The following is a 1153433-nucleotide window of genomic DNA, read 5'->3' as shown; positions in this document are numbered from 1 at the left end:
ACAATCTGTGGCCATGTGGTGAATCCAGGGGCAGAGGGGGGCAAGTCGTAGAGGCGTTGGGGACGCAGGAGCGTCGGAAAGGAATGGCAGACCCTGATACCTAGAGGGTGAAGCTGGGCAGAACCCGAAAGGTGACTAACACACACTGGGGGCTAGAAAGGCAAGTCATGTGTTGATTTTAAAGCAAACAACTGTGGCGTCTTCCTATCCCTGTCCCCGTAAGGTTGCATTAGACTGCACCAGCTCATGCAAAGAGATGCCTCTGGTTTCCAGGCATCGTTCTGCCTTCTCTTTAAACACCTATCCGTTGTTACTGAGGCTGCCTTAACCAGACAGAGCATCTAAGTTTTCCAGCTGCTTCCCCTGACCTTAATCCTCACTGCCTCATCAAAACCAACCCAACCACTGACAGACCACTCTACAGCCTAACCCAACGGGAACTGTACCATTGAGGTTGCCCAAATTTCACACCTTGCATGATCATCATATTTACATGTGAATGGAACCTGGAGGCAAGGTCTTTAGCATGTAATCAGGATTAGATTAGAGTGGGGCTGGCATTAGAGGCTACTAGGGCTGGTAACATGCTCTGTGTCTCTATGTGTACCCAATGCAGCCTGGAAACGCTGTCCCCATCAGCACGAGGCCTCTTCACATGCTGAGCAGAGCTCCATGGACCTCTCTACTGGCTAACAAACCACCCAGTCTGTGGTACTCAGACCAACAAATAACACAGAAACTCCCCAGTCTTTATCCTCTGTAACTTTTTTTTTTATTATTGCAAAGTCAGATATACAGAGAGGAGGAGAGACAGAGAGGAAGATTTTCCATCCATTAACTAACTCCCCATGCGGTCTCAATGGCCGGAGCTCAGCCAACCCAAAGCCAGGAACCCGGAGCCTCCTCTGTGTCTCCCAAAGCTTTGGGCCCATCCCAAAGGCAGGGTCCCAAGGCTTTGGGCCACCCTTAACTGCTTTCCCAAGACACAGGGAAAGAACTGGATAGGAAGTGGGGCTGCTGGGATTGGAACTGGGGTCCATAGGGGATCCCAGTGGGCGCAAGGTGAGGATTTTAGCTGTGAGGCTACCATGCTGGGCCCCATCCTCTATAACTTTGGAATGGCCAGTCCCCTTCTCTCTTTTCCCACTTCCAGGATCCTCATTCCCAGCACTTGGGACATTTGGTTCCTCCCTCTTTCTCTATTGTCAACAATCCTTCCATCGCTCAATGAGCGCACGTTGAGGTCACTTGCAGCTTGTCCTGATCATGGGTCACCTTGTCTTCTCACACCAAGCTCACGCTCTAAGAGATTTGTCTGTCCTGCTCAGAAAAGGTAAAGCAACCATGGGGCTCCAATGGGAGACAGACAGCCCCTACCCCTTGAGAGAAGCCCATCATGTGACAGCAAAGTGGACTGTAAAGCCAGGAAGTTCCAGCAGGGAACAAGGGGATCATTGACATCTCCAGGCAAACCCACTAAGGCCTTACTCAAAAATGGCCTTACTCTTACATCTGCTAAGCCTACACAGGTTAGCCAAAAGCTAATATAAAAGCTGGATATTTGGTATAGTAGACAGAATATCCAAGATGCAAAAGAACCACCCCCAACCATCAAATCTGAGTGTCCTAGGAAGCAGTTGTTGAAGGTCAGCAGCATGGGACATGAAAGAAGCCACCAGAACAGTCGGCTAGAGTGAGCAGTATTAGGTTCAGCTAACACACTGCAGGGAGCAGCTGCCAAGCAGGATGGCCCAAAGCTGGCTGCTGCTGCAGCACCACAGACAGCAATCCAAGAAGCATATTGCAGGATCTTCTCCAACAATGTGAGTTTCTTCAATGACCCTAGAGCTTTTCTCAGGCAAATGGTTTGTATTTCTGGGCAGAGCTGGTGAGCCTGCCTTGCCCTTAGCTTTGAGACATCCCAGTATCATGGATCAACCCCAGATGTGCAGAAAACCAATCACTGACATGGGGTGATGGGCAAAAGGAGGCATTTATTTGCAAAGCACAGAACAAGGAGCAGGGCAGCTACTACTTAGTTCCTGGGCTCCCCCAAGGGAATAAAGGCAGTGAGTCTTACAGTCCAAAGTAGAGGGGTGAGATGTGTTATGTCCAGTGTGTGCTCAGGGTCCTGGTTGGTCTATGGTGCTCCTGGCCTTCTGTGATTGGCTGGCAGTTCTGTGTTCTTTAGGGTGGAGAAGCAGCCTGGGGTTCCACGCAGGTGTCCCTCTTGGAGACACTTTGAGACAATATTGACCATCAGCATGTTAATTATTCGAGAACTTCACTGCACCAATTCCGCACATCTACTCAATGAGTCACTTTTAATAAGTGGTTAATCCCAAAAGGAGAGGCAAGAACATCTTGCGCATTAGGGTGGAGGCTGCTGGGTCCCAGTCATACCTCGCCTCTGCTTTAGGGACCCAGATACAGGAAGTTCAGTTTCAGCTATCATAAAAATGTTTTAATTGCAAATTTGCTCAAAATTAATGAAAAGTCTGAGCAAAGAAATAGAAGATGCAACAAGAAAGGTTAAGAGCAACTGCATAGTGCAGAGGTCTCTCTATCTCAGTTAAACTAAGATATTATGTTAGTAGATTGTTGTAAGTCACATAAGTATACTCTGTTCCTCAGCACAGTCACTAATACCTACAGAGATACGCTGAGCAACACTCTAGAGAAATCACAATGAAATCTTAAAAGTACGCAAGTAATTCTCAGGAAGTCCAGAAACGTCAACTGGAGCAATGAGAAGCAGACAAGCAAATAAGAACAGAAGCAGACTAAAGCACTATGGGACCATTAGTTACTCAAAATGTAAATGCTCTAAATACAGGAACTAGCAGCCTGGATTTTAAAAAATTACTCTGATAACAGGCTGCTTCTCAACAATTCACCTCCAATTGACATACATGGTCTGAAAGCACAATATTGGAAAAAATAAGCCATGTAAACCTTAGTATTAAAAAAAAATCAGGGTGGGTCTCAGGACGGGGCGTCTCATGCCTGGATCCCGGACAGCCGCCATGGGCACAGCCGCCATGTGCTGAGCTGTCCCCGGGCGGCCAGTGCGCCATTTGGTGCCAGGCTCTGCCTGCTGGCCGCCCGGCTGGGGAGCTCTGGGGATTTGGTTCTTTGAGTTGCTGCTTAATTCGCTCCAGGTTGAACCCATTGTGCTTCTTGGACCTGAAACAGGCAGTAACTCTTCCTTAGCAAAACTTTCAGTCACTAATAATTCTGAGCACCAAATAGCAGTCATGCAGAAGCTAGGGCTTGGGGCCTGTCCTGCAAAAGTAGCTCCAACAGTTGGCCAATGTGTCAACTGGTAATAGAACAGAGTAGATTAGGCACGACTGAACAAACCTTAGCCCACAAGTAAAACTAGAAACCAGGAGGGAGCAGAGGTCTTGCCGAGCTAGGTTCTTGTACCTGCTGGTCTGTTGGAGCCAGGGACGCTAAGCCACAGTGTCTAAGGCAGAGGTCGGGACAGGTGAGGAGCTGTGCCAAGCTGAGTCAGAGCATCCATTGGCAGGCAAGTGATCTATGGCTGGGAACAGACCCAGTTGGGGAGCAAAGGGGACAACCCTAGCTGGGCTGAGGTTCCCACCAAGAGGCACATGGCCTGGAAGGGGAGCTGCGTTCTGATCTGGAAACAGTTGTAGTCTCCCTTGGCACAAGTGTGGACTGGGATTGGATGCACCGAACCGGGCCGGACCCCGACTCCCCCTGGTGTTCTGGAGGACCAGGGCAGATGTGGGATGGACCAGGCAGGGTCTCAAACCCCTACTGAGCCATGTGTGAGCCATATGTGGGTATAGACAAACCATGGCTGGGCTGGAACATCCAACAGCAAGAACCAGATTGGGTGGAAGGCCAGACAGGAAAAGCCACAGTTCCTGTTATTACAGGAGGTGGACTGAGTAGGGTTGGCTCATGGACCCACTGGTAAGCGTGAAACCTGGCATTGGGAGAGGTTCTGATGGAGGAGCCTGGGCAACTCCTCTGGCAGGACACAGACCTGGCAGGTAAACGCAAGAAACATGATAGGAAACAGCCCAGAAAAGGCCATGGAAAGCTACCCACTGGCATACAATTGGCTGACGTGGGGGCAAGACCAGGCTGAATCTGTCCACATCATCCACTGGCAAATCCAGGCACCAGTGTGGGTCGACCTAGGGTTGGTCGCAACAAAGACTAGTGCACATTATGGAATGCTGAGGTGAGGTGGCCTGTACCGGAAGGGACCGCAGCGCCCTACCAGCCTGAGAACAAGAAAGGAAGTGGGCAGAGCCGGCAGGGGAATAAGGGGGGGTTCCTTTGCAGGACAGCTACTTCCGCAGGAGAGCATGGGCTGGGATGGGGGCAGACCAGACTAGGCAGAGCTACCACACCTATGGGCTTCGTGCGGACCAGATCAGGGAAAAGCCGGGCTGGGTGGATTATTCCTACTGGTGCAAACAAAATTAAAGTGGGCGAGGGTTGTTTGGGCTTAGATGCAGCATCAACTGGAATCTGGGAGTGGGAGAGGCCTGGGAGGGAAATAGTGGGCTCATCCCTCTTGGGTTACCACTTCCACAGGACATAAAACTAAGATAACTAAGATAGCGGCTGGGGTGGAATGGGGTGTGGGACAGACTGGATTACTGCTACACTTACTGGCAAACCAGGGTAGGGGGTGGGCCTGGTGGGGGTTATTGTGGGTTGCTCCAACCTAGGCTGCAGCTCCCGCTGGTTTATGTGAGGGCCAAGTATGTGCTGGGCAGAACTAGGCTGGACTGCAACACCCATTGGTTCCAGTGGAAGTCTGGAGTGAAAACAGAACCAACCCAGCAACTGCAACCACCAGCTGATTGGAGTGATGGACGGTGCCGGGCCCTGTACTTGTTAGCACATACAAGAAGTTTCTTTGGAGATCTTCCTAATCTAAATGCTGGACTCAGAACCCTAACGAAGAAAAGAGAGAAGACAGAACGGGTCAACCAACCATCTCAGCTATGATGGACTATGTCAATCAGTGGATTTTTCAAAGCCCTCATAGTGCTTGGAGTGGCAAGATTGACAACGATTCATAACTGTTGCAATATCAAAACCACTTGAGCAAGAACCTCAGCGCATGCCCTACATCCGGGATCTGGGGAGGGTGGGAAAATGGGTGGGCCTTCTCCCTTAAATAACCCCCTTTAAACATGAAGGTAACAATATGGAAAACATACTAGTATTATCCACTTTCATGTAGCCCTTGAACCTTCTTACCCTAATTAACTATGTAAAGAATGTCAAAATAAAATTTTATAAAAATTAAAAAAAAAAAAATCAGAACGGGTTGTATTAGTCTCAGATGAAGTTGACTTCAGAGCAAGTAACATTCCAAAAAGACAAAAAGGGAAATTATATAATGCTTCAGGGACCAGTCCCCAAAAATGCTATAACAATGTTAAATGGTGATGCACCTCACAATCAGATTTCAAAACACAGGAAACAAAAATGGAAAGAACTGATGGCAGAGAATACACATTGATAGCTGAAAGCATAGTGTTCTCTCAGCAACTGATAGGTCTGTTGGACATAAATTAACAAGAATAACGAAAATCTGAACAGCATAATCAACAACTATTTAATTAGCATATCCAGAACTCTCCATCAAATAATAGCAGAACCCACTTTTTTTCCCCCTAGTATGCCAGGTTTTAAAATGTTCTGATCCCAGAATGTGATCTCCGGTCATCACGAAACCAAACCAAAAATCATCAACTAAAACAACTAAACAAGTGTAAATTAAACAACATATATAAATAACCTGTGCATCAAAGGAGGAAGTCAAGGAGCCAGTACAATGGTGCAGCTTGTTAAGCTGTTGCTGCAATGCCAGCATCTCACGAAAGCACAAGTTCAAGTTGCAGCTGTTCCACTTCCAATCCAGCTGCCTGCTAACACACCCGGGAAGGCAACAGAACATGGTTCAAACACTTGGGCCCCTGTCGCCCATGAGGAAGATGTGGATGCAGTTCCCTAATCTGGCTTCAGCCTGGACCAGCTCTGGCCATTACAGCCATTTGGGGAGTTGAGCCATCAAATGAAAGATCTCTCTCGCTTTCTGTTTCTCTCTCTCTTTCTCTAATTCAGTCTTTCTTTAAAAAAAAAAAAAAAGATTTTTTTTTTTATTGGAAAGGAGGATATACAGAGAGGAGGAGAGACAGAGAAGATCTTCCATCCATTGACTCACTCCCCAAGCGGCTGCAACAGCTGGAGCTGAGCCAATACAAACCCTGGAGCCAGCAATTTCCTCCAGGTCTCCCAGCAGGTGCAGGGTCCCAGGTCTTTGGGCCATGCTCAACTGGTTTCCCAGGCCACAGGCAGGGAGCTGGATGGGAAGTGGGGCCGCCAGGATTAGAACCGGCACCCATATGGGATCCCAGCACATGCAAGGCGAGGACCTTAACCACTACGCCATCGTGCCGGGGCCTAGTTCAGTCTTTCAAATAAAATGAAATCTTTTAAGAAAGGAGGTCAAGAAGAACCTTTAAAAATCCACAGAACTGAATGAAAATGCAAACACAGTCTATCCAAAGTGCAAAAATGTGAGAAAATTTATGGGAATAGCCACTACTTCAAAAAAAGAGTAAGGCATGCAAATTAATACTTTAGATTTTGACTGTATGAAGAGCAAAATAAATCCAATGCAAGCCAAGGAAATGAAACAATAGGAGAGTAGAAATCGATGAAATTTATAATATGTTAACAAGAGAAACTATAATAAGAAGATGAAAATTGGTTCTTCAAAAATAGTAATCAGCATTGTTAATCCCCTAGCAAGAGTGACAAAAAAGAAAATGACAGACATAAATCACAGAAATGAAATGGACTGTATCACTACAGATCCTGCAGCCATTGCAAAGATAATAAGGCAACATAATGAAAAACATTAAACCCATGTATTTGACAATTTAGAGGAAATGGATTAATTCTGTGAAAACTTCAAACTATCAAGTCAGCCGAAATTACACAATCAGAATAACCCTACAACCATTAAAGAAAATGACTTTACAATTGGAAAACATCCAAAACAAAATCTCTAGGCCCATATTGATTTTTTTTATGGTTTTCTTTATTTGAAAGGTAGAATAACAAAGAAAAAAATGATACAGAGATAGAGGGAGAGAGAAAAAGGAGATCTTCCTCCACCTGTTTGTTCACTCCCCAAATGGCCACGGCAGCTAGGTTATAGCCAGGGGCCAGAACTTCATCTGGTTTCCCATTTGGGTGACAGGGTCCCAATGTTTGGGCCGTCTTCTGCTGCTCTCCCAGGTGTGTTAACGGAGAACTGGAATGTAAGGGGAGCAGGTAGGACTGAAACAAGCACTCTGATATGGGATGCCACATGTTGTGGGTAGGTAGGTGCTTAACCCACTGCACCACAATGCCGACTCCCAACTCACATGGTTTTACTAGAGAATTATGCCAAACATTGAAAGAACTAACACCCATCTTACACTGTCTGCCCCAAGCACTGTAACAGGAAGAGACACTGCCAACTCCTCTGACGAAGCCTGAGCTACCCAAATGTGAAAACCGGGAAAAGTACAATGAAAGCTGCAGGCCAGCAGTCTTTGTAAAGTGAGCTGTGAAAGCCCTCTGGATGGGGCCAGTGTTGGGATATAGCTGGCCAAGTGAAACCAGCATCCCACATGGGTCCTGGTTCCTCTGTCCAGCTCTCTGCTGGAAGATGGTCTAACTACTGGGGCCCTGCCCCCATGCGAGAGATCCGGATGAAGTTCCTGGCTCTGCTCCGGCCATTCAACCACGTGAGGAGAGAAGCAGCAGGTGAAAGACCTCACACACACTCTCTCTCTTTTTCAAATAATAAGCAAATCTTTCAAAAAAAGAGAACTATCTCAAGACAGTCACAGACCTTGGAGTGTGCAAGCAGAATTATATATCATGCACAAGTGGGATTTTTTTCCAGATATGAAGTTTGGTTCAACATTTACAACATCAGATGATCTTGGGTGTCTCGTGAACGGGCTAAAGTAGAAATAGCAAGTAGAAATAGACTTTTTTAAAAAATTAATGAAATCTGGGCCTGGTGTGGTGGCCTAGCAGCTAAAGTCCTCGCCTTGAACGTGCCAGGATCCCATATGGGTGCCGGTTCTAATCCCGGCAGCTCCACTTCCCATCCAGCTCCCTGCTTGTGGCCTGGGAAAGCAGTCGAGCATGGCCCAAAGCCTTGGGACCCTGCTGGGAGACCTGGAAGAAGTTCCTGGTTCCCGGCTTTGGATCAGCAAAGCACTGGCCGTTATGATCAGTTGGTGAGTGAGTCATCGTGCGGAAGATCTTCCTCTCTGTCTCTCCTCCTCTCTATATATCTAACTCTGCAATAAAAATAAAATAAATCTTTTTTTAATTAATGACATTAACACCAATCACAATAAAAATTGTGACAATTTAGGAATAGAAGATAATCACCTTAACTTGTCAAATAAGATCCACCTCCCCTGAAAACCAAGAGTCCCTACTTCCTATAGTGGAAGCACCACTGAGCTTAGGAGTATGGTAACATTCTTTCTTATCACTCTTATTCAACACTAGAATGTGTACCCGCCAAAACAGGCAAAAAGAAGAAATCAAAATCATACATGGTGGACAAGAAAATATGAAATTGTCACTATTTGCAGATATGATTGCCTATAGAAAACTCCCATTTTTATATGAGAAAAATTCTAAAATGAATAAGTGAGCTCAATAATGGCATGTCATAGGACACAAGATCAATGGAAATTATTTGTATTCCCAAGCACAAACTATACGATGTGAAAACTGTAATGAAAAAACACAATACAGTACCATTTATAATCACCCAAAGGAAACAAAACACTCAGATGTGCATCTAACAAAACATGCATGGGATCTCTAAGCTGAAATTCATACAATGTTGATGAAAGCAGCTTTCGAAGGGACTTAAACAAATGGGGAGATTTGCTGTATTTGTGGACTAGAAGACTTAATATCAAATGCTGTCAACTCTTCCTCAGTGGATCCTCAATGGATCAGTACGCTTAAAACAATTAGTGTAAAAATCCCAGCAAGGTTTTCTGTAGGTAGAGAAAATATTAGTCTAAAATTTATAAGGCAATGCACAGCCCTGAAAGAAGTAAAAACAACCCTGGCAAAGGATAAAGTAGCAGCAATCGCTGTCCTCATTATGAAACACTGTCTACAGCTACGGTAATCAAGATTGTATTGTACTGACAAGGGATAGCCCAAGATCAATGGAACAAACCTGGATTCAGAAATAGATCCACACAAATAGGTCCACCTGATGTCTGGCAACGTCAACAGGTGAGTCAACAGAAACCTTGCCTTTTCAACAGATGAACAATCGGAACCGTAGGCCAAAATTAGCCACCTCACTTTATATTGGGTACAAAATAACCTCAAAATAGATACTTGGCTTAAATAAGAAAGGAAAGCTACCAAACTTCTGTGAAAAAAAAAAAGTAAACACAATCTTCAAAAAGTAAGACTACGGAAAGAGTTCTTAGACTTGACACAAAAGGCATGATCTAAGAAAGGAAAAATTGCAAATTGGTCCTCACCTGTTACGGCCGGCTGCGTCAGTAGCGAGGGACAGGAGGGACACGGCGAGGGTCCGAGGGATTGAGGTACCGACAGGAGACCAGGGATGGTGGAAGTCTCTCTCCGAATCCTCTCTGAGGCTTCCCTTTATTGCCTTCTCTCTTGACCTTTCACCTGCTTCTTATTTACTCTTTACCCCACCCTCTCATTAGCCCAGATTGGATACAGCTGAGAGCAGGTGCTTCTAGCCCCAAGCCCACTCCCTGCAGTGCTCGGCTTAACCAGTGCAAGTCGACTCCTTAGCCCACAACACTCACCAAAATTTAAAATTTCTATTTTGCAAATGCTCATGTTGGTGGATTAAAAATCCAACCTACAAACTGGGAGAGAAGCTTTGCAAATCATATATTCACAAATAACTCGCATCTAAAATACATAATGAATATACAAATCCCAATAGTAAATACCAAATTATCTCACTAGAAAAAAAGCAAAAGACACACACAGACATTTCTCCAAGGAAGCTGTACAGATGGTAAATATGCATGTGAAAAGATGTTCAACATCAGTAACCACCAGAGAAAATCAGAATAAAACCACAATGAGATAATACCATACACATATCATACTGATGAAAATTCAGGAAAAATAAATTGATAATACCAAAAGTGGACAGAAGCTTCCAGGGGTGAAGGCATCATCTCTCACATTCCTGAATGAGATTTAAAGTGGTACAGCCACTCTAGGAAACATTTTAACAGTTATTGTCATTGCTGTTGTTGGATGAAACTAAGCATGGCACAAATATATGACCCAGCCATTTTACTCTCATTTTCTATTCCAGAGAAATGGAAATTTATGCTCACACAAAAACCTCTGAGGGAATGTCCATAGCAGCTTCACTTCTTATTATATATTACTATTTTATTACATAAAAAAGAACTTGCCCAGATTCATAAAATAAACAAGCATGTATACACCATGCTGTGGAATACATATTCCACAACAATATATAGGAAGCAATGCGAACTCATCGATCCAACAAAATGGTGACTCTCCAGTGACTTAGGCTAAATTCAAAAAAGTTAATGTTAACAGGTTCTGTGCTATATGATTTCATTGATGTAACATTTGTGAAATGGCGAATTTCACATAGGGAGGGCAGATGATTAAAGGGATTAAAGACAGGGCTGGGAGGGTGCAGGAAGTAGGTAGGTGTGATTATAGAAGGGTTTCATGAGGGACTGTTGTGATGTAAAATTCTTTAGTATGTTGGCCGTGGTGGATGCATGAATCCATGCGTGTGATCTACAGGGCTCAAAACACACACCACACTGCGCACACACACACACACATTTAAGGAAAAGTTGGGGAAGCTGAATAAATCAATGAATTGCTTCAACATCCTAGTTGTGATATGGTACTGTAGTTTTGCAAGAGACCAGTCAAACACATCTACTTTGGCTTCTGATTTCTTCCTTACACCATACCAACCATGAGATGCTTCCAAGCAAAGATTCCCCACCACATCTGAGGCTTCCCACCTAGCAGCTGATGACATCCCCTGATGAAGCAGGCACGGAAGAGTAGCAGGATGTTTATCGTCGGGTCCTTGGCAGAGAGTCAGTGATTTGGTACAGCTTGTCCTTGACCCTTAATGAGGTCACACTTTAGTAAACTTTCCAGAAATTGAAAATATCTTAGTTGCAAAATACACATCTTATACCTAACCTAGCAAGCAGCGTAGCTTAATGTGCAAACAGCGTAGTGACTGCGCACTGTAGCACGGCAGTTGCTTTTACAGGTCTGACTGGGAGCTGCAGCCGCCACCGCCCAGCGTCGAGAGAGGATCACACTGTGTATTGTTAGCCTAGGAAACAATAAAAATCTAAAATCTGAAGAGTGGTTCCGCTTGAATGCATATCGCCTTTGCACATCAGAAAGTCAAAACACTGCCACGTCTCAACAAGATAAGTCAGAGAGGTCTGTGTTTATCTTCCCCAGGACGTTCTGTCAGGTGCAGACACATTGACGTAGACTCTGTACGGATTCTGCAGGTGACGCACAGACACATCACACAACTACAAAGCTGCCTTGTGACTACGGCACCCCCAGAGTCCTGAGTGACGGTTCTCATGGCAACCATCAGAGAGCCACTTGACATGTGTACTTGTAAAATCACTGGACATGACTCAGATCTGCAGTCCAACTTCCGTTAGCTAAGCACACGTCTTGCTCTTATTTATCTTTTAATTATCAACCACATGGTGACTATCATCTGAAAAAAAAAAAAGAATGCAATTAGCATAAAAGGGTTCTATAGTGAACCCATCTATAACTCTAGAGGAAAAATAAATGCATTCAATTGAATTAAATAAAATGTTGTATCTTTTCTAATACAAGAGGTACTAAGCTAGTATTTGTAGGGAAAAACAAAGATGACTCAATAGTGCCAGTCCTAAGCAAATGATTGGGTAGTAAGAGCTATTTGTGAGAACTCACAAGATGTCTTGGGACCTTGGAAGAGACTATTTCCTGGCTGGTACCTAGCCCGAGAGGCTTATTAACAAAGTGTCACGAGCTACAAAGGTTAAGAGCCTCCTCATCCAATCAGCAGCTAGTCTGAATCCACTCAGTAGCCGCTTATCTTGGGCCAAGTCTTCACTGTTAGCACAGGAAAATGTTATCAAGCACTCAAGGCTGGTGTGGGTGTGGGGAACACTAGGTAATGTATGTGACCTACTTAGCCCAGAGCCTGGTACATAGTAAGTTTCATAAATGCTGGCTCCTATTGAAGCTGATCAGATTTTAAGAAACAGTGAAGAGGTGAAGCCTGTTCTTAACTGATCTTAGTTCTGTGACGTTTATAGGCTCCTGTGCAGATGCTGGTGAGGCTGGGAGATGGACCAGAGAAGGCCTGTACTCTCTTGCCAGCCATTTGCTGTTGTTGTTGCAACATAATAGCTGAGGTGCAATAGTTTGCAAAGAAAAGAGACTTGTTTTGGAGCTGGAAGAGCATAACTGTAGCATCTGCTATGTGCTGGTGAAGACTCTACAGCCGATGGTGCCACAATGGCAGGCACACCATACAGTAGCAAGTATTACATGAAGGGGAGGGATTTGGAGGAGATGCCAGGCTTCTTTGTAACTCCCAATCTCTCAGGAGCTATTTCAGTCCCTCAGATCTGCAATAGCCCCTCCTGAGATGATGCACCATGACCCAATTGCCACCCACTAGACTGCACCTCTTAAAGGTTATACCACCTCAATGCCACCACACTGGGACCAAGCCTACAGCACACAGCCACCTAACCCAGAAGGCCACAGGGAGCCCCTGTCAAGCCTCAGGGTATTCGCGGAAACTTTCACGAAACAGGTTTTATTTGCACTTTGGGCAGCTTCTGTACTAACCCTGGACACACATGATGCAGGTTGAGCCTGCATGGGGCCTCGGTTAATCCCGCGGTGTTCATCTTCTTCCTGCTAGTGCCCTGTGATTCTTCCCAGGACATCTGTGGTCTCAGGAGAGAACTGGGGATCCATCGTGACCACAGCCTCTTGCGTGCGCATGCTCAGACAGCTTGCTGAGTGCTCACGACTTTCTCTGGGTGTGAGAACAATGTCATTTCTTATCTCAAGGATTGATCCCCCATTTCCTGCCATGGTAGGGTGGGGAGTCTGGGAACCAGAGATTACATCTTGTACCTCAAAGCATCTTTTTTTTTTCTGCCTGTTTTGAGTCTGCTTTGTGGGGTTCTGTCATACAGAAATGTACCTTTCTCAGACTCCCGCGCCTTCTCCATCCCCTGCAGTCCCTAGATCTGGCCCTGGAACTAGGCAGCACTGGAAGCATCCACTGGCTGTTACATTGTCTTTAGCACAGACAGCTAAGGAGGGACTTAGACTATGAGGCTGGCACTGGGGAGAGTTAAAGTCCTAGGAAGTTTTGTGCAAACCCAGTAAGAATGAATTTTTTTCAGGTGTAATGAAGGAGTAGAAAGGCACATCCTAGGGTTAGTTTCTTGGTTGAAACTGTTAGGCGGGAGGCTTGGCTGAGGGTAAGAGGTCTGAGTTTCCCAAAAGCCTATCCATCCCTGGGGTGCATGGGCAGTAACTGCAGGCAAGTGTGGAGAAAATATAGCTTGAGTTTTGCAATCTGAAATCAAGAAAGGGGCTAAAGCTGGGTAAGCGACAGAAAAAGAAGGGATAAGTACCCAGGTGAATCAGAGAGTGATCTGACAAACAACATGTGTAGGGCCTGGCATAATGGTTTGATTGGCTAATCCTCCATTTCCAAGCACTGATATCCCATAAAGGTGCCAGTTCATATCCTGGCTGCTCTACTTCCTGCCCAGCTCCCTGCTTATGGACTGTGAAAGCAGCAGAGGATGGTCCAAAGCTTTGGGACCCTGCACCTGCATGGGAGACCCAGAAGAAGCTCCCAGTTCCTGGCTTTAGATCTGCTCAGCTCCAACCACTGTGGCCACTTGAGTAGTAAACCAGCAGATGGAAAATCTTTGTCTTTCCTCTCTGTAAATCTGCCTTTCCGGTAAAAATAAATAAATCTTTTAAAAAGAACGTGGAGCCTGTGGGCAGAGAAGGGATGCCCTTTCTGTCCCAGAAAAGGTTGCAGCCTATTGCAAAGCATTCAGTCAGGCAGTCTCTGAGCCAAACCCACTGTGAGCCTTGGACTTCACTCTCTAGGACCAACCTAACAGGAGAGCTTGGAGTCCCATCCCACCCCAAGCGACTAACCCATCGACATGAGAGCATTCCTTCCCAAGACACTGAGCTCAAGATCTTAAACATTTCCTGCAGGCTTGAAGGGAGAATCCTGCTGGAGACATAGTATTCTACCTTCCCCACTAGACTAAGTCCCTGTGTCCAGAGAACCTACTGCTGAAAGTTGCTGCTAGAACCTCAACATGTAAGTGAGGGCTTTTATGCAGTTACTGTAACCAGAGACCTGACACTGAGCTATGGATAAAGAAAAGAGGTTCATTTGACTTGCAATTCTGACAACTGGAAAAATCCAAATAGTTTATCATAACACAGCAAGAATCATCCAAGAGAGAGCAGATTCAGGATTCTGGGCGGGACCAGACTCCATCTCTCCCAGTAGCCCACCCCAGCAATAACTCATCCACTCCTGTGAAGCCCAGTCCAATCCGGAATACCAGCATTAACCCCGCCCAAGGAGGGTGCCTCACAACCTAACCAACCCAACAGAGACCAAAGTTCCAAACTTCCAGGACAGAAACACTTCTAGGGACAAGCTATGTCCAAACACAGCAAGACTGTAACCTGGACACAGGTTAGGTAAGATTGCCCTCCATCCACTCCAAAGAGTCTCTGGGAGCAGACTTCCCAGCATTCACTTCTTCTGTGGCTCTCATCCTCCAGGAAACCACCATAGTCCAGGAGGCAAGTTCCCCAGTTCGTGGGACACTGCTGCTCTTCCTCAATCTGTAGTGGAACAGCCACCCACCAGTTGGCATTTCAGTCTAAACCCATTTCTGGATCCTTATCTAATTAGGACAAGTACAAACTAGATGATGGAATATTCGCCTGCCCTCTCATTACAAAGGCCAAAGCCACAATTGGAGGATTTAAAGAAAACAAAGTGAGACCTGAAGGTGGCCAGGAGGGTGAAGGTGCAGGAAACTGGGTTATAGAAGAGACTGCCCAGGGCTCAGTGCGGTAGCCTAGTGGTTAAAGTCCTCGGCTTGCATACCCAGAAGTCCATAACAGCACCAGTTCATGTCCTGGTTGCCCCACTTTCCTCCCAGATCCCTGCTTGATGCCTGGAAAAGCAGTAGAGGATGGCTCAAAGCCTTGGGACCCTGCACCCACTTGGGAGCCCTGGAAGAGCTCATGGTTCCTGATTTCAGATCAGCACAGCTCCAACTGTTGCAGCCACTTGGGGAGTGAGTCAATGGATGGACGATCTTCCTTTCTGTCTCTCCTCCTTATTTATTTATTTATAAAAACGAAATAAATCTTTTTTAAAAGATTTATCTATTTTAATAGAAAGTCAGATATACAGAGAGGAGGAAAGATCTTCCGTACGTTGATTTACTCCCCAAGTAGCCACAACAGCCAGAGCTGAGCTGATCTGAAGCCAGGAGCCGGGAACCTATTCCAGGTCTCCCATGTGGGTGCTGGGTGCCAAGGCTTTGAGCCATCCTCTACTGCTTTCCCAGGCCACAAGCAGGGAGCTGAATGGGAAGCCGGGGTGCTGGATTAGAACCAGTGCCCATATGGAATCCCATCACTTTGAAGGTAAGGACTTTAGCCACTAGGCTACTATACTGGGCCCAAAGTAGATAAATCTTAAAAGAGAGAGAGAGAAGAGACGGCCCATAAAGTTGGCCAGGGAAGAGACCAAGGAGACCAAGATGCAGAAGTGCCAACAGGTGGATTTGGGAGTGTTGGTGCAAGGCACGGGACAGCAGGTGGCCACTGGGGATAGAGAAGAAGATGTTAGTGCCGGCTTAATGGATCCCCAGGAACATGAAGCTGCAGGTGTGGAAGACTCACGCTTAGAATGTGAGGCAAGGCAGGCAGCCACTCAGCCCAGTGGATCTGTGAATCTACTCCAGCCTTGTGGGATTCAGCATGGTCAACGGCAGTGAACTCACCCACCCCTGAGTACCCTCATGCCTTGAACTTGGTGGAGCTCCATGCTCATTGGCAGTTCTGGGAAAGGATCTCACTAGAGGCAAAGGAATGAACTACATAAACCTCCAATATCCCCTGTGCCCCTGCTACATAAAGTTGTGATTCATCAACTTATTCTTCATTAGGCTCCCAGCAACTTGCACAGCAGCGTGTCCGCAGCCAGAGGATGAGCCGTCACACCAGGGCATCCTGTTGCCCCATGCAACTTGCTGCATCTCCAGTCCCGTCTTCACTCAAAGCCTCACCCTGTGTGAGGTTTTTACAGAGGTTTCTTGCTTGCTTGGAGACTGCACCCTCACACCTGGCCTCCTGCAGTGAGTCTGCCAGCTGCTGCCCCAGCTTGGGAAGCCCCAGGCCTCAAAGAAGTCAAACTTCCTCTCCCTCCAAGTTTGCACGGGTGACACACTGACCTACTAGTCAGCAAGGTTCAGCGGAACTCAACACCCTTACAAGTCAAAGCACCCCTCCCCCACAGATCTATGATTCTCAGAGCCCGTGACAGCCGACACGAGGGGAACAGCCTTGCCGATAAAAATCTAACGCACCAAGGTGTTCCTAGCTGCGAGGTTGGCTCTGTTGAATTGCACAAACATCATTCATCATAAGAGATATGACAAATGCATCTTTATTTTTTTTTCTCCCAGTTTACGGCTTCTGTATTCTCTCTTGTATGTCCAGGAGGTTTACTTCCTCTTATCCTATTTTCACTTTTAAATAAAAACAAATTGGCTCATTTACCCTGAAACTCTCAGCTGGATAAACTGAAAAACCTGTGTGTGTGTGTGTGTGTGTGATTTGTTTTGTCTCAATTTGAGGTGCTTGAATTGAATAAATCATTACAAAAAGAGAGAGAATGAAAAGAAGAAGAAGAAAGAAATTTCCAGAATGTCTTCAATCATCTTCACATAGCAGAGCCTGAAATTGCACAGGGAAAAAGCTCGTTGATAAAACATTCATCAAAGGCAAAATCCAAATGAATGCAGTGGTCTGTTGCTTGCAAATGCTACGGCGAGGTGTGTTATTTGTGCTGTCATGGAGAGCTGCCATTTGTTGTGAAATTACCTTCTCCTGCCTGTGTTAACAGATTTCAAGGTGGGAGACAGCTGCCAGGGGGGAAAGGGTTTGATCCCATTCCAAAATGGGAGGAGGCATGATTTAAAAAATGGGGAACACAGGGTGGGCGTTTGGGTCAGGGAGTGGTGCCTATTGATGGAGGGGAGCAATCCCCATGGGCCAGGAAAGAAGGCAGGAAAGGGGTACCCTGTCTTTTGCTCCAGCAGGGGTGTCAAAGGCAGGTGCCTGATGAGGGAGAGCCCTCTATTTCTTGGCTGAATCTTGCCTTCCCTCTTTTTAATGCAGTGTTTCTTTCCAGTTACACAAGAAGTGCACAGACATCTGACACAGAAAGGCAGAGCGACCGTTGGCTTAACCAGCAATGCCGATCCCAGGCCTTGACCTTTGTGTGTGTTTTCCAGAACTCCCCATGCACTGCCTGTCGGGCACTGAGTCTCTGCAGACAGTCCCACGCCGCTGAACAACTGAGAGCCGTTCCGAGAACCGTGTGGTTGGGGGCGGTTTCCTCAGTGTGTGAATCTCATCAAGAACACTTACACACATGCAGGTGGCATGGAGCCATCACCTGTTGGGGGACCCTTGATAGAATCAGGAGACTCAGGAGACACCAGAGGCTGCTGCTGGGGTAACTCTGCGGACTGATACTCAAGGAACCCACTCCTAGACACTGGCAAAGAGCAAACAAAAAACCAGTGACGAGCAGCCATATCACCAACAAGCATTGTGTACATGTGTGTGCTACGGATGTGCAGGGGTATGCTCACACACACACAGGAGTAGCACGTTGTGCGGTGATGTCACAACGGCTTTATCACTAGGCAACAGGAATCTCCCAGCTCTGCTGCGGTCTGATGGGGCACCCCCGTGGGACTTGCAGCCCCTCCTTGCTGCACCTGGTCCTAGCATCGTGGAGCTCAGTGGCTTCTGGGGGTGGTGTCTGCAGCCTCTGTCAGCATGGGTCGCCTCTCTCCAAAAACTCTGTGTGCCCTTGGTTTCCAGGCCTCCGCCTCTCTGGGTTTTCTCCCTCCCTCCCTCCGCACAGGCCCATCCTCACCTCCCACGCAGGGTCCTCCCCACAGGTGACCTGTAACGGGTGAGAGTCCCTGGCTCCACGCAGGACCACGTCCCTCCCCCTGTTGATTCTTCCAGTTCTGCATAATATTCAGAAGATGCAGACTCTGATACATTCCTCCCGCTCAAAGCTGAACCATCAACTCCACCTGGAGGCCCTGTGCTCTGGGTGAGGTTGTGAGGGAGACATGTGCCACCATTTCTCAATCATGTAGACAGCTTCCAAGCCCCAGTCTGCTCTTCTGGACGCTGGGCCTAAGATCTGGCCCATGGGCCCAGTGCAGTAGCCTAGCAGCTAAAGTCCTCACCTTGTACGTGCCAGATCTCATATGGGGGCCAGTTCTAATCCCAGCAACCCCACTTCCCATCCAGCTTCCTGCTGGTAGACAGGGAAAGCAGTGGAGACTGGCCCAAAGACCTAGGACCTGTACCTGTCTGCTGGCTTCGTATTGGCTCAGCTCCACCTGTTGCGGCTGCTTGAGGAGTAAATCAACTGACAGAAGACCTTCCTGTCTGTCTCTCTTCCTCTCTGCACATCTGACTTTCCAATAAAAAAAAATTTTTTTTTAAAGATTTATTTTTATTATTTTTTCATTGGAAAGGCGGATATACAGAGAGGAGAGACAGAGAGGAAGATCTTCCGTCCGATGATTCACTCCCCAAGTGAGCCACAACGGGCCGATACTATGCCGATCCGAAGCCAGGAGCCTCTTCCGGGTCTCCCACATGGGTGCAGGTTCCCAAAGCCTTGGGCCGTCCTCCACTGCTTTCCCAGGCCACAGGCAGGGAGCTGGAAGGGAAGCAGGGCTGCCGGGATTAGAACCGGCGCCCATATGGAATCCCGGGCGTGCAAGGCGAGGACCTTTAACCACTTGCGCCACCGCGCCGGGCCCACCAATAAAAAAATTTTTTAAAAATCTGACCACCTCCAAATGGCCCATGAGAAATACCTCAGAATTGACTGGCAGCAGAAAACAGTCTATTCGAGAGTTAGTTATTTTTATTGGAAAGGCAGATATACAGAGAGAAGGGGAGACAAAGAGAAAGATCTGCCATCTGCTGGTTCATTCCTCAGATGGCTGTAATGACCAAACCAGGAGCCTGGAGCCCTTTGCAGGTTTCCCACATGGGTGCAGGGTTCCAAGGTTTTGCACCATCCTCCACTGCTTTCCCAGGCCACAAGCAGGGAGCTGGATGGGAAATGGAGCCAGCAGTACACAAACCAGCACCCTTATGGAATGTCGGCGCTTGCAGACAGAGGACTAGCCAACTAAGCCATTGCACTAGCCTCTGTTTTTTTTGTTTTTTTGTTTTTTTTGTTTTTTATGACCTCCCAGTTTCTCTGCCTCTTGGTCCCATCCTAGTGCTTGGGTACAAACAGAAAGAAGACAGGGAACTGTAACGTAAGACCATGGGGCCCCGCGTGATAGCATACCAGTTAAAGTCATCGCTTTGAACACCCCGGGATCCCATATGGGCGCTGGTTCTAATTCTGGCAGCCCCGCTTCCCATCCAGCTCCCTGCCTGTGGCCTGGGAAGGCAGTGAAGGACGGAACAAAGCTTTGGGACCCTGTACCCATGTGGGAGACCCGGAAGAGGCTCCTGGCTTCGGATTGGCTCAGCTTCCGCTGTTATGACCATTTGGGAGTGAACCATCAGATGGAAGATCTTCCTCTCTGTATTTCTGCCTTTCCAATTAAAAAAAAAACCTTTAAAAAATAATGAAGACTATGATAAGGTTGGTGAGAGCAACCATAAACTCTCTATCTTTTTAGAGATTTATTTATGTGAATGGCAGTTACAGAGAGAGGGAGAGGCAGGGTTTTTCTGCGCACTGATTCACTCCCCACATGGCTGCAGTGGCTGAGAAAACAGAAACCTGGAACTCCATCCTGCTGTCTTGGGGCAGCTGATTCGAATCTGCACCTACAGTGGATTAACCCACTGTACCACAACGCCAGTTGCACCAGGAGCTCTTTAAGATGTGAAAAGTGTCTGCAAACTCCCCAGAGGAGGAAGGCAGGAGTCCCTGCGCCTTGCTGCTGCTGGAGGAGGTGTTCCCTGCATGGCTGTCACCAGGCACACACACATGCTGCAGCAATGAAGTCTCTTCCCGCAGCAGGAAGGACCCTGCTGCCCAGAGTCGGGGAGAGCCAGCTGCAGTTCCCCACAGACCTTTGGCCAGTAGGTCCCTGTCCCTCCCCTGCAGGAACAGAGCATGCTCACTGGCCAGTAGGTCCCTGACCCACCCCTGCAGGAGCAGGGCATGCTCACTGGCCAGTAGGTCCCTGACCCACCCCCGCAGGAGCAGGGCATGCTCACTGGCCAGTAGGTCCCTGACCCACCCCCGCAGGAGCAGGGCATGCTCACTGGCTGAGGTCCCCAACCCACCCCTGCAGAAGCAGAGCATGCTCACTGGCTGACCTAGCACAAGGTCTTGCTCATCCACCTTCCCTGCTAGGTACTCTGGGATCTGAGCACTGTTGAGTCCTGGCTTTTGCCTAGAACTTGGAGTATGGGTGACTTCTATTTTTTTTTTTTTTTAAGTTTTATTTAGGCAGCATTATGGAGAGAGGAAGAAAATCTTCCATTTGTTGAGTTCACTCTCCCAAATGGTTGCAAAGGCTGGGGCTCAGCCAGGCTAAAACCAGGAGCCAGGAGCTTCATCAGATGTCCCACATGGGTGCAGGGGCCCAAACACTTGGGGTACGAAAGCTCTTGATGATGACTAGGATAGAGTGTCCCGCTCCGAAAGTTTCCAAGAATGATTACAAGCTGTGCCGGGAGGACCACTATAGCTTGATCATTGTCATATTGGAAGGCTTTTTGGTGACTTAGAAATGTGAAGAAGGGGACTGGTGCAGTAGTGTAACAGTCTAATCCTCTACCTGCAGCACCAGCATTCCATCTGGGTGCTGCTTCATGTCCTGGCTGCTCCACTCCCATTGTATCTCCTTGTTTGTGGCCTGGAGAATCAGTGGAGGATGGCTCAGGTCCTTTCCTCCTTGTACTCAGGAGGGAGGCCTGGAGGAAGCGTGTGACGTCAGATCGGCTCAGCTTTAGCCATTGAGACCATTTGTGAAGCAAACCAGCCAGATCATGATCCACCCCCTCTCCTTCCTTCTGTAAATCTGCCTTGCAAAAGTGAGTGATAGAGGAATGTGAAGACAGATGAACCGGGCCTCATCTCAGTTTGGTCATGGGTTTCCTGGAGTCTTCTGTTTTTCCACCATGACAATGACACTTAAGTGCATTTCCAGAGTGTTCTAGGCATCTGTTCTCAGCACGGAGCACACAGCTCCTATCCTGTCATTTTGGAATCTGTGTGCTTCCGTGGTTGCCTGGTTACTGGAAGAGAGGGGAGAGCTCTGTGCACAGGAGAGCTGGAACGAGGCTGCCCCGGAGCGACGGAAGGTGGACTGCAGAGTAATGGAGCTGCCAGGAGCCTTTTGTTCAACAAGCTTATACAGAGACTGCAGCCCCTCTACAAGATGGCCCCTGCGGAGATAGTTGCTGCTACTGTAAGTCAACATCGATGGACACATGGGACTCCCAGGGGGCCATCATAGCCAGTGGCATTGATCCCTGCTTTGGACAAGAATGAGAAATACCTGAACTGTTTCCAGCCTTTGCCCTGGCTATGAATATTGACAAAATCCTCCTACTCTGGGGCCATGGAACCGAGCTGAAGATAGACCTCACCTGAGAGGAGGAGGAAGCTACCATGCCAAGCTCACCTGCCACAGCCAGAGTCTGGAGTCCTTCTCTCATCACACCAACATCTGTGAATCAGTTCTAGCTGTTCATTAAGAGCCATATCAACAAAGGCCCCAAAAGATTGAGTGACAACAGCCAGGCAGAGCACCCCAGAATTCCAAATCACCTTTGTTGCCTGCCTCTTCCCCTTGCCAAGTTCCAGCATAATGTTGATGCCCCACAGGTATGTGGTGACCATCTGAGTAAAGGGCTGAGTGAGCAGGAAGTTGGCCAGCAGAGAAGTCTCAGGCTCAGTCCTGATGGTTAGGCATCCTGCTTCTGCCACTTAGGAGAAACTGATCTAGGTCTCTACCTCTTGCAGGTCTTGGTTTTTCTGATCTGCACAGCAGGAAAGCACAGACTTAGATCAGTGATAAAGTAACGGAGTGCTAAGTACGGAGTCCCTCACAGAATGCATGTTCAGATAAGTAGGGTGGCGGTCCCAAAAAGAGCCATTAGTTGTCTTGAAGTAATTACTAACAGCACTCAGCTTCACATTCCAAAGTGTCCCCATATGAGTGACCAGTTATTCCATGTGATAGTGATGACGACAGTCACAATGACAATGATGCTGGGGATGATGATGATGAGCAGGGACAGGGGACCAGGCAGGGACATGGAGGGGTCCTTGCACACGTTTGAGCTCCATCTATGAGCTCCGATGCCAAAGGCATCTTCCCTCTAAGCTGATTCACCTTCATTCATGGTGGGCTCATCACATACACAGCAGATGCGTGGAGAGGGACTCTGTACAGGGGCTGTTTGGCCCCATAGGCTTTCTGTCTGTGAGGAGACTTGGGTCCCACTGGAGACACGATACATTAGTCAGTTGCGAGCAACAGGAAGCAGGTAAGACAGTCAGAAGCAAGGATGAGCAGGGATCACCCCCACCAGCGAGCTGGTGCACCAGTGTATGCAAATTCATTTTCCTGGAAATGTAATGGGCTGCAGGAAAACTCTCAAGATAACTCAGCAACTGTCTTCCATCAACTGGTCTCCATCAAAGACTTTCCTTTGTCCTTCACCAAGGGAATCTTTGTGCTGACATCAGAGATGATAAAAAAAGGCAGGTGTGCATAGAACAGAACCACTTAATAAGCTAGAGGCATCAGCCATCATTGGTTGAGCTGTAATTAAACACAGCACACAGTGAACCTGTAAGGTCGGAACTGATATTGCTGTTTCAAAGGTGGAGAAATTGGGAACTGGAAAGTTGAGGCCATTGCTGTGAGGTCACCAAGCTGGGAAGGAGTTGTAGGGACTTGGATGGGGTCTCTTTAATCCATGGTAGTTGAAGCTCAGTCAAGCTCCCTGAATGCAGGAAGTCAGGTGCCACAGCACTCAGGGCCAGAAGGATCCCAGAAGCCTAGACTGGGATTGCTGCATCTTAACAAACCCTCTCCCACAGAGCAAGCTGCAGAGTCAGTTGTGAAAAGAACAAGAACAAGAACAAGAACCCCCACCAAGGGAAGCCCCATCTACAAAATGCAAACCAATGGGAGACGCAGGACCCCCTGAGCGCTGGCTGTGCAGACCTCCATCACAGACTCCATGCAGTCCACACTCACTCATCCAACAAACTCCACGTTACTTGATCACTGAGAGGTGGAATTTCATGCTTACTTATTACATCTTCTAATCCTCCCAGGAAACCCAGGAGCTAAGTGTATCAGAAAACTTGGCCAGCTTCATTGCATCCACAGGAGTCAGAGTCTGGAAGTTTCCAGAAGGTAGAATGTACTCTAACTCACGGTAGTGGTGGAATCTCTCTGAGCAGACAGACAAACATTACTTGTTTCCTACTGCTCGCAAGTGACTGGTGCATCATGTCTCCAGTGGTAGCCTCGGAGTGGTGACAGGGTGGCTCCCTGGTTTCTGAGTCCTGAGAAAGAAGGAAAAATTTTGCACTGTTTGTTTCCTTGTGAGTGGCGTGTGGGGTTTCAGAGGGGTCCCAGAGCACCCAGCCCCCTTTGTGCTCGACAGCAAGTGCATCAAGGGAAAGCTGTAAAACTACGGCCCGCCTGTGCTTCCACAAGAGCTGTGCTCCTCCCAAAAGTAGGTCAGGAGCTCCTGAGAAACTAACAGCCTCTGGTTTTGATTTTTCCATCTTGAAGTTCAAAGAACACGAATAAGTTCATTGGAAGAAAAACACATTGATTGATGTTGTTAAGAAAAAAAATCTGAAACATGCTTGGCATGAAGGGAATTGAAAAATCGAAGACAGGGAAACCCCAGTTGTGACCCAGCAAAAGTTCTCCCATTGCTTGATCCCACTCTGGGATGGAGCAGATGCAAGCCCAGATGCCAACATCCTTACAAGCTGGTCCTCTGTGCCACCACCCTTCACCCAATGCCAGATAGGATGAACTCCATCATTAAAGCTGTCTGTCCAAGGCTAGTGGTACAGCACACGAAGCTGCAGCCTGTGATGGCAGCACCCCACATGTGAGTGCCAGTTCCCTATTAATGCATCCAGAGGAGCAACAGAAGATGGCCCGAGCCCTGGGTCCCTGCCACTTACATCCTGGCAGCTGGCTTTGGCCTGGCTCCGCCCTGGTCACTCATTGCAGGCATTTGGGGGGGGGGGGTGACTGTGTGGATGAAAGCAGTGTGTGTGTGTGTGTGTGTGTGTGTGTATAAAACTCTACCTTTCAAGGAAATAAATCTTTGTAAAAGACTGCCTTCCCATGTGACTCACAAGGACACTTCATGATGTCAGTGAGCACCAGAAGTCATCTAGAACATTGCTCAAGTTTTTTACCTTGCTTTACAAGGGGGTTCCAGCTGGGGAGGGGGAAGGTGTCACATTTCCAACAAACACACAATGTGAATGTGAGGCATGCAGACAATGAGGTCTTTAGGAACCATGCTATCCTACTTATTTTGCACTTTTGGCGGAGGTGAGCCCAGGTCCCCAAGAAGCAGGGTCAGGACTAGATGACTAGTGGCTGAATGAATGAATGAACAAGCTGGGTCTTCCAACTCCAGCCTGACAGAGCTCAACTGGGAGGTACTGGAGAACGAGGTTAGGAGGGAATTCTACTCTGCCTCTTAACAACTTCAGGGGCACCTAATGGTGCCCTTCTACTTTCTTTAGACCATGGCACCTGATTGTCCGCTGAAATGCCATGTCTTTTCCACACTCAGTTCATCTGATTTGAGTGGATCTTCCTTCAGCTCCACTGGGCACATGGCCAAACCTGAAAAAAAAAATCACAGAATCAAATGAAGAACTTCCCATGCTTCAGATTCTGGAAGTAAAGGACTCCTACATTAGAAAATGATTTGATCCAAATAAGTCCAGATGACAACATTCATGATAAACCTTCTCGATCGCCTTTAGTCTTGTTCTTTGTGGTGCAGGTCACATTGTCCTCAGACCCTGGAGAGCATTTATACAGATGGCTAACTGGGAATAAATGCCAATAAAGCTTGAGCTGGAACAGCTGCCTTTTCACTTGACTACCGAACTCTGCTTAGCTACAGTAAGATGTGTTCCAACACTTCAAAGAGCAGCCAGTATTGTGGCACATCATGTTAGTCTGCTGACTACAACACTAACACCCATGTGGGGTTGGTTTGAGTCCTGGCTGCTCGACTTCTAATTCAGCTTCCTGTGAATGCATATGGGAAATCAGCAGCAGATGGCCAAAGTACTTGGCACTCTGACAACCATGTGTGGGAGCCAAATGGAGTTCTTCACTCTTCACTTTGGTCTAGCCCGGCCCTAACTGTTGAGGTCACTTAGGCAATAAAGCAGAAAACAGGTTTCTCTCTCTCTCTCTCTCTCTCTCTCTCTCTCACACACACACACACACTATGGACGTCACCTCGGGAGAGAATCAGCAGATAGAAAAACTTTCTATCTGTCCACTTTTCTGAAACCCTGTCTTTCAACAAAGTTTGCAAAGAATCAGAGTGAAATTTGTAAGGCTCTGAGGTGCTTCCCTTCAAACATCTAGATTTATGTTAAGTAAATACAAGAAGCCCTATCCACAATTTGGCCATCTTAGTGACTCAGAAGACGTCCTTGGAGTCCATGGCTTTTTTTTTTTTTTTTTTACCTGGGAATCCCTACATTTCTGACTGTTGTCCATGCACTTGGCTGGGGGGCCAATGTCCTCCCAGCTGACACAGTTGTCGTTGGCTCAGTGTGGTCTGCAAGGCCCTGATACCACGAGGTGATGGTAGCAAGTGCAATTCTCTCTGCAGACTTGCCAAGGTTGGGCCACTCCTTCGGATAGAGACCAGCGCAGTACCAGGCACAACAGGTCTACCAAAAGCAGGTTTGTTCACCCACAGGCCATATGAGTTGAAAGGCTAGCACTACGCAAGTGCCATCTGACTTGGGGCTGCGATGCTCTGGCACATCCTGGGCTGGACAGTATTGGGTTTGAAGTATGGGAAGGGAGTACAGGGTCCTCAGAAGGCCTCGCCTCTTGGTAGTCACGAGTCTAAGGCCTCTACAGAGAAACATTCAAACCTAACAAGCTTCAGGCAGCAGAAGATACACGAGAAACAGCTCTCATCCCTTGGGAGCATTTCAGAAGCAGAACCGGATCCCATTCTATTTTTATATTTATTTATTTTTAATGGAAAGGCAGACTTACAGAAAGAAGGAGATATAAAGATCTTCCATTCACTGGTTCACTCCCCAAGTGGCCACAACAGGAGACAGGAGCTTCTTCTGGGTACCAAAGCTTTGGGCCGTCCTTCACTGCTTTCCCAGGCCACAAGCAGGGAGCTGGATGGGAAGTGGAGCAGCTGGAACAGGAACTGACACACACATGGGATCCCGACACATGAGAGGCGAGAATTTAGCCCCTGAACCTCTGACAGGTTTCAGGAACCCATTTGTCTCTGTAGATTGATACTGACTGAAACCCAAAGGTGAGGCAACTGGAACAGCTCCTGGAAATTTCTCCTCCTCCTTTGATCTCTCTGGAAACTGTTTTGCTATGAGTGGTAGTCTGCATTTGAAATGAGGATGGGGCGCCAGGGTCCGTCTCAGCTCAATTATTGACAAAAGCCCAGATCCTTTGCAGTCCAGTCATGGGTGAATGCCTGAAGGACAGAAAAAGAGAAAGCTGGTATCACTCTCCCAGTGGAGAGTGGAGCGTGAAAGCCAGAGGGACAGGCAGAGGGACGCATGCGGTGGGAAGGGAAAACACACTTTCCAATTGCTCCCTGTAGTCACAGGCACCTCACACAGCTGCCTTTGCTTCAGTGACTCCTGCCCTGCCCAGCTGAGCCTGAGAAAGACGAACCCCCTGGCTGTAGGACAGGGGTGGTGCTACAGCCAGCTGCCGTCCCCTGCTAGATCTAAGCCACAGTGACCAGGGTTGTAAGCACAGGAGGCTCCTGATGCTGGCAGAAATATTCTCACTTTAATTTACTTATGATCCAAAGAAAATCAAGTATTACAACACACACAAAATCCTGAGCCAGGCTTGGGTTTATATTTCTAATTTACTCCAATACAGTCACCAAATACACATGATTATGTATAAGGACCAAGACTGTGCCCTCCACAGACAAGGACAGGCATCGCTAGCTGCAGGGGCAGCAGGCATCGCTAGCAGGCTGTTGTCCCCAGGAGGACAGTCCTTCCCCATGCCCACAGGTGGACCTCCCAGCAGCAGCCCCTCCCTCACTGCTTCTCTGCCTCCATCTTTGCCCTGGCTCACAAGGGCTGGGCTCCCGGCCGGTGCCCCTGCAGGAGGCAGAACATGGGTATGGCCTGGGGGATAGGAAGGCGAGCAGATGGGGGAGTCGGGGAGATGAAATGCAAAACCCTGTGTGGTCCGAGACAAGTCACTGTCCCTTTGGACCTCTGGACACCACTGTTCTAGGCACTAGGAGTCAAAGAGCCCACAGGTCGGGACAGGCTGGAGTGGGGGACATCCCCTGACTCTGACATCCACCATTTTGGCACCCAGCTTGCTGGCTGTGGGATGAAGGCCTTCTCTGCTACCTCCACCTGCCTCATACTGTTCCAGCTGGTCTGGCCCCAAACAGGAGCTGGTCTCAGCTGTCCTAGGCTTCTCTTACTTTACAGTCAAGCAGCAGGTAAAGGCTTGACCAGCACAGTTGGTGGTCCTCCTAGGATGAGGACAGGAGGAGGAATTCTCCCCACCTATACTACACCATCTCTGGCATAGGTGCCTGGAGAGCAAAGGTTCTGATTGGTGAGGACTTGTTTAGCACGGATCCCCATTGGAAGAAGCTTACATAGTGCAGGTTCTGACTGATGTGTACTGATTGGTGGGAACCTATACTGTGCCAGTTTTTGATTGGTGGGAATTTGTGGCAGGTGATGATCCACGGAAGCTCATGTGTAAGTTCTGGTTAGTGGCTGCCTGTACAGTGCAGGTTTTGATTGGTGGGTGCTTGATTTGTACAGGTTCTGATTGGTGGGAGCTTGAGCTGTGCAGGTTCTGGGACTAGGTTCAGCATCCCCTTTGCCTGTGGAGGCACTTCTTCTTGGGTAGCACAAGGAGAGATGGCAATTCAGAGAGGTTAGGTGACCCACCCAGCAAGGAGCAGGATTCAGACTGGCAAACGAGCCCCGCTGACCCCTTTCCCCCGGAAGGACAGATCAGGCAGGCTTACAGGAAAGCAGTGTCCGCAGAGGGATGGGGAGTACCGAGCTTATAGTTTAGTTACCTGCGGCGAAGAAAACGCCCACCACGTCCTCGGGTGGTTAGGCTCCTGCGGCCACAAACTTTCCCAGCAATATGGGGCATGCAGGCATCGGGTCGCCGGGGGGGGCGCAGGGAGGGCCAGCGGCCACCTAGCAGATCGAGCCATCATGAAGCCGCAGCTGCCTGCGCCTTGTCCCCCTTGCTGGCCTGGACGACGGCGCCCTCCCGCGGCCTGACGTTGGCCGAACCCGGCCGGGGCCGGGCGCTGCTGGGTGCAGGAGCCCTGGTCCCCCAAACCCTCGCCCGATGCGGAGCAAGGAAACGCGATCCTGTTTCTCTGTGAGTATTCGCAGAATGTAATTTTGTTCCTGTAAAAGAATTTTTTCTTTTGAATTTTCAAATTCTATATGAACATTTTTTCTACATACATTTTTAAAATATACTACTTACAGATATGGGTGGAAAGAATGCCATTCCGAAAAGTGTGTGGGAAAGATGAGATTAAGGACAGGGATGGTAGAAAATGACATTTTGGTAGACGCTTTCAGATTTCATCCAGCTTGACATAAGAAAAAGAAGCAAAAAGCACTGAGAAAAGTTTTCAGAGAAAACTGTTGTTTTCAGCTGCTGTCTTTGGAGCTGTTCTGGCATTACCAAACAATCCTTCCATAGAGTGAGTAATGATGTGGCCTCCTGTTGCCCACTGTCCACTTGCAAAACAACCTGCAGGTGCCCTTCGCTTCAAACCTTTTTTCATTTAGAGAAAACTTTTACAAAGTTTTCCTTACTAGAGGTGTGCACAGACAAGGTCATAGGAAATGGTCAAATATGTTTATTCTGCTGCAAAATAAAAGGGGGGGGGAAGAAATCTTGAAGCCTGCATATACCTGATTTGATTTGTGTGTGTGTGTGTGGTGAAATTATTTTAAAGATGTATTTATTCACTCCTTTATTTATATTTGAAAGACAGTGTTGGGCCCGGCGTGATGGCGCAGTGGTTAAGGTCCTCGCCTTGCACGCCCGGGGATCCCATATGGGCGCCGGTTCTAATCCCGGCAGCCCCACTTCCTATCCAGCTCCCTGCCTGTGGCCCGGGAAAGCAGTCGAGGACTTTTTTTTTTTTTCATTTTTTAAAAAAATGGGTTTTTTGTTTTGTTTTGTTTTTTATTGGAAAGGCAGATATGCAGAGAGAAGGAGAGACAGAGAGGAAGATCTTCCTTCTGCTGCTTTACTCCAAAAGTGGCTGCAATGGCCAGAGCTAAGCTGATCCAAAGCCAGGAGCTTTTTCCGGGTCTCTCACGTGGGTGCAGGATCCTAAGGCTTGGCCCAAAGCTTTGGGACCCTGCACCCACGTGGGAGACCCGGAAGAGGCTCCTGGCTTCGGATTGGCACAGCACCGGCCGTTGCGCTCACTTGGGGAGTGAATCATCGGATGGAAGACATTCCTCTCTGTCTCTCCTCTCTGTATATCCGCCTTTCCAATGAAAATAAAATAAATCTTAAAAAAAAAAAAAAAAGAAAGACAGTGTTACAGAGAAAGAAGGAGAGACAGAGATCTCTCATCTGCTGGTTCACTCCCCCAAAATCAGTGCAAGAGCTGAGCCTGTAGGAAGCTGGGATCCAGGTCTCCCATGTGGATGCAGAGGCCCGAGGACTTGACTGATCCTTTGCTTTCCCAGGCCGTCATAAGGAAGCTGGAGCCGAAGCAGAGCAGCTGGGGCTCAAACTAGCACACCTATGTGGAATGTCTGTCCAGCAGGTAGAGGCTTAACTGGCTATGCCAGAACTCCAACCCGAGTGAATTATCTTTTTTCCTACGAGCTATTTGAGATGCCTTTGTACATTCTAAGGGAATTCCGTCCCTTAGTGCTGGATCCTGAGGACTCAGCGCCCACCTCTGTGGTCCTGCCTGAGCCAACCCCATTCAGCAAAGGGGCTGAGTGCTCCTGAGGTCCCGGCAGGGTCTCAGTTTTACTGTCACCATGGTGGGGGAAATGGTGTCTCCCAGAAGAACCCGTCTCAGAAGGATTGGAGACCCTCCAATCAGAAGTAGGAGACACCCACTGTCTCAGCTCAGGGAGAGAGTGTACCTGCTTTCGGTCCAAGGCTCAAGCCCAAGGCCTTCTGTGTCACCCAGCCATGTGCTTGCAAACACCATGACATTGATCCCTGCCGTGACCCCCTGGGGAAGCTGCCCTCAGGTAACCCTGGCCAGGATGCTGGGCTGGGACCAGCCTGAATTCCTTGCACCTGCCTCAGCAGGCCACCCATAGGCCTTCCTCAGACCCAGCTCACCCTGCTTCCACCGCTTCCTGAGAGAGATCAGGGCTTCAAGAAGTCAGGGTCACTATAGTTCCACTCATTGCATGAAAACTTGAAAGTCTAAGCTATGGTGGCTGTCCAGATCTTATGAAGAAACCCCACAGACTCAGGGTCAGCATGAATATTATTACACTGATGTGGGAATGAATAAAGGACATGCAGCCAAGTAAACTTAGGAAAGTAACAAGTTTAAATGGACAAAAATAACAACAAAAAAAGATGACATGTAACAAAGTGTTGTTATTATCCTTCATAAGCAAAGAGCAATTGCAAATCAACAAATATAACAAGCAGCTATTCTGATAATGATGGGTAGAGAATATACTTTTCTTCAGAAGACACACAAACCTCTGCCAAGGCTTCTAGGCCAGTTTTCAGAGCTGAGTTCTTAACTAGAACAACCCTGGACCAGATTCAAGCATGCAGTAAATGTCTTACTCACCCTTACACTTCAAAACTCCCTGAGAGTCAACCTCTTGCAGAAAGTCATCAGGTGCCGGCCCGTGCACCTTTCCAGAACTTGTATCTCCCGTCTTCCTGCCTGATGTGGTTTTTATCTCCACCAGACCTGGAAACTCAGCCAGGGTAGCATCCCCAGTGCTAGCACATTCTTGGCACACAGTAGTCACTCAGCAGATGCATACACAGTTACACAGTGCCCCTGAGCCAAAATTCCACCTGATTCATCATGACACCTCGCAGTGACAATCTCCATGGCAGCCCCAACAAAAATCAGCATGTCTGCTGTGCCTGCATATATTCCCCTTTGTTCCAGAAAAAAAGCCTTCTACGGGCCAGCTGTGCACAGAAGACTCCAGAGTGAGTGGGTCAGTACCTGTCCTTGGGGGAGCTGGCGGGCCAGGAACACCCCCTGCTGCTCACCTGTGCAGTCAGTGTCGGCACCAGGCCAGGAAGCAGCCGAGGGAAACGGGCTCCATGATGGGAAGTCACAGGCAGAGGGCGGCCATCAGGGGAGGTGGGGACTCCATCGGCTGCAGCTGCCTCCTAACCACAACCTGGGTAGCCTTCGGTGTGGCTCTAACTCGGACAGGTTTCAGGATATGGTCCCAGCTTTACTGCTGGCTTCAACAAGCATCCCTGTGACATCAATGCCAGCAGTCTCCGCCCCTGCCTCCAACCTGCCTTCAATTTCCATTTCTTCCACTCTCCAACTGAGTTCAAGAGAAGTGATTCCTGAATGGACAACCATATAGGAGGCTAACCAAAATGATAGCAGTGTTGCATCTATGTATGGGCAGTTGACTGCAGGATAAAATTCACTTTACAGATGTGCATATATACATATATATGTTAAAAGATGTATTTATTTTTATTTGAAAGAAAAATGAGGAGAAGGAGAAAGAGAAAGATTTTTTCATCTGCTGCGTCACTTCCCAAGTGGCTACAATAGCCAGAGCTGAGCTGATGTGAAGCCAGGAGTCAGGAGATTCTTTCTTGTTCCCTACATGATGGCAGGGTCCCAAGGCTTTGGGCCATCCTCAACTGCCTTCCCAGGCCACAAGCAGGGAGCCTGATGGGAAGTGATACTTACAACAGGAACATGAACCAGTGGCCATATGGAATCCCAGTGCTTGCAAACAGAACTCTGAGCCATCACTCTGGGCCCATGCACTGGTTTAAAATCAGAAAAATGTAAGTCATTTTCCTTTTTTCAGAAAAGTGAGTCCTACCTTTCAAACGCTTCCTATCCAGCCACCACCCTGAACTGTTAAATGCCCTTGATTCCTTGGAAACATACATCATGTTGTGCAGGCAGTTGGAAAGCAACCTTCTGAGCTCCAGGGGGAACTGCATGGTGCTCACATTCCTCTGGAGTGACACCACGTGTTTAACTACCTCTAAAAGGCTACTGGACCCCAACAGCAACGAGAGCAACGGCTCACAAAACACAATGCCGAAAAGGCAAGCCGTGAAAGCAGCGGCAGGCAGCAGAGGTCTCAGGCTTTCCGTGTCACGGCTCCCAGCGCGCTGCATGCCTGGGAGAGACTGCCAGGGCTCCCCTGTACAGTAAATGTAATTACACTTTAATGGCATTCATCTCATTCTGTCACTTTTTCCATGCCTCCTATTTTTAACCAGCACAACGAGAACATTTGTCCTCTGATTCACTGTTGAGTTTTTAGGCCAGGAGCTGGGCTTTTAAAAATCACAGTGCCCTTAATCCTCGTGCTGATTTTTTTTTTTTAAATGAAATAACAGCCTATAATTAAAACAATGGAGCACAGGCAACCTCTGTGGGATAAGAATAGCAACTCAGCTCTGAGTCGGGGTAATGAGATTTATCAGTGACTGTGCCCGACAGCCAGGCTCTGATCTTGGCATGGTGGCCTTAGGAGTCACTTCAAAAGCCCCCTGTTGCAGCCCACGTGAAAGGGGGCATTGATGCCCAGAGCTCTTTGAGTTGGGCCCAGCTGCAGGGAAAACAAAGCCAACCTGAGCCTTTGGCTCCTCTAGAATAACCTTGCTGTAGCAGTTCTACCCACTCCTGCAACACACAGGGGACTGTCAATCTGATGGGACAGTGGAGGCCTCCCTGTGATCCGTGCACTGACAGCCTCTAGCAGCAGGATGCCAGAAGAGTAACAATACAGCCCCAGTCATTGGTCCCTACCAGCATCTTGGGTCTTTCTTGCATGATGGAAAAGCAGATTTTGCCCACTGGTCCTGATCCGTAGCATTTGTAAGCACAGGGTCATAGGCCATGGGGCTGCAGGTTAAGTTGCTTACTTGCAGTGCCAACAGCCCACAAAAGAGCAACACTTCATGCTCTGGCTATTTCACTCCCAATCCAGCTCCCTACTAATGTCCCTAGGAGAGAAGAGGAAAATGGTTCGTGGGTTCGGGCCCTTGTCACACCTGCAGGAGGCAGGATGGAGTTCCAGGTACCTAGCTTAGGTCTAGCCCTGTCCTGGCCAAACCAGCAGGTAGACAATCTCTGTCTCTCCCTATCTCTATAACTCCACCTTTTAAATAAGTTAATTTTTTTTTTTTGAGAAAGAAAAAGAATTTGCGAGAATAATGAAGGGGTGGTTGTTTATGCCAACAGGTTGCGGTAGATGTTTGGACAGCAAGAATGAGTGGAACTCCAAAGCTCTGACACTTACCATGTCCTAAGCAAAACAAAACAAAAAAAAATATTTTTCCTAATTTTTTTCTTCTTCTTTTTTTTTCAAAGATTTATTTTTATTATTTTTTCATTGGAAAGGCGGATATACAGAGAGGAGAGACAGAGAGGAAGATCTTCCATCCGATGATTCACTCCCCAAGTGAGCCACAACGGGCCGATACTATGCCGATCCGAAGCCAGGAGACTCTTACAGGTCTCCCACATGGGTGCAGGTTCCCAAAGCTTTGGGCCGTCCTCGACTGCTTTCCCGGGCCACAGGCAGGGAGCTGGAAGGGAAGCGGGGCTGCCGGGATAGAACCGGCGCCCATATAGGATCCCAGGCGTGCAAGGCGAGGACCTTTAACCACTTGCGCCACCGCGCCGGGCCCATTTTTCCTAATTTTTAAAAAGATTTATTTACTTTGAAAATCAGAGTTATGGAGATAGAGGCCAAGATACCGGGAGAGAGATGGGGAGGAGGGGAGGGGTGGGGAGAGATCCGCTGCTTCACCCCCAGATGCCTGCAATGCTCCGACAGACTCAGGTCCTAGCCATGAGATTCACCCCAATCCCCCACATGGGTTCAGGAACAGAAGCTCTTGGGCCATCTGCTGCTTTTCCAGGCACATTAGCAGGAAGCCGGAAGTGGAACAACCAGAACACGAACTGGCGCCTACATGGGTGCCGATATCCTAGGCGGCAGTTCATTCACATCCTATGCCACAGTGCACGCTCCAGGATACAAATATCAATTAGTATTCCAATTACTGTAACCGTTTTGGTAAGAATGCAGAGATCCACTCGAGTATCGTCTATATTTTTCAGTTGAGGAAACCAAGCTCAGTAACTGAACTCAATAACTGCTGCCAAGTCACACAGCTACTAAGTGGCAAAGATGGCATCATGCAGCTACAGAATGTGTGCTGCTCAGCAGGTTCTCAGCTTCCGCTTACCTCTGTCCAGCTTCTACCGCCCTGACCCCACCTCCTGCCTCCTGCCTCCTAGACCCACTCAGCAGCCTTGGTGATTTTCTGCCTTGCCTGGCCACCTGTGATTGGATGCTCCAGGGCAACCCATCTCATTTGCATACCTTGAGAGCCATCTAATACATGGGGCCTGCTGTCTAGAAAAAGGGCAGGGTTATTAAGCTGCCTCCTGATGACTTCTGGTCCTGACCTAATTTCTTGCAGACCCCAGGCAGGGGCTAATTTACATGGCTGCAACCGTGTGTGCAGCCAAAGATGGCTTCCTCAGTGCAAGCCCCGGCTTAGCAGGCACTTTGCTTTGGGGCCCACGGAGCTCTCCTGTGCTCATTCAGCAGGCCTGCTGTCACCGAAAGAGGACAACTCCTGACCTTGGCCTTCAAGGGTTTGCAGGAGCTCTTGGGGGCTAGATCTCTGCTTTGGTGCATCTGTATCCACCCCCACTAGCACAAGCTGATCAACAAAGGAGAATGTCTGGAGGCCTCCTGGCAGAAATTCTCTCCTTCACTTCACTTTTAATTTTGGAAAGTGTTTCTTAGAGCTTGGGGTTTGAGAGAGTGGAGTCAAACCATGATTGGAGGGCATTGGAGTGTGCAAAAATTCCTTCGAAGTCTCCTCTGTTCTAAGTGCCCATTGCAAATTGGGTACTCCTTTCTTTCCAAACGAAAGCCTGAATAGCAATGGTGCAGCTTCTTACCCACCTACTGTGCTGCTTGCCTAAGAGACAAACTCATTAAGAGAAATTATCACTAACACAGGGCCTTCTGACTTTGCTTTCCTCCCTGTCTCCTCCCTTTCTTCCTTTTGCTCCCCCCCCTCCTTTTTTTTTTAGTTACGTACTTACTGAGTTTAGGGTAAGAAGGCAGTGAATGAAAGTGGATATTAGGCAAGTACTGGCCAAGATGGCCTTTATTTGCTATAAGGTCCACAGTCACAAAATCATTGGCAGCACATCCTAAATGGCTCTGAGTTCATTTTCATGAGATCCCCTCCCCTAGCCAGCTAAAAAATACTTTATGTATTTATGTGAGAAACGCAGAGCACGCGCACCTCCCAGCTGCAGGTTCACTCCCCAAGTATTCAGGAACCCAGGGGGGTGTTCCCAGTCACTTGAGCCATCTTTGCCACTTCCCAAGGTCTACACTGGCGGGAAGGCGGGATCAGGTGGCAGAGTCTGGAATGGAAAGCAAGCCACAGTCCAATGCAAGACACAGTTGATCTTAACCTCACAACCACAGGCCCACTGGAGAGCGGGTGGGAATACGCTAAGCAGAGTAGCAGCAGCACAGTCCCCAGAGGGAAGTTAGGAAAGTTGGAACAAGAAGCCCTGGAGTCCACAAGTTCTTCTTTCTCACACCCTGCACCTGTCTGGTCCTAGTTTTATTCTGTCTCCTAGTGATTGTAACACAAAGGGGAAAACACAACGTGAGCCTCGCACCCTGGTGATGGGCACCTGGCTGTTTCTAGATGTGCGCTGAGCTTATTCTAGAAGAGTTTGCATCTTAGGCATCTTAGGATGCCTGAGCTGCTGAGAACAAGTGGCCTGCCGCTGCTCCGAACCCCTCTTTGCGCAGTTGTCACGGGTGTGTCTGTTGAGAGAGTTGACGAACACCTGTATTGAATCCATCCTGCACAACTGAACCCCTCCCCGACACACACCTCAGAATTCCTCTCACAGCAAAGATGCCAAAAATGTAACAGATCATCTAGAAAGAGTCCCAAGTATCGACATCCTATGAAAGCTGTGACATGAGAAAAAATAGATTCTGTTGTACAGGGGGATTGTGTAGTGCCGGAAATAGGAAAGGGAAGATTGGTATGAAGTTCCCCCAAGTAAGGGATACATGAGAACTGGTGAGATGAGCCCGGGTTTGTGTCCTGGTGTGGATGACGACTTATGGGGCTGGATGCAACAGCGAGAGTGGAAGAAATGATGTTTGATATAAGACAAGCTCCGAATGACGCAATCAGAGTGGCTGACGGAGACCACAAGCACTGAGATCCCGGCACATTCAAGGCAAGGACTTTAACCGCTATGCTATCGCACTGGACCCAGGGACAGTCTTAATTGGAGCCCTTTCCAGCTTGTTGGAAACCTAGATATTGTCACAGAATCCTAGATCTTGTCATTGTTGACAAGTATTTCTTTGGGGGCTTCTGTGTTGCGTGCAAGCCAGCAAGGAGCTGTGGGGTGGAGGCGGTCTGCGTTGCTTCTGCTCCCATAAGATTCTTCCACAAATTATGCTGGCAGACACATTTAAGAATAACTGGGGCATGGGAGATGCAGTTTCTAACTGTGAGTACTAGACCAAACAACCATGAGCAAATCTTCCATGATGCCAAAACATTAGGGATTTCAAAAATAGTAACGGCAGTGACGACAAAGATGACGAAGACAATGACAGTGCCGACAATGCAACATCAATGAACTCTTTTAAGAGCTTCAGAATCTTAGCTCGTCTAATTCTCCCAGCAGCTATAGCAGTGACATCTTTCCCATGGAAGAGGCGTCAGGAAAGGAAGCACGCAGTAATGGCATCAGGAGACGCTCACTTACACACTGCTGAGAAGGAGGCAGCGCCTGTCCTAGGAAAGTTTGTCCTCCAGAGGCTGTGTGGAGTTACTACCACCTTGCAGGGACTGGTTCGACAGAGGGACAATCTCCTTTGTTAACTAAGAAGGATTTGAGTCTCAGGGATGGATCTGTTACCTCCAACACAGATCCAGAATCCATTGCAAACCAGCACACCAATTTAGTAGTCGATTCACATACACTCCCATTGGTTCATGGTGCAGCTCTGCCATTGTGTACCAAAGCCAGAAGAAATATTGGGATAGTTTCTCTTATTGAAATAGATAGGGTCTAAACCAGTTCATTTTTAAAAACTTATTTATTTTTATTGGAATGGCAGAAATACAGAGAGGAGACACAGAGAGGAAGATCTTCCGTCCGATGGTTCACTCCCCAAGTGACCGCAACAGCTGGAGCTAAGCCAATCCGAAGCCAGGAGCCAGGAACTTCTTTCTCTGAGTCTCCCACGCAAGTGCAGGTTCCCAAGGCTTTGGGCCATCCTTGACTGCTTTTCCGGGCCACAGGCAGGGAGCTGGATGGGAAGCAGGGCTGCCAGGATTAGAACTGGCACCCATATGGGATCCTGGTGCGTGCAAGGCAAGGACCTTAACCACTGCGCTATCATGTCAGGCCCATGGTCCAACAAGTTCATTAGCTTTTATGTCCTAAAAACTTTTCTGGCTGCTTAAAAAACAGATGGAAATGAAAAGAATGCATTTTAATGACTTAGTCATGTGATGTGTCTGTGCATTTTGTGTAGTCTAATAAGACACCCCACCCCCTTGCTTGCTGTTTGAGCTAATTCCTGAGCTGTGCCTGGCTTTTATGATACAGTTCACCAAAAAAAAAATCCAGCCCCAGAAGGATGAGCCCATACAAAAGCAAGCTGCACAAGCTGTCGACCACGTGCGGCTTGTAGATCTCATGGTGTTTGGCAGATACACGGGATGGCAGTATTTCTTCTTGGATATTTAGAATAATACTTATTTATGAATAATACTTATTTTAATACTTGCATGCCTTAGCATAATTTGGAACTACAACATTAACTTCTTCTAAGAAACAGAACTGTTCTTCTTCCGTAAATACAGCTGCCAAGTGTCCTCCCAGCCCCTGGATTGACTGACTGTACTCCCAACACGACAGGGACACCGACTAGGAAGCAGGCGAGTCATTGGATGCAGAGTAAGCAAAGTGAGCCGGGACTGTCAATCCTGCCTTGACTGGTGACGGCAAGTTAAACAGCGTGCGAGTGTGCACGTGTGTGTGTGTGCTGTGTGCCTGCCGTGTTTGCACACTACACTTTCATCTACAAAGGACTAGTTTGCTAATGATTCAACTTTCTGTTAACCAAAACTTTATGCTTTTAACATATATGCATATTTTTTGAAAATTAAAAGAATTGTTATAGTCTCAGAGAAAGATGCCACCCCCCCAAAAAATAACTAATTGAAACTTCCTTTTTTCTTAAAAAAAAAAAACTGCACTGATTCTTATGGGCAATCAAGGAATAATCACTGTTTTTCCTACTAGGACGTTGATATTACCAACATCTTAAATACTGATAAGTAGATAAAGACATTGAATGATTTGGCTTCCAAATTGAAAGCTAAAAATGTCAATTTACAATAAGCCAATACACTTTCACCCACAGTGGGATAAAATGACACGATTTCAATGCTTCTATGTATTCTTGCTTGATTTTTAAGGCCTCTGGAGTCAGGTTGCATGGAAGGGTAGTGGCTGGCAAGCGGCAGTGGTGGTGAAATTGTCAACATGCGCCACCTTCTGGTGGGATCAAGGAAGCATCAGCACCAATGCTGGCAGAGCCTTCCCTGGAGTGGGAAGGGTATTTCAGGAATGAGTTAACCAGCTGATCTCACTCCCATTTCCATTTATAAGCAAAGAATATCTGCAAGGATTATTTGGAATCCTCTAGAAGAAATGGTCTCTTCTCCCCCATTTATTTATACAATCAGTTCTTCGCCAGTATGGATTCACAGATATTCAAGGTGCGCCTTAGGTTATAATCCAGTATTTTTACTGCTCACATGGTTTCAGAATCAGTTGCTGAGGTCAGTTGGCTCCTGTGTCCCCTCCACAACTTCCCGTTGTGGTGGTTTTCACTTCTTTGCACCCTAAGACATCGCAGCTCATCTTGGGTATTTCCTTTTCCAGTTTTCCTTGCCCTCCTCTGCTACACCTGTACGGGGCTCTGGCTGTAGGCAGCTGCTTCACCCATCACACCACAGTGCCCATCCCCTGTGAACGTTGAGCCATTATTCACGGCTCTCCCAGATACATCAGCAGGAAGCTGGATTGGAAGTGGAGCAGTCAGAACTTGAACCTGTTCTTGGGTGAGGATACCCACATTGCTGGTAGTGGTGGCATAACCTGCTGTGCCATCATGCCAGCCCCTTGGTACCAGTTTGCTGAAGTCTTTCTGCAGGCCCAGGCAGTGACTTTGCCGATCTGCAGGCTGGGGCTGAGAACGTGAAGAGGGCCAGTCAGGCAGTGAAACAGGTGGGGAACGACCCGTGTGAGCCCACCGTGCATGCAATGAGTCAGCCACATGCCCTGTCAACACGTATTTCCTCTTCCACCAGGAAATCAGAACCCATCACATTTGTAACCCATACTGTTGTAACATAGGAGGAATCAGCTGGAAGGAGGATGGAGGGGGAATCCCTGAACGTATGGAACTGCGTCATGAAAAACAAAGGGCTACCTAGCACTCTGTGACCTCTTCCTGCCAGCACCGAAAGCCAGTACGCAGGTCTCTGCCTCCCCATTTACCTGTTTCTATTCCGCTGTGGAACAGGACAATCCCACCACTAATGCATCACATCCCATGACCTGTGCCATCCCTGAACTCCGCTGGAAAGAACAGCAAGTTTTAACTAACCTGTAGAAACATGTGGGTCCAGCACGTTCCAAATCACAATCCTAACTTTAGGATACAGATGCTTCTTTCTGTTCCTAAGTAAAACAAGTGCTTGGATCCCAGGCACTGTGCAGAGTTTGTGAGCCAAGGCCATCGGCACCTATGTCTTCTCTGTGCTCCAACTAAGGGCCTCATTTTGTTGCGGGAACAGAGTGATGGGGCACAACGAGTGTAGCTAGAACTAGATTGTGCAGCGGCTCCCAGCAGAACAGCAGTCAAGTCCCCATGAGCCCAGCCGTGTCTTCGGCGCGCACACTTAGACCCGCAAGCAAGTACAGCGTCCAACTTTCCAGCCTTCCTCTTCCCTAGCACCACAAGTCATCAGCCACCAACAGAAAGCTCCAGAAGGCTGCTGGCTCTCCCACCCAGCTCACGAGTGGCAGAACTGAACCAGCTTATGCCAACTGTCTGAGATGTCCTGAGACACCCTTCAGGGGAAGCCCTGGCTGTATGTTTTTATCAGCTGGTTCTGATGCATGGTAAGAAAGCAAGCAGCACCGAGAGACGCTGCTGCTGGATACTGGCGAAATGGGCACCAGCCACTGTAAACCAGTCCGAGCAGAAACAAAAGCGACCACGTATGTGGAAAGAATTCTGTGCCGAGTCCTTCAGCATCAAGCGCTACATCAGCCAACACGAACACTAGGGAATCTGTCAACCTGACAAGAAGCAGTACATGGAGTCACGCTTGTCCACAAAACATCTTGATGTGTTTTAATCACTGAGACAGTTTATGTGCGTGCTTCCACCTTGCTTATTTCCAAAAAATAATTTAATGAGGCCTTTGTATAGTAATGACGTGAGGCAATCTCCCCGATAGTCAAGGTATTAATGATTTAACCAGAAAAGCATTTAACCAGACACAAAGCAGGAAATCAAAATCCTTCTTTCGATAAAATGTTTCACAAAAACATTGTTTATTTCTTCTAAAGAGGGCAAATGTTTTTCTCTTTTCCTTGGAATCTCTATTTCAACTGAATTAATCATCTTATTGCTTTATTTACTTATTTTTATTGCAAAGTCAGATATAGAGAGAGGAGAAGAGACGGGAAGGAAGATATTCCATCCTCTGATTCACTCCCCAAGTGACCGCAACAGCTAGTACTGTGCCGATCCGAAGCCAGGAGCTTCTTCCAGGACTTCCACACAGGTTCAGAGTGCCAGGGCTTTGGGTCATACTTGACTGCTTTCTCAGGCCACAAGCAGGGAGCTGGATGGGAAGTGGGGCCGCTGGGATTAGAACTGGCACCCATATGGGATCCCAGTGTGTGTAATATGAGGACTTTAGTCGCTAGGCTACCACGCCGGGTCCCTGTTGCTTTATTTATGAAACACAACTGAACACAGAGCGGGTGGGGTGATGCAATGGGTTAAGCCTGCGAGCAAGTCCCAGATGCTCTGCTTCCAACTCAGCTTCCTGCTAATGTACCTGCGAAAGCAGAGGAGGACAGCCCAAATACACAGGCCTCTGCCACCCACATGCAAGATCAAGATGGCATTCGAGGCTCCTGGCTTCAGTACAGCCCAGTTATGGCCACTTAAGCAGTGAACCAGAAGATGGAGGAACTCGTTCTCTGCCTTACAAGTCAATAAATAAACCATTTAAAAAAAACAAACAATGCAACTGTAAAATGCAGTGCATAACCTTTCCAAAGTATAATTTATTTACTTTCCAAAAAAACTCCACATATCCATTTTTATATAGTTACATGTCGAAACATAATGAATAATTTTAGGGCTTTCTTAAATGTGAGAAAAAAATACAGGCATCTGCCATACAAACAGTAGGCTTTAATCTTTAAAAAAAAAGAAATGTCATTATTTTAAAAATACAGTTTTCCAAAAAATATATGTAGTTCCAATAATTTATTACAATTTGCGGCAGTGACTATGTGTGAAAGGTGGGAGATCTGAAATATAATATAAAAGGCTAACAAACAAAAAGATTCACTCTTTGTTAGAAAGAAAATATCCAATGTGTCCTGTCCAGAAGTGCAGCGTCTCAGTCACTCTCCGAATCGCTGTCCCTCTTGGTGGAGACAGAGCACCTCATGGAGGACAGTAGCAAGTCTTGGACTGGCTTCCTGGGGTTCTCCTCCAGGTCCGTCTCGATGGCCCCAGACTCAGCCAGTTTCCACTCCAACTCTAGGGGACCAAGGAAAGGCAAGTCACATGCAAGCAGAAAATACTACCTCGAAATTTCATGTCAACTTTTGTCCCGAGAAGAGAGGGGGGACGGAGTTAACACCTTATGGAGCTTCTAATCACTGTTTCAGAAGATCAAGTAAAGTAAGACATGAACTTGAACCTATATACAGACATTAAATGTAAATAAGCTCGTCTTCCAGTGATGACAGCTCCTCAGCTCAGATGATTTCTTAGAAAAGAAATCGGCATGGGGCATTTACTGAAGTAAGATCCACCCTCCTGCAGACATTCTGGTCACAACACCTAAGTTTAGCTAACCAAAGGAAATTCTTCAGCTTCAACTTTGCCATCTAGGAGGGTCAAAGGACAAACGTATGCAGATGCCCTGGATACGACAGTCGTCCCAAGTAATAATAAGAGCAAAGACCCAGAGACTAGTGGAGCAGGGCTCCGTTTGTCTGTCTGCACTCCCTCCTACCCTATGAACCTTACGTAGCCTGAGACTCTGTGCGGCAGAACTAAGGGGCTCTCAAGGGATCCCAAAACCAAAGGCTCGTGCTCACTTCGGCAGCATTATACTAACACTGGAACAAAACAAAAGGCTTGCAGAGACGCTCTGCCAGTCAGACACTTCCCAGGAAATCTGATGACCAAGAGGACTGAAGTCACATCAATTTAAAGTACTCCAAGACAGAGAGGAGAGGTGGTTACCAGGGATCAAGGCAACAGGACAGGGATTTGTCCAATACAAACTTTCAGATGACGGCATGCTGCTCACAGACCCCCTGGGAAATGCATAAACCGAGGTAGCTCCAAGACAGAACAGACCTGCCCAAAGGCCCCGAGCTCATGACGAAGCCTGCCTGTCACCACACCTCGCTCCTAGCCAAGCCCCTCCCACAATGGACCTGACAGTGAACAGGACCACGTGATAAGGCACTGCTGATCCATGCCCCCTACACCCTCAACCAAGGAGCACGACTGCACCTTACTTTCCAAGTCAGACAAGTTCCCAGGTCAGAAAGCAGTGTCACCAAAGCAAAGCACAAAGACGAGCCTCTGTGCTCTTCTGCACTGTGACTGCTAGACACTAGTAAACCTGTGACAGTGGAGTGCTATTTACAGCACTTCTCCTTCCCCCGCCCCCACCCCGAAACAAGGGGAAACAGAATGCGAAAACTGTGATCACTAATCCTTAATCCCACTATGATGTTAATGGCATCTAAAATTAAAAACAAATTTAAAATAAATAAGTTTAAAAAAAAATGCCCGATGCCACTGATAAAATAGACAGCGGCCACCATGGTTACAGGCAAAAATAAACAAGATTTAAATTTCAAAGCTATTAAGGTACTGAACTGAGAAAATGTTTCTAGAAAAAAACACATACACATCTTCAACAAGTGCATGGAAAAAAAGTATTAAGAAAAACCCATGAGGAGTCCCCAAAAATATTTTGCATCAAAATAAAATTTTCTTTTAATTTCATTATACCATGAACTTTCTCAACTATCCTCAAATACAGTTGATGTGAACCAAGAATGAATGCTAGGATCTTAAGCTACATTGAACAAACATTCAGCTGCAGGGACAAACACAACGTGCTGGGCGTTAATGCTAAGCACATCTACCTGGCTGTACCACTCTGACTAGCCAGTCAGCCACATGGCAGCACACAGGGGACCCTGGCACGGTCCCGGGGAACACACACCTCTGCAACAGACACCCCTCCCCAGCTCTGACACACCCGGTGCGGCTCCCAGGGCCCTCACCGTCTCTCGTCAGGTTCATGCCACCAAACACCAGAGGCCCAATGAACTGAGCCTTGATGTCGCCTTCCCAGTAAACAAACACTGTGGGCAGATTCCGGTCCGGGTAATTGGGTATGCAGGTTGTTGAAATGGCTTTGATAAATTTCACATCAGGAAACTTCCTGGCAAGTTCACTCAAGTACTGATTTATCAGGGCACAGAGGGGAATCCTGTAACATGGAAACAGAATATAGAGGCCACTGGGATTTTGCTACCAGCTAAGAGGAATCAGCATTTTAAAAAACTTCCTGGCATATCCAAGTGAAATAGAAAACTTAAAATCCAAAGTCCAATTTAATAAGATAGCCTCAACATCAAAGGCAACTGCTACCTCCTTCTTTGAGGTCGAATGATTCAGAATGTGTGGAATGGGCCAGAATGTACTTCCTGTTTTAAGGAAATGCCCAACCAAGCCCTGAGCTCCAGAGCTTACGAGCAGAGCAGGGCAGAGAGGAGCACTGGAGGCCCTCCACACCGAGTGCCTGGCAGGCGAGCCCTGCCCATCTGCAGGAGCCGTGGATGACACAGGCTTGGGAGTGCTCCAGTCCCTCTGGAGGGATACATAACCCAGGAATTCCCTCTCAACGAAAGGGAATCAAGGCATCGTATTAGTCAGACATTAATTTGGGAGTCTTAAGATAAACACTAGGCATTCAAGCTTGAATAAACAACAGAAACACTTAACACTAACAACAAACAAGCTTGATATCATTTGAACACATACATCAAAATTCATGTTCTAAAACACAAAACACAAAAAACGATCCACTCACCCTTGCTTATAGAGGTGCAAGATTACCCACAAGCCCTCACCAGCTTTGGTAACTTCTTGAACGTAATCTTCTCCTGAAATCTCCAAAACTTCTCCAAATCTTTTCTTTTTTTGAGTTGCTCTCCACTCAGCCAGTCTTTGCTGCCTGAATGACAGGGAAGAGAGACCACCTCAACACAGACACACGCGCATGCGCACACGCCTTCCAGAGAGCAGTGACTGCAAAGATCTAGGCTTCATGACTTCCAACTTGTAGAGAGTTGTATTACTGTTGCTTAATTGTGGTCCTTCCCAAACTTCCCCTCAGCAGAAAAGGAATCTTTCAAAAAAGAATTATTGATGTGAAGGCAAAGTTAACAGATTTATCCTTTGGTTCACTCCCCAAATAGCCACAATGGCAGGGACGGGGCCAGGCTGAAGCCAGGAGCCTGGTTCTCTATCTGGGTCTCCTACATGGGCAGCAGAGCCCAAACATTGGGATGGGCCATCTTCTGCTGCTTTCCCAAGCACAACAGCGGGGAGCTGAGTTGCAGTGGAAGAACCAGGACTCTAACTAGCACTCGTATAGAACGCCAGCATTACAGGTGATGGTTCAACTCACCGTGCCACAACACCAGCCCTCAGAAAAACACTTTTTCAACAGACACACATTTTATTACCATGCAAAAGAAAAAACCATACATTTCCTCGGAGTGGCACTAACCTGTACATTTCAATAGCACGTTCATCCTCTTCATTAAATTCATCTTCATTTTCTTCCAGTTCTTCCAGCGTCATGGCTTCATACGTTTTCACTGAATTCAGTTATGTTGGTCAAGGCAAAGAAAGTAAAGATGAACAAGTGTGATTTGGGATTTTCCCCTTCACTTTTCTCCCTAAAGTTGTGCACATGATACCAGGAGACCCCAGCTCTCCGAAACAAAGATCACTTCAAGTATTACCCGGCAAATAAGAAGAAGAAAAGCCTGTGTCAATACCTCCAGCCTGGAGCATCTCAGCTCCGCACGATGAGAACATGGGCGGGCTGTTTCCCGGCTTTACAACACCAGAGTGGCATATGCCTCAAGTCACTGGGTCTGATCCAGGCGCACACACCCTGCTGGCCAGGTCTACCAACAATCCTACTATCCCAGGAGCTCAAGGCTGCTGGCAGGAAGGTTAGTCAAGAGATGATGAGCCTGTACTTCCTGCTCATTGCTTTCCTTGTAACCAACTGCTACGTAACCAGCATCTCATTTTTACAGTCACAGAGTCTCACTCTCTGACCACAAATCAGGCTTGTGCTCTGCCCCCAGCAACACTCTCGGATCAAAGTCAACTCCCATTTGCATTCTGACCAGAGGCAGCATCTGCCACGAGCCACCATGGACACCTTTGGCTCCCAGGAAGCCCCTTCTCCTGCTTCACAGCTGTGCTCCCCTACAACACTGCAGAAAAGACCCCTTCAGGGTTCAGTCATCCGATTCCTCTCCTTCCCCTCTACCTTGGTGGCCAACCACATGGAACCTTGTGGCAGCAGGCTTACAGCTCCAGCGGTCACACCCCCAAGTCCAGCCTTCACAAACACACCGGCCTGACTGCTCCCCACCTTAACAGGTCCCAAACAGAAACCCCATCTTCCTTCAAATGTGCTGCTCTCCAAGCCTGCCTCATCTCAGCTGGGGACAAAATCACAGCGGCACACACTCACCCTGTCGTGCTGCCGTGATTTGCACAAGACTTGCCTTCTAAATTCACGCATTCAGCATTCTTGCTGTCTAAATCCCAAACTCATAATTATAGCACCAAGAGGGTTGAAATTTAATCCAGTTATGGCATGTAGAAGGTAGGTCTGGTGGAGAGTCCTGTAGTTCATGCAAGATGATTGGCTGTAAAAGCCAAGGTGGACTCTGGGGCCCGGCGCAGTGGCGCAAGTGGTTAAGGTCCTCGCCTAGCACGCCCGGGATCCCATATGGGCGCCGGTTCTAATCCCGGCAGCCCCGCTTCCCTTCCAGCTCCCTGCCTGTGGCCTGGGAAAGCAGTCGAGGACGGCCCAAAGCTTTGGGACCCTGCACCCGCGTGGGAGACCCGGAAGAGGCTCCTGGCTTCGGATCGGCAAAGTATCGGCCCGTTGCGCTCACTTGGGGAGTGAATCATCGGACGGAAGATCTTCCTCTCTGTCTCTCCTCTCTGTATATCCGCCTTTCCAATCAAAAAATAATAAAAATAAATCTTTTAAAAAAAAAAAAAAAGCCAAGGTGGACTCAAGCACTCTGCTTCCTGGCTGGCTGGGGGACTGTTTTCTATATTCGCTCTCCTTGCTCCAACACCAGCACCAACATTAGAGGCCAAACCAATATGGTCCCCAATCTTGAACTTAAACTTCCAAAATAACCTAAACAAACAGAGCTGAGTGAAGCATCTCCCAGGTGACCAGAAGCTCTCTAATCGTTCCTTAGGTCCATCAGCAAACCCCACTGGTCCGACCTCCAATTACATCCAGATGTGGCCACTACTTGCCATTCCCACCTGCACATCATTCCAAACTAATGCAACCTATCACCCCAACCAGCTGCACTGCTGCTGTTTCCAGAACAGTCCTCCAATTCCTGCTGTGTACCCATCCCACCCCCAAAGTCCACAGTCAGTTAAGCAGCAACAGCACAATGCTGCCAGAGTGAAGGGGCTGGTGTTGTGGCACAGTGGGTTAGACCATCACCTGCATCCCAATGCGTGCCCACTCAAGTCCCAACTGCTCCATTTCTGATCCAGCTGATGTGCCTGGGAAAGCAGCAGGGAGTGCCCAAGCTCTTGGGACCCTGCACCCACATGTGAGGCTGAGGCGGAGTTCTAGGTTCTTGGCTTCAGCATGGTCAGCCTCAGTTGCTACCACCATTTGGGAAATGAAAAGGCAGATGGAAGAGCTCAAGCTCTTTAAACTGCCTTTCAAATAAATAAACCTTCTTTAAAAAATTAATTAATTAATAAGCCTCCAAAAGCTTCCTGTATCATGAGGCATACTCACAGCAAAACAGAATGGCCTCCTCGTGGAGTCTTCTGCAGCCAGACCCGCTTTTCAACCTGCTCACCTAACCCGTCAGGTCCTCACTCAGCTGTCTTTTATAGCCCACACTTCCTTCAGGTCTTCTGACCTATTCACATCCTTTCAGGTCCTTATACCAGCGCCATCTTCTCAGGCCCTCTCTGTGTAGACTTGTGCCTACTTCTGCTCCAACTCCCTCAAATGCCTTTCCCTTATTTGTTTACCACCTGTCTTTGCCACTGTGATGTCAGTTCCAGCAGGACATAGAATTCAGTCTGGCTTCTGCACAAGTAAGCCTTGGTGCCCAGAGCAGCACCTGACTCCCAGTCATCGTTCACTTGGCATTTGCTGGACACTTTCTAATCAGTCCTTCCCTGAATCAGCTCTACCGTGTCCATAGGAGACAAAAGGACGAGTCCCTATGGTCAACAGTTGTTAAACTTTGCATGTATCAAAAGTCCTTTTTTTCCCCTTTATTTTTTTTGTTTTAATTTCTATTGGAAACGCAGATTTATACGCAAAAGGGAGACAGATTTTCCATCCATTGATTCACTCCCCAAATGGCCGCAATGGCTGGTTGCAGCCAAGTTGATCCAGGAGCCAGGAGACTCTAGAGGGTCTCCCTCATGGGTACAGGGTCCCAAGGCCTTGGGCTATCCTCCACCACTCTCCCAGCTATAAGCAGGAAGCTGGATGAGAAGTCAAGCAGCCAGAAGTGAACTGGCACCCTAGGATGCCTTGAAGGTGGAAGATAAACTTGCTGGGCCCAGCACCGGCCCCTAAAAGTCCTGTAAGACACTTGTTTAAAAGGCAGATTGCTGGGCCTCACCTGAAGATTCTGACCAGGCAGGGTCAGGGAATGCTTTCAGGAGGCATCTGAGAGCTGAGGAAAACCCCCTCTCGGAACTCACATGCTGCAAACACCTTGTGCCTCCCCAGATCAAACCACTTCAACACTCTGGAGCAAAACACAGATGAAGAACGACCCCAGGAGAATACACAACCTCTGAACACGTTCCGTGACATTACCAGCAGAGCCACCATCACAAAGACTCAGAAGAAATACTTCCTGCAGCATCAGGTGACACGGGCAGAGCCTCAGGGGCCAGAAAGGTGATGACCAGGGACGTCCTGTGACTCACGCCAGGTCCTGCAACGCAGCCTGTGTCCTGACTCTCCCTCAGAGGAGCGCCATGGAGGAGCTGGAGGCCTGAGAACTGTCTCCAAGCCCAGACACAGCTCACACAGCGTGAGCTCACTCACCCGCTGACTGCTGGAGTCTGCGTGCCTCCTCCTCTTCCGCCGCCTCTTCCAGTTCCTTCAGACTCTCCTTTGGGGGCAGGATGCCCTTTTTGCGTAAGATGTCATTCCACTCGGTGTCTGCGTTAGGGTCCTAGGACAGCAGAACCAAGGCTACCATGATTGCAAAGACATGAACCAAGGGCAAGGTGACAGGCAACACAAATCAAGCAAGTGTTCAAAGCCCCACAGCCCCAGTTGTCCAATCCCTGTCTAGTTCTGCCCTCTGTTCCCTCCCCATGTGGGGCAGCTGATCTTGGGGCAAACATCAGGATCTGATCTGTGAGCTGGCACCAGTGCAGATGCCAAGGCTCTGACCTGGCTTGTCTGGGACAGCCTGACTCTTTGTCTCTCAAATAAAGAAAAGTAAATTTAAAAGATGCAAGCAACAGGGAAGTATCCTGAATGGAAGTCACCTTCCTTATAGCCCAGAGGAGGAGCCAGGCAATGAACCAGTAACACACACAGTCTTCAAAAGTTCACAGAAAAATGTATACTACGAAAAAACAGGCATGGGTTACAAAATATGTATCTTTTACAAACATTCGTGTGTCTATTTATTCATTTTTTTTTAAAGGCAGACCAAAAGCAGGGTGGGGGGAGGGAGGAAGGAAAAGAGAGGGAGATCTTCCACCCGCTGGTTCACTCCCAAAGGGCCAGGACTGGTCCAGGTGGAAGCCGAAAGCCCAGAATCCCAGCTGAGTCTTCCACACAGGTGAAAGCCACTGGAGTACTCAGGTCATCTTCCACTGCCTTCTCACCTGTAGAGCAGAAAAGCAGATTCTAGGCAGTCAGGTGTCCAACAGGGAATGCTGACAGGCAGGAAGCTGACACCTGCTGTGCCACAACACTGATACTTAAGTCTGGACTTTTTCCATGAACATCTTGCAGTACACTTGTAGGAACTATACCTACTTATCTTTCTAGAACAAACCTGGCAAACTCAGTAACAGAAAGCTGATTTAGAATGGGGGCGGGGGGCTGCATTTCACAGGCCAGGGCCAGGATCTCCAGGGAAACAGAGCCGAGGCTCACAGGGGAGGGTTAGGGAGGTTTAGCAGCCAGTGCAAGCAGGAGAATCTGAGCAGGCTGCCAGAATTTTCCAAAGGCCAAACTGCAGAACAGAGAACCGAGAGCAGGCGCTGAGACACCACCTGGGGAGGCGGAGCCGCTAACAGCTCGTGTCTATTAAACACTAAGGTGGGAGCACTCTGCCAGAGCCTGTGTGCGCATCTACTCAATCTTCTCAAACCTAATGGGACGGGGGAAGCTGTCTGGAAGTTGGCCAAGCTACCACGGATCAACCCTTCGGATAGAGACCCTGGCTGCCCAAGCACCATCTCAGACTGGGTCTTAAAAAGGAAGCCGGAGAGTAGGGTGGAGGGTGCCCCAGGACAACCCGGCGCCAGTCCACCTGCTTGAGAAGCAGAGCCAGGAATCCTGTGGTCGAGCAGATCAGGCGAGGCCTGAAGAAGTGACATTTGAAAGCAGGGACCTGAAGGCCAATAGGCCAATGAAGGCCAGGGCAGCCCTTGAACTTACTGCAGACGTTGTCCCGCATGTGGGAGACACCTGTTTGTGCATCTCCCCGCCCATGCCAACTCCATGTCTCATCCTCCGGGGCAGCTGACACTACGGCAACACAAGTCCTGCTCCCAGGCAGAGGATCCAACTGTGTCACAGATTTCCACTCCCAGGAGCCCACCACTTCCCGGGCGTCTTCATTCATTTCTCTTGGACTGCGGTCAAATCCCGCTGGCAAATTCCAATCACAAAAAGCACCAAATTGGGGGCTTTGGAATTGACTCATTTAAGGAGGAGGTTAATGCTGCCTGGCAGTACCCTGGCTGGAACCCGAGGACCTACAAGGGACCGCGCCCCTATTTGAGCACCAGTATGTAGGGGAGTTGCTAATGCACTGAGCCAGGGACCCAAACTACAACCCTGTTGTACGGGATGGAACCTCCCGGGACTCAACTTCCAAATCCTGACAATGGGTTCCTGACACACCTGCTCTAGGCTGTGGCTAGGTGGGATCCGCCAAGTCCTTCATAAGCCCTGGCGAGGACCCACCCTAAATGACAAGCACCCCTTCCCCGGGGCCGGGAGCGGGGTCACCCAGCCTCTGCGAGCCGCTGGGACACCCTGGCCGCCCAGCCCGACGCCCGGAAACGACCGGGGGTCGCGGGCACGGAACACGCTCCCCGGCTTACCTGCATCGTGTCCCGGAGCGCTCCGGCCTCTTCCGCCGCGCGGTCCCGCCCCACTTAGCTCCTCGCGCGCACGCGCGTCCGACTTCGGTCCCGCCCCCCCAAGAGCGAGCTGGGCGGAGCCTCGGGAGGAGCGGAGACCGAGTCTGCGCGCGCATTTTTTCAGAACTCTTTACGCATGCGCAAGGCCGGCTCCGCCTGCCCTGCGTCAGTCCCCGGCGCCAGTCTGTGGTTCTGCCTTATTAGGTTCGGTCCCCGGAGGAGGCGTGTCTGGCTGCAGGCGGTGGCGCGGCCCTTTAGTGACCTTGGGATCCCGTAGGGGCGCAGGTTCGTATCCTAGCTACTCCACTTCCCATCCAGCTCCCTGCTTGTGGTCTGGGAAAGCAGTCGAGGATGGCCCAAAGCCTTAGGACCCTGCACCCGTGTGGGAGTCCCAAGAGAAGTTCCTGGCTCCTGGCTTCAATCAGCTCAGCTGTGGTGATTGCGTCCACTTGGGGAGTGAATCAGTGGACAGATGATCTTTCTGTCTCTCTCTCCCCTCTCTCTCAATCTACAAAGTTCATTATAGTTCGTTCCTAAGTATGTAAAAGTCGACCTGTTTTATCAGAGCATTTCTGAAATCATCCTTTTCATAATGATATTTTAAATTATCAGCACTTACCACAAATGGTTTCTGAAAACAGATCAAACATGCCCTACGTGGACAGGCTCTGGGGCATGCCCAACTGGGCCAGACTCCAGCATGCACTGGTGCTCCTGGGAGCCCGGGTGGGTGTAGGACAGGTTGGGCTACCTTTCCGCTCCCACTGGGCCACGTGAAAGCAACATCAGAGCGTGGACTAGGTGTGAATGTAACACCCAACAGTAAGAACCAGATTGGATATGGGCCAGTTGGGCAAGGCTACTATCCCTGCTAAGACAGGAGGTGGACTGAACCAGCTTGGACCAAGGACCCACCAGTGTGCGCAAGATCTGCCACTGAGCAGAGACCCAGTGGAGGAGGTTGGGGAACTCCTGTGTCAGGGCACAGTTCCTGCAGTTGAGTGCAAGAACCAAAGCAAGGAACAGCCCAGAGCAGACCAGGTTACAAACCCCCAGCATATGTGTGGGTCAGGTATGAGGGTGAGCCAGACTGAGCCAGTTCATAACACCCACTGGCAGATCTGAGAACCAGGATGGAATGCAGGACGGGCTGGGTCTGGCCACACCACCTGCCAGTTCACATTAGTGCCGGGACTGGGGGCTGATCAAGCCAGTCTGGGCAGCAGCTCCAACCAGCATTAGCTGGAATAGGAGCTGACCGGGCCAGGCCAGACTACAGCACCTGCCGGCACCAGACTAGGTCACAGCACCTGCCAACACACATGAGACTGGGATGGGAGAGGGGGTAGTTGAGCCTGGTAGGGGAGTAGTGAGGATGCCAATGCTGGGCCACTGCCATGCTGGCAAGCTTGAGAGCTGAAACTGGGGACTGACTGTGCTGGGCAGGGCTACAACACCTGTTGGCCTACATGGGAACCAGGTGAAGAGGAGAGCCAGCTGGGGTGATTGATTGTATCCATAGGAACAGGCATGAACCAGAATACGGCAATCTGGTTGCACTTCACCACAGCATCAACTGACAAATACTGGGACTGGGGCAAGTCCTGTTAAGCTAGATTGCAGAATAACCTTGAGAGTACAAGATCCAAGGTGGGGAGTGGGTTCAGTGGAAGGGTTGTGGGAACCTCTCTGATGGGCTGCAACTCCCACAGGAGAGCATGAGAACCAGGACTGGAGGTGGGCCTGGCTGGACAGGCCATGGCACCCACTGGCAAGAATGTCGGCTGAAAGATATAGTCAGATGGGATAAGTTAGGCTTCAATGCCCAATGATGTATATGTGATCCCAATGGAATGTGGAATAGACAGGACCAGTCCACTGCACCTGCTGGCAAGCATAGAAACCATTGCGGGAGCTACTGGGGGTCGCTGTGGGCTGCAGCTCCCCCTGGTGTACGTGAGGGCCAAGCCTCTGGTTGGCAGGGTTAGGCTAGGCTACAGCATCTATTGATTTGCTGAGGATGGAGGGCAAAACAAATTGATCAACTACCCCAGTGAAACTTGACAGCAAATTTCTGGGCAATTTTATGAGTTGTTAGAGAACGTAATGTCTCAAAGATTTTCTGTACAAAAAACATGTTTTCTGTAGAGAAAAAAAAAATCTGTACATATTGACAGTCTCTCCCATATACAGGAAAAAGAAAAAAATGTGTAAACAGGGGTCTTACCCACTACCCCTGATCCTCAACCCTTCCTACCCTATCAACTATGTAAAAAGAAAAAAAGATAGATATGCCCTAGAATTGTGAAATCGACGACTCTTCCCGGAGTTAACAAATTTCATGAGTTCTTAAAGGACATAATGTCTTGCCTCCTCTCAAAAATTTTTTGTATAGAACCCAACACAAACATTCTGGAGAGAATTTATACATGGGATTAGATTTCTTTCACATGATATTAGTAAGCACAGTTGTGTCAAAAGATCTCTAGAGAAAAACATATGGTTATGCAGAATGTCCAACCTTTTACATCCTAATGATGATGAGGTTATTCAAGTGGTGGCTCAAATGATTTATACTAATTTGTTGCCACAATTTGGATCTCGTGAGAGCATACAAAATTATATCACCAGTGGTTGTAGAATGGTTTCAACTTCTAAGGAAAATGACTGACAGTTAGTTCCAACCCTCTCTGGAGACTGAGGTCCATTTCAGTATGCTGCATAAGCTGAGGCTGATGTAGAAAATATTCTTAAAGGTATCATGAACATTACAGATTGCTCAGCATGAGCCCAGACAGGCTCGCCAACCGCCTTCTCACATGATACAAGAAACTGCTGTGCAATTTATATCAAAGCTTTTATCTATGTTTTCAAACATGGATTAAGAAACAAGCCTCTAGATGCTGAAATACAAAACATAACCTTGAAAATTATAAACTCATTCCAAGAACATATACACAAAAAGCAGACTCAAGTTGTACTGCAAGCCAAAGAATCACCAACTGTATCTTCAGAAGAAGGGGTAACCACTGAAAAAATAGTCACTTCAGTTTATGACAATGTTTTCTTTACTGTATAAATTTTATTTTTGATACTTTTTACATATTTGATTACAATGCGAAGGGTCAAGGGCTTTAGGAAAATGGGTGTGACCATTGTTTTGACATTCTCTTTTTCTTCCTGTATCTAGGGGTAGGGAAGGGATAAGGGGAGAAGCCACAGCCAGCCTCCCAACCATCCCAGGTCCCCGATGTGGGGCATGCTCTGAGGGTCCTGCTCAAGAGGTTTTGATAATTCAACAGTTCTGAATTGCTGCCGATCTTGCCACTCCAAGCATGAGGAAATCTCTCCAGAATACACCAGCTGATACAGTCCACCTTAGAATCTCTGTTTCCCCAGATTTTCACTGCCAAGTCTTGGCTGAGGAAGATGATTGATTCATTCTGTCCTCCGTCCTCTGCCGTGGTACCAGGTGTCCTTTGCAGACTGCAGTGTACTGCCATATCCTCCATGTGCACCTGGCAATGCTGTCTGCTGCTCTGTTGCAGCCACTGAGGAGTCCCAGCTGTGACACATGCATTCCATGGTCAGACCATGGAATCTGCAATTCTCTCCATGGCTGGGGTTCTAAGTCCAGCTATTCAGTTTGGGGGATCCCAGACCTGGTTCTTGTGTATGCTTGCTAATATAGGGTCTGGCACAGTCTGTTGCCCCAGTCAGCTTATGCACATGCTGATGGTTGCAATTGCTGGGTCAGTTCTGTTTCCAGCCCCGTCTTCTACGCAAACTGATGGGTGTTGGAGCCCAGACCCGATCCTGCCCACCACACACTGGGTCCCCACGCAAACCAATGGGAGCTGCAGCCTAGTCGGAGCAACCTTCAATCAACTCCACTAGGTCCACCTTCTGTCTTGGTGCCCATGCTTGCCAGTATGTACAGCATACTGGTCCTGTCTGTCCCACGTCCCATTCAGCTCTCATGCATGTCAATGGGCATTGAATCCTAGTTCAACCCAACCAACCTCACTATCCAGCCCACACTATCTGTTTAGTCATGCCTGCCCCAGTCCTGGTTCTCATGCTGGCTCTCAAGAAGGTGGTGCCCACTATTTCCCTACTGGGTCTACTCCCAGTCCCAGATCTTACACTCTCCAAGTGGTTCTGCAGTTTAGCTTAACAGTTTTTCCCCCTGTGCCAGCATCTGCCAGCTGATGTTGCGGCAAAGCCCAACCAACTGTCATCCTCTCTGACTTATGCATGTATGGTAGGTACACTCTGCCCAACCTGGCTTGTCCCTGATCCAGCTTACATGCAAGCCAACAGGTGTAGCCCTACCCAGCCTGGTCTGCCCCCAATCCCAAATCTCACGCTCGTTAGTGGAAATACTGGCCCAACAGGGGATCCGGTTCACACCCTCTCCCTCTGGTTCTCATGTGTGCTGGTTGGGTGCTGCAGCCAAGTCTGACATGACCCACCTCATCTTGGCATTTGCCAGTGGGTGCTGTAGTCTAGTTCGGCCCAGCCAGCCCCCAGTTCCAGCTCACACTGGTGTGAACTACAGCCTAACCAACCCACCCAGCCCCCAGTCCTGAACTGTGTGAACTGGCTGGTATTGTGGCCTGACCTGGCATAACCCACACACCATTGTGGCTCTTGGATTTACCAGTCGGTGATGTGAACTGACCCAGCCTGGCTTGCCCTAGGCCTGAGCCAAAGATAAGCCCCTGGGTACCATATCCTGGCTTGGTCTGATCTGGGCTGCTCCCTTTCTTGGGTCTTAGGCTGACCTGCAGGGACTGTGTCCCAACAGAGGAGTTGCCAAGTTCCTTCATCGGAACCTCTCCCAAAGCCAGATCTCACACACACTGGTAGGTCCATGGGCCAGGCCTCCTTAGTCAACCTTCTGTCCTAGCCAGAATAGTGACCTTTCCTGTCTGGCCCCCACCCATTCTGGTTCTTATTGTTGGGTGCTACAGCCCAGCCAAGCCAGGTTCATACCCAGACACAGCTCACACTTGGCTCAGCTGGGACAGAGACATAGCCCAGTCCATCCTATACCCTTCTTGGTTCTCACGAAATCCAATGGGTGCTGGAGTCTAACCCAGTCTTGCACACCCTAGACCCAGTCCACACCTGTGCCTTAGGGAGGCTGCATCCATATCCGAGCAGACTGCATTCCTCACTCTGGCCTCTGTGCTCACCAGTGGGACCCACAACCAACACAGGGCATCCTTTGGCTCCCCAGCCAGGCCTGATCCGAGCCAGAGATCTCATGCATGCCAGTAGTTGTTCTGACCCAGCTTGGCACAGCTTCTCCCCTTGTTCCTTGCCTTTGGATGCTGCAGCCTGGCCTGGCCCAGAAGGCCTCCAGTCCCAATTCTCACTGGTGGGTGCTGTAACCTGGCCCTACTCAGTCTGCTCTCATCTCTGACTCATGCAAACCAGTAGCTGTGGCAGCCTAGCCTGGCTTGACCTGCACTCTGTCCTAGTTTCTGCACTTGTCAATGGGCTATGGTTTGCTTGGCCCCACCCAATCTGTCCTCTTCCAAAACTAACTCATACACTTACCAATGGAGCTATCCTGACCAGCCTGCCCAACTCTCAGACCTGAACCACATGCTCATCAGTGGGAGCTATGACCCACTAGGGGAGTTTCTCAGGTTCCCGCACTCAGGCCACTCCCAGACCCAGATCTCACACATGCCAGCAGGTGCTTGGCCCTTACCCAACGTGTCCTGCCCCATCTATTTGTCCCAGCCTTGTATGAGCTGGTGCGGCCCAGCCCACCCCACACCCTATTTTAGGTTGCTTGTGTGGATACTGTAACCTGGACCTGCCCTGCCTATTCCAAGTCCCATACCAGTGAGCATCTTTGAGCTCCATGGTCACACCTAGCTCAGCCCCTCACTGTCCCAACTCTTAAGCTAACCAGTGTGACTTGTAGTTTTATAGGATTGGGCCCACATATCCCCCACAGAATCCAACCCCAGACCTGGTTCTCTTGCATGCTGGTTGGTGTCATGGCCCAGTCTAATGTTACCCATCCCCTGAGCTGACACTCACTGACAGGTGCTGGGATCTAGCCCTGCCGGATAGGCCTCCAACCATAGCTTGCATGTGTGCTGGTGTGTCGTGGTCAGCCATGCTAATACGCTCAACCCAGGTCTTCCATGTGGGCTGGTGCATCAGTCTGACCGTAAAGATCTTCAGGTCTCTCCCCTCCAGGTTTCAATCCCCACTCTTACCTGCAAGTACAGTTGCCCTGTCATTGGTTGTCCCTCAGGAGTCATTCCTCACCTACACGTACCACGGCCTTATCCATGAATGTTTGTAGGCAGTATTTTCATACCCCCAAGACCCTAGAGCTTGTCGCTGGGCAGCCAGAGCACCAACCAGTGCCGAGTTTCGTCTGCTGACCACACACAAGCCCAGGACCCTCCTCCTGCTTACCAGTGGTGGATAGGGAGCTAGGATCCTGAGCAGGAAGCCTGGGCCATCATGGGTGCACCCAGCCACAGCTACATGGCTGGGGGACCCAGACACCTGCACCGCTGCTCAGACTTACTTAGACTCTGCCCACCAACTTGGTAGCGGTGGGCAGAGCCATGGTTCTGGGCATGCCCACAGCTATCTGAGTTTGTTCCCCAGCATGATCAATGTGGAGAGAGGAGGTTCTCAAACCTTAGGCTTGGATAAACCCAGGACTCTTCCCCCTGTTTAGCAGCATTGGATGGGGAGCTAGTATCCCCAGCAGGGAGCCTGGGCCAGCACGGGTACCCACAGCCATGTGCTGGGAGACTGAGTCACCCATGCCACTGCTCCATGATGACATTGTTTTAAGGCACTCTGGCTCAAATATTTCAGTGTATACAGATTTAATGAATAAAAGCAATGTCCTTTCTGATATAGTAGTATTTTATTAGTGAAGGAATTTTCAATTCAGAGTTTCACCTTCAAGCAGAAGTTGTAACAGCTTCAGAATCGGTTCTAGAAGCTCACGCATCCCATTTTACCATGAGACCACTTAGGGATACCAGTGCGTTATGTTTGTGCTTAGCTGCTGATTCTAGCTGTGCTGTCAAATGTGAACAGCACATCAACAGTGACTTCCTATCCCCACCATCCTCCTTCTGTTCAGGTTCTATACTTGTTCCTTCCAAATTAGAAACAAGCACGCCCAGACATTGGAGCTTTTCATCCATCCCCAGTAGTTCCTGTGTGTTATTTGAGTGAGTAGGCAACACATATCATAAAAGGGGTTCTCCTATTGGTGGAGAGCTTAGGAACAGTGGTTCCACTTTGTCATGTACTGGCTCCCTGCTATGTCTTTCCAGTTTATGTGGCAAGAATGACTTAAGCAGCCCTCTTACTTACCTCATTGTGGGACATTTGCCCTGGCACCACTTGCAGACACTACGTGCTTCGGTGCTTCATTTCTTTGTGAAGTTAGCTTCCAAGTTTTGGATGAAAAGTCTAAGTCCTCCCTCTTCCGGTGGCGGTCTCTGTCGCACTTTGTATCAGCTTTCAAGTCCCTGTTCAGGGACTCCACTTGTCCCTGTCTGGCAGCGATGGACTTGGTGCACGGAGCCGACAATGCTATACGTGGACTGCTGAGTGATGGTCAGTAGCCCAGCCTAGGTTATCTTTTCCCTTGCCTGATAGTGTCCTTTGAGGAACACACTTTTTAATTCTGGTGATATCCGCCTTATGGACATTAGGTGTACAGTTGGTGTCTACTTTTTCTATGATTATGTTTTACTTATGTCTATATTCAAAGTAAAAAAAAATACTCTCTTATTTTCTCCTAAGAGTTTTGTGACTTTCTTACATTTAGATCTATGGCCCATGTTCAATTACTTTTATGCATTGTATGAATTTATTTTTTAATTTTTATTGGAAGGTCAGATATACAGAGAGGAGGAGAGACAGAGAGAATGATTTTCCATCCACTGGTTCACTCCCCAAGTAGCCCCAATAGTGGAAGCTGAGCCAATCCGCAGCCAGGAGCCTCTTCTGGGTCACCTGCATGGGTACAGGGTACCAGGGCTTTGGGCCATCCCTGACTGCTTTCCCTGGACACAAGCAGGGAGCTGGATGACAAGTGGGGCTGCCTGGATAAGAACCAGCGCCAATATGAGAGCATGGCGCTTACAAGGTGAGGACTTTAGCCGCTAGGCTACTGTGCTGGGCCCAGTTCTTTTTTTTTTTTTTCCATAGGTGGATATTCAGTTGTCCCAGTACTGTTTTTCAAAATAACTATCTCCCCGTACCCATTGAATCATCTTGTCGCTCTAGAAAAAGCCAATTATTCATAAACATGAGAACTTATGTCTGGATTATCAATCCTACACATTTATTCCTATTCTAGTATTGCAGTGTCTTGAAAGATCAGCTGGAATAGGACTATAGGCTCAAAGGAATTTAATAACATCAAAAGAACAAAGCATCTGGGGCAGGCACATTCAATGGTGAGTGAAGGAAAAAGGCATCCACATGGCACTGTTGAGGGAATTTGACGTATAACAAACATGGCAGCAACCTTGTTTCTTGTCCCGTGCAAAAGAATTTTTATGCAGACAACTCTAGTTTGCGAAGCACGGCTTATTTAGGAAGGAAAAAAGGCTCCTGTCCCAGTGGCAGGAGGGGACTCAAGGGGAGGAAAGACCTGAGGAGATCCAAGAAAGGAAGAGTAAGAGCTCCTGCTGTAGTGGCAGGAGGAGGATCCAGGGGGAAACAATGGAGATGGTGCCTCTTCCACACCGTCTCAGGGGAGTAATGACTCCCCTTTGAATGCAAAGGACAAAAAGAAGGAAAAAGGGGGAAAAACTACAGGCAACACTGTAGCACCTAGTCCAGAATCAAAGCCATCAGAAGGGTGGGACTTCCTGCTCCCGTTCTGATGAGAAGCTGAGAACTCAGGTACCATCTCTGACCATCCTGCAGGGATGGTTAGCGCGGGCCAAGTCTCCTTGCTTTTGTTATGACATGGGAATTGATAAGTTGGTTCTGTTCTTTGCTTCTTCTTCAATGGGAGAAGGTGCTCTTAAGAGGGTAAGAAATGGGGAGAAGCCCAATTTTATACTTTAAAACGTAACTTCACCACGACTGGAGACTCTAACTGCTCTTACAGCATTTGACTCCTCACAACACTGCTAGGTTAAACTGCAGTTTGGGACCCCCACATCCCATATAAAAACCTGTTCAAGTCCTGGCTGCTCCGCTTTCAAGCTGATTCCCATCTAATATATGAGAAAAAACAATGGGAGGTGGCTCCGATGGCTCAGGTGTTGGATTTCCACATGGTTCACCCAGATGGAATTCTAGATTCCTGAGTTCCACCGACTCTAGCCATTGTGGCCATTTGGACAGTGAACCAGTGAATGGAAGGTTTCTCTCCCTTTCTCACTTTGCCTTTCAAATAGATAAATCTTGCAAACATTTAAGAAAGAAAGTATATTAATTCTCTACCACCTCTTGCAAAAAGTAGAAGCAGAAAGCATACTTTCTAACTCAGTCTATGAGGCAACCAAAACTTTCAGGCCCCAAATCAGATATGGACGTTTTAGGAAATGAAAACTCCTGCAGATACAATAATTATCAAGAAAACTGTAGAGGAGGTAATCCAACAATATATTGATGTGTAAACTTGAAAACAAAATGGAGTAAACATGGCGTTTTGCTAACTGCAATACTTTTCACTTTATAGCTTCTGCTTTGCTTGCTTAGCTAAGAAACTGTGATCTTGGCAAAGAAAACCAAGGCCCAAGCCTGGTTATCCCACAGATGGCTCCAAGGCTGGAGTCTGATTAGCTTAATTACTGCACCGGAGAGGTGGGGAATGTGTGGCTCCCTCACCTTACAAGCGGTTATAAATTGGGCTCTTTAAAGCTATTGTAAACCGCCCCATAAAAATCCTGTGAATGTGCTGTTCAGGACAATACTTAGGGTAAGGGGTGTCAGTCCCAGCAGGTCTGTTGATTGCTTTGCCTCTCGTTGTTACAAAACTTTGTTGTATGCCAAACTGGGCCACAGCACTCAACCAGCACAACCCCGGGTGGGGCTAGGGGGTAGGTATCGACCCATTAGCGGGGCTGCAGGGAGATCTGCTGGACCACCACTCCCACTAGTGAGTGTAACAGTTGGGATTGGGGGCAGACCAGGCCTGGCAGGGCTACAATACCTGTTGGCTTGCATGTAAGCTGGATCAGGGACAAGCCAGGTTGGGCAGAGTGTACCTACCATACATGCATAAGTCAGAGAGGATGACAGTTGGTTGGGCTTTGCCGCAACATCAGCTGGCAGATGCTGGCACAGGGGGAAACACTGTCAAGCTAAACTGCAGAACCACTTGGAGAGTGTAAGATCCGGGACTGGGAGTAGACCCAGTAGGGAAATAGTGGGCACCACCTTCTTGAGAGCCAGCATGAGAACCAGGACTGGAGCAGGTGTGGCTAGAAAGATAGTGGCCCCTGCCAGCACATGTGTGGGCTGGATAGTGAGGTTGGTTGGGTTGAACTAGGATTCAATGCTCACTGACATGCATGAGAGCTGAATGGGATGTAGGACAGACTGAATAAGTCTGTGGTACATTCTGGCAAGCAAGGGAACCAGAGTAGGGGCAGGCCTGGTGGGGGTTATGGGGAGTTGCTTCAACTAGGCTGCAGCTCCCACTGGCTCATGTGAAGGACCAGTGTGTGGTGGGCAGGATCAGGTTGGACTGCAGACCCATTCATTTGTGTAGAAGACACAGCTGAAGACAGAACTGACCCAGCAATTGCAACCATCAGCATGTGCATAAACTGACTGGAGCAATAGATTGTGCCAGACCCTATATTAACAAACATACACGAGAACTAGGTCTGGGATCACCTCAGATGAAGTTTCTCAGGTGAAGATCCAACCAAATGAATAGCTGGACTTAGAACCCCAGCCACAGAGAGAATTGCAGATTCCATGGTCTGACCATGGAATGCATGTGTCACAGCTGGGACTCCTCAGTGGCTGCAACAGAGCAGCAGACAGCATTGCCATGTGCACATGGAGGATATGGCAGTACACTGCAGTCTGCAAAGGACACCTGGTACCACGGCAGAGGACAGAGGACAGAACGAATCAATCATCTTCCTCAGCCAAGACTTGGCAGTGAAAATCTGGGGAAACAGAGATTCTAAGGTGGACTGTATCAGCTGGTGTATTCTGGAGAGATTTCCTCATGCTTGGAGTGGCAAGATCGGCAGCAATTCAGAACTATTGAATTATCAAAACCTCTTGAGCAGGACCCTCAGAGCATGCCCCACATTGGGGACCTGAGGTGGTATCGGGTAGCTGTCCTCCTTCCAGGGAACAGAAGCATTTGGAAGGCTGGATATGGCTTTTCCCTTTATTTCCTCCCTTCCCGCAGATACAGGAAGGAAAAGAAGAGAATGTCAAAATTATGGTCTCACCCACTTCCCTGTAACCCTTGACCCTTATTACCCTAATTAAACATGTAAAAATCATCAAAAAAGATTAAAATAACTTAATTAAAAATTATTTTTTAAAAAACTTTGTTGTGGGCCTGGCGCAGTGGCGCAGTGGTTAAGGTCCTCACCTTGCACGCCCGGGATCCCATATGGGCACCAGTTCTATCCCAGCAGCCCCGCTTCCCTTCCAGCTCCCTGCCTGTGGCCCGGGAGAGCAGTCGAGGACGGCCCAAAGCTTTGGGACCCTGCACCCGTGTGGGAGACCCGGAAGAGGCTCCTGGCTTCGGATCGGCATAGCATCGGCCGTTGCGCTCACTTGGGGAGTGAATCATCGGACGGAAGATCTTCCTCTCTGCCTCTCCTCTCTGTATATCCGCCTTTCCAATAAAAAAAATAATAAAAATAAATCTTAAAAAAAAAAAAACTTTGTTGTGACTGTCACTGGTGAATGTACCAATCTATTTCAGCAATCAAGTGGATGCAACAAAATGATTACCAAGTAGGATTTGTTCCAGGGATGCGTATGTGGCACAACATCTAAAACTTGACACAGTCCATCACATTAACAGGCTAAAGAGGAAATACTGTATAGTTTGTATCAATAGAAACAGAAACGCCTTTGATAAAATCCAATACCACACACTGAAAAAAAAAAAGAAAATAAGGATAAAAAAATTAGTCTCATTTACACCAGCCCATTGCACATCTGCAATCTCCCTAAGGCGAGATTTGGACCGTTTTCCCAATTACCCTCGTCGGCAGCTTCTCACTGCCCTTTGCGTGGGTACAAGCTGTTTAATGACCCAATGAGTTCCCATGAGGGACACCCCAACCTAAATCTGTGATCCCCGCTTTCTTGGTTTCTGCAACCCTACAATCCTATTGTCTTGCCCATCCTTTTTGCGGTGCCTCCGTTGCATGGGAACTCTCCTTTGCTGCAGAGCACACATGGAAGGGTCTCTGGGCCATCAAGCTGCCAGAACCCTGCCACCTAAACTCAAGAAGGCAGTCGTCTCTTCACAGGCTTGCCCTTCGCACAGCGGCTCTCCACTCCACCAGACCCCACACCACTCTGGGGACTCGCGTCATATTCTCCTATGTTTTTCTTACTACCTAAAATGGAATGTGTAGCAACGAAGTTAAACCAAACAACTTTTTATAAATCAACAAGTGTTAACTATTATTGGAAAGTTAGATATACAGAGAGGAGAAGAGACAGAGAGGAAGATCTTCCATCCTCTGATTCACTCCCCAAGAGACCGCAATGGCTGGAGCTGACCTGATCTGAAGCCAGGAGACAGGAGCTTCTTCCAGGTCTCCCACGCAGGTGCAAGGTCCTAAGGCTTTGGGCCGTCCTTGATTGCTTTCCCAGGACACAAGCAGGGAGCCGGGTGGGAAGCAGGGATGCCGGGATTAGAACCGGCTCCCATATGAGATCTGACGCATACAAGGTGAGGACTTTAGCTGCTAGGCTACTGCGCCAGAGCCAAATAATAATCTATTTTCAATGTGTATGTCCTCTACCTCAACTGCATAACCAAGAGATAAATTATACTGATTTCTAACAAAATGCTCTTTTTAAGAATTTCTCACACTTGCTAAATAGTTATAGTTCTCTATAGAAAAGTAAGATTACTGTGAATTCAACTGATACTGATGTAGACACATATTGTATGTTGCCTTGGCAACTGAAATGTCAGACACAGTAATTTCACTTTCTAAAATGGTGAAAAACTTGGTAATATTTTGAGTAATTATTTTCTCTCGCTACAAAAGAAAGCTACTTTCCTAGAAAATATAATAGGTTTGTAGGAATCATCAGCTCAAACTAAGCAAAATCCAAGCCTTAATGTAGGCAAGTTTTTTAGCTACACAAACGTCGTGTACCTGTGGGCCATCAAACTCGTGCATGCCAGCCGTGCGCGTCTCAGTCACTGCAGAAACCAAAGGTCCTCATTCATTGCCATGTTGTCCTTTCCCTCTTGCCAAGCTCTCTTGGAGATGATCCTTGTCAAGCTGATACACTCAAGTTCAACCTCATTAATCCTAAGATCAATGGAGGAAGCATTTCTTAAAATTAAAAAAAAAAAATACTAAGTCTGGAGTTTTCCAAAGCAGATGATTTTTATCTTATGAGCTCAAAAATCCACACAATGTTTAATCTCCCCTTTTATGAGTTCTCTGGTCGCTTGGTTTTGGAAAAGGATTACATGGATCTCCTAAAGTTTTATGTCTTGGGGGGGGGCCTTGGTACACAGTATAGCAATGAAGGTGGTGGAAATTTGGGAAAGGGAGGCTGTTAGGAGATCCTGTATCCACTGGGCACTGCCCTTAGAGAAAATGAAGGTCTCTCTCATGGGCCTGTGTGTGTCTGTGTGTGTGTGTGTGTGTGTGTGTGGCCTGCCCGCCTCTGTGAGTCTCCATGTGAGGTTCACCGCGGCAGCCTCCTTGTGCACTTGACCATCCAATCCCTGCTGAGAACTCTCACCAGGTTTGAGCCTGAATGCCTTGTTCTCAGCTGCCGGAGGCCTGCTTGCTCTGTGCACTTTGAATTTTCTCTTTGGGTCATGGGCTGCATAAGAATTCTATGGCTTTGTTCTTTCGCCATTAAATAGTGGCCTTTTCAAGTATCTTCACCCTTCCCCTTTACAGATTGCTCAAGCCACAATGCACATTTCACTTGAGAACAAGTTGTTACACAAGCCTTGAACCATTCGCCAGCTGCCTTTCCCTGCTGCCTTCCACAGGGAGTTCCTCACCCAACCCGAGCTGATGTGGTGTCCTTGGTTCTTCAGGATGTGAGTCAAGTGAACTTTATAAAATTAGCTTGCTTCAAGTATTTCATTATAGTAATGAAAGATGGATTAATAAACTGTTATATACCAGGAGACAGCTTTGTAAAGTCAACTGCTAAACAATAGTCAGGACTTGCCTTGAGAATTAAATATGGAAAAGCTCACTTTGTTGCTTTGCTTGATTACTTGCTCATTTACCACTCCCCCCATTTTAAAAAAGATTTATTTTTATTGGAAAGTTAAATCTACAGAGAGAAGAGACAGAGAGGATGATCTTCCATCCACTGGTTGGAAGCATCGGGTCATAATGGCTGGAGCTGAGCCCATCCGAAGCCAGGAGCCAGGAGCTTCTTCTGGGTCTCCCACGTGGGTGCAGAGTCCCAAGGCTTTGGGTCATCCTCTATTGCTTCTCCAGGTCCCAAGTAGGGAACTGGATAGAAAGTGAATCAGCTGGGACATGAACCAGCAACCATATGGGATTCCAGCGCATGCAAGGCAAGGATTTTAACCACTAGGCTATGGTGCCAGGCCTTGTTCGTTTATCCTCATCCTAAACTATACTATGAGGCTACAAAAACTACAAAAACTCTGCAAGAACTCCACCACTGCGATCACGGTCACCACCACCAGTGCTGGTGCCACTGTTGGGATTCCTAGAAGAATCACCAGGAGTCAGACGTCAACCAGAGTGTTTATTCAAGCATGCCCGTGTCTCCAAAGAAGAGGAAAGACCCCAAGCTTCCAAACTTTAGGGTTTTTATACAAAAATCAGCCAGTCAGAGGGTTAGTTTTCAGTATTCTACATTTGTATGGGATCTTACACTATTGGTTAATTCAAAAGGTAGATGGGGGCTTCCTATCGGGGTGATGGGACAAGTGTCATGTAGGCAGGACGATCCCCCTCAGAGTACCTGGACAAATGTCCCTAGATTGTCAGGCCTGGGGTCACACAATCGCTTAGCAGAACAGGACAGAAGTTACAGCAGCAGGAATACAGCAATTAGCACTGAGCAGGGGCAAATGGTTAAGATTTCAGACGGTAGATTTCTCACTGAAGCTTTGTAAGTGTGTCCAGGTTATTCACTGGAAGGATAACTTATACTGTTGGGGAAGCTGGGACATAGGTCTTCAGCTTAACAGATGGACTTAAGGGTAATGACCATTTGTTCCTCTTGGGGCTATGATTGGTTGGATTATAATTGATTGGATTGCTATATGGACTTGTGATTTGCTATTTTTAGTGCATTCTATTATCACTAAGCTTGGTTAATAGACTCCTTAATAAACCTTAGACATGTCTGGTGTGTTCTCACTCGCACCCTGTAACAAGGCAAACCTGCATCATTCGAGGAAACAGCAGGCCCAAAGGTCACCAAGGGTGAGGAGACAGTATTCTTCAGCCATGAGAAGCACTGGAGACAGACAGGGGAGGAATGTCTGTTCAGCACAAAGCTCAAGTTTTTAAAGGTTAAGGAAGGGGAGGGCAGGAGGGCATCTTCAGGCAGTCTCCCTGCCCAATAATGACATGGTGGGCCACTAGCTAGAAAGCCCTTCACTCTAACCAGCTCCCAAAGTATCCGTCACCATGGAGGGATGGCCTGTGGTCAGCAACATCGCAGGTAAAGCTGTATATTTCATCCAGAGACACCATCTCTGTACCAGCCTCCCTTTCAGGCCAGCTCCCCTCTCTGTACAGCCAGGTAATTGGAGTCACCAGGATGTCTCCCCAGTTTCACACTTCCTTTATGATGTCTCTTCCAGTACTCCATGTGAAGAGATAGATGGTTCTGGACCTTACATGCACATGACCAACTTTTGGATTTGGGTAACAGCAGAACTTTCCTGGGTGCATCTAGACTTGAAACTCCAGTGAACATGTATGTAAGACCTTAGAAACAGTTTTTGTTAGCTGGCACTGTAACCTTGAAGGCCACTGTCTACTGGAGCCCTGGCCTTACCATAGACCCTTACTTAGCTCCTGCTAGCAGCCAGAGTCCCCAGTGAGCAGAGGGAGGGAAAGAATACAGGATTAGAAGCAGGTCAGACTATACATCCTGTCTTGTTTCTCAAGGCCTCGCTAGACAATCTTAACCAGTTTTCATGCATGTTCCTGCCTAAGCCTCTCCACTAATTCCATACAACAAAAGGCCAGGATAGTGTCCCAGGAAATTGGGGCTGAGTAGAAGCATCCCCAGTTCTGTGCCAAAGTCAAATGAACACTCCAACCAAGAATGGCTGGAATGCAGAGTCCACACAGAAGGTCCATGATGATCCATTCGTCACCACAGAGGCACCCCAAAGAAGCTCCTCAAGACCAACCCTCAGAGACTACATATTCCAATGAGCTTCAGGAGGAACTCAAGCCATCATTTTGGGTAAGTAACCCCTCCCTCCATTCCTGTGTCTTTCACCCAAATGTACATTTTTTTTTTCTAACCAAACCATTAAGTTTCTTTTGCAGGGCTAGGAGCCTGCCATTCCTCCCCCAATATTTAACAAAAGGGAGGTATGTGAGAGTGATTCCAACATCCCATGCTGGACCCTGACACCACTTCCTGCTTCCCCTTTCCCACAGCTTGCGAAATTTGTGCTGTTCCGGTTATGCACGACCAATGAGATATAAAACTTCATGTCATACCTGAGAACTTCACCCACCATCCTCTCCCAATTCCCCTCCCCTTAACACTTTCCTCAGCTCCCAATCTCTCACTCTTGCCAGCAGTCCTCGATTCTCATCTCCTACCTAGGGATGGCTTGCTGCACCAGCCTCTACAGTCTCCTGACCTCACTCTTTTTAGTGGACAGTAGCTTGGTGTCCAACCTGCATGGCCGCACCATGCAGCCTATGTGGTAGTCATTCCTGAGTCCATCCTAGAGGCCAATTGCCTCCCCACTCTCCCATCTGGCAGGAGAGGGGATTTCTTACCACCAAAGGAATGCCCATCACCAATGCCTCACTCACTAACTCCTCCTGCCCAACGTTTTCCACTGTTTCTCCCCAAAGAGTCCTTAAGCTTAGGTTGCCTACTCACCAGCTGCATGGACATGATGTGATCTGACCCCAACTTGGACAGGTCCTTCTCCCCTCTGGGAGCATAAGTCTTAGGGTGGTAAGCAAGGGTAAAAGCCGAAGTAGGGAGGGTCACTTTGTAGTGTCCAAGAAGCATGAAAGTGATTTGATGTGGAGTTAGAAGGGTGAAGGAGAGGGGTTATCCAATTTAATACTGGTTTCTTTTCAAGAACTTAGTAAATGTTGTGGTTATGTGGAAAAATTATTTTACTTTGGCATGGATATCAACCAGATGAGAATTGATTTCACCCATGTGCTCACCCGCGAAAGCTTCTCTGAGAACACATGGACTGCTATCTTCTAGACCTGGCTGCTACCACACCATCAGACCTCAATGCCTCTCCACCCATGCTCACTCCAACCTCAGTGGACCAGACCTCACTTGGTGACCCTGACCATGACAGTGGCTGCCAAACTCCTTCATCATACTTCCTGGAATCCTTGACCTACCAACTCTCCCAACTACCTCACTCCTTTCTTACTCCTCTTCCTGACAACAGGTAACCCCTTTCTCTTCATTTCAGCTGGATTTGCTCCATTAGGGTATTGGAACCCATGGCAATGTCAAGGGCATGTGTCTAACCTGCCTCTCGACAAATGTTATTATTCCCAAAGAGCTTTGTGGCACTGGGAAACCCAGTATCGTGCCACAGTGCTATGCAGGGCTATATCACAAGGTGTACAGGATCTCCAGGGCCAATTCTCTGTTGGCCAGCTCCTGCTCTATCTCTCAACATGGTTCAATGTAATTGTCTTACCTCCAGAACCAATTCCTCTTTCATGTCATTTTCTTTTATTTCAGTCAACTGGTATGAATTTTCGATCAGGTGCCCCAACTAATGCTGCTTTTTTGGTCAGAAGCTAAGCAGGAAATTTCAAACTGCCAGGATCCTGAGAGCCAGACAGTCTTCATTCCAACTTTGGTAGGCGTGTCAGTTGCGACCTTCCTACTGGCAGTAGGCCGAAGTGCAGGAGCTCTGGGTCACACCATCATCAAGGTCAACAAGCTCCAAGCTTGCCTCAATCAGGCAATAGAAGACTCAGACTGGTCCCTGGCAATACTACAGCGACAAATCACCTTGCTGGCTGAAGTGGCACTCCAGAATCGAAAAGCCCTGGATCTCGTGACCACAAGCAAAGGGGGAACCTGTGTCTTCCTACAGGAACAGTATTGCTGTTATGTTAACGAATCTGGCATAGTAGAAACTGGGATGAAAATCTTCAGTCAATAAGGGATTGACTCCATAATTGGTAAAATATGGGCAAAAATTCAGGTTTTAACATCTGGGAATCCCTCCTTCTCCCCTCCCCCCCGCCGCCCCAGTAACCTGACGCTTGCCTATACTAACCCCATTAATAGTTATAGGCCTTTTATTAACATTTGCCCCTTGTTTTCTAAGGTTCGCCAAAGAAAAGATCCACGAAGCCTCAGGCTTCACTCTCAACTGTTACTCCACCCCTACATTCTGTTGCCCACAGAGCCCTCTCCAGGCCACAATTAGGGACTACAACCCTCTCCAGCAGTAAGTAGCCAGAATGAGGTTGTCACCCCTTTTCCTATTACCAAGAGTCCGGAATGATGGCTGCCCAGGGCATTGGAGGTGAGGGGCTGGATCTGCTTCAGACCCAGCATATCTCCCAGGCTTTAGCCCAGAACAGGAGGGACCACAAGAACCAGTTACATCACCGGCCTGGTGGGATTCCAGCCAACCAATGGCACATCTGAAAGGACATTCCTTACATAACTGGGTCATAGACTGCCCCTTTGCCAGCACACATGTGTAGAGGAGTATAAAACTCCTGGACACGTATCTCAGCTGCCCTTTTTGCCTGCATCTTCCTTCCACTCTGCGTGAGGGGGGCCCAGGACCAGATATTCCAATAAAGCTTCTGTTACAAGTATGGACAACTTGCTGATATTATTCCACCAACGGGCCGGCGGTCAGTGGTCATTGATGGTTACCACGGTTGCATAAAGTGGGTGGACACCACAGTCACCTCAGTCAGAGATCTAAGAGCATGCCCCGAAGGCAGCCAAGGCCACATATGAGCCAATGATGGACAAAGGCCAACATTCCCTGTCCTATCAGAGCCCAAGTAGGGATGATGCCAGCACCCATGTCAGAGGGGGTATAAAACCTTTGTATGGGCTACCCAGCTTGTCTTTCCCACTTGTGGTCCTCTCCTCTCCTGTTCATTCCTCCACCACATGGGAAAGGCCCAGGAATGGACTTCTCTTTGCATAATAAAGGCCTGTTTGTACTTGGCTGGTATTTTCTTTCTTGGGTGGTCAGCAGATCTAACAGTGATTGGCTAAAAGACACGTCTATCCCTCATATTGTTAGAGTGTGGGTAAAATGCTTTTGTTGGGCAGTGTGAGGTTCCTTTGTGTAGAGAAAACTGCTACTTTGCTAGGCCAGGAGGCCCTGGAGCTTGCGAGGATTCTGCTTTAGTGATAAATCTGTTCTTTGCTGACCTGCAACTTTGTGAACTCAGGTGCAGGGGGGCAAGGGCACAATTCTTCTGTGGTCCCAGGAATAGGAGGAAGATAAGGGTGTGAGAATGGGATGAACCATACAGATAATGGGTATGGGAACAGAACAGGCTGCCTGTGCCTGAAGGCCATAAAAATGAACATGTCTAAGGTTGTTACTTTTGATGTATTTCCCAGCCCAAAAAGACCTATATAAGCTTCTGTCTTGGGCTGTTCTGGGTCTGACTGCCCGGTTTGGTTGGCCTGTGTGCCCCAAGTGCGGTCTGGCCCTAGCATGCTGGTGCAATAAACTCTGTTTGCTGTTTGCATTACCAGTGAGACTCTTTGTCATTCTCTGGGGGTTGACTAACTCACACCCTGATGTCCATCGGTTTTATCCTGGACTCTAACAATGTCAGAGATCAAGTTTCACACACAGACAGGGCTGGAAACTGTACCTTAGGTCAATGGGCAGGTAAGTTCTAAGACAGGCCTACCAGGTAGCAGGCAGAGACCCAGGGGCAATTGCCTACTAACGTGTCTTGACATGTGATGACAAGTGTTGTAGGGTTTTCGACCCAGAATATGGCAGCATCCTCAATTCTTGTCTGGCATGAAAGAAGAATTTTCATGCGGACACAGTTTAGTTTTAAAACAAGATTTATTAGAAAAGCTGAGAAGAGAGGTTCCTGTCCTAGAGATGGGGATGGTGTCTTTTAAAAGTTTACCTCAAAGGAGTTTCTCCATAAACAAAGTAAAATTCCTGGTTTCCATGGTACCTGGCTTGGGACAAAAGGCCCAAAAAGGTGTTAGACACTATCTCCTTGGACTGGCGCTTTAGGTGGGGAACTGTTATGTTAATGCCACCCTAGCTTCTTGGGGAAGCATGTTCTCAATATGTTAAATATGCACTTGTCTCTTGGAAGAAGCATGCTCTGGTCAATTTAAGACATGGTGGAGAAAATACAATTTCACATTTGAGAAAAAAAATGACTTGGGGACCCAGAATACCCTAACTGCCTATTACCCAGTCTAATTCCTCTCTCACAAAGACTTCCCCTCTTGCATGTTCATTACCCCTATCTTTAAAAAAAAATACCCTTGTTCAGGGTGCTATGGTTTTGGTTACAGTTTTCCATGGTTTCCTATTTGAGGAGAATGAGTTACTTTATGTAATAACAAGTACTTCTGGTGGTGTAAGGATTTATGTGAATATTCCACCCTGGACCCTGCACCACTTCCTCTTCCTCACAGCTCACGAAATTCTTGCCAGTCCAGCCTCCTACCGATTAGATGTAACCTGGCATTTCACCTGAGAATCCCACCCCTAATCTTCCAGCCCCTTCCCCAACTCCACCCACTGACCAATCATCCTTAGGCAATCACCTGTGACAGTCTCAGGCACCAATCCCCTGAGGCCTGCCCTCAATCCCTTCCAATCCCTGCCCCCACACCTTGCGGGCTCACTTGAATGGCATAAAGGCCCCGAGTGGCTCTGTGTCCTTCTTCTCATTCCAGTCTACCCCCAACTTCTTCCTCCCCTTCCTCCTTGCCTTCCCACCACCTAGTCCTGTTCCTGCCCCGCTGGAATAAACCTCCTAAGATACCTCGTTGCGTCTGCTGTTTTTGGCTCAGGGTAAAGAACTAGGCTGCGGGAATTAGCTGCAACTAGAACTCTAACTTTTTAAAATAATAGGTGGAGTTTCTGATTTCTTCTCACCAAGAATCAGACCCAAATTTTGATGGATAACGTAAGCAGAGGAGTCAATCAATCAATCAATCAATAAAAGATGATAACAGAGATAACTGTGTAGGCCAGGACAGGGATAATCCACAGGTGTCACATCTTCTGACGTCTAGGAGTTGGTTGTGTGAACATGGGCATTTATCAGTGTAAGGGGTGACTTGGACATCTATCCTAAAGGCCCCCTCCATTTTGGATTTGCTACCGTTTTAAATATCTGCTTTCCCCTATATGGGCTTAAGATTTGGCCACCTCTCTGGTTCAAATTTACACTTATTTCCACTGTAACTTTGTAACCCTGTTCCCACTGATCTGTTGTAATCCCAAGGTGCTGTTACCTGACAGTCCCACTCACCAATCCCTTGCAGCTCCTCCCCTACCAATGCCCTGAGGCTCCAACAGTCCCATCCACCAATCTCTTACGGCCCCATGATGCTCATTTCTGGCACAAGAAAAGGAATGCTCCAGAATGCATCTTTCCTCCATTGCATGCTGCCCTCTTCCCCTGCCCTGCCCTTCACCATCCTCCTTCATCTTGCCCCCCCCTCCTCTTTCCTGGCAGCCACACCAATGAAGGATATATCCCCCCACCAATAACGGCCGAGGCACCCCCCCACCATAGGCTTCCTTGTCAAGGAGGGTTTATAAAGCCCCTTGCCCGTCTCTTCCGCACTCTTCTTCCTCTGCAGCTCACTCTTTCATGTCTGTCTTTGTGCTGCCTGGGGAAGGGAAGCCCATGACCGTGGGTCCCTGAAATAAAGGCCATCTAAATCCTTTCCATATATTCAGCTGAGTTATTCTTTCCCTGATGGTTGGTGAATCTACCATTTTGGCCAGCAGCGAATCTAACAGCTACGTTTTGTCCAAGTCTTGTTTTCTCAGCTGTTAGAGAGCAAGAACAGAGCTACCTTTAAAACTTTCCAACTGTGTAAACTTGCATATAGTCTTTAAATTATGATTATTTTCTTTCCCTGTGAATATTTTAAAAATCTGTCTACCACACAGAGCTGCTGTGAGAATCTAGTGAGACTACATCATTGGGACGTGATGAAGTTCTTAGTGAAAAGGTCATGCGTGCCAAGTGAACCTAGCTAATTTGGATTCCAGGAGAGCAATCACAGCTTATTTGCAGAATCTTCTGTAGCAGTGATTGTTAATTTTTATGTGCATCCAAGTCCTCTTTCTGGGATAAATTTGCTGAAATAAGCCAAATACTAGACACAGCAAGGCAGCCAGGAAGTCCTTTATTCCAGCAGGATAGGGATAGGAGTGGAGGAATCGGGGAGGGAGAGAGAAGAGAAAAGGGGCCATCTCTTGCCATGGAGGCAGGAGAGTAGTTGTGGTCTCACAGCCTGACGGTCCCGCCAGAATTCCGCCATCCCTTCCGGTTACCTCCGGTTACCGTGGTAGCCATCAGTAACTATTACCTGTCAATACTGAAATGGGGAGGATTCACTCTCAATAAAGAATGAGAAGAGGGCCCAGTGCGATACAGTAGCAGTTAAATTCCTCGCCTTGAATGTGCTGTGATCCCATATGGGCACCGGTTCTAATTCCAGCAGCTCCACTTCCCATCCAGCTCCCTGCCTGAGGCCTGGAAATGCCGTCGAGGACGGCCCATGCACTTGTGTAGGAGACCCGGAGGAACCTCCCGACTCCTGGCTCCTGGTTTCAGATTGGCTCAGCTCCAGCTGATGCGGCCACTTGGGGGGTGAAGCATCAGACGGAAGTTCTTCCCCTCTGTCTTTCCTCTTCTCTGTATATCCACCTTTCCAATAAAATAAATATGTTTTTAAAAAGTAAGCATTAAAAAAAGAATGAGAAGAAACTCTTGAGTGGAACCCCTGTCACAGACTACCTCAGTGGTTCTACCATGGTTTAGATATGGATTTAACATGAGCCCTAAGGTTTGTTGGGACCTCATCCTCAGTGTACTGATGTTAAAAGGTCTGGCTCCTTTAAGAGGTGTGTTCCCTGCCCAGCTCCCCTCACTTCCTACGTCCTCAGTCTGTGGCTACCAGGCTCTCAGCTAGGCTTATTGCAGTGTGTACAGAAAAGCAGGGTTTGTTTAGAGCAAAGCTAAAATGCAAGTTTGAGAATGAAGGCAAACCAGAAAGAGAATGTACAAGCATCTCCAATGGGGAAAAGACTCCAAGGAAAACATTCCACAAAGCAAATAATGTTCCCGTCGCCCTATAACCAGAGGCACAGTGTTGAATATCCAAGATGCAGCAGAGTCTGGGGAGAAGGGCTCAAGCACCACTGGCTTTTGTGCTCTTTGTTTGAAATACCAGGATTGAACCGGGGTCAAGTCCACAGTGGCAGTGGTTGTGACCCCGCAGTAATTCACCAGGAGGACACTTCTTGCTGACATTTTGGATATCTCTAGCTAGCACTTGGTTCTACCTTTGAAATGCTGATAGCCTGTGCTACGCCAGAAGGATGAGGGAATAGCTTGGGGTTGCAGGGCTAGATGGGGCACAGAGAGAGGAACGAAGGGGGAGGGAGCACAGAACGGAACCTGTCACACAGGCCAGGCCATACTGACATCTGGGCCAGCTGCAATCTGTTGTGTTGTGGGCTAAGGAGTTGATTAGCGCTCGTTGGGCTGGGCAGGAACTGGGTTTGCAGCTAAAAACACCTAGACTAGTTGGACTCTTCCGTATCCAATATCCTGGCTAAATTAAGACGGGGATGGGGAAAGAATATATAAGGAGAGATGAAGGATCAATAAACAGACTTTGCAGAGACTTCTACCATCACTGGTCTGTTGGTGCTTCATCACCAGACCCTCTCCCTGTCCACATTACTGGCTCTGCAGTCAGAGCACTGTTGGCCCTAGTTTTTAGGTTGTAGATCACCAGGAGCTGTCAATTAGTGGCCCTGATGTGTCAGTGGGGAGCTGCCCAGTAGAGTTGGGCTGGGCCCGTGGAACCTCAGCTCCCTTCCCTGGTGACCTCCATTCCCACATCAACCTCATCTTGCTCTTGTTAGCACCCGTTGTGGTCACATCTGCTGTGACATCACCCATGGGAGCCCTCCCCAGCCTGAATCAATGGGTCTACTTTCAACTGCCAAAGCTAAATAAAATCATTTTCTGTAGAAAGCACGCAGCCTCAGGTTTTTCACTGTAGCAAGGAAAAACTGGCAAACACAGGTTTTCAAACCATGTTGAGAATGAGAACAAGTCTTTGGGTCCATGTTCAGCCACTGCCGTGCCCAATGTTCCCTGCCATTCAAATTGCTTAATGCCAATACCCAATCCTTTGGCCAAGAGGCAGGTGTTGGCTTTCTTTCTCACCTCCCCCCAACACATTGGCACAGCACCCTTCTGTTCATTCAATGCTCAGACTATTTCTGTTTTATAGATGAAGCAACAGTAGATCAGATCAAAATACAACCCAAGTCACTAACCTATTAGACAAGCATTCAAAGCCAAGCCCTACCTGCCGATCCGTCACACTGCAGTTGACACAACACCAGAGGGCACAGACTTATTTCCCTGATTCTCATGCGTTTCAAAAAGTTACGATTTTCCTAACATTGATAGAATAGGCTAGCAAACACCAATGTCAAGTTGCACAAAATTCTCTGACATAACACCTTCTCCGAAACATCACCTTAATCCTTTTTTTTTTTTTTGCCTCTTATCTTTGGTAGCTGAGTGACTGTGTAAGCAAAATCTTGGGAGGAATTTTGATGCAAATGTGTCCCTCAAGATCTCTCAGTCTCCTAGGGCTGATTTGAACTTTCCTCCAGGCTAGTGCCACTTTTCAATTGCTTGAAAAGTGGAAGCGATACAGAGACTTGCTTCCAGCAATTACACAGTAGTGATGTAGCATCTGCTTGCCAGATTACTGCAGCTGTCTGGAAATGCCACTTGTGTGGGCAACAAAGCCCACACTGTGCCCTGACACTTCCAAGTAGCAATCGGAATGGAGAACGATGACACACAATGTCATCATTCAAGCTATGGCCAACCACAAGGGAAGGTTGGGCTAACATGAGGACTCTCCCCACATGAGGAACCAACCCTGTGACAAACACTTTTGTCTTCCAAACAGAAGTAGAAAATAGCTTGACCCTACCTGGACATTTTTCTCAAGGAACTGATACCTTCAGAAATACCTTCCAGTTGGGCCTGGCATGATGGCGCAGTGGTTAAGGTCCTTGCCTTGCACGCCCGGGATCCCATATCGGCGCCAGTTCTAATCCCGGTGGCCCCGCACGAGACTGGAAGAGGCTCCTGGCTTCGGACCGTTGCACTCACTTGGGGAGTGAATCATTGGACGGAAGATCTTCCTCTCTTTATATCCACCTTTCCAATAAGAAAAATAAATACCTTCCAGTATTATTAAGTGATTAACATTTAAATCAGATAATAATAAAAAGTTGTTGCAAAGGTGGAAACTCTTTTTGTGTGTGAAGCACAAATGACTGTCATGGGCCTTCTGTGTATCCCGAATCTGAGATGCCAATATTTTAGAGGAAGAAAACTTTTTTTTTAAAGATTTATTTTATTTTTATCGGAAAGGCAGATATACAGAGAGGAGAGACAGAGAGGAAGATCTTCCGTCAATGATTCGCTCCCCAAATGACCGCAATGGCCCATGCTATGCCGATCCGAAGCCAGGAGCCTCTTCCGGGTCTCCCACGCGGGTGCAGGGTCCCAAAGCTTTGGGCCATCCTCGACTGCTCTCCCGGGCCACAGGCAGGGAGCTGAATGGGAAGTGGGGCCACCGGGATTAGAACTGGCGCCCATATGGGATCCCGGGCGTGCAAGGCGAGGACCTTAACCACTGCACCACCGCGCCAGGCCCAAAGAAAACTTTTATTCTACAATTTCCCATTGAAATTTAACCTGTACATTTTTTTTCTCTGATATATGCTACTTATCCAGCTCACAGTCTCCAGATATAAAGAATTTTATTCAGAGGTAAAAGGGTTTCTCTGGAGCTGGGAGCTGAGCCCCCCTCAGTGGCTAGCACCCCTTACCCGTTGTGCCCCCATCGAGTTCCATCCCTCAGGAAGCAATTTCATGTGTCACTTTTTATTTGCTCAAAATATTCAGAGCAGTGCTGTCCCATGGAACTTTCTATCATGCTATAGACAGTCCATGTCTGTGATATTTTACACACTAGCTGAAATCACTGAGGGCTAGTGTGCCTGAAGAAATAATTTCCTTATTTTCTGTAATTTAAAATCCAGTTAAAACTGGCATATGTAGCAAGCAGTTACTAAACTATATACAAATTTGTAACTAGCCATGGCCCTCTACGAGTGGTAAGCATGGGAAGAAGAAGAGGACAGGAAAGCTTCCTATATGTGGTAGATTTCTAAGAAAGATCTTCAAAAAAGTTATGGGAATGGGCCTAAGGAAAAACCATGCATGGATTAAAAATAAATGTTTGCACCCAAAATACTTTTTTTAAAAATCTCATTCTCCATGAATACATTGAAGTAAACTAGAAGAGGGAGCCATTGACTTCCAAGTACAGATTATGAGAGCACTAACAAACACTTGGGGATTGTGTGGCTGCCTCTGTGGGTTGGGTTTTCCCAGCATGCACTTAGCCCAGAGTCTAGTGTGGCACAGGTTCCTATGAGTTTCAGTCACAGCATTAACTAATGCTAGGGTGTCTGGTGGGGCTGATTTTATATAACAACTGGTCCAGTGGCTTTGTAACTAACATCCGGGGCCTATGCCATGGGTTGGCAGAGTGGGCTGGGGATGGAGAGGCCAGCATAGAAGTTCACACATCTGCAACATGTGGTCACCAGTGTAAGCATTTGTGGCAGGGAAGACTGAGGACTCACTGGAGGGTGAGGGCAGGAACTAAGGAGGAAGGGGATTCATTTTTCCCCCCTCTCATTGTATTTGTTTTGTTTTGCTGGACTTATTCCAAGCCCATAAGTTTTTGTTACTTTCTTCTGGAAAACCTTTTTCTTCTGTGGCACCTCCTCCTCTGGCTCAGGGTTAATGCGACTATGGGCGCTGTAGGTACAGCAGTGCCTCTTGGCGGCCTTGTCCACCTAGATGTGTTCAATGACCCGAGAATTGACTTCCAAACCCTTCAGCTCAGCATTACTCTCTTCATTCTTCACATGCCCAACAGACACTCAGCACTCTTTTTGGGCCAATGACCCTGCGTCCAACTCCAGTGCTTGGCCTGGGCACAGTGATCAGTACCGATGGAACGACACACACTCCTTTAATGAGACATCTGCCAGATGCTTGGTGGCAGTGTGGATGTACATGCCCTGATGGCCTGGGCGTCTTTAAAGTGGACGTGCAGAATTGAGCTTCTGGACTTGAACGACTTCGTGGGTTCTCAGGGTCCAGCAAGTGGTGAACCATCTCAGCACCAGGTTACCTGGAAAGAAGGAGCCCCTTCCAGGAAGAGGCACCATTAATTGCTCAAGTGTTCTGAATGAGAGGTTTAACATTTGAGATAATTAGGCAAACTGTTTCCCCAGTACAAAGCCATACTCATTGCAAATCTTTACAGCAAATCATGCTTGTGGCTCTGCTTTACGTTTACATCAAACAATGGACATTTACTCAAGCATCTCTTTGCGTTTCTTCTGGCATTTGTGAAGGAAGTGTGTTTATTCACCTTTGTGAAGGAACAAAGTGCTGCTTGGATTCATCACATCAAAAGTCAAATCTTTCCTCGGTATTCATTTAAGACAGGATTTTTTATTTTGCTATGATGTCCCAACCCCCAATATTCTGACATTTCATATCTGTATGACTCAAAACAATAAATTTAGTTTTTTCTCCTTAGGGATTAAGATAAAAACCACCATATATTAAATAAATGTACATTGCCTTTGACTTCTCTTCTTTTGAGTTCATGAATGCAAGGGAGCGAGAGCTGAGAGGCCTCCCCTTTCCATCCTGCCCCGGGCCTCACTGGAGGCAGTGCAGGGCCTGGAACTAGGTGCCATGACAATCCTCCCCCGAGCTCTGTGATGGGCACCCCAGCAGCATTTCCCCAGGTGGCTGTGCCAGAACAGAGGGCTGGAAGCTGGGGAGGGCTGGCGCTTGGGAAGCATCCTTGGGGTGGGGGGTGGGGGCCCAAGGAGGCAGATGGCGGATCATCACCGATGCAGTGACAGTGCAGCTTTTTCTGTGGTGTCCTTGGCCGGAGATGTTTGAGCAATCAATGAAACGGATCAGGAATGGCCAAACATACAACCAAACTCAGCGTGGGGCCTCCCTTGTGGCTGTTCTGTCTCAGTTTATAGTACCTTTTAAGATTTAAGATCTGAATATCTAAGGGAAAAATAGCAAGCATTTAGTGCTTTCATCTTTGCATAATAAACTGTCTAGTCAAATTGGCAGCTAGTTGACTTAAACGTTTCTGTATTCCTTCGCTTTAGACATCTGATGAATTGTATTCTGAAGAATAAACTAAGCAATCAGCAGAACAGATGAGGAGCTTATGTCTTTTATATATATATGGTCAGATATACAGGGAGTAGGAGACAGAGAGAGGAAGATCTTTCATCCGATGATTTACTCTGCAAGTGACTGCAATGGCCGGAGCTGAGCTGATCTGAAGCCAGGAGCCAGGAGCCAAGAGCTTCCTCTGGGTCTCCCATGCAGCTGCAAGATCCCAAGGCTTTGGGCCATCCTCAACTGCTTTCCCAGGCAATAAACAGAGAGCTGGATGGGAAGGGAAGTGGAGCTGCCAGGATTAGAACCAGAGCCCTATTGTGATCCTGGTGTATACAAGGTGAAGACTAGCCACTAGGCTACTACACTGGGCCAATATATTTTTTAAGTATCAAAAAACCTAGCATTCTTAAATATGCAGTATTATTTCAATTTTGAATTTTTTAATTTTCAAGAAACATTTGGAGAAAGGGATGGAAAGAACAATCTCCCATCTGCTGGTTCATTCTGCAAATACCTGCAATGGCCAAGGTTGAACCACATCAAAGCCTGGGACCTGGAACTGCTTCCAGGTCTCCCACAACATGTGAGGGCCCAGGGACCTGGGCCATAGTCCTGCTTTCCCAGGGGTATTACCAGGGGACTAAGTCAAGTTGGAGCAACTGGGACTGTAGCCAGCAAAACGGTATCTGCATGGGATACTGGCATTGCAAGCTTGTAGCTCCACCCACTATGGCAAAACATCAGCCCCTTCAGCTATTCAAAGACTAAAATCTAATTCATTCAAGCCTCGAGTCCCAACCTTTAGAATAAAAAGATGCTCTTCTGCTTCTCACCACAAGTTACCCATGGAAAAAACTCTCCCTAGAATTTCTTATTATGGAGATGAATTGCCCTTTTGTCATCCTGGCCCATCACAACATTTTTTTTAATAAAAAAATTTTGTTTATATTAAGAGAACAATTTTCATGGATTTCATATATACAGTTTTTTTTTAAAAAAAGATTTATTTTTATTGGAAAGTCAGATATACAGAGAGGAGGAGAGACAGAGGAAGATCTTCCATCCGATGATTCACTCCCCAAATGACCGCAATGGCTGGAACTGAGCCAATCCAAAGCCAGGAGCCAGGAGCTCTTCCAGGTCTTCCATGCACGTGCAGGATCCCAAGGATTTGGGCTGACCTCAACTGCTTTCCCAGGCCACAGGCAGGGAGCAGGATGGGAAATGGGGTTGCCAAGATTAGAACTGGCAACCATGTGGGATCCTGGCGCATGCAAGGTGAGAACTTTAACCACTACTCTATCGTGCTGGGCCCCATACATACAGTTTTAAGAACATAATGATGCATCCTATCTTCCCTCTCTGCTTTGCTTTCATTCTTCCCTATTTTTTTAAAAAAATTTTGCAATAGCATACTTTTATAATCACAAATGTAATACTCCACTAAATAAAAAACACAGCAAACACAAAGCAGAAAAAAAAATCACCGTTTAATAGCATAGACAATAATCAAATCTGAAAATGTCAGTTTCATTCATATATATTACATTTGTTGAACCCTTTGCATTTTTAACCACAAATAAAGGAAAACATGATAGCTATTTTTTCGTGAGTGCCATAGTTCCCTAAGCATAATAATCTCCAATTGTATTCATTTTGTTGCAAAAGATAGGATTTCATGACTCAATTGTATTTCATTATGCATACATACAATTCCTCTAATCGTCTGTTGATGGACACTTGGGTTCATTATATACCTTAGCTAGTGTGAATTGAGCTACAGTGAACATGGGAGTACAAGTAACCTTTTCCTATGCTGATTTAATATTTTTCGGGTACACTCCTAAGAGAGGGATGATTGGGTTGCACGGAAAAGCTATTTTCAGATTTCTGAGCAATCTCCTTACTCTCTTCCATGATGATTATACTGTTACCTCCCCATCAACAGTATCATAGGAGCCCACACATCATTACCCAGCCCCACATCCTTGCCTGCCTTTGTTACTTTTTGATTTTTGGATGATGGCCCACTTGCTGGGGGAAGATGAAACATCGTTGTGAGTTTTATGTGCATTTTCCTGATAGTGATCTTGGGCACATCTTTTCGTGTGTCAACTGACCGCTTGCCTTGCAACCTTGGAAAAACACCTGTTCTTTTCTTAACCCATGTTTAACTAGATTCTTTTATTGTTGTTGAGGTTTCAAACTCCTTAAATATTCTGGGTATTAATCCTTTAGCCTATGTATACTTAAGGAAGCTTGCAAATATTTCCTCCCCTGCTGTTGGTAGCTTCTTTGCGGAGGGTTTCTCTAACTGTGCAGAGGAGTGTTAGTTTGTTGTAACCCCATTTATCCATTTTTATCACTTTTTTTTGCCTCTGCTTTTGGGATTTTATACAAAAAGTCCTTACCTATCTCAATGACTTGCAATGTTTCTCCTGTGTTTTTATCTAGTAATTTAATAGTTTCAGGTCTTAGGTTTAGATCCTTGCTGCACTCTGAACTGGTTTCTGTATAAGATGAAAGGAAGGGTCCTATTCCATACTTCTTCATGCAAAGATCCAATTTTTCCAACACCATTTGTTGAAAAGACTGTCCTTTCTCCGGGGAGTGAATTAGCTCATTTGTCAAAGACTAGTTGGTTGCAGTTGCCTGGTTTAATTTTTGAGGACTCTAATCTGTTCCATCAGTCTACATGTCTGTCCTTGTGCTAGTCCCAAAAAGTTTTGATTTATAACTACCCTGCAGTATGACTTGGAATCTAGTATTGCGATGCATCCAGCTTTATTTTTATTGTTCAAGACTGTGTAAGTTATTGGGGGTCTCCTATTATTTCATTCAAATTTTTCTTGTGTAACCCTGACCCACCTTGAACCTACTGATGAGTTTGTTTTAGAAGATGGGAGGTATGGAAGCTAGAAAGGACACCAAGGTATAGGTGCCATACCCAATGCTGATCCTGTGCCCTGGTATAATCTTTTCTCTGACAGATTTAAGTTGTCCTTCTCTCACACACGTCATGATCCTCTTGATCAGGGATCTTCAAGAGCTCCATGGGGACCTGCAAGTTCTGGTTTTACAGTTCTCGAGTGGAGCCTAACTCCAGGTAAGGCCAATACTGCTGCTCTCTGGATCACCCTGTGTGGAAAGGTAAGTGGCTCGTGGCCCTGGCTGCACACTAGGACCATCAGGACAGGCTAAGGGTCTATGAGCCATCCCTTGGTATCCCCAGGGGATAACACAGCCCTTGTATAAAACCTATATATATATCCTCCTGTTCACGTTAGATCATCTCTAGATGAGTTCATCCTGGCTAATAACTGCACATTCTACTTCTGTAGATTTCAGTGAAGTACTTGGTAAGTGGCAAATGCAAGTTTTACTTTTAGGATGCTTCTGGGATTATTTTCTTGAATAGTTCATCCATGGTTGGTTGAATTCTTGGACACAATGTCTGATAGAGAAGCCTGACTATACAATGTCTGCAGTATCTCCAGGGATTCTGATTGCTTGGGTGTGGGGAAACCTGCCATTGTTACTTTTAAGACTTCTCAGGTGTTACCCATGAGCAACCAGGCTCGAGTGTCCCAATCTAGAGCCGAGCAACTTCCTCCAGGGCAAGGTTGTCCCCTAGTCATGCCAACTGGAAAGTCTCACACAAGAAGACTCAGGGACTTGTTTCTGAGACTTTGGCCTCTCTTAGGTTGATCAGCAACTGAATAATTAAGTTTTGAATATACATGCATGTTTACCATACACCTACACATTTATAGCACATGCATACATAGCTATTTAACACATATTTGCAACATGTTTACATATATGAAGTTTATACATAACACGTATAACACCTGCAATATACATGAACAAGCCTCTAGTTAACATCAATTTATGACATACATATATGTGGCATATGCATTTATCTGTTCTTCAAAACAAAACCCGCAAAATAATATTTTGTTTCCTGTTGTACATATCATGATTATATTAACAATTGCATGTTTACAGCTGGATGTGTGGTGTGATAGGAAGGAGGCTGAACCCAAAGTCAGAAGAGTTCTACCCCTTTCTGGATTTTAGCTGCTTTACAGTGAAGATTCAAGGAGACCTTAAGACCTTTGCAGGTCTGAAAAGGCCATGGGTATCTAACATACACAGGATTAACCCTCAGCAGGGCTATGAAGGAAGTCATCTGTCCTTGCACCCCAAATAACCATTGTTTTTTGTGTTTTTTTTTTCATTAGGACAGAGCATCTCTGGGGCCAGTGCTGTGGCATACCAGGTTAAGTGTTTCCCCGCATCCCGTGTGGGCACGGGATGTTTGTGAGTCCCACTGCCCTACTTGTGGCCCAGTTTCTTACAAATGCACCTGAGAAAGCAGCAGAAGTTGGCCGAGTATTTGGCCTCCTTGGAGTCCATGTTAGTCCAGCTGAAGCTCCTGGCTCCTGGCTTTGACCTGGCCCAGCTGCAGCCATTGTGGGAGTGAGCTAGGTGTGAAAGATCCCTGTCTTTCTCTGTGTGTTTGCCTTTCTCTCTGTAACTCAGCTTTTCAAAAGAGAGAAACAAATATTAAAAATAAAACAAAAAAAGTGAACAGCGGTCTTACAGTGGGGTCTCTGGGGTAGCAGCACCAGCATCGTCTTAGAGCTTGTCATAGATGCAGATTCTCAGGCCCCACCCTAGCCCTACTGAGTCGGGCTTTCTCGGGTGCCACTCAGCAACCCAAATATTACCCAGCTGACTGATACAGCATCATGTTGGACAATTACTGATATGAAAGGTAGATGCCCCTGATAGTGCCTCCTCCCAGTCCCATCCCCTTACCCCATCTCCCTTACCCCCACCCCTGTCCAGCTTTGTAAAGGGCACACGGGCCCCCCGATTCAGAGAAAGCAAATCATCAGGAGCAGATGGCACCAAGTGACTCATCTGTGGGACCAAGAGGAGATATTAACAGCCAGAGCCATTAACCTGTGAGGCCCGTCTAGTCCGAGGACAAACCCAGGCAAGCTAACACTCCAATATGCAGTCTCCGAGAAGACGAGCCCTACAGATGTCCAGAGAGGCTTCAAAGGGGCTTGCCACTAAGCACTTCTCTGTCTTCCTCTCTAGAACTTTCTTTGGGGTTCACTGCAGGAGCCTCAAGGGCTGGAGGGTGGGGGAGCTTTTACAGGTGACCTGCCGCAGGCCACAGCAGCAGCCTTGTGCAGGTGACCCAAAGACCAACAGCACTATGGTCATCTGCTTAGAAATGCTGATTCCTAGGCCCTACCAGAGGACTCCAGCCAGCAACAGCGCCTCAGGAAGCCCCTGGTGGGCCTCTAGGCCTTGCTTACCCTCCCTTCTCACCTACACTCACAACAAGACTTGATCCACTTTCTCTCAAGTGGAAGTTGCTTGATCATCATCAGCCTGACAAAAACACCAAAGCTTCTTCCGTGCCAGGCACCGTGTGCTTGTACCTAATCCCCACAGCAGTCTGCGGCGCTGCTGTTAGTCCGCTCCACAGATGACAACATCGAGGTGCTAACACATTCAGTCACTTGCTGCAGGTCGTGGACGTGGCCACGGTACAGAGCATGGCTCCATAGTTGGTGCCTAAGCTCAACCCTACACTTATTTCCAGTTCTTGTGGGCTTTTTTGTTGTTGTTGTTTTGTTTTTGTTTGTTTTTACATGTTAAAGGATTGAATCAGTCAATTTTCACAACATGTACATATGCCCAGGACTGGGGGTGGACCCGGCCGGACAGACAGCAGTACTCAACAGCATTAGGTTTGGGCTGGATAGTGGGGTTGGTTAGGCTGAGCTAGGCTACAGCACCCATTTGGTGTGTACAAAAGCCGAATGGGATGCAGGACAGACTGGACCAGTCTGCTGCACTTACCGGCATGTGCAGGAAAGAGGGCTGGGGGGAAGGCTTGGGGGAGGGTTATTGGAAGTTGCTAGGATTGGGCTGCACTTTCTGCTGGGATACGTGAAGGATGAGTATGTGGTGGGCAGGGTTGGGCTTGGCCACAGCATCCATTGTTTTTCGTATGAGATGGGGTCAGAGACAGAACTGACTGAGTAACTGCAACCAATCCTGGGTGTGTAGGCTGACATAGGTGACAGACTGAGCCAGACCCCGTATTGGCAAGCACATACGAGCCAGTTTTAGGGTCACCTCAGATGAGGTTTCTTTGGGGATCTGCCCAACTGAACCACTGAACTCAGAACCCCAGACATGGGGAGAGTTGGTCTGACCATGGAATGCATGTGTCAGAACTGAGCCTCCTCAGTGACTTAGATGGAGCAATGGGTGGCATGCCCTGATGCACATAGAGAATATGGCAGTCCACTGGGGCCTGCAGTGGACATTTAGTACCACAGCAGAGGATGGAGGACAGAACAAATAGACAACTACCCAAGTTAAGCATTGACAGCAAGTATCTGAGCGAATGGAGACTGTGAGGTGTACTATGTCAGCCAAAAGACCATGGAAGGATTTCCCCATCATTGGATCAGTGAGATCAACAGCATTTCGGAACTATCAAAACCACTTAAGCAGAACCCTTGAAGCATACTCCACATCGGGGACTCTGGGATGACATTGGGTGGCCCTTCTCCATCCCTGGGTACTAGTATGGTTAGGCTGCTGGGTGCAGCTTCTTCCCTTCTCTACCCCTTTCTCCCAGATATGGGAAGAAGAAAAAGAATATTGGAAATAACGATTTCATCCATTTTTTCCTAATCCTTGTCCCTTCCCACCCTAATCAGTGGTCTACACAGGCATGCATCCTGTAAATATCATCAAAAATTTAAAAAAAAGTGGGGGCATCTGGATATACTAAGAGAATGGCTCCTTCAAGCTCAGCCCAGCTGCTGTGTCTTTGGGCAAGCTGCTTGTCCTCTCTGAGCTCCCATCTGTATCAGTTAATAAATACAGATGGAAATGAGGGTGTCCGGAGGTGCTGGGCTCCTGGCTGATGACTGAGTTGGCTCAGGGAGGAGTCGGGGTGCATGGAGGACCAGCTCAAGATGAGTCTTGTCTCAGCCAGGGCAGCGAAGGCAGAGTAGGCGCCTCATAAACCTCTGTCGAGATGAGGGTCCAGGGTTCCCCAGGATGGAAGGATTTTGGTAGCCAGGCTGTTTTGTCCTCCCTCACCTATTCTCCAGCCTCCCCAAGCAGCCCTGGCAGGGACCCTTGGGGACAGGCCAAGTAGCCTGAAAGGGGAATAAGTACACACTGGAATTAGCAGCTGGGTGCCCTGGGGGGGTGTTGAGGGGGGAAATCCCACTCCCTGTATTTAGACAGGAGGGAGTGACTCTGTGCAGCGTGCTGGGTACGGGCTGTTGGGTAAGCATCTTGCCAGAATCCTCATCCCACTTGGATGAGATTCAGAACAGATTTTATTCAGTCCTAGAGATTTCGACTGGAGAGGGGTTTGTAGCAGCAAGACCCTACCACATTACCAACTACCCACTGCTGTCCCATGTTAATGAATGGGGTTTCCAAACGTTGTACTCATCTGAGCCCACTTTGCCTCTCCTCTACTCCCAAACCTGAGGCCCAAGGAGGGAGTGCTTCTTGCTGAGATCACAACAATTCTGAGAACTTAGGCAGTGAGGGCTGAGGTTGAAGAGTCTGGCCTCACCATGTGTGGAGTGGAGGGACATTGTTTAGTTAATCAATGGACACAGAGAACTGAGTCTGCTGGAGTCAGGGACTTGCTGCAGTCTCCCCAGCTATCAAAGGTTGCTGGACCAGTCTGGGTCTGTAGGGATGTGAGGGAGCCCCAGGCCCTTCTTGGGGCTGGGAGTCCTGCTTTCCTAGCAGTGGTTCCCTGGAGTAGTTGATTCTGACTGTTGTATCAGCCTGAGCTGGGTTCAGAGCCCCACTGCCACTGGCAGGCTCCATGACCCTGAGTGTGACATTGACTGCCGAAGGCCTGAGTGCTTTAGCTCAGGGATGGACCTGCAGGAATGCCTGTTAAATGGAGTTGTGGGGAGGTTTAGAGGCAGATGGGGCAACTCAAGTAGGACTGAACAGAGCAGCGGGGAAAAGCTGCTGCCACCCTACCCGGCTCTGCATCAGGAAGGCTCAGGGTTACAACAGGAAGCCCAACTAGACTCCCAAATTTGAGTTTAGACAGAAATAACTTTTGTCATAAAACCTCATCCCACACCAATGGTGCTTACTGATGGATATGTCTACTATAGATCACATTTCAGAGGCCATGGGCTCTGGTTGCTTCTCTCATGTCTCCTCTACCCTGTGTCATCTTCCGCAGGTGTCCGTGATGGGAACATGCCCTGTGCGCAGCTGTTGAATTTCATGCGCCATAATATCATTGTCACTGCCTTTGTCATGGTGCTATCTTAACTTTTATGTTGATCCTACTGCATTGTTGATCTCATGCATCAGAAGACGGCAACCATTGTGAGTGACTAGCAGTGCACACACTTAACCTGATCTTCCTGGATTTAGGAGGAGGGCTGGACTCCAAGGCATGACCTGGGTCCTAGGTGCTGTCGGGGTGACTGTGTTGCACAGTGAATTCCTTGGGCTGACTGGATTTGGGCCACCCATGTCCATCAGGCTACTGAAAGAGGAGACCCTGTCACCTCTGTTGCAAAGATGGGAAAACAGCCATAGGCTTGTAGAGAAGAGAAATAGATTGTGACAACAGGTGGGAAGGGATGCAAATGGGGCTGATATTCAGCTGAGTTCCACGGAGGAGACGTTCTGGTTGTTGAAGTCTTAAGGAGAGTTCTACTGGTCATGACCCACAGCCACTTCAAAAACTATTCCCACCAACTTCTCCCTGATCCTGCACTTGAAGGTTTAACAGCTAGGGCACAGTGATGGCCTTCAGAGGCCAGGCTCCAGCAGTGGGCATTTTGACCAGCAGAGTCTATGCATGTGCACCCTTGTTCCGTGCTTGATTAACCCTCTGGATGACAGGGCTCAAGCATGGAACTGTGTGAGCAGACACTAGGATTCAGTTAACTCACAGGCGTGTGCGCATGCGTCACTGCCTTTTGGAATCCTGTGGCTCATGGTGCATCATTGGGCACCTATCACAGAGGAAGAGCAGCTCCCACACACCCGCTCACTGTGTCTTGTGCTCAGTGTGTCTCCAGAGAAAGGGGACCTGGAGGGCATGTGTGATGAGGGACAATGTGTCTCCCTTTGTATCTAGGTTCTCCAATCAGCCATCATGAAGAGCCCTGCTTTCCCTAAATGCCAGGAGTTCTGTAAGGTTCCTGGGACTGGAAACCCACTGAGGGTTAGAGATGACATGATTGTGAGTTCCTGAAAGTAAGCATGGCTCCCTTCCACTTGGTTCATCTTTTGGCTGGGCTATTTCCCCTCTATCCCCAAAATTGAAGCTTTGCATGGCCTGAGTTAGTTGTGAGAAACTGTACACGAGATATCCCAGTTTCTCAATGCTTCCAACTAGAAGCAGGGACATGGCGTAGGCCAAGCCTTCCTGATGGCAGGTGGAATCTCACCTCCTCTGCACCTGCACCATGAACTCCAGCCATCAACCGCACCTGGAGAGCCACTAAGAGGGTTCCTATCTAGGTATCTGAGCAAACTAATTTTCTGTGGTTTGTTTCAGAATCCCAGCAAACATGACATACAATATCATTTTCCTTAGTGGCCAAACATTATTGCAGAAATTTCAAGAGAAAAACACTCAGCAACTCTTTGTAATTCAGATAATAAGGAGTCATCAACCAGCCCAAACTGTGAGCTGCCGTGTGGGGATATGTCCATAAGGACATCATGAGGAGGCAGTTGGAATTCTGGCTGCAAGGTGTGCTTGCTTAAACACCATTGGTTCACCCATCCCCACACCCTTCAAATGCTTGCCCCGGCCAAAGCTAGGCAAAGCTTCCCACGTGCACGTGGTGGCTAGCATCAGGGATCCGGGCATGAGACGCCCCGTCCTAGGACCCACCCACAGCTGAGAGGCTGCAGGAAGTTTAAACCCCCAGGCACAGATGGTGCCCTGCACGCAACTTCTGCTTTACAGAGGCAGCACAGAGCCAGGGGTCTCTCTTGAGTCCCTGTCATGCCCCTCACCTTTGCAATGATGATAAACCCTCCTTGCTGAGTGTGACATCACTGCCCTCTGTGTTCCAGGTATTCTGGAGTTCAAGACTCTTGAGCTTGAACTTGTGTTCACTTTGTGTTGGACAGAGCGCTGCGAAAATGTCGTGTATTCTGTTACAGTGCTTAGTGTTTTTGATGCTGTGGCGAGGAGTGGAGCCTCGCCCCATCAGTGTGATGGAAGGTATGGCCATCTTGCAACCAAGGAGCAGAGACTCTCTGTGATCCTGAATCACTGGCAGAGACACTGCTGAGGGGGGAACACAGGCTTTCCCTCTACCTGCCTTTTCTACCCCTCACAATTGCCAGTAGGGATTTAGTGCATGGGAGAAGGCAGGAACTTCAACTGATTTCCTAACTTGAAGCTTTCTCAATATCTGGAGACAGAAGATGCTAGCATACATAGTCATTTAACTTTTACTATCAAAGTTTTCTAAAGAGAGCGAGCGAGCAAGAGAGAGCATGAATGAATATCTGATAGGCTGGTTCCCTGCCAGGATGGCTGTGACAAAGAGGGCTGGGTTAAGCTGAAGCTAGGTGTCAGGAGCTTCTTCCTGGTCTCCCACATGGATAGCAGGTGCTGAAAAGTTACGGCCGCAGTGGGTGGCAGAGAAGGCATTGAATGTGTGTGTATAAGTACAGGGTTCAGTGCTGCTCATAGTTTTAGACATCTGCTGGCTTTTGGTGCCTTGTGATAAGGCAGAAGCAGTGTATGGCACAGCCGGTGAGTGGATCCCTTAAGCTGCTTGTATTTCCTCCCCAGCTTCTGATGGTGACTTTTTTCAACTCAGAAAAGTGAGGATAAAGGTTTTGCCAAATTTACTTTGGTAAATTCCCTTGGCTAGAGGTGAAGAGTCATCTGCTAATGCCTGGTTACATGCCAAGCAGCTCCTGGCTCATAGCCATTCAGTCATTTAACTTTTATTATCAAAGTTTTCTAATGACAGCGAGCGAGAGAGAGCATGAATGCTATCCGATAGGCTGGTTTCCTGTATGTAATTGACTAGGAGAAGGTATTTGCAAATCACCTATCTGATCAGGGCCTGAGGTGGGCTCAATCGGGGAGTACTGTGGAATGGGAGCCGTAGTTTCTTTTGGGGGTGATCAAGAAATTGTGGGGGGAAAAGTGATATTTAAAGAACACTGGATATTCCTAAAGTTCTGGAGTGGTACATTTAAAAATACTTAAAATGCAAATTTTATTGTAAATATCTATCACAATAAAAATTAAAATAACTTTACAAAGAAATCATATTTAGCAGAGAGCTGTATCATTTCTTCAGGTCCTCTTAGAGCACTATAGGAACTTACAAAATACATCAGTTCTACATTACTGACTTTAACATGCCTTTGTCTCATTTAAGATGAACTAATTGAGTACTCATTATTGAGGAATGCATTTGAAGTACTGCTGGCTGAAGAAGCCACTACGAGAGGCAAATCACTGATACAAATTGATAAAGGTAAGTATACGTCAGTACATGTATAAGTACTCATAACTTTATAGGCTCCATATTTGTTCTCATCTTTGCCTTCTTTAAACAAGCCTTTGTGGGGCAAAGGCAGACAGTGTGAGGTCTCTGTCTAACCTTCTACCCCCCATATGGAGTCTGTGGTCTGAAGTGTAACCATGCTTGTATTTGGGGGTGACCACTGACATGAGGGGCCACGCAGGTCCTGGCCCTCTGGACTCTGTTCCGGGGATCAGAGTTAAAGTGGAATTCATTGTTCCCTGGCAGCACAAACCTTGGGTGACAGCCTAAATTTCTATTCTGTACAGTCTGTCCTTCCATGTGCCTGATGTGTTGTGGGAGAGTAGGAGAGTGGGAGAGTCGTCAGGGCCCCATTCTATGGATAAGACAAAACCCCAAGTGTCCTGCCCTGAGACAGGACAAACGGAGGCCATGACTGTGTCCCAGAGCAGTCTCCTGGTACTGAATACAAGGAGTGCTAGGGGAGCGATGACAGCTGTTGCATCACTTGAGGCAGGGGAAGGAGCCTGACTGGTCCTTTGTATAAGATATTCATTTCAGGGCAGGGGCAGCAGAGCCAGGCTTATATTACTCAGAAGGCTGTAAGCCAAATGTTATCACCACTGTCCGTTTGAGTCTGCAGTAGGACTTTTTCACCTCCTGTAGTTTCTCACTTTGATTCTTCCACATGGTTTCTGGCAGCTTCTTTCTGCTGCTCTATTGCCTGCCAGTGGCTTAATAAATTGACTTCCCTAAAGGAAGCCAGTTCTTTGGTCAAGAGCACTTGCAGAAGCAGCAGGTGAGCCATGAGGTGCTGGTGTTTCACTTTCTGCTGTGAGCCATACTCATGGGCTGCCCTGGCAAACTTGGGCTGGGTGGTGGGTAGCAGCCAGGGTCTGTGTGGCTGGCTGCCTCTCTCATGTCTCCTCTACCCTGTGTCATCTTCTGTAGGTGACCGCAGTGAAGACACACCCTGGATTCAACTCACCAACATCGTGTGTCAGAACATCATTGTTTGGATAACTGTCATGGGTGCCAGCCTAACTATCATGATGATGATGCTATTCTTATTGAACTCATATATCAGGAGGTGGCAACCATTGTGAGTGGCTCCCAGCACCCACACGTAACCTCTTCCCACCACCCTGATCTTCCTGGATTTAGGAGGAGGGCTGGACTCCCTTCACTACCAGGCCGTGTGTTTGTGGGCCATTTGTGGGTCTGGACACCGAGGCATGACCTGGGTCCTAGGTGCTGTCGGGGTGACTGTGTTGCACAGTGAATTCCTTGGGCTGACTGGATTTGGGCCACCCATGTCCATCAGGCTACTGAAAGAGGAGACCCTGTCACCTCTGTTGCAAAGATGGGAAAACAGCCATAGGCTTGTAGAGAAGAGAAATAGATTGTGACAACAGGTGGGAAGGGATGCAAATGGGGCTGATATTCAGCTGAGTTCCACGGAGGAGACGTTCTGGTTGTTGAAGTCTTAAGGAGAGTTCTACTGGTCATGACCCACAGCCACTTCAAAAACTATTCCCACCAACTTCTCCCTGATCCTGCACTTGAAGGTTTAACAGCTAGGGCACAGTGATGGCCTTCAGAGGCCAGGCTCCAGCAGTGGGCATTTTGACCAGCAGAGTCTATGCATGTGCACCCTTGTTCCGTGCTTGATTAACCCTCTGGATGACAGGGCTCAAGCATGGAACTGTGTGAGCAGACACTAGGATTCAGTTAACTCACAGGCGTGTGCGCATGCGTCACTGCCTTTTGGAATCCTGTGGCTCATGGTGCATCATTGGGCACCTATCACAGAGGAAGAGCAGCTCCCACACACCCGCTCACTGTGTCTTGTGCTCAGTGTGTCTCCAGAGAATGGGGACCTGGAGGGCGTGTGTGATGAGGGACCAGGTGTCTCCCTTTGTATCTAGGTTCTCCAATCAGCCATCATGAAGAGCCCTGCTTTCCCTAAATGCCAGGAGTTCTGTAAGGTTCCTGGGACTGGAAACCCACTGAGGGTTAGAGATGACATGATTGTGAGTTCCTGAAAGTAAGCATGGCTCCCTTCCACTTGGTTCATCTTTTGGCTGGGCTATTTCCCCTCTATCCCCAAAATTGAAGCTTTGCATGGCCTGAGTTAGTTGTGAGAAACTGTACACGAGATATCCCAGTTTCTCAATGCTTCCAACTAGAAGCAGGGACATGGCGTAGGCCAAGCCTTCCTGATGGCAGGTGGAATCTCACCTCCTCTGCACCTGCACCATGAACTCCAGCCATCAACCGCACCTGGAGAGCCACTAAGAGGGTTCCTATCTAGGTATCTGAGCAAACTAATTTTCTGTGGTTTGTTTCAGAATCCCAGCAAACATGACATACAATATCATTTTCCTTAGTGGCCAAACATTATTGCAGAAATTTCAAGAGAAAAACACTCAGCAACTCTTTTGGTTAAGAGAAGCTGCTGACAAGTAATTCAGATAATAAGGAGTCATCAACCAGCCCAAACTGTGAGCTGCCGTGTGGGGATATGTCCATAAGGACATCATGAGGAGGCAGTTGGAATTCTGGCTGCAAGGTGTGCTTGCTTAAACACCATTGGTTCACCCATCCCCACACCCTTCAAATGCTTGCCCCGGCCAAAGCTAGGCAAAGCTTCCCACGTGCACGTGGTGGCTAGCATCAGGGATCCGGGCATGAGACGCCCCGTCCTAGGACCCACCCACAGCTGAGAGGCTGCAGGAAGTTTAAACCCCCAGGCACAGATGGTGCCCTGCACGCAACTTCTGCTTTACAGAGGCAGCACAGAGCCAGGGGTCTCTCTTGAGTCCCTGTCATGCCCCTCACCTTTGCAATGATGATAAACCCTCCTTGCTGAGTGTGACATCACTGCCCTCTGTGTTCCAGGTATTCTGGAGTTCAAGACTCTTGAGCTTGAACTTGTGTTCACTTTGTGTTGGACAGAGCGCTGCGAAAATGTCGTGTATTCTGTTACAGTGCTTAGTGTTTTTGATGCTGTGGCGAGGAGTGGAGCCTCGCCCCATCAGTGTGATGGAAGGTATGGCCATCTTGCAACCAAGGAGCAGAGACTCTCTGTGATCCTGAATCACTGGCAGAGACACTGCTGAGGGGGGAACACAGGCTTTCCCTCTACCTGCCTTTTCTACCCCTCACAATTGCCAGTAGGGATTTAGTGCATGGGAGAAGGCAGGAACTTCAACTGATTTCCTAACTTGAAGCTTTCTCAATATCTGGAGACAGAAGATGCTAGCATACAGTCATTTAACTTTTACTATCAAAGTTTTCTAAAGAGAGCGAGCGAGCAAGAGAGAGCATGAATGAATATCTGATAGGCTGGTTCCCTGCCAGGATGGCTGTGACAAAGAGGGCTGGGTTAAGCTGAAGCTAGGTGTCAGGAGCTTCTTCCTGGTCTCCCACATGGATAGCAGGTGCTGAAAAGTTACGGCCGCAGTGGGTGGCAGAGAAGGCATTGAATGTGTGTGTATAAGTACAGGGTTCAGTGCTGCTCATAGTTTTAGACATCTGCTGGCTTTTGGTGCCTTGTGATAAGGCAGAAGCAGTGTATGGCACAGCCGGTGAGTGGATCCCTTAAGCTGCTTGTATTTCCTCCCCAGCTTCTGATGGTGACTTTTTTCAACTCAGAAAAGTGAGGATAAAGGTTTTGCCAAATTTACTTTGGTAAATTCCCTTGGCTAGAGGTGAAGAGTCATCTGCTAATGCCTGGTTACATGCCAAGCAGCTCCTGGCTCATAGCCATTCAGTCATTTAACTTTTATTATCAAAGTTTTCTAATGACAGCGAGCGAGAGAGAGCATGAATGCTATCCGATAGGCTGGTTTCCTGTATGTAATTGACTAGGAGAAGGTATTTGCAAATCACCTATCTGATCAGGGCCTGAGGTGGGCTCAATCGGGGAGTACTGTGGAATGGGAGCCATAGTTTCTTTTGGGGGTGATCAAGAAATTGTGGGGGGAAAAGTGATATTTAAAGAACACTGGATATTCCTAAAGTTCTGGAGTGGTACATTTAAAAATACTTAAAATGCAAATTTTATTGTAAATATCTATCACAATAAAAATTAAAATAACTTTACAAAGAAATCATATTTAGCAGAGAGCTGTATCATTTCTTCAGGTCCTCTTAGAGCACTATAGGAACTTACAAAATACATCAGTTCTACATTACTGACTTTAACATGCCTTTGTCTCATTTAAGATGAACTAATTGAGTACTCATTATTGAGGAATGCATTTGAAGTACTGCTGGCTGAAGAAGCCACTACGAGAGGCAAATCACTGATACAAATTGATAAAGGTAAGTATACGTCAGTACATGTATAAGTACTCATAACTTTATAGGCTCCATATTTGTTCTCATCTTTGCCTTCTTTAAACAAGCCTTTGTGGGGCAAAGGCAGACAGTGTGAGGTCTCTGTCTAACCTTCTACCCCCCATATGGAGTCTGTGGTCTGAAGTGTAACCATGCTTGTATTTGGGGGTGACCACTGACATGAGGGGCCACGCAGGTCCTGGCCCTCTGGACTCTGTTCCGGGGATCAGAGTTAAAGTGGAATTCATTGTTCCCTGGCAGCACAAACCTTGGGTGACAGCCTAAATTTCTATTCTGTACAGTCTGTCCTTCCATGTGCCTGATGTGTTGTGGGAGAGTAGGAGAGTGGGAGAGTCGTCAGGGCCCCATTCTATGGATAAGACAAAACCCCAAGTGTCCTGCCCTGAGACAGGACAAACGGAGGCCATGACTGTGTCCCAGAGCAGTCTCCTGGTACTGAATACAAGGAGTGCTAGGGGAGCGATGACAGCTGTTGCATCACTTGAGGCAGGGGAAGGAGCCTGACTGGTCCTTTGTATAAGATATTCATTTCAGGGCAGGGGCAGCAGAGCCAGGCTTATATTACTCAGAAGGCTGTAAGCCAAATGTTATCACCACTGTCCGTTTGAGTCTGCAGTAGGACTTTTTCACCTCCTGTAGTTTCTCACTTTGATTCTTCCACATGGTTTCTGGCAGCTTCTTTCTGCTGCTCTATTGCCTGCCAGTGGCTTAATAAATTGACTTCCCTAAAGGAAGCCAGTTCTTTGGTCAAGAGCACTTGCAGAAGCAGCAGGTGAGCCATGAGGTGCTGGTGTTTCACTTTCTGCTGTGAGCCATACTCATGGGCTGCCCTGGCAAACTTGGGCTGGGTGGTGGGTAGCAGCCAGGGTCTGTGTGGCTGGCTGCCTCTCTCATGTCTCCTCTACCCTGTGTCATCTTCTGTAGGTGACCGCAGTGAAGACACACCCTGGATTCAACTCACCAACATCGTGTGTCAGAACATCATTGTTTGGATAACTGTCATGGGTGCCAGCCTAACTATCATGATGATGATGCTATTCTTATTGAACTCATATATCAGGAGGTGGCAACCATTGTGAGTGGCTCCCAGCACCCACACGTAACCTCTTCCCACCACCCTGATCTTCCTGGATTTAGGAGGAGGGCTGGACTCCCTTCACTACCAGGCCGTGTGTTTGTGGGCCATTTGTGGGTCTGGACACCGAGGCATGACCTGGGTCCTAGGTGCTGTCGGGGTGACTGTGTTGCACAGTGAATTCCTTGGGCTGACTGGATTTGGGCCACCCATGTCCATCAGGCTACTGAAAGAGGAGACCCTGTCACCTCTGTTGCAAAGATGGGAAAACAGCCATAGGCTTGTAGAGAAGAGAAATAGATTGTGACAACAGGTGGGAAGGGATGCAAATGGGGCTGATATTCAGCTGAGTTCCACGGAGGAGACGTTCTGGTTGTTGAAGTCTTAAGGAGAGTTCTACTGGTCATGACCCACAGCCACTTCAAAAACTATTCCCACCAACTTCTCCCTGATCCTGCACTTGAAGGTTTAACAGCTAGGGCACAGTGATGGCCTTCAGAGGCCAGGCTCCAGCAGTGGGCATTTTGACCAGCAGAGTCTATGCATGTGCACCCTTGTTCCGTGCTTGATTAACCCTCTGGATGACAGGGCTCAAGCATGGAACTGTGTGAGCAGACACTAGGATTCAGTTAACTCACAGGCGTGTGCGCATGCGTCACTGCCTTTTGGAATCCTGTGGCTCATGGTGCATCATTGGGCACCTATCACAGAGGAAGAGCAGCTCCCACACACCCGCTCACTGTGTCTTGTGCTCAGTGTGTCTCCAGAGAATGGGGACCTGGAGGGCGTGTGTGATGAGGGACCAGGTGTCTCCCTTTGTATCTAGGTTCTCCAGTTGGCCATCAAGAAGGGCCCAGCTTTCCCTAAATGCCAGTAGTTCTTCAAGGTCCCTGGGACTGGTAACCCATTGAGGGTTCGAGATGACATGTTTGTAAGTTCCTGAAAGTAACAGGGAGGGTTCCATGGTGTAATGGTTAGCACTCTAGACTCTTAAAATAAGCATGGCTTCCTTTCACTTGGTTCATCTTTTGGATGAGCTATTTCCACTCCATGCCCAATAGTGAAGCTTTGCATGGCCTGAGTTACTCGTGAGAAAGTCTACCTCAGAAAGGGATAGCACAGTGGCTCAATGTTGAACACTTGAAGCAGGAATATGATGCAGGCCAAGCCTTCCTGATGACAGGTGGAATCTCACCTCCTCTGCAACTGCACCATGAACTCCAGCCCTTGACCGCACCTGGAGAGCCACTAAGAGGGTTCTTGTCTAGGTATCTGAGCAAACATATTTTCTGTGGTTTGTTTCAGATTCCCAGCAAACATGACATACAATATCATTTTCCTTAGTGGCCAAACATTATTGCAGAAATTTCAAGATTAAAAAAAACCTCAGCAACTATTTTGGTTAAGAGAAGCTGCTGACAAGTAATTCAGATAGTAAGAGTCATCAACCAGCCCAAACTGTGAGCTGCCATGTGGGGATATGTCCATAAGGACATCATGAAGAGGCAGTTGGAATTCTGGCTGCAAGGTGTGCTTGCTTAAACACCATTGGTTCACCCATCCCCACACCCCTCAAATGCTTGCCCCGGCCAAAGCTAGGAGCCCAGAGCTCAAACCGAGTCTCCAGTGTGAGTGGTAGGACCCCAAATACTTGAGCCATCACTGCTGCCTTCCGGGGTGTGCACAGATGGGAAGTTGAGCCAGGACTCAAGCCAGCTACTCTAATATGGAATGCAGGTGTTCCAAGTGGAGATTTAACTGCTGCACCAGATGCCTGTCCCACTGCTTCCAGTTCTACCATTAGATTGCTAGAGCCATGACTGGAAGCAGCTGAGAACCTGCATCATATATTGGATCTGAATCACTGATTCAGCTCATCGACAGTCTCCTGGGAAACTTTGCTTTCTGTCTCTCAATGTGTGGCTGCCTGACCAGCATGGTTTTCGAGAGGCCATTCCATCCACGTGTGAAGTCATCTGCTTTAGCGTGAAGGGAGCATGAAGAGCAGGGATATCCCTGACCATGTCCCATTGCTGCATTTTATTAGGTGTGAAGTGAGGTCTTGTTCAGAAGCCAGGCTGTATGGAACACTCTGATGAGCAGGGTGAGGCATTCTCTGAGAACCTGGGAGATAGTTTAGGCAGAAGGGTGGTGTGTGGGAAAAGCAATTCCTACCCAGTGTCTGTCTCAGCAAGAGCAGTTTTACCACTCCTACGATGTGCCAGTGCTTGAAAACATGCCATTTTAATTGAAAAAATAGGGGTTAGGAGATGCGCATCACTTGTGCAGGTGGGAGGGGCAGGGCTGGGACTGGATGGGTGCTAATGGATGTGTTGTCTGCATGTGGGAGTCCTCTGGGAGCCCTTTCCTGCCATGCTCCAGGCCTCACTGGAACCTCCTAGGCAGCACACAGGGCCCAGGCTTCCAGTGAGCCAGCACATGGCCTTCTGGGTGAGATCAGCTGCCCCCTGTAACCTGTGGGTACCAAAGAGTGGGGATGCACACACAGTGTTGGGGAGCACCTACTTAATGGGTTTGCCATTCCCTTGCCGCTTTCTAACCTGCCCATGGAATAAACATGTCACTTGTCTGCATGGTTCCACAGCACCTGGCCAGGGCACTGGTCCCTGGCAAGAGAAAGTAGGTGCAGGCCAGTTTCCGGTGAGGCCTTGGGGGCTCCCACTGTCCTACTTCCCGCATCCAAGACCAAACCCTGCCTTTCTCCTTTTTGGGTGCAGGAGCTGTGGTCACTGTGGTCAGCTGTGACAGCCCTGCTGCTGCTGGCCTGGGCTCCCAGTGCCAGCTCCACTATGCCACCAGCACCCTTACCCCACTGAGCCCCAACCCCTGCTGGAGCAGGAACTTTGGAGCCCCATTCAAAACTGCCTTGTGCCTTCCTCCCCTGAGCTGGTAGCCTGTGATTTTTCCTAGAACACAGCACTTTGTGATTCTGACATAGACTTCAAACAGCCCCCTTTCCTGTCTTTACAACAAGGAAATAGGTGGAGTCTCAGAGACACCTGCTGGCAGGGACACCTCAGACACCAGGCCTTCTGGTAGCAGCCCCCTGCCCTGTTTAGGCTCCACACACAAGCAGCCACTCACTTGGATGTCAGGGCCTTCTGCCCAGGTCCTGCCACCATAACCATCTCCGGAGCGAGTCAAGAGGTGGGGAAGAGTCTCCCCCACTTTCCCCAGGGCGAGCAACCTTGGCAGGACGTGACTTTCTCTCGCCTGCCCTGCATGGGTGCATGTGTGTGTGGGCCGAGGTGCCCATGTCTTTCTCAGGAAGGTCTTGGCTTCTAGGACCCTGATTCTTCAACTAGCTGGTCTCCACACAGATGCTGCAGGTGGCCTGTTCACCTTGGCCTCCATCTGCTCAGCCCATCTGCTCAGTCATAGCCAAATGCAACAGCACCTGGCCACTCTCTCTGGCTGGTTTGTGTCTCATGGAGGACAGCCCCTTGAGGCAAGGCTGTACTGTAGGCTTTCTTAGGTTCTTGCCTTTTACTTAAAAAGCATTTTAAGCACAGGCACTAGCATGGCAAACAAGTGGTAAGAAATAGAAACTAAGATGGAGAAACAGAGAAAAGGGAGTAAGGGATGGAGATTGATACTTTGTGTCCTAAGGGAAAGAAATTGCTACCTTTTTCCTGAGTCTGCCTGCAGGAAACAAGTGGGGGAGGAGAGGAGCTAAAGAGAGTGAAGAGCTCAACCAAACAGCCCCCCACCCCGAAATGGCCAAAGGGCCAAAAGGACGAGCCCCTCCTTGCATGGGCTTGAGAAGGGGGTGGCCAATCACAGTGCAACCCTGCCCCTCCCCGCCCAGGTCCCAGGGAAAGATGGGTAAGCACTAACTGACAAACTGACAAACTGACAAACTGTCAAACTGAGTCATTGGTGGGTAAAAAATATTACACGGTAGAGGGTGGGGGAGGAGTGTGGCTTCCAGACTCATGACCCTGAACTAGCTACCTGCCTAAACCACATCGTTAAGAGAAGGATGGAGAGCTGCCAGGAGGGTCTGTGGGGCCTGGACAAGTGGTGTCTGACTGAAGAAGAGAGCAGATGTGGCCGGAACGGTCATGAGGGAAGCATCGCCCTTCCAGAGGGGTCAGTGGGACACACAGTTGCCTGTTCTGTCCCTGACCTCCTGCTGGACCCTGTCAGGGCTGCCTCTGAGCCTTGCAGAAACAGAGAAACTTCTAGAAGTACGAAAGTATGCCAGGTCCCCAGGCCCTGAACACCAGAGCAGCTCACGAGGGCTGTGAACTTGAGCAATAAAAATGCTATAGTCTAGGTTTTCTCAGGTTCTTGCATTTGATTTAAAAGCAATCTAATCACAGATATTAATGTGACAAAAAACAAGTGGTAAAGCACAAAGGAAAGGGGGTGAGGGGGAGATGTTGTGTCCTAAGGGAAATAAACTGTGACCTTTTTCTGAGTCTGCCTGCAGGAAACAAAGGAGAGCTGAGGGGGTGCAGATGGCAAGAGGGCTGAGAGGCAGGAACCTCTCTTTGCACCGGCTTTTAGCTGGCGTGAGAGGGCCATGGTGAATCACAGTGCAGCCCTGTCCTCTCCCTTCCCCTCAAGTCTCAGGCACTGACAAACTGACGTATGGGTGGGTGGAAGATTCAACACATGTGAAAGAAGCGTAGCTTTCAGACTTGTGATCCTACACTAGCTGCCTGCCTAGACCTGTTAGAGTCCGGGCTAAAGCCCCCGGATGTCAGGGTGCGAGCTAGTCAACCCCCAGAGAACGACAAAGAGTCTCACTGGTAATGCAAACAGCAAACACAGTTTATTGCACCAGCATGCTAGGGCCAGACCGCACTTGGGGCACACAGGCCAGCCAAGCAGGGCAGTCAGACCCCGAACAGCCCAAGACAGAAGCTTATATAGGCCTTTTTGGGCTGGGAAATACATCAAAAGTAACAACCTTAGACATGTTCATTTTTATGGCCTTCAGGCATAGGCAGCCTGTTCTGTTCCCATACCCATTATCTGTATGGTTCATCCCATTCTCACACCCTTATCTTCCTCCTGTTCCTGGGACCACAGAAGAATTGTGCCCTTGCCCCCCTGCACCTGGGTTCACAAAGTTGCAGGTCAGCAAAGAACAGATTTATCACTAAAGCAGAATCCTCCCAAGCTCCAGGGCCTCCTGGCCTAGCAAAGTAGCAGTTTTCTCTACACAAAGGAACCTCACACTGCCCAACAATAGCATTTTACCCACACTCTAATATTCCCCCCTTGTTTTATACTGAGGAATCTTTCTCAGTGCAAGGTAGTTGTTGAAACTGTTGTTAGAGGATTAGCAATTGGACGGTCCTTTACAAATTTTATACAAGACATTTGGCTCCTTATATTTCCAAATAGAGGACTGGACCCCAATTGCTTTTAGGGAAAAGGGATGTTGTCATCTACTCTTGGCTATTTCCTATTGAGAAGGGGGCGCTGTGTTGAGTAACAGTAGCAGTAGGGGGTCCATCTAGCAGTTCTTGATCATATGCCAGCCAACTTACAGGCTACTGGGAGCCACTGTATGCTAAGCTCCTCCTACTAATAAGACTCTCTAGATCCTTAAGTCACTAGCTTTTAATATAACTCTGAATATTCAGGTCCCGCATGGGAAGTCAGTACACAGTGACTCTAGTGAATTTAATAAATTAGCACTCTTGTGTGTGACGTCAGTAATCACCTGAGGCTCCTGACACACGATGCTTTGGCTGTGGAAGCTTCTTGAATCCACACCAACCCCACGAGGCATTAGACAAGGCTACACACAAAATGGAAGTTCTCCTCTCCATTGAGAGAAGAGCACAACCATCTTTGATGGCTGCTTCTTTGCACTGGGGCGTGGACCACTGAGGCTTTTCACGGAGCGACACTCTTGCAGCAGTGTCTTGGGCTTTCCACACCTGATGCGCTTGCTCTCTTGCTGGCTCTCTTGTCAGACTAGAATGCCTTTTGGGCTGATTCTGAGGCCACTGAGTGCTACTCAAGATTCTCAGTCTATGAGTCTACTGTAAAAACCGTTTCCCCTATGGGAGCATTTTAACATTTTCTGATATCTGAATTATCGTTGAACACTCTTATACATATCTGAATAAACAATAACTATAGTTTATTACTAAACTTTAGCTTAAATGGATACAATTGGTCTGCTGAAATCTAAAAAACAAAGTATTCATGTTTCAAATTATCAAACATTAAGAAAATAGAGACATCTATATTTCAGATAGCACTGTAAAACTACTTGTAGGACTTTACACACTTCTGTATTTTTTAGACCGAAGTGCCTAACCATCACAACTGATAACTCTACAACCAGATGGTCACTTAGGGATCAGGAAGGATGGTTTGAGGAATTCACATATCAACAATCAGTTTGTTCATCCAGCAGGTGCCTTTTCTTTGTCTGTTAGTTTCTGTTCCTCGACCTGGGGGGGGGGGGGAAGCATCTTTCAACCATTTCTGCAGCCTTCCTGGACTGTAACCAATTTTGGCTCCCCACTGGCAAGGTTTTCTAAAGTCATCTTTGCCCTATACAATTCTCTTTGCCAACCAAAAGATGTAATCTTTGACAAATATTCTTATGACTTTGAGACTCCTAGGGGCCCATATAGGAATCTCAAAAATCACAAGAGTCAGGTTGACTGAAACAGTAACAGATTAGATAAAATGACCACACAAATATCAATAATAGAGCTTATTGAAGCTGGATAGACAATTGACAAAGTTATCAATTTGTTTCCATTAACAATCCTCAAAACTCGAGACTTCCATTGTCAGGTATTTAGGAGCACTTCCATAGATGTACACTTTAAAGGTATTTTGCAAACAGATATCAGTTCAAATGTCAGTAATACTTAAACAACGCTGTAACAATATCTCAAAAATTACAATCAGTTCCTTGTAAAACTTGCAAGATTCATTTCTCAAATTTTATGACTTTCTCACCTCTTTTTTTAATATGCTTAAACTTTCAACTATTTTGTCCTAGCTTTTCTTAGCCATATTCTTGTAGGACAAAATATTTTTACCACCACAGCAATGCTCTTCTTTAATAATTTTCCTTTTATAATCTTCTCACCAAGAACATATTCTCAGGCTTGTAACCATTCTTTATTTGACAATTCTTCAGATCTATATTTTGAAACAAACTTTGAAAACCTTAAAACAAGGCATTTTAAAACACAAACCCGCTTCAGAACCAGAAGTGGTTACCTCTTTCCAGCTGATTTTGGAACTTTCCTCTTATTAAATGAAGGCAGAGACAAGGTCAAGGTTTTAAAGTCCCAAATTCCTCAAAGGCTAGGCTCCAAACATGCCCCTCCTTTTCTTGGGCTGATAGGCCTGGTGCATCTTTTTGTCCTCTGTTTTATTGAAGTCAAGGGTACTGAAGAACTTCTGACAAGGGATTAAACTTCAATTTCAATTCTGTTGCTTTAAAAAAGGTTAAATACTTAGAAGACTGTACACAATACAGACAATTTTACCACACATCCTTTAAAAACTCATTATCTTCTTGTAAGGCAAAATCTTACAAACAATACTTCTTTATAAATAAGAACAGAGATAATTTATAACCTGTGATTAAAAATATTTTGACCAATAGACATAAACACCAATATGCATGCTCTGTAACCATGTAAATATCCATCACTTCATAGAACATATGAAGCAACTAATTTCACATAATTTCATAACATTGTGAGATTATAATCCAGATTGTTTCAAACAGCAACTAAATTGTCCAAATTTTGTCTCTTTCCTTGAGAGTGCCATGGATCCTATAGAATTCCCAAAGTCAGGAGAACTGAGCATGCCAAAAAGTAGGCCAGATCTGATCTGCTAGAAACCAGTGTTTACTTTTAACACCAAAAAGTAGTCAAGAACACTACAAAACACTGAGAGCTCATTACTGAAGTCAGTTGCCATAACACAAAAACTCTGATGAACCAGCACATGAACCCATCACCAATATCAGTAAAATACATCGCAAAAGAAACAAAGGATTCCACACTTCTAGTCAGAAGCAGAGACCACCCAAGAAAAGGGACCAAAATCTCTCAGGCTAGAAAGAGTTAAATTAACTGAAGAGTTTGCTCCCAGCCAGGTCCTGCTGCCTAGAAGCCACGCCTTGGCCAACCGGCAACACTCAGAAGTAGTGGGAGCCTTAACAGCCATCGAATTCAAGCCTAAAATAAAAACAGGGCTACAAGACAAGGACACATAACACACCTCCAGTTTAGGCCCGCAAATACACAAATTCTCACAGCAAGCCAACTTTCACTAGGACCGGTCCACCTTATGCACTTTTCCACACACTCACCATTTCTCCAGATCTGGATCTTTAGAAGTGCCCTGACAGCATCCACTTGGACTGCAGATGATCAACAAGCTCGAAAACTTTCTCAAGGAAGTAATCCTGCTCCTGCCCTGCAGGTCATTTCTACCTTACTTACTCTGGATGGCCAAGTCCCGCCGAGGTCACTGGGAGCCTTGCTCACTCCCCTGAAGCCTCGTGCCTGGAGCCTTGCTTGCTCTCCTGAAGCCTCTCTGGCTGCCCTGGAGCTTCCTTGCTCCTCTCTGGGGTGATCAAGTCCCGCTGCAGTACCTGGAGCTTCCTTGCTCCTCTCTGGGGTGATCAAGTCCTGCTGCAGTACCTGGAGCTTCCTTGCTCCCCTGGAGCCTCTCGCTCCAACCTCAGGTCTAACCCGAGCCCTCGAGGAATACTTAACTCTGATGCCAGTCTACTGTTTGGTCGCTCTAAAAGGGGGTCGACAATCTCACTGGGTCCTCCAAATGTTAGAGTCCAGGCTAAAGCCCCCGGATGTCAGGGTGCGAGCTAGTCAACCCCCAGAGAACGACAAAGAGTCTCACTGGTAATGCAAACAGCAAACACAGTTTATTGCACCAGCATGCTAGGGCCAGACCGCACTTGGGGCACACAGGCCAGCCAAGCAGGGCAGTCAGACCCCGAACAGCCCAAGACAGAAGCTTATATAGGTCTTTTTGGGCTGGGAAATACATCAAAAGTAACAACCTTAGACATGTTCATTTTTATGGCCTTCAGGCATAGGCAGCCTGTTCTGTTCCCATACCCATTATCTGTATGGTTCATCCCATTCTCACACCCTTATCTTCCTCCTGTTCCTGGGACCACAGAAGAATTGTGCCCTTGCCCCCCTGCACCTGGGTTCACAAAGTTGCAGGTCAGCAAAGAACAGATTTATCACTAAAGCAGAATCCTCCCAAGCTCCAGGGCCTCCTGGCCTAGCAAAGTAGCAGTTTTCTCTACACAAAGGAACCTCACACTGCCCAACAATAGCATTTTACTCACACACTAACAGACCATATCAAAATGATTGCCATGCTGGGGCCCAGTGGTGGCCTAGGTTTCCTGTGCAAGAGATGAGGTTAAGAAGAGAGGGTGAGTATCAGGGATGAAGGCAAACTGGGTAGGGCTAGGCTGCAGCACCCACCAGCAAGAGTTGGGACTGGGTGCAGGCTGGGCCAGGCTAAGCTGAAGCATCCAATGGTCAAGTCTAACACATGGTGGGTTATGCTGGGTTGGGTCAGAGCAACAACTGGCACGTGCAAGATCTGCGGCTGGGAACAGACCTGGTTGGAGTACTAAGGGGATGCCCTGACTGGGTTGTGATCCCCACAGGTGAGTGTGAGAGCTAGATTAGGGATGGTGATCTGGGTCGGATATGACTGAAGTATCTTTCAGCATAGGTATGGACTGGGCTTTGGGGTGTGCCAGACTAGGCTAGACTCCAGCATCTGCTGGTGCTTGTGAGTCAGGGTGAGTGTAGGACAGGCTGAGCTAAGTGTCAGCACCCGCTCAACTACATGAGAGTTGAGTCTGGGGGTGTAGACCAGGTGTGGCTGGATTGCAGTACCCAACAGTAAGAACTGTAACAGGTGTGGGCTGGTCAGGCAAGGCCACTATTCCTGCCAGGACAGGAAGTGGGCAAAGTCAACCTGGGCCAATGACTCACCAGTGTGTGTAAGATCTGCCATTGGAAGGAGACCTAATAGAGGACCTTGGAGAACTCAGCCAGGAAACAGTCCCTGCAGATAAACACAAGAACCAAGGTTGGGAGCAGTCCAGACCAGACCAGATTACAGCACCTGCCAGCGTATATGTGGGTCAGATCTGGGGACAAGCCAGGCTGGACCAGTTCATAGCACCCACTGGCAGATGTAAGAACCAAGGATGGGGCACAGGCCAGGCCAGGTTGGGCCAGAACACCAGCCAGTTCACAATAGTGCTGCGACTGTGGGCTGGCTGGGGTTGGGCTGGGTGACAGCACTCATTAGCAGGAGCTGTAACTGAGGGCAGACATGGCTTGACCAGGTATAAATAGCTGCTGGCAAATGCCAAGGTGAGGCAAGACTTACCAGACTTGGGGTGGGTAGAGGGTGAGCCCACTAGAGGGCAGCGAAGAGTCCCCTGCTGGGCCACTGCTCCTGCTGGTGACCATGAGTACTGGGACCAGGAGCTGACCAGGCCAGGCAGGGCTACAACATCCATTGGTCTACATGTGAACAGGTTTCTGAGTGGGGGGAGCCAGGCTGGGCTAATTAACTATATCCACTGCATGGATGAGCCAGAGTAAGTGCAGGCTGCTTGGGCTTTACACAGCATCAGCTGGCAAAGGCTAGGACTGGGGACAAGTCCTATCAAGCTACACTTCAGGATCTCCCCCGGGGGCCTGAGACTCTTTCTGGGAAGAGAGCGAAGAAGTGAGTTCTTGTGTGTGGTGAGACTCTGCATGATCAAACTCATTTTGCATCAAACTCTCATCAACAAGGGATCAGAGAGGAGTGTTGCCCTTCTTCCTGGCAATGTGACTGCTGTTTTTCTGTGGTGAGCTCCTGTTGTGTTAAGTGAGTGAACTCCTCTCCCAAGTGCTAGCATCTCTTGAAACTGATCTGGGAATATAGATGATATGAATGGAATGTAGAGTGACACTTTTCCAAGGCGTAGCCCATTTAACCTGACCAGGAAGTCAAAGTCTGTTCCCTAACAAAAGAAAAAAGCTTGGGCAAGAGAGTATGCAGTTGTAGCAGGCTGAGGTTCTTTCTGTATTGCCAGCATCCCATATAGAGGCACCACTTCATGTCCAGACTACTCCGTTTGCCATCCCAATTCCTGCCCGAGGCATGGGAAATCAAAAGAGGCTGGCAGAAGTCTTTGGGACCTGACGTCCATGTAGTAAACCTAGAAAAAGCTGCTGATTCCTAACACTGGGTCAACTCATCTGTGGTCCTTGAGGCCATCTGGGGAGTGAAACAGCTGAAAAAACTCTGTCTCTCCTTTTCTGTCTAAATTTGACATTGCAAAGAAAGTGATGAGGGGGAAGCACTGTCACGCAGATGTCGGTAATGGCTTCTTCACAGCTGATTGCATTTTCCACAAATGTAAATGCATAGATTCCTCAGTGATGAAAAGGATGAAGCTCTGCATACACTCTTTAGTGACTAACTTTGCCTATAGGTGACTAATCACCTGCTGTTTGCCTACTGTTCCTGCAGCAGTGCAAGCAAAATTGATTTCTCTAAGTATTGTTTCTCTAAGTATTAGTGTTGGAAAAAAATTAAGCAAACACAGTTGGTTGGGACACAACAGAAGCAGTCTCAGCTTGGAACTGTTGGTTTGCTCCCATCAACCTGTACCTCCAATGAGGTATCTGGGGAGCCCTCCGTGGGGCAACTTTTATCTGTCTGGGTGACATTTTCAGTAAATTTCAGTGCAAAACACATTCATCAGCTACAGATCAGAGATGAGAATTTTCCATTTTCCTCTTGGGAACCTGACCATTGACATTTCAGTGGTCTATTTGTGCACGAATTGTGTTGAGGGAGTGAAGCCCTGTTGACACTCAAGTGTCAACAGCCCTGGACAATAACATAGGAATATTTGAACGAGATGGAGTGTGTGTAGGTATATTAAAGCATGCATAGGGTGTGGTAGTCTCGATTATTTCAGACAACTGCAGGGGTTCGTGCTGGGTGAATACGGGGGAAGCACTGTTCTGCAGATCTGTGAGTGGCTTCATCACAGCTGGCTCTATTTCCCCACAGATGCCCAAAAGCAATATTCCTCCCATTTGGACAATGCGGATGGACGTTTTGCCGATGTCTTTGGTAAGTCCTCTTGGCTCTAGGTGAAGAGTCCCCTGCATATCCATGGCTGTTTGCCAAGGGACTTTTCCTGCTTTGTTGAGGCCAGGGTCTGGTTTGAGGCCAGAAGCTGTTCTTCAGAGTCCCAAGAAATCAGCCCAGACTCAGGAGTGGAGAGACTACTCTGAGGTGTGCCAGGTCGGGACTCTGGGTTTGTTCCCTTCCAGCTGCACCCCCACCGAGGTCTCAGGGGGCATGGAGCCCTGAGTGACTGACTGACAGGGAGGTGTCATGACTGGTGGAGGATGCATGCAGGCTTCTCATGCAGGTGCCACAGCTGACCCTGCAGCAGCTGCCAGTTAGGAGGCAGCAAGAATTATTGCCTTACAGGTGACCCTGATGTCCCTGAATTCTGAACCACATCTGTCAAGACAGCGATTGCTTCTGAATATTTGAGTTGAGTTCAGAGTTTCTGAGGATTTTATCTTACCAAAACACACAAGATACCACCTACTTTTACAGTAGTATTGAAGAATGTAGAGAGAAATTAAATTTAGAAATAAGAAGTATATTGGTCTTTGCTTTCTGTACTTCGCTTGCTGAGAATAGCTGAATAGGATGTCTTTGGTAAATAATTAGGTTCAATTGGGATTCAGGATACAAAATTCAACAGTGGCCCTGACATAAGTATCTCAGGAGCAATCAAGGTAAAAGTGAGGAGCCGAAAAGTCCCTGACTTCTTGGAGGAGGCTCCAAAGGTCTGAGAAAAGCAAACTCAAGGAAAATTGTGACAAGGAACTAAAAGAAACAGCAGTCTTATGATGTAATGGTCAGGAAAAAACAGCCCCTAACTTTATTGTTTTATGATTCTATTTGTATCCATTAGTAAACTATTTTTCAAAATGCTGTGTAAGTGATTTTGGCCTATAAAAGACAGGTGATGTAGTGGGTTGGGACGGATGTGCCACCCTCCTGTGTGAGGAACTGGCCTCCGTCCCAGCGCGCTGGCATCTGAATAAATCCTCCTGCTTTTGCATCAAGCCTGGTCTTCGTTGATCATTGGGGAGACGCACCTTCTCTAGAGTTGGTAAGGCTGTCCTCACTTCGCGCAGCCTTACACTATAGCATTGGGAAAGTACTGAACTTAGTGCTTACGTCTTGTATACATTTTCAGGAACTTGTACATAAAGGCTTATCTGAGAGAGGATAGTTAATATGAAATGGTCAAAAAATTGGTGAAAGTACACGTATTATGCAGAGCAGGCCTAGATTTTACGTTTTTGTGACGCCACAAATTCCTTTTAAATACTTCTTTGCATGGACTTCTTGTTGGTATTTTTAATATTGATTGAATTATTTGATAGGTTGGAATACAAAGTGAGTGAGAGAGACAGGGAGAGCAAGGTTCCATTTGCTAGATCCATACCAGAGGGCATCAGTCAATAAGGCAGTCCTGGCATCACCCCAGAGCTTCATCCAGGTCTCCCACGGGGGTGCAGAGGCTCAAGCCTATTTGTAGAATGAATCAGCAGATGCAAGATCTCTCTCATTCTCTCTCTCTCTGAAAAATGCCTTTCAAATAAAGAGAAAACAATGAAACAGGCAGCCCATCCGCTTTTCTTTCCTAGTAGACTTATAAACACTTTAAGGGGAGGATGTCGTGAACCATGTTCTTCTCCTTCTTGCACGTGCCATTCATAGGGCCCAGAAACCCATACCGGAGACTTGCTAAATAACAAAGGACAATTATGCTGTTTGGTTAAAAAATACTTGAGAAAGATAGAAAGAAAAATACCTCCATCTATTGCTACACTGCAAATGGGCACAACAGCTAAGGCTGGCCAGGCCAAAGCTTGGAACTCAATCTGGGTCTCCTCCAAGGTGACATGGACCCAACTACCTGAGCCATCACCTGCTGCCTCCAAGGATGAGCAGCAGCAGGAGGCTGGTATTGGGAGCAGAGCCAGGACAGGAGCCCAGGACTCCAATATGGTTTGCAGGAGTCCCAGTGACATATTCACCATTAGGCCCTGCCGTTTTGTCAATGGGAAAACATAAATAAGCATGAGTGTGGACACATCTACATTAAAGAGAGATTATTGCATCTGGGGAACTATTGGAGAAATTCATCTGAATTGGACACCTATTTCCAAAAACAGCCCAGCTCAGAGTGGACAGAGATCTACTAAAGCAAACTGAAGAAGATTCCTCTCCCAAAATGATGTCAGAGAGCAGAAGCTCATATCACTTTCTACCTGTATCACTGTTGAAAAGAAAAGAGGGCATGCATGAGGTGAGAGGAATTCCAACAGATAATTCTGTGCTCTGAATTATCCCTCCTCCTGGTGTGCCAGCTGTGTCCTCAGGCAAGCCATTTTGCAACCCATCAGTGGAGCCTGGCCCATGTGACCCTCACGGATAGCTGCTGCTCTGCCATTACATCAACCTACAGGGAGCACTTCTGGTAAGTCTTCAGCCCCTGCATTCCTTGGGGCTCTAACTTAAGCCTGGTTTCCACCTGTGCTCACCTTCATGGGTTCACTCCCCTTTGGGGGACCATCCTCTGGATCAACACAGAAGAGAGCCCTGCCATCTCCCCGCTCTCTCTGTTGGTGTTTCTTCAGCAGTAGTCCTTTCCCTGGGACCTCTCCACCCACTCTCTGTGTACTCAGCAACTATCTCTTCCCAGACTCCTATTCCCAACGTCTACGTGTGGCTTCTGTCCCTTCAGCCCTGAGTTCTGGGATCTCCTCCTCAGGCTGGCTGACACCTGGCAGGCCTGCCCTTCCCCACTGTCAAATGACATCCTAGTCCTCAAGGGCTGCACTTGCATTCATGCCTTAGCACAATCCATCAGTCCCTTTTCCTTGAATGCTTCCCTCTCTTGGGAGATAAATTGCAAATTGCAGCTCATCATTTAACACTTTGAGTAATGTGGCTGTGCCTCAGGTCATCAGAGTGCCCCCAGAGTGTGGGGTGATCATCACAGCCTATGAGCCTCTGGAACACTTTAGGCACACCTTCATGTGGGATGACAATGAGAGAGGAGTTAGAGTGGGTAGTAGGCAGTTAGGGTATTCTGGGTCCCCGAGTAAAAGAGAATTTCCCCACCATGTCTTGAACTCACCAGAGCACATCTCTTCCAAGGGATAGGGGTGCTATTGGCATATCAATTCCCCACCAGAAGTATCGGCCATTACCTCCGGCCACTGTGGGAAGGCCTCAGGCCGATCTCTTTATCATTGAAAGGAGAGCAGGAAGAAGTAATACACATCTGCCTAAGGCCTGGAATGTCCTATGTCTGGCACCTCTGTGGCCTTTTGTCCCAAGGCCAGGTACCATGGAAACTAGGAATTTTCTTTGTTCATGGAGAAACATCTTTGAGGGAAACTTTAAAAGGTGCATTCCCCACCATTAATACGGGTTTTGCTTATTCTTCTCCTGCCACTATGGCAGAAGACTAGGGTTTTGCTTCTTGTCCTCCTGCCACTATGGCAGGAGGTAAGGGTTTTTCTATCTCAAAACCCCCTCCCGTCGCTAGGACGGGAGTCTTCTTTTCTCAGCCTTTCTAATAAATCCTGCTTTAAAACTAAACTGTGTCCGCATGAAAATTCTTCTTTCCTGCGAGACAAGAATTTGAGGTTGCTGCCATACTCGGAGTCAAAATTCCTGCAACAACAACACTGAAGAACTGTTGCCATCTTGCAGGGTTTGATTCTAGGAATGGATGGATGGCAGGTGCTTGGAGTGTGTTGAATGATTACAGAACAGATGAATACATTGTGTGGAAAAATTGTTTATCTAGCTTTTCATAGAAATAATAAATAAATAAATAATTTACTTATTTATTTTGAAATCAAGTCAGAATTACAGAAAGAGAAGCAAAGAGAAACTGGGTGAGACAGAGAGAGAGACACAGAGAGAGAGACAGAGACAGAAGATAATCCATTTACTAGTTCACTTGCTAGGTAGCTGCAATAACCAGAGAAGGGTCAGGCTGAATTCAGGATCCAGGAGCTTCATCCAGCTCTCCCATGTGAGTACAAATGCTTGAACCATGGGGCCATCTCCTTCTGAGATTCCCAGACCATTAGAAGGGAGATGGATCAGAAGTGGAGCAGCTTGGACACAAACTAGTGCTTGTATGGGAGGCTGGCATTGTAGGAGATGGCTTTATCCCCTGTGCCACAACACTAGTCCCTTGTATTCATCTTTTGTGATACTTGTTTGTTCAAACTTCATTTCTTTTTTTTTTTAAAGATTTATTTTTATTATTTTTTTATTGGAAAGGCGGATATACAGAGAGGAGAGACTTAGAGGAAGATCTTCCGTCCGATGATACACTCCCCAAGTGAGCGCAACGGGCCGATACTATGCCAATCTGAAGCCAGGAGCCTCTTCCGGGTCTCCCACGTGGGTGCAGGTTCCCAAAGCTTTGGGCCATCCTCGACTGCTTTCCCAGGCCACAGGCAGGGAGCTGGAAGGGAAGCGGGGCTGCCGGGATTAGAACCGGCGCCCATATGGGATCCTGGGTGTGCAAGGCGAGGACCTTTAACCACTTGCGCCACCACGCCGGGCCCTCAAACTTCATTTCTTAAAATAATATTTGAGACACAAAGAGAAAGAGGCAAAAGGGGGCAGGAAGTTGGCACAGTGTTGGAAATGCTGCTTGGGATATTATGTGCATCTCCTTCCAGAGAACCAGCAGGGTTCAAGTCCTGGCTCTGCTGCCAATTGCAGCTTCCTGCCAGTGCACTCCCTGGAGGCAGCAGGTGTTGGGTCTGAAAGTAAGAAAACTTAGTTGCCTTTCCTTTTCCCTTAGAGAGTCTCCCTGGAGGAAGAAGCTGTGGCTCTCTTGTCCTACTCCCATTTTGCTCACTCAGATTTCATGTTCATTCACAACCACCTCATTAGCTCTTCTGAGCAAACTGGGACTCCTCCTCCTCTGTGTGGTTTGCTATCTTCTCTCTAATACCCATTTGCTGTTAGGATATGGAGGCCAGCAGAGGCTCTGGAGTCAGAGAGACACCAGTTCAAAAGACCCTGCATCCTCTGGCTATGTAACTTGAGTAACTTGACCTCTCCCAACCCCCAATTCTCCCTTCATAGGGAAGTTACAAGGAGGGAACAACAATGGCTGTAGTGTTTGTAGCACACACTGGGTGATCAATAAATGATAATCGCATGAAGTTGGGGCTATAAATGAATAAAGTAATTGAAAGTGTTATCCATGCAGACCCCTGTTATGGCCTGGGGGCTAAATGTGCTGGGATCCCATATGGGCACCAGTTCTAATCCCAGCAGCCTTACTTCCGTTTCAGCTCCCTGCTGTGGCCTTGGAAAGCAGTCAAGGAAGGCCCAAAGCCTTGGGATCCTGCACCTGTGTAGAAGACCTGGAAGAAGTTCCTGGTTCCTGGATTCGGATCATTGTAGCTCTGGCTGTTGTGGTCACTTGGGGAGTGAATCATTGGATGAAAGATCTTCCTCTCTGTCTCTCTTCCTCTGTACATCTGCCTTTCCAATAAAAAAAAATAAATAAAAATTTTTAAAAAATGAACTTTATTAAAAAAAACATGTCTACTCCTGGCTGACCTTTTTCAGAATCAGCCATTACTCACCTGAGACTGGGGAAGGAATAGGATCAACGTGCTCAGGCTTCTCTCGAGCAGGCAGGCCCATCACTAGGACACTATTCCAAGCACTCCAGGAAAGAGTTAAGAGGCCAACTCACCAGGAGTGGGCACATGCCATAGCTAATGGCTCCCCAGGGCAGGACTTGTGGGAGGAGGAGGAAGATGGTGTATAGGAGGAGGAGAAAGATGGGGTGGCAGGCCCTGAGCTGGTCCTGGGCACACATTGCAGGGCCAGAGGCTGAGTTGTTGCATTGCCTGAAGCATCCCTATTTATTTATTTATTGCCTAGCAGGGTCCTCTGGGAGGATTGTGAAAAGTGTCAGAAACGTGGAACCTGAACACATACAAAGAAGCAAGTGCAATGAGTTCCTCAAATGAGGGCCAACTCTGGAAATGTGGAGACAAACAGGTGCAACAAGGAGTGTGTTGCACTTGAATTATGGCCACTGTAATCCCGTGTGTGGTCCTACACTGGCAGGTAGCCTGCAAGCCTCAATTTCTCCTTCTGAAAAGCAGACATGTCCTAGCACCCTCCAGTTGTTGGTGCAGATCAAGTGAGGTAAGGTTTCTGGAAGCAATCTATTCAGCCAAATGGGCAATTGTGCAGAGGGTATTATTCTCAGCTGTGCTTATGGCTGGATCTTCCTCTTTATATTGAATTTTACAACCTGGGTCCCTGTGCAATAGCATAGTGGTTAAAGTCCTCACCCGGAACACATGCTGGGATCCCATATGGGCGCCAGTCCTAATCCCAGCAGCCCTACTTCCCATCCACCTCCGTTTGCTGTCAGGGAAAGCAGTGGAGGAAGGCCCAAAGCTTTGGGACCCTGAGACCATGTGGGAGGCCTGGAAGAGCTCCTGGCTTCGGATTGGCTCAATTCCAGCCATTGCGGTCACTTGGGGAGTGAACCGTCAGACAGAAGATCTTCCTCTCTCCTTCTCCTCCACTCTGTACATCTGAGTTTCCAATAAAGATAAGTACATATTTTTAAAAATTCACAACCTGCTTATTAAAATGAACTCACCAACATATGCTTGAAATATTTAAAATGGCATGTGTCTCCCAAGACTGCTAAGGAGATGGGAAAGAAACCCGTTTCCATCGTCAATATCCCCTTTTGACAACTGGAAGCCACAATCAAAGGGCCCAATCTCCTTAGGGATTCATCTAAAGGAAGTCAAGATTCAAGTGCTCATCTTCATGTGGAAGCCGCCACTGGCTTACTGGGGCGGGCAGCAGCCTTGCACTCAGCACCCGGAAAGGGCCCCGGGCCGCTTCCCCCATGTTCCCTGGGGGACACAGGCCAGCTGCGGCTGTCCCCCCTGGGCTGGAGAACCAGTCGGGGATCATCCACCAGTTCCTCAGGAGAGCAGCCCGCTGAGGAGAAGGTGTCCGCGGCCTAGCTCAAGGCCCGGCTAAGGGCCAGGGGCTCTGGCCGCACTTGATGTGGGCCGACATCCCACACGCAGGGAACATGCCTCAGTGTCCTCCTCTGCGACATGGGCCTGCACACTGGGGGCCCAGAGCGAGCACAGCTCCAGGAACCCTAAGTAGGTTATGGAAGCCCAGGACACAGGCGGCCCGGCTCCAGGATGCACATGCCCGCCCGCCCGCCGGACACGCCCCACCCACGCAAGTCCGCGGGTGCGTCATGGCGGCAGCGGGGTGGTGTCACGTGGGGTCAGCCGTGCTGCGTGCTGCGTGCAGGCCCAGGGCTGTGTGGCGCAGAGTTGGGGGCTGCTTGCTGATGCTGTTGGGGCTCAGGGCAGTGTGGAGGCCTGAGGCGGGAGCTGCCCGCTGCCCTGGTGCCCGCAGAGCCCCTAGGGCTGCCCTGCCGCCCTTGCCCACTAGCTGGCCTCATCCCCTGAGGGGCCCGCGCTCCCACCCACCCTCTCAGGCCGCTTCCCGCAGAAGCCTTCTGGGTGGAGGAGTCCTGGGCGCTGGCCTTGACTGAAGCCCAGGCGGTAGGGTCCCCAACTCCGTGTTACAGGTGAGGAAACTGAGGCTGGGGAAGGTCGGGGTCACGTGGTGTCGGGCAGGTGTCTCAAGCCTGGTGGCCTGGCCATTCTCTCAGGCATTGATAAACTCCTTGGTGCAGAGTGTGTGTGTTGTAGTGTGCGTTCCTCGTTGCAGTGTGTATGTGTGTGTGTGTGTGTTGTAGTGTGTGTATGGGGGGAGGGTAATGTGTTTGTGTGTCTTTGGGGAGGAGGGTAGTGAGTGTGTGGTGTGTTGGTGTATCTGTGTGGGTGTATGTGTGTTGTAGTGTGTGTTTCTTGCTGCAGTGTGTGTGTTTGGGGGGGGGGAGGGGAGTGTGTGTGTGTGTGTGTGTGGTAGCGTCAGCCAGGCCCTTTCCTGGCACTGGGGAGGCTGGCCTTGTGTGGGTGGGGCTTCTTTGGAGCCCTTGGAGAAATGGTTTGTGTTGTGGTCGAGTTGGCATTTTGTTTTCCTTTCATGTGCCCTCATGGAATACCACAGTGACTGTTTTTCTCTGCAGAAAGGTATCCTGTCCCCAGCCCCTTGGCCTGTGTGATGGATCCAGTTTATAACACTGGAGGCTGTTTTACTTTCTTCCTGGCTAAAACCTCATCTGCTTCCATCCCTCAGATCGCCAGCAGAGGCTTGTTGGCCAGAGCCAGCGCCCTTGCTAGCATTCTCAGGTTATTAAGTGTTTGTGTAAAAGAATAGATCTAAAATGTAGTGCTAGAAATAAGGCATCTTGACAGAGCCAGAGCTGTATCAATACGGCTCAGGCAGGATTCTGAGTTCATCTTGGCACTTTTGACATCAGGTCTCTAGAAAGCATTTGGGATCATTATTTGGCCTCACAACTCTACTTTAAGACAAAGATTATATTTTGCTTCTAGCCAGGATTGGGGGTGGGGAGGACTGAGTACAGGAAAGTGAGGTGACTTTGTGGTACTGTGCTGTGGAGTGGGGGATGGAAGCTGAGTGTTAAAGGTTGTGGGCTTGGGTTGCTGGTATTTGGGGTTGTAGGGTGGGGGTGTGCGGGGCGGATGCCTTAGGTAGATGGAGCTGCGTTGCAGAGGAGCCGGGGGCCAGGCTCCAAGGTCATGGCAGTCCTTATTGAGTGGTTGGAGTGTGGAGATCATCATGGCAAGAGGCAGAAAGGAAAAGGAGGATTTGAGTGTTAAGTCTGCCTTTGTGTTTGACGGCTGGCACAGCACCTGCACACAGCACAGGCAGCACATCAGATGGACCACAGTCCTCATGTGCCACTGATTTGAGGAATTGTTGTTTGTTCACATGTTAACAGCTCTGAAGTTGTGCCATGTTCCACCTGTGATGGCGTCTTTGTGCCATCATTTACTCTGCGAACATCTTGGCTTTGTCTGTGACATGGAAAGTGATGCCACAGAAAGTGGCAGGGTCTTAGCAACTGATGAAGTCGGGTAGCCAGCTGCCGCTGTGGTCTGGTGATTGTTAAGTTTCAGGGTTGGAGATTTGGGCAGAGAAGATGACCATTGTCAGTTGGTACTACTGCTGCTTCTTTCTGTCACTTTAACAATGTGTTTTCATGGCATGTGAGGGAGCTTGGCCAAGCATGGAAACAACAGGTACCTGAGTGAGGAAGAAGAAAAGGCTGGTGAATGTGTCTCCTTCCCCAGAAAAATTGGAATGCAGCACACCCGCTGGTAGATCCAGCTCTCGCTGAAACATACTCTGTCAACAGGCAGACCTGGTTACCGACTAAATGGGCAGCCCTGACCCCTGAGCTTTAAGAGCAGCTGGCCTCAATACACCTGCTGGCACTGAGGTCTAGGTTCTGACATCTGCTGGATTTTCAGGGATCCCTGGCTCTGTCCCATGGTAGCACTGTCCCATTTACAGCACTGTTAGTGTTGTAAACCAGCTCTAGGGCAGAGACCCTAACTGTCTCCACCATGGTTTTCCCACACTCAGCACAGTTCCTGACTCAAGGGACATGCCACATTGGAGTTTGTAGAGCAAAGCTGCATTGGGGAGTCTGGGTGAAGTTCTCTTCTAGATGCCTCCGTCAGAAGTCTTCATCTGATAGGAATCAGGTTGTAGGTCAAGGTTCAAGACCCTAATCCTTTGTATTGTATGGCTGGTTTTCTCATTATTTTTAAGATTTAATTAAGTTTGTTTAATTTGAAAAGTAGAGTTGCAGAGAGAGGTTGAGACACAGTCCTATCTGCTGGTTCATTCTCAAAATGGCCACAGTGAGCAGAAATTGGGTAGGTCAAGGCCCGGAATTTCTTCACAGTGTCCCACGTGGGTGCAAGAGCCCAAGAACTTGGGCCATCCTCTGCTTCTTTCCCAAGCACATTATCAGGGAAGTGGATTGGAAGTGGAGCAGCTGGAGCTCAAGCTGGTACCATATTGAGATTGTGTTACCTTAGGCAGGAGCTTAACCTACTGCACCGTGGCACCAGTCCCAGGTTTTCTCATTTCTAACATTTGGCTTGCAGGGAACTTCTGGGACTTGGTTCACTTATAAACTAGAAGCTGCCTGTAAATGGAGCCAGTTGGTTGCTTTGCTTCCAGTTGAGTCTTGAGAATGTGGTATGGAAGCGTAATACCATGTTATGTGGCAGGTTGTCTGTGCCAGGCTCTGTGTTTAAACAGGTGGACAGGTGCCTTAGCCTAGGCAAAGTCATAAAGCTGCAAGAGGATGTTCTGGAAACACAAGGCCAAAGTCTGCCTTTTGTTTTGCCTCCAGGGAAGGTGTGGGTTGGAGGATAGGGGTCCCTCGGGATCTGCTGAGCTTGGCCCCTGCTGCCATTCCACCACTCCAACTGACCTCACTGAGTCCTCCTAGAATTAGATGCCTTGAGCGTGCAAAGCATCCTTGTACAGCTTGCTGCTCAGGTTGTATGTGTTTCTCTTTAAGTAGAGGCCAGGTGCTGTCATGGCTGGGGCTGTGCACATGAAAACCAGGAGGCTGCAGTTCCATTCAGGTCTCCCACATGGGTGGCAGGAGTCCAGGTCATTAGGCCATTTTCTGCTGCTTTCCCAGGTACAGGGAGCTACCTAGGAAGAGGTGCGTGAGTGTAGCTCCAGTTGTCTTTAAATTTATCTATTTAGTTATTTTTCTATTTTTCATATGGATTTAAATTACTCCTTACTGCATTTTCATTTCAGTCTTGAAGGACTTGCTTTAGTATTTCTAGTAAGACTAATTTGTGAGCAGCACATTTTCTGGTTTTGTCTGTGTGAGTGTTCCTTAATTTCTGCACCTTTTTTGGAGACTTTATTTGTTGGATATGGTGTTATCAGGGATAGACTTTTTCTTTGAAGGGTTTGGATATTTCACCCCCTGCCTTCTGTGCTCCCTGGCTTTGGATGAGAATTTGGTTGCTAATCGTGCAGCTGCCTCATGTGAAGAGTTGCTCCTGTCTTCCTGCTTTGAAGAGTCTCTGGGGCAAGCATTGTGGCCCAGCCAGTTAGGGTGCTGCTGGGGGTGCCTACATCCTGCAGCAGAGTGCCTGGGATCAAGATCTGCCTCTGCTTCCAATTCAACTTGTTGCTAATGTGTCTGTGCGGCCAAAAATGGCAGCTCAAGTGCTTGGGCCCGTGGCATCTGTGTGGGAGACTGAGATGGAGTGCCGGACTCCTGGCCTCAACCTGGTTTAGTCCTGGCCATTGGGCTGTTGCAGGCATTTGTGGAATGAAGCAGGGATTGGGTGATCTCTGTCTGCCTTGAAAATAATCAGTAGGTGAGTAAATAAAGGTAGAACAACAGTACATAACAGTATTTGTTGTAGGGACAGTATTGTGGTACAGTGAGTTCAGCCATCACTCATAGTTGCCAGTATTCCATATTAGAATGCAGGTCCAAGTTCCCATCATTCCAGTTCCAGTTCAGTTCTCTGCTATGTAGCTGGAAAAGCAACAAAGGATGAACCAAGTGCTTGGGCCCTTGCACCAGTGTGGGAGACTAATTGAAGTTCCAGACACCTAGCTTTGGCCTGGTGTAACCCTGGGTATTATGTCCATTTGTAAATGTAAAAATTTCTGTTTCTTCCCCTGTCTGTTGCTCACCTTTCTAATAAATAAATTGAATCTTTAAAATATATATATATATATATATATTATTAATTACATTTCATTATGTGACACAGTTTCATAGGCTCTGTGGATCCCCTGTCCCTCCCCATACCCTTCCCCCATGGTGGATTCCTCCACCTTGTTTCTGTATTATATTTCAAATTCAGTCAAGATTCTTCCATTGCAAGAGTATACCAAGCATAGAGTGCAGCATCTTATCGTCCAGGTAAATTCAACAGTTTCTTGGGGAGACCATCTCTGGTCTGAAGGCAGAGCTGGCAGACTATCTTCCCAATCAACTTAGAGGCACAACATCACATCAACGACAATTTACAACATTATGCAATTCAATGACATGTATTGAGTAACCAGTATGTTAAAAAAAAATGCAAGTTCTTAACCACATGCTGTGACTACTTCATTGACATTTCAATTTTAGTTTATACACAGAACCAGCTGGCTATACACCTTAAAATGGCTATAGGGTCAGCTGTCTCATGTCTATTTTCATTTTCGTATTTAGCAGTTTATAGTGTTGAAGCATAATTTTGCTGAACTTGGTATATTTTAGGATTGTGTAAACTGGGTTATAACTCTAACAAGGCATATGTCAACAGTTGAGGTGCAGAAGAGTTTTAGAGGGGTGTGCAGAGAAATCTTCAATACCTTAGTGAGGAGTAATTCATCTTTGTGTCCTACCTAGTAAGGTATGTGTGAGTCCATGCTGACCATTTCCTGTGTGCTTCTAAGCTTTCCTTGTTGTTCTCTGCCTATCCTAATTTGTGTGTGTGTGTGTGTGTGTGTGTGTGTGTGTGTGTGTGTGTGTGTGTGTGTGCGTGTGTGTGTGTGTTTGGGTGGTCTCTGGAGCAACCCTGATGGTCATTGCAAGAGAGGGTGGGGATCCAAAGTTGAAACTAAGTAAGGACCAGAGAAAGCTCCTTTAGTCTCGAAGGAAGTTTACTATTCTGTTTCTGTGGACCGCTCAGAAATAAAGTGAAGCTTAAGAATAAACAAATAGGGACTGATATTGTGGCATTGTAGCATAGTGGGTAGAGCTGCCACAAACAACACTGGTGTGTCATGTGGACACTGGTTCATGTCCCAGCTATTCCACTTCTGATCCAGCTCCTGGCTAATGTGCCTGGGAAAGGCGGTGGAAGATGACCCATGTCCTTGGGGCCCTGCACTCATGTGGTACCCTGGATGAAACTCCTGGCTGCAGGCTTTGGCCTGGTGCAGCCCTGGCCAGTGGAGAATGAACCAGTGGATGGGTAATATCTCTCGGTGACTCTGTAACTATCTCTCTACAAATGAGCCAGGAGCCTGGAGCCAGGAGCTTCTTCCGGGTCCCCCAAACGGGTGCAGGGGCCCAAGGCTTTGGGCTGTCCTCTACTGATTTCCCAGGCCACAAGCAAGGAGCTGGATGGGAAGCAGGGCTGCTGGGATCAGAACTGGCACCCATATGGGATCCTGGTGTGTGCAAGGCGAGGACATTAACTGCTAGGCTACCGCACTGGGCCCTAAATTAGCCATTTCTTCTTGTTGTTCTTGGGGGAAGGGGAGAGACAAAAACAGTCATGACATTCCACAGGTCCCAGTACCCAGGGATGAGGAACCGCCACCTTATATCATCAGACCCTGGAAGGCAGCAGTGATGGCTCAAAAACTGGATTCCTGCCACCCATCTGGGAGACATGGATCGTGTTTCCAGGTGCTGGCTTTGGTCCCTGTGAGCATTTGGGGAGTGAACAGAGGCTAGGAGCTCTCTGCTAGTGACAGTGCCTGCCTCTGCTTCTCAAATTCCTCTGTACAAGTGTTTTTCATCAAAACGATGAAAAAGGAAGAGGTGAGTATCTGGTGCAGCAGTAGAGATGTTGTTTGGGATGACTGCATCCCATCACAGAGTGCCTTGGTTTAAATCCTGGCTCTCACTGTAGCCCCTCCCTGTTGGCATCCCATAGTGGCTCAAGTACTTGTGTCCATGCCTCCCAGCAGGGAGACTTGCCCTGAGTTCTGGGCTGCTGGCGTAAGCTTTGTCAGTCGTGGTTGTTTCAGGCATTTGTAGAGGAAAGTAATGAATGGAAAGTTTCTTTCTCTCTAGTTTTTCATAATACTGATACAAAAGTAATTTGAACAATTTTGAAATGGTAATGCATATTTGAATGAATTGGGAAGTTTTTTCTTTTGTCTTTCATTCTCTTCCTTCCTTCCTTCTCCAAGTCTGCCATGCAAGAATGTAGAGTCCCAAGGCCCTGGGCCTTCCTCTGCTGCCTTCCTAGGCCACAAGCAGGGAGCTGGATGAGAAATGGAGCAGCTGGGACACAAATTGGCACCCACATGGGATGCTGGTGCTTGGAAGTGGAGGGTTAGCAGTTGAGCCATCACTCCATGTCCAGGAAGTATTTTTCAAGGCTCAGTTTTCCAGCTGTGTTCATGTGGAGTTGGCAATGTTTCCTTCATTGTTGATCGAGTTTGCAAGTGAAGCCATCTGAGCTTTGAGTTTTCTTTGTGGGAAGATTATTACCCATAGCTTCAATTTGTGTAACATTAGATACAGAGATATTTGCACAGTCTTTTCTAAAATCAGCTTATTTATCTTATGTCTGTTATGAAATTTTTTTTTTCCTTTTTTCTTAATTTAATTCATTTGGCAGATGGCCTCAACGGCCAGGGCTGGAGCAGGCAGGAGCCAGGAGCTTCATCCTGTTTTTTCACATGCATGCTGGGTGCCCAATCATATGGACTATTCTCTGCTGCTTTCCCGGTTGTACCAACAGGAAGCTGGGTTGGAAATGGAGCAGCCAGGTTGCAGAATAGTGACCTTGTGGGTGCTGGAGTTGGAACTGCTGGCTTCTCACGTTAGGCACTATGCCAGCCCCTGTTCAGATTTTCTCACTTGCTGAATTTATTGATAGAAAGTTGTTCCTGGTACACCCTACTTTCCTAGTTATGTTTTTACTATGGATACTGATCTGATCGTCAGCCTCTCATTCCTGATGTTAGTAATGTGTGTCTTGCTAGAAATTTTTATACTTTATTGATTTTTTCCAAGTTAGCACTTTTTGGGTTCATTGATTTGTATTGCCTCCAGTGATTTCTATGTTTTTTTTAAAAAGATTTCTTTATTTATTTTATTGGAAAGGCAGATATACAGAGAGGAGGAGTGACAGATAAGATAGGAAGATCTTCAATCCAATGGTTCACTCCCCATGTGGCCAAAACGGCTGGAGCTGATCCAAAACGAGGAGCCAGGAGCTCTTCCAGGTCTCCCACGCAGGTGCAGGGTCCCAAAGCTTTGGGCCATCCTCCACTGCTTTCCCATGTACAAGCAGGGAGCTGGATGGGAAGCATGGCCGCTGGTATTAGAACCAGCGCCCATAGGGGATCCTGGCACATGCAAGGCAAGGACTTTAACCGCTACACTATCGCACCGGACCTGATTTTTATGTTTTTACAGAGTCGTAATAATAACAAAGATGCAGGAAACTACTCTGGAGACATATGAGGCCTGCAAGGCTAAAAATTATTTTAAATTATGTAGCAATCTGAATGACTAAAATATCTTATGAATGATTCTTCATAGAAAGAGCCTTAAATGAGAGTCACTGCTTGGAAGTAGATGCTTCTCTCTCATGCGTAGATGCTTAACGTGGCAGGGAGGGCTGTGTGCCTGAGAAGTTAGCGGGGTGTGCACCTGCAGTCCAAGGCTAGCCTCCTCCCCAGGTTCTGGTTGCTACTAAGCCCCAGTCTGTGGAAAGTCTCCCTCATATGAGCTCCCAGTGGCTTCATCTCCAGGCAGCGTCTTGCTTTGCCTTGGCTTCCCAGCCTCCCTCCTAAGTCTTCTCCACTGCTGGGTGCTTCCTCTCTTCCAAGAAGAACTGGTGCCAGCCTTAGGAATCCCAAAGTGGAGACTGGAGACCACACTGGGCCACCCTGCTTCTGCTTTACAGAGGCAGCAGAGAGCCAGGGGTCTCTCCTGGGTCCCTGTCCTGCCCCTCCCCTTTGCAGTGGTAATGAACCCCACCCGCTGAGTGTGACTTCACTGCCCTCTGTGTTCCAGGTATTCTGGAGTTCAAGACTCTTGAGCTTGAACTTGTGTTCACTTTGTGTTGGACAGAGCGCAGTGAAAATGCGGCATATTCTGACACACTACGTGGTGTTTTTGATGCTGTGGCGAGGAGTGGAGCCTCGCCCCATCAGTGTGATGGAAGGTATGGCCATCTTGCAACCAAGGAGCAGAGACTCTCTGTGATCCTGAATCACTGGCAGAGACACTGCTGAGGGGGGAACACAGGCTTTCCCTCTACCTGCCTTTTCTACCCCTCACAATTGCCAGTAGGGATTTAGTGCATGGGAGAAGGCAGGAACTTCAATCGATTTCCAAGCTTGAAGCTTTCTCAATATCTGGAGACAGAAGATGCTAGCATACATAGTCATTTAACTTTTATTATCAAAGTCTTCTAAAGAGGGCGAGAGAGAGAGAGCATGAATGACTATCTGATAGGCTGGTTCCTTGCCAGGATGGCTGTGACAAAGAGGGCTGGGTTAAGCTGAAGCTAGGTGTCAGGAGCTTCTTCCTGGTCTCCGACATGGATAGCAGGTGCTGAAAAGTTATGGCCGCAGTGGGTGGCAGAGAAGGCATTGAATGTGTGTGTATAAGTACAGGGTTCAGTGCTGCTCATAGTTTTAGACATCTGGCTTTTGGTGCCTTGTGATAAGGCAGAAGCAGTGTATGGCACAACTAGTGAATGGATCCCTTAAGGTGCTTGCATTTCCTCCACAGTTTCTGATGGTGAATTTTCTTCAACTCAGAAAAGTGAGGATGAAGGTTTTGCCAAAGACTTTGGTAAATTCCCTTGGCTAGAGGTGAAGAGTCATCTGCTAATGCCTGGTTACATGCCAAGCAGCTCCTGGCTCCTGACTGTATTGAATCACTCTGGGCACTGCAGGCATTTGGGGAAAAAAACAGTGGATGGGGAGAACTTTCTTCTGTCTCTCCTTCTGAAACCTACAACTCTTACTTTCCAGTAAAATGGATAAATGTTTAAAGAAAAAAGGAGGGGAATGCAGATTGGGGAGTGGCTTCATCATAGCTGGTTGCTTTTTCCCACAGATATTAAAAATACATTTTCATCAGTGATGAAAAACCAGGATGAAAGTTTGGCTAAGGATGTTGGTAAGTACCTTTGGAAACAGGTGAACTGTCACCTGCTAATCACTGCTCTTTTCCAAGGGACCTGTTCTGGCTATGTTAAGAGGATAATTTGATTTACATCAGAATGGCTGAAGAGGGGTCAGAGAGGAGAACTTGTCATGGATGCATTTAGTTGAGTCTTTTAAAAAAATAGATTTATTCATTTATTTGAGAAGCAGATGGCATATATAGACAGTGAGAGGGAGAGATATAGTTCAAGAGAGAGGGAGCAGGAGGGAGGGATGAATAGAGGGAGAGAGAGAGATTGAAATTGATTTTCCAAGTGTTGGGTCTCTTCCAGAGGGTGGAATGGTGATTGGTGTGCCAGAGTGAACTGGAGCTGCATCTAGGTGCCCAGTGCTAGTTCAGGGACCCAAGGTTTAGAGACAAGATGGATAAGACAGACATTAGATGTATGCTGAAAGTATGGGATTGAGGACTATGCATGCTTTGAAGGGAGTCTGCTGTGGCTGGCTCCTGTGCATCAGGGAGGAAGCGTTGTCCTACAGAAGTGTTAAGGGGCTTCCTCACACACAGTTGGTTGTTCTTGCCCACAAGTCCAAATGATACATATTCCTCAATGATGAAAAGTGAGGATGATGGTTTTACTAAAGACTTTGGTAAGTATCGTTGGCTATAGGTGAAGAGTCACCTGCTAATCTCTGGCTGTTGCCAAGGGACCTGTTCCTGCTGCATTGAGAGCAGAATTTGCTATGAGGCCAAAACTTGTTCCTCTAAGTTTGAGTGTCTTAAGAACGGAAGCCAAATACAGAAAGCTGTCACAGGTCAGGATCTTGGGTTTGTACCCTTCCACCAAGGCCCCCACAGGGGGCTCAGTCATGACGGGACATTGAGCCTTGATTGCCTGACTTGCTGGTGTCCACTCCGACAGAGGATACATGCAGGGTTCTCTTGCAAGGGCCCAGGTGCCCTTGCAGTAGCTACTATGTAGGACACAACAGGAATTGTCATGTTTGCAAGTGACCTTGGTGTTTTCCTTTTCTTAAATGATTCATTGATTTTTTTTGTTGGAAAGGCAGATACAATTTATGGAGACAAGGTGAGGCAGAGGGGCAGATCTTGCATTCCCTGGTTTACTGAATGGGACAAGAACTGGAGCTGAGGCAACCTGAAACAAGATCCAGGGGTTTTTCATGGGTCTCCCCCATGGGTTGAGGGTGCCAAGGGGATGGGGCATTCTCTCCTGCTGTTCTGCAGATCTGGGGAGTGGCTTCATCACAGCTGGCTCTATTTCCCCACAGATGCCCAAAAGCAATATTCCTCCCATTTGGACAATGCGGATGGACGTTTTGCTGATGTCTTTGGTAAGTTCCCCTGGCTCTAGGTGAAGAGTCCCCTGCATATCCACGGCTGTTTGCCAAGGGACTTTTCCTGCTTTGTTGAGGCCAGGGTCTGGTTTGAGGCCAGAAGCTCTTCAGAGTCCCAAGAAATCAGCCCAGACTCAGGAGTGGAGAGACTACTCTGAGGTGTGCCAGGTCGGGACTCTGGGTTTGTTCCCTTCCAGCTGCACCCCCACCGAGGTCTCAGGGGGCATGGAGCCCTGAGTGACTGACTGACGGGGAGGTGTCATGACTGGTGGAGGATGCATGCAGGCTTCTCATGCAGGTGCCCCATCTGGCCTTGTGCTCCTCCTTGTGCACCTGCCGGTTAGGAGGCAAAAAGTGTTGTACTTGCAGGTGACCCTGATGTCCCTGAATCTTGCCCTACATGTATTAGAACAGTGAATGCTTATATATATATATAGAAATGAGAGTTGGGTTCAGGGTTTCAAAGGATCTTGTCATACCTCAACCTCCCCAGGGAACCACCACTTTGTCAGTTTCATAGCACTGGGGGTACCACTGATCTTGGCTGCTTCTGTTTGGACATTTTCAGGAAAGAGTAGATCAAAGCATATCAAGGTAGAAGTCAGAGACAACAAATTACCATTTTCTTTAGTGAACTTGATTTATTTTCTTGTGTTTCTATTTCAAATGAAGGAAAAATTTTTAAAAGATTTATTTATTTTTATTGGAAAGTCAGATATACAGAGAGGAGGAGAGAGAGAGGAAAGGAAGATTTTTCCATCTGCTGCTCCACTCGCCAAGTGTCTGCAATGGCCGGAACTGAGCCGATCCAAAGCCAGGAGCCAGGGGATTCTTCCAGGTCTCACATGTGGATGCACAGTCCCAAGGCTTTGGACCATCCTTGACTGCTTTTCCAGGCCACAAGCAGGGAGCTGGATGGGACGTGGGACCACCAGATTGGAACCAGCTCCCATATGGGATTCCACTGCGTTGAAAGCGAGGCCTTTACTCACTAGGCTACCATCCCATGCCCTTTACATGAAAGAAAACTTTAACATAGCAGCTCAAAAAACTTGGTGGAAGAATGATTGTGCAGAGCAAGCACAGACTTAATTTTTTTTTCTGGACTAAATATGAATGCCTCCTTTAATTTTGCTTTCCAGAAGCTTTTTGATTTATTTATGTGAAAGACAGGGCTAAGAGTGAATGAGTGAGTGACAGGCATATCTCTGTTCCATTTGCTGGATCCTTCCTTGATGGCTAGTCACCAAGATGTTCTTGACATAATGCCGGAGCTTCATCCATTCTCCCACTTGGGTGCAGAGGCTCAAGCACCTGGGTTTCCTTCTGCTGCTTTCCCAGGTTCATTAGCAGGGTACTGAGTTGGAAGCAGAGCAGCCAGGACTTGATCCAGTGCCGAGATGGGATTGTGACACTGGTCATTGGGTGGTTTACCCACTTTCCCACAGTGTCAGCTTATAAGGACAGCTTTACCCTGTGGGTAGGCACATGTTGTGGAGTGTTGTGTTCAGGTACCTTCCTGCTCTGTGTCCCTCTGTGATGGCTTGAGGCTGGGGAGAAGGTCACAGGTTGTTTAGATGACCTTGCTATGGGATATCCGTGGTATGCAGCAGCCCCTGAATGACTGTGTCGGGACTTCCCAATGATGTTTATAGTTCTTGGAGCTAGTGTCCTCAAGAGGTGAGTAGCAGTATCCTGCATGCCATTTGCCTGGGTGCTGGGCCTCTTGGGGATGCTTTGAGCCTAGGTCATTGCTGAAGGGTGCTGATGACACTACCCACCTGTGTGGACATGTATGAGTTTGGGAACCCAGCAACTCCTGTGATCAACCAAAGTAAGAACTTAGCTTCCCAGGCAGACCAGATCACTCCCCACTGAGGTTTGTTCCACCGTGTGCCTGTGCCCTGAGCAACATGGGCCTGGCTAGTGTCTTTCCTCTCCTTTGTTCCTCAGCCCTTGCTGCACTGGTCTGCATGCCTGTGTGGGTGGGTGTGTCTGGTGATGCTTACATGTAGGCTTCTGGTCCTGCCCTGTGTCTCAGGGCTGCAGAGAAGGCCTGGTCTCACTAGGCCCTGAGTCCCCCAGCACCTCATAGAGTGAGTGCCTGTGCAGAGGCAGAGCTTAGTCAAGCCTGATGTATGAATGACAGAATTCATACTCCCAGCCTAAAGGCATGGTGACCTTCAGGAACTTAGGCTTGCTTCTTCCATCAAGTGTCTAGGATCATCTCAGCAAGGCCAAATCCCTGTGTTCCTGGTGCCTGTGCCAGCTAACAATGGACTTGGCTGCAGTTCCTGAAAACCTGTCAGTGGATCTCAGTGCCTTTGAAGGGGCTTTGTCCTAGCCACATGAGGACAGAGGCTGTGGCTTTGCTGTCATATTTGACTTGATGGTCAGTTTCTCTAAGATGTTCAGGGTCTCTTCTGGTGCTTGTATCTGTTGATCATCCAATGGCTTCTGCATCTCCAGATGTCACCCCTGCTTTCCAAGCATGGTGAAGAGGAGAGGAGGGGGTAGGGATACAGCATCAGATTTCCTTTCTTTTATATTCAGAGCAGCACCAGTGTCCCTGATTACCAGGGGTCATCTGGCTGGCCCATGGCTCTGTTCAGACTGCTAAGGAGAATGGTAGAGGAAGTGTGCATCTCTCCTTGAGTGGCCCTTGCAGCTGGAAGCTCAGTTAGATATGGCAGTGTTGGCAGTTGCTGGTGATGAGTGCTCACAGAATTGGTGGAGGACACCTCTGGTTTTTGTCTGGTTAGGAATGTGTTTCCCTCAGAAGTCTTTTTTATTCTCTGCCTACCTAGTTCAAGTGGTGTGGTACTTGCCCTGAGTGGAAGCCTGCTGATGTTTACTAGCTGGCTTGGGCTATTGCTAGAGGAAGATGGTGATGAGTGGTTCCAGACATGTTGCTTCCAGAATGCTCCTCATCTGGCTGTCTTCAATATGCCTCTAGGTTTTGATTTATTTAATGTTCACAAAAGTGACAGGAAACCATACCCACCACAAACAGTGAGGGAAGCAGAAGTCAGAGAGGAAGTTTGGGTTTAGGTCTGTGTGCCACAGTTTCAGGAGCTCTTGCTGTGAAAAGCTTCCTGGGAAAGGCACTAACATTTCAAAGGAAAGAAAGGAATGTGTGAACAGGGATGAAGCCAGTCTTAGAGATGTGGGTTAGGATGACCACAGGAACAGAGGGGAAGAAGACAGTGGTACTGAGAGCCACAAGGATTCGGGGGAAAATTCCAGCCCCGTGTCATGTTTCCCACCCAGGATCTCTTGAGCAATCTCAATATTTCTGATGAGGCCAGTAGCAGGAACTTCCCTACCCAAGACTGAGTGTGCTAGAGTTTAACCTCCTGTAGGTTTCAAGTCTGCATCATGTCTTCATGTGTTTGTGGATCATTTTAGGAACTGATGTAGCAAACTGAATGTATCCCGCCTTGTTGAGGTTTGACATGCCATTGTTTGTTTCCCTAGATGATATTCTATCGCAAGTATCTAATGAGCCAAGTGAAACTTCTTTTGAAGAAGTAAAACCGACAGACTTATCGTCTTTGGTGGAAAACATGAAGGAAGGCAAGTATATGCTGGGAACACGCAAAATGCACCTATTTCTATAGGCTTGTATTTGGTGTGAAGTGTGCTACTCTGTCACATTCGACTTGTTGACCACATCCCAGTGGGGTGAAATTCAAACTCGAGCTGTGAAAGAATTTCCCATATCCTCCCTCTTGCTAACCTTATGAAATCATGATCTCAAGTGGAAGCGCATATTTATGAACATTGATGAACTCAGATGTTCATAGTCCAGGAGTCTGATTTGCGATTGGGTTCAGTTTCTTCTAGCATGAGCTGTGAGTGAGGTGATAGCTTTCTGTGTAGTGGCTGTTTCAAGCAAATTATCCATGTGTGCACTCGTCACTGTTGCTGAGGTGGGGAGACAGAGCCTTCCCACATCCCACCCCATTGTCCCACTCCTGCTCTAGCTTCTGTAAGATATGTAGCCAGAGCACTGGGAGACAAAGGATGGGAAGCAGCAGCAGCAGGTGACTGCATATGTAAACAGATAGGTGGTGGGGCAGGGATGATATTTGGTCTAGTGATGAAGATGCCATTTAGGATGCTCTTGTCTCACACTGGAGTGCCTGGGTTCCATGCTCCACTCCTGACTCCAGCTTGCTGCTAATGCACACACTGGGAGGCAAGGCACTGGTGGCTTAATAGGTACCACAGTGCCAGACCCATAAATACATTTTTAAAGTTTTGCTTCATTCCAACACCATATAACAGAGAAAGCCTTATGCAAACACATGTGCATGGGGAAGAAAATTGGAAACAGGCAGGTTCTTGTTAGGATACAGGCATGTGTCCTGTGTTGGAATTGTGAGCATGTATGTAATTTTACGCTTCAAGACCCTGCTGATGTCTTTCTTAAGTCACTTGGTTAGGAGAGAAGAATTTGACTATGCCAGTGTGATAGCTTGGCCTTTTCCCCGTTGGATTTCCTTCCTTTGCTTAATATGCTAGTGAACATTCCATTAACAGAATGCTTACAGTGTTAAATATGTCTGTCTGCAGTGATTCACCAATGCCTTATTCCTGGGGAACTATGTGTTTGTCACTTATCAAATGCAAGTAATTCTTGAAATCATTTGCTATCAAGCAGACACACCTTTGTACCAATTTTCCCGTTGGGGTCACACTGTCCTATGCACAGATTACTGAATTGCTGAGTGTGTTGTCTGCTGGGAAGGCATGGGAAAGATGAAGGTTGTGACTGGTTGTGTATTGGAGTTCTTGCAGACACTTTGTGAATGCTATGTGGGTGCAGATCAACCACACACTGTTCCTCTCAAAAACACCATGGGGACAAACATCAAAGAGAACAGGTGCAGGTCCAGTGAAAGATTTAACCACAGCTGAGGTTTCTTTCTCATAGATACTTCTCAGTCAAAAGGCTCTGACTTTATATCAAGTTCCATTATGAATGATAACAACGTCTTGGTTGAGTTAGTTGGTAAGTAACCCCTGAATGTGAAACCTTGAGGCTGTATTTAGAGAGCCATGCGCTTGTCAGGAGTTATTTCCCAGACAACCTGTACCTGCTGCATTCCCAGCGGTGCCAAGCACTTCTTCTTGACCCTAGAATCTATCCTTCAAGTGTAAGAATCCCAAGAAATTATGCAAAATATGGGAGACATGAAGGTGGAAAGGGCCCTGCTTCTCACCCCAAGTTCCAAGTAGGGGAGCAGGATCACCACCCCCTGGGGGGGGGGCTGAACTCTTCCTGGGAAGAGAGTGAAGAAGTGAGTTCTTGTGTGTGGTGAGACTCTGCATGATGATTTTAACTCATTCCTGGTGACTCTATGCTGTGACCATTCATCCACCCCAAACCTGTCAATGACATTTTAAAGGACACAAAGATTAGATGGGCCATGGTGGGGGTGAGATGCTCTAGAATTGTATTCCTTTATGAAAACTGTCATGACCACAGTGGGGGTGGGGTGCTGGAAGGTGGGAAGAAGGCTGTGTGATGGCACAATTGGCTAATCCTCCCCCTGTACGTGCTGCAGTACCACATGAGTGCCAGCCTGTGTCCCAGCTACTTACTTTCCATCCAGTTCCCTGTTTGTGGCCTGGGAAGGCAGCAGAGGATGGCCCAAAACCTTGGAATCACACATGCATGTGGGAGTCCCTGGGGAAGCTGCTGGCTCATGGCTGCAGATTGGCTCCATACCAGCCCCTTGGGGGAGTGAACCAGCAGATGAAAAATCTTTCTGTCTCTCCTTCTCTCCGTAAATCTGCCTTCTGAATTAAGATAAATTATAAATCTTAAGTAAAAGAAAGAAAACTGCCATTGAATTGGCAAGAATACCTTTTAACTAACCTGGAAAATGGTAGTCTACTAAGGACACTTTTCTCAAGGTGAGCTCATTTTGGTACATTTTGAAGGCGTACTTTGGTGCATTTCAGCACTTCATATTTGGCTACCATTCTGCAGCCCTGAGTCCTGGAAGCTGAGTAGCTGGCGGTTCACATTCCTGTTGAAGTTGGCTGGTGCCAATGTGGCCAAACCTGCACTGTTTGTTTTGTGTGCTGCTTTGAATCACTGCGAGGCTGGTACTGGGCCTGGCCATTGTTTAAGGCCTTAGGATTGACCAAGCTAGCAGGCAGTTCTTTGGAGGAAATTGAGACAATATTTTCAGTTTTCTCTTTTTGAGAATACTCTCAAAGAGTTTCAGAAAAGCTTTGTCAGGTTACTGACTAGTTTCACAAATACTAAAGCTTTGCAGGAACAGTTTGAAAAATTCACTCCACTCCCTAATGAGCAAAAATCAACAATAAATGAGTAGTGAGAGGGTTAGATTTTTTAGAAAGATATTTTAAAATTTATTTGTACTGGTAAGTCAGATATACAGAGAGGAGAGACAGAGAGGAAGATCTTCTGCCCACCGATGATTCACTCCCCAAGTGGCCATAATGGCTGGAGCTGAGCCAATCCAAAGGCAGGAACCAGCATCTTCTTTTGGGTCTCCCACTCGGGTGCAGGGTCCCAAGGCTTTGGACCATCCTTGACTGCTTTCCTAGGCCACAAGCAGGGAGCTGGATGGGAAGTGGGACCTCCAGGAGTAGAATTGGGGCTCATATGGGATCCTGGCACATGCAAGGCAAAGGCTTTAGCCACTATGCTACCATGCCAGACCCAAGGACTTCAAAATTTTTAGTGTTACCAAAATACAATTGTCTGGATGTCCATAAACTAGAAAGAGATGGAAGAACAAGATGGCATGGTTCATAAACTTCCTTTTGCAGGGAATCTGACAGAACCCTCATGAGCAAGCTGGAGCATTAGCCAGAGATAGGGTGACCTCCTTTGGGGCTCCATGGAGAGAGAACTTAAGTTAAATAAAATGAGAATATCAATAAAGCGGTCAGAATTTGTGAAAAAGAACCAACTATAACTAAAGTGAGAAACTCACTCAAGGCTTTCATCAGCTGACTTGAAAAGAAAAAGCACAGGATCAGTAAACCTGAAGATAATATGTGGAAATTATCCTGTGAGAGAATGGAAAGGAAGGAAATAAAAAAGAACATGAGGAACTTGTGGGAACAGGTGCTTCATCTAGATCTCCCCCATGGGTGGCAGGAGCCCTTTTAGTTGGACCCACCTCCACTGCTTTTGTCAGGCCATTAACAGGGAGCTGGATGGAAAAGGAGCAGCTGGCACATCAGCCAAAGTCCATATGGGATGCTGGCATCGCAGGCCACAGCTTAATCCATTATGCTACAATGCTCCTTATATAGATGAATCTAAAGGCCACTGTTTTTGTAGTTTTGGTTTGATCTGTAACCTCTCTCTTTCCTATGTAAATTGAAACGTAAACGGGTGAAAAAAAATTATCTATGAACATCAAAGTTTTAAAATGTGTTGCATGATAGTATTATGAAGTGTATGTAAATAGGGACTGAGTAGAGAATTGGTGTGCTATTTGAATTAACTGATACTATTCAAACTGGATTGCTTCAGGTTTAAGATAAAGTGTTTAAGTTCAAGTTTAAATTAGGTTTGTCTTAATTACTTTATGGAGTACCCAGAGAAGTCACTAAGAAAGTAACCTTAAAAACCATAATGTGGGCCCAGTGGTGTGGACTAGCAGCTAAAGTCCTCGCCTTGAACATCCCGGGATCCCATATGGGTGCATGTTCTAACCCCGGCAGCTCCACTTCCCATCCAGCTCCCAGCTTGTGACCTGGAAAAGCAGTCGAGGTGGCCCAAAGACCCTGCACCCATTTGGGAGACCCGGAAGAGCTCCCGGTTCCTGCCTTCGGCTCAGCGTAACACCGGCTGTTGCAGTCACTTCGGGAGTGATGTTTTTTCTGTCTCTCCTCCTCTATATGTGTGTCTGACTTTGTAATAGAAATGGATGAATCTAAGAAAAAAAAAAAAGAATCCATGTTTATTCAGTTTACAAGATTCACTTGTGTATTGGACAAAAAGAGGTTCAAAAAGGTGGAAAAAAATGTAATTCAGGAAAATAATAGATGAGAAGGAGCAGAGGCAACTAGGTTTTATATAATACCATTTATAAGAGACAAAGATTTGGAGATTTCTCTACCTGCTTCCTTTTTAAAAAGATTATTCATTTGAAAGGCAGAGTGAGAGAGTGAATGACAGAAAGAGAATCTCCTTCCATCCACTGGTTCACTCCCCAAATGGCTGCAGTGGCCAGAGCTGGGCCAGGCTGAAGCCAGGAGCCAGGAACTCCATCCTGACCTCCCACTTGGGTGGCAGGGGTCCTCTCTGCTCTCCTAGGCTCATTGGCATGGAGCTGGATTAGGAATGGAACAGTCAGGACTCAAACCCATGCTTTGTTTTTATTTATTTTTGCTTTTTTTTTTTTAAATTTGAGGGTTTCTGGGAGAGAGAGAGAGAGCTCTTTCATCTACTGGTTCACTCTCCAAATGGCCACAGTGGCCAGAGCTGGACTGCTGTACAACCGGGAGCCTGGAGCTTCTGAGTCATCCAGGTGGATGCAAAAGAACTTGGACTTTTCTCCTCTGCTTTCCATGCCACAAGAAGGGAGCTAGGGGCCAGCATGATGGCCTGGCGGCTAATTCCTTGCCTTGCAACTGCTGGCATCCCATGAGGGTGAATCCTCTCTTGAGCCCTCGTTCAAAACTTTCAGCTTGATGTACATGGAGGGTCTAGACTTAGGAGCTAGCACTCTTAGGCTCCTAGAAGAAAATTAGACAATATTGATGGTCTTCAGGTGAGGCATTGGCATCTTAAATGTGATCCCCAAAGCACAGGCAGAGGAGACTAATTAGATCAGTGAACATGCTCTAAGTGAAGAGCGTTGGTGCACCAGAGGCATGGATGTAATTGACTGGGAGAAGGCATTTGCAGATCACCTGTCTGATCAGGGCCTGGGGTGGGCTGAATGGGGGAGTACTGCGCAACGGGAGCCTTAGTTTCTGTTGGGGGTGCTCAAGAAATTGTGGGGGAAAATGTGATATTCAAACCATACTGTGAATATTCCTAAAGTTCTTGAGTCGTACATCTAAAAATACTTCAAATGCAAATTTTGTTATGCATGTCTACCACAACACAACATAAAAAGTAAAGAGTTTGGAAAGCAATAACGAAAGCAGTCATATTTAGCAGAGAGCTGTATCATTTCTTCAGGTCCTCTTAAACTCGCTATTTTAGGAGCTTAATTACAAAATATATGAATTCTGCATTGCTGATTTAAGCATGCCTTTGTCTCATTTAAGATGAAATTCTGAAGCAGACATCATTCAATAATTCCTCTGAGGTACCACCTGAAGAAGCCACTACAATAGGCAAATCAATTACAAAGAGAGATGTAAATGAAGGTAAGTGTATGTCAGTAGACATGTAAGTTCACTTAAAAAAATATTTATCTTTATTGGAAAGTCAGATTTACAGAGAGTGGGAGAGACAGACAGGAAGGTCTTATGTCTGCTGATTGACTCCCCAAGAGAACGCCATGACCTGAGCTGAGCTGATCCAAAACCAGGAGCCTCTCTGGGTCTCCCATGTGGGGTGCAGGGTCCCAAGGCTTTGGGCATTCTCTACTGCTTTCCCAGGCCACAAGCTGGGAGCTGGATGGGAAGCATGGCTGCCAGGATTAGACCTGGTACTCATATGGGATCCCGGGATGTGCAAGGCGAGCACTTCAGCCACTAGTCTACTACACCAGGCCCATGTGCACATTTTTATTAGGCTCTGTATTTGCTATTAGCTTTACCTTCTTGAAACAAGCTTTTGTGAGACAAAGGTAGACAATGTGAGGTCTCTGACTAAACTTCTATCCACAACATGGAGTCTGCGGTCTGAAGTATAATCACGCCTGTATTCTAGTATGACCTTTGATATGAGGGGCCAGACAGGTCCTGCCATTGTGGATGTTGTTTAGGGGATTAGATTTGAAATGGAGTTTATCATTGCTGGCAGCGCAAACCCTGGGTGAAATTCTTTTTTAAAAATATTTATTTTATTAATTTTTATAAGTTTTTTAAAATTTTTTAAGATTTATTTATTGGAAAGTCAGATATACAGAGAGGAGGAGAGACAGAGAGGAAGATCTTCCGTCCGATGATTCACTCCCCAGGTGACCGCAACGGCCGGCACTGCCCTGATCCGAAGCCAGGAGCCAGGAACCTCCTCCAGGTCTCCCCCATGGGTGCAGGGTCCCAAAGCCTTGGGCCATCCTCAACTGCCTTCCCAGGCCACAAGCAGGGAGCTAGATGGGAAGTGGAGCCTCCGGGACCAGAACTGATGCCCACATGGAATCCTGGCACATTCAAGGCAAGGACTTTAGTCGCTAGGCCACACTGCCAGGCCCCATTTTATTATTTTTAGTAATGTTACTTAATTGATTAGGGTACAAAGAGTCAAGGGCTACAGGAAAGTGGGTAATACCATTGTTTCCACACTAATATCATCATTCCTTTTCCCTGTGTATGGGGTCAGGGGAGATACAAAGGGAGAAGCCCCACCCAGCCTCCCACCCATCCCTGGTCCCAGATGTGAGACACACTCCAAGGGTCCTGCTCAAGCAGTTTTGATAATTCAACAGTTCTGAATTGCTGCCACTCTCGCTGTTGCAAACGCGATGAAATCTATTCAGAATCCACTGGCTGACATAGTCTCTTCCTGGTTGGGGTTCTGAGATCAGCAGTTCAGTTGGAGTGATCTCCAAAGAAACTTTGTCTGAGGTGATCCCAGATGGGTGACATTCTAACTCTATTCCATCCACTCTGTCCTTCCATGTGCCTGATGTGTTGTGGGAGAGTAGGGGAGCGGGAGAGTCCTCAGGGCCCCATTCAGTGGATAAGACAGAACCCCAAGTGTCCTGCCCTGAGCACACAGACAGACAGGACGAATGAAGGTCGTGACTGTGTCCCAGAGCAGTCTCCTAGTACTGAATAACAGGAGTGCTGGGGGGACTGGGGGAACTGGGGGAACTGGGAGAACGACAGATCACCTGAGGCTGGGGAATGAGCCTGGCTGGGTGTTGTGCGTATAGATGTGCATTCATTCCAGTGCCCAATGCCGTTTCCCACCACATCTGCCCTGGAAGCTGCAGGCAGGGGAAGGTGTCCATCTACTCCACAGACTTAACTCTCAGACACATGTTTCTGAAACTCAAATCGACTTCTCTATTGACATTCTGACTTCAGAAACATATGTGCTAAAGGAAATCTCCCCTCCCCCGCCTCACCCCTTGTCTTACCCAAGGAGCTCGTGTGGCTTGCGGGTCTCCTGATGCCAACAACTCTTTCCTCAGCACTGTGGACAAAATCCCTGATTACCAGTAAATGCAAATGGCTAACCTTGGAACTGGGAATCCCTAAGTGACGGTTCTTGTGTCTCTTGCCTGAGTTCAGAAACCCAATGAGAGCCTAGGGCAGGTGTCTGGCAGATGGGGTCTCAGGCTCCCTTATAAATACTTGACTGTGGGAACTTTGGCTCCAGTTGAGCAGAGAGCCCAGCACTGGGGAGGCTAAGAATCCCTGTAATACCCCTGAGGTCATACTTGTGCAAGATGTGCAGGATAACGGGGTAAAAAGAACAAGCTGTTGTTCTCCCAACTCACCCAGGAAACCCTTCTGCCCCTGACGTGAGGGGCTGAGCACTCTTCTGAGTGTCACCCCTGAGTGTGAGGAAGCAGGGGAAATCTCTGTGCCCAGGAGGATTATGGGAAGGTTGACTCTGGCTCATGAGTAAAGACCTGCCTTGCTGCTTTCACTGTGGTGGAAGCAAAATGGCTTGAGTCCAAGGTGAGCAGCTACCACCCCAGGAAGCATCTTTTGCAAGAAAAAAATAAAAGAATAAAGCAGGACAAACATGTCACTGTGCACACTTCCTGGAGGGAGAAGAGATGATGATTGTTTCTCTAGAGCAGCACGTGGCATGGGACCATCTCACTCCACAGTTCGTGTTCCTCCATTTGTCTGTGATGTGGCTCCCGCCTGACTTGGCACCATTTATGTAGACGCTCATCTTGGTTGTAGTGATCTGAGAGGCCTCCTCTAAAATATACTACATGTTCCTACTTAATTTTTTTTCAATCTTAAAGAGTTACAGAACACAAGAGAGACAGAGATCTTTCATGTGCTGGTTCATACCCCAAATGGTCAGTGTAAAGCTAGGAACTTCCTCAGGCTCTCCCATATGGGTGGTTGAGGGCTCAAACACTCGAATCTTGTTTGGTTGTTTTTCCCAGCTTATTAGCAGGCAGCTGGATCAGAAGTGGAGTAACCAGGATACAAACTGACACCTATATGGGATGCTGGCACTGCAGAAGGCAGCCTTGACCTGGAGTGCCACAACATGGACCCCTTAAGTATTGTTTGAAAAGATTTGTTTGAGGGCCTGGTGCAGTGGCCTAGCAGCTAAAGTCCTTGCTTTGCACATGCTGGGATCCCATATGTGCGCCAGTTCTAATCTCGGCAGCACCACTTCCCATCCAGCTCTCTGCTTGTGGCCTGGGAAAGCAGTCGAGAATGGGCCCAGAGCCTTGGGACCCTGTACCCGAGTGGGAGACCCTGAAGAGGTTCCTGGCTTCTGGCTTTGTATGGCTCAGCTCCCGGCTTTGGATCGGTGTAGCTCTGGCCATTGCAGCCACTTGGAGAGTGAATCACTGGACAGAAGATCTTTCTCTTTGTCCCTCCTCCTGTCTATATATATCTGACTTTGCAATAAAAATAAATAAAATCTTTTTTAGAAATTAAGAAAAAGATTTATTTGGAAGGCAGAGTATTTTATTCTTATTTTGTTAAAATTTTATTCCTGATGATGCTTACATAGTTGAGGAGGACACATACCTATGTGGACCACTGATTTGGGTGGGACTGGGAGAGAAATAGGGGAAAATGGGTGAGACAACTGTTTCAAATTTTTTTCTTCTTCCTGTATCTGGGGGAAGGAAGGAGAGAAGGGAAGAGAGTGGTTCCCAGCGGCCTAATCATATCAGTACCCTGGGATGCAGGACAGCCACTGATGTCATGCCAGGGTCCCTGATGTGTTTCCTGTTGTGAGGGCACTGCTTAAGTTGTTTCAATAGTTCTGAGATGCTGTTGATTTCATTGCTCCAAGGTTGAGGAAATCCTTCCAAGGTCCATTGACTGACACAGTCAAACTTGGAGTTTCCATTTGCCCAGATATTTGCTTTCAATGCTTGGTGGAGAAAGTTGTCCAATTTGTTCTGCCCTCCATCCTCTGCTATGGTATGTCCTGCTATGGATGTCCTCTGTGGGCCTCCGTGAGCTGCCATGTGCCCCATGTACACCTGACATGAATCCACTACACTGGTTTCAACAACCAAGGAGGGCCATTTCTGACACATGGTACTCCATAGCCAGACCACAGATCCTGTGATTTTTTGTGGTTGGAGTTGAGAGTCCAGTGGTCCAACTGGGGGAGTCCTCAAAGAAACCTTACCAGAGGTGACCCCAGACCCGACTCCTACGTGTGCCACCAGTGAGGGGTTCAGCTTGTCACCTACATCATATTAGCCAGTAGCTAAAGCTATTCTTTGTCTCTGGGGCCTCCAGTCTGAGTTGGGACACCCGGCAATGAGGTGTTATTCATCTCTACATAAAGGTCCATATCCATACTCATCCCCTAAGAGCATAAAACCAAAAGCTATGATGGCAGAAAGACTTGGTTTTCTCCTTGAGCACAAAGTGAAATCCTCTTGCTTCATATAGGATGAATTTGTTCCAGGAGGAGGGGGTGTGCATGATCGATGACTTGGGTTGAGTCTGTTTTGTGAAACAACAGGGATATTTGCTTACGTGCTTCTGTGCTCACTCTTGTAAAGGGCTGTTGCATCTTTCGTAGTTTGCTTTCTAAAGCTGCAGTGTTTGGAAATCAGTCAGTGTATCTGAGAACCTGACCATCATGGTATGTTCCTTACCACAGGGAAAAAACTCCAAAGGGTGGATGCTTGCAACCTCTTCATTGCTGGTTTTGAGTCTCCAGATCTGCTTCTGATTTTGACTTCCTGTTAATTTGTATCCTGGAAATCAGCAGGTGCTGGCTCAGGTTGCTGGGTTCCTGCCCCCATGTAGGAAACCTGGACTGAGTGCCTGGGTCCTGGCATTAGCCTGGCCCAGGGCCAGTTCTTATAGATAGTTAAGGTGTGAACTTGAGAGTGAAGTCTCTCTTTTGTCTCTGCCTTTCAAATAAATTTTTAAAAATTAACAAATGGTTATAATCACAACTCATCACATGTAATAGAAGTTCTTCAAATTCTCCAAAGATACTTAGGTAAAGAAAACTTTTGACCTTCCTGATGACAGTATATATAGTGACTATGAAAACAAGAGGGTTAATTTTGTTGTGTAGACAGGAGGAGAGTAAATGTGTGTTCAAGGATCAAATCTAGTTGTTTAAAGCTCTGTGCAGGAGCAAGGCAAGCCCACATCTCTATGCACTGACTCCACACTAGCCAGAAGATTCTGTCTGTGGCTGTCACCATCCTGACTGGTTTGACAAGTTGGTCTTTTCCGCGTGAAATGATTATGAGTCACCTTAAATGGGTGTTTTCTGTCTTTTTAAGTCCAATTAGATAAGGAACAAGTCTCCTTTTCCCAAGGAAAGATTAGAACTTCATCCAGCTATCAACACATAAACCAGTTAAAATGGCAGCGCTGGGATTCAAATGCCTGTTACTCTGACCCCATCTTTCTTCAACTGAATCATCCACAAACCCACATGGAGTCTTTTAGGTTTTATTATCAAAATGCCAAAAAGGACAGTGAGTAAGGGAGGGGAGAGAGTGAGTGGGAAGGGGAGAGAATGGGATCTAGGAGCAGACAAGGAGATCTTTCATCCACAGATTCACTCCCCAAATGCTCACAATAGTAGCAAGGGGTAAACCTGGCAGAATGTAGATGGTATTTAAACTCTCCAAAGTTCTGACTTCCAACTTTGAGTTTAGACAAAAATAACTTTCACCATAAGAACTCACCTCAGACCAGTGGTGCTTAATGTTAGATGTGTCTTATGTTTTGTAGATCATGTTTCAGAGGCGATTGACACCAGAGAATCCTCTTTGTACCTCAGAGATGTACAGGGCTCTGCGGCAAGCACGACGGAAACAGCAGTTAGCCGAGGTGAGACTCTCCAGCGTGGACCAGGGAGAGCCGTAAGCGCCCGGACTTGAACATGCATGTGGGGAGATGGAAGGCACACCTCTAATTTACCTTCAAAAGCGGATGATTTGTGGCTAAAATTAAAATCATTCTTGCCATTATCCCTCCACGTCCTGTTTCTCTGATTCCCTTTTCCTGTCAGTCTCGTTTAAAATGGTGATGAGGAGGACAAGACTTAGACATTCCTGATGTCAGCTGGCATCTTTTTCCTTTGAGCTCCAGCTAAGATCCCAAGCCCACCCTTGGTGGCTGCGACCCTCCTGCTGCTAGAACCTGGCACCATCACTGCCTTTTCACCTCCTGTTGGCACTGATGAGATCTGCTCGCACACTCCACCCCCAACCTGCACACATGTGGCTGAGTCTGTAACCATAGGGTTTGCTGTGGCTGGGAGAAAGGAGGAGGGGCGGCAGAGCCAGGCTTATATCACTCAGAAGGCTGGCAGCCAAGTGTTTATCTCCATTGTCCTTACAAGTCTGCAATAGGACGTTCTCACCTCCTCTAGTCTCTCACTTCAGTTCTCCCACATGGTTTCTGGCAGCTTCTTTCTGCTGCTCTATTGCCTGCCAGTGGCTTAAAAAATTCACTTCCCTAAAGGAAGCCAGTTCTTTGGTCAAGAGCACTTGCAGAAGCAGTAGGTGGGTCATGAGGTACTGGTGTTTGCCTGTCTGCTGTGAGCCAAACTCATGGGCTGCCCTGGCAGACTCGGGCTGGGCGGTGGGTAGCAGCCAGGGTCTGTGTGGCTGGCTGCCTCTCTCATGTCTTGTCTACTCTGTGTCATCTTCCGCAGGTGTCCGTGGTGGGAACATGCCCTGTGCGCAGCTGTTAAATTTCATGCGCCACAACATCGTTGTCACCGCTTTTGTCGTGGGTGCTATCTTAATGTCTTTGGTGATTCTGCTGCTTTGGTTCATCTCATGCATCAGAAGACGGCAACCATTGTGAGTGGCTCCCAGCACACACACTCACCCTGATCTTCCTGGATTTAGAAGAAGGGCTGGACTCCCTTCAAAACCAGGCTGTGTGTTTGTGGGCCATTTGTGGGTCTGGACCCCGAGGCATGACCTGGGTCCTAGGTGCTGTCGGGGTGACTGTGTTATACACTGAGGCCTTGGGCTGACTGGATTTGGGCCACCCATGTCCATCAGGCTACTGAAAGAGGAGACCCTGTCACCTCTGTTGCAAAGATGGGAAAACAGCCATAGGCTTGTCGAGAAGAGAAATGGATTGTGACAACAGGTGGGAAGGGATGCAAATGGGGCTGATATTCAGCTGAGTCCCATGGGAGGGGATGTTCCTGGTTGTTGGAGTCTTAAGGAGAGTTCTACTGGTCATGACACACAGTCACTTCAAAAACTATTCCCACCAACTTCTCCCTGATCCTGCACTTGAAGGTTTAACAGCTAGGGCAGTGATGGCCTTCAGAGGCCAGGCTCCAGCAGTGAGCATTTTGACCAGCAGAGTCTATGCATGTGCACCCTTGTTCAGTGCTTGATTAACCCTCTGGATGACAGGGCTCAAGCATGGAACTGTGTGAGCAGACACTAGGATTCAGTTAGCTCACAGGCGTGTGCGCATGCGTCACTGCCTTTTGGAATCCTGTGGCTCATGGTGCATCATTGGGCACCTATCACAGAGGAGGAGCAGCTCCCACACACCTGCTCACTGTGTCTTGTGCTCAGTGTGTCTCCAGAGAAAGGGGACCTGGAGGGCATGTGTGATGAGGGACAAGGTGTCTCCCTTTCAGGCTGTGTTGTTCCAGTTGCCTAGCAAGAAAGGCCCTGCTTTCCCTAATTGCTAGGAGCTCTCCAAGGTTCCCGGAACTGGTACCCACTAAGGATTCAAGATGATATGTTTTAGAGTGCCTGAAACTAAGCATGGTCTCTTTTCACTTGGTTCATCTTTTGGATGGGCTATTGCCCTTCTGCCATGCCCCAGATCGAAGCTGTGCATGGCCTTAGTTTGTCATGGGAAAGTATATCCCCGAAAGAGATATTTCAGCGACTCAGTGCTGCCCAGGAGGAGCAGGGATGCGATACAGGCCAAGCCTTCCTAATAGCAGATGGAATCCTTGCCCCTCCCTTAAGCCCCAAGAACACTAGTCCATCTACCCACCTGGAGAGTTGTTGAGGGTTCCTGCGTAAGTAGCTGAGCGACCTTATCTTTTGTGGTTTGTTTCAGATATCCTCCAGCAAATGTCACCTATAATATATTTATAATGGGAGAAAAAACATGGTGGCAGAAGAATTCTGAGAAATATCTCAGCAAGTTATGTGGAAAGGCGAAGTCGCTGCATTGCAATTCCTGTATCTAACAAAGATGCTGGAGAGGCAGCCAGCCAAGACAGCAGTCTACAGTGTGGGACTATGCTCCATCCAGATCATACAGAGGCAGTCCTACTTCTGACCTCAAGGTGTCCTTGGTAAACACCTTTATCCTGTCCCAGTCCTCAATGGACTAAGAAAACATACTGCATCATAGGATGCTTATGGTGACCTGAGTGTCATGCTTAGTACAGAAGACCATTTTCCCAAAAACCTGATTTTCTGTTACTCATTAATTCAGTTAGTAAAGCATTTGCTAATAAATTCAGGCTATCATTGGATAATTATTCATTGAACACCTAACTAAGATAATAATATCCAAATGCAACAAAGGAACCAAAGATGTTATCTTGCATGGTTCTGCCCCAAGCAGGATTGCAGTCTGGGGTGGCATGAGGGCCTGGCCACACTCAGTATGTTTTCTGGGACGTGGGAATACATAAAGTATGATACAGAGTTGCTACTCAGTTTATGGAGCTCCGTTTGCAGTTAGGCTTTCGTAAAGTTCTATAGCAGAATCAGGCACTTAAAATCAGTGTTTAAAAATTTCCCACCCATGTTTTCTTTGAGTAAGAAGTTGGTGTCCCTGCAATCTGCAGCCATCTTCTTTGTTCAGATTCTCACTTCTAGGCTGCTGAACAGAAACTAAATTCATAGAGGAGACTTCTGTCTTCGTCACAGCATCAGCTCTACACTTCAGAGACTCATTCTCTCTTCCAGGTCAACATGGTCCGCTGACTTGAAATTTCTTTCCATTTTTTTCTGTCTCTGTTAAGATTATTGTGGGAGTGTTTGGTAGCATAAACCCTTGAACATTTTCTCTGCTGGGCATGAGGACAGCTAAAGCTGTTATCATCATCTGATTCTACAGATACTAACATGGGCTCTCAGTGTTTGTTTCTGTGATTGTTGATTTTGCATATTGGAGTTCCATCTCCCATCAGTGGCTGTGTTACAGTGCTCTGTCTTTGGTAATGATCCTTTAGTGTCTGTTTTTCTCTGTGTATCTATTGTCCTGAGAACCTGCCCTGTGTGATAGTGCAGGCTGGTCAGGCAAGTCAGAGAGCTGTGGCAGGCCATCAGTGAGGACAGGCTGGGCTCTCCAACACAAGCTACCAGGCACATGTGAAATTTTCTTCTCCTGGAAGGTCCCCACAGCTGTGCTCCTAAGGCCTATTGATTGATCGAATTAGGCCTACCCAGGTTATTTGGGATACTCTCCTTTACTTGAAGTAACTGAATATAGAAGAACTGTGTAAGAGGCATAGAGACAAAATTCCCATCTGCTGGTTCACTCTCCAAATGCCACCCATGGTTGGGACTGGACCAGGCTGAAACTTGGAGCCAAGAATTCCATCTAACTCTGCCTCATGGATGGCAGCAGCCCAATCCCTTGAGCCATCACCACCATCTCCCAGGGACTGCATCTGCAGCATTTGGAGGCAGGTCCTGAACCCAGGTCCTCAGATGTGGGCTGTGAGTGCCTTAACTAGTAGTCTGAATGCCTGAGCCTTGACTCTAGACTCATCATATCTATAAAATGGCTGCACAGCTGTACCTAGGGTTGATAGTTGAATGAACAGTTGGAGGTTCTAGGCCTCCCAACGTACCCTTCAGTTCCTCACTCATACACATTTCCCTAGGGCATCCTTAACCCTCCAGTGAGCACATACCTCTGCCTAACATGATGCAGCCATTCCTCACACACCTGAAAATACACTCACACGCTCCCCAGAAGAGATGCAACATCATAGGATACTCCTTCCCTCTGATATCCAGGGGATTGCCTCAGATCCCAGCAGGTGGTGATACTGAGAGTAACCCTAAGACATCTTCTGTATTCCAGACAATTTGATTCCTAGCTCCTTTGTCTTGTAGCAGCCCAAGTTTGCACTGGGTAATGCCAGGACCACACGTCCATCCTTGGCCTGTTCATTCAAAGAGCTGAGATGCTCCAAGTGGCCAGGTGGCATTCTCAACTAGTTCTGGGGAATTAGGGTGTCTCTTGGTGGAAGCAGACCTCCTTTGGTAACCAAGTCCTTTAGAATGTGGGGTCCTGGGGGCTGGGAGCAAATAATTTCTAGAGGTCACAGTCAATAGAATCACCTCCATTTCTTCCTTTTAAATAAATTTAATATTTCTGTTTTCTTGGAAAGATGAGAGAGAGAGAAAGGAAGTGAGATCTTTCATCCATAGGGTTCACCCACCCCTGCACCCCTCAAATGCTTGCAATATCCAGGGCTGGGCCAGGCCAAAGACAGGAACCTGAAGGTGAAACTAGGTCTCTAATGTGAGTGGTAGGAACCCAAATACCTTTCTGGATCAGAACAGTGCACCCTTTCATGTGGGAGATCAGACCTGGGTTAGTTAGCATTGACGACACCAGTGTCACACACAAAAGCTAGGGCCGGGGCCCTGCCTGGCAGGGCTAGTTCACAGGACCTGCTAGTGAGTTTTAGGGAAGGAGGTAGGCCACATTAGGCTGGGCCTAACTGACATGCGGGAGAGCTGGGACTAGGGAAGATTCTGTGGGAGATTTGTGGACTTAACCTCTATGGGACTGCAATGCCTGCTAGTTTGTGTGAGAGCTGGGGACAGTGATGGGATGAGCTAGGCATGACCATGGAACCCTCTGACACAGAGACTGGGGTTGGACCAGGTTGGGCTGATGCAGCTGCAGCACATGCAGAAACACCAAATAATTGGATGTGGTGTGGGCTAGGCCACAACTTCCACTAGCTCATGCAAAGGCCAAGACAGAGGGTCAGACTATGCTGGGTAGGGATGTAACATCTGCTGGTACATATGAAAGCTGGTGGGGGAACTTGGGAAACTCCCATGGTGGGAGATCGAAAGAAATCACCCGACACTTGAGGGAGTCTCCAAGGTGCTTTATTCCGATCTTCCGTTGTGTCCGTTAACTCCGTTGTGACCGATATGACCGCTATGACTGTTACACTCCAGTTGCTCCCCCGCCAAGCCCCCCGCTTATCTGTCAGACCTGACCAATCAACTTAAAGATAACCAAGGCACACCAATCAGGGCAAAGGGCCAATCACAGGGCAGGAAATGGTCAGTGCCCCCAACAGCTCCCCCTTCTTTTTATTATTAAGCAAGGGACCGTGCCTGTCTTAGGTGTTCCAAGTTCGGGCTCCCCTTACCTGTCATGGGCTAACCACGTGGCTAGGAACGTGGCACCTGTCTTAGGTTGGTGAAGCCAATTCGGATTCTTACCTGACTCTGGCTACTGGTCCAGCATGCCTAGCCAGACTTCTGGGGATTCTCTGTTGTGAAGGGCAAGCACAGCTTGCACTAGCAGCTGCTGCTACTGCTGTTGACGCTGTGCTCAAGGATGAAGCATCCACAGACTCCAAAGAATGATAATTAATAAGATAAGGCCCAGGGCTACTATACCGGCCCATTGGTGTGCAAAGGAAAGATCCTTTAGTATCCAATTTGTCCATTGCTTTACTATGGCAATCTCTACTTTTGTGCTATTTATGGCTATAATTTGGGATCTTAGTTCCTAAGTCAAATTATCAAATCGTATGGACCAACTTCCACTAAGGGATAGCATAGCAGATAACTCTCTGGACAAATTCAATGCTCTGAACCATTGGTGACAATAGAGGGAGTGACACACATTCCAGGTAGACTAAGCACACAAGAGGTCCCCATATGATGGAAATAAGTTGTGGAATGCGTACCAGCACCGCAGTGCCAGAGCCATTCCAAGACTGGTTAAGGGCTCACTTAACTACAGAGCAATTCAAAAGGGTAACATTAGCACTCATGGAAAAAATAAACATAAATGGAGCTCGTACATATACATAAATAGCATTATAGATAACATCACAACTGCAATTAACTTTAACATTTTCTTCCCATATTCTCGAACTATTACTACTATAATTACAATTTCTTATCACTACCTTATCAATAAATGCAAAAGCTGATATATCTGAACACCTACCCCTACTAGTGCAAAGTACCCAGGCATTCCAAGACTTAGCAGAAACAGATTGAACAAGGTTACCACATGTATAGTTATACCCCACAAAGGCAGAATTTGAACAGGTAGGAAATAAATTGGTCACAGCAATTTCAGGTGCTATTCTTCTAGGAGTCACAGTACTTTGACAGCAGTCCATTCTGGGGGCCATTTCCAAGGCCCTAGACAGTGAGTCAATATTTGCTGCACCCCTTTTATGGTGCAGTTTTAGCTGGAGATTCTGGCTGTCTCCTCTTGGTATCTGAATGAACATCAGGCTGGTCAGCATCCACCACGTCCACAGGTTCATCTTGCTCTGGCTTTCTTATCACTCGCGTCAAACGTTCTGGCACCCACACAGGTCCGTCAGAATCCTGCGGAAAAACAGAAACAGCTCCTCGCGTCCGTCGTAAGACAGGATGCGGGCCCATCCATTGTTTTGTTAAAACATCCTTCCACATCACCCAATCTTTGCAGGGGCCTTCGCCAACAGCGTGGCGTTCGGCAGCAGAATGGCCATCCAAATCCAGAATCAAAAAATTAAAAATATAAGTAACTAAAGCCAATTGATGTTTAGGACTACTGGGATATAGGGTGGCTCCTACTCCCCCTTTTTGTTTTATTAATAATGCTTTGAGAGTTGCATGGGCACGCTCTACCACAGCCTGGCCCGTAGGATTATATGGGATGCCAGTGGAGTGTTTAATAGCAAATTCAGAACAAAACTTATCAAATGCTTTGGCTGTATAGGCAGGTCCATTATCAGTCTTATAACACTGGGGGACTCCCCAGGCTGCAAAAGCCTGAAGGCAATGAGATATAACATCTTGAACCTTTCCCCTGTATGAGCTGAGGCATAAAGAACCCCAGAGCAGGTATCAATTGAGACATGAACAAAAGAAAGGCAACCAAAACTGGGAACATGGGTAACATCCATCTGCCATATATGATTAGGCACAAGACCACGGGGATTAACCCCAAAGCAAGGCTGGGATAAAAATGAGACACAATTTTGGCATTGTCTAATAATACAAAAATATGGTTGGATCCAATTAGTATACCCCAATACCTGCTGGAAATCATTAAGCGTCTTTAAACCATCTATTCTGATTTTTTTTTTTTTTTTTTGCGTTTCCATAAGACTTTCTCACCTTCCTGTATACGTCCTCTGAATTTATCAGTGCCACCTGTCAGGTAAGACTTAATCAATGTCCAGATCCTGACCCTTCCTGGAGGAAGGGGATCCTGCTGTTCTGCCCTAGCTAAATCTTTGCTTAAATGTTCCCATTGTGGCAGGATCAAAAAACCCTCCTCCAGAAACCACAGCGCGATCCTCTGCACCGTTTGCAAAAACAACAGTACCATCAGCAGTTTGTACAATAAAGGCTGCATGCGCGCTGAAGAAGTTAAATTGCCCATATTTCTAACACCTCTGATCACTGCTTACCTGCAAACTTGACCAATCATCTGACTGATCATTAACCACGAACTTGAATGAGCTTGCTAAACCGCGAACCTGAATGGTCGTTAAATAGCGAACCTGAATGGGCGGTAAACCCTACCCTAAATGGCGGTAAACTGCGACCCTGAATGGCGGCAAACAGCAATCCTGAATGGCAGTAAACACAATCGTGAATGGGCGGTAAACACGATCGTGAGTGAGCGGTAAACAGGACCGTGAGTGAACCTGAATGAATCTGAATGGCCGCTAGACCCCAGCTTTAATGGTCGCTACCCCGCAAACTTGACTCCTCACCAGACCCCAGCTTTAATGGTCGCTACCCCGCGAACTTGACTAACGACTCGTCGCTAACCCACGAACTTGACTAACTTGACTCGTCGCTAACCCACGAACTTGACGTGCACATCCCCACTATCAGCGGCTCCCTGAGGTAACCTGAAACCTCAGCTTAAATGGGCCCCTCCCACCCCCACCCCCCCACCCCCCCCCCGCTGCTGCGGCTTCTTGAGCAAAAAGCTCAGTTGTAAACCAATTCCCCCACTATAAGCGGCTCCCTGAGCGATCTGCTCAGCTTACCTTTCTGGCGTTCACCAGCTGACTTCTATCCAATTCACAGCACCAGTTATCTTCTATACGAGTCACGGTACCAGATATCTTCTATCCGAGTCACAGCACCAATTATCTTCTATCCGAATCACAGCACCAGATATCTTCTATCCAAGCCACGGCACCAGATATCAGGGGGTCCTCCCGTCCTGTGAAAGAAATCACCCAACACTTGAGAGAGTCTCCAAGGTGCTTTATTCCGATCTTCCGTTGTGTCCGTTAACTCCATTGTGACCGATATGACCGCTATGACCGTTACACTCCAGCTGCTCCCCCGCCAAGCCCCCGCTTATCTGTCAGACCTGACCAATCAACTTAAAGATAACCAAGGCACACCAATCAGGGCAAAGGGCCAATCACAGGGCAGGAAATGGTCAGTGCCCCCAACAGGAGATAGCTCCTGCTAGTGAGTATGTGACTCAGGCCTGGGTGTTGGTCAGGCTGGACAAGGCAGCTCCACCCGTTGACAAGTATGTGGATTGATTTAGGAGGTAGGGATTTGAATGGACCAGGCAAGGTTGGGCCCAACCTTGTCAGATTGGCACATGCAGGAGTCAGGCTGGAATGTGGATCATAATGAGCGAGGCTTTCATGCCTACTGATTTTCATGAGGCAGGGATGGGGCAGACTGGGCAGGGCTAGGCTGTAGCACCCACCAGTGAGAGTTGGGACATGGGGTAGGCCAGAACAAACCAGGCTGCAGCATCTGATGGCAAAGGCCTAGACAGGGGATGTACTGTGCTGGGAGTAGGCGTGTTCAGGGAGCTAAGGGGATGCCCCACTGCGTTGTGGTTCCCACTGATGTGCGTGAGAGCCAGAATGGGGGGCAGTGATCTGGGCTGGACATGACTGTAATTCCCTTGGCATGGGTGTGGGCTGGGTCTGGGGTGTGCCAGACTGGGCTAGACTTCAGCACCCATTGGTGCTCATGAGTTAGGGTGGGCGTAAGATAATCTAGGCTCAGTCTCTGCCTCCACTGCACCACAGGAGAGCTGTGTCTGGGCATGGACTGAGCATGTCTGGGCTATAGCACCAACAAGACCTGAAAAGGGTGTGATCAGGCGAGGCCACTGGTTCCTGCCAGGACAAGAGGTAGAGCAAGTCAGGCTGGGCCAAGGACACACCAGTGGGCACGAGATCTGCAACTGGAATATGACTTGATAGATAGAGGAGCATGGGAACCCCTCTGTTAGGATCAGTTCCTGCAGTGAGTAAAAGAAGCAAGGTTGGGAGCAGCTCAGCCCATGTTAGGCCAGGCTGCAGTATCTGCCATCATGAGCTGGGACTGGGGGCAGGCTGGACTGCGCACAGCTAAAGCACCCATCTGTGAGGCAGCAGGTGATGGCCCAAATACTTGAGTTCTTGCCAGCCATGAGAGTCCCACATAGAGGTCCAGTCTCCTGGATGTGTTTGGGTGTTTGGATAGTGAATCAGCAGATGAAACAATTCTCTGTCTTTTCACCTTTCAAAATAATAAATGAAAATATAGAAATCTGGTGAAATGTATGGCTTCTATGACCACCATTGAAATGATGGGCCAACTGTTTATTTTTAGAAAAGTTTATTTATTTTATTTTTACTGGAAAGGCAGATTTAAAGAGAGGAGAGACAGATAAGAAGATGTTCCGTCCAGTAATTCATTCCCCAAGTAGCCACAACAACTGGAGTCATGGCAATCCGAAGCCAGGAGCCAGGAACCTCTTCTGGGTCTCCCAAGCGGGTGCAGAATCCCAAGGCTTTGGGCCATCCTCAACTGCTTTCCCAGGCAACAAGCAGGAAGCTGGATGGGAAGCAGGGCTGCCAAGTTTAGAACCAGGACCTATGTGGGATCCCGGGCGCACATGCAAGGTGAGGACATGTGGGACCCCCAACTATTTTATTTTTACGTAAAGATTTATATTTTTTTAAATTGAAAGTGCAGATTTACAGAGAGGAGAGACAGAGAAAGAGCTTTCACCCACTGGTTCACTCCCCAAATTGCTCTAATGGCCAGAGCTGAGCCAATCTGAAACCAAGAGCCAAGAGCTTCTTCTGAGTCACAAACTTGGGTGTGGGGTCCCAAGGTTTCGAGCCATCCTCCACTGCTTTCCCAGGTGCTTTAGCAGGGAGCTGGATGGGAAGTGGAGCAACTGGCATAGAAACTGATGTCCAAATGGGATCCTAGTGCTTTCAGGCATGGATTAGCCAACGGAGCCATCATACCGGCCTGCTATTGTCATTTGTTTTGTTTGCTTCACATACTATATCATGGAATTCTTTCCAGATCAACACATGCACATCTAACTTTGTATTTGCTGATTAATATTGCCTATTGTGAGTGTACCCCAAGTTATCCAGCAGTTTTCTTTGATGAATATTCAGATGATTTTTGTTTTTTGCCCCTCGAGCACTGCAGCCTTATACTTTGGAGCTTTGGGTGTGTGTGTGTGTGTGTGTGTGTGTGTGTGTGTAATGTGCCTCAATAGATTCTGCCCTTGCTGTTTTTTTGGAGCAATTCATACTTTGGCCAGTAGATGGTGCAAGTGTCAGCCCCCAACTCCAAGGCTGAAGACATTGTCTCCCTGGAAGTTTGCCTGCCCACTGGATGAATGAAAACAGAAGCTGTTAGCATTTACATCTTCAGTTCCCTGACCCCTTGGGAAGCTGAGCATCTTTGCAGATGTTTATTGGTCATTTGCATTTCCTTGGGAATATGAAATGCTGGCCTCAGGCAAACTCCTGAGAAAAGTGGTTCTGTTCTGTCTCATGATCATTTTCTTCTGGGCATGATGGGGCAGGCCTTTGGTGCAGCAGTTTGAACCTGCTGGAAATGCCCACATCCCTTGTTGGAGTGCCTGGGTTCAAGTCCCAGCTTTGCCTCTGATTCCAGCTTCCCTTACATGTGCACCTGGGAGGCAGTAGAGATATGTCAAGCTAGTTGAGTCCTCCACCCACACGGGGAGATAGGAAGTGAATTCCCAAGTCTGGGAACTGACGATTGCAGGCATTTGGAGAGTGAAGCAGCAGATTTTTGGAGAGTGTCTATGTCTCCCCTATCTGTCTGAAAATAGGGTGGCTTCTTTAGTGTAGTTAGTAAATAAAATACCACTGGGGGCAGGCATGACAGGGTAGCAGGTATAGTCTCTGCTTTCGATGATGACATCCCATCTGGGCACTGGTTCATGTCTTGGCTGTTTCACTTCCAATACAGCTCCCTGCCAATGGTCTGAGAAGAGCATGAGGAGATGTTCTAAAGTGTCTAGGCCCACGCCACACACGTTGGAGACTTGGATGAAGTTCTTGGCTTTGGCCTGGCCCTGCCCTGGCTGTTGCAGTCATCTAGGAATTGACCCAGAGCTGGAAGATATTTATCTCTGTCTCGCCATCTATCACTCTTTCAAATAAATTAGTATTAAAAACAAGGCACCACTGGACACCGGTATGCCATACAGGAGTGTATGGATTCAAGTCCCAGTTCCACTTCTGAGTCTAAAATCCTGCTATCATGCACCCGATAGGCAGCATGTGATAACACCTGTACTTGGGTCCACGTCATCCATTGACTTCCCAGGTCTTGCTTTGGCCTGGCCTAGCTTTGGCTGTTTTGCAAGCATTTAGAGAATAGTAAGATGAAAGTAGCTTGTCTGTTCTCCCTGCCACCTCACATGTGTGTATACTATTGTGTCTCTCTGCTTTCCAAATAAATACTAAATTTTAAGATTGTATTAGGCAGGCATAACACCCACCTCTCAGGACACCATGAGAACTAAATGAGACACTTGCAAAGCCCTCAGGACAACACTCCATACATTTCAAGCACTCAGTAAATGTTCATTTAGAAGCCATCTCTTGTTGTATTCATACTGCCTTCTATTTGCCCGAGAAACTCTGTGTCGTCAGATCCTTACCTCTGTGCAAGGACCTGGGCCTTCAAAAAGGGGGCCACTGTATTCCTTCTGCTTCATAAGCTATTTTCAGTCTGTTTCAATTATGTGAATGAATCATTCAAAATCAACACTTTTTAAGTGAATCTATTTGAAAATCAGAGTTACAGAGAAAGACAGGGAGAGAGAGCAAGCAAACAAGATCTATACAATGGCTCACTTGCCAGATGGTCACAAGAGCCAGGGATGGACCAGGTCAAAGCTAAGAACTTAATGCATGTCTGCCATGTTGTGTTGGGGGTTTGACACTCTGGGCCAATTTCCACTGTTTTTCATGAGCTCATTACCAGGGAAGTGGATCAGGAATAGAGTAGTATGGATTAGAACCAGCATCCATGTGGGAAGTCAACATCATTGGCAGTAGTTTTATGCCCTCTGTCACAAGGTCAGCTTCCATATAAGCATTTCTATATTGGCTAATCGCATTCTTATTTGGAGAAACTGCTTCTCTCATTGGTTTACAGGGACTTTTTGAATAAGAGGGAGATTACACTGCGTCTTTTCCAGGGGCCAAGATTGTTATTCTTTTTAAAAAAAGATTTATTATTTTTATTTTGATTGGAATGTCAGATCTACAGAGAGGAGAGACAAAGAGGAAGATCTTTCATCCAGTGATTCTTTCCCTAAATGACCTCAATGGCCGGTGTTGCTCTGATCCGAAGCCAGGATCCAGGAATCTCTTCCAGGTCTCCCACATGGGTGTAGGGTCCCAATGCTTTGGGCCATCCTCAACTGCTTTCCCACACCACAAGCAGGGAGCTGGACGGGAAGTGGAGCTGCTGGGATTAGAACCAGTGCCCATATGGGATTCTGGGGCAGACATTAGCTGCTAGGCCACGAAGCCAGGCCCCATTTTTCAAGAGTTACTAAAATGTGATTTCTGTCTTGAATCTATTGAAAGAAACAGGAAGGGAAGACAGGCATGTGACAGAGTCGTTAAGTCTCACCTGGCACACCTGTATTCTTTACCATGGGGACAGGTCCAATCCTGGCTGCTCTGCTTGTCATTTCAGCTTCCTGTTAATGCACACCCTGGGACACATCAGGTCTTGCTCAAGGACTTGGGTCCCTGCCACCTGTACGAGACCAAGATTGGGCTTCAGGCTCCTGGCTCTGACCTGGCCCAGCCCTGGCTATTGCAGACAATTAGGAAGTGAACTCGCAGAAAGAAGAGCAGTTGCTTTTTGTCTCTCTGTCACTCTGCCTTTTAAATAACATGAAAATAAAATGTTAAAAAAAAAAAGTGGAAGGGGCTGGGCAGAGTCCATACACACAAGGTCAAAGTAATGGGGCCCCAAAAGGATTTAGTCTGCATTACTGTTACCTAACATGTAACTCTGACTTCTCCTAGGCCACAGAGGCTGTGAGCACTTAGGAAGGTCCTGGGCTGGTTTGTAATTACAGAGACTAGGGCGGTGGGTGTGTCTGGCCCCCAGGCCTGCTGGGGTCCCTTCAGACCAGTGTCTTTCTTCCACAATTGGAAGCCTGAGGAGTCTGAGGCTGAGTAGCTGAACCTCTGAGGGCCTGCTGGGTACTGGGAGGTCAGAGCAAGCCCAGCTTTTCTATGCTGATGCTATAAATCCAAAATGGGTCACTGGGAACTGCCGCCAGCAGGAGCCAGGCAGCAGGGGAGGCTCCAAGTGGCCTGAGGAGGCTGTTCTGGAAAAACAGTTTTTATTTGAAGAAGCAGGATCTGATGAAAGACAGCAGAGGACACTCACTTTGGAAATTACACCCAGTGTCCCAAGACCTCTCCCTGACCCACTAACTTGTACTGTACTGCAGGACCCATTGATCCCTCCTTGAGATCCATCTGGTAAATCCTAACATTCCTCTCTCCCCCAACAGCCACTCTTTTCTTTCCCTTCCCACTCACTCCTCTTACAGCTCTCTTCTCTGCCTGCTGGGTTGTCCATGGGATTCCTTCTTCTTAAGTCAGGGCCCAAGTAAACTACATGAACAGTCAGGGGGATGCTGTCTATGCAGGTGTATGTAGGGTTGACAAGGCCACAAAGGACAGTGAGGACCAGGGCAGGGCACAAGTGCCAAAACATGCCAGCCTTTCTTTCCTGCCACCCTTCCAGTTTCCATCAGTGACCCCAGCTGGCAACCAATGGATGAGGGAGTCCCTTGATGCAGGCCACTGAGAGCAGGCAGAAGGGTAGTGAATGTAGAGGGACAAATAGGGAATGAATAAGAAGAGTCTAACAAGAGTCTTAACCTGGTATAATAACCTATTTTTTTAAGATTTATTTTATTTTTTATTTGAAATGTAGAATTACAGAGAGAAGAAGAGACACACAAAGAGAGAGCTTCCATTGGTTTATTCCCCAAAAGGCTTTAATGGCCAGAGCTGAGCCCATCCAAAACTTGGAGCTTCTTCCAGGTCTCTCACAGGGGTGTGGGGTCCTGAGGCAAGGACTTGAGCTGTTCTCTGCTGCTTTCCCAGGCTATCAGCAGGGAAATGGATCAGAAGTAGAGCAGCCAAGGCATGAATCAGTGCTCACATTGGGCACTGGTGCCATGAGCTGAGGTTTAGCTACTACTGGCACCATCCTCAACAATCAATGGCCTAACTTTAAGAACTGGCACACTGGGCCCGGGACGGTGGCACAGTGGTTAAGGTCCTCTCCTTGCACACCCGGGATCCCATATGGGCGCTGGTTCTATCCCAGCAGCCCCGCTTCCCTTCCAGCTCCCCACCTGTGGCCCGGGAAAGCAGTCAAGGACTGCCCAAAGCTTTGGGACCCTGCACCCGCGTGGGAGACCCGGAAGAGGCTCCTGGCTTCGGATCAGCATAGCATTGGCCGTTGCGCTCACTTGGGGAGTGAATCATCGGACGGAAGATCTTCCTCTCTGTCTCTCCTCTCTGTATGTCTCCCTTTCCAATAAACAAAAAATAAATCTTTAAAAAACAAAACAAAAAAAAAGAACTGGCATACTGAGTTCTGTGCTCCCTGCCACACTGGTACCCGACACTAAATGCACTCAGCCATTTTTCTCTTGCGTCTTTACTCCTAGGATGCTGAATGAATCCATCTGTATTTGTTGCTACAAGAAAACCCCTGAGGTTGGATAATTTGTGAAGAAAACAGGCTTATTCAGGTTACAGTTCTAGAGGGCAGAGAGCATGGTGTCAGCCTCTGCACACAGGAGTCAGGTTTAGATGGGTCCCTGAAGTGAGTACGGCTTGCTTACACACCAGAGTGCTGAATTCCAAGCTTCTCTTCACTGTGGCAATTGCACCATCATCCAGCATTCTTCTCTTCCCATTCACTTCCAGGCTGCCTAGAAGATCCCCATCAGCCACCCCACCTTGCCTTGTGTTAACCTCTTCATCAACTGCTCACAACTGCTCTCGCCCTGTCCTACGACCCACTCCTAGCATGCCCCCCCCCCCAATTCTATCACTCGAATTTCTTACCTTCCTCTTGGCTGAACCCCAGTCAAGATGTATACACAAAGCTTGTTAGAGTTATCATCCTCATGATAGTAAAAGATGGGAAAACCCAACTGTTCAACAATGGATGAGTTTTGTTTATCCAAACCAAATCAAATGTGGAATGGCTGTACCATGGAATATAATTCAGTCATAGAAATGAAGGAGCTATTGCTAAATGCCACACCTTGAATGAACCTTAAAAACATGATGCTGAGTTGAGGAAGCCAGATACAAAGAACATAGGTGGTAAAATTCTACTTACATATAATATTCAGTGTTGAATTGAAAAAAAAAGCTAGAAAGTTGATTAGTAATTTTTAGTGGCTGAGGGAAAAGAGGAGAGAGGAGTGACTGCTAATGGGAACTGGGATTTTCCTGGAGAATATTTTGAAATTGGATGGTGGTAATGACTGCAAAACTGGTCCATGTACAAAAACAAAACAAAAAAAGACCTTTGCATTGTGTACTCCAAAAGTGTGACTATCGTGGAATATTACTATATATTTTTTTTTGACATTTTTGGAGTGGCCTTGTGTTACAGCAGGTTAAGCTGTTGCCTGTGTCCCTGGCAGCCCTTTTGAGCTCTTAAAATTTGAGTCCGGCTGCTTTACGTTTGATTGAACTGCTTGCTAACAGCCTGGAAAAACAGTAGAAGATGGCCCAAGTACTTGGGTCCCTGCCACCCACATGCAAGACTCTGATGAGACTTCAGGGTCCTAGCTTTGGTCTAGGTCAGTCCCAGCAGTTGTGCTATTTCTGGAGTGAGTCAGCAGATGCAGGATCTCTCTCTGTCTCTGTCTCTCTCTCTGAAAACTGCCTTTCAAATCAATAGAAAACAGGAGTGAGACAGGCAGGCCCATGCCCTTTTCTTTCCTAGTAGGTTATAAACACTTTAAGGGGAGGATTACTTTTTCTTTTCTTTTTAATTGATTACATTGCATCATGTGACACAGTTTTATAGGTGCTGGGATTCCCCCCTCATCTTCCCAGCCTCCCACCCTCCCATGGTGGATTCCTCTATCTTGTTGCTGTATTATATTTCAAAATCTGTCGAGATTGTTTCATTGCAAGAGTATACCAAGCATAGTGTCCAGCATCTTATTGTCCAGATAAGTTCAACGGTTTCTTCGGGAGACTGCTGGGGTCCGTGCAGTAGGTGTGGATGACATGAAGGTGTGAAGAGAACAGCTCCCTGCTTGGCAGGGCCTGGGGAGCTTCCAGCTGTTTGGCACGGCCCGGTGATTTCTCTCTGACCACCTTGACGCAGTCTCACCCCCTGTTTGCATGGACACTCAAGCACCCCACTAAGAATTCTGTAATCTATTGAGGCATTGTTTGCCCCTGTGAGATGGCTTTGGCAACTACTGTGAGCTTAAGAGTTAATGTTATTGATAATGTCTTAGTGAGTTGGCCTTTAACTGTGCACAGGAGTACAATTAAACCCATGCCATTTCTGGACACCTGATTGTGTGCCTACCCATTGCCCTGAAATCGGGCCCAGACATAGCATGCCTTCTGGGAAACGGCTTAACAAGAATTTTACAAACTAATGGAAACGATGGGAGTATGAGCTGAAACTGCTATGGCAAAAATATAGTTGCTGTGACCTTAAAGGTTACCCTGTCCTTGCAACTCTTTAGAGCATAGAAAATGTAGCTGCTTTAGCCACTTTCATAATCTTTTAACTAGAGGAAATATAGGATGATTCTATTAACATCACAGAGATATACTTTTGATTATTGTTTGATTGCTTATGAGGTTGTAGAGCCTGCAGTTGTAGGGGGATTTAATGTTTGAAACTTTTTGTCTTAGATCCTTATATTTTTTCTCTTTTGATGTATTTCTCCCATTATGTGATAGATAAAGTTGTGAAAATAAAATGTAGTAGGAATGTTTTACTAATTAGTAGGTAACCATCTGTGCCTTGGCCTTGGAGTTCTGGCTGTCACCTAGTGGCCACTTCTGAAGAATGAATAACGGCTTGCTTTAAAGAAACTGATTAGAGTAACTTACAGAATTATCTTTAAGAGACCTGGTTGAGCATGAAGTAAAAATTAATTCAACATCTGTGCATGCTGTCTTAGTTCTACAGTTAAAGATAAAAAATCAAATGTTTGTGCAGAGACTTGTGATGTGTCTAAGTAAATAAAAAGGACAGCTTCTTCTTGAGCAAGGAAGCAGCAAAAACGCAACAAGCAACAAGTGTCTGTGTCTTTCTTTATCGCCGACTCCATGCACCCTTCCCGAGCTCCGAACTCAGCTGGAGCTGGACTCCGGCAGGAGACCATCTCTGGTCTGAAGGTAGAGCCAACAGAGTATCATCCCAATCAATTAAAAGCCACAACATTACATCAGTAACAATTTATAATGTAATGGAATTAGTTGACATGGTATTGAGTAACCAACATGTTAAAAGAGAAAAAAAAAAGAGTGCAAGTACTGAACCACATTCTGTGACTTCTACATTGAATTTCAATTATTAGTTTATATACAACTGGGTTCTATACACCTTAAAATGGCTATAGGGTACTATTCAGCTGTCTCATGTCTATTTTCATTTTAGTATTTACCAGCTTATAGCGTTGAAGCATGATTTTGCAGAACCTGGCTGTTTTTCGGGTAGTTTAACTCTATAACTTTAACAAGACATATGTCAACAGTTTAGGTGAACAGTTTTAGAGGGGTGTGCAGAGAAATCTTCAATACCCTAGTGAGGAGTAACTAATCTTTGTGTCCCACCCAGTGAGTTAAAAGTGCATCCCCACTGCCCGTTTCCTGTCTGTTTCTAAGCTTTGCTTGCTGTTTTCTATCTATTCTAGTTTTTTGTTTGTTTGTTTGTTACTTTGTTTTGAGGGGTTTCTGGAGCAATCCTGATGGTCATTAAGAGAGAGGGTGGGGACGCAAAGTTGGAACCAGGAAAGGACCGGAGAAAGCTCCTCTCCCTAGTCCCGAAGGAAGTTTACTGTTCTTCTGTTTTTGCAGACTGCTCAGTGCTCCTGGTTGTCATTCCGATGACCTTGGATCCTGCAAGGCAGGATTTGGGCTTCTTAAATCTCATGTGGAGATCGAAATGGAGGTGGGTGACCTCAGAGTTCTAGGCCTCCGAAGGCACTCCACAGGGAGGATTTCATGGAACATGCTCCTCTCCTTATTGCAAGTGCCTTTCATGGGGTCCAGAACCCTATAGTGGAGACTTGTTAAATTCCAAAGGACAATTATGCTGTTTGGTTAAAAAATATTTGAGAAAGATAGAAAGAAAAATACCTCCATCTATTGCTACACTGCAAATGGGCACAACAGCTAAGGCTGGCCAGGCCAAAGCTTGGAACTCAATCTGGGTCTCCTCCACGGTGACATGGACCCAACTACCTGAGCCATCACCTGCTGCCTCCCAGGATGAGCAGCAGCAGGAGGCTGGTATTGGGAGCAGAGCCAGGACAGGAGCCCGGGACTCCAATATGGTTTGCAGGAGTCCCAGTGACATCTTCACCATTAGGTCACATGCCCAGCCCTGCCATTTTGTCAATGGGAAAACATAAATAAGCATGTGGACACATCTACATTAAAGAGAGATTATTGCATCTGGGGAACTATTGGAGAAATTCATCTGAATTGGACACCTATTTCCAACCACAGTCCAGCTCAGAGTGGACAGAGATCTACTAAAGCAAACTGAAGAAGATTCTCCTCCCAAAATGATGTCAGAGAGCAGAAGCTCATATCACTTTCTACCTGTATCACTGTTGAAAAGAAAAGAGGGCATGCATGAGGTGAGAGGAATTCCAACAGATAATTCTGTGCTCTGAATTATCCTTCCTCCTGGTGTGCCAGCTGTGTCCTCAGGCAAGCCATTCTGCAACCCATCAGTGGAGCCTGGTCCATGTGACCCTCACAGATAGTTGCTGCTTTGCCATTACATCAACCTACAGGGAGCACTTCTGGTAAGTCTTCAGCCCCTGCATTCCTTGGGGCTCTAACTTAAGCCTGGTTTCCACCTGTGCTCACCTTCATGGGTTCACTCCCCTTTGGGGGACCATCCTCTGGATCAACACAGAAGAGAGCCCTGCCATCTCCCCGCTCTCTCTGTTGGTGTTTCTTCAGCAGTAGTCCTTTCCCTAAGAACTCTCCACCCACTCTCCTGTGTACTCAGCAACTATCTCTTCCCAGACTCCTATTCCCAACGTCTACGTGTGGCTTCTGTCCCTTCAGCCCTGAGTTCTGGGATCTCCTCCTCAGGCTGGCTGACACCTGGCAGGCCTGCCCTTCCCCACTGTCAAATGACATCCTAGTCCTCAAGGGCTGCACTTGCATTCATGCCTTAGCACAATCCATCAGTCCCTTTTCCTTGAATGCTTCCCTCTCTTGGGAGATAAATTGCAAATTCCAACTCATCATTTAACACTTTGAGTAATGTGGCTGTGCCTCAGGTCATCAGAGTGCCCCCAGAGTGTGGGGTGATCATCACAGCCTATGAGCCTCTGGAACACTTTAGGCACACCTTCATGTGGGATGACAACACTGAAGAACTGTTGCCATCTTGCAGGGTTTGATTCTAGGAACGGATGGATGGCGGGTGCTTGGAGTGTGTTGAATGATTACAGAACAGATGAATACATTGTGTGGAAAAATTGTTTATCTAGCTTTTCATAGAAATAATAAATAAATAATTTACTTACTTATTTTGAAATCAAGTCAGAATTACAGAAAGAGAAGCAAAGAGAAACTGGGTGAGACACAGAGAGAGACACAGAGAGAGAGACAGAAAATAATCCATTTACTAGTTCACTTGGTAGGTAGCTGCAATAACCAGAGAAGGGTCAGGCTGAATTCAGGATCCAGGAGCTTCATCCAGCTCTCCCGTGTGAGTACAAGTGCTTGAACCATTGGGCCATCTCCTTCTGAGATTCCCAGACCATTAGAAGGGAGATGGATCAGAAGTAGAGCAACTTGGACACAAACTAGTGCTTGTATGGGATGCTGGCATTGTAGGAGATGGCTTTATCCCCTGTGCCACAACACTAGTCCCTTGTATTTAGCTTTTGTGATACTTGTTTGTTCAAACTTCATTTCTTAAAATAATATTTGAGACACAAAGAGAAAGAGGCAAAAGGGGGCAGGAAGTTGGCACAGTGTTGGAAATGCTGCTTGGGATATTATGTGCATCTCCTACCAGAGAACCAGCAGGTTCAAGTCCTGGCTCTGCTACCAATTGCAGCTTCCTGCCAGTGCACTCCCTGGAGGCAGCAGGTGTTGGGTCTGAAAGTAAGAAAACTTAGTTGCCTTTCCTTTTCCCTTAGAGAGTCTCCCTGGAGGAAGAAGCTGTGGCTCTCTTGTCCTACTCCCATTTTGCTCACTCAGATTTAGTGTTCATTCACAACCACCTCATTAGCTCTTCTGAGCAAACTGGGACTCCTCCTCCTCTGTGTGGTTTGCTATCTTCTCTCTAATAGCCCATTTGCTGTTAGGATATGGAGGCCAGCAGAGGCTCTGGAGTCAGAGACACCAGTTCAAAAGACCCTGCATCCTCTGGCTATGTAACTTGAGTAACTTGACCCACCCAACCCCCAATTCTCCCTTCATAGGGAAGTTACAAGGAGGGAACAACAATGGCTGTAGTGTTTGTAGCACACACTGGGTGATCAATAAATGATAATCGCATGAAGTTGGGGCTATAAATGAATAAAGTAATTGAAAGTGTTATCCATGCAGACCCCTGTTGTGGCCTGGGGGCTAAATGTGTTGGGATCCCATATGGGCACCAGTTCTAATCCCAGCAGCCCTACTTCCCTTGCAGCTCCCTGCTGTGGCCTTGGAAAGCAGTCAAGGAAGGCCCAAAGCCTTGGGATCCTGCACCTGTGTAGAAGACCTGGAAGAAGTTCCTGGTTCCTGGATTCGGACCATTGTAGCTCTGGCTGTTGTGGTCACTTGGGGAGTGAATCATTGGATGAAAGATTTTCCTCTCTGTCTCTCTTCCTTTGTACATCTGCCTTTCCAATAAAAAAAATAAGAAAAATTTTTTAAAAATGAACTTTATTAAAAAAAACATGTCTACTCCTGGCTGACCTTTTTCAGAATCAGCCATTACTCACCTGAGACTGGGGAAGGAATAAGATCAACGTGCTCAGGCTTCTCTCGGGCAGGCAGGCCCATCACTAGGACACTATTCAAAGCTCTCCAGGAAAGAGTTAAGAGGCCAACTCACCAGGAGTGGGCACACGCCATAGCTAATGGTTCCCCAGGGCAGGACTTGTGGGAGGAGGAGGAAGATGGTGTATAGAGGGGGAGAAAGATGGGGTGGCAGGTCCTGAGCTGGTCCTGGGCACACATTGCAGGGCCAGAGGCTGAGTTGTTGCATTGCCTGAAGCATCCCTATTTATTTATTTATTGCCTAGCAGGGTCCTCTGGGAGGAATGTGAAAAGTGTCAGAAACGTGGAACCTGAACACATACAAAGAAGCAAGTGCAATGAGTTCCTCAAATGAGGGCCAACTCTGGAAATGTGGAGACAGACAGGTGCAACAAGGAGTGTGTTGCACTTGAATTATGGCCACTGTAATCCAGTGTGTGGTTCCACACCGGAGGGTAGCCTGCAAGCCTCAATTTCTCCTTCTGAAAAGCAGACATGTCCTAGCACCCTCCAGTTGTTGGTGCAGATCAAGTGAGGTAAGGTTTCTGGAAGCAATCTATTCAGCCAATCGGGCAATTGTGCAGAGGGTATTATTCTCAACTGTGCTTATGGCTGGATCTTCCTCTTTATATTGAATTTTACAACCTGGGTTCCTGTGCAATAGCATAGTGGTTAAAATCCTCGCTTTGAACATACCGGGATCCAATATGAGCGCTGGTTCTAATCGCAGCAGCCCTGCTTCCCATCCAGCTCCCTGCTTGTGGTGTGGGAAAGCTGTGGAGGATGGACCAAAGCTTTGGGACCCTGAGACCATGTGGGAGGCCTGGAAGAGCTCCTGGCTTCGGATTGGCTCAGCTCCAGCCATTGCAGTCACTTGGGGAGTGAACCGTCAGACAGAAGATCTTCCTCTCTCTTTCTCCTCCACTCTGTACATCTGAATTTCCAATAAAGACAAGTATATATTTTTAAAAATTCACATCCTGCTTATTAAAATGAACTCACCAACATATGCTTGAAATATTTAAAACGGCACGTGTCTCCCAAGACTGGTAAGGAGATGGGAAAGAAACCCGTTTCCATCGTCAATATCCCCTTTTGACAACTGGAAGCCACAATCAAAGGGCCCAATCTCCTTAGGGATTCATCTAAAGGAAGTCAAGATTCAAGTGCTCATCTTCATGTGGAAGCCGCCACTGGCTTACTGGGGCGGGCAGCAGCCTTGCACTCAGCACCCGGAAAGGGCCCCGGGCCGCTTCCCCCATGTTCCCTGGGGGACACAGGCCAGCTGCGGCTGTCCCCCCTGGGCTGGAGAACCAGTGGGGGATCATCCACCAGTTCCTCAGGAGAGCAGCCCGCTGAGGAGAAGGTGTCCGCGGCCTAGCTCAAGGCCCGGCTAAGGGCCAGGGGCTCTGGCCGCACTTGATGTGGGCCGACATCCCACACGCAGGGAACATGCCTCAGTGTCCTCCTCTGCGACATGGGCCTGCACACTGGGGGCCCAGAGCGAGCACAGCTCCAGGAACCCTAAGTAGGTTATGGAAGCCCAGGACACAGGCGGCCCGGCTCCAGGATGCGCATGCCCGCCTGCTGGACACGCCCCACCCACGCACGTCCGAGGGTGCGTCATGGCGGCAGCGGGGGTGGTGTCACGTGGGGTCAGCCGTGCTGCGTGCTGCGTGCTGCGTGCAGGCCCTGGGCCGTGAGGCAGAGAGTTGGGGGCTGCTTGCTGATGCTGTTGGGGCTCAGGGCGGTGTGGAGGCCTGAGGCGGGAGCTGCCCGCTGCCCTGGTGCCCGCAGAGCCCCTAGGGCTGCCCTGCCGCTCTTGCCCACTAGCTGGCCTCATCCCCTGAGGGGCCCGCGCTCCCACCCACCCTCTCAGGCCGCTTCCCGCAGAAGCCTTCTGGGTGGAGGAGTCCTGGGCGCTGGCTTTGACTGAAGCCCAGGCGGTAGGGTCCCCAGTTCCGTGTTACAGGTGAGGAAACTGAGGCTGGGGAAGGTCGGGGTCACGTGGTGTCGGGCGGGTGTCGCAAGCCTGGTGGCCTGGCCACTCGCTTGGGCTTTGATAAACTCCTTGGTGCAGAGTGTGTGTGTTGTAGTGTGCGTTCCTCGTTGCAGTGTGTATGTGTGTGTATGGGGGGAGGGTAGTGAGTGTGTGGTGTGTTGGTGTATATGTGTGGGTGTATGTGTGTTGTAGTGTGTGTTACTTGCTGCAGTGTGTGTGTTTGGGGGGGAGGGTATTGTGTGTGTGTGTGTGTGTGTGTGTGTGTGTGTGTGTGTGTGTGTGTGTTGTAGTGTCAGCCAGGCCCTTTCCTGGCACTGGGGAGGCTGGCCTTGTGTGGGTGGGGCTTCTTCGGAGTCCTTGGAGAAATGGTTTGTGTTGTGGTCGAGTTGGCATTTTGTTTTCCTTTCATGTGCCCTCATGGAATACCACAGTGACTGTTTTTCTCTGCAGAAAGGTATCCTGTCCCCAGCCCCTTGGCCTGTGTGATGGATCCAGTTTATAACACTGGAGGCTGTTTTACTTTCTTCCTGGCTAAAACCTCATCTGCTTCCATCCCTCAGATCGCCAGCAGAGGCTTGCTGGCCAGAGCCAGCGCCCTTGCTAGCATTCCCAGGCTATTAAGTGTTTGTGTAAAAGAATAGATCTAAAATGTAGTGCTAGAAATAAGGCATCTTGACAGAGCCAGAGCTGTATCAATACGGTTCAGGCAGGATTCTGAGTTCTTCTTGGCACTTTTGACATCAGGTCTCTAAAAAGCATTTGGGATCATTATTTGGCCTCACAACTCTAAGACAAAGATTTTATTTTGCTTCTAGCCAGGATTGGGGGTGGGGAGGACTGAGAACAGGAAAGTGAGGTGATGTTGTGGTACTGTACTGTGGAGTGGGGATGAGAGCTGAGTGGTGAAGGTTGTGGGCTTGGGTTGCTGGGATTTAGGGGGCAGGTGGGGTGGGAGAGGATGCCTTAGGTAGATGGAGCTGCATTGGAGAGTAGCCGGGGGCCAGGCTCCAAGGTCATGGCAGTCCTTATTGAGTGGTTGGAGTGTGGAGATCATCAGGGCAAGAGGCAGAAAGGAAAAGGAGGATTTGAGTGTTAAGTCTGCCTTTGTGTTTGACGGCTGGCACAGCACCTGGCACACAGCACAGGCAGCACATCAGATGGACCACAGTCCTCATGTGCCACTGATTTGAGGAATTGTTGTTTGTTCACATGTTAACAGCTCTGAAGTTGTGCCATGTTCCACCTGTGATGGCGTCTTTGTGCCATCATTTACTCTGCGAACGTCTTGGCTTTGTCTGTGACATGGAAAGTCATGCCACAGAAAGTGGCAGGGTCTTAGCAACTGATGAAGTCAGGCAGCCAGCTGCCGCTGTGGTCTGGTGATTGTTAAGTTTCAGGGTTGGAGATTTGGGCAGAGAAGATGACCATTGTCAGTTGGTACTACTGCTGCTTCTTTCTGTCACTTTAACAATGTGTTTTCACGGCATATGAGGGAGCTTTGCAAAGCATGGAAATAACAGGTACCTGAGTGAGGAAGAAGAAAAAGCTGGTGGATGTGTCTCCTTCCCCAGAAAAATTGGAATGCAGCACACCCGCTGGTAGATCCAGCTCTCACTGAAACATACTCTGTCAACAGGCAGACCTGGTTACCGACTAAATGGGCAGCCCTGACCCCTGAGCTTTAAGAGCAGCTGGCCTCAATACACCTGCTGGCACTGAGGTCTAGGTTCTGACATCTGCTGGATTTTTAGGGATCCCTGGCTCTGTCCCATGGTAGCACTGTCCCATTTATAGCACTGCTAGTGTTATAAACCAGCTCTAGGGCAGAGACCCTAACTGCCTCAACCATGGTTTTCCCACACTCAGCACAGTTCCTGACTCAAGGGACATGCCACATTGGAGTTTGTAGAGCAGAGCTGCATTGGGGAGTCTGGGTGAAGTTCTCTTCTAGATGCCTCCATCAGAAGTCTTCATCTGATAGGAATCAGGTTGTAGGTCAAGGTTCAAGATCCTAATCCTTTGTATTGTATGGCTGGTTTTCTCATTATTTTTAAGATTTAATTAAGTTTGTTTAATTTGAAAAGTAGAGTTGCAGAGAGAGGTTGAGACACAGTCCTATCTGCTGGTTCATTCTCAAAATGGCCACAGTGAGCAGAAATTGGGTAGGTCAAGGCCCAGAATTTCTTCACAGTGTCCCACGTGGGTGCAAGAGCCCAAGAACTTGAGCCATCCTCTGCTTCTTTCCCAAGCACATTATCAGGGAAGTGGATTGGAAGTGGAGCAGCTGGAGCTCAAGCTGGTACCATATTGAGATTGTGTTACCTTAGGCAGGAGCTTAACCTACTGCACCGTGGCACCAGTCCCAGGTTTTCTCATTTCTAACCTTTGGCTTGCAGGGAACTTCTGGGACTTGGTTCACTTATAAACTAGAAGCTGCCTGTAAATGGAGCCAGTTGGTTGCCTTGCTTCCAGTTGAGTCTTGAGAATGTGGTATGGAAGCATAATACCATGTTATGTGGCAGGTTGTCTGTGCCAGGCTCTGTGTTTAAACAGGTGGACAGGTGCCTTAGCCTAGGCAAAGTCGTAAAGCTGCAAGAGGATGTTCTGGAAACACAAGGCCAAAGTCTGCCTTTTGTTTTGCCTCCAGGGAAGGTGTGGGTTGGAGGATGGGGTCCCTCGGGATCTGCTGAGATTGGTCCCTGCTGCCATTCCACCACTCCAACTGACCTGAGTCCTCCTAGAATTAGATGCCTTGAGCGTGCAAAGCATCCTTGTACAGCCTGCTGCTCAGGTTGTATGTGTTTCTCTTTAGGTAGAGGCCAGGTGCTGTCATGGCTGGGGCTGTGCACATGAAAACCAGGAGGCTGCAGTTCCATTCAGGTCTCCCACATGGGTGGCAGGAGTCCAGGTCATTAGGCCATTTTATGCTGCTTTCCCAGACACAGGGAGCTCCCTAGGAAGAGGTGCATGAGTGTAGCTCCAGTTGTGTTTAAATTTATCTATTTAGTTATTTTTCTATTTTTCATATGGATTTAAATTACTCCTTACTGCATTTTCATTTCAGTCTTGAAGGACTTGCTTTAGTATTTCTAGTAAGACTAATTTGTGAGCAGCACATTTTCTGGTTTTGTCTGTGTGAGTGTTCCTTAATTTCTGCACCTTTTTTGGAGACTGTATTGGATATGGTGTTATCAGGGACAGACTTTTTCTTTGAAGGGTTTGGATATTTCACCCCCTGCCTTCTGTGCTCCCTGGCTTTGGATGAGAATTTGGTTGCTAATCGTGCAGCTGCCTCATGTGAAGAGTTGCTTCTGTCTTCCTGCTTTGAAGAGTCTCTGGGGCAAGCATTGTGGCCCAGCCAGTTAGGGTGCTGCTGGGGGTGCCTACATCCTGCAGCAGAGTGCCTGGGATCAAGATCTGCCTCTGCTTCCAATTCAACTTGTTGCTAATGTGCCTGTGCGGCCAAAAAGGGCAGCTCAAGTGCTTGGGCCCGTGCCATCTGTGTGGGAGACTGAGATGGAGTGCCGGACTCCTGGCCTCAACTTGGCTTAGTCCTGGCCATTGGGCTGTTGCAGGCATTTGTGGAATGAAGCAGGGATTGGGTGATCTCTGTCTGCCTTGAAAATAATCAGTAGGTAAGTAAATAAAGGTAGAACAACAGTACATAACAGTATTTGTTGTAGGGACAGTGTTCAGTGTACAGTGAGTTCAGCCATCACTTGCAGTTAGCAGTATCCCATATTAGAATGCAGGTCCGAGTTCCCATCATTCCAGTTCCAGTTCAGTTCTCTGCTATGTAGCTGGAAAAGCAACAGGATGAACCAAGTGCTTGGGCCCTTGCACCAGTGTGGGAGACTAATTGAAGTTCCAGACATCTAGCTTTGGCCTGGTGTAACCCTGGGTATTATATCCATTTGTAAATGTAAAAATTTCTGTTTCTTCCCCTGTCTGTTGCTCACCTTTCTAATAAATAAAGTGAATCTTTTTAAATATGTATATATATTTTATTAATTACATTTCATTATGTGACACAGTTTCATAGGCTCTGTGGATCCCCTGTCCCTCCCCATACCCTTCCCCCATGGTGGATTCCTCCACCTTGTTTCTGTATTATATTTCAAATTCAGTCAAGATTCTTCCATTGCAAGAGTATACCAAGCATAGAGTGCAGCATCTTATCGTCCAGGTAAATTCAACAGTTTCTTGGGGAGACCATCTCTGGTCTGAAGGCAGAGCTGGCAGACTATCTTCCCAATCAACTTAGAGGCACAACATCACATCAACGACAATTTACAACATTATGCAATTCATTGACATGTATTGAGTAACCAGTATATTAAAAAAAAAAAATGCAAGTTCTTAACCACATGCTGTGACTACTTCATTGACATTTCAATTTTAGTTTATACACAGAACCAGCTGGCTATACACCTTAAAATGGCTATAGGGTACTATTCAGCTGTCTCATGTCTATTTTCATTTTAGTATTTAGCAGTTTATAGTGTTGAAGCATAATTTTGCTGAACTTGGTATATTTTAGGATTGTGTAAACTGGGTTATAACTCTAACAAGGCATATGTCAACAGTTGAGGTGCAGAAGAGTTTTAGAGGGGTGTGCAGAGAAATCTTTAATACCTTAGTGAGGAGTAATTAATCTTTGTGTCCTACCTAGTAAGGTATGTGTGAGTCCATGCTGACCATTTCCTGTGCGCTTCTAAGCTTTCCTTGTTGTTCTCTGCCTATCCTAATTTGTGTGTGTGTGTGTGTGTGTGTGTGTGTGTGTGTGTGTGTGTGTGTGTTTGGGTGGTCTCTGGAGCAACCCTGACGGTCATTGCAAGAGAGGGTGGGGATCCAAAGTTAGAACTAAGTAAGGACCAGAGAAAGCTCCTTTAGTCTCGAAGGAAGTTTACTATTCTGTTTCTGTGGACCGCTCAGAAATAAAGTGAAGCTTAAGAATAAACAAATAGGGACTGATATTGTGGCATTGTAGCATAGTGGGTAGAGCTGCCACAAACAACACTGGTGTGTCATGTGGTCACTGGTTCATGTCCCAGCTATTCCACTTCTGATCCAGCTCCTGGCTAATGTGCCTGGGAAAGGCAGTGGAAGATGACCCATGTCCTTGGGGCCCTGCACTCATGTGGTACCCTGGATGAAACTCCTGGCTGCAGGCTTTGGCCTGGTGCAGCCCTGGCCAGTGGAGAATGAACCAGTGGATGGGTAATATCTCTCTGTGACTCTGTAACTATCTCTCTACAAATGTGCCTTTCACATAAATAAATAAATCTTTAAAAATAAACATTTTAAAAAAATTTAAAACCCCAGTATGTGTTTTTCAAAGGGGAAACTTCATTCTATCTTCTAGCAGTTTGATTACAATGCATCTAGTTATGAATCTCTTGGAACTCATTTCAGTTGGAGTTCACGGAGCTTCTTGGAAGGGTAAGTTAGTATTTTCATCCTTATACCTATCTTGTTTCCTTCTGGGAAACAACACTGTCCAGCAGGTAAAAGCAACCTCGCATAGTGGGTAAAAACAACACCATTAACAGCGGGTAAAAGCAACCTTGTGTGGCAGGTAAAACAACACCGGGACAGCGGGCAGACGACACAGGACCCCGTAGCTTCTGTGACTGCTGCTGATTTTGGTCTTAGACTCCTTTTTGTGCACCTTCCAGACAAAGGTGGCAGTCCACCAACTGTTTCTCGCAGGCAAGGCACATCTCCTCCCAGACCTTGGCCAGAGATCCAGGGATGGAGTTATGACTGGTGGTGTTTATCTCGAGGCACAGACATTCTGCATTCCGCGCCCCGGTCAGCTGGCCAGGCTTCCAGAGCTCAGAAGGAAGCAGGTCACAGCTCAGTCATCATGCCCTTACTTAGGATAAGGGTGCTTGGGCCTGGACCTCATGCAAGCCTATCTCAATCTTATTATCCTCACATGTGGGGTTGGGCATCTTAAGTGATAGGCCAAGTGGCTGCCTCTGTAGTAGCTTTGTTTGTAATGTTCAATTGTTCTCTTTTAAAAAAAAAAATGTTTGCTTGATTTATTTGAAAGGCAGAGTGACAGAGAGAGGGAGAGCTGGAGACAAGAATATTTTATCTGCTGCTTCACTCCCCAGATGACCACAGTGGACAGCGCTGGCCCAGGCCAAACTAGGAGACATTTGTATCTCCCACTTGCCTCTTGGGGCCGGAGCATTTGGGCCATCTTCTGCTGCTTGCCCAGGCGCATTAGCAGGGAGTTAAGTTGAAAGTGGAGCAGTTGGTACTCAACAGGTGTCCATATGGGATGCTGATGCTACAGGAGTCAGCTTAAGCCATCATGCAGCAGCACGAGCCAATAGAATGCTCTCTAAATAAAATAAATCAGAACAGGTGCTGGCAGCAATGTATCCTCTCACAATCTTTTCAACGTATATTGCTATTCTTTTTTTAATTTTCTTTTTTCATAATGATTACATGGTTGTTCAGGGTGGGAAGAATTGAAGTTTAAGGAAAATTGGGTTAACTCATTGCTTCCAAATTTGCTGTTTCTTTTTTTTTTTTTTAATTTAGATTCTTTTTATCAGAAAGTCATATATACAGAGAGGAGAGACAGACAGGAACATCATCTGTCTGTTGATCACTTTCAAGCAGTTATAACGGCTGGAGCAGAAACCAATCCAAAGCCAGGAGCCAGGAGCCTGGAGCCAGGAGCTTCTTCCGGGTCTCCCAAATGGGTGCAGGGGCCCAAGGCTTTGGGCTGTCCTCTACTGATTTCCCAGGCCACAGGCTGGAAACTGGATGGGAAGCAGGGCTGCTGGGATCAGAACTGGCACCCATATGGGATCCTGGCGTGTGCAAGGCGAGGACATTAGCTGCTAGGCTACCGCACTGGGTCCTAAATTTGCTATTTCTTCTTGTTGTTCTTGGGGGAAGGGGAGAGACAAAAACAGTCATGACATTCCACAGGTCCCAGTACCCAGGGATGAGGAACCACCACCTTATATCATCAGACCCTGGAAGGCAGCAGTGATGGCTCAAAAACTGGATTCCTGCCACCCATCTGGGAGACATGGATTGTGTTTCCAGGTGCTGGCTTTGGTCCCTGTGAGCATTTGGGGAGTGAACAGAGGCTAGGAGCTCTCTGCTAGTGACAGTGCCTGCCTCTGCTTCTCAAATTCCTCTGTACAAGTGTTTTTCATCAAAACAATGAAAAAGGAAGAGGTGAGTATCTGGTGCAGCGGTAGAGATGTTGTTTGGGATGACTGCATCCCATCACAGAGTGCCTTGGTTTAAATCCTGGCTCTCACTGTAGCCCCTCCCTGTTGGCATCCCATAGTGGCTCAAGTACTTGTGTCCATGCCTCCCACCAGGGAGACGTGCCCTGCGTTCTGGGCTGCTGGCGTAAGCTTTGTCAGTCGTGGTTGTTTCAGGCATTTGTAGAGGAAAGTAATGAATGGAAAGTTTCTTTCTCTCTAGTTTTTCATAATACTGATACAAAAGTAATTTGAACAATTTTGAAATGGTAATGCATATTTGAATGAATTGGGAAGTTTTTTCTTTTGTCTTTCATTCTCTTCCTTCCTTCCTTCTCCAAGTCTGCCATGCAAGAATGTAGAGTCCCAAGGCCCTGGGCCTTCCTCTGCTGCCTTCCTAGGCCACAAGCAGGGAGCTGGATGAGAAATGGAGCAGCTGGGACACAAATTGGCACCCACATGGGATGCTGGTGCTTGAAGGGGAGGATTAGCAGTTGAGCCATCACTCCATGTCCAGGAAGCATTTTTCAAGGCTCAGTTTTCCAGCTGTGTTCATGTGGAGTTGGCAATGTTTCCTTCATTGTTGATCGAGTTTGCAAGTGAAGCCATCTGAGCTTTGAGTTTTCTTTGTGGGAAGATTATTACCCATAGTTTCAATTTGTGTAACATGAGATACAGAGATATTTGCACAGTCTTTTCTAAAATCAGCTTATTTATCTTATGTCTGTCATGAAACTTATCTTTTTTCCTTTTTCCTTAATTTAATTCATTTGGCAGATGGCCTCAACGGCCAGGGCTGGAGCAGGCAGGAGCCAGGAGCTTCATCCTGTTTTTTCACATGCATGCTGGGTGCCCAATCATATGGACTATTCTCTGCTGCTTTCCCGGTTGTACCAACAGGAAGCTGGGTTGGAAATGGAGCAGCCAGGTTGCAAACTAGTGACCTTGTGGGTGCTGGAGTTGGAACTGCTGGCTTCTCACGTTAGGCACTATGCCAGCCCCTGTTCAGTTTTTCTCCCTTGCTGAATTTATTGATAGAAAGTTGTTCCTGGTACACCCTACTTTCCTAGTTATGTTTTTACTATGGATACTGATCTGATCGTCAGCCTCTCATTCCTGATGTTAGTAATGTGTGTCTTGCTAGAAATTTTTATACTTTATTGATTTTTTCCAAGTTAGCAGTTTTTGGGTTCATTGATTTGTATTGCCTCCAGTGATTTCTATGGTTTTTTTTTAAAAAGATTTCTTTATTTATTTTATTGGACAGGCGGATATACAGAGAGGAGGAGAGACAGATAAGATAGGAAGATCTTCAATCCAATGGTTCACTCCCCAAGTGGCCAAAACGGCTGGAGCTGATCCAAAACCAGGAGCCAGGAGCTCTTCCAGGTCTCCCACGAGGGTGCAGGGTCCCAAAGCTTTGGGCCATCCTCCACTGCTTTCCCATGTACAAGCAGGGAGCTGGATGGGAAGCATGGCCGCTGGTATTAGAACCAGCGCCCATAGGGGATCCTGGCACATGCAAGGCAAGGACTTTAACCGCTACACTATCGCACCAGACCTGACTTTTATGTTTTTACAGAGTCGTAATAATAACAAAGATGCAGGAAACTACTCTGGTGATATGTGAGGCCTGCAAGGCTAAAAATTATTTTAAATTATGTAGCAATCTGAATGACTAAAATATCTTATGAATGATTCTTCATAGAAAGAGCCTTAAATGAGAGTCACTGCTTGGAAGTAGATGCTTCTGTCTCATGCGTAGATGCTTAACGTGGCAGGGAGGGCTGTGTGCCTGAGAAGTTAGCGGGGTGTGCACCTGCAGTCCAGGGCTAGCCTCCTCCCCAGGTTCTGGTTGCTACTAAGCCCCAGTCTGTGGAAAGTCTCCCTCATATGAGCTCCCAGTGGCTTCATCTCCAGGCAGCATCTTGCTTTGCCTTGGCTTCTGAGCCTCCCTCCTAAGTCTTCTCCACTGCTGGGTGCTTCCTCTCTTCCAAGAGGAACTGGTGCCAGCCTTAGCAAACCCAAAGTGGAGACTGGAGACCACACTGGGCCACCCTGCTTCTGCTTTACAGAGGCAGCAGAGAGCCAGGGGTCTCTCCTGGGTCCCTGTCCTGCCCCTCCCCTTTGCAGTGGTAATGAACCCCACCTGCTGAGTGTGACTTCACTGCCCTCTGTGTTCCAGGTATTCTGGAGTTCAAGACTCTTGAGCTTGAACTTGTGTTCACTTTGTGTTGGACAGAGCGCAGGGAAAATGCGGCATTTTCTGTTACAGAGCTTAGCATTGTTGATGCTGTGGCGAGGAGTGGAGCCTCGCCCCATCAGTGTGATGGAAGGTATGGCCATCTTGCAACCAAGGAGCGGAGACTCTCTGTGATCCTGAATCACTGGCAGAGACACTGCTGAGGGGGGAACACAGGCTTTCCCCCTACCTGCCTTTTCTACACCTCACAATTGCCAGTAGGGATTTAGTGCATGGGAGAAGGCAGGAACTTCAATCGATTTCCTAGCTTGAAGCTTTCTCAATATCTGGAGCCAGAAGATGCTAGCATACATAGTCATTTAACTTTTATTATCAAAGTCTTTTAAAGAGAGCGAGAGAGAGAGAGAGAGCATGAATGACTATCTGATAGGCTGGTTCCCTGCCAGGATGGCTGTGACAAAGAGGGCTGGGTTAGGCTGAATATAGGTGTCAGGAGCTGAGTGTATTGTCTGCTGGGAAGGTAGTGACTGGTTGTGTATTGGAGTTCTTGCAGACACTTTGTGAACGCTATGTGAGTGCAGATCAACCACACACTATTCCTCTCAAAAACACCATGGGGACAAACATCAAAGAGAACAGGTGCAGGTCCAGTGAAAGATTTAACCACAGCTGAGGTTTCTTTCTCATAGATACTTCTCAGTCAAAAGGCTCTGACTTTATATCAAGTTCCATTATGAATGATAACATTTTGGTTGAGTTAGTTGGTCAACTGAATGTGAAACCTTGAGGCTGTATTTAGAGAGCCATGTGCTTGTCAGGAGTTATTTCCCAGACAACCTGTACCTGCTCCATTCCCAGCGATGCCAAGCACTTCTTCTTGACCCTAGAATCTATCCTTCAAGTGTAAGAATCCCAAGAAATTATGCAAAATATGGGAGACATGAAGGTGGAAGGACCTTGTTCCTCACCCCAAGTTCCAAGTAGGGGAGCAGGATCACCCCCAGGGGTCTGAACTCTTCCTGGGAAGAGAGTGAAGAAGTGAGTTCTTGTGTGTGGTGAGACTCTATATGTTGATTTTGAAAGCATTCCTGGTATTCATGTGCAGAAATGAGGGTGAATCCTCTCTTGAGCCCACGTACAAAACTTTCAGCTTGATGTACATGGAGGGTCTAGACTTAGGAGCTAGCACTCTTAGGCTCCTAGAAGAAAATTAGACAATATTGATGGTCTTCAGGTGAGGCATTGGCATCTTAAATGTGATCCCCAAAGCTCAGGCAGAGGAGACTAATTAGATCAGTGAACATGCTCTAAGTGAAGAGCGTTGGTGCACCAGAGGCATGGATGTAATTGACTGGGAGAAGGCATTTGCAGATCACCTGTCTGATCAGGGCCTGGGGTGGGCTGAATGGGGGAGTATTGCGCAACGGGAGCCGTAGTTTCTGTTGGGGTTGATCATGAAATTGTGGGGGAAAAAGTGATATTTAAACCATACTGTGAATATTCCTAAAGTTCTTGAGTGGTACATTTAAAAATACTTCAAATGCAAGTTTTATTATAAATATCTATCAATAAAATTAAAATAACTTTACAAAGCGATTTTCTTTAGCAGAGAGCTGTATCATTTCTTCAGGTCCTCTTAGAGTACCATAGCAAGTTAATAACAAAGTATATCAATTCTACATTACTGACTTTAACATGCCTTTGTCTCATTTAAGATGAACTCATTGAATATACATTATTCAAGAATCCCTTTGAGATACTACTGGCTGAAGAAGCCACTAAAACAGGCAAATTAATGATAGAAATAAATAAAGGTAACTATATGTCAGTACATGTATAAGTGCTCATAACTTTACAGGCTCCATGTTTGTTCTCATCTTTGCCTTCTTTAAATAAGCTTTTGGGGGCAAAGGCAGACAACTGAGGTCTCTGTCTAACCTTCTACCCCCCCCCCCATATGGAGTCTGTGGTCTGAAGTATAACTGTGCCTGTGTTTTGGGGTCACCCCTGACATGAGGGGCCACGCAGGTCCTGACCCTGTGGATCTGTTCCGGGATCAGATTTAAATTGGAATTCATTGTACCCTGGCAGCAAAAACCTTAGGTGACAGCCTAAATTCCTATTCTGTACACTGGTTTTGATAGTTCACCAGTTAAGAATCGCTGCCTGTCTTGCCTCTCCAAGCACTATGAGGTCGTTGAAGAATCCACTGAATGACATAGTCCATCATTGAGTCTCCGTTTGCCTAGTATTTCACTGCCAACATATAGCTGAGGTGGTTGTTTGACCTTTTCTGTCTTCTCTCCTTACTTGGTTAGGGTTCTGAGTCCAGCATTTTTTGTTTGTTTGTTTTTTTATTTTATAAGTATCTGTATCATATCATTTATTTTTTGTTTGTTTTTTTGTTTTTCACATTTTATTATTATTGCAATCATTTTATGATACAGTTCATTATTCCCTTATACCCTCCCCAATTCCCTCCACCCCTCCCCCAGTTCCTCCATATCATCTCTAACACATAGCTCTTCATACTCAGTGATATGTTCATCATTGCGGGCATGGACAATGGAAGAAAGTCCAGAATCCTATTGTCAAAATATAATATAAACAGTTTCACTGTAAGTCCATCTTTGTCTGGAAACAGAAATGCATACCACACTGCATCCTCACATCTGGTTATTAGTCTCCATTACATAACTACTGTACATTCCCTTAAATGAAAAGTCATGATACAAAATCAACAATAGAAAGAAAAATAGAAATTCACAATGCCATGAAGTTAAATGACATGTTACTAGATATTACAGTCTCCATTACACAACTACTATACCTTCCCTTAAATGAAGAGCCACAAAACAAAATCAACGTCTGAGAGAAAAAAGAAATTAAAACCAAGAATTTTTTTAAAGATTTTTTTTTATTATTTTTTTTATTGGAAAGGCAGATATACAGAGAGGAGAGACAGAGAGGAAGATCTTCCGTCCAATGATTCACTCCCCAAGTGAGCACAACAGCCGATGCTATGCCGATCCGAAGCCAGGAGCCTCTTCTGGGTCTCCCACACGGGTGCAGGGTCTCAAAGCTTTGGGCAGTCCTCGACTGCTCTCCCAGGCCACAGGCAGGGAGCTGGAAGGGAAGCAGGGCTGCCGGGATAGAACCGGTGCCCATATGGGATCCCGGGCGTGCAAGGCGAGGACCTTAACCACTTGCGCAACTGCGCCGGGCCCAACACCAAGAATTTAAACAACATGCTATTAAATGTCCAACGTGTAGCTGAAGAAGTGAAAATCAAGAACCTTCTTGAAGAAAATGATGCCACTGTATGATCTATGAGTCACTGAATGATCCAATCAGAACAAAGTGTCCCGAAGAGATGAAACCAACAGAAAACAACAAAACCCATGTGATAGTCTCCGCTGATCTTTGTAGGAGTATGTCTCCTCCAGACAATAAACAGATGGGTTTTGTTTTTTAGTCCAGTCTACTAATCTATGATGTTTGATTGAGCTTAAACAATTTACATTCAGAGTTAAATATACATAGGTGGTACTTGGGTCCTGTCGTTTTAGGAATGGGTTGTTCATTGGTTAGGCTTCTGTTGTCATTCTACTGGGATGTTCTTCCCATTTGCCTTTCGTTTTTGTAGGTGCTATTCCTCTTCTCCGTCAAAAGAACATCTTGAAGTATCATTTGTAGGACAGGTTTGGAAGAGGCAAATTCTTTTAGCTTTTCTTTACTCTGGAAGAATTTTATTTCATTTTCAAAGGTGAAAGAAAGCTTTGCTGGGTATGTTATTCTAGGCCGACAATTTTTTTCTTTTATTCATATTTTTTCATGAAAAATTTTTTTCATATTCTTTTCTGGAATATGTCACTCCATTCTCTTCTTGCCTGTAGAGTTTCCTGTGAGAGATCTCCTGTGAGCTTAATTGGCATTCCTTTATATGTCAATTGATGTTTTTCACGTGCACATTTAAGGATCTTTTCCTTATGTTCAATTGAAGAGAGTTTGATAATCATATGTCTTGGTGAAGATCGCTTTTGATCAAGCCTGTTAGGAGTTCTGTGTCCCTCCTGTATCTTGTTTCCCAATTTTTTCTCCAGATTAGGGAAATTTTCCTTTATTATTTCATTAAATACATTTGCAAACCCAGTTTCTCTTTCTGCACGTTCTGGGACTCCAATAACTTTTATATTTGGTCTCTTAATAGTGTCTTTCAATTCTTGAATACTTTTTTTGGCCTGATCCAGCTCTGCTTCCAGCTTTTTGTTTGCTTCCCCCTGGTGACAGGAGATATCTGCCAATTCTGAGATTTTTTCTTCTGCTTGCTTCATTCTATTTTGGAGACTCTCCACTGTACTTGTAATTTGCTCTACTGTGTTCTTAATTTCTGATATACCAGCCTTGATTTGCTTTACTGCTTCCTTAAATTCTTTGAACTCTTGCATGAGCTTCTCATTTTTGACCAGAATCTTCAAAATGAGTCTTATGGATTCTGTGTCCCCCATTTTCTCGATGTCTTCCTCAGTTAACTCTGAGGTTGGCATAGGGTTTTGCTCCTTTGCAGGGGAATGCTCAGTAATATTCATTGTGCCTTTATCTCTTCTTTTGCTCTTGATCATTGTACTTTTGGTTAGCAGAGTCTTCTCCTTGGGGGCAGGTTTCTAAGCTGTGTCACCCACAGGTCTACAATGCGATTTTACTTATTGCAGTTGGCACACAACTTTTTGCTTGCTGCCACTTGTGCCACAACCTCTAGCAAGTTCCAGATCTGGGTTCTTATGTCAGATATCCACCGTGGTCTCCACAGCCCCAGCTCTTGGCTCACCACATTCCACCCCCTGTGATACAGTGCTGAGGCTGCACTGTTGTCTCTGCAACCTTTCTCCCACTCCCGGTTGGAATGGGTTAGAGGATTAGAGAGACACCAGGTGTCCTATCTAGTTAGGTTGTTGGTGGCGCTGATCTTGGCGGAACCTTTTGGACATTAGGTCTGGGTGCCACACGGATCTATTTTGACCGGTACAATGTCACAGTCGTTATTATTTACATGTGAGACCTCAGCAAGCTCTCGCGAGCTCAGCACATGCGCAGTTCTCTCTTGTCTCCTTCAGTCCCAAAGCTATTGCCACAGTGCACAAAATGGCGCCCAACGTGCTACCACAACAGTTCTTGATCTGCTGGCTGTCAAATCCGAGGGCTACCCAGACATGCCCCGGATGGAACCTGTAGAATGCCACGTCGTTGCAGTTCGCCAAATCAGAAATGAGCACGCTCCCTGCTCAGAGCATGCTCAGTCCTTTCCCTTGCCCTTTTCTCCTTACGCAAAATGGTGCCCAATTCAGCTCTAGGGGGCTGACTGGGCTATGAAATTCACTCTGTTCTCACACTGCCTGAGATTTGCTGCTCTGTCTCTGCTCCTGGTCAAATCAAATGGACCAGCAGGATGGACAGTACTTTGTCTGGGTTCACCTCCCAATCTCCCAGTGAAAGTCCCTTCCCACCTGGTTGCTGGTGGAGTTCTGGCTGCTGTTGGAGTTCAGATCGCCGTGCTGGAGTATCGTTCACTGCAACACCACACTGCTGTGCCGGCTGCTTTCCTGTGTCTGTCAGTCTCCAGGTACCCCTCTGCTGTTGTTCTGTCCTTTCCTATTTCCTGAAATATGTCCTCTCTGCTTCATCCTGATTAAATGTTTCTCCGTCTGATTAAACATGTCCTTACCCTATTCTGCCATCTTGATTCTCCTGAGTCCAGCATTTTGATTGGGGAAATCTCCAAAGAAACTTTGAGGTGTTCTCGGAGGAGACCCTTGTATGTACTAGCAGGTATGGGCCCGGCATAGTACAACTCCCTGATCAGCTGGTGGTTGCGATCGCTGGGTTGGTTTTATTTTCAGCCCCGACTTCCACTGGAACCAATGGGTGTTGCAGTCCAGCCTGGTGCTGCCCAGCACATTCTCGGGCCTCGCATAACCAAGTGGGAGCTGCAGCTTACTTGGAGCAACCCACAATAACCCCACCAGGCCTGCCCTCTACCCTGGTTTGCCAGTATGTGTAGCAGTATTCCAGTCTGACCCACACCCCATTTCACCCCAGCCCCTGTCCTGGTTTTCATGCCCTCCTGTAGAAGTGGTAACCCAAGAGGGATGAGCCCATTATTTCCCTCCCAGGCCTCTCACTCTCCCGGATTATGCACTCTCCAGATAGTTCTGTGATTTGACTTGACAGAACTAGCCCCCAGTGCCAGCTTCTTCCAGCTGAAGCAGCATTCAGTGGTAAAGGCTAACACATGGTGGGTTATGCTGAGTTGGGTCAGAGCAACCACTGGCATGTGCAAGATCTACGGCTGGGAACAGACCTGGTTGGGTCTGTTCTAAGAGGATGCCCCGGCTGGAGTGAGTGTGAGAGCCAGATTAGGGATGGTGATCTGGGTTGGATATGACTGAAGTATCTTTCAGCATAGGTATGGACTGGGCTTTGGGGTGTGTCAGACTAGGCTAGACTCCAGCATCTGCTGGTGCTTGTGAGTCAGGGTGAGTGTAGGACAGGCTGAGCTAAGTGTCAGCACCCGCTCAACTACATGAGAGTTGAGTCTGGGGGTGTAGACCAGGTGTGGCTGGATTGCAGTACCCAACAGTAAGAACTGTAACAGGTGTGGGCTGGTCAGGCAAGGCCACTATTCCTGCCAGGACAGGAAGTGGGCAAAGTCAACCTGGGCCAAGGACTCACCAGTGTGTGTAAGATCTGCCACTGGAAGGAGACCTAATAGAGGAGCTTGGAGAACTCAGCCAGGAAACAGTCCCTGCAGGTAAACACAAGAACCAAGGTTTGGAGCAGTCCAGACCAGACCAGATTACAGCACCTGCCAGCATATATGTGGGTCAGATCTGGGGACAAGCCAGGCTGGACCAGTTCATAGCACCCACTGGCAGATGTAAGAACCAAGGATGGGGCACAGGCCAGGCCAGGTTGGGCCAGAACACCAGCCAGTTCACAATAGTGCTGGGACTGTGGGCTGGCTGAGGTTGGGCTGGGTGACAGCACTCACTAGCATGAGCTGTAACTGAGGGCAGACATGGCTTGACCAGGTATAAATAGCTGCAGGCGAATGCCAAGGTGAGGCAAGACTTGCCAGACTTGGGGTGGGTAGAGGGTGAGCCCACTAGAGGGCAGCGAAGAGTCCCCTGCTGGGCCACTGCTCCTGCTGGTGACCATGAGTACTGGGACCAGGAGCTGACCAGGCCAGGCAGGGCTACAACATCCATTGGTCTACATGTGAACAGGTTTCGGGGGCTTGGAGGGGGTGCCAGGCTGGGCTAAGTGACTCTATCCATTGCATGAATGAGCCAGAGTAAGTGCAGGCTGCTTGGGCTTTGCCACAGCATCAGCTGGCAAAGGCTAGGACTGGGGACAAGTCCTATCAAGCTACACTGCAGAACTACCTGGAGAGTGCAAGATCTGGTCCTGGGATCAGGTCTTGGAGGGAAACTGTGGGCACCTCTCTGATGGGCTGCCGCTCCCACTGCATAATCAGTTTGATTTTACTGTGCTTTCAAAGTTGCCTGTAGCCTTACTGAATAATTTGATTTTAGACTTCATCAACTTCTAGTTTAGAAGTATAGGTGTCTGAACAAACTTCAGAAGCATGTATTTATCTGTAGTTCTGATTTTGAGAGAAAAATATGACATGATTGGAATACATTTTTTTCTTTGAAGATTCATTTTGTTTGAAAACCGAGAGAGATCCAGAGACATCCATCTTCCATCTGCTAGTTCACTCCCCCAATACCCACGTTAGATAAGACTGAGGACAAAGCCAGGTCAGTCACTCCATTCTGATCTCCCATATGGGTGACTGTGGTTCAGCGATTGCTTGGTCCATGTTCCACTGGTCCCAGACACATTATCAGGTAATTGGATTGACGGCCAAGTGTTTGGGAGTTGAGCTGATGCTCTGATGTGGGATGCTGGTGTCAGGTGCTGGCCTAACCCACTGCCACATGTCACCAGCCCTTGGAAAGGCTTTCTAATCCCAGCATTGCCTATTGGCAATTTATGGTGGCCAAATACTGTTCTGACCCCAAGCACTCTCCACAATACATCTTCTGAAAGATGGAGTAGCTCCAAAGCTCTTCAGGCATCTACCTGCAGCTGTGTCCCATTCCACCTGCCCATCCATCCACCTCTGTCTGGTCCCTGCAGTAACACAAGGCCTGTTCCTGGGCTGACTCTGCTGCAGTGCGCATTCTCCTGACTGGGGAAAGACCCACACACATTCTGTGCAGGGTTTCCTAGGAACATTTTGAGCTCAATTCTCACTTCCAGTAAGACCAGAGATGCCCTCAATCCAAAGAGAGATGGATGAAGGGGATGGAGAAGCAGCAAGAACTGCAAAGTGCACCTTGTCCAACAAAGCAGGTAAGCAGCAGGAGGTCCCAGTGGCAGACCCATCAGACTTCCTCTCTTCTTAACTCTTGTGTTTTAAGAGATGTGGGCCACTATTTGACGCTGTCCTTTTATTGTGACGTTCGGTCTTTGATGCCAGCTCCTGTGCCAGAGCTGCTAAAGGCATTGTAAATTTTTGAGTAATGAGAACATCTGACTCAGAGTTCCCACATCTCTTGTCATTTCCTGGATGATCAGAGCATCTTTGACTCTCAGGAGGTAATTCTTGTCGCTTCCTGCGTCCTCTTGAAATGAACTCCTGGGGAACCAACCACGCGGTTTAGAGGGTCAGAACTCTCTCCCCCAGGGAAGAGGAAAAGGGCTGAGCATTTGAGTTATTGTGGCTGAAAGCATGATGAATCATGCCTGCTTCATGTGGTCTCTCGATTCACAGGGCTCCTAATCTTCTCCAGATGGCCCATGTCCGCTTATGTCCACCAGGAGGCAGCAGAGCAAATCCTCATGAGGAGGCCTGTTTTTTTCTTTTCTCTTAGCCACACCCATGGGGACCTGAAGATCAAGAATTGTGCCCAGTCCTTTCGCTCCCCCTACAGGCGTGGTAGGGGCAGCCGGGCCGAGGGACCAGTGACAGAAAGCAGCGGAGCGGCATGCGGGATTGGACTGCGCACTCTGCTGGAGAATTTTCTGAGAGGAAACTTATTCCTCAGAAAGACATTTGAAGTAAGCTTCAGGATGGTGAAAAAAGAGCCCCCGAGTATCTCAAAGGACTTTGAAGAGTTACAGAGGAAGTTGTTTTTGCTGGCGGAGTCCATCAAGAATAACTCAAAGGTGGTGTCCTTCATGAAGTCTCCAGTGGCTCAGTACTTGGACAGTCATCCTTTCCTGACACTCACCTTGCTAGTATTCATTGTTATGTCAGCCCTTCCTGTTGGGTTCTTCCTCTTCTTCGTGGTGTTGACCTTCTTAGCTGCTCTTGTGGGAGTCATATTACTGGAAGGACTGGTCATCTCCGTGGGTGGCCTCTCACTGCTCTGTGTCCTCTGTGGCTTGGGCTTCGTGTCGTTCATTGTGTCAGGGGCAGCCATAATGTCCTACGTGATGATTTCCAGCCTCATTGGGTTCTGGTTTTCTCCCAGGTAAATATATGTCAATGAAATACTTTATCATAATTTTCAAACTATTTATTTTATTTGTTTGTAAAATAGTGAAACGAACAGACAAGAGATCTCCTGTCCACCACTTTCTTCCCTAAATGTCCAACCAGAGCTGGCCCAGGCTCAAGTTGGGAGCCAGAAACAAGCTAGGTATCCTACGTGATTAGCAGGGACCCAAGAACTTGGTGTTACTTGCTGCCTTCTTGGGCATATGTAAGTAAGAAGCTGGAGTCCAGAGCAGAGCCAGGATTTGAACCAAGGCACTCTGATAAAAGAGATGCAGGCATTTTAAGTAACATCTTTGCCATTATGCCAAATGCCTACCCCATGGGGGAGTTTTCACAAATAATCCCCTAAGCCTCCCACTCCCTTCAATGTCTTGAAGCAAAATTGTAAGTGGCAGATATTTCTGATAGTTCTTCATAATGTCAGACATTAAATGGGACTTTACATGGACTATCAAGCAAACTATTGCTGTCATCATCTATCACACATACACAACTCATTTCATAGCCATAGCAATTCCATGAAGTTGTTATTATTGATTCCTTCAGAAAGATGGCCATTTAACTTCCAAAAGTCAACTTAACATGTTTTTACTATGGTTACTATAGAGAAAAATGTGAAGGTTCCTTAAGAAATTAAAAACAGGAGCCGTTCCTTCCGGCGCGAACCATGCCGGATTCCCAGCCACAGCCTCCGCCGCTTGCGGCGGAGGCAGGGACGCCGGCATCCCCCTAGCCAGGGGGCAACTAAGCCCCCTCGCGAGTAAGTACCCGCGAGGGCTGGCGAGGGAGCTGGGGTTCAAAACCTGGCTCCCCTCTACCCCCGTCAGCTTTGGGCTGACGGCAGGGTAGGCTGGGCGGTTCGAATGTCCGGGCAGGGGCGGGGTTAAACTCCCATTGGGGGTGGCGCCCCATGGGAGCCGTTCCTTCCGGCGCGAACCATGCCGGATTCCCAGCCACAGCCTCCGCCGCTTGCGGCGGAGGCAGGGACGCCGGCATCCCCCTAGCCAGGGGGCAACTAAGCCCCCTCGCGAGTAAGTACCCGCGAGGGCTGGCGAGGGAGCTGGGGTTCAAAACCTGGCTCCCCTCTACCCCCGTCAGCTTTGGGCTGACGGCAGGGTAGGCTGGGCGGTTCGAATGTCCGGGCAGGGGCGGGGTTAAACTCCCATTGGGGGTGGCGCCCCATGGGAGCCGTTCCTTCCGGCGCGAACCATGCCGGATTCCCAGCCACAGCCTCCGCCGCTTGCGGCGGAGGCAGGGACGCCGGCATCCCCCTAGCCAGGGGGCAACTAAGCCCCCTCGCGAGTAAGTACCCGCGAGGGCTGGCGAGGGAGCTGGGGTTCAAAACCTGGCTCCCCTCTACCCCCGTCAGCTTTGGGCTGACGGCAGGGTAGGCTGGGCGGTTCGAATGTCCGGGCAGGGGCGGGGTTAAACTCCCATTGGGGGTGGCGCCCCATGGGAGCCGTTCCTTCCGGCGCGAACCATGCCGGATTCCCAGCCACAGCCTCCGCCGCTTGCGGCGGAGGCAGGGACGCCGGCATCCCCCTAGCCAGGGGGCAACTAAGCCCCCTCGCGAGTAAGTACCCGCGAGGGCTGGCGAGGGAGCTGGGGTTCAAAACCTGGCTCCCCTCTACCCCCGTCAGCTTTGGGCTGACGGCAGGGTAGGCTGGGCGGTTCGAATGTCCGGGCAGGGGCGGGGTTAAACTCCCATTGGGGGTGGCGCCCCATGGGAGCCGTTCCTTCCGGCGCGAACCATGCCGGATTCCCAGCCACAGCCTCCGCCGCTTGCGGCGGAGGCAGGGACGCCGGCATCCCCCTAGCCAGGGGGCAACTAAGCCCCCTCGCGAGTAAGTACCCGCGAGGGCTGGCGAGGGAGCTGGGGTTCAAAACCTGGCTCCCCTCTACCCCCGTCAGCTTTGGGCTGACGGCAGGGTAGGCTGGGCGGTTCGAATGTCCGGGCAGGGGCGGGGTTAAACTCCCATTGGGGGTGGCGCCCCATGGGAGCCGTTCCTTCCGGCGCGAACCATGCCGGATTCCCAGCCACAGCCTCCGCCGCTTGCGGCGGAGGCAGGGACGCCGGCATCCCCCTAGCCAGGGGGCAACTAAGCCCCCTCGCGAGTAAGTACCCGCGAGGGCTGGCGAGGGAGCTGGGGTTCAAAACCTGGCTCCCCTCTACCCCCGTCAGCTTTGGGCTGACGGCAGGGTAGGCTGGGCGGTTCGAATGTCCGGGCAGGGGCGGGGTTAAACTCCCATTGGGGGTGGCGCCCCATGGGAGCCGTTCCTTCCGGCGCGAACCATGCCGGATTCCCAGCCACAGCCTCCGCCGCTTGCGGCGGAGGCAGGGACGCCGGCATCCCCCTAGCCAGGGGGCAACTAAGCCCCCTCGCGAGTAAGTACCCGCGAGGGCTGGCGAGGGAGCTGGGGTTCAAAACCTGGCTCCCCTCTACCCCCGTCAGCTTTGGGCTGACGGCAGGGTAGGCTGGGCGGTTCGAATGTCCGGGCAGGGGCGGGGTTAAACTCCCATTGGGGGTGGCGCCCCATGGGAGCCGTTCCTTCCGGCGCGAACCATGCCGGATTCCCAGCCACAGCCTCCGCCGCTTGCGGCGGAGGCAGGGACGCCGGCATCCCCCTAGCCAGGGGGCAACTAAGCCCCCTCGCGAGTAAGTACCCGCGAGGGCTGGCGAGGGAGCTGGGGTTCAAAACCTGGCTCCCCTCTACCCCCGTCAGCTTTGGGCTGACGGCAGGGTAGGCTGGGCGGTTCGAATGTCCGGGCAGGGGCGGGGTTAAACTCCCATTGGGGGTGGCGCCCCATGGGAGCCGTTCCTTCCGGCGCGAACCATGCCGGATTCCCAGCCACAGCCTCCGCCGCTTGCGGCGGAGGCAGGGACGCCGGCATCCCCCTAGCCAGGGGGCAACTAAGCCCCCTCGCGAGTAAGTACCCGCGAGGGCTGGCGAGGGAGCTGGGGTTCAAAACCTGGCTCCCCTCTACCCCCGTCAGCTTTGGGCTGACGGCAGGGTAGGCTGGGCGGTTCGAATGTCCGGGCAGGGGCGGGGTTAAACTCCCATTGGGGGTGGCGCCCCATGGGAGCCGTTCCTTCCGGCGCGAACCATGCCGGATTCCCAGCCACAGCCTCCGCCGCTTGCGGCGGAGGCAGGGACGCCGGCATCCCCCTAGCCAGGGGGCAACTAAGCCCCCTCGCGAGTAAGTACCCGCGAGGGCTGGCGAGGGAGCTGGGGTTCAAAACCTGGCTCCCCTCTACCCCCGTCAGCTTTGGGCTGACGGCAGGGTAGGCTGGGCGGTTCGAATGTCCGGGCAGGGGCGGGGTTAAACTCCCATTGGGGGTGGCGCCCCATGGGAGCCGTTCCTTCCGGCGCGAACCATGCCGGATTCCCAGCCACAGCCTCCGCCGCTTGCGGCGGAGGCAGGGACGCCGGCATCCCCCTAGCCAGGGGGCAACTAAGCCCCCTCGCGAGTAAGTACCCGCGAGGGCTGGCGAGGGAGCTGGGGTTCAAAACCTGGCTCCCCTCTACCCCCGTCAGCTTTGGGCTGACGGCAGGGTAGGCTGGGCGGTTCGAATGTCCGGGCAGGGGCGGGGTTAAACTCCCATTGGGGGTGGCGCCCCATGGGAGCCGTTCCTTCCGGCGCGAACCATGCCGGATTCCCAGCCACAGCCTCCGCCGCTTGCGGCGGAGGCAGGGACGCCGGCATCCCCCTAGCCAGGGGGCAACTAAGCCCCCTCGCGAGTAAGTACCCGCGAGGGCTGGCGAGGGAGCTGGGGTTCAAAACCTGGCTCCCCTCTACCCCCGTCAGCTTTGGGCTGACGGCAGGGTAGGCTGGGCGGTTCGAATGTCCGGGCAGGGGCGGGGTTAAACTCCCATTGGGGGTGGCGCCCCATGGGAGCCGTTCCTTCCGGCGCGAACCATGCCGGATTCCCAGCCACAGCCTCCGCCGCTTGCGGCGGAGGCAGGGACGCCGGCATCCCCCTAGCCAGGGGGCAACTAAGCCCCCTCGCGAGTAAGTACCCGCGAGGGCTGGCGAGGGAGCTGGGGTTCAAAACCTGGCTCCCCTCTACCCCCGTCAGCTTTGGGCTGACGGCAGGGTAGGCTGGGCGGTTCGAATGTCCGGGCAGGGGCGGGGTTAAACTCCCATTGGGGGTGGCGCCCCATGGGAGCCGTTCCTTCCGGCGCGAACCATGCCGGATTCCCAGCCACAGCCTCCGCCGCTTGCGGCGGAGGCAGGGACGCCGGCATCCCCCTAGCCAGGGGGCAACTAAGCCCCCTCGCGAGTAAGTACCCGCGAGGGCTGGCGAGGGAGCTGGGGTTCAAAACCTGGCTCCCCTCTACCCCCGTCAGCTTTGGGCTGACGGCAGGGTAGGCTGGGCGGTTCGAATGTCCGGGCAGGGGCGGGGTTAAACTCCCATTGGGGGTGGCGCCCCATGGGAGCCGTTCCTTCCGGCGCGAACCATGCCGGATTCCCAGCCACAGCCTCCGCCGCTTGCGGCGGAGGCAGGGACGCCGGCATCCCCCTAGCCAGGGGGCAACTAAGCCCCCTCGCGAGTAAGTACCCGCGAGGGCTGGCGAGGGAGCTGGGGTTCAAAACCTGGCTCCCCTCTACCCCCGTCAGCTTTGGGCTGACGGCAGGGTAGGCTGGGCGGTTCGAATGTCCGGGCAGGGGCGGGGTTAAACTCCCATTGGGGGTGGCGCCCCATGGGAGCCGTTCCTTCCGGCGCGAACCATGCCGGATTCCCAGCCACAGCCTCCGCCGCTTGCGGCGGAGGCAGGGACGCCGGCATCCCCCTAGCCAGGGGGCAACTAAGCCCCCTCGCGAGTAAGTACCCGCGAGGGCTGGCGAGGGAGCTGGGGTTCAAAACCTGGCTCCCCTCTACCCCCGTCAGCTTTGGGCTGACGGCAGGGTAGGCTGGGCGGTTCGAATGTCCGGGCAGGGGCGGGGTTAAACTCCCATTGGGGGTGGCGCCCCATGGGAGCCGTTCCTTCCGGCGCGAACCATGCCGGATTCCCAGCCACAGCCTCCGCCGCTTGCGGCGGAGGCAGGGACGCCGGCATCCCCCTAGCCAGGGGGCAACTAAGCCCCCTCGCGAGTAAGTACCCGCGAGGGCTGGCGAGGGAGCTGGGGTTCAAAACCTGGCTCCCCTCTACCCCCGTCAGCTTTGGGCTGACGGCAGGGTAGGCTGGGCGGTTCGAATGTCCGGGCAGGGGCGGGGTTAAACTCCCATTGGGGGTGGCGCCCCATGGGAGCCGTTCCTTCCGGCGCGAACCATGCCGGATTCCCAGCCACAGCCTCCGCCGCTTGCGGCGGAGGCAGGGACGCCGGCATCCCCCTAGCCAGGGGGCAACTAAGCCCCCTCGCGAGTAAGTACCCGCGAGGGCTGGCGAGGGAGCTGGGGTTCAAAACCTGGCTCCCCTCTACCCCCGTCAGCTTTGGGCTGACGGCAGGGTAGGCTGGGCGGTTCGAATGTCCGGGCAGGGGCGGGGTTAAACTCCCATTGGGGGTGGCGCCCCATGGGAGCCGTTCCTTCCGGCGCGAACCATGCCGGATTCCCAGCCACAGCCTCCGCCGCTTGCGGCGGAGGCAGGGACGCCGGCATCCCCCTAGCCAGGGGGCAACTAAGCCCCCTCGCGAGTAAGTACCCGCGAGGGCTGGCGAGGGAGCTGGGGTTCAAAACCTGGCTCCCCTCTACCCCCGTCAGCTTTGGGCTGACGGCAGGGTAGGCTGGGCGGTTCGAATGTCCGGGCAGGGGCGGGGTTAAACTCCCATTGGGGGTGGCGCCCCATGGGAGCCGTTCCTTCCGGCGCGAACCATGCCGGATTCCCAGCCACAGCCTCCGCCGCTTGCGGCGGAGGCAGGGACGCCGGCATCCCCCTAGCCAGGGGGCAACTAAGCCCCCTCGCGAGTAAGTACCCGCGAGGGCTGGCGAGGGAGCTGGGGTTCAAAACCTGGCTCCCCTCTACCCCCGTCAGCTTTGGGCTGACGGCAGGGTAGGCTGGGCGGTTCGAATGTCCGGGCAGGGGCGGGGTTAAACTCCCATTGGGGGTGGCGCCCCATGGGAGCCGTTCCTTCCGGCGCGAACCATGCCGGATTCCCAGCCACAGCCTCCGCCGCTTGCGGCGGAGGCAGGGACGCCGGCATCCCCCTAGCCAGGGGGCAACTAAGCCCCCTCGCGAGTAAGTACCCGCGAGGGCTGGCGAGGGAGCTGGGGTTCAAAACCTGGCTCCCCTCTACCCCCGTCAGCTTTGGGCTGACGGCAGGGTAGGCTGGGCGGTTCGAATGTCCGGGCAGGGGCGGGGTTAAACTCCCATTGGGGGTGGCGCCCCATGGGAGCCGTTCCTTCCGGCGCGAACCATGCCGGATTCCCAGCCACAGCTTCCGCCGCTTGCGGCGGAGGCAGGGACGCCGGCATCCCCCTAGCCAGGGGGCAACTAAGCCCCCTCGCGAGTAAGTACCCGCGAGGGCTGGCGAGGGAGCTGGGGTTCAAAACCTGGCTCCCCTCTACCCCCGTCAGCTTTGGGCTGACGGCAGGGTAGGCTGGGCGGTTCGAATGTCCGGGCAGGGGCGGGGTTAAACTCCCATTGGGGGTGGCGCTTCATGGGAATGACCCTTCCGGTTGAGAGGCGGGGGCAGAGACCCAGGCCTTGGGCGGCCAGTGCACCAAGTGGTGCCAGGCTCTGCCTGCTGGCCGCCCAGCGGCGAGCTCTGGGGTTTTGAGGATATGAAATAGGTGCTCTGGGACACCCAAAAGTAAGACCAGCGGTAGTGTAGGTGAGACACTAATTTCTGGTGATTCCCAGGAATCGGGACATGAAACCTTAATGAAAGTGCGGGACTGAGAGATGAATGTTCGGACTAAGCAAACCTTAGCCCACTAGTATGACTGGAACACAGGGTGCAACACAGGACATGCCCGGCTTGGATTTGGCTCCAACTGGTTCACATTAAGCACAAAGTTGAGCCACAGAGTCTAAGGCAGAGGTCATGACAGGTGGACGGGGCTGCGGCAGGGTCTGGATACAGCTATCCTCTCCCTTGGCACAAATGTGGATTGGGAAAAGAGGTACCGGGCCGGGCCAGACACTAACACGTTCTGGTGCTCTGGAGTACCAGGGTGGATGTGGGGCGGACTAGGCTAGGTCCCAACCTCAACTTAGCCATGTACAAGCCATATGGGGGCATGGATGACCATGGCCAAGCTGCAACACTCTACAGCAAGAACCAGAACGGGATGATGGCCAGTTAGGAAAGACCACTGTTCCTACAAGGACAAGAGGCGAACTGGCACATGGACCCACTGACATGCGCGAAACCTGGCACATGGAGGGGTTCTGATGGAGGAGCCCAGGCAACTCCTCTGGCAAGACACAGACCCTGCAGGTCAGCACAAGGAACTTGCAAGGCAACAGCCAAGAGGTCATTGAAAGTGTCCCACTGGCATGCATTTGGCTTGGGTCGGGGGCAGACCAGGCTGAATCTGTTCATGTCATCCACTGGTAAATCTGACCGCCAGAACAGAATGTGGGTCGAACCAGGTCCGGTCGTAACAAAAGTAACACGCAGGCTGGAATGCCAAGGTGAGGTAGCCTGAGCCGGATGCAGCCGCAGCACCCAACCAACACAAGTGAGAACCAGGAAGGGAGGCGGCAGAGCTGACAGGAGAAAAAGGGGAGGCTCCCTAGCTGAACAGCAAGTTACACTGAGGAGCGGGAGCTGGGTGGGGGGTAGACTAGACCAGGCAGGGACACAGCGCCTGTGCACCTCATGGGGACCAGATTGGGTGATAACCAGGCTAGGCTGACCAATCCCATTGGAGTAAGCTACAACCAGAGTTGGTGAGGGTTGTCGGGCTTAGTTGTAGCAACAGAAGGGTAACGGGGACAGACTGGGCTAGTATGCCATATATACTGGCAAGCCAGGGTAGGAGGTGGGCCTGGTTGAGGCTACTGTGGGCCGCCCTGACTGGGCTGCAACTCCTACTAGTTCGTGCGAGGGACAAATGCGTCCAGGGTGGAACCAGGCGGGACTGTAAGAAGACACGGGTGGAGACAGAACCGGCCCAGCAACTGCAGCCGCCAGCTGTCCGGGGCAGTGGACTGTGACGGACCCTATGCTACTAAAACAGCAGGAATCTGGACTGGGAATACCTCAAAATTTCTTCGAGGATCTTCCCATTCGAGACACCGGACTCGGAGTCCTAACCAGGGAAAGACAGGACAAATCAAGCAACAACCTCAGCCATCTGATGGCAGCAGAGACTGGGCAAATGGAGACCCTAGACGGGACTGTGTCAATCAACGAACTCTTCAATGACCACATCATGATTGGGGTGGCGAGACAGGCAACGACCCATGGATAGTGAACTATTGGAACTACTTGATCGAGTATCTCGAAGCGCACCCCACTCCCGGGACTTGGGGTGGGCGGGAGATTGGGTGGGGCTTCTTCCTCTATATCCCCCTTTAGACCTTGACCCTTTTTTACCCCAATTAAATTTGTAAGGATTGTCAAAATTAAATAAAAAAATAAAAAAAATAAAAAAATAAAAAAAAAAAAAAAATAAATAAAAAAAAAAAAAAAAATAAAAAAATAAAAAATAAAAAAAAAAAAAGAAATTAAAAACAGAACTACCGTAGGACCCCACAATCCCACTACTGGGGATATATATATATATATATCCAAAAGAAATTAAATCATATTATCAAAGAGGAAAAAAAAAAAAAAAAAAAAAAAAAAAAAAAAGAAATGTGCCCAGAGCAGGGATGATAAAATGGAGAAGCTTCCATGCTCTGTAAACCAAAAAGAGGAGGGTGACCATGCGCAGTGGACCAGGCACAGGGACCAGGAGCTCAGCACAGTGGGATCCTGCATGACTATCACCAAGGGTCCTCTCTCAGGCAGTCTAATTTGGGATGATCAAGTTCTTGGTCATGTTCAACATAACACAGCCCCTGTTGCCTTTATGGGTTTCTATTATGACAGTACTGTGCATGATATTAGACAACAATTGTTATGAGGCCCATCTGATGAAATAACATGTTATGTATTCTGTACTTTGCAGTCTTGTTATGTAGTTCGTACTCTTTTTAGAACAAAACAAGCGCTGTTGTGCATTGAAGGCCAAGAATATGTGAACACTTTAACGTAAGAAGCCATGGTTCTCCATGCTTTGTTCAACTGGCATGCTGTCGGCACATGGTTACATGGTCCCTCCAAAGGAGTCCGCTGTTAGCAGCCTTAAAAGGCCACCTAGAGCCCGGCATGATAGCCTAGTGGCTAAAGTCCTCGCCTTTCATGCACTAGGATTACATATGGACGCTGGTTCTAATCCTGGCTGCTCTATTCCTCATCCAGCTCCCTGCTTGTTGCCTGCAAAAGCAGTAGGGAACGACCCAAAGCCTTGGGACACTGCACCCACGTGGGAGAACCAGAAGAATCTCCTGGTTCCTGGCTTCAGATCAGCTCAGCTCCGCTTGCTGTGGCTGCTTGGGGAGTGAACCAGTGGATGGAAGGTATTTCTTCCTGTATCTCCTTCTCTCCTTAAAAAAAAAAAAAAAAAAGGCCACCTGGACTCATGTCCCCAATTCTCAGGAGCTAACATCATTCTGCTTGCTCACAGTATCTTAGTGGCTGCTTTTTTGACCACTGACTTAATGGGGTTGGGGTGTCTGTCTGACACCTGGTTCTTAAAGCTGTTTCAAATACGTGATGTCTCCCAGTAATCACACAAAAGTAGGTAGTTTTTTTTTTTTAAAAGATTTATTTTTATTATTTTTTTCATTGGAAAAGCGGATATACAGAGAGGAGAGACAGAGAGGAAGATCTTCCGTCCAATGATTCACTCCCCAAGTGAGCGCAACGGGCCGATACTATGCCGATCCGAAGCCAGGAGCCTCTTCTGGGTCTCCCACACGGGTGCAGGGTCCCAAAGCTTTGGGCCATCCTCGACTGCCTTCCCGGGCCACAGGCAGGGAGCTGGAAGGGAAGCAGGGCTGCCGGGATTAGAACCGGCGCCCATATGGGATCCCAGGCGTGCAAGGCAAGGACCTTAACCACTTGCGCCACTGCGCCGGGCCCAAAAGTAGGTAGTTTAAAGGTATTGATGTCTTGCTCCACTTTGTTGCTATAACAAAAATCTTGGAACCAGGGACCTGGCACAGTAGCCTCTAATGGGTGTCGATTTGTATCCTGGCAGCCCTGCTTCCCATGCAGCTCCCTACCTGTGGCCTGGGAAAGCAGTCAAGGATGGCCCAAAGCCTTGTGATTCTGTACCTGCATGGGAGACCCAGAAGAGATTCCAGGTCCTGGCTTCAGACTGACTCAGCATCAGCCATTGTGGTCACTTGGGGAGTAAATCCACAGACGGAAGATCTTGCTCTTTGCCTCTCCTCCTCTCTGTATATCTGGCTTTCCAATAAAAATAATAATTTTTTTTAAAAAATCTTGGAACCAGATAACTTATACAAAATAGGTATTTATTTATTATATGATTGGAGGGATTGGCCAGGCCAATTACACAGCACTGGCCTCTGGCAAGGGCCTTCTGGCTGCATGAAAACAGGGCAGAGGCCATCCCATGGAACGACAGAGCAGGTGTGCTAATTCGACTTTCCTGTACATCTAATGATGTCAGCCTGGGCATCCCAGTCCTTACAATATCTAATGCCAATTATGCCCAAAGAATCCATCCCCCAATACTACTGAGATGTGTTTTTAGAGATGAGGCATCCAGGACAGAAGCTTTTGGGGAACACATTCAAACCTCATTAATTGGGTTCCTCACATTGTTTCACAGGTGAGGAGAAAGAGGGGAGGGAGGTAGTAGGAGCAATATCGAAGTCTTCAGAAACCCAGGCCGGGCTATGCTTACCATTGATTTTGTCTTTGAAGTTCACTGTGAAATCTGTTATTGGCGTCACATTTATATAATGATGGAGACAGGAATTGTCTGGGCTTTTTGAGAAATAGAATTCACTTTGTAATAAGGAACATAGGCTCCTTTGTGATGTCAAATAGTTTTACTCCCACAAGCCTCACGAGTGCTTGATATTCCATTATTGAGCCAGGAGAAGTGAGCACAAAGGTTTTGCTGTAGCTTAAAATATCTCGATGAGTCATGCAGGAAGGTGGGAAGGAAGGTAGAGCTTCAGAAATTGTTACTGCAGGCTTGGATCTTGGTGCTTTCAGCTGCCAGTCCCCAGCACTGCTCTCCTTGTTAACCAACTTCCCCAGACTGCCAAGGTTTGCATTCCTCATAGTCAGAATGACCAATGTGGATTCTGATTGCACTCCTGGCCACGGTGGTCATGGGCTAAGGGGAGGTGAACAGGGGATTGGTTCTGGAAGCCCAAGAATGAGAGGTGAAATAAAATCTTCAAGTTCAAAAGAAGTGACTTGTTGGAGACAGCAACCTGACCTGGATTCACTAAGACTGATTTAATTCTTGTAAGACTATCTAGTTAAATGTCTGCTGCCAAGCAGATAAGCAGGTTGGCCCCTGAGGCATGCCAAGCAGGGACTGGCAGCAGGCTGCCTAGCTGTCCTCTGGGTGGCCAGGTAATACATTCTGGGGGCCAGGATTGAGCCAGGCTTGACCTGCCCTGCCTGATGCACTCCTGGAAGACTGTGGTGGAGAGACTGGTATAGAAGGAAGGGCTGCTGGCCCTCAGGGAATCGTGTAGAAAGGATACTTACCCCATACCTTGTAGGAACTCATTGGTGTGCATTTTCCTGAGCAGGGCTGGGACCAAGCTGCGCAATACTGGTAGGACAAGTGGTCAAGGTCACAACCTGTTGGTCGTTAGGGAAAGAGTATCTCCTTTCATTTTCTATGAACATCCTGGTACCCACCTGCACAGCGGAGGCTCTCGGAGGGAGGGATGATGTTATTCCGCAGTCAGGCTGTCTTCTGATCACATGGCACCTCCTAATCTGTGCAAGGGAGCATGTCTCGGGCTGAATCACGTCCCTTTAAAATGCCTGTGTTGAAGTCCCCAGTATCTCAAAATGTAACCTTATTTGGAGACAAGATCTAAAAAGCAGTAATGAAGGTCAAATGAAGTGGTTGGGGAGGCCCAGTCGGTACAGTGGGGTCCTTGTTAGAAAAGTGTGAGCCCAGGCACAAGTTTAGGAGAGAGCCCTCAAAGGGATCCAGCCCTACTGACCTTGCCACCTTAGCCTCCTAGCCCCCAGCATGGTAAGAAAATGGAATTCTCTTTCTGAAGCCCCACAGACTGCAAGATTTTGCTTTGTCAGGTTTGGCAGACAGATCCTGCAGACATGAGCCTTAGATGATAACGGTAAGCTTTGGAGCCAGACAGAACTGGGACAAATTAGCAGATCTAGAAATCCATGGAGATCTGCCCAGTAAGAGATGATAAAAGGACAGTGAGAGGGAACACCATTCAAGTCTGAATTGGCATAAGGCAGCTTGCATTTCCATTCCCCCACTGTGTTTAGGCTGTGCCTCCTGACCCCACACCTAGCTCCCACCTGTTTGATCTAAGACAGGTGGGATGCTGAGTCTGGTAGGCACTCCTTGCAATTTGGTGGTGTAGTGCAGATGTCTCTGCTGAGGTCGTGGTGTCAAGGATTGGACTGTACACAGCTAGAGGAAGACAGTAAATGCTTGCCTGGTGTTTAGCCTCCCTTGCAGGGAGGTCTCCCCCGACTCTTCTCTTGGTTGCTTTGAAATCTATCCCCTGCCATGAGGACTCACTCGATCTTTTGAATCAGTGATTTGCAAACATGTGAGGAAGCAGTTCCACTGGCCTTGGCTTAAGTAATTGCATCACATGTAGAAAGGACTTGGAACTTGAGATAGCCTCCTCTGTGCTGCTTGGTGGAGTACCTGTCCCTGAACATGACTAAACCTTGAATCCTTTGTTATAAGCCACAAAACTTTATCCTTGACATTTAGGATACAGCTCGTGGCTACAGATATGTGACAGTCTTTGTAGATAGAGTAACTTTAAGAACAAGCCACTGTTTCTTCACCATTACACCTTGGTAACGTGTGTAAGGGTATGTGCATGTGTGTACTTTTATGCTGTATTATTTAATGAGCTGAACTTTCTAAAGTCTGTATTGCAAATTTTGCAAGTTCATTTTCTCAGCACTTTGTACACAGTCTTTCTTTATCAGAAGTTTAGTTTTCTTTGAGCTGTTTATTTACTTCTTTTATTTGTTTGAAGGCCACGCACACAGAGAAAGAGAGTGACAGAGACAGATAAAAAGAGGTCTTCCATCTGCTGATTCACTCCTCAAGTGCCTGCAGCAGCTGGGGTTGGAGCCAGGTGGAAGACAGCAGCTGGGAACCCAGTCTGCTCTCCCATTGGGATAACAGGAGCATCAGTACTCAAGACATCCCTTGCTGCCTCCACAGGCACATCTAAGCAGAAAGCTGGAGTTGGAAATGGAACTGGGACTTGAACCCAAGAACTCTGGTTTGGAATGTCTGTGCCTCTAGTGGCCTCGTAACCTGTGCACTGAACAGCCATTCCAACTAGATTACTCTGGACAATCTTTTCTCTTTCATTCTGTTTTGTGCCACTCGAATCTTGAATTTCATACCCTTCTTCCTGTTGGTTTCATCTTATTTCATTGTGGTCATAGTTGTCTGAGAATGGAGATGCACATTGTGCAAGGTAAGCTTCCCGTGTGAACGTCTGCCAGAGCCTGACCTCTGCCTGCTCGCAGCTCTCTTTCCCATGCTTTATTTTGGAGAGGTGCTCCCATTGCCTTAAAGTTCACCAAGCTCTTTCCTTGGAATGCTGGCCAATTCTTAATCCTATTGATGTATCTGATATTTGAGATGTTACGCTCTTTAATTTTCTGAATTTGATTGTAGCCCTTGTTTTATGTACTCCTGGTCTGTCCATGCTTCTGCTTATCAAGTTCAATCTTCTCTCCTTCATAGTGTCTTTTTGTCTGTTTATTATCCCTTCCCAAACACAGAGTTTAGAAAGATAACACTAAACCAATGGATCCATTCTGCAATCCCAAATAAAAATTGAATAAATTGAGTGAGGCTGAACCCTCCTCAGAGCTGATTAACATAGAACTCTGTGGCTGCTCAGGAGGCAGGCGCAGACAGGAGCCTGAGTATTAGAATGTTCCAGCAGCCACACAAATATTTGCCAGGCAGCGAACATTGACTTTCTGTTGGAACCTTCCTTGATGTCATTACAACAACCTTGTTTGCTGGGTCTTTGTATTCTCACACTTCACTAAACTGTGTGTATGATGGATTGTCTTCCAGAGGTATTGGTTTTTCAGGGGCTTTCTTCTCCCAATCAGTCTAGGAATGGGGATGAGACATTGTCCATCTCCGGAAGAAACAAGAACCTAAAGGCATTTACCTAGCTGAAATATCAACATAAGAACACTGCCTGAGACACCCAAGGGGCATGCAGGCTCTGGCAAGATTATGTTGAAGCAGCAACACCTGAGTTCCTTCTGCCTCTTTCCTTTGTACAGAAATCAAGCCTGGTAAGATCATACTGTGGCTTTGACAATGCTGCCCACTGTTGTCTGTCAGGAGGCACAGTTTTAGCAAGTGGTCAGTGATTGATGGAAATCTTTGGTTTTCATTTTTTTTCCTATGTTATTGTCTAGCCAGAATGAGATGGTGAAGATGTACATCCATGTCCATGCACAGAGCCCCTGTGTGAAAACTTGCTGGGATTTAATAGGAACTTGGTGGTCCATTGTTCAAGACCTTACAGAGTAAGATGCAGAGTAGGAGGGGCGTTCAGGGGTCATGCCTGATCTATTCAGCCACAGGAATGGCAGCATAACCTTTGTAGCCACAATAGAAGCGACTGGAAAGGCTATTCCCAAACTGCTTACTCAGATACTCAGGATTCTAGAGAATTTCCAAACAATTCTTCAGATTCTTGGCAGATCTTCTCATTCTTTCAGAGAACAATCCAAGGAATGTTCTAGAATGGAATTTCTTTGCTTGATTTGTTTTCCTTCACCTGCAATTCTCTTAACAGACATGGGCTGTTCACTCTGGCACTTGCGGAAGCTACACATATCCAGTCCTTCTTGCAGTCATGGGGCCTCAAGTCACTCTGCTTAAACTCACTCTCTCTTTCTTCTTCTGGGGAGTCTGGTCATAGGATCTCACTTCTGTCTGGCCTCCAGTTTCAGTGGACAGCCATCACAATCCATCAGGTCAGGGTGGGGCAGGGGTATTCTGGCTTTGCCTGTGGAGCACCTACCAGTCCTCAACAGGCTTTTGCACCAACAGCATCCTCTTCTTCCTACACGTCACAGCCTATGATTATGCTAAAAGAATTCTTTCCCTTTCTGTAATGGGCCACCTCCCTGAACCTCCATCACATTACAGGACATTACAGGACTGTGAATAACTGACTCTATCTTAATCTGCTGGTGACCCGAATTCTTACCCTCTTGAGCAAGATCTGGGAGAAAAACAAGTCCTGTATGTAATGGCCCACGACTCATATTTATTCTAATTAAAGGACTGTTTCTGGCTGTAACCCTGACCCTGATTACACTGCTTATGGCTTCCACAAGTGCTATCTATACCCTTATCTGATTAACAGCATCATTTTTTAAAATTGCTTCATCTGGCTTTTCTTATCACTCAGAATGTACTTTGAGCATTTAAATACCCTTCACTTGGGAGGCTCAGGGTGGTAGTTTATCAGCATCTTGTGCAACTGTCATCCCGGCTGCCCTGACTGGTAAATAAAGACACCTGAGCTTCTAAAAGTCTGCCCCCGACTCATTTCTGGGGTAGATTTGGTCAACCTGCAACGCTTCCTTTATATTGAGAACTGTGTTGGTCAGTTCATTGCCTACCAAGACTTTCCTTCTAACTCTAAGGCAACAGGGCTAATCATTACACATGATTGCCCAACTATGGACCACATTCCCAGAGTGTGGTTCTACTGCTGGGTCTCTCTGTGCAAAGGAAGTACTGTTTCTTAGGCTCAAGTCTGGTCTTAAGATGCTGTGCACGCACAATATCAGAGTGGAGCACAGGCTGGTGGTAATACAGCTTTGATCAAACATCAGGGAATGGGGCAATGATTATGAAGTCCTACACATCTGAATGGGTCAAAGAACAGAGCAGCTCTGGGGCCAGCATCTGCCACATCCGGTTAAGCTTCTGTCTGATGTGCTGGCATCGGTTGGAGTCCCAGCTCCCTGCTAATGTGCCTGGGAAAGCAGTGGAGGATGGCCCACATACTTCAGCTCCTGCACTCCTGTGAGAAACCCAAATGGAACTCTAAGACTATGCTAGGCTTTGGCCTGGCACAGTCTCAACCACTGCGGCCAGCTGGGGGAATGAAACTAGTGGATGGAAGATCCTCTCTCCTCCTTCTTGCTTTATAACTCTGCCTTTCAGATAAATAATTTTTTATAAAAAAACAGAAATAATAGAATGGTTCTGCTAGTCTGGCTTATCCATGTGCAGACACAAAGACAAGCAAGAAAAAGATATTTGTGGTTTTTTTGGTTTTTAAAGATTTATCTACTTTTTTGGGAAAGACAGATTTCCAGAGAGAAGGAGATACAGAAAGGTGTCCCATCTGCTGATTCACTCCCCAAGTGGCCCAACTGCCAGAGCTGAGCTGATATGAAGCCAGGAGCCTGACCCTTCATGTTCTCCCACACAGGTGTAGGGTTCCAAGGCTTTGGGCCACCCTCTACTGCTTTCACAGGCCACAAGCAGAGCGTTAGATGGAAAGTGGAACAGCCAGGAAATGAACTGGCACCTGTATGGGATCCTACTAAGTGCAAGGTAAGGATTTAGCCACTAGGCCATTGTGCTGGGCCCACGATATTTGCTCTTTAAACCACAGTATTGTTGGGTCTTTTATCCTAAGTAATATATGTTACATTACCAAAATGTCCCTATTTTTTCAGAGAATTAGAAGGGAACCTATCTCCTGCTTTAAAAATGCATTTTACAAAACTGTCCATCATTTCAGTGCCAGTTAAGCACTAAATTACTTCTTTCCACAAATGCTTTTCACTCTCCACCCACCTGAGGTCTGATTGCAACATCTGCAGCCACCTGTTCTCCCTGCCAGCTGCCCTGGACAGCAGAATCCTCGCAGCTGCCACACACTGAAAACTTCTTCTCCTGGGATTCACTTTATTACAGCCATTTTCTCAATTTCATTTCACCAACCTCTGGAAGACAATACTAACAGAAATTCATTAAGTCCTACTGCCTTTCCTTCAGGGCTTCTATTGATTGTGGTTTAATCTCTTGAGGCAAATGAATGGGCCTAATACGAAACTGAAAAGTCAGGAGTTAGCAAAGGAATAAGAGAATATTGGGTAAAAAATAAAACTGTCCACAACTGGAATTTTTGCAACTCTCAGAATGGATTGGTTCAACTTACAGTTTCTTTCTTTTTTATTTTCTTTCTTTCCTTCATAAGACTTATTTATTTATGTATTTATTTAGAAAGACAGAGTGATAGAGAGGAAGCAAAAAAGAAAAAAAAAAAAAAAGATCCTCTATCCACTTCTTAAATGGCCTCAGTGGTCTGGATTGGTCTAGTCTGAAAGCCAGGAACCCAGAACTCCAGGTCTCCCGTTTGGGTGCAGGACCCAAGCACTTGGGCAAATTTCTACTTTTCTAGGTACATTTATGCAGAGCTGAGATCAGAAATGAAATAGCCAGGGCTTGAATTATTGCTCTGATGTGGTATGCTTCCACAAGTTAACCCCTGTGCCAAAACACTGGCCCCTGCTTTGTTTTATTAGCTTACAAAGATAAATATTTCCTGAAAATTCTGTGATAGTCTATGTCAATCAGTGGATTCTTCAAAGACCTCATAGTGCTTGGAGTGGCAAGATTGGCAGTGATTCATAACTGTTGAAATATCAAAACCACTTGAGCAAGAACCTCAGACCATACCCTACATCCGGGACCTGGGGAGGGTGGGAAATTGGGTGGGCCTTCTCCCTTAATACCCCCCTTTAAACATGAAGGAAACAATATGGAAAAAAATAATAGTCTTACCAAAAAAAGAAAAAGATAAATATTTCCTGAAAATAAGGAAGCTAGACTATCTAATGGATAGGAGAATCATCTAGAATGTTAAGCAATATAAGGAGGATTCTTTCCTAACCTGTTCCAATTCTGCTACCCATTCAGATTACTTCTCTCCCCAGATCAGTAATGCTCAATCAGGTGTTACTTGGTAAACACTTGCTTCCCTGGGTCTTGTATAGGGTACATCACTGCTACCTTAAGGAGGCAAGAACTGACTCACTAGGGACTGTTTGTGATTTTGTGTCTCCCTCAACTATATCCCCTCTTCCCAGCCCGTTGCTATACCCAGCCCCGTAATAATAGTGTGTCCCTAGGAGACAGCCCGGATGGCAGAGAGTTAGACACTGAAGGGAGCAGAGCCTGGGCTTGCTGACAGGTGTTGCACAAGTATTCAATTTCTGTGAATCTCATTCCCAAGGATGATACTCCCACGGCATCTGAGACTGACTTACCACCTCCATGTGTCCTGCATCCAGACCACAGTCAGACAGTCATACACAACTGATCCATGTAGACCCTCTCTATATCATCCTATCTTTTCCTGTCACTCCAGAGCAGAAAGGACCACCTGGAGCAGAACCCATAATGTAAAAGTGTTAGCAGACACAAGATGGGAGTTTCCTAAGCCATGCCTGGGATGGCGGGGTGTTTTCAAGGCCAACATGGATCAGAGGTCGGTCTGCTTGTGGCATCACCCCATGAGCAGCCACAAGCAGAAGTTGCTCAGAGCAAAGCTTTATTAGCATGTGACAAGCACTGGAGTCAATACGAAAGTAGAATTCTCTAAAGAAACTGCCCCCTGAGAAGCAGTTGGCCAGGGCCTGCAAGGCAAGGGGGAGAGGAGTGTTCAGCATGCAGTGAAGAGGAAGGAAGAAACATCTTGGTGCTCCAGCAACACACCTCTTCCCATACCGTGTGTCCCCAGCTCTGATTCAGACTGATTCCTGGCTGCCGGCTTGGCCCCCAGTGAGCACAAAGTTGCAAGTTGAGCTTTTCTAGAACATCCTCTGTCCCACAAGCTCAAGGAAGTCACCTGTTTCAGATTCTCTGCGCAATTCCTGTGCTCCTCTCTTGCCTAAATCCTAACCCTTGGCTACATGATGTCCTGTCTGGCATTTCACTCTTCCTTTTCAGTTTTTTTTTAAAGATATATCTATACAGATATACAGAGAGCAGGAGAGACAGAGAGGAAGATCTTCCGTCCGATGATTCACTCCAGTAGTGACTGCAATGACCAGAGCTGCGCTAATCCGAAGCCAGGAGCCAGAAACTTCCTCCAGAACTCCCATGTGGGGTGCACGGTCACAAGGTTTTGGGCTGTTCTTGACTGCCTTTCCAGGCCACAAGCAGGGAATTGGATGGGAAACAGGGCTGCTGGGATTAGAACCGGCACCCAAATGGGAAACCAATGCATTCAAGGCAAGGACTTTAGACACTATGCCATTGGGCCCTCTTTTCAATTTTTAAAGGATGTATTTACTTATTTGAAAGTCAGAGTTGGGGGTGGGGGAGAGACAGAGAGAGAGAGGAAGAAATAGCAAAAGCTTCCATTCACTGACTCATTCTCCAAATGGTCACAGCAAGCAGACCTGGACCAGGCCAAAGCCAGGAGCCAGTAATTTCCTCCAGGTCTCCCATGAGAGTAATAGAGGCCTGACCATTTGCGCCATCTTGCACTGCCTTTCTAGGCCATTAGCAGAGCTGGTTTAGAAATGGAACGGCTGGGATGTGACTATAAGTAGTGCTGGCATCACAAGAGACAGTTTTATCCACTGTCCCCACAATGACAGCCACTTAACTGCTAGTCCTTGAGGAATGCAGGAAAAAGCCATTATTCTATAACTACTTCCTGCTGAATGGAGCTTGAGTGTCCCCTACACTAGAGAAGTAAAACAACTTTCTCCCAATTTATAGGGTAACCCAGGGCTGTTCAGCGGGACATCTGTATTCCCCTAGCCCTGTCAAACTTCTGGCAGCTGAAAGGAATTTGGTTTGTCCTGTGCCCTCCCCTTCCAGGGACAGCTTGTACATGTCCGTCTGTATTTTTCCTCCTGTATGCAGTATGCACACTCAGCAAGCCCTAAGTCAGATAGTCACCTGTTATTGGTCCCGTAATGTAAGTGGGTTCTCACCTAAGACAGCTTCTCTTCCCAGGTTACCTGGAGCAGACAGGCTAGCAAGGGTCCCTAAAACTGCCTGCTTGCACATCTGTTTTATGATCCTTTGCATCTTCTGCAACATTGCATTTGTTGAAACCTAAAGGCAACGGAAAGAGATTGGTCTCAGGACCCGCAGCCAATTTCTACAACTTCCTCCAGGTGTCTGGGGCACTGTGGGATATGAAGCAGGTATTCAGAGCTGCCTGACTTCCCCTGAGCTGCAGCCCTGAGTTGGAGTCCTGGTCCCGTTCCTAATTCCAGCTTTCTAATAACATGCACTCTGGGAGGCAGTGGGTGATGGCTTCAAATGCCAGCTGTTCCAGGCATTCGGAGACTGAAACAGGAGATGGGCAATCTCTGGCTCTTTCTCCATCTTAAATAAATAATATTTAATCTTATTATTTTAAAAGTATATCAAACTTCTCCCCAAGACTTGTAAGAAATGTGTGGTTTTAATCTGCTTTTGGTCTGTCTGTCTGTCTATCTATCTGTACGACTAAATAGTATAGTGAATATATAGCAAGAGAAGGATCTTTATGTATTGTTCATGGAAAGCAAATTTATATTTGTTCTGAGTAACCACTGGATGGCCTCCTCAGCTCCACCGTTGCTTTGCTATTCATTCCTGAAAAAAGAAAAGGAAAATCTACTGCTTAGATCAAATCACGCTCAGAATCAAGATGAGCCCCATGGGCGTGTTATTATGCACCATACTTTACAATTATACCTCAATTTGACATGCCATAAACGCACAGAGTGCTTTCCCTGTAATCAGTACTTGTAAGATTTGTTTTTGCTGTAACTAATTAGCCCATTGAGTCTGTGTAACTGCTGTGGCCGTAGGGAATGCCCTCCCTTTGTACTTCTGGGTAGCTCTGTCTCTTAGCACAGGGACAGCTTCCTCATATACCTGGCGCTGTTAAGGCCAGCAGGCCTAGGGCTGCACACAGCAGCAGGACTGCAGCCCACATCCCTGGGACCACATCCTTGTGGGATACAGAGCAGGCCCACAGCTGCCCTAGGTGCATCATTGACTTGCTCTTCCTAGGGCCCAAAGGTTGGCTCCCCAGATTTCAGTTCTCAGTACTGGTAGTGAAAGACAGCTCACTCTTCTGGACCTCGGATCTTAGCAATGACTTGTGTGTCCCCTACTGAGGAGGAGCAGATATGGCCTGCAGCCCTCCTGCCAGAGGGTTTTGGGGTCCAGAGATCCTGGACCCTCAGGTTCAGCAGCATAGACTCATGCTTGCCCACAAGTCTGTCCATCAGCAGAAATGCCTGCCACTCCTCTCTACATGCCCAGAAGAGCATCCTCCTGTCCTTGGTCCTGATGGACCCTTCTCTCTTAAGGCTGAGAATTACCACTGAAGCACAGAATGGAGTAATTCCCACTGTCATTCACTAGTCCACCATGGGGTCCTGGCAGGGCTTATTCTGCAGTGACTTTGTCGCTGAGATGGATGCAGTGAAGCAGAATTAGAAGACAGAAAGGGGGTTGGCATGATAGCACAGCTGGTGAAGCAGGTACTTGTGACTTTAACATTTCATATCCTACCACCAGTTCAAGTCCCAGCTGCTCCACTTCCCATCCAGCTCCCAGATAATGCACCTGCATCTCAGCCACCCCTGCGGGAGTTTCAGGTGGAGTCCCTGGATCCTGGCTTTGGCCTGAACTAAAACCAGCCATTGCAGCCATTTGTGGAGAGAGCCAGTAGATGGAAGATTCTCATTCTCTCTATCTCTATCTATCTATCTATCTATCTCTATCTCCACTCCCCTCCCTTCTCCCCTCTCTCACCCTCATTTTGCTCTTCAAATAAATAAATCAAAAGAAAGAAGGAATGAAGGGAACGTGCTATACCCTGTACAGGAAAAATGGTCATCTCTAGGTGGCAGCCTGATCCTGCAACATAAAAACATAAACCATTATGTAACCAGGTTGCATCAAGGGTCCCTCAAAAATGGATGTAGGGACAATTTTCAAAAGAGGTAGCTCCAGAAGCAGGCATTTGGAGCAACTGTTAAAATATCCCTTGGTCCACCTGCATCTCTTCTTGGAGGAGTCCTGGCTCCACTTCCAATCCAGCTTCTTGCTAATGTGTGCTCTGTAAGGCAACAGGTGATGCCTGAAGCACTTGGGTCCTTGACACCCACACAAGAGACCTGGATGGAGTTCTAGGTTCCTGGCTCTGGCCTGGCCCAGTGCTTGCTACTAAGAGTATTTGAGAGTGAATGGATGAACAGCCTCTCATTGTCTCTCTGTTCCTCTATTTGTATCTTCTTGCCTTTGAAATAAAATGGAAATGGATGTATCATTAAAAAAAAAAAAGTTGGTACTAGACCAGCAAGATCAGCCATGCCTGGGAACTTGTTGGAAATGCAGTTCACCAGCTCTCCAGGCTCTTGGACTCTCTGAGGGTAAAGTGGGGGCAATTCTGATGCACTATTTTAAGTGTGTGAACCACTGGTATGTAGGGTTCATATCATGGGCAATGCCTCTCCCTGATTCTGAGCATTGAATGTGGGCCCCTAAAGCAGACACAACAAATCAGCAAGAGCAGATGGCCCATGTGGTTCAAATGTGAGCCTGGAAATGACTATAGTCAGCCCACTATTCCTACAGGTCTGCATTCACAGATTGTGCCAACCAGGAATCAAAAATATTCAGGATAAAATATCAGGTCTGTATTAAACATGCCATGCACAGACATTTTGTCCTTGATATCATTCCCTATACAATAAGGCATACTGACTATTTACACAGAATTTACAGAGTATTGGCTATTACAAACCAACTATGTCATTTTATGGAAGAACACTGAAAGATGGCTGTATAACAGCTAGGAGCATTGTCCATGATTCCTTTCTGCCCCAGGACAAGCCCAAGGAAGCTAAACTTGAACACTCAGTTTCAGAGATGTTCAAGTTTCACTGGTGAAAACACTTTTTCCTAGAAGAGGTTAGGGGGAGCTGCACAATGGCCTGGCTCCAAACACTGCCCTGTCCTTTTTAGAGCTTTCTTCAGGGTTGGTTCTTGACAGAACTCACATACTTTTTTGGTAAAGCCTATTGCAGCAGCTCCCGAGACCTGGAGAGGTAAAGGGGGTGAAAGGAGGCACATATTAGTTCAACAGGAACCACGTGCATGACATTGCCATTGTCCTGCAGGATTCTCCCCCTCACTCAAAGGTAGTCAGAAGTCAGCTACAGAATGGCAATGCCTGTTGGGAGAGAACTCCTGACCCTGTAACTAATCACACATTTCTGCTTAGAAAGAAAGCTGTATTTTTCTGTACTAAATTCCCGTTGGGTCCAGGACTGTTAAATTTGCCCCCCTCTCAAATGAACCCCTTTTTAGTCGAATTTTCACAGCAAAGCTGTCTCACTTTCTCCAGTTTTTTCCTTGCCTGATGGTCAGGCACAAGGATGGAGTCACCCAAAAGTGTGTAGACAGCAGGGGCTCGGTTAACAACTGCCTGAGGTGAGGTTGGCCAGTCCGATGTCCTGGGATGAGCGGCTTCCTAGAGGACGGGATTCTCAGAGTTACAACTAGGAATGTTTTGGACAAAGCAGATTGAGATGGTCAGCCTCCCTGGGCTTATGTTGGACAAAAGAACTTTTATTTTTACTACTATGTGCAACCCAACCTTGATTAATATTCTGAACAGGTCATTTCTACACTTATCCAAAAAAAAAGAAAACTTTCAAAAGGAAAAAGTTGGGACCAATATTGTGGTCCCAGTGGATTAAACCTGCCTGTGGTGTCCGCATCCCATAACCCATATTGGAGTGCTGGTTTCTTTCTTTCTTTTTTTCAAAATTTTATTTATTTCTTCTCTTATGAAAGGTTAGATATACAGAAAGAAGGAGAGACAGAGAGGAAGATTTTCCATTCTCTGATTCACTCCCCAAATGGCCACAACAGCCAGATCTGAACTGAACCAAAACCAGGAGCCTGGAGCTTCTTCTGGGTCTCCCATGTGGTACAGGTTCCCAATGCTTTAGGTTGTCCTTGACTGCTTTCTCAGGCCACAAACAGGGAGCTAAACGGGAAGTGGGGCCGCTGGGACACAAACTGGTAGTCATGTGGGATCCTGGCGTGTGCAAGATGAGGACTTTAGCCACTAGGCTACCACACTGGGCCTGAGTGCTGGTTAAGTACTGGCTGCTCCACTTCTGATCTAGTTCTCTGTTCATGGACTTGGGAAATCAATAGAGGATGGCCTAAGTGCTTGGGCCCCTGCCGCCCATGTGGGAGATCAGGACAGTGTGAACTCCTGCCTTTAGCCCAGCCCTTCCCAGTCCATTGTGGCTATTTGGAGAATGAACTAGAGGATGGAAGATTCTCTCTCTCTCTCTCTCTCTCTCTCTCTCTCTCTTCCTTTCAAGTAAAATTTAAAAATTATAAAAAGCAAAGAGGGAAAAGCTCTGTGATATGAACACAGAACCAAGGGCAAATTTCAAACACAGAGGAAATATCAGGGTAAGTGGAAAAAAACAGCACAAAAGAAACACAGAATTTACTAATGAAAGCGAAAAAGAAAGGAATAGGGTCTGGCTGCGCCTGGCTCCCTTCCTTGGGCCCTTGAGGTACCTTTTGGGTTCCAATGGAGGTGACAGAGGCTTAGAAAGTCAAGGAAACTGCAAATTCAAAGGACCAGAAGTTCTGTTCAGAGCCCTCCTCCCCAGGTAGAGCCTGAGATGTAGCAGAAAAGCAAGGAAGCCCCAGAGCAACAGCACTGCTGAGCTGTGATTACATGAACAAGGAGCAACACAAAAATGTGGCATAAGACCAATGGTACATACCAGCTGCGAGAATGTGCTCATCCTCCCATTGGCGAGCTTGGTGGCCAGGAAGGTACATGGGAGCAAACTAGAACAAAGAGGTGCTGGGAGGCTCCCAGGGACACCACACATCCACTGAGAGCAATATTTTGAGAGTCCAGGCCTACGCATTTCCTTTGGCTTACTTCCAAATGGATTTCGTTTGTCAGGATAGAATCCATTTCCCAGGCTGTGCTTCAAATTTGACGTGTTCAATAAAAGATCACTTGCCTTGATGGGTTGCAATTCTGACACAAGGCCTAGAAAGAGTCCCTTGGGACACATCAGACACTACTCTGCATTAACCCTCAGCTCAGTGTCCTTCTAGAAAGGATCAGTTCTGTGCAGTTCCCCTGGTCTACCTTCCCCTGATGCAGGTGTTTTCCTGTCCTCTGTGACTGCTACACAGGCACAATGTGCTGCTCATTTTGTATCAGCTCCTCGTGCATCTTCCGCAGTGCTTTGATGTGTAGTAAACGTCAACTTGTGTCCCAGACAGTTCTCAGTTCTCTTCTCCCCGTCATTGCTCCTGCCTTTTCAGTGCCTCTGATCCTTGTTGGTAATATATGAATCCTTATCAGGTCCTTATACCTACACCTGCAGTGTTGACTTTGCCTCTTAGGGATTTGTGTGCATGCGCTGAGTATTTGCTATTTTAAGGATCCTTTTAATGACTTAGAAAGTCTGAGTTATATAAATGATTGGCTTACTAATAACAGGATTTCAGTGACTGTGACAAAGCATGCAAATTTAAAAGACCTTTCCAGTATTCCTTCAATCATACGCCATAGAAATCCACCCACACAAACTGCTCCCAAGGGTAATTCAACTTCATAATAAGGAAGTTAATGGTGACAATTGTTATTCCTATTCTACATACTCATATATATACATACACATATACATACATATATACATATATACATACATGTGTGTATACACATATATACATATATATACACATATATATGTGTGTATATGACTTCAACATTTTTCCCACCAAAATCAACTTTTCATTTCATTTTTCACATTGTACTCAATGTGACAATTACAGAAGATGGATTCCTATTGAGTAAATGCTATCTTAAATATCCCAGCACTTTTAAACATTTAAAAAGCAGAAAGTCTCAAGAAATAACATCAGGCCAGTGTTGTGGCGTAGTTAGCTAAGCTGCCTACAGTGCTGGATTCCCATGTAAGTGCTGGTTCAAGTCCCAGCTACTCTGCTTCTGATCCAGCTTCCAACCCACCTGTCTAGGAAAGCACCAGAAGATAGCCCATGCCCTCGAGCTCCTACACCACATGGGAGACCTGGAAGACATTTCTGGCTTCTGGTTTTAGTCTGGCCAATCCCTGCTATTGTAGCCATTTAGGGGATTTTACCAGTGGATGGAAGGTTGTCTGTCTGTCTCTTTCTCTCTCTCTCCCTTTCAAAGAAATAAAATAAATCTTAAAAAAAAGAAAGAATGTCAAAAAGCACAGACTTTACTTGGTTCTTCTTGTTCAATCATATGTAAAACAAAAATCAATTTCTTATTTGGTTTCCTTTTGTGTTCTCAAACAGGGACTGGGAGAATCTTGCAATTCCAGGGAAAAACATGTGAGCATGTGCTACCCAGAGGGTGTCTGCACATGCCTGCAGGTGTTGGATAAAGGGCACAGGAGGGAAGAGGACTCCCTTCACGGGAAGAGGACTAAGACAAACTATTGACCCAAGCTTTAACCAGATGTGTTGGCCCTTGGGTTCTGGAGTGGTCAAACAAGAACTAGACAAGAGACAGTTGATAATAATACCTACTGTCACTTGCTCTAAACATGAGAATTGTATTTAAAATAGTATTGGGCAGAATGATATTCACTTCTGTAGATATCTGGGCTATCCTGGAAAGAGAATTGCAGAGTAAGTTATACAGCTTTTTACTGAGTTTTTTGATGTAAGATACACCATGGACCTTGCTGAGTTTGCCCAAATTTTATCAAATAAAATGATCATCTAAAAACGTAATCTTTTACCAAGTTTTAGGGAGAAGCAGGAATCGACACTCTCATGTAGAGAAGCAAAACTCTCCTCTAACTTTCCGGATCAGCAGCATCAATGTTGCCACACAGCAGAGTAAGTCACCCGTTTTAATCCTGGTATTCCGTGTTGGAGCAACAGTGCCAGCCCCAAATTCTGATCCAGCTCTGCGCTAATGTGCCTGGGAATGCAGTAGGGGATGGCTCAATACTTGGGCTCCTGTTGTCCAATGCTGCTAATAGCAAAGGCTCTGGGGAAATGAATTATTTCCTTCTATGTTCATTCTTCCTAAATCAACTGAAAACATTTTCTAGTGTTTCAGTTCCTGATCTTCTTCCCAATATCCTTTCACAGTAGTGTGTGTGTGTGTGTGTGTGTGTGTGTTCATGAAGTTATTGGGTAAGCAATTTTTTTGCACCATGTTCTTAACCTCATAATTTATTTTCAGATCAAAACATAATGAGAAATCTTAAAATGATTTTCTTGGTAGAGGCATTTATGACTAAAGAAAAGGCTTTGCAAAGACATAAAACGCTTTGTGCATTTGGGGAAGAGTAAGAGATTCAAAGTGGATGTAGCAGAGGGTTGGAGAGGTGAGGGATGGAAAGCGGACAGACATCAAGGGGAAAACTTACAGGCAATGCTAAAAGTCCTTTTTGCATTCTTTACTAAATCAGTGTTGACTTTATACACATTGAAATCCAACTTTTGGGCCCAGTGTGGTAGCCTAGTGGCTAAATACTCACCTTAACACGTGCCTGAATCCTATGTGGGCGTTGATTCATGTCCCAGCAGCCCTGCTTCCCATCCGGCTCATTGCTTGTGGCCTAGGAAAGCAGTGGAGAACGGCTCAAAGCCTTGGGACCCTACACCATGTGAGAGACCCAGAGGAAGCTCTTGGCTTCAGATCGGCTCTGCTCCAGCTGCTGTGGCAACTTGGGGGGTGAACCATCAGATGGAAGATCTTCCTCTCGGTCTCTCTTCCTCTCTGTATATCTGACTTTCCAATGAAAATGAAATCTTAAAGAAAAAAGAAAGAAATCTTCCTTTTGTATAGTGGCTGTTAGGTATTTTACATGAGATCTATTATTCTAGAGAATTGCTAGATAATACTGTATGTCAATTTGCAATGTTCTGCATGATATGGCATAATGTGACATATATAATTCATGTAATTATATACGCATGGAGTAGTTCCCACTTTGTGTCAGGAATACATTCAAAGACCCGTGGTGGGTGCCTGAGACCGTCAACAGCACTGAACTCTGTATATACTACTTTTTATATGCACACATATCTATGATGAAGTTGAATTCATAAATTAGCCACAGAAAAAAGTAATAAGAATAACTATTCCTAAAATAGAAAAACTGTTAAAAATATACTTTAGTAAAATTTCTGCCATCACTATTCTCATGTTTGGGGGGCTTGAACATGGCACTACATGACAGTTCATCTGATAACTGAGACAGCTACCAAGTAACTAATGAACGTGTAGCATGTGCAGGCTTGACACAATGGACAGAAAGATGATTCACATCTTGGGTGGGATCAAGCAGAATGGAGAAAGGTTTCTTCATGATACCCAGAATGCCATACAGGATTACACTGACGAATTACTTCTTTCAAAAAATTTCCTTTTAGTATTTTCAAACTGTGGTTAGCTATAGGAAGCCACAGAAAGCAAAATCTCAAAGAGGAACTGCCATGTGTTATTGTCACAATTACAAAACACACACGAACTATCAATATTTTATGGGAATTTATATTTAAGAGAGTTGTTTGATATTTCTGAAATTATATTCCCACACAGAGAAGGTAAGAAGGGGATGTATGTATTATATATATGAATTGTGTAAACAAACATAATGTTACAACTGTTGTATATCAAATGTTTGTACCCTGGGTTGGATAGAAAGAGCTGCCCACCACCTCAGACAATATGCCAGCTGCTAAAAAGACATAATGAAAAGCATTAAGTATAAATTCCCTAGTTAAATGAATCTTATTACAACATATTTAAGATTCTGAAATTGACCCATTTATGAACGTTGCATTATCATTTTACATATTGGCAGTGACATTAAACACAACTCTCATGATGCTTTAGATGAAGACAAGAAAATGACAAAACAGTTAGATTTTGCTATAGCCAAAAACCTGATCTTAAAATAGTCTTATGTGAACATCATTATCCACCTGGTATCCTCAAGGTTCAGGTAAAATAAAAATCTCACATTACCAAACAATAACATACCTCAAGCTTCCTAGTGCCCAGGCCATCTGAAGGGCAAGCTAAAGGATGAGGAAACCCTGTGGTAAGAAATGATAAGCCTATCAGTTACCAGAGAAGCAGTCATAACATTTACTTTTAAATCTTTACCATAAAAAGCAGAGATTGTATTAAAGCAATCAGCCTTCAAAACAAATCAATCATACAAAAGAGATCAAGTATGGTCAATTTTATTGAGAGGACTTAGAACACGCACACACACACACACACACGTACTTATCACTAGCCGTTCTGAGATTTGTACTCAAAATATTTTAAAACAATATGCCTTTTAATTCACCAGAGGTCTTCAGGATGGAAACTAGCAATGCAGAAAGTTGAGGGAAATCTGCATGACACCATAGTTTGTATCTTGTTGGGATATATAGGGATGGAATGTCAGGAATAGTGTCAGGATCACCCTGAACTAACCTTCCAGAAACACAGGTCCCTATTTGTCCACTGCAGTATACCTTTTTTGTGGGTTCTGGGGACAACTGCCACCAGCATGCAGCTGTTAGGTTTGCCCAGTTTTAATGACCACCTCCTCTCATTTATGTGGTTGTTTAAAGGAATAATAGCTAGTACTGTAGTTGTAAAAATTAACTGAATAGGTCAAAACAAACAAGATAAAAGGAAGCACTTGAATACAAAGCCCTGAACTTATATCCCAAAAACGTAGAAAAGAGAATATTTAGTTCAAGAGTAATTTATACATATATATGCATATAGATGTGTGTATATGATTATGTGACTGGGTATTTGTTCCCTGCCATTTCTTAATGAACCAGAAGAAGTTAAAACAGTCTTACACTACATTTGAATATTAGTGCCTAAATCCTGAACTGTATGTACAATTTGAAGTGATAGTATACAAAATAGTGCTCAAGTAACTAAATACACTTTGCTTTTGGAACAGAAATACTCTGAAGTGTATGTTAACTGCCTTCAACTATTTTGAAAACTTTCATAATTAAGTGATATTATTCTTATGTGTATACACAAAGAACAGATTTCAGTTACATGTGATCAGACTTCAGCTTAGTGCAAAGAAATTTTCTGATGATGGAACTCATTCAGTAATGTAAACAGATGCTATAATAATTTAGCAAGAGGTTCTGTGATAATACAATGATTAAAACCATAGCACTCTATCCTTGGATAATATAAAATGACATCAGGAAAAGGGGGGTATATGTGAACCTGTAGACACATATAAAGGCAGTAACAATGCTACAAATGCGTAATTATAAGTAGAACTGTGCTGTAGCCCAGAAAAGGCAGCAATTGGCTGTCTCTTGGAGTCACTGAAAATAATTAAATAAAATCTGGATTTTCTGCAGGGAGACTTAACCAGATGCTCTGTGTGGGTCCTTACACTGCCCAGATTTTACTATTACACCACAGGACATGCCTACACAAACATACCATTTTTATTTTTATTTTTCATGATACAGTTCCATAGGCTCAAAGATTTCCCCTTCCCTTCCACTATTTTCCCCCATATTGTTACAATAATATAGTCCTTCAGCAACAGTCACAAGTTCATCATTCTGCTATTTAGTTGTATCATGACATTGTAGATCTAGACAATGGGAGAAAGTCTAGCATCCTATTGTCAAGGTATATTTAACTGTTTCATTGGGAATCCATCTTTTATCCGGGAGTGGAGATACATAACTGCACTGTTTTCTTATTAAATATAAAATATAATGGAGAAATCCAAAATTTTGAAAAAGTATATGTCTTCCACTGCAGCTTTTCTATCATCACACACTATCCTGAATTCTACCAGGAGTTTGGGGAAATGAAGTACTCAGCCTGTCCCTGTTTCCTACACACGCATAGGTTCTCTGTGTGTGATAAGGAAAGCCCTTGCTCGGTCAGCACTGTGGACAGCTCCCTGGCCTCTTGGAACTAAGGGATCCTGTACTCACCTCCCTGCCAACCTCCAACTGCTCATCATTCCCAGTCTTGAAGACCACCTGTTTTCAGAATCCAGGGAACACAACCAATCAAAAGGAGGTGGGAGGGGTGAGAATCTTCCCCCAATTCATATTGAGGATGAGTCTCACCCTTCACAGTTTGTTCTCCCCACTCCATCCCAGGAGTGCTGGGGGCAAGCACTGTTTAAAAGATAGTGTCACTGAGGGAATGATGCCAGAAAGTGGAAGGGTGGAAATGGAGTGGCGAGGGATCACCTTGAAGAATCAAAGTTGGCCGCAGTCTTCCTTGGAGCTCAGTCAGACCAGGTGGGGTCTGCTGAGGGCCCCTTACCTAAGGATGGAATCGGTAGCACACAGAGGCAGGAGATGGTCAAGATGGAAGGCAAGTAGAGAAGAGGTTTCATTGTCAGAACCTGGCTTCTCTTTAGTGGTGCAGATGAGTGCTAGTCGTGTGCTTCAGGTCAGTGGGCAGAAGCTGCTCCACCGGGCTTCTACCACCCGGGCGGAGAAGGTACCTTTAGGAACGTGGCTCTGGAGCCCGTTGGCTGCGCAGGAGGACCCCCGCTTTCTCATAAATGTCATGCTGGGCCTTTACTTGTAGAATAATGTCTGTCTGGTATAGATATTGTTGGAAGTCATTTTTTCAAACTAGCAATAAAAGAAGAAAGGAGAAAGTCATAATTGTTATTCCATAGTGGTTTGAGAAACATTTCTGAGTCAAGAAAGGCTTTTTCTTTTCCTCTTTTTTTTAAATCATAGAACTTGACATACATTCATACACTCTTACAATATGAAGTCTTGTTCTCCAAGAAGCTTTTTATTTCCCACCAAGGACGAAGGATGTTTTGTAAGTCTGAAAGCAAGAAAATTTTAGAGTCTTGGATATAATATTGCAAATGGACCAAAGTTCAATTAGGGTTCTTTTTTTTTTTCTTCATTCTTTTTAAGATTATGGTTAGCTTTGTCCACATACTCTTCTATGTGCACATTAAGTCAAAGGGCTGGAAAACATGATGATATCATTGTCTGATAATAATGCAAATAGAGTTAACTCCTACTGATCTACATGGAATACGTTTAGGCATATCACATAGAGTAGTTCATGTGATTCTCACAGAGAACCTGGGAGGACTGCATTAATATGTGACTGTATTGGGGAGGTTAAGGACCTTCTTAAGCTTGCCTAGGACAAGAGCAGGGTCTGGGAACAAATATATCTTAGCCCACTCAGTTCTGTTAGAGTGTGAGACTATCAGTTGATAAATTTTTTCTAAACAAGATCTTCCTTGACCTTAGATATAAGAAGAAAGAATGAAGTCCTTTCTTGTAAAAGGATAATATACAAAGTGTATATAGATCTTTAGTCATTTTTTTCATTAAGTCTATTTTTAATTTTCATTTTCTTGAAGGCTAGGAAGTCACTAATGCTTACAGTGTACTTTATCAATGCTTTTTTTTTTACCATTTCCTAGAATTTACTTGTTAATTCTTTACCTAGTTAATATTATATATCTTTAAAAAGAATGAACTATTGGGGCCCTGCGCGGTGGCGCAAGTGGTTAAGGTCCTCACCTTGCACGCCCGGGATCCCATATGGGCACCGGTTCTATCCCGGCAGCCCCGCTTCCCATCCAGCTCCCCACCTGTGGCCGAGGAAAGCAGTTGAGGACGGCTCAAAGCTTTGGGACCCTGCACCCGTGTGGGAGACCCGGAGGAGGCTCCTGGCTTCAGATCGGCATAGCATTGGCCGTTGTACTCACTTGGGGAGTGAATCATCGGACGGAAGATCTTCCTCTCTGTCTCTCCTCTCTGTATATCCACCTTTCCAATAAAAAAAAATAAAAAAAAAAATCTAAAAAAAGAATGAACTATTTGAGAATAATTTGGGGTCAAAATAAATTTAACATTTGCTCTCCCCCATCTCCAATTCATCATAGAATGGGAATGATGGCTACTTTTTAAAAAAAGATTTGCTTATTTTTGTTGCAAAGTCAGATATATACAGAGAGGAGGAGGAGAGACAGAGAGAAATATCTTCCATACAGTAATTTACTCCCCAAGTGACTGCAACGGCCAGTGCTGCACTGATCTGAAGCCAGGAGCCCAGATCCTCTTCCATGTGTGTGCAAGATCCCAAGGCTTTGGGCCGTCCTCGACTGCTTTCCCAGGCCACAAACAGGAAGCTGGATGGAAAGTGGGCAGTTGGGATTAAAACTGGAGCCCATATGAGATCCTGGCATGTTCAAGGTGAGAACTTTAGCCACTAGGCTACCATGCCGGGCCCCTATGGCTACTTTTATGATCATCAAATTTTGCTTACTTCCTTGGGTCATCCAAAAATTGAGATTCTATTTATTGCAATATTTTTTCATCTTAGTTGAGGAGAGAATATCATGATATCTTCAAGTACCAGACAGAGACTTTGCTATCTGTGTTAAGCATACCTAATACCAAACAGCATGTCTATACTGCATAAAAGAGAAAGACAATGAATGTATGCTTTCTGGACACAAACTCCTCATCTATGTAGTGTTAAACACAGTTACTTGCAAACATTTCAGATACACAGCATGCATAATAGCAAAGGGCTGTGGCAGTTCTGTTAAGCGGCAATGAACAGGTACTGCTGGAACATCCATTCTGCACCTACCAGTGAATTGGTGTTTGTGGGTTTTTTTAGATAAACTTGTGTGATAACTTTGATTGCATCAAACTTAGGTTTCCTTTGCATATTTTGCTCTTGTTATTTCTCAAATAAGATAAAAATTAAAATGTTATTTTCATGCTAATTTAGAAATGGGATAAAGGGGGAAAATCATTAAAAATTTAATCTGCTGTTACTATTCACCAACAGTGTTTTACACTGAATTGCATCACTCCCCCCCACCCCTTGCAGTTCATACAGTGAGGTCCTGCACTCCAATTGGCTAATCTGGAGAAAGGGCCTTTGAGGAGGTGATCAAGGTTAAATGAGGTCATAGGGCGGGCATCAGTTCAACAGGACAGTGTCCTTGTAAGAAGAGGAAGGGAGGCCAGAGATCTCTCTGCAGGTGCCTGAAGAAAGGCCTTATGGGACACGGCATGAGAGCAAGCCACCTGTGTGCAAGCTAGGGTGAGACGCCTCGCCAGTAATCAATCTTGCTGGCACTTTGACCTTGCAATCTCTAGAGCTGGAGAAAACAAACTTTTATTTTTAAGCTATGTAGTCTGTGGTATTTTGTTGTGGTAGTCCAATGTAAAGATTTCATAAACTCTGAGACTCCTTTCTAAGTATATGAGTTAAAACTAAAAGATCAGGATTTACATGCATTAAAAAAATCAGCCCCTTTTATTTCATTACATCTATTTTCTCAGAGTTTTTGATTTGTTAGGCATTACTGAAAGGTTGTAAGCAGGAAATTTGTCAGTGCCACACCAATTTAACAAGACATAACATTTTTTAAATAATGGAACTCACCAGGTGGGATTCCTAAGCCATTAGAAGCAAGCATATGCCAGAGAACTACACTATTTATTTATTTTCATTGGAAAGTCAGATTTTTACAAAGAGAAGGAAAGAAAGATCCTCTATCACTGGTTCACTCTCCAAGTGCTCACAACAGCTGGAGCTGAGCCAATCTAAAGCCAGGAGCTCCCTCCAGGTCTCCCATGTGGATACAGGGTGCTGAGGCTTTGGGCCGTCCTCTACTGCCTTTCCAGGCCACTACGAGGGAGTTGGAAGGGAAGTGGAGCAGTCAGGACACAGCTGGCAGACATATGGGATCTGAGCGCAAGCAAGGCTAGGGCTTTAGCCACTAGGCTACCGTGTTAGACATATCATAGGCTTACTTTGGTTTTTTTTTTATTCAAAACAATTTTTTTTTGTTTTTACTTTGAATTTTTGAATTATGTGGTACAATTTTGTATATACTGGGATGCCCCTCAAACTCCCACCCCCTGACAGATTTTCCCCATTTTACTACAATGGTATAGTCCTTCATAAGGAATCACAATTCCATCAGTCTTTTACTTAAATGTACCCCAATATTGCTGGGACAATGTCAGACAGTCCAGAATCCCATTGTCTACACATGTCCAACAGTTTCATTGGGAATCCATTTTTCGTCTGAAAGCAAGGACGCATGTTGCATTATACCCCCATATCTGGATATGATAGACCCCAGTACTCCATCACCATACACATATCCATAATTGAGAAGCCATGAAACAAGGTCAGCAACTGGTCTGAGTTAGAACAACCGCAACAACAACAATAACAATGACAGCAACAAATTATAGCACTATAAAAAAACGCAACACGGGCCCGGCGCGGTGGCGCAAGTGGTTAAAGGTCCTCGCCTTGCACGCCCGGGATCCCATATGGGCACCGGTTCTAATCCCGGCAGCCCCGCTTCCCTTCCAGCTCCCTGCCTGTGGCCTGGGAAAGCAGTCGAGGATGGCCCAAAGCTTTGGGAACCTGCACCCGCGTGGGAGACCCAGAAGAGGCTCCTGGCTTAGGATCGGCATAGTATCAGCCCGTTGCGCTCACTTGGGGAGTGAATCATCGGATGGAAGATCTTCCTCTCTGTCTCTCCTCTCTGTATATCTGCCTTTCCAATAAAAAAATAATAAAAATAAATCTAAAAAAAAAAAACGCAACACTTTGTAACCAACACATGGGTGACAAAAAGGAAACACAGAAGTCTCTTGGGAAAAATGATGCCACCGTGTAATCCATAAGCCAGCAATGACAAGAGAAAAAAAAAGTATTTGGAATAAATAAAACTGAAATTAAAAAATCAAAATACATGGGATGCAGCCCCCCTCAAAAAAAAAAAAACACCAGTATGGATCGGATTATTAAAGTTACACTTTCCGTGCTGGTTCTCTTATATAAGAGAGAATATATGGTATTTATTCTTTGTGTAATTGACTCATTTCACTGAACATAATGGTCTCTAGTTTGGACCACCTAGTTTTAAATAGTATAATTTCATTCTTCTTAATAGCTGAATAATATTCCATGGAGATTAAATTCCATGGGGATTAAATTCCATGACAGATTAATAGCATACCCAAAATTTAATAGTATGGTTTTATAATTTAAACAACAGTGTCCCCTAAAAACTTTGTTTCATTTTTTGAATTTTTATTTATTAGAGAGGCAAGGATACATACAAACAAAGAGAAAGAAAGAGGGAAAGTGTGTGTAAATTTCCACCTATTGGATACTTCACCAAATGCCTATAACAGCCAGAGCCTGGCCAGGCTGAATCTAGGAGTCTGGAACTCAACCTAGGTCCAGAAACTGAATCCAGGCACTGACTCAGACTTGGGCGTCTTCAGTGGTAAACACCTGTGCCCTCATCGGAAACTTCATCCTCAACGTAACAGTGTGAAGAGATGTGGCCTTTGGGAGGCAGTTGATTCATGGGATTAGCATCCTTATGAAAGATTTGGTATTATGCAAATGATGTAAATCTTCTAAGTACACACATATGGCAAAAGTTAAAACCCCAAGGTCTTAAGTTGATGGTACTAAGAGTGAGAACTTTACCCAACTACGATGTTTAGGAGGCAAGCCTAGGGGAAGATCTTTAGGTTACTAACAGCATGCCCTAGCAGGTAATTCTCAGAAGAGGGTTCTTAGGAAAGCCTGAGAGTTGGGCCCAACCCCTTGACTCTCTGCTTCCTGGCTCAGCAAGTGACCCCTCCTCTGCATACATTCCCCTGCTCACAGCCTTCATCCAATGCCAAATCCAGGCAAGCAGCTGACGTTGGACTGTGAACCTCCAAAACCATGAGCTGAAACAAACCTCCTTGCACAGGTACTTTGTCTTGAGCACTTGGTTGTAGTGATAGCAAGCTGACAAAGCCCTGCCCTGTGAGGATGCAGCGATCTTCCATTTTGGGGGATACAATGGTTCCCCCACCTTCATCTTGGGTTTCAGTCTCCGGTAAATAAAATACACATTTCTGTTCCTTGTGAATTATCCAGTCATTAACACATTTTGTTATGGGAGCACAAATAGACTCAGGTGCATAGGTAACTCCTGCCCAAGGAAAAAATAAAAATCTCAAAGGAATGGCTGAAATACCATCATCAGCTAAAACAACAAAAGGGGAATGGGGTAACAGAGTGGTGTCCAGGAAAAGAACTAAGCACAACGGCTGAAGTTGTTAGGTACCTTTTCCACTGATAAAGGTCTCTGGTGATTTAACCTCATTCTCTCCCAGTGGGGACAGAGAAGTCACCCTTACAAATAGACACTTCCTTTGGAGACACAGACTTCTCTTACAAAAGGATGACTTCTGTCTGTTTTCAAAGCTTCTCCTTTATCTGTTGCTTCCCAAAATAATCAACTCAAAAATAAATCTTATGCCACAGAAGCACATTTCAGAATGGCATATTCTGGTCCGACAGTCACATTTCCGGGTGGCATATTCTGAGTTCCATGAGCATCTCTCTATATAGCAGGGATTCTCAGATGGGTTTATTTCAGAGACCAGTTGTCAAATACACAAAAGTTGCTTAGTGGCAAAATAAAAAAAGAACACCAGCCTCCGCCACTGGTGGAACACTGTCCCCACCCACCCGAACACCTTTCCTCTCTCCCTCCACCTTCTGTGCCTGCGTTCTGTGCTATGTCCTGGCTTTGGCAACTGCTTTAATGTGAAGCTAGTTTTTGTAAAGGATGTGTTCTGTTTATTTTAAAGGCAGGGAGAGAGGGATAGAGAGAGTTTCCATCCCCTGGTTCACTCCTCACATGGCCTCAATGGTTTTGGCTGGGCTGGGATCCTGGAATGTGTCTCTCACTTGACGGCAGAGACCCAAGCACTTGCACTGATTCCCCCTGCTTCCCCAGGTGTGGTAGTAGGAAGCTGGCCCCAGTGAAACAACTGGGACTTGAACCAGTGCTTTGATATGAGGCTCTGATATTGTAGACAGCAGCCTAGTTTGCTTTATCATAACACTGGCCCCAGTACAGAGATCTTTGGCGATAATAAAGGACAGGACAGCTATAAGATCAGAGGAGAACCAGGTTGTGCTAGAAGATGATACTCATGAACGCATGAATCACATGGATTTACCCAGTTTATAATTTCCCAAGTCAGTATTAATGCAGTTGGTCCTATATAGCCATGAGTTCTGCATCGACAACCATAACCTGACAGGGATAGATACGAAATACTTGAGGAAAAACTGTATTTATATTCAACATGTACAGATTTTTTTCCTTGTTAGTTTCTGTACAATGTAACAACTACTTATGCAGCATTGAAGTATATTAGGTGTTATAAGTTATTTAGAGGAGGTTTGAAGTACACAGTAGGATGTGAAAATGTTACAAGCAAACCCCTTTTCAAGAAGGAACTTGATCATCCTGGGATTTTGGAATTCTTGGGGGCCCTACAACTAATCTCTGATAGATACTGAAGAATGCCAGTTGCTCGTTGGTCTCCAACTCCTAAAGCACCTTTGTTAGCTCATTTCTGATCACACCAAGCTGAAAGCCATCAAAATAAACTCCCCTCCTACCTGCCTCCATGCTATCCGTTGTCAGTGGAGAAGAGGCTGGAGGGAGGCTAGAGGGAGGCTAGAAGACAGAAAGGAGAAATGAGCCATTTTTCTTTGTACTCTGCGAAGCCCCAAGTGGACGCAGCACTCCTGGGTCCCAGCTCCCAGCAGCGTCTGCTCACGTGTCCTCAGACTCACCACACACCACCGTGTGATTGGTGTGTGCTCCTGCCTCTCTGGAGAGAAGTGGAGACAGTCACTGAAACAGCAGCCTTGGGAGAGACCTCGTTAGTCTCAATGACCAAGCAAACATGATCCCTGAATGTTATTTTTCAGTGTTTTCCTCCAGCCAAGGGTGGTTGGGGCTTTCTTTACTGCTAGATCCTGAGTAATGTTCCTTTTCACAGGTTGGACATTCATTCTCCTTACAAGATGATTTCTTTGCCATTTTACTCAGGTAGAACTGATACACAGAAAAAAGTATAGGTCAACACTTTACAACAAGTTGATCAAGTTTCACATAAGGATACACACGCAGTGGCACAAGGGAAAATTCCCTGTGCCTTTTGAAGATTTGGAGAAATGGACTGAGATGGATGAACAGACGATTTGTGAGCCTGTGTGGGGGAAATCACAGCAAGGTTCAGATACTTGGATACCGGTCTTCACAGGGCAGATGCTGTTGGGGACAGTAGGCAGTTTCAAGAGGGAGGGTGAATAATCTCTCTCTCTCTCTCTCTCTCTCTCTCTCTCTCTCTCTCAGGAATGAGGAGACCAAGAGAACTGACCATAGTTTATACCTGATTCTCACTGGAAAAATGAATGGACCTGGGTGACAGGCAAAGCTTGTGACGAAGTTCATCCAGATGTCCTCCCTCCTGGAATGTGAGTGGTAGGATGTGGGGAGACTAAAGGCAATGGATTCCTTTTGTTTCCTTTTTTTTAAAAAAAAAAAAAGATTTATTTGATAGGCAGAGTTACAGAGAAAGAAAAAGAGAGAGAGAGAATCTTCTACCTTCTGATTCGCTCCCCAGATAGTAGCAACCACCAGGGCTGGGCCAGGCCAAAGCTAGAAGCCTGGGTCTCCAGCATGGGTGGCAGGGGCACAGGTAGTTGGACCATCTCCTGTACCTTTCCATGTCATTAGCAGGGAGACAGATCAGAAACGGAGCAGCCAGAACTTCCAACTGGAGCCCATGTGGGATGCAGGAATTGCAGGAGACAGTTTAATTGGCTACACCACAACTTGGATCCCAGTGCAGCTGTTTTTCTTTTTGGCAGGCCAACATGCAGGCTGATAAGGGAATATTAAAATTTCTTTCAGCACCTGGTTCTCTCCAAGGACCTTTGTTTTAAAATAACCAGAATAGCTGTTTGCCGTGTTTTGAGGTATTGCTTTATGAACCCCAATACCATCATCGCAATGACAACAATGAACATTTCCAACCCCTTTAAAAGTTTCTTCTTTTCCTCTGTAATCTCCCTGATAAAATAGTACAGTTACAAATTAGCTTCTTGGATTGCAACCCACACTGCAACAGACAGCCTCTGGCTGTCCTGCTTACTACTCCACTGAGAGCATAAGGCAACAGTCACCCCAACTGACAAGGGATCACCCCTTCAGGTTTACTCTCTCGGACTATAGTCTGTTTTAGCAGTAGTAAGCTCCCACCTGTTCTTCCTCCTCCTGGTGTCCATCTAATCTGTATCTGCTTAGTCTGTCATAGCTGTTGAATTCTTTTACCACCCCAACACTAGCTCAGTTGGTTGTCTACACATATATACATTTATGCACACACACACACACACAAATCTGATCTTTAAAAATATACACAAGTCTTTTTTTCTAGATTTATTTTTTTATTTTTATTGGAAAGGCAGATATACAGATAGACAGCGAGGAAGATCTTCCGCCCGATGATTCACTCCCCAAGTGACCACAACGGCCAATGCTATGCCAATCTGAAGCCAGGAGCCTTTTCTGGGTCTCCCACGCGGGTGCAGGGTCCCAAAGCCTTGGGCCGTCGTTGACTGCTTTCCTGGGCCACAAGCAGGGAGCTGGATGGGAAGCGGGGCTGCTGGGACTAGAACCGGCGCCCATATGGGATCCCGGGCGTGCAAGGCGAGGACCTTAACCACTGCGCCATCGTGCCGGGCCCACAAGTCTTAAAAAAAAAAAAGACTACCAGACTGGGACCAGCACAATAGCTCAACTAACTAATTCTCCACTTGCAAGCACCAGACTCCTATATGAGCATCATTTTTTGTCCCAGCTACTCCACTTCTCATCTAGCTCCCTGATTGTGGCCTTTTGGGGAAAGCAACAGAGAATGACCCAAAGCCTTGGGATGCTGCACCTGCATCAGAGACCCAAAAGAAGTTCTTGGCTCTTGATTTGGGGTTGGCTCATCTCCAGCCACTACAGCCATTTGGGAAATGAGTCAGCAGATGGGAGATCTTTCTTTGTGTCTTTCCTTCTCTCTGTAATCTGCTTTTCCAATAAAATGAATGCATATTTTTAAAAAAATAATCCACAACAGAATCACCAAGGACATGCCTTTGCGAACCCTGCATGGATTTCAGGGAACAATCTGAGGCTGGAAGTGGAGAGAAGGTAAGCTTCTCCTGAGGAATTTGAGATTGACTAGTTTCTGCAGGGCGGCATGTTGCTGTGGACAGCAATTCCAGAGGGGCTGGTGCATGGGCCCTTCTGCATGTGTGAATGTGTCCATGAACACATTTAGAAAAAATCAGCAGCATCACTAGATGCCGTTTCTTGTACATTTCAGAGCTTCAGCAGTGACTCCCTCCACATTTTCTTGCTCACCCACCACAACCACCCACCCACTCTCAGGATATTTCTCTGTAGCCTCCAGATTGATGCTTATAAAACTTCTGGCATTTCCATGATGAAGCAGAGTCCTGGGCTCCGTGGTGGACTTGGAATAAAATCTCTGGGTGGACATCCCAGGAATCCTCATTGTAACTTGCACATCTGCATTATAGATCAAGCTATGACAGGAAATTGCTCTAATCTGAGTTTGAGAATCAAAGTGTACAGCATCTGGGACCACAGCTTAAGAATCTCAATTCAAGAGGTTAGTTCAGTATTACCGCAAGCTAATTCTTTATCCTGCAGCACTGGCATCCCATATGGGTGCAGGTTTGCGTCCTAGCTGCTCTATTTCCAATCGAGCTCCAATCTTACGGCCTGGGAAGGCAGTAGAGGACGGCCCAAAGTCATAGATATCTACACCCACATGGGAAGCCCAGAAGAACCTCCTGGCTCCTGGCTTCAAAGCAGTTCAGCTCTGTTCATTGGGTCCTTTGGGGAGTGAACCAGCATTTGCAAGACCTTCTGTAACTCTCCTTCTCCATAAAATCTTTCAACTAAGAATAAATCTTTTTTTAAAAAAAATCTCAATTCAAGAAAAACCAGGCAAGTTCTTTTGTTTGCTCAATAACATCTCCTCAGCCTTCTTGGAATCCTTCTGTCTCTGTTTCTTGCCAGCAAGTACCCAGTCTCTCCCCATCTCCTGTGGGTGTTGAGGATAAAAAAAGAGATTGCACCTTGGACCTGGAGAAACACATGAAGAAGCAAAGTGCCAACAGATCAATCACAGGTGACTCCCTGGAAGCCTCTAAAAGGTCCGGAGTGACCTGGCCAGGCCTTGTTCTGTCTAGGCTCTGTCATCTACATGACTGGAACACAATCATCTGATCACCGGTGCCCGTGTGGAATCCTGATGCATGCAAGGCAAGGATTTAGTTTCTAGGCCATCATGCCAGGCCTTATGCCTATTTCTGTGCTTCAATATTGTTTCTTACAGGAGATCACAAGGTTTTTGCAATCCTAATTACTCAGGTATAATATCTGAGACCACTATTTTTGTCAGAAAGCACATATCCTAATTCCAAATCCACATCATACATGAAGCACTTGTCTGAAAAGACTCAGCACTGTCTTAGGAAATGGCCTGTTACACAATGGGAAATGAAGGGACTTTACTTTCACACTAGCCTGTGGAGCATCCAGACTGTTACTTCCTTTGACCATCTGAAATCCAAAAATCAAAAATCAAGATGACCAATACTTGAAGTTGTCTATTTCACACAGATGACTTAATTAGCTATTGCATTCATAGAGAGGAGCTGAGGTTTTAGGGTCTCTGGTGTAGGAGAAATTTCACCACTGGAAATGACTGGCCCTTGGAAGGTGGAGAGAAGACAGCAGAAAACTTGAATACCTTGAGACTCAGAAGACTGACATGATGTTGGGTTCTGTTTTGTTTTGTTTTGTTTCGTTTTTAAAGTAGGATATACAGAGAGGAGGAGAGAGAGGAATATCTTCTGTCCGATGATTCACTCCATAAGTGAGCACAACGGCCGGTGCTGTGCCAATCGGAAGCCAGGAGCCAGGAACTTCCTCCAAGTCTCCCACACAGGTGCAGGGTTCCAAGGCTTTGGGCCATCCTTGAATGCTTTCCCAGGCCACAAGCAGGGAGCTGGATGGGAAGTGGAGCTGCCAGGATTAGAACCGGTACCCATATGGGATCATGGCGCGTTCAAGGTAAGGATTTTAGCCATTAGGCCATGCCGCCGGGCCCTGTTTTGTTTTGTTTTACTAGGTACTGGAGAATCCAGCAACCCAGAAAATCAATTGGTTTCTCACCACCACCCTCCAAAAAGTCCAGTTATTTTAAATATGTAAGTGTGTTTGAACATTTGAAAATTATTCACTGTTATCCAGGACTCAAATAGGCTAAAGAAGAAACACCATATGATTAGATTAATCAAGGTATTAACATGCTTGACAAAAGCCAACACCCATTCTCAACTGAAAAAAAAAAAAAAAACCCTCCCAGGAATTGAGCATTTTGTGTAGTCCTTATGATGCCCACGTCCCACATTGAAGTGTCCAGGTTCTGTGCCCTCTCTGGCTCCCAACTCCAGCTTCCCGCCAACACAGACACTGCGAAGCAATGGTGATGGCTCAAGCAGTTTGTCCCCTGCCACCCAAAGAGAGACCCGGATTGAGTTGTCAATGCCTGGCTCCCACCCTGGCCCAGCACCAACCACTGTGGGCACTTGAGGAATGAACCAGTGGGTAGGAACTCTTTTTGTCTCTCACTGACCCCCTCTGTTTTCTCTGTCTCTCTATATTCCTCCATGCAAATGAATAATTAAACTTTTTTTTAAAAAAAAATATAGGGATAGTGAGACCTTCTTCAACTTACACAAGAATATCTACCAAAAACTTATAGATAACATTGTACCGGGTAATGAGAAGCTGAATGATTTCCCTCTAAAATCAAGACTCAGCCAAGGGATGTCTCTTTTCACTACTCTTATTTATTCTTGCTGTAACTTCTAGCCAGTGCAGCAGGCAGAAGAATCATAGCAAGAATAAGAAGTGAAAATCATGCATACAGATTAGGAAAGAAGAAAAAAACAACATCTCCCTTGTTTTCCAATGTTGTAACTGAATGAAAAATCTGAAAGAAGGTTCTTGGAATGGATAAGTTCAGAAAAGAGCAGAACATAAATACACAAAATGGCATTTTCTATTTTCCAAATAAAAAATACAGCATAACTTAAAAATTGCTCAAAAATTAGATGCTTAGGTAGGTATAAATTTGACAAAATACATGCAAGATTCATATGCTGAAATGCTGGAAGATCTCTATTTCTCTTCATCCACTCTTCCAACTCCGTCTTTCCAATAAATAAATCTTTTTAAAATTGTATGTCTGAAAGTACAAAGTGTTGCTAAAGGAAATCAAAGATGTCCTAAGTGAAAAGATATATTTTGCTTGTGGGTTAGAAGACTCAACATAGCAAACATGTCAGTCATCTGCCAGTTGATTTGCAGGTTGAACACAATCCCCATCAAAGCTGGAGAAAGAGAATACTGACATTCTATTGCAAGATGAACTACAGTCACTAAAACGATTGTGTTAAAAGAGAATTAAAATGAGACCTGTCTACCCAATTAATTTTTATTCATCTAATTCAGCTGCAATAATCAAAAATGTGTGGCACCAGCAGAGATAGACATGGGAAACAGTGGAGCAAGGGACCAGAAGCAGGTTCACACATAGATCCCCAACTCTTTTTTAACAATGATGCAAAAAAAAGTCTTACGGAGCAAAATCTTTCAACGAACAGGTGCTGAAGAAATTGGGTACTCAAAAGCAAAGCAGTGATTCTCAATCTAAACCTTCCACCTTATACAAATGTTAATTTAGAATGGATCATGGATTTAAGTGTGAGATACAAACCTAGAGAACAGTTAAGGAAGAAAGATGTCGTGGTCTAGGGCTAGGCAAAAGAGTCTTATATTTGGAATAACAAGCAAGTAAAAAATTGATACACTGGATTTTACCAACATTGAAGACTTTTGTTCTGTTGAACCCCTACCAAAAGGCAAATTAAGAGACCAGAAGAAAATACTTGTAATCTATGGATCTGTCAAAGGATTAATATCTAACATCTGAAGAATTCTCAAAATTCAACCACAAAAGAAGTCAGACCAGAAAATGAGTAAAAGACAACAAGATAATGTAGAGGCCAATTATAAGCACACAAAAAGTGTTTGATATTTAGCTGTGAAAAAAAAATGTATTTCTGGACAAGTAGTATATTGTGTGAAGGCTGGCATCTCATAATTATTGTGTTAGGTGTGTTGTAATGGTATTGTCTTAGGTGTGTGTGGACTATATCTAGAGGAATTAGACAAAGATCCTACCCTCAGGGACTTTCAAATCCACAAGAGTAGGAGAGAGCAGGTGCAGGAGGAAGTGAGAATGGGCAAAGTTGAGCCTGCAAATGAGGTTATAAAATGGAGAGAGGAGTTCTCTGGAAGTATAAGTTAGAAATGTACAGAGTAGGTTAAGCTGTCACTCAGGGTGCTGGCATCCCATATATGGGCATGGGTTCAAGTCCTAACTTCTCCATTCCTCTCTAGCCTCCTGCTAATGTGCTTGGGAAAACAGTAGAAGGTGGCCCAAGTGCATGGGCCCATACGACCCAAGTGGGACACCCAGAGGAAACTCTGGGCTCCCAGCTTTGGCCTGGCACAGTCTCAGCCATATAGCCATTTGGGGAGTGAGCCAGCCAATGAAAGATTTCTTCCTGTGTTTTTCCCTGTCTTTCAAATAACTCTGCCTTTCAAATAATTAAAACTATGTTGTTGTCTATGGCCATCCCACCCTGAACATGCCTGATCTTGGAGGCTAAGTAGGGTCTGGCCTGGTTAGTACTTGGATGGGAGACAAATAAATAAAACTTTAAATTAAAAAAAAATGAAATATACTCTGTGTCTAAAGTAGCATGATATATTTAGGTCATGCATAAAAAGCATTTCCTTTGATAACTTTATTTCATGGAAACTAAAGGGCCCGTCCACTCTCAGGATGACATTGTAAACTTTGAGAAGAGAGATGTCAGTTGCTGATTCCAATGCTGTGATAGCTGATCAATTGTAGAAACTGGAGCTAACAGAGGAAAGCCAAGAAAAAAGGAAACCAGAGAGGATAGGTCATGGGTGGGGCAGCGGTGTTTGTGCCAAGGCAACTTACTAAGATGCTCGGCCGTAGTTTGCTTTTCTGCGTGGCTACAGGGGGCTTGCGTGAGGCTTAAAGTAGAGCTACTGCCATGCACACTTGAAGATCATGCTAAGAGTCAGACGCAACTGCAGCCTGTAAATGGCGCCACAGATCTGCTGGTCCCCTTGGCATTCGACAGCAGCCTGCTCCATGCTGGGAGGCAGCAGAGATAGCCGCAGCAGTTTTTATCCCTGCTACCTGGCTCTGTGGGAGACCCAGCCTGAGTCCCCAGCTCATGACTTTGGTCACCTGTTAGGGGCATTAGGAAAAAAAGACAATGGCTCTCTCTCTCTCTCTCTATCTCTCCCCCTCTGCCCCTGCCGCCTCCCGTCTCTCTGTCTCTCCCTCCCTTTCAAAGAAATTAAATACTTTTTAAAAAATAAAAAAAAAGGAGAAATTCACCAGAACAACAGAACACATCAACATTTTAAATTTAGAACTTTGTTATTTTCTTGTTCCTTTTATGTCTTTTGGTCTTTTCTTTAAATGTCACGAAGAAGTTTTTAGAAATGCAGTTAAGGAGCAAGAAAATAACAAGCAAAACCTTAAGCCTTTCACTCATCCAACCATGATTAGCATTCGGCTGATTAGCATCTTTATATTCCATGCCTACGTACAACACAAGGTAATTACAAAAGAATCAAGCACATTCAAGCAGGTATTATTCAGTAAATAAGCTATGCTGAATACATGGTGCAAAGCAGTTTATAAAAGAGCTGCCACAATTGCTTCCATGACCTAACAACTGTTCCTCTTGTCCTTCCTGGGTCACTTGAAAAGCTCGGATTCTGTCCTCACTTCTCAGTCTCTTTCCTTCCTGCAAGTGGAACTAAAGCCAGAAGCCATTAGGTGGTCCCACAAGTTTCACATTTGTGTATGGTTCCAAGTAGCATAATTTGGGCAGCTCTTTTTGAATTGTGATACAGTTTCCACACATATTGAGATCATACAAAAGAAGGTGTTCACAATGTATTTTTGTAAAGATTTTTTTAAATTTTTATTACAAAGTCAGATATACAGAGAAGAGGAGAGACAGAGAGGAAGAGCCTCCGTCCGATGATTCACTCCCCAAGCGACCACAACGGCCGGTACTGCGCTGATCCGAAGCCGGGAACCAGTAACCTCTTCCAGATCTCCCGCAAGAGAGCAGGGTCCCAAAGCCTTGGGCCGTCCTCCACTGCTTTCCCAGGCCACAAGCAGGGAGCTGGATGGAAAGTGGGGCTTCCGGGACTAGAACCAGCGCCCATATGGGATCCCGGCACATTCAAGGTGAGGACTTTAGCCACTAGGCCACGCTGCCAGGTCCCACAATGTATTTTTTTTTCTTAAGATTTATTTTTATTTTTATCAGAAAGGCGGATATACAGAGAGGAGAGACAGAGAGGAAGATCTTCCGTCCGATGATTCACTCCCCAAGTGACCACAACGGCCAATGCTGTACTGATCCGAAGCCAGGAGCCTCTTCCGGGTCTCCCTCGCGGCTGCAGGGTCCCAAAGCTTTGGGCCGTTCTTGACTGCTTTCCTGGGCCACAGGCAGGGAGCTGGATGGGAAACAGGGCCACCGGGATAGAACCAGTGCTCATATGGGATCCCTATGCATTCAAGGCGAGGACTCTAGCCGCTGTGCCACGCCACTGGACCATTGAAAATCTTTAGTTTAATATGCTTTGTGTAATTCCTTACTTTGTAAGGTTCTTTTACAGCAAATCTTCTGTGATCCTGTGTTCAGAAAATATAATTATCTTTTTAATTTTTTAAGAAGTGAAAATACTTAAGATTGATTCTGTTAGCAAATTCCAAGCACATGAACACAGTATTTCTAACGGCAGTCAACTTTAGTCATCAGGCTACCCATTAGACTTTATCTTACTTCACTCAAGTTTTGTGTCATTGGCCCACTTTGTTGTTCTTGAATTCCTTATTACAAAATAACTCTTCAAAGTGCACGCATATGGCAAAAGTTAAAACCCCAAGGTCTTAAGTTGATGGTACTAAGAGTGAGAACTTTACCCAACTACGATGTTTAGGAGGCAAGCCTAGGGGGAGATCTTTAGGTTACTAACAGCATGCCCTAGCAGGTAATTCTCAGAAGAGGGTTCTTAGGAAAGCCTGAGAGTTGGGCCCAACCCTTTGACTCTCTGCTTCCTGGCTCAGCAAGTGACCCCTCCTCTGCATACATTCCCCTGCTCACAGCCTTCATCCAATGCCAGATCCAGGCAAGCAGCTGACGTTGGACTGTGAACCTCCAAAAACATGAGCTGAAACAAACCTTCTTGCATAGGTACTCTGTCATGAGCACTTGGTTGTAGTGATAGAAAGCTGACAGAGCTCTGCCCTGTGAGGATGCAGCAATCCTCCAGATTCTCACTAAGGTGCACTCTGAAAGGCAGCAGTGATGGCTCAAGCACTCACATTCCTGCTGCCCATGTGGAAGACCTGGATTGCAATTCTGGTCTTGATCCTGGCTTTCGCCTGGCCCAGCCCAGCTGTTGTGGGCCGTTGAAGAGTAAACCAGTGGCTGTAGGTAGACCATTGTGCCTCTATCTCTCTTTATTTGTTTCTAAAATAAAGTAAAAAGATGGCATGATGTCTTTCTATGTCATGGAATGGGAATCAGCAGCAGTTTTTCTCTATCATTCTCTGAGCTTGTATTACCTAAATAAGAAAACTTCATCATGCTTCAGTTTTTAATAGAATGATAAGCAACACTGGGATGGATGCCCTTACACTTCAAATCTTCAGACATGCAAATGGTTATTCCTTTACAGCAAGCCCTTGGTGCCCTTGATATGGAACTGTTGGGTCAAGGGATATGCAAAATATTAAGGCCTCAGAAACAAATTTCTGATTTCCAACCTTAGGACAGCCTCTAGCTCTTTCCTAAAATTTTGGTGCTATAATTAACTGGTCCAATTTTCACTTCTGGTTGTGCCATGAGTCAAGGCATGTGTGTATCAGAAGATGAAATTCATCTTTCAGGGTCACCACACACAATAACACGATTCAGAATTATGGAGGCAAAAACACCACCAGTCCCACATCCCCTTATAAATCATCCTAATATGCCTCCTTTCCATAATGCCAGCATAGAGTCTCCTGGGCCTGCCTTGTCTCTCAGGGCAGGAGTTCCAGGGCTCAACCTTGACTCTGGAGGTTCCACCTTGAGAAGACAAGAAAGAAGCACTTTACTTGCCTCTGTATCTCTGGGGACACTGCCTATTTTTCCTAACAAAGTTATTTTTGAAAACACAACTGATTTTAGATGCAGTTGCTATGAAAATAAAGTTTACATATATCTATGATTGTAATTGTCTTTATAACACAGTGTTTTGGCTATAATGTATAGCATCTTCATTTTCGAGAAAATTCAAATACTTTGACTTTTACTTATAAGGAGAAAAGATAGACACGGTCTCTTTTTTTTTTTTAAGATTTATTTATTTATTGGAAAGTCAGATATACAGAGAGGAAGAGAGACAGAGAGAGAGGAAGATCTTCCGTCCGATGATTCATTCCCCAAGTGACTGTAACGGCTGATGCCATGCCCATCCGAGGCCAGGAGCCAGGAACTTCTTCCAGGTATCCCATGCGGGTGCAGGGTCCCAAAGCTTTGGGCCGTCCTCCACTGCTTTCCCAGGCCACAAGCAGGGAGCTGGATGGGAAGTGGAGCTGCTGGGATTAGAACCGGTGCCCATATGGGATCCCAGCGCGTTCAAGGCGAGGACTTTAGCCACTAGGCCACGCTGCCAGGCCCAACACGGTCACTTCTTCATTTGCCCCACCATAGGAAGTGAAGAATACATAACACTTCATGATTTCTGTTTTTAAAGGAGTTAGAGGAGCTGTTACAGACTGAGCTCTTAGTTCCCCAGACTCTTGATGATCCTGAAACTCCCAACCCTCCGTGAGCAGTTAATGGGTTAATGGTGTGGGTTGGTAGGATAGGCACAGGATAGGTCTAATTACGGCAGCTAGGAGGCAGGTACAGTCAAAGGGCTTTGGGTTACCGGAAGGTAGTTCCTGATCTTGCAGGTTGGTTGTCACAGAAGGAGGATTATTGAAGCCAACTTTGGCACAGTTCTGTTTCCTGACTTGCCATGAGATTGTTTCAGCACATCTGCTCCACCATTGTCAACCTTCACCTACCTCATCCTGAACTGGGAACCTCCAGCAAGCTGAAATAAGACTTCTCCTTGCCAAGTATCTTCTCTTGGGCATTTTTAAGTAATGAAAAGCTAATTAATACAGATGCTGTTTCTCAGACACTTGATAAAGGAGGGAGGAACCAAAATATACTCTCCAAGTTAAAACCCCTCAAAGACTCCATGCTGAAAAAGATTTAATTATATATATTATGATAAACATTTATTTGTGAAACTATATGAATATGGTTTTGATGGTTGCAAAAATCACACTGCCTACTCCAAAACTCCCCAAGACAAAAGGAAATAAACCCCATCTGGACACTGATAGAGAAAAATCAGCCAAATTCAACAGAATAAATGTTGAGTTAGGAACTTCTTTATATACCAAAAGTTAAGAGGAACAGCAAAAGAAATATTTAGAAGGAATTGTGTAACTTTAAATGCAGATTTTAGAAAAGCAGGGGGGCAACATTACAACACAATGAGTTAAACCACTGCCTATAATGTGGGCATGCCGCATCTTAGTCCTAGGGCAAGTCCCTATGTTGCACTTCCATTCCAGCTCCTTGCTAATGCTCTTGGAAGACCAGAGGACGGTGACTCATGTACTTGAACCCCTGCCACCTACATCGGAGACCTGGGCATAGCTCTAGGCCTCTGATTCCTGCCTTGTCCAGCCCCAGCCATAACCAGGGAAGGCATTTGATTTGGCTTAGTAAAAAAGCTGCTACTTGGAACTCATGCACAGCATATTGGATCACTTGAATCCTCACTCTGTGTCTGAAACCAACTCCCTGCTAATGGGTACCATGGCAAGCAGCAGATGATGGCTCAAGTACTTGGGTGCCTGCTACCCAAGTAGGAGACTCAGTTGGAGTTTCTGTTTCCTGGCTTTGTCTTGCCAGCCCAGAATGTCACAGGCATCTGGGGAGCGTATCAACAGGATGGGAAGATCTTGGGCTCTTCCCTTTGCATTTTATATAAGCAGATAAATGAAACTTTTAAAAAAGTACTATGAAGTAGGCATAGTATTGGGAATATTTTTCCAATTTTTGCTATTTGCTATTCAATCCTCCTGTTGTTTTACATGGTGGTTTTGAAGAACTGTATTTTCTTTGTGACCCACTAAAAGATTGTTATGCACAGTTTAAAACAATTTTCTACATACAGTGGGTACTCTATAAATGCTTGCTATTATTATTTACTTGCATATGGATTTCAAACACCCTTGCAGTACCTTGCATGTAGCAGCCACTTGATAAATGTCTGTGAGTGAATTCATGTGGTTGTCAGTGGCTTAAATTCGAGTGGTTCCAACAGAGGACAGGGAGCAGCATGCTCTCGTAAGGCATGCTCTACCTTCCTCGACTGTCACCAGGAAGTAAGGTGCTACCTAGGTCCACAATCGTGTCTTAGAACTTTAGAAAAAAATTTGCAGGCACCAGAAGGCAGTAAGGGCTCTAACACGGTTGTAATTGCCTGCACAGTGGCAAACTTTCTCATTCAGAACTGGCATCTGTTCGTCCCCTGTCACCTCAGTTAAGTAAATGACTTTAGTGGCTCCATGTGTGGGTGAATTTGACCTTGAATTTGGATTGCCAAATTCCATTAAGAAGCAAAAGTCTTACAGCTGCAATGCATCTTTGAAGCAGTGTCTTTGGGTGTGCAAGGCAAAGACAGAGTTACTTTCAGATCCTCCTGGACATAGAATTTCCAAAAAGTAGAAGAGGTTTTCATTTCCAGGATCCATTTGGTGGTAGTCTATCATAATGCATGGGCTACTCTGTCTAAAGCCTTCAGTTGGCTTTGAAAACAGGAGCTTTTGAACATCCAGTAATGAGCATTCCAATTAAGAGTGGAAAGGAGTCAGAGAAATCTCTCTAATTCAAATGGAAAATCCAGATAAAAGACGCTAGTATTCTGTGTGCTGCAGAACCACTCAGTCCCATGACCCAGACCCTGTGCTGGGATTCCTAATGACACTTTGTTTCCATAACACTGTGCATTTCTGCCAGGCAGTCAGAGCACATTTTAGACTCTGAAAACAAAGAGAACTTAAGCTAAACTCTGAGTCTGTCCTGGAAAAGAAAGGGTGTGCTTACTTTTTTCACTGAACAAAATGAAAAGAAAAGAAAGGTTAGTACAATGAATGCAGTGTTCTACTCTGTGCCCATAAAGCTGTTGTTACCTGAACCTAGGATGTGCAGTCAGTGGCTCCCAAAGACTGGGGATAACCGGGATTTGATGCTTGATTAGACCCATGTCCCCAAACTTGGCTATTCATGGGAATCATCTAGGAAGCTTTTTGAAATCAAGGACTCCAGGCTTCACCTAGGCCTAGTTGAGTAAGACTAGGACAAAGGCCAATTGCACTTTTCTTTACACAGGCCACCTGGCTCCTGAGGGGGAGGGTGTCGGAAGAACCCATGTACCACATTTGCAGCTCAGTTACTATGAAGCAGGGACTTGGATGGTAAAGAAAACCGCACATGCGTGATAAGCATCCACCTTCCTACTTGATGTAGCACTTTCCTAATAAACACTCTAAAACAACCTTTAGCAAGAAAGCAGCAGGTCTTCTGTTATTCCTGGATGCTTCCAGTCCATTCATGCTCTGTTATTAATGAGTCCTCTCCAAGAGGGAGACATTTTTTCCGTGCTGCATGAACTCAGTATGAAAACGCAGATGGGACCATTTTTCAAAGTGCCACTCTAGTACTATGTTTCTTTATTACAAGACATGGTCCTGCTTTTGCAATCTGAGCAACATAACCTATTTGAAAAGGTAAAAAAAAAAGTAGCAACTTTATTTTCCTCACTATTCTCCTTATCACAAATTCAGAGGCATTAAAAATAGACCCTGTTTTCCATGATTAGAGAGAAAATGGATGGGTAGCTAAATATCTAACTATATGTAATATTCAGAAAAGCAACTCACTGGTTTCTTATTTCTTCCCCTTGCTTTTCCTTTGCAGACAAGTGTTTTCTAGGCTTTCCCTTCTGCACTGTATTGCTTGTGTTTCAGCACCAAAGCCCAGTTATTCAAGTTGATTCCCCTCAGGGACTCTGCACAATTCTGGTCTGGCTTCCGGAGCATAATAGGCTATTAGAGTTGGAATGGAACACAGCAGACCTTCAAAAGCACAGTCTGATTTCATCTTAGAAAATGGAGACCTAGAAGTTCAATGGCTTACCAGTGTCTACAACAAAGCCAGAATGAAATTCTCCTCTCCTGGGGGAAGCTGAACCTTCTTCTCCTGGGTCATTCTGTTCCTACTAAGTGAGCAGGTATGTGGCAGGATATGAGTCGGGGTTTTAAAGGGAACTAGAGTCAGATGCAGGAGGGTAAACTTCAAAACATTCCTGGGAAATGGAATTGAAAGGTGTGTTTCTTTTTAGTGCAAAAAATAATTCTGAAATCCAGCCTGTTTTTTTCAAAACACATATTTTTCCGTGACCTTTTAGAAGACTTTGTGTGTGTGTGTGTGTAGATATAGAGAAATAGTAGGTAGATATGTTGTCAGAATTAACCAACACAGTGCCTGGTGCTGCAGTTCAATTGGCTAATCCTCCCCTTCCAAGTGCCGGCATCCTACATAGGCACAAGTTCATGTCCCAGCTGCTCTACTTCCCACCCAGCTCCCTGCTTGTGGCCTGGGAAAGCAGTGGAGGACAGCCCAAAGCCTTGGGACCCTGCACCCAAAGATGTCGAACCAGCACTCTAATATTCCCAGGATGTCCGTGTTGCAAGCTGCAAATTAACATGCTGTGCCGCCATCCTGGCCCCATAGAACCTTCTTTATGGAAACAATCTGGTGACTTGATATTTATCAACTAGGACAGAAACAAGGACTGGGGATTTCTAACAATTTATTTCACTGAAATGCCCATATAGAAGATTCCTGACCAGGGAGACAGCAGCTTAGCCCAGGCAAGACTCCAACCTGTTGTTTGGGAAGCACTGTGTAATTCTGAGTACCCAAAGAGATAGTAGGGTGCCAGTGCCCTTAGGCCCCAAAGAAGTTAGTTTTATTTACCATTGCTTTGGTAGGAGCACAGCAAGTGTTTTTCTAGACAGTAAAGAAGAGAACTAGCATCTTGGCCTTATGACAGAAAAGAATGTTTTTATAACTGTGGCTCCTTTAAAAGGATCTTAGAGACCACACTAGGGGGTTCCCAGATCACATTGGAGAACCACAATTTTAGTTAAAACCATCTACCTGCTACTCATACTAATTACCAAAATTTTCCTGGAAGTTCACTTATACAAAGAAAAAGAGGAGCTAGGATCATGACCTTAGATGTTGATACAGAAGCCTCTGGGAGGAACGTTATCCTTTAATATATATTTTTTTAATATTTATTTACTTATTGGAAAGTCAGATATACAGAGAGGAGAGACAGAGAGGAAGATCTTCTGTCCGATGATTCACTCCCCAAGTGAGAGCAACGGCCAATGCCATGCCGATCCGAAGCCAGGAGCCTCTTCCGGGTCTCCCACACGGGTACAGGGTCCCAAGGCTTTGGGCCGTCCTTGATGGCTTTCCCAGGCCACAAACAGGGAGCTGGGTGGGAAGTAGAGCTGCTGGGATTAGAACCGGCGCCCATATGGGATCCCGGCACGATCAAGGCAAGGACTTTAGCCACTAGGCCACACCACCGGGCCCTATGCTTTAATATTTTAAACAGCAGGCCCAGCACAGTGGCTCAATAGGCTAATCTCCACCTGTAGGCACTGGCATCCCATATAGGCACTGGTTCACGTCCCAGCTGCCTGCCAGTGGCCTGGGAAAGCAATACAGGATGAGACAAGAGCAGAATTCCCAGTGGACCTCACAAATAGTCCATTCCTGATAAGGAAATTAACAAAGGACCCCCCCCCAAAAAAAAAAACTCAAAAGATCAATTCCTTGGAAGCTTGATGAAAAGTGTGCCTGTGTATATATACAAAGCTTTTCATTTGTTAGCGAAATAGACATAATTATATAAACATGTAGGTTAAGTTAAAACAAGTTAACCTTGTCCTTGGCCATAAAACTGCAATATTTTGGGGTAATGATCTCCCTCCCAAACTCGAAAATCTTAAAACTGCACCCATTTCTGCAGGGTAAAAAGTCAGAACTCCCACAGTTATCCTTTGTTAATCTGCAATATCCTAAGAACAGAATTACACCCCGAAAACAAGTACTTGAGGTTAAGAACCCATGGAGCCCTTGGGGGAAGAGAAAATCTTGCTTTCACTTCGGCGGTGGGCATGTTAGAAAACGCTAATTTGCACCCGAACTCCATTACTTTGGCCTTGTTCCAAGTTTGGGATATGTTTTGTCCCCCAAAACATTATCTGGATGCAGCCTGCGCGGGCTGTGTCTCCGCAATTTCCCGAGAGGAAGCGTGTTTGCAGGGCCAGGCAGGGTGGCTCCGGGGATTCGCGTTAGAGGGGGACAGGTCCTCTCCGGGGGTCCCCTCCGACCACGCCCCCAGGTCGCCTCCCGGGCGGCGCGCGCACAGGCTCGGGAGCGAGGACGCGCGCGCGCGAGGCCGGGGCGTTGGGGCGCGCACGGCCGGGCCGGAGCGCGGCGGCCGCGTGGGGCGGCGGCGGCCTCACCCCCCAGAGCCGGCTCCAACGCCCGGCTTCCTCCTTCCGGCGCCGCCGCCACTCTCCGGGGCCGCGGCGCAGGGGCCGGCGGCGGCACGGAGGCCTCGGGCGGGGCGGGCCTCCCGTGGTCGGGAGGCCGCGGGGAGCCGAGCGCTGCGCCCGCAGGCCCAGCGAGGCCGACGTGGGAGGAGTCCGAGCGCCGGCCGCGCGGAGGGTGAGCTCCGGGATCCGCAGCCGGTGGGGTGGGAGTGGGGTGCCTCTGGCCCCGGGACCGCCGGCTCCCACACCGTGGGGCAGATGGAAACCGGGAGAGAACCGGTTTTTCCTAGCGAGCCACCTCCGGGTGGGAATCGCAGCTAGCGTCTCTGTCCTTAATTATGCAATAAGGCAGCATCTTGCTGCGGGAAGCCGCGGTCGGCGGGATTCCTGCTGCTTGGGCGCTTGGTCATTTACTTCTGGCCATCTGGACCGGGAATTTGCATTTATCATTGGGAGCGGAAAGCGAAGGCAAAGGTTCTATTTGGGTCCGAGGAACGCGCCGAGATGAGGGTGGTGGGTTAGGGGACATCTGGGGCGAAGGAGCCTGTGCCACATTCCCCCAAGTGCGGAATGGGCGGGAAGGGCAAGAAATACTAGACCCCAGATGGACAAGGCTGCGGAGCGCCTGAGCCGCCCCCTCCCACCCCTATTTTGCTCGGTTGAGGGGCCTGTCAGAAGTTGGAGGCTAATGCATAAATTTTCTGCGCTTCCTGGCTCGTGGAGTCGGAGCCGGTTTTCCAGACTTGTCCTCTTTGTTTTTCCTAGTCGGCTGCTGCAGGCGGGACAAGGGCTGGGCTGCATGGAAAGCACGGCAGCCAGGTTCTGGTGAGCTAAGTATAAAGGCTTTCTCTGTCTGGGGCTTGGGGCCATCCTTCTGGGTGCTTGGAACTGCCAGCCCGAGAACGGCACAGACAGCCTTGAAATTGGACGGCTCCGTTTGCAGCTCCAGCTCGCTGACCCTCAGCCACGTACTTACTACTGCGCCCTTTTCAACACTGGCTTCTTTTTAAGACAGGAAAGAGGGAGATGGTAATTAGGGCATGGCCCATCTTGGCTCAGAATTGGAATCCCATCGTTTTTCCTGTGGATTCTGAGTAATAGAATCTCCAAAGAAATACCTGAGAGGAAGAAGAGTCTTGCCTTCCTCACGTGAAAAATCAGTGGAGCAAGAAGCCGAACAAAGGAAAGAATTAGGGAGCCTTCTGGGCAGGTGTGCAGTTGTGTTCAGATGCTCTTCCAGTGTTGGAGTGGGGGCGAGCCAGACCTGGGAATAGCAGAAAGGTGAACCTTACATCTTGCAGAAACCAGGTCTGCTGCTGCTGCTTTTTTGTTTTGTTTTAAATGTCTCCAGATCTGGAACAATCTGGATGCACATATGATAGCATGAAGGGGCAGTTGTGCAGCCTGCGTAGCATGAACTGACCTCTAATGCTAACACGGGATGGAAGCAGGGTTGGGAATACCTGCTAGGCTGTGCTGTTGTGTCCCGGGCAGCTTGGCGTGTTCTGTGGTCAGTGAGCTGCACGTCTGTTCTGTGAAGTCTGTGATCTCTCTATTTCATGAGTTTGGCTTGTTGCCGGGTGTTTATTCATTTGGTGACATTTGTCCAGACTTTGCCAGTTGCTGCACCTTCAAGGGGTGCAGAGCCCTGGGGACGGGTTGCATTGGAAGCCCTTATAGACTCCTTTGGGAGGCCTTTGCCTAGTGTGAAAAGTAGGAAAGGACTAGAAGAGCAATTTGCTGCACATGCATTTCTTTAGTTCCATGAAGTCTCTCAGGCTCTTGCTACATTTACAGAACTCGTTGATTTACTAAGAAGTCTACCTTGGAGAGACTTGCTATGCAAACTATAATTGGGTAACCAGATTGGCCAGCTCTTTGCCAAGTATAAACCAGGCTGTGTGAAGCAAGCTGATCTTATAACTTTTGATGATGCTTGTTGCTTTTTTTTCTCTCTTGTCCTATACAGCGACAAGTGGAACCAAGAAACTCCAGAGTAACACAGCAAGGCAATGTGACCCCGACCTGCGAAGGTACAAAAAGGAGAACTCGGCAGGTATTTGAGATCCAGGCCATTCAGTGATCTTACTGCCTCCTTTCTTGCTTGTGTCATAAAAGAGATTTCAGGAAATCCAAAACTCTAGGAGTAGGATTCGGTATGCATCCACGTAGAGGTGTTTCCTTCGATATTCTTGTAGGAGCACACCCTCGGGCAGGATGAGGTGAGGCGGTGCCCGTGGAGGCCCTGCCTGGCGGTGAGCCCGTGCAGGTGTTTTCTGTATGTTGTGTTTACTCCCCCAGACTGCCTTAGCCACTGGGGTCTTCCTCACTGCACAGAGGCGGGAGGGTTTGCATTCTGCTAGCTAAGCGTGAGCAGTCGTTCGGAGGCTGTGTATGACAGGGACAGTAGCAGAGACGACAGAGGACATGTCTGAGGAACTATGCAGGAAGGACACTGTCACTTCTCGAATTATGGGATCCACACGATGGTCTTTTTCTGGGAGGAGGGAGAAAGAGAGAAAGAGCGAGAGAGAGAGAGCTGTGTCCCCTGTTAAATGAATGAGTGACTTCTGGAAAAAGGCCTTGAAAGTGAGTATGATGGATGTGTGGACTGCAGGACTTTCCAAAACGTTTATGAACAAGTGATGTGCACCTGCAGGTGGGGCATGGCTGGTGGGAGAATCACTTTATGAGTCTAGCGGCGTGTTGCTTTTGTTGAATGTTACTGGCAGCTGAGCAACATGAATTTCCCAGCTTCTTAGTGGAGAGGAAAGGGGATTTGCATCAAAAGCTGGTGCCAGTACTCTCCCCATTGTTCATTGCAAGCGTGTCTCCTGTATGCTGCTTTTATTTGAGGGTGGGAATGGGATGATGGCATGATTCAAGAGTCTTTAGGTTTGACTATGTCCTTGTTTCCTGGACCCTCCTTTCCCCATAATTAACTCCTCAGTTTTCTCTTGCTGGTTTTCAAAAGAGCCCAGGCCTCTGGCTTGCTGTCTGATCCTACATCTTGATATGGGGAAACTGAGGATGGATGTGGCCCCGCTGGGAGCTGGGTGTGGAGGCCTCTGGTCATGGTGTGTACCATGACCAGCGGGGCTGCAGGCACATGGGACTTGCCACACCACTGGCTACAAGGGCTACTCTGCCAGTCATCTTGGCTCATGGAACAGAGAGAAGGTGATTACAGCAAGTGTCAGGCTTTGTAAAGACCATTGTCACCTGGCTGTAGGGAGAGCTGTGACCTTCAGCTGCACCCTAGAGAAAGGACCATTAACATCAGGCCCCTGACAGAGAGAACCTTGGTGCAGCCATCTGGGACAGCAGGCAAACTGTGTGGGAACTTTTATGTTCAAGAACAAGGTTTATGAACAAGGTTTAGTCCTTAAAAAGTTGGGCTTGCCATACTGTCTTGTTAAAAAAAAAATGGAGAGGGGACAAAGGATCATGGCTTTTTCCCCCAAGGTCAAACAAGCCCTCCTCCTACAGAGTCCAGTTGCCCATAGCTGGGAGACTCACAGGGTGAAATGGGAGCTGTAGAGAAGGGGCTAGGGTCTCATGAAACCCCTGGAAGCTGTTTATCCAGAACACATGTTGTTCAGAGCATCTGTCGATTCTCACTGACCACATACATTTTTGCTGCCAGTTTTGCTTCTTAAATTGGAAGGAGACCATGGTAGAAGATAGCCATTGTGCTGGCTGCCTGGTCTTTGCATTTGAATGGGATCCTAGGGAGTCCCACCAGCAAGAAAATCTGCAGCTGCCAGAGTTTATGTGGTTGTGGTGGGGTGTTCTCAGAGCCCAGAGCATTGCTCTGTTGCCCCAAAGCTCCCAGATGATCATGGTGGACAGCCAGGGCTCAGAAGCACAGCCACAGCTCTGGGTATTAGGTGAGACATGCCTTCTGATTCACAGGGTGGGCAGCCTCAAAGCAGTCCCGTCTCTGTGAGCAGGATGTGCCACTCTGCAGGCCTTGCCCAAGCCCCACGGATCCCGAGACTGAGGAGGGGGGCAAAGGTATTAGTACGGGTCTCTGGGTTTACGTGTGACCCTTGGAATACTTCCTTTTCGGAGTGAGCATTGGAACAGCACTGAAGCCTGCACTTGGGGATCCCTCGTCATCCAGGCCTGGCTGCACTTTCAAACACAGCTTCCTGTTAGTAATGCACCCTGGGAAACAGCAGGTGTTTTAAGTCCTTGCGTCTACAGGACCCAGGTGGAAGACGGGGTCTGAGTTCTAGGCTCATGTCTTTGGTGTGGGCCAGGCCCAGCTATCACTCAGGAAGGGGGCCAGTGGATGGGAGGTCTTTCTTGGTCTCTGTGCCTTTGAAATAAATAAGAAATTTAGCAACAATGTTCCCTGTTCCATGAATGAAAATGACCTGAGACTGAGCAGGACACCTGCTCTTTGCATCTTTCATAATGCTGCCATACAAGTTGTTGGAAAACTTAGATCACAGTGTCCCCCTTCTGTGTAAAATGCTCTTGTGGGTTTCCAGGGCTTGCGGGGGAAAGACTAAGTTCTGCTAGCGGGTCCCAAGCTGTCTGGGCTGCACGTGCTGTCACCTTGCCCTAGAATTGCCTGCAAGGCCCTCCTAGGCTACTTGGGGACCTGCTTCCCTGGCCCAGAACCTTCCTCTCCTTAGGCACCCATCCATACTGCTCCTGGCCACTCCACCTGGTCCCCCCTGCTGTGTTTGTGACTCAACAGCGGCCTGTCCTTTCATTCCCACCATTTCTGAAGGATTCTTTGATTCATGTGGGTCTCTGGTTATAGACTGTATGCCTGTAAGGGACAGAAACTCGTGTGTGTGTGTGTGTGTGTGTGTTTGTATGAAATAGAGACAGATTTGGCCTTGTTCCTACGTCCCTATGTCTGCAGCACTTAACGTACTGGATGAGTGAGTATAGCTGGTCACTATGCACTTGATTGAGGAATATCTTTCTGGTTCTTTTGTCCTTACTTACATTTACATGTAAGTAGACACCTGCTTGTGTCTGAAGGTCATGCGTTGTAAACCGTAGAGGTCATTGCCACTCTCTGGATAGCAGCAGCTTTTGGTTCTTTCACCTAAGACACGACTTGGAGAACAAGTTCTTTATGTCTGAATTTTTCACCAGGGTACCTTGACAGTTTTCCACTCTAATTTGAATTTTCTCACCATAGACAAAGGGAGGAGATACTTAACTGTTACTTCTGCTGCAGTGTTTCCCTGCAAGCCTTGGGCAACCTCTCCTGCCTTCCCCACCCTTTACCTGGGTGGGGAATGGGGACCTATTGCTGCTGCTGTGGGATATGCTGGCTGAGGCTGCAAAACTGCAGCCTCCACCCGGGAGGCCTGGGGGAGAGTTTCCAGCAAGTCCAACCAAGCCAGGCAAGTGGAGGGGCAGGTGTTACAAGTGTTTGTAACTCAGCCATCCCTTGGTGTCCATGGGGAAATTGTGCCAGAATCCAGGGACGCTCAATCATGTAAAATGGCCCGGTGTTCACCGGAACCTGTGCATCGCCTCCCTCATGCGGTAAAGCCTCTTGGATTCCTAGTAATGCTTCATGCTGTGCTGTGGAAGCAGTTGTTACGTTGTTGTATCCTTTAGGGAGTAGAGAAAGACGGCTGGAGCTACTCAGTATAGTCTTGCAGTTCTTCAGGGTATTTTCTAAGATCAAAAAGTGAACCTCCAGACAGGGAATGGGGACTGTGTTATTTTCTGAATATCACGTTTTAATTTATTTTCAAAATTAAGTAAGAGCTAACAAAGACAATGCTATATTTACTGAATATTCAAATACTGACTTTGTCAACTCACTGCAGTCTTTGTCAGCTAGCGACATATCTGCCATCCTTTCCCATACTTTATAAAATGCTAAACTGTAGTTAGCTGTAGAGGGGCAGAAAAAGGTAACCTGCAGAAATAAAAACACTAGGGTCCATGTATGTGGGTAGCATTTTCCGTATCTCACCAGGTTTTATGATATAAAGCATACATATTGCAAAAAGTTTTTAAATATATTTATTTTTATTTGAAAGGCAGAATTACAGAAGGAGAGACAGAGAGTAAGAGATCTTCTACCCACTGGCTCACTTCCCAAATGTCTGCAGTGGCTGAAGCTGGGTTAGTGTAAAACTAGGCATCTGGCATTCGCCCAGGTCCCCCATGTGGGTACAGGAGCCCAGGGACTTGGGCCAGCTGCTGCTTTCCCAGGCCTTTAGTTGGGGGCTACATCAGAAGTGGAGCAGTCAGGACATAGACTGGCACCCATATAGGATGCCATTTTGCAGACAGGACTAGCTGGCTATGCCACAACATGGGTGCTATAAAGGTTTTTTAGAGATACAAAGGTATGAAGTATATATTTTAAAATCCCTGTTCTGTGCATTATATATATATGTCTGTGTTGGCATGTGTACATGGTCACATACAGTCACACACAATACTGTGCTGAAACTTGCCTTTTTTGTTTACTGCTGCATTTCTGCATTGTAAGATCTGTACTATTGCCTTACCTTTCAGTTTAGCATTTTATTTGAAATTTAAAAAGGTGATCTCTGTGGTCTCTAACGTGATTTCTAACTCCCTGATCCTTGTAATTGTAAATTGCATTCAGAGGCATGCGTGTGCTGTACGTTATAAAATACAGCCTTATTTTCAAGTAATACTGAAATCCCAGTAGCTTCTGGTTATTTCCTAATCTCCAGTAATGGGTATTAACTATGTAGCCTCTCTTGTGTGGAGTATGGAGAAATATTTTGAGGCCATAAGGGTGCTTTAAAAAGTTTGGAAACCTTTCTGCAGTCTCTTCTGGCCATCCAGAGTTTTCCTTGGTGGCGTCATTCAGCAGGTAATGATGGTCTGCTCCCGTGTGCCAGGTGCCACCCTGGCCTTGGCATACGGATCAGCACCTGCTCATATTCCGCAGGGGAAGCAGTGAACAGTAAGCATGGTCGGGCCGAGCTAGGCCAGTATAGGGCAGCAACCAAGGTCAAGGGTTGGGGATCTGTCCCCCAACAGGATGTGGGGTCATGGGCAGGCGACACCTGTGCTCCAGGCACTGGGAGAGGCGTGCGGCTGATGCTGTTGTCCGTTCTCCAGAGAGCAGTTGGCAGGCGCTAGGGGGGTGCAAGTGAAGGCTTCCGGATCTACAGCACCCCCCTCCGCCCCCGCCAGAATTGCCAGTGTGTGTGTGTGTGTCCTGGGGACCTCCCCAAGGGCGGGAGGCCACAGGCAATCTGTGAAAGGGGCAAGTACCTCACACCTCATAGACAGCCTTTCTCCCATCCCTGTGCAGTGGCCCGGCGGGGAGAGGGGCACTCTAGATGTCTTAGTTGAGTTCACAGTGATCACACTGCACATTGAAATTTTCAGGAAATTAAATTCTCATCCTGAAGAATGTGTTGGGGGATAGATTGTGAGTTCTGTGGTTGTTGAGGAGGCATCCGACAGACTGCCCAGAGAGCATACAACACCCCAGTGGCTGTGCAGGTAGGTGCTTTGTCCTCACAGATGAGAACATTGGGGGCCCCTGGCTGGGGAGCAGCTGTGAGCTCTGGGCTTCCTATGAGAATGCAGGGCAGGCTGAGCAGGAGCCTGTGGCTCTCCCTTTTCACCTGCCCAGATGAGCCACCTGGCTTGCTGTTGGGCACCTCAGGTGCTCTTTGTTTGCTGGTCAAACCCTGTTCAGCGTCTCCCTGCTTCACCTCAAGGTGAGCTCAGTGAATGGCTTCTAATTAGACCATACTGGAAAGTATCTAAAGCCCTCTAGAGCTGCTCCTGATCCTGCTTAGAGAGACTTAGAGTAGACCAGAAGGTCATGCTGATGCCGAGGGGCTCATCGGCTTCGGCTCCTGCTGCCAGCCAAGCAAGTGCACGTCCTTATACCCACATTGCCTCATGCAGTCCCTGAGGCCACCTGGGGGAGGAGGCCCTGCCCTCAGAGATGGCACCCTGAGACTTAGAACTGGCAGAGGCTTGCTGCTTCCCAGGGCTTGCAAGCCACTCAGCAGGGTTTGAACCAAGGCCAGGCTTGTGCAGCTGGTCCTGAGATCCCCGTTGAGGAGTGGTGGGGCAGAAGGAGGCAGCAGGATGGCTGGTTTCAGGCAGAGAGAGGAGAGCTTGGCGTATCTCTTGTGGGCACTGTTGGGAGATAACTGCAGGACAAGCGACTGAATTTGCATTTCAGAAAACAACAGATTTTATAGCATAAACATGTCCCGTGCAACATTTGTGATATGCTCACGGGAAAATAATTATTTCTTATTTACCTGAGATTTTCTTCTTGTTTGTTTGATCTGACAAGTATCCTGAAGGACCCAGGAAAACACCCTGGTGGGCCCGCTGCTGACCACCTGCTTCCAGGACCCCCTCTCCCCACCTCCATAGTGTTAGCTCAGCCCAGACAGGAGGAGTCAGGAGACAGATCTATGCAGTCACCTCTCAACCTGGGCTGCAGGAACAAAGATGTTATCTTCTTGTTGCTGCCACTCTATTAGAGTGATGAATATAGGGCTCAATAATGTAATGAGACCCTTGGGGTTATTAAATATGATCTTTCAGGGGTTGGTATTGCAGCAAAGCAGGTTAGGCTGCCGCTTGTCATGCCAGCATCCCATATGGGTGCCCGTTTGTGAGTCCCAGCTACTCTCCTTCCAATCCAGCTCCCTACCAATGCACTTGGGAGAGCAGCAGAAGATGGCCCTAGTATTGGAGCCCCTGCCACGCACATGAGAGATTAATTGGAATTCTGAATTCCTGGCTTCAGGCCGGCCCATACCCATAACGACCCATAACGGCCGTTTGACGAAGGAACCAGCAGATGGAGGATACTGTCCCCTCCCCTCTGCCCCCCACCATCACCCAGTGAGTATGAACTTTTAAAAGCCAAGTCAACCAACACTTGATATTTGCACAAGGACATTTAAAACAATTTGTTGAGAAATGAAGTTAAAAGATAAGTTGGGGATGAGCACTTGGCTTAACACGTAGACCCCTTGTCAGGGTGCTGGCATTCTTGGCCCGGTGCCTGGGCCCAAGAGCCCCCTGTGCTCCTGCTGCTCGCTTCCTGCCAGTGCAGACACTGGGAGGCAGAACTGGCTCATGCAGTGGGATTCCAGTTGTTCCCAGGGAGGCCTGGATTGAATACCTGGCTCCCAGCTTCGGCTTCACCTAGCCGCAGCTGTTGCAGTGATCTGGGGAGGATGCTGGTGGATAGGTGCCCTCTCAATTAAAATAAAAAGAAAGCTTTCCTGATATACAAGCATTCTGAGGTTGTCTGTATTCCTGCCTGTGCTGTTACTGAAATCACCTGTCTTGTTAGTTGCTTTTTGCCTCGCTGACTTCCTTGCGCACATCAGAAGCATCTCTCCTGTGTTTTCCAGGAAGATCCGTGGAAAGGGCTGACGTTGGACAACATGCACCAGCAGTGGCTTCTATTGGCTGCTTGCTTTTGGGTGATCTTCATGTTCATGGTGGCCAGCAAGTTCATCACCTTGACCTTTAAAGACCCAGACGGTAGGTAGCACATTGTTCCTCGGTGCAGGCTGGGATGGCTGCTCTCCCAGGAGGGCCACCCGCTGTGTGTGGCCTCCAGAACCTGCAAGTCACAGAAGTGAATGAGGAGAGGAGGAAATGGGGCTGAGGGTTCTTCCCCTGGAGGGCAGCTGAGGCAAGCCCTGAAGGGGCTACACAGGGGAGCCCCAGCAGACCAGGTGGCTTCCAGGAGAGGGGCCTTCATAGCTGCAGATCCTTCCCAGCTGGGAGCTGGGGCCTTGGGTGAGTACCGCAGGGCTGTGTGCCTCATGGCCATCCTGTCACTAGTGGCACTTAGGAGGCATCGGCTGGAAGTGCATGGACACTCCTGGCACCCCCAGCAACCCCTCCCAGGGGCCACTGACACACACTGGAGAGCTCCAGTGTGATCCCAGATGAGCTGAGGGAGGCCCATGCCACACACCTTCTTGCCTTGTGTGGAAGAGTAGGGTGGGCACAGGTTGCAGGCACATTAGGGGTGCCCTGCAGTGAGCTTCAGGTGGTGACTCACCCTGGAGGAGTGCTGGGATGGTGACGAAGGGCTCATCTTCACTGAGGAGAAAGACTGTGGAATCTGCACAACTCTGGCGGGGTGGGGGGGGGGGTGATTAAGCAGGTTATACTTGCTTAATCCCAGATGCATTACGGAGCACCACAGTGCATCCAGGGGACAGGAGCTCTGCTAGAAGAGCAGGTTGCATCTGGTGGGGCCGGAATTTGAGATGATGATCACAGGACATGGATTGGGCCATTTCTGTAGTGGCTTCAGCATAGTCCCCTGCCCCAGGAGACTGGCCAGCCCCTCATTGCACCTAAGAGTGACTCTCTTCCCAGCAGGGCCACCCAAGACCCCTAACACCTCCCACGGCTGGAGCCCAGGTGAATTAGGGCCTTGAGAAGGAGTCCCAGTTGAGAATCTGCAGTGCTGCAGAGCTGGTAGAAAGAAGCAAGACTGCGAGCAGACCTTGCTGAGTGTCCCCTCTGGGGAAAGGCGGAGGCAGGCGTGAAACGGCAGGTCACCAGGTTTTGTGGTGGACCGGTTGGTTTCAGAAGTGGGAGGGTGATTGTGGCAAGGTTTCCGTCAGCGGGAATTGCTTGAGCTGTTATCTGGAGGAATTGACTTTGGAGAACAACTCATTTCTCAGCTCAAACCTCAGTGGTGTCTCATGCATGAGGCATCAGCACAATTCATGGTGGAAACTTTCCAGCAAAGGGCAGAAGCTGAGAGGGTTTTTTGAAGGAGAGTAAATATAAAGGAGACTGGAAGGGAAGAGCTGTGAGAAAAGGCAGATGGTTCAAGGATGTTCAGCCTGGGGGAGGGAACTGCCATCACACATAGTTCTGCTAACTGGACACAGCCGGGACGGACAAGCTCACAGCCACCACCCACGCCCGGACTCGTTCAGGACAAGGGATTTTGCCAGTCCTGAACATGTGTGGAGTTTTTTTGTTTTTGTTTGTTTACCTTTTCATTATTTTCTGAACCCTATGGTGTAATAGTCAATTACATGGCATGTCAATGTTCATCCTGAGTTTTCTGGAGGTGACTGATGGGCGTGGCTTGTGTGCAGATTCCACACCCTTGTACACAACAGATCTGAGCAGCCAGACTTTGCATCCCCAGGGGAGGTGGGGGCATCCTGGCCACTGAACTGTGACAATGTGAAAGTGCTGGGAGGTGGTTCCTCTGACTGCCGGGCTTTGTGGCCATGGTGCCCCTTCTGATTGTTCAGAGCCTGTGCACGGTTGGCCCTGGTGAGGATGCCTTAACCCCACAGCATTGGTGGCCTTGGAGAGTAAGGGATTGGACACTGAACGAGGTATGTGGGAAGCTAGGACATGATGACAGCTTTCAGAAAAGCCAGGCAGTCCATGACCTAGCACCTTTAGACGTTTTGCACCAGGCCGTTAGCATAACAATTCCTGTGATAGAACAAAGCCAAGACATTAGGATGCTACCTGGGTACCCCTGGAGGGTGAAGCTCCTCCTTATGGAGGCTGCAGCTTGCTCTGACAGGCAGCAGAGATAAGGACCCAACACGTGATTGTCTGCAAACCAACGGAAAAAGAGACCCAGACCTGCGCCGTGCGGTCAGCTTCATCTGAATGTAATTGAGTCAGGAAAGGGGCAAGTTGCAATATCAGGAAGTGTTAAGATTATGAAGTTGTCAAAGCCAGCGGAGATGGCTATTGGGCACATGCCTGGTGGCAGGGGAATGTCCCCCATCCCTGAAACCCAGTCCATGCCACCCCCTGAGCTTGCCGTGGACTAGGTTGTGTCTCAGAGCTAGTTAGGATTCAGGATTCTCCATCTAAAAGGTGATTAAGGAAGGTGAGGCTTCTCAGTGTTAGGATGCTGGGGGAGGCTGACCCCAATGCCTCCTCCGATTTGCCCATTCACGGTATCCATTGTCTCAGTACCAAGGGTTGGGGGTGGGCACAGCTCTCGCACACAGTGCTCGTCTGGGCTGTACTCTGCCTCAGGCAGGAAAAAGGAGCCCAGGTTTGCATGGGATCCAGAAAGCTGTTCAGCAGAGAGATTGCATGGGGATCCAAGAGCTCTACAGGCAGAGGGTAGGGAGGACACAGCATGCTGAGAGGAGGCCATTGTGATGCTGACCAGCCCAGCCTCCTCTTCCCAGAGAAGTGGGTTTTCTTTTAGAAAGAGAAATGAAAAATGTCTTTTGTGTAATGGGGTGAGGGGTTCTGTGCGCATATATACTTTGATTTGATATCTGCTCCTCTTGGGTATGTAATAGGCTCTGTGAAATTTTAGCAGTCAGCCTTTTGTTGTTTCTCTAGAAAACTGGAGGTGCTCGGCAAAGCTGCCTCCCAGGTCTGTTACTGTAAACGGCTGTGTGGGACCAGCACTGTGGGAAGCTGCTGCAGCGTGATCTTGACACCCATTGCTTTTTGGACTGAGGTGGAAATGCCAGTCTGGCTGCCAGTGAACTCTGCTTAAATCGAGCTTCCCATTTCCAGAGCGTGGTGGTGTCATATGCACTTCTAAGAAGTAACACTAAGCGTTCCTGTGCTCCCCTGACCCAGTGTCCCCATGGGTGACACCGTGCAGAATCATGGGGCAGGTGCACTGCAGGATGCTGGCCCTGGTCCAGTCAACACAGGACATCTTCATCATCAAAGGCACCAGCTGTGCCCTTGGCACTCACGAATCTTGTCACTTCAAGACCTTTATGTATTTAGCACATGACCTTTTAGGATTGGCTTTTTCTGTACTTATTGCAGGAGATCCATGTGCTGTGGGGCCAGCACAGATGATCTACTCGCCTTGATGGCTGTGTTGTATTCCGTGGGATGGACATACCAGTGTCTGTTGACCATTCACCTGGAGCAGGGCACCCAGGCTGTTGGCAGTTGGGGGCTATTATGTAGGAAGCTTCTAGGGGGAATAAACCCTGCACAGATTTTTGCATGGATGTAAATGTTCATGTCTGTGGCTCCCGTGTCTGGAGGTGTGGTTGTCAGAGTCTGTGGCAGTGCCATGCTTGGATTCTGGACAGTTTCCAAATGTTTTCCAGAGTCTCCGTGACTTTACCTTTGCACTAGCAGCATCTGAGCCATCAGGTGGCTCCACACTGCTAACTGTGGCTGTTAGGATGGGTGCACGGTAATATTTCACTGTGTGTATGTGTGTTTAAGGTTTTTGTGGTTAATTATTTAAAGAAGGCATGACAGAAAGGGAGAGCCAAAGAAAGAAGTCTCCCATATGCTGGTCAATTCTCCTGATAGCCACAGTAGCCAAGACTAGACTGGGCCAAGGCCAGCAGCCTGGAACTCCATCCAGGACTCTCCATTGTGTTCCCAGGTCGGTTAACAGAGGGCTGAGGCACAAACAGGGCAGCTGGGCCTGGAACCAGCAGCATTACTGATTCCTGCCATTGTGAGTGATGGCTTACTGCACAGAGCTGCAACTCTGGCCCCTCTCATTGTGTTGTTAATTTGCTCTGGTCTCGTGGCTGGTGATGGAGAAGCCCCTTTTGTGTGTTCCCCGACCACTCTAAGATCCTCTTTGCAGGAGAGGCTGCCATGTCTGTGTTCTGACTGGCTTCCTTGGCGTTCTCATTTGAATTCTGAGGACTCTTGGTGTCAGATAGCTGCCGGGGCTCCTCCAGGGTGTGTAAATACTTCCTCCCAATCTGTAGCTCATGTTTTTCTGCTCTCCAAAGAGGCTTCACAGACAAGTTAACTTGATAATTCAGTTTACCAGTTCTTCCGAAGATCTTACGAAGTTTCCTGTTTTCCATTTGTGTCTGTGGTCCCCTCTGAGTCTGTGTGTCAGCCAGGTGTGAGGTTTTAGAGAAAGGCTCATTGTGTTTGGTCTCGAAATGCCCAGCCACCCCATAACCCATTTGTGGCAGTAACTTGTCCCCACCGCCTGAGTTGCTGCTGCACTTGTGTCAGAGCTGGTCAGTGTCTCTGGGTGCGTCCACCCCGGGTCCTCTGTTCCTGTCACCCTTCCACGGCCTGTTCTCTCTCAAAGAGACACTTCAACCTCTCGGTCCTGCAGGGTACAGTGCCAAGCAGGAGTTCCTGTTCCTGACCACCGTGCCAGAAGTGGGAAAGCTGTCAGGAGAGAAGCACTTGACTGAGGAATTAAAGGTGAGCACCCGTTGGGCAGTCCTGCCTGCTGACAAGGAAACAGTCTTCCTTGGTGAGCCCCCTGTGGCGACCCCCATCCCGTGGGAGCAGCCACACCCCTCCTCAGTACACATACATACACACTTACCTGCAGTGGCTTCAACACGCAGGTGGAGTGAGCATCCCTGAGCCTGAAACCTGACATGGTCCTAAATCCAAAACTTCTGATACACTGTAAGTATAAAATTCCACACCGTGAGGTTTTGTTCCATGCACAAAATTAATCAAGGTATTGTATACCAGAGTGGGCATTTAACCTGGTCATGAAGACACCCTTGTACCTGAATTGATGACCTGGCTATAGCTTCCTGTCAAGGCATGTTCTGCAAGGCAACGGGAATAGTTCCTGACACCCACCTAGGAGATCTGGCTCAGGCCCTGGCCCAGGCCCAGCTATTACAGCCTTTGGGAAGTGAACCAACAATGCTGCTTCTGTATCTTAAAAATATAAACAAATCCCCACATGTTTTTCAGCAAGAGAGAAGAGCAAATTCTGTGGCTCTCTTTTTGTGTATCCTGGCTTTTAATATTTAAGTGGAAAAAAGTAGAAAAGACTATCGTTAAAATGACATTCTGTATTTCCCAAGAGAAAAAAAAAAAAACAGAAAAAGATGCTTTTTCATTAAGATAGAAGGGCAGTTTTTTCCCGTTGTATTTAATGCTTGAGTTCAAAGAAAAGCAAAATTTCAATATTTTGAAGTGATGGAAAATTTTCTGCATTTTTTTTTAATTTTCATTTGAGAGAAAGGTCCCATCTACTGATTTCTTCCCCAGATACCCTTAAAGGCTAGGGCCAGTGCCAGGAGCCAGGAGCGCCATCCAGGTTTCCCATGAGGAACCAGTACCTTCCAGAATCTTCACTGACGGGAAGCCGGAGTGAGGAGCTGGTGTTGAACCCCAGCGCTCCCCCAGGCTGGGGCACAGGCACCACACCTACCCCTTGCCCCCTTTCGTGCAGTTTCTAAGGAGAACGTGCTCATGCATGTGATCGGTGACCGGGGTTAGGTTGGGAGTCTTGAAAAGTCAGAGCAGATTGACAGGAAGACTGAGAGACACTCCTGGGACATGAGCAAGCGAGAGTTGGCAGCCATGTGCCCAGTGATGTTCCCCAAGGTCCCGTGGAAGGGCGGAGGGTGAGGGCAGCAGGACTGGGCTGAAGGCGGGGTGGAGGCCAGGCTCCGGAGGACCTGCCCTCACTTCCTCCACATCAGGAAGTAGCCTTTAAAATCCCCAGTACAGCCTTCCCCCACCAGGGGACCACAAGGGTTCTTGCAAGTCCACGAAGGGAGAACAGGGAGTCTGACTGTAGGGTAGGAACCTCTCTCAGCCCAGCATTTCCCAGCATCCTGTTCTAGTATGTTCTAGAAGGCCATGTCTTCCATTTTGTAGCAGACCCATTCGTTGGGAGGTCAGGATATTGGAGCTGGTCTATAAACACATCATCGGTAAGCCTAGTACCTATAAAAAAACATACTTGACAAAGAGCACAGCTCTCGATGTTTGGCACTGTTTCGATGCTTTTTAGGAAATCTTGCCCTACACCTGAGTGTCTGGATTCAAGTCCTGGTTTGCTCCCAGTTTCAGCTTCCTGATGCTGAGCCTGGGAAGCAGCAGGTGGTGGCTCAAGTAGCTGAGTTCTGCTGTGTACATAGAAGACTTCAGTGCCCTGCTAGGCTCCTGGCTTAGGTCTGGTCCAGCCCCAGCTATTGTAGGCAATTAGGGAAGACATCAGGAGAGGGGGCTCTTTCCCCTCCCCCGTCAGTCTTACCTCTGGCTTTTAAATAAATAAGGAGGTGTCCAGGACATTTTAGTCCATGTGGTAGATTTAATTTGGAGGAATCATCTGCTTTGGGGTGTTCTGTATAGCTTGAGGGGAAAAAATAGAAGTAGCAGCAGAAATGAAAAGGCTGAGAAACACAACCCCAGCTGGAGCTGTGGAGGAAATCTTTCAGAGGTGCCTGGAGTTTGTCATGTCTGGGCCGACACCACTGCCATGACCCCTGAGCGTCCCCTGGCTCGCCCTCCCCTCCATGCACATTTGCGATGCGAGTGTGCACAACCACAGGCATGCACAGTGCCATGCATGCTGCTCCACTGAGGCTTCCCCAGGTGTGTTTGTCAGCTTGAGATCGAGCGGCCCCAGCTGTTGGTGGTGGCAGACTGTGTGCAGAGGGGGAAAGGAAGTACATGGGCTTATGTCATCAAGCCCCATTCTCTGCTAAATTACCTTCCAAAGGCACGCAGTGACCTCAGGGCCTCCCCCTGGTAGCATAATTAGGTCAAATATGAACATAAGACTGTAGGGTTTAGCTGCGTGAGTTTGGGAGCCAAGACCTATTCAAATCCTGACCTCAGGTATCTGTACAGACCTCTGCAGCCGCCTCCAGGTACAGTCAGGACTCAGTGAGAAGCTGTAGAAGCAAAGATGCCACCCCCCAGCAGGGGAGTTGCGTTTTGAGCATTAACCAAGGGCTTCTTGTGCTTCCCTTGTGCTTCCCTGTTCTCTGTGGGTCTCAAGCCAACCAGAGGAACTTGAGCTTTTTTTTTTTTTATTGTGCTTTTTCTGGGGAACATTTTTATTTATTTTTGAACGAGAGAATGATAGGGAGAGAAAGAGATGTGGCACCTGATGATTCATGCTCCAAATGCCCATAGTGACCAGCAACGAGGAACTTCATCTACGTATCCCACTTGGGTAGCAGGAGCCTAAGCATTTGGGCCATCATCTACAGCTTTTCCAGGTGCCTTGGCAGGGAGCTGAATCTGAAGCAGAGCAGCTAGGGCTCAGTTCGGTGCTCCAATATGGGATGGTGGTGTTGCAAACATCGGTTTAAACTGCTGGGCCTCAACAGGTGACCTCCCCCACTTTTTTTCTTTTAAGGGAGAGCAAAACGTCCCTGGGTGGTGGCAAGGCGAAGGCCAGCCGGGGCAGCTCCTATTCAGAGTTGGTCCCGTCTCCTGCTCATGGTCCCTTGTCCTTCGCAGCCAACTGGGAACATGCTTGCAGCTGGTCAGCACGTTCAACCCCTGGTCCACCTGCAGCGCCTGGAGCTCATCAGAAACACGTGTAGGGACGAGGCGCTGAGGAACCTCTCGCACACGGCCATCTCCAAGTTCGTTCTGGACCGCATATTTGTCTGCGACAAGCACAAGATCCTCTTCTGCCAGACCCCCAAAGTGGGCAACACCCAGTGGAAGAAAGTGTTGATTGTTCTCAATGGTGGGTGGGGCCCCGTGAGCACCTGTCTGGGATGGCAGAGCTCTGCTTGGGGGAGGCTCTCAGTGTCCACTTAGGCAGGGGAAGGGGATGGCAGGGTCCCAAGGAGGGGGTTCTCCCAAAAGGGCTGCTGATGACTTCTTTCGCAGTCCTCTGTGGCATCCATGCCTGGTCAGTGCTGTTCTTTGTGAGTTTGGTACAGTATGGCTTATTCAGACTTTCATTCTAGCCAAGGTTAAGGTCTCCTGGGTTTCCCTGGTGGAATCTCCCACTCAGGCAGCTGGCCCCTGTCCCAGCCCTCAGCCCTTTGTTTGCTGTGTCTGGACCGACCTCCTACCAAGGCACCTCCTGTGCAGTGAGCAAGGTCCTTGCTGGGGCGGGGAGCCCTGCCACACAGGCCTAAGCTGCAGCTACATGTTCTTTACCACTTGGGTGGGAAGAAGCTGCACCCTACTTGATGCTTGGTGTCTGTGCTCAGAGGATTTCACTTGCTTCAGGATAGCTGAGGTTTGTGCAGGAGAAAACCAGATGCTGGACAGGTGATGTCATCCAGTACACTTTCAGTTACTTGCTGTTCTGTTCGACACCCCTGTGTCTTTGCTTCAGTTCCAGTTGGTCTTCGTAAATCCAAGGGAATGGTAGACTCCATCTGTTCAATTCAGGTCCTAAAGTGACATTATTCCAAGCAGTAGCAGTGGCACTCGCAGGTCCAGAAGAGGCTTGGAGATGCTATGGACACTCCTAGGGCTGCTCTCAGTATCTCTTGTCACTGTGACTACCAGTGGACCTCATCCCCGGCTGGGGGAGGAAGAGAAAATGTTCAGGCTCATCCTCAGGGGTGTGTGTGGTGTGTTCTGGTAGTGTGCTGGGTTTTGGAATCAGAGCAAGGTTACAAATCAATTTGACAACAACAGGAGTATGCACACGAAGGCTCCCAAGTGGGGAACATCATCTTTTTAACAAATGGGAGGTGCCAGCACCCAAAGGGCAGGGTGAAGAGGGGACCAGGCTTGCTGGGCCACATCCTGCAGGTGCACATGGTCCCGTGTCTGTTTTTAGCTGGCTAAGGACAGGTGCAGGTCAAGGCAGCTGGTTCTTTTGTCCACCTGTGCTCATATCACTGTTCTGTCATCCACAGCCACCCATGGCCCACAGCACAGAAATTCTGGACAAGGGCTTAAGTATGTGAGGGGAGGAATGAATAAGATGAGGCTGTGGCCGCTGCTTGGATGGTACCCACCTGGACCCTGAGCTTAACATAATTACAGGATTAGTATGCAGTCAGATGCTAAGGTTGCACAGGCTTAGCTAAAACATCCTCAGCAAAACGTGATTTCCGTTTGAGAAAAGAATGAAAATCCTGCCTAGTCACTAGGCCCACGTTCCATTCAGCTGCTTGTCATGGTTCCCATAACTGAGGTCAGACTCGACATCAAACACTTTGCCAGTTGTCAAGCTGGGTGCTTGCTAGGTTTCCCAAGGACTCGTATGGTGCAAATGGGATGATGCTGAAGCACTCAGCTTGGGGCTGCCACAAGGATCTTCGCAGTGGTGTTGGCAGAATTTGCACTGCGTTCCCCATTGCTGTTGCTCTGGATTCACTGGGATTAGAGATTGTGTTGGTGTGCAGCCCAGTTGAGGTGCACCACCAACAGTTGACATTGTCCATATACCAGCCCTGTTCTACCCTTTTGCTCCCTGTTGTCATCTTTCCTCTAGCTGGCCCCTGTCCTAGCAAGGGCTCTCCTTTATGCTGTCCTCCTGGCCACAGCAGCAATTGCAGTTCAGAGGCCTAAGCTTGGGTGGTGGGTGTGGACCTGTGGTGTGTACTTTGGTGAGCACAGGGGCTGGGCAGGGGGGTTGCTGGGCACCTTGCCTCAGGGAGCATGCCAGGGTACCAAATCTGCTTTCTCTTTTGCTTCACCACTGTTGGCCAGGAGCCTTCCCTTCCATTGACGAGATCCCTGAGAACGTGGTTCACGACCATGAGAAGAATGGCCTCCTACGCCTCTCCTCCTTCAGCGATGCGGAAATCCAGAAGCGGTAAGAGCCACTCCTTGGGGCAGAGAAGCGGCTTTCCAGAAGCCCTCCAAGATGTTCTATAGCCGCCTGGCTCCGGTCTCTGCTGCCTCTTGGCCCACTTGGCTTCAAGGACCGTTAACATTGGTTTGTGTTGATGAGCACTGTGTTATTGATCCAGTACATTCTCCCTTCTCCTTCCTCCTTCTCTGACTCCTCCTCCTCCTTTTTTTTTTTCTTAAGATTTACTTATTTATTTGAAAGGCAGACTGACAGGGAAACTTCATCTGCTTGTTCACTTCCCAAATGGCTGCTGCAGCCATTGCTTGGCCAGGCCAGAGTCAGAAGAAGCCTGGATCACCATCGGCGTCTCCCACAGGAGTAGCAGGGACAAACTATTCGGGCCATCCCTTTCTGCTCCCCAGGCGTGTTAACGTGGATGGGGCTGGATGCGAAGCTGAGAGGCTGGATGTGGCATGTGGGCGTCATGAACAGTGGCTTAACCCACTGCACCAGAGCACTGCAGCCAGCACGTGGACATTCTCTAGTCATCATGAGTGTTTTGAGTCATGTCCCTGTCTTCCCTTTACGTGGATTTTGACAACAGTTAGGTAGTCTTTAGCGCAGAAGTGAGTGCCAGTCTGCTGGGCTTTAGTTTTGTTCCGGTGGACAGAGTCCTCACTGTGCATGCTCTTTTCTTAAAGAAGGGAACGTGGGTTGCAAGGATACCCTTCTGAGTGTTTCACACTCTACCCAGGCCCTATGCCTGCTGTTTGGGGAGCTGCCCAAACAGTGGTGGTACACGGTGTACCCTGCGCAGGCAGGGCAGGGTGACAGGCCTCCCTGATGGCAGCACTTGTGGAACCCTTGGCCAATAGAGGAGCCATGCAGGGGTCGGTCCCATGGGCCCCATGTAAAGGAGTGGGCATACAGGAGCAGCAGACTCCGCCAGGCCCTCGTCTGCCATGCAGACACTTGCCTTCCCTTGCCTTCAGCCCTACTCAGTTCAGTGTTCTCACCAAGCACAAACCCAATCAGAAATGCTTCTGGTTTGGAATTGTTTTTTCCTGATCCACAGGGCTTTGGGGAGTTCCAGAAAAGCACGCAGAATAGTCGGTGGCCCTTAGCACGCTGTCAGGACAGTATCATCAGCGTCATTCTGATCAACACTGTCGCTACTCCCAGCCTTCCTGCCAGACCGCTGCTCTGCTGCAGCCTCTCCCAGCAGCCCCGCCAGGCCAGCTCCTGCCAGCTGCTGCCTGGAGCCTCACCCTACCTTACCTCTCGGTTCTCTCCCTACCATTTTTTCCTTCCCCTAGCAATTGCAAAGTATATTTTTAAAAATAATTCTTTTTTAAAAAATTACATTTCTTTGAAATGCAAAGTGACAGGGAGAAATAGAGGAGAAAGAGATCTTGCATCCCCTAACTCACTCTTCAGATGCTCACAATAGCCAGGACTGGGCCGGGCAACGGCCCAAGCACTCGGGCTGCTGCATCTGCTGCTGCCTTGCCCAGCACAGCAGCAAGGAGCCAGACCTGAAGCAGAACAGCAGGGAATTGAGCTAGCACTCTGATAGGGGTGCCAACATCATAGGCTGCAGCTTAACCCACTGTACTGTAGTGCCAGCCCCAAAGACAGTTCCTTAAGGTAACTTAGGCTTCATTTACTTCCAACGTGGAGTTCCTGCTCCTACAGTTTTCTGCCTAGAAATAAAACTTTTTATCATTCTTGGAAGTTTAGTTACTCAAGTGAAATATACAGACGAAACAGATGCCTTCATGACTAGGCAAGTCCCATGGCCGTGGACAGTTGAGATATCCCAGCTGTGCTTGCTCATCTGCAGAGTGGGTCATTAATACTTGAACACACAGAATCTTGGAGAGGATCAGCAAGATGCTCAGAGTGCACTGGCTATGGGGCTGGGCCCTGGGGAGGGTTGGGCCGGGGGAGGCTGGGTTAGGGGAGGGCTGGGCCTGGGGGAGGGCAGGGCTGGGCCAGCAGGTGAAGCAGCTGCTATAATCCTTTTTTCCCCCCTCCCCACTCAGGCTTGGAGTCAGACTGATCTCTCTGTCTCGTTTTGATTTTTTTTCCCCCTTAGACTTAAAACATACTTCAAGTTTTTTATTGTCAGAGACCCCTTTGAAAGACTCATATCTGCCTTTAAGGATAAATTTGTCCACAATCCACGATTCGAACCTTGGTACAGGCATGAGATTGCCCCTGGCATCATCAAAAAGTACCGGAAGAACCGGACAGAGACCCGGGGCATCCAGTTCGAAGATTTCGTACGCTACCTGGGCGATCCGAACCACAGGTGGCTGGACCTCCAGTTTGGGGACCGCATCATTCACTGGGTGACCTACGTGGAGCTGTGCGCACCCTGCGAGATAAAGTACAGCGTGGTGGGGCACCATGAGACCCTGGAGGAGGATGCACCATACATCCTGAAAGAGGCTGGCATCGACCACCTGGTGTCCTATCCCACCATCCCTCCGGGCATCACCGCCTATAACAGGACCAAGGTGGAGCACTACTTCCTGGGCATCAGCAAGCGCGACATCCGGCGCTTGTATGCACGATTTGAAGGGGACTTCAAGCTCTTTGGGTATCAGAAACCAGAGTTTTTGCTCAACTAGTGTCTGGGTCTTGGGGGCTCGGATAGCTTCTTGAGGCCAGGGGCTGCTAGCAGGCTGGGTACCCAAGTGCAGAACTCACCCTTCCCACACTATAGCCAGGCCTGGTCCCGTGAGCGCCCTGGCAGACGATGGACACTCGGCCCTTGCCACTTGTTTGGGACATAAAGTATGCTGAGGATCCACCCCACCCCTGCCAGTGTCATCAGGATGCTACCAGACCCTGCTGTCCTTGGAAGGGAGGGAAAACCAAACGCTTACACTCTGAGAGAGCCAGCGGGAGGGAACATGGCCCGATGCAGGCAGTATGTGACCTGGCTCTCCGGGGCCTTGCACATCATCAGTGGATTGCAGAGGATGGTGTAGGAGCCACGGGACTGCAGGCCCAGCAGAGATGAAGGCAGGATTTAGTCTGCCTCTAGAAATGGTGCCTCTGCCTGGCATCCTGGCAGTGCTGTCAGCTTGAGGCTCTGGGAGACCATCCCTGTGACATTGAGCGACAGGCAGAGGGCAGTTTCCAGCCAACCACTTAACCTAGCTCAGCAGCAGGATGTGACTTCAGAAAGTGAGGGGCAGTGAAGGTACCTTCCAACTGGGAAGGGGAACGTGTTCGGGAACTGCTAGAGTTGCCAGGCCCTGGCGCTCAGGCCGCTGTGCACTTGGACAGCATTTTGCCCATCCTGTCTGCACACCTTGACTTTCCCCAGTCGGTGGGGAGGGAGCAGACCTGCACCCATCTCCAGGGGCCTTCCCTGCAACCAGGGATGAGCAGGGACAATTTATGCCCCATCCCACAACTCAGTGCCATTCACTCATCTCATTGTCCCGTCATCTCAGCAAAATGTTCGCTACCAGACCTATTTCTGAAAATGCCACTCTGCAGGACTCAATGGCCAGAAGTTGGGTCATCAGGTTCACCAGCAATAAAATCCTGGGCCCAAAAAAAAGCCTCCAGCAATGTCTCCCAGGCATCAACATAGGCCACAGCAGCCAGTGTGATGCCAGGGGCCAGGGGAGGCTGATGGGCACGGCTGCCCAGAGATGAGCCCTGGTGCTCATGTCTGCCCACACCCTGCCCACTTGCCCAGCATTTCTTAAAGGCAGCCTCAGCTTTTCCTCCCTTCCAACAGCTTGCTGACCTTGTCAGTGTGAAAGTGAAATAAAAGTAGGAATTTGTGCCAAACTTACATGTGGTATGGTCCCAGGAGAAGGTGTCTGGAAGTCTCAGTGTCCCACCTCCAACCCTTCACCCAAGGCCCAATGATGGACTGATACATTCAGGCTGCCCAGACCACAGGAGGGAGCTATAAAGTGGTTAGCAGTCTCGGGAATACCATTACAGACCCAGGAGCTGACAGTCATGACCTCTCCTGGTTGAAAAGTAGCAATGTGACTGACGTGTGTGAATTTCTGGCCTTGAAGTCAGTCCTAATTAAAATAATGTTTTCTCTCAGAGATTGAATATTGACTTCTTGGGTGTTGGTTTTAGATCATTTTCCTAATATTTTTGCCAAAAAAAAAAGAGAGCTTGCTACTGAAAGTACCACCTGCACATCTTTACTTGTCCAGATCAAGGTCACGTCCACTGGCCCTGGAGAACAGCATCTCCGGGTGGTGCAGCACCTTCCTCCACTGAGGGCTTCTGAGTTGACAAAATCTGTTCTCCTCCTTCTTGGCCTGAAAGTAGGCGAGCCCCCCTTCTGGTGGTGTGTCTGCCAGTACAGCCCATTTCTGAAGCTGGCTTATGCTGGGAGCAATGGTGGGTGAGGTCTATGGGCCATGCCTTCACAAGTCTCTGTGTCCCCTGGCTGGTCAGCCACACTCTGGGTTTCTTTCATCGGAACAGGCCGTTCACTCTTGTATTGTCATATGGATAACCCGAGATAGGCCCATGTTTTACTGTGCAGAAGATTTTGGCACTACATCTGAGTACCAATCCATGTCCTAACTGCCTGATTTCTGATCCAGCTTGGAGCTGATGGCCTGGGAAAGCAGCAGAGGATGGGCCAAGTGCACAGTGCTTTCTGCTGCCTTAAACTTGGTAGCTTTTTCTGCAGCTTTGGAGCACCTGCCACACTCTGCCTCTCTTCCCCCTCCTGGCAGAATCCTGTTGGACAGACTCCAAACATCCTTTGTCATGACTGACAAACCAAACAAAATCCCCAAGCCAGTACGTCAGCTCAGTCGCTGTGACTTGCAGTTATCAGAATGTAGTGTGACTTTGGGCAGATAGGATCTTTTTTTTTTTTTTATTTTTAAAAGATTTATTTCTATTGGAAAGTCAGATATACAGAGAGGAAGGTCTGTCCACTGATGCAATGGCCGGAGCTGAGTCTATCCAAAGCCAGAAGCCAGGAATGTCTTCTGGGTCTCCCACAAGGGTGCAGGGTCCAAAGCTTTGGGCCATTCTCCATTGCTTTCCCAGGCCATAAGGATGGAGCTGGATGGGAAACAGGGCTACCAGAACACAAACCAGTACCCATACGGGATCCTGACACATGCAAGGTAAGGACTTTAGCTGCTAGGCTACCGCACCAGGCCCAAAAGTCAGTTTATTTTGATATGAATTCTCACACATAAAGTTGAAGTTCATACATAGTTTTTTCTTTTCCTCTTCTTTTTTTTAAGATTTACTTATTTTTAATGAAAGGGCAGATATGCAGAAAGAAGGAGAGACAGAGAGTTCTGTCCGATGATTCACTCCCCAAGTGACTGCAATGGCCAGAGCTGAGCTGATCCAAAGCCAGGAGCCAGGAGCCTCCTCCAGGTCTCCCACGTGGGTGCAGGGTCCCACGCCTTTGGGCCGTCCTTGACTGCTTTCCCAGGCCACAGGCAAGGAGCTGGATGGGAAGCGGGGATGCCAGGATTAGAACTGGCACCGAAATGGGATCCTGGCGCATTCAAGGTGAGGACTTTATCCACTACACTATTGCACTGGACCCATGCATAGTTTTCAGGATGCATTTTCTTTGAACAATTTTTAAGAACTCATATGCATTAATTTTTATGCAACAAAATTATCTTTTAATTCCATTTCATAGACATTTTGAAGTGCCCAAGTGTAGTTTTTCAGTTTGATCTTCATGTTGCGCGTTAACATGTACTTCCTTTTGCTGCTGACTAGTACTTCATCCTATGAATAGACTGCATTTTCTTCACCCATTCACCCTTGGGTGCATATTGGAATGTTCTCCGGTGTTTGGTGCTTGTGTATAATGCTCTCGGGAGCACTTGCATGTCTGTGTGGATGTTGTCCTTTCTCTTGTGTAGATTAGGCACAGAATTACTGAGTCACAGTAGGGCTTTTGTTTCCTTGGAAAGAAAATGGATGCTGCTGCCTCGAGCAAACGTATTTATTTTTTATCTTCATTTTACTGGAAACGGAGGGAGATGCAGAGACAGAGATGTTCTGTTAGTCCACTCCCCAAATGCCTGCAACATCCAGGATGGTCCGGCTCAGAGGCAGGAGCTGGGGACTGTCCGGGCCTCCCCTGTGGGTGACAGGGACGCAGGTACTCGAGCATGACCTGCTGCTGCCACGGTGCACAGTAGCAGGACACTGAGCCAGGAGTCCAACCCAGTCACTTCGATGTGGGATGAGGCATTCCAACGAAGTATTAGCTTCCATGCCTCATTCTCCCCTTTTGAGGAAGATTCAAAAAGGCAAAACTGCACCCCACGCCCATGTTACAAGTAGAATAAAAGAATTTGGCCAATTACACTGAGAAATCATCTGGAGACAGGAAGTAATAGCCAAAAAATGTTTCTAGTCTTCACTTAGTGGGCAATGATGACATAAACTCTGGACTTCCATGTCAGGGGCCGCCTGGGGGAATGGTGTGAACACCGTCACTCAGGCCAGCAGGGCATGGTGCACCCTGACAGCCAACATGCAAAGGAGCAAAGAGTGGTGCATTTCCTCCATTGCACAAATGCAGGAAGACCCGCGAGTCATTCCCATCGAGTACCTGGTGCTGCACAAGTCCAGCATTGCTGTTACTGCTAAACCTGGAAACGTGCCCACTTTGAATAAATCAGAAGTGGTCATTGAATTATAAGGTTTCCAAAATATCATACCTTTATTGTATTTTGTATACTAAGAAGACTAATAGTATGGCAGATGTGAGAATACCCGCTTTCCAGCTGTGTAGAACTTTGGACCACTGGTTCTACATTAGCTGTTCTGCCTTTTGCCTCTAGAGGACGCTGTTTCCTGCATTAGCTCTTGCTACACCCGGGTTCTCCCTTTAGGAAACCTATTAAGGTTTTTCTGGGAGTTGCCGGGCCCATGACTTCCAGGGTCAGATTCTGCTAAAAATCAAATGAAGCAGAAAATAGATCCAGTCCACAAAGAAACTACCAAAACTCTGAGAACTGTGGAAATGGAAATGTGCTCATCTTTATCTGTTCACAAGCTCTGAAAACAGCACAGAGCATCCCTTCTTAGAAGGTAATTCCCGGAAAGAGGCTGTACACTGAAGGATGTTGGTGCTGACAGTGGCAGGTTTTAGATCTGGAATCCCTTGCTTCGGTGTGATTTCACTGTGACAGGTAACCACCTGCTGGAGATGACCCCCAAACAGTTGTTCCACAAGGATTTCCTGTGAGTCCAAAGCAGCCATTCTGTAGGTGCAAGCTGTCCTCGTGTGAAGCAGAGCCACAACAGTGTCACGGAGTGTCCCCTGAATGGACTGGAATGCATTCCCAGAGCTTGGCGGGACTTCCAGAAGCAGTCTGTCTGGAATTGCGTACTCATGAGCATCAGGGAAACACCACCCCAGGGTTTTGCATGTGGTATTTGTGAGCTGTTTTTCTATGCAACAGTTGTTCTAAGTTGCAAGTCAGTTAATTCTTTTGTAGAAAGCTTTTCCTGTTTCATAAGAATGTAAGAAATATTAAGATTTGTATCAAAAGCTTTATGTACGTACAAGGATGCAAGCATTTTCTTTTTTTAAGATTTACTTAACTTTTATTGGAAAGTCAGATATACAGAGAGGAGGAGAGACAGATCTTCTGTCCGATGATTCACTCCCCAAGTGACTGCAATGGCCAGTGCTATGCTGATCCAAAGCCAGGATCCAGGAACTTCTTCCAGGTCTCCCACGTGGGTGCAGGGTCCCAAGGCTTTGGGCCATCCTTGACTGCTTTCCCAGGCCACAAGCAGGGAGCTGGATGGGAAGTGGAGCTGCCGGGATTAGAACTGGCACCGAAATGGGATCCCGGCACATTCAAGGTGAGGACTTTAGCCGCTAGGCCATACTGCTGGGCCCGAAGCAAGCATTTTCAATGAGCTTTCTAAGAACCCTTCACATGTGTGGATTTAAACTTTTTTTTTTTTTTTTGCACAATCTTAATTTCAATTCTATTTTTCCATGAATTTTTTGAAGCATCTTTCATGCATATAATGTAGGAAAATTTTCTGAAGCCCTCAGCATCAGTCTCCACTCTTGGCACAGAAAAGAACTGTGGGCTGTTCCTTCTTCAAAAGCTTAGTGCTAGCCACATGGATGGCATTCTTACTACCTGTGCTATGACATGCACAGTGGGCACCGTGTTGATATGTGCTACTACACAGAGAAGCTCCAGCCTCCTGCTGGCCTTGGCTGTGTGCATGCAAGGGCAGATGGTTGCTTAAAATACCTATGGGGACATACGTCCCTGTGAACACAGCACCAAGGAATGCCTTGGTGGTCACAGCTCTCTAACGGCATGCAGGACAAAAATCTGAGAAATAGCTACTGCTTGGTGCAGACAGATCTGCGAATGTTACATAGAAGTGGGTAGGATTGCTTTATAGCTGCAATTTTTATGCTGATTCTAGATGATTCTGGGGAAGAAAACTAGCATCTAGGTACTTAAGAGCTGCATATTTAAGCACCTCTTGGTAAAGAAAACTTGCTGGGACATATGGAAAGACTCTGTTGAGAGAGGTTTCCATGGTTACACTGTATGTGTTCAGGCTTGGGCAGCTCCCAAGGGGGTGAAAGACCACAGGGCTTTTGTTCAATCAATAGCCTCATTACTACTCAGCCAATGACTCCATTAGCTCCCACAGCAACATGTTCCGAGCTAGTGAATGACTGATGGTGACTTCACACAGAAATTCACACCAACTCCTGTACTTTATACACCTGTATTGTGAACGTATCAGATGTTTCCCACAGTTTATTTTCTAACCTTGTAAAGCCTATGCCATGATTTAAAATGCCATGGCAGACATTTAACATTACGGTGAAGACACCATTGAGAGGCTCATGTCCCATACCTGCCTGGTATCCAGTTTTGGCTTCTAACTCCAGTTTCCCGCCAGTACATACCCTGGGAGAGAATGGTGATGGCTCAAGTGGTTGGGCTTCTGCCATCCAAATGGGAGAACTGAATTGAGTTATGGACTCCTGGCCCTGGCCTGGTCCAGCTCTGAATGTTCAGACAATTGGGAAATTTACCAACAGCTGGAAGATTCTCTTGTTCTTTTTCCCTCTCTATCCAGTAAATAAATGGTAATAATTTATTTTAAGAGTTAAAAGCTGTCTTCCAAGGGCCGATACACAAATGCAGTAACGTTAACTGCAGGGAGCCTTCCTCTGTCATTCAGTTTTGGGACTTAGAGAACCCTCATTTGGGGTCCCGCATGTGCTTTCGGCCTAATTGTTACCTAAGTGCTGTGATGAGAAGGATGAACAAACCCTCCTTGTACACCTGAGAGCTGGCACCTTAACTCTCTGATTACTACAAAAGCTTCCGTATTCAAAATACCTCACTTTTGTTCTTTCACTGTCTTGGGAAATGATCGATTATTCTGCCCCGTGTACTCCTTAGGTTTTTCAACAGAAATACTGATGTCGGGTCCCATCTGGGATGTTCTACTGTGCATGATATTTCCTCAAATTTTAGCATTTAGGAGATGATACAGGTTAAACATGTACTTATGATGAGAAAGGTCCCAAAAGCTTTAGTAGATTACTAAAACTACAGAATTCCACCATGGGAGTAGAATACTTTGGCTTTATTCTTTGAGAGCAGTGAGTCTTCCTCCTTCCCCCTACGACACTGTAAGCAAGGAACTGAACAGTAGCTACTCAACGTGTGATCAGGGAACCTCAAACCTCACGACGAATGACACACAATTAAGAATTCCCAGACAGTTCAGTTAAGCAACACAACAAAGCAGAAATGCAGTAAAATTATTGAGTGAGTAACAAATATCTTTATATAAGAGCACATCAATAGTGATGCCAGAAAGTGCCACTGATCAGAAATTATGGGTAATCCTTGAAAAATAGAGTGCTATATTTTTTCTTTCGATACAATCTTGGAGTTGTACATCTCGTTATCTAGTTCTAAAGTTCTTAAATCTACATTGAAATTCCTTTTAGACATATTTTCATACCTTTTTAACAAAGTTTAAGTGCTAGAATTTTGTGTTTTATTTTCTCGTTCATTTTTTTCAATGACTACCAAAACCCTGTGACTTATAAATCTGGACTGGGGCATAAGAGTTTTTGAAATTTTGTAGAAATTTCTTGAGTAGATTAGGAATTTTTCAAATTTTGCATATATTTGAAAAGTAGCTCTTTTGTGAAAAGAATTTTATAGATTTAGTGAGGCATTTCACATACGACAAATTTACCAATTTAAACTACACAAGTTCAATGATTTAATCTATTCATAGATGCGTGTACTCTTCTAGCGTCAATTTTATTATTTCTAAAAACTTTTTTTAAAAGATTTTTTTTAATTGAAAAGTCAGATATACAGAGAGGAGGAGAGAAAAAGAGGAAGATCTTCCATCTGCTGGTTCACTCCCCAGGTGGCCACAACGGCTGGAGCTGAGCTGATCCAAAGCCAGGAGCCAGGAGCTTCTTCCTGGTCTCCCACATGGGTGCCTTGGGCCATTTTCTACTGCTTTCCCAAGCTACAGGCAAGGAGCTAAATGGGAAGTGGTACAAACTGGCGCCCAAGGCGAGGACTTTAGCCACTCCTCCTACCAGGCTGTAACCACGGGCAAGAGACACTGCGCCCGAACTCAGCTTGAAGAAGCCATAGAGAACAACACCCTTTTTCCTTTATATATTACAAAAGGGAGCGATGTAAGGAGTTATTTCAACATGCCAGCCTGAACCCTGCGCCATTTCCTGCTCCTCACAGCTCACGAAATTCGTGTCAGTCCACCTGTCCACCAATCAGCTGTAAACCAGCATTTCACCTGAGAATCCCACCCCCCAATCTCCCAGCCCCTTCCCCAACCTCGCCCACTGACCAATCATCCTTAGGCAATCACTGTGACAGTCTCAGGCACCAATCCCCTGGGGGCCTGCCCTTAGTCCCTCCCAATCCCCGCCCACACCGCTCCCAGGTGAGGCTCTGCTCTCTCTTCTCCTTCCGGCCTACCTTCCCCTCCCCCTTCTCTGTTTCTCATATCCTACCGCCTGCTTCTCGTTCCTGCCCTTCTAGAATAAACCTTCTGAAGTGGCTCGCTGCGTCTGGTGTCTTCAGCTCACGGAAAAAGGTCTAGACTGCGGGAATTAGCTGCGGTAACAACGTAAGAACTTGAAGTGTTTTAAATAACTAACAGATGGGACCACAAGGGATTGGTGGATAGGGGTGTCGGGGACAGAAATTAGGCGTGGAACTAAACAGCCCAAAACTCACAGAAATGAAACTAACACTTAAGGGAACCAAAACCTGAGAGAAACCTAAACTTCAAGGAACCGAAACCTTAGGAAGCAACTACTTCAAGTGGCAGCAGATCTGAAATGATTGGGGCGGCTGTTGAAGTTGACCCCTCACGCCCGGGGCAGTGAGGCCAGACCCACCTGATGCTAACTCAGGCCCCTCTGTCAGACGAGAGCTCTATGGAGGAAACCTTGTAAAACTTGGCGAATGTGCGCAGGATTTAAATTCATCCTCGCTCCTGCACGAAAGGAGCACCCTCCCGCAGAACCTGTGAGGAAACATTTTAAACAATTCTGCGACTGCTTCCTCATCAAGGACCCAAATTCTCAAAACCTTCCTCCTCTCAGCTTCATGTTCTCCGATAAAATTTGAGTTTCCAAAACGTCCCGACATTCAGAGCTGCGCTCAGAGTCCCCTCCTGCTGAGAGGTTCCTTCAGAGCTTGCCTCGGGAGCCCCAGTCACGGAGGAGGTTGTCCTGAAGCAGAGCTAGGGATGCCAGCCCCTGGAGAGGACCGGCACGGAAAGGGAGCAGGTCAGGCATCCCTAGCTCGGATTCAGGCAATCACCCGTGGTGCTAGGTGGCAGCTGGCGGCCGGCCGCCCACGCCGCGCAGGGTGGGATTGCGCCCGGGGTGGCTGTGGAGGTTGGCCGCCCTGGCAGCGGCTGCGCTTCCCACCGCCCGGCTCTCCGCAGCCAAGCATCCTTCCTCCCCTGGCAATGAGCCCAGAACTGCCACCTCTCCCGGCTGTCACTGCGGATAACCCTTGGTCCCGACCCTGGCCTGTGCCTCGTGCTTGACTTTCCCTTCTCATTGGGCAGGAAAACTCGGGTAGCTGAGGCGCTAAATATGCAGAACGCGGCACCTTGTGCTGGGGATGTGGTTTGAGGCTTGCCTCTGGGGCTTCAGCCAGGAAGGGAAATAAAGAACCTCCACCCTGCCTGGCTCCATCCTGTCTGTCCTAAAGACTGTCTTGTTTCTGTGGAGTATCTAGCTTCTTACACCGACTATGGTGTGTGTATTATTTATTTATCTTTCCTCTCACCCAACCAACCGCAGTAGCTGGTTCATTACAAAGACCCGTAAATGCCAAATTTTTGGCACCTGTGATAAGGAAAAAAAGCAAAAACAGGAAGGAAAAGTGGTAGGAATGAAGCAGAAGCATTAATTGCAGGAATTACAGTATTATAAAAGAGTGTCGGGTCTACATACAAAGGATGATTTTAAGAAAATTGGGAACTATCAAAATTGATTCTGAAGTAGAGCAATCACCTAAGAGAAGTTAGAATAATGTGCAGGGCTTTCCTCTTGCTAACAAAAGACACTAAGATCGAGCAAGTTTCCATAAAGGCTATATTCTGTCTCATGAGATAACGAATGTGGGCAGATTTACGTCTGTAAGATTAGTATAAACTTGATATTACAATCATAAAACTCACAGGAAAAATTATAGACTAGTTTTAAATATGCAGTTCAATTTATGTATGTACCTAGTTACACTTCTTAGTATGTTTAGTCCAGACGAATAGAAGAGTTCGAGTCAAGAGCACTTGTCCTAAGACTGTAAGGATAATTCAGTCGTAGCCTCAGCTTCCATTTATAATCACTGCAAATTGGAGGATGTATGAGACATATAACCTCTTAGATGCTGAAAGAACATTCTAAATCAACACTGATTTATTAATAAGCCACTGTGAAAACAAGGAATAGAACTGACAGAACTTGGCATTCTTTTTCAGAAATTTAAACATACAGTCTGTTTAAACATTAAACCATTAGAAAATAAAAGGAAATCACCCATGGTCAGTACTCTTGCAGTATTACAGCAAAAGCAAATGAGGGTACAGACTATTAACGATGAAAGACTGAAACCTAACTGTGTATAATTATTGCTGAGAAAATTCAGGAGCCTGGGTCAAGCGTGAAGTCTCGATTGGTTAATCCTTCCCCTGCAAACACAAGACCTCATGTGAGTTCTGGTTCATGCAATGGCTGTTCCACTTCCCATCCAGCACCCTGTTTGTGGCCTGGGAAAGCAGTAGAGGATGGCCCAAGGCCTCGGAACCCTGAACTGGTGTGGGAAACCTACGGGAATCTCCTGGCTTCAAATCGGCTCAACCTTTAGCCATTGTGACCATCTGGGGAGTGAATCAGCAGATGGAAGTTTTTTTTTTTATCTCTACCCCTTTTTCTTTCTATAAATCTGCCTTTTCAATAAAATAAATCTTAGAAAAGAAAGGAAATCCAGGAACCTACATTGGCTGACTGAACTAGTAAGAAACAAAATGTGAATATAGTATATCTATTCTTGCACATTCATAGTGCATGCTTATTTCCCATGCTTAATTCATACTTCCAGTAGCATTTCTCTAAATTTCCAGAAATTCCAAAGGAACATTGCACATTTTTAAAAGTATTGAACTGTGGCAGCTGGCGCAATGTCTCAGTTGGCTAATTCTCCCCTGCAAGCGCTGACATCCCATATGGGCACCGACTCATGTTCCGGCTACTACTCCACTTCCCATCCAACTCCCTGCTTGTGGCTTGGGAAAGCAGTGGAAGACGGCCCAAAGCCTTGGGACCCTGCACCCGCGTGGGAGACCTGGAGGAAGTTCAGATCGGCTCTGCTCTGGCCATTGTGACCATTTGGGGAGTAAGCCAGCAGGTGGAAGATCTTTGTCTCTCCTCTCTGTAAATCTGCCTTTCCAATAATAATAAATACGTTTTAAATAAAGAAATGTATTGGACTGGGCAGTTGAGGCCTTTGGCCTAATCTTTTAATTGGAAATGAGTAATCTACAGATGTACTTTTATTTCACATTGGGTATAGTTACATAAAGGGAAATATGAGAAGAAAGTGGTAGAATTCTATAATGTTTTTCACACAGTGAAAATGTTCAGCTTAAAATCATTTTCTTGTTTACTGATACCAGCAATTCACAGTTCCTACATGCATTGTCAAAGATGAAATAAAATCTCATTATACATCATAATGAATAGATAAGCACGTTTAATTTATTTTGGTGATAGGAAAGATTAGCTTGGAAACCTCGTTAAAGTAAATGTTATCATCCCCCAAACAGAATTCCACTTGTCTCATTTGAAAACCTGTATTACAAAACATGTGCCAGATAGACAAGATTGGAATGTCAATCAAAAATATGTGCAGACTTGTTGTCTCTCTTGTTTTACAAATACCTGCCCAATGTCCTGCAGTTTTCTTCTTGACTTATAAAGCCTAACATATTTACTCTCATCTCTCTTCTAGCTTGTTATCCACATCAAACAGTGTCAGTGTTCCATGACCAAGATTAAGAATTCTAATTTTATTTTTTGGCTACTACTCTCCCTTTCGTCTTATGCTTGTCATATTTCATCTTTATTGCGCCTATGTGGCAATATTATGCTTATCATTAGTCACTTCTTACTGTGCCCAAATGTAATGTCTTCTTGCATGAACAATTTTCTGTATATTTGCTCAGTTACTTATACAAGCAAAGGAGGCGTACTAACATTAGGAAGGGACCAAGTAGGTAGTTAAAGAGAAAAATCAAGGCCAAGTGTTTTTATCAAATTGAATATGTGTGTTAGGTTCGAGAGACGAGGAGGCATCTGAGATTATTTGCTAATTTGCTTTCCTGCCACTTTTCTATGCCACCCTGCTGAGTCAGTAGTCACTCAGGACAGATCCTGGCTTTTGTAAAGCTGGACTTCAGTGTGTAGTATCATTGGAGTAATTGTCGGGATCTCTTTTAGTGGAGAAATCCTATTTCCCTTAAGAAAATATATCGTGGATCTAAGTATGAGGTAAATCAGCATCCATGCATTTAGGTAGAAATGCCAATTGTATTTTCTGCTAGTTTTGCTCTTTTTTGGCAATTGAGCTGTTTATTTGAAAGGCAAGTGGTAACACATACACAGAGGTACCTTCCATCTGCTGGCTCACCCTGATTTGCTGGGCCAGAATGAAGGCAGGAGCTAGAGACTCGGTTTGGGTTTCCCACATAGATGGCAAGGGACTCAAGTGTGTGGCCATCACCTACTGCCTCCCAGGCTCTTTAGCAGGAAATTGAACAAGAAGTGTGGCGTAGCCAGGTCTTGAACCAAGCTGAGTACTCCCTGTAGCACCATGCCAACCCCTTCCATGAACTTATTAAGCTTGAATTTCCCTGTGTACTTTCATGAAAGTTACTTTTCTTTAGAAAATACCTAATTGCACAGGTTGAGTACTCCTTTATCTAAAATGCCTGAGACCAAGTGTTTCAGACTGTGAGATATTTGCACAGACTTCCCCAGTCCAGCATTCCTCATCTGAAAATCAGAAATTCTCAAAAATTTTGAACCTGTTGAGTGCTGTGTTGGCACTCTAAGAGTTTCAGAGTTTGGAGAAGTTGGGATTTTAAACTAGGGATGATTGAGCAGGAGGCAGGTATTTGGTCTTTCAGTTGAACCTCTGGTTGAAATACTGGTATCCCATATCAGAATATCTGAATTTGAGTGCCCTATATGGCTTCTGATTCCAGCCGCTTCTAGGGTAGAATCTGGGCAACAGCAGGTGATGGCTTGATGGGGTCTCCACCACCCGCCTGCAAGTCCATGGTCGAGTTCCTGAATCAGAGTCTGGCCCAGCTCCGGTGATTGTGAGTCTTCGAGAGTTCATTTACCTGCTCTCTCTCTCTTTAAAAAAACAAAAATAAAATCCACAGTTGCTTAATTTATTGTTGGAGATTGCATTGTAAGTTGTATATGCACAGGAATAGTCAATGGCAATCTATTTTTCTTAGTGTATTTTCCAGTGTTGTTAACTTTTTCTGTTTTTCCTAGCAAGGCTTATAAAATAAGCTTACTAAAGTACTAAACCCTATTGTAATGGGATGAAATAATTATTTAGGCTCATTTTTCTAATTTATTATTTTTTTTAAAAAAAGATTTATTTTTATTATTTTTTTTTATTGGAAAGGCGGATATACAGAGAGGAGAGACAGAGAGGAAGATCTTCCGTCCAATGATTCACTCCCCAAGTGAGCGCAATGGCCGATACTATGCCGATCCAAAGCCAGGAGCCTCTTTCGGGTCTCCCACACGGGTGCAGGGTCCCAAGGCTTTGGGCCGTCCTCGACTGCTTTCCCGGGCCACAGGCAGGGAGCTGGAAGGGAGGCGGGGCTGCTGGGATAGAAGCGGTGCCCATATGGGATCCCGGGCGTGCAAGGCGAGGACCTTAACCACCTGCGCCACCGCGCCGGGCCCTATTATTATTTTTTTAATGACTTGGCAATGATTTAGTTTGGAATACAGCCATTATGTATTTCTATCTCTGTCGCTCTTGTCTTTCAGCTCCTGATGATTCTGCGTCATTGCTACGGTGAGCAGAACTGGATTTAACTGTGAAGAACTTAGGCCGATGCCGCTTGTCACAGTGAACCTCTCCTGACTAAGGTATTTGTATTAAAAGGTTTGGAGATCACGAATGTACATTTGTGGAGTTCTCTTACTAAAGAAGACAATTATGACTAGATCTATAAAGAGTCTATTTTCCCCCTAAATATGTAGTCTGTTCAGCAGTACACTTCATTCCAAACCACACATGACTCAGACCAAGTTTACAATTGAGTTAAGAAAAATAAACTTAGACTACTCTTGATAGGTAGTTTAGGTGAATAATAGGCACCATACATTTATGAATTATGAACGAAGAGAAAATATTTAAAATCACAGTTCAGATAGAAGATCAGACAATGATTATGTCGGCCGCTGAGCCCCAATATCCTCATTGGTATCCCAGTGGTATTCATGAAGGCTAAAATGTGTATTTTGAACTAATATTTGTCTCTGCTTGGGTTGGAAAGGTCTGATTTTCTCCAGTGACAAAAATGAACTTTGCTACTCAATAATAATAGCATAACATTTGACTTACGTTTGAGAAGGGAATGGTGTCGTAGTATATCGGGTTCAACCACGGCCTGCAATGCCAGCAGCCTAAATGGGCACTGGCTCATGTCCCAGCTGCACCCAAGGATGGCTTGAGTGCTTGGGCCCCACACCCAGCTGGCCAGCCAGCCTTGCAGCCACTTGGGGGAGTAAACCAGTCCGTGGACAGTCCCTCTTGGTCTCTCCTTCCCTCCCTCCCTCTCTCTAACTTTCAATAAGTGCACCTGTAAAGAAAACAGCAAAGAATTTTGAGAAACCACAGAATTAGATTAGCTTTGTCAAGAATCACTGTATTGTAAAGCTCTATAAATATTTTTATAAATGGTAAGAAATGGGTCATGAGTTTAACAACTATGACATTTTCTATTATTCAATGAAGAATTATTCTATTGTTACGTTACTTCTTATGTTTGTCTTAGAAACATTGAAGAAACAATAACTAGACAAGCTGGGTGTTACCTCCTCTCCTTCCATTTTCTGCTCTTTTCTTCTTTCCCTTATAACCTCACTAAAATCCTACATAACAAACATTTTTCGATGAGATTGAGTGTGACCTTGGACTTGGAGAAGAACCCAATAATGGGAGCAAATGTGTATTGGACAAGGCCCAGAAATTCACTTTGTTATTTGTGTTTTTTCACTTAAAAAAATCTGTTCCAATATTTTTTCCCATATTTAATTTCCCATATTTAATTTCTTTTTAAATTTATTTTTTAACTATCCACTTATTTATTTTTAGATTTAAAAAAAAAGTATGGGGCCCGGCGCGGTGGCGCAAGTGGTTAAAGGTCCTTGCCTTGCACGCCCGGGATCCCATATGGGCGCCGGTTCTAATCCCGGCAGCCCCGCTTCCCTTCCAGCTCCCTGCCTGTGGCCTGGGAAAGCAGTGGAGCACGGCCCAAGGCTTTGGGAACCTGCATCCGCGTGGGAGACCCGGAAGAGGCTCCTGGCTTTGGATCGGCATAGTATCGACCGTTGGGCGCACTTGGGGAGTGAATCATTGGACGGAAGATCTTCCTCTCTGTCTCTCCTCTCTGTATATCCGCCTTTCCAATGAAAAAAATAATAAAAACAAATCTTTAAAAAAAAAAAAGAAAGTATGTATTTGAAAGGCATAGTGTCAGAAGGAGAAACAGTGAGAAAGGTTTTCCATCCATCAGGGCTGAGAGAGGATGACGTGTGGAGCCACAAACTCCGTCTTGCTCTCCCATGTGGGCGGCAGAAATCCAAGCACTTGGGCCGTCTTTCACTGTCCGTCCCCCCCCCTCATAAGCATTCATCAGCAGAAACCAGATCAGAAACAAAGCAGTGAGACCTAGGCCTGTGTTCTGATATGGGATCCAGTGTCATCTGAACCCACTGCATCCCAGTGCCAGCCCTGTTTTAGCTCTCATATAAAAATGGCCTAAATTATCTCATTCAGCGTGATGTTTTACAATGTGTTCATTATGGAATGCCTAAATCAAGCTAACCAGCCTACACATTATCTCACATGCTTAGCATGTTCGTAGTGAAAACACAATCTATTCTCTTAACAGTTTTCAAGTCTATAGTATGCTGTTGTTAACTTGGCTCACCAAGTTGCACAGCAGATGTCTTGAATTTCTTCCTCCTGTGTAACTGAAGTCTTGTATCCTTTGTCTAATATCTCTCCCCTGCCCCCTCAATTTCCATCAGTGATGACAAACCTTTCTTATCTGCCAGTAGATTTGCATCATCCTCTGAAGCCAGCTGGTTCTCCACAATGTTGTTCTTTGAGCTGAAACCTTAGCAGTGTGTCTCTGACAAATGATAGACTGCATTCCCACCAAACCTCATGACACACTGTGACTGTTAGGGAGGCAATAAAAGGAAGTTAGTATTTGAGATTGTGGTTGTAAGCTTCAGAAATGGTTACAAATCTGCACTCTGTGGATATAAGCCTTGTGGAATTGGCAAGGGATAGAAACACATTCCAAAATCTGTTATTGTCACCAAGGGTTAGGGAAGAAGTGATGTCGGGAGGTAAGTTTGGGGAAGGGGAAGGAAGTTGGTGGCCTAGGGGAACGTCAGTTGGCCAAGTGTGATTGAGATGACCTGGCAGCACATGGAGGTTGCTGTTAAGGGACTGACGCAGTGTGTCCTGTACACATTAAATGACAGTGCCAAGCCGTCAGCTGTAGCTAATCTTTATAGACGATGATTTCGAGCCTTTGGAGTAACTGGAGACAGGTCTGTACCAGCATTTATTTGCCCTTCTATAGAAATATAGACAGGTACATGATCGCTTTGATTTTAACCAAACAGGAAACTTTATAGTTTAAAATTATTTCAATCTGATTCACTGAACTGATAGCCTATGGTATCAAAATGTAAATATTGATTGTGATTGTATGTACATGTGTGAAAAATACTAGATTGAAGTTCTTTGTGCATGCAAGGTAGTTGTATCAACCCCAGAACTTTTGAGGATCAGGAAATGTAGAAGCTATTGAAAGTTGGGACTCTAGAGTCCTGACTTGGATAAGGGTACTTCAGAAATGCCACAGAAAAGCAAATTAAAAGATGCATTTATTTTGGTGCAAGCATTTGAAATCTATCCACGCAAGGGGTCTTTAAGAAGATCATGAAAAATGACTGTTATGGAAAAAATATATAGATTTTTAGAATACTTCTGCATCAAAGTTAGCATGTCTCTTAATTCCATTTTCCACGAACCTCTTGAAGCATCTTTTAACTTTCAGTGAAAAGGCCTCCAAATTATGTGAGTCACGTTCCAAAAAAACTGTATCAAGGCTTGTGAGAAGAAGAAAATTAGAACTTCAACGGTTCTTCATTGAGTTCCCTAGATGACTCTTACGGTCTCAAGTACATTATATCAGGCCTTTCAGGGAGCTCAGGAATGAACGTGATGTTCTATTGTCTAAAATATTCATCTTGTTTTTGAAGTGGACGCTTCAGCAGAGAGCTGGAGATGCATGATGTCATGAGCAGGTAGCGAAGGCTAAGGAAGATGTTGGTGCTTTTGGGTAGGAACTGATAACCATCATCATATCTGTTTTATTTAAAACAAAGTGAGGGGCCCAGTACAATAGTCTACTGGCTAAATCCTCACCTTACAGGTAACAGGATCCCATATGGGCACCAGTGAGTATCCCAGCTATAATTCCCTTCCAACTCCCTGTCTGTGGCCTGGGAAAGCATTGGAGGATGACCCAAAGCCTTTGGATCCTGCACCCATGTGCGAGACCTGGAAGAAGCTCCTGGCTCCTGGCTTCTGATTGACTTGGCTCTGGCCATTGCTGCCACTTGGGGAGTGAAGCAGCAGACAGATATTTCTCTCTGTCTTTCCTTCTCTCTGACTTTCCAATAAAACTTTTAAATAAATAAAAAAATAAGAAAAAGTGAGGAAGGCAGGTAGGATAGGGATCTAAAAATAGACCTTGACATTTGGCCCCTGTTGGTTACCAGGGCATTGGGCATTTTAATTATAATACTGTAGATAAGAAACCCAGAAATCAAGGATAAAAACTGGAATGTATGCATTCTGTTTTATGTCTCAAACAGCCCAATAAAGGTAACATTTTAATTAACATTAAATGAAGTTGTAATTAAAGAATTGCAGAAAAATATTGTATCTTTAATAACAAAAAGACTGAAACATGGAAAGTCTAAAGATGATGATTACAAATGCTTGAATCCAAAAATTGCTAGACAGGCTCAGCAACAAGTTATGCATGTCTAAAAAGTGGAATTACAAATAGATTCCCAGAACGAGAAATTATTCAAGTCAAAGAACAGATTTTTATAAAAACGAAAGAAGTTTCTGAAACTTGTGGGACAATGTGAAATGATACACTATACTTGCAATTGGAACTCCAGAAGAAGGAAAAAAAAAAAGGGCCAAGAAAAAAAAAATGAAGTGATGTTTTGTGTTTGATAAATTCAAGGACATCAGTTAAAACCTCAGGCTCTTTCTGCACTGGGGAGAATTAAAGTGATCCCCTAGGAGTTCCTCTGCTGCCTTGCTTAAATCCTAAATGTGACTCAGAGAAGGAAGAAGCACAGAAGGCAGGATTCCTATCACACCTCTTTTTTTTTTTTCTTTTAGATTTTATTCATTTATTGGAAAGTCAGATATACAGAGAGGAGGAGAGACAGAGAGGAAGATCTTCTGTCCGATGATTCACTCCCCAAGTGACCGCAACGGCCAGTGCTATGCTGATCTGAAGCCAGGATCCAGGAACTTTCTCCAGGTCTCCCATGCAGGTGCAGGGTCCCAAGGCTTTGGGCCGTCCTTGACTGCTTTCCCAAGGCCACAAGCAGGGAGCTGGATGGGAAGTGGAGCTGCCGGGATTAGAACTGGTGCCCATATGGGATCCTGGCGCGTTCAAGGTGAGGACTTTAGCTGCTAGGCCACCGTGCTGGACCCAGCATCAGACTTTTTTTTTTCTAAAGATTTATTTATTTTTATTACAAAGTCAGTTTTTTAAAAATTAATTTTTGACAATCTTCATATAATTAGGGTAAAAAGGTTCAAGTGCTACAGGAAGATGGGCAGGACAATTTGTTCCGTATTGTTTCCTTAATATATCTGATGTAAAAGGGGATTTTAAGGGAGAAGCCCCACCAAGTCTCCCACCCATCCCAGGTCCCGGATGTGGGGCATGCTCCGAGGTTCTTGCTCAAGTGCTTTTGCTAATTGAACAGTTATGAATTGCTGCCAGTCTTGCCATTCCAAGCACGATGAGGTCATTGAAGAATCCACTGATTGACATAGTCCATCATAGAGTCTCCGTTTGCCCACTATTTCGCTGCCAACATACAGCTGAGGTGGTTGACTTGTTCTGTCCTCTGTCTTTTGATGGTTAGGGTTCTGAGTCTGGAAGCTCGATTGGGGGATCCCCAAAGAAACTTAGCATCAGACTTTTTAAACACAGGCAGTCATGTAGGCATTAGAATGAGGGTTTGAGGAATTTACATTTCAACAGCAAGAGTCTCCTAATACACAATCTGTTCCTCTAACAGGTTCCTTTCCTCAGGCTGTAATTCCTGTTCCCCTGGCTCGGGGAGGAGCACCTCTTTGATCTACTATCTAAACCTGAGGAGTAGGGGCTTTCTTGCCCGTTCCTTTCCTAACCCTAACCTTGGGCCTTCCCAGTGGAATTGCAGCTAGCCCTGGCTCCACACTGGGAAGGAGTCCCACTGTCCTCTCTTTATAATCAGTTGTTTTCCTACAGATCTATCCAGTTCTCCCTACAGTTGTCTGACCTTTCCTTAACATTGCCATTGACCAAGGGTTTTGTTTTGTTTTGTTTTGTTTTCATGTCAGTGTTTACTTATTTTAATACTGTTTATTGTCAACATCTGCATGCATTGACCTGTAGTTTTACTGTCTGCAGCAAAATAACTCCATAAACTAATCAGGGCTGGCCTTTGGCCTAGCAGCGGGGACCCCAGCATGGCACACTGGGCTGAAGCCCGAGCTCTGGCTGCTGATGCCTGCTCCCTGCTCAGCCCGGGGGATGCAGGGGTGGGCTGGGGGATTCGGTTGTTGCGTCCTACACGGGGACCTACATTGATTTCCTGGCTCTTTGTAGGCATTTCAAAAGTCAACCAGGAAAAAGGAGTTCTTTGTCTCTCCCAAAAATAAAAATTAGGAAAAATATATTTCTAAGAGAAAATGAATCCGTTTTTTTTCCTCCTACATTTACCTACTTTAGATAGCTTTGCCTTAAGTCACTGTTGGAGCAAACATGCTTTTCTCTTTGGACAGGGTTTCTGGAGTTTCCTCTGCTAGATGTGTTTGAGTGTATTCCAGTATACCCCAAATTTCTGCATCCATAAACAACCATTGAAGGGGCTGAAATTTATCTTCCCTGCGTTCACATCAGCAGGTGTTTATTTTCAGCCTTTAAAAAAAATGTAGTTCAGGTCCGGCACAATAGCCTATTGGCCAAAGTCCTCACCTTGTATTCCTGGAATCCCATATGGGTGTCGGTTCATGTCCTAGTGGCCACACTTCCCATCCAGCTCCCTGCTTGTGGCCCAGGAAAGCAGTTGAGGATGACTTAAAGCCTTGGGACCCAGCACACTCGTGGTAGACCAGGATGAGGCTCTTGGCTTCAGCTCAGCTCAGCTCTGGCCTTTGTGGCCACTTGGGGAGTGAATCATCAGACAGAAGATCTTCCTCTCTGTGTCTCGTCCTTTTTCTATATCTGACTTTTCAATAAAAATAAATAAATCTCTAAAAAAATGTGGTTCACTAAAATACCTAGGTCCATTTTCTGTAGTGAGAAATAATGTTTTTATTCTTTGTGTGTGTATGTGTGTGATTGATTAGTCTTTAATAATCCTGTTCCGTTGTCATCGTTCCAACTTGTAAAAAGCACTGCTAAAGCTAGAGGCTGTTGTTCGGTTACACCTGCCAACTCTCTTCCACCTGGAGATTTCCTAAGAGTCTTGAAACATCTCTCAATGGATCCTTACAGCAGCACTCTTTTCTTGTCATCAGAAAATCAACCCTGAATCAAAAGAAGTTAAGCACATTCACAAAGACCCTTGGACAGGTGTATCTTGAGGCTTCTTGGGTCTTGCATATTCTTCTCTGGTACTTTTTCACATGTTTATTTCTGCCTCCAGTGTTTCATGGCAGCCCCAACTGTTACCCACAAAGCCAACAACAGGGTTAACTTGTTGGTGCTGAAGCACGGGCCCATCCCAGCAGGTCGGGGGAGGCCTGTCAGAGCCGCGCTGAAGATGCCACAGAGCTCACGGGTGGGGACGCACTCAGCGCGCCACAGCAAGAGGAGATGTGGGCAGTTCTTTACGTTGATGTGTCACTCCTTTCTGCTTTCCTCAAGGTCCTTCAGTTCTGTGGAGGCCACGCGATTTGGCACAAGCATCCGAGGGACAGACAGCAGGCCCAGCTGGCCATCGTGGCCCCCACCTCACAGCATTTGCCCATTGTTCAGGATTGTTACCCTTCACTTCTGCTTGTTTCAACTCTATTTTTTTTTTAAGATTTATTTATTTTTATTGGAAAGGCAGATATATAGAGAGGAGGAGAGACAGAGGAAGTTCTTCTGTCCAATGGTTCACTCCCCAAGCGGCCTCAATGACTAGAGCGGAGGCAATCTGAAGCCAGGAGCCCAGAGCTTCCTCCAGGTCTCCCACACAGATGCAGGGTCCCAAGTTCTTGGGCCATCCTCGACTGCTTTCTCAGGCCACAGGCAGGGAGCTAGATGGGAAGCAGGGCCACTGGGATTAGAACTGGCGCATTCAAGGCGAGGACTTTAACCACTAGGCTATTGCGCTGGGCCCTTGTTTCAATTCTTACTGGAAGACTCTATTTCACCTGCAAATAAAACTGTCCTCCAGGGGCAATCACAGCTTCGAGTGATACTTCAAGGGGATGTTTTATCTAACAGGTGTATAAGAATCAGAGGGAAGCTGTCATGCTTGTATTTCATCATTGGTAAGACTACTATGGGAAGGTAAAAGAGGCTAAAATGATTAAAACCTCAACTCTGATTTCAAAATTGCTGGAATTTTTAAAAATTTCTGATCAGATCATGGTAATGATTTTTTTTTCAGTGTTCTCATAGTATCATCTGAATTTTTTATTATTATTATTAGAAAATCAGCTATAGAGAGAGAAGGAAAGACAGAGAGGAAGGTCTTCCATCTGCTGATTTACTCCCTAAGTAACCGCAATGGCTGGAACTGAGCTGATCTAAAACCAGGAGCCAGGAGTCTCTTCCAGGTCTCCCCTGCAGGTGCAGGGTCCCAGGGGTTTGGGCCGTCCTCGACTGCTTTCCCAGGCCACAAACAGGGAGCTGGATGGGAAGCAGGGCAGCTGGGATTAAAACCAATACCCATATGGGAACCTGGTGCTTTCAAGGCGAGGACTTTAGCTACTAGGCTATTGTGCTAGGCCCATATCATCTGAATTTTTAAGGTAAATGTCCTAAACTTGTTTTAAAGCATCTTTTTTTTTCTTCTTTGCATTTTTTGGTTTGGTAATGTATGAGATATTTTTCTCAGTTTCAGTATGAAACTGGGCCAAATTCCTCTAACATTGTGCTATTAGGTTACTTAGATGTATTCCTCATGACCAACTGGGGTCCCTCAGTCTGTGAGTTGAAACTTTTGGACATGTCAGTGGAAATAATGATTTGATTAAAGATCGAAAGAGATCTTAGCATGCCTCCACAGAAACAAAAGCACCAGGGGACTTGAAGTGGTCTGGGCTTGGAGAAAGGAAAGCAGAGAGAGCATCTGAACGGAAGATATGTGATCTCATTTACAGGTGGCTCCAGAAATTCATGGGAACTAGGCTGAAGAGCTCCACTGGGTGTTGAGCTGGGAATTAAGACACCTGTGTCCCACAGAGTGCCGGGTTTCCATACTCCGCTCTGGCTCCGGCTCTGGCTCCGGCTTCCGGATGATGCAGAGCCTGGCAGGCAGTAAGAGTAGCTTAAGGAGTTGTATTCCGGCCATGCACGTGGGAGACCTGGATTGTGTGCCTGGCTCATGGCTTTGACACAGCCTGACGCCAGCCATGTGGACCCTGGGGAGCGACCTAGCAAAGCCCTTACTTTCCATCTTTCTCCCTGTCTCTGTTGTTCTGCTTATAAGAAAGGAGGAGAAGGAGATTATGCAAGTTATTTGCAGATGTTAAAACAATTAACGAATTTTAAAATCAATGTATAGTTTTTCATAATGCACATTTTTGTGAACTTTTATGATGACTTCTCTTATTCATGCATTTCAAATTTGGGGGGGGGCACCGAAATAAACTTCTAATTCCATTTCCTAGAAAGTTTTAAAAGTGCTTCATAAGTATGGTGTTCACCCACTCCATCTCCCTACAAAATTATCCTGTATTTTACCATAAAAATTTTGAAGTTTGTAAGCCTGCAATTCAGACAGATTATAAAGGAAGAGTATCAGCTCTTGGCCTCCCCTACCCCCACAGAGATTGAGTTATAATGATACTTTCCTCCCCCAATATTCTAAGACGGCTGACAGCATGATTTTTTTCTTATGCCATAACATCTTTAATATGCAGGATTCTTTTTCTACTTGAGTAGAATCCAGCTGAGAAATCTGATGTGCTTAGAAATACTTGTTCCTCCTTTTATATTTTAAACTGGATGCACACACTGAAGAGGGTAAGAAAGCACTAGAAAGTGTCTGTCCTTGCAGCAGCACCCAGCTCTGCACCACATGGAGGATGCCCTGATCCGAGCAACCCTGGAAATGTCCCCAGGGAAGGTCTGCAGGCTCCATTGTCCTGGAGCTGTGCGACCCCATGGGATGGAAGGTGACCACAGTCAATCTACCTATTTCTCATTTCTATATAGTAGTTTGAAATTAATAATGTAATGAGTGTCACAGCTATAAGAATATAGAACATTCTAGAAGAGTAAATCCTGCAAGGACTTCATGCATAAACTAACAGGAAAAGTAGGTATGATTTAAACTTTTAGTCATACTTACCATCCAGATGAATTATTACAAATACCATTTTCCTGGATAGGCAACAGTCCTTCCCTGCATGGTGCATTACATTTACACAACAAAATGTTCCCCTCAGAGGGGATAATACTGTATGTTGTTTTTCAGATGTTAAATGTTTATTCTAGAAGTTTTATTTTTTTAGATGTTGATTCCTCACCTCAAAAGAACATAAGCTCTGAGACAGGAGAAAGCCCAGAGCTATTGATTGATGTAACTGACTTGAGTGTGCCCTCTGCACACTCAAGAATGTGGAAAAAGAATCCCTAAAACTCTTAAAATCTCAGCCTTTTGAAGTTCATACCTCAACATCAAGGGCTTTTACTATCAAGGAAAATATAGACAAGGGCAAGTCAGAGACGTTAATGGAAAATAGAATTAAACGGGCACAAAATGTTTTAAAACATGTATAATTTTTTTCATAACACATTTTCTGTGAACTTTTGAAGACTCCACAAATACCTGGTAACCGCTGATTTGTCGTCTAGAAATCTGGTAAGATACAATGAAAATCAGCTTCTAAAACAAACGGACTATTTGTGAATCCTTTGTATGTACTTCTTGCTTAAAACACAGATTTTTTTTTGGGGGGGGTGGGGGGGTTGCTTCTCGAACCCATTACTGCACCCTGTGGACATATGTTTTATCTGAAGTCTAGTTTCTGAAACAATGAGGTAACTTTTTATCCCCTCTAGATGCTCATTTCATATCTGGCTTCACAACTACCACTTGGTTGGTGAAGCCAGGTTCTCCAAAGATGCAACTTTTTACCATCTCTTGGGTTGATCAGACAATATAAAAGGAAGGCTTAGAAACAGAAAAGGTTAATTTTTGAAACAATTTTCAAACATGGATTATGGTTGCAATAGATTGAAAGTTGTTAACATTACTGAGTCTTTGTAATAATATTAATGTAAATTGGTGACACACAGGCCAAGAATTCTCCCCTTTACCTTATCTCCATAATTTTGCATAGGATCAGAATTCCTACTGCTTGTGAATTAATTTAGTGCCCTTACCAGTTGTCAGTTGTTACAATACTTGTTCTGAAATCAAAACCACTAACACTTAAGTTGCATGGAGCATGATTTAGTGATATGTAACCAAAATATAAGCTTTTAAGTCTATTTACATAAGATATGAGAAATCCAGTTAAACAACATGTAATAGCTGCAGCTCTCTGATTAATTTCACAAACACTGGATCTATGTCAACTCTATCGGGGTTGGGTTTTATTGGTACCACTAACTTTGCAGGAAACAAGTTGTATACCCTCTTCTGAAGGTTTTGGGTGGCTTCTTTTGCTACATTGAAACTGAGTGTCTGTCTTTGTTACTTCTTAGTGATATATTCATTTGGTGTATTTCAAGTGTGATGAAGTTGGGTCTGTAAAGACAATTATACAGTAAAGTGTGTGTGTGTGTGTGTGAAGACTTATCTGAAAGAATTATAGAAAAAGAGGGACAGACAGAGAGAGGGAGATTTCCTATCTGCTGGCTCACTCCCCACTTGGCTGTAGTGGCCAGCGCTGGACCAGGCTGAAGCAGGAACAGGGAGCTGCTTCTGAGTTCCCTAAATGGGTGGCAGGGGTCCAAGTACTTGGGTCATCTTCTGCTTTCTCCAGGCCATTAGCAGGGAGCTGGATATGAAGAGAAGCAATTAGGACACAAACCAGTGCCCATATGGGATGCCCTAAGAGGGCCATTTTCCCAACTATGCCACAAAGGCGGCCCTGGAATTCTTTTTTTTTTTTTTTTTTAAATACTGATATGGTGGGGCTAGTGCCATGGGCTAGCAGACTTCCATCTCAGACTTGGAATATCAGTAGTGATTCTTTCTATTTTTTCCATTAGTATTTCTCTTCTCTTTCCTGTCCATGCTGTGGGTCTTGATTGAACATCTAGATGTCCTGGGCCTAGAGCTCCCTCCTCCTCTCTCGGGTTGAATGTCTGCTCCCACCCTTTGCTTGCAACAGAGGGGCTGCCCTGTCCCATCGCAGGCTGCAGCACCTCCCTGCTGGGCTGCCCAGGCCCCTTCCCTGCCCTCTTCATTAGTAGCTTTTGGGCGGGGAAGTTTGGACCCTTAGTATGTATGCCTTATAAGCTATCGTTGGACATGTTTTTATTATAATTGTTGGCAAGCAGAAATTTTAATATAACTGTTCTGGCTGAAGAATTAATATTCTTATATTTGTCAGATGAACTGTCTGATAAGAAGAGAATTTTATTGAAGAAATGACAGAACAGTCTAAGTGCTCTTGTTTTATATGCCTGGTCTTGTGTTCTGAGGAAAGAACCAGATTTGTACTAACTTCAGTGTTACTGTGTGTGTGTGTGTGTGTGTGTGTGTGTGTGTAGCTAAGAGGTTTCTTGGTCAGTAAATGGAAAAATGTTAGTTGCAAAATATCTGTGGGAATTTGACAAGACACTCAGGTCAGCAATAGACTTCCTCAGTGGTCCTTTGACATTCTTAACACAGAGTTGAACCATGCTTAAAGGTTTTTGTTTTGTTTTATTTTTGTTTAATAAAGAAGAGAATTGAGATGGGCCAATGTTGGCTGTTTTGGTGACCTCCCTTTGGTTTCTAAGTTACTATCTGTCTTTGTTCTGCAGTCTGACCAGAGATGCGCCCGTCTTGGTGTGTGGTGTGGCCTTCCCTGCAGTTTCCTATCCAATACACGTGGCTTATGTTAAGAGGCATGGAAACTGGCACCCAGCGCTTTGGCCTGTGATTATCTGCTAAGCATGCAGGATAAGGACAATCTGTACCTGCAGGGTCCCCGTGAATTGTGTACTTTGTCATTTTGCCCGAGCAACAATTTATAAAGGACGATGCTCTCCAGGGCTCACTGAGTGCACATTCCACGGTATCTGCAGCTAGCAGCATCCCTTCCTTCTCTACTCATCTCCCCTGTCTTCCTTTCCAACATCACACTTGCTAATCTTTTGTCCTGCTCTAACTGCAGCTCATGATTCCATACCTCATGCTTTCCTCTGCCTGCAATGCTCTTGTGGTTCATCTATATACAAACAGAGTAATGAAGAATTCCAACTTCTAAGTTCTGGAAAAATGGCTATATCCCCCAGGATGGTTTTCTATATCTCCACAGCCATAACATCTTCAGCCTTGTGAAAACTCACAACGGTTTTAACTTTTACTTCTCATTGCATGCCATTTCTCTACGCTGGGAGGTGGGGACTCTGGTAGAGTAGTTGTTGCAGGTCTGTTGGCAACACACCTTTTTGGGCTGATCTGGAAACTCACATTCCTTCTCATCCCTTAGGGCTTTGGGCCCTGTGATGCCTTGGCCACGTTTGATTTCTCACTGGTGGTAGAGGTGTAGATGCTCACAAAGGACCCTGAAGGAAAAAGACTTCTTACACCTGAGGCAAGGGAGACTTGGAAATGTAATCTGCTCACATGCCCAGGCAAAAGGTGAGAAGGCGGGTTTTAGGGCCACTCAACACTTTCTACCATAAATACCTAGGGAAAAACTCTTTAAAGTATACATATAGGCTCTTTACGGATAAAAAAAATTGCGAGCCCTTTTGGAAGATATTCAGGAAACTCTAAATAAATGGGGGAAAAAATACCATGTTCATGGAAACAAACACTTAACATCGTGGAAATGCCCAAAGTAATTCCAGAAAAAAAAAATCCAAGAGAATGTTTTCATGAATTTGTTCAAGCTGATGTTATAATCAGTGTAGTAAAATGAAAGACAAAAACCAGATGATTTTGAAGAATAATTTGAGCCAATGAGACTACAGTCTTGTAGTATCAATCTTATAGGCTATGTTAGACTAATGAAACAGAATATAGGCATTAGAAAGAGAATTGAGATATATGCATATATGCACACTTAATTTTTTAATGTGAGAAAACACAAGACACTCAGTAAATGATACCAGGATATTATTAAATTAGTAGGTAGTCCAAATTTAGGGGAAAATCTTTACCTTATAACATATTTATGTTACTAATGTAAAATGTGAAAAGCAAATTTATAAAATGTTTAAAAGGAAATACTGGGAATTATCTATAAATAGAAATGAGGAAAGTTTTTTTTGTATCTAAGATGTTGAAAGTACGTAGTATGGAAAGAGATTAATAAATTAATAAAATATGTAAAAATTTGATTCATCAAAAGTGAGTGAAAAAAAATTCCACTTCCAGTGAGAAAACAGGACACTGAAAATAGTATTATTCTCACCCGAATAACAAGAAGGACCCAGATAAGCTACAGAAAATGTGTTTCTTGAACCCATAAGCCATTGGGTGAAGAGGAAAAGCCAGCTCCCTCTGGGGAAGCAGTATGCGAGAGAAAGAGACACATAACTATGTTGAAGAGTTGGGCTGATTTTGTAAGAAAAAATCCATAAGGATCTCCTGGAGGCTATAGGAGAGTCTGGATGCCCTGGGTGCTGCACAAGGGGGTTTGCAGCTCCCGCGGGCTCTCGTCCACAGGCAGATGCTCCTAGGTAAGAGGCCGTGCAACTGAGCAGGCTGATGGGGCTGGCATTGGGAGGTTGGTGACCCCTGGACTACAAGTCCTCTGTTGAAAGGGCATCAACTGGGTGCTGCACCTTGTATGCCAAGGCTGTGGGGGAGACCATCCTGTGAGATAACCAGGAAAAGAGAGTTTGACTGGTTAATCCAGGTAGAATTATGCAGCAGACATTTAGCCAGACAGGCTTGTGACTTGCCATCCATCACCCATCTTCAGTTTGGGAGACATCAGTGAATTTTTTCATCCAAGGACTTTGGAATCAGACAGCCTTGGATTCAAATCTTGTCTTTTACTGCTTTGATTTATTTCTCTAACACGTGTGTGTGTGTGTGTGTGTGTGTGTGTGTGTGTGTGTGTGTGTGTGTGTGTGTGTGTGTTGGGTTGTTTTAGTACGTGGCCAGTAGTAATGAGGCATGAAAAATATCACTGGGATGCAGAAGACAGTCCTGAGTGTAGATAAGAGCTCCAAGCAGAGCTCTTGAATGAGAAGGAATGTGGCCAAGGATGCCCCATTCTGGGTAACCCTGAATGTAGGAGGTACGGAGACAACGGGGGGCTGGGAAGGCTGACATGTTTAGAGCTGTGGAGGGCGTTGGTTTAGGGAAGGTGGCTGCAGCCTGCTCTGTACAGCACTGAACTCGGTGAGGAGAGTACTGCCGGCGGAGGAGTCCAGCATCAGGGGCAGGAGAGTCGGTGCTTGATGGGCAGGAGCAGGAGGAAAAGCAGGACAGAGTCTGTGAGTGGTAGACTCTGTGTATCCCAGAGTACCAGCTTTTCAGAGCAATTGAGACAGCAATGTTGTCTCCACCCACAGCCGCCATCACGGTGTGTTTGGCATTTATTCTTAGATATAACAACCTTGCTGGTTACCATATGTTTGTTGTTATTCCTTTAAAGCCCTAAACCTCAAAGTGTGCCTGTGGCCTACTGTGTCTGTCTGGGTTTGAAACCAAGCTCTGTTACCAGTTGCAGCTTCCTGACATGGCACACCCTGCGGGTTGGCAGGTGATAACTCAACTTGGGTCTCCACCACCCAAGTGGGAGATCCAGCAAAATGATCTTTTTCTCTCTGTCTTTCGAAACAATTAATTATTCTAAAAAGGATATCAGTTACATCGGATTAGGGGCCATCCTAACACCTCAATTTTAAAACTAACTAAATCGTCGATCAATGAAACAGAATCCAAAATGCTATGGGGGAGCATCATGGCCATTTCTGTTAACTGTCCTTTCAGGATTTCGGAGTCTGACTGCGTGCTGGAGATGAAAGATGTGTAAGCTCCTGATGGCAGCTCAGTGGTGGATGCGGTTCAGCATCAGTCAGTCCAGAGTATGACGCCACTGTCATGGAGATGGCTATAACACGGTGGACACTAAATACCTGGAAGATGAAAAGGTAAGACTTGTTTTACTGGTGTAATTGATAAAGACCAACCCCTTGATACTATGGGAAACTTTCTTCTCAACTTTCCTTGCTGGTTAGCTTCTTCACTGGATGGAGAATGTGGACTGTGTTGTCCTTTGGGAGTGCATAGACCTGCCTGCTGCACACTGCGCCTCTGAGCCACTGCCTCATGTTCGAGCCCAGGACTGGACGTTTGTTCTGTGGAGGATTGGGTCATGCGCACAGCCAGCCCAATCAGTGGGGATTGACAGCTGGTTTTAATTGCATCTGTTTTGAACATGGACAGACTCTTCTTTGTCATATTTCCCTGTACAAGATAAGTTGGAGTAAGTAGCATAAATAATGCAGAGAAGTCTTCACACATGCAACAGGATGCAGATTTGGGGATCTGAGAGGTCTCAGTCTGCACAGTACTGAGGGATGTGTATACTCCCTGTGTCATAGTCATTCATGGTCTTCAGTATGACTTCTCAGCTCTGCCTTTGTGGGGCACAAGCAGCTGCAAACACTCCTCACCTACAAGCAAATGAGCATGACCGGCTTCCAGCAAATGCCATTTCCAAAAGCAAGGTCCAATCCCTGTTCTAGGTTTTGATAAGAGTTCAGAAAGAGGCAGAAGTGAATTAAAGTATCTTCCAAAGCCAGGTAGAAAAGGCTTGAATCTCTGACCCCTGAGAAATTATTTATTGTTCTCACAAAGATAACAGGACATATAATTGAACAAATAAACAAGATGTTTTGAAGAGCTTCTGAAAAAAAATACTCATACGAGGATATCTACAGCAATCTTGCTTATTAGCCCCAGACTGAAAATAGGGGTTGAATACCCAGTGGTTGGGATTGCAAAGCAAAGTGTGTCTATACAATGGAATCCTGCTTGGCCATAAAAGTAAATGGACTGCAGCTAATGCACAAGACAGAGTGAATGAACCTCACAGACATGCTGCCTGAGGGAAGCCAGATACACAGGAAATCTATGCCATATGGTCCATATACATGCTTCCAGGAAGAGACAAAGCTAGAGTGCAGTGGTGGAGTCCACTGTGGTTGGAGGACATACTTTGTAATTGACCAGATGGGGGCTGAGGACTCTTGGTGATGATGGAAGTACTGTCATGTGTTGGGTGGTTAGACCGAAGTGCACCGAAGTTTGCAGCGGACAAAGTTCTGTGAGCTAGACAATTCACATGGTGCGTTGTGGATGTGGCAGTTATACTGCAGCAATAAAGAGAAAGAAATCCTTAGAATTATTACGTCCCTCTTTTTCACATTTGGACATGTGTAAATGAGCACGTACAACCTCTTTGTCACCCTAGATGTCACACTGGGGACAGTGATGTGTGTTCATGAGAATGGAGTCACATGGAGAGCACCAGCTCTGCCTCTCCCTCAGCTGAGAGCAGGCCAGAGGAGAGGAGCAGTGAACCAAGCTCTGAGGTCCCAAGCTGCGTGTGCCAGTTCTCAGCTCTCCTGGGACGGCCTTATAGTGAATCTGATGAGTCTATTGACAATTGTGGATGTGACAGTAGTCTGTGTATTTGTGTTTAAATGGGGGCTTTAATGGCTATTTAACATGAAATGCTTTTAGGTTTTCTTTGTAATGAAAATCCACTGGGCTGGTATTGTGGTGTATCAGGCTAAGCCTCCGCCTGCAACTCCAGCATCCCATATGGGCACCGGTTCAAGCCCCAGCTGCTTCTCTTCCAATTCAGCTACCTAGTAATATGCTTTGGAATGCAGTAGAAGATGCCCCAAGTGTTTGGGCTCCTGCCCCCACACAGGAGACCCAGAAGAAGCTCAGGACTCTTGCTTCAGCCTGGACTAGCCCTGGCCACTGTGGGCATTCGAAGAGTGAACTTGCAGATGGAAAATCTCTTTCTCTGTGTCTCTCCTCTCTCTGTAACTCTGCCTTTCAAATAAATAAAAAGTAAATTAAAAAAAATCCACCACCACGTATGAATTCCTAACTTGTATAAATCAAATCGAGTTGAGGTCCTGTGCATTACAATATGTATAATTCTTTGGTTTTCTATATTTCTGGTAGATACTGCAATTTTATAATCAGGACCTTAATGGTTTAGTCCCATTTCACAGATGGGAAAACTGTCTTACTGAGGCTGTGAGCCTGGGTTACATGCATATAAAATAAAGGCAGAACAAACCCAGGTCCCTGACTTGCCATTGTCTGCTCAACTACTGCAGCATTTTTCCTAAGCAGGGCAGAGATGTGGTTAACCATGCCTGTTATGGCAGCAAGGCAGTTCCCTGAAGCCAAGCACGGTGTGCCTCAGGTGCAGTGGCCCGTCAGCAGGCACTGTGGAGTGCAGAGCAGCTCTCATGTGTCTTTGGCAATACAGTTTGGTGTTATGGAATACAGTTTCAAATGTCCAATCAGCTGACCTAGTTATGGTGGTTCCAGGAAACTCCTGAGGAAATAATCCCTACCCCCTTCAACAGCATACCAAAACTTTGGCTTCAGTATTATAGTACGGCATGATTTTTAAAAATGCAAAAACTTGGACATTCTAACTATATTTTACATAAATGGTTAAACAAATGGTGTATTTCAAATATGTAATTGCATTGTGCCATTGAAGATGATTCCTAACGTGGAACCTATACTTATACCATAGCATTAAGAAATCAGAGAGCAGTTGCTGGATCTCAGCAGGGTGGAGTCAGGGGTGAGTGCAGGCAGGTTGGGATGCCCGTGTTGGAGTGCCAGCCCCAGTCCAAGTCCAGCCACGTGATACTGCAGACCCTGGTAGGAAGCTCGTGACTCAGTGGACTCTCTGCCACACACTTGGGAGACCTGAATTGAGTTCCAGGCATACAAGCTAGCAGGCAGTGCTAGCTAGCAGGCAGTGCTCTGCCCCTCTCTCTGCCTCTCAAAATAAGCAAACAGGCAAAACTTCTGCCTCAAGCATATGTCATTTTTGAGACAGTGGTGAATCACTTCAGGTGTAAATGCCACGGATCCGCTCGAAGACGTGGCCACCTGCACGTCACCACTTGTGGCTAACATGGCTGTCTTCTTGACCAGACAGAAAGTTCAGAATATGAATTGCTCACTACTTTGCATGACTCTGTTCACCAACAGTCTGTTACCTGGTTTGCTTCTCTCCAGGACTGCAAAGGAAAAAAAAAACAGATTTTATGTCACTTTGGATTAATGCCAGGCAGGGAGCCCGAGCTTCAGGTAAATTTGCCTTTCTGATCACACAGTTACAGCTGGGACAGAGCATCCCTCTAGAACATCTGGCATCCTGATGCTGCCTGTGTCCCACCGTGATTGCTGGGGAGCATGCACATTTCACACCAACACCATTGTCCACTGTAGCGGCCCATGCCCTTTGGAGCAAAGCCATGCATACTTTCTCATGGGAGAAGAAGGTCATTGCTAATTAAAGTCAGTGCATTCTGCATGGCTCCCAGCTTTTATGCATTTGCTTTTCTCACCAACATTGTAAGACTTTAAATAATAATTTTGTCACATTGGCCCAAACACTTCATGTTTTGCACATCATGCCACCTTGTGCCTTATTCACAGATGTGGAGTAAGGGAAGACAAATGTCCACAATTCTTGTGAAATTGGGATTCTTATTCCTATCCTTTGTGTCCTGCAGACCCATCATTCAAGCTCTTTCTGGTGTTTCCTCAAGTGCTTTCTTTAAAAAGCACTTTCTTCTCTCTTTCTTAAGATTTATATATATTGGAGGTGTACCATGGCGTTGCAAGCTAAGCCTCTGTGGTGCCAGCAGCTTATCTAGTTACCAATTCTAGTCCTAAATGTTCCGCTTCTGACCCAGCTCCTGTTAATGGCCTGGAAGGCAGCGGGGGAGAGATCAGTCCCTTAGGCACCTGTACCTCTGCAGGAGATCAATCTGGAAGAAGTTCCTGGCTCCTGGCTTCAGACCAGCCCAGCTCTGGCCATTGTGTCTATTTGGGGAGTGAACCAGTAAATGGAAGATCTCTTTATTTTTCTCCTTCTCTCTCTCTGTAATTCTGCCTTTCAAGTAAAAATAAGTGAATATTTATAAAGAGTGATTTTATTTGAAAGCGTTACAGAGGTGGAGGGAAGAAGAGAGAGAGATGTATCATCCTGCTGCTTCACTCATCAGAGGACAGTAGCAGCCAGGGGTGGGCCACACGGAAGTGAGAACTCTCATCTGGGTCTCCTGCATGAGTGACAAAGGTCCAAGCCTTGGGCCATCTTCTGCTGCTTTTCCAGGCCATTAGCAGGGAACTGGATTGGAAGTGGAGCAGCCAGGACATAAGCTGGTATCCATGTAGGCTGCCGCTGTCACAGACAACAGCTTTACCCCTGAGCCACAGTCCCCACGCATGACGATGGTTCCTTACACAGTGAGTGGGATGCAGGCGTGGTGGCTATTTATAAGCACAAGTGACTCCTCTCTTCCACATGCAAAGGAGAGAGCTCATGTGAAGCTGGTCTAGAACAATGACTGAGAGTTTGTGGCTCCTCCCATTGTACATGGGCATGCACCTGTCCTAGGAAATGGGTGGAGAAATAGGACCAGCCCCCAAAAGGTATTGGATACAAAGAAATATCTTCTGTGTCTTTTACCACTGTTTATAAATCTTTATTTCTTGTCTCCTAAGAGTTCCATCTTTTACCTGCCTCTTGAGTTCTGTTTTTTTATTTTTTTTCCAAACTTGGTGGTGGGAAGGAGGGGTACTTTGAGTGCCAAAACATATTCTCCAAGTTCTTCCTGTTCTCTTCTCTTAGTGTAAGAGCTTAGAATAACCGCTTGATTTTGCTTCTGTATATTGCTTTCTGCTGAGCAAGAGTAGAGCCATGTTAGAATAAATATAGAAAAGTTATTTTGTGAAACAAGTAAAAGTTTCAGTTTCCCAGACATGAACAAGGCAGCTACAGGAATGGAGGAGATAAGGTAGCAAGGCCGATGCAGCAAGGCCAACACAAGAATGTGATGGATAAGAAAGGGAGGCATAACAGTCTGAGAAAGTGCAGACTGTTATGCCAAGCCAAGGGAGCCCTGGCGCTGTCTAATCTTAAAGTAAAATGCTAGCTGTTATGCAAAGTTTGTGGTTTTGTCCTTTAAAAAGGTGCTTTAACCTGCTTGAGGTGCGCAGACTCTAGGATGTCTCCAGAGACTCTGTCGCCCATTCACGAATGATCAATACAAATCCTCATGCTTTTTACAGCCTCTGCTTTGTGACTTGTCTTGCCAAACAGGGTGGCTCCCCTTCCACGGGGTTGGACTCTCCCCGAGTCTAACATTAGAAGCCCTCTGTCTGCCTGATACACTAACTTGGGCTCAGAAAGCGAGGTGACTGCACTAACTCACTTTAGGGGATGAATCATCTCCTCCCGTGAAGCTTTTTGCTTGTTGACCCAAATCACTCTCTGTCAGCTTCCTGTTACCGTTGCAACAGATTGTCACATATGTTGTGACTGAAAACAGCACAAGTTTATTACCTGGCAGTTTTGTAGGCCAGAAGCCTGATGTGGTCTTGGCAGGCTCTGAGGGGGTGATGGCTGAGTGTGTTTCTTCCTGGAGGCTTCAGGGGACAACCTGTTCCCTTCCATGTGCCAACCTCACCCACTCCTACAGCCCATTCCTTAGCCTGTGGCCCCCTTCCTCCATCTTCACAGCCAGTAACATCACACAACATGGACCGTTAGCCACTTAGTCACATATCCTTCTGACTCATGATTGAACCACAGCCACCTGCAGGCATTTACCTGGATCACAGGTTTAAATAAAGTTGATTGTATGTACATGTGCATAGATATTTTGCATCAAATGATTTGTATACACATTCTTACGGGTATAAATTCATAATCACCATATACAATGCTGTGTATTTGTTTCATACATATAGACATATACTATAGACTTTATTATGTATTAAAACTTGTACACACACTTGTATTTTTAGTAATATTATGCTTCATATTAGCATACTCAAACTTATGAAACCATAGCATAGGACATCAGAAAGTGGAGGTAAAAATTATAGTCTTCTCTTTTGCCTGGTCTCCACTCTTAATTGAAGACTGAGAGGAATAAAAGCAACCAATGGAAGATGTAAAGTTTTAAAAGCTTCTTCTTATTTTTTGAATCTTCCCCCTTTTACATGTATAAGTTAACTCTCTCTTCTGCGGCCTGAAGGAATTGTGAAATAGCCCTAAACCAGAAGTGCTGGTGTTTAATTCTTGTTCACTTCTCTGTTGGTTAAACATAAAACCATCCTGGGGAGCCAGTGGTGTGTCGGGCACTCATCCTGTGTCTTCCTTTCTTTTCTTTTGCAGAGTGACCCTGGTGGCCCTGCCTGGTCCTGGTGGACCGTGGGAATGCATGGCTCAGCTGACCACCCTTAGCATGACTTCCCTGCCATTTGACAAACATCAGTGATCATCACACGTAAGACGGGTAGTTGCCAGAAGCTGGTTAATGCCAGGGAGAGAAGTCATTGATTTCCTGATTCCGTCAAGGCTTCCCTGTACCTGTAGGAGTGCCAGGCATGGATGAGTAACCAACCGGTTCCCTGTGCTTTATAAAATGCTAGTTGGCTAGGTTATTGAATGGAGCACTTAACCAAGGGAAGAGTCTGTGCCTGGTGCAGTCTGACCTGTGCAAGATTAGTCTGAGATCTGAACATCGCCTATGGCTGGAAAACAACCTAAAAAACTTCTGGAAGCAGAGACTTTGAGAAGGCAATTCACGGAGCGCACAGGACACCAGCAGTGGTTTCTGTGTTGTTTGAATTCACAAGAAAGTTAGGACTCCCTTCTCAGCAGGCTTGGGTGGCTAGACAGTAAGGAACAACTGTGTGTTTGTCTAGAAAGAAAAATACATGTTTTAGGGTATAGGTTAAGAAGTCCGTTTCATGATAGAAAATGTTGATATTCTATCAGTCTACCAATTATTGTATTAAGAAGACTTTATGATTTCATCATTAATTTGTAGTATAGTTGTAACTAAATGCAGTTTCTAATGTCAGTAACTAACATGCAGCTTCATCATGGAAGTTAAATTTAATTGCATAACTTGATGATAGATAAGAAATTTTCAGATTATGTACTTGAGAGGGAGAAAGAGCAAAAGAACACGCCCCAGCTGTGTGATGCAGGCACCTCATGTGGATGACAGGAACCCAGTACTTGGGCCTCCATGGCTGCCTCCCATGAACAAGGAGCTGGATGCAGGAACTGGAGCCAGGCTGGTGCACCGGCACGGCTGGTGGAGGAGTGATGTGGTCAGCCACAGGCTTACCTGCTGGGTCAAGTGTCTACCCCTCAAAAGAAATTCACAGCTCCTCTCAAATGTGGCCTCAAGCCAAGCGGTTTTTGAGCGATACTATTAATTCGTGCCTTACCAAAAGTATTCAACTGCCTTCTAAGCTGGCCATCTAAAAAGAAACAAACTGCACCTCTTATGATTCTAATCTTGAGCAGCATTGTCCATTTTCTGTCTTGGTTCTGTGTGCTGAGGCCCGTGTCTGCGGGCTGCAATGGCTGGAGGTGTCCACACACCACAGTGTGGTCACAGCCTCTCCGGGAGCTCTCCTGAAGGGACCTGTCTTTGCTCAGTTTCCTGTAACATGTGGAAGCTTTAGCTTTCTCATCCTCACTTTTAAAACGTCAGAGTGCCTGTAGTTCTCGGAACCCAGACTGTTCACTATTCTCTGCCGATTGTTCTTATGTAAAAAGCTGCACACGAGTAACGATGTGGAGGATGATACAGGTCTTTGCTTTTTGATGGGAGAGGAAATTGGCTCTGATCGCTCTGTGCTGTCTGCACAGCAGCACCCCTCCCTCCACAGATGGCAGGGTACAAGCATGCTGGTACTCTCCCTCTGTCTCAGGATGTAGAACCAGGGTCATGCTGTCCTACTTCCACGTGACAAAGGAAGCCGCCTTCTAAACTTCAAGAAACACAAACTTGGGTTCAGCAAACCCAGTTGAGGAAGGACAGCGTGCTTCGTCCTGCCCCCAGCCTTTCTGTCCTTTCCCACTGTTTCTCAGAAAGTGACGTAATTTCCTGTTCAAAGTCAGGGCATTCCAGTTTGATTTTGTTGAAAGTGTTCCCACACAAACACTCCAGTTCCATCAGGAGAAAAGCAGACACAGGTACTGCAGTGCGGGGGAGTTGGCTTCCTTCTCCAATGCCGTACCCGCTGGTATTTTTACACTCCTTCTTAAGGAGCTTGACTCATGATTTCCCTCCGGCTTGTCTGTGGTGCAGCTGAGACTCTGAAAACCCGTGATATTTTTACTGAAGCCATAATAGCAGCACAGGACACCAGGGGTGGAGGGATCTTTTTGTTAAAAGCACAAAGCTTGCTTTTTCCCAAATATAGTTATGGGGTAGGTTAATGAGGACCCCTCTCCTGCCCTGTAACATGGGTGAGTGGCAGCAAAGGAACCCTTCTGTGCCAGTACCGTCCTTACTTGAAGCCCTTCAGTTTGCCAAAGTGTGACCACATGGAAGCTCCCCCTGAGCTGGAAGGAGGCGCTGGGCCAGCCGCCACCCAGGGAGAAACCAGCCTCAACTAGTTGCTGAGTGTCACCTTCTCTCTGTTGGACTGAAATGTTTTTCAGAACATTCATGGTTGTATCCTAGAAGGGCTTGTCACCCTGCTAACTCCTTACCTTCTGTTCATCTTGGCATTCACCTCTTAACTGCTGCATCCTTATAAAATCACTTTTTTAGAGGATGTTCTGCTGTTAGGCGGGCTTCGATATTAGAATATTGAAATATAAAAAAGTAGACAAGAAACTAATTGCCAACATTGCACTTGGTCAACCCGGGGACCTTAGGTTGGATTTGCACCTATTGTGTTAACTCATAAAGGTGACCTAGTGATGACACAGAGAAAGGATTCTTGTTAAATTAATAGATGTGCCTTATGTTTTACATTGTCTGCTCCAGCCTCCGTGAGACCATCTCTGAGACAAGGGGTGATGGTAACTATTGACAGCTTCTGAGTAAATCAACACAGTACACAGTGCTGAGACACTGTTTGGAAGGCAGGAGTGTGCCTGCCGAAATAGCAAGACCCAAATGTGTGGAAAGACAGACAGAATAATTCTTGGTTCCTGGCATGGTGGCCTAGTGGCTAAATCCTTGCCTTAAATCCAGCTGATCTGTGTCCCAGCTGCTCCACTTCCCATCCAGCTCCCTGCTTGCGGCCTGGGAAAACAGTGGAGGACAGCTTAAAGCCTTGGGACCCTGCACTCATGTAGGAGACCTGGAGGAAGCTCCTAACTTCAGATTGGCTCAGCTCTGGTCACTGTGACTACTTGGGAAATGAATCAGCAGATAGAAGATCTTCCTCTCTGACTCTCTAAATCTGCCTTTCCAATTAAAAAAAAAAAGTCTTCCCAACAACAACAAAAAAGAATAAGTAAATTATCCACAGATCCACGCTAGGTCTTCCAGAGATGGAAAGTGGCCCTCTGGTGACCATCTTGAGCAGTTAGTTCTGTTTTCCCATGAATCTGCATGCCTGAACAAAGAGAAATGGCCGGTTTCCTTCCAGATGGTCTAACAGCTATTGTAAGGGACATCATTGTGTCGTGCCAAGGTTCTTGCTGATTTTAAATCCAGTGACATTATGTGAGCTGTCACTCCTACCTTAGTTCAGATCTCAATTGTCTGTCACGTAGAAACATAGTATGCCTTGTGCAGTTGCTGTTGGCGGTGGCTGTGCTCGTGGTGGTGCTGGTTGGAGCACCACTGTCAGTGAGCTTTGAGAAGCAAAGTATGGTAACATTGACAACATCAAGGATAATTTTCCATTCTTCCTTCAGTGCTTCAGGATGTGTTCTTGTTGGAAACAGTTAAATGTTGGCATGAATGGAACCCTTTCCTGGCCTTTTGGCATGGTTGTTCCCCAGATCCTGTGGGTACTCTGAACTTCCCCGTGGTTTCTCTTTTGCTAAAGCCATCTACTGATGCTGCTCCATGAGGGAAAGGGCCAAAATGGCAGAGTGAGGGAAGAAGAAGAGAAAGGATAAGACATATATGGTGACAGAAGTCTTGATCCAAACCTTGGGGAAGCTGTCCATGTCTTAGCATAACAGCTGCTGCTGAGCAGAGATTTCCTGGGTCAGCTTTCCCTTAAAGTCTTCAACAGGTGTCCCATTGCAAGCATCAAGAAGGGTCTTTGAAGTTCGGAAGGTTTTTGTTGTTGTTTTGTAGTTTGGACAGTGAGAAGAGCTTAGGAAGCTTCTACCCAGAGAGTTCCAAAGACATTTTTTTTTTTCCCTCTGATTTTGTTTCTGAAAGGTCCAGTGTCTGCACTGTAGAGTAAGAGGTCTGGTTGTCACCGTTGGGGGGTCATGAAGTGTGAAAAGCTTCTTTTACCCAATGGATCCAGGAGGCATGCTGTCCTCTGTCCCGAAGGGTAGAGACCTTCCGGTAATTATCTCATGCAATTTCTGTCTTCCAGTAGGAGTGGATCTGATTGCCACTAAAGCCAACAGGGACACTGTTGCGAACCCATGGACTCCGTGATCCTCAGTCTGAGGGCAGCAGGAACCACTGTGATGCTACCATGTTTGCAGGGTCGTGTTTAATTGCATTGTGATTTTGCTAGGAAAATGGATTTCTCTATCACTGGAGATTTTTCCTGGGATGCTCTGTAAAGGAGGTATGACTTCTAATTCCTTAGTTAGAGCATCAGCCTTCCCGCACGCTGAAGCAGAAAGCATTCCGCCTGTTACAAGTACAGATGCCTCAATGAGAATGGCAACTGAAGGAAAAGCATCTGTAAGCTTTCACATGGCCCCTCAGGTGATGAAAGTACACCATCTGAAGTTTTTGTTGTCTTCCCAGTTTTTTTTTGGATTTGGCAAACCAAACATTATATGTAAGCCATTTTAGCCACTTTAGGATCATCAGCTCATGAATTCTTTTTCTCATAATTTGGGTTATCTTGCCTGTGTCAGGTGAATTGTAGAGTGCAGAGCTGTTAGGACTCAGGAATGACCGGAGAGCTGTGTCTCCTTCCTGAGTCCGTTCTCAACAGGAATTCACATCCTTTCATATCAACCTTTCTGAACCAAGGTTTCTGTACTGTTTATTGAACAGAACACCCTAAACAAGTTGACTTGGACTAGTTTTATGGAATTCACTCAAATTGCCTAAGCATTTCAATACTAGCTGACTTGGCATGGGGATCTGCTATGGCTTTCCCTTCATTGCCCAAGATCAGTTTTACAGATGAGGATTCAGTCTTTAATGTTTTTAATGTTTTATTGACTTATTTTGAGAGAGTTAAAGAGAGATCTTCCATCTGCTGGTTCATTCCCAGACAGCTGCAGTGGCCAGGACTGGGGTAGGCCAAAGCCAGGGCCAGGACCTTCATCTGGGTCTCCCCTATGGGTGGCAGGGACCCAAACATTTGAGCCATCCTCCACTGCTTTTTCCAGGCCATTATCAGGGATCTGGGTTGAAATTAGGGCAACTGGGATATGAAGCAGCATCTACATGTGATGTTGGCAAGACAAGCTGCGGCTTTATCTGCTATGTCAGAATACTGGCCCCAAGATTCATTCTTAATTTGTGATAGAAACAAGTTAGCAGAAAGGAGCTCATCCACTTGAAATCTGTTTGTATTTTAAGATTTATTTTATTGTTTTTATAGCAAAGTCAGATATACAGAAGGAGAGATAGAGAGGAAGATCTTCTGTCTGATGATTCACTCCTCAGGTGACTGCAACAGTCAGAGCTGTGCCAATCTGAAGCCAGGAACCTCTTTCAGATCTTCCATGCAGGTGCAGGATTTCAAAGCTTTGGGCCATCCTCTACTGCTTTCCCAGGCCACAAGCAGGGAGCTGGATGGGAAGCAGGGCCACTGGGATTAGAATCAGTACCCATATGGGATCCTAGCACATGCAAGATGAGGACTTTAGCTGCTAGGCTGTCATACTGGGTCCCGAAACCTGCTTTTTTATTTTTGTGTGAAAAGCAGAGTTGCTGTGGAAGGGAGAGAGAGAAAGAGAGAGCAATCTCACATCTACGTGTTCCCTCCCCCAAATGGCTACAAAGCCCAGAGCCAGGGTGGTCCAAAGCCAAGAGTCAGGAGCTCCTTCTGGGTTTCTCACATGGGTGCAGGGGCCCAAGAACTTGAGCCATCTTCCTTTGCCTTTTTTCAGGCCATAAGCAGGTAGCTGGATTGGGAAGTGGGGCAGCTAGCATACAACCCAGTGCCCATATGGGATACCAGTGCAGGCAGGGAGAGGCTCAGCCTGTTATACACTGCACCAGCCCCTGAAATCTGTTTTTGATGGAGGTTTTACCAGAAATGAGAAACTCTCTCAGTTTTCATAACATAATGAGATCACTAGCAACATCAGAAGCATATGTGTTTCTGTATAAATATTTTCCAAATTGTCTTTAGCTACATGACAAGCTTGGGTAAGAGCGTAAAGCCTTGTAGGTTGAGTTGACTTAAACTGGAGGAGAGTTTCTCTCTCCATGAATTCCTTTAGGTGATAATAGCTTTCTCTGCCTAATATTTATTCTCTGGTTTTCTACCATGATCTCCATCCACAAAAACGGTCAACTCGGGATTACCCCATGGCATATTCCATGCATCGGCATGAGAAATCACTACATCTGATACTACACTCAACAGTCACGAGCCTCACCATTCCTGACAAATATAGCACACTAGCAAGGCCAGAGAAGTTGCAGGGTTTTTTGTTTTAGATTTATTTTATTATTGGAAAGGCAGATATACAGAAAGGAGGAGAGACAGAGAGGGAGATCTTCCATCCAATGAATCACTCCCCAAGTGACCACAATGGCCGGTGCTGCTCCAATCCGAAGCCAGGAGCCCAGATCCTCTTCCGGGTCTCCCATGCTGGTGCAGGGTCCCAGGGCTTTGAGTCGTCCTCGACTGCTTTCCCAGGCCACAAACAGTGAGCTGGATAGGAAGCAGGGCTGCTGGAATTAGAACCTGTGCCCATATGGGATCCTGGGTATGCAAGGTGAGGACTTTAGCTGCTAGGCTACCACACCAGGCCCTGTTGCAGTTTTTAGATGCAAATTAGATTCAAAAGAAGAGTCTCCTGAAATGTTCATCTACCTTCTGAAAGATGCTGAGTTTGACTAGAATTCCAGTGTATGGAACCTGCCAAAAAGCTTTGTTCCGCATTGTTCCCTAAAATTCACATGATACACCTCCGATTTGACTGTCGCTGCCCCTGGTTTCAGTTGATTGAGATAAGCTTTAGCTGCTGAGTCCATTTGTGGAAAATAATATGCAGTAGACCTGTATTTTTCCCCATGTTCCTGGAGAGCTGCTTCTGATGTCTGAGCGTTACATTCGTGAACAACCACTTGTTAGGTAGTCCAGTCTACCTTGAATGTGAAAGAGTGGCTGTTGGAGGAACAGTTTCACTTGGTCAACAGAGTGTTTGTCCTTTTGCTTACAGGGTAATAGCTTCAATACTGCTTTCTTGGAGAGTGTGTACAGTGGTGAAGCTATGAGAAGTGTGGCATCCATGATCTGCAGCCTCCAGCGAGTCCAAGAAAACTTCCCAACGAAAGCCAGAAGGTGAGGGAAATGTTTGCATAGTTTTTCTCCTCTCAGATCAGAAGGAAATCCCTTCAGCTGTCAGGCTTTACCCTGAATATAGGAAACTTTGCTCTGAAAAACTGTAGCTTTTCCACCAAAACTTTGAGCTCGCCATGCACGGTTGTTGTAAGAGGTGTTCCAGTTCAGCACACTACTTGATTGGAAATAACAGGAAGTTGTTTTGCCAAGTGCTGTTGCTGAGTCTGGCAAAAATTCAGTGGGCTTCAGGAAACCTGGTATATTCATGTCCCAGTGCGTACACTGTTGATTCTTCCAAGGTGTTAGTCAAACAGACTGTGGCTTGCTCACTCGCTGCTGTGCTGAGCAGAGCTGAGCAGAGGCCTCTTGCTGGGGGCCGTTTGGAGTCGGTGGGCACATTATACAGTGCGTTGTTAGGATGAGATCTCCAGGAAATCGATGAGCATGTTGTGTTCACATATGACTTCTTCATGCTGTGCTGCAGGATTGGTACAAAGAATTGTAAAGCACTGCTTAACTAAATCTGCTACCGTTGAGCAGAGTTCTTGCGTTGTTTTAGGTTTCCCTGGATTTGGGAGTTGATCAGGGTTTGTATAGTCTCTGCATTCTTAAACCTTCCTGTGGCAGTGGAAGCAGCAGCCCATAAACATCCAAGTCTTTGAGAAATTACATGCCTGAGTGTCCACCACGTTAAGTCTTTGCTTTTGAGTAGAGCGTGCCCTTCTAGCCTCGCATCACACTGAAAATGGCCCAACTGTCGTGGGATAGTAGATACTCCTTATGCCTGATTCAAAGCCCCTGTGGATTTGTTCAAGTGAGGTTTGTGTTAGAATAGACGGCCCCAGCATCACCAGGATCAGGCACTGGTCCTGACTTTGTCCCTGTTCACTCAAACAGAATCCAGGCAACATCTCTCAGAACCCAGTCAATGTTGCTGGGTCTATCGAGGACGCCCTCTGGTGGGAACACCAAGGAAAGAGCTCTGTTGACTTTAAGAGTGAACAAGTCCTAGTTGTTTGCAATAAAGGACTGGACTGGCCGGTAGCCAGCTCCCCATGCTCTGCCCTTAGAGCCGTGGTTTAAGCGGAACTCCTGTTGCTTCAGGATCCCTGTGGCTGCTGCACCGCCTTGTTAGCCACTGAGGTTGCCTCCTGTTCCGTGTCCTTGCAGAATGTTCAGCTACAGCCACCAAGTACAACTATCTTTTTACTTTTCGATCCCTGTTTAGGTTTCTCAGTTAAACTGCTGAATTTGCAACAAAGCCATTTTTTAAGTTAATGCCATCTTAGTCTTTGTTTAAAAAAAATGATATTCCTTGATGTGTCTGGCACGATAGCCCAATGGCTAAAATCCTCACCTTGCATGTACCAGGATTCCATATGGGCATCAGTTTGTGCCCTAGCTGCTCCACTTGCCTTCCAGCTCCCTGCTTGTGGCCTGGGAAAGCAGTCGAGGATGGCCCAAAGCGTTGGGACCCTGTACCCACGCAGGAGTTCCTGGCTCCTGAATTTAGATTGTCTTAGCTCCAGCTGTTGCGACCACTTGGGGAGTGAACCAACAGGTAGAAGATCTTTCTTTATCTCTTGCTCTCTCTAAATCTGCCTTTCCAATAAAAACAAATCTTTAAAAAGATTCCTTGATGTATTATGAGCCCAGAGCACTTCATATTTTTTCTAAGTGAGCTCTTTAGCCAGAAACTAATCAAAGCCCGCCCCCTTTGCCTACATGATTGTATAATGGAGTGACCGGTGCAAGAACTGTTGGATTGAGATCACAAGGTATGTAGCCGTTTCCCCAGCTCGCCTTGGTCTCCCCGCTCAAAGATGTCTTGGAAAGACATTTGATGCACCCAGGTTCTTTCATTTCTGCTGTTACCCGTGTGTGGCAATATGCAGTGAATACATAAAACACTGTGGTCCCAGGGTATCTAAGTTCTTTGGCAAGTTTTTGAGGATTTTTCTGGGAAATCTCTTGCAATGGAGGTAAGCTCTGCCTTGATCGTGGAGCCCCAGGTTCCCATGCGGTCCAGGTGCCCTCGCAAGCAGGTTGATTAATGGAGGACAAGGTGTAGGGGACAAGTGGCCTTTTGACCTCCAAGAGGGGGGAGCCTTGGACTAGGCTGGTTGAGGAGGATCAATTAGCCAGCATCTCTACAGAAGCCACTTCTGGGTCCTGGGCATCCCACCTCTTGGCATCTACCTGCACCTGTTACAGCCAGGGCCAGGGGGAGGGGAGGGAACCAAAGCTTTCCCAAGGTCTCCTTGGAGTGCCCCCCACCCTGGTTCCAAGGCACTTTAAGTGGAAGTTGGGGGCCATCTGTCACCAGGCATGGCACACGGCATGGCACATGGCACAGCTTTGCTAACTGCTTGTTCCAGTCTTGAGCCACTTTGGATCAAGTAAAGCTTATTTCAGCTTTAAAAAAAAAACATATCTGCACAGCTGAAAGACACAGAGATCTTTCTGTCTTTTGATCACACCTCAAATGGCCATAGCCACCATGGCGGGCCAGGCTTAAGCCAGGAGCTACAGTCACATCGTCCACTGTGGGTGGCAGGGATCTAAGCACTGGGGCCGTCTTGTGCTGCCTTCTGAGGCACATTAAATCATGGAGCTGGAGCAGCTGGGACTTGAATCAGCCCTCCACCATGCTGCCACTCCAGGAAGAGGGTATTTCTGAACAACACAAAATGTTTAAAAACCTCAGGTGCAGTCTGACCCCTCGCTTGACCCCAGAGTGGTGGTGGGAACCATCAAGCTATTAGCAAACCTGAGTCTGGTCTGATTTGGTCCCCAGGGTCCTTCTGGAACCTACTGATAAAGCACCCTATGGCAACATTTTCAGTGGTACATACTCTAAACTGACTTAACTTGCTATTCTAGAATCAAAATGATCATCCGCCCCAACCCATGGCAGGTTCAGTTTATTGTCAGAACCCGGGAAGTGTCGCAGGAACAAAAAAAGGCACCCCACCCGCAAAGTGAGGCAGACAGCTGATTGGTTACAACTCCCATCGGTCTCACTTGAACAGGGTTTGGCTAGATTGTGACTGGCTGTGGCTCAGCTACGGGTTACAAGAGTAGTTTGCAGGCTGCTGGCACGTGGAGTTAGGTTGCTGTTCACTGTACAGGGAACAGGTTGAGGCCAACTGGATTTTATACTGCTCCACAAGACCAGCACTGGAGTGGAAAATCCGGCCCCATTCTGTGGCTCTCCCCACTTTGGACAGGGGTTATAATAAAGTCAAGTCTGCGGAGTGTGGGGTCTGCTCTAGACTCAGGTTTTCTCTGCCAGCTGCATAGCCTGTATTACAGCCTCTGGCAGAACTGAAGGAGTTGGGGACAGTGGAGTAGACTGTGAGGAACTGGGTGCCAATATCAGGGAGGGAGCAGGGAGGGAGCAGCAGGGAGGGCTCGGGTGAGGCTGCTGCAAGTGCCGTGGTAGGAAAGTTTCTGTCTCTGGCAGAGAATGCCTTTTTCTCTGTCCCCGTTCATTCATTTTCCTGCCTGGAACTCGGAAGTGATGGATGGGGCTGTGGCCAACACACTGTGGCCAGAACGCATAAATTGCGTCTTTTGAGATCATACTGAAGCGCTGCAGATTCAGGAGACAGATTTGGGATGTGGCATAGTGCCACGGGGCTTCCCCAGCAGCCCTGGTGAGCGCCAATTCCTTGCATTAAGTTCCCAGGATACTTCAGCAGCAGTCATAAGCAGTCCCTCACTGACTCACCTATAGTGTGGCTCTGTGAGCCTGATTTAGGCAACCCCTATGGGCCCTTCAGTCCCAACAGGGCAGCCCCTTCCCCACTTCCTGATCAAAGCTGAGTTCCCTTGGGCTCACCTGCGTCTCACCTTCATCTTACTTGCAACAGCCAGAGGGGGCACAAGTGAACCCTCAGGCCCCTGCACCTGGAGAGGGGACACACTCAGCCAACTTTGTGTACTCCAGTACCCCACTCCGCCCCATCAAAGGGCTGGGAGAAAACTCACCTCGTGCGATACCAGTCCACCCTTCCCAGGTCGGAATGGGCCCTTGCCTCTCCTTTCCAATGGCAGCATGAAAGCAAAGCTTCTGAAGGCCAGACACACCTGCTAGTTTCAATAATGAAGCCTCCAGCCTGTGGCTACACTGGGCAGCGGCCACACGGGGTCGCTGCACCCCCAGGAACGAAGGGACGAGGGCTCCTCTGCAAAGCCACAGTGCAGAGAACGCCTGCCTGCGCTGTGAGCAGTGCAGTTAGTGCGGTGTTTGATCCAGAAAGCGAGTCTTCCAGGGAATACCAGGGAAATGTTGATGGAAAAATGTAGTTAATAGGTAAGCATCGTTGGTGCAGATACTTTGCAATCCACAGCTGTGTGGTTGCATCCATGCCTATGAGGGTTTTTAAACTTTCCGAAACGTGTGCTGGGGTCTCTGCAGTGGGAGTGGATGACACAAAGGTGTGAAGAGAACAGCTCCCCTGTTGTCAAGGCCGTGAGGAGCTTCCCGCTGTATGGCAAGGCCTGGCTGGATGTCTCTCCAACCACTTGGACGCAGTTTTACCCCCTTGGCACGGGCACTCAACCACCCCGCTAAGAATTCTGTAATCTATTGAGGCATTGTTTGCCCTGTGAGACGGCTTTTTGCAAACGATGTGAGCTTGGGAGTCAATGTTTCTGATAATGTCTTGGTGAGCGGGCCTTTGACAGCTTACGCACAGGAGTACAATCAAGTCCATGCCATTTCTGGACACTTTATTGTGTGCCTAACTATTGCCCCGCAACCTGGCCCAGACATGTAGCACACTTCTGGAAAAAAGCTTGATAAGAATCCTAAAAATGAATGAAAGTGATGGGGGTACAAGCTAAAATTGCTATGTCAATAAATATAGGTACTGTGTGACCTTAAAGGTTAACCTGTCCTTGCAACTCTTTGGAGCATAGAAAATGTATCTGTTTTAGCCACTTTTATAATTTTTTTTTGCCTGGAGGAATTATAGGGTGCTTTTGCTAATATCATAGAGATATGCTTTTAATTATTATTTAACTGTTTATGGGTTTGCAGAGCCTTCAGTTGTAGGGGGATTTAATGTTTGAAACTTTTTGTCTTAGATCTTTATGTGTTTTTTTTCCTTGTGATGTATTTCTCCCATTAAGTGATAGATAAATTGTAGAAACAGAAATGTAGTGGGAATGTATTACTGATTAGTAGGTAATCGCAGGTGCCTTGGCCTTGGAGTCCTGGCTGTCATCTAATGGCTACTATTAAAGAATGAATAATGGTTTGCTTTGAAGAAACTGACTATAGTAACTTACAGAATTACCTTTAAGAGCACCTGGTTGACCATGAGGTAAAAAATTAATAGAACATCTGTGCATACCAGCTTGGTCATGAAGTTAAGAACAATCACACGTGTGTGCAGAAGTTTGTGGTGTGTCTGAGTAAATAAAAAGGACAGCTTCTTGAGCTGTTGGCAAGGGCACCAAGTGGCAGTGCCCGTGTGTCTTTTTGCTGACTCCACACACCCTTCTTGAGCTGGAGCCGGCCACCAGCAAACATGGAGTTTCCTTGGACCCTTGAACTCCATGTCTGCCTAGAAGCAGAGCAAGCAAGCCTCCCTCGTTCCTAGAGGATATAGACTTCTTGTGGTCCCTGTCTCCACCTGCACCCACAGCACAGCTGGCTGAACACAGGCAGGTTTGCGAGCTTGACCGTAACCTCATTCAAGCCCTCTCAGGCCACAGCCATCCTGAGGGCTCCAACGCTTTGGGTCAAGGATGCCTGCACCTGGGGCTGACTAACAGAATCCAGGGGAGGCGGCGGGAGGCCCGAACCACACGGCCTTAACCCACAGCGGGTTCACACCATCTGCAACTTTATTCCATCCTGGCAGCAATCCAGGGACTGGGGCAGGTTAAGATCAGTGATGTCAGGGAATGCACAGCCAGTTGTCCTGGGTGGAGGCTGAGCCACAAGGCTCTGGCGAGGACCTCTGCCCGCACAGCCACAGCTGTGCACTTCTGACACAGGCACAGGCAATGGGCATCCAGTCCCATGCAAAGCTCAGGAGGACAGAAACCAGCTTCCCGAGAGCAAGCTGCATCCTTTCCAGGACAGCTGCTCTGCCCGCTCACAAATGCTGCTTCTCATTTCTCTGTCTTGTCCCACACTTGTATCAAGCTGGTGGCCAGGTGGCTCGCTTGGCACTCCATCTCAGCTGCTTGTGGAGGCTCCCAAGCAGAGCCCCTGCGTGTCCATCACAGCAAGACATGGCCAGGTGCAGGTGAGCAAGTGAGCACACCTGTGGGAGTTGCTGGAGCGCTGCAAGTCTGCCTGAGTCCATCAGAGAGAGGGTCCGGCACGGCTGCTGGGAAGTCACCCTGCATCAGGGCTGCAGCCGTACGTGCAAGTCACGCCCCCCCCTTTTTATTAATTACATTGCATTATGTGACACAGTTTTATAGGCACTGGGATTCCCCTCACCTCTCCCCAACTCCCCACCCCCCCCGCCCATGGTAGATTCCTCCACCTTGTTGCATTACCACAGTTCAAATTCAGTTGGGATTCCTTCATTGCAAGCATCTACCAAGCATAAAGTCCAGCATCTTATTGTCCAGATAAGTTCAACGGTTTCTTCGGGAGACTATCTCTGGTCTGAAGGTAGAGCCGGCAGAGTATCATCCCGATCAATTAAAAGCACCGACATTACATCAGTAACAATTTATAACGTTATGGAATTAGTTGACATGGTATTGAGTAACAATATGTTAAAAGAGGAAAAAAAAAGAATGCAAGTTCCGAACCACATCTTGTGACTTCTACATTGACAGTTCAGTTATTAATTTATATACAACTGGGTTCTATACACCTTAAAATAGCTATAGATTACTATTCAGCTGTCTCATGTCTATTTTCAGTTTAGTATTTAGCAGTTTATAGCATTGAAGCATGATTTTGCTGAACCTGGGCGTTTTTCGGGTAGTCTAACTCTATAACTCTAACAAGACATATGTCAACAGTTTAGGTGAACAGTTTTAGGAGGGGTGTGTAGAGAAATCTTCAATACCCTAGTGAGGAGTAACTAATCTTTGTGTCCCACCCACTGAGGTATAAGTGCATCCCCGCTGACCATTTCCTGTCTGTTTCTAAGCTTTCCTTGTTGTTCTCTATCTATTCTACGTTGTTTGTTTGTTTGTTTGTTTGTTTTGAGGGGTTTCTGGAGCGATCCTGATGGTCATTACGAGAGAGGGTGGGGACCAGGAAAGGACCGGAGAAAGCTCCTCTCCCTAGTCCTGAAGGAAGTTTACTGTTCTGTTTCTGCGGACCGCTCGGTGCTCCTGGTTGTCGTTCCAATGACCTTGGATCCTGCAAGGCAGGATTTGGGCTTCTTCCATCCCATGTGGTAGATTCAAATGGGGGTGGGTGACCTCAGAGTTCTTGGCCTCTGAAGGCACTCCAATTCCCCGTGGTCTCCTTGGCAGTTGGGTTGTTGTCTATGAGTTACCAGTTATGATCCTGATACTTCCTGTCTGCCTCACACCTTCTAGGGTGATGTAAGATTTATCTGCTCTCCCTCCCCATTTCCGAGTAGCATAGGGCCTTACAAGTATATTAGGTTTTACAATTCTTTGATGTATATCATAAGCAGTCTGACTCATATTGATTGTTGGTTCATTGGTTACTTCACAATATCTTACTGCATGAGATACAGGCTGTTTGGGGTTGAAATAATATTACTGTTTTTCGGATTGACATAATTTCGTGACAGCCACATCAACAACAACAACATCATCATCAACGAATTATATCACCCTGAAAATATAACGTGCCCCTGAGTAACCAACACATGCGAAGTCACACCCTTTAAATGAGCTGAAACACATCAGGACACTTGCTCCCAGGTGTCCTTGCAACTTCCCCAGATGCCAAGGGGTGTCTAGGGCAGAATAAAGAGGAAAAGTGATAACTTTTAACTACATTGATATATATCATATGCAAGAAAACCATATGATAGTATATGTATTGTTGTAATATATACTATATTAAACATAATTATACAGTAATATTCCTTATATAGTGTATTATATATCAGGTAATAGGTAACATGTCTTTTATATATGTGTGCAGGTAGGGGAATTTCAGAAGATTCTTGGAAACATGAAAAGATAAGCTTCTTCTGATGCAAATTTGGAAAGCTCTATATCCTTTTTATTTTTTAAAAAAGAGTTATTCATTTTTTATTGGAAAGGCAGATTTACGGAGAGGAGATAGAGAGAGCAGGATCCTCCATCCTCTGGTTCACTCCTCAAATGGCTGCAAGAGCTGGAGCTGAGCTGACCCAAAGCCAGGACCAGGAACTTCTTCCCTGTCTCCCATGTGGGTGCAGGGTCTCAAGGACTTGATCCATACTCCACTGCTTCCCCAGGCCACAAGCAGAGAGCTTGATGGGAAGGAGAGCAGCCAGGACACAAACCAGTGTGCATGTAGGATGCTGGCACTTGCAGGTGGAGGAATAGCCTGTTGAGCCACCGCAGCCCCCCAGCTCATACAAACCCCATCATCTGTGTGCTTGTCTAAAAAGAGTCTTTTGCTCATTTTAGGAAAGCCTTAGGAAACGCTGAAACTAATAACATCTTTTCTGTTCGCGAAGGATGGCTGTCCCCAAGGTAATTTTTTTTTTCTTCTAACCTCCTCTCTCAGCAGCATCCAACGCTAGCAGCCTCATCCATGCCTCTCCAAAACTTTTCTCAAACTTGCTCACTTTGGGAACATCTCCCATCTGGGCACCTGCCCTAAGCCTGGGGCTGAGGAGGGACTCCTTCTCCTGCCCCAGCCCCTTCTCTCCTCCTTGCACTCGGCTTCCCTGACAGTGCCACCCCTGCACACCCTTGGGTGGGGCACCCCAGGGATGGGGCATTCCTTGCATAAACCATGACCTGTAAGAAGAGAGACAAGCGGGCCCGGCGCGTTGGCGCAGTGGTTAAGGTCCTCGCCTTGCACGCCCGGAATCCCATATGGGTGCCAGTTCTATCCCAGCAGCCCGGTTTCCCTTCCAACTCCCTGCCTGTGGCCCCGGGAAAGCAGTAGAGGTCGGCCCAAGGCTTTGGGACCCTGCACCCACACGGGAGACCCTGAAGAGGCTCCTGGCTTCAGATCGGCATAGCATCGGCCGTTGCACTCACTTGGGGAGTGAATCATTGGATGGAAGATCTTCCTCTGTGTCTCTCCTCTCTGTATATCCGCCTTTCCAATAAAATAATAATAATAAATAAATCTTTAAAAAAAAAAGAAGAGAGACAAGGGCCCTCCATTTCCAGACCCTGTTTACAGCCCACGGCCGCTCACCTACCAAGGTTGCTGGGGTCTTGTTCCCTGGTTTGGTTTGCCTGTTTTTGGCTCTGATACAAGCAAGTCATTTCAAATGCTCAGCTCATAAGACTTCAGATTAGAGAGCAGGCAGGTGAATTGGACTCCGCATCCCTGGTGTCAACATGGAACTTTAAAGTCCCCTGATCCAGAAGGAGCAGGATTTAGGGAAGACATGTGCTTTGTGGGGGAGGGCTGCCAGCCCCCTGGCGTGTCTGACTTACATGTGCACAGAAGTAGATTTTGTTCTCGGTTTTTCATCCAGATTCAATTCTCCCTTCTTAGATACGAAAGGTATAATGCAATAAAAGAAAATAAGCCACACGGGCGCAGAAGTGATTTTGAGCTTAAACCAGAGCCTTAGGCAAACCCTGCTCTCACCCCTCATTCTTTTATCCTGCTCTGAATTTCTACCCCACCCCTCAACCCCCAGCTGCTCTCGACACAGCTCTAAGCATGCTACCAAGCTACCAATGCTGGCACCTGGGGTCCCAGGGACAGCCCTGAGCCCCGTGCCTGGGCTCCCTGGGAGGTGGCCCTACAGGTGTCCGAGGGGTGCATCGCTAGGGTGCTGCTAGGGATCAAAGCTACATGGTAATTTGTCCCCTCCACGGCTCATCCCTGGCACAGCCTCCAAGGACCTGTGTTGGGTTGTGTTATGTGTCGACTTGGCCAGCAGGTACCCAGACATTTCGCTTGATGTTATTCTGGGTGTATCTGTGAGAGCATTTCTGGAAGAGATGAGCACATAAAGCAGTAGACAGGGTCAAGCACATAGTGATGGGTGCCTCCAATTGGCAGAAGGAATTAAAGCCCAAAGAGACCCAAGAGTGACCTTCCTTCAACGGACGCCTCGCTTTTTTGTGTTTCTACAGCACCTGCCTGCCTTTGGCCTTGACCTCAGACAGTGGGTCTACAGACTGTGGACTTGCCAGCCCCCACTATTAGAGGGAGCCAAGTCCTTGCAGATACGCTCGCAGACACCATGCTGAGTCTGGGCCTCCAGAGCATCCTGATGCAGTGCCAGTCCTTGAGGGCACTCCATGAGCAGCGAGTAACAAAGGCACGGCTGACCTTCAGCCCTTCACTCCTTCTGATCACCCACCACCACCATCACCATGGAGGGCCGTGGGAAGAGGTACAGGCTCAGAGGCAGAGACGGGGATGGGGCCAAGTGTCGGCAAGGGGAGGGAATAGACCGGAAGTCTAGAGCGGTCCGGGGAGGCCTTCTCTGCCTACCGGAAAGGAGTGTGGGAAAGGGGAGAGAGAAAAGGGCCTGGGGCGTGGAAATTTGCTACTGTCAACTCCACAGAGAGGGTAAATCCTGAAGGCTGGGAGGCAGAGGAAGTCAAGGCGAAAGAAGGGCCTGATTTGTAACAGAAGCAAAAGACTTGACATTCCAGACAGAGGGAGCTCCAAGACTGGGGAGAGAGTGGGGAAGTCAGGAAGGTTGGCTTCAGGGGAAGTCGGGATGGTAACAGCCACGTGGGTCCCTGGGGTCCTTCTGCAGAGGCAGGAAGGGCATGGCACAGCCAGGCACACACATGTATCTCCTGGGCAAAGGGGCTGAGGAGAAGGGTCGGCTCCTGTCACTCCCCGACCCCCTTTCAACCCCCTCCCCTACACTCACACACTCCACCTTGGGCCCCAGTCAGTGTGCACCTGTGGTGGGTGGGACTTCAGCAGCCACTCACCTGGGCAAGCAGCAGCCTTCCATGATCGAGGATGATGTTTGTAGTGGCTTTCTCCGGCAGCGTCGTGCTTCTTCACGCCTGTACAACAGCGTGCTTCTCACTGCCAGCTCCCAGAGCCACAGCCCCACCACCGCTGGAACAACCAGGTACGGAGGCAGCCTGCTTGGCTTGGGGTTCTTTGGGGTCTTTGTGTTTGAAAGCCTTGCTTCTTTGGTAACTATTTGGATCCTTTTTAAAGGTCATGGAAGGATCTGTGTAGTTTTCCATCCTGTTTTTCAATAACTTTTACAACTACTCACCAATAGGAGAATATTGTCTTTAACAATTAACTGTGCCAGCCACATGTGTAAGTCATGAGGGAATCTGGTAAACCTGTTGCACAACGTGATGAGACACAGGTGAAATTGATCTTAGCAATAGCTCTAGCACACCTAAAATGCTAGCCTTTCAACAAGGAACCCTGCAAAAATCACTGTTGGACCACATCATTTGTTTTTCCGTCTTGGAACTCTGGGTTTTGGCATCAGCATCCACCTCGATTTAAATTTACCGCACATCCACAAAATCCCCATGCAGCTGGCAGGCACTGTGCTATTCAATCAGGGATTGTATTTGCTCATTTTCACAGTGTGTTTACTTTTGTGTATTTGAAGTGCAGAACGACAGAGAGAGAAAGAGAGAGAGAGATCTTCCATCTGCTCATCTGCTGTTTCACGACCCAAATGGCCAGCAGCACTGGCCAGGCCAGAGCCAGCAGTTCCACCTAGGTTTCCTAGCTCCTTGAGCCAACACCTGCTGCCTCCCAGGGCTTGTGTTTGCAGGAAGCTGGAGGCAGGAGCCCAGCTGGGACTCTGTCCTAGGCACTTGTAGATAGATGAGGGTGTCCCTAGCGGCAGTAACTCACTGCACCCCAATGCCCACCCTTTCTTCAAGCTTTTTAGTAAGACTTTGTCCAGCCAGTGGACCACTTATGTGCCCTTTGGCATGAAACATTAGTAACACACTGACATCTTTCCTGAGGGAAGAGATTCTCTACTGGAGAAGCACAACCCAAATGCAGCCTGCCAAAGGCAAGGCAGAGATGCTGAGGCCAGCGAGCTGGCTCAGTGTAGCTGCAAGCAGCGGAACGGTGGAGGCGGGGGCAGGGCAGAGGCTGCTCACGCATGAGCTTCTGGGTTCACCATGCACCCAGCACCTGACCTCATTTGGGTGAAGAAACACTTCCTAAAGCCGGCACTGGCAGCAGCGCCACCTAGAATCCTCACTTCTCAGAACCTGGCGCTGGCAGAGTCCAACTCAGTCCCCAATACTGGTGGGTCCCTGAAGACCCTGACCATGGGACCAGGCACACAGGTGCAGTGGAAGCTTGGATGCCAGAACCCACTGTATGCCTGCGCAGGGAGGCAGGCCATACAGGGTAAAGTCAGGAGGGTTCCAGAGGCAGGTCTGCAGTCAGCATCCTTGGTGATAGGCGCAGTCACCATGACGGCATTGTCAGTCCAGGGTTGGACTTGCAGTCACCTGGGCAAGCATCCTGGCAGAAGTGTTTTGGGTGCAAGGCTGTGGCTCAGTCAGCTTCCAGGGTCTGACTGGGCCATTCCAGCTGAGTGTGTACCTGGGCCACCCCCTGGGGAGTTAGTTTTTCAGTCTGTTGGTTCAGGTTTGACATGAGTGCCTGTGCAGCAGCAGCACCTGCCTGCTCTTCTTTAGGCCTAACAGCGAGACAGGACCCCATGGGTTCCCCTCCCCTGCCTGCCCAGGACTCAGCATGGTGCCATGTGCTCTAGCTCAGACCTCCAGGGAATGGGCTGGGGTGTCCATCCGGTGGCCTGATCAGGCTCACACGGCCTCCATCACGGGCTCTCCTTCCTGCTGTGATGCAGCCTGGGAAAGGGCGGTGGGTGGCAGTGTGTCCCTGGAGGTGGACAGTCAGGTCTTCCCAGGCAGGGTGCTATTCCATGTAGCCAGGTCTGTGCCCAGCTCCAGATCCCTTTGTCTCTCCCTGGCCTGCTCCCATGTCATCCGCCTCTTGAACCAGCCTGAGCAGCAGTGTACACCTTCAGGGTTGGTATCATGTGGCCTGAGTAGTTGTGGACACTTATAAGACCTTGCCAACATTTGTGCGGAGCAATTACTGACATGCCCAGTGGGATGGGTCGGCTGTAGGCTCTGTGGCATGCACCTGCCCTGGTGCAGGAAAGAGATGTTGCGGTGTCATCTTTAAATGGGAGTGAGGAAGGCATGTGCTTCCCCCAAGGAGGTACCCAGGAGAGCTGGGAACTGCCCGCTGACAGCAGGGGGTGTTGCTCAGCCAATGCCTCAGCCACCGGCTCCTTTCACTGGAAATGATATGGAGGCTTTTAGCACAAGTGACTGATTTTTCTTCTCATTCTCTTTCTTTTTAAAGATTTGTCTATTTATTGAAAGTCAGTGTAACAGAGAGAGAAGATGAGCTAGAGAGAGATTAATATTTCCCATCTTCTGGTCCACTCCTCCAAAGGCTACAACAACCAGGACTAGGCCAAAGCAAGCAGCTTCTTCCAGGTCTCCCACATGGGTGCAGGGGCCCAAGCACTTGGGCCATCTTCTGTTGCTTTCCCAGGCCCATTAACAGGATGCTGGATGAGAAGTGGAGCAGTCAGACATGAACCAGTGAGGATATGGGATGCTGACTTTGCAGGTGGTAGCTCAGCCTGATAAAACACAACACTGGCCCCATAGTTTTTTTCAGTTGCACCAATATTAACCTCATCTTTGAAGTCTGTTTTTCTGTGGCTTTTTGAAATGGTCCTGTATGTCCCCGAGCCTTGCTCTGTGCTACCTCTCTGCCAAGGGAGGAGGGAACTCAGTGTAGGCTTGTGAGGGGGTCCTGGCGGGGGGGATAGGCCAAGGTGCTTCAGAGTGAAGGGTTGGGCCAGATGTGGACAGAGGTGGTGATCAACACCTGAAGCCCCTGAATGGTGGTCGCCCATCCCAGCACCTCTCCTACCTGCCTTCCTCCTGGCTCTTGCAGAACTAGAGGAGGTAGACCTGATGCTTCCCTACGGGGAGGAGCTGGTCCAGCCAGGCCCAGGGTCAGGTGATCATCTCCAAGTCACATGGCCATTGCTGTTGTCCAGATGGAGACCCTTTGGGGAACTTGTTGTCATGAAACTGAGACACAAGGTGTCACCTGGGAGGGTCCCAGCAAACAGGGTCACCTTGCGATGGTATACCTGGGCCCACAGAGCATGTTCCAACTGCAGCCTGGAAAGGTCCTCCCTCATACAGTGTGCTTGTAAGGGATTTCAGGGTGCATAGGGTCACTTAGGGAAAGTGCTCTGAGTCCAGAGGACAGCACTGAGGAGAATGTCTCAAGGAACTCAGGGATGAGGGTGGCACCTCACCTGCCATCACGTGGCCACCATGCACATGGAATACCCCATGGATTTGAAACATACAAAAGCCAAATGTGAAGACCTGGGCAGACACTGACCAAAGGAGACGAGTATATGGATGGCAAATTAGCCAAGGAATTGAACAGCCTGTGTCATTGAGAACATACCAAGTAAAAGAGCAATGAGTTACACCCTCCACCACACACGGCTACAAGGAGAGCTGACATCAGAACAGGGAGCCTTGGAACCCAGAGAGGGCATGGAGTTCTCCCTCACTGCTGCTGGGGACGCGGAGCATAATGACCAGGGTGGTGGTTTCCTGTAAAAGTGGACAAAGCCCTCCCATCTGCTCTGGCAATCATACTCCTTGCTGGCTATCCACAAGCTGCAGGTGGAGTTGCTGAAACTCAGAGGCCACCAAGATGTGTGCTGGGGAGGGGGAGATAAATAGATGGTGGTAGGTGCCAACACTGTGGTTGGCATTTAGTGCTAAGAAGAAAAAAGGTATCATGTTACTCAAATACACGGAGGAACTGTAGAGACATATTACTAAGTGAAGAAAAAAGCCAATTGCAGTGATGTAATATTCTGGGGAAGGTAAAACTATAGAGATGATTTAAGAAAAAAAAAAAAAAACAGTGGTTGTCCAGTGTTAGGGGCAAGAGGATGAACAGGTAATGGAGGGGAAGGGGAAAGTAGCGAAACTGCTCCAAGACGCTGCGATGCCACATGCATACATGGCGTTATCTGGTTGAGACCATTGAATGCCCACCATGATTCCAGTGCTGAAGCTTAAGGCACACCACAGGCTTTGGTGCTAGTAGTAGGTGGGTGTAGGGCCGACAGTTGCCACCAACACACTGATGTCTTGAGCAGTGTTGGTTCTGGGGACTGGTGTACGGGAAAGCTCTGTGCTTTCCCTCCATTTTGCTGGAACTTCACTCAGCTCTTTAAAAAAAAAAATCTATTAAAAGCATATACGAAAAAAAAAAAGTGGCCTTGGAGGAAAGACCTCAGCCCCAAACTTTCCCTGAAGAAGGGACTTTCTCATGTGTGAAGGGGCCACACACTCTTGGGGTCGTCGTTTGAGTCAGTCCAACAAGAAAACCCAAAGTCTACCGCAATCACTAGAACAACACAGAACAAAAACAGCCTGCTGGCTGTTTTTCTTCTTTCCACCAGAGTGAGTCTTTGAGGATTTGCAGTGGGTCCCAGGTCACAGCAGGCACCCACAACTCTCACTTCCCCTTCTGCTCACCAAGAAACCACGTGTCTGGGGCCCCAAGGAGCCACACCTGCACCCAGAGCCCTCTCTGCTTGCTCAGCCTCAACATCAAGTCCCCTCCAAGGGGAGAGAAAGGAACCTTGTTCAAAAACTTTCCGTGTCCCTGAGAGAAGCAGTAGGTCCCAGTCCGGGCATCAACTCCAAAATGCAACTGGGTGTGTGGGCAGCTGGAGGAAGAGTCTGCCTTCTGCTGTGACTTGGTCACAGAGGCCATTCAGGGATGCAGGGCCTGGGGGTCCTCACCACCCAGTCCTGTTGCTAATACAGAGGAGAGCAGACCCCACAGACACCATGACGAAGGCCAAAGTCTGCCCACCTGGTTGTTTTAGTCATGGGGTCAAGGTCGTGTGCCCCAGGTGCCCAAGCCCTGCTTGGGAGCTCTGAGCAGGACCACACTGCGATGTGACTGCCACCATGTCTGGGATGCTTTCGGGGGCACCTGCCTCTGCTTACCTGGGGCAGCCCACGAACTTGCTTTGCCACTGAAGAAGAAATGGACTAGTGTACGTGTGAGATGAGAAAGTAGCTAAAGATGGCCAGGAGCTAAGTTGGTGATTTGCAAGCTTTGGAGTTATTGTTGATGATGGCAGAAAAGGGAAATATTTGTTTTGTGCTGCACCCAGGCTCTCAGGAGGCAGAGAGAGAGCTCTGTTCTTGTGGGGGCTTAGACTGGAGGTATTGGTCAGCAGGTTCAAGGTGGGGTGAGGAAGGAAACAGCTCCCAGGGCTTGTGTCTAAGGAAGTAGGATATCTGAGGAGGACCTGGGCTGATCTGTGCGCGCACACACACACACACACACACACACACACACACACACAATTGTTCACATATCCTCACATGCTCCATTCACACCTCACACTCACACAGCCTGTTCTCATATGGAAAGACACATTCAACATGCATGGCCACTCCCATGTACATGTTAATTCAGACACACTCCCATAGGTGCACTCCCACTGCCAAGTTCACCAGCATCACCTGCTCCTGTTCACACACAGTAAGTCACTTGCACTGTTACATGTGTGTACTCTTATACATGCTCAGACATACATATTCATTCTCTCTCTCTCTCTCTCTCTCTCTCACACACACACACACTTTGAACAAACTGTCCTGGTCCCAGGAACCAGAGGTCCCCTCAGTGTGTTGGTCTCCTCTACCTCGGCCTGTATCCTGAGCCGACTGTTGATACCTTGGAGAGTCAGTGCTCTCCTGTCTTTTACTCCAGATGCTGAGAGAAGGACTGAGCTCCAAGAAGGGTTGAAATGCTGCTAAGAGACTTAGACTGCAGCCACTAGTGGGTAGGAAGAGTACTTAGAGGCTGCTGCAAGGACACCAGTGCCCACAATGAAAGTGTGTGTGTGCATCACCTTATGTGATAAATAACTATGATGTTCCTCAGAGCCCTGGAGGGTTGAAGCCCCGTGAACTCATACCGTGATGCATGACACACCACCTGCCATGAGGCAGGTGACACTCAGGGAACTCCCAGGGTCCCTTGAGTGCAGCCAGGGCTAAGGACCAGTAAGTCCAGCACAGGGTTTGCTGCGCAAACTTCGCAGCACAGCATAACACATATTCCCCGGCTCTAACCAAGCACTTCAGCAAGAGCTTCGCTTCTAGTGCTGTTCTTCAGTAAAAGGAACCAGGGTTCCTTGCACCAACTCTGGATTCTAGCGTTGAGGCAGGAAAGATGCAAGGAGAGCCTAAGGCACCTGGTAGGCCCAGAGAGCAAACAACATGAACGGGAATATGTCAGGCAGTCATGGGAACCAACTGAAAGCTCTCAGGAACCCAAACCAGGAGAATTTGGGCCATGAAAATAAGCGACCAAAGTGCTGGATCAGAACCCATTGTGTAACACAAATATCCATGCATCATGCTGGTATGAAGAATACAAGAAACTTTAAAGAAATTCTTTTTTTAATCCCCCTATTCCCTTCTCTCTCACACCAGTGATGTCAGAATGGGAGCTGGGGTGACAGCCAGGCATCAGGGCATCAGAAAGCTCCCGCAGCCAAGGAGAGGGCTCAGACCAGGCTCTGCTCCCATAACGCATCTCCAGAGTGCCAGTGGCTTAGAAACAGGTACTCCTCTCCTTCCAGCTATTCAAACACTCTGGGGACGCTGGCTGATGAGGCAACTGCTGACCCTGGGGTTGCTACTCTGGGCCTGGAGACAGAGGGTGAGAGAGCTCCAAGGGGCTCCCGCCAGGAATGACAGGTTTTGGAGGGACTCTTCGGCCAGCATCAGTCACCTGATCCTCCAAGGCAGAGGACACTGATGGCTGTGGCAGGTGAGAAGCAGAAGTGAGAAGGAAGAACCGACGGTGGAAAGTGGTTCTTTCCACAGCATTGACTTATACCCGGACCCTGCTGTCCACCTCGGTGCTGGAGTCCAGTGGCCTGGCATGTTTCCTGTGCCCATCTCTGACTTAGTTCTCTGTCTTGAAGAGTAGAGATGGGGTTGCCCTCCCAGAGGCTGGAGTCCCTTGGGCTGTGCCTGGCCCACTGGCTGTGAAGTCTTGCCACCCAACAGCAAGTGGGATCTGTCTCTCTCACTCTCTATTGAATTAATTAATTCCAAGACAAAGGCAAATGGGGTCTGAGAATGCTTTAAGAACCAGGAGTTCAGAATTGTGTCTTCTAAACCTTCCATAATGAGGAGACACACTCTTCGTTGGAACTAAGCACAGATATCAAGGGAAGTGACAGGATTCCAGTCAAGTGTGGATTTCCACTTGTTCTCTGTTGACTCAGTTCGTAAAAATAAACATTTCTCCTTTAGATTGGAAGCATTTGTAAGTTTAGAAAATATCCTGTGAGACAAAATGTAAAGAAGAGAACAAAAGCCAAAAAATTCAGACATTGGGTCTATCGGCGTCTCTTTGTGTCCTGGAGGAGGAGGGTGAGGGAAGGGCTGAAGGCCTTGTCCCTGTTCACGTCACTCAGGGGGCGAGGTCTGAGCCCCCTGGCCTCTCAGGCTCAGTGCAAAATAGAAAATGCAGGGTCCGGGGACAGGGGTTTGGCCAAAAGGTGTGATCTGTCCCTCCTAGTGTTTGTCCCGCCTTTGCCTCCAGGTGGCACTGTGGAGCTACCATTCTACTTTACAGCTGTGACAGCCAGGCGACCTCACTGTCTTTTGGGATTCAGTCTTCCAGCTCAGCCCAGTTCCACACAGCCTTCCAGAAGGAGACAGTAATAGGCAAGCCCTATATCTCCTCCAGGCTGGGATGTCATTCACAGCTTAAAGTTTAGATTTTCTTCTTTTTGAAGTAGAATAATTTATAATTTATACTCTGTGGAGTGCTTGTGTGCAGTTCATGCCTAGCCAGTGTTTGCTTTTCTCTTTACTCCTCACATTTTCTTCTTTTCTCTTTTTAGAAAGATCTATCCATCTGTTTTTGTAATTTTCCAGAGCCACAGACAGGGAGTGACACAGAGAGATCTTCCATCTGCTGGTTCACTCCGCAGATGGCTGTGGGGAGCTTCATCCTGGTCCCCCATGTCGGTGAAGGGGCACAAGCAGGTGAATCAGCTTCCTCTGCCTTTCTCAGGTCACCAGCAGGGAGCTGGATGGGAAGCGGAGCAGTTGAGACATGAACCAGCCACTCAGGTGGGAAGCCAGCACTGCAGGCAGAGGACTAGTCTTTTGAGCCACAGACTTGCTAAAGGAGTATTTCTAGAGCTCACCACAAATTGTGATGCTGAAGGAAAGCAAGTGTCGTCAGATATCAAGGGAGATACTTAGTCACCCCCAAGATGGAGAGGCACTGCTGGAAGCGTTCCTCGGCTGCCCACAGGGGGACAGGGGGCGGGGGAGAGAGGCGAGGTGCACGTACCGCCATGCAAGCACAGGCCTGAACTTTTCCTTAACACTCTACCTCAGCAACACCGCCATGACATCCTTCCTTTTGACTGATGTGGGCTCCCACACATGGAAGGGAAAGAGGGTTGGCAGATAAGTCGAGATCTCCTTGCAGAAATTCCTACAAGAGGCAAGAGAACAAGGGGATAGGGGAGATGACAGGAGAATCTGGGTGGGTGTGCTCATGGTAGATTCAGCCGGTACTGTCATTCTTGACTAAGGATAAGGAGTGGGAAGGGCGGTGAGGTGCTGAGGACGCAGCCCTCCATTCTTGGCACTAGGAGGCGCTCTGGACCCAGGAGCACTTGGTTGCTGCCAGGCCCAAAGGGGGCATCTTGCTCCCAGTGGAGGGAAGGCGAGGTGCAAGGCCTGCGAATCCCAGGCCTGGCTTGCATCTTTAAAGGTGTGATGCCAGTCGTGTCCCTGAAGTTGCACAAAGCGCTTGGGTTCTTCTGTGGAGTTCACACTGTCTCCCCGGAGTGTTTGCCCTGGTCAAGATTTATAGGAACTGCTCGGGTGGGGCTGTAATGGATTCCGGTACATACTCCGTATTTTCTAGCGTGCCACTTGATCTCACCAGCCGATTTATGAAACCACAGTATTTATGACACATCACCCATGTTTTATTAAATTCGATTATATTACGAGAGAGAAGTGGCAGCTCCCCGAGCTGGGTAGGACCGAGTCCTGGGGCTGCCAGAGCGTGACCCCGACACCTTGCCAGGGCTTCAACTCTGCCCAGTGACCTTCTCTTGTTATGCAGACAACAGCGCTGCCCCCACCCCCTCCCCACCTGAACAGGCAGGTGGTGACTGAGTGGTATTCTTAACACAAGGGGCCCTCTAACCATCTTATCAGCTGCGAGGGGGCGCCCAGCTCCCGACCCTGTCTGCCGCCCTCACTGTATCAGGAGCCGCACAGTGGGTATGGAATACAGTCTTCGGGCTTGCCTTGGCAGCCCCCAGCCAACCTGGCCCCCCGTGCTGGGAAACTGGAGAAGCTTGGCTTCAAACAGAGGCAAGGCGGCAGCAGTGGTCCTGGGAATCAGATGGGCCCAGCTCTCTCTGATCTCTGGGAGCCTGTAAGCAGGGGGTCCCAGCAGCTGGAGAAACCCTACCCCAGCACGGCTCGGGCTTCTTTTCTTTTCCTGGATGAGATTTATAGGGTAGGGTTTAATCTTACCATGGCCAGACATTCCCAGGGGGGCTCCTGGGCACATAGGTGTCCCGGGCCCCTCTACTCTCCAAGAGTTCACTTGGAGATGGGTCTGTAGATAAAGCTGGCTGAATTCCCCGGGAAAAGAGAGCTTGTGTGAGCTGCGCAGGCCACTTCCCACGACTGGAAGGATTGTGTTAGCCTCCCAGAGGAAGTGGGGGGCACAGAGACCAACCCCTAATCCTGCATGTTGAGGTTTTTCTGTCTGCCCTAGGGAGGGGCAGGGCTGGGCTGAACAGTCAACCTAGAGTTTGGATTCTTGGGTCTCAGTGTCCTTACCTGTCAGAGACATCCACCACCCTTCCTAGGGTTTTTGTGAAATCTGAGAGGACCCTCTACCCCCCCCCCCCCCCCCCCCCCCCCCCCCCCCCCGCTAAAAGCTGATAGCTCAAGAGAGAAGCCAAGAGAAGTTGATTTTGTGGCCAAAAGCAATGTGAAATTCATGTGCCCTTCCCCCGCATTGTGTGCCTTTTCCCCACCCTTTGGAAGCGCCCTCATCATGAATATTAAGCACGCTCTCTGGCAGACAGAAAGCCTGATCAGTGGGAGTGTTCATTGCCAGGTCACTCCGCCCATTCATTTCAACCACAGAGCAAGCGGCTCTCCTGCCCAATTCAGGTTATTAGTGATAAGCGGACAGTGTCACCGCATACTGGGGCCATCCCAGAAACAAGTGCACGTTGGAGGAGATGCCGTCTCATGCAGGTCCATATCATGATGCAGGCTGGTAGAGGGTGTGGCATGGTGGGAAGTGCCCAAAGCCTGCCCGCTGCCACTGGGAGGTAGCGGCATTTTGCATGCCATAAGAACATACCTGGTCTATCATGGATGCCCTTGATCTTCCTGGCCGTGCAGTGTCAGCTCCCAGACAGTACTGCTGATTGAGTAGCCACCGGCTGCTCCTGTCAGCCCTCTGAGCAGGAACCCAGGACGCTAACGACGTCCCCAGGGAGGAGCCGCAGTCTGAGCGTCTGCAGATGGCCTTGCTTGGCCCGGCGTTGCAAAGGATTCTTCAGCGGAGTGACAGCTTCACTAAAAAGACAAAACAGGATGGACGCGCATGTCTGCGAGCCACAGTGGAATAAGACACATTTTCCAGCAGTTTCCCCAAATTCCTTTCTATGGATCCTCTGCTTTATTTTGGAAGGTGTTGGATGTTGCTAGGGAAATGTTTGCAGTCCATTGTAACTTGGTACCCCAAGAGAGTGTGAGATCAGGCCTGAACCCCTCTCTAGGTCGGCAAGCAGAGGGCCTGGGGGTGGAGGAGCCCCTGAGACAGGGCCTGGGCTGTGAGAAGGATGCTTGCATGTCCTTGACTTTGTCACTGAGTGTATATTTGCTTTGTGCAAAGCTGGATCCAGGAGGCCCAGCCCTCAGGAATTCTGTTCAAGTCTGGATTCTGACTATTTCAGCTCCTCAGGTGCTCCTCCAACTTGCCCCCCTCAGCAGCTTGTCCTAGGGGTGCAACACACAGAAGGGGGCACCTGTCGTGAACATCCCTCAGTGAAAGAAGAGCTATGATTCCTGGTAGACATTCTCTCTGCTTAGCCGGACCCCCAGCCCTTCTGGAGAAATGGAGAGATTCCGTGTTGCCTAGGGCATGACGCCAGAGCAAATGTTACCATCTGAGTCAAAAGTGCTAAACAAGAAATGACAGACTCTATTGTAGCCTTCCCATCTGGCCAGTAACGTCCTCAGGGAAGGCTGATCGTGGGTGGACCCTGGTCCTGCCAGTGCCCTCGGAGAACCCAGCAGTGACTGGCCTGCTGAGTTTGCCCTGAGCTGTCTGAAATGAGGTTAGTCAATGTGCCCATTCAGTGACCACAGCCCCCTGGATAGGAAGGTAGCCCTGTTGTATTCTCTTTCTAGAAGTAATTTTCTCCATCCTGTAGGATCCTTTCCCATGCGCAGTGCTGAGTGTAGTAGTGTGAGGGCCAGGTTGAGTAAAGGAATGAATGAACATGATATGCAATGCTTGTGCCATGTGAGTTCTGCACAAAGAAACACCCAGCGTCACCTGGGAGTGTGTGTCCTGTTGGGTGTTAGGTGCCGTCCCTGCTGATAACGCAGGAGCACAGGGCTCTGTTGAGTCACCAGAGGGCGCCGTCTTGGGTAGGGCTGCCGCGAAGCTGGGAGTGTTTTCCTGGCCCTCACATGGAATATGATCCTTGAACAAAGAGCATCTTGGTTTGATTCCCTGCGTTTAAAGACCAGGTTCTGCAGGCACGTTTTGTTGTTGTTTTTGTTCACTTCTTTAAAAGTTGTATTTATTTTTATTGGAAAGGCAAATATACAGAGAGAAGGAGAAACAGAGAGGAAGATCTTCTGTCTGTTGGTTCACTCCCTGAGTGACCACAACAGCCAGTGCTGCGCCAATCCAAAACCAGGAACCGGGAGCCTCTTCCAGATCTCCCACACAGGTGCAGGATCCCAAGGTCTTGGGCCATCCTCTGCTGCTTTCCCAGGCCACAAGCAGGGAGCTGGATGGGAAGTAGAACAGCCAGGATATCAACTGGTGCCCATATGGTATTCCAGCATGTGCAAGTTAAGGACTTTAACCATTGGGCTACCACACCAGGTCCCCAGGCATGTTTTTTTTATTTTAAGTATAAAAATATGCAAAATGACTAAGTGAAAAAGGCCATTTTTTTCAGATGCATAGATATTATTTTTTTCAACTGTGAATGAAATAGAGCACTAACTCAGGGTGGCAAGCAAGCGGTGTGTGTTTGGTTATGGTCCAACATTTGGAGCCTTGAGTTCTGAATGTGCTTCAAGGAGAAACTGCTGTTTGCATTCAAACTCATGATGTGTTGCGATCAGACAACACACGTCTCCTGTGGGCCACCAAAGGGTGCTTGCCATAGAAGCTGAGGGCAAGGTCACAGATGGCTGTGGCCCTGTTGGGGGGAGGCCCAAGCCCCCAGCTCTGCCCCTACTGCAAGAGGAGAAACAGCCTTACCCCCCTTGACCTGTCGTGGGCATATAGCATATAGTAGGACTTCAAAACGACCTTCCAAGCTAGCTGCCCAAGGGCTCCTGGAGCAAAGCAACATGAACTGGGCTGCAGACACGGTCGGAGGTATTGGCTGTGAGGGAAGGAGATATTCTCAACCTTCCTCTTTGATTTCACGCTCACACAGTGTTCTCCTAGACATGTATCTTATACAAATTCCACTCCCTCCACCCCCCCCAGCCATTTTTCTTTTTCTTTCTTTTTTTTTTAAAGATTTATTTTTATTATGTTTTTATTGGAAAGGCGGATATACAGAGAGGAGAGACAGAGAGGAAGATCTTCCGTCCAATGATTCACTCCCTAAGTGAGCACAACGGCCGATACTATGCCGATCCGAAGCCAGGAGCCTCTTCCGGGTCTCCCATGCGGGTGCAGGGTCCCAAAGCTTTGGGCCGTCCTTGACTGCTTTCCCGGGCCACAGGCAGGGAGCTGGAAGGGAAGCGGGGCTGCCGGGATTAGAACCGGTGCCCATATGGGATTCCGGGCGTGCAAGGCGAGGACCTTAACCACTGCGCCACCGTGCTGGGCCCCAGCCATTTTTCTAAATGAAGATATCAGTCATGTTGGGCAGGGGCCCAGCCTACCCTAGTTCATCGCATCTTAAGTGATGGCAGCTGCAGGGACCGCGTTTCCAAATGTGGTCATGCTGTGGAGTCCTGGGGGATCTGGAGGGAGGGGAACACATCTCTGTGTGTATCAGCCATGCAGCACTCAGCCTATGCTACTTGACTTAGGTGAGTGAGAGAACACCCTGCCCCTACCTCTTCCCACCCTCCCAACCCAGCCAGCCCTCCTGCCCCCCGCTCCTTTTCTCCCAAGGCTTTCCCCAGTATTCCCCTATGGGTGTCTGAGCCCATTTGGAGACATATCCCTTAACATTTAGAGATGGCTTGCTCTCCAGGAATCTGCCCCGTGGAGTGCAGCCATACTCAGGAGAGGTAGCCATGAACTGGTTGCAATGAACTCTTCAGGGATTCTTTACTGCCAAACTCTAATGAGCGTGGGATCTTCCTAAACTAGCACATCCCATCTTTACCCTCAAAACTATCAGAGAGAGCCAGGTGCTGATAGGCAAACCCAGAGCCCCCGTCAGCTGCTGTAAGACTTGAGTGTCAGGAGGTGGGATGCAGCTGACATGCTGGGGTTTCTGGGGACCAGGAACTCAATTCATTTTTTTCTCCATTTGTAAAGACAAACACAACACGTGGATAGCAGGAACACAATTACATGGGCCAACACCTTCCACCACCCAGGAAATTGGAGTCAAGCACCCAAACTGGTATCCAACCCAGCTACTGTCGTATAAGACATGGACACCTCAGGCCATGCACCTGCCCCTCTTGCTTTATTCAAATGGATGTGATGGTGAACTCCTGCTTTGGGCAGGCCCAGCTTTCCACCCATTGCTCTCAGTGTATCAGTGTTGTATAGCTACACAGGTGGAAGCACTGGGAGACACATCTGGAAATTTCCAAAGGCAGCAATGTCAAAAGGAGAGGCAGCAGCAGACCTGAGTCTTGAATCCTGACGTGTTACTTGCTGGCTGGCTGGCTGTGAACAACTCACCTACCACCCTGTCTTCCGTGTGCTGATCATTTTGGTGCCCAGTGGTGGGGTTGTTAACAGCATAGGGTAGCATAGGGTGTCCACAAAATATGAGGGATCTTCATCTGGTTCAGGGAAAAGTATATCATGAAAAAATATTTATAAGCATTTCAAAAAGATCTTGCACACAAATAAGCTTTTGATTTAGTTTCCCATAAATATTTGGAAGTCATGCTGTCCTTGGTCATGACTTGGACATGGCCCCATATCCCCTGCGACCCTTTGCCGAGGTCTGTGTGGCTCAGTGTGGTTGGGGGTACTTCCTGAGCAGCCAGGGAGGCCATAGGCAGGAGGGGGAAGTGAGGCTAATGGGAGCTGCACCCACCTGGCCTGGCTCAATGGCCCCATTGTGGAGCCAGCCCTCTGGGGCAGCCTGCAGTGCCCAGCTCTCCTACTGTGACTTTATCCTCACCTAGGCTTGCTTTTCACAGTACTGTGACTCACACCTCCAGATCTCATGGTTGATCAAAAAAAAAAAACTTGTCTGATAGGAAGATCGATGGAGAGTGCCCATCTGCTGGTTGGCTTCCCAGATGCCTACAAAGGTTAGGTTAAAACCAGGAACCAAGGGCATAACCCAGATCTCCCTTGTATGCAGCGGGACGCAGCAACTGAAGCCATCAGTGCTTGAGTCAGGAGGCAGAGGTACTGAAGCCAGGCACTGCCAAGTGAAGGCAAGCCTCCTGACTGACTTCTTAACCAGGAGATTAACACCTGCCCACACCTCTCCCCCCACTGAGTATTTCATGTTTGTTCTCTCTCAACTCACTATGCCACCATCATTCATCCAAATACAATTACCGTTCTCTCTTCCTGACTTATTTTTCTCTCTTCAGTAGAGATGGGCAAGCAAAACCCTTCCCATGTTAAGCTGAAAATGAGTTTTTACTCTCTTCCTGCCTGTCAATACATACACAAATGGGAAGTGACCCCCATTTTGAGCAGAAACTGAAAGGCCAGTCTGAGACAAGTTCACACCCAACCTGTCAGAGCAGAGGTGATGCCTTTGAGACTGGAGTCGCCAGCACGCACCTGCATCAGGCCAGCTGATGTTGGGCAACCAAAGCCGAACTCAGAACGGAGATGCTTTCTGCATGGACGCAGCAGGAACAATAGTGCTGGGATAAGAGTGCTGGTGCATGAGTTGGCTCCTTCAGAAGGCATCTTTGGTCTAGCCTGTTGGGGGCTCTCCTCCATCAGAAAGTAGAGCAGCCTGTTCAACCTTGGCTGAGGCTCATGAGGTCACAGGTGTGGCACCCAAGCTTCAGCAGCTCTTCAAGAACAGTTCCTGGGCCCACTGCAGTGGCCTAGCAGCTAAAGTCCTTGCCTTGAATGTTCTGGGATCCCATATGGGTGCCAGTTCTAATCCTGGCAGTTTCATTTCCCATCCAGCTCCCTGCTTGTGGCCTGGGAAAGCAGTCGAGGACAGCCCAAAGCCTTGGGACCCTGCACCCACATGGGAGACCTGGAGGAAGTTCCTGGCTCCTGGTTTGGATCGGCTCTGGATCGGCCATTGTGGTCACTTGGGGAGTGAATGATTGGATGGAAGATCTTCCTCTCTGTCTCTCTTCCTCTCTGTATATCTGACTTTGCAATAAAAATAAATAAATCTTTAAAAAAAAAAAAGAACAGCTCCCACTTTAGGTTCATCTATCCCACCTCTGTTGAGCCACCTCCCCTGCCCAACACGGGCCACAAGTCAGTTGCCCCCCGCAGTTCCCATCCAGGTATGGTGGAACCCGTGGCAATAAGAAGGAAGGCTTTGACTGCATCCTGGTGTGTTCGGAGCTGCCCCGTACCCAGATTCCTCGACAACTTGGCCCACCTCCCTGCAGCCCTCTCTGCTTCAACCTTGTCTAATGATGCCTGGAAAAGAGCCAGTTCCAGAATTGGCGACAAACCCAAGTTGTCCAGGTGGCCATGAGACCACCCCAAAGGCAGGGCGAGCCTCCACCCCGGACTGCAACTGCTCATAAAACGTGATCTATGTTCTCTTGGCCACACATTCCTCATATTACTATGTCACCAGCCACACTGGAGGCTCTGCCTGATGGGAGGCAAAACCATGTGTGTCCTTGTGGACTCAGCAACTATAATTTTTTTTTAAGAAAGAAAAATGCTCCCATTTGTGGTGCTACATATTTCTTTAATTTCTGGGGATTAGCTTTGGAGGGCCATGGCGCTTTACCTAGTATTAAGCCTAAATGTCATTAGACCTACTTAAGCTAAGAGTCACGCTTGAAAAGTGTGACTAACATAAGTCGTTCAACCCCTTTCTACAAGAAGGAACTATGCAAAGCTCATTAACTTCTCAGGCTCTCATTCTGGAATTAATGGCTGGTTTTTATGTCCCCTCAGAACCCACCAGCTCTCTTTAGGAGCCATTCCTAAAAATCAGAGCTTTATTGTCACTTTTGAGCACATTTGCTCTATGACATCTTCTATAGAGGGAAAAATTCTTTTTCTTAAATATTCAGAGCATCAGCATAATGTACACTTAAGCATGAAGGGAATTTTTTTAAAAAGGTTTATTTATTTATTTGGAAGTTGGGGTTACAGAGAGAGGGAAAGAGATAGAGATTTTATACCTACTGGCTCACTCCCCAGATGGTCACGATGACCGGTGCTGAGCCATGCCAAGGCCAGAAGCCAAGAGCTTCACTGGGGTCTCCCACATGGGTGACTGGGGCTCAAGCACTTGGTTATCAGCTGGGAGCTGATCAGAAGTGGACATGAACTGGCACCCATATAGGCAGGTGCTATTGTAGGTGGAGGGAAAACTTCTTGATGGGTGTGATGGATGGAAGAGAGGTGGTGTGACAAAGGGCTGGCAAGATGAAGAGGAAAAAGTAATATCCAGACAAGCTGGGACAGTTCAGCCCAGAGAGACCCTGGTGAGTGACTGATTCATTTAAGTTCTCTCTATTGTTTTGTTTGTTTGTTTGTTTTTGTTTTAGATTTATTTTATTTTTATTGGAAAGGTGGATATACAGAGAGGAGAGACACAGAGGAAGATCTTCCATCTGATGATTCACTCCCCAAGGGAGCGCAATGGCCGGTCCTGTGCTGATCCAAACCAGGAGCCTCTTCTGGGTCTCCCACGTGGGTGCAGGGTCCCAAAGCTTTGGGCTGTCCTTGACTGCTTTCCTGGGCCACAGGCAGGGAGCTGGATGGGAAGTGGGGCCGCCGGGATAGAACCGGTGCCCATGTGGGATCCTGGGCGTGCAAGGCGAGGACCTTAACCTCTGCGCCACTGTGCCAGGCCCAATTCTCTCTTGTTAAGGTTTTAGAGGAGGAAGAAGGAAAAAAATCACTCATTGCTTAACATCAGCAGGGATTAAGGCAAGCGCCATGTATCATAACTGTGGTGGTACACATAAAAGCCTACACATGTTATGTGCCATAGAAAACACACACACACGTACACAACAGTAAAACTGAGGCAATTCAAGATTAGTGGATTTTTGGTTCCAGCTGATGTCTTAGTTGTGGTATGTGCTGTTGTGCACAATGCAATATTACCGGAGGAGAATGTGGGTGAAGGTCTGTGTATTACTCAGAATGTGAATCTGCTGTTTCTAAATTCTGCTTTGAGAGTTAGTTCCCGGAAACTCACCTCTTTGAGTAAACTTAGGCTGGATGCTGTGTGCAGGTGCACGTGTGAGCCTCACACCCAGCACCTGTGACTGACCATGTGGTTCTCTGGAACTTAGCCCCAAGCCATCCTGGATTTCAGCTGTGGGTGGTGAGATGCTTGGTGGAAGCCCTCTCTGTCATGCTTCTTGTAAAAGCATTGCTTCCAGGCCTCCATGCAGCTGCCCCTTCCTCAGAGGAGAGGATGGCTGCACATGGCTCTTCGTGTAACTACTGCTTTTCTGTTTGGTTGTTTTCTTTAAAGTGGGAGAAAGGGAGGCATGTGGTAGAAAATCAGATAGTTCCATGTGTTAATACCTATTAGCAGATATTAACTGTTGTAGCTTAGTAGTTGCTAATAATTCTTCTGAGTTCAAAAATTAAACACCAAACTTCAAGCAGGATAAACTTAATTGTGTGTAGTACCAGGGCAGAAGGATGGCAGTAGGGGAATGAAGTGAAATATTTATGTAGTTTATATGTAATTAAAAACAGCTCAGCCTAAGGATTATCAGGAGAGAGACATGACTAAACCTTTGAAAAGAAAAATAATAACATTGAATCCTCCGTTTTTGTGCCAAAGTCAAGATTCTCCAGCTATCTCAAGGAAATAGATGGGTGCCTTTTGCTCCCTGTGTAGCTAAGCTTACATCAAACCATGGCCAAGTTACTTTTGCAGTTGCGTTCACCACATGTCTTCAAGTCCATGAAATTCTCACTGAGCGTAGTCTTAATCAATCTATGGTGTTCAGTAGAACCAGCACATCACTGTTCCTTTAACCATCACACATATAAGTTATTTACCTGCCTGCTTTTTTAATATCCATGGTATTGATTGTGCTTTTATATAATACTCCCAGGAGAATTGCTAGATGAAAAGGAAGGACATCTTTTTATTTATTCATTACTTTTTTATTATTATCATTTTATGATACAGTTCCAGAGACCTTGGGATTTCCCTCCCCCTTCTGAAGTCCCCTCCCCACACACAAACACACTGACTTTCCCTTTATTATTGCCGTAGTTCAGTTTTTCATTAGCAGACATATGTCCATCATTGTGGGCATGGACAATGGCAGAGTCCAGCGTCCTATTGTCAAGACATAGTTAGCAGTTTCATTGGGAGTCCATCTTTGTCTGGAAGCAGAGATGCATACTGCATTGTATCCTCACATCTGGATATGATAGTCTCCATTACACAGTTAATACACATCCACTTAAATGAAAAGCCACAAACCAAAATCAACAACAGGAAGAAAAATAGAAAATTTACAACACCATTAAGTTAAACAACATGCTAATGAATGACTAATGTGTCACTGAAGAAATGAAAATGAAAATCAAGAACCTCCTTGAAGAAAATGATGCTACTGTATGATCTATGAGTCATTGAAGAATTTAATGAGAAACTACTAAAAAAACATCAAAATCCATGAGATATAGTTTCTGCTGATCTTTGTTGGCGAGATATGTCTCTTTGTAAAGATTTATTTTTATTATTTTGTTATTGGAAAGGCGGATGTACAGAGAGGAGAGACAGAGAGGAAGATTTTCCATCCGATGATTCACTCCCCAAGGGAGCGCAACGGGTCGATACTACGCCAATCCGAAGCCAGGAGCCTCTTCCTGGTCTCCCGTGCGGGTGCAGGTTCCCAAAGCTTTGGGCCGTCCTCGGCTGCTTTCCCAGGCCACAAGCAGGGAGCTGGAAGGGAAGCAGGGCTGCTGGGATTAGAACCGGCGCCCATATGGGATCCCGGGCGTGCAAGGCGAGGACCTTTAACCACTTGCGCCACCGCGCTGGGCCCGAGATATGTCTCTTATAGGCAACAAATAGATGGGTTTTGTTTTGTAATCCAGTCTACTAATCTGTGATATTTGATTGATGAGTTTAAGCCATTTACATTGAGGGTTAATACAAATAGGTGGTGATTTGGTCCTGTCATTTCAGCAATGGGTTGTTCATTGATTTTGTCTTCTGTTGGATGTTCATCACATTTGCCTCCCACGCAGGTGCAGGGTCCCAAGGTCTGGGCCGTCCTCAACTGCTTTCCCAGGCCACAAGCAAGGAGCTAGATGGGAAGTGAGCTGCCAGGATTAGAACTGGCGCCCATATGAGATCCCAGAAGGTTCAAGGCGAGGACTTTAGCTGTTAGGCCATGGTACCGCCAGGCCATGATGGGCCCCAAGAGAACATATTTAAGTATCCATTGTAGCACAGGTTTGAAAGAGGCACATTGTTTTAACTTTTCTTTACTGTGGAAGAATTTTATTTTGTTTTCAAAGAAAAGGAAAGTTTTGCTGGGTATATTATCCTGGGCTGACAATTTTTTGCTTTTAGAATCTGGAATATGTTGCTCCATTCACTTCTTCCCTGTAGAGTTTCCTATGAGAGGTCTCCTGTGAGTTTAATGGCATTCCTTTATGTAAGTGGATTCTTTTCACATGCACATTTAAGGCTCTTTTCCTTATGCTTGGTTGAGGAGAGCTTGATTATCATGTATGGTGGTGAAGATCGCTATTGGTCAACTCTGTTGGGAGTTCTGTGTTTCTCAATTCTTTCTCTAGTTTAAGGAAATTTTACCTTATTATTTTATTAAACACATTTTTAAACCCAGCTTCTCTTTCTGCACCTTCTGCGACTCCCATTATCTTATATTTGGCCTCTTAATAGTGTCTTTCAATTCTTGAATACTTTTTTTTTTTAGCTTGATCCAGCTCTGCTTCCATCTTTTTGTTTGTTTTTCCATGGTGACAGGAAATATCTTCTAATTTTGAGATTCTTTCTTCTGCCTCCTTCATTTTATTTTGGAGACTCTCCACTGTCCACTGTGCTTTTTTTTTTTTAAAGATTTATTTATTTATTGGAAAGTCAGATATACAGAGAGGAGGAGAGACAGAGAGGAAGATCTTCCATCAGATGATTCACTCCCCAAGTGACCGCAATGGCCAATGCTATGCCAATCCAAAGCCAGGACCCAGGAACTTCTTCCGGGTCTCCCACGCAGGTGCAGGGTCCCAAGGTCTGGGCCGTCCTCAACTGCTTTCCCAGGCCACAAACAAGGAGCTAGATGGGAAGTGAGCTGCCAGGATTAGAACTGGCGCCCATATGAGATCCCAGAAGGTTCAAGGCGAGGACTTTAGCTGTTAGGCCATGGTACCGCCAGGCCTCCACTGTGCTTTTAATTTGCTCCACTGTATTCTTCATTTCTGATATATCAGCTTTCAGTTAATTCATTTCCAGTGTGACTTATTCCTTAAATTCCCTGAATGCCTGCTGTATGTGCTTCTTGTTGATAAGAAGTTTTATAACAAGTATTTTGAATTCTGTATCCCCCATTCTCTCAATGTCTTCCCCAGTGAACTCTGACGTTGCCAAAGGTGTTTGCTTGCTCCTTTTAGAGGGGAGTCTTCAGTAATATTCATTGTGCCCCTTTCTCTTCATTTGCTCTAAGTCATTGTACTTCTGGTTAGCAGAGTCTTCTTCTTGGAGCACGTTTCTAAGCTGTGTCACCCACAGGTCTACAGTTTGATTTTACTTATTATGGTTGGTACACCCAGCTGTGCCACACCCTCCAGCATTTCTGTGTCTGGGTTTGTATGTTAGACTTCCACAATGGTCTCCGTATTCTCAGCTCCTGGCTTACTACTCTCCATCTCCCGTGATATCATGCTGAGGCTGCACTGTTGTCTGTACAACCTTCCTCCCACTTCCAGTTTGAGCAGTTGCCAGGATTAGGGAGACACCAGGAGTTCTATATAGCTATGTGGTTGGTGGTGCTGATCTTGCTGGAACCTGTTGACCATTAGGTCTGAGGGCCACATGGATGTATTTTGACCCATATGATGCCTGAGTCAGTATTATTTTCCTGTGGGACCAGTGCAATGCAATGAGCTCAGTGAGTTCTAGCTGAGCTCAGTGCATGCACAGCTCACTGTTGTCCCTGCTGTCTTAAATTATTTGCCACAGTGTAAGAAATGGCACCTGATGTGCCACCACTAGAGTTGTTGATCTGCTGGCCATCAAGTCTGATGGCTACTGGGACCTATCTTGGGTGGAACCTGTAGGAGTAAAGATATCAAAGAGACCACAGCTTACTGTCATCCTGGACAAAGTGGAGAAGAAATGTGAGGATCTTGCAGCCAGGTGTCAACTCTGAAAGACCCTGGCACAGTGGGGGTGGTATGGGCATCATTGCTTACAGCCCTCTGGAGACCCAGAGCTGTCCAGGACAGAAGAACAAGAGCCCTCTCGCGTGTTTTTCCTGGTGTCTGATAATTTCTGAGAAGCCAAGCAGTGTCACCCAGACTTCTCAAGTGTTGTAGAAGGACTGCAACCATCTCTATTAACACCTGCCATGCTTTGTGTTGGGTTGCGAAATGGTGAGAATTTTATTTCATCACAGTTTTACTTCTTCATAAGCCCTTAATGTAGTTCAACTGGTTCAGGGAGTCAAACTTTCACAGGAAAAGTTCTAGATGCTGTGTAAAAGCAGCATCTAGTCAGGAAAGGAAGGTGGGCGAAGGGAGGAGGGAAGGAGGATGGGCAGGAGAATAGGCCCAGGGGAATAGGGATAGCAGGGCCTGGGACAGCATGGTTGGTGTAACCTTGGTACTCGTGAAGTGTGTGCTCCATCTCCACTGCTATTTGTTTTAAACTTCAAGTAGTCTTTCCTGTACCTTGAGGAAAGTTCAAAGGAAAATGAATACAATGAAAAACTGGTACAGATTCAAAATTAATTTATACCAAAAATAAACCTTTTAGAAAATTAATTCTTTTTTTTTAAAGATTTTTATTTTTATTATTTTTTTATTGGAAAGGCGGATATACAGAGAGGAGAGACAGAGAGGAAGATCTTCCGTCTGATGATTCACTCCCCAAGTGAGCGCAACGGGCCGATACTATGCCAATCTGAAGCCAGGAGCCTCTTCTGGGTCTCCCACGCGGGTGCAGGGTCCCAAAGCTTTGGGCGGTCCTCGACTGCTTTCCCGGGCCACAGGCAGGGAGCTGGATGGGAAGCGGAGCTGCCGGGATTAGAACCGGCGCCCATATGGGATCCCGGGCGTGCAAGGTGAGGACCTTAACCACTTGCGCCACCGCGCTGGGCCCGAAAATTAATTCTTTTACTTGCAAGCCAGAGAGTCAAAAAGAGATCAATGGACAAAAACCTTCCATCTACTGACTTACTCTCCAAATTTCTTCAGTGGCTGGATTTCTGTAATGTAGCTGGATTGAGTCCCACATGCATGGCAAGAATTCAATTGTTTGAGCCATCACCTGCTACCTTCTAGGGTGCATTTTGGCAGGAAGCTGGGAGCAAGAGCTGGAGCCGGGAATCAAACCCAGGTACACTGATACAAAACACGGTTTCTTAACCATTACACTGCATGATTGCTCCCAAGAATCTGTACTGTTCATGGTAACTTAATTCTTTTAAGGACCTTTTAGTCAAAGAGAAATGGGTTTGGGGGAGCATGTTGTGGCACTGTACGTTAAACCACCACCCGTGGCATTAGCATCCCACGAGTACCAGTTCAATTCTCAATTATTCCAATTCTGGATCCTACTAATGCACCTGTGATGGCAACAGAAAATGGCTAAAGTGGTTGGGTTCCTGCCAACCACGTGGAATACCCAGATGGAGTTTCAGGCTCCTGGCTTCAGCCTGGGCCACTCCTGGCCGGGTCCTGACCCTAACAGTTGTTTAGGGAGTGAATCAGCAATGGCACATCTCTCTCCATCTCTCACTGTCTTTATAACTGTGTCTTTCAAATAAATAAATTGTCAATTTTAATAAAAATATATTTAAGAGCTGAGTAGACCTGTAACAAGCAGAGATGGAATTAATGACCAAAAATCCATCCATGAAGAAAAGCTCTAACCCAAAATTTCACTGATAAGTTCTCCAAAACAATTGAGGAAAAATCAATGCCAATTCATTACAAATTCTTGCAAAAGGCAGAAAAGGAGGAAACATTTCCAGACTTATTCTATGAGTTCATTATAAACCCAATACTTAGACCAAAGATATAATAAGAATAGTATAAACCAATAGCTCTTGTGAATACAGAAGCAAACATTTTCTAAACAATAGCAAACCAAATCCAGCACTATATATAAAGGATTATAAACCATGACCAAGCGGGGTATATGATTTAGGGTTCTCCAGAGAAACAACGAATAAGCAAATATATAAGTACACGTCTACAAGTTTATGGAACATGGAATTGAAAGACAAGCTTATTTTGAAGCCCATGTGTATGAAGGGTCTTAAATGTATGAAAATGCACACTGTAAAAAGCTAGGTGCAAATTTTAAAACATGCATCAAAATAAACTTGTTTTTAATTCCATACTTGTGTACACTTTTTTGGAGTAGCCTATGGATAGATAACATCCATGTACTATAAGGATTGGCTTGTATGATTATGGAGGCCAAGAAGTTCAAACCCAGGAGAGTCAGTGGAATGGCTCCAGATCAAGTTCAAGTGTAAGGAGACAGACATTCGAGCTGAAAGACAGCAAGGAGGCAGAAATGTAGATGTCTATCTTTTTATCCTCAAGTCTTAAGTGAGGTGTACCCACTCTGTGGAGGGAAACCTGCCTTATTCACTCAGCTAATTCATGCCAATCTCATACAGGAACACTCCCATAGGCATGCTTAAAAGCAAGGATGAGATCAAATACCTGGGCACCCCATGAGCTAGCCAAACTGACACATATAACTAGCCATTGTATGGGGCTTATCCTAAAGAATAGGCAGTTGATTTACCTCCAATATTTGTCATATATTATATTAAACAGGCTGAAAACAAAACCACACGATTGTGTCAACAGAGAGGGAAAATCCAACCTTGGTAAAAACACTCAGTGAGTTAGAAATAGGAGGATACTTCCTCGACCACATGAGGGACATCCCTGAAAAACAGCTCCAACATCGTCCTTCGGGCAGAAAGACAAAGCTTTCCCCTCGAGGTCAGGGACATGGCAAGGATGTCTGCTTCCATATGCCATGGCAGAGGTTCTCATCAGGGATGTCAGATGAGGAAAGAAAAGGGTCTGCATTGGAAAGGAACAAGTCAAACCTCTTTGCAGTGGCATGGTCTCATTTCCAATAATGACCTGTTAGAGCTGGATGAGGACCACTCTATTAGGACATCAGTTATTTCTGTGTGCTTGCAAGAAACAGTTGAAAAATTAAGCCAAGAACACTATTCCATGTAGACTAATGTGGAAAGAGTTTGTTCACTTCTCTAGAGATGTCAAGTGCCCTTTAACATGGCACAACAATCCCTCAAAATTGTAAAGAAACTTGTATTAGCTAAAAACTGAAGGGTTAAAGCATGATGAATATTTCCTGTTGTTAAACACTTATTTATCTGAAAGAGTTAGAGACAGGAAGAGAGAGACTGTTTCATCCTCTGGTTTACTCCCTGGGTGGTTATAATAGCCAGGGCTATGCCAGGCTGAATCTAGGAGCCAAGAAGTCTCTTACATGTCTCCCACATGGGTGGCAGCCCTCCTCTGCTGCTTTCCCAGGCACATTAGCAGGGAACTGATCAGAAGTAGAACAGCCAGGACTCGAACCAGTGCCTAAAAGCGGTGCTGGCTTTGCAAATGGCAGCTCTCTGTGCTTTACCACAGCACCAGCCTCCTACACTACTTGAATAAATTCGACATCAGTATGGTTAGTATCAGCATTTTTTGCTGCCCACATTCCCCAAAGTCACATGTGGAGAGCATGTAATTGCCAAGCTGTGAGTCTGTGTTTAAGACTTTTCTGACTTTGCAGGTCCCTATTGCAGCTTCTGACACATGAATTTAGGCATGTTTCAGAACTGGCCTTTGCTGGAAGGCAGTGCTTTAACTGAATTATTGTAAATCCTAGGAGAAATTCTAGCACTAGGGCTGCTCATATTAACAGGCTCCTTGGTAGAGTGAAAATGGGTCAGAAATTTTTAAAAAGATAAATATTCTTACATTTCCATATTATACACGATGTAGGTCAATTGCCTACCTAAGGGCTTGGTTGATATTGAAGCTAAAAGAATCCTGTCTTTCTGTTACACACAGTGTGAGTATGGGTAACCGAGCAGGTGCTGTTGTTTGGTGTATGGCTTAAGGTTTAGTGAGTGACCTGGGATGCAAAGGAAGGGGTCAGGCACTCTGTGAGAAGCACAAGCCCCAGAAGGCACTAGAGGACAACGACAGGGCCTCCAAGGTGAGATGCTTTGATGGAAGAGAAGCCTTCAGACTTGGATGAACACATACTCCACCCCTCTCCCACGAGCCCTTGGGCATCCTTGCTTCTGCTCTGACAGCCAGAGGCTGTCCTCAGGCCCAGGAGTAGGAATGCAGTGCACCTGAAGAGGTACAAAATGAGCTGGGAGTACCACTGGGGTATGAAGTGAACAGCGTGCCCCGCTGGCCATGCGATTTAGAACCTTGGCACCTGTCTGCACACAGTGGATTCCCCATACTGGTTAGGACCTTCTGTGAGGATACCTAACGGGGTGGAAGGAGGTTTTCCTTATATCTGCTTATTCATTATTCCTGTGACCTTGGGGTTTCCTGCCCGTTTTTATGAACACATTGACATGAGAGAACAGCCCTTGTGGTAAACAGAGATGTCAGTGATTATACTTTTACTGAGATATCGTGGTACATTTCAACAAACACCTTCAAAGAATCAAAAAGGCATAGAAAAGAACAAACATAGGAAGTGGTCTTGGCCATTCAACTTCATTTCTGCAGGCCCCAGTACCTTCATCGGCAACCTAGAAGAAGTGAGACAACATCCAGAAGACACTCTAAGAACCCTCCTCTGCTCAGAGCACCCTGGAGTATGAGAATGTCAGAGGGAGATGGCCAACCCTTGTGCTCAGGCTTTGTGTGATAACGGCAAGGTCTCTGTGTCCAGGCAGGACCATGCAATGCCCTGGTTGCTAGCAGAGAACTTCCCTGATGCCTGTTCCAAGAGGAATGCCTCGTTCACCGGGCCTGGCTGATCCTTCGTGGTTCCCTCTACAGCCCAGATTTCAAAAAGAATGTTTTTAATCCTTGTGTGCATCTCTGGAGTCGGATGAGCTTGCCTTCAGTCTGTACTGCCAACTGCAGGAGGTTGTTGAGAAATGTATTTTAGTTCTTGAGTATCTCTCAGTATCTTTATTGGTAAAACAGGAATAATGACTTTGTAGGTTCTGCTTCATGGCTTAGCTGCAGTGATTAAATGGAAGATTTTTAAGCAGAGGGTCTGGCACAGAGAAATTTCTTCAATAGACATTAGTCTTAATAGTGATCCTAGAAGGACCTGCAGTACTACAACTGGCATGCCTGGGCCGTGGCTTTGCATGAAGATCACCCCCTTCAAATGTTTGTCTGCCCATTGAAAGGACAGCCACTTGGGTCCATCTGTGTGACTGCAGAGGCAGAAAAGGTGGCAGAGAAAGGCTATTGACTTCCCCAGCCCAGGATTCACCGTGCACATGAAGAGGTTACAACAGAGGAGAGCTGGATCACTCTGAGCATTGTGGGGGATACTGTAGAGGGCCACCCAGATCCTCTTTGGCAAAGGGGAGCTCACTCCCTTCAAATGCTTGAGGTGCTGCTGGAGGATGGCCATGAGCCATCAGTCTTCTTCAGGGGTTACAGACCAGTGTGGGGATTGAAGCCCCAGGTCCTGCCACTCACCTGGCTTGGGACACCTCCGAGGGGCCATCCCTGCTCCAGAGCTCCCAGCAGGGTTGGCTGAAGGCTGCTTCAGGATTACAGTGCAGTCTAGCATTTCATCCTGCGCCATCCTGCTCCCCTTCCCCCCCACACCCTTCTTCACTTCCTGCCTTGACCCTCTCCTTCTGTCCCTCCCCCACTTTGCTTTGTTGCTCCTGGGAGCCTAGAGATGAGCTCACAGGATCCCCAGTGATGGTGAGGTGACTAACGCTGAGAAAGGAGTTGACTGGAGTGGGAAAGTGGTACATGGCCATCTGAGTATCCTGAGGCTGTGCTGCTTGGTCTGTTTCACAGGGTGTGGACTAGCTGATTCCTAAGTGCTGCTGTTTATAGACAAGGGCAGCCATCACTTGGGATGTCACCAAATAATTAGCCTCAAGCAGGGCTGGCTCAATGAAAGGCTTTATTGTGACAAGTGAGGGAGATGATGGGAATGTACAGCTCTTCTGGGACACAGTTTTTCAGGATCTTCATAGCAAGGCTTAGTGGTACCCAAGATGTAGGAAAGGAGGCCAGGGTGAGGCACATTCTGCATACATTGTATGGTCAGAAGGTGGACTCCCATTGATTTCATGTAGCTTTCCTTGTTGCTGGTGGTCATGGTCCTCTCTGAGAGCAGGGCTGTAAGATAAGCTTTCCTGGAACATCGCCTGACACACAAGCTCGAAGTGAGTCATTTGCTTTACATTCTCTGACTGTGTTCCTGTGTTCCTGCCTTGCCTAAATTCAACACTCAATGTCAAAAACCTCCCCAAATCCCTACCCCTGGGACATTTCATTGCTCACTCCTGAGGGGCAAGGGAGGAGGAAAATCCTCCTGTAGCTACTTTCTGTGAAGTGGGGGATGCTGGCACCCAGTTACGAGGTGGGAGTCTTAAGTCACCAGGATCATTTAAAAGAGGCTGTCAGCAACATGTGGAGACATTTAGATGCATCCTGACCAGCGTTGCTTTCTTTTGAAGATGTTTTAGAACTGATATCAGGTCACGAGAGCTTTGGCTACACGGAATCAGGTAGATCCAGAAGCATTCTTCACTCAGGTATGATGAACATGAAGAATCACATCCTATATAATTTAAGCAAAGGCTAAGAGGTTAGTAGAGCTAAGTGGAGTTCCATCCAGATGGGTCTTAACAGATCCTGGGGAGAGCTCAGTTGCCAAGCCTTTATATAGACCAAAGTCTCTCAGTTCATACAAGGGAAGCTTCCCCTTGCTGGGTGAGTGTGGGTCCACATTTGTATATGATTGTGGCTAGTCACTACCTGTCCAAGTTGTGTTATGTGTTTCATTGTCTTCTTGGTTTCTGTGTCTGGGCTGGACAAGGGGCCAGCCATACTGGCAAAGGGTCTCCCATACAGGAACTCAATAGGGCTAAGACCTAATTTTCCTTCATGGGCTGTTCTAACTACTGGTTAAGTTGGTGGGTAAGAACTGTAACCCATTGTCATGAGTTTCCTGGCAAAGCTTAGTTTAGGTTACCTTTAGGGTCTGATTCTTCCTGTCTTTGGAAACACATGGGGTCTGCAGGCATGTAATGGCTAACTTATCCCTAAACACGCGAGGGCCTTGCAGCCAACGCCCTTGAAGCAAAAGTTGACTTGTCATCACTCTCCTCAGTCTCAGGCAGATCAAATCAGAGGATCATGTAACTCAGCTAGCCTTTAGCAGCTTCCCCTGCCTTTCCAGCTTAGCAAGGGAAGGTTTCAGCCTCAGGAGATTTCAGTGCCCTGAATGATAGGCATCCCAAAGAAGCCGTTCTACCCATCTCTTCCAGCCAAGGGACCCTTCATCTGTTCAGCATTGTCAGGTGGGGGTATGGGAAACCTGTTCTACATGTTATTTTCTTGGCATTATTTTGTTATTTTCTCTATCAGTTTCCTCATTCCTAGGGTTCTGATGGTAACCAGTTGGGCAGTTTCTCTTCCCCACATTGGGTGGAACAATGGTCATACCTTCACAATGTCCCAGGAGTAGGTTCTGGAGTGTCCATCTCCGAGACAGTGGTCTTTTTAAGCCCCTCTCATTGGCTTCCCATGCCTCAGTCTGGGATGGGAGGACTTAGGCTTAAGCTCAGAAATGGGCAATGAGGGTGTCAGAGGTGAAGCTTCCCTGCAGGGCGGCCCATTGAGCAGCAGCATCAGCCACGTCCTTCCCTCTTGTTAGCCATGCTCTTCTCTCTTGTTACTACAGATTACCCTTATGGTGTCCTAGAGGCACCCAGCAGACATGGCCTTAGATTATTCTACAGCATGAAGATTTTATTGCCATATTTCATTTCTCTGTGGTTTGCGTTTGGAACCCTGTAAGCAGCAGGAGCACTGCTGGGATCAGTGTAGACTGGTGAAGTCACCCACATTGCGGGTTCCAGTGTTCTCTCCAGGGCTGCTACTCCTGTCTTTTGTGCAGACATCTCTGGAGAGAGACTTATAGCATCAACAGTGCCAGGTAAAGGCACAGCTACCATACCTCAGCTTCCACTGACCACTGACCATAAAATTGCATTGCTTCTGCATTCAATGGAGATTCTTTCCCACCTGAGTCCACCAGCTTTGTCATTTAGAGCAGCCATGTGGGTGGAGCCCCTGAACCTCTGGCAGACTCAGAGTAGCTGCTGGGTTTTTTTAACTGCTAACGTAGCTAGCAGCAATATTTGATGCTGTGGCATCTGGCCTTAACCATTCGTGTCTATTGGTTTCCAGAACATTTGCTACATGTTGTTCAGGAGTTGTCCCCTACCTAGCTTTTCTACTCCTTCAATCAGCAAACTGGTGGTTTCAATCACCTGCATGCAGACGGGTTGGACGTCTTTGGAAATACTGCATCCAACCATTGAGAAAAATAGCCATCAGTCATTTCAAAATGGCCCCAACAATTCATCTGCTAAGTCTGCTGCTGGGCCTCATTCTTGCTTACCTTCCACACTGGTGTTTACACAGCCTTGACCTCGGCTCAGGCCCCTGACTGCACTTTTAGCAAGTCCCTGGATCACCCTCCCAACCTCTAAGGTGGGGGGGACAAACCTGCCTTCGACAGCAAACCCTGTGATCTCCACACCAGCTACAGGCACAAGCCAAGGAAATTCTGTGACCTCATCTGAGGTCACTGTGGTATTTGCCTGATGCTTTTCTGAGGTTAAGGAAGACCACATGGAAATTTATCTTTCACAAATGCAGCTGCCACATCAGTGTCAAAACCCAGCACCCAACCCCTTCTTGCTCCCCAATGTGCTGTCTTTCCCTCATGAAAGTTTGGTCACCACAGGTTTCCATGGTTTTGCTTTTCCTATTTGCAGTTCTGTCAGCTACTTCAAAGAGATTGTATTTTTGAAGAGATTATCTACCTTGGTTGTATTGAAAAAAAAAAATAAGGACCAGAGATTATTTCTAACACCCAATTGTAATGACCAAGGGGTACTGATTCCCATCCCCAAAAAAGCCAAAACCTCATTTATTTGAACAGAAACTTTGGGAAAGCAACTGCATTTGTTGAGTTAGTGATTCACCTCTAACCTAAGCCCCACAAAACAAATATAAAGCATATCTGGAAAAAGTCAGTTCTCAGCTTTACAGGTTTTTTCATCAAAACATGAGTAAAGAGTCCAACCTTGCACCCAAACACACTTTCTCTCCAGCTCTCTCTGGCTTCAGAGAGAGTAGAGTTAGGGCCAGACCACGCACATGCTTCAGTGCACACTGCCCAGGCTCAGTACCACTTGGCTTGTTTATAAATCACCTCACATCATGGGACTTATATGAGCTGGAAGCTGCTCCCACATGCAGGACTGAACAAGTAGCCCAATAGGATGAGCTATATTGCGGTATAGAGTGTGAGGCAGCCACGGTGGGGAGAGAAGAGAAGCCATTGACATGGTATCACCAGACACAAAGGGTCAGTTCATTGGGGTTTCACCAAATAGCCAACTTTGGTGAAAGCAGCTTAGAGAAAAGCTGTATTTACTTGTGTTAAGGAGACAGCAGAGGAAGTGTAGTACCCCCAAAAAAACTGGGTCTCTGAGAAGCAGTTTGCCAGGTGCTTTATTGGTAAAGGTTCAGAAGTGCCCAGTATGTAAGAAAAGGGGAGAAGGCGGGTCCCTCTGCTAGGCAACACCCACCTGTTCAATGGGCAGACTCAGACTGGTTTCTTGTAGCACCCTCTAGGTACAATAGAGCAAGGTATGTCTCGGAAAATTGTCTGCAAAACAAGCTCAGGCAGTCAACTGTTTCAAATTCTCTGCTGGTGTTTCTGTAGCTCCTGCCTGCCAAGTTCTTCTGGCTTACAAAGGTGCTCACCAGCTGGATAGAGAAATAACAGTACTAGGTTGGAAGAACCATGCTGCAAAAGTGTAGACTGGAGGTGGACAGTGAGTGGGAGGGAGGCAGGATGGCTTTCCCTAGAAGTGGTTCCTAACCTTGGCTATAGAGTAGGTTTGTCTGAGCAACCTAAATCAAGTGCCAAGGCCTGAGTCCTTTAGGCAGCTGTCTCCAGACTTTGGGGTCCACTGTGTCATGGATACAAGGCCCCAAAGCAGGGCTTCCTCCTCTCTGAGGTGTGAACAGTGTGCAACTGTTTCAGACACTTCCATGTACATGGTTTGCTGAGATCAGACAAGTTGACAGAGAGGAGGGACTTGAGCCAAGACCTGAAACGGGGAATTGTCATGAGCAGCAGAGCCCCTGGCTGGGCTTATTCCAGTTTCTATTCCTCCATATGACATAAAAGTAGATGTGAAAGCAGAACTTAATTTTTAAAGGCAAAGGGATAGTGCACATGCAAGAACAAAGGACAGATAAGGAAGAGAATGTGTGGAGAAAAACACAAAATACCTACCGTCACCAAGATTCAGGCCATATTTTTTTCATTATCAGGAAGTATAGGCGATGGCGTTTGGTGTGAAGTCTAATTGAATATTCTTGAGAGGGTAGAATTGGGGGAATGGCTTGAGTTCCACCCATTTTAGTGCCCTATTTTGGAAATCTTAGAATTATCCTGGTATCAGGTGCATAATGAGAGTGGGGGTTCTTCTCATGGTAATTTTGTAATGAAGCTCACTGCAGAAACACATGTTATAGCTATGTTGCCTATTTCCTGGTTCCAGCTGTGCAGTGTTGTGTAATTTGGGTCTTCACCTAGAAGCAGTAGGCCAAGGAAGATAGATTTGGAAAGGGAGATTTACGGTGGTGCACAGAAAGTGGTTCTGGGTGCTGCAGAACAGGCTGTCATGTACTCTTGGTATCTGTCCTATGGGGCCAGCTGCAGATGCTGCACCAGCTAGCCAAGAGCCAGGTCTTCTGCATGGGCTGCCTGGATCTGTCCTGCAGTAGAATGTGCCACTCCATGGGTCTCCCAGGGCTATCAAATCTCAGCTCCTTGTGCTGACATTACCTGCCTACACTCAACTCTCAGAGATTGTCATTCCCTAATATTAATGGGAGGTTGAGGGAGGATGGTACTCCTGCTGGTATTCCTTCATGCTGCATCGGAGCATCCTCCCTGCCCAACCAGGGGACATAGATGTACTGTAGGCTGTGGAACTAGTGGTCTGCCACCAGTCTTTGGCAAAGGCTGGGAGAGCTGTATTTCCATCATTTTGGAATGTAACTGTTGAATTCTGAAAGAGACCAGTTGGACAGGAAGAGTATATTTGGTCAGAGAAGGAACAAGGGTAGGAACCATGTCAGAAGGGCTAGAGTGCTTCTGACTACTTCCCAGATGTTGGAAGCTCACAGATTACCAAAATAATGGAAGCACTTGGCTTGTTTATAAATCCTTTTGCTATCTCTTCCCATGAGCACAGCATTGTTAATGTGCCTGATTTCTTTAGTCATTGCACATATTCCTCCTTGACCTGTCAGTAAGTATACAAGTCGGTTGTCCATGACCATTTTAGTTAGGGGATTCACATATTTGTACAGTCGCGACTGTCATTGCAGACATGGACAATGTCAGAGTCCAGCATCCTATTGTCAAGATATAGTAAACAGTTTAATTATAAGTCCATCTTTGTCTGGAAGTAGAGATGCATACTGCATTGTATCCTCACATCTGGATATGATAGTCTCCATTACACAGTTACTATACATCCCCTTAAATGAAAAGCCACAAAACAAAATCAACTACAGGAAGAAAAATAGAAATTTACAATGCCATGAAGTTAAACTAAATGCTGAAAGATAGAATAGTCTCCATTACATAGTTACTGTACACCCCCTTAAATGAAAAGCCACAAACCAAAATCAACAACAGGAAGAAAAATAGAAAATTTAAAACATCATGAAGTTAAATAACATGCTAATGAATGACTAATGTGTCACTGAAGAAATGAAAATGAAAATCAAGAACCTCCTTGAAGAAAATGATACTACTGTATGACCTATGAGTCATTGAATGATTTGATCAGAAGAAACTGTTTTGAAGAGATGAAACTAACAAAAACAATAAAATCAAAATCCATGAGATACAGTTTCCACTGATCTTTGTTGGTTAGATATGTCTCTTATAGGCAACAAATAGATGGGTTTTGTTTTGTAATCCAGTTTACTACTCTGTGATGTTTGATTGATGAGTTTAAGCCGTTTACATTCAGGGTTAATACAAATAGGTGGTGATTTGGTCCTGTCATTTCAGCAATGGGTTGTTCATGAAAGTAATCTTCTGTTGTTATTTTACTGGGTTGTTCTTTGCCTTTTGCCTTTGGTTTTGGTGGGAGCTATTCCTCTTCTCCATCAAGAGAACATCTTTAAGTATCATTTGTAGGGCAGGTTTGGAAGAGGCAAATTCTTTTAACTTTTCTTTACTGTGGAAGAATTTTATTTCATTTTCAAAGACAAAGGGGTTTTGCTGGATACATTATCCTGGGCTGACAATTTTTTGCTTTTAGAATCTGGAGTATGTCACTCCATTCTATTCTTGCCTGTGAGAGGTCTCCTGTGAGTTTAATTGGTATTCCTTTGTCAGTTGATTTTTTTTCCACATGCACGTTTAAGGCTCTTTTCCTTATGTTCAATTGGAGAGAGCTTGATTATCATGTGTGGTGGTGAAGATCACTTTTGGTCAACCCTGTTGGGAGTTCTGCGCTCCTTCTGGATGTTGTTTCCCAATTCTTTCTTTTGACCTGTATGATGCCCAAGTCTGTATTATTTTCCTGTGGGACCAGTGCAATGCAATGAGCTCAGTGAGTTCTAGCTTGGCTCAGTGCATGCACAGCTCACTGTTGTCTTAAATTATTTGCCATAGTGTAAGAAATGGCACGTGATGTGCCACCACTAGAGTTGTTGATCTGCTGGCCATCAAGTCTGATGGCTACTGGGACCTATCTTGGGTGGAACCTGTAGGATGCTACATTGTTGCAGTTTGCTGAGTCAGACATGGGTTCACTCCCAGCTCAGTGTATGCAATCCTGTCCATAGCCTTTGCCTGTTTAAACAAGATGGCACCTAAATTGGCTTTAGTGCTTTGAACTGGATGCTGTTCTTGTACTCTCCATCTGGGACCTGCCACTCTGTCTCTGCTCCTGGTCAAATCAAACAGACCAGCATATGGGCAATTTTTTGTCTGGGTTCATCTCTTGAGCTCCCAGTGAACTTCCCGTCCCACTTTGTTGCTGGTGGAGTTTGGTTCAGTGGAGTTCAGGTCAACGTTCGCTGAATGCTGCTGGGTTATCAGACACTGCAATATCACAGCATTGTTGGTGCTGCTCTCCTGTATCTGTCAGTCTCCAGGTGCTTCTCTGCTGTTGTTCTTTCCGCTCTTGTTTCCTGGAATGTGTCCTCTCTGCTTTACATTGGCTTATGTTTTTTCTTATGTTTAAATGTGTCCTCACCCTACTCTGCCATCTTGATTCTCTATCTTGATCCTTTCACTGTCACCATGTTAGCATGGTCCACCTGCCATTCATCACCAGGATTGGTTCCTCCCTTTTGCACATGAGTTAATAGGGAAGTGGTAGGATGTGGCCACCAGCAGAGAGTAAAGGATGGTGCTACATCCCTAAAGTATTTTCTAGGCTTTTCCCTGTAAAGACATGAGAGATTCTCATCAGGGAATCTCTCCCCAGATGGTTGGAGTCACGGGTTTCCTTGACCATCCTAATTAGGGTCTATTAATGGTACTTTCATAGCTCCTATAGTATACTAGCTGGGCAGCTGAACTTCCATGGAGTCAGCATAAGCTTGTGCCTTGTCACAAATATACTGCTGCTTCTCTGGGGTACACAATGTCCACAGGTCACACCTGGTTGAGTTTAATTTGAAAGACTTCAGTATACTTGGTAACATCTTCTGAAAAGTTCCCTAGGTTTTGTTTCACATTGTCCTCCATCAGTAATGGTGGGAGGAACATGTACTCTCATTTCCATTTGTAACTTTTCTCAGGCACCAGGGCTTACATGTATTTGACTGCTAGCAAGCCCCTCCACAGGTGACTTCTGTTGGATGAACCTCTGGTGAAGGGGAGCAGGACCTATTGTAGGGGTGGAGGCTGTGGATCAGTGGGAAGCAGAAAAAATGATGTCTGAGGGAGAGGGTTCTGGTGCTGGGGAATACTGAACTCAGGATGGCAGAGCATCGGGCGGTGGAGGAGCACCAAATCCCCTCTCTCTTGATTTCTCTGGCAGGACCAGGACATAACAGAACCTGCAACTCCTTCCAACAGTGGGGCTTAGAAAGAGTGCCAGAAAGGCCTGGCCGTCTTTGCTGTGTCTTACAGAAAAATCAAGTTGGAAGACAGTACTAAAGTTGAGTGTCCCATCGGGTGACCAGGTCACTCTTTGTGTTATGACAAAATAGCATTGCAAAAGAAAATAAGCTCTTTCTTGTTTATAACTTCCAGCACAAGAGTTTCTCAATTTCTCAGTAGGCAGCCTAGGGGTGAGTTCATGAAAATGGATGAAAAGTTACCCTTGGTGAAAAAGCCTGTGTGTTACCTAGGAGAGGAAATGAAGGCAGAGCTGTTGGAGAACCCTGTGTCACACTCAAGCATTTTACTTGAACCCTGGGTCCGCTAGTGCATAGGTGTCCTTGAATCTGGGGCTTTAGTAAGGATTGGTCACAGCAAACTTTAGGCCTTACTTGTCACATTTCAATGAAACAGCAGTCTGCTTGGTGCTCCAGATCCAGCCAGTGTAGAATCCCCTTCTGTTGGAGAATGTGGAGGAGCTCTTGACTGGAATATTCCTTGAGGATCCCATCAGTCATATCACAGTACCACCTCAAGGCCCTTTATCATCCCAACAGGGGATGACAACATTGTCACAAATAGTGAAGAAAACAGAGCCCTGAAGTAATGTTGTAAAGGTTGTATTGGTGCAAAAGTCAGAAAGAGACAGGGGTCAGTCAGATCTTATCTGCATGTGGACCAAACATCTCAGTGAATATAATGACAAAACATGTAATGGGACATTCATCCCCAAAAAGGTTTGAGTGCCTAGCCAGATTGTGATAGCAAATAGAAGATCCTCCAGGCTTAGGAGCAAGTCCCCACTACCCTTTCAAACCCCCACAGAGGATCTGAAAATGTCTGATCTGTGTGGTGTTGGCTCTTGACCTTTTCACCTCCAAAGTCACAGGAGGGACTGGCTGTGGTTAGGTGATGGAGAGTTCGTCGGCAGTGGGGCAGAACAGAAGAGCAGTGCACAAAGAACCAAGATCCTCAAGCAGAAGGGAAGTCAGAGTCGGGCAAAACTCACCAGTCAATGTTTGGGTGGGCTTCCAACTCCTACTCTAAGCTGCTGGCTGGTGCACCACTAATGTGAGCAATGGGATCCCCACTACACTAATTCCAGACTCTCCCACACATGAATGAATTCAAGGTGTGCGTCAAGCAGGATTTATTAAAAGGCAACAGGATAGTGCATACTCAAGAACAAAGAGAAAGAGGAAAACAAAGAGAAAAATACAAAACACACATACACAAAGCCCCCAGCAAGGTTTAATCTTCCCATTAATACTATTGGGAATTGTTAGTGAGTGTCATCTGAGTGCAGATTAATTGAATATTCCTGAGAGAATGAAGTTTGGGACAAGGCTTGAGTAGAATCTATTTCTTTGCTCTTTCTTTGTAAATATCAAATCTCATAGTGCACTGGACCATGATAGGGGTAGAAGTTCCCCCACCATGGTCATTTTATTGTAATGACATTATAATGACATAAAGTAAGACTGCATCTTGCAGCCATGTTGGATTTTTCCAGCTGGTACTGGTTCTAAGTTAGCAAGATTGTGGAACAGGTAGTTTCTGCTGCACGAAAAGGATGGAAGAGTGTTGCTTGGTGGTGCGTGGAAGGTTGGTTTGGGCACAGGAAGTCAAGGAGAAGGTTCAAGTGACAGGGGGTTGGGATGATGCAGGTAGGGTTGTCATGTGAACTGGGCTGTCACACAGGGCTCTGGACACAACTGACACTTTGGGTCATCCGGGCTGTCAAACCCGTTAGCTCCTCTGGCTAACAACACCTCGCCATATCAGTATGACAAGGCTGTCTCCCTTCCAGAGAATTCCAGCCCCCTCCCTGGGTTGCATGGTCATCCGAGCTAGCCATACTGCCATTACCCTACTTCTTGCAGGAGAAACAGCAAGTTAGTCAACCCACAGAAATAGGCAGAAATCAACCCAAGTCTTGGGAGCTTATTTCATGGGAGGAGACCTCTCAAATAAGTGATACAAACTGATAAACAAAGCTTTCAGCTTTATCATATACTAGTGATACATTAATCCTTTATATGCTATGTATAGAACATTATTCATTAGATGTCCATAATATTAAGCATATGTAATTTTATGTCACAGTACATGGTACTCACTGCATTCAGCTTATATTGTTAGAGGAGCCCTTTCCGATGGATCCTACAAAATTCCAAACTCAGCAGCCTCAGTACTATGGCCTGGTTGTGGCTTATCCCCTTAAGGAGCTTCGTCTTTGATGTGTTGATGCTGAGAGCTGGTGTGGGACATCTGAGGAGTGGCCCAGTGGGAGTCCTCAGGCCAACTGAAGGTGTGTGCTTGAAAGAGAGTAGGGCTGTTTATTACAACCTTTGGTGGTTCTCTTGAAAGGGTTTTACAAAGCCTGAACCTGGCCCTGACTAGCCAGCCCTCTGGCTTCTTAGATCAAAATGTGATCATTTGCTCCTGCACCTGCTCCTGCCATTGCCATCTCCCGTTATGTGACAGAGCCGAGAGGACTCCAAAGGGTTGAGCTGATGCCAGCACCATACCCTTAAACCTCTGACTCTGTGCTCTCAGGTACCCTTTTTTTGGCATAAGCAGCCTGCCTCAGGCATTTTGTTACAGTGTATGGAGCTGACTGCTATTATTAGCTTCAGGACATACCGATCCCCTGGAAGGAGTAACATGACACCCCTTCTTAGGTTAGGTGATTTGCCCATAGTCTTAGGGCCAGTAAGGGGTAGAACTGGTGCTGGAATCCATATCTAATTCTGTGGCTTCTCAGTTACTACTGGAAACCCTACAGTATCAATCCTATTTGGGTGGGGGGTCATTAAAATGTTCTTTTAATATTTTCTTAGTTGCAAAAAGGGGACAAATGCCACATATTTCGTATGAACAATTTAAGAGCCAAATGATACATCCTCACCCTACCCTCACTTCTTACTTGAATCCTGATCCCTCCATGGAAACCAGACATCCCCGAGTCCTTAAGAAGAGCATCTGTTTCCCTGGCTTGGTACAACCCAATCAGCATCTCCCAGGGAGGATGGCAAAGGGAATCTCCCACAGTGCACCAGGGCACCCATAGAAAGTACTCCCAGGCATATGTGAAACTTTGCAAGGAGAAGCTTCAGGCTGGCTCATGTCTGCCTCTAGCCTGTGCATTTATGGGCTGGCCCTACTGGGGTTTAAAACCTAAATTCTGGAACTAAGTTCTTTTAGGAAAGCAGGAAACCAAAGAAGATGGCACTGTGGGCAGAGGGAAGCCCAAACTCTGCCTGATAAGCCTGTTGGCTGCTAGTGAGGAAACAGGGCACTTGGGGCAGAGACTGGGGCAAAATCTAAACCAGTCCAAGTGAATGAGCGCCCACCCCGCCTCACTCAGCGTTTCAGCTTTTTCATACTCTCTGTGTCCTTGCACGCGGAGGCTCCTGCTCAGAGTCCCTGGATCAGCACTCACTTCCACACCACAGCCAGCCTTCAGTCAAGACTGCTTACTTCTTTTGTCCCAGATTTCCCTCCCACACAAGGTGGTTGTGGTGATTAGAGAGAAAATAAGCAAGAGGTTGGACACAGATTAAGGCCCCAGTAACCCACAGCAAGACTCACAACTGGTTTTGTAGAAAATGTCATTTCATTTTGAATGAAGGAGTGATCCTGCTTACTGTCACTGTGATATAGACACAGAGGGCTTCGGGACCGAGGGAGGGGTTTTGCCTTACCTCCTAGCCTGCAGGTGGTTGAGTCTAGAAAGCTTGGCCGATTGGCTGGGAGGTAGTACTGCACGTGCTCAGAGCCAGTGCCTGGGAGTGACTTTGCCCACGGAGAACCTGCCCAGCAGCAAGGCTGAGCTACTGGTTCTCAGCTAGGAATACCTGCTAGCATGGCTCAGCTGGGATACATGTTTCCCATGCCAAGCCACACTGGGAAAATCACAGTGAGGTCTTGGAAAACTTTTGTTGTGAAAATGAAAGGATTCTTTTTGGCACCTCATTACCAGCTGTACTGATGAGAGGTGCAGGAGCAAGCCAGGAGGGCTGGCATCCAGACCTGGCTCTACTGCTTGCCAAGTGTGTGACCTGGAAGTGGCATTTCCCTCTTTGAAGTCCAAGAGCCCTCCTCATTAGCAAAGTAGACAGATAGCCTGGATGGCCTCCAGGCCACTCATGCACTTTATTGTACTGTTGCAAGAGTCCATGAAAATGTATCTAATAAACTAACTTTGGCTTCATCGTTGAGCAGTACAGTAAGTGAATGGCCCAGTCAAATTAGCCAGGAATTCATAGCTGAAACATGAAAAGTTTAGTGCAGTTCTATACATATCAGGATATTTAAGAAAAGATTGACAACAGTTTAGCTCTGAAACTCTTGAGTTCCTATAGCCCCGTTTATATCCAAGGCTCCGACACCCCCACTACTGCATTGCCACTTCATTTGCAGGTTTACTCCCCAAATGCCTGCAATGGCCACAGCTGGGCTGGGCCAAAAGAGGGATCTAGGAACTAAACCCAGGCTATCCATATGGCTGACAAGAACTGGATCACCCAAGCCATCCCTGTTGCTTTCCAGGATCTGCATTGACAGGAAACAGGACTCAGCAGCCAGAGCTGGGACTTGAACCCAGGTACTCTAGATACAGCATGTGTTTAACAGCTAGACTCAACACCCACCCCAAATGCTTATGTCCTTGTTCAGAACACTCTTATCACAATGATCTAAATGCCTTTCCACACTGTAGGGAGCCAACGCTCTTTGGAGCAATGTCTAATTCCAGGGTTAGGCAGGAAAGTCCAGATGCAACTGGATCATCTTACAAGGCCATGCATTTTAAGAAAGCATTCACACCATGAGGAGCATGTGTTCAAAGGACGTGGGAGGCAGAAACCAGCTTGAAAGGGCCCTCACTGCAAATCTGGGATAATTTAAGCATCAAAATCAATGATGATAGCTAAGTATTTTAACTCATTAAAATAATAAAAAATCATACCCACTGTGAGGAGATGCAGTCATTTCTGTCAATTTTGTTGTCTGCAGAATGGGCCTTGGGCCGGAAATATTTCTTTGTTGGGAGATAAAGGGCCCTCCCACCTGTTCTGGGCTCATCACTTCTATGGGAATATCCTTCTCTTACAGATTCAATACAGATTCTCCTGGTTTTGCATGAGTGCATTTATCACTGGCCCTCAGGCACCCATCCAGCTTCCTGTATGTCAGATCCTATGGGCAAGGAGTCAGGGTTCATGTCACTCCACTGCAATCCAAAGTAGGGTACATACAGTCACACTGCCTCAGTTACCATGGACGAGACCTTCTGGCCATAGGGAACAGTGCAACACAAGATGGGCTAGGTCTCCTGGGCATTCACTGTCTTCTTGCTGTAGGTAAACACTGAAGTGCTTGAGCCAGATGTGCTTGATGAATTTTCCCAGAGACCTGGAATTCCACACTGGTGTCTTTCTATGAGGTCTTTTCAACATTAGTTGCACTCACATTATATTCCATCTTGCAGCATAGCCTGACTACCCAGCAAACAACAAAAGACTCACAACCACACAGGTAGAAGGAAAGTGGCAGCTGGTCATGCTAAAGCTGAATCAGGATGAAGGATTTAAAGTCACCATTTTTCAACCATCATGGGGAAAATCAATGTGGGCAGGAGCCATCCATCTTAAATAATGGGTTGTGAGGGCTCAGTGCAGTAGCCAAGTGGCTGAAGGTCTCACCTCGCATGTGCCAGGATCCCATATGGGCACCAGTTTGTGTCCCAGCTGCTCCACTTCCCATCCAGCTCCCTGCTTGTGGCCTGGGAAAGCAGTCGAGGTTGGCCCTCCTAGGCCTTGGGACCCTGCATCAGTGTGTGGGAGACCCATAAGAGATTCCTGTCTCCTTGCTTAGGATCGGCGCAGCACCAACCATTGTGGTCACTTGGGGAGTGAATCAGTGGATGGATCTTCCTCTCTATCTCTCCTCCTCTCTGTATATCTGACTTTCCAATAAAAACATAAAATAAATCTTAAAAAAAAGAGATAACAGTCTGTGACTTCAAAATTCTAGAGGGAAAATTGGGCAATGTGACAGATGAGAAACCTGGTTGACACTATCTTCCCCAGAGTTTATATAAGTCAAGCAGGCACAAGCTGACATCAAGTATGAATGTATTGAGAAGGGTGATAGCCACATTGCTTCCTGGGCTTGGACATTTTATGTGAGTGACACCTGAAGTGCTCTTGAGTATCCTACCTACAGGTGTGCTTGCCTTGTCTCCCATTCAAGTACTAACCAGGCCCGACCCTGCTTAGCTTCCGAGATCAGGCATGTTCAGGGTGGTGTGGCCGTAAACGACAACCACAGGTGTGCTTTCCTTGTGTGATGCTCCTTCCTCCTGGGAAGGCAGGAACCAAGACTTCCTGCTTATCCACACATTGTGGCAAATGAACATCTCTGGCCCATGCACATCATTCCAGGAGCACCTTGTGTAAGATTCTGGCTGAGGTCTCTCAATCCCTTATTGGCTGAAGAAGCAAGCTGCCATGTTGCATCCCAAGCTAGTGTTGGGAGGGCAGGAGAGTTACTTTCAAAAGCTAAAGGGAGCCTCAAGCAGGTAACCCACAGGAAACCAAAGCCCTCAGCCCCCCAGATGTCAGGGACTAAAGTCAGTCAAAAAAGGCTGATTGTTCCCCAGGCTAGCCTCAAAGGTGACCATGACCTGGCCAACACTTTGTGGAAGGGCTGAATGCCCCATATGTAGAGAACTCAGTGAAACCATGGTCAGACTCTCGACCCACAGGAACCATGGGATAATAACTAGGTGTTGCTTTGAGCTGCTGGGCTTGTGGCAATGCAATATGCAGTAATAGCAAATGAGTGCAAATGTATTCTGTGCAAGAATTTCCTTATTCAGGGAGAGTGATTCCAGAAACATGCAGAAAATTGTCATAGCTACTACTTACCTTGAAAAGTCTCAGAAAAAATATAATGAAACTATGATATATTTTATGGAAAGATGAGGACACTTCAAACTATGGAAAAATGAACTTAGAGGTATTGATTTTGGAGCAAAACAATTTTGCAATTTCTGGGTAGTCTTTTCAGACTATGCATTTCCATGAACTTTTTAAAGATGCTTCTTAAAGCTTGTGTGGCAAGATGCTGTCACTTTGTGAATCTAAATGTTGCATGGGAGTAATTGCTGTAAATTTTCTGCATTTGAAATTACCAGTAAAAAGCTATCTTAAAAAGCAAAGCTCACTGTCAGCCACATGACAGGTTTTGGTCCTGAGCCCATGCTCTGATTTGGTCCCATTTCTTCCTATGGGAGGTGAGAGACCTGTGCAGCATCCATAGCTCATGCCCCTTGGTCACACCCTGACAATGCTCATCCACAGCCTGGCTCTGTGAATAACAGACACACTCACAATTCCAATGATTCACTTCGTATGTGGATTGTTGTTTCACTTAGATTTGGAAAAAAAGTGCCTTGATTTTTTTTAATCATTTCCTCTTTTTTCTTACTCTTTTATGTTATTCCTAAACTGTCTGCTAACATTTTGAACGTAAGTTTGCCCTTGACTACCATTCATCGTGTGTTGAAGGGGAGGGAGCCGAAAGCTCATTGGAGGCATTTTGGTGAAATGGGATGGCCCCATTGTTCACGATGTTCCCCAGAGAAGAAAGAGTGCATTTGTTATGTTTCAATGCATGTGTTCTATGAAGAGTCAGCTTGGTTCTGCAGGAATTGGGCTCCTTGATGTGGCACTCTGTAATTGTAGTGACAGTTCTACCATTTATTAATTCCGGTCCCCCAGGAAAAGCCACCCAGCCAGGCAAGCTTAGCACTGAACCCAAACCATCCTCAGTGTTTGACACAAACTGTGCCCTTGAGGTTCTCTCCAAGCCAATCTGATCTAAAGGCCACATTTACATGATGATGATGATGATGATGATGATGATGATGATACTAGAGAAGGTCACATGAAGCAGCTGGGAAGCTGAAGGTGAAAGCCGAAGCCCCTTGTGAACAGGATCCAGGCAGAGGGGCCTGGAGCCCAGACGTGGTATCCCCTGACCATGTATTACAGGGAGCGTAGAGCTTTCTCTCACTATAACTTCATAATAACTTCAAAAAGGATGGTGGCCAGGAGTTTATGGAAATGAGTTTCCATGGGATTCATTATACCATGTTGTGCTCAATATCCTCTTTGTTAGAAATAGAATGAGGTGGCTGTGTTGTGTTAGGTGACAGCAGGCAGAGCTGGCCAGGACGACGTGGCCTCCTCTCACCCTGTTTTTGGGTAGTACCTTGCTGACCCCACTGCACTTCTGAGTCCAGGATCCGGGGCCTCGGGAGTCTCCACTGCAGTGGTCATGCCTTTTAACCCAGCGTGAGCCAATGGCCGATGCTGCTGTTCTCGTGCAAAGAATTCCTTTCTTCTCCACGCTGCAGTTTCCTGTTCACTTTGAGCACACGGCAGGCTGGTCTTTTCTTCTCTGGGACAGATGATGGCATTGTAGCACTTCTGTGGCGACAATACCGGCAGCCTCGTTCCTGGTTTAATGGAATCAGACAAGCTAGAAGAACCAAGCTTTGGGGTTTGGCTTGTCATGTCCTGGATGAAACAGATGAACACTGTCATCTGTACATTTCTTTAAAGGGAGACATGAAATCCTTGCATTTATACTAAAAAAAAAAATGTGCCTGCCTCACAGATAGGAAGGCTTGAACTCTGTACCCTGAACATGTCCAAAAGACCTTTTTCTAATTCTAGAATCAGCGATCTCAGGAGAGAAGTTTTCCATCTGTCTCCTTCCGATGCTGAACTGTTAGTACAGTTCATTATTTATTACATCTCTCGCTGCATGTTCTAGCCATGATTTTCTTTTATGTTGGGTATTAAGAATTCAGTCGCTGTAAATATAGGGCTGGCATCCGCTCCTGCAGGCTGATGTTTCAAGCAGCTTCTTTTGGGGGGCAGGAAGAGGGGCAGGGAACTTTATCATTATTCCCAAATTGCTTTCCTTCTCATCCAAGACCTATTATTGACACGTGCTATTCACACTTAATGCTACCAGTTATCCTATACATGTGCCTAATGCCAAGTGCCCCTTTCCACAACCAGGAGCCCTGCAAGTGTGTGGGGCCCTGGGCATGTTTGTTTCCAAAAGGCAGGGAGATGACATGAGGGCATGTCCACATTTCCATGCACAATTCAGATTCCAAATGTCTCCCTGGTTCCCCTAGGGCAGATGGTACTGTGGTGATGATGTGTTAATCAGAGCGAAACTGCCCAGGCCCATGTGGGCTACGGAGCTGGGCTTCAGACCCTAACTCGCCCCAATTTCCATCAGAGCTGGCTCTTGCAGTCTCCAGCCTGGGACCTCCCACTGGCTGATGCTATGAAGCAAATCCTGCCCTCCCTGCCTGGCAAGGGCACAGTGACAGGAGGGCAGAGCTGCCCAAGGCAGCCACACACACACACACACACACACACACACAGGCTGGGATCTGGAAGAAGGCCTAGCGTGGTCATTGGCACAGCAAGCCATTGTTCTTTCTTCCCTGCCACCTGCTGGGTGTTATTCACACCCCTGGCTGCCTGTGACCTGGCATCCTGCTAACAGGGGCTCAGGCACCTTGAAAAAGAACAGTTATTTTATTGCACCAGAGTCAGACTATTTTATACCCCACATGTCGTTGATGAAAAAATGTAGGATACAGACAGGGAAAGAACCGTGTTGTTTGCACTGTCATGAAAATATCACTTTTGTCAATGAAAACATTATCTCGGTTATCCCACAAGGAAGGCATTGCTTTCAGCAGCGACTGTAAATGCCGTGTCACCAGGCAGGATGGCATAGAAAATGCTAGTTTCCAAGTTATCTCTCCTCAGTTGTTCATTTGGTGTTTCCGTTCAGAGTAAACAGACTTATCTTGCCTGTCTTACAACTCTTCAAAGTAACAAAGACGTTATTAAGATAAAAATCTTTATTCAATTCCATCTTGTGTGATATTAGCACTCACAATTCACACAATTAGTAATGTTTTCTCAGTTATGAAGAAAGATGATGACTGCCTTTAAGCTAAATTACCTTTATCATGGTGGCACATGAAGGGAACTGCAAATATTTATCCATGTGTGTTAATTCTTCTTTAGTTTTAATGCTGCTTTTAACGACCAAATTAACCAATGGATTTTATTAAAGGGAATGTTAGCATCGAAGAGAACATTTGATACTGCATCCCATCTGCTTATATTTACAGAATTTTGATGGTTTCTTTTACTCTTTTGTTCCTTTTTTAATTAAGAGGAAACACGTGGAAAATGGAGCATTTGGGCCTAATTGTAGCAGGAATTTGGGATCATCAGGACAGTGTTGTCATTCATTTAGGTTGTCAGCACTGGGACTGAAGGGCCCATGTCATACATCAGAAACATACTCCATGACACCTTGCAAAGGCTCTGTAGTAAAACTGACGTGGTGACCTTGGGATCATTGCCACGAACTTTCAACTCTCAAAGAGAAATCACACTGTGAAAACAAATTCTATCTTGGTGAAACCAAGCAATTCTTTTTTTACAGTGTAACACATGCAACTTGCTGTGCTGAGGGTAGAATGTGAGTGCAGGCAGTAGCTTGAAGGTCAGGACAGGCACCTTCCACAGCCATGTGCGGACCTTGCTTCTCTGGGATCCCAGAACTGTCTGGGAGTTTATGCTGGATGGGCCCAGGGGAGGGGTATCTGTACAGATGGGAAAGACTACAATAAAGACATTCTGGCTTGGAGGGTTTGGCCGAGCCCTCCTTGACCTAAGCTTTCTGGACTTCTCTTGCCCAAATAGAAACAACCAAGTGTAGTATTGCCATCAGTGGAAATTAATGTACCCATGGATACCCAGTGGTACCCATTGGTAATCAGAAGGACAGACTTGTTAACCTAGGGTAATTTGAATTTGACTTATTCTCTCTCTCTCTCTCTTTTTTTTTTTTTTACTTTTCTTTAAGGTTTATTTTATTTATTTAAAATCAGAGTTACAGAGAGGAGAGGCACACACACACAGAGGTAAAGGTCCACTGGCTGGCTCATTCCCCAAATGGCCACAATAACCAGGACAGGGACAGGCTGAAGCTAGGAGGTACATCCGGATCTCTCACATGGGTACTGTGGTCAAAGGACTCAGACCATCTTCTGCTACAGGGAGCTGGATGGGAAGTGAAGCTGCTAGGATTCAAACTGGCACCCATTTGAGATGCCAACAGGCAGGCAGCTGCTTAGTTATACCACAATGCAGGCTTCTTCTTAGTTTATTTTTGACATATCTATTTATTTATTTGAAACACAGGACTACAAAGGTAATTAAAACAGCAGAGAGAGAGAGGGAGAGAGAAAGGAAGGGAAGAGGAAGGGAGGAAGAAAGAGACATTTTTGTTGTTGTTGTTTTTAAGATTGATTTATTTTCATTGGAAAAGCAGATTTACAGAGAGAAGTAGAGACAAAGATCTTCTGTCTGCTGGTTCATTCCCCAAATGGCTACAATGGCCAGAGCTGAAATAATCTGAAGCCAGGAGCCAGGAGCCTCTTCCAGGTCTCTCACACAGGTACAAGATCTCAAGGATTTAGGCCATCCTCTATTGCTTTCCCAGGCACAAGCAGGGAGCTGGATGGGAAGTGGGTTAACCCACTATGGGCATAGCAGAGCCTCTAAAAGTCACATGCTTATGGTAAACTTCTGCTGGGGGAAATGATGGTGAATGTGTGTTATGCCTTAGTTAGCAGTGAACAGAGCAGTGTGCATTTCCTGTTGTGGTTATTACATGCCCTTTGTTGAAAAACTGTGGACCAGGTCACTTGGGCCCTTCTAATCTTTGTACTGACATTCGTATGATATTCATGTTTTTGAACAAGTCATGGGATCTTTCTAAGCCTCAGTTCCTCACTGTAAATTGGGGGCAAATACTTACTTAAATGTGTGAAGAGTAACAAATGTTCTCTTAATGCCCGGAGTCTTTTAAAGAAAAAGTGAGAAAATGACTGAAAATGTTTTTAAGTACAGGAATCCCATTTTCTGGGAAGAGGTTGTGTTCCTGAAACTGGATAATACCAACTCCCTATACATATTAAATTTTTCCCTTTATAAGAAGTAGGAGTTACTTCAATGCCATTCCTTGTGATATCGCAAGTATGACTTCGGTACCTAAAACAAACACTAACTGACTAATGGGAGGCTAGCAAATGTTATTTGGTTATGCTAGACAAAGCAGTGACTCATGCACAGGCCAGGATGAAGTGGGGTGGAGTGGGTTAGTATGAGATTTCTTCACACTACTCAGAACAATGCACAAGTTAAAACTTATGAATTTTTTATTTCTGGAATTTTCCATTTAATGTTTTTGGACCACAGTTGACACTGGGTGACAGAAACCACAGAATTCAAAACCATGGGTAACTACTGTAGTTGAAAACCCAACCCAGCCCAGCCTATCATTATAATTTTTTAAAATTGAAATCTGAGGGCTTTTTTATTCCTTCTAAGCCAAAAAGATCTGAATGTATTACTGAAAAATAGATTAGAAAATGCCTGTGGCAGAAAGGAAATCATTTCCAGTTCCAGAAATACCAAAAAGGCCATCTCTGAAAATTCAGCTGTGGCTTGGGTACTCAGGGCATTTATAATCTTACATACATGAAAACAGCCAAAGGATGTTCTGTCAAATTGGTAATAAATAATTTGATTCCAGTGCATATAGGCCAAGATTCAAGCAGCACCTCCCTACTTGAAGTAGCCATGTAATCATTTCTAGCAGGTGATGGCAGCCATCTGAACACTGGGATTAGATTGGGAAGCCTCACAAAATTGAACAGCAGTCTTAAATGTCCACAGAATGCACGCAGAGTCTTCCATCCCTTACTAAAACCAGCACCTCGTGGCTGTGGAAGACATGGGATCCAGATGCTGGCAACATACTCCTACTCACTATAAACGTGGTGCTCAAGGGACATGCTCACTCCGTGAGATGGTATTTGGGCATCAACATCTTCAGCTACAGGACATGGCTTATCAGCAGTAAATCTGACCTAGAGGGAGGGAAGGGGAGAGTAACTCAACTAGAGCAAGCAATCTGCATTCCTCATTTCTGAAGATAAATTCTCCGGGGTTTTCATCTTGTAATCAGGCACTTGCCAAATACACAGAAATCCCATTTTCTATTGCTACAGAGTATGTGGTCTCCTTACTTGGATATGTCCTGTTTTCTAGGAAGTAGAGATGCTTTAGAATTACATTTTAAGTAGGAAAAAAAAATCAGTCTCCAAATAATTAGTGAATATAACCAGATTATTTGCAATCAACATATACTTAATGCCTTATTACCCTAATGAATGTTATTGTAAGTGATGATAAAATTGGCAGAAAGAGTTGTGCTGAGGGATGATAAAATTGGCATTATTAAGTGATGAAAACCTTTACCTTCCACTTATCTCCTCCCCCCATCTCTAATCTACTCAAATTCATCCCTAATGAGAGAACATAGAGGAACCATTTATGACTTGGGCTGATGGGAAAAATATTCACAGCTTTTATCTGCAGCCATGACCAGAGCAGCTGCCTCCAGCCTCCGAGGGAAGGCACCAGACAGACATTAGGCACCCCTGCCTCCTGCTGTTGCTGTTCTTGCTCTGTTTTTGCCCATTGTGCGTTTCTCTTTATCCCTAATCTGAGGTTTGGCTATCACCCTGTGCCTCCCAGGCTTTGTGTCAGAGAAAGAATCATACGTGAAATGAACAAGGAACAGGGGATTCTTGGCCTCAGTGTGGGAACAAGTGACAGCTGAGAGGTCCCTCTGCTTATGCATGTCACTCATGCTGGCCTCTCGGTGTGTGCTAGATGCACATTGGGGAAGGGAACAAATAACTAAGCAAGCCTGAGGATTTCTAAGTTGGCTACAGCCAACCTTGGCCTGCCCACTAACAGCTCTGATGACATCCTCAGGCCAGGATGGGTAAGGGGTGATGGGGTAGATGCCAACAGAATGTTTTTATGATGAAACAAAGAGGTCACCAGGTGAGGGTGTGTGGGTGAGCGTTTGGTCTATTGGTCCAAGTCACAGTGCTCTTTAAAAGAAAAAAAAAATGATATGTTTGTTAGCGTTTACCCCACTGCAGCACACACTGGGTGAGCAGACGGGCATCTTCCATTTGTTCCAGCACCTCAGCACCAAGGACAAGGGCTGCAGGCTTGTGTCCTGTGCTTCGCTGAATGAGGATGCACAGGATGGTTCCTATCACTCCTGTTTGAAAAGAAGAAATGAAGACATCAATTGGCCCTTTCTGCTAAACCTTCTCTTACCAGTAACCCTCTTGCTGCCCCAGTTACCTCTGTCAAGGGACTGCCATGTGGGGGCTCACTCCCATGGCTCACCACATTACATTATTTAGCAAATCCTGCCCTTTCTGGTTCCCAGTGCTTCTTGCATTCTCTCTACCATGACCAAGACCTGGCCCTCTGGCCGAGGTGGCCACTGCAGCCTCCTCAGTGGTCTCCCTGTCCCTCATTGCATCTTCCAGCCTGGGGTCAGATTTGCTTTGTTCAAGTCCACCTGGAATTATGTCCTATGTATCTAGCAGCCTGCAGAAGTGCTCCACTGACTGTGAACTGAAGTACAAGCTTCATGTCCTGACCATAGAGCCCAAGGTCACTTTCTGAGCCTTGTTCTTTCTGAGTACATGGCATTTTTAAAAATTGTCACTTAGTTGAAAGAGTGAGAGAGAGAGAGCATTTCTACTTAGTGGTTCACTCCCCAGATGGCCACAGCAGCTCTGGTTAGGCTGAGCCCAAGCCCAGCCCAGAGCCTAGAACTCAATACAGGTCTTCCAGGTGTAGCAAGGACCCTAGCTCTTAAGCCATCATCTGCTGCCTCCCGAGGGGCATATTTGTAGGACACTGGATTAGAATTAGAGTCAAAACTTGAATTCAGGACCTCTGATAGAGGATATAGGTGTCCCTGATGGCCTCTAAACACTTATGGGGCCCAGCGCAGTGGCCTAGCGGCTTAAGTTCTCGCCTTGTATGCGCCAGGATCCCACATGGGCACAGGTTCTTTTTTTTTTTAAGATTTATTTTTATTATTTTTTTATTGGAAAAGCGGATATACAGAAGAAGATCTTCCATCCGATCATTCACTCCCCAAGTGAGCACAACGGCCAATGCTATGCCGATCTGAAGCCAGGAGCCTCTTCCGGGTCTCCCATGCGGGTGCAGGTTCCCAAAGCTTTGGGCCGTCCTCAACTGCCTTCCCGGGCCACAGGAGGGGAGCTGGAAGGGAAGCGGGGCTGCCGGGATAGAACCGGCACCCATATGGGATTCTGGGCGTGCAAGGCGAGGACCTTAACCACTTGCGCCACCGCGCCGGGCCCGGGCACAGGTTCTAATTCCAGCAGCCCCACTTCCCATCCAGCTCCCTGCTTGTGGCCTGGGAAAGCAGTGGAGGACAGCCCAAAGCCTTGGGACCCTGCACCCACATGGGAGACCTAGAAGAGGCTCCTGGCTTTGGATTGGCTCAGCTCCAGCCATTGCAGTCACTTGGGGAGTGAATCATCAGACAGAAGATCTTCCTCTCTGTCTCTCCTCCTCTCTGTATATCTGCCTTTCCAATAAATAAATAAATAAATAAATAAATAAATAAAAACACTTATGGTGAATGACATTTTGAAGGAGCTTCTGTGATATTTTGATATGGCTGTTTTTATATGCAGGTTTTATTATTATTCAGATATGGGGAAGCCAAGAGAGCTGGAGCTGACAGCCATTAAAATGAGAGGTTGTTACAGTATTCAAGATGGAGAACAGGTATCCCATGCAGGGTCCAGCAGGATGTAGAAGTAATGAGTGGGAAATATGGGCAAGGGCTCTGGCTGGAAGCAGGGTGGGCAGGCCTAGGGTGGAGTGGTTGTAGTCATTTCAGCAGGGTCTGGGCTGGAGGGGCTGCCCCTAGTAGCCTGAACCTGGGGAGCCTGGGTGTAGGGTGTCCCAGAGAGCAAGAGTGGGATAAAAGGGAATGTGGCAGGCTTGACATTTGCTGTCCCTGGAAATTGACATCCCTGGAGGGGCAGTCTCTCTAGGGTCCCCAGCATCCTCCAGCTGTCAAACATCAGGAAGCACAGAAAGTAAAAATATGGTTTGTACAGTGGTTGAAAAAAAAATTCCCTCCACTAATCAGACTTACATTAAATAATGGCTAAGCTATCCCTGCCTGCCTCTGGTTAGCCTCTCCCCTGCCCACTCCTAAGGCTACTCCAAAGCAGACTTCTCCCGGGATTCTCACCTCCAGTGCCAGACTTAGCCTTAATTTGCTTGAAAGTGCATGACACTGATGGGAAATGAGACGTGGGCTTTTTATGTCTGCTCCCCAGGGAGCTGCTGATCCTCACATTTAGATGGGCCCTGTGCCTCCGTCTCAGCCCTGACGGCCGCTTCTGTGTCTGAAAGCCTGTTGTGGTCCATTTCCCTTAAATTGGCTATTAAGCATCAAACCCAGTCATCTGTTTGGCGAGGTGGTTGCCATTCGCCAATTCATAACGCTTAAAATAGTCATCACGCACTGTTTTGTTAATTTTTAATAGGCTCTGTCTGTGTGATGGGGTGCTGGTTCCAGAGTGCAGACGTTCAGCTCAGCTTCCTGATTATTTAAGAACTTGGCCACGCCCCCAAAGGCTTTTTTTTTTTTCCATCTCATAGACTTTTATTCCAGCTTCAGGATAACATAAATTCCACCTGATTACTCACTTCCCTGTTTGGTTCATGCTTAGTCATTAATCAATTTTATTAAAAATGATGACTAATCCAGCTTGCCATTACATGTAAAAGCAATTACGTTTGGTATTTGTTCGAGGAAAACCCTGAAAAGTCATGTATTTCCATTTTTCCCCAGAAAATGCATAGATTAGGAAGAAAAAGATGTGAGTGGCCATTGTTATTTTTTGTATTTTCCTCAATATTTCACCTTAAAACGTGTTTAACCTTATCTCTGCTATTTTATTTAAATATCATATATGCACATACATACACAGGAGTATGCATGTATACTCATGTAAATTTATTTAAGTATCAGATATATACATTTCATGTGTAACTGTCCACATGTGTAAATATGCACATACATGTAAGTATACATGCATGACATAAACTATATACATATGGGCATAAGAACCCATGACACTTAAATGAAACTTAAATGTTTTTGTTATTATATGACCTCATGTTTTTGAAAGTCAGAGTTACACAGAGAGAGATCTGCTTCACCCCCCCCAAAAAGCCATAATGACCAGGGCCAGGCCCAGATCAGCAGTCAGGAACGCCATCAATCTCCTATGTGGGTGGTAGCGGTCCAGACACCTGTTCCTGTGATTGCTGCTTTCCCAGGTTCCTTAGCAGGAAGGTGGATTTCAGGAGGCATAGCCAGGGCTTGAACTGGTGCTCATACGGGATACTGGCATCACTGTGCCACAAGCCCCAAGTTTCCTTTATGCCGGAGAAATAAAAAAAAAAACAAAACTCTCAAAAGCCTAAACTTGATGTCTGCCATTCATTACGGTGGTTTTTTTTGCACTCCATGGATTTCTGACATATGCATAGATGGCATGTATGTGTTAGCAGAAAGGTCCTCCAGCTTTGGGTCGCTAATTGTACATGGAAAGCAGTGAATTCCATTGGCAAAAAAATCACTGCACAAAACACCTAGGACTAACTAAGGTGCGATTTGTTGTTACTGGACACCATCAGGGAGGATCAGAGCTTGCCTGAGTAGATGATAACCATTTCAGACACTGTGCTAAATGCTTTACTGAGATTATTCTCACTCTCACCTAATCCTTAGAATAAGCCTGTGAGATAGGACTCTGATGATCACCACTTGACAGATAAGAAAACCGAGCTGAGGCTTGGAGAGCCTGGCCACTTTCCCAGGTCACTGAGCTCTCCCAACTCTAGCTGGTCCAGGCTGCATCTGCCAGGCCGCCTCTCTCACCACACTGAGCTGCCACCCTGCAGGATTTTGACCATCCCCCCGGAGACTGTAAATTCTCTTTCAGAAGATGCAGGTGAGCTTTTGTCAGTGCACCAGGGCTGGGCTCATGGCAGCACTTGGTAGAAGAAGACCCTGGCTCTGACCTGAGGAGTCTGCTGGGTGGGCAAACCTGGCTTGACGGCAGCTCCCTCTGCTGCATATTTGCCAACTCGCCCAACCTCTTGGAGACCCTGCTTTGTCATCTCTAAAGATAGGGACAGAATCTGCTTCCTGGGACAGTTGTGAAGATAAGCGAGAAAATTCTTGTGAAAGTGTTTTGTAAACTGTAATTCATGCAAACACAAGCAAGTAAGCAACTTCCAGTTTAATCAAGACTTATGCCTAGGCCCAGGGACCCCCTCTATTTGCCTAGCTCCTGGCATCCTGTTGTCTCAGGAACCCGGAGGTCTGATTCATGTGGCAAAGGTTCCCTGAAAATGCTGAGAATCAAGTGGACATATTAGGAAATCCAAGTCAGTGTACTCCTCCAAGTAGAGTTAATTCTGCTGACCTTAATCTTTGAGGTTGCAGGGACCAGAATCCCTAACTTTAACCATCACTGGCTTCACGCTGGGTACTTCCAATGAGAAAGAATTTGCAACCACATGAGGCAAGTGATGTTTTGATCTCATAACAGGTGAGGCAGTCAAGTACACAGAGACTGGAATCAGCGGAGAGGGCTCTCGCAAGGTCAAGGGACAGGAAATAGGCGAGAGCAAAGCTACATTCTGGGGTGGTCTGATCGCAGAACCCCAACCCTGATCACTGAATGACAGATCACCAGACTCTGCTCATTAAAGGCTGGAGAAGTTCTGTAAGGCTGGCTGAGCCGTGTGTCTCCACCCCTGGATGCCCAGTCCTGCAGGGGATGGAATGCCCTAAGCACAGGCATTTACTTTGTGATTAAAATGTCCATAGCTCAAGTCCTGAATCCATTCCTATTCCAACTTCCTGCTAATGAGGACCCTGGGGACAGCAGTAATGGTCTGAGGATCTGGGGTTGTGCCACCCCTACGGGAGACCTGGATTGAGTTCCTGGCTTTGGCCCTGGCTGGGAGCTGTGTTAGGTGTTTAGGGAGTGGACCAGTAGGTAGGAGCGTCTCTCTGAGCAAAAATAAACAGACAAATCTTCCTCTAAATCCCAATCTGCTCTTCACACATCTCAGTGGGCCAGAGGGAAACGCCGCTCTGCCTCTAGCTTCCCCTGATGAAGGATTGATTACATCCATGGCCAAGCTCTGTAAATTTGATGTCCTTGAGCTATTGTATGTACCATTTCCATGCATTCCACCCAGTGGCTTTTAGCCCATTTACCAAGTTGTGCAGCCATCACCTTTATCCACCAGTTCCAAAACATTTCCTTTACTACCAAAGCTGAGGTGGGGAAGGTGTGAGGAGTACACTTCCAAGCCGCCCTGTGCCATCCCAGCCTCCGCCACTGCTTCCAGACTTTTCCCTATGGAGCATCTTGTATCTTCTGCTGATGGATTCGAGTGGGGGATAGTGGGGAGGGGGTCACATCTAACCCCACCTTGGGGCAGAGAATGTGTGTGCTCATGATGGGTGGGGTTCCTGAAAAGAGCAAGCCTGAGGCTGGTAGGAACATGTCAGCTATAAAGCCAGCTGCCCCTCAAGTCCAAGGACAGAGAAGTTCTCAGCTGACACATTCCTGGCACGAGCAGTTTATAAGTCTGAAAGGAGCTCCTGAACCCCACCCCCAGAAATTTCTAAAACATAGTATGCCTCACTCAGAGCTCTACCTTGTGTTACAGAAAACACGATGTTACCTATAGCCATTGTAAACCATGCATGAAGCAAGCAGCATTTTCCTGTTGGCTCTGTGATTGTCTCCACAGCAGTGGTGACTATTCCAGTCTCTGGGTCTCTCACGGTATCTGTCTGGGTTGGATAACAGCATGAAGCAGGCGAGGAAGGGAGAGGGCATGGAAGAGGAGGTTCCAGCTTACTGGAACCACAGCCAGGCCCAGGGCCAAGCTGGACCCCATCTCCTTGTTCCTCCCAACTCTCTCCTCTCCTGCAGTCAGATGCACATTAACAAATTTCACCTCTGGTACATTTCAAGCATTTCTGAGCTGCCTCACAGAAAAGTTACTGGGAAGAACATCTCTGTTCATGAAAGCAGGGTACACCTGTACGCTCCTGGGCCAGGCTGGTACTGTGTTGAGAATTCCCTTATGTTGTGATTGCTTAATGGACAATCTGCCCTGCTGGGAATGGCAGCAGATATAGTTATTGACAGGGGGAAAAAAGGATACACTTTCTGAGACACATTTGGCAGAGTAAGTCCAGCTTCTTACAAGAAAAGAATGTAATGAATTTTTCTCTATTTTTAGTCTCGCATAAATCCCTTTAATGGGTTTGAGCGCAAAACTCCATATTTGTCTTGGATTGAGTTAGACCTACAGGAGAAGTTGGGAGGACAGTGTGTTTGTCCAAGGCTATGTATCAAGGCTCCCTGTGTGGGGGTGGAGGTTTGCAGGACCCTGGGTGTCTCGGCAAGCCCAAAACTACAACCCTCAAACTGTGCAGGAATAGGAAGAAAATGACTGGCTCTCAGTTATCCTGGGAGCAGGCCAGAGGGGGACAATATGTCCACTGACAGCCAGAGGACAACAGTGTTGCTGTCTCATCATGGTAGGCAGGAAGGGACAGTTTTGAGTTTAGCTTTTAGGGTACTTCGATGAAGGCCCACGTGAGATTGGGTGGTGCTGGAAACTATGTTGAACTGAAAGAGGAAAAAACCAGTTGTAGCTCTGAGGCCACTGTCTAAGCCTGTTTACTTGAGCATTTAATTAAAAAAAAAAGATTATTTTATTTTTATCTGAAAGGCAGAGTTAGAGGGAGAGGGTTCTTTTTCTATCTGCTGGGTCTCTACCCAAATGGTTTTAACAGCTGGAGCTGGGATTGCCCAAAGCCAGGAAATTCTTCTGGGTTTCCCACATGGAAACAGGGGCCCAAGGTTTTGGGCCATTCTCTGCTGCTTTCCCAGGCCATTAGCAGGGAGATAGATGGGAAGTGGAGTAGCCAGGATGCGAACCGGCATTCATATGGGATGCCAGCAATGCAGAGACTTAGCCTACTAAGCCATGGCACCAGCCCTGAGCCTTTAATTCTTTTAAAGTCATCACACAAGTAGGCATCTGAGAGTCCGTATTCCACCATGGGGCTCTGACCAGCTTCGTGTAGAATGGGAGAGGTGGGTCAAGTAGTAACAGTCAGAGCAGTAACCAAGTGAATAGCACAAACAAAGGAGAGCCAAGCCACAGCCAGACCTAGAGCTGTGCATGTGGCTGGGTCTAGAGGAAAGCAGAACCATTGGATGCTGGAAAAAGTGACCAGGAAAGGGCAGGACCCTAGACTCCTGAGGTCAAGGTCTTGCAGGGAGAACCATGAGCAGCCATGGAAGTGGCTGGAATCCAGAAGAATGATGCATGTGCAGAGGTGGGAAGGAAGGAACCCACAGACCCTCCTCCCTTTGCTCTTACTCTTAGAGTGGCCATGGTTCGGGAGTGCCACTGCTGCAACCTAGCCACAGGGTAGCAGATTTGGAATAGGATGAAGGCAATAAAGCTCCAGTTCTCAGTTTCCCTGAGGTCTGCCCAGCCCTCTTGCCCTGTGCTGTCTTGAGTGAATAACCAGTGGTTGAACTGTCCTGGCCCTCAGAGGTTCAGAGTTGCCAACAAGGAAATGTGCCCACCACCCAGTTTCCCTAACATCCACCCAACCACTGCTGTGAGCACAGCAAATGCTCCCCTCACTACTGGTCAGCAGCCCAGTCTTTTCCAACTTCTTCCTTTCCAGGACGCAAACCAGATTATACCCTTGCATCCCCATTGAGCAGCCAGTAGGTAGGAGAGTAGGACTCTACCTTCCTCTGCCATAAAGGACCTGCACCACATTGCCTCCTATCCGACCCTCAGTGAGCAAGTCAGGCAGGGATGTTCTGGAGAAACCAAGCCACAGCAGAGTGCAGCCACTTCTCTGAGTCCAAAGACCAGTACTCTGCACAGAACCCTCAACCCCATCACTGTTGGATACTCCATGGCTCGACCTTCACAAATGGGACTTGAAAAGCTTATTGGGGGTAATTTTAAATACATCCCATACCCTTCATGTTATATATATAAAAATATAAATATATATATATTATATTTTATTTATATATTTTAAATATATAACTATATATAAAATATATATGCCAAAAATGACAATATAGAGAGCTTATCCTCCACACTGAAAACTTACACCAATAGAGACTTGGAAGTCTATCCATTTGCAAGGTCACAATACTTTGGTATAGGCTTTTGTTAAAGCCTTTCAAAAGGACCTTTGCTGCCTTTAAATTCTTCTCCTGGCCCGTTGTGTATACGTGTTTGTGTCTGTGTGCTAAGAACACATCCTGAGATCTACCTTCTTAACAAATACTGAAGTACACAGCACCTGTTATCAACTCATGCTATACAGCAGGTATCAGGATTTATTTTCTGCACTGGAAGTGTTAATAGTGCCCTCTCTCTCCTTGAAATAATCATCAAGTGTGCCTCCTGACTCGGCCATTTGCCTGGGAAGCTACCCAGGGCCTGAGCTGTAGATGTTTACTGGAAAGATAGCAAAAGACACAATTCTTGCCTTGGTTCCAATTCTCAGCCGGATGTCTTAGTCCGTGTAGAGTAAATATAGGCTTTGAGATTTCTTAAATGACATAAATCACAGTCAGGAATTTGCTTTAAACCTGCAGTCTGAATAATAACATCTGAGTCCCTCTCCATCAATCATTATGTTCATTCCTTTAAGGGCAGAAAGTGATCCCTTAGTGTTCTCCCTGGAGTGGGTGGAGGAACCAACTTCTTACCAATGTTCCTTCTCTGGTATGAGTAAATGAAAGCCTCAACCCACCCAGATCTCAATTTTGAAGAATTTTACCATTGGAGAAAAGGATATTTCTGTAATTTTCCATTGAAGTCAGAGCTTCAGGGAAATCCAAATTGATCACAAAAAGTGTTTTCCCGCCTTCCCTGTAATACTACAAGCAGCATATGCCACAGGCTCCATTGTCAATGCCTGAATGCCAGTGATTGAACTTGCTAATTGGAAAGCAAAACAATTCCCCCCACCCCACCGGGCAACTGCTGAGGACTTTTGATTTTTATTCCCAAGGCCAATTGTTAGGTGGAGATTCTCTGCCCGAGTGAGTGATTTACGAGGAGTAGCTGGCTCAGCAAACACATGTACATGGTTTAATAATTGCCAGCGAGGCAGCAGTTTCTACATATATAAAAAATAATAGCAGCTTACTGGTGAAGATTCCCATGTACTGCATTGGAGAGCTTGGTTTGCTGCCTGACTCCACTCCCGGCTCCAGCATCCTAGTAATGTAGACCCTGGGACACAGCAGGTGAGACCTCAAATAGCTCATTCTCTACCACCCATGAGGGAGACCTGGATTGAGTTTCTGGATCCTGGGTCCAGCCTCGCCCAGCCCTGGTTAATATGGACATTTGAAATGTAAACTAGTGAATGGGAGCTCTTCTCTCTCTCCCCCTCATTATCTGTATCTGTCTCTATGCCTCGCAAATAAATAATTTCTTAAAATAGTTTCAAACCATTATAAATAAACCAAGGAAAGTTCCCGAAATAAACAAATCATAAATTTTAAGCAACAGGCTGTTTTGAGTTGCCTAATGAAATCTTACGTTCTCCCACACTATCCTGCTTGAGGCCTGAGGGTCCCTTTGTCTACTGTATATACTGCCCTCTGTTTGTCATAGAGTAGCAATCTGGATTTGCCATCAAGACATTGGAATGTGTGTGTTCAATTTTATCCATTTAATAATGGCTCCAGAATACAAACACTTTAAGGCTAGCAATTTGAATATGCCAGAGAGAAGCTGTCAAGTACTCCCTTCAAATGAAAAGGTGGCCATCACTTGAATCCATTCAGATTTTGTTTTTGTCAGTAATTAGCCTAACCTGAATAAAATGAACAAAAAGCTACCACCAACAAAGCATGAATTCACAAAGTATTTTTCAGATACAGTGAAGGTCGGCCATAAGTCACTGACACAGACCATAATTGCATAAACTAAAAGGGAAAGAAAGACATTCTAGCGCTGGAATTTGGGGTTTTGGGTTTGGTTGGGTCCAACAGCTTCAGATGAATATTTGATGTTATAATTCACCTCCATTCCCCAGTCCCCATTGGCATTGCTAGAGATTCTGCAGCATTTTAGAATGTCACCAGAAAAACTGCACATGATGCTCCCTGGATCCAGAAATATGGAAATAAAATATGCATCACTGGAAAGAAGCTGAAGCAATGTGGACCCTGGGGTGTTTACTGTTTAGCACTAACCTGTGGTTCATCTTCATTTACACAAAACACCAAACCCAGATCAAGAAAGGGAGATGAAGCAGGAACTAGATAGGGGTGGATGAAATCCAAGATTTCATCCTTGCTAGGATCCTCCCAGGAAGGAGACAAGAAGATAGCTCCCCACCCCACCCCATCACCTTTGCAATTAACAGAGAGCACTGACATGAGACAGGAGTAAGCTGGGAATCAAGCAGCAGCCCAGAATGTGATAAATGTGTTATTAAGCTGAAAATATGGTAAGTTGAAAAGGCATTTAATCTACCTTGGCCCTGAGCATTCCAGCTTAGCCTGGCCTGCCTTTCTCATGGCACATTAGTTGTGATTTGGACAGCAGCATCAACACAGAATATGTTTTCTACTGAAGTGTTGAACCCACCCCCCCAATATTATTGATTGAGTATCTGTATTCAAACCCTGCTCATGAGAGCACCCCTGACCACAGGGCTGCTGGATCCTGTGATTGTCCTGCATTGCAGGAGAGTATTGTACTATATGTTGCTACGCAGGGGAAAGATCAAAATACAGAATTCAAAGTGTGGGGTTTGGTTTCAAATGAATGTGCATTGCCTCTGCATCATTAAGAAGTTTAAAAATTCCAAGTCAAACCAATGTAAGTTCAGACCCATGGCAGCATTTCTCCTGGTCCCTTAAGAAAAATCTGACAGAAAAAAAAAAAACGTCCCTCTCATTTTCAGATTGGAGTATCTGCCAGCCAGGCAATGCCAGGGTTCCTTGAGTTGTGTTTTTAATCATGAGTTAATTGTGAGTTCTTGAGTAATTGTCTTGGCTGCCATGCCAGGACCTCACACAATAGTGCTGGCCTCTCAGAGTTGAGCTGCCTTTCAACTCTCTCTCTCCAAAGCAAATAAATGAACATCACTGAGCATCTTGGATCTGCAATTTCTGGGATAGAACACAGACTTGATGGGCACATCTTTATTTCTCCCTACAATATGTATTCTTGTGTAATAATCTCCCTCCCATTTCCTAGCGTGTCTTCCAGCCAAATGATGACAAACATAATGTAAACACCACTTGCAGAAGAGATGGTCTTTTATTAGTTCTTAGAAAGGGCTTAATTTCCTTCCAGGCTCATCTTTGTAACAGGGAACCAGCTGATGGTTGGGAGTGAAACAAATAGATCAGAACAGAAAACACCAGGTTTCAGAAGCACGATTATGCTGAGACTGGTAAAACAATTATAAGCAAGGTCCTTAAAGCAGACTTCAGTTTACCCCCAGGAAAAATTGTGCTATTATGGTTTTATGATAGATTTGCTGGGGGGGGGGGAAGGTTAAACGATTTAATTGTACCTCTCTTGGAAGTGGTGCCATTTTATCTGTAGAGATGGGGAGAAAATAATACTTAGTTTCCTATTTATAATTTTTGATCTGAGGAACTGTTTGGGTTTCCAAGCTGATTTTGCATGCAGCAGAGATATGGAAATAGCAGGAAAGTAATGCAGAGTTCCATGTTAGTGACTACCACTCTGGGATTATGCTGTCTGCTACAGCAGCCAAAGTTTCTGGTTCCAGTATGGGGATGGGTCCTCTTTATGCATAAAAATTTTATACCAGTCATTCCAAATCCCTGGATATTCATCTCTCAGTTGTTCATCCTTCACTTTGATGCAGACATGGAGTTCAAATGCATTCTGGGTATAGGCTGTATACCTGCATGATCCCTTTCTAACCAAGGGATTTCATTGTTGCCACTTGAAATGAACATCCATTAGAGTTTATGCCTGCAGCCTACAGGACCCCAGCCCAGAGACCTTGAGGGTCCTTAGCAGGCATGAATGCAGCCTTTGGAAATGAACACCCTTCAAGCTTCACCCACTGTCACTACCCTGTGAGATTTGGGCAGATAGAATGAAGTGAGTGCGTATGAATGGGGTGTTGCTGCAGTCTGGGAGAAGTACTGTGTCCAGTGAGGTGGTGCACAGGGCATCAGTACAATGATCGCAGCAGAGACCCTGGCCTTAAGGTGGGTGTTTCTCTCAAGTCACTGGAGTAAAGGCAAAGATTAGCAGAAGGCAGGAAGCCAATATGCAAAGACAGCCAAAGGCACCATGGGCGAAACTCCTTGGAGGCCACACCATGAAGTGAGAAAGGCAGTTACCATGATCACAGCAAATCAGAGGTGCCACCCATGCACGAGGCCCCTACATTTTTGGGTGACTTGGAGAAAGAATGCTGGGTGGAAGGTACATGAGTGCATTTGTGTCTTGGTGACACATCCATGCCAAACAAGGTCCTCTAGCAAGAGCTGTGCTGTAGCGGGAGCTCCTCCAAGCTCATAGAGGCATATCTCCTGAAAGGACCAGTCCCAGCAGCCCAGAAGCTTCCTCCTATTCCACACCCACCCAGCTCTGCCTGCACTGCTGACCTGTGGTGGGTTAAAGAGCCTGGGGGTACGGGGAGGGTAGTGCCTTTTCGCACTTCTTCCACCCGTGAAACCATAAAGCAAAATCACCCCAGGATACCTGGCAAGAAAGCCATTGCTTAATGAAAACCAAATGCAGCCATTATACTTATACCATGGTATTAGTTGATGCCAGAGACAACATGTAGTAATGGTTCTGGTGCTGCTTTTGTTGCCAAAACCAAGTAAGCCTGGAGGCCATAGAGGCACATTGATTCCTTTGGAACAGCACACACTAGGATAATCACCATCATGGTTTCCTTAAGGGTATTCCCAAGGCCAGTGTTTAAATCCCAAGTCCTAGGCCTGGAGCAATGACTCAACTGGATATTCCCCTCCCCACCCCCTTGTAAGCATTGGAGTCCCATATGAATATCAGTTCATACCCTACTTGCTCCACTTCTCATCCAACTCCCTGCTTGTGGTCTTGGAAAACAGTCAAGGATGGCCCAAAGCCTTGGGACCCTGCACCCACGTGGGAGACCCAGAAGAAGTGCCTGGTTCCTGGCTTCAAACTGGCTCAGCTTGAGCTGTTACTGTCATCTAGGGGTTCAACCAGTGAATGGAAGATCTTTCTGTATCTCCTTCTCTCTATAAATCTGCATTTCCAACAAAGGTGAATAAATCTTTTTTTTTTAATCCCAAGTCCTGAGACACCTTAAGCCCTGGATACACTAGCTTAGTTGGCCACCTTGTGTATAGCTAGCATTTGTGTAATAATTTTGAGTAGTGAAGGAGAAAGGGTTAAGGTGTTTTTCTGTGGACTTTTTTTTTTCAGACTTGGTAACAAAATTCTAGCAGATGATTCACTCCCTCTGCTTCAATTACAGCAGTGGTAAGAAAATTCCATGTGAATCAGTTTTGTAACTCAACCCCAAAGATTCCAGAGTGAACCTATATGGTTTAATCCTGGGTGGCTGCACCATTGACCTCTACGTGAACTTTGGCAAGTCACTGCTCAGACCCACCATTCCTTAGTGTTTTTATCAGCCAATGTTTCTCAAAGGACTGTTAGCAGAACTAAGTGAGTTAGTGCATGTTAAGAACCACATCTGAGGCTAGTACTGTGCTCATCAGGTTAAGCCACTGCCTATAATACTGACATCCCACAGCACAAGTTCAAGATCCACCTGCTTGGCTTTTGATCCAGATCCTTGCTAATGAACCTGAGAACATAGTGGAAGATGGTCCAAATGTCTGAGTCCCCGCCATCCCCATGGGAGACCTGGATGGAGTTCCTGACTCTTGGCTCTGGCCTGGACCATCCCTGGCTAGTGTGACTGGGGAGTGAACCAGCAAATGGAATCTCTCTCCTTTCTCTCTCCCTCCACCCCCATCTCCCTCTCTCTCTTCTTCTCTCTCTCCTACCCCACCCCTGTCTCTCTCTCTCCTTCCATATCTCTCTCCTTCTCTCCCTCTCTCCCTCCCACTCTGCCTTTCAAAGAAATAAGAAGTCTTTAAAATGGATAGAAAACCATACCTGGCACATAGTAAATGTTCACTACATCTTAGTTACAACCATCGATGTTCTTTCATCATAAACCCTACACTACCACCAGGTCCAGCAAGGGTTAAAACAGACATCATTCCTAAGTACAAATGAAGCTTCATATCATCACATAAATGTTGCAATACCCTCACGAGCGAACATTCTTTTCTTCAACACTGAAGAACGCAATTTTGTACGTGTCTTTTTGCTCTGCTTGGCCTGGAAATGTTCCATGTTCCCTGGCCACGTCTGCCTCATTCTGCTCAGGGAAAGGCATCAATTTGCTTCCTAACAGTCTCTCTACCAACATTCCCTTCTTAATGGATAGTTAGAAAATCTTCATCCCCTGCTTTCTCTATCATGGAGCTGTCACTAGACCACCTCCCACCCCCAACACACACACACACACACACACACACACACACACACACACACACACACACAGTTGGGCACTACAATCCTAGTGAGCTGCGGCCTCCAGCTCATTCTGAGTGTGGTGCAATGAATTCACCATTTCTTTATTATTATTATTGGAAAGTCTGCTATACAGAGAGGGGAGACAAAGGGGAAGATCTGTCCACTAATTCTCTCCCCAAGTGACCACAAAGGCCAGAGCTGAGCTGATCCAAAGCCAGGAGTCTGGAGCCTCTTCTGGGTCTCCTACACAAGGTCAGGGTCCCAAGGGTTTGGACCATGCTTTCTCAGGCCACAAGCAAGGAGCTGGATGGAGCTGCCAGGGCCACTGGGATTAGAACTGGCACCCATATTGAATCCCAGTGAGGACTTTAGCTGCTAGGCTATACCACACTGGGCCTGATTCCACCATTTCTAAATGGATTTAGAAGTGGGCTTTTTCCTAATGAACCTCCAGGAAGTGAAAATGTCACCTCTGGGAGATACATCTATATGGTTTTGTTCACTGTCACATTATAGGTATCAAAACCATAGCAATGTCAAAAGGCTTTCCTAAATATCAAAATCCTTGAGTCCATGTTGGCCCTAAAGTTGGTCAACAGATAGTCAACAATGGACACCTTGTCTCCAGGGCATTAGGGTTTCCAAGGTGCTTCCTGACACGTCAGGTCCTTTATTGGGGAACTGCTTTGTGTTTGAACGCTGCATGATGTGCCATACAGCTGCCTGGCCTTCAGGTAAGTGTGTACCTGCTTTGAAGGGAACTTGAATAGGGAACTAACAAGGGCTTAGGCAGATGCCAAGAAATATTGATTGAAAGCAGAAGGAGCAGAAACTGTCCAGGTTCACAAAGGGCACTCTGTGTCCTGGTGTTTGGGAACAAACTGGGACCAGTGGCTCTGATTTTAGAGATTATGCGTTCAAAATCACCACTCACACAGATTGGGAAATGTAGGTAAGCTCTGAGTCCCAGAGATGCATCCACTGCCTTAGAAGAGATTCAGGGCTGGACATGGTGATGGCAAGAGATAATCAGAGAAGAACAGTCAGGTAGACTAGACCTCAGGGCAGAAGAGCATCACAAACAGAAGCCCCAGGTAAGATGAAAGTGGAGGTGCTTCTGGGTTACAGGTATTCCTGGTCCCCCAGCTCCTCTGCTTGAAAGGACAGGAGACAGGCAGGCTGCAAGGGCATCTGTGGCCATCACCCCTCTACCCTGTCTCAGTCAGTCCCAAGCAGCACAAACAGAACTGCATAGTATTGGAGGAGCTGAAAACTATTTATCTATGTTGCAATCAGGGTCCTGGCAAGACATAGTGTGGTTAAAGCAGGGTGGTCAACAAAAGAGAGCAACAACCAGTGCTGGAGGCAGCCAGGTCTGTCCCAAAGCCTGACTGGAAGTGAAGGGAACAGTGGTACTGCAGAGTGGCGGCTCCATGGAAGGAGGCAGCCCACCCCAGGCAGGCAGGAGGCAGGCAGTTGGCAGAGGAAGTGAGTACTTCCCCTGCTGGTGCCTCCCCTCACCCAAATCAACCACAAGAAAGGGAGCAGTGAGGTCAGCCAGAGCAGCCCACACAGGGCAGCCTCCGGGGACATTGAACAGGGAGAAATTAAGAAATGGGGCCAACAGGCCATGAGGCATCCCTGGCAGGCACCACTCCTATTCACTGTCTTTGATTTCACAAAGAATTGGGATCTTTGACCAGGGGGCATTAAGTCTCACCAGCAACTGGATCATGGTCAGTTTGATTTTGCTCTCTCCTGTAGCCTGGAACATCAGCTATAGCCAGCATTCTTGCTAGAAGGGAGGAAACAAAGGGACCGGTAATTCATTCTTGAACCCAGCTGCCACAATCCCCGCTTCCATAGTTGGTCACAGTCCCAAACTGATGCTATAGTTTCCTGCTTTCCACCTCGCATACCATATGCTCCTTTCCCTCTGCCTACATCTTGGCCAAGCAAATGGAGTGACTCAAATGTGTACTCCTGAAAAATTTGAGTCTCAGTCGTCTGGCTTCAAGTGGGTTGCTATAGTTTTTATATTTGTTCAGAACTAATGAGCAAGTGAGTGTTAAGATTTATTTATTTACAGAGAGAAAGGGAAAGATCCTTCATCTGCTGTTTCACTCACCAGAGAGCTGCAACTGCCAGTGTTGGGCCAAGTTGAAGCAAGGAGCTAGGAACTTCATTCCAGTCTCCCACGTGGGTGACAAGGGCCAAAATATATGGGCCATCTTCCACTGCTTTTATTAGATCATTAGCAGGGGGCTGGATCCAAAATGGAGCAGCATGGCTAGGAGACAATGTCCATATGTGTTGCTAGCCTTACAGATAGTGGCCTTATGCCCCCTTGCCCTAATGCCAGCCTCAGAACAAGTAAGGAAGGAAGAGGCATACAGAACATCTCCTGGATTACAAACATAATTTTTTTTCTCACATTCTACAGTATCACCCTATTCCTCCTTTAAATATCAAATCGATGTGTTGATTTATTTCAATCATTGCTTCACAGCATGGTCAAGCTTGTGGTCATCTGGGTGACTCCCTGGGAGCCATGCAGCTACTTCAGCAGGTGGTCTAACTCTGAGCTAACATAGATGCAACACTGAACTCTGGATGGTGTCTCTACCCAAACCTGTATCAGGTCTCTGATAGCATCACTTATCTCTGTAAATCACCTTTAGTTTGCTTACTAAATGATGGATATTAGAGGCAGTTGCAGGAGCTCGGATTTGACTTTTCTTCTCTTAGTAGTCTTCACTCCTTAAGCCAGAGAACCATGTTGAGATTTGCCTAGCTACTAAGTGTATGTATTTACACTCTAATTCTGGTAGTGTACATCTTAGTCCATTGTGTGTTGCTATAGTAGAGGGTAATTAGCAGAAATGTATTGGCTGTCAGTTCTGAGAGTTGGTAATTCCAATGCTAAGGCAATGATGAGTAGCTTCTTTTCATTGTCATATAGGAGAAGGCAGAAGGGCAACAAGGCAAAAGGGGGCTGAAGGCAGAGACCTAATATTCTAATCATCCCAACACCGAGACTATGGCGACTATACCTCAATATGAGCTTTGTAAGCGATTTTCAAACCAGTGTAGTAGTAAAACTAGTCAGAGAATGAGTTCATCATCTCAGTAGATCAATCATAATGCAGATGGGAGTAAAGATGTCCTCTTTCTGTCTCCTCAACACACGCCCACTGTGACACAGTGGGCCACAGTGGCTGGTTCTCTGGGAATCGGCAATAGTTCAGGCTGGTGTTTAAAAATCCCTGAGATGACTGGAAGCCTGAGGGGAGAAAGGACCTCCTATCCCACTGGAAGAGGTTTGGAAGAATATGCACAGCATACTTACCTCTGTAGACTGTTGAGTCCTTCTTCAAAGTGACCCGTCCAAGGAGAAATTATTCAACTATGAGCTGCCTTACTTGTGGGATCTTCCACAAACCCTCCAATTCCTCCTGTCAGAACTCAAGTCAGATTTTTTCTTATCAGATCAGAAGTATCATAGAGAGATACAAAGCAGCACCATAGAAGGTTGCCTATCTATCAGCTTTTATTGGAAAACTAGATTTATAGAGAAAAGGAGAGAAACAGAAAGACCTTCCATCTGCTGGTTCACTCCACAAATGGCTGCAAGGCCTGGAGCTGAAGCCAGGAGTTTCATCTGGGTCTCCCACACAGGTTCAGGGTCCCAAGGCTTTGTATCACCCTCCGCTGTTTTCCAGGCCATAAGCCAGAAGGGAAGTGGAGTAACCAGGACATGAACCTTTGCCATAAAGGGAGGATTAGCTGAGTTGAGCCATCATGCCAGACCCTGGAAACATTCTTAAAATAGCTGTGTCCCTGTGGTATCTCCTTGTCTCTCTAAAGGCTCAGTACAGCCATCTTCCTTCTGAAACATCCAGGTTTGACTGAGATAAGAGAATCTGCTGAGTTGCTAGCCTTACAGATCTGTCCAGCCTTCAAACGATAGCCTCCTTCAAGCTTTTCACCAAAGCACCTCTTTCCACTTGATGATCACAACCCAAAGTGTTCACAGTGCTGTCCATGGAGTAGAGCCTCATTGACTCCAGGCTGCCACTGTGAGTCCAGACATAAATTACTCCTGACCAATGATTAATGCTACTCGTAGATGCTCAGACTGATACCTCAAATCCCAAATCCTGAATCTGTACGTCTCTGTTAACTAATTTGCTCCAATCATGGCTTCTATCCCTTCTTCTTTAGCTTTATACCCACAGAATCCACATGCCCAGTGAAACCTAGGAGAGTTCTGCAACTCTTTAGGCCAAATAGTGTATCATCTCCCACCATAGGCCCTACACTTCTTCATTGAGACTGCTGTGGGATGGAACTCTCATTAGGGCCTAGCAGTCACCAGGGATGGTAGATGTCTACATTCTTGGGATACCACTGCCTGTAGTTATCAAAAGGTTGTAAAGAAGACATCTGGGGGCAGGGGACTGGGTCTGCTTTCCACTGTCAAAAAATTAATGTAGATCTGATGGCTACATTATGTATAATGTAGATCTGATGGCTGCTGAACATGTGCCTACCTGTCCTCACCCCATTGCAGAGGGGGCATCTCCTTCCCAGTAGCTTCCTAGTGCAAAGGTCTAAGAAACCTCATGATGAGGTAGGGTCCAGCACTTTATGAATGCAACAACGTCCCAGTTGTTACAACTAATCTCAAGCCTTGGTCTTCAGTGATCCTATAACTATAGGAATTAAAGCATTCTCTCGAAAATTCAAAGCCATAGAGACTTTGGGATTTTTCTGACTGTTCCGGATTTTCTTTGTTGGTTGGTTTGTTTTTAACACTTTACATACAGTGCTTACACCTATCAGAAACAGTCATCTGAGCCTACATCTTAGATCATCACTGCCACTGTCTGGACTTTGCCCCCTAACCATTCATGTCCTTCTGGAACTTGTTGGAGGCTCAAAGTCACGAGGGACAGTAGAAGTCCTTACTTGAAAATCAGGCCTCTGTGGGTATAATCAAGAGAAGGTCATGCTGAGCTAAGGTGAGCCTTAAACCCCGATGTAACTGGTGCTGTTATATAACAAGAGAGGCATATGGACACACTCACAGAGAGCTGGCCACATAGAGAGACAAAGGCTTGAGTGGCAGATCTATTAGGCTAATGAACATCGGGACTTCTGACAGCCAGCAGAGGCTAGAAGAGGCAAGGAATCGTTCTTTCCTTGAGTCTTTTCCTAGAATTCTGCCCTACCTTGATTTTGGACTTCCAGGTTCCAGAATGCTGAGACAATTATTTTCTGCTGTTTTAGGATACCTAATTTGTGTAGTTTATTATGGCAGCCCTAAAAATTTGAATACACTGTCATGGAAACTGGTCACCTTCACCACCCATCTTCCAATCAATCCCACACCCATATTGAAACCCATGAGTGGGTGAAAACTACAGATTATTAAACAGTGCTGCCATGCCATACCCACAATCATATCCCCACGCCTACCCAACACCTCTGAATTGGATTTGTCTGTGTCACCACCCGCTTGACTCATGCATACTGAAATCTGAGAACCTTTGGTTTCAACCTGAAGGTGTTTGTGTAGGAGTTCTCTGCTACAGATCTCACTATAATGAGTCTCCGATGGAGTAAGTCAGAATGAAGTGTGCTTTGGAATGAACTTCCTAAATATCAATTTTGGAGATTTATATGGTATATGTATTTAGGAAAATCTTAAATCCTAAAACTCAACTCCTGGCTGAGTAACCTTGGGCAAATCATATAACATTCTTGTCTTGGTATCTTGCCACCCAACACATGCCATGCTTATTTCTCCCCTTCCTCTCTGCAGAGTTCTTGTGTTCATGAGCATAGCACAGTGAAGCAGAGAGGGCCTCTGATTAGTGCAAATCCTCCCTGTGGCAGGCAAGTTTGAGATGTCATGTTGTCTTCTCTGTCAGCAGACAAGGAAGCATCGAGGGTCAAGGTGTACTAGCCCAGGCACCTGCTCTGGACACCTTTCCATGTCGGCATCGTCTTTCTGCCCTTTCACTTCTGCTTCACTCTCTCTTTCTGCACATCATTCTCTCACTTTCTCATCATGCCTCCTGAGTTCTGGCTTCATTATGATGCTTTCATACACACACTCTCTCAAGGGGACTCCCCCCTCAGTACCTCACAGTTACTCTTTGTTTATTTAAAGCCAGCTTCCTTCTCCCTCCTGGTCCCCCACTAAGAAATCTTTTCCTATTTCATGTCCAATGCAAAGTCATGATGCATCAATTTTTCCACCCAGGGCTGAGACTGAGCCACACTTCAACAAAGACAACTTCTGCTTGCTTTTCTGCATGTGTCTTCTCCCCGGGCCCCATGCCATTGGAATGCTGACCCAGGCATGAGAGTACCACCCTTGAAGGAAACCTTGCCTGTGCTATGCATTGAGACGACCAGCTTGTCCCAAACCCCTAAGAGAATGAAGTCACTTATCTCCTCCAAAGCCTAGACACAAACATGTCCTTCAGAAAATGTTTCTGAAATGTCTATCACTGGAATGTGGATTAGGAAGGGCTTGCTGGAGTGAGCTGTTAAATCTTTACAAATGTTTAGGATGAAGCCCAAATGAGAAAAATATGTTCCGCAAGGCTTTGGGTTTCTAACTATACTGTGTCCTTAATTCTCCTGTACTGAAATCTGAGTGCTGGAGTCCTGCTGAGCCACTGCAGGCCAGATGCCAGAGCGGGGACCTCAGAGCCCCCACTCTCGACTGCTCAATCTTTCTCTCTCCCCTGTTGGCAACAAGGTGAATATTCAGGGTGCTTTTATCTGACAACTGCGCAGTAAACTTCTGGGCCACTGGCAGCTATTTTAGATGGATCTGAGAAAGCTTGGTGGGCTACGAATTTTGTTTTCTTTTGTTGCTTATCAGTTAAGACAACTCAAAAATAACTGGTATAAAATGGCAATGAGGAGTAAGGAATTACATTGGGGAGGGGAGTTGGAGGGAATTGTGGGAGACTCATGTGATTTCAGAAGACTTTTCAGTAAAATTGCAAAAGTATAAAATATATACACATAAAATCATACAAAGCAGTGTACAACCCAGTAGGATTTCATTGTTTGTTATTATTTTTCTTAAGCAGAGTTACAGAGAAAGGATAGGCAGAAAGATCAATGTTCCATCCACTGGTTCACTCCTCAAATGGCTGCAATATCCAAAGCCAGGAACTTCTTCCAGGTCTCCAAGTGGGTGCAGGGTCCCAAGGCTTTGGACCGTCCTCCACTGTTTTCCCAGGCCTTAAGCAGGGAGTTGGATAGGGAGTGGAGCAGCTGGGACTTGAACTGGCACCCACATGGGATACTGGCACTACAGGTGGAGGCTTAGCCCAATGTACCATTGCACCAGCTTCAGGAATTTCAACATTTCCATGCATATGTGTGTAACGACCATCCAGCTTCAATGCCCTCTTTGCTGTTGTTCCAACACCACCAAGGGACCTCCTATGACAGCTCCTGTCATCATTGGTTTTTCTTAGAATTATAAGGATGAATTATGAATGGATTTTTTGTGAATTTTTTTTTACCTATCAACCTCTGTGGCATTTGGTCATGTTTTTAAATGTATCTTAGAATGAGTTCATGATCATTGATGTAGAGCAGGGACAAGCAGACCACATCCTACCATGGCCCCTTTCCGTATGACTCATAGAGCTAAGAATGGCTTTAACTTTTGTGAAGGATTATAATATCTATATATATATATAGATAGATAGATAGATATACATATATTACAATCCTTGAGATATATATATATATATAAAGTAAGAAATGGCCACATGGGACAGTGTTGAGCCTAGTGATGCAAAGGTCCATTAGAATTCCCACATCTTACATCAGCATGCCTGGGTCCAGTCCATGACTCTGCTCTTGACTCCAGTTTCCTGTTAATGTGCACCTGGGAAGCAGCAGTGATTCTTGGAGGCACTGAACCACTGCCACTCACTGGGAGACCTAGACTGAGTTCCTGGTCAGACTTGAGCTCCACTAGCTCCAGCTGTAACAAGCATTCAGAGCGTGAACCAGGGATTGGTCTCCTCTCTCTCCTTGCTCTCTCTTTCCCTTTCACATACATAAGTTTAAATTTTTAAAAATATATTTACTATGTTACCCTTGCTGGGAAAAGTTTGCTGATTCTACCTATACAGTTTTCTGTTGTATGACTCTACTACACTGTAGCAATGTAGTCTATTGCCAAGGGGCATTTGAGTTGCTTCCTATTGTAGTCACAGTGCTTCTGTAGCTTCTTGCACAGGTGTACTGCTACATGTGTATATACATTTATGTTGCAGATGTGGTAAGAGTGGAATGACACAAGGTATGAAGAAGGTGTTCATAAATACTACAAAATGATTGTACGTGTTGCATGCTCTGGGAGTGATTCAGAGTCCTAGTTACTGTGCATTCTTAAGGTTTGAGTACTCTTTTAGGCATGCCTCAAAGGCCCATGTATTAAAGGCTTGAGTTTTCTGTGGAGATTCATTATGAATAGGACTTGGGCCCGGCGCGGTGGCGCAAGTGGTTAAGGTCCTCGCCTTGCACGCCCGGGATCCCATATGGGCGCTGGTTCTAATCCCAGCAGCCCCGCTTCCCTTCCAGCTCCCTGCATGTGGCCCAGGAAAGCAGTCGAGGACAGCCCAAAGCTTTGGGACCCTGCACCCATGTGGGAGACCCGGAAGAGGCTCCTGGCTTCAGATCAGCATAGTATCGGCCGTTGCGCTCACTTGGGGAATGAATCATCAGACAGAAGATTTCCCTCTGTCTCTCCTCTTTGTATATCCGCCTTTCCAATACAAAAAAAAAAAAGAATAGGACATAACTCCTGATAGGATGTCTAAAAGTAAGAGTGATTAGATTAGATGGTCAAAATGTGGTGACTTTATAAGGAGAGATCACAGAAATGTAGATAACAAATAGCAAATATGTTCTCTGGCCCACCGACCACTGGTCTCATCAACTTACAGACTAATGGGGTCACCCAATCCTGGACTCAGCACAAGCCCCTTTGCTTCCTGGCTAGTATCTCTCAGGTATTTGTTACAGTGGGGCAACACTGTATAATCCACTTGCCAGTGCTTGCTATTGTCATTCTTATTTTTATCATTTTTCTGTATGCAGAGTGCTACCTCCTTCTGGTTTGGAATGATGCTATATACATTTTCCCAATAATATTGAGCATTTGGGTATTCCTTCTGGTTATGCAGCTGCTTCAACATTTTATCCAATCTTTATATTTTCCTCATTGATTGCGAGTTATTTATCAAATTCTTTGCAAATCAAAATCGCAAGTACCTTGTCTTGCTCAGTGTTTTGTACTGTAATCCCCTTTTGTTGTCCTTTTGGAACAGACATTCTTAATCTTAGCATTGTCTAATTTACCAGTTTTCCTTTATAGCTGGTATTGTGTGTGTGTGTGTGTCCTGTTTAAGAACTCTCCGCCTACTCTTGTATATATATATATATATATATAAAATATATATATATATAAAAAATATATATAATATATATAAAATATATATATATATAAAATCTCCAAAGCTTTTTTCTAGAAGTTTATTTACTCTTCATATTTATATCTACAATCCATGTGGAATTGTTATTTTTGGATGATATGAGGTAGATGTCAAGATTTCTGTCCCTTATCAATGACCAATTGGTTCAACACTGCTTTTGTGGAAAAAAGAAATCACTTCACACTGAACTGAGATCTCCTGTTTGTCACGAGTCAGTGACAGTATTGTGCATATCTGCTTCTGGATTTCACTGTACTTCATAGGAATTCTCCTGTGCTGAGCAGGATTTTCAGCCTCCTCTTTATTCTTCAGGACACTCCTGATTCTTCTTAGCTCTTTACACTGCTATATAAATCAAGAGATCAATTCAAAGAGAAATGAAATTGTAATAGTATAAAACATGAATATGGCATATCCTTCATTTACTTAGTTAGGTCTCTGGTTTCTCTATATATCATGAAGAAATCTTCAATGCAGAGAAACCTCACAACCTTAAGCAAATTTATTCCTGACTATGTAATGTTTGTTGATGCTATTTTAAATGACATCTTATTAAAATGCTGTCCTGTGAGTGTGACTGATATGTAGAAATGCAGTTGGTTGTTGTGTGTGGACTCTGTTGATGTGGATGCTTGGCAGACATTCCAAGAGAGGCACAAAGCAGAGATCCTCCCGTGTACATGCAGGAGCCTACGTAGGCCTGGAGTCAGGGAGGACCTGACCCCAGCGTCTGATGTTTTGCTATCCTTGGAATGCTGCCTGATTCTTCTCCTCCCACCAAAGAGCTACTTATCTACCCTGTGCACAGAACTGTTGTGGGTCATCCTGACCTTGTGGAAACATAGCTAATCTATACTCTGCACACCTGCCTTCCCACCGCTTGTACTATGGCTTTGTAAAAATATAAAAATTCTCACTTTCTTTGTCTTGGAGCATCATCTTTCGAGATGATGGCCACCCTGCTGCCATAATAAAAAATTCAGTTCTGCACAACCTTCTGTTCTCCATTCATTCCTTTCTAACACTCTGTATTCAGTAGTTTCGCTAAATTCATTGTTCATTCTAGTAAGAGTTATAGAAACTTTTTTCTGCATATATGGTCATGTCACTGTGAAAAATAAGTTGTATGATTTCCTTTGCAATTGTGACAACATTCTTTCTAACACTTTCTACTGGCTGTACTGTACAGTAAGATACTAAATAGAGGTAGTGGCAGTGGACATCCTTTTTGTCCCTGATCACACATTAAAAGCTTTCACTGCATCTCCATTGCATATGATGCTGATCATAGAATTTTGGTAAGCACTCTGAAAAATTTTCTGCCCAAGAATATGTTAGCCTCACAGAACAAGTTGGATAGAACTTTTTAAAAAATTGTTTTTTCAGGAAGACTTATGCAAAATTGACATGATTTCTTCTTCCATGTTTAGAGTATTTACCAGTGACTACAGCGAGAGTGGAAGATTCCTTTGTGGGAAAACCTTATTTTAAAAATTGTAGAGGTCTGTTGAGCTGAATTGACAGACAAGAAATTGCACCTTCTTAAATCATCTGGTAAGTTTTAACATATGTGTGTATCCATGAGACTGTCTCCAATCACCACAATCAAGATAATGGAAATGTCTATCATTTCCAGAAGATTCCTCACCCTCTTTCCTGCCCTCCACACTCTTCACCCCTTAGTTTCATGTCATTTTAGATTATTTGCATTTTCTTGAAACTGACTAGAAGTGAACTCATTCAGTCTGTTCTGCTTTTGGCTGTCTTCTATTATTCAGAATAGCTGTTCTGAGATTCCTCTACACTGGGCCTCTGGATCAGCATTTTTTTTTGAGCTGATTGATATTCCATTGTATGAATATATCATAATTCTCTTATCCAACTCCCTCTTAAGTTGTTTTCAGTTTGAGAAACTGGTGAATAAAGCTGTCATAAACGTTTGTGTACAAGTTTTGATGTGGATATACAAGAAGACTTCAGAAGCTTCATGAAAATGGTACCAAAAGACAGTTTTCTTTTGGTGTGACAATTTTCTGAAAGCCATGCCTACTAGAGATGTCCAGCAAGTTTATGTAAAATATGTGTTGTGAAACAACCATGTGTGGATTTCGCAATTTTTTTTTTGCATCCCACAGCATGTGTTTGAATTCCATCTTTCTGAAGACTTTCTGAGTTTCCCTTAAGTGAGTCATGTCTGTGACTGTCTTGCCTAACAGCTGATAATATTGGTTCCTATTTTTATTGCCTGCTTTTTTCTTGAGCCTGTTTCAGAGATACCTGATATTTTTCATTATGCATGAAAATAACTTACCTTCCTTCAGAGAGGGCTGACCAGACAGCTCAAACATTCTCAGATTGCCTTAATCCTTCATTCAAAGTTCTGTGGCACCCTATACAGCTGACTGTATCTTGGGTTCAGATCTGCATTTGGTATATTTCGCAGATGCTCAGCCAACCGGACATTGAAACCTCTGTTGTATCTGACAACTGGTGTTTTGGTTTTCCCAGATGTTCCTGAGCCTTTTGCATTGCACTTGCTAAGGATGAGTAAGTGTCTTGATGTACAAGGTGGTGCAGTGTAGCAAACCCTCCTCCTTCCCCTTTCTTCCTTCAAGTCTTTTCTTCCATGGAAGTCCTGAGCTCCTGCTTTGCCTTTCCATCCTGCAAATTTACCAAAACATCTTCTGACCTTCTGGATGCTTGGCATCCTTCTTCTGCCTGAGGCAATCATACTTTCTGTGTAACAGGACTCAACAGGTGTCCTAAGAGGAAGAGTGGAATGAATGGTTGACTTTCCTCCGTTAGCTTCTGTATCTTCTAGGACTGTGGGCCCTGAAGTACTCACAGCTACACCATCATCTACAATGCCTGTAAACATGTCTGTTTTGTTCCTTCTCCAGGTCTTCAACTTATTTTCAGATGAGGTGTTAGTCTACTCTAAGTCATTCCATCACCAGTTGAGAAATGCTGTGTAAAAGTTTAGTTAAAGAGAATCTTGAATTACCAGCAATTAGATGTCAAACAATACTTTTATTGGCAATTACTCACACAAATACTAGTGAATATATAACAATACTTGGTAAATACTATGATAACATTTAATTGCATCCACAGCGATGAAATAATTAATGACATAGTAACAATAGCAGATTCTGTGAAAGTATTATTTCCACCGATTGCTTTGTATGAAAGGATAAAAGGAACAGGTGGAAATACAGAGATGTTTAATGTCTCAAAATTTCATCCTTTAACATGTACTGGGATCTCCTTCAGTTTCCCTGTAGAGTATGCTATTTGTCCTACACTGGGTCTCAGGTCATCCAGGGAACACAGATAGCCAAAGACAACTCAATAATATTCCCTCCTTGTCTAGCTCTCCAGCTTCCCTGCTGGTAGTTCCTTCAGTTCCCAAAGATGCTCTTTGCTTAGAACCCTTGGCCTTGGAGTCTACTTCCAAGGGAACCCAGACCAAACCTGATGGCTTTGGCTAGTGCGTGTGTGTTGGGCCATGCTTCCAGATGACAACCAGAGGCAATAGTGAGATTCCACAAACAAAAGACAGGCAACACATGAGGGTCTTGAACCACCATGGTCATGGTCAGGCTTGCAGAGATTTCCAACATGATAGCGTCAAACTTAAAAGAATCTTTTACACTAGTCAGTGGTCCCTTTCCTACTTGGGTGGGTGATGATGAGCTACCTCTTGAAAACAATGGAATGATTGACTAGCTACAAACAAGAGTGCTGTTCTTGCAAAGGGCACTCTGAAATAAGCTGTTCATCAGAATGGTATGTCTGCTTCTGTGGTCCACATTTGGCCTGTGTTAACCATCAAAATGTTCAGAGATGGAGAAATTATCCTGAATGTGTAGAACCAGATAGATTTGAATCACTATTTTGGATGACACTTACTAATAGATTTAAAAAGAAATCAAAAATTGATATTTCTCTTAGCCCACTAAAAATATGAGTCCCTCCCAACTTAATTCTTTTATGACTACACACACACACACACACACACACACACACACACACACACACATCCCTAAACACAGAAGACAATTTACCCCTTATTCTATCCCTCTTCAAAGTAGAAGAGAAATTTTTCTTCTGTGTTATTTTAGTAAGGAAATTGTAGGAGATCCCCAGTACTCCTTGTCCACATGGCTACTGTGATGGGATCACATTGAAAAGTCAGGTTATACAACTAGAAAATCCATAATGCATTCGGGCACTTATGTGGGTGCAGACACCCACATTCCATATCAGGGTGCCTGAATTCCTTGTCTGCCTTTGGCTCCTGACTCCAACTCCTGTTAATACAGGTGTTCAGAGGCAGCCATGACAGGTTAAGTAAGTGACTTCCAGCTACCCATAAGGGAGACTTGGGTGGGGTTCCTTCTCCCAGCCTCAGCTTTGGCCCAGCCCTGGCCAGTGTGGGCATTTGGGGAAGGAAGCTAGAAATAGGAACTCCCTTTTTCTCCTTCTGCCTCTGAAGTAAGCAAGTAAATATTTTTTTAAAAAAATTCAGTCAGTGTGATAATATCAGTGTCTCCCTTTCCATTGGAGGTGAGGGTGCTGAGCTTCATAGATGAACCAAGAGTCTCCCTTGCGTTCTGGATTCCATTTGGATTTGACCACAGGCAGTCATTGGCAGGAGATCAGAAGACTGAATGAGAGGGAAATCAGGGTAATTGCTCTCCTAGCTGCCTCTTGGACAGGCTGCTGGGAAAGAGCTCTGCCCCTCTACCTAAAGTACAGCTTCCTGAGGCAGCCCTCCTCTCACTGGCTACAGCTCTCTAGGTCACAGGTGGGGTGGGGGATGGGCAGTGACTGGTAATGGCTTCCTGCTGTTGCTAACCTAGATATGCTCCAGCATCCTTTGTTGGTTTCTCCTAACCCTGTCCAACATGTTTTAAAGTTTCTTAATAAACCCTCTTCAATTATGCAGTCTGAGTGAGCAAGCCATCTGTTTCCTGCAGAGAATGGAGGCTGGTCCAGCACATGCCTGCCTCCCCATTTGAACAGTATAAGAAGGTATAACACTATGGATAGGCAATGGAACTCAACCACAGAGGACAATGATATGTTCTGCAAAAGATTAAGGGATTCCGTGAAGCAGATGAAACTGATGATGGAAACTTTTTCAAACAGCATGTAGGTGTAGGTATTATGGCATAGCACAGGAAGCTGTTGTTTGCAATGCCTGCTCCTGATGCCTGAAATGGTAATAGTCAAGTTCTGGCTTCTCTGCTTCTGGTACAGCTTCCTGCTAGTGCATCCTGGATGGTAACTCGAATGGTTGGAACTCATTCCCCCATAGAAGACCCGGATCCCGTCTCCCTGTTTTTGCCTGACCCAGGCCTGGCTGTTACAGACATTTAGTGTGAGAATCCATGGTTGAAAGATTCCCCCACTGCCACTCTCTCATTTACTCACTCTGCCTTCCAAGTGATAAAAATGGAAACAAAACATTTAATTCCAAATCACATCTGAGAGTATTGTCTAATGCAGTTTGTCAGAATCTCTCCAGTTAAAAATTAAAGAGGAGAGCAATACTGATACCACAAAAGGGAGTGATTTTAGTGTTGAAGGACTGAGAGAGGCACTAGGGAAGCATATGGATCCAGAGCTTTCTTTTTTTTTTTTTTTTTACATAAGAGAGACACTTTCTGCTTATGACATGAAACTATGTGTTAAATAGAAGATGTGCCGATAAGCAATCATAGACTTTGTTCAGGAATATTTCACCCCTCGAGGCACACAAAAGTGTTCTTTGTATTGTTTCTATATTCAGAATCAGCACAGAGTTACACATATAACCTACATTTTAACAAACCTAAGATAAATTGACTTCCATGATTTTCACTCTAGTTTTAACTTTTGTATTTATTGGAACAATAGAGAGAAAGGGAGATATCCCATCCACTGGTTAGCTTCTTGAATGTTCACAACAGCCAGGACTGGGCCAGAAAGGAGTTCTCTCCATGGACCCCAGTACTTGAGCCATCTTTCAATTCCCAGAACACACTTCAGCAGGAAGTCAGAATCAAGAGCAGATCAAACTAAGATTCAAACCAACGCATTCCAAGCACACCTTAACAGACTCCTAACACCACTGCATTAAAAAATGTCAAGTTAAAAAAAACTTTATTCATTAAGTTAAAAATGGAAGACATCTTATAAAGTTAATTAATGAACATAATCTCTGATGTAAATTAGTCAAATTAACTAATAAATGTTTACAATAAATTATAAAAGGTACAATCATACTATGTTTATGAAGCTAACTTCAGAGGGAAATTATAATCAAATAATGTCTGTTCATTGAAAAAAATTATTGTGTCAAATGTCAAGTGTTGAGCCTACTCTGAGTGGTCTTTCTCCAGGACCAATTATCATCCATCACCAACAGGACTCTTCCCCAACCCTGGGGGAGCCACAGATAACTCCGTGGGAGAATGGGACATCTATTTCTAGATTTCATCCCTCTCTTCTAAACTAGGACTGGCATACAGAATCACACAGCCAGAAATTCAAGTTCCAGCCCATCTTCTGTTGCCCCTTTGGCTTCAGAAACTCCAGTCACTGAGGTGTGTGTTTGGCACATGGCAAACATTCAGTGATTGTCACTGTGCTACCAGTAGCCTTAATGTGTACTCTGTTAAATCAGGATCCATTTTACCAAATTTCAGAGAGTAAATATTACTTACCTTTTTATCAGTTACAAAAAGATTAAAGAGAGAAAGACTAAAGGGAACCAAAAACAAAGATTTCTACCTTTCAAGAAAGTAATACATAATTCATTTAGAAATATAAAAACAAGTGAAATGTCAAGCAGTGTGAACAGAAGGAAGCCTGAACAACAATATTAGGAGAAAAGTAAATTAACTAGAACAATAAAAGTAAAAGGGGGAAATCTCCTTTTCTGAAGGACAAATACTGGGAAAAACATCAATTCTAACCATCTAGGCTCCTAGTATATCAATTAAGAAAACAAATATTGAAATGAAAAGAATAAAAGAGTCAGAAATGCTAAAGGAAGCTGGACTTTACAACATTTCTAACTGTAAGGTCAAATTATATTTAAAAGGCATAATAATTATAATAAGGAATCATTTTTAAAAATCGATTAAAGGTATGATCAGTGACGAAGTTAAAGTTGATATGAACATATATGTACCCCCAAACATAACATCAAAATACATAAAGGAAAATTTTGAACACAGAAAGTAATTAATAAACCCCAAATGCAAGGATCCACTGACTCACAGTCAATGACATGCTGAGTTTAAAAATCACAGCCAATGCACGCATGCCTACTAGCCATTTGAGAAGAGCTTCCCAGCCAATAGACCCTCTTTGCATTGGAATCACTTGAACCGCTGGATCATCTGCAGACCTTAGAGCTGCCTCCAGTGCTGCATAGCTTTTTGTAGAATTCTCAGAAACACAAAACTGACTACATAGCCCACAGTCCCAGACATCAGAAAGGGAACACAAAGAGCTCTATTTGGCTCTCTCCACTGCTCTACAAAATATCAAGGATGAACAAGAAGGGAGGTCCACCATGGGTGTCTGATTAAGAACAGTATACACCTGCACATGGTGGAGCAGGCAGTTCCCATAGGGGGAGGCAGTCCCCAGGAACCAAGTCATGCTGAGGTTGAGACTGGGGGCTGGGGAAGATGACAGAAACACGTCCAGATCTCAGTCCTCAATGCTATCTGTTAGGCTTTAAAATGCTGTGAGTTCTTACATCCAGCTGATTCCTAAATACCAGACTCGAGGAGGTATTAGGAGGTGTTTTTATTCCAACAGGGTAGGAACAGGAGTGGGGCGGGGAAGGCGGAAACAGGAAGGGTAACGTATCCTGCCATGGTGGCAGAATGGGGGATGCCAGAACAGGGGAAGGGGGTAAGATGGAGGACAGGTAAGAGCCAGGAAGAGAAGGAACACATGTGGAGGCTCATTTATACAACTCAGGTGAGCCTGCAAGGTGTTGGTGGGGGGTTGGGGAATTGGTTGGGAGGAAGGGCTAGGTGTCGGCCCCAGGGACTGTTCACTGAGATGATCTGAGTAGGTGGTTGGGGAATATGGGGAGGAGCCGCGGGAGACTGGGGCTGGGGTTCTCAGGTAAGACACCATGAGGTCACATTTTATTGGCGGATAACCAGAATGGTGTGAATTTGACCAGCTGTGGGAAAGGGAGAAGCAGGAAGTAGCACTGAATCCAAGTTGGGATGTTCGAATCACCCTTCACACGGTCTTTTTGTGGTTGATGTGCCTTTCTTTGCCTTTCTTACAACTTTCTTCCAGTGTATGCAGATTGGAAGAGAGAGCTGCATCACTCCTGAACAACACTGACACAAAGCTTAATTTGATTCAAAACCCATTTCATGTTCTGCAGTTTACTTCAACGAAGCATTTCTCAGTGATAGCAAAGAAAGGCTTTAAGATTCTCTAAACACAATTTTAGCTGTTGTAAAATTTTCCATGGTTATTTATAAAAGTTTACATTTTTCTTGCCTCTGCTGAAACAAAATTGTATTCATTGGGAACCATGAAGTATTGGAAGAAATTGCTTTTGGGGCCTGGTGCGATAGCGTAATAGTTAAGATCCTTGCCTTGAATGCACTGAGATCCCATATAGGCACCTGTTCCAATCCCAGCAGCTGCACTTCCCATCCAGCTCCCTGCTTGTGGTCTGGGAAAGCAGTTGAGGATGGCCCAAAGCCTTGGGACCCTGCACTTATGTGGGAGACCCGGAAAGAAGTTCTTGGCTCCGGATCCGTGCAGCACCAGCCATTGCGGCCACTTGGGGAGTGAATCATCAGATGGAAGATCTTCCTCTGTCTCTACTCGTCTCTGCACATCTGCCTTTCCAACAAAATACTCTTAAAAAAGATTGCTTTTAAAAAAGCAAAAAAAATCTTTTTCCAGGGATTGCATGCGACCCATCACAACAGAATAAAACCTCTGACAATTTAGTATTTATTTACAAATCTGTTTCTAAAGTAATACTGCAAATACAAGCAACAAAAATACCAAGATACACACACAATATCCCTTAACATTCTGAATTGAAAACCAATTCTAAGTTCAGTATGCCATTGAAAACTTCTTTTGGTAATGTGGCTATGCCTGCAAGAAGTCAGTGTCAGGATTTCTAGGTATTTGGCCTTGTGACATGCTCTGATAACACAGAGGAGGTCTTATCACCATCCTGTTTTTATGCTGGAGCATCTTATTTGTATGCAAATTCTCTTGTATGCAACTGACTCTGGTAAATGCTACAGGCAGATTGAGAGTCTTGGTAATTATGTTCCCGGCCTGTCTGCCCTATTTGTTTCTTTTTATGTCTCCACTGCAGTCCTTGCTTCTGTGTGCCAGTTATGAATTACAGAGAGGCTCCAGCAGTACATTCCCTTACAGGTGATGGACCCTCTGGTCCCCCTGCTGAACCCATTACCCACGCCTACGGTATCCTTTCAGACTGGCCGTGGGCAACAAGTTCTTCCTTTCCTTTTGTTTGTTTCCTTTTTAAATTAAAACAATCGTGTTAAGCTGGCAGGCTTTCATTTTTAAGATTTATTTTTATTGGAAAGGCAGATTATATAGAGAAGAGGAGAGACAAAGAGGAAGATCTTCCATCCATTGGTTCACTCTCCAAGTGGCACCAACAGCCGGTGCTGTGCAGATCTGCAGCCAGGAGCTCCTCCAGGTCTCCCCTATGGGTGCAGGGCCCAAGGTTTTGGGCTGTCCTTGACTGCTTTCCCAGGGCACAAGCAGGGAGCTGGATGGGAAGCAGGGCCACCGGGATTAGAACCTGCGACCACATGGAATCCCAGAGTGTGCAAGGTGAGGACCTTAACCATTACACTATCACGCCGGGTCCTGGCAGGCTTTTATTTTAACTGAGACAGAGTTGTTCAACTTACTCAGCCACCTCCCAGTCTGCCTTGGTTTGATTTATCCGGTAGTAAAGTGTGGGGTAAAATTATTTATGTACATGTATATGTTTAGGGTTGTTTATAGAAAGGCTGAGAAATCTAATGAAAATTTTATGTGAGACACATGCCAGGAATAAACATTATGCATATAGATTTACATAGAGATATAAACACAATGTGTATACCTGTCTTTACACAAACTGGCACACACAAGTGTAAGTAAATAAAATGTGTGTATGTGTGAGATAAAGAGTGCTATACGTTCAAGGACAGTGATGGCAATATGTGAAATCTAGATCCAGTTATTATCTATGAACAATTTCTTAAACATTGGTGCCTCATTATCTTCATCTTTGAATGACAATGGATAAAATAAGGACAAGGTAGTCCTCATCTTATACTGAAATAATACTAGATATTTCTTGGTGTATAAGAAGTTGCAATAAATGTCAGCTGTGAGAGCACCTCAAAAAGTTCATGGAGATGGGAGATGGAAAGATATATTTATTTCAGTGCAAACAAAACAGAACAAAAAAACCTTCTGAAACCCCTGCACAGCTTTTCTATTAAAACTATGAACGTTTTGAACATTTTTCACAACCATGTGGAGGATCCCTCAAATGCATGGATTAACAAAGCACTTTACATGAAAACAAACATTTCTTCAAATTCCATTTTCCGTGAACTTGTTGAAGTCCCTTGTATTTTTATTGTCATAAAGACTATATAGCAGAAGCATACAGTAGCCTTTAGTCTCAGACAAGTGGGGGCACAAGTCTGCTATTGACTGTAATTAAGTGCTGTGGGTATTGTGACAGAGGAAGTACATTTATTAAATAACGTGCAGCTACCCTGCCAAAGGCTGGAAGGAAATTTGAATGAGTGAGTCTGTGAGCAGCCCTGCCTCTGGGGCCCTGTTATTGCTCACAGTCCACGTCTGTTTTCACCTCACCAAAGGCAGACCTGCTTGCTGGCACCATCGGGGGTGTGTGCTCTGAAGAGCTTGGCCCAGCTGTTTCCAGTCCTCCCTGACAGCACAGAAAAAAACAGAGATCTTGCTCAAAAGCACTGTGGCAAGATGTGCCCAGCGTGCTCTGTAGGAAACAAAGCAGAAAGGGATTGGTAGATCATGGAGGTACTTGATAGAGGAGTGGCTGCAGGACTGACCAGGGCTTCATTCCTTGGAGGGTGGACCAGGAAGCCTAGCAAACATGTGACAAACTGTATGGACATGGGTTTGGCAAGTGACATCTAGACAATATCAGAGGCCACCTGTGGAACATGTGAACCAGTCGTCTGAGAATGGACCTGGGCAAGGGCAAAAATCTGAAAGTCACCTGACAAGAAGCAGAAGGAATGTTGAGTCATTAGGGTTAAGGGGAAAGTTGCAGAAAGAAAGAAATGGTCCTTGGTGCCAAACTCTACAGAGGCCAAACAAGATAGGAACTGAAAAGGCATCTGTTGGCTAAACTCCCTGTTCTCATTAGCGGAATTAATAGCATAGGTGATTGAGTAAAAGGAAAGAATGTGGATAAGGAGGACCCATGGCTGTAGGTTAATCCATGAGTGAGAAATAAGGAGGTGAAAACCCTTGAAGTAGAGCACTACCTAGGTACACAGTTCCTCGACTGGATCTCTTCCTCATTCACCAGCAGACCTAGGTCCTAGAAAGATTTGGAAGACTTGCTACCCTCCAGAGGCAGCATGAGCAGCTGGCCCATGTCTCTTGGCCAGATATCTGGGGAACCAGATGTGCTTTGAACAAAGCAAGCGGCCAACTGAAATCTGCATACCTGATGGTCAGAACACAATTAAGGGGTTCCAACACATCACTAGGACTGATTGAAGAGCTCTGCCTGAGGTTAAAGTGCTGCAGGGTATTGAGTCCCCTCAGCCTCCATGGCTACCTATCTCCTTCTAAGTTTTGTATCCCCAGGCTCCTTTTTCCAGTCTTCTGGTAGACTGTGCCAGTGAGAGGCCTGAGCAGGCTGGTGTGAGGAGGCCGGTTGGCTGTCTGGTTTTGCTACTCGCCTCCACACTTTCACATCCTCTATCAACACCTGCACACTTGGGTGGTGACCACACACGCTCTTCCTGTTTGTACAGAAAGTGTCATTCAGAGAGCCTGCCAGTGGAGACCAGAGCCCCATTCTCAGCCTCAGAAGAAAGAAGCTGGGCAAACTTCCTTGACAGAGAAAGAACAGTTGCGTGCAAGCTGAGAGGTGAGCAAGTTGGGGCGTGTCTGGGCCCTTGGGCTGTCACGGGTGGAATTGAGGTGACTCTGCTCCGCAAGGTGGGATTCTGAATAGCTGGGCACCTGCTCCTTGGGGCTAGGCAGCAGCAAACATTCCTCATCTGTCCCGCTGAGACAATCCAGCCCTGGGTACACTGCCTGAAAGGCCAAGCAGGCAGAGGTAGCGAGCAAATGAGCAGAGCAAGCGGCAGGATTCATGTGTGTGTGGCAAGTAGAGAAAGTACAACTTGGGTGTGAACATGCTCATAGATGTTGAGGATGCTAACTGGACCTCTTGGCCTTAAGAAAAGTGAGTCTGAGCTTCCTGTAGGTCATGGGCGGTAGCTCACTGCTCATAGCGTGAAGCCCAGGGAGTACTCAGAAGCCTGGTCACAGGAAGGAGAGACTATGGGTGGTCCTGCCTCAGATCACCATCACTCCTGCAGAAACAACTTAGAGTGCCAGGCCTCCTCACGGTCAGGGGTATCTTTGAACAGCTCATTGTGTATGCCTGTAGAAACTGTGTGTGTGTGTGTACACACATGTACTTCAAAATGCTAATGAAAAATTGGAACTAAAAAATATGCTTGTTTTGGTCCAAAAAATATTTTGAAATCTACACATATGAGGAATTCTAGAGAAAGTTCAGGGAAAATGCATATATGAAAAAGTATGCACAAATTTTATTATTTTTGAGCAAATAAAACTACCTTCTAATTTTATTTTTCCATGAACTTGTCTGAAGTCCCCTCATATATATTTATACATAGTATACTATAAATATGTCAGCGTACATATTGTATAATGCAATTAGCATGGCATACACGTTCTTTGAAATCAAAGCAACTGGTAGAATGATACAGGATTTTGTTTTCTAATATGTGCTTCCCTTGCTATTCAAAGTCTTCACAAATATAAAAGCGAAATCATGTTTGGATATGCATTTCATAAACCCTTTCACTGAAAGATGGGGAAATCCCATTAGACTGAGATGGTTCAGGTTGTCTGGGACCTGCCATTGCATAAGAATAGTTAAAAGGCAAATGTTCATAGTAATCAAATGGTAGTAAACTCATTGGGAATCAATTGTACCAACTAAAAAAGATCCTTGTGTCTACTTTTATTCAAAGTACTTGTTTTTTGGATGATCATGGAGAGATTTTCTGGCTGCAGGAGTACTTTTTTTTTACTTGGGGCTCACAGGGCCTCCTGTTTCACTATGTAAGGGAGGCAATTGCAGTGAAAGCCATTGTGACACTCCAGAGGCCTGGAGTCTTGGTTTTGTTGCTGTCCACCGCTATTCCCTCTCTCTGTACTCAGTATTTAGTTAGGCTGTGCAAGTTTTTATTTAAATTGAAATCAGAAAATGGGAATATGTATCCCAAAATGGGAATATGATTACTTGTCAGACTTCAAGGTTCAAATCCCAGCTCTAAGAGGATGGCTTTGACCAAGTAATTCAGGGGTCTTGCATCTGTAGAAGGGACTAAATAATAGGGGCATAAAAATAGTACCTACATCTTAAGTAAGAGTTGAACCTGCTATTCCATGTAAAGTGCTTAGAAGAGTGCCTGGTACTTTATTTTTTTTTCCTTATTTTTGACAACTTTTACATAGTTACTTAGGGCAAAAAGGTTCAAGGGTTGCAGGAAAGTGGGTAAGACTATTATTTCCACATTGCTTTTTTCCTGTATCTGGGGTAAAGGGGAAGACAAAGGAGAAGCCCCACCCAGTCTCACACCCACCCCAGGTCCCTGAAGTGGGGCATGCTGCGAGTGTCTTGCTCAAGTGGTTTTGATAGTTCAACAGTTCTGAATTGCTGCCAATCTCGCTATTCCAAGCATGATGAAATCTCTTCAGAATCCACTGATTGACATAGTCCACCTTAGAGCCTCCGTTTGCCCAGTTTTTCACTGCCAACATATGGTTGGGGTAGTTGATTGATTTGTTCCAACCTCTGTTGTGATGCTAGGTATCGTCTGCAGGTTCTGATGGACTGCTATATCCTCCATGAGCAGCTGGTTATGCTCTCCACCACTCAGTCTGAGCCTCTGAGGAGGCTCAGCTCCTGTACTTGCACTCCATGGCAGACCATGGGTTCTGAGCCTGGCAGTTCAACTGGGGAGGTCCCAATAGTGCCTGATACTTTAAAAGGACTTAAGAAGTATTAGCAGTTATGATGCTGGTGATAATATTAATAACCACATTGATGACTACATCACCTTTTTTTGTGAACAAACCAGAAGGTAAATGGTGGGAGGTTTGGAGAGATGGTTATTGGGATGTGAAAACTTGCTTTAAGAAGAGACTCTTAAGGCTAGATCAATGGCATTACAGTCCTTATAAGGCAGGGTGCAGGAGTGGGAGGGTCCCTGTCTGGCAAACTCACCTGCAATCAAGAGCAGCATTAGGACTCTGGACTCAAATCCATGTGCATGCACATCTCATATACCCATGTGCACAGCAACATAAAACATAAATACACATAACCATAACATCCAAGTGGCAATAGCTACCATAGGGTTAGTGATTCTCGCATGTTGAGAATCGTGCTCAGCATTTTATATGTATTCTCTCATTTATTGTGCCTGAGCTGGTGTGAACCTGTTTGAAAACAAGGGAATGTGGAGTGTTGGGATGTGTCTCCAGGTCCCGTGTCCTGAGCCCCCATATTTTATATTCAGAGTACAGATTAAGTGGCAGTGAAATATGACCTAGGATAAAGTGAGTCCCAGAGAGTGAGATTCAGAGTCACGGATTGAAAGTCGCCGTGAGAATGGGAGGTGTGATGAGGAGCCAGCTGCTGGTCTCTGGTTCCTAAATCCTTTCTTCTACCCTACAGTTCAGAGAAAGACCTCTTGACTGACATCCTGTCTCTTGAGGTTGACATTTGGGGGACCACTTCAGTAGATCACTTTTATCTTCTGTACTTTGGTTTCTTTATTTGTAAAGTGAGTATTACAACCTGCCTCACACAGTGCATAGGGTTTTATGCATGTAAGAAAATCTGTCCTGATTCATTTAAAGAAAAACCTGCTGAATACTATGTTCAATAAAGTTAGAAGAAAAGCACAGATGGCATTGGTTCCTCATGATATGTCATTAAGTATGATTTAACATATTCCTTCAAATAACCTCTTGAGGCTATGTGGTACCCATGGCCCATACCTTGCTGAACCATATCCATATAGAGCAACTTCATTTATTTCCACATTTGTGTGTTACAAATCAAACCACAGTGATTATGGTACACACTCTTTTTAGTGCAATTATCGTATCCTTTCAATTTTTCAAGTCTGATGATCAAACGCTGTTATTGCAGTTTGTCTTTATTGGTATTTTATGATTAGTGAGTTTAATTCTCAATGTTTGAAAGCATACATCAGTTTGCAAAAAATGGAAAACATCATCCCCTTTTATTCAGAAAACAGCTAAGAAACAGATTCCTTTCAAAGTGAAATAGCACCATTCTCCCCCTCATGATTAAAATATAAGCAGGTGTTTGTATAGAAATATAAGCCTATTAAAAACATTTTTCACCAATATTCCTGTTTATAGCTTTTATCTGTGCTAAAAAAGGAGAGTTATAATGGCTACAAGACAGCTAGATTCCTGCAATCACTAATAAACATGACAATTTGATTTATTGCCATTGCCCTGCTATAGTCTGTCGACAGATTTTTTTCTTTATGGAAAAATTGCCATGGTTTAAATCTCTATCATATGGCACTTAATTCAATCGACAATATGTTACCAATTAGATGCTGCTTAAACTACCATCAGCCAGCAGACCATGGCACATGTTAAGTAGGATGACAATAGAATAACTAGTGAAAAGCTTTGTGACAGCTTTCACAGGACCCAGGAGCAGGGATGAGACAGAGTGATCAAGACAGAAAGGGCAGGTACAATCTGGACTTTAGCCCATTCTGAAATGGAAATGTTTCAATTTCTCTTAAACCACGTGAAGCATTTCTGTTTGGACCCATGCTTGTCTACATTAATACTTGTCTTCCTTCTTATTACCTTCCGAAGCCCTCCCCAACACACACACACACACACACACACACACACACACACACACACACACACACACACGTGATAAACTTTCCAATAGAAAGGCATTCATATCCTTGCCCCTTGCTTTGTGTGAAGAGGTGTAACTTCAGCTTGTCATCCTTTCCCATGAGGGATGTGTCTTAGGACTTCAATTTTCTCCCCAGCTTGGGGTGGTGAACACTTCAAGAGAGAAATCTGTGAGACATGAGCTCCCTTTTTCTCTAGTGATCCAATTCTATCAGACACTGTGCCTCTTGCAAAAGACAGAAGCCAAACCGGACTGTGTTGCAGAAAAAAAGCCAACCCGGTGGCAGAGTGCTGGGGGATGTCCAGGCTTAACACGGGGGCAAGATCTGGAATCTGGAGGCCAGGCGGTGAGGAGCAGAAAGGAGACTCTTGAGAGCTAGAGGAATGGTAGAGGACTGGAAATGTGTCCATGACTGTGTCAGGGATAACCTCAGCTGTCCCCGCCTTGAGATACCACTCATTGAACATCCTGGAAAGAAGGGGGAGAGTGACGAGCTGTGGGTGGGACACACGGCTGTCCCCATGAAAAAGGCCAGACCTGTTTGTTGCACTTCATGTCCTGCCTTCCAAAGCTAAGTTCAATGGGGCTTCCTCAACAGGAAAAGTGGGGTGGCACTAGGAAGGGTGGATGCAGACAGCAAAAACACAGTGTCTGGATGCTTTGTTATACCCAGAAGAGAAATGCAACAAAAAAATAACTGCCCCAGCACTCTCTTCATTCTTTTTTATTTTTAAGATTTATTTATTTTTATTGGAAAGGCAGATATAGCCAGAGAAAAAGACACAGAGAGAAATTTCTTCCATCCGCTGGTTCATCCACAAGTGGCCGCAACGGCCGGAGCTGAGCCGATCCGAAGCCAGGAGCCAGGAGTTTCTTCCAGATCTCCTGCGTGGGACTCTCTTCATTCTTACTCTAGTTGCTTCTACAGCTGGGTGTAGACTATGAGGCAAGGAATTTTCTCAAGGACCTGAGGGATTATATGGAAATCCCCTCTAAATCATAGTCATGGGGACTGTTTCCCCAGCTCCTCTCTACATTGGATATTTTATGCATATTTTCTGAGTCCTCTCAACATCCCTGCAGGGTAAACAGAATATATGCCTTTTACATGCTGAAGAAAGGAGGTCCTGAGAGGTTAGAGGACCTCTCAAGAGCACACAGGTTAGATATGGGGTTCAAGTCCAGGCTGCCCCATGCCAGAGCTGTCTGTGTGAGCTGCTTTCGGGTGATCTTGAGTCCAGGCTGCAAAGCAGCAGCACATATGGTCTTGTTTTAATGAACTCCCTTTCCTTCAGGAGGCCACTGTGTGTGTGTGTGTGTGCGCGCGCACGCACACATGTGCCTGTGTGTGCACCAAGCACACATAATGAGAAAAGCTCAGAGGAAAGTTAGGGGCCACCAGATGTTATAACTTTCCACGGGCTGTCCCTGTTGCTAAATACCATGACAATATTTTCTAAAGCAGAGATCAAAGGACATATGGACTGACTCATGGGTTAACAAAGGGAAAAAGGTTTTAAATTGGGAGGATCTGGGACATTTTGAGATGTGTGGCTACAAGCATTCCAAGCTCACCTGGAAATCATGGAGTTCTTTGGGAAACACCGTGAAATATCAGCCTGTTAAACCTCATCTTCCAAACTAGGAATGATTTTACCCACAGAAATTAGGATAACTGTATCCACTGGTTATATGATCCCGTAGCCTTGAGACCCTATGCCCATGAAAATAGCAAACGTATGGCAATCTATTTGCATCACCTATGAAATAGTTAGATGCAGTAAGAACATTCTTTATGTATAAATAGGTTTCTAATTCAGAAAATATCCAGTAAGAAAATATAATGCAGACAAAAGATGTTATTTACAAAAGACACCAAAATTTAAATATCTAGAAAAGAAACAGAAAACATATAAAACAACATATGAAAAAACTCTTACAAAATCTACACAAAACATATAAATGGAAATACCTACTATGTAAAAGGCTTACCCTAAACTCTGACCAGACTCATTTATACGTAAAATTCTTTTTAAGTCTAATGCATTTGAGGAGGAAGGAGACTTGATACAAATTCTGAGCTAAAATCTCATATGCATTTTTAATAAGAATAACCAGTTTTGAAAAGAGGTAGGAACCAGGAGGCATGGGACTTGCCATGCCAAGGACACAGGTTGGAGCAGTCACCTAGCTCCAAGTGGACAGACAGGTCCATGAGAGAGAAGAGAAAGTGTGAACACACACACTCGCTTCTATGTAAATGTAGTGTATGAGAAAAGTCCCTTTTTGAATCTGTAAGATCAAGAGTGAGTAAAGTCAGATCAGGAATGGCCAATCCTCACTTGACTGGATTCCTCAGCCTGTTTCACAGTTATTCATCTCTGCCCTCTTGAAGTACTTTCCTTCTGTGCCTTCCAGAACATTCTTCTCAAGCTTCTCTTCCTAACTCACTGGCCACTCCTTGCTGGTCTGCACTTTGGATCTTTTCCCGACTCTTCCACATGTCTAGGTGGCAGAGCGCCCCAATTATCTGACAGCTTTGACTGTGTTCACCCAACTGGTGGGCCAGTGTGGCCACTGACGTGCTAACAGATGCCCAAACCTATACCTCCTAACCCTGACTTCTTTTCCTGGTGAGGGCCCCAGCTGCCCTAGGACACCTGGCATCTCTTGGTGAGTATTTCATTTCACTATTGTAACATCCAAACAGACCCACTTGTTTCTCTGACTCTAGCTAGCCCTGTTCTATTGCAGTTTTCTCACATTCCCTGTAGTCTCCCCAGACTTCCAGGTCAGCTTAGCAACCTGGAGCCATCATTTACTCATTTCTTTCACAATCCACCTCTAATCCCTCAGCAGATCTGTCTGCGTGTCCTTTAAAATAAATTCAGAATGAAATCCTTTCTTACCTTCATTGTCTGAGACCTGTGGTCTCTACCAGCATTCCAAGCTGGTCTCCTCCCTTCCATACTCCCCCCGCTTCACGTTCTTCTCAGCCCAGCCCCCAGAGGAATTCCCATAAAACTTAAGTCAAAACATATGATTGTTGATCAAAGGGCACAATATTTCGGTTAGATAAGAGGAAAAAGTTCGAGAAATATCATTTCATTGCACAACACAACGCCTGTAGTGAACAAGACCCCATGCTCTCAAAAAATCTGAGAAAATAGACTGAGTGTTCTAAGAACACAATGGTAAGAAAGAAGATCATGGAAAATGGAATTAAAACATTTTTATGTTAATATACAAAAGGTTTGAAATCCATATAGCTTTTCCATAAAATCTTTTATCCATGAACTTTTTAGGAACATGAATTTCTGAAGTTTATTGAATCCAAACAAATTCTTTTAAAAATTTCTTTTAATATTTTCATTTGAAAGAGAGAGAGAGAGACAAAGAGAGAGATCTCCCATCCCCTGGTTCACTTCTCAGATGCCACAACAGCCACAGCCAGCCCAAGTCCAAAGCCAGGAGCCTGGAACTCAGTCCAAGTCGCCTATGTGGGTGTCAGGGGTCCAGGTACTCGCACAGCCCCCTGCTGCCTCCCAGCATTGGAAGTGTGTTAGCAGCAAGCTGCTTAGAAAGCAGAATCAAGAGTTGGACCCACACACTCTGCTGTGGGTGAAAGCATCCCAAACATTTCAGCCTGTTTCTCCATTCTTTCTCTCACTCCCTGGGGTGTAGCATTACACCACTTCAAGGATCGCATTCAGCTTCCTCTCACCATTTCACTCATAAATATAACAAAGAGAAGAGCTCTTTAATTCTTGAGAAATCTATCCTGAAAGGCAGCCTCTCTTAGGAAAACTGCACTTATATCAGTGATACTAACCTGAAAATCACACTCATTCAAGTAACTGGAGGGCTGAGGAAGCATGGAGAAACACTCTAAACTGACTCTGTCTCGGTTTGGCTCAGAAAGCAATCAGGTAGAAGGGCACTTGGAAAAAGTCAATGAAAATGGAATTACAAGGCAAGTTTATTTTGGTGCCAAAAAAATAATAATAATCTGAAAAGTGATGCATGCAAGGGATCTTAAAATGTTCCTAGAAATGGCACACCATAAGAACACTATAAATTTCATAATTCTTTGACCCAAGTAGATACATGCTTTCAATCCATTTTCCACAAAGTTTCTGAAGTGTGTGCATGAGCCTGAGGGTCTGAATTTCACAGGATTTGGAAGCTCATCTGTGGGTAAAGTGGTGCTCCTGAACATCTGAGCATGTCTTTTTCTTTTTTTTCTTTTTTTTTTTTAATCATGCATTTGTAATCTAGGCCTGCTGACATGCAGACCTGAGCACACTGCTGTGCAAGTTGGGGCCATTGCTTGTATGAGCCTACCTGCCCTTCAGTGTTTATTGTTGTCTGCCTGCAGTTGTGTTTTTGCACTTTAGGAGATGCTTGGTGGTCTTTACTTTAGAGACACAGGGTGACGAGTCCTTAACCCTCTTGGTGGTCAAACGTCCTGAGCGTGTCATAACGGAGGTTTCTACAGTGTCACCCATACCTCCAGTGGGTGTTCCACAAGGCAGGCACCAGGGACATTGCTGTGATTGCAGTCATGACCTCCTCCCCTACCCTGCAACAGATGGGTTTGCCCACCAACCTCCTCCAAGAACACCAGGAAACTTTGTGTGCTGAAATCAGCATTTTAAATTGCCCCTAGGGTACCTAGAATGGGAGCGTGTATTTCTGGAACCATAAACCTATGAGGTGCTGCTCCTGTCAGGGGAGATGTGTGTAGGCCGTGGCTTGCCCATGAGCATACTCACTTCCTCCTTCAAGGCTGCAACACCTCCAAAGGTACCACCTCCCAACATGGCCACAGTGGAGACCAACCCAGGGTAGCCCTGGGTAAGGGGACTTGCTGGCCTGGGAGGAAGCAGGGATGAAGAGATGTGAATCCAGTATACAGTTCTTCCCACAGAGTACTTGGGACACATCAGCTTTAGGAAAATTGGCATCTTCAACTGTAAACCTATCCACAGAGTGTATCAATATTAGATGTATTGGTGAATTTCTAGAATAAATTTCATGCTCTATCCAAGTTTAGAGATGATTTTCTTCATCCTGTTTTTTTAATATTCATGTATTTGAAAAAGCAGAGTGACAGGAAAAGGGAAACACACAAAGAGATTTGTAAATTTTCGTTTGAAAGACAGTTACAGACTGAGATGGGGGCCGGTGGAGAGGGAGATCTCCCATTTGCTGGTTCACTCCCCGAATGGCCCCAACATTGAGCCAGGGTGAAGCCAAGAGTCAGGAATGCCATCTAGATCTCCATATAGATAACTGGGGATCAAGAGCTTGGGCCACCTTCTGCTGTTCTCCCATGCACATTAGCAGGGAGCTGGATCAGAACTGGTGACTGGTACACCAGACTTGAACTGGTGCCCATATGGGACACAAATACTGAAGTCACTGGCTAATCTCTGTGCCAAAGCACTGCCAAAGAGAAAAGGAGAGAGAGCAACCAAGAGATACAGAGAGAAGAGGAGATGAAGGGAGCTGGATTGAAAGTGGAACATCCAGGACTTGAGTTGGAATCCATATGGAATACTTGGGTAGCAGACGGTAGCTTTACCCTCTGTGCCATAATACTGGCCCCAGTCATCCTGTTTTCTATGCTGCATGCTCTCAATTGATTGGGAGAAACTGGAAGTGTCCCACCAGTGACACTATGCCCTGACATGTCTACTTTTTGTGGACAGTGCCAGTTGAGTGATATAGAATCATTTGGAGACCAAGCATGAAGATTTAGGCCTGGACTCAAATTCCAAGCCTCCTAGTATAAAACAGTATTAATCATCACTCGTTGAGCATGTTCTCCATGCCAGGTACTAGAATCTAGGTGACTGTAGGCAAATTACTTCTCTGTCTGCATCTCAATTTACCCTTTAGTTAAAACAGGGATAACCTGCATCTCTCATTTGGGCTGTGGTGCGGATTTAATGAGCTTGTATGCAATGTGCTTAGAGTGCCTGGAACGCACCAACCACTCAGTAAAAAGTAGCTGTTTTGTATTATTTAGATACTGGACCCGCATCAACTTTAGCATGCCAATTACTTGAAGAACAAGTAAATTAGACGTATTAGGAATAGGGTTAATTCCTCAACCCAGCAGAGCATATTGTGAATCACAGTAGTAATTTTCTAAATGGCTCTGAGTAACCTAGAAAAGAGCATGCCTGTGGCACAGGCCCTGTTAGTTTCCTGGAGAGTAAATTGCCCATTGGAATGGCCTGACCATTACTTGCTCACAATGTGGACTGTTACATATATACATAGTTAGTTATAGTACATTTGCCAGGAAAACTAGCAGGCTGATGTTTGTGCCTAAATAGCTGAAGGTTTTTTTTTCCCCCTTCAATAAAGTGTCAAATCTATGATTTAGAGTTTGTGTTCAGCTGATTGTTTGTGGCAGGAAGCATCAATCCAGACTGATTGGCAAGTGGGTACACATTCAAATGATATGATGATACCCCTGCCACATTTTCCTATGATTCTGGAGGGGGAAAAAAATCATTAGAGAGTCTTGATTCAGAATCTCATCAAAACAGAGCCTTTGGTTAAGCGACGGCTGCTGCACATGTGTCTGTACGTCAAGGCAGGTGACATCAGGGAGACACTGAGAGACGGCCAGGCCTGTTAGCAATGGACCTACATGTGGTCTGCTACTGACCTTGATGCCACAACCTGCAACATCCCCAGCCGGACCTAGTGGACAAGCAGCTTGGACTGACAAGGGTGACAGATGGACTACAGGCATCTGACCGTTGCCCCTGACTGCTGACCCCACTCCCTCCCCATGTGTCCACAGGAGGGATAAGCCAGTGAAATAGCTCAGCATCAAGACCAGCAAGGTCATTGGTTCCACCCATAGTTTCTTTTTGAGCCTCATTTTGATAAGTAGCCATTGATTATATTCATTACTTCTCGCAGCAGAGACCCCCACGGCCCCTTGATAGGCACTTTCCCCAGGTGCTCTAATTATGTGAAAGTCCTACATTTCAAACAGAAATCCATCCCTTTGGAATGTTCATCTCCATTTTGCCTCTTGCAATCACAGTGCATGAATCTTAGGCTCTGAGATTCATTTAGACAAGTGGGTCATAATCTCCTGAATTGAAAGCATCCATTGGGCCAAATAACCGTTAACCAACATTTATGAATCCCCTGTGCCTGTGCCGGGGGTCCAAAGAGGCGGCCTTGAGAAAAGCCACTGAACTCTGAAATTAACCTTCCCTGAGAGGGTCACTCTGGTCTTGCAGATGCCTCTAGAGGATGTCCTGTGAGAGTGGGCGAGGGGAGGGGCTCAGAAGTGCCAAAGAGCAGTAGGGTGACAGCGTCCAAATCTCATAAGGGAGCCTCCCTCAGAGAAAAGGAGCTGGCAGGATAGAACAGGGTTGAGCTCCACCTCTAGGTAAGTCATCACCTTCTGAGGGCTGCCAGTTCCCATTTGAGGTGGGCAGACCTTGGTGACTGTGCACATCTCACAGCGGAAGCGGGGAGTCCCCTTGGGTCCTTCTCCTCAGGCCATGCTTGCTCAGCCTGCTCGGAGTTCCTGTGTAATTGTGGCTTGGAGGAATGGGTGAAGCTCAACACCAGACATAGGCAGTTCCCCCTTGCAGTGATCCGGGATCTGGGAGATAGCAAGAAGTGCCCGTAAGAAAGCAGCGCAAGCCCCCTCCATTCTAGTATGCCACAGCCAGGCAAACCTGCACACATAGCCGCATTCTGTGCAAAGTGGCGGGGGGGAAGCATTGTAGCTGCCTCATGCATGTCTCAGCAGTGACAACAGGAGCAGTTGAGGCAATGGAAGCAGATGACCAATAATGACCTGTCTGAAGGGGCAAAAGGAAAGAACAAGACTAAACATTCAGATTAAAATGGTAAACATGTGGGTTAGCCACTGTGGATCTTCTAGGCAGCTTAGCATGAACACTGAATATGGAGGGAGGTTATCCACTTTTCCTCTGACCCCGATGGGCTGAGACAGCAGCTAGGATGATGCAAACACGAGGACCACCAGCCAGGGTGGCCAACAGTGTTCTGTAACTCCTGGAGCAGGCTGGCGGCTCGCTGAATCAAATTTACATGCATCAGCACTGTTTTCATCGTAGACTTTAAACAACTTTAATTAATAATACTCGCCATTCCCAGTGTGTCAACACCCCCCCACACCTGTTCATTTTGAGAGGACTTGTATAAATACAGCAATAAAATATTCAATTATGAGAAACAGGAATGAAAAAAAATAATTGATTTGAGAAGCCTGTATGCCCACATTCCCGAGGGTCCCTCACTGTATTTTATTTGAAAACGTCATTGTAAAACTTAAAAGCAAAATAGGAAAGGAAGGAGGAGGTATGGTAGGAGTGAGGGAGGGAAGGAAAGGTAAGGTGGGAAGTATTGTGTTCTTAAAACCATGTGTATGAAATCCATGAACTTTGTTCCCTTCATATAAATAAAAATGTAAAAATAAGCAGCATCATGCACTTCCATTTCTACATTTCTTATGTAATAATTTTTAGTTTCTCGGGGGGGGGGGAATAGTATATTTGAAAGAAGAATAATTATGACAAGTGTTAAAGATGAGTGAGTCAGATTCCCTTGGTGGGCAGCCAGCATCCTGGGAGTAAGTTAAGTGCCTTAGAAAGCACTGGGAACTCTTTGTCATTGAGTAAATTACTGCTTCGAAGCACTAACAAGGACCCTGGTGGATTGGGAGAGTTAATTCAGTTCCCAGAGCCCTGAGCCTAATCCCTGTGCAGTGCTTGCGCTCTGTGAGAATCTGGATCTGTGTTCATCCACATCTATTTCTGTCTTCCAAGAATGGGAACCTCTTCAAAAGTGGAGCCCATATCTTTACAATTACCACTGGCAGCTGGCCCAGCCCATGCTCCTGAGAGCCCAGTAAACACTCTCGGGTTTCTTGAATAGAACATTCTTCACCACTGATCAATGCCCAAATTGCCCTGATAATGTTTCTCTGCTTCCCTGCTAAAAACATGGCCCACAACTTCCTGACAAGCTCTCGGTGATGAGAAAACCTGGCCACTTCCCCAGTATTCCCAGCACTCTACACTCCCTGTATGCAATAAGAACACATTCTACTCCACTGTCTAATAGCTAGCATTTTCTTCTTGTGTTTTGATAGTTCACAGATTTTGAAAAGTCAAACCCAGAAGCCTAATCCATTTCTGACTTATCAGTCCAGAACCTAAGTGCATGCACCAAGCGTTCCCCAGTATCCTTGATGTGACTGTGGAGCTCCTGTAGACATGACCCCTGCCTGCCTTTGGCCAGCATCCCTTGTCTTCTTCCCACCTCTAGCTTTCATATTCCCCATCCTTCACCTGGCTTCTCTCACAATTTGTCTTTCCTAAGGCAACCAGCCCTTAATGACATGGTGTATTCCCCACCCACTTTCCCTAATTATAATTTTCCTTAATGAAAATACTACTTTCATCTCCTATAAACCACTCAGTGTTGAACAGCAACAACCTCTGTTCCTTCCGCTTTCACCTCCAGGGCCATTCTCCAGAGTTGCTTATTTTCTTTCTCTATTTATTAAGCAGGTGGGCAGGGCACTGGCCCCACGTGGCCTTAGGGAGTATGTCAGACAAATGAGAAAGATGTAGTCCCTGCTCCAAGAAGTGTCCCCACCCTCACTTGTTTTGGTCCTGCCACCATACAATCTACTGTACCTCTGTTGTCTTGCGTCAATAGTACATTATATATATATAAATTCTTCAATATCAAAGCTAAGGATTTAGCCCACAAACACAACTATTCTCTTTCCAGGATTCTAGACGGTCCCAGGTGTCTGGTATTTGCATAACGTGTGTACATGTTGCTATTTGTAATTTAGAAGATGTTATTAGATCTCCATTTCTTACCTTTTTGGCATTGGAAATCTTTTGATTTGTCATTCTAAAGGATGAAGTGCCCCCTCCTCTTCTTCATCTTCTGACCACACCTTCCACCTCCATGCCCCATCTTTTTGGATAAGTATTTATTTTTGTGCTGTCACCATGATTCATCCACAGATGGATCAAGTTGTGCATTAGGGGTGTGTTCTTTCTGAGAAGTAAAAAATATGGCCCCTGGCCAATGTGGGTTCCCCAAATTGAAGTTCACTGGGCTTTGTTTAGACTGTAGTTCATTGCTATAGTTTAGCTTGTTTCTTCTATATGTTATGGCCCTGTTACATGACAGTATTTATTATGTGTTTTTTTTTCACTTCTCAGAATTTCCAAGTAATGCTGTTGTTTTTCTTACATTACTTGCTGTTGTGATAAATTTCCTCTGAATCTGTTTTTTCTTTTCCCAGGAGACCCTGACCCTGCTTGCCCAGCCCACCTCCACCCTTCTGCCTCATCTGTGTGGTTGCCCTCTAGGCTCACTATACAGTTCCTGCTTACAACTCACGGCACATTTTTTCATTACTATCAAGGGAGTGCATTGGAACCAGCATTGGCTGGACGCCACAACTGCCTTCTTATTCTACCCTTGTTTTCTGGAATCAGTCTCCAAATATCCTTAAACCCTAACAGGGTTCTTGGGAAGTAAACTTTCTCAGCTCCTTCACTCTGGAAATATCATAATTCTTGGTATCGGGCTGGGTACAGAAGCCTTTAAAAGTTTCTTTTTGTCCCTTACACTGTGACACATGAAAGGTGTGTCCAGAGAAGGCTGTCTCTTTTAATATTGAAGAATTCTGTCCTTCAGCTTTAGACAATTTTCTTTCCGCTTTTTAAAAATACTACGTTCCTATCCAACCCTCCTAAACCAATCTGCAATCTCGTAGTTTTCAACTCCTTCGTTATTCTCTCCTACCTTTAAGAGCAAAGTGTTCTTATGTTCTAATGCTTTAACTTTATTTTCTTTTTATTTTCACAATTCTTTTTTTAATCTATAAGTGCTCTTTTGTTCTTTGTTTCCTAGCATTTTTTTTTTATTGTAAGGACATAATGTTTTCTTCAAAATACCCCTCAGGTGTGATTTAAAGTACTTTTAACTCATTAAATTCAAAGTTTCCAATCCTGCAAGTATTTATATCTCTCTTTTTAAAGATAACCTTATTTATTTAATTGACAGAGTTATAGAGAAAAAGGAGAGATGGGGAGAAAGAGAGCTTCCATTCACTGATTCACTCCCCAAGTAATTGCAAGAGTCAAGGCTGAGCGATTCTGAATCTTGGGAGCCAGGAACTCCATTCATGTCTCCCACAACAGGAGCAGGGACTCAAGCACTTGATCCATGGCTATGCCGGCACCTTAGCAGGAAGCGAGATTAGAAGTACAGCAGCTGGGACTTGAACTCATGCTCATAGAGGATGCCAACATTGCAAGCAGCATTTTTTAAAAAAGATTTATTTATTTTTATTGGAAAGTCAGATATACAGAGAGGAGAAGAGACAGACAGAAAGAAAGATCTTCTGTCCGATGATTCACTCCCCAAGTAGCCACTAAGGCCAGAGCTGAGTGATCCAAAGCCAGGAGCCCTGAGCCCCCCCGGGTCTCCCATGAAGGTGCAGGGTCCCAAGGCTTTGGGCCATCCTCAACCTGTTTCCCAGGCCACAAGCAGGGAGTTGGATGAGAAGCAGAGCTGCTGGGATTAGAACCGGCACCCATATAGTATCCTGGTGTGTTCAAGGCGAGGACTTTAGCCTCTAGGCTACCACGCCAGGCCCCGCAGACAGCAATTTAATGTGTGGTGCCACAACATTGGTCTCCTTCCAGCAAATATTTCAGTGACATATTCCAAGTTACCATAAATGGTATAGTTATTATTTGATTTAAGTCTCTATAGATGTCCTATACATAAGACAATAGGCAATAATGGATTTAATGTAGTCTGTCTTCTGGGTCATTCTTGTTTCTTCTGGTTTTTTTCTTAACATGCTTGGTGATTCTTGGTTTTGTGCCTCTGTTTAAGCAAGAAGGATTAAGTGGCTGTGTTTCATGTTCTTCATGTTATAGGTCCATATTTGGGCTCTGATCTCTGCTATAGAACTGTGAGCAAAATGGGGCAAGCCAGGTCTGCTAGGAAGCTTTGCTTTAGGTTGGAATGGTGCTGAGCCCAATTATGCTGGAGATTTCTAAGTGCAAGTTTTATTCTAGTGGCTGCCACTCATGCCATTTGATAAACAGGAAACCAAAGTGCAGAGATTTGCCTGTACTTAGATAGCTGGCAAGAGATGGAGCCAAAATTTGAATGGAGGCTGCCTGATGAACACATTTATTCTCATTCCATAGAGCCAAATGAATGTCGAAGTGAAATGAAAAGCAGTGTTATCTGAATCATTAGGCCGGCACAAGCTGTGTGGTTCCGGCTTCCACCCTGATGGTTGGGAGCATGCCAGGAACTCTGCACCTTCCCACCTGGGCAACAGCCATTGTGTTGTTCCCCTTAAGCAATTAATCCACCCTCTGGTATTAAAGAAAATGAGACAGGTTTCATTCTCTGTTAGAAGGTGTCAAAGCAGAATTTACAGTTTTGGAGGAATGGTGTGCTATAAAACAGAAAATAATTATCCTCTGACTGATCAAGCCCCGAGATGGTAGACATGTTTAGATTATTTTTAGGAGCCATTGACAAAGTCCCATTCTTTCTGAGTTTTCTGATTCTGAAAGTTACGACTACTTCTTTTGCTTTCTATCCACTTTTTTCAGAAGCTATTGTCAATATGATTCTAGTAGCAAATTCTACTTATCAAAATGTTAAAGTAAGCATTTCTTGATCGTCTATGAAATTAAACATTCTTTCAGGATTTTGTATGCTTTCCTGGAGAGACGAATTGATGTCCTATGAAAAGCCCACCCTAAGATGAAATACGTGTGGCTATGTTGGGTTAAATGAAGTTAGGTACTTTCCTTTGCTTCCTTTTTTCAAAGCCTTTTCTGACTAATATGCATTGGTGAATCCCTAGAAGATTTGAAATTTGAGAAAGGCACATTTCAGGAAACATCCAATTTCCAAAACTCACATTTTGGGAAACACTGCATTCATGACGGAGTCGTTTGCTTGCCTCTCTCCTCTCCAGAGGCAGCCGCGTGCTCATCTGTGCACACCTGGGCCATGCTGCAGGACCATATGTTCCATTTTCCTCTCTTGAGTCGGGCAGCCTCCCTGGAATATTTTCCTATGTTTTCCGCTTCCTGATATGACCCTCTCTTCATTTCCTCCCCCTACACATCCTTGAATGGTACTAAGTTTAATGGCTTTGTTTCCACATCTACAAAACCACAACACATTAGGCTGCAGTGGTTAGTGGAAAGAGGAATGACAGCCTGTCTATTATATGCAGGAAATAATGAATGAATCTGAAATAAGCTTGCTGCCTTGGGAAGGTTCCTCATGTTCACCTCAACCTTTGGCAAATATTATCATGCAGAGTTCTCTTTAACCGTGACCTTCCCAGTTTGTGGCCAAGAAACATGCAATTTTATTCAGCTGACACCTCCTCCTACTCCCACCCATTTCTGGAAGAACTTCCAAGTCCCCCTCCTCCAGGTGCCTCTGTCTGTGTTTTTGATGTAAACCAATCTCTTCTCCACTCCATAGGTATCCTTTAAGAGCCAACTTAAAGCCTCCACCAGCTTGGACATTTTCTAACTCAGTTTATTCACTCAACATGCATTTGTGGAGCTCTTGGCGTGCTGAACATGACCCAGAACTGTGGACTGTCTGTGTATACAGCAAGTCCACGGGGTGGGGGGCGGGGAATGTAGTCTTCACTCATACACATTGTGTATCATGGGAAACCACTGTTATAACCACTTTTCCTCCATTGCCATTGTCTTCACACCTCAACCTGGGCTTTAACTATCCCTGAATCTATGTCCAGCTGTACCTAGGAGGGTAGGATTAGCTGGCAAGGCTAACGGGTGGTGAAGAGATTCTTCAACCTCCTGGCCATTTCCTTTCTCAAGACTCTGAGAGGGGAATTTCTTTCTGACTTTCCAATAATGGAGACTCTCAGGAGTATTTGGGTACACGTGGGCCTCTCCTTTCAGACAAGAGTGGGACAAGAAAAAAAAGTACAGCACACAACTCAGTAACCTCCCAGTTTATTCTTATTCTGATTTCATTTTGTCTCCTTTGAGGAGACACAAGTACAAGGATTTTGGTGGAAAGCCTTGGAGGGGCTGTTAGAACCCTTTGTGGGGGTGGCTTGGATGCTGTGTTGCACAGAGACCTTCTGGAGCTGTGCTGTGCTGCATGCAGCCTAGAAGGCTGAGTTTCTACGTGTCTACACTTGTGGGAGTGTCACCTTCCTTTTGTCTATTGTGAGCCTCTCTCTGAAGCTTGTTCTCAAGACCATGTTGTGTATTCTCTTACAGACGATTCTTACGGTTTTTAAAACTTTTTATTTGAAAGAGAAGGCAAGAGCCATCAAGTGACAAAGAAATCTTCCACCAGAAGCCTTTAAGTGCCAGGCCACATCAAAGCCAGGAGACTGGAGCTCCAGCTGGGTCTCCAATGCAGGTGGCCTTCGGGGACCTGAGTCCTTGGGCCATCTTTCACTGCCCCAGGCACATTAAGCAGGGAGCTGTATCAGAAACAGAGCAGCAGCCAAGACTCAAATCAGAACTCTGATAGGGGATGCTAGCTTCACGATAGGTGGTTTAATCCACTGGCTTACAACACTGGTCCCACAGACTCTTTTTCAAACAGCATCACTTAAGTGATCAGATGACATTGCTTTGCTGCCACTCTTGCCCCACCTGTTCTGAGGGGTTGGTTTCCATATTGCTGACCTGTTTTGCTTTGATGAAGTCCCAAGGTTCCATCATCATCAGGATAGTCTTGACAAGCAACATCTATCCCAATTCTAGTGGCAGAAATTCACTTAATAACCTCAGACCTAGCCCTCTGTTGGATGTGTCTTCACAAATTCACAATAGCTTCCTCCATGCTAAGCACAGGGCCTGAGTCTGTCATAGAACAGATTCTAAGTGAGGAGTCGGCAGCCACCAGGAATGGCTGAGGGCAACACTGTTGCTGGCTGCGGCCTTGGGTTAAATAGTTGGCCCCTCTGTAAACCGTAGTTGCTCCCCTGTAAAACAGGGATAATGACAGCACCTCCCTCATTGGTTGTTATGTGAATCAAATGAGAGAATGTGTACATATGGCCTGCCACTGTGTTAACACTTAATACTTGTTAGGGACTATTAAGCCCTAATTAACTATTGTTAAACTCTCATTGTTTAGCAAAGTGTGCCAAGAATAACATAACAATGTTTGCTGCTTTTATTGGTTTTTCTCCAGACTTTGACTCTGGGGTCAAGACCCGGTTAGGAATTAAGCAGCATGAGGTCAATGAAGACTCCTAGCTACTGAGGTTTATAAAATCTGCTTTCAAATGCCCAACAGTGGGAATTGGCAGCAATGGTCTCCTGAGTAATGGGTCATCTTCTAGACAGGAGAAACCAGGTCACAAGGCTTAAAGCAGCTGTGATCGTAATGGAGCCCCAGAGGATAATCTTAACAAACCCACCCTTGGTCTTACCTGTGGTTGAGGAAGGAGGTGGTAAATGAATACCACAATTGGGTCAGTTGTAGATGCAGACACAGCACAGCCTGGGAGTCTTACAGGGCTCTGTGAGAACAACCATAAAATCTGCATGTAGACAAAGTTACCCTTTCCCGTATTGGAGCTTGTAATCAACCCCAGAAAGTGAAGAAGCATTTCACTGGTTCCCTGAGGTCTACAACATAAACGCTGCTGAGGTCCAGGAATAGATAAATTACAACACAGGTGTTCCCAGGATCCAAATTCATGACCTAATAGTTCGTTTCTGAAATACAATAGTCAGGGGAGAAACCTCCATAATTATAACCATCCTCAACCTAGAATACTTACAGATGTCATTCAACATTAAGATAGTTCCAAACAAATAAGAATAGATGCCATCTGATGGATCCTTACATAGGTACCCACAGAGTTATATCTTTGCCACATTAGTTTCACTTATTAAGTAAGAATAAACTCACTTTTTTTTTAACCAGTGAAGGACATGGGAATTGGAGAACTTAAGTAAATTGCCTAAAATTACACAGTTGAAAGAAACATTTAAAACAATTAAGGAATTATTTATTTGAATGCAGTTCGAGAGAAAGAGACAGAGATCCTCCACCCACTGGCTCACTCTCCAAATGTCTGTAATGCCTGAGACGGGGCCAGGCTGAATCCAGAAGCCAGCCAACTCATCAGGGTCTTCATATGAGTACAAGGATCTAACATCTGGGACCATCTTCTGCTGCTTTCCCAAGCACATAAACAGAGATGAACTGGAAGTGGAACAGCCAGGACCAATGCTGGTATTATAGGCAGCGACTTTACCCACTGTGACACAATGCCACAATGCTCACCCTTAAAAGAATTTGAAACATTTGCTAGCTTTAAATTCTGTGCTCTTAAACAATGCACAAGATAGTTTACAGCCATCCTATAAAATTGAGTGGAAGAACAAGTGGCCCAAATCCAAATAAAATTTTCTTTTTCATGCCTTATATGCATTTGTTCAATTAATCTAAACATTTTTTAAAATAATTAAGATATAAGGACATTAGAAATTTGAAGAAACAATTCCACAGCCAAGCTGCAGAGGAGAGTAGAGATCAAAGGAAATAAATCAGTCTTTAGGACCACTATTCCCTGTTGGCCCACCCCAAGCGGGAGGCAGTAGTTAAAAGGCTAGCAATCTTCCTAACTATCTGCCTGAGGTCAGACAACAAAGTGATGCTGCATCAAGGAAAAACAAAGCATGGTGAATTCCCATCATTGGGTGGGAATCTTGAAGGTGCACCCGAAAAGAAATAAGAACTAGTAAATATAAATGCCTCTGAAGGGGCTGTAATAGATCAAAATTCCCCATCTTTGAAAACCTATCAGGTACTTGGCTGAATTGGACGTACTCTTTGGAGACACATAGCATCACCCTTGTCTTCAAGTGGTTTCTGTAAATTATTTTGTCGCTACAGTGTCAATCACATAATGGGAAATAACCAGACATGAGAAGATTAATTAAATGTTATCAGAAACAATAGACAGGAGAAATAGATGCTTCTGGGCTCCAGTAAAAGGGGAATTAAACAACACAAACTTTAAGATTACCATGCTTACAATGTCCAGACTGAAAAAAGATAAACTTGGGTATGTTTGCAGAAGTCTAGAAAAAAGCAGTGTGGGTCATTTTGTATAGCAATTAACTAATTATGTGTCAAAGTGCCTAAATACAGTCAAATTTCACCTTTCCTTTCCCACCCCTTCCCTTCCCTTCCCTTTCTTTTCCTTTCTTTCTCTTTTTTCTCTTTTTCTCTTATTTTCAACAGTGACTTATTAGTTTGAAAGGCAGAATTACAGATAGGGAGAGATGGAGACAAAAAGATAAAGAGATCTTTCATTTGTTGGTTTGCTCCCAAATGGCCACAATAGGCAGGGCTGGGTGAAGGTGAAACCAGGAGTCAGTAGCTTCATCTGGGACTCCCACAAGCCTAGTAGTTGGGCCATCTTTTCCTGATATCCCAGGCGTATAAGCAAGAAACTGGATCAGAAGTGAAGTGGCTGGCACTGCAGCTTAACGTATGATGCCATAGTGCCATCCCCTGAATTGAAGTCTTGATTCTAGCTTCCTGCCACTGCACACCCTGGGAGGCAGCAGGTGCTAGCTCGGGTACATGGGTTCATATTACCAGTGTGTGAGAACTGGATTGAAACTCGTGGATGCTGGCATCAGCCTGGTCCAGGTACAGCCATTATAGGGATATGGAACATGGAAAGTGAACCAGCAGATTCTCTCTCTCAGAATAAATAAATCTTCAAGCATGATACTTTAAATTAAGACTCAATGGATGAATTCCATAACAGATGGCATATACCTGAAGAAAGTTAACTGGAAAATGCGTTTGACTAAAATATTCACAAAGCAGCTTTAAAAAAATAAAATGGTTACAGCAGAGAATGAAAGACAGTTCATGGGACATGATAACATGTGTTAAACTGGAGTCTTGGTGGAGTAAAAAGAGAATCACTGGGTCAAAATAATCAAAGTAGTTAGTGTTATCAAATTCAGATGAGAATATCAAACAGAATGAATAAAACAAATCAGTGCCAGAGGACATCAGGTTAGACTTGCTGATAACTGAAGACAAAAGGAAAATCTTAAAAGCAGCTAGAGGGAAAAAAAAGTTTTGTTTTTACAGGAACAATAAATATGGCAGCTAACTTAACAGGCCTGGGTATTACATACTCAAAGTTCTGAAAGAAAAGAATAGTTAACCTGAAACATTAAACCTAGCAAAAATGCGCTTTATCTAAAGGCAAAGTTGATAACATCCAAAGTGAAGGAAAAATTTTTCACCAGTAGAAATTGAGTAAATGCAAAGATTATCCTAAACGGAAACCCAGAAGTCCAAGAATGAATGCAGATGGACATTTAGATACCACTTAAGGTGTTCTTTAAGATGCTATGTTTCACATTGGAGAAACTGGGCTCATTCCTGAGCTGGGTTCCCAATTCCAGCTTCCTGCTGACACACCTTGGGGGACAACTGTGATAGCCCAGGTAATGGGATGCCTGCCTCCTTCATGGGAAAAGCTTGATTGAATTTCTCAGCTGCCAGCTCTGTACTTGGCACAGCCCTGGCTGTGGTGAGTATTCAGGGAGTGAACCAAAGGATAGAAATGCTCTCTCTCTCTTTCTCTCCCTTTGTCTGTCTGTCTGTCTCGCTCTCTCTCTCCCCCTCCCTCCCTCCCTCCGTCCCTCTCTCTCTCCCTCTCTCCTTCTCCCCTTCTTCCTCTCTTTGTACCTCACATAAGTAAATTTTACAAAAAGATGAATGGGGGCCTGCAGTATTGTGGCTCTCTAACCACAGTGCTGGTTAGAGTTTCAGCTGCTGCACTTCCAATCCTTCTCCCTGCTCATGTGCCTGGGAAAGCAGTGGAAGATGTCTCACGTGTCTGTGGCCTTGTGGGAAACCTGGAAAAGCTCCATGTTCCTGGCTTCAGCCTGGTCAAAATCTGGATGTTGCAGTCATTTGGGGAATAAACCAGTGGATGGAATATCTCTTTTTGTCTTATGCTGCCTCGCTGTAACTCTGACTTTCAAGTATATAAATAAGTAAACATATCCTAAGAAAGGTATAGAAACCACCTAAGCTCAAATGAGTAGATCACTAGGTGATCACTGGCAGGGTGACAAATGCAAAGAGAAAACTTGTGTCCTTGAATCAGGTGCTCCTCACACTACCTCAACACTAATTAAATCAGGACCTTGGAGTGTAGCAGGCCTTTGGCATTTTCCCTACAGGTAACTTTGTTTGTAACCCACCTCTTGCAATGCGTGCATGCCTGCATGTGCAATTACACACACACACACTCACACACACACACACCACAATACAACACATTCCTCTGACTCCCTAAGCTCTGCAGAGCAATGCAGTCTTTGTAATTTAAAGTTCATTAGGACAATGAAAAGTGAGGTTATATTTTATTGGAAAACATTCCAAAATCCCATTCTTAAATTTCTGTCTCCCTCTCTTCCCCCTGCCCAATTCTCACTCCCTTAAGTTATTGCCTCTTTTTTCTGTCTTCTGGCCAAGCTCTTCATTTATTTCTGTGCTCTTGCTATGTCTTTAATTTTGTAGGAACATTTCTGCTTTTCCTCAGTTTACATCATTTACACCTCTACCACCACCTGATTTACAATGACACTTTCTATAAAGATTCATAGAATGGAGGGAGGGGAATTAATGCCTTGGCATTAAAGATCACTTTCTGGCAGTTGCCTTTGTGGGTAAAGCTGTTGTTGCAATGCCTGCATTCCGTTTAGGCACTGGTTCAAGTCCACATTCGATCCAGTTCCCTGTGAGTGGTCAGGGAAAAGCAGCAGAAGATGGCTCAAGTTCTTGGACCACTGTATCCACAAGTGCTTCTGGCTTCTGGCTTCAGTCTGGGCCAGTTCTGGTAGTTGTAGCCATCTGAGAAGTGAACCAGTAGATCAAAGATCTCTCTCACTCTGTAACTCTGACATTTACAATAAATAAGTAAATTTTTTAAAAAAAAACCCATTCTTTTATAATGCTTACATGTTGCTTTTCTCTTTGATTTTTAAAATTCGTATTTATTTTATAAGAGGCAGGGAGAGTCCCCATCTGTTGGTTCACTCTCTAAGTGTTGACAGATTGAATGAGATCTAGGAACTCAATCCAGTTCTCCCTTGTGGATGGCAGAAACCCAACTACATGAGCCATCACCAATGCCTCATGTCCCAGGGTCCATGTCAGCAGGAAGCAGGAGCTAGGAACCTGATGCTCCACACATGTGCCCCTAAACTTTTCATTTAATTCTATTTTCCAGTGACTTTGTAGAAGAGCATGTGGACTTCCTGCATGTGTTATCCATGTGATTCAGAAACACTTTCCTTGTGGAATGAACTTACACACATGAGGCTTGGATGATGCTGATTGCGTGAGAATGCTTCTGAGTTCTAAGCGTGCTGCTCAACCAGTCCTTGTAACAACAGGCTCCCAGGAGCCAGCATCCAATCTCACTGCTAGCAGAATGCCTGCAGAGCTGCTGAGACATGGCTGGCTCCTCAAGTGTGCAACCTGCCCAGCCACACAGAGGCCCCTCTTAGAAGAATCCCCATCTTGGTTTGAAGCCATGTAGGCCTTAGTTTTGAAATTCTTAGTAAGAGATGAACAAGACACTCCATATTTCCATCTTGTGTTGGACCCTACCAGTGTTGCAGCCAGCTGTTTGACTATAGACATGCTTGATTTTGTAACAATTGAAAGGAAAATCTGTGGGCCCAGCACTAAGCAAAAGACTTTCTCTGGTTTCTCAGAAGCCATTTCCTCTTTTTGGCCCTCATTTGTCCCCCTGGGTTTGGCAATTGTGTGCCTCGTTGCTTTACTGGCTCTGCTGTTTGTTTCCTGCTCACTTGTCACACTGTTCTTTACAGTCTCCCAAAGCAGGGTCCTTCACCTGGCCTTGATCCCTGGGCCTGACTTTGCTTTTTGTTTTTTTTTCCCCCTCTCTTGATTTTGCCTCTCAACACTGCACTTGACTACCTACCTTCTACAACTCCCTACTCCATTGCAATACTTTGGACATGTGGGAAAGTTCCCTGTGACTGGGACAAGCCAAGCTTCCAGTGGCTCTAGGCCTTGTCTTGTATGTTTCCTTCACCCAGAGTGCTCTACCAGCACTGCCATCTCACTCTTTGGTTTGCAGGCTCTCCCAGCTGTGAGTGCTGGACAAAGCCCCTTTAAGAGTCTGGCAGTCCTCATCCACAAGTACTGACTTCTATCCATACACAGACTACACAGACTTTGATTTTTTCTCTTAGAGCCTTTCTCATGTCCCTTATTCTCTTTTTCTGAATTAATTGATCATTTAATCACGGAGGTAAAGAAATAAATGTCTCCCATTCAATGCAGCTCACTGAGTTGGAGTGGGAACTAGGAGCTAGAAAGGCACCTTACACTTTGCACATGGGTGAAAGGGACCCAGTCACTTGAGCCATCACTTGCTGCTTCTCAGTGTCTGAGTTGGTGAGAAGCTAAATCGTGAGCTGGAGCTGGGAATTCAACATAGCTACTGTGACTCCCACCCCAGTAGCCTGCTTCTTCTAGATAAATTATTTCTTGGCTTGTATTACAGAACCATCATTCTTTCTAGAAAGATCTCCTCGAATGTTTGTACTCCTTCCTTCTACATAGCAGAAACCCATTCCATGAGACCATGCCTGTCTCACCCTTGGTGGTAACCTTGGTGCCTAGTAGAGTTCTGAGGAAATAACTGGCTCCACAGACATTGAATTCAAGAATGAGTAGGTGGATAGAAATTATCCTCTTGGCTGTGGCAATTTTCTTTTTTAATCTTTAGCTTGTGCATGCTAGGTATACAGTAGTACTTATTCTGTACATCCTGATCTGAAATGACTGCCGTGGTCATTGAGAGTCCTCCTGAGGCCTTGTCCCTGTGCTTTCAGCCCTGACTTGAGGACACATTCTTTAAGGGATGACAGTGTAGGGATCTGGGCTGACATGCATTCAGGTCCAAGAGGATGAATTTTCCTTTATGTTGTAATAAACTTCATATTGTTGTCTAGAGAATCACATAAAGCAATGCTAAATTCATAAAATTGTTATGGTCTGTGCCAAGTAAGTAGAATTACAATAAGTAACAGAGCAGAGTTGGAGCTTGGGGGGAACACTGGAAACAAACCCTGGCAGGAGCTGCTCTCTCCCTGCTCATGGAGGGGAGTGCCTTATCTTCAGAGTTACTGCTTTGCTTACTTTCACTCTGTTGCTGGGTTTTGTATCCCAGAGTTTCCTGCCTCCTCATCCTGTGATGGGGAGGGCATTGTCCCTCTTACACAGCCAGCTTCAGCTTCTCTTTGAAGTTGCTTTCTACCAAGAAGTCAATTCTACTTGGAAGAAGTAAGGGTTTCTGTCTTTTTCATACTCACCTGCTTTTTAAAAATTTATTTGAGATTCATTACTTGAGAGGCAGGTGGCAGGGAGGAGAGACAGAGAGAGAGAGAGAGAGAGAGAGATTGATTCATCTTTTAGTTCAGTCCCCTGAAGTTTTCAGTGGTTGCCACTGGAAACTCAATCTTGGTCTGCCAAATGAGTGGTGGCCCAGACCCAATCACTTGAGTCATCACCCTGAGCCTCCCAGCATGCATATTAGCTGGAACCTGGGATCAGGAGTGAAACTGATATTCGGATTCAGGTGTTCCATCATAGGATGTGAGCATCCCGACAGACATGTTACTACTAGGAGATCCCACCTGCACCTCCGCCCCCTACCAGGTACTCCTATTAAGAGATTTCCCTTTCCCTGCTCAACTGAACAAGGTCTCCTCTCTAAGTGTCAGTGTATGCAAAGCTAGTGGAAGGAATTCAGTGAAATCAAGTTCTAATGGCATACTTACTGCAAGATAGTGATGTGCTAGGAAGGTACAGGGAAATCAATTTGGGATCCATACACAGATGGAAGAATGCTATTCTGATCTGAACTGAGCTGTTTAAAAATGGAATAGGAAAGCCTTTTGAGAGGGTGAGCTGCCTCCCATTAGGAATGTTCCCATAGAATGTTTCCAATAGACGCTGAATATACCATGGTTGATCTGAGAGAATTGCCACATCAGGAAGAAGGTTAGCTGAAGACAGCTTCTCTGTTTCTGCTGATTTTCAAGCTTCTGTGATTTTATTATAAGATTCTCACCCTTCAGTGCAGTTTGTATTGCAAAATACTGCACTTAATTAGTTGTTTCTTCTAACCTCCTTTTGAAGTAAATCCATTTCATACATTGGTAATTAGTTTATTGGTGAGAACAATGACAAAGCCTGAAATGTGCACATTTCTGCCTCTTGCGGCAAGGACACAAAAAGGATGCCTGCTATTCTCCCTGTGCCATTTTCCATCAGTGAGATCGTTGCATATTCCTTAACCAGGAACTTAACCAGGCTAATAAATAACGTGACAATAAGAAAACAATGATAGGAATGTTCATAAAGGCTGGAGCCAGATTAATCCATCTTCACACAGTTCAGCATGAGGTTCTTATTAATTGATTGTCTTAACAATTAATTGATTGTCTTAACAATTGCAGTGAACACAGAAGGCAACATGATACTTAAGGAAGTGATCATATGTTTCTATAAATCCCAACAGATTTCCTATTGGTGCTACCTTGCCTGCACATAGTAGGACATCTGGTAGATCAGACTGAACGTGGCCAGGTGTAGGGTACTCTTGGGCACTGTGACCTTTGTGGTCTGTTAGCTGGCTCACCAAAAACATAGGAGCTGATCTTGCTCCAAAAAGTCCAGATCTAGGAAAGTGGTTTAAAGTGAGTACAATTGTGTGAAGAAGTCATCAAAGAGCTGGCCTCCTTTCCATCTCAGATACACCCTTTGTGGTCTGTGGCTGTTGCTCTTATGGTTCATGATGACAGCTAGCCTGCCGACCTGAAATTGCTTTCTAGACAGGGAGAAGGAAGGAAGTGACTTGGAGGGAGGAATGGTGTCCATTGCAGGAGAGCAAAACCTGAGAAATTCTGATCTAAATGAAGATCTCATCAGGCAGCTTCAAAACCTCATGGAAAAAAAATAGAATTAAGAGAGAAATGTACTCCAATGCAAAAACAAAAACCCACACAATTGTTTTCATAACACGTGTCTTCCATGACCTTTTAGTGGCCCCTTCCTATGTGGCATGGCTAGTTATTTCAGCCCAGTTCATGACTTCTCCAAATCAGTCTTGGGTCTTGTTATTCAGAAAAAGGGCAAATGGGTGCTGGGTAGACAGTCACAAGTATGTGCTATCCCAAGGAACTGACTCTGCCCTCCGTGTCTTCTCTTCCTGGACTTTCCCAGTGTCCACTCTTAGCTGTGGGAAATGTGTCTTCCCAAAGGGACTTGAGAAGACCTCAACATGCCTTTTGGCATTTAGGCAAACCTTTCTTTCATCTGTTTATAATTTGGGAAACAGAAAAGATCAGGAAGTGCAGAGGGATCTCCCACCTGCTGGCTTACCCCTAAAGGCTCACAAAGACTTGGACTGAGCCAGGTTGAGCAGGCAAGCAGAAACTCAATCTTAAGTCTCCCAAATAGGTGGTAGTAAATCAGCTGCTTAAGCCCACGCCTACTGCCTCCAAGGGTGTGCATTGGCAAGAAACTGGAATTGTGATGGAGACGGGACTCAGAGCAAAGCACTCCTAATAAGGGACACAGATATCCACACTACCAGGCTAACTGCTAATCCTATCCTACTGCCCTTAAGTTTTAACTCATTAAAGATAGAATGTCTATTTTGGGGTTGGGATCTAAGGATGTTCCACTTACACCTTCAGCATCTTCCTGGGGCTGTGTGCTGGCACCTTCTCGGGTGCCACAGACCGAAGAGCCCAGCTCCCTAGGTTTTGCTTCTTTCACACAAGTCTCTTGTGCTTACTGTGTGCTGCTGGGGAGAGATCACTACCTTGAAGGTTGTTTAAGCCAAACAGGAGGTCTTGCCTTCAAACAAGAGAAGGTTTATGACTCTCCTGACAGACTCCAGGGATTCCTGTCTGGCTCTGCTCAGGAAGAACAACGGGAAACAAAACCCTGATGCTTGAGGACTGTCAGAAACAAAAACTGACAGAAATGAAGAACAACCCATCCAATCCTCTGGGTTGCAGAGGAAGACATAGTGGTCTAGGGAGACAGGGAGCCTTGCTCCAGCTGTGGTTACGACAGAGCCGTAGGGGCAAATCCTGGAACAAGACCGCTCACACAGAGAGCATGGCACCCTTCAGAGCCAGTGTAAAATGCCTCCCTTAAGGGCTGGTGAGCATAGGAAGGCTCCAAAACTACAGGAAATCAAGGCAAATGTTTTGGGAGGTTGGAGGCAACAGCAAGGCCGCCAGATCTGAACCCTAATCTACTGTACTTTAGAAGGGTACACCTACCTATTCCTTTTTGGATTCACCTGCAGGATAAGAGCCATGGCCACATACTTCCGGGAGGACTAAATGCAATCGGTTCTCAGAAGAGCACCCACTTGGAATGCAAGCAGGAGAGCCTGGTTTGGGTGGTTATTCATCACCCCATCTTCACCAGGTTCTTGTTCAGGTAGCCGGGACACATCTGGCAGAAGCACAGAGAGCTTGTGGGGATGTGAAGTTCTCAAGTCAGGACACTTGGCTTTTGCTAATGGTACGAATCCTCTCCTCTCATGAGACAATGGGACTATCCCCCCCCCCCCCAGTGGTCATCAGCATGGCAGTAAATGCACGACTTATGCTAGAACATGCCTCTCCTGAGTTTCTGTCCTCAGTATTTTCATCAGTGCAGTTGTTTCACTTTTTTCTTTGCAGAATGTGGCAGGCTTTACCCACCACCAGTCTGTTTTCCAGCTAAGAACCAACTAACTTAAATAATATGGATGCATGGAATTCTTAGGCTCAGTGGAATTTTCTTTTTCTTTCTTTTTTTTTTTTTTTTCAGTGACTCCATTTGGCAACATGTTAATTCTCTAAACCATGTGATAGAAGTTGATCTGATTTCAAAATCACCTTTGTCTTGTTTAGTACTTGAAGGGCATGAACAATTTCCCCCCACTTCCTTCCCCTCTCCCAGGGGTCATTTTCCCTTTGCCTTTCTCTGCCCTGCGTGCCCTCTGACCCCGCTGAGCTGTACTGTTTTCAGGGACTTCTGAATCTAATTAATGTCTTAGGGGCTGTAGAAGTGAATGATGTAGGCAGGAGGATGTTGGAAACTTGGAGAAAGTTGCATTCCTTAGGGGAGACCTGGCTGTTTCTACAGAAAGACGCATTCCCAGGGCTGGAATGTGAGCCAAGCACCAAACCTCAGTCAATGTATTTACAACTCCACAACTATCTGTTGCCTGATCGGCCACACAAAACCTTCCACGCATCTCTCTGGACATCTGGGCAATTGTCAATCATGATGAAAGCTAGTGGAAGGGGCAGATGTCCCAAAATGCTGCCATTGCCAATGCATCTCAACCATCCAATCCTCCTTCCTTTTTCAAGACAGTTCACAACCATTATGTGCTCAGTGTGTCCTTAGCTGATCTCTGTCCTGACCCTGTCTCTTGCTGGAGCCCCCCAGATCTTTTTCTAACTCTCCAGGACAGTGGCAATGGTCTAGGGGCAGGAAGGGAGAGGCCGGGGAGCCAAAGTTCTCTGCCAGAGGATACTGTCAGAGAGCCCAAGGCGGAGATGGTCCCTCTGCCCTATGTTTCCATGGAAACATAGGAGGAGTGATGACAGCCAGCACAGTCGCACCATCTGCTCAGGACCCGGTGAATGATGAAAGAACACACAGACTAGAAAGGCATCTTGGAGCCCAGGCTAGCACCACTGTGACATGCCTATGGGGATAGGCAAAGGTCTGGAAACACTAGAGCTCTGTCTCTTGTATCCGTAGTGTCTTTAGACCTCTCCCTGTTGTGAGCCTCATGTTTTAGCATGTGATGTGCAAGTCAAAAGCCTAGAGGGTTTCTCCGGCAGTCTCCAGAGAGTTAGCAATGCCCAAGCAGCCTCTGGAAAGAAAAGCAAGCCAAGAAATATAGCTATGGCTTTGCTGGAACAGATGTTGTGACAAATAGTGCTGGAGGGGATGGACCAGGGGCTAGGGGGTGGTGAGCTCCATCACCTTTAGTAGTAAGACTTCCTAAAGAGCTGGCTTTGGATATGACCTATTTTTTTTTTTTAGGGGACCAGAGAGTACAAATCCCACCTGGTCACTAGGGTGACCTCTGAGTTGCAGCTGTGTCTTGACATTAGCACATGGTTGTCATGAAACTGTGCAAGGTTTTTCTCCTCTCCACTCTTATTTAGGGAGAGGCTATGAATTCACTGGTGGGCCTGGGGGGAGGGTCCAGTTCTAGATCAGCAGGGTATGATGGGACCTCTGCTAGGATATGCATATGCCTGACCTCAGAGAGAGCAGCATTCATCTCTTAGTCCCTTCTTTTCAGAGAGTCAGCCTCAACAAACCAACAATTCTACCCTAGTATGCCAAGCCACTCCTGTCCCACAGCTGCCAGCCCTGAACTGCTTGGCTTGATGTGGCTCTGGGGGATATTACTTACATTGATCTAGGCAGGAAAAAAATAAAAAACCCAACCACAGCTAACACACACACATATACACATACAAGACAAACAAACCCACAGGTCATAAGGCTTATGGGATGCCCAAAAATTGTAATAGCTTTACAGAGAAATAGCACATGAAATTTCTATTTCAATTTAATCAATCCTTGGTCCTATTTTATTAAGATTTTATTTTTATTGGAAAGGCAGTTTTATGAAGAGGAGAGACAGAAATATCTTTCATCCACTGGTTCACTTCTCAAGAGGCTGCAATGACCAAAGCTGAACCAATGTGAAGCCAAGATCTTCCTGTGGGTCTCTCACACAGGTGCAGCCTCAAGCCTTGGGCCATCCTCTATTGCTTTCCCAGGCCATAAACAAGGAGCTGAAAGGAACGTGGAGCAGCTGGGACATGACTGAAGCCTATATGGGATGCCAGGTCTTGCAGATGAAGAAATCTCTTATTTTTTTCCAGCCTATTCGCCCACCACCAAAAAAAAAAAAAAAAAAAGCTTCTCATGTAGTTCTGGCCTTCTAATCCCAGAAAGTCAAGCTTTTTAAATGCTCTGTATTAAGGATTTAAAATTTTGACAACTAGATTAAGTGCCTGGTTTGATTCGTGTCCTGAGGGACTAGAGGACAATGGGAACATCTTCATAAACCAGAAAAATAATGAGAAGATCCTCCCCACCAAGGCTCTCATTAACCAGTCTATATTTTTCTTGTAGAAACTAGCATTTATTTCTATGACAATTCAGTTTAAAAAAAAAAACATGAAATCTATGACTCTGATGTTTCTTCAGAAGCCCCACTCTCCAAGTGGACACTGTACAATTAGACACTGGAAATAAAAGTCCGAAGGCCCTAAGCAGAAATGACAGCTATTGCTACAGAGCATTTTAAATACCCGCAGTGCGATGGCTTTTGGCTCAGGCACACTCAAAGAGTGTGGACTCTGAGTCTGTCCAGTACCACGTGATGGTGCTTTGTAGAGAAGGACTTTGCTGAGCACCCTCCTCCAGTAGTCTTGTCTCCCCTATTTATCTTCAGCCTCCCCCACGTGTTCTGTTTGTTAGTCGTATATAAACATACGCGGTGGGGAAGGAAGGCCAGCCAGGCCCCGGGTAGGGGTGGGAGGTCTCCTTCCTGCAGAGGCTTTCCAGCTGCGGCCCAGGAGCAGGGGAACAGGAAGAGGACACGTTTCGCTTTGCCTTCAGCCCTTGGAACTTGCAGTTCTTCCAGAGAGGGGCCCTTCCTCTCCCTCTCTTTTCCACTCTCCACCCCCCAGCCTTTGTTCCCGGGAATGCTGTCTCCGAGGGATGTCTTCATCTCACCCATGCCAGAGCAAACATTTCCAACAAGGCCGATGCTAAGGAGACAGCAGGAAGACTGTTCAGCCCCGCCCCCCACCTCTTGCTCCTTTCCCAAGAAGCTGTGGACTGGGGTTCAGGCAGCCAGCCCTTCACACCTGTGTTCTTTCTCCTCTATTCATCGTCTCTTTGTTCTTTTGTAGCCTTGTTAATATCTTCCATTCCTGATGGAGGTCTTTAAGGGCTGGGAGTTGTCAGCTTGTTAAAAAAAAATAACAATTGTGATGTTTCAAACTGTGCAGATGTTGATTCTGCCTTCCTGTAGTGTTTTTGCGCACTGGTTCTGGATGCTAATAAAGGCAGAGGGAATAATTCCGGGCTGGGGAAGCGAAGGAGAGGGAAGGGAACAAGCATTTTGTAACCCAGTCTCAAATAGGCTAGAATTCTCACTGGCCTCCAGGTTTCTCTACTTGCGTCTACAGTCTGTTTATTCTCAATCAAGAGGAGGGAGGGTGAAAAGTGGTGGCTGGGGGGGGGGGGGTGTCCCGTAATTTTTCCCCAATGTCTAAATTTCTGGAGGCTCCGGTTCTTGTCCAGAAAAGAAACAAAGAGGGCAAGGATTGGAAAGGCCTTCCTCTCAGCAGGGAACGTGGCGTGGGGTGTGGGACCTCTGGTGAGGAGGCGGATCCTTGAGCGGCTCTTCTCTCCCAGAGTCCTATCGGGAGCCAGGCTCCTGGAGCGCTGGCCCCAGAGGGACGCGAGGGTCACCCGGCTGCGCAAGCAGGGTTTCCCCCTGCTCGGGAGGCAGGGAGGACACGGCAGAGTGGTGGCCCTCCCTTTTGGTGGAGCTGCGCAAAATCCGTGACGCGGGACTGTTTTTGAACAATTCTTGAAAAGCAGGAAGGTCACACAACAAAAGTACTTGATTTCTGCGGGGTCCCAAGGAGGGACCTCATGTCATCCCTCCGGAGGACAACCGGTCACTCTACCTCACCAGAGATGGGGCAGGAAGTTCGCAGGGGCCTCGCCCCCTGCTCTGTAGGGAACTAGGAGCAGGCAAGTGGGTTCTAGGGGGTCCACTGGCTGGGAGATGGGAGGGGGAATCCGAGGGACACCTCCGCAGCAGGCTAGCGCCAGCTCAGAAGCAGGTCATTCTGGAGGAGGTTTCCCTGCGCAGCGCTTCCCCTTTATCCTCCCCTTAACTTACTGACTCCAGACCTGGCAAACGAATTGTGCACGGCGCTGCCGCGGGGCTGCACACTTAACTCCCGCCGCGCCTCAGGCAGGCGGCCCGGTCATCGCCCGGCGCCCACCCGGGCATCTGCAGCCTGAGTGCCGCCCGTCCGTCTCAACTCCTGACTGGGTCAAGCGGATTCTGGGCCGCAAGAGAAGTGCGTGCAGCCCGAGGGACAGGACCGGGTGGGGCCGGCCGAGGGCGAGAGGCGCAGGGATGCGCAGGCCGGAGCGGCTCAGCTTCCCCCCCATCCCCTGCCTGGCGCTCGCGCCCCCAGGTCAGCCCGGGACACCCCGTGGGGGCGCCGAGGGTCAGGCGGGGCCGCGGGGGTCTCCAGGCCGAAAGGGCCGATCCCTCGGCGCGGCCTGCGAGCGCCACGGGACCCCGAGGAGCCGCGCAGGGGCGCGCGGGGCGGGCGCGGCGCGGGGCTCACGGCGCGCGCGCGCCTCGGCCTCGCCCGCGCACACGCGCCTCCCGGAGGAGAAAGGCGGGCGGGCGGGCAGGCGGGCGCACGGCACCGCGGCGGCGGCGGCGGCGGCTGCAGCGGGCCGGGCCGCCGCGAGGGAGGGGAGGAGGGGCGGGCGCAGCGCCGGGGAGGGGGCGGTGGCGACGGCGGCGAGGCGAGCTCGCCGCTCTCTCTCTCTCTGTCTCTCGTGAGTGTGCCTGCGCGCGAGCCGGCGAGCGGGTGAGTGCGCTGGCCGCTGCCGCCGTCGGCCGGCCCGGGAGTCTAGGGCTGAGGAGGGAGCCGGTGGCGGTGAGGGGAAGCACCGGGCAAGCGGGGAGGGTCTGGGATGTTGGCGAGTCCGGGTGGGGGCGGGCGGCGGCCGGCTCGGGATGCACCTTGAGCGGCGCCTTTCGTTGCAGCGCGCCGGCGGCCCGAACCTCGGCGGCGGCGGCGGCAGCGGCAGCGGCGGCGGCGGCGGCAGGAGCGACGGCGGCACTGACACCTCCCACCATGGACAGCTTCGACTTAGCCCTGCTCCAGGAATGGGACCTCGAGTCGCTGTGGTGAGTCCCCGTGCCGGCCGCTTGGGGCGGCCGCTGCAGTCCGCGCGCCCTCACCTGGGCCGGGGGTGCTGCGAGGGGCCGCCGCCGTTGGGGGTGGGGTGGGCCGGGGACGCCCGCCTCGCCGGCTCCTGCCTGCCTTCTCCCGCTGCGTGCGCGGCTGGCTGCCTCTCCGTCTTCCTCTCCCACCTCTCTCCCGCCCCCTCCCCTCGGTGCTGCCAGTTCCAGTCCCGGGGCCGGGGATGTGGGGAGCAGAGCGCAGCCGTGGAGAGCGGAAAGAGGCGTTTTACAGAACGTGTCACTAAATGCTTGGAGACCCACCCCTCGGCCCACAGCCCCTCGGCGTTCCTTTCTCTTCAGTCGCGCCACCTCGCCCTTCTCCGGGGGTGCGCACACCCCAGACACCCTGGAGTTGGTGCCGCTTGCAAAGTGTGCTCTTAGAGGGATGCTCCAGCTTCGTCCCCGCCGGCGCCGGGTCATCCTTTCTGTCTGTCCTACCCACTCCCATCCCAGATGGGAAAGTGGGCACGCGGGGCACAGAGTGAGGGTTTCCGGGTGCAGGAATTATGAAGGCCTTGGCCAAGGCGCAACCTTTCCTTGGGGCTTCTCAGAACAACCTGGCGCCTTGCTTCGCACCTCTGCACAGTGGCACCCCCTCCTCCTGACCTTAGTCCACACGCGCCCTGGGGGTCCTTTTATGCCGTGCTCGCAGCCCCCGGGCCCCGTACGTGCGGGGAGATGCACGTGGGGGAGCAGCTAGATGCAGTTTCCTTCCAGTTGCGGGTCTTCAGTTATTCCGTGGGCTGCTTCGGTGTCCCTCTCATGCCCCCACCTTCCCACCCTCACTCCCCTGTCTCCTCAGTGCTCCCCACCAGCCCTGTTCGGGTGGTTGGATTCCCACCTGCATATTCCTGGAGGAACTTGTGTTATGTTTAATATTTAGGGGGATGAACATATGCTGGAACAAGCATATTAACTGCACTCTGTTCTGCCTCTGGTAATGGCTTGTTGCAGAACTGATTTTTTTTTTTAATTCGGTAGAGTTCACATGTGTCTAGGATTGCAAGTGGTGTGCACATGAATATGCAACGCGCAGCTTAAGCGCTAACTTGCTTTATGATTTATGGCTCCTATTGATGATATGTGGTATGTGTATGCTATCCGTGATTTAGATTTCCAGTGAATTATTCTCCAAAAGACAGGTGTAACAAAATAAACTGGACTCAAGGCTAGCGCCTTATCAAGCCTTTTTTTTTTTTTTAAGACCCTGTGATGAGTTGAGTGCAGCTTGGTCTGCATAATGCTGGTGCCTATAAAACACACGAGGATGGGTCTGATGCCATAAAACTTGTATATATTATGTTGGAAACTTCAAAGAGCTGGTGTAGGAAGAATATGAAACATGTTATTACTCTATAAAAGTTGCTAATTACCCTGTTGCTGTGCCTGGGGTTATTTCAGTCTTTCATTTACAGATACCTGTTATTTTACAGGTTTATATTCACCGGTGTTGGTTTCTGGCACCAGTTCAGTACATTTCCAGGCTGAAACTGTACTTTGAAAAAGGAGTTTGTGTGTGTGTGTGTTTTGAAAAGGCAGGTTCACCATCAAAGGGAAGAACTCACATTCTGTTGTATTTTTTTTCCCCCTGCTGCGTGTCTGCCTGCTGACTCAGATTGTACCCCCTCATGGCTTTTACAAGTGACATCTAGAGACTGTTAGCCATTGGTGCGGGTTCTACCTTCCCCGGGGCCTGGCTTCCACTTTCCTCCCGCCTCCCCCTTAGTTCCCCTGGCTGAATGACTGGGACACTGTCACAGAATAAATATTTATTGAGTTACTTTGAAATTTATATTAGGTGCAGTATGTGTATTATTTTTGAACAGAGTAAAGATATGAAGCATTTGTAGAGAAGTAGCCGTGCTTGCTGTGAGGTTTGCATCTTCCCATCAGTTTTTTGGTTTGTGAAAGCAGGCCCACTTTCTTGATTGCCTTGAGGAAGGATAGGTTGGCTTGATGGATTTGCAAGTGCAAAGTTTGCATTTTACAGAAGCTTACAAGTGTCTGTGTCAAGTTCCTGGTAGGCAGACTCCTGCGGTACGCAGTCATGTTGTATTGGTCAGGTGTTTTCTCAGTTGTTGAATACTTGGCTGGTATTTTCCCACACAGTTGTGTGATGGACTTAACTTGTTAAGCTTATGGTTTACTTTAAGCCCAGATAACTGATATTTGCTATTTTCAGTGTATCTAGTATTTTCTTATGTACTTCTTTCTCATTGGAATCTCCTAGCAGTCCTAGATGTACTAAATGCTAGCAGTCTTATTCAGTGGGGGGTGTGGTGGGAAATAAGGCTTGAACTGTTAGATTTTATTGGACTGCAAAACAGCAACAACAGATTTTAAAAATAAAACATTTTCAGAGCACTTGTTGGTCACCAGGCCCCGTTGTTTGTCCGTTGCATGTATTCACCTATACAGTCACCTCAGCAGCCGTATGAAGCAAGGCTGTTGTCATTAGTCCCATTTTACAGATGGAGTAATTGAGGATTGGGAGCTAGCGAAACATGTCGGGATCTGGAACTCACATTAAAGCCCTATCTCTGTGGCTTCAGAGCCCATCAGCTTTCTCAGATGCTGAAAATGTCTCCCGGTTTGCAAGGGAAGCCATGAAAATTTTGACGGAGTGGAAGTTATCAAGGAAAGGAGAGTCGGAGCCCTCAATGTATTGGCTTTCCATCAAAGACTGGAAAACACAGACCGAGCTTTAGGCTGGTTTCCTGATGTTTTACCTTATGGATTGGATACACATTTTCAGTGAAGACAGTGGAAAATTGCTTCCTGTAACTTATCATAAAGAATCACTTTTCTTTGGAGGAGTGAGAAGGAGGCACAAATTAATGGTAGGAGAGAATCTCCTTTTCAATCTTAACAGCTTTTGCTATTTGGCAGGTGCTGTTTTCCAATAAAAACAAATTGCAGTTTTGTTAGTTGCGACTGTGGCTTTGAACTTGGCCACTCTGAGGGTTATGGAAGATGTTGTGAACTGAGCAGGGACAGTATGACGGGAGAAGTTTGGTACTGCCCAGCATAATCCATTCAGACATCAACAGTGCCTTATTGTAGGTCATGTCTAATTCAGGAGCTACCGCCTCTGTCTTGTGCCACTCAGAATCATCCTTGTTTATCAAGGTAGGTCTTTTGAACCGGAGTTTTCTGGATTGCTAGTTCAACTTTCCCCTTTTCAGGAACCTTGCAGTGGCTATAGGTGGTCCTTATGTCTGCCGCTACTTCTGCTTCGCTCTTGTGATTGGACTTGAAGGTGGGGGACTTGGAATGAAGCAAACACTGCCATTCTGTCCTCAGTTCCTTCCACAGATTCCCAAGATGGGGTCAAGTCCTGAAGAGTTGAGTTTGAGTGCCCAGATGCTGGCAGGTGTGTGGAGGAGTGGCGTCTCCGCTGTCTTCCCCCACTGCCTCCTCACCTTCTTCCTGTGTTCCACTGGCTTTTGCTCAGCTGCTGAAACACACAAATCATTCCTCAAGGCTTTTAAAATAATGAGGGTCCTTCTTAACAGGCTAACTGTTGCTTTCATGTACTCACTCCACAATCTTTATTGATCATCTCTTAAGTGCAACATGGGCTGGTTGCTATAGGGGATACAGAGGTAAGTGAAACATGGGTTGTGCAAATGATGAGCCAGTATGGGAGAGACAGGTATGTCGAAAAAAAAGGACAATTTCAACACTGGTGGTTCGGAAGAGAGACTGTACTTGGAACTGGAGTGCAAGGTGGAGGGAGAGAGGAAGATTTGAGTTAACACAAGAGCTTCTGTGGAAAAGGTGGCCTTCAATGATGGGGTTTTTGAAGACAGTGGAGAGGGCCTTGAGAGGATGTGGAGTCATCTAGAACAAGGAAAGAACTGTAACAAAAGTCTCCTGGTGTCCACAGGAGTGTTTTATTGTGAATCGCAGCGGAGTTACCTATACCATGTATCTCACAGCTGCAGAATGGTATATTCATGAGGTGGTTTCAGCGAATGAGAAAAGTTTTCCATAAGGAGCTTCGTCAGATGTGTGTGCCATCTTCCCTACCGACCAGCACGTTGGAGTCATAGCACAGAAGTGTGCAGTGAGTGTTCAGCTCGTCGCTGCCACGCTCCCTCTCCCTAGCTTTGTGCGAGTCTGGGTGCTACATCTGCTGTTCCGTGGCATGGCAAAGTGTGTGCTTCCAAACTGGAACCTCTGAGACGGTTCAAAAAGGAGCTTCCCATCATTGGTTTAGGTGTAACTGTAGGGTAGTGCCTTTCAAAAAGTGGTTTTAGGTCACCATACATGGAAACAAATATCTACCGTTGTACGATTATAGCCCCTCACCGCTGCGCACAGGTGTTTGCAGAACTGAACAGGAGAGAACCTGTATTCTTGCTGTGTGGGATGCACATGGAGACTTTTCAGTCTCTCTCTCTTTTTTTTTTTCTTATCATTTTCATTAAAACCTGCAGTTTCCAAGTCTGTACTGTCAGGGGATACAGGGGAGAGTGGGAATGCAAGAGAATCAGCACTAAAGCAACAATACAAACAAACAGACAAACAAAAAACCAGCTCTGTCGGTTGCAAGGAGCTGCACAGGCAACTCTGGTTGGGGGAGAAGCTCCCTTGGCATGGCGGTGTGGGAAATGGATCCCACGGAAGTGCAGTTTAGGAACGAGAAATGATAGAGGAAGATGGAGGTGGAGGGCAGACTGCGGCTGCGAATATGGGAAGAGTTAAGTGTGGAGCTTGTTGGGGAAGATAGCACTGTTAGCTAAAGCAGAGTGGGAACACATCGTGCTCCCCTTGCAGCCGCTGGCAATTAGGCTCTGGAAGAAGACTTCCCAGGGATGCATTTGTTGTCTTTCGATCAACCACCGGTGGCCACACTCAGGCCTTGGCTTCCCACGGTCTTCACAGTATCAGAAAACCCCGCAAGTCCCTGAAGGTGGTCTTCAGGCACTTCGATCCCCCAGCTCCAGTAAAGCAAACATGCTCTCCCCCGTGCCTTCTCTTTCAGTCCTTTTGAGTCAGATCAGCCTATTGAAAGGCAAAGAAAGGGCCCAGGGAACCCTCAGGTGCGTTGAGCCTCAGGTGTGCTGGTTGGGAGTAACTGGTTGGATGCTGCGTACTCTCTTGGGCCAGGTTGGCCTTGTGGTTGGCTGCAGCAGGCTCTTATTGGTCGAAAGCCTCAGAGCACGCCCACCAGAGTGCAGAAGGCCTCAGCAGGTGCACAGCTTGGGGTTGTTTCTTAAAGGCCTGGCGTTCTGGGCTCAGGAGTGTGGGCTGCTGTGGTGAAGGGGCCAGTGCCCAGCATGGAGGAGATAGGAAGGGGGCGTGGCATCCACTGGTGAGTAGTGCCAACTCCTGGCTTTGTTTAGGGGTTTGTTTAGAGAAAGGTGGGGGGGGACTGTTTGTTGAGGGTGCAGGCTCAGCTGGGGTGCCATGAGGATACTGGGGAGGATGGGCAGATGGGTTTCAATCAACTGTCCTGGGATCGTGGTGAAGCACAAGTATTGTGAGCGTTTGTGGTGGGGAACCAGTTCCTTTCTGTGTTCTAGATTCTCTGCTGTGAAAATGTAGGAGTATTATAAAATGCCAGCAGTCTATTTTGAGAGCATGTCGCTGTGAACCACAGTGGGTGTAATCAGTGACACTTTAGCCACTTCAATGCGGCTCTTTGGCTTAATACAGGTTAAGATAATAATCAACTTCAGAAAAAAATTAATTTGATAGGAATGGAAAGATTGTTTTGTGTGTGTGTGGGTGGGGTTTTTAACCTGGACTAGATTTGCCTGTTTAACTTGTACTCTGAGGACAAAGTCTTGGTGGGCAAATCAAGGCTGTCCAAGACCATTTTAATCTCATTTAATGGTAAGATAATGTTTTCGTGTTTATTTCAAAATGAAATCTGTAAAACTTATTTTCAGTGTTGGCCGTTCCGTTTTGTCTTGGGAACTTCGTGGAGGTTTCTGAATTTGGCTGGCCCCCAGCCTTGCTTTCTCTTTGGCCCTGGGTAGCTTGAGACTTTTCTCATTTCCTATTCTCCTATTCTCCCTCCTGGTTTAATCACTTACAAAATGACAGCACTTTCACAGACCTACCTCGTAAGGTTGAGATGTTAGGTAATAAAAGTGTCAATTGCTGCATGCATGCCAAACATCCTACTTTTATACCCTTTGCTTCCAGGAAAAAAAAAAAAAAACTCTCCTTTTAGCTAAAGAAGGGATGGATAGGAAAAGGCCAGGCTGGGTCAGGTTCAGCAATCCCTGCTGTGCAAGTCGCATCCCTGGGGGCATTTTGGAGTGGATGGGGGTGTTTGCTGGTGGTTTTTCTTGGTTGTGTTCACAGTCCAGCAGACAAATATGCCCTTACCGAGGGCTGCGCCGCCAGCATATGTAGATATGTGAACCATTACATAATCTTTGATGTTTCAGAGAATGTATTGTAGTAGCAGCCATTACATCAAATGACTTCATTTGGCACTGTGGGTCTCATTAAATTATGTCAGGCTAATCCTACTTTAGTTGCACCAGAAACAACACGCACAGCTGCACCAGGGGACAGGGGACAGCGCAGTATCCAAGACACTATGGGAGGTCAGCTGAGGAAGGGAAGAGCTAGGGTGGGGGTGAAGGAGGCCCTTATTTGTCTGAAGGTGTTTCCTTTGCCTCCCAGGGGCTGAGCCTGAGGGTACCAGGCTGGCGGTAGTGAATGCTCCTTGCTGGAATTGGGTTGGGGATTGTCTACAAGAGGGAGATTTCCCAACCCTGTGGAGGCAGCTTCCTGGGAAGGTGGACCAGCAGCCACAGGTCTCCTCCTAGGATCTTCCAGCTTGAGGATTGTGTTGTCCTGGGCCTCACAGGGGAGCAGGAGGCTGAGCTGCACAACTCGTTAATGGTATTCACGTGTGAATTACCTCTCTGGGTGGTTTGCTCTCCCACCCAGAGAAAGGCCTCAAGGGTGCTTACACTTCTCCAGGTAATTTTTTCCCCAGGAGGCTCTTTGTTAACAAAAATAACTGTAATTTGGAGAGCACACCAACACTGCAACTAGGTTTAGAGTGTGCTGTTTCTACCCCCTCCTCTTTTTTTTTTTTTTCTTGTTTGTTTTCATGGACAGGAAATTAGTTTTCAAAAATCCCCTTGAGACCCATAATGTGAGTCTGGTAGATTTTTCTCGTAGTACCTGTTGGGTTTACCCGAGTTAGGAAGCAACAGAGCAAATTTTTGGTCAGTGTTCATTGAGATGTTAATTAATTACCTGGCAGTTTTGATAGCAAAAATCATTGTTGTGGATCGTTGCCATGTCTGGGTGTAAGGAGTTATTCGAATATCGCACCCTGGACCCGGTGCCATTTCTTCTTCCTCACAGCTCACGAAATTCACTCCAGTCCAGCCATCCACCAATCAGATGTAACCTGGCATTCCACCTGAGAATCCCACCCCCAATCTTGCAGCCCCTTCCCCAACCCCACCCATTGACCAGTCATCCTTAGGTATTCACCTGCAGGTACCAATCCCCTGGGGCCTGCCCTCAATCCCTCCCAATCCCCACCCCACACAACTGGCAGACAAAAAGGCCCCCAGGTGCAGCGCTCTCTTTGCTCTCTCTCTCCTCCTTCTGGCCTCCCTACCTCCTTCCTCTTCTCCTTCCCCTGTTCCTGCCCCTCTGGAATAAACCTCCTAAGATGCCTGGTTCCATTTGGTGTTTTCAGCTCACAGTAAAGAACCAGGGTGTAGGAATTAGCTGCGCATATATATAGTATTGTAATATCATATGAACTAGAACTAGAACTCTAACCCTTTTTAAATAACTAACACTGGGGAAATACTGTTTGCATTTTCCTGTTGTAAGGATATGTTTGTTTTTCATGAAGAGTGGTTTCAGCAGAAGGGCAGGCTGAGACTGCGGGGTCAGAAGACTTCACTGTCACCCAGGGGGTGCTTCTCTGAATTTAGTGTGTGTCCCCAAACCTTTGGGATCCTGTTAAAATACACCTTGTAATTTAAAGGAACTGGTGAAGGGCCCTGATGGTGTGTGTCTAACCAGCTCCCAGGTGACATGTGGTGCTGCTCCACAGACCTAACTTTTAACTGGATACAAAAGAATTTTTTTGAAAAGGTACCCTTGCAAAATAGTGTGTTCTCCTCTCTCTTTGATGACATTGAATTTCAGAAAGCCAGAAGGTCACATGTGGATACTTGTTTTTGTGTGAGGTTTTTCTAATATACTCTTGAGTGAGGGAGTGGTAATTGTATCCTGGTGGGGGCACAGAAGGAAAAAATCATGGGAACCTAAGCAAACGCAATCTGTAAGCTATGGGCCAATTACTTTTTACAGCTTTCCAGTGCCCATGAGTCATTGGGCTGCATCAGGAGTGATGGGTCTTGTTTGGGTTTGTGGGGACTGCCCCAGTTCCTCCTGGGGGTGCCTGAAGTTCAGACCACAGAGAAGTTGTGCTTGGCAGGTCGGGTTCGAGGAGTGAGAGTATAAATGACTGACGTGAGTTGCAGATGGCCACTCTGTTAGTGTCCCAGGAGAAACCACAACCATTCCTCTAAGTGGAGCAGTGGCAGGTCTGAGACACCTGCGTGGGGGACTGTCCCGCCCAGCCGTCGACACCGAATACCCTGAGCCTGTTAGGTGGTCCAGCTTTGCTGCAGTTTCCGTGTGTAATTTTCAGTTCTGTTTCATTAGAGGACTATGCATCTAGGACCAACGTGAGGAAATCTGGTGCAGCTGACTTTGTATGTGCTGTGGAGATTGGGAGTCTGTGGTTTTGTTTGCTTCGTGAGGGTGTGCAGAGGCACACCTACGCGTTTCTGTTCTCTGACACAAGCTGAGAAGGTTGTTACAAAATGGAGCCAGACAGATCTTAGACCACTGTGAGTATTCCAAGTTTGGAAACGAAAGGCTGGCTTTTCAGGACTAGCAGGGCCAGGTTTAATCCTGGGACCCTAGGAGGTGTGTGAGCTGCTGGAAGTGGTGCTTGCAGTAGCATTTAGCGTTGTTTGGGGCCAAGGCTCCTAGGGACCATGATGCTGCTTTGTACCTGTGGTACATGACACCATCTGATGAGCATCTGACTTCCATGTAACTTATAATGTGCGTACCTTCGTGCTTGGGAGAGGACAGGGCTAATCTGTAGTGCTCAAGCCAGGGGGTAAGCTAAGCCCACTGTAAGCTTGGCCAGTGTTTGATTATTGCTTTGGTTTGTGCTGGTATCATTGAATTAATCCATTTTCTTTCCCGTTGGAGAACCCACAGCTTATTGGCTCCTAATATATTGCACAAACAACAAGATAGGTGATTTGAACAACCCTAGGAAAAAAAAAAAGGTTCAGGTTTGCTATACCAGTGCGGAGTAGAAAACTCAAGAATTCCTTAACATTGGAAGCAACTAACCATGATCAGCTCGATTCTGACCTGCAGTTGTGTCTTTCAGCTCCTGGGCTCAGGACTCCTTACTGTCCTGGGAAGATGATGGCTTGTTAGCCAAGGCCCTGCTTGTACCCATTCCTCCCAGCCATAGGCAAGTGTCATTTCTGTGGCAATTGCTGAGCCGCAAGATGCCACTGGTGCTAAAGGACTGCCCCGAGGCTGAGAAGCAGGTGGCTTGTGTCTTAGACTCTGCAGACAGATCTCCTGGGCCCTGGGGCCTGGGCAGGTAGAACTTTTATTGCAGGCCTTCCTAGTCTGTCTTTCCATTTTCTGAAACATTCTTTCTAGTCCCTTCTGTTCCATGGCTGGGGTAGAATCAGGCCTCACCTGAAGGCCAGGTGTAGGGGTAGAGATCCTGGCAACAAATAGATGAGCTGTTACTCTAAGGAAATGGACTGTGGCCTCTGCAGAAATGGAAACCAGGGAAGATTCCAGCTTCTTGGTTAGTGGATTCATGTGATACACTCCTGCAGCTCCAGCCTGTCTAGGATGAAGCATTTGGCCTTTCCTGGGTTGTCTGGCCCAGGTTATTGGTGACAGAGGTCAGGTCCAGGCATGTCTGGGCATCATTCACTAACAGCTGCCAGGGCATAAGTTGGAGCCCAAGACAGAGTCGTGTTAGAATGGGTTGTGATTAAATGCATTATACACACTGTGGGTAGAACTGCTTTAGTGTGATGTGTGATCCTGATATTGAAGAAGCAGCATTGGACAGAGATAAAAAACTTGAGTAGTCGAGGTATAGCTGCAAGCCAGGAAACTAGACGAGATCCGAGATCCGAGCAGAGTGAGGAGAGGATGAGAAAGCCTGGGGCTGGAAGCTGGACAGGTGGGAGCCTGTGTAGGAGTGTGCACATAGGTACTCTTGAGGGAAAGGATGAGAGAGTTGCTGGAGAAAGCTGGTGGATCAGGTACTAGTGGAGAAAAGAACATGGCTTAGAGCAGAGGGGAGGGCCGAAGCTGCACACACCCTGGTCACTGGGTGATTTCTCTTTGGGTTGATGTCTGTAGGCTGTAGAGATGAAGATGGTATGGGTTAGACTGTGAAATGGAACTAATAGGTGCTTCATAGTTATTTTTGAATAAATGACTTAATCAGAGAAAAGCCTGCGCAAGCCACTTTAGCATAAATCTCTTGTCATACTCACTGTAATTTAATTAGACTGTTTTGTAAGGAATTTTGATTCGGAAATAATTGGGTGAGGTTATATTGCCAGGAAGAATTAGTGAACTTGTCTAATTGCGAACTGTTTTGAGCAGATTTTAAAAAAATTGCTTCCATCCGCGAAATCCTGATAGTCGGGAGCACAGCTGGCTGCTCTGACGTGTGAGGGCAGTGTGTCTGGGAAGGCTGCTTGCTCCCAGAGTGGTCCTGTGCTTTGTTATCCATGGTGCTGCCCAGTGCTGAGCCCTGTCTGGGTACCCTGTGATCTCGTTTCATCTCTGTGCCCTCTGAGCTTCTTTTTGTTGTTTCTCATTTTCTAGAGAAGCCAACAAAAGTGCCAAGGAATGTGTCCAGGGTCCCATAGCTAACATGGCAATGATGCATGCTATGTGGCTCAGTTCTCTGATAGCTATGACAGACTGAATTGAAGGGCATGAGTTCTGGGGTGCCATTTGCTGTTAAAATTTGGGAGATAAGTGTACAAGTGGTGTCCAGCTGATGCAATGATGTATGTATGTATGTGTGTGTGTATGTGCGTGTGAAATAGTCTTGAAATTTGTACTTTTTAAAGATTTTTATTTGAAAGGAAAGGTTAGAAAGAAACAAGGGAGAGATCTTTTCATCTGCTGGTTCATTCTCTAAAGGCTTCTTTGGCTGGGGTTGGACCAAGCTGAAGCCAGGAGCCTGGAACTGCTTCAGGGTCTTGAATGTGTGTGAGTGGCAGGGGCCCAAGTACTTGATCCATCTTCCACTGTTTAGCAGGGAGCTGGATCTGAAGTGGAGCAGCCAGGATTCTAACGGACTCCCATTAGGGGATGCTGATGCGGTCGGTGGCTTAACCTCTTGTGCTGTAATGTCAGTCCCTCTCTTGGACTCTTCAAGTTAGAATGAAGCATGAAGTGTACTGGCTCCAAGTGTCTGTCTGTGGACCAGTTGGATTCTAATTTAATAAGCTTCTGTAATCCATTGTCCCTTTAGGTACTGCTTGTTTTGCAGTGCTTAAAATGCATAAAAATACACTGTCTATATATTTTTCCTTAATCATTTGTAAACTCATAAAACTACCCATTTGACAAGTTTTATGGATGAGGAAAATGATAGCAACTGTTCACCACAGCTGGCCACATCTTCCATCACACCTAAATATAACTTTATTTATAACAGTGATGTTTTAGCAGCAAACTTAGACCAGCCACCTTGTGCATGTCTTTTGAGATGGCGCACGCGGTAGTCCCCACCCCAGTGTAGATCACTCTGCAGTGTTTTCTTGCATTCCCCATGAAGTCAGATCATTGCTTCATGCTGTGTGACTCCAGTTCAGAAACACAGCGTTGCTTCCATGGCTTATGCTCTGAGATATTTAAGTGAAATGAGGAGATTCTTGGCTGAAGGGATTGTGACATACTGAAACAGATGACAAAAATAGCTAAATGTCTTCCTTCAAAGTCGTGGAGAGGAAGGCAAATTAAAATCGAATGTGGTTTTAGAATCCCCTTGGCTGGCCAAATTCCAGGATGGTACCATTTGATAATTGGGAGAGAAGATGGTACTGAGCCAGCCGACAGCGGATTCAAATTCTGCAGGCCGTTTCCTAGATGTCTTTTTTTTTTTTTTTTTTTTTTTTTTTTTTTTTTTAATTTGAGCTAGGAAGGAGAGGCAGAGATGGGATATATGAGGGCAGCCTGCCCATCTACTGTCTTCCAAATCCCCTCAGCAACCGGGACCAAAGCTGAGAGCCCACAGTGTGATCCAGTCTGCTTTGAGTGACAGAAACCCCAGGAGCTGGAACGTGGGATAAAATTGAGCCCATGAGGGCCAGCGCTGTGGCATATCAGGCTAAGCTGCCATCTACACTGCCAGGATCCCATATGGGCACCAGTTTGAGTTCAGGCTGCTCCACTTCCAATACAGCTCTCTGCCAATGGCCAGGAAAAGGAACAGAAGATTGCTCCAGTTCCTTGGGCCCCTGTACCCATGCGAGAGACCCAGAAGAAGCTCCTGGCCTTGGATGGGCCGAGTATGGCTGTTGTGGCCATTTGGGAAGTGAAACAGCGGATGGAAGATCTTTATGTCTCTCCTTCTCTTTCTGTAAACTTCCCTTTCCAATGAAAAAAAATAAATCTTAAGAGAGAATCTAGGCTCTCCAATGTGGGATATGTCAGCCTACGCACTTGGCCAGGCACACACTGCTGGTTGCGCTATCTTCAGCAGGAACAGCCTCTCTGGGCCTAGGTTTGTTTCTTCATGTAGAAAATGGAGTTAACATTGTCACCGATGTGTGACCAGGATTAAACGAAATAGTACATGGCCTAGCTTGGCACAGTGCAGGGCCTCAGGAGTGATAAGTTTATTACCTGCTGTTCTTCTCATGGTTACTAAATTTTTTTTGTTACAAATTTTATTTAGTGGTCAGATCCCTTTGTCTAGAAATATTTATAAGACTTACCATTTCAGTTTTTTTTTATTTGATAACTTTTTTCTTAGATCTGGGCTTGTGCTTATTGAATGATAACTGCAGACAGATCTAGAAAATTTTTTCATCATTTCTTAGAGCAGGAATTTTTGCTTGTGACTTCATGCTTGTCAGTGCTAATAAATAAACTTGGTGCATTTTATGAGAGTAAAATCTGTTTTTACAGATGCATATTTTAATTCAATAGAGCTGAAATGTACAGCTTGAAAATTGCTCTTGCCATCATTGTATTGCGTCATTGAATCAGCTGTTTAGTTGAGGTGAACTTCAGCACTGGTGACTTTGGACGGCTCACATGACATCATTTCTAGGATGCTTTTCTGCTGGCACTGAGAGGCCTTTTGCTCTTCTAGAAGGAGGATGTCTATTCCTTACCTGATCTCTTTGGTCTAACCCCACGTGCTTGCTGACAGTCTCTGGGCTAAGGATGGCCTCAGGTTCTTAATGGGATCATGGCGCCCTGAGATGGTGTTCAGGTGTTAGCATGTCAGTAGATGGGAGAAATGAGGATTTCCTCTTCTGTTGATTTGGGTTTTCAATCTTCTCTGCATTCATTGTTGATGCAGAAGGTAAGATAGTGTCACATCAGATTGCTTGGTTTTGGCAAATCAGGAGTCATTCAGATGGAAGAGGAAAATGAGATCCCTGGAGGTTTGCCAGCCAACAGATAGAAGAAATGTTACAACATCGGCCTTTGTCTGGTGAGCGACCCCAGAACTCTGGTTCCTGTCACGTGGTTGGGGGAGTTGGCTCTGCTCAAGTGTCTTCATTCTAGGGCCCGAGAGCCTCATTTTTAGAACACGTTCTCTGGGTGGAGGGGAGACTGGAGGTTCTGCTGGGTGTGGTGTTGGCTGGGTTAGTCCCAGCTCCTTTTACAAAGCAGGACTGCAGGTCACATGGCCACCAGCAGGGGCGCTTGAACTCCCATGACCATCAGGTCTCAGGTCTGGTTTGCTGTTAAGCAGTGTATGTTTTTTGCTGCTCTTTATAAATTAAAGGAAAACAAGAAAATGGGAAAAGACACTTAGGGAACTGGTCTGAGAGTTCTCTTGTTGCAGAGGATCCTTGCTTTTTGACCCATCATTTCCTTCTTACAGGACTGACTGACTTGTGAGTTTTTGTAGCAGAATAGAGAATTGGTGAAACAAGTTAGTGAAACATTGCCCGCCAGAGAGCCAGAGTTATCATGTGTGGTAGGTGTAAAATATTAAGGGGATGGTTTCTGAAAGTTTTCATCTGTTAACACTCTACCTTCACCATGCGGAGAATATTCTGTGCCCATCCATATCCTGATTCCTAAGCTGAATTCACTTGGCTCTGACAAATCAGTATCAAGTGCTTGATGAAGAGAACTTTGCAAAAAAAAGAACAATTTTCCTTTCTATGCATGTTGAGTTTCTATTACCTAGAAGTATGCTTGGTATTATTGGAAAAGAAATACTATTTCTATGTTAATTCTAATGAAATTGGAGAAGGAAATAGTCCACAACAATATTGTAAAGTCCTTAATGGGGTTTAAAATCTCTGCAAGGTTGCAACAAAGTAAAAACATAAACAAAATAAGTGAAAATGCAGTCATTACTTCCCGGTTTCTATGAGCATCAAGAGGCAATATTTTGAACTGATTGTAACTTTGAAGAAAACCCATTAGAAGAGAATTAAAATGTGAATGGATTAGCTGTGTTTTAATGGGCCTAGCAGAAGATCTTTCCTGGCTTCAAAATCTTTTCTAATTCTCCTCACTTAACCTTATGGGCTGTGTAAACGGAAGGATCTTTTCCTTCACATTTTCTGAAGCTGTGTGCAGTTTCTCTTAATCAAATAACATAACCAGTTTAAAAAGCTCAAGTCAAATCTGAATTTTGCCTCTTGTGCTGAAATTTATGAAATTAAAAGAGCAAATGTGGAATGTGTTCTTGGATCATTGATAATTTCAGATTTTGTGTGTATTAATCTTGTATCCTACAAATTATCTTTGTATGTGTGCTGAGTACATTGGTCCTATGAGGGATGTGTGTGTGTGTGTGTTCCATTTCTTAAGCTCTTACATATAAGTTAATGCCATTGGCTAGTCTTCCAGTTGCCTTTTGCTTGTTTTTCTTGCTTACTTGGTTGGTCAGATCTCTGAATGATAGTGATGAGAGTAGACAGCCTCCTGATTTATTCCTGATCTTAGGGGGAAAGATGACAGTCACTTACTATTAAAATGAGATTTTTTGGGCCCCACGCAGTAGCCAAGTGGCTACAGTTCTCACCTTGTAGGCACCCATGTGGGTGCCAGTTCATGTCCAGGCTGTTCCACTTCCCATCCAGCTCCCTGCTTGTGTCCTGGGAAAGTCAAGGACAGCACAAAGCCTTGGGATCCTACACCCAAGTGGAAGACTCAGAAGAAGCTCCTGGCTCATGGCTTTGGATTGACTCAGCTCTGGCCATTGCAGCCGCTTTGGGAGTGAACCAGTGGATACAAGATTTTTCTGTCTCTCCTCTCTGTAAATTTCATTTTCCAATAAAAATAAATCTTTTAAAAAAATGAGATTTTCTCTAGGATTTTCATAGCTCTTTATGAATGTGAGGATTTTCTCTTCTATTCCTAGTTTGAGTGCTTTTACCAAGGAAAAGTGTCAGCTGTAGCCAAAGGCTTTCTCTGCTTGTTACAATGAGTGCATGGATTCTGTGCTTTCTTCTGCCAGTGGGGTTTACCGTCTTGACAGATTAGATTGAACCAACCTTGCTTTCCTGGATTAGCTCTCGGAGCTGTAGTGTGGTAATCCTTGAATGTTGATGGAAACGTCTTGCTAGTATTGTGTTAAGTGACTTCCCTTTTTTCAAAATGGACTTTTCCTTGTTTTTTATTTTTTTTTTGTCGTTTGAAGTTCCTGAAAAACTGGATGCCAAAAGGAAGGACTGTAACCTTCTTAGAACTTCCTCTTACATATGTAAGTTTGTAGGTACTTCAAGAAGTTTGTGATAAACAAGAAAAAACAAGGCAAGGGAATATGTTCATAATATGTTATATGATAGGAAGTTCAATTATTTGTGGAAGTTTGTGAATTATTTAAGCATGGGATCACACATTTAAATGCCCTCAGTGGTCCACTAAACCAGGTAAAAGGCTAAAGTGTTATACAGCTGGCAGTGACATGGCCTCTGGAAGGAAGCCCCACAGCCCTGCTTCAGTCCTTTCAAAACCAGATGCTAGAACGAGCCAGAACCAATGCAGACCTTTGCCACCGTGGCCAAGAAAGCACATGTTCCCCCAGTGTAGGACCCCCTCACACAAGGGTCACCCACTGGCTACAAAGTGCCCAGGTCCGGTTACACCTCCGCTATTGGGACGGTTCTTGATTTCTCCAAAGCTTTGTTTTATCATCTGTGAAATGCAGATGACACACATCTAGCCCAACTCCGAGAGAGGTTGTGAGGTGTTTAAAGGGCTTAATACTTGAAAATGATTCGAACCATCAAGTCCCCTTGAAAGGTAAAGGAGTGCTGGTTCCCTGTTTCTGAACATCTTAACTTTCTGGTGTTTTCAGACATTGAACACTAACAAAGAACAACTAGCCATGTTTCCTGGCAGTAGCATGAACTTGGTAATAGATGTAAGCCCATGTGATCTATTGCCTGGGCTTGTATCCTTGCTTGGCTTATTCCATTATTTTTCCAGTGAAAAGAGCCATTGTCATGTCCTTCTCTGCATTAGGTTCTGTTAGAGAGGGAGGTTGTCTAGCGGCACAACAATGTGCCTTGTAATTCTTGAACCAGGTAGTAATCATCTGGTCTCCTTAGCCAGTAGACAGAGGCCGAACCTGTGCTCTCTGGGTAACCTAGGGTTCGAGAGAGTTTGATTTCCACAGCTTCCTGAGCACAGTCTATGCGAGGCTGACAGTGTGGAGCCTCTGCCTGAGTGTTTTGGGGGTGACTCTATCCCAGCATCTGCGCACCAGGTCAGTGCAACATAGTGGTGGCTTGGTTGGCAGTGACCAGGCAGACAACCACAGCTCCGAGTTCATTGAGCTCCCACGGTGTAGGAAGCATCATCTGGAGAACACGGAAGGAATGTGTGGCTGTGGCTGTGGCTGTGAAGAGACATGAAGTTTGGTTGGAAAGAAACTGCAATCTTTTCAACACCGGAGGAGCCTGAATTTGCAGACATCTCTGAAAAAGGGACCTTTCTTCAAGCAGAGGAAACTGACACCTGTGACTAGATGCTAGTTTCTTAGGGTGAGTTTAGGGATTCTCAGCTCTAACCGCTTTCCAGAACCCACCAGGGATGCAGGGATTCTGGGAGGTATTGGAGGGTACGGAATGCTCACCATCGGCTTGCTGGATTTGAAAAAGGCTAGCAGCCTCAAGCTAGTTTTGGAGTTTAGACTACAGGGAGCTCAGTGAAAGAAAAGCAAAGAGCCTCATGGAGGAAGCGTGTATTATATAAAGGATGAATAAGATTGTGGTGGACCAAGGTCTTTGGGGAGAGGGAGCAGTGGAGTGAGAGCATGGAATTGGGACCTGGAACAGTCAAGGTGATGAGAACATTTTCTACCTTGTGACTGACAGTTGTGGATGGAAGAGGACTGTCTGGGATTTGTATTTGGCTTTGGAAAAAGCTATAAAGATTATAGTAGTATTTTTGTTCAAAACACCCAGAGGGTCATTTTGACTTTTTAAATGAATTTTTTCAAAATAAATTTTTATTTGAAAGGCAGATTTTTGTAGAGAGGAGGAGAGACAGCAAGGTCTCCCATGCACTGGTCCACTCCCCAGGTGGGCACGATGCCCAGAGCTGAGCTGATCCAAAGATGGGAGCCCGGAGCTTCTGGGTTTCCTACATGGGTGCAGGGTCCCAAGGCCTTGGGCCATCCTCTACTGCTTTCCCAGGCCATAAGCAGAGAATGGGATCACAAGTGGAGCAGCTGGGACATGAACTGGCACCCATATGGGATACTGGCACTTGCAGACAGAAGATTAACCTGTTACACAATGAAATGCAGATTTAAGAGTTTTAAAATTGCATTATAAGTAACTCTGCAATCCTGATTCATCATATTTGTGATTTTTTTTTTTTGTAGTTTTCTTTCAGTATCATGGTTAGTATCTTCAGTATCTTCCCCTAATTGTTTTTAGGTGAATAATTTTGTTTGCAGCTACTGTACTTCTTGGTAATAAAGTAATTGACGTGCAAGGTGCTAATAAATGTATCTGATAACAGGTGTACAATGGACAACAAATGAAAATATTTAATATGTATAAATTTACAGAAATTTGTCTTATTGAAGAAGGTGACTCATTTTTATGGGACTGCAGATATTCAGATGCATTAAATTGGTTAGTATTTATACAGATTCCTTTGCAATTTATCCACTGTATATAAGGCATCCACCGAATTTCCCTTTGTGAAAGACCCATTTTATATTTATGTATAAATATAGTTGTGTATAGTGTATGTCGTTGTGTTCATTTCACTGTCAAACTGTCAACACAAGCAGTATTTCTTGGTACTGCTAACATTTCTCCCTGGTGTGTGAGTTAGCTGCAGGAAACATATGGTAATGAGCATAAATCAGAGCTCTAATCCCCCACTCCATCACTTGCTAGAAATGGGTAACCATTTTGCCAATTATGAGCTGTGGTAAAGCATAATACCTACCTCCCAGGCTGGAAATGTGGAAATGAAAGGTAAGTTTATTTCGGTGCCAAACATTTTGAAATCCGTGTGTACACAGGATCTTCATAAAATTCCTGGAAAATGTATATTATGAAAAAAAACCTGGATGGATTGAAAACTTTCACATCAGAATAAATAATAGATTTTAATCCTGCTTTCCACATGCCTTTTGAGGTTTTCTTATATGTGGAAAGTGTTTCACAGCATACCTGCACATAGCATGTGATATGTATTTCCTCATTTTTTAAACTACCTTTTGAGAAATGAAGGAGAGGAAGTTTCTCATGTGGATGGCAGACACCCAGCTTACTAAGCTGTTCCCTCTGCCTCCTGGGTGGTATGCAGCAACCTGATACTGGACCAAACCAGGAATGTAAACCCAGGCGCATAAATTTAGATGCAGATACTCCAACCAGCAGCCTGACTGCCAGGCCAGAGCACATCCCTTGTTGTTGTTGTTGTAATCGTTGTCATCTTTACTCAACCCGACATAGGACTTAGTATCTTGGTGGTCATTGGGTGTTTATTGAATAAATGAGGAAAAAAACAGTTACTGTGAGCTTTTGTTAAATATTTTCTTAGCTTGTTTCTGTCCTGTCTAGGCCCAAAGGCATCACCAGTTGGTAGTTGGGATAGTTAAATCTGTGAGAACGCATATTTTGCTTAAAAAAAAAAATAGACTTGAATTGGGCCTATACTCTGGCTGATGGGATCCTGGGAAAGGCAGCATTTGGCATGTGGCTACAGAACTCTCTAGGCTTCACCCAGAAGTTACAGTGGGGCCCAGGAGTTCATTATGGAGGCCACCTGGTTCCCAGATTAAGGGAGAACACTGCCTTCATGGGGCTGTCTACATGGTCCCACGCTGAGCGAGGCTGGGGCCGACTCTGAGAACCATCCAAACCATGTTCCTTGGTGTGTGGTTCCAGCTGCAGAGGGTCAGTGGGTGCACTGGCGCAGCCAGTCTGTGGGCTTGTGCATCCCTTCTTGCCTGCTTATGCCAGCAGGAGGCTTGCAGGGCACAAATTGGAGCATCCACCTGCTGCAGGCTGTGGAAACCTCACAGCCAGTATGCCTTCTGTCCCCGACACTTCTCAGGGACCTCTGCATGTCTGGTGACTTGTGTTCACCTCCACGGCAAAAAAGCTGTTTAATGTGGACCATCTTATGGCGGGCACAGCTAGTACAGGAAGAATACACTTATCTTATGTGACAACAAAAGGGACCAGAACTTAGGAATTCAAATGCATTATCCTAAGAGCCATTTTGTAAAAATACGTATCACTCTGTATTCCAAGGAGAATCAGGTAGCCATTGTGATTTGAGTTATCCACGGTGCCACTATTAAGTGATAAATTCGTGACCCCATAACCTCCCCTGTTCGTTTCAGAACTGGGACGTAGCCCTAGGTTATACAGTATTTACATTTATCATACAGCAGCTGTATCCGAGCTGATGGCAGTGCACTTTTTCTTGCTGTGGCAGTATCGAGGACTTTTTGATGGACTCTGGTTGGGTGCCAGGAGCCCAGAAGTGATCTGTTTCCCACCACCCCCTCCCCTGGTGGTCTGGGACATTCAGTTAGGCTCTCCTGCCTGGGAGTATGTTAGTAGATTGGATTCTTGGCAGAATATGTGTCATGAAATCAGAGCGAGAGATGGGAATTTGGGCCTTGTGTGTAGTTATCATCCAGGAATTACTATAGGGCTCCCACTGGTTGGGAGGTTCCTGCTGTGGCTCTTGCTGAAGTTGGGATAATTTAGGCTTGTGAGACAGCAGTCCATGCATTTGTTCCTACTCCAACACATCTCAAATCTTTTTAACATTAGCTTTTAGGACATTTTTAGAAGGCTCTGAATTATTTTTTGATGAGAAAAAAAATCTCATGGTGGGAAATTGGAAATAAGAAAAAGGATTTATGTGAGTTGGCAGACTTTTTAGAAAGCTTTCTAAATATGCAGATAGAAAAAATGACTAAATCAGGGGAATAATGTCAATAGGAATTGGAATTTCTTTAACAGAACACATGCGCACACACATACACAGAGGAATAGAGAGAAAGGGGGGCAGAGAGAGAGAGGGAAGCTCTCTGAAATTCTTACCATTCTCTTCTCAGTGACATAATTCCTTGATGGGAGCTACGTCCTGGGAACTGAGGCCAAATGTAGGTTTACTTCTGTCCATGCCACCTGGATTTTGAAAATTGTAATTTTTATTAAGAGAAGGTAAAGATACTACCCTCTGTCCTTCATGGGGTCGGAGGGGGTGTTTGAGAGTTAAATGAATCAGTACTCCCAGCTAGCCCAGGACAGTACCTTACAGTGGAACCTCACACTCACCTGCCGTGAGGCTATGCCTCACAAGGAGCTGTGGGTGAATCAGTATTAGTTGTAGAGGAGGTATGATCCTTGACCAGGTTTCTACTTGTGTGTGTGTATCTACAATGTTTCTGGGACTTGGGCCAAAAAATTGCAAATCCAGATAAAAGAGGGCAAGTGGGTGGACATTCAGAAAGGCAGAGCACAGGGTGAGGCTTCAGCAGAAGGGTCCTTTTGGAGAAGTTCCCTGGGTGAGCAGGGAGGCGTTGAACAGGTGTTTTTTTTCTTTTTCTTTTCTTTTTGCCTGTAATGTTCTGCTTGGCTTTGGACACTTTCTTTGCTACTTTGAATGACAGGAGGAGAATTACTTTGAGGACAAATCCGCCTGCTGGCCTTTGGAAACTACCCCTGGAAACAGAGCCAGTCTCTGTATCAAGATCTCATCCTCAGGTTTCATCCTGTGTCTGAGGACGGTGACCTGATTCCACTAATAGGCTGGGCTTGTCTTTCCCCGGCAGAAAATCCAAGAGGGGAAGGCTTTGAATCTTGTGGTTTGCAATGCAGTGTTTTAGACCTCATTGTTTCAGGGCTTCTGTGTAGGTCCCAGATCTCTGTTATTACTGGACTTGAGTGAGGGTAATTGGTTGATTGATAGATTGATTTTGCATTCATTGGTTTATTTTCCAAATGCCTGCAACAGTCAGGGCTGCAGTAAGAAACCAGAAACTCAAGCCAGGCCTCCCATGTGCACATGAGCAGGAAGGTGAATTAGAGTTGGAGCTGAGACTCAAGCATTCTGAGAGGCATTTGGAAGTCCCAACCCAGGATCTTCACCAAATACTTGCCTGATGTTAGGCGACATTTCAGCTTCCAGCCTAATTGCTAGCAACTATGTACTCCCTTATTTGCTCCTAAGCGTATCAAGGCCCTCTTCTGGTTCCCAGCCACAACTTGGCTCTCACCTTGGGTTTCTGCTTTCTGTAGAACCATTCTTTTTTTTTTCCCTCCCAAAGATTAATTTTTATTGCAAAGTCAGATTTACAGAGGAGAAACAGAGATCTTCCATCTGCCGGTTCACTTCCCAAGTGGCAGTTCACTTCCCAATAGCTAGAGCCGAGCTGATCCAAAGCAAGGAGCATCTTCCAGGTCACCCAAGTGGGTGCAGGATGCCAAGGTTTTGGGTCATTCTCTACTGCTTTCCCAGGCCACAAGCAGGGAGCTGGAAGGGAGCTGGAGTAGCTGGGACACAGACTGGCATCCATATGGGATCCCAGTGCATGAAATTTGAGAACTTTAGCCACTAGACTGTGTGGGGGCCCTAGAGCAATTGTCTTTAGGAGAACCACAGGCTTCATTATCTAGGTGTTTTGGCAGCGTTTATGTGTTATAGAGGCAGAGGGTGGATGGACCAGGCTAAGGGGATGCAGCTATGTCTGTCAGGTCTGAGCGGGAGACACTCTTATTGCCCTAATTGGCAAGCAGGGAAAGTGGGGTGTTGAAGGGTTAAGTGCCCAAGTGTTATGGCTGGTGAGTGGCAAAGCAGCTGAATCCTTGCTCTGGTTAGGCAGAAGGCTTTGTTCTCTTTATCTCCAGAGGGGGCAGCCAGTGTCCTTGTCCTTCAAAGTAGAAATGTAGCTGAGAAGCCTGAATTTACTGGTTCTTATTTTTACCTGTAAATCAGTGATTCAACCCAAGTAATGCAAATGTTTCCCCTCCTAAGAGGTCCTGTGAGGCAGCCTGATTAGTCCTTGGTCCATAACTGCTCTCCTTTTTGGAATCTACCCTTGGGCTTTTGGATTTTGTTTTGCTGGTCTGTCTTCCTTGCATTCCTCTTTTTCTTGAAGACTGTAGCCTGTATCTTTGTCCCTTGCCTTTGGGTTTAAGAGGAACATTTATGAGGGGTGAAAGAATGATCTGGTTAACACTTTTTTTTGAGCTTCAGCTAAGATCTCAGATAAATAGCTACTGGAGGAACAGGCCTTGTGGCACATCCTGTTAAACTGCCAAACTGCCACTTGCATTCCATATCAGAGTGCCTGGGACTGAGTCTCACCTCTACCTTGCAGTGCAACCTCTTGCCAGCGGGCCTGGGAGTCAGCCGGTGATTGGTCCCTGCCACTCCTGCAGGAGGCTCTCATGGAGTTTTGGGTTCCTGGCTTTGGCTTGTCCCAGCTCCAGTTCTTGCAGGCATTCAGGGGAGAGTGAATCAGTTGATTGAAGAGTTCTGTCACTTTGTCTGTCAAATAAGTGAAAATGACTAAAGAAAAAAAAATGTTTTAAAGCATAGGAAAGGAACATCTTCAAGATGAGCTATATTGTTTTGATTAGAAGCGGTGTGCTGTTTGATTGAGCTGAGCAAACCTTGAATAAGCACCTGTGCCATGATATACAAGTAGCAGGTGAGAGCTACTAATAATTACTAATACCTCACCTGCATTCTTTCTACTTCTCAGGATAATGAAATACAGCAGGCATTGCTGCTTCTGTTGAGCAGATGGAAACCAAGACACAGTTGGGCTTTTGCCCAGATATGACATTGAACATGGTGCAGTTCTATGGCATTCTGATTTTGAAGCAAAAAAGGCATTCTTGCTTCTACAGGATTCTGCAATTATTTGAACAAGCATTTGTGAAATAGAGTTCTTATGGTAGGATAATTTGCAGGGTGTGAGTGCTGGGCTCCTGTAGGCCCGCTGCTTGGGCTTCTCCTGAGAGAGTCATAGAACAGTGCCTGCTTAGTCAGGAGTGTGGAAAATAAGACAGGATGTTCTGTCTTCATGGCAGGAACCTGGGGACCCCCAAATTTCGGGAAGGCTGCCCTGCCTGTTCACATCATGGGGCCAAGATGACCCCACTCGCACAGAGCCAGGCAGACATGGGAATGATCCAGAAGGAAAATGACTTCAGACCTAGGCATTAGTGCTTGTCTAGGAGCCTGGACTGTCAGGAGGAATTCCTTCTGCATCTTCAGTGTGTAGGAAGCAGGGGAGATATGCATTCCTCTGAAGGCCAGGAGAAAGTACGACTCATCCTGTGAAGGTTTCCTGGACAAGCTCACAGTTTCTGAGTATTAAGCGTGTAGCTGGGGAGCACTGTGGTGGAGTGGGCAGGGAAGTCACGGGTTCGTGTAGTGCCTTGTCCTTGAGGAGTTTGCAACCTGGGTGGGAATGTGAAAATCTATTTGCAGCAGTTTCTAGTTGGCTTCTGTTTTTAGGCTAATTAGGTGGTTGACCTTTCATATCTGTGGGTTCTGCGTCCGCTCTTTCAACCATTTATCAAAAATGCTAGAAAACAAATGGTCCTACGCTGAACATATATGGAATTTTTGGTCATGAATTCCCAAACAGTGCAACGAAACTGTTCACATGTTATTTACATTACGTCAGCTATTATAAATCACCTAGAGAGGACCTTAAGTACATGCGAACAAGAATGCATGGACATTAGTAAGTACTTCATTTTGAGAAGGGGTTGAGCAGCCACAGATTTTAGTTCCTGTGTGGGGTAGCATTTCTGGACCCAGATCCCCACCGACACTGAGGGATGACTGAAGTCCATTGGACATAAAATAGACCCGCTTTTCATTTTGTCATTCACTGGTGTTTACAGGTTCATTTAGCTGCGTTTATTCTGTAGCTGAATGAGCTTCCCTTCTGCCATCATCTATGACACTGTTACAATTAAAAAATAAAAAAGGTCTAATGTTCTTGCCAGGATTGGAGGGCCTGCTGATGCGACACGAGGTGTATGCTTCTGTGCCAGATCTAGGCTCCGTATAGGTGTGTCTGCACAAGAATTTGGCTCCATGTAATGTAAATGGACAAGTCTTGTGGAAGCTGTGAGTGTGAGGTGGCAAGAACTCCATGGGGAACCTATGTGTTGACTCCATGTCTTTTGCATTTTGCAGAGGCAGAGTTCAGGTGGCCTCGAGATTTCTAACACTGGTAACCTAGCATCCTGTCTTTGTTCATGAACTGACTTGGTGATAGGAAGCTCTTTGAGCCTTCTTGGCTTGACATGCATGTGCTTGACCAGTCTGTGCTGCTTCAACATATGCCTGTCTTTGTCACGGAGATATATTTGCTTCAAAGAAAGCTTTTCCAGAGGAACCGGCTTAGGGAAGGACAAAGTGCCTTGCAAAGTTTGGGTTGTCTGTAATGCATGTGGTAGCTGGGACATGGACAGAACTGGGTTAGAAGGTTGACACAGTTCACCTGCCAGCTGGGTGGGGGAGCATCCCTTGAACCTCTCGGAGTTCTTAGTGTCCTCTTGGATAACAGTTTAGGTTTCAGTGGCATCTAGTTTACATAATCTTAAATCCATTGGTGCTGGATAATATTCAGATGAAAGACTTTACCAGGCTGGTTTTTCTTCGTGGAACAGGTAGTTAGGCATTGGTGTAGTAAAGAACTGGGAATGACTTTTTAGGCAGATATTTCCTCCTTGTTGTCCCAGTGCCTAGACATGATTAGTTCATGGTGGAAGAACTAACAGAGTATTAGTTTTCTGTTTCTGCTACACACCATGTGATGGCTTGCAAACAACATGGGTTGGTTCTCTCTCCCTTCTGTACTTCAAAAAACCTATGCTAAAATCTGGATGTTGGTTGCCTTGTGCTCTGGCTGGAGGGTGAGAGGGCTTAAGTCTGTCTTTTAGACTGTTCCCGGTTTAGGGCTTACCACACTCTTTGTGGTCCCTACTTCCACCTTCCCAGCCAACAATTGGCTCCCTCTGTGGTGGGCCTGTGCCTCCCCAAGCCTCCTGCACCACCTTTTGCTTCTGAGGATCCTTGTGATTGCATTGGGCTTCATGGGACAATCGGGATGATCTCCATAACTCCAGATTTCTTGATCAGCATCTGCATGGTCCCCTTTGCGATGGAGGATTCTGGAAACTAAGAGGTGGGTGTCTTTGCAGGGCATTCTTCCACCTGCTACACAAATGTGCTGCTAGCATTCCTGTGGCCTGGGAGACCACACTTATCCTTCTGGGAAGAAATGCTGCTAGCAGATTCAATCTTTGTTATCACTTGTAAGAGACTTCGAGCTGCCCTGCTACAGCTTCATGTGCCACAGCAGGGAATTTATGAAAAGGAAAAAAAAAAAAAGGCGGGGGAGGGCAACAGGAACCGCAGAGCTGGGAGGCAGTTTCATCCACTCAGGTGGAGTCATCCTGATACCCCTGAAAGAGGACTGTGCTGTGTGCCGGATTCCATGGTGCTGAGCCAGAAACACAAGGCATTCTGAAACTTGTCTCCCAGCAAGCCGGGTGGACATTGGGTTGTAGTTCTGATTGTTCACCTGCAGTGGCCTTGGGTGGGTTTACCTTCAGGTGGTGAGGCTTTCCTGGTGATCTTTTTTCCCCTTAATCTTCACAGTTGTGTATCTCCATTTCACTTTGCAATTGCAAGTCAACACTCCGATAGGCAAAGGTATCAACACATGGCGCCTACAAAGAAAATGAAAACCCACTGTTCTTTAGAAGTATAGACAAAGGTTGTAAATGATGATCAAATCCCAAGCTGTCAATCTTACTTGTAAAAATTACATTTGTTTTTTTACTCTTAGTGTTAGTTGTCACAGATCAGGGGAAACATACACTGTTGATCTCTCTGGGATTGGCTTATTTCACTGAGCATCATAGTTTCTAGTTGGATCCATCTGGTTGCAACTAAAGATAAGGTTTCATTCTTTTTTACGACTGAATAGTATTCAACAGTATGTGTATCTATATCTATATGTCACGTTTTCTTTACCCATTCATCCACTGATGAGCATTCCACATCTTATTTTGAGGATTTATTTATTGGAAAGTCAGATTTATAGAGAGAAGGAGAGACAGATCCTCCATCCACTGGTTCGCTTCCCAAGTGGCTGCAGTGGCCAGAGCTGAGCTGATCCACAGCCAGGAGCCAGGAACCTCCTGTGGGTCTTCTAAGTTGATGCAGAGTCCCAAAGCTTTGTGCCCTCTTCTCCTGCTTTCCCAGGCTACAAGCAGGGAGCAGGAAGGGAAGTAGAGCAATCAGGACACAACCTGGCTCTTCATATGGGATCCCAGTGCATGCAGTGTGAGGACTTTAGACACTAGGCTACAGCCCTAGGCCCCATTTCATATCTTGGTAATTTTAAGATGAGCTGTTATAAACATGGAGATATAGATAATGCTCTAATATTCTGATTTTGTTTCATTTGGATAATTCCCATGAGTAAAATGGCTAAATAAAGCAAATCTGTTTTCGGATATTTAAGGCATCGCCATGCTGTCTTCCAAAGTGGTTATGCTGGTTTACATTCCCATCAGCAGTGCATTCGGGTACCTCTTTTTTCACCTGATCACCAGCATTTGTTGTTTTAATTTCTTTACGATAGCCATTCTATCTGGGGTGAGGTGAAATTCACTGTGATGAGTAGGAACCTTATGCATGTTTTTGTGTTTGTTAGCTGTTTGAATTTCTTCCCTTAAAAAATGCCAGCTCATGCCCTTTGCTCATTTCTTAACTGGATTATTTGTTTTGTTGTTGAGTTTCTTGGACTATATAGATCCTGATTATTAATCCTCTATCACTTGTGTAGTTTGCAAATATTTTCTCCCATTCTGCTGGCTGCTTCTTTGTTGATGATTTCCTTTGCAGTGCAGAAGCTTCTTAGCTTGATGTAATCCATTTGTTTTTGCTTTAATTGCCTGTGCTTCTGGGATCTTTTCCAAGATGTCTTTGTCTCTGCCTGTTCTTCCGGAGGATCTCTAATGTTTTCCTCTAGTGATTTGATAGTCATAGATTTACATCCTGGATCCATTTGGAGTTCATCTTTGTAGAAGGTGTAAGGCAGGAGTTGTGTTTCTTACTGCATGCACAGATCAAATTTTCCCCAGCAACATTTGTTGAGACTGGGTTGGTGATTGGCTTGTTAAAAATCAGTTGGCTGTAGATGCGTGGGTTAGTTTCTGGGATTTCTATTCTGTTCTGTTGATATTCACGTTGGCTTTTGTGCCAGTTCCAGGCTGTTTTGATTTCAGCTGGCCTGTAATATGTTTTGAAGCCTCCAGCTTTGTTTTTGTTTACGTTTGCTTTAGCTATTCGGGGGTCTCTTGTGTCTATATAAATCTGTGTCATTTTTTCCCCTAGATCTGAGAAGAGTGTCATAGGTATTTTGATTGGGATCACATTGAATGTACAAATTGCTGGTGGACATCTTGCTATTCTTCTAGTTCAAGGATATGGCAGATTTTTCCATGTTTTGGTATCTTCTATTTCTTTTATGTTTTATAATTTTCATCGTAGAGATCCCTCACTTCTTTGGTCAATTTTATTCAAAGGTTTTTTTTCTTTTTTCGTTTTTCTTTTCTTTTTTTCTTTTTCTTTCTTTCTTTTTTTTTTTTTTTGCAGCTGTTGTGAATGGGATTGGTCTTCAGATTTTTTTCTCAGCCATGGAATTGTTTGTGTATACAAAGGATATTGATTTTTGTGTGCTGAGTTTGTATCCTGGGATCTTACCAAATTCTTCGAGGTTCTAGCCATCCCTTAGTAGAGTTGTTTGGTTTTGCTCTGCAGGGGTTTGTGCCCTCTGTGCAAAGGGATAGCTTGGCTTTCTCCTTCATCATTTGTATCCCTACGCTGCTTTTTCTTGCCAAATGGCTCTGGCTCAAACTTCTGGGACTGTATTGAATAGCAGTAGTGAGACTGGGCATCCTTTCCTGGTGGAAACGCCTACAACTTTTCCCCCATTCAATATGATGTGCTGGCTGTGGGTTTTATTTATATCGCCTTGCTTGCATTCCTTCTGTACCCAATTTGCTTAAAGTATTTTTTTTAATTATGAAAAGATGTTGTATTTTAGTAAATGTTTTCTCAGCATCTACTGAAATTATATGGTTTTTATTATTCAGCTTATTAATGTATTGGATCACATTGACTGACTTGAGTATGTTGAACCATTCCTGCCTACCAGGGATCAATCCCACTTGGTCCGATGAATGATCTTTCTGATTTGTTGTTGGATTTGACTAGCTAGCATTTTTTTCTGAGGATTTTTTGGATCCATAGTCTGCAGAGATAATGGTCTGTAGTCCTGTTTCTTTGTTACAACTTTTTCTGATGCTGGCCTTATAGAAGGAGTGTGGGAGGATTTCTTCTCTTCAGTTGTTTTGAATAGTTTGAGTGGAATTGGAATGAGTTCTTAAACTTTGGTGTAGACTTCAGCAATGATGTCATCTCATCCTGGGTTTTTTCCTTGTTGGGATAGTCAGTCTTTATTCCTCATTCAGTCTCTGCTTGTTACTGGTTTACTTAGGTTTTCTGTCATCATGATTCAATTTTGGTAGATGGTGTGTGTCCAGAAATCTATCCACTTCCTCTAGATTTTTCAATTTATTGACCTATAACTGTAGTCATTTCTGATGATTCTTTGTGTATCTGTGATAATTTCCCCTTTCATCTTTCATTTTATCGATTTGTAGCCCATCTTTCTCTCTCTCTTCTCTCTCTCTGTCTTCTCTCTCTGTCTCTGTTTGGCCAATGATTGTATTGACCTTTTCCCCCCAATAACAGCTCTTCAATTCACTCATCTTCCACATCCTTCTACATTTTGTTGATGTCTTCTCTAATTTTAAAGATTTCTTTCTTGCTGCTGATTTAGGCATGGTTTGCTGTGATTTTTTTCTAGGTCTGTGAGCTGAACTGACAGATGGTTAATTTGCTGCCTTTCTGATCTCTTGATGTAGGCATTAATTACTATGAATTTCTGTCTTAACACTGCTTTTGCTGTAAAAGTTTTGATAATGCAGTGCCAGTTGTTCTCCTTTCTTACTTGACTCTTCAGCAGCTTCACCTCCAAGCTCTGGGCAGAGACACCTGTTTCAGAAGAAACTCGCCTGGCTGTTGGAGACAGGAACTTTTCTCTGGTTCATCTTCATGTTCTAATATGCTTTGATAGAAACATGCTCACCTGTCCCCAGCCTGGACCTGAGGCTGCCTGGAGTGGCACAGACACATGGACAGGTGGCTGCTGGAGGGACCTGAGCTGCTGTGTGGTGTGGCTGTGGCCAGTTTCTGGGTTCTACCACCCAGCCCATCAGAGGCACAGAAGTGTTAACGAAGCAGACATCCACAGAGAGATAAGCCAAGGCAACACCTGGAATAGAATAGTCTGTTTTGCCATCACTGACTGAAGACATGATCAGATAAACACTTGCTGGGAATTGGGCCAAAATCTATAAGGAAAAGCCAAAGTTGGAAACATTTATAAAAGTATTGAATTTGGCTTTTTTCCCTAATAGAACAAAATTTCCAGTTATTGTAATTATTATAGGATTGCTTTGGGCCACTTTCATTGTCCTGTCTGTAATAAGATTATCCAGGCCTGACAGTTCCTGGCAGAGCTAGGTGTTTGTTCTCTGAGCGCTCACCTGGGGTGCTGCTACAGGAGAGGGTGTTTTTGGTGAAGCGCTGTGATAGGACTCTACGAGGAGAGAAGCAGTTTCTGAGTGGTGGTTTGTTGCTTCTTCCTGCCTGTGTTCTCAAGGCTCTGATGCAAAGAGGCACTCTCTCATTAATGGGGCCAAAGTAACTGGCTTTGGGCGGTTGGGGTTCTTTAAGGTCCTGTTTAAAGATGGTATCAACTCTGGCATTGAGGGTTTGAAAAGATATAGATTAGAGTTGGGGTTGTTTGTCAAGGTTTACCCGTAGCTTTGAATTTTGGCTCAGGCTGTGGCTCCTTGCCCTGCTTTGTTTCTTTACTGTCCGTCTACATAGGTCTTTTCCAGACTTGGTGCACCAGGAGGCATGAGGCATTAGCTCAGGTCATTCTTGTGAAGACCAGGCATTCCCCTGGGAGTATAGCTCTGTCCTGTGTTCTTTCTGGAGTGATTCTATTTAGAGCTCATACAGGTAGACAGTCTGTTTATGAGCAGGACTTAAAAACACACTTATTGTCCTTTGGAAAGTAGAAATTAGAAGGCCATTGCCCCCTCCCAGGCTCCTTAACCTTCCACTGTTCCAGGGTGAAACTTTTCATTTCTGCTGACCTCCAAACAACTGTGACTATTTCCAAAATATTTCTGGGTTCTACCAGTTGGAATTTGTGGGGTCGGGATAAGTAAGCACTCGATGGTGTTCCCTTCTGTGCTGCTTCCAAGGAAAGGCCCTGCGTGTCCTCACTTTGGCCACTTGCTTGGCAAGTGCTAGGCAGATTGTTGTTCTTCTGACTCAGAACTCAGAGCCACATGGGGCTTTATTGGTCCACCAAGTATCATGAGATAAAAGCCCCTGCCAGATTGATGCGTGTGAGGCTGGGCTAATTCTTGAAGAGTTGCACCTGTGGGCATGTCAGTTTTCTGAGTCCTTTTTCTCCATGCAGTGTCATTGTTAACTTCTACACATGATAATGCAGACACATCTGCACATGTGCAAGAGGTCACTGTAGTCCCTGTGTGATGTTTTATATGACCAGACGACACGTTTTCTTGAACTTCCACAGGGACAAAGGCCATGCCCTCTGAGTGCCTTCGTTTGCTTGGGCTGCTGATCTAAAGTACCACAGACTGGGCTGAAATTCATCCTGTCATGTCGTGGTGGCTGGAAGCCTGAGGCTGAGGTTGCAGGCAGCGTGGCTCCCTTTTGAAGGCTGGGAGAGCCCCTGAGTCCCTTGCTTCCTGCCGAAGGTGTTTCTGGGGGTTGCATGGTTGTGGCTCTCTTTAGCTTGCAGCTGCAGTGGGCCATGTCTGCCCTGCTGCCCTGCTGCCCTCATGGCCCCTCCCTGTGTTCCTGTGCCTAAACTTGCCCTCTTTCTAAGGACGTCAGTTACACTGCATACGGGCCCACCCTCTGGCAGCACAGATATGACCTCATCTATAATTATATCCACTGCAATGCTTTATCCAGAACCAACCATTTCCTGCATGGCTCAGGTTTGGGATTTTCCTCTAGATATATTTGTGGGAAGGTGTGGGTCAGAGTACAGTAGCAGGTTCCTTGGTGGCATCACAAAGGGTGTCAAGGCTGAAGTAAGGGAATCTATTTTCCACATTGGACTTCATTTGTGGCTCTGACTGCTCCCCAGCATCAGTGTCTACATTAACTTGGCAGATCAGGGACTTGAGGGACAAAAAGAGGAGGCAGGACAGGTTCAGTTGAGATGAGAGGAATAGCAGGAAGAGGTGAGAGGTAAAGGTAAGACGAAGAAGCAGCATTGATGATGGGCGGTCTCACATGGAATTGTTTTGGGTGCAGAGAACCGATGAAGCCTTCCAGTCCCTTCGTGGGAATAAGATCTTAGCGGGTGAATATTTGTCATAGGGTGGATTCTCAGCCTTCATGGGGTTCTTCCTACCCTCAGTAAATGAGGAGAAGCACTGCTTTGGAGATGGTGCAGCTCATTGGTCAAACATGCTCTCCTAGTCTAGACGGGCACTTTGTGGAGGGCTGGCATTTTAGCCAGCAGGGCAGGCCCTTCTCGGCAGCGTGGGGCCTGCTCTAGTTCTGCATCCTGTCCCCTTCAAGGCCACGAGGTCATTGAGAGGACAGCCTGAGCACATTTGGCCGTCCCAGTGTCTCTGTGGCTTCAGAGGGGGGATGATTTTACTAGCTGCTGCTTCTGCCAGAGTAGAAATCACTGGTTTTCAATGACTCCTTCCTTGTTTATATTTAGGAAAAGACGTCAGAAGGCATATAAATAGATGATGAATGCCATGCTGCTGAGCTGGTACCTGCAGATAACCACATTTGCGCGCCGAGTGCCTTAAATCTGTACCCCCTGCACCTTGGAGAGTGGGGAGGGTACCCAGACACAGACAGCTGGCACGCAGGTGAGAGGCAAAACAAGACCCACTTGTGGTTAAAGACAGTGTTGCCCATTGGCTTCATCACGTGGGGTTTACTATGGATTCGCTCAAAGTGTTTTTTTAGTGGCATCCTTTCTAGTTCCTGCTCATGCTGCCAGTTCCTCTAAGAGAGAAGATATTTCTTATCGAGTCTCCTGATGTGTGTGGCTTCAGGCAGGCAACAGAACTGGGAGGTTCATTTTTCCAGATGAGGGCCTTCGCAGAATCACACTCTCTGTCCAGGTGGGCCTTGAGGGGTAGGGAGAGTGATATGTGCCTCTATGCACTCTGGCTGGTTTCTTCAAACACAAGTGCAGATACGAATGTGTGGCGAGACTGAGTCGTCTGGCTCACAGATGGCCTGGTGGACCTTTCACAGTTCGTGTTTTGTGTGCAGTTCCCATAAAAACCTCAGAATTTGGGAGTCTTGAAGCCCTTCTACCTCGTTTATGTTTGTTTAAAACACACCTTAGATTTTTTTTCTCCTGTTAGCTGTTTTCCTTACTCCAGATGTTCTCTATTACAAGTTTTGCACACATCATGTTTTTAGAAACAAGTCCTTTTCTGTGATGCCATGGCTAATAAGACATTTTGCATTAAGGTGTGGTATGTTTCCAGTCAAATATTTGAGCATATGACTTTGAAGATGTATAGACATTTTTAGCAAATACTGGACAACCTGTGTTCTGCTGGACAAGAATTTAACTGACATGATATTCCATCATGTACTTTCGTATGTCACACATGCTCATCCCTCCTTGTCATTTCAAGACTGAAAACAAGATATGAGCATATTCCATTATAAGAGAAGTTGCACTTATTGGAAGTAAAAATTATCAAGCAGATTCACCAGAGATGGCAATTTATGAAACACTAAGACTTCATTTGAAAGTGTCTCCGACGGGTAAATCTTATCAGTGTTGAGAATTAGTCCATTCAGCCGATCTTAGTTCAGCGTCTACCACGAGCCAACACTTGTAATGATGTGCCAGAGTAACAGGGAAACGTGGAAGGGAACCTAGGTTCTTAGGGACTGTGGCCAGTTAGATTTCGTCAGAAATGAGGGTAAATCGTGTTTCTGCAGTGATCGTGGTTGGAACAACATGAACGTGTCACTGATGACTTGAATTCAGCCTAACTTTTCAAGGGTGAGTCCGTAGGATAAAGGATGTACACACTGTTCCTGATTCAGAAGAACCAGGGGTGACTCGGTAAGAAAGTGGTTCTGTCTTGATCATTTGCAGGCAGGTTAAGTTGGGGCATAAACACGACTGCTTCGAAAAAGTGTTCCCTCAAGCTGCTGGAATTTCTACTTAGAACAATTATAGCAGGGAGGAATTTACATCTGTTAGTCAGACGGTTTTAATCTGCTAAAGGTTAAGTGTTTGACAGTTACTTGTTCTCACATAGAGATTAGCTGCTTGGAGTTGAACCTTTAGATGTGCTTAAGCAACCACATTTAATTTTTTTTTTTTTTTTGGTGGAGAGCCATCCAAACAGAAACAGTCTAATAACTTGCAACCAGAATGAAGAAATCCAGGATACATTTCTTCCACTTGATATAAATTGTTCCAGTTACCTTCTTTCTTCTTTGCTGTCGGGGGTATTTTAACACACACCCTGTCTAGAAGCAACTTCACAATGAAAGAATTGAAGCCATTTGCGGTGATACAAATGCCAGAGCCGGATGGCTCTTACAGTGGCATGACTTGCAGGGTTTTGAATGGGCAAATGTGGCTGCTTGAGATAGAGAGGTGGGGTCTTTTTTCTTTACCCGAGTATGTCGGAATAAGTATGAATTTTAAGGTTTGTAGAGATAAGGATTTGTATCTTGGGCTTCTGGTTGCTATAAAAGAGCAGAAAGTCCTAGGCTCTCGATGACCATTGCATTCAATCTTTAAGGAAGTGTTTATTTGAAAGGCAGGGTGACAGACATAGAGCTCCTCTTAGTTTGGCTCCTGAATGTTCCTAACAGCTGGGGCTGAGTTACACGGAAGCCAGTCACCCAGAACACACTCCTGGTCTTCCTTTTGGGTCTCAGAAAACCAAGGGCAGGGCCTGTTCCTGCTACATCTCCAGCTGTGTATCAGCAGGAAATCTGGAGTGGAGATGTGACTCGAACCCAGGCACTGTGACAAGGGCTGCCTGTAGTGCCCGTGAAGTCTCGGTCACTACATCACATGCCTGCTCCTCACTTCAACTAAGAGTGAACACCCATGCCCTCTCTGGAACCAGTCCAGGACAGGCGGGACCTCAAGTGTCCCCAGCAAGTCCCTCCTGTTGATGAGCAGTTGTAATTGTTAGCACTCTCTGTTCCCCTCTGGACACCAACATGCCTGCTCATTCCTTACTAGTCTGCCCTCTGCAGCTCCCCAGTCAGTGCACTCCTTCCGCATGGCAGCTGGTGTTGAAGAAACCTGTCCTCCTTCCTGTGTATCAGGTGCCACATTCGAATTCCATCCCAGCCTCGACAGCCAGTAGCGAGATTCACCACATGCCCTGGTGGTCAGCAACCCCATGTTGTGGTTGTTTTTGCTTAGTATTTTATCTTGTTAGCTAGAATACTGTCTATTCTTCTAGGTTATCATTAGCTTCAGTGGCTCTCCAGCTAACCGTCCTCTGTTGTGGGTGCTTAGCGCTGTGTTTAGGAAGCTTGCTCATTGCTTATGATGCACATTTATGATTTGAATGTCAGAAAGGAGCATTTGTTTCAGCCCAGAGAAGGGAAGAATTTGCAAGAACAGGAAGTCAGGGCCGTGGAGGGAGAAGTGAGTTGTATGAAAGCAAGCTGTCATCTCAGTTACAGGTAGTCAATGATCCTGTGGCCCTTGGCAGTCCGACAAGGCCGGTCTTCATAGAAGAGCAAACTGTTCCGAATAGTTCCTCCACTGTATTAAAAGCAAACAGTTTTTTTTTTCTCCTATATTAAACCCTTCAGCCTTTTGTGTTTAAACTATTTCCCTTCTTGTTTGAACTATTTTTTTTTTCCCCGGAACAAACATTTATTGTAGGCCGTGTAAATAACAGCTGGCACTGTTTGTGTTGACTTGTGTGTGTCTCCTCTGGGCCGTTATTTAGTTCGCAGAGGGTTTGGAGTCCTTGAATTCATGTCTCTACCTTGTCACCAATACAGAGCTTAGGAAAATCTAAGCTCTGAAATAGGGTTAATAGGTGCCCTTCTTTGTGGAGAGGGATGATAAAAATATTGGTGGCCCACCCAGTCTTGAGAAATGTTTCAGAAGACAGTGTCATGTTACTGTGCATTGTTAATGTTCGTGATTACTGAGTGTGTTATCAGCTTGTCAGTGGTGCTCAGGCCGTCTTCTAGCGTGTTGTTAATTCAACAGTGACAACAGCTCTGGAGCAGGTCGTTAGCCAAGCAGTTAAGGCACCAGTTAGGATGCACAGGTTCTACAGCGAGGCGCATGGGTTGGATTCCTGGCCCCGGATTATAGCTTCTCACGAATGCATCTTCAGGGATTGCAGTAGCTGTGGCTCAAGCCATTGTGTTCTAGCCCCCTCCTCCTCTTGCAAGACCCTGGGTTATGTTCCTTGCCCCACTGTTGCCAGCATTTGGAGATTAAACCCGCAAGTGGGGGTCCTCTCTCAGCTTCTCAAATACATAAAAATACTAAAAAATTCATTGTTGCCTTTTGTGTAGACAGGATAGGGTTCTCACAATCAGATGATGCTGGCGTATCAGGAAATGGGCTGACCACTCAGAAAGAACTCTCTGAATTGACTTCTGGAGAGTGTTGAGTAGGTGCGCACGCACACACACACACACACACACACACACACACACACAGGGACACAATCGTGCAGCAAGCCTGTGAGTTGATGTTCCATTTGTTCTCAGGAAGGAAACAGATAAGAGGTGTTTCCCCTTGTGTGTGTGTGTTATCTAGCTCCTTCCTTGGCTGTGGCTGGAACTGGCAGAAATGAGCTTTTTATATCTCTCCGGGACGGAGGGGACCTGGGTTATCTGTTTGGCCTTTTAGCCCAGTGGAAAGATGAACAGCACATCTTAAAGTTCATGAAGTGAGAGTCAGCTGGCGCCAGGTAGGGTGATTGAGATGATGATAGCAGTCAGCCCACCACAGCCTTGCATGATCGTGATGTCTAACCCTGCCCCAAGAGATGGATCACGTGACTTCTTTTCCAGGTTGCATTTGTCCAAGCTCTCCGAGCTCTGTCACACGTTTGTCCCCTACTTCACTCTGTTTGAAAGTAGAGGCTCTGGACAAAATGAAGGGAAAAATTCATGGGAAACAGCATTAAGACTTGACTGGGATGTCTGTCTGTCTGTCACAGGGCTTACGTGTGAGTCCCAGCTCTTCCTGATTCCAGTTTCCCACTCATGCACATCCCGGGAGGTCGTGGGGCTTTCTGCCACTCAGGAGGGCCACCTGGACCGAGTTTCCAGCTCCTTAGCCTCTTCTTGGCCCAGTCCCAGTCATCGTAGGCACGTGGTGGGAGTGAATCACTGGAGGAAAGCTTTGTCTCTTCCTCTCCAGTGAAGTTTGTAATGGTGCAAAAAACTAATGAAATTTGTATATAATTTTTGTTTTTAATAATGCATATCTTCAATGAACTTTTCCAGACTCCGTGTATGCATGAGCTTCAAATAGTTTTTGAACCAAAATAACTTATTTTTATTATTTTTAAAATATATTTTTTGTTGGAAAGATATACAGAGAGGAGGAGAGACAGAGAGGAAGATCTTCTGTCCATTGATTCACTCCCCAAGTGGCTGCAATGGCCAGAGCTGGGCTGATCTGAAGCCAGGAGCCAGGAGCATCTTTGGGGTCTCCCCAGTGGATGAGGGTCCCAAGGCTTTGGGCTGTCCTTGACTGCTTTCCCAGGCCACAGTCAGAACTGGGGGGGAAGAGGGGCCGCTGGGATTAGGACCAGCACCCTTATGAGATCCTGGCACATTCAAGGTGAGGACTTTAGCCTCCAGGTTAACTTGTCGGGCCCAAAACTTATTTTTAATTCTGTTTTCCACAAATTTTTGGAATTTGCCCTTGTATTTTTTCTGGTTTTTCTTGCAGAGGTATTGTGAGGGGCTAATCATTGGTTGCTGAGAAATGCTTTGAAAATCCAAAGGTCCTCCTGAAGTGATGGGCCCTGGGTTCCATTTCTTTGGAGCAATGTGAAACAGATGGGAAAGAGAATGCTCCTTGGCTCGCAGTGATACCGACTACTGAGCCCAGATGTGCTGTTGGGTTGCGTTATCATGCACTCATTCCCAGTGCAGAAGTAAATAAGACCGCATTGGATCTGCCAGAGTCTTCGTAGTGCAGGCCATTACGGGCACATTAAAGCATAATCGACATCTAGTTGTTGCGTGTCTGCAGTTGGCCAATTAGAATATTTAACTGTGCCATAAAAAAAGGAGTTAATAAAGCACACTGAAGGAATGGAAAATAAGATGAGAAGTGGCATTTTGGCCCTTACTCAAGTGACAAGGAAAGCGGACTGTACTCACTTCCTGTGTCTTTTGCACGTTTATCACAAAATGAGGATAGCTGAGTATCAGCTGTTCCTCTGAGGAATTTTCCCAATACTGTGTAGAGTTTCATGGCATGTGAAAATTCTGGAATTCAACTTCACAGCAGTCGAAGGAGTTAAAGTTACAATTGCTTGATTTTTTTTTTTTAACATACCTGACAAATTGAATAAAATTTCTTCTTTCCTCTCCCCAGAAGTCACAACTTCCCAAATATCTGGGAGAGAGGGTTTTTATTTTAACCACAAGTGAGCTACTGTTTAGCAACATGGACTCCAAGTGTGCTTCCTGGAAATTTTACCACTCTATCATTGCCTTCTTCACTTCTTTTCTTGCTTCACTGGTGTATATAATCACTGATTTATAAGTGTGAGCTATAATAATGTCAGCTGTTTGCCAGCATGATTGGGGAACTTACTATGAAATGAAGTTAATTTTATATCTTCTTTTCTTGAAAACTCTTTTAACTTAGTTTTAAACAGGTAAGTGACTTGAAAGGCCACTTGAAGATAATGCATTTAGAAATCGCCAATTGATAGTTTATGCATTATCTAATTTTGTTTTACAAAGATCTTAATACAACTTTTGAGAGTAGTTTTTGTTTTTAGTAGAACATCAGGCAGCCCAGAATACAAGCGTAAGAAGATACTAGGAAAGGAAAGAATGAAAAATTTTCTCCCCAAATTATTATAGCATTGATCCATGGTTGTCTGTCAATGGAGATATTGTTAGTATAATAGTTCTAATAAAATAAGTGTGTTTTAAGCAAAACAAGTTTATGTTGTAAAAGGATAACAGCTACTTTCTGTGTATCTCTGCCTTGACCAGATTTTCCTTTAGAGATAATAATCTTTGGGCTGATTTCCATAAATATGCGTATCATACTTGGGTCGCTGTTTAAATGCATGCAGGAGTCTGAGGCGCTGAATTTGATTAACTTTATTAACAATAAATAATGAAGTGTGCTCTTTTCTGTTAATCCTTATTTTATTGTGTATCAGCCTTTAGACATTTGGCTTTCTGGACAAGCCATCGTTTATATCCTTTTAAAAAATATTTATTGCTCCTTTGACTAATTGCTTTTTATGTGACTTAAAACCTTTTGCCTTGGTGCCATTTGTTAAAACACAGCCAGAAGCCAGCAGAGCCGTCTCATTTTTCAAAAATTTAGTGTCATTTTTATAGACAAATAACACTTGTAAATGATGGATAATAGCTGGCAGGATGCTGCGTGAAATAAAATGTACATGAATTATATTTTCTGGGAGTTAGAAGGTTAACTGGTGTATGAACTAATTGAAAAGCTTTATGGTAAATGCACACTGCCATGTGCACATTATCGGCATGACTTAAACCAGCTGAAAAAGGGGCTTTCCATCCCTTGGGTATTATTGCCTATCTCTTGCTCTCTTCTGGCTAGCTGATGTGTAAGCAGAGTGCTTAATCACAAGGCATCTATAGAATTTATAAAACCGGGAGCACCACGCAGATGCTCTTCAGAGTTGGCAGATGAATCCTTGGCACATTAGCGATCAGGGTGGGAGAGAGTGTGGGCTTGCGATGATCCCTGCATTGTGATACGGTGTTGTGTTTGTGGTGTGTTTATCCAGGCAGCTTCGCTTTACGACCCTGAGAAAAGCAAGGATGGAGAGACTTTTTTCTGTAGCTTGTAGAAGAGGGCACTTCAAAAAGTTCATGGAAAAAAATAAAATTAGGAGATTACCTAAATTGATGCAAAACCTGAAATCCATGCAGAGTTTTCTCATAGTTTACGTTTTTCCTGAAAATTTTGTAGACCCTCATATGGATGTGTTTCAGGTTTTTTGGGGGGTGGTGGTGCCGGTGTTGCCAAAATGGACCTACCCTCTAACTCCACTTTCCACAACGTTTTTGATGTGCTGTGGAAGTAATAGGAATTTCAGGAATTGTAAATTTCTAGCTGAGGAAGGCTAAGAGCTCTTCTGCATTGGACCGTGTTCTTCAAGCTGAAAACAAAATGTCTGAGTTTAGTGGCCTTTATAGAATTGCATCAAGTGTATTAATTCAGACTTGACTCATTCACCTTGTCTGTTGACTGTGTGGCTGCAGGCATTCTTCTGGCATGGGAGGAGCTGGGCTTACTGTTTGGTCTCCCACCCTGGTTGTTCTAGCCATGTTGGGGAGTGTCAAGAGTGGGAAGGTAACTGTTGGAAATGAAAGACTTCCTTGCTTGAAAATCTGATTGTAAGCCATGTGTTTTCTGGGCTTGGTTGCTTCTTAATATATCTTTATCACTACAACATACATTGGTTGAATTTCTTAGTTTGAAAAATAATTTTTATTTATATGTGGTGAATAGTATGTGTCTCATGTATACAGATTGAAGGGCATGAGGATCTCCATGTCCCATCCTCCCTCCTGCCGACATGTCCGCCTTCCTTCTGTCCCTCTTATTTTTTCTTTTGATTTTTACCATGGCATCCTCTGTTGATTGTACAATCATGAGCTTAACCCTGCAGCACCTGAAGAATTCGATGTGTAGTAAATAGCAAAAGGACTGTTCTGCAGAACGGAGACTAGGGCTGTTGTCAATGTCCAATGTCAGAACTTCAGTTTTGTTCACGTACATTAGTTTTTTTGTGCTCTGTATATCAATTGACAAAAATTGGGGAAAACATAACAATATTTTTCTTCTTGGGACTGGCAAATTTATTTACTCTGACTAGGCCATCACTAGACTCATATTTTTTAATTCTGCTAATAAATTCTCAGTGATCTCCTTAAATAATCCTTTTCCTCCTTTCCATTTTTGCCTGCTGGAATTTTGACTATAAAAATATTTTAAAATTTCCATTATAAAATAAAAGTAAACTCCTATTGTGTTTTCCAACTAATTTAGCATTTCCTTTGTATTTTTTTAATCTTCATCTATATTGCCAGTTGGATAATTTCTTCAGCTCTTCTGTTGCACTAGTTTTGTTTTCAGATTTGACCGTATGCAGTATAGCCTTGAGTCCTTTATTTTGATGATTTTAATTTTTAAAAGTTGGGTTTCATTCTTTTAAACACCACTGGATAATTTTTTTAAAAAACATGGTTAACTACACATAACATAAAATTTACCATTTTAGCCACTTTGGACTACACAGATCAGTTCATGTTAAGGACGTTCATGTCCTGCCAGGCAGTCTTCTCATTTTGCAAAACTAAAACTGGTCAGTTTCAGTAGTCAGTTACTGCTGGCTTATTATGGTCCTGTCTTTTGCATGTTGAGCAGTTAATGCGTAGTCCTTAGGTGGCTATGACCTGAAATGGTCCTGGGATTATGTTGGTGCATTCCATCATCTGTTAGTTGTTGCTTTTTCAGATTTGAACCCATAATGTTGCTGTGTTTCCAAGTGTGCTGAGTCAATCTCTAATTGCTGTCTCCTGGTTGTTTGATCTGAATCTGTAGGACTAGCCGCTGGGCCTAAATCAAGGATGCTACTCCGAGAGTGTTTACTTTGGTTTATGCAAATAGTTCTGAGTCCTGCTGTTGGAAGGCCTGCCCATCAATTCACAGGCTGTCTTGTGTTACTCAAGAGTTTTGTGTTTTGTGTTTTGTCCCTCAGAAAAAAAATTTGAGTCCAACAGAATACTTTCAGACAAGGATGGAGTCCCAGTGAAACTGTTGACTATATCTTGACAATAGGATGCTGGACTCTCTACCTTTGTCCATGCCTACAGTAATGGACATATGACAGTGTATTAAGAACTACGCCATTAAAAAAATGAACTATGTTATAGTAATGATATAGGGGAACTCAGTGAGAGGGAGGGAATTGGGGAGAGGAAAAGGGAAATCCCAGCGCCTATGGGACCAGTTGGTTCCTAGTTTATTACCTTGGAGAAGGTACCTCTGGCCCCTGGTAGTTCTGAGCCATAAGAATGATAGACAGTATAAATACTACATTAAAAAAAAGATCATGTATTATAACCTTGAAATGTAATGGATTCCACATAAGCTTGTGCTTATGTTTATGTGACTGTATTGCAGTAGGTGTCAACACTAACATTGCCACAAACATGTGAGTGATGTGTTGTGCTACCATAGTACTATGCCATGAGATCATTGGGCAGTAAGATTATAAGCCATAGACTACTGTTGCATATGCGGCCTTTTCTGGGCTGATGTCACACTGCAACTCACAACATTATGTGTCCTGCATTACAAATAAATCCATTTATATTTTGGTGTTGCTGTCAGTGATACCCCATCATCATAATAAAGGAAGACAACATAGAAGAATGATGAACAGAGAGCCGTTGGAGCCCCTGAGAACAGGGTGGGCTACAGCATTGTTGATTGGCTAGTTTTACTTTTCAAAAGGCCATAGCAGATGAACCTCATAAAATATGGGAGGCTGTTGCCACAGCTGCCTCCTCAAACCTAGATTTGCCGTGGCTCTTGGGGTTTCTTTGGCAGAGGGGAGTATGGCAAGAGGAAGCTTTCCAGTGGAGCTTGGCAAGTGCATCCCAGCAGGTGATGCACCCCTAGTGAGAGGCGCTGAGAAGGGCACTTGACTTCTCTGCTTTTCCCCTGGGCACCTGATGAGTGGCGGAAAGCAGAGCAGTAAGACCCAAATCAAGGGTTCCGACTGAGACTCTTCAACACCATCACACACAAGGTAAGTGTGAGCAAATGGTTATAGCCCAGGGGTGGAGGAGGAGGAGCCAGGGCTGCTAAGGGTGATGGGACATGAAAGGCCCAGAGCGTGATGTGGAAGGCACTAGACCAGTGTGGGTGCAGATTGACAGCTGTGAAAGTTGGGTTCTCTGGACTATTTTGACTACAGAATTTAAAATATTATTAGATACAAGTAAATATTTCAGTAATTTCCCCAGTAGCCCAGATAAATGTTATATATACCAAGGTCCTTCATTTTGTAGAAAAATGGAGTCACTGCTAAGTTACTTCTGGTACAGAAATGTTTGAAACCTGTGCCTCGTTTTTTGATAATGTCTATGAAATTTTTGAAGCCCGTTGTGTGATGTGATCTATACCTTTCTTTTTAAGATATATTTTTTCTCTTAGAAGGCAGAGTGACAGCGAGGTGGGCAGAGGGAGGAGATGGAGAGCCTGCCTTTTGCAGATTCATTCCCTAAATGGGTACTGGGGCTGAAGCTAGGGTCTGGAAACTCTATATGTGGGTCTTCCACGTTGGGGACAGGGGCCCAAGCACTTGGGCCAGCTCCATTGCTTCCCCAGGTGTATTAGCAAGGAACTGGATTGCAAGCGGGGCAGCTGGGACTCAAACCAACAATCAAATAAGGGATGAGGACCTGGCAAGTGGTGGCTTAACTTCCTGGTTCATGGTACCAGCTCCTGTCTTCTGTATTTCAGCAAAACCTTTGGCCATCCTCTGGAAGAGATGAGACTGTGAAGGGAAAAGATGGTACGATTAAGTTGTTGATATTGGAGAGGTTAATAGCTTGGTGCAAAGCCAGATTTTGTTCTTCCTCATACTGACCTTAAGGTGATGTTGCTGTGCCTCAGTATCCCCATTTGTGCAGCTGTCACAAGGCTCATTTAGTGTGTGCCATGTCCCTCTAGGTGTACGAGGATCTTTGCTCTGGGAATCCTGGTCTCATTACCTGCATGAGGGACTGTGAAGGTGATAAGTTTGTGGCCAGGGTGAGCAGGTATGGATGGAGGAGCTGTGGTCACCTCTGTGCTGGGCCAGTTGAGCACGAACCAGCTTGTTTCCTGCATGGTTGGATCATCACAGCTTTACATGCATGTGTTGAGGCTCTGTGTGGGTGCTTTCTAAATGCTCTTAAGCTGCTCAGGTTAATATATGTAGTCCTAAGCGTTTTGTTTCTGTTAAGTGCAGTGTAGTCTGTGACCTTTCACACATCCTGTGGCTGGCAATGTCTAAATTTGTTCTTGTAATAGTGCTGTGTTTCACGCCAGACAATTCTCTCTGCTTTCCAAAGATGCTTGCCCAGTTTCCTGTCACGTCCGGGTACATCTTCCACCCCTGGCATCTGGCTTCTTGGCTGACTCTTCTGCCAGATGGGAGCATGGATATGGCCTTGGGATCAAAACTAGATGTTTTGATTCTCCTCACTGCCCTTTTGCTAATTTCCTTTGAATTTGAAAGAGATGAAGATATAAGCAGGCAGTTTTTCCTTTACCTTGTTTTGTTTTTTGGCAATGGCAAACCAGCTGTAGTGAAATGTAGTTCTCACACTACTCATCCGCGGGACATGAACACTGCAGTCACATCAGTATGCTCACAGAGCTGTGCAGCCCTCAGCACAGTTGTAGTGTCAAGGGTTCCAGTTTCTCCGTGACCCTGCTAATGGTTGCCACTGTTTGTCGTCTTTGGCTCTTGGCATCCTATAGCTCTATATGTGGTGGAATCAGATGATGGTTTTAATCTGTATTTCCATAATGCCTAGGATGTCAAGCACTTTATTAGTACTTATTATTTGTTGGGGGTGATTTTTTTTGTCAGATGATTTGTTCATTTAAATTGGGCTGTTTTCATTATTGAGTGGCAAGCATTCTTTGTTCTAGGTACAAGTCCCTTATGAGATAGGTAGGTGATAGGCAAACATTTTTTACCATTCTGTGTATGTCTCTTTACTTTTTTGATGACTTTCTTTGAAGCACAAAAGATTTTGATCTTGATACAAACTTTTACTTTTCCCTCTAGTTACTTGTACTTTGGTTATCACATCTAAGGAGGTTGAGCAATCCCAGACACAAAGATCTGCTTGTCTATTTTCTAAGAGTTTTATACTTTTCATTCTTGCTTTGAGGTCTGTGATCTGTTTTGTATATGCAATGAGCAAGGAATCCCTTGCTTTGCTACTAAGAGTGCTCTAACTTCAATATGACGTAGACAGAAGGGTTCCTACATGGCCAGTCCCCACTGCAGATTGCAGCCTCTGAGTGTCTAATGGGGTTTCCTAGGAGAGACATTGGTGTGTCCCTTCATTGCAAAGAGGAGTGTGCACTGCTTCACTCCTTGAGGGAGAACAGGAGCATAAAGACTTGCATGACTTCCTGTAGACTTTGCCTGTGTCTTTGCTATTTCTGACCCAGATGTCTATGCTAACTACCTAGCTGTTAAGGAATCTTAGCTAACAATGCCACCGTATGCTGAGTCCTGTGCCCTTCCAGAGATCTCTGAATGTGACCACAGGTCCTGGGGCTCCCTGACTTGGGATCACCTGTTGTCCATTTGCATGTGAATCTGCAGTTTGAAGGGGAAGTTTAACTATTCAAGGCTCAGGAAAACTGGATAAGGTCTTACGTAACCTCATACCTGGAGCAAGTACAGTGGTACTTTAAAAAAAAAGGTGGAAATGGAATTCAAAGATAAGCTTATTGTGTTGTGGACGTTTTTGAAATCCATGTGTCGTTTTTTCTATAGTACATATTTTCCATTAACTTTTTTGAAGAGCACCTGTACATGGAGCATGATAGGAACACATCTTCTAAATACAGAATCAACATGTTTCGTCCCAGACAACTTCATGGTAGTTTACCCATCATTCTGGTACACAGTATATCAAAGTGATACCTACTTTCAGTTTGCTGAGCGTATGTATGCGTCATTGTGGTAACTGTGCATTCAGTGATCTTTGCAAGCTGGTGTCCCCTAGTGTATCATTGTGGTTACTCAATAAACAGCTGATATTTTTGTAGTTGGTACTAAAACTGCACGGATCTTCTGATTGCTCCTGCTTGAATGCGTCCTGAGTGAGTTGTCATCTTGGAATGTTAACATGGTCATTTTATTTTCTAACAAGGATGCTTCACTTGAGTTACTCAGAAGTTGGAGTTTGCTGTTTTCCAGGTGTGTTCCCAAGGGTTCTATGGAGGCTAGTAGCATGCCTTGATTTCGGGAGATTCAGGTGCCGAGGGCTTCAAGCGTTAGTGTTTCCATTCCTGCCACAGCACCTCCTGGGTTGTGTAATTAGAGCCAAACTGAAGACAGCACTTTGTGCAGCCACATGGGAGAGAATGTAGTGGATGATAGGGAGAGTTAAGTTGAAAACAGGAGGAAGAGGTTGGTGAGAAGAAAGTGACTTAAAGGAAAAGGAAGGATAGTGCCAGAAGAGGCTTACAGGAGATAGCCGATCTCATTGATGCCAGCGATCATGATTGGCAGCATCTATTGAGCATTTCCCATGGACATGTGTGATGCTGCTTGCTGAAATCATGTATTTAGTCATTTAATAAGTTCAGGGTTTCCGTAGAGAAGAGCTTAGAGTTAAAGAAATGACTTATTTTAAGATCACATGCTCGTCAATGGCTGGTCCAGGATGCATCCCACGTGGTTCTAGAGATTTCAACAGAACTATTTTTCTTGAGTGCAACAGAGCTGAGAACTCATCACACCTGAGTGTGGAACCCCTGTTCTCTTGTTTTTGTTTTTAGAGTGAAGACAGCTCTGTGAGCTTTTATGCTGAGGCCAGAGAGAGAGACAGAGAGAGAGAAAGAGAGAGACTGAGAGCAGAGTGTCCTTCAAAGCCCAAGGATGTGTGGTTACCTGCAGACAGAAGTCCCAAAGTGTTTGTATTGGGAGCCAAACAAATAAAAATGCACATAGCTTATTTAGAACAGATGTTGGAATATAAACAGACAATATGAAGACTGCAGAACTGCCTGGCATCTCGATTATATCAACTTTATTAGGACAAAAGGATCTTGATATTGGAAAGGTTAGAATAAACATGAGGAGGAGAAATGAAAGCCCATGAAAGAAGAGATAGTGAGAACTGCTCAAGACTGCGTTTAGGTTTCCTGGGCTTGGAAATAAGTTGCAGATGTGATTGAAGAACCACTTCAGACAGTATTTTATGATTCAAGGAGAATAAAATGCCAGGAGACTGTAAATGCTGTGGAGCCACATGTCCCAGTTTCCCACAGGGAGGGGAAAGCCTAACTCAGAGGCTGCGGGTCGGGTAGCTGAAGTCAGCTTCGGAGAGAGACCCAGAGGCAAATGTGTGTAAGTACGGGGAGCCAGAGGAGGTCCTCTAAGAACAAGTTATTTTCTCATGTGGATGGCATCATTAATCTGATAGACAAAGGGAATGCCAGACACGGAGTGAGTATTGATTTCACCAAGCCACCTGAGAGTCTTTTGCGTCACGGACAAAGTGGAGAAATGTGAGTGGGACGGCAATACTTGCACATTCGATGAGTTTATGTTTGCCGCAGCCACTGTTTCAAAACTGGGTGACTGAATGGATTCATCAGCAAACTAGAGAGCCCCCAGGCCAAGTCTAAGCCATCACTTGTTAATGAAGTTTCATTGGAACACAGTCCTGCCTGTTTATTGACATATGGTTCATGGTTGCTTTCATGCAGCAGGGGCAGAGTTGAACAGAGGCTGTGGAGATCAGTGGGCCTTCAAAGCCTGAAGCATTTGTTCCCTTGTGCTTTACAGAAGAATGTTCTGACCTTTGGCTGAGATGGGACACAGGTTCTCAGCTTGGCTGCACGTTAGGGTGGTCCAAGAAGTCATCACTGACCTAGATTGTTTCTTCATGCTCACTGCAGCCCCCTCTGGCTGAATCAGGGTCTCTGGGGTTGGGTCTGGTGTTTTCTTCCCTTGAAGATTCCCAGGTGATTGTTCTGTGAAGTCACATGCTGGAGACTGCCTTTGACTAGGAGTGGGATGGTGGCAGGAAGTGCGGACAGGCCAGGATTTCTGTTACTGATACATACTCTAGTATCTGTGTGGTGTAGAGAGGAGAGGCAGATCCTCTAGGCAAGGGATGAGAACCATAACATTTTTGATCCCAACATACCAGGGAAATGTTGGTTATAGAAAATATAGAAAAGTCTGGGAATTAGATGCTAGAAGTCCCATGAATATACAGTAAATGATGATGTGCCCTCTTTGAAATTCATGTGAGACTGTGGACCAACAGTGTGATACAATCAGGAAAGCAAGACCACTGTCAAGGCAATCTCGGTCTTCTTCGACCTAACCACTCGGAGGAGTGATGGTGAAGATTCTGCTGTGGGATTTCCCACTGTGGCAGACGCTGGGAGGCAGTGGTGCTGAATCAAGTAGTTGCATCCCTGTCGTTCTCACAGGTGACCTGCGTTGAATTCCCAGCTCTTGGCTTTTTCCTGGCCCCAAAACAAGCTGTTGTGGGCCTTTGGGGAGCAATTCAGTGGGTGGAAGCACTCTCCTCCCCCCTCTCCTTCCAGGCTGTGCTGTCAGATAATTGTAAATATCATCATCATCACAATGATATAATTTTACATAATTCTAAATAATAAAATAATTCTCTTAGGTCATATAGATGTGAACTTTTGGAAAATGGGAGTGTAGCTGGTTCATCTTTGGGTTCATGTTGAGGAGTGATCCTTTCCAGCAGAACAACTTCCTGTGTCTGGAGAGCAGGATGACAGGTGCAGTTAGGCAGTTGATGACATGAAGCCTCATGTCAGGGTTGCATTCAAGGATGGATAAGAGGGCCTTCTGCAGAGATTGGGGTTAAGGATGTCACTGGGGATTGGGTTAGGCTTCTCGAGAGAACTGGAGCAGCCAACAGGATGGGTCAGTCTGCCAATCCAGAGATAGAATATGGCTCATGAGCATGTAGAGGCGGGCAAGTTCTAAGACTTGAAGGATCTGCCTGCAGGCTGTGGAGACCCAGCCGACCCAGTGGTGCGGCTCTGGTTAGAAGGATGCCATGTTTGAGGTACAGGAAAAGCTGATGCTTGAATTCAACTCCAAAGGCAGGAGAAGACAACAGACGGATGATCCAGCTCAGAGCAGTTGGGCAGAAAGAGATTCCTTCTTCCTTGCAGAAAGGTCAGCCTTTTTGTTCTGTTCAGGCTTTCAGTGGGGATGGGACGGCATTCGCCAACTCACATTAGGGAGTGCCAACTGCTTTACCAAGGTTCAAGTGCTAATTGCATCCAGAAAGATACTGCCCGGACCCTCAGAATCACCTTTCACCAACTTTCAGAGTGGTGCAAGTTGTTACACAAAATTAGCCATTCTGTGACTATTAAGAGTAGTATATATGGGAAAGCAGCAGAGTATGACCCAAGTGCGCGAGCCCATGTACCCGTGTGGGAGACTTGGATGGAATTCTGGGCTCCTGGCTGTGGCAAAGTTCAGCCCCGACTGTTTTGAGCCATTTGGGGAGTGAGCCAGTAGATGATTTGTTTTTTTCTCTCTTCCTTGGTAACACTGCCTTTCAAAGATTGTAGGTCCTCTAAATTACATGATTTGGAGGACATTTTAAACAGTTGTAGTGTATTTTTTTCCTAGTTTAAAAGACAGCTTTGCAAGTGTACTTTTCATTTCCACTGAGTAGAGGAGACCGAACCCCAGAAGCATTTCTTGCATTTTGGAAGAAAATGACTTAAATGAACGTGAAATACCGTGGTGTGCTTGCATGCCACTCCTTTGGCTCTGAGTACAACTGATGCTACAGAATGATGACACACGTCCTTCCAAAGAAAATGGCTCCTAAACGCCAGTGCTGGGTTGCTACCCAACAACAGTGCTTGAAATTCCACTGTGGCTAACGCACTGACACCCAACATAGCTCAGGTGTTGTATCAATAAAGGTAACAGACTGACTTTGGAGTGAAACATAATTTTTCAACTGCTGCCAAGAGGAAGGTAATTGATGATAAAAGGTAAACACAAGTGACTTCTTGATTACCTGTTGTTTCAGATTACCCCTGCTTCTCTTCCTCATTAGCCCAGAGACTTCAAAGATATGCAGTATAAACGCTGAGGATAAATTTCCCTTCTTCATTTCCCCTCTTGTCACATCTCCCCACACCTCTTCACAGAATCCCACCCACCCCCATGCTCTGGGGGGAAGTCAGGAATTGGTTGCTTCACTTTCTAATTATCCCAAGAGTGTTAAGTGCTGGTGAGAGTCCTGCACATGGCAGGTGCGCATGCCCGTGCAAGTGGAAAGGCTTCACAGGTGCTGCTCTCTGCCCTGCCCCTCCAGGAAACTGAGGTTGAAATGGTGATGAGCAGACTGAGAAAGAGCACTTGTAAGAGTACTCTGAATGTGCAAATGAATTGCTTTTTTGACTTGAAATGTCATGACCCTCCAAGTTGAATGACATGCTCCTTGACTTGGGAGTAAAAAGGAAAGGAACAAAGCATGTAGATGATTGAAGGCTTGGTGCTCATGTGGGTTTTTTCTGGAATCTTTCTTAAAAACTTTTTTTTAAATTAAAGATTTACTGAAGGGCTGGTTCAGTGATGTAGCAAACTAAGCCTCTGCCTGCAGTGCTGGTATCACGTATGGGTACCTGTTCATGTCCTAGCTGCTCAATTTCCTATCCAGCTTCCTGCTTGTGGCCTGAGATAGTGATGGAGAATGGCCAGGGCTTTGGCCTCTGTGCCCACTTAGGAGGCTGGGAAGAGGCTCCTGGTCCCCAGGTTCATATCAGTTCAGCTCAACTCAGCTCTGGCCTTTGTGGCCATTTAGGGAGTGAACCAACGGAAGGAAGACCTCTCTCTCTCTCTGCTTTCTGTGTAAAATCTGCCTTTCAAATAAATTTTAAAAATCTTCAAAAAAAGAAAAAGACCATAAAACTTAGGTTGTGGCAAAAAAAAGCAAAAGGGAAATACTGTGCCCAAAAGTGTCAGCTCTTTTTATGAGGTCGGTGGTACCCTAGTTGAATATGCAAATGATCGGAGTTTGATTTATGAAGCTTTCTGAGCTTAGCCTCATGTAGCCAACATACCATCTTCTTTTGGTTTTGGACAAGACACAAGCATTATGGCAAAGTGAGTGTACTGGATGGACAGGAAATGTAGAGTTAGAGTATAGCATAATGCTGAAATTATGGGAAAAATTCTTACAGCTTCATTAATTCCTGCTTAATACCCTACTCTGTTACCCCATGTCAGCTGGATTAAGGCTCTTTGGTAACACATTTGTTGGTAGACTACACATGTGAGCAAACATAAGAACAGCACACAGATGGGGGGGGATGTGTAAACTCCATGGAGCAAGTGGGAAGGTTGGTTTCCTTGCTGCTCCTGCAAGCCCCCTGCCCCTGGCCAGTGCACTCCCCTTCACCAGGCTGTGATTGAACATCCCGCCCTTTGCAAATGTGGCAGTGTTTCTTATTCAGTGCATCTCAGGTCTTGCAGCCTCACAGCCTGGAGAAGTATTGATTGCATTTGAGGGTCCATTACTTAGGTAAACCAAATAATGTAACTGAACCGGGCCCTAATTGATCAAATCTCTCCCACAGTGTTGGAAAGACTGTAATCTAATTACTCTGGTTCCTGGTTTCTAAGGTGAAGGTTTCATGTTGATGAAACTTAGCCTCCTTCCGTGACCTCTCTTATCTGGTTATGCCTTCTGGAAACACACAATGTATGTTGTACATGCTTGGACTCAGAGTTCCACATGAACATGGTCTCCCGTCTCTGAAGAGCTCCTTGGGGTTCCATGTCGCCTCTGCCTTAACACCAGATAAGGTATGTGAACCACGCTAGTTATCTTTTAACCTTGTGCAGCCCGGGGAGAGGAGTAGGAAGTCTAATCAGGTTCGATACCACTCTCTCGTTTCTCCTGACAAGCTTGGCTTCATCCTGATGCTTTCCTTTTCTGGAGACAGAGGATCTATTTTCAGCTTCGGAACACTGCAGGTGCAGGGCGTTTGGCGGCTGTGGTGGAGAGCCACTGAGCGTCGGGTTCTCCATGGATCAGCTCCCCCGCTTTGTCACCAGCTGCTGCCTTCCCTTGTAGCCTCCTTTCACGATTATCTGAGAGGCTGATACTCTCTAGCTCGTGCGCACTCTCTCCCTGTCTTTCTCTCTCTGGAGATTTTTTTACTTTCTTAGGCCAGATCTGCCCCCAGGATTAAAATCCAAGGCTTGTGGTGAGAATGGATGTACATTTAAACCAATGTGGCTTGGCTCCAAATATCTGCAATACTCAGGGCTGAGCCAGGCAAAAGTCCGGAGCCAGCGACTCCAGCCTGGGTCTCATGTGGGTGATAGGGACTCGAGAACTTGGACAACCTTCTCTGCTGCTCTTCTAGCTGTTTCTAACAGGCAGCTGGATCTAGGACTGGCACTGGCTCCTGGATAGAAACTGACAAGGTCTCCAGTGGCAGCTTGTGCTGCAGCATTACTGTGCCGGCCACTGGGTGTATCTGTTGAGAATTTGTACATTCTCTTACACTATTGACTGCCATGAGTGCATCAGAAAATTTTAATGTTTGTGATATTATTTAGAGTGGAGTACGTGTACGGTATGTATACAAATTTGTCTAGTTTCACTGAAATAATTTTCCTTATAGTTTATTATTTTTTTTTTAAGTTTTATTTTTTTATTATTTTTTTTATTGGAAAGGTGGATATACAGAGAGACAGAGAGGAAGATCTTCTGTCCAGTGATTCACTCCCCAAGTGAGCACAACGGCCAGTACTCTGCCGATCTGAAGCCAGGAGCCTCTTTCGGGTCTCCCACGCGGGTGCAGGGTCCCAAAGCTTTGGGCCATCCTCCAATGCTTTTCCCGGGCCATAGGCAGGGAGCTGGAAGGGAAGTGGGGCTGCCGGGATAGAACCGGCGCCCATATGGGATCCCGGGCGTGCAAGGTGAGGACCTTAACCACTGCGCCACCGCGCTGGGCCCTGCTTTTTTTTTTTTTAAAGATATATTTTTATTGGAAAGTCAGATATACAGAGAGATAGAGACAGAAAGATCTTCTGTCTGCTGATTCACCCTCCAAGTGACCGCAGTGGCTGGGCTGAGCCAATCCAGAGCCAGGAGCCAGGAGCTTCTTCTGAGTTTCCCACCATGGGGGTGCAGGGTTCCAACACTTTGGGCTCCACTGCTTTCTCAGGCAACGGGCAGGGGCTGGATGGGAATCAAGGCTACTAAGACTTGAGCTAGCACCCATATGGGATCCTGGTGCCTACAAGACAGGACTTTAGCCGCTAGGCGACCGTGCCACAGTCCCTACCTGCTTCCTGGGAGGAAGTTGTGGGTGATTTTTTGAAATCAGAAGAGTATGCCTTTCCCAAACAGTCCTTTCCAGGAGTTTTTCCATCTGTTATTGATATTTGCATGAATTGGTTATTACATTGGTGATTACTGTGCCTAAATATTTACCCAAATAGAATCTCAATTTTACTTGGGATTCCAGAGAAATGACTCTAGTGAGGAAAAGGTTGTATTTAGGAGGGCACTTCAAAAAGTTTGCTAAAATGGTTTAGAAGATAACCTATTTTAGTGCAACAATGCTGAAATGTTTGTAGATAGAAAGTTCATGGGAAATATATGTCATTTGAAAGGTATGCAGATTTCATTTTTTTTGCATCAGAATATGCTTATCTTTCACATTTCCGTGCACTTTTTGAAGAACCCTGGCATTAAACAAAAACAGCAGCAAACTGCAGTTTGTTTTGTGGATTTAAAATGGAGTTTTTAGTGCACTTTCCAAGTGTATCAAGAAATGAAAGGCTTTTGTTAAATTATGAATACAGATGTTTAAAATTATGCTTTTGTATTTCTCAGTTTTGCATGCTGTCTCTAAACATTTGCCTGAAAAATTCCTAGAGTTAAATTCTCGTTACTTATAATTACTGCCATATTTGGAATGGAAATGAGACAGTGATCCCAGGTCATGAGTGAAAGACTTCCAAGTAGATGTGCTTTTCTGCAAAAATACGATGCAAGACTTTATGAATTACTGAATCTATTCTATTTTTTAAAGGCTTACTCATTGGAGAAATAGCTTGTGATAAATGGGTTTCACTAATTGAATAATGCATTTCCGTAGATTACATACAAAACTAGACTAGGAAATAAATATAATTAAAGTAAACATGCCCTTCTAATTAGTAATTGTTTCTGCCATTTTAAGCAAATTTCAAAGTCACCAAGAGCTGTGCCACTATAAACCTAATATTGAAGCTTGTGATAACAGGTGTAAATTAACACAATGGAAAACATTTATACCATAACATGTTAAATTAAAGATGACATTAACAAGCACCATTTTCAAATTCTCTATAATTAACATTTGTTCAGCCCAGAGATGAATAACTGCAGTACAATGGTTGATGTCTTTGTTTATAGCTGGTGATATTTGTCATGGCTTTATCTTTGTTACATTGTAAACAATAGAGATACATTTCCTTTTAAAATATGTCATGTTTATGCAATCACAGACAGTACTGACAAAGAGTAGAACGTGATATTTACTGGTGTCATTATCGTGGGTAATATGCAGGTAAGCCACCAGAGTGGCTTTGGCCAGTGCTGGAGCCTGATGTGCAATGCTGAGAGAGTGAGTATAGAGATGGGCAGGTGCAATGATAGTAATACCCATGCTATGATAAAATACTAGCTTTCCTTGGAGCGCTCCCCTCAGCGTATTTATGTGCTTCTGAGTGCCTTGAATCAATGTGTGCTTCTGAAAATAAATATTACCTTAAAGGCTTCCTTTATGGGGTTAGCTAACACAAAGTAGAAACCAGAGGACAGAGAAAGGACCGTGGCAGCTTGCCATGAAGGGCTTGTTTTACTTCTTTCAAAATATTCCAGTGCATGAAGAATTTTGAAAAAAGTTGGGTTTTTCTGTAGTGGAAATGAAAGCACAATTATTTGAGAAACAGAATGAAATATAGAAGGGGCATCCATTAGTTCACTCTCCCCCAAGAGCCTGGGCTGGACCAGCTCAAAGCTGGAAGCTGGGGACTCAGCCCAGGTCTGTTATACCTGGGGCATGGGCTTGGTATTATTGCTGCCTCCCAGTGTGTGCATCAGCAGGAAGCTGGCACTGGCAGCAAGTACAGGACGCCAGTCTAGCCACTCTGCTGTGAGGTATGGGTGGCCCCAGGGGTGTTTTCACCACTATGCCAAATGTCTTGTCCCCTGAAGTTTATTTAAATTTAAATACTTGCTTCATTGTTTCTTTCTTTTTTTTCTTTTAAATGGCAGAAAGAGGACAAACACACCCAGACGAGCTCCCCAGAACTGATTCATTCACTCCTCAGACAGAAATAATTATGTGTCTGTTAAATATTGTAAAAATATGGTTCTTTGCTGGTTGAGTATGCCTTGTCCAAAAATCCTCAGAACCATAAGTGCTTAACATCTGGGTGTAATGAAGGTGGTTAATCTTTCCTAATCCCCAGATCCAAAGTTAGAACATCAGCACAACATTCTGAGATTTTGACATTCTGAGATTTGGAGCTTTCTTTCTTTTTTTTTAAGAGATGTTCAGCTTATATTTTTAAAGTCTTTCAAAATACTAAGATTTTTTTTCTTTTTTTTTGGTTAAGAAGGATGATTTGTTTTCACATTGAGAAGTCCTTTTCTGAAATAATTTCAAGCCCACTAAGAATTTAGATACAAAGCTTCCTTTATCAAGATGTCAGTGTGATTAAAATAAAGCACTTAATGGGCTGCAACCCCATGTGGACTTTTGCCCTCCTCCTTGCATAGCTGTCAGAAAGCGGGCTCATTGCTATTGAAGATTCTTGGCTCGAGAATGTGTGTGACTTTGAGGCCTTTCTCCCTCACCTGCTTTTATACACTGATACATTTTATTTAGCTGTGACCAAAAGTAAACACAATTCAAACTAGAGCTTCTCCAAACATAAATTGCCACATTACTGCATTGAGTGAGTACCTGATAAATGATGACTTGGTCCTTGGGACCACTTAATAATAAAATCAGGTAGTAAGACGCATTAAATAGAGTTCCTGCTTCACATTTTTTGGAGGGAGACAGAAGCATCAAGGGTGCCATTGTGATGAGCAGGTAGTGGCAAGGTCCAGACCCAATCAGTCTGACAGTGACAGCTAAAAATGGTTTTTCAGGTGAGGATTTTTTTTTCTTATCCCTTCCCTTGCTTCTCTTTGCTCCAGCTCACACATACCTTTGCCTGGCTGCTTACTTGAGAGCCCTTGTAGTGCGTTGAGAATGTGGACTCCGGTACCTGCCTCCTGGGTTGTGGAATTGGACAAGTTTTTGACACTGTTTTGTGCCTTGTTGCATGTAGACAGCTACAGAGTAAATACAATATTATGTAAATGTTAGCTATTACGATCATAATTAGTGTCTTCACCATGCTAAGTATACGCTTTGCATGCATTATTAATCCTATTACAGATTGCTGCTTCCAAGCATTTCAGAGAAGGAAAACTCAGTGTTTCAGTTGTTCAGAGTTTGGAGTGTTTGCATGTTTCACTTTACCACTTGAGCCTCTCTAATCCCCAAATCCCCAGTCTGAAAAGACTCTGAAATCGAAGCCTTTTGAACATTACATTCTGTGACATTTCAGTCACTGGGTCATTTGGGTTTTAGGTTTTTGGGTCAGGAATGTTCAGTCTATCTGACGATTTTGAGGTAGATATGTGGCCTAGCATTAAGATGCTGCTTGGATGGCCATAGGCCTAGGTGTGCGTCCTGGCTCCGCTCCTAATCCCAGCCCCAGCGTCCTGCAAGTGTGCACCCTGGGAGGCAACATTTGCTGCTTCCAGGAGTTGGGTCCCTGCCATTCCTGAGGGCAGCTTGGACTGTATTCCTGCCTCTCAGGTTGAAAAACACGGAATGCCTCAGTGGATGGAAGTTCTCTGCCTCTCACATACATACGTAGTCCTCCCGAACCATTTTATTTTTAAAGGATTTTGAAGATTGGGTTACTCTAACTCTTAGGATCAGTATCTGCTAGGGCTTCCCTTTGAACCCAGGAGCAGTATATTCTTGAAGATCTCACTTAATATAATAAATGTGTACTGATTCCTCTGTGGGGAAGTTTTAAGGCAGATCCCATCAAGTTGCCTGGATGTTTCTTGTGGCTCTCAGAGCAGCCCAGAGCACAGAGGTGGGCATGGCATTGCTGGTGGATGGTGTCCAGTGGCTTTCGGCTGCTCAGCTTCCTGCAGGGACTTCACAGGCTTGTCTGAGTACCACTGGCTGCCTCGGCTCCACGTTTTCCACATTGGCTGATGGACTTGGCCTCATCTTGCCTGCCTTTATCTTTCGGTTCGATGCCTTCCTGGCCCTGTGTTTTGTAAGGGTGGCTGTTGAAGTAAAGCAGGTGCTTAGGGGTGTCTGTTGCTATGACCGAAGAGCACCCCTCCACCTTGAGGCTGGCTGATGAGTTTTCTTCCAGGGATGGTTGTATCCTTGCCCCCACCCCACTTGTTCCCCTCCGTGTCACTGCCTACTGTGCCCCTCTGCTAAGTGGACAGAAAGATAGTAGACTGCCCTGAGTACTTGGGAAGAGCTCAGGGTGCATAGCACCTGTTGACTTTTTTCTTCATTGGCCCAAATGTTAGGTTATTTTCAAAGCACAAGTGTAGTTGTTGATATGTTCATAAGCTAAATTTTATTTATTTCAGTAACTTACGAGAGGGTGACAGAAATAGACCCTCGGCTCACTCCTCAGATGCTTACAATGGCCAGGTCTGTGCTAGACGAAAGCTGGAGGCTACGAACTCAATCCAGTCTCCTGCAGGGTGGGCAGAGACCCACCTGCTGGAGCTTCCTGCACCTCCCTGAGTGTGCATTAGCAGGAAGCCAGAACTCAGAGTGGAGCTGGAACTTGAAGCCAGGCATGGGAGCTCTGGATGCAGGTATGCTGACTGCTGGACTTGCCTCTGAGTGCCGTGCCAGTCATCAGCAAAGAAGTTAGAGTGTGGCTGGTTCTATTCCATGCTCAGTAATTTTTTTTTTTAATTTTTGCCTTATGACAGCCAGTCAAGAAGGGGGAATTTATCTTGAATATTATGAAAAAAAATCTTAAACTGCTATTGAGGCTCATTGCACACTGTCTAACTCAGATACAGTGGAGGCGGGATGAAGGGGTTTTCTGAATGGATTCAGTGCTTTTGGGAAGGGGCGCTCTCTGTGTGCCATCTCCGATATTTGCACCATACTGGACAGTGGCAAATGAAAACAGAAAGAGCTGCTTCCATGAAAACACCTAAGTGCAGGTGCACATACTGATCTTGCTACTGCCAGAAAATTAATGTTTATGAGCTGTCTTCCTGTGGGTGCTGAGTGGGCAGAAATGTGGATGTGGCTTCTGTCCTTTAGGCATAGATGCACTAATTGAGGACCTCACCACCTTGAGCAAGGCAGGGTGGCGAAGAGGGCTCAGCCACAGCTCTCAGATGCATTTATTTCTGGTCCCTTGGCTGGACTGGATGGGCAGCAGACTGCTGGCCGAGATCTAATTACAAGACAGGGGTGTGCAGGTGTGAACTGCCTAATTATGAAAGCCTGGAGCACACATGCTCCCTGGGGACCAGCCAGGGTTAAAGATACCGACAAAGTCATTTTGGCAGCGCATGTAAACGCAGATGAACTCCAGGAGGAGCTGCAAATGCAGACATGGAATCTGGGCTTGCTTAAGAAATCAGCCTGCAAAAAGCAATTGCAGCTTCCACACTAGCCCTTTGAATTTATTGTTTCAACCCAGGCCATTATGCCAGTTTCTCCACAGGTTGTAGAATTGCATATGCATGGATCAACCTGCAAACCGCTTGCAATTAAAGGACAAAGACCTCACAGTTGATCATGTGGTACACAGCAATAATAAAAACAATTGCTCTTTGTTGTATGCACGGGTTAAAAAAAAAGCTTTATTTTCTCATGTCCTATGTTACAAGACTTTTTGGAAGGACACTTTCTGCTGTTTTTTTTCTGCTCTTGATCTATGTTGAGTTCTCTGAAAGTATACATTTCAGGTGTTGTAAAGCTATTTTGCATGTTTTTCAGTATCCGTCTTTCCCTGTTGGCGAGATTCATTGTGCATGCCCCACACCAAAGCTTTCCACTCCCTGACCCCGTGGACAGCAGTGCCACGGGGCTGAGGCAGAGATCCCATGACCCCATACCACGTCATTCCACATGTCACCTGTCCTTTCTCTTTGAAGCTGAGGCCACAGGCTTTTTTCCCCCCTCAAAGCCAAATTGATATTTTTATGAAGGAAGCATTTGCTTCTTTGGCAGCCTCACAGGAGTCATCTTGCTTGTTGGAGAACTTCATATGCATTTGTCACATGGTTTAGGTATTGAAAGAGTTCCTGGCATTTTCACGTCCCGTTTTCTGGGCATGAAGAACGTGAAAAAGCTGAAGTCTGTTTGCACTTGCGAAGCTCTTTGAAATTAATAGGGCTAAAAAAATATTCTCCCTGCTTAAAAAAAAAGTTTTTTTAGGGTAGTGCCCTGCCTGCATTCTTAGATAACTTGTCTACTGCCTGCAGTTAGTCTCTGCATAGCTGGTGGTTATGCCAGAAGGCAGCATCAGTAACAATGACTGAAAATGATCTTTAAAACTATCCTCTTAGAAATCCAGTATCTTAAAGGGTTTCTTGGTTTTGGTATTTTAGAATCCAGCCAGTTTACTGAGCAGCCATGATGCTGCAGACAGCAGGTGCTGTGCCCCTCTTTGCATCACTAATTCCTCATTTTCAAACACCTTTGTGTTTAGTCCATTCTCCATTGCTGTAACCAAGTGTCTAAGGCAGGGTCCTTTGCATTTGAGGGACCAAAATATTTGAGACAGGGGAAGGAGATTAATTTAAGTCATCATTTGGGAAGCTGCAGTTCCAGGAAGCTTGGCACAGGCTCAAGCTAGGGGCAATCCTTGCCACCACAGGTTGTGGTGGAAGGCAGCATGGTCGGGCAGGTACAGGAGGGAGTGATCACATAGTGAGGCAGGGGCAGGGACTGGTTTGTTTTTTATAACATTTCTCTCAGGTGAACCAAGAGGTCTCATGAGAACCAGGCTAATGTCTTCCAAAGATCGTGCTCCCTAAGACCTGAACTCCTCACACTGGGCCCCAATTCTTGATGGTCTCGCCATCTCTCAGCATCATCATACAGGTGACCAAGTTGGGGAACCCACTGCAACCCTATCCAAACCATGGCACAGGTCACTAACATTTCTACTAACTCATCTCTCAGATAATTTACATGGTGTGCATGTGCCTAGCTTTGATGGTATGAAGCTCCTAAACAGCTCCCTTCTGGGTTTTCGGATATTAGAGCATTTGTTTCTCAAGGATCAGATATCTACAAGGAGCTGGGTGGCTGTGACAGCAATTTGCTTTTCAAGCACAATGTTCATTTTTGTAGCAGATGTCCGTGGCAGAACCTACTGTGTGCCACACAGCTGTGCAAGAGGACTCCTTTCCCCCAGAGCTTAAGTTTTAACAGCTACAATAATTGGAGGGTGAGGGGGAATACATTTCCATTTGGAATATATTTGTGTTCTAGAGAAAATAAACTGGGTGACAGGGAGATGATAGAGTGACTGCAGGTGGAGGGCAGGGACTTCCGGGGGTCTGGAGAAGCAGCTGGTGAGCTGACATTTGACCTGAGATCGGAGAAGTTCACCACACAGAGGTTTTGGGGAAAAGCCTTGCAGACAAAGGAATCAGCAGGGACATGGTTTTTCTCCTAGCTCATTTGAAGAACAAAGAACAAAGAAAGCAAGCCAGTGTGGCAGGGGAAGAATGAATGATGATGGGGTAGGGCCAGGGGTTGGAGAGGTTGCGGGAGGAGTAGGGGGTGTCAGGCGGGTTCAGAGAGCAGTACCCAGGTGGGTGAGATCATAAGGGGCTTGGGAGTGATGGCGAGAAGTTTGATGTTGATTCTAAATGCAGAGACAAGCCACGAGAGGGTTATCCATGTGTGTGTTTGGAAGGAGAGGGTATGATTTTGCTAATGCTGCAGGCTTATTTTGTAAGCATTGTTTATTGAAAACTGTGTAATTACATGTAATAGTAGCTCATATACTTGCTATGATGTAAATTTCCCATCTACAGGTTTGGGTGAAAGATAAATGTTTTATGAAAAGTGAATTTGTGGATTATGTTTCCCTTAAGTTTTTAATAGTCATCATTTGGAGGCAGTACGTGCTGTTTCATCCACATGTAGGCGTAAATTGTGCATTCGAGTAGGGCATGCCAATTTTAGCTCGGGTCCCCTGCTTAATTTTGATTGTGCATCCCTCGTGGCTACATGTCAAAATATGACATATCAGCACAGACCAACCTGGATTTAATGAATAGGAAACCATGGAATTTATATGATTTGGAGGCACATAGGGACTTTGCTAATGCCAGTTCGAAAGATAAGTGGCAAGGAGGCTACTTGATTAATTGGACAAGCATGAACTTGACTTTAGCTCTCTGCCTGTCATGTGAGTATGGAACACTGAAGATTAGGTAACTTTATACCCCAGGATGAATATTTCTTTCAATGTGTTAACAGGATATTTTGCTTAATACAACACTGTCTTTAAGGTAGGCTGTGGCAATCCCCTTGCACATGTAATCTTTTTTTTTTTTAAGATTTTTATTATTTTTTTTATTGGAAAGGCGGATATACAGAGAGGAGAGGCAGAGAGGAAGATCTTCCGTCCAGTGATTCACTCCCCAAGTGAGCACTACGGCCTATGCTATGCCGATCTGAAGCCAGGAGCCTCTTCCGGGTCTCCCACTCAGGTGCAGGGTCCCAAAGCTTTGGGCCATCCTCGACTGCTTTCCTGGGTCACAGGAGGGGAGCTGGAAGGGAAGCGGGGCTGCCGGGATAGAACCGGCGCCCATATGGGATCCCGGGCTTGCAAGGCGAGGACCTTAACCACTTGTGCCACTGCGCCGGGCCCGCACATGTAATCTTTACATCTCTTCCAAGGTGTAGTATACTAGGGGACTTTAAACATGGAAAATAAAATTAACATGTTTATTTTGGTACGAAATGGTTTTGAAATCTATGCATGCAAAGGATCTTATACAAGTTCCTGAAAAGTGCATGCTGTAGATAAAACTTTGTGTGAATTTCAACATTGTTTTTTACCAAAATAAAGCTACCTTTTAATTGCATTTTATATGAATGTTTGGGACCCTTCTACCTGCTGAAGTGCAGCTGCTGTTGAAGCGATGTCTTTGCTGGATGGCTTCTGCGTGAATCTGCCTGCTGCTTTAGTGCCACAGGAGACCACCCTGTGGCTGGGAGGTTCCAGTTCAACCCCACTGTTGAGACATTATTGGTAGAGTTGTCAGCCATACACACAACTTGGCTTCTCGTGTGGTTGTGCATTTGCAGACTTTGTGTGACTGACTCTGCGTGGATTCGTTTGTTTCAATCTGGTGAAGGGGAGGCTGTACTTTTGGTGCCAGCCTAATTGTGCCAACCGTGAGAGCCCGTGTACCACTTGACCCACTGGGATGATGTGCCCCAGGTGTCGAGTGTGTTCATGCCTCCCTCTTGGGAGTAGAAGTGAGGACCATGAGAGTTTCCCAGCTGGTCGTCTGGATTGATGCTTTCACTGCCAGGAGAAGCTCCTCATGACACATTGAGATTTTGTGCATTTAAAAAATGTTTGAACTTGGTAACTTATAAGAAGCTCAGTAATGAAATTTAGCAAGAGTAGAAACAAAGCCCTGAACAGAACCTAACGAACAGGTGTTCCATGGCTGCATCAGTTTTTCTTGTGCTGTATAACTGCATTAAACTGAGTGATACTTTGCAATGCAAAGGGTGACCCTTGCTTTGTCCTTCAGATACACAGAAGGTTATGTTGGGCAAGCATTACTATGTTCACCTTATGTAGAGGGTTTCCAGAGTATTTATGGAAAACATGCATTATCAAAAAGCCGTATGGTTTTCCAAAATCCTCTGCAACCAAATAGACTTACTTTCTAGTTGTGTTTTCCATGAGCTGTGGTGTTCCCCCGGCAGGCAGACAAGCAGAGAGCTTTTCTGAGATGGGATCTCACAAGCTGTAGAGCTTGGTCCCAGCCCTGATGTGCCACCGCAGTCAACACTGCATTCTGCTTCTCTCACTATTCCATGTTGCAGAACGCAGTTGCTACATACACAGGTTAGTGGTGTGAATTGTTTCTGATTTTTAAAAGGAAGTTCTGGAATAGTATAATTTATATTATACTATAGAATTTATAGAATAATTTATGATTTCTGTTTGGTTGATGAAGTAGTTCAAGGTGATTAAAGATGAAGATGGGGGCCATTTACGTTCACACTAGAGCTATCATTTTTATAATTCAGACTTGAATTGCTTCTTTTTTTAAACATTTATTTATTTTTTATTACAAAGTCAGATATACAGAGAGGAGGAAAGACAGAGAGGAAGATCTTCCATCTGATGGTTACTCCCCAAGTGGCTGCAACCACTGGAGCTGGGCCAATCTGAAGCCAGGAGCCAAGAACCTCCTCTAGGTCTCCCTCACAGGTACAGGATCCCAAGGCTTTGGGCCATCCTTGACTGCATTCCCAGGCCACGAGCAGGGAGCTGGATGAGAAGCAGGGCTGCTGGGATATGAACTGGCGCCCATATGGGATCTTGGTGCTTTCAAGGCGAGGACTTTACTATGCAATTGCGCCGGGTCCCAAACTTGAATTTCTTACTCTGTGAATTGAGACATTTTATATGTACATGTGTCTGCCTTTCTAGAAAAAGGTGACTTTTCCCATCCTGTGTGTTTTTTGTCTTCCTCGCCCATGACATCAGTCAGTGGAAGTTGTCAGTTCAGTGACAACAAACCAGTAGGATGGGAGCAAATTGCTCTGCCATTTTTCTGTTTTTCTAGATCTTTTCTCTGGATGTCAAGTATCAGGCTGATTAGAACTTTGGAGCACAGCCTGGTGGGACTCTAGTGTTTGCCTTTTTATTGGTGTTGTTGATAGTCTTGAAAGCATCTTTTACGAATTTTGAGGCAAACTGTTAGGGCCCCATGGAAAGTGGTAGAAGGGGCCATGGGCTAGAATTGGATAACATTGAGTTTAGCTGTACTGTTTTGAATCAAAGGCATAGAGAAGATGTTATGAGTTGAGCTGAGCTTAATGTCCCAGTTGCTGCATTTCTAATCCAGCTCCCTGCTCATGGCCTGGGAAAACAGCAGGGATAACCCACGTAGGAGACCCACAAGAAGTTCCTGGCTCTTGTATTTCACCTGGCCCAGTGCTGGCCATTGGGACCATCTGGAGAGTGAATCAGTAGATGGAAGATCTCTATCTTGTCTCATTACCGGAAAAGATCCAGTAATCGTGTCTGAGAGGTAGGGCCAGAGGGAATGTTTAGGTCACTGGAAGTTGAACTTGGAGGGTAGTTCCTCTGGAGGATGGGAGTGTTTGAGCTCAGTTTGGCCTTGCTTGTGGTCTCACCATAGGATCCTTCTTCCACATGTGGTCTGCTGTTGTCAGCCTGTACCCAGCATCTGACTAAGAGGACTGAGAGGACCTCCTCATTGTGAACTGTGAATCGTCATATACCTTGGCCTGTGCAAGTAGCTTCTCCAATATTTTAATTAAGGTAATGAGAAGATGACTCGTGGCAGAATAGTTGGATTGGGAGAAGAGCCAATCCAATCTTTCTTCTGTTCTTTTTCTTTTCCCTTTTCTTTCTTATTTTTACTAAAAAATTTTTTTTAAATATTCCAGCAAAGGGGAGAAGAGCAGGGTTAAGAGACTTGCAGCCTGGGATAAATTGTAGTTAGACCCCAGCTGTGGCTGGCCCCCTTTACATAGCAAGTTCCAAAGTGCTTTAAGTTTGCACCTGCAGCCACCTAACTAACCCTGGCTTTTCTGGGTGCTGCTAGGTAGAGTGGGGGCTCTTCCCCTCTGGGAGATCCTCTCTATCCCCTTTCCCAGCCAGCCCTCACACCCTGAAACTGTGTTTTTTTTTTTTTAAAGATTTATCTATTTTTATTAGAAATGCAGATTTAGAGATAAATAGATATAGAGAGGAGGGTCTTTTGTCTAATGATTCACTCCCCAAGTGGCCACAATGGCTGGAGCTGAGCTGATTTGAAGCTCGGAGCCCTGAGCTTCTTTCTGATCTCCCATGCGGGTGCAGGATCTCAAGGTCTTGAGCGAATCTCTACTGCTTTCCCAGGCTATAAGGAGTAAGCTGGAAGGGAAATGGAGCAGCTGGGACATGAAATGGTGCCTTCATGGAATCCCAGCACTTGCAAGATGAGGATTTAGTTACTGAGCCATCGCTCTGGGCCCTGAAACTGTTTCTAACACTGCTTTCATGGTGCAGGAGCAGTTCCTTATAAGGCAGTGCGGCAAGTCATCAGGCAGTGAGGCAACCACTTTAATGTCCCAGCTGGCAGGTGATGTAGAAATCCTACCTCAGCGCACTGCTGTCTTGAGGCTTCCTGGTGGTTGTCTTACATTACGTGAGGATACCACGGCATCCTACTGCTCGTGACTGGCTTCTGTGTCTCACCAATGAGAGGAGTGTCTCCAGGACCATTGGAAGCTATTGACATTCAGTCATGTGTATTGATTGCTTCTTCACTGAGTGCAGCTGTTTCCTGGAGTGAAAGTATGCTGCAGCCATTGAACAGGGCCTCCTTGCATATGGACTAAGGGCAAGCAGAGTCAGGGGTTACTTTCTTTAAGGTAGATGGCCAGAGGTTATCATAGTACTTAGTAGTGCTTACCAAACCAAGGTGAAAATAACAAAATTTAGACAAACCTGGCTAAGAAAATAAGGAAAGAGGAGTTTGTGGGAAGGTTCAGGTGAGAGCTTTCTGTGAAAGGGAAAAAGTCATGGGTCATTAGCTTAGAGGAAATTCCAGTTACAAAGCATGGCCTGCATGGTTATTGGGTCTGTAATTGTTGTTCATGTTGAGACCGATGTTGGCTGGGAGATGTGAGAAACAGAAGAGTTAAGGGAGGAATTCAGTTCAGTGCACTTTTAATCCAGGGTTGCTTTGAGCTAGGTGTTGGTTTTGGTGCTGGAGATAACAAAAATGAGTTCTGGGCCTAGAGAGAAAATGCAAGCTCAGCTCGGCCAAGTGTGAGCAGCAGGTAGCTGAGACAGGAGGAGGCACCAGGGGTTGTGGGAGGGACTGCTGTGCAGAACTGAGGACCTGCCTGCGGTCACGGGTTGAGAGCGTGAGATGAGTCAGAGGAAGAACTTCAAGCAAAGAAGTGGGGAGCAAGAACAGGGAGAAGTCCTGGAAGTAGCAAGTGTCTCATGGAGCGCCTGGAGAGAGAGAAGTGATTTGGATAGAGTTCATGAGGGGTATGTGAGGGAAATCTCTGTCATGCAAAGAGTTGTGGCCAGCAAATTGGGTAGAAAATATTTGAAGGAGGGTGGGCTTGCCAGAACAGCTGTAAGGAAGCCAGGGTGATATAGTGCAGGTGGGGTTTCTTATATTTTAAAAATGTAAGCACCACTCTCAAGTTTCTTTCTCATTACAAAAGTAAACTAGATTATTTTCAGGAAAATTCAGAAGTAGAAATACTGTAAAGAAGAACGTAACTATGTTGTGTAGTCCCATGATCCAGAAATGGAAATTCAGTCGTCTTTTGTGCTGTGTTCCATGACAGACTTCTCTGCCTGTGTGTGTCCCGGGGAAGATCCCGGGAAGGTTCTGGCCTGGTGCCCAGCCTCCCCACCTGTCTGCTCCTCCTGCCCCAACTGCTGGCCGTGTGATGGCCTTCATTCACACTCCTCGGTGTTTATGAAATACACGAGAAATGAAATCAAAGCTGGCTCTGTGTTACTAGCTCACTAGAGCAGTTCAGATTGTTGGCTTTTTTTTTTTAATTTTTGGTGTGATTTTCTGTAAAATACTCTTTGTTCTTTGTAGTCCTTTCCTCTATTTTTTTTTTGAGACGCAGAAAGAATGAGAAATATAGAGAAACAGAGCCCTCCCGTGTGCTGGTTCACTCCCCCAGTTCTTGCCATGTTTAGCTACCTGCTGGGGCCCTACATTTTTCTTTTTTCCAGTCCTTTTCATCTGTAAAAACATCGGTAAGGGTCAGGTAAATTTTTTTCCAAAACACTTAGTTGGCTGTTTTTCTCATGCTTTACTGTTCATATGGCAACTGATCTGTATCAGATTTTTAATCATTTACTCCTAAAATGTATGAAACTGTTTTCTCTCTTCTTCATATGTGGGTTATCTTTTTCCCAGTTTATCCTGTCTTCTTAACTTTGTGAAAACTTTATGGTGCTTGAAAGTATTTAGTCTTAACTGTGATCAAATCTCAATTTTTATATTCTCTTTATTTTATCTTCTAATTTTATTATTTAAAGATCATAATTTTATTTCATTATGATATATTAAGAAATAGGATCAAAAGATCATTTTCAAATATTTTACCTGTTGCGGTCAAGCTTAAAGATGGGCTTCATGCATTCATAATGATATGAAATTTGGTTTTGGATAAGTTTGTAAGATGCAAAGGGTCAAGTGGGGGGCAATCCTAGTGCCAGTAAGGACAAGAAACTGGCACACTTTAAAGGTAGAGCAGGAAAGGGGAGGTGCTGCCAGAAGGAAATGCAGGAGTAGAGACACACCACGAAATGATCAACTTTTTTTTTCCTGGAACCTGCTTTTCAGAACTTGGCATATACTTTCAGTTTCAATTAGACCCTTATCTCTGAGTGGACTGAATATTGTCTCAAGCTGAGAGATGGATTAAACGTTTCCTAGACTTTGGAGAAATGTGGGTTCTGAAGGCCCTGTTGTTTGAAGTTCCTCCATGGACACCACCACTCTCGACAGTGTACTTTTGTAATATGCTTTGCAGGCAGATGACTTTTTTTCTTTTTAAAGATTTATTTATTTGTTGGAAAGTCAGATATACAGAGAGGAGGAGAGACAGAGAGGAAGATCTTCCATCTGATGATTCACTCCCCAAGTGAGTGCAATGGCCGGTGCTCTGCCGATCCAGATCCAGGAGCCAGGATCCTCCTCCACGTGTCCCACATGGGTGCAGGGTCTAAGGCTTTGGGCCATCCTCGACTGCTTTCCCAGGCCACAAGCAGGGAGCTGGATGGGAAGTGGAGCTGCTGGGATTAGAACCATATAGGATCCCAGCGAGGACTTTGACCTCTAGACCAAGGTGCTGCACCTTGGGCAGATGACTTCTATGTTAGTTCCCTTCATTCTCGCAGTAACCCAATACCAAAGTGTATGTTGTATAATTAAGTCCATATTTTTAGAGGTCTGAAAGCTTAAGTCCCTAAGACAATTAATCTTGTTATCATTTATGTTCACCTGTTCTTGTGTTGAACAGATTACTTATTGAGGATCCATGATATTGTGGACATGACTGTGTACTGTCAATCCATACATGCAAGGGAAGGGTCTAGCCATTAAAGTGTTGAAGTCAACTGAAAGAGCTGAGAGCAAAGCTCACGTGCTGTGACTGCAATTTGGGCACGTTGCATTGCACCATACTCTCCAGTGCATTAATTGGCGAGCTTTTTGGTTAAGACTGGTCGGAAGTCTTAACAGAATTTTACAGGAACTTCATTGTCAGTCTTAGTTCACTACAGAGGTGTCAGACTCTGCAGATTCTCTATACAGTGTCCGTTTTTTACTGGGTAAATAACCATGTTGAAAGTCATTCTTGCAAGCCAATTCGCATTGCACAGTGTTCCTGAAAGGTTGGCCGGTTCTATGAGGATTCTTGTAGCAGAACAGAAGGATTTAATGCAAGGCCGTTACACTTGGATGAAATAGAAGCTTCACAAACATACATGTTTTGGTGTAAAGTGAAGATGATCTGAACATCCTGAAAGCATGTTCCACTTTGTGCACCAGTATGGATTTATATATGCCCCAAGACTGAAGTGAACATGGAGGAAGTTGAATGCAGCTACAGTGGGGAGAGCTAGGCATGCTGGCATGCTTTTCACTATATGGTGGTACGATGTGTCCATTGTTTTGTTGATGTTCTTGAGGCTCCTGAAGTTGGGTAGGCCATCCTGTTTCCCTGGGGGAGTGGCCAAGGAATCTGACTGCCTTCCTGGGTCAGATTCCAGTTTCTAGAGCCATGCCCTGGGGCTTGCCAGTACCAGTCTGTTAAAATAAAGCTGGAATGAGTGACGTTTAATCCTGCATGTATGATGAACTTGAATGACTTTGATGGAATGTGGTAAGTGATAATTAGGTCTATGTATTAAGCTGCTTCCTACCTTGGTATCCAATGTATACCTTTTAAATAGGACTCTTTTTGTAGGCACTTGATTGAAAGCTGGCCATTAATGTTTCTTGTTTATGTTAAGTTTATTTAGAATCACTCAGAATTCTTATTTTAAAGAAGAAATATTTTCTTCATTGATGTTGGTACAAATTAGCCAGTGTTACCACCCAGGTAGAAGGCTTAGCCTTTGCATATTAGCAAAAAAAGAGAAGTTAGGTTTCTGTGGATTTTTACTGTACTGGAAGAAGCTTCTAGTGAGTTAAACATTGTGATGTGACAAGAGATAATTGAATTTGAAGATTGAGTCACAGTCCACTGAAACTGTCAGGTTTAATTTCTGTATGTGATTTAACTTTGCATTTATATTTATATGTTAATTCTGCTATGTGCATGCTAATTCTGTTGTATATTTTATATAAAACATCATTTTATATTTTGTTTTCATCTTATTTTTGCTGTATACTTTATGTAATGCAATGAAGTCATTGTTTCTCTATGTATTTTCTGATTGACAAGTTGAATAAAGAAATTGATTTTCTTGACATAAAACTAAGTATATAGTCATGCAGGAAAGCCTTTGGAAAACAAATAGAGCAATCCCTTTGTCAACGCTAATATGTCAGTTTTCCAGGCTACTTACAAGGCTAGAGTGATAACCAATCTTAGAACAAGCATTTGATATTGATTTGCCAGTCTAAAGTAACAAGTTACTGCTTCCCTTCTTATTGAGAACTAAATCAAAGTAATTTTGTGCCCTCTCTATTATGTATTGTGAAAATTCCCTTTGCATGATTTATACACTGCAGCATTAACAGTGGGTAAATTTTGAAAACCTTGTGAGATTTTAGATAAGACTTGTGTAGTTTTACTACACAACTTAATGATATAGTGTATCTTAATTTAATATACACAAAATGCTGTTGCAAAAATTCTGAAAAAGTTTTCCTGAAACATCGTGTGGTAAAAATGTACATGTTTGTGTTAATCCTGATGAATTCTTAGCCTGTGTGGCATTTAATGGTCAGTAAACAGAGCAAGTAGGAAATGGTGATTTGTTTGCAAAAGGCAGATCTTTTAGAAATCAGAATCGATTTCTTTTGAAGTAAATGATAGCAATAAAAATTCTAGCGGTGGGCATTTGAGCTAGTGCTGCAGTTCAGGTCCCACTGCCGCTCCCAGCTTCCTGTGAACACAGATCAGGGAAGCAGCAGATGACGGCTCAAGAACCTGGGTCCCTGTCACACACATGGGAGAGCTGCATTGAGTTCCTGCCACCTGTGACTTTGCTGCAGGCACTTATGGAATGATAGGTTATGTTTCTCTGTGTCTATTTCTCTCTGCCTCTCAAAAAACAAAGACCCAATGAAGCAAAGAGAAAACCAGAAGAACTTCTGTATGTTTCCTTTTTCTCAAAATTGAGATCTGAGTTTATAGTCAGTGGTACTGTGTTTCGTACCCATGTCAGATAATGTTTTTGCATATTTTAAGTTTTATTTCCAGGTTTTGCCATCTGGCAAATGATTTAATTTCAGTGAGTAGCAAGTAACTCAGATGTTTCATATAGAATGAACAACTCCTGTATCTCATCTGTGTGCATTAGTGTATTATGTACATATTGTAGTTCAAATAGTTCAAACAAATTCACCGTCAGTTTTTCTCTTCTAAACCTTGCTTCTACCTCAGGTTTTACTACCATAGGATTTATTATTTTTAATAAGTTTGCTCACTGTTATGTGATGGAGGTAAAGACTGTACCCCTCACTCTGAGACCCAGATGGAGGGAAATTCTTTCTTCCTGCTTCCATATTTGGCAAGGGGGAAATACATACAAATGGCATATGCAAGGTTATGGTGTCCTTGTCTCCAAGCTAATTCACAATGATTGTGTGTAGAATTGTGTGTATAAACTGACAAGTTGATTTCAAATTTGTATGGGAGGATAAAAGGCAAGGAATAATCATCTTAAAACCAAATAAGGTGGTAGGACTGATTTTGTTGGGCATCAAGCCTTTTTTTTATAAATCTGTAGAAACTAAGACATACAGCATAGGTGCAAGGATAGGTAGATAGACTAATAGAATTGAAAACAGATTGAAAGTGTACACACAGACAGGTGGGAAGGTGGGTGGATGGAGAAGAAAGATGGGAACTTACTAAATGTTCTGGCCCTGTGAAGGCAAATACAGACAGGTCTTCAATGTCCTATAGTAGGTTTATTTTTGAGTTGATAATTTTGTAATGGTCCACAAATGATACTAGAAATATACAAATGGTCTTTAGTAGAAAAAACATTTCCCCACCTCCATATATAACCTTTGTGTAGTGCAAGAGTTGATAGAGTCAATTTCAGGCCTTTTCTGGGGGCCTGAAGTAGGGGTTGACTTTTATTCGTTGAATTGATTGGAATATTGACAGATTATAAATCATTGATCAGGTGTAATAGAACGCTACCAGACATCTCTCTTAGGTATTTTTCGTATCATGGCTCCTTCTCTTCTCTCCAGAGGTCACCGGTATGCAAAGTTCCAGACTGATTTTCATCAGCTTGCTCTGTATGTTGCAGAAATATAGAATATGCATTCCTCTGTGTGTTGCTTGTTTCACTCAGTTTCAGGTTGGTGATTTATTGTGTTGTATGAAGATGTAGTTCTTAAGTGCAGAGCTACGTCTTACTTCTTTAAGGATGGAAAGAGATGGTTTGGGGTTCTGCATAGCAGTTTGATCTTTCTTCCCCTGTTCATGTATTTATTTGTGGAGTTTTTGATCAGTGTGAGCTCATGGATATTCATTTATACTTGGGATTAGAATCCAGTGCTGTTTGTCTAGTTGTTCAAATTGCTGTGGCTTCAGCCATTGAAACTCTTTCAATTGACTTTTCTATCCCTTAGATATGTTTCCACTATTGTATTGTTATTTCTAGAGTACTTCCTTGTTTGAAGGATTTGTTTATTCAGAAGGCAGAAAGAAATGGAGGAGAAACAGGGGATGACAAAGATTTTCCATTCCCCATAGTCTTTAAACAGCTAGGATTGGGCAAAGCTGAAGGCAGGAGCTTGAAATTCCATCTAGGTCTCCCATGTGGGTGGCAGGGATCTGGGTCATCTTCTGGTGCCTTTCCAGATACGTTAGTTGAGGATAGATCAGTAGAGGAGTAGCTGGCACTTGAACTGGTACTCTGACATGGAATGCTGGCATCGAACAGTGGTTTAATGCATTGTACCATGATGACGACCCCCATTTCCTGCTTTCCAAACTAAAGGATGCTATTAAAGGTGTAGTTTGTATGTATTTCACCCCTATCCTAGAATCATTCCTCCAGATAACTCTAGTTTCTTTTCCTGGAGACTGTTATTAGAAATCAAAATTTGAGTGCAGTAGGTGCTCCTTGCTACAGTGATGTTAATGCTTCTAGGCCTGTTTGGCCAAAAGAACAAGGAATTAGGTATGTTTACATATCTAAAATTTTTTCCTTTGTAACTTTCTATGTAAAGCTAAACATGAATTCATGCTGATGTCTTTAACACGAATCTGTTTATCATATGTTTTATTCCCCCTTTCATTGCTTACTGTAACCTCCCACTCCAGCAGTGAGAAGCCTGGGCCCCATCACTTACCACCTATTTACGTAATAGTTCCAGTATGTATGTATATATATTTGTGCCCTGTGCTCCTGGTAGAAACAACTTTACCAGCTAGAATGTAGCACTTAATTTCTTTGCCTTTTCTTATAGGCTTCACTTACATGCAGAGTTGCTTCAGTCCTTAACTCTCTCCCCACACTTTTATGTTTGTTAAATACAAGTAAACTCTTCTTGTCATTTTCTGTTTTCTTCCTGGAGATTCCCCTGACCTCCTACAGTTTAAGGTTTTCACCGCCTCGTCATAAGGTTATGTGAATTTTAAAGAACATGTCTGATATTTTGCATTCACTATTCATTGCCATTACATTGCTCCCAAATATGTCTCATGCACCATATGTTCAGCCCTACTGATCTATTTCCCCACCCCAAGCCCCTGTAAACTGCTCCATTTTTTGGCTTTTACCCTGAATGCCATAATATTTGAATTATACAATAGATAACTTTTTAGACTGGCTTTTTTTTTTCACTAATCAGAATGCATGTAAGAGTCATGTGTATTTTCCGTGACTTGGTAACTCCTTTCATTTTATTGCTTAGTAATGGGATGCATGCAGATGGTTCTCCATTCATTTATTGAAGGGCATCTTGGTTGATTGCAGGTTTTGGCTATGATGAGTAAAACCTTTGTAAACATTTGCTGTAGAATTTTGTGTGGACATAAGTTTTAGATAGAGTTGGGTAAATAGCCAAAAGCACAACTGCAGTGTTGCACAGTAGAGTGATGTTGAGTTCCCAAGAGATTGCTCAACTGTCCAAGCAACTCTACCACTTTATATTCCAACCAGCTACACATCTCCTCCATGGCTGATGTCAGCTTTTTGGATTTTAGTCATTCTTATTGGGCTATAGTGCAATCTCATTTTGAAGTTCCCTAACGAGGTTGATACTGTATGATTACAGAGAACTTGTGGAATATTGCTAATTTATTGTTAAGGGCTGGTAAAACTTACATATGTGATAGTTGATCTTGAAATATTGTTAAAATACATGTAAATAATTGTCAAATGTTTTTCTGTACTCAAAGATGTAGCTTTAAAAAAGTTGTGGTGCCACAGATATGCAATGAAATTTACCTTCTTACCTGTATTTTAAATGATTTATATAAGGTACTGGGAGGAAGCCAGAGAGACTGGAAGGAAGAGATAGGAGGGAGAGCATAGAGAAGAGTAGTGGAAGGGGAAGAGGTCCGTTTTATTGGTTTATTCCTCAGATGGCCACAACTGGGGTGGGGGCTTAGCAAGACTGAAGCTAAGAGCTAGCAACTCAATCTAGCATCCCACTTAGATGACATGAACCTAGTTGCTTTGAGCCATCCATCACCTGCCTCCTTCTAGGGTCTTCTGTAATGAGAAGTTGGGATCAGGAGGTGGAGATGGGTGTTGAAGTCAGGTACTCTGTTTCAGGACCTGAGTGTGTAACTGGGCCCACACCCTATCCCATCTTAACCATTTTTATGTGTATAGTTTGGTTGTACATCAGCAAGAGTATATTTAACATCACCAATCTCTAAAACATTTTGTCTATCTCTTGGGTCCTTTAAACAACAGACACTCATTTCCTGCTCTCCCTCTCTTTGACAACTCCCCTTCTACTTTTCTTGCTCAGTGAATTCCAACTCCTCTAGGCAGCTCCCACGAGTTGACTTACACGGTAGTTGTTTTTGTGACTGACTTGATGTTCCTCAGTATCATGTGTGGTATATAGCATCCATGCTGTCAGGTTTACTAGAGCTGTTCATCTACAATACTACTGACTGATTGGCTTCAACAAAAGAAGCTTACTTATGGTTGTGGACTCTGCAATTCCATTGTTAAGGCACTGGCAAGCTTGGTTCCTCTGACAGCTCTCGCTTTGGCTTGCAGTTGGCTTCCTCATGGGCCATGATCTTATATCTGTGCCCAAGCAACCCTGGCATTGCTGTCTGTGTCCACATTGCTGCCTCTTATAAGGACACCAAGCAGATGGAATCGGGGCCGTCCCAGGTACCACATTTAATCTTAACTCATTAGAGGCCCTACCTCCAAGTCATTTTAAGGTACTAGAGGGCAGGACTTCCACCTTTGAATCTTGGGGGTGTATAATCCATCTGATAAAATTGTAGCACATTACCAGAATTTCCTTCTAGTTCAAACTAAAATAGCAAACCATTGAATGGGTATGGACACTATTTGTTCCATATGTCCCACCATTTGCCTATTGTGAATGATGCTACTATGAGCATGGGTGGACAGATACCTCCCCAAGACCCTGTTTTTAGTATCCTAAGAAGTAGGATTATTGCATGATGCTCTATTTTTAAGTTTTGGGAGAATTAATCATAGAACTTATCATTTTCTGTAGTAGGTTTACTGTTGTATCATTCCCCCTACATGAGGGTCCTTTGCCACCTCATCAGAATTTGTTTTCTCTTTTCTTGAAAGCCAGCATCCTAATGGATTCAAGGAAAAATACATGGTTAATACAAAAATTAAAAGTCACTAAAGAAAGAAGTTTACTTCTTGAGTATTTTAGGATGAAGTGATTTTAACCTCACAATGCTCTTTGAGAATTTTTTCATGTATTTATACATGTATGTATTTATATTTGCAAACACATGGCTTTACATAATTTGAAGGAAGTTTTGTTCATATTAGTTCAGTAATTCTCAGCGTTATGAGTATTCTCTCTGTGTCATTAAATATTGCTGAAACAAATGAGTTTTAATGGCTCCATAAATACTGATTTATTTATTTTCTGGTCATTGCACATTAAGTTTCTTCTAGTTCCTTTCTAATATACAATTTTCTAGTGACTCATACATGTGCATTTCTAACAAGTTCATTTGTAAGATTACCTAAGAGAAGAATAGCTAGGTTAAGGTTCTTTTCAAAGGGCTTGAGCATGCATAGCTAAAAAAATAAGTTGTTGTGGGAGTTCTGATATACTTTTTCCAGCTTTTTGGAGAACACTGGGCCATCAAACACGTCCCGATATTTAATGTCTTCTTTCCAACCCATTTAAAAAATATTTTCCAGTTAGGTAGACAGATTTTTACTATGGTTTGGGCTGCATTCTCTTGATTATTAATCGGGATGTACAGTTTTCACATTCTTTCATGAATTTAAAGTGTATAAAACAAATCATATGGATAGGAGACAGCACATTGAATTTATAGACTTTATTTTTGTAGTAAAATAATAAGATACTGTTTGCCATTTAATGTTTTAGAAAATGTGCATTTGTTTTATTTTAATAGAATATTAGAAAATAAAGCATTCACTAATGGTAATTTCTTTACTGTGTACAATCTGCAAATACTAATCAGAGATAGCTGCTTAAAGTATACATATTTGAAAAAAGGAAATGCACATAATTAAGATCTATTCCTATATTATGATTTACTAGCATAAAAAACCCATTTCTCAAACAACAAATGAAGTTGTATTAGGTGGGAGATGAGTAATAGCATCTTTGAAAAGTGGATGAAAGTCAGAGATCTGGGGGCCAGGAGGTGTTGTCTAGCAGAGGAGATGGGAAGTTAGTATGTAAATCTGTAAGCAGGAAAGTAAACTTCAGTGTCCTGGAGGGCCTGGGCATTCAGTAAATTGCCGCCTCACTGTAAATTAAAAGTTCCAAATCCCTTCTGCATTCGTGTTCATAACGTGAAGTCCTGTATCTCAAGGAAGAGCACAAATTTCATAACAAGAGACTCCCAGGTGTGGCATCAGGCAACCTGCTGTCTTTGGTACTGTCCTTGGGAATAATACAGAAGAGCTACTTGAGACCCAGGTTATACAGTAGAGGGGGTGCAGATAGATGCTATCTGGATGAATGAAGTGGTGATTATTTTTTAACAGTCTTTTTGCATGCTCACTGCAAGGGAATACTGAAAGATTCAGAATGTCCTTGATCAATAGAGTCTGGGGTTAAACACTGCCCTTCATCTCACTGAGAAAATGGTTTAGTTCATTTCTCAGGGCGGTGGTTGTAGGAGGCAGGCAGCAGCTTGCTACGCAGGATACTGGCCTTTGGATGCTTTTGTGCCTTTCTGAATTAGGGTGCAAAAAGATGAGGTGTTTTTTTTTCCCCTTTCATGTGGATGTGGATGATCTGCTGGATCATCTGTAGCTGTGGGCTTCATCTTGCGCATCTTCCCATGCCTCCTGAAAATAGCTATCCAATCGTTATCTACTGATTTCTTTGGAATGTTGTTCTCAAAAAATTATGGAAAAACATCAGTGAGTTCCTCCCTCTTCCACCCACGAGATGTAATGCTAACTGTGAATTCTGTGAAAACTAAAGAAGGGATGAACAGTAAAATTAAGGTGAAACTCGGTAGAAGGAGGAACTTTCTTTTCAAAGCAATGTCTTATCCTTTTTGGTACGTAAAACTAGATCCTTTAAAATTTGTTTTGATGCAGGAAAAAAGAAATTGCTGTCCAGGCATTATGTCTTCATTACATGGGTCATTCTGTGCTGCTTTCCAAGGCCACAAGCAGGGAGTTGGATGGGAAGTGTAGCAGCTGGGACACAAACAGGTGTCCATATGGGATGATGGTGCTTGGAGGGGAGGATTAGCCAATTGAGCCAATCTGTGGGGCCCGCAAGAAAGTTTTAAGTCCATAAATGGATTTTTCATAATCTGCATTTCCCATGAACTTATTGGAAGAAATTCAGAATTTTGCATCAAAATAAACTTATCTTTAAATTCCCTTTAACTGATTTATTCTTTTTAAATTATTTTATTTTGATAATCTTTACATGGTTGATTAGGGCACAAAGGGTCAAGGGCTACAGTAAAGTGAGTGAGACCCTTGTTTCAATGTTATTTTTTTTCCCTTGATCTGGGGTGAGGGGAAAATAAAGGGAGAAGCTCCACCCAGCCTCCCACTCACTCCAGATCCTCCCAGTAGGGCATGCTCTAAGGGTCCTGCTCAAGTGGTTTTGATAGTTCAACAGTTCTGAATTGCTGACAGTCTCGCTGTTCCAAACATGATTAAATCTCTCCAGAATCCACTGGCGGACACACACTGCCTTAGAGTCTCCATTAGCCCAAATTTTCACTGCCAGTACATGGCTGGGGAAGACATTGATTTGTTCTGTCCTCCGTCATGTTGTGGTACCCGGTGTCCTTTGCAGGTTCCAGTAGACTGCCATATCCTCCATGTGCACTGACCCAGCAATTGCAACCACCAACATAAGCATAAGCGTGAGCTGATTGGGGCGACTGGCTGTTCTGAACCCTGTACTGGCATGCACACACGGGAATCAGGCCTAGGATCACCTCAGACGAAGTTTCTTTGAGGATCCCTCCAACTGAACTGCTGATTTCAGAATTCCAACCATGAAGAGAAGTGCAAGTTCCGTGGTCTGACCATGGAGTGCAAGTTGCCCACTTATTTTTTTTTAAAGATTTATTATTATTATTATTATTTTATTGTAAAGGCAGATATACAGAGAGGAGAGACAGAGAGGAAGATCTTCCGTCCGATGATTCACTCCCCAAGTGAGCGCAACTGGCCAATACTTTGCCGATCCGAAGCCAGGAGCCTCTTCTGGGTCTCCCACGTGGTGCAGGGTCCCAAAGCTTTTTCCGGGTCTCCCACGCGGGTGCAGGGTCCCAAAGCTTTGGGCTGTCCTTAACTGCTTTCCCAGGCCACAGGCAGGGAGCTGGAAGGGAAGCGGGGCTGCCGGGATAGAACTGGCGCCCATATGGGATCCCGGGCTTGCAAGGCCAGGACCTTAACCACTTGCGCCACTGCGCTGGGCCCTGCCCACTTATTCTTAAAGCTTCCTTGTGTGACATTGTGGGGGTAAAAGTCTCTATCTAAAGCTAGTGTGTTTGGGCTTCCTGTCTGAGATGGATAAGAAGTAGTATGTATTTCTGCATGAATAGTATTTTAGTCACCTTTGTCCCAGGTATCATTTCATCTTAACTGAGCACTTCCTCACCACTTCTTACCACCTCTGATGAAGTTTGTCTAGAAATGAGCGCCTGCGGCACAGGGTGGCTCCTGTTTGTCAATGCTGTGATCTTATCTGGCTTTCTTCATCCACAGCTCCATCTTTAGAGTGTCTCTGAAAAGGAGAATCCAGTGCTGAATGTTCTTGTTCAGAGTAGGGCTTTACTATGTCTCTCACTTCTGCAATTCCAGATTGAATCTTTTGCTTCTTATCCAACACATCTTTAAGTTTAGTAACTTTTGAACAGCTTGAATATCTTACTGAAGCGTGTGCGATCAGAAGTGTTTTGGATTTTGGATTCTTTTAAATTTTGGAATAGTTACATGTACATTATAAATTATCTTATGGGACCAAGTCTAAACCTAAAATTTGTTTGTGTCATACACAAGTAATGCACAGGTAATGTTTTGTTCTTACACAGGCAGATCTTTTGTTCTGTTGGTTCACTTCCTAAATGCCTGCAGCAGCAGCCAGCATTAGGCCAGACTGAAGCCAAGAAGTTCATTTGAGTTTGCTATGTGGGTGGTGGGGACCAAAGGACGTGGGCTGCCATCTACTGCTTTTCTAGAAGCTGAATAAGAGTGGAGTGGCCTGAACTCCAGCTGGCACTATAATATGGGACACTGCCACTACAAGAAGCAACGTGGTCTACTGTGCCACAGCGTTAGCACATGCATACTATGCTTGGTGAACTTGCCTTTTGGCTGGGACCCATCCCTCGAGGGGTGTGTCGGCATTTTCCTTTGGTTGTGTCAGGTCCATACTCAAAAGTTTTGTATTTTGCATCATTTCATATTGTCAATCTAGGGATTCTCAACCACTGGGGTGTTTCCCATTAGTGCATTGTGACATCTTTTGTTAATTGCAAAAGGACAAGTTGACAAATCCGTGTTGGTGTCAGACATAAAATTTCGAGGACTTAAGTCTTTCTTTATCAGCTCCCTGAACCTGCTGCTTTCAACATGCATGTGAAAGGCCTTTAGGTATGCTAGCATGTGCTTTATGTCTTAGGGAGACTAAGCATATCTGCCAGTGCTGTTTATCCTCCTGACTTAGTGAAAGGAAGAGTTGAGTAAAAAATTAAAAAGCTCCTTGATTCATTCATCCACTCAACAGATGGTAATTGAGTGGCAACTGGGAGGCAGTTGTGGTTCTCAGCTAGCCCTGAAAGGGGTGGACTCGAGTGTCCTGTAGACGGAGATGGTCCAGGGCACAGGGAGCCACACAGCCAGGTGGAAGCCAGAGAATGAAGTCTTCCTCCTGACTCAGCCATGGCCTCATGGATACTGCATTGGCAGAGTGCAGAGGGGAGGAGCAGAGTTGAGATGGCTCTTCCCGCACCACGTGCCACTCAGTGCCCAACCCTACCTACTGTAGAAACCCTAGGGCTTTTCTTCTGTGCCTAGTGTTGTGTGGGAAAAGAGCTCTCCAGGCTTTCTTCACGTTAGTAAAATGCACTTTAGTGTCACAAAGCTGCCTTTGCATCTGAGACGTTGAACTCTGTTCTGTATGAGTGTATAGAGTGGGGTTGGGTAGGGGAGGATGGGGTGAAGACATTTGAAGGTGACATGAGCAGATGTGTCGTCAGAATAGGCTTTGTGTCTTGATTGCAACAGTTTTTAACCAGGATCAGGAGTTACCATCACAGATGGGCAGCCCACGCTGCATAATATTCCCGATGCTGTAGGGATCAAATGCAGTCTTGCAGTGATAGATTACCCATCTAATTGAAGTTGGAACTTGTGAGTGACATGGCAGCTATCAGAAGACTCCTCAGTTTTCTGCCACTGTGTTATATGGATATTTAGAATTAATCATCTTTAGTGTCACTAGCACAGGATGAGTTATAGACCTGAACAGTTCAAATAATTCATAATTCTTAATGTCTTCCTTTAAGTCAGGCTTGATTGACTACAGTGTTCTTGCTGCAGGAAGCTGGAGAAGCGTTCACACAGCCCGGCAGAGGCTGGGGTCGTGGAGGCTTTTCATGTCCTGCCAGCACCTTGGTTCTGTTCTCCAGTAAGCAAAGTAGATACTGTTTGAATGAGCAGAGTGTGTTTTCAAACTCAGAATGCTTTTAAAATCTGCACTGTCTGAAGAATTTAGAAATGGAGTCCAGATGCTAATAGTTACTGTGTGATTTTGGGGACATCATTTAGTTTTTCTAAACTCTGCCTTTTTTTTTCTGTGAATGAAAAGCCTTCATGTGTAAAATGATACAGTGATGTTCATAGCAGAGAGACCTTATTTAATCTCTGTGGTCATTTATTAAAATGTTGTGTTTTGCATAAAAAAACGCCTATCAAATAGATTTGCTGACTGGAACAAACAAGATTAACAAATAGAAAGTTTCCCCACAAGCCCACTGTCACCTGGTGGTTGCTCAGTGTTAACAGCTGCTACGATTCCCCTTGTTCAATTGTTACCATAAAGAATATTTGCGGGCACAGGATCTGAGTGGATTTTAATCTGCTTTGTCTAATTACAATATGCATATAGGCCAAATTTTAAATGGGAAGGAAAGAAAAGGGAACATTCTTTTGCGGGTATTTTTAAAGTATTTTGAAGTACAGAATTTTCTCATGTGCTTTCTCAGCTGGTGTGTTTTAGGTGGTTAAGGTAGAAGGTTGCGAAGACCTTTTTAGAGAGCTGGCAGTTGAGTGGAGAATTCAGACACTTGGTGTATTAGGTGTGGGTATAGAGAAGAGCGCAGGAAGAAAAGAGTCTTTGCAGAGGCTGAGCGGGAGGTGTTGCTCCACAGACTCCTGCAGGATCAGGAGATGGGAGACAAAGTGCAAAGAAAACACTTGTTCCTGCAGGGTCCTCACTCCCAGGCTTAGCCTTGCCCTGAGGGCTGCACAATGACAGGATCCACCTTCTCTTTGGAAAAACCAATGCTGGATTTCAGAAGCAGTTGGCTAGGGCCAGGAGGAACCTTTCTTGAGGCATTGCAGGGGTCTGGGACAGTGGTGTGCTTGGGTAAGTGTGCCTGGGGGAGAGGAGGGTTGGGGCCCAGGCTAAGTGACTGAGCAGCATCTGGCACTGTTTCTGTTCCTCTGTGGCCAGGAACTCTAGATCTTGTACACTGCTCCTGCTTTCCTGGGGGATCGCAGAGACGCCACCTCTCCTACTGCTCCATGTTTGCACTCAGATCCTGAGGAATTGTATTGTCTGACATCTTGCTTCCTTGCCCCTTGGCACCGCGAGACTTCTGCCTAAGCTGATAAATTACCCTGTGCCCTAACAGGTTGTTCTTATGTCCATTCCAGTCATTTCTACCTGTGCTACCGGCAAAATCCAGTGGTTGGCTAGTAGCCATGCCTGTCATGGTTCTGCCTTTCAGTGAAGTCCTCTCCATTTGTTTACGTTCTTGCCAAGGGCTAGTTCTGTCCCTCCTAGGTACACTGATACAGGGCGACTGATAAAAGCAACCCAAGTTCACTCTAACTGCCTTCAAGTTTACTGTAACTGCCTTTAGGTTGACTCTTAGCTGCCTTCCAGCCCCATTGTGTTTCTCCTCACAGACTAGGAGGAGGAGATCTTGAGTTGCCTTGTGTGTGCAGTGATCTGCCCACCCGAAGTGTCAGGAAGTTAAATGACAGCCGTTGACCATCCTTCTGGCTCTGGCTTAGGGCACAGACCCATGGCAAGTGTTGTTTGGAAGAGCAGTTGAAGCTAAAGCATTGGGGTGCTGGAAAATCTGAGACATCCTGTACGTGATTCTTCAGATTCCTAGGAGCTGAAGTTTAGAAAATGATAATGTAAAGTGAAGATGAATTTTAACTGAGCATTTTGTGGGTAGATAATTTATTGAGTATAAAATGAAAATCCCTGGAAGCCAGCATCCTTATCATGCCAAGCACCTGTGATCCGTGACAGCTCTGTGCTGCTGCCAGCAAGGGAGCATATTCAGATAGCATAGTAGGGATTTTGCAAGTGGGTTTCATTTGTGAAAGTTATTGCTTTTGTGGGGTTTTGCTGCATGTGTATGGTCTACCGAGGAGAAAATGGTAAATCAGAGTAATTGCTTCATCCCGAGACACATTTAGATTGTAAAGGCGAAAGGTCCCACTAAGAAACTCAAATTAACTTTTGCTGTTTATGCCGTATGGAAAGCCTTTTCGAGTGCTGCTTGTCATGCAGCCTGATGGTTTATTTATCATGGAACAATTCCATTATAGCCTGACATCTGATCTCCAGAACCAACACTTAGGATCCCTTAGGAAAAGCATTTAACCCTTGCAGGTGCAAGGTTGTCATTTATCTGTCATCTTTATAAAATCCATTGAAGTATACTTACAAGAGAGGCTCAAAATAGTTCTCATTTCCCCTGAGTTCCAAATGGGAGTTGGGACTCAGTGTGTGATCGGCAAAGAAGCTGGACAGATGTCTAATGCCAGGTCTCGGCAGCAGCTCAGCAAGACTGCTGCACTTGATACAGTGTTCTGTCATTCCTGCTGACTTTGATATATGGAATTCCATACTTGAATGCAGATGAAGTCGGGAGTGGGGGATTCATACACTGGACCCCTTCTGAAATTTGTTTGGAAAAATTCAGGGACTAGAAGATGAGTTAATAGCTGTCTCATTTGAGCTGGGCATCTCAGTTATATTTTATAGGTTTGAAAAGAACCCTTGAAGAGAACATACATCAACCCAGGGGGCTTAGCAGGATCTTAGAGGAATGAGCTGAAATTAGTTGGGATCTGAAAATTAACACCCTTCTGCTGACATTTAATGACAAAGGACAGGGTTGTACTTGTCAGAGCCTGTCAGTGAGCAGTTCCCTGGGGAAGCAGGGGACAGAGTCTGAAGAATCCTGTGTCTGGTGCCAGACAGCCTGGCTTTGAATCCAAGCAATGGGACTTGGATACATTAGTTAACCTCGGAGCTTCTTGTTTTGTCACTGGTAAATGGTGATACCGTCTCCGAGGGAGGAGGGGTTAAAGATGATTAAATGGAATAATTCTTGCACAGTCAACTTGGAGCAGTTAGCAAAATTCCAACAGGGTCCTGATGGGGCTGGGAAGATGGGCCAGGCCATCTTCCCAGTCATGTGGGTGTTTGCTATATTTGTCACTTGGTGACACTTTTGTGTTGGGATTCCGCATAAGATATGCTACCCTCTGAGTTCCGTTGTGGAAGAAGTCAGCAAATCTAAGGCAGAGATCTGGAAACCCTTCCCGAAGATGGTCTCCAGATTGAGTTTAGGTGGAGGGAACCTTTGTGCTCAGAGACAGTTAAAGGTTGGACTGACCTTTCTGAATTCACGGTGGAAATAATCCTCATACTTGCAGAGCTTATGGTGAGCCCAGGATGCCATGATTTGTGGGACGGGGGCAAGGAGGTGTTGACGGATAGAATTATCAGATATGAAATACTGAAATTATGACTCAAGAGTGACTCACCATAGGTGGGCAAGGGCACAGTCGTGCCTTTCAAGATTTCTGGGTTTGATGTATACGTTGTTAAGTAGTTCTCACTCAGTGGACCTTTAGCACTAGTAACCCTCTCGACACTATTGTGGCTATGGCTCTCACTCTTTTTTTTTAATATTTATTTATTTTTATTGGAAAGGGAGATAAATAGAGAGAAGGAGATACAGAGAGAAAAATCATCCATCTGCTGGCTTAACTTTCCAAGTGGCCGCAACGGCTGGAGCTGAGCTGATCTGAAGCCAGGATCCCAGAGCTTCTTCTGGGTCTCCCACGTGGTTGCTGGGTCCCAAGGCTTTGGGCTGTGCTCGACTGTATTCCCAGGCCACAAGCAGGGAGCTGGATGGGAAGAGGGGCCACAGGGATTAGAACCGGCCCATATGGGATCCTGGCATGTTCAAGGTTAGAACCTCAGCCACTAGGCCATCATTCCAGGCCGCCACTCTCTTAATAGCCACCATCCCCTCACCATCTCTCTCATCGTTCTCACACTACCACCACCGTCATAATTCTCCTATCTTCAGGACCGCAGTCGCGCAGTCACAGTAACTTAGGGACTCCTCATCTCCCTGGAGTTTCTCTCTCACCTGTTCTGACTTGTCATCACTCCACCAGCTCTGTGGGCTTGGGAAGAAGCTTGCAAGAGTATTTAAAAAGTTTTGCTTCCGACTAATTTCAGAAAGAATCATTGATCTTTGTCATTTTGTGTCTAAGTAATACAAGATATTAGATTGATTCATTACATTTCAAACAGTTGTAATTTTGGAGCTTTTGATTAGATTTGTTTAATCTCACACAGTTGCTGATGCTGCTCCAGAGAGCAGAATTTCTAGGGAGCATTCTTATGGTCTCCACCCCTTTGCCTTTCTTCCTGTGTGCCCCCAGGATGCTGTCCCAACACAGAGTGTGTCTGCAAAATGATTTTTTTTTAAGATTTGTTATCTTCATTGAAAAGTCAGATTTACAGAGAGAAGGAGAGGCAGAGAGAAAGAGCTTCTGTCCACTGGTTCACTCCCCAAGTGGCTGCAATGGCCACAACTTAGCCAATCTGGAGCCAGGAGCCTCATCTGGGTCTCCCATGTGGTTGTAGGGTCACAAGGCTTTGGACCATCCTCGACTGTTTTCCCAGGCCATAAACAGGAGCTGGAAGGGAAACAGAGCAGCTGGGATATGAACTGATGCCCTCATGGAATTCTGACACATGCACGGCGCAAGGATTTAGCCACTAGGCTGTCACACAGGGCCCTGCAAAGATCATCATTTCTGTGTCTAGGTTGCACAGGGCTCGGCCTGGTGCATGCTTGAACAAAAGGGAAAGGAGTTTTTTAGGATGCACTCATTCCCTCAAAGTCTGTTCTGCTTTTGGGGCAGGATCAGATGAGCCTGTTCAGAGTTAGGTAGTAATGACAGGCCAACAATGGGCAAAGCCACGGAGTAAAGCATGAAGTGTAGGGTCCTGGCTCATTGAAGAGGTGGAAGGGGGTGATAAGTGATGGGCGGAAGGTGCCTCTGTCCTGGCTGGGTGTGTTCTCCTGCCTTTGTACTGGTCTGTGTTGTCTCTTGCACATTTAGGTCTCTCTGGATCCCTTCACTTTTCTCACCATCCCTTTTCTCCAGAACTAGCTTGAAATTGACCTGCAGGTGGCCCTCCTACTCCCATATCATGTGACCACATAATGCCCAGTTGTCTACCAGTGCCCTACTTTATCCTTTCTTCGTCCTCTTGCCTCAGACCATTAGCTTCTCAGCACAAGATAGGTTGCTCACAGCCCTGCTTGTCTTTCCAGCATCTTGAAACAGTGTGTTCTGAACATGCTTTTGGCTTAAATCGGGTCATGGTTCTATTTCCTGTTTGGAAAGGACAGTGATTTTTAAAGATGGAGAAGCTGAGGACTTTCTCCATAAGAGAAGCGAGGGAGGTGCTGTTCATCTTCTTCCCCTGTAATTCAGTTGTGTGTTGGACCCTCATGCTTGGAGACGTACTAGGACTGGGCTTGCAGACTTCAGGGTTAGGATACAGGGCCACCTCTCCTCTGGGTAGAGATGAGTAAAGTGATTTGCCTTTTGCAATTTCTTCTCCATGGTGACTTTTTTTTACAACAGTGTGTGGTGAACTCTCTCCTCAGTTTGGGCACTTCATATGCATTTTTCCACACAGTTTTGGAGAGACCTTGTATGTATGGATTTCAACATCTTTTTCATCAAAATTAGCTTTAGGTTCTATTTTCAAGAACTTTGAGAAGGTCTTTCATTTTCCTTCTTACCCACCATGATTGCCTTTGGATTAAAGTTCGCAAGGTGTGTTAGTTTATAGATTAAATACAAATTTTGGGGAAATGATTAGAAATGCTTTTGCTTTATTTTTCATTGACTTTTCTTTTGTGCAAATAGATTTTTTAAGGAGATGATTAAAAATACTCATTTTCTGGAAATGTTATGCATCTGCAATAAATAATAAATAGCGTGACAGTTGGCTGCCTCCCCTTCATGCAAAATAAATAAATACATTTGGTGACATACATTTGAGAAATGCAGTTCCTGTAATTTTTACAGAAATAAGAATCAAATTTACAGATGATAGAGATTTTACCATCTGCTCATAACAAAGAAACAGCCCGTAACATGCAGTGCTTGCTGAGCTTAATGTACATATATTAGCTTGCCAGGCGTCAGTGTTCTCTGCAACTTAAGTCTGCCCTGCCCAGGGAAGCTGACCTGACTTTAAGCATATCTTTGCTTTTGAAACAAGTAGGCTGGCCTTCCCATTGCTCCAAGTGCAGAAGATTGAGGGGGCAGGGCTTTCCCTGGAAAGGTGAAGAGGGCTGAATACCTGCATGGATTTCACCTGCAGTTGGGGGAGGAGTGGACTCCCTGTGGGGAAGTTACTCCTTGTGCCTCTACATGTTGAATGTTGATGGAAACCTCGAAGTTCAGAAACTCAGCCATGGTGATGGGAAGGCCAGACTATGGCGTCCAAGGTGTTATCTTAGCTCCCTAGGTATGAAGTGTCACTTGGGGGTTCTGCATCTGGCTAAGGCTCAGTGCTCAGCGGAGGCTGTAGAGCTGCCTGCCAAGGGAGAGAAACCCGAAAGAAGCTTTCTAGGAAGCTTTTCTTTCCTTTGAGGAAGTGGGGGTGACTGCCCCTGGGGATTCTGGTCTTATCGGATGGTGTGCAGAGGTATGCATTGTGGAGACTCTGGAAAAGCATGGCCAGTGGCTTTCTAGTAGCAGATTAAGTGTGAGTGCTCCTGAGCATGTTTAATCCTCTTAGTATTAGAAGCCACAGGCTGGTTATGCAGGCAGAACCTCAATAGAGATTTTTATCAAGAGCTGATCTGCGTCTTGGCATGCTGTTTGGTATCTTCCAGCTTAATGGGATTGGGGAAGGAAGCAGGTTAAAGAGAAACAGCCTCCTGCTCACCTCTGACTTCTTCAAATTTTAATACAGTCCTTACTCCCAGGCCCTGGAAGATATGTATTGAGTCTGATAATCTACTCAACCTAGGTTGCCTTTCATTCTACTCTCTTTGTTGTGCACATCCAAGCCTTGTTGCAAAACGAGAGGAATTTATAAGTTTGTTTTCATTGCTGCCTGGTGCCATCATCTCTGCCCTTTCTGTCATTTCCACTGGTTGGACCCCTTAGAGCTCTGGGAAAACTGGGGGAATACTCAGGTACACCAATAGGCTGCTCAGGCTTAACAAGTTTTACCGTCTGATGGTGTTTGTGTTGCAGGGGTGAAGACATCTTAAACCAGAGGAACGAGCCCCTCGTTGTGGAGTTTCAGTCTTCAGCCAGCAGATGCAGGAGGTATTGTTTTGGGCATGGATGGGCACTACTCAGCAGCACAGCCATCATCCCCCGGGAGTATCTGTGTCCATCCCGCAGACAGCCACTCTGTGTCACAGCTGACTCGTGTGTGTGTGTGTGTGTGTGTGTGTGGTTGCTTTGGCTTGGAGGAGGGAGGCGTGTGTGCATGTGAAAGTCTCCCTGCAGGAAGCTTTACTGACACTGCATGTGTCAGAGAGGGCAGGCGTGGCATTGCTTGCCGGACACACTTGACCTGTTTGTTTTTTTTCCCCCTAAACTAATGTCAATTTTGTTTCAAAAGTTAGTAGTTCCTGGTAAAGCTAGAGCTGTCCTGTAGGTTCAAGACCCTTGCATGCTAACCCATCGCATGAGTCTTGTGTTGTCAGAGCAGTGTCCGTTTGAAACCCATGGGGTGTTTGCACTGTAGTTGTTCATAAGCAGGAAGGTGCTCCTGCATCTTTACTGCATCGAAGGCTTGGTTCTGTGAGGAGGAGTACCATCCCACCGCATCCCCCGCAGCGTCACACATGCATTCCCACTGTTGTGCTGCTCACTTTCAGCCACATGATTGATCTTAGTGACTGTGGTATTGGAGCTGCAAGCCTCTTAGATGGTGAAGATTCCAGAAGCAGAAGCCTTTCATTATATAAAGGTCACTGGTTACACTCCCAAACCTAATAACTTTCGGTAATGTGCTAAGGATGAATTAACATGCTAATAGTCTCCATGTTCTGGATATTTTAGCATTCTCTCATTTTAAATTTAAACTCAGTGCCATAGGTGCTGTATCTGCCTTGCCAGAAGCATGCTTAGCGTCCCTTCTTAGAAAATTTAAAATACATTCTGGCTACACACACAGGCTAGGATAAGAATATTTTATTTTATGATTATTTTGTTTGTGTTCCCTGCAGCTACATGATACAAATATTCTTTCACTAAAGATACCTGTTTAACTTTTTAAAAGCATCACGATCTTTTAATCCCACCTATCCCTCTATGATGAACGATATTTTAATGGCAGGACGTTGGGGTTTGTGGCACCTGAAGCTGTGTCTAGCCTGTTGTGTAGATTCAGTTCCTGTTTAAACCTTGTAACAAGGCCACAAAATGTCCCTGCCTGTCAGTGAAGACCAGGGCGTGGGGAGAGGTTGAATACCTTCTCCTTCTTGTGGGTTTTGCCCAGTGGGGAACCCCAGTTGGTGAGCGAGTATCTCTGCTCCCAGCCTGGATGCATCAGAACAAGTGGGAGCTGCTAGGGGTGGGACGATGAGAGCATGCGCACTGAGTGGGCCTGTCAGCACGTGAGCCCAGGGACGATTTTATGGGTAGTGGGAGTTCTTCTCCCCATCGGTTGTGTGAACTCTGCAGTCTACACTGCAGCCATGTGACTTTGGCCCGTAAGCCTCTTACACAGCCCTTCCTAACACCAGGCTGAATGTGCCCCTTTATTTCCTCCTCATTAAGGGCAGGGAACACCTTCGTTCACCCTTAGTTCTTCCCATTGCCAGGCTTCTTGACACTTCATTATTGTGTCTTGGGAGGACAGATACTTGTTTTCCTCAACCAAAAGACCGAGTACCTCGGTGACACAGCATGATTCAATTTCTCGTCTTCCCTCTTGTCGCCTGCCCCCTTTCCTTCGGGCACAATTTTTGTTGTTGTTGTGATGAGTGATCCTGTCAAATGCATCAGAAGGAAGAATGGATTCAGTGATCGCTGAACGACTTGACTAACAGAGATCAGAGGAAGGCTTGTAGCTGTGCAGACTAGTGCAGTGTGGAGTTTTAACAGCTCTTGTGGGAGCTGGTTAATGAAAGAATCACGGCACAAACACAGCCATGCAGAAACACAATGCAAAGCAAAAACTTGAAGAAGAGGCTGTGGTCGTAACAGCCAGAGATGGTGCTATCTTATGAGGAAGCATGCTCATAATTTCTATTTACGCATCACTGTAATTACCTTTTGCTGTAGGATTACTCTCCATCTTCCCCTGTGGAAGTTCCATAAGTAGTTCTTCCTCTTTCATGAATCTGGTGCTGGTTGAAACTTGCCCCGAGGATTCCTGCCACCCCTCCCCAAGGATGTAATTAGCAAGGGTTCCAGCTCATGCGACCTGATCAGACTGACTTGACTCTGTCATCACTGTGCTCCATGAGCCAGACTTCTGCACTCTGACCAATGTGACGCTGGGCTTGACCAAACTTTCCTATTTTTTTAAAGGATTTATTTTTTATTATTTTTATTGGAAAGGCGGATATACAGAGAGGAAGATCTTCTGTCCAATGATTCACTCCCCAAGTGAGCACAATGGCCAATGCTATGCCGGTCCGAAGCCAGGAGCCTCTTCCAGGTCGCCCATGCGGGTGGAGGGTCCCAAAGCTTTGGGCCGTCCTCGACTGCTTTCCCGGGCCACAGGCAGGGAGCTGGAAGGGAAGCGGTGCCCATGTGGGATTAGAACCGGCACCCATATGGGATCCCGGGCATGCAAGGCGAGGACCTTAACCACTTGCGCCATCGCGCCGGGCCCCAAGCTTTCCTATTTTTGAGTGCGATTGTTTTGTTTGCTCTCTCCTGATGCAGTGTCTATGAGCCTGATAGAAATGCCCTCCGGAGGAAAGAACGAGAAAGAAGAAACCAGGAGACCCAACAGGATGTCAGCACATTTGCTTCCAGTTATTCTCTGTTCAGTGAGCCCTACAAGGTAGATGGCTAGCACTCTTTCATGTCCCTGCCTTAATTGTACTCCTGTGGTGACAGCTATGACTAGAGCTGTTGAGTAGCCCCGTGACTTGTTTGCTGCTTGAGCTGGGAGAGCTGGCTTGGGTTCTAAGAATTCCTAAGTTTCCTGAATGGTTTACTCCCTCAGTCAAATGTAACTTGTGTTGACTTTCCCCGCGGATATTTCAGACTCAGTGCTGTTTGCTGGGTTTTCTAAGTTCTCAAGAATCAGGCCTTATTAGAAAGAGATTAACTTAACCTATTTTTCATGCAAGGCTCATGGTTAGGATTAGGGCGTCTGTTAGGACTAATCAGAAGGAAACCACTAGAGTATTTCTCCTGTGGTGGAAAACGAGGACCTGAGGCACTGAATGGGCTTCTGTCCCGTGAATGTTATTGTGGCGATGGTGATGGTGACTACTCTCCATGGTCAGCATCATCCTCCTCCCCACAAATTCTTTTTTTAAATATCTTAGACTGCAAATGGTGAAGGAGAAAGAAAAAGATTAATTTTTCTTTATGCCAAATACCAGAAATACAGCTTCTCTTCCAATGTTACCTTCCCACATTTTACTAACAAGCAGATATTTCAAACTGTTGGTGGAAATGGAATTCAAGATTAAATTTATTTTTGCAGAAGAAAATCTTGAAGTCCATTTGTATGAGGACCCTGAAAAGTTTGTGCAAAATGGGTCTTGGGAAAAAACTGTGCACAGATTTAAAAATCTCCATGAAAATAAACTAAACTTGTCCCTTAGTTCTGTTTTCCATGAATCTTTTGAAGTACCTGCTATCTTCAGCTACATGGAGCTCCAAGTAGTTCAGGCTGGTAGACTTTATACACATTGAGCTCCCATGTAGCTTCTGGGGTTTACTCTGACTTCTCTGGGCTTTCACTCTAGGGTTTTGACAAGAATAATTAAAGTTTTTTTTTTTCTATTGGAAAGGCAGATTTTAGAGATAAAGATCTTTCATCTGCTGGTTCACTCCCCTAAATGGCCACGGTAGCCAGAACTGAGCCGATCTGGAGCTGGAAGCCAGGAGATTCTTCCAGGTCTCCCAGACAGGTGTAGGGTCCCGAGGCACTGGAGCACCTGCTGATTTGCTAGCCCCTAAAGAGGGAGCTGAAAGGGAAGTGGAGTAGTTGGAACACAAACTGGCTGCCACATGAGATGCTGGTGCTTGGAGGTGGATTAGCTAGCTGAGCCAATGTGCCAGCCTGTTTCACGAGGGAAATTATGCATTTAGTCATTGGAAGCAGATTAATCCTGGTGAAATCTGAATTGTCAAGAAAAGCTTCCAATGGTACTAAACAGAAAAAAGAATCCCATCCAGGAAAGACTTAATCTAGACCATTTTGTGAATTTGCCATGGTAAATTTCCTGATTTTCAGGTAATGCAGTTTAGCTCTAACACAACAGCAAGGGTAGGTTTCCATTTTCTGTGCCTTAGGGCTGTTATAGGTCTCCAGTTCTGATGATACAGACAAATGTAGGTGTGTCTACAGAGGAAGTGAGGAGTCTGATGTCCCGTTCTGACTGGGACGACCCTGGCTGTGTGATTGAGAAGCGCGCCTGTCCATAGTTCCTGTGTTTGTGTTGCCTCTAACAAGAATGCTGGATGTGTTTCTCTTTGTCCAGACCAACAAAGGGGATGAGCTCTCCAACCGGATCCAGAATACTTTAGGCAATTATGATGAGATGAAAGACTTTTTAACTGATCGATCCAATCAGAGTCATCTTGTTGGCGTCCCTAAACCTGGGGTTCCGCAAACGCCGGTAAACAAGATCGAGGAGCATTTTGTTCCAGATTCAAGAGCCCAGACCCAGCCCTCCTCTGTTTGTAGCACCACATCTTCCACGCCTGCAGCTGTCCCTGTGCCACAGAGCCGGAGGAGCACCATGGGCTGGCAGAAGACGGGGCACCCGCCGCCTGATGGCCACCAGAGATCAAGTAAGCACTGGTGGAGGTGCTGGCCTTGCACCCCTCTGCCAGCCTCAGACCATGATACTAATCACTCTGTGCTCATCCTTCTTCCTCATCCTTTTCTTCTTCCTCTCCTCCTTCCAACTCAGCACAACAGGGCTCTCTGAGGACCTTGCTTGGAGATGGTGTTGGCAGACAGCAACCACGGAGCAAACAAGTGTGCAACGTAGAGGTGGGGCTGCAGACCCAGGAAAGGCCACCTGCCATGGCAGCCAAGCACAGCAGTGGCGGCCACTGTGTTCAGAACTTTCCTTCGTCCCTGGCTGCAAAACCCAGCCTGGTCCAGCAGAAACCTACGGCGTATGTGCGCCCCATGGATGGCCAGGAGCAGGCTCCTGATGAATCTCCTAAGCTGAAATCCTCTGCGGAAGCTGGCGTGCACTGCACCTCCTTCAGGGGAGTCCCCGCCACCAAGACAGAGTCAGCCAGAACCAAAACCAAGCTTTCCAAGTTCATCCCCAAGCAGGCAGAGGTGAGTCTTTTCTCATTACCACTGGCATGGCTGAGAAGGCACAGCTGAGCATCTGAAGGGATGTGTAATTCAATTCCGTGTTTCGTTTTTTCAGTGATATGAGTGAATTTGTGTGATTTGTAAAGCCATCGCTAAATGGGATGGTAGACGCAACTACTGACGTCTGAGAATCCCAAATGTGTTATATTGTGTTATAGTGCGAACTTTTTTACAATACCAGTAGGTGCAGGTAGGTGTCTGCTTGGGTGTAGGTATGAGTTTTTGGAGGGAATGCCTTGTGAAGAAGCTGATGTTGACTCAGATATTACATGTGAGAAACGAAGACAGTCCAAAAGCTATAGTTTTTTTATATAATAGAGTTTAGAAGCTTTTAAAACATTTTAGTACATTTCAAAATGCTCTGAGGTGGACAAAACAAAACAATATTTTAAAAATAGTTATTTAAATGATTCAGTATTAAATATGGTGACTGTTGAAATGTATTAAATATCCCATTCCGATTGAACTTTCTAAGATTGAGATTTTATTAGACTAGAATCCTGACTTGAACTCTTTTTCAACCTGTAAAGATAGTGTTAGGTTTTATGAACAGAAGGAAGTATTTTATTTCACATTTTGGTGGCCTCCAATTTGACTTTAAAGTATTTATGGAATCACAAAAGGTATGGAATGGATATATTGAATATTAAGCTTGTAGATAAGGAAATGGCATGATCACAGAGGTGACAAAGAGGTGATGACTAGTTGATTGAACAATAAATCTGGATGAAAAAATGTAGCTGTTTTAGAGAAGCACATCTCATCCTCTGTTCCAAGTTGATGATGCTTGTCCAGATCACATGAAGAGGAAATGAGACTGTGCCCTTTATGTTAATGTGCAATACTGACCAGAATGAAGAGTGTGTTGTAGAATACGGTGCTTTTTTTTTCCCCCAATTTGATACATTCTTTAAGGATGGAATAACAATATATCCAGGATATTCTTGGTCTCTTAATTTCACAACCAAGTGATTTGACACTTCCTGTTGCTCAGTGATGAGGCTGAGCGTAAACCTTTCTGAGCTGTCATCTCAGAAATCCCTATGGACCACCTGGGAGAGCAGCGCTGTTCCCTCCCCCTTCCCCCCCAGGGAAGAGACATTTCTCTGAGATGGGGACCGACCCAGATTTTGAAAGTTTGCTTAGGAATCAATGGGAGCAAATGCCATGTTGGTAAGACCTTCTGTAGGATACACACATGGATGCGGTCTCACAAAACTGACTTTGCCACCATTTGACTCCTGCCGTTATCCACTGACCTGTACTGGGAGGTCTAGCCAGCTCCCCTCTTGTAGTGGGACTGACTTTGGCAGTAACTGGGGATCCCTGCATGGCTGCAATCCCATTTACCTCCATGATACAATGACTTTACATCTACCAAAGAGAGTTGTAATTTATTAAGTGGTGATTGGTTGATTGTGTAGCTCAGGACCTTGGTAGAGCTGGTTCCACGGTGACAGTGAACTGCTGGTTACCCAGGAACCATCTGCATGAAAGAGCATTTTGGAGTGCTTAATGATAACTGGGACACTCTCAGGACTGCAAGTTTGAACATGACCCCTGGGTGCTGGTACTGGGTCATCAGAAAAAGGGAAGAATGATTGAGATAGGAGGCACAGCCAGAGAAAGCGCAGATTTTGTGGGTTTTTTTGGCTGGAATTGTTTTGTTTCCTTGATGTAGAACCCTACTGATCCACCCATCCCACATGCCTTCTGCCGTTCTGTACTGAATACCTCAAAGAGGCCAGTCATGCATTGATAACAGAGGGAAAAAGTTATAACCTTTTTCTAACTTGTGTTTTTGGTTGTTTTTTTTTTTTAAGTGTGTGTGTGTGTGTGTGTGTGTGTGTATTGCAGTCCTTAGGTTAGTAAAAAGCTTGGCATGCATGGAATGGTATTGCAGTTTGGTTTCTCCAATACTGGCCTGTTCAGTCCGCCCACTATCATGGTCAGAGGTGACCCTTTCCTAGAGAGCAGGAATGGTGTAAGCTATTTTTCCTATCTTTCAAACTTGGAGTTTTTTTTTTACTATTATTATTACACTATTCCAGAAGATGAAAAAACATAACCTTTTGCAATGTATTCTTCAGTATTTATGTGTCATTCCTACAAAATTCATGGATGTGACATGGATGTTGAAGAATTTTATCAAGCAGATTGTGCTTTTAAGGGGGATAGAAGCATGTGTTATTTGAAATGGGTAAAAATAATCTCAAATTGTAGAAGACAGTTGTGAAAATATGCATGCCTCCATATACAAGGAGACTTCAAAAAATTCATGGAAATGGAATTTCAGGCTTTGTTGACTTGGGTGCAGATTTACTTATTTATTTTTAATCTATGCCTGATACTTGTGTAGCGTCTGTTTCCCATGGACTCTGGCAGGCCACTCATCTTATTAATATAGATGTTATCACCGATAATGCCTGCGTACTAGTGTTGTTATTAGTTTCCAGAGTGTGCTAGGCATGGTGGTGCCTGTCACAGGGATTTTTGCAAGACAAAAGGACCTGCAGGCATCTGGGATTGCTTCTCCCCACTGGACCTTGGATGTTGCAGAACCTGAGGGCTAAAAGGCAGCACTGGGTAAAAGTGAGAGAGAGGGATGCAGGAGAGCACCAGATTGACCAGTGACTGGGTGCAGAGTGATGCCAGAAATGGAGGAGAAATGTAGCTGTGATCTCTGCCTCCAAGAAATTTACATAAAGTGGAAAAATTATACTCCAGCCCTAAGCTTTTAATTTGCAATTTCTCTCACAGTCCAAATGTCGTTTAAAAATTGGCCTTCTAGCCCCAGGAGAATTCCCTCACTTCCGTTGTCAGAACAGCAGAAAAATAATAAAAAATGAGATTTAGGGGAGCTGCTTGTGCCTGGTTTTACACTGCATACTCTGCTTCCTTCCCTTACAACATCTGCACTCTTTCTACTGCTGTGGCAAATTTTTGTTACAATTCTTTAGTCTACAGTAATCAGTAATTAGTGTAGAAGAATCTGGACAGTTTGATGTGGAAGTTACAGACCTCAGAAGAGTTCTTACACTGATACACCTGCCTCTTGGCTGGTATTTCCCAGCTCAGTTTTATGTTCAATAAAAAACATATCTTGTTGTTACAGCTGAGATAGCTGAGTTTTTAATTTTATTCTTTCTGCCCACCTAAGTGGACCCTACCGGTTGCCAAATACCACATGGAAAGGTGTGAGGGACAAGGGGCTTGACAAGAGGAGTGAGCAGTATTCTAGAACATCCTAGGAGAGGCACATTCTGTGTTGTTTCCAAAGGAAGTGAATTGGTTCTTGTTTCTCTCTCGCTCGCTCTCGCTCTCCTTCTCCCTCCTTTTCCTCTCCCCCACCCTCTTTTTCTCTCTCTTATACAGACACACATGCTCTCTTTCTCTCTCTCTCTGATATTTTATTGGATACATTGGAAACTGTTAATTAGAGGGGCAAACTTCAGGCTTCATGGGACCTAACATGCAGTCTGTTGGTCCTCTTTAGGTAAAGAACAAAAATACCACACATGGGAGTTTTTATGAAGCCTGTGTCTGCATTGCCACTTTGTTAGGTGAGAGACTCCTCATGGGCCTTTGGAAGTCCCAAAGCTCAAGTGTGGGTGGTTGGATTCAAAGTGTGGCCGTCTTTGGCTTGCTCATAAAATGATAAGGAATTCCAACTAAGATAATATTTTTCAACTCGGACTTGGTGGAATATAAAAATACCTATTTATACAATGTGTGATCCAGGCAAAGCAAAAATAGGACAGGACCTTGAAAAAGCTTGAAGTTTATGATAGCCTGTGAAAGGAGCCGCTGGTCTTCCCCCCCCCCCCCCGTCCCCTCCTGCCCCCAGCTGCCCAGAGAGCTTGTCTGGCAAGTGACAGCCTCAATGATTTTATTCCAAAAGCCAGCACATTTTAGTGTCTGTTTTCTCCTAATTTAATAGATAGGGATGATTTGAATCTGCTCTTGGAGAGAGCTCTACCGATTGGGAATAAAATGCAAAGAAAACCAAGGGCTGCAGCCTACAGCTTAGTCGATAAGGAAAGAGACACCTGAATTTGAAAATCGATTCAGGGTGTGTGTCAAGAGTGTTAGTAGTGATGGGTAATTCATCCCCAGGAACACAGTAACCATTTTTGGTTGATCAGATTTCATTTGTTAAAATAAGTAATTAAATAGTTGAAGATGTATTGATTAATCATAGCATTTTCAAGAGGGGCATTTTAGAATCACTGCATATGCCATGAATAAGAGCAGAAAGATGAAGCACCGAGATTCCACAAAATAGCTTCCTAGAAATGCAATTAACTGATTTTTTTCCCTGAAGTTCAGAGAAGATGAATGATGTAGGCTTCCTATTTCCTGTCACTCTTGGCTACCTTTGTATGAAAATGGATTTCTTCCAAATTAAAGTCAGCACCAGCCTGTCAGGCGAAAAAGGCATGTGTACATTACATATTCATGTCAGTCCAAGTTTCTTAATTACATTTGAGATATATAATGTTTTTAAATCCAAGTGCCTGTCACACTGTTCCTGGGGGAAGAGGGTGTGAGGCAGCTTGGAGACCCCACTTTGTTTTCTGCTGCAGGGGTATTCTGCCTGTCTGTCCCCCAGCCCATGTCTCTACTCACTCAGGACAGGCAGAGTCCCCCTTCTGCATGATGTGCTGTCTTAGCAACAGTGCTGGTGCCACAACCCTGAGCTACCTCCTGTCCATGTGATGTATGACTCCACCCACTTAGGGTTTGGAGTACTTGGCTGTGAGTACTTGGAAGAGCCAGAAAGAGCCGACTTTGAAGTTGGGTAGAAAGTGCTGGCTTTCTCCATTGCTGACAGGTCATTTTGAAGGTCATGGTGGAGGTTGGCCCATGGAGACATTTCCATATTCTTTAATCTTTTTGTGTTCAGCCAGTGAGACCTAAAAGGTAAGACTTCACTTAATAACCTGAAGTGATTTCAGTGTCTATAAGCTCCTGTTGAAAACTTTGAAGGGAACAAATTAACATGTGCCCCATAGTCTCAAAGTGCGTGCATCCTTTTCTGATCCAGCTCCTAAGTGCCTGTAGGTTGATTTTAGAAAAGCAAGCTCCTTTCTAGCTTGTAAGGTGGAAACTGGTGTGCTGGAGGTATGGAGAGAGGGGCCTGCAGGCAAGTTATTACCAGCAAGCCCACTTTATTTCTTGTCTACTCTATTGTAAAACTTCTTCCCTGGAACACATCAGGAGTGGTTACAGGAGTGCAGCTGTTAAGCGGTTGCCTCCTGTGGCTGTGAACTTTGTAGTGGGGTTTCCAGGAACCTCAGACCCCAGTGCCTGGGAGGTGTGGCTGGGGCATCTGGCACACACTGCAAGAGCTGCCACATTCAGGCCTGGGCTTTTTGCTTTTCACAATCAGAAACCAGCATGCATCTTTGGCCCGCACAGGGTGGAGGGAGAATACAGGGGATGGTTCTAGCTCTGCAGATGAGAGAGTGCTGGGGGTGCCACCTGCTTGTATCCATGGGCACATGATGCAACTTCTCTGGGTCCCTGCTTCCTGAGGTGTGGAGGAGAGAAAGTGGTATCACCTGGGCAGGTGGAGAGAGGAGTCAATGAGGTGGTGTGAAAAGGTCCTAGCACAACAGCACTACATGACGTACTTCCATGGGCACATGGAGAATTTAATTACAAGATAAATACGTATATACATATATACATAATGAATCTGTCTCCAGAAAGCGTGTGGAAAGTGGATTTTATGGAAGAGTTGCATGAATTTCGGATTGTTTTGTATCAAACTTGTAGTTTTTTTTTTTTTAAAAGAGATCTATGGGGCCCGGCGCGGTGGCGCAAGTGGTTAAGGTCCTCGCCTTGCATGCCCGGGATCCCATATGGGCGCCGGTTCTATCCCGGCAGCCCCACTTCCCTTCCAGCTCCCTGCCTGTGGCCCGGGAAAGCAGTCGAGGATGGCCCAGAGCTTTGGGACCCTGCACCTGCGTGGGAGACCTGGAAGAGGCTCCTGGCTTTGGACCGGCATAGCATTGGCCATTGTGCTCACTTGGGGAGTGAATCATTGGACGGAAGATCTTCTTCTCTGTCTCTCCTCTCTGTATATCCACCTTTCCAATAAAAAAATAATAAAAATAAGTCTTTTAAAAAAAAAGAGAGATCTATGGATTTGAGAGTCAGAGTTAGAGAGATTCCAGCTGCTAGTTCACTCACTGGTTGGCTGCAACAGATTAGATTGGGCTAGGCACATGCCAGGAGCTAGGAGTTGCTTCCTCGTCTCCAAATGGATGGCAAGGGCCCGAGTACTTGGTTCACCTTTTTCTGCTTTTTTCATGCCATTAGTAGGGAACTGAATTGGAAGTAGAATAACCCGAGACATAAGCTGGTACCCATGTGGGGATGCCAACATCAGAGGCAATGAATTTAACCCTCCAAGCCACAAGATTGGCTCCCAAACTTACCTCCTGGTTGCTATTTCCATGAGCTTTTTATAGCATCCTCATAGTCAACATTTAACAAATGCTAGCCGTGTGACTATTCATGGAACATCTTTAACATAAGAACAAACCAAACAAAGAAAATTGGATAGAATAATTGGAGTGGTTTTGAATGTGTGTGAATTATAATGAGAAATAGGAAAAAAATAACATTTTGAAAGTTCTTTTGCATTTACTTGTTAGAAATACTCTTGGGGACCTGGGTTACCCTGGATTGATGTTAACAAGGCCCAAGTGACATGATTCACCCTCATTTGTTGGCCCTGCTCCTGGGATTTTATTACCAAGTATAGATGTGTGTTTTCTTTCTTTTTTCTGTGCATTCGTTTTCCTGAGCTGTTATTACTGGTAGTGGAATGTGCTGCACGTATTTCCATGAAAGGAAATACAGAATCACCGAGATTTGGTGAGTAGTTAGAAGGATTCATTGAGACAGAGCTCTTGGAAGCTACCAAGTGTTGAGCAGCATGTTTAGTTGACCCAAACAGTGGAATCACTGATCCTGCACATAATTACCCTGCAGTAGCAATACTTTCCTAGCAGGTGAAGATGGAGTCTTCCTGATGCAGTTCTCACTCCATACATACACTCTGCATGTTCTGTTTGGACCAACGGTCAGACTTGTGCACCAGCAGGTGCTTTTGAAAGTGATACTGACCAGGACCCCCCACTTAGCTGCCTCTGACCCTATTCTCAAGCAGCATGAGGGCTGTGGCTTCCTGGGAAAAATGAGCTTGGCCCTCCATTTGCTAGCCAAGGGGCCCTCAAGGAGATAAATCCTAGTGATAACATTTTAATGACTATTAAATGAGGCAATACCTGCATAGTGTCCAAAACAGTGGCTGGCACACAATAACACTGAGTAAAAACTCACAGTAACATTAAATAGCTTTCTTGAAAGTTTTTTTTTATTTATTTGAAAGACATTAGAGAGTATGAGCTGGCATCTCCTGATTCACTCCTCCAGTGGCCTCAAAAACTAGGGCTGTAGAGGAACTCCATCCAGGTCTCCCCTGCAGGTAGCAGAGTTCATCTGCTGCTGCTTTCCCAGGAGCATTAGCAGAGAGCTAGATCAGAAGCAGGGCCACTGGGACTCTAGCCCTTGCTCAGGATGGGTGCTGATGGTGCTTGCATCATAATGCTCAAAACTAAGAGTGATCCAAGTCTCCCATGTGTTGGCAGGTGTCTGGTTCTTGAGTCATGACTGCTGCCTCCCAGAGTCTGCCTTCCCAGGAAGCTAGAGCCAGGCATCAACCCAGACACTCTCAGGCGGGACATCTTAACTGCTGGATTGAAAATCCATCTGCATGCGTACTCCTTCATGCTTTGCTGATCCTGTTTCTCTCATGGTCCCCATGTCAGTGATTTCACAGGAATGCATCGTTTCCTAATTCAGACAGACTCCGTCCACATACTTTGTAAGAGCTCTGTTTGTCATCTTGCAGGCACGTCTTCCACAAGTCTCGCTGGTTATGTAACACGTATGTTCGTATGCTCGCACAGCCCCTGGTGTACCCTTGGTACTAGGTGGCTGGAGGACCCGTTACAGTGTGGCAGAAGCATAAGCAGTGGAAAGTAAGCCTTGGCCTCTGGCACTTGGCTATGTCAATCCTGGTGATAAGCATGGATCAGACTTCCCCTCAGCCCACAGTTCTTGGAGGTTCTTGTGGGAGCAACAGTGAGGGGGAAGTCTCCCCCACCACACACACACTGTGGGATGCTGGACACCTCCCTGTGGCCGACTCCTTGTGGCTTAATCCTGATCCACTCATGTACCCAGCCAAGGGGGCTTGGATCCTTTCCATCTTCAGACAGCTCTGACACTCCCCTAGGTTGACCTGCAGATGCGCCTTTGTCTGCCTCAAGCTCTGTAGCCTTCCTGTCTCACTGGGATTTCCTAAATGGGGGATGTTTCATTTTTGCTTGTATTTGTGCCGTTCCCATGGGTTAGGTGCAAACTGTGGCCCTGTGGACACACCTCCCATGGGGCAGTGGGAGCAGGTTCCAGGGACACAGTGAAGGGCACTTCTGCCTCAGAGTAGCCCGCTTTGCTTTGCTATGAGTGCGTGTGATGACTCCTCCTGACTCTCTCTGTGTCTGAGCTCCTGGATTATTTCTAGTTCCTTAAGGACAGGGTCCTTCCTTTGATCTCTGTACCCCTGTTTTGTAGAATGGGGTATTACCTAGTTATCTTTTTTCCCCTGAAGCCTGCACATTGAGTTTTTGCACCTAAAAATAGGAAGACAGGCCTAGATGATGTTTGGATCAGCAACAAAAAGAATAGAAATTAGAGTGAAGTTCAGTCATGGCAGATAATCTGAGCTGGGCATTACCTGTACCATTGCCAGACCTGATGGCTCCTAAGCATATCACGTTAACATTTTTTCCATCCTTGTTACTCTTTGTAGCCATTTTCTTTGGAAATTAGTATTAATATCTAGGCATCTTTGCTTTCTGTTATTTCAATACTTTTTTTTAATCAACAGGTTACATGCGTATTTAAATAATAGAGAAAAATGAGATTAAAACATCACTTTACAACTGATTGCAGAAAACGGTAGAAGCATGAGATGTCATTTTGGTTTTTGATTGTGTCTTTCTCTTTTTGTATCTTTTTGGGATAGTCAGATTTTGGGTCTCTCTTGAGCCTTGGCATGTACTCTTGTAGCTTACACATCTTGCTGCTTCCTGTAGGTGATATGTTGTTTCTGCTTGAATACCTAAGAATTATTTCTGTATATTTTTCAGCTCTATACCAAAATGACAGCTTTAAGCATTTCTTAAAACATGCTGTGCTGCTCTAATCTGCTGCTAGCTTGTTCTTCCAGCTCTGAAATTTTTCTAATCTGAAATGATTTGCATATAGTGTTTTTAGTTTGCCCCCTAGGGATTTACCCTATGTTGAATAGTTTGGTTTTTCATGTTAGTTCGTAATTGTGCTCAATTTTTAAGCTGCATTTGTTATTTGACATGGCAAAAACTTTGATTAATGGCTGAATTTTTAGTATTTATTCTATTTTTTAACTTTGCTTTTTCCTTTTAAGTTAGCTGTTTCTTTAGTCAAGGAAATATATTTTAAATTTAATTTTCAGTTTTTACAGTGAATTTAATGATGTGATCATGGTTTTAATTGAGAAGTTATATCTAATGAATATTTAGATAGTTATTTTCTGAGAATTTAAGATCTAATTATAATCTGTTAATTGTAATTTGTCATAATTTGAGATTTTGTTCATAAAAATGTTACAAATCAAATTTTTCTTCACTGCTGTTAAACTTTGGTTCTTTTTAGGATGGGCTTTCCAACCATGAAAATACCTTAGGAAAGCTACTCCATTTCATAAGTAGAGTGTGTATTTCCTTTATATGATGGACTTCAAGTAGCAATGGCTTAATGATGAAGAGTGGGATTTTGTCACTAAAATCTAAGGTGGTATGCGGGCTCTGTGCTAGGACGTGTGTGATGGACTTGAGTGTTGTTTATTGCTCTATTACCTATGTAGAAATTCATCTTTCATTTCTGGTCTTTCTAATGAAACACATAGGTGCTGCAGTGTAATGTAGCGTATAATCAATCATGTGTATTGTGCACAACTGTTACTTTGTGTATTTATCATTTCTTTGTGGTGAGGTCATTCCAGATCCTCTCTACATATATTTTTACAGTATTCAATTAGATATCATGCACCATAAGCTCCCTGCAGTGTAATGAAGCACCCTTTCCGTTACTGTAACTTTTACCCATTGACCAGTGGCTTCCGGCTCCTTTCCCCTTCTCCCAGTGTATAGTAATCCCTCTTTTCCATGCTTACTGAGTTTTCATGAAAACATGCAGCATTTGTGTCTTGGGGTCTGGTGTACTTCACTTAACAAATGTCCTCCAGGCTTGCCCACATTACTTTGAATGGCAGGACTTTGTGCTTTTTAATGGCTGAGTAATATTCCACTTGTATAAATGCCACATCTGCTGTGTGGTCATCTCTTGCTGGGTGGTGGGAGTGATGCTGCAGCAGATATGGGCATGTTCACATCATCTGAACACTGATTTGGTTTCCTTTGTAGTAGGTGTGGCTGGATCTTAGGGCGGGTCTATTGTTCACCTGTTGAGGAACCCCCACTGTTTTTCATAATGGTTGTACTAATGTACATTGCTGGCACAGCTGTCCAAGAAGGGCCCTGTTCCTTTCCCACTTCAGGCAGAGGACAGGAAACAGAAAGGCAAATCCTGATCTATAGAGGGGCAGCCTGGAAGCCCCAGGTACCTGGGAGTCTCGCATCGCACTGGTTGGAGTAATTCCCCATGGGTCCTGCTGCTGTTACGGGTGAAGGCTCGACTAGCTCCTGGGGAGAAGTGCACCTTGTGCCCATAGTGGTAACACTTGATGTCAGAGCTTCTCTGCTTGTGACTCCGTGAGTCCCCCCCATCGGATGGAATGGGGGATCTCCCATCAGCATTTCCTCAGTGCTGATAGGTGTTCAACATTTACTTGTTAAGTAGCTATTTTTAGGTTGTTTCTGAATTTCTGAAAAGGATCTAAAAGAACTCACCAAGTATTGTAGAAGAGTCTAGAAAGTTTTGACAAAAAAGACTTGCCATTATTTTAGTTTGATAATTGCGCCTGAAACCAGTGATAGCTATGAAGTATATAAAATTGATTGATGTAAGTATAAATATATCTGGGAATACAGGCTTTTCTTAACTCAATATGAAAATGTCTTTGGATAGTAAGTGGATTCCTATCTAAATTCATGAGTTCTCCTATGACATCTGGGTTAAGCCTGAAATGGATTAATCTTTTTCTGATAAAGTTTCATAAGCTGTGATTTCTCTGGTGACCACATTTAATTAGATATTAAATAAACTGCTTATCTTGACGCCAACAGGTTTTATGACAGCATTTCCCCCTAAGCTGTATGTCACAGATTCGGTAGCCAGCAGAATTAAAAATAATAATTATTTAGTAAACCATAATAGCCTAGGATTGGTAATTTTAACATGCCGACATTTTAAATGAAGAATGAATGTTGAAGGTTCAATTCAAAGGACAGAGGTAAGATAGTCTAAAGGTAAATAAGGAAAAATAAATTTATTTTATTTTGCCAAGAACTATTTTTTCCCCTCTGTGGAAATTGGCTATGCTTTGTATATGTGGGTGTGTTCTAGAAGAACGAAATATCCTGTGATAAGGTGCTGAACGTTTTAATGAAAACTCTTTTGAGTTTTTTTCTCTGTATTATTTCTTCCCGCTTGTTTTCAATCATGGTACCTCACAGTAAGGTTCTTCAGCTTCCCTGCAGTGATGCTGGGATGCAGGCCTTTGCTCTCAGGTGTGGGGTGGTGAAGCAATCCTTGCAGACCCTGTAAATGTCCAGCAACAAAATTATGTTTTCTCCTGCTGCTTTCTCAAAAGGAGACTGGTCGAGAAACACCAAGAGGCATTGCATGTGGACCCCCGTTGGGAACTTCTAAGGAGCCTATAGTGCCTGCATCCTTGTCGGGCTCCTGAAGGCCTAACGCTGCAGAGGGATCCAGTTGTCCCCAGTTCCAGTCTGTGTTCACTTCGAACATGGCAAACCTCAGAGAGGAGACTCTTTCCCTCTCGAAGTTTTCTTTACTGTTGTCAGATTTGAAGTACAAAGGTTTTTACCTTTTTCTGTTACTCCATTCTGGATGCCGTTGTCTTCCTTCTCAGACCATGCAGGGTAGACCGAGCAGGGGAACCCCTGTGGAGGGGAGGGGAGAGCAGGATGTGGTGGCTCCCTCGGTGATGGGTGATGAAGGGCTGACTCAGGCTGGGGCTCCTGTGAGTCCATGGCTTGTGTCTGACACGTGCTGCAGCTTGTCAGTTTGAGGATGTTCATGAGTAGAAAGTGAGTAGAAAGGGTGTAGTCCTCCAGCCACTTCCTGGGCTGTTTCACTTTGTTGGTTTCAGATCAGATGGACCCTAACAGCATGCACCATACTCTACTAAAACTTGGAATCCTTGGATTCTTCCTCTCTGTCATATCGGTTCCTTGCTAATTGCCTGTCTCGAAGGACTGGATGCATTCTCTGGAATTTTAGTATTATCTCCCTATATAAATATGTAACTCTGATACCAATTTTCTGGCTTTTAAACACTCACTCACTGTAGACTGAGCATTCTTAACCACTGGTTCATGCCCCCAAATGCTTTCGATGGCTATGGTTGGGCTGGTCTTAAATTGGGAACTAGGCACTCAATCCAGGTTTCTACCTGGGTGACAGGAGCCCATTTACTTTGCCATTAGTGGGAGCTGGAACCAAGCTTAGAACCAGGACTTGAATACATGCATCCTGTTGGAAGCAGGTGTCCTAATTGGCCTCTGTCTTAACTGCTTGTGCAGACACCCGCCCTGCTGTTCTTGCTTTTGGATGTCTCTGTCCAGTCCACTTTTGGTTAATAAGCCCTGGGTGTCAATATCTGATTGATTCTCCTCAAGGTCCAGTTTGACTTCTTTCTTGCCCAGCTCAGAAAATTGGCAGGCTTCTTGATGCCTGCAGGATATAGGACGCACACGATACAGACATCAATGGAAGATCATTTCACAATTTAAAAAATTACACTGTAGTTTAAAAACCACATAGCCTGGACTTCATTGTCTTCACCATTTCCAAGGGTACGCATCCATCAAGTTCAGTGTCAGGATTCATATTGTGCAACATGACTTCGTAACCCAGAGGGTTCCCCTCCTTGCCGGAGACACGAAAGTGGTCGCATTTCGTGCTGGAGTGCAAGTACTATCTGCCGGAGAGTTGCAGGACTCTGTCCTCTTCATTCATGGCGCTCGGAGATGCTTTGGCCTTCTCCAGGTCCTGGATGTTGGCTCCTCAAGCCAAGCCGTCCTCCTGGTTAGGCCCTTGTAGTGCCTGCAAGGACATCGAGGCCGATGTTAGGCCTGATGCCTGTGACCACCTTGCAGGAATCCAGGCTCATTCCCTGTGAAACAAGTTCTGCGGCAGCTACTGCTGTCAGCACTCAGAGCACAGCAATACGGAGAACCCACACGAGGCTTTTCTAATCTGGTAACAATCCTGCCATTCAAGTGGGCCAGCTGCTTTGTGTTCTCAGATCTTTAGAAATGAATGAAATGAAGGCAAATGACTTGCTCTGAACTGATTTTCAACTTTTCCATAGGATTAGAAAAATGTAATTCTTACTAAAATTCACATATGGACCTACAGGATTGCCTTCCGGACCCAAGTCTGCCTTTTTTCCCTCCTTCCAAGTCTTCCCTCCCTGATTTATTGAACCAATTGCAGAGGAGCCTAACTGGCTCTGTGGCTTTGGTCAGTTTCTGTCATTGCTCTGGTGTTTCAGGTGTATTTAATCAGATGCTATCCTCCAAACATGTTGATTCCTTTCCAGTTTGTACCAAAAACCAGTATTAAAAATGCAGTCTAAGGGGTGGGTGTCTGTGTTACTGCTTGGGATGCCCACATTATGTAATGGAGTGCCCAGGGTAGCTGTGGGCCACTTTCTGTCTCAAGCAGCTTGCTGGTCACATGTGTTCTAGGATGACAGCTCAGGTACTTGAGTCCCCACGAACTATGTGGGAGATACGGATTGAATCCCACGTTCCTGGCTTCTGTCTGACCCAGCCCCAGCCGTTGTGGGTGTCTGGGAAAGGAACCAGCAGATGGAAGTACTTACTCACTCACCCACTCGCTTGCTCTGACATTTCAAGTAGAAATATTTTCAAAAATACATAATATAAAGCTTTATTAGGTTCAACACTATATTCAGTCATAGATAATCTAAAAGTGCCCTTAACATTGCAGTGTCACTGAATGCCATCTGTCCCTTAGGCTGTTTATCATGTCTGTGTCGTATGCATTGGGCTGTCAGCTTGCTGGACACTCTATCCTTTGCCCTGTCCTTCCAGAAGGACTGCATCTGTGCTGGTGACATTGTGTACAGACTGTGATGATGGCCTTGATTCCGAGTGCAGGAGCTACATTTCTCATTGTTTTCTGGAAGTGTCTGTGGAGGGTTGGCAGAGACTTCCTGCTTGAAGCTACTGGTGCTGAGCCATTTCTGCAGAGCAGGCTGCTCCTCCCAACACCCTGGTCTTTGTTAGAGGAAAGCTCTCCACTCAGGTCTCCAGAACAGAACCTGTAAGTCACTCTCAAGTGCTTCCGTCATTGCACCTCGACGCCATCATTAACTCCCTTTCATTTCCTCCTAGGAAGTCCCCAAGTGGGGCCCCCTTAAGCCTGGGTTTCATTACCACTTGGCTTCTTGCCATCACTCTCTTCCGAGCTTAGTTCAACCTCAATATCACAACCAGACAGACGCTGCAACAAAGTGTTTATCGTAGTAAGGAAGAGGAAAGAAGACACGGACGTTCAGTCATGCTCCACCAGTTTCCTGGCTCCCTCTCCCTGGTTATGTTCGGGCTCTCTATTCTGCAGCACTATGATTTTGAGCAATACTTGTAGTTCTGTGCAAAAAGTACTCAAGCTAAACTGGTTTCTTTGTTGGATTTCTCAGTCCTGATGATACCAGTGTGTATTTTGAACTTCTGAAGCATAGGTGCAGCATTACTGAAACATACTTGACCCTAAGATGTTGTTTTACTCTAGCAGCCTGTGAGATCTGTGTTCTGGGACACACAGTGCCCGCAAATACTAACCTAAAAGGTGATAATCTGGAGATCTGTGTTCAGCATACAGAGACCTTCAGGTCTGACATCACCTCATTCTTCTGGCTGTAACTTAATGCTTGTACTCCCCATAACAGCTTGCACTTTGGTGTCTTGGTGCTTTTATTGCACTTTGTCCGCACCAGAAATCTGCATCCACTCACCCACCCCCAGCTTACAAAGGGACACCATCATTAAAGCCTCTTTATCGATTCCGCTGCAAACCTGTTCGATACTCATGGCAGGAGTGGCTTTTCATGGTCCCTTCTATCGCCTCTTCCATACCTACCTACCTGCTTTCCTTTCTCTCCTCCGTTCTTCCTTCCATTCGTCCATCCATCATATTTCAATTAGGCTCACACAGCTGCCTCTTGTATTGGTCTGCGAGCTCCTAAGAGAGCTGGCACCTTCTCTTACTTTTCTATGCTTGGCACCAAGTATAATGCTTCATAAATTAATGTGAAATTAGATTTTTAAAACTTGAAATCTCAGTGCTTTTCATGAAGGTTCATAGTGTTTTCTAAGCAAGCATTAGCCGGGCCTGGAAATTCAGAAAGCGATATACTTTATGTCTTGCATCCTGTCATGGTTCTGGCTGGACCTGAAGTTCTTAAACATCAGATACTACATTTACAAAAATAAGTGTGTTTTGCTAGTGTAAGCTCAAGGAGAAATCCTTCCTTGGGAGGAGCAGGCAATCAGTAGAAAAGTGTCTACACCCCAAGAGTGAATAGGACTTTGAAAGCTTGCTCTGTCATTTAAAGGTACCAACCCAGTTTTCTCAAATTGTTGCTCTCAGGGTTTGTTGTCAGGTCTAAGTAGAAGTCCATGTACTAAGCTCATTCCAGCTAGAGTCAAGAATAAATTAAAGAAATTAAAGTGAGCCGAGCTCTGCCCTGGGTCCCCAGCTGTATGTCAGACTGGGGTCTCAGGAGAGGGTCTGGGGTCATTGAGTGTGGAGCAGGTGACAACAGAGCTCAGTGAGGACCATTGCAGATCACTAGAGCTGACTCTAGTCTGTAGAGGGTTTCATTGTGCTGTGCACAAATCCTCTAGGACTTGTCACTTATCAATGAGGACTCCAAATAGATGAATGTGAAGACTGTGCATAAAGTTTCCTTTACCCGCCCCCGGCCCCTTCAGCTTAATTGTTAAACATTAATAGCTGCATAGGATCAAGCTATCAGAAGAGAATTCAACTTTTGCAGCAACGTTGAAGTAGATGAGCAAACATAAAGGGAGAGGTCAGAGAGACCCTCCTCTTAGAGTAAAGAAAATCTCTTTATGCTTTTGACCCCTGGTTCATGCCTTGATGGGCACCAATTGTCAAGTGCAGCTGTGAAGCCATTTAGAGCAAAGTAAGTGTGTGTGTGTGTGTGTGTGTGTGTGTGTGTGTGTGTGTGTGTGTGTTTATGTCTGTAACCATCAGCCTTTTTGTTCTCTGTAAGACCTAACTGGGATGGAACATGGAAAGACCTCTGTGCTTTCTTATCACCCTCTTGTTAATAGCCACAACCTGTGGCCCAAGTTTGCTTCTTCAGATACTCAGATACCTTAGTGGTTATCAGAATCCTAATTTCAACATGGAAAAGTGCAATTCTGAATGAGAACACCACTGTTTTAAACTACCATTTGACCTCACTGAACTCTACACTAGGTATGTTCTCATTTACTTTTAGGTGTTTAGGATCTTAGGAACTACTGGGTCACCTTGAGTGAGGACTTAGTTTTATTTACAGCTGTCACTTTTGATATGGGTTATGGCTGTGTAGATAAATCAGTGTAAGAAGTCAGAACCACATGTTACTGACCACCACAGGTTTAAAACCATCGCTTGGCTTATAGTAGTGAAAATGCAGCTCACAATTAAAAATTATGTGATGTTCACATCTTTTTAGGGGGAAGATAATTTTAGCCAAAGGACTCCCCTAGCACTTGGCTGAGTCATTTAGAAAATATAACTACTATTGCTACAAGGTCGGGAGGTAGATTGTGACGTCTGAAATGACAGATGCTAAACATGCCAAAAGCACGGAGAGATGGTGCTGGCACACATCTAATGTGTGCCTCACCTGTTGTTTTTTCTTTTTCTTTCTTCCTTTTTTTTTTTAAATACGTGAGTGACACAGAGGGTGGGGAGAGAGAGAATATTCCGTCTGCTGTTTCTCTCCCCTAGCTGCCATGGCTAGACCAGAATGAACCTGGGAGCCAGAAACTCTGCTCAGGTCTCTAACACAAGTGGCAGGGACCCAAGTTCCTGGGCCATTTCCCCCCTGTTTTTCCGTGCACTTTAGGAAGGATCCAGCAGTGGCACAGGTGGGATGGGGTGTCTGTGATGCTGGCGTCACAGGTGGCTGCTGCCTAATCAGCTGTACCACAGTGCCAGCTTCTGTTGTTCATCTTTTAGGAAAGTATCATTTCTGTAAAGAAAGGCAATCCCAGGTAAATGAAAACAAGTCCCAAAACTCATGGGAAACAATTGAATTAGAAGATAGATTTATTTTGATGGGGAAAAAGCATTTAAAATCCTTGCTCAGTTTTTTCATAATGCCCTTTTGACCTGGTATGCATGAATTTTAGTGAATTTGCCATTCTGGTTTTTTTTTTCCCACAAGCTTTCTGATATGCTGGAGAATTTTTCAGACACACATGTGTACCCATTATTCAGATTGAGACATCAAGCATGACCAAACCCCTTACACCCCTCTGGGCCAAGGTTGACAACTCTCCTGATGGACAGCAAATTACCTTTTGTCTGCTTTGGCACTTTCCTTGTTGCTTTTGTTCACATCTGCTTCTGTAACTCATCTGCATTGTTCTCTGGGTTGGATCTCTCTTTTTCGTGGCGGTGGGGTGACCTTCCACTAATTTACCCTCCCCCCATCACTTTTCATTGTGATTTTATCATGTCATTAATTGCATGTCTCTGATTTAGCTTCACACCAATTTGGCCTCACGAAGGTCAAGTGTAATTCCGTTTACCGCATGCGCCATGCTGCCTTTTAAAGCGTGGATAAATGAGGCAGCTATAAATCCAGCAGATTTTATGAGTGAAAGAAATGGGTAGCACATTTTCGTTATTTGAGAGAGGTCACGTCCATGGCAGTCCATTGCAATCCCGAAGATGTAAAAAGAAAGTGAATTTGGGGGAAAGCCAAAATAAATTGAATTGTAAGGCGATGGCAGAAATACGGTGGTCCTCAGGTGGAGACCTGTTTTTAAGGCAATATTGGAAAATAGAAGAGGTGAATTTGGTTCAGTTACCCAGGAGAAAAGTTCCCGTGTGCAAATGCCTTGTCACATCTGCGTATTTGTTTTTGCTGCAGACAGAGCTAGCCAGAGTTTAGCGATGAAATCTGTTCTTAATTATAAGAGCAGCTGTTGGAGTGGTAGGCATTTTTTCCCCTTCCTCCTGTTGTGCCTGATTTACTGTTTTTTTTTTGTCTGCATTTTTCAGGTTTGCTGGTGCAGAAAGGAGTTCCTGTGTGAGAGGTTGCAATTTGTTTTCTGTCTGAGAGCCAGCACAAATGGACTCAATGTCCACTCAGTGTGGTGGTTTTAACTGTCCTCCTCAGAGACTACAAGCCTGCCCTGCCTGGGCTCAGCACCGGAGAGCTGTAAAGTCACCAGGCCAATGAGGGGCTGTTAAGTGTTCTGGCAGGAGTCTCGGACAGCAAGCAGTTCCTGAGAATTAACTAGATCCTTCTGACGGGGCAGGGGGTGCAGGCCGGTAGGGCTGCACAGGATAGAAAGGAGCAGATGGTATTAATACACTGTTTGGCTTCGGGTTTCTAGATAGACTCAGATGCCTCTTTCGTTGACGATTCAGTTCCTTTCCTGTCCACAGAGCCGTCGTGTGTTGCTGTCACCCTGTAGGTTCCCAGAACCAAGCGTAACACATTCAGATAATCTTTGAGCTTAGCGCTTACCCCGACCTACATGCTTGGCCCAGGCATGCGCAAAGAGACCGTGTGGACTCTTTTGTAACATACTAAAAACCAGGACTTGGCATGCAACTGGAAATGGAAGGTGAGTAAAAACAATGTTTCCTGGTTAAAATTATCCCTGCTTGGGCCTTATGTGAAAACCTTCACAGAATCCCTCCTTACAGACCCCACTGGTGATGTCTCATTAGAGCGAGGGACACGCACGTCTTGGTCTGAGCTGTGTCATGTCTTGCTCACCTTGCTTGGCGTATCAGCCCAAGTCACCAGCGCCTAAAACTTGAAGACCAACATTAAAAAAAAACAGAACTGATTTTATTTAGTTGATTGACATATAATGATACTTATTTATGAGGTACCTTGCAATGTTTTGATTCACATATATGAGGTTTGACATTTTAATGATTTAAGACAACATATCACATGTAAAATTTAAAAAAAAAAGCTAAATCAGCAATACAAAACCAACGCCTACTCTTAAATGTTGGAGGAAAATTCCTTTATATTTTGTTATTTTATGTGAGAAGAGGGAAGCACTTTTCCTTCTCAGGCTTGAAAAACCAGTGTTTTATAGGCTTTTCGAGGAGGATTTATGCCAAAATGAGTGAAATTAAAACTAACGTTATTTGGATTAATTTTTATGCTCAGCTGGCACTTTGTGAAGCTATGTAGCCTCGTTGCAAAACTCGGAACTTCCTGAAAACTGCTTGCTTGCAGCATTTTCCCTTTTCTTACTTTAATTAAACTCAGACCAGGGAGGAGCGGTTACCTGAGTAACTCAGCCTGTTAAAGCTGCTTTACACCAAGAATTCAAGAAAAAGTGAATTTCTCTTCCCTGAACTTCTAAAATAATTCTGATTTTTGCCTCTGGCCCTTTTGAAATCAGGATATAAAAAGAGATCTGTTCTGTTGCTCTCCAGGCAGCAGACAACCACAGAACCCTGAAGTTCAACCTTTGCCTGATGGAGATTTTGTCCGTTTTTGATATTATTTAATGATAGTAACAATAAAAATATTTTGAAAGAACTCAGAGAGGCCAAAGTGTAGAATAGTAGGTTAAGCTGCCGCGTGGAGTGCTGGAATCCCCTTTTGGAACACTAGTTTGAATCCTGGGCGTTCCAGCTTGTGGTCCAGCTGGCTTGGTAATACACTTGGGAAAGCAGCAGCATATGACCTACGTGCTGGGCTGCTGCCACCTATGGCTGGGTGGGGGCTGTGGCTCCTGGCTTTCTCCTTGCCCAATACTGCTCTGAGAATGAATCAGGGCATGGAAAATCTCTGTTTCTTTTTGTCTTTCCTGCTCTCTTTTGCTGTTGTTCACATGAGTGAATGAAGGAACTTTGAAAATAAATCAACTCACAAGTTGTTGGTAGAAATTGTTGAAAAGACGTAAGCCGTTCAGAGCCGTTCTACCCGCCGGCACTGGGTAGAGCAGGCTGCGCTGGACTCTCTCTTTGCCATCCGTGTGGATGGTGACGGTGAATTAATTGCACCCCTGTGTGCTGGGCTCTCCTGATTAAGCAGATCTTGGATTTTATCTAATATTTTTCTTATCTCCCAGGATTGTGTTCTGAACACGAGGCTGTGACTGGGCTCTTGATTAAGCCATTTACAGATCATCCTGTGTGCTCCCGGTGATAAACTTGAAGCATGAATGAGTATTTAGACATGCAGCACAGATTAGATCCGGTCTCACCTGCTGTGTGATTGTGGGTGGGTGACCCTAGCTCAGAAAGCCCTGGATGGACTCCATTTCCTTTGCTGCTGTAACTTCCCCTGTATTTAATTTGAAAGGTTTTTCTGTTTGTTTGTGTCTTTTTTGACTTTATGTGTTTGGTCAGAGGTTTTTGCTTATTTGCTTGGCTTTTAGTTTCATGACAAGGTACATGCTCAATGTTTTGAGTGTCCACCACTTTCTAGTAAACCCTATACCTTGGCTCCTTGGAACAACAGAACTGGAGAGAGAGAAGGGATACTTCCAGCAGTGAGCATGCTAGAGTGAAACCTGGATGTTCACGGGGAGCTCTGTGAGTGTATGGGGTCACCTAATAAGCTGCACTGCTTTTTTCTGTTAGGTTTCTATACTTCTGGCCAGTTGCTGAATTCTAGGATATGGTCTCTTGCCCCCACATGGCTTTTGCCTGCTTGTATGTGGCTTCCTTGGTTTCAGGACAGACCTTATGCCAGAATAATGATTTTGGGGGCATGACCGGTATCTGAACAGCAAAAACAGCAATGCCAGTGGCCTGAAGAATCTTCTGGGTTTCCCATGCAGGTGCAGGGTCCCAAGGCTTTGGGGCATCCTCTACTACTTTCCCAGGTCATAAGCAAGTAGCTGAATGGGAAATAGGCAGCAGTGACACAATACCCATTTCCAATATGGAATATCAGCATTTATAGGTGGAGGATTAGTCAGTTAAGCCACCTTAACATCCCCAAATCACTGCATTTATTTGAAAAGTAGAGTAACAGACAAGTCAAGGAAGAGACCATTCCCATTTGTTGGTCCTCTCTCTCTCTCTGCAATGGCTGGTGTTGGACGAGGCAAAAACCTAGAGTTGGGAACTCAATTCAGGTCTCCCAGGTGGGAGACAGTGTGAGTCACCTGCTTGCCTCCCAGGCTTCATGTTAACAAGAAGCTGAAATTGGGAGCAGAACATGGACCCAAATGAGCTAGTTTCTCCACTGTGAGACGTGGATGGAGTGTCTTAACTAGGCTAATATCCAATCTCAGTATTGACAATTTTGTCTTTCCTTGATTGGCAGTAGAAGTCCCTTTTTGAGAAATTTTTGGTGGGTAATAGTCATGGACAAATTCAGAACATGGAATACGTATGAAGATTGTAAAGGGCTAATGTTCAGTGGCACTTTGAGGTTCATTAGAGAAATGATATAGAAATAAGTATACATCTGTTTTTTTTTAAGATTGTGGGTAGAAATATGTGTCACAATTTCAGAGGAAAAATAAAACCCTCCTGATGTACATGGCATTAAAACTTGATATCAGAGAGTATTTGATGCCAAGAGAATTTTCATGATGTGTTAGAAAAATTAATACATGAAACAATAGATGAAGATTCTAGTTTTATAAACACATAATTGATTACTACTAGAGGTTAACTTGATAAAACTTATAATAAACTGTGGATTATTTTATTTTTTTCGACTCTTTCCCAATGTATACTGAAAATGAACCTGAATTACTTTCGTAGCCATGTTTTAAAAATAGCTCTCTGACTTAAAGGTGCTTTAGAGAGAGACTCTAAAAGCATGCCATTCCAACCAATATTTTGCTTAGCTAAAATACGATGACTGAATGACACATATTTTTAATAGAATTGATCTGGATAAAAGAAAAATTGATAAAGATAATAGTTACCCAGGGAGCACTAAATAAGGAAATACCTGGCCCCATGCTGATGGCCAGCAATCCTGGTATTCACAGAACCAGGAAAAGAAAAGCAGCAGCCACAAATCAAATCCTCCCGTGGGGTGTAGCCATCTATTATTCTTTTGAAATGTAATGATTGCCACGTATTGAGACAGAGAAATCATTGCCTTTTTTTTTTTCCCCTGCATTCTCTGGTACAGTGCTTTCTGAGATGTGCAGTGTCTCCAATTGCCACCTCATGTGCACTTGTGCCAAAGTGTCATTACAGCCACAGTTAGAGGAAGGGAAACATTGACTCGCTGACATTGTGTCTGTAAGGACGCACCTTGTGTCTCCAGTCCTGGCACCAGGGCCAAGTGTGCCAAGACAGCCCTTGAGGCTGGCAGGAGATTGCTGAGCAGCAGGAGGAAGGCTAACAAAACAGCATCAGTTTCCTTTAGGGATGTGAATGCTGTGAAACTCAAAATCCTCTCAATTAAGTGTGCTGTTACAATGATGGTGCTGTAAGCCAAGAACAGGGTCATGAGTTGTTGCATTAAAAAAAAAGTATGAGAAATGTAGGTTTGATTGAGGACACATGACTATGGTAAGACCTGTAATTAATAAAGAGATCAGGTGAAACACAGTGGGATACTCAGAGCAGTGTTCTGCATCGCTCTTATTTTTGTGGAATTCAGGTTCTTAGTGATACTGGGATTTCAGCATAATGGCTTTGACATGGGAAACAAAATATTGCATACAGAAAGAATAGAAGTAAGCAGGGATTTTCTTTCCAAGGTTAAGAACAGAAAAAGCTCTTCCAGAAAAGAGATGGGATGTTTGTTCCCCTCTCCATGGAAGCGGAGTGTGCCTCCCACATGACTTCCCCTACTTTGGCCTGCGTCTAAATCTTCTCATCCAGGTTCTGATCCATAGTTGCTTGGAGCTTATGCTCAGTTTTCGGCCAACAAAGGCTGTCTGTGCAGTATACCTCTTCCGTTTAGCTTAGGCTCTTAACCATTGGCCTAATTAAAATATTCACCTACCATCTGGGCATGTCTGGGTCATATTTCCTGCTTATTCACTCTATGGAAAGCATGATGTTATGGCTTAAGCAGTTGGGTCCTTCCTAGCCACACCGGAAATGGGGGTTGAACTTCCAGCTTTGTCCTTGCCTAACCTGGCTGTTGGAGGCATTTGTTGTTGCTGTTGTTCATGGAAGTCATGTAAGTGTCTCAGATTAATCCATTGAAATGAAAATAGGTCATGCTCAGGCACTGACATTCCCCTTGGAAAAGTGCAATTCAGATTCAGTAAGAAAGGTGTGCTGAACACCTGCTGTGTCCAGGGTACTGCAGGGTCACTATGTGGTCTGAGGACAATTACATCATTTAGGGGTACTAACGGCCAAGGTCAGTGCTCCTGTTTTCCTGTCAAGAGTTTTGACTCAACGTCCGTCACACTGCCCCACTTGCAGTTAGAGAACTTCTGTCCTCTTATTCCATATCAGGTGCTTTTTTGTTCTCTTGATAACAGCAATACGAAGTTTACCTTTATTCCTGGAGCCTAGGAAGTCCAGAGTGGCAGTGCTGGCAGGTGCAGTGGTCTGGCAAGAGCTTGAGTGGTGAGAGGGCAGCACTATTCTTCCCAGCTTAAGATTTTGTTGCCTCCTACAAACCTTGCTTCTCAACACCATCATGTTGGGTAGTCAGGTTTCAGCACTTGAACTCCGAGAGAAGTAAATGTTTAGATTCCCTTCCCTGCCATGCACACATCTGGCACCCTAGGGGGCAGGGAGGAAGGTATCCCCATTATCCTGAAGGCAGCCAGCCCCTTCCTTTTCGTTCTGACTGCTGTACGTATATTCTCGGAGAGAAGTGGATGAGTTCCACTTTTGTATCGAGCTCATTAAGCAGTGGGTAATTTTGACAATGGCGATGTTATTAAAACTATAGTATGAGCATTTTCACTTTGAGTTTCTTAGAGTATGTTGGGTTCTGCTGTGTGTTTAGTGTTGCAGTAGGCATTCACACCCTTATACATGCTGATCCTGCTCAGGTAGAAGTACTGTGAGTCAGTGTTCTGTGAGCATACTTGCCTTGTAGCATACCTTCTGACCTGCTTTTCACTTTATTTTGTTGCTTGATGAGGAAGTGGCCTGCCTTAACAGCATCTGTGCTGCTGCGTCTCAAATCCCTGCACAGTGCAGCGATCTTTGAACATTCTCTGCTGTGGAAGGGACCTGTGGAGTTTTACAGACCATGCAGAGTGGACCTGTGTGGAGAGAGCCAGAGGTAGACTTCACCTGTTTAGAGCAGGACAGCTTGGGCTGAATTGATTGCAGGTTGTGAATCTGTTTCCTGACCACCTCACAGGACAAGCTCTAGGAAGAGCTGGGTGAGCTCTTGGGAGCAGTGGCAAATTGGGCATGTGTTACAGAGCAGGGTTGACCAGATACTTTCTAGGATTCCTGGAAATGAGCATCTCTGGGGCTTTGAGAACAGGGTTTGTTGGGAGTCAAGCAGTCAAGCGAGTTGAGCTTCCAGCTCCTTGAGATTCTCCAGGATTCCCCCTTTGGGACACATCCAGAGATGCCAGAGCTCATTCTGAAGGTCTAAAGCTGTCAATACCTGCTCTAAATTATGACTCAGTTGTCCATTAAAAAGGAAGACCGAATTCAGCCTAGTGCTCACAGTGTGTGTTTTGGAAGCAGAGTTAGCGTATTACCTTTCTTTGAGAGAAAAGAAAAACAGTACAACACAAGCAAAATGCAGATTTTAAAAAAATGGTGGTTTTAAAAGTTTTTTTAAAGATTTATTTATTTTTATTGGAAAGGCAGATATACAGGCAGAGAGGAAGATCTTCTGTCTATTGATTCACTCCCCAAGTGGCCACAATGACTGGAGCTGAGCCAATCTGAAGCCAGGAACCCAGATCCTCTTCTGGGTCTCCCTTGTAGGTACTGGGTAACAAGGTTTTGGGCTGTCCTCAACTGCTTTCCCAGGCTATAAACAGGGAGCTGGATGGGAAGTGGGGTGGGTGGAATTAGAACCAGCACCCATATGGGATCCAGGGGCATGCACGGTGAGGACTTCAGCCGCTAGGCCACCGTACCAGGTCCAACTTGTGCTTATTTTCTACTGTGATGCATGAGGGATCTGTTCTTATATTTCTTTCTTTTTTTTAAGATTTATTTTTATTATTTTTTATTGGAAACGCAGATATACAGAGAGGAGAGACAGAGAGGAAGATCTTCCGTCCAATGATTCACTCCCCAAGTGAGCACAACTGGCCAATGCTATGCCGATCCGAAACCAGGAGACTCTTCTGGTTCTCCCACGCGGGTGCAGGGTCCCAAAGCCTTGGGCCGTTCTTGACTGCTTTCCCAGGCCACAGGCAGGGAGCTGGAAGGGAAGCGGGGCTGCCGGGATAGAACCGGCGCCCATATGGGATCCCGGGCATGCAAGGCGAGGACCTTAACCACTGCGCCACTGTGCCAGGCCCTGTTCTTGTATTTCTTATGCATGTGGGCTCCTGGAGGGATCAGTGGAGGCTGCAGCACAGTGGATCAACTTCCACAGCGTCACACAGAGGAGCCCTGGAGCTACCCTGGGTGCGGGCAGGGTTGCTGGGATCTGGCTGGGAGATGGCCTGGTTGTGACCTTCATTCTCTGACTGCTATGCTCTTGCAGAGCTGGTTCTCTACACCTCCTGGGCTTGTGTCCTGACCTCTGACCTGCCAGTCCTGTACATGCTTGGCTGGAGCTACAGGCTAGCAGGGCCCTGCGGGTAGCGAAAGAATCCTCTTAACCTGAGGCAAAGCCACATCCATGCCATCTCAGACACTTGGGAGTCTTTTCTATTTATTAATCTACTTAGGACAGGGAGAGAGAGGGATAAGAAGGGAGCTCCCCTATCCACTGATTCACTGCCCCAAGTACCTGCAGTGAGCCTAGCTGAAGCCAGGAGCTAGGAACTCAGTCTGAATCTGGCACACCTCCTGGAACTATTGCCATGGCCTTCTGGGAGCAATAGCAAGAAGCTGAATTACAGAGCAGAGCTGGGACTTTAACCCTGTAGGAAATGCAGACCTCCCAGTGGGCAGCCTAATCCTAGGCCAAATGTTCACTCCTCTTCTGTTTCCTGGTCCCTCAGCCTCTCAGGAGGAGACAGCTTTACCACAAGCTCAAATTCTTCATACTGTGGTTCAAAGACTTTTTTTTTTTTTTGGCTATACAGCCTCTGAGTACCCTTCACATATTTCAAAACCAATATTAAATTGGGATTTGGCTTTATTTCCTTCCCAGTTGGAATAAATTTGGCCCCAGTCACTTGAATTTAGAACAAAAATCATGCTAACAAATTCAAACCTAGTCAGTGAGAGCCTTTTTAGGGGGAAAAAAAAAGAGATGAGAGAGGAACAAACAGAAAGGATTTCTCTGTTGAACAGACCACATGAAATGAAGAAGAAGAAAAATTAAGTTTTCATCACTGTGGAATTAATCATTTTTTTTTGTCCATTCCTCTTCCAGTGAGAGCCTGAGTTCACTCTTCTTTTTAGGTTCTTACGGATTTCCTCTGTGAATTTAAAAGCAATTATGTGAGTTGAAGAGATTTAGGAACTATTGAGAAAATCAGGGTTCTGGAGTAAGATTTCTTTTGCCAAAACCCCAGCTCTGTGTAGAACAGAGATTATTAATCTCTTGGAGGAGTTATGGGCCTATTTGAAAATCTGATAAATGTATCCTAGAAACACATTTTCTTGTTGGAAGTATTTTGTACTGTTGGACCTTGAATAGGATGCCTTTTATCACAGGCAAAGAGGAATTATTTTACATAAAATTCTTAATCTATGGTCAGGGAGAAAAAGTTCAAGTGTAAAGATTTCCGCTAAAGTGAAGTTCAACGGGGCTTAATGAGAAATTGAAATTGAAAATGCTTTTTCTTTTCTGAAGTATTCCCACCAGTAGTCCCTAACGTGTAGTGGAGTTTAATTTTGCTTCTTGGTAGTATTCTGCTCATGCAGTGAAGGTAGAAGGGCCTTGGCCAGTGCCACATGAGTGGTTTCTTCTCTTGGCTCTGCCATTGGCTGATGGTACAAACCTGGTTCCTCATCAGTCACCTTGCTGGGCTCCTTAGCAGTAGATGCTGCTTTCAGAATCTGTGTTCCTTGCTGCAAGGCTGTTACAGTCCAGAGGGTTAGCTTGACATAGTGAGTGGAGGAAACAGTGTCTGGAAGTGCTGGGGACAAGGGCTGAGTCACCAGTGGTGCTGGAAGCTTGCCACTCACCTCGTGTGGACTCCTGAGTTTTAAACACTACTGTAGTAACATGGAACTGTGAATGCCTTCTGCATCCTGCCTCGCACACGCATTTTGAGAAGATCCAGATTCTATGAGCAATGCTCTTCATTTTGTTTCCATTTAATTAGCAACATGCTATAGGAAATTATCTGACTTACAATTTAGAAGTTGGCACCCATAGATTTTAAATCGGAAAACCTTCTTGCTGTCATCACTAGTATTTCATAAGCAGGTATACTCTATCCCAGTGTTTCATACAGACAATTACCTAACTTTGGTCTATTCTTGGGTTGTCTTTTTCTTTAAAAAAAAAAAAAGGTTTTCAGTTTGTTTTAAAGGCAGAGATTGACCTTTGATCTGCCAATCGACTCCCCAAATGTGTGCAGTACCCAGGGTGGGCCCAGGCCAAATTCAGGAGCCCAGAACTTCATTCAGATTTTCCACATGGGTGACGGGCACCACATTACCTTAGCTGTGACCTTTAGTCTCCATCGGGGATGTAACTAGGCAGCTAGAGTGGAAGCAGAGGAGCTGAACTCAAAAGCAGGTGCTCTAATGTGACACACAGGTGTTCACAGGGCATGCTATCCTGCTCCGCTTTAATCTCTGCACCAGCTGCTTGCCCCAGTTGTTGGATTTTCAGGATGTCTAAATCTGCTACCACAATTCATTGGAATTGAAATGAGAAGTCAGCAGCTTGGTGGGTTGGGGTGGATTCCAGATTCGAATTGTACATGTTGTACTTAGTAGCCTGAAGGCTGTCAGCAGCAGAGGTCCGAAGAGCTTTGGTGACACTCAGAAACACATTGACCTTGGGCTGTGGAAGAGCTTGGTATGCTTGCCAGGCTACAGATGCATTCTGGTTCAGCAGGCATCTATGTTGGCTTGCATCATTCCAGATACTGCAAGTGGACACTCTTACGTCTCTTCAAATGTTGAACTTTGTGCTTCTGGGAGCCTGTTATGAAGTTCTGATACATTGACCTGCAACCTAATAATTCATGTCTCCTCCTTGTCATACACCGTGGGGCTGCATCATTTGCCTGGTTAGAGTTTGTTACACATAGCATGAGTTAGGGAGGCACCATGCATTCTTACTGTGGGTACCAAAGGCTGGACTATGGGAGAAGGAATCCAACCAGGTCTCATTCATTAGTCTTGCATTTCTGCAGCTTGATAGCAAATGCTAACATTTGCATTTATTTTGTCCCAGGCTGCTGAACTCAGAAGATACTTTTCCCTGTTGCAGAGGAGTGGTGAAAAATCATTTCCCTTTTGTGGTGGTCAGAGAGACAAAAGGTTGTCAGATTTGGTAGAAACAGGCTTTAGATAAATGCCACCACTTCCCCCAGTAAGCAGTACAGAGAGCAGGCTATCTTTGGATCGTGACAGCGATTACTCATGCCTTTAGTGGTGTGCCTTTCATCACTGCAATTAGCGTCTTGTCTGGGAGTGTTTGGATACAGAATCTCTGGTTGTCATGCAGTCAGTGTCAGAATCGCTCAACACTGTGCTCACTTTTGTGCTTGAGTACACTTATTGATGAGCACACAGGTGTTAAATTAGATTGGTTTCAATCCATTGTCTGAAGTGGCCAGTCACCAACTAATCTTCCTCTCACTAAGGCTTCTGAATTCAGGGTTACAGGAAGATGAAGACTAATCAGAGAGTTTTAATCAAATAGGAATTATAAAGACTCACTTAATTAAAAAAAATGTTGCCATCACATTTCGCTTAGGGGGAAAACCAAAGCCAGCTTTGGTAGGAAATAGGCATTTAGAGAAGATGTATGCATTTGACATAACAATGCATTTGACTTTGATTTACCTCCTTTGTATTTACATAATTTGGACATACTCTACATCTGAAGTCCCTGACTCCCCCAGCTTGAAAAATTACAGGTGAAATTGTTCTTCTTCAGTTGGTATGTTTAAATGCAAATTGGAAAGGCAGTTTCAGAAATTCATGAGCTTTTCTGCTGCTCAGGGCATCTGGGGTGCTCAGGCTTCTGGCTCACTACTGGGCTCTTAGGAGTGAAATGGCTCATTAAGGCCCGCGTTCCAGAAGAGGAACCCTCTGCAGACGCCCCTGCCCTAGAGCGGGCCTTGACAAAGGGCATTTTACAAGCTGGCAAACTAATTAAAACAATAGCTGCAGGGGCAGCAGGCCCAGGGAAGGCTTGTACCTGTAGCAATAATTTTCCATTAAAGGTCTCGGTTTAACAAAAACAGAAGACTCTACCTAGAAAGTGAAAAACACTGAGAATTAGAATTAGGCAATTAGGGCTTAGGCAGTGCAATTTTATATGCCTGAGTTGAAACTGTGAGAGTTATTTCAGTGACACCGAATTTGTAATTAAATCCTATGCTGCCCAGGTTTGAGGGAGGGGTTGTGGGCCTTGGAGGTGGGAGAAATTTGGGTCAATTTTATTCAAGTGACTTTGCACATAAAAAAGAATACAAGAGAAAAGTCTGTGTGGGGTGCAATATGTGAACCGTGTGGTAAAAAAGATAAATCCTCAGGAAATGTTCTGAATTGCTGTGAAGGCTGGGAAAGCAGAGTCAGTGGAGAACTTGCTTATCTACTGCCATTCCCCACCTTGGCGGAAAAACAATTGCAGCAGAGCAGGTGTCCTAGGTTCTGTGGTTTCCTTTCTCATATCAAATCCATACACAGAGCTGCTTCTGTAAGGAGTAGATGGAATGCATTTCAGCTGCACCTGCACCATGATAAGGCGCACCAGGAGCAGAGGTAGTGTGAGAGGTCAGAACTGCCGTGGAAAACCAAGAGCATCTTATCTTCAGCCAACACTCAGGGGAGAGCAGCCCAGGGTCACTTGAATCTGATTGCTTGGCAGTTACACAAGGTAAGGCAGGAGAAGAATAAGGACATCATGTGTTGGTTGAGGGTTCATTTCCAATCAGATCAGGTGTGTCAAGATGTCTACTGACAGAAATCCCTGGGACACACAGATCTGTGGGGCAGGGCTTGCTAGAAAGGGGCCAGGCTGAGTAGGAAAAGCAGGAGTGGAAAAGCAGTGTAGCATTTGTGCTGAGCACCTGCACCTGCAGGGTGATAACGAAAGGGTGACTCTCACCTCCAGGATGGGTAAACGTAGTGAGGGATTGAGGGATTTGGAACATGTCCCAGCCCTTTTTCTTAAGGTCTCAGACCATCCTTCAGTCATTCTCCATCTTTTTTTTTTCTTTCTTAATGTCATTAAGTTGTTCATATCACATAATGCCATCTACTGTTATCTCACCTCTTGGCAGGTTTGTCTGTTGCCTGCCTCCTGGATACATTACAGGCTGTGTCTCTCATGTTTGGCTTTATCCCTGACACCTACAAGTACCTAGTATGTCATACTATAAATAACCAAGAAGTATATGTGAGTCAGTGTACTAATGAATGTCATTTGTAATGAAAAGCAAGATAATAATGGATATTCCTTCATCTTCTGTGTATGCTGTTACTCTTTATCTTTTTCTGAAATGATCACCCCCTCCTCACCTCATGGGTCCCATATAAAGTTGTGCCTGTGTAAATGAGACAGGAGGAAGGACACTGAGGATGATCTGAATCAAGAGTAAAGACCGTAACAATTCCAAATGTAATTGTCCTGAACCCCAAGCATCTTGGGAGTAGAGACAGGGATGACTGTGAAGACAAGCCATGTCTTCTGAGCATGGGGACTCACTCCATTGTGGCCTTCCCATAAGACCATCTGTGGTCCCCAGCACCAGAATCAGGGATGCCCTGTGGAGCCCAGTGTCCTAGTACCCTGCTGTTGGTATTGTCCCTGGATATGTTGGAACACCTGGCCGCCTGGCAAGTGGTCAGCTGACCCTGGGGCTGAGAGATTTCTGTGTCACTGGGAAGGATTCTGGATGTAGTTTGAGTTGTGTCACCCATGAATGGATTTAGGCTGTCTGTCAGGTCCACAGGTATGTCCTATTTAGATTTTCTGCTCATTATTTAGATGGTGGAAACCCATCTGAACTAGGTTTTGTTGCTTTTCCCCTGTAAAGCTTCCTTAGCTGGGCCTCAGGGTGTGGTGCATATGTGGCCATACCGAACGCGAGCCTCCTCCTGCTACAGTGACTTTTGTTGCTCTTCCTTCCTTATTTATTTATTTTGGTTTGAGCCTGGGCCAGACTCCTAATGCAGGACTAAATGGTGAGTTACTGTTTCAACCCAAATGACCCTCAGATGATGTTTCCAGCGTAAGCTAGAGCTGAGGGTTTCCAGCGTAAGCTAGAGCAAATACTACATGCCCTGACAACAGCACGCTATACACTGTGAATTACACGAAGTAGATTTGACATGTTTTATTTGTATGTGAATATGTGTATATAGTTCTCAAGGAGCACTCACCCTTGAGGGGAGACATGACATTTACATTTAAGAGTAGCGGGTTGTGGTTTTGAAGGATTAGTTGCAGATAATCTCCGCTGGAGAGAAAAGCCGTATTGTGGGAGAAATTGAAAGTCAACCAGAAGAGTTTGGATATTTTCCTGGGCAAAGTGGCAACCATAATCGGTTTAGGAAATGGGAAGAGATGTGGTGGAAGTAAAGGTTTAGGAAGATTACTGGGGAGGGTAGTAGCGTGGATGGAGGAGGGGGAAGTAGGGAAGTGATGCGGGAGGCAGAGTGGAGGCAGGCCCGTGCTGAGTGTGAACAAACAAGGGTGAAGTGGAGTGGGAAGAATGGGCCTGTAGAGCAGTAGAGAGTCCAGAAACTGGGCATCAGGCTGAGGTGAAGGGAGGACGTGTCGGAGTGGGCTTTAATCCTGTGACTGTGGTGGCTTGTGGAGGTGGGAGGAGAATCATTCTGACAGGACTCATTTTTATGATGTTCCGTAAATTTAAGAGCCACCTCATCATTGTTGTAATGTCCTACAAAATGCTTCCACTCTGTGCAGAAGCAACTTCTTAGAAAGTATAAGGCTCATGACTGATGGGGCAAGGAGGGTGGTCAAGGATTCCAGTGGAAGACGGAGCCACCTGTGGAGATGGATCATAGGATGCAAGACTCAAGTCCTGCATGTAGATGGGCAGTCCACAGAGCATTCATTGGATCTCTTCAGGAAGGAGATTGAGGGTAAAGGAGGAGGCTGAGGAGCTTTTGTGGAGAACTCGCATTATTAGGTGGTAGTGGGATGGCAGGCTCTGGTAGGCATGGCCTTAGGGGCATGGGAAGGGAAGGAAGCTAAGAATGGCACAGGAGGGGCTGACAATGAGAAAGGGCAAACAAAAGGGCCATTGTTTGCTTTAGGAACAGTGGTACCTGATGTCTGATAAGAGCTTGAGCCAGGCAGTGATCCCTCAGATCTGGTAGACGATGCTGATGAAATCAGAATTTGTGATGCTGAGCCGAGTTGAATGGTGAAGAAAGGAGGGAAGGGAGAGGGAAGCAGGGGAGAGGGAATGACTGAGGAGGGGAGGTTTGGAAAAGTACCAGGATCAGGCCACTGGGTGTTCAGACTGTGAAACTGTGATCCTTTAGAAGGAGGAATACTCTTGGGGAAGAGGAGGTCCCACATGGTAGGGAGGAAGCATACATGACTCTGGTCTTAGACCGAGGGTTTTCTTCTTCCTGTAGCTCCAGTTGAGTATCTTCAGGAGAGCAGGTGGCCGAGAGAAAAACCCACAGAGTACACGCTCCATGTCTATGCCTTTGGCTTTTTCCTTCCCTTTGTCCCTGATCAGAAGATCCATTGACCTCGCAAGATGCAGATGTGCCCCTTACACACCGTCAACATGCTGCTGGCATCCAGAGAACAGCACCCACAGGCTGTTAGGAATGGAGATGCACAAGTCTTGTAGAATAACTTGTGCTTCTTAGGAGGAAAACATCCTAGAAATGCATGATGCTGTTGTGATCATTCTGAGTAAAATTCCAGGAATCCTAATGACAAAAGATGATAGATATTCAGACTTAGAAATGTGAAAATCATTGGTGTTGGTTGATAATATTGATTTAAAAATGCTTAAATCTGGGTTCTTGCACACATGACGAAGAAGACGGTGCCTCAGCTTCTCTGTGAATGGTGGGATGAGAACGGGGGCAAAGGACAGAGGGCAGTAAGATGAGAAGGAACTGTCCTTCAGCTGGAAGCTGCCATGGCTTCCCACAGGCATCATATGACGGAGCAGGCTTACCTCCCAAGGGCTTGCTTCATGTTTCATCCGTGACTCAAGTATGTTGATGCCTCTTCTGCTTTTGGTTTCTTGATGTTACCGCATGTTGAAATATTCCAGGGCAGCGTGAGCCTTTTCGACTCCCAAGTTGTACCAAAGCAGGAATGTCAACTAAATTATCCTTAATGAAATCATATTCTTTTTTAATCATAGAGTTAACCAAAGGGGGTGGGTTGGAAAAAGATTTGCTTTAATTGCAGGCACTTGGAACACCCAGCCTGGGGTTAAATATCCTTTCATCTTGCATGATTATGACAGACAGAGAAGGCATTCTTAACTCTGTAAATGCTTATGGTTTGGGGATAATTAAAATTGGGTTAGGGAAGTAAAATGAAGAAAATACACAGTTGAAAGGAAAACAGAATCTCTATGCCTTAAGGGCAAAAGCAGGTTTTGAAAACGGATGGAAATGAAGCCAGTTGCTCACCAAGTTTGGCCCATGTGTGACACTGCAACAGGAGGCCAACGGGGCACAATAGGGCTGCCAACCCAGGCTGGGTAGGCAGAGGAAGGGAAACTCATTCTTACTGAGGGGTAGGGAGTAAGCAGGAAGGGACCTCATCAGCTGTTGTGCCTGGAGAGGAAGCTGAGGGTGAAGACCTTGGAGTTGGAGGTAAAGGGGATGCAAGAAACAAAGCTTTTCTTTGTGCTCAGGGGACAGAGAATGATGCTGGTAGCTGGAAAGATTGGTTACTTTATTCCTTAGGAAATGGATGTTGAAGCCAAATGTTAGGTTACTAGCTATCTTTAAAAAAGAGGACCCCGCAGCTTGTGAAGGACAGAGTATGCCATGAAAGAAAATCCGAGAAACTTGGTTTAGGGAACCTATCCTAGTTGGGGGACACATTGATGATGGCTTGTGCTAAGGCCATGTGGTTCAATCTGAAAGGAAAGCAGGACACACCAGGTATTGCTGAAGTAGAGTACAGGGATAGTGAGGCCAGGCTAGCTCGAAGTTTCAGTCCCGTGTCCCCAGCACATGCTGAGCAGTGGTGTGCCTTGCCTCCATAGAGGGCAGGACTCTGCTTTGTCGATTGCTATTTTTCATGATGTCACTTATCTCAACAAAGCCCTCTCTGCCTCCCCTCCACCTCCCACTCTCAGAATGGTGGCCCTCAGCGTGGAACTGGGAAGAGATGCCTGCAGCAGTGCCTGGGTTGCCCTAAGCTGGTTGCTGCTCTGCTGTGTCCAGCTTGGAATCATTGGAGATCAAGTGCATCATCAGTGGGGCATCCATATGGAGAGCATCTTGCAGGCATTGGTAGCTTGGAGCAGGCACACAGGACAAAGGGTTGGGTGGGGTGCTAAGCTGGAAGTCATCAGCATTAAAGTGGAGGAGGCAGGAGAAGGGAGGATGTTGAGGGAGAAAGGTAGAATGAAACCATGGGGAATGTGGAATAAACACCAGAAATGAGGGACCAGTGATATTTTAGTGTAGCCCGTAAAGCTGACACCTGCAACATTAGCATTCCATATGGGTGCCGGTGCTGATCCCAGCTGCTCTGCTTCCAATCCAGCTCCCTGCTGTTGTCTGGGAAAGAAGCTCAAGTGTTTGGACCCCTGCCATCCTTGTGGGAGACCTGGAAGAAGGCCCTGGCTTCAGCCTGGCCTGGTCCCGGTGATTGTGGCCATCTGGGGAATGAACTAGTGGATGAAATATCTCTCTCTCATCCTTAAGTCTTTCGAATAAATAAACAAACTTTGAGAAACAGTGGAGGCAAGGGACTGGGAAAAAGAAGGGTTAGTATGGGGGTTGGAAGAAGGTATAAGCTTAGTATGTTACAGTGATGTCATTGGAAATATAGGCCATGTTGACTCTGAATTTATGAATATAAATGTTTTAATCAGAATTGGCCCAGCATGAACTAATTTTCATGATGTTCCTAAGGGAGCATCATTAAGCCAATTTAATTCCTTCCCATAATCAATTTTGCATAGAGTGCTGTTAATCTGTTTCCAATTCTTCCCATTTTCATATTTATCTTAATGAAATTTAAAAAATTAGATTCAGTTATTTTTCTCATAAATATCATGATAAAGATTTGATTTATCGATAACTTGGAAAAATCTAATATTGAATTTTACTTATTATATCATCTGCTGTTCTGCATTTTCCTTCAAGGCCATCATTTCTGAGTTTGTTTTCTCTAGGCCATGACCCTGCAGCGATTGGTCTGTGTAAATTTTAATCTATGGCCAACCCAGCTATGCAAGCTCAATCTTTTCTCTCAGTGCAGACCTGTTAAGCCCACCCAAGTAAGTTTATTTATTTTTTTTTTCTGACAGTTTGAGCAATAGAAGACCAGATGCGGATCCCAGCGTACATTTATTTATTAAAGTCCAACTCAGAGTCCTGTAGTGAAAGAAGGTCATTTTATTGTGTTTGCTGCAATATTTGAATCTCTTGAATTTTCATAGTGCTTTAAAACAAAATCAAATTATTTCATTGTTTTCAGTGAAAAGAATAATAAAAATCTCATGAATATTTCCATTCATCCTGTGGCAGCTCTCTTCATATTGTCAAAGAACAAAGCACCATGTATAATTGGGTGGTTTTGGCACAAGGAATGACTGGTAGGTTCAGAAAGATTCTACTGGACCACAGCACAGCGGGACTGTCTATTGCAGTTAGCATCAGCTTGGCTTTTGGGAGGCCACTGCGGTTAGTACCGGGTCATTGGTGGATTTGCCACGGTCTTGGAACCATTAAGATGGGCGCACAGAGTTGTACTCATTGGACTGCCAACCCTGCAGTTGTATTTTCCATCCTGGGCTGTATGGTAGCTATCAGGAGACCAAGGACAGCTTGGTGGAAGTTCAGCCTAGAAGGTGAGTTTTGTTCAAAATGGAAACACGTGAAGTTCACTAGCAGGTTAGAAAGCAACCTGTCAACATACTCCTTGCAGCAGGAAACGAAATAGAAGTTGAGGAATGAGTATAAGGTTGCAGCCTGCCCATTTTAGGGAGACCATGCTGATAGACATGGATACAGGTAACTCTTGCCAAGATGTCTTTGGTTTTCCTGTACAGGTTGACTGTGGTTTGCTAGGACTGGCATCCATAGAGCAAACCTAGAACAGAGAGCAGAGCTGGAATTTTGAAATCCAGTAGGTGCAATTCTGTGCTTCCATCTCAGGGCTGGAAAGGCCTTATTACTAGAGCTTTAGTAAAAGACTCGCCCTGCCTGGGGTTTTTCTTCCTGAGGATGAGCTAACATGATGATGTGTTCTCCTGTTTTCTGTTTCCTGTGCCTGGTATAGTTGCTTCACCATGCTTCTGAGCCATACGTTTTTTTTTTTTCTTTAGGTAGGTAGTTTCTGGCAGCTCACAGTGTTAGTATTACACTCCATTTTTTACTTAATTCTTCCATCTTTTTGTCTTTTGAGTGTTACTTGTTCCTCTGTTTCCATTTTCTTACTGTTTTGTGAGACATTTAGGCATTGAAGAAAGCGTTCTATAATAATATATGCATGGTGGGTTTGAAAAAACAATTTAAAAACAATGTACTTTCTTAGTGAATGAGCAAGCAAGAGAGGATGAGTCACCGATTGACTTTCCAGATGTCAGCAGTGACAGGGCAGGGATGTCACTCAGGTTTCCCACATGGATGGCAGGGAGCCACGGGCTTCTGTCATCACTGCTGCCTCCCAAGGTGTACATTAGCAGTGAGGTAGAGGAGAGAGAGAAGCCGGCTCTTAAGGCCAGTCACTCCTGTAAGGGAAGCAGGCATCCCACACAGCAACTTAATCACTGGGCCAAGCATCCGCTCCCGGAATTTTTCTTCTAAATCTCTTTTTCTGTAGTTTTCCAAGGGGTATTTCCAGATCTTACCATGCCTGCATGTGTAACATAGTCTCTAAGCACTAATAATGATCAATGCCAATGAAATTTAGAAACTTTGCTGCAATTTGGATATCATTATATATTTTCTCTCTCCAAGTATAATTTGTCCTAAGCATTTCCTCTGTCTGCATTGTGCACCATAATCTATAGGGTAATTATTTTTGTTTCAACAATCAGTTTAATCCATCCTGTTGCTCTTTTTCCCTGGGGAGCTTCATACTTTTTTTCCTGTTTGCTTTTCTTTTCAAAGAATTTCCGTTGGTGTCTTGTTAAGAGCATAGATGCTAACATAAATTCTCTTATGTGAACGTGCATGTATTTCCCCCTTAATTTCTTAAAAAAAAAATCATCACTGCCTCTGTACTCTAAGCCAGGCAGGTGGAAACCCCATATTCATTCCTCAACTTCTAATTTGTAGTGAGCGGTTCTTTCATATTTGAAATGTGTCATCCTACTTGCTCCTGGCCGTGGTTTTGAGTGAGAACGCTCCTAAGATTTTTATTTCCCTAGAAGTAATGCCATTTGTTTTCCTTTGATTCCAAGTTTTTATTGGAATCCAAGTTTATTCCAAGTTTCTGTAAGTTTAATTATGATGTGCCTTGGTGTGGATTTCTAGGTTTAATCCTAGGTGGGATTCACTTAGTTTATATGTGGACATTTTTCAACAAATATGGGACATTTTATGTTATTATTTGACTATGCTTTCATCCATGTTATTCTCTCCCCTTGTGGTTACATCAGTGATGATATATACATTTGTGGGTGTGTATGTGTGTGAGAGAGAGAGCGAGCAAGAGCGAGAGAGAGATCTTTTTATTGTACCAAAGGTTCCAGAGAGACAATTCATTTTTTTTTCACCTGCTTTTTCTCATTTCTTCAGGTTGAGCAGATTTTCTTGATAAGTCTTCAAGTTCACATATTTTGTCTTCTATTATCTGCAGTTTTACTGAGGTTTAGCTCATTTACTAAGTTTTTATTTCTGTTACAGTGTTTTAATTATGCACTTTCTGCTTTGTTTTTATAAAATCTTTGCCCCAATTTTCTGTTTTTCAAATTTGTTTCAAAAGCTTCTTTCATTCATTGTTGCCATATTTTGATGATGCCTTCAGGAATCCTTGTCTGATCATTTCAGCATCTGTTCATCTCAGTGTTGATGTGAGTTGATTATCTGTCATTCAAGTTCTGATCCTCCTGGTTCTCAATGGGGTGGGTGGATTTTTATTATGTACTGTCATTCATAGTGAAACATCTCTTAGGTTTGAAAGGTTTGAAGGAAAGAGAACAAGGTCTCTTATCTGCAAATTCACCCCACAGTTGCCTGCAGCAGCCAGAATTGAACCATGCTAATAGCCAGGAGTCAGGAACTCGATACAGGTCTACCCAGTGGTCCATAGGACCCAACTAATTGAGCCATCACCTCCTGCCTTCTGGGATGCACAGTTGAAGGAAGTTGGAAATTGAATGTGGAGCCAGGGCTGGAGCCCAGGCACTCCACTATGGAATTTGAAGTCATGTGTTAGCTGCTATGCCAGTGCTCACCCTTGTGTCCTGTCATTTGGCCTGGCATATTAAGAGTCTCTCTTTTTAGAATTAGTGCTTGGGCTGCCTTTAAAACACACACACACGCACACGCACACACACACACACACACACGCCTTTGCAGTGGTCCTTTGATCAACATGGTTTATCTCATAGCACTGGTGCTGCTGCCTTGGGAGTGATTTCAGGAGGTGGATCCCAGGTGTTGTCAGTTGAAGGAAAGGAGTGTGCGGTCCACAGGGTGGACATGGATGAAGGGTGCCTTCTGGGTTAGGTGCTTGTTGTCATGGGACCCCAGTCTCTTTGGTGCCAAGTTGCCTTGAGATTTCTCGGGCTTGGTAAGGAGGGGATCCCTCCTTGCTCACTTGCTTGCAGTTTAGAGGCCCCTTGCATGGTTATTCTGTCGCGAGAAGGAGCATCTTTGGCCTAGAGAAGGAGGAGAGGCACTCTTGTGGCCAGTTTTGGCAGTGGTGTGATGGACCCTTTTTTATGGCAGCTCTGTTTTGTGTTGCACTGGGATCCTTTTATAACTTGTAGGAAGAAGGAATATGCCACTCTGGATTTCTGGCTGTGGAAGTGAAACATGCTAGGTCTGAGTTGCGTTCTGTTTCCCCTTTAACCATAAGGAGCCTCATCCATTCCAGTCCTGGGAGCCTAAATCAACTTCCCTTACACCCTGCATCTCTCAGACTTAACCTCTGGTGGCCGTTTGTGTTGCTTCCCATTTATCATTGTGCCTATCAGGAAGCAGCAGGAAGAAATGTTGTCCAGACCAAAAGCCCATGGGTCAGTCTAAAAGTATGTTTGAAACTCAGTTCTGTACAGGTCTGGAGAATGTGGACAAACCCTTATATGTCAAGGCGACTGGCCAGTTGGGAATCAAAAGCTCAAAAATCATGGCAAAAGTGAAACCGCAGTGTCTCAAGGCCAAGTGTGATGAATTGCCAAGTAAGCAATAGGATCAAGAAGCACTGGGGCTCTAAGGGAGGAAATATCAATTCATCTCCCAGGCTGATGGGAGCAGTTAATAACCACAGAGTGTCAGCGGTTGTGGTACCTCATAGGATATGATCTTAAGATGGAAGGGGTCTCTGGTGTTGGAATGAAACAGTCAGCTAGAAAGTGACATATCTAAATAAGACACCTTCCAGGTCGCCACCTCTCTGCTGCCCCAGGCTGCTCGGTGGGCAGTGGGAAGCAGGGAGGAGAGAGAGCAGTAGGTGAACTGTGGCCCTCCAGTTCCTGCACAGGGTGACTGACATGCCAGAGGCAGTGACTGGAAAATGAACAAAGGTGTCAGGCTGGCCCAGCGTGATGTCCTGTGCTGAGAAAATGGGCAGCAGGCCCACCACCTGTTAGGGAACTGGTAGTGGGGAAGCCAGAAGGTCCAGGCTGTGTGAAAGTAGGTCGCAAGTTTCACGCAAACACAGGGATAGCCCAGGAGGAGACAGCAGCAGGACCCTGAGGAATGGGTAGTGGGTTGGAATATGTGGAGGGGGTGCCAGGAATGCCCTGGTCTTTGATATGTGCTACCTCCACCCTAGAACCTGCACATACCATCTCCCCACCTGCCCCCAGCCCCTGGCCCTGGCTGGAGAGACCCTGTACCAAAGAGCATATAGGTGAAGAGGAAAGAAGAGGGGAGAGAGGCAGAGATCAGATACGGGCATGTAGGTGAAAAGCATGCCTTTTAATAAGGGATCACAGAATGGAGCACAGTAGTCCATAGAAGGGACTCTAGGGATTCAGTAAGGCAGCAGTCTGCATAGTGTTGATCTCTTGTGGGTTCATCCATACAATTCATGGGGTTTTCTCAGTAAATAGAACAAAAGTAATGATAATAACAGGTAAAATATCCAAAAGGGTGTTTTAAGAAATATGAGGTTGAATATGAGCAGAAATTTCTAGTTGAGTCTAACATTGTGGTAGAGACCAGCACGCATTACTATTATTGTTTAAACACAATTAAACCTTTACAGTTGAGTGCTGGGTTTTACGTGTTAACACCATTGCCCTTCAGAGAAAGGAAAGGGTGCATCCTTTGTTGATACCCAATTTTGCATTTCATTTGCTGTGGAATCTTTATTGTGCTACTCTATTAGTGTCATTGATATTCCTCAAAAGCAGGTAAACAAGTAAACAGACGTAATTTTATTTTGGCATGTTCCGCGCAAGTTAAAAATCTGTTTAGTTTGTTCAACAACAAAATATTTATTGATCACACAGTCTGTGCTGGGTTCTGTTCTAGGCACTGGAAATACAGCAGTGGACGAGACACAGGAAAATCCCCGTCTGTGTGTGCTCTGCCCAGGACACTAATCAGATCTCGGTTGTCTTTCGCTTAGGCCTGGATGTGATTGGGTGAGGTAGAGAGAAGCCAAGACTGTGCTAGAATGTCAAGAGGCATTGGGGACAGACAGGAGTAAATGTGCACTGGACGAGAGTGGGCTGTGTTTGTGGACAGAATGGGGAATGCTATGGAGAGGTCTTCAGACATGCTTACTATGAAAAAAAACTATGTGTGGATTTTGAAGTTTTTTGCCCCAAGTAAATTTCTGTTTTAATTGTGGCTATTTTCATATGCTTTTTGCAGAACTTTAGTCCATGACATATTGAGAAGAAAAATGCTCATGGTCTCATTATTGATATAGTATTTATGCTATATGCAATTTAAACTACAAGTTGATTTTTCCATTCACTTCAGTTATCTGTTACCTAGCACTTAACAATGTACTGGTGTAAGAAATAGTACTTGAAATGTAAGAGTTGTGAGGATAATATTTTCATGCCTTTTTCCCTTAACAATAATGTAAGCATTCTATTAATATGATAAAAATTATTCTAAGTACTTATAAATAGGTCTTAAACATGCTAATCATTCATAATTTTTCTTGGCATATTCTATTTTGTAGAAAGAACCAGATGTTTCTTGGTGTTTTAACCAACTCTCCACATCTTTAGCTGTTCAACCTTTCCTTGTTAATGTTCTTTAATCCTTGATCTCAGAAAGAAATCCTGTTTATTGAAATCATGTTCATCCCTCAAGGATATTCTCTGGTAGATATGCTTTTTTCCACTTGAGTCCCTGCAATGCTTTGTGCTCCCTTAGGTCCACTCGGAATTCCTTCCCTGTCTGTTTTCAATCCCTCCTCCCTCCTTCAGACTGCAACCTCCTTGAGGGCAAAGGGAGATTTTCTATCAATCTTCCCACTGCCCTGCAGGGTACCTAGCATAAGAGTGTCCTGGAGGTTACTCAGAGAATCGTAGATGTTAGGGGTAAGTTTTGCTTTAAAACATAAATTTACATGGGTATGAATTTTTTTTTAAGAATTGACACGTGTGAGGCATTTTCAGGAAAGGAACATTATGTACATATTATGATGGATTAAGCATGAATTTCAAAATATCTTGTTACTCACCTAAGCTTATCCTTTAATTCCACTTGCTGGGAACTTTTTGAAGAGCCCCCTTCTCCAGTGTTTATTGAGTTGGCTTGCATCTGAAACCTTCCCAGTTTGGGGAGGTAACTATTCAGCTCTCTGGAGACTTACCTCCAGTTCTGAAGTCTGTGACTTCCCCGTTCTCTTACTGGACTGTTTCCCTATACATTGACTCTATGACTTAAAACATCTTTCTCATTGGGGTGGAGTTACTGGTGTCCTCGTGATGGGGGAGAGCTGCCTCCCATTCTGGGCACCTTCTCATTGTAATTATTGTGGCAAAGTTGGAACTAGTTTGATCTGTTTTTCAGCATCCACAAAGCATGAGTCATGTTAGTTCTTGTGGCAGAGGCAGCCAGCCCAGTGCCCGAATGATACTCAGCTAGCTCTGGTGTCAGCCCTAAAGGGCCTGGTCCATGCCTGTGTGCCTTGCTCTCCAAGCAGCGGGTACAGCAGACGGAACTGGATCACATCTTGACTTCCCCTTGCTAAGAAGATGTGCAGCTTGTAATCTCCTGCAAATCCTGGCAGCTGATGTCTTCATTTATTCATGCTTCTTTAGCTGAATACTCTGTAGCCGAGCAGGTTCAGTTGGTCCTTTTAAGTCTTCACCCCGTCTTTGGGGACAGTGCTGTCTGGTAAACACTGTGGAGGCCGAGACCCTGAAGGCTGGTGGTCTTGGCTCAGTGTGCTGCTGTTTTCAAGCTTTGGAGAAGTGCACTAACCACTTTTCTTTTCTCCTCTCTGCCCTCCTTTGAAAGGAGGAGGCCCATGCTCACTGACAGTCTTCTTGTTTGGGCCTCACTCTCTCACTCCATTGCTCTGCTCTGATGGGTGCTCATCAGTTGACTCCTTCTTCAGTTGAATGTCTTTGTCACGTTATCAGAGCACACACTGAGTGTATCTTTGGACTAAAACAGTGTTTTTGGAGAGCATCTTTTGAAGACAAAGGAGAGTGAGAAGGAAAAAATGAGATCCAATTGGAATTTTGAAGACTCTTCTATACAGACACACACACAGAAAACACACAGTTCTCAAATTTGCTGCTTTTATTTTTCCTGTTACTGTGCTCTTTTGACAAAAATCAGTTTCATTTTCCAATGAATAAAAGATGTCTGCTTTTTTTTTTTTTTTGGAAAATTTGCATTACAGGGAAACAGGTAGACAGAAAGCCTTGCCATGCACTGGTTCACTCCCAAAATGGCTGTGATAGCCGAGGGTGAGCCAGACCCAGACCCAAGTGGGATGCTGGGCACTCAGTCCAGATCTCCCGTGTGGGTGACAGCAGTGCAGTGACCTGAGCCGTGGTCTGCATTAGCACAGAGTAACCGGAACAGAACCGCTGAATCCAGAACTCCAGTGTGGGAATCAAGCATTTTTACTGGTGTCTCAACTGCCAGGCCAAACTCCTACCTTCCCCCTGCCTTCCCTCCATTATTATTATTAATTATTATTATTATTTTATTTTTTGGTGAAATTCTAGCCTCTGCATCTCCAGCAGCAGAGAAAAACGTTTATTTACCGCTGCCTGAATGTATAGATTCTCTGGACCCTCTGAATATGCTTTAAAAAGTCCAAAAGGAGAGACTTTTATATCCTGTTAAAAACAATGCTTCCCATAAGGACCCCAGAGTGGTTTTATAGAATGATGTCCCAGTTCCTTAACTAGTGAGAAAGATTCAAGTGTAAAAAAATGGTGTGATTATTATTATTAGTAAAAATATTTTATGACAGTCATATTGCAAAATGTTATTTTCACATTAAAATTTGTCTTAATATTTTAACTGTGCTCAGGAGAATTGGGCATTTTTTACCAAAGTAAAAATGGAAACTAGAAATTGGAGAAATTCAGTGGAATCCTCAATGTGTTAAGAGTTCATGTTTTTGTTTGTGAGACATGTATTTGGGTTTATGGCAGCACTTCCTGCAGAGATATACAGCAATCGCACACATTTTGGGAGAGGCCGTCCTCGTTTAACATGTCTTGAATTTACAGTGGTAATGCACCATGGCAGAAACTGAACAGTGTTCTATAAATTTAATTGCTGCCTTGGAATAATTATGACTAGAGGACAAAATACTGTATATATTTTATTGTTCAGCCATTTCTTTTTAATAGGAGTGCTGTGCTTTGTACGTCAATTATTTTTGATTGTTTCTGTAATTAACATTTAATTATGTTTTACTATCCTCTTTTCACTACAACACCTTGGCAATCATCAGGGCATCTCTAAACACTAATTCCTTATGGTATTTTGCATGTCATATTGCTACCTTGTCAACATTTCTGTAGAGTTACAGGATCTATATATGTTTGTCACCAGGTCTTGGAAAAAACATAGAAATCCACCTTTGTTTAAAGAGAAGTCTTCTACCTCTTGGTTGTCCCTCCACATGGCCGATGGCCTGGGCTGGGCCGAGCTGAAGCCAGGAGCAGGGAACCTCTTCCAGGTCTCCCACATAAGTGCAGGGTCCCAAGGTTTTGGGCCATCCTTGACTGTTTTCCCCGGGCCATATTGGGAGCTGGATGGGAAGTGGAGCAGCTGGGACTCAAACTGGCGCCCATATAGAATCCTGGCATGTGCACGGTGAGGATTTAGCCACTAGGCCATCACACTGGGCCCACCTTTCTATACTTGCAAGGTAAAAAATCACACCAGGCCCACTTTTCTATAGTTGTAAGGTAAAAAAATAACCTTAGACTGAGAATAAAGATAGAAAAGACTCAACAGTGCTTTCTGTATACAGTTATCAGTTTGGGAAAGCGTTGATGAAGTGGAGTTTGTTTTATACCTCCGCATTTTAATTCCCTTGCACTGATGCAATTTTAATCATGTGCAGAAGGACGTCTCTGTCCCTCTGTGAAGACCAAACCTTGAGGTGTATGTTTCACCTGTGTCCAACAAGTGGTGATCAGCCTGTATCGCTCCATTTGTACATATTGACAAGAAGTCCCTAGAGTCAGTGCAAGGAATATTACTAGGCCATGATTCTGGGCAAACACACACAATGCAGGCTTGTTGTTGTGTTTGTTACATCTCTCCAGTGACTCACAGCATAGTGTGGGTGAGAACTGCTACGTGTTTTTGCTTTGAACCTTTTCAGTGAATGTTCTAGGGCGACCCAGGTAGAAGAGCTGTGGTGAGCGAAGTCAACTCCCTCCTGGCGTTGCCCCCACATTCCTCTCTCCCCTGTATTTGGAGCCCAACTGTGTTGGTGCTATGATTCTTGCCATCCTGTTTTTCGTCCCCTTCCTGTATTCAGCAATCAGTATTTTTCTCCTTACATAAAAGCATATTCCTAGAAAGGATATTATGGCTTAGTCACTTCACTGTAGAAGAAAGTGATCAGGCCTAATGAATTGGAAGAGTTACAGGTGTCATGGTCCCTTAGTCTTTTCAAGCTGGTAGTCTGCTTGTGGAAATTTTTTAAATTAATCTGGTTTCATTTAAGTGGTGCATCCTGCTAGAGGTATTTGCGAGTCGAACTGATGGCTCTTTTTTCCAAAGAAGGAAGCATTGAGCATTGGGAGGTCTCTGTGTTAGTGTGGCCCAGATGCTTTCCCAAGTGTATCTCACATTTAATCATTGCGAAGACCTTGCAAGCTGGAAGGACTGTCTGTTTTGGTTTTGTTTGTTTGCTTGTTTTTACAATGGAGCAAAGTCTAAAGGAATGAAGTGCCTCACTGAGCAGTAGATCCACTTGTGGCACAGGTGGCATCAACCACTGATCTTCATCAGTGGACCTGCATCTTCCTTCTGCATCTGATAAAGCATTTGCTGGGTATGATTTAATGTTTGAAATGTCCTGACACACCAGTGCTCATGCCTACCCCATGCTTCCCAGGCCCTGGGCCCTGTGAGACACTGGGCACAGAGCCTCTTAACGTCATGCTCCTCCTCTTGCTGTAGCCTAGGAAAACACTGTTACCCTGGACCTGGAAACCACAGCAAAACTACTGCCACAGCTCTCTTGAAGGCGGGCAGCAGTGAGGACAGTAAGCAGGATTGGAACCCAAGTGATGGCTCCGCACACTCACATTCCTAGTGAGGAGTGTGCAAGGACCTTCAGATGTGTGTCAAATGGGCAGCCTTCTGCAGTCCAGCCCTTTTTGATCCCCAGTGGTACAGCTCAAATTAATTATTATATGAAGCAGCTGATTGCCCAATCAAGCTTAAAAGCAATAATGCACAGGACTAGAAAATTATGGCAGAGGAAAAGTATAAATATTGGGATTTTGGGGGGTGACTTGAAGTACAGTATTGTTCAGGTGATTTGTAACTAACCTCATGGAGTCATAATTAATATGTAGCGGGAGTGTTGAGTGGGAAATAGTGTGTTACCCTTTTAGAATAATGCTGAGGATTGGTCATGATAGTGATGCCAGGATCCTGAGCGGTTCTTTTACCACATTAATAGTGGGTGTAAAGATGACTTAGGTGGGGTGGCAGTCATTGTGGAAGGCAGCTGAGAGGAGGTATTGTCATGGTGAGGGTGATCAGGCAGGAGCAGCAAAGGGGTTTCCTGCAGGGGAGAGAGAGAGGCTGCACCCCTGTGTGTGGCTCTCCACGCAGGACCACAGGCTTTCAGCAGACTATATCCAGTGTGCTGAGCATTTGGTGGCGGGCTTGCACACGACAGCATTTCCTAACTTGATAACGTTTTGTGACAGCTGTCCATCCCAGCATTCCTGCTTTTCCAATCTCGCCCAGCTCGTTTGTGTTTCACCAGTAGATTGTTGTAAACATCTGTTGCAATGGATTGCAGATGCAGTGCAGTGTTTTAGATGGAGGAGAGTTCCTGAGGTCCCTGGGACAGAACCATTGGCACATGGCAGAGTTTTAGAGTAGGTAGAGAAAGAATGGCAAGAGGAGGGCACCATAGGCACTTCAAAAGAGAAACCCTGGGAAGAATTGCAGAAATCTGCAGCGAATTTTTAAAACATCTGTTCTTTAAACACCAAAAATCGGGAATATATTTTCAGGGTTCCCTACGATTTTGTCAGAAAATTGTTTTGAAAAATAACCATGATTGTTTCATTGTTAAGAGTGAATGCATGGTTACACTTACAGCATTAAAATATTAAAATTGTCTTAGTGTTTAGTCTAGAGAGAAGTTTTTTTTTTTTTTCACCGTTTAGTGTAGAACCTTATCCTCTATTTTCAGTGACTTGGTTTTTCCCTTTTTGGGTGCCAAATCGAATAATGAGGAACATATGTGTATATGTATGCCTATAGGCACATATGTTTGGATGTAGACAAACATTCTCACTATTATCTGATTTCTTGAGTATTAAGGTTTTTTTTCCCTCTACAAATTGGATTTTATTTTCTGAAGAAAGAATGTTTCCAGCTTCTTAAGAATTTGCCACAGTGACCAATAAGGCAAGAAACATGCAATTTTAAATCAGCACATTCAAATGTGACTCTGATTCTACTGTTATAATTATACACGATAGGTACTGGAGAAGTGTTTGCTAAGTAGATGAATAAAAATATCTTCTCTGGATTGGAAATTGTTAAATATATAGTTTTTGAAGTTAAAGTAATCTAGCGGGTAGAACAGTTCATTGAAAAAAATTCCACTTCATGTTTTTTCAGTGGTTTTCTTTCCGATAGTAGTAATGAATTGCTGTAATCATTCAAAGAATTGATATTTGTTTCTCCTACCCCAAATGCTGAGACAGAGGATACAGTATATCCTTTGTACCAGAGACTGTTGAGAGTCAACACTATTGGTTTTTTTCTTTTTTTCCTGCAATCTGCAGCATAGTTACCTCCCGCTCCCCACACACACTGGCTGTTCCAGAACTTGCTTGTCCTTTATTTTTGTATAGGTTCAGGACACAAAAAAAAGCTAGGAACCCAACCAGAAATTCAGAAGGGTACAACTATCTAAGGAAGAAGAGAAATAATCTGTTTAATCTTACTGTTATGTTACAGTTGTCATTGCATGATTAATCATGTATTTATTTGTGCAGAGTGAATTGATACTATTGCAGGTGCAATTAAGATTGAGTGAAAGCCACTTTATTACTAATGTGTTATTGCCTGCCGTATCACTTTGCTTGTGTTAGATATTTGATTTCTGAAACTTCTTTCTGGTACCTAGGGAAAGCAGAAGAATGGGAGTGATTTTTTAAGTATCTGGGAAGAGTGAAAAATAGCACTTCATGGTTACAGTGTGATGATATGAAATGATGCTCCAGTATTTGCTCTTAGTGACATTTTAAGGGCATAGACACTTGTGAGTGTTCAGAATATTCTTAAATCAGGTGGAATTCACAACTATGAAGGTTGCTTCAGAGTTTATCTTTCCTCTTGCCTCCTGGGAGACCAAAAGGAAGCAAACATTGCTTAAAGAGATGGAAGCAACTCCATAAATAAAACCGTTTAGATATATGAATATTAGCAAAAATAAAATACCCTTAATGGATGTATTATACTTTTTATATGCAATTATTTACTTCATTCTTGACTGACCTAAGGTGAGTCTTCTGTATTCCCATTTTGCAGATGAGGAATCTAGAGGCCAAAGGACTTACTGAGGGTTACCCTTGATATTGGCAGAGCTGGGGATGGCATCATGATGTCATGGATTAAGCTGCTGTGGGAGACGTGGAGTCGTGGGTTAAGCGGTCGTAGGAGTAGGATCCCATATGAGCCGTGGTTTGAGTCCTGGCTGCTCCTCTTGGATCCAACTTCCTGCTAATGAGCCTAGGAGAGTATCTGGAGATGATCCAAGGGCTTAGTTCCCTGCACCCATGTGGGAGACAGAAAAATGACACACCAGAGAGCAAAGCTGTTTCCCAGAATGAATAAGAGCTTATCTGATCATACTAGCAGCATCTCAGGCAGAGGCCCTCTGGTGCCTCTCTGCTTAACGTTTTTCCAGTAAACTTTGTTTTGGAATAATTAATTGAAGGTACTGCCAGGAGTTTCCACCTGTTTTTTGGTATTCCCTTTGCTCTAAATGGGAAAACTGGTGTCTGGAGCTCATGGTACAGAAGATATGGTTCTTCCATGTTTTATGTTTTGACATGGTGGGTTTAATTTTGTAGGGACTGCTGCTGGCTTGGCCCTAGGGCTCTGTCCATGGGACTTCTGCGTGAGGTGCAGGACGGGAAAGGCAGGAGGAGAGATGATTGGGGTAAAGGCAGCAATGACCCTTCTCTCAAGGCACTTGCTGTCCACTGTGCTCGTTTATCATCCTTCTTCCTTTGAGTTGCTAAAATGAAATATGATGGACTTAGACTTCAAAGAGAAAGTCACTCATGCTGTTTGCATCTGAAGCCACACAAGCCCCTCCAGTGGCGATGTGGACAGTTCGATGCCTAATGGAGCAAAATGGGATATGTATGGCAGGGGCAAATAGCGCATGCTGATAGGCACTGGGGAGGGTAGCATTAGGCATGATGTGAGGAGGCACCCAGGCCTGTAGGTGGAGAGTGGCCAGCTTCTCCCGAGGAAGGAGCAGAGAAACAGAGCAGAGAGCTCAGGGCCTGGCCGAGTTAGTGGTTGCTGCCTCAGGCCAGCAGAGCAGAGTCGGGGAGGGAAGGTAGTGGTCCTGAAGGAGACTCCCCTAAGTAGGAGGGCTTAGAGGCAGTCGGCTTTTACGTCCCTTAAATACAATCATGCTGACCTCCTGGCTGCAACGTTTTCTGCTTCAAAGCACTTGATGGCCCAATCTGGAAGCCCAGTCTGGTCTGCAGGGTGCTCTGTGCTCTGTGTGCATTCCTTCTTCAGATTTCCCTGACAGCAGCCCTCCCGTCATTTGTTCTGTGCACCGAGGAAGCCAAATGACTCAGTCTTCTTTGCTTTTGGTCCCAGCTTTCTACCTTTCCTGAACTGCTTTCCTGCCCTCCTCTCATTGTGCACCCAGATCGAGTGCATTCCCCAAGCTCACCCTAAATCCCTCCCTCTGATTTCCTTGATCCACTAAAACATGTACTTCCTGGGAAATCTCCATACAGCATGTCTGCAAATATCCAGCCGCTGATTTCTCTATATTCCAGTTGTTCATTTTAGTGTGCCGTTTGCACATTCAGTTACAGTACCTTTATTAAGAGCTTGGCATGTAATAGGTCTTAAGGAAATACCCAATGCATGATTAAACCAGGTAATAAATTTCGTTACCTGGGTGAAGAGCACACTTCTAAATAGAATCCCTTAAATTACGTATTTTGATAAGGATCATGACACACAAATGAAAGACAGTTACTGCTTTAATGGTTTATAATTACTTCATTAGTTATTTGTAGGTAATTGGGGTTTCAGAGGTGCTCAAGGGCTCCGATAGGCTAAGCATGACCTACTACACACCAGTGCTTGATATCATTATTTCCTGGAAATAGCATTGGTTATTTTACCTAAGTAGTGAGCAGTGTCAATTTTGTCCTAATTTCTTCTCATCTGGAATTGACTTAAATTAGGTTGACCCTGATAAATTTGCTTTCCTCCATTCTTGGTAACTATGAGTCTGTGAGCTTAGAGCTGTATCTGAGTTTGTGGCACATGACGGGGAGATTTTTTCAGTCATCGGGGATCCTGTCCCTGTTGGCAGAGGTGCAGAGCCCCGCTGGACTGTCACCACATTCTCAGCCCTCAGTCGCTGCTCGTGATGTGGCTTGAGAAGATTTGACTTTCTGGTGCGGCTGTGTCTGATAGAACCAAACCAGGAAGGAGTTACATGATGGATACATGTTCTGTGAGTTCAATTTTCTTTGAAAGTCATTGAAATAGATTGCTAAACAGTTTGTCAAAACGTGGTTAATTGGCTTTGTGCATAGGTAGTCATATTGATTACTGTACAATTTATGTATATTTTATGTGTCCACTCTGTTTGTCTATCCACCTACCTACCTACCTAGCTAGTCAAATGGTTATATAAGAGGACACACACTCATGAGAGCGCAAGAATGTTCCTATTCACTGGTTCACTCCCTGAGTGCCTTCAGTGACCAGGGCTGGGCCCCCTGAATTTAGGAGCTTGGATATCAGTCCAGTTTCCAGTGTGGATAGCAGGAACCTAACTATTTGAGCTACCACTGATGTCTCCCAAGGATTGCATTAACAGCAAGTGGAAGTCAGGAGGAGGAGTTGGGAATTGAACCCAGGTTCTCTGATATATGGGGTACAGATGTCTTTAACTGCTAGATCAAATGCCAGCCCCAGCAAGTGTGCTTTGGGTGTCATCCAGGCTTCTGCTGGTATGTGGCAGATGGAGCTGCCACATCCTTCCTAAATTTTTTTTGCGATATGGAGCAGCTGTCCGCTTTCCAACCCCAAGCATTGCACGCATGCGTAGCTTATGCTCCTGAAGTATGGTTTCTATAGAACAATGACTGTAAGACCAGGTGATGGCAGCCAGGAGGAAGTGGTGCAGAAGGAGTTGTCTGCATCACACACCTCGCCTGTATTTCCCCAGGCAACGATGGGGAGTTCCTTGTTTTCTCTGTCCATGTAGAAGGGCTAAGAACTGAGCAAATGGAAAGCAGAGACTTGTTTCTAGCTGCCGTTGTTTTTTTTTTAATACTTATTTCTGTTGGAAAAAGACAGTTGAAGCAGTTTGTGAAAAAGTCGTTACAAGGTAAGTTTAGGAGTAAATCTGTTGAAGGTCCCTTACCTGCACGGATTCCAAAATATGTTTGCACCCACATCCACTTCCTTTTGACTTCTATTTTCCATGAGCCTTTGAAGGTATCTTCTTGCATCAGTGTGGTGTTGTCTTCAGAGAACCAGTTAAAGGCTGTTCTTTGAACACCGGCACAGTTGTGTTCATTTTGTATCTCTACACAGTCCCCGTGACCCTGCATTTGAGGCTGTGTATTCTCCATTAAGGACAGGGTCTTCTCTGGAGCAGGGGTTGTGTCTTGCCTCTGTTAATCAGCACATACACTAGGTGTAACAAGTGTTAACAGCCTGTGTGTGATAGTTCCATAGGAGCTACTTCAGTGGGTGAATTCCAGGCATTAACCTGAACACCTCACGGCAGTGTTCTTTAATCCGTTTGTTTTCCTTAGGAAAAAAAAAAATCCAATAGCTAGGCTCTTCAAGTCCGTGTCTTATCATGATTGAGTGCAAAGTAATATATTTTAGATTGTATTACACTTTAGCTGGAAAAAGAGAACTCCTTCTGCACACGGATCCTGTGGGCCCTTGGTTATCAACCTGGCTAAATGGGAGCTTCTTGGTAGCTCTGCTACCTACTGCCTTGTGGTGGTGGTCTGATTTTAGAGTGTAGGTAATGGGAGCTTGCTTTGGACTTGAAACTCAGCTCCTTATTTCCCAAAGAAGACCCTTTGCTTTTTGGTTTTTTTTTTTTTATGATTTTTGTATTTATTTGAAAGAATGGGAGAGAGAGGCAAGAGTGTTTGCTCTTCTATCTATCAGTTTGTCCAAGTGCGTGGGCCATCTTTCACTACTTTCCCAGATACAGTAGTAGGAAGCTAGATTGGAAGTGGAGCAGACAGAACTAGAACCAGTGTCCATTTGGTATGCCGATATACAGGCAGTGGCTTTACTTGCTGTGCCACAGCCCTGGCCTCTCTTTGCTCTGTTCACTGATGCATCATGAAGTTCCTGTGACTAAGAATGAGTGGTTAAGTTAGTTACCAGCAAGATTTTATTTGAAGTTGCATTTGAGGTTCCTTTTGCTTTCCCAGGCACATGAGTCAGGGGTCTGGATCAGAAGTGGAGAAAACTAGGCTTGAATCAAAACTCCTGTGTGATAATGTGTTGTCAAATGGCAGCCTAGCCCATTGCCCCACAACACCAGCCTCCCCCCCACTCTGATACCTTTACTCTTCCAACGACTTTGAAGTGCAGTGGGAAAAGTGGAAGTATATTGAAATTGAGTTTGTTCAAAATAGAAAATGGGGGCAGACCATAGACTTTCCCATGGAAGGGGGGCTACTTGTGTTAAGCTAGAATCACCCCTGGTGCAATTGGCATCTTGGGAAATTCTTACTGATCATAGGGAACATAGAAATTGTCATCTGCCTCTGTGGAGTATGTCTCCATTGACCTTGGAGCTGTCTCGTCCCTTTCTCTCTAAATTGCCCCCGCTCGTGGAATGAGGCTGTGTCTTGTCAGTGAAGTTCATGGACCTCTGCCATTCCATCATGGTACTCTTACTCTTTTGGAGAAGTTCCATACAGAAAATACCTGCGAGAGTTACACTTGCAGAATGGATGAGTGAATGAATGAGAGCAGAACCTGAGATAACTCCTTTGACTCGGGGTAGTAGGGAGTTCTTCAGAACACAGCCCTGCATAAGACATGACGCTTGTCCTTAACAATTAGGTACCTTTTCATGGTGCAGTGGGAATAAGGGGATGATGGCTGCCTGGCCATGAGCACCGTGTTGGCAAAGTATTCTGCTGTCTCCATGACTCAGGAAGGGACAGTGCCTCCTGAATGTGCTAAGGTGGCATTATGCTTGCCATTTTGCCTCTAATGCCAGCTATCAGATGGCCTGACATAAAGCTGCAGGGATTCAGGAGGCTTTTAGGCACATATCTTTCTTTCCCTCCTGAATCCAGAACTCTTGGAGAAGGTGCAAAGGATAGTCAAGTGTGGATCACAGTGTCAGGATAAGGGAAGGTGGCGTCCAGACTGTGTTCCTTCTCCCTGGAACATCTCCAGGCCTGCACCATCACTCCGTCTGCTGAGGGAAGATTCTGCCCAGCTGTGCTTGCTACAGGGTGCATGAGTAAAACTAACTCTATCACTGGGAAGTTCCCAGGGGGCCAGGCTGAGCCCAGCACATGGCATTGTGCTGGCTGTTAGAGGTGTTGACAGACAAAGGCTGCCCTGCCCCTGGCGAGGCATGAGTGAGGTGTGTAAAGTGACCCAGCCAATGGCTTCTGAGGAGCAGGGTGCAGGGCTGCTGCCCTTGGGGAGCTCTGACAGAGCTCTGGGCATTGGTTGATGGCTGTCATGATGCACTCTGTGAAGTTCACCTTAACTGGTGCTCTCGTTCCTCTGAAATCCATTGCAGTCCTTGCTTTGTTAAACCTATGGCAGTTCTTTGCCCCTTCCACTGGGGGAGGTTCAGTGTAATCCTCTCCTTCTTTAACCTGCTGGTGCTTCCCGAGAGATGGTTTGCTTCACTTGTCAGCAGCATCTTCCAAGGCAGGTGTCCACCACTAGGGAGTGTCCCTGCCAGGAGTTGCCCTTGAAGTGTTCTGTGCTGGGTAGCAGAGAAGCCCCAGGCTTGGAAACCTGATGCTTTGACCTGCAGAAAAGAACCCTCAGGACCCATCTGTTCATGTTACAAACCGGGAGACACCAGCTGATTGTCACTGTCACATACCTCCGGATGTCACCCTCCAGAGCCTGTGGCCAGGTGGGCTTGCACTCCAGCTCCTCACTCTCCATGATGTCTCACAGGCCCCTTTCCGTTCCTCGTGCTATCATTCTGAACATCCTAGAGGAACGATTGGCTAGCCTAGAGGTGTTGGTGTGCAGTGCACGTTATGCAGAAATGATCTCAAGGACAGACAAGGTGTTAGTGGTCACTTGGAACTGACTTGAGCAGTGGGGGTGTTTCCTTTCTCAGCTATCCTCATCTTTCTCCCCCACGTCTAGATGTCTTCAGTTAGGTGTTACACCAAGTCTCCAGTTTAGAATCACTGCTTTCCTGAAGGTTTCTTACAGGAGCTTCTCCCAAGGAATGTCCCAAGCCTTTGTTTTTCAGAATAGTACATTTGCCTGAACGAAATCTCTGCTAAGACCCATCACTTGCAGTACAGAGCTTGGAATTTCTGTCCACCTGCTTTGTCCCCTTCTGCTCCATTCTGGAAACATAAATCTTCCTTAATTATGAACACGCATCTTTCTTATCTGACAAGCAAATCCACTTTGCCTTTCTGTGAAATTACTTTATTGCAGTGCAAGTACCAGGAGTGTATTTAACATCTATAAAACAAAACAAAACACATTATTGAAAGTGTACATTATCATCAAGAGTAGAACAGAAAGATCTGTGAAGCACAATGAAAAAGTTAATTAGAAACTAGGATTAACTGAGATGTCTACAGGGTCACATGGAAATGATTTGCCTGCCTGCCTCTCTGTGTAACCTTTTATACTCTTGAAAATGCACTCTGCCCTCTTATGCACATGGGAGTAGCATTGATGAACATTTCATGCATGCCAGAGTCAGATGACTTCAAGATGCCGTCCCCACCCTCTGCACCATTACAATTCAGTGTGGCAGGGATGAATGAGATGGCTGCTGGAGCCTGTCAGGTGACAGAGTTCCAAGTCCAGCACCATTTCTGGACAAGGAGAGGCAGCACCCCATGACTGGTCCCCTGGCAGTCTTGCTGGATGGAGTGTGAGGAAGGGAGGCTACCACAGCTGCCCTTGCACAATAGGCCTTTCTCTTGGCTGTGACTGTCACCTCACCCCCTGGAGCTGGAGGATGCCCTCGATGCACATCTTGTTTTCTGTAGGGGAAATCTGAAACAAGGGGAGATACTCTCTGATACGCTCATTCTGCAAGGGGAAGATGGGCTAGCCTCAACTTGATGTGGATTGTGGTGCTAACTTATGGAAGATATGTATGGCCAGATTTTTCATTAGAAGGACATGTGCTATTAACATCCTGTTCTGCAAGGCTCCTATGGCCAGATAGAGGCATCCTTAGGATGCAAATTATTTTTTACTTGCACAGTACTTTTGTAAGTTGCACAACATTGCAGATGTGCCAGGGATGTCTCTATTTAGTGCACTACAACTAAACATGGCAGTATCCTCATGTTGTTGGTTGAATTTTCCGAGATTTCAAATATTCACAGTCCACTATGATCCTAAACTATTTAACAGAGTTTCAGATATGTGTGTTCTGTAAGTTTTATTTTTTAAGCTTTTACAACTTACGATGATATCAGTCCTGTTTTATTATTGTTTATCTCTTACTGTCCCTAATTTATAAATTTAAACTATGCTAAGAATGTATAGGGAAAGGTCTAGCCTATATATGGTAGGTGCTGTGGTTTCTGGTGTACGATTGTGATCACAGAGCCCCAGAAGGGCCCAGGGTGCAACTCACTCTTCCTGCCACAGTGTAAGCTCTGTCACTCTTCAGTGAACAAATGACTTCCAGGTCCTGACTCAGCCTATCTGGGACATACAACATTGGATAGTGCAAGATGCAAAGAGTGTCGTGATGTCTGTCTCCTCATTGTGCTGATTCTGTTGTGAAGCACACTAACACCAGGGCCGTGACAATCCACGGTGACTTACCATCTTGAAACCGTGAACCATCTGCAAGGTGGTGACAATGGCAAAGACTTCTGGGACTTTAAGTTCTCTTTATAAATTCACATTGATTCTGAATCTTAGGCTAGGGGTGATTGGGACGCTGTCATGAGCATATATGCTTGCACAATTTACTAGGTTGTACGCAGAGGTGCTGTGGGAGCCTTTGTAAAGGTGAACTTCAAAACAAAAAGAGACCTGCGTGGTAGCATAGCAAGCTAATAATCCCTTCCTCACTCCCGTGTGGGTTCAGGGTCCCGAAGCTTTGGGCTGTCCTCGACTGCTTTCCCAGGCCACAGGCAGGGAGGTGGATGGAAAGCGGGGCTGCCAGGATTAGAACCGGCACCCATGTGGGATCCCGGGCGTGCGAGGCGAGGACCTTAACCACTGCACCACCGCGCCTTGGCCCACAAGCATGGTTTATATCAGCATCCAGGAGTGTCAGAATTAGGAGAACACAGATTCCAGGATGGCGGAGAGAAACCAAACAAAAGGTACCTGTCTCACTTGTCATTTTCTTCTTCCTTCTCCAACCAAGTTCCTGACATGGCCAGATGACCACGTGACCTAGGTGACTGTCATCGGGGTTTGGTCTGCACTCCGAGGGGCTGGTTTGAGGATGCTTGCAGCTGACAGTGCTGCCCAGGGCAGCATGGCAGGGACACCTGACCTTGCAATCTGCATGTCTGCAGGTGTGGCCAGGCCCTTCATAGGACATTGGCTGTTTGGTCAGGTCTGCCCGTCTGGTAGACAGGTTGCAGTGCTTGAGAAAAGGATGACTTGAGTCATTCTCTGGATGTGAAGCATTCCTTTATCGTTTCTTGGCTAGAAGACACGGCGTTCCCACAATCCTACTTTGCCCTGTGAACTGCACCAGAGCATTGAATATTCTCTCAGCCCAGAAATGAGGATTTCTTAAGTTTAGAAAAATTCTAATGTATAGGTCAGTGGCAATTTGCATGTAATTAATACACATCTGTTTTCCTCTCTCAGATAAAAATTTAAGTGTGGGCAAACAGTGAAATAACAGAGTAACCTTTGTTCTAAGAGGATGCTTTTCTGTAAAAACCTTCACATTAAATAAGGTTGTTCTCAGATGATTAAAATGAGAAGTATAGGGAAACTCGACCCTAGATTCATTAAAAATAGATAAGTTACCAAAGTTGATAAAGTTAATGGAAAAAGGCAGGCAGTCAGACTTAAGGATGAAATGGACCCCATCACCTTTGCTCTTGCTGAATGGAGTGTTCCTTTTGGTTATGTAAGATCATGAGTTAAGAGTTTTCTTACACTTCTTTAGTGTTTACTTCCATTTATTCACATCTTTGCTTCAGTCATACTCAACATGCAGTAAACATATCTAGTTATTTTAAAAGAGTTGTTGAAGAGGTGGTGGTATCTTACAGCTTTGCCTTCAAGCCGTGAATGTTTGGCTCCTGCAGTATTCATGCAATTTATGATTACTCACTGCTGTGGAGTAAGTGAGGGAGTGTGTGTGGGCATGCCTAGTTCTTAGTCTATTATAGTGGCAGCAGAGCTGATGGGAACCTACCCTGGCTCATCTGACAGATCCTGATGGCCGAGATGGGAACATTTCTTTGTTCGTTTGAACCGAGGTTCGGGCCCTCTCTAGCCATCAACCCTCATATTGCTTTACCCAGCATAGTGCCAAGGTCTCCCTGAGGAATAGTATCTCTCACTTTCTGGCTGTTTCTCTGATGCCTATTGAAGTTGGAGTAGGACTGGTTTAATTTAGCTGAAGTGATAGGACAGGAAGAGTCAGCTGTCTTATCCTGTTCAGATACAGTTCCTGAGCTTTTGAAGGGAAACAAAGGCCAGCTTGTTGGGGTTCTATAAATACAGTGATTATGTGTTGGGGCAGTGACCTATAAATATCAACCTCCCCCTGAGGACAGGGAGCTCTGGGGACCATGTAGTCAGGAAAGAACCCCCTGCCCTGGGGTTGTGTGTGTTAAAAAGGCTCACACAGTCATGTACCATGTGGAGGTTTTTCTGAAGTCACGGAGTCTGACACCTTCATTTCCTTTGCTGTGTTAGCACATTTGTCCCCCAGTAGCTGCACTTTGGACTCCCTGGCAGGTGCTGTGCGCTCTCAGGGTGACATTTCTCCTATTAGGATGCAGTATTTTGTGCCGGGCCCTGTACTTGCTAGCACATACAAGAATCTGGTCTGAGAACACCTCAGACAAAGTTTCTTTGGAGATCTCCCCAATCAAAATGCTGGACTCAGAACCCTAACCAAGAAAAGAGAGAAGCAGAACAGGTCAACCAACCATCTCAGCTATATCTTGGCAGCGAAATATGGGGCAAACAGAGACTCTATGATGCACTATGTCAATCAGTGGATTCTTCAAGGACCTCATAGTGCTTGGAGTGGCAAGATTGGCAGTGATTCGTAACTGTTGAAATATCAAAACCACTTGAGGAAGAACCTCAGAGCATACCCTACATCCGGGACCTGGGGAGGGTGGGAAATTGGGTGGGCCTTCTCCCTTAACACCCCCTTTAAACATGAAGGAAACAATATGGAAAAAATAATAGTCTTACCCACTTTCCTGTAGCCCTTGAACCTTTTTACCCTCGTTAACTATGTAAAAATTGTAAAAAAAAAAAAAAACCTGAAAAAACCTCAAAATAAAAAAATAATTAAGAAAAGGATACAGTATTTTTTTAGGGTGAGAACATTTGCTTCCCCACTCATTTGGAAAATGCTGGAAAATTGCTTAATTGCCCACCATCCCCTTGCTTTTGACTTCTGAGCAAGTCTTGGATTGTGCCAGCAGGGTCATGACAAGCAGCAGGAGGCTGCAAAGTGCTGTTGTCACAGCCTTTCCTTTAAGGGGACCGCGTCCATACAGTCTAGAAGTCCAGGACCACCTTGCTTGCACCAAAGGCACCTCACAAAACTCAGGGAGGATGGAATTAGAAGGGAAGTTTACTTTGGTGTCAGAGAAATTCATGTATGGGTTATTAGTTTTCAAAAACGTCTTGGGAGATGTACATCATGAAAGAGCTATGGCAACAAATCTGTTTTTCCCTGAGCTTTTGGAAGTACAAAGCTTTTTGAACTTATGTATTAGCTTATGCCCTAAGTCTATGTGAAATCGCAGGACCCACAAGAAGACTCAGTAGAAATCATCTGGCTGCGATGATGTTCAGATCTTTGGGAGATTTACATTTGTAAGCAACATCTTCAGTGTGTTTGACCCCAGATAGTATTTTTAAACTTACTTATTTTAAGGGCAGAGAGGAAGGAAGACAAATTCCCTTTCTGCTGGTATACTGCCCCAGGTGCCCGTCTTAATAGCTGAGGCTGGTTCAAGTTAAAGCTAGGATCTGGGAACTCAATCCATGTCTCCCACACATGTGGCAGGGACCCCAGTAGTGGAACCATTGTCTGCTGCTAAGCATGGTACACACTGTGAAGAAGCTGGAATCAGGAGCGAAGCTAGGACTCAAATCAGGGCACGCAGACATGGGATGTGGGTATCCCTAACCACTTGGCCAAACTCCCATCTCAGAGATTGTACATAACAAACAAACAAAACCTACTTCAAACTACTTTAGAATGAAAATAAAAGCAGAGAAAATAAATCAGGTTCCCAGAAAGTGGTCAGTGAAAGCATTGTTAAGTGTGTATGGGAATTTTGAAGAGACTGTTATATGAAGTAGGCATAGCCCTTTACTCTGTGCCACCTGGCTGCATTTCCTATTGTACCCCTTCCTCCAGGTCCCATGCGTACGGAGCATTTTATACACTGTTAGATTAATAGTTACTGTGTGAGATGAAGATTGCACTCTGCCATAACTGCCCTTGAGATGCCTAAATTGCCCATAAAACAGTTTATGTATGCCCCAGCATATCCACCCCTGTGTGTGTATCATATGCATGCATAAATTAATTATGTATGAGGTAGGTGGTTTGGGTGTAGGGACTTTGTTGTATGAAAAACCTATATCTTGGAAGAGTAGAATCGAGCTCAGTGTGGGGAAATGAAGAGCATAATGAGCTAGCATCTGACTATGGGCATGACAGGCCCCCAGCTAGTACTCCAAGCATCCTTGATGCTGGCCTGCTTATTGTTGAGAAAGGCAGGTGGCCTGGTGTAGTTACTTTGTGCTCTCTCTTGTGTTCCTGGGTTCCCTTTCTGGCTGTATATATTTGAATTTTGCTGTTAGACCTGCTGCTTTATGTTGCAGTTGTGACCCCATGGCTGAGAGTTCTGCAAGGATTTAAGACTATGAATTATTTATTTTTATATATTCAACTCCTTGCACACTGGAATTGGGGCTCTACGTGTGTTTGCTCAGTGTGTGAATGATGACTTCATTTCCTTGGAGCAGCTTGTTCAGATAGTAATCAAACTCAGTGGTGTCCTTGCAACTTGAAAGGGTCATCAGCTTCTGACCCCAGGCTTACCTATTCTTGATCCATGCTTGTGAGAGCTTGGTTGATTCTGATAACACATTGACTCCCTGGAAATGAAACTACACATGTAAACAGGACAGCAGAAATGGCTGAATGGAACCAACACTGGCTAAGTGTCTGCGATGCGCAGAGCAGTTGGTGGGATGGGGTCTTTTTTCATGGTCTGTGTATGCAACATCCTGCCATCACCCATGCTTGACCTCCAAATGCTCTGCTGCTCCTGCACAGCCCAGTGGTAGTCAGGTGGGTGCCCCATGGGGAGCCAGGAAAGCCAGCTTGCCCTGGGAGTGGTGGAAGACAGGGGTTGTGGCATAGTGTCCCTGTTTGGTTCAGAATCGCTTTTTCCTGTGTACCAGGCTACTTACAGAGCACTCCTTCCACAAATTTGCATTGAGTGTCTACCACTTACCAGGTGCTGAAGACTTTAATCTGGAATCCTGGACCTGAAGGAACTCAAAGCCATCGACAGAAATAACTCTCAGACCATGCCCTGTGCTGATGAGAATCATTGCTTAGAAAGGTTTGCACTCCAAGCATGCAAACCTGTTTGTAAGCACATTTAGTAGGAAAACATGACCAGTGAGCTTGAAAAAAGGAGTTCAGCCAGTCCATAGCATCAAAGGGAAGAAATTCTAGTAAAATAGTAATAACCTGGATCATTTGCATTGGATGTTCTGTTCTAATACAAAAATTTCCTTTTGGGTTATGTGGACATAGCAACCTTAAGTAGCTAAAATAGCATTTGAGTTTTCTGTATCATTTCAGCAGCTTCTAAATCTGAAACCTAGCACATGATAAATTGAGTCCCAGATGTTGTTAGCTGATTTATAGCAGTAAGCAGCAGTAGAGGGAAGTAACACAACCAACCAGAGTGGTGCAGGTCATTGGAAGCAGGGTTTCCACTCATTCAGCCCCACCCACCCATACACATAATTGACAGCCCCTTTACAAATTCAAGATTTAAATGTAAAATCAGGAGTTCAGCTCTTACTTAGTGAGCATCAACTTTGTACAAGGTGCTGTGCTAAGCATTCTGGGAAGAATTCTGAGAGGACTAGAGATGTATTTCGGGCTTGATGTGTAGATAAGAGCTATAATAAAGATACATTGGAATATCCATAACAGAATCTGTTCTGTGGGGAAGGGAGCTGAAGGAAAACAACTGAAAAGGTGTATGTAAGAGCTGCGTGCAGTGATGGGAGAGACCCGTTGGTACAACAGAGAGCCTGTCTTCTGCAGAAGCCCCACAGTGTCCCTGTCCAGTGTGGTACACAGAAGCTTGGGATTTGAAGTGGCACTCTAGATTAGGCATCACAAGCATCAGCTTAATTTGCTGTGCCATGGCGATAGCTCTAACACTTGATACCTTTTATCTTTCTGTTGATAACCAGTCCGACTAGGGTGAGGTAATATATCACTGGTTTTGGTTGGAATTTGCCAGATATTAAACGTGTGTGTGTGTACCTGTTGGCCATTTGTGTGTTTATTTTTTATAAATGTCTGTTTAGATCTGTCTGTTTTTTTAAAGATTTATTTTTATTACAAAGTCAGATATACAGAGAGGAGGAGAGACAGAGAGGAAGATCTTCCATCTGATGATTCATTCCCCAAGTGACCGCAATGGCTGGTGCTGCACCGATCCAAAGCCGGGAACCAGGAACATGTTCCAGGTCTCCCGCACGGGTGCAGGGTCCCAAGGCTTGGGGCCATCCTCAACTGCTTTCCCAGGCCACAAGCAGAGAGCTGGATGGGAAGTGGGGCTGCTGGGATACGAACTGGCGCCCATATGGGATCCCGGCACATTCAAGGCGAGGACCTTTAGCCACTAGGCTACGCCGCTGGGCCCAATCTGTCCATTTTCAAATGGAATTATTTGGGGTATGGTTTCTTTGTGTGAGTATGGGTGTTAACTTCTTGCAAATATTTTCTCCCATTCTGTGATGTTTCACTGTTTCCTTCTCTGTCTGGAAGGTCTTTAGTTTGAGGAGATCTATTAGTCTATTTTTGCTTTTGTTGCCTATGCTTTTGTGGTCTGATCCAAAAACCTTCGCCCTTTCCAGTGTTCTGAATGTTTCCATTAGGTTGTCTTCTAGGAGTTTTTGATTTTCAGGTCTTACCATTTAGGTGTTAAGAGAAGGAGGCTGTCTGCATGCTGGTTCACTCCCAAACCACCTCAACAGCCAGGCTGAGCCAGGCTGAAACCAGGATTCAGGAGCCTCAGCTGGATGGCACACGTGGGCCCTGGCAGGGGTTGCAGGTGGCAGCTCAACCAGTTACACTGTAGCACCAGCCTGGTAAGTTCATCTTTGTAGGTGGTGAGAGGGAGGAATTTTTAGCTTCATTCTATATCTGGGTGACCAGTTTTTCCAACACCATTTATCTGAAAAGAAGGTTCTTTTCCTTGGCATATTCTTTGCCCCTGGACCAAAGATCATTAGGCTATAGATACATGGGTTTACTTCTTAGGTCTTTGCTCTGTTCTGTTGTCTAATGGATCTATTTTTACCCTGGTGCTATGTTTTTTTTTTAAATAGCTATGCAAATTTCATAAACGAAGGATCCAAATTTTTTTCTATCTTGGGAATATTTTTCTCCAAACAAAATTGAAATTTTATGCAAAAGAACCATTGAAGTCCCTTTAAAATATGATTCAAATGGCCTATCTAGTTGCCATTGCAGATGGGCTCAGTTGCCATTTTGAACAGCTGTTGTCACTTGATGCTTTAGTTTTTTTGAATGAATTCATTGTCCTCACTTTCCACCCAGCTCCAGCTGAGAATATACAAGCCATCCTCCATTGTTCTTTTGCAAACATACAAATTGGCTCTGAAGTTTATAGAACTTGTAATGGAGGCTCTTGAGACCACTTAGGTAGACGGTGAAATAAAAATACTTGCTGGTTCTTCAGCCTGCAGTGTATTTCTTTCCCACTACTTCGTATGCTTTTCAGTACTGAAAGTCTATATCTAGAAATTGACAATCTGTTCCCCTGGTAAACCTCACAGTTGTGTTCAGACCACAGCCCTTAGGAATACCACATATGTACAATCTACTAACTCTTAAGAAGCCATTGAACTGTGAGCAGCTTGGCTTTTCATCTGAAAAGGTGACACTTTTCATCAGTTCCCACTGAGTCAAGGTCAAACTGAACCCCAGTTTCTATCTTTTAGTTTCTACTGTGTAATCTACACTTGTTATGCCTTGTTATGCTTTTTAGGGAATAAGGAGAAGGAGCTTTCTTAAAACATTAGATTTTAAGCTCTCCCAAATGTTTAGGGGAAAGTCCAAGATGAGAAATGCTTATGGGGTTGGTATTATGGGTGGCATACTGGACATGACTGGCAAATCAGTAAAAAATGGTGTAGAGCATTTGAGAAACCTTTCAGGATACATGGCCACACTAGAGCCTGCCTTGGCAGAGAGCTCCAGAAGGCTGAGCAGAAACCATATGCTTCTGATATGGTCCCCAGAGAAGTGGCCTGAGGACTGGCTCCAGTCCCAAAAGTAGGATGGAATCTAGGCGTGAAGGAAAATAGCTTGTTAACTTGAGATCCTTGCAGTGGTTCTTAGTTCTTATGAATGTTATTACCCTCTTATGGAAGTATAATTGGCATGTGGCAAAATGTTCAGTGATCAAGTATACTTTTCTCAGTTGAAATGTATGCATTTCAGAATACAGGAGTGCCCCAAAAAGTTAATAGAAGAGTGGAATGAAAAGATAAGCATGTTGGTGCAAATGTAGTTGAAATCCATGCATTTTATGAACATTTATTGGAGAGAGATCTGATCTGAGTTGCTTCCCAGATGGCCGCAACAGCCAGAGCAGCTGTGGCTGGGCCATACTAAAGCATGGGACTCCATCCTGGCCTCTTATATGATGACAGGTGCACAAGGACTTGGGTGGGCTATTTTCTGCTGTTTATATAGGCACATTACCAGTAAGCTGGATCAAAGCACAGAATCCAGAACTCAAGCTGGCCCTCTGATAATGAAATGCTGGTATCTCAAGTGGCAGCTTAACTCACTGTGACAGCCGCCCCCCCTTTTTGTTTGTTTTTTGGTAATGAACTTTATCAATGATCTTTTGAAGATACCACATGCAAAACATGTCCATAGCTTCTGGAAGTTCCCCTAAGCTCCTTTCCACTGAGTTTCCCTGGTCCCCAGATGAAGATGTTGACCTGATCTTTGCCACTGCAGGCTGACTTTACAAACTCTGGAATTCAGCAGACAGGTAATCCATCACACCACATACACCTTGTGTTGGCTACTTCTTGTCATTCAGCATCGTGAGTTTTTAGACTCGTATATTGGTGGTCGTATTCATTGCTGAGTGGAAGTCCACCACGTGGGTCTGTAATTGGTTGAACTGTTACTAGTCTGATCTCTTTCTAGATAATTGAGGATCAAATGGATATGAGTGTTTACTGTAGGGCTTTTGTAGACTTCTTGTGTGATTTTTTTCTTTCTTTCTTTGAGAGGCAGAAAGCAAGAGAGTGTATGATCCTCTCTGCTGGTTTACTTGCTGGATACCTGGGGTTGTGTAGAATCTTTAAATCAAAAGGGGGAGAATGAGCCATCAGAACAGTAATGAGTTTTCCGTTTCATACATTTGTGCTGTATCTCTTTAGTAACATAGGTCTTCTTTATTCACCCATGAAAGCTTTTTTAGAGTTTTTAGTGTAAAGTTCCCCTACCAGATCTGTTCCCAGCCCCAGGTCTTGCATGTGCAGATGGCTGCTGCAGCCCAGCCTGACACGACCAGCCCCAAGTCTTGGCACTCAGTAGCAGGTACTGAAGCTTAGTCTGACTGGCCTGCACCCATTCCAGCTCTTGCCAGTGGGTACTATGGCTAACCCAGCCTGGTCCACTCCCAGACCCAGTTCTCATGTGAACTGGTGAGTGTTGTAGCCTAGCCTGGCCTGTCTCACACTGATTCTGGCTTTTGAAAATACTGGTGCTGTTGGAGCCTAGCCTTGTCTGACCTTGCCCACAAGCATGCCAGTGGTTGCTGTAGCCTTGCCCAGCCTGATCTTCCCCAGTCCAGCCCTCAACTCACCAATGGAAACTGCAGCCTAGTAGGGGAGTCACAAAAGTTGTCCTACCAGACCCATTCCAGTCCTGGATCTTGTGCATGCTATTAAGTGCTTCAGTCCAACCTGGTATGGCCCACTAATAGTCTCAGTTCTTGCTGTGGCCTAGCTAAGCCTAACCTGCTCCCAGATCTGACCTATACAAATGCTGAGGAATGCTGCAGCCTTGCCTGACCTGGCCCAGCATATCTCCATCTGTTGCATTCCCCAGAGGGAGCTATGGCCTAGCAAAGGAATTCCCCAAGTTTCCTTACCAGGCCCACTCCTAGCCCTGGATCTCCTGTGTGCCAGCGGGTGCTGTTGCCCTGCTTGCATAATCTGCCTGCCCTCAGTCCATAACTTTGCATGTGCTGGCAGGTGTTGTAGCCTGGCCTAGCACGGGCCCCTCCCAGCCCCAGCTTCCAGGAGTGTCAGGTGAGTTCTGTGGTCCAGCCTGGCTTAGCCTGTCATCAACCCCAGCTCTCTCTGCAAACTGATGAGTGCCACAGTCCCACAGAGGCCAGACCAAAAGTCCCCTACAGAATCTGTCCCCAGATCCAATTCTCTTGCTTTCTGTTAGGTGTTACTACCCAACCTGTACTACAGTCTAGCCCATCCAGGCATGCCTGCCAGCCCCAGCTTTGGTGTGTGCCATGGGGTGGCAAGTGATGCCAGATGATTCAGCTCAGGTGTCTCACATGGGCAGGTGCCTTGGCCAGATCCAGACATGCCCTCCAGTTTGCTTCCTTTAAACCAGTCAGTCTTAGCACCTTCACTTACCTGTGAGTGCAGTGGGGTCTGTGTACAGTCCCAGAAGTCATTCCTCCCCTTTTAAACACACCCTCTGCTGCTTCAATATATCTTTAAACCCCCTTCCCAGCAATCTGCAGCCCCCCACCTGGGGGCCAGGTGGCATGTCCCAATCTGTCCCCTACCTTCTCCACATCTTTAAAAAAATGGCAACTGTGCTGGCACATTGATACAGTTAACACAGAATTGGCATTAACCAGGCCCCGAGTGCCTGCCAGCTATTTACTGCTTTTCTACCAGCAGTGTAACACTTACCTCATTACAAGACAACCTAGGCAGTTGCCTACAATGATTGCCCTTTTTTCAAAAAAAAAAAAAAAAGTTCTTGATCTGTGTTGCTAGATGGTTATCAAGTTTGTTGATCATTTTAACCAATTGTTGGCTTTGTTGATTACTTTTTCAGTTTGTCATTTTCTATTCCATTGATTTCATATTATTGTCTTTCCTCTGCTTGGTTTAAACTGAGAAATGTCTTAACTTTTGTCTTAAAGGACCTAAAAGTTGGTTAGTAAGCAGAAAAAAAGTAATTAGTATGTATCAGTAAGTAGTTAATATTACAACAGTTTCTCAATATGGAATATTTTTGTTAACCACGTAGGCAAGTTGAGCTGCATATCTGTTTTCTAAATATAGAGACAGCTCACTCATTACACCTAAAGTAATCTGAGGAGGTGTAGCTGCCCTGGTGGAGTGGCAGTCACCTGGAGGATTGGGTCAGTTCACAGACAAAACACCGTGCACTCCACCTTTGCAACAGTTCACAAACGAACTACCGTGCACTCCACTTTTCGCCCTGGAGTTGCCAAAGAAACACCTCCAGAGATACATGTTCATAAGGCCACACAACAGATCTTCACACAATTAAATTTATTTGAAACGTGAAAACTACACTCCTGGTTTTAATTGATGTGTTCAGCCATGGGCACTGATGTGGGAAATATGGTAATTACACTTAAGAGATAAACATTAATAGTTTTATGCTCACGGATCATCCATAAAAGAAGAATTAGCTGTCCCAAGTGTTTTTCATGCGTGTCCTTTATGAGAGAGCACATTACCGTGGAGAGAAATGATGCTGTACTACTACAGGGTGAAATGAATGATTATTGTCAGTGTTCCTGAAGATGATACAGCAGCAATGAGATGGATCATATGGCAGGCAGTGGTGGTGCGGGTAGATACTGCCTCCTGTTCTTCTAAGCCGGGCGCAGCCCAGATGAAATCCCCTGTTCTGTGGGAACCGTGAGATACATGTACTGCTTCTGTATGTAGATGATTTCGGTGGGAAATAGGCTTACAGTATCCAGTTTTTGTTTATTTGAAAGGCAGAGAAAGACAGAAAGGCCTCTGACTCTGGCTCACTCCCCTAGTTAGTACCCACATCGCAAGGTCAGGACTAGGCTGAAACCAGGAACCTGGAGCTCATTCCAGGTGTCTGTCCTTTGTGACAGGGACCCAGGTGTGCAAGCCACCACCCGCTATGGCCAAACCCCTGCCACAGAGTGCACGTTAGCAGGAAGCTGAAATTGGAAGCCGAGTATGGCTCAAACCTAGATACTCTGACATAATATGTGGGAATTTGCAAGTGGCAGTTTAACTGCTGCTAAACGATGCTCACCTCAAGCTGTCTTCTTCACTATGGAAAAATCTGACAGTCTGTTTTGTAATCTATCTTCGAATCACTGAAAAGTTTGTGACATGTGATTGTCACATGATTGTACAATAAACCCTTCTGGGAATTATCCAGACCCTCCCAAACCTTTCCTTTTGAACTTTAGTGTTGTTCTTGCTGCTGCTCTCTTATGAGATGCAAATGTGTAGGAGTGACAATGTAGGGTTTTGGTTTCCGGTAACTGCATGTCCTCAGCCTCCCTGCTGCACTCAGATACCCCTGTGTGAGGTAGCCTGCAGGTCAGCACTTACCGTGACAGCTGTTGGATATTTATTTGTGTGGTGTCTGCCCATTTCACCTCATAAATATGGGTTGTCAGAATGAATAAATATAATGCATCCACCAAGCCAAAGATTGCAGCAGTTAAGATGTGGACACAGGCATGACAACAGATGCTTTGGACTGGTGATGCCGTCTTTGTGGGCAGGTGCATCTGAGCACCATGTCATGACCTGACTTGTTCCTCTGTCCCCTGGGGTACCAACGAATTGGGGAATGCAGTTGTGTGTGGTGAAGTTGTTACATGGGAGGTGATGAACTGATCTAATTTAGAGTTGTAAACATGATTTTAGATGGCCTATATGATAGCTAGGGTTTATCGAATTTTGATTGATTGCCTTTTCCTTATTGTATCTAAAGCAAAAAGGCACTTGAAAAACTTTTCCTTGCGACTTCTGAGTTACCATGCTTGTAATCAGAAGATATACAGCACACGAATGGCAAGCCAAGAAACCAAGAATATACTATATTTTGTTTTGTAACTGCAACCAGAATATATTTTTAAATAATAGAAAAGAATTGCTTGGTTGAAAGAACAGTAAATTATTTATTCCCCTTAGAAAACTACACTGAAAGAGAAAACCTGTTTTCTCCCCCCTTTATCCTCCTTTTTTTGGTATCAAAATTGATTGTATACCAACATTTTTTCTCTCCCTGGGACTTTTATTTCTGTAATATTTTCATATAACAGCCAAGTCATAAATACCTAGCAGGATTTTTTTGTGGGGCAGATAATGCAGTTTTCTTGTCAAATAGTGAATTCCTTTCCATCATTTACTTTTCTTACTAGGCAATTGCGTATATTGTGCTGAAATGTAAATTATCTGGTGTAGAATTCTTGCTACCACTAATGAAAGAGATACTCATTTTTCAACATATAATAAAAGTATTGTAGAAACTTTTTAAAAAAAGACTTATTCAAAGGAAAGAGCTTGAAAGGATGATCTTTTTGTATGTTCACTCCCCAAGCTGTGTTTGGATCAGGCTGAAGCCAGGAGCCCAGAGCTCAGTCCAGGACTTCCGTGTGGTTGTCAGGAGCCCAGGTGCTTGAGCCACCCTTGCTGCCCCTTAAGGTGCACATTAGCAGGAAGCTGGAATTGGAAGCTAAGTGTAACACAAATCTAGGCACTAATAGGATATGCAAGCATTCAGAATGTCATCTTAGTCCTTTTTAATTTGGGAATTTAATTTGGCAGCCCATCGCATGATCTAATCATTGAATGACTATTTCTGTGACCTATGATTGTGTGCTCAGCTCTTTTAGGGGATGACCACATCTTCTAAAGATGAAGCCATGGGAAGCAGGAGAGGATAAGATGGTGCACTCTTTGTGTTTGCAGCAGGGAATTACTCTGGGTACATGAGATCACATTGTTTTAGTCAATCTGCCAGATCCATACCCTTCCCCCATTGCCCTGCTGCTTATGCCAGGGATGTCCCTCGGGTCCTTTCCATCACATCCTCTGCTGGGAGCCTGAGGACTCTGGCCTCTTCTACTAGCCCTGCTGTTCTAACCTCAGGCAGGGTGCTGCATTATCCTATGGGTCCCTGCATCTTGAAATTTATTTTTATAGTTTTTGATGATGTGTACAGTGTTGGTCAGGGTGAGACCATTGTTTCCAAATCTAACCCCTTCTTCCTCATGCAATTTAGGGAGGGAAAAAAATTAGGGGAGAAGCTTCACCCAGCTTCTCCAGCGTCCCAGTACCCAGGGATGGAAAAACGGCCACCCAATGTCATCCCAGGGTCCCCGATGTAGGGCCTGCTCTGAGGGTTCCATTTTGGTGGTTTCAATGGTTCTGAAATGGTGTTGATCTCATTGACCCACAGTTGAGGAAATCCATCGAAGGTCCATCTGCTGACGCAGTCCACCCCCAGAGTCTCAATTTGCCCAGGTATTTGTTCTTAGTGCTTGGCTGCAAGTACAGTGAATTTGTCAATAAGAATCTCTCAGAAGTCATTCCTCATCTGCAACATATTTCCTTAGTGGTCTTCTCTCCCACATGTCTCCCCTCCCATTGATCATGGACCACACACATGAGATTGCCAGTCTCGCTCTGCCTGCCTGGACGTGTAATCCCAGGTCTCACCAATCCCTGGCTGCCACTATCCCCTAGACCCCCACAAGCCCACACCCCCAGATCCCCATAACCATGGGGCCCCAGAGGCAGCTAGCCCATGTAATGGCAGCTAGCTCATGTAATGGCAGCTAGCTCATGTAATGGCAGCTCATCATATCCACTCAGGTTTATCACCACAGACCATATTTATGACTCAAAGTGAACTTTATGATAAACATCCTTTGTGTTTTTTTTAAAAAATTAAAATTCCAAAAACTTATTTTGACTGTCCTAATGAAAGAAATGCAATGTTACAAGTAAGACTAGCTAATTTAGGGGACCCAGGCCAAAAATGAAGCCCCATAACTGAAAATTGGTGATTCCAACTCAAGAGTTATTGAATATCTGGGGCAGATGTTGAGCCTGGGGTTTAGGATGCCTGCATTCCACATCAAGTCCCTATCATGCTAATGTGCACCAACTATGGGAGACACAAGACGATGACTCAGTGGTTGCATCCTGGCTGCTCACATGCAAGACCTGGGTTGAGTTTGTGATTCTGGCTGTTACAGGATTTTGAGGAATAAGCCAACCAATGGATGATCCCGATCTCTCTCTTTCTGAAGTTTAGAAAGTTATTAAATATTTCAAAATATCAAGTAGAACATTAAACCAATGCTGAGCCCGGTGTGACTGGTACTGGCTTCAGATGAATTTGAATTTCTCTTTCCTATCTTTCCTTTTCACCTACATGGTTATTTCCTTTACCCCGGAGTTCACTGGTATGATGAAACTGATAGATGTCCAGCCAGCTCCTGGACATGTTTTTGTTACATTTAGACACATGCACAGAGTAATATTTCACGCGTGTGTTTAAAATTTCTGAACCGTTAGTATTCCATTCATGACATTCTGTAACTTGCTTTTTCATCCAGCCTACTCTGTACTCTCATTGTCAGTTTCTGTCAACCCACCTGTCTGAATATTTCTTTCCTGTTAACGACTGTCAGGTATATGTAATATTTTATTTAATCTGTTCTAAAGCAAAGGCTTATTTTTTAATTTCCCTCATCCACGTAATGCTTAAAAATTATTTTGAAAGATTTTCCATACTTGAAAATGACAAGTCCAGAATTCCCTTAGCCCTTTCACTGATTTTCCCATTGGCTTCATTTTTCCTTCCCCTGTCCCTCTCATTTCCATGTGTGTATATGCACAGACACATTTGTATATTTGTATGTTGTATGCATATTATAATACATATATTCATGTATAATTTAAGTATGTCTTATAGTATTAGTACATATATTTGTCCATGAATCATTTAAGAATAAGTTGCAGTTGTGACATTCATCATTTCTGTCTTTAGTGTTGATGTCTTAAAAAGCAAGAACTTTCCCTCATATAAGCATACCACAGTGACTGAAGTCTGGAAAATGTAATTGATTATACATTAATGCAATGCTGTAATCTGCAGACCTTAGTTTAATTTGTCTAATTGTCCAAGATGTCTCCTCCCTTTCCTTGGCCTGGGATTTGCCTCTAGGTCCTGCGCTGCGTTAGTTCCAGTGTCTTTTCAGGCATCTTGAACCTGTCTCATTTCCTCAGACTCACTTTATCTTTGCTGACCTTGGTAGTTCAGCTCAGGTTTGTTGGATGCTTGCCGTTTGGGCAGGAGAGAGTCTGGTTGTTCTCATTGTGTCGTGTCTGCAGGTGAGTGACACGCGTGTCCCAGTCCTCGTAAGGTGAACATCGCCTCATGGTTAAGAGGGCATCTGCGAGCCCGGCGCAGTGGCGCAGTGGTTAAGGTCCTCGCCTTGCACACCCGGGATCCCATATGGGCGCTGGTTCTATCCTGGCAGCCCCGCATCCCTTCCAGCTCCCTTTTTGTGGCCCTGGAAGGCAGTTGAGGATGGCCCAAAGCTTTGGGACCCTGCACCCGCGTGGGAGACCCGGAAGAGTCTCCTGGTTTCAGATCGGCATAGCATCGACCCTTGCGCTCCCTTGGGGAGTGAATCATCGGACGGAAGATCTTCCTCTCTGTCTCTCCTCTCTGTATATCCGCCTTTCCAATAAAAAAAAATAAATAAATCTTAAAAAAAAGAGGGCATCTGCCAGCCTTTTCCAGTGAAAATTTTAATAAATATTGTTTCAAGTATTTTTGAAATATGGACATCTTTGTCAGACTTTCAATCACTGGTTTTAGCGTCACTTGGTGATGCTTTTCTGAGTCAGGTATGCCAGCAGTCTGCCAGCCTGTGGTTTTCCTCTTTGCAACATTACTTCTGCAGTTGTTAGTTGGCATTATTCTGCCCCTGTCTCCCAGAGACTTTTTTCCTACCCTATTTGTGTGTTTTTTCATTGTGAACTTATGGGCTTTTATTTTATGCAATAGATTATAATAAATTATTCACAGTGCTGTGCCTGTATGATCTCAGGCTTGGTCCATGGGATTCCCTTGAAACTGGCTTGTTTCCGTTTGACATATTCTCAGTATTGCTTTTTCTGATACCATAGGATGTTCTAGAATCATTTGTAATCCTACAACTTTGTATGTGTAATAAACTGTTTCTGAGGGAATGTTACTTATTTCTATTGTAGAAATGGTTTTAGAAACCAAGAGGGGCCACCATTGTGGCAGAAGCAGATAAAGTTGCCACTGGTATCCCATGTGGTACTATTTCTGGCAGCTCTGCTTCTAATATAAGCTCTCTACTCCTGCCATCCACATTGGAGACCCAGGTGAAGCTCTTGGCTTTGGCCTGGCCCAGTTCTAGCTATTGCCACTGTCTTTTCCATCTTCTAGTGGGTCGAAGATCCATCTCCACCTCCCCCCCCTCTTACTTTCAAACAAATCAGTCAATTTTTTAAAAACGAGACTAAGCTCTGTGCACCATGTGTGCTTATTCCTACTTAGTGTTATTGCTTGCAGGCTCTCTGTGCAGAGCTAAACTGTATTTATATTTGAAATGCATGTATCTGCATATATTTTCCAATGCTACATCTATCCGCATCTAGTTCAGTATCCATCATCCATAATCGGTTTGTCTAGCTGTATAATGGTAACTCAGGTTTTTAGGCTGGTATCTTCAATTCCAATCCAGTACTATGTGGTTAATTTTAATTTCCTGTGTTTTCTGTATTTATAGCTCCTTTCTGTAATGTATTTGCATGTTCCCATTAGCCTTACATATTTACTTAGTTATTCGACTTTGACAAGAAAGGTAAATTCTAGTTGCTTGACAAAGAGACAGGCCTCTAGGCTAGCAGCTGAGCCACTGGTTAAAATGCCCGCAATCATAGAGGAATGCTCCCAACTTCTGCTTACTGCTGATGCAAGCCCTAGGAGTCAGTGGCAGTGGCTCAAAGCATTGTGTTTCTGCTGCCCATGTGTGAGATTTGGATTAGATTCTCCAATCTGGGCTCCATCGCAATGCAGTCTGTGCTGTCATGGACATTTAGGAAGGAGTCAGCAGATGAGAACACTGTGTTGTTGCCCCTTAGACAAATAAAAACTTGAAAAAAATGACCAACAGACCTGTGAAAAATCAAATCCACTATTTGAAAAATCAACCTTACATTGATTTAGCTTAAATATTCAGATAAGGTCTGCTGTACTGAGGGGCTGTAGCAGGTGGAGCTGGATAAGACACAATTCTTATCGTGAAGCTGCTTCAGTTCTTTCTCTTCTTTCTGAACTGAAGGAGACAGAGTTGGTTTTCATGTGGTATTTGTTACAGCATGGAGTCAGGCTTCTGATCCCAGTTTGTAAGAGGCTGTGGGGTGCAGGGGACAAGGTATTTGGGGTACACATTGCAGCTTTCCTCTCTTGATTTTAGTATTTACTATTGGTCTCTGTGAAGAAACAGCCCCTCAAATATATTTTTGAACTCTATTCATATAGACTGTCTTGTTTTAGTTATTGATGTGTATAACAAATTACCTCAATTGTAAAATGGTTTATGTAACTTATGGATATGCTGAGCAATAATCAATTCCTAATACAAAGACAGCAGGCCAAGACAGGAAAGGATGTATGAGCCTGTGAGATTTAGTTTCTCATTAAGTTGACCATTTCCTCATTGACTGCATAGCTCTGTCTGCCATACTCTAGTCTGTTTCTTCGGGTTAAAAATAGGACCCTTTGAAGACTGTGATTGGAAGCTACCCTAATGAAGAAAAATCTCCCTAATTGGTGATGCAGAAAGGTTATTTATTGGGCCTTAATGGGAACATACAGCGTCGTTATAAATTTGAGGACATGTTGTAACAAGTTATGCGATATTTGGAAGCACATGTGCCCCAAGTGTGACTTTTGCCTAATAATTTTTACCAGTACAAATTACAAAGTGGCATTTATGAACTGTGTTTGTCATCAAACATAATAAAACTTCAGCTAAATGTAGAACTATCGACCGTTAGTTTCATGGGCAGATATTTTCCCAAGGGTTGCAGTGGTTTTTTGCCCTCAGCCTCCAATACTGCTAGTTTCTTACGTTAATAAATAGAGCAGACTTTGTTTACAGGCTAATCGTATGGAGAACTCAGGACTCGCTATCCCTCGGATGTGAGTGCAGCCCTGTCCTTTGAGCTAATGGGCCATATGTCACTCCCCTTGACCCCTGAGCCACTGCTGCTAAAGCCCGGTGTCCTGCTGGTGGGTGGATTCTCTCCTATCCTTCATCTGAGCACCTCCGCCTTGCCAGCTTTTCCACTGTGTTGTAAATTCTGCCTCTGTTAACAAGGCAGACCTGATGAATCATCAGAGAAGCTGACCTTTCCCATCAGCACTTTTAAATTGCTTAGTTGCTTTCAGATATTAGATTCTTCTTGGAATTTGACACGACAGTGCATCCGCCTCACAGGCCTTCGACACCTGGCGCATCTGTTTCTGGTGCACAACTTTTCCTGCAGACCCCTGGCCTCCATAACCTGCTCCACTGCCCTTGGCTCCCACCGAGCTTCCTCACAAGTGGGTGACAGTGGCTGCTGCTGAGTACAGCTGTTTATCCTTTTGAAGGCACCTTTCAGCACCCGGCCTGGGGAACACCTGCATCCACACACGTTCACACACAGTTCAGCTGTTGGTCAGTCCAAAGTGGAATAAACGCCATGGCCCAGGAAATCCCTCCCTAATGACTCTGAATCCTTCCTACTTGGAATCACACCGTATCTGAAAGGTCACTGCCTGCCACGACAGTCGGAGTCTGTCATTTGCAAAATTTTAAATGGACACAGTCATTCAGCTCCTCTATGGAGGAGCTCTTCCATCATTTCTGATTGTTTGTAGCACATTCCTCAGGGGAATGTTCCTCATATGAAAACCTGTTCATGCTCCATCTTGATATCATGCGCAGTCTAAAAAAAAATAGTGGCACATAGAAGTAATTGGGCCATCCAGGATTGAAAGAGACTTGGCTGTGTTAGGGACATACAGACCCTTGGCACTGCACTTGCTACCATAAAGGTCAGTCTTCTTTCAGGGACAAAGCTTCAGATGGTTGGCAGACAAGGTGGCCTAATGCTCCTCACCAGTACTCAGACGCGTGCTGGTTGATTTGTGCTGCCTGCTCAAGGCAAAAGCATTTTTATGCTTCCCTTAGCATTTATGTAGGAACTTTCTCTTAAGGTTCTCCAGTTAAACTCCAGTCACCAGGGTAACCCTGGGTAGGAAGGAAGGAATCATAGAACTCTTAACCCAGTACTGGGAAAAATGTAGAGTTCCCTGATTAAGTGTGTAATGTTAACTTTAACTGTGGAAACTGTCCTGCCCTTCAGCAAAGCCTGTCAGAGCTCCTGAGACCATTACAGCACCTTTCATATGTGTCTTCTTCATAAAGCATGACTATTCCAAGTCAACTTAATTATGGCATGGTAAGGAAACGCCACCTATACATTGGTTTTGAGTTTCCTAGTGGCCAGTTAAAAAGGGAACCTTGAAGGGCATCGAGTCACCTTGCACTTAAATTTTGTGGGAGCAGAGATTTTCATTATCATCCAGGAAACATGACTCCCACAGGCCCTGTTAGTGATGTGGAAGGTAAGGTTGCCTGTGACACTAGTGAAATATCTAGAAATCTGCAGCCAGAAGCTTTGCTGCATCCGTTTGTGCATGCAGTGTTAAGAATGCTAAAATACAGAACGGTGCTGATAGGGGAAGAGCACATTGCTTTCTCCTATTTAGAGCTTTCTCTAATGCATTATCCAAATACTACTTCATAATATGGGATGTTAAATTATTGAAGAAGTCTAGTTTTTAAAAATCTGCAGGAGAATAGAAACAAATGAGCAATAAAAATGTTAACTACCAATGCTTAGTGAATAAATAATGGGAGAATAGTTTTCTGTCATTGCCTAAACAGAAACATTTTTATTCCCATATCAAGCAGATTTTTCTCCTGAGTGATTTTTTTTTATGCAATTAATGTTTAGAGTCTAGTCTTTATGGCAAGGGATAGCATTGTTATGCTCTTTATTATATTGGTGCATTTCGTATTTCAGTGTTCTTCTCAGATGGGATGTACTGCTGCAAGGCACGAAAAGGTCACTTTAAAACACTTTTTTTTTTTTACTAGTGACATGTAGTGTAGAATACTATATTAAGTGGCAGATAGATGATCAGTGCTTGGGTTTAGACTTGTGGATGGGAGGTTAAATAGCCAATATTGATCTAAAATCATTACAGGAAATAGGAGAGAATGGATACACATGAATCTCCTGAATAGTAGCCATTATCGGTTTTACGGGGGATAGGCCGTAAGCCTCATGCTGTCAGAAAACTGCTCGTCATTCATTTCAGTCCATGTTGACAGTAGAGGGGCCAGAGTCCTTCTGTATGCACGGATGAAAATGAAGGATGTGGTGAATACAGTGAGCCCCAGAACGACTGTGGGTGAAGATGGTAGCATTTGCTCTATAGTAACAGCAGCATCCCTTGGCAGTTGAGCATCTTTTTTGAGAAGCTGCACTCAGCCTTATCTACTTGTGGTGATGTAAAGCGAATGTGAAAGGCTTCACACACTGCCAGAGGAAGCAGTTCCAAGTCTTGTTCATGATTCACAGTGAAGCGTTAAGATAGCGTGGGTTATTTAACCCGAAGAGAAGAATAGGCTTTTCTAAACTACTATCTGAGGAATAATATTTTGGGAACACTACAAATAATTCACTTTAATCTTGCACGTGGAATGACTGAGTTTTGCGTGAACTTGTTAATTATGTAAAATGGTAAAATTACTCCCAGTGCAATAGAACTGAGCTAATGCTAGACAGCTTACACAACTTTTACATATGGATAACTTCAAATATATGAAGAGCAGTTGTTTTCCACCTCCATTAAGGATGAATGGACACCCAGACTACAAAGCAAGATCTGATTTTGCTAAAATTAAATTACTTCTTGTTCATTGCAGTGCCATTTGTAATTAAGGAGGTTTGATTATTATTTTGCTTTTTAAGAGGCAAAAGAGATCAGAACTCCTATCTGCTGGTTCACTCCTCAAATGCTGGAGATGGTTAGAGCTGGGGTGGAGCTGAAAACAGGAGCCAGGAAATCAAGCTAGATCTCGACTTAAACAGGAACCCAGATACCTGAGCCATTGCCACTGCTGTCTCAATAATTGCATTATAGAAACCTGGAACCAGATGTGAGAATCAGGAATTGAACTCAGGTATTCCGGTGTGGGATCCTTGTGTCTTAGCACAAGGCTAAATTCTCACTCATGACAAGGTTGATTTTAAAGAATTGGCCTACCTAATGGTTGCTGTGCATGTTATATATGATAAGCTTGGCCATACATTAGCAGGTGCCTTGCACTGAATTGGTACATGATAACTCCTCAGTCATCAATACAGTTCTATCAGTGTTTACTAGTCAGCTTTCCAACAGAGAAATGGGAGATGGATAGCAATGAGTAGGTTGAATGATTATAAATATACTACAAACAGTTGGCTATTATGATAGAGAAGTTGGATGGCAAGGAGCTGACTTATGTAACTATAGGATCTAACTATGGCAATCCAGGGACAGGCAATCAGGAAGAGTAGAGTGGATCCTGTCAGCAAGGAGCTAATGCAGAAATGTGCTTGGGAATTTCACTTGCGCAGGGAAGTTTCAGTTCTGCTTTTAGTCCCTGGATCCTCTGAAGGCTCTGCTTCAGCTGAGTGTAAACTTGAATCCTATGTTTAAAGTATCTTTGCAGCACCTCTTGGATTAACATTTTGTAGCCTCACCAGTTAACAAATGCCACTGGCCGTGGCAAATGGATAATGTGTAGTGTTCGATGCTGGTTGACATTTAGGTTCTAAGGGCGTGGCATAATGGCTCAATTGATTAGCCCTCTACCTTCAAATACAGGGATCCCATGTGGGTGCCAGTTCATGTCCAAGCTATTCTACTTCCCATCCAGCTCCCTGCATGTGGCCTAGGAAAACAATAAGGGATGGCACAAAGCCTTGGGACACTATACCCATGTGTGAGACCTTGGAGAGGATCCTGGTTTCCGGCGTCAAATCAGCTCAGCTCCAACCATTACAGCCACTTGGGGAGTGCAAGAGCGATTGGAAGATTTTTTTTTTAAGTTTTAGTTTATTTTTTTATTGGAAAATCAGACATAGGGAGAGGAGGAAAGATAGAGAAGATCTTCCATCTGATGATTTGTTCCCCAAGTAGCTACAATGGCTGGAATTGTGCCGATCCTAAGCCAGGAGCCAGGAGCCAGGAGCCTCTTGTGAGTCTCCCATGCAGGTACAGGGTCCCAAGGCTTTGGGCATCCTTGACTGTTTTCCCAGGCCACAGGCAGGGAGCTGGATGGATAGTGGGGCTTCCAGGACACGAACAGCCACCCATATATGATCCCGGTGCATATATGGATGCAAGGCGAGGACATTAGCCACTAGGCTACAATGCCAGGCCTGATTGGAAGATCTTTATCCCTCTCTGTGTAGATCTGCATTTTCAACAGAAATACATAATTTTTTAAAAATACATATAGGTCTGGCCCAGCGCAGTGGCACAAGTGGTTAAGGTCCTCGCCTTGCATGCCCGGGATCCCATATGGGCGCTGGTTCTATCCCGGCAGCACCGCTTCCCTTCCAGCTCCCTGCCTGTAGCCTGGGAAAGCAGTCGAGGATGGCCCAAAGCTTTGGGACCCTGCACCCGTGTGAGAGACCCAGAAGAGGCTCCTGGCTTCGGATCAGCATAGCATTGGCCATTGCGCTCACTTGGGGAGTGAATCATCGGACGGAAGATCTTCCTCTGTGTCTCTCCTCTCTGTATATCCACCTTTCCAATTAAAAAATAATAAAAAAATAAAATCTAAAAATACATATAGGTCCTAAACCATGTATTTGGCAATGAATAAGTCATGATTTTGATGGCCACCTTGCCATGTTCTAGTTTTGTTGCTCAGCATGTGTCTGAACCTCTTTTTTTTTTCCTCATGCATAACTTATGGTAAAGAATGCTGATTTTGTGCAGTTCCTGAGACAATTAAGAGACTATCTGGCATGATGAAATGGCATAGCTTAATGAGTATTCACCATGCTCTAGAGCGTTTTTGTGCAAAGTCAGGGGTTTTACCTACCCATTGCTTGGAATGGCATCCAGAAATCTAAGCATACTTAAAAATCAGAGTGCTGGAGGAGTGGGGAACAAGTCAGACTGAGTATTTTGATGCTGACTCTGGTAAAGGTTTTTTTCTGCCTGTATCTTCGACCATACATTTATTAGTCAGGTCTGGTTTTAATACTCTCTTATTGTGCAGAGCGAAGATTATCAGCTTATTTATCAAACATAGGGAATAAAATAAAAACAGAGAATGGGAGTGCTTCCCCAATGGCAGTGGAGGGCACACTACACGATAACATCTGTGTGAATACCAAATGGAGTCATTAGGATCTGTGCTGCTGGTACAAGCAGCCCCTGAATTCCTAATGATGGGACTATTGAAGTAATGTATTACTTAGGATGTGAGGAAGTGGAGCACTTAATTTTTCAGCTGGTTTATTGCAGCCCTTAACAAGCATGGCTGCTAGTAAGTAGACAGTTAAATTAAACTCATGAATATCTGTTACAGCTTTTAAAATATAAAATTGAAACAAAAGCCTTATATTGCCATTTGTACCAATGCCCTAAATGCACTTTTGTTCATGAATCTGAAGCTGGGAACCAACACATGAGAGCAAAGGGAGTAAACAGAACCGTGCATTCCTCCTTGGTCCTTCATAGAAACAGGAAGACAGTCTGTATTTCTGAGCAAGAGAGAGGTGAGTTTTGGAAGAAGCCTTTGAATAGGGAATGTAAGATAGGTGCAGAGCTGCTGAACTCGAGCGTCCCCAGAAAGTTTCCATTGGAAGCTGTTGCCTAGACAAGCAGGGTCAGGCCAGCCAGTACCCTGAGCCAGCATCTTCAGGGCAATACCCTGCAGACGTGGGACCAGCAGGGACAAAGAGCGGTAGCAGAGTCCGTCTCAGCCAGCTACCACCATCAGATAGATCCCTCTGCAGTCGCAGAGCACACCTTCATCCCTTTAATGCTGCTGCAGGATGGTAACAGGAGAGGTGGAGAGAGTGGGAGGAGGAAGAGCTGAAGAGTGCAGCCACAGGGGAGGGGACCATACCCTCTGGGCAGAGGGGGAGGAAAGAAAGCAAAGGCTGTGTAACTGGACTGTGTTAGAAAGGATTTGGGAGTGTCGATGGTGTAGGAGGGCCCCTTCTGATTACAGTGCACATCTTGATACACTGCATGTCGCTAAGTCTGGCTGGTTTCTGGCAGCTTTCCTGGGTGGTAGCAATCTTGGTCCCCTCTGAGAACAGAGTAGCAAGATAAGCTTTCCTGGTTCATCCTCTGACACATAAGCTCAACACAGCCAAATGTTTTCACTTCTCTACCTGGCTTCAAGTCTCACTCCCACCCTTTCACCTCAGCCCTATTCTCTTGGTTGTAGTGGCAGCAAGCAGAAGTGAGAGCAGAGGAAAAGGAAGGCAGAATGGGAGGGTCAGGGCAGCTCAGTGGCTGCCACAGGAAGAGATTCAGGTACTGGCTCTGAGAGAGGGACTGACCTCTAGCCCCAAGGGGGACCTGGGCAAGAGACACAAGCAGATTCTGGCATTGCCTAGTGTTGCAGAGCATGGAGAAGACAGGCTTGCAGAACCAGCCACAAAAGAAGATTTCTCCTGGCTCCAGGGAAGGGAGCAGAAGAAATCCAATCCTTGGAGAAACAAACAAGTTACCATTGAGGCTGGCTCTGAAAAATGTCCCAATAAAAAGAAAACCCTCTCTTAATGAACCACTGTAAGAGGCAACTAACTTAGAGCACTAAGGGTTCAGATTTCAGAGCCTGATGTTGCTTATCAACTGAGTGTTTGCATCCCTACATACTGAGAGAAGAGGCTACAAAATAAATTGTTTCAAAATCAGATGCAAAGGGCCCAAGCTAGAGAATATTTTTGTAGAGGACTTTGTACCCTGCTGCACACTAGATTTAACCAGGTGGAATCCATGTGTAAGTGCTGTCCAATTCAACCTTTAGAAATAAGACAGTTGTCATTTAATGGGAGATGCACATTTTCATTGCAAGACGGAAGCATGACGTCCTTGCGTGGCTGTTCCCTGGGGTGCAGATCCTGCTTTGCACAAAGGAGTCACAGGTCGATCTCTGCCCCACAGACCTATCATTTCTGTGCGAAGAACAGACCTTGGGAAGGGGTTAGCTTCCATTCCCCATAGAGTATGTGAGAGTAAAGCTGTCAGGAACAGCACAGCCAACTTCCAGTTTTATATTCAGGCATCCAGGAAGGCAAAACATCTGTAAGGCAAGAGACCGAGTTTTCAAATGAAAGGTAACATTTGTGAAGGTTGATAAAGCTCAGCAAATTTAATCATGGTATGAGTGTTGTGCCTAAATTATTTCTTCATTTTCAGAAGTCTGGTCTCTGCTGGGAATGTCTTAAAAGTGTATCAGCTAGAGGAGGTATAATGGAGGTTCCTGAAATGTCTTAAAGAAGATTTGCAATAGGCGGAATCAGCAGGTTGTTAGCAGTAGTAAAATGCAGCATTTTCCACTCAAATGGACGTGTTTTACTGTGTAAGCACACAGACACTTGATCTGTGAAGTACATACGACATAAATAAAGAGCTCAAAATAAAACTTAACAGAAAATCTTGTGTCCAATAGCAATGGTAAGGCAATCATCTCAAAACCTAGTAGAAAAGTTCATTGAAGTTGTATAGGTTTTTATTTGTGTGTCCTAAACCTTGTAGTTATCTACTTAATGGAAGCCTGCAAAGAGGTTATTCTTTACAGTGTCCTGAGTTGTAATTTTAAAGAGATAATTGGCTATATAAAACCAACCGTAGGTTAGAAATTGTTATTCTGAAAATTGAAAATATTCCAAAACCTAAAGCCTTTTTTAAAAGATACTTTATTTGGCAGAAAAGTGGTTCCCTCCCTAGATGCCCACAACAGCCAGGCCTGGGCCAGACCAAAGCCGGGAGCGGAGAGCCTCAGTTCAGGTTTCCCACATTGGGTGGCAGGGATCCAGCTTATTGGACCTGCCTTCCAGTGTCTTCATGAGCAGGAAGTTCAAATTGCAATCAGAAACAGGACTCCAACCCAGCAGCCCAGTATGGGATGTGAGGGTTGTAACCAGTGTCTAAATCATGAGGCTGAATGTCACTCCTCACTCCGGAAACTTGCTGAGCATAAGCACAATAACATAAACCTGATGATTTCAAGCACATCAACTTCTTTGTGACCCAAATTATATGAAATGTTGCATACAAATTACCTTCTGTCTATATGTTTATATAGGTTATATGAAGTATAAATGAATTTCATTTTTTTTATACATAAACATTCCATTTTTTAAAAGGTTTATATTACTTTATTTGAAGGTCAATTCTAGAGAGACCCAGAGAGTGATCTTCCATCTGCTGGTTCACTCCCCAGGTGACCACAATGGCCTGGGTTGGGTCAGGCCAAAGCTAGAAACTTCTTCTAGGTCTCTGACATGGATGTCAGGGATCCAGGTACTTGGGCCATTTTTTTTGGCTGCTTTACCCAGTGTGAGGGGTCACAGCCTAAAACACTGAGGTGAGATGGTATGGCGACAGCATTCCTAATAGAGAAGTACTGGAGACAGTTATGGTAAACTTGTCCATTTATTAACAACCAAACACAGGCATATATAAGGCATGTCTGGGGAAATAAGACTCGGGGTAGTAACAGTGAGTAATATAGTAAGTATCTATTACATATTATAAGCCTAGCCAAGCCAGTCAGTATAACTGCCATGTATTTTTGCCAGGTTGTACTGTGTAGCCCACCATAACTTATGTAACCTACCCACATCCTGGAATTGTTTATTACAAGACTATCACATGATTACCACAAGATGGGTATGGACTGGGGTAGCCAGGGGTAGGAGGCGACCAAGTTATTGCAAAGTGCCCAGATTACCAGAAGAGATTGAATGGGAGAGAAATACCCAGAGGACCCAAGCATCCTGCCAACTGCATGGGTCCACAAGAGTCTCAAGGCACCATCCAGATAGGAGAAGGATCTCAAGGTATACGTTGAAACCAGAGGGGGTTCTCGAGTCTCTAGACATGCACGGAACCCAGGCTCCCACTGCATCTCATGTAGGCTAAGTAAGCTGAGACCCATCCTGGCACTCTCTCGCCCACAATCCAGGACATTAGCAGGAAGAACATCTGAGACTCAAATTAACACTCATATGGGATGCTGGCATTACAGGTGGTTGCTTTACCAGCTATGTCACGATGTCAGCTTTGAAACAAACTAATTTCATGTTTAGACTTCATTCTCATCCCAGAGATACTATACTACTGCAAGTGCTCTGATCCTTCCTCCCGCCAATCCAGAAACTAGATTATCTCTAGTCCCAGACACATTAGATAAATGATGCTAAAGTTTTTATGTCTCTCAGTGCCCACCATTTTCATAATTTTGGGGAGTGCAAGATGTTTATTATGTTTCTAATATTCATTTGTTATTTTTTCATTTACTCAACAGATGCTTCTAGACCCCATTATATAGGTGTCTTGAATGCTAGGAATAAAGCAGAAGAGTTCATGATCATGTAGCATGGATTCCAAGGTGTGTGTGTTCCCACATTTTAGCATCTATAAAATTGGAGTGTATCTTGCAACATTTTGAGTCATAATGTAGTTGATTTTCTTTCTTTTCTAAATGGCACACAACGTTGTGGAGTATTATACTGTCAGTATCTAAAAATCATTGAAACAGAGTCTAATGAAACAACCACATGCTGATGTGCCTCAGCAGGTGTTTCCTCATTCTTTTTTTTTTAATAGAAGATTGAGGGTTTTTTTTTTTTCTCTAAGCCACTCCTTTTTATGTCTTGTGGGAAGAATGAGTGGTTGTAATCTAGAATGCTCTTTGTGTCCTTGGTTATTATTTTTCAGAGTTAAAATCAAATGTGTAGATAAAATGGGATTCAGAACAGTGTACACGTTCAGCTTGCTGTTTCTTCCCTCGTTATGCAAGAGAGATTTTTCAAACAGCTTAATTGTCTGTGTTTGCATTCTGAAGGGTGTTTGCTGTGTGTGTGTGTACGTACGTACATACTCTATTCCCTTTGTGTTTTACTCTAAAATCAATTACTTCATGATTTTGCTTTAAGTAAACCCAATTATGAAATTCTGGGTTATTGAAGATTTGGAGTTGATTTTCCCTTTGAGCATAGAATTACCTTAGAATGTACTCCAATGGGACATTTAGAATCAACCTTGATTCACAAAAATTGAGTTTGCTGGGTTTTTAAAAGCATACCTCTGTTGTCAAATGAGAGACACCTGCATCAGTGAGGTACACCTGTGTTTTTGGGTGGCCGACAGCTAAATTCAGCTAAACATCTTCAGCTGTGAGCCAGCTCTGTGTTGCGCAGGCATGAGCACATCAGAAGTGTCGCCTACTGGGAGTTAAGAGTTTATCACTCATTCATTTTAAACAGTGTTCAATATCTCTACCCACAAAAGAGAAATTACATTTTCTCCATTGTATATGTGCAGCACGTCAGCACTAATTGTAGCTTCTGGCTTCCAGATTTTAAGAATTTATGGGGCTATAAATTATTTATACTGTTTGTTAAAGTTGATGCTATTTTCTAGTGCGTGGACTCACAGCTTAAAGAGTCATGAGCAAATATACTTCCATATATACCCGAAATCCGTATTTGATGAACACTGTTAATGGCTGCCACACACAAGGTTCTGTCGGAAGTACCTAGGAGGCACCTTTATTTCAGACTGACAAGAAAATTACATGCAAGCAGACACTGAGACAGTGCTCAGGAACAAAGGGAAAACATTTGTAAAACCAAGAAGCAGGGCTGGCACTGTGTGGTGAAGGAGTGAACTGCTGCCTGCGGTGCCAGCATCCCATATGGGCACTGGTTCAAGTCCTGGCTGCTCCACTTCTGATCCAAATCGCTGCTAATGGCCTGGGAAAAAGCAACAGGAGATGGTCCAAGTGTGTGGGCCTCTGTCACCCACATGGGAGACCCTGAAGAAACTCTGGTCTCCTGGCTTTGGCTAGGCCAAGGTCTTGCCAAGGTGGGTGTTTAGGGACTGAAGCAGTGAATGGAAACTCAATCTCTCTCCCTCTCTTTCTTTTAAATAAATCAATCCTTTTTAAAAAGCACGGACAGGAACAGAAAGAAGCTTGAATGTGGAGTGGTGGCAAGTATTAAAAGAGATGACTCCAGGTACAGATCAGCAAATGTCTCAGCCTTTCCTTCTAAGAGCCTCCAGCAGGGCAGTGACATGATCAGACCAGGGTTACAGCAAGCAAACTGTCTGCTGGGAGAGCATCTGCCGTGAAGAACAGGGCACAAGGCACAGCAGAAATGGAGAGGGGTCTGCAGGCCTGACGAGTCTGACAAAGGCCTGGGAGTAAACTGGATGTGGGGGCTAGATGGCGAAGAGGGGCAGCCAACTGCCAGGACCTGGCTGCCACTAGAGGGGCAGTGGGACTGTCCTCTGAAACAGTGGCCACATGAAGCAAAGTGGGCTGAGAGTGGAGACAATGAAGAAGACACCCTCTGGGTGGAGATGTCCCTTTGACCAGGGAGAAAAAGGAGAACTTAAGGATTTAGCGGAGCCAGCAGGATCTGGTGTGACTGTCTGATCCCAGGTTGCTTGGCTCATTCACACGCAGAAATCGACAACAGGCCAACAGGCAGGTCTGATAAAGGTTTATCAGAAGCTTAAGCCCAAGCACAAGGAGAACAGTGATGCTAGAAGTGCTTGCACTGATGGGCTGTCTGGGAAGCCGAGCAGGTGCATTCATAGAATTGGGGAGCTGTGGCGGTTCCACATGGCACTAAGCACTTCCAACTGCACTTGGCAGTTCAGGCTTTTCCTCCACGGCAAGGGAAACTTGGGTTTGTACCTGGGTCAGTGCTCTGCCTGGATCATACTGGATATTCTAGGCATGGCTGCAGCTCAGGCTAGTACTTGTCAGGGCAGAAGAGGGGGTCTTTTGTGCTTAGAGTCTGGAGGGTTCCTTTGGGACTGGGGATGGAAGCGCGATCAGTTTGGGAGGGGCTTGCTTTAGTGAGTTCTATTTCTGTCCTCCCAACCTGTTGGAGAGGGGAGAGAGCTGAACAGAGAAGCCCAGATGGTAGCACAGCCCAAGCACCCAGACGAAGCTGCAGTCTGCCAGGTGATGCTTACATTTTGTCTAGACGAGCCACAGAACAGGCATGGAGATGACATGCACAGCAGAGGGCTGAAGAGGTCCCAATGATAGGACCGAATGCGTTAGGATGACAAGGAGAGGATACCACAGAGGAGTTGAGCAGAGCACTGGCAAAGACGGCCTGGCCAGTTTTTCCCCTCTAGTTCTGTAGTATTGGGGAGAGCTTGGGAAATAAATCATAACTGATTGTATGTGTGCACATCCAAATGCATTCCTGTGTGCACATGCGTGCATGCGTGCACACACGCACCCTGCTGTTTTCAGTGCCTTGGAGGACATAATGCATTCACATGAGACCATGCCTAACCCTGCTCTGGAGGAGGAAAGAGTAGCATTGTACGCTCAGTGGACTTTTCTCGCCTCCTCCATCCAGGAAATGTGCCAGCCCAGTTTCATGCAAATTGTCCAAGCCTGCTAGACAGCCTTCATGTTAGGCAAGTCCCTCCTTACTATGCCCATGGCTACCATTCTGCTCACAGTAGCTTCTACAGCTACTAGAAACACATTGCCAACATTCTATGACCTTTAGAGAATCCCAGACTGGGTCTGGCCACCCAGACACTGCCAGTTGGCGGCTATCATTATATCAAGGGCCCACTGTGTCCCTCTGGGCATTGCACCAGATCCCCGGGGGCACACAGGCTGTTTGGCCAAATGCTGAGCAGGCTGTACTCCAGCAGGATCCTGCAAAGGGCCTCTCTGAGCAGGATCTTGGAAGGCAGCAGTGGCCCAGTGGTCTGTGAGAAGGAGCTCGTGAATGGGCCTGGGTGGGCTGGAATCTAAAAGCTCGGTTCTTGCACTGGAATTATTTTCTTCTCCAGAGTTGAGAGCCCTTTTCAAAGTGACCCAGACCAAATGCCCATTTGCAGCAATACTTCCATTCCCAAAGCTGCAGGTTCCCCAGGGGTATGGTGATTGGGTTGAAGAGGTTATTGGGCTGAAATTACAGTATCTCTTTGTGTTCTTTCATCATCCTCACTTGGTTCCATTCCGACTGAGATGGTGCTGCTGTTCACACACAACCACAGTCAAATCTGGCCCGGAAAACTTTCTGGGGTGAGTTACAGTCTCTATATGCAGTTCCCGCTTTTCCTGGGATTAAAAAAATGTAGCAGTCTTCACATCCTGTTATAGCTGCGATGCTGTGAACTGTCCGAGGCCTTGAACAGAAATCTCTATGGGATCATGGTGATGCAGTTAAGTGATTATGTGTGCAACATGGTTTAATAATAATGCCTAAAAGGCAACTTCAGAGTGCACCCCATCCTGGTTTCTTAAAGTCTGAATAGCACTGCTATTTCCAAACATTATAAGAATATTCCAAGAAGTTTGGGGGTGGAGGGGAATGGAATTAAAAGTATGAGTTTATTGGCACAGAAACCTTTTTCATTATGCATGGAAAGTGGATGTTATGAAAAACAGCTATGCATGGATTTTAAAAGATTTTGGTACCAAAATTCATAATTTAAATAAACTTTTAAAGTGTGCTTGTACCTTCAAAATATCCAAACACGCTGTTTACCTTAAACTCTAGCACTAACTTCATGAATAAATAGGAAGGAAAATATGAACCCAATATTTCTCTTGCCTTTTTAAAAACTGTTTATTTGAAAGGCAGAGAAAATGAGAGAACTTCTGTCTGTTGATTTGCTGCCAGAATGGCTGCTCTAGCTGGGGGCTGGGACGCAGCCGGGGAACTAAAGTTCCATTCAGATCTCCCTCGTGAGTGCACAGCCTTGGGTCATCTTCTGCTGCTTTCCCAGGTGTGTTAGCAAAGTTGGACAGGAAGCAGAGCAGCTGGGATTTGAACAGATACCGTCATATGGGTTTCTAACATCCCAGATGGTGGCGTCAACGGCCAGGCCACAGTATGGGCCCCTCCTCTTTGGCTTTCTGCTTCCCTTGGACCTGACGTGTGTTATTGCTCTTTCTGGCCCTGTGGACATGTACACAGACCCTGTGCATTATGCAGAGGATGTTTCCATGTGCACAGCCTTCGTAGAACTGCTCAGCTCAGCTACCTGGCTAGCAGAGAGCAGAACTGTCTGCTCTTCTTTCCTTCAAATCTTTATATCAGCAATATTTCTTTCATTATAACATTTATTTATCAAAGTTTATGCTACTTTGACTTTTTATAAAATAACCAGTGAAGATAAATGGATCGATTGACCCCAGGAGCAGTTTATTTATCCCTTTAGTCACACTTCAATGGTAAAATCAATACCCTTCTGAAATGTCTGATATTACAGCAGTTCCAGTAAATAGTGACATTCCTGAGCTATGTGCAAAGGGAACTAAAATTTATTATCAGCTTAGATTTTTTACTATCTGTATTGATTTTTCTTGAGATGCTTGTGAATTTTTATTTATTTGTAGCTGAGCGAGTGACCTGTGTTTCAGAAAACTGCGGTTTAAACTTGCTGCGATTAGGGGTGTTAGAAGAACTCGTTTGTACTTTTGAGGATGTGAAGTGAAGAAAGGAAGGCATTCGCCACCAGCACGACCACCAAAGTGGGCTTTTGAGTTTTCTTAGATACTCAACACACTGCTTTCTTCTCTATTTTGTCCTCACCCAGACGTGTCCGATGTGTGCGTTTGTACTAGACACACCCGGATGCCATGCCCTGTGAGGAAGGCTCTGCATGGAATGGGTTTTGCACTGATCTGATATTTGAAGATGAGTTTAGCATGAACACAAGTTTGAGGGAAGAGAAGGTGCTCAGGACTTGAAGGCAGGAGGCTGGGCTGCTAGTGGGCGAGGAGCAGAAAGGTGGGTGCACCCTTATTGGCAGGCAGAATTGGCCGAAGCGAGGGCACCGTCAGCAGGACTGGTGTTCCCGGCCCCCAAGGTGGTGTGAGTGGGCGGCTGGGGTTACTCCTGTCACTAAGGTGTGTCCTGCCAAAGGACCTTCCTGGGGAATGGGCTGGCACCAGAGCCAGACATAGCTATGCCGGCCAAAGGCAACACATGCAGACTCAGGGCAAGTGCAGGAGTTGGCAGCAGGGCTGGGGCAGAGCGGGAGTTGGTGGTCAGAGAGGAGGTGTCCAAGATGCGGGACTCCTGGAAGGAGCCTACACTGGAAGTTTGGCATTTGACGGTTTCTTGCATGCACACACGCATGTGTGTGTGGCAGGGGGTAGAGCAGTGCTCTTGGCGGAGAGTTTGTGCAGGGGCAGGTAACAGTGAAGCTCTGAGTTTTTGGAAGTGGAACCCAACCAAATGAGTATCCAACCTGCAAGATTGGAGTACTGATTACATTTGATAACACAGGAAAACATTAGAGATTCTATCGGGCAGATAAGGTGCCCAATAATTGTGAGGTGAGGTAGTTAACATTTTATAGGTAGACAGGGACAGATGTTAATTTTGAGGACAGCAAAAGCTAAGGGGGGCGAGAGAGCTCAGGTGCAACCAACTCTGCAAACTTTTTTTTTCCTTTCCAATGAACAGGAGAGCAGAGAAGCTGCTGCTTCGTCCTGTGGCCCACCTGTGGCCTGCTGTGACTACATCTTACCACCATGGAGATTCCAGCAGGGCAGGACATAGGAGAGATTTTAGGACCATTGCCCCAGCTTATCAGGAGTTTCCTGTATTTGGCCACAGTTAATTGTTTGAACAGCCTTGTTTTTTCTTATCAATTCACAGTTGATATCTTATTAAACTGGCAGATTGTAGTTTTGTCTTATGTGTCAGGGACTCATCGATATATAAAATCATCTGCTCTGTCCACATCATGTGTTTTTTTTTTCCAACTAATATTTCAATTTAGCATTTATTGGTAATTACCAGCTAAGCATGTCTCCCTGTACTGGGCAAATAGTGTGGTGTAAGATGTGTATTTTTCACTCCTGAAATGTGTCCAAAGCTGCAGATGTTCTGGAGTCATTAGGAAAGGTTTCTTCAAGGGAGAGGAGCAGAGCCCTGCTGAGGCAGCAAGATGGAGTGGGGAAATCAGAGCAGGCCAAGGCTGGGCCTGAGCAGGATTATACATAGAAGGCTTAGGTGAAAGTCTGAGAGGTACTTTATTTCTAAGTCCACGAAACTTCCTTTCATTCTCTAGTGTCTTAGAAAAATCTTGCTAGAATAACTTTTTTGGGGAAAAAAAGTAAGAATTTTGAGTTAAGACAAAGCAAGCTAATTACACATGAATGAGAATTAAATGCAGAATTATATATGGTTATGCCTTTGGATTCTGTTGCTGAATAAAAAGTTACAAGATGTAGTTTCCATGTAAATGTCATTTAATTGTGCATAATTTGATGATAATTCATTTCCATTCATTTTATAATAAATATATGTGCTGTGTAACTATGGAAGATAAAATTACTATTTGATTTTTGATAAGCCTTTTATCTTACAATTAAGTAAAACATCTACAGAATGTATAAAGCATACTTATAGAGTAAGAAAATTATTAGTTAAGAACATGTTTAAGAATTGATATTAGGGATAGAGATCTTGCATTTACTGATTCATTCCTCAGGGCTGGACCTGGCTAAGATGAGGAGCTAGGAATGGAGTCCAGATCTCTCTCACAATCCATTGCTTCTGCCTTCCAGGGTGCACATTAATAGGGAGCTGAAGCAAGAGCTGGGCATTGGACCCAGGCTTTCTGATGCATGGGACACAAGTGTTTTCAGTACTGGGGTAACTAACTACCCCAAGATGTATTATGAGTAGTGGGAGCTTGCGGGGGAGGGGATGAGCAAATGAAACTTCCTGACTAGAAATTTGAAGTACATTGATTAGAATCACTTTGCTTCAGGTAGAAGCTTTGGACAGATTCTTCAGTGACACTTGGTTCAAAGAAAAGACAATGAGGCCTTGGCCTAGGAAAATACTCTGATAACCTGTGTGGCAGGAGTGATGTGGCAGGTAGAGGGTTGTAACAGGAAAGTGGGCTGGGCAGATTTTGTATTTGTGGAATTTGGGGTCATAGGCAAGTCTTTAGATGGGGATGCTTTTGAGGCCCCTGGTGTCAGTTGAGAATTCATGGACTCAAAATGCAGGGCTTGTTTCACAGCACACGATTTCATGCAAACTTTCCTTGTAATATCGAAGTTCTGTTTATTAGATAGCCAACTCGGGCCTCTGAGGCTTCATCTATCAGAGATGAGGTGGACAGAGGGTTCCATTGTTGGGTGACAGTGCCTCCACTGAGATTTGGTTAAAATAAAAGGAGAGACAAAGAAGGAAGATGGTAGAGTGGGGAGCGGGGGGCGGTAACTGCCAGGCTTGTGCCCAAAGGATCGATTACCTTCATAAGTTGATTTACTTCACTTCGCCCAAGTCCTTGCTGTTCCACTCTCTTGGTGTCATCAGCTCTGAGCGCAGCTGTCCTGGCAGTGAGGGGGTTCCACACACTGGGGATGGGAGTCAGGCTGTGTGGGGTTAAGGCCCTCTCTGCACTGAGTGTGACAGGCTCTCTGAGTAGACACAGCTCAGGGGCACCGGAGGGAAGGCTGCCACCCCTGTTTCCAGGAATGGGTGTGCAGTTGGGTATCATCAAAGGCATGTTTCCACAATGTGATGGAAGATCATTCTGATCTCAAAATCACGTTAAAATAAAATGCACTGAACTATATTGGTCATGAGGCAGAGGCAAAATAATACTATACCAAGAGTTTCAAAACTTCCGTCATCCTAACAATGGAGAAATTGGGGTTATAGTTTCAGTTTTGAAGTAGCTTAATAGGAATCCTCACCCATTGCTTTGAAGATGTGAATAAGTGGTAAGCACTTTGGAATGAAGTGGGAAATTTTCTCAGAATCTTTAAAAATCTGTCAGATTTTGGATGTAATGACTTCAGTCCTAGGTTATCAAATCTGTAAAGTGCTGTACACCCAACTATTGATAAAGTTAAAAAAAAGTTGATCAAATATTTATTGCCATTATAACGAACTACATTTGGTTTATACAGTTGAATACTAGATCACTAAATGTTAAGCTACACCTATGAATATCACAGCTAAAGGGTTTTCATAAGTTTGAACAATAAAGGATAATCACGAGAATGCAGCTGCCGCCTCTCTTCCTGGCCCAGCCTTGTGGCACCTTGTCTGCATTCCCCACGCTCAGCGCCCTTCAAGTCCATGCTTTCCTCCGCTCTGCTATACTGGGAGGACACTGTCACATGCGGAGTTCCCTACACCCTTCGTGTTACCATGTCACAGGAGTCTCCCCAACCCCATAGGGGTCAAGGATTCAGGGAGGGGACAACTCCTGAAGTGTTAGGAGACTGACAAGTGAGGGGCAGGTGACTCGGCCCTGCTGTCTTGTTACTGGAGATGCCAAAAGTGGTTAACTCAGTATCCAGGAGTACAGTTATCTTTGCAAAGGTTTTCCCAGGAGTGGTCTGAAATAACTGGCATGTAACCGCCTATGAAGTTTACATTCCAAAACTGTTTCAATTTAAGAGTTTAGTAATTTTACTTTAGTTTTATCTCATTTATTAGCATCTGAGAAATAGAAAATCCCTAAAAAAATTAGTTGAAAGTGTTTATAGATTTATAAAGAGCTAACTTTGTGACAGACCTCTTGGGCAGAAGGCAGCAGCCAGCTTCCTTGAGTAAACCAAGTCAAAAGGAAATTTAAAATGCACAGGAGAATGTCACTAGAAAAAGCCAGAGAATCTATGGCATGGGATTAAATAGTTACATTAAAGCCATAAATATGAATAGCATTTATGACATCCTTTAAGCAATTCAGAAAGTAGAACAACAACATAGAATTACTTCTCCTATAAGGAGCTACCACCAGTAAATATCTTAGGTTTTATGGGCTATCTGGTGTCTCCTACAGGTTATCAATTCTACCATGGTAGATTAACATAAAAGCAGCCACAGATGACACAGGAGTGAATGCATGTGCTTGTGTTTCGATACAACTTTGTTTTATAAAGGCCAAATGAAGGGCTGGATGTGAGCCATAAGGCATAATGTGCTGATACGGAAGACCAGTTATAGAGTGAAGTTAGTATGATTGTCTCAACTTCTTAGTTTCTTAACAATTGAAATTATAAAAGACCTCATTACATAAGCCGTACTCTGGTATTTGATCCAAAGCAGTTCATTTGGTTTTCTGCTTTGAGTCAGTGATGGGATGTTGTTCTATAAGATTATATCACTATGTTTTGGTGTCACTAAGTTTGTGAAACCTGATCGGAGACTTGTAAATTTATAGTCTTTTGACATATGGACACCAAAATGAGTTAAAAACCTGCACCGGTTCTGCGGATCTTTGGGATTTAAGCTCCAAGTGGTACTTTTGTTAAATGACAGCCTTTAATTGCTGTGGGATATGATGACTTAGGAAAGTTAACAATTCAAGCCGATAAGCATCAGCATTCACTGAGAGTTTACTGTGTAACAAGCATTATGGGAAATATTTCAATTTCATGATAATAGCAGCCCTGTGTAATAGGAATTGGTAAGCTCGTATTATAGATAAGGGAGCTGAGGTTAAGTTACCCCGTGTCCTTTTGACTGGAATGCAAGCCCAGCAGGTCTGCAGGTTTTGTCCCTGATTACTCCCCTATGTGACCTTTGTTGAAATAAGAGTCTGTAAATACTATTGTTACTAGCTTATGAAAGTGCACCATTCAGTTCTGAGAATCATATCCTTTTGCACAGAGACCTTTATATGTGTGCTTTTAATGCAAGTAAAAGAATCAAGGTCAAGGACCTTGCATATGATGGGTTTTGCAAGCCCTGTGCTCCGTCAATAAGAATAGCCCAGCCCTGAACTCTAGAGAGTCAAGGAAGGGTGGCACCAGAAGGATGCTCTGGACAGACGTTCTAGAAGTTCTGCTTGCAATCAGCCTCACAGCTGGACGTTGTGACTTGCTTCAAACAGTTGCTATCATGTGGTAAACACAGTGAGAGTCTGTTTCCATATGACCTACCATTACCTTCAACTCCCTGTGCTGGGAGGCTAGGATGTGAACCAGGGAACCGAGTGGTTGAGGGCAGGCAGACTCAGTCCTGATTCCTGTTGGAGGTCCCACTCCATCCTATGAAACATATGAAAAAATATTTTCTTTTTAAACATTTGAGAAAATATATTCAATAAATGTTAGAGCCCTTGTGTATTGCTTTTGGAGTTGTGTGATTTGGACAGTTGATTTCTTTTGCCATTGGTTTCTCTGCTCACTAAGCAAACTCAAGAATTCTTACAAAATTAAGAAATGTAAGTAGTTCCTAAATATAATGATTTTCTGAATGAGTGCTACACAGAATAATGAATAAAAACCATTGGTCTTAGGCATGTGACTAAACACATGATTTTTTTACTCCATTAATTTTCTGTTTTTATTTTGGAATCCCTCTATTTTCCTTCAAGTCTCAAACATTTGTGTGTGACCTTCACAAGCTCAGTGGCTTTAAGACCAATATCTAATAGGTAGAATAATCCTCTTGGGATGTAGGTCAGGCCCTTCCCAACTCTGAGCCTCAGTTTATCCAGCTGTTAAATGGGGGAGTATCATCTCCCCCATAGATGCGTGTGCTTTCTTGCTGTTTGAGACATCCACCTCAGAGTCTGGAAGGGATTGGTTCTAGCGTCCGTCATTGTGCAAGTGTTCAAGGCCTGTATGACGGTATTTTCATAGAAGCTATACATAACCTCTTCCCTGCTTTAACCTGTCTCTACATTACAATACCCATACAGTGGTAATGCTATGTAGGCAGCGGTTATACTATGTTGATTAGGACATAACGATAAGAGAAGAACGTCAATATATGCTCAGTGTTGACACTATTTTCTTTTCTTTTTTTTTTTTGACACTATTTTCTGCTCAGATTATTGGTCCATGTGGAGTTGAATTGTAGATTTAAAAAAACAAAACTCAAGGATCAACTGTAGAAATGTAGTAATTTATGCCCCAAACTTGAATCCAGTGTTAAATCTTACCATTCCCTGTCTTGCGTAAGATCAAAGCCAAGCCCTGCCATGCCCTGACATTTCCCTCACTGCTGCCTCTTCGAATGTCTGTGGTTCTCTGGGCCATCCTCCACAAGCATCCCTTCTGTGGGCGAAGCGGATGGCCAGTGACAAACAGATGCCTCTCAAGACAGACACTGACAGATGATGTCAGGGATAGCGGGAGAGCACAGTGAGAACTGGAGGCCTAGCTGACAGCCTCGTGCTGTGGCTGGTGTTTGGCAGTTTCTGAGAGACCACTGGGGATGCCAGCCTGGGAGTTCCAGCTCGGCTCCTGACTTCAGCTTCCTGCTAACGCCTACACTGGAGAACACACTGGGATCCTACCAAACCAGGGGGAGATGCACACTGAGTTCCTGAAGATCAGCTTGGCTCAGCCCTGACTGTGGTGGGCATTTGGGAAATAAATTAATGGGTGGGAGATGTCTATCGGTGTCTCTGTTTCTACCAAATAGAAGATAAGCACATTATAAAGCTTTTTAACACCACCTTTTCAAAGCCTAACTCCCGTAGAAGTTGACTGAGCACAGGCCAAGGAAAAGCTGTTTTCCACTGTCTAACTAATCATGCTTGAATTTCAGGGCTCCTGGGTTGCATGGTCCTTTTTCATGGCTTTGTACCTAATTTTGTTGCTTCTTTCCCCCCTTCCATGATAGCTTTATGAGCCCAGCAAACCTTTCTCTACCCTTGGGAGGGCTTCTCTGGGTGTGATGTGATGGTTTTACTTCTTTCCCATAAATCTGTCATGGTAAGAGTACACATTGAAACTACATGTGTCAACATCATTCAGAAACAATGACACTAGCACCTCTGCTAATAAATGTGTTCCAAATGTATTTTTCACATCTTTGGGGACTTGCATTGAGACCTTTAGCTTTTCTTTCTGTATTGCAAATATATTGGAAGTCTCAGCTATGAGGGAAAGAAAGAGTTGTGAAGCCATAGCTTTTGTTTCCAGGCAGCATGTGTGTCCTGCTGCTGAGTTTTTAAGCCTAGAAGTGGATGGTTTTGAAAGGTTTGAAGCATGTGGTTGCATCATTATTTTTATGACAAATTAATTCTTCCATATACCTCTTGAAACCAGTGGGACTGACAGGGCGGTTTTCTTACTTTAATGATGCAAACCCATTGAAAATGAAAATTCTGGAGGATAAAAAAATGGGGCAGCCACTGCTATTGATTAAGTGTCTCATTGGCCTCATTGTTCAGCCCTCAGTGGCCTCTTGGGCAGAAAGAGGCCCAAGAATAACATTGCTGACATTTTGCTGAAAAAAAATGCAGTGCCTTGACAAAGACAGCTGTGTGCTTTAAGCACACACAACACACACACACACACAGAGTTTTGATGTACTTGCTTTAGTCTTTCAGGAGGAGTGATTGATTTAAATACATAAAAGAGGGGAACTCTGAAAAGCTGCAAGGGGTTTCATGTCCAGCTGAAAGACTTCAGGGTCACGGGAGGATGGTGATGTTCAGCTGGTGTGCTGCTCGCACGGTTTTTAGAGACAACAGGAAAGAGGAAATGCACATTATCCACAGGCCCCAGCATAATTGTAACATTTAATTTCAATACGCAGCTCCGGTTTGGTAGCTCTGCAATCCTCCATGTGTATAAAATGTAGTTTTTTATGCGAGTCAGACATCGAAATGCTACTTCCACATGGCAAAGTCTGAACATGATACATATGCTGTGGTTTCTGTTTAGCTGACAGTTTTCATTCCTGGAAAATTAGATAGGACAGTGTCACCATATTTGTGTTATAGGTGAGCTCTCTATAGTTTATGCCACATCTTTGTCACCTGCTGTCTTCATTTGTTCTGAATTTACAAGGAAGCTTTAGGGAATCTTGTTAAAGATGTAGCCTCTCCTCCCAGTGTTTTGTTAAGAAGAGACGTTTGCTTCTCTTACTTTGGGATTGTCTAAAGTACCATGAATATCAAGCTCATTATCAAAGTAGTTAATGTAAAGTGTTGCTTGTTGGGTGACAAATGTAGATAAAGTTTTTAATACAGCACTAGCTGATTTTGATTTCAAACAGGAAGTGCAGAGCTTGCTCTTAAAATGTCACATTTGCCATAATGTGTAGTGCTGCTTTCAGGCCCATGTTAGGTTGGAGTTGGACAGCCCCAGATGGAAGGAAGCCGGTTTCTTGGCTTGGAGATGGATGATGTAGAGCAGGTTACTTGCCTTGCTCAGCCTTGTTTGCTTGCTGTGAATATAGGGCCGTAATGCCCGTCTCCCAGGGAAGCAGTGGTGGAGTAAATCAGGGATGTATGGGAAGAGTGTTGACCAGTGCCTGTCAGATAAGAAGGCAGTCATTAGACTAGCTTAGTAGTAAGTGCAGGAGCCAATAAAGATAAATAGAAATTGAATGCTAACCATGTGCTGATACTATATTAAAAACTAAGATTAACAAAAAAAGATTTGACGTGGAAAGCATGTATTATCTAATAGGAACACAGATGCTGAAGTGATAATTATAATGTGATAATCATATTCCTATTAATGTACACTGTGATATTTTGTGAGCAGGATAATGTGTTGGTTAAAAAAAAAAAGAACCTTATAAACTAGTGGATCCTATGTTAATAAGCCCAGCTCTCTTTTCTCAATAAACAGTTACTGCGAAGGCTCAGGTGGGACAGGCATCATGACAGCAGGTTAAGTGCCTGCAACCCATAGTGGAGTCCATGGTCCCAGTACTAGCTACTCTACTTCCAGTCCAGCTTCCTGCCAGTGTACCTTTGAGAGAACATTGGATGGTTCACGTACCTGAGCTCCTGGCACCCACATGCAAGATCTGGGTAGGAGGTCCTACCTTCTGGTTTCAGAAAGGCCCAGGCCCAGCCGCCAACTCCTGAGGGCATTTGGAAGATCTCTCTTCTTTCACACACTCATTTTCTCATTATCACACTGTCTCTTCCCCCCTTTGTTACCCTGCGTTTCAAATGAATGACTGAATAAATAAATAATATTTTAGGAAGGACATAGGGTACTAGTAGAAGCCATTGTCTTTGACTGGCAGAAGAGCCTTTATTCCATCACAGGAGTGCCTGACCTTGAGTCCTGGCTCCTCTGATTCCCACTTCTTGCTTGGGCTTACTCTGCAAGGCAGCAGGTAATGGCTTTGAAAGATGGGTCTCTGCTACCAAAATGGGAGTGAGACCTGGACTGTGTTTCCTGCTCCTGGCTTTGGCCTGTAACCACTCGTGATTGTTGTGGCTAGGGCTGGCCCAGTCTGGAGGGAGGCATCTCAGTTTCTCCCGTGGGTTCAAGGGCCAAGGACTTCGGTCATCCTCTGCTGTCCTTTCAGGTGCATTAGCAGGGAGCTAGGTTGGAAGAAGAACAGCTGGGACTCGAACCAGTGCCCATATGGAATACTAGCATCACAGGTCACAGTTTAACTGGCTGAGCCACAAGGCCAGCCCAAATCAATAAAATTTTCTAATAGATACAAACAAAAAGAAACAGGGAATTAGAGTGTAATCTTTTCCTCTCCGGGACGCTAGAACAGATTTTCTGATCGGGGTTGCATTTGCTACGTGCTGTTTGTCTTAGGCTTCCTGCACTGTGTTTCTGGAGGTTGAGGCTAAACTGAATTTGACAGAGAGTTCCAGGTGAACGGATGAGTCCAGCTGCCTGCCATGAGCTCACTGGCTGCTCTGCAGAACCCTGCCCCATAGCAGAAGCATTCCTGTTTCCAATACAGACTGGTGGTGCAGGTGCATCCCCATGGGATGGTTGAGCCAACCCAGTAGGGAGGTTAAGAGGAAGTGATGCAAATGAGTGTTAGGAGTAAGTGAAAATTTAATGAAGGCAAAGACGTATGTCTGACTGCATTAGGTATGAATTGAATCCAGTGTATGTTTTAAAGATGGTTTTACCTGATTGAAGTCTTTGGAATTCTTTCTTAAACATTTTGTTTTTTCAAAGAAATATTGTAAAGAAATTCTGTTCTGTCAGTGCTTAAGAACTCAGCAGATCATATGTAGTCATCTGCAGCCATCCTTCTAATGCAGCATATGTCTGTTTTAGTGCCACTAATATTAAATTTGGCTAACAAAAGCTTCTTTCTGAAATGTGGCACACAAACCCTTTTTTATACTGGCTTCAGTCTAATGCATTTGAGGTTAAGGTAGCCCAAAAGGTAGCTGTTTTCCAGGTGGCCATTATACAGCTTTGGCACTTTCCTAGGAGGGAGAGGAAGCCTGGGGGAGCTTTGAGCTTTTAGCTTTGCCCCTAGGCCTGACATTGTAGAAAGTGTGTCCACTCTGATTTTGGAGATTTGCTGACCTTATACATACATCTTTTGTTCTTGAAAGACAAAGTGTCTAATGATTCCAATGAGTAAGTGTCAGCTTAGCTGTCAGTATCATGGGGCATCTATGTGCTTGTTTGGATAGGCTGAGACACGTCTAAATGAAGGACCCAGAAGCTGCTGGCCTGGAACAGGCTAAGCACTCTACAAGTGTTGCAATGTGTAATGTGTGGCTGCAGAGTAGCAAGGAGCACTAGCTAGCAGGAGGCCAAGTCCCCATCTCAGGGCCATGTAAACCTTTTGGAAGCATGAAAAAGACACAGTGCCACTGAACCAAAGTAAACAGCCCTGGGTATAAGGGCAAGGGTCCATGGTAGTATGTATAAACTAGGATTTTTTTCCCCAACATATTATGGAGGTTGAAGAAAGATGTGCACAACTAGTGCAGGGCTTATTCTCCTTCCTTAATCAGTCCTTAGGAATAAACTGGATTCACAAATGTTTGCTGTCGACAGCTTTCTTGACAGCAGGAAATGAACTCACGCTAGTTGCTTGTTAAGCAAGCCTCACTCCACATGCACACCTGTAAGCTAACAGGGCAGCGTGATGGAGAAGCCCTGTCCCAGGAGGGTTCCAAGCCAACTCTGTGTGATCCGCCCTAAATCTGTGTTGAAGAAAATGCCTGTCCACTTGAGCTCAGATAGCCTGGATGAAGGGTTGTGCTTCTCTCCTACCCGTACCTGTGCTCTAGTGAGTGAGCAGGTTGACTGCAGTTGATCAATGCGCTGGCCCCTGGAAAAAACCCCCAAGAGTTCAGTGTCTCTGGTTAGCTCAGAAGCTTTTACAGGGGACCAAAGATGACATCTGCAAGGCTTCATAGACCCTGGAGCCTCCCTCTAGAGCTCAGTCCCCAGAGTCAGCAAGCACTGGGCACAAACAGCTCAGACGCTGGATGCATGCTGCTTTGGTTGATGGCAGGTCCAAAAAAAAAAACTGCTTTTAAGCAATTGTGTCATTTTAGTCTTTGCTATGGGTAGGATGCTGAGCTTTAGGGAGACTAGATGCGTGAGAGTACTGAACTCCATTCCTCCCATTGTGAGGAGATGTTGCTCAGATTTTGACAAGCGGGGAGTGGAAGAGCTCAGCATGAGGAAAAGGAGCGCAGTGCTAACCAGGAGAGATTGAATGTTGAGTTTTGTGCAGGAAGGTGCGGGAAAGCCAGTGTGTGTGAAGAACGGCTGTGCAGACCTTCAGTAGGAAGAATTACTCAGATCTGTATGCCTTGTGTAATGATCAGCCCCAGGATGCTTAGCATGTCTGTCATGTCAGACGTTTATCACTTCTTAGTGGCAGAACATCCAAACTGCAGTAAGAATTGGAGTCAGCATCTGAAAGCTATCATGGGTAGGAAGGATGAACAGATGCTTCCGGTGGAAATACTCAGACACTGTTCAGCAGGAAATGCCCAACAGTGCCTGCTGGGAAGACTCAGGGTAGCGCTACATGGGGCGGCATGAGCTTAAGCATCTACCCCTATGTGATGGGGAGCCATTCAAGGTTGGAGCTTGGAGAACCATGCAGGGAAAATTATGGTTTAAAATTTAGCTAGCAGGAGGAGGCAGAGTTATTTGGAAGGGCTAGGCAGTTGGCAAGCTTCACGGGAGTTATTTTTGGCTGAAGAATACCAAAAATGTGGTACAGGGTAAGCATTCCTTATCCAGAACTCCTTGGAACCACAAGTGTTTTAGGTTTCTGACTCACTGAGATTTTGTGGTATTTGCATATGCAGATTGAGATACCCTGAGGAGGGAACCCAAGGCCAAACATGAAATTGATTTGTGCTTCATATGCCTTCTTACACATAACCTGTAGGTAGTCATGTATAATTTTTTTTTAGTAATTTTGAGCATGAAACAAAATGTGGTAGTGTGGAATCATCCACTTGCATTGTCATGTTGATGCTCTAAAACGGATTTTGAAGCATCTGAGATTTTCACGTGGGTGTATTCCACTTATACACAGACTGTCCAACTGAATACACTGAGGTTGGAGGGTTGTGAGCATTGGGTGCAAAGAACTCAGCAACCCCTACACACCAGCACAGGGTTTCTTAGGGAAACTCGTTTTTGTGCTGTTGCCAGCAAGTCAACAAGTAGTGTCGTCGTGTTCTGCTTTCCAAGTGAACAACCAACTTTGAATCTCTAGATTCATAAATATGCACAATGGCTAGTCAATAGTAGTGTGATATGGATTTTAAAATTGCTTTGAGAGTAAATTACACATGTTTAGACCACACACAGAGAAATGTTGAGATGATAAATATGGGAGGTGATAGAATGTTAGTTCACTTGTCTTCACCATTAGATAATGCAAGAGTGTATATCAAAAGATTCATGGCAGATGAAATTCAACAAGTTTAGGAGCAGGCATTGTGGCACACCAGGTTGAGCCACTTGATTGGAACGCTTGTATGTTACTGTGGAAAGCCTGGTTTGGCCCACAGCTACTCCGTGCTTTTGATCCAGCTTCCTGCTGATGTGCCTGGAAAGCAGTGGAGGATGATCCAATAGCAGAATCACACCCACATAGCACACTGGGTGGAGTTAGCGACTCCCCCTTTCAGTCTGACCCTTCTTTGGTTGTTGTGGACGTTTGGAGATTGAATATCAGCAGATGAAAGCTCTTTCTCTGACTCTCCTTCTTTCTTGTCATTAGTGTTTGATGGCTGTTTCTCTGTTGTTCTATCTTTCAAATAAACACATTTTGAAAAAATTAGTTTATTTAGGTTTGTAAATGTTTCAACATCTGTGTGCTGTTTTTTCATACATATTTTCCTTGAACTTTTTGAAGTCCCTTAGTGTGCATGCATTTCAAAATTTGCACCAAAATAAACTTACCTTTAAGTTTCACTTTGCCTGTGCTTTCTCAAGTACCTTTAATATGCAAGCCAGAACATCACATTGTAGCCCTGTAAATTGTTATTTGTATAAGAGATGGGATGTCACTACCTTTAATAGCAAACACATTGGGTACAACAACAGAACATTTATCCTAATTGTGCACAAACATTGTCTTTGCAGTTAGCTTGTTAAATCAATAATGTTTGGTAGCCCCTGTGTTAAAGTCCCTACCATTTTTTTGATTTGGTGAAATTCTGTAGAGGGTGCTTCATCTTAAAATTTATATTCATAATTATACCTGGCTTTGTTTTTATTTTCACTTGTGTCTAAAGCTAAATTGTAGTCCCTTCTAGACTCTCTCCACAGCTCTCTATTGATTTGTTGTTTTGTATCTTGCATTTGAGATGGGAAAAAGCCACCTGAGGGTGAGAATAGAAAAGTGATAAAAGGAAGAACAGACTGTTTTCCTTCTCACCATGAAATCGTGGTTTGCCAAAAGAGGGGGAAAACGACCTTTGAGAAATGCAGTGGTTCTCTACCAGACAGAATTGCAGAGCCACTCCTAAGATTAATGATTCTGAGATGTTAATTCAGAAGAGAATTTATTTTTAAAGGCTGAGATTTATTCTGAGCTGGCGGATTCTGAGTTCAACTCGGGGACTAATGAGGCGTGTATTTTATTTTGTGGAATTCTTAGTGGTACTGTCAGTCATTTCACATGAGGCCCCTGGGCAGGAATTGTGGATCTGGTTAGAAGCCTATACATTCAGACTGTGAGATCCTTCTTCATTGGGAGTGTTCTCAGAAAACCTTTAGGGGGTAGCTTATTTCTTTTATACTTGAAAGGTTTTTTGTGTGAGAGCTCCATGTTTTTCTGAAGATGCCATATTGGTGTGAATTCATATTAATTATTAACATATTGCAAAGGTTAAAATGTACATTTTTCATAGCCAGGCACCTTTTCTTCCCCGAATTGTTTATTTTTTTTCCTGCCTAGGATCAAATGTGAAACAATTTATTGACATCCTAACCAGTTCTCTTCCAGGCCTACAGATGAGACTTCCATGGCACCTTTAAATCTGTCTTTCACTCCTCAACACTTCTTCAGAATCAAGTATCGGCATGGAATGATGCCACCTTCTTTCTCATCATACTAGCAGTCTCTCCCACCAGTCAGGTGCTAACTGTTCTTGTCATCTGGTCCCCCTTTTACTGGCCCATCTCAGAGACCCCGCTGACCATGGCATCGCTCCTTCCCCACTGCTTGGTGTTGTCCTCACAGCACAGATCCATGTGTGTGCCCCATGACTGGGAAATTGATAGGCAGAAGGCCATGAAGCTGACTGCCCTTAGACCACAGCTTCTTTGCTGCAACTGTTGTAACAGCCTCAGCCTTGCATTGAGTTCAGCTTGATCCCGTTAACGAAAAGGATATTTTCCGCTGGAAAAAAAGTCACGAAGTGAACTCCAGTGGGAGGCTCATGGGGATATACAGCCTTTGCCGTGAGCTCCTGCTCACCGTGACAGGCTAGTTCATCAGCCAGACCTTCATGGAGAAAGATGCCATCCATCTGGAAGTGGGCCATCCCTGGGCACTGCCGCAATGGGTGGGCACTTCCCAAAGGCTACAGTCCCCACCAGGAGGGCTTCAGGGAACCACCTGGTTATTCCACAGCCCTGTTGGCCCCCAGGCATGCAGACCAGGCTGCAGACTGGATGGCTGCTCCCACAGCTGGGTGGTTTCCACCTCCCCCTGCAACATTTTGACCTCATAAAAACATAGTGTCTTTAGAATGCCTGGATTGGTTAATGATAATTTATTCTGCGGACTGGGGATTTAGAAGCCCGCCTTGCTCAGATTAATGGTTGTTCCCTGGACGTCAGGCAAACCTCCGCAGTGCCATTACTCGTCTCTTCATTTTATATATGTTCACCCACCCAGAGCTAGGAGCTGGAAAGACCCAGGGCTGAGCTGAGCTCTCAGAGAAGCAGGGACAGCCCAGGAAGGCGAGGAATGATTCATGGGTTGCAGTCAGGGAGAGCGGGGAGAGAGAGGCAGAAGCAAATGAGGACCAATCATGCCAAAATGAGATGTGATTTGCTGCTATTTTCCTTTCCCTGTGTGTTTTTCTTGGGTGCCTCCCCAGCAGAGCCCTGCAGTCACTTCTGTTGTGTGTGCTCATGCATAAATTCAGGTCAAGTACAAAACCCTGATTTCTCTATTCATCATAGGCATGGGTAATGTTCTTATCAATACGCAACAAGAAATTGCAACTAATTTGGCTCATGACCTTATTCTTTTTATCATTAATGGTTGAAATGGTGTTTGCTTAGCCATTAATGCATTCTGTTCAGTAAACGAAAGCTGTCTGAAATTTTTACTAATCCTTCCTCATTGAGGGCTTCCCTGGACAGAATCACTTCTGAATCAAATGGAAAAAAGAAAAATGCATGAGCAGTTTTCTGAGATTTTTCTGGATCAAACATAATTTATAGGGCACACCCTTTAAAATGAAATTTCTTCCTTTTTTTTAAGAGACCAGCTCCAGAACACTGGAGAATGAATGAGCTATTTACTGAAAATATGAATTATATGAACTTATCCTACAAAATGTTCAAGTGCCGAGGGCCTTTATTCCAAGAAAAAACATGAACCAGTACACAAGAATAAAAGCAGAAAAATGACTTAACACCTCACTTTTTTTTTTGAAAAGATGTTTTTCAAATGCATCCATCTTTGCTGTGTAATTTACATTTTGAGGGCTCATTAGGATGATAAATGACAAGACTGAAGAATAAAACATACTCCCTGAACAAAAGATGGTCTCGGTCGCCTAATAACATTTTATGCCAGCACTTACATTTGTCAGAAGTGGATGCTATTTATCCCTATGATTATTTAAAAATCATTTTTATTGTCCTTTGTGCAGTGTCCTCTTCTGGGGATTTTAATTCCGAGTTTGACACCTACTTATTAACTTCTGTGAAGTATAGAGTACAAAGGCCTACACTCTATAAAGAATTCTCCAGCAGCCATGTTTATATTGCCTGCAGCTGTACACAAATTAGCTCCGTTTGGATCCATTTCGGTCAGAAACAGACAGCCTGCTGGAGAACCTGTGACCCCTACTCCCTGGGCAAAACCAGCTCTCTCTTTCCCTCCAGCTCCACCACGCAGGGCCGCCGGAGGAGACAGAAGGGGAATTTTCCTAATTATGACGAAGCCCTTCTGCATAAATGCATTCCTTCCATCTCCTTCGCCTCCTCCAACTGCTCATCCCAAACGACACTCTGTCATCTGTCGCCGCATACTCATGCCCGTTCTTTCCTCTCTGATCTCCTTGCCCAGACTCCCACACCCTCACTCTCCTTCCAGATTGCTTCTTCCTGAACCATCTGGCTCCCTGGCTGTGGAGTCTCCTCTCTCTCTGCAGGAGGATTCTTTTCTCCCCTAGGCTGGGCATCACTCCTCTGAGCTGGAGTGGAGAATCTCGTGTGTGGGGCAGGGGGGGCGGTGCACATCAAGGGATTTTGCAAGCAGCAAAGCCTCAGCCAGCCTACACAGCCTGGGGAATGGCTGGTAGGTTTATTCTGCCCTTCATGTGGCCTGATTTCAAGGCCTATCGCTGCCCTTTACCTCATAGTGCCAGCTCATCCTATTTGTGATTCATCCTAGAGGCTCCATGAAAGGGCCCTCCTTACAGGGAGCTGTGCTCTGGGGAGGCGCTACCTCCACTGCCCAGTGAATGGCCAACACTACATGCATCTATTTTATTCTAATTTCCCTCCTCGTTCCAGACTCAACCAAATTCAACAATGAGTTTTTGGAAAGTAAAAATCGTCATTTTAAACCCCTCTTCATAGATCTTTGCTGCTAATATTGCAAATCAATATGCTGCAGGGAATTTGGCTTAGAATTATTGGTCAAGCTTCATTAACAATTGAGTGAACATGTAGCTGTCTTACCACTTCCATTATTACTTCATATGACATTAGTGACACTATTGCTGCTTGATCCTTTACAACTTTTATCTTTTACTGAAAGTTACAGTGTTGAGTGATAATAGCTCATGCCTGTTAGGAGAGTATGTGGCTGTTTTGTCTAAGATAGTCAAAAAGGACAGAGTAAGAATTCCTGTATTTAAGATACAGAACACACGTGCACCTTGGGCACACTGGCAGGAACTCCTGGCATGCCAACCAGGCTCTTTGTGAAATGACAGCCAATTCCTTTGGTTGTCTGTCACAATGCGCAAGAGACTGAGGACCAAGTGTTTGTGCCCAATTGAAGTTGGGGGGAATTTTTCCAGAAGCCCAGAGCTACCTTAACAGGGAACCTCTGACCCTTCTTCTACTCATGATATAGTGAAGAAATCCTACAAAAACGTGTTGTGCCTCAAGGGAATGGAAATGAAACTGATACACACACTAGTAGTAAATGCCACTAATGCTGTTCATCTTATTGTTCTGCCCGTCTATAGAGCTGCTAGGAAGTTGAGCATGGTTCAGAAGACGTAAACATAGTTCCTTATTCACAGCCTGAATTTAAATAAGCACGGAGATGGATGGCATGAACGTTAAAGTTCAGGAAGAGGAAATGGTCTCAAGAAAGGAATTCTGTGAATCTGCAGAACTCATTATGGGCTCTGTGGGGACGTCACTGCCTTTTTTCAGCAGCATAAATAATAGGTATCTTTGTTAAATAATACAATCTGGAAAACAGCTTTAGGACTACATGCTTTATGTTTCCATCACCGTGACCAGCTCTGGGGTGAGTTATCACTCCTGGTGCTTCCCAGCAGATTCCTGCGCTACCCATGAGGGTCGACTTCGTGCACAAAGGAAAACCTGCCATTCTTGTGAAGTGACCTCATTTGGTAGCCTTGGGCTTGCCTCCTTTTCTTTACTGCTGACCATGTTTTACTCAGATTTGTAAGACGGCTTGCAGACTTGACCAGAGTGCATAAATCCATATGGATGCCATTGATCAGAACGCTCTAAACTAGAAGCTTTAAAGTAAGTTTTGTTGAACAATTGGGAAAATCAGCCACCTTCCTGTAACTCAGTAGCCTTCACATTTCCAGTTGGAAGGTTGCGAGTTGGCTTTCTGAAGGAGTTGATGGCAGTGTCCTACCTGTTCTTAATTTTATACTTCACATGAACTTTTTACAGTTTTATTTGCATGGAAGCAGGGCGCCAGAGACCATGCGAGTAGAAAAAAAAATAAATCGGTACCTACTGATAGAGCCCCAGGAAGTCTTTGCCTTTCATTTCTACTAAAATCAACTTGTTGTAAAATAGCGTATTAAAGAGAAAAAAATAATGAGACTCCGAGTCCCGTGGAGGGCTCTGAGTGTTTAAGAATCCATCATGCACAGGGTAAAACACTCAGTGTATCCCTGTAAGTGTGTGATTATAGGTTGGGAGTGTTCCATAACTCTGAAGTACAAAGAAATTCTGATTAAGTATAATCACAAGGAAAAGGGTTCTATAGCAAGAACTATTTCTTTTTAAAAAAAATTATAATTTAGCCACTTCAAATGGAACCAAGAGGGACAGGAGCTGGGCACAGCAGTTAATCTGCTGCCTGCGATGACCGCATACCCTGTCTGTAGAGGCCTGGCTCTGCCTCCAACTCCAGCTGGTGCTCCTGTACATTCTGGAAGGTGATGATGGCTCAGGCCCTTGGGTCTTTACTCCTGCTTAGCAAACCCAGCTTGATTTCCAAGCTCCTGCCTCCAGCCTGACCCAGCTGTGACTGTTGTGGGTAATTGGTGTGTTAATCCACAGGTGGATGCTATCCGCCTCTGCCCCTCCAGCCCCTCCTCTCCTCTTCACATTAAGTGGGGGAAAATGCAGCCAACTGAATTTTGTGCCAAGCAGAACCCACAGTTGACCTAGGGTATATCAGGCTGTGCAGACTTAATTCTTCGGTGCTTGTTTTCGCCTGCTGCTGATTACAGCTGTATTCCATTGAACACCTGTTATTTTCATCTGAGAACTCTTCAGGACTTTTGTAACATTTAATAATAACTAATGAGGATAAAGTGACTTATAGGGTCACACATTTGGAATTGAAGGGCACTGCTAAGTGTGTGACATGGTAACAGTGTTTTGATTTGATTCATTCCTTTTGTGTGTGTGAGTGAAAGGTTATCTTTATTCACTGAACAAATGTTGCCTGGGGGCCCACGACCACCAGCCACAGTTCTTGGTACTGAGATGCAACAAAATCAAGACAGAAAAATCTGTGTTACCCTGGGACCTATGTGTTAGTAGCTGAAGAATGACAAACATGAGAATTAATTCATACACCAAACGCATGGTTTCAGGCCTTTTTGTAAGTGACTTCAGCGTGTTGCCGATAGCACTTTTTCCCACAGCACCTAGCATGGCACATGACTGATAGTGGGGCTCGGTGAATATTTGTTGCAGGAATGAGAAACACATTGCTTTGTGAGTTACTTTGTGTTTGAGTGGAAGAAAATTAACATCTATGTCCAACAATCTTCATGCTGATGGAAAACAAAAGGTGGTTTTTGTTTCTGGGCAGAAGTGTATATGCTCTATTCATAAAATAGTTTTTATGTTCTTGTTTCGTTTCATTACATTGCTAAGAAGAGCCACACTGGCTTCGTATGTGATCTGAACAGCCTGTAGGCTTGTGGGTCCAGAATAATGCTTTTTAATAAAGAGCTGTGCTCATTTCCTCAAAGAGGTTCCCTGTCTGTGGTGCCATCAGCTGTGTAATGGCTTCTACCACCCACGGCCCTTCAGGGATGTTTTTCCCCCCCAGTTCTGGTCAGGTCCCCTGTTCATTTCTCAGAGTGGTGACTCCCATTGTTAGCACTCTCTAACACCCTCTTGCATAGATGATGGACTCTAACATAGTGCCCCAAATGCATACCCCAAATTGAACCCATTCTCTTCCTGCCACTTACATACTGTCTCCACCTCCGCAGTGTCACATCTCAATGGAACCACTGTTCAGCCAGTCATTCATCAAAACCAGAAGCAGGGGGGCAACCTCAGCATTGCTGACCACCAAGAGGGCCAGTTCTCATTGTTGTCTTGGATGAGTCTGACTCCCATGACAGATAAAAGACAAGAATCTGTTAATTTTTCACTGTTTTTGTTCAGAGGTTTTGTTAGGTTGTTGAACTGTCCTTCTTCTCTTCCACTGTTCGTTTTCTCTCTCTGTCTCTCTCTGTCCGTCCTTCTCTCCCTTTCTCTCTCTGATGCTTAGTAAGCCTTGGCTTTTTTACTAGCCTGATGTTGTATCCTGTGCCATTTCAGAATCCCAATGTTCCAAGCTAAAAGCCCTTCTGTTAGTTCCCCTTGCAGCAGCAAACTACTGAATGACTTAAGGGCAGAGTTGCAAGAAGGATACTAGGATACTTGAGGTTGAGAAGCAACGTGCACACAGGTCTTAGGAGGGAGAAGTATCTTGATTCTTTAGAGAAACTAAACAAAGATTCTAGTAACTGAGCTTCCTGTGACAAGAGAGAAGTATTTGGAAACGAGGGTGGATATAACTATCTCATGAAGCAACACCTAGGTTGTTTGATTTGTAGACCATGGAAGAACCTTGAAGACTATTAAGCAGAGGAATTACATGATCAGATTCCTTTTTTTAAAGGGAATACTCTGGCTCCTATGTAAGAGGTCTGAATTCAGTGGGAGTGGAAGCTGGGCAAAGGCTCATGAGAGGTCAAGTTAGAGAGGATGAGATTCAGGATAAGATGATGCCATTTGGAGATGGCTCAGTATATGAAAGATTCTCAAAAGGTAGAATCACTGTGACTTACTGGTGAGGTGAGTGTGATTGTGGGAGAATAAGTGGGTCTCCAGGGTGGATGTTCCTGCAGGTAAGGAGGCTGGAGAAAGAAAAGGCTTGAAACAAAGATCATGAGTTCCATTCTTGGCATCTTGAGATGATGTGAAATGATCCAGTGTGTACCATCCAGGGAGTTGGAACCATGAGCCTGGAGTCCAACAGCAGACATGGACTGGAGACTGACATTCAGATGTCACCTTGTCCGTGATCTTGAAGCCAAGAGGAATGCATCACGTGGTCTAGGGAGGAAATATGGAGCGAAGAGTGAGCAAGATCCAGGACGAGGTCCTTGGTAAGGACCCAGTGAGTGAGTGGAGAGTTGCTGGTACAGGACAGCCAGAGTCAGGGAAAAGGCAGTGTCACTGATGGTGTGGAAGGCCAGCGAACAGGCAGGCTGAAGGGGCCCCTCAGTCGAATGCTGCTCAGCATTCAAAGAAAGAGGAAGCAGGGAGAAACCGACCAAGTCAACCGTGTGTGGATCATGTATGATCTTCGTGTGAGTTCTTTTTGTGCATGAAAGGCAGAGCTGGGTTGTTTGGAGAGTAAATGTCTAAGAGCATGCCTGAAGCCCCCTGGCAGCAGAGCTGTGTACAGGTTCCTGTGTGAGCAGGGAGGTCACCAACATCTGAGAACCCAGTCCTGCTTGGAGGCAGAAACTCCCATGTGTCTGTTGACACACTCACGTGTTGCAGTCCAGCCAGCCTGTCCATCCTGAGTTCTTCTAGTAGAGGAAATTGAATGTCTATTGCCTGAAATGCTGGGGACAGCTGCTTGTTCATTCAGATCATATCTATTCTGTGGGTGTCTACAATGATCCAGCCATTATTTGCTGGACTAAAAAAAAAAAGTCTTTATCCCCATGGGAAATAACCTAATAATAAGATCATGTAATGGTAATAAGTAGTGCAGGTTGACCATCCATCCTCTAAAATGCTTGGGACCAAAAACATTTTACATTTTGGATTTTTTCAGGAATTGGGACTATTTGGGTATCCATGGTTGACATATCTGGGAGATGGGACCCAAGTGTAAACACAATTCATCTGTTTCATGTACGGCTTATTCACATCAACTCAAGTGAGTCTTATGCAATATGTGTAGTGTACCCATGTTCTGACTGCCACCTGTGAAGTTTTCCCCTTGCTGTGTCATGTTGGCACTCAAAGCTTTTGAGATTTTGGAGCATTTTGGGTTTGGTGTTTTCAAATTAAGGATATTCAAGCTGCATTTTTTAAGAATTAAAAGAAGAGCAGAGGTACAGAGTGAAGAGGGGAAGTGGAAAAGCTCCTTTAAGTAGCATGGATGGAGAAAACCCTGAGGGTGGGGTTCTGAAATGGAGCTGCCCTCTGCGGAAGACCAGGGGTGGAGAGGAGAGCCAGGGAGGCGTGTCAGGGCCGTGGGCAGAGAACGGGTCTGGGATGGCTGGAGCCGAGGGCACTGTGGCTGCAGTGCTCCGGGACAGCACAGGGCACGGCTGCAGAGAGAGGCAGGGAGCCGATGATGGCCTGATGAGAAATGTCATTAGTGGGTACTTGACCTCAAGAGCAAAAAAAAAAAAAAATTGACAGTTTAAAACTTTTGTCCTGAAATCGTTTCAAACTTACGAGCGTAGTAAAATAATTTCTGTAGACACTTTGTCCTCTTTGCTTTGGAGTAGTCCCTCGCTCTCCGCAGATACCCATGTAAATGCTCAGGTCCCTCCTGTAAAGTAACATAGTATTATGGATAATCCTCCCAGGTACTTTAAATCTCTCCTAGGCTATTCATAGCACTGAATACAACAAAAGTGCTGTGTGAGTAGTTGTGCTGTATTGTTTAGGGACCAATGACAAGAAGTCTGTGCATGTACAATCTAGATACAGCTCTTAATCAGTTAGCATTGGGTTGATTAGATCCATGGAAGCAGAGCCTGAAGTGATCTATTAGCATTCTCTCTCCATCTGCCTCTCTCCCTCCTGCCCTCCCTCCATCCCTCTCTCCTCCCTTTTCTCTCCCTCCCTCCTTCCCTTCCTCTCCTGCATTCTTTCCATCCTTTTACCCTAATTTAGAGGCAGCCTTAGACATCATGTTCCTTTACTGCTAAATATCTCAGTGTATTTCTTAAGAATGAGAACATTCTTTTTCTAAAGATTTGTTTATTTTTATTGTAAAGTCACTTTTACAGAGAGGAACAGAGACAGAAAGATCTTCCGTTTGCTGGCTCACTCCCCAAGTAGCCACAATGGCCAGACCTGAACTGATCCAAAGCCAGGAGCCAGGAGCTTCTTATGGGTCTCCTGCATGGGTACAGGGCCCCAAGGCTTTGGGCCATCCTCCACTGCTTTCCCAGGCCACAAGCAGGGAGCCAGATGAGAAGTGGAATAGCTGGGACACGGACCAGTGCCCATATGGGATTCTGGTGTGCACAAAGTGAGGACTTAGCCACTAGGCCACCGTCCCAGACCCGAGAGCATTCTAATAATATACACTGAGATCTAACATATTCAATAGCTTAGCTTTCATAAAGACTGTTATCTACCTGAGGTAGGAAATTTTTTTTTCTGCCAACGACCATTTGGATATCTATAACATTATTCACTGGCCATATGAAATCATCAGCTTAAGAATCAGTCAACTGTAGATTGATTAAATTTTAAGCCCTATGTGTAGCTGCGTTAGGTGGGCCAAACCAAATGATTTTGCAGGCCTTATGGGGCCTGCAGGGCTGATTTTTATGTGGCTTCTTCTAATCCATAATCCTTATTCACCTTTCACCTCATAAAGATCCTGTAAATCAAGATTCTGTTTCTGTAAGTGACTGTGTTTCTTTGATCACAAAAGAATGTATTGTCAAAAATTCATGCAGGTTTTTACTTTATTCTGTAATGCACCCACGTTTGCTTTAATCTATGTATTTTTTAAAAAGCAATTTAGTGCCTGGTGTGGTAGCCTAGCAACTCAAGTCTTGCTTTGCACTCGCTGGGATCCCATATGGGCGCTGGTTCTAATCCTGGCTGCTCCACTTCCCATCCAACTCCTGCTTGTGGCCTAGGAAAGCAGTCAAGGACAGCCCAAAGCCTTGGGACCCTGTACCTGGGTGGAAGATCCGGAAGAGGCTCTTGACTCCTGGTTTTGGATTGGTGCAGCTCAAGCCTTTGCGCAACTTGGGCAGTGAATCACCAGATGAAGATTTTTCTATGTCTCTTTCTCTTTGTATATTCTGCCTTTCCAATAAAAATAAATTAAAAAAAAAAAGCAACTTAGCATCAGGAAAGAAAAAAGATGTTTTCCTGTCTTCTTGACTAAAAGAACGGACAATTTTGTCTGTCTCTCCATTTTTGTAAACCACACTGAAATTAGAGAACCAACATTGTGTGCAAAGTTCAGGGTCAGGCAATTTCTCAGCTCTGTCAGTGTCACAATATTTTGAGAACCCAGACACACAGAAGTCTTGAGTGCACGTGGCAGTGTTGTGCTTTCTCCAGGGCTGTGAGGAATTCCCAGGCACCCTCCACGAAGAGACACCCAGTACGCTTGCAGGCGTGGATGGGCCAAGTCCTCCAGGAGGCAGGGGCTCAGTGAGGAGAGCTGCTTTCGAGAGAGGTCGGGTTGTGGGCGTGGGTGAATCTCTTTCAGGATGTCCAGAAGACACTCTACCTAGACTCTGCTCAGAGATAATCACTGATAAGTACTCTTTCCCACCAAGATGGAGGTTTTTGTTTTGTTTGTTTTTGCTTTCGGCTAACTCTGGGTGTCCTTGTTGTCGGTGGTCACTTTGGTTCATCATTCATTGTGTTTCATCTTTGCATTAGCCCCTGGTGTGTACACCGCAGGTTATCGCCACCGGACACATGAGAAGAGTGACACTCAGAGAAGTGAAGGACTCTTAAGGCAGTGAAGGCCCGGAGACCCTTAGGACGGGTAACCCAGGTGGAAAATGCCTTTATCGTAATGTAGAAATGCTCTGCTGATGATAATGAGTAAGATTGCAGGGCCGTAGCGGGAATTGCAGCATCACCATGGAACTGTTAGCAGAAGGTACCTCCTTCTCTGCTGTGTTGTCACCATTCAACTGGCCTGTTTCCCTGAAGAAGGCCCTTGATGAGGCAGCATTGGCTCTCAACCACCGAGTGCGTGTCTTCCTCGTACTTGGGAAATATAAAATATGTGTGAGGCACTCCTGCCCGCTGCGGTAGGATGATCGTCTCAAGAAGAGGGGTGCTACTTTGCATTACAAAATAGCTGAGAGAAACTGCGGTTTTCAAACTTGAGGATCTGGCAGACATTCTGTCAGAAATAAGTGGAGTGAAATTGTCACTAAAAGGAAAAGGACTGACAGTGTTTGCTGCTAATGATAAAATTCGAGCTTTCATGCAAAAATTAGAATTTTGGAAAACTTGTATCTGCCACCTGGGGCTTCACAAGTATCTTCATTGAAAGCATCATAGTTAAGGAGTTTGCTGATGAAATTGGTGGTGATAGTAACATATGTGTGTTTGATGGTAATGTTTTTTTAACATATGAATGATGTGTATGAGACAGTGATCCAGCCAAGGTTTTCCAAATGACCTGTACATACGTATGCCTGCGTGCACAATTCATTTAGAGTGCAGAGGAGACTGATGCATCTTAACGCAGCAGAGTTTGAAGAGCTAATTGCTAAGGTTTTCAAGTCCTCTTAGCTTCACTGTTGTTGTATTTTTCCAAAATGTGTTTGCTGTGTGAAGTGGAAACATTTGCTTTAGTACCTTTAGCTCTTTGCTTGAGACCCTTAAAATACCTGCAGAATGAACCAGTACTGTGTGGCTAATACTCCCCTCATCTTTAGGTTAACATAACTACAATCAAGATCCCATATTCTTAAATCTATTTTTATGGTGGATTTTAAAGCATTTCAACGGTGTTTTGAGGTGGGAGAGGGGCAGGCAATGTGACCTAGTACATCAAGGTGCCCCTTGGGATAGTCCCATTTTGCGATAGTCCCTGTTCATACCTCCTTTGCTTCAGATCCAGCTTCCTGCTACTTGAGTCACCTTGTCCTGTCTCCAAGTGGTCAAGTGCTTGGGCCCCTGCTGTGTGTGGGGAGCCTGGGTGGATCTCTGGGCTTCTAGCTTTGGATGGTGCACACTGAGCTGTTGCTAGTGTTTGGGAGGTAAATCCTCATTTGAAAAATTGTTCTCTCCCTCCCTCCCTCTCCATTTGTGTTTCTTTATCCCTTCCTCTGCTACTCTGCTTTTCAAGTAGATGAAAATAAACTTTAAAATTGAAATGAGAAGTAGAACCAAGCAGAATGCAACTAAATATTTAATAGTAATACATGCTAATATTTCTGGAGATTGTGAATTCTTGCTGTGTACCAGCCACTTTCCAGTCCGGCTAGTACTCATAGACCCTCCACACAGAGGACGATCTTGTAATCCTCGTTTTACACATGAACAAACTGAGATGCATTGAAGTTAAGGAATCTTGAGAAGACAGTCCCTCGTATGTGTGGATTTCAAAATTTGTTTACCAAAATAAACTTACCTTTCAGCTCCATTTTCTAACTTCTCTGTAAAATACATATTCTACTTATCTGGAGGGCAGAGTGAGGGAGGGAGAGGTAGAGAAATCTGCCATCTGCTGGTTCATTTCCCCACATGGCCATAACAACTGGGGCTGGGCCAGGCCATGGCCAGGAACCAGGAGCTTCAGATGTATCTCCCATGCTGATGCAGCACCCAAACCCTTGGGCCATCTTCTGCTGCTTTTCCAGGCACATCAGCAGGTAGTTGGGTTGGAAGTGAAGCCTATGGAACTCGCATCAGCATCCATATGGGATGCTCGCCTTGCATGTGCTGGTATTACTTACAGAATAGAGTCAGCATTCAGACTTGAGCAGTGTGATTCTAGAATCGAAGCTTTTGATTACATGTATGTAATTCAAACCCATACATTAAACCGCGTAGTGGTTTTGGTCACTGTTTCAAACGTTGTTTCTCTGTTTATGCCACAGCTAAAAAAGAAGGCTCTGTCCCTGCTGGTTACAAAGGTTTCTTAGGAGTTAACAGAGCCTTACCTTACTCCTAACATTTGAAGGATTATATAGTAGCACTTTAAAGTATGATATTCTTTGCAGTAGGGAGAATCTTCTTGTCCTCTTCAGTTTTTGCCTACACCTGATCCACAGGCATAGCTGGTACTGAGTAAATGTTGATGGAGTGAATGCTTTTCTTTAGGAAAGGTTCTCACCGAGATTTAAGTGCTTTAATATTATTAGCAGCAAATCTGTTCAGGTATATTCTACTGAGCATTTTCTGGGAAACCTTCTAAATTCTGGGCACATGCTACATTTATAGTTCACAGCTACCCCTTGTGCCCACTTTGCTTGGTGTCAGTCTTCTTGCTGTGCTGGCCTTAGATGTGGTCCAGAACTAGGAGCTTATGTGACAAATCGGGGTGCTTGGTTGGGATTGGGATGAGGTGAGTAGCATTTGTCCGACAGTGAAGACATCTATGTGTATCCTGTAGTGGAGTCCCTGGCTTTGATTCCTGGGACAGGTTCCTGACTCCACCTTCCTGCTAATACATAGCAGGTGGATGGCTCAAGTCATTGTTCCCTGCCACTTGGGGGAGACCTGCAGAGTACCCCCACTCTGCCACAGGCATTACAGACACTTGGGAAGCAGGGCAGAGGACGCCTCTCTCCTGCTTCTGAAATAAAGAAATAAATTGACCAGTTGGACTGGCCTTGCTGCCTTTCTTTTAATGCACAGAGACGGCCCGAGTGTCCACTCTGTCCTCTTGGCCTGTCTAATGTCACTCAGAGGATTCATAAATGATACTGATTACAATGTGAAAGTCACGGGGTCATTCTGAGGCAGACTCAGCATTCCTGTTACTCTTGCTTGGTACTTGCATAATTAACTCCTCAGCTCCTTGGACAAGAGCTTTGTGCTCAGGAGAAATGACTCCCCACCCTAAACTACTTCTTCCTGTCTTAGGATGCAGTGTCCCTTCGGGCACCACCTACCTGCTGCTCCTGTCACCTGCGCTCCTCTCTCCCTTCCCAGCCTCACTGAATTGCAGTAGGTCACAGTGCACGTTGAATGTGTTTCAGATGCTGTGCCCTCTCCGTGAACTACCACAACGTGATTAGCAGATATAATTAGCCTCTTTAGAATTTAAAAAAAAATCAAAAGCACTAGATTTTAATTACTGCCCTATTGGTTATTACTACTTGGAACATTGGCTTCTGTGATAGTTTATTTCTAAAGCAGGAAGCGAGTAGGAAATGGATAGAAATTAGAATACAAACTTTTTTTTTTTCCTTTTTCTCCTTCTCCTTCTTAGGGAACGAAACCCAAAACACTTGCAAAAAGCTGCTAAAGCATTCTCATGATCTGGTCTATCCCATCTGTGCATTTTTCAATGACATACTTCAAGTACATTCACTGCAAAGGACCTAAAAAAAAAGAGAGAGAGAGAGAGAAAGACGTGGGTGTTAATGAGAGGGCCGCAGCTTGACAGCTGTGGAAGAAAGCTTATGTCCCCACGTGCCCACCTGTCCCAAGGGCATGATTAGCATGTTCACACTTCCTGGAGGAAGTCTGGCCTTCGAAATGTCACTCAGAGTCCAGAGTGCCCCAGCGCATGTGTCACCCCATAGCAAGTGAGGTTACCCTGGCTCTGACTCCCAAGCTCCATCCTTTGGGAACCACAGTGAAACTGATGGAGAGATGGTGAGCCCCTTTGGTCTGTTTCCCTCCTGGGGTGGGGGGTGTGGGTGGGAAGCGGGGGTTGTTAGAGAACACCCTGACCATCTGCCATTCTACCCCATCCCTGGAGCTATCACCTGACCACCTCCTGGGGATCTTAGAGATGGGGGGCCCCCAACCATCCCTTTGGAACAGGCCGAGGGCAGGCAGGGTGATGGATTTCCTGTTTGGGAGGGTTTTCTTCCAGCCTTGTGATGCTATTAAGTTATTCCTTCCTGATTACTTAGTTTGCCAACAGAGTGACTTAAAACTTCCTCTACTTTAATACAAGCTAGAAAGCCCTGGGTCCTGTTTAACAGTTCCATCCAGTAGAGAGCTGCCTTATCACAAATCAATTACGATGATTCCCAATCAGTGCTAAGCACATTTGTGAGTAGCCAGGCCTATCAGCATACTTCCTAGAAATGGATCTCTGTAAGGAACTCCTCCTTGCAAAATTAAGAATATTATTTTGCCGACTTTGGTTTTCTCACCTTTTGTCTTCTGTTTCAGTTGCTGGGCTTTGCTAAATTATTAATGGGAGAAGAATTGCTGTATTTTCCAGTGAGTGTTTTTATGTTTTTTTTTTATTAGTGTTTTGAGGCTTTTAGTATCTGAGCACCCTTGTAGAATCCTCTCATTTATAAGGTAGCAGCTACCCCTGGAAGCCAGAGATGCCAGATACTTGCTGGAGGATAATGAGTGATAGATGAGCGATAGAAAGGCATAGGGAACGTGTGGAACTCATTGCAGGGGAAGTAACAGTGGAAGCAGTTTCTTCTGGGTTGGGCTGCTGTTTGCTGACTGTGCAACTTGGAATCTGTTATGGCGTTCACAGAGGTGGTTTCCTCCCCAGACTGGCTGGCTGTGCTGACCACAGCGGGACACCTTTGTTGATGATGAGGTCTTCAAACGTTGTTGTTTTCCAGATCTCCTGTAGAATCAACAAGAAACTGTCATTTTTCAAACAGAAGATTTATTTCTTTTAAAGGCAGAGCAATAGAGAGAAAAGGGATGGGGGGGTCAGGACAGTGTGTTCCATCTGCTTGTTCACTCCTCAAAATACCCCAATGCCTGGGACTTGGCCAGACTGAAGCCAAAAGCCTGGAAACCATCTGGATCTCCCACATGCCTCCTGGGACCTGATCATGGCCTTTCTGCTGCTGCTCTCCCAGGCACATCAACAGGGAGATGGATCAGAAGTGAAACAGCCAGGAATAGAACTGGCACTTGTGGGATACCAATGTTGCAGGGAGTGGCTGAATGCACTTTCCCACAACATCCTCTTCAGGAATCGCCATTTGTATTTAAATTTGCTGGTGTTGGATCCTGTTGCCTTCTTCTAAACACCATGATTGACTTAGCATCTATGTTAAAAGAAGGAAGACATGATAAAAAGTGAGCAGTTTAACTTGTGGATGATCTTAAGTTACTCTAAAGAGACAAATTTAAGGCACATCCATCCCATTTCCAGTTTGTCTAAGGCTGAAATTCAACTTCGGTTTCATGTCTTCAGTAACCATATTCTCACTGTCCCCAGAACGTGGCCTCATTTCTTTTTGGAAAACTCTTTGTCTTAGTGGGGTGTCAGCAGGGCAGAGCACATCATGCGCTGACCTCCAGACTCAGCAGGGATCCCCAGACTAGACAGTGAGGAAGATGGAGGTGGTGGGCCTTGTGCTGCTGTAAGCTAAACTGCCACCTGCAGTGCTTGCATCCCAGTCCACAGTGCTAATTCAGTTTCAGCTGCTGTGTCTGTGGTCCAGCTCCCTGCTAATGCTGGAGAGTGGCAGATGGTGATTCCAGTGCTTGGGCCCCTGCCCCTCATATGAAAGACCTGTCTGGAGTTTCAGGCTCCTGGCTTTGGCTTGGCCAAGCCCTGGCCTTTGCAGGCATTTCGGGAGTGAACCAGCAGACAGAAGCTTCTCCTCTCTCTCTCCTTCTGTGCCCTTCACGTAAATGAATTTAATTAATTTTTTTTCAAAAGAAGAAATAGTTTTTATTAAGGAACCACACACGTAGGATTTCAGTGCTGTGGGTATAGGTGTAGCCAGGCTTACTCTGCACAGAACAGTCAGCGACTCAAGTGTCATGCCTTACTGTGATAGCACAGTAACCACATGGCTAGAGAATAACCCAGTTAGACTGCCACATGGTCAGCTTCCTTTTAAGACATGATGAGACTTGATGTGAGACTTGATATGTTGTCATTGCAGATCGCTATGACACAGTATGAATAAGGCCAAAGTTTTTCTTCACTTGGCTTTGTGTATAGCATGACATTTAGCACTTTGGAGGTGCTCAGCAGATACATGTGAATGAGTGGGTTACTGGGTCCATCACTGGCTATAATTTTACCCATCAGAGCCTACTTGAACAAGGTGCTGTCCACATCATCATCTTTCAAAAATGGGAGAACTTCATGATGTATATACATCCCCTGGATGAAGACATGTAGCCAGGCTTTGAGTTCTCCTTCTGTGGACACCTTCTTCATGAAAGGCATCCAGGGCTGTGCACACTGTATTGTGTTAGGTCTGTAAATAGACTAGATTCGTGCTCTTCTTGGCATAATTAATCAAGCTGATTTTTTTTTATTAACCCAGCTTCACTTTTGACTTCTTACTGTAATTCCTAAATTGTAAAATAGCAAGAGTTGCTAAGCTTTAAGTCTCATGGTCTTGGCATTGTACCCTTGGACCTAAGTCTGTGCTCATCTGTCTCTATTACATCGCGCTTTGTCAAACTGTCTTGTCCAGCTCCATGGGATCCGCTTAAATCCAATGCTGTCATCAAGCATATGAACTATGTGCGGTTATCATAAGCAGTTTGACAGCCAGGCCCTTCCCTGCTCATGTAAATGAGTCTTTGGTTTTCTCTTTCACCACTCTATGTCTCTGGGGCCCACAACTCATGAGCCAAAGCTGCTCATTTTTTCCTTTGAAAGCTTCAGAAAAATCTGCTCAAAGAAGCTATGTGATTCCCTCTGGCTGGAATATTTCCCTACCCTCTTCTCACCTCCAGCACTTGAGGCTGCACTGCAGAAAGCAAACTGTGCCACTGTGCTCTCGGACTGTTGGCATCTGCCTATCGAATGTTCATTCACTCAGCATTGCTCAAATGTTCATTCACTCACCATTGCTCAGCATGGCTCAATTGCCTGGTTTCCATCCAACCTCCCGGTGTTGTGAGCAGCATGGGCTCACCTAATCCTGCTGTGGTATTGTCAGATTGGCTATGTTTCAGAACCTCTTTCCTTGCTATTGGATGCTAAAGCAGGTTCACAGGAAAGACTAATTAAAGCCTAAGCAGCAACAGGCAATATCCACATCACCTCTGTGTCCCTCACTGTCCTGGAAGCATGACTCTGCCCTTTGCTCTGTTTAATGTTTTGTGAGGACTTGAGGATGTCAAGCTCTGTCACACCCCAAAGGACATATTAGCCACTACTTAATAATTCAGTTCCAATGAACACATTGGACTGTGAGACAGGATTCAGTTAGGTTCTCTTTCTTTGATGAACCTCTCTGGTTACCTGCTTTATTTCTTGGTGTTGACAAACGTGTTGAACCTCACACTTTTCATCATCCTTTATTGATTGATCGGGTTCCATTCCCAGTGGAGAGGTGGTTGAGTCTGGATACGGGCTTCATGCAGAGCTGTGGTGAGCAGGCAGCCTTTGAATATCTTGTTGACTGGTTGTGTATGAGGCCTCTGCACAGTGCTTGGAGCCTACTGGCTTATGAGATTGCTCCCAAAGGGCTTCATGCATAGTTATACCCATTTGCAAATGTGTGGTTCCAGAAATAATTGTGTAAGAATGCAGAAGACCTGATTGAGCAAATGGGAAGGCCTCAGGGAACTCTACGGCAGGCACAGTAGAGACAATGCTTTTTCGGACATTTTTGCTACCCCTGGCTTCATCATTAAGGAAGAAAACTGCAGTCCATGGGTGTGGGCTTGGGTTTGTCAGAGCTCCAGAATCCAGGGATGCTAGTGGCAGGATGGGAAACTTGATTTTCTTCCCTCCATGTTATTGGTATTGTGCAGCATCCACCACCTGCTTGCATTGTATGCTTCATAAGGAAAAGCTAAGCAAGTCACTGCTCTACAGGTCTGCAGTGGGCAAGACGAAGAAGGAGCCAATCTGATGTTGCTGCTGGACACAGCAGCAGCTGACTTTCTCTATTTTCTGCTAGAAAGTGATTCTGTGAAACTGACGTGCTAGCTGTGTGATTGTTGTCTGATACTCCAAGGGGTGAGGATGTCTAATGCCATCATGCCCGGGGGGCGGGGAGCAGTTTGTGCCACTGTTTTGGAGAGGCAATCTCTTTGTGGTATAGGGATGTCCAGTGAGAGTTGAGTGTGAAGCCATTGCTGTTTCTGTTCTCTGCATTCATCCTAAGGTAATTCGGGGATGCTTGGGGAGAATGCTGTCAGTCGATTTACTCACGTTGGCCATGTACATTCCAGTAACTTCTGGAAACCGTTGTTTAAACAAGGTTTGCCCTCCAGATAAATTAGACTCCATCAGGTAATATTTAGGGCACATCAGGGTCACAGCATAACTATGTATCCACAGCTGATTTACAAGTGCTCTTTATGACACTGTTGTATAAACATAAATATATTTTTGTATGAAAACATAAATCATTAGAGGAATCTAAATATTTTCCAGTGTCTCCAAGTGTCATACTTCTGTTTATTAAGATTTTTAGTTAGTAGCTAAAAAGGTAGAGTGGTAGATATGTGAACTCTTTTCTGAAACTTATTTTTAAAAAGAGACTTAAATAGAATGACCTGACTCTTGATATTTGTGTAGTCTAAATCAGTCATCATCCGACTTTGTAGGCACTGAGGAAGTATTACATTTACACTGAAATAGTTATCTTCGTAGAACAAAAGTATTACTTTTATTTCAAAATGTTTATTCTTTTAGCAGAAGATAAATCGTTGCCTTTCTTTTCTGAAATAGACAATTACAGAAACCCTTAGCAAATGAAACACACACCTTTTCAAAAGCTTACACTCTCCTTTCTTCCCAACCCATTATTCCTTGCAAAAATCAATGGCCATCGGGAATGAGTAGTGGAGACTTTATTGGACAAGGTAGGCAGCAGTCTAAAGGATGAATTAGTTCTGACTTTATGTGGGGCCATTTCCTTTGTAGGAAAAACATCTGTTGAGATAATTTATTGAGTGTTCCATTTTAAACTATATTTCATTTTAATAAAAAATTCTTGTAATATCAGTTTGCCAAAATAGCATCATTAAATTATATAAAGTGGTTGGAGTAAAGGATAGTGTAGAATGACCAAAGGGATCTTTTTAATTGCTATTATAACTATTTAAAAGAAGAAAGACAAGAAGAGGAAACCTTTTGGTGTCTGGCACTAGATTTTAATTGTGAAGAAAAAAGGTTGAATAAATTTCATCACAACCTCATTTGGTCTCCTTTGCAAGCTCTAGCCTTCAGGAGACTGACACATCAAATAGGTTTCAAAGATCCCTTTTATGTTGGTAAAATACTGTTTTACACTCAGCTGTTATGCCAGGTGAAGAACAAAGCGACCAGAAAGAGCCATGGAAATTCCCAACCGGAGGACCACGCCAGGGAACACTGGCCTGGACTCATGATGCTGGGTGTTATCTAGAGATGCACCCTAGACACTGGACAATTAGATGAGGAAGCAAAAAGCAGTGTTTAGTTACCAGGGCTTGGGAAATGTCCTTCCAGCTGGTACAAGGTGAGCATAAAGAGATAGGTGAACGTTTGTTTTTACAGTATGAAACTTAGGACCCCTACAGTGGGCTCTCTGTGGCCCCAGTCAGCAGAAGCAGCCCTGCAGTTGGGTGAGTCTGAGCCCCTGTGTGGTCAGGAGCACTCCTGGGAAGGGAGCCTGTGCATTCTGGTGGGGTCAGTTTAACCAGAGAAGTTAGTCCTCTGGATCAAAAAGGCTTTGTTGTTTGTTTTTAAGTAAGTGCAATGAAATTTACCTTTTTGAGGAAGCAAATTGCAAGGACAGAAGTCAAAAGCTGGAAACTTGAAAATCATTTATCATGGGCTACCTAGGATTACAACTGTGGAGTCATGGCAAGGGTAGAGGAAGCCTTCCAGAAACCCAGCAGTGAAGAAAAACAATCAGACTGATGTGAGAAATAAAACATGTTCTAAAATCTCCAACAGTCCTGCAAACAGAAGAAAAGCCTTAAAAAAGTGGCAGATGGGGGAATGCTAGCAGAAAATGGGTCATTAAAAAGTTGTGAGCAATTTGCAAAGTTTCTTTAAAAATAGTGATCTGTAGTAAAAGTACAGAGGACAGCAAACAGTTACACCCCCCTTTGAGGTGGTGTGGTTGGCTGTGGAGTCCAGTGAGGAGCACATTGGGTCTGAACACTTGTCATTGCAATACTGTGTTTTAAGCTATTGGTGCAAAAATATTTATTTGGCTGTTACTCTTTAAAATGTACAGATGCAATATGACTAATCTGTATTATGATGTCTTTCAAAATAAAACATTGAAGGAAACAGAAAGTAAATACAAAGAATGTAAGTGCCAAAAATACACTCCAAGGATTTAAATTGTCCTAGCAGCCTGCAGATCTTGATGACTTTGTAACAAATGGGGACTCACTTGAGTGTTTTAGCATGATACACAGGAATTGTGCCATGGTTGGTGACCTCCTGTGCACTGAGGGAATTGGAGGCACACAGTGTGACTCGGGTATGGATCCTGGCCCCAAAGCCAGTGTTCTTGGTGACATCTCTCTACTACCTATATAGTCCCATTATAAAGAGAGTAAGTACAATTTTGCATCTTATTCTCTGATTTTCCTTGGTTCGACTAAGCTTTCGTGTGGGCAAGTTGCAAGCTGCAGATTGGAAAGGAATTAGCAATGTCAATTTTGAAGCCTTGTAACTAAGAACCATCACTGTCTGCCAGTGCTGGTGAAGATCTGGTCTGATGCTCATATAATTTCTTTCTACAGAATACCGAAAGAATGAGAGTTTTGTGAGTTACTTCCACATGAGTTCTGCCTGTGAACTCTAGAATGACTGGGTGCCAATGGCAAGAGGTAGGGCACAGGTGCCAACTCTGCATCATAGATGTGAGGGCTTTGAGGACCTAAAGTGCAGTGTGGTCAACTGTCAGTCATGACACTGTATTTTCTTGGAATATGGTTGGAAAGCAGACATACACATAAAAGAAACAGTACATGGTCATGTATGTGTTCATTGTTTTTACTGCAATACTCAGTACGTACTGTACATGTAAAATCATCACGTGTACCTGGAATATGTTTATAGTTTGTATTTCTGAATTAAATATTTAAAATGCAAAAAAATGTAAAACACTCCAGTGTGTGAGAAGTGTTGTTTCTATTTAGAAAATAATATGACATGGGCCCGGCGCGTGGCGCAAGTGGTTAAGGTCCTCGCCTTGCACGCCCGGGATCCCATATGGGCGCCGGTTCTAATCCCGGCAGCCCTGCTTCCCATCCAGCTCCCTGCCTGTGGCCCGGGAAAGCAGTCGAGGACAGCCCAAAGCTTTGGGACCCTGCACCCGCGTGGGAGACCCGGAAGAGGCTCCTGGCTTCGGATCGGCATAGCATCGACTGTTGCGCTCACTGGGGAGTGAATCATCGGACGGAAGATCTTCCTCTGTGTCTCTCCTCTGTGTATATCCGCCTTTCCAATAAAAACATAATAAAAATAAATCTTTAAAAAAAAAGAAAATAATATGACAAACAAGTGTTTTATTTTTAGAGAATAATCATAAGTTTCTTAGAGAAGTCAGGGTGATGTTTGGCACTGTGGTTAAGATGCTGGTGGTGCCTAGACTTCATTTCGGAGTGCCTTGGTTGGAGTCCCAATTCTGCTTCTTCTTCCAGCTTCCAGCTAACACACACCCTGAGTCTCTGTGAAGAAGGATGGTGTAGTTGAGTTCCTGTCTCCTGTGTTAAGGCCTGATCCAGGCTACATTGCTGCCCGACGTTTGGGAAGTAAACCAGCAGATGGAAGTGCTCAGTCTGTTGCTGTCTTTCTCTTTTTCTGTCTTTCAAAGAAATAAACAAAAGAAGGAAAATATAAAGATTGAAGTAACTACTTAAGATTATCAAACAGTTTTGAAGATATTTTGTACCAAGGTTGCTTGGGGAAAAAATGAAATCTTGCTACATTTCAACAGAAAGGAAGAACAAACATAATATTGAAGTACATAGAAAACGAACTTCGAGAAAAACAAAAATGTGGGAAAAATGGAGACATTTCTAAATGATGATAGATAATTGTTTCAATCCTGTGGGATTAGGTGTTGGCTTGCGATCTGGCTGGTTAGTTAACATATTCATAAATCAGTGTTTCAAAAACTTTTCCGTAATGCAAGAAGTTCCTCTAGGGAGCTTGTTAAAAATGTAAATTCTTGGATTCCACCCCAGAGATTCTGACTCAGTAGGTCTGGAGGGGGCCCAACAATTGGTAATTTTAACAACAGTTCTAGATAATTGTGCTGGGGTGGTTCCTGGACCATTCTCAGAAGGAAAAAAAAATTGTACTAAAAATGCTGTAATTTTAGAAGACAGAGTACAGAGTGGTTTGTCTGCAGATATCTGGAGCTCTTCGAACAATGCACCAGCATGGGGAGGATATGCCAGGGAGAAAAAGCCCTGAAAGACTGGGTGGGCTGAAGGAGAAACCTTCACTGGAATGTAGGCAAGTGTAAAGTAATGCTATTAGAGGAAAGTAATTCAAACTCATCGTGGAACTGTTCTTAGGACACAGGGGGAAAAAATGCTGTTTCATTTTTCATTTCTGGCAGGGAAGATTCCCAGCATATAATTTAACACAGGCATATTCTGTGTTAAATGATGGACAAAGCTGATGTTAATGAGATAATGTATATCAGTCAGCGAGCACTGAAGAACCCTGTGAAATTTTGTCTTAAAACCACACTCTATCTCCTGCTGCCATACCTGGGCTCAACAGTCCAGACTAGAAGGGGTTAGGGTAGCTCCATATTTGTTGACATTTGGATTCAGATCTGTTCTACAGGTTAATCTTTAGCCCTGTTCATTACTCGGGGCATGTCATGTTGATCAGGGGAACAAGCCTTGTGGAGCAAGCCCCTTGTAAGCTTCTGCCCCCAAAACCTTCACTACAATGTCATTGGTAGAAAAAAGTCACACTTGGCCAACCACAGTCAAGGGGGTGAAAAAGGACTGTCCCCCACAGTAGGAGGCAGAGGAGAGAATGTGGATTTTTTTTTTCTGGAAGAATAATCCAACATAGGACTTAAAAGCAGAGATGTTATTCCTTATTTAATGTTAGAGGGAAGACACTACTGAGATTTTGTTTTGCATAAAGTTAAAGTGAAGTTTAGGAGAAAGGCTTACCCAAGTTAAAGTTATTCTGGTAGGAATGTGACCATCAGAGCATAAAATACCTTGAGAAAACTAAGAGAGGAACCATTAATTCTCTTAGGGCCATCCGGGAATATTGGATTGAATAGGATTTGTAGGATGGTTGAAATCTTTGATCAAGATTGCCTCCAAGCTGGCATCTGTTTGTGTTCATGTTCTGTATTGTATCTTAATAATCAGGCACCTTAAAAAATCAAAAGCATGCAATTACCCTAGTTTACTTTCCTAATGGGCCCTTGATGGCATGTCTTATAAAAGCCTGTATATTCATGGAAATAAAGCAAGCACAATGAAACCGAAAGCCCTGTAGCTCATCATCTTAGGATGAAATGATTGTATTAGACGTTTCCTAAAGACTAAATAATACACAATCATCTGATAACCAGCATAATTATTTTAGGATTAAAAATCATTCAAGCTTATAAACAAACTGCGACAATTCATCAGCATAAATGCAGATGAGTAGGGTGCAGAATTATATTGTAATTCACTCAATTGTGTCTGTAAAAGAGTGGCACAGTTATGGGAAGGGTTCACAAATGAGCTGCCAAACATAGAAACCAGTTGTGATTGTTCATTCATTTATAGTGAAAGATGATCATTTTCACAGTTTATTTCTCTATGAGAAAATAGATATTAATTTGGGCAATCTATTTAAAACCTAGGTCCCTATGCAGATAGTTGAGTAAAAGAATCAGAACATTATTTTTCTTAGTGATTTCTAGGAAAAGACTGGCTAGTTTAAGGAGAGGTATACCATTAAAGCTGAAGAAATAATTTTCTAACAGTGATTTCAATGCCACAAAAAGTGAAACAGTTTAATAGTTCTCACATTATGTCCCATCTTTTCAGCACAACACCTGAATTGTCAGTTGGGAAGTTTTTATAAATCCCACCCTTTCTCTAATGGGTTAAAATCTAAAATCATTTGAGGGATATCATTGATATCAGTAAGACATACTTTCATGTAATTTGATGCCCAAATAGTCGGAAGTCTCATGTTCCTGGGTTAAGATAGAATCTGCACAGTATCTTCTCAGATTCTTGGCAATCAGTATTGAGGAATTGGGTACTAAAGGTTTTTTGTCATCCAATTGTTTGAAACGTTGTTTCTCAAAGACATAAGGCTGTGAGTAGTGATGTAGCTCCGGAATAGCCCATTTATCTCACTCTACAGCCAGAATTATAGACTATTACAACTTGATATATCTTTCCTCTTTTTTAAACTTTGGTTTTGAATACCTGCCTTATGTATAATAAAATTCAACTTGAAATGGGAAATTCAGTGAATCCTCTAGTTAGAATGTATATAAATTTTGCCCTCAGTGTCAGTTGTGTTTTCCGATATAAGTTTTTCTTGTTCTTTTTTTTATAAAGTCAGTAATTTTAAATTGTATGTTGGATATTTTGAAAATTATGCAACAAGATTCTTTTTTAAATTTTACTGTCTGCCTCTTATATTTAGACACTAACAAAAAATTGTGGGAGAATGTAAAGATATGTTTCTTTTGGTTCAGAAAGTTTGAAATCCACTTTTTAAAAAATTATTTGAAGATAGTTGTAGAGAGGGAAGAAACAGACACACACACACACACACAGGGAGAAAAAGAGAAAGGAAGGAAAAAAAATGAATCAGAGTTGTCCATCTGCTGGCTCACTCCCCAGAGGGGCACAACAGTGATCACTGGCTCAGGTGAAAACCAGGAGCCAGGAGCTTTATTTCTGGTTCTCCCACATGGGTGGAAGGGGCCCAGATAGGTGAACCATCTTCCATTGCTTTGTTCAGATCATTGAGAAGGGAGCTGGATTGGACGTGGAGCATGAAGCAGTGCTCCTATGGGAGGCCCAGCATCTCAGATGCGAATTAACCTGCTGTGCAACAATGCTAGCACTGAAACAAACTACTTTTTCCCAATATACATTTTCTGTAAACTTTTTGAGCACCTCATATCAGTAGAGAATATAACTAATGAATTACTGTTGATGCCATATTATTAAATGAAATTACTATTTTAGACTTGATTAATTTTGCTTCATGTCTTATTTTAGAGTCTAAGATCCTTTCTGGGATAGACTGTTTAGTTGTCATATCTTCTCATGATCCTACAGGGTGTGGTTATTTCTGGAACTTGCCTTATTTGTTCTGAGGAATTCTAGCTCAGATCTCTGAGTTTGAGTGGATCTTATTTTCACGGTGAGGTTGGGCTTGTAAATTTGGGGGAGAAGGGTGGCAGAGGTGAAATAACAGTCTCGTTACCTCCTATCAAGGATATGTGCTACCAACACAAGGTAGTCCTGCTGACGCTGAGCTTGGTCACTTGGCCAAAGTGATGCCAGCCCAGTTTCTGCACCATGAATTGCTCATTTGCCTTCCTTCAGGGTGATGCTCTGGAAAACCGTCACTATGGGCAGTTCATACTTAAGGAGTAGGGGATGGAACTCACCATCCACAGCTACATAAATAATTTTCATCCTTTTGCATAGGAAAGGGTAATCTTTTCTCTCCCATTTGCTGATTCGGTTATTTATGGCAGTTATGGAGTCGTGGATATTTATTTTGTGCTTTCAGTGATAGACATCAAATTTGCTTTATTTTGTCCTTCCAGCACTGACCATCAGGAGCTCTTTCACTTGTTTTCTGTGTCATGTTGTCCCACCCAGTCACTGTGTTTTTGCTCACATCTTACCCCAGGTTGTTTGTCTTCTTACTGAATTTAATTTTTTTTAGTCTGGTTACGTGTTTTCCATCAAATATGTGATTTGTGAATATATTCTCTGAGACTGTGGGTTCTCCTAAGTTTTTTTTAAAGATTTATTTATTTTTATTGGAAAGTTAGGCAGATATAAAGAGAGGAGGAGAGACAGAGAGGAAGATCTTCCATCTGATGATTCAGTCCCTAAGTGACCAAAAGGGCTGGAGCTGCATTGATCTGAAGCCAGGAGCTCTTTCAGGTCTCCCACACGGGTGCAGGGTCCCAGTGCTTTGGGCCATCCTTGACTGCTTTCTCAGGCCACAGGCAGGAAGCTGGATGGGAAGCGGTGCTGCTGGGATTGGAACCAGCACCCATATGGTATCACACTGTGCACAAAGCGAGGACCCCAACCACTAGGCTGCTGTGCTGGGCCCAAGTTTTGTTTTTTGGTAGCAGCTTTATGAGTAATAACTCAAAACATACACTCTATACAGTTCCCTCATTTAAAGTTGACAAATCAGGAGATGGTAATATTTTCACAGAATTTTGCAAGCTTCACCACAGTCAATACTTCAACATTTTCATTATCCTCAAAGGAAACCCTTTATACTTTATCTCTTCATTTTTATGGTATCTTTTAAAAAATTTATATATTTGAAAGGCAGAAACAGAGTAAGAGATTTCCAGTCTACTTATTCCCTGCGCATATGCCCTTTGAAGAAGGAAAATTTTTATTTTTACAAGTTTTCTTTTCTGCCTTGTAGCTTGTGCTTCTTATTTAAGAATTGTTCTCACAGCCCAAGGCCATTAACATTTTCACTGATGATGTTCTCTTCTAGAACTCATGTTTTAGTTCAGGTATTTAGATCCACTTTGAGACTATTCTATGCTGTAAGGTATGGTTCAAGGTTTTTCTGTTCCTACATGGATATCAGGTTGTTTTGGTATCACTGTTCTTTCTTGGATTGTATTTGAAAGACAGATGTAGGATCCATTGATTCCTTCTCTCAGTACCCATATGAGCCAGGGTGGAGCAAGACGAACACCAGGAGCCAAGGGCTCAATTTGAATCTCCTGTGTGGGTAGCAGGGACTCTAGCACTGGAGTTAATGTTTTCTCCTCCCAGGATGCGCATTAGTGGGGAAATTAAATCAGGAATATAGCTGAGATGTAAAGCACTCGGCTATCGGGGACATATACGCCCCCAAGAGACATCTTAACCAGTGCACCTGACACCACTCCTGAACACCATTTTTGAAAAGATGATTAATTTTTTTTTTTTGCTGTGTTACCTTTTAGGCAGATTTACTTCATCAAAAACAAATTGATCATTATATGCAAGTCTGTTTCTTAACCTTCATTTAAAAATTCTCTTGAATAAGACACAGGTGCTAGCTCTGCCCTGAAATCTATACTCATACCAGTCATTTGTAACCTCAAATAATCGATGCTGATTTGTCCACACAAACGTCAGAACACGGACACAGCACCTGGAACAGCAGTCCAGGAAACAGTCCTGAGCCACATAACTGCTTTGGACTGTAGTCCGACCATGTGTTATCTCTGTGGCCTTCAGAGAATGCTTCAGCTACAAAATGCGGATTGTTATAATGGAACATACTTTCTAAAAATTACAATGATTGAATCATAGGATGAATGGAAAGCACTTAGTGCCTAGAAAATTATCCTAAATGGGGTTAGCGATTATTATAGAGATGGCATGGTCAAGTATAGACAAATCAATAAACCCAACAAAAGATGAGTTCAACAAGTTGGGTATGGTCTCTTACACATCCCTTTTTTCTGGAAGCATTGACCGTTAATCTACCTCACTACATTTTCTCCTGCTTTATGAAAGGTGAAATATGTGTAACGATGAAGGTATAATTCAAAAAACTGTAAACACCAAAGGAAATCAATAGAAGAATAAAAGGTACTCAAATGAGAGAAATGGTTTTAGAAGCCACTGGATTGAAATTGAAATTGCAAACAGGATGATTTTTTTTTTTAACATGCTGTAAGGCCATATGGTTGCTGAATGTGTTGATGCTGGTTTTAAGATTCTTGAGTATTTTAAACTTGACATGTTATTTTTTTAATGATTTCAAACATCATTTCTTTCAGAGCCTTTTCCCAATGTTGCCGTAATATTGAACAGATGGCTCAGCAGCATTTACATTTGCATTTTGCAATACTGCCATGTTATTTGCAAAATTTCCTTTCAAAAACCTGTGATTCTTTCTCTACCTTTTCAGAATGGCTGCCATGAAGCTATAAATGGGTTCTTACTGGGGTCTTGGGGATGTGGTAGAAATTGGGATCGCATATTGCTGCTGCTTTGCAATTTTGTGTTGTTTTATTTTTGGCTTTGACACTTACTGTGATTACTATACTCTCTCATCTTTGGACTTTTGGTTCCAAAGGGCTACAAATCCTCATTGTACCTTTGTGGTGTGGGAAATGTTACTCCTGTAGGAACTCACAGTGATTCTATCAGCGCTTTCACATCCCATTTACTTGCAAGCCACTTGTCGTCATCTAAAATTCATGTTTATTTCTTGCCTGAGATCCCATGTGTGGAAAGGAAACCCCATGACAGTGAGGCCTGTTCGTGGTGTGTATCCCTCAGTCCCGGAATCAAGCCAGCCCACAGGTGGTCTATGAATGGATGAGTACATGACGTAAGCTAAATTTCTAGAAACTGGAGTTCCTGCACAAGCCGACTGTGAGCTCCTGGAACACAGTTGCTTTCTCTAACCTTGTGATTTTCTTCAGGCGTGTTTTAATAGCGTTGCTCCCGGAGTTTTCTCCTTGATACTCTTTTGGGCTTTTTTGTTTAGTGTTTTTCAGGCGAGTTGTTTTTGTAGAAGCTGGCCGTGTGGATATTAAGTCATGTGTCTGCAGTTGTTCGCCGTCTTCTTTTGGCTGGTGGGATCAACACCAGCCTGCAGGCATCTTCCTGCCGATCACATTGGAAGCAGGAAGCAAGGGAGGAAGTATTGGTTAAAGCCAACTCCAGGTTTTTTCTTTTAAAGGCGTATGAGAAAAGTGGGCCTACCAATGTAGCTGTGAGAGCTCTGAGGTTTTTCTTTAGAGATGAGGATTCCTAGAGTGCCTGCTTGACAGAGAGGGCAACTAATGTAGTGGGCCCTGTTGTGTCTAACTGCAGGCTCATGGGCCCTTACTTGAATTTGTCTTTGGTCCTTGTTCACAGCCGTTGCACCAAGCCCCTGACCTATGTTAAATGTGTCTGGGACCTCAGGCTGAGCCTAGTCTAAAAGTTACTCATTCTTAGTCTTGTACAAATAGGATAGGAGGCAATGAATGTTGAAGCGCAAGCATTGGGCACAAGTGCTTAGGGTGCTGCTTGGGTACCCACATCTTATATCAAACCGCATGAGTTCAATCTCAACTCTGCTCCCAACTTCAGCTGCCTGTTAAAGCGTGTGCCCTGGGAGACAGCAGGTATTGGCTCAAGGAACTATGTCCCTGCCGCCCAAGAGGGATACCCAGGCTGAGTTACAGGCTCCTGGCTTTGGTCTGGCTCAGCCCCTGCTCCAAATGTTGTGGGTGTTTTCTTTCACACTGTCTGCTTTTCAAATCAAAAAATAAATCTAATATGGTTTACATTGTGTGATATCTAGAAAGCACCATTGGCTGTAATTATTCTGAAGTTTTCGTGGGTTATTTGAAAGTAGAGTCACAGGTTTTCTCAGCCAGAGGTGTGGTGGGAGGGGAAGACACACATTTCTGGCACCATCACGAATCCAGAAAGCAATGTAGGTCTCTGTAGATGCTAGAATTTTCACGAAAACAGGACAGAAGCTTCATCTCATTGAATGAAAACTTTGAGTTTTTAAAGTTAGGATTACAAAACAAAAAAGTTAGGATTAAAAACAAGGATCTAAGTTCTTCTAGTTCATAGCTCTGAATCTTGATTTTGCCACTGGCAGGACCACAGAGAAACCTCATACAGTGGTTGACTGTGGAACACAAACCTTAGCCCAAAGCAGAAATTAATTTTTTAAAGTTCTTACGTGGCACCCAACATACTCTTAGTACAACAGTTATGCAGCCAAGGGTTGAGAAACAGAAAATTATGCCGTGTCGATGTAGCATTAGTAAAGTTCAGCAAATCAGGGGAAGACACTTGAAAGAATTCATGGAAAACAAAAATAAAAATTTCAGTGCAAAAACATTTGCAATCCATTCATTTGAAAGATCTCCCAAAAGTTCATGAAAATGAATATTAAGGGAAAGTATGTGCACAGATTTTTTTTTCAGAGTCATGAAATTCTGACACTTTGTTGGCAAGTCCTGCCCATCTTGTATGAAACATTATTTCCAGTGGATTTTCTAAGGCCAGGCTTTGGCTGATAAGGTTAAGTGTGTGATAAATACTGCCCAAGTCTACTATTTTTGTAAATAATGAGTTTAACCCTTTGCTGGAACTTGTAGCCATGCTAACCTTCTTCTGTGTGCAAACAAATACTAATCACCGTTATAAACAGCTCTCATTATGTGCCTCTGAATGGCATCTTTCATAGCTTGCTAATTATGAGCACACGGAATTGGAATGCTTGAAACTAATGTCACTGGGGTTGTGATGAATTTTTATGTTGAATACTTACTTTATTATTAATTACAATCTTTAAGATCTCTAATCCTTTTCATTTATTGGATATTGTAATAACTCTTATTTTATACTCTTGAGTTGGTACTTTTAGAATATTGTTTTCTTTATGAGTTTGGTCACAAGTAATTTGACCCAGAAGATAGAAAAATGTACCTTTCAGCATTTTGTAAAGTCCAAATTTGTTGAAGATGCCAGCATTGTGGCACAACAGGTTAAGCTGCTGCCTGAGATGCTCATGCTCCGTAGGAATTCTGGTTGGAGTCCCAGCTACCCTTTCTCCCATCCAGCTCCGAACTTGTGTACTTGGGAAAGCAGCAGAAGATGGTCAGAATACTCCTACCCACATGAGAGACCTGGATAGAGTTTCAAACTTCTGGCTGCTTCCTCCCTTCCTCCCTCCCTCTTTCCTCTTTTCCTCCCCTCTCCTCCTATCTCTGTGGCTCTTCCTTTCAAATAAATTTCTTTAAAACTTTTTAAATCATTAAACTCCTCTTCCCTGACAAACATCTCCAGTGATCTCCAGTGCTGTCAGCCTCTCCACAAATGCTCAGACATTTATCTCTCTTGCATTTCTTCCTACACTCAGCAGCAAACACCAACATGAAACACCCTGTGAGGACTCAGGGCATGGAGGATTCCATAGCAGAAGGAAAAAATATTACAGGTTTATAGATAGGGAGAGGAATCAGGCAGGGGCCTCACTTGCCCCAGGGTTTAAGCTAAGTCCTGATTTTCGAAGTTGGCATGCTTATGGGTGATCAGATTCTGAATAGAGTACCCCATCCCACAAACCTGTCTCGTGCTGTGTTTATTCCTCTGTACTGCCACCTGAGGAAGAGCTCTTCCCGACAGGACCATACTTTGGTTCTGCGAGCATGTTAGCCAGTTCCTTCCATGCCGCCACTCTTGCAGGGATGAGTTTGATTCCTTGTTTCTAATATGAATTGCTTTAATTTCTTTTTCTGGTCTAATAGCACTGGTGAGGTCTTTCAATACTTTGTTGGATAGCAGTAGTGAAAGTGGACATCCTTATGTGGTTCCAGATGTAAGTGAAAAGCGCCCAATCTTTTCCCATTTGGTATGATGCTGGCGTTGGGTTTTTGGTATATTCCTTTATTGTGTTGTGGAGTGTTCCTTCTATGCCTATCATGCTTAGGGCTTCTAGCAGGAAGTGGTGTTGCATTTTATCAGATGCTTTCTCTGCATCTCATGAAATGGTGATAATGGTTTTATCTTTATTTTGTTGAGATATGGTATATCAAATTTTTTGGTTTGTGTATCCCACCTTGTCTGGGTGAATGATCTGTCTGATATATCTTGGAGAGTATTTTGTTGAGGTTTTTTGCATCTAAATTCATAAAGGATGTTGATTCCTTGTACTCATGAAAAAAGTATATTCTGTGTCTGTAGGATGACATGTTCTGTAGATATCAGATAAATCCGGGAACCATAACAACCCCACTAGACGTCAATGGACAGATTGACTAAATAGAGTGCACATTCCCTCAGAAGTTTCACTCTCCAGCTCTGAAATGGCTCTTGGTGTATGAAGAAATACAAAAGAGGCTCAGTTGCATTCTCTTCTGTCATCTGCTGACTTACTGCCATTTCATACTGTGTTATGGCCCTCAACAACAGCTAGCTTTTTCTTATTCTCTAGACCATGCAGATTTTTCAAGTTGCCAGTTGGGTTGCAAATTGTATTCAGAAGTTTCTCTCATTTATTGCTATCCTGCTTAGAAGTTTCTGGGTCTCAGAACAGACAAGAAAAAGTCAGCTTGGACTCCAATGCTAGGTAGGACACAGATCAGTTACTCCTCACTAAGGTATTGAAGATTTCTCTGTACTCCCCTCCTAAAACTGTTCTGCACCTCTATCATTAACATATGGCTTGTTAGTTATAAGCCTTTTGGACTATCCTAAAATTCATGAAGTTCAGTAAAAATCACGCTTGAATACTATAAGCTGCTAAATGTAAATATGAAGAAAAAAAGACACGAGATAGCTGAATAGTACCTTATTACCATTTTAAGGTTTATAGCAGTCGGTTATATATAAACTAAAATTGAGATGTCAATGAAGTAGTTACATGATGTGGTTAAGAACTTGAATTTTCTAACATATTGGTCACTCAGTACCATGTCAATTAATTTCATGATGTTGTTAACTTCCATGTTTCTTCCTGTTGTTGAAGTTGTGTAGTGGCTTTTCATTGGAGGGGATGATACTCTGCCAGCTCTACTTTCAGACCAAGGATGGTCTCCCAAAGAAACTGTTGAATTTAACTGGACTCTCTGTGTGGTCCATGCCCAACGTGATGGATTTATGAGCTGTAGTGCTGTAATAATATGGAAGAAATCAGTATGTGGGGGGAGGGCTTGTGGAGGACTTGGGGGAATCCCAGAGTCTATGAAACTGTAACATAAAATGAAATAATAATTTTTAAGAAGAAGTTTCTGGGCCCCCTTTGTTTTTTAGGCCTATAAGAAGTTTATAAAAGTTATCTCACATGCCTGATGCTAGAAATCAATCTGTACTCAAATGTTGCATGTTATTCTTTAGTGTTTGTTGTGTTGGAGAGGAGATTTAGGTAACTGGGTGATTTTCCTTTTCCCTTTTTTTTTTTCTGTTAGCATTTAAGCCATGGTGTTAGATAGCAAATAACCTTGACAGTTTTCATTTATACTTTCTGACTTAATTTCACTGCACTTGTTGGTATTTGGTCATGAAGTGATTGTTTTTCACTAACTTATTCATTCATTACCTTGGGTATGTTTTTTATTAGATTGCAAGTCTTTGTACATTTCATTTTCTTTAAACACAGTTAAAAGTTTCTCCCCTATAGAGGGAGATGTTTGGTACAGAAGTTTGCCTTATGATCATAATTGCCTTCATGTAATCATAATCTCTTGAGACAATACAAAGATACTGGACATTGCAAAACCATGAAGTGACCTAAGCAAGTGGTTTTTCCCCCAGCTCTTCCCTGTGGTTGGATAGTCTTGCATATGGTATTAGATGACATTGGAAGAAAACCACATTCTGTCCAAATAGACTCTTTCTGAATAATCTTGGTATATTTAAAATGTGACCACTATGTCTTACCAAGCTTTTGGTTTGTAAAAACTCCTCCAGCCTCTGGATTCCACCGCCCTAGGATGTTAGATGTCCCAGTGAGGGCAGGCTTTGAAATAGCCACAGAGGACAGAATGATGGAAGAGATTAGGGGGAGCTAAAGGGTTGCTTCCTTTCCTGATGGGTATATCTGGTGATGTTTTACCTGGAATTCACTGGTCACCAGTCACTTCTGGAGACATTCTGAAGCCAGCTCTGGTAGAGGAGAGGACAAATGTATAGATTAGCATACAGGTTGAGATCCAGGTACCTCAACTTCTACAGGCAGACACACCCACACTGCCTGCCAGTGGAACAGGTGTACTCGCTCAAGAAACTGAGCATTTTATGCAACTAGATGGGAAAAAATAAATACATTTCTGCTGTTACATAATTCTTTTCCAAAATACACTGGAAGTGTTTTCCGTATGAAATGGGAAAGCTATATCAGTAAAGTAAAAAATGAAAATGTTGAGGACAGCGTTGTGGTAGAGCAGGTTGGGCTGCCACCTGTGGCACTGGTATCCCATATGGGCATTGGGTTGAGTCCCAGCTGCTCCACTTCATTCTAGCCCTTGTTAATGTGGTTGAGAAAACAGAAAGTGGATCAAGTGTTTGGACCCCTGCCTCTCATATGGAGACCTGGATAGAGTTCTAGACTCCAGGTTTCACCCTGGTGTAGTGCTGGGTGTTGCAGTCATTTGTACAGTGAACCAAAGAATGAAAGCATTCACTCTCCAACTCTGCTATTCAAATAAATAAACAACTAAATCTTAACGAAAATGTTATGCCTAAACGTATTTAAATATTTAAATGTTGTATTACAGAAGATTAGGCCAGAAAGATCTATTGTCTTAGACCATTTCTGTTGCTATACGCAAATGTGACACACTGAGTAATTAGTAATGAATGGAAGTTTATTTAATCCACAGTTCCATGAACTGGGAGATCCAAACCACTTTTGGCAGATTGTCTTGCTGGATGGAGTTGACTGTGCAGAGCCCCAAGATAGTGTAGAACATCAAGTGACAGCAGCTGTAGAACAGACAGTGTCCGGGTGGCTTTTAGAAGACCCTCTCAAGAAATAACCCAGTCTTACTGAAGTCGGTGGAGCCTCAGTGTTTCCTTGACAGTGAGGGAGCCTGAACATTGTTTAACTGTGTGTTAGCCCTTTGAATTTGTTCATTTCAAAAATGTTAAGTTTCTTTACCTGTTTCTTCACAGGATTGTTTGTTTTGCTGTAGCTGATATTCTGAAGCTCTTTGTAAACCATGGGTGTTAGTCCCATATTGGTTGTGTAGTGTGCAAAAATGTTCTCCTGTTCCCTTGGTTGCTGCTTCGCTTTGTTGAGCATCTTCTTTTCTGTACAGAAGCTTTTAGTTTGATGTAGTCCCGTTTGTTTATTTTAAAGTTGACTGCCTGTGCTTTTGGTGACTTCTAAGAAGTCTTTCTGAATTCCTTTTTCATGGAGAGTGCTTCCTATATTTTCCTTCAATAGTTTGATAGTTTCTAGGTGCAGATTTATGTCTTTGATCCATTTAGAGCTGATTTTTGTGTAAGGTGACAGGTGTGGGGTTTGGACGTGGGTCTTACTTTTTACCTCTTCAGGCTGCTATCCAATTGTTGCAACAATATTTGGACCTACTGATGTGGATATGGGGAGAAAAGTATCCTACTTCACTGTTGATGGAAGTACATAACCACGATAGTATGGAAAGTACTAAAAGAACTGAAAATTGACCTGTCGGATGAAATTTGCACATGAGAAAGGAATCTGTAATCCTATTTTTACAGCAGTACAATGTATAATAGCAAAGACATGGGAACAACATAGATGCCAGTCCAAAGAGTAGTAGTTAAAGAAATTGTGGTACGTCTCCTCCACGGAGTACTACTCAGCCATTAAAACGTATGAAATTCTACCATTTGCAATCAAGTGGTCCCAACTAGAGAACATTATGTTCATTGTAATAAGCCAATCCCAAAAGGACAAATGTCATAAGTTCTCTCAGATATAAAGCAACTTTTATGCAAAATATGAGATCAATTGCCCTTTCAATACTGTTTTAGCTACATCTCAAGGAATTTGATATTTTTGTTTTTATTTTCATTGATTCAAAAGAAGTTTTTGCTCATTTCCTCATGATTCATAGGTCAGATAGTAGCATCATTTACTTCAGGAAGGTCTTTGATTTTCTTTTTCTTCAGCAACACATTAGTCATTCATTAGCATGTTATTGAACTTCATGTTGTTAGTTTTCTATTTTGTTGTTGTTGTTGTTGCTTTGTGGCTTTTTATTTAAGGGGATGTATAGTCACTATAGTAGAGACTATCTCATACAGATGTGAAGACACAATGCAGTGTGCATCTCTACCTCCAAATCAAAGATGAACTCCCAATGAAACTGTTGCATGTATCTTGGCAGTAGGATGCTGGACTCTATCATTGTCCATGCCTACAATGTCAGAATACGCTTAAATAATAGAATGATGACTTATGACTGATTGTGAAGGACTGCACTGTTGTAATGACATGGTAGAAATTAGTCAGTGGCGGGATTTGGGGAGGAGAAAGAGCAATTTTAGAGCCTGCGAAACTGTTTCATGGAATAACAAAATTTTTTAAAGAAGAAAAAAGAGTATATATCAAATATGTGAAATTTGTTATTTATATATCAAATAATCATTTAAAAGAAAGAAAAATGAAAGAAATAACTCATTAACTCATTGATTCATGACTGAATTCATCCAAGCACAAGAGCTTTACATTTTGACTGTGACCCAATCACCTCTTAAAATCCCAAACTCTTAACCTCTCACAATAAGAATTAAATTTCAGCATCAATTTTGGTAGGGACATTCAAACCATAACACATATGAACAGCATATAATGGACAGCATATAATGGGTTGCTTAGGCATTCATCTTTTGGTGAAATGCTAAAATAAAATCAATGGGATGTGCCAAATGGAATATCATCAAACCATACAATGCCATTTTACCATAGATAGCAGTCATTTTCACACGTGGTTTAAAGAATTGACTACCTGTCTTAATGTGAGGCATGGATTAGCACAGTCTCGAATGGGTTAATTTCTTCAGCCACATTGAATTATTCTCTCAATCTTGTGTTTCAGTTCAGAATTTTACTGTTAGAAGAAAAATGTAGATTCCTGACTATAAACAACAAAACTTTTTTCTCTTATGTTTCCCTCTAACCTTTGGTTGCAAGCGGAGAAGGAGCAGGCTGTGTGATAGGGATATCCGTCAGCCACGCTCCTCCTTACAGGGATATCCTGTGTTGTTAGATTATGTGAATGAGATTGAGAGAAGTGTGACAAAGGATGTGGCATATTTTATCAGTGTTGCTGATGCCTATCTGTTGTGGGAGGGTTAAATGACTCCATCTTGTCACCACTGCCTTGACCTCCTGGTCCCCTGCTACTGGAAGTAATGACTGCACAACGGCTGCTGTAGCTCAAAGAACTCGAGGTCTTGTAAATGTCAGATTGCCAGCGGAAGCTCGTGTTTGTTGTGACTGTTCTGTGGTTTCCTCGCCCTGTGTCAACAGGGCAGTGTGGAGGATGAGCCCAGTACACAGCACTCAGGCACTTGATTGAGATGTGACTCAATATCAATTAGCGATCGGGATGCCTGGTCATCATCTTCCAGTTCTAATCGCTTTTTGCTATTGGTGGGTTTTTGACAAGGTCAGCTCACTGACCTCTCATGTCTCTGATAGCCAAATACACTTTTAATTACAAGCTCTGGTGGAAATCACCAATTTTCATTGTAAAAATACTAACAAATTTAAATGGCTAAGAGTCTGATAGAAAATTAAATTGATTGCTCCAGGTTGAACATCCTGTATCCAAGATACTTAGGACCAGAAGTGTTTTGAGATTTTGGATCGTTTTAGATTTCAGAATATTAACACATACATACTACAATAGTGAGACCTGAGTCTAAACATAAAATTCAATTATGCTTCTAATGTACATTACCTAGAGGAAATGCAGTACAATATTTTGCCTGTGGTTTTGACTCTGGTCTGTCACATGATGTTGGGTATGGAGAATTCCCTTTGTGGTCTCAGCTGGAGCTCAAAAAAAATTTGGAGCATTGCAGATTTCAGATTTCAGATTTCCAGATTAGGAATATGTTCAAGCTGTAGCTCTTTAGTGCTGTTGCCTGTGGATAGAAGATCTGAGATATCTACTAGTGATGGGAATGGACATGTGTGGGTGTGAGGATTAGGGAAGTCGGATAGCTCGCTGCTGGTTTCTATACTAATGGGATTAAGGTGAATTTTCATGAAGTCAATTTATGTTGCAATTCTAAGAATTTATCCTTAGGGGAACTGATGGTTGTTAGATAAAATAAAGACATCCCTCTGTACTGTGGATATCCAACTGACCAGAGTTCTTATTTAGAGAGTTTAAAATTATAATTTCTTAGATTGTCCTTTTTTTTTAAAGTATGAGTCATTCATTTATTCATTCAGCAGTTGTCGCTGATGGCCTCCTGTGTTGTTACACTTCTACCAGGAATGATGAAAAACGAGAGAGGTTATCTACTGTAAAATCTGTTGTACAAGAAATGGCACACGGGAACATTTCTCATTTTCTTCTTGTCAGTGCAGTACACTATAGGCTGACCACCCCTTATCTGAAATGCACTAGCTGGGAACTACATTAGAAGTGGAACATCTAAGGGACAAGAACGAAGACTCTATGCAATGCCAGCATTCCTGGTTCTGTCTCAACCTCCTGGGCCCCACAGCATTAGTCCCAGGGTTTGTTTGGTCTGTAACCATCATATGAGAGAGCTACTGGATGGGGAATTTCCCATTCAGAACATGTTGTTTCAGTGCTCAAAAAGTTGTGGATTCTGCAACATTTCAAATTATAAACATTCATATTACGGATACTTAATCTGGTTTTGTTAATAGCTACAGCCATATTTAAACCTATATGTTTGTGGCCAACATTGTGGCAGATGAAAACATCATTTGTGCTGTCAGCATTTTGGGGATGCTGATATGAGTCTTGGCTACTCCACCTCACATCTAACTCCTTGTTAATAGCCCAGGAAAAACAGTGGAAGATGGCCAAAGTCCCTGGGTCCCTGCACCCATGTGGGAGACCAGGAAGAAGTTTATGCTGCTGGCTTCCACCTGGCACAGCCCTGACCTTTTGTATACAATTGCCCAATGAGCCAGTGCGTGGAAAATTTCTCTCTGCCTCTGGCTGGCTGTCACTACTTTTAAATAAATAAATGTTTTTTTTTTTTTTAAAGATTTATTTATTTTCACTGTAAAGTCAGATTCACAGAGAGAAGGAGAAATGAGGCAAGCCAATCAGGAGCCAGGAGCCTGCTCCGGGTCTCTCTCACAGGTGCACAGTCCCAAGACATTGGGCCATCCTCCACTGCTTTCCCAGGCCACAAGCAGGGAGCCAGAAGGTAAGTGGATCAGCCGGGTCCTGAACCAGTGCCCACAGGGGATCCCACTGCATGCAAGCCACTAGGCCATCATACTAGTCCCATAAGTACATTTGTTTTAAAAATCGATGTTTGGGCCCAGCGCGGTGGCGCAAGTGGTTAAAGGTCCTCGCCTTGCACGCCCGGGATCCCATATGGGCACCGGTTCTAATCCCAGCAGCCCCACTTCCCTTCCAGCTCCCTGCCCGTGGCCTGGGAGAGCAGTCGAGGACAGCCCAAAGCTTTGGGACCCTGCACCCGCGTGGGAGACCCGGAAGAGGCTCCTGGCTTCGGATCGGCATAGTATCGGCCCGTTGCAGCTCACTGGGGAGTGAATCATCGGACGGAAGATCTTCCTCTCTGTCTCTCCTCTCTGTATATCCGCCTTTCCAATGAAAAAATAATAAAAAAATAAATCTTTAAAAATTGATGTTTGAAGCAGAGAAAGGGAATGGGGAGAAACTGCTTTTAGAGTGCCAAGTTTTGACTTGTAATGATGGAAATGCCTTGGAAATAGATGGAGGTGATTCTGACCTACATACTAAGTGTACTAATATCAGTAAATTACAGCTTGTTTATTATGACTATACGGAGAACTACAGAACTGTCTTTTGTTTATGTGCATTTATTAACCTCCCTTCAAAGTAAAGTGGAGTCTTTTGGATGTTTCTAAGTTTATTTTCAAAACTGTGTTACCTGAAATATTCATGTCTGCTTATTTCCCTGATGAATGTGATTTTTAAAAAATGATTCTAACTTGAAATATTAAACACGTTTCACATTAGGTACCACTAATTTTATAAAGTATGTTTGTTCATACTTTATAAACATAAGTGGGTGCTGGTTTGAATCCTTATAGATCCACTTCCAATTCAGCTCCCTGCTAATGACTTGGGAAGGCAGTGGAGGATAGCCCAAGTCCTTGGACCCTGGCACCCACATGGGCAAAAACTTCTAATACAGGCTTCAGACGAGCTGACCTGTGGCCGTTGTAGCCATTGGAGAGTGAACCAGAGAAGAGAATCTCTTTATATATAACTTTGGTATTCAACTAAAAAATAAGAATTCTGCCAGGCTGCAGCTCTAGCACCTGTCGGCATATGTATGAGCCAGGAAAAGGGTGGGCCATGATGGGCTAGGTTCTTGCCACCCGCTGGTACACATAAGAGCTAGAACAGATGCAGCCCAGGCAGGCTAGGTCACAGTACCCACCATTAAGTTCTGAGACTGGGAGCAGGCCTAGTGGTGGAACTGTGGGCACTCCCCTACTGGGCTGCATTTCTGCTGGTGATCATGAGAGCCAGGACTTGGGGTGGGCCAGGCTCATCGAGGAAGCAGCACATGTCAGCATACATGTGGGCAAAGTCTAGGGGCAGGGCAGACTGAGCTAAACTACAGCACCCATGGGTGTGCATGCGTGTCACATGTGATGTGGGACAGATCAGTGTGGGCCACGGCACATTCTGGCACATGTGGAAACAGTGGCTAGGGTCAGGCCTGGTAGGGATTTGGGGGGTTCACCCTGACCAGACTGGAACACATGCTGGTATATATGAAGACTGGTCCTATAGTGGGCTAGATTGGGCTGGGCTAGGCCACAGCACCCATCAGTTCATGTGAGATATGGCACTGGGGGAAGAACTGACCAGGCAACTGCTTTCACCTGTGTGTGCATTAGCAGGTGTAGGTGATGGACCAAACCTGTACTTTGTTCTAATATTACTACCAAATATCATCTCTAATGTTTTCCATTAAAGTCATCTTATCCCCTTCCATGACAAATTATGTGTACTTTTTGGACTTTTCTTTTATAAATTTGTAATGTCTGTTGTAATATGTTGAATATTCATTTTATTATTTTGTTTTTCAGAAACTGTATTTTGTCCTTGCAAACTTCACTGGCTCTTTATCCCATAAATATTTCATTTGTTTATCCCTATTGTTTTTGTCCTTTGCCTTCTTTGTAATTCTTCTTTAACCTTAGTCTTCTAATTGACTGTTTAGTACCTAAACTTCCTCTAAAGAAAATAACAAAAGGTTTTATTGTCTGAATTCATCCTTAAGATAATCTTTGCTGACATCTCATAATTTCATTTTGCTTTCTGTTAATATGATTTTTAAAATCAAGATGAAATGACTGTAGAGCTTTATTAATCTTCATTGCATTTAATCTAGAGCTTCACGTTTTTGGTAACTTCATGGGTTACAAGTCTGGCTTTAAAAGAATATCAACCCCTATGGAATTGTACCATAAAATTCAAAATTCAAAATTTTTAAAAAGGAAAGAAAATAATGACCAGGAACAAACTGTCAATAGACATTTGGCCTAGCTTGGTTAAGGCCCTGCTTGGGATGTCCACATTCTCTAGGTGTGAACTGCTCCCCGATTCGATTCCTGATGGTATTAGCACTTGGAGTCACCTGGTGACCTGACATGCAAATAAATAAATCAATGTTTAAAGGAAAAATCTTGAGGAAAAAAAACACCTCTTTGAAACTCTTGAAGCTTTTTCTGCAGCTCAATGTTGGCTTTTTCAGCAGCTATCTCGTGCGTCTGAGAAATGTGTGGTTCTTTAACATTCCGAGTGGGTCCCATCTACCAACTGAGCTTTATTTACTTTGATTGGTTTTGTTTGCTTGTTTTTTGCACATTCTCTATCATGTTCCATAGATTGGTTTTGTTTGTTTTGTTTTTGGTGCTTTTGTCTGCTAGAAAAAATAGTAAAGAAAGACTTCTAAGCATAGTAATTCATTTTCTCTTCCCCTTCCCCTGCAGATCATATTTCACTGTTCTGTTAACAACCTGATTAATTTTTGCCTCATTCTGCATTAGGCTTTCCAATTATCATCTTTTTCCTTCCTTTATTGCTTTTGGAGTGGGTGTGTGTGTATTTGGTGTGGGGGGGGCGGTGTGTATTTGTGCGTGCATGAGACAGAGTGGGGGTAGAGCTAACCTGTCTTTGGTTGGTGTTAATGTTGCCACTATGTGTCATTGTTTATCCTTTTCTGGTTCCTTTTGCCTGCCATTCTTCTCTGTGTATTAATGTCTGGAACACCGATGGAAACTCTAGGCACAGGGAGGAAGCACAGGATTTGAGGACCAGAGTAAGAGATGTGCTCACGCTAGGGGATTAAGCAAATGTAGATGGGGGTACAGCTGGGGGAACTGGGAAACAATCCTAGCAAAGCGACATGTCAGGTTAGGTGTGAGGTGGGATGAATTTGGAGAACTGGCTGCTCGCCCTCTGCCTGCAGGTGACCGTGTCCCACAAGGTGAGGCAGAGAACACAGGTGTAAGGATAGGACTTCCCATAGAGCCATGGTATCCTGAATGTGGACTCGGATCCTTTGCCAAATGTTTTGGCGGCATCGAGGACACCCTGATTCTTTTTACCTGTTTCAACTGCAAACAAGACTAGTGAGATTTACTTTAAAGTGATTCTTGTGGAATACTTAGGAGTGTTCATGAGATAAACAACTTGGAAATGCTTGTGGGTTGTTTGAGTGCTTGCAGGCAAAGCATTGTGAGTTTAGAGTGTGTGTGTGTGTCTTTGAGAGGCCGAGAAACAAAGAGCCTTCACTGAACAGTCATACTTGGTGTGTTCTGACAACCACAGCTGAGCTGGGACAAAGCCAGGAGCCAGGAACTCAATCCAGACCTCCCACATGGGTGGCAGTGATCCAAGTACTTGAACAGCACCACTGCCTCCCAGGGTGTGCATTAAGAACTATCTGGAGCCCAAAGCCAAGTGATCAAATCTAGGCATTGCAACCTGAGACACTAACGACTTAGGCTAAGCTCACACCAAGTCTTTATTTTGAAATCAAAGCACCATGTGACATGTGCCTTAGAAAGTGCTTTGCAAGACCTTGGATTTCCCATGGATTGGATCAAGCTGTTTTCCCCAAGTCCCACTTCGCCCAGTTCCCTGTGCTGGGCATGGTCATGAGACATTGCTGCTGCTGTCAGGGGCAGGGGTTTTTGTCTGTTTCTTGAGTTCTACCTACCCACAGCTCTCTACCTTACCTCTCCCTGGCCAGGTGTGTGGTGTGTATTGAGTGGTAGGATTGTGGGGAGCCCATGACTGATGCAGAGGAGCAGGCAGTGGGTGGATGCTGCTTTCTAATTGAAGGGAGTCGGAGGTTGCACGAGGTGAGACTGTTAACGACAGATTTCAGAATGTAATGATGGGAAAATGAGAAGGGTTCACCAAAGTAAGAGTAAATATGGAGTAACAGCTTAACAACTCAGTGGGAAACAACAGCTACAAACCCTCAGAAAACAGAGTAATTAAAATTTACATTGTGTAGCCTTCTTCTCAGTGGGTACCTTTGCAAGGGAAGCAATAACTCTGTGGTGAAAATATAAACCCAAATTGGGAGATGTAAATCACATGCATGTGTTAAATCTTGTGCTTAAACATGCAACGTTTTCAGAATGCATGTGTAATCAAGGCTCAAAATTGTAGCTCGAATGAAGAAGGCCCTATGGTCTCCACTCCCTACAGCCCCTGCCCTTGGGAAGGGATGAGCCAGGAGTCCCCTTTCCAGTCTCAGGGGACATGCATCCTTATCTCTGCGAAGGAATAGTAGCCCTGAAACTTTCTCTCGAATTCTTTCTTCTTCCTTCCACCTACGGTTGACATGTGTGCTGCCATAGGCTAGTGGAAAACATTGACTAAGTGGGTGATTGGCAGCAGGGAAGGAAGGAGGAAATGGACCCAAATACTGTCTATTTTCATTTTTATATGGATGTCTTCTCAGTCGGGTCAACTTTTAAGACATGATTTATTATTTGCTTAGTTATTTCAGAGGCAAGGAGACACGAAGCTCCCCTCTGCTGGTTCACTCGCTAGATGCCAACAATAGCCCAAGTTATACCTGGCCAATGCCAGGAGCCAGTAACCCACTCCAGGTCTCCAAGGGGGATTGCATGGACCTGTAACCTACTGCCTTCTTAGAATGAACATTTTCAGGAAACAAAATGAGAGCAGAGCCAAGACTCAAAGCCAGGCAGTGTGAAACAGCATGTAAATGCTATAACCACTGAGTCAAACATCAACCCGAGAATTCTTTTTATTTCTCCACCTTTAGGCACAAAAGTTGCCTTGATGTAAGCAGTTCTATGATTTGTGCTTAGGGAGACAGCCGGAGAGAGTAAAATATCACTGAACCAATGTAGAAAGCTAATGTGTCGATTCTGCAGTGAGTGCCTCTTGCAGCAGGAATGATTTCGGGCAAAGTCCTGCCCTTCTTCCGGCTGCAGTTTCACTACCTGCTACTGTTAATGGTTCAACTGAAACAGATCCATAGTGCCTTGCTGTTCAAACTTCCTTTTTTTAAGATTTACTAATTTTTCTTGCAAAGTCAGATATACAGAGAGGAGGAGAGTCAGAGAGGAAGCTCTTCAGTTCGTTGACTCACTCCCCAAGTGATGGCAACTGCCAGAGGTGCACTGATCTGAAACCAGGAGCCTCTTCCTGGTCTCCCATGTGGGGTGCAGGGTCCCAAGGCTTTGGACCATCCTTGACTGCTTTCCCAGGCCACAAGCAGCAAGCTGGATAGGAAGTGGAGCTGCCGGGATTAGAGAGCCTGGTGTATTCAAGGCAAGGACTGTTAGCCACTAGGCTATTACACCAGGCCCTGTCCCCAAACTTTTTATAGTCCTGTGTTCAGCTTCAGGTGGAGCTCTGGGATCCAAACCAATACCATACCTTTCCTGAGTCTTCAGGGGCAATATTGCTGGGAAGATCCAATGTATTCCTTTCTAGAAAAAGTCCATGCCATAATTTAAGAAGAGGACTTCCTGGGACAGTTGTTGGGAGTCCCTTATTTTGGCTTCATTAATGGTACCTTTTCAGCTTGACAAGGAGCCTTCCTGTTAGGGTGTAGCCTGGCCTCTTTCCTAGTGTGGAGCAGACAGGATACTTCAAAGGGAATGCCCTACCCTCAGCAAAGGGGCTGGCCAACACTACGGGTTTGAGGGTGCCAAGAAGGAGTCTCTGATAAATCCTTTAAATATACTAAACTCCTAGAGCTCACTGCTGATCAGCCTCCAGTGCTTCAGAAATCCGGGGCATAAGTTCATTGATACCTCTATACACTATCTACTAACAGATCTTTGTTGGTACACCCCATATGGTGTGAGGCACAGTACAGAAAGAGGAGGAACCCCTGGATTCATAGAGAGGATGTTCTAGAAGGGGGAGCTACTGTTGGATTGCTGATTGATAAATCACAGCCGTGGGGAGGATCACAGAGAAGTAAATGTGGTGTGTAGGGTAATTGCCAGGAGCGGGAATGGCTGCCTTGAGGAAGCCGTAGGTGTGTGTGATGGGAGGGATGACTTGGAATTGAAAAGAAAATCAGCAAAGGGGCACATGACAGTCCTTGTGGAGAGAGAGAGAGAGAGAGAGAGAGAACATGGGGTGTGAGAAGGGATCATTGTCCAACATCATGCAGGAAATACAGGGCTGGCAGGAAAGAGCATGCTGCAGATGAGCCCTTTCACCAGCACACCCTTTCCTATCCCTGCAAAAGCATATCCTGGGCTAAGGGTTATGAGGCAGTCACCAGACAACCGCCTCTGGAAGGCTAACTGTCCTCCCCAATTTCAGCTATGGCCCAAAGCTTCAGGAAACCCTGGACTCCACCCCCCACATACACACACACAGCACGGGGCAGCTTGGGTTACAGCAGAGCCATGGATGGCACAGTCTGTAAGAGTTGCAGATGGCCACAGTTCATTTCTGCATCAGGTTCTAGATCTAGGACCTGCTCTGCTCACTCTCCATGGGGCCTGAGCCCTGACCGTCTGGAGCCAGTAGGTGTGATGCTGCAGACTGCAGGTGGGAACAGGCAGCAAGACTAGTAGGAGCCAGCAGGGAAAGGAGCAAGCCGCAGGGAAGGCACCCCTTAGTCCAACTCTGGACAGATAGTCTCCCCAAATCAGATGTAACATGTTAACTTCTCTTTATGACCCTGAATTTCTCCCATTGGGCTGAACTTTTGCATTTTCTTTGCTTTCAGGAGAACAGAGCTGCAGAAAGCAACAGCTGTGTTGAAGAAATCATTCGGGTAAGGACATTCTTTTAAGCATCTTGGCATGGTTGGGCCTGGATTTGCACGTAGAAAGGAAGCATGCAGCTGCATGGTCACAGGGGAGCCATGATTGGCTGGCTGTTCGGCATGTATTTTCTTTAAGGGAAATCATGATGCTGTGTGGCAAGATACTTCTTTTAGAATTGAGTTTCCTCCCACCCCAGTGCCTCTGCACAGGCTGGGGTGAATGCGTGTGGAACAATTAGCTGGCAGACGTAGTCTGGCTGGCAGATGCAGTTACTCGCCGCCTTAGTAGTCTGTGCTTTGCACATCAGGACGAGACCGGCTTGCGACTTTTCTCCTGAACGTGGCTGGGATCACAGGCCCCTGGCAGAGGGCATGCCTTCCTGGTCGGTTGTTGGAGCTGTTGCTCCCTGTGTGCCTGGATTATCACTGTTCTCTGGTGAGGCTCCTGTCCAGGGGCCCACCATGCTGACTTAGGTGGGCTGTTCCAGCACATTCCTGTGTTCTGAGTGTTGGACCTTCCAGTGAAGAGGTCATCATCAGAGGATAGAGTTTCTTCTTTCTTCAGGGGAATAACCTAATGATTTAAGTTCTCAGGAAACTGATACTATGCTGGGCAAAACACCAAAATTACACCACATGGTAGGGCAGTCTCTTCTAAAAGTAAAGCACACACACAACTTTAACATCTTTCTAACTTTTGGACATCCTACATACTTTTTTCTCGAATTGCTGATGCGTTACAGTAATACTGTATAATTTTACGTTGACAAGCTGTTTTTCAAAAGCAGGATTTTTTTTCTTTCTGGAAAACATTGGTCCATAAATAGATTAATTCTCAAATTGAATAGAATAATTCATTGAAATTTCATTTTGTTGAATATAAACCAAGTTTGCTTTTTGGCAGAGGTTTTCTTTTTTTTTTTTTAATAGAAAACAAATGTCAGCGCAGGTCGTTTGACTTCTGACACTTAAGTATGTATTAAATACAATCCATATTGCATTCTTTGTCTATTCTAGGCCTCTGTTTTGGGTTAAAATGATGTAAAATGCTGATAACTTCATGTTTTGTTTTGCTTCCAACAGAGTGTCATGTTTAGATTACAGATATTCTTTGGCTTTAGATTTATTTATTTATTGGAAAGAGTTGAAGAGAGAATGGGAGACCTCCCATCTGCTAGTTTACTCCCCAGATGGCTTCAGTCCCCAGGGCTGCGCCAGGTCAAAGCTTAGGGACGGAAGCTTCTTCCAAGGTCTCCCATCGAGGTGGTGGGGCAATCTTTGCTCCTTTTCCCAGGCCATTAGAAGGAAGCTGGATTGGAAGTGGAGCAGCCAGGACATGAGCCAGTGTCTGTAGGGGTTACTGTTGTGGTAGCAGGCAGCTTTTCTTGCTGTGTCATAACTCTGGCCTCCCCAAATATTCTAGTTTTAAGCTATCATACTTTGACAGGTGGTAGTATGGTGTCCATGTCTGGAAGCTAATTATACCAGAATACACCAACTCCCTGTTTTTCCCAAGTGGGAAAAAGTCTCCCTCTTGGCCTTACTGAGAGCATGAAATAGTTAAATGTGTGTCACTTGAGCTTTCCTTTCCACTCTCCAAGTAGGAGTTGAAGTTTGAATAAACACTTGAGCAATCCACTCCAAAGAATGCAGTTTAGGTAAAGTAAAATTCAATTACAATAAATCGGAATGTTGCCATCAATTTCTTTTTATTGAAAGAGTCTTGATAACTGCCTTATGCCTTTCTCTCCTCTTCACCTCCTCACAATGCTGACTTCTGTAATAATCTCCCACACTTGTGTTACCCCCACCTCCGCCTGCCTTGAATGAGGTGTGAAATAGGGGAGGAAAGAGAGGTGGCCCTGGTTGGATATGTATGTGCAAGGTTGAAGAACCCACGTGTGTGTCAGAGGGCAGTGGAGCTGTGGCGTTTGTTAGACAGCTGAGCTGCCCAGATTCCACCCTTTCCAGCATCCAGGAGGTTGACCCTGGGCTTGGAAGGAACATCAACGGAAGAAGCTGGTGCCTAGTGCCCTCGGTCCCCCATGTGCTAGTAGTTACTGATGTGTGGGGAGCTTCTAGAGGATACTGTCACTATACCCAGGTTACCTGGAATGTCCTTCTGGGTATCAACAACCCCCCACTATTCGTTGCTTCTTATTCTCTTATCTCTTCTCCTCCAGAAGGCAGTCCTTCTCTGTCACATTGGTTGTGTATTTTCTGTCACATGTCACCCTCTGGCCCCAGAGTCTGAAATTTAGAATTCACAGTTTTGTTGAATGAATAGATAAATAAGTGCAAGAATCTCCTATAGTAACTGGTGAATGACATTGTGATGTTTCACAAACAAATCCTATTTGCTGTCATTTAGGAACGTGATGATCTTTCTGATGTGGGGTTTCCATGGATAGTCTTTGCAAAGCCCATGTTCCCGATCAATTTCTCTGCTTCTGTGGTCAACTTGTTGTGGCCAAGGTCACCAGATGTAACTGGTGGTTTTCTCTTGTAGTTGAGGAGCAGAGGAAGGTTATGAAAAATGCCTGAAAATGGTGGAAATGGGGTGCTCATGCCATTTTGACATTAGAGATATTGGAAGGAAAAATGGTGGGTCTAAGTACACATGTCCCTTCTTGCCCTCATGGAGCTGACAATCTGCTTGAAGAAACAGACACTAGCTTTTTATTATTGTTGATTTTATGTATAGATGGTGAATAAATTTTACAAGATAGATTTAGAAGCTTAGGGACCCCTCCCACTCCTCTTCTCTCTATGCCCCCTTTTTCCTCTAATTTTTGCAGTGGTATATTTCATTTCTCTTCAATCACAAACTTAGTACTCCAATAGGTAAAGACATCAAAACTTGCCAGGTAGAGGGAAATGAAAATTCTATTATTCCTCAGGAGTACAGACAAAAGTTGTAAACAGTAGTCAAATCCTAGGATTTTAGTCTGGTTTGTGAAGATTACATTTTTTTACAATTTGTGTCGGTTTGTTGTTACAGATCATATATATTTGTCTTTGGGGGATTGGCTTATCTCATGAAGCATAATAGTTTCTAACTGGGTCTATATTGTTTCACAAAATTTCATTCTTTTTATGGCCGAATAACATTCCATAGTGTGTATAAATGTGTATACCCTAATCTGTTGGTCAGAATGTAAACTAGTGCAACCATTATGGAAGACAGTATGGAAATTCCTCAGATATCTGCAAATAGATCTGTCATATGATTTAGCATTCCATGTCTGGGAATATATCCAAATGAAATGAAACCTCCCTACTAAAGAGTTATTGGCATCCCTGTATTTATAGCAGCACAATTCACAATAGCTAAGATAGGGAATCAACCCTGGTACCCATCAGCTGATGACTGGATAAAGCCCTTAGCTTCTTAAAGGTCATGTAAAACAAGCATGAAGGGGCAGGCATTTGCTGCAGTGTCTGAGTCACCACTCGGACCCCTGAATGCTGTATATGGGAGCTTGTTCCATTTCTGGTTGCTCTACTGTGACCCAGCTTCCTTGGCGACAGAAGACAGTTGCTCCAGTAGTTGTTTTGCTGCCACAGACATGGGAAACCCTGATTGCCAGGTTGAATTTCAAGCGCCGTTTTTATCCTGGGCATTTGGGGAATGACTCAGTGGGTTAAAGATATCTCCCTCCCTTTCTTCCTCCCTATATCCAACTCTATTACTAGCTCTTTAATTTTCAATAAAAGTTTTAAGAGGCTTTGAAACAAAAAAGCTCTGACAAATTCTCAGGTTATGAGAGCTTGCTGTAGGGCAGGTGACCTACTGTGGGATCAGGAATGGCTGCTTTGAAGAAGGACATTTGAAGTGGTAGGTACAGGATACGTAGACAGTCTGCCCGAAGCAGCCATGTAGAAAGGTTCCAGGGAAAGGTGAGGTGGAAAAGCTTGGTTTGCTCATGACCCTGGTAGGACAAGAAGTACCAGGGTGGCTGAAGAGTAGAAAGCTAAAGCTAGGCAAGGGAAGTAAGGGGAATGCATTCAGCATTCAGCTGAGCCCTTCTTAGCAATGTTCAGGATCCTGTAGACAGTGGAGAATGATGTAGTCATTTTGGCAGTGTAAGTGCATTCCTCTGGCAGCTGTGGAACTAGATTAAGGGAGAAGAGGCAAAGGAGGAGGGTGTGGGAGCTTACTAAGGGAAAGGAGCCTGGTGATGCTCTCCGACCATTAGAGGAGATCCTGGTTTGGGAGGGAGACAGAAAGGATCCAGTCATCGGTTTGGTCCTAGCTGGCAGAGGCTTGACATGTCTTTGAGATACAGGGGTAAACCTGGAGAAGAGAGAACTCAGAGCAGAGGTGTGAACTGCAGGCCAGCTTTCTAGACGAATTTGTGTGACATTGGTTAGTAAATGGGTTAAAGAGAGCCTGGAGGCCAAGAAGGAATCACAGCCTCAATCCTGACTTTTAAAGACCAAGGAAAAGAAATTGCACTATCAGAAGTGGGAGGGAGTGACCAGAGAAAGGGAACAGAAACTGGACAGGGAAAAGTCAGCATCCAGTAGAAATGAATTTCACGTTCTCCACTGTTCAGTGTAGGAGAGGATGGGGAGGATGCAGATCTAAGAGCCATCCAGTGAATTGTGCAATGGGGAGCCCCTTTGGAGTGCTGTGGCTGCGGTGTGGGGTGGCAGAAGGCAGAATGCGTGAGTCTGGAGACCCCTAGTGAGGAAAGGCTGTAGTTCCACTGGGTTCTTGCCGCCTGTTCTCAGGGCAGTTACCCAGGGGAGCAGTGCTGACATTGAATGCTCACCCTGTCTGCCACACTGATGCTCATGGCACTGTGTAACTGCCCTATGAGGTGAATACTGACCAGCCCCAGCTGATATGTGGAGAAGCTCGAGTGAGGGGAAGGGCAGCATGGCTTGGCCAAAGCCACGTGGCCAGCAGCTAGTTGTTGGGGGCTGGGATTTTTGACAAAGGCCTTTGCTACCAGCCCAGTCTCTGTCTGCTAATCCACTGTCTGCCTGGATGGACAGACACCCCTGGTCCATTGATGGAGCCATTCCAGCATTTTGTCCTAAAAGGAAAGTTTCCTTTTGTCATGCGTGTCTAGCCACCCCTATCAGCCTCGTCTTGTCTTCTGTTTTATCTGTACTGAGACGATGGTCTTCAAGTCCTTTGAATATTGCATTGCATTCTAATGTATAATTAACATTCTCAGAGTAAAACTTAAAAAAGATTCTAGGATATAAGCAATCTGTGTATAATTGTGAAATGAGAACTGGGTTCTTTGAAGGTGGGTGGAAAGGACTGAAAACCCTGCCATGGCTGACGTGTTGCTAACAGTTTTCTAAGTTATGCCTCATTTCATTCTGAGACGATCCGATGCTATAACGTGCAGATTCTGTTACAGCATCATTTGCTCATGTAGCATGGCGTTACCTTTGTTCAGCAACCAACATCTCTTTACAGCTTGCAAGGGGTTTGTGCGACTAGGATGTATGGTGCACAGGTGTTGTCCATGTCAGCTTTAAATGGCATTTGTCAAGGAGGTCACCTCCTGGGACCTGGAGAACCTTCGCAGTTATGAGACCAGTGTTTTTCAGTTTGGGGTTGGGCTTAAGGAAATGTCAAAACAGCTTCTGTGACTCGTGTGAGCAGATTGCCTTCCTCGCATTCATCTCTAGTCACTAATTTAATTCCAACATATCATGAAAATATTCGTAGTGGATATTTACATAGAGATGCATTTCTGCATAGACAAAGGGAATGAGTGGCGCTTCCTTGATTCTGGATACCCAGACCAATTGTCTGACGTTCTAATTGAACAGACTTCAAGCAAGTGAAGGGACCTACTCTGTGCTTAGTTCTTCCGGAAGCTGAGGTGCCTCCTTGATAAAATTGTCAGCGGTGGTCCCAGGGAACATGGGGGTCATGCACGCTGTCACACAGAATGCACATAGTCTTGGTGCCTCACGTGTACAGACCCTGGAGGGTAGCATAAGAGAAGCCTTGTGTTCACATGGCTACATGCTTCTTAACCCGAGGGAGAACAGAGGAGCTGCTCTCTGCCTATGGGAAATCAGAACAAAGAGATGACTTGTTTTAAATGACCTCCCAGGGTCACTGGTGGTGGAGCTGGACCTGGGTCAAATCTCTCCTGTTTCAGCCCAGACAGGCAGGCACTTGGCCTAGCTCACATGATTGCTTTTATAAATTATTTCATTTGTTCCACCCGGTAAAGATTTCATTAGTGACAAAATGAAGTTCACCAGTGACAAAATCTGTGCCAACATACCCTATTCATAGATCCTATTACTATGGTAGTTCAATAAAATCAGAACAGAAAAGCAAAGCTGAGTTAGACCTGGAAAAACTCAGCAAGCAAAACCTCCAGGTGAATGATTTAGTTCACTTTATAGTGCTTTGTTTTGTTAGCTTTTCACCTTTGGCCATCTGAACGGCCAGCAATAGAAACACCTCCCTTTTCTGTCTTGTTTTGTATCTATAGCTACATTTTTGTCTGGTTTTTCTTTTATTATTATTATCATTATCACTCTCATTATTATTATTTTACGATACAGTTCCATAGACTCTGGGACTTCCCCCTCCTCCCGAAGTGTATCCTCCACCCACAATGATTTCCCTTCTAGTATTACAAAGCCTAGTCCCTCATGAACAGTCGTTAAGTCCATCATTTCATTATTGAAGCGTTTCCTGACGTTGTACGCATGAACAGTGTCAGAGTCCAGCATCCCACTGTCAGGATACATTCAACAGTTTCACTGGGAATCCATATTTGATCTGGATGCGGGCATGCATACTGCACTGTGTTTCCACATCTGGAAAAGTCAGTCTCCTAGAGCTGCATTTTTAATACATGCAGTGTCCATAGTTCTGTCTACTGAGCCCAGAAAGCTTCCCACCATGGCCAACAGTGTCCTGGTACCCGTGCAGTGTATCCCACACATGTACCTGTGTGCCAGGGCCATGTGGCTGTGCTGTGCAGACTCCGTGACAACTCTGAAAGTCTCTTTCTAACAGAACACTGTCATTGTGAATCTGCTCTGAGTGCAGTAATGTAAGGGTGATGGCAGAAAGAACATTAGTGGCCCATAAATTCCTGTTGGCAGTGTGTGGCTGAGCTGTTCACTGTTTACTGGTCTCGTCCTGATGAACTCCATTAGGAAGCACAAAGGCATTGAAAAATCCTATGGGTGGAAGACCAGGGGAGAATTAGCAGCCCAAGTATCTGAATGTCTGTGAGATGTGGCTTGAGGTGCCTCCGTCAATGTCTTTTCCTGAGGGGTTGCCAATGTTTTACTTGGAAGGAGTCACAGTTTTTTTAGGAGACACTTGGAACTTTCCAGGATGACCCTGGATGACGCAGGCAGTAAACAAACCTATGTATTCTTGTGGAATTTATCTCCACTGCTATGCAGTGATCTTTTCTCTTCTTGTTACTTTTGTCTTAAAGTCTGGTGTTTTGTCACTGTAACCACTCCTGCCTGTTTTTGCTTTCCAAGTGCCTGCGGAATCTTGAATCCTTTCAGCCCATGTGTCTTTGTGAGTGGTGTGAGTTTGCTAATAGACAGTATATCATTGCATCCTGTTTGTTTGTTGAGCTAGTCTGTATCTTTTAATTCGAAAATTTAGCCCTCTTACATTAAAAAAAAAAAATCTGCTTACTTGCAATTTCCCTTGTTCTGTTGCTAATGGATTTTATAATTGTACATGTCTTCCTGATGGTTGCTATCTTTATTTTCCTTCTGTCTGTAGAACTCCCTGAAGCATCTTTTGTAAGGCCCTTCTGGTGATAAATTTCCTCAACCCTTGCTTGTTTTAGAAAAATCTTTATTTCTCCTTCATTTAGAAAGATAACTTTGCTGGGTAAAGTATTCTTGGTGGTTAGTTAATTTTTCAAAACATGGACTATATTATTTCATTTTCTCCTGGCCCATAAAGTTTCTGTTAAAAATCTGCAGGAAATATGATGAGACTTTCCTTAAAAATAGCCTGTTTTATTTTTCTTAAAAATTAAAAATTCTCTTTGTGTTGCACTTTGGAGAATTTTACCATATTGTGTTCTGGGGATAGTCAATTGTAGTTTGAATAGGATCCTCCTATAGACCTCCTTTATTTGGGTGTTCTTGTCTTTCTCCAGATAGGACACAGTTTTGGCTATTATGTCATCAAATAAATTTTTGTTAAAACCTCTACTGCTATCTTTGCCTTCAGGAATCCCCAAATTAAATTGTTCATTTATTTTTTTAAGATTTATTTATTTTTATTTGAAAGGTAGATTTACAAAGAGAAGTAGAAGCAGAGGCAGATCTTCCATCCACTGGTTTACTGCTCCCCAAATGACCACAGTGCTTGGAGCTGAGCCAATCCAGTGCTAGGAGCCAGGAGCTTCTCTGGGTCTCCCACGTTGGTACAGAGTCCCAAGACCTGAGCCATACTCCACTGCTTTCCTAGCCAATAAGCAGGGGGCTGGTTCAGAAATGGAGCAGCCAGGACTAGAACTGACACCCATATGGGATGTCCCCTAAGCCACTGTACCAACCCCACTGTTGGATCATTCAGTAACACCCCAGAGGTCTCAGAGGTTATCATTATCCTTCTTATTAATCTTTAATTTTTGGTCTGATTGATTAGAATATTTTAAAAGACCTGTCTGTAAGTTCCATATATTCTCTTAATATGATCTGGTTTATTTCTGAGGCTTTCAAGTATATATATTTTTTAATTGACTTAATTGAGTTCTTCACTTCTATGATTTCTGCCTGATTCATTTTTTTTAAGAGCGCTATCCAGTTGCTGAATTCCTCATTTACATTATGCATTGTTTTGTTCTTATTTCATTCAAGTGTATGCCTACATTCTCTTGTATATCTTCAAGTACCCTAGTTAACATTCTTTTTAATTCTTTGTCAGGCATTTATTCATCTCCTTTCTTTTGGAATCTGGTACCACAACCCTATTATGTTCCTTTGAAAATATATTCCTGCAGAATGACACCTCCTAATAGATGGAGGTGTTACTGTAGAACCCCTAAATCTGGGTCCATTCACCCATTGCACAGAAAGGGATAGTGGAAGAAAGTAGGTATTTATTGCAAAACACGGAAAAAGGAGCCAGCCAATTGTTGCATAATTCCCAGGTTCTCTGAGGAGTTAAAAATTGAAACTGGTGCTGAGAAGTACATGTTCAGTCCATACCACGTTCCTAGTTGGTCAGTGGTGTTCATGACCTTCCTTTGTCTATCTGGTGATGTTATTCTCTCTATGATGGACGTGTGAGCTTCAGTTAGTCTAGGCGTTCACAGACTAATGGTAGTTACTTTCTGCCACAGACCTGGAATCTCCCGGCTTGGACCTAGGATCCCCAGAAACAAACCCTTCTGGTGGACATTTCTGGCCAACAAGGTTTTATTTATTGGAATCTTGGAGTCCAGTGATTTGAATCTTGTCAGGCCAACTGCATCATTTCCTCAATTTCACAAATTCACGGACATCTTGGGTCAAGGGAGACAGGAGGCTGGGTCCCGCCTCTGCCTTATTGGGATCCTATCTCAAGATTGCCTGGCTTTTTCAAACTACCTGTGTCCCTGCATTGATGCTTAGTATCTGGCAGAATACTTGTTTCTTTCACATGATAGTGGGCCTTTATTTCCCAAAGATGTGCCATCAGATGTTGGCTTGGTAAGCTATTTTGGCTTCCTTTCTGGTTGATTGGTGGAGTTCATCTCCCTGTAGTTTGTTCCACAGCAGTTAAAGGTAGTGGCAAGAGGATGTGGGTTAACAGTAGCATCGTGAGATGATTCAAAGTTTCATGGACACCTGCCATCAGTCCATTGTAGCTGGTGTGGGAATGCCAGGCTAGCATCCTGGAGGGATTGGTCTGGCATCTAAAGGATATGGCTAGATTGATGGTCTTGGGGAGCTAAGGTGCTCCAGATTCAGAGTAGGGCTAAGGCCCAATTAGCATGCCTGTGGTTGAGATGGGCTTAAGTCCACAGTCACTGCAACCAACCAGAAATAATGCTGGCCAGGAAGTATGTCCCATTGATTTAAGACTGAGACAGGTCAAGGATCTCTGTCCACAAATACTGGCCTGGGGACAGCAGCTGTTGCTTTCAGCCTAGTGCTCATTTCCCCAGTCCCAAGACAAATCCTGTGCTTGCTTTGGGGTCCTACTGCCTAGTGGCTGGAGTCTTGCCTCTCATTGTCTGCCCATGGTTAGGAAAGGAGTGAGCAGACAATGACATACAGGGCCACAGCACTGTGCCTGTGCAGGTCACATCTAGAAATCTGATGCTCCTGAGCTGGGGATGTGTGTTAGGGGGAAGAGTAGCCAGTCAGTGTGTGCACTTAATATGTGTTTTGGAAAGCCAGTTGTGTGGGTGAACAGGGAAGGCAAGCTAGAAGGCCATTGGGTAGCCCTCTGGAATCATCTCGGTGGGCAAGGAGTGTGGACCAAAGCCACAGGTTGGTGGTAACACCACCTCTTGCCCAACTTGAATTCCTTCTCACCTCTGGAATGCAGTTCCAAACTTCAAATTCAGCTGACTGCCACCTGCTTGTCTTCCAAGCCGCACCTCCCTCCTGAAGCCTTCCTGATTAGGTGTCCCTCAGGCACCCTTCATTCTTACTGTAACTGTTATTACAATGTCAACTTCTTTATCTCCCATTGGGGCTCTTCCCATACCCCTGCAGAGGCAAGCCTAGTGAATGACGCACAGCAGATTCCAAATGAATACCAAACAGTGGGTGGAGAACAAGGAAGGAATGACTTGAGCCCTTTGCTCAAGGTCTGTTCTTGCTGTTTGCCCTCCTGTCCTTCCAGTCCTACCACGAAGACGTTTGAGGGTCTAGCCTCCCTAGAGCATCAGCTGTCCAGAGAACACCAACATATTTATTCCATGCAGCCATTTGACTGCATTGTGTAGTATGCACAGATGACAGTTCACCTGCTAATTCCTGCAGGTTAGAAATGGAAAGGAATCTGACCGGTACTGTCAGGAAGCTGAGACCTTGTGTATCTACCACTTGTATCCTGATTATCTTTCCAGACACTGAGTTTTTCATTTTGAGATAATGAATTTTTACACATTGAAGAAATCAAGATAATAAGTTTGCAGGGGTAATTTGGTTAATTACCATGTTGCTGCTGGTAGAATCAGGGGCTGGAAGTCACAGTTATTTCCACTGCTAATGTGCTCTTTAAAAAGCCGTTCTTGGAACAATTAAAACACATCTATCCAAAGTGATCAGCTCAAGACATACATTTTTAAATTATATTTATTATCGTGGAAACCACACACAATGTTCTCTGTTATTTTTTCAAATTGAGGGTTATAAAATTACACTGATTTGCTGCAAATTACTATTGTACACACAGATCTCAGAAAAATAGTTTCTAAGATAGAAAATGATAATTTGAGGATGAAAGAGTTATAGACCTTGAAAAATTAGAACATCTATCTAAGTAGATTATACAGTTTAAATAAGACATAATTACCTGTGGTTCTTATAATCTTATCTTTAGCTCATTATAACATTAAGAAGGCTTAGAGATCTGCTGTTGCCTTTACTGTTGCACTTATGTGTGATTGCAAAAGTTCTGATAAATTTGTTGCAATAGTGGTGTGTAATTCCTTTGTTCTTTGTGTTCATTAGATTCGGTGAAATGTAAACATTGAGAATGGATAGACCTTGGCTATCAGAGGTGCTCTAGAACTCTTAGGATCCCTGTAGCTTCTGTGTGCGCTGTTTCGTTCTGATTTTGAAAGCCATCTACATAAGCTGTAACTTCAGAACAGGCTACGTGGTGTTGGTGAATTCCTTAAACTTCCCAGTCAACTGTGAACGTGAGGAGTTCTGCCATTTGCCAGCAGCTGCACTGCTGGACCATTAGGCGCCTCTGAACGTGTGGAGAAGTGCTCTGCCCCGGCACCTGTTCCCAGTGCTGGTGTACTTCAAGCGCTAGTTTTCCTAACACTGTTCATTTCCAAGGGCATATAAAGGTAGGTGGACCTCTCCCATGTCTCCTGAGAACAGGTGTAAGAGCTGCACTCACACTCCCACTAGCTAACATGCAGTAGAGCTCCACCCACATGTGCAAGTGTGTGTTTTCTCTCTTTCTCTCCTGGACTTGCTAGGAGAGTGAAAAAGTTGTACCCCATGGGCAGTTTGTGGTTTGTTATTCCAACGTTTTCATTTTCATGTCTTTCTCATTATAACTCTGAAAAACAAAATGAGAGATGTGTTGTCCTGTGAATTCAGAAACATTAAAATTTTATATTTTTGCTGTTCTAAAAGCATCTGTTTGAGAACATTGCTTTGGTTTCTGAAACTTGGTGAAAATGTCAAGGCTAGCACGCTTCTTACCAACTTCTTGTTCCTTAATATAAAACTCCGTTTCTCAGTTTTTACAAGTAATTCTTTTAGCACTCACAAATACAGATGTATTTCTGCATAGTAAAGATATATTTCTAACCAGTCTGCCCAAGAATCCATACCTTAGAGTCACTGTAGCTTTCCTTTCTCTTACAGTAATGTGTGTGACCTAACAGTATTTTTATAGGTCACTTCCTTAAATGTACTTTTAAATTCAGTTTAATACCGTATACCTGGCCAGGAACAGAAGGGGCAAAGAAGGATATACATTTTTATACCTTTGTTTATCTATTCAAAAGTCAGGGTTACTGAAAGAGAGGAAGTGAGAAAGAGATGTTCCATGTGCTGTTTCGCTCCCTAGACGGCCTCAGTGGCTAGAGCTGGGCTAGGCCAAAGTCACGCCTCTTCTAAGTTTCCCACATGGGGAGCTGGGGCCCATGCAGTTGAGTCATCTTGTGCTTCTCCTAGGTCATTAGCAGGATGCTGGATCGAAAGTGGAGCCACCGGGACTCAAACTGACACTCATATTAGATGCTGACATCACAGGTTGGCAGTTGTACCTGCTCCATTTTAAATGCTGGACTCAAGATGTGCTTTTTTAAAATTTTATTTTTATTGGAGAGTTAGATTTACAGAGAGAAGGAGAAGCAGAGAGAGAGAGAGAGATCTTCCATCCCTTGATTCATTTACCAAGTGACCACATTGGCCAGAGCTGAGCAGATCCAAAGCCAGGAGCCTGGAGCCTCATCCAGATCTCCCTTGCAGGTGCATAGTCCTAAGGCTTTGGACCATCTTCTGCTGCTTTCTCAGACCACATGCAGGGGGCTAAAAGAGAAGTGGAGCAGCCGGGACACGAGCCAGTGCCCATATGGGATCCTGGTGGATGCAAGGCGAGAATTTAGCCATGAGGCCACCACATCCTCAAGATGCAGTTTTTAAAGCAGAACCTCTGAAGTTATCTGAAGATGTTAGTAATAGTTTATAAAAATGATGGTCTATCCCTCAAGCCGACCCAGTCTGCATTTCTGGAAATCACATTATGGGTTAAACCCCTGATGAGTTTGAAGATTGTTGCAAGCAGCCAGAGGCAAGTAGAGAAGGGCAGAAAGAAAAGCCAGGCACCGGGCGATGAAGAGGATGCCATGGCCCTGAGAAATGAGGTGTCCAGGGTTCTCCTTATAGAGCAGGATAAAGACCTCCTGCCCGTCCGCCAAGCATGCATTTATCATTCTGACTTTTTAACTTTGGTTGGCTTATTTTCTCTTTGAATCTGTCACTGTCCCCTCCACGTGCACCCCCCCCCTCCAACCTTGAACTCTCGGGGAAAAAAAAGACAAGAAATAAAAATGGAGCTCTTTTGGAGGTTCGCTGGTTATTGTTGTACCTTGTGGGAGCCTACTGTGATCTGAAGACAGACCCCGAGCAGATCCCTCACATGTCACCAGCAGAGTGGACGGGGGTGAGGAGGGGTCGTGGTAGCTGGAATCGTCTAGAAAGATTGTCAGCAGCCCTGCGATAGTCGAAATGATTAATCACCTCAACACAAAAGGAACACAAAGGGAGGTTTGTTAACGAATAAGCACCGGACAGAGAGGCAGCTCCAGGGGTGACAGGCTTGTCTGCTTAATAATGTATTTTTTTAAGTGTCTTGCCACATCAAAGGCAAAACCATGCAAGTGGAGGAAGATGAAATGAGAAAAAAATGAGTGAAATATTTGGTGCATTGGCAGAAATGCCTAGGATGTGAGATCAGCAATGATTTGGGTTTGAACCTTCATAAAACATGTGCTTCCCTACCCCCCACCGCCAGCTCCTTGTGTCTGGGTAGCACTAAAGCAGTGCAAAGTTTCACAAAGCCTTTGTGCTGGGTCTTCTATCGCCACTAATGGGAAGGAGCTAAGCGTTGTATCACTCACACGTGGCAGCCTCCCTTCCCTAGTGGTGCGGGGATATGAACAACCAGAGTGTACTGGAGCCAGCTCCAGGAGTGAGAGCGTGAGATACAGGCATTGCTTAGTGTGTGGGGGTGACTTCCCGTGCCCTTCACATGTATACTCTCTTTTGAGCTGCACAATAACCCTGTTTGATGTCATCGATGTCCTCAGAGGAGCTAACTCAGGTGGAGAGAGGCAAACACACATTAAGGAAAAGAAGGGGTTAGGACTCAGGTCACTAGACTCTCTTGTTTCTAACTTCTGTAAGGCGTATGGTCAACCCAGGGGGTCTCACATCAGGATTCAACCAAATCCACGTGGGAGGTATGTAGGGGGGAGGAGATTCCAGAAAGTTCCTGAGAGCAGCCGTTGAATGTGTCATATGCCAAGCACTGCTCTGAGTCTGTGAAAATGAAGAGGGTGTTGGGTATATCCTAGTGAACCCTCAAGCTCCACAGGACTCACTGTTGTCCTTTCACATTATGTCATTTGTGTAATGTGTAGTTAGTCCTAGATGGCTGCATCCATGTTGAAGACTTTTTTTCCTTGTCATTATTTCCCAAACAGTATAGCCTAACAACTAAATTAGATAGTATATCCACTGTTAGAGTTCACAGTAAGTCTTCTAGAAATTACTTTATGTGCATGTGTTTAGGTTATGTGCAAATGTTACATTATTTTATATTTGGTTCTTGACAAGGGGTCCCCTAATCTGTGTATTTACCATGTGTTTTCCTGAGAATACCCTGATTCAGTTCTTGTGGATGTACTTGAAGACTCTTGCTATCTCTTTGTTAGAACCTTGAAGGGAATGAATTGGATGCCCTGTGGCAGCTGTGTGCACCTGTTGTAGATTGTTGATGAGGCTTCGATTGAGGGCTTCTGGGCAGTGCCATTTGATAAAGGCTGCAGTGAGCGTAGACAGTCTTGGACAGTCCCACACACATCCATCTCAAGTACATAGTCATGTGTAATCGAGTTACTGGGTAATGCATCTGGAAATACTGGATTCTTTCTGCATCTTCCTGTACTGTCTGCCTTCTGTGGAGCTCTATGATGACTGGCACCTGCTGGTTGTGGGCATCCTGTGCATATGATCCCCATGAGGGGTAACAACAGCCGAGCACTGTCCTGTTCCCCAGGAACAGGGTAGATAAAGGTGGAGTGTCAGCAGACTCCAGAGGAGCGTGAGGAGTGCTGGCTCCCCTGACTACGAGGGTCTGAATGTTTTCTGGAATCTGTGTCTTAGCATCAGACTCTCCTGTGTTCTCACGGCAGTCCTTGCCACTTGCTGGCTGAATGACATTGAACAGTGCACAAAAAGCTATTGTTCTCATTCATTATTTCCTATGGTTGTAACATTGAATACTGGATGCATTTGCAAATACACATATCATAGTGTGAATCAACATGTCTAACAAAATGTTTTCATTCATCACATGTGATTCTGGAGATAAACCAATTTTGTAAATTTGAGATTGAAATAAACGTTTTATTTTGGGATTGATCGCTGTTAGCTGCTATTATTCTTTTTTTGTTGGAGTTATCCGGTGTTTTCACATGCATCAGAGAGGAGGCTCGCTTCAGGAAATCTCAGTACATAAAATTCAGGGTCAGCATTTAGACTGCTGGTTGAAACACCAGGTCAAGCCACCCACACCTCCTGTTAGCAGTGCCAGGGTTGGAGTCCTTGCTGAGTCACGCTTTCTGCTCATGCACAGCTAGGACGCAGAAGCCATGGCTCAGGTCGTTGATCCCTGCCCTCTGAATAGGATATCCACATTGAATGCCTGCTTTTGGCTTCCTGCCCAGCCTCAGTCATTCTGAATCTGTCTGAAGTGAGTCCATAGATAAGAGATTTGTCTCTCTGTTTCACTGTCCATCTCATAAATAAGTCTTGAAAAAACATTACTTGTGGAATATTTGTGAGCTTGTTTTTATCACTAAGAAACAATTTCTTACTTTGCTGAAAGACTCTTAGCTATAGGAACTGAGTAATGTAGCAACCTTCCCTACAGGATACAGATGTTCGCTTGCTATCTGTTTACAACTTGGCATTCAATACAAAAAAATAAAAAAGTGTTGGAAATCACTTGAAATTTGATTGACAATAAAATATAAAGGCAGACCTTCCTTGGGGTAAAATGGAAAACCAGTGCAAAAGCATGCTTTTCTATGACTGTGGAGAGGCAAGCACTAAGTGGCTACAAAGGGAAGAAGTGCAGACTACACCCCCTGGTGGAACCTTTGTTTGATAGGTAGCTGATAGCTTTTTATCTCTTTATAAAGTGCTTCTTTAAATTTCTTTTCCTTCTTAGTTGATTGTCACACTATGTTCATTTACATGAACTCAGGCCTGTGAGCTGCTTATACAAGTCTATGGTTATATACTAATTGTGCCTAATTATGAATCAAACTACTCAGGCAAAGTAAAATTTTTATAATATGTGTTCTGTGTGACTCTGCTGCTCAAGATTCCTTTTGAGAGCTCACAGCGGATTAAAATTTGTAACTTCTGTCTCATAGCAATATTTTCAAAGGGAAATAAACTTGGTAGATTGCTTGAAGCCACTGGGTTACTTACTGGCAAATGAGCCAGATTTTTCTGCTTAGGTACAGGTCTTTGCTACATAAAGACTTTTCCTAAGGAAAATGGTGAAAACCTCAGAAAGCTATTTAGACAGTGGAAATATTCAAGGATGTCCTTTCAGAAAATCCCCATCACTATCGAGAGCCTAAAAGGGAACAGAAAGGAAAAGAGATTGAGATTCCTGTGTCATATCTGAAAAATTGTTTCTTTTGGGTATTGTGTTTCCGTGATGTTTACAGATTGAATTTCAGTAAAAGTGGAAGTGCCTGTTTATGATGAATTTGTTGGCATCCAGCTAATAGTCTAAATAAGTACTTGAGTGATATATTGGAAAATCTGGCCTCATGAAAGAACTGGCTCTTTCAGTATTAAAGACAACTTACATGTTTCCAAGTGTTAGACAAATTGCTAAGTTGTACTTGGTGCATTGAATTATTATTTTAAAAGCCAGTGACGTTTTTAGGGTTGAGAAATGAATAAAACCAAGATTTTGCATATAGAAATTTCAGTTCACTTTGGAACTCAAAGGCATTACAAATGGGAAACTTCATTTTTAACTCTGGCAGGCAGGCCATTTTAAGTGAATTAGTAATTTATAACAGCACCTGTGGTTACTTAAAGGCAACTGAATATGCACGTTTAGTATAGTAAATATCAGGGTGCCTCAAGAAGTTTTTGGAAAATAGAGTTAAGTTTATTTTGATGCAAAAATTTAAAATCCATTCACAGTCTTTTCATACTACACATTTCCATTTTCCCTCGTAAGTTTTCCGTTCTACTCTGCCCTCAACAGTTAACAACATGTGCTTAACTGATGTCAGTAGTGTGACTCAAAGGACAAACATCACAAGTTGGTAAAATGTTACACTTTGATGTAGGCAGGACACTAACTAATGAATGAGGAGTGAGACTGACAGCAGACTCGTTGCCACAGCTCCACAACACCCAGCATCCAACTCCCATTTCTGTGCCATTTCATGGCTAAAGGCTCGGCACATCGATTCTCCTTCATGCACCTGAGCCTCCCCTCCCTCCTTTCATGCACAGATACCATGATGACCACATGCATGCTGTAGTCATAGCCCATGTGGTGATTCTGTAACACTTCCCAAATACGTTTTAAAAAAAAAACAACTCAAATCCACGTATGGAGTATCCCTTTAAATGAATCATGCTTTTCTTTACACTCTGTGTCTCCTCCTGGAATTCTTCAACACATGAAAACAGAAACTTGGAACAGACCTAGCTGGGGATCCTGGTGTTTGCAACGCAAGTGGCAAGCCAGCCAGGAGGAGAGTAGATCCTGGTACAAGTTCAGCCAGGAAGCCCAATGCCCATAACAATATCAGTGCAAAACCACAAATAGGAGAGAATATATAGGGGCATGGATCCTAACTCTTAACATAGGAAGAAGCTAGAGAAACAGAAAATTAACTACCTGAGATGTGAGGAGAGACAGCCGCCTTCAGAGGCAGCGGGCAGGCCTGAAGCATTGACTTAAATGGGATGCCACCCCAGGCCACATCAATCTATGGAAACTAAGCCAGAAACTTTTTTTATATTTTTAATCAGTAGAAGTGGATTATGGCTCACTGAAGGGAGCCACCGACTCTAGGAAGCTTGCACTGCCCTGCAAACATTGTCCACTGAGTGCTCATGGGGGAGACTGGAGAATTCTGAAAAGACTCTTTGTGGTCTTAGCTAGGGAAGGAGAAGAGTGGCCACCACTGAACCTCCACCTGGACCCATGCCCTCTGTCCCTTACCATGCAGCACCTCTCAAAACTCTGACTCATCTTGTCCGTAACGCCACGGGAGCATATGCCTGACTGTGCAGGGGGCAGGGCAGTCAGAGTACGTCCTGAGGCCCTGGTGGACATGCACTCCACATGGGGAAGATAACAGAAAGCTCCATCCTTGGAGAGGAGCCAGTGTACATCTGCAGGAGCAAGCTCAGGGACACCTTTGAAGTGTTACATCAGCATTAAGATCACACTCAGTCCCCGCCAGAACTGAATCCTAATAAGAACATCAGCTCGATGCACCAACCAGCATGTCAACAAGTATTGGTGAGTGAATAATACCAAAAGACAACTGGGAGAGACATGTACAAGGAAGAGCCAAAGCCATACAGGGGACTCACAGTCAAAGGGAGGATAAACGTCACAGCCACTGCTGCTCGCCACTAGCTTGACATAAACCCCCACAGGGGAGACCTGCTGGAAGAACTCATCCTCCTCTCTTAGACCCACTAGACAAAAAGTTTAGAGTTTCTGTCTGAAAATTATGGAATATACAAAATGGTAAGACAGCTTGAAGGGGAAGTCATTACCAGGAGCAGCTTAAGATTTGGTGTCGACGTTTCTAGTCTTTGGTCCCAAGGCCAGGTACCATGGAAACCAGGGATTTTCTTTGTTTATGGAGAAACATCTTTGAGGTAATCCTTTAAAAGGTGCATTCCCCACCATTAATACGGGTTCTTGTTCCCCTGCCACTATGGCAGAGGACTGGGGTTCTTCTTTTCCTCCTGCCACTATGGCAGGTGGTAAGAGTCCTGTCTATCTCAAAACCCCCTCCTGTCACTAGGACGGAGTCTCTCTTCTCAGCTTTTCTAATAAATCTTGCTTTAAAAGTAAAAAAAAAAAAAAGATTTGGTGTTGATAGTAGAACTGCCGGGGAAATCAGATGACTGTATTTAGCATGCTAACAGCTTTTATGGAAAATACAGGAAGATAACAAAGATTTCAGTGGGATCCATCAGGAAACCCACACAGGGGTTAGCTACATGATACCATTGGATAACCCCTGCCTTGGATTTTGGCATCATGTAGCAGTTTGCATCTCAGCCACTCCACTTTCTGATCTAACTTCCTGTGCAAATGTGCTTGGAAGGGCAGTAGATGATGATGACTCAAGTCCTTGGACCCCTGCCATGTCTGAGGAAGACCAAGATGGAGTTCCAGGTTCCTGACTTTGGTCTGGTCCAGCTCCGACAGTTGGGAGCCATTTGAAGAGTGAAGCACTACATAGAAGATCAGGCTGTTTCTGCCTCTCTCTCTGTCATGCTTCTGTTCAACTAAATGAGTACTTTAAAAAGCAGTAAACAGTTGAAGGAAGAATCAGTGAACTTGAAGATAGATCGCTAGAAAGTTCTCCAAACTGAAGCACAATGAAGTAACGAAACAGCCGGGGGGAGGGGGAGAGCATTCAAAACCTGTGGGATAAAATCAAATGGTCTTACATTTATGTAATTGGAATCCTGAAGGAGAATAAAATAAAGCAAAAGAAATAATAGCTGAGATTTTTCCAAAATCAGCAAAGATAGTAAAACACATATCCCCCAAGCCTGAGCTCAGAAAATGCAAATAACAAGATGCATGCATCTCAAAATGTATTATCCAACTACTGAAGGCCAAAAGTGGAAAATCCTGAAGTTAGCCAGATTTAAAATGTCTTAACTACAGAGGATCTAGGGTAAGAAATACAGCAGACTTCTTACCAGAAACCAGACAAGCAAGAAGGAAATGGAGTGACATCTTTGGAGTATTCAGAAAGCAAATGATTACCCAGAAATCGTACTTAATGGAAGTTTTCTTCAAAAGTTAATGAGAAAGACTTTCTCAGACAAATGAAAGGAGTTTATTGTTAGCGTATCTACCCCACAAGCAGTGGTGGAGGGAATTATTTGGTCAGAAGGAACAAGATAGAGTCACAGACTTAATTCTACCAAGGAAATAAGAGCTTCAGAATAAATGAAGTGAAATAGCAGCAGAACTGTGCACTTAGTACTCAGAAAGGAGCTAAACGTTATGCTGAGTTCTTTCATTGCCTCATTAAAATGCATTACAAATTGTTAGGTCAGTATGAGATTTCCATTTGGGAAGACGATAATGTTCTGTGGATGCATGGTGATGATGGCACAGTGTAAATGTATTTTGTATTACTGAAGTGTACACATAGACATAGTTTAAATTTAGCATACTTAAAATTATAGCATTATGTTATACGTGTGTGTATCTATAAGTGTGTGTGTATATATTACACAACCAAGGAAATGTAGCAGATATATCCAAGAAGTAAAGCTCAGTAAAGGTGCCAGTGTTGTGGTACGATGGGTTAAGCCAGCACCTACAACACCAGCATCCTGTGTTGGACTCCCAGCTACTGTGTTTCCCCTCCAGCTCCCTACTCATGGACTTGGGAAGGCAGGTGAGAATGACCCAAGTATTTGGGCCCTACCGCTAGGATGAGACCCATGGGTGGACTTCCAGGCTGCTGGGTCCAGCCTGACTCAGCCCCAGCTATTGTGACCACTTGGGGAGTGAACCAGTCAATGGAAAATCATTTATTTTTTTTCCCTTTCTGTCTCTCCCTCTTCCTCTCTTTGTCACTCACCTTTCAAACAAATAACTGTTTTTTGAAACCCTCGGTGGGCTGTGATCATAAAGCAGCTCTGCTGTTTGGTCTCACTGCGTCTCACAACTTTTGCAGACATTCTTAGATCATTCAAAAGCCTTCTGGCCACTCTTAGTGACCAAGTGTCCAAGTAAGGGGCACAGTCAAAGCTCTGAACCTCCTCCTCTCAGTTTGTAGTGTTCCTTCCTGCTGTTCTGACTTTGTGCAGCCTGCAGCCCTCTGAGGGAGGCCACATGGGATTGCACCAGCTCTGGTTTGGCCCCACGCCGTTCTCAGTTGCAGCTGAGCTTCTGGCTTCTCCAGGAGCTTGTATCAATAGAGATAGTGTCAAGGGACTAAGAAATCTTACTTGGCCAGTCTAACCATGAATAGACATAGGCACAGGTTGCTGCTGGGAGGGTGTAGCACCTGTCCTCTCATAGGTCCTTTTCCTGGTTCTGAGATGGTTTTCTCCCCTGTGAAGCACCGCCTATGGATCCTAGACTGAGAGTGACACCACCTTCTCCAGTTTGCATAGGATTTTCCTCCTCTCCCCTCCCCTCCCCTCCCCTCCCCTCCCCTCCCCTCCTCTCCCCTCCCTCCTCTCCCCTCCCCTAACCAGTTTCTGTGTACAGTGTTGTATTTTCCGTCTCTCTGGATGTAAGTGCAGTTCACCTCTTGCAGAGCTGTCTGTGCTGCTGCCTCATGGCATTGCTGCCATCCTCTAGATGTTCTGGGCCCCAGCAGGTATCCCCAAGTTTCTGGAGGGAGCACAAAATCCTCTGAGAGTATGTAGGTGTGTATGTGTGTGTTTAGAAGTTCTGTACTTAGGCTAGAGGTGAGGAAAATAATGTAACTTCCTCCAAAGAAATCAGGCCTTCCAACAATGAACTCCTTTCAAAGAAGGCCTGATTTCCTCCTCCGAAGAAATGGGAATTCTTGAGATTCAAGCCTCAGATCTTTCAGATGCGTGTCGCACCGAGGAGTGTCACATTCTTTTACATCCTTCCAGAGCACATCTGCTCCACCTGCGGCCACCTCTCTCTTGCTCTTGGGCATTTATTTATTGTTTGTTCTTGGTCAGAAGAAAGTAAGTGTTCCATTACAGTGTGCTGTTCAGTAGTGCTCAAAGTGATCAGGAAATACATTCTTCACTAGAGAGTATGTGAGAAGACATCCAAAACTTCATGGAAAATGAAATTAAGAGATCCGTGTTTTAGTGCAAAGCAAATTGTTTTTAGGTCCACACGGATGTTTTCATGCTGTGTACTTCCTAGGGATGCTTAGAAGACTCTTTGTGTACGTAAATTTCACTTCCCATTTTCCACAAAATTTGGAAGTGTACATCATAGAAAGTTTGCTGCTGTTGGCCACGTGAGTGTCCTTGTGTCTGCGGTGTCCGCCATCTGGTTACTAAGGGAGATGGTGAGGAGGCCTAGGGAGTGGTCCCAAAATGCTCTGTCTCTGAAGCCAGAATCGTGGGTAGAGATGGATAGGCACCCATTAGCGGCCCATTTGTGGTTTGCCTTTTGCCTTTTCAATTTTTGCCATGAATTTGGTGTAGAATGAGGCTCACCGACCTTGCTAAAGCAATGAGTATCAGCCTCAGGACAAAATAAATCCTATCTAAGAAGACGAGTCTCTTTGAAGGTGGCACATACTGCTTAGCTTGAGCTGAGGTTAGCATTTGCGGTGAAGCGGGGACAGCCATTAAGGACACAAATAGTGCTTTTCCTTTAAAACAAGACCGTGGCTTTATGGTGGAGCTGTGGTTGATACACATGCTGCCTGGTGTTTACAGATGTCTCCTGTGAGTAACTCCAGACCCCCTCTGGACAACCCCCCAGCGTCTGCCTGCAGTAGTCACCGGGACTTAATGATGTTTTTGAAACACTTGTTTACAGTGGGTTATCAGACAGCATAGAAATTTTCAGGAAGGGAATTGGACTTTAAAAAAAAATGTGTCAGTTCTTTTGATCATCTATTTTTTTTTTTAGGTCAAGCCCTTCATTTTGATACTTAATGAATAAAATGCCTGTGTTGCAAGAACTGGGATAATGAATTATAAAAAGACATAATCAGCAATGACTAAATAATTAAGGGAATTGAAATGCAGAGTCATCTGGGACTGCATTAATAATAACACGATTTGTTCCATATGCTAAAAAATTCTGTTTTTGGAAAATCAGTCATCACACATGTTCCATGTCAGAAAAAAAAATATGTTGACTAATAGGAACTGTAATTAGATGTTCTGCTTTAAAACAGCTGAATAAAAGATGAAATCATATAGAAAGTATATTTAGGTACAAGTCAGAAAGTAAACTGATTATTATTCATAGCACTGTTAATAGCAACTGCAATTTATGCATCTAGTGGGAATTGTGTTAGGCAATTAAGGAAGGGAGTCACAGTTGATCTCCATTTATGTATTTTCCTCTATTATACTGGGGTTGATCTTTTCTCTTGTTTTTCGCCAACTTAACCATTGGAGTCATGAAGGATAGACTGCACAGTGGGTCTCAGGAAGTGCTCCGAGGATGCTGTATAGCAAGTGTGGCCCCAGGACCATGGACCAACACTGACCTTGACTTGTGTGCCTTTGTTAGTGTTTCACCTTCAAGTTTCCCCAGAGATTGTTGGGATGGTATCTTAACAAGGCAATGTCATACTTCTAGAAACTGCTGTGGCTGACTTCGAGAAAGAGATGGGGAAAAACAAATGGGAGATGGAAAGTACCTGATTCTATGGCTGCCCCTGGCTGCCTAGCCCAACCATCATGATTGGCCACATTTGGCCACTCATCAGGACCTCCCTTTGGATAGGGCACAAAAATGATTCCCACTTCTCTTTTTAAATGCCAGGATCAACCTGTGAGACCTATGGTTGGAGAGAATGAATTTTCCATTTTGGAGTCTTCATTACAAAGATGCATGTTTCATAGAATAACTCCCAGTGGCACACAGTGAAATAGTTGAACAAAATTCCTCAGTTCCTCTGATTCTCCATGATTGTGCACATCATTGCCAGTGTGTATGCAAGGCTTATTTCCTGTGGCTATAGTCTTTTGCAATTGCAACAATGGTGGAAATAGGAAACAATGATGTTTATTTTTTAGCTGTAGGAGATGTATCCACGTTGCTGTGTCACTCCTAAGCCATACAGTGGCTCTGCCTGCAGACAACAATTTTCCCTGTACCACTGCTCTGTCGTTTGTCACTGCCCACAGCATGGAAGAGAGACAAGCATGGAATTGGAAAGAGGATGTGGTGCCTCCCCTTAGCTTTGCAGGAGGTAGATACTATGTGTGCTTTATGAAGTTTCTGAACAATCTCACATCTGTTTTTCCTTCCATAGAATAGAAACAAGATCTCTCCCTGTTCTTTTGGCAGCATCTGGTGATATGACACATACCATAAGGGTTTTGCAATGTGAAAGAGCCTTAGATTAGAAGTCCACATACCTGGATTTTAAGCTGCTCTTTTGGTGACCTCAAGAAAAGTCTCTCTGTGCTTCGGTTTATTCGCTCATAAATCACAGATGACAATGCTTCCCTTGCCCATTTTGCAAAGTCATTATGGGGGTCTAATGAAATGTATACCAAAGTGCTGCGCAAACCATAGATGAAGTTAAGGATGTCAGGACTGTATGGGGCGTATAGTTAAACTCTTCCATATTTGTCACCTTCCATAGAACATAAAGTTCTCAAGATGGTCAACAGTCTTGCCTCAGTCCCTGGGTCATAGCCATGTGATTCATCAGTCATCATTACTCTCGAGATCAATAATTCCTCCAGACACACACTGTCATAGGCAGGAAGATGCTCCTCTGCCTCCCATGTACTAATCCTCAGAACAGGTGAGCATGACAGGTTGCATGCCTGGAGGACCTTAAGGTTGCAGACAGCATTCAGATTGAGATGTTCCATGACCCTGGAGTGTACCTAGGTGGGCACAAAACAATTTTGAGTGCGTTTAGCAGAAGGAGAGGGAAGCAGGCATACCAACCAGAGATGGGAGGCGTGAGAAGGACTTGCCAGATGCTGCTGCCTGTGGAGAGGAAGAAAGGGATCTCCTGTTAGGGAACGTGAGTGGCTCCAACAAAGTGCAGTGGACAAGGTAGAGATTCTCCCTTGGGTTTTCAGGGCAGGACATGGTCCTTGGTCCTGCCACAACCCTCATTTTCTCCCGCTGGAATGTCTCAACTGCCAAACTATGAGATCATTAATCTGTTTTTATTCTTAAGCTGCTAAACTTGAGGTGATAGGTTACGGCAGATATAGAAAACACACACACACACACACACACACACACACACCCCTTTGGACTAGAATAAAATAGATAAAATTTTCCAGCTAGAACTTTGAAAGTTCCCCAAAGGCACGGCTGTGTGTGACCACATTTTCTTGGAGGATTTACTAACCTAATGTTTCAACTTGTGTCTGATTTACCCAGGTTTTTGGTCTAATCCTCTGCTTTGTGTCTTTATTTCTGAGCTTAACTAAGCCATAAGTTTATTGCTTTGTGCCCTGTGGGTATTCTGTAAAGACTTGCTGCCTGTCTGACAGTAATTATTTCCTAGGTGAGGGAATAGGTGTGCTGAGTTCAGAGAGGCCCAGCAAGATGTGGGACTGCTCTTCTGTTGCGTAGCAACCAAGAGGATGCTCAGCTGCTGTTGCATTGCTTTTGTATCTGCCCTTCCCACTAAACTACAGCATTCCACCTGAGGTCAGCATCCAGTGTTGATGGGCCTCTTTGCTGCTCTCTGTTAGGTTATCATGCAGGTATCAGTATTGACCCGAGCCCCAGAATAATGCTGAGTAAAGTTGTCTTGTCAGTGACAGTCCTGAGAGCATCAGGTTGATATTAGACACATCTATTGAATGCTTACTGCATGGACTGTTTCTCCAAAGACTCCAAAAAAAAAAAGGGAATTCAGTCCTACCTACAAGTTGTCCATCAGTGCTGTACTGTACATATCTTGAACAAAATGCAATGTTCAGCAGAAAGAAGAATTTTTAAATACGTAGTTCATGGCCATGTAGTAAAGGACTTACTGATTCCCCTGACAGTGAGTCAGGAGCTTGTAGCCATCCTGGGCACTTGCAGGTTCTCAGGTGTGTACATAAATGCAGTGCAGTGTGATGGTGCTGTTGTTTGTCTACTTGTTTCCTGCTTTGGAGGAAATTGGTGCTCCTCCCTTGAACTCACTGGACACTGGATGGCAACAGTCCCAGGATGTCCCTCCCACCAGATCTGGAAACCTGTCATGGCCGGCTGCGCACAGGGCTGTTGTGGCTTTGAGAAAGGGAAGGTTTTGAGCTCCAGCTTTCCCACATTGCAGTTGAGTGGCATTGATCTGATGGGACCTTTCCTCTGGTTCTTTGAAATGGGCCTGAAGTTCCGCAAGAATGAAATGTGAACCAACAGAGCTCACCTGCACCCTGTGCTGCCTCCCCTGCTGTGGGGGATTTGGCCCTGTAGCCACAGGGAGGGTGGCTTGTCTTAGCTGCCCTTTGGCTACTTCCTCTCAGCTGACAAGCTCTGCTGTCATTTTCTGCTGTAGTACCTTCCCTCCCACAGCCAGGGATATGCTTCGGGACCACAAAAGAATCTTGTGTTTTAAAAGTTTCTTTCATGTTGCAAAGAAAAAAAAATTAAATCTAGAAACGTTAATACTTATTCAACTTCTGTGCTTTCGCTTTCATAGACACACCAAGACCCTCCTTCGCCTTGGTTCTCTTGCTTTTTAATCATGCATTGCAGTGCATCAGTACTGCTGTGTGTTGAATTCTCCTGCCCAGGGATGAACACAGGAGGTTTGAATGCAAACACAGGAACTTCCCCCTGGTCTCCAGCTATTACATCACAGAGTCATTCTTAAACAAATGCAGTGTTTTAATGCACCTACAAAAGCACATGATTGTTTAACAGAGGGTATTATGGAAAATGGTAGTGTTAATAGTCTCTGTGGAGTCCTTGTTGGAACGAAGTACATTATAGCATTGCCAAGGCAGGGGGTTATGTGAAAATCAGTGACATTGTGCATCATTTTAATATCTGGTTGCTAGGCAGCGCATGAGCATGTGTGTAGTTGCAGTTGTGTCTGCTTACTTACTTTTTAAAAAGCCACTTCTTAATTCTGTTAAATTAGCCCTTGTATTGATCCTGTGGTCTTTCCTGAGTGTATTGATTGAGGTTCATCCATTAATTCAGAGGCAGCAGGGAGCGACTGGTTTGCTACTGTAGCTGGAACACACACATTAGTACTAATCATTAGTTTTTTGTTCATCATTCCTAGTTTGCATACAGAGAGAGAGGTAGAGTAACCTGGAATGTGGCACCCAGACTCAAATCAGATGTGGCCGACAGTCTGCCTCTGCTTCCCTACTCCTGGTTTCTGCAATAAGCTTCCCACTTCTGGTGGTGTGGAGTCCCCAGGGTATTTCTGCTTCCTGAAGTGTGCCTTTCTCATGTTTGCTTGTTTCCATCTGTTCTGACTTCCTGCTACCAGCAGCCATACCTACAGTCACTTAAGAAAACTCAGGAGCGATGTTTAGAGGAAGTGGCCAGAGTGAGGAGATGCGAGTTTTCAGTTCCCATGAAATGAAATCCCCTAGCTTCTCTGTCGTGCACAGTTGCTTAGGCCTTCTGCTAAAGTGCCACTACTCTGTGAGTTAGGGAAGGAGGTGGCAAGGACACCCCCACACGAGGGACACTGAATAGGCCAAGTTGACAATGTTTCCTTAGGCATATATTCTATGGCCTGGACAACAAGAACTTGGGTCCCATGCGAGCTTCCCTCAAGAACGAAGTAAACCAGTGGGGACCAAAGGAGGCAGGTTTTGAGTTACTAAGAGGGTGGGATGACCTCTGGCTTCCACCCAGGGATGTGATTGGCTTGTTTAAGTAACTTTATGGGCTGGCAAGGAAGTAAGCCTGCTACTCAGCCACAAACAGAAGTATGACTGATCCCTTGGTTAAAGTGGGTATTTGTTGGGGGGACGTTGTTTGGTGGCCAAAGGAGAGAGGAAAATTTGTGGTTAGGCTACTTGAAGCCTTCCTCAATTTCAAGACAAAAATATTGACTCTCAGAGCTTATGCCACAGTGGCTGGTGATGAGATTGACTCACTTGACTTCAAAAAAAAAAAAAAAAAGGCCTAGAGAGAAATACTGACTGTGGGAGTTCCATTCCGGGAAAACTCTCTAGCAGTTGAAAATGAGAAAATAGGGGCCCAGCGCAGTGGCCTACCACCTGAAGTCCTCACCTTGAATACACCATGATCTCATATAAACGCTGGTTCCAATCCCAGCAGCCCCACTTCCCATCCAGCTCCCTGCTTGTGGCCTGGGAAAGCAGTCGAGGACGGCCCAAAGCCTTGGGACCCTGCACCTGCGTGGGAGACCTGAAAGAAGCTCCTGACTCCTGGTGTCGGATTGGCTCAGCTCCAGCCTATGCGGTCACTTGGGGAGTGAACCAGCGGACAGATGATCTTCTGTCTCTCCTCCTCTCTGTGTATCTGACTTTGCAATAAATAAATAAATAAACAAACAAATAAATCTTTAAAAATGAGAAAATGTGATGGACCCATCAGGGTGTTAGCAGTTTCCCATGCAAGGAAGAAGGGAGACCAGGGTGTTAGTAGGAATTCATGGTCATGCCAACTTCTGAGATTCTGTTGGACCAAGAAGCAGCCCACACCTAGTGCCTTTCCCTTCCACCCATATATAGCTTCCTCGTTTCTGAGTGACAGACTCCTTTGGTTCGTGTATGTATGAGCAATGTCACTCTCTTAATATTTAGGATGCGAGGAACACCCATAGTGATGCTGGCATACAATCAAAGCACGCACATTCGAAAGTTAGGCTGTGATGAATGGCACTGTTTGAAGGTCTACAGGCTGCAGCTGAGCTCTGAGTCCTTAAACATGACTTTGATAAACTCCGAGGACATCATCGCCTCCATGATAACCCAAGGCTTCCATATGTTTTCATGTCCCACTAGTGTGTCGTTTGATTCAGACTTAGTGAAGATTCATTGGGGAAAAAGTAGCCCATTCATTAAAAATAGCATTTGTATAAGGACTCAGCATTTGGTGAGAATATTGGTTGCTAGGTTCCAGCCTGGCAATTAGTGTTGCCAAAAGGAAATATTAAGATTACAAGTGTATTTCTGTCTTGAATGGAGATGGGATGTTTGTTGGGGGGAATGGGTCTTCTGCAGATTCTGGGATTTTAGGGCTATTCTAAGTGACTTGTTCTGTTACATGAAACATAGCTGGCACTTCGCCCACCATGTTTCCTCAAGAAAACAGATGAGGAGCCAGATCCCTAGTACAGTGGTTTGTTTGTTGAGGGGTAGGTGGCCATCTTTGTCTGTGACCTAGGCCTTGGCACATGTCTTGTCGCAAAGCTGAGTGTTGGCACTGTTGATGCTTGTTTGTGTGCTAGTTTCACCCCTGCAGCATTAACTTTCTGAGAAGGAGGGGTTATTCCTGTTGTTGCCCACTCTGTGCTGTGTCTTCCAGGCCTGGGATATTGTACCCATTACTGAGGACAGAAGCTCAGTAAATGCTGATAGGAGTAATTAATGAATTGAATGTTAACCTCTTGCACATGAATTTACCAGATGATTAGAACTGTAGAAGTTGGATTAAACCAGGTGGCTTTGGAAGCCAGGATGATCAGCTCTGATACACAAAGGCCTTATTTATCATGGTCAGTGCAGCATATAATATAAGGATTTTGCTTGTGGTTTTCCACAATGATAATTACTCTTTTATTTTGTGTGTGTGTTCCTTATTTTGTTGAATAAGTTACAATTTGAGAATGATCTTTATGAATATTTACAGGGTAAGCCATGAAGTTTTGTTAAGATGCATTGATTATGTGTTGTCAAGAGACACACATTCTGTTCCATGAAATGGTTATGCATGAGTGTGTGTGTGAGAGAGACAGGAGAGAGAGAGAGGGACAGACAGACAGACTCACACCTTCAGGTAGGAGTCAGGTAGGAAAATGTTTCCTGCCCTGAGCAACTGTTGTTCCAGAACTCCCATTCTAAAGCGACTGTGGCATTCACGTGATGGTAAGATAATGGGACACGTGCCCTGGTATTAGCTACCAGGTGTGGCAGGGAGGGCCTGAAGAGATGTAGGAATTTTCCTGCAGAGAGAGCAATGTCTGTGTTGATTATGGTTAGAAAAATCAGTAATTGATTGCTGGCTTAGAGTGAGGATTATGCTTTCAAATACCAAATTATAATGACTTATTAGTTATTTAAAACTTTTCAAAACCATTACTGCCCATACTTTGTGTTTTATTTAGTGGTGCATATTGAATTATCATAACTGTGAGATATATCTTGACAATAGGAGGCTGGACTCTATTATTGCCTACACCTGCAAAGGCATGATACACTTAAATAGCAGAATGATTGGTGACTGTTGCTGAAGAGCTATACTGTGGCGATAATATAGAGGAAAACAAAAATGGTGGTATTTGGGGGAAGCTAGGAGGGGAAATTCCTGAGTCTATGGAGCCGTATGTAATATCTGCCTTTATATATATATGTTATATGTACATGTATTTATATTCAGATACATGTTTGAAAGAATTCCTGAGACAGAAGGGAGAGGCAGAGAGAGTCATTTTTCATCAGATAGTATGCTCCCTAGATTTCCAACATGATTGGGACTAGGTCAGTCCTAAACAGGGAATCCAGAGCTTCATCCATGTTTCTCATGTAAGTTCCTGGGCCCAAGCAATAGGACCACCCTCTTCTGCTTTCCCAGGCACATTAGCGGGGAGCTGAATTTGAAGTGAAGCAATTGGAACCTGAACTGATGTCCACATGGAATGCAGGTGTATTGCAGGCAGTAGCTTAACCCACTAAGTCATAATGCTGGCCCCTGATTTAATCCCTTTCTAACCAAAATCAAACATATTCTTTAAAATTAAATGAACCAAAGCAGATTTTTTTAATATGAGGCAGATAAGAAGTCACCATTTAAAAAAAGCATTATACCTTTGAGACCAGGCATAGACTTTTGGGAAAAGAATCATACAGACTATCTTCTGGATTTGCAAAATGCCACCTGGATAATAGCTTTTATACTAGTTATCACTAACCATTTGCAGTCTATTACATTGAGGAAAAATTTAATATGTATGAGGAGACTTGGAAAAGTCCATGGACTACAGAAATAAATAAATTTGCTAGTGCCCACTACACCATAAAAATTTTAATTTATTTGAAAGACAAAAACAGACAGCAGGGAGATCTGTCTCATGTGCTGCTTCGCTCCCCAAATGTGAGCAAGATGTGTGGCGAGGCTGGGCTGAAGCTAGGACCCAGGAACTCAGTCCTGATTGTACATGAGTGTCACCCAATTGCTTGAACCATTTTACTTGCTGCCTGCCAAGGTGCACATTATCAAGAAAGTGAAATAGGAAATAGAGCTGAGACGCAAATCCCAGCGCTACAGTGGGAAATGCAGGGATTGAACATAGTTTCTTAACTGCAAGGCCCAACACACACCCCTATAAAGTTTTTAATATTTTAATGAAATAAAGAGCCCGTATTTTTTGAAGATATTCAGTGCATCATGTGCAATAAATTTTTACTGGATTTCGCATTATGTTTCCAGTGGAAATGATTTTTTTTTTTACTTTAAAAAATATTTACTTGAATGATTAAACTTTTTAAAGTTTATGTATTTATTTGAAACAAGATGTTCGGGAGCTGGAAGGAGATCTTCTGCCTGTTGGTTCACTCTGCAAGAAGCTGCTGAAGTGGGGACTGGGCCAGGCTTAATTCAGGAGCTTGGAACTCCATCTGGTTCTCCCATGTGGGTCGCAAGGGCTCAACAACTTGGGCCATCTCCCCCTGCCTTTCTAGGCACAGTTGCTCCCCAGTGGCAGCCCCCAGTTAAGTGATTTTTAGAAGGCCTAAGTAGTGAACTTTGAAAGTTACCTACTCATACATGCATTATTCATTGAAAAAATAATTTCCATAACTTTTTAAACTTGGTAATTACATGTTTTAATTATGTAATTACACATTCTAATTAAGCAGTTAAATCCAATTACAGTAATTATGTAATTATATGATAATTGATACATAATGCACATGTAAAAACTTGCATAAGCATGTATTCAACAAAGGAAATGATTCTGCAGGAGGTGGTTATGGGAAGAGTACCAAAAGGATTCATTTACAGAAAATAAAGGAACTTGACTAATTTGTGTCTCGGTAAGATGGCAAGACGCCACATGGGGTTACATAGGAGTCCTCGTACACCCCAGCATTAGTGTACAGGATTTCTGCTTCTCTGGTCACAGGTCAGCACCCACGCCAGGGAGCCGGCACCCTGGGAGATGTCTAAGGAGAAAGCCTCAGAGAAGGTGCTGCACCAGTGTCAGATAACCGGAACCTCACAAACTTCATGCAAAAAGGGATTAAAAGTTTGTTCCGGTGCAAAAAAGTTTGAAATGCATCCACAATTTCCCAAGAACTTGTTGAAGTGCCCTCGTTGTGTGAGAGCAGGCTTGGACTCGTGCAGTATGCTCTCATCATCCTGTCATTTCTTAGTTATTTTTCCTGAGACTTTATATTAATGTAATGCAAAGAGGGCTAATTCAATGTAGTTCATCTACAGAAGTCTAAGAATACAATCTGGTCTAGCACAATGGCTCAGTGGTTAAATCCTCGCATTACAAGTTCATGTCCCTGCTGCTCCACTTCCTTCCAGCTCCCTGCTTGTGGCCTGGGAAAGCAGTAGAGCATGGCCCAAAACCTTGGGACCCTGCACCCATATGGGAGACCTAAAAGAGGCTCCTGGCTTCAGATCAGCTCAGCTCTAGCCTTCGTAGCCACTTGGTGAATCAGCAGATGGAAGATCTTTCTCTCTGTTTCTCCTTCCCTGTAAATCTGCCTTTCCAATATATATATATAAATACAATCATATTCCCTCCCTCGTCTTCATGGTTTTTTTGAGAAAATATTTTACAGTCAAGGGCTTAATGTCCCACTAAAGAAGAGACCAATAAATAATATATGAAGAGACACTGGTTCATTAATAGTAGGAACCAGAGCTATAAATAATAATCAGGTGGGGAAATGATCATTTTGCCCAAACTAAATTTCAAAATAATAATGTATCATTAAGATGCTTGTATTATGATGTTCTTAACAATTAGTTTAGCAAAAGTATAAACTAAAAATTTGACAGAAATCTATTTGCAGTAGTATAGGGCAACATTTCTCCTTTCGCTTGCCTTTTGATTTTTTTTTGTTGTTGTTGTTGTTGCTTTTAACTCCCACCTAATAAAGGGAGAATGTGTGGTATTTGTGTCCAACTTAACATGATATCCTCTAATTTGTTGCAAATGGTAAAATTTTATCCTTATAGATGAGTAATATTTCACGTTTTATTTGCCCATTTATTTGATGATGAGCACCTCGGTTGATTCCATGTTCGGCTGCTTGAACAGTGCTGTTCTCTTACAAGCCTGCTGAAGCCATATTTGATATGTGTTTATGTCTTTGAGGTATACACCCAGTAATGGGATTGATAGATTATGATGGCAAGTGTGTTTCTAGTTTAAGAAATCAATAAATACCTTTTTAAAAATAAATACCTTTATGTTTTAAATATTTGTGGGGTTTTATTTTTACATTTTTAAAATTTATTTTGAATTTTATGATACAGTTCCATAGGGTTTGGGATTTCCCACTATCCCTCCCAAATTCACACCCCCCCCTTCTGCTCTCCCCCATATTATTAAAATAATATAGTCCTTCATAAGCAACCATAAGCCCATCAGTCTGTTATTTACGTGTGCCCCAACATTGCTGGTACAGAATGTCAGAGAGTTCGGCATCCCATTGTCTAGATATGTCCAACAGTTTCACTGGGAGTCCATCTTTGAAAAATCACATACTCCCTGCAGCAGGATGTAGACCTTTCCCTTCTGCACCTTCCACCACATCCTTGATGGAGTTTGTTACTCTCTGCTGTTTGGATAGTAGTATTTCTGATGAGAGTGAGGTGATATGCTAGTTTTGATTTGTGCTTCCCTGATGCCTAAGGGTGTTGGGCATCTTTTCATGTATTTGTTGCCAGTTTACATTTGTTTTTGAAAACTGTTGATGTCCATAAACCTATTTCTTGACTGGGTTGATTGTTTCTGGTTGGGCTATTTTTGTGTGTTGCTGATTTGCTTTGGATATCAATCCTTGATTTTGGTTCACAAAATTTTTTTCTTCTCATTCTGTTGAATGTCTCTTCGCTCTGTTGATCATTTCCTTTGCTGTGCTTCACTCTGCACCTTGATGTCTTCGTATTGTGGCTACCAATAGTTATCATATTTTATGCCTGAGTATATTATATCCAATCATAATGGAGAAAATAGGAAGTACAACTCCTGTGCTGCACAGGTGGCAGCTTGTTGCAGGTGACAGTCTTCTGCTTGACCAGGGACCTGGTTTAGGGCTCCACCCTTCTTGCCTCTGCAATTAGCAGTGCCTTTGGCTTCCTTTACTTGACTCTGCAATTTCACAGTCACCCAGATCTGTAACATTGATGATCAAACTAATGAAAACTTGAAAAAACACCTTGTGGCACATTGGAGGAGGGTTAGAGAAGAAAGTAAACCTATGAAATTAACAGAGGAATTTAAGTTCATGTACTTTACAATTTCTGATAAATTTCACAAACCTTGGTTCGCTAATTTCAAGGGAAGAAATGTGGCTGGGAAATTATACACATTAGTTATTACAATGTGTAAATCTAAACTGCATCGGATCAGAAGGAAATGGAGATGGTATTTTTAAAACTCTTTGTTGAGGGCTAGTTGATATAGAATGGCAGCATGATAACATTCACACCTGTGATAACATCTCTACAGTCAAGCTAATAAACATAGTCATCATTGCCATGTTGTTCCCAGACCTTCATTCCTACTGCCCTTCTTCATGTGTCACCCTCGGGTTCATCTGATTTCCGTCCTTGTTGGTGAGTTTCCATTTTTCAAGAGTTCTGCATATATAGATGGACTCAGAGTATGTGTCTTTCTTGTTTGGCTTCACTTACTCTATATCATTTTAAAATCTGTTCATGTTTTTGTGGGTATCAACGGTCACTGCTTTTTATGACTGAGTATAATCCATTGCATACTACAATTTGTTTATCTATTCACCTGTTAGAGGACATTGATTGTTTCCAGTATTTTGATGCGTTACAGCTAGAACTATCATAAACACGTATGCAAGTGTTTATAACACAGGATGTCTTTGGACACTGTCCTGCTTTTCCATTCAGGAGTCCAGAGTTTGCATAAAGTGGTTAGAGTACTTGTAAGTTTGATTGAAAAACCTGCTCAACTCTTCTCCACAATGCCTATGCCGTATTGCATTTTTACCAGCATGAAAAAACTATGCTTGTCTTTCACATCCTTGCCAATACTTGGCCTTTTTATCCTAACCATTCTAATGTGTGTGTAACAGAACTGGCTGTGCCTTTCATGTGCACTCCCTTTGTAACTGATTACTCTGAGGATCCTCTCTTAAGCTGGTTTACCTCTGTGAGTAATCTTTGATGAAACATGTCTGAACTTTGACCCTTTTATGGAGTTGTCCATTTCTTAATTTTGAAAATTATTTCTATACTCATGTATTTCAAAATTGTCTGCCAAAATAAGCTTATGTTTTAAAATATCTTATTTTAAAAACTTAACAGTCATTTGCTGTATAATGTTTCGTGCAGACATTATGTAATACCCATTCAGCAAAAATATACTTATGTTGTTCAAGAATTTAATCTTTCTTTTTTGGAAATATTTTAAAATTCTGGTTTTTAAAATGGGGAAATACACCATGAATTATCATGACCTGTCTTCACCCTGCTGTCCAGTAGAACCCTAGAACTTGTTACTCCTATCTAGGTATAACCTGGATCTGTTAACCAACCTTTCTCCCACCCTCCCTCACCTCTTCACTCTCCGTGCTCATTGCATTTTTAACTTTTTTAACATCACCTATTAAAAAAAAAAAAAAAGAACTCCATGTATGGGTAAGATCTTATGTTTGTTTTATTGTACTTGGCTTATTTCACTTAATGTGCTCACCTCCAGGTCTACCCATATGATTGCAAATAAAAACTATCATTTTTGATGGCTGATTAATGTTCTATTGTATTTACATCTTCTCTGTCCACCCACCAGACAAGTCAGTTGTTTCCATTTCCTGACTGTTACAGACTGTGCTATGACAAACATGGGAATATAGATGTCTCTTCAACAAATTTCATGTCAATTGGATAGACCTAGAGGTGGGGATTGCTGGATCATATGGCATTCCTATTTCTAGGTCTTTATGGGACCTCCACACTGGTTTTCACAAATGGCTGTACGCATTCAGATTTCACCAAGAGTGTGCAAGGATTCCTTTTCTCCATATCCTTACCAATAGTTTTGACTCTAATAATAGCAGATCTTACTGGAGTGAGATAGTATCTTCTTATTCTACTTACATTTTCCTGATAATTAGTAATGTTGGGCATTTCGTCATATATCTATTAGCCATCTTCCTGTAAGAAATGCCTGTTTACTAATCTCTTTTAAAAGAGTTGTTTATTTGTAAGGCAGAGTTTGGGGAGGAAGGGATGGAGAAGGAGAGGAGATCCTCCATCCATTGGTTCACTCCCCAAATGTCCGCAGTGGCCCAGGCTGGGTCCATGTGCAGTCAGGATACAGGAGGTTCTTCCTGGTCTCCCGTGTGGGTGCAGGGGCCAAGCAGTTGGGCCATCCACACTGCTTTCCCAAGTGCATTAGCAGAGAGCTAGATTAAAAGTGGAGCAGCCAGGATTCAAAGCTGGACCCTTGTGGGGTGTTGGTGCCACAGGCAGCAGCTTCACCCACTGGCCCCTCTTGCCCATTTTTTTTAAAGATTTATTTTTTATTATTTTTTTATTGGAAAGGCAGATATACAGAGAGGAGAGACAGAGAGGAAGATCTTCTGTCCGATGATTCACTCCCCAAGTGAGCGCAATGGCCGATGCTATGCCGATGCGAAGCCAGGAGCCTCTTCCGGGTCTCCCACGCGGGTGCAGGGTCCCAAAGCCTTGGGCCGTCCTGGACTGCTTTCCCAGGCCACAGGCAGGGAGCTGGAAGGGAAGCGGGGCTGCTGGGATTAGAACCGGCGCCCATATGGGATCCCGGGCGTGCAAGGCGAGGACCTTAACCACTGCACCACCGCGCTGGGCCCTTGCCCATTTTTTAAACTGATTCTTCTGGAGCTTTTGGTTGTTGGTGCCTGCTCTGTTTTGCTTGTCATTGAGTAGAGTTCAATACAGACCAGTTGTCAGATGTATAGCTTGCAAATTTGGAAGTCTGACTCTTGACTCTTTTCTTTGCCATGCTCTCTGACTTGGTGAAATCACATTTTTCTGTCTTTGCATTTATTTTCTGGGTGCATACCAATGTCCTGGAACATTTTCTGACGTCTTTCATCTATCCTTGATCTTTTATATTTCGTTTTTGAGATGCCCTTGTACTCTGCAGGCCTTGTATACATTTTGTATGTAAATACTTTGCAAATATTTTCTCTCCAAATGAAGTATCTTTATATTCTTTCTAAGTCTGTTTTTAATATATATGTTTTCCATGAAGCTTCTGAAAGGCCTTTATAGGTGTGTTTTTTTAATAATTCTTGTAAAACTTATTTTAAATTCTATTTGCCGTGAACTGTATCACATTCCTTTTTAGATGTGGCCTATCTCCAGATTCCGTTTTGCTCCTACGTTTAGTCTTCATAACAATGTCAAACTCTGTGTCCTGCTAAACGTAGATAATGTCATTTTTAAAAATCAGAGCGTTTGCTTTCTATTTCTTATTTTACAAAAATCACTTTGTTTTGTCAATAGCCTCACATACCTGTGTGAGTTTTAAAACCAGCTTTCTAATTTCTACAATAATATTCCTGTTGTGATATTTTGCGTTGAATCCACATGCAGAAAGAATTGACATCTTTTTTTTTAAAGATTTATTTTTATTATTTTTTCATTGGAAAGGCAGATATACAGAGAGGAGAGACAGAGAGGAAGATCTTCTGTCCGATAATTCACTCCCCAAGTGAGCACAATGGCCGATGCTATGCCGATGCTATGCCGATGCGAAGCCAGGAGCCTCTTCCGGGTCTCCCACGCGGGTGCAGGGTCCCAAAGCCTTGGGCCGTTCTCGACTGCTTTTCCAGGCCACAGGCAGGGAGCTGGAAGGGAAGCGGTGCTGCCGGGATAGAACGGGCACCCATATGGGATCCCGGGCATGCAAGGCGAGGACCTTTAACCACTTGCGCCACCGCGCCGGGCCCAAGAATTGACATCTTAACAATACTGATTCTCCCAAACTATGAACATAGTGAATATATGAATAGCTCTCCATTTATGTAGGTCTCTTCAATTTCTCCTGCAGGGTTTTGTAGTTTTTTAGTGTACAGGACTTAAATATCCCTTCTCAGATTTATCCCTAAATATTTCATCTTTTTTTATATCATTATACAAGACATTGTTTTTTTCAGTTCTTATTTCTGTTTGTTGTTAGCTTGTAAACATATGACTTATGTTTGTAGCCTGCAACTTTGTGCAGGTAACATTGATTTTAATAGTTTGTAGAATCATTAGGTGTTCTGCGGAGGCCACCTGCCTCGGATTATCATTGAAGGCTCCCTTCATTTGAGTTTCTTCTGACTCAGCCAAGTTTCCGTTGAATGCCCTCTCGAGTGTGCGGTTCACTGTGATGTTTTCCAGTCTGCCTGCTGAGAAACATTACTGTTCCTGGACTTGTGTTAGCACCTTGAATTTTCTCCCTAACCACTTCTGATGATTTCCACTACCCCGAAATTCAAATTGTTTCCTCACACACATGGGCTGCTCAGGGCTCCACTACATATCCAGCTGGGAGCTTGCCTGGTCAGTAGTTTTCCATATCTGAGGATAGATTTCACTAAGGTTTTGATGTCCAATTTCTGGGAAACCTGTATTTCTCACAGGTTTGCAAATAAGAAATGTTTTGGCGTAAAATACATTTTCTTAAAAGGGAGAGATAAATTAGTGATGCAATGTGTTAAACTATAGAATTTTACATTAAATAATGTGTGAGTACAGGGTGCTTACATGTCAGTGCCATGGAATATTAAGTATGATTCACTGGGAATCTTGCAGAGAACTTGCCAACACTATCACCCGATGTTGGCAGGCTTGCTTAGATGGTAAGATACCAAGAACCCGCGTACTGAGATTTTCACATTTTATAAGTGTGAGGTTTTATGCTGAATAGAGTTTAAGAGGAAAGCAACAGGATAACGGTGTGATCAGCTGCGGAGCTTGATATTAAGTAAGGATGCAGATGTTGATCAATATCCTGAGTCTCCACTTATCTCTCCATCTTTATCCAGCTTTTCATAAATATTTGTATTATTCTTCATAAACTTCAAAACTGAAATTCTAGATTTTGTCCTCACTTCTAAAAGACCAGTCTATATCAGGAGCCATGTTTAAACAAATTAGTAGACTACCAGGAGACCCATGGCAAAGAAGGTAGAAAGCACTACATAGCCATAAAGGAAGATAAAGTTCCAACCACCTGCAGGGTCCAAGAGCAGTTTCCTGAATTGGTGGGAGAGGAGAAATGCCACAAGCAAGGAGCTTGACACTGTTGAGACAGGTAAGCTTCACCAGTAAAGGCTGGTCGGAAATGGTGAAGGAAAGGTATTGAGAGCCTGGAAGCTAAGCCATTGAGTTGGAGAGAGGTACTGGATTTCCTGTGCTCATCCTGCTCTGTGCCTGTGATCACAGCACTCCTTCCGATGAACATTTCAGCATTTTGACAAATCGCAGTATAGGCAATAAAACACGGTAGTTGTAAGATTTTAAGCCGAGGAGTGATGTCATCAGACCTGTGCCGTTGACTGATTGCTAGGGCTCCTCTAATGAAGTAATGAATGGCATAGAATTTGCCCTCCTGTTATAAACAACTAGGAAGCTGCACCAAACGTATGGAATGACTGGTTTCAGACATTGGAAAACAGTTGCGACAGAATTGTGGCCCTTCGAGGGGAAATAAATCAGGTGGTTACTGTAATCATCTCAGATTTATATTCAGGGGTGCTTTCTAGACTGCACTGCACAGAGGGAGCTTCAGGCAAAAGCTGCAAGTTCCACTGAGGCCAACAGAAGCAAGACAGGGATGCCGACGCCTGGCAGCTAGGATTTGTAAGGCAGGATGGGAAGGTAGATATCCTTGGAGAAAGAATTTCAGAAATCTGCATAGAGGGGGCCCCTTGAGTCTGGCTGAACACTGATCCTTCCATGCATAATGTGAAGCTTCAGAAGGCCATGCAAATACAAATTGCCATGGAACTATGAGCTGAACAATTCCCAGGACTCATAGATGGTAAAGTTGCATTTGAATTCTCATGAGCCATAATAGGGGGGACATCATTAAAACGCACAGCATTAAGGAGGAACACTACAAGAGGCATGCCAGAGTCATGAAATTTAAAAGTCCCTAGAGTTCAGAGATTGGGCCCTCCCTCTCAAACTTTAAAAATGGGCCTTAAAAGGTTAATTTGATACACAAGAAGCCCAATTCCCTGACAAAACAAACTTGTCAGTTTCAGCGGGGAGAAGATTAGAGCAATATAACCAAGCTAATATGTGTAATGTTAAGGCATCTAATCCAAAATTGTGGCCCATAACAAAAGAACTTGGTGATAAAAGCTGATTCACAGAAGTAATGAGGATATGGGATTATCAGACAAAGATATTAGAATAACATCATCTTGAATGGACTTGGAAATGTGAAGGAAAAGATGAACACAATGAGGAAAGAAATTAAAACCATCCAAATGTGGACAGACATTTGGCTGATTGGCATCAGTTACTCCCGCTTCCCATGTCAGGTTCTAGACCTGGCTGCTCTGCTTCTGTTCCTACAACCCACATGGAAGACCATGTTGGACTTTCAGGCTCCTGGCCCAGCTATGGCTGTTGTCGGCACCTGGGGAGAGAACTAGTATATGGGAGATAGCTTTCTGTCTGATTTTTGTGCCTTTCAAGCGATAGTTTTTTTTTTTAAGGTTTATTTTCATTTTTTTTTTTATTGGAAAGGCAGATATACAGAGAGGAGAGACAGAGAGGAAGATCTTCCGTCCGATGATTCACTCCCTAAGTGAGCACAACAGCCAATGCTATGCCGATGCGAAGCCAGGAGCCTCCTCCGGGTCTCCCACGCGGGTGCAGGGTCCCAAAGCTTTGGGCCGTCCTCGACTGCTTTCCCGGGCCACAGGCAGGGAGCTGGATGGGAAGCGGGGCTGCCGGAATAGAACCAGCGCCCATATGGGATCCCGGGCGTACAAGGCGAGGACCTTAACCACTGCACCACCATGCCGGGCCCTCAAGCGATAGTTTTTAAAAATATTTTTATTGTAAATTCAGATATACAGAGAAGAGGAGAGACAGAGAGGAAGACCTTCCCTCAAATGATTCTCTCCCCAAGTGGCCACAACAGCTGGAGCTGAGCAAATCTGAAGCCAGGAGCCTCTTCTGGGTCTCCCACTTGGATGCCAGGTCCCAAGACTTTGGGCTGTCCTCAACTATTTTCCCAGGCCACAAGTAGGAATGGGAGCTGGATAGGAAGCGGGGCCACCAGGATTAGAAACAGCACCCATATGGGATCCAGGCATAGGCAAAGTGAAGACTTTAGCTGCTAGGCTATTGCACTAAGCCTTCAAACAATAATTAAAAAAAAAAAAAAGATAACATGTCTATTCTAGAGCTATAGGATACACTATTTGACATTCAAAATTCACTGGACAGATTTGACTGTGAGTTGACACTTCAGAAATTAAAAACTAGTGAAGCTGAAGACATAGCCATGGAAACCATCTAGAGTGGAGCATAGAGATCAAAAGAGGGTAGTGGTGAAACAACGGTGCAACACGCTTACCTATTATGGGTGTAAATGAGTTCCAAAAGAAGAGGAGGGAGAAGACTTACAAATCTGATGTAAACTACAAACCTGCAGATCCACGAAGTTGTATAAACCTCAAGATGAAGGACAGCATACCCGGCCTTGTCTTCCCCAAACTGTTAAAGATGAGCAATAGAGGCAATTTTAGAAGTACCTCATGGAGGAAGCAGACATGAACTTTATTGTTGCGAACAATTACCAGCAATAGCACAATGGACTGTATCTTTGAGGTTGAAAAACAAGTCCCATGAGCCTAGAAATCTGTGTTCCCCACAGTGAGGACAGTATACATTATCCACACAAAAGGTTGAAGAATTCCCCACCAGCAAGTTGCATAAAAGTTGTATCAGTGAAGGATCTTCAAGTTTAAGAAAAATGATACCAGATGGAAATGTGGGGCTGTCTAAGAGAACGAAGAGTTTCCAGGAGTCAGAGTTCAGTGAATATGTGTTTTCCTAATGGTAATTTTAATCTTAAATTAAATGACAGACTAGAGCAGTGGAGAGCGGAGTACTGAGGGGTTATGACATACATAGAACTAAAAGGGAATCACAACAATGGAACAAAAGTAGGAGGAGGAAACAGAGGTTCCTGTTACAAAGCCACTCAAAGTACCTAGATATGCTGCTCGATGGCAGATTGATAAGCTAAAGATGCCCAATGCCAACCAAAGAGTAGCTGCTGAAAATTAAACAGATACAGCAAATAAGCAACCATGGAGGAAAAATAAGAGATTCCATTAATCCACAAGGAGTCAGGCAAGGGGTAGGAAGGGAATAACAAGCCTACAGAACAGATAAACAACAACCTGATCAGCTTGAACCATCAATCTAACCTAAACTTAATTTAATCTCACAATGATACTAAATGTCAGTGGCTAACCCTCTAATTAAGATAGTAAATTGTAAGTGCAGATAAAAGCAGAAAACCAACTATGTGCTACTGCATGCTTTAAATATAAAGTAACATCAAAGGATGTGCAGATATTAATCCAAATAAATGTTGCCAGAATGCTAATATTGGGCAAGGTAGAATTTAAGGATGTGGAGATACAGGTTTTTTGTTGTTGTTGTTTGTTTCCAAGTCATTTTATTCAGAATTTCAAGTTTGCTTTCTGAATCAATAAATACTGTACAAAACAATGTAAAAATGGTTACCATTTTCTCTCCCCTGCTCCCCCAGCTGGATCCAACCACTGCACATTTGGTCTAGCACAGGAGGTTAAGTGCCTTGTAGAAAACCTCTGCATCAGTTCTGGAAGCATTCAGCTGGGTTGGGAGAGCATGTGGGACCTGGAGGTAACTAGGTTAGGGAAACGGATTATTTTTGGTGGGGGGCTGGGGGAAGGAGATGATGCCTGGAGCAAGAGCCTACCCCAAAGAAAAAGGTTTCTAGAATGTTCACAGATCTTCTTTTGCCCCCAAAAGTGACATTTATTCAAAGAAAAAAAATATGACAAGATATCCATTCCTTGGGTCCCTCCCCTCCCCACTCCTGTTCAACCCCAGAAGGACTGAACTCCAGGTTGGGGCTCCGTAGCAGGCCAGCCTGCTCAGATGAGGTCAGCAACATTGAGGGGCGTCTCCTCAATGGAGGTGTTATAGAGGGTCTCGATGTCTCCAAGAATCCTCTTGTCTTCCTCTGTCACCATGTTAATGGCCACACCCTTACGGCCAAAACACTCACCATGCCCAGTTCTCCCTGTTTGTGGGAAGGTCGTAGTTGATGACTAAAGAAACTTGTTGCACACCAGTACCTCTGGCCAGCAGGTCAGTGATGATGAGCACTCAGCTGGAGCCTAAGCAAAACTCCCTCATGATCACATCTCGTTCCTTCTGGTCCATGTCTCTATGCATGGCAGAGACTGTGAAGTTGCAGGCACGCATCTTCTCAGTGAACCAATCGACCTTCCTTTGGGTGTTGATGAAGATGACATCCTGAGTTGTGGTCAGGATTTTGTCACACAGTGTCCAGTTTTCATTCCTCGTTCCTCAGTGATGTGGAATACTCTCCAGGGTCAGTTCTTCCTTCTTGACAAGAATCCAGACAAGGTCCCTCATGAATTTATTGGTCACTTTGAGCATGTTGGAAGGCATGGTAGCCAACAACTAGACCAGCTGGGTTTTGCTGTTGAGCTTTTGGAATATGTCATAGATCTGGTCCTTGAATCCATGGCTTAACATTTCATCAGCTTTGCCCAGTACAAGCATCTTGATGTATTTGGAAGACAGGTATCTCCAATTAAGCATGTCGAACACGCAGCCAGGGGTCCCCACGATGATATGGGGAGCTTCCATTTGCAGTTTCTGCAATTTAGCATGCACACTGGTACCCCCAGTACAGGCATGGCAGGATGCACCCATTGTAATCTCCTAATGCCATGATCACCTTTTGTATCTGCTGGGCCAGTTCATGAGTGGGCGCTAGGACTAGGGCCTATGTGACCGTCAAGTCAGTCCAGCTCAATCTGCTATAGAACTGATATGGCAAATGTGGCATTTTCCCTGTCCCAGATTGGGTTTGAGTGATTGTATCATAACCCTTGATGCAAGGAAGAAAGGCACGCTGCTAGATAGCAGAGGGCTTCTTGAAAACGTAGGCGTAGATTCCATGCAGGAGGGACTCGGAGAGGTTCATGTCATCAAAGCTGTCCATGATCTCATTCCAGTTACTCAGAATGACACCTTTGGGCTCTATCCCATCAGGGCCATTGTCTCTGGATCAGGAATCCTGACTTGCAGACATGATCCTTAGCAACTAGGAGAGATAATAAAAATTACAATACAAGTCATCCAAATATAATGCAATATAGCCTTTCCTATGTATACAGCTAATATAAGAATTTTCATTACATAAAGCGATAGCTGGTTGTACTGTAAGGAAAAATTATCTAATTTACAATTTTAATCAGAGATGTCAATACTCCCTTTGCCTTGTTTGGTAAAATTGTAGATGGAAAAGTAGTGAAATTACAGAAGACCTTTAACACTAGCCTCCAACTTGACCTAATTGATGCTGCGCCAAAAAATATTATAATCCCTAACAGTCTTATTGAATAACCTTATAAAACCTATATCCAGTGGTAACATTCAACTGTCTCTGACACATGCAGATGGAATATTATTAAAATTAAAGATGTTCTGGGCTGTAAAGCAAAGCTCCGTGAGAAAGGATTGAACTAAAACAAACTCATTTATAAATAAAAAATAAATAAACCTAGTAAAGTCTTGACATATTGGGAAATTAAACACCATATTTTTAAATAACCCATTGGTCTAAGAAGAAATCACAAAAGAAATTAGAAAATGGGCTGGCACTAATGAGCAGTTATATATAAAATGCAGCTAGGGCAATATGCATAGAGAGAAGATTGGAAGCTGATGGGTTAAACCGCAGCTTGGGCCACCAGGGTCCCTTATTGGAGTACTGGAGTTGGAGTCCCACCTCTGCTTCTGATCCAGCTTCCTGCTAATGCTAGGAGGCAGCAGAGGATGACCCACCTGCTGGGGTCATGGACACCCAAGTGGGAGACACTGGTGGAGTCACTAACTGCTGGCTTGAACATAGTCCAGCCCTGGCTGTTGTGCACGCTAGAGAAATAAACCAGAGGATGGAAAAATCTGTCTTCCTCTCACTCTGCCTTTTGAATAAACAACCATTTAGAAGAAGGGGGAAAGGATTGGGAAATCAATTTTGTTTCCATCTTTAGAGTACAGAGTGTAAAAATCAAAATACATCCAAGGAAAGGAGAAAGAAGGAATAGTGTTAATATATCTCAATAAAATAGAACATTGACAAAAATAGGGAAATTTAATGAAATATAAATCTGGATTATTGAAACCATGAATAAAATTAATAAATTTTTGAACTGGCTACTCATAAAAATGAGAAACCATAGCTGACTTCTGGCAGCAGTGAGATGAAGGGCGTCCCAGCAGATATTAAGGAAAGTGAAGAAAGGAACACAGGGTTGTTACGGGCAACTTTACACCGACAGAATTTGCAGCTTAAATGTACATAATTAAACCTGGAAATTACTGAATCTGCCCAGGAAAACAGAAATCTGCCTACTTCTGTTTGCACTGAAAACACTGAATCTGTACTTCTGCCAAATATCTGATCAAATGGCTTGACTCATCAATTTTAACAGTCAAGTACAAAATAATATTAAACATGTTCAAAATCCCTGAGAGGATACAAATAGATGGAATACTTCCCAGGTACGATGAGCCTGGGAAGATATACATTATCTTATCACAAATGTTCATTTTTCCGCAAACTTGTTGAACTACTCTTGTACTATGATGAGGCCCACATGAGCCTGCCATGGGAACCAGACAAAACTCTACAGACCAGCACAAAAATCCTTTGCCAAGTCTTAGCAACTTAATCCAGGAATGCCAGGAGAGCTTACCATGCAAAAATTAATGTAGTTTTCTATATTAACAGAATAAAGAGGGGCAATACTATAAGATCACTTCAATACACCTGCACTTAATCCCTGGCTCTGGCTCCTGACTCCAGATTCCTTCTAATGCAGGCCCTAGGAGTGCTGCTGGCTCAGGTGGCAGGGCTGCTGCCTCCCCTCCCATTCCTGCTACCACCACCCATGCAGGAGACCTGAATTTGAGTTCCTGGTTCCCAGCTTTGGCCCCAGCCATTGTCAGTCTTTGGGATGTGATCCAGCGGATGGGTGCCCTCTTTCAGCCTCATTACCTCTCAAATAAGTCCAAATTAAAAGGCAGAAAGCTCCGTTCTGACTCCTCAGCCCTAGCGCAGCTCTGTTGCTGCTGTGCCTACAGTCTTCATGGAGGAGTTTGGCATAGCCAGTTCTGGAGTATTACCTTCCTAGAATCAAGTAATGTCTAGTCTGTTTCAGCTGCCAAGAGTCATCCATGTTTTGTGTATCTCAGGTCATTGTTTTTCTTGTTTGGTATTCTGGCGAATGGATGTGGCATCACTTGTTTACTTAATAATAATTAGCCAGTGGATATTTTAAGTTTTCAGTTTAGGGGCTGTTGTAAATGAAGCTGCTACTATGTACATTTGCTCGTGTGTACATATGTTTGCATTTATCTTGGGCAAATAACTAGAAGTAGAATTGCTTATCTGTGCAGGTGTTTATCACGGCTTCTCAGCTTTGGCATTGTTGACATTTTGGCCCGGATAATTCTTTGCTGTGGGGGGCTTCTTCTGTGCTCTATGGAATGTTTAGCAGTTCTCCTGCTACTAGCTGGTTGGCAGTGGCACTCACCTCTTTTCCCACTCCCCCCTACTTTTGCAAACCAAAATCATCTCTGTACTCTTCCCCTGGTTGAAAGCTATATAATCCAGTACCCACTTAGTGGCCATTGGTGATGAAATTATAAAAGCAAGGAGTACCCTGTAAAGGGAGCCTTTTATTCTCAAATACATGAATAGTGCTGAGTTCATTTTCCAAGGTGCAACAAATCTTGGATCTCCCATTCACTCTCAAACATTCTATTTGATGCATCCCATTTTTAAAAATTCCAAAACTGCAAGCCATTGTGTGTAAATGTTGAAAAGCACATGGTAGTTTTATTAGCATGAGTTCAGTTGGATTGCCGTGCATGCTACTGTTGGACACAGTAGTTATCACTTCAACCTGGGTTTCTATGTTTTAGGCGGTTCTTGCACGTAAGGTTTCTTGACAGCTCAGGACTCCGAGTTTGCTGTCACGTTTCTTGCCTCATCTGTGCTTTGTACACAGTTTTGGACAAGAAGCATTAGCTTGCAGTATTTTCTAAGGCAGGTTGTTAAATGCTTGGGTAGTCATTTTGATGGGGTGAATTTATCACACGCAAGAGATTTTCGCATGGCAGTGTATGTATTTTCTGATGAGCAATCAGTTTGCACTTATTTTTTGCAGGGTCTGCCATCAGCCATCTAATTTTAGGTATCATCACCAGGGTCCATGCCTGTATAATTTGGAGTGGGTCTACATTCCTTTCACTGTTGCAATTAGTTGGATGATTCCGTAGTTTGCTTTAACATGCAAAGAAGATCACTTTGCAGCTATCTTTTAATTTGCAGAGCTTGTGCTTCTGCCACTGATGTTTCTTTTTCCTGACAAGACTTTAAAAGGGTGGAGAGGACTGGGCACTGTAGCTTCCCAGTGGAAAGCAAATCCTTGTGGGGCATTACTGTGAGTGTCTCTCGTGCCATGGCTCATTCTGGTGCTGTTGATTGGCTGCTCAACAGTTTCTCATTAAAATCATGAAGGCTGAGGTGAGCACTTGGCCCAGAATTTAAGATGCTGCTTGGGTTGCCCCATCCCACATCAGAGTCTCTGGGTTTGGGTTATACCTTGGCTTCCGATGCCAGCATCTGATGGGAGAATGGCTCTGGTAGTGGAATTCCCACCATTCTTGTGGCAGACCCAGCTGAAGTTCCTGCTGTGGGCATTAGTGTGACCCACCTCTGGTGGAGAGTAAGCCAGTGCATGTGACAATCTCTGCCTCTGCCAGTGTCATGAATTCAGTATTTAAAAAAAAAAATGTTGACTATCACACTGTGTGAAGCTTTGCAACCATGTCACCTAATTTCATGTCTTTTAGCTCAGGGTAAGAAGTATTGTAACAACTCTAGGAGGTCTTCAGAGGAAGGAAGGCCATTGCAAGGGCCATTCAGGACACAGGACTGGCACTTAACTGAGCAGACTCCAAGCTGGGCTGTTGACTGAACTGCAAAGGGGTTTTATCTTGTTTTTGTTGTTGTTTTTGGTTTTTGGCTTGTTCTTGTTTTTTTGTTTGTTTGTTTGTTTGTTGTTCTCTGCTCAAACTATCTTCATTCAGATTTGGAACCCAGGCTAATGCCTTTATACAACAAAATTTAGATTTTTTTCTGGTCAGCAGTCTGCTCAGAACTCTCTCCAGGAGGGAACTTCAAAAAAGCTCACAGAAAATGAAATCAGAAGATAAGCTTATTTTGATGTAAAGAAAAAATTTTTGAAATCCATCCATAGTACTGCGCATTTTCCCTGCACATTCTGAGTACATTTCATATATCATAGGGGACTGAATTCTGTAGCTAAAAGATCTATTTCTGAATGCAGAAGCTGATAACCTATGCGGCAGGGCTGGGCAGTGAGCAGGAACTAGCGGGGAAAGCTTGTGGCCAAACCCTGAGATCTTTCTGAAAGCAAAGAACAGTAGTCCACACCATGTGTGTGTGTGTGCACGTGTGTGCTCATGCGCATGCATTCTGGGACCATGGAAGGGTATGGAAACCAGGGGGACAGTTCCCCAGGTAACACAGCAACCGCAGAACACCTAGGTGGTCATTTCTATTTGTTTTCCAGCCTGGACCTCGATGTCCTCTGATTTAAAGAATGGAGTTTGCGAGCAGTTAGCTAATTTGGACTCAACAAGGCACTTCTGGATTCCCTCGGAGTGTGGGGTGTGAGTCGGCACGCAGTGTGGCCTCCCATTGCCATCTGTGATTTAGACCAAGATCTTTGAGAGGAGTATAACGGCCTGAATTACTGCTCTTTTATATGTTTTTAAATGAGAATGTAAAGGCCAAGGGCATTTTTTCCCATTTAATACTATTAAATCCATCATTAAATCTCTCACTGAACACTGGCTGATTTTAATGATGCCCTCAAGTGCCAATCCTGGTGCTTGACTGTGTTAATATTGTTGTATATATAGATACAATAAATAATGCTTAGCTAAGATGCTATGAGAAGCATTCCTATGTGTATCAATAAAAATAGTCGTACTAATGAGACCAAGTGTCAGGAACAGATGGCCTGGTGGGAATCCAGCCATTGGAGCTCAAGTTCGACCATACTCCATGGTACATTGAGCCTGTCACTAAATCCAACCCAAATCCTTTAAGTATTTTACAGCACGTTGGCATAAAAGGATTCATTTGAAGCTACCATTTATTTCCTTTCCATCTGACTTTACAGCACAGCGACAGAAAGCCACAAATGCTCTGCTGTATCTCTCCTTCGCTCTGGCCTCCCTGCCCTGGACTTGTGGGCAGCGTCCCAGTGGTCAGAGACACTTGCTTGCCTGCCGGAGGCTTTCACCTTGTGCTCCATTACATTAGCAGTTTACGTTAGGCGATCCGGAATGTGAAAAAAAATCTTGATTTTTAAAAAAAGTTGTCATTTTGAAGATAAACAATATATCTGGACAGAAAATATTTCTTCCTTCACTGTGTGACTGTATTGCTGCAAATCACTGCAAAGCCACCTCTAACACTAAGGACAGGACACACAGCTGGTGCGTCCTCCCCTCCACAGGCAAGATGTTATAAGATGTCCCATGGGTGCCTAAAACACAAAAATAGTGCTAAACCCATTTATATACTATTTTTTCCTACACGTGCATATCTGTAATGAAGTAGGATTCACAAATTAGCTAGCATGCACTATGTACCAAGCACGACTAAATGGAATAGAAGAGTTACAATGTAAGGGTTCTCTAAAATTTTCATAGAAAAAGCGAATTCAGGGTACATTTATTTTAGTGCAAACTCCTGAAATCCATGCATATGAGGAGTCTCTAAAAAAATCTTCTAGAAGAAAAAATATATATTATGAAAGAATATCAAGGATTTCAAGGTTTCTTTGGTACCAAGAAACTTTTGTCCTTTTGATTTCATTTTCCAGAACCTTTTTGATGTACTCATGTATATTGTAGCCTGTCGTTTAAAATGTATGACTTGTTCTGTAAAATTAAATATTTTCACACTGTGGTTGATCCCAGTCACCACAATCCCCAGAAAAACGAAGCTGTGGATGCGGCAGGCAGAGGGGTGACCTGTCTGGCTTGCCAGATGCAGTGTCCGTGTCACCCACTGGTCGTGTGATTAACTCACATTGCCAAGCTCCCAGACTCTGCCGAGTCTGCCAAGCGTTGGGAGCTTTCAGAGGAGTTCTGAGCCACTCCATGTGATCCAGGGAGGGCGAGGCGGCAGGAGAGCCTTTCATCTCCACTACCCTGCACAACTTTTAAATACCTCCCCTGAACCTGGAGGGAAATCAAAATGTCCCTCTTTAATTGTCCTTGTAGAATTTCTCATGAGATTCTGTTGTAAAAAGAGAAGAGGGATCGGGAGGGCAAACGTTTTATGCTTTCAAAGTTGATCTTTCCATCTTTTAGCAGTTGTGACCTTTACCAGTAATTTTTGGAGATTTGGATATAGTTTTTGAATTGTCACTGCCATTATAAAGGGCACCTCTGTGCTACTATTTTGCACTTAGATATGGCTGCCCTAATGTGAGTGCGGCACTAAAGTGGTGATAAATAATTTCACATCTCATAGACTCCAAAACAGTAACTTGCAGTCTCTATTTAACACACTTTCTATTAGAGAGGTCATGTAGATCAGAACTTGCTGGGGTTTCATTAAGGACAGACAGACCAGTCAGGGCTGCAGGCAGGCCCTCAACAGGATGCCAGATGATGTGTGAAACTACAGCTAGGATTCCCTCAGTGCATCATTACTGAGTTTGGGAATAAGGAAACACATGAAAGAAAGTGGCTGGGATGCAGTTGCAAAGAGGAAAACTAGTACTCACCCAGCCTCCTTCTCAGGTTATTAATTTTTAGGCTCTAATAGCTTAGAATATACTCATGACACATGTAACCTGGAAGTTAAAGTGTCTAGAATAAATTTTCAGGCAATAGAATTGTCTACAGTATACTATTAAGATGCTGAAGGGAAAAGTTAGCTGAGAGAATTGAAATGCACATTGTTCATCAGAAGAAAAGTGTTTTCATATTGGCAATGACACATAGCACTGGCTCCTACACCACCCTGCTGGTAGTGTAAGAAATTATAACCCAAAAGTTCTTAACCTTACACAGCAACTGGTGCTCTTCCAGTATCAGCCTAGTGTATAATATATACTGATACGATTCACTCACGCACAGTGTTGCTGGGTAGCCCACTTCCCTTCATGGCACCATTTACTCCAGGCTTATTCCTGGTTCCTGGGGGGCAGTGACTTTGAGGCTCTGTGCCCGTCCTTTGCCTTCTGTGCTGTACCACTGGCCCTTTGTAAGCCCACCTGTGCAGGTCAGATGTGGAGCCTGCAGGGGTTGGATGGGCTGTTACTACCAAAATGGAAGTGACTCATGCCCAGGAATCCAGTAATGTCCCTGAGCCATCTATTTTAAGGGATGCTACATACTTCATGCACCTAAAAAGAAAGCGTTTTGTTTTGTTTTTAAGCCGGAGGTAAGCACAGATGTTGGCAGTACTTGAGGAAGTTCGGCATCTGCTCTTAGCACGTGGTAGGTGTTCAGAAGGGAGTGATGGTGTCCTGTTGAAGTCAGGCTTGTGATGCCCACTTGGCACACCTTCCCCTTCCAGGGTGCCCTCTTCCATTCAACCAGAGAGAGAATGGAATGGCTTAGCATCAGGGTGGCCTTTTGGCCATTCAGATGGGTTACATGATTCACTAAGATGACTGGAGCAACAGCATTGCTTGATTTCCAGAAAAACTTACTTTGTAGCCAGGCTTGTCTTAACCATACGTGTAGCTCGAGAGTCCTTTTTGTCATGGAACCTTTGCTCACATGTGGATTTTTTTCATCAATAGAGCTAGGGTGCCTAAAAACACAGGCTACAGTGACACAGGCTGAGATGAGGGGAGTTCCTCAACTCTGCAGGGCTGCTGTTGGCACTAAAGAAATGTCCTTGGTACCATGCCCCTTGACACTGTCTGCCTGGCATTCCTGGACACTGCCAAGGCACAGTACACTTGGATCAGCAGGTTTCAGAAGCAGTGGCATGCAACAGCCCCTAAAGAGTCTGTATGGCTGGGACCTGCAATTGCAGGGATTCCAGACCCCCAAGTTTGGAAGTAGAGATTTAAAGAAATTGAGAAGTAAGGAATACACAGAACAGAGTAATCATCAGACTGTGGAGTTAAGCAAAAGCTTTGTTGCTGTTTAGAAGTAGGGTAGATAGGGACATTTTCTAGTTTAGCACTCTGCTCCTTACCTATTTTTTCTTCGGTGAGTCGTGGACTTAATCCACTACCAACCTGTGCAAAAGAGAAACCAAGAAAGGGATAGACAAGCCTGGGCTCCAGGACTATCCACTGTCTTTGTTCCCCGTGAAACTCTGGAAACTCCAGGAACTTCTCTAAAACATCTAGACGTAACAGACTTTCTGGATTTTTAAAATTTGGGAAATACTTGAACCTAAGGAAACAGCACTTGTACACATGCATGTCCAAAAAAACCATTTTGTGTCTTTCCTACGTCTGGATGTCTAAATACCATCAATTTGAAATGGTCTGAGTGTGTGGTGGGTTTCTAGAACATACCTGTTAGCCTCAGAAATCTTGTTGCTGAATTCTCCATGCACACAGATGTTGGCATGGAGCTACATACTCATCCACTAAGCTAGTCACCAGTCAGAATGATCAGACACCTGCAGAGACCTTGGCTGTTGTACTCAAAGTGGAGCCTGGTAAGACTTACTGCTTTCAAGCTGGTGCTCTGGAGACCCAGCATTGCAGATCAAGGTTTTAAAGAGTACCAGGCACAGTTTGAGATGCTCTACCACAGAAGATCTTTGCAGGGTCGTTGGCATTTCCTTGTTCTACTGCAGCAACAGAGGCTACTGCTCTGCCAGGGTGTGCCTTAAGGGCTCAGCAGGGACTTTGGACCTACTTCTAAGATGCTAATTCTGACCTTTTTCTTTTTGGTTCTGCTCATTGCAGTCTTTCACATACTGGCGTAATGAATGCCTTTTGAAAATTAGCCTCTTCAGAAGTGTAATGTAAGATAGAACAGGTAAGGAGGGACTTGCTACTAGAGCAACATCTGAGCACAAGCTTCTTCAGTCTAGTAAAAAGAAATGTTCTTTGGGTGATTGAGTGTAGTAAACTGGCAGCGATGAGAAGACCTGGGCAATGGCCCAGGTCCCTTCATTTATTTGCCCATGTTGTATCCTTGAACACATTTCTGGCTTTAGTGTCTTCGCTGGTAAAATGAAAATCAATCATAACTGTGTGGTCACTTTTCCAGGGCTTTTTGTTTATGAAAATTCCCAGAAAATATGATGCTATTAACATATTGATTGTCTTCTTATTGTTCCATGAGAAGTTTGAGAAATTAGCTTTTGTATGAAGGGACCTTAGAAAGTTCATGGGAAGTGGAATTGAAAAGTTTTTGGGAATAAACAAATATTTTGAAGTCCACATAATTTGCATATGATATACATTTCCCATGAACTTTTTGAGGGTCCCTGTCATGTTGAAATTAATATATACACCAGGACTGTAATATAAGTGACAAAGCTCAGAAGTTAGACAAAAGCTGCCATAACTTAAACATAAAAAAACCACTCAATAACCAGGAATAAAGACCAACTTCCTCCATGTGTAAAGGATATCTGGAAAATCCACTGTTAACATACTTAATAGTAAAAGAGTAAGTGCTCTCCTTATAAAATCAAGAACCAGACCTGGGTGTCTGTCCTCACCTCTTCTAATCAGCATTGTCCTGGAAATACTAGCCAGGGAAATTAGGTAAGATAAAGAAAAAAACTAAAGGCAAACAACTCAGCAGGGAAGAAGTAAAACTATCATTAACTCAACAGATGACATCATGATCCATATAGAAAACCCTAAAGAAACAGACCCACATGCACACTGCTATAGCTATGATGTTCAGCAAAGTTTCAGGATAGATATAAGGCTGATAAAAATCAGTTACATTTGTATATACAATCAATGAATTGTCTGAAGATAACTGAAGAAACAAGTTGAATTAGAATAGTATTATAACAGTAGCCCACACAGAAGTAAACAGATGCCAGCATTATGATGCAGCGGGACAGGCCACCACCTGTGTCGCCAATATCCCATGTGGATGCACTGGTTCAAGTCTCAGCTGCTCCGCTTCCAATCTCGCTAATTCCTGGGAGAGCAGTGCAAGATGTTTTATGTGTGCCCCTGACAGCCTTGTGTGAGATAGGATGGATTCCCTGGCTCCTGGCTTTGGCCTCGTCCAGACATGGCTGTTTCAGCCAGCCGCTGGGAAGTAAACTTTGTCTCTTTCTCCCTCTTTTTCTGTTGCTCTCCATTTCAAAGAAATAAAAAGTAAATCTTAAATGGGAAGTATAATGCTTGTATACTCAGAACTTCAAAATATTGTTGAAAGGAATTTTAAAACTTTTTAATGAAGGGCCCGGCATGATAGCGTAGCGGTCAAAGTCCTCATCTTGAACGTGCTGGGATCCCATATGGGCACCGGTTCTAATCCCAGCGGCCTTGCTTCCCATCCAGCTCCCTGCTTATGGCCTGGGAAAGCAGTAGAGGATGGCCCAAAACTTTGGGACCCTGCACCTGCACAGGAGACCCGGAAGAGGCTCCTGGCTTCAGATTGGCTCAGCTCTGGCTGTTGCAGCCGCTTGAGGAGTGAATCTTCAGATGAAAGATCTTCCTCTCTGTCTCTCCTCCTCTCTGTATATCTGTATTTCCAATAAAAATAAATAAATCTTTAAAACAAAAAAAAAAACTTTTTAGTGGAAAGGTGTCCTGTGATCATGGACCAGAAGACTGGTTAAGGTGGCCATATTCCCCAGATTTATTTACAGATTCTACGTAATCCCTATAAAAATTCCAACTACCTCTTTTGCAGGAACGGACCAGTGTGGAAACTCACATTGCAATTCAGACAACCTCCTGAAGTAAAAATAATCTCGAACAAAACTGAAAGACTCAAGTCCCGAGTTTAAAACTTACTACAAAATAATAACAATCAATACAGCATGGTATTTGTAGAAGGACAATCACATATAACAGTGGAATAGAACTGAAAAGTCAGAACAAAAAAAAAAACCTCCTTCTGTGATTATTTTGTTTCCTTGACAAGGGTGCGGTTTGTACAGTAAGGAAGTCACAGTCTTCAGCAGATGATGGTGGGACAGTTCGGTGTCCACATCCAAAAGAATGAAGTCAACCCTTACCTCACACAACATACAAAAATCAAGTCAGAATGCATTTTTAAAAAATGAAATTTAGAGCGAAAAATACAAATGTCAAAGTATAAAAGGCCAAAAATTGTGTTAGTCCATTTATGTGAAATTTTCAGAATAGACAAATACATGGAAACGTTAAGTACACTATTGTCAGGGATTGGGGAGAGAGTAGAAATTGGGAGATACAGGAATTCTTTTGTAGGCTCATGGAAATTTTGTGGAATTGGATAGTGACGGTGTTTATATAACACTGTGAATAAAGTGAAGCCACTGCACTGTTCATTTTTAAACATTGAAAGTTAATTTTATATGAGTATTATCTCAATCTTTGAAATGTAAGTTTCTAATAAAGGTAACAAAATAGAGATTTCAGGTTCTGATTGGGATGTGACCAAACACTCCAACACATATACAACTTATAAACAGTGAAATGAACAAATATATTCATCTTGGTACAAAAAAAATGAAATTCATGGATAATAAGGGATTTCCAAAAATTATGTGAAAAAAATGTATTCTGAGAAACTGTGTATGTATTTTGATTGTTTGTACCAAAATAAGCTTGTCTTTTGAATACATTTTCCATGAACCTTTTGAAGTTTCCTTGTATTCACACAAATGCACTTGTACACAGAAAGCAAAGTTGCCTTTTCTTGCCTACTCTTTTCCTTCTTCTGTGAAGGCAGACTATCTAAACATATTACAAAAAATTTTCAACTGGCAAGTAAAAGTCCTGGGCTAAGTCCTGTTTACCCCAAACAGGTGTAGTGAATTCAGTCTTCAAATTTCGTTACCATCTTTTTCTTGGGATCCTGTGTTTGTTTCAAGTTTGGGGATATATGAATCAATATGTGTATCTATATCTAATGATTAGTGTTGAAAATGACTTGAGGTTCTTAATATCATCATGACTGACCATCTGTAGTTAACCACCAGGGAGGAGTGAATAATTCATTTCACCACTTCATCAGTGAGAATCCAGTGAGAGTTGTTCTCTGAGCCTCTTATTATCAACACTAAAGTTATGATGACCCCTAAGGAGAGCTTATATGTTTTTAAATATCTTTATCTCCATAATTTTTAATATGGCTCTTAATTTTAAAATGTTGAAGTTAATATAACTTTTAGTCATTTCTTGGCCAATAAATTCTAAAGTTACGTGTCTATAAAACTCATGTATCGGGAAGATAGCCTTAAAAGGTGATGTTTGCAGATGAAATATTTAGATGATACATTGGTTAGCTTTTTGATTACTATAATGAAATATTTGAGACAAACTACTTATGAAGGAAGGAGGTTTATTTGACTCTCTGCTTTGGAAATTGATCACCTGACCCCATTGGTCTGGTCTCTGATGAGAAGAAACAAATGGTGGTGGCCCAATACAAATGGAGGGTGAATCCTATGGTGAGCACAGGAAGCAGAGGGAGACAGCAGGACAGAGGCAGAACCTAAGATGAACTTGATCACAGCTCTCAAGTGATAATTACCTTCTGCAGACACAGCCTGGTGAGCTAACAACCTCCCACTCTGTCTGCTTCCTGAACGCCGGAATAGCTGGCTGAAACTCTCTAGCCTCCTGGTGCTATTAATTTATACTGCTGGGATTTGAGTGTCTGCATGAGTCCAGAAAAATCATATTGAAACCATAGAGATGGCTTTTGTAAGCTCCTTTTTCCTGCATTTGTGTGTGGGTCAGTGCACACATGTGTATTAGCACATACACAGATGCTGCCGCAAAAGCCTCATCAGTAGATAGGTAGGAAGGTAGGCAGATGGGCGTGCCTTTACATCACGTTGATGTTCATGTAAAAGTGAGGCTGGAGATAGGCATGTGGGGAGAAATGGGTTGCTAGCTGCTGTCCAGCCAAATGAGACTGGGAGTTGGATGAAATCCTCTTGGAGGGTATGTGCATAAACACCTCTGTTGCTCTCCATACGTGCTGGCAGCCCTTTTATTTCCTTACTTTTCATCTGGTCACTGCCTTTCTGAAGCACTCCCTCTGAATACAGCATCGATTTCTTGGATCAATCATACATTCCTTCCTCCTTTGAACGAACACTTGTTCAGATTCACTCAGTATCAGAGACTGGGGAAGGTGCCCAAGACAGCCATAGTCAGGCAGGTGTGGAAGCCAAGGAGGTGAAGAACAGACGAAGAGCAAGGAGAACTGTCCTGAAGGGCAGGGACCTCCAGGCCAGCCCGGCCAAGCTTCCCGAGTGTGGTGGTCCCTCTGGCGTGGGTGCTTCAGTGCGTACTCTGCCATCTGGTACAAGCCAACTAAAACCTGTCTTTATTATGTGGTCAGTCCTGTGGAGGCCAGGCCACAAGGATCAGTTCCCAGCCTGTTTGAACTGGCAACGCTGGACCTAATAATTACCCCCAGGTTGTTGTTTTTTGCTTTTTGTTTTTAGTTTTTCCTAGCACTCCTTGGGGGGCTGCTTCAGTAATGCTGTACAAGCCAAGTCTATGATCCCAGGGCTGGACCAGGCAAGACACAGCCTGCAGGTGCATTGGCTCTGCGGGGCCACCCAGCTGGTGCAAGGCAACTGGCCCAATGGTGTGCCTGGCAACAAAGGCATGCAGAAAAGTTGCTTGGCCGAGACCACTTCTTAAAGGGTATTTGCCTGGTTGTGGAAAGCAAAGGTACTGAGTGGAAAGCCTGCCAGATGTTGAAGGTGGAGAACAAACCATCTGAATCAAGATAATTTAGGAAAGTTGCAACTGAGGAGCCTTGTGCATACATTTGAGAGCCGCTTACAAGTCAGGCAAATGGGAGTGCTTACCACCACTAAGGCAGAGCGAGGCCACCCAGGTCTGGATCTGGCTCAGTGTTTTCCTCCTTGGAAAACAGTCTCAGGACCACTCCTGGTGACTCAGCACTTGGAAAGTCGCAGTGTGAAACCCAAGGACGTCTACGATCCTGGAGTCCCGGGCTCTAGACATCTACCCTTCAGAGATGCCCTCTCCACTGTCTAGTGGTCAGCAGGTGCAGAGCCCACAGGGAGAAGATTTAGGCATTGGATCTGGAGTACATGGGACTTGACAACATTTGTGGAAGAGTGGAAGGTTTCCCCCATGCAGAAATCCCTCCTGGAACTTCCTTGATTCCCTGAATGAATTAAAAATAATCCTGACAGTGCTGAGGTACAGTGGATTATGCGATTGCCTAAGATGCCAGAGATCTGACTGTTCAACTTCTCCAGCTCCCGTTTAAGGCACCTGAGAAAATAGGGGAAGATAACTCAGTTACTTGGGTTCTGCCACTCAGATCACCAGGAAGAAAGCAGGTCAGCCTCAACCTCAGCCTCAGAAAGCCCAGGAGAAGCAAGTACCCTCTGCCTCCTTCACATGGAGCTGACCCTTGTGGCTCTGCAGGCATGGCTGTCACTGTGTCAGAATGTGCCACGCTGTTCTGCTGCTTCTGCCTCTGTGCTTGCAGATTGCTGTGTCTCCACCTGCCCTGTATGCTCCTGTAGAGTCTGCTTCTCGGCCACTTGATGCGCTCTGCCAGTTGCCCCGTGCAAAGCCGGCTGTTCACCAGCAAAGCTGGTGACCACAGGGCTGTTGGTGGTCTGGTGACTTTCTACATGGAGCAGGGTTTTGTCAAATACCTGATAGTTGAGCCTTCTCAAATTTCAGCTGGTGTCTCCCCCCGCCCCCCCGCGCTGCGGGTGGAGCTGTTGGTCCTGCACCCAAGGATAATGAAAGATGACTTCAGTTTTGTGCGGTTGCGCCCACAGATCTTGGACTCAGAGCCTGGAGAGGTGGAAAGTGATCGCTTCCTCGTGCCAGGGCCTTTCCATTGTAATGGGGAGGCTGGCTTGTTTGAAATGTAGTTTCACAGGTGCAGGATACAGCCGCGACAGGTGATTGTGTTTTGATTTTTATCATCACTTATAAAACAGAATAAGGAAAGGGATTTCCGACCATAAAGCAACTCTTCCTGCAAATGAGATATTAGTGTTAAGAATTCTTCAGTGTTGCTAAATATTTACCCAATACTGGATTTCTACCTTCTGCCAACCTGAAGCATTTTCTTGGCAAACGTGCCTCAAATGGAACTTTGGAAGTCTTTTTGCATTTCTCCTGTAACTACATGAACACAACCATCTGTCTGTGCTTGGTAAACAGACTGACCCTCATCGTCATTTTTTTTAACCTTTCATTTCTTGAAATTTTCCCTAAATCATCTTAACTCTACAACTGGTTCTTTGTTAGGAGTCAAAGAGACAAAACTGTAACAAATTCTAGAACCATCCCATGCATTCCATTTTCTCCTGTGTGATTTGAAATCCTGCTGACAAATGCATTTGCAAAATTATTTTTGCTTTCTGTCCTCCCAAGAACGATGCATGCATTATCTCACCTCTCCTATACTGACACTATTTTATCGATCCACTATAGACTATTAGTATGTTTTAAGTGTGAAATTTATTTTAAAAGTTGATATTTGCAAGGAACCAAAGTGTTCCGCCATAATAGATAAAATGGATCAGTGGAGTTTAGTTCCTCCAATGCATGGCTGGCTGGATTCATTTCCTAAAGTAGAATATTGTTATTTTGGGTATATATTCAGGATTTATTTACTTGAAAGGCAGTGTTTCAGATGAAAAGAGATTTTTCTATCCAGTGATTGACTGCTGTGGCCACAGCAGTTGGGGCTAGACCAAGATAAAACCAGGAGCCTGTTGGGAGAACCCCCAAGGACTTGAGTCATTCTCCTCTACTTTCTTGGGTTCCTCAGGGAGCTGAGTGGGAAGTGGAACAGCCAGATGCTGGCATCTCAGGCAGCCATGTAACCTACTGCACCTCAGCAGTGTCCCCCATCAAGATTATTTTTGATGCATTGAAGGAATCACTGTCTTTTGAAATTGTTTGAGAAAATACATACACATTCTCATGGTATCCTCTCTCAAGAATGTTTATCCACTGCTTCCTGTTGGAGAGTGAAAAGGAGGAGCAGTGAAGAACTGGCTTCCTAATGTGGGGCTGGATCCAGAGCAAGCCCTTTAGAGGAGGCTTGGAGGTGCTTGGTGCTCTCAGAATTCACATCCATCCTCATGCTGAGATTCCCCACCTCACCATCCCATCCACAGGAATCCAGTGGACTGCAACAGAGTGCAGTCCCTGAGGAGGACTTCCAGAACAGTTTGAGCTGACCAAGTGTAAAATGTAGCAGCCTCCGTGACTACTTTAAAATGATGGGGAAAATATATGAATGTGCATAATAGCAGATGCTTTCCAAATCAGTGTCATCGTAAGTTAAGGAGTCATTTATTCATTCCATAATTCGCTAGCAAGTACCTGGCAGAGCTAGACTCTGAAGCATGGTTTTATTACACACTGTCCTGTGCCAGGGGCAGGGGGCAGCCCATTTGAACATTGTGTATTCGGTCCATTTTGAACTGCCAGTGTCGGAACAACATTTCCTAGGTTCTTGTTTTGTTTGTTTGTTGTTGTTTTGTTGTGTTTTGCAAATGCTCTTGGGGGGCTATTTCATGACTGCCATGCAAGCCTGGCTAGTGTTCCCATGTTGGTCAAGGAGAATGCAATTCTCAGGTGTACCAGCTCTGCCAGGTGAACAAAGCAGAAAGCATTTGCCCTTGGAAGCCTTCCCTGTGCTGTCAGTCAGTGAATTGAGAGGTACAAACTGTCAGTGTCCAGATGTTCAGACAGAGGGAGGAGACAGGGAACAGAGGCTTCCTGAACAGTGTGGGTCTCTGGGACATAGGTCTAATGAAAGTATAGGATGTGGAGAGGGAAGTGAAGACACCAGTCCCAACCCCAGCAAGCCTGCAGGTGGCATGCACAGAGCTTCCTTCCTGTAATTTGGAGTGGAGTTCCAGCTGGCCTGAACTGAGGATCTCTTGAGAACCACTGGGGGACAGATGTGATGAGATCTAATGATTAACTAGGGGCCAGCTCAGACTGAGGATTCCTGAGATAGATAGCATGAGAGCAGAGGTATCTGGGGGAGTTTCATCTAGCACCAGGATCTGTTTGGAATACTGTTTTAATTAAATTTTTGAAGCTTAGTGAGACAGAACTTGTAGCCACTGCTGTACTCCTCATCCACGCCCCTCAAAGCTGATAGCATTGGGCCAGGCCAAAAATCAATGTAGGTCTCCCACCTGGATGGCAGGGAACCTCCTACCTGAACCAACTGCTGCCTCCCACACTGGATATTACCAGGAAGCAGAGCTGGCACCGACTCCAAGATGGACTGTGAGCATCCCAAGAGACAACCGAGTTGCTGTGCCAATTGCCTGCCCATAGCATCAGGATTGCTGGCTTCTTGTTGGCTGTAATTGTCCCATATTCCTTCATATAATTATTGATGTTGCTGGCATGAGAGACTGGGGTCTTAACTTCCATGGGATGGGGAAGTAGTTTGAGGCTTTTAACATGGTAAACTCTGAAGTGAAAATGGTAATGGACTTCACTACCTGACTTCAGGTAGATCAAAATTATTCTATTAGTTGTCTCTAAATCTTCCTGAGGAAATACAGAGGAAAGAATAAGTGCTAGGAAAGGGAAGATGCAAATTGGAGAGAATCTGAAGACATTCAGGATCTTGGTTGTGCATGTTGAGTGTCCCTAGCCTGAAACACCTGGATGCTGAAGTGGCTCTGATTTGGGATTTTTTGTCTAGGTTTTGGAATAATTGATCATATATAGTGAGTTATCTTGGCAATGAGTCCCAAGTCTAAACCAACAAATTCCTTTATGTTTCTCATATACCTTACACATTTTAACCTGAAATGATGCTATACAATGTTTTAGTAATTTTGTTCATAAGGAACAAGTGTTGGAGAGCAAGCAGTAGGTTAAACTACCTCTTGCAACACCAGCGGCCATATGAACTCACCAGTTCATACCAGAAGGCGGCAGCTCCTCTTCCACTTCTGATCCAGTTCATTGCTAATGTGCCTCGGAAAGCTGTGGATGATGACCCGAGTATTTGTGCTCTTGTCTCCCATGTGGGAGACCAGGTTGGAGTTCCAGACTGCTGGCTCCACCTGGCCCCACTTTGGCTATTGTGGTCATTTGGGGAGTGAACCAGCAGAGTGCTTTATCACTTCCACTTTCTCTGTCACTCTGCCTCTCAAACAAAGAGATATAATTTTACATACAAAATGAAAATTGTATGGTATGGAGTTTCCCACTGTGGTGGTGTGTAGTTCCTCAAAAAGTTACAGTTTTTGGAGCATTTTGCATTTTAGGCTTTCTCACTGGTGACCTTTGAATTATATATTGAGACAAGTTTTCCAGAGTAAATGCTTTTCTTTCCATCAAAGAGCTGCCTGCCCCATGTGACTCACTCTTTATTTTGAGAGACATTTTGGTTCTTGCAGTTCTTCCCACATTATGTAGAAGAGGCCTAGTGAGCTGCACACACAGCTGGTCACGGCCCAGCAGGGGGTCTTGGCTCCTGCCGCGTCTGCTATCCCATCATGTCTCATAGCCCTACCACCTGGCCCATGTCGGATCCGTGTTCTTGACATTCTGCTTTCTTTCCTGCTTTGCCCCAACAGATTTTTTTTTTCCTGAGGGAAAGGAGAGAGGAAAAGGGAGCCCACATGCAATGTGCATTTGCACTCAGGAAATGCTCCTGAAGCTGGAGCACCTTATGTCATGTGCTTATGAAGTAGATTACACTGTAGCATCTTCCTTCCAATTGAGCACCACTAGATGTTCCTGTCACAGTTTACTAACACAGGATACCATGAGACCACATCATACATGCTGGCCTTGCAGTAGATGACTTGGTAGCCTTGAGCAGCTCACCCAGTGTCCAGGGCCAAGTGTCCTCATTTGAAAAATCAGAAGCACATTGCTTTCTAAGGTAGCCATCACTTCCACAGGCCCTGGTTGTTTGTGGCTCAGGGTTAGAGCCACGATCTTCTCATTCCAAATCCAATGCTCTTTGTACTGCTATACATGGCATGCTTCTTTTTGCTTCTGAGACTTGCAAATACTGAGAGAATCAGAGCTGTGAGATGAATACTGTATAATCAAGGCAAGATTTAGAAACCTTTCAGTGGAGTTGGGCATGGCTAGAATATGTGCCTTGCATGTGTGTCAGTCGTCGTCTTATTCAGAACTGCTCCGAGCATGACCTTGCCACTTGCTGCCAATTCTAGTTTCATCTTTGTCAGCGCCAGAGCCTCCTCCGCTCACCCCCATATCCCCTCCACCCATCCATGTCAGGCTCCTCGTTCCCGTGAACCTGCGGGCCACGCTTTGTGGGTTCTGAGGGTTCTGTTTGCTTCTTGCCCTGCATCCAGGGGGGTCTCTCTTAGTTCCACTCATTGCACCACTCAGACTGTGCAGAGTAATTCACCACGTGTCTCCTTTTATAGTTTATAGAAATATAGTCTATGCATCAAAAGACTAATGCATTTGAAGTGTGCAGCCCGATAAGGATAAAATTTACAGAGTTGTGCAACCATCACCATAATATGTGAAAACATTTAAAAACATTTCACCAAGCCTGTAAGATTCTTCATGTTCTGTTGTGGATTACTTGATATGCTTCTGATTTTTTAGTCTACTTTTTTGGTTTCTTTTTTCATATAGCTTTTTCTTGTATGCTATTTAGAAGTTCTTTTTTGTAAGATTCGTTTTATTTGAAAGTCAGAAATACAGGGAGAAGTGAAGACACACAGATCTTCCATTCACTGATTCATTTCTCAGAAAGCTTCAGTGGCAGGAGTAGGGCCTGGAGCCTGGAACTGTTTCTGGGTCTCCCATGTGGGTGCAGATACCCAAGGACTTGAGCGAGAGCCATCCTCTGATGTTTTCCCAGGCCACTAGCAGCAAACTTGATCAGAAATGGAGCAGGCAGAACTTGAACTGGTATACATATAAATGTTGGTGCGTGTGGAGGATTAGCCTGTTGAGCCACCATGCTGGCCTCTCACACTTCTAGCCCCCGGCATTTAAGATGGGGTGGTCATCCTGCAGTAGACAGCACTGACATTATCAAGAAGCTGGATCAGAAGTGGAGCAGCCAGTACTTGAGCCATTACCTATATGGGTTGCTGGTGCCACAGGTGGTACTGGTCCATTTTTTCCTTTCTGTGAATATTCTGTGTGCATGAATCACATTTGGGCTTCTTGGTCTTTTTGGTCTTAAGACCACACTGAGCCTGTAACATCACTATTATCCTGGCCTATTTAGACTTTTGTAAAAAATTAAACAACAAATTGGGCCCAAATTTTTAAAAATGTTGCTAGTAGGCAATAATACTGTATATTTTCATGATTATCCTGAGTATTTTTCGTTGGTAAAAGTTGTTACTTAATTTTTTCCTGAAGAATTCAGTTTTCTGGCAAGTTCTTTTAGCAAAAATTCTTACCACATATATCTGAAAGGGAAACCATGTTTGTTTGTCAGCCCACCAGGTGACAAAGCACTAATTGCCTGATACTCAAAGAAAGCATTTTTTAAACAGCAGTATAGAAAATGAAAGTAAATGAAATGAATCAATCTGATAACTAAACTATACTAACAGACTTGATGGAAACAGTAAGTTAGTTTTTCCAATAAAGTTGGTAATGATGTAAAAGTATTTTTATTTTATTTCTTTGAAAGTAGAAAGATGGAGAGACACAGATAGATGTATCTTCCATCTGCTGATTCTGTTTTCAAATGCCCATCAATGGCTGTGTGAGGCCAAGAGCTGGAATTCAGCCCAGAACTTTCACATCAGGAACAAAGACCCAAGTTCTTGAGTCGTTTCCTGCTGCCTTGTAGGGCGTGTAATAGCAGGGAAGCTAGAATCCCTGGTGGAGCTGGGACTTGAATGTAGGCACTTTGATGTGCATTGCAGGCATTCCAAGCAGTGACATCCTAACCACTTTACCAAATGCCATGCTCTTAAACCTTTTTTTTAAGATAAATATTGATAAAGCTGTTTAGACAGAGGATTCTCATTTACTGTTGGAAGAAATGTAAATTGATGGGCCATTTGGTGGGAGCAATTTGACAGTATATTAAAACTTTAAACATTTATGGCACACTTGACCTAGAAATTTTTTTGAGGCATGAAGCATACAGAGTAACCATGAAGAGATAAATGTATGCATATTTTTGCTGAAATGTGGTATGCAGTAGTTTAAAAAAAACGGCAGCATCTCAACTCTGCATCACTCAATTAAGCAAACTTAGCACCTCCAGACAGTGACATGGCCTGTGTAGCTTATAAAAAGAAGATATACTCAAGGTGTTGTGTTGGGAAAAATGTTCATTGAAAAAGACAGTGTCACCAAGCAGTGTGATCTCATTAAAAATATATGCATAATTCCTCTGTTAGTATACAGGTATAAAAATTGGATGAATTTGCAGTGCCTAACACTGTTCACTGTGGTTCTCATCTGTAGGTGTCAGAATCTTGTGGGGCTTTACTCCCCGGCATTTTGCGTTCTTTGCAATGTTTAACTTTTTAATAAGCATACATTATTTATGTAGGCAGAAAAAATACTGTGAAGATACTGTCTCAATTAAATTAAAAATTAAAATGAAGCCATGTATCACCAATCCAACAGGGATTCCTTGTGAAATAAAGGACTGTGTTGCATCAGGAGTAGAGAAGACAAAGCCATGGGCTGGACCAATGGCAGGGCTCTCCTCGCTCAGGTAGCCCACTAAAGATCAAGGAAGTAGGTCCTCCATGCTTGGTCTTCCCAGAGGCCTCCAATCTGCTTGGGGAATCTCAAATACATTAGAGGTAATATTTCATGATAGAAAGAGGTGGCCAATGTACTGATAGGCTATTTAAAAAAAAACTATGTATTTGAAAGACACAGTGACAACGGAAAGGACACACACACACACACATTCTATCTTTTGGTTTACTCCTGTGACTGCAACACCTAAGATTGGACCAGGCTGAAACCAGGAGCCAGGAACTCCATCTGGGTCTCCCACCTGGGTGGCAAGGACCAGTAGTTGCACCGTCAGCCTTCCCTGGCACGTTAACAGAGAGCTGTATCTAAAGCGGATCAGCTGGAACTCAAACTGGCACTCCCATGTAGAAGTGGCACCCTAATGTGCTGCTCCTCAGTACTGGCCTCACACTAGGTTACACAGTACTGGGTATTCTCGCCTCAACGTATCACCTGCAGGAGAGCAGGGACCTTATTCATTGCTATATCATCAGCTCAAGCATAGCACTTGTAGAATGCTTACTGATAGGAACTGTTAAAAGTTGATGAGAAACAGAATGCCCCATTGTTTTAACCAATGTATCTCTTCTGCAAGTCAGCTCCTCTTATAGCTGACACAGCATCCAAACCCCCTTCCTACTTTCTGGCCACAACACAAATAAACCTATCAGGTGTATGCAAGCACCCGTGAAGAATGTAGAATTGTTGGGTCAACATTGCTCTGTTTACTGTTTGCTGCTTGTCTAACTTAGTGGTGCTCTGTTGCCTTCTGTGTTGTGTCTTGAGACCTGGCATTGCACTTGGAAATTGGGAGTGCGCACCTCTGTATGCCTAGATGTGCCACGGAATTTAGCTTGCAGGCTGAAAGACCTCAGCTGTTCCATATGAGTTTAGCTTCTGCTATGGCCCTCTAGGGCAGGGGAACTGCATCTGTGGTGTCAGTGAGGACCAAGGAAGAAATTCATCGATCTGAAATTTGTAGACTGTCTGCCTTTGTGTTCTCCAAACCTTCCCCCTCAACCTTTGCCTCACAAAGATTGCTGCAAGATTATCCTCACTTCCCAGTCTCTTGAACTTTTCTTCCTTTCTTCTTTTTTAAAAACAGACTTATTTTGTTTGAAAGGCATAGTGATGGACAGAGATATTCCCAATTACTGGGTTATTTCTCAAATGACTTCAGCATCCAAGGCTGGGCTAGGCTGGAGGCAGGAGGTTGGAACTCCTGCTGCTGCTTTTCCAGATGTGTGGAAAGGGAGCTGTGTCATAAGAGCAGCTGTGACTCAGACAGACCTCTGAATTGAAATGCAGGCAACACAGTTGGCACCTAACTCACTGCACCACAACTCTGGTCCCCCGTTCTTCCTTTAAAAGCACATCAGTCGACAAACCTCAGCCTCTCATCTTTATTAATATGGCACCACCTTCTTTATCTTCATTTCTTTGTTTTCACAAGCTTGTCTAAGAGACAGGTATTTTGTCAGGCTGTACTAATTCAGTTATGCTGAGAACAAACTCAGTTTTATTCTCATAAAAGTAGTTGTTATCCTGTATGTTGTATTAGATTTATTTATTTGAAAGTCAGAGATGCATAGAGAGTGAGATCTTTCATCTAATGGTTCACTCCCCAGGTGGCCACGACAGCTAGGCTTGAGCCAGGTCTCCCACATGGGTGCAGGGCCTAAGGCCTTGGGCCATCCTCTGCTGCTTTTTCCAGGCCATCAGCAGGAATCAGAAGTGGAGCAGCAGGAATATGGAATACTAACATCACAGGCAATGCCTTTGCCTGTTATACCATGATACCTGTATGTGTATGTATATAAAAATATATAAATGTGTAAATATATATATATATGCTTGCAGACACATTTACTTTCAGAGGGAAGCATTTTAGTCTTGTTTTTCTTTTTTAAGAATAATGTGATAATTATTTTTTTCCCATTTATTTGATTTTGTTTTATGACACGGTTTCATAGGCTCTGAGATGCCCCCATCCCTCTCCCGCCAACCAATGGTGGGTTCCTCCACATTGTGGCAGTAGTACAGTTCAAATCCAGTCATGGTTCTTTCAGTGATGATTAATTTTCAAAAAAGCAGGGTCCAGGGCGGAAAAGGGAAGATGGACTCTCCAAGGCTAAGCAGGTTTCTGCCAGCTTTGGAATTTAGCTATCCATATATGGAAACTCCTGTGGATGTTTTTTACTTTCTATGAAGTCATTTTACCTTTCCCATGACTCTGTAAGATTTAGAGTCATCCCTGCTGGGCTGGGACAATGCCTTTCACTGATTTATAAATGATGTCTCAAACTGAGAAGGGATATTTGAGTAAAGTTAATACAGTACTCACTGCATATCCATAATTTCTCTTTCCAAGGTTTCCATTACCCGCAGTCAACCCTGATTAACAGCAAAGTGGAAAATTCCAGAAATAAGAAAATTCCTGAGTTTGGGATTATGTGTGTTCTGAGTAATGTGACAAAATTCCATACCAAGTGACTGTGTCCTACAGATGTGATGCATGCCTTTGGCCCCACACTGTGTGTGCCACCCACCTGCTGGTCAGTGGGCAGCATTCTTATTCTGAAGGAAACTAACAGTGCTAGAATTCAAGTGATTACTTTGTAGTGGCCCTGAAGTGCAAGAGTAATGATACTGGTAGTGTGATGTCAAAGAGATGCCATGAAGTGATTCATGTAACTGAATGAGGGTTCTTGACTTGGGAAAAGAAAAAAGTCATGTGGATTTGCTAAGGTCTACCATAAAGAGTAATCTTCTGTCTGTGAGACTGTGAGGAAGGACAAAGAAGTGCATGTGCTAGCCAGCCACATGGGGCATGGTGTGTGGTAAGTGCCCAAGATGGAAAAAGCACAGACGTGTACATAAATGTGGAGTGGGGAAATGTAACATGTGGAATTGAGTACCGTGCTTGGTTTCAGGTATCTTCTTGGGCTTAATACTCTGTGGATAAAGGGCAGAGTACTATATAGAAAGAAGTCTGCATATTCAAAGAGAATGAAGCTGGGAAACATTTGGAAGGGAGAAGGCAGTGTGCCTTCAGTGGGGTTGGCCTCGCCTTGCTTCTGGTAGACCATGAGACCGCCAAGCTTATCCTGACCCAAGTGACTCAGGGTTTTATTCTTGTGTGGGCTGCTTGCCTTCCTCTGCTGTCTGCCTGCGTGGCATCTGTTTCTGTTTTCATGGTGGGTACATCAGCTGCCCCACCCTAACTGCTGCCCTAGTGATAGTTCAAGGGTGTAAATACAGAACTTCAAAACTTGATAACCCCAAAATGGGCTTTGAGGAAGATGAAGAATCCTGCTTGCCAGTGAGGGTCTGCATTAAGAGAAACCCTGGGCTCTGAGATTACATTTCTCCTTTCTCTTTGTGCACCCAGGGCTTCAGTGGCCAAGGGAGTTAGGAAAGCAAATTATTGTTTAATAAGCACACTTTTATTATGCCTTCTATTTGACTATGAATAATTAACCAGTTAAATATTAAATAATTAACAGTCTGAAATAGATTAAAAAACAAACTCATAAATGTCTTCTGCATTCATCACCTCTCTTTCCAAGGTCCAAGCCAATAGCTACTACCAGTACTTATCACAGTGGTAATAACATGGCAATAATGGCTTTTTGTTAAAGGCCTACTATATGTCAGATATTATGTTAGGTATTGTGCATATGTATCAGTAATCATTTAGGTAATCCTTCAGGGCTTTTTATTACCAGGGTGCTGACAAGGATACTCACTGGTTGGAAAAGGAAGCTTGCTAAAGGTCAGACTACAGGGCTGTGGCATGTTCACAGATGCCCACCCCAAGCTTGTTCTGCTCTGCTGTTCACTGTGTAACGGAAACAGGGGTTTTGTTGAACGCACATTTTCACATTGTTTAAAAAAAGGTGGGGGGAGGTTAGGAATAGGTTACATGGGAAACACGTGGCCAGGTATGTCATTACCAACCCTCCTTGGCTCCCTTCTTCCTGAATATCCTGAGCAGTGCACTTCCCCTTGTGATGCCTCTGACCAGCTGCATACAATTCAAAGCATCGTTATAATCTCCATGACCGTTGCCACCACTGGAAACTATCATGTGAGAAATGAAATGATAGTGGCACCATTAATAACATGACCTTTCTAAAGAGCTTTTCAGAAATTGGCTTTACTTCTTATAAATTTAAGCTTAACATGATTTATTCTCAGAAATGACCCTGGAAGTACCAGGTCCAAATTCAGAATTTGAATAATCCCTTTACTTTCCTTGAAATACTTTTTTGAAAAGAGTTATTTTATTTATTTGAAAGGCCCTGACGTTTGGGCCATCATTCACTGCTTTTCCCAGGCACATTAGCAAAGCGCAGCAGCCAGGACTTGAATCAGTGTCCCTATGGGATACCAGCCTTTTCTGGCAGCAGCTTACTACATTGTGCTACAACCCTAGCCCCAATGTGAATTACTTTTAATCCTTCAATTTTTAAAATTGCCTTTCTAATTAAACTTAATATTAGGGTGTTGATATTATGTCATACCATGTTAAGCTGCTGCTTGTGGTGCTGGTATTCCTTATCAGAATGCCAGTTCGAGTCCCAGCTGTCCTTCTCCTGGTCGGCTCCCCACTAGAATGCCTGGGAAGGTAGTGAAAGATGATGGAAGAATTTGGTCCTGTGCCACTCATTTGGAAGACCACAATGGAGTTCCTGGCTTTTGGCTTTAGCCTAGCCCCAAACTGGCTGCTGCAAAATTTGGGGGAGCAAATCATCAGCTGGAAGATCTCTCTCTCTCTCTCTCATTCTGCCTTTCAAACAAATCTTAAAGAAAAAGAAAAACTAAACCATTGCTGCTTTTTGTCAGAAGCACAGAATTTCTAAGAATGCCAGACTAGCTGATATCTGAGTGCTACAGCGGGAACTCAGGGTTGCAGTCACAGTCATCTGGATTTGATGACATCACTCAGTTCCCGCAGCTTCGCATACGACAGGGCAACTGCCCTCTTTAATTTCTGAAACCCAATACAAATGTTACTTGCTTTTAACACATTGAGGCTTGGTTCTAAAAACCATCCCCAAATTAAATCATAGGAACCACAATATTTTTCTAAAGTTTATATATATTTTTATTGCAAAGGCAGATTTACAGAGAGGAGAGACAGAGGGGGAAATCTTCCATCCGCTGATTCACTCCCCAAGTGGCTACAACGGCCAAAGTTGAGCCAATCCAAAGCCAGGAGCTTCTTTTGGGTCGCCCACGCAGGTGCAGGGTCCCTAGACTTTGGGCCATCCTCGACTGCTTTCCCAGATCACAAGCAGGGAGCTGGATGGGAAGTAGGACAGCTGGGATACGAGCCAGCACCCATATGGGATCCTGGTGGATGCAAGGCAAAGATTTAGACCCTAAGCTACTGTGTTGGGCCGTGTATTTTAAACATAGCAATAAAATGAACATAGAAAGCCAGGTGAATCTAAAACTAAATTTTAGAGATGTATGACTTTTTCTGAAAATTTTCAAATAAATAGGAGGAGCCATGAGGATGCTTAGCACAAAGAGACTAGAAAATAAGCAAATCTTGCTCTACCCACAATGAAGCTTAGAAAACAAAACAAAACAAAATAAAAACTCTCCTTGAAGAACTGTTCTGCAAAAGTCTAAAGTTAAGGGCTCTGCTGAAAAAAAGAAAAAGGAAGTGTTTACGGTAAATGCTGTGCCTGGGCTTTGCTCAATGTGTGAGTTTCCAGAACAGCTGAAGCTTGGAAGCTGAGAGCTGGCGTGTCCAGTGGCATGCGTCGGCTTCCTTACAGCAAGAAGCACTCTGTGTGTACGATATAAAGGAAATAGCCAAAGGCCAGATGCTGTGTGGTCCCAGCTTGTGGATAGGTGGGAATCCTAGGAGCCAGAGTGATCCAGTTGTAAAGTCCACTCTGTGATTGCAGTAATGCAGGCCTGCCTTTGTTTTTGCTTGGTCTGTGAAACATGAATTGGAAACCCTTCCCCCAGGATCCCCATTGATGTTAATCTCACGGAGGACAAGGAACAAGGTTAAGCACAGAAGCTGTAGCATTGCAGTGAGCTAGCTTGGCAAGTGGCCTTGCCATCTAGGGAAAATGTCAGAAACCAAGTGACACCTAGACGATTGAAGTCTCCCTAACTGCAAGTTCCACATCCACCAGTCCAACCAGCTACAGATCAGAAGTTCAATTAAAAATGAATTGAACACATATAGCATTACTCCCTAATCTACACAGGATGACAACAGTTTACAGAAGGTATCACACCAGTAACGTAGGGGTGATTAAACTATATGGGAGGATATGCAAATCCTCCATCTTTCTGTAGGAGGGACATGGATTTTGGCACCTGCTGGACTTCTGGAACCCATCCCCATGGACACAAGACACAATTACACTGTTCCTGTACATCCCCTCTTCAGGCCAGTTTTGGTCCAAACAGGATATATTCCTAAGTTCTCAGTTTAAGGAATGAGATTTGATTATGGTTTTTGTTGCCTCTATTTTTACAGAATCTTAGTAGTTATTTGCTCATATTTGTGTGTGGAGGGGAATCAATTGTAATTTTGATTTCTATATTTCAAAATTAGATTTAAAATGCTTTCCCCCCCCCCCACTCCTGAGATGACTGTTTTAATTTCTTGTTTATTTAGAAGCCAGCTTGAGGTTTTGACTATGATTTCCCTGTTCTGAGTCAATTCTGACCATGGAATCTGTTTCAAAATGAGTGTCAGGTAGTTTCCCTCAAGTACCAGGGCAGATTTTCACACTCTGTCCAAGGCTGGTGCTTGGTCTCCCAGAGCCCAGCCTGCAGGAAGTCTGTCATCCAGTTCCCTAGACACACAGCTCCTCTTAATGTAATGGAAATGACCATGCTCTGGTTGGTCATGACAGCACTTATCTGATAAGTGTGCCCTAACAAATAGCGTGTGTGAAAGAATTGAGCTGTTGAATGGTCCTTCTGATAGGAAAACCGACGACAAGGTCCCAGTCTCCTCCGCAGCAGCCACTGCCACATGTCCACGCCAGCTTTATCATTCTGGTTCTCAAGTGGTGGGATTAGTCCAGGGTCTCATTCAGAAAACAGTAAGATGCTCCACACGAAGAACTGTAATGCTGACTGTGGTCATGGGCCAGGTCTGCAGAGGTAACACACCCAGAGTGTTGAGAGGGTGGCATGCTGAGGCTGCTCGACAAAGGAGCCACCGCGTGTCCCTGGATCGTGGCAGCAGCCATGCACATGACTGGGGTGACTTAATTTACATGTGTACTTTATGATTTCCTAGGACTTTATTCATGAGAAAAGAGAATATGGGACATTTTACTGAATTTTATAATACAAGCTTTTAGTAAGATACAGAAAATTCATATCACACTGACATCATAAGACCAGAAATCTAGACATTTGTACCCGTCTTCAACTGTTGCCTTTAGCAGGCAAAAGGACACAAATCAGGACACATGTGAGTCTTCTGTTCTGACACATTGGAGAGATTTTCCTAGGATCTAAACCAGTCTCCCAACAAGTTTTGGGATGGCTTTCAAAAAAGAAATGATTTTTTTTTTCATAAAGTTGAATATATTACTTAAGTTCAATCATATTCTTAGAAAGGGGGAGATATTGATGGCATTTACCGAATTTCAATAAACCCAACCATATTTATTTAACCACTCAAGGCCATCTTACTTAAATCAAGACTATCAAACAAACATAGTCTGTCAGCTCTTCATTATCTGAATCCTGGTATATGAGGATTAAATGATGCGCATGGAGAAGGTTGGGAGATATTCCTGGCATATAATAGATAACGCGATAGTAATATCACTTTTTGGTTTGTGGGGTTTTTTTTAAGATAAGCTGTCAAGTCTGCCCTTTCATACTTCTTAATGCCAGCGACATTCATTTTGATTCAAGAGCAGAATTTCTTGGGGTTCGCCGAATACTGCCTTAGAGTGTCCTCTCTCTAGGTAATACCTTTTTTATTGTTGGCATCCATGTAAGCAGATCTAAGTTCTAACCTGTCTTCCGCCTAAATAGATAATTTTTTAGAGATGTGGCTAGTCTTGTGTTTGTCTTCCTCTTCCATAGTGTGACATTATGCACATTTTCTGAAAAAAAAAATCTTTCCTTTCTCAACACAACCCTGTTTTTAATTCATTCTTCTAACTAGTTCTACAAAAATCCACACTAGTAAGATGAATGTTCTAAAAATCAAGCAGCTTTTTGTTTACGAACTAAATATACTTTGCAGATCTTTGTAGCTGCATGTTTTGAACTCTAACGGCCACACTAAAATTTAGTTTAGTTCTCTCTTTAATGACTAAGGCTATTTGGTGAATGGATACCTTTAACTTTCTAACCAGGCAAATGCAAATGACATCAGAGTAAGTGGATAGCTGTGTGGAGAGAGAAGGGGGGTGTGCAAAATGAGCCCATAAAAGTCCGTTCATCATCAGACTGGGGTAACCAAGGTCGAATGTACAGCAGATGTGAAAGTGGAAACTGGTTCTTGTGCCCCTTGGCCTCCTCAGAGTTGATGGTATAAAAGACAGAAAAAGTGAGAATGCCAAAGAAATGCAGTGTTCTCTGCCTGTATCATTCATCCATCTGTTCTTTCAGTTGGAGGAATGTGAGTATTTACTATAAAGAGACTTGACATTTTAGCGTATGCTAGGAGTAAAAAACTCACTCTTCAATATGTCTTTTGGGTAGCTAGACGTTTAGGGAGATGGGACTGGTGAAGATGAGTGATACAAATAGATATGTTGATTCTTAAAATATCACTTGAAGCATCTAAAAGGTTGAAAGTCCTGAGCTCACCGCTGAACATGTCTCAGTGGCAGAGAAATAACATGTGACCTCAACCCTCAGTGACAGAAAAATAAGTGCAAAAAGGCAAACATATCCAAGAAGTGCAGAAGTGGTGTGGGAGAGTGAAAGATCTGAAGGTAGTTAGCCAGCCTTTGGAGTAAGTGGTCTTGAGTGCTGCATCTCTTCTCCACGTGACCTCAGAAATGATTCAAGATGATTCAAGAATGAGCAGCTTAGGGACACAGCAGTCTTATTGGCAATTTCAGTTCCCGACGGTCAACCATTATTTGAAAAGAGTAAATTGAAAATCCCACGAGCAAATGGTCCATGTCATTCAGAACAGCATGATTGAGTCTCCTAACATTCTGCTCGTTCTTTGTTCAGCATCCGTTTTGTATGTACGACCTGCCTGTTAGTCACTCGGTAGCCGTCTATTATCAGATCAGTTGTGGTAGTATCTCCCTGTGTTCAAGTAACTCTTACTTATTTTTTACTGGCTTCAAGGCACAAGAGAAATAATGCTGCCAATTTAGATTGGCCAAAGAGAAGCTAAAAGGTGCTTGCCTTAAATGAAGTGGTGAACGTTTATCATAGGTATGTGTATGTAGGAAAACTACATTATACTTAGGACTCAGTGTTAGCCATGGTTTCTGGCAGGCTTTAGGGACTTTAGAACATATGTTCTACAGATAAGGGAGGCTTCTGGGCATGGAACTAAGGGATGCCTTAGATGGGAAGGTCAGGAGCACATGCTGCGGGGTGGTTAGGTGGCAGCAGGACATACAGTGGGATAGGACCAATGTCCTTCAATGAAACTCTGCACTTTCTCTATAAAGAAAACCATATTGGTAAAATTTTAGGAAGAATGATAGATTTTATCTGTGTCTACACGTTAAACAAGTACCAGAAATAAAGTTACAAGTTAAATACTTTCATGAAGTCTTAACTCAGTGACTGTTGATGTTTTGTGAGAGGTTTATCTCCATGAGAAAACTTCAGGACATTTTCTCCAGCATAAACTACAAATTGTTGTTAGAAATCATAATATATTAACCTATTACTAGCTTGATTACAGATGATGTTTCTATGATCCTTCATTATGAAAACACTTTTTTTTTACCTATTTTCTTTCATCTCAGACTCTAGGGAACTAAAATTTGGAGAAATTGTTTTGCTCATTTTAGAGAAAAGAACCTCTGAAGTCCGACTTGGTCTTAATCCTCTCTTCTTTAATGCTTACATGTGATGAGAGCTATGCTATGTTCTTTAGATATTATCTCACTTAATCTATGATTAAACAATGTGTTAGTTAATATCCCCATCTCCTCTGGTCCTAAGATACCACAAGCTGAGATCTGATCGATTCTAAAGCCCACAGCTTGAAAACTCTAAAATTTACTGAGCACATAGCTTACCAAGCTCTCTGAGCTTCAAGTAGAAATAGCCTGCTTGTATTTGTTTTCTCCCTGTAATTCTAATATGTACTTCTAATATAATGAATATTCAATCTTATTAAGTCATTGTAAATCATAAACTGCATGTTATTTTGTAGTTGTATTTCATAACATATTTTGTATTTGCATCATATTACAAATGTGCTAAAATAGTCCAAACATGTAATTCTGACGTTTCTGGAAATTCTTGCAGGCCTTAATGTTTTAGCCACTATAATGCCTTTATTATCCCTTTGTGTACTTAGTAAGATAAATGGAAAAAAATCACAGGGAATTGCTTAGTTATAATTAAACCAGTATTGACAAGTAAATTTGCATTGAAACATTAGTGTTCCATTTAATTCAACAAGTTTATATTGAGCACTTACCATGTAGGATGGTCGCTCCCACACAAAGATAAGTAGAAACTCCCCCCTTTAGGAATTCATAGTCCTTCTTTAGGGGATTATATTGAGTAAATCCTAGAACTCTTGAAAGGGATTATAAGGATTCCTATTTAGGGATTATGTTGAATAAAAGTGAGTGCTCTTAAAAAGAGATTATTAAGATTCTGAAGCATGATTTCTCTTCACCATTAGGGAAAAGACATCAGAAGAAAAATGTAGATTGAGTTGTGTACTCATAAAATTGTGACCCAAAACAGGATATAAAAGTTACTGGGAAAGAAGAAAAACAAGTTTAGAGAAGCATCATCAGGGTACTGTCCTATCATACTGGAATGGAAGGATTTGCAGACCTGAAGACCTCCGTGATGCCTGAGATGAGCCTTAGTGGACAGAGAGGGATCCAGATCCATCTGGAGAAAGGGCATGCCTACACCAAGTGAATATGGTAGGATATAGCAGGTAGGGTATTTAGGAACACAGAAAGAATGAAGCTGAAAAGTAGTCTTTTAGTGTAAGAAACTTCAAGTGCTGGAGTGAAGTCTGTGATGGTCATTGCGATAGAGTAAAAGCCAAATACTAGGCCGGGAAGTTGGGAAATGAATATATGGCCAAACTTCAACTGTTGCGTTTATCCACTCAGTAACCTTGGGCAAATCAGTTCATCCTTTTCAGCATCCACTCTCCTTCACCTCTAAAACAGAGGTGGTGATTCAAGGTTGGATATAAATAAGAAAACTGCAAGAGCCAAGAAGTACCAGCACCTTTGTGGTGGTCATCATCACCATCATCATTGTGTGTATAATGATGATGAATGAAGACTTGGGAACAGTGAAGTGGTGGCACCAGTGTAGCCCACAGACAGATAATAGAAGGAGGAGAACCAATTAGAAGGTTGTTGAAGTGATCTAGGCTAAAACATCATGAAGGTGGAGTGAAAATGGCAGTCAGGTGGTAGAGGTACTCCAACTTGGTATTTTCCAAGGAAGTACCAAATGCACTCTGGCTATACTATTAAATTAGGTTCTAGGGCCAACCAAATTTATGTATTCATAGGTCTTAAGGGGCCAATAAAAAATAGAGAAAGGACACAGTTTTACAAGCAAGTAACCGCCATAGAGGGAGCAGGTGTTCTAATAAAGACAGTAGAAGGTAGATATGACACAAAGGTACAGTCAAAAGTAGCTTCATAGAAAATGGAGTGGAACTGGGTTCTGACAGATGACTGTAAACAAGAGGGTGTTGGCAGATGCTACTGGCATGGACGAACCATGGTGCTTTGAGGGGTCTCAGTGTAGGGCATCTCTCTTCTCCCTCTCTCTGTTTCCCTCCCTCGCTTCCCTTTTTCCCCCTCCCCTTCAAATCAATTAGACCAATAAAAATGTGAAACACAGAGCCATTGATCTCATTGATAGCATACCCATTTAAAGACAGATACTTCCCTGAACAACAGTCATGCTAGCTCTGCATTACAGCCTGCTCGAAAGGGACAGTGGGAGAGATGTAAAGGGCACTGACTCTGCCTCTACTTTCCAGGAGGAAGGTGGCATGGTGAATGCACAGTGAAGAGAGCCCCTTGGATGCCTCTTTTCCACCTTCCATTCTGACACCTCTGCCATAGTGAGGCCTCTCTTCCAGCTTAGGGGAAGTGTAGCTCACCTGGCATCTGAGTGATTATTGCATGTTGAGCTCCAGCACTGTTCTTCAAACTGGGATATCAAAATGGTGCCATTCTCATTCATATGATTCGTTTTCTCGCTTCTCCATGGGTTACCAACCACAGTGGATTTAGAGAGACTTATTCTCTATCACTAATAGTATAAGTAATTTATTAAAATCTCAAAGCCAAAACATTCTGTGCAGTTTTTTCCTGAGACACCTGTAGATTTTGTGTGGTCAAGCCTGAGTCCCTTTGTAAAGCATTTTCCATAGACCTTTCACCCTCCAGTTGTCCCTTTACTCAGTGGCTTAAACGAAGTTAAAAATATGTCACCCTGGTAGAACAGGGGGATAGTCATGGAACCAAAAATTGGTGAATTTAGGAAAATAAATCCTAAGAGTGGGTTTCACATCCTGTTTTTAAATAGCTCCCTTTCCTCTCTTATTCATTCCTATCCTTTTTGTGCCTTAACGCAGAATGCTTTCATAGCTGCTTTATATTTTTTGGCTTTGATATAAAACAACCCCCCCAACTGAATGAATTACCGCAGAACCCCCAAACTCAGTCCCCTGTCCTGATTTGCAGAAAACCAATCGCTGATGTTAGGGTGGTAGAAGCCTTGGTTGCAGTGTCCAGAGCAAGGAGCCAGTCAGCTATGGCCTAATTCATAGGTTCCCCAAGAGGTGAGCTGAAGGTCCTTAGGGAATGAAGATGGAGCTGAGAGAGGTGCCTGCCTGGGTCCCTGGTTGGTCTCAGTGTTCTTGGTCCTCCTCCTATCGGTCAGCAATATTGTATGCCTTAGGGAATGTTAATGATGGCCAAGTGGGCTCCAGCCAGTCTCGGGGCTACTCCTTGCTTAGGAACTAGGGTTCCCTGAAAAGAAGCCCCTTAAGACAAGGTGGAACATCGAGAGGTCATCTATAGGAAAAATCAGTTCTGACAGTTAGAACCTTGCAGGGCACGTGATTAAGCCACACCACTCACTTCATTCAGGGGTTAATTTGAGCACGGGACCAGATGGTATTTCGCATCTGCACTCAGGGCACTGCATAGGGGCTTGGTTTCAACTTGAGGTGCTCTCAATATCACAATATTGCTTATTTTTGTCCCCCTTCCCCACTTTAGGAGATGACCTGGCTCCCCCCACTTTCTGCTATTCAAGCACCTGGCAAAGTGGAACAAAGCAAATTTCCATTTCCAAATAAGGTGAGCTTCTGCATCACTCAGGGAAACAACCCTGAACTCGTGGAGACCCTTGTAGTGGATGGGGTTGACCTGGACTTGGTTTTTCTCTGTGCACGATCCACTCAGAGGCATTTGAACCATACCACAACACTTGAAAGCAAGCAGTCATTCTTCAGAGCAGGAGAATGAAGACTGTAGTCTTACTTCCTTGACTTTTCATCCCCCTCTGTCAGTTGCCATATTTAATCTGATAGTCATTTTACCTAACTACATTTATAGAGTTGAAATGGACCTTACAATAATTTGCTGCATCCAGTGGAATTGAATGTCCTGTTTCTTTCCTGGTGGAGGGGCGGGGGGAGGAGGGAGGAGTGATTAGATTATTGAAATATGTTTAAAAATGAATGTCTTACAAATAAAGGCATGTAATAAGTAGTATTTTATTTCTTTTGGATATCTTTTAAGCTGAAAATATTTTCTATGACTTAAAAAATTTTGTATTTTCTAAGAAAAAAAACCACCAGAAAACCAGCCATGACCTGTATGTATAATACACACAAGAATAGTGGGCTTTCATTTCTTTTTACCCTACTACTGATACATAATTACATACTCATTATAAAGAATCAGATTATGGAAGTGGATAGATAGCAAAATATGAAGTCTGTGGCCACCAGGGCCAAATTTTATTTACCTGCCCAGGGATTACTATCAAGACTTGGTCAGCCCCATTTGAGGCATTTGTCCTGTGCATCCTGGGCAGACATGTGCATATTCAGTTTGTTAAGTTTCCAAGCTCAGTTATTGAAACAAGCGTTCATTATTGGTATTACAGTGATAAATTCCGTGCTAAGAGTTGATTTCCCTCAACAACGTGTATTTGGAGATCTTTCCAAGTGATTTTCTGAATCCTTCTAAACAAGAAAATAGGGTGTGGTAGAGATTCACTGTGCTTAGTCTTTTGAGCTCCTTTTGATGGCTGTTGAGACTGTTTTGCTTGTTATCACGCATTCTAACACAATGTTTGTAAATTCCTTGAGTGCCTCTGATATGGCACCCAGAATAGGAATTGTGCTATTGGAGGTATCAGAAACCACAGGTGTCCTTGGCTGTGCTGACAAGGATCCTGCATATACCTCAACCAGTGATTAATATTACCTGCTATTTGAATTTATTAAATCTGTGTGGTGGATGAAAAATTTATCACATCATTTCAATTTGCATCTCCCCAGTTACTCCTAAGATTAGCGTTGACCATTTCATATCTGTTGCCACTTTAAAGAAGTGATTTATAGGAACTTGCATCTTATTCATCTGTCTGTTGTATGTGATGTATGTTTATCTATATGGTGTACACATGGATTCGTCATATACAATGTGTATGATGTGTGCATATATCATGCACATATTTTTAGTATAATCTTATTTTTTGCCGTTAAAACTAGTGAAATGCTTGGTTTCCTATCACACATAGAAAATCTTAATGCTAATAGTGTTTTCTCATTTATTTTAACAATTTTACAATATTGTTTTAGGCTTTTTTAAGATTTATTTTATTTTTATTACAAAGTTAGATATACACAGAGGAGGGGAGACAGAGAGGAAGATCTTTCATCCGATAATTTACTCCCCAAGCAACCACAATGGTCGGAGCTGAGCTGATTCAATGCCAGGAGCCCGCAGCTTCTTCTGAGCCTCCCATGCAGGTGCAGGGTACCAAGGCTTTGGGTCACCGTTGGCTGCTTTCCCAGGCTACAAGCAGGGAGTTGGATGGGAAATGGGGCTGCCAGGATTAGAACCAACACCCATAGGGGATCCCAGCATGTGCAAGGTGAGGACTTGTGCCACTAGGTTACTGTCCTGGGCTCTGCTTTAGGCTTTTAGAGATTTTCTGAGGATGATATGATTAAGAATTCAGTTTTATTCTTTTCATGTAAAATTTTGTAACATCATCAACATGTTAGCCCCTTTTTATCCTACTGGGTTAAAATATGACCAGTTCAAGAGCAGAGTGTCTCAGAAATACATAGATTGTTTGAGAACACTCCATCCTCTTTTCCAACATATGTGTGTTTTAACTCTTTCCCAATACCTTGCTGTGTGATCAGAGGTCAGCACATGTTTTCAGGAAAGATAACAGAGAGTAAGTGGTTTGGGCTTTGCAAACAGTTCTGAATGAAGGACTGTGGCAGTTCATTGGTGCCATCCCAACCTGAAGCCTCCAGGCCTCCAGCCTCCCTTGGCCCAGGGAAATCAAAGTGGATGGTTCCTTCAGCGTGGATTCCCTAGTGGCAGCCGAGCAGAACAAAACACAGAATCCTTACCATCCCCTGGCATGTACTGTGCCCCAGTAATGAATTTGTATATGCAAATCAGCACCTTTGTTACATATCCATATTCAAAGTGTAAGTTCGAAGTTCCAGATGTAGGGGGTGACTTTTTCAAATTTTTGTTTTATTTCATGTCCATATTTAAGTGTATATACATATTATGGTTTATCCCCTGGAAAGATATAGAGACTGTGAATCATTTGGGGGAACAAAACAAAGTAAAAACCTGCATTTTTTGTTTGCTTTATTGAGATAAAATTAGTAAAAATTACATGTATTTGAGGTGGGCTACTATAGTGAAGCTAATTAGTGTATCTTTCACCTCGCATCAATAACCCTTCTTTGTGTGATATTACGTCTCCAAGGTTCGGCACTGTGTACAACATCATGTATAATTCTCGTGCATCATGCTCTGTCATATTTACATGGCACTCCTTGTCAATACACCTTGTGGTTCGTAGTTACAAAGAGCGAGCGTCGGTGTTACAGATTTGCAATCCTGATGGGTTCTCGTATCTATAGTGCTGAGCTAAGTAGAATAAACTAGACACCGAAGTTAAATACTGTGTGATTGTGCTGTAGAATCTGAAGTTTGTGTATTCTAAAATTCACAGAAGCAAAAAATAGAGAGGTAATTACCAGGAACTGGAGAGGGACTGAGGATGTAGTCAAGCCCTCGTTTCAGTTATATAACAAGAAATTCTGCACATGCAGTGTATACAAACATCTACAATTAGAAATCTCAATTGTTAAAACATAAATTTAACAGTGTCTTATTTATTGCTCAAAACATACAGTATTATGTAATTTGAATACAAATGAAAAATATTTACTGTTTAGAACTGCTGCAGGAATTGCGTGTAGCCATTTCTGGTTGCTTTTCCTAGGAAGAATAAGGGATTTTACAATGTGCAGGAACACTGTAGGATTTTACTAATCTTTCTTTGTAGAAAGATCACAGTAAGTACTGACAGATGAAATAAGATCATGCTAGGTCCCTTTCTAGAGTAACACATTGTCACAAGCTTAGTGACTTTGGACAACATTCCTGTATTGTCTTCCAGGTCTGGCTGCACAGACCTCAAGGGCGGGAAACGAAGGTGTGTGTGGGGCTGTGCTCCTTCTCAAAGCTCTGGGCAAGATGCCTTCGCTCGCCCTTCTCTGCTGCCATGGGCTGTTCTCGTCCATTAACTCATACCACTCGGCAGCTTTGGATTCTGCTCCCTGTGTCCTGTCTCCTCTCTACCTTGGGAGAACCCGTAGGATTGTGTGGGGTCTACCCGCTTCCCAGTCATTACTTTTAAGTATCACCTTATTTGAAATGCAGAATGACACAGGGAGAGAAAGAAAACCTCTAACTGAAGATTCATTCCTCAAGTAGCCATAAGGGTTAGGGGCTAGTCAGGGACTCTGTTCAGACTCCTACATGGATAGAAGAAGTGCAGGTGCTAAGCATCTTGGGCTGTTTTCTCTGGCACATTAACAGGGAGCTGGATCAGAAGCTGAGCAGCTGAGATTGGAAGTGGTATAATGATATGGGATAAATGATACAGCTGAACCTGTTGTGCCACAGCACTAACCCTCAGAACCATTATTTCGGTCATATCTGTAAAGTCCCTCTCTTGCTTGGAAGAACACAGGTTCTGGAAAGAAACAGACATTCTTGGGGCTGCTGTTACTCCACCTGCCATGAAAGACATTACTGATTTCCTGCAGAGTGGGCCTCTTGACTTGTATCTCAGCAAATTAGTATTCTGACAGTTGGACATTGCAGTTGGACATTCATTAGACTATTAATGTTGGCAATTACCATCATGGCTGGTATGTTGGAGCTAAAATTGTTGATGGAATTTGATGGGCAAATCTCCAAAATGAGTAATAAACAATGAAATTAAGTTCTTATTAAGATTAAGAGGCCCATCTGACCTCTCTAGGAATGTCGTTTTAACTGCATTCTGAGTTACCAGTTGCCACTAAATTCATTAGCTAAATACTTGCAAGAATTCCCTCATTGTGTCTGCGTGCCGAAGGACGTAATATGTAGTAAAGTCGATTGGTAATGAATTTGGCTCTTTTTCCTTTTTCTGAGGACTTTATTTCAAGACACTGTTCCCTAAACAAACACTGCTAGGCATTTCTTCCTTATTCTTAAAATCTCAAAAAGTAATTGAGTTTGGTTTAAAAAAAATGCCTGACTCCTTCAAGTGAGCCTCCATTATGGAATATTTCAGCCAAGGAAGAAGATGAATTTGCTTTGCCCTTTTCCCTTTCATTTCCACAGCAATCTGATAAGTTTGGAAATGCAAATGTGAGAGTGCTTTGGAACGTTTATGAGAAAATGACATTATAGGTGAGTTTATTTTGGTGCAGAAAAGACTTGAAGTCCAACAGAGTTTTTTGGTAATACACGTTTCAAATGAACTTTGTGAAGAAGTTCCCTCCCTAGACATCCCCTCCCTGCATGCTGTCCAAAGGCCTTAGAAGTTATGTGTCTGGTCATTGCAACAGACCTGGCTGGAGGCTGTTTTTGCTGGGCCTTCAAGCCCTCTACAGAGTCTTCCATCGTCCTTCCAGAAAACAGAATCTGCTTGCCTTTCTCTTTATGTGTTAGAATGAAAGTCAGCAAGTGGGAAGGAAGTGATTTGAAGTGGAACTGCTTCTTTTACATCTCTTTCTTTCAACATTTCAGTGAATTATAAATTCTTTCAGCCCTTTTTCCCTTTATGCGAAAAGAATGAGAAGAAGGTGGTTGGTGAGCGGGAAGGGAAACCCAGCCAGTATTATGAGACTTCCCAGAATGTCTGAAAGCACAAGACACAGTAGCTACATGTCTTGCCTTCTGTATTTCTGATGATAGACAAAGAGAGATATGAGAAAAAGCATCCTCAGATGAGTGCCAAAAGTTGTTTGTAAGTAACCTCTTCACAGCATAAATGTGCTCTTCCAAGAGAACCCGGGCTGCTTACTAAGCGCTTATGGCATCTTACATTTAACTGAGAGTAGTTTTTCCTTCATGTTAGTATACAAGATTAATGCAACCTTATAAGATTTGGGTGATGAGTTACATTTGATTATATACAGCATTTATTACAGTGTTTCAGGCAAGGGCTTTCCCACACACCAGTGTGCCTGGTTGCTTCTGTCTTGAGCAAAAATTATTATGTGAACTTCACTTTTCAGGTAAATGTCACATTCGAAGGAGTTTTAGGAAGAGGCATTGTGACACAGCATGTTAAACAACTGCTTGAGACCCTGCATCTTACATTGGGTTTGAGAATTGGGTAATGGAAGTTTCCAGACCAATTTTCTGCTAATGTCTCTAGGGGCTAGTAAATGATGGCCTAATGCTTGGGTCCATACACCTATATGGGGGACCTAGACTTCCTGGCTCCCAGCTCTCATCTGGCTCATCCCCTGCTGTTTGAGGGCATCTTACGCAATAAACCAGCTGGTGAAAAAAGAAATCTTTCTTCTTCCCTCTCTCCCTTCTTTCCTATTTTCCTCTCTCTCTTTCCCTTTCAGTCTGCCTTTGAAATAAATAAATGAATCTTAAAGAAGTTTTACAATTCCCATGTGTCAATAAATAGTTGGGGTGTTCAGGATTGAAAAATAGAAAAGAAAGAATTCCTATCTGTTCTTGTATCAGTTTTGTATCCTCACTCATCAGGAGTGGCTTTTCATGCATGTGAGTTTTAGATCTTACACACATGATGGTCGTCAGACCAAACCAAAAGTACCAGATTAACTTTGAGAATGGCTTGAAGTGAGATGACAGGCAGCTGCTCTTTTGGATTGTTCTCAGATGAGTAGATGTTATAAAGCCATTCTTGGATCAAGGTAGTAAAAAGGGCAGAGTTCTTTTTTATGATGCTTAATAACTGGTTATTTGCTTCAGATGTATTCTGTCGTGTAAACATCAGTAAAGTTTTTTTTTAAGGGAAAAAAAGATCATATTTGAAAACAGAGTGATTGATGGAGCTGTAACACAACACAGAGAAAACTTAAAGAGGCAGTTAAGTCTTCCTGAGATTGCAGAAGATTCCAAAGGACAGGTAACCCTTGAGTTTGCTTATGCAGAGCCTCGTAGACAAAAGGAGTTAGCCAAGCAGAAAGCAAGGCAGCAGAACGTGGATTCCAAGCTGAGGGATGAAGACAGGATGCACAGACTTGAAGCACTCGTGTGTGGCAGTCATGATCTCACTTTCAGACATTTGTACGTGTGTTGCATCTGCATCTCCTGGAACCCATAAAGAGACTCATTGGGAATGTTGTCAGTCATGTAGATTGCCCCTGGGGGAATCTGAAACGGATACGCACAGAGGAACCACTTCCAGAAGACCTTTGCAAGAGTGGAGAAGGCCTTTGGACAGCATGCAGGGAGGGGATGTCTAGGGAGGGGACTTGCTGAGGGAAGTGACGCTGGGAAGGATCTCAGTGCCTAGACCCTTTAGAGACTGCTGCTTTTGTCTCCTGCTGTGAGCCCAGTCGGCCTCTGGTCCAAGGAAGCCTGATGGTCCTGGATCCTATGTGGGAACCTCACACTGAGGAGAGGAATCTTTTTAATTCAGGGTAGCCCCCTGGCTAGGGTTGGTCCAGGTTCTTGATCTTCATACCAGAAAAAAATTCAAAAAGGAGACACGGAGGTAAGCAGGCAAGCCAAGTTTATTTAAAGGCAGCAGGAAAATACACTGAGCAGAGAACACAGCCCACCTCAAGGGAAAGAGTGATGCTGTTCACCAGGCTGGATACCTTCCTTTCCCGATGTGTGGAGTGTGGAGTGGTGCCTGCGGCAGATCCCAATTGAATATTCAAAGGAGAAAGAGTAGGGGGCAGAGCTTGAGTACCACCTGTTTTCATGCCCCCTTGCTTTCAGAAATCTCCAAAGTGTGATACCAAGTGTGTATGAGTTACCGTGGACACCCACCCTGTGGCCATGTTGTTGAATTCTGGCCTGGATAGCTCTGGCAGCGCCATGGAAGAGGGTGGGGTTTGGGCAGAGCACATGGGGCTGTCGTGCAGGTGCTGTATTGCTTGAACATGGCAGGATTCCTCTACGATGCAGCACTGAGTGGTCCTGAGTGTGGCCGGCAGATACCTTGTAAGTGAGGATGTTGCCCTATGATTCACAATTTGAGTGGGCTCATCAGGAAACCGGTGCCTACAAGAACCAACTCAGTGTGATAATGGGACAGCATGTTCCTTCAAAGTGGCACAGCATAGGAACATTGGGGCTAAAATCAGTCATTTTGAGCTGACATGTGTTGTTTCACTGCATCACCCTGAAGATATTAGCTGGAAATACAAGGTTACATCCTAGACACAAAGTCATTGATTTTATTTCTGCCTCTCTGGATAACAGTTTTTCCAGTGATTTTTTTTTTTTTCTGGAGCAACTACTGGAACCGTTCTCTACCTATCTTCCCTTCCTACTCAAAATAGAAATTCTAAGAGACATTCATCACTTCTGGATGTTGCAGTTAAATTTGAAATTTGCTGTGTAATCATACCTCAGGTCATCTGTTAGCTTGCTTTCAGTTCTCTGCTGAAGAATATAGAATGAGCAGTCATTGTCCAGGTTTTAGGATGTATAAAGAAATTTTAAAATTCCATTTCCCATTAGTGTCAGCAACAAATCTTGGTGTGGGAGGAGAAGAACCTTGTGTTGCTTGTTTGAAGGATCGGCATTAATTCTAGCAATGATCTCTTTTCTTGTCCATTTGATGGCATCCAGAAAGCCAACTTCTAGAGACAGCACAGAAGGGTTAAGTATGTACTTGGTCACATAGCAAAACTAAAACTGACTTATGTTGAGATGCAAACTGACTGTAGATTAATGGGAAAGGGGCTCTGTTGAAGGGTTTTGCTGTGGCTGTGTCTTTGTGTTGGAGTCTATCCAGATTGGTTCAAAGTCATTTCTGCAAGCTCTTAGTGAATCTTGTCATTTTAAGAACAACATTTCGTAACTATTTCCGAAAGCTGAATCTTGAGTGTACATTGAGCATTCTTTTTCTTTAGATAAATAACTCATTGACAACATCATAAATATTTGTTAGGCATGTAGAATTCATTCTGTTTCATTGAATGGGAATCTTGACTTCCCTCCCAGTTTCCCTGCCCAATCCCTACCATCCAGCCTTGCTTGTCTTTATACTGCTTCAATGACCATGTTTTTAAAACAGACATCATTACTTGTATTTGAATATGCCACACTTCACGTTAAATAACACCCTTTGACCCATAACAGCTATATTCATGGAACAAAATTCTGGTAAAATCTGTTAAGTCATACAATAGGAGTTCATCTCATTTCACTGGATTTTTGTTCCACACAGAGGTCTGTAGTTTTGGTGCTTTGTAAATGCTGTTGTTTCATTCTTTTTTTACATTCCCATCATTTAAATTATCCCTTATATATCATGGTAAATAATTTTATGAAGGAAGAGAATAATTTCTAAAGTTTGTTGTCATGCAAATAAAATTGAGTTCAAATTCTGTTTACCTGTGCAGTCAGTAGAATCCAAACTAAAGTCAGAAGTGCTGTGCAGTTAAGTGGGTGTCCGTAATCATCTTTTCATTCAGTGGTGTGAGAATCACAGCAGAGGTTCAGTAGAGTAGCTCTGGTGTGCAAGTTGCCTCACCTACCATGGTGAGCCAGTAAAGAGACCTTCAAAGAGAAGTGAGTTAGGTTAAAATTCAATAATATGTGAGAAGAAAAAAGTCAACATGAAAATAAATACTAAAAATAAGAAATAATATGTAGTGAACATCACAGCCCAGCCAGTTCAGCTGTCTTTTGAAAGACCCATATCCCATATAGGAGAGCAATTTTGAGTCCTGGCTACTCTGCTTCCAGACTAGCTTCCTGCTAAGGTGCATGGGAAGACAGTGGATGAAGACCAAGTGGGAGACTTGGGGAGAGCTGCATGCTCCTGGCATTGTTTATGCACACAGTGGAATATTACTGAGCTGTGAAAAGGAATGAAATACCGATAATTGCCATATGATGAACCTCAAAAACATTCACTGTAAAAAATGCCATGTATCATTTAGTTTATATGAAATACAGGATAGATATATCTGTTGAGGCCAGTGGAAATTGGTAATTGCCAGGGATGAACGGGACCACTGGGAAAAGGAGCAGAGCAATGCTGCATCATGGGCAATGAGTTTTACTTTGGGGTAATGGAAATATGTTACAGCTAGATAGAGGTGGCAGTTGTCCAACATTATAAAGGTACTGAATGGCACTAAATTGTTCACTATCAAAGGGCTAATTTCATGTTTTATGTACTTGGTCTCAAGATAAAAACAAGGCAGTAATACAGATTCACAACGATAGTGATTGTCCTCAAAACTGCTTCACAATCAGATGCATGTAAACATTGCTCGTTACAATAACTGGTCAAGATTATGAGCGACTTGGAGTCCAAATGATCTGTATGTATCTCAAGTTCAACTTGTGTTCTGAGCATCAAGATAAGAAAATTAATTGATGTTTTCTGTTCTTTTAGGACTCTCAGCTTTTATCCTCTGGACTCACCAATCCAAGTAAGTAATGTTTTTCTGATATAGCTTCATGGAGGAGAAAGAGGAAGTCAGAGGGCACAGGAGGGAAGATGAGAGAAGAGTAGAGGCCATTCGGGTACTACTTAAAAGTACTACCCGAATGGATGAGAAAGCCTCACTCAAAGTGATTTTGCATGTTCACATTATTCAGGGAGTAGAGTGCAAAAAATGATGTCTCTAAAAGTGACCCTGGGGAAAAAAACAACATGTTTTATTGTAGATCCTAGCATGTAGAGAGGGAAAGTTTTTCTTAAAGCAGATAATGAGTTCTCTAAAAGAAAATGAGTAGGCAAAGTAAGAAAAACCTCCAGACAATGGCCTTAGAATCCTTCAAGAGAAGTTCCCTCTGGCTGGGCATCTATGTGCCCTCATTCAGAGACAAGGCTGAGTAGGTGAGCTTTGTGGTCAAAGAAAATGTTTTCATTCCATGAAATAGTAGTTGGCACTACTACTAATACTGTCTTGAACACTCGGAGGGCAATAACTGTCCTGCTCATTGTCCTAAAAAGCCCACTCACAAAGATTAGCTTTTGTTGATTGCATGAGCAGCCGGTAACCCAAGCACAGGCCTAGGCACTTACACACCGTTATGAGCCGTGAGATGGCTCTCTCCTCTGAGCATCTATGATGCAAAAAGTTTGGGGGAAGATGTCCGGACAAAGGCACTGGAAGGCCCAGAATGTTTATGCACAGCTGGAGGAAAGTCAGCGGAGGAGAGGAAGGCAGGAAGGTGCATTCACATCTTCATTATCCCTCCCTCTGTTATAATTTGCCATGTGCACAGCCGCCGAGGTGGAAGTAAAATACCAAGAGACATCACATAAGAAGAAAAAAATGTATGTAAATGTAGGACTACGAAAAGGAATCAGAAGGAATGCTCAGTTAACTCCAAGTGGCACGTGGGCATCTGCTCTATGTGCCTGAGACTAGAACATTCTGAATAGTTGTATTACATCCCTTACTTAGCTAAATGTTTGACCTGTTGGTTAGTATTAGAAAATGAAAGTTTACTGATTTTTGAGAAGCTTAAATATTAGATGATTTATGTCTACATTTCAGAAGTCCCACAAATGTATTTGTTCAGCTCACAGGCTGTGCTAATGTACTTTATCATTTGCTTTCAGAGTCCCCACTTAACTGTAGGCTGTCAACAGAGAACAGGTGTTTATTTAGCCTAGCAGTTAAAATGGCTACATCCCACATCAGGGTACCTACATTCAATGCCCACCTCCAGCTTCCTGCTGTTGTAGACCCCAAGGAGCAGTAAGAATGGCTCAAATAATTAGGTCCCTGCCACCCCCTTGGAGACCTTGTTGGAGGTTCCTCCTCTATGCTTCAGCTTGGTCCAGTCCTGGCTGATGTGGACTTTTGAGAAGTGAATCTGTGGTTGGGAGCTGTCTGTATGTGGTTTTGGGGCTGGAGCAGGGGAAGGGTGATGTGAGTGCAGGTGATGGTCTGTCTCTCTTTGTTTCTCTGCCTCTCAAACAGATAAGTAATGTTTGAAATGATATCAGAGGGGTGTCAGTCTGTGATAGCCGTAACCACGAGACCAAATGACATCAGCCAAACCAAGAAGTGGATAGACTCTTCAGAAAAAATAGTTCTGAGCAAGGGAAGTCATGACTCACAAAAAGCAGAAAAAGTCAAACTCAAGTGGTTTGAGCTCAAATGGTGCTGGGGTCGGCCCTGGGGAGGCCCAGGAGCAATCCCTTAGAGAACAGGTGCAGACTGCAGCAGGAATAGAAACACCTCAGCCAGTATTCCTCCTGTAACCCCATCACCCCCATCCTAGCTCAGAGTGTCCAGCTTGATTTTCCTCTCAAGAAACCTAAAGACAAAAGCACAGTAAAATTTACTCAACAATGAGCATTTGACCTTAGTTGGAAACAAATAGATAAGAGAGAAATAGAATGGAGTCTGTGATACTGCTGGATCTTAAAAACGGGCCTGGAGGCAAAGTGAAAACGCCATCACTTCACTCAGAGGAAGTTACAAATAGAAAACAAAACAGAATCTATGGAAACATACGATGACAAACATGAAATTCAGTTAGTAATTGAAACAATGGGAGTTAATGCTGTAATTGAATAAAGTATATTGCGAAGATGGGTTAAAAATAAATCTCCAGCTTGGTGCTGTGTATGATGATTAGTTGCAATAATTTTATTTGTTATATTCACAAAAACATGACATACATGTTAGCCTGTTATCAGTGTACATATTTAATGGAATATAGTGTGATATTTCAGGACACAAATGGCTAGAGGAAAAAGAATTAACTTCTCAAGGGGAAAATAGACATTAGACACTGTTGGTGGGGGATTTTGTGGCACTCACATCCCATATTGGGAAGCTGCTTTGATGCCCAACTTGTACAAATTCCAATCCAGGTTCCTGCTAATGTGTCTGGGAGCTAGTGAGTACTTGAGATAGTGCAAGTACTTAAGTTCTTGCCAGCCATATGGAAGACCCAGATGGAGTTTTTGGCTACTGGCTTCAGCCTGACACAACCCCAACTATTATGGTCATTGGGTGGAGCAGGGCAAACCATAAAAGGAAAATATTCTCTCTCCCTCCCTCTCTTCCTCCTTCCTATTTTCCCCTTCCTTTCCCTCCCTCCCTCCCTCTCTGTCTGTATATATATTTGAAAGGCAGAGTTAACAGGGAAAGAGAGGATGAGATAGATACAAATATTTATATAGAGATATCTATAGATATATATATGTCCATGTATACTTATGCCTGTATCGATATATCAGTATATGTATATATTGATATATCTCCATATGCATATCATATGTGTGCGTATATCCCTTTCTCTCTTTCCCTGTTAATTCTACTTTTCAAATAAATGGGTAAATGTATTCTTTTGAAAAGGTCTACATTCCTAAAGCAGTGTGCTTGCTATTTGATTAGGAGAAGAGAGTGTTTAGACGCCTTGTTTGCCTGAAGACCTCTTTCCTCTTACTTTCCATTCAGTATACCTATCCATTTTTAAGAGAGAGACCTGCAAGGTGTGTTGGAAAAATATCAGTGTACTAGAAAGGGGCATATACACACTTTTTGTTAAACAACATGATTTTTTTCCTTAAGATTTATTTATTTTTGAATTTTGAAATGCAAAATTGCAGAGAGGGAGAGACAAAGAAATCTTCCATGCACTGGTCCTCTCCCCAAATGGCTAAAATGCCCAGAGTTTGGTCCAGACTAAGTCAGGAACCCAGGTCTTGAATTAGTGCTCCAATCTGGGATTCCACCATCACAAATGATGGCTTAACTTGCTGGGTCAAAATGCCAGGCTTACCCAGCATGTTATTTTAAAAACATGAATTAAAAAAAAACACCACCAGATGCTATAGCCTCCTCCCCCCCAAAAAAGTACAACTAATACAAGAAAGAAAAAGCTTCAAAGTATAGCTAATGTTTTTCTAGGAAGACTTGAAATTTTTATACTAAAAGAATCCAAAAAGTTCATTGAAAATCAAAGTAAAAGATAAGTTTACTTGGCAGAAGACAAATACATGGGCTTAAAAATCTTTTTGCCATAAAATGAACTTATGTTTTAATTCTATTTTCCCATGAACTTTTGAAGTGCCCTTACATCAACTAAAAAGAACAAAGTGATAGAAAAAAAGTAGTTATACTATAAATGAGCATTAGAAAAATTAAAACATTAGCATAGTAATATACATATTAATAGAAGGCATGAGTAATAGCAATCTGGAATATACTGTTGGAAGCATTTTTTGTGAATATTAAGCAAAATGTTGATGATCAAAGATATTGAGAAAGATCAGTCAGGTAAGAAGACTGAAATGTAGCCACTAAGAATGCTGGCAAAAGAAAGCAGAGGAAATGTAAAAAAATCTAAATAGACTGCTAATGGAGAGGAGCAGTTCACAGTCAAGGACACTTACATGAAATGCAACAACCGACCATGAGCACACAGCAGAGCAGTCACTAGATAGGACAGTTATCAACCCCGTGTCAGCGTGGTAGAGAAAAGTATTGGAAATGTGGTAAAGAACAGTAAGATTTAAGAAAGTGATAAACAGAAGTTGCAGAAGTGAAAACAGAATAATAGATATTAGAATTTCCATTTCCACTTTTTAACAGCGCGTAACTGAGCATTACTGAATTGCGAAGATGAGTAAAAGAATATGTAGAATGTAGCCCTAGAGACACAAAAATGGAAAACAGGATATGGAAGTTATGAAGCACAGGGGATGACAGGCGGAAAAGGCTACTGGAATACCAGAAATGGGCAGGGAAGGAGAATTTTCCAGAATTTAAAGGCACTAAAGCACAGATTACAGAAAAGCAATGAATACTGAGCAGAATAAATGAGGAGAAATCCACAGAGACACATTTCAGTCAAGCTGCCAAACATCTAGATAAAGTAGACAGTCTTAAGGTAGCCTTTAGTATCTTCAAAACAGCAACAAAGTTTTAGCTGACTTCACTAAAGGCAACAGACAGTGAAATTACAGCTACACTAAGCTGAGAGAAAATTACTGTCAACTTAGATTTGTGTAGCTTGCAAAAAGTGTCTTAAGAATAAAGATATTCTGAAACAATAAAAAACCGGAAGACTTTGCTGCCAAGGCTCTGTGCCAAAGAAGAATGTACTTTGTTGAGAAGGAATGGGAGACACAAAAAAAGATTAACTAGCAAGATAAATATGGGGAAATTTGAATAATAATTGATCATATGGTGCAGGAATATTCATCTCTTGTGAAGTAAGAAAATTTGGCTGGGATATGTGGAAACAATAGAATAAAATAGGGAGAAGAAAAGCTAAGTCAAGATCTTCTAAGTTACTGTAATTACTCAGGAAAAATGTAAAAGTACTCACTTTGGACTTTGATAAGCAAGTGTAATATTTCGAATAACTACTAAACAATAGGAAAGAGCTGTCTAGAAACCAAATAAGGAATATATCCTACAAGCCACATTCAAAGGGGAAATATAAAATTATTATTCAATCCAAAAAAAGAAAAAAAAAAAGAAGAAAGAAACAGAGAAATAAGAAATAGGGTAATCACTACAATTAAATCAGCAATTTGAACAAGTGAATTAGGTGTATCATTTTTGCAGAACAGTCTCCCAAACTAGGTGGAGGTGTTGCCCTTAGAACTCGCAAACCTAGGTTTACTTGCCTAATGTATAAAAAGCCGATCAAGGAAGTTTTCTGGGTTGATGGAAGAAGTAGGAATTTGCGTGCGAAGCATAAAGCAAGGAATCTGGCATTTTTTGCTTCATTCCCAGGCTCCACGTGGGTTAGGGATAAAAAGTTGTTATGAAGTTGCTGCTCAGCAATACAGGTTCAACTCCTGTCCCATTTCCTGATTGGCCAGTGCTGCCTGTGGCTTCCCTTTGATTGGTCAGCAATGCCATGCTCTTTAGGGAATGTTTATGATGACCAGGGGCTTCAGGGGACTGAGGGATTACATCTCAGGTGGTAGTTACTGTCTAGCCAAGGCTGGGAGTCCACTAAGCAAAACCATCCCTGGGCGACAATGGCCGTCGAGGTTCTTAGCTACTGCAGGAGCTGATGATTCTTTGAGCCGGGGCCAGATATACCACTCACTTAAGCCAGAGAATTCCTTTTTCATTAGTGGCTAATCCTAAAGGACAAGCAAGGACACTGTGGGCTACAAGAGAGACGGATGAGAGGCCGGACCTTGCTTCTGCAGTTGTAAAGGGTTTGTTCTGACGATTTAATGAGAGATGTTTCCAAAAGAAATAAAAATAAATCCCTGCTCCATGCTATTTTCAGTAACACATTTAGAAACAGAGATTTTGAAAATTTGAAAGGAAAAAAGGAGATGACAATATATGTTAGGCAAATAATAATAGAGGTGGTGGTATTCACTGGACACCAGGAAAATAAAACTTAAGCAGGAAGCTCCAAGAGGATCAGGATCGCTGCCCAATGACAAAAAGTTACAACTTACCCTACAGACAAAGTTCAAAGGCAAACATTAGCCAGATTACAAAGAGAAAGCCTATCTTATTAGGAGCTGGAAGTATCAATTAGTAACTGTTAGCAAGTATTTCTAAACACTACAGTAGCAGCAGTTCACAATCCACAGTTGACGTTCTGTATCAGCATCATCTTCAAGCACGCCAGCAAATGTTTCTGAAAATGGACAGCATACTAGACTGCAAAGCAAATTTTACTAAATTTCAAAGACCAGATGGTGCATTTATCATGGTGTCAGACCACTTGATTGTGTTAAAAGTTCATTTTAAAAATCAGTGAAGCCAATACATAAGTTCAGAAGGACTTTGATATCAGTAAATATAAAAAGCTAATATTAAAATATGAATGTCACTAAATCTCTGATGGAAAATATTTGCCTGAAATTGTTTACTTGAAAAGGAAGTACTAGTGGACCAAATAGGTACATTAAAAGATCTGCTGCTGAAGAAAAAAAGAGTTGTGAGAAAGGACATGTATAAAGAAAACACAAAACAGAGATCAAAATAGCAAACAAAACTAAAATTTCAGGTGTCCATGGCACCAAAATTTTGTTGTTTGAAAATAAAGAAATTTGATAAACTTCCTGGAAAGATTAATCAGGACAAAAATAAAGACAAATAAACAATAATGAAAAGGTGGAAACAAGCTGCAGGTCCTTGAAGATAGATCCACAATGTACACCTCATGCACTATGAGCAAAGCTATGCCAGGTTCCTGTCCAAATTAAATGAGACAGATAGGATTGAAAAGATGACTCATTTATTACATACAGCCATGTTTTATATGAAATCTGTATAAGCTGAGTCATTCTATAACCATTTGAAAAATTGGCTCAGCATCTTTTAAAATATCATCCCAGACACACCATTCATTGGCTAGACTGTTTTACCAGGAACTCTGCTGAACTCTAGAAATTCCTCAAGTGCACCTTCATTCAGGTGAAAAGAAGAGAAGTAGCAGTTCCCAGCTTATTCTGTCAAGCCAGTTTCATTCATAACTGCAAATCCAAAAATTGTTTTTTTGAAAGACTTATTTTTTTTTATTGGAAAGTCAGATATACAGAAAGGAGGAGAGACAGAGAAGATTTTCCACTCCCCAAGTGGCCACAACAGCCAGAGCTGTGCTGATTTGAAGTCAGGAGCCTCTTCTCGGTCTCTCACTGGTACAGCTTTGGTTCCAAGGCTTTGGGCCGTCCTCAGCTGCTTTCTCAGGCCACAAGCAGGGAGCAGGATGGAAAGTGGGGCTGCTGGTATTAGAGCCGGTGCGCATATGGGATCCTGGTGCATGCAAAGTGAGGACTTTGGCTGTGAGGCTATGATACTGGGCCAGCAAATGCAAAAATTCTAACCCAAACACTAGTAAGTTACAAATATATGAATTTGCCAAACAAGGTGTAAGTGTGAAAGTTATAAGTGTATCTCAGCTTCTGCTTTTCCCATCCTGCTCCCTACTAATGCGTCTGGGAAAGCTGCAGAAGATGGCCAGTACTTGGACCCCTGCATCCATGTGCAACACCTAGGAACCACCCCCCCCCGCCACCCCCCCCCCCCCGGCTTAAGCCCAGCTCCAACTACTGCAACTGTTTGGGAAGTGAACCAATGACTAAAAGGGCTCTGTCCTTCCTGCTGTCTCTACATCTGCCTTTCAAATAAATTAATAAATTTTTAAAAAACATAGTGTAGTTAAAGGGAATATTGTGGCACAGCACACTAAGCCCACACCTGGGTTGCCTGCATCCCATATCCCAGTGCCAGTTGAAGTCTCAGCTGTCCGGTGCTTTCAGCTTTCAGCTAAGGAGCCTGGGAGGCAGTAGCTGATGGCCTGTTGACTTGGTCCCCTGCCACCCACATGAGAGGATGGAGTTCCTGACTGTTAGCTTCAGCCTGGCATTGCCCTGGAGTGAGAGGCATTCAAGCAATGAACCAATGAATGGACAGTCTCTCTCTGCAGTCCTCCATCCCTGCTTTCTTCCTTTCAAAAAAAATAAAAATCTATGAATAATAGTTCTTGAAAAGTAAGTATAGCAGTGGGTCAAGCCACTGTTTGAGATGGTGACATCCCTTATGGGCACCATATTAAGTTCCTATTTCTCTGCCTCACATGCTAATGAGCCTGTGAAAGCAGTGAAAGATGGCCAAGTAATTGGGTCCCTGATCCCCACATGGGAGACCTGGATGGAGTTCCTGACTCCTGGCTTTGGGACTGGCCCAACCACAGTCATTACTGTCATTTGAGGAGTGAAACAGCAGATGATAGATCTCTCTGTAACTCTGCCTTTCAAGTAAATAAATAATAAATCTCCTTTTTTAAAAAAAAGCATAGTAACAACATAAACTATTAACAGTGTTTTATTATCATTTGCAAGTATTATATACTGGCCATACTTATATGTACTGTCTTCTTATACAAGTGACATGTAAGCAACTCTAATCTAAATGAAGATGACGCCTTAGTAATTACTGAGTGTTACAGTAATATCAGCATAGCAGTTAAGACATAAGATGCCAATAACCCAAATCTGAGTGCATGGATTTAAATCCATTTCAACTCCTGGTTCCTGCTAAGGAAAGCTCTGAGAGGCAGCAGTGATGGTTTCAGTAATTGGTTGTTGGGGAGACCTGGATTGAGTTCCCAGCCCCTGGCTTTGTCCCTGCCCAGCGCAGCCATCGAGGGAAGTGGGAGAGAGCCAGCAGATGGGAACCCATGGGCTTACTTGCCTTCTATTTCTACCTCTCATGTATGATTTTCAATCAAGGAAATAATCACCAAAAAATATAAGTACTTTAAATCTTTGTGGTGTAAAAGGAAAGCAAAGAGCACTCTGTGTATGTGTGTGTGTGTGTCTGTGTGAGAGAGAGAGAGAGAGAAAGAATAGGATGGAAAGATACATGAGTGCATCAATTCACCTTACAGAATATGAAAGCAGCGTTATTGTCAGAGAGAGAAAAGATAAAATGAGTTTAAAGTTACAAATCCTGGAGACACTGATAGTAATATAGACCTAATGGAAAGTCTAAGAGGAAGGGAAGGGACAGTATATGAAATACTTTATTATTTTTTATATCAGAAGCAACTAGGCACTGTATAAAGTTTGTACATATACAAAGAAACCCCACAACTATGTCCTTTAGACATAATCACTGGACCCTAATGGAGTTAAAAGCAAAAGCAACAAAATCATTACCATTTCCCTGGTGTATTTTTTTTTAACCACGAACATGAATTACTTTTAAGGTAATCAGAAGGCTATAGTGTGGCAAAATTTTCCTCTGCAAGAGAATTCAGTGTAATACTTGCCTATTATCCTTCTCTCTCAAGCTTCTGCTTTAACCTGCATTACAGCACTTTTTGTGCATCTTGCAGCACTGCGGCTAATTTACCTGTCTGAAGGACAAGGGTTACATACCTTTATGCTTGCCACACAGAGATGCTGGCCTCTGGGTCCTCAGTGCATACACTGGAGCAGGAACTACGCTGTTGCAGTTTATTCACGTGGCCTATCAGAGCCATCTAATGGTTTCCTCCCTGCAACTGTATATCCGGTCTCAGAGCTGAGGGCACTCGAACCTCTTCTCACTGCAGCATGAGATTTTGTGTTAGTGACGGATCATCAAAACCCAAGACCAAAGTTATACTGAAAATATTAGAGGATACTTAGGAAAATGACTGGAAAAGACTCATTTTGGTGCCAAAAGGATGGAAATTAGTGGTTTTCAAAAATTAATAAAGCTTCATATTAGAAAAAAGATAATGCATGGATTCCAGCAATTTTGCACTACACTGTACTGACCCTTTTCCATTCCCCACGAACATTTGAAATACCCTCATGTGCGTAGTATACATGAGGGTATATGCATTTCCATCTGTGCATATGTGTTCACAGACAGTGCCTTCCTCTGGCCTATGTTTCCCCTCTTCCTGTGGGTGTTCCTGTGCAGAGACCAGTCCATTATGGAAACAGATCATGCATATGATGGATCCAGCCAGGGCTCTGTAGAGTGCAGAGTAACATCTCTTGAGTATGCTGTTAACAACAACAAAAAAAATCTCTTACTGAGAATATTCTTGCTAATATACATCATTTTCCCTTGGGTCTTAAGAACCTGTGACTCTCAGTAGCTGATGCATTTAAACATTTCAAGTGAACCTCAGAAATTGCATCACCCAAAAATTTCAAAATATGGGGGAAAGCATTTTATTCTTTCGGAAGAACAAAAAACATCTTAACCTCGGTCTCACTTCCCAAACTTGTCCCCAGAAAGATTGACTCGCTATCAGCACCACTGTCGGGAATGCTCACTGCGGACGGTTTGTTCGTGTCCTCTTTGGCCCCGTGGTGTCTTTCCCATGTGCCAGAAACCTGCTCTGTTTTCCCCGTTGCCACAACATGAGTGCTACCAAGAGCAAGGACGATCAGCCACAGCTCTGTGCCTGCGCTGAGACCGACACGTGCCTCCCACACCCCCCAGGTCCCATGTGCAGTAAATCCTGGGTCCTCTCCACCTGCGGGTTATTTGGCAGCGTTTTTGGTCAAGGTAAAACCTATTTCCTCAGGCGTCCAAGCAAGGCATTCATTTCTAGTATTGACTTCCTGTGTTCTGGTGTAAGTGGCTTGGAAGTGTTTACTTGTTGCCTGCGCATGCTTAGCTGACTGTTCTGTTTTACGTTCTTGATTAGGATGGTGTGTGGCACAGCTATGAGCAGATTGAAATGGGGAAAGGTAACCCATGTCTCTAAATTAAAGGAGAAAAATTAGATGTCTGTTCAGTTTTGTCTTCCCTAATGCAGGTGTGATGCTCAGTGGAAAAATGATTCTGGAAAGGACTAAATTAGGTTATTTTCCAGCAGGGAATCCAGTGAACCAAGCCTGCAAGGCCTCCGAAATGACTACACCGCAGGAAGACAAAATGCAAACAATCTTCACAAATTTGATGGGAAAATATGTATTATGAACAAAACATACGTGGCTTTCATACCTTTTTGGCACCAAAATAAGCTAATCTTTTGATTCCATTTGCCATGAACATTTTTTTAAAATATGAGAATAAGCGCTTTAGAGCAAGTTTGTTAGCTTGTTGCTTTTGCTTTCTCATGCTTTCCTGTCTATTGGGGTCCAGGCTAACCAGTGTTTATCATCAAGGCAGTTTCAGTAAGTTTGAATGGCATTCTTATTTTTTGCTCTAAACTCACAGGATGTTTGACCAAGTGGCTGTCTCCTGTCATGGTTCTGGCAGATTTATGTCCTAAGGAGAGAGATGTCCTCTTAGTGGAGAAGAAAAGATGCAGTTTGCTCTTGATTTCATTGGGCAGCATCTTTGGGGGATGTTCACCCTGACACTTAGGGAGTCACACCTGAAACTTGGTGACCACAGTTAATATCAACAGCTGGTGAAAGGTCAAAAGACTTGAGAATTGTAGATGTCTAGAACTGGGCTGTAAGTACCCAGCCAAAAAGGTTCCTACCACCAGGCCTGTTATGTGCCCCGCACAGCCTTCTCTGTGGTTTAGGTAATGATTAGCGCTATGCAACCATTACCTGCTAGGAGTAGCATACCTCTTTCCCCATCCCTAAGCTTCAACAAAATGATAAGAAGCTCTTTCCAAAACCTGGAGCAGCTCCTTTGATGGAGAAGCAGGTAGTGCCCAAATCGGAGTGGAGTCTAGTGTGGGTGGGCTTCCTAAGAGTTCCCTGGCACCTCCACGTGGAGCTTAACTTCCACATGGCCACCAGGGCATCTCTTCCCTCCTGGTCCTCGATGAAACATTTGGATCATGGGAAACAGGGCAAATCAGATAGACGGACAGGTAAGGGAGTAAAGTTACAGTGCAGGGATAGAGGCGGAAATTATTAGGAATGTCTTCCAGCTTGTTTGTTCTAACCTAATCTTTCTCCCTAGTTCCCCTCCACCAAGATGATCAGGAAGGATTTCTGGTTTACATCTTTCTCTACTTCAAGGCAGGGATCCCAAAACCTGCTGCCAGGGCTCCGCATGTAGTTGTTGGACAATTTTAGGACCTGTGTTACAATTTCAGGGCTGAGTAAAATTCCGTTACCTGAGTTCCGATGCAGCCTGACCTAGGGCCACCTGTGTTAGCAGAAGGAATCCACGTTCCAAGTACCTTGGCTGTAGCATGTAAATGCTGTAGCATGTGAATACATTTATTTCCTTCAGTGTTCTTAAAATGAAGTGGAAGGAACGAGGCGCCATCTGTGAGATACTCATGTGCTGTCAGGGTCTCAGGTTTGTTTGCAAATAGGTCCTTAAGTACCTGTTGAGAGATCTGTGTCTGGGCCGCCTTGGCCGTTGTATTGCAAAGAAATTATTTTGCCAACCTGATTCTCAGACAACCAAATATGTTGTAAAAGCCTCCCGCTGCACACTCTTGAAAGATTGTTAATAGGAGCATGGAACTATATTTAATCTCTCTTAAATCATAAAGACTGTAAGACTCAAAGACTCACACGGCCGTATTTTTTTTTTCTGCTTCGTTTTGAAGAGAAAGGTGGTGCGGAGCCAGAGAGCCCAGACAATGGCACGTCCAACACATCGTAAGTCTCTTTGTGTTCCCTTCAGTGGTACCTGTTCTTTGCAATGCCTTAAGAAATTGAAACAACCCAAATACCTGGCAATGATGGAAAGAAGCCCTGCTCTCTTTTCTCATGATAATGTAGTTTCCAATGCTTCGGCTGTATTGATGCCTTCTGAGGTTTTTTTGTTTTTATTTTTAATGATTTAGCATCCTAAGAAGAATCAAATGCTGCTGTTCAAGAAATAGGAATGTTACTGAGACATGAGGATGTGTGTTAGAGGTCTTAAAGGGGGTGCCCTTTAGGAGACTTGGCACTGTCCTAAGAACTTGTCACACACAGTGGAGACATTCTGTGCCACTTGACATGCCTTGCATTTGCAACCTCAATCTTTTGTTGAGGCAGGTCTGATTATCTCTGGAAGCACTTGTGCAAGTTTTTGAATGAAACAGCCATTAAGAAGAGGTTCTTATAAAAACATATGGTCATTCCTCATTTTTTTCTTTTACCTCTCAATGTTAAAGAAGTTGAAATAATGCTTTTAGTAATTAATTTGACGGCAGATTAACATGTCAACATTTAAAATTCCCAAGATAGCAGATGAATTTGTTTTAACATCACCGGAGTCAGTAGCAGGGCTGCTTCTTAAAGCTCTTTGTGTGTGCCGTTTCTGAGGAGTGAGATACATTTCCTTGGTTTTGTGAATTGATTCTGATGCAGGTGATTGCTGCTCTAAGAATTTCAAGTCCCGTTCCTTAGGAATCCTATTTTGTGGTGCAACAGCGGTCGTCTCATATTGCCTGAGATTTATTTCTTTTTCTGAAGTTCTTATAAGGTGAACGATTTCATCTGTTTCATACCTACAGGGTGTGCCCCTCCTCTAGGTTGTGCTCCCACGCTCTATCCTTTCTTCTTCTGTCTTCTTCTTCCTCTTCTTTGTTGCTGTGCTGTACTTCCAGCTTAGGATAACAGTCTTAATCCTCCACTAAGTGTTGAGTTCAACGAATGTTAGGGGGAAAAAAAAAGCACTGTTCCTCTGAGTACAGACTGGTGTGTTAAACATTAGTCAAATCTCAAAATAGAGATATTTTGATATTTGTTTGTTTATGTGTTACCTAATTCTAACCAATGAGATTTTGAGATTTGTTTCTTGATCTGGAAAGACTCTTGGGCTTGCACAGGATAACTGTATTTAATAAGAGATGTGTTTGTGTGTTTGATTTTCTTAACATCCTGAAAGTTCTAAATAGTTATGTTTTTATGATTTCTGTTACTATAATGAATATGACTGGTCTCGAATGGTCAAAATAATAATAATTTTGAATATTTATGCTACGGAGTACAATGGAAATAAGGCTGTAATGCCATCTGGAGGCATTCTAGAGAACTGGAAAGTGTAGAATCACTTAAAAATCCAGTTCTTTTCAGTAATGTTGGTACTGGCAATGAAGGTTGTCCCATACCCAAGTCCTTAACTATGAGAAGAAATTCAGAAGTGAGTTGGAAAGTAGAAAATATTAAACAATAATCATGTACCTGAGAAACGAAAGACATACATGCCAAAGACAGAGTGGGGCTTACTTAGAGTGGCCCCATGTCTCAACTGTGTTTAATATTATATGGATCATTTAATCGAAGGGGAGATATATTTTAATAAAAGTGTGTTACTTTCTAATAACGGGGAAGAATATTCATGGTTGTTCTGGGAAGCAGGTGGAGAGTTCCCAGAATCTAACTACTACCCAGTTTCACTCCTTGAATGCTTCCGTGTTTCCTTGTCATGGAGGCTGCTGGGTGTGTCACTTAATGTGCTCATGTATTAAAATTGGCACATAATGAGTTTGAAAGTGGTTTTAGGAGCTGTCCTTACTTTCAGAAGAAATAGGTAATGGGCTTACCCAGTTCTTGGAAGTTTCCTGGCTTAGTTTTTCTAGAGTTGACATTAAGAACCAATTTGCCTTTTCTGCTTTCCTGGAGATATGGCCTCCAGGAAGAATGTAGCCTGTGAGTAATTCTGTAGAGTCATCTTAGCAGTGAAGGAAGGGTCATTGGCATTGTGGAGGATGAGTGGTAACCAAAATATAGTTTAATAAGAACATAGCTGCTTCTGTTGCCTTTTCTGTTGGAGTGGGGAAGGCCCCATGAACTATCAATGGAGACCAAGAGGGGCTTTGAACCTCCAGCAGAGAGCATTTGAGTACAGGCTACTTGTACTCTGGATAAGTACTCTGGTGTTGAATGGGTTCCTTGAGATGAGGAGGAATTGGATGGTAACCTGGGTCCTGATGGAAGCAGTTCACAAGTCCTTATTACTTCTTGGGTGACTTGGAAGGCCCTTTCCCCTTAACAGCCCTGTCACTAGTCACAGGCTCTCTTCCCAAGGAGCACTTCCCATTGTTCTGCTCCAGAAGGAAAGATCCTGTCATTCTGTTTTAACCATGCGCTAACTTCCATCTATGCACCTCTTTATTTGCCCAAGTCTCCTGAAGAATACTGGGGACTATAAAGGTATATTCCCTGGAGCAAGGATCAGTATGGCCCAAGGCTTAGTGTCCTGGAAGGCTGTAGTCTTGTGATCTGACTGTCCCCTTCCATTTGATCATGTGAGGAGCAGAGCGACACAGGGAGGGAGAAACACAGAAAAAGACACACCGTCCATCCACTGGCTTGCTTCCCCAAATGGCCACAATAGCCGTGGCTGGACCATGCTGAAGCCAGGAACCTAGAGCACCATTTCAGAACCCTCAGGTAGGTGGCGGGGGCCCAACTCTTTGCACCAGCATCTGCTGTCTTCTTAGGAACATGAGCAAAAACATCTTTGCATGCAGAGTATCTGGGATTCAAACCAACACTGCAGCATGGGATGGCAACATTACAAGCAGCTGCTTAACCCACTGTTTCACAAAGCTGGCCCCAGCAGTTATCTTCCTGTCCTCGAGCATCAGTGCTGCTTGTAATGTGATAGTTAATCGGGGAACTCTTTGCACTTAGTAGGCCTCTTTTCAAATAGCTGCACAGGCAAATAAAATTGGGAAAGAATATTTGAAATACACACATACACACAGTCTCAACCCTTTCCACAGTTGTAGGACCCAAATAAGAACAGAGATTTTGGCTAGCAGAGTTGCAGTCTCTGTAACCTCCTGTAGGCTTCCATCAGAGACCATTTAGCCTTAGAATCCAGAAATGGCTCATCTTTTAGACCAAGTTTGATAGAGTGTTCCATATTTTCTGTGCTAGAGGATATTAGTTCTCTTTCATCCGCGTCAGGCTAATGGGAGGCCAGGTTTAAGATATAGCAGATTTTAAGCATAATCTCAGAATAGTGTTAGGCGGCATATCTTGAACTGACCTCTAGCTAATCATGAATGATCGTTAGCCTTGATGAGGGTTTGACCTCAACTTAACTATTATGGCTGTTGCCACTGTAGGCCATAGTCATTCTAACCATCCTGCCACCCCAGGGTTCAGTTGTCTAGAGAAATAGGCCACTGGCCAAGGCATCTAGCCCAGTTTCTGAGAAAGAACACCGAAGGTATATCCCATTCTTTCCACCACAGCAGAGTGAAATGGCTTTTCTAAGTTGAGAGCTAGAACAGGGGCTGTGTTTAGTTTTCTTTAAGTTTCCAGAATGTCACCCAATGGAGTTTTCCAGTCCATTTGACGGGTTCCTGTATGAGTTATTCGAGGCTCCCATGTTAGTCCTTTGCTTGGAGTCTAGATCCAGGCATCAAAATTTGTCTTTTCTTTTTGAGATTTATTTATTTTTCTTGGAAAGGCAGATCCACAGCGAGAAAGATCCTCCATCCCCTGGCTCACTCTGCAAGTGGCTGCAACGGCCAGAGCCAAACTGATCCAAAGCCAGGAGCCAGGAGCCACCTCCAGGTCTCCCACCCAGTATAGGATCCCAAGGCTCTGAGCGATACTCCACTGCCTCACAGGACACAAACAGGGAGCTGGATGGGAAGTGCAGCAGCCACAACATGAACCAGCACCCGTATGGGATTCTGGCGCTTGCAAGGCAAGGATTTAACCACTGAGCCGTTGCATCAGACCAGATATGACAGAATTCCACCATTCTTAGGAATGTCCTGAGTCATTCTGTTTGCAGTGGTGGCATTGATAGAATTGCTTCCTTACAGCCAGTGGTCAAGGTCTTTTTTCCAGGAGTAATTGAATGTCACAGATACTTTACCTCTCTGGACAAGATTTGCACTTTAGCAAGGGAAACTCTATTATCCCCCTTCTCCGGGGACATTTGAAACCTTGATAGAGTTGTTACTGAAGTCCTCTTGAGTCAGTCCATTTCAAAGACAAGTAGATATTGGGGTGTTGAATGCCATGACATGCAGAAGGATGCATCGTTTAGAGAGAGAGCTATGAAGCATTTGGTAGTCACAGATATCAGGATGAGGGTAGTGTTAGAGTTAGGAATAAGTGTGCGCTGATCACAGCCTCACTCATTGTTCTTAGATCCCTTATACATCTGCATCCTCCCCCCTTTTTCTTTATGGATGGGATAAGTGAGTTGCAGGGGAATTGGCAAGACTTATTTCAGCATGCTCAGTATGCTTTGCTTTTCTGGGTTTCTTAGTGTCAAAGACTGTGTTAGAGACCCATGCAAAAATATATCCTGGAATAAAGACCCCCCCACACACTTGTATCTCCACATACAAAGAGCAGAAGACTAGCTTCTGTGCTTTTGTTTGTGTCTGCTGGGTACCAAGTTTACTCATAGATCTCACCCTAGGAAGGGTACTACACATTCTGTATTACCAGGAAATCGTGAGAAAATGTCAAATGTCCCATTGGGCAGCATGTATGGGGAGTGATTGTTGTTTCCCGTCTGCTGTACTTCAGGGTCAGAGTGGCTGACCAGGAGAGAGTGACTCCTGTGTCCCTTACTAACTCAGTTGTCCCAAACTGCCACATGGGGGATCACCCGGAGCTGCTTGGCAGAGATGGTCAGGTATTCCTTGGGCGCCATTGGGGATCTTAAGTCTGTTCAGTTCTCAGCAGTCTCAGCCATCATAGCTCAGGGGGAAAAATGTAGTTGAAGAAATACTAGCAGAAAACTTGCTGAACTTAATGACAGTCTCTTTATCTCCCTCTCTTTAAAGAAACATTTATTTGAATGGCATTATATATCAGTGTGTATGAGAGAGAAAATAGAAAGAGGAAATAGGGATTACATCCACTGTTTCATTCCCTCAAAAACCTACAATGAATTCAGCCAAGAATGCCATCTGATTCTCCCACATAGATGTCAGGAATTCAGGTACACAGTTGCCTTTCCAAGCGCATTAACAGGAAGATGGGTCCAAAGCTAATCCTCTGCCTGCAGCACTGGCATCCCATATAGCGATGACTACTCCACTTCTAATCCAGCTCCCTGCTTATGGCCTGGGAAAGCAGTGGAGGATGGCTCAAGTCTTTGGGCCCCTGCACCCATGTGGGAAACCTGGAAGAAGCTCCCAGCTCCTAGCTTCTGCTCAGCTCTGGCCCTTGCAGCCTTGTGAGGAGTGAACCAGCAAAGGGAAACTCACTCACTCTCTCTCTCTCTCTCTCTCTGTAAATCTGCCTGGCAAACAAAAGTAAATTAAAAATACACCATTTTTTTTTAAAGGAGAAAAAAGCATAGAGCAGCCACAGCTCAAGCCAGGCACTCTGGCAGGGAATATGAGTATTCTGAGTGATGACTTGTGCCACAGCACCTGCCCTGGGTCCCAGTAAGTTCCTGGCTTCAGCCTAGCATGAACTTACAGACTCAAGAAACTCAGCAAAACCCAGGCAGGGTATGTGCAAGTAAAACCACACCTTATAACCCTACAAAAATCTAAAGATAAAAAGGAAATGTGTGTCTATATATCTATCTATCTAAATAAATAGATAGATAGATATTTCCAATTATATGGTACAGTTCCATATAGACTAGGATGAAATCTTGAAAATAGCAATTAGTATGCCATACCTGTGGACCAATCCATTACATACTCTGTGAACAGCTTTCTGTTGCTGCCCTAGCAGACTTAGGTACAACACCATACCCAACAGCAGCCAAACACAGAATCTTTTCAAATACACAGGAAGATTTCACGAAGACAGACCTCACTGTGAAAAAATGGAAAAGACGAACCAGGAGTCTCATGGAGTGCTTCTGTGAACACAGTGCAGTTACACAGCAGGCCGGTAGCAAAGCAGTGTCTAAACCATGCCTGATGCTTGAACACATTAAATGACATTTCTAAGTGGGTTTTTAACTTAAAACATAAATCACAAAGGAAATTGAGAGCAATTTTAGCTGAGCAAAAATGAAAGTCTCACGAATTTTAAGATTCACTAAGATAGTAAATATAGCATAAGAAAATTTATAGCTTGCTGGATTATATTTTTAAAAGAACCAAATTGAATAGCAGTAATTTATAGTTCCATTTAAGAAGCTGGAAAAAGAAATGAAACCCAAAATAATTAGTTAAAAAGTATACCATAACGATAAGAATAGAGACTAACAGAGAAAGTTAATGCAGCCAAAAGTTGTATCTTTTGAGAGAAAATTAAAATTAGCACAGGTGAGAGCAGTATTGTAACCAGTGAGCCATATTGTAACCAGAGCACTGACTGAGTCCCAACTGCTCAGTTTCTGATGTCAGCTCCCTTCCAGTGCCCAACAAAAAGTCCCAAGAACTTGGGAACTTGGGGCCCTGCCACCCATGTGAGTTCCTAGCTCCTGGCCTCAGCCTGACTCAGAGCTGGCTCAGACCTGGCTGATGGATGGAATCTCACTTGCTTGCTCACTTGTTTTCTCTCTTTCTCCCACCACTCCCCCTTACCCCCATCTCTCTGCCTTTTAAATACAGAAAAATTAAGCAGTAAAACCCTAGCAAGAGTGCAAACATTACCAACCTCAGCAATGAAAGAAAGAATACCGTTACGTATCCTACAGGCGTTTAAATATAAGGCCAACTGAAATCCTCAATACCGTGAAACATGGAATTTACCATGAATTCACAGTAAGAAATAGAAAAAAATCTGAATAACTCTACTACTGTTAAAGAAATTGAACCTTTTAAATCTTTTTATTATTATTATTATCATTTTATGATAGAGTTCCGTATTCCCTTATCCCCTCCCCAATTCTCTCCCTCCCACCTAGTTCCTCTATATCATTACTAACATATACTTCGTCATACTCAGTCGTATGTCCTTCATTGTGGGCATGGACACTGGCGGAGAATCCAGCATCCTATTGTCAAGATATAGTAAACGGTTTCATTGTAAGTCCATCTTTGTCTGGAAGCAGAAATGCGTACTACACTGCATCCTCACATCTGAATGTTAGTTTTCATTTCACAGCTACTGTACATCCCATTAAATGAAAAGTCATGATACAAAATCAACAATAGAAAGAAAAATAGAAATTTACAATGCCATGACGTTAAATGACATGTTACTAGATATGACAGTCTCCTGAATTTTTAATAGAACCTTTTCCATAAAGAAAATTCTTCTTGGTCAGATGATTTAACTAGTAAATGCTGTTGAATTTTTTTTTAATAAATAGTGTTTGTATCAATGAAACACTAGTAAATGAACTACCACTCTAGCAGACTGTCAGAAAATTGAAGTAGGAAAAATATCCAATTGTGTAAGCTCAGTGTAGCCTGGTGACAAAACCTGGAGCAAATCTTACAGTTATACTCCCATGGCCCTCATGCATCCTGACCTGAATTTCTTAACAAGATGTTCGCGTCATCTAATCCAATGATATAAAAAAGGATATACTTCACTATGACTAGGTAGAGGTTATCCCAGGAATGCATAATTGGCTTAACATTGCAAAATCCATGATGTAATCAGCTGTACTAGCGCAGGACGAAAAAGTGTGATCCTCTAAATCTGGGGAAAGCATTTGGCAATCTTCAGTGCCACCTACGATTTAAAAAGAAAAAAATTACAAGCTAGGACTAGAAGGGAATTTACTTAATCTGGTTATGGACGCTTCAAAAATAAATACCTGCTTAACATCATAGTCAATGCAATGATTCCTTCTCAGATCAGAAATGGAGTAGTGATGTCTGTTCTTGTCACCCCTTTCATCCTGGAAGTTCTAGACAGTGCAGTAATGAAATTATAGACTTGAAAACTAAAGAATAGCTTAAACATCTGGAAGTACTGACAAGTGATTCATGAAGGCCACCATACACAAACCTGTTGTTTCTGTTAGTGATAAGCAATTCTGAAATAAAATTTAAGAGGCAGTTCCATTTAGTGATATAAGCAAAATATTTAAATTTAGTATATAAGTCTGTGCAGTGAAAACTGACACACTGATAAGAGAAATCTAAAACCTAACCAAATGGACACATATTCATAAATTGGAAAACTTGATGATATTGATGCCTCAGTTTCTCTCACAAAGATCTGTTGGTTCAACACAATTCCTATTAAAATGCCAACAGCATACCTTTTCCCGTGGGAAATGTCTTAACAGTTGTTTGTAAAATGTGGATAGACATGTGAAGGGCCACGGCAGGTGTTTAGCCATGGATTCTGATCCTACTTCTGAATCTAGCTTCAGATTCAGGTGTTTTCTCTGCAGCACACATGGGAGACCGTGGCTGTGTCCGCAGTCCCAGGCTCTAACCCGGCCCAGCTCTGCTGTTACAAGCACTGTCTCTGTTTCTCTTTACATCTCTCTTTTCCTCTCTGGCACTCAAATAAGTAAAACTTTTAAAAGGTTAGTACAACAGTTTATTTTCATCTGTGGACAGTCCCCACTAACCTGTAAGCACCCTGTAAATCATTGTTCCTGCTGTTGCAGTGGTATTCATGGCTTGGGGAAGCTTGCAACCCTGCCACCACAGTTGGTACTGATCAGAGTTTTATTGGAGCCTGTCTCTTCTTTCAAAACCAGTAGGAAACCCAGTAGGTAAGGGTGATAAAAACTCAAATTACTGCAAAATGTTAAGGGTCTTCCTGAAGAAAGGCTGAGTGTTCTGCCAAGAAGTCTTCCTGAACTGACATTTTTTTGTTGTTGTTGTTCATTCACTTATCTATTTATTTATTGTTTGTTTTAAGAATTTTTTGAAGTTTTTTTTATTTTAAATTTTAAATTTTATGGTACAATTCTACAGAGTCTGGGTTCCCACCCTTCAATTCCCACCATCCAACTGATTTTCCCCATATTGTCACAAGAGTACAGTCCTTCATAGCAGTTAAAATTCCATCAGTCTGCTATTTAAGTGTGCCCCAACATTGCTGGTACAGACCATGTCAGACAGTCCAGTATCCCATTGTCTAGGTATGTCCAGCATTTTCATTGGGAGTCCGTCTTTGATTTGAAAGTAGAGATACTTTCAAATGTGTTCCATTGTATCTTCACATCTGGATACGGTAGACTCCATTACTCCATCACTCTACATTCCAATTTGCATGATGGTTTCCTTATATTAAAGAGAACATATGGTATTTGTCTTTTTGGGACTGACTTATTTCACTGAGCAGAATGATCTCTAGTTGGGATCTTCAGGTTATAAGTCCATCAACAAGATGTGCATGGGTTTGCCTGTCCCCAGAGAAAAGATCACATTAGTGAAGGATGCTAAAGAATTGGCTGCTGTTTTAAAGAATGGATGTCAGTTGTAAGCTGTCTAGGAAGTCATGAGCCCTGCTGGTCTAGGTGATACCTACAGGTCCTTTTCAGGTGTCTGATGGAGAGCGCTCTGAATGTTTGCTAAGATGAGAGAACGGCCTATTCATCTCAGTGAAAAAGTGTTCAAAGTGGAGCAGAAATACACAGAGGAATAATTGTGTGCTAAACGTATCAACAGATCTATCATCTGTGTAATTACATTTAGTAATGTTGCACAACTTGATTATATAAAAGGGCCTGGAAGTTACAAGATCAAAGTCAATTTAAACACTGCTACCAAAAGATATTTTTTCCCCCAGAGACATTTGAAACCTCCCTGACAATTGCTTTTGGCTAGAGTGATCTGTGCCCAAGATGGTGACCTGTCCCCAAGGCTTCCTTTCTGAATGTGCGAAACTGACTCGGCAAGATCAGGTTAGCTAGGAAAAGGAGAATTGGAGCATCCAGCCTTTACCCAGAGCCCCCCCCACACACACACACACACATTCTCTCTCTCTCTCTCTTTCTCTCTCTCTCTCTCCACCTTTTAGATGCCAAAAATTTAAAAAAAAAAAAAAAAGAAATGATTTGCCAGGTTTCTTAGACACTCCTCTTCCACCTTGCACTGGGTAGATAAAGGCCTATGGTGGAGCCTGGCATGTCCAGTGGAGAAGGTAGGAGGAATTATACCAGCCTTTGGGTACCCAGGAGCTGGCTCTGAGCTGGCAGCATCGCTGAAGACCAGATTGTGAGAGTGTCCTAATCTGTGTTACTCAAGAGGAGCACCAAGGTCAGTTGTGCTCCCAGGTCCAAACCCTAACATGGGAGTGCTGATTGGAGATGGTGCCCTTGCAGAGCAAGGCCACAGACCCGGTCTGCCTTCACTTACACCATCGTGGAAGGCCACCATGGTCCCAGAGGCCATAATCTAGAGAGCTCTGGCAAAAGTAAGACATCTGTCTCTCTGTCCCCCCTTACTGCCCCCGGAGACTCACCCTGTGCCTGAGCTCCACCCAAGTACACCTTAGAATGTTATCTAAGCCAGAATTCCTCAAACTTTTTTTCTTATATGCTTTTTTAAAGTTTTGTTATTTCTTTGAAAGAGTTGCTGAGGAGAGGGAAAGACAGAGAGAGGAGCTCTTCCATCTACTAGCTCCCTCCCCATATGTCCACATCCACCAGCACTGGACCAGGCTGAAGCCAGGGGCTTTTCCTCCACCTCTCTGACATGGATGATAGGATCGCAAACTCTTGGGCCACATTCCACTGCTTTTCTCTGGCCATTGGCAGGGATCAGGTTCAGAAGTAGAGCAGCCAGAACATGAACCAGTGCCCGTATGAAATGCAGGTACCACAGGCAGTAGCTTTACCTGCTACACCACAGTCCTGGCCCCTGATCTTTTAATTTTAATTGTGGCAAAGTGCATGTAATGATCTTCTCAGCCATTTTCATGTGTTTCATGTAGTTCAGTGACTTAAGTGGAATGTCACATATGCATCTATCCACAGAATTCCATTCTGAACAACTGTGCCAAACCGAATCTCTGTACCTGTTCTTCAGTAATTCCTCATGTCCCGCTCTCCCAGCCTCTCCCAATGCCATTCCACGTCTTCCCCAAACAACCTAACTACTCTAAGTACCTCCTGGACTGTGGGATCTGACATCATTAGCCCCTCCATGCCTGGCTTATTTCACCAAACGTGACACCCTCCAGTTCTCTTCATGTGGTGTCACCTGTCAAATTTCCCATCTCTGACAGGTGGCCTCATGTGATGCACAAATGGTGCCTGTTCAGTGGAAACTAGACTGGAGATAATGCACCTGGATCTGGCCTGGACTAGTGCCATGCTGTGTGGTGCACACGCTTCCAGCCATGCTCATGGGCACAAGTGACTGACACTCTGCGATGTATGGTATTGTTCTGTAGGCTGAACATGGCTTTGGTCTAGTAAATGCATTTTTAATTTTTTTTTAAAGTTACTGTAAAAACTTTGTATTAGAAAGTCAGATTTGCAGAGAGAAGAAGAGACAGAGAGAAAGATCTTCCATCTTTCAGTTCACTCCCAAAGTGACCACAGTGGCCAGAGTTGAGCCAAGCTGGAGCAGGAGCCAGGCTCTTCTTCCGGGTCTCCCACGCGGATGCAGGGTCCCACGGCTTTGGCCCATCCTCGACTGCTTTCCCAGGCCACAAGCAGGGAGCTGAAAGGGAAGTGGAGCAGCTGGGGTAAGAACTGGTACTTATTTGGGATCCTGGCACTTGCAAGGGGAGGATTTAGCAACTGAGCCATCATGCTGGGCCCTGCATATTTTATTTCTAATGTATTTATCCAGATGCAGCCTGATCACAGGTTGAGGAGCATCTGTATGTCACGTTGGGTTAACCCACACATCTGTCAGTGGCTACCTAGTTGCTCCCACCCCTTGGTTTATTGTGAATAATGCTGCTATGAACACATGGGTGCAGATACTTAAGCAAATCTCTGCTTTCAGTTCTTTTTTTATATTTACCCATATCAAGCTTAGTTTACGTTTACTTTTTCATTTTTTAAAAAAGTGTTTGATTTTTAATTAGTATGGAAGTGATTCAGTGGGATTTAAGCACACAGCGACACCCCCCTCCTTCCCTTCCCATTCTCCATTGCCCTTTCTGTAATTTCTGAGATAGCATACTTTAGATTTACACTTCAGAAAGAGGCTTAATGACTCATTGAATAAGAAGTTAGACAAATGAGGACCGAAAAAGACTTTGGTGGGAATATAGACCATAGCTACAAACAATAATTGAATAGGAAAATTACCATTTCATCCATTTACAGTAAATTATAAAGTAGTTGCGAATCGTTAACACCATAGCAGTGTGACAGTCTTATCCATTGACTTGACAAAGGCATAACCAAAGTTTCATGAAGCTAGATGTGTTGCAATACTGATGCACACAGGCGTTTATTTCTTTTTCTCATTTTTTTTTAATTCTAGCTCCCTCGTGTAAGGGAGAACCTGCAGTGTTTGTCTTTCTGAGTTTGGCTTATTTCACTCCATATCATATCCTGCAGTTTAGTTCATTTTGCTACAAATGGTAGAGTTTGATCCTTTTAACTAAATGATACTTCATTGTGTATATAAGCCACATTTTCTTTATCCATTCACCTCACAATGGGCACTTTGGATCTTGCTTTTGTTACTGATTTTGCCCGTTTTGGCTGTTGTGAACTGCTGCTGTAGACATTGTAATGCAGGTGTGTCTTTAACATTGTGTGTTCATGTCTTTGGGGTCTGTATCCGCTAGTGGGATTATTGGGTCATGTGGCAAGTCTGTTTCCAGTTTTGCTTTCTGGTTTTTTCTTTTTTTTTTAAGATTTCATTAATTTTTTTTTTTAATCTAAAGTCAGATATGCAGAGAGGAGGAGAGACAGAAAGGAAGATCTTCTTTCCGCTGATTCACTCCCCATGCAGCCACAATGGCCAGAGCTGAGCCAATCCGAAACCAGGAGCCCAGAACTTCTTCCAGGTCCCTATACAGGTACAGGGTCCCAAGACTTTGGGCCATCCTTGACTGCTTTCCCAGGCCACAAGCAGGGAGCTGGATGGGAAGCAGGGCTGCTGGGATTAGAACCAGTGCCCATATGGGATCCTGGTGCATGCAAGGTGAGGACTTTAGCTGCTAGGCTACAGCACCAGGCCCTGCTTTCAGTTTTTAAAAGAAATCTCCACACTGTTTTCCACATCTAATGCTCTATTCTCTGTGTTTTATATGTTAACCATTCTGACATGGTTAAGCTGATACCTCATTATGGTTTTGATTTGCATTTCCGTGATGGATAGTCCATCTCATACTTTTTTTTTTAATAATCCTGCCTACACAGTCAGAAATACACCTTGTATCATACGCTGTGAGCATGAGTTTCCTGAAACATTTGCAAACATTGTCTACCACTACTCTGAAAATTTCTGTTCTTAGTTGGCATTTTTAAATATAGGTCACAGCCGCACAAATCCACCTGTCAGCCATTGTTTACACAGTCTGGGTTCCTGGCCCACCTATGAGAGCCTCTCCCTGTGCCAGAGGAGTGAGGAGGGAGCAGGAAAGCCAGTGCCCTGGCCTCTGCCGTGGCCAGTCGCCATCCACTGGCTGTTTGGAAATGGCCTGCTCGGTCCCTTAGTGGTGTGCAGCTCTTCCTGCTGAGGGCACCAGGCTGGACAGGCTTGTGCGAAGATTAGCAGCCGGCGAGTATGAGCCCTCGGGGACTCTCTTTGTGGCCCAGGCTGCTCTGAGGATACCATTTCTGTCCAACTCCCCATGATGTTGTCCTCCCAGAAGCCAGCATCCTGTTAGGAACTGGGAGAGTTTAGTCCTCGTGACAGGCAACTCAGAGTTCCAGGATCCACCCACAAGTCTTAAAGGTAGATCTTTGGCATCCCTGACACAAGACAAGCTTACGTGTCAGTGACCTTCAAGGATACCCTGTAACCAGCTGCCCGCCTGGTTCATTGATGAAGAAGCTGAGCACAGACGGGAGAGGCTGGCACCTTTGCTGTGCCGTCTCCACTCACAGAGGCACTAATTAATAAACTTTCACTGCTCTATGTTCACTGTGACTTTAACAGATGGCAGCATTCTCCAGACTGCGGGAGAGTGTGGTTCCTATTACCATATTTATTGACTGCAGTGGGTAATCAATAAATATTGCCTGATGTTAAGGGACCAGTTATGCTTCCTCCCAATATTATCTTTCATAAAGCTTCTGCATACCCTTGTGTTGGAGCCGTTCCCAGTATTTATAATGTGCTGCTTAGTACAGCAGTGTTGGTGTGACTGAATGAATGAGCACCGAACACAAAGGATGATTGGAATACATTTGCCATGCATTTTGCACATCTTTCGAAATGCCATTAGGGAGATTTCTTCTTTCTCTTCCACAGATTCCAATTAAGATATAAGCTCTCCAAAATGCAGAGCTTGTATACTTGCAAACTGCAGCCCTGCCTCTCTGCTCCCATGCCCAGTTTGCAGGTTCTCCTTCCAGCCCTCCTCGGCAGATACTGTGTGATTCATGCCACACACTCAGTGTGGATCTACCAGCCATGGCACCTTAATTCTCCCTCACCAGGCTGTGGCAAAGTGAGTTGGTACGTTACTATAGAAAAGATGGGATCCCAGGGAAGTGAATTGCCTCCAGGAGGTTCCCCAGATGCAGGCTTGATGCAGGCTGAATAGGCACAGAGGCTGGGCTGGGGGCACCACTCTAGGGCTGTGGCCTGGCGCAGAGGCCCGTGGCATGGAAGAGCTGTGGTAAGGAAGAATGCCCGTTTCTGATAAAAAGGGCTGCCTTTTCCCTAAGAGCTCTGACTAGCTGCCGTATGCCCCTCCTGGCTAGAGAATACTGTCCCACAGGGCCTCCCGGGAGGCTGAAGAAGAGGAGCGGGAAGACGAGGGGCAGCTCGGGAACACAGGGTATGCCTGGTATCCTGTGCAGTGAGAGGGTGAGGGGTCTTGGGTTGAGCAGGGGCTGAATTCTGGAATGCACTGGATACATTGAGGAGCTGGCCGTACTCACAAAAGCATGGCCAAGCTAGGATTTTACAGAAGTGTCTGACTGCCTGATATTATTTCTGACACTCTCAGGCTACAGATATTGGAAACTGTTTAAAACAGTAAATAAATAAAGGAAGTTAAAGTGTCCAGGATAGCAGGAAAATCCAGTGATGTGCAACCACTTAGTATGAAAATCTGTTTTAACCCAAAGAAGACTCTAACTGGAATTAATTGACTTGAGTGAGGTGTGGGGGGACGGAAGGTATAATGAAAAAAGATGATTTTTCTTGTTTGTTTGCCTGTTTCGTTTTCGAGGAGTAAATGGAATAATAAGGATGAGAGAAAAATTATCGAAAAAAGAAAAGAACCAATTGTTGGAAAGAACTGTACCCAGAAGCTTTAATCTTGGAACAGTGTGATGCTAATTTTGCAAAATGCCAGATGGAAGCAATAGGATTATTTTAATGAATAAATATATTAAGCATTGGCATTTATTATTCTGTAAATGGTGTATTACCCAGAACTCTTTTCTAAAGAGCCAGTTACAAATGTGGAGATATTCTCTGATTACATGAGTTGTCTGTCAACCCCCAGATTTGCTTTGCCCCCGAAGTGCTATTCTGAGCACTTTGCAAACCCTTCTCCACAGCTTGCTGGGACACCTTTTGCCGTTCTCAGTTGGAGTGGATGTGCACAGAGGGGCTAAGACACCTGTCGAGGGTCAAATAGCTTGTTTATGATAGAGCTAGAATTTGAACCAGTTGGACTTTGGCGAGCTGCTTACCAACTGTATCCGCATCACTAACCACGTCATCTTATCTTTAGGTAGCTAAAGCACTTTACTATTCATCTCCCCATTCAAACATCTAAGAAGTGATCATTTGGTTGTGTCTTGAAGTACATTGCTTCCTGTGAGTTTTCCTCAAAATCTCTATTGGTAATCATACGCTCTGGTCTCAGAGTGAGAACTGGGGAGCAAAACTTGTGTCAGCGCCTTTAGAGATACTAAATCTGATGCTGAAACTGTGAAGACTCCTCAGTTAGAACAGCAGGATTTGTTTGGTTTTGTGGCTGGACTGAGATCCAGGCTGGCCTGGGTGACCCAGGTGGATTTGAGGATGAGGGTGTGAGCTGCCTGTGGCTGAACAGCATGCCTCCCACACCGCGAAGAGCCTGACATCCACACGCAAAGCACTCCAAGGACAGGCATGGAAATTTCTCTCCTTCCAGGAGGGGTAAATGGATGCCTTTGTCGCTTCTTTATTCCTTCTGGTTAACCTCCCAGCCAGGGCTGCCAGATAAAACACAAAGCATCCAGCTCCGTTTGAATTTCAGATAAACAAGGAATTTTTTTTTTCACTCTGAATGCCTGTGTCCCATGCAGTACTTGGGAACACTTCTTGGGGCAAATGCTTGTGTGTCCGTTGTCATATTTCAGATGCACTGAAAAATTGTTTGCTGCTTGCCTGAAATCCTCATTTCATGAGGCACACTGACTTTTCATTTGCTAATTCTAGCAACCCTACAGAACATCACATAGATTGTAAGCAAAATGCACTTCATGTTGCTACAGAAAATACATAATGAAGGAAGAACATGACAGAAGGAAAAAAAAACAGTGAATCCTGGCAACATGCCAAACAAAATAAATTTTGCAAGGAAAAAAAAATTCTGAAACTGAGGTCATAAGATGGAAAAAGTCTGTTATATAAACCCTTTAGCCTGAATATTGGCCAAATACAAAAACAAAACCAAAGTGAAAAAGAAAAGCCAGTGGGCATCCTGTTAGCATCAGAATTCTGAAGCTCATCCAGGAGTGGAAAGATTTGGAATGTGAGGTTCTTGCCTTTGGAACTTGGTTAGCACACCGCAATTGTTTATTAATTGTAAGGAAGATTTTTTTTTTCGGTGTGTGAGATGCTTTGGGTAATTTGATAGCAAAGAAAACTCCTTCACTGCAGTGCAAGTCGCTAAGACACAGTCAGAACTTCAGGGTAACTTTTTGTTTGTCCTAAGGGGAAATGCACAGACCCATCCTTTGCCTGACAGAGAGGAATTGACCTCTGCAGAAACATCACACTGCTTGCCGAGAACTGTGAAGACGGATTTTTTTTTTTAAGTTAAAAATATTAGCTGACTGCTCAAGTCCAATGTATGCCTTTATTCTCCAGCCAGGCAAATTGCTCTAAGCAAGAAGCCCCTTGGCTTAATCCTGGCTACATCGCGGATGTGACACTGGGCTGTAGGGGATAGCTGTTTAACTGCGGACGAGAGAACATAACCTTTGGAGTTTTTAAGATGTTGTTGCAAACGAGTTTGCTAGTTTTTGACTTGCTGAGCCACAGCTGGAGCCAGCCTTCCTTGGGGTAAGAATATTTTCCTGCTGCTGTTTATCTTTCTTCTTTCCAAAGTGGCGCTGTTACCGTTTCGGGGGTGGAAGGGGAACTGGGGCCTTTGAGATTTGCACTGTCTGTACAAATGTGTACAGATGTGCATGGACAGGAAGCGACACTGTGTGTCTGTGCTGTCAACTTAGCATCCAGCAGATAAAACTTTGGGGGTGGCTGGAGCTGAAATGAGATCACCCCGTCACGAGGGACAAAATTGAAGTTTGCATTTGGAGGATAGGTATTTAAAAGGCTAGACTTGCGGTTGGCCTGGAAGCCTGGGAGCTGGATCAGCGATGCCGCTGTCTGAGGTTGATGGGTGCTGTTATTGTCGCTTCAAGATAGCAGCAACAGCAGCCACCACAATGCGAGGAAGTCCCCGAGCAAATTAACTGTGAGTCCACCTGAAAGTGTTTTGTTTGCAATTGGTGACCCATGAACTGTCAGTGCTTTCCCTGCCATCTTTCCTCTAGCTGTCGTTTCTTTTATAAGGTGCACACTGATGATTAGTTCAGAGATATTAGTTGATAGGTATTCCCCATGGCTTCCCTGAAAGAGTCTTCCAAAAGAACCCCGAACTCAGCGACCTTGCAGAGAGCCGGAGATGCTCTCCTTGCAGGCCTGGCTGCTGGGAAGCTGTGGAGAACCCTGTCAGCCACAGGCAACAGCCAGGCTTGAAACAGATACCATTTTGATAGGCGAAGTGTGCAAAGGAGAAGTACCACATGACATAAATGACTAAGAGCCAAACAGCATGGTGAATTCAGGCTTTTTGAGTTCATCTTTGCAATTCCATCTCCTGACTATGGTTCTTATCAACATATACACTGGATCCCCCAGTGAACTTTTGAAAATGCAATCACATGCCACCTAACATTTTCATTGACAATGAACCACATATATGATAAGATCCCATAGTATCATCTTGGAGCAGAGAAAATCCTGTTGGCTAGTTAGGTCATAGCTGTGGAATTGTTGCAAAAAAGTGTGTAACTGGCATTTGTTTTTGGTGATATTCATGTAGACACTTGCCCACCACACTGCCAGTCATATATGGGATGGTACAAAAAACTATGTATCGAATGTAATTGTGGATAATAGAACCATGTTGAGGTTCATGTACATATGATCTTCATTACTTCCATGACCATTTTGTTACCATTATTTTAGATTGTATTCTTTCTGCTTAATAAAAATAAAGTCAATTATGAAACAGTATGCCAATATCCTGGCAGCAGCCTTATACATCTTCTAGTTGCTTTCTCTTGTTACCATAGCAAGAGGCCATGTCTGTGGTGAATCTGCGTCACCTACACTTGTGTAGACACACTCCATGGGTTCACGCACTGATGAATCACCTAGAGGTGTACATCCCTTCCTGCTGTTGAATCACATGTGACTTTATTAACAGTCATACTCGGAAGAGCATTGTCGGCCCACCACCTGCTTCATGTTTCGGAGCAAAATCCTTGGCTGAGCATCAGACCTCAGGAAGGCCTAACCTTGATGAACCATCTGAATTAGACCCCACTCCCACAAATTCTGATTTGATAGAATTGCCTTTGGGCTTTGGGGATGTAGAATTTGTGTTTTTTGAAAGGTTTTCCAATGATTTTGATCATAAGACTTGGAAAACAGCATTGCCCTGACAGAATCACATTGATTTCATGAAAAAGAAAAAATGTTTCACTGTGGGTTAAGCCACAGTTTATGTCACACACATCTCCTGTTAATCCAAATCCTGGATGCTCTGCTTCTCCTGTGACCTTAGGCTAATATGCCAGGGAAGAAAGTGGAAAGAGGACATGGGGATGCTTGGGCCTCTGCCAGCCACGTAAGAGACCCAGATGGAGCTCCTGGCACCTGGCCACACCAAACCTGGCTATGCAGGGATCAGGGAAGGGAATTTGTGGATGAAATTGTGGATTTCTGTCTTTCTCTTCTCCTGTGTCACTCTCCTGTACAAATAACCCAGAAAATCTTGAAAAAGAAAAACAGTCATCAGTACAGTGCATCTGGACCAACAGTTCTGGTTCCCATCATCTTCATCTTATGGTTTTCCTTTCTCTTCATGCCTTCCTCTCTTGCTAGGGGAAGAAGTGCCTAATCCTTTTCTCCTCTGGTGCATTTGATTTCATCCCTTTGCTTTTTCCCTCCCTTGTTTGGTTAGTTCTTTGTACCTGAGCTTGTAATATTCCTGTTTCCACACACACAAAACAGAAACAAGTATATCTAGCAACCATAACAACAACAGTATCCTGCCTTCTAGAGGGGAAGTTCCAAGATCCTCAATGGAATCCTAAAACCAAAGGGAATATAGAACCTTGTATGGATGTTATATTTTTCCTATATGTTCATACAAGATGAAGTTTAATTTACGCATTAGTCACAGTGAGAGCGACAGCAATAATAATAAAGTGGAACAACCATAAGAATATATTATGAGGTTATGGGTCCTTTTTAATTTTTCCAACTTAGAAAATTGTAAATTTCTCTGTAGAATTCGTGTTATTGGTTTTTAGAGGCTGGGCTTTGAGAAGGTAATGAGGAGTTGATGAGCTTGTGAGAGAGGAGCCTCCACACTGGGATTAAGAGCCTTAGAAGGAGCAGAAACCTGAACTGGCACAGCCATGTCACTCTCTGTGTGACCTCTGCCATGTGGTGATGCAGTAAGGAGACCTTTGCTGGATGCCAAGCAGGGGCTGGCACCATGTGCTTGGGCTTCCCAGGCTGCAGAACCATGTCCACAACCTTGGGTTCTGGATTCCTCACAGCTTTAGAAGAAACCCAGTCTCTTCAGGAATGTGCTCCAAAACATTGTAAATCAAAATAGAACTCTAAAAATGTTCAAGTAGCCTGCATAAAGGCCAGAAAAATAAGCCATACAACAAGAACACAACCTTGAACAAAGAATAAGCTGGCAGGCTTCAATCCTAGCATAGCATAATTACTTTTAGTGAAAGAGCTCTGAATATACTAATGAAAAGACAGAGATGACAGAAATGTTCATTCAGTAAATGGTGCTGATCAATTGGACATTGACCTCAGCCTAACCCTCACACCTGTTCAAAAATCAATTCAAAATGTGTTATGAACTTAAATGTAAAACATAAAACTATGAAACCTCTTGGGGGTATGGAGGATGGTGGAAGAATGATACCATAAATGACCGCCTCTCCCCAAAGACGCATCCTCAACCCTGGAACCTGTGATTGTGGTCCCTTCTGTGGCAAAAGGAACTTTGCAGGGTGAGTGAAAGACATGGGGTTCTGTGCTCCTGACTTTGAAGGTGGAGGGAGGATTCATGGCCGAGGGATGTAGGGAGCCTCCAAAAGCTGGAAAGAACCAGAAAGCAGATGCTTCTCCTAGAGCCTCCAGATACTCACAGCACTAAGACATCTTGATTCCATCCCCAGGGAGACTAATTCCAGGCTTCTAGTGTGGTAAATGAATGTATGCTGTTTTGAGCCACCATGTTAGTGTAATTTCTTAGAGTAGCTGTAGAAAACCAAGACAAAAACACGGGAGGCTTGTTGGGACCTAGAACCGCTAATAAGAATGTCGAAAAACTGAATCACTACCATACTGCTGGTGAAGATGTAAGGGATGCAGCCCCTGTGGAACATAGGCAAGGAAATCTGTGACTTGGCAAGCAAAAGCTTTATTCAAAGCTTTGGTTTGATTTCATAGCAATTAAAAACGTTGATCCTGTGAAAGACTTGATGACACCAAACAAAATTGTGGACTGGGAGAAAACATTTGTGCTGCATATCCAACAGAGGACCTGTATCTAGAATATATGAGGAGTTCCCATATCTCAACTTTAAAGGAACATATAAATCACTTAGGAGAATGAACAAAGACCATACACAGAGGTTCCACTGGAGCCTGTGTATGAATGGCGGACAAGCACAGGAAGCAAGAGTGAATAGCATTCACCAATGGAGAAATACAGCTCCGAACCACAGTGCATTATCATAATATGCCTACCAAAATGTCTAAAATAAAGAATAACCCCGAATGCTGACAACATGCAGGAGAATGGTAACACTAACATATTGTGGGCAAAAATGTGAAAGGGCACAGCAACTCCAGAAAATAATTGGCCTATCCCTATCATAAAAGATCCAGCACTTGCCCTCTTGGGTGTATATCTCAGTAAGTGAAAAGTTATCTGCACTAATAAATTGAACATAAAGATTCACAAAAGCTTTAACAGGCCTCTAAGAGAGGCTTGGAACAAAGCAATAAAAAGGATGAACTGTTGGTACACAGCACAACCTGGGGGGATCTCAAGGAACCCATTCTGGCAGATACAGTGTCAGTTAGGTGCATGCCTTGTATTCCATGTGTTGTGTTTGTGAAATCAAGTGATTGTAGAGATGGAGAATGTATGAGGAGTTGCCAGTGGCTTGGGATACAGAGATGGGAATGGCTGTAACAGGGCAGATGAAGGAACCTTGTGGTGGAGGTGAAGTTAAATATCTTGATTGTGATACATGTGACAGCATGGGTGTGCAGCAATACCTGCACACTCAAAGGCCTGCACTGCTGATCGCATCTGAGTAAGTTCACTGGATTATCGCAGTGTTGGTTTCCTAGTTTCAACAGTGCAATACGATTAAGAAGCTAACATCAGTAGACAGTGAAAAGTGTTCACTATCTTTTGTGGCACCTTCATGTGAATCTATCATCATTGCATATTCTATGGTTTTTAAACACATCATGCCTGAAGAATTCTATTTCATGTATCTTCCTCTAGCGTCTCTCTAATCGGTAAATACCCAAAGAGAATCCTAAGTATTTCCCAGCCTCCCAGAGAGTCCATGTGTCAGTTGAGTATGGGTTACTGTATGGTGAGCATCTTTCCTTTTTCTCTGCTTCCTAGACCTGGGCAGGCAGGCCCTTGCTTTCTTTGTCTTTGTGACCTCATCTGCTTTTAGCGCATCAGTTGTCATTTGTTGCCTAAGCTAAAAATGCACCAGGCACCTAATGAATTTTCAGCCCCCGCATCATGCTTCTGTGTGCATCCACACACTCCCATTCACCTGTCGCTTCTTTGCCATTCAGTTCCATGTAGCCTTTGCACTGTGTTCTGCAGGCAGCTTGCCATGCTGGCTGCCACAGCATCTAGTGTATGTTACCCTGCCCCTGCAGACGATGTCAGACTACATGGTCCCTTTGTCCTCAGGAGACTGCAAAGTGCAGAAGCATTGACCGCCTTCAAGCTTTGGCTACACAGTGCTGCTGGAAGGCTTATTGTGAGATCAGGTGCTTTCTGTCTTCACTGAGCCTCGGCCAGCCTCTCTGCCCGGCCTCCAGCAGACTTTGGTCTTTAGGCCTTTCTGTAACTCCATGTACACTTCTTCTCCCCAACCCCTCATCCGCTGATAGGTAGTGTGCTGTCTCTCACCACAATTACTGATATGTCTCCTGGAAACCTTGCCAGACTTTTGAACCTCCCAGCTGCTAAGGCCCTTCTTCTCCCATCCCTGTGTCCTGTCCCCTCTGGCCATGTCAAGGTCATCTGAGCTGCCATGGTCCATTCGGGAGTGAGTTGGTAAGGATCACCATCTCCCCTATTGATTGCTTTCGGCAGCCACTCACAAACCCTTCATGTCTAGAAGCCATTGCCATTCTTGAAAGTAGGAGGGCATTGTGATGGCTCCAAAGAGTGAGGCCCTGCTTTGGGTGAGGATTCTGACTTCCTGTGGCCATTGCCCTAGTGTGTATGTGTGTGTGTCTGTCTGTTGCAGAGGAGCTGAGATCCCTGCAAATGTGGTCCAACAGCCAGGGTTGCCCAGTACTCTAAGCACTGCTGTCTTCGGACTCCACCTCAGTGGACATTCTCTTGGAGATTGCTTTTTCTCTACAACGTGATGTGATCATTTGTACGAGTATAGGAAAAGACCGTGAAGTACATACACAGTAGGAGATGCAACTTGCTCTTCCCACCGTACGTTGTCTGCCATCTTGGTAGCTTCGTCTTGGTGAACCACACTGCCTCTCTGTCTTGCCCATGGCTCGGTGTCCAGCAAATTGAACTGACCCAGATCACTGAAGGCTGCTTGTGAGAGACCAGTAGGAGGCACAGGTGACAGAGTTTGGGATAAGGAGGCAGCTTGAACAGCATAACCCAAACACCAGAACATGTTTTACTTTGTGTTCTTGGGAAAACCCTGTCAGTGGGAACAGCCAGAAATATGGTCATGTGAGCCCTTTACAGTCCACAGGGAGTCTTCACAAGGTTTGTAAAAATGCGTATTATGAAAGACTATGCAAGGAGTGAATTGTAACACAGGGAGCTAAAGCCATTGCTGGAGACTTCTGCACTCCACATCAGAGTACCTAGGAGCAATTCCTGTCTCTCCTTCAGATATAACTTCATGCTAATGGGTAAACTAGGAGGCAGCGGATGATGGCTTAAGTACTAGGATCCCTGCCACACATGTTTGAGTCCAAGATGGAGGTCCTGGCTCCTGGCTATGGCTTGGCCCAGCCATGACTGGCACTTGAGTGAATCAGCAGATGAACAAGCTTGCTCGTGCTCTCTTTCTCCCTCCTTTCTCTCTTTCTCGTTCTGTCACTCTGCCTTTCAAATAAATAAAAATAGTAAATAAAAGATTACATATGTTTCATATCTATACATTTTTATTTATTTGAAAGGCAGAGTTACAAAGGGAGAGATTGAGACCTTCCATGTGCTGTTTTATTCCCCCTCTTGCTGTAATGATTAGGCAGGGCCAGACCAAAGCCAAGACCAGGATCTACTTCTGAGTCTCCCATGTGGGTTCAGGGGCCCAAATGCTTGGGCCATCTGCTGCTACTTTCCCAGGCACATTATTAGGGAGCTGGATCCAAAGTGGAACAGCTGGGACTCAAACGGACATCCAAATGGAGTACCAGTGCTACAGGTGATGGCTTTGCCCTTCTGTGAATTCTCAGAAGTACCCTCATATAATATTCCAGAACAAACATACTTTTTCAGTGTTTCCTCCACAGAATTCGTCCCCATGGCCAGATCTGCCACTGTGTAAGACAGTGATACTCTCAGTGGCTGAAGGCAGTAAAGTTTCTCAAGTCTTTGTTTAGCAACGCTGTATTTTCTTAAAGAGTTATAGATCTTTTTTTTTTTTTAAAGGCAGAGTGATAGTGGAGAGGAGACAGAGATATTTCCGATCCACTGGTTCACCTACTAAATGGCTACAACAGCCAGGGCTGGTCCAGGCCAAACCCACCAGACTGAAACTTCATTTGAGTTTCCCACATAGGTGGCAGGGCCTCAAGTACTTGGCCCTGCCACCATCCCAGAGGAAATCAAACTAGCACTCCAATATAGGATGCTGGCATCACAAGCAGTGTCTTAACCCACTGTGCTATAAACCAGGTCCCTAAAGCTGTTTTTCTATGAAGTCATATATTTTTGTTATATTAATGCTTTTCCTTTATTATTTTGCTCTGTTTGCATGTAAGTGCTAACATTTTCAAAAAGTAGGAGTAGTCTTATTTTTTTTAATTTTTGGCACAGATGAAAATAGCGTTTCATTTACACTTATGTTTCCTTTAACTAAAAATGTATCAGTTATTTAAAATGGGGGCAGGCATTTGGTCTAGTGGTAAGCCCGCAGGTTTAGCTGCTACATCCTGTATTGGAGTGTGTGGGTTCAGTTTCCAACTCTGGTTCTTGATTCCAGCTTCCTGCCATTGGAAACCTGAAAGCAGCAGGTTGTGGCTCAGGACAGTTGGATCCCTGCTACCAACATAGGAGACTGATTAAGTTCCCAGCTAATGCTCTCCATTGTAGGTATTTGGGGAACAAACCAATAGATGGAAGAATTCTTGTCTTGTTTTGTCTCATCTGTCCTCTCCTTTTCTCCCCCTCTTGTCTGTCTCTGTATCTCAGAGGCAAAAACAAAATAAAGATTGCTATGGCTTCTCCTTCTTGAACCCAGTGTGGAGATATTAGAAGGAGCTGTCTTTGAGAGGTGTTGTGGGGCCTGGCACAGTAGCCTGGTAACTAAAGTCCTCACCTTGCAGGCACCAGGATCCTATTTGGGCACCAGTTTGTGTCCTGGCTACTCTACTTCCCATCCAGCTGCCTGCTTATGGCCTGAGAAAGCAGTCTAGAACAACCTAAAGCCTTGAGTCCCCCTGCATCCGTGTGAAAGACCCAGAAAAAGCTCCTGGCTCCTAGTTTGGGATCAGCTCAGACCCAGCCATGGCGACCACTTGGGGAGTGAACGAGCAGATGGGAGATCTTTCTCTCTGCCTCTTATTCTCTCTGTAAATATCATTTTCCAATAAAAATAAATCTAAAAAAGAGAAAAAGAGAGAGATTACAATTGGTCAAAGGAATCAATCCATTTCCTGGGAAAGTATATTCATCTCTCAAGACTAGAACTACAATTTTACCACCAGAATGTATTGTTTTACAACAGGCTCAATAGATCCTCAACTCTTTCACTTCCTCTCATGCCTTCCTGCCATGTGACACCATGTGCCATGGAATCTTTAGAAGACAATGCACATGCCATGTTCCTGGCATCCAAATCTTACCTTCCTTGGTAAAGGCCCGGGCATCAAGTGTTTTGCTATAGCAGCACAGGACAGAGGAGGATAAAGCTCGTGCCTACGGTGTTCTTTGGAGACTTGCTAATGCCAGTCTCCACACCAAGAACAATCTTCCCTTGCAAGGAAGTGAAGCCTCTGACCTTGCGGGGGAACTTGGAAACTAAGAGTAAATATGTAAAAAATGAATAAAGATTATTGGCAGTACCTATGCTGATCTAAAACTTTTCCATTGTCTCAGTATCAAAAACCCTAGACTGCCAGATTTCCCAGCATGAGTCAAAGTACTTGGATTGTTTTGCATAAAGCTAGTTAGCCAGAATCAACACCGCTGGATTTGGACTTAAGGTAGAATTTCCAAATCCTGCAAATGTTATGACAACAACCCCCCAGCACCCTGATGCTGTGAGGTCCAAGACTTGAGTCAGACAGACTCTTGGAAGAGAGGGCTACCTAGATACCCAGCTTGGCCCTGGCCCACCATCACTAATGGTGGTGGAAGAGGAGAGTAGGGCAGTGAACTTAGAAAGAAACACAAATCTAGGGTAGACTTGTGGCTCAGTAGTTAGGTCAACTGGTTTGAATCCTGGTTTCTCTGCTTCAAATCCAGCTTCTTACCAATGTATATCCTGGGAGACAGGAGATGATGACTCACATACTTGAGCCCCTACCACCCATGTAGGATTCCCAGATTTAATTCTGTCCTTCTGGCTTGTTGCTTCTGACTTTGTTTCTCTCCCTCTCTAAGTTAAAATACATTTTAAAATTTTTCAAAAATATAAACAAGCTGCTAAGTCGTAGTTGAAAGTCAAAGATGGGAACTGCCTCTCTAGAGTGATGTTGCATAGAATGGGTGTTTTCAAGCTGGGAGGAAGTATAGAGATGGGCTAGTTATTAGTTCTTGGGTTAAGTTAAAGAACAAACCAGTGCTCCACCACTGGCCAGTCCTGGCCAATGCTACAGATGACACCAACTTGGAATTTCCACTCCAGCAACCTGTGAATATATAGAAAGCTTGCAGGAAAGAAAAGAAACATTCTCATAGAACATTGTAGATCATACCTTACAATCAGACTGGCAGAGTATAAATTCACAAAGTACTATGTCATGTATGTAATTGAAAATACTGTGTGTGCTATTATTTCACGTTATCTTCAACAGCAGCCTGTGAAGAAAGTCATTAATTTGGTTATTCTCATTGTAAAGAAGCCACAAAAAATTGTTGGCCAGATAGTTAACATTGGAACTAGTCCTCGAGTTCAGATCCAGTGATGCTGAGCTCTGAACCCAAATTGGAGCCGACAAGCCCTGGGAAGTGGCCTCGTAACCTGGATCCTTGCCAGCACCTGTGTTTTCATGTTTTAATTATGTTTTAATTCCAGGGCCCTAGCCACGATAGCAGAACACCTCATCCCTTTGAAATGATCAGTATTGGTAACAAAGGAAGCTGATCCAGGATCTTACAACTTGCTTTTCCTTATGACATTTATGCTGACCCTGAGATTTACACTGCTTTTCCTTCTTGGAATAAACTCCTACCAGTTGATCTTGGGGTGAGAAAGTGTTTTCAAGGTTGGGAAACTGTAGTTTCAACAATTCACACCCCCAGTGCAGGGAGGGACAGAAGGCAGCAGGAAGGACAGCTGATATAGGCAGCTGAGTAGCTGCAGGACTTGATGTAGTGTTTGAGATTTTCAGTTCAGCAGGAACCTGATCTGAATTCTTAGGAGATGCATGCTCCCTGACTTCCTCCTTCCTCTGACATCTGCTTCTCAAAAACCAGGTGGACTTTCTTCTGTTTACTAATGTCTTTAGAGGGGAGGAGGCTGGTAGAGACGCTTGATGCCTTCAGAATGTCAGGACATGGCAAGAGCTCTCACCCTGTTTGGAAGAGAATAAATTGGAGGGAGGTGCAAGGCTGGGTCCCATCTTGTCGGTGTCAACGGTTTCATTGCCGTGTGTAGCCAGAGCACACAATGTGCTTATAAAGCGTGTGAGCTTTTGCTCTGAGTTCTGGACTTTCAGAATCACATGTCTAGTTTAGAAGCAAGAAAGAGCAAAACTGTATAATAATACTAAGTCTAATTGGATTCTCTTGTGGAACACTAAGTGGTACTGAACACCCTGAATTAGACAATTTGCAGATATTGTCCACAGTACAAAGTTTAAATAACCAAAATATAGGACAGACCAAGTAATAATTGTGTATGAATTTTAGAAAGTTGATGGAAAATATAATTGAAAGACAAGGTTATCTGGGTATAAAAAGTTTTCAAAATCCATAGAGAGGCTTTACAAAATATGCACTTCTCCATGAACTCTTTGAACACCCCTTGCCTGTGTGGCTGATCATCCTGTGATATTTAGCCTCCTGTGTATGAATCTTCCAAGCCTGATAGCTCCAGTGTGCCATGGAGTAGGAATGAGAGGTGGGAAGAAATGAAGTTCTATGTTAATGAAACCTTTTATAGTTTAAGCAACAGTAACTTGATGGGATATTATATCTGACTGACTTCTTAGGCGATTTATTTGCAAATCGTATCTGTGTCCCACACCTCAGAAAAATCATTAATTTGGTCTGCATGGACCAAAGGTGGGCAGCTCATCATTGGCTGAGGTTGCCAGGCTGTAAGGGTTGGGTGTGCCACCTAGGATAGGGATGCCTGCTGTTTACGGAGAGGTATTCAGTACAGTTGCGAGTTTTTCAAAAGATTCGCGGTTTGCTCTTGATCTAATTAAAGAATGCGAAACCGTACATACAGAAGGCCAACTGTATCTTTAAGACTAACATCACTTACTTTTACCTTTTGGCCATACTCTCATTAAAATGCCATTAGTGCAGTTTGAGAGAGCTCTAGAGAATCAATTGGCATGTGCCAGGAAGGTTCTCAGAGAAACATTGGATTTTAGCGGGACTCTCCGGCACCCATGTTGTTAGGAGGCACTCAAGTGCCCCCGTCCCCAGCCAAGAGCTCCTCCCTGGCTTCACAGGAGCCTTGACTCATGCCCATCACCCCTGTCTTTAACTTTGACCAGCTGCAGCTATGGTCCAGACTGAAGGCACTCCGTCTCTACACTTGCTGTCCAATTAGGGATGCAAGAATGCCCAAATCTGTCTTCCCTTGAATGAAACTTTGACCTTGAGCCCATAAAATCCTCTGAATATCTAAAACATCCCTCTATAACTTCTTGGTTTAAATAATCTAACAAATCATGGAAGGATGAAAAAAATGTGTGTCTGTACAACAGAAGGGCTAGATTTGATATATCTTAACCTTGGAGATAATGATGCAGTGGGAAATGAGAGGTGTTTGGGTGGCTTTTCTTATTTATCAACCTAAAAGGACAACGAGGAATCAGAACGTGGGAGGAGAGAAAGATGGGTGTGCTTGACATCAGAGGCTAGAGTTTCATCCCGAGCATAGATAGCCACATCCCTGCTGATAAGAACAAGACTGAGAAATTACAGGATCCAGGAGTGTGTCACTTCTGTAATACTCAGCAACTCTCATTTGTCTGCAATTGGAATCACCTTGGTTTTTTAAAACAATTATAAACGTTTTTCTTTAGTAGAAAACAATTTTGTTTCTACAAATGGTGAGACTAGACAAGCAATCCTAACAGGATTAATATTTTTTTCTGAAGGAAAATTAGATCTTGGTACATCCAGTTTTTGTAATATCTGGAAGTAGAAAATGTGTTTCCAGTGATTTGACTGAACTATACATGAAGGAAAATGAAATTCCTTGTGCAGAATCACATTTAAAGCTATGCTTTCTGGGTAACAATGTAACCATTAATGAAGACTTTGTCACAGTTAATAAAGGAATTTTCAGACCCACTCTTTAATATCCCAGTTTTCATTCCATCACCTGGTTCTTTTCTGTGTAACCTCGCAATAGGCTGTTAATTTGCATTTGATTATGTTGAGTTTGTTAAGTTTCTGCTCTGATGTCACACATAGCCCTGGAAAGAGCAGAATTGACATGGAATTGTGGCATGGCCCCTTTTCTAAGGAAGTTGACACTAGGGCTGGCATTGTGGCATAGTGTGTAAAACCATGCCCACTATGCCACAATGCCATGCTGGTATCCTGTATGAACACTGATTCCTGTCCCAGCTGCTCTGCTTCCTATTCAGCTCCCTGCTAACGTGCCTGGGAAAAGCAGCACAAGGTGGCCCAATACTTCAGCCCCTGCATGCCCGTGGGAGACTCAGGAAAAAAACACTCTCAGCTGCATCAAGTGCAAATTAACTGCCCATGTGAGGACCAAGAAAAAAAGCAGATGTGGGATGGAGGCTGGGCACTGCAGGAGGCATAGCACACAAGGCTGCAGGTTGGGCTCACCGCCTTCTGCCTCTTTTGCCTCATAGTTCTAGAAAACAATGAGAAGCCTTGTCCTGCACATGTAGCGTGTATGTCTCAGGCACCACCCTCACTTTCTTCCTGTCCCCAGAAACTGGTGGCATCTGCCATTAATAAGACACAATGCAGCTTCCTGCTAAGAAGGGAGGCAGTGGGGAATGACTTGAGTACATGTGTCCCTCCCCCCCCCACAGCATGTAGGAGTCCTTGATTGAATTCCAGCCAACCAGTTTCTGCCTGACCCAGCCTTCACTGTTGCTGGCATTTGAAGAATAAACCAGGGGACAGAAAATCTCTCTGCGTTTCTGTCTCTACCTTGCAAATCATTAAAACACACACACACACACACACGTGCTGATATACTGTTAAGGAAGGAAGCAAGACTGTGAAATGGACAGATTCACACCCCTTAACCTGGTCCCGAGGACCACCATACCCAGGAGTGGCCTCATCCATGACCGAAACTAGATGGAGCACCTGGGCTTTTTCTGTGCCCTGGGCCTGAGTCCTGCAGCAGGGGAGAGTTAACAGTCCTCTCTGAACTTGGGCAGCAAGAGATCTCAGTACAGGGTGGAAGCCAGGACAGTGAAAGTGTCCTGTGCCTGAGCAAAGCTGTCAGGGTGGCGCCATGCCCACCCACAGGCTGTGCTGTCAGCCCTGGAAACTGTGTGCCTCCAGAAAGGAGGAGGTTGCTCAGAAACGTCCTTAAAGCTTTCTGGATTTTCTATCACAACTGTTTGTTACACAAACTAAGTCCTGTCTTGAGTTGCCACCACACCGTGGCTGTCCCTGTGATACAAGCAGGCTCCTTCTCAGGAGCTTCTTTCCCAAGTCCACTTTTTCTCCATCCAGTCATACCATCCTGGGCTTCGCAGGCTTTGCCCATATCCTAGCACCCTCACTGGCAGCAGGTGACTCCTTACCCACTGTCCAGCACACTCCTCCTGTGGGTGGTGACCACTTGTTCTGCAGGAGCAAGTATTTCTGAAGGAGGAGTCCACCACTGATGAGGCTCCACTTGAAGCTCCTTGGAAGATAGTGTTGCATGTCATTAACCACAACTGAAGCTATTGTAAACCTCTAGTCTGGGTTTTTGTCAGTCTCTTCATCTTTATGAAATTCCCCAGCTATATTGAGGATTACATGTGACAGCCCTGATTGCTGCTACCCTAAGAGAATTTCCCTAGGAACCCAAGATGAGCAATGGATGATTCCTTTGAGTCTGATCTGCTGGAGGTAGCCTTTGGGGAGGACAACTCATGGAAGCACCTAGTGTGGATCCTGAATGGGACCCCAGCAGTACGAGTGCCGCCTGTTCATACTCAGCCCCAGACCGCAGGCTGCAGAACTGCAGGCGGGTGGGCGTGTTTGACACAATTTTACTGTAAGGGCTGTATTTTTCGTGCAAATCATTTGGGCTCAAATATATTGGAAGATCTTATTGGGAACCCTCGGGGAAGAAAGGCAGCACGGTGTCCCTCTCAACATCTTCCTGTGCCTGTGAGGTGTGAGCAGCAGCAGTGCAGCCCATCTGGGGACCAGTCCTGGTGCTTCCACAGTCTGAGGAAGCAGAGCTATCATTTCATAGAAGGTGGGGAAACCCTGGCAAATGTGATTATGGTAAGAGAGTGTCTAACAAGACCAGATCGGACCAGCAGTTGCTTGAGCTCAGTTTTCCTAAGCACAAACTAGGCATGGATTTTGAAATTGTTTGGCATTACAATGAAGTCACATTTTTAATTCTATTTTTTTTCACATGAACTATTCAAAGCATCCGTTTACCTGGCTAACAAGTAACCTAGGGTCTGCAGTCACTTCTGGCATGAATTCACCTATTCATTCAGTCTTGCCACTTTGCTTTCCCTAGCCACAGAGTCATGGGAGGCCCTGGGTTTCTCCCTGGACTCTGATTCCCTTGTGGGTCTGATTCTGACCTAACCTTATTTTGTTTTTAAAATTAATACACAGCTTCAAAGACAATCGTTATTACCAATTTAATTGTTACTTTTAAAATAAGCTTTTGTAACTTACTTTGCATGGTTTTTCAGCTCCCTCAAGATGTATTTTAATTGTATCCCAGGTGCTAGGAGTCGTGGGTCAGGTTCTTCTGTGCCCTGCCACAGATCTTGCCTCCTCTTACAGTGAAGCACCTGCTGATGTGTTTGATGCTAAACAAGAATCCGTGTCCCCGGATGCTGGAGTCAGAAAGGAGTAAGGCCCAGGCCCTTCCCTCAGGATGATGTGCACTTGAAGACAAGTGCATCTCTAGGCACCTGTACAGCCATGGTGATAAAAGATCACTGAGCATGAGGAAGATATGCCCTTCACAGCAGTTTTACTCTGTGAGATGTATTTATTTGAAAGAGAACAAAGAGGGAGAAGCTGAGAGAGGAGGAGAGAGATCAGTCTTCCATCTGCTGGCTCACTCCCCAGATGCAAGTAGAAGCCAGGACCTCCACCCAGCTCCTGTCACATGAGTAGCAGGGCCTAAGCACTTGGTCATCTCCCACTGCTTCCCCAAGCTATATGTTGGAAGTGGAGGAGCAGCCAGGACACAAATCAATACCCATATGGGATACTAGTTTTGCACACAGCAGCCGTACCCGCCACACAAAAATGCCAGCTACAGTGGGGTTTTTTTAAAAAGATTTATTTATTATTATTGGAAAATCAGATACACAGAGAGAAGAGGCAGAGAGGAAGGTCTTCCGTCCAGTGATTGACACCCCAAGTGACCGCAATGGCCGGTCTGCACCACTCCAAAACCAGGAGCCAGGAACCTCCTCCAGGTCTCCTACGCTATGTGCAGGGTCCCAAGGCTTTGGGCTGTCCTCAGCTGCTTTCCCAGGCCACAAGCAGGCAGCTGGATGGGAAGTGGAGCTGCTAGGATTAGAACCCGGCACATTCAAGGCGAGGACTTTAGCTACTAGGCCATCTCGCCAGGCCCTACAATGGTTTTTGAAAGAGGAAATAAAAGGTGAGAATAAGGAGAGGGGATCAAGCATAGAAGCGCAGCGAGACCAAAATTCAGAGTAGAAGACTTCTGTGGGCCCTGGTGAGTGAGTCAGCATATGGGAGATCCGTGTGTGTGTGTGTGTGTGTGTGTGTGTGTATCTCTGGTTTTCAAATGAAATGGCAAAGGGGAAGGAAAGTGGCACTTACAAAGTTTGCGTTGTCTGGGATTGAGGTCAAGGCCTGGGACCTGGCAGCAACTGCATGAGCTCTGGAGGAAACCAGGGCTCCCCTGCTGGGGAAGGGGTTTTCAGAGATGAGCTTCACCTACTTCCCTGTGTTATTTAGTGTTGGCCCTGAAAGCGATTGATTTTCTGCCATTTTAATTAACAGCCATGGCCCAGGACTTTTGACTCATCTGAGATAGAAAAATCAGAAAGTCTGTCTGGGCCTGGTGTTTGCTTTCCTCTCTCCTCTCCTGTCCTCCATCAGTGAACAGACCCACTTGGGCAGGATTTATATCATGACTTCAAGGATAGTAGCTAAATTTATCATGACTTGCCTAGCTATTTTCTTAAGCAGTAAGCGGAAGCAGCAAACTCTGCAGTCAGAATCTGCCTCCGAAATAAGCGTTCACACTGAAAATTTTTCACATGAATTATTTTCTTTGCACTTGAGATTCTGCTACCTGAAAGTCAGAAGAGATGAATACATTTAAAAAGCTGGAGAGGTAACAGCGTGGTCCTGCATGCTGTAAAACAGTTTTTCTGTTTTTTACCTAAACCCCAAACATACCTGGTGGAAGACAGTGAAGAGCAACCAGTGCCTTCTCCACGAATGACCTTGACCAGTCCTGGGGATCATGTCTCCAGCCCCATAAATAGAACCCTGTTCTACCACAGATACAGCAGGGATTAATTTCCATGGACTGTTGGACGCCACAAGACCAACAGCAACCGAAAGAATATAATTGGTGGGTAGAGATGCATGTCAACTGGGAAATCCTGTTTCCCACCACCAAAGCCACTGTGTATACCTGAAAGTGCACTTGAATCATGTGGTAAAGTTGGCCTCATTTTCAACCTTACTTGCTTTTTAAGTGATGAAAATAGTACCGCGATATGTGAGCTCCTTTCTTCTCTTTTATAGATTGTGGCTCTCTGATTTTCTGATTTATAACATCAGACCACCTGGATTATTTTTATAATGAAAAATTCTGGAAGTAACAGATTTAATATACAGAACAGTGTAGAAGTGATAGTGTTTCAGCTGAATTCATGACAATGCCTTAGTTTGAGGATCCTTTACCTATCTCCCAGCCCAATAAGCAGCTAATAGGATGCTTTTTCTTCCCTATGGAATACAAGTGCTCTCCTTTCTTTGCATTTAAATGATCAGCTTCTTTTGTTGGCAGCAGAAACAACGACTGGGTTAGTATAAAAGCCTCGCTCTGCTCACAAGAAACTGACAGTTCCCAGAGAACACTTGGCAGGGGAGTTGGGGTGAATCCCTGTAATCCTGCTGTGGTTTGGTCCCCACCACAGTCACAGGAGCCAGAGGAGTCATTTAGGTCCACCTTGAATGGGACAAATTGTCCCTATTCTTTTTTTTAAGATTTATTTTTATTATTTTTTTTATTGGAAAGGCAGATATACAGAGAGGAGAGACAGAGAGGAAGATCTTCCGTCTGATGATTCACTCCCCAAGTGAGCGCAACGGGCCGATGCTATGCCGATCCGAAGCCAGGAGCCTCTTCCGGGTCTCCCACGCGGGTGCAGGGTCCCAAAGCTTTGGGCCATCCTCGACTGCTTTCCTGGGCCTCAGGCAGGGAGCTGGAAGGGAAGCGGGGCTGCCGGGATAGAACCGGCGCCCATATGGGATCCCGGGTGTGCAAGGTGAGGACCTTAACCACTGCGCCATCGTGCCGGGCCCAAATTGTCCCTATTCTGCAGGGAGCATTTAGCAACTCCATGGATGGCCTGAAGCTGCAGGTGATTTTTTCCTCTCATGGCATGATTGAAGAGGGAACAAGAAAATGAGCCCAGAGGGAGAAAGCTTTCATTAATAAGTCTTGGGCCTTCTTGAAATTGTTGACTTCCTGTGTAAAGCAGGTGGTTCTTCCTTTCCCACATGTTGCTATATTCTGGAAAACTCTATGTCCCACTTGTTACTGTATGTTGGAGAACTTAGGTAAAAACAAGATGCTGTGTCTTAAAAGCAAACCTAGAGAACAAAGCTAGAAAGCTAAATACAAGGGCCAGGATGGTCAGATAAGGAAAATGATGTTGAGCTGTGCACCGTGGTGTTCCTGTGATCTTGGAAAGGCTGCCCCATCCCTAGTAAACACGGACCCTCTTGAGGCTGCAGAGTTTTTCAGCTTTATATGGATACTCAGAGTTCTTGGGAAAATGGAGTTAAAAGGAATTAACTTGGCTACACAAACTTTTGAAATTCATGCGTGTGTCTTTATAATGCCCATCATGAACTTGTTGAAGATTCCTCATACAAGCTCTAGCCCCTATATTGTGTTCATTGGAAGCACAATAAATTATAGGTATACATTCTCTGTTTAAAAAACAAAAGTAAAATGGACTGAATTTATAGTACAGATGTTGCAAAATGCAGTGAGTAATAAAGTGCCAGTAATAATGTTAACTATTGAGTAATTCATACAGGTGTTATGTAAAATATTTTCTCATATCATTCCCAAGCATCCCTAGGAAGTGAATGTTCTTGTTCTTCCATCTTGCAAATTAGGAAACTGAGGCAGAACTATTTTGTGTATAATTTTTGCCATAACTGGTATGTGGTAGAGTCCAGCTATGATTCCATAAATCAGACAGTACATGCCGGGCTTAACCTGATCTGGACGAGACCACTCTAGGAATTTCAAGTAGAATGGCATTCAGCACAGGGAGTTTGTGGCTTCAGACAGATCAAGAGAGCTAATCATGCTAAGATCAGAGATCAGCTTGGAAAGTCACTGCGGGAAATCACTAAATGGGAGAATGGCAGAAAACTGCTTTGGTCCTCTCAGGTGTCTGCAGTCAACAGATGTTGTTCTCAGAAGGCTGCGTGGAACCCACCACCAGCACCTGACATCTGCCAGCGACCCCTGCACCTGCCCACGACCCTGAGAGAGGTAGTGGCTGCTGTTACTGTGATTTTCCAGGCCCCATTCAAGTGTCTCTCTGGGGACCTCTAAGCAAAATACCCTCTCTGGACAGTGCTTTTAGGAAATAAAAAGTTCCCAGGCATCTAGCCCCTATGACACAAGACGCTGCTTTAGAAGGGAGGGGAATGGTGCTGAATTGCCACCAGACAAGGCAAAAATATGGCATATTATTGCTATGAGTCTTGAAGAAAATCTGGTAACTTCTGCAGGGAGCTGGAGGGGTGTGATCATCTCTATAGTCTCTTGTATTTCCTCCCAGAGGCTAAACAACTGGCCAGGAAGTGATCTGATTCCGCTGCAGTGCCTGTGCTTTGTGAAGACAACCATTAACAAATTCTAAAATGCATCTGGACACTTTCTTATGAATAATTACAGGATTATGCCTTATCCTGGGCAGGCTTCTCTCCCTTCAAGCATCCTTAACTTATTGGAATGGCAGATAGGGGAGACGTGGAGCCAGATAATAAACTATTAATTAACAGAGATGTTAATAAATAATTCTAACACAGGTCCCTGGTTATATGCAAAGTGAGATCAGAGCTGACTAGTGGTGTCCTGTGGTTTGGTGATGGCTTTCATGGGAAAGTGATAGTTCGGTTAGAATTAATACACTGGGTCTCAGTCCCGGCAGAAGAGTAGATGTGTTGGGGATACTGTGTGTTTGCTCTTCCAGGCTGCTCTAGCAAAATGCCATAGACTGAGTTAAAAACAACAGAAATTGAATTCTCACAGCTCTGGAGACAGCAAATCCAAGATCAAGATACAAATTCAGTGTTTGCGAAGAGCTGACTTCCTGGTCCATAGAGGGCATCTCTGCTAGGCTGGGTTCTCATATGGTGAAAATGACTCAAAAATAAAGAGTTCTTTGGGATCTCCTTATAAGTCCCATTTATTAGGACTCTGCCTTCAAGAACTAATGCCCTCCAGAGGTCCTACCTGCTAATCCCATCGGGTTACTGCTTGGGTGTCAGCTTACAAATTTTGAAAGACCATAGCAGCCTGTATTAAATACTGATGCCTGTGGCCAGTCTAAACCCAGTAAAATGGATCTGTGAGAATAAGGCTTCATGATGGTTTTTTTTTTTAAGAACTCCAGCTATTGCTGAGCCCATGACTGAGACCCCTGGGAGGCTTCGAATTTTATAAGACTTCATTGCCTCTTTTGAGTCACTGTTCTAATTCCATTTTACTAATAGAAAAAAAAAAATTGTAGTCTGGGACTTAGTCCAAGGTCCAGAGGTCTTCACCACCTCTGATAGCTCCTGCTGAGTCCAGATCTCTGTTGGACAAGGTGGTCCAGTGCTTGGCTTTGAGTCGAGCTCCCAGGGGAGTTTTAAAACTTAACACCCAGCATGCATCCTGAACCCATTCTATCAGAAGATACAGGTAGGGTGAGAACCGAGCATCAGTATTTTTTTTTTTTAAAGATCCCCACTGGACTCCAGTGTGCAGTAAAGTTAGGATACTGCTAAGCTCTGCCTTAGTCAAGCCATGGAAATGCTTGGTGGTGACTTAAAGGGTGTGAATCTGCTAATTAGGAGATTATGCTTGGCTTTCTTTTCTGTAGTTTATCTGTTCAAATAAATTGCTTAATTAAGGACTCAGCCCTCTTCTTGTCAATAACAGCTATAAAAAGGCGGAAATTGGTGTTTCCAGCCAACACACAGATCTTATCATGTGTGGCCCTTCCCTGACCTTCCACATTCACTGCATTCTTAGTATTAGTGATTATCAGTTAAATAAACAAACCATTAGTTAGCAAACAGGGAAGACAAGGCAGCTTACTCATTCGCAGACAATTATTTGACATCCCAAACTTAAGCCAAGTATACCATTTCCTCTTTGGTTAACTACAGAAACCCTCTCCAAGGGGTCGAGGCAGAGTCCCTTGTTGAATGAGGACAGCCAGGAACACCCCACGTCCCCATTCAGGGACTCTGTCTTAGACACCTGATCCTTGAACACCAAGTGCTGAGGCTGATTTTCTGGAAGTCCCTGTAAACAAATGAAAACAAGAATTCTGAATCCTCCTCTGGGGAGGAAGCATCCGTGTTAAAGCATCGCGTCTTTGATGGAAGTGACAGTGCACTGCCCTCTTCACCCGAAATTCTTCCAGGAGGATGCCATTTGAAAAATCATGTTTGTTCAGAGAAGGTTACTTCCTCACTGGTGGCCTAAGTTGCCCCCACTGGAAAAGATAAGGTGTTTTTATATTTTCACAGTCACACAAACCCTGTGTTGTCACTGAAAGGGTTTGTGTGAGTGCAGAGACCTATGGGATGTTCAAGGAAGGGAGAAGTTCCAGGATCTCCATTCCCTTAGACACAGAGCTCTCTCCGGAATGTTTAGCTTCCCCAAGTAGACTTACCATTCCAGCTAAGAAGAATAACCAACATGCTTTTTCTAACCTTTTTTCTTTTAAGATTTATTTTTATTGGAAAGTCAGATACACAGAGAAGAGATCCACTCTCAATGTCCAGAGCTGTGCCAATCCGAAGCCAGGAGCCAGGAGCTTCTTCTGGTTTGGTTCTAAAAACCATCTCCAAATTAAATCAGAGGAACCATAATATTTTTTATAAAGCTTATATATATTTTTATTGCAAAAGCAGATTTACAGAGAGGAGAGGCAAAGAGGGAGATCTTCCATCCGCTGATTGACTTCCCAAGTGGCTATAATGGCCAAAGTTGAACCAATCCAAAGCCAAGAGTCAGGAGCTTCTTTTGGATCTCCCACATAGGTGCAGGGTCCCAAGGCTTTGGGCCATCCTCAACTGCTTTCCCAGGCCACAAGCAGGGAGCTGGAAGGGAAGCAGGGCCATGGGGATACAAACCAGCACCCATGTGGGATCACAGTGCAGGCAAGGCGAGGACTTTAGCCTCTAGGCTACCATGCTGGGCCCTATATTTTTTTTAAGATTTTTTTTTTCTTTGAAATGTATATCAGATTTATGAAGAAAAGGAGAAACAGAAAGATCCTCTGTCTGCTGGTTCACTCCCAAGTGGTGGCAATGGCCAGCGCCGAGCCAATCCGGAGCCAGGAGCCTCCTCTGGGTCCCAAGGCATTGGGCCATTCTACACTACTGTTCCAGGCCACAAACAGGGAGCTGGATGGGAAATGAATCAGCCAGGACCCAAACCAGCGCTCACATGGGATCCCGGCGCAGATAAAGGAAAGAGTAAGCCATTAGGCTATCATACCGGGCCCACCAACATGCTTTGTACAGTGCATATTTGTTTAAAAAGAGAAAACTGGAAAATTCCAAACAACAGTAGTAATTTACTGTGTGTCTCTACTATATCCAAGAGAAATGGGCAGGAAGGTATTCAGACTGGCCAGGTACACAGGCATCCCTTGCCACATACAGGGTCAGCCCTAGTAAGGTGTGGTTAAGAGACTACACCCCATTCTGATGCCTGCCAGCGAGCCCTCCTGCGTGCCCTCTGCGGCTGCAGGTTAGTTTCTGCCTTCAACACCTCTGTGAAACTGGAGCTTATAGATTGTGGAATACCAGACCGTAACAGAAGTGTCATCGCACTTAGCCACATCGGTCAATGAATCATTGAACTCGGACAGCATGGGGTCTTTAGCAGCCCAGCACACTCAAAAAATAGCCATCCAGGAGTATGTGCTGGTATTGATTTTAATACAAATGTTTGGATTTTTTCCCCCATTTAGTTCACTTGAATGAGAGGCAGATGGGGTGTGCATGGTTTCACTCCCAGATGCTTGCAATAGCTGGGAGCTGGGTCAGGACCAAAGCCAGGAGTAAGGAATGCAACTCAGGCTTCACAGTTAAATGGCAGGCACTCAATTTCTTGACCCATCCCTGCTGCTATCCAGGATCTGCCTCAGCAGGATGCCAGAACTGGGAGCTAGAGCCAAGGATTGAGCTCGGGTGCTCTGATAGGGCACACAGACATCCTAACAGTCCCACGAGGTTAGTTTTGTTTTGGGTATGGTATGATATTCCACATTTCTAAAATCCTTTGCACCAAGATAAACTTTAGTTCCAATTTTCAGTGAAATCTTAAAGTATCCTTTTGTGTTCTTTTTGGAAGAAAAAAATAATAGAATAGGAATGAGGAAAGTGAACTACCCCCATTCCCAGCACTCCTGGCATGGCTGTTACCTTCCTCTGTTCGGTGGGCCGTCTCTTCTAGACTTCATCAGACTTCCCTAGGACCCTGAAGACAGCACAGATAGACCCTGCTTCAGGCAGCTTTTCTTGAGCCCCTGGTCTCTGAGAGCAAGTCTCTATTCTAGGGCTTATCCTACCATAGTAAGACAGGTGTGGGTCCAGCATTGTGGTGCCTGCACCTGCAACATCAGCATCCCCTTTGAGTGCTGATTGAAGTCCCAGCTGCTCCACTTCCCATACAGTTCCCTGCTTATTTGCCTAGGAAAGCAAGGGAAGATGGTCCAGTAGTTGGTCCATACGGGATGGCCAGATGGAGTTCTCCAGGCTCCTGACTTCCTGACTTTCACTTGACCCAGCCCTGTCTATTGTGGCCATTGGAAGAGTGAACCAGTGGATGAAGGCACTCTCTCTCATTCAGACAAGTAAATAAATCTTTCAGTAAAACATCAGGGTAGTACTTATTGCTGTCCCGTCTTATCCAGATGCTCTTTAAGGACAGGTACGTGCCTTACTGGATACATTCCAGTGATGTGGTCTGGGTTGATAGAAAGAATGAACAGTAATAGTTCTTAGCAGATACAGAGAGGGGAGGAGAAGCCCCATTCCGTGTGAGAGACAATCTGTGAGATCTGATTAGTGACTCACACCCCAACTGCGTGTGGGTATCTCTTTCTGGTATTTTCTGTGTCTGGTTGATAAAGACTATGTCATCCAGGTGACTTCATTTGGTTTCTCCCATATTCACCATCTGACTGTTCTAATTATCTTGAAGAGTATTGTGTGACCTCATGCTCTTCTGAACACAGCTTCCTGGTGGTGCTTGGGAAGAGCTTTACCTTTTAGAATAGCTGAACAGTCATGTTGAAACAAAACTTTTGAAAGGACACAAACTTTTAGGGATGTATGGAACAGAGCCTGTATAACTTAATAGAAGTTCCTTTGGGACACTGGCAAATTATATATTTGGTCTGTTCAGCATTTTTTTTTCTAGGTTATCTGAATTCGTTTATTAGTTACAATGTTTTTTTTTTAATTGGAAACTGTAGAGCTCTTTCAATGTAATGTATTATCTCCAAGGTGAAGCTGTTTTTTTACTCTTTTCCCCCTCCTTTTGGGTGCTTTTTGCTTCTTTCTTCTTGTCTAATTACTTGGCCAAGATGTCCAATATAGAAATGAATAGAAGTGGTGAGAGCAAACTTTCTTCTTGTTCTTGGCCTTATGAGAAAAGTTTCTCCTTTTTTCCCCACAGAGCACCATGTGAGCTAAGGTATGGTCAGATGTGGCCTGCATTTTGCTGAAGCAGTGTCCTTTACTTAGTTTGTTTATTGAGTGTTTTTTTATCCCAAAGTACTAGTGAATTTTGTCAACTGCTTTCCCACTATCTATTGAGATGACCAGTTTGTATGTCATCTACTTTTATTTGCAGATCCTCTTAGAAGAATATGTCTGCATAATTTTATTAACCACCTAAAAGCCATCAGACGTGAGTTTGGGGGGTCACTTTTCACTCCATTAGAAACAATCTAAAGAGTAATGAAAGCTGCACTGATTAAGTACATTGGTGATGCTGGCATCTGATTCAGAAGCATCTGTTCAGGTCCCAGCTGCTCTGCTTCTGATCTCAGTCCCTGCTGATGTGCCTGGAAAGGCAGCGAAAGATGCTCCAAGTGAACAGATTCTGGCTCCATATGGGAGACTCAGATGTAGTCCCAGGCTCCTGGCTTCAGGTTGGTCCAGCCTTAGCTATTGCCGCCATCCGGGGAGTCAAACTAGCAGATGTAAAATCTCTTTCTCTCTCTTCCTCTCTTCGTCATGTTCTCTTTCAAATAAATAAATCAGTGTTTTGTTTTGTTTTGTTGTTTTGTTTTGTTTTGTTTTGACGTAAGGGCTATCTAAAGCTGACTGGATGATGTGTAACAGAAGAAATGCTTCTAGTTTCCAATCCAGTTGGAAGGCTGGCATCATCTCTCAGTACAGTGGTGGACATGGCCTGTGCGTGGAAAGTAGGGCATGATCTGGGTAGTGCCTTTGCTCCTAGTCTCAGGGAAGCCTCTTCCACCTTACAGATTTACAGACGCGAGTCTTTTTTACTACATTGAATGAGGATATTCTCCACAGGGTAGCCACACATTCTGTATATAATAGCCTTCCACTGCCTAAAAACAGTTGCATCCATTTTCTGCTGAATTCTTAGAAAAAACATTCAGAATTTCTCACCTATGTAGGAGGAAATGATGGCTTCACACAGAGCTCCTGGCTGCTGCTGGATCTTAGCACCTTTTGCTCCAGTTACAACCTGCTAGTTTTATACTGTGTTGGATCAGGTCATCTCCGATGCCTCATTTTCCTGCAGCCTTCTAGGACTTTCTACCTGTTGGTAAAGTGCAGAGCCGTCGATTGCAGAGCAGCTAGAGGAGGGGGACATCATTTGAACCAGCTCTGACCTGAGTAATGTGAAGGCAACCTCCAGAGAGGGAAGATGGTTTGGCCCACATTCACAGAGCTGGGGAGGGACAGAATTGAGATCCACATGCTGGCTAGGCAGCTGCCATTTAAAGGCCCAGGCCACCACCCTATGCACAGGTACTGCTGTTTCCTTTTTTGGGTCAGTTTCCCTTTTCCTTCCACTGCTGTCTATTTCATTTTAATATAGAGCTATGGATCCTACTAGGAAGCTCAATTGATTGGATGAGATCTTTCAGCCACACTCGTTCATGTCCTTTCAGAATTTGGCAGATTTCCTAACTAGACTGGCTTTTGTGAGTGTCTTTGAAGCAGGTAGACGCAGTCAAAGGACTGTTGGAAATCATCACCCCGTAGGAAAAACAGGCCATAAACAGAAGAGATACAGTGCACCCACCGTGAGATGGCAGAAGCAGATGACCATGTTTGCACTGACACCCAAACCCAGGGATGGAGAAAGGTGTGAGCAAACACCGACTCACTGTGAGCCAAAATTGCTTCCAAAAACAAGAACGCTCACTGCATCTGCAAACATCAGAGTTGGAAACTTCCCGGTACCTAGACCACCCCTTCATTTTGGCGATGTCTAATGTGCCCCCAGTCTATTGCTTCAATGTGCCTTGTATGGGTTTAGTGGCCCTTCTGCAGCTGTTCTCCCGGCTCACTGAAATAACATGAGCTCTGGGAGTTCTTCCCATCACACAGAGGAGGATGCTCACTTTTTAATGGAAATAGCCCTAGGCAGACAGTAGCATCAACACTGACAGAGCAGTGAACTTCAGAAAGAATGAAATGAAGTGTCTCACTTCCCTCCCATGCTGCAGGCTGTGGGGATTCTAGCTTTGGGGAGGCCTACAGAGTGGTGTACTTGCATAACAAATAGGCCATCAAGCAATGCTAATTGCTAGAGTAGATATTTGCATACATGAATATGGTTAATAGGGATCCATAAACATTTGTCTTGAGCTTTAAATCTCAAGTAGGTGGAGATAGTAGTAGCACCTGCTATGGAAACAAATCTGAAAATCAAACAACCCAATTAAAACTCAAATTTCTGAAAAGCCATTAAAGATGAAGTTAAATGAAATGAATTTTAAAGGATTGAAGGGCTGCTCACTGCTGAGGGCCCCAAATGGCAAGTAATTTGAGGGAAATCCTATTAATTAAAAACCACTGCTCTGTGAAATGGCCGCCATTCCATCTGAAGATAGTTATTGTGCCCGTATGCAATACCTGAGCAGAGTAAAGACAAGTATTGGAAACATTTGGCCACCTGTTCAGAGTAATGTGCTTTTTCTACATCCTGAGCAGCCTTGGCCTCAAAACTATGGGCACCAGCTAACATATAAAATTTGTTCCTTGCTCCACAAAGAAAATACAGGCGAGGAAGTTGCAAAGGAAACAGCAAAATGAAGAAGCAACCAACAGAATGAATGAAAATCTTTGCACATTACACAACTGGTAGGGACCTAATATCTTAAATTTACAAGGAACCTTAGAAACTCAAAACAAACAACCCTGTGAAAAAAATGGACAGAGGAAATGAAGACATTTTTTCAAAAGAACATGTTCAAATGGCTAATGGACAAAAGAAAAAATGCTCAGGCTCCCTGTCAGGGAAATACAAGTGAAAACCCCATTGAGATTCCATGTAACTCCATTGAGATTGTCCTACATTAAGAACTCCTAAGAACTCCACTGACAACACTTGCAGGCATGGATGGAAGAAAGGTACCCTGCTTCACTGTTGGTGGGAGTGTAGACTAGTTCAACCACTAAGGAAATCAGAATGGAGGGTGCTAAAAGAACTAAAAATTGACCTGCCATATGACTCAGCTATCCCACTTCTGGGAATATGTCCAAGGGAAATTAAATCTGCACATGAGGAAGGGATCTATAATCCTATATTTACAGCGGTACAATCTACAGTAGCAAAGGCATGGGAAGAACCTAGATGCCCATCAAAGGAGGAATAGATAAACTGTGGAACAGCTACTCCATGAAATACTACTCAGTCATTATAAAGAATGAAATTCTACCATTCGCAGCCAAATAGTCCCAGCTAGAGACCATTATGCTCAGTGAAATAAGTCAATCCCAAAAGGACAAGTATCATGTGTTCTCTCTGATTTAAGACAACCTTCATACAAGATATGAAATCAGTAGCCCTTTCAGTACTGTTTTTGCTGTATCTCGTGGGTTTTGAAATTTTTGTTTATTTTCATTTCTTCAAGAAAGTGTTTTTTTCTTACTTCCTCACTGACCCATAGATCATAAAGTAGCATCATTTTCTTCAAGAAATTTTTTGATTTTTTTTCATTTCTTCAGAGACGCATTGGTCATTCAGTGGCATGTTATTTAAGTTCATGTTCTTGTAAATTTCCTGTTTTCCTCCTGTTGTTGATTCTGTTATGGCTTTTCATTTAACGAGATGCATAGAAACTGTGTACTGGCGTCCATAATATTCAGATGTGAAGATATAATGCAGTGTGCATCTCTACTTATACATCAAAGATGGACTCCCAATGAAACTGTTGAATATATTTTGACAATAGGGTGCTGGACTCTGTGACAGTGGCAGACTTAGGACTGTTTGTGAAGGACTATACTGCTGTCATAATATTGGGGGAAATCAAAGAGGGGGAAGGGAGAGAAGGGAAATCCTAGAGCCTATGGAACTGAATCATAAAATTTAAAAAATAATAGTAAAGTTGCAAAATTTGTATTGAATCTTCCCCCTCCTGAGAGCCAGTAGTTCACATGAGTCAGCTAGGCTCTGGAGTTACAAGTGCTGGAGCATCATAAGTTTAAACCATTTAAAAAGTGTCCAACGGCAAGTTTGAATAGATTATAATGTAAGCGGAGCTGGTCCTGGAAGACAGTTGCTTCCCCAGGCTGTGTGTTCATCACGCCATAAACACACAAAGGAGGGAACAGCTAAGGTTTAGAGGGTGATCCCCTGTGGGTAATGAGGCCTGTTTCATTCGTCTTTCTCTTGCATGGAGAGAAGTTCACCTGAGGTAGATAGCGTGTGGCAAACCTACAAGCCACATCTTTGTCCCTGGTTCTTGGCTTACTGCACTTTGTGTTGTCTAATAATAATCTGAGGTAGGGGTTTATTTCACTTAACAGTTCTCCTGGCTGGAGGGTGCTTGCTGCCAGTATTCTGCCCTGCACCCCTCTTCCCTACAAGCAGAGACCTGCAGAAGGATCCAGCTGCATGCAGAGAATGTTATATGATGGTCCCAGCTTTGTTTACCAGACTGACGCCTTACCACTTGGCTACCGTGCCTGGTCCCCGCTTTGTAACAAGCCACCCTGAAGGGGCTAATCCAGTCCCCAAAGAGATAGATGGCCTCCCAACAGGACAGCACTAATCCCTTCCTGAGGCCTCCCTCTGGGCCTCCCCACCACCCTTGGGGGGCAGGCTCCAACCGTATCAAATTCCAGATAGCTCTCTCACCAGGGTCCTGGCAGAGACTGCTCCTGTAGCCCTTCCTCCTCTGAGCTCACACCAGGTTCTGTCTCTGTGGGTGTGTGTGTGAGTCCATGTACACTCTTGGCTCAGAGCCTCTGGGCCCTTTGGCTCCTGGTGTCAGGGAGTGGATTATACCATGACACAATCACTTGAAACTCTTGGCTAACATAGTTTCCATATGCAATGGTTAGACTGTCAATGCCTTAATGTCACTTTGGGAAGCCCTGTTAGTGTTCCAATTCTCAGTTCACTGCATCAGACTGCTTTAGGAAGTCACCAGGAGGTGCTCCCCGGGGTGTGTTCCTGACCCTGACCATGGCTGGACAGCTCTGTCCGCCTTGAGGCCATGGTTCTAGTCCTCCCCACACCTCTGCTCCCCTACCGACCGCCATTCCAACAGTTCCATTTCACCGTCTGTTTTATTTCAACATCCCCTACTGCTGTCATCGGGAAGCAAGCTCTCCTGGGGAACTCCTGGCTGCAGGGCCAACCCCTGGCTCCCAGCAAGGCTCACCATGTGGTGGGGCTGACAGGCTGGTTTTCCACGCTCTGTTTACACAAAGCCCCATCAGGCCAATCTACTATGGCAGCAATTATGACCTAAAATATATTCCCCTCCAAGGTCTCTAGAGAACAGCAACCTTTCTTCTCACAAAGGCCCGAGAGGAAAGCAAATGGCTTGAGCCTGAAGCAAGATCACAAAGATGGCTTTGTCTCAGACTTGCTGTACCCAAGCCAGTTTTTTCACTTGTTCCAACGCCTGGTTACCTTGATGGGGAAGGGGAAAAAAAAGGCCAATTAGTAAAAATGAGCATTGAGTGAATGCTCCTCCCTGCCAGGTCCCTAGGCTAGGCACTTTGCAAGAATTGTGAGATGTGTTCTCTGGGAAGCCCTGGGAGGAAGGTACCAGGTCCCTTAGTGCTTGAGTGGCAGCTCTGAGATTCACCCTGGGCAGTGTAGCCTTCCTGAGTCCATGTTGAACCCTGTGCCTGGCTAGTCCCAGCAGTATTTTGCTCCCACCTGGGAGGGGTGGCGGAGGGGAGTGAGTGAGCTCATGTCTAGGAAATGCTTGGCTGGTCTGGCACAAACACACATCTAGCAATGACAGCTGCCGTTCTGAGGACGGGGTTCAGTCATGCCTGAGGGCTGTGAGAGGTTGTGCAGAACAGGCTCAGGGAGCATACAAGGGGGTGACTCTGGGTGGGTACACAAGCAGGCTTCCTCAGTAGAAAAAAGGCCTGGGCTATGTGCTTATACCTCCCAGTGAGCCAGATGTGATAGCCATGCACAGGTCCTGAGTTAATATACAGAGGAGCAGGCTCAGACTCTGTCCTCAGACCCTTAGGTCATCACTCTTTGCCTTGCTTTTGCAAAGACACAGTCAGAGATTCCAACTCCCACTTAATCTGCACTTGCCTTTCCCTCTTGCTTTGCTGATTTGCTGTGGTTTGGATATTAGTTTGCATGTTGAGGGTCCCAAACAGGCCCGAACATTAAGGGCTTGATCTCCAGGGTGATGCTTTGGGGAGGTCTTGGCATGTTCGGGGTTGGGGGTGATAGAAGGTCCTTAGGCCATTGGGGGTGTGCTGTCAGGAGGGTTGGTTGTAGAGACCCAAGCTCAGGTCCAGCTACTGTAATTTCTGGCCTATCTTTAGGTCTCCCTGTAGTCTAGCATTGCTCCCCACTGAGCCCCATCTGAAGCCAGATTAATAGGGTCAGTGAACTTTGAACTTGAGCCTCCAACAATGTGCTTAATAAACTTTTTCTGTTGATAAAGTTAGTTGTCTCAGATATTTAATTGTAGCATGACATTCTTAGTTGTTTCCTGTGCCAGTGTGTTTCCTGTTAGAAGCAAAGTTATATAAATTATTCTACAAGGGTTGGGAGTAGGTTTGGGACACAAGGCCAGTAACGCCATTTTTGTGTTTAGGTATTCTAGCAGGTCTTTTGGGCCTGTAGATGTCACAGCTTTTCTGGTTTCTTGTCTAACCATGTTTCCTTGGTCAGCTGTGACCTCAGAATACATCAGCTCCTGCTCAAGGTCCCTGTGAGGCCATTCAGGTAGGTCTGGCATTCAGATGGAATACTGTGGATTACCATGCCAGACTTGTATACAGAAAGAGGGCATGTGCTGTACTTTGGAAATTGAGTGAGGAGGATTCTTGCAACTGTCAGACTAGAGCTAAAGGACATATGTGCTCAGATCATATTGTTGCAGGATTTTTGACTCCGAGTATGGCAGCAACCTCAAATTCTTGTCTCGCAGGAAAGAAGAATTTTCATGTGGACACAGTTTAGTTTCAACGCAAGATTTATTAGAAAAGCTGAGAAGACTCCCATCCTAGTGACAGGAGGGGGTTTTGAGATAGAAAGGACCCTTACCCCCTGCCACAGTGGCAGGAAGAGTAAATAGAAGACCCTAGTCCTCTGCCATAGTGGCAGGAGGAAAAGGACCCTAGTGCTCTGCCATAGTGGCAGGAGGAGAAGAACCCAAAACCCTAGTGCTCTGCCATAGTGGCAGGAGGACAAGAAGCCAAAACCCGTATTAATGGTGGGGAATGCACCTTTTAAAGGTTTCCCTCAAAGATGTTTCTCCATGAACAAAGAAAATTCCTAGTTTCCATGGTACCTGGCCTTGGGACAAAAGGCCACAGAGATGCCAGACATAGGACATTCCAGGCCTTGGGCAGATGTATATTACTTCTTCCTGCTCTCTTTTCAATGATAAAGAGATCGGCCTGAGGCCCTCCCACAGTGGCCGGAGGTAATGGCCGATAGTTCTGGTGGGGAATTGATATGCTAATAGCACCCCTGTCCCTGGGAGAGACGTGCTCTGGTGAGTTCAAGACATGGTGGGGAAATTCTCTTTTACTCAGGGACCCAGAATACCCTAACTGCCTACTACCCACTCTAACTCCTCTCTCAATGTCAAGCCTGTGTGGCCTCAGACTATACCTGTGCACCTGCTGGGGGTGGGGCACTGTGTGGTCATGACCTTCAATTCCAGGCCTGTGGTTTCATATTTTGATAATGACACCACCCATGATTACTGTGGGAACATGTTCAAGCTGTATGATTTAGTGCTTCCATTGCTACTTACATTCTAAGGCATTCTGATCATGAATTTGAATTTGAGCCTCTTTCCAAATTGTTCTTGAATGCAGTGTGTGGTTATAGGCAGCTGTGGTTTATGTATGGTTTCACTCTGTCCCTCAAGGGTTCACATGCTGGAAGAGTTCAACATCCCCACTGCAGCAATACTGAGCAGGTGGGACCTTTAAGAGGTGGATTAATGTTGTCTCATGTAGTGAGTGAGTTTTCCCAGGGCCGCACTGTGGCCCCTACCCTCAACAGGAACTCAGGTACACACTGAAGTGACAGTGACTCCATGCCTTCTAGGAACACAAACCCATCAGCTTTCTTCTGGTGACTGGGTTTCCAAAGTGCAGAGCCTGTGGCCTTTCACTACCCTCAAGCCTGAAGGAATATTCACAAGGTGCTTCAGTGCTGCGCAGAGCTGAGTGATTGGGTGTAAAAGTGCCAACCTCGCCCCTCAGGCCCTGCCAGGCTGCCTGTCTCCCTGCCTGTGCTGTCTTCCTATTGCAGGTGCCCCCTCCATAGTGCCAGCCACCATGCTGGGATGTAGCCAAGGGGGCCGTCACGGGTGGAGGACTTTCAGTGTCCAAAACTGTGATCAAAGTAACCCTCTTTATAAAGAGCCCAGCCTCACACACTTGTAATGGCACCAGACCCTTTGTTTTTTGAACTTAGCAAGAAACAGTCATTTTTGTTACACAAACTAGGTAAAATCAGTAATAGAGTGATTACTATGCACAAAGCACAGTGGCCCTCCTTAGGCCACTTTTCTCCTGGAAATGGTGGCAAAGATGAGAGCATCCTGTTACAGAAATGTCAAGTGTCAAGACCAAGAGGTGACATTTGTCCAGAATCTGGAGGTTGGGAGGGGCAGTCTGAAATGCAGATACGTGTGTTGCATGTACATCTTCATCTGTTTTCTATTACTTTAGTAAAATGCCCAAGCAGGGTAACTACTAAAGAACAGAAGTTGGCTTGACTCACAGTATAGGAGTCAGGAAAGCCAGCAGCGGGCCTCAGTGTCTGGTGAGGGCCTTGTCGCTGCATCCTGGCAGTGCAGAGGATGCTCTGTGCCGAGGCAGAAGGAGTGGAGACCAAGGAAGGATGCCATTGGGAGCCTCGCACCGTCTTCTTAGGGAACCACTAGCACCATCGCAGGGGTCTCACTGTCACCCTGAACAGTCTTGGACATGACACAGCACCTGGGAGAGGAGCACTGAGCACAAGTGACTGTGGAATTAGAGCTTCCCAGAGGGACACCCCTGTTGAGCTCTGAGAAACAATACACTGGGAGACTTCTGAACAAAGTTCATGAGAGATCAAATTAAAAGATTTGTATTTTGTTGCAAACAACTCTTGCAATCCATGCATACTTGGGGTCTTCATGGAATGCATATTATAAAAAGCTAGGTATGGATTTGAAATGTTTTTTTCTTTGCACCCAAACAGACGTATCTTTTTAATCTCTCTTCCAAAAACTTCTTGAAATACCCTCATTTTCTTGAGACCAGACACCTCTTGGTATGACTGCTATAAGGTTAATTTTCACATTGTACTCTCTGCTTCTTCCAACATACATTTGGAGGGAAAAAAAATGCTTAAAGGAGAAAGAAAAAAGTTAGGAAATCAGATAGATTATTGAAGTATTCCTTCAGTCAAAAGTGATGCCGTGGTGCTGTGTTGTTTTGAATCTGCTAAGTGCCTGTCCTATTTGTTCTTTCTTTCAGAATGTTAGAAGATGACCTGAAGCTAAGCAGTGATGAAGAGGAGAATGAGCAGGTAAATTGCCTTTCACATGGCCAGGCCTTGGATGCCTTCAGAGGCATTAATGTTGTCTCATGTAGTGAGTGACTTTTCCCATGGCTTATGGGATGGGTGTTACAGACTCTGAATTGAGCAGCACGAGGAGGTTGGTTTTCCTCTGCTGATAATGAACTTGTGTAGTGGGGCCAGTCTGTCCAAATAGCCTGGCCTTCATTTTCCCTGACACTTTAATGCTTTCATTTGTATGGGATGGAGACCAACAATGGGTGTTTACAAGGAATTAACCAGGCTAGGGCCTGATTGAGTATTGAGCCTTTTTGTTTTTTCCTCCTCAAAGCTATTTGGCCTTCAGATACTCACACCTGGGATTTTAATCTCATCAGCATGCAACAGGCAAATAGTAACATTAAATATTGAGAAGTCTTATACAGGTATTATTAACATCTAGAAGGAGCAAACATGGGGTGAGTTAAAAGGATGAAAAAAAATCATACTCCATCTAGGCTGTTTGTCTTAAATGATAAATGTACACGAACTATTCTCCCTTGGTGTTGATTTATCAGCTCAAGACATCAGTCAAAGGGTTATAAATACTCTTCTGCTCAGCCAGTTACGTTGAAAAAACATCCACTCAACGTTCATCAATTTCCTTTCTGCATCTCAGAAAATGTTTGTATTTTAAAGCAAGTTTGAAAACATGAAAAGATGGATTTTCCCCACACTTCTCTTCCCTATTTGTCATCACCTGTGCTGTGTTTTGTCAATTGTGGGTTCCAGTGATGGTAGACAGTTCCAAGAGGCCTTTTTTTTTAAGATTTATTTATTTTTCATTACAAAGTCAGATATACAGAGAGGAGGAGAGGCAGAGAGGAAGATCTTCCATCTGATGATTCACTCCCCAAGTGACCGCAACGGCCCGGTGCTGTGCCGACCCAAAGCCAGGAACCGGAAACTTCTTCCAGGTCTCCCACACAGGTGCAGGGTCCCAAAGCCTCGGGCCGTCCTCGACTGCTTTCCCAGGCCACAAGCAAGGAGCTGGATGGGAAGTGGAGCTGCCAGGATTAGAACCGGCACCCATATGGGATCCTGGTGCGTTCAAAGAGAGGATGTTAGCCGCTAGGCTACCATGCCGGGCCTGAGGCCTTTTTTTTTTTTAACAAGTCAGTTTACACATAATGCATATGAAGCCATTGGGTTGATTTGGGGGATAGTGAGTTTAAAGCAGTGGTATCAGGAAATGCTACGTAGGTGGTTTGTTGTGTGGACCTGCAAGTAGCATGCTATGAGCTGTGAGACACAAGTCCGAGAAGGATCTCTAGGAACGTGAATGAAGCATGGCCGTGAGCTCATGGAAGAGGTTGATGGCTGTGTGCGAGATGCCGGAGCATCAGATCTGGGAGTCCAGAAGCCAGAATTGCATGTGGAGCACACCCCAGTAAAGGAAGAGGGGTACCATGTTATGGAGATGGATAGATTTGTTTCTAAGCATACACGCCCAGCAGTCAGATGCCCACCACCACAGCCAATCTCTATAGGACATAGCACAGCCTCACTCCTAAATTTGATTCTACATCTATAAGGGGGATTCAAAAGCTTATGGCAAATGCGCATTAAAAAAAAAAAGCTAGGCATGAATTTCTAAAAAAAAGTTTCTGCTTAAAAACAAAAAAACACCTGTTTACTTCATTTTACCATGAAATATTTCAAGGACTTTTTAAAATTTATCTAACAGCAAATGAGTTCATGTTTTCCCCCCTGAGAGTCTCAAGCTTTTATTATAAACTAAGTTGTATCTAATGTGTAAGTTAGGAAAAGAGTCTGACCAATTCATCTAGCAAGGTTTTTTTTTTTAATTTAGAAACTGTCTCCTGTGCTAATTCCAGCAAAAAAAAAAAAAAATACACACACAAACATACAATGAAAGCTCATTATCAGTATTGTCCAATACACATTATTTAAAGATTTATTTATTTCCATTGAGAAGTCAGATATACAGAGAGGAAGAGAGACAGAAAGGAAGATCTTGCATCTATTGATTCACTCCCCCAAATGGCCTGCAACAGAGCCAGGAGCTTCTTCTGGGTCTCCCACACAGGTGCAGGGTCCCAAGGCTTTGGACCACCCTCTGCTGCTTTCCCAGGCCACAAGCAGGGAGCTGGATGGGAAGTAGGGCAGCCAGGATTAGAACCGGCGCCCATATGGGAACCTGGCACATGCAAGATGAGGACTTTAGCTGCTAGGCTCCCTCACCGGGCCGTGACTGGCACACTTCTAAAGGCAGTTAAGAATGTATAGTTAACTTGTTATGCTTTATCAGCTGCTGCTTTCCAAGTGATAATATCATATTGGGAATATACAAGTCAGTTCAGTTATTTCTGTGTTTGATCCCTCTGTGTGTGCACACCTTCCTCTTTTTTATATGAGTGATTTTTGTGCAGTAATCTCTTGTCTTGTAATTTAAGATAAACATTTTTGCAACACTAATTGTATGAGGTAGTCCTGCCATGGCCTGTAATTCTTCCCTGATGTAATCAGAAAGCCATAATTCCCTTTACTTTCCTAGAAGATTGGTGGTAAAAAAAATTTTTCCCCAAGATCAGAATATGGCTTTTCACAGCAAGAGTGTAGAATCCATGCAAATACACCACACACAAGCACACAGTTCATTTCTCTGGCATTGTGAAATGAGTAAAGGTAATATTACAACGATTTTTACAGATATAATCAGATTCTGTGCCTTAACCCAAAACTCCGTTTACATCTTCTGACCCAATGAATACAGCACACTAAGATGCTTAACCTCCTCTGACATCATGCCTGCTTGCCTTATGAACATGAGTTCAAATGGCTTGGGTGACAATTGTTATAGAAAGATACGTGCAGGAGCTGGCTGTCCGAGACCTCTTTGTCCTCAGCCCCAGGCATTTGAATCCTCCCCACCTGATGTTTTTTTCTCCCCATTGCTTTATGCTCTTCAGGACACAGGCACAGGTCTAGCTTCATGATGAAGAGCTCTACAGCCCTCTCCCAGGGTTCTAGTTCAGCCTGCCAACTGCTCTCTCTCTCTCTGTCAATGACTGCATTGTAAAACCAGGATTAATGCTACATTCCCAAGCTTGCTATGTGTTAGAACTGGAGGTCACCTGTTAGTCTCGTGTCAGAAAATCCAGTAGGCTTTTTTGTTATTTAAAAAAATACTGCATTTAAAAAAATAATTTATTTTAATTCAAAATATAGGTTATACAGAGAGGGAAAGAGACAGAGAGAAAGATCTTCCATCTGATGATTCACTCCTCTAGTAGCCACAATGGCCAGAGCTGAGCCAATCCAAAGCCAGGAGCCCAGAGCCTCTTCTGGGTCTCCCACACAGGTGCAGGGTCCCAGGGCTTTGGGCCGTCCTCGACTGCTTTCCCACGCCATAGGCAGGGAGCTGGATGGGAAGCAGGGCCACCAGGATTAGAACCAGCACCCGTATGGGATCCTGGCACATGCAAGGTGAGGACTTTGGCTGCTAGACTACCATGCCAGGCCCCAAATATTGCATTTTTAAATGAGAAAAAATATAATGTCAACATATAATTGACTAAGTGTGCATATAGTAAGTATAAATGTACAACTCATTGCCTGTTCATAAACAGTAGACACACCCACATCAGCAGTAGCCAGACCAAGGGACAGACATGACCGTCCTCCCTGAGGACCACCACTCCCTACCAGTCAGCACCTTCCAGAAGAATGGCCAACTTCCTGGTTTTGTGACTCCATAAAGCGACCCTGCTTGATTTTGAGCTTTCTCTCAATGGATTCGAGTGGCGTGGACTCATTCATGTCTGGTGTCTACATGGTCAAAGTTTGTCCATCTTTGTTGGTATGCCTTCTTCTGTTCTGTACACATTTAGTGTCAGTTACATACCCATGCCACACTGATGGGCACATGGGTATTTGAAGCTGCCAGTATGGGGCTTCTTTTAGCATCCTTGTCTGGATTTTTTTTTTTTTTGAGCTACGGAAACATTTCTACTGTCGGGCCACAGGGCATGTGTGTGTTTAACCATGGTATATTGTCTCAACTCATTTTCCAAAATGGTGTGGCAGTTGGCACCACCTCTAGCAGTGTGAAAGAATTTTACTTCCCTTCACATCCTCACTGCACTTTTGTCTTTTTTGTTTGTAAGGATAACCCTCTCCATTGTTCTGTTTCTTTCTAGTTTTTGTCAGAGTAATACTCTCATAAATTGAATTGGAATGTGCTTTTTACTCTCTTTTTTTCCTTGACATTGTGTAAAAACTGGTGTCAGTTTTTCTGTGGTAAAATTCTGAAGTAAAACCCATCAGAGTCTAGAGAGTTTTAAAACTCAACTGTTTTTCTGATAGTTGTAGGGGCTGTGAGACAGTTTCATAATGGAGAAGTTATGACAGTATTCACTCTTCCAGTAATTAGTCTAACTGTGTCATTTAAGTCATCGTGTTCCTGTGTTAGTCACAGTATCTCTTTCCTTTCTCTGTGATGACTGTGGAATCTACGGTGACAGCCCTGTTTCACACTGACATTAATCATATCTCTTAGTTTTTCCTTTAGCCAGTCTTGCTAGAGGCTTATTGATTGTATTGATCTCTTCCAAGAGTTGGCTTTTTATTTCACTGTTTTTCTCTATTTAGTTTTTTTGGTTTTGTTTTCAGCTTTATTGATTTCTTATTATTTTTTTTTTATTATTTCATTGCTTCCACTTGTTCTAGGTACATTTCTGTCCATTTTCAAGCTTCTCAAGGTAGCTTAGATTATTTATTTGAGACTCGTCCTGTTTTTATAACATAGACATTTGGTATATATGAGGGGTCTTTAAAAATCTCATAGAAAATGAGTGTTACGAAAAAAATTATGTGTGGATTTCAGTTTTTCCACAATAAAAATGTTTTTGAATTTCATTTTCCATGGCCTTTTTGTGGTCCTCTCAAACATTTAATTTTCTAAAACATTGCTGCTTTATCCTACGAATTTTGGCATGTTGTATTTTAATTGTCACTTGGTTTATTGAGACTATCTTAGACTTGTGAATTATTTAGACATAGATTGTTTAATTTCCCAGTGTTTGGGATCTTCTCTAATCCCACTTTTATTCATAAATAATTTGTTTCATTACAGTCAGAAACCATATCTATTATTTTATTTCTTAAAAATTTATTGAAGATTTTTTTTTGGCCAAAGGTACAATCTGTATTATGTATTTGATGAAGTCTTGGAGGAATATGTGTTCTGCTGTTGTTGGGTGGAGTGAACTGTAAGCATTAGTTATATAGACATATTATTGTTGAGTTCTGTATCTTATCTCTCCAGTGGCTATTATTAGCATTTTTTAAACATTTATTTCTATCTGAAAGGCAGATGTTGCAGAGAGAGTAGATACATAGATAGATAGAAAGATCGATCAAACAATCAATCAATCTGTCTTCCATGCCTTGGTTCACTTCCCAAATGACCACAATAGCCAGAGCTGAATTGATCCAAAGCCAGGAGCTTCTTCCCACCTAGGAAGGTCTCCCACATAGGTGCAGGATACCAAGGACTTGAACCATCCTCCTGCTGCTTTTGCAGGCCTTTAGCACAAAGCTGATGGATCAGATGGCCGGGCAGCTGGGACACAGACAGTGCCCATTTGGGGTGCCGGCGCCAAGGACAGAGGATTAGCCGGCAGCACCACTGTGCCAGCCCTGCTGGTATTGGTTTTAAGAGATGTTGAAGTCTCTGGCCTCAATTTTACATTTGTTTATTTCTCCTTTCCATTATATCAGTTTTTACTTCACATACTTTTTATTATTTGGTACATAGACATTTAGATTATGGTTTCTTAGCAGTTATCATCCTGTCATAGCCCACTGTTTCTTCAATTATCTTCTTTGCTTTGAAATCTGCTTTGCCAAATGTCTGTTTAGCTATCCTGGCTTTCTTTCTCTTTCTTTCTTTTTTTAAATGGAGAGTTCCTTTGGTTTTTGTTTTGTTTTGTTTTGTTTTTTATTGAAAAGGCAGATGTACAGAGAGGAGAGACAGATCTTCCATCCGATGGTTCACTCCCCAAGGGGCCACAACTGCTGGAGCTGTGCCAATCCAAAGCCAGGAGCCTCTTTTAGGTTTCCCACACAGGTGCAGGATCCCAAGGCTTTGGGCCATCCTCTGCTGCTTTCCCAGGCCACACAAGCATGGACCTGGATGGGAAGTGGAGCTGCTGGAGTTAGAACCGGCGCCCTTATGGGATCCCAGCGTGTTCAGGATGAGGACTTTAACCACTATGCTGTCATGCCAGGCCCCTGGCTTTCTTTTTCTTCTTGCATAATGTAACTTTTTTCCCATTCTCTTACTTTCAGTCTACCTATATTACATTGTGACTTTCCTATGGGTGGCATATCATTAAGTCATATTTCTATTCAATGTACTAATTAATTTCTGTCTTAGCTTAATTTAAATCATTCACATTTAGTGTGATTATTCAAAAGTTAAAACTTAAATCTACAACTTTGTTTTCTGTTTGTTTTTTCATTTGTCTACTTTTGAAGAATTCCATTTTGATTTGTACTTGTATGTATCTTTTTATAGCTTTTTAGTGACTATTCTAAGCATTAAATTATAGGTTTGTAGCTTACAACAGGTATTGTCATTTTAAGTTTCCTCGGGGGCAGATATTTGACATAGCAATTAAGGTGCTGCTTATTATGCCCACATGCCATATCAGAGTACCTGGGCATGGTCCCATATCCAGCTCTTGATTCTAGTTTTTTGGTCTTGCCTACTCTGGAGCACAGCATTAGTTAAGCCTCTGTCATATAAACAGGAGACCTTGGTGGAGTTCTTGGCTGTAGTCTGGCCCAACTCAGCCATTAAGGGCATTTGAAAAAGAAGCCAGCAAATGAAAGATAACTTCTCAATTTCTGTCTCTCTCTTTCAACCAAATAAATAAAACAGTTGCAATTTTTTTTTAACAAAGTAATTTTCTCCTTTAATATCTCATAGTTGCCTTCCTCAGAGAATTGGAAATAGTGGTTGATATGGGATCTGGTTAATTCAGTTTTCTATCTTCCCAATTTCTTGAGTGGACATCCATAATTTTACATGTTATGGTTGTAGCCCATGGTTGACTGGCTTCTAAGAGGAAAGCCCAGCCTTCCTGTCACCACATCAGACCACTTCTCTGGTTTCCACTCATCCCATCCTTTTACCAGAAGAGACCCCGTCCCTGCTGCTCCTGTCCAAAATGCCCTGCCGCCCTTTCCTCTCAGTTCCTTGGGGGCTAGGTCTTTCCGTTCATTGGTGCTCCACCTCTGCAGCAGAACGGCTCCTCATTGGTCACCAGAGACCTCCTCAGAGTGCGCTATACAGGCTCTTTATGGTCCTGTGTCTTAGCAGAAGATTTCAAGTATTGAAAACAGTCATCCCTCCACTTCCGGAACAGCACACACCCTGTCTTGTGTCTTGAGATGAACCAACCAGAGGTTCATCTCAGGCTCTTTATCTACCCAGCTTTTTGGTTTCTTCTCTCCTCTTCTTGGGTGATCTAATCCACATCCATGACCTTCTGTTTTTAAGATTGGCAGTTTCTAGAGTCGTAACCTCAGAGCTCCCTTTCTGAACCGCAAACCTCCTTGACTTTCCATTTGGCTGGCTCACAAGCATTTCAAGTTCAATCTGTGCCAAATGGAACCTGTGGTCTTTGCCACCCCCATGCACCCAGACATACAAATATGTTCCTCTTATGATAATTCCTGGGTCCAGAGCTAGCACTTCCAGAAGCTTAGGTCTCATTCCTAATGACGTTCTGTTCACCACTCAGATACTCGTTTCATCCCCGGGTCCTATAAATTCAACCTCAAAAGTTAAATATTAGTCCACTTACCTCTTTCCACCCTGGCTCACCTAAACCAGTCTAGTATAAACTATCATATTTCTGTCCCCCACCCTCTATAATACAACCTCCCCACAGTGATCTTTGAAAAATGCAAATGAGATCCAGTCATTTCTCACTCTGAAGTCTTCAATGAATTTTCCATTCCAGCTGTGATCCAATCCAGAGCCCATAGCATTGCCAACACTGCCCTGCACAATCTGCTTTTGTCTGCTTCTTGCCCTTCACATTGAGGTCCTCTGCAGGACTTGAGCCATATAGCCTCCTTTGAGCAAACTACACTTGACAGTTCAGGCTCACCATGGGACTTACTGCTTTGGGTTTTCCTGATATCTGCTCATTTTGGATGTATAACATAATCCTTATTTCCTCAGAGAGAGCTCTCCTTCTTTTCAAGCAAACCCTATAGTTTGCCTGATGGTAATCTTTTTATCTCATTACTTCAGTTGTATATTACATGTTTACTTTTATTTATTTTTAAAATTCATAGATGTACTTGAGAGACTCCTTCCACTAGTCCATTCCCCAAAAACTTGCAGCAGCCCAGGCTGGGCCAGGGTGAAGCCAGGGGTGAGCCAGGAGCTCTGTCCAGGTCACCTGCATGAATGACAGGGAGTATTCAGGCCATCATCCGTTGCCTGTCTGGGTGCACATTGGCAGGAGGCTGGATGGGAGCAGAGATAGAATTTAGCCCCAGGCACTCGAATATGCAGTGTCTTAGCTTGCTGTACTGCAGTGTCACCCTGACTTGCTTTTTTTTTTTTCCAATATCAGCATATACCCACTAAACTAGAAGTTTCCTGAGGAAGTAGGCTGTGCCTGCCACACATAAGACCTAAATATTTGTTAAGTGCATGCTAATGGGTGTCGCTTTGAATTGTTTCCTGATGTTAGTTGTCCATTGTCAAAGAGATATTTGCTCTTCCTTCATCTCTGAATAGAATATTGTAATTTTTGAAATTAATGCTATCCACACATTGAAAAAAAAAATGGACACAGATAACAGAAAGACACAGAATTGTTCATTGGCCATAGCTAAATATATTTTTGAGAGAAAAGTACATTATCCTATCTCCAAAGAAAAGCCCATAGCCACTTTTAAAATTTACCTATTTGGGAGGCAGAGAGAGGTTTTAAAAATTAAAAGAGAGCATATCCGTCCACCTGGTTTCTTCCTAAAAGCCCTCAGCAGCCAGGGTGCTGCAGCCAGAAATGAGAAATGGCATCTTCACCTCCCAGACAGATGGCAGGAACCCAGTTGCTAGAGCCAGCAAGGCTGTCCGCAGGTCACACACTATTTAAGAACTAGAGTCAGGATCCAGAACTGGACAGTCAGCCGAGGCATCTCGGGGTGGGACATGCTCATCCTAACTGGCATCTTCTCTTTTTTTTTAAAGATGTATTTATTTGTTTGAAAGGCAGAGCTAGAGAAAGGTGGCGGGGGGAATGGGGTGGGGAGAAAGATCTTCCATTCTCTGGTTCACCCACAAATGGCCAGTCTGAAGTCAGAAGCCAAAAGCTTCATCCATGTCTCCCACTAGGGTTCAGGCACCCAAGCACTTGGGCCTTCCTCTGTTGCTTTCCCCTCAGGCACATTAACAGGGAGTGGATGGTAAGAAAAGCACTAGGAACTTGAACTGACACCTTCATGGGATGTTGGCACTGTAGGCAGCATCTTTACGTACTGTGCTACAGCACCATCCCTTCCCCACAAGTAGCATCTTAACTGCCAGCCCACTGAGAAGCCACTTGGTAAACATATCTACATCAGTCCCTGTTGGGGTTCCAAGCTTGTGTAAGTGATATCAAACGGAAGGCTTCAACACCTAGAGACTGAGTTTTCCCACAGCCTTCCTCTACAAGGATAACAGGACCAAGATTGGAGCCTCCAGAGCTGGGTGGTATCTAGATTTACTTAAAAAGTTTGCAGATAAAACTGGAAAGGAAGCATCATCTCAAGGCTGTTCTTTTATGATGAGTCTTCAAAAAGTTTACCAAAAAATGTCTTCCCCCAAACCTTTTGAAGTATTCTCAATAATGCTCACATTTTATGAGGTTCGGACTTTAAAAACAACAGCTTCGGAGAACTACTTTGCTAGTGTGAGTCAGGGGAGGATACATAATACACGTAGCAGTCTGTTTGATCTCTTGTTTTTTAGTCTGGGTTTGACCCATTCCAAGGGCCAGCATTTCCATGGAAGATTGTGAAGAAGTGGAAAAGCTTAAGACAGAATTATTCCAGAGTAGTCTAAGTACTCTGGGAACTTTTAGTGGATTGAGAAGAGGAAGATGCATTTTCTTGAATGTCTTCCTGTGGGTTGCAAAATGGCAGTGAGCTCTGCCTTTCAAGTCAGAAAGCTTGGGATGTTGGATGCTAGCATCTGTCCAGATGGAGCCATTGCTGAGGCACGAGGGGCACGTGATGAGGACGTGCCAGCAGGGAGTGGCTGAGATCATGTCACCCACAGACAGTGTCCCCAGGATGACAGATGCATAGCTCAAGACATGAGGGGAACAGGGACATAAATTGAATGGTTACATCTGTGCCTGCAGCTTCCAGTAATTACATTAGCCACACATCTTGGGCAGTCTTTTTACTCTAATTATATGACTGCATTTTTTTTTTCTTTAAATGAGCATGGTTTATCCACTCAAAAGGACACTTTTAATTTTATGGGCAGCGATCATTGGATATAATCTTTAGAAAGAAATCTCCCTGTTGACATCATTTACTTTTAACACAATGAAAAAAAGAAAAGTTACCTTTTAGTCTCCAATCAATACTTGGAGAGCATACAATTAATCTAATAGATATTTAGGTCATTAACATAAATCTGCAAGTTGAGGAGCCAATTATTTCCTTATTTATAATGTGCAGAGTAATAATCACCTCTCTCAGAATCTAAACCCCTCCACCAAGATGTCAAGATTGTAGGTGAGGTGGCGGTGCCACACCCTGAACTGCAGCCCAAGTTTCCCTTGGCGGCTCACAGCAGGCTTAGATAAGAAGCGTTCCCATCTGGATTCTCTGCTGTTGTCAGTGGACGCCCCGATGACTCAACATTGGTTCAGGATGTACTCTTGAAAGTAGATTACCCACGGTAATGGGAGTCTCTTTCTTTTTTTCCTATGACAAAAGGCTGAGCTTTTACAAGAAACCCTTGACAGTGCATGTCCTTTTGCAACCAAATGAATTAGATGAATGATAGACAGATGTGGAGTGGAGACACAGGGGCCCTTTGCAGTCCGGCTGCCTTCCCTGGGTGCGTTTTTCTTCTCAGGATCAGCTGGGCTGATGCTCAAGTTCTCGGCCTGTGAAAATTTATTGCCCACAGAGTCGATCTGCATTCAGGCGGCCAAGTCCGAATAAATAGAGTCATTGTGCTTGTCTGGGATTTGTGGCCAGAGTTCATCCAGTCAGCGTGACATTCATATCCCAGGAGACGCGTAAAAGCCAGCTCCTTGGTATGTGCTCTTGTATCCCGCCAAAATTGTGTAGAATTATATAAACAGGAGTTGAGGCAGTAATCAGGACCAGGTTTGGGGGCCAGGCTCCAAAATCTAGTTGTTCCAGCGTTCAGAATGAACTGTGTTGTCGATGCGATTTGTAGCCACATGAGAGTTGGGTTGTTTTTACCTCAGTTCATGCTGAGGCTCGTCTTAACTACCTACCGGGACCAAGGCTGTGCACAGTGCTTGCTGCTGCATGCTAGCGGTGCTCATTAGGAACGTTTTACCAGAACAATGCTAAATGCATTTCCAACACCAAGAAGTGCCTTGCTCTAAAGGACTCTCCAATAAAAGTATATGCTGTCCCTATTGCTCCTAATAGCACCTTATAAATAAAGAAGAGCCATACAGGTTTGTTTTTAGGTTTGTATCAGTCTTATACCTGAAATAAATAGCAAATGGGATCATAGTGATGGACTGATGCCTTTCTCATGTGTGAGTAGAATGACTCTAAATGAAAACCACGTCCTGTTGTGTCTTTGTCATTATCTGTATATGCGTTATCGTAGTAGCCCTTTAGTCACCATCAAGGAGACAAGCATTCTGCTGGAGGAGTTGATACTTTATAAACAGCATTCTATTGTCACCAAGATAAACGGTCCTCTTATTATAGCAGGCCACCAGCCATAAACATTTGTTAAAAGCACCAGCATAAATGGAGATAGACAAAAACATCGTGGCATTTTTTCAAGTTCATCAACTGTCATTCCCCAAACTGAAGTCATCAGCTGACTGAAATGTCCCTGGACAGAGATGCATAGAAACTCACAACCCCTGTTTGCTAAACCACTTTCTTAGACCTCCTTAAGTGACTCTGATTTATGTAGATTTTGCTATCTCCAATCAGCCTGGCCCACATGCCTTATTTCATCTGGAAAATGAAAAGATTATACAAAAATTGACAATGCCCTGCCTTTTGGCAAACATCTCAGTAACACTGACATTGCCTTGGTGGAGTGGAAGTCGCTGGGTATGACGACTAAGCCATGTGTTGGTGAGTGGTGGGTGTCAGACAGCTCCACACACTGCACCCCAGAGCTGTCCTTGAGAGCCACCATTCATTTGCAGCTTCGCTCTCCCGTGCGCACCGTCCAGCCAGTTCTAGGAATAGCCCTTCACACTACGACTTTAACTGTTCTTCAATAGCTTTTGGGGAGTGAGTATTCATTCAGGAGTGGTGACTCCCTGGAGAATATGCTGTCACTCATATGCAGGCCCAGGGGTACTATGTAGTAAAGGGTTTTCCTCAAATTATTCAGGTGTCTGGTGACAGCGAATCCCCACATGGGACTGATTATCTCATTAGCACGGGTTTTCTCATGAATCTCATACCCTGTGGTTTCTTCGTTGGAGAGAACTGACTTGTGGTCATGAAAGGTCCCTCACTTTAGCCAGTTCCATTCTGACTGTAGCTACAGCCAACAGGTTGTGCTGAGCTGACCAAGACCCCCTTGGGGTAGCTGTGGATGAGACAGCTGTTGAGGTGGCACACCACCACCCATGGCCATCTCTACGCTGGGAAGGCATCAAGCTGCCTGTGAGCCAGGATAGCCATCTGGAAAGGTCAGATCCAGCAGCAAGTCTATATATATATATAATATATATATAATATATATTTTCTCTGTCCTGCAAATACATTCAGTAAATATAAAGCTCAAAGGACTTCCAGGAAGGGTTTGTAATTATGACACGTATTACATAAAAAAGGTAAGCTTACTCAACTACTGTTTCAACTTCTTGATATAATCAGACAAAAAGTTCAAGTAGATTCATGTAAAGATTTTATAGCAATATAAATATCAGTACAAAAGTAATAAAGTGTACATTTTAACACCCCCCCCCCATTCCTATATGGAGAGTCTTCATTTGCTCTGCTGGGACTCTTACATTGTTCATCTAGGCATTAGCAGGAAAGGAGTACAGAAATTGAGAAGGTTGGTTTACATGAGAATAGTGAGGACACTAGTGTTACTGGGAGAAGGAGAAGGAAGCAATGGGGGTGATCTGGAGTTTAGGGGAGAGCAAGAGGAAGACAGGGAGAGGCATAAAGAAGAAAGACCAAGGCACGCATGGGGAAGGGCTTGGCAGAGACAGAGAAGCAATACAGGGTCTGCGGGAGGCTTGGAACATCTGATTCCCCCAACCCTCTCTTATCAAAGAGCCATTGATACTTCAGTTATTTTTTCAAGACTTGCATGGTATAGTTGTGTTCTTTTCGGGTGCAATACCATGTTCAGACTGGACCCAAAACTGCCCTGATCTATTCATTGTGCCTGTAACCTAGAGGTTCACACCACACTGCCCTCACGGCAGTTGCAAGATAGAGGTAGTTAATGTTTTGATTGGTTGGAGGTCTGTTTATTTATCACTTATTAAATGTGCTACATTTTTTTCTGCAATGAGCACTTGCTACTTAGGTCACTGGAAGTAATCATAAAGATGAGGGAGTCCAGAATCAAAATCAACCTCCCCCACACCAACATGCGCATAGCACCACCATTTTGTATCATGTGCCTACAATGGAGGTGAGGTCTGACACCAGAAGGCCTTTGGCTAGAAGCTACCTGTTGTTATTTGTGTAACTCCCATCATTCATCCCAGAGCAACTCAAAAATTGTGTGAGCATGGATACAATGCCCATAATCACTGAAACTTCTATCAACCCATTCTTTAGGAGAACGCAACAGTTAAGTTTAAAATAGAAGAGTGAAGACTGGTAACTTTATTACCTGTCCAGCAAGGATCAGTAAACAGTCCTTCCTGTACAGTCCCATGGGGCCCCCTTTCTCTGCTCTGTAATGCAGCCTTCTCAGCAGATGCCACAGCCTGCCATTAGAGTGCCATATATCCCTCCCGGTGCTCTGAGAGAAGTCTGATGCCCGTCCCTGTGGGGGAAGCCCCTGGGACACATGCTCATGTTGTCCCCACCCTGCCCCCTTCTTTATCCTGACTCTATTTGCAATGGCAGATTCCTCCACAGTCTCGATTTGGAGTGGAGCAGAGCTGCAGGTGAATGGCATCTATATTTGTACAGAGTCATCTTTGTTAGGGCGACCCAGGATGCCCAGGAAAGCCAGCTGTTTTGCTCTTGTCTCTGGTTCCCAATGCGAGCTCCCCTGTCACTCTCACAAATGTTTTTCGTTGGATGAGAAGCTGTGTCCTCATCCTCGGCTCTGCCCGAGCCCTGTGGAGAACAAGATGAGGTCGAAATGTACTCAGTGCAATGTTTTCTAAACAGCATTTCTAGGATTCTGAAGATGTCAAGTCTTTATTACCAAGGAAGAAAACAGAGAAATCAGAGTCTTTCCTTTGTCCTGCAAATATTCCCACATGGGTTGAAAAACACTACTATATGGCAGCACATCACATTAAAAAGGAGATCCATCACCTAAGACTAAAATAAGAAACAGTGAAGACAGTTAAAAAAAAGAGTGAAGATGGGCCTGGCACGGTGGCGCAAGTGGTTAAGGTCCTCACCTTGCACGCCAGGGATCCCATATGGGCGCAGTTCTATCCCGGCAGCCCCGCTTCCCTGCCTGTGGCCCAGGAAAGCAGTTGAGGACGGCCCAAAGCTTTGGGACCCTGCACCCGCATGGGAGACCCGGAAGAGGCTCCTGGCTTCGGATCAACATAGTATCAGTCGTTGCGCTCACTTGGGGAGTGAATCATTGGATGGAAGATCTTCCTCTCTGTCTCTCCTCTCTGTATATCCGCCTTTCCAATAAAAAATAATAATAAAAATAAATCTTTTTAAAAAATAAAAATAAAAAAAAGAGTGAAGAAAGTATGCAGGGGAAAATTGAACAATGAAGTAAACTCATAAATACAGCAGTTCAGCTTGGGAAAAGAAGTGCAAGAAAAAAGTAAGATCTTTAGCCAGAAGGGTGTGTGATTGGATCTGAATTTCATGGCATACCTCATTTAAGAGATTAACTAAGACTAGGTGTTATGGTGTTTATTTAAGCACAGGTGATCTCCAACAATGTGGTAGTTCAGACTTTCCACTTGGCAGTGGCGGATAAGCAGTACTCAATTCAGTACAAACCACATGTTGAATTTGGGCCTTTGAACTTTGCCCCAGGCTGGTGCTGTGCAGCTCTGAGATAATGGGGTACAGGTGAGCCAATCTTCCTGAGCTGCTCAGTGGATGAGGAATATTCAGTACATTGGCTGATGACAACGGTCTGTTGATGATGGTGGGTAGATACCTCCTGTAGCAGTGATCGCTAACAATACCCAGTTAATGAGGTTATCAATATGGGGATTGAAAACAAAAAGATGTATTCCACCTAGTTGAATCTTAAATTTTCCTGGAATGATCATCTAATGTGCATCCCTTCGTTTACATGACTGCTATTAGGAATGTGGAGTGGGGGCAGTGCTCCATTGCCATGCAACAGTTTCAGTCTCATGTGTCCAACTTTCTGGTCAACATACCCATTGGACCATCCTGTAGGCAACTAGAATGCCACACAGTCAAAACTAATCCACTTTTCCTGCCTGTACCTGTACCAAGAGTCTTGAACATCTCTAGCAGTGGCTTTCCATCCATGCCAGAGGTTCAAGCCAGAAACCTAACATTCATTCCAGAAACCTACGCTCTGCCTGCCACATCCAATCAATCACCAATTTCTTCAACCTGGCCTAAAAAATAAAACAGTGACTCTGTCCATAGCTACTCTATGCCTTTCTCTGCCTGAATTCACTGGCATGACTTTAAATGCTATACCTTCTCATCCAGATCCATTCCCTGTGCAGAATCTGGAGTGCCCACTGCAAAATGGAAGCCATATCCCTCACTTTCTACTCTTTGTGAAAGTTATTGTAGGGTCTCAGGAAGTTAGCAACAAATAGAAACCCATGCATGCTGCACCCAGCTTCCCTAAGCCTTCAAATACTGTCTGTTGCCCTGTGGATAATAGCCACAGTCTCTCACTTGTCCCCCCAAAGCCACGGCCCACAAAGTCACACCACAGTGACCTCTTTAGAGATCACCAGCCGAACCAGGTTGTAAGTTGACTTCCAGACTTTGCTCTCAAATTGTTTTCGCTGCCCTTCTTTCCCCTTCCCCCACTTCCCTGCTCTTATGACTCCTCCTTCAAGTCTCGGCCTTGTTACTCTTTGCTAAGTGAGTCTGTCTTTACTGTTCATTCCAAATGAAAGCTTGCTCTTTAGCCTGCAGTACCCTGTCTTCTTCAGCAGTTTCTTGAAACATCTTGACTGATGTGTGTGTGTGTGTGTGTACCTTTTCTTGTCTGCCTTGTGTCCAGACTCTAGGCATGATAGGTCTGTTTTGGCTGTCACCAGGCAGTCTGGGACCTGCGTACAGCAGGTGTTTTATGTTGATTACAGACCTGTGCCCGTGCTAGTTCTGTTTCTGCCCAGTTACAAATGGAAGCACGCTGGGACACTTGGGTGTGTGCCTCTTCTCTTTGCTTGCCTCCTCACTCCAGTCTTCATGAACTTGTGCAGCGTTCTGCCCAATTTTGCTAAGGGCATTTAATTTCCTCTTTTGATTTCCTTTCAATAACAGATTGTGACTTGTAACTCATTGAACATACAATGAGACCTGAATATCTACTGATTATGTTCCCAAGCACCAAGCTTGCTACAATAAAGACAGAGAAAAGATGTCATCTCTCAAGTAGAACCTAGGAAATGACCATTTCTGGCAGAAAACCCATTTTGTCTCCTGGAGTTGCGCTTCAGAGTCATTCATGAATGAATAATGAACTCTGGGAAGATCAGCGAAGCGTTCTGTTAACCCTCTCAACGGTTTCACTAAGATTTGAGGGGAGAGAGAGAGCTATGAGATGTTGAGAGATTAAGAAAGAGAAAAAATATGGTTGCTATAACACATAGCTCTGGAAGGAATGAAATTGGGTAATCCATCTAGTTCTCAGATTTCAATCATGAGTCACCTAGGTAATTTTTTCTCTGCTATTTAGTTCCAATGTTTATTCCTTTTATTATTTTCCAGCAGTACAATAAAATACTGTGCAAAAAGCGAAGGGTGTGTTTTGAGAAAGAAGGTAATGAAGTAATTCTGGTCTTTACTTTGTTGTATAACATGTCATTTTTAATCTAATGCTGTAGGATTTTTTTCACTCCCTTCTAGGAATTATTTAAAATATTTAACAAATTGTTATCTCCTTTCTTAGTGAATGATCAGTTATCTTCTGTAAAGTTTTTAATAATGTATAGTAACTGCAAATTGAATAGCACAATCAAATCAGGCATTCAAAAATAGGAATGCAGGCCCTGTGCGGTGGCCTAGCGGGTAAAGTCCTCACCTTGAGCACTCTGGGATCCCATATGGGCACCAGTTTTAATTCCAGCAACTCCACTCCCCATCCAGCTCCCTGCTTGTGGCCTGGGAAAGCAGTCAAGGACGACCCAAAGCCTTTGAACCCTGTACCTGTGTGGGAGACTTGGGGGAGGTTCCTGGCATCAGATTGGCAAAGCACTGGCCGTTGCGGTCACTTGGGGAGTGAATCATCAGATGGAAGATCTTTTTTTCTGTCTCCCCTCTTCTCTGTATATCTGACTTTGCAATAAAAAAATAAATCTTTAAAACAAAATAGGGGTGCAAGCAGTTCATGAGAGTAGGAAGGCTAGCATTGGAGCATGATAATGTACGTCAAACAGATAAGGGGAGAATGATGTTGCTTGCTGGCTGATGGGGTACCTGGCGTCAGAATCAAAGGGGCTTTCTAGTCCCAGCCTTGTGTCTGTCTGCCAGGGGAAGAGCCTTTGTTCCTGACTCTCAGCTTCCAACCCAGTGAGTACAAAGGTACTTCAAAAAGTATGCAAATCAGAAGATAAGTTTATTTGGGTACCCCCCCCAAATTATGAAATCTGTTTGTACAAAGCATCTTCAGAAAGTTCACAGGAATTGTCTATCATGGAAAACTGTATATGGATTTTAATTTTTTTGTTTTTGGTGCTGAACCGATCTTGTGGGGGGAGTGTTTGGCATAGTCTCTGGGATTGCCCTATTGGAGTGGCTGGATTCACACCCCAGCTCTGCTTCCCATCCAGCTTCCTGTGAACACACGCCATGGGAGGCAGCAGGTGATGGCCACCACCCCTGTCAGAGACCAGGGTTGAACCCAGGCGCCTGGCCTTGGCATGGCCCAGCCCCGGCTGGACTGGGCATTTGAAGAGTGTAAGCCAGCAAATAGAAAATCTTCCTTGCCTCTGCCTCTCTATCTCATTCTTTGTTTCTCCATCTTTCTTTCAAGAAATAGTGAAAATAAAAACAACCCTTTATTTTTAAAATGTAGATTTATCTTTAAAAGCCCCCCTTTTGTGGACTTTTTGAAGCTCCCTGTGTTTGAGGACCCAACCGGCTTCTATGCAGTGGACTTGCTTTCGGCAGGCACCACTCCCCAGGGGGCATCCATTTGCAGGCACTCGGTGTGGTCCAGCAGCAGGTTCATGTGTGTGTATGTGTGTGTTTGCTTTGCTTTGCTATTGCTTTTTAAATCATATCCTTACAGGCTGTACATCAACATGCTCTTTTTCCCTATCATAAAAACCAGCAGGAGGTATGCGAGGCAGGAGAGGAAGTCAAGAGACTGTTCGATGTTGACAGGCGGGATCTATCTCCGTGGCTCTGGGAGAATGCGCATGTGCTGGCAGAGCCTTCAGGACTGCACTTGGAGTCTCATCCCCGGGTGATTGCCGTCATGCCATGAGGAGCTGGGCACCTGTGGGCCCCTCTGCTGGCTTGATCTGAAGAGCTTCTTCTCATAATACATTCTGCCTTTGCTCTTGAGGAGTTCAAAGTCCTTCATGTGGAGTCAGCACCCACAGAGTCGGGAGGAGAGAGTGGAGTCCATGTTCCTGTGTAGCTGCCAGGAGGGAGCCCTGCCTTGCTGGGTTAGAGAAACAGCCTGGCGGAGACAGCTCCGAGAATGGGGTGGCCGTCTGGCAGCTGCTGGGCGCCCCTGCCAATGTGCAACCTGCGTGGATTTTCAAATCCAGGCTCAGTGTTTCCATGCCACAGCTGCTTCCCTGCCCTAGCATGCCCATCAGTTTCAAAATGCTGCAAGAAATGCTCCTTATAATCCCATTGGTGACAGATGATTTGGGAGCACCTGGGGGATTGCTCTTTCCCTTTCTTGAAGTAGTTTTGTGACTCCAGAATGCCAGGACAGTGGTACTGGGGCAGATTGCAGCAAACAGAAAGCAGTACCGTGGGCTTGGTGGATCTTCCAGCATCCCATCAGAGAGGGAAAGGGCAGTGTAGAAATGGGGATGTTTGTCGAGGGTCACACTCAGGGACCCAAACACATGGATGGTGAGATCTGTCCCAGCATGTCGGTCTCTCAGTTCCCACTTCATCAGATCCAGTGGGATTTTTTTGTTGTTATTTTGTTTTTTCAGACCAAAGTTGCTGTTGTGTCCACGGAAATTGATCTAAGTCCCTCTTTTTAGTTTGTCCTCCTTGTCTTTGCCAGACCCCCAAGCACGTGTTTTCTTCCTACACCCATCTTTCACGTCTGCTTTTCATTGCCCAGTGGTGTGTCTCTGGCAGCATTTTGTCATTTTAAGGAGGGACAGTTCCTCATTGTGCAAGGAACCCGCTTGCTCTTTGAAAGGCTTTGGTATCCCTGGGCACTAAAAACAAAGAGCCATCCTCCTCACGCGAGGAGCTTGTCTGAACACCATCAGTCAACCTCAGTCACTCTCCAGTTAGAAAGAAGGGATGCCCCAGGTGAGAACTACTGGAAGCCAGAACAAGACCAGTGTTGTGGCACAGTGGATTAGCCACAGTCTGCAACATGAGCATACCATACGGCCACTGAGTTAGGTCCCAGCTGCTCCACTTCCAGTCCTGCTCCCTGCTAACATACCTGGAGAAGTGGTGGAAGATGGCCCAAGTGCTTGAGCCCCGCCACTCATGTGGGAAGCTTTCACCTGGCCAGGCCAAACCTTCCTGACCAACCAGGGAGTGAACCAGCCAGGAAAAGCTCGCTCTCCTCTTTCTCTCTCTCTCCCCCTCTCTGTAACTCTTTCAGATAAGTACTCTGTTTATTTTAAATAAGCTGGGACACAGGCCCGTTCTCTGACCTTCTAGCACAGTACTCCATTCCTTTTCTTTCCTGGCCACATCTCTCCTTGCTTTTAGAATTCACTGGGAAGGATTACCTGATTGACTGGTTGCTTTGCCCTTTGGTTCAGCACCCCTGACAGTTCCAGGCACCCAGGAAGGAACTGGTAGTCTCTCCCAGCCTCTTGGTCACACTTGCACCTGTTCCATGCTGGCCCTGTCCTCCCGCTTGTCTTTCGTGTGGTACCTGCGGTGTGACTGCTCACCCAGGGACTGCAGTTCTTCAGGACACTGATCCTCTGCTTTTGTTCTTGTCTTTCTTGGAGCCCAGCACACTCATCTCCGCACGGCAGGAAGTTGGTCCCTGTGGCAGTAACCAGTTCAAGCACATGGGACTGTTAGCTATTGGGTGTTTTGTTTCTGTAACAGGAATGATGGTTCTGAGGTGTCCCTTTTTTCTCATCTGAAGAGTCTGTTGCGCCTGTTATCTCAGTGTGAGGAGGCAGCAGCATGGCAAGTGTATCAGTGTCTGTGGGGAGCAGCAAATGGAAGGGCAGTTCATGCACGGGGCACGTGGGTCACATGCATCCATGGGACATCCCAAGGAAGCCATGGTCCTCAGCGTGCCCTTCACTTTCCTTAGCCACATAGGGCACTGGGATGAAGGCAAATGATGCCGACAGAACATGAAAGAATGAAACAGGGAATCTTCATTGCTCATCATGGAAAATTTCAATGAATGTACAAAAGAGGTCTTCATTAAGCTCAAGGAAAATTTGGATTATTTTAAAAAAACAGACCTGGCGCCATAGCCTAGTGGCTAAGTTCCTTGTCTTGTACAAGCCAGATTCCCATATGGGCACTGGTTCATGTCCCAGCAGCCCTTCTTCCCATCCAGGTCCATGCTTGTGGCCTGGGAAAGCAGTCGAGGACGGCCCAAAGCCTTGGGACTCTGCACCTGTGTGGAAAACCCAGAAGAGGCTCCAGGCTCCTGGCTTCGGACTAGCACAGCACTGACCGTTGCAGTCACTTGGGGAGTGAGCCGTCATATAGAAGATCTTCCTGTTTCTCCTCCTCTCATTATATTTAACTTTGCAATTAAAAAAAAATGAAACATCCAAAAGCCAAAACCAACGCAAAATGAAAGTGTTACCCACTTCGTATGCAGAAATGGCTGGAAGGATACAGACTCCGCCAGTACTAGCCAAGGAACAGCCAAAGTCACCAGCCCAGGGCGTTGCCTTCCCCCTCTCCCCTCCCCACCACTGCTTTGTTTTGAAGCAGATCCATAAATATTTTCATGTGGATCTCTAGATTTTTTTTAATAGCCACAGGTCATTACTAACCTCCCCATCCCCACCCGTACCCCCTTACCCCACCAGTTCTTCATCCCCTGGTACGAGATTTCGGGTCAACATTCCGGTCTCCAGCCTTGGAGACTTTTTCCATGAAGCTGAAAACTTGGTCAAAAGAGACAGCTTCAATGGAAAAGAAGCATCTTTCTTTCTTACAAGAAAGATAAGAATGGGAAAACGATTCAGGAAATTCAAATAACTTCTCTGGTCCTTGGGGCGTTTCTTGAGCCCATCCAACCTCACCTTGGTGGTCTTGGCGCCACCCCAAGCTCGCCCCCTTGTGGAAGGTGCACGTTGGTTCCCTGATGAAGGCTTCAGGAATGTTCATCTCGCCATGAACAGGACTCTCCACTGTGGCCAGTCACTTAAAATTTGGCCACATGACAAAAATGTGTGTAATACAGATTTTTTTTTCAAAGTGTTGATTGAGCACATAATTTAAAAGTCAGAATATTAAGTAAACATCTCTGCCCTTTCTTCCAGCAGGCAGCCCAGAGAACAGCTCTCCGCGCTCTGTCTGACAGGTACATTTTGTCATTTTTATGAACTATAAATTGCTTTATGAAACATTGAGCCCTATTTATTGTGGCATATAATTCATAATCGGATTTTGTCCCTAAAGTGTCTGTGAACTGGGATGTTAAACATTTTGCATGCTTGGATTTGTCATGCATGTGTGGAGTTTATTGCTGCAAAAATCGCCTTGTTGTATTTCATATAAAGTATGAAGAATCCCTTGTTGTACAATGAAACAAGAGACAAGAAACTTCGGGGGAAGACTTGAAAGGTGTAGTAAATTGTGAACTTGGGAACTCGTAGTAGAGTTCAGCTTGTGTTTTCAGATGTAAGTGCTTCATTTATTTTGAGGTGTTTCCTGCAGACTGCTTCCCTGTCCCGTCACCAGGTGCCATCGAGTCTTTGATGAGATTCTCTGTGCTTGCATTGTCCCTGCTTGCTCGAGCTGGTGCTGTGGCGTTGCATGTAGGTTACTGCCTGAGGTGTACGCTTTCTCTAGGAAGACACCCACACTATGACACGCATCCTACTCGGCCTTGAAAGATTGCTGAAAGATTGCAGAAAGGTTGCCGAGCTGAGGCGCATGCGTGAAGTGACTTTCTAGAACAGACCTGACCCAGTGGTTTGGTTGAGTGGGTGGTTTGGCTCTCCCGCCCTTTCGTGTGTGTGTGTGTGTGTGTGTGTGTGTGTGTGTGTGTGTGTGTGTACATGCACACACCCCATCAGGAGCTAGATGTTTGTCTCAGTAAGTTGCCATGGAAAAGCAGCAGCACTGGCAGGTGCTCCCCTTGCTGACTGTGCATGGGCTCCCTAGCTGCAGCCCGTGTTCCTTGCCTCACTCCTTTCTGTAAGAATTGACTGTGTAAACCAGCTCAGTTTACTGCTCCTTCAAGGTACATCCTGTCACTTGGGTGTGTTACTTGGTGCACATGGCAGGAGGCTGAGCCTGAGTGGTTTTATTTCAGTTGAAAACCCTTCCCCATGACAAGCCTACGTGTTCAAAGATGAGTTAGCACATGACTGTCTGGAACTGCTACTGGGGTTTCATAAGAGCTGATGACTTACCACTTCTAAGTCTGTTGGTAGAAAGAGGAGAGACTTTGGATCCAAAGTCCTTGAAAACCCGACACATTAATTTCCTTCGCAGGCACATTTCTCTTTCTCCCTTTGATTTTTCTTGAGCAGGCGGCTCCTTCAACAACATGCATGGAGATGCAAGGGAAAGCCTCAGTGTACAACAGTTTGGTACTGCTAACAGGTCCAACAGTTCTTTTCAGGGATAATGAAAATGTGGTCCAATGAGATGGTGGTAGAGGTTGCACAGCCCTTTTAATATGCTAAGAAGCATTGAATGACACCTTTTAAATGAGTGAACTTTATAGTATATAAATCACATTTCAATAAAGCTACATAGATGTACATGAAATGTCACAGTGACCTTTGGGGAAGTGAACCACAACCTATTTAAGGAAAGGGGGACTCCCTTGGAAGACACGGTTGCAAATGCAGAGACATCTCCTCAGAGACAGGACCCGTCCATTCAAAGGCTTTTTTCCTGAAGACACAGGGCTTGAAGATGTATGTGGGTGTTACTGATGGCTGTGCCCCTGGCCTGGCATCCTTTTGCTATTCTCACCCAAACCACTTATCAGCCTTACTCTGTACCCAGAAGCAGAGGTGCCCACTGTCTCTGCCCTTCCTGTGAAGTTCCCTCTCCTTGGAAATAATTGCCCATCTCTGCCATTCCAACCACCTGTGTAATGTTGGGTGAACTATCATTTTGAAGTGATCAGTTAGTTGACTTTTACTACTGTCCTAGTGGTACCTTTTTGTAGGGCTAGCTTCTCAGTACTTTTCTGTCCAATTTTCTCCCTGTTCCGGGGCATGGAAGTTATTTCCATAAATGACAATATTGTAATAAATTGGCGCTGTAATTTGTAAAAATATTTTTTAATTTCTTTTTACTGGAAAGACAAATTTTACGGAGAGAAAAGAGATCTGGAGAAGATCTTGCATCCCCCTTTCCCCTCAACTAATGTCTGCAATGGCTGGAGCTGAGCCAATCCAAAGCTTGGAACCAGGAGCTTCTTCCAGGTCTCCCACATGGATTGCAGGGACCTTGCTGCAACTTGAGCCATCCTCCACTGCCTTCGCAGGCCGTAAGCTGGATGGAGAGTAAAGCAGCTGGGACCTGAACCAGCATCTGTGTGGAATGCTAGCATCACCGAGAAGATTAGCTTACTATACCTCCATTGCTGGCCCTGGGCACTGCAATTTTAAGACTAACTTTAAAATAACAACTAAAAACATCTACTGAATTGATTTTCATGTGTATATGCCAGAATCCAATATCGGCGCTGGTTCATGTCCCAGCTGCTCCATTTCCCATCCACCTCCCTGCTTGTGGCCTGTGAAAGCAATCGAGGATGGCCCAAAGCCCAAAGCCTTGGGATCCTGTACCCATGTGGGAAACCTGGAGAAAGCTCCTGGCTCCTGGCTTTGGAGTGACTCAGCTCCAGCCATCGTGGCTGCTTGGGGAGTGAATCAGTGGATGGAAGATCTTTCTTTCTGTCTTCTAAATCTGCATTTCCAATAAAAAAAAAAGAAATAAATCTTTTGTAAAAATTAAGGGATGTACCATGACTTATATATTTATTTATTTGAAAGGCAGAGAGAGAAACAGATTATTTCCCGTCCACCAAGTTACTACCCGAAAGCGTACGGTAGCTGGGGCCAGGCCAAGCTGGAGGGCAAGGGCCTGGAATTCATTCCATGTTTCATGAGTGAGCACTTGGTGCCGCCCAAAGTGTGCCGTAGTGGGAGGCTGGACCAGGGGGCACTGAACCATCAGCCTGGGCCTGTGATTCAGGATGCAGGCATCTCAAGAGGCAAATTCATCACCGCACCGAACACCTGCACCAGTAGGTTTTTGTCTGTTTACAAAGTACTCACTTATCAAGTGACCGATGTCATTTTCTGCTGAGTTCTCATTGCCCACATACCAGCTCTTTCCAGAAAGGGGAGCACGATGACTCAGGGTCACCCCACTGCGTGGCTCTCATGGTATACTCTGCTTCTCAGAGAAACCTCAGTGGAACAGAATTGAGTGAGGATCTCCCACAGGCCGTGGCCTTCCCAGGCTGCTCAGAGCTTGGTATTCTACAAAAGAATTCTGTTTCCTGAACTGTCTTTGTTTCCAGTCTATTGACATCTCATTATGTGAAGTCCCACAGTGATTAGGCAGCACTTTGGTTTATGTCCTAGGGCAAAAGGCACCTTTCAGGTCTCAGAACGGACATCCTGAATTCTGGAATCGACCAGAAAAGCCCGCTTTGGGTCTGGCCCCTGCCGCTGCGGGCCCCCATCCTCTCCTCCTGCACCTCTGTGTCTGACATGTTTGCTCAGGCATGGACTGTTTCTCCTTTCGTCTGTGGCCTCAGCTTTAACATCCCAGCAACGCAGGGATATTCATACGAGGACAGAGCCGTTTCGTTTCAAGGCCGGAGTTGGTGAGAAGATATGGATTGGATGGTAGGCAGCCAGTGCTTGCGTTCTGTCTTCCTAGAAGAAATGGGAAAAGGATGTGACCAGAGAATGCAGGAAGAGGTGACAGAATCCCCAGGCAGGAGAACGAGCAGTTACCAGAAGACCTCAGTCCGCAGAGGGCACTGTACTCCTGAGTTACCCACCCCTGAGTCCCGTGGACCACTTGGCGTTGTTTCCTCTTAGGGGTCATTGTATGCCCGACCAGGAGGGGGAGGAGGGACCCACGAGCTCGAGGCTCGTTTCTAGAAATGTGTCTTTGGTGTGAACCCTGTGTGGCACAGCAGAAGCGACCGCGTAGCTGGTAATATGGAAAATATGCAAAGTGCCACAAGGGAGAGGGTGGGCTCTGTGTGCAGCATACCAAGTGCTCGGATACGATGAACTTCCCCTCCTCGGTAGTAAATAGCAGATAACGATGATCAGAACAGGGATGCGAGCGATTTATCAAGCTGAGCGACTGTGCATTTGCAGAGAAACTGGAGGTCAATCTTGAAATCTAGGGCCAGAGGAGCACTCGGAAATTGCCGAGACTAAGAAGTTAATCACACCCTTAGACTGCTCTCATCTGTCTCCAAGACAGAGCCGCTGCACCGTGAGCAGGCATGCTTTATAGCAGCAGATCAGGAATTAATATTTTCTGTGAAGCCGTGAGCATCATTTGTAGGAACTTGGATTATATAAAAATGGTGCATAATTTCGTATGAATAAATCACATGTGACTGGAGAAAATGGTTCTTGATAAAAAAAAAAAAAAAAGACCGGAGTAAACAGGACGTCGTCGGGTGAAGGGAGAGCAGGACATCGGGTGGGTGGCACAGCGGGGGAAGAGCGAGAAAGCCAGTGTGAACAGACTTGTTGAAGCGATGACACTTGGAGGGCATGAATGGCCATGTGGTTAAATCACGCATGTAATCACCCTCTGAGATGTCACCCTGCAGCTCCAGCCATGGCCACATTTTTACAGTCTCAGAGATGTCTTGCCAGACTGTAACCTGTCGGCCCATCTGGCGATAGCATGGGCCTAAGATGCGTTGCTGTTGAGATCCAGACAACTGCCAATTGATGTGTTCATCGATTCTCAGATACTGACTGACAGCAGCCCGCAGGCTCCAGTGGGGTCCTTGCTGGAAGCAGGGGTGCAGCCTGAGAGGCACCCCTGTGCCTGCACTCATGGCTTCACCTGCCTGATGGAGTGTCACCTTGGCATGGCAAAGAGCCTTCTCTGGCCTAAACATTTGCTTTTTCTCAAATCTCATGCATCGAGTACCCTGTTTCCATGTTTGGAGAGTATTATTAGACAAACACATGGGGAGGAGCCTAAAATTAAGGGAGATGTATCTCCGTGGAGATAGAGAACTGTGTCCCGAGGCAGGGCTGCATGTGGCTGCACAGCAAGGTGACAAACACAGGGGACACTTGCCTGACCAAGCAGGGACTGCATGTAGCTTTGTCTTCCTGACCTCATGTCCACGCAGCCAGCTTCAGCCACTCATGCTGGGATCGGTCAGCCAGTGTGAAGACAGCTTTCCAGAAATGAGAATCACAGTTGCCAGGGATTGCTAACAGTGGGACTCTTGCGGAAGGGTTAGAGATAGGGGTACCTTCCAGAAAGGTACACTTCCAACTTGGAAGCTGTGAAGGTAGCGTGCTGACAGGTCTGCGTCAACCTTGCTTTGGGTCCCACATTCTCTCCAAAGCATAGGGCTCCTTATAGTATGTGCAGTAATAATCTTTGTGGTTGGTGTACCATGTGAATTTTAAAAGCAACTCTTAGATACTAGTGTGTTCACGGTTAACTTCTGATCCTCATAATTCCCAGTAAATCGGCAACACCCACTTTACAGATGGGAAAGCTGAGTCTTGTGCAAGTGAAGAGACTCCCCTACAGCCACAAGGCCGCACGTTAGCAAAGCTAAGACTAGATGCCAGTATGGTGCTGCGTCCGTCCTCAGATGACAGCAAAGACAACGTGGGCCGCACATTACAGCCTACCGTTGCATTGGCTTGGATAGCTTTGCGTCATTAGCACCTAGCACAGTAATTGGGAACCAGGCAGTATAAGTAGCCACTTGTGGAATAGAAGCCAACCAGGAGCATGTGAAGGAGGGAATTCAGTCAATACTTTGTACATAAGCATTGGCAACTTTGGGCTTAAAATAGGAAACCTGGGCCTGGAGCAGTAGCCTAGCAGCTGAAGTCCTTGCCTTGCATGCGCCAGGATCCCCTGTGGGCACTGGTTCTAATCTTGGCCGCCCCGCTTCCTATCCTGCTCTCTGCTTGTGGCCTGGGAAAGTAGTGGCGGCTGGCCCAAAGCCTTGGGACTCTGCACCCGCGTGGGAGACCCGGGTGAGGCTCCTGGCTCTTGGCTTTAGATTGGTGCAGCTCCAACCATCACAGCCGCTTGGGGACAGAATCATTGGACAAAAGATGTTCTTCTCTGTCTCTCGTACTCTGTATACCTGACTTTCCAGTAAAAATAAATAAACCTTTAAAAGAAAATAGGGAACCACTTCTTGGGACTTTGGCTGTCTGTCATTGTAGTGGTTGGCTTGGCTGGCAGAGGTTGGCAGACAGCTCACAGCTCTGTAGTTCGAGCAGGTATGCAGGCCTGCTTGTAAAGATACTGCAGAAGCAAGAAATGCTAGGAACTCACACAGGTTGGAAGGACAGGAAATGGAATAATGAGGGGAAGTAAGTCAGAACGGGGCAAGAAAAATCTCAAAAGAAGAGTTCAACAAGTTGTCAGCACCAGTGCGATAACAGTAATGCAGAGAAGTGCATGGTGCGGCAAGGAGGCTCGTTGCACTAGGTGGGTCAGACCAGTGAGCGTGGCTGCTCCCTCTCGCCCGTCCTCCTTGTTTCTGCATGTTATCCACCCCCCCATGGCTTAGGGTGCTTTGCTGTGAATGTCCACCAACCTCTGTGCGTGATGAAGTCAAGGTTGGTGGAAGGAATGCCAGTGATTCCCTGGGGAATTCTCAGGGCACAGAGGAGGGGAGCAGTGCGTTTCAATTAGCATTTGGAAGTGGAGAACAGCAGGTGACCCGGGGAGAGAGAAAGGCAGGAGTGGCAGGCCTGGGCAAGGCTGCAGGAGGCACATGGAACAGCTGGCTGTCTTGAATACTAGGAGGTACTTTGAATAACCAGGGCAGCATTTGGAGAGGCAGAGAAGTTGCTGCTGGGATCCTCATCCTGTATCCAGTGCATGGGTTTCCAGTCCCAGCTCCACGTCCACTCCCAGCTTCCTGCTAAGTCACGTCCTCGAGTGACAGACAGTGGCTAAAGCAGCTGAGTGCCTGCTACGTGGGCATCTCGGGCGGAGTTCAGGCTCCTGACTTCCACCTTGTCCAGCTGCTGGAGAGTGAACCAATGGGTGGAAGACATTTTCTCTGTCTCTGTCTCTTTGCCTCTCCAAGTAATAAGTTGAAATGACTGCCAAATAAAGGCTTACTAAATGCCTTTCAAAACAAGAAGACAAAGAATATAAATCACACACTCTCCTCTCTGGCCTCAGGATAAGGTAAAACAAGACAACCAAAAAAAAAAAAGTCACTTCTTGCCCATTATTTCCTAATCTCTCTCTCATTGTGAGACTTCGTGAAGACAAGCATGGGACTTTATACCCTGAATTCAGGCTGGAGTTTATAATTGATGAAGCATTTATACATCTGAGTTCAGATCTCAGCTGCAGGAGCAAGGTGGTAGCAATAGCTTCCTTGTAAGGTTCTGTACAGATGAAATAGATGCCTTAAATAGGCACTTTGTTAGTGTGTCCGTAAGTTGGTGACTGTTCTGCACACCCAAGCAAAGCCAGCCATCAAAACACAATGAGAGGCTGTCAAGTCCTACCAGGAAATAAAAGACTGGTTCGGGGACCTACAGCCCACAGAGCAGTGTACCTGGATGCGATCCGTGAGTGCAGCTCCCGAGCCTGGCTTCCTGTTACTGCACACAGGCAGGGCAGGGGCGAAGGCTTCAGTAGTGTGTCCCTGCCGTGCATGTGGGAGACTCGGAGTGAGTGCCTGAATCCTGGCTCTCTAGGAAGTAACCCTGGTCCTGGCCACTCTAGGCATGTGCGGAGTGAACCAGCAGATGAATCAGAGAGCATGTTCTTGCCCTCTCTTAGCTCTGTATACACCTATATGTATATGTGTACATATGCATGCATATAGACAGATATGTCTGTCTCTAAAATGAATTTCAAAATTGTGAAGTCCCACTAGGGGGCTTAACAAGCAAGAATGGAAAATAATGGAGTATTAGCATTGGTTTCGTTTTTGACAGCTATTAACTAAAACAATCTGATGTCTGAGGCAGTAACTGTGTTTTCACATTGCCGTTGTAGAAAAGTGCGTATCAGCAAATCCTAAGACATGCCCTTTCCTGTGTTAGTCATGATGCCCCTACGTATAGCATGTTTGATCCTAGGCAAAATGCGTGCCAGCCCTGCAAAGCTGACTTCCTACTCACTCAGGCAAAAAAAAAAAAAAAAAAAAAGTCACCCTAAGTCATTTCCTGCTTTTCCAGCTGCTCTCCAAAGAACTGGTCTCTCTCTCTCTCTCTCTCTCTCTCTCTCTCTCTCTCTCTCTCTCTCTCTCTCTCTCTCTCTCTTTCATTTCAAAATAAAGGATACTATTTCAAAAACAAGCAGTAATTTTTCAGATACCTTAGGGAAGCCTCGGTAGAAAGCCGTTGGGGTTGTGTGGGACTCTCCTCTGCAACGGGACTCAAGGTTAGCCATCACAGACATGGGGACCCTTGGGCCACCTGCTGCTGCGGGAGGCCCCACTTGTGTCCTTCATGGCTCTTTGATGACTGTGTGAGCCATCAGCTACATAAGCAATGCAAGCAGCCATGCAGGCTGTCCGGTCTAAATTCAGTTTTAAAAAGCTTCCCTAGTACTAATTTCCACAATAAAATGGAATAGCTTCAGAGAAGTCGTTGAGTTCTATCAGGTAAATAATACACATCTTAAAAGGTCCCAGACTTGTATTTTAAACAATGGAAAGCAGCATGGAACAAGCTACAGTCTTTGGAGTACATCAGTAAGAGTTACATAAGGCCACTAATTACCCCATAAAATGGTTAAGACCTTTTGCGGGGGTGTCTCCCCCAAGGAGAACATAGTGGGAGAGATCTCTGGGTGTGAGTAAACTTTAACCCTTTGAGTACCACAGCCACCGGCTGCCTACAGAAACGGGTGGGATGACGGGATCCATTGGAACCCCTTCAAACAGAATGAGAACACTTCGTGTGAATGTACTTTAATGCTTTTTAAGTGTACCCTGAAAAATGGTTATAGTGGCCAAGTTTGTGGTGTGTGTTTTACCACAATTTTAAACAGAATGAAAACAAGAAATAAGTGGAGCTATCTCTGGGGATACAGTTGAGTATCTCTAATGCAAAACCCATAATGCTCTAAAGCCTAAGACTTTTGGAGTACCAGAATGATGCTCCATACTGTTCCCTTTTGTTCACTAAATTATTTTAGAATACTGTGTAAAATTACTTTAAATATGTCAAGAAGATTTTTAGGGAACATAAATAGGTTTAGTATTTAGGCTCGGACTCATCCCCAAGACATCAGACTATGTAAACATGAATATTTCAAAATCCAGAAAGAAGTTCAAATCACTTCTGGTCCCCGGTGTGTGGACAAAGACTGCTCCACCTGGAGCAGGTGTCCATGTGATCCAGAACGGCTTTTCTGATAGGTCAGCAGAGGGACAGCCAGCATCCTCTCCCTCCCCTGTTAGCATGCTGGGAGCCCTACCTTCTCTGCTAGGGAAAGAGAAAACCCCGCTGGCAGCCTTGCTGCTCTATGGTGGGCACTTCTGCTCAGACACCAACCCACTGTCCATCCCCTGCTCGCTTACCTAGGTGCCTGGGACCAGGACGAAGCTAAGTCACGCCCACAGCCTTCAGGCTCTTTGTATATCCCTGATACAAGAAGAAGGACAGTCCTTTAAGCAGCTAGCTTGGACCCATCGTCATCCCACACTTGTGGGGTGACTGTGGTACTCATTCGTCTCCTCACAGCTCATCGTCTCAGACTCTTGACTAGCAAAAGCTGCAGGAGGTAGGGCATCCAGAAATTATTACTTGTTTACCTAGTCCTTGTCCCTGGGTCACACACTTCCCTGGGGTTGTCCCTTCTTGATCAAGGACAAATGGTGTGCTATAGGTCTAACGTTTCTGATGAATTGAACTGGTTACTTAGATTCAGACTCCAAAGCGGTTTTACTGGACCCAGTACACATGGCATTTCCAAGCTGGATAGAACTATTGGGTCATTTGCATACTTGCCAGTATTTGTCATGCTGTGTGTTAGCTTCATCAGTGGGCTGCTGCAGCTGATTCCTGGGAAAGATCACAACCCATGGTCTCCCCCCCTTCGTAATTCTGCAGTGAGGCCACCATTCTCCCCATCTCAGCTCTTGGGAAATGGAACTGATCCAGAAAGAAACTCAAGGACCACAAAGAACATGCTTGATGGGAAGGCCACAGAAGACTCCAAAGGGCTGCATTTACAGCACACCCATGTGTCCCGAAGCACCCAAAGCCCCCGTGTCTCCCTCTGTCCGGGCTTGTAGGACAAGGAGGGACAGATGGAGGGATGTGTACAGCAGCTGGGTGGTTTAAGGCCAGCAGGTAGACTGGGGAATTGTGGAACTGGTTTGCTTTTTTTGCATCTCTTTATTATTATTTTTGCTTTGTTTTGTTTTGTTAAAACCAAACTACTTAGCTGCTTTTGATGGGAGTTTATTTGAACTGTGATGCCAAGGCAGTTTTGTTTGGTTTGGAATTTCCTTTTGTTGGGCACAACTGGCTAAAGCCCAGGGAGTCTTGTTTCTCTGGCTGGAAGGATCTTTGGGGGCTGCACCTCCCACCCCACCCGTTTCCCACCCTGGACCAGTCCTACCCCAGGGCCATTTGGCTCTCAGGGCTCAGTCACAGCCAGCTGGAGCAAGCAGTCCTCCAGCTGCTGACTCTGGCTCCAGGCCTGCCCTGCCCTGCCTCGCCTCCTGGGAGCCGCTCTCAGAGGCAGCCATCAGCCAGTGCTGGCCACGCTGGATGAGCTGGCTGGTGGTGAGCTCCCCTGCTGCTGTGGAAAGGTTAACACGCTCCCCAAGCACCCGGAGCAGCCTGACCTTTCTAACTCTGTCCAGCTCCTTCTTCATGCAGTTTGGCATGGCTGGCAGGTCAGCAGTCACCCTAGACCCTGCCATGGATCTGTAGGCTACGACTCCCGCCTCTGCCCTTGCTCGGCAGTCTGACACAGAAACCATCTGTGTCCCTAATGTTTGGGGACAGCCATCTGAGCGCTGAATTCTGAGCCAACTCCTCAGCCATGCTGCTTCTCTATAATTCTTCTTAGCCTTGAGCATGAATTTCCTCTCCACCTTCTCCTCATGGTTCCTCTTATCCCAAAGAGGCCACATCCAGCATGGCAGTGCCCAGTGACTGCAGGTTGGTCCACTTACCTGTTGAAGCAGATCAGCTAGCTACTTTGCAGAGGATGAGGTCATGGCTACTTGCATCCATTTCATAGGCCCTGTTGACCTGCTCACTGGCCCTTATCTGGCAAATTGGACCATGCTCAATGAAGTCCAGCCCTGGCCATGAGTCTGAAGCCCTGGCAGCTCCCTGCTTGGCCTCTCCATTGCCCCGTTTGCCCTGTTCACAGCCAATGAGTCAGGGAGCCACATTAGGCCACAGTGCCTCATCTTAACATGGAGACAGTTACGCTTATTCAGTGGCTAATCCTGGTGCTGGGAGGAGCCAAGAAAAACACCCATGGACACTACGTGAGCACAGTGAATTAACATGTTAGTCATCTGAAAGGGGTCCAGGTTTTCTGAGTCATTGCCCCAGCCACGAGCTATTTAATAGAAAGACTGTGGGTGGGCATGGGCTTTTGCTGTTGTTGGAAGATGAACACAGAGCCAGGTTACAACCCTTCCTTCCCTGGCAAGGCATGTGGTGTTTGCAGAATTGTGTTATCTCATGGCTACTTTTCTCTATCTCTTTGAGAGACAGACAGAGAAAGAAAAAGAAACAGAGCTTCCATCCTCCGGTTCACTCCTGAGATGCCCACAACAACCAGAGCTGGGCCTGATCAGAGCCAGAAAAGCCTGGAACTCAGTCTGAGTCTCCCATATGGATGGAAGAGAAAAACTTCTTGATCCACCACCTGCTACTTTCCAGGGTACACTTTAGCAGAGTTAGAATCAGAACTGGAGTGGACATTTTTAACTCAGACTCTCCAAGATGGGTTGTTTGTCCCAACCCATGTCAACCCCTACACATAGCACACATCCCCTACCCATAGCCTCTTAATGTAGCATGCTGGTGGCCCTAGACTCTATACTTGGGCTTGTCATTACCATCTTGTTTCATCCCCAGATAGACCTCAGGAGCAGCTGTCATTATCTCCATTGTAAATGTAGGGAAACTGAAGCCTTAAGAAATGGAGTGATTTGCTCAAGGATGATGCACACAGCAAAGGGTAGATCCTCTGGACCCAGGCTTGTGGACCAGAGGTATGGCTTTGCGCAGGGAGGACCTGGCTGCTTGAGAATCTTGCCCTTCTCTGCCCTACCAGATCTCCTTCAAACAGGACAGGCTCCAGTTGGTCATGCTCACAAACAAACTTGAGTGCTGCTCACAGGGCAAGGAGCTGCTCTGTTCTGCTCCAGTGAATGGGTGCTGCTTGGGGCTTGCTTATAGAGCCTGTCTCACCTGGCTCTCTTGTATCTGCAGAGGCATGCATGGGGAGTCTGGCTGAGCTTCCCTGGCCTGCCCTCAAAGGCCGGATGCTTCACAAGTGCAGCGCCCACATTTAAACAGATGTATTTGATGAAAAGAAAAGAGCCAAGATGATGCTCTATCCTAAGAATTCATGATTTTTTTTCAGTGTTCTTTCACTTTCCAAGTGGCCAGAATGTTACCCCCATACAGTTGCTCTGGGCATGAGCACTGTGAAATGCAGCTCCAGGCCAGAGGGACACACTAACTCTGGGTCTGGGTGGAACTTACAACAGGGCAAGCTCCAATAGCCTCCTTGGGTCCCTGTGAGCCTCCACTTGGTCACGACTCTTCTTGCATGACTCCCAAGACAAGAGCTTTTCCTTCTCCCTCCTGTGCCATTCCTTCTGATTGAAGTACTTTTTCTTGACCCATGCCTTTCTTCCCTTTGCCCCTAATTATCAGCTCCTAATCCCTACCCATACTTCACTCCCAGCTTAAACATCTTGTCTCCCAGTCCACTGTATCAACCCATGCAGTGGGGTCTGCCTGCCTCTTGTTGCCACTTATCACTGTCGGGCGGAGCTGTTTAACCCCTGCCTGCTCACCGTGGCTCCTGAATTCTGTCAGGGCGCAGCACCCAGCAGAGTGGCTGATGCTCAGCCTCAGAACCGAATTTGTTTTTCTGAATCTGTTTTCCCCATGTTCCAATTACAGAAAGGAAATACACTCTACAGTACATTTAATTATTTGGAGAAGGAGAAACTAAACAAAAGCTGATCAAAAACAGCGCACGTTTTTAAGATTTTATTTATTTTCATTGGAAAGGCAGTTCACAGAGAGATAGAAAGATCTTCCATCTGAAGATTCACTTCCCAAATGGCAAGGAGCTATGCCAGTCCAAAGCCAGGAGCCAAGAGCCTCTTCCCAGTCTCCCATGTGGGTGCAGGGTCCCAAGGTTTTGGGCTGTACTCACTGCTTTCCCAGGCCATAAGCAGGGAGCTGGATGGGCTCTGGAGAAGCTGGGACATGAACTGGCACCCACATGGGATCCCAGCACTTGCAAGGAGGGAATTAGACAATTGAGCCATTGTGCCAGCCCAAAAATATCTGTTCGTACTAAACACAGTGATTACTGAAAAGAAGAGATCTGGGAGTAGAAACTTGAGTAGTTGTTACCTTGAAAAGTGGTAAGAGTAAAGTCAAGTACCGTATTTCTCTCTCACTCAGAGCCCGTAGCCCACAGTTTAATGCCTGGAGAATTTTTTTCTCCATTAATAACTAATGTGATAAGATTCACAACAGTGATAGTATTACAACAAAAAGGTAGTCATTCAAGATGACTTAATTATTTGAGATGCCAACTATTAACAAATTCTGCATCCAGAGTTGTCTTTGAACTTCCAAAGCCATCCCTCTTTGATTACTTGGAGAGAGTGTGGGAAGTGTTCTTCCACCTTTACGTGAGGGGTATTTTTAAAACTACAAGAAAAAGTGTAATTTAAACATAAACTTTTAAGAGAATAGTTTTTATTTGAAAGAGTTACAGAAGAGAGAGAGAGAATAAAAGAGAATTTCTATATGCTGGTTATATCCCCCATATGGCCACAACAGCCAGGGTTGGGTCAAACTAAAGCCGACTAGCAAGGGCCCAAACATTTGAGGTATCTTCCACTGCTTTTTCCAACGCATCAGCCAGGAGCTGAATCGGAAATGGAGCAGCCCAGAACAATCTAGCACCTAAATAAGATACTAGAGTCAAGAAGGAGGAATTCAAATATCTGATGAGTTAGGTAGGCAGGTTACAAGCAGGCCTGGGCTCCTTTGGAAGGCTTATTGGGAGCCTACAACAAAGCCTGGCACTGAGGGTGTCTGCATCCCAGCCCTGGTAGGTCCATGAAGGGCGCAGGAACAGCGTTCTCCCTTGTGATAACTTAACTGAGGGCAGTTGCCATCGCTGGGTACCCCAATTCCTGCCCAGGTCCTCAGTGAGATGACGGATGGTGTCTCCTTCACTCTGAAAGGCATGCTGTTGTACGCTGAGAGACCAAAGTGTTGGCAGAGTTGTGAACCTTCTTCACCATTGCTGGGAAGGCACGATGATGCAGGTGCTGTGGAAACAAGTGTGGTGGTTCCTCAACAGATGAAAAATAACATTATCCTATGGCCTGGATTAAAATCAGAGACTTGAAACAGGTAGCTGGACACCAGGTTCCTAACAGCAGCATTCACCTAGCCAAAAGAGAAAAACCACCCAAGCAGTCCTGGCATATGGATGAGTAAACACCATTGATATGTACATGCCATGGAATATGATTCAGTCTTTAAAAGGAAGGACATTTCTGCCACAGACTACCACATGAGTGAGCCTTGAGGACATTAAGTGAAAGAAGCCAGGCACAAGAAGACCTGTACAGATATGTATGATACCACTTACAGGAGGCGTCATGGAGCTTGGGAGAAGGCCTGGAGAGGTTGGGGAGTAGGAACAAAGACTTGTTGTTAAGGGATTTCAGGTTGGGAAAATGAGGGCCCGGTGTAGTAGCTTAGAGGATAAAGCCCTCTCCTTACACACACACTGGGATCCCATATAGGCACCAGTTCGTTTCCCGGTGGCCCCACTTCCTTTCCAGTGCCCTGGGAAAGCAGTGAAGGACAGCCCAAAGCCTTGGGACTCTGCACCCATGTGGGAGACCCAGAGGAGGCTCCTGGCTCCTGCCTTCGGATCAGCGCAGCTCAAGCTGTCACAGCCACCTGGGGAGTGAACCATCAGACAGAAGATCTTCCTCTCTGTCTCTCCTCCTCTCTGTATATCTGACTTTACAATAAAAATAAATAAATCCTTTTTTAAAATGAGAGGAGTTTCTGAGATTGTACATCAGTGTTCATGCTAACTGCAGAGCCTTTAAAATGGTTATAATAATAAATGTTATATTGTGTGTACTTTTACCATAACGAATGACTTGGGAGGCAGATGGGGGCATGTTTAAGGAGGGTGTTTGGATCAAGTGCTATGACAGGTGGCAGTTCATACAAGAAACAGGCTGCCCAGGAGAACTCCAACTTGTTGCCTTGGGTCTGGAGTTCTTTGGAGGCAAGGATGCACGGTAGTTCCTGGAGTGCTTAGTTCCTGCACCTTGGAAACTGAGGGAGCAGAGGAGGATCCCAGGAGCTGGGGCCCTCCCTGAGCCTTACCACGGGAGCCACTTCTCATCGTGCCAAGCTGACTCCCCTGCAGCAGCCCCCAGGACTTGCCCATGTTCAAGTTCTGGTGGTAGCTGTTCCCTTCTGCACGCTCTCCTCCATTCAGCTCCGCTGTCGCCGTTGAAGCCTCATGTTCTCAAAAAGATCAGTTACCTCCAGAAAGTGAACCTGGGACACACCTGCCCTTGCTTTTCTCCAAGCTTTGACCCTGTTTGACGCTCCCCCGAACTGTGGGAGCAGTCCTGTGGACTGTTCTCCCCAGGACTGGAATCCTTCCTTCTCTGGCCTGCTTCATCTTGACCATGAGGGTGAACTTCTTAGGGGAGCAGTGAGGACTTTACTCTGCTCACCTCTTCATTCCTATGACAGATGTTCCCTACAACTCCTGCCGACTGTGTTCTGTCTTAGAGCACCGCCGCCGTTGCATTGGCGGTTAGCCTTCCTGCCTTAGTTTCTCCGTTTCAAGCTCTAGGCTGTGCTTGTTTTGCTGTCTTTGCCTCTGGCGTGAGCTTTCTGACGCAGTCCACCTGCTGCAGGTGTGAATGCTAAAATCCTGGGAGGGGAGCTTCCCAACCTTCAAACCCATGAGAAATGCCTGGTGTCCACTCAGTCCACAGGTATTTTCTTTCAGGCTGGCCAACTCACCATCCTACCTATTCCCTGTCTTCTGCTGCACCCAGTGCAGCAGGAAGACGTAAGAACCATTGCTTTGCAATGGAATTTTCTACCATTTATGTGATATAAAAGACCAGGCTACAACAATGACCATGACCTTGAGAAATGATCTCCAGCTTTAGAGGTAATGTTTTCTTTCAGGAAAGCACCATGAAGGACCCGTGTCTTTATAGTAAACTCTGGCATTATTATCAAGCACATTCTATTGTCCAGATGTCACCCAAGGTGGTTTAGAGTGGGCAGAGCTCTGCCTCTTTGGAGGCATTTAGAAGGAGCTTGGGTGACTGGTCTTTGCTGCACTCATACTGGGACACTGCTGGTATGTTTCTTTTTATAGAAATCCCATTCTCTTATTATAGCTACTGTAGAGTTCTCAATTAGCTGCAGGGTGTTTCAGTCACTGAGATATAAACAAGCTTTATTTCATTCAAAAAGTAGTTACATAAGGCTTGCCTTTCATCCCTTTCAACCCATTCAAAAGCTCTAACGGGAAAATATCACAACTCTGAGTTTTTTGTGACTTTGAAAGAGACTCAGATAATGCTTGATCACTCCTTTCCTTTTATCTTCCGACTGTTCTTCCTTCTCAACATCTGTTGTATACATTGCTTTTAAAAATAGCTATTGTGACCTGAAATATGAATTCACAGCCCCCCAAACTTCCACATCCTTGATAACATGTAATTAATCCTCTCGCTTGTCATTCCATCTAGAATCCTGTCATACAATCCAGAAGATACTTTGCAAAATACAGAGTAGGAAATCTCACGCACGTTGCTGAATTCAATGCTATTTCCTGGTGTCATTCATCTTCTGCAAGCTATTCATCTGCAAAGACACTGGGAGTGTCTGCTCTGTGCCTGGCACGTGCGGACCCAAGCGCCATATGTTTCTCCTGCAGACACGTAACTAAGATCACAGGCCTAGGGTTTCCAGGTTCAAGTGCAGGAGCAGTGAATAACGCTGTGGCCTAAGTGACTTTGTGTGTCCCTGACCCTCCATATTGTTGGTTATCTATCTGAAATTCAGATCTCACCAGGAACCCTGTGTTTTATCTGGCAACCCTGCACAAACTGCATTTTGATTGAAAAAAATTCATGGGAGAAAAAATGGCCTGTTAAAGCACTTGCTTGTTGCTGTAAATCCCATCAGAAAATGCCTGAACCACATTGAAGGGCCATCCGCATAGAAACTGTAAAGGCTGCTTACATTGTAACCCCGGCTCTGTCTTCCAGAGAGCTTCCCAACAAACTAACATTCCTTTGCAAACAGCACAAAAAGCTTCTTCTAACCAAGCCACTGTGCAGCCATTCTTTGTTTTCTGTGGGAGTAGCGTGTGTAATACTTGGTTGCAGGAAGGCAGTGGTGAGGTGTTGATGGGTCAGAGGCCGAGCTGCCTCCCCCGCCCCTCCCTCCGGCACTGTTGGGACCCCTGCTATCCCTAAAGCACAGCTGCCACCTCAGCACTGTGCTGACCTTCTGGTGTGGCTGCGAACCCATATTTTGGCTGAGTGATTTGTGCCAAGGGCTGTCTGTTTTGATAAAGTGGAAAGCTTTCTCTTGCTGCCACCAAGGAGAATTCCAGACCCTGTTTGCATGTCTGTGTGGAGACTAAAGAGATTTTTCTGTCGACCTCTACCAACAGCAGTGCCTGAGCCAGGGCCCTCCATCACCTCCTGTCAAGCAGCCAGGGGCGCTGAGGTCCCCAGGAACAGGGCTGTGAGCGAGTGGAACCTCCTTCGGCAAGTTCTGTTTCTTAAGCAATGTTACCCCCTGGGTGGTCATGTTGTATTCATTATTCATTGGCTCATTGGCTCATTTTTTTTTCTATCTGTAATAAGTAAGTTACACAATGGCAGTGGTAGTAAATAATATGAAGGCAATTACTGAAGTGGTAATTTTAACTCGGAATTATTTTAATCACATGTGACTCCAGCTTCTTGAAAAATCCTATCTCCACAGAGCCATCTGTGGAATTTCCAAAACTGTTTGCCCCCTTCCATACCTGGAGATGGTCTGCTGCTGTTTGGGCATTAGGGGCGACTGGGGAGCGGGGTGGGATCCCAGACACGAGGGAGCTGGATAGAGCACAGTTGGGTACTGGGCACTGTCAGAGGCTGCCAGTCCAGGAGCCTGGCACGCAGCCTGCACCGAGGTCATTGTCTCAGCAGCAGCTGGCCCCAAGAGCCTATCTCCAGTAGGAGCAGCCGTGTGCACAGCCTCAGGGAGACCTGTGCTGGAGGAGCCCAGCTGACATAGTGCTGTGTTTGCCATCTTGAAATGTCTTGCAATGTTCAATTTGTGGACTTAAGATTTAAAAAAAAAAAATTTTAACTATTTATTTTGACAGACATCTGCCATGTCCTGGTTCTCTGGCCAAAGCCTGTGACAGGCAGTGTTGGGCCAGGCCACATCTGGGAGCTCTGAATTTGACCTAGATCTTCCCTGTTCATAGGACCCAAGTATTTGAGCCATCTCCAACTACCTCTGAGAGTGCATATGAGCAGGGAACTGGAGCCAGGACTGGAACCCAGGCACTCTGACAGGGTGTGTAGCTGTCTGAAGCAGCATCTTAACCAATATGCCAAATGTCCACCCCAAATTTGTGTTTAATAAGGGGTGGGGAGAAGGGAGCATGGGCCAGGTATGTCAAGCTTCAACTTGCAAGGGAGGGTCCTCAGCCACCTGCTTCTTTGCCTGGCTCCTAGCCCCATCTGCCTATGTTTAGAAAGAGTGAGTGCTGCCATCCTGTATCCTGGCATGGGTGCATTCTGAGTCAGGGGCACCCAGGTCTGAGGCCTGCCAGCAGTGTTCTACCCCAAGCTGGCTGTACAGTGATACATCCTCCCATATTAGATAGGCCCAGCTTCTCTGGCCACAGCCAGAATATTGCCTGATTGTTCTAGGCTGGCAGGAGGGGAGCCCTGCAGCTGAGGGCAGGGAGTAGGGGGTGTCATGTGCATTGCACCCCCAGCCCCAAGTGTCCACTCACCCCAAGGAGTATCGATGCTGAGAATGAGACGTACAATAACAAACATAGATGTCATGACCAATCAAGATACCATGGGGAGGAAAAAAAAAAAGAACCTTTCTGAGTGAGTAGGTGGCACATCGGTCCTTCTGCTTGTCTAGACCAGGCAGAGGGAGGGGGAGCACACCTTTGCATTGTGCACCAGATCCTGTGAATCATGTGGTGGGTCCTGGTTCCGGGGATGGACAAACCAGTTGCTGCTCTCGCTGGGAATTGAGAAAGGCCTTTCTTTTAAATCTTTAAGATCCTAATGGTGTGCACTGTCATGACACTTTGAGGTCTCACGTGCAGTTCACTGCTTGGAATTAACCAAGGCACCTGCTGCCAGGTGTGCTGGAATTGAACTAAAAGCCTTCCTCCCATCCTCTCCACCCCCAACCACTAAGTGTCCCTGGGGACTCTCCAGCTCACCTTTTCTTCCTTTCTGGGGAGTGGGAAGGAGTGAGGATTTTTTTCTGTTTGGAAAAGAAGAAATTTTTGTGACAGTTTCTCTCTTTTTAAAATTAATTTGATTTATTTGAAAGGCAGCATGTCAGAGAGGGTAAGAGAACTCTTCCATCCACTAGTTCATTCTCCAAATGGTCCCAGTGGTCAAGGATGGGCCAGGTTAAACCCAGCAGCCAGGAACTCCATGTCGGTCACCCAGTAGGTGGCAAGGGGCTCAAGTGCCGTGCGCTAGGTTGGCCTCGATATTTCTTTTCTAAGTTTTTGCCTCTTGCTTAAAAAAAATTCCAGGTATGGGCACAAATAGAACTTGCACATGGATAGTCTATTTAAAAGGTAAGGAAATCACAGACAGACATGGGCCATGTTCAGGGACAGAGTGAACCCAGAAGGGCAAGGTGGAAGAGAGAAAGTGAGTGACCTCCCCCCGCAACCCAACCCCCGTTGCTTGGTTTCTTACCAGCCTGTCGGGGGAAGTGGTTTATGTGACGCCACCCAAGGGTCCCTGGTGAGGGAAGTATGTCCCAGGGAAAGAGTCATTGGATTGGCAGCTGAGCAGATAGTATTACACAGGGCCAGGACTCTGAGCTAGCTTACCTACCTGCCTCTCCCATTCCATAAGTACCCAGGCCATCTGCTGCTGCTTTCCCAAGCCATTAGCAGGCAGCTGGACTGGAGGGGACTGGAACTGGTACCCATGTGACATGCCAGGTCACAGGCAGCAGTTTCACTTGCTGTACCACAAGGCTGGCCCCAAAGCAGAGTAACTGGGATTGTGAAAATAAGCCAGGGGTTGCACAGGGGCTCTGCGTAGACTGCTAGAATGAATCTGTCAACCCTGTGCCAACCAGGGCCTGACCCACCTTTCCTGCTCCTGGAGTCCATTCAGGAGTGCTCAGTAGCCCTGCAGGCCCAGCTTCTCTGCTGGCCCGTTACAGTAGCCGTGCCGATCTAGCTGGGAGGACTCCATCAACTCAGGCAAGGCCGGGCAGAGAGTTTTATTGAGCTGCCCTGCGATGTGGTGATGCTTTTCCCTTTAGTGGGCAGCTCATTTCTGTGAGCCAGATTGCTTCCAGTCTCATTGATGGTGGGGCTGGGAGTAACCAAGCCCAGACTTATGGGCACCATCCTCAGGAATAATAAAGCAAATAAAACCATATTGAGCACATTCCACTTTATTTCATTCTCCCCCCCCCCCACTTCTTTTCTTACCACCCTTTGTCTTCCTTTCTCCCTGCCCATAAAAGCACCACTCCATTGTGAGCACATGTTAAAGAAAGAAGGCCTGGCTTGCTGGAATGTTACCATTGTCACCCGCCCTTACTCTCAGCTTCTGCAGGTGGCTGTCCCTTTGGGTGAGGACAGCTCCCCTCCCCCCAGTGTCCTCAAGGGCACCACCTCAGGAGGACATGTTCCAAGGCAAACAACCTGCGACCTGCCTGGGATTCACTTTGCCTCCTCTTCAGAAGCGGGGACAGACACCCCCAGTCCTGTGTTTTACACAGAGCATCCCACTCAGTATAGACTACTTTAGATACAAGGGGATTTCAAAATGTCCATAGAAAAATGGAATGAGATTATTTGGAGGAAGAAATGTTTTTAATCCATGGATAGATTTTGCTGGCATGCATCTCCATGAACTTTTTTTAAGATTTGTTTATTTTTATTGGAAAGTCAGATATACAGAGAGGAAGAGAGACAGAGAGGAAGATCTTCCATCTGATGGTTCATTCCCCAAGCCACTGTAATGGCTGGAGCTGCACCAATCTGAAACCAAATGCCTAGAGCCTCCTCTGGGTCTCCCACATAGGTGCAGAGTCCCAAGGCTTTGGGCTGTCCTCAACTGCTTTCCCAGGCCACAAGCAGGGAGCTGAATGGGAAGTGGGGCTGCTGGGATTAGAGCTAGTGCCGATATGGGATCCTGGCATGTGCAAGCGAGAACTTTACTCATTAGACTACAGCGCTGGCCCCTCCGTGAATTTTTTGAATACCCTTTGTTTGTATGTACTTCAAAACTTTTGCTCCCAATTAAGTTTACTATTCCGTGAACCTTTTGCAGTGCTCTTACACACTGTCAGACCCTGTGTAGGTGGATTCAACCAATAACACATCAAAAATATTCAGGGGAGAAGAAGGAATTAGGTCCATAATGAACTCTGCAGGTTTTCTTCCTTGTCCTCATTCCCTCAATAATGCCACAACTCCTTATGTGTCATTTACAATGCATTAACTACTATAAGCAATTTAGAGGGATTTTAAATAGCCAGAAAGATATACATAAGTTAGATGCAACTATCATGCTGTTTCATGTAAGGGACTTGAGCATGCACAAATTTCAATATCTTTGGGAGTCCTCAAACTGATTCCCTTAAGACACGGAGGGACAAATGCTTTTGTTTCTAGAATTTTGCTTCACAGCTAAAAGAAACCACTCAATTACTCAATTTCTCTATAGCTGTCTTTTTCATCACCCTTGGATCTAAATGAAAGAACTGCTTGGTCCTGGGCTCTGTAAAGCCAGATGATGGAGGAATAGTTGCACCTGTTACTGGCAAAGGTTTTGACTTTGCCCAAGACCTCTGCCTCCATGCAGCCTGGTCGTGTACCCAGTCACCCTCTACTCAACTCCCTGTACCAGGAGCTATCTCTTCTGTTTTCCTGGCTAAACCCACTTGGTGTTGAGACTCAGGTCTCCCCCCCTTCAGGGACTCCCTCCTGAAGATTCTACACCTCATTCTTGCCCTGGTCTCTTACATTGTTAGGACACAACTTACATTGTGAGGACTGAGAATTTTGTCATAGAATTTAGCACTTAATATTCCCCATCTTCTCCTGTATGGGGCTGTCAAGCATTCAAGCTGTGAGGGCGTGGAGTAGCTTTGTCCAGGATGGTGCTGGATACATGCCTGCTGAGTGCCAAGCAGCAGCGCAGGGCCAGGAGCACCAAAAATTCTGGATAGGAAAAAAAAAAAAACAAGAACAGAAGCAAACAAACCCTCCTTGACTGAAAACAGAAGTCCAAAATGCTCTGTGGGGGATTCCTTGAAGTCCCTTTAAGGATTCCTTGAAGTCACTTTAACACATGCAAGGAAAGGAATCTGAACCCACAGCACAACCCCTGACGCATTAGAGGCTCAGAACGTAGCTGTCTGGGGAACAAGGCTCATGCACAACTCCCGCGTGCGGATTTAGGAGGACTACAGGAGGCAGCAGCACACTGTGGACAACTTGGGATGAACTCCCAGGACTGAGTCCGTCATGACTGACTCCAGCATTCTTCAGGCTTTTCTTGGCATCTCCACTGCTTAACGGCATGAACAGGGCCAGGCACGGTAGCCTAGTGCCTAAAGTCCTCGCCTTACATGTGCCACAATCCCATGCGGATACTGGTTTGTGTCCCGGCTACTCCAATTCCCATCCAGCTCCCTGATTGTGTCTTGCGAAAGCAGTCTAGGACGGCCCAAAGCCTTGGGACCCTGCACCCTTCTGGGATACTCAAGGAGGTCTCCTGGCTCCTGGCTTCAGATGAGCTCCGCTCCAGTTATTGTGGCCACATGGGGAAAGAACCAATGGATGAAAGTCTCTGTTTCTCCTTCTTTCTGTAAATCTGCCTTTCCAATATTATGTATTGTTTATGTATATGTGTATATACATGAGCAAAGCTTCTAGCTAGAAATTCCAGTATTAGGCATCTCTAGGGACATTAGATGGTGGTGGTTGTTTTAAATGAACTATGGATTTAGCAAAGGCCAGGAGGAGTATGAGGGTCCTGACCAGCCCAGCTCATTACAGATAAGGAGATTGAGACCCACAGGAAATTGTTGGAGCACTCATGACCAGAATCCAGGTATATAGTCCCAAGGCTGGCAAGTGCTGTCCTGGACTCAGAGTTGGGATGACCTCTTCAGCTAGTCCTATTCATCCAGGAACCGAATACCTAGGACTGGGTACTTTGAGAGAGAGAGATGGATGCTTGTTGGGCTCACAATTCTAGTGGCTGTAAAGTGCTAGCTACACAGCCCTGGCATCTGGCAAGGGTTCTGTGGCTGTGTCACTCCATGGTAAAGAAGTAGAAAGGGAAACTGAAGCGTACCTGTGCAGGTGAAATATCAACACCTCATCTGGATGAAAAAGATGCCATAGGTCCCAACAGCCACTTCCCACTATCAGGAGGATCCCTATTTGGCTTTTGGCTGAGTCTGAGCAACCAGATTCTCCAGGTCAGACATGCTCCAGTGTTAAGATGGCTTGTCATTGGCTATTGGTATAATTGTCCTATTTCCCTTGCTGTGGAACTGGTTTAATTGTGGATGTGTGGTAAAATTCAAGCCAGTGAGAAGAAGTGAGGCACAACCATCTTTTTAAAGATTTTCTATATGTACATATCTACATATACATATATTTATGATTTAAACATATAACATGATTTAAACACATATTTATACAAATATATGTATGTATATATTTTTTTTTACTTGAAAGTCAGAGTTACAGAGAGGGAGAGACAGAGAGAAATCTTCTATCCGCTGCTTTACTCCTCAAATAGCCACAACAGCTGAAGCTAAACCAGTCCAAAGCCAAGATCCAGTAGCATCTTTTGGGTCTCCCATGTGGGTGCAGGGGTACAAAGTATTAAGCCTTCCTTTACTGATTTCCCAGGCACATTAGCAGGGAGCTGGGTTGGAAATGGCACAGCTGGGACTTCAGCTGGCTCCCATAAGGGAAGCCAGACCCCAGGCAGAGACATAGCTCTCTAGGTCACCACACCAGCCCCACATGTGATCCTCTTAACAAGGGAAGCCTGCCTGGTGACACCATCACTTTTCTAGATGTCAGCTGTGTGTGGTGAGTGTAGCATGTGTCCAGTAGCCTAGAGCAGCAGGACCAGTGAAGAAAGCAGAAACAGCTCACCTCCCAGAATAGACCGCTGAGGCTCTGAATTGCCCAGTCGTGGAAGTGGCCCTCCTCGGGGCTTCCATTGATGTGCCTGCATGTCTTTGTTGTGTTTCTGCTTGTTCTAGCTGCAGTTGCTGTGGCCCATCTCTAGACACACGCTCTCAGCAGTTCTTTGAAAAGGCCCTTGTGAACAGGCCTCCCTGCAGAAACACCTGCATACTATTTCCCATGTTTGTCCTGAGAGTCCTCACCCAAGGAGCAAACCCGGCTTGGTTAACGACAGCTAACAAGATCACAGCTGGAGCTGCTGCAGCCACAGGCCTGTGCCTCCCGTGCTGCAATTTGGTTTCCATCAAAATCCTTTTCGCTCATCATCCCTAAGTCTGGTGTTCCTTGGTGAGATGCAAATGAAATCCCCCATGCTGTTGACATTCAACAGCTCACTGTTTTTGCATTAAACACAGGAGCAAAACGAAATTGGCTTGTTCAGGCAGAGGATGGGTGAGGAGGAGGAGGACGCGCAGGAGCCAAGCGTGACTTCAAACTCAGATCGAGGCATTGCTGTTTCCCTGAGCCCTGCAGCCTCCCTCGGGAGCTCTCTTTGACCTTGATCAATATCGGAGCTGTCCAGAGCTTGGCACAGAAGCAGCTAGATTTACAGAAATGAGGGAAATTGCTGGGGTTAGTATGTGAAAACTTGTTGGCTGTGTGACCTTGAGTGGGTCATGCCACGTCCTTTTTCTGGGGAACTGACCTCTCAGCTTACTTCCAGAGTACGCATTTGCCGATTCTATGAAATAACCAGCTAAGGATGCAGATCAGCCTGGTTAGGCTGTTGGAAGAGGTATTAGGTATTAAGAATTGAAGAGTGATATTAACCTCTCTTGACGGAGTACTTGATACATACATATGTATATACATATCTCTACATGTGCTGGGCACTACGCTGACAAAGTCATGAACATTTTCTCATTTAGACAATCTAGCAGTGCCCTTTGAAGTTGGCACCATTATTATCCCCTCTAATACCAGCAAGGCAGCTGAGGCCCAGGGAGATGAAGTGACTTCCAAGGTCACACAGCCAGCAAGCAGAGAAGGTCGAATGTGCTTCGGCATCTGTGATTCTGAAGCCGGCATCAGAGGGCAGTGTGATCTCAGCGCGCCTGACTGGGTTCAACAGGGCGGAGCCTTTACCCTACTTGACAAGAAGCGTTAGGAGCCCAGGTCCAGTGTCCGGCCTCTCTCCCCTGTACTCACCTGGTGTGCAGCCTTTCATGAGTCATTGGACCTCTCTGCTTTACGTCCTGTAAAGCACTTAACTGCAGCTCCTGTAGGCTTATTGTGAGGCTCGGAGGAGGAATGTACAAAGAAAAGGCTTTAAAAAAATTAGAAGAATTATCTAAATGTAAACACCTGTTAGTATTAAACGTAGGCAAGTCAGAACAGAGGACAAAAAAAATGTGGATTGATTGATCTACAGCAGGATTGAAAACGTTGCTACTGCCATGAGAATGTTTTTGCAAACTGTGCATGTAACAAGGGACTTGAATCCAGAATATTCAAAGAATATTGAGAGTCAACAATAAAAAAAATTTAAGCCAAAATCTAAATAGACTGTCTCCAAAGACGATATACAAATGGCTAATAAACACATGGCAGAATGCTCAGCAAGTGTTAAGTTGTTGAGGAGATGCAAATGAAGACCATAATGAGATGCCACCTCACACCCACTAAAATGGTTAGACTCAATAAGATGGAAATTAGCAAGTGCTGACAAATATGGAGACCCTTGTACAGGCCTAGTTGGAATGTGAATGGTGCAGCTTCTCTAGAAATCAGTGTCTCAGTTCTTCATCCGAGTGAAATACAGCACGGGAAGGGGTAGTTCCTCTCTAAGGTATATACAAAAAAAAGAAAACATCTGTCCACATAAAATGTGTACGTGACTGTTCATAGTAGTATTTATTCACATAAATGACTACAACAGTGGAAACAACCCACTGTCCCTCAACAAATGAATAAATAGAATGTGGCCGAGCCACACAATAGAATGAATCCAGTGGGTGCCATGACTCAAATATTGCTGCATTCCCTGGGCTCATGGAGGATCCAAGGCTATGCACAAAGACTCTTCTTATATGCACATACCTGCGCATATACCAGAGTCCCTCCTTGAGCCTGCACAGTGACTGCTTGGGGGAGTCCCCCAGGGCACACATCTCCCAGGGTTCCATATATATACATAAAGGTGTGTGCACATATCATCAGTCAGATGGCAAAGATGCAAGCTCACCTATATATACATATAGGTATATGTGGGTGAGTGTGGATATGAGACATGGTGTCTCAGACACATACCATGTTGCCTCCAAGCAGGCACATTAGCAGGAAGATGGGTCAGAAATGGAGCCAGGACTCAAACCCAGGCACTCCAGAAGAGAATGCAGACACTGCAGTGAGCTTAATTGAACCACTGTGCCGCAGTGTCCACCTTCACACAAACATTTGTTACCATGCTTGCCATGCAGACAGCAGTGTGGAACTGTATCCTGTCTAAAAAGCTTGAATGTCCAGCATTGTGACACACTAAGGTTAGGCCACCGCTTACAACGCCAGCATCTCATGTCAGAGTGTCAGTTTGACTCTCAGCTGCCAGGCTTCCAATCCAGCTGCCTGCTGATGTACCTGGGAGCATAGCTGACCACAGCCCAAATACCTGGGTCCCTGCCACCCATGTGGGAGACCAGGCTGCAGTTACAGCACCTGGATTGGGCCTGGCCCAACCCTGCCTGTTGAAGCCATCTGGGGAGTGGACTGGTGTATGGAAGATTCATTCTCTCTCTCTCTCTCTCTCTCTCTCTCTCTCCCTGCCTCCCCATCTCCATGTTTCTCTTTCCCTCTATCCCTCTCCCTCGTTCCCTCCCCCTTCACCTCTCTCTGTCAGTTTCTTCCTCCACCCCCTCTATAACTGTTCCTTTCAATAAAAAAAAAACCTTTAAAGCCTCCTCAAACTGAAAATATATACAAATAAGTTTAAGAGCTAAGTTTAATGAGTCCTGGGTGGCAGGATCACTAATGAGTCGATGTTGTAACATGCTCCTGTTGCTTAATGGTGCATGATGTCCTCCTCACAGGAGAGCCACCTGCTTCCAGGAGTGCCGTAGTGAAGCATAGAACTGAACATGGTGTCATAGGGATCCCAGGTGTGGAACCTCATAGGCTGCATCGCAGCCATACAGTCTGACATCTGGAAGGAAGCGGGTAGGGTTCAGAGGAAGCTTAGAGTTGCTCATTCTTCCAGCCCAGAATAGTCAGCATTTGGTGCATACCAAGTGGCAGAAAAGCAGTGTGTGGGGGAGGCTCCCTGCCCTCCCCCAACAGCTTCATGGTCACAGACAGACAGGTGTAGGACGTCGGAAGGGTAGAAGGTATCTTTGGAGCAGGTGAAATGAAGCATGGTCATGGTGACTCACCTGGGGAGATCTGTTCGTTGTGGGCAGCTGCAGTGTGAAAACCCCCTGGCACCTGGCATAACCCTCCTGACCGGTCCCCCCTGCCAAGCTCCAGTTTGGCTGAGGCCTCTGCCTTCTATTTCTCACATCCTTGGCTCCCCACATCCCCACCAGATGGCCATCGTTTCAGTCCGTCTCTGCCAGAGGAGTAATTAGCTTACCGGGTCTCCTGAGCTTTCTGATGAGTAGGCCCAGGTCACACAGCAGCTCCCATCCCAACTGTCAAGAAGAAAACTGTGTTGAGGCTTTTCAACTCAATGTTACCAGTGACACCACCTGGCTGCAAAGGGGACAAGTTAGCATCACCAGAAGGCAGGTGCTTTCTGGGTACCGTCTTGTCCAGTAGCAGTGAGGACACGAGGGACCTGCAGCTGCCCAGGCAAGTGGTGCCTCCCCCGCCCCCAGGGACAAGTTCAGGACAAGCCCCACAGCCTCCAGGGCTCTCACTCATCAGGACTCCATTACACGGTTGAGAGACCTGCTCCACCCATTCAAGAGGATGATCCATGGAAATAAGCCCTGTTTGGTTCAGAGAAGACACCACATGAAAACAGCTCTCCCTGTGGCCTTTATTATTATAGAAATAAGTATTTGAAACAGAAAATGTATCAACAAGCCCAGCACTAACTGGGAATTGAGGCATCTTTATACATTATTCTATTTCACCTTTATTCCTGAAATGTCTTTCTCCTTGGTTGGGCCACAAGTGTGTCTTGATTCAACTGCAAGTGACGCTTTGTTTCCAAAGGTGACCCAGAGTTCCAGCCATGGCTTTATTTTTTCTCTTGGTCTGTCTGGAGGAGACTGTCTCTCATCCATCCTAAAAAGAAAAGCTGATCGACCCAAACCTGGGACTGATCTGCAACAAAAAGGATTTGTTTCTGAGCACTTATCATCAGTCAGATGGCAAAGACACAAACTGTCTCAGGCCACCGAATGCTTTGGGGCTGTTGGAGCACATTTCTTGGGGGGCCGTGGCACCCCTCTGAGCTGGGAAAGCAGAGCCACAGATGCCTGGGTAGCCCATGGTGGCTCATTATCACCAGTGACATCTGACATCATAAAGGATAGAAGCCTTCCAGGGAAAAAAAAAAAGAAACTTTATCCAAGAAATGGCAAGGACCCCATGAGGGAGCACAGCTGCTCTGTGGTATCAAACTGACAGCCAAGCCTCATGTCCCAGAACCCTTAATAAAGTGAGTGTGGGGCATTCACACCCCCTTCCCCAGTAGGACCCTGGGAGAGGGACCAGCAGCATCTCTGGAATCTGTGGAATTTCAGATGCTGAGGCAGCATCAGCAGTGAACAGAGGTGGGCTTTGTAATGTAAATTTATGGGCCTCCTGTGTGCCTGAGTTTTCTCCTGATAACTGGTAGGTTCTGTCCATTTTTAAACTCCCATAAATCCAGAAGAAGGTTTCAGGTCCTCTGGAATGTGCACAGTGCTGCATTTATCTTCTTTGTGGTCTTCATTCCTTCTCCAGGCCATTTCCCCAGTCCAGTGCTCTTCCAGTGCAGTGGCAGTGCACTCTACCACCTGCCTCTCCTTCTCCCTCTTGCTTATCCTCTCACAGGAGCTCTCAGGGCCCCCTTCTGGCCGAAGCATGTATTGCCTCAAGTTTGCATGCATGCTAAGCTCCAGCCCCGTCTCCTGCTGATTTTGAGACCCGAGGGTTAGGTTTAATCCCTCTTTAAGTGCCATCTCTTACTGAAAAGCAGGCTTACCAATATGTGTTCACCCAGGAAGAATGAAAATGCATCATGACAGCCTATTCAGAAAGTGAGGAAAACGCAGCTTAACAAACATGATCTGCAATCACAGTTATCCTCAGAGGCAAACAGTAGTCACAGGTGCTCCCATGGCTGGGAAAGAATAAACACTGAACTGAGCCTTCTTCTCAGGAAGACTGCAGAAGAATTGGCAAGTCGATCTGCTTAGGTCAGAGAAAGCAAACGCGGAAGAATGTTAGGATTCTATCAATATCAAGATTGTTCCTTTGAAAATGAAACAAACCAACGTTGGGCAGATATGAAGAAGAAAATGGAAGAGGAAGCTTGGAATGAGGCAAATAATAAACCTATCATAGTGTTTAATAAGAAAAGATTATGTATTTTTCTGATCATAGACACTGTAAATTGCGTAGCAGCCAGGGGACATAATACAAATTTTCAAACTTGAGAAAAGAAGAAATGTTCTGAAAGGGCCTGGCTCTTGGCCCAGGCATCCACCACCGTTAGCTGCGCTCTCATCCTGGATCCAGCTGCCTGGTTTCCGGTCCTGGTTCTGTCAAGTCTTCTCCAGTTTTCTGCCTGAGTGTACCTGGGGAGGCAGCCAGTGATGGCACAAGTGCCAGGGTTCCTATCACCCACATGGGAGACCTGGTTGGATTTTACACTCTGCAAACTTTGCGGGAACTCTGTAAAAAAAAAAAAAGGTTATTCTATTTATTCTGCTAAAAATTACTCTAAAAAGGTAAAGTAATTGTTAGTTATTTAAAACAGTTTACAGTTCTAGTTCTAGTTCATATGATATTATGATATTTTACGCGCAGCTAATTCCCACAACCTGGTTCTTTACCGTGAGCTGAAAACACCAGATGCAACGAAGCATCTTAGGAGGTTTATTCCAGCGGGGCAGGAACAGGGTGGAGGTAGTGGAGATCAGAAAAGGGGAAAGGAGGCTGGAAGAAGAGAAGAGAAAGAGCAGAGCAGAGAAACAGAGCCGTACCTGGGGGCCTTTTTGTCTGCCTGGCGTGTGGGGTGGGGATTGGAAGGGATTGAGGGCAGGCTCCAGGGGATTGGCAACTGCAGGTGAATACCTAGGGATGATTGGTGAGTGGGCAGGGTTGGGGAACAGGGCTGGAAGATTGGGGGTGGGATTCTCAGGTGGAATGCCAGGTTACATCTGATTGGTGGATGGCTAGACCAGCATGAATTTCGTGAGCTGTGAGGAAGAGGAAAATGGCACCAGGTCCAGGGTGCGATATTCGAATAACTCCTTAAAGTAGTATATCAAGTTCACCAGGAAGTATGGACACTTTCTCAAACTCCTAAATACTGACAAACAAAAATCTGTGACACACTGATAGAATGTCCTTCCACAATCAAGTAGATGTAGAAAGGGTGACACACATTCTGCTGTTGAAGTTACAGGGAAATGTCTAGACGTGTTACCCAGAAGGACAGTGTTGTGGCACAGTGTGTTAAGCCACCACTTGCGATGGCAGCATCCAGGGTAAGTTCAGGTCTGAGCTGCTCCAGTTCTGCTCCAGCTCCCCGCTTATAGATTTGGGAAAGCAATGAAAGATGGCCCAAGTGCTTATACCCTCGGAAGCCACGTGAGAGACCTGGGAAAGAGAACATGCATGTACCTTGTGCGTTTAGATTGGATCTTCCGCTGGTAGAGCAAAAGGCGTAATGTCAGGACTGAGGCAAAAGTTGCTCAAACAGCAAAGCCAGCTTGCTAAAAGGCTTGATCAGTTCCTCTTGGGCATCACGCAAAGCCCATTTCCTCACAGATAGCCCAAGAGAAACTTTCACTCTCTAAGCCTAACATTGAAAATAGCCACCTTTGTATACAGCTTTGTTATACAGCTTCATTTCCTGGGAGAAATTCTCCTCTCAAAGCCAAGTGTGTGCTTGCTGACAGATGCCTTTCAGCTCTGCTTGCATCCTTTTGAAATCTGAGCTTAATCCCCATAATAAGTGGTTTTTCAGTGGGTGGGTTGAATGCCTCGTTTGACCAGGTGGTAAAAGACAAAGGCTGGAGCAGGGACCTGCAGGGTTGCTTCACTCAGCGGCTTTTCATACTCTTAACCAGAGCTGGAGACTGGAGACGCGGGTCCTTTCTGTTTGCTCCTATTCTGGTCTCTCCAGAGCATGCAACTGAAATCTCAACTTGGCACCTGGGAAGGTTGCACCAGATGACCCTTGGGCCCTGTCCCTTACCTGGGAAAGCCAGGTAGAATTTCAAACTCCTGGATTCAGACTGGCACAGCCCCAGCTGTGGGTTTGAGGCATCTGGGGAGTGAACCAGTGGTGGCTGGATTTCTGTCTCTTCCTTTTCTCTATGTTAACTCTATCTTTCAAATAAATAAATAAATCTTCGGGTGGAGTGTGGGGAGGTGGAAGCAGTACCATGCATACAGAAAAAAATAATTAAACATTGTTCAATGTTTAAATGCAGTAAGTAAATTAATTAAAGTAAAAAGGTGAAAAATACTTAATCACAAGGAAAAAGGTTGTATTAGATAGTATCAGATATGGTTAACTTCAGAGTAAAGCAAGTTATTAGGGAGTCATGGGAGCACTTGTTAATGGTAAAAGGCTTAGTCCCCCAAGAAGACAGGCCTGTGGTGTGGGAGGCAGATGTCCCGAGTGGCCATTTACTGCAGCTCCAACGGCCTACCTGTCGACCCTCATTCACCATCACTGTTAGGCATTTGTTTGCCTAACGCCTGAAAACTTACTCATGTTACTCACCTGGCCCCTGCGTGTTTTCGTCTTTCAATCTGTTCTGTAGATGGTAGCTTTCTATGGTAATCAGTTTTAATGAAATTCTGGGGATCCCAAAGCAACAGCTTTTCTGTTGTGTTTTATTTTTGTTTTAGTATATATCTGTAAGCCTGGATACTTTAAAAAGTTTCTGGAAAATCTGAATTAAAAGATGAGTTTATTTCGATGCAGATTTCCCATCCATGCATGGTTTTTTCATAATACACATTTTTTTATGAACTTGAAAATCCTGAATGGATATGGGTACCAACATTTTTTGTGTAGCACTAACCTTTAATTTCATTTCCATTGACTTTTTGCAGTCTCCTCGTGTGAGCTGTTTCATAGTATGGCAAGATGCACGGCTTCTACGCTCTCTCAAGGGGTTTTTCTTTTACATATTCAGTCAGCATTTGTTGACAGTCCCTTGGTGCCCAGGCCCTCTGCTAGCCTGGAGATGACCTTTCATGATCTTTAGGGTGATTTTTGTTTCTAATATAATAAGAACTACAATAGCAAAATGTGCAGGTGCTGGAGGAACTAGGGTGGGAAGATGTCAGTTGAAGGGAAACTTTGTAGAGTTGAGTCACATTGTGACCCAGTCTTAGCAGAGCGAGCAAGAGATAGTGGTCACCACAAAGATGAAGGACAAGGCTTGCTCAGTAGCCTGTACGGAGGTCCCTGGTTCTGAGCAGCCACAGCCAGGGGTGAAGATGATGGGAAGTGTGTCATGAGTGAAGTTCAGGGACCTTTATGTGCTGAACCTGGAAATCTCATGGAGCCAACCCACAAAAAGTGTTGAAAGCCTGATTTTATAAAGAAACGGTTCCTGGAGTTGGGATCACAGACAGAAGCATTTCAACATAAAACCCTCAGTCCTCTCATTCTGTTTCTTAGAAAAGAATCCTGGCCACAGTGAACCTCTTCAAGCCAGCTGTTGCATTTTTGCTTCGCAAAGTGCCTTTCTGGTTTGTATTGATGCTATTAGTCAAAGAGTGCTGTCTCAGAGAACTGAAGGTCATTTGGACATCATTGGTCTTTGGCGCTAGGTATTCAAGGCAGTGCTATGGGCTGCATATCATAGACTGGGCAGCACCACCGCCGACCAGTCAGGGAGCTTGTCTCCAAGTTAGCTGTCAGTTACAAGTTCATGGACAACATTGGGTATTCAAGTAGGTCCCGCAATACACTTGGCAAGCAGGAGCACCCTTGGCTGGCAGATCCAGCATCTGTCATTTCCGTTCCAGATCTCTTCTTTCATGGTCTATATTCAGATGTAGCCTGGGCCAAATTCTGAAAGGAATGTGGTATCACACACAAATCATTAAGACTCCACATCAAGCTGGCCCTCTCCCAGATGTGGAAGTCTTTGAAGGATCTGAGTCCTGACCACTCAAAACCAGCAGAGCATCTCATCAACTCCAAAACACAAGATCTAAATAAGCTGTGTATAAGGGAACTATGTATAAATGATAACAGATACAATTTAGGACATGTGTAAAGAAAATTCTTTGAAAAGAAGAGCTTTTAGAACACAAGAGGGCCTAATTAGAAAAACAACTATACCCTCCTTGAAAGATTGTCTGTTTTCATTGAACTCCAAAACTCGGTGCCTGAGTAGCCTCTTTTTTCCATTTATGTTTCATTCTGTAATCACAAGACAACTTCTATTGGTGCCAAACACTGTTCTGTAAGCTCTCATAACCAGAGGATACCTATTCACGACTTCAGGAACACACATGCAGTCACTGGCACCATATTCATGGGACCCAAGAACTTGGTAGGCAGTGTTTTGAGAACTGTCCACACTGTGCCATCATTTCGGGAGTATATGTCACCACTTCCAAGGAAATTCCATGTAGTTCATTTTCCAGCATCATTGAGATGTTACGACACTAACGTTTTTTGCTGGCAGTGTAAAATCTATAAAGCTCACACTCTGCTTGCAGGAAGGTCTTCAGAGTAGCTCCAGTCATTCCTATGAGCCTTCCGGGCTGAACTGAGCCTACCCACACCACCCTCGTTTTAAATACTCATCTGTGGGCCTGGCGCAGTAACCTGGTGACTTAAGTCCTACCTTGCATGTGCTGGGATCCCATATGGCACCAGTTCTAATCCCAGAAGCCCCGCTTCCCATCCAACTCCCTGCTTGTGGCCTGGGAAAGCAGTCAAGGATGGCCCAAAGCTTTGGGATCCTGCGCCCATGTGGGAGACCCGGAGGAAGCTCCTGGTTCCTGGCTTCAGATTAGCTCAGCTCCAGCTGTTGGTGCCACTTGGGGAGTGACTGAGCGGATAGAAGATCTTACTCTCTTTCTTTCCTCCTCTGTGTATACCTGACATTCTAATAAAACATAAATAAATATTAAAAACAAAAAACAAATTAGGAAATGTAAGCCCCACATATCTATTAAAAAATAAAATAAATTATCATCTGCAGGAGGATCTGCCCTATCTTCCTCACCTTGTTTGTACTGTCCTCTCCGTGACAGCTACTGGAACAGAGCAGCTGCTCGCATCACAACAGGGCAGCCATGATGCTGAGGCCAGAAAGACCAGTTGTTAGGACTAGCTGCATGAGGGGGTAAGGGGAATGACTCCCTTGCCCCAGACTACCGATGGGCCTGCCCCATTCCTGACACGGATCATTTCTGCCCTCCTCTCCCTCCCTGCTCTGTTGAAATGCGGGGATCTCCCCTTGGTTTGCTAAGAGGTTAAATCCTGAGAAGCACATCCTCCGTTGAAACTAGGCCAAGTGGTACAACTAACCCACTGGTCACTCCAGCTGAGCGGCACAATGCAGTGCAGGGGCGTGGGTGGCTTCCCTCCATGTCCACAGCGCTGTGGACTGCCAGCTCCATGCCCCACACAGGAGAACCAGACGCCATGGCTCGGCACTGGCCTGGGAAAGACACAAGCACAGTTTCTATTGAATCACATCTCTCTTACAGCGTTATGATGTTAAAAAAATCATGGCAGAATCCATCTGCATATTCATGGGCCTCTCTACTCTGAATAAGCAGAGCATGAGGGAAAACCCTCAATTCTTGGCTTGCTTTCAGCTCTTTTAAAAATAAATAATGATTATCCCTGTAAAACTGTCATTTTAAGTTAGTTTCCTAATCTCATGAAGGAAAACAGCAGGGCGAAGGACTGGTCTGTCAGTCTTGGGCGGAGACTGGCACATCTCATTCCTCCCAGACAGCAGGCACCAAGGGAAGCCAACACAGACACAAGTTCATGGCCGTTTCCCCAGAAACAAAAGTGCCACCTTTCCAAAGACAACGTGTCACTCTGTGGTGCAGGCCACTAGAGTGCCATGTGCACTGCCGCCTCTGCCGTCCACCTAGACCCCAGGGGGACCTGCACAGCCAACAGCTGGGGCTCTTTGTTGTGTGGATAATGGCAAGTGGGATGTCCATGGGACCTCCTCAGTGCTCATGGAGGGAGCTGGTTGTCCCTTCCCTACCTCAAGCTCAGGGATTCCCCACTCAATCCCAGACACTAGCAGGGCCTGGCAGTGAAGCCTCTGGAGCCCAGGCAGGCAATGTGTGCAGATATTGCCTGCCACTGAAGAATTGTTTTCAATGATCAGTATGGACCATGACATCGATCTGATCTGGAGAGGTGAAAACTTTTATGGATGCTTTGTGCAAACTCCCGTTATCCCTAACCTTGCTGTTCCAAAAGGTGCTTTCCGTGTGGGATTTCTCACAAGATTATTTTTTGTCTTGGAGTTTTTACAGGAGAAACAAGGTTTCAAATCCTGCTCCCCCTGAACCTGCCTCCCACCCCTATTCTCTAGACATATAAGAGTCTCCTCGAGCAAAGCGCTCACCCAAGGTGTAAGGACGGGGGAGGGTGGTCCTTTACCTTGTCCAGGCTGCTTTACACAGGATATGGTAAACCTTCACGGGCTGCACAGCCTCTGACTTTGACTTACAAATCATCTGTCCCGTGGAGGGCGTGCTCACTGTTGCCAGCAGAGAGCAGGTATCAGCTGACTCGGCCTAAAAACCTAAATAAATAAAGGTGACCAGCATGTTGTGGGTTTAGAGCTTGATCTCAAAAAGAACATCTTCAGTTCCCATTCAGTCAGTGAAGGACTTGATTAATGTTGAATACTGTAAGTCCTGTGATCACTTTCTTGACCCAGACACCTTGTGGGTGGATGTGAGCTATTTGATCATTGGGTGGTTGGTTAATTATGATTAGAAAACAGCATCATTTCTCACGGGTGACCATCTTAAACATCAGGTGTCAACTTGAAATGCTGTTTCTCGGATTCGCTGGGCTGGGGTTGAATCTCAAAGTCTGGAATGAACAGCGAAGGTGTCGGTGAAGGAACTTACATTCCATGGAAAGTACCTATTCACACAGCAGGCCATCTCCCATGGTGGCTCCCACACTCACCTCCATGAGTTGGAAAAGAATAGGAGTAAAACATTAACTCTGATGGCCCCGTGGGTGCTAGTACTTGCCAGCACGCCACAGAAGCTCAGACCAGCCACCCTTCCCTGCCCCAGCAGGCTTCTTCCTGAGACCTACCACCCACGGTTTTTTCCTGGGGCAGAAGTAAAACCAACATTGATGTCCCACTTTTGCAAATATTTCCAGCATTTTGGATTCCCTTGTGTTTAGAAGGGAATTGGGGATATGCTTGCAACACCATTCCCAGCAGCAACTTGGGGACAGCGGTCGTATACAGCAACAGAATCTCTTCCAAGGGGGCCACACACATATACAGCTCATGCCTGGCTCCTGTGGGACAGCAGTTGGTTCCTGGTTTTGTTTGCAGCTGTAATTTGTTTCAGACCTGTAGGATGCCCTGGGCCTTGCCAGGGACGCTGGAGGTCCAGCTCCTGGTTGACAGATGTATAAGTGGTCTGCTTGCTGCCAGGAGTGTCTACCCGTTCGCTCACTTGGCCTTCCTTCTCTTTGCTTCCCTGGGGGCCCGTGCGGGCTGGCAGCACCACGGTCCAACAGAGCAGTTGCAGAGCCTCCGTGCCTTCCAGCAAGGGCAGCAGCAGTGGCAGCAGCAGCGGTAGCAGCAGCTCCTCCAGCGACTCGGAGAGCAGCTCTGGATCCGACTCGGAGACAGAGAGCAGTTCCAGCGAGAGCGAGGGCAGCAAGGCCGCCCACTACTCCAGCCCCGAGGTAAGCTCCAAAAGCCCACCAGCCTCGTGCCCCTGCCTTTGGGCTTCGTGGGGCACTAGGGACCCTGTTTGCCCTTCCGTTTCCCCTCCTGTCTGCCCATTTCCTAACAACACAGCCTCCTTGGAAGTTTGGGTAACATCATCTTTCATGGTCCCCAAACTTAGACCAGAAATCCCAGCCTGTGCTGTGACCATCACTGACAGGAAATAACCTGTGGGTCAGCCAAGGATGTGGGAGACAGGGCCATCCACTGCCTGGCCTCTGTCCATCACAGGGGAAGGGCTGTAGGGATCAGACATGGTAAAACCCTTACCTTTTTGCAATTTGTTATGGATCAGAAGAACTGGAGCTGTAAATATTCACAGACTGTATTTTCTCTATGAAAGCCCAAAAAGGGAAGACCCACAGATAATAATCTAGCTGTTTATAGGAATGATGAGTATCCATGTAGGAGATATTGGTGCCTCATCTAAAACCATTGTCACCCCCAGCCCCTGGCTGCAGAGCAGCCTGATTGCTACAGAAAACGTGGGGTAGTTGCTTCCTGAGGGCGTTTGTGGTTGGCATTGCCATGGTGTGGGCCATTTGCTTTCTCATGTATGTACTCACACGTGTGCTGAACGTGTTGGGAACCAGTTCTTGAAAGGCTGTGACATGAGACAATGATGCACTTAAAGGCTTGTTTGCGCTTCCAGCTTTTCCCCTCCATCCGCTCTTCTGCTTCTTCTCTCCTCTCTCCCCTCTCTCTGAGGAGAAGGCCCTTAGCATCAACCTGTGAAAGTCATAGGTCACAGATGGATGTAACCTTTTCCCAGAAGGTATATTGTCATTCTTCTTCTTCATTTCCTCCATCCAGGTACTCATTCACTGTTCAGGCAACAAATATTTTCTACATAGTAGACACAGACGCAGGGCTAGGCTGTGGATAGAGTAGTTAAATGATGGGAGATATTCCTGTCTTCACAAAGCTGCCATTCTAATGGAGATTATTGGAGGCACACCAACAAAAACACAGGTTTAAGATGTGGGTGTTTGGCCTAGCACTTAGGATGACTCTGTCCCTCAGGTGCCTGAGTCTGAGTCCTGGCTCGGCTTCTGTCTGCTGCTTCCACTACTGCACACCCTGAGAAGCAGTGGTGATGTTTCTGGCCACCCATATGGAGCCCCTAGATCAGTTCCCAGGTTTATCCACTGTACCACAATGCCCACCCCCTCTAAAAGAAAAAAGTGTAGGAGTTACATAAAATCACTCAGAGTGAGACAGGCCTATCTAAAGTCTGATTTATGCTACAATTTCTTAAAAAAAAAAAAAACCTCCAGAATATTTAGTTATACTAAATATTTGGACAGTGCTCAATCCAGGTGCAGGGGATGGATAAGAGCATTGCACGTCTGTGAAGTGTACCCTGTCCAGGCTATCCTTCATGAGCACTGAGTTGTTTCCACGTTGCAGTGTGACTCTGAGAGCTCCTACCTCAGCTCAGAGCTTGCCTGGAGCTACGCAGTGGCCAAGTGTTTGAAGCAAAATCCATCTTCAGGTTGCTGAGATCCTTCTCAAGCCTTGAGCTCCCGGGACCGCAGAAAGGAGCCCTCTTGACTTTTCTTCAAAAGCTGTCAGTACCCCTCCACACTCAGGAGATGGAGCAGCCTGAATCCATGGAAGGAGCCTGGGGGAGGCCGAGCCATCCAAGGCCATGAGCCCATCAGTCGCTTACATCTCAGTGCAAAAGCAACAAGCACTGTGTCAACTACACAGCCTGTCCCTTCTCTGCTGGAGAGGACTGCTGGTACCTGAGTGGAAGCAGGCTCCTTTAACATTTTCCCCAAGGTCCATGTGCCAATGCCCATTTGCAGACTGTACATTGTGAGGACAGGCAGTAGCATGACCGCCACAGTGCACCTGTTTCTCCACGACAGAGCTGGAACCCCACAGGACAATGGCGCTCCCAATAGCCACTCACCTTACACTCTGCTGCTCAGACTGGGTGGAACTGCTTCGAAGCCAGGCATTCTTGGCCCTCACTTCCCTCTTCTGAACCACCCTGGAATGGGAGTAGAAAAAGGTGCTCATGGTTTTCCGAGGGCAGTATACCCCACTGTCCCCTTACTTACATGTACCCCAGTGTGCTAAGCATCAGAAAAGTACCTGAGTTGAGCCTGTATGAACTCTATTTCATAGCTGTGGTTGTCGAGAACCACATCATTGTACATGAATGGCCATAGTATCGTGTCTTCATCAGCATTCCATCACTAACACAATATCTGCGGTAGCCTGGCTTTATAAGGCAAAGCAGTCTGTTCGGGTTCACTGGTTATTCAAAGTCCAAGCTCAGTGGATATACCCATTGGTTTGGCCTCTGCAGATGGTACTCCTGTAGGCAGAATCCCATGGTAGCACAGGGTGTCCCATGACAAGAGCACTGACATCATGACAAGAGCACTGACATCTGCCTGTGTTTGTGTGTTCTCAAAGCCATCAGGTATGGGGCCACCACTCTAATGGCCCAATCTGGTTACTCACCAAACTTCCCACTTCTAAACCTCATAAATAGATTAAGCTTCCACTGACTGCCTTGGTACCAACTTTGGGGACCAGGTCCCTGAGTTCAAGGGGACAGATACTCAAACCACAGGTGTGGCAGTGCTATATTCTCAAGCCAGCATAGAAAAGACTTTCTGTAAACAACACTCTCTCCCCCCCCACAAAAAAAGAAAAAAAACTTTTTTGATTGATTAATTGGTTTGGAAGGCAGAGAGACTGAGATGTTCACTCTCTAAATAAATGGTCACTATGCCCTGGCTTAGGCAAGGAAAGCAGGAACTCCATCCGGGGCTCCCACATGGGTGGAAGGGGTCCATCTACATGGGCCACCATCATCTGCTGCCTTTGCAAGGGCATTAACAGGGAGCTGAACAAGAAACACAGCAGCCAGGCTTCAAACTGGAGCTCCTAGTACCCCAAGCCACAACTCAATTCACTGTGCCACAATGCCAGTTCCCTTAAATGACATTCCATGGCTGCAGATCCCTTCCCTGCAGCCTGAGGTCAGCTTGGCTGTTCTCAGCCCAGTATGTTTCCTCTGAGTTTGAGCTTCTTTCCTGGCATAGCAGGGCATCTTCCCCATGGAAATTTCCTTTCAGCTAGCACTCTCCCTCACCCAGGGTTGCCCAGATGTGGGTCCTGTCATGTCATTTCTAGGAGGCCTGAGACAAACAGGGTTGGCCCCATTCCTTTACATTTGTCTCCCAGCCCTGGCTGTGGATCATGGAAATGGTTTCCACCTTTCTGTATGGCATGGCATGTATGAACCCAGAGTGTGTTTTGGAAAGTGCTGTCCCAGTTCATTCTTGAGACACCTCATTAGTTAGGCACCTGTGGTATGCACAGCAGTGGGTGTGGGGAAGAGATGGATCAAGAGGGAACCACCATGTGTGGTAGCGCGTGACTACAGCAGAGGAGGGAATCATGGCTGAGAAGGTAGAGCTGCATGCTGGCAAACGGCTGGAGATAGCAGACAGAAGCCTCGGGTGGACTGCTCAGGGGGCCTGCAGAGAGCCTGTGGACTGGGCTCTGAAGCCTGATTTTCCCCCTTCTCTGCCACCCAACTCTTACCATTTCAGCTTTCTTAGCTACTGTCTCCTCATCCCCCAGCATGACAGCTGTCCCCGTGCTGCCTAATGATACTGATAGGCATGGCGGCTTGCCATGAGCTGCTAGGGAGAGTTGCTACAGTCTGTGCCCCCACAAAGCCAGTGTAGATACCGTGAAGGGCACAAAGGAAATGGAGCCCTAGTCATCTAAAGAGGTGTCTTTGTTGAAGACACAAGGCATCTACCCTTGAAACAAATGTGAACTTGAGAGAAGTTAATGCCACTGAGTCACGAGAGGGCAGCAGGCATTGTAGAAAGGGTTTCCCCAAAGCTGATATAATTCTGTCCTTTGGGTTGATGCCTGATGTTTCCCAAAGGAATGAGAATCCTCATGACGCCATACACCAAAACATAGCGGGTGATTGGATTATGTCACCATGCAGAGAGCTTGGTGTTGAACGTATAGACAAGTGTGTATGAGCCTTAATGGAGTCTAGTGGCTCTGCCCTTTAACCTCTCTGAGCCTCGTCAGCACATCAGATAACCTCTTACCTGTAGAGAGAAAGGCAGACAATCTTTGTGCAGTGGGAGGCAGACTGGAGGTATTCTAACAATGAAGGAGCTTTGCCCAGAAGTGGAGATAGTGGCCCTCCAAAGCCTGACCCCAGGAACTTGGAATCCATTGACGAGGCAACAGAAAGCTAACTGTGGCTCCCGGAGAGAGGGACTGTGATTTAGTGATGTGTTGAGAACCCTGCTGCAGACTGATTTCTCAGGCTGGAACGTGCAGGAGAACCGGCCCTTGAGCACAGCAGGCACCAGGGCATGTGCTCAGTGGACTCAGTGCTGCCCTTCACTGTGCACGGTCCTGCTACAAAGCTTGCATGCCAACCTCCCTGCATGCACATTTGCTGGGGATCCTGTATCCTCTCACACAGGAGTCTTGAGTTGTGGAAGGCTCAGGATGGGGAAGGCACCAGTCTTACATATAGCAGCAGCAACAGCAGCAGGACCCTGTGACCACTGGGCTGTGCCATAGGGGTACATGCCTCTTCCGGTGTGTACATGTGAGAGGCACCTTCAGCTCGCATCCCTGCTTAACAGTCCTGGGTGCCCAGGGCAGCAGAGGCACAGCTGAGGGCACTGCCAGTGCTTAGTGAGAGAAGATGGGAGGCAGATGAACTCAGGAGTCACCCATTTTGCCATCAAAGCCCTTTGCAGGCATTGTGAGGCAGGTGAGGACTCCCACCATCCCAGCATTCACAAGAAGATGCCTGGAGTCTACTCTTCTGCCTTCTCTGCCTCAGCAGGGCATCCACCACCACAGCCTGTGCCCGGCAGGTAACCTCCACAGACTGCCGTTCTTCCCTTTCTCTGGAGCAGGCAATCGAAAGCAAGGTCACAATGCACCTTAAAACTCAGGGCTGTGAGGAAGATCTTTCTGTTGTTTGGCCTTTTCTTCAGGAGCCCAGGTTCTTTCAGTGGCATAAAAACAGAGACTGGTACTGTGGCATGGCTGGTTAGACTGCCACCTGCAATGCCAGCATCCCATATGGGCACCTGTTAGAGTTCTGGCTGCGCCTCTTCGGATCCAGCTCCCTGCTTATGAACCTGGGAAAGCATCCAAAGATGGCTCAAGTTCTTGGGCCTCTGTACCAGCATGGCGGACCCAGCTGAAGCCCCTGGCTTCAGCCCAGCCCAACCCTGGCTATTGCAACTATCTGGGCATTGAGGCAGCAGATAAAAGATTCTCTTTCTCTCTCCCCCTCCTCTCTCTCCACCCCCAATCTCTATTTGTTTCTGTCCTCTCTTTCTGTAACTCTGCCTTTTGAAGGACTACATCCTAAACAAAAAAAAAGAAAAAAGAAAAAAGAAAGAAAGAAAGAAAGAAAGAAAGAAAGAAAGAAAGAAAGAAAGAAAGAAAGAAAGAAAGAAAGAAAGAAAGAAAGAAAGAAAGAAAGAGTAAGTAAGTAAGTTAGTTAGTTAAGCCCAGGACCCCAGCTGTGCCCATGTTTCAGAGTGCGGCTCCTGCATCCCCATAGCCCCAGGAGAAGGGCCTCAGGTTCTTATTCTGGCCTCTGAAATCTTGGCCCTCCAAGACCCTGGACACTCAAGCTGCTGTCTTCTCTAGGGTGTCCCCTGTCCAGGCCACTCACCAGGACATCCACAGAGCTAGCTCTGGTGGCCTGCCCCCATACTCTGTGACCACTGCCTCTGGCCCTATCTCATCTCCCTGTTTCCTTGAACTATGGCCCAGACTCTTGCAGACTCTGCCAGAACTCTTGGGTCTCAGGCACAGCCCTCTGCTTGCCTCTCTCAGATCCTTGCATCTGATGATTAGTCACACAGCGCCGGGTTCTGCTATGGACCGCTTTGCAGAAGTCACTGTTGAAACCCACATCTTGATACCTACAGGGAAGTTTTGGAGATTTATGTTCAATTTGTTCTCCCACCATGAGACCTGTTTTACTCTATATGTCAACCAAATATGAAATACAAAGTTAAGCAGTGTCTTCTTATTCCAGGCCCTAGTATGCATGGAATCCATCCAATCAGAAAGTGAAGACAACAGAGAAGGAAAATGGATCATCTGTGTCACTCATAACTCTTTCCTTATTTCATTAATGATCATACGTTGAAATTACCCTGGCTGAAGGTCTATACTTCCTTCCTGTTAAGAGTCCTTATGCTAAGTGGCTGCCACTTAAAACACTTAACACTGGTACTCCCATATGAGTACCAGTTCAAATCCTTCCTGCTCTGTATTCCATCCAGCTCCCTAGTGAAGAGCCTGGGAAAACCAGGAAAGATGGTCCAAGTAAGTTGGGCCCCTGCCACCCACGTGGGAGACCAGATGAAGTCCCACAGGTTCCCATGGCTTCCACCTGGCTGAGCCATGGCTGCTCTGGGCATTTGGGGGTATGAACCAATGGTTGGAAGGTCTCTTTCCACTGTGTGTATGTCCTATATCTTTATAACTCTTTCAAATAAATAAATGAATCTTTTTTAAGAGAATCACAGTGCTGGATAAATGAGCTTTTATTAGGGTTAGCATTATTAAGGTTAGCTATTATTGGTCCTTAATCTTTTTGGAGACATACATCCATGGAAATCCAGCTGAATATTTTGGCCTTTCCCTAGAAAACTGCACCTGCACAGCATTTTCCATTCTATTCAGGCCACTCCCTAACCCCTGGAGCTAGTCTATGGGCAGAGTATAAAACCTGTGGAGTCCACAACTTTCTCTAAGTTAGCACAACTTAGACATGGAAAGATTTCCATCATTGCCTGCAAGTCTGAAACATTCCTGCTAAAGTGTGATAGAAGCAGATGAAGGAAGGATTAATTGTTCTGGCTGCCTCTCACAGGTCCCATAGAAGGAGAAGTTGCAGACTGATTTCACCATTAAGGAACTACACCCTCCTTGCCCATGCCCCATAAACTCTGCATTAATTCTTTAGGATTGTAAGTTCAGCTTAGTCCCCTGATTGCATACCTGGAACCTCCAAGCTCTACCCAGTTAGGTTTCATAGACTCTCAGGTCTAGCCAGGTATCATAAGCATCAGTAGTGTGTGTTGTGGAACACACAAAAAGTGCAGGGACATAGCATTGAGACATAATGCTGTCCACTTATTTTTCCAGATGAATGTCAGGCAGCTGCTCTGACATCTGGGTGTCATGATCCAGTATCATCGCACAGGTCCTGAGTGCCACCCAAGGTCTGCCACATGCACACCTACTGCTCCCACTTTCCTGTTGCTTCCTCAGAGGACACACCAGCCGCCCAGCCCCTTTTCCGTGAGCCCATGATGACACACTGTTTCATCCCTCCCTGCTCTTCTGCTTCTAGGCCGAGCCAGCATCCTCTAACAAGTGGCAACTGGATAAGTGGCTCAACAAAGTTAATTCCCACAAGCCTGCCATACTGGTCCAGAACGAAAGCCATGGACCCGAGAGCGGCCAGTACTACCCCCCGGTGAAAGACGAGGTGCAGGACTGTGGGAAGCTCCCAGATGTGTGCCCAGCCAGTCTGAGAGAGAAGGAGATCAAGAGCACCTGCAAGGAGGAGCAGAGGCCGAGGACAGCCAACAAGGCGCCTGGGAACAAAGGAGTCAAACAGAAGTCCCCTCCAGCAGCTGCAGCAGCAGCCGTGACCGTGACTGCAGCTGCCCCACCGCCAGCAGCTCCCAGCACCCCAGTGGACGGCACATCAGCACCCACCCGCAGATCCACGGGCAAGAAACCCACACGGCGCACAGAGAGGACCTCAGCTGGAGAGAGCACAAACTGCCACCGCCCCGAGGAGCCCACAGCTGTAGACTCGCTGGGGACAAGCTTGGTGGTGCCCCCAGAGTCTACCAAAGCCAGGCCCTGCGGCAACAGCAGAACAGGCCACCGTAAGGAACCACGCTCCTCGGTGACCTTCGAGAAGAGGCGCACGCGGGGGCTGAGCAGGATCATCCCCAAATCCAAGGAGTTCATTGAGACAGAATCGTCCTCTTCATCCTCCTCCTCTGACTCGGACCTGGAATCAGAGCAGGAGGAGTACCCTCTGTCCAAAGTGCAGACTGTGGCCACCTCCTCCTCCTCCTCTTCCTCCTCCTCCACTTCCTCCTCATCCTCCTCCTCCTCTTCATCCTCTTCCTCCTCTTCCTCTTCTTCTTCCTGCTCATCCTCCTCTGCAAGTGACCAGAGGCTAAAGGAAGCAGCCAACAGCATCAGTGCCGGTGGTGGAGCCCGGGCCCCTGTGGGCTCCATTAACGCCAGGACTACCAGTGACATCGCCAAGGAGCTGGAGGAACAGTTCTACACGCTGGTCCCCTTTGGCCGCAATGAACTGCTGTCCCCCTTGAAGGATACTGATGAGGTCAGGTCTCTCTGGGTCAAAATTGACCTGACCCTCCTGTCCAGGATTCCAGAGCACCTGCCCCAGGAGCCAGGAATCTTGAATGCCCCTGCAGCCAAGGACCCAGAGAGCACGCTGCCAGCATTGGACACACCCCCTGAAAAGACTCTGCCAAAATCCAAGAGGAAACGCAAGGTGGGTCCCGGGCTGCAGGTATGGCCCAGATAGGCTGTGTGTCTTACGAGTCTTTACTTAAACAGTTGTACACTGTAGTACTGTATATGTGCCCAATACTTTTATAGGTCAGGGAGGATGCATAAAGAAGGACTTACTACTATTTTGTAGCTATAGCCATTTAAGCGGCCCCCTTGCATATCACAGTCAGTGTCTGGGGAGTTACTGCTGCTTGTTTGTGTACGCAGACTGCTTGTTAGGCCTTTGAGAAGGTGTGACACCTGGACAAGCCCAGTGTTTGGCTGTACAGGACTGGGCAATGCTGATGAGAAGATTCTGCATGCTCCCTAAGAAATGAGTGGCCTCCCAGGTGGAAGATAAAGATGGATCCCGGATACATCAGAGCCAGCTGCACTGATCAGGGAGGACTTGCTGGTACTGCAGACAGGAATCTGAGAAAGAGGGGCATTCAAGTAGGCACCAGGAGAGACAAACAGGACAGATCTGAGAGGTGTGGGGTGTGGCAGAAGCCAAACACTCAGTCAACTTCAAAGGGATTTGAGTAAGTGAGGACCTGTGGCATCTCTTTCTGTGCCCTGTGTCTTCCAAAGGACCATGATGAGAAACACAACAGGTGGCTAGCCAGGGTCCAGTGTTCTCATGCAGACAACCACTACAGGTTGGTCATTAATAGCAGCAGCTGGGGTGGTCGCCTGGCACCATGGATGCCTGCATGCCTCACACCAGGAATTCAGCCCCCAGCTCTGCTCCCAGTTCCAGCTTCCTGTCACTGCGCACCCTGGGAGGCAGCAGTTAATGACTGAAGTAGTTGTCCTCTGCCTGCTCTGTGGGAATCCCACATTGAGTTCCTGGCTGCTGGCTTCAGGTCAGCCCAGGCCCAGCAGTCTGGGCACTGGAGGAGCCCATCAGCAGGTGATGAGCATCTGCGAGGGGGGTGGCCTTTCAAATAATTTTTTTTAAGACTTTGAAAAAAACAGCAACAGTTAACATATATATATCTCCGGGAAGAATGCTCAGTTATGAAACACTTTGCGTTAAATTATTTTAGTTCTTTTACAAGGCAAATAAGGTCTTCAGAAAGTTCATGGAAGCTACACATGATAAAAAAAAAAAACCTACATTTTTAAAAATGTATGCTAACAATTATGTATTGTTTCATTTGGTTTCATTTTTTTCTCTGAATGAGGTGCCCTGATGCTGCTGTCAGACACATTTTAAAGGTGAGGAAGCTGAAGCTAAGACAGCCTAAAGCGACTAGCCCGTTGCTGTAGGAGTCAGGGTCAGGGCCAGGTGCAGGCAGCCAGGCTGTGTGATGGCAAACGCTGACACAAAAGTCAGCCTGTGCTTTCAGCAGTAGTTTCCTCAGTGCAGCCTGGTCTGCGAATAGGAGTGTTAAAACTGGACACATGCGTTTCCCACCTGTTTCAATCCCCTGGTTGAGAGGACAGGATCAAGGTTTGCTGCCTTTCCCTGGGAGAGATGAAGGGATGGCTTGCTTTGCACATGTGCATAGAGAAGCCATACAGTCTCCTCCCTCTTAACAACAGGGCATCCTGCAGGGAACTTTATCCCAAAGCAGGTACTTCTTGCCTCAATAGCATTAGAGAATATTTCCCTGTGAGGTAAGCTTTGAACTCCTTGCACAAAAGTTCAACAAATAAAAATGTTTTCAGAAGGTGGCGTCTTGCCTCTCCTTTTGATCCATGTGCAGTCTTCCCATGAGCCCCTAAAAGCACTAACCTGCAGGAGCCTGCAAAGGGCTATTCCCCTGTGGCCCTCAGAGTCCTCACATATTGCTAGAAATGTCTGTACCACCCGGATGACCCACCCTCAGATGCCCTCCTGGCCTTCTACCTCCTTCAGGGCCAGCTTCAGGAGCCACCTCTAAGCCTTCCTGTGACACAGTGGCCTTGAAAGTGAATACTGATGCTGCCACCTCAGAGTTACTCATTTGCTCTTTGAATGTGGGTTTCCTAAGGGAGACAGCCCATGGAGTCCCTCCTCCTGCCTGGTGCCACAGGATGGGTTCTGTTTACTTCTGGCACCTAGAGCCCCAAGCAGCCTCCCTCACCCTGTCTCAACGCTGGGACCCCTACAGCCTGTAGCCTAAGTACAGACACAGAAGGGGTTGGGTTCAGGGACCCTGTCTCACACAGCCCCAAGCTGTGTCTGCAATGAGTGTTTTTTCACAGTGCGCTAGGGTCACCTGGTGCCTGCAGGTTGGGCAGGAGTAGGTCATGGAAGGGAAGATGCCAGCATGGTTGCGCAGATCCAGCCCCACAGGTGGGTGCTGTGAATGGGAAGAGGGTAACCAGGGGCATTGAGCCAGAGGTGTGTGCTGGTCCCAGGGCAGCCCCACCACTTGGTAAGCTATATTTGGCTCCCAGGTACCCGAGACAGTGTAAAATCAGCAAATAAGAACCACTGCGTGGAAAGGAACACGTGTCCCATTGGAGCACTTCATAACATCATTTTCCAGCATTCTCACTTCACACGAGACCCTAAAAGTTATGCCCACAGGCCTAGCCTGCTGGGTGACCTCTGAAGTGGCCTTGCTGGCTCAGAATTTGGGCTTCTCTCTGTAAAATCTGGACATGTGTGCAGCAGCATCGATGGGCTCACACTGTGTGTTCGCACAGTGCAGCTTAGCACCGTGTGCTAGCTCATTCCCTCCCAACCCCTCCTTTGTGCTCTTTCCCTCCAGACACTCGGCTGTCCTCATTATCTGTCAGTGCCCCATTACTGCTGAATCAAGCAGTCAATGATTTGCAGTGAGTGTGAATATTACCTCTGGGATTGATGAGGTTGGGATTGATGAGCCAATGATGGAAATTGATGAGAGTACTTTTAAGAAGTTTGTGGATGATTGAATTAAAAGATAATTGTGTTTGCATGCTAAAAATTCTGAGCTCCATCCTTTTTCCTAATATGCATTCTGCATGAATTTTTTTGAGGGCCCCTTTATATAGATATACAGAAATATAAGTATATATAAGAAATATAGAAAGAAACATATCAGTGTATATAAGAAATATGCAGACAGCGATAAACATTGGAAAGCTTATAAATAGATTGGGAATACATATATGTACACAGACATTTAAGGAAGAAACAAACACATAGAATCTCTATATTTTTGTAGTTATATTTGTGTCTGTTTGTATTTGCACTTGGGAAACCTCACTTCTGGCATGCCTGACAACCCAGCTCTACTCATAAAGTAAAGTGACTCATCACTGGGCACAGACATAAGAAAAACAAACAAGGAGCTTTTTGCTAGTGCTGATTGCTCAGTATCTCTTGGCGTTAAGACCCCAGTGTTGGGTGCTGGAGATGGGACCTGGAAGATGGGGCTGTGTGTGGTGCTGGGTCTCAGCCTCTTTGAGACCCAGAGTTAAGGCTGGAGGATTTGAAGATTTGATTGGACCCTCTTGGAGGGTGCAGGGCCAGAGTGAGCATCAGGGATGCCCTGTGACAAAGGCCGTGTGGTCTACTCTCAACCACAGAGAGAAGGTCACACTTGGCTTTCTTTGGTGCTAATGCTTGTCTCCTGAAAAGCATCACAGTTGCTTCCAGGCTTCCTGCTCTCTCTCCCCACAGTGATGCTTTTGCTGGGTCCTTTAGCATGGCACCCTGACACGCAACTAAAGTAGAACACAGTCCATGGCAATAAGAACCAGTCCATGTCCTGTTCCATAAGCAGGTGCATTCAGGATTCTTAAGCTGTGAACTAAGAGGACAACCTCCATCTGCCCTCTGCAGAAGACATGTATTTCAAAGCAGGGTGGTCCTGGCTTATCACCATCCTCATAGCATTAAGCCCAAGAGATACCAAGCTCAGTCATGTTGAAGTTACACTGTGTTATCCAAAGTGCTGCCTTACCATTTTTGATCCTGATGGTGTGGCTTTCCTCTCAGTAAGTCATCGATTGTAGATCCAACAGGTTACTCCTGTGTTGGTGTCAAACTGGCTGGGAAGCCACTCCAGGCCACTGCTGCTCAAGCTACTCTCAGAGAAGCCTTTGTCTCTGGGGGTCAGTGCCTGGGAGCCCCTGCTGGCCCACTGGGATCCAGAGCTGACTGGTACTTGCTCGTTCTCGTGCAGTGTGACAACGAAGACGACTATCGGGAGGCAAAGAGAGCCCAGGGAGACAAAGAGAGCTCCTCGCGACTGAGTGCCTCCACCAGTGCTGCTCTGTCTGCAAACCACTGCGCCATGAACATCAACAGGTACATGTGCTCTCTTGGGGTGGAGGGGTGGGCATAGAAAAGCAGCAGGGGTCTGTAGATCTGAAAATCACCTGTCGTGGTTGGGGAGGAAAAGGCAGAGAGGCAGAGAAAGTGCTTATCCACTGGTTCACTTGCAGACAGCTACAACGGCTGAAGCAGAGAGCCAGGAGCTCAACCCAGGTCTCCCACACTGCTGGCAGGAACCCGGTTGCAGGAGGCATCACCACTGCCCCCCAGGGTTTGCATTGGCAGGAAGCTGCAGGCAGGCATGGGAGCAGAATGCAGACTCCGCTACTCTGATGGGGGCCGCAGGCATTGTCTTAACCCAGAAGTCCAATTGCACGCCTAAGGTGTCGGAGTTTTGAGTACCTGCTCTGATCAGGGTGTCCAGGCTTGCATCCCTGAGTTTAACTTAAGGTTTAGAATTATGACTGGATCAGACAGCCCTTGGAGGTGCTTGTTGATAACCAAACACTAATTTTTACTTGTGCACAATTCAGCATTCTTCAAGGAGACCCCTGCCCCCTGAAAACTTAGTAACTGATTTTTTTTCAAAGCAGAGGATTTTTGTGTTTTGTTTTTGAGATTTTTAATTTTATGGATATGAAAGGCAAAGTGAAATAATAAGAGGGAAAGAAAGGGAGTACTCTTGCATCTGCTGATTTATCCCCCAAATGGCCACAGCAGTGAGGGATGGGCTAGGCCAATGCGAGGAGCCTGGGAGCCTCTTACACGTGGGAGAATGTGGGTGGACAGAACCAAGCACCTGGACCAGCTCATACTGTTTTCCAGGTTCATTAGCAGGTTACTAAATGGGAAGGGGAGAAGCCAGGTTACAGCCAGTGCTCCAGTTTGGGATGGCAGCACTGCAAGCAACACTGTGCTGCAATGCCAGACCCTCCTCAAGCTAGTATTAATGATGGCTGACAATTATGTAAGAACTTTAAGCTTCTTTTAAGGCTGTAGAAAGACACCATTGCAGTAGAGTCTGCAGCTCCTGTATACAGACTCAGACAGTGGCACAGGACAGGGTGTGTGCTTTCATTGGGAAGTGGCCACCCAGAGTCCTTGCTGAAGGGCTTCCAGCAGGTAACACCTGTGCACTGAATCCCTGTATAAAAAGTGGCAGTCTGGCGGGCAGGCTCATGGGTGTGAATGGCGTATCGCCTGTCGCAGAAGCTCTTCCCCTTTGCAGATCCCATAGCATTGAACCCACGATTCTTCTTCCTGTGTATGTAGAGTTTTTCAAGGGAAGATGAGTTTCAATGCAGCACATAAATGTGGATACGCATGTGCACACACACACAAAGAGTGAACTGAAAGGTTCCAAGAAGGCGTAGGGTAGGTGTGAGATTCACACACATGCAGGCCTGCTGCACTGTTCGGATCACCTGAAACACACCATGGGTCTGCTCAGGTGGGAGGGCCACACAGTCACAGCATCCTCTGATGTGGGAACATCTGACTCCAGAACACTCCTTAAATGTGAGAGGTGGTTCCATGATGAGAGGGTTTTAAAAAGTCTGTGGGGACCAGCGTTGTGATGCAGCGGGGTAAGCTCCTCCTTGGAACATGCGCATCCCTTACCTAAACGCCGAGCTCCCTGCTAACGCATCCTGGTGGGGAGCAGATGGCCCAAGTGCTGGCGCCCCTGCCAGTCACCTAGATAGAATTCCTTTCTCCTGGCTTCAGCTGGGCCATCCTCAGCCACTGCAGCCATTTGGGGAGTAAATTGGCAAATGCAAGGGTTTCTCTCTCTCTCCTTTCTGTCATTCTGCCTTTCAGATAAATAAATCTTTCCTGAAAATGTATGGAAAATTGAACGAAAAGACTAGTTTTAATGCAAAACAAAATATGTGGATTCCAATTTTTGGTGCTAATATAACATTCCTATCCTCTAATTCTGTTTTTTCCCTGTACCTTTTGAAGTATCCACCCTAAATGCTGCTGCATTGATGCATTTAATAGCAACATCTCCAGCCCATCTAGTGATCACTATAATTTCTAAGCAATGATGAATACTTGATGATGTCCCTAATGTCCTTAATATAGCTTGAAAAGAGCTGTGATTTCTACTGGTGACACAAGCACAGGCATTGCTAATACTGCCCATTCCTCTGATTTCCTGCCTCCACTCCTAACTGAAGGAAATGTTCTATCTCAGTGAGAGGTGAGAATGAGTTGGAATGTTTTCCATCCAAGTCTCTGGATCCCAGGTTAAAAGCTCTGGATCAAGAGCCTTTGCCTGGCTGAGCCTCACAACTCGGTGCATATGAGCATGCTTGGTGTTCAAGCTTGTTTGTTCCCCATCAGCAAAGCCATGACTACTGCCAGGTACTTCCGTTGCAATGACACACTCCCAGAGACAAGGTGGCTGCTCATCCCACAGAGGAGATCCATGCAGGGTTGGTTTGGGAAGCTGAAGGCACACACCCACCAGTCATCAGGAAAGCCCAGTCACATCTCCACAACGGTGTTTGATGGCATGATCTAGCTTCCTATACGCAGTAAAACTCATGGAGTACGTAGAACAGGAGACTTATAAACACGACTGGTTTTCCTACTTAGATTTCGAGGAACGATTGCACTCAGCTATTCACATCCATTTTCATGCTCCTTTTCTTCTCCAAAACTCGGCAAACCACTTTGGTGTCACCCAGATTGTTTTCTGTCTTACAGCTTCTTACTTTTTTCTGACCTGCTAGACCTAAACATGGTCCTTTAGGAACCAGAAATTCTGTCTGTACATGTTATCTGTCTCTATCTACATTTTATTTGTCTCCACATGCTATCCATTTGCCCTGCTACCAAAACCCTTGGTTTTGTCATTTGTTCTGGAGTGCTGTGTCTGTAATTTCTTGTCTGCGAACACCAACTAGGGAAATTGCTTTTGGAAGTGACTTTAATGACTTGTTTGGGATAGTTGCCATCTGCAATTAAGAGATCAGAACCCTAGAAACAATAACAAAATCTTTGTTAAATGGCTTTACCTTCTTCAATGAACTCTTTAAGGAGCCTAAAATAGCAGTTGATTGAGTTTATGCGGGGGAAGGTGCTAGCTTAAAATATACTTTTCATTCTCAAAGAAACCTAATGAAGAGGCCTTAGCGATGCAACGTGCACATCACACAGGCTCACACTGCACCGGCTTCCTCTTTGATGCTTTGTTTAGGGGAACATGCCATTCGAGCACAAACTGTAGTTTTGAAGATATCATAAGGAGCAGGCACCAGACATTGTTTTATTGGCCGCTTTTGTGTTCTCTGCTCATTCTGATCAGCGGCTGGTTAAATCAGACACTCAGCAGATGACAGTTGGCTTCAAGCTTTGCAGGTCTTTCTGTGACTCTGTCGTTGAGAGCTGGAGCTCGGAAGCTGGAGGAGCTCCCTTTAGAGACAGACGACCTGTTTATCACTGGGGCTTGACTTTCCTAATCACTGCTGGAACATTTGTTAGGAGAGAAGCTGCGTGTTGGGCATTTTGAGGTCTTGGGGATGAAAAGCTCACAAAATGAAAGATATTTTGATCCTTCATCATTTGCTCTGGCACTAACTCCAAAATTACTCTTCATCCTGATGGGAGGAACCAAGAAAGCAGTGAGTGATATTTGCTGATTATTTGTTACTGTCTCAATGCCATAAAGCTTGTTTCCTGGTACAGTAATTCCCAAGAGACATCTCCCTGCTGGCAGGTCTGCGGTGGGAAATCTGAATCCTATAAAACGCAACCTTCAGCTCTACCAACTGTGTGACATTCCTTCACTGTCATTTCCTTTTTCAGCTTGGCCATACCAATTCATAAAAATGAGAAAATGCTCCGGTCGCCCATCTCACCTGTCTCCGATGCATCAAAACACAAATATACCAGTGAGGACTTGACCTCCTCCGGCCGCCCACATGGCAACAGCATGCTCACGTCCACCTCTTCCAACAAGAAGCCCAAGGCTGACAGCCAGCTCCAGTCGCATGCCGCAGACCTCACGGTTTGTATCTGTCCCGGTCAGGATCCAGAGGAAATTGCACACGCTCCCTTAGTCTGTCACTAGCCAGTTGCATATGCTCCCTTAGTCTTTACCTGGTTTGGAAAGGAGTAGGGAAGTCGGAGGGTTCAGATGGAAGTATGTGCACTGTACTGCTGCAGACAGGCCAGGCATGCTGCCACTGCCCCTGTCGAGGGCCAGCATGGTGGTGGAGAAGAACAAACACAGGGAAAGTTGCACAGGTGCCAGCAGGCTAGGGCACTTCAGGACACAGCTTCTCGTCACCATTTGGCAGGTACAGACTCAGGCTCAGGGAGAGGAAGTGACTGGGCCCCAGATCACAGGGCAGATAAGGCAAGAGGCAGGTGAACCCCTGCTGCTCCCCAGAGGAGGCCTGCAGTCACCCTGCCAGTCAGACACCTGGAAAAAGAGCAGTAGCGGTGAGGGTGCCACAAGGGCAGGGCAGGTGTCCTGTAGATTTGGGTGTGCAGTCTCAGTGCCTGATTTGTCTCTGTCCTGGGCTAAGGGAGTTTTCCTAGTAGAGAGTTGATTTGTTCGGAATGCTTTGCCCTGGGATGGTGTCGCTTAGCTCTCTGGTCTTTTCCAAAAGACTTTGGAGGCAGAAGGGGCTTTGATTGCCCACCCTCTTGGAGGAGGGAGTTCTTCATTTTCAGTGTTTATGAGATGAGGGGTGAGGCAGCCTGTGGAGGCCCTATGTGGGACCTCAGATGGGAGTCAGACCACCCAAACCAGCCAGGGGCTCTGGGAGGCCGGGGGGGGGGGGGGGCGGAATGCCACAGGGCATTTCAATAAGTTCCTGGCAGGAATTCACAGATTGGTGGTGGTGGTATTGAAGTTTTGAAAGTCATGTGTATTTGTAGGAGTTTATAAAGATGTGAGAAGAAGCAGAATTTCACATATCACCTAATGAATTAAACAGGTGAAAAACTGAGTGGGCACGCCTATGAGAGCCTAAACCTTACCAAATCTTCAGGAAGTTAACCTTCTAAACCCACATTCAGTAGTCATTATTTTTATCCTCAGGATTAGAGCTAGATAGGTGTGTGTTATTTCCAATAAAAATTAAAAAGGTCCCAAGTTTGAGCCATCCACCAGGGACTGCTGACTCCTGGTGTCAACGCTAAAAAAGGTAAATAGCAGTAATGCAGAATGGTTTAGGCAAAACAGTCACAGGCAGAGGAGAGAGCATGTGCAGGTTCTTCGGGAAGAACTGCTGCTGGCCCAGAGCAGGTGTCAGACATTCAGATTTACCCTGGACCTGTGATATCTAAAACTCTCAGAGCCAGGGGGGGCGGGGAGGCCACGTGCCTGCCCTCATGTCTTCATCAGTGGGACTGTTTGGTGTTGAGCCAGTTGCTGGGTGTGTCTGATCTGTGAGAGCCAGGCTAGGGAGCCTTCCTCTCAAGTGTTGTTTGGTGGATAGCACAAGATGCCTCAGATTATACCTTGGAGATACAGGTGCAAGCTGAACATCTGAGAATCCAAAATTTCTTCCTTAGGAACCTAGGGCCCCCCAGGTGGAAAATTCCACTTCTAACCACATGTGGTAGGTCCCAGTCAAAATGAACATGTGCTAGAATTATTGTATAAGCTTGATTTTAGGCTGTGACTATAGGTATTTCTGAACAGTGGATGAATGTCATGTCTTGACCTGGGTCCCATTCCCCAGTTGTCTGGTCCTGTGTATCCAAGTGGTCTGTAACCCAGAAGAATCCAAAATCTGAAATACCCCTAGTCTTGAGCATTTAGGAGAAGCAGGACTCAACCTGCATGAGGATTTCTTTGAATGAAACCAAATTCACCATTAATTCTAATACAGGGATCCTCTATAGAACAAAAGCTATGCCATTTAATGGGCTGCTTTTGCAGCCAGATGACCAGTTTCTCAAAGGCATGTGTTATTTTTGTTCAGAAAGCAGCTCACAGCTCTGAAAACATCCTCCTCCACAACAAGGCACGGCCGCAGACGGAGCCTTGGTCCCCAGGATCTAACGGCCACAGAGAATGCAAGAGGCAGAAGCTCATCTTCGATGATATGTAAGTTCAGGTTCTTTCTTCCAATTGTGAGGGGCAAGAGAAAACACAGCTGCTGTAGGTAGGAGCACCATCTGTATATCTGATGGCTGGCATGGCCATTTTCTGTCATGGAACTGGGTCATTTAAATGTCCCTCTCCAAGGAAATGGGAGCCTTAGCTGGGAAATGCATTCCGTGGTTCCTGCTGGGGGTTGTGAACAGACAGAATGGCAAGTGCTAATGGGTTTGGCATTTGGGATGTTGGGAAGCTGATAATATTGGACGGGGGCAGTGATAGGCCTTTCACACAAGAGATCACTGCTTGGGACCCCACATCTTGTATGAGGGTTCCTGGTTTGTCGCAGCTACTCCGCTTTCAATCCAGTTGAGCTTCCAGCTAATGCATGCCCCAGTTGACAGCAGGTAATGGCTCAAGTACTGTAATTCCTGTCGCCCACCCAGGAGACCAGATAGAGTTCCTGACTCATGATTCAGCCCTGACTGTTGTGTAGATTAGGGGAGTGAACCAGCAGATGAAAGATCTCTCTCCATCTGTCTTTCTGATTTTTAAATACACTGATTCTTTTAAAGTAGAAAAAGAAAGCTCATAACCTGAATGCAAAGAGCCTCAATGAATCTTGGATTCTTGGTTTGGGCTGCTTGGCAGCCTTCCACTGCCCAAAAGAGAAGCCTTTGTGGCTTTTTGTATCATAATAAGTGGAGAATAGCAGTGATTACCTCCTGAAAGGTTTTTACCTTCAAAATGAGATCTCGTATAACAATGTGGTTCTTCCATGGGAGTCACCTTTGACCCAGTCCCAATGAGGAAGCCTGCAGGAGGAACCAGAAAAGAAGCTGTATACAACACCACCATGGAATGCTGGAAAAGGGTGATAAGCTGAGGCTCAAATGATTAGAGTTTGGGGGTGGGTGAGCAGAAGCGGTCAAGGAGCAATGAGGATGGCAAAAGGTGGGATTGCTAGAGTTCAGATTGGCTGCTGTTTCAACTCAAGCTGTCCAGAGAGCATCCTGTGGGAAGTGCTGTGGGGGGGAGCGTTTCCACCTCTGGTGGCCTATAGCCTGGCCACTGCCCAGGAGCCACACCCCTAAACACTGACCACTGGAAAAGCTAGATGATACAATGGTTTTAAAGCTCTCCAGTTCCAGCTTTCTTATCCGAGAGTGTGTAAATCAGTTTATGGGAACTTGGAATTAGCAGGTGTTTTAGTTGAGTACAAAACAGTGTGAAATGCCCATGCGTGGTTTTGGTCATGATACTCGTGGGAAGACTTCTGTGATAGCTGTGCTCTGCCATGCCCCCCGTCTCTCTGATGACAGCAGAGGTGAAAGCCTTGCAGGAGTATTCACTGTCATTCCAACGTCCTCCTGTTTCCTCACTTCCCTTCCTGGGCTCCCCCAAGTGCAGTACCTCACAGTTCCTCCCTCCATCCACCCGTCTGCCATCAGCACCTGCAGACTGCCCTGGCAAGGGCAAGCACCCCAGGTGTGCTTCTGTGTCATCCTTGTGTCAGCTCTCACTCAGAGTTAGGTCCTCCTTTCAGCACAAGTTTGCAGCCATTAAAGCCACAATACTAGATGCAGCAAGGAGGTCCTTTATTGCAGCAGGGTAAGGAACGGGAGCAGGGGTGGAGGAGAGAGACCAGAAAGGCAGATAATTCCTGCCATGGTGGTAGGGAGAGGCTGCAGGGAACGGTAAGAGGCAAGACAAAGGAGGACAAGGGAATGACTGTGGGAGTGGCTGGGTGGGGAAGCCACAGGAGGAAAAAGGAGGGCCCTGAGGAAGGAAGAGGACGTGGATGGGAGGGTGGCCAAGAGGGGTTGGTGGATGGAGGGAGCTGCAGGGGATTGGTAGGTGGGTGGGGATCAGGGCAAGGATCGTGAGGGATTGGTGGGTGGAGGTGTCAGGTACAGCACCATGAGGCTTCAGCAGATTGGTTGGGCGGTGGCCTTATGAGGTTATAGCAGATTGGTATAAAAATTCCCAGAACATGATATATCAAAAGGCAGACCAAAGTACATCTATGCAGAATAAAACAGCATGCAAGATGTTTTCCAGCGTATGGACCAGAGAGCTAAGTGGAAAGCAGCAACAGCTCCAGGGGTATGCTCTTATCTGCGGTTGGCCATTCACAGACAGACAGGTTTCAGAGTGTGCTGGGGGTGGGGCTGACATCCTTGTGTTGCCAGCTGTTTCAGTGAAGTGCCTGTTACCTTTTGTGTCCCCCCCCATTAGCAATCTACATAATTTTTTTTCTGTCCAATAACTATAATAAAGTTGTTTCTCCTTGTATGGATATAGAGAAAATACAATGTGGAAAGCGCTCTTACCCATCGTATGGAGAGAGAGCTGCTTTCCAGTGGCCATGTGTCCTTGTGGATTTGAAATCCTTAACAGTAACAACTAGGAGAGTCACACAACCGCTGTGCTAAGGAAGTGGTGGGAAGATGCTGCAAGTTAAACTGCCGGAGTGGGTGTGGGTGCTTCCTTTATGCAAGAACACGAAGCAACCCTCCTGAATTGCTGTGCCATGCCTGCCAGCCTCAGTTGGTGTATTCTGAGCCCTGACTACATGCAGTAGGGCGAAGGGGCCAGAGCTAGGATGCCAAAGATAATTTACAATCAGCTGCTGTAAGGCAGAAAAAGGCCCATGGCTGATGGCCCAGAGTAAGTTCCATGGGATGGAATTCATCCACCGTCCTCCACCGCTCCTCCAGCTCACCCAGCAACAGCATTCTGTCAGAGGAGAATGCAGGGGCCCCGTACCCCCTTCACGTCTCATTCAGAGTGTAAAGAGGCAGTGGAATTTGCCGAGAGGCCACTGGTGGAAGACGACCAGATAATTAGCGCCCGAGTAATTTAGATTTGATGGAAGTCTGGTGACAGTGATCCAACAAGTAACAGATGCCATCCTGTCATTTAATTTTTAAAATGGCATCTTGTTGGTGTGGGTCTTTTTCTTAGTAAATCCATCTTTTTGTATTATAAATACTCTTAGTGGTTCAGTAAACACAACAGCTAAATCCAGTGGGTGCTCAAACAAGTGCTGAATGAGTCCAGCTGAATTATAAATAGCATTCCCTGGGTGGGCTGCCTGCAAGTTTTTTCTTTCTTTTTGCTGGAAGGGCAAGGAGTCTGCCAGCAGAGGAATTTAAATCGGTCAGCTTCCCAACCTCTGTGTCTGACCTAAGCAGGACCCCTGTGTGCCTATGGGCTGCGGGTGAATGGAAAGGGAATAGCAGGCATTTTAACAATGTCATCCAGGCCAGCTTGGGCTTGGTCAGTTACAGACTTAGACTGGTGGCTGTGCGACTGCACCCACTCCCCCTGACATTTAGCAAACGCACAACAGCCATGACCTCAACAGCCACACTGTTAAGGTGTGATTGGCAAACTGATTAAAAAAAAAAAAAACCTGTAAGAATGTGTGTCAGTGAGCAACAGCACTTGATAAAAATGCAAAGCCTGCAAATGGATGTCATTAGTGCAAAGCCATGAGCTGTAGATGGCTGGCTGGTGTCATAATTAGTGACAGGGGAGTTCTTGGCAGGGGAAGAGAGAATGGAGAGGGAGCAAGTGTTTTGTGAAGGCCTCGCTCGGTGCAGAAGTCCCGAGCGAGGCTGAGTGGTGCAGTCCTTGGCTGGAGAATGAAGCGCCTCATTCCCACCAACCTGCTGCATGGAGAAGCCAGAGAGCGCCCCTCACCCCACTGCCAGCGACGCCAGCTGCACCCTGCAGGCTGCACCGTCTCCTGCCTGTATTTTGCACTTGAGAGTCAGTCACGACCAGTACATTCAGCCAACCCGTCCCGCGCCCCATCTGTCTCAGTGACACCCATAACAGGAGCCCAGGCTCCCAAGCCTCCTGCCGCCGCCTGGAAGAGCCTCCCATCAGGCAGGAGACGAGACGCCAGAGGCCATGGCATATGAAACGTGCCTGGGAGGAAGGCACCAGGACTTGGCATTTGTAATGTAATTAAGCGCAGCAGTCTCCTTAGCTAAAAGGATTTTAATTTTATAGAGGATGGGAAGATTCCGGTATGGAAAAGGTCAACTCGCTTGCGGTGTGATTTAGTCAGAGGACATTGATGGAACTCCCTGAGTGGGCAATCTTAGAGCCATGCCAGCACCCCCACCCCGGGGAGGGCACAGGCATTATTCTGTGAGTGTGCCCTTCTCAGTCCCTTCAGACCTGCATCCTGCACCCCTAGACCATTACTAGTCCACCTTTCTTCTCTAAGCACTTGTTTCCATCATGACATCTTTATATCGAGGCCAGAGCTTTACCCCGTTCAAACCAGAGAGTGCAAGAGAAAACACACACACACACAGACACACACACACCCCTTGGGTTGGGCAGGCACAAAGACAGCCAGGTCTTCCCACTCGAAGCCTTAAACTTTCTGATCATTCCAAGGGTTTTGTAAAATTCACCTTAAATGTCACGCCTGAAGAACAGCGACCGAATCGATTGTCTCCTGTTTCAGCAGAGCCGTTTGTGGTTAAGGTTAAGCCTGCCTGGATACACAGCCTGGGTTGCTTTCCAGAAGGAACACGGGGCCTGTGAGAAGCACAGGGAGCAGTGGCTACGTTTGAACCCTTGTTGCCCCCATGCAGCACCTGCTTCCATGCGGGGGACCTGGAAGCAGCAGCAGCAGCACCTGGGTCTGATCTGAGATCCGCTGTTCTGTCATCAGCTCCTCCAGTGGAATTACTTCTCTGCCTTTCAAACAAATGAAATAAATCTATTTTTAAATTTTTCTAAAGAATTCTTACACATTGCCCTTTTACAGGGAGTACATGGAAAGCTTCAAAGTGTTGGCGGAAATGAAATTATTGATGAGTTTATTTTGCTGCTAAAATTGTTTTTAAATTTATTTTGCAATGTGGGCCCACACTGTGCATACACAGCAGTGAAGATGTCTCTCTGATGGCCTGCATTGCATCTCAGAGTGCCTGGCTTCCGCTCTGCTCTCAGTCCCAGCTTTCTGCTGGTATGTAGCCTAAGAGGCAGCAGGTAGCAGCTCACGTTGCTGGACCCTTGGGAGACCTATACTACAACCCAGGATCCTGATTTCAGCCTGGCCCAACTCTGACTATTGCAAGTGTTTGGGTCATATATCAGCAGATGAAACAGCTTTCTCTCTCTCTCTCTCTCTCCTTCTCTTCCCCCTTTCTATCATTTTTATTCCTGTGTGTCTGTCTTTCAAATAGATACTTTTTAAGGATTTTGAAATTCAGATATGGTTTCTTCATAATACCCATTTTCCATGAACTTGAAGACTCTGTACCTCCAAGTTTGGAACACAGTGAAACCCACAAGACAGCCAGTAGACCCCTCTCATGTTAGGACCATACGTTCACTCACAATGCCACTATTTGTCCCCCGAGGAAATCAGTATCCGTGGTGCTGAGAACCTGTCTGTGCAGATGCACGGGCATCTTTCCTCCTGCCAGTGTTCACTGCACAGGCTGGCTCCGCTGAGGCCCTCCCAGAGGGAAGGTGGCAGAGAGAAGCTCGGCAGCTTCCCCACAGAAGTCACTAGACTGTGACAGAGGAAAAAAAAAAGCAGGGCTGCTTTTATACTCTCAGAGGAGATGTTGGGGAACCCACACCCTATTGTTCAGAACCAAAGGTGGTAGGTAAGGAGAGGAAAAGGAACTTCCCCTTGGATCCACTATTCTGATGGTTTTTGTTGCAGAATCTTAGAACAAAGGCAACACAGGGCAGAGTCCTGCCCTGAAGAACACTCCAGCCCCCTGACCTCAGAACCCCAAGACACACAGTGAGATCTCTTTATGACATGCTTTTAAACTCCTGTGAGTTCCATTCAGAGCTCGTCCTTAAAGTGCCATCACTGTGTGAAACAATGTGAGGGATTTTACTACAGAAAAGCTAAACAATAGCTCTAGATTTTCTAAATTAAATATATATATATATGGTATATGTGTGTGTTCACTAAACAGGCTGTGTATAGGTATGTATGTGTATATGTACACACACACACACATATATATATAGAGAGAGAGATATAGATATATATACATAGCTGGGTTGGCAGACATGTCCATATGTTGAGCTTTGCTGATGCCACAGAGGTGAGGACAAGTTTCCTCTTTCTTCTGACTCATGTGTTGCTGTGGAGAAGTGGTGTCTTCACGGTAGCTTGCATCCATGCAAGGCTGGACCAGCCAAGTGATGCCCCATGGCTTTAAAATGGCCTCATGTGGGAGCGAGGTATTAGATATCACCTGAAAGCAGAAAATGAGCCTGTCACCAGGCACTCATCAGTGACTCAGTAGAGTGAGCACCCCGTTCTATGCAAAGACGAGAAGGCTAACAAGATGTCCGTAAATGATCTCCAGATGGCCTCTTTCCTCTCAGTGTCTCGGGTTACAATCATAGCCGCTGTGATCAAGTCAGAAAATCAGATGCATTACTTATCCAGGTGCACCGTAGTGCAAGCTTGTGACTCAACCTCCATGTCAAGCTTTTTAAAAGCATACATATGCTGCAGATGAAAACAACACTGATTAAAGAACCCATATTGGGAGTTTGGAGCCCCCATCATCCATAAGGGTGACTTAAAAGGCTAGTGAAAACTCAAATGCCTGGGCTTATTACCAAGACGAACCTTTTGTGAAAACGAAATGCATTTGAAATGACAGTCTGTTAGTGACAAGGTCTACAGAACAGGGCAAGGGAGAAAAAATATATGACCCAACTTCTGTAGTGGAGTGTGGAGCAGATAATGATGTGGAGAATTTCAAGTTGCCATGGAGACGTGCGCCTGCTTGTTGGCTGTGATGCTGCCCCAGTTAGAAGGCACCACTCTTGCCTAAGCTCAGAACACATTCAGTGCCATTCAAGGGGGACTTGCTTGCCTTCTGCCGTGTATCTTAAGCTACAGTGTAGGGAAGATCTAAGAGGTCTGTCTGCCACATAATCCCCACTGAAAATGTGCCATTAGCTGAACTGCACATACACAAAAGGACCATAACCTGATTCTACTCAGATGGTGACTAAATGCTCAGACGTGTCATGTAACCAGGAAATGCCATGTGAAATCTGGAAGGGAAGAGCCAGGTGTGGAATTTGGGGGTAGGGTAGCTCATGGCACTTAACACTGGGCATACCCAGTGAGCCCCTAGTGCACCATCCTGCAGGAAAGGCAGGGAAGAGGTCACTCTGCCTTTGGTCAAACGCCTTGGTCAGTAAGGCCTGGCAGATTTCAATGAAAGAATTGACCACTTAGGCCCTAGACATCATTTTGCAATTAACTTCATTACAACTGTGGTGCATTCACACAGCATTTAACTTGGAAGAGTTACAGACAGATAAAGAAGGACCTTCCATTCACTGTTTCACTCTCCAAATGACCAGAATGAACTGAGCTGATCCAAAGCCAGGATCCAGGAGTTTCTTCTGGGTTTCCCATGTGGTGAGGGATCCCAAGGACTTGTGCCATCCTTTGCTGTATTCCCAGGACCTAAGCAGGGAGCTGAATGGGAAGTGGAACAGCCAAGACATGAATCAGTGCCTATATGGGATGCTGGTACCATGGGATAAAGGATTAGGCTGCTAAGCCATGGCGCTGGCCCAAGATGGATTTTACATCTGTGAGAAGGATGGTGTTGTAGCAAAAGCGACAGATACTGTGAGGACTGATTGGAGGAAGTTGGAGCAGAGGCCAAGGCAGAGCAATGAAGATGGCCTGGGCTTGGGTGACAGGTGTGGCCGTGGGGGAGAGAAGAATGTTTGCAAGGAAGCATTCACAGCATCTGGCATCTGGAAGAAGTGGGTGAATGGGCACCAGCTCCTCTCCTCAATAGGTGTGACCTATTCTTCCACACTAGGCTGCAAAACAAAGGCATAACCAGAAAGTTAACACTCGGGCGGGTACTTGGTGTAGCAGTGGAATTGCCGCTTGGCGCAACTGCATCCCATGTGGGAGTGCCTGGGTCTCAGTCCCAGCTCCTGACATTCTAGCTAGTACAGACCCGGGGCAGGGGGTGGGTGGCAACAGTGCTGGCTTAAGGCATTGGGTTCCTGCCACCCACCCAAGAGACCTGGATTGAGTTCCTGACTTCAGCCTGGCCCAGCACCAGCTGCTGTGGGTATTTGAGGAAGGAATCAGCAAATGGAAAATAATCTCTGTCTGCCTGGCTCTCAAATTAATTCAGTAGACTTGAGGGCAGTACAGGCATTCCCTTTGAGAGTATAATAGCAAGCACACGTTACCATGCATGGGTCCAGACCCAAAGGATGTACAAGACTGAGAGTGAAAGCCTATGTGAACTGTGGACTTGGGGTGATTATGATACAAGCATGTGGGCTCTTTGATGGTAGCAAATGATCGTCTGGAGCCAGGAGGTTAATGGAAATAGGTTTATGAGAACTCTGCCTTTTCCAGTCAAGATTGCTACTAAATTTGTTACCAAAAGCAGGAGTTGGGGCTAGCACCGTGGCATAATAGGCTAAGCCTCCACCTGTGGCACCAGCATACAATCTGGACACCAGTTCAGGTTCTGGCTTCTCCACTTCTGATCATACTCCCTCCTGATGGCCCAGGAAAGCAGCAGAGGATGTCAGCCACGTGGGAGACCCGGAAGAAGCTCCTGGCTTCAGATTGGATCAGCTCGAGCCATTGCAGTCATTTGGAGGGAGAACTAACTAACTCTGTCTTCTCCGTCTCTCTATAAATTTGCCTGTCAAGTAAAAATGAAATTAATCTTTAAAAAAATAGTCCCAGCATATTACATGTTGATAATGTTTTACAAAGAAGAGACAGAAAACTAGATCTTCTTGCTTTTGGTGGTTTTTTTTTTTAAAGATTTATTTATTTGAAAGCAATGCTACTGAAGGAGGCAGAGACAGAGATATCTCCCATCTATTCATTCACTCCCAAATGGCCTCAATGGTCAGATCTGGGCAAGTCCAAAAACAGGAGCCTGGACCTTTGCCCTGGTCTCCCACCTGGGTACAAGGGCATTAGTGCTTGGGCCATCTGCCATTGCCTTCCCATGTGCGTTAGCAGGAAACTGGACCAGAAGTGGAGCAGCCAGGACTCAAGCTGTTGCTCATATGGGATGCCATGTCATTGCTGGTGATTTAGCCTGTGCTACAATGCCAGCCCCTTTAATGAGGGTTTTTTTTTTAACTTGAAATGAGTTGTTGGCTTTGATTCTGGTTCACTTATTTGTTCTATTGAAACACAGTGTCATTGTTATACTATATCTTGTTTTCTGAGCATTTTTATCTGTGTGCAGAAAGGGATGCTCTGACTGCCTAATACTACAGAAAGATGAAAGACCCATTTGAATCTGAAATCAGACAGTTCAGAATAAGCATGCCACGGTAGTTTGAGCAAATGACGTTAACAGTGACCACACAGGGAGTCTTGGCTTCTGTTGGATATTCATGCGTAGGTCAAGTTTATTGATTATGCAAAGACCCATAATGCAAAAATAGTTTATGCTGATGGCACCTAAAGGATGTAGTTTAAAAAAGAAGCATCTGAAAGTGCTGTCTGATGAGCAGCTTAGCATAAGTTGGGGTCATTACACACATACTCAGATCCGTTGCTGGGTGAATTACCTGTGTCTCCCAGAAGAGCACTGGCCAGGGTTGTTGCTTTAATGATAAGCTGATGCACACGTCTGCTGTTAATGTTTACCAGGCGGCTAATCAGAACTCTGGAGAATACAAGCTGTGTTTGCATTGTCACGAGGTAGACATCATTTTGCAATTAACTTCGTTACAACCGCAGTGTAATCATACAGCATTACCCCTTCTCATCGTTCACTGTGAAGCTTCAGACTAATTAAAAAAATACCCACTTAAAAATACTCTAGATGCGATGTGTGCACACCAGTGACACATTTTCACAAGGGTACATGAACACTTCCCGCCTAGAGCCATTCAGTCAGTATGAGATACAGTTATGAGCCTTCCATGAAAGGCAATTATTTTGTGTAAATATTATGTGAAAAAAAAGATGTCTCACTTTTTACTTATTTCCTTAACCATATTATTTTTTTTAAGATTTTGTTTATTTTCATTGGAAAGTTACATATACAGAGAGCAGGAGAGACAGAAAAATCTTCTTTCCATTGATTCACTCCCCAAGCGACCACAACAGCTGGAGCTGAGCCAGTCGAAAGCCAGAAGCCAGGAGCCTCTTCTGGGTCTCCCACACGGGTACAGGATCCCGAGGCTTTGGGCCATCTTCAACTGCTTTCCCAGGCCACAGGCAGGGTGCTGGATGGGAAGTAGGGCTGCTGGGCTTAGAACTGGTGCCCATATGGGATCCTGGTGCGTTCAAGGTGAGGACTTTAGCTGCTGGGCTACCACGCCAGACCCCTTTAACCATATTATTTTTTAAAAATCTGATTCACAAATGAGACACAGGAGGGCCATGTTAAAGGCACTGTAAAAGCATGTAGCATATACTGAATGTGTTTTGAATTGGTAACTTAAGAGAAAAATAACCATCATATTTTACATGTAAGCAGTAATTTTTGGAAATGCAAAAAAAATTTGGCTCCATATTGAGCAGAGTCTTTAAGTTGTGCTTTAAGTTTTGAAAGGAAAAATGTTTTTAAAATATCTTGTATTTAAATGGGAATATCTTGTATTTAAGCAATAACGGCATTTAATACGTTCTCTCTCTGTAGGCCTCGCAGTGCGGATTATTTTATGCAAGAAGCTAAACGGATGAAACATAAAGCAGACGCAATGGTAAGAGCCTTTTCCTTCCAGATACTTTCTTCCAAATGATGTTTGTGCTGCAGCTCCATCACTGGGGCAATATAGCTGGGTAATTATAAAATCTATTACAAGGATGGCTGGGTCTGTTAAATGGAGGAATGTTTATACAATCAACTGCTCATCGCCCGGTAAATTATGACTTCAACCAACAGTGCCTGAGTAGGAGAAAGCCTGGATAAATGAGCATTTCCATTTATTCCAGCTTAAATAGTAACTAGAGCCAGTAGAGTCAGCAGGAGATAGTTTTTTTTCTCTTTAAAAAGAAGTCTAGGAATGGGTATGTAACCTGGTAGTTAAGATGCTGGTTAAGGGGCTGGCATTGTGGTATGGTGTGCTAAACCACCAACATCCCGTATAGGCACCAAATTAAGGTCTGTCCTGGCTGCTCTACTTCCAGTCCAGCTCCAGGCTAATGCGCTTGGAAAAGTGCATGAAAATGGTACAAGTCCCTGGCCTCTTGCACTCACACGGGAGACCTGGAAGAAGCTCTGGACTCCAGCCTTCAGTCTGACACAGCCCTGGCTGTTGCCACCATTTGAGAGAGTGAACTACCAGATGAAAGATATCACTCTCACACACTGCCTTTCAAATAAATCGGGTTTGGGGGGAGGTTGGGTGGGCGGAGATGCTGTTTAAGATGCCTGCATGCTATAATGGAGTATCTGGGCTCACTGGCTCTGTCTCCTGACTCAGCTTTCAGCCAGTGTAGACTCTGGGAGGAGTTGCGATGCTTCAGTGCCTTGGTTGATGCCGTCCGTGTGGGAGACCTGCATTGAGTTTCTGCCTTGTCCACCCTATCCCATTCCCTGCAGATGTTCAAATTGTGCAACAGCAGCTAGGGGAGTCCCCTCCCCCTCTCTCTCCTTCCCTCCATTCCTTGCTTCTTCTCTCCCCCTCTCCTAAATAGATTTTTTAAAAATATGTTTTTATTTATTTTAAAAAATCACATAGCAAGAGTTGCCTTCATCCACTGGGTCGCTCACTAGATGGCCACAAAAGCCAGTGCTGGGCCAGGCCGGAGCCAAGATCTTCATCCATGTCTCCCCTGCTTCTTCCAGGCCATAGGAAGGGAGCTAGACCAGAAGTGGAGTAGCTGGCACGCTAACTGGTGCCCCATATGGGATGCCAGCATTGCAGACTGAGGCTTAATGTGCTGCACTATGGCCCCAGCCCTGATACATAAATAGATGTTTTAAAAAATCTAAATTTGTATTTGTCTCTTGTTAACCTGACCCACAGCCCTTGGCTTGGTCCCAGGCTGAACCCCTTCTTGAGACTCATGTTCTTCATGTGTGTCTGTGAAAAGGAATGCTCGCTTTGAATTGTACAACACAGAAGCAGTGGTCTGAGCAGAATGCCCTCAAATCACCAGCTTTTGATATTGCCAATGAGTAACTCTGCTACGTTGGATAATCTCTTGCTTTAGAAAAGTGGAAGCTTTCAAGCAAGAACAGACGTGCTAAGGTTTTTCCATCTTAATGCCTCACTCCAGGTGACTCCCTCCTTCCTATTATCTCTGCTGTCTTCCCCATCCCCCCATCCCCCAGTGACTATAAACAAGTCCAAGCTGCTGGAGTTGAATAAGGCATCAGAAATGACCTTGAGACTGTTGTTACTGTTATTCCAGTGTTAAAAGGGGTTAAGCCATAGCAGTACCACTTTGCTGATGTCACACTGCCAGGATTCAGTGGTACCACTAAGTCACGTGAGGTTGCTGAGTGAGTGTCAGAAAACAGAGAAGTGGAATGGATGGGACTATGGTCCACACAGTCCCACAGTCTGCTGGCTTGAAAGAGCCGATGCACAGCCACTGCTGCAGGAGCGGTGCTGGATTTTGGAGCATCCTGAGCAACTCTGCTCCAGTCCATCAGCCCAGGATTCACAGCATCCTCCATGTGATAGCACCTTCCTTTCCTGATTACCCATTTCTCAGGGAGGCACCTGCTCCAGTCAGGCTGGTCCTCTACCAGCCTATTAGCACATCTGGCCCATGCCAGCAAGCTTTGCATCTGCTGAACCTCGAGCTCTCATGGGCATCCACATGCTCTCAGCCCTCATCCCCAGTCACTGCCACACACCCAGCTCTCTCCCACAGCCAGCCAGCCAGGCCGGGCCTCCCCACAGTTGTTTCCAGGTCTCCTCCCTACAGCCTTCCTAGCCCCTCTGTAGGTGCTGTCACTTGCCCGCTTTCCACCACATCATCTGCTTTGGAATCCTCCCAGGCCACCATGCAGCTGCACATTTTCTGTCTCCAGAATCCATTATGTGTTCCTGGAAGAAGCTTTTTGTGTGTCAAGTGTGTGTGCCTTCGATATAGAGGCTTTAAGATACACTTATTAAATGAAATGATCTCCTTTTTCTGAAAGTGTTGGCCAAAATGGATTACTTCATAGCCTATTTGACATATAGAAGCTGTTTTAAAAATTTGATTTGCTAATGAAGAAGCATTTTGCTGTTTCTGTCTTCTAAGATATTACTAAGGAAGTTTTATTTTATTTTATTTTATTTTTTAGTGACACAGCCAAGAGTAATAATTAGAGTTATATATTACTGACTTTTTTTTTGATTGATGAATGAATCATTTGGAAATTGCCCTGATTTTTGCAGTCCAGAGTTAAGAGTAATTAACCACAGAGAGTAGCAACCAAGAATTTGAGATGTTCAGTTTGCCTTTATGGAACTTAAGAATAGAAAGCTGGTTCACAGCTGTTCTTTCTATTGTGAGGAAAGACCAACTGAAATTTAGCCAACTACACGAGATCCAGAAAATTATTTTTATGATTTATGTTCAACTGTGTATCCTGCGTTGGCAAGTGCTTTAACTTTTCCCTGTTCCTCCTGCCCCTGCTCACCCCCACTGTCAAGTGAGGAGCCAAACTCTTAAGGGAAAAACACAGGGAAAGGGGAAGGCTTGATATACGAATGTTCACAAGTAAGATAAAAGATCCTAGCCAAGGCATTGGACCATCCAAGTTGGGTTACATACACACACACAGACACACACACACATACACATGCACACATACACACGCATGCATGTCTGAAAATTCCTAAGTGAAAGCAACAACACGTTTTTAGCATAGCACGGAGGGACAAGGAGTGACATGACCAGAGCATTAGAAGGAGGAAAACAGAACCTAGAGAAGTCATGACACACGGTACCATGCCGATTGACACTTGTAACCTAGATTGGGTATTGTCCCATATGTAAGCATTGGCCCACCTGAAGCAACCAGTTGAGAAAACAAGTAGAGAAGTAAGTAAGTACAGTGGCCCTCCTTCTCCAGGGGACATGTGTGCCAAGACACCCCATAGAGGGCTGAAAGAACAGATTGTACAGAACTTTATTAGGTATGTTTGACCTGTGACAAAATTTGGCTTGTAAATTAGGCAAAATAAGACATGAACAACAATAAGTAATAAAAGGCCGCATTTGTAACAATGGACAGTAAACGAAATTGGTTAAAAGTTCCAAAGTGTGTGTTTAGGAGATTGTCCGTTTAGTACCGTCAGACTGAAGTTGACCTCATGTGACTAAAACCCGAAGCCTGAGCGCAGGAACACTGCCTGCTGTGTCCTCACGCCCCTGCCCTGGGTGCGGCTCACTAGATCTTAGAACTCACCAGTCAGGTTTCTGAAAGAAAGCAGTTAAGCTCTGTGACAATGTTGTGTTCAACTGATGGTAAAGGAAGACTCTGCCCTCTCTCTGTTAACCAGGTGGAAAAGTTTGGGAAAGCCCTGAACTATGCTGAAGCAGCCTTGTCGTTTATCGAGTGTGGAAATGCGATGGAGCAAGGCCCCATGGAGTCCAAATCCCCCTACACCATGTACTCAGAAACGGTGGAGCTCATCAGGTAAGTGCTGATCCTTGCCGGGCAGGCGGTTGCAAGGAGCATGAAGCCCATGCAGAAATTTTGCAAGGTGGTTTAGGTTTTGAACTGGTTGAGCTGCTCTAGATAATACCTAATACCCTCCTGCTTGAAGGTGATTCCATTGGAAAAACACAAAGCAAATTCAAACAGAAGCCAAGTGCCAATCAGTGCACCTGGGGTGCTGCATGCCACCCCTGTTGTGCCCGCTGCTACCAGCACCTTGCTTAGCAGAAAGCACAGCCCAGCCCCTAGGTAGCTCTGAAAGAACAAAAACCTTCAGATCACCCGGAATTCCCTGACAAAAGTTTTGCTTCTCCGAATCAGCAATGAGTGCTCACTAATTTGCCACTTAAATCTGCATCGTGCTCATCCTGCCTGGCACTCCTCTATCCCACGGGAGATGCTGGGAGGCCCAGCGCCTCACTGGCTGGCGAGAGTGATCTGAAGTTTCTACCCCACAGATCAAGGGATCAAGAGACACTGGTGAATGCAGTCCTGTCAGCACCAAGCCAGCCTGGCAAACATTTCCTCCTAACCCAGCTTGCTTCAGACAGCACCATGAAGAACTATAGGGAGCACCACTGGCCCCAGCTCAATCAGGCAAGCCAACATAGTACCAGGAAGGCTCTGGGAAGTGAATTATAATGGGAACTATGGCCTGCCAGAGTAGGCTACAATCTGCCTGCTAAACCTAGATAGAAGGGCCACCTGCTAACAGGATTGAAGCTGGACCCAGAGTCTACTAACCTCATAGCAAAAATGCCCAGGCTGCGATAGAAATTCACTCATTAGGCTGGGAACCAGGAACTGCGTACCCGTATTGAAGTGACTCACATGTTAGAATTACCTAACAGTGTTAGCAGCCATCATGGAAATGCTTCTGTAAGCAACTGTAATTCTATTACAGCAGACAAAAAAATAGAAAATTTGGTTCAAAAAGCGGAAGTTATTTTAAAAAGACCAAATGGAAGTTATAGGACCAAAAAGTGTCATAACAGGAAAAAAAAAAAAAGTTGCCTGGATGGGACTCAATAAAAGAATGGAGATGACAGAGGATGGAATCAATGAACTTGAAGATAGAAAATCAATTTTTTCTTCCAATCTGAGCAACCGAGGAAATAGACTGAATAAAAAGAAAATGAATAGAGCCCAAAGCACTGAATTAGTCCATTTTCTGCTCCTATAGCAGAATACAACAGACTGGGCAATTTACAAACAATAGGAATTTATTCGACTTCACGAAGCTGAAGGAGATGACACCAGCTATGGCCTCCATGCTGCATGACAAGCAGTGCCAGTGTCCGAGGCAGAGCTCGCTCTTCTCATCAGGAGCTCACTCCCTCAGTGACTCCCTCCCATGGACGGGCATGGGTCCATTCCTGAGGACGTGGTGCTCCTGACTTATCTCTGTTGCTGTCTCTGAATTATTATTACATTGTGGAGGAGGTTTTCAATGGTTAAATTTGAGAGGGCACATTGAAACTATAGTTGTTCCACCACTGGGCCCCCAAATTGGTATCCTCACAGTGCACAGTATCTTCCTTCCATCCCAGCAGCTGCAAAAGTCTTAACTAATCGGGTATCAATTCAAAAGCCCAAAGTCTCATCTAAGTCCGATTTGGGTGAGACTCCAAGGCGTGATTCATTGGAAGCCGTTGGCCCTCAAGCTGCTGTGAAAACCAAGTAAGATATGCACTTCCAAAATACGGCTGTGGAACATGCATCCAAAAGACGAGCTCAAAGGGGACACAAAGAAAAGAGAGACTGTTCTAAAGCCCAACCGAGTAAGTATTCAGTTTGGAAGATAATCCCTTTTTGCATGATGTCTGCAACCTGGACACCCCAAAGCCCCAGGCAGCCTTTCACCTGTGATTAGCAAAGTCACAGTTCACCCAGCAACTCTCCTGAATTCCAACGTGTGCCTGCAGTTCTCCCAGGCCAGCATGGCATGCCATAGCTCTCCAGTCTGGAGTGTGGAGGGCAGTCACATTTTCACAGCTCCAGAAAGCACTACCCCGAGTGGGGACTCTGTGGCCCCTCTGCCACTGACCTCCCATTGCCATTGAACATCGCTGTAGAAAGGATCTCCTGGTGGCCGTGCTGGGGCCCACCCGGAAGTCCAGCATCCTCGGAAATCTCAGTGAAGGAAGCCGCGCCCCACAACTCCTGCTTTCATTGCTGTGTGTAGGTGTCTGCCAAGGTCCACAGCTTGTGCCTTGCAGAACAGTGAGTGGGTGGAGCCCTGTCCCTGGGCCCCCTGGAGCCACAGCTTGGGCAGCCAAGGAGTGCTGCCCCATGATGCAGCAAGCCCAAGGAGGGTGCCCTGGGCCTGTAATGGACGCAGCAGCTCCTGAGATCCCCAAAATACCTTTGGGAACCTTTCCCTTCCCCATGAAGGACAGTCCCTGGCTCCCTTTGCTCTGTGCGAATCCCTCTACCGCGTGCTCACAGCACTATGCCTTTGACTTGCTCTCTGGAACATTTGTTCTCCTGACATGGTTGAGCAGCAGATTCCCCTCCTCCCCGCCCCTCCCCGCCAAGCCTTGCTGTTCTGCTTCCCTTTTCATTACAAATTTTCATCTTGAAGATCTATCTTTCGCCTGAAATCTCACTGAAGGCAGTTTAAAAGAGCCACGTGGGAGCCTCAGCACTCTGCTTCATAAATTATTCTTCTACCGGTCATCCCCTGCCATCACTCTTGGGTTTAGCTTGCCATAAAGAACTAGAACCTGGACACACTCCTGGATAACAAAGATGGCCTTGGCTCCAGTTTCCAATACTTTTCCCAGCCCTCTGCTGTCCATGCTTGTCCCAGCTCTCTCATCACTACCTCTTTGGAGATCTCTAAGAAGTCTCTGACTTTGTCTGTATCTCCCCATCTCCAGAATCGTCCTGTGCACAGGACAGCCTTTTCCTGGCCTGCTCCTCTCATCTGTCCCAGCCTGTCTTCATTGCTCAGTTCTAAAGCCACATGTTTGACCCTCAGCTCTACTTCTCAGTACAGTGTTCTTTCTTAGTTTGCTTCTGCTGTAACAGAAGACCTGGCCTTTAGCAGAAGAAAATTGTATTCAGCTCTCAGCTCACGTTATGGGGTGTATTCATCTCATGTTCCAGTGGCTGGGACGTACGATGACTCAGGGCATCTGGGCTCCTAGGTGCCGTGTTATACAGAGGGGAAGGACAAGCAGGCCTCCCTGAGACAGAAGTCAGGATTGTTTATCAGTAGTTCACCCTTCAATGACTGACCCCGCCCACACAAATAGCTTTTACCCATGAAAAAGGACACCGCCCTCAGCATTCATTACCTCTGTATATTGTTGCAACACTGAGATTACATTTCCAACAATGGATTCTGGTGACAGATTCCTACCATAGCAAGCACACCAAAAAAAGATCCAACACCATGAATGAAATCTCAGAGGCTGGGGTTCAGAAAGTATTTGAAGTAGTGACTGTGAAACTTACCAGATTTGTAAAAAGACAATGTACATATTCGAGAAGCTGAGAAAAACCCAGACTGGATAAGCCAAGAGAAGTTCATGCAAAGATATAGTTACATTTCTGAGAAGTACACACACACACACACACCCTGAAAGCAGCCAGAGATTCTACCGTATTACCTCTAGGGGAAGCAGAAATTCAAATGACAGATGACTTCTCGGCAGTGATGGAAGACAAAGGGGATGGCAAGATTTTTGGTCAATTGCTGGAATTAAAACGTGTCAAGCCTTAGATTCTAGATCCAATGAAAACACCCTTTAGGAATTCTCAGAGTAAAGAAACTTATCTCAAATGAAAGAAAACATTTTTACAGCTCCACCCTTAAAAAGATCGGCTGAGTTCCTCAAATGAGTGAAAATGAAGAAGCAGGTCTTGTGGAAATGCAGATGTCCATAGCAGCTCCTGCCTCAGGTTCTGTACATTGTGTGTGTTCGTTGGAAAGAAAAAAATACGACACGTCTGATGCCAAACACCATGTTAATTCAAAACTGGGGAGGATGTGGGGCTGGGGGTTATGGAGCTGTGTGCTTAGCTGCTGGCCAGGCCAGCACTGTGTGCCACTGCCAGTTCAGTTCCCATCGGAGTCCACTCACAGTTCAGCTTCCTACTGATGGCCTGAGAAGGCAGTGGAAGATGACCCAAGGGCTTGGCCCCAGCCCCCCATGTGAGAGGCCATGATGAACTTCCTGGCCTTGACCTGGCCCGTACCTAGACCACTGAAGACATAAACTACCTTGTTCTCCTTCACTCTGTCTTTCAAATAGAGAAAGAGAAAATGAAAAAGGCAAATGCACAAAGGGGTAAATTATTAATTAATTATCCCAGGTCATTGTACAATACCCAGAGTAATCACTGTGAAAATGATGCCAAAAGATGCATCCCAAAATAGCACAGATGTGCCTTTCATCAAGATGACCGTATGATTTCTTGAGCGGTTTACAGTAAACTGGCCCACTATGCCAGGTGCCTTCCTGTCTAGGTTCATCCTCACAGCAGTGCCACATGATCAGCTGTATCGTTTTATAAAGAAATGGATGTTTAAATATTTAAGTACAGTTATCTAACCTTTCATCACTAACAAATACCCTTGGCTTGAACCTGGGTCTCTCTGACCAACACACACACTCCCTCAGCTCTCTCAAACAGTCTGCATGGAACTTGGTACTTCATTGGAGAGAGCAGTGGTCAGCCCCCTGATCCAGGGAAATAAACGAAAGTTCAGTGCCATCCATAAAAGCCACTGGTGTATCACAGCACACATGCGTGCAGCAGATGCAGAGTGAAAATACACCCAGGACACACAGCCCACTGTCCGAACAAGCATTGTGCAGCAACAGCAGAAGAGATCCGTCTAAACTGTTCATGGGTCCCAGGGGTGAAAGCCCCAGCAGAATTGAACTTAACCTTCATCCGTTAGCCACTCAGCTGTAAATCAACATTTGGAAAAACAGACCCATTAGCATATATGTGAATGGTTCTTGAGCCGGTGTCACTCCCAGCCATTCACAACATCTGAACTTGTACTGTTAACAAGCAGGAAACAGGTGGATATCGTAAAAGCTGTTTGGTTATAGTCATTGCAATAACTTAATGCTTAGGGAAAATGAAACCGTCTCAGCTCACTTTTCAGAAAGAAGTGACAAAAAGGACTGTGAGAATCTTAAGTATCAAGCAGGGAGAATAACCATCCTAGGAAAGGTTTTGTTTAGATTTAAAATATTCATGTATTTTTCTTTATTTGAAAGGAAGCATGCTAGAAGGAGAAAGATAGCTCACTCCCCAAGTGTCCACAACAGCCAGGGCTGACTCTGGCAGAAGCCAGGATACTGGTATTCAATCAAGGTCTCCCACATAGTGGACAGGAACCCACATTCTTGGGCCATCATCCATTGCATTCCTAGGAGCATTGGCAGGAAGCTGGATCAAAGTGGAGGCAGGACTGGAACTCAGGTGCCACATCCCAGGCAGCAGTTTAATGCACTGTACCACGACACCCACCCAGAGAATGTTCTGTTTAGTAACAAAGATTTTTTTTTCTCTTTTCTTTTTCTTTCTTTCTTTAGGTATGCTATGAGACTAAAAACCCACTCAGGCCCCAACGCCACTCCAGAGGACAAGCAGCTGGCTGCATTATGGTGAGTGCATCATCTCAGCTTAAAGTAGCGTCCCAGCCTCCTTGTTATCGCCAGGAAATGGGGGGCTGATGGGCCTGAAGAAAGCCCTGTGCAGGACTGACGATCAGGGAGGTTCAACAGCATCCCTTGGCACTGTGCCGTGTTGTGGTCTGAATTCAGAGGTTGAAAATGGACAGGTCTGTTACAGCAGGGTGCTTGTTTTCTGTGTGTTAGTCATCTGAATGGGCTTTGGTGTTGAACCTTGCAAATGCAATCAGAGTGGCTCGGGTTTGCTTTTCACGGGGGAGGAGTGTGACCGAACCACGGTGACGCGTGGAAGTTCTCAGCATGTCTGGCAGAGGAATAGATCATCGTCCTTTGGTAATAAAAACCACATTGTTCCAAATGTGTGTCTATTCTCTGTGATGACCATGGCAGTGGCTTTGTAATTAGAATCATAGGTTTGCCCTGTGGCATCTCCCTGGGACCTCATCCCTCTCCTTCCCACGTTATAGGAGGTCTCTCTGTGACTTCCTTCTGTTTAAAAACAAAAGATGGTGGCCGAGAGAGAGGTTCGTGTTCTGCTCTGGGCTCTGATCTGCAAGTTAGAGAATCATGTCAGGTCTCGGAAAGCCCAGCACACACACACACACACACACTCACACACGCGTCTTTGCTTCCTTCTCATCGACGCGGCGTCTGACATGTGGTGTGGGTGACCCTTTGCCTGGATGCCTCAGCACGTCAGTGCCAGATCTCAGTGAGAATAATAACTATCAAGAGAAACTAGGTCCCAGGGAATGCTGTGCACCTGCCTTAAAGTTCCACATTGAGATTAATGGCGTCGATGACTGCTGTTGAGTTAGGTACAATCCTAGCAGGTACGGAAGAACCACGCAGAATATTGTAGAAAGTAGTACGATGAGAATGGTTCTTAGGACAGTGTTCTCATCATTTATAAGCAGTTCATGTCTGTGACTTGATTTGAATTCGATATGGGGGGGGGTCTTTGTTGCCTATTCTAAATAAATCACATGCTAGTTTGAAAGGTTTTTGCCCCAGAAACTAGTCTTTTTATTCTATTTTAAACACACTGTTGAAAGTACTTTTCCACTGCAGTAAAGTGTGAAAAAGCAAAAAGGGAACAAAAACAACTGGATGAGCTGTCCCTTCCAGCAGGCCAGCAGGTCAGCCATCAGTCGGGGGAATCTGCTGGAATTTCCTTGTGCCACTGATGGGGAGAGACTGCCCTCTAGTGGTGAGAGAGGAAAGCAGCCCGATGCAGCCACCCAACAAAGACTTAAAACTGACACCAAATGACCAAGCTGTCCGTCTATTCCTGAAGTACCTGCCTGGACTTGTGGTTCTTGGACGACAGGGGGGCCAGGTTCTCACAGACATATACATACTTAGAGGTGGGTTCTAGGTCTGTAAACACAGTGTAAGCAAGAAGTTGGAGCTGGCATCTCGCTTGTCTGTTTGAAGCCTTGTGCAGGAAGGACACGTTTCTTCTCTTCCTTAACGGCCCGTTCCCCATTTTCTGCTGCAGCTACCGCTGTCTGGCTCTCCTGTACTGGCGGATGTTTCGCCTCAAAAGGGACCATGCTGTCAAGTATTCGAAAGCGCTCATCGACTACTTCAAGGTACTGTATGAACTGGCTTGTGTTCAGTTGTCTGTCGAGGGCATCCCGGAGAAGCCTGCTAGATGTCCCTGCTCTGGAACCGGTCCCTGTCTCCCTCTGCTCCCCCAGCCAGCCCTTTGTCTCACCCAGGAGCTTTGGGGCTCAGAGAATGGGCTGTAAGGGGCTGTCTGATTCGCCTGGCTACCTCCTTGTGCAATGATTTTCGTGGCCTAAGAGAAGGAAGGTTTGGGTAGTCGTGGCGTTTGTCTTTCTTGCAGACATACATTGCTCGGTTCCCTCCCCACCTTCCCCTGGAAGCAGCGCATTAGAGCTGCTGCCTCCTCCTCGCCAGTAGCGGATTTGGTATTAGCCAGTAGACTTTAGTATTCTTCAGATTGTTAGAAATAGCTTGCTGGAAGGCAGAGTCACTGGGACAAGAGCAACATGTAAGTACAAGTTTACAATTGACCGCCATGCCAAGGCATGCTTCTCAGGAACTGGCATTCTTTCTACTGGGAGATATTTTCCAAAGAGCTAAGACCCTTCTCCGAGGCAGCTGGAAATCAAACCTGGGGTGAATCATTTGAGATGTCGGGGCCTCACCTTCACCTAGAGAAAGGAGAAATGTGCATCGTGCAGCCCAGCTGCCTGTGGCACGCCACGTCTCCTGACCCTTCATTTCCAGCCCGTTTCCTGTTCTCTCTGGTGACCAGGCTATCCTGGGCTAGCTGGCCCATTGTCCACTCCATAGCTGCTCCCTCCCCGTCCCCCCCGCTTGTACCTGCAGAATCACCAAGTGCTGAGCCCAGGCCCACCGTGCAGCCCAACAACAAGGACTGGTGTTGACCCCTTTGGATTTGAGTCCTCTGACGTCAAGATCAGTAGTTTTCTGAAATTGAGCATCAGTGCCCAGTGCACTGAGAAATGTATGACAATCCAGAAAGATGCTTAACAGTGTCAGTGCCCAGAGCACAGAGAGCACTCCCCCACGTCAGTGCCCAGTGCACGGGGAGCACTGCCCCACGTCAGTGCCCAGTGCACGGGGAGCACTCCCCCACGTCAGTGCCCAGTGCACAGGGAGCACTCCCCCACGTCAGTGCCCAGCCCACAGAAATTGTCTTTTCCCTTCATGAAAGGCTCATGTTTAGTGTTACTTTTTTTTTTAAAGATTTATTTATTTTTGTCAGAAAGTCTGATATACAGAGAGGAAGATCTTCCATTCACTGTTTCACTCCCCAAGTGGTTGCATTGGCCAGAGCTGTGCCAGACCAAAACCAGGAGCCAGGAGCTTCCTCCAGGTCTCCCACGCGGGTGCAGGGTCCCAAGGCTTTGGGCCGTCCTCGACTGCTTTCCCGGGCCACAGGCAGGGAGCTGGAAGGGAAGTGAGGCTGCGGGATTAGAACCGGCGCCCATATGGGATCCCGGAGCTTTCAGGGCGAGGACTTTAGCTGCCCCTAGGCCACTGCGCTCAGCCCTTAGCGTTACTTTTAATTGGACTGGGGCGAAGTATATCTGTTTATGATGTGCAAATGATGTTATGAAACATGTGCATTGGGGAGTGATGAAGTCAAGCTGATGAACACATCCATCCCCTCACACACTCTACGTCTTGGTGATGGGAGCACCTGAAATACATTCTCAGAGTGGCCGTTCGGAACGGCAGTTAGGTCACTGCCTGTGCTCCTCGCATCTCGTGTCAGAGCGCCAGGTTCAGGCATCAGTTTTTCTCCCTGCAAGCCAGCTTACTGCCAACACACAGCTGGCAGGCAGCAGGTGGTGGCTAAGGTCCACGGCCTTGCCATTCATGGAGGAGAGCTGGATTGAATTCTGGGCTCCTGGTGACATGATTTACAGTTCTGTCCAGCATCCTGTCTTGTGCCTCTGTGTCCTGACTGGCTGTGTCTTAACCCTTTCAGTCACACCGACACCAAAACCATAGCAAGCAGTCACTGCCTCAAGAAGGCTCTTAGCCAGAGGAGCATGTTGCCTCGGGAGCCAAGTGGAGCCCATTTTCTTGTGTCTGGAAACCATCACAAACATCGTTTGCCCCCTTGACCATCCTATATGCTTCTGTCCAAAACTGCTCTAGAGCTGTCTGAGCTGAAATTTGCTTTGCAAAAGACAAAATGCTTTCCTCTGAGTGGCCAGTGTGACACCTGCCTCACGCAGTGCCACACTGCAAATCAATGCCTTTGGGTAGATCTGAATGTGTAGATATCCCATCTGATACAGAAGCTTCAAATAGGTACTTTGACTTCATAAAGGAGCATCATAGAGTTTGAGGGCTTAACTCTTTTCAGGACTTCAGTAACCATGCATCAGTAGCTTCTGAAAATAGTGCCTCCGCTTAAATAGCTAATGGTGTCTTTTTCAGAAAAAGGATAAGAATTCGTGTGGTCCAGGAGTCCACACACTCTTGAGACTCTGCCCTCATTTGGTGTTTGTCACACCCCTGAACCCCCAGCCTGTGCAGAAGTGGGTCACTTCCTGTAGCCGCCCTGCAGGGCGCCGCGGGCCGGGCAGCCGCCCTGCCTCACTCTGGGAGAGGAGCTGTGTCCTGGGGCCTCCTCCAAGCTGTCCCTATGATGTCCTCAACCCTTCCTTCTCAGGTGACCAACAACTGTTGAACTGTTGAAGCAGGGAGTCGTGCACTCAACTTCCCTGTCTTTTTTTTTTTCCCCTGCAGAATTCATCAAAAGCTGCCCAGGCCCCATCCCCGTGGGGGTCCAGTGGAAAGTAAGTTCACTTCTCGTGAGCGGGCGTGGTGTGCAGGCCATGCATGCTGCCCTGCCGCACCTGCTCTGGGCCTCTCCACTCTGGTTTCTCTGCCTCTCCCCCCTCCAGGAGCACTGGAACCCCATCCCCCATGTCTCCCAACCCCTCTCCCACCAGCTCCGTGGGGTCTCAGGGCAGCCTGTCCAGCGCCAGCGCCCTGTCCCCGTCAACCATCATCAGCATCCCACAGCGCATCCACCAGATGGCAGCCAATCATGTCAGCATCACCAACAGCATCCTGCACAGCTACGACTACTGGGAGATGGCCGACAACTTGGCCAAGGAGAACAGAGGTGTGTGCGTCTCCGGGTGACGGGAGGGTGCAGAGCTGGGTTCCACAGCTGGAGAGACGGCCTGACCCACTGGGGTACCAGCCTTCCTCTCCACAGGAGAGAGCAGCAGTTCATGTCACCTGCTGTGTGACACCCTTCCTGACCTGTGCCCTCCCTGGAGGCCTCCGTGTCTTTCGCACGTGTGCAGTGGCAGGTTTGGTACTGGTACGACTGAGGGATGGAAGCCATCGCAGCTGTAGGCACAGCCAGACACACCTGGGTTTTCCCCCGTTAGGCTGTAAGCGCCTTTGAAAAAGGATGTCTTGCTCAGCTTTGGACTGCTACAACCTAGCACGGTGCCTGGAACCCAACGGGAGCTCTGAGACGTTGAATGAATAAGTGAATGAGTGACCGAGTGTGTGAGCAAATGAATGAGCGAGTGAGCAAGCTCTTGTGCCATGGCCTAGTGGCTAAAGTCCTCAACTTCAGTGCACCAGGATCCCTTACGGTCGCCGGTTCTAATCCTGGCAGCTCCACTTCCCATCCAGCTCCCTGCTTATGGCCTGGGAAAGCAGTTGAGGACGGCCCAAAGCCTTGGGACCCTGCACCCGCGTGGGAGACCTGGAGGAAGCTCCTGGTTTCTGGCTTCGGATCGGCGCAGCACTGGCCATTGCAGTCACTTGGGGAGTGAAACAGTGAATGAAAGATCTTCCTCTCTGTCTCTCCTCCTCTCTGTATATCTGACTTTCCTATTAAAAACAATCTTAAAAAGAAAATTAAAATCACATTTTTACTAGTTATAAATGTAACTCATGCTCATTATGGTTAAATTTGCAGAGTTTAGAAAACCACATAGAATTAACTTTTAGAGCCTCTGCCTCTGATGTTGACATCCCATGTTGGTGCTGGTTCATGTCCTGGCTGTTCCACTTTTGACCCAGCTCCCTGCTAATGTGCCTGCAAAAAAGGTAGCACAAGATGCCCCAAGTCCTTGCTTCTGACTATCCCAGCTCTGGTTGTCACAACCATTTGGGAAGTGAACCAGAGGGTAGAAGATCTGTCTCCTGTCTCTCCTCTTCTCTCGCTGTAACTCTGACTTTCAAACAAAAATGAATAAATCTCAAAGAAAAAAAATTAGCTTTTTAAAGTTACCAGTAATCTTAGCACCAGAAGTACCCTCTGTTAACATTCTGCCAGTTTCTTTCAGTCTTTTCTTCCCTTGATACACATTAATTATGCTTGCAAAGGTAAGGTCACCCCGCATCTCTTTTGTTCCTTTAACATTCGTCAGACACTGCTCGTGATGCTGCATCAGAAACGCCTTTCACGGAGCAGGTGTTCAGCATAGCAGGACAGCCCCGTGTCCCCACGTCACAGTGCCTGGCTTCCGTACCTGCCTCTAGCCGTGCACTCCAGCTTCCTGTTAATGCAGACCCGGGGTGGGCAGCACGATGGCTCAAGTGAGGCGCCCCTCCCAGCTGCATGGCAGACCTGGGTTCCACTTCTGGCTCCTGGCTGCAGTCCCTGCCATTGTGGACGTTTGGGGCAGGAACCAGGGAGTGCGGGCAGGAACCTGCTCACTCGCTCACTCTTTCCTCCCGCCTCCGTCTCTTTCTCTTCTTCCTTCTCCTCTATGTGGCTGAAAAATAACTAAATAAAAATAACTAAACCTATCCTTGATGATGGTTCTTTAATGTTCTCTGATTACGATTATGCAACGTTCAAATGTTGTCACTCACACCGTGTCCCTGGATGTCAGCGGGTAGGTTGTTTCTCTTCTCTCCTGTGACAGTATCTTATGTAGTAAATCAGGGCTGTTTCTGATTATTGTCTCAGGAGAAAGTACAGGCTATTGAAGGATATGCCTGAATGGCTGCCGTCTGCTCCCCTCCTGAAAGATGACGCCAGTTCAGCAGCAGGTGCAGTGTACTCCTGAGCTCTCTTTGGGAGCCATTCATTGCCACCTGCGTTCCCCTGAGACGGTGACCTTCTGAGGGCGAGAGCAGGGTGCCCACAAGGATCCAGTGGCCCAGGTGCATCCCAGCAGCGGCAGTGTTATAAAAGCCAGTGCCGAGCAGAGCAGCCTGGAAGTCCAGCGAGGATGCCGTGAGAGAGGAGCGCATGGTGTAGAGCGCCTGAAATGACCAGGGGAAGGGAACAGAGGGGACAGGCACACAGAAATACACCTGTGCAGGTTGGGGCGCCTGAGCAGCTCACGCCACAGAGAGCTCAGTGCCAGGTGCCCTGGGCACGCTCAGCATTGCTCCCCCACCTTACCTCCTCCTCTTCCTCCTCCTTTACTCTCTGTCCGTCTCCCTCCCGCTTCCCCACGTGCTCCCAGAACCCTGCCATGCCTGTCTGCCCAGCCACAGCCATGTGCAGTGTAAAGGCCTGCATGGCCCTTCCCTTCTCCAGGACTGCATTCTGCATTTATGGGGGGACTTTAGAAAGTTCATGGAAAACAGAATTAAAAGTGTATTTGAGATCACATGTAGTTTCTCATAATATGCATTCCTATGAAGTTTGTGAAGACCCTTTGCATAGATTTCAAAATTTTTTACAGCCACATATACTTATTCCTTAATTCAATTTCCCATGAACTTTTTTTTTTTTTTAGATAAAATTTGTCCTTTGAAAGGCAGAATGAGAGAGAGCTTCCATCTGCTGGTTCACTCTCCAAATGGCTGTGGCATAGAGGCTGAGCCTGGTCAGATCCAGGAAGCAGTTCCATCCAGGTCTTGTCCGTGGCTGGTAGGGACCCAAGCACTAGGGCCATCTGCTGCTTTCCCAAGCACATTAGCAGGGAGTTGGTTCAGAAGTGGAGCAGCTGGGACCAAACCAACAGAATGGGATGCTGGCATCATAAGGCCATGGCTTGACTGAGCTACCACCTTAGCCCCTGCTGTACAGTTTCTGAAGTGTTCTCGCCTTTGAGGAGCTTAACCTAACTACTGACTTCCAGAGAGTGCTACCCCGTGACCCCACTGTGACTAGTGGCCATGTAAACATGCAGATTTTTAAAAAGATTTTATTTATTTTTATTGGAAAGTCAGATATATAGAGAGGAGGAAAGACAGAGAGGAAAATCTCCCATCCGCTGATTCACTCCCCAAGCAGCTGCAACAGCCAGAGCTGAGCCGATCCAAAGCCAGGAACCAAGAGCCTCTTCTGGGTCTCCCACGCGGGTGCAGGGTCCCAAGGCTCTAGGCCATCCTCTACTGCTTTCCCAGCCACAGCAGGGGATTGAATGGGAAGCAGGACCACCAAGATTAGAACCAGTGCCCATATGGGATCCTGGCAAATACAAGGTGAGGACTTTAGCCACTAGGCTACCATACCAGGCCCAAACCTGCAGGTCTTTATCAGCCACTAAGCTGATCTTTCAGAGAGCAGAGCCCATCTGGGGTTCATTTTGGAATCCTCCCCTGACCTGCCCCATTGCTACACTGGGCTGAGTGCAGTGGCACATAATAAATGGTTAGTGAGAGAACAAATGCAGAGACTGTCCGGAAGCCAGGAGGCTCCTTCTGTTGGGATGTCTCAGGACCTCGCTCTGATCCCAGAGCCTGCAGGATCCCAGAGCCTCGCCTGTTGGATTTGTTCTTAGGGCCCAGCGCGTGCAGTGCCTGAGGACAGGGCAGGGGGTGACCAGGCCATGTTGACATCAGGGTGGAAGCTGTTACTGAACTTAGAAGAAGGCAGTCTGAGTGTCGGGGTCCCCTTGGTAACTTGGCTAAGTTGATGCTATTCATTTAGAAATGCAGGTAGCAGCTTATTTGTTCATTTGGATACGGGGTGAGCACCCCACCATTTGGTTTGGTTCTGTCCAAAGGGATGCTGAAGATGACATGGCGAGTCCTTGGTCTCTGTAAAAAACAAACAAACAAACAAACAAAACTATGGAATTTTGTTCCTAAGTTGTTGCAAGTTGTTCACCCTGAGTGCATTCATGACACTCCTAACAGTTTCCTCTACCCCCTAGAGTTCTTCAACGACCTGGATCTGCTCATGGGGCCTGTCACCCTGCACAGCAGCATGGAGCACCTGGTCCAGTACTCCCAGCAGGGCCTGCACTGGCTTCGGAACAGCACCCACCTGGCGTAGGGCCCCCACCCAGGAGCCGGACTGGGCTCTCGGCTGCCCCCCACGGACAGCTCACTGTTTCTGGACACTGTGCTACTGAAATTCGCAGCCACAGCAGTTGATCAAGTGGTGATGAACATTTCCTCAGCATCAAGCAGCAGTTTTTTCCCCTCCCCAGGGCATGTGTGTTTGTATATGCAGGTGTGCAAGAAGGTATGTGTGTGTGTGTGCGTGTGTGTGTAAGATACGGCTCTCCCACACTCTGTCTAGTTGTTGTAACCTCAGGCTAGACGAGAGCATCAGAGGTAGCTGATGGAAGGAAGTCTGCCCATGCACACATGCACACAATCACAAATACACACCTTCTGTTCCAGTGCTGAACCATGACTTCTTAGAAGTTCAACCAAAATCCCGTGGTTAGGCAACCAGGTGCAATACAGCACACCCAGAGCTTGAGCGCCGCTTCAGACAGAGCAGGCTCTTAGGCTGTCAGTTACTTTCAGTGTTAATGTGCTATTCCCCCAGTTTCTTTGATTGGCCTGTATTTGTGGGTAATGGAATAATGAAAACAGTTGGTTATTTTGATGCCAGGCATTTACCGGGTTGCATGTGCCCAAACATCCCACCCTTCTCATAACCGTTGCTCCCCTCAGTCCGACATCATCGTTGGCTCCAAACAATCAAATGGTCTAATCCACAGCCTTCCCTGCCCCAGCCCAGAATAGTAGAGAAATGACCCCAGGATTGGATAAACACTCAGCATCATTAGGAGTTGAGCAAACGTGAAAGCAGTGCGGACTCAGGAAGTGCAGGCTACTGCACCTGTCACAGCAAGCCCTCCGGGCATAGTCCCCGCCTCCCTCCTGCCAGTGGACTCACTCAGTGGCTGAAAAGCCATGTGTGGTCTGCAAGCCAACACATTAGCAGTCTTCCCATGTCTCCGACAGCTTTCTTACCAATTTTCTTGGCCAAATATGGACATGACCCAGGGTGTCCCTTCGCTAGGTGCCTATCAGGCCAAGTGCTGACCGCTGTCCTAATGCCACGTGCCTCCCTCACTCCCCCTGCAGGATGTGCCTCGGTAGGCCTTTCATGCATTTGGGCTTGAGGGCTATTTTTCAGGCTTTGCTGAGCAAGCTGCTGGCAGTACAGGGGAAATTATTCCTGCAGTGGGCGCAGTTCTGTTTGGGGGAGCAGGGACCAGTGTGTCTTGCTTATCTCATATGCATCCGATCTGTTTATCCCCCGCACCCTTCCTTCTGTTCTTGTTTATGATTATTAAGTAAGTTTACATTTTACTTTTTTCATATCTTGTTTACATTTTTTTGTCTGAAGTTTCTTTCTTTTATAATGTCTTGTCATACCCTAGATTTAGTCTTGTTAAATGTTATTTTGATGTAAAAGAGTCACTTAAAATGACTTCCCAGTAGAGCGTGTATGTTACCACACTTTAAAACCAGAAATAATGTCCTTGAGGCCTCTTACTTGACAAAATTGCACCAGGATGGTCTGAGACAGACATTGCGTGGGGCAAGCCACTTTCCAAGGCTCTCGGTGCGTAACGTGTGTTTTCACTGATTGAGGTTCGCTTGCAGTGTTAACATTTGGGTCAGCTTGATCTGTGGGTGGAAAATACAGTCGCCACCATTCACTAGTTTTAAGCACTGATTAAAAACTATACTAATGATTGAACCACTTTGGTAATTTGAAGTTAATTGAAAACTGAGCGAGTAAAGGGCTATGAAACTGGTATCTGTCTTTGGCCTCCAAACGTTGGGAAATGTGAAGCGTTTCCATTCTGCGTGCTTCCGCCTAAGGTGCTTCTTCAGTCCCTTCGCTGGTTGTCAGAATTCAGGACCCCATCTTGTGTGGGAGATTTTGAATCAACTGAAGAAGTTGGAGTGGGTTGTTTTGTTTTGTTTTCGTTCATAGCAGGATTGAAACTTTGTTCTACTTCATTTCTGGTGACTTCCTGTGAAACCTTCAAACTGTCACATGGAGGGCTGACGTAGGCAGCCTCTTATGCATCCCCCAAAGAACTGCCCAGATCTTCAAAGTTGCAGTCCTGGGTGTGCTTACCCACAAAGCCCTGCAGAGACAGGTGGGTGGCGTCTGGATGGCTGTGTCGATGGTGTCTCTACACTCTGAGGACCCAGGTGGTTCCCAGTCTGATTTCTTGAAACTGGCCATGTTGGGGGTATGCCATGCTGGGGGCTGGCCAGAGTGTGCAGGTCCTGGCAGTCTCCTTTCGCCGTGGAGCTCGCTGGGCCAGTGGTTTCTGTTGGGTTTGGTGTAGATGATTCTGGACAGGAACCATCTTCTGATTTTTTGCTTATGAAAGTCACTCATCGCTCAGTCTTTCTGTTTTTCTTTCCAAGCCAAAATATCCTCCTGGTGTTTTCTGTGATCAGTGTCATATTTTCTCATCGTAAAAAGTCCAACACTTCAGAAGCGAAGAAGTTTAAATATCTTAACTCTGTGGTTGTCCCGTCTCCCCGAGACAAGCGCTCCCTGAAGGTTTGGTGTATATCCTTCCAAGATCTCCTGCCTTTCAACCCGTGTTTGCTCTCACTTTTCTCCGTCTGAAGACTTATTCTTTCCTTAGACACCCCACACCTCTCCAGCTGACCTTCTCCTGCTGTGACCTGAGAGGATGCCCTCCTTTACAATAGGGTTAGAGTTATCTTTCAGATCAAAATCTTGCTCAGAATTGTGCCTAAAGAACAAAGTTAGAACACATTTCTGGAAACTTTGAAACAACATAAATGGAAGCTTAGACCAATTATATTGAGAGGAATGTGCTGGAAAAGTAATCTAAAGCGTTGACACTAGGTTGAACACTTGTAATGCAATGCACTAAAACTCATCCTACTGTGTACAACAATGATGTGTGTGCTAATATGTAAGTGATGTGTACATTTCTGACACCCCATACATAATATACACAGTTTGTATAAATGCATACATTTAGAAATATATATGTACAATACAGCTAACACAAAACTATAGTGCGCCTGACAGATAGAACTAGTGCCTAACCATGAGTATAAGTCACTGCGTGTTCTCATCACCTTGGAAGTGCAGTAATTGTTTCAAAATAAGAATCCATGCAGTCAACGTTATTTAAGAATCACATCTTTGAAACTGTGCAGTAGCATATACATATATATTTTTAAATAACATTTTTCACGGTTTTCCAGAGTTGCTGTTGAAATCTGTATCACCAAAAGAAAAAACGAAAACAAAAGCAAGATTTTTTTAAATGACGTAGATACCCTTCAGACCCAGTAATCTGTGTGTGATTTCCTGTTTGTAGATACCCAAGAGACTTTAGCAGTCACCAGCCTTAATGCATGTACAGGATATTATTGTGACTTAATTTATCTTGCAGTTTTTAATCCATGTGAAATTGGGATTTATAAACGGACTTGGATTAAATATGTCTGCCTTTCTAAGGTTACAAATGTTACATTAAATGATTTATGTTGTACATGAGAGAAATCGAGTTGTACGTACAAAATAACCATGAATTTCTATGTATATTTTTCTAAGGAAACTGAAGAATCAAGATACATTCCTATCAGTACTGTGGCTTCCAGTTCATCATGCCTTGAGGAGTAACCTTGCTGTTTGACAACTGTTTTCACTGTAGCACTCATGGCTTCTGGTGATGAAGTTTGGTATTTTTCATGGGGAAGGAAGTGTTTCACAGCAGTGGTTTCCTGCTCGCGTTTCCCATTTCTCATCACGCACATGCACGGTCTCTGGCGTCCCAGGGAATTCCCAGTAGGATGCTCAAGATCCTCCTGGTGACCATGGATGCCTGCTCAGCTACTGTTATACTCAGTGGTTCTTTAATGTCACACATGAATTTCCGGACTTAAATGTCAGGTCTTTGCAACTCAAGTCAACATGACACAGTCACACTTAGAACATTTGAATGAGTCACATGAGAGAAACTCAAGCTAATGAAGATGGAAATGTTATGCCAGGTCCTTGGCGTGAGATAGTCTCTAAGGGGCAGGATTTTTGTTGTTGGGAAACTCATTTTCACCCTGGTCCTTTTCCTTCTTCCCAAACTAAAGAAACAACAAAACAAAAATGAGGGTTTTGTTTTGTCCACACCATGTCTTGAAGCTCAGATTAGCCTGTCCTTTCCCCTCACTATACCATCATTTACAACTGAGGGTCAAGAGAGAAAAATGTCCCAGGGGTTTATTCCCTTTGGTGACTCCTTATTAATGGAACAGAGGGATGTGACCAAAGCCTGACATAGGTCACCAAAGACGGCCAGGACAGGGCTGCTGGCTTTGCCTGGTCCAGGAGCCACTGAGCTGGGTATTCCAGAGGTGGAATACTGTCTTCACGCAAGAATTTTTCTTGGGCAGTTTTGACTACTTCACAGCTGAAGTCTGTTTGTATCCAAATGATTATTTTTAAGAAATGAGACTTTTTTTTTAATGAAATCTGGACCAACTAGCATTTTGAAAGACTTTTTTTATCGGGAGGGAAATCATCCACATTTTCCATTATTTGAAGTCAGGGTTTGTTCTCTCATGTCTCTGTCCCCAGAAGAACACAGTTTATTGGTATTGTGACAACCAGGCAAATAGCATGCAACATGTTCAGATTTGAGATTTGCATTCTCTCTTTGCCCAGATTATTTTCTGTGTGTCATCAGAGGGGTTAATTTGCTTGGCATGAGGAAAATGATAAAACTCAAGTTCTCCAACTAATTATAGCTGGCCATGGTTCTGGTTTCTGTTATTTAATTGGCACTCTGAGACAGCAGAGGGTAAGTTTGGGGTCAGCTGCTAGGGGATTTATACTCACAGCTTAAACAGTAATGGGAATCAGGGGATTAAATCCTTGTGCATTACTTTTTAAAATCCACCTCTTACAGCCACTTTCAAAGATAGGAGTGAATTCAAGGCCCTAACTGCAAGTCAACACAAATACTAGCATCTGTCTGTAAGCATCAGGAAGTGCTAATGGGGCCTGAGAAGTGGATTGGAACCCTCGGAAGTGCTTCCCAAGTTGGAGAAGCTGATCGAGAAATGCTCCTACCAGACATGGCATCCATGGGACCAGTGAAGGGTATTTTCAGACGGTGCTGTTGGGCCATGAAAATAATTAGGATATTCTAGTCTCCTTCTGGTTCTCTAGGGCTTTTTCAGTTTTCCCTTAGAACAAAGCTTAATTCTTTCCAGTATTTGTGATCTCTTTATTTCTAGTTTCCCAACTAAGCAAGAAGAGAATTTCTGCATGCTGAGGAGTGTTGATAGCAGTGCTTGACCTATAAGAATACCCTGAGTCCCCTCTGTCACCTTCCTCCTAGAACACCCAGTGTCCATGCCTTGTTCTCAGCATAGAATCTGTCCTTGGCATTGCAGATGCTGTTGTGGCTCGGGCAGTGACTAATGAGACCCCAGTTAGTGGTGAGGTGGGAACCTTTAGACTCTAACTTCACGCAATACACCAACTGATTATTAACCCCTTGAAATTCCCAGGACTTTGAACTAACCCCAAATGTTCTCCTCTTTGTGACTTGGCTTCATTTTTTGCTATTGTTTGCTTGAGTCTTTTGCTCCTAAGTTCTGTAGGAGCTCTGATGACTGAACTCTTAGCAGGGGTCATCAACATTGGTGTGGGGTGGGGGTTGGCGGTACTTCGGGGATCCCAGTTTCAATACTGGAGTTCACTGAGGCTAGGGAGGGCAGAACTGGATGCCTAGATCCTCTTTCCCATTGTTCTGCTGCACCTAAGCCTTGAAGAAAGTTCCTGGGCATGCTTCAGTTTCCTCTTGGTGAACTCAATGACTCAACCACCTTGTTGAGCAGATATGAAGTTGGGACAAACATTTTGGGATGATTCCCTCAGTGGCGAATACACATTACTGTAAGATCTGAGGCCAAAGAACAACATTGTAAATGCGGCACCAAGGATATACAAGTATACAAGGTGGAAATAGCACTTCCTGGGTGCACCCTGCCCCCTACCCCAAGACATAGGAGGGAGACAGGAACAGAGTGGGCAGGGTGTTCCATCGCCTGTGTACTCCTCTGCTTCCTGGTTGCAGGCATAACTCTCCAATGCATATTGCAGGGCTGCAACACAATCTTACCTTGTTTTGTTTTGTTGTTGTTCAGCACTAGCTTTAGGGAATTGGGAGACCAAGCTGTATCCAGGTGGAAAGGGGAAGAAACATCACTGGCTTCCAGCTTACAGTGTCAGCCACCTTGCATGAGAACTTAGCCTGCCTCCTCAACCCTGGGCTTCAAACATAGAGCCCAATTTCTAGTACAGTTGCAAAGTGATTTCCCCACACTCTCATGGTTGATTTTGTTGGCTGCAAATATTCATTCTCTTGATGTGAACCTTGTGCCTCTGCTGGTGAAGTTTTCTGTAGGTGTGCGGCTGATGGGTGGGGATTGTGGGAGGACAGATGCTCTGGGAGGTTACTCCTGCAAAATGAGATCTGACATAAGGGACTTGTGTGTCTCATGAGTTTCGTGTAAGAGGAAACCTCCTTGGAGAAAATTGATGGTTTTGTTTTTGTCTGGTGGGTTATGTGGTTACCTCAACACAATTACTTAATTATGGGGAGAAGCTTGATAGTGAACCAGAAGAGAGGAAGAGTGGCATAAAACCTCATTGATGTATATAATACTCAGCCAAGACTTAACAATCCCAATAGCTGGACAGAGCCTGAAGAATCCACCTGGTGCTGTTGGTGTGTTGTGAGAGTAGAGCCAAAGCCCTAAATGGTAGATTGACATTTTTAGTTCTTACATGAGGTTTAGACACAGGTCCACTGTGGTCTTCCACACTAAGCCAGTGCTTTGGAGCTTAACCAAAATAATCATGAAAAATTCAGAAGAACCCCTTCCTTTTGTACTCACCAGAAATCTCTTTTCTTAGCCTTTCCCCAGGAAGATGGAAAGATGGCTGGAGATGCTAAAAGATCCAGCCTAACTTAACCTCAGATCGATACTAATGACCTTACTACAGGAGTCCAAGACCTTGTCCACTAGGCCCCTTGGCATTTAGGTTAAAAAAATTATAGCACTATAACATGAAATCCATCAGCAAAAAAAGCAACACCTGCTGGACACTTGAATTTCACCTGTGCTCAAGAGGGATGTGAAGGAACAAATACTCCTGTTTCAGAATAATATCTCCCTTGCTTGTAGGATTCTGTAGACAATTCAAATCACTGCCATGAAATTTGCTTCCACTGGTGAAGGAACCTTAAATATCCAGCATTTTTTTGTATGCTCTGTCATCTTGAGGATCTGTTCCTGGAACTGGCAACCCTGAGTCAATGTTCTGATGTCAGGCCGACTGTGTCACTGCTGACATCATTACAGATTCTGCATCTCCATCTTGGGAAAGCCATCAGCAATGTGGAAGCCTGCCTGCTTCCCATGAGACTCTTCCATGGTCCAGCTTTAAAAACCACAGAAGCAAATGATGGGGCCTTAGTCTCCCTCTACAGAAGTCGTTCTTGGGATGGTTGCAAGAATCGAAGAGGACTTTGAATAGGACGAATCTGTATAGCAGTTCACATTGTGTGCATATACATATTGTAGCCTTGAAAATGTTGGGTCCAATTCTGTTTTCATCATTCGTCCAGTTCCTCGGTGTGAAAGTGTTTGGAGTTTCTTGTTAGTGTGTGTGTATGTTATTACAGAGAAAAGTCCAGAATCTGTGTTGGCAGTCACTCTGTTCATCCAAGTAGCACGGGCATTACAGACATCACTGCTAATGACCTTGGGTGCCCTTCTCAGTGATTTTGAGTATCTATTAAAAGTCTTAACTCAGACAATTAATGAAGATCAGCAGCTTTAGTAAGGAATAGCCCCTCCAGCCCATCTTGAATACTCTGACCCAGGAAACTTGATTCTCACTGAGCAGCCAGATCTCTTATTCCTACAAAAAAGGTCACAACCCCCCAGGCAACTTCCTCAGCATCTCCTCACTGTCGGATAATGGTGTGTACTCGCATGTCTCTTATATGAATATAATGTTGGTCCCTCATAGTTATATTTATCTTCCAGCAAGTAAAGCCCACATTCAAATTCTGAATTACTCTGGAGTGAAGTATTCTGGCAGGATATGAGGAAGAAGTTGAGAACTCATCTATAACAGAGAATTTGTCCAGGAGGATCTGTTATCTCAGTCTAAAATTTATACGTATGAAGATGATGAAATTCTTGGCTGCATATTTGCTATTTGGAAATTTTTTCTCTTTCTTTATTTCATGTGACACTCATAATTTCTAGAATGGAGAAACATTGTATTGTAAAAGAATGAGCCTTAAGGATTTGTAAGAATAGGCACTTTTGTATTTAAGGGGAAATATTAACTCACCAGTGAAATTACTTTTTTAATGTCTTAATAAACTCTGAAATCACTGTCTCCAAAGTATCCCACTGTGTCTTCCTTGAATTTCTAAGCATAATGTCCTTTTGCTTGTGTTACAGCATTCTGTTTTAAGTAGCGTCAATGACTCACAAACTACATTTTTGCTCACAAAAGTATCAACCCATCCAAACAATGAAAAGGGATGGATGGCAGCATTTGAAAGAAGAGGGGTTGCTGTTTGAAAAGGCATGTGATGGGGACTAGTTGGCACTGCTTTAGAATGGAGGAGAAATGAGATGAGCTGGAAGGGGCTGGAATATTCTAACCAAGAGTTTTGGAGGTTTGATTTTGTGTTGGGGGTTAGTTGTTGTGCTTTGCACCTCCAAGCTTTGTTGACTGTGAAGCAGTACACTAATGCAAACTGCAAACTGTTGCACTGTGACATATTTCATACATTTAAATACTTGGTGCAAAAAGCTAACAAAATGTATCTTCAAACAGGTAATACAAATGTACACTCTCGGGCCCGGCGCCGTGGCGCAAGTGGTTAAAGGTCCTCGCCTTCCACGCCCGGGATCCCATATGGGCGCCGGTTCTAATCCCGGCAGCCCCGCTTCCCTTCCAGCTCCCTGCCTGTGGCCTGGGAAAGCAGTCGAGGACAGCCCAAAGCTTTGGGAACCTGCACCCGCGTGGGAGACCCGAAGAGGCTCCTGGCTTCGGATCGGCATAGTATCGGCCCGTTGCGCTCACTTGGGGAGTGAATCATCGGATGGAAGATCTTCCTCTCTGTCTCTCCTCTCTGTATATCCGCCTTTCCAATGAAAAAATAATAAAAATAAATCTTTAAAAAAAAAACAAATGTACACTCTCATTTTAAAAATGTACACAATACAAATAGATAAATGTTTCCATTCAGTTGCACCCAAAAGAGAGTAATTCTTGTCAGTTGAGTATGTCTGAAATAATGGGGGGTGGGGTGTTTGTGTGTGTGTGTAACACAAATATGATCACATTGTACTATTTTATGTTCTGAAATGTATCATTACCAATACACCTTGAGCATCTTTTGGTATCACTGCATAGAAATTGACCTTGTTGAAAATTGCACAGTATCTATGGTGTAAACATCTACCAAAGTCCATGTAACATCCTCTGCTGGGTGTTCACGTTGACTCAGTACATGTTTAGAAATTGAGATATAATTCAGAAACCTGAAAATTCTCCCTTTAACATGTGAGGTCTGGCAGTTCCCAGGATATGTGCAAACTTGTACAACCTTCACCACCATACAGTTCAATCTCATTTTTATCACCCCGTAAAGAAACCCTAACCCCCCAACAGTCTCTCCCCATTCTTCCTTCTCCTTATCCCCCCCAAAACACAAGTCCACTTTATGTCTCTGGGTTTGCCTATTCTAAACATGTCCTGAAAATGGATTCTAAAGGTTTGGCCATTTTTGCCTTACCTCTTAGCCTCATGTTTTTAAGGTGCATCTCTGTTCTGGCATGTAGCTGCCCTTGATTCTTGTCTATGGCTGAAAAATGTTCTGTTGCATTCAGTCTACCACATTCTGTTTGTTTATTCATCAGTTAATGCACTTTGAATTGTCCCCACTTTTTGGCTACTGTGAACCATACTGGTGTGAATTTCATGAAGATATCTTCCCAGTTCTCTTGAGTCAATATGCCCAGATGTCGAGTTGCCGGATCACAAGGTGACCCCATATTTCATCTTGTGAGGAATTGCTAAGCACAGTTCCACAGAAGCAGGGCCACTTAACTTTCCCAACAGCAATTGTGTTAAGGTTGCATCCACTTCTCTGTGGTTGTGCCCATCCCTGTGTGTATAAACTGGTGTTGCAATGTGGTTTGATTTGCATTACCCTGAGGACTAACAGTGTAGAGAGTCCTTTTATGTATTTGTCACCCCTTTTTATACTTTCTGTGAAGACATCCTTACTCATATCTTTTGTCTATTTTCAAATTAGGTTGTCTTTGAAGACAAAATGATCATCATGAGCCTTCTAACAATGGCTGAGTCGTTGCCCATTCTCAGTCACTGTTACCCAAAAGACCCACGGTTCAGACCAGCTCTATTAGACTGCTGTTCAGATGCCTCCTGCTGTGCTTGAGCATCTAATGTGCAGGATAGTTTGATACCAAAAAAAAAAAGTTATGTATATGAGATAATTTTCTTAAAGTTCAAGGAAATACAAATTATGAGAAAACTAGGTTTTCAATTTTTGCATTGGAATGATCTCTTCATTTTACTTTTTTTTTCTTTTTAGTTTGTGAGAGGAAAGAGAGAAATCAAATCTGCTGATTCACTCTGCAAGTGCCTGCAACAACCAGGGTGAGGCTGAGTTGAAGCCAGGAGCCGATAACTCAGTAGGAGTCTTCCATCTGAGTGGCAGGAACCCAAAGCCTTCAGCATGGTCTACGTAAGCAGAAAGTTGGAGTCAGGAACTAGAGTTGGTTATCCAACCCAGGCACCCCAATGTGAAGGTCTTACCTAGCATTTTTATTGCTGGGCTAAATGCCTACCCCAATGCTTTTTCTTGAGAGCTTTTATTGATAGAGCCACAAAAGAGTTTCCTAGCCACAGAAGCCTGGGATAAATAGAAGGACAAAGCTGTTCCAATAGTTTCCAAGTTTGAGTAGCCCCCACTCCATCCCACCCTAGCCCAGCCTGTTGTTCCTTCTTTAGATAATGCATACCCAGCATGCACCTGCTACTCCAGGTACTCCTGCCTCAACTCAAAGTACCATCTGGGGTGGTCTGACCGAGGTCGTCAAATCTAGTGCTTGGTGGACAGATTTGACCACCTTGATCCATACCACCTAACAGCTGTGCCTCATGCATATTCATATCTTTCTGTGATCTTTCTAGAGTCTAATGGATTCTTTTGTGATCATCAAAGATGTGAGTTTTATTTCATTGCAGGGATATGTGTACATTGAACAGGAAGAATGAGTTAATCCATAAGAACCCTAAGAACATTCTATTTCCTGCTGCCACACCCAGCCTACATGTTCCATTCAAGTGTCATGGAGAGGCCAGTTCTAAGACCCCTGATAACATCTAGGGCTGATCCCTTGACCTCTCGGCCATCTTCAGATCATTAAGAGCCTTCTGGTCATCTAGCCACAGAGCTATCATTTTAGCCTTTAGAAGATTCCACCTATGTGTTGTTCAGACTCTGGACTCTATTCAAAAGTGGAGCTCTTGGCTATCCTGACAGGAATCCTCAGAAAAAAAAACTTTGGGCAAATAGAGGGACATCAGATGTGGGTGTGCAAAATGAATGATTGGCAAAGGAATGGGAAAAACTTGGTTGCTTTGAGCCTGTGTGTCCCTTCAGGGGTGTCCACTTCCCCTTAGGTGGCAGGAGGCTTTCCCATCATGGCTGGAAGCATCTGGGGTTGATCTCTTTGCCTGCTTCTGACTCTGTCTCAAGGTGTGCTTAAAGGGTCCTGAGAAAATAGCTTCATCTCTCCTTGGCCTTGCAAGAATTAAGTTAAAACAAGGCTACTGAGGAGAGTACTAATCCAGGCTGATTCATGTTCTTATGAGAGAATATTTGAACACACAGAGGAACACCAGTGTGGGTTTGGCACAGGCATGACCATGCGAAGAGTTGGTAAGAATGTGGACATGTACACCAAAGAGAAAAGCCTGGAACAGGTTCTTCTCTCAGAAGGAACCAATCCTGCTAGCACTTGATCTTGCTCAACAGCCTGCAGAAGCAAGAGGCAGTACATTTCTTCTATGGAAGCACCTGCCTGTGCTGTTAAATTATGGCAGCCCAGGTAAAGCAACACACTGTTTTATCAGTGTCTGTGCATCCAGTGGGACTCCTAGCCTCTCTCCACTGAGATGTCCTCATCCCTCCAGGAGGCGTCTTGGGCAGGATTGACGATCCTCTTCACTCTAAGACATGCTCAGAGCTGCTTTCTCTTGCATGTGACCATGTCTGATCCATGGGAGGTACAAAAGAAAGGCAATAATTACCTCCTAAATATAACCTATTCTTGCCTGCAACAATGAGAAAGCAACGTGTTCTCCAAACTGTAGAAATACAAAGTAAGCTTCCTTTATGGCCCCTTCCCTCGCTCTGTGGTTATGCTGAATCACCCTGCAGAAGGGGGTGAGATCCTTAGCACATGTCTTTCCTCTCTTCAATTCCAGCCCTTCGTTGTGTCTTCTGTTGCTGCCTCTATGGTAGGTGGTCAACTCAATGGATGAGCCACAGTTCTCAGATATCTCCATTGCGAGCTCTGTTTCATGAGTCTCCTCTCACTTTGGGATGTGAAGTAGTTGGCAACTGTTGTTGTCTTGGAGGAATGGGTTTTATTTTAACTGCTAGTTTGTTTTATTTATTTGAGAGGCATAATTACAGAAAGAGGGAGAGACAGAAAGAGCTTCCATCCACAAATGGCCACAATAGCCAGGCCAGGACCAGGCTGAAGGCAGAACCAGGAGCTCATGCTGGTTCTCCCACATGGTTGAAGAGACCCAAAATGTTTTGAAAGGTTTTTATTTTACCTTTACTTATAAGTGAGAGTTTTGTTGGATACAGTATCTGGATTGACAGTTGTTATTTTCTTTTAGGGCTTGCACTGTCTCCATTTTCTCCTAACCTGTAGTTTCTGATGAGAAATCAGCTGTCAGTCTAACTGGAGATTCTTTGAAGGTAATGTAACATTTCTCTCATGTCCACTTTAGGGGCTTTTCTTTATTTTTTACTTTTCAAAGTGACTAAAAAATTATGGAATAAGTTCGAGTATTTTCATATTATTCTTGCACAGGTGCCATGTTAATTTTCTCTAAGTCATTTCAATTTAGTATATGTAATGCTAAAGTGAGAACTTGAACCCCTGTCAAGCTAAAATTCAGACTTGGGTGATTTTGAGCTAGACCTGTATTGAGAAGTGCCCCAGGAAGTTGACAATTCCTCAAGCAGAGAGCTGGTTCAGCAGTTGGGAATACAAATGGTGTAAGCACTGTGGAAACTTGATAGTTCTTTAAAGTATAGAGTTGCCATATGACCCAGAAATTCCACTCCTGCATATGCAACCAAAATAGGTGAAAAATTTTTTTCAAGTAAAATGTAGACATGGATTTTCATGGCAGCATCACTTGTACTAGAAAAACAGCAGAATCAGCTCAAATGTCCATCAACTGAGAAATGGATAAATTGAAAGGATGTGGCTCCCCACCCACATCCCCAAATCCGACACATTAATCTAAGGTCACAAGGATAGAGACTTGGGGCTGGCACCACAACGTAATAGGCCAGTTCTCTGCCTACAGTGCCAGCATCCCAAATGGGCCCCAGTTTATGTCCTAGTTGCTCCACTTCTGATCCATCTCCCTGCTTATGGCCTGGGAAAGTAGTGAAGGATAGACTGCACCCACAAGAAAGTTCTGGAAGAGGGCCCTGGTTCCTGGCTTTTGATCAGTTCAGCTCTGAGCATTGAGGACATTTGGGGAGTGGGCCAGTGAGTGAATGAGGGAATTTTTATCCCTGTATCTCTACCTTTACAATAAAAACCTTTTTTTAAAAAAAGCTATGTCTAGAGCCTGGTGTGATAGCGTAGTGGCTAAATCCTTGCCTTGCATATGCTGGGATCCCATATGGGCACCAGTTTGTGTCCAGGCTGCTCCACTTCCCATATAGTTCCCTGCTTGTGGCCTGGAAAAGTAGTTGAGGATGGCTCAAAGCCTTGGGACCCTGCACTCACTTGGGAAACTTAGAGGAAGCTCCTGGCTCCTGGCTCCTGGCTTTGTATCGGCTCAGCTCCAGCCATTGTGGCCAGTTGGACAGTGACCCAGTGAATGGAAGATCTTTCTATCTCTCCTCTCTGTAAAAATCTTTCCAATAAAAATAAATAAATCTTTAAAATAAAAAACCTTTAAAGCTTATGTTTAAACAAAGGAGAAGGTAGAAACTGGATGATAGCTAAAAAATTGAACCAGTGGGAGGTCTTTAGGTCTTTAGGTCTCTGGGGGTATACTCTCAGGAAGCAATTCTTGCAAAAGAATTGGTTTTCTGAGCCAAGTTTGGCCTGGCTTCATTCTCTGCTTCCTGACTCACCTTGGGTTGTCCTCCACACCAGCTCTGCCATCTCCAGTTGCCATCAGATTCCAGGTTAGTGGGGCCATATGATCTTGAATTCTGAACCTTCAAATGGTAAGCAAAATAATCCTTTTCTTTCCAAGAAATTCTTCTCAAGTATGTTATCTAAGGTAATGAATGAAAGTCACTAACCCATCCTGGCAATGGAACAAAAAGTGAATAATGATATTGACTACTGCATGGATGAAATTTTAAAACATTTGCTAAAGACAAGAAGCTAGACACAAAATACAATATATACTGTATGACTCTATATGATATCATTTCTATGAAATGTCCTAAGTGAACAAATCCATTGCTGGTATCCAAGAGCTGTGAGGAAGGGAGAATGTAGAGTGATGGCTGATATTTGTAGAGTTTCTTTCAGAGGATGCTTAAGATGTCCTAGCCTTAGATAAGTGCTGATGGTAGAAAAACAAGACCACACTAAAGACCATTTTACTACATACGTTAAGGGTGAATTTCATGATATATACATTATCTCAATTTTAAAATTCTGTGCTCAGATGATGCGTGACACCTAAGCCCAGGGAATGGGATATATTCAAAGTCCAGCACTTGATAAGGCATCTAGCTGGGGTGCTTTGTCCTTGGTCCTGTGAAGCCACAGTAGAGCTTTCAACTAAGACTCACACCTGTCCTTACCCTGGGAACCTGTTCCCGACTGCTCTCAGCATCTGCCTTGTAAAGCTTGAGTAGAGCAACTCTGGGCTCTACCAGTTCTTCTAGCCATTTTTAATGCTGTCTCCTTGCCCACTTTTTTCCACTCCAAGAGAATTCCTTGGCTCAGCCCTTCGGCTTACTGTCTTATATACTTCAATGCTTCTGGCTATTTATACAGATTTTTAGTTCAATCACCAACTTTTTCATTTCTGGGATCTCTTAACACATTGCTCTTTATGGGGAACAGTCTCATTTTATTACTTTTTGGGGAGTGTAATTAAATCAGTGCCAAATGCTTGCTCTGTTTGCCCTATTAACTCTGCTTCTCTGGATGTAAAAGCTTATCATTTGTTGGGGTTGATGACTTTTATTTAATTTTTTTTTTTGAGAGTCAGAGAGAGCAGGAAAGACAGAGGGGAAGATCTTCAGTCCTTTGATTAGCAGGAAGCTGGATTGAAAGCAGAGCAGCTCAGACCCCAACTGGATTCCAGGATGGGATACTGCTGTTGCGTGGGTGGCCTAACCGGCTGTGCCAGGACACCAGACCCTCCCAGAACTTTGATGGCAGTGCTTGTCTTTAGAGCAGTCATAGCTTCGTTATTATGATTGCTGCTTTTTCTCTGTGACCACCTTTATCCTCTCTGTCGTCAAATGTCATCAAGTCCTCCGGCTTGCCATGGCAGAGTCTCTATGAAAGGCTCTGGCCATATAGCCTGCATGCTGGCTGTCTGCCTAACTGTCCATTACGTTTCTCTTATCTCTCTGATGGCCTAGATCATTATCTGATCAGCTTGATCTTTCCATTTTAATTTGCTGAGCAATCTTCCTGCCACTTTACCCTCCCTCTTCCAGGTGGAGCAGTCAGTGCATGAACTGGCACCTATATGGAATACTGCCATTGCACGTGGCAGCTTTACCCACAATGATCCAAGGATACAGCATGTTCAAGGTGGACAATTATTTGGAAAATCTTGGATGAGCCTATACTCTTTCTAAATGAATCAGCCACAAAAAGGGAGCTATAAAGGGTTAGTCCAGTAGGAGAGGACAGATAGACTTCCGGAACCCTGGCTTTTGCCTGGCACATCCCTTGTTGTTGCCAGCACTTCAGGGAGTGAACTGGTGGAAGGACAATCTCTTCCTGTCTATCTTTTTCTATCTTTCAAGTCAAATGAAAATAAGAATAGAAATCAGGCAGATCTAAAGGTGATTCAACAGTGCTACTTGCCCTTAATTCCTTCCACATCTCCCTGCAAGGATCAGTGGTGCCTGGCAGTCAGCAGGTGTCTCCTTCTATCACCATAAGTTGCAGGGAAACAGGCTTGGGTCATAAGGGAGGAGAGGAATGGACATGGGTTGGTGCATACTCTAACAGTCATCTTTCTTGGCCAGTTGCAAGCTGATCCCTGTGGCTAGAGAGGAATCAAGATAATAACAACACAATACTGTCCATGTATTGCTCTCTTTCTAGTGTTCTAGAACCATTGAATGAGGTGGAGGAGACATGTGAGAACCACACCACCCCTGCCCCCCTTAGCTCTACAACCATGCAAAATTGTGCAACCCTTCACCCACAAACAAGGTAGGGTGGCCTCAACCTTGTGGCCCATGTGTTGTGAGGACTCCATGAGTAGCCAGTGCGTGAACAGGTGCATTATAGGAAATGCCAATGTGGGAAGGGTCTGTAGGGAATATGTCACCCAACTACCCAAACTTCTAGATGCCGAGACCACAACCCATGGAAGTTAATACACTTGTTCAAGGTTAGTGACACAGTTTCCTAGAATTTAGATTCCTCAGCTGGACTGGTTTAGCAGTTTCTAAAACCTTCATGGTGAATAACTTTAAAATGCTGAAAAACCTACATTGGTAGTTTGCCAATTTTTGTTGTTGTATCAATTGCTTCTTGCTGAATACTGGGTTTGAAGCTACTATTTTCATACCCAAGCAAAACAGAGTAAAACAAAACAACCTATTCAAGATGATTTACAAATTGAAGGCACCTAATAATGATACCTGCATTTCTGGAGAGTTTTTATCTGCCCAGCACTTCCCAAACAATAGTTAATGAATTCTCCAACTCCCCTCAGGAATAGAAACACACACATTGTTTCAGGCATCTGAGAACTTAATTTACATGAACTAAAGAAAAAGACATTAGGAAGAGGCATATCACTAAATCACAATTACAACCTCAATCCCAAGATAAACACATTGACCACCACCGGTGTACCCATTGGGGTGATTCTCCTCTGGTCCCCATGCATTGGCATAGGGAGACCTCACTGGGGGGATTCACATAGTCAGCCTTCTCTGGGGGCAGGGTCACATTTCACCAGAAACAAGTTCAGATCAATGAGTTGTAAGGGAGAAGTGATGGTCAGATATGACTGTGAGTGCCGGCCCTCCTATCTACCTCCTCTTCAGCTGATTGGGCAAGACAGGGTGGTATCATGCATAGGTCAGGAATCCTGTGTGAAGGATACAATTTAGGCTGTTTATGAATAACCTGGAGCTGGACATCAGCAGCTTTAAGTCCCTGAGGGAGGAGAGCCATCTTCCCCAGCAGTCTGTCACACTCCCTGGCTGCCGCTCACTTCACCTTCCCTGCCTGTGCACACAGCTTCCTGCACACTTTCTATGAGTCCTGTCTCAGAACGCTCAGTGTGCTGCGCTGACACCAGCCACCCAGTGAGCCATCAAGCACCACCTTTGAAATGTCCCAAGTTAAACATCTGCTCCCTTAGGGACACAGGGGTGAAGTGCAGCCCTAACCTCTTGGCCAGCAGGCTCGGTCAGAATCAGTATGGTGGGAAGGACTCTACCCATCAGCTTCTCTCTTCCATGGCGGAGGCTGCCCAGCTCAGGCCCTGGCCTCTGAACTGACTTGTATTAGAAGCCACAGCTCAGTCCAAGCAACTTCCAACAAGATTCCCTTGCAGTTGAAGCTAATTACTGGCTTCTAACTTTGTTCTGAGATGGGTCCTTGATTCATAACCAGGGTAAGAAGTTCTGAGTTGACCAACAGTGGGTTAGAGACACCTAAATGGCTGCTTCCTTTCCCCGCACACAGAGAAAAAGATTGTTCAACATAGTCCTAGCTAGAGCAGTTAGGCAAGAGAAAAAACACTAGAGAGCATCCAGATTGGAAAGGAGAAGACAAATTGTCATGGTTTTCAAAGGACATGTATGTATGTACATATGTGTGCGTGTGTATATATATATATATCCTATTAGCTTTGGAGAAATATGTATCTCTTTTGGAGATATATATATATCTCCTAAGCTAATAGGATGAAGAAGCAGACTCAGCCAAGTTGAAGGTATAAAGTCAACATACAAAAGCCCATCAACATTGTTATACACCAACTGTGAATCATCTGGCAAAGACATCAAGCAGGCAACTCCATTTACAATAGATACACTAAACTAAATAGATCAAATGCATAGGAATAAACTTAGCCAAAGAGGTGAAACATCTCTACAATGAAAACTACATATCATGGATGAAAGAAATTGAAGAATACTTTTAAAGTTGAGATCAGCATGTAATTCTTTTACTGGTGCACATATGGGGTGCTGGTATGGCATGCGATGGCTTAACGTGCAATACCACAGTGCATATCTGAACTCTATACAGCTTTAGATTCCTCTGTAGTAACCTGTAGTTCAGCCTGAAAGACTCCCTTTCATGCAGGGCAAGGTCTGTTCTTGACAAATATCCATGTCCCTCCAAACGTCATTTTTCAGACTTCAAGCTCAGTACCACAATATTAGAGGGGACAATCTATAGGGTAACAAAGGCACTGGGACTCTATGAGTATCCTTCCTCCCTTCCTCTCGTCCTCCATCTCTCTTTTCTCTCTCTTTCTTTCCAAAAATGAATTTATCTATCTATCTATCTATCTATCTATCTATCTATCTATCTATCTATCTATTTGAAAGGCAAAGTAATAGAATCAGAGAGGGGGAAGGAGGGGGAGGGGGAAGGAAGGGGAGGGAGGGAGGGAGCAAGAGAGGGAGGGAGTGAGAATGTTCCATCTACTGATTCACACCCCAAATGGTCAGAGCAGTCAGGACTGGCCAGTTGGAAGCCAGGAGCCTTGATTCCATCCAGGTCTCCCATGTGCGTAGCAGAGCTCAGAAGTACCCAGGCCATCTTCTGCTGCCTTCCCAGGCACATTAGCAAGGAGGTAGGAAGCCAGGAGTCTAGCTGGCACTGATGGGATGCCCGTGTCATAGGAGGCAGCTTAACCTACTGAACCACAATGCTGGTCCCAGGATGGGTAACTGTCTCAAGGGGTGTGAAGGAATGGCATTTTCTTTCTACTGTTTGAAGCCAATTAGCACTATGGTTTCTAAAACCTACTTTTGTGTTGTGGGTTAAGATGTAATGCTTTTACATGTTGGAACTTTTTTTAAGATTTATTTTTATTGGAAAGGCAGATATACAGAGAGGAGGAAAAACAGAGAGAAAGATCTTCTGTCTAATGGTTCACTCTCCAAGTGACCACAATGGCTAGAGTTGAGCCAAGCCGAAGCCAGGAGCCAGGAGCTTCTTCCAGGTCTCCCATGCAGGTACAGGGTCCCAAGACTTTTTGGCCATCCTTGACTGCTTTCCCAGGCCACAAGCAGGGAGCTGGATGGGAAGTGGGGCCAGCACGTGCAGGTCGAGGACTTTAACTGCTGTGCTGTCATGCCATACCCCACATGTTGGAACTTTTCAACACACACCCATGGCTTAACCAACAATACCAAACCACCGGCCTTTCCATTTCCTTGTGTGTGTGTGTGTGTGTGTGTGTGTGTGTGTGTGTGTGTGTGTGTGAACAAGGCACCATCTTAGAAGCAAAGAGTGAGCTCTTGGCAGACACATGCCAGGCAGCACATGGCTGTGCAATTGCTCCTGTGAAATGACAGTAGCCCTCCAACTAGTGGCAGCTAAAGCAACAAGAGGCTGCCCTGAAGAGCCTACATCAGGAGAACGGCATCTGCCACCTGGATGTGTGGCATAGGGCCAAGCACATATTCCTGGAAATGGAAAAGAGACATCACTGGAACCATATGATGTTGCAGGACATTGCGCTCACTTGGGGAGTGACTCATCGGACAGAAGATCTTCCTCTCTGTCTCTCCTCCTCTCTGTATATCTGCCTTTCCAGTAAAAATAAATAAAATATAAAAGCATTACATTTTAACCCATCTAGCTCCCTTTTTGTGGCCTGGAAAAACAGTGGAAGACAGCCCAAAACCTGGGATCCTGCACCCACGTGGTAGACCCAAAAGAGGTTCCGGACTCCTGGCTTCAGATTGGCTCAGCTCCAGCCACGCTTGGGGAGTAAATCATTGGACAGAAGATCTTTTTGTCTGTATATCTAACTTTCAAATAAAAATAAAATAAATCTATTAAAAAAAAGTGCACCAGCTGATGGAAGATCTCTCTGCCACTGTCCTCTCCCATTACTCTGCCTTTCACAAAAGCAAGCAAGTATGTGAACAAACAAATCTTTTTAAAAAAAGATCTTGGACAGTTGAGGCACCTCGAGAGATGGCAGAATCCTGGATTATCATGAAGCAGAAAACCAGGGGTCACAGGGTGTGCAGAACCAGGAGGATTTCCCATCCTAACACAAATACAGCAGAAACCCAATGTCCAATGCAGTAGTGTTAACGGGTGGGACACAGCGAGGTGTTTCAGTCTTCCGAGCTCTGCCCCTCATAAACGAATTAGAAGCTAACACTGTAACGTAGGGGGGAAATCTGCTTGACATGCCAACACTCCATTTGAATGCCAGTTCATGTTCTGGCTATTCTGATCTGCTCTAATTCCCTGGTGAGGGCCTAGGAGAAGCAGCAGAATGGCACAGATGCTTGGAACCCTCCCATCCACGTAGGAGACCTGGAAGAAGCTCCTGGCGTCCTGATTCAACCTAGTCTAGTCCCAGCCACTGCGGTCATCTGGGGAGTGGACTGACAGATAGAGGGTCCATCCTGCTCTCTGTGACTTTGACTTTCACATAAACAAATCTTCAAAAAGAAAAAAACAAGTGGATTAGCACGATCAACTTTGGAATAGGTTCCTGATAACAGTTTTCAGTTTAGGTTCCTCTCTCTCTCTCTCTCTCACCACATAACATCCTACATGTTAGGATGCAGCCAGATGACCCGCCCTTCCCATACAACCCCTTGATCTTGACCTTCTCTGCTCCTGGAACTGTGAGTGAGATGAAATGTCATTTACCCAGTCTGAAGCCTCCTGTGATAGTGACAGAGAATTGGCTAAGTCATGGCTGCTCCAGGAAGCAGTGAGCTGGAAGGTCAGGAAAACCAGGAGGCTCTCCAGGGAAAGTCACTTGGACTGCAGGACAGAAGAAGGCGCCTCTCCAATCGCAGGCCAGGAGGCTGGCAAGCAAGCTGAAGGTCTCCCTAGAGTGGAGCAAGGGCTCAGAGGAATGAAGCAGAGAAACTTAGTGCTGTCCTGGCAATGCCCAAGAGAAGGATGGGTGCTTTTTGTCTCCTCAAGTTCAGACTCAGAAAATGGAGAGAGCATTGCCAGGCAGGGTAGAAATAGTCAAGTTTTAAATACTTTTTTTTTTTAAGCCAGAAAGGGACCTGGTACCATAGCCTAGTGGCTAAAGTCCTCAACTTGCACACCCCAGGATCTCATATGAGTGTTGATTCTCATCTTGGCAGCCTACTTCCCTTCTAGCTCCCTGCTTGTGCCCTGGGAAAACAATTGAGGATGGCCCAAAGCCTTGAGACCCTGCATCTGTGTGGGGGACCTTGAGGAAACTCCTGGCTCCTGGCTTCTGATGGGCACAGCTATGGCCGTTACTGTCATTTGAGGAGTGAGTCAATGTCTTTCTTCCTCTCTGTATATCTGACTCTCAAAAAAAAAAAAAAAAAAGCCATAAAAGAGAGGCATCAACCCCAACGAATGATAAGCTATTACATCCAGAGAAGCAGAGTTAATAGGGCAAACAGAGCAAGCATTTGGCACTGATGTAATTAGAATCCTCAGAAAGTAATAAAATGAGACTGTTCCCCATAAAGAGGTATTTGTTAGAGATTCCAGAAATGAAAAAGTTGGTGGTTGAAATAAAATTCTCTATAAATGGCCAGAAGCATTGAAGTATATAAGAGAGTAAGTCGAAGGGCTGAGCCAAGGAATTCTGGTGTGGAAAAATATGGATAAGGAGACAGCATTAAAAATGACTGGAAAAGGGGCCTAGAATATTAGCCTCATGGCTAAAATCCTCGCCTTACATGCACCTGGATCCCATATGGCCACTGGTTCTAATTCCATCGGCCCTGTTTCCCATCCAGCTCCATGCCTGTGGCCTGGGAAAGCAGTCAAGGGCGGCCCAAAGCCTTGGGACTCTGCACCCATGTGGGAGACCCGGAAGAGGCTCCTGATTCCTGGCTTTGCATCGGCACAGCTCTTGTTGTTGAAACTGCTTAGAGAGTGAGTCATTGGACAGATCTTCCTCTCTGTTTCTCTTCCTCTCTGTATATCTGACTTTCCAATAAAAATAAAATAAATCTTTAAAAATGATGGCTGGAAGAACTGGTAGAGCCCAGAGTTGCTCTACTCAAGCTTTACAAGGCAGATGCGGAGAGCAGTCGGGAACAGGTTCCCAGGGTAAGGACAGTGTGAGTCTTAGTTGAAAGCTCTACTGTGGCTTCACAGGACCAAGGACAAAGAATCCCAGGAAAGTTTATACTATATTAGTATAAAATTATGCTGTTTGGTTTATGATTATAAGTATTGCTTCACTGGATCGTATACTCTGACGATAGACTCTTCTGACGTGCATGTAAAAAAAAATTAGAGGTACAGTGAGGACTCTTGGGGTACTCATAACTTGTTCATTTGGATGTTGGTTGTAACATGTGATCCAACAACGTGTCTCTACACTTCTTGGCATGTGTACTGCATTTCAATAATGTGTTTTAAAACGAGGTGATAGGGATGGGCTTAAGAAGGGCCATGCACTAAGAGCCCCGCTCCCACTGCAGGGTGATGGAGTGTAACGTCAGATTTAAGGAAAGGGGACATGGAGAATGCTTGCCCTGTGTTTCTTCAGTTGAGAGCATGTTTTCTTACTCTTACTGGGAAAAAGGGGCTATGCTTAGGAGGTAATTATAATTCTTCTCTTGTGCTTGAATTAAAGACACATCCTCCTGGGGATCAAATGGGGCCACTTGCAAGAGAAAGCATCTTTGAGCATTTCTCAAGGTCCTACTGCTCGTCCTACCCAAGCTATCTCCCAGAAGGATGAGAAAACGTCAACAAAGAGAGGGTGGAAGCTCACTCGCATACACTCTTTCTGTCCCTCTCGCCCTCTGCCTTTCCTATAATTTAACAAGAACAAACCTTTAAAAAAAATTTAGGAATTATTTCTCCTCCTCTGTGTATATCTGACTTTGCGATAAAAATAAATAAATCTTTTTAAAAATTTAATTTTTATTGGAAAGACAGATTTTACAAAAAGAAGGAAAGACAAAGAGAAAGATCCTCCTGCTGGTTCACTCCCTACATGACCTCAATGGCTAGAACTGTGCCGATCCAAGGCCAAGAGCCAGGAGTCTCCTCGGGGTCTCCCATGAGGGTGCAGGGTCCCAAGGCTTTGGGCTGTCTTCGACTGCTTTCCCAGGTCACAAGCAGGGAGCTGGATGGGAAGTGGAGCAACAGGGACACAAACTGGCACCCTCATGGGATCCCAGCCCTTGCAGGAGAGGATTAGCCATTGAGCCATTGCTCCTAGCCCTGCAGGGTTCTTCAGTTACTCTGAGCCTCCTTGGAGTCCCTCAGGCAAGCCATCCAAGAGGGCCTCTGTATACCTTCTTCCTAATCCCTGGATGATCCTCCCCAGCTTTGCTCATCTGATTCCTAAGTAGCTTTCAAAACTTATTCTGGCTCACCCTGTGTGACCCACCCTCCAGATCCAACCTTCCTCGACTGGTCTCTGGCCCACCATCTGGGTGAAGGACCCACTTTTACACCTGACTTGGAGCTTCATAGGGCCCCTTCCCACACTGCAGGGCCATTGCCTATGCAGAACCTTCATGGCACCACACTGTGAAGGCAGGGGTGTCTGTCTTTTGGCTCTTTATTTGCAATACCTAGCAAAATGCTTGGTAAATAAACATGGAAGGAAGAACATGGAGACAGGGGGATGAAAGAAAGGAGGAAATAGGAGAAGGAAGGAAGGAGGGGAATAAAAAAGCAAGAGAAAGGAGAAAGGCTGTTAGAGATTGTCCTAATGTTACATGAGCAGTAAATGTTGCTGTCTGTATTTGGCTTTTATTTCTAGAAGTCCATTAACTAAGCCATAAAAATAAATGCTGGTCTACCATAAAAGCAATATATGTCAATAAAATGAGGCCCTTAGTACTTAGTTCAGTTGCTGAGGCTTTTTTTTAAAATCCTAGGCAAAGTACTTTACCGTTTCTCTGATTATTACCACTTATTCCAGATGAGTCTTGTTCAAGCACTGGCCTTTCCCAACTGTCCCTTCTTAAAAAAAGGAAAGAAGGAAGGAAGGGAGGGAGAGAGGGAGGGAGAGAGAGAGAGAGAGAGAGAGAGAGAGAGAGAGAGAGAGAGAGAAAGAAAGAAAGAAAGAAAGAAAGAAAGAAAGAAAGAAAGAAAGAAAGCAAGCAAAAGGAAAGAAGAGAAGAGAAGAGAAGAGAGGAGAGGGGAAGGAAAGGGAGGGGAGGTGAAGAGAGAAGAAGGGATTAGGGGAGAGGAGAGGAGAGAAGAGATTGGGCCCTGTTGTTAAAGTCCTCACCTTGAACACGCTGGGACCCCATATGAGTGCCAGTTCATATCCTCTGTTTCTCATCCAGTTTCCTGCTTGTGGCCTGGGAAAGCAGTCGAGGATGGCCCAAAGGCTTGGGACCCTGCATCTGCATGGGAGACCCAGAAGAAGCTCCTGACTCCTGGCTCCTGACTTTGGATTGACTCAGCTGTGGCAGTTGCAGCAGCTTGGGGAGTGAATCAGAAGATGGAAGATCTTCATCTTTGTCTCTCTTCCTCTGTGCGTTATCTTACTTTCCAGTGAAAATAAATAAATCTAAAAAGTTATTTTATTTATTGAAAGGCAGAGTTGCTAAGATAAAGAGGAAGAGACAGACAGATCTTCCATCCACTGGTTCATTCCCCAAATGGCTATCCAGCTGGAGTTGGACCAATACAAAGCCAGGAGCCAAGAGCTTCATTTGATACTCACACATGGGTACAGGGGCCCAAAGACTTCAGTTCTTGGATCATTTCCTGTTACTTTCCCAGGTGAATTTGTAGCAGGCTGAACTGGAAGTAGAGCAGCTACACTCAAATTGGCCCCACAAGCAGTGACTTTAGCTACTACGCTACAGCACCAGTCCTTCATTGTTCCTTCTCACCTAATATACTCGAGCAGCAGCTGGCCCTGTGGCTGCCCTAGCATGCATTGAGGAGCCCTTAGCGGTCAGCAACAGTCATGGAAGGCCCTTGGATTTGCTTCCCACCTAAGCGCATTCTGCCATCAGACTTGTTCCTTGCTCTCAGACTAGTCTACTTAGGGCCGTCCTGGGCCACATTAACCTTCCACTGGCTTCACTTATGCCTTAAGCCAATCGAAAGCCCCCACCCAGCAGGTCCCACCCTAAGCCAGAACAGCTCAGGAGGCTTCCAGAAACAGCTGAGCTGGGACAACTCTGAACAGGAAAGGGCTACTTCCTCCCCTGTTGGAGTGAAATAGTAAGGAGCAATATGAATGTAAATTCAGGATCTGTTCTTAGGATGGAAAATTTGTGATGGTTGAACAAACACACAAAAAATGAATGGGTATCTAGAAAATCAGCAGAGAAGCCAAGAGTGAGTTACACACAGCCTGCCCACCACGTCCATGTATCAGTCCACTAAAGGTGAAAACTATGAAAGCAAAATGTGTCTGTAATAAACATATATGCATTTTTCTTGTAGTTGCCCAAACAAGGTAGTATGTCAACTATTTATATCACATTATTCACATTGCAATATGCCATTCCAAGTCACCTAGGGATGATTTTTTTCCCACATGAAACAGTATAGGTTCTATGCAAATGCTCCACCTTTTCATATAAGGGATTCAAGCATCTTTGGGGGGTGGGAGGGCTTAGAACCAGTCTCCCAGAATACTAAGGGATGACTGTGTTTCCTCTTCTGATGGAATATTTATTTTATAGGGCATGTATCAGGTGTTTAAAACTTACTGTCTGGGGCCAGCATTGTGGCATAGCCTGCGATACATTGGTTTGTGCCATGGCTGCTCCACTTTTGATCCAACTCCGTGTTAGTGGCCTGGGAAAAGCAGCCTAAGGTGGCCTGAGTGTTTGGATTCCTGCCACCCACATGCGAGACCTGAATGGATCTCATGGATCCTGACTTTGGGCAGACCCATCCCTGGCTGTTATGGCCATCTGGGGGAGTAAACTAGCAGATGGAAAGTCTCTGTCTGTCTGCCTTTTGTTCTCTGTGTTTAACTCTAATTTTCAAAATAAATAAACCTTTTTTTAAAAATCACCTACTCCTACCTTAGAATTAAAACCCTTGTTCTTGTCTGTGTCCATCATCTTAAGGGAAGGCTTTGTCAGGCACTGAGGAAGGGATGATCCAAAAGCCAACACTCCAAAGAAAGTGAAAAGGATGTTAGGGACTAGCCCCTACAATTAATGAGAGGAAAGGTAGAAGACCTTAAGGAACATGTTTGCTTTCACTGTACACTAGAAAATTAGAGAGACTGAGGGAAGGATAAAAAAGGGAAAACAAAATAAGAATGTTGATGTCAATGGGTTCCAGAAAGAGGGCTCTGCAATCTTGCTCCAGAGTTGAGCTCTACAGACAGGGGAACCTCAGGCAGGTGAGTGGGAGCGAAGAGCAGAGGGTAGCCATGTCCTCTCCAGGAATGGCCTAGGATGCAGCAAGCCCAGAAGGCAAAGGCCTGATGGTGCCCAGACTCCAGGACAACACACACATTCATGCAGCCAGTGTGGAAGACAATAGAATCCACCTGGGTAGGCAGATGTTGCCAATACCACTGATGTGTGATTAGCAGTGTGGCTCAGTGGGTTGTGCTGCTATCTGTGATGTTGGTAAACCACACCGAGGCAACAGTTCAGAGTGTTAACTGCTCCCTGCTGTTGTGCCTGAAAAAAGCAGCAGAAGATGGCCAGAGCACTTGGCTCCTCTGCCTATATGGGAGACCAGGCTGGAATACCAGGCTCCTGAACTTGGCCTGGCCCAGCCCTGGCTGTTATGAGCACTTGGGAAGTGACCAGTAAGTTTCTCTCTATGTCTCTCCATCTTTGCCACTTTTAGAAGATTGTTTGGCCTGCTGCAGCACACACACTCATAATTAACCATGGTTTCATCAGGAAAGAAGTTGGTTTCCTTCCCACGTGAAGGGAAGGTTTCTAATATGGGATGCTGGCCTCCCAAGGCTGGCTCCAGCATGTGTTTCCTCTTTGTGGCACCATACCGATAAAATTCTGGGAGAAAGAATCTCTTACATAAATCAGACTTCATTAAAATATCCCTCAGAGGGACTGTTTCTAAAAACAGCTGGAGAGTTTCCCCTGAGTGACACTTTCTTTAATAGGGAAATGTCAATGCTATTTGGCTTGTTCCTCCAAGTTTAACCCAATCTCACTTGAACGAATTGTGTAAGGTCTCTGTTTCTCTCTGGTTCTATTACTGGGAAGAATCCTAAAGACCAAGCCCTTGAAAGCAGAAATTGACTCTTTTAGACCCTTCCTTGTTCTTGCCCGATAGCCTGTAAAACCCGAAGCTAAGAAAGCAGGGACTCATTATTTCTTGCACAGTCCTTCTAATACCCCAATGTTTCCCACTAAAAAGCCTCATGGGCATAGCAATCGATTTATGGAAGACCACAAGCCCATAAACAAGATCATAATTCCTCTTCTTCCCAGTGGTCCTTAATCCAAATTCCATTTCATCTTCGATACTATCTGAAGCCACTCACTTCACTGTGATGGGCTTCTGTTCTTCAGTATCCCATTAGATCCAGACAGTCAACTTTTTTTTTTTTTTTGCCTTCTCATGGGACAATCAGCAATCTACCTGGACTGGTTTGTCTCCAGGATATACTGCAGCACCCCTGCTGTTTCTCTCCCATTCTTAATTGGGACCTCAAGGAGTTTAGATTTCCTCAGGAGCAAATTTTAAACACTGTGTAGATCATTTTTTACTGTGTTCCCAAACCAAGCAAAGCTTTAAAACTTGATTCTGTGTATTTATTAAAGAGCTTATTTCAGAAGAGACATAAAATCTTCAAAGAAAGAACAAATATGTTGCTGTCAGAACAACTATAAGTTAATTACTTGGAGCCTAGAATAATCTAAAAAGGTAAATCTCTCACTCTATAAAATTTTGAAATGATTCAAAAGTTTCCCATAGCAACTATGGCACAACAATGTTGAGATCCCTGGGGTAACAGGGTAACTTTTCACCTTATAAGAATACAGTCATTAGTCGCTGAAACTTCTGTCCTAGGGAAATAAACGCAGACAAGTCTTTGCAACAAATTAAAAGCTCTGCACCAGCACCCCAACCTAAACTTGCCACAGATTTCTTTCCCTTTTTGTTCATAGGAAGTGTAAATGCCTGAAATACTGATTCAATTTGGGGATCATCAGACCTAATTCAGTTTACTTAAGTTTAGTTTGCTTTTAATCCTCACATAATAATTACACATACTTATGGGGCCCAGTATAATATTTTGATATGCATTGTATAATGAGGAAATCATGATATTTGGCATATAAAACACGACAAATATTTATCATTTCTTTATGGTAAGAGCATTCAAAGATTCTCTCTTTTAGTTATTTTGAAGCATATATGCAATACTGTTATTTGTACTCACTCTACTTGCAGTAGAATACCCAAACTTAATCCTTTTAATTATAAATTTGTGCTTGTGAGGTCATTCTCTCCCCATCCCCTTTCTTTCATTCACTATCCCCCCACCCCAGCTTTTGATTCTACTTTACTAGTTTGGACCATGAAACCAGCTTTGGTTTTATAAGCCTGTTGCTTATCTCCACCTTTCATTTAATCTAGTAGCTGATCTTACTAAGAGCTATGGCAGCAGAAAAACCATGTAAGCCTCATCTGACATAGTTCTAGGTTCTCCAGTAAATTTACTAGTTACTTGTATATAGCCTTTTTTTTTTACAGGTGGAAAATATTCCATGTTTCTCAGCTAGTTGCTCAACATCCTAGAAAACACATGGTTTCTCTTCCAATATCACTGTCACCGTGTTACTGTAAATTCGGTCTCTTACCTGGTAGAGAATTTTATGGGTAAGTCTTTCTTCTAGATTTACCTACATCTCTTATAGATCTATCAGATGTTCACTAGCTATCTCTAACCTCATTTTATTTGTGTATGTTATCTTTTTACAAGTAGAAAAGTAAGGGAAAGGTTTTGGCACATCTCACACTTGGGTGCCTGGGTGTAGTCCTGGCTGTACTTCACTTCCAGCTTCCCAACTAATTTGTGTCCTGGGAGTCAGCAGGAGATGGCCTGAGTACCTGGGGCCCTGCACCCATGTGCAGGTCCCAGAGTGAGTTCCAAACACCTTGCTTCAGCCAGGCCTAACCCTGACTGTTGTGGGTAGTTGAGGGGGGAATGAGAGTGTGAAACATCTATCTGAATTTGTGTGTCTGTGTGTATGTTTCTCTCCATTTGTTTTGCTTTCCCTCTGCCTTTCAGATAGAAGTGAATTTATTAATTTTTCAATAGAAATCACCAGGCCTGTTATGCTATAGCAAACCCGGATTTACCTTTAGAATATAAACATTAACACAAATCAAATCAGCTCACATGGCTGAATTGATTGCCCTCACTGGAGTATACCAAATGGAAAGGGATGAAAATGTAAATATTTGTACAGATAGCAAATATTTGGGACAGGAGGGATGTAGCCCATGATTGTGAAATATTTTGGAATTAGAAAGGCTTTTTTCCATCAAAAGGACCCTGTATAAAAGCTGGATTGCAGAAGTTTTAACATTTATCCTTTATTTGAGGAAACAAGTGTAATAAAAGCAGAAGGCCATTCAAAATACAAAGACCCAACATCTCATGGGAATGTTTTAGTTGACCAAGATGCCAAAAATGGGCAAGATAACCAAGATAATTGTTCCTGTAATAACAGAAAAAAAAAAAAAAAAGAGGCCATGCAGGAATTTGAACAGGCTATTTTTAACTGTTTGAGATAAGTTCCTGCATTTGGGGCAGGGGTATAGAAAAACATTTTGGAAGAATTGGGAGGCTCTTTGCATGCAGATATTTGGGGCTTTCGGGATGGTCAACTGGTAGTGCCAAAAAAAACTGAAAATGGATTTAACACAGTTGTTTCATGATGTGACACATAATAGGAGAAATAACACTGGCAACGGTTTAACATCAGCAGGCTAATTTTAGAGATACTGCGCTGTTTCCAAAACATGTCCTACCTGCCAAAACTGTAGGACCGCTCATGGACGGGAACCGAGCCCCGAGGTCCTCTGAGCCCTCTGAATGGACTGTGTGCCTCTTGTGCTGGGTGAGGGGTGTGCTCTGGATACTGCCCATTTCCTCACAGAGTAGGCCCAATCTCCTTCTTTCCAGATACTCTGAACTGTGGCAAACCGTCAAACAGACAAAAATCCTTGCTTTTGTTGTCTTGACTGGGAAAACTCCCACTAATCCCTATTAGGCAGTCATTTTACCCGGACTAGTAATCAAAAACTTTGCAAAGTTTTATGTTTCACTCAGAAATTTGTCACCTATGATTCTTAGAAAGATGAATAACATTCTCACATGCTATTGCAAAACTCTGAGACACCCTTAACTCCCACTGTCTGAAGTCGTTCCGCCAGCTCTAATAAGATGACCCCCTCCAAAACCACAGATTAAATAGATTTATTTTTATTGAAAATGTAGATTTTACAGAGAGGAGGTGAAAGATCTTCTATTTCCTGATATCTTCTCTCTGCTAGAATTTCCCCAGGTGGTCATAATGGTTAGAAATGAGCCCATCGGGTCCGGCGGTGTGGCCTAGTGGCTAAAGTCCTCGTCTTGAACGCACCAGGATCCCATATGAGCACCAGTTCTAATCCCAGCAGCTCCACTTCCCATCCAGCTCCCTGCTTATGGCCTGGGAAAGCAGTTGAGCACAGCCCAATGCTTTGAGACCCTGCACCTGTGTGGGAGACCTAGAGGAGGTTCCTGGCTTCTGGCTCTGGATTGGCTCAGCACTGGCCGTTGCGGTCACTTGGGGAGTGAATCAGTGGATGGAAGATCTTCCTCTCTATCTCTTCTCCTCTCTGTATATCTGACTTAGTAATAAAAATAAATAAATCTTAAAAAAAAAAAAAAAGAAATGAGCCCATCCAAAGCCAGGAGCCACATCTCCCATGTAGAAGTAGAATCCTAAGGCTCTGGGCCATTCTTTACTGCTTTCCCAGGTCACAAGCAGGGAGTTGGGTGGAAAATGGAGAAGCTGTGAAACAAACTGGCACCCATATGGAATGCTGGTGCTAGCAGGTGGGGGATTAGCCTGTTCAGCCACTATGCTGACCCCCACGTGTTGGCTCTTATCTTGCCCCCTGTATTTCAGAATTGTGCTTCACATCTTACATCCTACCTATTATGGGTGGAGCTGTTTCCCTAATCACTGTGACTTCACCTAGAGATAGAATCTTTGTAAAGGGAATCAGAATGAAAGGTTGCCCTAATCCAGTGAAAGGTGCCCTTCAAGCAAGAGAGAGACGTGGACACCAAGACCCACGCAGAAGGAAGGTGCTGTGACCGCAGAGCTGGAGGACTGAGTGACGCTGCTCCCCGGTGACATGACTTGAGGATTGGCAGCTACCACAGAAAGTTCTGGTGAGTCCTGGAAGAACTCTTTCTTGTGGCCTTCAGAGGACACATGGCTTCAGACCATGTAGTTTTCAGGCTTCTGACCTCCAGAACTATGAGAAAATAAATTTTATCCCTTTTCATAATACAGAGAAAATGAATATTATGGGAAAAATATGCCTGGATTTCAAAATTAGCTTTGGGCACTTGTGCACACGCACACACGCACACACGCACACACACACACACATACACACACACACACATACACACATGCACGCACGCTCTTTTTAATATTTTATTTTGAAGTAATTATACATTTCCAGGAAGGTAACAAGATAATACAGTCGCATATGTACCCTTTTTCCAGTTTTTCTGAAAGACTAAATCCTACATAATTATAATACAATATTAAGGCTAAACAGCTGATATATATAGATATAGATACACACATACACATATATATTATTACATTTGTATTTCTGTATTATATTTTCTTGTTTTTTCAGGCAAAGGATTTTATTAATCAGAGGAGAGAGTCCACCAGACTGCTCCCTGGCAGGTGACAGTCTAGGATCACTTCCGCATGGCAGGCTGACTGCATGAGGGAAAGGGCCACCCAGGATATACCGCACTGGGCTTTTACATATCTTAGGTATGGGGGTGGGAGAAGGCTGAAGCTCCTCAGTTTGCACATGTGAGGGGGCACAGGGGACTCATGGTGTCAGACTGAGACAGGTCTGCTGGAAAAGCAGGAAGGAAGGGAGAGAGGGATGCAGAATGAGAGGAGACAAACATTTCTGACATTCAGAGCAGGCTCGATTCTGACGGCCTCATGTATTCGTCTCCAATTGTATTTAGTCCCAGGGAATCACAATCTCAGACAAGCTTACTTGAACCTTAATACAATGATGAAACTCAAAGCCACTTCATGATTTTATCTTAAGCACAGACAAAAATAATTTGACCTCTCACAAAAAGCAAGCATCCCCTTTCTCAGCCAAATAAATGTCTGCTGTTTCCTCACCAATCCCAACTTGATCTTCTTTTTGTTCTGTTTCTTTGGGTAAGATGTATTGATACATTGATTTATTCCTGCTATCTGATGACATCCAAAGTGGATCCTACTCCACTTCTTTAGTCCCTCCCCCAAATCACTCAGAGGTTCCTTCTCACATCCTCCCATGGTCCCCCATTGTGTGTGTCCTTCTTCAGTGTAGTGAGTAATAAATCCAGAGTGTTAAGCCACAGGTGTGTCCCTGGTGATATCTGAATTTGGAGCACATTGGCCAGGCCAGCACAGGGAGGAGGTATCATCTGGAAATGATTTGTGAGATGAGCCAGCAAAAGGAGCCAGGTAGGAAGCAACTGATCATATGTATGAGTAAAGGATGAGGGCTTGTGCTAAGAGTGAGGAATTCATGCTCACAGTGTAGTTATGGGGCTAAAGATGGAGAGGAAAAGCCAAAGGTGTTTTGGAGAAGACAGGGTCAGGAGTTGGTCAACAACGAATTTACTCATGTAACCAGTGTGTACAAGGTACAGGGCACAGCACTGTCAGGACAGTCAAGCCACTCTCCCTAAGATGCTCACATCCAGCAAGGGGAGAATTATGACAAAGGCAATTGGGGTAGGTATAAAAGGGTGAGGGTGGCAACTTGAGGCCAGGGAGGGTCCCTCTGCTGTGATAAGCTGTGACCTGAGACCTCAGTAAGAAGCCATAACTGTCCCAACAGAGAACCTGGAATGAGTGTTTCAAGCAGGGAGAATGTCAGGCTGAAGACCCAGAGACCAAGAGAGGGAGAACAAGAAGGCTCAGTTACAGAGTGGAAAGAGTGAAAGGGAGAGTCATCAAGGCATCTTGGAAGCCAAGATAAGAATTTTGCTAAGAAGGGGCCACCAGAACCCGACATATTTGCACTGTTCACCTCGGAGCCCATGTCCTTGCTCTGCTTTCCCTCTTTTCTCCCTTTCTGTTGCCATTCTTTGTGTCTCAGGGGCTTTCTTAGCAGTGGTGTCCTAGACCCAAGGCCACGAATGGGCCATCTCTTAGCCTTTCGGTGGCTCTTACGTTGAGCCATTGCTTGGTTTTTGATTCAGCCTTTGAAATTTATTTTCCATGCAGAAATTTGAGGAAAAAAAAAACACTCCAGAAACACCAATGTCAATTTATTCACAATAGCCCAACTCCTAGCTTTGCTTCATAATTAAAGCACTGACTTCTGGAAACACCTGAAGTTTGGTAAAGTGTGACCTATTCAAATCCGAACATGAGACTGGGATTGGGCATTTCACCTGGTAATGCCTGGGATGCTGGAGGCAACCCTCAGATTCCACACCATAGTTCTGCTCCACTTCTGCCTCCAACGTCCTGCTACTGCAGATCTTGTGAGACTGTGATGATTGTTCAGTGAACTGGGTGCCTTGGATCCCTCCTACCAACCTGGGAGGCCTAGAGTAAGTTCCTGGCTCCTGGACATTGCATGAATTTGGGGAGTGAGCTAGTTAGAGTTACCCCTCTCTGTCTCCCTCCTCTCTCATAAGTAAATAAATAAATGGGGCCAAACAGTGCTTCTACATAATTTATTTTTCCAAAGTGAAAATTTTTTGATGATCATTTTCCCATAAGAGCTGTTTTTTCATTTGCCTGAGTTGTTGCATATTCTGATATAGTCTGTTGGGTTTTTCCTCACCACTCCTTGCCACCAATTTCTTTTTTTTTTCCCCTTCAAGATAAATCTGCTTCTTTTTATTTTGGAAGCTGTCTTCACATTGGCTGTTTGGTTGTTTATTTGTCATATTTTTTTCCAAGGTTCACTTGTATTTCTGCTTATTTGCTGTACACTCTTGAGACAATAATAGCTGAGCTTGGTGCTTTGCTTAGCTGAAATGCATTCTGCTGGTTAATAATCATTTTTACCATCACTACCCTTTGCTCAGCCTTCTGAATATTAGCTGTTGTTTCCAGACATAATACCCTTCCTTTTTAGTGAGTCTCCACACTCTCCCTGTGTGAATAATGAAAATGTCTTTTCAAAACTTTGGTTTTTTTTAATCCCTTTTGTATTCTGAGCCCTTTATTTCCCTATGTGATAATATTTGATGCCTTGTGTATATGGCTTAAAAGCCTATGATTATGAATGCTGCTTGCAATATTAAGCCTCTTGATTTTTTTCATCTTTCCCTGATTAAATTCATATAGTGATTAATTCTGCTTGTCTTTCATAATTCCCTTATCTTTATTCCAGCTTCTTCATATCTTAAAAAAAAAAAGACTAGAAACAAAGGGCCTCTCTATTGTTCCATCTTTAGTTGAATATATTTCTGTGACCATTTTAACTTTTTAAAAATGGTATTAGGTACTTTTTTTACTTTGAATATTTTCAGCATTACATGATCTAACAGCCATTTCAACATATTGTGTTTCATTCTCAAAACCTTTACAATTAAGGCTTTCACAGAGTTTTGCAGTGGAGGGAAACCTTGTTTCCTCTATCCCTTTCCTTTTATGAACCAGGATGCTGAGGCCCAGAGAGCTTCGCCAGTGGTCCAACATTAAGCAGCTCATTAGTGGCAAAGTCAGAACCAGAAGTTTGGATCCTGACTTCTTGATGAACGCTCTTTCGGCAACAGAACTGCACCTTAGTTAAGATGTCATTTTTCTGGAATGCCATAGGGTTAAGCACCATCTTCACATCACAGAGAAATCTTTTCTTCCCCTTTAGTAGTCACACTTGAAACACCAGCAAAAGAGAAGTGTTTCAATAAATCTCAGGAACAGACTACTTTTTAATGCCCCTGCGAAATGCCTAGAATGGGCAGAAAAAGTTCCTGATTCTTATTTGCATTTCTTCTGCTGATTAGGTGTCTAGCTTTGGGACTATGTGTCCCTGTGGCTGTCCCATTGTGTTGGATTCTAGTGAAGATGGTGAGAGAGTGAAATATGCAGCATCATAGAGAACAATCAATGTTAAGCAGTGAACTTCTAATGCAGAAATGTGTGCCTCCTGTGGCATATGCTCGTTAAGAGGACATTTCTCAACCTCCCCAGTTGAGCCCAGGATTTAAGAGAATTTAGTCTTGTTCTTTGGTTTGCTCGCTGTTCCAGTGAAAGTGGCAAACCAGCCTACGTCTTGTCACTTTTCTCCCCATCATGGACACACAAGTCCTGGAGATCAAGTTCCGCTCGAGCCTCCACTTTTCCTTGAAGTCAAGGAAAAGTGTCTGTCCCCAGGAAAGTGGAGTTGAGAGCTGTTGGTCCTCAGCTGGAGCCTTGATTGTTTATCATGTCAGCAGGGAGGGATGGACAGATTTAAGGCTACATAGATTAATTAACCTTCCAAGTCAGTGCGATACACATCTTTAGTATCAGTACCCCCTGTGTCTGCAAAGCGAGGTCAAGCAGGAGAGGGAAAACCCACTCCAGGGACACAGGCTTGTGCTGTAGAACTGAGAGGAGACATGACTCTAGGCTGGAAACCCCGTAAGAGGGGACCCCAAGGATTCTTTCCATTTTTTGCCAGTTTCTCCCATCCACAACCCCAGTGTAAAAGTCTGCATTAGGCTTCCTGGCCCCTGGCCTGAATTCACGCAGAGTTCCCCAAGTCACAAGTCACAGAGAGATACTCTCTCTCTGTTCCTGTTCTAAATTTCCTAGAAAGAAAAGTCTGTGTGATTCAAATGTCCACCCATCCGAGGCTAAAATAAGTGGAGGCAGAGGGCAGTTGAATGCCTGTGGGTTCTCTGACTCTAAACAATGAATGTAGATAAGGCTATAGCCTCAAATCCAGACACACAGATCACACACACGCCACACACACACGTGCTCACATTGTCTAATGTTAAATGGTGGTGGTGTACTTTGCGACTGTTTCCAGGTGGGGGCCCAGTGGTATTATTCCCAAGTAACTGACAGATCAAATACACTGCTTCATGTGTAAGGAGAAGAACTAAAGGAAGGAAACCTTTCACTGTGGTAGATAACAGATCCACCTAAGGTAAGCCTTAGGGGGGACCAACTAACCTGATTTTAGAACATCAAAGAAGCTTGATCCAACACACATTATTTTCTCTGTTCCATTCCAAATATCACCAAAAAATGACAATCATTTTTAATTAATTACACTAGGAAAGGAGAATGAGAATGGAGAGAAGATGTCAAAGACAATTTGGAAACTGGAAACCAGAAAGCTCTTGGTGACATACTGAAGAAGGAGCGATCAAAAGCCAGGTACCTCCAGGGGTAAGAAGCAGAAACAACCTAAGACCGTGCAGGAATTAGAGGCAGGTATGAAAGACGGGGCTGTACATAGAACCAAGATGCCTGGTTGTAAGTCAGTTTTTCCTTACCCTCTCATCTATGTACATAGTAGGTCAAAAAATCTCATGTCTCTTCTGCCTTAAATCTTACATGTAATCTATCAGCAAACACTTTGATTTGGTCTTAAAATCACCTTTAAGAACCAGCAATGAGGCACAGCAGCTTAAACCACTGCTCATCGTGCCCAGAACCCATATGGGCACTAGTTTAAGTCCTGGCTGCTCCGCTTCAGATCCAGCTCCCTGCAGATGCTCCTAGAAAAACAGTAGGAGAAAGCCCAGATGCTTGTGGTCCCGGCCTCCGACATGAGAGATCAGATGGAGTCCCAGGATCTTGTTTTTGGCCTAGCCCAACCCAGTGGCCATTTGGGAAGTCAACAACAGGTGGAAGACCTTTCTTCCCCCATGTAAACTGTGGAATAGTAATTTTTTTAAAAAGAAGATGTAGTTATTTTTATTGCAAAGTCAGATATACACAGAGGAGGAGAGACAGAGAGGGAAATCTTCTGTCCAATGATTCACTCCCCAAGTGAGCTGCAATGGCTAGAGCTGAGCCAATCCAAAGCCAAGAGCCAGAAGCTTCTTCTTGGCCTTCCACATGGGTGCAGGGTCCCAAGACTTTGAGCTATCCTTAATTGCTTTCCCAGGCCACAGGCAGGGAGCTGCATCGAGAGCAGGGCTGCTGGGATTAGGACTGGTGCCCATATGGTATCCCGGTGCATTCAAGGTGAGGACTTTAGCTGCTAGGCTACTGCGCCAGGCCCAAATTATTTATATATACATATATATATATATATATTTTAACCAAGTGCATATCTTCTTCAACCAACCATTCACCAGCATCTGTTGACAATGCAGATCTGAAGCAACCGTTTTATTGGATTGCAATGGATATTTTTCCGTATCATTCCTCCTGCTTTTCTTTTCCCTATTCTTTTCCAGAGAAGAATCCCAGTTTTAAAAACTGTTTGCCTCTTCTGCGATGCACTGTGCATCTAGACTTACAAGACTTCCTGACTTCCTCTCATATCCATTCCCCACACAGCAGCCAAAATGATTTCCTAATAAAATCACCTTTACCACTAAAAACTCCAGCAGTTGACTGCTTTCAGTACACGGTCAAACCACAGAGCCCTTCATGCTCTGACCCCCTAGTTGCCACTCCAACCTCCTTTTTCAACATTCACCACTTCCCGCAGGCCATACCACTCTGCGCTCCACACTCTCCACCTCCTAGGCAGTTCCATGTTCTCTCTGTGCTTCCTCTATCTTTGCATGGGTTGTATTAGAGTGCCATTTTCATAGCTAACTGGACCAGTCTCCCACTTGTTACTGATGTCAGCCCCTTAGGAAGCCTCCTGGATGTTCTTCCTATGAGATCCCTGATGTGTCAGCTCTGGAGCTGCACTGCAAGTGCCTGCTTACTTATTTGCTACCTTATTTGCTTTTGAGGTTGGGAAATAAATACATTTTGTCCATTGTTGACCTTCAGGGTCTGGCGCAGCAACTAGCACACAGAAGGTACACTTGGTAATTGTGCAATCATCCTGAATGTTGTGAATGGTACTTAAACATATTTTAATATGTTTATTTGTTTATTCAAAAGGCAGAGTTACAAGAGAGACAGAAAGATGGGTGTTGAGGAGCTAATCTTCCATTCACTGAATCACTCCCTAACTGGCTGTACCACTCATGGCTGGATCAAGCCAAATCCCAGAGCCTGGAACTGCATCTGGTTTTCTACCTGGGTGGCAGGGACCCAGGTGCTTGGACCATCTTCCACTGCTTTCCCAAGTGTGTTATCAGGGAGCTGGATCAGAAATGGAGTCAAGACTCAAAACTACTGTTCATTTGGGATGCTGGCATTGAGGGCCCAATATGGTCTGAATATAGATATACAAGCATACCTCAAAATGTTCATGAAAGATGAAATGAAAAAGTTGATTTATTTTAGTGTAAACATTTTTGAAAGTCAAGTGTGGGAAATAAGCTCACCAGAGCCCACATTACCCACCAGAGATTGAACTTGGACACACAACAGTGGTAAAAAGGAAACTTTGTTCATTACCTTACAAGGACAGGTGACACATGAGTGGGCATACAGGGAGCATAGAGAACAAAGTATTTCCTAGTGCACTAGTCCCTCCCCCAGATCTTCATTGGCTGAGTACTGTAGGATCACAGTCTTCTTGAATGCCATTCAAATTTTTCATTTTTTTTTCTTATGCAGTTGTCTTTTTGCCCCCTTCCCAAATAAGTGTTTTAGGTTTTCAGGCCTGGTGCAGTGGTTCAACAGGCTAATCCTCTACCTTCAAGTCCTGGAATCCCACTTGGACACTAGTTCATGTGTAACTGCTCTACTTCTTATCCAGCTCCCCGCCTGTGGCCCAGGAAAACAGTGTTTCGCAAGGAGGATACCCCCTAAATTTCCTTGAGAAATGAAAAATATTTTAAAGATCTATTTTTTTTTAATTGGAAAGGCAGTTTAGAGAGAAGAGACAGAAAGATCTTTCATCTGCTGGTTCACTTCCCTAGTGCCACAGTGGCTAGAGCTGAGCTGATCCGAAGGCTTCGGGCCATCTTCTGCTGTTTTCCTGGGCCACAAGCAGGGAGCTGGATAACAAGTGCAGCTGTTACACGTGAACCATATGGAATGCCATTGCTGCATGCCTGCTCTGCCACAGAACTGGCCCCTTATTCTTTAAGATGAAAAAGGCTAAAATGATATTAAAACTTACTTCATAAAAATGCCTATTTGATGCAGCCAGCTCGGAAGCTGCCTGGGGACATTCTTGAGATGATGACCAACGTAAGCAAACCCAGAGCCTGGCAGCTAAAGTTAATCTTGAGAAGCCCAGAGTTCTTGAAGGGTTTTTCTGGCAATGTTCTCTGTCTCATTTCTAAATACTTTATCTTTGAAAGTGAACCATGTGATTTCACTTTTTACACTTTTAACACATTCACAAGAAGGTCTCCAAAAAGCTCATAAAACATATTATGTAAAAAAAAAGTATGCATGGATTTCAAATGTTTTTGCATCAAACAATCATCTTTTAATTTCAGTTTCATGATTTAAAAATCCATATTTATCTGAAAAATGGCGTAAAAGAGTGTTAGAGACAGCAAGAGTGAGAGCCAGAAAGAGAGAGATTCTTCTCCTAGCTGCTGGTTCACTACCCAAAGGCCCCTCACAGGCAGAGTCTGAGCCAGACCGCAGTAAGGAGCCAGCTGCTCCATCCAGGTCTCCCATGTGAGTGGCTCATCTGCTGACGCCTCTTGGGAGGTGCCATCAGCAGGGTGGGAAGTGGAGTACCTTCATACACACGGTGTGTATATGAGTACTGTGTAAAAAAAAAACAAAACATGCTTGAAATAGTGTGGACCTTCAGGGCCAATCCTAGTTCTAGCTTCCTGTCTAAGTGTCCTTGGCCATGAGCTCATTTGTCTTTGTTCTCTTTTGGCATAATGCACTCAGTGTCTTACAGCAGTCAGCAAGATCCCTTCTCCCAGGAGTAAGCCACATGGGTTACCGTGTGCACATCACTCAAGGGACTGGAGTGCTGAGCCGCTTCTGTTTTGTTTTGTATGGTTTTCTGCTCTTATTGTCTGTCTTTGGTATTTGAGATGTGGATGTCTCCAAGCAAAGTGACAGCCTGATACACAGGTGGAAGGATAGCAGAAATAATGTCCTCACCCAGGGCCGTCCCGGCAAGGGTCACTGGTCTGCACATTCCCAGATGTCAGTCGTGAGAGTTCTCCAAACGCGCTTCATGTTCAGAGAGAGGAATGAGGCACAGTGCCCCCAAGCATTCTCTCCAGTGCCAGAGTGCAGCGTGCTCATCTCAGTTGCCCTGCTAAGGTCAGGGGGAGTGCCCTGGGCTGGGCGAAACAGTCCTTATGAGAACTGATGAAAAACCACCTGTGAACCCTACAGGAACTGCTCTATTGTATTTTGATTTCAATTTTCTTTTCCATTGTCCTTCTCTCTAGTCAAGTTGAAAATTCTTTTTCCCCTGTATTTTCTCAAGCAAGAAAACACAAACATTGAGCCGACCCTGGCAATACCTTTATGGAATATTGGTACAAAGTTTATTACCTGCATTGCAGTGCAGCTTCTAGTAAAAAAGGGGGGGAGGGGGAGGAGGAGGACCCATGTGGCTCTCTAGATATGAAAGAATAAAAAATGAAGAACACAAAGTATGTACACGTTCTAGAGTCCTTTGTACAATTTTGCTTAAAGGTATACTTTTGTCCAGTCTAGAATATTCTGTCTTATGTCGTCCTGTAATATCTCAAAGGCTTTTTATTTCTTTTGACCATTCACTCACTCAAAATGCAGGCTTACCATTTCTTAATGGAAATCCTGCCATTTAGAGATAGGCTTTTAAAAATCACAACAAATAAGAGGTTGCTAATGTTTTTCTGTGATAGCTCAGCATGTGACCTCCTGGTGTTGGCAGCTTGTGGAGAAGCATTAAAAAAAACCCACATCTTTTGTTCTAAATTATGACGTCTCAGAAGGGTAATATGAGTCCGCCGGTTTAGCCATGACAATGCTGAAGTGCTCTTATCCCGGGATATAAAATGACAAAATCGGGGTGGGGCAGGGGAGGAGAAGCAAACGACCTAAACATTCAGTCTCCCACGGCACCAGTTCTAGGCTGGCATACTCGTTTTCCAAAGAACGCGAGCTGTTCCCTAAGTACTTGCAAACTCTTCCCAACTAGCTTGTGTAAAAGCAAAGGCGGCACAGAAGTGTTGCAAGCAAGCCGACAGACTTCACGTTTATGCATGGCAACAATGACAATGCGTGTCTCCCGCCAGACCCGCTTGGCCAGCCGGGGGAGGGGGTGGAGCGGGGAATGGCCCTGAGGGAGAGATTTTTGTTGGCTACAAGGCCCTCGGTTAGAATTATTATTTACGCAGCCACGCCGCAGAAGATGAGCTTTCTGTTTACATTTGCACAAGACTGCTCTCCCTCGTTACCCCACCTCAGGCTTGGGGGACCCGACACCTGCCCTCCATGTACAATATCCAGGGGCGATGCGGGACGCGCGCGCCCAGGACGGAGGATGGCGTCCGCGCCCCGAGGAGAGAGCGCGGGTGGCGCAGCGTGGCTCCCGGCTCAGCGCTGTGCGCCCCGGGTCTCCATGGCTCCCCGACAGGCGGAGCGCCTCGGTCGGCGCGCGCCTCTCCTTCCACTAGATGTCACTGTCCATCAATGGCTCGTGCCGCGGGGCCCGGGCGTCTGGCTCGTCCTCACGCAGGACCGAGGGTCTCAAGTCCCGGGACTACACACACACACACGGAGGAGCCCGGAGCGAGCGAGCGGGCCACCTCACCCGGAGGCCCCGCCACCCCAAGCGGGCGCCGGGCGGCCGAAGGCGCGCAGCCGACCCCGCGCCGCCCCCCGCCAGCGAGACGGTCACGTGCCGCCCGGGCGCTTGCCCCCTGCGGGCGGCGGCGCGGGGAGGAGGGCGGGGCCGGGCGGCGCGGGCTGGCCGCGGCGCGCCGGGCGTCCGGGTCGTCCCCCTCCGGGCGCGTGCGCCGCGCAGGGTGAGTGCGCGCTGAGGAGGCGACGGGCAGGCGGAGGCGGCGCGCTGGGGTGGGGCGGGACTGCGGCGCGCGCGCGTGCGCGTACGTTCGCTCGCTCGCCCGCGGGGGAGGAGCAGGGAGCGAACTCGCGCGCGCACGGACGCACGAGCCCCCGCGCGCGCGCGCGCCGGCCCGACCGCCGCGACCGTGGGGGGAGCGTGGACCGCGGCGCGGCGCGGCGGCGTGACTGCCTTCTTCCCGCGGCGAGGACACTGTGCGGCGGCGCAGCCGGGGCCCCGCGAGGCCCGGACGAGTGCGGCCGGGCCCGGGCATGGTGGTGTGTGGGGGCTCCGCGGAAGGTGAGCGACTCGCCTTCCCCTCCTCTCCTCTCCCTCTCTCTCCCCGGCCGGCGGGGTGGGGGGAAGGGCCGGGCCGGACTCGAGTGGCCCCGCAGACCCTCCTGAGCGGCGGCGGCCGGCTCCCGCTTCTTCCCGGCCGAGCCCAGCCTGGCGGCACGGGGGAGGGGAGCCCCGGCCCGGGACCGCGAGCTGTCCTCTCGTGGCGCGCGCGCGCGCGTGGGCCTGGGCTGTCCGCGGCGCCCGCTGCCGCGCCGGAGCTCCCCGGGTTATGTAACGCGTGACCTCCCGTTCGCCGCCGCCTCCACCTCCGCCATGGCGCGGCCGTCCCGGCTCCCGCACGGCCTCCCGCCCCGCTCCGTCTCCACGGCGCCCGGTGTCCCGCCTGAGGACGCCCCTTCTCCCCCTCCGCCTCTCCACCGGCCCCGCTCGGACCGCACCGGCAAACTCGGGTTTTTTGGTTTTTTGGTTTTTTTTCCCCCCCTCCCTGCGCCGACGCCTGGCCGGCCATTGAGTCCCGCGCCATTCATTCGGGTGCGTTTCTCGGGCGCTCGTTGGGCGAGCAGAGCGTTGTCGGGGGTCGGGGCGGCCCGGCCTGCCTCTCGCCGCGGCGTGACCCGCGCGCCCCTGCCCTGCCGCGCCCCCGCCACGCCCCCTGCCCCCCGACAGGGTCTCGGAGTCCGTTCGTGGGGGGATGACGGCCGAGGGCAGCTTTTATTCTTGCCTTCCTTCCGTGTTGCTTGTCTGTCCCCCTGGCATGCGGGCGCCGTTTCTCAGCTTGCCCTGACAAGTGCCTCCTTCCCGCGCTAGCACACCCGGTCCCCGCGATTCCCCGTTGGTGGGTGGGTGTCCTTGATAACGGCCAGGCAGTGCAGGTCTGATTCTGTCTTGACCCCCGCGTCTTAGGCCTTCGTACGTAGAAATGTTTAGGTCAGGACAATATAGGCCAGTGCAGGCTCCTAACAAAATTAAGGACTTGTTAGAATTTTTAGTTGGGGGTGTTTGGCTGCTGGCTTCAGTCTGCCAGAATAAGTCATTTCTTCCAATTCAGGGGAGGGCAGGACACAGAGCAGCCTTGGTTCTTCCTGGGGTCCTGACTGTCTGCTTTTTAAGCCTTTGCTTTCTCCTCTAGCCGCCCCCCATCCCCTTTTCCCCTGGGCATAGGGTGCTGGCCTGTAGCTTCCTGCTTTCCCAACCTCGGGCTCACCCGAGCCCCACTCCCTGGAATCCTGCGCCCCACGGTCTGGTTAGCCATTTTACCTGCTTACCTTTTGGTCATTGACAGGGCCTGTACCAAAGCCCCGTGTTTGGTTGTAAAAGTTGGCCTGTATTGTAGTATATATCTGTTAAGATTTGTTTTTTTTTTTTTCCAACTATGAGAACCATTTTTGAGGATTAATTTCTTTGAAGGCTAAAGTAGGAAATAGTTTTTGAAAGCAATGTGTTTTAGTGTGGGGGACGACTGCCTTTCCCCACTGCCAACTTCATGAGGTGTTTTCACTCAGAGAATTGAAGAAACCTGTTCTCACCAGGAACAATCTAATAATCGTTAATAAGTTGCAGCGGTTCCTCGTAAGGTACATTTTGATAGCCCCCTTTTTGACATCTTCAGAATTAGATGTGGGTTTGAATTCTGTTTTTCCCAATGACTAGCTGTGTGACTCTGGACAAGTAAATGGTAACTTTGACCTTTTTCTCTCATTCATACGATGAGCACAGCATTTCCCATTTGGACAAGCCGTAAATGCATTCTTAAATGGAAAGCATCTGGGGAGACTGTGGTATGCAGTGGGAGAGCAGCAAGTCCGTATTCCCATGGTTGTACTGCCTTGTTGAAGTTCACAAGTGAACCAGGATGTTCTAGAGGGGGAGTGTGAAGGAAAGCTACCCAGAGGAGGTAAACGGCACCTCTTGTTCTTCATCTCCGTGAGTAGATGAGCAGGTCCTGGACTGGGGTGTCCGGATTCTGCCTTTCAAGAGTGTGTGAACTGTGCATAGCGAGAGAAGGGCATCCTATATGGGCATCAGTTTGTGCCCCAGAGACTCCCAACCCAGTTGTCTACTAGTGGAGTCGGAAAAACAGCAGAAGGTGGCCCGAGCATTTGGGCCCCTGGCGCTCGGGTGGGAGATGGGCATGAAGATCCTGGCTTCTGCCTTGCCCAGCACTGAGTGGCCTTCAGCTGGGCCGTGAAGCAGCAGGTGGGAGATCGCACTGCTCCTCTCTCTACCTCTGTCAAGCACATAAATGCTTTTTGAAAAGGAAGAGGTTTTTTTTATTTTTGCCCCCTCACAGCAGTAGTGTTATCATGGAAATTCTTAATTTTCCCCCCAAGTGCTGTGAGAGGTTGAGGATATTAAAAAGTCTTCTAAGAGCCAGTTTGCAGGCTTTTTGGTTAGCCTGTCTTGTAAACCACACATTGCAGTATTTCTTTCTGGGACTGTTGAAATAGTGGCTTCACTGGATATGTTATTTCCTTTACTAGCTGACCGTTCCCCATTTAAGAATCAGAATAATCTTTATAAGAGCTAGATCATATTCTTGTTCATAATCCTCTGAAAGCTTCATGTTAAAATTGAAGTGGAATCTGAGGTGCTCACTACCGCCTGTGAGAACATTGCATGATGGGCACCTGCTAACTTCCTTCTCTTCACTCCTGCAGAACTATGGATTGCACTGGGGCTTTGCCCTTTCCTGCAGACTCTTGCTTAGGAAGTTAGCCTTGCTGTTCCCGTAGTTGGACCACCTCTTTGTCTAGGTGGTGTTGATTCTTGCTATCACGCCTCCCCTGGTCCCTACAATAGAAGCAACTAGTGCCCGTCCATCACCTCTGAATTCCATTCTTTATTGTGTTTATAACAAAGTGAAGATCAAGTGTTCTCTTAGTGATTTTCCCTATCAGATTTCTCTGATCCCTGGCCTCTTCTCAGCCAGAGGGCTGTGGCCTCATCTCATTTGTTAACAGTTCTGTGTTGGGTGCTTAGAAGTGTGGGAAAACTTGCTTGGTCGGTGCATGAATAGTATAGTAGCTTTGAACCCTGGCTCCGCAGTCAGCCTCTATCATATCCTGGCTTCTAACATTCCCATGATGTGGCCTTGGGTATGCTAATTGGTGTCTCAATTTGCTCATCTGTAAGATGACTAACGTCTATCTTGTAGGATTACAGGGAGTCATTGAGTTTAATTTAAAGTGTTTAGGATGCTGCAGTGATGGCTCCAGTGGTTTGGTTCCTGCTATGCACATGGAGTTCCTGTCCTGAGTTTCCAGCTCCTTGGCTTTGGATTGGCTCAGTCTCAAATGTTGTTTACATTTGGGAAGTGAACCAGTAGGTGGAAGAGCCTGTCTAATTCTGTGCCTGTCAGCTTTTGAAATAATAGTTTAAAAATGTGTTTATTTGAAAGGCAGCATTACAGAGTCAGGAGAGGCAGACCCATCTGCTAGCTCACTCCTCTGCAGTAGCTGAAGCTGGGCTGTGGCCTAGACAGTTGAGCCATCCACCACTGCTTTCCCAGGCACATGAGCAGGGAACCAGAGTGGAAGTGGAATAGCCATGACTCCAGCTGGTGCCCCTCAAGGATTCTGACACCACAAGGCTGCAGCTTTATGTACTGTGCCACAGCATTGGCCGTGAATTTTGTGCTGTGACATGAGCTAAACATGACTGATTGAATTTTGTGCTACTTTTTTGTTAAATTTTTGATTACCAAAATTACAGTCAAGTAAATCATTTTAAAAGTAGATTTGTGCATGTCTAGAATAAATTAAATAAACTGCCGAGAATGGTGACCTGTGTTTGGTCTGACTGAGTAAAGCAGGCTTTTAATTCTATCCGTGGAAGATGCTAGGAGTGGTTATCTCAACAGGTGCCCACCAGAGTGCCTTTTATATATTTCCCTTTGAAGTTTGGCCGCAGATGGGATTGTGGTGATGAAAGGACTTGCTGGAAGCTTCCTGTCTTTAGACAGAAAAATCCTTGAAGATCCAGTTGAAGTGTCCATCTTGTATTCCATAAGGAAGGAATGTGTACATTTGGTGTGCTTTCTGCTCCCTTCATTATAGACATTCTCTCCCCCAATGATATGTAGTTCTTAATATATGCTTTGTATCTTGCTTTTCCATTCTGTTTTTATTTAGTGTGATTTTTTTTCTCCTCTAGCATTTGTAGAAATAGAGAAAAGAATTCATGGATACAAATAACTTAATGATAACTATTTTGTGCTATTGCCACTTAAGTTCTTGCAAATTGAGATTATGCTTGTGACGATTACACTTGCATAATACATTATTTTTTTTTTTTTTACCCACTTCACTTGTTCTTAGTAAAATGCCTTTATCTGGGAAAATTATGCTTTTAAAATTTTTTTAGTTTGAAATTTAACAATACAATCTGAAATTCTTGGCCTCAAACTTAAAAAAAAAAAGTGGGCCCAACGGCTGGAACCCTTGCCTTGAGCGCACCGGGATCCCATATGGGTGCTGGTTCTAATCTTGGCAGCCCCACTTCCCATCCAGCTCCCTTCTTGTGACCTGGGAAAGCAATCGAGGGCGGCCCAAAACCTTGGGACCCTGCACCTGTGTGAGAGACTTGGAGGAACTTTCTGGCTCTTAGCTTCAAATCATCGCAGCTCTGGCTGTTGCAGTCACTTGGGGAGTGAATCATTGGACATAAGATCTTCCCCTCTCTCCCCTCCTCTCTGTATGTCTGACTTTAAATAAACCAAAATGCAGCTCTACTATTTGTCCCAAAACTTAGTAAAATTGGTAAGCTATTAAGAAGTGCGATATGCTATAATGTTTGCTGACTGCATTGTCAAATTTGATAAATCACAACCACTGTATAAGGTAGGCACAGTTCTAAAGCAGAGTAGTTGGAGAAATGGTCATCCTTGGCTGGTCCCATGGAGAAGGATGCCAAGGTAGCTAGAACTACCTGATTCCATAACACAAGGTTGTAAGCCATGTACCATGAGGCACAGTAAAAATAAGGTTTCAGTTTGGAAACTTGCCACCAGTTTGTACTGCAAAAAATATGTGTTCCTCTTAATTACTGGCAGTTTTAGCATTCTTTATGGCTAAGATTTTAAAAAGACTGAACTACAATTACCGTACTTAAATGGCTGTATATTCTTTAAGTTTGAAACCTTTTAATAGGTTGATATCTTAAAATCATTAATTTTTTTATTATTAAAATGATTGGAATTATTCACAGCATTGTGTGTAATGGTATATAAGCTTTGTAATAGTTTCAAAAGATTTTGTGTAAAATGTGACACACATTAGATTCAAGAAAGCAAATGTCTTAAGTTTGCTGATGGATAAAATTTCAGTTAGCAAGCAAATAATAAAAATTATTAATGCTATATGTCTTTTTAAAAAATATTTGTTTTTATTGGAAAGTCAGATTTACAGAGAGAAGGAAAGAGAGAGAAGGATCTTCCATCCACTGGCTCACTCCCCAAGTGGTCTCAGTGCTTGGAGCTGAGCCGATCCATCACCAGGAGCTGCTGCTAGGTCTCCCACACAGGTGCAATCCCAAGCCACATTGAGGGAGCTGGATGGGAAGTGGAGTTTCTGGAAAACAAACTGGCGCTCATGTGATGTTCTGGTGCCTGCAAGGTGAGGATTTACCACTGAGCCACTGCAACGGGCCCCAGTGTTCCTTTCTTTAAATTAAAAAAAAATTTCTTGTTAATATAGCATTACTACAAAAATGTCTTATCTAGGGGTGAGCCCCACTTCCCATCCAGCTCCCTACCTGTGACCTGGGAAGGCAGTGGAAAATGGCCCAAAGCCTTGGGACCCTGCACCCACGTGGGAGACCAAGAAGAACCTCCTGGCTTTGGATCAGCTCAGCTCTGGCTGTTGTGGGCATTTGAGGGGTCAGTGGACAGAAGATCTTCTCTGTCTCTCCTCCTCTCTGTGTATCTGATTTTCCAATAAAAAATAAAATAAATCTTTAAAAAAAAAAAGTTTTACCTACATTTTAAAAATTCTGGTTTTATGTAAGTTTTATGACTTTTTACATTAACGTTGAGACTTCATTTGTAAGAGTATCTCAGCAGTGCTGAAAAGAATCTTACAAATTTTATTGGCCATGGTCTTAGATTTATTGAAGGAAGAGACCCAGAAAGTCATGATTGCTAGAGAAGAAATAAGGTCACAACCAAGGATTTTTTAATGCTGAGATCATTTTCCCCTTCTTTAGTAAGCATCAGACCAGTAGTTAGTGTCATAGTCAAGAGGGCAGAAAATTAAATAATCGACGTTCTAATAAAATCAGGATTTAAAGCCTTGATTCTTGGTTTTTAAATTTTATTTATTTATTTATTTATTTATTTTTCCTTTTTTGGAAAGTAATAGAAATTCTTGTCCTGTGTGATGGCTCAACTGGCTAATGTTCTTACCTCTCAGTGCCAAATTCCCACTTGTGTGCTGGTTCGTGTCCCTGCTGCTCCACTAATCCAGCTCCCTGCTTGTGGCTTGGGAAAGCAACAGTGATGGTCCAAGGCCTTGGGACCCTGCACCTGTGTGGAAGAGCTGGAATAAGCTCCTGGCTCCCTTCTGCCTCTTCTGGTCAGCTCAGACTTGGCTCAGCTCTGGCCATTGTGGCCCTCTGGGGAATGAACCAGTGGATGGAAGACCTTTCATCTCCTCTATATAAATCTGCCTTTCCAATAAAAATGATTTTTAAAATGTGTATATTGTGTCGTTAGAAATTATGTACCACCATGTAGATGGGTAGCTGTCTTGGGGACATAGGATAGTTGAGATATGTGTTCAAGGCAGTCTGATCCACATGGCTTTATGCTTGAACATGAAGGTTGGATATAGACAGACAGGTGCTGATTGTTGTTGAGTAGTTTGTATCCAGCCCAGTAAGTGAAATGTTTCTGGTTTCATTCCTTCCTGATGATACATAGTCTAAAATGACCTTTATGGAGGTTTAATCAGAAAATAGTGACTGTAGTTTTGTATGCTTAAACCTGATTGTTCTTACATTTGGAATTACTAACAATGGACTTAATGTTTCTTTTATACAGTAGTCTGAATTATATAGTTGAAAATATGGTGTAGATTGCTTGCTCTTGTATTTTATAATTATTTATTTTAAAAAATTATCCAGGTCTCTTGTGTGCATGCAGGGGCCCAAGCACTGCTGCTTTTCCAGGCACATTAAACAGGGAGCTAGCTGGATTGGGAAATAGAGCAGCTGGGACTTGAACTGACACCTATATGGGATGCTGGTCACAGGTGGCCACTTACACCACTTCACACAGTGCTGGGGCCCTAGGTTCCATGCTTTTCATCAAATTGAAAAATTGTACTTATTAAAAAATATTTATTTATTTGAAAGAGTTAGAAAGAATGTGTGTTAAGTGCTAGAACGTCTGTAGTATTCAGCCAAAGCTGGGCTAGTCTAAAGCTAAGAACCAGGACCTTCCTGGTCTCCTTGTGACAAGGGCCCAAGCAGTTGGACCATCCTTGCTTTTCCCAGGTGCATTAGTGGGGAGGTGGACTAGAACCAATACATATCCATATAATGCTGCTAGCTATTATGCTATGTTGCTGGTGCCTAAAATTTTACTCTTGTAATAATTCTAATTTTTAAAAAATAAACTTTAAAATTATTTAAAAGGCAGGATTTACAGAAAGAAGGAGAGACAGAGATATTCTTCCATCCACTGATTCACTTCCCAAGTGGCTGCAATGGCCGGAGCTGCGCCAGTTTGAAGCCAGGAGTGAGGAAGCCAGGTCTCCCAGTATCTTGGGCCCGCCTCTGCTGCTGTTCCCAGGTCATAAGCAGGGAGCTGAGGTGGAGGTGGAGCACCTGGGACAGGAACCAGTGATCCAAGCGCTGCAGGTGGAGGATTAGACTGATGTGTCACTGTGCTGGCCCACCTGTCTCTACTTCTTAATGACTTGTTAGCTTTTGATCTCAAGTGCTTTTGTTACTTATTTACGCTGGGCAATCCTGAATTCTAAAAATACTTAGATGACTTTTTAGTGTTTTAAAAAACAACCCTTCTCCTAAAGAAGTTCATTTTAGCTTTTGAAATGCTATGTGCTCTAAAGAGCGCTCTCCTGGGTTTTTCACCCCATGTGATTCTCATAAGAATCCTAGGAAGAGAAGTAGAGAAGTACATCCTATGTATGCACTGAAATTCTGGCATCAGCTACATGGAGTCAGGTTAGATGTCGTAGATTAAAGGCTTAGACCACGAGAGTCCCTTCATTTCTGATACCGCCATGAGCGCAACTGGTTACATCTTGGCAAGTTCCTACTACTCCCTGTGTTGATAACACGTTAGAATGACTCCCAAAACTCAGGAAAAGCATGATTCTTGACATTGCAGTTTTGTTTGAAGCCTATACATTGAGCCTGGCCTGATGGCTCAAGTAGCTAATTCTATTTCCCTGCAAGTGCTTGGATTCCATATGGGTGCTGGTTCATGTCCTTGCGTGCCTGTTCTTCTTCAGCACCCTGCTTGTGACCTGGGAAGGCGGTGGGGGCTGGCCCAAAGCCTTCAGACTCTGCACCCGCTGGGGAGACCTGGAGGAGGCTCCGTGTTCCTGGCTTCAGATACTCTCAGTTTTGGCCCTTGTGGCCATTTGAGTAGTGAACCAGCAGATGGAAGATGTTTCTGTCTCTTGTCTCTCCATAAATTTGATCTGCCTTTTTAAAGAGTAAAGCAATCTTTTTTTAAAAAATGACAATCAAAACTAAACAGATGAGAAAGATTAAATGTGGGGCATCCCAGAACGCTGTATGTCCCCAGGAAGCATCATCCTTTCAGGATGTCAGTATGCGAGTTCCAAGTAGGGAAGCTCATGTGAACCTCATTACACAGGTGTGGCTGAACTCCATAACATGTGACTCAAGATCATACCCTAAATTCCAGAAATTTAGGAGCCTCACTTGGCGTCACCCTGTTAGTAAAATGCAGTTGTAACCCAAAGGGCCCAGTGTATGCAACAGGGACACTCCAGCCATTTAGGAAATTGTAAGCATTGAATCTTTATGAACAAGGACAAAGGCCGAATTCTTTATTTACCCACTATTAACTGAAGAATCGGGTTGCATTTGAATTTAAGTAAAGTGGTTGCCTTCTGTTGAGAATTTTCTCTTAGACTTTAAAAAAATTTAAGTTAATATTCATTTGAATCAAATGTTTCATTGACACATTTTGTAGGTAGGGCTATAAGCCTTTTTTTTTTTTTTTTTTTTTTTTTTTTTTTTTTGCATTTTAAGAGCTCATGAAGCTGGCTGTGAAAAAATTGATCTTGGGTGCATGTTTTTGATTGCATTTTTAGGCCTAGGTGACTGTTCATTTCTATTAAGTGAGAAGAAAACCAAACCCATGTGAGTGAGCTAGAGATTGGTGTGGAAGTGCTGATAAACCACTTTCAGTAACTTAGAATTGTAGCACCTGAGTTATTAATACTGTTATGTTAGCAGTTATTACTCTTGCAAATTTCTTATTCACAGAAATTCTTTTTTTTTTTTTTTGTAGTTGGAAAGGCGGATATACAGAGAGAAGGAGAGACAGAGAGGAAGATCTTCCATCTGATGATTCACTTCCCAAGTGGCCACAGTGGCCAGAGCTGAGCTGATCCGAAGCCAGGAGCCTCCTCTGGGTCTCCCACATGGGTGCAGGGTCCTAAAGTCTTAGGCTGTCCTCAACTACATTCCCAGACCACAGGCAGGGAGCTGGATGGGAAGTGGGGCTGCCGGGATTAGAACCAGCACACATATGGGATTCCGACGCATTCAAGGTGAGGACCTTAACCGCTACGCTATTGTGCCGGGCCCTAGTTTCTATTCTGATTGTCAGTTGAAGGTTACATTCTCTTGGAATCCACTGCATGCTTCTCAGAGTCTGTTAAAATATAATGTACTTAAATTATTATAGGTCATTAATAGTGTTAATGATTTTAGCATCTTTAAAAATGTTTTTTTATTTTAAAACATAGAGAATTCTTGTTAGGAAGTGAGGAAAGAGTGCAGAAAGTGTGACATCTTTTAAAAAAAACATTTATTTATTGGAAAGTCGGATTTACAGAGGGGAGAGACGGGGAGAGACATGGAGAAAGATCTTCCATCTGCTGGTTCACTCCCCAAGTAGCCGCAACTCCTGGAGCTGGGCCGATTCAAAGCCAGGAGCTTCATCTGGGTCTCCCACGCAGCTGCAAGGTCCCAAGTCTTTGGGCTGTGTTGACTGCTTTTCCAGGCTGTAAGCAGGGAGCTGGAAGGGAAGTGGAGCAGCTGGAATATGAACCGGTGCCTGTATGGAATCCTGGTGCATGCAAGGCGAGAACTTTAGCCTCTAGGCTACAGTGCTGAGCCCAGTGGCATCTTAAGCATTTTCTCTTTATGTTTGCATCTAATGTATGGACTAATGCAGGCCCAGAGAAGATTGAGTTTGACTATATTTGTTGTTTCAATTTATTTATTTGAAGGCAAGAGATAAGCACAACTCCCGTGTGCTGCCTGCTCCAGAAATGTCCTAAGTGGCTGAGGCTGAGTGTAGCCAGGCTCAGTCGACATCTTATATATGGGTTGCAGGAATCCAGTTCCTGGAGCCATCACTGTTTCCACCTGGGGGAACTGGAATTGCCAGAATGAGATGTGGCCATCTGAACTACTAGGCCGGATGCTGTCCCCAACCATAGCTTGAATTGTGGCCACTCAGGTTTGTTTCCGGTTATGTCGGTATTTACTGCACTTTGCTTTGTAAGCACAGGAGGAGAATGTGTTATGTTTATGGACCGTGCACAAGATAAGGTTTTCTGTTGATGTTTGTAAGTCTTCATAGATTAGGAGCCTGAAACCTGCTAGGTAACCAACCCGTTCCTTATCATTTACATTCACAACTGTGTACTTCCTTTGGGAAGACTTGCTTTAGTATGATATTTAGAATCTTGTTTCATTTCCTCAAATTCTTTAGTTTATCTTCTGCTACTTCTGGCTGTACATTCTACATACCAGTTGATTCCAGAATGTTTCCTTAACTATCATCTGCATATTTTTGATTTTGATTGAGTTTTCTCATAAAACTGTCTCCCTCCCTTCTTCACAGACTTTTTGTCCCATGAAATGCTACATAGCTTTGTCAGCTGAGATCCACCTCTTCAGTGATGTCTTGGTGTTTTTCTTCATTGTGAGATTTATTACTGTTTTTTTCTTATTTTTATTACATTCTGGCAGTGCCTCAAATGTAGGATCCTGTAGAAGAGTTTTATATAAATTGCTTTTCTCTGATAACCTTAAATTTGTATTCAACTTTATTCACTTTCTCAATTACAAGAGGCAGCAAATTCTAAATGACCTTGAAATAAGCCATTCTATCAGACTTGGCGTTTGGACGTTTAGGTGAGATTCAGAATAGCATCAGGTTTTTGTCCCATGCAATGCAATTAAAACTTCCAGCTGCTGAGTCCAATGTATTGCTGTTGTGCAATTCTGCTTGGCATACCCTGTCTGATTACCTCTGAAATCCTGTGCTTGTCTTCACTGCCTTAGATACCTTCAGGTACGGGCAAACAAACAAACAAACAAAAACATTGGTTCTTTAGTATATCTCTGACCAGGAACATCATCGTTACTTGAGAACATTTTAGAATTGCAGCTTCCCAACCCAACCCAAATCTGTGAAAGAGAAATTTACAAGCTGGTGCTCAGCCATCTGTTTTAACAGATGGTTCCAGTGATTCTGCTGCAGGCTACAACAGGACCACAACTGTTGTAAATGGAACCACCCCCCCATCTTTGATACAACCTTCCTTACTCTCCAGCAGCATTCTGCTCTTGTTACCAGCAACCTTGCTACTGCTACTCATTTTTCCTGTGGGGATGTACCAGTTTGTAGTGAAGATGAGTGGCTTCTTACTGTTTTGTGTGCTTTTTATTTTGAATGTATTTATTTGGAAGACAATGTTACAAAGACAAAGTGAGAGACGCAGAGAGAGGGAGAGAGAGATCTTCTGTCTGCTGGATTACTCCCCAGAGGTTGCACTGGCCTTGGCTGTGCTAAGCCAGTACCGGCGCTTTATCCAGGTCTCCCATGTGGGTGCAGGATTCCAAGCACTTGGGCCATCTGCTGCTGTTTTCCCAGGCCACTGGCACTGAGGCTGGTTTTGAATTGGAGCAGCCTGGACAAGAACTAGGACCCAATATGGGATGCTGGTGTCACAATTGGTGGCTTTCCTTGCTGTGCCACAGTGTACTCTGTTGTGTCATCTCTAGGCATTAATTTGATTTCCCTTGTAGCTTGATCGCTGCTCAGAACATGGTGACTTTGAGGTGCCTCTGGAACATACTGCTAGAAATGTATAATAAAAGCAGTTGGACCATGAGGTTTTGAAGTCGGGAAACCAGGGAAATTGAGAGGCTCTCTAGGAACTGACTGATTTCACTGCACTCTTGAAAGTTAGAGAATATGATTCTCCTTGATATTAAAATCTTTCTACTTCTTGCCTTTATTTTTATGGAAATCTATGTTCCAGGAAAAATTATTACTAAATAGAATATTCACTTTAAGGACATCTTTTTGTGTTCTGTGTATTTAGAATAATCAAAAGGTTGAGAGAAAACTTTTGTTATGGAATTGCTTGGGATGGAAAATTTTAGTAAGATCAGTCTTAAACATGGTTATTTGTAGTGCATTTTCAGTTTTAATATATTCATATTTTACATGTCTTAGCACTTTAGTTCTTTTAAATACTAAATCAAAATCATAATGTTAAAGTGCCTTACGAAAGTTTATTTGGTACAGGGTAAGCTACCGTAACAGATTTAAAATGTGGTGACACAAACTATTGATCTTTTCTCACATAGTAGTGGCCCATAGGGCAGACGCTCTGTAGTATGTGTCTTTGTAGGCCCTTCAGGTCCCCAAATTCCTTCTGGTTGCTTGGTTGCTTTGTTCCTGAGGGTATCATCATCATTTCTAAGACTAAAACTCGACAAAAAGATTTAAGCAGTATAAAGTATATGGTGCAGATTCTGTGTGAACTGCTCTGTATCATTTCCCATTAGTCTCATGGCATTCCTGATGTTAAAAGGCCCTGGGAAATGTAGTCTCCTGTGGATAGTGTTGTTTCCCATGGAGAGGATTGGAGACAGTGTTCTCGTACTAAAAGCAAGAGTTCATTGGTGAAACTTGGAGTTGTTCTCTCCCAGGGGAGTTGTGGACAGTACTCAATTCCGGCACTAACATGTCACCAAGTAGTACTGGCTGCCAGATTAGCTCATCCATGCCTTGATATCTGTGATTTGTCTAGGGGGCTTTGTTCCCTAGATAGGGTTGATTGCTAGTGAGGAGAATTTTCTGTCTCTAGCCCTTCCGGAAGTAGGCAGTACATGACCCAAAGCCCCACAGTGGATCACGCTGTTACTGGTTCTCCCATGGAGCTCAGACCTGTGGGCTAAACAGAAACTTAATGGGACATCCCAAGGGTGTGAAGATGACTTCCTAGGAATGAGGGCAAAGGCCAACTGCTTGGGTAGAAAGTCACTCTTCAGTTCACAGCCATGTAGGCAGATAGGTACATTTTAGTTTTTGGAAAGGGAAAAAAAATGTATACACCTGTTTTTCTTGAAAGCTTTCCCTCCGCTTTTTAAAAATGGATAGATATGTGGGATCATATACATTTTTTAAAGTGCGAGGCTAGAATTTGTTGGGTCCAGCTGTGTCTGTACTATGACATGATTGTGCGTTGTGTAAAGTCAGCAGGGACTCTTGTGAATATAGACTACTTGGAGCTGGTCTGGGTGATGCTTATTCGTAGGATCCGTGTTCTTCCTTGGTCTTTGTGCTATGTATTTAGTTGCTGCTGATACCCAGACATGTGCTAGATGGCCTAGATAGAAGCATCTGTTTATCAGATTATTTTAAGTTCAATTCAACAAAATTGTTCTTTTAAAAAAACTTGTTAATTTTTTAATTTACTTGAAAGGCAGGGTTATGTGAAAGGGAGAGAAATAATGTTCCATCCAGTGGTTCACTTTCCAGATGGCAGCAGTGGCCAGGGCTGGACCTGCAGAAGCAAGGAGCTCCATCTACACCACAAACACTTGCATCATCTTTTGCTGCTTTTCCAGGTGCATTAGCAGGGGAGTGGATCAGAAGTGAATTCCATCTGGGATGCTGGCATTGCAGGTGGTGGCCTAAGCTGCTGTGCAGCCACTTTGGCCTCAGGATATTCTGCAGCATTTTGTATGAATACTCTTCTCCATTGAAGATTTGGGAACATGATTTTGTAAAAGATAACTGATTTTGTACCACAAAGCGTAATCCAACTCTCAATTTGACAAGGCATTTGTATGCAAAATAAGGACTTGATCTCTCTAGTTCATAGTTTTATTGGAAAAAAAAATGGTGTAGGTATATAAGAACATGTAAGAAAGTACTAATGGTGTGTTTATTTTTGAGAGAGGGAAAGAGAAGTTTAACTTCTGGGCCAAATGCCTTCCCCGGTTGTGTGTTCTAAATAATGTACATTAAAATGTCAAAAATTTAAGAACTACAGAAAGGAAATATTAAGTCAGCCAACAGGTGATTTTTTTAAAAAAGATTAATTTGTTTGAAACACACAGTCACACAGAGGGATAAACATTTTCATCTGCTGGTTTGATCCCCAGCTGACTGAATACCAGTGCTGTGCCAGGCCAGGAGCCAGGAACTTCATCTCGGTTTGCTTTGTGAGAGCCAGGGGTCCAAGTACTTGAGCTGTCCTCCACTGCTTTCCTGGGAGTATTAGCAGGAAGCCAGACTGGAAATAGAGCTGCTGGAACTTGAATTGTCCCCCATGTGGGGTTCTGGCATTGCATGGATTCGAGTTTGGATACTTAGAATGACAGAACAGTTTATAAGTATAAATTAGCTTTGGGGACATAATTGAGATTGTCCCAAGAAAAGATGAAAGATTCAGGTCCAGCTGATGACTCAGTTGGCTAATCCTCCACCGGCAAGTGCTGGGATCCCATGTGGGTGCTGATTCTTGTCTCAACTGCTCCGCTTCCCTTCCAGCTCCCTGCTTATGGCCTAGGAAAGCAGGAGAGGAAGGCTTAGAGGCCTTGGGACCCTGCATCTTTGAGATGGAGGAGACGCCTGGCTTCAGATTAGCTCAGCTCTGGCTGTTGTAGCCATTTGGGGAGTGACCCATTGGATGAAAGATCTTTTTTTGTTTTTAGTTATTTTATTGGAAAGGCAGGTTTACAGAGAGGAGAGACAAAGAGCTTCTTTCTGGTCTCATGCTGGTGCAGAAGGGTCCCAAGGCCATAGCCATCCTTCACTGCTTCCCCAGCCAACAAGCAAGGAGATCAGAAGTGGAGCCCCAGGACCAGAATCAGAACCACTGTGGGATCCGGCACTTGTACCAAGTGCCCCGAGTACAATGGGTACCCCGTTGTACCAAGCCCTAGAAAACCTTTTTTGTCGTCTTTCTGTAAAATCTGTCTTTCCAATAAAAATTAAAAATTCTTTTTGAAAATAAATCTTTAAAAAAAAACCCAAAAAGCATATGCTAAAGACTACAGCCAATGATTGTGCTTCTATGGAAGTTGTTGCAAGGCCAGCTTTGTCTGATTTTTATTGTACTTTTTTTGAGGGTTATTTACATGAAAGGCAGAGTGTGACTGGAAGAGAGATCTTTTCATCTGCTGGTTTACTCCCAGATGGTTGCAGAGGTTTGGAATGGGAGCAGGCAAAAGCCAGGAGAAATTCTGTCTGCTCTCTTGGGTGTGAGGGATCACGTTGCCAGGTGCATTAGAGAGCTGAAACAAAAATGAAGCAGCTGAGACTCTGACTGGTAAAAGATGAGCTGATTTCGTAGGTGCAGCTTAATGTGCTGCACTCCATGGTGGTCTGTGTTGGGTTTAGATAGCTTGCTCAGAGTCTCTTCAAAATAAAAACCTGACTAGTGTGTGGAATAGTTTTGGAAAGCGGTTATACTTTGCTGGGTTATGAATTTCAACTCTGTTGTGCCGCTAAAATATCAGTGATTGGGGAACCTGTGGCCCACATCAAAGATAACTCTCTGTCCTTGAGTCAAAAATATCAAATGGCTATATGTATTTTTAAATTTATGTTGCTTAAAAAGCTGTTTATCTCGAGTTAAACCCTTTGTTGTTTCAGGCCAAAATAATAGCACAGTGGAGCAGTTACCATCAGGCTTTGTACCTGTGTGCCTTTTTGGCTTAGTCACTTGAGAAGGGCAATGCATGGACCTTACAATTACTTCTGCAAGTGTCCTCCCACTGCCCCCACTGCCCAGAGAACAAATAATCGCAGATACCACTGCACACGCTTCTTAGACTTTCCAGCTTTGCGTTCCAGCTGATCATTGCCATTAACTGTTTTCTGGGGTTTGCTATCTTTGACCCCTCAACTACAAAGGGTTTCCAGCTTCAGAGATAATTTTTCTTTTTCCTTTTAATAAGCTTCCCTTATTTTTAAAATTCAAGAAAATTGTAGTGGCATATAAAATATGAACATAGTGTATTCCCATTTTTATTTACACACTTTCTTGGCAGTAAGTACTTTCAGTGTATTGTGTAACTTTCACTGCCATCCATCTCAAAACTTTGACCCTTCCAGATACTCTGATAGTAATTTACCCCCACAACCACCATTCTGTCCCTCTGAATTTTCTTAAAAAGACTTACTGATTTTACTGAAAGTCAAGAGTTAGAAGAGAGAGAAAACAAACTTCCTTCTTCTAGTTCACTCCCCAAATGCCTGCAATGACTGGAGCTGATCTGATCTCATCTAATCTGAAGCCAGGAGTTTGTGGGTGTTCCTCGTGGGTGCAGCATCCCGAAACTTTGGGCTGTCCTCAGCTGCTTTCCCAGGACACAGGCAGGGAGCTGGGTCAGAAGTGGAGCAACTTGGACAGAAGCTGGTACCCATAGGGATGCAGGCATCGCAGGTGGAGGGTTAACACACTGTGCCACTGCACCAGCCCCGCTATCTCTGAATCTAACCACTTGATGAGAAGAATCATAGTATTTGTCCTTGTAGGAATGACTGCCTTCACTTAGTGTCTTCAAAGTTCTCCCTTGTAGTATGTGTGGAAATTTCCCTTCCTTTCTTAAAGCTTAGTCATGTTTCATTGTCTGTAGGCCGTATTTTGTTAATGAGTTCGTCTGTCAGTGGGTATGTGGGTTGCTTTCACTTTTTAGCTGTTGTACATAAAGCTGCTATGAATATAGATGTATAAATGTCTTCATGTTCCTGCTTTCATTCTTCTGGGTATGTACCCAGAAGTGAAATTGCTGAATCATATGGTAATTTCTATTTGATTCTTTTTGATAGCTGCCATAATGTATTCCACGGAAGCTGCGTAATTTTTATTCCCACTGTGAATACACAAGTGAGCTGGTTTCTTCCCATTCTTTTTAGTACCTGTTGTTTTTGTTTTCTTGTAATAGTCATTCTGTTGGATGTGTCTCCTGGTTTGTTGTTTTAGATTATTGGTGATATTGAGCATGTTTATTGACCATTTGTGTATATCTTCTTTAGAAAAATTTCTATTCAGATCCTTCACACATTTATTGGAGTTATTTCTGCATGCTGTATATTAACTCTTTATCATATATAATTTGTAACTGTCCTGTTCTAAGAGATCTGTACTTTCAGCTTTTACATTTAGGTCTTTGGTAAATTTTAGGTTAAATTTGTCATTTTACTTGCGGTGCCTGGTTTTCCTAACACCATTTGTGAATGGGGAAATTTATTTTTTAACAATTTAAGGTAGAGATCCAGGCACTGCTCTCATCAGCTAGCTGGTTCACTCCCAAAATGTGTGCAGCAGCCCGCAGCTGGGAACTTGGAAGCCCAGTCACCTGAGCATTTGCTGGGAGCTGGAGTCCAGAGTTGAAACTGGGAGTCACACTCGGGCATTCAGATGTGGGACTTGGGTGTTCTGTTCAGGTAAACAGCTACCCTGGAAAATCTTTAAATGCAGGCACTCCTGGGATAGATCAGACATTAAATTAGCTTTTAACCCATTAAATACCTTAGCAGAGAATTGAGGACAAATAAAGATCAAAACAAAAACAAACAAACAAAAAAAAAACCCAGAGAAACAGGCATCCTGGACCCTGCACATTGGCTCAGTGACTAACTCCTCTCCTTGCAAGCTCTAGGATCCCATATGGATTTGTTTATTTTATTGGAAGGTGATATTTACAGGGAAAAGGAGAGATGGATAGATCTGTCTGCTGATTCACTCCCAAGTGGCTGCAACACTTGGAGCTGAGCTGATCTGATTCAATCCAAAGCCAGGAGCTTCTTCTGGGTCTCCCCCTTGGCTGCAGGGTCCCAAAGCTTTGGGCCATCCTCTACTGCTTTCCTAGGCCACAGGCATGGAGCTAGAAGGAAAGTGGAGCAGCTGGGATACAACTGGCCCCCTGTGGGATCCTGGCAAGGCAAGGACTTTAGCTGCTAGACTACCGTTCTGGGCCCTAAAGTTTTCAGTTGTTTGGTTCCATATGTTCACATTTCGAAGTTTTACACATTGGCTGCATTACTATGGAATGTATAAACAAACCTTTTGTATCTTTTTGGGAAAAAAAATTTTAACTTTTATTTTTGATGATGTTTGCATAGTTGATCAGGATGGGAAGGATCGAGGGTTGGAGGAAGTGGATGTGATCATTGTTTCCAAACTTTCTATTTCTTTTTCCTGATCTGGGTGAAGGGGTTAGATAAGGGGAGAAGCCATACCCAGTCTCCTAACTGCCCGGTACCCAGGATTGGGGGATGATCACCCCATATCAACACAGGCTCCCCAGTGTGGAGGATGCTCCAAGGGTTCTGCCAAAGTGTTTTTAGTAGTTCTGAAATTCTGTTATCTTGCCAGTCCAAGGTTGAGGAAGCCCTTCCAATGTCCATTGGCTGACACAGTCCATCTTAGAGTCTCCATTTGCCCAAATATTTGCTGTTATCATTTGACTGGGGTAGTTGTCCAGTTTGTCCTGTTCTCCTTCTCTGCTATTGCACCAGATGTGCTCTGTAGTCCCCAGTGGACTGCCGTATCCTCCATGTGCATCTGGACCTGCCATCCACTGCTCCACCTTTTCCACTGAGGAGGCCCAGTTCTGACCCATGTACTCCATGGTCACCAATCCTAGACCACCAATCCTAGATGTCAGACCCCAGGCCCCGACACACCCACCTGTGCCAGACCCTGCACACCAAGTCCCCATAAGTGTGTCACCGGGTGGCCAGTGAGCTGGGGGAAATTTTTTGTATTATGACTTCATATATATTGATCCTACTGTAACCATCCATAAAGATTTTTATATTAACCTTTTGCTGTGAGGCATTCCATAAGTTTTAAATAAGTGGGGGCAAGTAAAGTGAACTTTTAGATTTTGTTTTACCTTCCTGCAGCAGATTAGCTGTTGCGTGTAGTTATTATGTGTGTGTCCTTGGTATGTAACGACTAGAACTCTTGGCCTGATTGTAAGAGGCATGTAGATTCAGAATCTGAAGGGAGAAGCTTCACATTGTAAGTACCACTGGAGCTGGTAACACATTTCTTAAACAAGTCCCCTTTGAGGTGAGGGATGTAGTCTTTACAGGCTGGACAAAATGAATCCTGGGATACAAAATATTTAACAGGAAATGCGGCAGCTCTCCTTGAGCTTCACCATTTGCCTTTTGTCCTCTGAGCGCTTTCCCATGTCACTGACACACTGCTGCTGTTTTGTCTCTAATGAAACTTAGCTCTTAGAGAGAACTTCTGCAGATCTCTTTGACATCTTCTAGGTATGACAGCAAAATTTTATAATTGTTATCGAAGTTTTAGCAAAAGAGAAGCTAAATCCTATAGAATACTGAGAAGGAATTAAAACAAAGTATGTACCATTATGTGTGGAGAAAGTGTCATGCTTTAAGGTAGTGTTAAATAAAATACTCTCCTAAATCATACTAAAAGTTTTGGATTAAGGTGTGTAAAGCTTCATCTGGCAAACCCCTCAGATGGTTACTAAAATTAAAGATGTCTAGAGATGTTTCTGTCCTTTTGTGCAGGATAATACAGTCATTCTGATTAGAAGAGTTTAACTGCAAGGAGCTTCGGTGCTTGCTTTGACTTATGAATTCTTTTATATTGCTTTAGCCACTGAGCCAGCTGCCATTAGAGGAGCTCTCATTGGGTCGCCTTGGAGGTGATCCTGGAGTTGTTACCTATACCTGTACTGTAATCAGTGATCATTTTTTCTGTGTCATGTTGCCTGTGATGTGTGTCTTTATTATTATTTTAATTTGTTTTACGTGTTTGAAAGAGAGGCAGAGGTGTTTTTATCAGTGGTTCACTGTTCAGTTCAGGCAACAGCTGAGAGTGAGCCAAGCCAGAGCCTGGAGCTAGAACTCCACTTTGATCTGCCGTGTGGTAGCAGGAGCCCACGTACTTGAGCCGTCACTTGGTGCCTAGAATGTGTGTTAGTGAGAAGCTGGATTGGAAGTGGAGCTAGCATTTGAACCCAGGAACTCCTGTTTGGAACTGTGGGCATCCCAGGCGGTGACTTAAGTGCTGTTCCAAAGACTTGTACAGTATATTGTTTGAATTGATTTTATAAAGGTTCCCCCCCCCCCCAAATAGGTGAGTTATGCTATGAATAAAACTCTCAAGTATTTGGGAAAGCCAGAGTTTAAGAGCCATAGTATAGGGCAGTTAACGAAAGCAAATGCTTTAATATTAGTTTAAGCAAGTATGACTGTGTTAGCTGAATTTGATGATGTTTTACATAGATGGGTGTTAGGATTGATGTTTCTGTTGACATAATTTTATCATGATGTTTATCTGTAGGAGGATGTTTTAGAAACAGATTTTACTTGTAAAGCATGGGAATGTAAGTTCTTTAAAAAGTTCATTTACTGTACTTTAGGTATTGAGAAGTTGAACATTTGAATTTATTTTGATTTCTTCTCTTTCTTGACATTGAAATTATGTCAGTTAGGAATGCATTGTTATAAAATTGACATATTTTTTCTCCCCTAATACAGAAGCCCCACCATGAGGCGAGGTGGATGGAGGAAGCGAGCTGAAAATGATGGCTGGGAAAAATGGGTGTGTTTCAAAAGAATAAAAATAATTATTTTGAACTGTTTAGGTATTTTTTTTTCTTTTAAGCTTATATAATGGTGTAAAGCATTTTACAAATTGTAAATCACTTTAGATACCAATTCACAATTTCACAGTGTATCAAATGCTGTAACAGTGGTCTTAAGCGTTAATGCACAGATATTACCCTCAGGAGCTTTTTATCCTAGGGTAATAAATATGCTGGAATGCAAAATTTCAGAGTGGAATGACTTTATTGCAGCGTTATTAATAATGCTGAAAAAGTGGAAAACATTAATATCCAGCAATAGGGAACTATTCAGATAAACAAAGGACTAGTCAAATAACTTACTGTGGAACACTGTGCAATTGTTACTTAGCTCTGTATCTATGCAATGTATACAAAGATATTTTTAAAAAGTCAGAATGATAGGGAAAGATCTTCCCTGTGCTGATTCACTTTGTAGCTGGCTGCATCTTGCTCTCCCACGTGGGTAGCAAGATCCCAGATGCTTGGATCATCCTCTGCCTTTTTAACAGGGAACAGAGTTGGAAGTGGAGCAGAATGGGGTTCTGATACTGGATGCTAGCAGCAAAGTTAAACTAGCAGTGCCAATCTCCAGCCATATAATTTCTAAGCTGGACAGAGACCCTTGATTAAAGCAATGTGTTTATAAAGGAATATGATCTTATTTTTGTAAAACTTTTATGCTTGAGACACAGAAATAACTTTTAAAAATATCCCCAAACAATTCATCAGTGGAATCACTTAGGAAGGAATCCCTTCCTACGTTTTCTAAATTTTTTAGAAGAAAGTAATACTTGAATAAACTAAAAAAAAAAAAAAAAACATTTTGGGAAAGTATGGGCCACTTGTAGCCATCCACAACTTTAAATACCTAATGATTCAAATCAATCGAGCTTAATTATGTTAAGATTAGGAAAAATGTAGATGAATTTACTTATTTCAAGGTGTTTAGTAAAAATGATAATTTTTAAATATACCTTGTAAAACTGATATATACAGATAAAAGTTGCTAAACTATCAGTTTAATGAAACCATGAATTTAGCTACTGAGTTATTCATTGTTTTCTTACTGCTTTACTTTAGATAATTCAAGTTAAGCTCCTTGTTTGTGAGAGACGGTAGAAGGCAATCTAGAATGTGTTGTTAGATCACTTGGAAATTAATGACTTGTTTAAACATGACTCTGATTTGCTCAATTATGTAAGAACAGTATTTTGTGGTATTAAATTTATTGTTGATGTTGTTTCCCTCTTTAAAATAAATTTGTCATTAAAAAAATGTAACAATTGTGAAAAATCAAGTTGAGGGAAAGTTTTTCTTGCCATATCTGTTTTGTGTTGTCTTGCCTTGTGGCTTATGGTTAGGTCATTGGGCTACTAACACAGCCTAAGATCCTTCTACTTATTTATTACTTTGAATATGTTTATCCAAAAAGATCAGAAAGGGGGAAGAAAATCTAACCTTTGTGATGAGTTATCTTTGATTTAATTGTAGGGTGGGTATATGGCTGCCAAGGTTCAGAAGTTGGAGGAACAATTCCGATCGGATACTGCTCTGCAGAAGGATGGGGCTTCCTCTTCGATTTTTAGTGGAGTGGCCATCTATGTTAATGGATATACAGGTTGAGTACTTTTTACTTTTAGCTACCTCTTTTGGGCATGTATTCTTGTTAAGATTGGAAATTGGTTGTTTTAAGCTTGTTAATTATGTGTATAAAATAATTTTAAAGTGGTAAAAGCATCCTCTACTTACATGTTCTTCCTCCACTTTTTTTTTGTGATCACATTTCCCTGCCATTATTTCTGTAATTTTGACCTTTTTCAAATAGTGTATTTAAAAGTCAAATGAGGAATGAGCGTTTAGCCTGTTGGTTAAGATCAGCATCCATTTCTAGTGCCTGACTCTAGTTTTTGGCTCTTTATCCTGCCACTGGGGCTGGCTCAAGTAGCTGGTTCCTAATGGTCATGTGGGTGACCCTGGATGTATTTAGATCTTGGCTCTTGGTTTTGGTCTGGCTGTATCTCTGGCCATTGTAGACATGTGGAGAGTAGAACCAGCAGTTGGGAGCTAGCTTGCTTTCTCTGCCTCTGGAAAAAAAATTATCTATATATTTGAAATGAAAAACAGTACTCTGGTTTTAATAGCTGACTGGAAACTTTTTGTAACATGTGAGTGGGGCTTATAAAATGAGCTTCACTATAAAGGATTTGATAGGGCCATCTCATTGATAATACTACAACTGTAATTATCTTTGTTGTTGTTAAGATTTATTTATTTTTATTGGAAAGGCAGATTTATAGAAGGGAGAGACGGAAAGAAAAACTTCTGTTTTCTGATTTACTCCCCAGATGATCAAAATGGCTGGAACTGAGCTTATCCAAAGCCAGGAGCCAGATCTTATTTCTGGTCTCCCACGTGGGTGCAGGGTTCCAGAGCTTTGGGCCATACTATGCTGCTTTCCCAGGCCACAAGCAGGGAGGTGCAAGGGAAGCGGGGCAGCTGGGATATGAACTGCGATTTAGCCACTGAGCCATTGTGCTGGGTTCTGACTATAATTCTTTTTAGATCGTTTGGGATAATCCTTTTGGAGATGTGTGTGTAAGAGAGAGAGATCCCAGAGAAGAATCTTATGATCTGTTGTGTAGCTTCAAGGTGTAGCCTTGCTGCCCTCATTTTGATTGCCAATGTGGACGAACAGGACTAGAATGTTTACAGTGTAGGAGGTTGAATTTTGCCTAATCTCCTAGTTCGTTCTTAGCTCTCCTTGTTATTGCGCCTAGTGTCTGGAAAGGATGGTGTAGTTGGTTTTTTTGTGAATAGGCAAGAAATCTGGATATTCTAATTTACTGCTTACACAGAGTTTCCAGCCATATATTTTCTGTTTAAAAATTTGTCTCTGTTCATTTGGAAGTGCATGGTGCCTGCTTCATGATAGTTCATATTTTTCCTGACACTGTGCATTCATTTTCTGAGTTCCCAAACCAGCCAGCTTGGAATTTATCTTTTTCTGATCTGCAGTCAGTGTGCATTTTTTTCTTTTAAATGGAGAGAAAGAGTTTCCATCCACTGGTTCACTTCCCAGATGGCTGTAAAGGCTAAGATTGGACCAGGTGGAGCCAGCAGCTTCCTCTGGGAAGGGACCCAAAGCCTTGTTGGACCTTTGCTGCCTTTCCGAGGCTGGAGCAGAGATGGAGCATAAGGCTGGCTCCATATACTGACTATTGGTTATCCAATTCACTCTTCAAATGTTTTGCCATTCTCTAATTCCTTTTCTTAAAATCACTTTTTTTAAAATGAATGACTAAATATTTATCCTCAGCTTATCCTTAGGGTTCCCTTGATTGTCTGATTATCATCGTGCTGATTTAGCTAACTGCGTACAGATCTGTATCTCAGTGTTCATGAGGTCTTATAAGATAAGAGTAGGGGTGATCATTTTCATCAGCGTTGTAAAGCTGTTGCTTCTACAATGATGGACATAATCATTCAGATATTTTGCTGAAGTAAAGCTAAAAATTAACTAATACGTATGATTTGTGTGAGACCCGATCATGTTGGTTGTAATTAAGACTTACTTGGCTACTTAACAGTGAATTTAGGAATGTGGTCAAAATGAGTCCTGGTGCAGCTTTGGGAAGGTCACAGCAGAAGCCTTGTAGTTTCTCTTACATATCTTAACTGGTTCAAACTTCAGGTACTTTTCTGATATATCACAAAATATTTAAAATGTGATCAAAAGTAAGCAAACATTGCTTGTTACATCAGCCATTATGGAACTTCCCAATTTACGAGAGTACCCATATTTATATAAGAAGAAAGAAGAGAATTTTTTTTTTTTAAGACTTTTTGTGTTATTTTAGATGATGTTTGCATAGATGATCGAGATGGGAAGGATTGACGGTTAGGGGGAAGTGGGTGTAATCATTATTTCCAAACTTTCTATTTCTTCTTTGCATTTCTGGGGGGAGGGAAGAGGTAAGAGGAGAGGCCATACCCTCCCTCCCAACCATCCCAGTACCCAAGGATGGGGAATGGCCACCCAGTATCAACTCAGGGTCACAATGTGGCTCGTGCGCCGAGGCTTTTGCCTAGGTAGTGGGCGATAGTTCTGAAATGCTGTTGATCTCCCCAATCTTTGGATGAGGAAACCCTTCAAATGTTCATTTGGCTGACACAGTCAACCTTAAGAGTCTCCATTTGCCCAAATATTTGCCGTTATTGTTTGTCTGGGATAGTTGTGCATATGTTCTGTTCTCCTTTCTCTGCTATGGTACCAGATGTCCTCTGCAGACTCCAATGGACTGCCATATCCTCTCTGTGCACCATAGTCTTCCATCCAGTACTCCATCCTTTACATTGAGAGGATCAGTTCTCACAGGTGGGCCTATGGATCCAGGCCAGGCAACCTGAGCCCAGCCAGACTCCCAACCCTAAGACTCATGGACTTGGCACCCACCCTCCAGTTGAGCCCAAGAACCTAAGCCAGGCGACCTGGGCCCCCCTGGGACTCATGGATCCAGCACCCATTGCACAGACTGGCTCAAGGATCCGAGCCAGGAGACTTGGGTCCTGCTGGACTCCCCACCCCCTGGGGCTCACAGATCTAGTACCCACTGCTCCTGGCACACTCCTAGACCTGACCCACATGTATGCTGGCAGGTACTGTAACCTGGCCTCGTTTGGGCTGCTTCTTGCACTTACCTGTAGGGACTGCATCCTGTCAAAGAAGTTTACCAAACTCTTCTATCTGGTCTCCTCCTAGTAGATCTTTCTCACACAGGTGGGTCTTTGGCCCAGGTTGACTTTGTCCACCTCTTGTCCTGGCAGCCCATATCTTGCCCATTCAGCTCATACCCATTCCAGTTCTTAATGTTGGGGTATTGCAGCCAAGCCATACCTGGTCTGTGCCCAGACACAGCTCTCACATCGTTCGACAGGAGCCAGGACCTAGCCCAGCCCATTCGTTTTACACCACCCAGACTCTGAGGAGTACCAGTGAGTGCTGGCATGTAGCCCAGTCTGGCACTCTCCAGATCCAGTCCACACCTGTGCTAAGGGAAACTGCAGCCATGTTCAGCCCGGCTCATTGCCCCCATTCCGACTCTCGCACTTAGCAGTGGGAATTCCAATCCAGCCAGAGTGTTCGTTTAGCTCTCCAAACAGGCCTATTTCCAGCCACAGATCTTGAGCATGCGTTTCAAGTGTGTGTGTGTGTGTGTGTGTGTGTGTATTTGTGTCTATATATATATGGATATGTACATAGGTAATTGTTTATGGATATGTATATATGTGTATATATGCATACATATATATTACTCAGTTCCCCCCAGTGATTATCTTATGGAGGAAGTATCACAACCAGAAAACTGACCTGACCTTGGTAAAGTGAAACTACGAAACATTTCCAGCAAGGATCTGTCCTGTAGAGCTCTTATTGCCATGCCTCCTTTTCTTCTGCTTATGGTCTCTTTTTAATCCTTGGCGACCTCCCAACTAGTCCTCAGTTCTATGATTTATAATTTTGAGAGTGTAAATGAGTGTTGAATAGGAGGCTGGATGTTTAGTGTGCCCGTTTAGAGGCAGCATATGGTACCTCCTGACTGCAGTTTCACACTGGTGTGAACTGGGAAAGGCAGCTTGGTGGCTCAATGGTGGCGCGCGCACGCGCGCACACACACACACACACACACACACACACACACACACACACACACACACACACACGAGAGCGAGATTGTGTTGGCAGCTCCTGCCTCAGCTTGGCCTCCTCCCCCCCAGCTCCTCTTGCTGTCCACATTCTAGCTATTTGAGGAGTGAATCAGTAAATGAGTGTTCTGTCTCTGTCTTACAAATACAGATCTTTAAATGTACAGGTGGAATATACAGTGTGTAACCTTTTGGCATTGGGTTTAAAGCATTTGTTTTAATTTAAAAAGCCTTTTTAACTGACAGATTGGCCTTCTTCCCACTCAGCTTTTCTTCTCGGAATTCTTCAATTAAGTGTATCACTAATTTTTTCCATGTTTTGTTGCTGAGTTGTGTTACATAGCTTGAATGTACTATAACTTAACCATTTAAGGGACGTCTGGGTTTTTTGTTTTTGATTTATAAATATTTGTATATACATTTTTCTTGTGAACGTAAGAGAATAATTGATTTGTCATTTGGTAGATACATCCTTAGTTTCTAGAAAAAACTGCCAAGCGTTTTCCCAAAGTGGATGTGCTGTTTGATATTACCGCTAGCAGGCTTGCTTACATACTAGCATGTTTTTGTTTTATCCATTTTAATCACTGTGTAATGATATCTCATTGTGGCTTTGATGTGTATAGTTGCTCCACATCCTTGTCAGTATTTGTTAAGGTCGGGTTTTGTTTTGTTTTGAGGTTTAGATAGTGTTAAAGATGTGCTTTACATTTGCATTTACATCTTGTCTGTCAATGTTGGACATTTCTTCCTGTGTAGTGTTTTTTTGGGGGGGCGGGGGGCAGGGATATCACTTTTAGTGAATTGCGCATGGGTTATTTTACAATTTTTTATTTCTGTGGCTCATTTATAATTGAGTTGTCTTTACTGCATAATATTTTGGAATTTTAATGCATTCCAGATTCTACTCCTTTGGCATTTATGAGGTTTGCAAATATTTTCTACCAGTTTTATAACTTGTCTTTCATCCTTCTGACATGTTGTTTTATAGAGTAGAATTTTTGACAAGGTCTAATTTATCTGGTCTTTGATAAATTCTGTTTGCAAGTTTAAAAACTCATTGCTGAATGCTAAATCCCAAAGATTTTTCCTTTTTTTTTTTTTCTGAAAAATCTGTAGTTTTACGTTTTTTGCTAAAGTTTATGATCTGTTTTGAGACTGTTTTGTTGGTTTGATTTTTTGGGGGGGTGTGGGGGGGTGAATGTGTGTCCAGTGGACTTGGCACTGGTTGTTCAAACAGCTGTCCTCTCCCCTCTGTTTCTAGGTGGCTTTATTTCTGATTTTTTTTTATTGCATTACGTGTGCCTGCGTCTTCTTGCATTGTCTTTGTGTCAGTTCTTTATGTTGATGGAGTGCTTCTGTCCAGTGAATCTGTGTGGCTATTCTAGGGCCTGTACCTTTCAATACAAATTTTACAATAACTTCTCAAATTCTGGAGTTCTGTTTTTTTTGTTTTGTTTTGTTTTTGTTGTTTCTTTATTTTTCTATCTGCAAAATCTCTTGCTGGGATTTTTAGAGTAAGTACACAAAACTTATAGGTCAGTTTGGAGAGAATTAACATCTTTTCTGTTGTACTTGGCAGTGTATGAGCCTTCCATTATGTTTTATTCTGATCTTGATTGAACTAGAATTTTGGATGCTGCTTAGGAAGTAGAAATACGTTCAAAAAGATGGTGGTTGGTAGAGAACGTGAATTTTGCAACAGATAGATGATCTTTGGCAGTTAGGAAGAGAGGAAACTAAATGGCAGTACAAAAGAGAAGTTGCTTTGGCAGTTGATGTGAATACTTTATTAACTATTTGTTAAGTCTTAAATACATGTTTCTGTATCTAAATGGGTAAAGATATTCTAAGCTATCTCCTCACCCTCAAATTCTCTAGATTTTTGGTCAGTAGACTTAGCTCTGGTATTTTAGATTTACCTTTATACTTTGTCAGTACTATGTTTCTGTTTATTCTTTTGCTTGTGGGAAGGAGAGTGAAATCCTCCTTGTGAAATCTGAGTTGGAACCATGCTTATCCGTTAGGACCCAGTGTAAGTGGGCAATAATGTGGCACAGCAGGCAGATTTCCTGCCTATGAGGCCAGCGTTCCAAGTGGGCACCAGTTGAAGTTCTGGCTGCTCCACCTCTAATCAAGTTCTCTGCTGATGCACCTGGGAAAGCAGATGACCCGGATGAAGCTCTGGACTTACAGTTTCAGGCTGGTCCAGCCCTGGCCATTATGGGCATTTGGAGAGTGAAGCAGTGGACAGTGGACGGAAGATCTCTGTGCATATGTATACCTATTTACTTGTCCCTTTGACTTCCAAATAAATAAATAAATAGATAAATTCCCCAGATACCTCAATGCCAGTCACAGTTGTTGCCTTTTCCAAGCCAGTCTCTATATTTACATTTCATAGCATTACCAATGCAGATGATAATACCCAAGTATTATCTCTTATTGAGTCGGCAAGCCCATTTATGTAATAATCTCTTGCAAAACATGGAGACAATAAAGCCTTAAAAGCTTTAAATGTGTTGCTGTTCTCTTTTCTTGGTTAGATCTCTGTTAAATAATGCCTCTTTGGAGCAGCCATCTTGGGCTGGTTTTATCTGAAATAGATGTCTTTTATCCTCCACTTCCTCTTTACTTTTCTCCAGCTTCATTTGTCTTCTTGCATTTATTTCAGCCCAATCTAGTGGTATCTGTCTGACTTAGTGATTTTGTCTTCCAAGGGAATGCAAATGCCCTAGAGCAGCTGAAGTGCTTGAGCTCTGCTGTCCTTTTGGGAGACCTGGATGAAGTTCTGGACTTCTGGCTTTGACCTTGCCCAACCCTAGCTGTTGAGGACAGTTTTAGAGTGAAGCAGCAGAGGGAAGATCTGTCTCTGTCTTTCCCTTGCTGTTTTCATTCTCTTTCTGTCACCTGCCTTTCAAAGAAAGAAATCTGAAAGTAAAAAAGACATAGTCTAATAATTTTTGACTCCACCAAGTTTTATGGAAAGGCAGGTAGGTGCAAAAATACATTGCTGCAGTTAGTAAAATGAAGCAAAGGAATGTGACAGACTTACACTTCAAGATGTTTTCTGAAGATGTGAATGTGGTAATCTAGGAAAATAATCCATTCAATAATGATAATTCTGATTTTTAAAAAGTTTCCTATAAATTATTTTTTGTGGGTATTTCCTTGTCTATTTCTACTTCTTGAGCAACTCAGATCTTGTGAATTAGAGGTGTGGGAATTAAACCCCCAACAGGAGAGAGATGGCTCTGTAGTAATCTGTGCCACCTCTTGTAATTTTACCAGTACCGAATGAGTAATCTGCACTAGAATGTACTCAGAAATTTGTTCTACAAACTTGCCAAATGTTCCTTCATTTTTTATCTTTTGAATATAAGTGGTATATAGTTGATTATGATGACTGGTTTGGTAAATGTTAATAAAGTTGAAGTGAGAAGTTGAAAAAATAAGCCTGGTCGCTAGAAAAAGCCATGTGTGGGTGTCAGAAGATAGGGGTGTTCACTAATCTGTGATTACAGGGACGTCACCTTGGTTTTCTCTGTTTGATCGTCAGTAACTGTGCTAAGTTATTTTTTCCAATTTGTAGGCTTGTGAGACCCTAATGAAATAATGAAGGTCCTGCTACACTGAGGCCAAAGGAGATACAGGAGCCTTTTGGCTTCTTTCTACCGTTTACGTAGTGTAGCACAACCAACATTTAATCAAGCTCTTTGGTTATGCAGAAATAAAATGATGACATAGTGAATGTTTTCTCAATAAAGATCTAGGTAAGAAAGCCTTTGCACAAATTTAAAAGTTCTGTTTTGACTGAATGAACAAATCTGTTTATAATCTGCACTTTGAAAAATGAAAATGATCTTTGTATGGCTGTCTTAGTGTTGTGAGGTGGCACTGACTGTAGTGGAATTCCATTTGTAGAGCTAAAGTCTAAATGTGTAGGCCCAGTGCCGTAACTCAGTTGGTTAATTCTCCCCTTGAAAGGGCTAGGATCCCATATGGGTGCTGGTTTGTGCCCAGGCTTCTCTACTTTCCATCCAGCTCCCTGCTTGTGGCTTGGGAAAGCAGCAGAGGGTGGTCCAGTGCCTTGGGACCCTGTACCTGCATGGGAGACCTGGGAGAGGTTCCTGGCTTCAGATCAGTTCAGCTCTGGCAGTTGGGGCCATTTGGGGTATAAATCCGAGGATGAAAGATCTTTGTCTCTTCTTCTCTCTGTAAATCTGCCACCTCAATAAAAATAAATACGTCTTTTTAAAAAACGTCTAAATGTGGTCTAACATGTGGTCCTTTGGTCCTTTATATGGTATGTTCCTTTTCTTTATGATTTTTTAAAGATTTGTTTATTTGAAAGGCAGATTTTTACAAGAGAAACGAGAGGTGTTCCATCCACTGATCTTCTCAAGTGGTGAATATGAAGCCAGGAGCTTCTTTACAAATCTCCCATGGTGCAGTGTCCCAAGGCTTTGAGCCATCCTCTGCTGCTTTTCGAGACTACAAGCAGGAAATTGGATAGGAAGTGGCGCAGCCGGGGCATGAATGGTACCCACATGAGATGGCAGGTTTGGAGACGGAGTATTAGCCAGTTGAGTCGTCATGCCGGGCCTGACCTCTGTCATTCTAAAGCACAAAGATAGTAGAAAACTTATTACTGTTATCTAGGTGATTATGGCAGAACCAACCTATGACCCAAGACTTCTGGTCTCCACTGTTGTATCTTACACATTTTGTGTATTAGCCCTGCTATCTCCTCTCCCTCCTTTGTCTCTCCTCATTATTTGAGAGGTACAGACAGAGCGAGACAGGGGGAGCAAGCTGCCATTCTGATTCATTCTCCAGATGCCCACAACAGTCAGTACTGGCAGGGCTGAAGGTGGCACTCAATCCTGCTCTCCCACATGGATGCCATTGCTCCTGGTTGTGTGGATCAGGAGGAAGCTCGGCTGGGGAGTAGAACTGGGCTCAGACTCAGATGCCTCAGCAGGGGATGCAGTGCCTTAGCTGCTTGGCCACATGCCTGCTCCAGTAATTATTTTTAGGTACAGGTAGTGCTTCCCTTGTTGAAAACGCTTGGGATCAGAAGTGTGTCAGATTTTAGGCTTTTGGGATTTTGAAATACTTGCCTGACCAATGGCTGAATGTCACTAATTCTAAGATCCAAACTTTAAAATATTCCAAATCTGAAGCTTTTTGAGTATCATGTTAGTTCAGAAACAATTTTAGAATTTGGAACATTTCAGATTTTGGATTTTTGGATTATGGATGCTCAACCTGTACTACTTTTATTTGACTTAAATTTTGTGTATAATACCTTGTAGTTATTAGATAATCAAAAAGTGTGGGTATTGCTCTGCTCTTCCCAATGTGTTGTGGATTTCTTTGAAGGGATTTGAAGAAGTTCATGGGAAAATGTAATAAAAGATCATTTTTTAAAATTTTGGTACAAAAGTTTTTGAAATCTGTTCATAATGCACATTTTATCAATTTTAAAAATTTTCCTCAAATATTTTCATTTGTATTTTCTGTTTCAATTCCATCTATAAAATTGAGTGTGATAGAATCTGCTCTGCTTTTACTCAGAGACTTATAAAATGTTTTTCCAAACTTTGTTCAGCTGAAAGCACTGATTTTGGTGTATAGAACCATACAGTCGCTTTATAAGGTATCTCATCTGGCCTCTGATTTTGTGAGTCAGTTGCCGAAGATGTTTTCAGTGTTAACCTACACCTAGAAGCTGAGCTTTTGAATACAGGATTTCAATATGCAAAAGGTGTGCAATTTGAGTTTCTAGAGTCACAACTTGGAATTGAATTGTAACTCTACCTTATGTGATTCTGGAAAATTAATGTCTCCCATTTTTGTTTTGTGAGGTGGGAATAACATTCCTTCATAGTGTAGTCATAAGGATTAGAGAAAGTTAATAACAGTGCATGGTTGAAGACACTCAGTTGTTTTCACACCATTTTTTTTCCTCCAAATTTGTTTGTTATGCATAGAACATTCACTGGTTTTTGAATGGGTTTCCCTATGCTACAAACACACAGTACTATAACTTCTGTGAAGTTATCTGCCTAAAATTGATGGTATTTATATAAAAAAACTTAATTAGGCACAGTTGATGAATGATAATTTAGTAGAGGATGTGGTATTTGGCCTAGCAGGTAAGATATGTGGTCACATGTTAGAATACTAAATAGGTAGTTCCTGGGTTCAGCTTTCTGCTGATGCAGACTTGGGGAGGCAGCAATGACTCAGTGGTTAGGTCCCCGCCACTCCTGTGGGAAGACTTGATTGAGTTCCTGTCTATGGGCTGTAATCCTGGCCCTGCCTCAGCCTTTGTGCGCATTCGAGAGGTGAACCACTGAATGGGCGAGCTCTCTTGTTCACTCTGTAATTTTGAGATACCTTAATAGAACTTCAGGAGGTAATTTTTTTTTAAAGATTATTTATTTTTATTGGAAAGGTAGATATACAGAAAGGAAGATCTTCCGTCCGATGATTCACTTCCTAAGTGACTACACTGGCTGGAGCTGAGCCAATCCGGAGCCAGGAGCCTCTTTCAGGTCTCCCATGCAGGTGCAGGTCCCAAGGCCTTGGGTCATCCTTGACTGCTTTCCCAGGCCACAAGCATGGAGCCAGATGGAATGCTGGGCTGCCAGGGTTAGAACTGGCATCCATGTGGGATCTCAGTATTCAAGGCAAGGATTTTAGCCACTAGGCCACCATACCAGGCCCAGGAAGTGATTTTTAAAATCTCTTGTTAGAGCCAGTGCTGCAGTTTTCTTTTGCTAAAAAATCATGTATGGAGCTACTGTGTAACCACTGAGCCTCAGAGATATTGGTGTTAACTTTTAAAAGATCTGTACCAATGTCAGTAATAAACTAGAAGTGATCATTTTTGTGGGTAATTTGTTAAATTATATTTTTTATACTCTTGAAAAATAGTATGTGCAATGAGAATGTATAATGCAGGGTCTTAGTTACTTTGCCTTGTCTGTTTAACTTGATTAGGCTAGTCTGTACTACTCTGGGAAAGTGAAGCGACCAGTGGACTGCTTGGAGCTCTGAGTTGTAACATTCCCTAGAGTGTGACATTGATTGCAAAGATTTGAGTATGGAGTTTCCTGGTCTAGTTTTTTTTTTTTTTTTTTCCTTTCTATTTCCTTGTCAGTCCATCAAGGGTATGCTGGAAGGAAAAAATGGGCTGAGAGAAGGGGCTGGTCGCCTGAGCAAATGTGCTGGTTAGTAGGAAGACAGTGCCCTCTGCTATGGAGTAGGTGTTCATTCTAGTCATGATTTGTAATGGGTGGCACGTAATTCTTACTATTCTTTTGGTGAGTTATTTGAACTACCTCAGCGGCCTTGAGGCATTGTTGTTACCTGTCCTGAGTTATATGTGAGGAAACTGGGACTCTGGTGCCCAGGGACACGGAATTGACACATAATGGCTGTCCAGGTTGATCCCAGTTGATGTTGGTAGTATGCTGTATGACTTCTCTAATTTTTGAGTGAGTGTGTGAATGCTTCAAAAACTGAAATATTGGTAATCACTTGCCACTCCAGTTTTGCTAGAGGAATAGATTGCAAACTAGGAGTCTTTGGTATTTTCAGGATTAATTAATCAACTAAGCAAACAGTTGTGTTTTGTGCCAGGAATTTGAAAGTAACCCAGACCAGGTTCCTGCCCTCCAGAAGTGTATGTTTCATGGGATAATCTGACCGTAAACAGAAGGAAAAGACAAGGTTAGTTAATCTTGTCAGTGTCATTAAGAAAGTTAATAACTGCAGTGGGAGCAACGATGGGGGCTGCCGTGAGCACTTGGGGCAGGTGCTGTGTCACAGCATGCTTAAAGTCACTCTGATTGTATGGTTTTGGATATTAGGCTTCTTTCTGTAGTTCCGCATTTCCTGAGTTAAAGAATATTAGACATGTGATGAATTTATTATGCCGGTCTTTAGAACTGTTTATTCCCTTTAAACTTGTATTATGGGAGCATGTTCTACAGCAGAAATAGGACCAGAGAGACATGCTATTTTAAAAATTCATTTAAAAGCAAGATAAGTGGAGCCAGGCCAGGTGATTTGGGCTGATGGAGTGGGTCTCTGCTGTGTGTGGCAGCATTGGTATTGGTGTGGACAGTGAAAGTCGGAGCCCTTCTGGACTGAAGCACAGCTCCTAGCTTGTATTAATGGCCTTCATAGTGAGAGCTTTCTAAGTGCCGCATGTTTGTTTATGAAGTAGAAAGTCTAAAGGAGTTAAGTGTTGTTTCCAGAGTGACACAACCGAAGGGTTTTAAAGCCATGATTAAACTCAGGTCAGTCTGTCATCATGGTTTATGTAGGTTGGTTTTCACGGTCTGCTTCACACTGAGAACTATATAAGAACTTTCTGCATTGAACTTCACAAAACCTCTTGGCTTCATCCAGTGGAAGGACGTTGAACTCTAGATTTTCTAGTTCCAAATTTCTAGAGAAGCAATTACTGGAGAAAAGAGGGCATTATGAATATGTGTATATAATGTTAATGTATTTTGGTACATCCTTTGAGTAGCTATGTGGAAGAGGTGACCCAGTTGTGTTCCATAGAATTAGTTTAGGGAAGTCATAGGTTAACTTGCGAAATAGTTTTTAGGTTTCCATATCTTTCACTGAATTAGATGTCCATTTTAATCTAATCTAATCTTAGATTTCATGTTTCCCACTCTTACTCTTTTTTTTTTTTTTTAAAGATTTATTTTTATTATTTTTTCATTGGAAAGGCGGATATACAGAGAGGAGAGACAGAGAGGAAGATCTTCCATCCGATGATTCACTCCCCAAGTGAGCTGCAACGGGCCGATACTATGCCGATCCGAAGCCAGGAGCCTCTTCCGGGTCTCCCACGCGGGTGCAGGGTCCCAAAGCTTTGGGCCGTCCTCCACTGCTTTCCCAGGCCACAGGCAGGGAGCTGGAAGGGAAGCGGGGCTGCTGGGATTAGAACCAGTGCCCATATGGGATCCCGGGCGTGCAAGGCGAGGACCTTTAACCACTTGCGCCACCGCGCCGGGCCCTACTCTTACTCTTTTAAAAAACAATATATGCTATAGATTACTGATTGGCTATTTAATTTCCACAATTTGATGTTACAGTTTGATTTTTTTGATCCTTCCTGTGAAAACTTTTCAATAATTTCCACAATCAACGTTGAGTTGTTCTGATGTTGTAGGTTGCATTTTGTGGTCCTTAGGTCCTGAACACTTTTTTTTTTATGAGTTTTGAGTTAATTTTATTTAAAAGTATGATTTCATACTCTTACATGATCCGCTGTGTTTATCTTTAAGTTACAAGTAGTAAGTGCTTGAAATGTGGCTGGTCTAAATTGAGATGTACTATAAATATAAAATAAAACTTGATTCTGGAGATAGATGAACAAAAGAACAAATCTCAGCATTTAACACTAATTATTGAAATATTTCTAAGCAAAAAATTACTAAAATTAGTTTTAGTTTGTTTTGTAATATATATATATATACATTTTAAAGATTTATTTACCTTTATTGAAAAGGCAGACATACAGAGAGAAGGAGAGACAGGAAGATCTTCTGTCCTCTGATTCGCTCCCCAAGTGACAGCAATGGCAGGAGCTGAGCTGAAGCCAGGAACCTCCTGCTGGTCTCCCATGCAGTTCAGGGTCCCAAGACTTTCGGCTGTCCCTTATTACCTCCTGGCAATAAGCAGGGAGCTGGATGGGAAGTTGGGCTGCCAGGATTAGAACCAGCACCCACATGGGATCCTGGCGCGCCCAAGGCTAGAACTCCAGCCACCAGGCCATCACACCAGGCCTTGTTTTGCTATTTTTAATGTGACTACTAAAATTTAAAAATTATGCACATAGTTTGCATTGCCTTTTGTATTATATTTATTTTGGACAGTATTTGTAATCTACAAAGTCAGACAAACTGTGCTGCAGGAATTTACCAAAAATTAGGAAAACTCAGCATATCTCTAGAGGGAAGTTTTTTTTTTTTTTTAAGATATGCTTAATTTTATTGTAAGGTCAGATATATATAAAGGAGGAGAGATAAAAGGGAAAGATCTTCTGTCCATTGATTCAGTCCCCAAGTGGTGGCAATGGTTGGAGGTGTGCCAGTCCAGAGCCAGCAGCCAGGAGCCTCTTGCGGATCTCCCACTGAGTGCAGGGTCCCAAGGCTTTGAGCTGTTCTCCAGTGCTTTCCCAGGCCACAAGCAGGGAGCTGGGTGGGAAGCGGGGCCACCGGGATACAAACTGGCGCTCATATGGGATCCTGGTGCATGCAACGTGAGGACTTCAGCCACTAGGCTACCACTCTGGACCCTGTATAAGGAAAATTTTAAAAACTTCGTGGAATTAATGGAAATCAATTTTTTAAAAGCAAAATAAGCTTGCTTGTAATTCTTTTTTTCTATAGCTCTTTTGAAGTTTCCCTAAAGTTAAAATTAATTTGTTTCCATTGTGCCAAAAGCTAAAATTCACCTATTTGAAATAAACAGTGATTTCAGTGCTTGGACTTGTGCAGCCTGAATTTAAGGAGAATATGCTAGCGAGTAGCTGAAGCAGATACACTGGCCTCCTGTGCACCCTTCGCTCCTCGCTCTCACTGTTGCTGGGGAGGTATGAGTTAGAGCAAACACAAAGTGTTTGAGAATAAATAACTTAATGTGATAATAGTAATGCAGGTAATAATTAACTTGTGAATCAGACATTTCTTTATAAGAATGCATAAACCACATTAATTCTTCAAAATGGAGCAGTTTTGTAGTAGAACTGGACAAGAAGAACTTTTTAGTTAGCTTACTAAATAAGAATTAAAATGGCTAGATTTCAGAGACAAAGTCTGTTAATAAGCCCTATAATAAACTGTATGTGGATGAATAATCGTTATCTGACTATTTCCACATTACTCTGAAGGAGCTGAAGAATTAGTTAATGTCTCAGGAGTGGTCCATAATGAGTTTATAGTTACTGATTTTTTTCAAAACATAAGTTACCGGTGTCATATGCGTCTATAGTCAAAAGCTTCCGCATACTGTGTTGTTTGCACTTTGGTTGGGGTCTCTGTTCTCTCTCCGTGGCTGTTGTTTGACTGGCAGTTGACTGAGAAGTGCTTCTGCTGAGGCAGCAGTTGCTTCCCTGCTGTGTGCTTGACAGCAGCCAGAGAGTGAACTCAGATGCTCCTGAGGTTGACCTGTTGATGGCGATTCTTTTTAGCCTAGGGTTTTACTTTCTTATACATAAAGCTGAATACACTCGTGTGTTAATTTTACAGACCCTTCTGCTGAGGAATTGAGAAATCTAATGATGTTGCATGGAGGTCAATACCATGTATATTATTCCAGATCCAAAACAACGCACATTATTGCCACAAATCTTCCTAATGCAAAAATTAAAGAATTAAAAGGGGAGAAAGTAATCCGACCAGAATGGATTGTGGAAAGGTAAGTTTAATTTTCTATTAAATTTAATTTAGCCAGCACTTTCTAAGGAAATTGGAATACTTTTTATTATAAATACTTACCTAACAGATGGCTTCAGTTAAGAAGGATGAAAAAATAAGTAGCATCTAAATAGCTTAACATTGCCTTTAGCCTCACAACGTTGATTCATGTAGCCAGGGTTTGGCATCCTATGAAAAGTAGTGTGTTAGTATTCTTGTAACTTACACTGTGGGCAGGCGGGGAGATGACTCAGCTAGGCAGTAGGAAGTGATTGTGGGAGTGTCTTGACCAAGTATGTTATTCATTCAGCAAGTTTGCAGTATTGCTAATGGGCTGGGCAGTGTTCTCTGTATCTGATTTGTATTCATAGTAAATTACACAAAGATCCCTCCACTGCCTCTTCACATTGTTGTGAGAGAAAAGGAGCTTAGTATCCAACTAAATGTTGTCACATTTTCTATTATATGTTATGTGTGATTTTTGCCCTTATGTTAATATATCAGAATTACATGGAACTGAGTTGCAGAGTGAGGAAAAAGAACAGTTTTGAATATTATTAGTAATTATTATTTGATTATTTTGTTTTCATTTTTGTTTGGAAATGATTACCATTTATGTTAACTTCCTAAGTCTAAATATGTCATGTAGGTTGTTGGTGATTAAATCAAGGGATGTGTATTTTGAGATATGTAAGTTGTATGAGTGGTTGCTAAATTTATAGGCAATAGAATTCAGAATATTTATAGCTTACTGTATGAGTAGATTATAATCTGTATGAATGGATTGTGTTGGGATACTGATGAAGCCAACAGCAAAATTACTTTTAAAAGTCAGTTGCCTTACTTCTGTTTGTTGCTTTCGCTAATTCTTGACAACTTTAATTAACTTAATCTGCGGCTTTAGTGTTGCTTGCTTGCCTTGTATGGTGTGCATTCAGTGAGAACTTACACTAAACTTTTGCGTGTGTTCAGTGCGAGGCAGCATATTAGTGGAAAGGCTGTAGTTGTTCACGGGAGACATACCTGGGTTCCCATTCAGATGCAGCAACTTCTGTGTGTAACGCGGTGAAGTTAGTAAACTTTATTCAGTCACTTGGTACCTTGTTTCCTCATTTGTTAAAAAAGGGTAATAATATCTGTATACTATACTTATGTGAGAAATGAAGTCATTGAACAAATTACTTAGCATGATGTCTGCCTTGTAGAGATGGAAATCTAAAACACAGCTGCTGAGCTTTCTTTATTTTTAGTCTGTAAGAAAATACATTAGATATTTTTTATTTGAAACAGTTACAGAAGTTCAGACGTTCATTACTGATTTCAGAAAGCAAAATAATATCTCACTAAGCGTTTTTGAAAGCCTGAAGAACAGGGTTGAAGACCTATCCTGAGAGGGTCCCACTGATCCTTCTCTTCTGCAGTGTTGTCATGACATAGTCACTGTGCATAGGCCAGAAAGGATGGAATAATGTGGCTTGCTGTGGTGTCTCCTCCTAAAAGGCTTGTGAAATGTTCAGTGTGAGAGCTTAGCATCAAGGGCCGGCCTCTGGCACAGCAGTTAAAATGCTGCTTGTGGTGCCTGGACTTCATATTGGAGTGCCGGGGGTGTTGAGTCCCACCTCCACTTCTGATTCCAACTGCCTGCTGATGCTTACCCTGGGAAGCAGCAGATCATGGCTCGGGCGCTGGAATGTCTGCCTCCCTGGTGCCCTGAATTGGCTCCATGATAGCCCATTCCTGGCAGTTTGGAGACAGTTGGGGATTGAGTAACATAAGAAGAATATTTGTGTCTGTGTCTCTATGCCTTTCAGATAAGTAAAAACATTTAAAGAAAATGGGATTTAGTCAGCAGTGGAAATATTTGACCACGATATTCGAGCATATAGGTACTCTCATTCTCATGGGAGAACTATGTCAGCGTAAGAGGCTGCGTTGTGGCAAGTGGGTTAAGCCCATGTCTGTCATACTAGCATCCCATAGGGTACCGTTTCAAGTTCTGGCTGCTTCACTTTAAGTCCAGCTCCCTGCTAAAGTACCTGGAAAAGCAGTAGAGGGGATGGCTCAAGTACTTGGACTCCTGCACCCATGTTGGACTCCAGGATGTGAAGCTCCTGGTATCTGATTTCAGCTGATCTAGCCCTGACAATTGGCATGATGAGGGAAGCAAACTAGCAGGTGGAAGATTATCCCCCGCCCCCTCTGTGTGTGTGTGTGTGTGTGTAACTCTGCCTTTAGAATAAATTAAAGAAATTTTGAAAAAAAAAAAAAAAAGCCTTTTAGCATTATTCCACATCTGAGTTGCTGTCATAGGTCATGCCATGGCTAGATTTAGATCTGGAGATAACAGTTTAGCTAAAAAAGGGATGAGGGGGGTGGTCTGTAAACAGGAGGGAGGTGGTGGAGGTGTTCTTCCTAGATAGGACTTAATTTATGTAGAAAATTTTGTTTTGGGCTCAGCATGATGGCTCAGTGGCTAAAATCCTCAATTTGTGTAGGCCAGGATCCCATATGGTCACTGATTCGTGTCCCAGCTGCCTCGCTTTCCATCCAGCTCCCTACTTGTGGCCTAGCCTTGGGACTCTGCAACCCCATAGGAGATTTAAGAAAAATTTATAGTTGAAAAATACACACTAACATTGTTCCAGGATTTCAAAAACAGTTCTCAGTAGTGGAATTGAGAGTCAGTTTCTGGGTTCAAATTAATGAAAAATAAAAAATTAATTTACCACGCCTAGTGCGATAGCCTGGTGGCTGAAATCCTCACCTTGCCTGCACCAGGATCCCATTTGGGCACTGGTTCCTGTCCCAGCGGTTCCACTTCCCACCCAGCTCCCTGCTTGTGGCCTGGGAAAGCAGTAGAGGATGGCCCAGAGCCTTGGGACCTAGCACTTGCATTGGGGACCTGGAAGAAGCTTCAGGCTCCAGCTGTTGCGGCCACTTAGGGAGTGAATCAGAGGATAGAATATGTAAATGTGCTTTTCCAATAAAAACAAAAAATCTTTTTTTTTTTTTTTAAAGATTTATTTATTTGGCTTTGGATCATCCTCGACTGCTTTCTCAGGCCACAAGCAGGGAGCTGGGATGGGAAGTGGAGCTGCCGGGATTAGAACCGGCACCCATATGGGATCCTGTCGCGTTCAAGGCCAGGACTTTAACCACTAGGCCACAGCGCTGGGCCCAAAACAAAGAAATCTAAAAAGAAAAAAGTCTCTAGGTCTCTAGTCATAACTGAAGTTCTCAGCAGCCACGTGTCAGGCAGCTGCTACCATGCTGGACAGAATATACGGACTCTGCCATCCGCAGGCCCTCATCTTAGCCTGCCTTCTGCTAATGTGTTATACCCTGCATTAGAAAGGTACTTTGGCACCTCTATGCTGGTAAGCACCTTAAACTGACATCCAGAGCTCTTTATAACATCTTGATGCCACTGACAAAAACTGTAAATCCTTGGGCATGTTTTCATGGCTTTGCCTTCTCAGTAAGCTGGGGGTGTGCCCAGCACACAGCTAGTGACCTGCTGAAATCTCGGGCAAGTGTGGTAATCCTGGGTACGCTCGCTACCCCAGGGCCTGGCAGAAGTAGCAGGAAGTTCTGTCTTCATGTTCATTCTTTAGGGGAAAAAACCCAAAATCAAAAAAAAACAAAAGCGACTTTAGACCCTCTCATCGTGGCTGCTGTTGCCTGATTAAAAAATCATTTTCGCTGGCAGCACATCCTGGTACAGGCCTGACCTGGGAGAAGTAGAGGAAGAGGTGGCACAGTGGGACATGTGAGCCCACAAGGTGTGCGCTGGGTTTGCTTTGCTGTTCCAGCAGTGTGTTTCTGGTTCTGCTGTGAATAATTGTCCTTCAGAAACTGAACAACCCCCTGCTTGGCTTTAAACTTGTTAAGTTACTACAGTTAATACCATGGTTAATGGTTTCTGAAAATACGTATGTGAGCATCTGAATGCACACATTTTGGCCTAAATTTTAAGAAAACCCAAGTGTTTAATGCATAGCCTGGATGTGTTTGCTTGTTAAAAGTAACACCTTAGGATTCATCTTTGCCCAAGTGATGAATGTAGAAGGGAGCAAGGCCTTTTCCTCTGGGCAGAGATGGTTTTGTAGTATTCCCATAGAGAAACATGAACTAGGCTTTAGCAGGAAGTGGGACTTACTGTTATGCCTAAGACCCAGCGGTTCATATCCAGAAATCCAGGCCCGGGAAAACGGAGGGAATTGCCTATATATAATTAGTTCCCCTGTCTTATATAATATTAGTTTCCTTGTTTTCCGTAGATGGTCACATTTAAGCATTTGCTGTGTACTTGCTGGTTAGGCAATGGTCCCCATTCTTTTTTCTGGTAGAGTCCTTAACTTTTCCTTTGGCCTGGGAGGCCCCTTAAATTTCCCTTTTGAAAGTTCCCTATCAAGGTTTGGTTTGGTATGGCATGGGTCAAGCTTTTTTTGTTTGGTAAAATTTTACTTGAAAGGCTGCATTATGGAGGGTTCGTACGGAAGTGAGAGAGAGAGAAAACGAATCTCCCATCTGCTGGTTTACTCCCCAAATGGTCGCTATTGCTGGAACGGGACCAGTCCTGAGCCAGGAGCTTCTTCTAGGTCTCCAACGTGGTGTTAGGGACACAAGCACTTGAGCCACTCCCCTCTGCTTTTTCAGGCACAGTCACACTGAGCTTGATTAGATCCGGAGCAGCCAGAACCTGAACTGGTGCTCATGAGAAATGCCAGTACCGCAGGCATTACGTTGATCTGCTAGCTCACAGCACACATGTGGAACCACAAAATTCTCATTTTTTAAAACTTTGTATATTGTAATGATTTCTTGAAAATCAAACGGCAGAAAGGCATGCTCAGTTTGTGAAGTGTGTGGGGAGTCGTCCAGCACACGGAGAACTTCAGGTCAGGCCGGGTGAAGTTTGTATTGCTTTCTGCTCATATCCCCGAGGCATCTGTGCTGTAGCATGTATGATCCATTGTTTCAATGAATACTTTTCATATTGCCTCTTGTTCTGTTAAAAAGTTTAAATTGTGCTTAGGAAAGTTCATGTTAGGAATTATCCCTGATTCTTTTAAAAAGTCTTTAAGAATATATTTCAGATAATATTTCTGTCCATATACAGTTATGTAGACACAGAAATGAATGAAATGAAATAATTGGGAGTTAACAGTTAGTATACAGAGGCCCAGCACAGTAGCGTAGCAGTTAGGGTCCTCGCCTTGAACGCACCGGGATCCCTATGGCCACTGGTTCTAATCCTGGCAGCTCCACTTCCCATCCAGCTCCCTGCTTGTGGCCTGGGATGGCAGTCAAGGATGGCCCAAAGCCTTGGGACCCTGTACCCGTGTGGGAGACCTGGAAAGAAATTTCTGCCTCCTGGCTTCAGATTGGCACAGTACCAGCCGTTGTGGTCACTTGGGGAGTGACTCATCGGACGGACGATCTTCCTCTCTGTATATCTGCCTTTCCAATAAAAATAAATAAATCTTAAAAAAAAAAAGCAATTAGTATACAGTGGTTTGGACTTCAAATGGTTAGGATTTCTTATCCTGTATTCATTGAACTATAAATCCTTTCACTAAATATCTGACACTATCTGATTTGGGAAGTGGCGATGTTTAAATTAATTGCTTAATTTAAATAATCTCCTTGGGTGTGCTTCCATAAGTCTAAGAATTGTGCTGTGTCCCGTGGCTCATTAGCTGGACGGGGTCTCACCCTTGTTGTGTCCGTGCTGACCCTAGGGAGCTCCCGTGGGATCTGCGTCCCTGCACATGCTGGTAGGGGAGTAGAAGTGCCATAGTGTGTAATCGGGTATTTCTATCTCTTTACACTTCGGCTTTTCCCAGTGTCAAGTCTGCTCATTATCTCTCCCTCTTTTTTTTTTTTTTTTTTTTAATTATTGGAAAGACTTACAGAGAGAAGCAGACCTAGAAAGATCTTTTATCCACTGGTTCACTCTCCAAGTGGTCACAACAGTCAGGGCTCAGCCAGTCCAAAGCCAGGAGCCAGGAGTCTCTTCCAGGTCTCCCACGTGGGTGCAGGGGACTGAGGGTTTGGCCCATCCTCTGCTGCCTTCCCAAGCTACAAGCAAGGGAGCTGGATGGGAAGTGGAGCAGCTGAGACATGAGCCGGCCCCCATATAGGATCCTGGTGCATGCAAATCGAGGATTTAGCTACTAGGCTATCATGTTAGGCCCTACTGACTATTTCTTACCTAAAATTGTGCTTAAGACGATGGAAGTTAATGTTAACGATTCTACCTGATATTCAGAGTCTGTACATTTTGGGAGTTGAGAAGTTGGAATGCTGTGGGGAGCAAGCCAGTTAATGCTATAAGAAAACATGCATACCTGGTCAGTTGAGACTGCTTGTTAAAGGAAGAAGAGTGACTGATTAAAGAACAAAGTGAAATGATAAACATCCTAATTTTAGGATTTGGATCCAATATTTCAACAAACTGTAATTCTGATAAAAATTTTTAGGTGATAATAAATCTGTTTGGGTAAAGTGTTTTATATTTTTATAATTTAGTAGTTTTTACTTACAGCTTAAACTGTTTATAGGATTCACTTATGTTTATTGTGAAGGCAGCTTTATAGAGAGAAGGAGAGAGTGAAAGATAACGATCTGCCATTGATGCTTCGCTCCCGCATGGCTGCAGTAGCCGGAGCTGAGCGGGAGCCAGGGTCAGTTGGTTTTCTGGAATCCAGTTTTTCATTAGATTTTGTTTGTTTGTTTGTTTGCTTTTCCCTAATGTTTCTGTTGACCACTAATTTTAAAAAATTATCGATCTTTATGTCTTCTTGTGGGTGAAATACCTTGTCCTGCAGTATTTAGTTAAGATAATTTTATACTGAGGCAACTAAAATTGAAAGAGGGCTGCAGTAGCCGGAGCTGAGCGGGAGCCAGGGTCAGTTGGTTTTCTGGAATCCAGTTTTTCATTAGATTTTGTTTGTTTGTTTGTTTGCTTTTCCCTAATGTTTCTGTTGACCACTAATTTTAAAAAATTATCGATCTTTATGTCTTCTTGTGGGTGAAATACCTTGTCCTGCAGTATTTAGTTAAGATAATTTTATACTGAGGCAACTAAAATTGAAAGAGGGCTGCAGTAGCCGGAGCTGAGCGGGAGCCAGGGTCAGTTGGTTTTCTGGAATCCAGTTTTTCATTAGATTTTGTTTGTTTGTTTGTTTGCTTTTCCCTAATGTTTCTGTTGACCACTAATTTTAAAAAATTATCGATCTTTATGTCTTCTTGTGGGTGAAATACCTTGTCCTGCAGTATTTAGTTAAGATAATTTTATACTGAGGCAACTAAAATTGAAAGAGAAGGAATAAATTAGGAAGACAGGTTATGTTGCTGATGACATTCTATCTTTAAGAACATTGATTTTTTTTTTTTTAATGAAGCACTCAAGTATGGAGCTCTAACATGGTTTTGCTTTTGTTTCAGCATTAAAGCTGGACGCCTGCTGTCCTGCATTCCGTACCAGCTATACAGCAGGCAGTCCTCTGTGCAGAAAAGTCTCAACTTCAATGCTGTGTGCAAACCCGAGGAGCCTCTGCCAGGTCCAAGTAATACAGCCAAGCAACTCAACAACAGGGTGTAAGTTTCCCTAGCCTGGAAATACTCCTTACTTGGTTGTTACTGAAGAGGAGGTACACACACACACACACACACACACACACACACCCCAAATACATCTTTTATGATGAAAGTTCCATAAAATGTAAAGAAGTGTTTCTGTTTATGCTACATTTTGCTTGAAATTAAATTGTTAGTATATTTTTCTCAGTTTCCTGAGTATTATTTCCTTTTAAGAGTAATTTGATACGGAGTGTTACTTCCATAGGATATTGAGCTGACTGTCCGAACTGCTTTTTTGTTATATGCCATGTGTGAAAAGATAGTAGTATGTAGCCATTTCTAGGTTATTTTTGAAATATACAGTTTCTAAACAGTCCTCAGGAAATTAGTTTCCTAAGTAATTAGTGTGTTGCCTTAGCTTGCGTTCAGGTGTTCATTACCACCAGTCCCGTAGTTATTAAATTGCTTTCCTTGGGAGTTGGACATTTTTTTTTTCCTGAAAGATCAGAAGTCATAATTAACCTGGGAGTATCGAGTGTCACTGTTTTCTGCCTTTTTGTGGTTGTCACTAAATGCTTCGCTTGTATTCACTTATAAGCATATTGGAATGTTTTTCTCATTACCTCAAAATTTTACTTTTTAAAATCATGGCATCGTTTATAAGTTGATAGCAGAAAGCCTTTCTGTAGAATATGTAGCTTCATCCTTTTTCTTACCCACACTAAGTGAAATAGAAATTAAGTATCTTTTCCAAAAAAAAAAAAAATTTAAGACTTACTTATTTTTATTTGAGAAGTGGAGTTACAAAGGAGGAAACTCAGTGAAAGCTCTTCCTGGTTCACTCCCCAAATGGCTGTAGTGGCTGGAGTGGAACTGAGCCAGTCTGGAACCAGGAGCCAGGAACTTCTTCCACATCTCCCACATGGGTGCGGGGGCCCCAGGACTTAATATCCTCTGCTGCTTGGGTGGATTGGAAGTGGAGCAGCTGGGACACAAACTGATACTTGTGTGGGATTGCAGCACTTGCAGGGGGAGGATTAGCCAGTTGAGCCGTGTGCTGGCCCTTCCTTGTGACAGTTTTAGGAAAAAATTGCCTGTTTGCCTTAACTTCTTGGTATGTTTATGCTGTTGTCTAATGACTTAAACTGTCGGTGGTGTTTTTAGTAGAGCTTTGCAGGTGCCTCCCCAAGCCTAGAAACTAGTACACAGAAATGTGTATTAACATTAATTTCTTGAATATGTACATTTCCCTTGCATTTGTTACTGTCAAGATTCTTTAGATATGTTTTTGACACAAAAATTAGATATGATTTGCTTTACATCACTCTTAGTGCTTCCCCTGATTTTTTTTTTTTTTTGTTCTGTTGAATACACAGTATAAATCTCTGAGCTGCTATGATGTGACTTTTTGCTTTCTTGTTTTCTCTGTCTGAAGAGCCAGGCTTTCTCTGACATGTAAAAGGTTAGATTTTCTTTCCTTCCTCTGTTAATCCTTTGCAGTTTTCTTTTGTGTTTTCCATTCTCTGACAAGAGCGTCTGTGTGGATGGACTCAGAGTTGGCTGTGGGATTCTGTGAGATGGCTGGTGGAGCCCACGCCTGTCCCTAGTGGGTGGTCATGTGTTACGTCTCACCTCTGTCATAAACCAAGTTGATACTAAAATGAAAGCCTAAGGACACAACCTGGCAGTGTGGCAGGTCTCTGGCCTGTGCCCTGGCACTGTGTGTGTGTGGCAGCCCTCTTCTAGGTCGTGACTGTAAGTGTGCTAATGCTGTGGACATTTCTCAGTGGAGTTTTACTGCATAATGCATGAGTTGTTGCTTATGTGAATGCTGTAATACTAATTGGTTTTGTCATTATTACCCAGCAATACGTGAAACATGTAGAGGATCCGGATGTGACCTTAGCAAAAGATTTAATGTTTATGAACCTGTCACTAGAAAACTTGGTCCAGATCGCCTTATATTATCTATCCTAAAGTTTAAATTTAATGTTTCTTGGGAGTGAAATGCCATTTTTCCTGTCAATAGGACAAATACCTCATTTTTCTAGGTATGAATTTTACTGATGTACTACACATGAACTGGTCCTAAAGTATCCACTTTTGCAACCACCCTGTTGATGGAGTAATAGGTAATTTTTCCCTAGCTGAAATTAAGTGGTCTAGATATTTTAATCCCTTTGTAGTGTTGTTTGGTTTAAGATGTTTAGCACTACTTTACATAAATACTAAATAAAAATAGAAATAGCCATTCAAATAGTTTTTGACCACTTTTGTGAGAGTTACTCACATTGGGTTAATTTAGCGAGTAGTTACTTGGTAAAAGCCAAACAGTGTGTTTTGGAAAATAGGTGTTTAGAGCTTATAAATCCAATGAATTTTTTTGGTGATAAAAGTAATTAAAGTTAGTGTGTGTTGTTTTTTTTTCTTTTAAGTGACTCAGATTTCATTCTATTCTTTGGGACTCTATAAAGTGGGGAAAAGAAATACTAAAACACAAGATGGTTAACATTCTAGAATTTTTCTGGTACTGTGGCTTAGTTTTGTCATATAACAGAAAGAAGGTAAAATTTTTGTTTAGGTCTTAGAGTATTTTTCCCCTCTTTATTTAGACAAACAGTGAAGAATTAGCTTTTGTTTAGTGATTTAGTGAAGAATTGTCCTGTCAGAACTGAAAGAACATAAAAATTTCCTGTAATTTTCAGAGTGTGCTTCCTCCCCTTCTAATTTTACCTGAGATGGAGCTCTTGTCTTGGTAATTACACCTGCTGGGCTGGGCAGGCTCAAGGTGGGAGCCCCGAACCAGGTTACTCTGGTGTGCAGCGATCCCGACAGGTAGCTGAACTGCTGAGCCAGAGCTGTACCAGTGCTCTGTAACTTCTCTGTCTTTAAAGAGGTCACTGCCAAAGTGTGTATAAAGAGCTCTTTTGAGCTGAAAGTCAGACATTACTAATCTGAGTTTTTTCCTGCTTTAGAAATCATAGAATAAAGAAGATTGAGACAGAAAACGAAGTAAAAGTCAATGGACTGAACTGTTGGAATGAAGAAGATGCAAGTAGTGATTTTAGCTTCGTGGACCTGGAGCAGACCTTTCCGGGAGGGAATCCTAACGGAATTCCACATCGTGGAGGCAGCAGTGCCATTTTTAATGGACACACTCCTAGCTCTAATGGTGCCTTAAAGACGCAGGATTGCTTAGTGCCCCAAGGCAACAGTGTGGCCAGCAGGCTTGCTCCAGACTCTGCCCAGGAGGACGCCACTGAGAACAGCAGCGCTGCTTTCAGAGACTGCACAGCGCAGCAGCTACAGCAAAGCACCAGAAGCGCAGAGGCCTTGCGGATTCCTCACAGAACTAATGCTTGCTCTTCATCTTTGCACAATAACATTAAAATCAATGGTGCTCACCACTCCACTGTTCAGGGGCCTTCAAGCACAAAAAGCACTTCTTCAGTACCTACTGTTAGCAAGGCAGCACCTTCAGTGCCGCCAAAACCTTCAGACTGCAATTTTATTTCAGACTTTTATTCCCATTCAAGACTACATCACATAGCAACATGGAAGTGTGAATTTACTGAGTTTGTCAACATGCTACAGAGACAAAGTAGTGGTATCTTTCCAGGAAGGGAAAAATTAAAAAAAATGAAAGCAGGCAGGTCTGCCCTTGTTGTAACTGACACAGGTAGATACTTACTGAAATTGTTTTCTTAAGAAACGGTCATGTTTGATCATTTTGCTCTTGCACCAACATTGGTATTCTCATGAATACTAAGATCTCACATTAAAGCCTCTGGGATTGGGCTGTCATGTTATCTGACTTACAGTAAATACTTTGGGTTGTGGAAAGCGTCCTTACTTACTAATTTTTTTTTTTTTTTTACTTTAGATTTGATTGTGGCTTACTGAAGGTTTTGTGGTAATTTTGAATAGCAGCACAATTGGCATTCTGATCATTGTGTTGCCCATGTACGCCTTACCAGTTGGTGAAGTTTTGAGCTGTACAAGTCTGACATGTTTTAATTCAGTTTCAGTCGTTAAACTCCTGTAAGAATGAAATTGGCTTGGTGAAGACCAGTGATTTTAAAAAGAAAAAGTAAATACCTTTGGCATGCAGCTACTGTGATCACAGTACAAAACTTTTAGAGAAATTGATTGATTGCATTTTGTTTTGTTGTGCTTTTCTCATCAGAACAAAACAAATCCAGCAATAAGTAGTTGTAAATTAGTATCTGGTTGAGGATTGCTTTTTTCCCCTGATTATAGGATTTTTGTTTCTTAGAGGAACAAATCCCATAGGTTATTTAGTATTACTCTGTAACTTACAGTATTGGAAACTGAGGTAAAGAGAAAAGCAAATGGTTCTGTCCTAGGAAGTAATAGAAATCTTGTATGAATTTTTTGTTACCTTTTGTTATGTTTGATGTCTTATTTTGTATCTTGACCTTGAAAGTTGGAGGTCATTTAATTTTGAAAGCTTCAAGGAACTATTAGAAGTTAGTTCCACGAATGAGAATAAAATGCGAGATTGTGATAGTGCTTGAAAGCATGCGGCAGATGCTTGGTTTACGCATTCTGAACTATGTGAAGGTATGACCTCACTGTTTTGGATTGTTGATGTGCTGCTTCAGCACGGCAGAATTGTGATTGTTGAGATGTATCCATCGTTTCTGAAGGGAGTATCGAGGGTGGCGAGGAAGTTCATGCCGCAAATGGACTAGCTTAGCCTGCATTCAAACCTCAGCTCTGCTGCTCTGTGTGGCAGGACCATGTGCAGGGTAGCTCAGCTCTCTGAGCCTCAGTTTCCTCTCTGCCTAAGCGTGGCCAATGCCCTTCATCTCAGGAGGGTGTGAGCTCACGAAGAATAACAGGAGCAGAGGTTCAGTGCCTTGCACATAGTGAGAACTAGGTAATTGCTGTCACATTCAGTTTGGTAAATCAAGTGATCCAGAAACTTTCAGGGGGTTGATCTTCAGGTTTTTTGGAACCTGTTCTGACAAGATTACCCCTCAGTTACTAAAGTGTTCTGAAACTATCAGAGGATAATCCCTTTATGAGATTGAGACTTTTACAAGCCCAGTGTCCTTAATTCCAGGATTTATGTGTCTTGAGACTGATAATAGAGGAGAACTCTGTGTATGGCTGGCTTAAGGTAAAAATGGTCCTTATGAATCTTTGTAGTTCAGTGTTATTAGAACCTGTTATCTTCAGAAAGACACCTTGATCCCCTCAAAAATATGTCAGAGCTGAGTTTTAGTGGAGTAAAATTTCCATTGGTGTTCTTACAGGGATTTTTTTTTTTTTATTGCAAAGTCAGATATACAGGGAGGAGGAGATACAGAGAGGAAGATTTTCCATCTGTTGATTCACTTCCCAAGCCGCTGCAGCAGCCCAAGCTGAGCTGATTCAAAGCCAGAAACCCAAAGCCTCTTCCAGATCTCCCACACAAGTGCAGGATCCCAAGGCCTTGGGCCATTCTGAACTGGTTTCCCGGGCCACAAGCAGGGAACTGAATGAGAAGCAGGCAGGGCCACCAGATTAGAACTGGCATCAATATGGAATCCTGGCGCGTTCAAGGCAAAGACTTTAGCCACTAGACTACCACGCCAGGCCCTTATTGATTTTCTTTTACAAAGAGGAAGAGGGCTCTTCATTCTTCTAGGTCACTTCTCATAAGACCCAACAGTAGTGAGGATTATGCCAGGCCAGAGCCAGGAGCCAGGAGCTTCATCCAGGTCTCCCACATAGGTACAGGGGCCCAAGCACATGGGCCGTCTTCTAAGCTGGATCAAAAGTAGAGAATTGAAACTTGCAACTGGTGCCTCTATGGGATGCCAGCATTGCAAGTGGTGGCTTAACTGGATATACTCCGAAGCCAGCTCCCATATTCTATATTCCTGAGGTGTTTTTACTCAGACCAGCATCATGGTAGTTAGCTCAAAAATCATATGAACATGAGTCTTAGCTTAAGCTGTGTTACTCTTGGTTACTAATCTAGAAAATGGGGGGTAGGGGGCAGAAATGACCTACCTCACAGTTTTGTAAGGAAATTGGGTAAGTTAATACATGTAAATATGACACCTACCAAACACTGGATCCCAGTACCCATTGTTACAGTTAGTATTTTGTCAAATAATGCTTTGTAGGTTGTCTAGTATTGCTCATGAAAAGGTACTTACTTATCTGCTTGTCACTGAAGACAGAAAAACAACTTTATGCATTTTTGTGTAAGATAATCAGCTTATATAATTTTTGAGGCAGAATGTTTTAGCTAGAAACTTAATTATTAGAATGTATACCCAGAAATCATGGTATCCTCAGAATTGATTTGAAATTATGTTTGGAAACACATTAGCTTTCTCTTTAGAGTAGATGTAACTATAATAGATTCTGTGTTTTTCAAAGGCTCCATTCTGCTTATAAACATCTTTTATATGCAGTCCTAAGATGAACTAGACCTGATACTTTTATAAATAAAAAAGGAAGGTTGGGGTTTGAATACTTTCTTTTTCCTTTTAGGAAATATGTCAGTATTGAGTTCACCCCGACACCAGAGCTGTATAATGCATGTTGATATGGATTGCTTCTTTGTGTCAGTCGGTATACGAAATAGACCAGATCTCAAAGGTCTGTATCCTCATTTATGTTTTAAGAAAATTGATATGTGTTAACAAATTATATATTCTAAGAAATAGCGTAATTTCTTAAAATGAATTTCTTTCTGATGTTCCTTGGTAAGTTCAGTTCCTGCTCCAGTTTCCTGGTCCCTGCTGTTTGTAACTATGCAGGTGGATAGGGAACTTGCCAGCTCACTGCAGAGACACCTCTCAGTGAAGATCTCACCCTTTACCTTGGCAGCTAAGAGGAACAGAGGCAGGGACCTACCCTGGGTGTTTCTGTATTTTAGTTATACTTAGTGCTCCTTTATCAGTGAGTGGAAATTTTATGGTGGCTAAAATGTGTGAGGCTTGCTGCATCCCCCACTCTGAGCAATAATGCCAGCATGCTAGGGCAGTCAGCACATACCCACCTTTGGCTTTTATAATCACTTTCTGTTACTGAGTTTTTCTAGAATGTCAGATTTTCTATGCACTTTTTGCTTTAGTGAAATCTTAGGTAACACAGATTTGTTTGTGAATTCATCAGTAGTTTTTAAAGCTCCCTCCATCTGGAAGAAGGAAGTTGTTATTGCCTTAAAAATGAAAGGTTGCTAATTATGGCACTGAGGCTACTGAGTTTATCCTAGGGCTTTATTTTTGTCATGCGTATTTGCTGCTGTAGCTCAGGAGCTTTCAGCATGTGTGCATTGTCAGTGATCTTTTCCTTGGTCCTTACAGCAGTTGGTAGCAATAAATATATACACATGAATCCTCTATGTTACTGCTTCATAGTTATCGTGTCATTTAACACAAGAGGAAGTGAAAGTAATTTTGTAACAAAAACAAAAACCAAGCGGCTATGTGTTTGATTCTTTTTTGTTTTTTTTACTGTGAAGCTGAAAGATAAATGTAGAGGTTAACCTGTTTTGATTCCAGAAATATATCAAGTGTATAGCTGTGTGTGCACATGTGTGTGTAGTATATAGACGTGTGTGTGTGTGTGTGTGTTGCTTTTCTTCCTCTCCTTACTTCTCTAATCTGAATCTGCAATGTGATTTGGCTATTTTGTAATGTAAGAAATCAAACAAAAGCCTTAGAAAACTAAGTGACACTGCTGCTTTAGCTTAAATAAATATGTCAGAATCAAAAAAAGTTTTTTGATCTTTGGAGAGTATTGGAAAACATGAATGATGTTTGCATGTTAGTTGGTAATGTTTAAAAGTAGTAGCTTCTTTAGGGCTAAACACCTAAATGAAATTAAAGCAAAAAAAAAAAAAAAGGCCTGTTAAAAATTCCTTCATAAATGTCCCTTTTCATGTTGCTAACACTTGTATTCTTAGGTATTAAGTCCTGTCTTCTCCTCACAGGAAAGCCAGTGGCCGTGACAAGCAACAGAGGCACAGGCAGGGCACCGCTGCGCCCTGGTGCTAACCCCCAGCTGGAGTGGCAGTATTACCAGAACAGGCTGCTGACAGGCAAAGCAGGTATGTGTGAACTCACTCTGAGATTGGAGTCCTCCTCGGGTGAATTCTGGGGTTTTTTTTTTCTTTTTTTTTTTAAGATGTAGTCCCTTTTTATTTCAAAGGCAGTGCTACAGAAAGGGGAGACAGGAGAGAAAGGTCTTCCATGCATGGGTTCACTCCCTAAAGGGCCACATGGTCAGAGCCATTTTTTCAAAGCCAGTAGCTTCTTCTGAATCTCCCATACAGGTACATTGGCCCACGTGCTTGAACCATCCTCCACTGTTTTTTCAGGCCAGAAGCTGGGAGCTGGGTCCAAAGTGCAGCAGCCAAGACTCCAACCTGTGCCCGTATTGGGATGCCAGCACAACAGGCTGAGTCTCAGCTGTGGCAAAGCACTGGGCCCTGTCAATGATGGCTTAGAGCAAGATCTCAGCCTATCACAAATGACTTGTTGTATACTTATTCTCTATTGAATTGTATGATGATATTTTTCTGGAACAGTGAAGAATATTGTAAACAGTGCAGTTTAATTTACCTTCTATAGATCTAGGTGGGGTATGAGAACCATGGACATCATTTTGTAGAAGCTTGTATGTTGAGAGTTAATTGCTAGTTGTTTAGTGACAGTATCACAATAATGACACTAAAATATGTGTTCCTCAAGAATTATGAAATCATTTTCCATGTCCTTTGTAGAGTCTGTTTCACATGAATACATTTTCCTTCTCCTCTTGGAGTTTAAATTTTGAAAGATGGTCCAGGTGGTTGGGTTCTTGGCAGGTGCAGTGCCCAGCTCCTGGCTTCAGGCTGGCCCAGCACTGGCCATCGAAGCCATGGGGGAGTGAACCAGTTGACAGAAAATTCTCCCTTCCCCCTCTCCTCTGTTGCTTTCCCCTTCTGTAATTCTGCCTTTCAAATAAAAATAAAAAATTTAAAAGAGATAAAGTAAATCATGAATTCTCTTAATTGTAAATCATAAGATTTGCATGTGTCTGCTATTTTTTTCTGAGGAATATTTGATGAGAAGTTATTTGATACTGATTTCCACATGATGACTTGTAGGCTAAAAATTTTTTTAAGTTAGTCTTTCAGGAAAATATTAACTAGAAAAATGTCATATACAGTGGATATGCAGATGTTAGATATACAATGGAATGGGAAGCATTTCATTTTGTTTTATCCCAATTTCAGTTTTGTTATTGCTTATAGAATATTGGGCTTATTTTAGAAATTATTCCAGTGAAATTACAGCAAAAGGAAAAGCAGGTGGATGTTTCCTAGAATTTGGGGGAGTTTGGAATCTTTTTGTTGGTTGTGATAATCTTGTTTACGTGGTGTAGTGTAGAAAAAAAATAATTGCAAGTACATGTTGTATTCATACATTGTACTGACTTTTAAAGCTTTTGTTTTTGAAAACCTTGTAAAGGATTTTGAGATTTTAGGATCCTGTGTGGCATGAGTATTGGGATAGCTGCCTGGTGATTCACTTGTATTTGTGTATTTTGATGTGCGCACACGGGGCATTTAGAAAGTCCTCACCGGATGTGTGTGGGGCCCAGGGCTGCAGTCTGAGTAGGGGCGTGCAGGCTGCTGTGTCCAGTAGCTCCCTCGGAGTGCGGGGGCTAGGCCTTGCTTGTCTTCCCTCACAGTCTGACCACAGGTTGCTTATTAATGGAATATAGGCATTGGTATTTAATTTTCCTCATCAGCTTAGCTATCATGCTTTCATAACATTCTAATGATATTTTATAATTTCACAACCCTCTTGACCTTGAAATGTGAATGGCAAAGCAGAAGACAGATTTTAGGAGAAGTAGTGAAATTCCACCACTACACATTGTCAGAATTTTTCCCTTTTGCTAGAAAAGCTGAAATAGGAGATGCAACAGTTTTGCTTGAACTTGTCATTTACTTTTACATCCTAAGCCTTTTAACCCATTAGGAACTTAGCAAGATATTTGCTACATTTAAAGGGAGTGCATTGACCTTTGCATAATGTTTGTTTGCAACTAAGCTTGTGCTCAGAACTTGTGTTTTTAAAGCTTTTGCTGCCTTTCCTTGCTCTTTCCCCATCTTCCTTTCTGTCGTCGTTAGGCCCTGTCCCAGATGTGAAAACACTGACAATAATGCTAGGAGTTAGATCTTTGAGTTCTGTGAAACAGCTTTAAGGAAAAAATCAGTTAAAACTGACTTACCCAGGACAGATATCATTGTTAGTTCTTCTCAGAAATTGGCTTCTTGGTCATCATATAGAAATTCTTGGGTTAGACTAGGTTAAGGAGGAAATCTCATCCATTCCTGACTTCTTCGGAAGCTCCTTCCCGGATAGTACTTCGCAGTGACGCTTCTCGTTGAAGATCTTACCTTGGAACCGTTTATGCCCCAGATCTCATGGCTGAGGCTTCCCCTTCCTGAAATCCCGGAGCACAGGGTTCTCTATCTCTTCAACAGCCCCCGTTTTTGTTCTGAAGAACAGCAGTTTTAAAAATCGTGTTAGTCATAGATTTATTCTCAGCGATTTCTTTTTCACAGACTGGGTCCTGGCTTCTGATTTCAACCGTTTCTCCACATTCTCCATGTGCCCGTCTAGTTTGTCAAGTTCTGATGAACAGTTCTCTGCTTTGCCCTCCAGTAAGGACAATGTGTCCCTGCATTTCCCTGAATCTCACAGGAAACAACTCACTCGGCTGGTGGAGGGACCCACGCACTCTGCGGCCCTGTGGAACAGGTCAGCCAGCCCAGGGAAGGAGCACCACGGTGCCTCACAGGCAGGGCGTTGGGGGCGCACGGACCACAGGCTGCTGTTCTTGCCTGCCTCGGCATGAGCTTTCTGTAATTCCCAAGACAGAGTTATCTTAGGTCGATTAGCCCTTCAACTATACAACTCTCAAGGCATGAATCTCAGCTATACTTTGAATGGTGGCAGGTTGTAACTGTTCAAACTTCTTTGTGTTTTTGTTTTTAGCCTAATAGCACCCTCTGTTGTTCTTAGAGATTTTCAGCTTAGAATAATTATAATTCACTTTTAGTCTATAGCGAGCCTTCAGAAGCATCAGGGTGGTACCCTCTTCATTCTGTCTTTAGTTTGTACTGGTATAGTTTTTCTGTTACATCTTATCAGAAAGCATAGGTTAGGTTTTCTACTTTTGTTGTTGTTGTTACCAGTCAGATTTGAGTTCACCTAGATGTCAGTCCTCAGAATTTGCATTTATGCTGTGTATGTCTGGGTGCTGAGCTGCAGCAGTGCTGGTATGGGTACGGTCGCACCTGCGCTCCATCTTAACCGCAAGGCCGAGAAGCAGTAGGGTAGCACCATCAAGTTGGAAATGTTGATGATTTGGTCAAACCACAGTGAGTTACCTTAGCACATGAGGACAGATCTGTTCCCTGGTTTTTGAGGTGGATGTTCATCTAACTGACTTTTCACAGAAAACTAAGTCTGAAATGAAGAGAGGAGCAATGCTGTACTTGTTAGCTGTGTGTTGAGAGTCCTCGGAATAGGCGTGTTTAGTGTTAACTGGAATGGTGGAATGGTAGAGAGGTAAAATAGCATTAGCCTAAAAATTGATAGTAAAAGCTGTGCTTTAATCTATTTCTCAGTTACTGGTGAGGCTGAAATTAGCGCCGGAAGTTGAGTGGCATGCAGGCAGTAGGCCGTCGGGACTGTGTGCTCTGATACTGTAGCGTAGAGTTGTATGGAGAGATGCTGAGAACTGTGCTGCTTAGAGTTGTGTTCTGCGAAGCAGTTGCCATTCTGATGATCCTGAGTGTGAACATGCATTGTTAAAAGGAGACGTGGAGGGAGCAGTGACCTCATGTGCTTTCTAAGGAAAGCCTCAAACACAGAATGAATCCTCTTCATAGTTTTGTGACAAAGATGATATTATTTGATTAAATGCTTTGGTAGAAATGTCATGTGTGTTGAACATGTTAAGTAGCTTTAATTGTTCTTTTTGGATTGTTCTTTTAGGACAGCCAAGAGTGATCTGAGAAGTTCATGTTTTTCTATTAGTTCTTTCCAACTGCAGAGCACTGTATGATCCCTTTAGCACTGTTGGAGGAGATTGCTTTGCCCGGATCAGTTTTCATCCTATCCACTTCAGGGGACAATATATTTTATATTTAATTTTCATATATGTTTTTAAAGATCTGTTAATAAAATATTCTGATAAGTTGATTGATTGCTGATGGAGAATATAATGGAAGTAATCATTTTTGAGTTAGCGCTTTTCTTTGTAAATAAAGAGCTAAAATACCATTGGAGATAAGAACATCTAAATTTTACTGAACAGATGTAAATCGGTGAAAATAATGGGAAATAGATGTTTTGATAAGAATATTTAGGTTTTAACGTATAATCATTAGGTTTTACTCCTGTTAAAGCAGATATACCAGATTCATCAACATGGGGTAATCAAGATTCTGCACAGACCAACGGAATTGACAGTGTTTTGTCAAAGGCTGAAATTGCATCTTGCAGTTACGAAGCCAGGTATGTAGAAGTTAAGTGTGTTCAATTACGAGTTAATTTAATGAATTAATTTTCCGTCATCTGTTGAAGTGGATCCAGACATGCAGTAAAGGCTTGTGACTTCAGTATGTTACAAGCATGCTATCTAAAGTTATTTTTTGCCTTAATCCCTCCAGTTACCTTCCTCCTCAACCTTCCCTGCCATAGATCTAGATAATTAGCTTCAAAACTCCCTTATAAATCAGTTTGTTTAATGATGGAAGGCAAAAAATTGAGCATTTTTATGTGTATTTTTTAAAGCATAAAATAAATGATTAGGTTGCTTTTTTTATTATTTTTTAAAGATTTATTTTTATTATTTTTTTATTGGAAAGGCAGATATATAGAGAGGAGAGACAGAGAGGAAGATCTTCCATCCACTGAGTCACTCCCTAAGTGAGCGCGATGGCCAATGCTATGCCGATCCGAAGCCAGGAGCCTCTTCCGGGTCTCCCACGCAGGTGCAGGGTCCCAACAGCTCCAGCTGTTGCAGCTAATTAGGGAGTTGAACCAGCAGATGGAAAATCTTTTCTCTCTGTGTCTCTCTCCTTCTCTCTGTAAATCTACCTGTCCAAGAATAAATAACATCAAAATAAAATAAGGAATAGGTCACTGGGGAATGTTAGGCCTGCAGGCTATGGAAACCCCACAAAATCATTTAGTTTGGGCCTGCCATAGCAACTGTAGGCAAGATGTTTGAATTTGAGGCTAATTTTTAAAAGGATGACTTTGGGGGCCCAGTGGCGTGGCCTAGCTGCTAAAGTCCTCCCCTTGAATGCGCTGGGATCCCATATGGACGCCGGTTCTAATCCCGGCAGCTCCACTTCCCATCTAACTCCCTGCTTGTGGCCTGGGAAAGCAGTCAAGGATGGCCCAAGGCCTTGGGATCCTGCACTTGTGTGGGAGACCCAGAAGAGGCTCCTGGCTTCGGATCGGCATAGCATCTGCCCGTTGTGCTCACTTGGGGAGTGAGCCATCGGACAGAAGATCTTCCTCTCTCTCTCTCTGTATATCCGCCTTTCCAGTAAAAGTAAAATAAATCTTTATAAATAAATAAATAAATAGATAGATAAAGGATGACTTTGTATGGCTATTGAGTGCTGTGATAAATATCCTAATGCCGTTTGACAGAAAAAAGGTTCTCTAGCCATGCTTAAAACAAATCATTACCTTCACATTGCTAAATGTAGGCTTCATGTGCTGAACTGCATATCTAGTGCATCACCTCAAGTTTGCCCTTTCTAATACTTGACATTTTTCTGCTTTACTAGTTTGGTTACTTTTGTACTTAACATGTTTATGTACAACTTAGATATGTGTGTGTGTATGTATGTATACACATACTAATTATATAATAACTGAATTAAAAACAAGGCCTGTTGAGTATGAGCCATTCTTTGCTAGGCAAATACATCATCATATCATGAGCAGAATGACATTTCTCTTGTTTATCTTGTTAAACCCAAACCCAGCACCTCACAAAATGCCTGAATGGAAGAATCGTTCTTGTCAGTTCCCCTTCTTTCATGCTTTTCCTTCCTGTGGAGGGCACCTCACTTGCCAGGGACTGTATCAGTGGGCTGTCTTGGTACGGAGTTGGAATACGGGAAAGGATGCGTGTGGCTTTGGGTGACTTGGCTTTCTGTAGGGCCTGCACATTGGGAGATTGCACAGACTGAGTAACTGAACACAGCATGGTTCTTAGAGCAGGCTAAACCTTTCTAAGTAAGCTCCTGGAAAATATTAAATAAAGGCATAAGATAACCATTTTTATATTACATAATAGCATTATATACCGTGGTGATTGTATTGCGTTGTTACTTTGCTTACGGTTTTACTACAGTATGTGCTTTTGGTTCTTTATGGAATGATCAAATGGAATTTTACTAATGGTGTAAAATTCCATAATTATAGTTTTATGCTGAATGCTCCAAAATACCAAAGGTAATGTGGGGCATTGAGACAAGCAGTAGATTTAAAATTTACCATTTTCAATTAGGTCCCTCAAAGTTCTGGAACCCTGGCTCCTGCCCAGAGTGATGTCCTACCATATACAATGCTGTTGGCATCTCAACCACTGTGGAGCCACTTCAGGAGCATGGAATTGGTCAATTGGGAATTGGGTGGTAATAGGATGAGTACATTTTGTCTGTTTGTCACATAGCACTGTTTTGTGTAGTTCTTGCGTTTATATTCTTTGTCTTTGGGGGCTGAACCCTGGCCAAACTGTGCCGTGTGTTAAGGGAAGTAAACCTCTTTTTGAAGCACATTCCTGCTCTGTGGTGGTTGTGATATCACCAGCATATGGCATGCTGGCATCTCTGCGAAGGGGCCAGAGGTCTGAATCGTAGGAGAAATGATCAGATACGGACAAGAGATGTCATTTATACTAATCACATGAGTGTGTGATAATTTTTTTGTTTGTTTGTTTGTTTTGGGGGGAAACCTGTACGTTTTCTTAATGCTTATATTTAGCCCCTAATGAGAGAGTAGTTAAGTGGAGATTGTATATTAGTAGCATGGGGAAATATCAATATATTTAATACTTGCTTTTGAAAGCTTCTAATGTAATCTCTGCTATATTTTTTTCTCTCTCTCCAGACAAGTTGGTATTAAAAATGGAATGTTTTTTGGGTATGCTAAACAGCTGTGTCCTAATCTTCAAGCTGTGCCATATGATTTTGATGCATATAAGGAAGTTGCCAGAACAATGTATGAGACCTTGGCAAGGTACAGTGTGTAATCCCGTCATCTCATGTCTGTCTGTCTTTCCATTAGCGACTGGTAAGGGCAGTCCAGTTTTCTTCAGCATCGTCAGGGTCGCTTTCGGCAGATGTTCCTCAGCATCCTACTTTGAAGGTCTTTCAGAAGCTGATCAGCACAATCTAGAAGAACTCTTTTACATTGCTGAAATTGTTCCAGCACTTCTTGTTGCTGACAAAAATATTTAATTTCGGGACCTCCGTAACTTCGAGTCAGTGGTTCTGGTTTTTCTGCCATGGAACCAGAGAGATTAAGATTAGAATTTATTTAACATATAACCATTCTCTTTCATTACATTTGATTTGTAGTGTTGTTTAGATTCATTACAACCTATAGTGAACCTTGTATCTTCTTGAAATTATTAGGTATGCCAAAGTTAGTTTTTAGAAAAAATTAGTGCTTTGTGGTGTTTTCCAAATGGGCTCATTAGCTGGCTTTACAAAAAAGATTAATCTTTTAAGTATTTTGTAAAGGTATTTTTAATGTTGGGTTGAAATTCAATTTAAAATAAATTTTGGCAGGCTGTGTATACTTGAAAAGCAGGGGTCAGTGCTGTGTCTATATGAGGGGTTAAGTCTGTCACAACTTCTCAGCTCCCTATGGACAGAGTGGTCAAGTGGGTGAGGCTGTGTGCAATCAAGCTTACCAGAACAGGCGTCTGGTTAGGCCTAGGTTTATCAATCCCTACACTGATGTCCTCACTTTCACCTCTTCTTTCTTATGTTGAATTTTGAACATCAGTGTGCAATACACACATGTCAAAGTTCCTTACTCTTAGTTTCAGAGAGAGAAGTAGGGTTCAGTCCTTGACTTGGTGGGATTTTACTTTGGTAGGGAAGGAAAGGGATAAACAGATAAATGAAGTTATCTGGCATCAGTCTGTGGGACTGAGTACTAAATGGTAAGCCCATGTGTCACAGCTACTTTTTAAAAACTAGGATTATTTATTCGTTTATTTATTTATTTGAAAGGGCAGATTTACACAGAGATAAGGAGAGACAGCAAGATCTTCCATCCTTGGGTTCACTCCCCAAATAGCCGCAATGGCTGAAGCTGAGCCTATCTGAAGCCAGAAGCTTCCTCCAGGCCTCCTGCAGATCTCCTATATAGGCTCAGAGTCCCAAGGCCGTGGGCTGTGCTCTGCTGCTTTCCAAGGCCGTAAACAGGGAACTGGATGGGATGTGGAGCAGCCAGGACACAGACTGGCACCCATAGGGATGCGGTGCTTGGAAGGTGTAGGATTAGCCAATTGATGCTTCGCACCTGGCCCCTAGTCACAACTATTCCTAAGACCAGAAAACAGGCATATTCCTGTTGCCAAGTGGAGAAAGCTTTAAATCCTAGTCCAAGGTCGAGGCTAGTGGCAGGTGGGTTCCAAGAATTGGTGACTCAGGGGTGGAGTGGTGCAGCTGGTGTTCTGAGCGTCAAGTCCCAGAGAGCAAACTGCCCACCTAGGCCTCAGATCAGGAGGATTTGAGGAAGAATTCTATCATGGGCCAGTCCTGAGAAGATTTTAGTCTGGAGACATTTTCAATGGCCTGTTTCTATTCTTAGAGGAAAAATTCAGTGTTCTACCATCCTTTCAAAATCCTGCCTAAGCTTCATACTCACCCTGCCTCGGTGCAGCTTTCACTCTGAAGCAATGTTCCTCACATCAGCTATACCCTTTTGTTCTTAAAAATTGTACTTTTGATTTATTGTAGCCTAAATAACACATTTTCAGTATTTGAACAGAGCAGTTACTCTGATTTGTATCCCACTGTCAGTTGAGAAAGGTCAGGCCTTGTTTTCTCAGCATATTCATTAGCAGGGGGTCATTGGAGACATTTTTGGCTGAAGCCTCTTTGGTTGCCTCTCATTGCTTTGCAGTCTGTTTCCCGATGCCATAGCCCTTACTGTAGATTAGTCTGGAGCTATGTAGCAACTTATTGTCTTCACCAGGTGACTGAAAGAAGACAATGAAAAGAAAACAATAAAAAGAAGGGGGTTTCCAGGGGATGCAGTTGGGGTTTTCTTGGGCATTTTGGACAATTATTTTCTTGATCCTGCACGTCCTGGGACCTGTTGTAAAAGATATTTAATTATAGATTTTTTGTTTTGTTTTGTTTATGAGAACAATAGTTAATTATTTGGTTGTGTGGTTTCTCTGTTCATTAAGTATTTTTATAAACTCTGGTTTAAAATGTTTTGGTTTAAAATGTTTTAACAACTTGGCAACCTCTTGTTTACTATTCATGGGTTTACAAAAGAAATAGAAAGGAATTCTCAGTGTGGAAAAACTGGAATGCTAACTCCTGTATTTTGGATAGTTATTGTGAAAAAAGAAGACTGACTTTGAACTTAGCAGTTGAGTGACTGAATAATGGCAGTTCCAGCAGTTCATGTAAATGGCTGGACTTCGATACCGTGAAGACTTTGTTTGCAACCTTTGCGTCAGCACATGGCCAGACTCCCTGCTTTGCTTTGTGTTGCTAGTTACACTCACCACATTGAAGCTGTCAGTTGTGATGAAGCACTGGTCGACATCACGGAGATCCTTGCAGAGACCAAACTGACTCCTGATGAATTTGCAAATGCTGTTCGAATGGAGATCAAGGACCAGACGAAGTGTTCAGCCTCTGTTGGAATCGGTTAGTGTCCAGCTTCTCTTGGACTCCTTTTGTTCAGTACAGTTGCTTTGGGATTCTTGAATGCCACTTGGTTCTGAACAGTGTTTTCATTAACTTATTACTATCTAGTGCCTTTTACCTTGAGTATCTCTTAGTATTGCTTACTTGTAGGCAATTCATAAGCTGAACAGTGTGGAGAAGCTAACAGAATGGTTGATACCGTTGTATTAAACCTGTTTGTTTACACATTTATTACTCATTCTTAAAAAATAAATTATATGTTGTAGGTTTTTTTCCAGGAGTGAATTTATAGTCTTCATGCAAAGTACAGAATAAATAGATACAGGTAGTCACATATGTATTAGATCAACTATATAAATGGAGACTGGCATACTGGGAAGTTAAGATATATTGCATTACACTTCTCCTGAATAAAAGTAGGACTCCAAAGAAACATTTAAATGTACATTTATAATACAATGCAAGAGTTTCTACCTTTGCCTATACCATGCCCCGATACACTTATTTCTGTTACTAAGGAATTATACTACTGTGATAAGATGAGGGAAAAGGACAGAAGGGAAGGAAGGGGCCCCTATACCTACAAAGCTATACTATGGGAAGTAATTTTTTTTTAAAGGGTGGCAGGCTACAGGTTACTGGTAGGAAGAGAGCTTAGTACCAATTTTTAAAAATAATTTATTTTCGATGATTTTCACTTGGTGAAGAAGAATACTTGCCATGTGGACTACCAACCAGGGTGGAAAGGGTCAGGGAATGGGGAAAAGTGAGTGAGACAACTATTCCAACTACCTGGTTTCTTCCTGTCCCTGGGGGACGTGGGGAGAGAAGGGAAAGGGCTGCTCCAAGCAGCCTAACTACATCAGTGCCCCAGGGATGGGGGGCGGCCACCCAGTGTCATTCCAGGGTCCCCAGTGTGGAACATGTTCTGAGAATACTGCCTAAGTGGTTTCAATACTTCAGTGATGCTGTTGAGTTCGTTGCTCCAAGATTGAGGAAAAGCCTTTCAAGGTTCATTGGCTGACAGTTCACCTTAGAGTTTCCATTTGCCCAGATAATCGTCCTCAAATCTTAACTGTAATTTGTTCTGCCTTCCATGGCACTAGATGTCCTCTGCAGGCCTCAGTGAACTGGCTGTTAGGGGTTCATGTGCATCTGGGCATGCCATGCACTGCACAGCCCTCGGCAGCAGAGGAGATCCAGTAGCAGTCCATTGTGCTGCCTCCTGGAGTGTGAGCCACACCATGCCTGAGGAGTCAGAGTGCTGACCTGCACACGGGCATCTTGGCGCACATCTGGCCTACCTGCTCTGTCGTTCCTGTACTTTGTTTCTTCAGTGGCTCTTCTCTCTCTCTCTCTTTATTATTATTATTATTATTATTATTATTATTACAAAGTCAGATATACAGAGAGCAGGAGAGACAGAGAGGAAGATCTTCCGTCCGCTGATTCACTCCCCAAGTGACCGCAACGGCTGGTGCTATGCCGATCCGACGCCAGGATCCAGGAACTTCTTCCGGGTCTCCCACATGAGTGCAGGGCCCCAAAACATTGGGCCGTCCTTGACTGCTTTCCCAGGCCACAAGCAGGGAGCTGGATGGGAAGTGGAGCTGCCGGGATTAGAACCGGCGTCCATATGGGATCCCAGCGCGTTCAAGGCAAGGACTTTAGCTGCTAGGCCATGCCGCCAGGCCCAGCTCTTCTCTTTTAACCTTTGTTTTGTTGACTCTTAAGTGGTATCCTCTGGAACCTGCTCTGTCCGATCTGAGCATTTCTGTGTCACCTGTTCCTTTCTGCACCTCTATGATGTCAGAATATCACAAGCAAGACAGAAAATTTGACATATTTAATACATTTGAATGATCCTGTGGCCAGCCTGTGTCTGACTCGTGCTGCTAGCCTATGTGGCCCTATAAACTTCACTATCAAACTCATTTTCTGTGTCCCGTTATGAGATTTGATATCTTTAATTGTAAATAAAAATGAATGATCTCTTGAATTATCTCTTTCCCTTTTCATGTTGTAGGTTCTAACATTCTCCTTGCTAGAATGGCAACCAGAAAAGCAAAACCAGACGGACAGTACCACTTAAAACCAGAAGATGTGGATGATTTTATCAGAGGCCAGCTCGTTACTAATCTACCAGGTAAATAGAAATTCTTTGGAAATTTTTTTTGGCTACTGTAGACATTCATAAGTACTTTACATATTTTTGTAATATTATCTTTTCCCAAGCATGAATATTAAACATTTTTTAGTCTGTTTCAATGTAGTGAAAAACGAAATTTGAATGTCTTCATTTAAAATCCTATTAATTATTTTCTCTGGACCATAATAGTACTTTTCAGTTTTGATTGTAAAGGTTGTTTTTCATGTAGCAAAATTAAAGGTTTTAAGAAATAATTTTCGGGGTCATTACTATGGCATAGCACGTTCAGCCACTGTCTGGCATTCAATAAGGGTGCTGGATTGAGCTCTGGCTGCTCCAGTTCTGATCCGGGTTGGTGCTACTGGCATGAGAAAGCAGCAGCAGAGGAAGGCACTGCAGCCATGTGGAACCTGCAAGGTGCTCTGTAATCCTGACCTGGGCTTGGCCCAGTCTTAGTCATTGCAGCCATTTCGGGAGTGAGCCAGCACTGTCTTTCTCCTCTCTGTTTCTGCCTCTCTCTAATTAAGACTTATTTATTTTTATTGGAAAGGCAGATTTACAGAGATAAGGAGAGACAGAGGAAAAGATCTTCTGTCTGTTGACTCACTCCCCATAAGTCCACAAGGGCCAGACCTGAGCTAATCCCAAGCCAGAAACTTCCTCTGGGTCTCCCACGTGGGTGCAGGGCCCCCAGACTTTGGGCCATCCTCTGCTGCTTTCCAAGGCCATAAGCAGGGAGCAGGATGGGAAGTGGGGCTGCCGGGACAAGAACCAGTGCCGATATGGGGTCCTGGTGCATGAAGGTGAGAATGTAACCACTGAGCCATTTCGCCAAGCGCAGTTTTCTAAGTTTAATGAGCAAATGAAGTAAAGCCTAAAGGTGAAGTGCTTTGTTTTCATAAACTTGAGATACTGTGGAACAATTTCTACCTGCACCTTTCTTGTCTAAGACAGAGGTATCATTTATTATAAAGCCACCTAGGTCAACCTCCTGAAGCCTCTAGGTACTTCTCTTTATGTAGACTTAGTGGTACTTGCAGATGCATAGTGTTAAGCCTCAAAAGTTATGTGGAGTTCAACTAGAAATATCTTCTTTGGTCATGAAATAGTAAATTATTGAAATGACATTTTCTGGTCAACAGATTCCTGACCCTCTAGTAAGTATGTAACCTAAAAATTTATCATTTTAAAATGATGAAAAGGATGTTCTTAATGGTCATCTTGAGGTTCAGTTTGAAGAGTAATTAGGATTATAAATTCTGTTACTTTAGTACATACGCAGTGATCCGTTTTTTGTTATTTTTGATAATGTTTACATTGTTTATCAGGGTGGGAAAGCTCAAGAATTAGAGGAGATTAGGGGTAAGACCTTTGTTTCCAATTTTTTTTTCTGTGTTGGAGAAGATAAGGGGAGAAGCCACACCCAGCCTCCCAGCTGCCCCAGTACCCAGGAGATGGGAAGGGGTTTGCTCATGTGGATTCCATAGTTCTGAAATGCTGTTTATCTCGCCAATCCAGGATGAGGAAATCCTTCCAGTCCACCTTAGAATCTCCATTTGTCCAAATATTAGCTGTCAGTGCTTGGCTGGGGTAGTTGACTGACTTGTTCTACCCTCCATCCTCTGCTGTGGTACTGGATATCCTCTGTAGGCCCAATGGGAATGCTGTATCTTCCATGTGCATCTGGATATGCCATCCACTGCTCCGTCTAAGCCACTGAGGAGGCTAAGGTCTGCCGCATGCACTCCATGGTCAAACCATGGAACCTGCAATTCTCCCCACGGTTGGAGTTCTGAGTTCAGTGGTTCATTTGGAAGATCCCCAAAGAAATCTTTTCTGAAGTGATCCCAGAATCCCACTCTCGTGTGTGCTTGCCTGTATGGGGTCCAGCTCTATCACCCATATGAGCCTATGCACACACTGGTAGTTGCAATTGCTGGGTTGGTTCTGTCTCCAGCCCTGCCTCTTATGTAAACCAATTGGTGCTCTGACCCAGCCCAGTCCTACCCACCACACACTCAGCCCTAATGTACACCGGTGGGAATTACAGCCTAGTTGAAACAACCCGCAATAACTTTGCTAGATCTACCCTGACCCTGGCTCCTGTGCTTGTCACTACTGCCTTCTGTGCAGCAGACTGATGCAGTCTATTCCACATCCCATTTAGTGCTCATACACGTCAATGGGCATTGAAGCCTAGCTCAACCCAGCTGAGCCCACTGTTAGGCCACACTCAAGCCAGCGAATTCCACCACCTGTCTAGCCAGGTCTGCCCTCAGCCCTAGTTCTCATGTTCACCCAGTGGGAGTTGCAGCCCATCAGAGAGGTGCTCACAGTTTCCCTACTGGTCCCACTGCTTGCCCTCCTTGCACTTTCCTGGTGGTTTTACAATCTTAGCTTAACAGGACTTGCCCTCTTTCCCAGTACTTACCAACTGATGCTGTGGCAAAGTTCAACCCACCTGCCCTTACTCTGACTCATGCCTGCACCAGTGCATACAGTCGGGTAGCCCAGCATGACTTCCCCTGACCCAGTTCACTTGAAGATGAACAGGCGTTGTAGCATTGCCTGGCCTGGCCTTCCCCATTCAAGTTCTCATGCTTACCAGTGGGGGCCCCCGAAGCTCCCCCATCCGACCCTCAGTCTCACATGCACTGGTGGGTACTGCAGCACAGTCTGGTATGGCTATCCTCACCTTGACATTGGCCCATGAGTGCTGTAGCCTGGCCCAGCCTGATCTGCCCTCAGTTCCAGCTCATGCTGGTGGGTGCTGCAGTCTAGCCCAGCTCAGCCATCCCCCAATCCTGGCCCTAAGGTAAACTAGCTAGTGTTGTGACCAACCTGGCCTGTGCTGCATCCTGTTTTGGTTCTCAAATCCGCCAGTGGATGTTATGATGTTATGAACTGGTCCAACCTGTCCTGATCTGGGCTGCTCCTGTCAAAGAGTTCCCCAAGTTCTTCTATCAGACCTGCTTCCCAGTGACAATTCCCATACATGTGGGTCCTTGGCCCAGGCTGACTTACTCTACTTCCTGTGCTGGCAGGAACAGTGGCATTGCCCAATTGGGCTGTACCCATTCGGGCTCTTACTGTGGGGAGCTACAGCCCAGTCATACCGGGTCCATGCCCAGACCTAGTTCTTGGGTGGTTCAGCAGGTGCCAAGACCTAGCCTACCCTATCCTACACCTGTCCTGGCTTTTATGAGCATCAACGGGTGCTGGAATCTAACCCAGTCTGGCAAACCCCAGTCCCAGACCACAGCCATGCTGAGCGACGCTGCAGCAGTGTCTAGACCAGATCCCCACCCCCATTCTGGCTTTTGTGCTCATCAGTGGGAGCCACAACCCAGGTTGGGTGTCCTCTTAGCTCCCCAACAGTTCCTGTTTCCAGCCACAGATCTTGCATGTGCCAGTGATTGCTCCCACCCTTCTGAGCCTTTGCCGTAGGATGCTGCAGTCACAAAATCATTTGTTCTGGTCTTAGCAAGGCAACTACAAGCCAAACTTGAAATTCAGTTAATTACAATAACTAATTTTGAGTTGATAATTTTGTAGGGTCCATACATGCTAACTGTCCAAATGACCCTTGGCAGCTGAGTACTCACCCCAGATCTCTGGGTCCCGGGATGGAGTAATAGAAACCTAGGTCCAGAATGGTGTAACTGGGACTGCAGCTTCTGCTCTGATGTGGGTTCCGGGTGTCCAGTGCAGTAGTTGAACTTGCTATAGCACAGGACCTGATTTCCTCATTCGCTTACCCCCAGCTCCCAGTCTGTTAAAGGAAACCAGTCAGGTTGGATTGGTACTTGCTCATGTGGCCTCGTTTAAACTTAATTATCTCTTGAAGGACTCAGTGTCCATGTATAATCACAGTGTGAAATTCTGGCAGTTAAGTATTAGATACACAAATTTGGCTAATACATAATTCAGACCAAAATACTGTCTTTAAAGTGAGTCAGTTTTATGGTTTTCTTTCACAGAAATAGTTTTACCTTGTTGATCTAGTAACCTTACTGTTCCCCTTCACTTGCTTCAAGGTTACTTGAGAAGAAAAAACATTTACATTAGAAAGTCTTAGAAGACTCCACAGAGCAGTGTTTATGTTAAACTAACATGTAAGTCACTTAACTTTATTCTTCCATGATGTAAGAAGGGACGGTCCCCAGCAGCTGACCCAACAGCAGGGACTGTGTCTACATGTTCTTTGGAGCTTCGGCCTGTGTGTGATCTGTGCCTCCATCCTCTGATTTCTGTCTTTATTGCATTTGCAGAAACACGATACAGATGTCTGTGGTCAAAAAGTCCAGTGCTAGCCTCATGAGGAGGGTTGCTCAGCTTCCCACGCAGGGCGCACACAAATATATCCATCTTGTGTGTTCTCAGCTTGCGAAAATGGAGCTCCAGGAGGCTGCTTGGTGTCTGGGTGCTGGGGTGGGACCACTACTGACCATTTGAAATCTAGACCAGGAGTTCTTCTGAGACACACCAGGTCCATCCCAATGGCCTGACCAGCAGCTCCCAAAACTGATGTGCTTCTTGACTTCTTTAAAGACTTGGTTCTAACGAGCATGTTTTCTTTCATAGGAATTCAGTTTGTGCCCTCTGCCTCCTTTACTTTTTCTTCTTTCCTGTACTTATATCAGGTGTTCAAAGTAGCAGCTCTCCAGGGTTCTGGTGCTGCTGCAGCCTCGCTTGTCTTCACTGTCCCTCAAGGTCAGCCCCACCCTGCCCTGCATTGCATCAGATCAGCTTTCCATGGAGTGGAACAGTGATGCTAGGTGGCATTGTGGTTAAATAGATGGTGTTTATTAGAGGCTGTTCTTTCATGCTGGTTAGTAAATAGTAGCTTTTTCCTCTGTGTACTCCTAGCTTTGATCGGCATAGCAGCAAGAAGACTCTGAAACTCTGAGCCAGCCCCTACCCCCTCGCACATACATGCACACCCCGTTAGTCCAAGAGCTTGACTGCCTCTTGCTAATCCCTTAAGTGCATGGAACAGACTGGCCTCCAGATCTGTGAGGGACAAATCATGATCATATTGTGGGAGTGGGGAACGAAGTGTCATGGAGAATAACACGAGACAGAAAGAGCTGTGCAGAATGTCTGTCCACCTTGTCTGTAACTCATGGTTCTGTTCCCTTGCATCTCTCCTCCCTGTGTTGGTTACTAGGTAAACTGACCATACTTGGAATTTCATTTTTAATAAGAATTATACTTTGCCTTAGTTACTTTGAAATACTTTCCCAGAATGTATACCTTTTTAAAGCTTATAGAGCAAATTGAGAAAAGCCAGTATCTCAGCTGAAAGAAGCAGAATTCATCGTTTTAATGGGATGGAAACTACTATTTTTTTTAAGGTTTATTTTTTCATTGAAAAGGCAGATTTATAGAGAAAGAAAGAACTTCCGTGTGCTGGTTCACTCCCGTAGTAGCCGTAGTAGCTGGAGTTGAGCTGATCTGAAGCCACGAACCTCTTCCAGGTCATCCAGTGGTTGCAGGATCCCAACGCTTTACTACTTCTTAAGAAAGTTCATCTTTCTTTTTCTTTTTTAAGATATATTTGAAAGATGGAGTTACAGAGAGGGAGAGATGTGCCATCCCCAGGTTCATTCCCCAATGGCCGTAACAAGCAAAGCCAGACCAAAGCCAGGAGTCTGGAACTCTATCCAAAACTCCCGCATGAGTGCAGGTGCTCAGGGACCTACGCCACCTTCCAGTGCCTTCCCAGGCAGATCACAGAGAGCTGGACTGGGAGTGAAGCTGGGATTGGAACTAGTGCTCATATGATATGCTGCTGTCATGGGCAACAGTTTTAATCTGCTGAGCCATAATTCTCCCCAAAATCATGTTCTTTAGATAAGTTTAGTTATGTATACAATAATGCTTCAAAAACTTTGTGAAAGATTTGACTTGAAAGATAATATTTTGCAAAAAAAAAAAATTGAAAATCTGTGCATGGTTTTTTCATAGTATATATATATCTTCCATGAATTTTTATAAAGGTTACTTGAAAAGCAATGACAGAGAAAGGTATCTTTCATCTGCTGTTTCATTTCCCCTATTAACAGGGTTAGTCTAGGCTAAAACCAGGGGCTTGGAACTCCAGGCACATCTTGTAGGTGGGTGACCAGGGCCCAGTCACTTGAGTGTTTTACGCAGCTTTCATTAGCTGCTTATACAGAGCTGGATCAGAAGTTAATATGGGATGACAGTGTTAAAAAGGATAGCTTAACCTGTTGCACTACAACTCTGATTCCCTTACATGAGCTTTATTTAAGGCTGTTTGTAATGTGTAGATTCCGAATTTTTTCACCTGAGCCACCTTCCTGGTGCCGTGGGTAAAGCCACCTCATTTGCCACTGGCATCACATATGGGCGCTGGTTCCAAGTCTGGCTGTTCAACTCCCAGTTGATGCACCTTGGTGAAAGCATGGATGTTGGCTCAGATGTTTAGACCCCCACTTCCGTGTCAAGGGGATCTTGGAAGCAGCTCCTGCCTTCTGCTCGGCCCTGCCCCAGCCAGTGTGGTCAACTGAGGAGTGAGCAGCACCCAAAGATCACGGTTTCTCCCTCTGTAGCTCTGACTTTTCATATAATCTTTGAAAATATTTTTACCAAAAAAAAGTCCCAAACAAGGTCTTTTGGACCAGAGTAGCTATCTTTTCGTTATCTTTTTGAAATGCCCTGAATTTGCCTCTCTGATTTATTTCTATATAGAGTCCAAACTAAGATAGATTCTGGAATACTATTACTGGGATAATTTTATATCAACAGTATTTCTTTCAGTCTTACAAGATACTTCAGTTTTTCCACTTATAAAGATTATTTCAAAGCAGTTATTTCGAACTTGAATGATTACTTTTAGTAATTCTGCAAAACTAAAACTGTGTTTATTCCTTTTCATAGGAGTCGGACGATCAATGGAATCTAAGTTGGCATCTTTGGGAATTAAAACTTGTGGAGACCTGCAATATATGACCATGGCCAAACTCCAAAAAGAATTTGGTCCCAAAACTGGTCAGATGCTCTATAGGTTCTGCCGTGGTTTGGATGACAGACCAGTTCGAACTGAAAAGGAAAGAAAATCTGTTTCAGCTGAGATCAACTATGGAATACGGTTTACACAGGTACTGCTCACATGACAGTCTGCTTTATCCTTAGGCAGTCCTGTTTCCATGTAAACCATGAGACTGCCGTATTTGAAATGAAATGTAGAAAAGCAACAGGAAAAAAAAAGATTAAAAAAATAAATTAGAAAAAAAGAAAGAACAGCAACAGGATAATGAACTTAGCAGTCATGCCTTATTGGGAGGATGAACGTTTGTACTTTTGTGTAGTTAGAGTACACAGACGGACTTTACAACGTTTACTTATCTGAGGGGCCAGCATTATTGCCACTGAGGTTCTGGCATCTTACATGGGAGTCAATGTATGTTCCAGCTGTTCCACTTCCAATCCAGCTCCCTGCTAATGGCCTGGAATAGCAGAGGAAGATCGTGCAAGGATTTGGACACCGACCCAGAAAATAACTTTAGCCGAAGTTTTCTATGGTCTGGTCGAGCCCTGACGGTGGCAGCCATTTGGAGGATGAGCCAGTGGGTAGAAATTCTGTCCATGTATAACTCTGCTTTTCACTTTGTGCATGTAAAGCCTGAAAAATAGCATCAAGCGGAGTAGGAAGGATTTTGCATTCCCTGACCCGAATGGCCACAGAATCCAGGTCTACACCAGGCAGAAGCCAGTAGCCATGCACTCCATCTGGGTCTCGTACGTGGTTAGCAGGGCACAATCACTTGAACCTGTAACCACTGCCTTCCCAGACACATTAGCAGAAAGCTAGACTGTAAGTGGTACGGCCTTGCTTTGAGTCAGGACTCGTATATTGGGTATACATGATGTTGGATGGCCAGGGAAAGAGGCGCTTTATCCTGCTGTACAGCAAGGCTGGCACTCAGAATGACCATTTGCCGTCGATGGATGGTTAGCAGGGTTAGTAAATAGCATTCCTCTTTGATATTAAAAGTGAAAACAATTACTAAGATACACAGGCAAATAACATGGAAGGTTTTCCCTATTTGTGTTTGAAACTATAGTCCAAAGAGGCAGAAGCTTTTCTTATGAGTCTATCAGAAGAAATTCAAAGACGACTTGAAGCTGCCAGAGTGAAGGGTAAACGTCTGACTCTGAAAGTGATGGTGCGAAAGCCAGGAGCCCCTGTAGAGACTGCGAAATTCGGAGGCCATGGGATTTGTGATACCATTTTCAGGTAAGCACAGAAGAAATATTGATAGTATTTTGGTGTGGCTTATTGGAAAACAAAACTAAAGAGTGTGAATAAAGAGCTGTCTTATGTGACGCTCTGTGGGTCAGACCTGTGGATCAGGTTAATGGGCTCGCATGGCCCTTTCGGGCGTGGGGGTTGGGGCTGCTCCCAGTTCCTTGTAGCAGCCTTTCCTTGGGGCCTCCAGGCTGTTCCTGGCAGCGTGGGCAGAACAGCACAGGGGCGGGGGAGCGGGGTGTGGCCCTGGCAGCTTCCCCTCAGGGGTCCGTGTAATCCTTCCAGAAACGGTGTAAGGGGTCCATGCCATTGCACAGGCATGAATTCTTTCTGTAAGGAAGAGCAGTTGGTTTCTGAATACTGGGAAAAAGCACTCAGGGCTGTTTTATTTTTTAATGTGAGGGTCAAATATCAAACTTAGTTCAATATTTGTGACATGTAAGAATAATTGGCTTTGCATGCTGTTATACTGCATGATAAACTGTATTTTATTTGTCAAACTGAAGTTAAATACTGTTGACTGTCAAGCCATGCGTCTAGTTTAAAGATTAGTTCATGTATATGATTAGTCTTTTGGTAACTGTCAGATACAGAAACTCCCAATTTTATTTTTAATTATTAACTTACCATCAAATCAGAGAGTATAAAGTACATATTAAACAAGGTACTTTCTAAAACATTTTTATGCACTTGACTTTTTTTTTTTAAGATTTATTATTTTTTTTATTGGAAAGTCAGATATACAAAGAGCAGGAGAGACAGAGAGGAAGATCTTCCTTCCGTTCGATGATTCACTCCCCATAAGTGAGCGCAATGGCCGGTGCTATGCCGATCCGAAGCCAGGATCCTGGAACTTCTAACGGGTCTCCCTAACTTCTAACGCGGGTGCAGGGTCCCAAGGCTTTGGGCCGTCCTTGACTGCTTTCCCAGGCCACAAGCAGGGAGCTAGATGGGAAGTGGGGCTGCCGGGATTAGAACCGGTGTCCATATGGGATCCTGGCGCGTTCAAGGCGAGGACTTTAGCTGCTAGGCCACGCCGCCGGGCCCAGTTGGCTGTTTTTAACTAACCTAATTTCATAACTATTATTATGGGTATGTATTTCCAATGATGATTGATTTTAGGTTAATAGAATATTGGTGGTCATTTCAACAATACACTGGTTGTTGAGCCCTTACTCAGGAGAATTACCCTTTCATATTTTCTGGAGGGAAATCATATTCAGTTTTGACACCTTTTCTGGGAATGCAAGATGTTGGTTTAACAGCTGAAATTCAGTTAAAACATAAACATTAGGGAATGTATTGATGCTGTTAGTCATTTTCTTACGCTCTGAAGCAGAGCAGGGGGCACTCGGCAGTCATGGGGGCCAGCCGCTGGCTGGAGTCTGGGGCTTGTGCTGCGTGTCTCTTATGTGTACACATACTGCTTAACAGTGCAGAACTGCTCCACTGCCAGTGAGTACACAAAGGATATCACTTCCGGTTCTCTAACAAAGTTTCATCCTATCATTTGCAGGACTGTAACTCTTGATCAGGCAACGGATAGTGCGAAAATAATTGGAAAGGCTGCATTAAACATGTTTCACTCAATGAAGCTAAATATATCAGATATGAGGGGGGTAAGTGTGTAACATGGTTTTGAATTTTGACTTGGTCTCAGAATGATGATGGTGGAGGTTGGAGGCTTATATACAAATCTCTAGCTCCTTCGTTATTATCTAAAGCAGAAGAGAAACTTACTGGAGCTGATGATTTTGGTTTTCAGGCAAGTTGGTATCTTAGATTTTATAGTGTATCTTAGATTTTCTAGTGTCTCTCTCGGGCTAGTTCTACATGCATTATCTTAGTATTCCGGTTATTGTCTCCTACAAGATGAGACTAATGATTGCATGTGTGAAACTTGTACAGACGGAACAGACACACACACACATGTAAATAAGAGTCCTTGGGAACAGATATGCAAGAGGATACCAAAATGTACAACCTAGGGCTGGCGCTGTGGCATAGTCGGCTCTGCCTCTACCTATGGTGCAAACAGCCCATCTGGGTGACTCCTGCCTTTGCACTGGCCCAGCTTCAGCCATTGTGGCCATTCGCATAGTGGACCAGTGGATGCAAAATAATTTTTCTTTCTGTAACTCGTTCAAATAAAAATATAACAAGAACCCAGGGGCCAGGGTTAATCTCCCGCTGGCAGCATCCCATTTGGGTACTGGTTATTATCTCAGCTGCTATACTTCCTGATCCAGCTCTCTGCTCAAGTTCTGGGAAGGCAGCAGAGGATGGCCCAAGGCCTTTGGCCCCTGTGCCCACATGCAAAACATGGAAGCAGCTCTGGGCTCGCAATTCAAGATTGGGCCAGCTCCAGTTGTTGAGCCATTTGAGGAGTGAGCCAGCAGTTGGAAGATCTTTGTCTTTCCTTCTCTGTATCGCTGACTCTCCAAGTAAAATAAGTTAAAATTAAAAACCTTAGGTTTTCTTAAAGATGAGTATCTCTAGATTTAACTTTGTACATGCTCATGAGTAAAGAAAGAGTACATGGTACATGGCTTGGTAGGGCTCCAGTGGAAGGATTAACAAATCATTAAGCGAGCATAATTGAAGTTGCTTTGTAAAACTGCACACTAGAGCTTGAGGGTGAGGAAGGCCTTGTAACCTGTGGGCAGTTCTTCCCCCATCACATTTTGTAGTTAAAATTACTAATTCCTAATATGAAAAAAATTGCCAAGTAGACTATATTTGAAAACATTTTTTAAAGTTTTCATTTAAAATTTTAGTCGACTGCAGTATGGTATACGTGGTTTTAAAGATAGACTAGATTTGGGTAGACTACTGCTCCGTAGCTAGGATACAACTGGTTTTTGTAGTAAGTCATATGCAGCACCGATGGACAATTTTTACAATGCACAGGATAGAGAAGGTAATCTTATCTTCAGAATTTCAGTGAAATTCGTCTCTCATTTTAGCTTCCCTTGTCCTGGAGACATACTCTCTTCATTCTGGTTCCAGGTTGGAATGCACGTGAATCAGTTGGTGCCAGCTAACGTGAAGCCCTCCGTGTGCCCTAGGCGCTCGTCAGGTCAGTCGAGCCACCACCCTGGTGGGTCCCATTCTGTCCGTAATCTCTTTCAAGTTCAGAAAGCTAAGAAATCCACAGAAGAGGAGCACAAGGAAGGTGGGTGGTTCTCAGTACCAGTGTTTTGTATTGGTATGGCTCTACATTTTTTAACAAATTTGCATCCCTAATAATGAGGAATTTAATAATGTATGTCCCATCCTGCAGTGTTTCTGGCTGCTGTGGACCGGGACGCGCCGTCTGCCTCTGGAGCTTGTACTCTGCTGCCCTCTGTTTCTACGCATCTGCCAGCTGCTCCCAGTCCTGACACGAGCAAGGGCGAGGCTTCGGGGAAATGGAACGGTCTGCATTCTTCCCTCAGTGTGCAGTCAAGACTTAACCTGAGTATAGAGGTCCCATCACCGTCTCAGGTATACTTGTGTAGTCATAAACAGAACCAAAAAATCTTGGCGAAGCTGGTTGTAAAAAAGAAAGTGTTATATCATTTATTCTGTACAACAAAGAAAGGGAGACGGGGCTGCTTGTTAGGATGGATCATGTTGGTGGAATTCTAAATGAGGAACAGTTGGTTAGGGGAGTGATGGAACTTGTGCAAAAGATTTGCCGCTCTTGGGGGCCCAGCACAACAGAGTAGTGGTTAAAGTTCTCACCTTGCACGTGTCAGGGTCCCATGTGGTTGCTGCTTCTAATCCCGGCAGCTCCACTTCCCATCCAGCTCCCTGCCTGTGGCCTGGGAAAGCAGTCGAGGACAGCCCAAAGCCTTGGGACCCTGCACCTGTGTGGGAGACCTGGAAGAGGCTCCTGGCTTTGGATTGGCTCAGCTCCAGCTGTTGTGGTTGCTTGGGGAGTGAATCATCGAACGGAAGATTTTCCTCTCCGTCTTTCCTCCTATGTATCTGCCTTTCCAGTAAAAATAAATCTTTAAAACAATACAAAAAAAGGTTTGCAGCTCTTGGTAGTTGCCCAGCTAGCTGAAAGGCATTCCCTGTGAGCTGCACCCTGTGTCAAACAGATGCAGTTTGTGTAGGCTCTTTGTGTGATGCACTCTGTTAGCTTACTTCCAAGGCGCAAGGGAAACCCACAGTAAACTACTGGGAAAGGTTTGCAGCCACCTTTGTTCTCCGACATGGAAGGAGGCCTAAGAGGTAAACACTGGCTGTAGGACTAGGAGAAGCAGTTCTACTGTTTGATTAGTAGCTGGTAACATGCAAAACTAGCCAGTGATAGTAAAGCAAGGTTGGTCTTTCCAGGATGTGGGATTGAATGTCTCCAAGGGCTTAAGTGTTCAAAGAAACAGGGTGAGAAGTTAGCTTAGAAAGCTCCCTTCTCCCAGAATGCTACTGGGATACTAGGAAAATTATTTGTACTTTGGGTAGTACTTTGTGAACATTTTATCCAAGACTTCATTGCCTTGCTCCTCAGTTTGAACAGTCTGCCACTGATGAAGTTCTGCCTTTCTGGCAATTCTGTTGCAAGATACCATGACTACCTGGACCTACCAGGTCAGGAGCAGACCTTCATCAGCTAAGGTTTCAGGGGCAAAGGCCAAAGTGTTACAGAAATGGGCTAGTTTGGGGTGATAGCATTTCCTATTCGTATAATCTGCAAACCTTATCCTCATCATTCATGATGTTCAAACCTAAATGAAAGTGCTGTGTTCACTGCAATATTCTGAGCATGCTTTATGTGTTTGGCATTTTGTAGCTTGATCAGTCTGTTTTGGAAGCACTTCCACCTGATCTCCGGGAACAAGTAGAGCAAGTTTATGCTGTCCAGCAAGGGGAGCCCCGGGGCCCCCCAAAGAAAGAACCAGTGAATGGCTGCAGCACAGCAGTCCTGCCGCAAGGAGTTGGGACAGTTTTGTTGCAGATACCAGAAGCTCAGGAATCAAACAGTGACACTGGAATAAATGTAATAGCCCTTCCAGCACTTTCACAGGCAAGTTAAAGCAGGGAGCGTTTTCTGTCACACTTACTCTTCTCTACCCTGCAGCGCCGGGGGCAGGGCTCATGTCCCTTTCTCCCCTGCGTCTTCACACGAGATAGTTCCTAGCTTGTCTGTGGAAGCAGAACTGAGCTTCATCCACCCCGCCTCATCTACAGATGGAGCAGCGTCCCTCTAAAGCACTGGGGGGCGGGGGGTGTCTATTAAGGTGAGCACTTAAAAACTTGTGTCTAGAATACATCCTGCTCCCCTTTGTATGGCTAGAACATGGTTGGGCCACACTTGAACACAGCAGGGTGAAGATGCTTGAGTATCTGCAGGGGACACTGTAACAGTTGGTCCTTCTGCCCGCATCTGCCCTGACTGTCCTGCTACAGCAGTTGTGAACTGTCCGTGCCCGTGTCAGCTGGTTTAAGCCAGTTAGTCCTCTGCTTACTCTCCCCATAGATGTTTTAAAGATTAATGAGTTTTGATACTGAGAACGTATTAAGAACTTACACAAATCAGAAGAAATATAATTTGCAGTGTTGTAAGAAAAAAAAGCCAGTACCCATCTGGAAGGAACGGGAGGCTGACTTCCATTTCTTTTCCACTAGGTGGACCCTGAGGTGTTTGCTGCCCTTCCTCCCGAGCTGCAGAAGGAACTGAAGGCAGCTTATGAGCAGAGACAGAAGCAAGGAGAGAATGCCACTCACCAGCAGCCGGCTGGCACGTCCGGTAAGCCTTTCAGGTGGTACATGACAAAAATGAAGCTAAGAATAATGGAGTTGTTTCATATAATGGCCAAAGTCTAAGTTCATTTTAAGATCTCTTCATTTACTCCAGTACAAAATGTAGGTAAGTCTTGAGAGTCCTGAATTGGGATCTGTATTAACAGTAAAGAAAGGCAATCTCAAATACCTCAGTTGTCCTCAGACTGAGACATAAAGGGTATAAGTTAAAAAAAGGTTTCTGGACACCTGAACTCAGGGTTGCTGAGTTCAGCCAAAGTAGAACAGAGAGAATTATAGGCCCTCCCCTTTGGCGATTGCCATTCTGTCCCTCTTACTCAGCAGGGTCTGTTGGGGTAGGGAATGCAGAATGCAAGGGATTTTATCTGGAAGAAGGAAAGAGACCCATGGTACCATCCACACGTGTTTATTGAGGATCTTACATCCACCTTCTTCCAGTGCCAAAGAACCCGTTACTTCACTTAAAGCCAGCAGCAGTTAAAGAAAAGAAAAGAAGTAAAAAGAAAAACTCCACCAGTCCCCAAAAGAAGATCCAGAGTCCTCTGAAAACCAAGCTCAGCAGTCCTGCAAAAGCTCCACCGGGGGCCTGTGGGAGCCCCCGGAAGCTAATGGATGGATTCCTAAAGCATGAAGGCCCTGCTGAGACACCCCTGGTAATTATAGGTTTTAAAAACTTGACCTTGCTCAGACCCTAATGTACGTGACCTAGAACTTGTGTAACTATAGCACTTGTTTCCTTTAACAGGAGGAACACGCTCTTTCTACATCAAGTGTGCAGCCTGAGCCATGCGGCAGTGGGAGACCTCCAGCACCCAATCTAGCTGGAGCTGTCGAATTCAGTGATGTGAAGAACTTGCTCAAGGAATGGATAACTACTATTTCAGGTTGGCTTGTCCTGTGTAAAATGAGCAGACTGAAGGGTAGTGCTGCGGTCTGTCCCGTGACCTCTGCACACATGCACGCACACAAAGTCGTATTTGTAACCAGCTACTCCCGACATGGCAGATTTGGAATTCTCTTACGGTTGCTTCCTTTGATAGCTCTGCCTTTGTTTTACCTGCAGGAAGTTAACATTGGTCCTCATTGGAGGTTTTTCCCCTCTCTAGATCCGATGGAAGAAGACATCCTGCAAGTTGTGAAATACTGTACTGATCTTATAGAGGAAAAAGATTTGGAAAAACTGGATCTAGTTATAAAATACATGAAAAGGTATGTTTATTCAGCACTTTCATGGGGGCAGGAGTAGCAAGTCACAACAACAACTCATTGAGTGTATACTGAGCAACACTTCCTGGGGTTAATGCACCGCAGGAAATGCCTGCTGGCAGCTCCGGAGGTGGGTTAGCACTTTCCTCACCCTCCTGTTTTTCCCTCCAGGTTGATGCAGCAGTCGGTGGAATCTGTCTGGAATATGGCATTTGACTTTATTCTGGACAATGTTCAGGTGGTTTTACAGCAGACTTACGGAAGCACATTAAAGGTCACGTAACGACTGCCAGGGAGCCCCGGGCTCTCCACTAGCTGTGCCATAAGTGCTTGTGAGGTATTTGCAAAGTGCATGATAGTAATGCTCGGAGTTTTTCAGATTTCTTTTTAAGCAAGTGTTTTTGTACATTTCTTTTCAAAAAGTGCCAAATTTGTCAGTATTGCATGTAAATAATTGTGTTCTTTTACTGTAGCATAGATTCTATTTACAAAAACATTTGTTTATAAAGTTTTATGGATTTTTACAGTGAATAAGTGTTTACAGTTGTTTAATAAAGAACTGTATGTATATTTTGTACAGGCTCCTTTTTGTGAATCCTTAAAAACTCAACTATAGGAAGCAACTGCTATTAACTGTACTGAAAAATCTCCAGGCCAGACCGTTGCAGGCTCCGTGCTAAGCTCTGAAATTCCTGAGAGGCCCCAGCCTGGGAGTCTGCTGGTTCCAGGAGGGGGCAAAGCTCCCACAGCATCTTCCACTCTTGTCTCCATGTGAACACAAGGGCATGTTACAGAGTCCTTTACTTCCCATGTGAAGAACTCCACATGCTTTTAGAACGCCTGGGAAAACTACATCCTTTCCCACAGATAGTTTGGGGTTGTTGATCTCCTTTGCCTCCACTGGACCTTGAGAAAAATTGACAATGAAGAATGGTACTGATTTTAGACATATTTTTCTATGCTATGCCATGTTTAGAAATAAAAACTACAACTTTATCCTAGTGAATATTTGGAACTTATTCCTCAAATACCCTACCAGTGACTTCTAAAGTGTTCCAGAATTCCACTTATCTTACAGGTTTCTTAGCTTGGGGTAACTACTTCTTGTAGCCACAAGCTCCGGTTATCATCAGAGCACAGTGATTAAGTCACTGATGTGTCTGACTAGTGACTGTGTTGTCTGTTAGCACGTGGCAGGAGTACACAAGGTCCACTCACAGTTTGTGCTGAGGAAGAACTGGTGGCAGAGGAGCTGCACTAGCATGGAAGCCTAGCAGAGGTTACGGGTCCATGTCTGTTTATTGGAGTTTGGACTGTCATGACCACACAAGTGATAAACAGCAGTCAGCTATGCTTTACAGCATTGTTTCACACATAAGCAAATAAAGAAATAGCAGAATGCCTAATTTTCTATTTTTAAAAAATCCCTAAGGGCGTATGGCAGAACAATGCTGGGAAAAATTACCATGGGAAGAATGTGCATAAATAAAGTAGTAGTTCTTACATCAAAAAGTCCCAAGAATCACAAAATCTGCAGAAGCTTGGTTAATCAAATACTGCAGTACTGATTTAATCAGTATAAAATTGAAAGACCTTTTAGATTTGTAATAAAAATCCAAATTTTGGGAAGGGCAAACTTTAAAACAGCAGCCAAGTAGAGAAGGGTAGGGCAACAGAGGGTGGGAACAGGCACATTGAACTGTGGGGACATGTAAATTGACCACTGTCAAACCAGTGTAAGTTTCTTGGTTTCTCATGGAAAACATTTTATACACCCATTATTTTTCCTTCCATACCGTCCCTCAGTGTTCAGATACATCTGTTCCAATTTTGTCTTGCTTTTGTTGGTGATGTTACAACACAATATTGCATTTACTCCAATTTCTGTGCCATGTGGAAAAATCAGATGATTTCAAATACTTTCTTGAGCTCCACGATAAGCTGCCAGTCACTCTTCTGCATTTCGTCTCTGAACCAGTCCTTGAGTGCATCGATGGACTGCCGACTTATCTGCAATGCAAGAGTCACAGACATGCTAACAAGGTAAGCAGCACATGCCCAACAAGTCCCTGGGGCAAGACGGTGCACACACAATCTCTGCTAGATGAAAGCAGGGATTTCCCTCTAAAAGACCAGAATTCCCAGTTGACATGCCAATCTGGGAACCTCGAGCACTGACAGCACCGCTCCATAAACACGTTTCTCCACAAAGATGAACCACATTCAAACTGAACCCCATGTAGGATCTGATCCCATCAGATGCCACAAGCTCAAACTTAGCCTCACACAAACTGACATCAGATAGAGAAGATGCCAGCCTGTTTGTTAAAACACGCTGCCTCTGCTCACCTTACTGACAAGAATGTCTGTAGCTTCAAAGTGTCTTCCAAACATTTTGGGAGATTCACCAGGAATAGGTTCTATTTTAACACAGACTTCTTGTCCTTTTTTTGCAACATCCACTTGTTTATGGTTTATTTCAATACTCGTTACTATTCCAATGTCGACAAACTGTAAAATAAGAACAAAGTATAATGCGTACTAAGGAAATCACGCCTCCGATCTTGTCATGACAAACCAGACGAATTAAAAACTGGAGCAAAAGAGCCTACTTTCCATACCTTGGCAGTAGGAATCTAACAGTCTCCATAATACTCATGAACACCAATTCATACCTTAGCTCTGGCCTTGACAAAATAGTTAACAAGGGCAAAAGATCATTTAATGTGCTTTGTAAGTTCTTGGTCCTGATGCAATGTCTTGTCTTACGAATGTTCTACCTTTCATGGGACCAATGCCACATTAAAAGCAAGAAGCAGGCACAGAGATTCTAAGTTACAAAGGAGCTTGACTGAAGCATGTGGTGGCAATTAATTCTGGAAGACATGCAGGGAAAACAAAGAATGTAGCTTTGAGAAAACCCTGGCTGCCATGTAGGGATACACAGTGAAAATGTAATCTGTTTTGGTGTGTGGAAGGCCAAAGCCACAAACAAGTCACTAATGGCCAATGAAACAGCATCCAAGCAAAGAATGCCAAAGTAGTGTTTCCCTCAAGGAGTCAGGTCTGGACAGGGAAGTATTAAGTGAGCCTGGGGTATCTTGCTGAGTCAGAAACCAAAGCAAATGCTGCATGTGATCTGTGTGTGCCCTCCCCTGGCCATTCTAAATGCACGATGTATCCAAAGTAATGGTAGATAATACTCAGATGGCTCTAAGTGCACAATTTCATCACCACTTATGTAATAACTGACCTTGGTGAAGATTGCCAGTGGGTACTGAAGCCAGCAGAATAAAGATGATTAGGGTGAGTACTTCATAGATAACTTGTAATTGCAAAAGGGAAAAACACTTGTTTTTCTGATGGAAATTTGACAGGAGCCTCTTGCATACTTCCCAAAGGAAATCCTGTACAGTCATCCCAGTCTGAACCACATAGGAACTCTTGAAAACACCACACACACCAAAAAAGGCCCAATACAGCACACACTGAATTACCAAAAACACATTTGAAGCAACTGGTGTAATGTGAATGAGAACCAGGAATGACAGAACATAGCTGAAGTACTGCTAATTTTCCTTGCGTATGTAATCACTATCAGGCAAAATAGGGGTCTTCAATATACTATCTTTAAAATTTTTCCCAAGTCTTCAAGATCTAAAAGGGGACTATAAGAGTAATTTAGGACCCTAATTAAACAAGTGCTAAGACTCAACCAGCAATTTATACGATACCATGGTGCATATTAGTGGGTGACAAGCTCTGCTTGTTTCAAATTTTTTCACCTTTGTTTACTGAGGTGAAAAAAATTTCCAGAGTAGACACCCTGTTAAAAACACCCCGCTATTATCAACTACAGGCACACACACTTGCCACCACTCTGCTGCCCATTTGCTGCTTTTGTATGTATCTGCAACTTACATTTTTGCTTGGGACACACATGGGTGTCCCCTGTTTCACCTGTCCTGCTTCCACAGTTACCCCCATCACGATTGGATCTCGAGAATTGAAAATATACTGAGGGAGGATTTTCATCTTGCAGGGAAATACTGCTATGTGCCTGAAAAGAAGAAACAAGGAATTTTTATGCTTACAAAATTGCTTAGGCACGGTAGACGGAAGCAACTTCCTTCAGAGGCTGCATGGGGAGTAGGCCAGGCACTGAATCCCTTGGGTGCTTCCTGTGTGCCAGCGTACCTAACCCAGCCTGTGAACGCTGGAGATGCTTTGCAGCACCATCCTGCAGCTTGCAACCCTGGCAGGCACAGTGTTTGGCACGTGGATTAAGTCCTCCCTTTTCTACACCATGTTCCCACATTGTTGATCCAAAAGACCACTATGTGGTCAACTTATCACATATGTTTAAAAAGCTTTCAAGATTCTAGAATTCCTCCAAATCAATGGAATCAAACCACCTTCACGTTTCACAATCTAAAGAAACAGTATCCCAAACTAAGTCCCAGTATTTCCCAATCAGCTCTACTTTAAGAATTTATCATAAATTCAGCCATGCCTCTTTCGACAATAACTCTTCTTGTATTCAGTCATTCTTAATTTCATTTTTGGTATACGAAGTAAATAAAATTAACTTACTTAAATTCTTCTTGTTTCTGTTTCTTGTAGTCTTGTCTGTACTTTGTAAAGGCATCAAATAAATGATAGATGATTTCTGCACTAAAGATTCTAACTCCTAAACTATCAGCCATTTCTTGTGCGTCTCGTTCAATTCTCACATCAAACGCCAAAATTACTGCATACCTTAAAAAGAAAAATATTGAAGCTCATTCAGTGAAAAGCGGTGTGGCACACAGGGCAGTGGTTAACACAAAGGCTGCCGAGCTAAAGAATTACTTACTGAGGATCATGTTCTAGCATCACTGAAGCTTTCATAACATCTTTTTTATGGACTGGGCCAATGTTAATTCCTGCATACTGAAAAAGAGGGGTTCTGAATTTTCTGCCTACTTCTGGAGGTCATGGTAACAGTATCCCAAACCACAGCCAAGCTGATCTGCAGAGCAGAGTACAATTACTTACGGGCACTTCGGATGTTTTGAGAAATTCAAGTAGAGCTTCCAGAGAGCCCAGTGTAGATGCCTGGACATAAACTCCTTTCTCCTCCAATTTAATAGCATTTAGTGTCTGCTTTAACTCATGGATCAATTCATCCTTGAAATGCAAAAAGATTTAACCAGGTTATTCATCTTCAGCCTCAGATAAAATGGTTGCAAAATCATTTTATGTGCTCATCTGAAAACACAGAGTTTAGGCTTAGAGCAAGTGTAGCGTAAGGGATTTAGGAGCCATATAGCCGTACAGCTTGCCATATCTGACTTCACCCTCATCTGCCCTGGGTTTACCGACTGTGTAGCAGAGTGACCTCTGTGACACCTGACAACTACAGGACACGAGTGAGCTGAATGAAACAAAAATCCAACTTTAAAAGTATCAAATATATTGATAGCCACAAAACTCTGCCTATTTTCATTATAAAATCCCATAATCATGACATCAGTGGCTCTTTCCTCAACCACTGAACCCCTGCAGAAGATGACTTTTTCACTAGCAGCAAGCTAAAATGATTGATGCAACCAATCCCACTCGGGACTTGAAACAGGTCAACAGGCTGTGAGGCGTCGAGTCCCTGATGGTGGGTCTCATGTTTCTTAAGCGGGTGTGGGTGTGTGTGTGTGTGTGGTTGTGGTGGTGGTAGTGGTCAGAGCATGTTGGAGCTACACGCTGCTAACAGTTGCTACAATTAAAAGCCTGCCTTTGTGACACTATGCTGGATATGGGCCACTTGCTCGTGTGAATAAGCAAGCAGGCTTTGAAATGACAAACAAGTAAAAATATTTTATTTAGCCCTTTCTACATTCGTATATCTAAAAACAAAAACAGCATCTCGAAGCTTCCAACTCTGATTTGATAAACTTCAAGTATTTAAAAGCATTAAGTCTGCTAAGGATGCAATCCGGATGCTAAGCTGTACAAAATCAATTCCTCATTTCAGTCACCATTCCCAGCACGTTTTCATTGGTTTAAAAGCGGACTCACTTTGAGAACAGGAATTTCATCTTCCTTATACGCCACGAGGAGAGGTAGGCCAGCCAATGTTTTCTCCAAGTCTTTTCCAAGAATCTTCACCCCCTGAGCTGCTTCTACTTCTTTATGCTTCTCATACTGGTTCTACGCAGAGAAAAACTGTCATGACTACTTAACTTGAAAATGGTTAGCAGGACATATTCTCCATAGCCTTGGAGTCAGAAAATCACTAACCTAAATACAAACTGTAATAATCATGAAGTTCAAGACAGACAAAGTCAACAGTAAGTATAGCTTATTCTAGCAGTTCAGACACCATGTGCCAAGTCGGAGTGGCCTGCATTGTGTGCTCATTTTTGTTCCCCAATTACAGCTTCCTGCAAGTGCAGACCCTGCCTGGGCCAGCGGCTATGGGCTCAAGTCCCTCGGTTCCTGCTACACATGCGGGAGACGTGGATCACATCTCCACCCAGTCCCGACCACTGTGGACATTGGGGGAACCACCAAATGGACAGAGTGACTCTTTCCCTTTCAAATGAACTTCAAAACTAAAGTATTATCATTTCTCAAAATGATAGATAAAAATTAATGCATCACAGGTCTGGCTTGGTAGCCTAGTGGCTAAACTCAATGCCTTGCACATCCCAGGATCTCATCTGGGCACCAGTTCTAACCACAGTGGCCTCGTTTCCCATCCAGCTCTCTGCTTGTGGCCTGGGAAAGCAGTAGAGGATGGCCCAAGGCCTTGGGACCCTGCACCCATAAGGGAGACCTGGAAGAGGTTCGAGGCACCTGGCTCCTGGTTGCAGATTGGCACAGCTCTGGCCATTGCGGTTACTCGGGGAGTGAGTGAACAAACAGAAGATCTTCCTCTCTCTCCTCCTCTCTGAATATCTGACTTTCCAATAAAAGTAAAATAAATATTAAAAAAAAATTTTTTATTTAGCTGCATCACCTAGTAGGGGATTTATACAATATACAACCTCATACTAATCTGGGAGATACAGTGACATCTCTGGTATGCCTGTAAGATAGACAATTGAGGAGGAAAATGGAATTTCATAAAGAAACAATTAGCAAAGTAATAACTGAACATTCACAATCAAGAAATGGAAACAGTAAGGAATGTGGCATACTAACCCACCAGAAAGGACAAACTAAAATCCTGACGACATCAAAGAACTGATAAAGAAGTGGAACAATATAAAACTAAAACCCTGCAGCTGGGAGTTTTTTTTTAAAAGATTAATTTATTTTTATTGGAAAATTAGATTTACAGAGAGGAGAGACAGAAAGATCTTTATCCGCTGGTTCAGAGTGTAAGTTTCTATATCAACTGTGAAGAGGAGTGTGACCATACCAAGTAAAACTAGAACCCAGAGCCACGTCACAGCGGCTGCATCAGACACCTGACATAAGCAAGAGAGCAGATTAAGCCATGCCAGATTCACCACATGGAAGAATGTGTAACTTTTTTTGACAGCAAGGAGCCAGCAATGGCATACTTCAAAGTCTGTGGAAGAATAGCAGCTAGAGTGCTGAAGCTGAAGACTCACATTTCACACAGAAATACGTGGGCTTGGATTCCCAGCTTCTGACCAATGCAAGCTGGAAGGGTGGCGGTGGCGGGAGGTTCCTGGGTCTCAACTTTAGGCACACCCAAGTCCAGGTACTGACAGCATACCAGCCAGCAGGTCACTATCTCTGTCCCTCAAATATGTAAATATTTCATTTAAAAGTTCATGGATCAAAGGGCTGGAATCACGGCACAGTAAGCTAGATTTCTGCTTCGGCTCTGGCATACCACAATGATCACTAGTTCAAGTCCTGGCTGCTCCACTTTTGATCCAGCTCCTGGCTTATGGCCTGGGAAAGCATCAGAGGATGGCTCAAGTTCTTGGCCATGGTGGGGGACAGGAGGGGCTCCTGGATTTGGATTCAGCTCTGGCCACTGCAACTATTTTGGGAGTGAACCAGCAGATGAAAGATTCCTGTAACTCCCAACCTTTCAAAACAAAAATGGTGGGATGAAGCAGCGTCTGCACCCTGCTCATCCCCACAGGCACCGGATGTGTCCTGGCGCTCCTCTTTCAATGCAGCACCCAGATCAAGGCTTGAGAAAAACAATGTAGGATGGTTCAAGTTTTCACCTCATCCATGTCGGGGATCAGGATGAAGCTCATGGCTTTAGCCTGGCCCATCTGGGACACCTGGGCAGTGAAGCGCTCCCTCCACCTCCCTTAACTCTTTCCAATCAAAACACCACAAGCCTTTTTAAAAATCTCACGAATAATGTATGCTATGAATACAGCAGAATTCAATTTCAGAACTTCTACTCAAACACAAGTATCTTTTAACCACGTTTCCACAAACTCTGGAATGTCCTTGTACAGATACACACTGAGCACAGAGATGTCCTGCAGGTCCATGAGCACGCGGTCAAGGCCATCCGCTCCCATCATGCATCTCTGGTGACACTCGGGAAGCGCAGAACGGACACTGCTCTGATCTTCACATGGCTGCTGCCCAAGAATTACCTTCACCCCGGCCACAATGGGCCATGGTGGAATCAATCAGCAGATGGAAAACCTGTCCTCCCTGCAACTCTTTCAAATAAATAACTTATATCTTAAAACATTACTGAACCAGGCCCGGAGCAATAGCATAGTGGTTAAAGTCATAGCCTTGCACATGCCGGGATCCCATATGGGCACCGGTTCTAATCCCGGCAGCTCCAATTCCCATCCAGCTCCGTGCTTGTGGCCTGGGAAAGCAGTCAAGGACGGCTCAAAGCCTTGGGACCCTGCACCTGCGTGGGAGACCCGGAAGAGCTCCTGGCTCCTGGCTTCAGATTTACTCGGCTCTGGCCGTTGCAGCCGCTTGGGGACTGAATCTTAAGACAGAATATCTTCCTCTCTGTCTCCCCCTCCTCTCTGTATATCTGCCTTTCCAATAAATAAATAAATAAGTAAATAGGGCCTGGCACGACTGCATAACGGTTAAGGTCCTCGCCTTGAACGTGCCAGGATCCCATATGGCCGCTGGTCTAACCCCAGCTGCTCCACTTCCCATCCAGCTCCCTGCTTGTGGGCTGGCAAAGCAGTCAAGGATGACCCAAAGCCTTGGGACCCTGCACCCGCGTGGGAGACCTGGAAAGAAATTTCTGGCTCCTGGCTTCAGATCAGCGCAGCGGGCCACTAAGGCTATTTGGGGAGTGAATCATCGGACCAAAGATCTTCTCTGTCTCTCCTCCTCTCTATACATCTGCCTTTCCAATAAAAAAAAAAATAAATCTTTGAAAAAAATAAAAATAAATAAAATCTTTAAAAAAAATTACTGAGCCTTCCATTTATCTTATGTACTTCTCAGTATGAATGTCTAACTCTTTCAAAAGTTAATGGAGAATCAGTTAGCAGTACAGAGCTGAAAGGAAGTATGTTCAGGAGATCATATGTAGTAAATGTAAGTGACAATAAAAAAAAAATTCACAGAAAATTAGATTGATGCAAAAACTGTACATAGATTTTAGATTGTTTTACAGATCAAAATAAACATTTTCACTCTGACAGCTGAGCAGCTAAACAAAATGGAAACTGAGCGATCTGTATTGTGCACTAAGTCAGGCACTCTGAAAGCAGAACGCAACCTCAGCAAAAATCTCAACTCCAACCTCACTTGTCAGCACTTTCCAACTGGCTTACCTTCACACGTAATTCCTTCATAGGAGGAGGTAACAAGAGACCCCGAATCTGAGTTACAATGGGCCCTTCCACTCCAGGAACAATGATCGTATCTCCTTCCTTCAAGCGGCCATTGATCAATATGACATCTATAGTGGTGCCCATTCCAGGGAGAGCTTTAACCTAACAGACAATATTGCAAAGGAAATGAAACCTGTTCAGCGCACCAGGTTCAGTAAGTCTACAAGCAGTAGATATCTAAACACCAAGAAATTAAAAGAAAAAAGTGGCAAGAAAACCATTACCTCCATCACCTGTGCTCTTAGCTCTTCACAGTGCGCAAGTCTCTTGCTCAACATGGTCTGAGTTAACTCGACAAGCAGGTAGATGAGACTTCCCATGCCGTCACCCGTATGTGCAGAGGTAGGTACCAAGGACACAAAAGTGCGGGGATCTTTATTCTCATAAAACAAAGCAGCATTCAAACCCTGCAATCAAAAAAGTATTTTTTTGCAAGCTGCAAAAAGGAGATACCTGAAGGAGGAATAACTAGAAGTTAAATGAACAAATAGGCAACCATTCAAAAAATGGTCATGTTTATTCTGCAGGCATTAGCTATATTACAGAAAAGTCGTTTCTAAGTATGTTTTTAAAATTAAGACATTCAGAATGCAAAGACAGACCTATGAAACAGCATTACAGTAACAGAAAGGAAAGGAGATAAAGCAAAAAAAAAAGATACACTAGTTAATAGGGGAATAGGAAGGGTACTGATGAAAATGGTGACTTGATTATAAATATAATATAAATATTGTATGATAGGTTCTTCAAACAGGAGGAAGAGCTTTTTTACCTGCTGTGCAAATTCAACAATAATAGCCTTTGCTCGCTCCTCAAATTCATCTTTTGTATTCTTTTTCTGCTTCTTTAAAGTAGCAGCCACATCAGAGTCAGGACTCTTTTTCCAATCATACAACCTATCAATCTGCAAAAAAATTTTTTTCATGAGAAACATCTCTAAAAAATTTAGGAATATTCAAAAATTTAACATCAGTAGTTCCAGAAAATTCCTAAAGTAGATCTTATATATGTAGAATATACATATATTATATATGTAGAATATACATATATATTTAGAATATATATGTAGGATATACATATATATTCACTGTACCAAAGTTCCTTATGACCAATCACTGCACTTCTTCTTAAATAACAAATTACTGATGTACCGATGTAACCCGCTACCCGCAGGCCTTTATACAGTTCACAGGTTGTAACTCGTGTAAGCTGAGATAGAACAACTATGCTGTGGGCAGTAACAGCTGTCAAAATTTCAAGTTTTGTGAATGGTAGGCAAGAACGAGTATTGGGGCCAGAGCTGTAGAGTAACAGGCAAAACTGCTGCCTGTGTCTTGGGCAACCCCACATAGTAACCAACTCAAGACTCAGCTGCTGAGCTTCCAATCCAGCTCCCTGCTTGGGCCCGGCACAGCAGCCTAGAGGCTAAAGTCCTCGTCTTGCACGTGCCAAGATTTTGTGTGGGTGCCAGTTCTAACCCCAAGAGCCCAAATTCCCATCAGGCCCCCTGCTTGTGGCCTGGGAAAGTAATGACAAACCAAAGCCTTGGGATCCTGTATCCACATGGAAGTGCCAGAAGAGGTTCCTGGCTTCAGATCGGCTGAGTTCTCGCCATTTGGCCACTTTGGTAATCAATCAGTGAATGGAAGATCTTCCTCTCTGTCTCTCCTCCTCTCTGTATACTGACTTTCCAATAAAAATAAATCTTTAAAAAAAAAAAAAGGCAGCAGCAGTTCCTGGCTTTGTCCTGCTCCTGGCACAGCCCTAGTCATTGTGACTATTCTAAGATTAAACCAGTCGACAAAAGAGCTGTTTCTTTTCCTTTATCTCTGCCTTTCAAATAAATAATGTGACCAAAAAAAGTCAGGACTAAGTACAGCAAAAATCTGCATACATTCACACTAAAATAGTAATTTTTCAGAACAGCATTTTGATAACTATTATAGCACAAGTGAAGATCAAACCTAAAAGTTCTGTAGAGACAGATTTTTCAGAATCTTACGTTTTTTTCAACAAGAGTGAGAAAAAACCAAAGGAAAAGTATTTAACAGTAAAACCAAAAGATATGAACTGGATACTCAAGACTAGGGTGATAATATCAAGAAGTAGGTCAATCTGAAAGCTAACAAAATCAATCAGTAAAAATAAATCCAGAAATGAGAAAGGTGACAAAATTAACATTAGGAGACATAAAACAATTTTTAAAAATATATTTAATAGCTTTAAAAGGAAAATCCTAAAAACAATACTTGAAAGTTATAGAACTAAGAATACACTTATACAACTTCAAATGAAGATTTCAGTGAGTGAGCCAAAGCTAATTAATACATGCAAAAGGAATGATCAGTGGTCTTGAAGACAGAACAAAAATTAAGCAAACTGAAGAAATAAAGACAAGATCTACATTTTGTGACAGAACAAAACTAAGAACTAGAATGCTAGAAAATCTTAGATTTCTACTAACAAAAAAAAAAGGGAAACAGAAAAAGCACTTGAAGAAATTATAGTCATTGGATTTTAAAAATTTAAGTTACACCACGAATCATAAATTCACAAAAATCACTATCAGTCCAGCATGATAAAAGATTAAGATCTTATGACACTGGTAAAACCCCAGTCTTAAAAGCAGCTAGAGTGGAAGAAATACACACCACCACAAAGGATGACTGGAGATAAAATTAAAACAAATGGCATTTATTAGCTTAGAATTCTCCACCAAATAGACATCATATAGATGTGAAGATGAATTAATTTTTTCAAAAAAAAATATACAACTTGGCATATATTCTAGTTGGCATGTATCTCAAAGAAGTTTAAGAAAAGTGGTTCAAGCTGAACAATACAGTCAAAAGTAAGCCTGAATCTGCATACAGATGTTACATGGGTGAATACAAAGATTTCTCAGGGGAAGTGAATTATTAGATGGGAACTAATTCTGTGCATGTATCTGGAATAAATAATTCAAAAATTGTGAAAGTATTATTAATTAAAAGGAAAATTATATGTTTAGAGCCAAAATATTAATACACTATGAATTCATAACTTGCAAAATGTAAAATAACAGTGTAAAAACACAGGATAAATATCACAGTAGTATATTACTATAATGTTCTTAGAGTTTGGAGCTGCTGGGAGTCCTGGACCAGGTCGGACTCCATTCTTGGGCCTAGCTCCAGTCACCGCAAACACACAGTGAGCTGTCCCTGGGCCTGCACGAGCTCCAGGGGCTTTTTCCTTCCTGGTGAGTATGCTGAGAGGGAAAGCCTGGAGAACAGGGCGGGCGAGGGCTCCACCAGCTGCCAACATCGTGTGGTGAGTGGGATCAGGAGGGTGCGACCTTGGCATCTGGGTAGGAGAACTTCCAGCAGCCTGCTGGCTGTTGGGAGGTCATGGGCCGGGTTGGACTCTATGCTTGGGGGCCCTGGCTCCAGCCATCACGACCATGCGGTGAGCTGGGCCTGGGTGGCCAGTGCGCCATTTGGCACCAGGCCCCACCTGCTGGTCACCAGGTAGCAAGTTCTGGGGTCTTGGGAGTATGGAATTGCTGCCTAGATACGTCCAATGTTGACCCCACTGTGCTTGTGGGTTGCAAAATCAATCCTGAAGGACTCCCAATGACAGAGAACTTTTCCTTGAAGGTGAGCAAGGGTACTGAGACCTGGTGGTTTAGAGGAGAACGGATGATCTGTATGGGTCACACTGATATACCAGCCTATTTTTGAGTCATGTGTAGAACTTGTTATCACCGAACAATGCTGACCACAACACACCAGTCCAAGCAAAAGTAAAGGCTGGGGGCTTGTCCTGCGGGGCCAGATTCTAGTACCTGACAGAATGCTGGATCAGGGGATGGACGGGTCACATCAGGCAGGGCCATGAAACTGCTAAAAATGTCTTGAAAACAGGATGCTGTACTTTCTCCTACTACTTGTACCTACACTGTTATGATACACTTAAATAGCCTGGGAAAGCCCAATGCCTTGGAACCCTGCACCCAAGAGCTCCTGCCTCTTGGCTTTGGACTGGCTCAGCTCCAGCTTTTGTAGTCACTTGGGGAGTGAATCAGTGTATGAAAGATGTTCCTCTTTGTCTATGTATCTGACTTCCCAATTAAAAAATAAGTCTTAAAAAAATAGCTGGAAAAAACTTTTAAATTTTATTTATGTTTATTTGAAAGACAAAGAAAGGAGCAGTGTCCACCTGCTGGTTCACTCCCCAAATGCACATATAGCTGAAACTGGGTCACATCAACCCAGAGACCTGGAACTCAGTCTGGGTCTCTATTGTGTGTGACAGGGATCGAAGTACTTCAGCCATCATTACCTGTTACTTCCGAGGGTATACCTGAACAGGAAGCTAAGAGAAAACATGGCAGTTGAACTGAGAAACCCTCATATGTTTGCAGGCAGCTCGAGCAGTATCTTAACTGCAATGGCCAAATGTATGCCCTGCCAGAATGTTTACAAATTAAAACAACCTTTAAGATGATTGGTCAAGAGCCCAGCATGATGACTCAACTGGCTAATCTTCTGCCTGGCTCACATATGGACACTGGTTCATGTCCCACTGCTCCACTTCTCACCCAATTCCCTGCTTAAGGCCTGGGAAAGCAGTAGAAGATGCCTTGGGACCCTGCATGCACATGGTAAACCAGGATGAGGCTCCTGGCTCCTGGATTTATAGTGGCTCAGCTCTGGGTGTTGCAGCCATTTGGGGAGTGAATCCGCAGACGAAAGATTTTTCTCTGTCTTTCCTTCTCTCCGTAAATCTGCCTTTGTAATAAAAACAAATAAATCTAAAAAAAAAAAAAAGGAAAAGAGGAGGGGAGGAGAAGGGAAGAAAAAATAAAATTTCCTTGGTGTATTTCTTATAGCTAGAGGCTTAGCACAATGGCTAAGATGCCACGGGGATGCCATGGGAACCAGAAGGTGGTGCCTTAACTATCTGGTCCTATTACTCACAAAAACTGAGAATGAGTTTCAGACTGCTGGCTAGGCCTGTCACAGACCCAGGCGTTGGAGTGATGCAGCACATGGAACCTCTCTGTAATTGGCCTCTATCTTTTAAATAAACAAATGAAAACAACCTAGAACTAACATTACAGTCAAAGGTCTAAGACTGAACATATTCTAAAATGAAAAACAAGCAAGGATGTCCATCATCACTTCTATTTAAGCCTGATCTAAAAGAACCAGTTAGCGCAATAAGGCAAATAGATTTATAACACACACAAATAAGAAGGAAAACATAACATTTACATATGGAAAACAGAAGTGCTTAAAAAGCTCAATGAAGAAGCCCCTAGATATAATCAGTAAATCTAACAGATCACAAGCAGCAAATATGTAAGTATCAATGGCATTTCTAGATAACAGCCATAAATTCCAGATGAAAAACAGACATACATTCTAAAGGTTTAAAAGCTATTTACAGCAGCATCAAAACCGTAAGAATTGGATGAATGTAGAAAAATGAACAATAAAATCATAAAATAATGCCAAGGCCAAATAAAGAATCTAGATATATACAGAAATGCCATTGTTCACTGATCAGATTAAAGATTATTAAAATATCGCTTGACTCAAAATTCATCTATAGATTTAATGCAATCCCATTAATGAACAGAAATTAACAAGATGAGTTCACACTTCAAATTGAAACTCAAAGACCTAAACAGTCAAAACGCTTTTAAAAAACAAAGTTAAAATGCTTGCCTGCCACTACTGGATTTCCAATCTTGACAAGGAAGCTACAATCAACAAGATAAAGATGGGGCCAGCATTGTGACACAGTGAGCTAAGAAGACACTGGCAGACATCCACCTGAGCACAGTTCAAGTCGCAACTGCTCCACTTCTGACCGATTTCCCCAGGAATGGGCCTGGGAAAGCAACTGAAGGTGGCTTCTGCCACCCACAAGGGAGACTCGGATGGAGTTCTACGCTCCTGGTTTTGGCCTGGTCCAGCCCTAGTCCCAGCCATTTCAGGAGTAAGCCAGAAAATGGAAGCTCTCTCCTGCTCCCCTCAATTCTTCCTCTATAATTTCGCCTTTCAAATAAGTAAATAAATCTTACCAAAAAAAGCTATAGAAATCAATGAAACAGAAGAAAAATTCCAGAAACAGATATATGCAATCAATTAATCTTTAGCAAAGACTTCCAAGTAATTCGATATATGAAAACAAAGATTTTTAAGTAACTGAATATCCAAAGGATAAAAAAGCAAGCTCTGGGCCTTACCTATTACTACACAAATTAGTCTCAGTGCAAAAGCTAAAACTTCTGAGAAACACTGAGAAAATTTTAATGAACCTGATATAGGAAAACAAATGAAGGATAAACCATAACAAAAACTTAAATGTTATCAAAACTGGAAATTTCTTCTGCTCCAAATAGTCAAAAAATGATAACCAAGAGTTCCAGAGGACCCTGGCATGATAGCCTAGTGGCTAAAGTCCTCGCCTTGGAAATGCCAGGATCCCACATGGGCACCGGTTCTAATCCCAGCAGCCCTGCTTCCCAACCAGCTCCCTGCTTATGGCCTGGATAAGCAGTCCAGGACGGCTCAAAGCCTTGGGACCCTGCACCCACGTGGGAGACCCAGAAGAGCCCCTGGCTCTGGAATGGCTCAGCTCCAGCCATTGCGGTCACTTGCGGAATCAATCATCAGACAGAAGACTTTCCTCTCTGTCTCTCCTGCTCTCTGTATATCTGCCTTTCCAATAGAAATAAATTTAAAAAAAAAAAAAAGTTCTAGAGGGCAAACTGTCATATGCAATAAACTGACAAAAGAGCTGTGTAAGAAATAGCTTTAAAGAGTCCATAGACAACGAAGTTAAAAGCTGTATGTGCAGGTCAGGCGTTAAGACTCAACGTTACAAGCTCAGATGTAACACTGGGATCAAGCTCTGCCTCCCAACTCCAGCTTCCTGCCAAGCAGCCAGGAGGCAGCAGGTGACAGACCAAGTAACTGGCTTCCTGCCACCTGTGTGCAAGACCCAGCTGCAGATCCTGGACCCTGGATCCTGCCTGTTGCTGGCACTGGACAAACAATCCTACAAATAGAAGCTCGTTCTCTGCCCCTCTCCTAGTTTTCAAATAAAAATCCTTTAAAAAAGATAATGTGGGGGCCCGGCGCAATGGCGCAGTGGTTAAGGTCCTTGCCTTGCACGCCCGGCATTCCATATGGGCGCCAGTTCTATCCCAGTGGCCCCGCTTCCCTTCCAGCTCCCTGCCTGTGGCCCGGGAAAGCAGTCGAGAACGGCCCAAAGCTTTGGGACCCTGCACCCACGTGGGAGACCCGGAAGAGGCTCCTGGCTTCGGATCGGCATAGCATTGGCCGTTGTGCTCACTTGGGGAGTGAATCATCGGACGGAAGATCTTCCTCTCTGTCTCTCCTCTCTGTATATCCACCTTTCCAATAAAAAAAAATAATAAAAAAATAAATCTTAAAAAAAAAAATGTGGGAGCCCACATGCTGGTGCACTGGGCTATGTCAGTGCCTTTAAATTGGTACCCTGGGGCCCGGCGCGGTGGCGCAAGTGGTTAAAGGTCCTCGCCTTGCACGCCCGGGATCCCATATGGGCGCCGGTTCTAATCCCGGCAGCCCCGCTTCCCTTCCAGCTCCCTGCCTGTGGCCTGGGAAAGCAGTCGAGGACAGCCCAAGGCTTTGGGAACCTGCACCCGCGTGGGAGACCCCGGAAGAGGCTCCTGGCTTCGGATCGGCATAGTATCGGCCCGTTGCGCTCACTTGGGGAGTGAATCATCGGACGGAAGATCTTCCTCTCTGTCTCTCCTCTCTGTATATCCGCCTTTCCAATGAAAAAATAACAAAAATAAATCTTTAAAAAAAAATAATAATAAATTGGTACCCTGTATGGGTGCTGGCTTGAATCCCTGCTGCTTTGCTTCCAAACCATCCTCCTGATTAAGTGCCTGGGAAGCAGAAAATGGCTCAAGTGCCATTTGGAATACCTAACTGGAGTCAACATGGAATACTTAACTGGAGTCAAAAACATAAATAAAATATAACATGCACTTTCATAAACTTTGTGAAGATCTCCTTACAAAGACTCATAAAAATCAGCAATGCACCCCAACTGTAGACAATTACTTAGGTTGCCTTGTACCTAGGCAAGTGTTACAATTCTGGAATAAAAGCAGTCAGTAGCTGGTGGGCATTGTGGGCCTGGTTAATGCTAATTCTGTGTAAACTATGCCTGTATACCAGCATAGTTGCCTATTCCAGTATCTCGTGAAAGATCTGGGGAGAAGGAGCAGATTGCACATAGAGCCACCACAGGTGCATGACAGCCAGGGCCACCCACCATTATCACCACCACCATGATGGTGGGGCATCCACCAACCGTGCCACTGTGCCTCCAGGTCATCAATGGAGCTGAGACAGGGTGGATCACAAGGAAGAATCACAATGGCTGCCCCTCACACAAAAACAGAGAGCATACCCAGATGAACATGAAAGGAGAGCCTCATGTTCACATATCACAAATGGCTCGCACAAGCCAACAGAAGACTGAATATCTCATCAAAAGATGAAAAGGACAGTTTGAACACTCCACACAAATCTGGGGTCACACTGAGGTAAATAACAACAGCTAACAGATCTTAGAAAGGATTTCATATCTGTCAAAGAAGAAAGCCAAGAAGCTCTCAGAACAATCAAGACCACTCAAGCGACATCCTTTGAGTATTCTTCCCCATATCAGGGCCCACTGGGCCTCAAAGACCATTCCCATCTTACAGTACTGATGTGGTGTGCCAGCACACAGCGGCCCACTTTCTGCCCTGCCCCATGGATACAGGAGGGAAAACCTTCATTCCAGCCCTTTCCCTGCCTCCAAACCTCCACTCCCATTCAATCAGAACCAGAGGCTTATATGGGTTTGTAATCCCCTCAACACTGTAACAAATATTTTTAAAAATTAAAAATTCAGTGATGAAGATGATTTTAAAAAGGTGTTCAAACAGACAGATATGTTGCCACCTCTGTAAGAGTCAGGGCATGAAGAGTTGCTCAACATTATCAGCCACAAAGGAAACACCAACTGAACAAAATAGTAAAACATCTATTAGAAGGCTAAAGGTAGACAAATGGCATCCAGGAAGCGAAGCTGTTCTTAAAATTTTCACATTTTTGAAAAGCAAAGAGCCAAAAACACAAACACATACAAAGCAGACAGCATCAACCAAAAGGCTGGATCAGGCTGAAAAGCAGGAACCCTGAACTCCTCAGGGTGTCCCACCTGGAGTGGCAGGGACTCAAGTATTTGAACCATCATCCACTGCCTCCCACATGACACACTGTCCAAGATAAGAACCAGGATGGGATGGAAACATGAACATCTATGGCAGTAACTCCCCACTGAACAGTGGGCCATTCCAGATAAAGGAACTCCTACACAATGCTGATAAAATGGCAAAATAGTAGGGTCTGTGTGGAAAAATGTGTTGAGCTTATCAACTTGAACATTTATACACACTACATGACGCAATGCTATTCATAAGCTTTTAAGGAAACAAAAACAAATAACCATACAACTATATATAGGAAAACAAACATGTCCAACTTAAACCTGAAATAACCTGAAAACTGAATCAATCAAAATGTCCTTCACTGGACAAATAAAGCTTATTATTTGAGAGGTGGAGAATGTCCAGTTTGCTGGCCCTGTAAGTCCTATGAAATCATTAGGTTTGGCCCCACCATGGCAAACACAGGTGGGTGTAGAAATTCAATAAACCTATAGCCAGCTAATTTTTCAGTTGATAACTTTGTATGGTCCAAGAATGGTTTTACAAAAATCTAAATGGTTCTTGATAGGAAGTTGTCCACTCCTGAAAAATGAACTAGAACTCAGAATAAAAAAGAACAATCTATGATACATCCATAACACAAGAAACAACAAATGTCAGATTTAAAACACAACATATTCTGATTTCATTTATAAAATCAACAAATGGCAATACTAGTCAAGGATCGCCAAAAAGAATGCATGACAAGAAACAGGAGCATTAACAATTTTCTGGAAATATGAAGCGAGCTGTTCTCTGAATAACAGCTAAATTTATCCAGGCATGTTATACTGTACACTTAGTATGGAGGCCATTGCCTGTGCTAACTATAATACATTTAATGATTAAAAAAAAATCTTTTTAAAGTTTGTTTTGCCAACTCAATTCTGAAAGAAGTGCTTACCTTATTGAGTGCAACAATGAAGGGACATTTTTTGGATTTGAGAAGGTTAATAGATTCAATTGTCTGGGGCTCCAAACCATGCATTATATCAACAACTAAAATGGCGATGTCACAAAGAGAGCTTCCTCTGTTCCTCAGATTACTGTTGACATAAGGTAAAAGTTGTATAAGCAGAAAATCAAGTTATTTTTTCCCTAAATTATATGATTTCCTTTTAAAACCTAAACAAATAGAAGAAAAGTTATTCTTCAGTATCTATTGGGGGGGGGGCAGGTCGATCCTGGCCCCTCCCCTTCCAAGGTCACCAAAGTCACCAAAACCCTTACATAAAAAACATACATTTTGAAATCCTGATGTAACTTTTTGAAAAACGCTTTTTCCATCAGCTTGATGACCACTTGTATGAATGGATTTCAAAATTTCTGCACCCAAATACACATCCTCTAATTCCACTTTCTGTAAAGTTTTGATTATACTGAGAACATCTCCCTAATCATTTTCATCATCTCTAGATTACTCACATTACCTAATAAAACATACATAAGTGGCTGTTACAACTTTGTTCAACAGTAACAAAACTTAGCATGTTCAGTATGAACACACAGGAGTCTTATCATTTATTCTTAATTTTTTAATATTTTCAAAGTTTGAAAGGCACACAGAAAAAAAAAAGCAGTAAAAGGGAAACGTCAGTGGAGATAAGAAGGTATTTTGCATCTGCTGGCTCATTCCCTAAGTGCTCACAACAGAGGCTGGGCCAACTCCAACCCAAGAGAGCTCCACCTGGTCTCCCACAGGGGCAGCAGGAACTCAAGTATTTAACCAGGCTCTGCTGCTTCCATAGGTGCATTTAGACAAAGCTGGATTGCAAGTAAATGCAGGACATGACCCTAGGCACTACTACATCATAACACTCAACTCAGAAACAAGGTTTGGAAAAATATCTGTAATCTGCTGCAGGTGGAATCAATGAAGGCAGAAACTGTGGATACAGATGGTCAACTATATACATGTTAAATCATATGGGCCCGGTGTGGTAGTCCAGTGGCTAAAGTCATAGCCTTGCATGCACCAGGATCCCATTTGGGCACCGGTTTCTGTCCTGACCATCCTTCTTCCATTCCAGCTCCCTGCTTGTGGCCTGGGAAAGCAGTCGAGGATGGCCCACAGCCTTGGGACCCTGCACCTGAACAGGAGACCTAGAAGAGGCTCCTGACTCTTGGCTACAGTGCAACTCAGCTCCAGCTGTTGTGGCTGCTTAGGGAGTGAATCAGCAGATGGAAGATCTTCCTCTGTCTGTCTCCTCCTCCTCTGTATATCTGCCTTTCCAATAAAAAAATAAAACCTGGGCCAGGCATAGTGGCCTAGCAGCTAAAGTCCTCATCCTGAATGCTCCTGGATCCCATATAGGCACCAGTTACAATTCCAGCAGCTCCACTTCCCATCCAGCTCCATATTTGTGGCATGAGAAAGCAATCAAGGATGGCCCAAAGCCTTGGGACCCTGCACCCACATAGGAAACCCAGAAAGAAAACCCTGGCTCCTGGCTTTGGATCGGCTCAGCTCCAGCCACTGCAGTCACTTGGGAAGTGAATCATCGGACCGAAGATCTTCATCTGTGTTTCTCCTCCTCTCTGTATACCTGACTTTTCAATAAAAATAAGTAAATTTTTAAATTGTACATGTGCCATTAGCCCTCACCTTGCCAAACGCTTCTCTGATACAATGATTTGACCTTTTCCAGAGTTCATTCTGGAAATTAGTATTTCTGTTCATTTTATAAACAAAATGCTTTCATGATAAAGAATATTTCCAAAGGACAAAAATATATTTCATATGGACTGAGATCCACAAAACATAGGCCAGGTATCTGCCAGGATATGCTCTGCATAAAAGGTGTTCTTTCAACACCTACATGAATGAGGCAGAGAAAGTTTGGTAAGTACATGGACCACAGACCTCAAGTAACCACCCAAATGTCAACGACTACTAAACTTGTGAACGCCATGGTTTTAAGAGACTCATAAAGCTTACCTGAAAGACTCGTGCCCAGGAGTATCAATAATCAGCATTCCTGGAATCCGTACATTCTCTCTATCAAACTGAAGACAATGGGAGAAAAGTAGTTTAATGAAGACGTAACAATGAAAGCCCTACCATGAAAATTTAATACATCTTTGCCAAATGAACTCAACGAGTTATAGTATGATGGTTAATATTTTCATTTACATTGGTTCACAGAAAATGCAATGAAAAGCTATCCAATTAAGGTCATAAAGCAAGAGTGTGGTTCAAATTTGAGCTTATTGTTGGATGTGAGGGTGATCTGGCTGCAACATCTGTCACCCCACTGATCGCCAGGGTCGATTCGGCTGATCTGGCTGGCTAGGCGGGTGTCCTCTTCCTCCCTCACCGCTCCATGTGCGTCCCTCCCAAAGTTGCGCGCTCAGTCGAACAGGACGACCATCCCCGCTAGAGGAGGACCGGTCAAGGGTATATGAGTAGCTGCGCTCCCCTGCTAGAACCTCCAAACACACTCTCAAATTTGAGCATACTGTTAAGTTATGATATAAATAACCAAGCAGTAATGAGATTATGTCTAAAATCTGATATGCAAGAGGCAGTTCTCAGTTCTGAGAAGTTCATCTGATCCAATGCTACAACAATTCTCAGCAGTGCCAAAATTTCACAAAGCTATGTCTGAAGTGGGATTTACACATTGATAAAAAATGCTGAATAAATGCACAATTGCTTATTCGGTGCAGTGGATGGCATACCCAGATGTATGGGGCAGGGGATATGGCAATCCACTGGAACCTGAAGAGGACATCTAGTAACATAGCGGAGAATGGAGGACAGAACAAATTGGACAACTCTCCCAACAAAGAGTTGACAGCAAGTATCTAAGCAAATGGAGACTCTAAGGTGAACTACTGTCAGCCAACGGATCTTAGGATTTCCTTATCCTTAAAGCAACGAAATAAATCAACAGCATTTCAAAAGTATCAAAACCACCTGAGCAGTACCCCAGGAGCACGCCTGCATCAGGACCCTGGGAGGACATCAGGTGTCTGCCTGCCCCCATCCTCAGGTAATGATCCAGTTGGGATGCTGGGTGTGGCTTCTCCCCTTCCTCCCTGCTTCCCCCCAGCTACAGGGGGAAAAAAGGAAACTGGAAGCAATGGTCTCCCACTGTAGTCAGTGCTCCATATGGGCATGTATCCTTCTCAACCATATACACATCATCAAATTTTTTTTAAATGCTAAGCAAAACACTTGATTTTCAGAACAAAAGCAAGTAAATAATTGGAAACATTCCAAGAGACCTCATTTGGACAGTCTCTAACATATGCAACAAATTTCATACAGATTCTTCACATGATTATCTACATTACTGCTAATCTTCAAATGATCTGAAATTTTATATTCTAATCCATGTCAAAATGATTCAAACATAAAATGCTTCGTAACTGCATTCTGGAGGCATTAAATCAACAAGCACTAAGTGCCATAACTATTTTCAGTTCAGGTCTCAGCTACAAACAACAATTAACATTGTCACATAAAGGTTATCCCAAGAACTTTAACTCAGGACTAATAATTACCTTGCTCTTTATGTCCTAAAATAACAGAATTTCAAGTTCTGGCAAATGGTGAACTAAGCTGTTATGATGCCTTCAATGACTAACACTGAGTTCATATTCAAAATACACTTAAGTTTGGAAAGGAGCAATTTAAAAACTGTCTTAAAAAATTCATAATTACATAATGAAACAGAGCACCAAATAACCAGAAAAATAAACCAGAGAAATCATCAGCCAGAGGCAAAAAAAAAAAAAAAAAGAAAAAAAAGTTCACCAATCTTGTAAGATAAGGAAGATTGGATCTGGATCAAATTTAACAGTATAACTGCAAGAAATGGGAAATTCAAGATATTTAAGGGAAACAAAAAAATTCTGAACAAAGGATTTCACATACATGGCCAAAAGACCTTCTCGGTAAGCCTACATAATCATTCTTTAATACTCAAAAACTACAAGAATGTTATTCCCATAATTCTTACAAGACCCAGTTGAGTCTTGGGTTTTCTGCATCAAACGAGCCTGGGGCACCATGTTATGTTAAATAATGTAAAATACAAAATGGACCTTTATGGGTCAAATCAATGCACCAGCCCACCCAGGTGACCTAAGGAGCTGGTTAGCAGGGAACACTGCTGACCACAACACACCAGCCCACACAAGCAAAGGCTGGGGCCTGTCTGGTAGGACCCACCAGTGAGTATCTGAATAAGGGATGTGTAGTGTTAGACTAGGCCATGACACTAACCAATACGCAACAGAACTAGGTCCAGGGGTAGATTCTGTGGGGCTGTGTGGCATAACCCTGTGGAACTGCAAGTCCCACTGGTTAGCTTAAAAGTGGACAGTAGTGATGGGCTGAGCTATGTATAATCATTGAACCTGCCGGCAGTCACAGGTAGTAGGGATGGGTAGGTCCAGCCTGTAGCACCAGCTAGTTTACCCTGAAACAGGTTGTGCAGTGGGTTGGGCCACAAGGTCCACCAGCTCATACAAAAGCCAGGATGGAGAGGGCAAACTATGATGGGTTAAGGGCTTACCACCTGCCAGCAAGCATGAGATCTGGGTCTAGGAGTGGGTCTGATGGGGGAAATGGGAAACTCCCCTGGTGGGCCATAGCTACCGCTGATAAGCACATGGTTCAGGTCTGGGAGTGTGTTAGGCCTGGCAAGGTAGCTCCAACCACTGAAAGTGTGGGTTGGTTTTTGGAAGGAAGTGGACCAGACAGGGCCAAATAAACCTTAGCCCACAGGAACCAGAGTGGAGTACAGGTCATGCCAGGCTAAGCCATCACTCCTACTGGTTTGCATGAACCAGGGATGGGAACAGACTGAGCACGGCCAGGTTCCAGCACCTGCCAGCCAAAGTTGGGAGTGGGGACTGGCCAAGTCAGGCTAGGATGTAACATCCAAAGGCAAAGGTTAAGACAGGTGAGGGGATATGACAAGTTGGGTCAGAGCAACCAACGGCAAACACAAGATCTGTGGCTGGGAATAGGCTTGGTTTGGGAGCTAAGGGGATACCTCGGCTAGGTTGTGGTTCCCATTGGTAAGCACAAGTGCTAGAATGGGGGTGGCAACCAGGTCTGGCCATGGCTGCAGTTTCCCTCAGCATGGGAGTAGATTGGATTTGGGGTTCACCAGACTGGGCTACACTCCAGTATCCTATGGTACTCATGAAAACAAGGGTGGGTGTAGGGCAGGCTGGGCTGTAGCACCAAACAGTAAGAATCAAATGGAAACAGGCCAGTCAGTCAGGAAAGGCTACTGTTCTTGTTAGCACAGGAGGTGGACTAAGTCAGGCTGGGCCATGGACCCACCAGTGTGTGCGAAATCCGGCACTGGGAGAGCTGACGGAGGAGCTTTGGGAAATCCTCTGTCAGGACACAGTCCCTTCAACTGAATACAAGAACAAAAGCTGTGAGCAGCCCAGACCAGGTTACAGCATACATATGGCTCCTGTCTGGTGGCAAGCCTGGCTGGGCCAGTTCATATGAACCACTGGCAGATCCAAGAACCAGAACTAGGTGTGGGACAAGTTGGGTAGGGCCACCAAGACCAGCCAGGTTATAGTAGCGCAAGGACTGGGGGCCAGCTGGGCTGGGCTAGGCTGGGCTGTTGTCCCCACCATCATGAGCTGAAACTGGGGGTGGACCAGGTCCAGCCAGGGTACAACACTCATTAACAAATGCTGACATGAAATGGGTCATGGCAGGCTGGGCCACAGCACTCAACCAGCACACATGAGAACCAGGGGGGCAGGGTGCAGGTAGAGGAAATGGAATCCCAGCAGGGACCTGTGGGAGGCTCCCATGCAGGACCATTACTCCCACTGGAGAGCGAAAGAGGTGGGATCAGAGGCAGACCAGGCCAGCCAGTGATAGAACACCTGTTTGCCTGCATGTGGACTGGGTTAAGGGGAAAGCCAGGCTGAGCCGACTACTCACTGGTACAAATAGAGGTCAGAGTAGGTGCAGTTTGGTTGGGCTTTGCCACAGCATCTGCTAGCAGGTGCTGGCACCAGGGGCAAATTCCATCAAGCTAAACTGCAGAACCACCTGGAGAGTGGAAGATCTGGAAGTGGGAATGGGCCCAGAGGGAATTTGTGGGCACCTCTCTCTTAGGTTGCCAGTCCCACTGATGAGCATGAGAAAGAGGACTGGGGGCAGACATGGTTAGAAAGAGAATGGCACCTGCCCACACAAATGTGGGCTGGAGAATGGGGTTGGTTGGTTTGAATTAGGCTTCAATGCCCATTGGCACACGAGAGCTGAATGGGATGTGGGACAGACCAGATTAACCTGCTATACATACTTTCAAGCACAAGAATCAGGGCAGGGGTGGGGCGCCTGGTGGGGGTTATTTGGGGTCGCTCCAATTGGGCCACAGTTCCCACTGGTGTGGGTGAGGGCCAAATGTGTGGTGGGCAGGATCAGACTACTGGGTTGCAATACCCACTGGTTTGCGTAGGAGACGGGGCTAGAGACAGGGATGACCCAGCAAATGCAACCACCAGCGCGCATGGGCTGATGTGGGTGACAGACTGAGCCAGACCCTATATCGGCAAGCACACGCAAGAATTAGGTCTGGGATCACCCCAGACAAAGAGTCTTTGAGGAACCCTTCCTCAACTGAACCACTGGACTTAGGACTCCAACCACTGGGAAAATTACAGGTTCCATGGTCTGTCTGTAGAGTGCATGTGTCAAAGCTGAGCCACTAAGTGGCTCAGATGGAGCAGTGGACAGCATATCCAGGTGTACATGGAGAATATGGCAGTCCATTAGGGCCTGAAAAGGACATCTGGTGCACCAAACAGCAGAAGCAGGCTAGAACAGATTGATCAACTACCTCAGCCAAGTGTTGACAGTGAGTATCTGGGAAAATTGGGTCTAAGGTGGACTATGTCAGCCAGTGGATCCTGGAAGGATTTTATCATACTTGGAGCGGTGAGATCCAAGCTATTCAAAACTATTGAAGTATGAAAACCACTTCAGCGAGACCCTCCAAGCATGGCACACATTGGGGAACCTAGGACGACACTGGATGGTTGTCCACCACATTCCAGGGTACAGAGGTGGTTGGGAGGCTAGATGTGGCTTCTCCCCTTATCGTTCCCCTTCCCCTAGATACAGGAAGACAAAAAAAGAATATGGAAACAATGGTCTCACCCACTTTACTCTAGCCCTTGACCTTTATCACACTAGACAACTATGTGAACATCATCAAAAATTGAAAAAAAAAAAAAAAAAAGACATGAACATATGAATATCTACAGCAACAGTTAAAATACAGAAAAGAATGACAAACAGTGGTTGCCTATGGGAGAGAAAAAGAAAATGGAATGAGAAAACTCTTACCACAAGTACTCCATTAAGAAAAGATCTAAAGCCACTGGGTGAAGGAACAGATAAGTAATTTTGAATGGCAGGGATCTGTTACAATAATTTCTGTTCATTTTGTTACACTGGTTCATAATTCATTTTTCTTATAGAATTAAATATACATACTAAGTACTTACATTTTTAATCATCTTAGTCTGTTCATTAATAGCCTCCAGGGGAACATTGGTGGCTCCAATTTGCTGGGTGATTCCACCTGCTTCACCATCCTGTACATGTGTATGACGAAGCTACAATACAGTGAATACATATCAGTATTTTTGATACAGAAAAACACGGAAGAGCAGTAAGAAATCAGAAATTCATGTGTTCAACTAAAGTGCTAGATATTCTATAAGCCAACAATGAACGGTACAATATTTCCTTACTTTATCTAGAATTTTTGTTTTTCCTGTGTCCACATGTCCAAGTACACAGATAACAGGGGCTCTTAGCTTTTCTGTATTTACATTTTTACTGTGTTCAAGTCGACGTTTCTAGAAACAAACAAAAAATTGGAGGATTAACATTATTTCAGGTACTCACATTCCTTATTTGGCAAGGAAATGACACTACCTACACCCAAATTCTTACTCTTTTGAGTTGTGTAATTTATAATAACAACTTTGCAATTTAATTTCCATGATAGCTCCTCTGAACATAGAGAAACTGATTTAGATTTCAGAGTAGTACTGTTAAATGTAAATTGGGATGCTGTGAAATGTCACCTCAAACTTTTTGAATATTGTTGTATCCGTCATTTTTTACAGACTAATCATTTTATGATACTGAGTATATAGTATATCCCAAACACTAATATGTGGAGAGTTTCTATAAAATGAGGTAAATTTAAAAATTTCCCTACAGTGTTAAGATATTTAACATGACTTCTCTCATACTTTGATCCAATGTACAAATATGACAAAATCTCTGTAGGAAGCAAGTTCATAAGAGTCTGAGCATAAGCAAACCCAATGACATTTCTTGCCTTCATAAGACACTACCACCTCCACAGAGAACAGAAAGAGTAAGGCCTCCTTCGAGCCAGTGTTTCTCTTTGCAGCATTTACCTGAGGTCCAATGGAAAACACAAACTAGCATAGTTCTATTTTGAAACGACCAATCTAAGCACAGTAAACCTGGCATTCAGATCAAGTATTTTCATCAATGTCATTTTTTAAAAACTTATATATTTTTATTGGAAAGCCAGATTAGATTTACGACCAAGAGAGAAAGATTTTCTCTCAGCTGGTTCACTGCCCAAATGGCTGCAATGATCAGAGCTGAGCCCATCCAACCTGAAGGCAGGAGCCAGAGCCTCTTCATGTCTCCCACAAGGATGCAGGGTCCTAAGTCTGGGGCCATCCACCACTGCCTTCAGCGGCCACAAGCAGGGAGCTGGATAGGAAGTGGAGCAGCTGGGACATGAACCAGGGCCCACATAGGATCCCAGCACATTCAAAATGAAGATTTAGCCCTTGAATCATTGCACTGGTGCCATCAATGTTACTTTTGTAAAAGCTCTTTCCTTTATTTCTAACAAGAAATACTGAAGTTTTTCATTGAAGCTACGACAAAAGTTTTTTTTTTTTAATGTCAAATGAGAAATACTAATGTCGATCACAATACAGCCCTTATGAGCCCACAAAGCAGAACTTATCTGGCATGTACTGCACAAGGAACTCATCATATAAACAACTCAAATTTGAACACTATGACTTTTAGTTAGGATTTGATTTGGTTACTAAATGCAGATCTCTTCCATACTTGGTTAAAAAATTCAATGGTTCCGAGCCCAGCACAGTAGCCTAGTGGTAAAAGGATCGCATATGGGTGCTGTTTTGTGTCCTGGCAGCCCCGCTTCCCATCCAGCTCCCTGCTTGTGGCCTGGGAAAGCAGTCGAGGACGGCCCAAAGCCTTGGGACCCTGCACCTGAACAGGAGACCTAGAAGAAACTCCAGGATCCTGGCTTCGGATTGGGGTAACACTGGCGATTGTGACTGCTTGGTGAGTGAATCAGCGGACCGAAGATCTTCCTCTCTGTCTCTCCTCCTCTTTGTATATCTGACTTTCCAATGAAAATAAATAAAATCTTAAAAAAAAAGAATTCATTGGTCACACTAATGACAGACAAGTATACAAATCTATATTTCTCTGGTAATGCTTTCTTTATGCTGTACTGCTTATTAATAAAAACTCAAGGGGGCCAATGTTGTGGTGCAGCACGTAAAGCTGCCACGTGTGATGCTGGCATGCCATACAGGTGCTAAGTTCGTATCCCAGACTCTCCAATTCCAGTCTAGCGCCCTGGCGATACCCTGGGAAAAGTAGCAGGAGATGGGTCAAATATACGGGTTCCCAGTCCCTATGCTGGGAACATGAGTGACGTGCCTGGCAGGGCCATCTAGGGAGTGAATCAGGGAATGGTAGCTCTGTTTCTCTACTATGTAACTCTTTCAAATAAATAATGCATTTTTATAATAAAAAATATTTGCTACAAACATTTGTAATGATTTACTATTCTTTTGTTGGAGATTTCTTAATCAGTTTCCCACCAGATCCCCCAGCTGGCACTTAGCTAATGCCTCTGAATCATGAAGAATCTGACTCAGAGGTCTGGAGTAAATTTCAGAAAGCAAAATGTAGCATGGTTTTGACCCTGAACCGCATTTCCCCAAAATATATAACATTAATGTGTTAATCTCCAATCTGACTGTAAACGGAAGTAATCAATGTGGCATAAAGTGATAAGGAAAGGATCCTAGCATGACAGTATTGGTGCCCTTATAAGAACAGATGCCACGAATTGATCTCTCCACATCTGCACAGAAAGCCGTGTTATGCCACAAGAAAAGGTGTTAAAAATTGTATAAACTTGGGGCCTGCCTTATAGTATGGCTGTGAGGCCAACATTTTTACAAGGGTGCCAGTTGGAGTCTTGCTAATGTGCCTGGCAAAGCATTGGAGGACGGACCAAGTGCTTGGGTCCCTGGTTCCTGGCTCCTGGCTCGAACTGGTCAAGGCCTGGCCACTGCACACATTAGCAGAGTTAACCAAAATAAGGAAACTCAACTTCTCTGAAATCTGCCTCTCAAATTAACCAAAAAATTTTTAAAAGATTTATTTTATTTTGATTGGAAAGTCAGATATACAGAGAAGAGGAGAGACAGAGAGAAAGATTTTCCGTCCAATGATTCACTCCCCAAGTGACCACAACGGCTGGTGCTGTGCCAATCCAAAGCCAGGAGCCAGGAACCTCCTCCAGGTCTCCCGCATGGGTCCCAAGGCTTTGGGCGGTCATTGACCGCTTTCCCAGGCCACAAGCAGGGAGCTGGATGGAAAGTGGAGCTGTCGGGATTAGAACCAGCACCCATATGGGATCCCGGCATGCTCAAGGCGAGGACCTTAACCACTAGGCCATGGTGCCGGGTCCAAATTAACTAATTTTTTTTTTTTTTTAAAGATTTATTTTTATTATTTTTTCATTGGAAAGGCGGATATACAGAGAGAGGAGAGACAGAGAGGAAGATCTTCTGTCCGATGATTCACTCCCCAAGTGAGCGCAACGGGCCGATACTATGCCGATCCGAAGCCAGGAGCCTCTTCCGGGTCTCCCACGCGGGTGCAGGTTCCCAAAGCTTTGGGCCGTCCTCGACTGCCTTCCCAGGCCACAGGTAGGGAGCTGGACGGGAAGCGGGGCTGCCGGGATTAGAACCGGCGCCCATATGGGATCCCGGGCGTGCTAGGCGAGGACCTTTAACCACTTGCGCCACCGCGCCGGGCCCAAATTAACTAATTTTTAAAAGCATATTCTCTGACCTCAAGGGTCAGAATTTAGTATTGTAAATAGCGGAAACTGGGAAAACTCGTAAATATTTGCAATTTTAACAGAATGTTTGAAAATAAGTCAAAAACTATAAGAGAAATTAGAAAATATTTTGCAAAGAATGAAAATAGAAATGCATCAAAGCAATACCAGAAATTGATAATATCAATCCCTGTCTGGCTTCAGAAGCAAGTCTCAAATAATCTAAGAAATTAGACCCCAGGGTTCAGGCCCTGGCAGCAGACCCTGAGGTCACAGAGGGTGAGGCAATGATGGTTCGGAATATCTGCTGTATCACGCACAGTTTTCCACTTTCAAAGGGTAAGAAAGGGGAGGGCAGGAGGAAGTCTTCCGGCAGACCCCACCACCACCAAAGACACCGTAACTGCCTACACGACATGTCTATTTCCCTTCATCTTCTGGTCATGTTCCACGTGGATTCCCCTTGACCTTCTAGCCATGTCGGAGGTCACACTCCAATGTAGGCCTGGAAGCTGTGCCTCAGACCACAGGGAACTAAGGTCTAAGCCCCACCCACCACGCAGCAGGCAGTTGCCCACAATTAGATGAGAACTTAGCAAAAGAAATAAAAACTGTAAAACTCAACAAAACAAAGGAACTAACAAAATATAAAAAGATAAAATTCAGTAAGACCAAAAGTTGGGTCTTTGAGAACATCAAAAACAGGGAAAACCTTCAAACAGAAAAAGAAGTCCTATATCGCTAAAAGTGGGAACAAGGGGCGACCACTGCCTGCCATAGAGAACTTAAAGAATTGTGAAAAGATACCAGAGTACAAATACTGTCAATTTCCAGAAAACTTATCTAAAAAGATACAGATTAGTAGTTGTGGCTGAAAATAAGAAATGACTGCAAACTGGCCAAAGACATCTTTTACAAAAACTTTCCAAAATTGGGTTGTGATACCTGTATAACCCAGTATATTCACAACACATCACTGAATTGTGTATTTAAATAAACACTAATAGATAAATACGTCAACACAGCAGCTTAAAATAATTTACAGTTCAGAGGTCTATAACAGTACACATCTGGGCCCGGCACAGTAGCCTAGCAGCTCAGCTCAGCTCCAGCCATTGTGGTCACTTGGGGAGTGAACCATCGGATGGAAGATCTTCCTCTGTCTCTCCTCCTCTCTGCATTTGACTTTTCAATAAAAATAAATAATTTTTTTTTTAAAAAAGCACACATATCTAAAAACCTTATTATTGAACATTAGATTAACATTTTTAATGTGAGGTTCAATTCCAGAACTATATTTAAAATTTTTATTTAAAAAATACTTTTATTGGGCCTGGCGCGGTGGCGCAAGTGGTTAAGGTCCTCTCCTTGCACGCCCGGGATCCCATACGGGCGCCGGTTCTATCCCGGAGGCCCGGCTTCCCTTCCAGCTCCCTGCCTGTGGCCCGGGAAAGCAGTCGAGGACGGCCCAAAGCTTTGGGAACCTGCACCCGCGTGGGAGACCCGGAAGAGGCTCCTGGCTTTGGATCGGCATAGTATCGGCCCGTTGCGCTCACTTGGGGAGTGAATCATCGGACGGAAGATCTTCCTCTCTGTCTCTCCTCTCTGTATATCCGCCTTTCCAATAAAATAATAATAATAATAAATCTTTAAAAAAAAAATACTTTTCTTTGAAAGACATGCATGAGAGAGAGGCAGGCACATGGAATGACAAGGACAAAAAGCACACAGAGCTCCCTCGCATCACTGGTTTCCCCCAGTGCACGCAACAGCCAGAGGCAGGCCAACAAAAGTCAAGAGGCTCACTCAGTCGGGCTCTATTGTGTGGTTTTAAGGACCTAAGCACACGGGCTGCCATCTGTTGCTTCCCAGGGAGCACAACAGCAAGACACCAGAATCTGAAGTGGAGCAGGTACCCGACCCGGGCACCCTAAAAAGGGACGTGGGCACCCCACATGCCCTCTGAATACACTGCACTAAGCAGCCATTAATCCCTGACACATTTTTCTTTGGAATCAATCATCAAACACTTCAACGTTCCCTCAGAGCACGACACCTGACCAAGTGCAGCGGGAAGAAAGTCACATCGAAATGGAAAACAAACGATCCTGGAATCTAAGAGGGAGAGGCCAAGGAGGCCGCCCTGTTCAACATTTTTATTATAAGGAAGCAGACAGTCCCCATGACCGAAAAGATTCATCTGCTTCAAAAATGTCAACACCATCGGAATGGAGTAACACTAACTTAGAACATATCCTTTTATCCTTCAAAAATGTATATAATTTACCCCTGTCTAGAATTTAAGAGAGGGAAAATAAAAATGTTGCTAAAGTCATCAAAACAAAAACTGAAACATCATATACTGGGATAACAAACACTGAAGCTTAGTGTTAAAAGAACCAAACCAACAGTTTTGTAATATATTACCAACATATTTATCTGACACAATTAGAGGAAACTTGTTCATGAAGTCAGCTCACATTTTCATTTAATAGGAAAAATGCAGAAAGGCTTTTTGATACCTGAACTTTACGAAACAGAAGCCTCTCCAACTCCCAAGGTGCAAACAAAAATGACCAAATGTCTCATACTGAATAAGCAAGATATGCAGGACAAACAAAAAATGATGTGCACGATGACAGCACAAATGTTCAGAAGACCTCTGCATCCTTATAAGCGATCACTCAAGGAGCACATTAGATTTTGGAGAAAATGAGGAAAAACTAATGAAGCAGCCTTCATTCTGACGTGAGTAAGGAGGGAGGCTCTTGGGTGACTAAACTGAAGTATATTTCAACACCCTCAAACAACACTGGGCAAGATACTTCCTTGAAAATTATTTTTGAGAGATGCTCAAAGCATTGAGTCACAGTGCACATTCTCATGATGAAAGAGGAGGTGGGAGAAAAGTAACGAGAATAAAAAACAAATACCTCAATTCTGCGTTTTGCTTTGTCGTAAGCCCTTTCTTCTTTGGTTCTGTCATCATCAGAGTCAGACTCGGACTCTGAGCTCACTTCTTTACTTGGCTTTTTATCGAACGTTTTCCCTGAATCTTTCTCATCTGACAGCTTGTCGTCATCTTCATCACCTTCACTGCCTTCACTTTCTCCCTCCTCTTCCTCTTCCTCCTCACTTTCTTCCTCCTCTTCCTCCTCGTCTTCCTCCTCCTCCTCTTCTTCAGGATTTTCTTTTACTTCTATATGGATTGTGTTTCCATCTTTCAGAAAAATACAGACATTTAAAACAAATGAAATTAAGCAGCATATATCAAGTACAAGAAACTTTAAAAGAAAAATATTTAAAGTGTATTAATTACTGTATTAGCACAATTTTCAATGCATCATGAATAAAATGTGTTTGGAAGAGGCATATTCTTGTAACTTCTTCACTGTGGAAGAATTTTATTTCATTTTCAAAGACAAAGGAAAGCTCTGCTGGATACGTTATCCCGGGCCAACAATTTTTTTCCTTTTAGAATCTGGAAAAGGTCACTCCATTCTCTTCTGGCCCAATGAAACTATATCTTGACCATAACATGCTGGACTCTGCATTGTCCATGCACGCAATGATGGACATGTGACTGTGAAGAACTACACGCTAGTAATAATACAGAGGAACGCATTTTGGGGGAAGAAGACTTGGAGAGGGAGTAAAGGGAAATCTCAGGGCCTATAAAATGATAATAAAAAAGAAAAATAAATAAATGTGCTTGCCTATATGCTATAATGAAGGTGGCTATGTTTAAACAGTTAAAACTAAAGGCAGTAATCCACAGGCAAGTTATTAAAAAAGAAAAGCATTATAGCTGGGGTCAGTGTGGCATGCTATTCCTCTGCCTAGATCATCCGCATCCCATATAGTCACCAGTTTGCGCCCCAGCTGCTCCACTTCCTCTGCAGTTCCCTGCCAATGGCCTGGGAAGGCAACAGGGAACTCATCTGGGAGACCTGAAGGAAGCTCCTGGTTCCCAGCTTCAGACCATCCTAACTCTGGTTATCATGGCCATTTGGGGAGTGAACCAACAGATGAAAGACCTTTAAAAACCTTTCTGCCCCCCTCTCTCCCTATATTCTCTTTGAAGCAAAAATAAACAATAAAAAGAGAAAAGCAGTACTAAGCCAGAGATTAAAGGAAAACTTGCAACACATCACAAGATATAATCCAGGAGTTCAATGTTGACTAACACTTTCTGTTTCGGGTTCTGTGCTGATTCTGGAAGATATCTCACTGAGCCTATGGAATCTTAAGGGGGTTGTATGTATAGGAGGGTAAACACTGGGTTACAGTTACTTCATGATAAAATTCAGAAGAGTTGTATTCCAGAAGCATGAATAATAAACAGAATCTGCCCATCATTGGCAGATCACATTTAAAACCTCTCACAAATCTAATGTGACGTTAGATTGCTAGTTTGCACAACTCCTAGGGAAGTACTGAGAAATCTGCTCTGTCAGAAAGATATCATTGACTTCAAGTTACTTCTACAGTTTAAGAAAAATATGCAGTCCAATATCCATAAAAACAACAAGCCACAGGGCTGGAATGATGGTGCAGCAGGCAGGTCCACATCCGTGAGGCCAGCATGCTATGTGGGTCCTAGCTTATGTCTCAACTGATCTGTTTCTAATAGCACTCCTTGCTAATGAACCTATGAAAGAAGAGGAAGAAAGCCTAAGTTACCTAGACACTCACCCATGTGGAGTCCTGAATTGATTTCCACGCTCCTAGGTTAAACCTGGCACAGCCCCAGTTGCTACAGACATTTGTGGAGTGAACCAGATAACGGAATATTTGTCTTTCAAGTTAATAAACCTAAATAAATATTAAGCCAAATAAAGGAAACCAGCATTTACAATTCCCCAAAGGCTACCATATATTGAAATTATGAAGCCCAAAGCTGAAAATAACTTTGCTTTCACCATTAAGAGAATAATTAAAAATAGAGTAAATTATGCACCTATAAAAAACCAAAAACTATCAATTTATCAGATGGAAAGTCTATAAAAGTTTCAACTGACAAAATTAAGAACCAAGAGATGGGCTCAACAGATGACAATTTATTAAATACAGAAAATTAATGACCTTGAAGAGAGTCAAGTGAAACCAATGCAGAATCCAGCCAGAAGTCCCTGAAAGTTTCTGGAAAATCTGAATGATTGATAGCTATTTATTTTAGTGCAAATAGCATTGAAATGCATATGTATTTATTTCATAATGCACATTTTTCAGGAAATGAAAAATTCTCCTCCCATGCAAAACACCAGGATTTTATATGGGTACCGCTTCATATCCTGGCTACTCCACTTCCCATCCAGCTCCCTGCTTGCAGCTTGGGAAAGTAGTAGAGCATGGCCCAAAGCCTTGGCACCCTGCACCTGCAATGGAGAACGGTAGAACTTCCTGGCACCTGGCTTTGGACAGGCTCAGCTCTAGTCACTGTGGCCATATGGGGAGTGAACCGGTAGATGGAGGCTCTGTCTCCTCTTCTTTCTGTAACTCTGCCTTTCCAATAAAAATCAATAAACCTTTCAAAAAAAAAAAAAAAGATCCCAGCTGTAAGCAACAGCCTAGGTTGTATTACACCCATGCAAGTGTTACACTGCTAGGAGAAAAGCAGCTAATAGCTGGAAGATATCCTGGGCCTTGCTAATGACAAATATGTGTTAACTGCATCAGTGTGCCAGCATAATTGCCTAGCCTATTCCTTTTTTTTTTTTTTTAAGATACAGGGGTGGGGGAGGAGTGGTGCCAAATATGTGAGCCCCAGGGACGAGGGGATCAAGCAGGCCCAGGTCACCTGGCCTTGGTCCTTAAGCCCACCTGTGCGGTGGGTGCCAGGTCCATAAGCCCCAGGATGAGGGGTCTGATGGGGCCCAGCCCAGGTTACTTGGCCTGGTCCTTTGGTTGGCTTGCATGGTGGATGCCAGTTCCACAAACCCCGGGTATGGGGATACAGTAGGGCCCAGGTTACCTGGACTGATACAGTTGGTGCAGGTCTGTAAGCCCCCTGACCAGAGGTCTAGTAGGGCCTGGGTTGCCTGCCCTGGGTCATTTGTCACCTGTATGGTGGGTCTCAGGTCCATGAGCCCTGAAGGTGAGGTTCAAGCAGGATGCAGCCTGGGGCACCAATGGCACTGTGCAAAACCCAATTGCTGCCTGGCAGCACACTTCTCAGTATTTGGTGTGTGGGGTTGCAGGGAATCTAGGGAATGGAACAGGTGGTGCATGGGGCACATGAGAGCCCATGTCCAGCACTGGTGGTCTGTCTGTAAAGTTCAAGTGTCACAACTGGTCCCCCTCAGTGGATGGCTGGCCCAGATACACAGGGAAGACAATGGCAGCCCACTGGAGTCTGCAGAGGACACCTGGTTTCACAGCAGAGGAAGGAAAACAGAACAAATTGGACAACTAACCCAGCCAAATGATGACAGTAAGTATCTGGAGACTGAGGTCAACTATGTCAGCCAACGAATCTTGGAAGGATTTCCTCATCCTTGGATTGGTGAGATAAACAGCATTTGAGAACTATCGAGACCACTAAGTAGAACCCTCAGAATACACGCCACATCAGGGACCCTTCGTTGATACTGGCTAGCTGTTCCCTAATTTCGCGTGCTGACAGGCAGGGTGTGGTTTGTTGATGTATTTCTCTCCTTCCCCGAGAAACAGGAAGATGAAAAACATTTGGAAACAATGGTCTCATCCACTGTCACATAACCCTTGACTTTTCAACCCCGATTCACTATCTAAACATTAAAAAATTAAAAAAAAAACTTTTTTTAACTAAAAAGGAAAAAAACAGAAACTACTGAAGATTATTGTAGAGACCTTATAAATAGAAAACACAGAAAAAGTGAAGCAAGGACAGTTAAAGATTACAGCTATAATGGGAATCTTGAGAGTTAATAGCTCCTCACTTCACACCATTTCAACAACACACAGTTATACAGTCCTAGAAGTAGAATAAATAAAAACAACTCTATCATGAATAAATAATAATAAAATTAGAGAATCAAAGAAATGAGAATTTAGGCCAATACTTGAATTCTCAACAGAAGCAATGACATCCTAGACAGGGAACTAATAACCCTTAAACATTGGATAGTGTGATCCAAGAATTCCTCATTCAGTAAATAAATCTTTGAAGAATGAGGCTGAAATAAAGACAGCTTTAGAAATTCAGGAATGCAAGGTATCACAAATTTATACTAAAGGAAATCTGAAAAGATGTTCTTCTAGCAAGCAGAAATGATCACAAATGGAAGGTCAACAATGTAGGAAGAAATGAAACAAAATGGCAAACAAATGGGTAAACGTAAGTAGATATTTCTTGTATTAAAAAAAGATAAGCTAATGTAAGATTTAAAATAAACAACAAAGCAAGGATCTACCAAGGGTCACAGAAAGTTCATGAAAAATGTGCATTATGAAATAAGTCTATATGCATTTCAATGCTGTTTGCACTAAAATAAATAGCTATCAATCATTCAGATTTTCCAGAAACTTTCAGAGCTACCAATGCAAAAATTTAAAGTGGGAAAAATGTTGAAGTATTTCAAAGTTCTTACATCTTCTAGAAAGGAGTAACATCAGACACTGTTAGTTCCAGAATGTGCACACTGAAAACCTCTGAGTGATGGCCTAGCAGTTAAGATGCCACCTAAGGCCATTTTTCACACGTAAGAACTGGATTTGACATTCAGTTCTAACTTTTGATCTCAGGAGGTAACTAACAATGGTGGTTCTTATAACTGGATCAATGGCAAAGGTGAGTGACATCGATGATGGTCGCAACTCACACATTGGCCTGGCTCAGTCTGGGCCATTAAAATATTTGAGATGGACCTGGCGGCGTGGCCTAGCAGCTAAAGTTCTCACCTTGAATGCACCAGGATCCCATATGGGCGCCAGTCCTAATCCCGGCAGTCCCACTTTCCATCCAGCTCCCTATTTGTGGCATGAGAAAGCAGTCAAGGACAGTCCAAAGACTTGGGACCCTGCACCCACGTGGAAGACCTGGAAGAAGTTCCTGGATCCTGGCCTCGGATCAACACAGCACCAGACATTGTGGTCACTTGGGGAGTGAATCATTGGAACAAAGATCTTCCTCTCTGTATCTCCTCTCTGTATATCTGACTTTCCAATAAAAATAACGAAAATCTTAACACAAAAAAACTGAATATTCTTATAAAAAAAAAGTAAAAGCCTGGTACACTCAGAGAAAAACAACAATCCACCAAGTTAAAAATTAGGAAAATGGGGCCCATCACAGTGGCCTAGCAGCCTAAAGTCCTTGCCTAGAACATGCCAGGATGCCATATGGACGCCGGTTATAATCCCAGCAGCCCCACTTCCCATCCAGCTCCTTGCCTGTGGCCCAGGAAAGCAGTCAAGGACGACTCAAAGCCTTGGCACCCTGCACCCATGAGGGAGGCCTGGAAGAGCTCCTGGCTTCAGATCAGCTCAGCTCTGGCCACTGAGGTCACTTGGGGACTCAATCATCAGACAATCTTCCTCTCTGTTTCTTCTCTCTATATCTGACTTTGTAATAAAAATAATAATAATAATAATAAATCTTAAAAAATATTAAAAAACAGAAGTGTAATAAATGGTTTTGCGAGTCAAGGCTCAAAAGCAGCACTTCATTAATTAGGTCAAATGTACAATATATCAGGCTGAATATACTACATCAGACATGAAGATTCATAATGGGTATTTAGTCTCATCACCGAGACAACACATCCACACTGGACTCATTCACTGCCTCTGCCAACTGGGTCCCTGCCATCCTGGCCCTACATTTCCAGCCTCAGCTTCTGCCCAGTTTTGCACTCTTGGACAGTAGCGGAGGATGGCCCAATGACATGGACACCTGAAAACCACATGGGAAATTTGGATAGAATTGTCAGCTCACTGTCATTATCCAGTCCCAACCACTGTGGCCACCTGAGGAATAAGCCTGTGGATGGAAGAGATCTATCTACCTTTTTCTGTCACTCTACTTTTCACATAAACAGTAAGCATAAAAAAAGTGTGTGTGTGTGTGTGTGTGTGTGTGTGTGTGTGTGTGTGTGTGTGTGTGTGAAGGTCTTCTAATAGTTAACACCTTTCTAAAAAAGAATATACAGAGAATTTTTCCCACTTCGATTTCCCTCCTTTTGGTCACAGAGGACAGTATTCTTCTGCTGTGGAGGACAAGTGGTCAACTCAGATGCTGATAATGGTCCTCTCCACACACCGATGCTGTCACCCTCATCTTGGACTCTAAAGCTTCAAAACTGTAGGAATTACTTTTCTTTAGAAATGCCCAGTGGGTGGTAAGTTATTCTATTCTATCACTATAATTCCTAGAATAGGAAACAGGAGTCACCACTTTAGCACAGCTGCTATCTGCATATGGGTGCCAGTTCAAGTCCAGTTGCTAGCTTCAGTAGCACATACACCAATCCAGCTCCCTGCTAATGTTCCTGAGAAAGTGGTGAAGGTTCAAGTGCCGAGTCCCTGCATCCACATGGGAGAAGCTGAAGAAGCTCCTGGCTCCTGTCTGGCTCCTCTTTAGCCAATGGCTGTGTCAGGACACTGAACCAGTAAATGAAGGGCCTCTCTTTCTCTCTGTAAACTCCACCTTCCAAATATAATATATGCTTTAAATAGGCTGGCAATTAAACAAAGCAAACATTTTGGCAAGAAAGGAACAGTGACTAGGAATTACTTTGTGAATCTTTTCAAGACATGTTAGGTTACCAGGACTTTTGGTAAGCCATCTTCAATAATGCTACTTGTAACACTATCACTCTAAAAATCACAGAAATTCTGAATCTCAAGTAGCTCGCTAATAAATGATCTTCAAAAGATACACTCATTGATAAAATGAAGATATAGACAAGGATTTGCAAATCAAGACAATGCAGAGAGAAGACAGGTCCCTATCCCCCAGTGTTTATAAAACTTTCATAATTGGCTTAAACATATTAATCTAATTACATACATATCTAATAATCATAGAATTTATCATTTCATGTTTATGAGTGATTCACCTTTTTCTCTCTCCTCATCACTGGCCATAGCTTCCCAATCATCCAGTCCGGCATCTTCAGTATCTTCTTCTTCTTCTGTAAAGACAAATTTCCATTGAAAATACAGAATATTTAGAAAAATCAGGCTGCTTTTGGAGAAGTGGAAAAATTATGCTCTAACAAATTGTTTTAATGCTGCTCAAAAATATACATATGCACAATTTTGTTATTTTGGGAACTATCTTTTTAACACAGCTAACATGGTATGATTTTCTGCTACTCTATGCATCATCCTTTCAATACATCATACGAAGCAATTCAGAATTCATGTCTGAAGCAACTAACAAATCAGAAATTCAAACAATGAAATGCTCCTCAAAATTGAATAAAGAAACATGAAATAACTGTTTTGGATGACAAATAAAATTTTTCTTTCTTCAGCTTTCAACTCATACATGAAAACTTTTTCATTCATTTTGGTAAGCTTTAAACACACATCCAAATACTGCTTAAAATCCAAAGCTGAAGGTGCAAAGCTGTCACTACCATTCCAGTTCAAACAGAAGAATGCTGTGCTTATAATTTAAAAACAGCAGATATCTGAAATTCTGAATAGTGCTTAACTATTAAAACCTTAATATTCTCCCTAATAATGATGCTTGTCCATTGAAATCCAAAGCAAACCTATTCTTACAAATGTCAAACCACTTCCGCAAACCTCAAACACATAATGAATAACTTGAGTCCTCTGATTAATACAAGCTAACCACAGGTTTTGTTTTAACACCAATCTTCCTGTTCCTTAAAACATTCTAATTAAAATTCATTCCCACTTGCCTCTGAAACACTGAACTAAAACTTTATGTCCTCACTGAACTTGCTGACCCACAAATATAAACATTTGAGGGAAGCCCAAAGCATTCTTCTAGAAAAACATTTTACTGACACTTATAAACATCACAACTGTTGAGGTTGCACTTGGATGGACACTTAACAGTGGAAATTATAAGAAAAACCATTCAGACATGTATTTTGATTTTTCTAAACTATTTCATGACAAATAGGATTATGAAATCGCATACTGCTTAATATGAGTTAATCAACTAATTCCACTAGCCTGGCTCAGCAGGAGGTGGTGTATCTTCTTTCTCTGGTCCTTGTTCTACAACGTCTACAGCAGCACTTAATTCCACTGGTTCAGCCACTAAACAAAGAGCAGAAGCCAAGTTAGTTATTTTTCGGCATAACAATACCTATTAAGTACCAAACAACACAAAAATCAGTAGTTACATCTATTTCTTCAGCGAACTATAAACAAGGCTTCAGTAGCAGGTATGTTTATAGAAAGCTACTCTTCCTGCTCAATTACTTAAAAAAATATTCTAGAAAGCTGAGAAGCAAACAAACAAGGAAGGAATGACAGATTGACTTTCTGGAGTTAACAATGTTATTCACAGGGCAACACCCAGATATTTTTCAGTTACCTGACATTACAATCAGGCCAGAATGATGGCAATGAGCAGCACAAAGATACAGAAATAAGCTTTACTAGGCTGTTCTATTTCTTTCTAAAAACTGTCTGCTTTGAAGTTTGTGAAGAAAACTCGTTTCTAAATCAGAGGCTATTTTTAGATACATACCTTCTTTATTTTCCACCTGCTGTGGTATTTTTTTCTTCTTTTTATCTTCATAAATTGGCCTTTTCTTTGGCAAAGAGTCTTTTGATGGCACTTCAACACCTGAAGAATAAAAATAGAAAGCCTCAAGTTTATACCTGCATGTGTGATCTGTTACACGTAAAAAGGCAGCATTTGGGAGGCTGGTGCAGTGAAGCAGCGGGCCAATTCTCCACCATCTGGCACCAATTTATATACGGCAGCTCCACTTCCTATCCAGCTCCCTGCTTGTGGCCTGGGAAAGCAGTCGAGGACGGCCCAAAGCCTTGAGACCCTACACCCACATGGGAGACTCAAATTCTGTAAGAATAAAATTTGGGGGTTCCAACACAACAGTTCAGTGACTAGATCCTCGCTTTGCAACCGCCCAGGATCTCATATGGGCTCCATTTCATGCCCCAGCTGCTCCATTTCCTTTCCAGCTCCCTGCTCATGGCCTGAGAAAATAGCAGAGGATGGCAAAAAGCCTTGGGACCTTACACCTGCATCAAAGATCCAAAAGAGGCTCTTGGCTTTGGAGCAGCTCAGCTCCAGCTGTTGTGGTCATTTAGGGAGTATACCAGGAGACACAAGATCTTTCCCTCTCTTTGTAAATCTGCCTTTCCAATAAAAATAAAGAAATCTTTAAAACAAACAAAACACACAGAAGAAAAGGAATAAAACTCTGACATTTGGCCTTGTGGTTATACTGCCAGTTGGGAGGCTGGTATTCCCCAAAATCCAGCCCTGTGTCTTATTCTGCCTTTCTGCTAACACATCCTAAGTTCCAACTAGCCTCAGTCCGGCCATGGTTGGCAGCTGATTAGTGAGTTAGCAAACAGGGTCTCTCTCTGCCTCTCAAACTTTCTGAAATTTGAGTATATTTTTTTACAGCTACTACTCCAAGCCAAATCATTGAGAGAACTTCAAAAAGTTCACAGAAAATGGAATTAAAAGTATTCTTGCCTTGCTGAAAATTTTGAAATCCATGCATAATTCCTTCATAGTACACATTTTAATGTGGTTTTCAAAGATTCCTTGCACATACTTAAATTTCACACCAAAATAAACTGCTAATTCTATTTTCTATAAATGATTGGCGTATTCTTATGATGTATGGTAAAGAGACAGTCACAAAGACCAGTTTAAATTGCAGCTCTAGAATGTCAGGCAAGCTATTAAACCAATGATTCACCATTTCCTCATCTGCAAAATAAGATTTTTATGAGGAAAAAAAGGGTAATGTTGAAGTTTTACTATAGCATCAATTACACACTAACTACACAATAAATAATATAATTACTATAATTACAGCATAAGCACCAAAATGACAATTTCTCAAAATCTGTAGACTACAAGTCCAGGAGATAAGTGGAGGTCAATATGGTCCTTCCAATAGAGCAAAGACACTGTTTTAAACTGTCAAATCCCATCAAAACCTAACTGAATACCCATACTAGGGTCTCGACACACATACAGCATAAAAATAAAACAAGGCTCTAGGAGGAAAATATCTCATTCCAATCCATGGTAGAAAATTAAGTAGCCAACCTGTAGGATTTCAAAACATGTTTGTCATGAGGCTGACCAGCTAATAATGCAATCAGAGAAATCCAGAATTTGACAAATTCTAGGCAATCATCCAGTATTTTCCAACAAATTAATGTCAGGCAAAACAATAGCAGAGGAGTGCATAGAGGTAGTGTTAGTTAGAAACAGGTCAAACAAAAGCAATGTGTGGATCCCACCTGGATCATGATTTGAACTAACCAGTTGTAAAAGCTAAAGACAACTGAAAAATACTGAACACAGAAACTTAGATGATATCAAGCAACTAATTTTGGTAGATATAATGTATACCCTACTTAGGCTAAAAACTAAAATGATTTTATCTGATGGATACACACTAATATACCTGAGGGGCAAAACAAAATACGCCATCTGATTACCTTTAAAACACAACACAGGAAAAAGTGCATATGGGGAAGCCCAAAAATGGCAAACATTAATACTGCTGAAAGTGGTTTATTATCTCCATCTTTGAAAAGAAAAATGCTATTTATAAAAGACATTAAGTGTTTGTCCCAGTATATATTACGCCTTCCTAAACCATAAAATTATATCACTCATTGTTTTGGACATTTTTACAGAGACTTTTCTGATTCTGTTCAAATCTTCTGAACAGTGTGAAGATACAACCATATGAGAGACGCTCCCAAACGGTACAGCTAATGAAGAGAACCACTCACCCTGAGCTTGCAGAAGTTTAAGGGTGGCTTCAGCTCTGGCTCTGGCTTCTCTCTGGGATTTAGTTAAAAGTTTCCCTTCTTTTTTCAAGCGTTCTTTTCTTTCTTTTTCTTTTTGTTTTCTCCTTTCTCTTTTTTCTTGTTCCAATCGCTCCTACAATAGCACATCAGAAAAAAATTACAAAAACTGTAAAACTGCATTATTATTATGAACAACTCAAATCAAACTGTTGAGATATAAATGATTACGTTAGTAGATTCCAAATGAAAATATTTCAAATTCTGTAAATGATTAGCATTCTATATGGTTCAATTCTTGGCTGCTCCATTTCTGATCCAACTCCTTGTTAATGCCACAAGTAAAGCAACGTAAGATGGCTCAAGAGCTTGGCCCCTGAACCCATTTAGGAGATCCAAATTAAGCTTTGGTCTCCTCACTTTGCCCTGCCCAGCTCTGGCCATTTGGGGAGAAACCATTGAATGGAAGATCTCACTCTTTCTAATTTCTGCCTTTCGAAGAAACAAATACAAGCCCAGTGGTTAAAGTCCTCGTCTTGAACACACCAGGATCCCATATGGGCGCCAGTTCTAAGCCTGGTAGCCCCGCTTCCCTTCCAGCTCCCTGCTTGTTGTGGCCTGGGAAAGCAGTCGAGGACAGCCCAAAGCCTTGGGACCCTGCACCAGCGTGGGAGACCTGGAAGAGCTCCTGGGTCCTGGCTTCAGATCGGCTCAGTTCCAGTCACTGCGGAAGCTTGGGGATTGAATCATTGGATGGAAGATTTTCCTCTCTCTCTCCTCTTTATATATCTGCCTTTCCAATCAAAATAAATCTTAAAAAAAAAAAAGCCAACAAAAGTTCTATATAATGAACTTCTGTTAACAGATAAAATCAAAAGCTTTCTATACCTCTTAAATCTTGTTATTCACATAAAAACAATATAACTGAATTCCCACACAACTGAAATTTTTTTTAGAGTCAGAAGGTAACATTTTACAGAACAGATTTTAAGTGTCATCAACGTGGTAACTTAATGAAAACATACCTCTTCTTTACGCTTGGCTTCTAACTCTTCAAGTCGCCTTATCCGCTCTTCCTCTTCTCTTTTCTGTCTTTCTTCATCTTCTTTAAGCTTAGCTAGAGCTTCTTGCATAGCTTTAACAGTGGCTTTGCTGGGTCCCTTTTTCTTCTCTTTCTCTTTTTCCTCCTTTTCTCCTTTCTTTTTCTTCTTATCTTTTTTCTTCTTGTCGCCTTCATTGTCATCTAACGTAACAGAAAAGAGAAAAAGAGCTAAAGGAAAACAAACCAAACCACCATCTTGTTACTTCCTACGGCACGATAAGCAGCCGACTGGGTCTGTAGCCATAAAGCATTCCGACAAATAAGTAGGTAAAACAGCTGGGAATAACTCACAGTTGCCCTACTGAGCAGCTCAATTCATAATGTGGGTCCAAGTGTTCCAGACAAACAAGAAAATGAAAGGATGCTAACAGCAGGCAATTAGGTATCTATCAGCCAACGACACTCGGTCAGGGTGGCCAGCATCTGAATGCTTGTCTGGACTGCCAACAAATACAATGAAGTAATTCGAACCTAAGGCTGGTAATGAGTTTTACTTACCTAAGACTGAGGTGAGAACTACAGAAAAATATGACTAGTCTCCAAGAATTCTAAAGAATTAAAAGTTATGAAGCAGGGCACACTGGGCACAGAGATGAAAACAGTCCAAAGTGGATTATCTGGGTTACATGGGCAGCTGAGGCAGACCCTGGGAGGCAACAATGAGCTCAAGACACTGAGCTCCTGTCACCCGCGGAAGAGACCTGGGCTGAGCTCCCAGTCCATCAGGTTCAGCGACAGGCATAACAGGAACTCTCTCTGCCTTTCTAACAAGTGAACAACAACCAAAAAGTGTGAGGTTTCATGGTATTTATTCTCAAGTAACAACAAAACAAAAATCCCAGTAATGGAGAGAAATAATCTTACAGTTCAAGAAACAATTTATTTCTTAAAAAGTTCATGGAGAAAATAACTTTTTAAAATGCTTTAAATGTTTTGAAGATTCATCAAATGTATGGATGTTTTAAAAATTTCAGTAGCAAAATAAACTTTTACCTTAATTTCATTTTGTACAAGTTTATAAACAACCACTATATGCAAATTTTGATCCTTAGCTATTTTCACTCTAAATAAAGGAAGGTAGTTAAAATGTATATATTTCTCTTGACTGACTCTGGTACAAAACATGTGACTCATACTGTTTAAAGGTGCTCATTTCCTTCAGTGTAAGTTACTTGTCTTTAAAAGCAGTTTCCTGTGGCTCTCCTACACAGGGGCAGAGGACTAGGCATTGAGCATTCCCCCACTGCTTTACAGACAGGTGGATCGGAAGTTGAGAAGCTGCATACAGATTCATTTTCTTTTGTTGTTGTTGTTGTTTTGTTTCTTTTTTCTTACTTGGAAAGTTAGATTCACAGAGAAAAGGAGAGAGAAGAACCTTCCATCCTCTGGTCTACTCTTCAAGTGACCACAACAGCTAGAACTGAGCCAATCCGAAGCCAGGAGCTTCTCTTCCTACACAGGTTTCCCACACAGGTGGCAGGGTCCCAAGGTCTCAGCTGTGTTTGACTGCTTTCTCAGACCACTTTCAGGTATCTGGAAGGGAAATGGAGCAGCCAGGACACAAACCGGCACCCATATGGGATCCTGGTGTGTACAAGGCGAGGACTTCAGCCATTGGGCTACCAAGCCAGGCCTAGAAGCTGGGATACAAACCAGCACCCACATAGGATGCCAGCACTGCAGCTGGAGGGCTAACCACTGCGCTGGCCCTGTAAGTTACTTTTTGATTGTACGGACTGAACTGCATTTTAAGAACAGAAAAATCAGCACTGCGGTGCAGCACATTAGGCCATCTCTTGCTTCTCTGGCAGCCCAAGTGGGAGCGCCAGTTTGAGTCTTGGCTACTCAGCTTCTCATCTAGCTTCTACCTGTAGGACTCAACGGGTAGAAGAGGGCCTAATAGGATGGGGTACCAGTCTTGCGGCTTCAGCATGCCCCATATCCCGTTGCTGCACACTTTGGGGAAGTGACCCAATTGAAGAAAATCCTGTCTCACTTCTTCCTTCTCTTGTAGGTTTGCAAAAATAAATCTTTTAAAGACAAAAAAGAAAATCAAAGATTCTAGTGTGACACTACTAAAAAAAGAAAAATACATTTTTTGCTAGATAACTTCTAATCTTAACAGCAATTAATTTGGTGGCTAGTTAACTCTCCAACTGTGTTGGCAGCATCTCTTATGAGTGTCAGTTCAAAATTCAGCTACTATGCAACTCACCCAAACCCTGCTAATGTGCCTGGAAAAATGAGAAGAGTCTAAGCACTATGGCCAGGTACCCATGTAGGAGAACCAACAGATGGAATAATCTGTCCTCAATCTGGAACTCTTTCATGGTCTAGCAGCTAAAGTCCTCGCCTTGCACGCGCTGGATTCCCATATGGGCACCAGTTCTAATCCCTGCGGCTCCACTTCCCATCCAGCTCCCTGCTTGTGGCCTGGGAAGGCAGTCAAGGACAGCCCAAAGCCTTGGGAACTGGCACCCTCACAGAAGACTTGGAATGGGCTCCTGGCTTCAGATTGGCTCAGCTTTGGCCATTTCAGCTTCTTGGGGAGTGAATCATGGGACGGAAGATCTTCCTCTCTGTCTCTCCTCATCTCTCTATATCTGATTTCCAATAAAAAATTAATGAAATGTGAGCCCGGCATGGTGGCCTAGCAGTTAAAGTCCTCACCTTGAACGCACTGGGATCCCATATGGATGCCAGTTCTAATACCAGAAGCCCTGCATCCCAGCTCCCTGCTGTGGCCCGGGAAAGTAGTCAAGGACGACCCAAAGCCTTGGGGTGCTACCCCTTGATGGGAGACCTGGAAGAAGTTCCTGGCTCCTGGCTTCAGATCACAGTTCTGGCTGTTGCAGTCACTTGGAGAGTGAATCATCAGACAGAAGATCTTCCTCTCTGTCTCTCCTCCTCTCTCTATATCTGACTTTCCAATAAAAATAAATCTTTAGTAAATAAATAGATATAGAATCTTTAAAATTTTTTTTACTTAGGAAGCCTTCAGTCTTCATTGCAAAAAAGAAATCTGTAGTGAAAATTTCTAAGACTTCCAGTCTATTCCCACACCACCTAAAGGATATTTTATACTATCTAGATGAAAGTTTAACAATGAAAATCCAAGTCAAAGAGTACTGACATGAGATTTTTCAAAGGTGTCTCACAATTAAGCATTTTTGTAGCAACGGACATATAGTGATCACAGCTTAAACATGAATCCAAAGCTGCTCCTTCGTTTGTATTACTAACCTTCAGCACCTGCCGGAGTCTCGCCTTTCTCTTCAGAGGCAGTTTTCACTCCAGCATCAAGACTCACTTTGTCCTCTTCATGTTTTCTTTGAGATTCTTTTTGTTTACTTTGATCTTTTTTACCTGTTTCTAATTCTTCTTTCTCCTTTAGCTTCCGGAGTTTTGCCTTCTCTTCATCTCGCTTTTTTTTCTCACGCTCTTTCTTTTCGGCCTTTTTCTGTGCCACTGTTTTAATTTTGAAGGAAGAGTCATCATCTTCATTCCCACTCTCCATAGTAGGACCTGGCTTATTTTTTTGGTTTTTTTTCGGTCCCTTTCGAGACTGGGAAAATTCATCCGATTCATCACCACTTTCCCCTGAAGAATTTACCCTGGGACGCTGCTTACTCCTCTTACTTTTATCCTCGTCGTCTTCTGACCCATCCCCCTTTTTATTTGATTTTTGAGCTTTCCCTTTAGGTTTCTTAGAAAATTTATTAAAATCATCATCATCATCACTCCCAGAGTACATTTCCACTTTTGCTTTCGTAGTCTTTTTTGATTTTGAATCTTTATCTTCTGACTCTTCACTATCATTATCATCAAAACTTTGTTTTTTGCCCTTCTGTCCTTTCTTTTTTTTATCTTGTTTTGAGGTGGACTCTTCATTAGAATTTTCTGTTGGCTAAAAAATTTTCATTATTAGAAATATTAACAATTATATTTCATATCTTAAAAATTAATGACTGTTAGAAGTTAAAAATAATTCAGGGCAAGGGGTTAAGACAGCAGTTAAGAGGTCCACATGCCACACTGAAGTACCTGGGTTCAAGTCCCATCTCTACGTCCTAACTGAAGCTTCCCCCTAATACAACCCTAAAAGGCAGCAGCAAAGGCTCAGGTCACTAGGTTCCTGAGCCCATGGGGGAAGTGGAAGTTTTCTCTTCTCAACCTCACTCCTCCCATACAGCCCCCCAAAGCTATTAAGGGGATGCAGGAATAAAACAGTGGATAGGAGTGTGTCTGTTCGCTCACTCTCTGCCTCTCAAAATTTTCAAAAATTTAGGCCTCTCAGAGTTATGTGCTTCGTTCAGAGCACATGTTTAAAAACTTACGAAATAAGGATTTTAAAGACAAGAATATAAAACTGAACCAAGCTCCCGTGGTAGCATAACTCTTATAAGCAATTTATATTCACCCCGCATTTCAGATTTGGAGTGCTATTAAACTCTTTGTATACTTGCTAACTTCTTCAAATAACATACGAAGCATAAGAGAAGAATTTAAACAAAACTTATCTAGCATTTTCCTGTTACTTGAAGCGTATTCAAATTCAGTAAACACTGATAATACACAGAATTAAAATTGAAGATGGAAGATGCCATCAGATGTACATTCTATGAACAAGCAATATAACACAGGATATGGGATTCCTTTAGATTCCCATACAAAGCCTCTGCATTTCTGAAAGGTTTTAAAATATATTACTTTTTCCTAATCTGACATTAGATTTTTCTAAAAACTTTATACACACACACACACATACACAATCTCAAAGGTTTCTAAATGGCAGTTATCCAGACTAGTTCCAAGAAACATGAATAGATTATGAGATAATCAAAGATGAATGTGTAACAACATTCTGTTTTTCACCTTCACTGTAGTGGTTTCTCTGTCAGCTTTGATGCCTTGAGCTTCCAAAGATAATTCTTCCAGCTCTTTCATGATATCATCTTCACTAGGAGAGGATTAAAATACATTTTAAATCATACTGACTAGGTAAACCCAGTGCCAAAACTAGCAAGAATCAATTATATTTAAAACATACTTACTCAAAGTCCTGCTTTTTTTTGTCCTTTTTCTTTTTCCCTTTTGATTTTTGAGGTTCCTGGTCCTTGGCAGCACCAGCTCCTTCTATTTCTGCAGCCAACGCATCAAGATCAATATCATCCTTGGCACTTAAAGGAAACAAAGAGCTGTACATTACTCAAGAGTAAAATAATCTATCACACAAATCTAGCAGCAAAATGAGAAGAATTATTTGCAAAGTTTCTTCACAACAACTGAACTACATCGATCTAACAGTCTCCCGATTTCCTCTGCCACAAAGTCATACTCAGATCAGAGAATTATGGTGAAGAGTTCGGGGGGAGGGGGGAGGCAACTGATAATAGATAAAGGAAGATTAAACTTCTTCAGGTACCAAATTTTCTTTTGTGTATCTTACTTGAATTACTGATAAAGCAGACAAAATATAAAAAGATTTTTTAAAGTCTTATTTCTTCAATATCAGTATTACACCTAAAACACTGTACCTTGTCCATTATTTTATTTGGAACTGCCAAAACTATAAAACCAGAAAGAACTTTGAGAGAATATGTATGCTATTATTTCATTTAGAAGACTAAAATGCCTGAGGATTTCCACAAGAAAAACGTGACGATATAGTCAAATCTAAATGACTAGGAATAGTTTGCCAACTAAGACTCCTAATATAACCAAAAAACACAGAATGCAATGTGCTCAATCTTTGACATCTACACTTTTGATTCTACTCTAAAACGCTCCCAACTACCCTGACATTAGTTGGGGTAAACCAGACTAAGTTTCACCTAAAACCTACAGATGACAAAGAAGGCCAAGCAGTTCCAGCCATGTTAATGAAAAGAATCAATTAATCAAAAATAGCACAATAAGCAAACAAAGAACTCATGCCACATGGTCCTAAGAGATAACTGACTTACTTTAGTAATGACAATTTTTCTTCTTTAGGACTTTTTTTTATCTTTACAGTGATTATATTTATCTAAGCAACATACACACATGTTCAATTGTAAGATGTCAGCTAAATTTCTGTGACAAATTGCTTTTTTTTTAATACCAAGAACATTATAGAGTTAATGCAGAGTCCTAAGGATTATCTAGTAGTCACTAAATTTCCTTAAGTCTTCCCTTCGGATGCTGTTATTTCTAGCACATTTAAGCAGGCAGTCTTTCATATGCTCAAACACTGGAATCTTTGGTTGCTACCACATCAGCTGGCTTGCAAACAAGAAGCCAGCCATTTTAAGAATGTTAGAAGTGAACAAACTGCAAACCCCAGGGGTGGAACAACCCTAAGAAAGAACACTTATGGAGAATTTACAACCATCACAATTGTCACTGAAGACTGTTCATGCTGTCCTTCTGAGATTTCAAAGCAGTATAGCTCAAAATAAAGGATCTTAACAAAAAATTGGCATACGCACAATGTCTCAACCAATTTTTTATGTGTCAATCATTTAGGTAATTTTTCCACTTGAAAAAATGCAATAGAAAACCGGACTCCATGTTTCACTGCCTCAGTTAATATTCACAATTACAGCGGCTACAACTCGGGATACAGCATCACCAATGCTGCGCAGAACCAGTTTATAATGAAATGAAGTGCTTTACACCACATAAATGGTTGTCCACAACCACTGGACAGTGCACCTATGAACTAAAATTTCTAGATCTGGGGAGAAACAAACACTGCTCCGATCATCTGCTCTGCTTCTTGTGTTCCCTAATTCACACTTAGGAAGCTTTCGTGTTACTCTTGGTTTCGTCAGTTTGCTTTCCCGTGGGGCTTTGGGCCTGCTGACCCTGCCCAGTGGAACGCGCTACCCGCTGTGCTTTCTGCTTTAACATTGTCCAGTCAAATGTGCCGTCATATTCGTGGCTTAGGGTCCTGAGAAGGATGTGGAATAGCTAGCTGCCTCAGATACACGTAATCCAGGCTTCCTCAAAGCGCAGCCCACGACAATAGTTTAAGTATACTGCAAACCTCAACAGGTGTAGACATCTTCTCACATCTGTTCTGTTTCAGCCTTTACTCCTTGCCAAGGCAGGCTGGTTCTGTTAAAATATATCTAAACATATCCTAATGACTCCATGCCACCTCAGTGACTTTGTTCAATGCCAAGATGTGCATTGAGGCTGGCATAGTGGGCAGTGCCAGTGATGTTTTTATCTTCTCTATGAGGTACATGTTGCCTTGTCCTGTTGTCTCTGTACTTTTTAGCCAAGTGAAAATCAATAAGGAATAAACTTATTACAGTGACACCCAATACCCACTAGGAAGTTATCCGGCTTAATGTCTCTGCACATAAAATTCTTCGTATGCACATACTTGATTCTGCTGATCCTCTGGTCAGCCAACATAAGTACAGTTTTCATTGTGAACCTTCTGGACTAGAACTTGCAGAGGTTTTCAAGGCTGCGTCTAAGAAGATCCATGACTAGCACATTACAGTCTCTACCCTGTCCATACCACCATATGTGGGGGATGCCAACCCCACCTTGAAGAATCTCCTAGCTTGCTCTCATACAGCAGCTGGGGATGCCTGGCCTTCTGCGATTCTAGTTTCACTGCCACTTCCTCGCCATTGGTGATGTTAATCACCAGATAATTGTCCCGGAAGGAGCCGAACAACCTTCCATACCAGTTCGTATCTCCCTCCGACAATGAATTCAGCCGCTGCTGCTGGCCATCCTCGGAGACTAGGGCAAAGCCCCAACTTCCTGGGGTCTCTGAGGATGGCCCCCCGGGCAATGTTGCAGAGGAGGGAGGCAGGAAACAGACTAGGAGGCCTTAGAGGGCCCAGAGTCAGCCAAGCACCACAGCTCAGTCAGGGTTCTTACAGCCAAGGCGCTGACTGTGAGGCAATTCTCACAGTTGCTAGGCTGGACTGGTCGTTTCTCAGCATCTGCCGCTGTTTCGCTTTCGCCGCGACATCGCAGACTGCAAAAGGGGCATGGTGAGCTAAGGGTGACGATACCGCTGCCACCCCGGTCACTGCCGATGCGACCATCTCATTTCCCAAGGCTTATTTTTATTCCAAGTGGGGCAGCTAGGACATGAACTGGTGCCCAGATGGGGCCCCGGCACATGCAAGGCGAGGACTTTAGCTACTAGGCTACCAAGCCAGGTCCAATAATAATTTTTTTCTTAAACATTTTTTTTATTATTTTGAAAGCAGAGTTACAGAGATTTTCTATTGGCTACTGGCCCTAAATAGTTGGGCCAATCTGAAGCCAGGGCGTTCTTTCGAGTCTCCCATGTAGGTGCAGGGAGGCAAGGACTTGGACCACCCTTCACTGCTTTTCCAGGCCATAAGCCATAATCAGGCTCCACAGCTGAAGGATTAGCCTACTGTGATAAAGAGCCAGTTCCAAGTAACAACAATTTCTAAACAGAAATAATTTCTAGCCATATAAGTGAAAGATTATAAAACAAAACACTGAGGATATAGGATTTACCTGTAAGGTGGTTGGTAGGAGAGATTAATAGCGAACCAGTAAACCAGATACTTAAAAAAAAAGAAAAAGAATGCTAAGTAGCATGAAATAAAGGCATTCAATAATAAAGGCATAGCTGACCAGAATGGACATGAATTTCCTACGCTTTAGACAGTGCCACACTGAAACACTACAGAGCAGCAAGTCCAGAATGGGCAAAGTCAGAGGCTTCACAGAAGTCTAGAGCCAGGTACAGGAAGAGCAGACGCAGGCAGAGGCAAAGGGAGGTGGGTGTCTCAAAGCACAAAGGCCTAAAAACAACAGAGCCCTGGATCTGCTAGCTGAACCACCCAGGCAGCTTTTGTACATTACGGACAGCCCACCCTTTCCCCAGCTACAGGAAACCAGAAAGCAAGGCCGTAAGAGCCTTTTCAGAATTCCCAGATATGTGCCACACTTGACTATTACTTTTAATAGAGAATTTGCCCAGGAACACAAGACAGATGGGCCTTGAAATAAATTCTAGTAACATAGCCAGAGCTCTCAACCCTACTAATATATTCAGATTTCAATTTTTGGAGGCTACCTGTGGTACAAATGGCAGGGCTGCATCCTGATTATTCATGAAACAGGGACACTAGTTAGGGAGCTTTTCTAGTCATTGCGATGAGAAAAACAGAAAGCCTAATTCACTCCAGTGACAAGCAAGACAAAGTATACCAAGCAAGAATTAATGCGTTAGACTCAGAAACACTTAGGACTGTGCATACCAAAGAACATAGAGAACAACTAAAGACAATTCACAGACTTCGTCAGGGAAAATGTCCTGCAATTCAAAAATGTTGTATGAATGATTTGTGTATGTAACATTCTATAGCTGACATTTATGAAAAGACAAACTTCCAGGAATTAGAATGGCTTCCAGCTTGCCAACGATTCCAGACACCAGGAGAGATAAGCCTGACTGCGGAACGACAACACGTGTGCAGGGTTCTTGCAGTGACATGTTGCATCCTGATTTGGGTAATGAATACACAAATCTATACACACAATGTCATTCAGAACACAAACACAACCAAGTACAAAAGGAATTGAAAAGCCTGATTATAACCAGTGAATAACCACTGTCAGTACCTGAGTCGTGACACAGCACAATTTCCCAAGAGATGACCACTGGGGAGAGCTCTGGGTGAAGGGTTTGCAGATCTCTTGCCTAACTTTTCACAAACTCATATATAACTGTCTTCAAATAAAAGGCAAGCCACAGACTGATAAAATACAGGCAACACACTGATGAAGAATTTGTAAACTAAAAGAATGTCTACAAACTTATTACCAAAAAACAGCACAAAACTTTTTTAAATGGAAAAATTTGAAGAGACAAATAACCAATGAATTTCACGAATGGTGAAGAAACACTTGACACCTGTAACCAATAAGCAAAAGTAAATGTGAAATTGCAATTAGGTGTCACCACACAACCACGTGAATGACAAAGTCAGGATTATTTTCACAAAGCACTGAGAGATGTGAAGCTGCTGAAACTCCCACATAACCCTTAAGGAGAATGCAAAGCTGGCAGAGCCACTTGAGAAGACAGCCCGGCGGCTTCTTAAAGCTAAGCAAACCCCGCCAAAACCCAGCAACCAAGCTCCTAGCTGTTCACCTCAGAAAATGAAATCTACATTCATACACAGATGCGCACTAATCGTTCAAAGCACCTTTATTTAATGGCCATGAAAAGCTGGAGACAACCCTTCACATTCACCTGCCAGATAATTTATTAATGAATTTTTTATTTACTTATATAATGGAATACTAATCTGTGATAAAAGGGGAAGACTAGCTAGATGCACAGACACGGATAAATCACACACACGAAACCCAGCCAGCCAACAGACCGCAAAGCCACCCTCCTGACAGGACTCTGTCCGAAAGGCAGAGGCACAGTGACCAGGCATAAAATCCGGTCACTGGGAAAAGGCTGCCCGCACAAGGCCATGAGACAACTTTCTCAGTAATGGGAAAATTCTGTAAGATGATTGTGGATAAAGGTAAGTTCTGTACACATTTAACTGACCTTACACACAGAAGGTGAATTTTATGCCATGTCTCAAAAAATAAGTCCAAAAATGTATTAAATTTGAACCACTTGAAATAGTACAAACATAGCTAATGGCCAAGTGATTTGCCTAGTGGTTAACACACTGGCACTCTGAAAGCTGGATTACAGTGTAGCAGCAGGTGAAGCCACTGGCTGCAATGCCAGCATCCCATGTGGACACCCTTCAAGTCCTGACTGCTCCACTTATGACAACACAGCTCCCCAATAATGGCCCTGTAAAAGCAGATGGCCCAAGTGACTGCACTCCTGCTACCCATGTGAGAGACCCTGATAAAGCTCACGGCGTGACAGCCCAACCCTGACTGCTGCAGCCATCTAAGGAGTGAACTAGCAGATGGCAGATCTCTTTCTCAAATAAATCAATAAATATTAAAACAAAAAAGAAAGAAAGAAGAAATCTTGGCATCTATCATCAGAATGCCTGTGCATGATAACCACCTCCAGCTGACTCCAGCCACCTACTAATGCAGCCCCCAGGAAGCAGAGGCTCAGTAATTGGATTTTTACCCACTCGGCAGATGTACAGGAGTTCCCTGCTCTCAGTTTTCTCTTTGCTTGAGCCTAAGCCACGCTAGACAGTTGGGGAATGGACAGATGAACGGTCTGCCTCTCAGCCTCTCAAACAGGCAGAAAACACACAAAAAAAACATTCAAACAAGCAATGTTACAGAGACGGGCATTTAGTCTCGGTTCCACTATCCTGTCTGCTTCTTCCTGGTGTCTACAATGGCAGGATAGTGAGACTGGGAACAGAGCTCTAGGAAGGAAACCCGGGGACTCCCACAAGAGACACTGGTGTCTTAACCATTACACTAAATGCCCATCTTACTTGAAAGGCAGAATTACACAGATGAGAGAGAGCTCTTCCATTCACTGGTTCTCTCTTCAAAAGGCCACAATGGCCAGGCTGAAACCAAGAGCCTCCTGTGGCCTTCCATGTGGGTGTGACCTGTGCTGTTCCCCACTGTTCTTGCAGGCACATCAGCATTCCAGGTGCATTAGCAAAGAGCTGGACTGGAAGTGGAGCAGCCAGGACTCCAGCCTCCTGCAAGAGGGGGCTGATCCCACTGCATCATAGCACCAGCCCCCAAGGTAGAAATTTTTTAAATTTCAGCATCTGTAAATAATGGCTGTCAGTTCTTTCCCTAACAAGCCTTGATTACTTCAGTGACGGTTCTGTGTAATTTTGGACATTCTGTATCTCTCAGACTATCAGGATTTCTTAAACCAGCAACTACAGCCATGATGGTAAAAAATGCTGCCATAGTCATACTTAATCCCTAAGAAGGCTCTCAGTACTACACCGAAACCCTGTGAAACTCATACCAAGAGCTGTGAAAGACCCTTTCCTCCCAGAATGTCAAACAAGCTATAGCAAAGCTACCGACTTCTTATCTGATATTTTATCAAAATTATGTAAATATTGTGGTCACGGGCAGGGCAAGTAGTATACTGTCACCACGTCATAAACTATTTAGTAAAACACCTATATGTTTTGTAACAGTTTCTCAGCAGTGCACTTTTGTCTCAAAGCATAAGAAAGGGAGGGAGAGTGGGCACCTGTGCATCACATCTAGATTCTGCGTAATGCCCTTGATCTTCTGCTTTCCTCCTGCGTTAATTATAAATAACCACTAACTACATCACCCTTAGACACACATTTTTAACAACAAGAGTTCAGAGTAAGGTGAGTCACACACAAAATAAACATGATGATGAAAAGCTTTACTATGAACCAAAAACAAAGAAAAATTTGTTACATTAACAGCAGCTGAAACTTTTAACACTGAGAAATAAGCCAAACAAGAAACACCTTACAGATGCAAATAAACTATTTCAGATAAATTACACAAATTAAGAAGTGTGTCATCCCCGAGCCTAAGGAAATGTTATCACAAATCAAACTCAAAATAAGTAAATTAATGAATGTTTAAAAAAAAAGGAAAGAAAAAGGTGTGCCATGCTATGCTATCTGTTCATCCCCATTCTCAACACCTAGAACAGTATCCAACATTTCAGCGATCAGACACTATTTCCCGAATATAATGACTCAAGTTGCATCAAGATGTCTCCTATCCCGGTCCGGCCCGGAGCAGTAGCTCAGCACTATGTGCCAGGATCCCATATGTGCGCCGGTTCTAATCCCAACAGCCCTGTTTCCCATCCAGCTGCCTGCTTGTGGCCTGGAAAGGCAGTCAAGAACAGCCCAAAGTCTTGGGACCCTGCACCCATGTGGGAGACCTGGAGGAGGCTCCTGGCTTCAGATCGGTGCAGCAATGGACACTGTGATCATTTGGGGAGTGAATCACCAGATGGAAGATCTTCCTCTCTGTCTCTCCTCCTCTCTCTATATATCTGACTTTGCAATAAAAATAAAATAAATCTTTTTAAAAAATCCCAAAGCCTTGGGACCCTGTACCCAAATGGGAGACCCAGAAGAGGCTCTGGGCTCCTGGCTTCAAATTGGCTCAGCTCCAGCCATTGCAAGGCCACTTGGGGAGTGATTCAGCAATTGAAAGTTCTTCCTTGTCTCTCCTCTCTATATATTTGACTTTCCAATTAAAAAAAAAAATCTTAAAAAAAATATGTCTCTACCAACTTATCTAAAAAATATATTTCCAATTAAAATCAACTGCAACAGGCAGAGTGGCTGAAGGCAGCAGACACAACTCAAACTGGGACTTCCATATAGGTGGCCAGGAGCCAATGCCTCCCGCCGGGAGTGGGCAGCCCTGAGAGCAGAGCCAGGCGCTCTGATGCTGTCTTAACTGCTGGGTCAAATGTCCACCCCGCCAAAGACTAAAGTGTGCACTTCTTGCTAAGTTTGCCTATAAATTAAAGTGTTAAGGGGGTAAAGAATCAAAAGCATTAATCATTACGCCCACAGACATCTCAGTTAGCTACAGGGATCCTGAAGGATTCTAAGCACCAAACATTAATGATGTTCAGACAGGTTGGAAAAGTTCTCACAAAAGCTTAGTTAGGGTTCACTCAGAAATCCCTAACAGCAGCCTCTGAACTTTGTCTAAGAGCTCTTCAGCAGTCTAAACAAATCTGAGGGAAGAAAACAACTTTCAAAATAATAGCACAACACTATTCGCTTTCCTCATTCTCACTTTCTCACAAGTGTGCAGGGAATTATTCAGAGGCTCCACGAGGTGTGATAATGCTACAGATTAAAGGTACAAGCAGAAAGAATCTAGTCATCTTCTATTCAGTCAAAAGAATTTCACAGAAATTTACAATGTCACTCCTTAAAATTTCTGCAGTAACATAACTTTCAGTAGTATCAAAATGTCCTTTAATTAAGAAATAATTCCGCAACTTCTCAGTTTAAACTTGCAATGCAGCAAGCACCCATGGGTAACACCTACACAAACACGCTCTGTGACACCAGGTATGCAAAAGAGTCCAGGGAGCCAACAAGTCTGACACCTGCTATTCTAAATAAACCAGTGACAGTCAGCTTTCTGGACAATGTTGCCCTACCTTACTAACTTAAAAGCAAGGAACGATTAACGGGCAAGTAACATTAAAAGCAGCTGATTGCAGGCAGGCCAGCCTGTGGCATAGTGGCTTTAGCTGCCACCAGCGATGCCAGCATTTCATGCAGATGCCAGTTTGGGTCCAGCTGCTCCACTTGCAATCCAGCTCCCTGTTATGCGACTGGAAAACAGTGGAGGATGACTCACGGAGATGACTTGGGTCCCTGAACCCATATGGGAGAGAAGAGAGCCCTGGCTTTGGCCTGGTCCAGCCCCAGTTGTTGCAACCATTTGGGAAGTGAACCAAGGGATGGAAGACTTCTCCATACCTCTAACTCTGCCTTTTAAATAAATAAAACAATTTTTTTGGTCTTTGTTTCTAAATAAAACAAATCTAAAAAAAAAAGTACATTCTGTTTTCTAGAGGACCCAACAGCATGCAAACTTGTACAGATTGCTACAAACAGATCTCTGATCTGCTTTCTTACTCACCTATAGCAAACAGGACTTCCTCCAGCAACCGCCCAATCAACAAGGAACAAGCTAAACCAAAGGACCTGTTAGACTACGCTTTTTTTTTAAATCTAAAATATGCACATAAATTTTAACCTATTTCAAATATATGCAAGTGAGAAATGAATTCCTTTATTAAACCTAAATCACATAAACTATGAGCTGAATATCCCTATCCGAAAAGGCATGAGACCAGAGCTGTTTTGAATTTTTTTGGATTCGGTAACATTTGCATCGACAAAATGAGATCTCTTAGGTATGGGATTCAAGGTTAAACACAATATCCATTTGTGGTGTTCCATGTATACCTTACTTACATACCTGAGATAATTTTACAACAGTGTAAATAATTTCATACATGAAACCAAGTTTTTACAGTGTGGAATTTTCCACTTGCAGAGCTTGTCAGCACTCAGTTTTGGATTTGGGCATATTTCAGTTCTCTCTACACTGCACCGTGCACTGTTAACTCCCTGCACACCAACAGCTAGCTCCCTCAATCCCAGGAACTCTGCTAGCCTGACCATTCTCCTTGGTCACCATGTAAGGGTTGAGCAGTGCCTCAGAAACAACCAGAATGTCCACAAAAGAGGTCTGTGACAGCCACAGTATCATCTGCAGTGAAAAGCAAACAGCGGAGTTACTAGGGCCAGAGCAGCAAGCTGGTACTGAAGGCAGCCAGGACTCTGTTACTCAAAGGCCTACATGAGACACAGACCCAAATGACACCTCCACTTCCAGAACCGACTGCAGGATGAGTCAAACCAACAAGTCCCTTCTCTCTACTGGGAGAAAAGGATGGGAAGGAAGGATGAGAAAGGTAGCAGTGGCAGGTGGGAAGGGTTGTATGAATTCCAGCTATTAAGGTAATAGAATCCTTAAAACCTAAAATCTGACTTCCCACTTGGCACGTTTACATATTGAGAGACCCTTAAAAAAAGGAAAAATACCCAAATAAAAAATTGATGACTAATGGTAGAATATGCATATATTTGTCTTCACCCTTCTCTTCTGCACGTACCAGAACATTCACTGCACTGTGTGAACAGTGGGACATCACCCCAACCTACACTAAGCAGACCGATGACTGGTAAGGTCCTACCGAATGCAAGCCCTGACTTAAAGCTTATTTCATCTAAAGTCTATGCTTTGTTTCAACATCAACAATTTCCTTGCTAACTGAAAAAAACTTTTCTTACACACTGTATCAAAATCTCATACTTTGATTAGTTCAAGTTGCAACAGAATTCTTTAAACACCGTTCTAGCCTCAAAAAAAAAAATGCAGACAAGTATACCATAAATATCTCAGCCACTGATACAAGAGAAAATATGCTATACAAACAAAATTAGAAGGATCAAATAAAATTGGAAATCAACATCAAATGGCAAGCAAGTAATTTAACATAGGGGTTAACAATAGTCAGCAAGGGCTGAGTCTTGGCTCTGCAAGCTAACCTGCCTGCAACCATCAGCATCCCATATGGGTGCCAGTTTGTCCCAGCCACTTCCCATCCAACCCACTGCTTGCAGCTAGGAAAAGCAGCGGAAGATGGCCAAAGACCTAGGGACCCTGCACCCAAGGGGAGACCTGGAAGAAGATCTTGCGACCTGACTTCAGATAGGCTCAGCTCTGACCATTGTGGCCATTTGGGGAGTGAACCAACAAACGGAAAATCTTTCCTTCTGTCTCTTCTTCTCTCTGTAAGTCTGCGTTTCCAATAAAAAAATAAAAATCTTTAAAAAAAAACAACTATTTTATGTTATTTCCAAAACTTAAAAGCCTCACGTTGCTAACTGTCCATTTCTTGTCCAGCTCGCCTGGCCGGAATGTCCAGCTTAGGAAAGCTTGGAAGACGAGGGGAGGCAGAATGACAGCAAAATCTTCCTATAAAGAGAATTAAGAACAAACATCTCCTTTTGCCTAAATTAAAATCTTAACCCTAAAACAGAACTCGCTCCTTCCAGATCTTCTTCCCTGTGCAGTCAGGTTCCTATTATAAATATTCAAAATACCCCTGAAGGCAGACTACTGAAACAAGGGGAAAAAACAAACTCAAAAAGCCTGGGGCCGACCTTCTCCTCACCTGCAACAGGTGCTGTGGGACACCAGAGTCAAACAGAGCATGTGCGAGACCTCAGGTACTCACCCGTAACATATACATACAAACACACACACACTTTTAAAAGACTAAAAAAGCAACACTACCAAGCCAAACGATTACCAACAAACTCCGGCATTTACAATTTCAACTTTACACCATCCATGGCAATCTGGTCAACACATTCAATTTTACGTACACACACACACACACAAAACAACTTTCTGCTCTCTTGTTGGTTTCTTTTCCTTCATGAGTATCGGGAACATACGACTGGGTGTAGTACAAACATTTTTAAATCTAAATCAGACTAATAATCAATTAATAACCCGGAAAATATTTACGAAATCAAGGTTAGCATTTTCAGAGTCTAATGATGAGCCTTTGGTTCTGCTTTCTCTTTCATGGGTTCATCCTTCAGGTCCACCTGACAGGTTTACAAATCAGCAGCTACATCTGCTCTGAAATACCCAGCAGGTGTAATCAATACAACCTGTGATGCACGCTAACAACGGCACAGCTCACCACCTCTTATTACTTTCATTCTCTTACGTTTTGTGAACAGCTAAGATTCTTCTAGGGATTAAAAAGTTTTCAACGCAACAACAACACAAACCTATCAAAGTACAGAAATGTGTGTTCCGGTAAACCCCTCAGAATCGCTTCGTCCGATTTGACTGAATGTTCTTTCCTCCAAACCAAAGAGCTTCCTCCAACACATCTAAAATCCTTGCTACCAGGGTCGGCAATAGGTGAGAAACAAACAAAAATAAATAAACAAATAACCCAGGACTCGAACAGAATGAGAAACTTTTAACTTCAAAACCTCTTACTTGTGTTGGACTGAGAATGATGAACGAGCTTAAAGTCGGGTTGTGTTTTGAATTTCCCGTAGTCTCCCGTGGTATTTATACCGAGTTTGGTACAAAGGTGAAAAGTAACAGATGTTGTTCACGCTCAGGAAGTCAGCTCCTCCCGTGGAGAGGGAAGAGGACTCCGTCGAACGTCACAGACACGCAGGTTCCAAAACCTCCAGCTCAAGAACTCACACTCACCCTTAACAACGCGACTGCTCCCCAACCCCCCCCACACACACTCCCCAAAAAGCCCCTTTCCAGTGCTTACAAAGGAAGGGTTCACCTCCTCCTCCTCTGTGCTTCGAGGAGGTACTAGAATCAAGAAGTGACCCCAAGACAGGCCGGAAGGGGGGACCCGGAGAAGCCCCGAGTGTCGCCCAGCGCTCCTGCAAGGCACCCAAGGCGCTCAGGTGAGGGGGGCGTGCGCGCAGGTGCTCGCCCGGGAGCCCCCGGCTCCCCTCCACGGCCCCGGGGCGCCGCCGGGTCCACGCACCGCAACACGGGGCCAGCACGGCCGGAGGGACCCGCCCGGCCCCGCCAGCGCGCCCCGGCGGAGGCTGCGAGGACGGCGTGCAGGTCCGCGCCGCCCTTCCAAGGGCCCGGGAGCTTCCCCCGCCCCCACGAGGCTCCTCACGAGCCTCGAACCCGCGGCCGAGCCACCGGGGACCGGCGCCGGACGGCCGAGCGAGCCAGCGGCTTACCTGTCGTCGTTCTTGTTTTTCTGTTTCTTCCCCATGGTTGGTCAGCCCCTGAGACCCGACCTCGCTCCCACGCCCACGGTCCCCCCGTCCGACTCGGCGCCGCGCCCGGCTCCCAGCGGCCACCCCTCGCTGCCGGCGGCTCTCCACGGACCCGCGCGCTGGGGACACGGCACATATGGTGTGAGCTCTCAGCGCGCAGGCGCATCGCCCCGCCGCCTCAGCGTGGGGACGCACGGCGCGGCTCATCGAGAGCTGCGTGCGCGGCGGCTAGAGTGTCCGCAGCTCGCCCGGCCGCTGCGGCGCGAGCGCCCCCTGCCGGCGCAAGGCCGCCTCGCACCGACGCCCCGCGCGCCCTCCGCCAGCTTCTAGAACCCCGGAGCGTGCGGCAACAATGGAGGTGTCAGTTACCCCACAACACGTAGTCCTGACCAAGCCAAGACTGCTGGCCGGGATGTGGGCGAGGCCTGGCCTTGAGCGTCCTTTCTGGCTTGGTATTCTGGAGCCACACGAAGTTCAAATAAAGAACCTCGTGAGGTTCCAGGACAAAATGGAGAGTTTTAGTGTCTCAACGAGCACCCGTACGCGGGACTACGAAGTTAGAGCAAAGCGCGACGTGAAATGAGCCTTAGAAACCGACTCGAGTGTCAACACAGGAGGAAAGGAATCTAGATCCTAGATTTCTGATGTTTAACATGCCGAGGAATGGAGAGGCCGAGCAACCCCATCCCGTTCACTGAGAAACTACAAGTCCCGGCGTGCTTTGCTCCCTTTCCCGCCGGGCCGACTACCCCGAGAAGTTGAGAATCAAAAACCTCAGGATTCCTACAAGTCAGCAACAGGGGAAAAAAAAAAAAAGAGGGAGGGAGACCAGCACGCCTGCGCAGAGGCGTGTCTCATCTCGCGAGAGGATCTCAGGCCAGGAGGACGCGGAAGTGACGTTCGTCAGCACGGCGAGGCTGCGACCCCCGGGCAGGGCTGCTGTGTAGACGCCGGACCGTGGCGTGTCGGGATCGGCTCCGGTGAGGCGGGCGGCGTTGTGCGGGACGCCGCGGGGCAGGGCGCGAGGGGCGCTGGGAGAGGGTGCGGGGAGTTCGCGAAGCGGCGGCTTTCGGTGGGAGCAGTGGCAGGGGGGCGTCCGGGCGTGGGCTGGAGGAGAAGCCGCCGGTGAGCCGCCCGCGCCCATTGCAGCCCACCCGGGGTCGCGGGCCGTGGTGGGCGGCCGGCCGTGTCCTGAGCGCCGCCGGCTCGGCGGAGGGCCGCAGGCCGCCTCTCCCATTTTCAGCATTTTCTGGAGGGCCTGGGTCGGCCGATCCGAGTGTCAGTTCTTAATCTGCTCAGTTCTGGGACTTCAGTTAGATTCACTAGCGCTTATCTAAAGTGCCTGGAACCAGAAACACATTGGATTTGGGTGTTTTGTTTTGCTTTTCAGTATTTAGTTAGCTGGGGCCCAAGTCAAAATACACAGTTCACTTGTTTGAGGTATAACTCAGACACCTAGCCTAAAGGTATTTCACACGATCTTTTCAGTGGCACAGCTGGCACAGCGGCATACATGCCCTCGTGGGGCACCCACAGGCTTTGCAGAGAAAAGACAGATAGAGATCCTCCATCCACTGGTTCACTCCCTAGATGGCCACAACGCCCAAGTTGAGCAAATTCAGGAGTCAGGAGCTTCCTCTGGGTCACCACCCACTTGGGTGCAGGGTGCCAGGGCTTTGGGCCGTCCTTGACTGCTTTCCCAGGCCACAAGCAGGGAGCTGGATGGGAGGTGCTGCAACCGGGATTAGAACCAGCACCCATATGGGATGCCAGTGCTTGGAAATGGAGGCTTATCCGATTAAGCCAGCACACCAGCTCCTGGAATTCAGAGTATTTCCGATTTGGGGCAGGAGATGCTTGGCCTGTTTGTACATGGGAACTACGAGCCGCAGCACCCTCCTGCAGCATGGACACAGATGGTGGTGTTTGGGGGTGGCAGCAATGTTTTAAAAATATTTGGAGCGTTTATTTTACATATAAATCCAGAACTCTGGGTTTAAACAAATTGAATCCAAGATTTGTGCAGCCTCGCAGGTTTTGTTAGCTATAGGAGAAGAGGAACAGACAGTAAGTAATGCTGCTCTCCGATATCCTTTACATAAATTCTAACAGGACTCCTTGAGTGTTATCGTATTTTTAAAATTATTGTTCATAACCACTTGTTTTGCTTTTCTTTGCATTTGGTAAAGAATCCTGATTGTCAGTTCAATCCACCAGTTATAACTTTGCCACTGGCTGCGCTGCGGTCCGATTATGTTCATAAAGGCTTGTGTTCAGTATAGTGGAATACAAACTAAGCCGGGAGCAGCTGAAATTGGCTGTCAGCCTGGTGCCAGGCGCCCAGGTGTTGGCACAGGGCTCTGTAAGTGCTGTGCTCTAGATGGGAGAGAGAGAGCACTTCGCTTACTGTCGGCTCTCTCCTTCCTTCCCTGGGTGACGCCTCTTGGCAGCACGAAGCTCAGCTGTCTGCTTGGGAAGAATGGAAGCGGACACTTCTGTGGACATGTTTTCCAAAGTCCTGGAGAACCAGTTGCTTCAGAGTACCAAACTGGTAGAAGAACATCTGGATGCCGAGATTCAGAAGCTGGATCAGATGGACGAGGATGAACTGGAGCGGCTCAAGGAGAAGAGACTCGAGGCGCTGAGGAAAGCTCAGCAGCAGAAACAAGTAACCACTCTGCCTGCTTTCTGAAATTGCTGAAATTGCTCCAAACAACCTACATCCCCGCGCGCTGTAGTGTGTTATGGGCCTCATTTGTAGGGTTCTGTCTGTTTTTCTAATTTAAAGTACCTAGCACTGTTAAAAGTTGCCCTAGAAAGGAAAAAAGTTTGAAAGACACATTTAAAATGAGCCTAATCAGTCTCTGTCCTTAGACAAAAGAGCTGAATGAACAAGGTCATTTTTGAGTTTGAGTTTGTTTAGTTGACATAGTGAACATCAAGAAAGCTAAGGAGTTGCAATAAAAATAAATAAATCATAAAAAAGATTGGGCCTGGGGCAATAGCGTAATGGTTAAAAGTCCTTGCCTTGCACGCTCTGGGATCCCATATGGTCGCCAGTTCTAATCCCAGCGGCCCTGCTTCCCATCCAGCTCCCTGCTTGTGGCCTGAAAAAGCAGTCGAGCATGGCCCAAAGTTTTGGGACCCTGTATCCACGTGGGAGACCTGGAGGAAGTTCCTGGCTCCTGGCTTCAGATTGGCGCAGCACCAGCCATTGCGCTCACTTGGGGAGTGAATCATCGAAGGAAGATCTTCCTCTCTGTCTCTCCTCTCTCTATATCCGCCTAAGTCAGATTTACTGAGAGAAGGAGACAGAGAAAGATCTTCTGTCTGCTGGTTCACTTCCTAGATGGCCGCAACAGCCAGAACTGAGCTGATCCGAAGCTAAGAGCCCAGAAACTCTTCAGGATCTCCCACGTGGGTGCAGAGTCCCAAGGCTTTGGGCCATGCTTGACTGCTTTTTCAGGCCACAAGCAGGGAGCTGGATAGGAAGTGTAGTTTCTGGGAAACAAACTGCTGCTGATAAAGGATCCCAGTGCATACACAGCAAGGACTTTAGCCACTAGGCTACTGTGCAAGGCCCTAGAATCCATTTTATGTTGAAGAGAGTATTTCAGGCATTAACATTGTAATGCATAACTGTGACATATCAGGTGCGTGCTTGATCACAAGGGAAGGTGGCCACGTTGCCCTAGCCTTGCGGCTCTTCCGGTTGCATAGTAGTAACTAAATAAGGGAATCGTTACAACCAGGATGGTTTTTATAGGAAGACAATCTACCTAATAGGCAGTAAGCACCATGTGTTAAATAATTCGTAGTCTGAATACTTATAAAAACCAACTGAGCCAGATCTTTTCTTAATTTGTAAATCAGTTTAAAGTATCAGGGTAACTAAGGTACCCTTTTTTAGAACTCATTGCATTTTAATAGATTTTCTCTATGTTTGAAAGACACAGCAGTAGAGGGGGAGAGATGTTGCTTGCTTTTTAAGATTTTTTTTTATTTGAAAGGTACAGTTATAGAAAGCAGGAGAGACAGAAGAGTTCTGTCCACAGACTGAAGCCAAAGCCAGCAGTTCTGTCCAGGAGGCCTCCCACGTGAGTCATGGGGGCCCAAGCGTTTAGACCCTCTTCCACTGCTTTACCAGATGTATTAGCAGGGGGCTGGATTGAAAGTGGAGCAGTCAGGACTCAAGCTCGCACTCAGGTGGGATGCTGGGCGTTGCAGGTCCCAGCTAACGTGCTGCACCACAATGCTGACCTCCTATTTCTTTATTTTCTGTGTGAGTAAAGAGACCTTGGTGGTCTGTATTGGTACTTTGAAAGAGCAGTGCTGATTGTGTGGCAGTTTTAGCTTTACAGACCCTGAAGTGTTGGGGAAATCTGAATAGCATAGTAGATACTCAGCATTCTTGCTGGTCTGTGGATTCCTCTGCCAGCCCTTCCATGGCAGCCAAAGCTGTGGCACTAAGAAGGGAAAGAAGGGCATAAGATGAAAAATAGAGCTCAGTGGAAGCTTGGATGTTGGCTCTTGAGAGCCAGGTGAGACCCAGCTGCCAGGACTCAGGTAGGCCCACTGCTGGATTCTGTGGGGCACGCACTGTGTGGAGGTGCCGTGCCAGGAGCTCGGGCAACAGGCATTGAGCACTAGGGAAGGGGAGGCGTTTTGCACCTTCCCTTAAAAGCATCCAGTTTCACGTATTCAGGTTAAACACATGAGAATAAATAATGAAAGACAGAACAGCACTTAGGAAAGCAAATGCTTTCTGTGACTGACACCGTGGCTTAGTACGTTAAGCCTCAGCCTACTGTGCCAGCATTCGTATATGTGCGCTGGTTTAAGTCCCGGCTGTCACACCTCTGATCCAGCTACTGTTAACATGCCTAGGAAAACCAAGGAAGATGGACCACGTTCTTGGATCCTCAAATCCACATGGGAGAGCTGGAAGAAGTTATGGCTTCAGACTGGGCCTCTCTGGGTGTCTGGGGAATGAACTGGTAGATGAAAGATCTGTCTCATTCTTTTTGCAATTGTGCCTTTCAAATAAAAATTTAAGCCACGCTGATGAAACGGCAGCTGGCGTGAAGGAACTATATTTGAGAAGTCCAAGTGTTCATAGAGACTTCACACAGGGAGACAGTGCCAGAGCCTCCCATGAAAGTGACCTTGTCAGCTGATACAAAATTAATACTAAAACTGTGGACCCAGTCTGGGCCGTGTTAGGTGAAGTCTAGAAGCATTCCTGGCCTTCCCTAGTTGGGCCATTTCTGGAGGGTTGGATTCAGACACCTGTCCCATTTCAGAAGGTTCTGGGCAGATTAAAGTATGTTCAGAGGAGGACATCTGGGAATAGTAAGGTCTGAGGTCTGCTCATATCAGGAAAAGTTTCAAAGAACTGGAAGCATTTGTTTGTGGAGAAGGGAAAATATAGGTGAGATATATTTGAAGCACTGCCATTGAAAGAGGTACAACTTCTCTAAGGCCAAGCTAAGATCCACAGACCCAAGTTAAGAGATGTGATGTGGTTTATGAGGTGGTGTGCATACAGATGCACACGTGCCAGGCACTGTTTGAAGTATTTTCACAATGATGCCTGATTTTCATTTTCACAGCACAAGGAGACAGTTATTACAGATGAGGATACTGAAGCCGATCCAGCTGTCGGATAGGATGATCCCATACATGATGGAGCGTGTGTGCAAACATGCCTTCTGCGTGTAGGCCAGTGCTCTTGGTCACTAGGCCCAGCTTCCGGGCAAGGTGTCAGGAAGGGTTCTAGAAGCTCCAAGGTCTGTCAGACTTGGCTGATAAGGGCTCACTGTTTTAACATGAAATGTTCCTGGTTGTGGGCACTTGCTGGGCCCACTGGTGCCCAGCCTGGAAGAACACCTGCCTCTGTAGCCAGCAGAAGTGGGCCGGACCGTCAGACGTCCGTACTGTCCTCCATGGACTGCTTTCTCCCCTGGCATAACTCACAGATGCTTTGTTGTAACATCAGGTTTTCAGTGACGAGTACAAAAAGGTTAAGTGGATATGTACCTCCTGCATTTTTGTTTGGGAAGTTCTGAGGAAACATGTTGTCACTTACCAGGCAGGTGATGGTGTGCCCTCTGGGCAGTGCTGTGCCGTCAGCCGGTGCCCAGAGGCTGGCTTTGCAGGGCCACCAGAGCTGTAGGAAGGTACACTGTTCAAGGGATTCACTTTTCCTTAAAATCAGATGAACTGCATTAGGAATTAACTGGCAGCTTGGGCACCTAGGATGCCACGTGGTACTGAACATGAGTAATGCTTCGCTTCTCTCCAAATTAGGAATGGCTTTCTAAAGGACACGGGGAATACAGAGAAATTCCTAGTGAGAGAGATTTTTTTCAAGAAGTCAAGGAGAGTAAAAATGTGGTTTGCCATTTCTACAGAGATTCTACATTCAGGTAAGTATATTTCCATCTGAGACTTTAAGGATTTATTTTCATTGTAAAGTCAGATATACACAGAGAGGAAGATCTTCAATCCAATGATTCACCCCCCAAGCAGCCACAACAGCCAGAACTGAGCTGATCCGAAGCTAGGAGCCAGGAGCCTCTTCTGGGTCTCCCATGTGGGTGCAGGGTCCCAAGGCTTTGGACAGTCCTTGACTGCTTTCCCAGGCCACAAGCAGGGAGCTGGATGGGAAGTGGAGCTGCCGGGACACGAACCAGTGCTTAAATGGGATCCCGGGGCATGCAAAGCAAGGACGTTAGCCACTAGACTACCATGCCAGGCCCTAGCTTCTGGTTCTTAAAAGTATTATTAGGACAAATACAACTTTATTATGAGAGAGAAAAACAGTTTAGCACCCTGTAATCTCTGAGCTGGAATGGGGTTCTGACACCACGTTAAGGTGACTGCCAGACTGTAAGCTTAAAAATTGTAGAGATGTGCCTAAGTGATGTTCAATTTGTGACTTACAGGTGTAAAATACTCGACAGACATCTGGTGATACTGTCCAAGAAACATCTTGAGACAAAGTTTCTGAAGCTGAATGTGGAGAAAGCACCTTTCCTTTGTGAGAGACTGCGCATCAAAGTCATTCCCACACTGGCACTGGTGAAGGACGGGAAGACGAAAGATTATGTTGTCGGATTTACGGACCTAGGGAATTCAGATGACTTCACCACAGAGACTTTGGAGTGGAGGCTCGGATGCGCCGATATTATTAACTACAGGTAACTTTCAGCAGCATGACAAATTTAATTCCTGTCTAGTTGGCATTTTCCAAGAAGTTTCTTTTGTGGAATTTTTTTTTTCTTTCAGTGACAGAGGATAAACAGAATCAGACTGACAGTGGTGTTCTTACACCGCAGCAGGCTAGCTGTAACACAGAGCAGTATTGTCTGTCATTCTCCCAGTAAAGGGAGCTTCTGGCTCGCTGCACCCAGAGCTGATAAAAGCACAATTCTCTTGCTTTTTGACCAAAAGTTCTGTTGACACAACCTTGAAATTCTAACCGATTAAGAGCAGGTGGAGTGTCGGGAGACATAAAGTTAGAGGTAAAGCTGTTCACCCTCATCACTCACCTCCTCCCTGACACTTGTGCTGTTTTCTAAGTGTGATAGAGAGGAGGAAAAAAGATTGCTTAACAGTTTGGTTTATCATCTGCATTAAACCATGAAAGATAAATGCTTTTCAACTTTCTTTTATTTTTAGTGGAAACTTAATGGAGCCACCGTTTCAGAACCAAAAGAAATTCGGAACAAACTTCACAAAGGTGGAAAAGAAAACTATCCGAGGTGGAAAGAAATACGATTCGGACTCTGAGGATGACTAGGGCTCAGTAGTCTTTGTAAATTGTTGCTTTGTTTCTACATACTTTTTAAATGTGTTTTTAAACTTCTGTTGCTTTTGACCCGTTGATCACAGTTCTCACATTCTGGGGTTCTGTCTACTCCACCCCGTACCAGGGCGCCTGCACCATATTCTTGGCCTGCATTTTCAGCTGAGGGAAACAGCTGAGTACTTAAATTAACCAGGAAGGATCTGAATCCTCTATTTTTGAGACAGATTTTGTCACGTTTCTTGCATCTTTATACCATTCATAATTGTGTTTCTGATCTACTGAGACCTAGAAAACTTGGTGAACTATTTCAGGACTGATTCTTACCACTATTTTCTTTATACAACAGGCCATGTAACATTTACTGGTGTGTAACACTGCACTTGTAAATGAGCTAGGACACTCTTCACTTCTGGAATATATTTAAGTAGCATTTAAAGAACTGCTTATTTATTCTAAATGCTGCAGGTTGATGCTGAATCAACTGATAGCAGCAGAAAACTATTTCAGGTTGTGAACATACTGCCTTATTTAAAGGGTCCCGATTGCCTGTATTACAAGACGTGCCCTAAAGTAAGCAGGGAGCACTTGAATGGCATCTGAGGTAACCCCCCTGGCTCTCCTCAATAAAACCACCACAGCTGAGTTAAAACAAAAAAGTTTTAAAAAATGTTTGTATCTGTAAGTTGTCAAAAGAACAAACTGCCAACATTTATTCAAGAAAAATAGAAAATTTACTAAATCTGGTTTTTTTGCAGTTGACTGTAGCCTTTGCGCCATGATCCCCTTCCCTAACCTGCAGCACGCAGTCTGAGCCTACATCTCCCTTTGGATTAGTGTTATTTCTCTAAGCTTCATGTTAGAACAATCTTTTCCAAGCAAAACAGCTAAGGGGTCTGAAGCTGCTGCTGCTTCTACCTGGTCCCCGCTTACAGCTCAAACTGTAACTCGGGAATAGCTCCTCAAGAATATCGGGTTCCAGATGTTCTTGCGCCAGCTTGCCGATGGGGTAGAGGTTCCGTACAAGGTGAGGCAAGTAAAAGATCAGAGACTGCCATCCACTGCCCCATTTGCAGCTTCTGGATATCAATTCTGTAAAGTCGTTCTGCTATTTGTGTCCTCAGCTCTTGTGAACAGCACAACAGGCCATAAAAAGAGCTCTACAGCATTCACCCGACTTTATTTAGATCAGAGTAATAGAGAAGTTTGAATATACAGATGCTGCCAGTTGGGTCTTTGCAGTGGGGATGGAGCAGTTGCAGCTAAGAGATTAGGAACAAGCAATAGCATCAAGAAAATACCAATAGAAAGTCCAACAAAGAGCAAAAGCGGCAGAGCCCTAGGATTAGAGCAGGCCTCAACAAGGCCCTGAATTTAATTGAGGCAAATTATTTGTCAACACTCCAAAACACTGCCATAAGCTTTCTAGAGGTTCAGTATCAAAGGTCAATGGTAATAGCAGGATAGAGGCAAGCCAGCTCGGACCTTTCCAGGAGGAGGGAGGGAGACGGCAAAGCAGAACTGTATCCAAAATGAGAAACAAAAAGCACAGAACACATACTGTCCTCGGCCTTGAAGGGAGAGGTCAGAATGAGCGTGTACACCAGACCTTCAAGTTGGAGCAGCAGCGGCTGACATTTCAGGACTAAAGGACTTCACCAAAACAGTGGTGACGTTACTGAACAAGCCCAGCTTGGGAAGAAGACCTGAATTTCTACAGCTGCTGTAATGCATAATCTAAATTACCCAGTTTTCAACACACAATTCAGACAAAAAGAAACAGGAAACCTCTGGCTACATAAGTGTTAAGAGGCAGTGGCCACATGTGGGAAACACACTGCCAAGTGCTGTTATCATTAACATACTGTAAGGGAAATTATTCATGCTGGGTGTGAAAGAAGGTATGAGACAGTGTTCCGTAACATAGAATATATCAGAAATTAAGTAATTACTGAGAGCCAGCGTCATGGCGTATTGAATTAAGCCTCTGCCTGGAGCATGGGCATCCTGTGTGGCATCAGTTCAAGTCCCAGCCATCCCAGGTGATCCAGCTCCCTGCTAATGTGCCTGGGAAAGCAGTGGAAGATGTCCCAAGTCCTGGGGCCCCTTCTTCCATATGGAAGTCCTAGAAGAAGCTCCAGGCTCCTGGCTTCAGACTGGTTCAGCTCCAACCATTGCAGGCATTTGGGGAATGAACCAGTAGATAGAAGATCTGTCTATTCATCTCTTGATAAATCTGCCTTTCAAATTAAAAACATCTTTTAAAAGAATAATTACTGTAAAACAAGAGGAAATTCTGGAATTCGAAGACAAACTGCAATGACAACTTGATGAAGTAGCTCAAAAATAAATTTCAGCCTATAGTAAAAAGATTTGCAAATGTAAGTTAATCAATAGTACAGATAATACAATCCAAAGGATAGGATGAAAAAATACTGATTTTAAGTATGAAGTACAATTCTGTGGCTGGCATTGTGTTGTGATCCCGACATCCCATCTGAGCCCAGTTCATGTCCCAGCTGCGCCATGCATCTTGCTCCCTGCTAATATGCCTGGGAAGTCCTTGGGCCCCTGAAATTAGGCCTAGGCCTGATGCCATGGCAAAGTAGGCTAACCATGTGCCAGGGGTGCCACTATCTCAAACAGCACTAGTTATTGTCCTGGCTGCTCTACTTCATCTCATTCTGGTCTGGGAAACCAGCAGAGGCTGGCTCTGGCTCCTGAACCTACATGGGAGACCTAGAAGAAGGTTCTGGTATTAAAGATTTATTTTTTCTGTTAATTGAGAAGATAAGCAAAGAGGGGGAGAGACAGAGAGGAAGGCCTTCCATCCGGTAATTCACTCCCCAAGTGGCCACAATGGCCAGAGCTGAGCCAATCTGAAGCCAGGAACCATTAGCTTATTCCAGGTCTCCCACACAGGTGCAGGGTCCCAAGCCTTGGCCCATCCTTGACTGCTTTCCCAGGCCACAAGCAGGGAGCTGGATGGGAAGCAGGGCCACCAGAATACGAACTGGCACCTGTATGGGATCCTGGCACATTCAAGGTGAGGACTTTAGCTACGAGGCTACTGTGGCAGACCCAGGATCTACAAATATTGAGATAAAAAGACATGCCCAATTATACTTTTAAAAAGTAGGAAAAAAAAACTAAAACATCAGAAGAAATAAAACATCTTGGCGCTGGTACCATGGCTCAGCAGGCTATTCCTCCACGTTGCACTAGTGCATGTCCTTGCTGCTCCACTTGCCTTCCGGCTCCCTGCCTGTGGCCTAGGAAAGCAGTAGAGGATAGCTCAAAACCTTGGGACACTGCAACCATGTGGGAGACCCAGAAGTTCCTACTCCTGGAAAACTGCAGAGGATGGCATAAAGCCAGTCTCTGCACCCGTGTGGGAGACCCAGAAGAAACTCCTGCCTCCTGGCTTTGGATCGAGTCAGCCGTGGCCATTTCAGCATTTAGTCAGTGAACCAGCAGTGAACGGAAGATCTTCCCTCTGTAAATATGCCTTTCTAATAAAAATAAGCATTAAAAAAAAAACTATGAAACAACATAACTGCAGTGTAAGTATAACAAAATGTTTACTTGTGAATAGTGGGAGGGAAGCTGCATTGCAACAATGTACAGGAAGAAATGGTCAGAGCAAGAAATGATCAGGCTAGCAGCTGAATATACTTGATTCTTCCTCATGTGAAATTGTCAGACTTGAAATTATAAAAAGTATCCCAACAGTGCATTTAGACATTACTAATGTAGATATAAGAGTGTAATTGAAAAGAGAATGAAATTCTTTTTCTAAAAAAACATTTATTTTTATTGCAAAGTCAGATATACAGAGAGAAGGAGAGACAGACAGATCTTCCGTCCGATGATTAACTCCCCAAGTGACTGCAACATCCAGTTCTGAGCCAATCCAAAGCCAGGAGCCAGGAACTTCCTCCAAGTCTCCCACGCCAGTGCAGGGTCCCAAGATCTTGGGCCGTCCTCAACTGCTTTCCTAGGCCACAAGCAGGGAGCTGGGTAGGAAGTGGGATGGCCAGGATTAGAACCAGTGCCCATATGGGATCCCAGCATGTGCAAGGCGAGGACTTTAACCACTAGGCTACCATGCTGGGCCCAGAAAATGAAATTCTAACAAATGAATTTTGATAAAAAATTTCTGATCCCCCTCCATAGGTTTCAGACACATTTTCTAGGAACTTTATGAAAACTATAAAGAGATTGGGCATGGGGAATTAGATGGGCTATAAGTTTACTCCATTTAAAAATGATAGGATAGGGCCTGGCACGGTGGCGCAAGTGGTTAAGGTCCTCACCTTGCATGCCCGGGATCCCATATGGGCGCCAGTTCTATCCCGGCAGCCCCGCTTCCCTTCCAGCTCCCTGCCTGTGGCTCGGGAAAGCAGTCAAGGACGGCCCAAAGCTTTGGGAACCTGCACCCACGTGGGAGACCCAGAAGAGGCTCCTGGCTTCGGACCGGCATAGCATCGGCCGTTGCGCTCACTTGGGGAGTGAATCATCAGACGGAAGATCTTCCTCTCTGTCTCTCCTCCTCTCTGTATATCTGACTTTCCAATAAATAAATAAATCTTTTTAAAATGATAGGATTTCATTCTTACATTTTAATTTTAAAATTTAAAAGATGTAAAAGCTGCCACATGCAACAGATTATTTTATACTAGAACAATTTTTTCTTTAGTGTTTATCTTGAAAGCACATGAAGAGTGCAAGTGAATGAGCATTTTTTAAAAAGCGAAAGGGAGATCTTCCACCTGCTGATTTACTCATAAAATGCCCACCTCCACCAGGGCTGGGCCAGGGTGAAGCCAGGACTCCATTCCATTCTCCTGCACGGGTGCCAGGGAATCAGATACTCGAGCACACACAGGTGCATTAGCAGGAAGCTGGATTAAAGCAGAGTAGGTAGGACTTGAACCAACATGTGATACAGGAAACAGGTCTTGCAACTGCTGTACTTCAGTGCCTGTCTCAGAGAGAGCAGCGTTGAGGGAAGCCCTCAAACACAGCTGTAACGGTTCACTAAGAGCTAGACTCAGGGACTCGGGGGAGGGTGTTTGGTGTAGCAGCTACTGGTTGAAATACTCGCATCCTATACCGAAGTCCTTAGGCTTCAGTCCCTGCTCCTCTGCTGGCATCTAGCCCCCTGACGATGTGTAACCCTGGCAGCCAAAAGAGGATGGCTCAAGTACTTGGGTCTCTGCCACCATGAGTAAGTTCCGGGCTCCTTTACAAATGTTTAGGGAGTGACCCAGCAGATGGAAGATTTCACTGTCCCCTGCCTTCCAAAAGCAAACAAATATGGGAGTTTTTTCAACCTTGCTGATTGACGTTTTTGATTGAGTGACTATTTGCTTTCAGGCGGCGTCTCCATGAATAGGGGCCTCAATAGATGCATTGTAGACTTTAGATCTTACTCCCTCAGGACCAGATTAATAAATATTGTGGCTAAATAAAACAACATGCAGAGAGCACAGTCAGCTGACCAGTGATCCCTTCAGGTCAGAGAGAAATGCTCATGTTTTCCCTTATCCCACTAATTCCATGTACATTTCCTTTCTCTGTTAGTTGGTAGAAACAGCTCTTGGTGTTTGGATGCTGTTTGTCAGGATTGTGAGAACAATGTGCATCACCATCTAAAAATGTTCATTTCTGGGGCCGTGGTATAACAGGCTGAGCCTCAGCCTATGGCAGGAGCAGCCCATCTAGGTGCCAGTTCTTGTCCTGGCACCTCCACTCCCCATCCAGCTCCCTGCTTGTGGCCTGGGAGGGCAGCAAGGATTGCCCAAAGCCTTAGGTCTCTCTCTACACCCATGTGGGAGACCTGGGAAAAGCTTCTGATTCTGGGCTTCAGACCAGCGCAGCTCTGCCCATAGCAGCCATTTGGTGAGCAAACCAGGGGATGGAAGATCTCTCTCTCTCTCGTTTCCTTCTCTTTGTAACTGTCTTTCAAACGCAAATAAATAAATATTTTTAAATGTTCATTTCTAAATCTATGTCTTAGTCTTATATAAATTCTCAGAAAAGGGGTTTTTCTCAGTGCAAACAAGTCACAGGCAGTTCTGGGAATAACCTGACCTGTTCAGTCATGTCCTCCGAGACCAACAAATACCCCAATTACTGGTCAGTCTAAGATCCAGCCAACACTCTGGGAATCTGACTGCATCAGGGAGCTGGCACTAGCTCTTGGAAAACTTGTTTTCTTACATTCCTTTTCTGCCCACACCTGTTGGTCTTGGTCTTGAACTTGTATAGGATGGTTGAGACTGGAGTACTCACCTCTCTATCATTTATCCTCCTTTACTGTGAGAAGAAGGAGAGGACTTCTTTCTCTGAATAGCATCAAATACCTTCCCTGCGTTACGGTATGAAGGCTCTGAATTCTTCTAGGTAAAAGCACAGTGTTAGCAATGAGCAAAGACAGACCGGAAGTCTAGCAGTGAAGGTGAGGAGCTTAGCCAGGGCAGACTCGGATAGCAGGAAGTCAAAAATAGCTATAGGGAATGTTTCGAAAAAGGATATAGTAACTCATACAAGGTGTGGGTACTCAGGTGTGTTAGAGTGGGAAGAGAGACGAAGAGAAGTTGAAAATAACTCACTTAGGAATCGAGCAGATTCATATGGAGATAGACTAAGAGGAATAAAGAATCAAAAATGGGGCCCGGCGCGGTGGCGCAAGTGGTTAAAGGTCCTTGCCTTGCACGCCCAGGATCCCATATGGGCGCCAGTTCTAATCCCGGCAGCCCCGCTTCCCTTCCAGCTCCCTGCCTGTGGCCTGGGAAAGCAGTCCAGGACGGCCCAAAGCTTTGGGAACCTGCACCCGCGTGGGAGACCCGGAAGAGGCTCCTGGCTCCGGATCGGCATAGTATCGGCCCATTGCGCTCACTTGGGGAGTGAATCATCAAACGGAAGATCTTCCTCTCTGTCTCTCCTCTCTGTATATCCGCCTTTCCAATGAAAAAATAATAAAAAAAATAAATTAATTAATTAAAAAAAAGAATCAAAAATGGGGGGCTGGCACTGTGGCACAGAAAGTTCAAGATAATAAAAGGTCTACGCCTGGTGAGGTAGCTTAGCGGTTAGGGTCCTTGCCTTGCACGGGTCAGGATCCCATATGGGCACCGGTTCTAAT

The 1153433-nt window shown here is 44.9% G+C and overlaps 9 protein-coding genes, 1 non-coding gene and 2 pseudogenes across 17 annotated transcripts; 7 read left to right on the top strand and 5 right to left on the bottom strand.

The window, feature by feature from the left end:
- Positions 1-42541: 42541 nt before the first annotated feature.
- On the bottom strand, positions 42542-52073 carry PDCL3 (phosducin like 3). The gene is made up of 6 exons (XM_040993809.1): positions 52013-52073; positions 49764-49893; positions 46182-46272; positions 45480-45623; positions 44668-44876; positions 42542-42892 (listed from the first exon to the last, which is right to left on the bottom strand). Exons 1-6 carry the CDS (start codon positions 52016-52018, stop codon positions 42750-42752), a joined length of 723 nt encoding a protein of 240 aa, XP_040849743.1. The 5' UTR covers positions 52019-52073; the 3' UTR covers positions 42542-42749.
- An 81218-nt stretch (positions 52074-133291) lies between these two features.
- On the top strand, positions 133292-146111 carry CUNH2orf92 (chromosome unknown C2orf92 homolog). The gene is made up of 5 exons (XM_040994139.1): positions 133292-133357; positions 137617-137718; positions 143392-143490; positions 144320-144470; positions 145711-146111. Exons 1-5 carry the CDS (start codon positions 133324-133326, stop codon positions 145841-145843), a joined length of 519 nt encoding a protein of 172 aa, XP_040850073.1. The 5' UTR covers positions 133292-133323; the 3' UTR covers positions 145844-146111.
- A 39734-nt stretch (positions 146112-185845) lies between these two features.
- LOC121165414 (lipid droplet assembly factor 1-like) lies at positions 185846-186687 on the top strand. Its single transcript, XM_040994138.1, has one exon. It carries the CDS (start codon positions 185988-185990, stop codon positions 186393-186395), a length of 408 nt encoding a protein of 135 aa, XP_040850072.1. The 5' UTR covers positions 185846-185987; the 3' UTR covers positions 186396-186687.
- Positions 186688-242678: 55991 nt separating this feature from the next.
- Positions 242679-265898, top strand: CHST10 (carbohydrate sulfotransferase 10). Of its 2 annotated transcripts, XM_040993808.1 has the most exons (7): positions 242679-242748; positions 244543-244629; positions 251945-252077; positions 256624-256715; positions 259740-259974; positions 261909-262014; positions 264092-265898. In XM_040993808.1, the coding sequence occupies exons 3-7, from the start codon at positions 251978-251980 to the stop codon at positions 264627-264629; spliced, it is 1071 nt and encodes a 356-aa protein (XP_040849742.1). In that variant the 5' UTR covers positions 242679-242748; positions 244543-244629; positions 251945-251977; the 3' UTR covers positions 264630-265898. The 2 variants fall into 2 exon arrangements, with proteins under 2 accessions (XP_040849742.1, XP_040849741.1); XM_040993807.1 differs by lacking the exons at positions 242679-242748; positions 244543-244629; positions 251945-252077; positions 256624-256715 and adding an exon at positions 256741-256928.
- A 17256-nt stretch (positions 265899-283154) lies between these two features.
- Positions 283155-301112, top strand: LONRF2 (LON peptidase N-terminal domain and ring finger 2; the record flags this gene model as incomplete). The annotated part of the gene is given in 17 exon segments (XM_040993376.1): positions 283155-283233; positions 283236-283279; positions 288304-288346; positions 288349-288416; positions 288418-288487; positions 288876-288950; positions 288953-288973; positions 289331-289387; positions 290862-290954; positions 290957-290981; positions 291343-291411; positions 291413-291505; positions 294476-294551; positions 294553-294636; positions 297689-297844; positions 298196-298202; positions 301048-301112. Coding segments are annotated over 17 exon segments (1125 nt in total), but the record flags the coding sequence as incomplete, so codon positions are not given.
- A 140165-nt stretch (positions 301113-441277) lies between these two features.
- AFF3 (AF4/FMR2 family member 3) lies at positions 441278-952873 on the top strand. Its single transcript, XM_040993806.1, has 24 exons — positions 441278-441417; positions 529527-529601; positions 532182-532302; positions 533960-534272; positions 534395-534777; positions 686979-687026; positions 767420-767500; positions 777321-777357; positions 789860-789911; positions 841407-841458; positions 863742-863782; positions 901291-901477; positions 908920-909646; positions 909737-910110; positions 914216-914340; positions 918121-918322; positions 920253-920377; positions 931051-931114; positions 934862-934998; positions 940581-940652; positions 942181-942274; positions 944940-944989; positions 945098-945321; positions 949283-952873. The coding sequence occupies exons 1-24, from the start codon at positions 441365-441367 to the stop codon at positions 949402-949404; spliced, it is 3759 nt and encodes a 1252-aa protein (XP_040849740.1). The 5' UTR covers positions 441278-441364; the 3' UTR covers positions 949405-952873.
- LOC121165217 lies at positions 730887-732079 on the bottom strand (annotated as a pseudogene).
- Positions 952874-962512: 9639 nt separating the features above from the next.
- LOC121165473 lies at positions 962513-962619 on the bottom strand. The gene has a single exon (XR_005885256.1). It is a non-coding gene; the product is annotated as a U6 spliceosomal RNA (small nuclear RNA).
- A 49310-nt stretch (positions 962620-1011929) lies between these two features.
- Positions 1011930-1074410, top strand: REV1 (REV1 DNA directed polymerase). Of its 6 annotated transcripts, none has more exons than XM_040993802.1 (22): positions 1011930-1013731; positions 1015248-1015374; positions 1030745-1030913; positions 1038365-1038517; positions 1041475-1042178; positions 1045013-1045120; positions 1046460-1046576; positions 1050942-1051047; positions 1053667-1053795; positions 1056304-1056458; positions 1058485-1058604; positions 1065514-1065734; positions 1066701-1066873; positions 1068402-1068504; positions 1069895-1070060; positions 1070169-1070371; positions 1071666-1071899; positions 1072502-1072622; positions 1073075-1073289; positions 1073382-1073520; positions 1073743-1073845; positions 1074014-1074410. In XM_040993802.1, exons 1-22 carry the CDS (start codon positions 1013678-1013680, stop codon positions 1074123-1074125), a joined length of 3732 nt encoding a protein of 1243 aa, XP_040849736.1. In that variant the 5' UTR covers positions 1011930-1013677; the 3' UTR covers positions 1074126-1074410. The 6 variants fall into 6 exon arrangements, with proteins under 6 accessions (XP_040849736.1, XP_040849735.1, XP_040849732.1 ...); XM_040993801.1 differs by having other exon boundaries at positions 1050939-1051047; XM_040993798.1 differs by having other exon boundaries at positions 1073382-1073845.
- Positions 1074411-1075387: 977 nt separating this feature from the next.
- Positions 1075388-1138560, bottom strand: EIF5B (eukaryotic translation initiation factor 5B). 2 transcript variants are annotated; one of them, XM_040993803.1, is made up of 24 exons: positions 1138435-1138560; positions 1125223-1125348; positions 1125044-1125128; positions 1123412-1124075; positions 1120092-1120309; positions 1119052-1119202; positions 1116788-1116886; positions 1116265-1116351; positions 1115169-1115243; positions 1108062-1108348; positions 1101710-1101817; positions 1101461-1101571; positions 1095894-1095961; positions 1093860-1094001; positions 1084418-1084549; positions 1083870-1084052; positions 1083586-1083747; positions 1079897-1080028; positions 1078880-1079011; positions 1078698-1078774; positions 1078436-1078600; positions 1077764-1077902; positions 1076192-1076353; positions 1075388-1075852 (listed from the first exon to the last, which is right to left on the bottom strand). In XM_040993803.1, the coding sequence occupies exons 1-24, from the start codon at positions 1138467-1138469 to the stop codon at positions 1075745-1075747; spliced, it is 3648 nt and encodes a 1215-aa protein (XP_040849737.1). In that variant the 5' UTR covers positions 1138470-1138560; the 3' UTR covers positions 1075388-1075744. The 2 variants fall into 2 exon arrangements, with proteins under 2 accessions (XP_040849737.1, XP_040849739.1); XM_040993805.1 differs by lacking the exon at positions 1138435-1138560 and adding an exon at positions 1137710-1137954.
- LOC121165215 lies at positions 1126687-1127844 on the bottom strand (annotated as a pseudogene).
- A 796-nt stretch (positions 1138561-1139356) lies between the features above and the next one.
- On the top strand, positions 1139357-1146926 carry TXNDC9 (thioredoxin domain containing 9). The gene is made up of 5 exons (XM_040993796.1): positions 1139357-1139453; positions 1140924-1141141; positions 1144783-1144901; positions 1145421-1145675; positions 1146157-1146926. Exons 2-5 carry the CDS (start codon positions 1140953-1140955, stop codon positions 1146275-1146277), a joined length of 684 nt encoding a protein of 227 aa, XP_040849730.1. The 5' UTR covers positions 1139357-1139453; positions 1140924-1140952; the 3' UTR covers positions 1146278-1146926.
- The last annotated feature ends 6507 nt before the right edge of the window (positions 1146927-1153433 follow it).

Source organism: Ochotona curzoniae, unplaced genomic scaffold (assembly GCF_017591425.1).
Source record: "Ochotona curzoniae isolate NIBS_2020 unplaced genomic scaffold, NIBS_Ocur_1.0 contig_883, whole genome shotgun sequence".
Classification (NCBI taxonomy): domain Eukaryota; kingdom Metazoa; phylum Chordata; class Mammalia; order Lagomorpha; family Ochotonidae; genus Ochotona; species Ochotona curzoniae.
The sequence above is the reverse complement of the archived record's forward strand: the minus strand, read 5'-3'. Positions and strand labels throughout refer to the sequence as shown.

Excerpts from the sequence above, each read along its gene's own strand:
- REV1 (XM_040993797.1), top strand. The coding sequence starts at position 1,013,678 with ATGAGGCGAGGTGGATGGAGGAAGCGAGCTGAAAATGATGGCTGGGAA. Across the intron at positions 1,038,518-1,041,474 it reads AAGCAACTCAACAACAGGGT|AAATCATAGAATAAAGAAGA; the intron begins GTAAGTTTCCCT and ends TTCCTGCTTTAG. Across the intron at positions 1,058,605-1,065,513 it reads GCTCGTTACTAATCTACCAG|GAGTCGGACGATCAATGGAA; the intron begins GTAAATAGAAAT and ends TCCTTTTCATAG.
- TXNDC9 (XM_040993796.1), top strand. The coding sequence starts at position 1,140,953 with ATGGAAGCGGACACTTCTGTGGACATGTTTTCCAAAGTCCTGGAGAAC. Across the intron at positions 1,144,902-1,145,420 it reads TACAGAGATTCTACATTCAG|GTGTAAAATACTCGACAGAC; the intron begins GTAAGTATATTT and ends TGTGACTTACAG. Across the intron at positions 1,145,676-1,146,156 it reads GCCGATATTATTAACTACAG|TGGAAACTTAATGGAGCCAC; the intron begins GTAACTTTCAGC and ends TTTTATTTTTAG.
- CHST10 (XM_040993808.1), top strand. The coding sequence starts at position 251,978 with ATGCACCAGCAGTGGCTTCTATTGGCTGCTTGCTTTTGGGTGATCTTC. Across the intron at positions 252,078-256,623 it reads GACCTTTAAAGACCCAGACG|GGTACAGTGCCAAGCAGGAG; the intron begins GTAGGTAGCACA and ends TCGGTCCTGCAG. Across the intron at positions 262,015-264,091 it reads GATGCGGAAATCCAGAAGCG|ACTTAAAACATACTTCAAGT; the intron begins GTAAGAGCCACT and ends TTTCCCCCTTAG.
- AFF3 (XM_040993806.1), top strand. The coding sequence starts at position 441,365 with ATGGACAGCTTCGACTTAGCCCTGCTCCAGGAATGGGACCTCGAGTCG. Across the intron at positions 534,273-534,394 it reads TGATGGCCACCAGAGATCAA|CACAACAGGGCTCTCTGAGG; the intron begins GTAAGCACTGGT and ends CTTCCAACTCAG. Across the intron at positions 914,341-918,120 it reads TGCGCCATGAACATCAACAG|CTTGGCCATACCAATTCATA; the intron begins GTACATGTGCTC and ends TTCCTTTTTCAG.
- EIF5B (XM_040993803.1), bottom strand. The coding sequence starts at position 1,138,469 with ATGGGGAAGAAACAGAAAAACAAGAACGACGACAG. Across the intron at positions 1,108,349-1,115,168 it reads TGATGAGGAGAGAGAAAAAG|ATGGAAACACAATCCATATA; the intron begins GTGAATCACTCA and ends TTTTTCTGAAAG. Across the intron at positions 1,095,962-1,101,460 it reads AGACTAAGATGATTAAAAAT|TTTGATAGAGAGAATGTACG; the intron begins GTAAGTACTTAG and ends CATTGTCTTCAG.
- CUNH2orf92 (XM_040994139.1), top strand. The coding sequence starts at position 133,324 with ATGAATGATAACAACGTCTTGGTTGAGTTAGTTG. Across the intron at positions 137,719-143,391 it reads AAAGAGAGATGTAAATGAAG|ATCATGTTTCAGAGGCGATT; the intron begins GTAAGTGTATGT and ends TATGTTTTGTAG. Across the intron at positions 144,471-145,710 it reads ATCAGAAGACGGCAACCATT|ATATCCTCCAGCAAATGTCA; the intron begins GTGAGTGGCTCC and ends GGTTTGTTTCAG.
- LOC121165414 (XM_040994138.1), top strand. The coding sequence starts at position 185,988 with ATGGTGAAAAAAGAGCCCCCGAGTATCTCAAAGGACTTTGAAGAGTTA.
- PDCL3 (XM_040993809.1), bottom strand. Across the intron at positions 45,624-46,181 it reads CGTGCTATTGAAATGTACAG|GCAGCAAAGACTGGCTGAGT; the intron begins GTTAGTGCCACT and ends CCTGTCATTCAG. Across the intron at positions 42,893-44,667 it reads CATGAACCTGACGAGAGACG|AGTTGGAGTGGAAACTGGCT; the intron begins GTGAGGGCCCTG and ends TTGGTCCCCTAG.